Consider the following 1,037,353-nt stretch of genomic DNA (forward strand, 5'->3'; position numbering starts at 1 on the left):
AACATATTAGGAGCCTTAAAAATGTTCAATTCCAACTGGTTTTATAAATGTTTTCTCTCATCTTCAAGGAGATTATGTATGAGGATGTTTATACAGTTTGTTTATGTGGTAAGATATCAGTTTGTATGTTTGTTTGTTTGTTTTTGAGACAGGGTCTCACTCTGTTGCCCAGGCTGGAGCACAGTGGCACAATCACAGCCCACTGTAGCCTCAACCTCCCTGGGCTCAGGTGATTCTCCCACCTCAGCCTCCTGAGGAGCTGGGACCACAGGCGTGGACCACCATGCCCAACTAGCATAACCGTTTTAATATGTGAACTGAAGTTACTCTGCAACCCCTCCCCCGCATTGAGGCAGCAGCTATTGTGGTTCTATGTTTACTTGTTTTAAGTGAGAGGGCACAGAAAAGAGAAACAGGAGCCTTTTGTTTGAAAGTCTAGCCCCTGCAGGGAAATAGAAAGAGCTAATATGCATAGACACAGCAGTAGATTTGGGAGCAACTTGATGAATAGAGCTTCTGCATCCCTTAGACCAGCCAGTTTCCCTGGAGAGGAGAAAGGAGAAGGAGGGAAAGCCCAAAGTAGAAAGCATAGGAATCTTATTATGTAGAAAGTACCCTGCACCCTGTCCCCTCACCACCCCACCACTACCTCCACCCCATGGATCCCAGAGTAGGAATCAAAAACTAAAGATCTGTGGTGTCTGAGTACATAGGACCTACTTTCACAGGAAGATTTGAGAAAGGCAGTAGGAACCCAAAGTGGAACAGCTGCCTGATATACCCAGGCTGATAGGCCTTAGACAACATTTCCCGGCCCCCCAGCATGATATGGGAGTCATACAATGATGCTCTTGAATTATCTGGTAGTAACTAGCGTCTGTGAAGTGTTTTGGGTAACTCAAGAGTTGCTTAGAAAAACAGAATGATTTCTGTGTGTTTAGGAACTTTAGGCAGCCTCCTGGACTGGCCACTGGCAGCCTGTCACAGGGGTTGACAATTCCAAGGTGCCCTGGAGAAAGGAGAGAGAAATCTGCCTCTCAAGAAGCTCTATGATCCAGAAGGAGGAAAGCACAGCAGTGATGGGCACACATTGGCCATCTTGCTGATGCTGATCACTAGCAGGATGAAACAGCTCTAAGCATTTTTTGGTCCTTAGATCACACGACTCAAAATTAAAATTCCAGGGATAGAAAGGCTGATTGGCTCTCTTGGTCACATGTCCACCTTTGGCCAGAGGACAGGTCAATGTAATTGTTCACCAAAACTACATCAACTAGAAAAAGGGTAATAACCTAAGAAAACAATCAGGGGATGTTACCAAAAGATGGGGTCAGAAATGTCTGGCAAGCAAAAACTGCAAATATCTGAATTCACCACATGGACTTACAGTGTCAGAGATGTAATAGTTTGTTGGGTTTTTGTTTTTCTTCCCAGAAAATTATCTGCAAGTAAAGATGTGATAGTGTTGTTTTGTTTTGTTTTGTTTTTGAGACAGAGTTTTGCTCTTGTTGCCCAGCCTGGAGTGCAATGGCACGATCTCAGCAACCTCTACCTCCCGGGTTCAAGCAATTCTCCTGCCTCAGCCTCCCAAGTAGCTGGAATTACAGGTGTGCGCCACCATGCCCGGCTAATTTTGTATTTTTTTAGTAGAGATAGAGTTTTGCCATGTTGGTCAGGCTGGTTCTGAACTTCTGATCTCAAGTGATCTACCCGCCTCAGCCTCCCAAAGTGCTGGGATTACAGGTGTGAGCCACCGCGCCCTGCCACAGAATCTCGTATGTTTAGCAATTTTCTTTTCTTTTTTCTTTCTTTCTTTCTTTTCTTTTCTTTTTTTTTTTTTTTTTTGGTTGTTGTTAGATGGAGGCTTGCTCTGTCACCCAGGCTGGAGAGCAATGGCACGATCTTGACTCACTGCAACCCCCATCTCTGAGGTTCAAGTTATTCTCCTGCCTCAACCTCTTGAGAAGCTGGGATTACAGGCGTGCACCACCACACCCACCTAATTTTTATTTTTAGTAGAGACGGGGTTTCATGATGTTGGCCAGGTTTGTCTGGAACTCCTGACCTCAGGTGATCCACCCGCCTCAGCCTCCCAAAGTGCTACGATTACAGGCGTGAGCCACTGCCACCATGCCCAGCCTTAGCAATTATTTTCAACAATTGATACTCTTACCTTTCTTCCTATAGATCTAATTATATGGAAAGATACAATTATTTTTGACGAAATTTTTATCTTAGTATGTTGTACTCATTTATATTTCTTCCAGTAGTGGCAGTAATTTTCCTATATACAAATGCATCCATATATAAGCACATAGTATATATACACTATATATAAAACATATAGATAAGTTAAAACTATAATGGAAGGAAAGATTATAAGAGCAATAAAAACATAAAATATGGAAGAATAAAGTCAACAAAAAAATGCAATGGACCTGTGTGAAAAAGCTACAAGACAATAGGGGGAGGTAAAAGAGGATTTTAATGAAAGGAGGGACGTGCTTTGTTCCCAGAAAGACAATATTGCGAAATTTTGACTTCTATTTGTTGAGAGTAGAATTGTTTCTACTCTCAACAATTTCACTCATTTTTCTGGTCAAAACAGCATATCGTTGTAATGTATCTTTTTTTGGTAAATGCTAAATCTGACAGTTGTTGCCCTTTAATATAAGAATTAAACTCATATATTAATAATTGGTGTATCTGATTTTGCTTCAGCCATCATGTTTATACTTTCAGCCATCATGGTTTACACTTTCCACTCATTGTATATTCTTGCTTTCTTTCTTTTCCCTGGAAAGAAAAGTCTTTGACTTTGGCTAAATGGATTTTGTTTTCTTTTTTTAAAGAGAGAGGGTCTTGCTCTGTTGCCCATGCTAGATTGCAATGGCACTATCAAAGCTCACTTCAAGGCCAGGCATGGTGGCTCACGCCTGTAATCCCAGCACTTTGAGAGACCAAGGCAGGCGGATCGCTTGAACTCAGGAGTTCGAGACCAGCCTGGGCAATATGGCAAAACCCCATCTCTACAAAAAATACCAAAAAAATTAGCCAGGTGTGGTGGCATATGCCTGTAGTCCCAGCTACTTGGGAGGCTGAGATGGGAGGAACACTTGAGCCCAGAAGGCAAAGGTTGCAGTGAACCAAGATTATGCCTTTGCCCTCTAGCCTTGGTGACAGAGGGAGACCCTGTCTCAAGAAAACAAAACAAAACAAAACAAAAAAACTCATTGCAGCCTGGAACTCCTGACCTCAAGTGATCCTCCTGCCTCAGCCTCCGAAAATGCTGGGATTAGAAGTACTGTATCCCTTTTTTGTTTTTTTCAGACAGAGTCTTACACTGTCACCCAGGCTGGAGTGCAATGGTGCGATCTTGGCTCACTGCAACCTCCGCCTCCCAGGTTCAAGTAATTCTCCTTGCTTCAGCCTCCCAAGTAGCTGGGACCACAGGTGCGTGCCACCATGCCTGGCTAAGTTTTTGTATTTTTAGTAGAGACATGGTTTCACCGTGTTAGCCAGGATGGTCTCGATCTCCTGACCTCATGATCTGCCCGCCTTGACCTCACAAAGTGCTGGGATTACAGGCGTGAGCTACCGCGCCCGGCCTAATTTTTGTATTTTTAGTAGAGACAGTGTTTCATCATGTTGGCCAGGGTGGTCTCGAACTCCTGACCTCAGGTGATCTGCCTGCCTTGGCCTCCCAAAGTGTTAGGATTACAGACATGAGCCACCACACCCGGCCAGAAGTACTGTATCCTGTTTCCACTCTCATGGTGGTGAATTTTACCTTTTAGAAAATAAAAGTTATTTTTATTTTCTGATGATAAAAGTAATACATACTCATGAACAGAAATTTGGAATAAATAGCAAACTAAAAGGAAAGTGCCATGCAGAGATAATCACTATTAATATCTTTAATTTTTTGTATTCTTAAATTTTTTCATGAAGTAATGCACAATTGCTGTAAAGATTTCCAATCACATTGAGGCATTATAGAGGACATCTTTTATTTTTGCTCATCTAGTATCTATTCTCTCTTCTGGTAACCCCACCTGATTTCCCTTTGAGGAACTATCTCTCTTCCACTTTCCGTTCATGTGTTTCAGATGGGACTGAGCCCAACTCTGAGCTCCAGAGACTAGCCAGGACCCAGGCTTGGCCAGAGTGATGATGAACCTGGCAAGGCTAATGGAAATCAATTCTGGAACTTTAGTTGAAACTATTGGGAAAGAGAGGTTCCCTTTCTCTACTGTGACTGACACCTAACAAATAGAATATGGTGGAAGTGATGCCGTGTGACTTCCAAGGACATAGCTTCCATTCAGTACACTCTTTCTTGAATCACTCACTCTAGGGGAAGGCAGCCACCATATTGTGAGGCCACCCAAGCAACCTTGAGGAGAGGACCCTGTGAAGAAGAACTAGGGCATCAGCCATGTGAGTGAACCACTTTGGGGTTGTTTGTTTGCTTGTTTTGTCACCTGGGTTCTGTCACCCAGGCTGGAGTGCAATGGCATGATCTCCACTCACTGCAACTTCCACCTCCCAGGCTCAGGTGATCCTCTCAACTCAGCCTTCCGAGTAGCCAGGACAGGTGCACATCACCACATCTGGCTAGTTTTTGTATTTTTTGTAGAAACAGGGTTTTGCCATGTTGCCCAGGCTGGTCTCAAACTCCTAGACTCAAGCAATCCACCTGCCTCAGCCTCCCAAAGTGCTGAGATTACAGGCATAAGCCACTGTGCCTGGCCAGAGTTAGCCACTTTGACAGTGGATACTCCAGCCTCAGTCAAGCCTTCAGATGACATCTTTATTGCATCCTCATGAGTGATCCTGAGCCAGAACTGCTCAGCTAATCTGTTCCTGACCACAGAAACTTTGAGAGATAATAAATGTTTGTTGTTGTTTTAAGCCACTAAGTTTTTTTGTTTTTTTTGTTTTGTTTTGTTTTTATTTTTTGAGATAGAGTCTCATTCCATTGCCCAGGCTGGAGTGCAGTGGCGCAATCTCTGCTCACTAAAACCTCCACCTACCCAGCTCAAGCAATTCTCCCAACTCAGCCTCCCAAGTAGCTGGGACTACAGGAGTGCACCACCATGCCCAGCTAAGTTGTGTATTTTTAGTAGAGATAGAGTTTAATCATGTTGTTCAGGCTGATCTTGAACTCCTGACCTCAAGTGATCCACCTGCCTTGGCCTCTCAAATTGCTGACATTATGGGCGTGAGCCACCATGCTCAGCCATAAGCCACTTAGTTTTGAGGTAATTTGTTGTGTGGCAATAGATAACTAATACAAGATTAGTTTAGGAATCCAAACCTAAGCCAATCAGCACGTGGCATTCCCCTGTGAACTTTGCTGGTTCAAGAATAGATATGTTACTAAATTGTCTCAGTTAGACCCAGGGACAGACTTATAAACAGTTGGGTAAATAGCTCTCTTCTACAACCCATAAACCTGAAAACCTATGTTCAGAGTGTGGCTGGCAGCCATCTCATTATAAATAAAGCCCTCACTAGTGTACTTGATGAGTCTTAAGAAAGAAAGTGGCTGGGTGTGGTGGCTAATTCCTGTAATCCCAGCACTTGGAAAGGCCATGGCAGGCAGATAGCTTGAGCCCAGGAGTTTGAAATCAGCCTGGGAAACATGGGGAAACCTCGTCTCCACAAAAAATACAAAAATTAGCTGGGCATAGTGGCACACGCCTGTGGTGGCAGCTACTCAGGAGGCTGAGGTAAGAGGATCACTTGAGCCTGGGAGGTCAAGGCTGCAGCAAGCCGTGATTGCACCCCTGCATTCCAGCCTGAGCGACAGAGCAAGACCCTGTCTCCAAAAAAATAAAAGAAAGCCAACTTTAGGATGAATATAATATTGTAGATAGCAAATCAGATGGACCTAATAAATTGGGTCCTTGATGAAATTATTGAGCTACTGAAATAAATAACCATAAACCCTTCCTTAACTTTAACCTTCTGGTTTTATGAACCAATACATGTCCTTATCATATTAGTCACAATAGCCTTCTTTATGTTAGCATTTGCTTTGATGGAAACACTTCCCAGTATTATCAAACTCTTTTAGTCATGTTGTTTTAGGTATATCTTACGTAAATTGTAAATAGCTGGGATTGTTTTATTTTCTCAACATGACTTTGACTTTGGGAGAATTTACTACGTGATCATAGCTCACTGCAGCCTCTGACTCCTAAGCTCAAAGGATCCTTCCCACCTTGGCTTCCTGAGTAGCTGGGAATATAGGCGTGCACCACCATGCCTGGCTCATCCAACGTTTTAAAATCTGGATCTTTCATGTAGAAATTCAGTTGCGTATCCACACTTTAAAAATTAGAGGCTCTATAATGTGAAGTCCCCTAATCTCACATCACTGAGTGGTGGCTGGCCCTTCCAGATGGGGTATGTACCCTGTGGTTCACCACAGTGCCCCCCATTCTGTGTTATTTTTCCAAAGTGGAGAGAATTTTAGTTTATATTTATGATCTCTCCTTGCACTATTTTTTTTTGTGGTAGAATATCTGTTTCCATGACTCTATTACTTTTATTGAAGACCCAAAAGAGCCGTATTTCAAGAAACGAAAGTAAAAATGTCCACTTCTGCATTACCCTTCTGGCCCCTGTGTTCATTTGGGTGTGCATTTTCTGTCTTAATTCTGTTTCTCTTTTACAATTGGTTACATATAAATTGTTAACAATTATGTTATGAGTCACTGGTTTCTTCTTTTTTTTTTTTTTTTTTGAGACAGGATCAGGCTCTGTCACTCAGGCTGGAGTACAGTGGCGCGATCACAGCTCACTGCAACCTCTGCCTCCTGGGCACAGGTGATCCTTCTACCTCAGCCTCCCTAGTAGCTGGGACTACAGGCACATGTCACCACACCCAGCTAATGTTTGTATTTTTTGTAGTGACAGTTTCGCCGTGTTGCCCAGGCTGGTCTCGAACTCCTGGGCTCAAGTGATCCTCCTGCCTCCACCTCCCAAAGTGCTGGGATTATAGGCGTGAGCCACCACACTCTGCCCAATATTTTTAATGACCATCAAGAAACAGTATGTATAATTTTGCTCCCCTATAATTTTGCTTGCTACAGAAAATCTTTAGCAAGATTTTCTTTCTCCTCTGCCTTATACCTCACTTCTACTTTTGTTGTGATTCAGTTCAAGATTGTTATTCATCTTTCTTATTATGTCTCTTCTAAGAATCTTTTCTGACAAATTGCACTAAACATAAAAACCACTATCAACAACTATTTAACCTATACAGCTGTACACGTTGTCAGTTTCTTTTTCTTTTTTTCTTTTTTTTTTTTGAGACAGAGTCTTGCTCTTGTCACCTAGGCTGGAATGCAATGGCACAGTCTTGGCTCACTGCAACCTCCGCCTCCTGGCTTCAAGCAATTCTCCTGCCTCAGCCTCCTGAGTAGCTGGAATTACAGGCGCTTACCACCACACCCGGCTAATTTTTGTATTTTTAGTAGAGATGGTGTTTCGCCATGTTGGCCAGGCTGGTCTCAGACTCCTGACCTCATGATCTGCCTGCCTCGGCCTCCCAAAGTGCTAGAATTATAGGCATGAGCCACCGTGCCTCGTATTTGTTTGTTTGTTTGAGACAGTCTTGCTGTGTCACCAGGCTGGAGTGCAGTGGCATGATGTTGGCTCACTGCAACCTCCAACTCCCTGGTTCAAGCGATTCTTCTGCCTCAGCCTCCCGAGTAGCTGGAATTACAGGCACGTGCCACCACATCCAGCTAATTTTTGTATTTTTAGTAGAGACAGGGTTTCACCATGTTGGCCAGGATGGTCCCTATCTCCTGACCTCATGATCTGCCCGCCTCTGCCTCCCAAAGTGCTGGGATTACAGGCGTGAGCCACCGCACCCAGCCTACTCATCACTGTTTCTTATATATCACCCCTGCCCTTTTTTGAGCTTTTTATTGTAATTCATCTGTCATTTTGCTACAGTGCTTCCTTAAGGGAAAAAAAAAATATCTGTTGATAGATGGTTTGCACTCCCTCAAAACTTGTGTCAGTTACTGGGCTATTCAGTTTCCCCTGAGCTAGGCCTCCCACCCCAAGGCTGCAGCATTCTGCTGGCCGGCTTCACCCTGAGTATGATGAGTGGCCATGGAACTGGCTGACAAGCTAAGACCCTGCTGGAACAAGAAAGCAAGGGAAGTAGTGGAGGTTTAAGGGACTTTGCTGATGTGATTTGACTGTTGTGCTGAGTCTTTCTCTTTTTGTCCCCAGTTCTCTCTCTTCTTGTTTGTTGTAGTTGCCTAAAATTAGTTGGATCTCAGCTAGCCAATCTCTCTGGCTGCCTAGGTAAATTGCAATTTCAAAGAGAGTCAAGCATACCAGTGTAAAATTATCCTTTTTCCCTAAAACAGTAAACCCTGCTCCACTGTCTTTTTGTATCTACTGCTGCATATGAGAAAACATGAAAAGTTATGAGTTTCTTTTTATCTTTGGAATACGGAAAAGTCACCAGACTCACTTGGAATTCCCTTTATTCCTCTCTTTCTCACACCCCACCATCTTCTACCTATCAGTAAATCTTGTTAGTTCTACCTTCAATATGGAGGTCAGGCGTGGTGGCTCATACCTGTAATGCCAACACTTTGGGATGCCAAGGTGGGAGGATCGCCTGAGCCCAGGAGTTTGCGACCAGCCTGGGCACATGGTGATACCCTCATCTTATATAGCTGAAAGAACACTTAATGGGCCATAGGCACGTGAAAGATGGTTTCATTCAGCAGCTCTCTTACACTGTGTGTCTCTGTCTCGGCTACCTCTTCTGGCTCTGCGACTCCTGCCACTCCCACACACAGCTGCACAGCCAGCTTTCCCTACAGGTCAGCAGCTTAACACTTTCTCTGGGCACAAGCATGCCTGTACAGCATCAGCAGGGCAGTTATACCTTTTACAGACAATAGTGGCTCCAAGCCAAGTGATGAGCCTTCCCATGTTATGGCTATGTAGCTGTGATTATATAACAAGTAAAGTTATGCACCTGCACTCCAAACTTGCTGAGTCATGCAGGATGTTTACCTTGGCCCATGCCTCCCTTGCTGCATTGCAGCCATGTTCCTTACACAGGAGGATCCCTTGAGCCCAGGAGTTTGAGGCCAGTCCAGGGAACATAGCAGAATCCTGTCGCTAAAAAAAAAAAAATAATAATAATAATAATAAAATATTTTTAAAATTTAGGAAGCTACTAGGGATGGAATCCTCCAAGATAAGAAGCAAACCAAGAAGGAGGAAAAATATGACACAAAATGAAGGGTACAACCAAAAGAGAGGTATAAAGTAAACCACTAGGATGGTGGTAAAGGGAGATACCAATGAGACAGTGGTATAGGCTTAGAGAGGAACGAATACAGATTGGAGCAGGCCAGAAGGGTCTGGAATAGATTTCCAAAGAAAGATTCAATTAATAGATTACGATTGCTAGAAAAACACTTGTTAGATCCCGGTGTCTGGGTCCAGCCATGCTGAAGTCCGAGGGGAGTGGGTAGGTGAGCAGAAAGAACACTTGATGGGCTGTAGGCAGGTGAATATGGTTTTATTTAGCAGCAGCTGTCTTACATGGTTTACTCAAACTAGCTCTTCTACATTGTCCACCCTGTCTCGGCTGCTTAGTCTGGTGGCTCCCACATACCTGTGCAGCCAGCTCTCCCTTGTCTGCAGGGTCAGCAGCTTAACTCTTTTTCTCTCTGGGCCTGAGCAAGCCAAGCTGTGTCCTGGCTCCCTCCTGTCCATCTGTAAAATAGACAGCTTTGGCTCTCTCTCTTTCTCTGGGTACCAGTGTGTCCTCCATGTCAAGCCATGTTGAGCTGAGCCAAGCCCCCAGATCCCCTGTACAGCATTAGCAGGGCAGACAACAGTGGCTCAGAGCCAAGTATGAACTTACACAAATAGGTTATATAACAAGTGGACGTGTGCGCCTATGCACCAAACTCACTGAGTTACACAGGCCTTGGATATCCACCTCAGCCTATTCCTTGGCCAAAGCACATCCATATGTACCTTACACTCCACCCCCTAGGGTGAGGGAGACATAGGCCTTGGACACACAGGTTTGATACACAGGTTTGGCACACAGGCCTGACATATAAACTTTGGGCATGCAGGTCTGATACATATACAGGCTTGACACATAAGCCTGACACACAAGCCTTGGGCACACAAGCCCAATACATACATAAGCTTCTGGGCATGCAGGCCCCTTGCATACATAAGCTATGATAAACTGCCCAGCTATTGGCGCAGATTACCTTAGGTGTCACCTCCTTGGTGATTACCATTCACATTGCCTTAACTTTAACTTATTAACTACTTTGCCCATACCTGCTTTCAAACCATATGGTGTCAGTACTAGCTTGGACTGCACCAGTAGTAGCACCCCAGCTGGACCCACTTGTACATGATACCCTATTAGGAATGGGGGAGGCCCTTCCTAATGGTGAAGGCTTAGTGTCTAGAGGTGCCTCGGGCCCCATGGCCTCATCTTGCATTAGGACTTCAGGTCCCAAAACCTCTTGTAACTCTGCTGTTAAGGAACTTGCCTTCAGCATACTCTGCTGCTCTAAGTAAGTAGGCACTGCACTTCGCCAAAGTGGATGTCTTCACTGTCCCTGTCCAGGGATCGTTATCCATGAACACACCCATCCCGCTATTGGGTTAGTTGTCAGCACGACTGTAGCCCGTACTGCCATGCTCTTATGAGCCTGAAGGGCAGAATATGCAGTTACTAACTGCTTTCCCAGTTTGGGGTGGTGGTTACGCATGAACACACCCATCCCACTATTACTAACTGTGGGATGCTTTTACTATTACTAACTATTACTAACTGCTTCTCTGTTAATGAACACTGGAGGTCAGCTCTCTTCCACAGCTGCTTCCAAGCGCTCATGCACTGATATAGTCCCTAGCCAAAACTATCTGTGGTTACATGTACATCTAGTGTAAATGGCACCCTCGGTTTACTACCCAGAAAGGCTGTCTCAGCCTCATCATCCCAGTCCCAGGCAAGAGGAGTGCTGCCACTTTTAAACCTGCAAGAGAATCAGAGGTTAAAAGAACATTATTAACAAAACCACAGCATATGGCGGGGCTATACAATAGCCCATCAGCAACACTATGAAAGTCCATTGTCGGGCCTAGCGCGGTGGCTCATGCCTGTAATCTCAGCACTTTGGGAGACCGAGGCAGGCAGATCACAAGGTCAGGAGTTCGAGACCAGCCTGGCCAATATGGTGAAACCCCATCTCTACTAAAAATACAAAAATTGGCTGGGCATGGTGGCTCACACCTGTAATCCCAGCACTTTGGGAGGCCAAGGTGGGCGGATCACGAGGTCAGGAGATTGAGACCATCCTGGCCAAATGGTGAAACCCTGTCTCTACTAAAAATGCAAAAATTAACCGGGTGTGGTGGCACGTGCCTGTAGTCCCAGCTACTTGGGAGACTGGGGCAGGAGAATCGCTTGAACCCAGAAGGCGGAGGCTGCAGTGAGCTGAGATTGCGCCACTGCACTCCAGCCTGGTGACAGGGCAAGATTGTCTCAAAATAATAATAATAATAATAATAATAATTAGCTGGGCATGGTGGCGGGTGCCTATAGTCTTAGCTACTCAGGAGGCTGAGACAGGAGAATTGCTTGAACCCAGGTGGCAGAGGTTGCAGAAGCTGAGATCGTGCCACTGCACTCCAGCCTGGGTGACAGAGCAAGACTCCACCTCAAAAAAAAAAAAAAAAAAGAAAAAGAAAAGAAAAAGAAAGTCCACTGTTGCCCTCCCATGAAGGCAAACTGTTCCTGGCTCTCTGGACAAGGAGTCCCAGTTCCGTTGTCAAGTGGTCCAGCAAGTCCGTGACAGACGGTACAGCTGCCAAGCCCTACAAAACATCCACCCTCAGAATGTCTTCAGGTATGGGAGACACATACACAGTGCATAAGTGGAGAGCCAAGCAGCCGATGCCAAGATGCAAAGACCCAGATTTTGCTTTCACTGACCAACTTTCATAGCTGTTTATGCAGCTCTGCCCAGAAACTTATCCGGGTTCAGAGACCAGTGGATTGCCAAATCCACATGTGGCTCTGGTTGTCCAGTGCCCCGCAAGCCGGGCACCTTGGCCAGTTCTCTTATCAAGCAGAAAAGGCTTTACCCTTCCGCCAACTGCAGCAGGTACTCTTTGAACTGGAATGCTCGGGCAGGACTGGGTTGCGCAGCAATGATCCTTCTCCCAAATGACTTGCGCTAAGTCTGTACACAACTGCAGACATTAGTTGCTTAACTCCCGCAACTCAGCGGGGACACAGGCATCATAGGAAATGTGTTCCACCACAATGGGGGAGTCTCTGGGCCTCCTCTTGGGACCCAACAGCTGTTCATGCTCTATTTTCTGACGGACTACCGGGCGGGCCTGCAACGGAGGTTTCTCCTCCCTGCGCTGCATCCTGCTGGGATTGGGCATTCATTTCCCTCAGCACAGTCGCAAATGCCCATCTGACTCTGCTGGCAAAGGTATGTTCCTTTCAATGCTGTGCATTTGCAGGTGCTTCAGCGCCTTCTCCACACTCATGGGGGATCTGGCCACTGCCTCCCATGTTTCCATTGGGGCTTATCCAAGCAGCACCACTACGACCAGGTACCACAGCTCATGCTGTGGCTACATAGCCCACCCGGGAGCCCTCAGGGGATGAAGACCCACTCACCTCATTCCGTCCTCGTCACCAATTGTTATATCCTGGGGTCTGGGTCCAGCCCATGCTGAAGTCTAAGGGCAGTGGGTGGATGAGCAGAAAGAACACTTGGGTGGCCAGCCATAGGCAGGTGAATTTGGTTCTGTTTAGCAGCAGCTGTCTTACACAGCTTACTCAAACTAGCTCTTTTAAACTGTCCACCCTGTCTTGGCTGCTTAGTCCAGCGACTCCCACACACACCTGTGTGGCCAGCTCTGCCTTGCCTTTAGGGTCAGCAGCTTAACTCTTTTTCTCTCTGGGCAGGAGCAAGCTGAGCTGTGTCATGGCTCGCTCCTGTCCGTCTGCAAGACAGACAGCTTTGGCTCTGTCTTTTTCTCTGGGCGCCAGCACACTCTCCATGTCAAACCATATTGAGCCGAGCCCAGAGCCCCTGTATAGCGTTAGCAGGGCAATTATACCTTTTACAGACAATAGTGGCTCAGAGCCAAGTATGAACTTACACAAAAAGGTTATATAACAAGTGGAGGTGTGTGCCTGTGGGCCAAACTCACTGTTATGCAGGCCTGGATATCCACCTGGGCCTATCAACCACAGCACATCCATATACCTTACACCACTGTTTTTAATGTATCAAGAGCAGATTTATATAACTGGAGTAAGTTTGGGGTTAAATTAATAATAAATAATTAAAAAGACAAATAAATGAACAAACAACCCCCGGAAAAACAAAAATATAAAAGGGAAAGTAATCATACTATAATATTAGCATGGATAAAAATAGCGTTTTTCAGCTGGGTGTTGTGGCTCACACCTGTAATCTCAACACTTTAGGAGGCCGACGTCAGTGGATCACCTAAGGTCAGGAGTTCGAGACTAGCCTGGCCAACATGGTGAAACCCCATCTCTAGTAAAAAAAAATACATAAATTAGCTGTGGTGGCGGGCACCTGTAATCCCCGCTACTCAGGAGGCTGAGGCAGGAGAATCGCTTGAACCCTGGAGGTGGAGGTTGCAGTGAGCCAAGATTGTGCCATTGCACTCCAACCTGGGTGACAAGAGCGAAATTCCATCTAAAAAAATATATATATAGCATTTTTTACTTCTCCTTCCTGCCACTTTGTGAAGAAGGTGCTTTGCTTCCCCTTTTCCTTCCACCGTGATTAAGCTAGGAGAGGATATGCCTGCACAACATGGCAGATAATCAATGGGGGACCTGAGAAACTGAATTTCTATACACATCAGGGGCTGAGAGGATGCTCCAGGTGATGGTGAAGCTAAGCTCCAGCAGGCCAAGTGGAGCATGGAGTATACCTTCAATTAGAAAACCAAAACAATGTGAACTGTTGAAAACTGCTGTCACTGATTCTCTCCAAGCTGAGGGAATACACAAGGTCACTGCCTCCCACGAAAAGCCGCTCTTGACATTCATCCAGCAGGATTGTGTAGAGATCAAGAAATCCAAAAGGGCTATGAAATATTGATGTTCTGTTCAGTTTCAAGACCTCTGAAATGCAAAGTGATATGTACACTAAACACACGAGAAAATGCAAACACCTTTATAACACTTTTCTCATAGCTCTATTTTCATCCCTATTGGAAGCAAGTCATTAACATTCATTTTATCATAAATATAATGGCAATGAATTTTAATGTGCACAAATTAAAATATTTTATAAATAAAAAATAGCATTTTACATTATTCAACTTATGGAACTATTTGACTCTAGATTATATGATTGTATAACCTGAAAAAACTAATTACAAAATATTTTATATCATTCTATTTAGGGTATTAGATAAAAAAATTAAATAACTCATAGTGACTAAGCTGGTTAATTATTGCCCTTAAATGGATATTGAAAGTGAATTTTTCTTTTTGATAAAGTAACTAGCAAATGATTAAATGTTGTGAAAGTGTTTCCTGGTATGTGGATTCACTGAATTCCTTTGACCCACTTAAACAGAACATGTGACATTCATGAAATAGTAACTTAATAACTTTAAAACAGCTGTTCTGTAGCTCCAAATTAATTTAGCTTTTCTCTCTCAACATGTCTACTTTATGAGAAAAAAGCGTGAGAAATGAGTTACTCTTTTGCTTTCAGGCCCTGTCCTACCATGAGCTGAAGAGGCAGCAGCATACGTGTTTGGAGTTTAGTAGGGACTGAGAAGCAGGGAAAAGAACTGCCTAACCAAAGGTATTGTTTCCACCTGACTTCCAAGATGTCAGAAAATTCTCCCTGGTAGATACTCTTTTATACGTGGACATTAGCAATTGTTGTTAAAATGAAAACAGTTTAAACCTATTAAGTTATCATCACCTATTAATAATTTAGACTATCAGCTTATCAGATTTATCAACTAGTCTTGTAGCAAAATACTGTTGTTAAACAGCACAGAAACAGGAGAGAAGAAAGAATTGTCTAAGTCTGCACTGTCTAACAGAAATATAATATGAACCATATAAGTTGAAATTTTCTAGTAATTAGCAAGTAAAAAGAAACAGGTGAATTTTTTTCTTTTTTTTTTACTTCCTCCTCTTCCAAGGTGAAATTTTTTTAATAACATATTTTTTGTTAACCCAATATATCTAAAACATTTTAAAACATAAATCAATATAAAATTTATTAAAGAGATATTTTGCATTTTTTTTTGTACTAAGTCTTTAAAATCCGGTGTATGTTTTATACTTACAGCACATCTTAATTTGAACTAGACACATTTGAAGTTCTTAATAGCCACATGTGGCTACCATATTGGACAAGCAGGTCTAAGTCAGTGGTTCCCAAAATGTGGTCCCTGGAGCAGCAGGATCAGCATCACCCTAAAACTTGTTAGAAATACAAATTCTCAGGTTCCACCCCAGACCTACTTACTGAATCAGAAACTGAGATAGCTGGGCTCAGCAACCTGTGGTTTAACAAGCCTTTCAGGTGATTCTGATGACAGGTTAAATTTCACAATCGGCAGCCTAAATTATGGGGAACTGGTTTTTCTTTGCTAACTAATACATTTAACAGGGTTCAAAATTCAAAAAGTACAAAAACATACACAGTGAAAATCTTCCTTTCTTGCCAGGCACAAACCATCTATCTCCCCTCCCTAGAGGCAACCAAAATGTTATGTTGGTAGGTAGCTGTCATGCTGGACCCCTATTGACTTCAACAGGAATGGCACCATGTTTGAGAGGCTGAAGACGAGATGCAGAGCCAGTGAATGAGACATACGGTTTATTTAATTAATTTATTTACTTTTTGAGATGGGGTCTCACTCTGTCACCCAGGCTGGAATACAGTAGTGTATTCATGGCTCACTGCAGTCTCAGCCACCTGGACACAAGCAATCCTCCTGCCTCAGACTCCTGAGAAGCTGGGACTACAGGCATTAGTTCTGGCTAATTAAAAAAAAAAAAAAAAATTATAGAGATGAGGCCTCACTATGTTTCCCAGGCTGAGACATAGGGTTTACTGAGGAGACTTACATACAGGGCAATCCTGTGGTAGCAGGCTGGACAGGAGAACTGCATTTGCTTATAAAAAGCATACTGGCTGGGCGCGGTGGCTCACACCTGTACTCCTAGCACTTTGGGAGGCCAAGGCAAGTGGATCACTTGAGGTCAGGAGTTGGAAACCAGCTTGGCCATCATGGTGAAACCCCGTCTCTATTAAAAATTCAAAAATTAGCTGGGCATGGTGGTGCGTGCCTGTAATCCCAGCTACTTGGGAGGCTGAGGCAGGAGAATTGCTTGAACCTGGGAGGTGGAGGTTTCAGTGAGCTGAGATTGTGCCACCGCACTCCAGCCTGGGCAAGAGCAAGACTCCATCTCAAAAAAAAAAAAAAAAAAGAAAGAAAAGCATACTGGTTATATAGCATTTTCACTTAGCATTCTCACCCTAGCAACCTCCACCTGGCAACCTTGATTTAACCCAAAACAAAGGGCCTCGATCCCCTGTATGGCCCGCATTCCATGGGATGAGATGGGGCTTCCTATGTTCCTCATAGGTAAGGAATGAATCTCCTGATTGGCAACTCCCAGGTTCCTTTTGTTTGTTTGTTTGTTTTTGTTTTAAGAAACATGTTTATTTTCTGTCAAACTTATTTCCATGTGGCTTATGAGCCTGTAAGACAACTTGGTGGTTGTTCCTACCCATTCAAGTGGCCTGAGCAGTGGGAGCTGCAGACCAGGCTTCTGTGGCAGGCTGAGCTCTCCAGTCTTCAGTAAGGAATTGCTGAATAGGCACAGAGGGCACCTGCCACCTTCAGATCAGTCTGCACCCTCAGGCGGAGGAGCAGTGAACTCAGGAGCCAGAGCCGTCCACTTACCCTGAAATTCCTCCTTGGTCACAGATTTTTTTCAGCAACAGCCTGCTCTTCCTTTTCATCTTTTTTTTTTTTTTTTTTTTTTTTGAGACAGAGTCTCACTCTGTTGCCCAAGCTACAGTGCAATGGTGCTGTCTCAGCTCACTGCAGCCTCTGCCTTCTGGGTTCGATTCTCCTGCCTCAGCCTCCCAAGTAGCTGGGACTGCAGGCACGTGCCACCACGCCCAGCTAATTTTTGTATTTTTAGTGGAGACTGGGTTTCACCATGTTGGCCAGGCTGGTTTTGAACTCCTGACCTCAGGTGATTCACCCACCTTGGCCTCCCAAAGTGCTGGGATTACAGGCATGAATCACTGCACCTGGCCTTCCTTTTCAACCTCTTTAGGATCTCTGTAGAAGCAGAGATCAGGCCTGAGCTCCCATGAGTGTTCACAGGAGATGGTGCCATGCATGCACAGAAGTTCCCAAACCAGCATCCATCATATCAAACCCATAAGTTAAATCCTTTGTTGTTGCATGGGATGGCAATGTCCCCATAGCACAGAGGAGAATCTGTGTTGCATAGAGCGATGGTAGATAGATTAACGTAAGTTGCCTCTGTGACAGGCTAGTGGTCATTGTTGGAATCAATAACCACCAGAAGCTGTGGCTCCCAGAAGGCTGCCTGGATCTGGTTAGTGAAGGTTCCAGGAGTGAACCGATCAGCAATTGAACTTTAATTGAGCAATTGAGATTCTTTAGCTCAGAGTTCCGAACACACATTCTTCTTTTTTTTGAGACGGAGGCTGGAGTGCAGTGGTGAGATCTAGGCTCACTACAATCTCTTAAGACTTGACTGGGGCTAGAGAATCCACCTTCAGGATGGCTCACTCACATGACTGTTAGCAGGAGGCCTCAGTTTCTTGTTGGCTCTTGGCTGAGGGCCTCAGTTCCTCACTACAAGTACCTCTCCATAGGGCTGCTTCACACCATAGCAGCTAGTGACTGATCCAAGAGACAGCAAGGCAAAAGCCACAAGGTCTTTCTATACACTTGCCTTTGAAGGGATATACCATTACTGTTGCAATTTTCTGGTAGTCACACAGAGCAAATCTGGTACAATATGAGAGGGGACTACAAAAGGGTAAACACCAGGAGGCAGGGATCACTGGAGGCCATCTTGGAGGCTGCTGTATGGCAGATGTGCCTAACAGCAATAATTTAAGCATACCCTGAGAATGACCCTATGGCCTAAGACGAACATGTGTTCGGACGGCCCAGCGCAGTGGCTCATGCCTGTGATCCCAGCACTTTGGGAGGCCAAGGCGGGTGGATCACCTGAGGTCAGGAGTTCGAGACCAGCCTGCCCAGCATGGTGAAACCCCATCTCTATTAAAAATATAAAAATTAGACTAGGCGCGGTGGCTCACGCCTGTAATCCCAGCACTTTGGGAGACCAAGGTGGGCGGATCACGAGGTCAAGAGATCGAGACCATCCTGGCCAACATGGTGAAACCCTGTCTCTACTAAAAATACAAAAATTAGCCGAGCATGGTGGTGCACACCTGTAGTCCCAACATCCTAGAGATGAAATTACTGAGAGGGCTGGGCACGGTGGCTCATACCTGTAATCCCAGCACTTTGGGACCTGTAATCCCAGCACTTTGGGAGCCTGAGGCAGGCGGATCATTTGAGGTCAGGAGTTTGAGACCAGCCTGGCCAACACAGTGAAAACCCATCTCCACTAAAAATACAAAAATTAGCCAGGCATGATGGTGCACACCTGTAGTTGCAGCTACTCGGGAGGCTGAGGAGGAGAATCACTTGAACCCAGGAGGCGGAGGTTGCAGTGAGCAGAGATCGCGCCACTGCACTCAAGCCTGGGTGACAGAACGAGACTCTATCTCAAAAAAGAAAGAAAGAAAGAAATTACTGAGAGAGTATGTACATTTAAAGATTTGATGAATATCACAAAATTTCCCTGAAAAAAAAAAAAAAAAAGTCATACCGATGTACACCTTCGTGAATAATGTTGTTGGAGACTTTGGATGCTCCTTTCCTCACTTTCACTCCAGTTCTGATTAATGAAGAATACATATTTTTAAAATGGTCAAATGGGAACTGACATACAGTTCTGCTAATATGCACAAGACTCTAGTACTCCTGAATTGTAGCTTACCTTAGGTCTGAGGTTACAATTGGGCATCTTACTTCCAGTGTGACTCCAGATCTTATGACCCACACAATCATGCATTCTTGCAGATAAATCAGTAAAAACAAAATGCAATTTCCTTCTTCTTATAAGTTAAAGTCCCATATTTGATTATTTTCAATTTTTTTTTTTTTTGAGACGGAGTCTCGCTCTGTCGCCCGGGCTGGAGTGCAGTGGCTCTGATCTCAGCTCACTGCAAGCTCTGCTTCCTGGGCTTACTTCATTCTTTCCTGCCTCAGCCTCCTGAGTAGCTGGGACTACAGGCGCCCACCACCTCGGCCTCGCTAGTTTTTTGTATTTTTTAGTAGAGACGGGTTTCACTGCATAGGCCAGGATGGTCCTGATCTCCTGACTCATGATCCGCCTGCCTCGGCCTCCCAAAGTGCTGGGATTACAGGCTTGAGCCACCGCCCGCCATTTTTTTTGACGGAGTTTGCTCTTTTGCCCAGGCTGGAGTGGCCGGCACGCATCTGGCTCACCGCAACCTCCTCGCCTCCTGGGTTCAAGCCACCTCCTGCCTCAGCCTCTGAATAGCTGGGATTACTGGCATGTCACCATGCCTGGCTAATTTTGTATTTTTTAGTAGAGACAGGGTTACTCCATGTTGGCCAGGCTGGTCTCAAACTCCCGACCTCAGGTCATCTGCCCACCTCGGCCTCCCAAACTGCTGGGATTACAGGCGTGAGCCATTGCACCCGGCCTTTTTTTTTGAGATGGGAGTCTCACTCTGTTGCCCAGGCTGCAGTGTAGTGGCACAGTCTTGGCTCACTGCAACCTCCACTTCCCAGGTTCAAGCGATTCTCCTGCCTCAGCCTCCTGAGTAGCAGGGATTACAGATGCATGTCACCACACCTGGCTAATTTTTGTATTTTTAATAGAGACAGGGTTTCACCATGCTGGTCAGGCTGGTCTCAAACTCCTGACCTCGTGATTTGCCTGCCTCGGCCTCCCAAAGTGCTGGGATTACAGACATGAGCTACTGCTCCCGGCCAATAATTTTTCTTTCTTTTTATTTTTTTGAGACAGAGTCTCACTCTGTCACCCAGGCTGGAGTGCAGTGGCATGATCTCAGCTCACTGAAACCTCCACCTCCCGGGTTCAAGCAATTCTTCTGCCTCAGCCTCCCGAGTAGCTGGGATTATCGGCATGTGCCACCACGCCCGGTTAATTTTTGTATTTTTAGTAGAGACAGGGTTTCACCATGTTGACCAGGTTGGTCTCAAACTCCTGACCTCATGATCCGCCCGCCTTGGCCTCCCAAAGTGCTAGGATTACAGGCATGAGCCACTGTGCCCGGCTAGCCCCAATTTTTATTTGGCCTGATGAGTCTGGTTTCCAAAAACAGTAGCTAAATCTCACTTTAGAAATATACCCTGTTGCTCAGACATGGTTTGAAAAAGAATTGATTGGGGACTGAAAGGGTTCATGTGTATGTCACTGTTTTTTTGTGTGTTTGTTTGTTTGAGAGGGAGTCTGGCTCTGTCACCCAGGCTGGAGTGCAGTGGTGCAATCTTGGCTCACTGCAACTTTCGCCTCCTGGGTTCAAGTGATTCTCGTGCCTCAGCCTCCCAAGTAGCTGGAATTACAGACAAGTGCCACCATGCCCGGCTAATTTTTTTTTTTTTTTTGAGACGGAGTCTCGCTCTCTCGCCCAGGCTGGAGTGCAGTGGCCGGATCTCAGCTCACTGCAAGCTCCGCCTCCCAGGTTCACGCCATTCTCCTGCCTCAGCCTCCCGAGTAGCTAGGACTGCAGGCGCCCGCCACCTCGCCCGGCTAGTTTTTTGAATTTTTTAGTAGAGACGGGGTTTCACCATGTTAGCCAGGATGGTCTTGATCTCCTGACCTCGTGATCCACCCATCTCGGCCTCCCAAAGTGCTGGGATTACAGGCTTGAGCAACCGCGCCCGGCCATGCCCGGCTAATTTTTATATTTTTAGTAGAGATGGGGTTTCTTTTTTTTTTTTTTTTTTTTTTTTTTTTTGAGACGGAGTCTTGCTCTGTCACCCAGGCTGGAGTGCAGTGGCCGGATCTCAGCTCACTGCAAGCTCCTCCTCTCGGGTTCACGCCATTCTCCTGCCTCAGCCTCCCGAGTAGCTGGGACTACAGGCACCCGCCACTTCGCCCGGCTAGTTTTTTGTATTTTTTAGTAGAGACGGGGTTTCACCGTATTAGCCAGGATGGTCTCGATCTCCTGACCTCATGATCCGCCCGTCTCGGCCTCCCAAAGTGCTGGGATTACAGGCTTGAGCCACCGCGCCCGGCCGAGATGGGGTTTTACCATGTTGGCCAGGCTGGTCTCAAAGTCTTGACTTCGGGTGATCCACCCACCTCGGCTTCCCAAAGTGCTGGGATTACAGGCATGAGCCACCACACCCGGCCCGTACTTCATTGTTGATCTGCTGGTCCACTTGGTAGATAAGGAAGTCAGGCCAGACCCCTGTTGCCAATGGTTATACATATTAAACCATATTCCTTGAAGTATATAGCTACAAAGATGGGATATTGGCTCACCGTTACATAGTTATTGATGCCAGGGTATGTTTATAAGGTATAAATATACCATTTTACTTCCCTGATTGAAAACTTCTGATGATTCATCATTGCCCAAATCATAAAGTGTATATTTCATGATATGGCTGTCACAGCCCTTCACAATCTAATCTAAACCTACTCTTCAGCCTCTTTCCTTATTCCCACCCTACCTCTGATGTCACTCCCCTATTTCTTGAAATTTGGGTTGTTGTTTTTTTTTTTTTTTAAATAGAGATGGCATGTCGATGTGTTCTCCTGGCTGGCCTTGAACTTCTGAGCTCAAGTGATCCTCCCACCTCAGCCTCTCAAAGTGCTGGGATTACAGGTATGAGCCACCATGCCCAGCCTATTTCTTGAAATTTGGTCTCCAACCATACTAAAAAACTGGTCATTGCCTAATCAGGTAAGACATGATGAATCACACTCCACAGGCTCCTGAAGTAGCTTACCAATATTGGGAATACCTGTTGACCCTGATTACTCAGACTATATCCTGCCTGGGCTGTCAGGCAGCTCAAAGTTAAATTTTTATTTTTTATTATAAGAGACATGGCCAGGTGTGGTGGCTCATGCCTGTAATCCCAGCACTTTGGGAAAACGAGACAGGCAGATTGCTCGAGTCCAGGAGTTCAAGACCAGCCTGGGCAACATGATGAAACCCCCATCTTTACCAAAAAATACAAAAATTAGCTGGACGTGGTGGTGCATGCCTGTCGTTCCAGCTACTCAGGAGGCCGAGGTGGGAGGATCACCTGAGTCCGGGAAGTCAAGGCTGCAGTGAGCTATGATCATGCCACTGCACTCCAACATGCATGACAGAGTGAGACCCTGTCTCAATAAAAAACCGAGAGAGACAGGATCTTGCTATGTCACCCAGGTTTGAGTGCAGTGGCTATTCACAGGTGCTATCATGGTGTACTACAGCCTTAGACTCCTGGACTCTACTGATCCTCTCATGTCAGTGACCAGAATAGCTGGGACTATGGGCACATGCCACTGCACCTAGCTTTTACAATTAAATTTAGTGCCTACTCACTAACTCTTATTACTAACTCTTAGTAGTCGAATTAACATTTCTATTTCTTTGGACCATATTTTTGTTGTTATATTTAAGACTACTTCTTTAAATGATAAAATAAGTGAGATATAGAAAAGAAGAAAAATATTTTGAAATGTTATTTTTAAATTTTATTTATTTATTTATTTATTTTTGAGAGAGTCTCTCCCAGTCGCCCAGGCTGAAGTGCAGTGGCGCAATCTAGGCTCACTGCAGCCTCTGTATCCTGGGTTCAAGCAATTCTCCTGCCTCAGCATTCCAAGTAGCTGGGACTACAGGGGCGTGCCACCACACCTGGCTAATTTTTGTATTTTTAGTAGAAACAGGATTTCACCATGTTGGCCAGGCTGGTCTTGAACTCCTGACCTCGAGTGATCTGCCTGCCTCAGCCTTCCAAAGTGCTGGGATTACAGGCATGAGCCACCACGCCTATTTTTTTTTTTTTTAAAGAAATACATGCAGTTGTTAAAAAAGAAAAAGTACTCAAGTGTATAAACTATACAGTCACACATTCTTCCCTAACTCCACTGCCCAGAAGTACCTAGTTAAGCTTAATATATATGCTTCCAGATTTTTCATATAAGCAGCTGATAAATCTCATACATTGCTGGTGGGAATATAAATTGGCACACTATTTTGGAAAACTGTTTGGCACCATCTACTAAAACTAAATATATACATAGACACAATAGTCTCACTCCTAGGCATATATTCAGCAGAAATGTAGACATCTGTGAACTAAAAAAAGTATAAAAGTAATGTTCATATAAGCATGATTTCTTAGTAGCCCCAAAGTAGAAATAAATAAATTGTGGTATATTCAACTTGAATATATCTCATAAACAATAATGACCAGAGAAGCCAGACAAAAGAAAATATGCTGTATGATTACATTTCTGTAAAGTTCAAAACAATCCATAATGGTAGAAATCAGCAAGTAGTTACCTTTGGGGAGATGGCTGTGACTACGAGGATGTATAAGAAGGCATTTGGGGTATTAATGGGTGTGATTGCATTGTGATAATTTATTGAGCTGAACACTGATGCAGTAAAAAGATATTGATCTCATTATTTTTAATGGCTCCAGAGTCTTCCATTGGATGGATGTTTACTAATTTAGTTAACCATCTCTCTATTGATTGCACATTTACGTTAGGTTTTTAGGTTGTTATTCCTATAATAATGCTGTCATGAACAACCTTGTATAACTTCTTCCATTTTTATGAATATATCTGTAAGATATATTTCTAAATAGAGAAACTGATGCTTTACAAGAAATACATGCTGTAAATGTTGTTAGATATTGTCATAAAACCCTGCAGAAAAAAAAAAACTGTAACAATTTGCATTTTCACACAGGACATGGTTGCCTAATTTCCATAATCTGAAAATTCACTGAGTAGTGTTGGTCTTTTACATTGCTGCCTTTAGTAGGTGAAAGCATTTTCTCACTACTGCATTCATTCTGGGTTTTTTCTTTCTTTCTCTTTTCTTTTCTTTCATTCTTTCTTTCTCTTTTCTTTCTGTCTTTTCCTATCTTCCTCACTCCCTCCCTCCTTGATTTCTCTCTCTCTCTCTTTCTCTTTTTCTTTTTTTCTTTGACAAGTTCTTGCTCTGTCGCCCAGGCTGGAGTGCAGTGGTGCAATCGTAGCTCATTGTAACCTCTAACTCCTGGGCTCAAGTGATCCTCCTGCCTCAGCCTCCTGAATAGCCAGAACTACAGGCACTCGCCACTGTGCCTGGCTTCTCATTCGTATTTTTAAATTATTGGTGAATTGAAATTTTTTTTTTTTTTTTTTTTTGAGATGGAGTCTTGCTCTGTCGCCCAGGCTGGGGTGCAGTGGTGCGATCTCGGCTCACTTCAAGCTCCCTCTCCCGAATCCACGCCATTCTCCTGCCTCAGCCTCCTGAGTAGCTGGGACTACAGGCGCCCACCACCATGCCTGGCTAATTTTTATGTATTTTTAGTAGAGATGGGATTTCATCGTGTTAGCCAGGATGGTGTCTATCTTCTGACCTCGTGATCCGCCTGCCTCGGCCTCCCAAAGTGCTGGGATTACAGGCTTGAGCCACCGCGCCTGGCCGAATTGAAAATTTTTAATGTTATTAGCTGTTTGTTATTTGTTATGAGTTTCTTATTTATGTTGTTCTCCTTTTTTCCCCTCTAGGGAGTTGTTTGCTTCTAATATATATTAAGAATACTAATCCTGGCCAGGCGCGGTGGCTCATGCCTGTAATCCCACCACTTTCGGAGGCCGAGGTGGGCGGATCGCTTGAGCTCAGAAGTTTGAGACCAGCCTGGGCAACACAGTGAGACCTGTCTCTACCAAAGAATTTAAAAATTAGCCAAGTGTGGTAATTTTTACTGGAAATTAAATTAATTACTGGAATTCCAATAAATAAATTCCTGGAAATTCCTCACTGGAGCCTGGGAGGTCAAGGCTGCAGTGAGCACTCCAGCCTGGGCGACAGTGAGACCCTGTCTCCAAAAAAAACAAACAAACAAAAAAAAGAGGAGAGAGAGAACACCAATCCTTTATAAAGTGGTACAAAATATGTTTTCTGGGTATCATTTGGAATTTGTCTTCATTATTGGTAATTTTTGACCTAAGAAAAAGTAGTTTAAATTTTTATGTGTTCTGTTTTAGGCTTTCAGTGTTTTCTAGTATCTTCTTAAGACTGGAAGGCCAGTAAGCAAGTTTTTCGGAATTTGTCCCCATGCTGACATTTTGTGTCAGGTTTTTCCTGGAACACAGTGTACCCTTTGCATGTTCCAAGGGAGGAGATCAAGGTAATATCAGACAATTCTGCCCACACATCCCGGGCTGGCCTCCCAGACACTGGACTGGGGCAGATAAGACAAGCAGTCTAGCTCCTCAAGGCTTTTATGAATGGCTCTTTGATACTGGCCTCTGAAGCCTTTGAAATGGGTCAAGGCAGAACATTTACTTTTTATCCAAGAGTTGCATTATACGCTACAAGAGAAATCATAGCTTATTCACTACTCAGTTACATTTTCAAATTGAGGTTATTAGATGTTATCACCCCAATGATCCTGTGCCAGTTATTTTTTAAAGTCATAACATTTGAAATGTAACAGTATGTTCCCTTTCCCTTATGGTTTAAGAGAAAATGATGTTCATAAAATGAATCACCCGTTCTTTACTCCCAAAGAAGCACTAGAGTCTCCAGATTTCCCCTCTCCCAGTTCTCCTTTGGCAGGGTTCTAGCTGGAAGGGTCTCACTCACGTACCAGCTCGGTGTCAGGGCTCTCCTTTTGACAAGTGTAGCTCTAGCCATCTTCCACTAGAGCCACTGTGGTTCCTCCAGCTCCTCCCAGGATGTTCCAACCCAATTCTGTACTTTTCCTGACTTTTAGAAGGTCCCATAAAAATGTTCCAGCCTCAAAAAAAAAAAGTTAAGACTGGGCAGGGTGACTCACACCTGTAATCCCAGCACTTTAGGAGGCCAAAGTGGGCAGATCACATGAGGCCAGGAGTTCAAGACCAGCCTGGCCATCATGATGAAACCCTGTCTCTACTGAAAATACAAAAATTAGCCAGGCATAGTGGTACATGTCTGCAATCCCAGCTACTCAGGAGGCTGAAACACATGAATCGCTTGAACCCAGGAGGCGGAGGTCGCAGTGAGCTGAGATTGAGCCACTGCACTCCATGTGCCACCATGCCTGGGTAATTGTTTAATTTTTTTTTTTGGAGGCAAGGCCTGACTATGTTGCCCAGGCTCATCTCGAATTCCTGGCCTCAAGCAATCCTCCCTACTCAGCCCTTCAGTCTTTGGAATTACAAACATGAGCCACAATGCCGGGCTAAAATGAGTACATTTTATCATATACAAATTACATCTTAATGAAGGTGATTTTTTTTTTTTTTTTTTAGATGGAGTCTTACTCTGTCGCCCAAGCTGGAGTGCAGTGGCACAATCTCACCTCACTGCAACCTCCACCTCCTGGTTTCAAGCGGTTCTCCTGTCTCAGCCTCCTGAGAAGCCGGGATTATAGGCGGCCACCACCATGCCTGGCTAATTTTTGTATTTTTAGTAGAGATGGGGGTTTCTCTATGTTGGCCAGGGTGGTCTCGAACTCCTGACCACAGGTGACCTGCCCGCCTTGGCCTCCCAAAGTGCTGGGATTACAGGCATGAGCCACCGCGCCCAGCCAATGAAGCTGAATTTTTTAAATGCTGGAACCAAACTACCTCACTTTTTCTTTATTTTTCAGACACTGTTAAGCTGTTAAGGTTGAACTGTGTCCCCCAAATGATATGTTGAAATCCTATCCCAACTATCTCAGAATGTGACCTTACTTAGAAACAGGGTGGTTGGCTGGGCGCGGTGGCTCACGCCTGTAATCCCAGCACTTTGGGAGGCGGAGGTGGGCGGATCACTAGGTCAGGAGATCGAGACCATCCTGACTAACATGGTGAAACCCTGTCTCTACTAAAAATACAAAAATTAGCTGGGCGTGGTGGCGGGCTCCTGTAATCCCAGCTACTCGGGAGGCTGAGGCAGGAGAATGGCGTGAACCCGGGAGGCGGAGCTTGCAGTGAGCCGAGATGGCGCCCCCACCCAACCCGGGGGGGGGAAAGAGAGAGACTCCGCAAAAAAAAAAAAAAAAAAAAAAAAAAGAAACAGGGTGGTTGCAGGTACAATCAAGTCAAGATGAGGTCATACTGATTTAACATGGGCCCTAATCCAGAGACTGTTGAAATAAGAAGAGAAAATTTGGACACAGAGACACAGACACATGGGAAGAACACTGTGTAGTTTTTTTGGTTTCTTTTTTTGAGACCGAGTCTCGCTCTGTCGCCCAAGCTGGAGTGCAGTGGCGTGATCTCGGCTCACTGCAACCTCCGCCTCTCAGGTTCAAGTGATTCTCCTGTCTCGCCCTATCTAGTAGCTGGGACTACAGGTGTGTGCCATCACGCCTGACTGATTTTTTTTATTTTTAGGAGAGACAGGGTTTCACCGTGTTAACCAGGATGGTCTCGATCTCCTGACCTCGTCATCTGTCCATCTCGACCTCCCAAAGTGCTGGGATTAGAGGAGTGAGCCACCGTGCCCAGCCGAAGAACACTAAAGGAGGCAGAGACTGGAGTCATGCGTCCACAAAACAATGCCAAAGATTGCCAACAACTACCAAAAACTGAGAAGAATCAAGGAGGGATTTTACTGCTCTCTCAGCTCTCCACCAAATGAGGATACAATGAGGCAACTGCTATCTGCAAACCAGGAAGAGTGCCCTCCCCAGACCCCAAATTTGCTGGCATCTTGATCCTGGACTTCCCAGCCTCCAAAACTGTGGGAAATAAATGTTGTTTAAGTCAAAAAGAAAAAAAAAAGTAAAGTAAGTTTCTTCCCCTAGGACCTTCAGAGAGAGCATGACCCCTCAATTTTGGACTTCTAGCCTCCGGAACTGTGAGGGAACAAATGTTTGATGTTTAAAGACACCCAGGGCCGGGCCTGGTGGTTCATGCCTGTAATCCCAGCACTTTGGGAGGCCAAGATGGGAGAAATTGCTTGAGGCTAGGTGTTCAAAACCAACCTGGACAACATAAGCAGACCCTGTCTCCATAAAAACAAGCAAAAAAAAAAAAAAAAAATTAGAGGCTGAGGCGGGTGGGTCGCTTGAGGTCAGGAATTCGAGACCAGCCTGGCCACCATGGCAAAACCCCGTCTCCACCAAAAAAATACAAGAATTAGCCAGGCAAGGTGGTGTGCGCCTATAGTCCCAGCTACTCGGATGGCTGAGGCAGGAGAATCACTTGAACCCAGGAGATGTAGGTTGCAGTGAGCGAAGATCCCACCACTGCACTCCAGCCTGGGTGACAGAGCTAGACTGTCTCAAAAAAAGTAAAAAAATAATAATAATTTAAAAATTAACAGGGCATGTTGGTACATGCCTGTAATCCCAGCTTCTCAGGAGGCTGAGGTGGGAGGATTGCTTGAGGCCGGGAGGTGGAGGCTGCAGTGAGCTGTGATCACAGCAGTGCGCTCCAGTCTGGGTGACACTGTGAGACTGTTTCCCAGAAAAACAAAAAACAAAAAGTGTAAAGACACTTTGAGGGAGGGAGAGAGAAGAAAAAAAAGACATCCAGTTTGTGATAATTTGCTACAGAGCCTAGGAATCTAACACAGACACTTAGAATTGTTTTCATAAACCAGGCGTGGTGGCTCATGCCTGTAATCCCAGCACTTTGGGAGGCTGAGGCGGGCAGATCACAAGATCAGGAGATCGAGACCGTCCTGGCTAATACAGTGAAATCCTGTCTCTACTAAAAATACAAAAAAAAAAAAAAAAAAAAAAGCCAGGCGTGGTGGCGGGCGCCTGTAGTCCCAGCTACTCAGGAAGCTGAGGCAGGAGAATGGCTGAACCCAGAAGGCAGAGCTTGCACTGAGCCGAGATGTCCCCACTGCACTCCAGCCTGGGTGACAGAGCGAGACTCCGTCTCAAAAAAAAAAAAACAAAAGGAATTCTTTTCATAATATGCTCTTGCCCTATGGAGATGTTTTATAGTCAGATATGAAGTCAATGAGCTTGAGATCTGAAAAACTTCCTCTTCACTTTGTACCTCCTTGGTGGAGTTCTCAGGGAATTCGCCTTCTAGTGAGCCCGCATCCAGCCTGCTCTCACACAGATGCTGTCTGGCTCCCATTGAGGGGCTCCAATGCCTTTGGGTGTTTTCAGATGCCCAGCTTCACAAACCTCCTTACACAGGCTGCTCGTAGCATGTGTCTTTCTCTGCGTGTGGAATGGGCTATAATATTTCAAATATTAATGTGCATTTCCTTACCCTCTAGATCATCATCACATTTTTCTTGTTGTTGTTTCTTCCAGAAGAGATTTTTCCACAACCTAAAGTTAGTTCTGAATCTCCCCTTGCTTTGAGAAAACAACAGTGGAGGGTGGGGACATCGCTGTGGAATGTCAGAAATGAAAGTCAGTAAATTTTGGTTTGTAAGTTCAAAAGCAGTTTATGTCTCATAAAGCAAAAATATTAAGAAAGAAGATAAAATCAGTCAGCAGAGATGACCAGATAGGTAGCGACTGAGAATGTCACAACCTCTGCTCACTCTTACAATCACCCTGGTAGCATTTTTAACCCCCTTCCCAGGAATATTAACTTCAAAAGGAAGAAAGATCAAGTGGAAAGAAATGTGAACTAAGGTATTTTAAACATGAATTGAGATATAATTGAATTTGATTTAGTTTGCCTTAGATTAACAAGATTGTTTTCTGCTTCAGGCAGGATGGGGACTCAAGGTCATAAATTAAGACTGAATTGTAGGAAAGTTCTATTTGGCTGGGCATGGTGGCTCATGTCTGTAATCCTAGAACTTTGGGAGGCCAAGAAAGGAGGATCATTTGAGGCCAGAAGTTCAAGACCAGCCTGGGCAGTATAGGGAGACCTCTGACTCTACCAAAAAATATAAAAGTTAGCCAGACATGGTGGCACATACCTGTGGTCCCAGCTGCTTGGGAGGCTGAGGTGGGGGGATCAATTGAGCCCAGGAGGTTAAGGATGCAGTGAACTTTGATCATGCCACTGTACAACCTGGGTGACAGAGAGAGACCCTCATTTCAAAAAACCCAATTAACTAAATTAAATATAACCTTTCTTTTCTTTCTTTCTTTCTTTTTCTTTTTCTTTTTTTTTTTTTTTTTGAGACAGGTCTTGCTGTGTCACCCAGCCTGTAATGCAGTTGGCGCCAGCTCAGGTCACTGTGACCTTGACCTTCTGGACTCAAGTGATCCTCCCACCTCAGCCTCCCAAGCAGCTGGGACCACAGGCCCACACCACCACACCCTGCTAATTTAAAAATTTTTTTTTGTAGAGATGGGGTCTCACTATGTTGCCCAGGCTGGTCTTGAACTCCTGGGCTTCAATGATCCTCTCTTGGCCTCCCAAAGCGTTGAGATTACAAGTGTGAGCCATTGCTCCCGATTAAAAAGTTCTATATTCTATATATCTGCACTTGGAGGATCCTGTGGGTGAGCATCTGTGCACGACCAGTTCCTTCACTTGCCTCGCCCTAGCCCCAGCCCTGCTCTTCATTTGCTGCTTTCAGAGGGTATCTTTCAACATTTTCCTGAACTTGGACCTTCTCTGAGGGAGATCCAGCAGTTTCTGAAATCACTAACTGCTCGTTTACAAAATCCTTTCGGGTCCCAGACATCCTCCCTATTTCTTAAGAATATTTTTGGCCGGGCACGGTAGCTCATGCCTGTAATTTCAGCACTTTGGGAGGCTGAGGTGTGTGGATCACCTGAGGTCAGGAGTTCAAGACCAGCCTGGCCAACATGGTGAAACCCCATCTCTACTAAAAATACAAAAATCAGTTGGTGTGGTGGCACGTGCCTGTAATCCCAGCTGCTCGGGAGACTGGGGCAGGATAATCGCTTGAACCTGGAAGGCGGACGTTGCAGTGAGCCGAGACGGTGCCATTGCACTGGGCAAAAGAGTGAGACTCCATGTCAAAAAAAGAAAAATGTTCAGGACTGTTACAGCTGAGAAAAGGTTTTTTCATGTATCCTTTAGACTTACATGGTCACAGCCTTTCTTCATGACAGGCCCCTCTCTTTTCTCCCTCGCATCCTGATAAACCCCTATTCTACCCTCTGCCAAATTTGTATTAAAAGTCGCACATGAGCCCAGATGACATCTGATTCTCTGTAGCTGACAGAGGGCTGGCAACAGAAATCTCTCTTATATCCTGGCAATATGTAATATACTACCTTTCTCGTCTAGTAATGAGAGTCCTTAAAGGGTCTAGTTTCTTCATAAAGGATGCACCCTCTCTGAAGCTAGACATCAACCTTATAACTTTGAATCATTCTCTAATTAGGCAAAAGCATATCTTGCAAAATAATTTTATACTTTCAATTTTGAAAATGCCACCTAGTGGACAGAACTAGTAAGGTTTTCATGATAACAACCAGTCATGGGATAATCGCTAGAGTGAGCCCAGGGGTTTAACAAACCCTCCAGCTGGATCCACTTCAGCATGCAAACCAGACAAATGGCCTGTGATGACTTTTCTTTTTCTTTTTTTTCTTTCTTTCTTTTTTTTTTGGAGATGGAGTTTTGCTCTCGTTGCCCAGGCTGGAGTGCAATGGCATGATCTCGGCTCACCACAACCTCCACCTCCTGGGTTCAAGTAATTCTCCAGCTTCAGCCTCCAGAGTAGCTGGGATTACAGGCATGCACCACCACACCCAGCTAATTTTGTATTTTTAGTATAAATGGGGTTTCTCCATGTTGGTCAGGCTGGTCTCGAACTCCCGACCTCAGGTGATCCATCCGCCTTGGCCTCCCAAAGTGCTGGGATTACAGGCATGAGCCACCGCATCCTGCGCTGTGAAGACTTTTCTCCTGTCTTTTCTGCTTCCCTCCAAATTAATCATGACATAATAATTTAAAAGAAAATATTGGGGGGCAGGCATGGTGGCTCGCACCTGTAATCCCAGCACTTTGGGAGGCTGAGGTGGGCGGATCACTTGAGGTCAGGAGTTCAAGACCAATCTGGCCAACATGGTGAAACCCCATCTCTACTAAAAATACAAAAATCAGCTGGGCAAGGTGGTTCATGCCTGTAATTGCAGCTACTGAGGAGGCTGAGGCAGAAGGATCACTTGAACCAGGGAGGAGGAGGTTGCAGTGAGCTGAGATTGTGCCACTATACTCTAGCCTGGGCAACAGTGCAAGACTCCGTCTGAAAAGAAACAAAATAATTAACATCAAGAAGAAAATGTTGGTTGTTCCAATTCATGTTGTTATGACGTCCAAGTTGCTAGCTATTGTAATGGCAAAATATTTGGGGAAAGTATATGGAACAAAGGTTCATGTGCTGGGCAGTGATGGGAAGTTAGTAATTAGTATGTCCACTCTCCAACTGCATAGAATAGTTTACACTCAGCAGGAAAATCACTAAACTAAAATTCCAAACATAATATGAGAATTCAATAGGTACTTTATTGTTTGAAAAACCATATAAATCATGACTGTTTCTCCCCACCCCTAAGAGTAGTAATTGAAAACTCTGGAAATCTTTTAAACAAAGATAGGACGCATTCCTTTGTTTCAAATATAGAGTACTTGCAGATAAGATCCCTGAAATCTTCTTTTGAGAAATGTCAGGGCAAAACTGAGATCCAGTTTCTGAGTTTAGACAGATAATTACTGAAACTTTTGAGAGTACTTGGAACTTCAAATTATCTGTGACTCCAACTTTACTGAGTCACACAGCAGCCCATTACAGCCCTTTTCTGTTTCTTCCTTTGTGTTGCTTCATCCTAGGTTTGGGAAATGGTGCATTTCCTCCTCTCTGCCCACTAGCAATTTCACATTTCAATTTCAGCTAGAGGAAGGGACACAAATAAATACCTAGTAGAAATTATGGGGTGGAATAATTTTTTGGAGGAGAAAGTTTCAAAAATCATGAGAGGGACCTATGACAGACCCCCTAGGGTCTTATATAATGTCCCCTCCACATTTCTCTGCTTTTAGACACAGCTGTGCTGAATAGTTCCATGCAAGTTCAGATGCACCTAGCACTGATGGTACTCATGAGTACACGTGTGCATCTTGTTCAATGCCCAGGACATTCTTCAGTGCCACGGGAGCCTGCTAGACTCATGGACAAGTGCAGTCCAAGGCAACCCTCAGGCAGAGGGGGATGGGAATAAGTGATGATCCGGCCTCCTTTCCTTCGGAAGAATCTTTCTAGGAGGCCCTGGCTGACTGGAGTGGCTGATCTCCACAGTTGCAACCTGGATAATTATTTTTATATGATCTTTTACTCTTCTATTTCACTCTCCTCCATCTCTCCTGTGATCACTTTCCAAATAAACTACCTTAATTCAATTCCTTGTCTCAGCCTCTGCTTTCAAGGGAACCCAATCCGTGTTCACTAGGAGACAAGCGAGAAAGTATTCTGAAGTCCATTTTTGCTCTTAGTAAGTTAAGAAGAGTATACTTATTCTGAGCCAGGTGCGGTGGCCTGTAATCCCAGCACTTTGGGAGGCCGAGGTGGGCAGATCACTTGAGGTCAGGAGTTTGAAACCAGCTTGGCCAACATGGTGAAAACCTGTCTCTACTAAAAATACAAAAATTAGCTGGGCGTGGTGTTGGGTATCTGTCATCCCAGCTACTCAGGAGGCTGAGCCGGAAGAATTGCTTACACTTGGGAGGAGGAGGTTGCAGTGAGCTGAGATCACACTACTGCACTCCAGTCTGGGCAGTAGAGTGAGATTCCATCTCAAAAAAAGTAAAAAGAAAAGTATACTGATTCACTCCCGATGTTTTATTTGGTTAAGTGGGGTGACGTCTATTCCCATTTTTCATCTCTCTATGCTTATTATGCTATTGCCACACTGGCCTCCTTTCTGTTTCTCAAACAAACTAGCCTATTCCTGTCTTAGGGTATGTGGAGGAGTTGTTCCTTCTGCCTGGAACACTTTCCTTCTGTGGCTTCACGTGACTGGCAGCATCTTGTCATTCAAATCTTAATTCAATTGTTACTTTTTCAAAGAAAACGTCCTTGACCACCAAAAGTAGCCACCATACACAGACTCCCAACACCCTACCATATCACTTTGATTTATTTTCTTCATAGCTGGTATAAATTTATCTGGCTAATTTGTTCAATTGTTTATTGGTCACCTATTTCCACCTCAAAACCTAAGATCCAAATACAAGTAGGTACTCAACATACATTTGCTGATCAATAAATCTCCTGGGCCAGGCATGGTGGCTTATGCCTGTAACCCCAGCACTTTGGGAGGCCAAGTGGGCAGACTGCTTCAGCCCAGGAGTTTGAGACCAGCCTGGACAACATGGCAAAACCCTGTCTCTACAAAAAATAAAAATTAAAAAATAATCTGGGGATGGTGGCACATGCCTTTGGTTCCAGCTACTGGGGAGGGAGAGATAGGAGGATCTCTTGAGGCCAGGAGGCAGAGGTTGCCATAAGCCAAGATCGTACTGCTACACTCCACCCTGGATTATAGAGCGAGACTCTGTCTCAAAAAATAATAATAATAAACCCAATAAATCTCCTTTTGCCTGTAAAGAATTGAAAATGTTTTCTCGGACTTGTGTGCAAAAATAAATATGGGTTTTTAACAGAGACTGCTCAGCTCACCAGTGTCTGGGTAAGGGCCTCTACCTCTACATACATCAAAGGGTTGAAATAGAGCATTCCGAAGAATGATCTAAGTAGAAACTTCTGAAGGAAAATCTCTATGAACATTCCATTTGCCTTATGAGGAGCTTAGAATTTAGCTCTCCACTGAAGAACTTGTTTCACCTTCAGTACTTGGTTAGGCTTGCATTACCTTACTCCAATGGCTTCTTTACCTCTTTGGCAAGGTCTAAATTTGTCATAGATGTGGGATTTTTTGTTCCGTTTTTACAAAGTCTAGGTTTGTCACAGATTGGAGGAGTACAAGCAAGACAGAGTAGAGTTGGGGCTTGGCTTCAGCGCACCCCCCACTACAGCATTCCCATTGAGATGCTCACACGACGACGTCACTGCTAATAGTCCTTTTACTTAAAGAATTCCAGGAACTGGCCTTGGAGATAATCAAGGTCGCAAAGTGTTCCCCCTCAGGAAGGAATGCTGAACAACTGATTTACAGCCTGGTTGCCCTGGCCAGACCACCAGGTGGCCCATTACTGAAGAAAACCATCACAATCAGCTGCGCTGACCTGCATACCCTACCCCTCACGTGTTTTGTCCAGCCCAGCCTGCATACCCTACCCTTGATGTCAATTCTCATGCTTTGCCTACTAAAAAAGCCCTACCAGCTCTTCAGGGAATTCTTTCTCTTGTGCTGCCTCCCTTATGTCTCAGCATAAGCTCCAATGAAGCCTTGTCTGGGAAAATTCTTTTGGCCTCATGTCAATTTCTTTTGCATTGAGAGCCCAAGAACCCATGGTCAGTAACATAAGGAGACATGACGACTAAATGCAATGTGGGATCCTGGATTGGATCCCGGAACAGAAAAAGGATATTAGTAAAAAAAACTGATAAGATCTAAATAAAGATTGTCATTTCTTTAAAAAAAGAAAAAAGTAACTATGAAAAAATAGAATAGATATAACACTAAGGTAGGCCATTCCCAGAATCCAGCTTTGAAAGACTTTGCCACCTTATCACAGAATCAAAAGTGCTTCCCAGCCCAGGCGTGGTGGCTCACACCTGTAATCCCAGCACTTTGGGAGGCCAAAGTGGGCGGATCACCTGAGGTCAGGAGTTCGAGACCAGACTGGCCAATATGGCAAAACCCTGTCTCTACTAAAAATACAAAAAATTAGCTGGGCGTGGTGGCAGGCGCCTGTAATCCCAGTTACTCAGGAGGCTGAGGCAGGAGAATTGCTTGAACCTGGGAGGCAAAGGCTGCAATGAGCCGAGATTGCCCCATTGCACTCTAGCCTGGGTGACAAGAGTGAGACTCTGTCACACACACACACACACACACACACAAAACTGCTTCCCAGAGTTGAGAAACTGTCCCTGCATGAGGAAGAGGATACATGACTTTAAAGAAGTTTCCTACCCACCATCTTTTCTCTTCTCCCCTCCCTCTTTCCCCACTCTTCTCTCTCCCTCTCAAATATATTTTGAATATGTTATACCTGTATGAGTTATAAAACTCAGAAAGTACAAAAATATATGTGTAGTTCAGATTAATACTAAGTGTGGTAGGCTGAATAATGATCCTCACTAAAATAAAATATTTATATCATAATCCCTGGAATCTGTGAATGTTATCTTATGTGGGGAAAAAAAAGAACTTTGCAGATGTTACTAAGTTAAATATCTTGAGATGGGCATATTATCTTGGATTATCTAGGGCACTCCTAAATAAAATCACATGTATCTTTATAAGAGGAAAGCAGAAGGAGATTTAACACAGACAGAAGAGGAAAAGCCAATGTGACCATGGAGGTGGAGACTGGAGGGATGTGGCCACAAGCCAAGGTGGGCTAGCATCCACCAGAAGCTAGCAGAGGCCATTTGACTGTGAAGTGTTTAGCTAAGGTTTTTTAGTTTATTCCACTTGATGTTGATTGCATTCTTGAATGTATTGTGCTTTCTTCAAATTCGAGAAGTTTTCAGCCGTTATTTCTTCAAATATTATTTCCACCCTTTTCTCTCTCTTCTCTCCTTCTGGAACTCTTATTGTTTGCATTTTGGTACACTTGGAGGTTTCCCACAATTCTCTAAGGCCTTTATTCTTATTTTCTTGCTGTCCCCCAGATTGGCTGTCAGTGGACTTGTCTTGAGATTTGCTGAAGATAAATCTGAGACAGGATCTTGCTCTGTCACTCAGGATGAGTGCAGTGGCACAATCATGGTCCACTGCAGCCTCGAACTCCTGGGTTTGAGTGATCCTCCTAGCTCAGCCTCCACCTCAGCCACCATGCCCGGCTAATTTTTATTTTTTTTTAGAGATGGGGTCTCTATATTGCCCAGGCTGATCTTGAACTCCTGGGCTCAAGTGATCCTCCTGCCTCGGTCTCCCAAAGTGCTGGGATTACAGGTGTGAGCTACCACACCAAGCTGCTTTTGTGTGTTCGTTTTCAAGATGAGGTCTCACTCTGTCTCCCAGGCTGGAGTGCAGTGGCACAATCATAGCTCACTGCAGCTTCAAACCAGTGGGTTCAAGTGATCCTTGTGCCTCAGCCTCCTGAGAGCTAGGACTACAGGCATATGCTACCATGCGTGGTTCATTTTTAAATTTTTTTGTAGAGATGGGGTCTCACTATGTTCCCCAGGCTGGTCTTAAACTCCTGACCTTTAGCAGTCCTCCCTCCTCAGTCTCCCAAAGCACTGGGATTACAGGTGTGAGCCACTGCACCCAGTCCCAGGTTTGGTCATTCGTTGTCAGTTTGAATCCACCATTGAGCACCTCTAGTTAATTTTTCATTTCAGTTCTTACACGTTTCAACTCCAAAATTTCTATTGTGAGCTAATTTATATCCTTTATTATTGATATCCTCTATTGGCGAGATGTTTGTCATACTCTCCTGTAGTTCTTTTTTTTTTTTTTTTTTTTTTGAGATGGAGTTTCACTCTTGTTGCCCAGGCTGGAGTGCAGTGGCATGATCTCAGCTCACCATAACCTCTGCCTCCCGGGTTCAAGTGATTCTCCTGCCTCAGCCTCCTGAGTAGCTGGGATTACAGGCACGTACCACCACACCCAGCTAATTTTGTATTTTTAGTAGAGACGGGGTTTCTCCCTGTTGGTCAGGCTGGTCTTGAACTCCCAACCTCAGGTGATCCGCTGGCCTCGGCCTCCCAAAGTGCTGGGATTACAGGCGTAAGCCCTTGTGTCCAGCCCTCTCCTTTAGTTCTTTAGACTCACTTTCCTTTAGTTCTTTGAACATATTTATAATAGCTGATTTAAAGTCTTTGTCTGCTAAGGTCAAAATCTGGATGCACCCAGGGACATTTTCTTTTTCTTTTTTTTTTTTTTTTGGAGACGAAGTCTCGTTCTTGTCACCCAGGCTGGAGTGCAATGGCGCGATCTTGGCTCACTGCAACCTCCGCCTCCTGGGTTCAAGCGATTCTCCTGCCTCAGCCTCCTGAGTAGCTGGGATTACAGGTGCCTGCCACCTCGCCCGGCTAGTTTTTTGTATTTTTTAGTAGAGACGGGGTTTCACCTTGTTAGCCAGGATGGTCTCGATCTCCTGACCTCATGATCCGCCCACCTCGGCCTCCCAAAGTGCTGGGATTACAGGCTTGAGCCACCATGACTGGCCAACATTTTCTGTTTTCTGCTTTTTGTTTTGCATATGTGGCATATCTTCCAGAGGTGGTGGTGGTGGTTGTTTTTTTGTTGTTGTTGCTGCTTCTTTGGTGACTTTCTTCGAATAATTCTGTAGATTCTGTATTCTCTGCATTGTGTGGCAATTGAGTTCTCTGCTAGCTTAAAAAAAAAAATTATAAGCCAGAATTCCTAGGTGTGATCCCTGGGTCAATATAATTTAGTGATCAACTAATGATCAGTCAGAATTCCTTTAATGCTTTGTCTTTCTGTCCTCTCTTCTTTGCCAAGGGAATCTGTGTGAGAAGGCATGCCTTCATACTTCAGGCAGTTTACAAGACAGCCTTAGCTTTCGTCTTCTGCTTGCTACGAGCCTTAAGGTCAGCCAGAAGCGAGTGACTGGAAACATCTTCATTCCCATCTCTCTCCTGGGTAAGTGCACAGCTTTGTGCACGCATGCAGCCTTTTAGATCCCCTGGAATATGCTGGAACTTTTCAAGTTCCCTATGTCTAGTTCCCTTTTCTAGTTCCCTATATTGTCTAATTCTCCATGATGTACTTTTAGATTCCCAACCTGTCTCTTGCTTACCCCAACTGAAAGTGCAGTCTTAGTCAGCCTCAACATTGCTAGCAGATGGCTCTTGTTTTGTTAATGCCTTGGGAGTCGGGCATTTTTTCTGATGAGCTGAGTTCTAAGTCATCAAGTAATTACAACTCCCTAGGAATAGAGATTTTCCAGAGAGCTGCAATTTTGAACTAAATATTGGCTGTACTCGGGGGATCTTTCTTTTAACTGAGCTCCACAAGAGGTCAGCCCTTGCCATTGGCTGAGACTGCTGCTCACATCTACCTCTACTGAGCTGATGAGGGAGGGTGGATGGGAATAGCATGCCAGCCACAAGTTAAAATATCACAGATCACACTGTCTTAGCAAAGTTTAATAGCTTCTCTTTCTAGAGTTCTGAAATGGTTGGTCTTAGTGGTTTTGCAGGATTTTTCATTGTTTTTGTGGGAGAGCAAGTTCACCGAAGGTGAACTATTCTGGAAGTTAATCTCCAAGCAAGTTCATTCTTTTTTTTTTTTTTTTTTTTAATGAGACTGAATCTCACTCTACCACCCAGGCGGGAGTGCAGTGGCGCGATCTCAGCTCACTGCAACCTCCCCCTCCCGGGTTCAACCAATTCTCCTGTCTCAGCCTCCCAAGTAGCTGGGACTACAGGTGCCCGCCACCACGCCTGGCTAACTTTTGTATTTTTTAGTAGAGACAGGGTTTCACCATATTGGTCAGGCTGGTATCAAACTCCTGACCTCAGATGATCCACCCGCCTCGGCCTCCCAAAGTGCTGGGATTACAGACGTGAGCTACCGCGCCAGGCAGGGCAAGCTTATTCTTTTTATTTATTTATTTATTTATTTATTTATTTATTTATTTATTTATTTATTTATTGAGATGGAGTTCCGCATTGTCTCTCAGGCTGGAGTGCAGTGGCGCGATCTCGGCTCATTGCAAGCTCCGCCTACCGGGTTCACGCCGTTCTCCTGCCTCCGTCTCCCAAGTAGCTGGACAACACGCCCGGCTAATTATTTTGTATTTTTAGTAGAGACGGGGTTTCACCGTGTTAGCCAGGATGGTGTCTATCTTCTGACCTCGGGATCCGCCCGCCTCGGCCTCCCAGTGCTGGGATTACAGGCTTGAGCCACTGGCCAGCTTTTTTTTGAGACAGAGTCTCTCTCTGTCACCCAGGCTGGAGTGCAGTGGCGCGATCTTGGCCCACTGCAAGCTCCACCTCCCGGGTTCACACCATTCTCCTGCCTCAGCCTCCAGAGTAGCTGGGATTACAGGCGTGAGCTACCGCGCCCGGCCGCTCATTCTTAAACATGGTTCTTCTCAAGTCTTCTATATCTCTACAGGGAAAGTTTTCATTTAAAGTCTGTCCTGCTTTCATCAAGCTATCCAGCCTATCCAGGTGATTCTGATGCATGCTAAAGTTTGAGAACAATTGTTCTAAATCCTTATTATTCAAAGTGGGGCCCATGGACTGGCAACTTTGGTACCACCTGACAGCATATTAGAACTGTAGATTCTTGGTCACCCCCTAGACCTAATGGAGCTGAATCTGCATTTAATAGGATCCTCCAGATGATTCCAGGATCCCCAGATGGTTCATGTGCATGCTAATGTTTGAGAAGCTCTACTCTAAATAACAATCTCTTCTCAGGGATGTTCTTCATTTTTCCCTCTCTCTTTTACTTTTTCCACTGTTTTGAATTTTTCCTGTCAGCATTTTATTTTTTTTATTTTTATTTTTTTGAGACGGAGTTTTGCTTTTGTTGCCCAGGCTGGATGGAGTGCAGTGGTGTGATCTTGGCTCACTGCAACCTCCACCTCCTGGGTTCAAGCGATTCTCCAGTCTCAGCCTCTCAAGTAGCTGGGATTATAGGCATGTGCCACCACACCTGGGTCATTTTTTGTATTTTTTTGTGGAGACGGGGGTTTTGTCATGTTGGCCAGGCTGCTCTTGAACTCCTGACCTCAGGTGATCCACCTGCCTTGGCCTCCCAAAGTGTTGAGGTTACAAGCGTGAGCCACTGCGCCTGGCCCCTGTCAGCATTTTTAAAATGAGTATGTCTCTTTAATAATAAAAAATCATTATTCTGGGTGGGCGCAGTGGCTCACACCTATAATCCCAGCACTTTGGGAGGTTGAGGAGGGCAGATCACTTGAGCCCAAGAGTTAGAGACCAGCCTGGGCAACATGGTAAAACTCTGTCTCTACCCAAAATACAGAACATTGGCCAGGTTTTGTACTGTGCGCCTGTAGTCCCAATTACTCAGCAGGCTGAGGTGGGAGGATCACTTGAGCCCGGGAGGCAGAGGTTGCAGTGAGCCGATATCAAGCCACTGCACTTCAGCCTGGTTGACAGATTGAGACCTTATCTCAAAAAAAACAAAACAAAACAAAAAAAAGTTTTAATGAAAAGAGAAAAAAGTCATTATTCTATTTACTTTTTAGCTACTTCTCTCTCCTATTCACAGACAAACTCCTTAAATGACTTACCTATACTGTAACCAGAGTCTTTTTCTCATCACCTCACTCACTCCTCAATCCCTATCAGCCTGACTTGTCCCTGCCACCCTACTGGAACTTCTTGAGCAAGGGTAACAAGAAACCCCTTGTGGATAAATCCACTGGATGATTTTCAGTTGTAAACTCACTTGACCTCTCTACAGCATTTGACGATACTGGCCATGTTTGCCTTCTTAAAAGTCTCCTTAGATTTTTGAATAGGACATTCTTTCCATCTTCTTCTACCTCTCTGACCACTCATTATCATCTTTCTTTGGTGTCCCCTGTCCCCTAGCCTGGGTACGGCCAGGGAGTGGGCCTACTTGATCTGAAACAGAGTTTCCCAGTCTCAGCACTCTTGACTCTTTGTTGCAGGGGGTAGGAGGGTGGCAGGGGGAGGCCTCCGGGGTGGGGGTGTCCTTATGTGCATTGAAGGATGTTTAGTAGTAACATCCTTGGCCTCTACCCACTAGATGCTAGTACCATTTCCTCTCCTCAAGTTGTGACAATCGAAAATGTGTCCAGATATTACCAAATGTCCCATCAGGGGAAAAATTGCCCATGGTGAGAAGAACGGGTCTAAAAGCAATCAGATCAGATGTGACCTGGTTCTGGTAAATAGTAAGAGAGCCTTGCTGAAGATTTCTAGGAAAGTTCTTTTTTTTTTTTTTTTTTCAGATGGAGTCTTGCTCTGTCACCCAGGCTGGAGTGCAGTGGCACAATCTTGTCACACTGCAACCTCTACCTCTCGGGTTCAAGTGATTCTCCTGCCTCAGCCTCCCGAATAGCTGGGATTACAAGTGTGTGCTACCACACCCAGCTAATTTTTGTATTTTTAATAGAGATGGGGTTTCATCATGTTGGCCAGGCTGGTCTCGAACTCCTGACCTCAAGTGATTCTCCCACCTCGGCCTCTCAAAGTGCTGGGATTACAGGCGAGAGCTACAACACCTGGCCTGCTAGGAAAGTTCTTGACTTGAGAAAAAGCTATGGGATGTTATTCTTTCTCTCCCGTCACATGGGGAAGCATGTAGTATTGATTGCCACAGGTAGCCATCCTATAGCTCTGGATGAAGAATGAGGTGGTTTCTGATGACATTGCTGGATCAACCAGTTCTGATGTCAGCCCTTCCTCTGGATTTAGTCCTGACTAATACACCTTTCAAACTCACTTACTCATCTGGTCTCCTGTTGTCCCATTTCCTTCTACCTCTTTGTCTCTCAGCCCGTCCCCTTCAGATTGACATTTTATTTGCAGTTTGGTTTTCTAATTTATTTTTCCCAGTAGATACTAACTTTTCCTCTATCTTTTTCCCACATTTTACATGGAGGCTAGCATCTCATCATTGTCACAATGACTGCCAGCTCCCAGGCCTCAACCTGGAATCTCAGAAGCAACTCTCTTTGTATAGCTGAGGGGCACCTGGGACATAGAAGTTAGGAAGATAACTGGCTGGGATCAAGAAACGTCTTTCACTGCACCTGAGGCTCAATTGTGCCCTCTGCTGACGCTAGGTCGGGAGGCTGCACAGTTCCAACTTGAAACTTGGAGCAGGGTTTTAAGACCTCTGCTTTCTCATGTTGAAGAATAGGAAAAGATAAATAGAAAATACAAAAATGATGAGTCCTTGGAATTGATAGGACACGTAGATTTGAGAGAGTTGAATATGTTTTTTGTCTGTTTGATTCCCTTCTCTATTCCCAGTGTTTCGAGCAGTTTTAGTCCACGGTAAGTGCTCAGTAAATATTTGTGCTGATGAGCAAGCAAAAGGCTGTTCTGCTGTGAAAGGTATAGTGGAGACCCTTATGCTCCTAGAAAGATGCAGAGAACAATTGCCTTGGTGCCTGACAAGTCCCTGTCCAAGGTCCTCAATGAGGCTTATGTAGGCTTCCTGCCCTCTGGTTCTATGAGATATCCCTATATCTGTGCAACAAATCATTTTTTTCTTGTATTATATTGAGGGGTTCAGGCATAGATTGCCAGTCTTTTTTTTATTTTTCTTTTTATTTTCAAACAGGGTCTTGCTCTGTCACCCAGGCTGGAATGCAGTAGCACCATCATGACTCACTGCAGCCTCAGCTTTCCAGGCTCAGGTGATCCTTCCACCTCAGCCTCCCAAGTAGCTGAGATGACAGATGTGGGCCACTGTGACCAGCCCTAGGCTGGTCTTGAACTCCTAGGCTCAAGCGATCCTCCCACTTTCGCCTCCCAAAACATTGGAATTACAGGCGTGAGCCAACAAGCCTACCCAATAAACTGAACATTCTTTTTTTTTTTTTTTGAGACGGAGTTTCGCTCTTGCTGCCCAGGCAGGAGTGCAATGGCACGATCTCGGCTCACTGCAACCTCCGCCTCCCGGGTTCAAGTGATTCTCCTGCCTCAGCCTCCCGAGTAGCTGGGATTATAGGCATGTGCCAAAATACCCAGCTAATTTTGTATTTTCAGTAGAGACGGGGTTTCTCCATGTTGGTCAGGGTCGTCTCGAACTCCCAACCTCAAGTGATCCGCCTGCCGAAAGCATTAGGATTACAGGCATGAGCCACCACACCTGGCCCTGAACATTCTTTTAAATAATTCAGATGGGCTGATTCCATTCAGGGGGTCCCATATATGGAGCTTTACTTAATTTGAAGGGTGAAAGGGGCAAACGTTAATAAATCATTCCTATGCTTTGGCATCTGCTGACATAGCTTTTTCTGCTACTTCTCTTGACACGCTGGCCCCTGTGAGGACCATGATGTTCCTTGGGTGCATCTCCCAAATCCCAGGAGCACAATTTCTACTATCCTACAACCTCTCCATGCTGGGCAAGATAGAGGTAAGGCTTAAAAACTGGTGCCTGCTTTCCCAGGTTGGTCCAAGAAAATGAGGCACATACTCTGTTGCAACTGAGTCCCAAACCATCTGGGGGAATTCAGTTGACTCCCCCCACCAGGCCCTTACATGTGGAGAGGGCCAGGAACAGGATAACTTACTTTTGAACATGCCACTATCTAATTTATTTAGTTTTCTTCTCTGGTTCTCCTCCCCTTATAGCCTGTAGAATTTTTTTTTTTTCCTGAGAACTTTAGAACATTTTATTTTGCTTTGTTTTGTTTTTTGAGACAGGGTCTTGATGTCACCTAGGCTGGAGTGCAGATCATAGTTTACTGCAGCCTCCAACTCCTATGCTCAAGTGATCCTCCTGCCTCAGCCTCCCAAGTAGCTGGGACTACAGGTGCGTGTCACCATGCCTAGCTGATTTTTAAATTTTTCTTTTGTAGAGATGGGGGTCTTGCTTTGTTGTCTCAAATTCCTCAAGTGATCCTCCCACCTCAGTCTCCCAAAGCACTGAGCCACTGAGTCCAGTCTTTTTTAATTAAATACAGAAAAATATGGAGAATAATAAAATGAACGTGTGTCATCACTACCAAGGATCAAAGATTATTAACATTTTGTCATATTTCTGCCCTATTTTAAAGAAATACAAAAATTACAGATAAATTTTATATTCTTTTTACCTCTTGCTCTGCACCCCAGAGTCCCATTAACCATGTCCTCCCCTCAAGAGTAACAACTACCATATTTGTTTATATTTTTCCAGTACAATTTTTAGATTTTATGTACATTAGGTTACTTTCTACTATATATATTACACAAATTATTTTACTTTAGCAATATATAATAATGTCTTTTTTTTTTTTTTGAGATGAAGTCTTGCTCTGTCACCCAGGCTGGAGTGCAGTGGCGCGATCTCGGCTCACTGCAACCTCCACCTCCTGGGTTCACGCAATTCTCCTGCCTCAGCCTCCTGAGTAGCTGTGATTAGGCATGTGCCACCATGGCCAGCTAATTTTTGTATTTTTAGTAGAGACGGGGTTTCACCATGTGGGTCAGGCTGGTCTTGAACTCCTGACCTCAAGTAATCCACCCACCTTGGCCTCCCAAAGTATCGGGATTACAGGCATGAGCCACCGCACCTGGCCTATAATAATGTCTTGAATGTGTATGAAGTGTATATAAATATGCTATGCCATATCAATTTGTGTATTCATTTTAAATTATCCTCAGCCGGGCGCAGTGGCTCACACCTGTAATCCCAGCACTTTGGAAGGCCGAGGCAGGTGGATCACAAAGTCAGGAGATCGAGACCATCCTGGCTAACAAGGTGAAACTCTATCTCTACTAAAAATACAAAAAATTAGCCAGACGTGGTGGTGGGCGCCTGTAGTCCCAGCTACTCAAGAGGCTGAGGCAGGAGAATGGCGTGAACCCGGGAAGCAGAGCTTGCACTGAGCCAAGATCACGCCACTGCACTCCAACCTGGGCAACAGAGCAAGACTCCGTCTCAAAAATAGAAATAAAAATAAAAAAATAAAAAAACAAATCATCCTCTTAGGACTGGGCATGGTACCTTACACCTGTAATCCCAGTACTTTGGGAGGCCAAGATGGGAGGATTGCTTGAGGCCAGGAATTTGAGACCAGACTGGCCAACATAGTGAGACCCCATTTCTATTTTATTAAATTAAAATATTGGCTGGAAACGGTGGCTCCTGTAATTCCAGCACTTTGGGAGGCCAAGGTGGGCAGATCACTTGAGGTCAAGAGTTTGAGACCAACCTGGCAAACATAGTGAAACCCCATCTCTACTGAAAATACAAAAATTAGCTGGACATGGTGGCGGACACCTGTATTCCCAGCTACTTGGGAGGCTGAGTCAGGAGAATTGCTTGAACCCTGGAGGCAGAGATTGCAGTGAGCCTAGATCACACCACTGCACTCCAGCCTGGGCCACAGAGTGTGACTCCGTCTCAAATAATAATAATTAAATTAAATTAAATTAAAATATTAAAAATAAAATAATACACTTAGGCTGGTGCATGGCTCATGTCTGTAATCCCAGCACTCTGGGAGGCCAACGCAGGAGGATTGCTTGAGGCCAGGATTTTAAGACCAGCCTGGGCAACGTAGTCAGACCCTGTCTCTACAAACAATACAAAAATTAGCCAGGTGTAATAATGTACACCTGTAGTCCCAGCTACTGAGGAGGCTGAGGTGGGAGGATCACTTGAGTCCAGGAATTAAAGGTTACAGTGAGCTATGAGCCTGCCACTGTACTCCAACCTGGACAACAGAGCAAGACCCCATCTCAAAAAAGAATTATAAAAACGCAATTATTTGGCTGGGTGTGGTGGCTCATACCTGTAATCCCAGCACTTTGGGAGGCTGAGGTGGGTGGATCACCTGAGGTCAGGAGTTTGAGACCAACCTGGCCAACATGGTGAAAGCCCATCTCTACTAAAAGTATAAAAAATTAGCCAGACGTGGTGGTGGGCGTCTGTAATCCCTGCTACTCAGGAGGCTGAGGCAGGAGAATTGCTTGAACCTGGGAGGTGGAGGTTGCAGTGAGCTAAGATTGCAGCATTGTACTTCAGGTTGGGTGACAAGAGAGAGACACTGTCAAAAAAAAAAAGCAATTATTCCTTTAATATCTTGTAATATTATTTTTGAGATGTTTCCATGTTGACACAGTGTACCAGTTAGGAATGCTTCTGGCTAAAGATAACACAAAACCCAACCAAGGGTGATTTAAACAAACCAACTTTTTTCTCTCACATACAGATATTCTGGAGGTCAATAGCTGTGGCATTTTTTCCATAACTCAGTTATGTCAGGGACAGAATCTCTGTACTTCTGGCACTTTCTTCACAGCTGTATGCAGGGGGAAAGTGCAGTGCCAGCTGCATTTGTCTCTAGAATCCCTCAACAAACTTCCATTTCTATCTCTGATCAACTGGGCACAGTGGTGCACCTGTGGTCCCAGCTACTCAAAAGGCTGAGCCCAAGAGTTTGAGACCAGCCTGAGCAAAAGAATGATACCCCTTCTCAAAAAAAAAGAAAAAAAAAACCTCTCATTGATCATTATTTTCCCATGGCCTACGTGCAATGGAGCTTAGGAAACGGGATAATTAGTCTTTTCAGCCCCATAGAGAAGGTGGCAAATGGAGAAAAGAGTCAGGAATGGTTGCTGACAGTCAGTCAATGTCTAGTATATCATTCCTAAAAGAATATTTCTTGTGACTGCTATCACAGTTATGGGGATTTTCTTACTTATTCCACTATTGATGGATGTTGCCAATGTTTGCTATTTCAAGCAATGATGCAATGAACAACCTTGTATGTGTCTTCTTGTGAGTTTGTAAAATCTTTATCACCTCCATTGTACAAAAAAACTGGCTCTGCTAAATTGTATATTTTTGTATACCAGGATATGTTTTTGAAACAAAAAAGCTGAATGTTTAACTTTTTTTCCTCTATAACATCATGTTCCTGAGGCACAAACCCAAATGTCCTTCAGTGAGGGAAGGATCAAGAGGGAGTAGGGATGTCTAGGGGTGGAAAGCTAGTGAACATTATAAAAATAAATTCCTGCTATAGAGAAATGAGTAAAGTCTTAATATATTAAAAATAATATTCTGAATTAGTACATAAACAAAAACTGGGACATCAAAAAGACTCACAAAGAAGCAGAAATCTCAGAACAGACCACACAGGATGAAAAGAACACTGCAACACAAGAATTAGGTATAGTTAGGAGCTCAAACAAACAAGACCAATCATACTAGTTACAGGGTATCCTCAATTCCCTAGCAACGAGGAACACGAGATTTTTATCTGTGTCAGTAAAGATTCTTCATATTGCAAGTGAAGAAAAATCCAAGGCAAACTGCTTTCATTAGAAGAGGAAACAGAAAAGTCTATTGCTAAGTCCAGTGATGGTCATGACTTTATCCAAAGTTCAAATCATGTTAGTAGGACCTAGCTCCCAGGTCCTCTTCCTCTGAGTGTCAGCTTCATCTTCAGGCAAGTTCCGTTCCTGGTAACAGAATGGCTGTAGCAGTCTCAACTTCACATTTATAGGACACAGGATCCTGAAGAAGAATTAGCTTATCTTCCAGTAGCTTCATTTTATTAGGGAGAAGTTTTTCTTTCCCAGAAGCTCCAACAAATGTCCTCATATCTCACTGGGCTTCTGACTAGGTTATGAGTTCATTAATGAACCTTCAGTAAGGCCATGGAGATGGAATATGTTGACTGGCCTAACCCAGTCTGAGCTCTCTCAGAGCTGAGGCTGAGACCAATTCTACCAAATCACATAGCTTGAGAGTAGGGGAGGGCGTGATTACCCAGGATAAAATCTTTGTATTGTTTCACCAAAAGAAGGGTGTTCAACCCAGCGATCTCGTTACTGGGTATAGACCCAAAGGAAAATAAATCATTCTACCAAAAGGACACATGCATCCATATGTTCACTGCAGTGCTGTTGACAACAGAATCAACCTAGGTGCCCTCAATGGTGAACTAGATTTAAAAAATGTGGTACGCATACACCACAGAATACTATGCAGCTATAAGAAAGAACAAAATCATGTCCTTTACAGAAACATGATAGAGTATAGGCCATTATTGTAAGCAAATTAACACAGGAACAGAAAAGCAAATACCTCATGTTCTCACTTATAAGTGGGAGCTAAACATTGGATGCACATGGGCATAAAGATGAGAACAATGACACTAGGGACTAAAGGGGGAAAGGGGGTGGAGGGCAAGAGCTGAAAATCTACCCATTGGGTACTATGCTGACTACCTGGGTAATGGGTTCACTCATACCCGAAACCTCTGCATCATGCAATATATCTTTGTAACAAATCTGCATATGTACTCTCTAATTCTAAAATAAAAGTTGAAAAAGAAAAAAGAAGGGTGAATGGATGTTATGGATACTGGAAAGGAAAACCCAAAATGTCCACTAAAGTATCAGAACACACTTTATATGATTTTTAGTTAATTATATGTAAGCAGGTAGAATAAGCCATATTAATCTCATTACAAAGACAGTCTGTCATTATCCATAAATCCTTTGACTTATTTACCTCATTTTTCATTAAACCCATCCAAGAATAATTAGGGGCCAGAACCGCTTTCCACCAATCACCACTTAAATGATAAACCTATTCATTAAATGATAAAGCTAAATCAGTGCCCTCGATTGCCTGTAAAAAAAGATATTGAGCTAGGCACAGTGGCTCACGCCTACAATCCCAGTAGTTTGGTAGGCTGAGGTAGGAGGATCACTTGAGACCAGGAGTTCGAGACCAGCCTGGGCAATATAGCAAGACTCTGTCTCTACACAAAAAAATCCAAAAATTAGCTAGATGTGGTGGCATACCCCTGTAGTCCAGCTATGTGAGAGGTTGATGTGGGAGGATCACTTGAGCCCAGGATTTTGAGGCTTCCGTTGGCTATGAATGTGCCACTGCACTCCAGCCTGGGCAATACAGCAAGACCCTGTCTCAGGAAAAAAAAGATATAGAAGCCCAGTGCGTGCTGAACCCTTGGAGATAGACTTCAACCCTCTGATCCTCTGATACATCCACACACTGCTGCTCCCACTGTTGAGTTAATGCTTGTTCACTAACCTGTTTGTTCCAGTTGTTCTTGCTTTAATTACATATTTAAGTAAATGTTACATTACATGATGAAATAAGAGTGGAGGAAAAATAACTTCTCTCTATGAAAATAAATTTAATACTTTGGAAAGACTCAAAAAAGGCAAATTAATTTTTTTTAAGATGGAGTCTCACTCTGTTGTCCAGGCTGGAGTGCAGTGGCACAATCTCCACTCACTGCAACATCCGCCTCCTGGGTTTAAGCGATTCTCCTGCCTCAGCCTCCCAAGTAGATGGGATTACAGGCACCCACCACCACACCCGGCTAATTTCTATATTTTCAGTAGAGACAAGGTTTCACCATGTTGAGCAGGCTGGTCTTGAACTCCTGACCTCAGGTGATCAGCCTCCCAAAGTGCTGGGATTATAGGTTTGAGCGACCCAACCTGGACCAAGCTTCCTCTCTTTAAATAGGTGATTTAGGAGTTCAAGGTTACAGTGAGCTATGATCACGCCACTGCACTCCAGCCTGGGCAACAGGCCAAGACTCTGTTTCTAAATAAATAGCTCTGGGCCAGGCACGGTGGCTTGTGCCTGTAATCCGAGCACTTTGGGAGGCCGAGGCAGGCGGATCACCTGAGGTCGGGAGTTCGAGACCAGCCTGACCAACATGGAGAAACCCTGTCTCTACTAAAAATACAAAAAATTAACCGGGCGTGGTGGTGTGTGCCTGTAATCCTAGCTACTGAGGAGAATCGCTTGAACCCGTGAGGCGGAGGTTGCGGTGAGTTGAGATCACACCATTACACTCCAGCCTGGGCAACAAGAGCAAAACTCTGTCTCAATAAATAAATAAATAAATAAATACTTCTGAAGTCCCTTCTAAGTTCAGTTAAGTCCCACATACTGGATAGAGGCAGAAAAATGTGGAAAAAAAAAATGTGCCTATTTAACACAAAGAAACAGTGAGTATTTTAAGATAATCTCCTCCTATGCTAGCTCAGAAACCAAAATTTCGTTAACATCTGCAAACAAATGGAATGTTTAACTTTAGTTTCTATTTTTTTTTTCTTTGACAGTTTCGCTCTGTCGCCCAGGCTGGAGTGCAGTGGTGCCATCTGGGTTCACTGCTGCCTCTGCCCTCCAGGTTCCAGCAACTCTCCTGCCTCAGCCTCCCAGGTAGCTGCAACTACAGGCAGGCATCACCATGCTTGGCTAATTTTTGTATTTTTAGTAGAGATGGGGTTTCACCATGTTGGTCAGGCTGGTCTCAAACTGCTGACCTCGTGATCCACTCGCCTCGGACTCCTAGTTTCTATCTTAAAGGTGGTTTCTCTAATTTCGTCTCAAATTCTGGATGGTACACTACTAAGGGCATAAAATCTTCTGCAGCAGAAGTATAGTAAATAGTACTGCTGAATAAAACTAAACCATACAGTAATTACCTCAAGGAAAAAGATGCTTTTTCTAAGTTATTTAAACAAATAGCTTTTATTTAACTTTTCATAAAATGGAAAAAAAGGAACTTTGTATAAAGTAAAAGCAATGACGCGATAAAGACTAGGCCACATCTCTTTAGAAAAAGAAAAAAAAGGCCAAGTGTATCAGTAGAACTATCTGAAGAGACAAAGGTACAAATGTTCTTTCCCCATTATTGACTCAGAAACCACTTATCTGCAGAAACATGACAGATTGAATTTCCATGGCTAATTAAGAACAAAACAGGTTTGACACCTTTGGGACTTTGGCAGCTGTGATTCTAATTTTGCGTCTCCCACCAATTTACATTCACACACAATGAATGTGACAGTGGTAGTCAGATTAGAGTGATTATTTTGTTAAATACTGAGTTATGAAAGCAACAGGGTCAGAGTAAAGGCAGGTGTACAGAATTTAACCTCTTGAGACACGTCATCTCACAGCCGTAAATACACAAAGTGGCTCTAATAGATGGACAAAGGACTACTACTCTACGTGGTAGACTTCACTGATATTTTCTAGCTATGGGAAGAAACGATAGCAAATTAAGTAGATTTTTATTTTGTTTCTAAAATTAATTCTTTCTTTCTTTTTTGTTTTTTTTGAGACAGAGCCTTGCTCTGTCACCCAGGCTGGCATGCAGTGGCGTGATCTTGGCTCACTGCAACTTCCATCTCCCAGGCTCAAGTGATTCTTGTGCCTCAGCCTCCCGAGTAGCTGGGATTATTACAGGCAGGCACCACCATGCCCGGCTAATTTTTGTATTTTTAGTTGAGACGGGGTTTTGCCATGTTGGCCAGGCTGGTCTTGAACTGTGAGCTCAAGCAATCCACCCACTTCGGCCTCCCAAAGTGCTGGGATTACAGGTGTGAGCCACTGTGCCTGCCCTAAAATTAATTCTCAGAGTGTATGTTTGAAGATTTTGAACTCTGTAATTAAAGACATGACTCCTAAAATGAACAAATCAGTGGATGACAACAGTTAACCCTGAAACAGATCCAAGCATATATAAAAACTTACTAACAAAGGGAGTATCAGTAACCAATTGGGAAACACACTTGTTTGAAAGAAACTCAAATTCACTTTATGCCAAAATAATTCCAGATAAATTTGAATGTAAAAACACATTTTAGCCAGAAAAATACTAGAAGAAAACATAAAATTTTAGTCATAAGTAATCTCAGAAGTAAAAAGACCATTTTATTTTCTGGGTTTTTGTTGTTTTTTTTTCTTAAGATACGAGGTCCTGGTTTTGCTATGTTACCTTTGCTAGTCTGGAACTCCTGGCCTCAAACAACCCTTCCACTTTGGCCTCCCAAAGTGCTGGAATTACAGGCATGAGCCACAATACCTAGCTTAAAAGGACACTGAGGACATTTTAAGCTTAAAACCACTGGAAATATAACAAAGGAAACTTAAAAAGATTTTTAAGGATATTTTTATCCCATGTTTTCTTTTAGTATTTAAAAAAATATATATGGCCGGTCACAGTGGCTCACACCTGTAATTCCAGCTCTTTGGGAGGTGGAGGCGGGCGGATCAAGAGGTCAGGAGATTGAGCCCATCCTGGCTAACATGGTGAAAACCCGTCTCTACTAAAAATACAAAAACTAGCCTGGTGTAGTGGTGCATGCCTGTAATCCCAGCTACTCGGCAGGCTGAAGCATGAGAACTGCTTTAACCCAGGAGGCGGAGGTTGCAGGGAGCTCAAATCGTGCCACTGCACTCCAGCCTGGGTAACAGAGCGAGAGTCTGTCTTAAAAAAAAAAAAAAAAATTCATAACAATAAAAAAGAATATTCTAATATCTGTAGAACAACTAATCACCTTCTTTTTCAACAATGTCTTGGCTATTCTTATCCATTTTCTCTTCCAGATAAATGTTGGAATCAACTTGTCAAGTTACAAAAAAAGAATCCAGTTGGAATTTTGATTAAAGTTATAATAAGTTTGTAGATTAATTTGAGACCAATTGTTTTCTCATCTAGAAACATGGTATCTTTTTATATTATTTAGGACTTTTTTTCTTTAGCAAATTTTCCTGGTTTTCCTCATATTAATTTTATACATTTCTTGCTAAGTAAATTAATTAATTAACTCACTCAACAACTCTTTGTCCGAGGCTCAGAGTGTACAGCAATGAACAAGACAAGTTGCCTGTTCTCATGGAGCCTGTAGTCTAATTGGGACACATAAAAAAGATCAGCTAGTGAGTAGTCCTCTGCAGATAATTAAAATAGGGTTATGTGAAACAGAGATATTGGGTGGCTACGTTAGATTGGGTAGTTAAGAAAGTCCCTCAATATTTCTTTCTTTCTTTTTTTTTTTTTTGAGGCAGAGTCTCACTCTGTCGCCTAGGCTAGAGTACAGTGGCACGATTTTGGCTCACTGCAACCTCCGCCTCCTGGGTTCACGCCGTTTTCCTGCCTCAGTCTCCCGATTAGCTGGGACTACAGGCGCCCGCCACCACGCCCAGCTAATTTTTTGTATTTTTTAGTAGAGATGGGGTTTCACTGTGTTAGCCAGGATGGTCTCAATCTCCTGACCTCGTGATCCGCCTGCCTCGGCCTCCCAGAGTGCTGGGATTACAGGCGTGAGCCACCACGCCCGGCCTCAATATTTCAACTGAGATCTGAGTAGCAAGAAGAATCCAGCTTTGTAAAGCTGCTGGGAGCGGGGATGGCATTTCAAGGAGAGGGAACTGCTAATGAAAAAAAAAAAAATCACTAAGTCTCCTAATAGTTTGATATTTTCTGTTCAAGGAACAGAAAAAAGGCCAGTGAGGCTAGCAGTTAGTGGCAAAGGGGAAAGTGTTATGAAAAGATGTTAGACAAACATTTAGGGGCCAAACAGATGATTCAGGCCTTCATAAGGAGTTTGCATATTATTTTATTTTTTTTGAGACAAAGTCTCTGTTGTCCAGGCTTCAGGGCAGTGGCAGTGGTGTGACCTGAGCTCACTGCAGCCTCTGCCTCCCAGGTTCAGGTGATTCTCCTGCCTCAGCCTCTCCCCCGAGTAGCTGGAACTACAAGTGCACGCCACCATGCCTGGCTAATTTTTGTATTTTTAGTGGAGACAGGGTTTCACCATCTTGGCCAGGCTGGTTTCCAACTCCTGGCCTTAAGTGATCTGCCCGCCTTGGCCTCCCAAAGTGCTGGAATTACAGGTGTTAGCCACTGCACCTGGCCCATATTATTTTAAATGTGATGGAAGCCATGAGTGTATTGAGTAAAAGAATGACTTGATCTGATTTATGGTTTTTGAAAGATCGCTATAGTAGCTAGAGGAAAAAGAATCGCAGAAGGCCAAAAGTGAAAGAAAGATTTGTGAGGAGGCAAGTGTAGTGGTCCAGGTAAGAGGTAATAGTGGCCAGATACGGTGGCTCACACCTGTAGTCCCAGCTACTAGGGAGGCCGAAGCACCAGATTTCCTTGATCCCAGGAGACAGAGGTTGCTAGTGAGCCGAGATAACGTCACTGCACTCCAGCCTGGGTGATGGAGGGAGACTCTGTCTCAAAAAAAGAAAGAAAACAGAACATATTTCTACACAAATGGAAATGACCCAGAAGAGGAGAAATTAGTCTGGGTGTGGTGACACATGCTTAATCTCAGCTACTTGGGGGCTAAAGTTAGAGGATCACTTGAGGTCAGGAGTTTGAGGCTGCAGTGAGCTATAATTGTGCCTGTGAATAATCACTGCACCCCAGCCTGGGCATCATAGCAAGTCCCTGTCTTTAAGATTTAGAAAGAGAAAGGAGAGATTGACAAGGCACAAGCAAGGAGGATAACTGTTGGAGCAGTAAAGCTCTTGAAAAGGAGACAGTATGGAAGATATGGATAGTATCTTGAAAAATAAAGTGGATGAGAAGCGACATGAATAGTGGAAGAAACGAAGACAGTGGGCTATGAAAAATGACGGGAAGACACCAGGGATCAGTTGCTGACAGCATCTCACAGTAGTAGCAGTCTGCATAAATTTTAAAAGAACTTGAGTTTCTGAGGGAGGATGGAAGAGAAGTGGTTTGGAGGTAATATGAGGAGTAGGCCACAGATAAGAATACCTGTGAGAGGAAAAATAACCTCCTGTACTTGAAAAGTTGCAAGGGAGGTAGTTTTGCTAAGTGATAAACCGGGTTTCAGTTGGAATGGGAAGTTGATGGGAACACTTACAGAAGAGGCTAAGAATAAAGGGGAAGTGGCTGATGGCAGATGTTGAAATCCAAAGTGTGAAGTGAAACGGTTAGGATGTTTGGTGAAGAGTGGGATATGGAATCAGAGTGGCTGAAGTAGAGTAGCATGGAGATACCAGAGCAATAAAGGGATGACGCAGATCCCATTGGTTGTGATTGAAGTGGAAAGGATTATAAAGCATGATGGAATTATCTTTTGGTAATCTCTTGGGTCAAACGTGGTGAACGGTTAAGATGAATAATATAGAGCTACACAAACCATTCTTGTTGCAGGTCTTGTGATATGGATTTATTACAATGCTAATATTTCATTTAGGATTTTTGTATTCATCGTTACAAAACAGGGTCCGTAGGTTTCCTTTTAGTGTTCATAACACTTAGGTTTTATTAACAGGGTTATGATCACGTCTCCAAACAAGCTGGGATTTTTTTCTTTTTCAAGCGTTTCCATGCCCTGGAACCATCTGGTCTAGTGCTTTTTAGGGTAATGAATATCTTCGATTATATTTATTTTTATTTAGTTGATCTATTCAGATTTTCTACATTTTCTTGAGCTGCTTTTTCTTATTTATATTTTTATTGGTATAAAGATCTTTTCTATTTGTATTTCTTGTGCCAACTGTATGTACATTCCCCCCATTCCCGTTTCCATACTGTTTTCAGGCCATTTGAAGTTCTCAAAGGTTGTAAAGTACAGATTGATGATGAAGTGGCCAAAAACGGGAGAAGTGAACTTTAAAGCGATTCAACTACAAAACGTATGCTACTGAGCAAATACTAGTGTATTCCTCGCTCTGCGGCTTAATTCCGTGAAAATCAGTGCAAAGGTTTTAGCGTTGGGATTGTGACCGACTCGGTGAAGAGACGGGACGATCACCAAACCGTTAGAGCACTAGGGCTCTTGGCAGGTTTTGTCAGTTATTTTCAAGTGATAACTTGAAGTGATACCGCAGGAATAAAATGCTGTATCCAGACCTGGTCGGAACAAGCACTACCTTTAACAAAAGCTGAAAAGATCTGCTAAGAATTAGTTAGAATACAGCCCTCTTTCGTCTCTGACAATACCTAGTTACGTGAACCGAGACTGTGCAGCTGACGGTGGAAATTTCCCAAATGCTTTTTAAAAACAGAACTGGACTGCCTCCCTCCTCCATTCCCAGTCGGATACGTCCCACCCAGATCCAGTTTAAGGGTGCCGCACTTGTTCCGGCCAGCTCACAATCGCCCCTCGGAAGGGAGGTTTCCCGCCATTTCGCTCAGGAGGAGGGTGAACTCTTCTCCTTTCATTCTCCACTCGCTGGGGGCCCGAGTCCACACCACCTTCCCGGCAAAGGGAGCAGCGGGACGCCAAAGCCAGCAGGCCGCATTAAGAACCCTGGACTGAGCCAAAAGCCTACACAGACCAAGCCGCTCGGAAAAGGATCAGCAACCGCCGACAACCCGGAGGGCGAAAAAGCCCGCGGCGTGGGTGAAGCAAATTGGTAGGTGCGCGGGCCCAGGGCCAGCAGCGGGAGGAGGGAGCGCGGCTGTCGCGGGCGGGAGCGAAGGCGGGGACGGAGGGCGGGCTCGCTCCACTCGACTCCGGATTGGTCGGGCTCAGAGAGCCGGGTGACGTCAGCGGGGGAGAACGCCTGATTTGTGTGGTGGGCGCGGGCGGGCGGGGGAAGCACAGTGCGCAGGCGCAACTGCTTGGCTTCGCTCTCTCCGGCGCTCCGGCCCAGCTCTCGCGGACAAGTCCAGACATCGCGCGCCCCCCCCCTCTCCGGGACCGCCCCCTCCCCTCTCTCGGCGTCGTCGAAGATAAACAATAGTTGGCCGGCGAGCGCCTAGTGTGTCTCCCGCCGCCGGATTCGGCGGGCTGCGTGGGACCGGCGGGATCCCGGCCAGCCGGCCATGGCGGGGCTGTACTCGCTGGGAGTGAGCGTCTTCTCCGACCAGGGCGGGAGGAAGTACATGGAGGACGTTACTCAGATCGTTGTGGAGCCTGAACCGACGGCTGAAGAAAAGCCCTCGCCGCGGCGGTCGCTGTCTCAGCCGTTGTCTCTGCGGCCGTCGCCGCCCGCCCCTGCCGGCGGCGAAGTCTCGGGGAAAGGCCCAGCGGTGGCAGCCCGAGAGGCTCGCGACCCTCCCCCGGACGCCGGGGCCTCGCCTGCACCCAGCCGCTGCTGCCGCCGCCGTTCCTCCGTGGCCTTTTTCGCCGTGTGCGACGGGCACGGCGGGCGGGAGGCGGCACAGTTTGCCCGGGAGCACTTGTGGGGTTTTATCAAGAAGCAGAAGGGTTTCACCTCATCCGAGCCGGCTAAGGTTTGCGCTGCCATCCGCAAAGGCTTTCTCGCTTGTCACCTCGCCATGTGGAAGAAACTGGGTACGTTCCCTGGCTTGTTTGGCGCCCGCCCCTTTTTCAGGCAGTTCAGGGCTTTTATGGCACTAGCCCCGCGTGGGCCCCCGGCACCCAGAGCGCAACCAAAGTGTACATTGATGGAAGTTACCAAACGGTGAAATAGCGCTTTGCTGGGTGGAGGTCCGGGCAAACCAATTGGCCTTGGGGAAGATAGGATTGCTGTCTCCCTGCAACCTCTTCTTGCTTTATTTCCATCCTCCAAGGATCAATGGGAAGCAGCCCTCTCCCTTCCCTGCTTCACTGTGGTGGCAACCAATGAAAACGTGTTTGAAACCTGGCGCCAGATTTTGGCCAAAAGATAAATCGGTGTTGCACCTGGGCCAGGCGAAGGAAAAATTGTAGTGTTTCCTTAGAGAATCTGTCATAATTCTGCTCCTGAAAGTCTTGTCCCTCTCGGTTGCCGCCTACCGGTGGTGTCAGTTCTCCAGATTGACCCGGGATTGCTGGGGTTGGTTGCTGGAGTAAAGCGTAAGCTAGTTTAGAAGGGCTGAAATGTAACCATCCGGCATCTTAAAGTTTTGGAAGGAATTCCGTTGTAATGATGGTGAGATGTTTTTAGGATTATAAACGTGTACTGCTTATGAAAAATAAAAACGCGGAACGTGTTGTTACCTCTTAAACTGGCCCCATGTTAAGGGTGTGCGTTAAATTGTGCTTGGGCTTTCTTTTTGCAGATTGCCTTAGCTGATTGCTTTTAGGTAGTTTTCAACAGTGCCTAGTTTAAATAGTACTTATAAATTGTAAATGCCCATCAAAATAGGAAAAGGCAAGGAATTACTGTATGCTAGAAGGAAATAAAGGTCTTAAATGTCTAAAAATTTCGGTGGAGTTGTAGTTTCATCTAAGTTTTAAATGTTTGTAGAGCAGGCAGGATTTCTGTGCCCGACATATACAGAATAATCTTACAGGATTATAATTGCTTATCTGTTGCAGTGAATAAATGGCATGCATCTTTGTTAGAGCAAAGAAGACAATACTCTCCAGTGGTGGGGAAAAAAACCTTGTTTATGGCAGCATAATAAAGTTGCTTTATTTTCAGCAGAGGGATAGAGACATAGAGAAAAGAGTTAGATTTAGCAAATACAGAACATTTTTAGAAAGGTATTGTCATAGAGTTGTAGATTTAGCCGGTTTCAAAGTCTGTTTTCCATTTGCTTGGCTTTCTGCCAAGAATTAGTTGATTGACTCAAAGACCAACCACTAGGCTTGTTGGAGGCGTTTCCCATCCATCCCAGGGGCCCCTCTTTATGAATGTATTTTGTTTTTGTGTAGGCACCGTAGAACTGAAAGCGCTGTAGGTATTGTAGGAATATGTCATATCATTGACTGCAGGGCAACGAGAAGTCGACAGCAGCACAAGAGAGGAAGACTAGACACAAAGAACTATTTAGAGTTCTGTTTTTTTTGCAGTGTACTTGGAGTAACATGAATTTGCCATGTTTGAACTTTAAGGATAAAAAGTCTTTAAGATATAAACTCCGTTACATTAGTATTTAAATTTTTTTTTTTTTAAGAGACAGGCGGGGGCGGGGAATTGGTGTGGGCGGTCTCACTTTGTTGCCCAGGCTGGGCAACAAGCGATCCTGGGCTCAAGGGATCCTCCCTCCTCGGTCTCCGAAAGTGCTGGAATTACAGGCGTGAGCCACCCTGCCGGACCTTCAGCAGCATTTTTTAATAAAGCAGGGACCATGCTGTTAAATGTAAATATATATGGTTTAGTTTTACATACACAGACTTTTCGAATTAAGCTTTCACTCTTATGATGCATAAAGTTTGGAGCCTTATACTCCAGAAAAATGTTAAAGTTTGTTTTGTAACACAGCTAGACCTCAGACTTCGTCCTCAAAACTTGAAGAAAAAAAAAAAGTATGCTAATTATTTTGGGAGTCTTGACAAAGGAAATGAAGGTTTAAATTTTTTTTTTCAGTACAAATTCTTGGATGGCTCCACATTTTCTAGAAAATAAACTGTAGTTTGTAATCTGCAGGCCAACCCCTTTCCTGTACAGATTCAGCCTCTCTAGTAAATTATATCTGTTACACGAATTTCCATTACATTAGTCTCTACTCATCCTTTTTCAGGGCACATCGAAATATTCCATTTCCATTTTCTTGGATTGTGCCTCTCTCACCCCGACCCCCCAACAAGGGAAACTCGAACAAAAATATATCCATCATGTAAATTCCCAGTCAGTATGTTTTCTTCTGTGAAGACTTCTTTCTTTTGGAATCGAGCACCGTTTTTTCTACTTTGTAGTGCTCATTGGATTGTAGTAGTAGTTCTCAAACTTTTTGCTCTCAGAACCCTTTATACTCTTATTGAGTACTCTAAAGAGTTTTTGTTTATGTGGGCTACATCTTCCAATATTTACTACATGAGAAATTTAAACTTAGACAATTTAAAAATATTTCTTTAAAAACAAACTTATATTTTTATATGTTTTAAAGAAATGCCACTTTTTTTCCCCAAATAAGAAATAGTGGTGGGAGGAGTGGGATTGTTTTACATTTTTGCAAACCTCTTTTAATGTCTAGCTTAATAGAAGACAGCTGAATGTCTGGGCGAGGTGGCTCACGCTTGTAATCCCAGCACTTTGGGACACCAAGGCAGGCAAGTCACCTGAGGTCAGAAGTTTGAGACCAGCCTGGCCAACATGGTGAAACCCTGTCTCTACTAAAAATACAGAAATTAGCCAGGTGTGGTGGTGCATCCCTGTGATCTTAGTTACTCGGAACCCTGAGGCAGAGAGAATTGCTTGAACCCGGGAGACGGAGGTTACTTTGAGCTGGGATCGTGCCACTGCACTCCAGCCTGGGTAACGGAGTGAGACACTGTCTCAAAAAAAAAAAAAAAAAGCTGAATTATATCCACTTCTGCACTCAATCTCTTGTGCTATTTGGTTGAAGTGTCTAAAGAAAAAGCAGCCCCACACACATATGTAGTAGGAAAAAGGAGAAATACTGTATTAGTCTTTTCAGATAATTGTGGATATTCTGCACTAAAATAGTAGCTTTTTTTTTCCCCCAGAGAAAGGTGGAAGAAAAGTAGTTTCTTAAAGTTAGTTGAATTGGAATTTGAAACCTTAGTAATGAATTTCATACTTAATACATTAAGATTCATTGGTCTGTTTTGTACTTTGAATAAATCTCATCCATGTGTGATTTTTGTGACATAGTGCATTAGCTACTTGGAAAGTAAAGGTTCACTCAGTTAAGAACATCCTCTGAATAGTAACACATTTCATTATACAATATCAAAGAAAATCATGTTTGTTAATATCACTGATCTCATCAGAAAAGTCTTTAAATATTGGGAAGCTATCTAGTTCACTGTTGTGGATACACATTTTCCAAAATGTATTTTTCAAGCAACAATTAGAAATGTATCGTTGACAACAAATACTGTCAGTTTTTCTTGAAGTGAAAAACTCACTTTGTTCATGTTGAAGATGTACACCAAATGCCCAAGTTTTATTAACACAGTCTCTCAAGTAAAGATGATGGTCGATGAATAGTGTGGCTTATTCATTACATGACTCAGACAATCAATCACAGGTGCTTTTCCTGTAGTATGTAACAAAAGCCTGTTTTTATATAGTCTCCTTTTTGTCATGTAGAATATTAAAAAGATGTACATGGTAAGACACTGTTGCTATAAAAATAAAAAATGAGCCTAGCATGATAGCATGTGCCTGTAGTCTCTGCTACTCAGGAGGCAGAGATGGAAGGATCGCCTGAGCCTGGGAAGTTGGGTTACAGTGAACCATGATGGAGCCTGTGCACTCAGCCTGGGCAACAGAAAAAAAAGTAGATATTCATGGGTTGAGAATTAATAAAATTAATTTTTGTTGTGTCATCAAGGATATTCTTTTTTTAATTTTAATTTTTGTTTTTTTGAGACAGTCTCACTATGTCACCCAGGCAGGAGTGCTGTGGCACAATTTCAGCTCACTGCAACCCCTGCCTCTAAGGTTCAAGCGATTCTCGTGCCTCAGCCTCCAAGTAGCTGGGACTTGGAGGCGTGTGCCATCATACCCGGCTAATTTTTGTGTTTTGTTTTGTTTTTTTTTTTTTTTCAGTAAAGACGGGGTTTCACCATGTTGGCCAGGCTGGTCTCGAACTCTTGACCTCAAGTCATCCATCTGCCTCGGCCTCCCACAGGCGCGAGCCACCACCCCTGGCCAGGAATATTCTTAAGTGAAATTAGCTTGCTTTTTTTGGACTGTAAATAGGTAGCTGTGAAGAATGCAGTGACTAATAGCTCAGTTTGGTGCCACTGCCTTGACTCCTGCCAAGGCACCAGCAGTTTACCAGCCATTGCTTTCTACCATCAGTACAAGTGTCAGCACAGTGAAAAGGGCAAATAAACTCTTATAATTATTGTGAAAATAGTTTTGGCCTTATAGAATCCCTATAAAGATTACACAGACCACTGGGAGATTCTAGTCTGCTATAGTATCTGCCTGTCAGCTAAATCTTGAGGTCTTTGGGGCCAGAGATACTGCCTTACTCATCTTTAATCGTTTTAGGATTGACCACATAATACCTTGCCCAAAGTAACTGCTCAACAACTAGTTGAGTTTAGTTGAATTTCTGTTGAGTGTAAACAAACAAATGGACTTTCTTCTTTTTTTAAATTAAAATTTCTCCCTTTAAAAAATTGTGCTAAAATACAGATAACATAAAATTTATACCAAGTTGGGCGTGGTGGCTCACGCCTGTAATCCCAGCACTTTGGGAGGCCAAGGCGGGCTGATCACCCGAGGTCAGAAGTTTGAGACCAGCCTGGCCAACATGGTGAAACCCCGTCTCTATTAAAAATACAAAAAAATTAGCCGCACGTGGTGGCGTGTGCCTGTAATCCCAGCTACCGGGGAGGCTGAGGTGGGAGAATCATTTGAACCCGGAAGGCAGAGGTTGCAGTGAGGTGAAATCATGCCATTGCACTCCAGCCTGGGAGAAGAAGCGAGACTCTGTCTCAAAAATAAATACATAAATAAAATTTATACCATTTTAGCCATTTTTAGATATATAATTTAGTGGCATTAAGTGTATTCATAATGTTGTACTACCATCACCACTATTAATTTTCAAACTTCTTCATCAGCCCAAATAGAAACTCTGTGCCCATTAAATAATATCTCATTGTGGACCCTTTCCCAGCTCTGGTAAACTCCCCATTCTACTTTGTACTGCTATGAATTTGACTATTCCAATACTCCATTTAAGTAGAAAAGTGTTCTTTTGTGTCTGACTTATTTTACTTAGAGTATCTTTAGAGCTCATCCATGTTGTACCATGAGTCAATTTCTTTCCTTTTTAAGGCTGAATAATATGCCATCATATAGATGTGTGCATGCCACATTTTGTTTATCCAGTTTTCTGTTGATGGACATTTGGGTTGTTTCCACTTTTTGGCTATTGTGACTAGTGCTGCTGTGAACATTGGTGTATAAGCATTTGTTTGCATCCCAGTTTTTCAGTTCTTTTGTTTATGAACCTATAAGTGGAATTGCTGGATCATATGGTAATTCTGTGTTTAACTTTTTTTTTTTTTTTGAGACGGAGTCTCACTTTGTTGCCCAGGCTGGAGTGCAATGGCACAATCTCGGCTCACTGCAAGCTCTGCCTCCCAGGTTCACACCATTCTCCTGCCTCAGCCTCCTGAGTAGCTGGGACCTCAGGCACCTGCCACCACACCTGGCTAATTTTTTGTATTTTTTTTTTAGTAGATACGGGGTTTCCCCATGTTAGTCAGGATGGTCTCGATCTACTGACCTCATGGTCCACCCACCTCAGCCTCCCAAAGTGCTGGGATTACAGGCGTGAGCCACCCTGCCCAGCCCCTATGTTTAACATTTTAAGGACTTGCCAAACTGTTTACATAGCAGCTGTACCATTTTACATTCCTACCAGCAATGTATAAAGGTTCCGATTTCCCCATATTCTAATACTTGTTAACTTTTCCATTAAAAAAGAAAAAGCATTCTAATGAATGTGGACTATCTTACATTTTAAAATTATACCTTTTCTATGTTACTGAGCCCTTCTTGAATTATTTGGTTAGTGTTAAACTTGACCTCTCTGTCTTTCAAATTTTAAAAATGGCTTATTTTTGTCTTGAGGTAGCGATTTGGTAAATACAGTATGGAATGAAAGAATATGAATATATATATATAATAATTATTATTTTTTTTGGTGATAGGGTCTTGCTCTGTTGCCCAGGCTGGAGTGTAATGGCATGATCAAAGGTCCCTGCAGCCTTGACTTCCTTGACTTGAGGAATCCTCCTGCCTCTGAAGTAGCTGAGACTACAGGCATGCGCCCAGCTAATTTTTTTTTTTTTTTAATAGAGACAGGGTCTTGCCGTATTGCCCAGGCTGGTTCCTTACCCTGGGTTCAAGAGGTCTTCCCAGCTTGGCCTCCCAAAATGCTGTTATTTTTATTTATTTATTTATGTTTTGAGATGGAGTCTTGCTCTGTCGCCCAGGCTGGAGTGCAGTGGCCGGATCTCAGCTCACTGCAAGCTCCGCCTCCCGGGTTCATGCCATTCTCCTGCCTCAGCCTCCCGAGTAGCTAGGACTACAGGCGCCCGCCACCTCGCACGGCTAGTGTTTTGTATTTTTTAGTAGAAACGGGGTTTCACCGTGTTAGCCAGGATGGTCTCGATCTCCTGACCTCGTGATCCACCCGTCTCGGCCTCCCAAAGTGCTGGGATTATAGGCTTGAGCCACCGCGCCCGGCCCCAAAATGCTGTTATTACAGGCATAAGCCACCACATCCAGGCCTGAATATATTCTTTACTAAAAAGTCATTATTTTTCTTTTATCTTTATTCATGATCATAAGTTTTAGGTTATGCCTAATTTATGTTTATTCACATATGTATGTTTACTGCCCTTTTATTATGCTTGCCTTCTAAGAAATAAGTTTTTTTGGCCAGTCACGGTGGCTCACGCCTGTAATCCCAAGCCCCTTGGGAGGCCAAGGTGGGCGGATCACGAGGTCAGGAGATCAAGACCATCCAGGCTAACCCGGTGAAATCCCGTCTCTACTAAAAATACAAAAAATTAGCCAGGCATGGTGGTGGGTGCCTGTAGTCCCAGCTACTCGGGAGGTCGAGGCAGGAGAATGGTGTGAACCTGGGAGGTGGAGTTGGCCGTGAGCTGAGGTCGCACCACTGCACTCTAACCTGGGTGACAGAGCGAGACTCTGTCTCAAGAAAAAAGTAGAAATAAGTTTTTTTGTTTTGTTTTGTTTTTGAGATGGAGTTTCGCTCTTGTTGCCCAGGCCGGAGTGCAATGGCGCGATCTCGGCCCACTGTAACCTCCGCCTCCCGGGTTCAAGTGATTCTTCTGTTTCAGCCTCCCGAGTAACTGGGATTACATGCATGCGCCACCACACTCGGCTAATTTTGTATTTTTAGTAGAGACGGGGTTTCTCCATGTTGGTCAGGCTGGTCTTGAACTCCCGACCTCAGGTGATCCACTCGCCTCAGCCTCCCAAGGGGCTGGGATTACAGGTGTGAGCCACCGTGCCTGGCAGAAATAAGTTTTAAAGTTTGTATAGGCTTTTTTAGGTTTACTTATTGGAAATAATGTTTTCCTTGTCCCTTCTTTTGATAGTTTAATGAAGATGGTGAACGAAGTGCAGTTTTTAGCTGTGTATCCTAGTCTTACCCAGAGAGTCAATAGAAAGATGACATTCTGTTGAAATAAGAGAAGTGTGATCTCTGGTGTGATTACAGGGAATTAGCCACAGTATTTGTAAAGGAAGATGAAATACAAAAGTTTCATTTGTTAACTTGGACTGAAGATTTAGAGCATTCATTTTAAAAGAGTATGACCCAGGGAATCATGAAGAAGTTAGTCTTAACCTAAATTGTTGGTTCTAGATTTGGCATTACTTTAATTTAAAATGGAAAGAAACCAAAGTGAGGAGAGAGAAATAATTGAATTTGGAGAAACCTCTTAAACCATAGAATTTTAAACGTTTATCTTGTTTTAGGTTGGTTGTTCCCATTTTTTCACTGTTAAGGATCTTCACCTTCTCATAAATTACACGTTCTGAAAGAGTTGTGTGCCATATTAACTTATCAAGTTCAAATTTATTTTTTCATCAGTCATTACTTTTGATCCGTATTAGGTAGTCTCCAGAATTGATATCACTTAGAGAAAAAAGAAGCAATTTAAATTCTAATTAGTTTCTATATTATGCAGGTAAAACTAGATTTCTTTGAATCTTTATATTATGAAATATTCAAAAAGGTGTAAAATGATATAATAAACACCCATCCATAACTCAGCTTAAAAAATAAAACATTACCAGGCCGGGCATGGTGGCTCACTGCTGTAATCCCAACACTTTGGGAGGCTGAGGCAGGCGGATCATGAGGTCAAGAACATGATGAAACCCAGTCTCTACTAAAAATACAAAAAATTAGCTGGATGTGGTGGCACACGCCTGTAGTCCCAGCTACTTGGGAGACTGAAGCAGGAGAATTGCTTAAACCTGGGAGGCAGAGGTTGCAGTGAGCTGAGATTGCGCCACTGCACTCCAGCCTGGCAACAGAGCGAGATTCTGTCTTAAATAAATAAATAAATAAATAAATAAATAAAATAATAAAACATTACCAATATAGTTAAAGCCCCTTCTCTCTGTTTTGTATTACATCTTTTTCAGTCTCCATGAGAGGCAACTGCTTCTATATTCAGTGTTTATCATCCTCACTATTTTCTTTATAATTTTATTATGTATATCTTTAACCAATATACAGTACATTTTGTATTTTGTTTGTTTGTTTTTTAAGACGGAGTCTTGCTGTGTCTCCCAGGCTGGAGTGCAATGGCGTGATCTCAGCTCACCGCAACCTCTGCCTCCTGGATTCAAGTGATTCTCCTACCTCAGCCTCCCCAGTAGCTGGATTACAGGCGCGCACCACCACGCCCAGCTAATTTTTTGTATATTTAATAGAGATGGGGTTTCACTGTATTGGCCAGGCTGGTCTCGAACCCCTGACCTTGTGATCTACCCGCCTTGGCCTCCCAGAGTTCTGGGATTACAGGATACAGGCGTGAGCCACCGTGCCCAGCCTGCATAGTTTTTATAACTTATATATGACATCTTACTATATGTACAGTATCGTCACCCCTTATGTGGTTTCACTTTCTGCAGTTTGTTAACCTTGTTCAGTGTTGAAATATTAAATACAAAATTCTAGAAATAAACAATTCATAAGTTTAACTTGTGTGCTGTTGGGAGTAGCATGATGAAATCTTGTGCCATCCCACTGTGTCAGCCCTGGATGTTAATCATTTCTTCGTCCAGCATATCTACGCTGTATATGCTGCCTACTTGTTAGTAGCTTGTTAGTCACTTAGTAGCCATCTTGGGTGTTGGTTATCAGATCAACTCTTATGGTATTGCAGTGTTTATGTTCAAGTGACCCTTATTTTACTTAATAATGGACCCAAAGAGCAAGAGTAGTAATGCTGGCACATTGTTATATTTGTTTTATTTTATTAATGTTGTTAACCTCTTACTTTGCCTAATTTATAAATTGCATTTTATCATAGATATGTACGTATAGGAGCCGGGCACAGTAGCTCACGCCTGTAATCCCAGCACTTTGGGAGGCAGAGGTGGGTGGATCATGAAGTCAGGAGATCAAGACCATTCTGGCCAACATGGTAAAATACTGTCTGTACTAAAATACAAAAAACTAGCTGGGCATGGTGGTGCGCGCCTATAGTCCCAGCTACTCTGGAGGCTGAGGCAGGGGAATTGCTTGAACCCAGGAGGTAGAGATTGCAGTGAGCTGAGATCGCACCACTGCACTCCAGCCTGGCAACAGAGTGAGACTCCGTCTCAAAAAAAAAAAAAAAAGAAAAAGATATGTATGTATGTATAGGAAAAAACATAGTATATATAGGGTTTGGTACTATCCAAAGTTTCAGGTATCCTTTGTGGGTTTTGGAACATATGCCCCTGGGATAAGGAGGTACAACTCTATTCTTCTGGGTCTTTCTTTTTTGGTTCAGTATCGTATGTGATTTCTTCATGTTGACACACGTAGCTCTAGTTCGTTCATTTTCACTTACGGATAGTATAAATATACCAATATTGTGCTCATCCATTGTATCCTTGAAGGATATTTAGTTTTACAACTATTTATAATTAAAAACAATGATGTTTGGAATATTTCTGTACATGTCTTTGGTTGTTGTTCAAATATCTGAGGGGTTCTCTGAGAGTCCAAGTTTGGCAAACTAAAGCCTACAGGCCACGTTGGGCTACCACCAATTTTGGTAGATAATTTTTTTTTTATTGGAGCACTGCCAAGATCATTTGTTTATACAATGTCTAACTGCTTTCACACTTCAACAGCAGAGTTGAATAGTTGTGACAGATACCATATGTTTTGCAAAGCCAAAAATATTTCTCTAGTCTTTTATAGAAAAGGTTTGCTGACCCTGCTCTAGTGTACTAGGGGAACAATTGCTGGGTCATGGGGTATGTATATCTTGGACCTCACTAGATATTGCCAAATTGCCTTCCAAAGTGTTTATACCTGTTTATTCCCCTGAAGAAGTGTAGGAGAGTATCATTCTTTCACCTTCTTGCCGATACTTGAAGTGGTCTGCATTTTATGGTGGTGAAATTGTATCTTATTGTGGTTTTGATTATCATTTCTTTGATTATTCATAAGATTGAGCACCTTTTTATTTTTTGAGGAGTCTCACTCTGTTTCCCTGTTGCCCAGGCTGGAGTGCAGTGCCTCGATCTCAGCTCACTGCAACCTCTGCCTCCCAGGTTCATGTGATCCTCCTGCCTCAGCCTCCCAAGTAGCTGGGATTACAGGCATGCACTGCCACCCCAGCTAATTTTTCTATTTTTAGTAGAGTCAGGGTTTCACCATGTTGGCCAGGCTAGTCTCGAACTCCTGACCTCAAGTGATCTGCACACCTCGACCTCCTAAAGTGCTGACATTACAGGTGTAAGCCACCATGCCTGGCCATGTTTTCTTTTTATGAAATACTTTTTAATTTTTTTGCCCATGTTAACATTGAATTGTTTTCTTGCTGATTTGTAGAAAATTTCTTTATGTATTTTGTGGGGGTTTTTTGTTTTGTTTTTTGAGTTTTTTTTTTTTGTTTGTTTGTTTGAGATAGGATCTTGCTCTGTCACCCAGGCTGGAGTGCAGTGGCGATCTTGGCTCTGCCTCCCAGTTTCAAGTGATCCTCCTGCCTCAGCCATTTGAGTAGTTGGGATTACAGGCATGTGCTACAATGCCTGACTAATTTTTGTGTTTTTTGTAGAAATGGGGTTTCACCATGTTGGCCAGGCTGGTCTCGAACTCCTGGCCTCAAGTGATCCAACTGCCTCGGCCTCCCAAAATGCTGGGATTATAGGCGTGAGCTACCGCGCCTGGCCCATAATTGTTTATGTATTTTGGATACTAATTCTTCGTTACAGACGTAGCAGGTATCTTCCAGTTTTTAGTGTGTCTCTTCACTTTGTGATGTTTATTAATGAACAGAAGACCTTAAACTTATGTAATTTTATTAATCATTTTCTTAATATCTTATGTTTTTAAAGATGCTATTGTGTTCTCTTCTAAGAGGTATACAGCTCTGCTTTCACAATTAAGTCCTCCTATCATTTTTGTTTTTGTCCTTTACATATGTGCTGTCCAATTGACTGCAGTACACATGTAGTCAGTGGTTACATGTGGCTATTTAAAAAAAAAACAAGTCGGACGCAGTGGCTCATGCCTGTAATCCCAGCACTTTGGGAGGCCGAGATGGGTAGATCACGAGGTCAGGAGATCGAGACCATCCTGGCCAACATGGTGAAACCCCGTCTCTACTAAAAATACAAAAAAAAAATTAGCCGGGTGTAGTGGCGGGCGCCTTTAGTCCCGGCTACTTGGGAGGCTGAGGCAGGAGAATGGCATGAACCGGGGAGGCAGAGCTTGCAGTGAGCCGAGATCGTGCCCGGCGACTGAGCAAGACTCTGTCTCAAAAAAAAACAAAACAAAACAACAAAACAACAGATTTATAGAGGTATAATTGACATACAATAAATGGTACACATTTAAAGTATACTCTTTGATAATTTTTGACATATGTGCATGTCAAACCATGATCACAGTCAAAGCAATAAACATCTATCATGCCCAAAAGTTCCCTTGTGACCATTTGTAATTATCCCATATTCTCCAATCTCCATTTCTAGGTAACCACTGAGCCACTTTCTGTCCTGTACATTATTTTTTCTGTAATTTTATATACAGTCATATGTTGCTTAACAACAGGGATATGTTCTGAGAAATGTATCTTAGGTGATTTCGTGTTGGTGTGTGAATATCAGAGTGTACTGACACAAACCTAGATATCATATAGTCTACTGCACACCTAGATTGCTCCTAGGCTGCAAACCTGTATGCAGGCGGTATGGTATCATTGTTAACTTTCTGATTTTGATGGGATTGTAGTTATGTAGGAGAATCTCCTTGTGTGTAGGAATTAAATACTAAAATATTTAAAATTGATGTGATTTAGTGGTTTACACACTATTGCTTAAAGAAAAAGAAAATAGAATTATTCTTGCAAAAAAGGAAAGGTAAAGCTGAAGATATAAGAAGATCAGAAACCTGGGTACTTTTAGGAATCTAGGCAGCAGTTTCATCAGGGTCCTGCTGCTCGATGTGTACCAGATAACAGTCTGTTTTTTTCAGTGAAGAGAATAAATCAGAAATAGCAGCATTTGGAGTCACCATTTGGTTATGATAATTCACTGTCATTTTCCAACAGCTATCAGACTTTTGCAGTGGTCAGACTATATAATAGGAATAGATAGGATTTACCACCCCTTCTTCTTTCATGTTTTACTGGTGGCAGGAATCTTTGTTATTCTTTGAAGGATGCAATAATGCTTTTAAATTACTATTTTGGAGTAGAGTCTCATTGTTGGGGTGCTCCAAAGTCTTGCACTTGGCCTTTTCTACCATAATAGGCTTCCTAACCTATCCGTTAAGAGCTTTGAGGAGAAGCTATTACTTTTTGTCCAGCTAGTTGATATTCCATACAGTCTGTGGATATGGGGGAAGTGTGTACTATTTAATACTAAATAGTATTACTGTTTAAATAAGCCCTTTAAATAAGGGCTAAAGTGAAAGCAGTGTAGCCTTTTTTTTCATTTGGACTATTTCTTTAGAAAAAAAATTCTCAAAACTGAATTATTTGCTTAAACAATGTACACCTTTTGATGGTTGCCAGTAAGTATTTTCAAATTGCTTCCCTGAAGGCTTTACATCTCCATACTACTTTGGAATATGAATTCTGTAAGAACTCTTAAGTGATTGAGAGTATGTGCCCTATAGTTGTACCGCCTATGTTCGAATTCCAGCTTCTCCACTTACTACCTTTGTGACCTTGAGTAAAACTATTTGCACCACGGTATCCTTACCTATAAAATAGAGATGTTATAACAATGTATTGGTTTTTGCCTTTTTGACATGTGTATTTTCTTAAGAAAAGTTTCCTTAGGCTGCGTATGGGGTATGGTGACTCACACCTCTAATCCCAACAATTTGGGAGGCTGAGGTGGGCAGATTGCTTGAGCCCAGGAACTCAAGACCAGCCTGGGCAACATAGTGGAACCCCGTCTCTACAAAAAATACAAAAATTAGCTGGGCGTGGTGGCGTGAACCTGTAGCCAGCCCCAGCAAACCCAGCTACTTGGGAGGCTGAGGTGGGAGGATTGCTTGAGCCCAGGAGGCAGAGGTTGCAGTGAGCCAAGATTGCGCCACTGCACTGCAGTCTGGGTGACAGAGTGAGACTCTGTCTCAGGAAAAAAAGAAAAGAATACTTAAGTAAGAGTTAATATACTAGATGATGCTGTCTTTTAATGCACTCCTAGTTTTATGTCATTAAAAAAATTAAAATAGAAAATAGAAAACAAATACCATAATTAAGGAAGACAACATAAAAATATCAGTTCCTTAATATATAAATTTAGTGCAGTTTCAATCAGAATCTCAAGAAGGTTTGTTTTTTAATTTTGCAAGTTGCTACTAAAGTTCCTTTGGAAAAGTATGTGGGAGAATTTTCTTTTTACTTAGTATTATTATTATTACTATTTTTTGTGGAGACAGGGTCTTAGACTGGTTTTGAACTCCTGGGCTCAAGCTATTCCCTCCTGCCTTGGCTCCCAAAGTGCTGGGATTACAGGTGTGAGCCACCGTACCTGCATCTCGCTCCCTCTTTTTTAAGAGATAAGATCTCTCTATGTTGTCCAGGCTGGCATATAGTAGCTATTCACAGGTTCAATCACAGTGCAGTATAGCTTCTAACTCCTGGGCTCAAGCATCCTCCTGCCTCAGCCTCCCAACTAGCTGGGACTGCAGGCATGAGCGACTGCACCCAGCTTTGTAAAGATTAATTTTTTTGTTTTTGTTTTTTTTGGAGGCAGAGTCTTGCTCTGTCACCCAGGCTGGAGTGCAATGTCATGATCTCGGCTCACTGCAGCTTCTGCCTCCCAGGCTCAAGTGATTCTCCAGCCTCAGCCTCCTGTAACTGGGATTATGGGTGTGGTGGCACACAACTGTAATCCCAGCTACTCCAGAGGCTGAGGCATGAGAATTGCTTTAACCTGGGTGGCGGAGGTTGCAGTGAGCTGAGATTGAGCCACTGTACTCTAGCCTCGGTGACAGAACAAGGCTCTGTCTTAAAAAAACAAACAAAAAAAGCAACTAAAAAGAAAAAGAAGGCCAGGTGCAGTGGCTCATGCCTGTAATCCCAGCACTTTGGGAGGCCAAGGCGAGCAGATTTCTGGAGGTCAGGAGTTGGAGACCAGCCTGGCCAACATAGTGAAACCCTGTCTCTACTAAAAATACAAAAACATTAGCCCGGTGTGGTGGCACATGCCTATAATCCCAGCTACTCAGGAGGCTGAGACAGGAGAATCACTTAAACCCAGGAGACAGAGGTTGCAGTGTGCCAGGATCATGCCACTGCACTCCAGCCTGGGTGACAGAGTGAGACTCCGTCTCAAAAAAAAAAAAAGAAAGAATTGAGGGATACTTAAACTACCAATTATTAAAAAGTACTATAAATAGATTAGTAGGATGAGTTCAGAAATAGATCTAAGGCAAAATGTAGCATATAATAAAGGTGACATTTGAAATGAATAGGGAAAGTAGGAATTAGTCATTTTTAGGTCATTGCAAAATTATTTGTATACTGTAGGTAAATTTTGTTTTATTTTCTTTCTTTTACTCTTTTTTTTCTTTAAGAGACTGAGTCTTGCTCTGTTGCCCAGGCTGGAGTGCAGTGGCATGATTATAGCTCACGGCAGCCTTGAACTCCTGAGCTCAAGTGATCCTCCTACTTCCTCCTCTGAAGAAGTTAAAACTAACAGATGCATGCCACCACACTTGGTTAACTTAAAAAGTTGTTTGTTTGTTTGTTTTTCTTTTTTTTTGTAGAGACAGAATGTGTCTATGTTTCCCAAGCTGGTCTCGAGCTCCTGGCCTCAAGTGGTCCTCCCGCCTTGGCCTCCCAAAGCACTGTGAATGCAGGCATGAGCCACTGTACCCTGCCAAATTTTGGTTTTTGAATGTGCTTTAGATCTCTTTCTGAGAGTTCACCTCATTTATTCATTCACATTTATTGTAGTAGACTTTTTTTCTTTTAAATTTACTTCAGTTTGTTTAAAAAGAAAGGGTATAGCCAGGCACAGTAGCACATGCTTATAGTTCCAGCTGCTTGAGAGGCTGAGGCAGGAGGATTGCTTGAGCCCAGGAGGTCAAGGCTGTATATGTGATGATCACACCTGTCAATAGCCTGCACTCCAGCCTGGGCAACATATTGAGACCCTGTCATTAAGAAAAAAAAAATAGAAGAAAGGGTTTTATCAAAAGCTAGTAAACACCCAAAATACTTGAAAGGGTTGAAGAAACATACAATATACTCGAGGCTGAGCTTCTAGGAATAACGTCTGTAACCAGATTGCAAACTGGATGGGCGATGGAGCTGTCTTTGTTGTGATTTCTGCTGGCAAAATTGATACCTTCTCTCTGCTTTTTTTTTTTTTTATTTTAAATATTGTAAAATATAGCATATGTATAGAAAAGGTCATAAAACATAAATGTACACTTTAATGAATAATTGTAAACTGAACACCATCCAGTTAGGAAAGATAACATTGTCTGCACTGCAGATATCTGTATGTCTTTTCTAATCTCATATTTCTATCTCCCCTTAAAAAGACCTTCCTGACTTTCATGATTAGAGTTCTGTAATGGTGTACTTGTTTTTCTTAATAGTTTTACCACTTTTCTCTAAACATGATGTTTGTTTTTGAAGAAAATCATGCTGTATGTATTCTTTTATCATGTGCTTCTTGTGAGATTCTTACGTGTTTTATGTAGTATTGTCCATTTTCATGTTGAACAACTTGGGCTGTTGCCCATTTTTAGCCCTTATTAACGATGCTGCTTTGAACATTCATATGTAATTTTTAATTATTGTTTTAGAGACAGGGTCTGGCTGTATTTCCCAGGCTATAAACTCCTGGTCTCAAGCGATCCTCCTGCCTCACCCTCCTGAGCAGCTGGTACTACAGGCACGTACTACCATGGTTGACTCATGTATTTGTTGTATATGTATGTTAATTTGTGGTATACACCTAGGAGGTAGTAAAGAGTATACGTATCTTTACCTTTAATAAGTAGAGCCTAAATGTTACCTGAAATGTACAGTTTCACAGTAGTTGATGATAGTACATGTTGCTTCATTTTCTTGACCACAGTTCGGTTGCTATTGTCAGACTAGTCTTGTAGTTATGCAGTGCTATCTCATTGTGGTTTTAAATTAGTATTTCCCTAATGATTAAAGAAGCTGAATACCTTTGCATATTTTGTGGCTGTTTGGATTTCCTGTTTTGTAAAAGACTTGTTTAAGCTTTTTGTCCATTCTCCCATTTGGGTAGTCTGTCTCATTGATTTGATTTGTAGGAAAATTGTATATATTCTGGATGCTTTTCCTTTGGCGCATATGTGTGTGTATCCTCTTCCCTTCTGTGAGTTGTTTTTTCATTCTAATAATGGTATCTTCTGAAGAACAGATTTTTTTAGTGGCTTTTAAAAAAGATGTACAATGTGATTGATGATTTTATATATGTATACATTGTGAAATGATTGTGACAATCAAGTTAATTAACACATCTGTCACCTCACATAGTTGTCTTTTTTTGGTGGTGAGAACACTCAAGATTTGTTTTCAGCAAATTTCAAGTATACAAAATAGTATTATTAACTATAGTCTCTGTGTTGTACATTAGATACTAACAACTTACTCATAATGGAAAGTTTGTGCCGTTTGACCAACATCTCCCCACTTCTCGCAACTCCTAATCCCTGGCAACCATCCTTCTGCTCTTTCCTTCTGTGACTTTTTCTTTAGATTCCACGTATAAGTAAGATCATACAGTGTTTATTTTTTCTGTGTTTGGCATATTTCACTTAGCATCCTTGTGTTGCACATGGCAGGATTTATCTCTTGCTGGATATTAGATTGTCTACATATCTTGGATATTTTGAATAATTCCGCAGGGAGCGTTGAGGTACACGTATCTCTCTGAGAGACTGATTTCATTTTTTTTGGATATAAATTCAGAGGTGCAATTCCTGAGTCATATGGTACTTCTATTTTTAGTTATATTTTTAATTCTATAATATTGTCCATAATAGCTATGCCAGTTTACATTTCCATCAGCAGTGTACAGGTGTTCTCCCTTCTTCACATCCTGGCCAGCACTTGTTTACTGTTTACTGTTATCTTTTTGATAATAGCCATCCTAATATGTGTGAGATTATATCTTTTTTTTTTTTTTTTAATGAGATGGGTCTTCTTGTTCTGTTACTCAGGCTGGAGTACAGTGGTGTGATCCTAGCTCACTGTAACCCCAGACTCCTAGGCTCAATGGATCCACCTGTCTCAGCCTCCTGAGTAGCTAGTACTACAGGTGTGTGCTACCATGGCCGGCTAATTTTTTTTTTTTTTTTTTTTTTTTTTGAGACGGAGTCTCGCTCTGTCGCCCAGGCTGGAGTGCAGTGGCGCAATCTCGGCTTACTGCAAGCTCCGCCCCCGGGGTTCACGCCATTCTCCTGCCTCAGTCTCCCGTGTAGCTGGGACTACGGGCGCCCGCCACCACGCCCGGCTAATTTTTTTTTTTTTTTTGGTACTTTTAGTAGAGGCAGGGTTTCACCGTGTTAGCCAGGATGGTCTTGATTTTCAGACCTCGTGATTCGCCTGTATCCGCCTCCCAAAGTGCTGGCGTGAGCCACTGCGCCCGGCCCCGGCTAATTTTTAAATTTTTAGTGGGGATAGGTCTCGCTATGTTGTCTAGGCTGGTGATAAATTCCTGGCCTCAAGCGATCTTCCTGCCTCATTGTGGTTTTGATTTGAATTTCCCTCATCATGAGTGATGTTGAGCTTCTGTTCATATACTTGTTGTCCATTTGTCTGACTTCTTTGACAAATGTCTATTCAGGTCATTTGCCCAGCTTTTTTTTTTTTTTGAGACAGAGTCTCACCATGTCTCCCAAGCTGGAGTGCAATGGCACGATGTCGGCCCACTGCAACCTCCACCTCCTGGGTTCAAACGATTCTCCTGTCTCAGCCTCCCAAGTAGCTAGGATTACAGGCACCTGCCACGATGCCTGGCTAATTTTTGTATTTTTCCTAGAGACAGGGTTTCATCATGTTGGCCAGGCTGGTCTCAAACTCCTGACCTCCTGATCCGCCCACCTCGGCCTCCCAAAGTGCTGGGAATACAGGCATGAGCCACCATGCCTGGCCTGCCCAGTTTTTAACTGTGTTTTTGTTTGTTTGTTTGTTTTGCTATTGAGTTGTATGAGTTCCTTATATATTTTGGATATTAATCTCTTACCACATAGTGTAAAGTTTGTAAGCATTTTCTCCTGAAGGTTGCCACTTCATTTTGTTGATGGTTTCCTTTCCTGTGCAGAAGCCTTTTAATTTGATGTAGCCCTCCTGTTTATTTCTGCTTTTGTTGCTTTTTTTTCTTTTGGATACAGAGTCTCGCTCTGTTAACACAGGCTGGAGTGCAGTGGTGCGATCTCAGCTCACTGCAGACTCCACCTTCTGAGGTTGGGATCCCTCCTGAGCTGGGAATGGAGTCGTGCACCACCACGCCTGGCTAATTTTTGTATTTGTAATAGGGACAGGCTTTCACCATGTTGGTCAGGCTGATCTAGAACTCCTGACCTCATGATCCACCCACCTTGGCCTCCCAAACTGCTGGGATTACAGGCATGAGCCACCGCACCCAGCCTGTTGCCTTTTCTTTTGGTGTCATATTCAAAATGTAATTGCCAAGACCAATGTCAAGATTTTTCCCTGTGTTTTCTTCTAGGAGTTTTGTGCTTTCTTTTTCTTTCCCTCCCTCCCTCCCTCCCTCCCTCCCTCCCTTTTTGAGGCGGATTCTCGCTGTGTTGCCCACACTGGAGTGCAGTGGCGCGATCTTGGCTCTCTGCGACTTCTGCCTCTAAGGTTCAAGCGATTCTCCTGCCTCAGCTGCCTGAGTAGCTGGGATTACAGGTGCACACCACCACACCTGGCTAATTTTTATATTTTCAGTAGAGATGGGGTTTCACCATGTTGGCCAGGTTGGTCTCGAACTCCTGACTTCAGGTAATCTGCCCACCTCAGCCTCCCAAAGTGCTGGGATTACAGGTGTGAGCCACCGCACCCGGCCTGAGTTTTATGCTTTCAGTGTATTTCTTACATTTCGATTTTTAGTCACTTTCCAGTTAATTTTTGTGTATAGTATAAGACAAGGGTACAATTTCATTCTTTTGCATGTGGATGTCCAGGTTTTCCAATGCCATTTATTGAAGACTATTCTTACCTCAGTGTTTTTGTTTTTGTTTTTTGAGGCAGGGTCTTGCTCTGTTGGCCAGGCTGGAGTGCAGTGGCGCCATCTCCACTCACTGCAACCTCCACCTCCTGGGTTCAAGCAGTTCTCCCACTTCAGCCTCCTGAGTAACTGGGACTACAGGCACATGTGCCTGGCTATTTTTTGTATTTTTTGATAGAGATGGGGTTTCACCATTTTGGCCAGGCTGCTTCAGGGTGTACTTTTGGAACTCTTGTCAAAAGATGACCATATATGCATGGGTTTATTTCTAGGCTCTCTTTTCTATTCCCTTGATGTATTTTTATGTCTATACCATACTGTTTTGATTACTATAGCTTTGTACTATACTTTCAAATCAGGAAATGTGATGCCTTTTAAGCTTTGTTCTTCTTTCTCAAGATTGCTTTACCTATTTGGGGTCTTTTGTGGTTCTGTGTGAATTTTAGGATTTTTTTTCTATTTTTGTGGAAAATGTCATTGGAATTTTGATGGAGATTGCATTAAGTCTGTAGATTTCTTTAGGTAGTATGGACATTTTAACAATATTCTTACTATCCATGGACACAGATTTTTAATGTTTATTTTTGTCTTCTCTAGTTGTTTTCATCAGTGTCTTACAGTTTAAATGTACAGATCTTTCACCTCCTTTGTTAAATTTATTCCTAAGTATTTTCTTTTTGATGCTATTGTAAATAGGATTGTTTTCTTAACTTTTTTTTGGATAGTTAGTGAATAGAAATGCAACTGATTTTAGCATGTTGATGTTGTATTCTACAACTTTGTTATATTTGCTTATTCTAACAGTTGTTTGGTTGAGTTAGGGTATTTTCTCTCTTTTCTTTTTTTTTGAAACAGAGTCTCGCAGTCTCACACTGTCACCTAGGCTGGAGTGCAGTGGCGTGATCACGGCTCACTGCAAGCTCCGCCTCCTGGGTTTGCGCCATTCTCCTGCCTCAGCCTCCTGAGTAGCTGGGACTATAGGCACCCGCCACCATGCCCGGCTAATTTTTTTGTATTTTTAGTAGAGACGGGGTTTCACCAGTCAGGATGGTCTCAATCTCCTGACCTTGTGATCTGCCCACCTCAGCCTCCCAAGTAGCTGGGATTACAAGCGTGAGCTACCACGCCTGGCTAATTTTTAGTAGAGACAGGGTTTCACCACGTTGGCCAGACTGGTCTCGAATTCCTGACCTCAAGTAATCTGCTCACCTCGGCCTCCCAAAGTAGTGGGATTATAGGCATGAGCCACCGTGCCCGGCCCACCCTTCCTTGTTTTATTAGGCCCTATTTGTTCTTCTACCTGTTTTTGAGAATCTATTACACCCATTAACAAATCTACCACTTTCCTTGAAAGAGAGGTGTTACAGTTAGTGGTACCTTGAGGACTTAACATTTCACCTTACTGTGCAGAGAGTTTAGGCACTGCCCTAGCTTCTGCAGTGTAAAAATTTATCTGCCTGGCCAGGCGCAGTGGCTCACGCCTGTAATGCCAGCACTTTGGGAGGCCGAGGCAGGTGGATCACGAGGTCAGGAGATCGAGACCATCCTGGCTAACACAGTGAAATCCCATCTCTACTAAAAAAAAAACCAAAAAAATTAGCCGGGCGTGGTGGCAGGCGCCTGTAGTCCCAGCTACTTGGGAGGCTGAGGCAGGAGAATGGTGTGAACCTGGGAGGCGGAGCTTGCAGTGAGCTGAGATTGTGCCACTGCACTCCAGCCTGGGCAACAGAGCAAGACTCCGTCTCAAAAAAAAAAAAAAAAAAAAAGGGAACACTCATTTACTGTCTTTATTACTGATTGTTCTTTTTGCTTATGTTGGATTACAAGACCGCATTTTTATTTTTCTTCTTAACGTGATTTTATTTGTTTAAACTTCCAGGAATTCTTTGTCTTTCCTTATGACCTTTCTATGTGTTTTATGACTCCTGTGGACTTTTTCTAGTATTTATATTCTGTCCTTTCAGTGGGATTTTGGTGGGGAGAATGTCATTGTTTGGACTCATTTTGCCATCATGAACTATAAGTTGCAGTTTGTTTAGTGTTAGAGAATGCTTCAGAATTGTTGAATGACAGTGAATTTAATTAAACAATATAGAGTTTGTAATTTAATATACAGGGATTCTGCCACTAAATATTTGAGTTATCACAAGCAGGTTTCTTAATTACTCAAAGTATTGATATCCTTATCTGCAAGATGAGGAATAAGTAAATAAAATAAATAAAGGGAATAATCATATCTGTCTCATAAGTTGGTCACAAGCATTATTTGAGATGATACATGTAAAGCTCTTAGTATAGAACCTGGTATACAGTGAGTATACTCAGTAAATGTTATTTGTTAAGTAGTGACTATTCAAAATAGTTATCTAAAAAACAAATCAAGCCGGGTGCGGTGTCTCATGCCCATGATCCCAGCACTTTGGGAGGCCGAGGTGGGTGGATCACCCAAGGTCAGGAGTTTGAGACCAGCCTGACCAACATGGTGAAACCCCATCTCTACTAAAAATACAAAAAGTAGCTGGGCTTGGTGTCAGGCGCCTGTAATAACAGCTACTCGGGAGGCTGTCAGAAGAATCGCTTGAACCCAGGAGGCAGAGGTTGCCCTCCAGCCTAGATGACAGAGTAAGACTCAGTCTAAAAAACAAAACAAAAAAAATAAGGAACTTTTTCAGAAAGCCTTTTAGAAGAGATATTAGTAAACAGATGCTAAGTGGCTGGCTAAACGATATCAAAACTCTTGAATCAAGACTGATTCTGGGCCGGGCGCAGTGGCTCACGCCTATAACCCTAGCACTTTGGGAGGCCGAGACGGGCGGATACGAGGTCAGATCGAGACCATCCTGGCTAACACGGTGAAACCCCGTCTCTACTAAAAATACAAAAAAATTAGCCGGGCATGGTGGCGGGCGCCTGTAGTCCCAGCTACTCAGGAGGCTGAGGCAGGAGAATGGTGTGAACCCGGGAGGCAGAGCTCTCAGTGAGCTGAGATTGCACCACTGCATTCCAGCCTGGACGACAGAGCGAGACTCCGTCTCAAAACAAAAACAAAAACAAAAAAAACTGATTCTGATTAAGAAAACCTCTTAACACATTCTTTCCTCTCAGTTTAGTTAGGACTAAGAGTTATGTAGCAGTAATAAACCTATCCTGTAATAGATTTCTCTTAGGATTGGTTTGATAGTTGTATTATAATTGTATTATTTATAAAATTAATTTATTAGTGTATTCATTAATTAACCTAAGTCCTTTAGTAGTTTTCAGAATATTTTTCTCAAATTTTTTCTTATGTCAATTCGAGTGTTAACATGCTAATTCAGGGTTTGTTGCCATTTGTATCCTGACAGTGTATTACTGTTTATACTTTTAAGAGTAAAATATTTTATTTCTTATTACAGCGGAATGGCCAAAGACTATGACAGGTCTTCCCAGCACATCAGGAACAACTGCCAGTGTGGTCATCATACGGGGCATGAAGATGTATGTAGCTCACGTAGGTGACTCAGGGGTGGTTCTTGGAATTCAGGATGACCCAAAGGATGACTTTGTCAGAGCTGTGGAGGTGACACAGGATCATAAGCCAGAACTTCCCAAGGAAAGAGAACGAATCGAAGGACTTGGCGGGAGGTAACATTCTGTTGTTTTCTCTTTCCTGTCTTGGTTCTAATTTAGTCCTTTTATACTTTACTAATGAAATTGACCTACTACTCTCCCTTTTATTGAAGTTACTTTCTTAGTATTACAGGTTTTTTAGTTTGTCTGATGTAGTACCCATGTATATGCATTCATGTTTTTCTCATTATTATGAATTGACTGTTTTATTTCTGATAATGACTCTAATAGGAAATAATATCTCAGTGGGCCTCAAGGAAACAACACAATACAAGGTTTTACTGAAAACCTTTCACATGACTTTCAGAATCTAGACAGAACAGCTCTTGGAGTTCCAGAGTAGAACACTTTGAATCTGGCTGAGGGAAAAACATTAAGTTAGAATTAACCTTCAGCTTTTTTCATTGATTTCAGATTTACTGCAAACCTTTCCAATTATTTATTTATTTATTTCTTTGAGACGGAGTCTCGCTCAGTCGCCCAGGCTGGAGTGCAGTGGCGCAATCTCAGCTCACTGCAAGCTCTGCCTCCTGGGTTCACACCATTCTCCTGCCTCAGCCTCCCAAGTAGCTGGGACTACAGGCGCCCGCCGTCATGCCCAGCTAATTTTTTGCATTTTTAGTAGAGATGGGGTTTCACCGTGTTAGCCAGGATGGTCTCGATCTCCTGACCTCATGATCCGCCCGCCTCGGCCTCCCAAAGTGCTGGGATTACAGGCGTGAGCCACCACGCCTGGCCCAATTATTTTTTTTTTGTTTGTTTGAACTTAGTGTTTCAATGTGTAGGTAATTTGTAAACTAGGAACTGAAATTGATTTCAGTATTATATTTTTATAATTCAAACTTAAATGAAAGATTATTCTAAAAAGAGAGTGAATAACATGAGAAAATTTAAAAATTATCTCAATACTAATTTTTAAAAATTGAGGGTATGAGGCAAGTTGAGTAGAATCCAGTGTTTTCTAAATAATCGTTGTAACTGAAGCCTTCCCATGATATCATTACTTGCCTCTTCTTTTTTGCTTTTATTAAATCAAAGTTGGTCTTTTGCAGAGAAATGACAAACTAAAGAAAATAATTAGCATCTGGCCAGGCACTGTGGCTCACGCCCGTAATCCCAGCACTTTGGGAGGCTGAGGCGGGTGGATCACCTGAGGTCAGGAGTTCAAGACCAGCCTGACCAACACGGAGAAACCCCATCTCTACTAAAAATACAAAATTAGCTGAGTGTGGTGGCGCATGCCTGTAATCCCAGAGACTGAGGCAGGAGAATCACTTGAACCCAGGAGGTGGAGGTTGTGGTGAGCTGAGATTGCACCATTGCACTCCAGCCTGGGCAACAAGAGCAGAACGCCATCTCACAAAAGAAAAGAAAAGAAAAGAATTAGCATCCTTAAACTATAAGGAGTTCAACAAATTAAGACAGTACTAAAGTACGAGGCCGGGCGCGGTGGCTCACACCTATAATCCTAGCACTTTGGGAGACCGAGGCAGGTAGATTGCCTGAGCTCAGGAGTTCGAAACCAGCCTAGGGAACATGGTGAAACCCCATCTCTGCTAAAGTACAAAAGAAATTAGCCAGGCGTGGCAGCGTGCGCCTGTAGTCCCAACTACTTGGGAGGCTGAGGCAAGAGAATTGCTTGAACCCAGGAGATGGAGGTTGCAGTGAGCCGAGATCGCGCCACTGCACTCCAGCCTGGGCGACAGAGTGAGACTCCGTCTCTTAAAAAAATAATAATAATAAATAAAATAAAGTACTAAAGTGCATGGCACCCTGGATAGGTGGATAAAGGAGAGAAAGTTTGAACAAAAAATGCAAAACAGTAGTAAACATTTGGGGAAATAAAAGTTAAACATTAAAATGAAACTCCATTTCCGGTTGTTAGATTAGCAAAGATTAAAAAAAAAAAAAAAAAAAAAAGAGATTCCTCTCAATATTTTTGTTGAAATGGTTACCCTCTTGATAAGATTATAAATTGGTACTACCGCCCGGGCGCGGTGGCTCATGCCTGTAATCCCAGCACTTTGGGAGGCCGAGGTGGGCGGATCACGAGGTCAGGAGTTCGAGACCATCCTGACTAACATGGTGAAACCCCGTCTCTACTAAAAAATACAAAAAATTAGCAGGGCGTGGTGGTGGCGCCTGTAGTCCCAGCTACTCGGGAGGCTGAGGCAGGAGAATGGCGTGAACCCGGGAGGCGGAGCTTGCAGTGAGCCGAGATCGCGCCACCGCACTCCAGCCTGGGCGACAGAGCCAGACTTCGTCTTAAAAAAAAATAAATTGGTACTACCTATATAGAAAATAATGCATACCAGTAGCTTTAAATGTTTCGGGAATCTATTCTAAAGAAGAAATCTGAACTGTGGACAAAAATATCTGAATAGAGTTATTGATTGCAGCATTTTTAATGACTGTTAAAGTCCGGAAGTAACTTGAAGGCCCAACAGCTAGAGAATAGTTAAGTATATTTAGCAACATATTCATAATATTAAAATATTAATTAAATTTTTAATAAATTAATTCATAATGAAAAATAACATTTATAGATAAATTTATAAAACTCATGATGTTTTGAAATTTTTCCAAGTAAAGGTAGAGAGAGTAATATGAACTCCCATGTATATGGGGAAGGTTTAATGATACGGGAAAATGTTTATGGTCACAAAAAAGCAGGATATAAAATTACATTTCTAGTGTTACCTAAGCAATGCAGAGACATGGGAATAAGATAAATATTCTAAATTTTTATAAATGAGTGATGAGATTTTATACCACACGTTTATTTTTATTTTTATTTTTTTATTTTTTTTGAGACGGAGTCTCACACTGTCGCCCAGGCTGCAGTGCAGTGGCGCGATCTGGGCTGACTGCAAGCTCCGCCCGCCGTTTCACGCCATTCTCCTGCCTCAGCCTCTCGAGTAGCTGGGACTACAGGCTCCCGCCACCACGCCCAGCTAATTTTTTGTGTTTTTAGTAGAGACGGGGTTTCACCGTGTTAGCCAGGATGGTCTCGATCTCCTGACCTCGTGATCTGCCCGCCTCGGCCTCCCAAAGTGCTGGGATTACAAGTGTGAGCCACTGCGCCGGGTCTTATTTATTTATTTATTTAGAAACGGAGAGTTTTGTTCTTGCTGCCCAGGCTGGAGTGCAATGGCGTCATCTCGGCTCCCTGCAACCTCTGCCTCCCGGGTTCAAACAATTATCCTGCCTCATGCGCTTCCATGCCCGTCTAATTTTGTAGTTTTACTAGAGATGGGGATTCTCCATGTTGGTCAGGCTGGTCTCAAACTGCTGACCTGAGGTGATCCGCCTGCCTCGGCCTCCCAAAGTGCTGGGATTACAGACGTGCTGAGCTACCACATACAGTCATTTTTATTTTTTTATTTTATTTTATTTTATTTTATTTATTTATTTTTTTGAGACAGAGTCTCACTCTGTCGCCCAGCTGGAGTGCAGTGGCGCGATCTTGGCTCACTGCAAGCTCCACCTCCCGGGTTCACGCCACTCTCCTACCTTAGCCTCCCGAGTAGCTGGGACTACAGGCGCCCGCCACGGCGCCCAGCTAATTTTTTTGTATTTTTAGTAGAGACGGGGTTTCACCGTGTTAGATAGGATCGTCTGGCTTCAGTCATGTTTTAATTTGAATTTATCTTATGAGAAATGTTGAATCTTTTTATATATTTAAGAGCCATTTATATTTTTCCTCTGTATTTCTTTTTATTCATTTTGGGGGATTGTTGTTAGCCATTTTTTTCCCCACATTAATGTGTAGGGGCTAGCTGTACATTAAAGAAATTAGTCTAATGTATGTGATGTGAATTTTAGATATTGTTTCCACAGTTTGTCTTTGATTATGCTCCTGGAACTTTTTCCACATGGAAGTTTCTTTTAATGCAGTTAAATTTATTAGTCTCTTCTGTTACAACTTTTTGGGTTTTATGCTATACACACAGTGAAGCTTTTTAATAAAGTCTGCTATATATATTTTCTTTTAGTACAGCAGGAATATTTTTGGTCTTAGAAATCCTGTTTGTTCATTCTGTTTGTTTTTTCATTTTTGAAACATGATCTCACTCTGTTGCCCAGGCTGCAGTGCAGTAGCACAATCATGGCTCACTGCAACCTCAAGTGATCTTCCCATGTCAGTCTCTTGAGAGCTGGGACTACAGGTGCATGTGTGCCACCATGCCAGCTAATTTTCTTTTTCTTTTTTTTGAGACAGAGTCTTGCCCTGTTGCCCAGGCTGGAGTGCAATGGTGCGATCTCCACTCACTGTAACCTCTGCCTCCCAGGTTCAAGCGATTCTCCTGCCCCAGCCTCCTGAGTAGCTGGAATTATAGGCGCCTGCCACCACGGCTTAGCTTTAGTATAAAGACAGGATTTCATCATGTCGGCCAAGCTGGTCTCGAACACCTGACCTCAGGTGATCTGCCTGCCTCGGCCTCCCAAAGTGCTGGGATTACAGGCACAAGCCTCTGCACCCGGCCTCTTTTTCTTAAAAAAAAAAAAACCTCGGCCGGGCATAGTGGCTCCCGCATGTCATCCCAGCACTTTGGGAGGCTGAGGTGGGTGGATCATGAGGTCAGGAATTCGAGACCAGCCTGGCCAACATTGTGAAACCTAGTCTCTACTAAAGATACAAAAAATTAGCCGGGCATAGTGGCATGTGCCTGTAATCTCAGCTACTTGGGAGGTTTGGGCAGTAGAATCTCTTTTTTTTTTTTTTTTTTGAGACAGAGTCTCGCTCTGTCGCCCAGGCTGGAGTGCAGTGGCCGGATCTCAGCTCGCTGCAAGCTCCACCTCCCGGGTTTACGCCATTCTCCTGCCTCAGCCTCCCGAGTAGCTGGGACTACAGGCGCCCGCCACCTCGCCCGGCTAAGTTTTCGTATTTTTTAGTAGAGATGGGGTTTCACCGTGTCAGCCCGGATGGTCTCGATATCCTGACCTCGTGATCCGCCCATCTCGGCCTCCCAAAGTGCTGGGATTACAGGCTTGAGCCACCGCGCCCGGCCAGTAGAATCTCTTGAACCCCGGAGGCAGAGGTTGCAATGAGCCGAGATCACACCATTGCACTCCAACCTGGGCAACACGGTGAGACTCTGTCTCAAAAAAAGAAAAAAAAGTCTTTTTTGGAGAGACAAGGTCTCACTATGTTGCCTAGGCTGGTCTCAAACACTCCTCTTGCCTTGTTAATTCATCTAAAAATAGCAATTATAAACCCATTATGTATTAACTAAAGAACATTTTAAATGAAAAAAAAAAGCTATTTGCCAAAACATTTAGTGAGAGGAGTGTCATTGTTTTAGTTTTGCAAGTGTCTTTAATGTCTGACTTAATAGGTCAGAGTCTCATCTTCTACATTCAGTCTGTTGTAATATGTTATTTTGGTTGCAGTAGATGAAGTAAATCTGGTCTTATATATAGTTGGAAAATGGAGGATTTATTTATTTATTTATTTATTATTTTGAGACAGAGTCTCGCTCTGTCGCCCAGGCTGGAGTGCAATGGTGGGATCTGGGCTCACTGCAACCTCCACCTCCCGGGTTCAAGCAATTCTGCCTCAGCCTCCTGAGTAGCTGGGATTACAGGTGCACTCCACCATGCCCAGCTAATTTATGTATTTTTAGTAGAAACGGGGTTTCACCATTTTGGTCAGGCTGGTCTTGAACTCCTGACCTCGTGATCTGCCTGCCTGTGCCTCCCAAAGTGCTAGGATTATAGGTATGAGCCAAGGCGCCAGGGAGGAGTACTTTGCTCACTTCTCTATAAATGTTTGTCTTTATGCCGGGCGCAGTGGCTCATGCCTGTAATCCCAGCACTTTGGGAGGCCGAGGCAGGTCGGTCACGAAGTTAGGAGATCGAGACCATCCTGGCTAACATGGTGAAACCCTGTCTCTACTGAAATACAAAAAAAATTAGCTGTGCATGGTGGCGGGTGTCTGTAGTCCCAGCTAATCGGGAGGCTGAGGCAGGAGAATGGTGTGAGCCCAGGAGGTGGAGGTTGCAGTGAGCTGAGATCATACCACTGCACTCCAGCCTGGGCAACTGAGCAAGACTCTGTCTAAAAAACATAAATAAACAAATAAAATAAATATGTAAATGTTTGTCTTTGATGCTGTTTGAAACACAAGAAATGATAGTTTCTTTAAGGATTGTAGTATGATATCTGAAACTTTATTAATGAACTTTGCATATTCTTACATTAACATCCATTAGTCAGTTAATGAAGACATTGGTTGGATTGATTTTTGTTTTTTGAGACTGAGTTTTGCTCTTGTTGCCCAGGCTGGAATGCAGTGGCGTGATCTTGACTCACTGCAACCTCTGCCTCCCGGGTTCAAATGATTCTCCTGCCTCAGCCTCCCGAGTAGCTGGATTACAGGCATGTACCACCACACCCAGCTCATTTTGTATTTTTAGTAGACGCAGGGTTTCACGAACTCCCGACCTCAGGCAGTCCGCCTGCCTTGGCCTCCCAAAGTGCTAGGATTACAGGCGTGAGCCACCATGCCGGGCCCTGAATTGAATACTTTTTAAAAATCCCTACATAATTTAAAAAAATTAATAGACTTTAATTTTAAGAGTACTTTTAGATTCACTCCAAAATTGAGTGGGAAGCACAGAATTCTCATATATGCTCTGCCCTATCCCCCACCTCCCAGGCTTCCCGACTATCAACATCCTTCTCCAGAGTGTTTGTTATAATCAATCAATTGACATACCATTGACATACCTACATTGACATGCCTACATTGACATACATTGTCAATGACATACCTACATTGACCTACATTGACATAACTACATTGACATACCATTATCACCCAGTGTCCATAGTTTACATTAGGGTTCACTCTGGGTGTTACACATTTTATGGGTTTTGACAAATATGTCATCACATGTATCCACCATTATAGTATCATGCAGATTAGTTTCATCACCCTAAGAGTCCTCTGTATTATGCCTATTCATCCCTCCCCCACTTACTCCTGGTAACCACGCTCTTTTTACTGCCTTCATAATTTTGCTTTTTCCAGAATGTCATATAGTTGGAACCATATAGTATGTAGCCCCTATGCATGAGTTTTTAATATATGCATTTATTGGCCGGGCGCGGTGGCGCAAGCCTGTAATCCCAGCACTTTGGGAGGCCGAGACGGGCGGATCACGAGGTCAGGAGATCGAGACCATCCTGGTTAATACAGTGAAACCCCGTCTCTACTAAAAATACAAAAAACTAGCCGGGCGAGGTGGCGGGTGCCTGTAGTCCCAACTACTCGGGAGGCTGAGGCAGGAGAATGGCGTGAACCCGGGAGGCGGAGCTTGCAGTGAGCTGAGATCCGGCCACCGCACTCCAGCCTGGGCGACAGAGTGAGACTCCGTCTCAAAAAAAAAAAAAAAATATATATATATATATATATACACATTTATTGTTTGTAATATACTGGTACACTGAGTTATACAGATCTTGCAAATACTGACACTTTTTATTATACTATATCATATCCAGTCATGCAGCCTCTCAGAAAACTCCACTGTATACATGCGGTCTTAGTAGTATTATGAAAAAAATATATACATAGACCTTGGAGACACCCTGAAAAAGTCTTTAGCAACCTGCCAGGGTCCCCTAAACCACATTTTGAGAACCACTTTGCCAGTTCTCATATGGTTTCATCATCTTTTATATTTTAATCTTTAATCCTTCTGGAATTTTGAGATCTAAGCTATGTAGTAAATAGACAAGTTAACTTTTTTTCTAGATGACTACTGGTAGCCACTTGAATAATTACACATCTTTTCATTACTGAGTAGCAGGGTGACCAGGCTTAAGACCCTTCTTCAGTGGGAAGATGACCTTGAATTTACCCTCTCCTTGTATTTCTCTAGTTAAGATAAATGTGAAATATCACCTCTGTTATTAGACAGCATTGCTTATTGTAGAATGATCCCTGAATGGAATTGCATCTTGGTAGGGAAGTCGTTGAATGGAGTATACATTTCTATTCGGAAGCACAGACCTTGGCTTCCTTGTATGCATGCAGTTTGTCTTGTGTAGGGACAAAGAAACTATAGTCATGTGCTATTTATTACATTGGTTTCTGTGGCACATGAAGCTTACCTAAGATAGACCCTGTCGCCTTGCTTACAACTGAGCCATCACTTGGGAGATGAAAAAATGGCTTCTGGCTGTCTGAATCACTGCTGAAGACAACATCCTTGAAGTCGCTATGGTGGCATACTGTATTTCCTGCCCAGTATCCTGCAAAGTTAGATGAACTGCCTTTCAAGCTATATTCTATTTGATCTTGTCACTGCGAAGGTCAGAATATATCTGACACCTCTGCTCGTTGTCATGCTAAGTGGGCTTTGCAGATTATAAACAGAATTCGTCCACATATTTGGGTCTTTTCTGGGCTATAATTTTTTTCCTGCTTATTTACCAGTATTATAATTTTTAAAACTGAGACTTTATTATAATTTTAAATATTGGTAGGCCTGATTCCTTCTCATTAATCTTCCTTTTAAAAAATACTTTTCTTGGGGCTGGGCACAGTGACTTACACCTGTAATCCCAGCACTGTGGGAGCCTGAGGTGGGCGGATCACTGGAGGTCAGAAGCTTGAGAGCAGCCTGGCCATCATGGCAATACCCCATCTCTACTAAAAATACAAAAAAATTATCCAGGCATAGTGGCACGTGCCTGTAATCCCAGCTACTTGGGAGGCTGAGGCAGGAGAATCTCTTGAACCTGGGAGGCGGAGGTTGCAGTGAGCCAAGATCATGCCACTGCACTCCAGCCTGCCCAACAAGAGTGAAAACTCTGTCTCAAAAAAGAAGAAATAAAGCAGCTGGCTGTGGCACCTGTAATCCTAGCGCTTTGGAGGCCAAGATGGGAGGATCACTTGAGGTTAGAAGTTTGAGACCAGTCTGTTCAACATAGCGGGACCTCCATCTCTATGTAAAAAAAATTTTTTTATAACTATAAATAAATGAACAAAAAAGGAAATAATTATTTTCTACAGAAGAAATTACCCTTTTGTGTTTTAAAAATATCTTTCTTGACTATTCTTTGTTTTTTTACTTGAATTTTAAAATTATATTTTATTTGATTTTAATAACATTTTTAGAAAGAGTTTTTTGGTTTTATTACCAAAAACACCATCTGGACAGTTGGGCAGATACTCTGCTATTTTGGAGCAGGTAACTTTTTGCAAAAATTGAGCTATTTTATTATAAGTTATTTCATTGCTTCCCTCTGTCCCGGCCTGGGCAACAGGCCAGCATTTTGTTTTTCCAGCCTTCTGTTGCTGCTCAGTCAGTTCTCTGCATGTCAGGCTGTTCCCTTTTACATGCCTTTTAATCATATAGGACAACAACAGGGAGTGCAGTAAAAGCATCTTTTATAACGTTGCTTTGGTTTTTTGTTACTAGATCTTAAAACTTCTGTGTTTTAACCGGTGTCATTATTTGTCTTTTTGTTTCTCAGAAACACAGATCATAGTATCTTTGAATATTTAGTGTCAAGAGAGCTGCTCGTCTAGTTATGTTGGAAGTAGCTACTGTAAATTACTTAGGTACTAAACCTTACCTGGTAGGGAGAAGGTTTAGCAAAGAATAATAGAGCTTTAAGATGGTATTAAGACAGAATGTTGGCCTCTTATAACTCTTGTGTTTCATGGATTTTTGTGAATGGCAAATTTAGTCTTTACTCTGCTGTTGACTTTTGAGGATCATCATTGAAGAAAGCTTAATGTAACAAAATGAATGCCTTTGATATTTTAACTCTTGTTATGATCAACCTGTTGATATCAGAACTTATTTAAACTAGTTGTTGGCTGGGCATGGTGGCTCATGCTTGTAATCCCAGCACGTTGGGAGGCCCGGATGGGAGGATGGCTTGAGACCAGCCTGGCAAACATAGTGAGATCCATTCTCTACAAAAAAATTACATGCCTGTGGTCCCTGCTGTTTGGGAATCTGAGGTGGGAGGATCACTTGAGCCCGAGAAGTCAAAGCTGTGGGGAACCACGATCATACCACTGCACTGAAGCCTGGGCGACAGAATGACAGACACCCTGTCTCAAAACAAAATGAAAACTAGTTCTCAAAAGGGATGGTGGCTCATGCCTGTAAGACCAGCGTTTTGGGAGGCTGAGGCAGACACATCACTTGAGGCCAGAAGTTCAAGACCAGCCTGGCCAACATGGTTAAACCCCATCTCTACTAAAAATAAAAAAATTAGCCAGGCATGGTGTTGGGTGCCTGTAATCCTAGCTACTCAGGAGGCTGAGGCTGCAGTGAGTCAAGATCACGCCACTGCACTCCAGCCTGGGTAACAGAGCAAGACTGTCTCCAAAAAAAAAAAAAAGGAGGCGGGGATGGTAAATGAGCCACTTTCTGGAATTTGTATTCTTTGTTAATACCCACAATGGTTTCTGGTCATTCTCTACTTGTTTCAGTTCTCCTCTGGACTGTTCAGTATACTCAACACTAGCCACAAATGGCTGTTTAAATTAATAAAAATTAAATTTAAAAAATCAATTCCCATTTGAAGTAAAGCTCATTTCGGTCATGCCGGGCAGAGTTTGAGAGACCATCTCTAATGTTTTGATTATCAGTGTTTTTTCCTAAAGAACTAATCATATTTCCAAGTTTTAGGCATTTCTGTTGCTCCTATGACACATTTTTAGGAGGATTTTCTTACTCTTGTAACTCCCAAATCTATATGTCTACAGTTGATCTATTTCCCAAAGTCTAGTCTCACACTTTGAATTACAGAAATACCTAAATATATAGTATTTTCTGTATATTGCTGAAGTCATATTAAAACTGCCAGCCTGGGCAACAAGGTGAAAATCCGTGTCTACAAACAAAAACAACCCCCCCCCACCACAAAACCCACAACAATTAGTTGGGCCTGGTGGCACATGCCTGTAGTCTCGGCTACTTAGGAGACTGAGGTGGGAGGATCAGTATAGCACAAGAGGAGGTCAAGGCTGCAGTAAACCATGAGTGCACCACTGCACTCCACCCTGGGCGACAAGAGTGAGACTCTGTATCAAAAAACAAAAAACAGGCCAGGCGCCGTTGCTCATGCCTATAATCCCAGCACTTTGAAGGCTGAGGTGGGAGGATGGCTTAAGCCCAGGACCAGCCCGGGCAACATAGTGAGACCCCATCTCCTCAAAAAAGAAAAAATTAGCCAGGCATGGTGGCTCGTGGTGGCTCCCAGCACTTTGGGAGGCTGAGGTCAGGAGTTCGAGACCAGCCTGGCCAACATGGTGAAACCCCATCTCTACTGAAAATACAAAAATTAGCAGGCGTGGTAGCGCGTGCCTGTAGTTCCAGCTACTCAGGAGGCTGAGGCAGAAGAATCGCTTGAACCCAGGAGGCAGAGGTCACAGTGAGCTGAGGTCGTGCCACTGTACTCCAGCCTGGACAACAAGAGCAAAACTCCATCTCAAAATAAATTAAATAAATAAATAAGTAAAAATAAACAAAAAAACTGGCCAGGCACGGTGGCTCATTCCTGTAGTCCCATCATTTTGGGAGGCTGATGTGGGCGGATCACCTGAGGTCGGGAGTTCCAGACCAGCCTGGCCAACATGTTGAAACCCCATCTCTGCTAAAAATACAAAAATTAGCCAGGCATGGTAGTGTATGCCTGTAATCCAAGCTACTCGGGAGACTGAGGCAGGAGAATTGCTTAAACCCAGGAGGCAGAGGTTGCGGTGAGCTGAGATCACGCCATTGCACTCCAGCCTGGGCAACAGAGTGAGACTCTGTCTCAAAAAAAAATAAAAAATAAAAAATAAAAAAGCAACCAACCAACAATAACAAAAATTAAAACTGAAGTTCTGCTATGTTTCCCCCATCCTCAACATAAACACTCAGAACTTTATAACCTTTCCTTTTTAATTGCTTATATCACGATTTAATCCCTATTTATTTATTTATTTATTTATTTATTTATTTATTTATTGAGACAGAGTCTCGCTCTGTCATCCAGGCTGGAGTGCAGTGGTGCGATCTTGGCTCACTGCAGCCTCTGCCTCCCATGTTCAAGCAATTCTCTCTCCACTTAGATAAGGTCTTCTGTCATCCCCCAATTGTTTACTAATTAGGTAATTTTGCTTTTTTTTTGACGTGGTATTTATACTCACTTTTCTTCACATTACATTCATTTGGTTATACTGCCTATTCCAGTAATCTCAACATTTTCTGCTTTGAATCCACCCTAATTCCTCTCTGAACAGGAATTTTGGCTTATGTTATCTTTGTATTTGAAACACATAAGACATTATTTCGTAATAATGTAGTCTTCTTTTATTAGTGATTTAATATACTGAGCTACCTTATTGTTGTATTTTAATCATTTAGATTATTTATGTGAACTCTATTTATTTTTAGTGTGATGAACAAGTCTGGGGTGAATCGTGTAGTTTGGAAACGACCTCGGCTCACTCACAATGGACCTGTTAGAAGAAGCACAGTTATTGACCAGATTCCTTTTCTGGCAGTAGCAAGAGCACTTGGTAAGTAGGACTTAATTTGGTGAAATTATATTGAATTTTGTATAATGTATGGTGGCAAAATAAAAAAGGAAACTGAGAACCCTTACATGGCATATAGTGAGGGTAGAGATATCATGATATTCTATTAAATGCTTTAGAACCTAGTAGAAGCCATGCATGGTGGCTCACGCTTATAATCCTAGCACCTTGGGAAGCTCAGATGGGCAGACCACTTGAGGTCAGGAGTTTGAGACCAGCCTAGTCAACATGGTGAAACTGCATCCTCACTAAAAATACAAAAATTAGCTAGGCATAGTGACGTGTACTTGTAGTCCCAGCTACTCAGGAGGCTGAGGCAGGAGAATTGCTTGAACCCAGGAGGCAGAGGTTGCAGTGATCGCACCACTGCACTCCAGCCCGGGTAACAGAGCAAGACTCAAAAAAAAAAAAAGCCTAATTGAAAGGAAGGTTTAGGTATATATTTCACTGACAGTTGCTCTTTGTTCATGAGTCATGTTCAGTGTTTTGCTAATTTCTATCTGTGTTTAGGGAAGTATATGCATGTCTAGGCTTAATGTTACCCTTGAAACTATTTTTAAATATCGCATTCTACTTTAGCCCTTTAAGTCCTCCTGAGAGCCTTCAAAACGTCTTTTTTCTTTAGTTAGCAAAGTAAAATAAGTATGAAAAAAAAATAGTTATATTTCTGGTCTACTTGGCTTTGGAAAGAAGGCTAGAGAATTATACCTAGTAAGGTGTCTTACCTTGGCTATGCTAGATGGGGGTAGTTTTTCCAAAGAAAATGTCTCGGAGAAAACGCACATTTGTTTATTTTTATTTTATGAGACAGGATCTTGTTCTGTTATTCAGGCTGGGTTGCAGTGGCACGATGACGGCTCACTACAACCTCTACCTCCCAGGCTCAAGCGATCCTCCCACCTCAGCCTCCCAAGTAACTGGGACTACAGGCATGAGCCACCACGCCTGGCTAATTTCTTCTTTTTTGAGGAGACGGAGTCTCACTATGTTGCCCGAGCTGGTCCTGGGCTTAAGCCATCCTCCTACCTCGGCCTCCCAAAGTGCTGGGATTGTAGGCATGAGCCACTACACCCAGCACAACTACTATATGTATTAATAATTTGTTTCCAATGTGAAACTAATTTTCTTCTTCTACACCCTGACTGGTGGACTTTTATGTTATATCCAAGCATTTGCTATTATGAAAAATACTGCAATAAATATTTCCTTATATACACATATGAGATTTCTTTCTTTTCTTTTTTTTTTTTTTTTTTTTTTGAGACAGGGTTTTATTCTTGTTACCCAGGCTAGAGTGCACTGGTACGATCTCGGCTCACTGTAACCTTTGCCTCCTGGGTTCAAGCGATTCTTCTGCCTCAGCCTCCTGAGTAGCTGGGATTACAGACATGCGGCACCATGCCCGGCTAATTTCGTATTTTCAGTAGAGACGGGGTTTCTCTATGTTGGTCAGACTGGTCTTGAACTCCTGACCTCAGGTGATCTGCCCGCCTCGGCCTCCCAAAGTACTGGGATTACAGGTGTGAGCCACTGTACCTGGCAAGATTTCTTTAAGATACATAACTAGAAATGGAATTTCTGGGTCATAGTTTGTTACTTACCAACTGTTTTTGTGTCATCGACACTCACACAGGATGATAATATTTCTACAGTAAGCAGAGGAGGCTACTTGAGACTGAGGTAACTAACTTGGATGCTCTAGCCACTGAGGACCCACCCTGCTGCCCCTAGGCCATACTCATCCAAGGAATACCAGTTGGGAGACTCAGTTCAGAGATATCTACGTGTTTAGTTTTATTAGGTATTGCTAAATTTCTTCCCAAAGTGATTATCCCAGGTTATTACAGTCCTGCTGTATTAGTTATCTATTGCTGTGTAATCAAATACTCCCACACTTAGGAGTTTAAAACATTTTTTATGTACACAGCTTCTCTGGCTCAGTAACCCAGGGGTGACTTAATTGGGTAGTTCTGGCTTAGGGTCTCTTGTGTAGCTGTAATCAAGATGTCATTAATCATCTGAAGCCTTCAGTGGGGTTGGAGCATCTACTTGTAAGACAGCTCACTGAGTAAGCTGGCTTGGCAGTAGGCTTCAGTTTCTTGCTTTGCCGGCCTCTACATAGGGTTGCTTGAATGTGCCTTCATCATATGGCAGCTGGCTTCCTTAGAGCAAGTGATCATAAAAAGACATTTTGACTTCTATCTTGCTTTCTTGATCACTTGCTGTAGGGAATCCAGCTTTGTATTTTGTTAGCCTTGAATCACTAAGTCCAGCCCACCCTCAAGTATATCAAATAATTTGTGGATGTATTTTAAAAGCATACAGTTCCTACTTCTTCATGATTGTTCTTTATCCACCAAATATTTATTAAATACCTGCTATGTGCTAGGTACTGTTCCAGGTGCTGAGGATTCAGCCGTGAATGAAACAAAAATTCCTGCACCCATGGAGCTTACTTTCTAGGTTAGAGGAAAACATGATAAACTAAAATAACTAAGTAGGACATATATTGTGTTAGAAATGCGACCAAGAAAAATAAAGCAGGGAATGCCATGGGGGTGGGGCCTGTATAATAATTATAAATGGGATGGTCAGAGGGGGGTCTCGCTAAGATGATATGTAAGTAAAGTGTAAGTAAAGAGATGAGGCAGTGAGACCTGTGAGTGTCTGGGGCCACAGAATTTAGGCAGAAGTAACAAATGTAAGGGTTCTTATTACTCACAAATTTTTCTTTTTTTCTTTTCTTTTTTTTTTTTTTTTTTTTTGAGATGAGGTCTCACTCTGTGCCCTAGGCCCTAGGCTAGAGCTCATTGCAGCCCCTAAAGTCCTGGGCTCAAGTGTTCCCCCACAGCCTCAGCCTGCCAGGTAGCTGGGGTTACAGGTGCACGCCACCACACCCTACTAATTTTTAAAAATTTTTTGTAGAGATGTCTTTGCCTAGGTTGGTCTCAAATTCCTGACTTCAAGCGATCTGCCCACCTCAGCCTCGCAAAGTACTTGGACTATAGGTGTGTCACAGCGCTCAGCCTACTCATGATTTTTTTTTTTTTTTTTTGAGACAGAATTTCGCTCTTATTGCCCAGGTTGGGGTGCAATGGCGTGATCTCAGCTCACTTCAACCTCTACCTCCTGGATTCAAGCGATTCTGCTGCCTCAGCCTCCCAAGTAGCTGGGATTATAGGCGTGTGCCACCACGCCCGGCTAATTTTATATTTTTAGTAAAGACCTGTGAGTGTCTGGGGCCACAGAATTTGGGCAGAAGTAACAAATGTAAGGGTTCTCATTGCTCATGAATTTTTCTCTTTTTTCTTCCTTTTTTTGTTTTTTTTTTGAGATGAGGTCTCACTCTGTGCCACAGGGATTTCACCATGTTGGTCAGGCTGGTCTCGAACTCTAACTTCAAGTGATCTACCCACCTCGGCCTCCCAGAGTACTAGGATTACAGGCATGAGCCACCGTGCCCTGCTCCTGCTCGTTATTTTTAACAGAGAAGGTGGAAAAATGGAGTTGCCACTAACTGATAAAGAAATGACTGGAACATCAATGAAAAGGAGAGGTCGGAAGTTCAGTTTTGGACACATTACCCTTTCAGCACGTTTTAGACATTAAGATGGTGACACCTATTTGGCTTCCCATTGTAAGAATTGATTTCAGGTGATATCTAGGGTGGAGATTTCAATTTGGGGGAGCCAGTAGCATATAGATAGTATACAAAGTCTTGAGGTCATGTAGGGATTGAGTGCAGATAGAAAAGTGGGGAAGGTCTAGTGGCTGAGCCCTGAGATACTCTCACTGTTAAGACTCGGGGGATGTGCTCTGGTTCCATTTGAGGGTTGGATTAAAATTAAAAAAAAAAAAAAAAAAAAAAGAGTTGGGGGATATGAATGGAAGAACAAGGTTAGAACAACTAAGAGCTGTAAGTCAAATAGGAAATTTGGGAGAGAGTACCCTGGAAGCTAAGTGAAGAAAGTGTTTCCAGAAAGAAAGAGTTTCAAATGCTGTTGTCCTTAGGTGGAGGGAGGATTGAAAAATGACCATGGGATTTAGAAATGCGGAGGTCATTGGTGACCTTGAAAAAGAAAGTAGCTTTTAGTGGAATAGTGAGACCACAACCATAATTGGGGTTATTGAAGAAAGAACCATCTTCTTGAGTGGGAGGAATAAAATTTGATACAGCAAGTTTAGACAGTTTTTTGTAGAAGTTGCTTTACTTCAACATAATTTTGTAAACACATGCAGAAGTGAATTAATATTTTGGTAAAAGGGCTTTCTTATAAGAGACAAAATCGTTTTAGTGATAAAAAAACTTTTTTCCTCTTGATTTCTCTTGTCACATAAATATTTTCTTTTCAAAAATAATGGTACCTTTTAGATTTTAATATTTAAGCTAAAAAGGCTTTGCTGTATTACTTTTTGTTTGTTTGTTTGTTTGTTTGTTTGTTTGTTGAGATGGAGTCTCACTCTGTCGCCCAGGTTAGAGTGCAGTGGTGCGATCTTGGCTCACTGTCAGCTTCGCCTGCCGGGTTCACGCCATTCTCCTGCCTCAGCCTCCCGAGTAGTTGCGACTACAGGCGCCCGCCACCACGCCCGGCTAATTTTTTGTATATATTTTTTAGTGGAGACCAGATTTCACCATGTTAGCCAGGATGGTGTCGATCTCCTGACCTCATGATCCGCCCTCCTCGGCCTCCCAAATTGTTGGGATTACAGGCGTGAGCCACCACGCCCGGCCTGCTATATTACTTTTCAAACCATTATTCTGACACTTGGAAAAGAATTTTTTTTTTTTTTTTTGAGATAGAATCTTACTCTGTTGCCCAGGCTGAAATGCAGTGGCACGATCTCAGCTCACTGCAACCTCTGCCTCCCAGGTTCAGATGATTCTTCTGCCTCAGTCTTCCAAGTAGCTGGGATTACAGGCACATGCCACCACACCTGGCTGATGTTTGTATTTTTAGTAGAGATGGGGTCTTACCATGTTGGCCAGGCTGGTCTCGAACTCCTGACCTCAGTTGATCTGCCCACCTCCGCTTCCCAAAGCACTGGGATTACAAGCATGAGCCACTGTGACCGACCCGGAAATAATATTTTTAAAAGAGCTGTGTTACTGATTTTCTGAGTTTAGCTTGTTGCATGGAAATACTTATTGGCCAAAAGTAAATTAAATGCTGGTATTTTGCACACACACACCGTTATGGTTTACAGCCATTTTTCTTACAGTTTTTTTTTTTTGGCGGGGGAAGGAGTGGGAATAGATGTCTCCTTGTCAACATTGGTGTCCTATAGACACTGATGATAATTACCCAAGTGCAAATGTAACAAAGGTGCCTTCTAGTGGCTGCCTGCTGGAATTGCATTTGAGTCTTGCAAATCATTTTTTTCACTGGGGAGATCAATTTTTGAGTACAGTGTGTATGAAGCACTCTGCTGTATGTACAAACACATCATCTTTCCCCTCATGGAGCTTGCAGTCTAGGAGAGGATTGAAAGGCATTCATCAGATGATAACAAAAACTGAAAAACAAAAACAAAAAAAAAACTGTTTTTTTTTTTTTTTTTGGAAACTGAGTTTCATTCTTGTCACCCAGGCTGGAGTGCAGTGGGACGATCTCGGCTCACTGTAACCATTACTTCCCAGGTTCAAGCAATTCTCCTGCCTCAGCCTCCCACGTAGCTGGAATTACAGGCACCCGCCACCACACTCAGCTAATTTTTGTATTTTTATAAAATACAAAAATACAGCAGTTTCGCCATGTTGGCTAGTTTGGTCTCTAACTCCTGACCTCAGGTGATCTACCTGCCTCAGCCGCCTAAAGTGCTGGGATTACAAATGTGAGCCATGGCGTCCAGCTAAAACTGAGAATTTTTAATTTTTCTCTTTTTTTTTTTGAGAGGGAGTCTCACTCTGTTGCTCAGGCTGGAGTGTAGTGACACGATCTCGGCTCACTGCAGCCTCTGCCTCCCAGGTTCAAGTGATTCTTCTGCCTCCACCTCCTAAGTAGCTGGGACTACAGGCGAGCGCCACTGCACCCAGCTACTTTTCGTATTTTTAGTAGAGATGGGATTTCACCATGTTGGCCAGGCTGGTCTTGAACTCCTGACCTCAAGTGATCTGCCCGCCTCAGCTTCCCAAAGTGTTGGGATTATAGGCGTGAGCCACCACACCCAGCCTATTCTTCTTGTATGTACTAATGAAAACCTAAAATAAGGATATTTCACTTAACCAGAGAGGCCGGAAAAGTGATATTTGAACTGAGTTTTGAAGAATTACTGGAGGTTAAGGAGGAAGAAAGTGTGTTTTAGGCATAGAAAACAGCGTTTTCGAAAAGTTCGGTGACAGGAAGAAGCATAGTGACATAGGAACTCTGGTGAAGGCCATTGTAGCTGGAACAGGGATAAGGAAATAAGAGATTTGGTTAAAATGAGAAAATACTGTATTTTATAGCCAGTGGTAAAGAATTGTGTTTGGCTGGATGTGGTGGCTCATGCCCATAATTCCAACACTTTGGGAGGTCAAGGCAGGTGGATTGCTTCAGTTCAAGACCAGTTGGACAACATGGCGAAATCTCCCCTCTACAAATAATTGGCTGGGTGTGGTTGCACGTGCTTGTAGTCCCAGTTACTCAGGAGGCTTTGGTCGGGAGGATTGCTTGAGCCCAGTAGGCTGCAGTGAGCCAAGATTGTGTCACTGCACTCCAGCTTGGGTGACAGAGCAAGACCCCGTTTCAAAAAAAAAACAAAAGAATTGTGTCTTTATCTTAAAAATAATTGTGAACTATAACAGAGTTGGAATGGGAAACAACCAGATTTGTGTGTTTTTAATTGTGGTAATATATACTTAGCATACACACAACTTACTGTTGTAAGCACGTGGTTCATTGATGTTAAGTACAGTTATACTGTTTTGCAACCATCATCCACCATTTATCCTAGATTTGTGGGGGTTTTTTTGTTTTTGTAATTTCAACTTTTAGATTCAGGAAGTACATGTACAGGTTTGTTACATGGGTATATTGCATGGTGCTGAGGTTTGGGGTACGGTTGATTCCGTCATCCAGGTAGAGAGCATAGTAACCAATTGTTAGTTTTTCACGTCTTCCTCCTTCTCTCCCTTCTCCCTCTAGTGGTCCTCAGTGTCTGTTGTTGCCATCTGTATGTTCATGTGTACCCAATGTTTAGCTCCCATTTATAAGTGAGAACATGTGGTATTTGGCTTTCTTTTCCTGCATTAATTTGCTTAGGATAGTGGCCTCCAGCTGCATCTGTGTTGCTGCAAAGGACATAATTTCATTTTTTTCGTGGCTATGTATTATTCCGTAGTGTGTATGTACCATATTTTCTTTATCCATTTCACTTTTGATGGGCACCTAAGTAGATTCCTTGTCTTTGCTATTGTGAATAGTGCTCTGATGAACATTTGAGTGCATATGTCTTTTTGGTAGAGCAATTTATTTTCCTTTGTATGTATACCCAGTAACAGGATTGCTAGATCGAATGGTAGTTCTGTTTTAAGTTCTTTGAGGTATCTCCATACTGCTTTCCACAGTGGCTGAATTAATTTATATTCCCACCAACAGTGTATAAGCATTCCCTTTTCTCTGCAGCTTTGCCAGCATCTGTCATTTTTTGACTTTTTAATAATAGTCATTCTGACAGGTATGAGATGGTATCTCATTGTGGTTTTCATATGCATTCTCTAATGATTACTAATGTGGAGCTTTTTATCATTCTTGGCCATTTGCATGTCTTCTTTTGAAAACTGTTGATGCCTTCTGCCTACTTTTTAATGGGGTTATTTGTTTTTAAACTTGTTGAATTGTTTAAGTTCCTTACAGATTCTAGATAATTCTTTGTCAGATACATGTTTGCGAATATTTTCTCCCTTTCTGTAGGTTGTCTGTTTACTCTGTTGATAGTTTCTTTTGCTGTGCAGAAGCTCTTTCATTAGGTCCCACTTGTCAATTTTTGTTTTTGTTGCAGTTGCTTTTGAGGATTTAGTCACAGATTTTTTCCCAAGGCTGATGTCCATCCAGGAGTCTTACAGTTTGAGGTCTTACATTTAAATCTTTAATCTACTAGGTTTGTGTTTTAAAGAGAGAATTTTAATTGCAATTTTGAGAATGGATTAGAGGTGTAAACGTTGTTGGAAGTTCTCCATGGGAAACCACTCAAAGGGGTGCTGAAATTTGCTTGGTGTAAGGACCACTGAGTGTCTTGTGTACTGCTGGCTGCCATGTGCCACAAGAGCAAGCAGAAAATATACTGGAACCAGACAGCAGGCCTCCTCTCTTCTGGTGTCCCTTCAGCACCCTCTACTGAGGAAAAAAGGGAATTGGCTGTCTGCCAATGTCCAAGACACCTCCTTTCAGGACCTGCAGAAATGTTCTGTGATCCTACTTTGGTGTACAAACACTAGATCAGTAATAAAAATCCTTAGTTAAAGGCCCAATTCTGATCCTTACCATTTATTTGATATTATATAGAATCACACAGACTCTTTGAACTGATAAAACAAAGGAAAGTGGCTCTGAGTATGAATCATCTGGTGAGTTTGTTAAAAGGTCAGATTCTAGAGACTTTTACTAGCAAATTTGAAGCAACTTAAGCATCAAAACAAATTATAACATGAATAAGTTTAAAAATATTGAATAAAAAAGAATCTGTAAGTCTATATAGAGATGGACTGTATTTTTGTGATTTGGGTAGCCAATTTGTGAATTGGGTAGCCACCCTCCCATAGTAGATTCAGAGAGACTCCAAAGAAAACTCCTTTTTTTTTTTTTTTTTTTGAGACGGTGTCTCGCTCTGTCATCAGGCTGGAATGCAGTGGTGCGATCTCGGCTCACTGCAACCTCTGTCTCCTGGGTTCAAGCAATTCTCCTGCCTCAGCCTCTCAAGTAGCTGGGACTATGGGTGTGCACCATCCCCGCCCCCAGCTAATTTTTGTATTTCTAGTAGAGACAGGGTTTCACCATTTTGGCCCGGATGGTCTCGATCTCTTGACCTCGTGATCTACCAGCCTCAGCCTCCCAAAGTGTTGGGATTACAGGTGTGAGCCACTGTGTCCGGCCAGAAAATTCTTTAAAAAAGACTTTCAGCCGAGTGTGGTGGCTCACGCCTGTAATCCCAGTACTTTGGGAGGCCGAGGCAGGTGGATCACGAGGTCAGGAGATCGAGACCATCCTGGCTAACATGGTGAAACCCCCATCTCTACTAAAAATGCAAAAAAATTAGCCCAGTGTGGTGGCGGGCACCTGTATTCCCAGCTACTCGGGAGGCTGAGGCAGGAGAATGGTGTGAACCCAGGGGGCGGAGCTTGCAGTGAGCCGAGGTCACACCACTGCACTCCAGCCTGGGCGACAGAGTGAGACTCCATCTCAAACAAAACAAAACAGAAACTTTCAGGCCTGGGCACAGTGGCTTATGCCTGTAATCCCAGCAGCCTGTAATCCTAGCACTTTGAGAGGCCGAGGCGGGTGGATCGCTTGAGCTCAGGAGTTCGAGATCAGCCTGGCCGACATGGCAAAACCCCATCTGTAGAAAAAAATACAAAAAAATTAGCTGGGTGCGGTGGCACACCCCTGTAGTCCCAGCTACTTGGAAGACAGATGAGAGAACTGCTTGAGCCTGGGAGGCGCAGGCTACAAGGAGCCATGATCGCACCGCTGCACTCCATCCTGGGCAACAGAGTAAGACCATGTCTCAAACAAAACAAAACAAAAACTTTCTGGGGTTGGGAAAGAAGAAAAGAACCAAAGTAAAGTAAATAAACTGTCAGCTAATAAATGTAGTTAGAATATCCCAATTCTATCATCAGTTTATAACCATTATGATAATTGATTCATTCAGGAATCATCAGTAGAGGCTAAAATATGGCATATTTTGGTACAGAACAGGATATTTCACAGAGCCTCAAACTTTCACCCTACAGACTACTCACCAGTTACAAAAAGAAAATTGTCGGAGTGTGGTAGAATAGCATCCTCATGCTTAGGAGATAACTGTTGAAGTATTATTATTTGGAGGTGAAGTGTTTTGAGTCTGTAATCTAATCTCAGATGGTTCAGCAAATAACTAAAACCAGTTCTATCCACAGATTCCAACATTGTCTGCATAAAAAATCCCAAATAATCTTCAGAAGAACTACTGGAATTAATAAGTGGATTCAGCAAGTTCACAGGACCCAGATTCAGCCTACACAGTCTATCATATTTTTATGTACTAAAAATGAACAGTTCATAATGAAATTTAAATAAGTATCATCTATAATTGCACCCAAAAAAAACCCATGAAATACAATTAGGTATAATTGTAACAAACTATGTTTAAGATTTATATGCGGGAAACTACAAAATGATGAAAGAAATCAAAGAAATAGAAATAGACCATGTATCTTAGTCAAAACCCACAGTTTAAAAATTTAAGTTAGAAGAAACAATCCGTTCTTCTGGAAACGTATTGTGGTTTATCGAGAAAGAGAGATTGAGGTCGGGCGTGGTGGCTAATGCCTGTAATCCCAGCACTTTGGGAAGTCTAGGAGTACAGATCACCTGAGGTCAGGAGTTCCAGACCAGCCTAGCCAACATGGTGAAACGTGTCTCTACTAAAAATACAAAAATTAGCCAGGTGTGGTCATGGGCACCTGTAATCCCAGCTACTCAGGAGGCTGAGGCAGGAGAATCACTTGAAACCAGGAGGTGGAGGTTGCAGTGAGCCAAGATCACGCCATTGCACTCCAGCCTGGGCAACAAGAGCGAAACTCCATCTCAAAAAAAAAGTAGTAGATATTGGCAAGATATTGGAGACTAGTGATTTGGAAGTTGTCAGTAAAAGAGTTGGAAACTTGAAAGGACAGTTTCACCAAAGCAATGTAAATATATGTGTGTGTGGGGGGGTGTGTGTGTGTATATACACACACATATATATATGTAGGTAGGTAGATAGATAGGTATCTCCAGAAAGGTAAGAACATAATAATAATAGTCCTTTCAGGGAAAACTGGAAGGGCAGTGATGAGAAAGGAGAATTTTCACTGTATATATACCCTTTTGTATCTTTTGGTTTTCGTACCATGTGGGTGTATTACATAATATTATAAAATAAAAAGGCAGACCCAGTACCGTGGCTCATACCTGTAATCCCACCACTTTGGGAGACCGAGGTGGGAGGATTGCTTGAGTCCAGGACTTGGAGACCAGCCTGGACAACATAGTGGGAACCCCATCTCTACAAAAAATAAATTAGCTGGGCCTGTTGGTATACACCTATAGTCCCAGCTACTTGAGAGGTTGACGTAGGAGGATCACTTGAGCCCAGGAGATCGATCCTGCAGTGAGCCATGATTGTGCCACTGTCTCCATGTTTATTTTTATTATTTCGTCAACCAGGCAGCTTTGTTTTGCTGGTATAATGAGGTAAGTGTGTCTTTGTGAGCTTATCTGGATTATAATTAGCTTTTAGTGGTTGCGTGTATTCTGTTTTGCTGCTGAGAGGGCTGAATTGCTCTTTGAAGAGTCTGGGTAGCAGTGATTTTGCTACTTTTGAGTGGGAGTAATTGATTTGAATTATTCTTTCCTTGGACTCCCAGTATGTTTGAATTGCCAGTATTTCTGATGGGAGCTAGTGAGGAAGTTTAAATAAGGAAAAGGACAAAGCTCTTCCTCTTATTTAACAACAACAAAAAAACAGACCTACTGAAAGGGGACAAAAATTGTTTAACCTCTTGTCTGAAAATCTTTTGCTTTTAATTTAGGCATTTCCCTTAAGTAGTTCACAATAAACAAAAGAGGCAGAAATTAATGTTTTCTTCTTTCTGTCTCCTCTTCCACATTTATTGGAAACAAAAGAAAAATTTATAGTTTCATTTATGTTGTCTTATGTATTACAGAAAAGTAGATGGTTTCTATAAATCACTTTTATTTTCTTCTGTTTTAGTTTTTTTGATCTTTTTGATGGCTTAGGTTGACTGAAAGTTCTTTTCTCTTGAGCATTTTGATGTTTGTATCTAATAGGTTTAAAGGCAGAAGTTTAGGCATTGTTTTTATGTGGAGCTAATCAAGGAGAACGAGAAATGTGTAAGAACTTTCTTTTTCCAGCTCAGTGAAAGAGAGAACTGTTGCTCTCCAAAGGTTGGTCATATGGTTGGTAAACAGCATTAAAATGCTGGTTTTTATATTTTGAATTTTCTTCCAAGTGACTGGTACTTGTTCTGTAAGTTTTGATGTAGGTACTTTACTGATCCAGAGATTAACAGGAAGTTTGCAAACAGCCATTGGTACTTCTGTTTGTAGGATAAGTTCTCATCTTGTCCTTTTTCTTCAAAATTAACTTGATTATTCCTGGCCCTTTGCGCTTAGCCTGTCAAATTCTACAACAATCTTTTTGGGATTTTGGTTAGAATTATATTGACTTTGTAGATTATTTTGGGAAGAATTGACATCTTTATTATGATAAGTATTCCTGTCTATGAATCTGATTGGTTTCTTCATTTATTTAGATTATCTTTTTAATGTTTCAAAATAGAATCTATAATCTTCATAATAGGTATGTATACCGTTTGTTAAAGTTGTTCCTAAGTACCTTACATTTGGTTCATTGTTAAAATTAGATTATTTAAAAATTTATATTTTCTATGTATTGCTATTATATAGAAATACTGTTGACTTATATATTGAGTTTGTATTTAACAACTTTGCCAAACTTTCCTATTGTAATAATTTCTTTTTGGCTTTCCATGTAGAAATGAAATTATCTGCAAATAATAATAGTATTATTTTCTCCTTTCCATTTTGTATATCCTTTATTTTTATTATCTTTCTGTGCTGGGAAGGACTCAGTATAGTATCAGAAGAGAAACAATGGTACAAGGCATAGTTTTCTTATTTCTACGTTTTAAAGGGAATACTTTTAACATTTTACCTTTAAGTAAGCTGATTACAGAATTCTGGTGGATATACTTTATCAGGTTAAGGGAGTTCTCTTTTATTCTTAGTTTGCTAGGAAATCTTACCGTGAAAGGAGTTTGAATGTTATCAAATGCTTTTCTGCATCTGTTGAGATGAACTGTGTTGATTTTCTCTTTTAATCTGTTGCTGTTGTACTACTAGCTTTCAAGTAATACTTCTTGCTTTTTCTGCTCCCTTCCCCCAGGTGATTTGTGGAGCTATGATTTCTTCAGTGGTGAGTTTGTGGTGTCACCTGAACCAGACACAAGTGTCCACACTCTTGACCCTCAGAAGCACAAGTATATTATATTGGGGAGTGATGGGCTTTGGAATATGATTCCACCACAAGATGCCATCTCAATGTGCCAGGACCAAGAGGAGAAAAAATACCTGATGGTGAGAAGTGATTCAATAACTTGATATTGTTGTCTAAACATTGTTGTGGTACTTCTGTCAGAGTCTTGAATATGAACTAAGGACATTGACCTTGGGTAGATTTTTGGATTTGCCTGGATCTGCTAGTGGGTAAAACATAGGCTTTGTAGCTCCTAATCATTAGAGGAATGAGACAAGAAATATATAAGTGAAACCTAATAACAAAACACACAACCACTGACTTCAGTATAAATTGGCCTATGGAACACTGCTAATTCCTTATTTTTTTAAATGACATATAATTCGCATACCATAAAATTTATCCTTTTAAAGTATATAATTCAGTGATTCTTAGTGTAGTTCACAAAGTTGTACAACCATCACCACTACCTCTTTTTTTTTTTGAGACAGAGTCTTGCTCTGTCACCCAGGCTGGAGTGCAGTGGCATGATCTCAGCTCACTCTAACCTCCGCCTCCCGGCGTCAAGTGATTCCCCTCCCACCTCAGCCTCCCGAGTAGCTGGGATTACAGGCATGCGCCACCCCCACCCAGCTAATTTTTTTGTATTTTTAGTAGATGGGGTTTCATCATGTTGGCCAGGCAGGTCTTGAACTCCTGACCTCAGGTGATCCACCTGCCTCGGCCCCACAAAGTGCTGGGATTTAAGGCATGAGCCACTGTGCCTGGCCTCCATCACCACTACTTCTACTACTTTTTTTTTTTTCCTCCCAAGAGATGAGGTCTCACTACGTTGCCCAGGCTGGTTTAGGCTTAAGCAGTCCTCTCACCTCAGCTTCCTGAGCAGCTGAGACTACTGTGGTGCCGCGCCCAGCTCCTAATCTCAAAACATTTTCATCATCATCCCCTAACAGAGCACATGGAAGTATCTGGAATCAAAGACCCAAAGATGGGTTATCCTTAGAAAAGATGATCTTTCTCTCAGATGGGGGGAATAGTAAAGCTGTATTTTGAGGTGGAAGGAGGGGCAAATTGATTGAATTTTTGTTAAATTGCCTCCATTTAGTACAGGTGCAGTAGCTCACACCTGTAATCCCAGCACTTTGGGAGGCTGAGAGGGGTGGATCACCCAAGGTCAAGAGTTAAGAGACCAGCCTGGCCAACATGGTGAAACCCCACCTGTATTAAAAATACAGAATTAGTTGGGTGTGGTGGCACTCACCTATAGTCCCAGCTACCTAGGAGGCTGAGGCTGGAGAATCGCTTAAACCTGGGAGACAGAGGTTTCAGTAAGCCAAGATCATGCCGTTGCACTCCAGCCTGAGCAATAACAATGAAATTGTGTCTCAAAAAAAAAAAAAAAAAAAATTGCCTCCATTCATTCACTCAACTAACACGAGGTATTAGGTACAGGGATTGCAAAGGTAAACAGAATATGGTCCTTCCTCAGCACTTACCATATTATTATAAATAGAATATATAAAAAACTAACAATCCCATTAAATCATGAGTTCTTTTAAGGTGAGAGTCATCTTGATTCAGTTTTACAATTTCAGGGCCTGGTGTGTGGCATTTAGTCGGAGATTATCAGGTATCAAAGAGTAACATAAAGACTGTTCTGTTTAATGGATTTAGAATTCTTTAATGATCTGAGAGAGATCATTTCAATGGCATAAAGACAAAAGCCAGTTTGTAGTGGGTTGGAAGAACCTATTTATGAACCCTAAAGTGTTTTAAGATGAGTATTGAAGGAAGCATCCGTATAATACATAATTAGAACAAGTCTTATGAGACCTGGGAGAGTGAGACAATAGAAAATATCACAAGATTGCATAGGAAGCTTCATGGAAGAGAGTGATATTTGAGCAAGAAATTTTGCAGGCTTGATCTAAGCAGCAGTGGTTTTTGGAAAAAACACAAAGAAATACATGTATGCCAGGCGCGGTGGCTCAACCCTGTAATCCCAGCACTTTGGGAGGCCAAGGCAGGTGGATCACTTGAGGTCAGGAGTTTGAGACCAGCCTGGCCAACATGGTAAAACCCCATCTCTACTAAAAATACAAAAATTAGCAAGGCGTAGTGACTCACACCTGTAATCCCAGTTACTTGGGAGGTTGAGGCAGGAGAATTGCTTGAACCCCGGAGGCAGAGGTTGCAGTGAGCTGAGATTGTGCCACTGCACTCCAGCCTGGTATCAGAGCGAGACTCCATCTCAGAACAAACAGCAACAACAACAAAAAACCCACAAAGAAATACATGAGTAGTAGAATTGACAGCTCATATGTTTTTAAGGAAGAAGAATATGATGACACCTAAATTTCTAACTCTGGTGACTAGTAAGCTGTTATAAAGAAGAAACATCATTTAGGGAGAGATGGGGAAGGTAATTATTTCAGACATAGGCATGTTGAGTTGGAGGTACCTATGGTTCATCTAGATAGATATCTTCAGTAGGCAGTTATAAATATTTGAGACAGGGGTGGCATGCTCCTGTGGTCCCAGCTGCTCAGGAGGCTGATGTGGGAGGATTGCTTGACCCCAGGAGTTCAGGGCTGTAGGGCGCTATGATTGTGCTTGTGAATAGCCACTGCACTCTAGCCTGGACAACACAGTGAGACCCTCATCTCTTTAAAAATAAAAACTTGGGAAGGAAGCCTGGAAATACTAATTTGACAGTTAACAAGAGTTGTGTAAATTGTGGCAATATATGCACTTAGAGAGACTGTGTGGTTTAAGAGCACACAATATTAGGGGGACTCAAGTCAGCAGAATTCTAGTGAGCTGAGGGAAAAAAATACAGGTAAGGTAGTGGAAAATGGTTTATATAATTGTTTTCATGGAGCATTGATGGGAAGGGAAACGGGCACACTGAAAAAGTGAGAGGTAAGGGCTCAGTCAACTGGTGTTTGGAGAGTGATGAACCACGTGCCGTGGGGAATGTGATAGATTCATGAATTAGAGAGTAATGCTGCCTTTAAGCAATTCTGAGGTGCATATTTTCTTTTAATATCTCTGAAATTGGAACACTTTTTACAAATAGTATATCATAGTTCAATTAACAGTGTTTTGTTTTGTTTTGTTTTGTTTGAGATGGAGTCTTGCTCTGTCGCCAGGCTGGAGTGCGGTGGTGCAGTCTCAGCTCGCTGCAACCTCTGCCTCTCGGGTTCAAGCGATTCCCCTGCCTCAGCCTCCCAAGTAGCGGGACTACAGGCATTTTTACCATGCCTGGCTAATTTTTTTTTTTTTTGAGATGGAGTCTGCTCCCGGTCCCACTGAGGCTGGAGTGCAGTGGCTATCACCGGCTCACTGCAAGCTCAGCCTCCCAGTTCCGCGCCATTCTCCTGCCTCAGCCTCCCGAGGAAGTAGCTGGGTCCACCACGGAAGCCATACCATGCCGGCTAATTTTTTTTTTTGTATTTTTAGTAGGGCAGGGTTTCATGGCTGGCAGGATGGTCTCTGGAATCTCCTGACCTCGTGATCCGCCTGCCTCGGCCTCCCAAAGAGTGCTGGGATTACAGGCATGAGCCACGTGCCCGGCCCAGCCATTTTTTATTTCAGGCGGGGTTTCACCGCGTCCTTGGCCAGGATGATCTCCATCTCCTGACCTCATGATCCACGCCACCTTGGCCTCCCAGTGCTAGCATTACAAGTTGAGCCACTGCAGCCAGCCAGGCAATGTATTTTATTATTTCTTTTTGTGGCACATAAAATGATGCATCCATAACACCAGGCTCATGGTATTCTACATGAAGAAAACAGTCTAAGTGATCCAGTCAGAGAGTTAGAAAAAAGAACATCAGAGTAAAACCCTTCAAAATAGGAGGATGAAAATAATAGAGCAGAAATTATTTAGGGAGATTCACAAAACCCAGAAGGGCAGTCCTTTAAGAAGACAAATAAGGCATGATTGATTGTTTCTAGTTCAAGAAAACACAAAAAAGTTTGAGTGGACATAACTACACTTAAAAATAGAACACACTTTAAACAATTCAGAGTATACTATACATATAAAATTTACCATTTGTACTACTTGAAAGTGTACAATTCAATAGTAATAAATACATTTGTATTCTTTTTTCCCATCCTTCATCCCTTCCTCCCTACTACCCTTCCTGACTTCTCATAACCACAATTCTACTCTCTGTCTTTGTGAGATCTTCTCTTTTAGCTGCCACATATGAGTGAGATCATGTCTTTCTGTGCCTGGATTATTTTATTTAGCATAATGATCTCCAGTTCCATCCATGTTGCTACAAATGACAGGATTTCATTCTTTTCTATGGCCAAATACTATTTCATTATGTGTGTACATATGTATACACCACATTTTCTTTATCCATTCATGTGTTAAATGGAATTGACGTAGGATGATTCTGTATTTGGACTATTGTGAATAGTGCTGCAATAAACATGGGAGTGCAGATACACCTTCAGTGTGTTGATTTTCTTTCTGTTGGATATATGTATAGTAGTGGAATTGTTGGATCATATGGTAGTTTGCTTCTGTCTTTTTTTTTTTTTTGAGGCACCTTCATACTCTTCTTCATAGTGGCTGCACTAATTTACATTCCCACTGACACTGAGGGTTCCCCTTTCTGCACATCCTCACCAGCATCTGTAGTTGCCTATCTTTTTGATACAAGCCATTTTAACTGGGGTGAGATGATAACTCACTGTGGTTTTGATTTGCATTTCTCTGATGATTAGTGATGTTGAGCATTTTTTTCATTATCTGTTAATCATTTGTATGTCTTTTGAGAAATATGTGTTTTAGATCATTTTAAAATTGGATTATTTGGGGTTTGTTTTGTTCCGTTGCTACTGATTTGAGCTCCTTAAATATTGTGGTTGTTAATTCCTTGTCAGATGGATAGTTTGCAGATGTTTTATCCCATTCTGTGGATTGTCTATTCACTTTGTTGATTGTTTCCTTTGCATTTTAGCTTGTATTTTCATTTGTCTATTTTTGCTTTGGTTGCCAGTGCTTTTGAGTTCTCATGCAAAAATTATTTGCCCAGAGCCATGTCCTGGAGCATTTTTCCAATGTTTTCTTCTAATAGTTTCATAGTTTGTGAGATCAAAGTAGATCTCACAAAGAGAGAATAGAATTGTGGTTACCAGTTTTACCAATTGAGATCTTAGATTTAAGTCATTAATCCATTTTGATTTGATTTTTGTGTATGATGAGAGAGAGGGGTATAGTTTCGTTCTTCAGCATATAGTTATCCAGTTTTCCCACTACCATTTATTGTTGCTTTTGGCACCTTTGTTCAAGATGAGCTGGCTGCAAATTGCATGGATTTATATATAGGTTTTCTATTCTGTTCTATTGGTCTGTGTGTCTGTTTTTGTAGCAGTACTGTGCTATTTTGGTTACTGTAGGCCTCTAGCATAGTTTGAAGTCAGGTAGTGTGATGCCTCCAGCTTTGTTCTTTTGGCTTAGAATTGCTTTGGCTATTCAGGATCTTTTGTGGTTTCATAAAAATTCTGAGCTTAAAGAAAAAATTATGTGAATAATGTTATTTCAATTTTGATAGGGATTGAATCTTTAAATTGCTTTGGGTATTGTCATATTAACAATATTAATCCATCCAATCCATAAGCATGGACTATCTTTGTATTTTTTTGTGTCCTCTTCAATTTCTTTCATCAGTATTTTCTAGTTTTCCTTTATAGATCTTTCATATCTTTGGTTACATTGATTACTAGGCATTTTATAATTTGTATACCTATTGGAAATGGGATTGCTTTCTTGATTTCTTTTTGATACGGAGTCTTGCTCTGTTGCCCAGGCTGAAGTGCAGTGGCGCAGACTCGGCTCACTGCAAGCTCTCCCTCCCGGGTTCACGCCATTCTCCTGCCTCAGCCTCCCGAGTAGCTGGGACTGCAGGCGCCCGCCACCACGCCCAGCTAATTTTTTCTATTTTTAATAGAGACCGAGTTTCACTGTGTTAGCCAGGATGGTCTCGATCTCCTGACCTCGTGATTCACCCGCCTCGGCCTCCCAAAGTGCTGGGATTACAGGCATGAGCCACCACGTCCGGCCACTTGAGTTCTTTTTCAGATTGTTTGCTGTTGGTATATGTAAATGCTGCTGATTTTTGTATGTTCATCTTGTATCCTGCAGTTTTACTGAATTTATCAACTCTAACAGTTTTTTTTGGTGGCGTCTTTAGGTTTTTGTAGGTATGAGATCATGTTATCTGCAAATAAGGCTCATTTGACTTATTCGTTTCCAGTTTGGATGCCCTTTATTTCTTTCTCTTGCCTAATTGCTCTGGCCAGGACTTCCAGTAGTATTGAATAACAGTACTGAGAGTGGGGCATCCTTGTCTATTTCAGTCCTTAGAGGAAAGACCTTTAATTTTTTCCCCATTCAGTATGATGTTAGCTGTGAGTTTGTCATTTTGAGGTATATTTCTACTATACCCATTTTTGATGAGGGTTTTTTTTAAATCATAAAGTGATGTTCAGTTTTATGAAATGCTTTTTCAGCGTCTGTTGAAATAATATTCTTTTTTTTTTTTTTTTTGAGAGAGTCTTACTCTGTCACCCAGGCTGGGAGTACAGTGGTGCCATCCTGGCTCACTGCAGCCTCCGCCTTCTGGGTTCAACTGATTCTTCTGCCTCAGCTTCCCGAGTAACTGAGGTGGGAGGATCACTTGAGCCCAGGAGGTTGAGACTGCAGTAAGCTGAGGTCATACCACTGCACTCCAACCTGGGTGACAGAGTGAGACCCTGTCTCAAAAAACAACAAACAAACAAACAAACAAATTTTCCACTCATTTTCATCATTCATTTATTTCTACGGGTACTTTTAATACATGTAGGCAGCCGGGTGCGGCGACTTGTGCCTGTAATCCCAGAACTTTGGGAGGCCGAGGCGGGCAGATCACCTGAGGTTAGGAGTTCAAGACCAGCCTGGCCAATGTGGTGAAACCCTGTCTCTACTAAAAGTGCAAAAAAAAAAAAAAATTAGCTGGGCATGGCGGTAGGTGCCTGTAATCCCAGCTACTCGGGAAGCTGAGGTGGAAGAATCACTTGAACCTGGGAGGTGGAGGATGCAGTGAGAGGTCGTGCCATTGCACTCCAGCCTGGGTGACAAGAGCAAAACTCTGTCTCAAAAAAAAAAAAAAAAAAAAAAGTAGGCTTCTTTCCTGGAGTACATCATTTTCACTTCTATTCTGTGAAACTTAGCAGATTACAAGTTCATATATGACACTGGAAGTTTTATTCTAAGCCACATTTATTTGCATAAAATGAGATCCTTTTGGTTTTGTTTTCTTTACTTGTTCAATTGGTATATATTTGTTCTTTATTCTATAAGCAGTTACTGTATTATTTTTTCCTCATATGAGTGACATTTTGTGTGTGTGTGTGTGTGTGTGTGTGTGTGTGTGTATGAGCTGTTTATATTTCCTTTTCTCTGGATTTTGTTTATATTCTTTGACAATTTTTCTGTTGAGTCATTGTCTTCAATTTGCAGAATCTCTTATGTTGGGAGGAATTTGACCCTTTGCAATGATTTTTTTTTTTACCATGCCTGATTATCTTGTTTGTGAATTATGTTTTCTAAATAACTTCATGTTTACTTTTTGTTGTTGTTTTTTTGAGATGGAGTCTCACTCTGTCACCCAGGCGGGAGCACGTGGCATGATCTCTGCTCACTGCAACCTCCGCCTCCCAGGTTCATGCCATTCTCCTGCCTCAACCTCCCAAGTAGCTGGTATTACAGGCGCGTGCCACCATGCCTGGCTAATTTTTGTATTTTTAGTAGAGACAGGGTTTCACCGTATTGGTCAGGCTGATCTTGAACTCCTGACCTTGCAATCCACCTGCCTCCACCTCCCAAAGTTGTGGGATTACAGGTGTGAGCCACCGTGCCTGGCTACTTTTTTTTTTTTTTTTTTTTTTTTGAGGCCGGGTCTCTGTCTGCCTGGGTGCGTGGGATCTCAGAAAGCTCACCCGCAGCTCCGCCTCCCGGGTTCTGCAGCTATTCTCCTGCCTCAGCCTCCCCAGTAGCTTGGGGACTACGAAGCCAGCCACCACCTGTGAGCTGGATTTTTTTGTATTTTTAGTAGGGCTGAGGTTTCACGTGTTAGCCAGGATGGTCTCGATCTCTGACCACCGTGATCCATGATCTCGGCCTCCCAAAGTGCTAGGATTACAGGCTTGAGCCACAGCCCGGCCGAGGTTACTCTTTTTAAGTAACTTCAACTTTATAACTTTTCTTTTCTTTTCTTATTTTTTTAAATTTTTTTTCTTTTCTTTTTTAGGCGAATTCTTGCTGTGTTGCTAGGCTGGAATCTTGGTGGCGTGATCTTGGGCTCACTGCAACTTCAGCCTCCTGGGTTCAGGCGTTCCTCCTGCCTCAGCCTCACAGTAGCTGGGACCACAGGCACGTGCCATCGGCCGGTTAATTTTTTTCTTTTTTTTTTTTTCAGGCCGGAGTCTGTCTGCTCGCCCAGGCTGGAGTGCAGTGTGGATGGCTCACTGCAAGCTCACCTCCTGGGTTCATGCATTCTCCTGTGTCCAGCCTCCCGGTAGCTGGGACTACGGCCATCACCTGCATGCGGCTGGTTTTTGTATTTTTGGTAGAGGCGGGGTTTCACCATGTGGCCAGGGTTGAGGTCTCGATCCTGACCTCGTGATCCATGCGTCTGGCCTCCCAAAGTTCTGGGATTACAGAGCCATTTTTGTGACCAATTTTTGTTTTAGGTAGAGACGGAATTTCACCATGTTAGCCAGGATGGTCTCAATCTCCTGACCTCATGATCCACCCGCCTCAGCCTCTCAAAGTGCTGGAATTACAGGCATGAGCCATTGCGCCTGGCCAACTTTTTCTTTTATTTTTTCTTTTCTATTTTCTTTTCCTTTTCCTTTTCTTTTCTGACAGAGTCTCGCTGTGTTGCTCAGGCTGGTGTGCGGTGGCGTGATCTCCACTCACTTCAGGCTCCGCCCCCGGGTTCATGCCATTCTCCTGCCTCAGCCTCCCAAGTAGCTGGTACTACAGGCACCCACCACCACACCTGGCTAATTTTTTTGTGTTTTTAGTAGAGACAGAGTTTCACAGTGTTTGCTAGGATGGTCTGGATCTCCTGACCTCGTGATCTGCCTGCCTCAGCCTCCCCAACATTTTCTAATTAAAGTTACAGTGAAGGCTGAGTTTCTTGATAAAAATAAAAATAGTGAAATTTAATGACAGGATAAAACCTTGTTTTATTAGTATTTTTTTAATTTAGAGAAGTACTATTTTAACATAGCTAAGGAGACTGGGGATAATGTTTGAAAATTTGGGAGCTTTGGCTGGGCGCAGTGGCTCACGCCTATAATCCCAGCACTTTGGGAGGCGGAGGCAGGCGGATTATGAAGTCAGGAGATCGAGACCATCCTGGCTAACGTGGTGAAACCCCGTCTGTACTAAAAATACAAAAAATAAGCCAGATGTGGTGGCGGGTGCCTGTAGTCCCAGCTACTGGGGAGGCTGAGGCAGAAGAATGGCGTGAACCTGGGAGGCGGAGCTTGCAGTGAGCCGAGATCGTGCCCCTGCTCTCCAGCCTGGGCGACAGAACGAGACTCCATCTCAAAAAAAAGACAGTTTGGGAGGTTTATTTGGGCCACAGTGAACACCAGATATTTAATTTGATATAGATGTTGTGGCAGCTAAATCTGAGTTACTTTCCTTCTCCTTGTTCTTTTGAATACAGGGTGAGCACGGACAATCTTGTGCCAAAATGCTTGTGAATCGAGCATTGGGCCGCTGGAGGCAGCGTATGCTCCGAGCAGATAACACTAGTGCCATAGTAATCTGCATCTCTCCAGAAGTGGACAATCAGGGAAACTTTACCAATGAAGATGAGTTGTACCTGAACCTGACTGATAGCCCTTCCTATAATAGTCAAGAAACCTGTGTGATGACTCCTTCCCCATGTTCTACACCACCAGTCAAGGTATATAGTTCCATAGTTTTTAAGTTATGTTTTAATAGTCACCAGTTCTTTGGTTACCATCACCTGGAAACAATTTTTAAATTCTTACAGGATTTTGGATTTGAACTCGGTTCAAGAAAGTGGTATAACTTATTATCAGAGAGCCATCTTTATATCAATACTAATCTCAATGCCAGCCATGTGTACAGCACTAATAAAAAGGTGATTGTGGGCTCTTAAGAATATTATCGTTTGCCATCTAATGCTATGAATATTATTTTTAAAGCATTTAGAAGTTTGTGAAGCACTTAAATATATTTTATTTGAATCTCATAGCCCAGAAGTAGAGCTAATGTTATTATTTCATTTTATCAGTAATAAGCCTGAGAGATTAAACTGTCTAAACGAGGTCGTAGAGAATCAAAATTGAGCTGGACCTGAGGACAGCAGACATTACAACTGATTGTCTGTTAACTCGTCTAAGAAACTTTATTCCTGTTTTTTAGCCACATTAATATTGAGTGAGTTTAAGATATGCTTTGAAATAAGCAAATTTTAAGTAGATATCATACTTTCCTTTTTTGATTTACTAAGAACTCAAATACTTGGCTGTGTTTTCATACTAATTTTTCCCACCAAAAATTAGCAATATTGATTGATAAATGCTTTAATACATAGTATGGCTAACCTGGCTTTCTGAGAATGTGTTTTCAGTAGACTGACCATTAAAATGGGAAATATAGCGAAATCTAACGTTATCTATTCAGGCAGTTTTTTAAAGTTGTCAAGGGCTTTAATTTTGGGCGTTGTAATCCTATAGTCCGTACTTGGAAATGGGTTATTACTGCTTTGCTTTCTTTCACTTTACATACATATGGCAAAAACCACATATGGCCAGATAAAATGAAATCTTTTCATTTCATTTTCTTTTTTTGTTTTTGAGACAGAGTTTCACTCTTGTTGCCCAGGCTAGAGTGCAGTGGCACGATCTTGGCTCACTGCAACCTCCACCTCCCAAGTTCAGGTGATTCTCCTGCCTCAGCCTCCCGAGTAGTTGGGATTACAGGTGCCTGCCACTATGCCCTGCTAATTTTTTGTATTTTTAGTGGAGATAGGGTTTCATCATGTTAGCCAGGCTGGTCTTGAACTCCTGACCTCAGGTGATCCACCCGCGTTGGCCTCCCAAAGTGCTGGGATTACAGGTCCAGCCAAAATGAAGTATTTTCATTTACAAAAGTTTTCTTTTCTTTGAAAACCATGAATGGTAATGTAGGTTGAAACCCTTTAAAGCCTCTTTATTCTCTCTTCGAAGCTGCGAAGGAGCTTGTGTTTGTATGTTTGCGTATGTCTGAATATTTGTATATAATTATTACTTTCATGTTCCCCGATAACTGACCTTTAGGCAGTATAGAGAAGGAGGAGACATTAGAGTGGGGAATAGTGTGAGGGACAAAGGGGCATTCTTAATATTGACCTCAAATAAAAATTATTGCAGTCTGCTGACTGGCATTAGTAAACCCATACATAAAATATGTTTAAAAAATTACTTAAGCCAGGCACAGTGGCTCATGCCTGTAATTCCAGCACTTTGGGAGGCCGAATTGGGCAGATCACCTGAGGTCAGGAGTTAGAAACCAGCCTGACCAACATGGAGAAACCCCATTTCTACTAAAAATACAAAATTAGCCAGGTGTGGTGGTACATGCCTGTAATCCCAGCTACTTGGGAGGCTGAGGCAGGAGAATCACTTGAACCCAGGAGTGGAGGTTGCAGTGAGCCAAGATCACGCCATTGCACTCCAGCCTGGGCAACAACAGCGAAACTCCATCTCAAAAAAAAAAAGAAAAGAAAAGAAAAGAAAAAAATTAAATTCTGGACTGGGCGTGGTGGCTCACGCCTGTAATCCCAGCACTTTGGGAGGCTGAGGCACGCGGATCAGGAGGTCAGGAGATTGAGACCATCTTAGCTAACATGGTGAAACCCCATCTGTACTAAAATACAAAAAATTAGCTGGGCATGGTGGCTCGTGCCTGTAATCCCAGCTACTTGGGAGGCAGAGGCAGGGGAATCGCTTGAACCCGGGAGGTGGAGGTTGCAGTGAACTGAGATTGTGCCGCTGCACTCCAGCCTGGTGACAGAGCAAGACTCTGTCTCAAAAAACATAGTAATAATAATTCTGATAATGACCTAATAATACTACTAAAGATAAGATGTATGCATGCCATATGCAGGTATAGTTATTTGTTAACCCATTGGCCCTGCCCAAATATGGGAAAATATTTAGATTAATTCAGAATAATTAGTATTGTTGGCTCTGATCTAACAACTAACAAAGACAAATTTCTGCCCAAGAAATTGTTTTTGGTTTGTTTTATTTACCTTAATTGACATAAAGGTGAGTACTCCCGACTATGTTTGATTTACATCATTATTAAAGTTATCTCATGTTTAGTAACATAGAGATAAATTTAATGAGAATTTGATTAATATTGAATAGTTTCAGAGACTTACATTTAGACAAGGCATTTGAGACTAGATTTGTCTATAAACATGTCAACTTCTATTTGAATTCTCACATAAATTAGTCTTTGTTTTGGGATGGAGATAGTGGAAAGCCTTTGTTTAAGGTAGTTTACTATGACACACATTTCTTTCTCTGTCCTTTGTTTAGGGCAAAACTAAATTTAGCTATGTTTTACAAGCTAAGATCTATAAGAAAGGAATGGGGAAGAGAGCAAAGAGTTTCAGAAAATTAAAACTTAGTTATGTTTTAGGCACAGTTTGTAATTGTTTAATATTGGATTACAGGATAGGTGGGAGGAGAAAGTTGATCTCTGAAGCAGTGAACTTTTTTAAACTATGTATTTGTAGGGGGTAACCTCTACATCACATCACTGTTTTACGAACGTGCAGGCCTTAGCAATACAAATTAATCTGGGGTACATCTGAGAAGTCTAAATAGTTGCCTGTGCTAACAGATGCAATGTATTCCCACAGAATGCCAATAAAAAGAGAAGGAAAAGGAAACGTTCAAGGAGAAAGTGGGGGAAGGGAAGCCAGCACCCCTGTAGGGTCAGAATAATAATCTGTGCATTTAAAAAGACACAGCTGGCCGGGTGCGGTGGCTCATTTCTGTAAACTCAGCACTTTGGGAGCCCAAGGTGGGTGGATCACAAGGTCAAGAGATTGAGACCATCATGGCCAACATGGTGATACCCCGTCTCTACCACAGATACAAAAATTAGCTGGGTGTGGTGGTGTGCACCTGTAGTCCCAGCTTCTCGGGAGGCTGAGGCAGGAGAATCATTTGAACCTGAGAGGCAGAGGTTGCAGTGAGCCAAGATCACACCACTGCACTCCAGTCTAGTGACAGAGTGAGATTCCATCTCAAAAACATAAATAAATAAAATAAATAATAAATAAATAGACCAGGCGCAGTGGCTCATGCCTGTAATCCAGGAGGCCGGGCAGATCCGAGTCAGGAGATGAGACCATCCTGACTAACACGGTGAAACCCCGTCTCTACAAAAAATACAAAAAAATTAGCCAGGCGTGGTGGGAGGCCTGTAGTCCCAGCCACTCAGGGCTGAGGCAGGAGAAATGGCGTGAACCCGGGGAGGCAGGCTTGCAGTGAGCCAGAGATGCACCACTGTACTTCAGCCTGGAAGTGACAGAGCAAGACTCTGTCTCATAAATAAATAAATAAATAAATACACAGCTAAACAGAAATTACAATATATTGTGTTAACTCTGAAATCATCCTACTGTTTTTCTTTTATAAAGAAATTCCACCTAATATCTAACCTTATTATGCATGCTATAGCAATATGTTTTATTCCATTAGATAGCTTGACTAGTACCATTTTTCTTGTGCCTGCAGTAGTGATGTGATTATTTGGCATTAGGAAGCCTTCTGCTACAGAACTTATTTGCTGCCTGGTCTTGTGGCACATTATTTTTCTATATTAAAGCAGCATGAGCTCTTGGTCAGTGATTGCTTATTACTTAACGTATTTTTTCTGTGATCAGCCAGAACGTGCTTGTGACCAGGTTAAACATTTCAATCAACCTAATATGGAGGGATAAACTTACATGCAACTCATTGTTGAAATGCGAAACCTATATGTAAGACATTCTAGAACAGAGACTGTTGCTGCCCAACATATAGTCAGTACTAAAACAGGCAAGAATAATCAAACTTTCAATGAACCATGCAGTTTATAGTAAATCAATGGAGCTGCCAGGTGTGGTGGCTTACGCTTGTTATCCCAGCACTTTGAGAAGCCAAGGCAGGCACATCACCTGAGGTCAGGAGTTTGAGACCAGCCTGACCAATATGGTGAACCCCCGTCTCTACTAAAATACAAAAATTAGTTGGGCATGGTGGCGAGTGCCTTGTAGTCCCAGCTGCTCAGGAGGCTGAGACAGGAGAATTGCTTGAACCCAGGAGGTAGAGGATGCAGTGAGCTGAGATCGTGCTACTGAACTCCAGCCTGGGCAACAGTGAGACTCTGTCTCAAAAAATAAATAAAAAATAAATGGAGCAATGGCTCCAGAAAGAGTATATTTTTAATAAAAAAGAGAAGTGGGCCGGGCACGGTGTCTCATACCTGTAATCCCAGCACTTTGGGAAGCCGAGGCAGGCAGATCACCTGAGGTCAGGAATTTGAGACCAGCCTGGCCAACATGGTGAAATCCTGTCTTTACTAAAAATAGAAAAATTAACTGGGTGTAGTGGTGGGTGCCTGTGATCCCAGCTACTTGGGAGGCTGAGGCAGGAGAATCACTTGAGCCCAGGAGGTGGAGGTTGCAGTGAGCCAAGACTGTGCCATTGCACTCCAGCCTGGGCAACAAGAGCGAAACTCTGTCTCAAAAAAAAAAAAAGAACAGAGAAGTGATGTATTTGGGGCAGTAACAGATTAGTAACTAGAAATTCTTTGTCCTTTTCTTCAATGTCCATTGGTCCTAAAGTCAGTATGTTTTTCAGTAAAGCATATTCTTACCTATGATTAGATTGAGGTCATTTTAGAAACAGGTTTCTGGGCTGGGTGTGGTGGCTCACCCCTGTAATCCCAGCACTTTGGGAGGACAAGGAGGGTGGACCACTTAAGGTCAGGAATTTGAGACCAGCCTGGCCAGTGTGGTGAAAGCCTGTCTCTACTGAAAATATAAAAATTAGCCAACCATGGTGGCAGGTGCCTCTAATCCCAGCTACTTGTGAGGGTGAGGTGGGAGAATCACTTGAACCTGGGAGGCAGAGGTTGCAGTGAGCAGAGATCACGCCACTGCACTCCAGCCTGGATGACAGAGCAAGACTCAGTCTCAAACAAACTAAAAAAGAAGCTTCTGGATGCCTTCAATTTCCCTTTCATTTTATTTTTTGAACCTCCCTGCCTCCCTTATTTCCCTTTTAACTCTAGACAAATTAAAGGAAACATTCCTATTATAAGTATACTTTTATATAGCACTTTTAAGAAAGTTGTATATTCAGGCTGGGTGCAGTGGCTCACGCCTGTTATCACAGCACTTTGAGAGGCCGAGGTGGGCGGATCACCTGAGGTCGCAAGTTTGAGACCAGCCTGAGCAATATGGAGAAACCCCGTCTCTACTAAAAATACAAAAAAAAAAAAGAATTTAGCCAGGTGTGGGTGGTGCATACCTGTAGTCCTAACTACTCGGAAGGCTGAGGCAGGAGAATTGCTTGAACACGGGAGGTGGAGGTTGCACTCCAGCCTGGGCAACAAGAGTGAAACTCCATCTCAAAAAAAAAAAAAAAAAGGAAAGGTGGCTGGGCGCGGTGGCTCACACCTGTAATCCCAGCACTTTGGGAGGCTAAGGTGGGCAGATCAGCTGAGGTCAGGAGATCAAGACCATCCTGGCTAACATGGTGAAACCCCATCTCTACTAAAAATACAAAAAATTAGCCAGGCGTGGTGGCGGTTGCCTGTAGTCCCAGCTACTCAGGAGGCTGAGGCGGGAGAATGGCGTGAACCCGGGGGGCAGAGTTTGCTGTGAGCCGAGATTGCGCCACTGCACTCCAGCCTGGGCGACAGAGCAAGACTCCGTCTTTGGGGAAAAAAAAAAAAAGGAAAGGTGTTTATTTTATAGGAGATTTTATTTCAGAGAAAGATCAGATAAATATGTCTTCATTTACTGCTCTACAAAAGGATTTGCGTGGACTTTTCAGAATCTATTAGTATTTTAATAAATTTTGATTGAGAGTCCACTTGAGGAAATTTTACATGTGTGGGGGAGAGAGTGTTTATGCTTTAACTCTGGACCTTGATAAAGTACTAAGACAATGATTTTATGAAATGTTATTGCTTTGGAAGAGCTGGGTTTGACAGTAAGAATGTTCTTATCTGGAGGTGAGCGGATATTCTGAGTATATGTAGATTTACAGCACTACACTCAAAGTAGTGGTGCATATCTAGATTGACATGAAGCGTTTTAAAAACAGCATTTTTAAAAACAATAAAGTGCCTTGGATAATTCTGATTTGTTTCATCAATTGGGAATTTCCCTAACCATTCTCAGTAGGGTCCCATGTGTACTACTTTTCTCAAATCACAGAACAGTATCTGGTGTTTGCAGGATGGGTGCAAAGCAGCATTCATCTGAGTTTTCATTATGACCATTATGGCATAGTTGCTTTAATGTCGTACTTTGCTTTAATAATGTGTTTTAATGTTGTAATGCTTTCCACGCTACGTACTCAGAAATTAGAATTTAGGAGATAGGAAATAAACCAAAAAACCACAAATTTGTTGCTTATCCTACAGAGATGCTACCATCCCCCCCAGTGGTTACACTAGTTTTCATTACTATAAAATTGAGGTTTTTATTTTTATTTATTTATTTATTTATTTATTGTGAGACGGGGTCTCACTCTGTCACCCAGGCTGGAGTGCAGTGGTGCGATCTCTGCTCTCTGCAGCCTCCACCTCCTGGGCTCAAGCAGTTCTCCCATCTCAGCCTCCAGAGTAGCTGGGATTACAGGTGCGCACCACCATGCCTGGCTAATTTTTATATTTTTAGTAGAGATGCTGTTTCACCATGTTGGCTAGGCTGGTTTTGAACTCCTGACCTCAAATGATCCACCTGCCTCAGCCTCCCAAAGTGCTGAGATTACAGGGTTAGCCACTGTGCCCAGCCAAAAATTGAGATTTTTAAAAGCTTTTTTTTCTTTTTTGAAATAGGGAACACTTCGTGAATTTGTGTCATCTTTGCACAGGGGCCATGCTAATCTTCTTTGTGTTATTCCAATTTTAGTATATGTGCTGCTGTAGTAAGCACTTAATGGCATTTTAAAGCAATTTTTTGATGGTTCTTATGGAAAAATATAAGACTTTTATGAAAAATAGAGCGATTTCATCAACATTATGTTATTGTCAAAAGTAAAATTAAAACGCACACAGAGAATGCGATACTTTTAATCTTCTCCATGTTTGGGTACAGAATAGTGGAAGAGTGAATGTGTGCCTATGGTTAATTTTGAGGGTTTATTTTGAAATTTTGTTCCTTAATGTATCTTATTTTTGGTTACCTGCCAGTGGATAGAAAATACATGTGACCACGTGAATTTTCACCCACTTGAGTAGATTATTTTATAATTTCATCTATTACCCTGAAGACAGAATTCAATGTCATTCTTACCTTTATATTGTCTTCTCACTCTGGTTCCTCCCATTAAACCTTACACATAGTTCAGTAAATATATGGTGAATGAATTAGTGAATGCATATAACATGTTTTTGCCATCCTACTAGCTTCATAACAAGCCTAACATCACATACATAGGTTTGTTGAGTTCTAGGATAAATTTTTTCTTATTTGTTTTACCTTCTTATTTTTCAGTCCCTGGAGGAGGATCCATGGCCAAGGCTGAACTCTAAGGACCATATACCCGCCCTGGTTCGTAGCAATGCTTTCTCAGAGAATTTTTTAGAGGTTTCAGCTGAGATAGCTCGAGGGAATGTCCAGGGTGTAGTCATACCCTCAAAAGATCCAGAACCACTTGAAGAAAATTGCGCTAAAGCCCTGACTTTAAGGATACATGATTCTTTGAATAATAGCCTTCCAGTTGGCCTTGTGCCTACTAACTCAACAAACACTGTCATGGACCAAAAAAATTTGAAGATGTCAACTCCTGGCCAAATGAAAGCCCAAGAAATTGAAAGAACCCCTCCAACAAACTTTAAAAGGACACTAGAAGAGTCCAATTCTGGCCCCCTGATGAAGAAACATAGACGAAATGGCTTAAGTCGAAGTAGTGGTGCTCAGCCTGCAAGTCTCCCCACAACCTCACAGCGAAAGAACTCTGTTAAACTCACCATGCGACGCAGACTTAGGGGCCAGAAGAAAATTGGAAATCCTTTACTTCATCAACACAGGAAAACTGTTTGTGTTTGCTGAAATGCATCTGGGAAATGAGGTTTTTCCAAACTTAGGAGAGAGCCTTTTAAATTTGGTGCCGAAGTTCGACTTTTTTTTAAGGAGACAAAATTAAAAGAATATACAGTTTGACTTTTTGGAATTCAGCAGTTTTATCCTGGCCTTGTACTTGCTTGTATTATAAATGTGGATTTTATAGATGTTAGGGTATAAGTTGCTGTAAAATTTGTGTAAATTTGTATCCACACAAATTCAGTCTCTTACTCTAATACACAGTAATTGTGACAACAGGGCTAAATGTTTAAAGAAATCAAAAGAATCTATTAGATTTTAGAAAAACATTTAAGCTTTTTAAAATACTTATTAAAAAATTTGTATAAGCCACTTGTCTTGAAAACTGTGCAACTTTTTAAAGTAAATTATTAAGCAGACTGGAAAAGTGATGTATTTTCATAGTGACCTGTGTTTCACTTAATGTTTTTATTTCTGATTTCATAATTCAGAACTAAATTTTTCATAGAAGTGTTGAGCCATGCTACAGTTAGTCTGGTCCCAATTAAAATACTATGCAGTATCTCTTACATCAGTAGCATTCTAAAACCTTAGTCATCAGATATGCTTACTAAATCTTCGGCATAGAAGGAAGTGTGTTTGCCTAAAACAATTCCCTTCTTTTTCATCCCAGACCAATGGCATTATTAGGTCTTAAAGTAGTTACTCCCTTCTCGTGTTTGCTTAAAATATGTGAAGTTTTCCTTGCTATTTCAATAACAAATGGTGCTGCTAATTCCCAACATTTCTTAAATTATTTTATATCATACAGTTTTCATTGATTATATGGGTATATATTCATCTAATAAATCAGTGAACTGTTCCTCATGTTGCTGGATTTGTAGTTGTTGATTTATTTTAATGGTATGTACAATTTGAGTATTGCTTATCCAAAATGCTTGGGACCAGAAGTGTTTCAGATTTTTTTAAATTTTGGAATATTTGCTTTACACTTAGCTTTTGAGTGTTCCTAATCTGAAATTCAGAATGCTGTAATGAGCATTTCCTGTGAGCATCAATGCCTGCTCTGAAAAAGTTTCTGATTCTGGAGTATTTTGGGTTTTGGATTTTCAGATTAAGGATGCTTAACCTGGATTAACATTCTGTTGTGCCGTGATCATGCTTCATGCTTTAGAGTGAGTTTATTTTATTTATTTATTATTTTGTTTGTCTGAGATGGAGTCTCACTCTGTCATCCAGGCTAGAGTGCAGTGGCGCGATCTCAGCTCACTGCAACCTCTGCCTCCTGGGTTCAAGTGATTCTCCTGCCTCAGTCTCTCTCCCCAGAAACTGGGATTACAGGTGTGTGCCACCATGCCCGGCTAATTTTTTTTTTTTTTTCAGACGGTGTCTTGCTCTGTCGCCCAGGCTGGAGTGCAGTGGTGCAATCTCGGCTCCCTGCAACCTCTGCCTCCTGGGTTCATGCAATTCTCCTGCCTCAGCCTCCTGAATAGTTTAGATTACAGGCACGTGCCACCATGCCCAGCTAATTTTTGTATGTTTAGTAGAGGTAGGGTTTCACATGTCGGTCAGGCTGGTCTCGATCTCCTGACCTCGTGATCCACCCGCCTCGGCCTCCCACAATGCTGGGATTACAGGTGTGAGCCACCATGCTCAGCCAATTTTTGTGTTTTTAGTAGAGATGGGGTTTCACCATATTGGCCAGTCTGGTCTCGAACTCCTGACCTTGTGATCTGCCTGCCTTGGTCTCCCAAAGTGCTGGGATTATAGATGTGAGCCACTGTGCCCGGCTTAGAGTGAGTTTAAAATACAACTTAAAGTCTTCATTTTTGCACACTGAATTTTTTATTTTAATATCAAATATATTGAAATAGGTCAGGCGCGGTGGCTCATGCCTATAATCCCAGCACTTTGGGAGGCTGAGGAGGGCAGATCACGAGGTCAGGAGATCAAGACCATCCTGGCCAACATGGTGAAACCCCGTCTCTACTAAAATACAAAAAATTAGCCAGGCGTGGTGGTGCACACCTGTAGTCTCAGCTACTCATGAGGCTGAGGCAGGGGAATCGCTTGAGCCCAGGAGGTGGAGGTTGCAGTGAGCTGAGATCGTGCCACTACACTCCAGGCTGGCAACAGAGTGAGACTCCATCTCAAAAAAACAAAAAAAAACCAATGAAATAATAAGAATGTGATTAAGTCAGTTATGACTTATAAGCATTATGTAAAATATGTAGCGATTTAAGATGAATAAAAAACTGCCAACTTCAGTAATACAGGAAAAAATCTAAAGGGAATTAATATTAAACACTAACAGTATGTAATTTTGATGTGACTTGTACAGTGAGATAATTTTTTAGTTTATTAATTTGGAACAAGATCTGTCATTGAGAGATTCAAGAGTTAATTCATGAATTCAATGTCATGCACCTACAATATGCTACAAACTGTGTTGTTGGAAACATACCGATTTTCCATAGGAAATCTAAGAGTTTTTTCAGATCTTTCCAAGAGAGAGATAGCAACTAGCAGACACTTCTGGAGTCTGTTCATTGTGAAGGTCTTTTCCATCTGGTACACGTGTAATACCATCCTGGCTGCACCACGTGAAAATCCAGCAAGCCAGGTGTGGTGTCACATGCCTGTAGTCCCAGCCACTGGGAGGCTGAGGTGGGATGATCACCTGAGCCTGGGAGATTTAGGCTGCAATGAGATAGGCTCATGCCACTGCACTCCAGCTTGGGTGACAGAGTAAGACCCTGTCTAAACAAAATAACAAGAAAAACACCAGCAAATCTAAATACATACTGAAATCCAGACCGGGCATGGTGGCTTACACCTGTAATCCCAGCACTTTGGGAGACCGAGGTGGGTGGATCACGAGGTGAGATTGAGACCAGCCTGGCCAACATGGTGAAACCCCATCTGTACTAAAAATACAAAAATTAACTAGGCGTGGTGGTGTGTGCCTGTAATCCCAGCTACTTGGGAGACTGAGGCAGGACAATCGCTTGAACCTGGGAGGCGGAGGTTGCAGTGAGCCAAGATTGAGCCAGGCCGGGCGCGGTGGCTCACGCCTGTAATCCCAGCACTTTGGGAGGCTGGCGGGGGCGGATCACGAGGTCAGGAGATCGAGACCATCCTGGCTAACACTGTGAAACCCTGTCTCTACTAAAAATACAAAAAATTAGCTGAGCATGGTGGTGGGCGCCTGTAGTCCCAGCTACACGGGAGGCTGAGGCAGGAGAATGGCGTGAACCTGGGAGGCGGAGCTTGCAGTGAGCCGAGATCACGGCACTGCACTCCAGCCTGGGCGACAGAGCAAGACTCTGTCTCAAAAAAAAAAAAAAAAAAAGATTGAGCCAGTGCACTCCAGCCTGGGTGACAAAGTGCAACTCCATCTCAAAAAAAAGAGGAAAATCCATTTAGGACAGGTGCGATGTCTCTTGCCTGTATTCCTAACACTTTGGGAGGCTAAGGTGGGAGAATTGCTTGAGCCCAGGAGTTTGAGACCAGCCTGGACAACATAGGGATACCCCATCTCTACAAAAAAAAAAAAGTAACTGGATGTGGTGGTGTGTGCCTGTGGTCCCAGCTACCCAGGAAGCTGAGATGGGAGGATCGCTTGAGCCTGTGAGGTGGAGGCTGCAGTGAGCCATGATCATGCCACTGCACTCCAGCCTGGGCAACAAAGTGAGACCCTGACTCAAAATTAAAAAAAAAAAAGTAGCTACTTTTTACTTGTTTTTTCTTTTTTGCCAGTGGTTGTAAAATAGATTATGTAATCTGTATTTTTCAAATCAATTGTTTAATGTAAAAAGTGTCACAGCATTATTTCCTACATCACATTATTTTTTAGTGCAATGGATCTAATTCCATACCATATTAGTAGCTGTCTAATATCGAAAACCTTTTTGAGACACAACTGTACGTGTTAAAATTACTTATTTTTTTGTATGTGTTCCTAGGGCTGTGGTTAGGCCTACTCTTTAAGGGAGTCAATGATGTTTTGCCATCACAAATAATGCTTTAATGTTTGTGTTTCTTAAATTTTATTTGTCTATGTAACACATAGATCAGTAGTAATGGAAAGTTCATGATGTATGAAATGATACATAATGAAAAGTCCCCTACCTCAGTCCCCAAGACAGTCAACATTTCCACCTATTTTTTGTGTGTATTCTTTCAGCAATAGTCTATGCATAGACATGCAAGGATTATGTGTTTATCTCAACCTTATTTCTTAAAGATTTTTCTATATCAGTACATCAGAGAGCTTCATTATTTAGTATTTCAGTCTACAGATATAAGTTAACTATGCCATTATTTTTTTTTCCTTTTTTTTTTTGAGACGGAGTTTCGCTCTTGTTGCCCAGGCTGGAGTGCAGTGGTGCAGTCTCGGCTCACTGCAACCTCCGCCTCCCGGGTTCAAGCGATTCTCCTGCCTCAGCCTCCTGAGTAGCTGGGACTACAGGCGCGTGCCACCCATGCCCGGCTAAGTTTTGTATTTTTAGTAGAGACGGGGTTTCACCATGTTAGCCAGGATGGTCTTGATCTCTTGACCTCGTGATCCATCAACCTAGGCCTCCCAAAGTGCTGGGATTACAGGTGTGAGCCACTGCGCCCAGCCAACTATGCCATTATTTAACCATGTCCACACATTCTGGTTATTTTAAATATTTTGCAGAAGATAATTCTTGATCTGTGTGTCTTATGCCACAAGGATTAAAATGTGTATTCATTGCTACAAAACTATCTCAAAATTTAGCAGTTTAAAACAATAAATACTGGACGGGTGCGATGGCTCACGCCTGTAATTCCAGCACTTTGGGAGACCGAGGCAGGCGGATCACCTGAGGTCAGGAGATCAAGACCATCCTGGCTGACACAGTGAAACCCCGTCTCTACTAAAAATACAAAAAATTAGCTGGGTGTGGTGGTGGACGCCTGTAGTCCCAGCTACTCGGGAGGCTGAGGCAGGAGAATGGTGTGAACCCGGGAGGTGGAGCTTGCAGTAAGCCGAGATCCCGCCACTGTACTCCAGCCTGGGCGACAGAGCAAGACTCTGTCTCAAAAAAACAAAACAAACAACAAATATTATCTCTAGTTTCTGAGCCTCAGAAATCTGAGAGTGGTTTAGCTGGGTGATAGTCTCGTGGTTTTGGTCAAGTTACCAACCAGCGCTACAATCTTTCGAAGGTGTCACTGGGGCTAGAAGATCTGCTTCCCGCGAGACTCACAGCTGTTGGCAGGAGACCTCAGTTTGTTGCCACATGTTCCCCTCCAGAGGGCTTCTCACAACATGGCAGTTATTTGCCCCCAGAACAAGCCACACCAGAGGGCAAGGCAGAAACCACGATGCTTTTTGTAACCTAGCCTCTGAAAGTGTCATATCAATTCTGTATTTTGTTGGTCACACAGACCGAGTCAGCTACAACGTGGGAGACTCCTACACAAGGCATGAATTCTAGGAGGTGGGCATTTTCTAGGAAGTGTCATTCTAGGGAGTGTCATCTGGAAGGAGGCTATCACAATCTAGAAGTTAAAAGCATTGATATTTTGAAATATAGCATGTATAATATTGTGTTAGTAAGGTGTGCACTAGCTATGTTTTGGTAATAGCATTAACGAGCAATGTTATTTTCATCTTCCAGACGTCTGGAAGATTGCTCTAGTGGAGTAAAGCATCTTAATGTATTTTGCCACTAAATAAACTGTCTCACTAACAAAGTTGAGAATAATTTTTTTTTTTTGACAGGGTCTCGCTCTGTCCCCAGGCTGATGTGGAGTGCAGTGGCACAATCATAGCTCACTGTAATGTTTAACTCCTGCTTCAAGTGATCCTCCCATGTCAGCTTCCCGAGTAGCTGGGACTGCAGGTGCATATCACCACACCTGGTGGATTTTTAAAATTTCCTTAGAGACAAGGTCTCACACTGTGTTGCACAGGCTGGTCTTAAATTCCTGGCCTCAAGTGATCCTCCTGCCTCAGCCTCCCAAAGTGCTAGGCAAATTTTAATCTTTGAGACAAAATATTTAGGCAATATTAGTGGTTGCATTAGGGATTACAATGTGCATACACTTACAGTCTACTTAGAATCAATGTTCTATGACCAAAAGTGGAATGTAGAAACGTTGCTAGCCAGGTGTGGTGGCATGTGCCTGTAGTCCCAGCTACTCTGGAGTCTAAGGTAGGAGGATCACTTGGCCCCAGGGGGTTGAGGCTTCAGTGAGCCGTGATCACACCACTGCACACCAGCCTGGGCAACAGAGTGAGACTCTGTCTCAAAAATAAATAATAAAAGTAACAAAAGTTTTAGCAAAAGGAAAAAGAGAGTTAAAGCAAGCTGGGTATGGTGGTGCATTCCTGTAATCCAAGCTACTCAGGAAGCTGAGGTGGGAGGATTGCTTGAGCCCAAGAGTTCTGGACTATAGTGTTCCATGATGACATCTGGACTATAGTGTTCCATGATGACATAGCTAGGCCCTGTCTCTTACACAAAACACAAAGTAACAAAATGAAAACTGGCCGGGCGCGGTGGCTCAAGCCTGTAATCCCAGCACTTTGGGAGGCCGAGGCGGGCGGATCACGAGGTCAGGAGATCGAGACCATCCTGGCTAACACGGTGAAACCCTGTCTTTACTAAAAACACAAAAAATTAGCCGAGCGTGGTGGCAGGTGCCTGTAGTCCCAGCTACTCGGGAGGCTGAGGCAGGAAAATGGTGTGAACCCGGGAGGCGGAGCTCGCAGTGAGCTGGAATTCAGCCAGTGCACTCCAGCCTGGGAGACAGCGAGACTCCGTCTCAAAAAAAGAATGCCTATTCCATAGACAGAACAGCAGGATGAGCTGCTAGTTGGCCATTTTTATGGTTATTTCTTGATTATATGCTGAACAAGGGGTGGATTATTCATTACTTTTCTGGGAAAGGGGTGGGCAATTCTCGAAACTGAGGGTTCCTCCCCTTTTTAGACAATATATGGTAACCCCCTGACATTGCCATGGTATTTGTAAACTCTCCTGGCCCTGGTAGGAGTATCTTTTAGCATGCTAATGTATTATAATTCATGTATAATGAGCAGTGAGGAAGTCACTCTTGTTGCCATCTTGGTTTTGGTGGATTTTGTCAGGTTTCTTTCCTGCAACGTGTTTTATTAGTTAAGGTCTTTATAACGTGTATCTTGTGCTGACGTCCTCTCTGATCCTGTGACTTAGAAGGCTTAACCTCCTGGGAGTGCAACCCAGTAGGTCTCAGCCTCATTTTACACACCCCTATTCAAGATGGAGTTGCTCCGGTTCAAAGGCCTCTGACACCATCGTGCCTGGCCAATAGTAGGAGCTCCGACATTTAATTGTTCCTGTTAATGAATAGAGCATCATGGAGAATAAATGAAACAAATAATGGTTTCTGGTAAAGAGATTTTGTTACATTTTAGTTACAGGCAATAGAATTATAAGCAGTTACAAAGCGGCACTGATGTGTCAAAGATAAAGAATGACCATACTTGGCCTGGCTGTGACTCACTCATGTAATTCCAACACTTTGGGAGGCAAAGGCAGGCGGATTGGTTGAACCCAGGAGTCTGAGACCAGCCTGGGTAACAAAGTGAGACCCTGTCTCTACAAAAAATTAAAAAATTAGCTGGGTGTGGTGGTACGCACCTGGGCTGAGGCAGGAGGATCCCTTGAACCGAGAAGGTTGAGGGTGCAGTGAATTCTGATTGCACCACTGTACTCTAGCCTGAGTGACAGAGCAAGACCCTGTCTCTAAAAAAAAAAAGAAAAAGAGATGAAGGATGACCGTACTTAATAGTTTGCCTGGGACAGTCCTAGTTTACTTTTTGTGTGTGTGTGTGTGTGTAATTATTAGAAGAGCCTCATTTCACAAAAGTGTCCTGACAAGATGATAAATTCTATGACTACTTTATAGAGACTAGTTGGTTTCAAAAGAATGAAAAACTAAAGGAAAATAATCACCATGTCTTCAGGATTTGTTTGTTTGTTTGTTTTTTTGAGATGGAGTCTTGCTCTGTTGCCCAGACTAGAGTGCAGTGACGCAGTCTCGGCTCACTGCAACTTCCCCGTCCTGGGTTCAAGCAATTCTCCTGCCTCAGTCTCTCGAGTAGCTAAGATTACAGGCGTGCACCGTGCCCAGCTAATTTTTGTATTTTTAATAGAGAAGGGATTTCACCATGTTGGCCAGGCTGGTCTGGAACTCCTGACCTCAGGCGATCCACCTGGCTTGGCCTCCCAAAGTGCTGGGATTACAGGCATGAGCCACCACTCCTGGCCATCTTCAGGTTATTTGCTGGACTTGGGAATGAGCAGAGGGATCCAGCATAATAAACAACTGCAAAGACTTAAAATTTTGAATAGAAATTATGAGGAAATGCTGTGTTAGAAAGCATAATTACCTAGTACCTAGTATTCAGGATGGACAAATGGCAGGCACTAATTGTAATTAATAGAGGTGAGGTGATAGGATTTTGGATTATGTTGGTTTTGCTATTCTATGAATTTTGGGATTCTACTTTTAAGGAGATTAATACAAAAGGTAGTGTTTAAAAATTGTGACCTAAGGAATGCATCAGAAAAAGTCAATATCATGAGTAATCAATGTGTTTTTATCTTGTAGCTAGAGGATTTTAGAGAAAAGTGATGGGGTTTTATTTTTTAAACGTTTTAAAATTTTACTTAGCTGAAAATTAAAATACTAATGTTCACCACAGTTTTGTGTGCAAACAGGTTCTTTCCCTGCTGCTGAAATCATAGGATCATTATTCAAGTGTTTTTGGTGGCCTGGGTCAGTGAGGCAATAGCTTAAGTCTTCAAAAACAAACAAACCAAAAGAAGAATCCTAACCAAAACAAAAACACACCAGAAAGTACACACTGATCTTGAAATTTGGTTTGCAGGCCTCTTCCTAAGCCGGCGCTCGGCGAGTTCTCCCAGGAGAAGACCATGTTCAGTTCGAGCGCCAAGATCGTGAAGCCCAATGGCGAGAAGCCGGACGAGTTCGAGTCCGGCATCTCCCAGGCTCTTCTGGAGCTGGAGATGAACTCGGACCTCAAGGCTCAGCTCAGGGAGCTGAATATTACGGCAGCCAAGGAAATTGAAGTTGGTGGTGGTCGGAAAGCTATCATAATCTTTGTTCCTGTTCCTCAACTGAAATCTTTCCAGAAAATCCAAGTCCGGCTAGTACGCGAGTTGGAGAAAAAGTTCAGTGGGAAGCATGTTGTCTTTATCGCTCAGAGGAGAATTCTGCCTAAGCCAACTCGAAAAAGCCGTACAAAAAATAAACAGAAGCGTCCCAGGAGCCGTACTCTGACAGCTGTGCATGATGCCATCCTTGAGGACTTGGTCTTCCCAAGCGAAATTGTGGGCAAGAGAATCCGCGTGAAACTAGATGGCAGCCGGCTCATAAAGGTTCATTTGGACAAAGCACAGCAGAACAATGTGGAACACAAGGTTGAAACTTTTTCTGGTGTCTATAAGAAGCTCACAGGCAAGGATGTTAATTTTGAATTCCCAGAGTTTCAATTGTAAACAAAAGTGACTAAATAAAATATATATTCACAGTAAAAAAAAAAAAAAAAAAAAAAAGAAATTTGGTTTGCATAAGGACAGCTCTGATTATTCTCTAGGGATTTTGTTTTTTTGTTCTGTAGGGCCATAGGAGAGGCAATCTTGGTCATTAGTAATTTATTATACTGGGCCAAGGTACCAATTGGAAGAACAAAGAACTCTTGCTTAAAGTTACTTTTTTCCACTAAAAATGAGTTTCGTAGCTGGGATTGCTAGGTATCAAGAACAAATAGTTCACTGACGAGTTTCTCCATGTCTCTGTACTTTGATGTGACTCATGAGCTGGCAATATGTACAAAGCACCCACTAGTTACTTCCATTAAAAAATATGATCACCACACGTTTTATCTCCAGTGAAGGCTCATAAGAGAATCTCAAACCATCTTTGTGGATAATAAAACGGGGTAATTAGAACTGGTTGGTAGTTCATTTGGAGAAATTTCTTTTTTTTGTTTCTGAGATGGAGTCTCACTCTGTTGCCCAGGCTGGAGTGCAGTGGCGCCATCTCGGCTCACTGCAAGCTCCAACTCCCGGGTTCACGCCATTCTCCCGCCTCAGCCTCCCGAGTAGCTGGGACTACAGGCGCCTGCCACCACGCCCGGCTAATGTTTTGTATTTTTAGTAGAGACGGGGTTTCACGGTGCTGGTCAGGATGGTCTCGATCTCCTGACCTCATCATCCGCCCGCCTTGGCCTCTCAAAGTGCTGGGATTAGAGGTATGAGCCACTGCGCCCGGCCCTTAGAGATGGGGTTTCTCCATGTTGGTCAGGCTGGTCTCAAACTCCCGACTTCAGATGATCCACCTGCCTCTGCCTCCCAAAGTGCTGGGATTACAGGCATAAACCACTGCGCCTGGTGCATTTGGAGAAATTTCTACTTTGATCTAAGAACTTTAAGTTTGGGCCGGGCGGATGACTCACGCCTGTAATCCCAGAACTTTGGGAGGCTGAGGCGGGCACATCACTCGAGCTCAAGAGTTCAAGACCAGCCTAGGCAACATGGCGAAACTCCATCTCTAGAAAAAATATAAAAATGGCCGGGTGGTGGTGGGCGCCTAGTAATCCCAGCTACTCGGGAGGCTGAGGCAGAAGAATTGCTTGAACTCAGGACACGGAGGTTGCAGTGAACTGAGATAGTGCCACTGCACTCTAGCCTGGGTGACAGTGCAAAGACTCTGTCTCCATTAAAAAAAAAAAAGAAAGAAAGAAAGAAAGAAAAAGAAAACAAGAAAATAAAAAATGCAAAAATTAGCCACAAGTGGTGGTGCAGGTCTGCCATCCCAGCTAGTCAGGAGGCTGAGGTGGGAGGATCACTCGAGTCTGGGAGGTCAAGGTAGCAGTGAGCTATGATTGCATCACTGCACTCCAGCCTGGGAGACAGAGTGACACTGTCTCAAAAAAAATAAAAAAGAAAAAAAAAGAAAAAAGAAAAAATGGCCAGGCGCAGTGGTGGCTCACGCCTGTAATCTCAGCACTTTGGGAGGCCGAGTCAGGCAGATCATGAGGTTAGGAGTTCCAGACCAGCTTGGCCAATATGGTGAAACCCCGTCTCTACCAAAAATACAAAAATTTGCCGGGCATGGTGGTACGTGCCTGTAGTCCCAGCTATTTGGGAGGCTGAGGCAGAAGAATTGCTTGAACTCAGGAGGTGGATGTTGCAGTGAGCCAAGACCACGCCACTGCACTCCAGCTTAGACGACAGAGTGAGACTTAGACGACAGAGTGTCTCTATGGGTCGGGTGCAGTGGTTCACACCTGTAATCCCAGCACTTTGGGAGGCTGAAATGGGAGAATCACTTGAGCCCCGGAGTTCAAGATCAGCCTGGGCAACATAGGGAGGCCCTGTCTCTACAAAAAAAAAAATTTTAATTAGCCAGGCATGTTGGTGTGTGCCTGAAAATCCAGCTACTTAGGAGGCTGAGGTGGGAGGATCACATGAGCCCAGGAGTTGGAGGTTGCAGTAAGCTATGATTGCACCATTGCACTCCAGCCTGGGTGACAGCAAAACTGACTCCCTCCCATATGAGGCTCATAATAATCTTTTTTTTTTTTTTTTTTGAGATGGAGTCTCGCTCTGTCGCCCAGGCTGGAGTGCAGTGGTGCAGTGGTGCGATCTCGGCTCACTGCAAGCTCCACCTCCCGAGTTCTCTCCATTCTCCTGCCTCAGCCTCCAGAGTAGCTGGGACTACAGGCGCCCACCACCATGATCGGCTAATTTTTTGTATTTCTAGCAGAGATGGGATTTCACCATGTTAGTCAGGATGGTTTCAATCTCCTGACCTCATGATCCTCCCGCCTTGGCCTCCTAAAGTGTTGAGATTACAGGCCTGAGCCACCACACCCAGCTCATAATATTCCTTCTACAATTTGCAAAGGATGAAACAATGAAGGCACAGAAATTTACTAAGAAATGTATAACTCAGCTAGTGTTCATCCTATTTGTAAATGGGACTACTCAGCTGATCAAGCCCAAAACACAGAAAACATCCGTTTTTGTTTTTGTTTTTTTTTCTAACACCTTTAAGGTTAGTTGGATTTGAACATCTTTGATTCTTTCCCTTTGTGTCCGGAGTTGGTTGCTTCCAGTGGGTTTGTGGTCTCTCTGACTTCCAAGAATGAAGCTGAGGACCTTCCCGGTGAGTGTTACAGCTTTTAAAGGTGGCACGGACCCAAAGAGTGAGCAGCAGCAAGATTTATTGTGAAGAGCGAAAGAGCAAATCTTTTAGTGTACCACAGAGCACAAAGGCATGGAGCAGGTTGCCTCTGCCACAAGGTTGGGGGTTGGGGGTGGTCAGCTTTTATTCTCTTATTGTCCCCTCCCATGTTCCGTTTCTGTCCTATCAGAGTGTCCTTTTTTCAATCTTCCCCGTGATTGGCTTTTAGACTCCTGCTGATTGGTAAGTTTTACAGAGCGCTGATTGGTGCATTTTACAGAGCACTGATTGGTGCGTTTTACAATCCTCCTGCTAGCTACTGAGCACTGATTGGTGCGTTTTTACAGAGCGCTGATTGGTACATTTTACAATCCCCTTGCTAGCTACAGAGCACTGATTGGTGCGTTTTCCAGTCCTAGCTACAGAGTGCTGATTGGTGTGTTTTACAATCCTCTTGTAAGACAGAAAAGTTCTCCAAGTTCCCACTTCACCCAGGAAGTCCAGCTGGCTTCACCTCTCACTCTCATCCTGTAACCAAGTCCAAACTTGTTCTGCTCACTGCATGACAGCCAATGGGTGAAGAGTCAAGGAGTTAGAGCAAGGGTAGTAACTATTTCTGACAGCTAGCAAACCCAGAAAATTACAGAATAATATATTAAAGAACTATCTTTTTGGCTGGGCATGGTGGCTCACGACTGTAATCCCAGCACTTTGGGAGGCCAGAGTGGCTGGATCATGAGGTCAGGAGTTCAAGACCTTCCTGGCCAAAATGGTGCAACCTTGTCTCTACTAAAAATACAAAGAATTAGCTGGGCATGGTGGCGGATGCCTGTAATCCCAGCTACTTGGGAGGCTGGGACAGGAGAATCACTTAAACCAGGGAGGCAGAGGTTGCAGTGAGCTGAAATCGAGACACTGTACTCCAGCCTGGTGACAGAGTGAGACTCCATCTCAAAAAAAAAAAAAAAAAAAAAAAAGAGAGAGAGACGGAGTCCTGCTGTGTTGCCCAGGCTGGAGTGCAGTGTCTTGATCTCAGCTCACTGCAACCTCCACCTCCCGGGTTTATGTAATTCTCCTGTCTCAGCCTCCCGAGTAGCTGGGACTACAGGTGCACACCTCCACACCCAGCTAATTTTTGTATTTTTAGTAGAGAAGGGGTTTCTTCATGTTGGTCAGACTCGTCTTGAACTCCTGACCTCAGGTGATCCACCCATCTTGGCCTCCCAAAGTGCTGGGATCACAGGTGTGAGCCACCACGCCCAGCCTAAAGAACCATCTTAAGTTAATACACATTTCAGGCTCTTTTTGTGTTAAGGGCAGGGGGAAGAAGAGGGGGTTGAAATCAAGGGGTGACTGATGACTGTAGACATCTGGGCACCAGCGAGGGTTCCTCGAGGACGGAAGCCTCTCTGTTCCTGGTCAGGTCACAACACTTTCTCAAACTCTCAACATTGTTACTTGTGTGTACACCCTCCTTATCTCCTTGGGGGTTAGTTTTGGGAAGGGACTGTTATCATCCTTGCTTTAAAGTTAAACTATAAATTCCTCCCATAGTTAGCTTGGCCTACGTGCAGAGATAAGCAAAAGCGGTTAACTTAGATATCACCCAGGGGTGGGAGTGGGGAGTTTAGGAGCAAAATGGAATTAGTCATGCTAGGCCTCCTTTTCAATGTTACAATTCCACATTATCAAATTATTTCAATCCGACATTTTCAAGTTATTTCAATATATCCAAATATATTCTTCTGTTTTTTTTGAGTGAGAGTCTCGCTCTGTCGCCCAGAGGCCGGAGTGCAATTGCGCGATCTCGGCTCACTGCAACCTCCATGTCTCGGATTCAAGCGATTCTGCCTCAGCCTCTTCAGTACTTGGGATTACAGGCGTGCATCACCACACTCGGCTAATTTTTGTATTTTTAGTAGAGACAGAGTTTCACAGTGTTGGCCAGGCTGGTCTTGACCTCCTGACCTCAAGTGATCTGCCCGTTTCAGCCTCCCAAAAGGCTGGGATTACAGGTGTGAGCCACCGCGCCCGGCCTTTTCTTTAATTTTTTTTTTTAATTTTTGAAAATTTTAATTAATTAATTAATTAATTAATTAAGAGAGGGACTCTCACTCTATCACCCAGGCTAAAGTGCTGGAGTGCAATGGCGCGATCTAGGCTCACTGCAACCTCCGCCTCTCCGGTTCAAGCAATTCTTCTGCCTCCTGAGTAGCTGGGATTACAGGCAACCGCCACTACACCTGGCTATTTTTAGTAGAGAAGGGGTTTCTTCATTTTGTCTAGGCTGTTCTAGAACTCCTGGCCTCAAGCGATCTTCCCGCCTTGGCCTCCCAAAATGTTGGGATTACAGGCGTGATCCACCGCCCCCAGCTCACCATGCCTAAGCTATACCCTCACGGACCTGTCGTTGACATTAAATTTGATAATACATATAGAGTACTGTATATGAAATATACGAAGGCCTGTGCTGAGTGTTCAAGAAATCGGTCAGTATTACTCTACTTATATTAATAAATGTAACTGATGAAATCACAATGGCGAGATCTCGATACTCAACAATAAGGGAGATGGAAACTGAGGCAAGGAAGGGGTCAGGCGTGGTCTACAAACCTAGCTCAAATGGTTGAGATTACCGGCCGCGCCCCTTATTCAGATCAACCCCTTCTCTGCTGATCACCGGCGCGAGCCAGCCTAGGCTCCCGGAAGGTAAACACATCGCCAAGGGCTGGGCAGAAGGCGAGTGTGGGACGAGTGAGTGGCCAGCTAAAAGTGATTGGCAGCTGCCATGTCCACGTGCTCTGAGCTTCGAACCAGCTGTCGCGAGAATTCGATGTAAACAGACCAGTCTCCCTGTCCTCCGGCTCCAACTTGAGACGCTCACGTGAGCGGGACAGGAGTGTGGAACATGTTGATTTTCTTTTCAAAGCCACGAAGGTTCTGTCTTCCAAAAAAAATGTACATGTTCGTAATTACTCCCCAGCTGCCTGCGTTCGCAACCGAACCTGACACGTCGGCTTCACCCGAACTTACATGCTGTTGTGTTTTCCCTCCAGCCCCAGCGGATTGGACACATTCAGGAGGCGGGTCCGCCTCTTTCCTACTTGCTGGTTGGCGAAGCTGACCTCCAAGGGCGGTGCCCGGCCATAGCCGGTTTGCTTCTGGGATTGGCTAGAGGGGTGGTTCCGCTGAGGCGTGGTAGGAAGTGGCTGCCGTCAATCAAGCGGGGAGACTCCAAACAGTGAGCCTAGAGCTGGAGAACAGCGTTAACCGGCGGGGCGGCCGGTGAGAGGGCTGGCGGGGCTTTGGCTTTGGGGAGGCTTGGGGAGGACGAGGGACTGGCGGCGTGAGGGGACTGGGTCGGGCTGGCAGGAATTCGACAAGAGAGAGGTGTCGATACTGGAGGGGGAGGGGAGCAGTGCAAGGGGCCGGAGGGCGGCAGGGGGCAGCGGTGGCTCCGTGTTGGAGGTTAAGTGGGCAGTGCCGTGCGAGTGTCTTTCAGGAGACTGGGGCCTGAGGGGCTGGCGAGGGTCGTCCTCAGGAGACAGGGCCCTTAAAGGACAGGGCTTGGGAGACTGTGGTTCGAGAAAGCAAGAATGGGATGAGAATGAGAGGGATGAGGGGCTGGAGGTGCAGGTACCCTCTGAGGAGGTGGTGGCTCTGCTCGTTGGGGCAGAGGGTGTTTTGGTTGTAGGAGGTGGGGCGCACAGGTTTGGAGTTTTCACATCAGGTGTGAATGCTCCCTACTTACAAATGATGGTTTTAGGTGCCTTCAAGATGAGTTCCAGGCTATGGGCTTCCCTGAGCCCTGTAAGAGATCTTTGATACTGCTGTCAGTCCTCTTTTAACCTTAACCAAGCCGACTCCATGCTCTTAAAATCTCTGATTCAGAGGGTCATGAAACATTCTAGGATTAGGATTTACTGATGTGACGGGAAAGGGTAAAGGACTGTAACAGCATATAAGTTTATGTTACTTATTTGACTACTTACTACTAGTCAAATAAATAATTGCTTGACTTGTTTGTTACTTATTAAACTCTGGTGATTAGGTTACAGTAGCAAGGTGTTATCAATGTGATTGAAATTGTGGCCATGCAGTCTTTACTCATAGATTCCCAATAGGTTTAATTGGAAGGTAGAGTGGTATCATGTCACTTGTTCCGTTTGGTCTTGAAATATTGTACCGTGTGTATTTTCACTATCTCAACATAAAATTTAAGTAAATTCCCATCCCATGATCTGGTTCTCTTACCCTTGTAATTTATGTTAACGACAGACCAAGGGGGTACAGCAAGAGTCTTCCTTAAATTGTTTTGTGGTTCTGAGACCTGGTCCTATTAAAAAACAAAACAGGATGGGCGCGGTGGCTCAAGCCTGTAATCTCAGCACTTTGGGAGGCTAAGGCTGATGGATCGCTTGAGCTCAGGAGTTCGAGACCAGCCTGGGATACATGGTGAAACCCCGTCTCTACAAAAAAATATAAAATTTAGCTCGGCATGGTGGCGCTTGCCTGTAATCTCAGCTACTCTGGAGGCTTAGACAGGAGAATTGTTTGATCCTGGGAGGCAGAGATTGCGGTGAGCAGAGATCGTGCCACTGAACTTCAGCCTGGGCGACAGAGCGAGACTCTTATCTCAAAAATAATAATAACCCCCCAAACCCCTCATTATAATTTGAAAAAAATTAAAAATCTACTTCATCTTTTTTTCCCTTTCTGGTGTAACAGGAATTTCTGGGAAAGTTTCCTACATTTGAGGCATTTTTGACAAGGGATCTCTAGTGAGTAATCATAAATCTTCCTCCCTACCCCCAACAATGATCCATGTTTTTCTATTTTTTTGTTCTGGAAACAGGTTTTATGAATGAAGCTATGGCTACAGATTCCCCAAGAAGACCCAGTCGTTGTACTGGTGGAGTTGTGGTTCGTCCCCAGGCTGTCACGTAAGCACATTTCAGATAAACCCAATAGCTGAAGAAAATATTACTCAGAATAGTAGCTAACATTTAGGTTTTCTTTATGAACAGCGGTTACTTTTGTAAAAATCTTTTAAATGTTGGCTTTATGGGATGAATAATAATAATTGCCAAGGCCAAATGAAGAATTTGGAGAGTTAAGTTGATGTATTCAGCACATTTACAGAGTACATGAAGAACACTGCTAAATCCCGAAGAGCAGTGTTTTCAAACTCCAAGTTTAACAAGTTAGTGGATTGTCAAATCAGTTTAGTGGGTCAGGAGTTGTAGTAGAAAATGAAATAGAGGCCAGGCGGGGTGACTTATGCCTGTAATCCCAGCACTTTGGGAGGCCCGGGCGGGCGGATCACGAGGTCAGGAGATCGAGACCATCCTGGCTAACATGGTGAAACCCCGTCTCTACTAAAAATACAAAAAGTTAGCCGGGCGTGGTGGTGGGCGCCTGTAGTCCCAGCTACTTGAGAGGCTGAGGCAGGAGAATGGCGTAAACCCAGGAGGCGGAGCTTGCAGTGAGCTGAGATCATGCCACTGCACTCCAGCCTGGGCGACAGAGCGAGACTCCATTTCAAAGAAAAAAAAAAATGAAATAGAATATAATAGAAAATATAGCTGGGAGTTTGTATTATTTCATGACATTCACATAGATGTGTATGTATGTATTTACCAGACAGTGATGTAAAATGTATCTCTTTTAACTTTTAAGTTAAAGGGTACATGTGCAGGTTCGTTATATAGGGAAACTCATGTCGCAGGGGTTTGTTGTACAGATTGTTTCATCACCCAGGTATTAAGCATAGTCCCCATTAGTTATTTTTGCTAATCCTCTCCCTGTTCCCACCCAACTCTGATAGGCCCCAGTGTGTGTTGTTCCTGTCTATGTATCCATGTGTTATCTGTAAAAAGTATCTCTTAGTCTAGGTCTATGTCAGAAAGTTTCAAAGTAAGTGTCATAGTACGTTTCTGTGTTTTTGGCATTCTTTGACAAAGAATGTGTATACTTACTAGGAGCTTATAATCTAATATGGTTTGAAGATATGTATACTTTTTTGTTTTTTTTAAGATGGAGTCTCACTCTGTCCCCCAGGCTGGAGTGCAGTGGCGCCATCTCAGCTCACTGCAGCCTCCACTTCCTCCCCTGCCTCCCAGATTCAAGCAATTCTCCTGCCTCAGCCTCCCAAGTAGCTGGGATTACAGGCGAGTGCCACCACGCCTGGCCAATTTTTGTATTTTTAGCAGAGATGGGGTTTTGCCATGTTGGCCAGGCTGGTCTTAAACTCCTGACCTCAGGTGATCTGCCTGCCTTGGCCTCCCAAAGTGCTAGAATTACATGTGTGAGCCACTGTGCCCCACCAAAGATATGTATACTTGAAGGCTGAGGTGGGAGGATTGCTTGAACCCAGGAGTTTGACACCAGCCTGAACAACATCCCGAGACCCTCATGTGTTAAAAAAATACAAAAATTAGCCAGGCGTTGTGGCAGGTGCCTGGAGCCTTAGCTACTCACGAGGCTGAGATGGTAGGATCACTTGGGCTCAGGAGCTTGAGGCTGTGGTAAGCTGTGATTGTGCCATTACGCTCCAGCCTGGGTGACAGAGTGAGACTGTGTCTTAAAAAAAATATATGGCTGGGCGCGGTGGCTCACACCTGTAATTCCAGCACTTTGGGAAGCTGAGGCAGTGGGCGGATCACCTGAGGTCGGGAGTTTGAGACCAGCCCAACCAACATGGAGAAACCCTGTCTCTACTAAAACTACAAAAATTAGCCAGGCATGGTGGCAGGAGCCTGTAATCCTAGCTCCTCGGGAGTCTGGGGCAGGAGAATTGCTTGAACCCGGGAGGCAGAGGTTGCAGTGAACTGAGATCGTGCCATCGCACTCCAGCCTGGGGGACAAGAGCAAGACTTTCTCTCCAAAAAAATAAAATCAGTCAATCAATATATATGTTATGTGTGTGTGTGTGTGTGTGTGTTATATAAAATTCTTTTTTTTTTTTCCTTTTTTTGAGATGGAGTCTCGCTCCGATGCCCAGGCTGGAGTGCAGTGGGATGATCTTGGCTTACTGCAACCTCTGCCTTCTGGGTTCCAATGATTCTTTTGCCTCAGCCTCCCAAGTAGCTGGGATTACAAACGTGGATCACCATGCCTGGCTAATTGTTTTTTTGTTTTTTGTTTTAGACGGAGTTTTGCTCACTTTGCTCAGGCTAGAGTGCAATGGTGTGATCTTGGCTCACCGCAACCTCTGCATCCTGGGTTCAAGCAATTCTCCTGCCTCAGCCTCCCGAGTAGCTGGGATTATAGGCATGTGCCACCATGCCTGGCTAATTTTGTATTTTTTAGTAGAGACAGCGTTTCTCCATGTTGGCCAGGCTGGTCTCAAACTCCTGACCTCAGGTGATCTGCCTGCCTCGGCCTCCCAAAATTCTGGGATTACGGGTGTGAGCTACTGCTCCAGGCCTAATTTTTGGTAGAGATGGGGTTTTGTCAAATTGTCTAGGCTGAAGCAAACAAGTAAATAAGTAAAACACTTATAGGCTGTGATTGTGCACAGTGTACTACAATGGAGAATGACAAAGGAAAATATATATAAGGGTGTCACGGAAGCTCTCTCAGAGGAGGCAACACTTAACCTGGAGATCTAAAAGGAAGGGAAGGGGATGGGAAGGAATCCAGATAGAGAGAAAGGTGGTGTAAAGGTCTTGATTCAAAGAAGAACTTGGTGTGTGCTAGGAATTGAAGTTGCATATGGCTGAATCAGAATAAGGAGAGTGGCAAAAAATGAAGTTGGAGAGGTAGCCTAATTTTTTTTTTTAGGCCTAATCAATTTTTGTAGGTCTCTAGGGCATATTGCTTTTTTAATAGGATTTATGATAAATCATATTATTTTCAAGTGTGATTTTTCACATCTCTCTTGAAATGGATTTGAATTAGTATTTTGATTTTTTTGTTGTTGTTTTTTTGAGACGGAGTCTTGCTTTTTTGCCCAAGCTGGGGTGCAGTGGCGCAATCTTGACTCACTGCAACCTCCACCTCCTGGGTTCAAGTGATTCTACTGCTTCAGCCTCCTGAGCAGCTGGAATTACAGGGTGCACCACTAGACCCAGCGAATTTTTGTATATTTAGTGGAGATGGGGTTTCAGCATGTTGGCCAGGCTTGTCTTGAACTCCTGACCTCAAGTGATCCACCCACCTCGGCTTCCCAAAGTGCTGGGATTATAGGCATGAGCCACCATGCCTGGCCTAAAATAGTATCTTGAAGAAATTATTTTTTTCCCCTTGCTGAAGTTTATGTACTTTATATTTAAAATGCATTAATTTAGTGTCCTTACTTAATTAACAATGTTATTTCCCCCCTTTTTTTTTTTGTTTGTTTTTTAGAGATGGGGTCTTGCTATGTTGCCTAGCCTGGCTGCCAACTCCTGGGTTCAAATGATGCTCCCACCTCAGCTTCGTAAATAGCTGGGACTACAGGCACATGCTATTGTACCCAGCTTTCCCTCATTTTTATGCATTTTAATTTTTTTGTATGTCTTTTCTGTACCAAAAGTTCTGTGAAGGCTTAATAGCTTCTTCTAATGCCTGTATCTGCCAGAAAATGTAGACTCACCTGCTATATACAGGTAAGGGACTAGGTTCATAACCAATTTAAAGAGAAGGTCACTAGATAGTGAGTCATCAGCAATCATTTTACTTGCTCTAATTAGGGCATTCTTCTGCTCTGACCAAGAGCAAGGTCCTACCTTAGGTCTCTGTCATCACTCCTTCAAATATGACTTAGAAACTATCTCTATCAAATTAGGAGAGCATGACTTTTAAAAAGAGATAATGTTTAAAAATGTTAAAAGCTCATTTACATTTAATAACATATATAAAGACCCTTGAAACCAGAAAGTAGTTTAGCAGAAATATCAGCTGATAAGAGTTAGCCTTTTTTTTTTTTTTTTTTTGCCTTATTTGAATATTATGAGTGATGCCTGTAATCCCAGCACTTTGGAAGACTGAGGCAGGAGGATCCGCTTGAGCTCAGAAGTTTGAGACCAGCCTGGGCAACATGGTGAAACCCCATCTCTACAAAAAATACAAAGATTAGCTGGGCGTGGTGGTGCATGTCTGTAGTCCCAGCTACTTGAGATCCTGAGGTGGGAGGATTGCTTAAGCCCCAGAGGTCGAGGCAGCAGTGAGCCGAGATCACACCACTGCACTCCAGCCTGGGTGACAGAGTGAGACCATGTCTCAAAAAAAAAAAAAAACCAAAAAAAAAATCAAAACCACAAACAACAACAACAAAAAACGAGTGACTTTATTAAGACTTGTAAATAGAGCTTTTTTCATGGTCTATGTTAAGCTCTCCTGACCAGCATTGTCCATTTCACCCTTTTCCAGAGAGCAGTCCTACATGGAAAGTGTTGTGACTTTTCTGCAGGATGTTGTGCCGCAGGTAAGTGTCTATATGTGCTTTCAGCTTCCCTTTGGTCAGGAGAGCTCTGAAATGTTTGGTTTCCTAAACTTGACACTAGTACCAGCAACTTCAGAAAGGTTTTTGGTGTTTTAGCATCCTGAGCATTGGTAGGGTGGGACTACATTATTGTTTAGATGTGCTGCAGTGTTGTGATGACCGTGGCGTAAATGTTATTCCTCAGGACTTTGCCCTCCTAAGAAGAATCAAGGTGAATTGTTAGTAGAGATTTGGGACTCTCGCAGGTTTATATTTTCTTGTCCTATTTAAGTGTTGCCTGTCAGAAGGGAGAAAAGCAATATACACTCTGCGCTCCTTAACTAGATAACAGCTAAATATTATACGTGAACACAAATCTACATCTCTTTTATCTTGAGCTGCACTTTTGTGCCAACTAGGGTATCCTGTTACTCTAACTGATAAGATAAGTCTTTTACTGTTCCTTTTATATAAATATGAGAATAAAGAATGAGAATTGCCTTACTGGGATTATCTAGTATGCTATTTATACTATTGCCAAACTTAGTTATCACTTGGCATACTTATTAAAAGTAATAATTTTCTCTCTCAGAGTCTTAACACAATTGATTTGGGATGGTAACTGGTAACTTGTAGGGATAGTGAGAATCTCAGGTGATTCTTGTGAAATGATACCTTTGGGAAGCACTGTTCTAGTGGGACAACTGAAGGGAGAGGTTTCCATACTTTCTCCTTATGGTTTTGTAGTCTTCCTTGACTACCATGGGTATCTGTAACTGGAGTGTTCAAAAAGGACATTCATAGATCCAGCGTCCCAGCTTTATGAGAGGATCCTAGGAAACAAAGTGCCTTCAACCTGAAAAGCTGAGTGGGAAAAAAAGGAGAAAATAAACAGAGTGTTATGGTAATATAGTAGAAGGACAATTAAATTCACTTGAATGACATCAAAGAAGGCTTAATGAATGCGATGCCATTTGAATTGAGGAATAGAGTGGAATAAAATCCAACAGTGATAAATGGAGTAAGAATGTAGTGGGGACAATAGGATCCTAGTAGCTGTTTACTTTATTTGGCAGAGAAGTTATAACTTAACATTTTGCACATTAGGCTTAGAGTAGCTTAGTGATTAAGAACATAGACTTTGGGCCGGGTATGGTGGCTCATACCTGTAATCCCAGCACTTTGGGAGGCTGAGGCGGGTGGATCACCTGAGGTCAGGAGTTCTAGACCAGCCTGACCAACATGGAGAAACCCCATCTGTACTAAAAATACAAAAATTTGCTGGGCGTGGTGGTGCACGCCTGTAATCCCAGCTACTCAGGAAGCCTGAGGCAGGAGAATTGCTTGAACCGAGGAGGCAGAGGTTGCGGTGAGCCGAGATCACACGATTGCACTCCAGCCTGGGCAACAGGAGTGAAACTCCGTCTCAAAAAAAAAAAAAAAAAAAAAACATAGACTTTGATATTAGATCTGACTTTATATTTCAGCTCTGTATCTTACTAGTTCTAGACAAGTTACTGAACCTTTCTAAACATCAGTATCCTTATGTGTAAACTCAGGTTAATCATCTTATTCATCGTAGGTTTGTTTTGAGGCTTAAAGGGTGTCATCTATATAAAGCATAAAATAAAGCAAAGCAAATAGTAAGTAGTCTTTCCTGGAGGGAGCTTGAGACTGGAGATCCAGGGTAGAGATGTAGATTTCTGGCATACAGTCAGTAGTCAAAATAATCAGATGAGCCAGAGACATTACAGTTTCTAATTGTAATGGTGAGACGTCATCATTTTAGCACCTACTGATGATAGTTTGCTTAGGAAAGCAATAATAGGAGTAACTTTTTGTTATATTAGACTTTTTTTTTTCTTTTTTTTTTTGTTTTGAGACAGAGTCTCATTCTGTCACCCAGGCTGGAGTGTAGTGGCGTGATCTTGGCTCACTGCAAGCTCTGCCTCCCGGGTTCACACCATTCTCCTACCTCAGCCTCCCGAGTAGCTGGGACTTACAGGCGCCTGCCGCCATGTCCAGCTAATTTTTGTATTTTTAGTAGAGACGGGGTTTCGCCGATGGTCTTGATCTCCTGACCTTGTGATCTGCCTGCCTTGGCCTCCCAAAGTGCTGGGATTACAGGCATGAGCCACCGTGCCCGTCCCGTATTAGACATTTTTTTCTACTGTTTGGTTGACATGAGAACAGTGCTTTCTAACATTTTTTTCCCCACATTTAATTCAGAGTCCTGTGTTGGTACTTTGTGGTCAGACATTAAAAAATAATGTCTTCTGCCAATATTGTGTTCTGCCTCCTGCTCTATTCTGGGTATCATCAAATTCATGGAGCCTAGGTATTCTCTGGGTCTGCAAATATCCTCCTAAAGAGAGAACATGTGTTGTTGGACTGGTAGCAGCTTCTTTAATTATCACCCATTGAATTCTAGTTATGATAGCATTGATGGCCGGAAGTTGCCCTTGGTTGTGTCTTGATCTAATAATTTCACTTAGGAAAATTGATTTTTTTTTTTTTTTGAGATGAAGTTTCACTCTTGTTGCTCAGGCTGGAGTGCAAAGGCGTGATCTGAGCTCACTGCAACCTCTGCCTACCAGGTTCAAGGGATTCTCCTGCCTCAGCCTCCTGAGTAGCTGGGATTACAGACATGTGCCACCATGCCTGGCTAATTTTTGTATTTTTAGTAGAAATGAGGTTTCACCATGTTAGCCAGGCTGGTCTCGAATTCCCGACCTCAGGTGATCCTCCAGCCTTGGCTTCCCAAAGTGCTAGGATTACAGGCGTAAGCCACTGCACCTGGCCAAAAATTTATTTTAAAAAAATAATTCAACAAAGAAAAAGTTAAAGCTTAGAACTTTTCAGTATATATGAAATTTTTACATTTTCAGTGTAAAAACTTGTAACCAGCTTAAATGTCAGTTAAGCAAATGACATATCATGGTCCCTATAGAATAATTTGCTGTAAATAAAAATTATACTTATGGCAATAGTACACTATGAAAATTATTTTTTCTACAGTGAACAAATAAGACAGCATACAGACTGACACAATGATTATAGCTATGTTATATAACATTCAAAAATAACTTTGTACTTATGAGTGTGTTTACGTGTGTTAGAAACCAGTGTTGAAGTATAAAAGAAGAAGTAAATAAATCTTTTCAGTAGTGAGGTGAAAGTTTTGACTCTAAATAAGAGGGCTAAATCAGTTGCTCTTGTTTGAAGAAGGGCTTTTAATCAGTGCTGGGGGAAAAGGAAAAAAATGTGTGGCAGTACATTGACCTCTATAAAGACATCAGGTGGTGCTGGGCGCGGTGGCTCACACCTGTAATCCCAGCACTTTGGGAGGCCTAGGCGGGCAGATGGCCTGTGCCCAGGAGTACCAGACCAGCCTGAGCAACATGGTAAAACCCCATCTCTACAAAAAATACAAAAATTAGTTAGGTGTAGTGGTACACACCTGTAGTCCCAGCTATTTGGGAAGCTGACATGGGAGGATTGCTTGAGCCCAGGAGGCGGAGGTTGCAGTGAGCTGAGATCATACCACTGCACTCCAGCCAGGGTGACAGGGTGTCTCAAAAAACAAACAAACAAACAAACTCCAAAACAAACTTTTTTTTTTTTTTTTTTATAAAGACATCAGGTGAAAGCTAGAAGGGCAATGGGTGAGTCTGTGTCTTACTGAGAATAAAATATCTAAGCATGGGAAAAGGAGATCATAAGAGGCAAAAAAGGACGGGATACACCTTTGTGCGAAGCTGTAGTAAGGAACACACAAAGCAGAGCTCAGGTGCTTCAGTTAGCTTCCCAGAATTTTTTCAAAAATGCTGAATAAAAAACACCATGTCTACTAAGGAGAGAGGAAAACTTGAAGACATAGTAAAAGCGTATAAGCCTCATTTTGCAAGACTTATTTGCCCCTCACAGGTAAAGCAAAAAGAGGTTCAAGAATCCCAATACACTGAAAGACCTTCTTCAGCCTTGTTTTTTTCTGCATATCACTCAAAAATCAAACGTTGCAAAGGAGTAAGTCTGCTAAGCTAAAGAAGAATTTGAAAGTGTTAGTGCTTACCATGTTAAAGGAAAGGAAAGCCTGATGCAGGGAAAAAAGGAAGTTGTGCTAAATGCAGTGTGGCATCCTGGATTGGATCCTGGAGCAGAGAAAGGGCATTAGTGGGAAAGCTTGTGAAATCCAAATAATGTCTGGGGTTTAATAGTAATGCACCAGTGTTAGTTTTGTAGTTTTGAGAAATGCAAATGTAAGATTTGATTAGATTAAATAATTAATATTAGGGAATAAATTTTTTTTTTTTTTTGAGACAGAGTCTTGCTCTCACCCAGGCTGGAGTGCGGTGGCACTATCATGGCTCACTGCAGCCTCAATTTCCTAGATTCAGGTGATCCTCTCATCTCAGCCTCCCGGGTAGCTGGGACTACAGGTGCATGCCACCATGCCCAGATTTTTTTTTTGTAGAGATGAGGTTTCTCCATGTTGCTCAAGCTGGTGTTTTTTAAAAAAGGTATGTTAGGCAGGACGTGGTGGCTCACCCATGCAATCCCAGCACTTTGGGAGGCCGAGGTGGGGCAGATCACCGGAGGTCAGGAGTTCAAGACCAGCCTGGCCAACATGGTGAAACCCCGTATCTACTAAAAATACAAAAAATTAGCTGGGCATGGTGGCACATGCCTGTAGTCCCAGCTACTTGGGACGCTGAGGCAGGAGAATCACTTGAACCCGGGAGGCAGAGGGTGCAGTGAGCTGAGATCATGCCACTGCACTCCAGCTTGGATGATAGAGTGAGACTCTGTCTCAAAAAAAAAAAAAAAAAAAAGTAAAAGAAAAAACATGCTTTATGGGAGATGCCTCCTTTTGAATACTGTTGAATACTGTTGATACATCATGCCATTAATGCTTATCTTTTGACCCTTGCAGGCTTCCAGGAAGCAGATGATAGGTTGGGTCTAGAAGCTTGATAAGAGACTAAAAAAGTACAGTAATACTCTTAAAAAAAAGTATAGGTACAGTATAATAGCCACAAACACCTAGCAACTTAATAGATAAAAGGTAGTAGTTTTGTTTGTTTTCTAAGCCTTATTTGTTGACCAGTATAGGGGATGGTTAGTTTTTCGTTTGCCTTTGAATTATAGTAATGCTTCATAATAGATTGTCATCATTGTATTTTAGGTTTCTGCAGTTCTTTTTTGTGTGGAGGGGACAGAGTCTTGCTCAGTCATCCAGGGTGGAGTGCAGTGGTGCGATCTCTGTTCACTGTAATCTCTGCCTTCCAGGTTTAAGTGATTCTCGTGTCTCAGCCTCCCCAGTAGCTGGAATTACAGGCGTGCACCACACCCTACCCAGCTTATTTTTGTGTTTTTAGTAGAGATAGAGTTTCGCCATGTTGGCCAGACTGGTCTTGAACTCCTGGCCTCAAGTGATCTGCCTGCCTTGGCCTCCCAAAGTGCTGAGATTACAGGTGCCTAGCCTGCAGTTCTTTTAATAAGTTAAAAACTCTTTTGACCAAGGTTATCAGACACATGGATAATATTCTCTGGGGGTAATAATGTTCTAAAATGTTCTAGTTACCAAGATGTAAGGTTGGTGAAGTTGGAGAGGTATAGTGTTGGCTTTAAGTCACTCTTTGTTTTGAACATCATTAATACGAAAGCTGTAAAATATGTTTATTCAAATGTTTCTGTTTACTATGCAGGCTTACAGTGGAACACCTCTAACAGAAGAAAAGGAGAAAATAGTCTGGGTCAGATTTGAAAATGCAGATTTAAATGGTATGGTTTTAACTTTTTTGGGACATATGAATTGTTTGTTTGGAGTACCTGATTCCAAAAAGAGAGCCTCTACTTTAGTCAGATTACTTTCTCTTACAGTAATTTTTCAGTTTTCAAAATAAAAGGTAGCATAACTACAGTACAGAAACTTTAGAACTAATATTGTGTAATAAGTCTTAAAGTAACTGTAACACAGTGTGTGTTAAACTTTGATGAAGTTAAAGTGAGTTAAAATTTTCTTAGGCAGAAAAATGGTTTTCTTAAAAAAGGAGTTTTTCATAGCTGCATAGTATTCCATGGTGTATATGTAGGGACATGGATGCAGCTGGAAACCATCATTCTCAGCAAACTATCGCAAGAACAGAAAACCAAACACCGCATGTTCTCACTCATAGGTGGGAACTGAACAATGAGATCACTTGGACTCGGGAAGGGGAACATCACACACCGGGGCCTATCATGAGGAGGGGGGAGAGGGGAGGGATTGCATTGGGAGTTATACCTGATGTAAATGACGAGTTGATGGGTGCTGACGAGTTGATGGATGCAGCACAGCAACATGGCACAAGTATACATATGTAACAAACCTGCACATTATGCACATGTACCCTAGAACTTAAAGTATAATAATAATAAAAAATAAATTTAAAAAAAAAAAAAGGAGTTTTTCAAGTTTGGTCAGTTGTATAGGATTTATAACTGCAAAATCATCATTAGTGTTGAACTTTCTAGGCTTGAAAATTGTTTTTCTCTGAACAGAATTTTATGCTAGTCCAAGTACTTCATATAAGTGGAATCATACAGTATTTGCCTTTTTGTAACTGGCATATTTCACTTAGCGTAATGTCCTCAACTTTCATCTATGTTGTAGCATGGGTCAGAATTTCCTTCCTTTTAAAGGCTGAATGAGGCAGGGCGCAGTGGCTCATACCAGTAATCCCAGCACTTTGGGAGGTTGAGGCAGGAGGGTCGCTTGATCTTAGGAGTTCAAGACCAGCCTGGGCAACATAGCCCAACCCTGTCTCTACAAAAAATTAAAAAATTAACTAGGCTTGGTTGTGTGTGCCTGTAGTTTCAGCTACTTAAGAGGCTGAGGTGGGAGGATTGCTTGAGCCTGGGAGGTCTAGGCTGCAGTGAGCCGAGATTGTGCCACTGCACTCTAGCCTGGGTGATGGAATGCAACCCTGTCTAAAAATAAATAAATAAATAAACTTAAATAAGTAAATAAAAACAATCATTTATAAAAGGCTGGATGGGCTGAGCACTGTGGCTCATGCTTGCCGTCCCAGCACTTTGGGAGGCTGAGGTGGGAGGATCACATGAGGTCAGGAGTTCAAGACCAGCCCGGCCAACATGGTGAAACCTCATCTCTACTAAAAATACAAAATTAGCCGGGCGTAGTGGCGCACTCCTACAGTCCCAGCTACTTGGGAAGCTGAGGCAGGAGAATCACTTGAACCCAGGAGGTGAAGGTTGCAGTGAGCCAAAATCATGCCACTGCACTCCAGCCTGTGCGACAGAGCGAGACTTCGTCTCAAAAAAACAAAAAACAAAACAAAAAAACAAACAAAAAAAAACCCGGAGTCTCACTCTGTCGCCCAGGCTGGAGTGCAGTGGCATGATCTTGGCTTACTGCAACCTGAGCCTCATGGGTTCAAGTGATTCTCCTGTCTCAGCCCCCTGAGTAGATGGGATTAAAGGCGCTCGCCATCACGCCCAGCTACTTTTTGTATTTTTAGTAGAGACGAGGTTTCACCATGTTGGCCAGGCTGGTCTCATACTCCTGACCTCAGATGATTCACCCGCCTCGGCCTCCCAAAGTGTTGGGATTACAGGTGTGAGCCACTGCGCCCAGCCTCCTATCTCTTTGAGACTGTACTTTTGAGAATTGCTGGCTTATATAGTAATTTTGTTTTTAATGTTTTGAGGAACCACCATGGTTTTCCTCAGTGAATGTACCATTTTTCATTCCCACCAACAATGTACAAGGGTCCTGAAGTTTCCTCTCTCTCTTTTTTTTTGATAGTAGCCATCCTACTGGGACTGGGTTGTGGTTTTGATTTGGATTTCCCTAATGATTAGTAATGTTGAGCATCTTTTTATGTGCTTATTGGAATTCATTTAGCTTCTTTGGAGAAATGCCTCTTCAAGTCCATTGCCCATTTTTGAATTGTGTGGTTTTGTTTGTTTATTTAGTTTTAGGAGTTTTCTAAATATTCTGGGTATTAATTCCTTATTAGATATAAGATTTGAAAACATTTTCTCCTATTCTGTAAGTTGCCTTTTCCTCAAAGACTTTTCAAATATGAAGCCTTTTTTTCTTTTTAGAGCCACCGTCCAGGATGAGAAAGTCTGAGTGTCACTTTTACAGATTGGTTTCATATGAATTTGGGACTCTCTGTTAGCTTATTCTTTCAAATAATAACAATTTGTTGGGCCCTCTTTATGGAGAGTAAAATATTAATTTCTTTTTTTTTTTTTGAGACGGAGTCTCGCTCTGTCGCCCAGGCTGGAGTGCAGTGGCCGGATCTCGGCTCACTGCAAGCTCCGCCTCCCGGGTTTACGCCATTCTCCTGCCTCAGCCTCCCTAGTAGCTGGGACTGCAGGCGCCCGCCACCACGCCTGGCTAATTTTTTTGTATTTTTAGTAGAGACGGGGTTTCACTGTGTTAACCAGGATGGTCTCGATCTCCTGACCTCGTGATCCGCCCGTCTCAGCCTCCCAAAGTGCTGGGATTACAGGCTTGAGCCACCGCGCCCGGCCTCTACTTTCCATTTCTATGATTTTTAACTACTTTAGGGACCTCACCTAGGTAGAATAATAGATTATTTGCCTTTTTGTGATTGCCTTATTTCACTTAACATAATTTTCCCAAGGTTCATTCATGTTGTAGCACGTGTCAGAGTTTTGTTCCTTTTTAAGGCTGAATCATGCTTCATTATATGTATATACGACTTTTTTTTTTTTGAGATGGAGTCTCGCTCTGCCACCCAGCCTGGAGTGCAGTGGCGCAATCTCAGCTCACTGCAGCCTCCACCTCCCGGGTTTAAGCGATTCTTCTGCCTTGTCCTCATTAGCATCTGGGACTATAGGGATTTGCCAGCACACCCAGCTGACTTTTGTATTTTTAGTAGAGACGGGGTTTCACTATGTTAGCCAGGATGGTCTCTTGACCTTGTGGTCTGCCCGCCTCGGCCTCCCAAAGTGTTGGGGTTACAGGTGTGAGCCACCATGCCCAGCCTATACTGCATTTTATTTTATTCATTCATTTATTGAAAGACATTTGCATTGCTTCTACGTTTTGGCTTTGTGAACAATGCTGTAATGAACATGGGTGTACAAATATCTCTTCTAGTGGAATTGTATCATATGGCAATTCTTTTTTAAATTTTTTGAGGAACCACTATACTGTGTTCCTTAGGGGATTTTAAATTTTATTTTTAGAGACAGGGTCTCCCTGTGTCATTCAGGCTAGAATGCAGTGAAATGATCATAGCTCACTGCAACTTTGAACTGCTGGGCTCATGTGATCCTCCTGCCACAGCCTCCCAAGTAGCTAGCACTATAGGCACATGCCTCCATGCCCAGCTTATTTTTAAATTTTTTTGTAAAGATGAGGTCTTGCTATGCTGCCCAGGCTGATCTTGAACTACTGGCCTCAAGGAATCCTCCTGCCTCAGTCTCCTAAAGTGCTGGGATACAGGCATGAGCCACTATACTTGGGCTCATAGGGGATTTAAAAATAATCTACTCATGGATCTGGGAAGGATAGGGGCTTCACACTTTTAATCTTTGTCCACTTCTTGTCACTACTTCTTTCTGAATGTTTGCATCTCTTCTTTGACTTCTTTAACAAAGAGAGAGTTGGTGCAGTGGTTACTCAAAGCTCTTTATTCATACCTTTATGATTATATGATACAATCAAAGAGGAAAAAGTATTCATTAGGAGATCCGGATGGCTCAGTCTGAGTCACTCTCCCATTATTGGAATAGTTGCTGGGGCCAAGGATGTAGCACTAGAATTGCTCAGCTGGTCATGTGCCTATCCCTGTGCTTGATGGAGGATAAAATTAGTTACCAGAAAAGAGGGAGTTACAGAGTAGGAAGTGTGTGAGGTACGCAAAGGTAATAGCTGCTACAGCTTGCCCACATTAACATTCTGACATTTTTCTGTCAAATTCTCTAAACGTGAGAATATAGTTTGAATCCCAGACTACATCAAATCAAATTGATGCTGGTTTACTCTAGTATAATGGGAATCGCTTTCTAACCTGTGCAGTGAAATTCTTACCATCTCCTAATCCCATACTTCATACTTGGCCATTTTTTTTTTTTTTTTTTGACAAGAGTCTCACTTTTTCACCTAGGCTGGAGTGCAGTGGCACACACCTGTAGTCCCAGCAGCTCAGGAGATTGAGGTAGGAGAATCGCTTGAGTCCAGGAGTTCTGGGCTATAATGTGCTATGCCAATTGGGTGTCTGCACAAAATTCCGCATCAGTATGGTGACTTCCCAGGAGTGGGGAACCACCAGGTTGCCTAAGGAGGGGTGAACCAGCCCAGTTCAGAAATAGTTAAAACTCCCATGCTGATCAGTAGTGAGATTGCATCTGTGAATAGCCACTGCAGTCCAACCTGGGCAACATAGTGAGACCCCATCTCTAAAAGAAAATGCTTATAAGCTTCTATTGCTCTAGAGGCTTGGGTCCCTTCGATCTGTGGGACAGCTACATGAAGATGCCTTCTAGACATCCTCAAGTAGGTATCCCATAGATGCCTCAAACTCTGATTTCTTTTCCCATCTAATTGTCTCTCCTTAGCAGCTGTCCACTGACCCTACTTACCTTTCAGGTCATTAAAGCCACAGAACTTTTCATGCCTCAGGATCTTTGCATAGGGGATCCTCTAGGTGAAGTGTTGTTTTCTGCTTCTATCATCATTTACCTTTTAGAGTGTACAAAAATGACTGGACAGGCTGGGCGCAGTGGCTCATGCTTATAATCCCAGAACTTTGGGAGGCCAAGATGGGTAGATCACTTGAACCCAGGAGTTCAAGACCAGCCTGGGCAACATGGCAAAACCCCATCTCTACCAAAAAAAATACAAAACAAATTAGCTGGGTGTGGTGGTATGTCTCTGTAGTCCTAGCTACTCGAGAGGCTGAGGTGGGAGGATTGCTTCAGTCCAGGAGGTCGAGGCTTCAGTGAGCTGTGTTTGTGCCAGTGCACTTCAGACTGGGTGACAGGGCAAGACCCTATCTCTGAATGAATGAATGAATAAATGAGGGAGGGAAAGAGGGAAGGGAAGAAGGAAAAGAAAGAAGCAGGTTTGAGAAGAAAGATTCAGTTTTGGCCGGGCTTGGTGGCTCATGCCTGTAATCCCAGCAGTTTGGCAGGTGGATCTCCTGAGGTCAAGAGTTTGAGACCAGCCTGGCCAACATGGTAAAACCCCGTCTCCACTAAAAATACAAAAAAAAAAAAAAAAAAGCTGGGCATGGTGGCGGGTGCCCGTAATCCCAGCTACTTGGGAGGCTGAGGCAGGAGAATTGCTTGAACCCAGGAGGTGGAGGTTGCAGTGAGCTGAGGTCCTTCCTGCCTCCAGCCTGGGTGACAGAGTGAGACTCTGTCTCAAAAAAAAAAAAAAAGGTGGTTTCACACTTCACCTTGACTTTGGTGTGAGTAGAAATCAGCCAACCCTATCCTCCCTGGTGCAAACAGTTTTCTAAGGGAAGTATAAGTGCAGTCATGGAAGATTCACAGGTAAGTTAAGACTGGACAAGTTTTTGAAGGATGGGTGAATCAAAGGAAGGGAGGACATTGTAGTTGGCTGAAACCATGCAAAAATGCTAGATGTCTCTATAGGAAAGACCGTAAAGTTCAGATTTAGAGGTAGAATAGGAAAAACCAATAAGAAATAAGTAGTCACGGTGGCTCCCTGTAATCCTAGCACTTTGGAAGGCTGAGGCGAGTGGATCACCTGAGGTCAGGAGTTCAAGACCAGCCTGGCCAACATGGTGAAACCCCATCTCTACTAAATAATACAAAAATTAGCTGGGTGTGGTGGTGGGCACCTGTAATCCCAGTTGCTTGGGAGGCTGAGGCAGAGAGAATTGCTTGAACCTGGGAGGCAGAGGTTGCAGTGAGCCGAGATTGCATAACTGCACTCCAGCCTTGGGGACAGAGCAAGACTCCGTCTCAAAAAAAAACAAAAAACAAACAACAACAACAACAAAACAGGATTCCGTCTCAAAAATAAATAAATAAAACACAATTGATATGTCAGATTTGATGATGTACACAAAAGCACATAGAAACTTATAAACAACATTTATTTATTTGTTTATGAGATGGAGTCTCATTCTGTCTCTTAGGCTGGGGTATAGTGGCACAAACTTGACTCACTGCAACCTCTGTCTCCTGGGTTCAAGCAGTCCTCCTGCCTCAGCTTCCCAAGTAGCTAGGATTACAAGCATGCACCATCATGCCCAGCTAATTTTTGTATTTTTAGTAATTTTTGTATTTTAGTTTGAGCATGTCGGCCTGGCTGGTCTTGAACTCTTGACCTCAAGTGATCTGCCCGCCTCGGCCTCCCAAGGTGTTGGGATTACAGGCGTGAACCACCACGCCTGGCCAAAAACACCATTTAAATGTCAGGTATAAAAATAATTATGCCCTAGGTACATAATTTTATAATGCTGAATTTTGCTGGGTGTGGAATCATGTGCTATTAACATTGCAACAGTGAATTCCTGTTGAAAGAAAATGGGCATTAAAGAATTACTGATGTATTAGCCATTTAATGGTTTTGATTTTTGTTTTTTGAAACCGAGTCTCGCTCTGTCGCCTAGGCTGGAGTGCAGTGGCGTGATCTCCACTCACTGCAAGCTCTGCCGCCTCCCGGGTTCACGGCATTCTCCTGCCTCAGCCTCCCTAGAAGCTGGGACTACAGGCGCCTGCCACCACGCCCAGCTAATTTTTTTGTATTTTTAATAGAGATGGGGTTTCACCATGTTCGCCAGGATGGTCTCGATCTCCTGACCTCGTGATCCACCCGCCTCGGCCTCCCAAAGTGTTAGGATTACAGGCGTGAGCCACCGCGCCCGGCCGGTTTTGATTTTTATGTTTAAGAGTAGGAAGTCACTAATGCGGGAGATGGAGGTAAAGAGGTATGCCATTATTTGTGTTTTTAAAAGAGCAGTTTGCTGCTGGGAGGTGGGGGTTGCAGTGAGCCAAGATCGAGCCACTGCACTCCAGCCTGGGTGACAGAGAAAGACTTCATCTCAAAAAAAAAAGAGCAGTTTTGGCTGGGCATGGTGGTTCACACCAGTAATCTCAGCACTTTGGGAGGCCAAGGTGGAGGACTGCTTGAGGTCAGAAGTTTGAGACCAGCTTGGGCAACAGAGTGAAATCCCATCTCTACAAAAAAATAAAAAAATTAGCCAGGCATGGTGGCGCATACCTGTGGTCCCAGCTACATGGGAGGCTGAGGCAAGAGGATTGCTTGAGCTGAGGAGGTTAAGGCTGTAATGGGTCTTGTTTGTATCATTGTACTCCAGTTTGCACAACAGAGTGAGACACTGTCTCAAAAACAAAAACAAAAAACAGCAGTTCAACTCTAATGTGAAGTTTGGTGAGCAGTGGTGGATGTGGGAAGCCATGTATGCTTTTGGAGTAGCTGTTGTAGCTGGGACAGGGTGGTGGTGGTGTAAGAGGAATGAAGAGAACAGTTTAGGAAGACACAGGGACTTGGGATAGATTTACTGTTATAGGTGAGGGAGAAAGTGGTTCCTGGCTTTGCCAATGGGATAGTGATGCTTTTCACCAAAATAAGGAACCCTGGAGGAAAATCAGGCTTGGTGAGGAAATCATGATCTTTGAGTGGAATTCGCACTTCTATTGAGACATCCAAACTCCATATTGAGGAAGTCACTAGCAGATACTAATTGAAGCAATGGGTGGAATGAGTTAACCTAGGAGAGGATATATGGTAAGAAATGGAAATTTAGAAATTGGTTTTGAGTAACTCCAGTATTTAGAGACTAGGTAGAAAAGAATGCCACAGTAGAGAGAATGGTGAAGGAGTGACTAGAGAAAGTGGAGAAAAGTTAGGGGATTATCCCTGAAAGACCAAGGGAGAGTATTTTAAGGAATAGATGGTGACCATTGGTTATAGTTGCTGAGTAGTCTAAAAAGATGTGCTTGGGCCAGGCATGGTGGCTCATGCCTGTAATCCCAGCACTTTTGGAGGCCAAGGCGGGTGGATCACGAGGTCAGGAGATCGAGACCATCCTGGCTAACACGGTGAAACCCCGTCTCTACTAAAAAATACAAAAAATTCCGGGCGTGGTGGTGGGCGCCTGTAATCCCAGCTACTCGGGAGGCTGAGGCAGGAGAATGGCATGAACCTGGCGGGGCGGAGCTTGCAGTGAGCCGAGATCTCGCCACTGCACTACAGCCTGGGAGACAGAGCAAGACTCCGTCTCAAAAAAAAAAAAAAAAAAAAAAAAAAAGATGTGCTTGAAAATTATCTATTGGATTGAACAACTTAGAGATTATTGGTCACCATTAGTGGTGACCAAAAATCACTTGGGAGGAGTGTTAGGGACATTCTGAAGTGGGTTTGGGGTAAATGTTAGATGAAAAATGATGACAGTTGTGAATAACCCAGTTAAGGAATTTAGCTTCTAGGAGAGGGGAGGCCGGGTGCAGTGGCTCACGCCTGTAATCCCAGCACTTTGGGAGGCCTAGGTGGGCAGATCACTTGACGTCAGGAGTTTGAGACCAGCCTGGCTAACATGGCAAGACCCTGCCTCTACTAAAAATACAAAAATTAGCTAGGCGTGGTGACGCACATCTGTAATTCCAGCTACTCAGGAGGCTGAGGCACTAGAGATGGAGGTTGCAGTGAGCTGAGATCATACAACTGCACTCCAGCCTGGGTGATGGAGTCAGAGTCTGTCTCCAAAAAAAAAAAAAAGTCAGAGAGAAGATTGATGAAATCAAGTCAAGGAAGAGGAATGTTTATTGCTTTATGATTTTAAAAAACATTTATTGTACAAAATATGGCAAATAACGCAAAAGTATAGATTAGTGAATGAGTTTTTACAAATCCATTGCTTATGTAAACAACACCTAAAAAATAGAACACAGTTGACCCTTTAATAACATAGATTTGAACCATGCAGGTCCACTTTAGTTATACCCAGACTTTTTGGAATAAATATGTTGAAAAATTTTTTGGAGATTTGTGTGACACTTTGAAAAAACTTGCAGATGAACCACGTAGCCTAGAAACATCAAAAAAATTAAGAAAAAGATATGAATGCATAAGATGTATAGATACTAACCTATTTTATCATTTACTATAAAATACACACAAATCTAGGCCGGGCACGGTGGCTCACGTCTGTAATCCCAGCACTTTGGGAGGCCAAGGCGGGTGGATTATTTGAGGTCAGGAGTTCAGCCTGGCCAACATAGTGACACTCCATCTCTACTAAAAATACAAAAAAAACGCCCAAAAAACAAAAAAACCCATAAAAAACCATTAGCTGGGCGTGGTGGCACATGCCTGTAATCCCAGCTTCTTAGGAGGCTGAGGCAGGAGATGTGCTAGAGCCCAGGAGGTGGAGATTGCAGTGTGCCAAGATTGCGCCAGTGCACTCCAGCCTGGGTGACAGAGCGAGACTCTGTCCCAAAAAAAAAAAAAAAAAAAAAAAAAAAGGATGTATCTCTGTCTGTCTCTCTTTCTATGTATATATGTATGTATAGATATACACACACAAATCTATTATAAAAAGTTAAGATGTATCGAAATGTGCACACACACTTAACAGACAGTACGTGGTGCCATATATAATCATGTAAACAAATGTATAGATGCAGTATTGAATTTTAACTGCATAAAATTAACTGTACTACATACAGTACTACTGTAATAATTTTGTAGGGACCTCCTGCTGCTGTCACAGGGAGCTCAAGAATTACAAGTATTCACTTAAAATCATCTCTGGTGAGCAGTTGATGTTTCCAGTAAATTGCTGTGTCACAGTAGAAAGTGATATCTTTGGATTCTCACCTATTTTGCATCATGTTAATTGTAACACTATAAACCTTGAATAGCACAATGGGTCCCATATGAAGTGCCCACTAGTGATGCTGGAGATTGAAACAGAGAGAAGTCATGACATCATGATAAAAAGTTGAATTGATTGATATGTACTGTAGATTGAAGTCTGCAGCTGTGATTGCCCACCATTTCAAGATAAAGAAATCTGGCCTAAGGACTATTGTAAAAAAAGAAAAGGAATTTTTTTTTTTTTTTCTTCGAGACAGCGTCTTCCTCTGTCACCCAAGCTGGAGTGCAGTGGTATAGTCTCAGCTCACTGCAGCCTCCACCTCTGGGGCTCAAGCAGTCCTCCCAACTCAGCCTCCCAGGTAACTGGGACTCTAGGTGTGCACCACAGCGCCTGGCTAACTTTTGTATTTTTTTGTAGAGACCAGCCTGGGCAACATGGCAAAACCCTGTCTCTATAAAAATTAGCTGAATGTGGTGGCGTGTGCTTATAGTCCCAGGTAGGAGACTGCTTGAGCTTGGGAGGCAGAGGTTGCAGTGAGCTGAGATAGCACATTACACTTCAGCCTAGGCAATGGGAGTGAAACCTTGTCTCAAAAAAAAAAAAAAAAAAAAAAAAAAATTAAGATAAATGCAGCTTTTACAGGGGTGCAGGATGCTGTAAGAAAGAGTTACCTATAGACTCTAATATGATTTGATAAAAAGTGAAGTCATTATATGACAACTTAAAGCAAAAGGAAGGTGGTGAAAAATCTAAAACTGGAGAATTTAATGCCAGAAAAGGGTGGTTTGATAATTGTGGAAAGAAGTTTGGTTTAAAAAATGTCAAGATAAAAAGAAGCAGCTTCTGCCAACCAAGAGGCAGCAGGGGAGTTCCCAGATGCCATTAAGAAAATCATTGAGGAGAAAGGTTATCTGCCTGAACGAGTTTTTAATGCTGACAGAAGTGCCCTATTCTGGGAAAAAAAAGCCACAGAAGACATTTATTAGTAAGGAAGAGAAGTGTGCACCCGGAATTAAGGCTAGGAAGGGATAGACTACCTCTATTGTTTTGTGCAAATGCAGTCAAGTTTATAATCAGGACTGTCCTTATCTATAATGCTGCTCATCCCCCAGCCTTGGAGGGAAAAGATAAACAGCAACTGCTAGTCTTTTCCTTGTATAACAAGAAGACTAGATAGTGGGAACCCTTTTTCTGGATTGGCTCCATTGATGCTTGTTCCCAAAGTCAGGAAGTACCTGACCAGTAAGAGACTGCCTTTTAAAGTTTTTTTTGAAGCTGGGTGCAGTGCTTCACGCCTGTAATCCCAGCACTTTGGGGGGCCGAGACGGGTGGATCACTTGAGGTTTCCAAGACCAGCCTGGCTGACATGGTGATGCCCCGTTTCTACTAGTACAAAAATTAGCCAGGCATGGTGGTGCATGCCTGTAATCCTGGCTACTCAGGAGGCTGAGGCAGGAGAATCGCTTGAACCCGGGAGGCAGAGGTTACAGTTAGCTGAGATTGAGCCAAAAAAAAAAAAAAAAAAAAAAAAACCACAGTGCCCGTGGCCACGTGAAATCTCATGAATTCAACACCAAAGGTATGGAAGTGGCCTACTTGCCTCCAGAGACACAGTGTCTCTATCTTGACACAGGCCTCTAGATCAAAGGGTCACACAGACCTTTTAAGGCTCACCACACATGGTACTCTATGGAAAGGATTGTCAACTCTGTGAAAGAGAACGCTGATAGAAATCAGGAAAGTCTGGAAGGATCACACCCTTGAAGGTGCCGTCAGTGTTACAGAAATAACCATGAAAGTCAGCAAGCTTGAAACGATAAATTCCTGCTGGGGAAAACTGTCCAGATGTTTTGCATGACTTACAGGATTTATGATAGGTACCATCAAGAAAGTCATGAAAGAGGGCTGGGCATGGTGGCTCATCCCTGTAATCCCAGCACTTTGGGAGACCCAGGCTGGCAGATCACCTTAGGTCAGGAGTTCGAGAGCAGCCTGGCCAACATGGCAAAACCCTGTCTCTACTAAAAATACAAAAATTATCCAGAAGTGGTGATGCCTGTAATCCCAGCTACTTGGGAGGCTGAGGCATGAGAATCGCTTGAGCCTGGGAGGCAGAGTTTCAGTGAGCCGAGATCATGCCACTGCATTCCAGCTTGGGCAACAGAGTGAGACTTGTCTCAAAAAAAAAAAAAAAAGAAAAAAAAATAAATAAATTGTAGATATGGCAAAAAAGATGAGAAGTGAAGCATTTCAAGATACTGATTTTGGAGAAATTCAAGAATTAATAGATACCACAGCAGAGAAGTTAAGAGAAGACAGATTGATGGAGCTCAGTGCTTCCAAACCAGTGCCAGATGATGAGGAAGAAGATATAGAAGAAACAGTGCCAGAAGATTGATGTTAGACAGTCTGCCAGAAAGCTTCCAATTGTTTAAGACTGCTTTTGACTTCTTTTAAACATAGATCTTTCTATAATACTGGCACTGAAATGAAAGCAAATGGTGGAAGAAGGATTGGTACTGTATAGAAACATTTTTAGAGAAATTTGCAAAAATGTCAGAGAGAAAGTACAGTATATTTCCATAAAGTTATACTGAGCATGCCTGCCTCTATTGCCTTCCCTTCTACTCTCCTCCACTTCCTCTGTCTCTGTTAACCCTGAGGGAGATGACCAACCCCTCCTATTCTTCCTCTTCCTTAGCCTACTCACTGTGAAGACAAGGATGAAAACTTTTTTTGTTTTGGAGACAGAATTTCACTGTTGTTGCCCAGGCTGGAGTGCGGTGGTGTGATCTTGGCTCACTGCAACCTCCACCTCCCGGGTTTAAGCAATTCTTCTGCCTCAGCCTCCCCAGTAGCTGGGATTACAGGTGCCCACCACCACTCCCGGCTAATTTTTTGTATTTTTAGTAGAGATAGGGTTTCACCATGTTGGCCAGGCTGGTCTAGAACTCCTGACCTCAGGTGATCCACCCGCCTCAGCCTCCCGAAGTGCTGGGATTACAGGCCTGAGCTACCGCGCCCAGCAGGATGAAGACTTTTTTGATGATCCACTTCCATTAATGGATAGTAAATATATTTTCTCTTCTGTGTATTCTAAGAATATAGTATATAAAACATATAACATACAAAATATGTGTTAACTGACTGTTTATTTTAACAGTAAGCCTTCTGGCCAGCAGTAAGCTATTAGCAGTTAAGTTTTTGGGTGAGTCAAAAGTTGTAAATGGTGGCTCATGCCTGTATTCCCTCCCAGCAGTTTGGGAGGCCGAGGCAGATGGCTCTCTTGAGGGCAGGCACGCAAGACCAGCCTGGGCAACATGGCAAAACCCCATCTCTACTAAATATGCAAAAATTAACCAGGTGTGGTAGAGACTGCAGTGAGCTGAGATTGTGCCACTGTACTCCAGCCTGGACAACAGAGCGAGACTCTGTCAAAAACAAAACAAAACAACCCCCAAAACTCATACTATACATTTTTTTGTTTTTTGTTTTTGTTTTGGTGGAGATAGGGTCTCACTTTGTCACCCAGGCTGGAGTGGAGTGCAGTGGTGTGATCACAACTGACAGCATCCTTGACCTCCTGGGCTCAAGCTATCTTCCCATTTCAGTCTCCCCAGCAACTGGGACTACAGGTGCTTTTCACCAAGCCCAGTTAATTTTTGTATTATTATTATTATTATTATTTTTTGAGACAGAATTTTGCTCTTGTTGCTTGAGTGCAATGGCTTGATCTCGGCTCACTGCAACCTCTGCCTCCCAGGTTCAAGCAATTCTGCTGCAGCCTCCCAAGTAGCTGGGATTACAGGCATGCACCACCACACCCAGCTAATTTTGTATTTTCAGTAGAGACAGGATTTCTCCGTGTTGGTTAGGCTGGTCTCGAATGCCCGACCTCAGGTGATCCGCCTGCCTTGGCCTCCCAAAGTACTGAGATTACAGGCGTGAGCCACTGCGCCTGACCAGTTTTGGTATTTTTTGTAGAGACAGGGTTTTGCCATGTTGCCCAGGCTGGTCTCAAACTCCTGGGCTCAAGTGGTATGCCCACCTTGACCTCCCAAAGTGCTGGGATTACTCAGTCTATATGTGGATTTTGACTTCATTGGGGGACAGGGGACTCAGCACCCCTACCCTCCACATTGTTCAAGGGTCAACTGTACTTTTCTCCTTTCAATTTTTATGTCGTTTATTTTTCTTTCCTAATTGCAGTGTCTAGGGCCTCTAGTACAGTGTCGAATATAAGTTTTAAGTTTGGGCATTTTTGCCTTGTTCTGCTTCATAGGGAGGAAGCATTCAGTCTTTTACCATAATTAGCTGCAGTATTTTCATAGACATCCTTTATTCTTGATTTGCTGAGTTTTAAAAATAAAATAGCTATTGCATTTTAGCAAATGCTTTTTTAACATATGTTGAAATGATCATATGATTTTTCGCCTTTATTCTGTTAATGTTGGCAAGTTATAATTGATTTTTCCAATGTTAAACCATCTTACATTTGTGGGATAAACCCTGTATTTTAGTGGTGGATTATCCTTTCTATATTGTGGACTCCAATTTGCTAGTCTTTGTATTTTTTTTCTTTGTAAAGTATTTTTATATGTACATTCCTGAGGAGGATTAATTTATAGTTTTCTTGTAATTTCTTAGTCTAGTTTTGATTGCCTCAGAATGAGTTGGTACTTATTGCTTTCTCTTTTGTTTTTTAGAAAAGCGTATAAGGCCGGATGTGATAGCTCATACCTGTAATCCTAGCACTTCGGGAAGCTGAGGCAGGTGGACTGCTTGAACTCAGGAGTTTGAGACCAGCCTGGGCAACATGACGAAACCCTGTCTCCACAAAAAATACAAAAAATTAGCTGGGCATTATGGCATATGCCTGTAGTCCCAGCTGCTTGGGAGGCTGAGGTGGGAGGATCACCTCAGCATAGAAGGTCAAGGCTGCAGTGAGCTATGATGGCTCCACTCTACTCCAGCTTGCATGAAAGAGTGAGATTCTGTCTCAAAAGAAAAAAGTTTGTGTAGAATTGATGTTATTATTATTTTTAGAGCCAGGGCCTCGCTCTGTCACCCAAGCTAGAATGCAGTGGTGCCATCATAGCTCACTGCAGTCTTGAATTATTTTGTTTAAAGGCTCCTTCCACGTCAGTCTCCAGAGTATCTAGGACTATAAGTGTGTGCCACCAAGCCCAGCTAATAATAATAATAATGTCATTATTTTTGAGATGGAGTCTTGCTCTGTTGCCCAGGCTGGAGTGCTGTGGCGTGATCTCGGCTCACTGCAACCGCCGCCTTCTGGGTTCAAGTGATTCTTGTGCCTCAGCCTCCCCAGTAGCTGGGATTACAGGCGCGGCACCACACCCGGCTAATTTTTGTATTTTTTAGTGGAGACGAGGTTTCACCATGTTGGCCAGGCTGGTCTCGAACTCCTGATCTCATGATCTGCCCGCCTCAGACTCCCAAAGTGTTGGGATTACAGGTGTGAGCCACCAGGCCTGGACTATTTTTTTTTTTTTTTTAAATAGAGACAGGATCTTGCTGTGTTGCCTAGGCTAATCTTGAACTCCTGGTCTCAGGTTATCCTTCTACTTTGGCCTCTCAAAATACTGGGATTATAGGTGTAAGCTACCATACCCAGCCCTGTCTTGTTTTTTTTTTTTTCCCTTAAATGTTTGATATTATTTAAATGGTGTGGCTAGAAGCTATGTTGAAATGGGCCAATGAATGACAGATATATAAGGAAATAGCCAGGATGGACAACTTTGAGAATTCTGTCTATTAAGAGAAGAGAGGATAGTTACTGGAGAGGTATAAAGATTGAATCAGGCATTAAAGAAATACCGTTGTTTTCTTGACTGACATTATGTCTTTTAAGTTAGCTTCTTTGTTACTTAATTGTATTGCAGATACATCAAGAAATCTGGAATTTCATGAAATACATAGCACTGGGAATGAACCGCCTTTGCTGATTATGATTGGCTACAGTGATGGAATGCAGGTCTGGAGTGTCCCTGTAAGTACACATGTGGTTGAATACCTAAAACATTATACTTCCCAGCATGTTAGCTTATGTGAAATCTGTAGATACTTTTTTTTTGGGAGACAGAGTCTCATTCTGTTGCCCAGGCTGGAGTGCCGTGGCGCGATCTCGGCTCACTGCAAGCTCTGCCTCCCGGGTTCGCACCATTCTCCTGCCTCAGCCTCCCATGTAGCTGGGATTACAGGCACCCACCACCATGCCTGGCTAATTTTTTGTATTTTTAGTACAGATGGGGTTTCACCTTGTTAGCCAGGATGGTCTCGATCTCCTGACCTTGTCATCCGCTCACCCCTGCCTCCCAAAGTGCTGGGATTACAGGCATGAGCCACTGTGCCTGGCCAACATTTTTTAAGTTAAAAAAATGTTTATTTTTTGATAAGTCACTTCTGATGAAGTTTGGTCTTCCATTCTGTTCTTTTTTTTTTTTTTGAGACAGGGTCTCTGTCACTCAGGCTCGAGGGCAGTGGCATGATTGTAACTCACTCTGTCCTCTAATGATCCTCCCGCCTCAGTCTCTGGAGTAGTTGGGACTACAGGCACGTGCTACCACGCCCAGCTAATTTTTAATACTTTTAAATGGACACAGGGGCCTACTGTGTTGCCCAGGCTGGTCTTGAACTCCTGGGCTCAAGTAATCCTCCTACTTGGCCTCCTAAAGTGTGGGCGTTACAGGCATGAGCCACTGTGCCTGGCCAATTCTGTTTTTATAATTATTGTATTATTAAGTCTCTAAGATGTGGGATTTTTTTTTTTAACTTGGCTTTACTTTGCAGAGGTAGAAGAATCATGCTGGTTATGTCACGAAATTAGAAGTGTTCTTTTTCTTTTGCCTTTTGGGAAGTGTAGTTGACATGTTTCAAGGTCTTGCAATGTTCTTTGTAATTTTGGTATTGTTCCAAAGGCATGGAGAAAGTACTTAAAATTTGGTAGTTTTTTTTTTCTTACTGATAGGAATATTTCTAGGTTGTAATAAAACAAAAGGGTTTTGTAAATGTAAATTTTTCTTATTAATAGAGACTACATTTTGCTTCATTATGCTGTTTGTTGACAGAATTGAAGACAAAGAGGAAGCTATACATTTAACAAGAGGGTTGAGCCTGTGTGATTAGGGGTGTTGACTGGATTGAACACATTCCTTTCGTGGTACTCAGGTTGCTTTAACTGCTCACTTGTTTTGGTTATAATTAGAGGTATTACTTTTAATAGTTTAAAGTTAATTTCTGTTTATCTTTGAGTGCTTAAGGTCTTTAGTCTTTATTCCTCTTTATGCCTAGATTGTATTTTGAGAGGCTTGAATGTTTTTTTTTTGAGACGGAATCTTGCTCTGTCGCCCAGGCTGGAGTGCAGTGGTGCGATCTTGGCTCACTGCAAGCTCTGCCTCCCGGGTTCGCGCCATTTTCCTGCCTCAGCCTCCTGAGTAGCTGGGACTACACGCGCCTGCCACCATGCCCGGCTAATTTTTTGTATTTTTAGTAGAGATGGGGTTTCACTGTGTTAGCCAGGATGGTCTCCATCTCCTGACCTTGTGATCTGCCTGCCTCGGCCTCCCAGAGTGCTGGGATTATGGGTGTGAGCCACCGCGCCCGGCATAAATTTTTTGATGGAATTTTCTTTGGCCATTTGTATATTGTTGTAGTACTGCTACTTCATGAATTAGGGCCTGGTGTAGAGGCTCACGCTTGTAATCCCAGCACTTTGGGAGGCTGAGGCAGGAAGATCACTTGAGGCCAGCAGTTCGAGACTAACCTGGGCAACATAGTGAGAACGGGTGGGCACGGTGGCTCATACCTGTAATCCTAGTACTTTGGGAGGCCAAGGCAGGCAGATCATTTGAGTTCAGGAGTTTGAGACCAGCCTGACTAACATGGTGAAACCTCATCTCTACTAAAAATACAAAAAAAATTAGTCGGGCGTGATGGCGCATATCTGTACTCCCAGCTACTCAGGAGGCTGAGGCAGGAGAATTGCTTGAACCGGGGAGGCGGTGGTTACAATGAGCCAAGATTGCACCACTGCACTCCAGCCTGGGCGACAGAGCGAGACTCTGTCTCAAAACAAAATAGAACAAAACAAACAAACAAACAAAAACATGTAGTGAGACCTTGTCTCTACAAAAAATTTTGAAAATTAGCCAGGTGTAGTGGCATGCACCTGCGGTTCCAGCTCCTTGGGAGGATGAGGCAGGAGGATTGCCTGAGTCTGGGAGGTTGAAGCTGCAGTGAGCCATGATTATGCCACTGCACTCCAGCCTGGGTGACAAAGTGAAACCTTGTCTCAGGAAAAAAAAGAAAAAAAAAAGACAATCTGGGAAAATAAGCTTCTTATGTTTCGTTGATTGAGCTCTCATTATGGTCAAAGAGGTTTATATACATATTATCTCATCTAATGTAGAAGTTACCTTGTTTTACAGGTGGTAAGGTCACACTGCTTTTAAGAGGTGGAACTAGAATTTTAACCCAGTTATGTCTGAATTCAAATTCAAAGCCCATGGTCTAAGAGCTATACTTCATCACTTTTCAAATGTGATTGCTAAAGATATGACATGTGAGTAGTTTTGTAGTTTAGGTTCAGTTTTTGTGGAGGTGAAGGGAATTTTCCCTTCTCCCTCTGAAATAAATTGACAGTAGATTAACAGGAAGAAAAAGCATATACACATGCACGAGAGCCACATAAAATGAGACTCAAAGAAGGGCCAGATGGCTGAAGCTTACATAGTGCTGTCTTCACAGGGGAGAAGGAGAAGGAGGAATGTAGTCAATTTTGAGAGTTAGTAAGTCATTCTCAAGAAAGTTGAAGGGGCCCAGAGAGCAGAAAATCGTTTCTAAGTGATTCTCTTGGAAATGGGACCTGAGCAGAGATGATAGCCTGTGACAAAGTCTGTCTAGGTGTGATGTCATTTCTCAGTTTTCATTCCTGCAATTTGAGATTAATCTTCTCTGGTTGAAGAAATTTCAGAGAGGGGAGAGGGAGGCAATTGTGTTCCTTGTAGAAGAGCTTCAGGAAAGGGAACTTTAGAGAGTTCCACCTTGTGCTTGTGAGGAGAAGCAGGAGAAGAACATCAGAAAGTCCTTGGTTCTGAGGGCTTCTGGGGCCTCTTAATTTCCTTTAGCTCAAAATGCTCTGCATGCTAAAATGCCAGAATTTGGAATATCGTTTTTTGAGCCCCAGTGTTTTCATTTGTAAAAGATTAGGATATACCTTCAGATACTCATAATTATCTTTTATGTTTCACTCTGTTAGCCATTATTGTGTTGGAACCCTTCTGAAACTTATAACCATTATTCATTCAATGAGCATATGCTAGACAGTGGGGAGCCTGTTTGCCAACCTGAAAAAAAATGACTCTCATGGATCTTTATAGTCTGTAATTCATACAGTTGGCCCTCTATGTATGTGTTTTACACATCTGCAGATTCGACCAACTATGGATTGAAAATATTTGGAATTAAAAAAAAGGATGGTTGTGTCTGTACTGAACACATATAGAGTTTTCTTTCTTGTCATTATTTCCTAAACAATGCAGTGTAACAATTATTTACATAGCATTTACATTGTACTAGGTATTATAAGTAATTAAGAGATGATTTAAAGTATATGAGAGGATGTGTAAAGGTTGTATGCAAATACTGTGCCATTTTATGTAAAGTACTTGAGCATCATGGACTTTGGTATCCATTGGTGGTTTGTGGAACCAATCCCCCACAGATGCTGAGGGACAATTGTATTTGCATTTGCTTTTCTTTTTTTTGGAGTGCAGTGGGGGTGATCTCAGCTCACTGCAACCTCTGCCTCCCGGGTTCAAGTGATTTTCATGTCTCAGCCCCCTGAGTAGCTGGGACTACAGGTGTGAGCCACCACGCCAGGCTAATTTTTGTATTTTTTTTTTAGTAGAGACGGGGTTTCACCCTGTTGGCCAGGTTGGTTTTGAACATCTGACCTCAAGTTATCGACCTGCCTTGGCCTCCCAGAGTGCTGGGATTACAGGTGTGAGCAACCGTGCCTGGCCTGCTTTTTAAAAATAGAGATGATATCTCACTATGTTGCCCAGATTGGTCTTGAACTCCTGGCCTCAGGCCATCCTCCTGCTGTGGCTTCCCAAACCACTGGGATTACAGATGTGAGCCATCATGCCTGGCTATGTCTTTGCTTTTGAGTAAGTATAGGTGGGCAGAAAATCAACCCCTGTGCAAACCTTAGCTTAGTTTTTGCTTCTAGTATATGCTCAGGACTCCCTCTTGTTGAGTATAATACAACTGTCCCACGGTGGCTCATGTCTGTAATCCCAGCACTTTGGAGGCCAAGGCAAGCAGGTTACTTGAGGTTAAGAGTTTGAGACCATCCTGGCCAACATGGTGAAACTCCATCTTTACTAAAAGTACAAAAATTAGCCAGGGATGGTAGTGGGCACCTGTAATCCCAGCTACTCGGGAGGCTGAGGCAGGAAAATGGCTTGAGCCCAGGAGGCGGAAGTTGCAGTGAGCCGAGATTGCGCCACCGCGCTCTTGCCTGGGTAACAGAGTGAGACTGTGTTTCAAAAAGAAAGACAAAACGGTCCCACCTGGGAGTCTCAGGTTAAGAAAATAAGCATATCCTGGTTAAACATTTAAAAAAATTGTCTATTGAAATGCATAGATGTGAATGGAACTTAGATGATGTCTAGGAATATCGTTAATTAGAGTCAGCTCAAAAGCAGAACTGTGCAGTACTTTATTCCCCAATCTCTACTGCTTTGTATATGACACCAGCTTTCCTAGCTTTCCTAAGCTGTCAGATCCCTTCTTTAAACACACCAGATTTGACATAGAAAGATTGTTATGTTGGCGTTCCAGATAAACAACCCCTTTTTCCAACCATCCCTTTAATGTTATTGACTCTTTTTTGGTGAGGTAAGTGTAAGCTTTCTTGCTTAAAATTCTTAATTAAAAAAATCAAAATTATCTTTGTATATATTTTAAAAACCAAATAGTGGTGTGAGATTCAAATATGAAAAAAATGAAGTTCTATACGCTGCCTTTCTTTTTTTTTTTGTTTTGGAGACTCTTGCTCTGTCGCCCAGACTGGAGTGCGGTGATGCGATCTTGGCTCACTGCAACCTCCACCTCCGGGGTTCAAGCAGTTCTCCTGCCTCAGCCTCCTGAGTAGCTGAGATTACAGGCATGCGTCACCACACCCAGGTAATTTTTGTGTTTTTAGTAGAGATGGGGTTTCACCACGTTGGCCAGGCTGGTCTCAAACTCCTGACCTCACGTGATCCACCTGCCTCAGCCTCCCAAAGTGCTGGGATTACAGGCGTGAGCCACCACACCTGACCTCAAAATATCATACTTTTTGAAGTTTTCTTCTCCCAGTTTTAGATAGATTGGTGCCATGAACTACAAAGTTATTTTTTTATTTTATTTTTTATTTTTGATATGGAGTCTCGTTCTGTCACCCAGGCTGGAGTGCAGTAGCATGATCTCGGCTCACTGCAGGCTTTGCCTTCTGGGTTCAAGCGATTCTCCTGCCTCACCCTACTGAGTAGCTGGGATTATGGGTACGTGCCATCACGTCGTGCTCATTTTTGTATTTTTAGTAGAGACTGGGTTTCACCGTGTTGGTGAGGCTGGTCTCGAGCTCCTGACCTCGTGAACTGCCTGCCTCAGCCTCCCAAAGTGCTGGGATCACAGGCATGAGCCAACGTGCGCGGCCACCGAACTATAAAGATTTAAATGGTGTTCATTTATTCAGCACATGTCTGGGATATACAGTGGTGAGCACAATAGATGTGGTCTTTGCTGTCATAGAGCTAGTAGGAGAGAGAGATTTAAATAAAAATAAATGTATATACAACTTAAGTTGTAATATGAGAAAAAATATAACATATTATGACAAGGAAGTGGCATATAAGCTAAAAAATACTTAGGGTAAGACTGGAACAATAAAGAGTAAACAGAGGTTCTGAGATGAAAGTATTCTTTTCTCTTTTTTTTTTTTTTTTTGTGAGGCGGAGTCTCGCTCTGTCGCCCAGGCTGGAGTACAGTGGCCGGATCTCAGCTCACTGCAAGCTCCGCCTCCTCTTTTCTCTATAGTTAGAGATTGATTTAGATTTCTCAAATTTTTTCTCTTTAAAGAGTATTGAGGCCGGGCATGGTGGCTCACGCCTATAATCCCAACACTTTGGGAGGCTGAGAGTGGTGTATTGCTTGAGGCCAGCAGTTTAAGAGCAGCTTGGGCAACATGATGAGATCCCATCTAACCAAAAACCACAAAAATTCAGGCTGAAACAGGAGGATCACTTGAACCTAGGAGGCCGAGGCTGCAGTGAGCTGTGATTGCGCCACTGCACGCCAGCCTGGGTGACAGAGCAAGACCCTCTCAAAAAAAAAAGAAGAAAGAAGAATATTGAGATAAATATCTTTCTGGTCATATAATTTGGAGAGATCAATAAAAGTAAGGCTCCTGATAGATTTTCCAAATTATATTCTTTTACAGCCATGTCATTTGTACTTATCCCATACATTTATTAATTCATTCACTCAGCAAAGATTTATTAATTGTCTATTACATGCCAGACTGTGTTGAAGGTGCTGAGACAACACTGAACAAAACAAAGTCATTCTCCTTGTGGAATTTTCATTCTGGTAGGTGGGGAAGATAGATTTAATAAATGTGTACCATGTTAGATGGTGATAGATGTTATGTATGTAGGGGGATTGGTGTTGTCGTGGGTTGCTCTTCTGTATAGGATGGTCTGGGAAAGCCTCTCAAATATCCAGTGATATAGTGGAGTGGTGTGAAGTTATCCATATGGGTATTTGAGGGAGGAACACTCCAAGCCAGTACAAACATTCTGTGGTGCAGAATATGTTTCTTATATTTAAGAACAGTAGGGAGGCAGTTTAGCTGGAGTTAGGGGAGCAAAGCAAAGAGTAAGAGATTATGTCCAAGAGGTGGCAGTTGGCTAGGGCTTTGTTTTAGCCCTTGTAAGGACATCTAAAATTTCAAATATAGAGCAAAGTTGGAATTTTACAGTGAAAATACTTATACCCACCATCTAGAGCAGCAGTCCCCAACGTTTTTGGCACCAGGGACTGGTTTTGTGGAAGATAGTTTTTCCACGGGGTGGGAATAGTTTCAGTATGATTCAAGCACAGTAAATGTATTGTTCAGTTTATTTCTATTATAATTACATTGTAATATATCATGAAATAGTTATACAACTCACCATAATGTAGAACCAGTGGGAGCTCTGAGCTTGTTTTCCCACAACTAGATGGTCCCATGTGGGGGTGATGGGAGACAGTGACAGGTCATCAGGCATTAGATTCTCATAAGGAGCATGCAGTCTAGATCCCTGGCATGTGCAGTCCACAATAGGGTTCACATGCCTATGAGAATCTAATGCTACTCACCTGATGAGAGGCAGAGCTTAGGCAGTAACGTGCGTGATGGAGAGCAGCTGTAAATGCAGATGAAGCTTCGCTTTTGCTTGCCTGCTTCTCACCTCCTGCTGTGAGGCCTGGTTCCTAACCAGTGCCTGGCCCAGGGATTGCGGACCCCTCAACTAGAGTATACCCTTAAAATTTACCTATACTTTCTTTTTTTCCCAGTTTGTTTGTTTTTTTTTTCTTCAGGCAACCCTCAGAACCGGAACGGGTTCATAGAGCAGCCTACTGTACTTTGTCTCATGTCCATCTTATTCGGTGCATTTCAGAGGAATGCAAACATCAATATGCTTTCCCCTAACTACTTTTGCATGCATATGATTAACTAGAGTTCAATATTTGGTTAGTTTTTTTATTTTTTTAGACAGAGCCTCGCTCTATTTCCCAGGCTGGAGGGCAGTGGTGCGATCTCTGCTCACTGCAGGAGAGATGGGTTCAATCGATTCTCATGTCTCAGCCTCCAGAGTAGCTGGGATTACAGGCACATGCCACCATGCCTGGCTAATTTTTGTGATCTTTTAAATTTTAGCTATTTTGGTAGGTTATACCTTGAGGATTTACTTAGCATTAGCATTTCCCTGATGACTAATAATGTGGAGTACTTTTTCATGTTTCTTGGCCATTTGTATATATTTTAGCAATTATTTGTATAATTTTGTTGACCATTAAAAATTTTAGTTGCCGGGTGTGGTGACTAAACCTGTAATCCCAGCACTTTGGGAGGCTGAGGTGGGCAGATCACAAGGTCAGGAGATCGAGACCATCCTGGCTAACATGGTGAAATGCCATCTCTACTAAAAATACAAAAAATAAAAAAAAATTAGCCCGGCGTGGTGGCAGGCGCCTGTAGTCCCAGCTACTTGGGAGGCTGAGGCACGAGAATGGTGTGAACCCAGGAGGTGGAGCTTTCAGTGAGCTGAGATCGCACCATTTCACTCCAGCCTGGGCTACCGAGCAAGACTCCGTCTCAACAACAACAACAACAACAACAACAACAACACTTAGTTGTAGAAGCCATTGGAGGATTTTGAATAGAGGTAATATCACTTTTAAAAATAAGAAAGGTATGTGAAGAGCAGATTTGGGTGGAAAGGTAGTGAATTTGGTTTTAAATGTGTGAACCGTAGATTGTTGTTGGTCCATGAACTGGTGGTAGTGAATCATTTGTTATTGGCAGCAAAAAGGTAAAGGGCAGAAAATGAGAGTAAGCTTTTAGAAACCTATAGTATTTGCCAGTGCATACTCTCCAAACATATGTATATAGTTTACAGAAGTATCATTTGTGCCAACTTTTAGAAAAATAAAAGGAAATTGGTCTTTTATGACAAATGGTTTGAAAAACACTATCATCAACTCATCCAGTTGGAGAAGGAGTTGTTTTTGATAAGTATGTTTAGACATGCAATCATGTATTATTTTATTTCACACAAATAACATTTCTGTGATTATTAGCGTTCATTTTAGCATTATACATTCTTTGTAGTCATGAGAATAAGATACAGAATTTTCAAGGAGGAGATTTGAATTGCAGAATGAGGAGTTGGACTTATTCTTTCAGCCATGATAATTTGGACTCATTGAGAAGCTTTTGGTAACATACATTCCAAAAGCTGTCTGTAATATTGATTTTGTGGTTGCAGTGGGATGAATAGCAGGAGAAAAGAAAAGGTTATAAGGCTAGTTAGGAGTGAATTTCAACACTGTCTAAATGTTAGATGTTCAGAGCCTGAAGTAAGTTTGTTGCTGTGAGAGGATTACCAAAAACCTTGGTAAGTGGTTAGACATTTAGAAGAGAAGAAAGTCAAAGATGTTTCCAGAGTCTTGACCTGGGGACTGGTGCTGCTTAGTATGAAAGATGGCATCATTTTAGCAGAAATAGAATTTGATTATTAGACTTAGACTATGTTAAAAATCATGTAAAGTGAAAATTGTATAGCATCTTGTCTTACAAGTAATAAAGGGTTCTCACTTAAAGTTTCAGTGGTAAAAGTCTTCTGATATTTTCCTGTAATTTTTGCTATGTGTTTAAATGCCTACTTAGTTTTCTCTTCTTTTCTTTTCTTTTTGAGACATAGCCTTGCTCTGTCACCCAGGCTGGAGTGCAGTGGTGCAATCATGGCTTCAACCTCCTGGGCTCAAGTGATTCCCTCACCTCAGCCTCCCGAGTAGCTGGGACCACAGGCATGTACCACCATGCCCAACTAATTTTTGTGGTTTTTTTTTTTTTTTTTTTTTTTTTTTGTAGAGGTGGGGTTTTGCCATATTGCCCAGGCTGATCTTGAACTCTTGAGCTCAAGCGATCCTCCTGCCTTGGCCTCCCACAGTGCTGTGATTACAGGCATGAGCCACTGCACCCAGCGTCTTCTTTTGAAATGCTTAATTTTTTCTAAAAAAATGGAGAGTATATTTATTACAGCACCTAAAATATGGCAGTTGTATTGTGTGAAACAGTATACAGTTGGCCCTGGGTATCCATGGATTCTGAATACGTGGATTCAGTCAATATGGATAGAAAATATTTGGGAAAAAAGTAAAAAATAATTCAACAATAAAAAATAACACAAATAAAAATGACAATATAGCTATTTACATAGCACTTACATTGCATTAGGTATTATAAGTAATTTAGAGATGATTTAAAGTATATAGGAGGATGTGCATAGGTTATATATTCATAGTTTATGTGCAGATACCATGCCATTTTATAAAAGGGACTTGAGCATTGGAGGTTTTGGTGTCCACAGGGATTCTGGAACCGATCCCATGCAGATACAGAGGGATGACCGTATTTTCGTTTCAAAAGTTAGTATTTGTAGTGTTTTCTTGGAGCTGTGTATATGCGGTACTTCAGTGACCTAACACTAGGTGTCACTACCACATTGATCTAAGAAAAGTGCATCTGCTCCTTGAAAGGAAATTTTTGCCCTAAAGCTTTTGTGTAGTTTTTATACACTAAAAGCTTTAGAGCAAACATGCAAGGGCATTCTTGAGGTAAATACCAATTAGTCTACTATTTATTAGAGGTTAGGTGCCAATAGACCTTGCCATGTTAAGATTGTTAGCCAGGAAATAGTTTTTATGGCTTTCATTTGGGAGTAATATAAAGTTAGTGATTTGGGTACACTGGCAAGCAGAGAGAGGTTGAATATGGATGGAGTCCAGTGAAAAAAATTGCCTTCGTTGAGAATAGGACCTTATTTTCTTTGGTGCGTTATCTTCTTCCTGGAAAGAGAAGTAATAGGTGGATCCTTAGACATCTGCAGTGGGAGGGAATTGGTTGTTACGGATGAATAAAAGCAGAAATGAAGAGTAATACTGAAGAAACTTCTGGAATTTACCCATATTGGTGGATTAAAATATCTTTTCCTGTAGTATGTTTCTTAAAGTATCACTTCAGAGAAGTCTTGCATCTGAAACTTAATTTTTTCCTGTGTGCGAATAGTGGCGTGACTCTTGTTGATTTGACGTAGGCAGTAGACATTACTGTGAGTTTGAAATTTATCATTGTAAGTTTGACTCTTTCTTATTTGAGATCTTTTTGATGATTTTCTACTCTAAAACAGTATATTATTTGGACGTAAGCTGATTTATAAGTCTGTGGAATGCATTTTTTTTCTGATAAATGTTATTGAGTATACATACAGTAAAATGCACAAATCTTAAGTGCATGGATTGAATATATATACATTATATATATATATAAAACATTCTAACCATCATCCTGGATTAAGGTCTAGAACATTTCCAGTACCTCAAAAGAATCCCTCGTGCCACTTCCTTGGCAATACTACCCTCTTTCCACCTCTAAGTAACCATTATTCTGCCATTCTGACTTCTATCACCATAGATTTGTTTTTTTCTATTCTTGAATGTCTAAAAAATACGGTCATAGATTTAAAAAGTATACTTTTATGTTCTGGCTTGTCTCTTAACATTATGACTGTAAGATTTGTTTTTATGCTATTGTGTGTAACATTAATTTTGCTGTGTAGTATCTATCATGTGAATACAATAATTTTTAAAAAAATCCATTATATGACTGATAGACATTTTTGTTGTTTCCAGTTTTTGAGTATTAATAAAGTTGCTCTGAAAATTCTTGTATATGGCAATTTTTCATGGACATAAACAAAAAATGGTGATTTTTGCTGTATGTAGACACTCATTTGTCTTGGGTATTGATCTAGGAGTAGATTTATTGTGTCACAGGATAAGTACATGTTTACCTTTAGTAGATACTCCCACATAGTTTTCAAAAGTGGTTTTGCCAACTTTGTACTCTCACCGGAAGTATTTGGAATTTCTGTCTGTCCTGCATTCTCAGTAGCACTTGGTATTGTCAGTCTTTTCAGTTTTGGCCATTCTGTTGTGGATGTGTTGATATCTTCTGTGAGGCTGTGAGGTTTTAAAAATGCTTTTTAGGGGGCTTGGCATGGTGGCTCATGCCTGTAATCCCAGCACTTTGGGAGGCCGAGGTGGGTGGATCACAAGGTCAAGAGATCGAGACCATCCTGGCCAACATGGTGAAACCCCGTCTCTATTAAAAATACAAAAATTAGCCAGGCGTGGTGGCGGGCACCTGTAGTCCCAGCTACTCGGGAGGCTGAGGCAGGAGAATCACTTGAGCCTGGGAGGTGGAGGTTGCAGTGAGCCGAGATTGTACCAGTGCACTCCAGCCTGGTGACAGAGCAAGACTCCGTCTCCAAAAAAAAAAAAAAAAAAAAAAAATGCTTTTTAGGCTGGGCACAGTGGCTCATGCCTGTAATCCTAGCACTTTGGGAGGCTGAGGTGGGAGGAGCCTTTGAGATTAGAAGTTTGAGACCAGCCTGGGCACCATAGTGAGACCCCGTCTCGACCAAAAATAAAACATTAGCTGGGCCTCATGGCATGTGCCTGTGGTTTCAGCAACTCAGGAGGTTGAGGGGAGAGGATCACTTGAGTCCAGCAGATCAAGGCTACAGTGAGCTATGATCATGTTACTGCCCTCCAGCCTGGGCATCACAATATACAGTAAGACCCTATTTCAAAAAATGCTTTTTATTTTGCAATAAATTTCAAACTTCCAGAAAACTTTATAATATATACAAGGTATTCCTGTTGCCCATCATGGAGATTCACCAATCATGGATTTTGCCTTATTTGTTTGTCATTCTCTCAGTCTGTGTATCTATGCGTATATTTTCTGAACCATAATTTCTATAAATTATTATTATTGTTTTTGAGATGGAGTCTCGCTCTGTCGCCCAGGCTGGAGTGCAGTGGCGCGATCTCACCCACTGCAACCTCCGCCTCCTGGGTTCAAGCAATTCTCCTGCCTCAGCCTCCTGAATAGCTGGGACAACAGGCATGTGCTGCCATGCCCAGGTAGTTTTTTGTATTTTTAGTAGAGACAGGATTTTGGCATGTTAGCCAGCCTCTTCTCGAACTCCTGGCCTCAAGTGATCCAGTCACCTCAGCCTCCCAAAGTACTGGGATTACAGGCGTGAGCCATCGTGCCTGGCCTGTTTTCATAAATTATTTAGTATAATTTCCTAAGAATAAATATATAGCCATAGCACTGTCATCAAACCCAGGTCATTTAAATTTGATGCAGTAGTATTGTGGTTCAGATTTTTTATCTTTTACTCTATTATTATTTCTTTTTGTATCTTTGTTTACTCCAAGGACATGAAAATATTCTTTTAGGCTGGGTGTGGTGGCTCATGCCTGTAATCCCAGCACTTTCAGAGGCCAAGGCAGGCGGACCACTTCAGGTCAGGAGTTCAAGACTAGCCTGGCCAACATGGTGAAACCCATTGCTACTAAAATATAAAAATTAGCTGGGCATGATGGTATGTGCCTATAATCCCAGCTACTTGGGTAGCTGAGGCATGAGAATTGCTTGAACCCGGGAGGCACAGATTGCAGTCAGCCGAAATCGCACCACTGTACTCCAGCCTGGGTGACAGAGTGAGACTGTCTCAAAAAAAAAAAAAAAAAAAAGGCTGGGTATGGTGGCTCATGCCTGTAGTCTCAGCACTTTGGGAGACCGAGGCGGGCTTATCACCTGAGGTCAGGAGATCGAGACCATCTTGGCCAACACAGTGAAACCCCATCTCTACTAAAAATACAAAAATTAGCCGGGCGTGATGGCACACACCTGTAAGCCCAGCTACTTGGGAGGCTGAGGCAGGAGAATCACTTGAACCCGGGAGTCGGAGGTTGCAGTGAGCCAAGATAACCACTGCACTCCAGCCTGGCGACAGAGTGAGACTTTGTCTCAAAAAAAAAAATTCCTTTTCTTTTAGAGGGTTGTATTTACCTTTAGGTTTAAGATTCATTAAAAAAACAAAAAACAAACAAAAAAACCAAAACTTTGTATGTGTATGGTATGAGATGGAGTCAGGGTTATTTCTTTTTCATTTCGTTTCCTTATTTTTTAGAGACAGAGTCTAATTCTGTTGCCAAGGCTGGAGTGCAGTGGTGCCCTTATAGCTCACTGCAGCCTCCAAGTCCTGGACTCAGGTGATCTTCCTGCTTCAGACTCCTGAGCAGCTAGTACTGTAAGCATGTGCCACCATGCCCGGCTACTTAAAATTTTTTTTTTTTTTTTTTTTGTAGAGAGGGGCTCTCATTATGTTGTGCAGGCTGGCCTTGAACTCCTGGCCCAAAGCAGTCCATCTGCCTAAGCCTTATTTCTTATTTATCTCTATTTTTAGAATAATGATACCCAATTGATTCAGCACCATTTCCTGAAAAGACCATTCTTTACCCTATTAATTGGAATAATACCATAGATGTGTGGGTAATTCTTATACTCTATTTTTTCATTGGTTTCATTGTCTCCTTTTGAATTCTAAGTATGCTAGAAACTCAAATCTGAGAAAGTCCCAAAATAAACTTAACAATTTCTTACTCTTTGCTTTAAATCTATTTATTTCCCCTCTAGCCCTTCCTGCTAACATCTATATTTTTATTAGAATAGTACCGTAATTTTTCCATTCAGCCACATTGAAATGTTCGGGTCTTTGTCAAGTATTATGAGATACAGATAAACTAAGACCTGAGCACTGTCTTGAGGAGATAATTTCTTACTTGGGGGAAATGTCACTAAATATTTGCAGTCTGTGTCAGTGGTTCCCAACCAGGAGTAATTTTGTTCTCCAAGGGGCCATTTGGCTATTTTTTTTCATTGTCATGACTGGGGATTGCAGCTGGCATGTGGTAGATAGAAGCCAGAGATACTGCTACACATCCTATAATGTACAGGACAGCCTCCCCGAACTAAGAATTGTTGAGTCCAAAACATCGGTAGTGCTGAGGTTGAAAAATCTTGATCTGTTTGATCAGTATTAGGATAGAGGTATAAATGAATGGCTGTAGAGCCCCCAAAGAATGACGGGGTGCCTGGGGGAGGGTTTTTTTTTTCTTTCTTTTTTTTTTTTTTAACCCAGGATCAGACCTGAGGGAGTTTTGTTGCTGCTGCTGTTGTTTTTGAGACGGAGTTTAGCTCTTGTTAGCCCAGGGTGGAGTGCAGTGGCGCGATCTCGGCTCACTGTAAGCTCCGCCTGCTGGGTTCACGCCATTCTCCTGCCTCAGCCTCCCGAGTAGTTGGCTAATTTTTTGTATTTTTAGTAGACATGGGGTTTCACCATGTTAGCCAGGATGGTCTCCATCTCCTGAACTCGTGATCCACCCGCCTCGGCCTCCCAGAGCACTGGGATTACAGGCGTGAGCCACTGCTACTGGCCAGGAGGGAGGAGTTTTAACACTTGTGCTGCCTAGTAAAATTTTGTAGAATATGAAAAAAAAATAGTTATAACTGGAATATTCAGAATGCACCATACATTATTTTAGGCATATTGCATATATTATGTATTATCCTGTCAATTTTACTAGTTAGTGTTAGTCTTATTTTATACTTGAAAAAATTAAGGGTTATATTTAACTAGGTCAAGTTCTTTAATAGATACCTTTTAAAAAACAGACTTTAAAAAAAAATTTTATTTATTTATTTTTAAAGCATATCACTGTGTTTCTTTTCGCTCAGGTAATTTTTCTATGCTTCAACATTGTCTCTTCAAAATTAAAAGAAAAATATCCCAAAGTTTAGAACTGGATCACTTGGCCCTTTCTCTTCTTATCTCCTCCCAGTTCAAAATGCTTGCATCTCTTAATGGCCAGCATCCTCTTGGGTCTGCAGTTAGGCTCAACACATTTCAGCCTTAGCACAATCTAATATCACACAGAATAGTCTTACTGCCCTACACATCCTCTGTGGTCTTAGCCTTCTTCAGAAAATTGGCTTTGTCTGCCCACCATAGCCACTCTGCTTCCGATCATAGCGCCTCCTTCCCTGGGCATACATAGAATCCTTGCCCATCTTATACTGTGGTACTTTGTGAGGCTGATGCTTGCCACACTCCTTACAGGAGGTTCTTCGGGTTTTAGGTACGTTGGCCATCTCTGCAGCGGGGCTGTTCTGTCTTTGTGATGAAAACGAGAAACGGTGTCTGAGACCCTCACCTCGTGCATCTCTCGCCTAACAGGAAAAGAAAAAAAAAGACAGACTTTATTTTTAAGGGCAGTTTTAGGTTCACAGCAAAATTGAGTAGAAAGTATAGGGAGGTCCCATAAAACTCCTGCCTCCACATTGTGCCCAGCCTCTCCCACTGTCAACACCCCCAGCACCAGAGTGGTAAAATTGTTACAATCCATGAACATGCATTGATACATTATTGTCACCCACAGTCCATAGCTTACAGTAGGATTCATTTTTGGTGGTATACTTTTTTCCTTTTTTTTTTGACACAGGGTCTTGCTCTGTTGGCCATGCTGGAGTACAGTGGTGCGATCTCGGCTCACTGTAGCCTTTGCCTTCTGGGCTCAAGTGATCCTCCCACGTCAGCCTCCTGGGTAGCTGGGACTACAGGTGCATGCCACTATGCCTGGCTAATTTTTCTATTTTTTTGTAGAAATGGGGTTTCGCCATGTTACCCAGGCTGATCTGGAACTCTTGACCTCAAGTGATCTGCCCACCTCAGCCTCCCAAAGTGCTGGGGTTACAGGTGTAAGCCGCCATACCTGGCCTGGTTTTTGGTGGTATACTTTCTATGTGTTTTGACAGGTATCCACCATTGTAATATCACACAGAATAGTCGCACTGCCCTACACATCCTCTGTTCTCTATGTATTCATCCCTCCCTCCCTGATAAGCCCTGGGCACCACTGATCTTTTTACTGTGTCTGTTCTTTTGCCTTTTCCATATAGTTGGAATCACACAGTAGATAGCCATTTCAGATTGGTTTCTTTCACTTAGTAGTATGCATTTAAGGTTCTTTCATGTCTTTTCATGACTTGATAGCTTATTCAAATGCTGAATAATATTTCATTGTATGGAATACCACAATTTGTTTATGACAGTTATCTTTTTATTTTATTTTATTTTATTTTTGAGATGGAGTCTCACTTTGTCACCTAGGCTGGAGTACAGTGGGGCGATCTTGGCTCACTGCAACTTCCACCTCCTGGGTTCAAGTGATTCTTCTGCTTCAGCCTCCCAAGTAGCTGGAATTACAGATGCCCACCACCACGCCCAGCTAACTTTTGTACTTTTAGTAGAGATGGGGTTTCACCATGTTGGTCAGGCTGGTCTCAGACTCCTGACCTCAAGCAGTTTACCGCCTCAGCTTCCCAAAGTGCTGGGATTACAGGCATGAGCCACCACACCTGGTAATATCTTTTAAAAAATAAAGATAATGTACATACTATGAAATGCACAAATCTCAGGTCTATAGTTTGATGATTTTTACCTGTGTGTGTTTGTATATATGTGTGTTTATATACGTCTGTATGCATGCTTGTGTGTATACATATACAAGTGCATGAAACCACCATTGGGGAGAAAATGTAAAACATTTTGTACTCATAAAATTTTGCAGTCAATATTTCTCCTCCTTCCAGGATAAGATAACCACTATTCTGACCCCATATTAGTTTTACATGCATTGAACTTCATATAAATAGAGGCACACAGTATGTGCTCTTTTGCATCTGTCCTCTTCTGCTAAATATATTTTTTAGATTCATCTGTGTTGTTGCTATATCATAGTAGTTTGCATTTTTTGTTTGTTTTTATTATTGTGTTTTATTTTACTATTTAAATATACCATAATCTGTTTAGTTATTTTCTTTTTGATGGGCTTTGTGTTTCTGGCCTTTGCCTATAATGAATAAAGTGTCTATAAACATTCTTATAGGTATATGGACTCTTTTTTTTTTTTGTTAAGATATCTAGCGGAATTGCTTAGTCACAGGGTAGGTGGCATATATTTAACTTTATTAGAAATTGCGCGCCCCCCCCCCCCCCAAAAAAAAGAAATTGCCCAAGGGTTTTCCAATTAGGCTGTATTATTGTATATTTCCATTTGCAGTATCTGGGAGTTACAGTTGTTCCACTTACTGCTGCCATTGATGATGTCAGTCATTAAAAAAAAATCATCTTGTTAATCTTACAAGTTAATATAATACCTATTTTATGGAAAAATCTTTTAGGCTTCTATTTAATCTAAACAGTTTCTCCTTGGTTAACTATCTATTGCAAATCTATCTTCTTTAATCAATGGATTAAATCAAGATAGGTTTACAATACCATTAAAATGTAACAAATTCAGTCTTTTAAAAGTGGAAAGAGGCGGTGAGCCAAAATTGGTTTATCTATTACACAGTTTTCTCTCTTCACTTTTCAATTGAACACCTACCAGCTTGTAATAAAATAATAAAGAGAATCCAGTTTTTATGTCTGAGTGATTAGGAAGTGTTTATGACAGCCACTAGGCCGACACTCTCTATAATGGTGTTACATTGACTTCTGAACACCTTCTCGTCTGCCTCCAGGCGTGTGTGTCAGTGTAGTCTGAGTGGTTTTACATTAACATCTACCCTGAGTAAGATCTTTTGACTACCAAAGTGTTAGTTGCAAATGGAAGATACCATTAAGGCGGCTTCAAAGGACTGGAATGATATTTGGATTGGTGCATGCTGAAGTAATGGCTAGAGTTTTGAAGTGTAATGTCTAAATCAATGTTGCATAACCGAAGGAACGTGTGAGTTCAAACCGCTTTTCTTTGATCTTCCTTTAGAAAATCAGGCTGAAGGGGAAAGGTTAAAGTTGCCTTAAAACACCTCTTTCTATGTGTGCAAAAATCTGGAAGTATGAAAATATGATTACAAGTTCCATTCATTATTTGTGTTCTGTGGTTTTCATATTGTTCTTGAAATTCACTTCCTTCCTGCCTGAAGTTTTGTATTATGAATTTAGTGTCAAGACCAAAATACAGACCAGGTTGCTCTTTTCTTTATGTGGTCAGTAAATATCTGTTCTATAAGTTGTTAGTCTTCACAAATATGCGTTTTAGGTGATTTTTGTGGCTTGCATTTTTTTTTCTTGATGGTATATACAGTAGGTTGCAGAAATACTGACACTCTGATATTAACTGAATCTTTTATGGTTAGGCAGGCAAAAAACAAAACGAAACAAAAACTTGTTCCCCTCTTCCTCCTAAATTTAGGAGTTTTCAAAAGGACTAGTCTTTACTATTAGGAAAACTGTACTATCTTAAGTTTTTAAAATTGTGGAGGCAATTTTATACAATAAAATAACACTGACAATGACTTGTTAGAGAAAAAAAGACCTGAGTTTAAGAACTATTTTGCATATAGTGTATTTATAGGAGATTCTGATGCCTCTTTGGGCTGGTTATTTTTGGCAGCATTTTCTTTGTTTCCTTATCTATAAATTGAAAATATATTATCAAATTGGCTTACAGGGTGATTTGAGAGAGAGACTCTCAGCTTTCAGTAGAGCTGGCTCTGTAGTTACTGTGGCCACTCATGTAACTAGGTGAGTTCTTTTTGTTGTTTCTTAACTGAATTCCTTAGTATAAGATGATACCTACCATGCCTCCGACATTCTCCTTTATGTTTTTACAATTTCTCCCTAATTAAAAGTAAATTATTGTTATTAATTTTTAAGTTACAAAAACTATAAAAAGAAGTTTTTAAAGAACTTCATTCCTTCCAGTTGTATCTGTATGCTTAGCACATGTGAAATAATTAGCAAACTGATAACTATACATGTGTTTGCTTGCTTATTTAGTTATATATTTATTGAGACAAAGTCTTGCTCTGTTGCCCAGGCTTGACTGCAGTGGCATAATCTTGGCTTACTGCAACCTCTGCCTCCCAGTTCAAACAATTCTTGTGCCTCAGCCTCCCGAGTAGCTGGGATTACAGGCATGTGCCATCATGCCCAGCTAAGTTTTGTATTTTTAGTAGAGATGGGGTTTCGCCATGTTGGCCAGGCTGGTCTCAAACTCCAGACTTTAGGTGATCTGCCCACCTTGCCCTCCCAAAGTGCTGGGATTACAGGCATGAGCCACCACTCCTGGCCTTCATGTGTATATTTAAATGGATTATGTGAGGTGTTTTTGTTGCTTTAGGAACTGAATTCCTTAGTAGAAGACTTCCTTTCTCTAATCTCTATATTTTTACCTTTTATCCTTGTTTTCTTTTTTCTTCCTATTAGGGAAAATTAACATTTATTTGTGGGATTTTTACATTTTCTATATATGTTTAAATTAATAGGCTTTATTTTTTTGAGTAGCTTTAGGTTTACAAAAAAATTGAGGTGAAAATACAGACACCTCTCATGTATCCGCTTATCACCCTCCTTTTTTTTTTTTTTTTTTTTTTTGAGGGAGGCTGTCTCTCTCGCCCAGGCTGGAGTGCAGTGGTACAGTCTCGGCTCACTGCAACCACCACCTTCCAGGTTCAAGCAATTCTCCCACCTCAGCCTCCCAAGTAGCTGGGATTACAGGTGCTTGCCACCACGCCCCGCTAATTTTTATATTTTTAGTAGAGATGGGGTTTCACCATGTTGGCCAGGCTGGTCTCAAACTCCTAACCTCAGGTGATCCACCCACCTCGGCCTCCCAAAGTGCTGGGATTATAGGCGTGAACCACCACGCCCGGCCAGCCCTCCTATTTTCAACTATTAACATTTGCATTAGTGTAGTACATTTAGTACAATTGATGAGCTTATATTGACACATTATTAATAACTGTAGTCCTTAGATTAACTTTTTCTCCCCAGTAGAATTTTATTGGTGTTACTTTTTAGCTTTTAAAACTACTGATCTTTTTAACTACAGATCTTCAGTTGTGTCCATATGGTTAGTACATGTGAAACAATTAGAAAAGATTGATAGCTCTACATTTGTATGTTTAAATGGGCTATTTTTAGATCGCTGGTAGCAAAGAAAACAAGTTGCAAGTAAAAACATATAAATACATAAAAGTTAGAGTGGGTGGAGACTGGCTTGATCTTGAATGGGATTATGAAGACTAGTGTGATAAAACCTGTTGCATAGACGAGATGCTGCTTACCACCTTGGTAGTAGTTCTTTTCTCCAAGGCTGAAAATCATAGGAAGATATAAAGTATTAGTGAGTTCAAGAACTGGGCTGGTACAGTCAGTGGCTCACACCTGTAATCCCAGCACTTTGGGAGGCCGAGGCAGGCGGATCACGAGGTCAAGAGATCAAGACCATCCTGGCCAACAAGGTGAAACCCCTTGTCTACTGAAAATACAAAAATTAGCTGGGCATGGTGGTGCATGCCTGTAATCTCAGCTACTCAGGAGGCTGAGGCAGGAGAATTGCTTGAATCCGGGAGGCGGAAGTTGCAGTGAGCCAAGATCGCGCCACTACACTCCAGCCTGGCGACAGAGGGAGGCATCATCTCAAAAATAAATAAATAAATAAACAAATAAATAAATAAGACCTGAGCACTGAGCTGTACCAAAATGTATTCTTCAATATGGTATTTTAACACATTTCTATGTGTTAAATATTAATAGCATGCTTTGAGAACAAGAGAGTAAAGGTATATTATGCCGAATAACATTGAGGTAGAATAGTGAGACCAATATAGACTGAATCATTCATTCATCAGTTCATTCAACAAGCATCTCTTTGGATTAACTATCATTTATTGAGTGCCAATTATTACATACTATGAAATATACAATGATACATTTATATATATACAAATATACAAGTTATTTATTGTTGCCTGGTTAAATAAATATGTTATTAACGTTACTTTAAAACCAAACACAGATATAGCATATTTATATAGCTAATAAACATAGTCCATTTTCTTTTCTACTGAACTGTTAGAATCATTGATTTTGTTGATTGGTAAAATTTATAACAGATGATCTGGTGTATTTTTCATATTTTGCATTGTGATAGGACATGATTTTTGGAATAAGACTAAAATGTCCAGGGTCTCAGGTATTGGCTGCTCTTGCTGGCTGTCTTCCCAGGTGAAATTAGAGCAGTTACTAATTCAGAAGACTCTTGATATGAAAGGTATTTTTGACAGAAAGGCAAAATGCACTCAAGATAAACATGAGGCATTCTTTTCCCATCATCTTCTATGTCTAGTGGCCAATTTTAAATACCGTATGTTTGGTTGAGTGTGGTAGCTCATGTCTATATTCCTAGCACTTTAAGAGGCTGAGGTGAGATGATTGCTTGAGCCCAGGAGTTTGAGACCAGTCTGGGCAACTTTGTGAGACCCCCGCCTCTACAAAAAAATTTTAGAAAAGTTAGCTGGGCATGGTGGCATGTACCCGTGGTCCCAGCTATTTGGGAGGCTAAGGTAGGAGAAATGCTTGAGCCCAGGAAGTTGAGGCTGTAGTAAGCATTGATCATTCTACTGCACTCTAGCCTGGGTGACAGAACCAGACCCTGTCTCAAAAAAAAAAAAAAAAAAATCAGATTGTTTTCTTATTGTTGAGTTTTAAAAGTTCTTTGTGTATATTATATAGCAGTACTTTATTAGATGTGTCTTTTGCAAATGTTTTGTCAGTTTATGGCTTGGCTTATTCTCTTGACAATGTCTTTTGGAGTGTAGAAGTTTTAAATTTTAACCAAGTCTAGCTTATTTTTTTCTTACATGGATGGTGTTTTTGGTGTATCAAAAAAGTCATCACTATACCCAGTATCATCTAGGTTTTCTCCTTTGTTACTTATTTAGTTTTAGAGACGAAGTCTTGCTCTAATCCCCAGGCTAGAGTTTTGCTCTACTACTCAGGCTTTTATTACCCAGTAACACGATCCTAGCTCACTACAGCTTTAAACTCTGGGCTCAAGTGGTCCTCCTGCTTTAGCTTCCTGAGTAGCTAGGGCGACAGGTGCACACTACCACACCCAGTTAATTTTTAAATTTTTAGTAGAGATAGAGTCTTGCTATGTTGCCCAGACTGGTCTTGAACTCTTGGCCTCAAGCAGTCCTCCCACTTCAGCCTCCCAAAGTGCTGGGATTACAAGTGTGAACCACTGTGCCCAGACTCCTATATTATTTTTTGAGTTTTAGAGTTTCATGTTTCACATTTAGGTCTGTAATCCATTTGGAGTTAATTTTTGTGAAGGGTATAAGGTCTGTATCTACATTCATTTTATTGCATGTAGATGTCCAGTTTTTTCAGCACTATTTGTTGAAAAGACTGTCTTGGCTCCGTTGTATTATCTGTGCTATTACGTCAAAGATCAATTGACTGTATTTACGTAGGTCTATTTGTGAACTCTTTGTTCTGTCCCACTGATCTAATTATCTAGTCTTTCACCAATACTACACTGTTTTGGTTACTGTAGCTTTAAAGTAAGTCTTGAAATCAGACAGCATCAGTGTTCTGACTTTGTTTTCTCCTTCAGTATTTAGTTGTCTATTCTGAATTTTTTACCTCTCCATAGAAACTTTAGAATTGATTTGTTAGTAGCTACAGAATAACTTGCTTTGATTTTGATTGGGACTACATTGAATGTACATTGGGACTACATTGAGTGGCTTAATAAGCCATTAAGTGAGGGTAAGTGAGCTACTACATTAAGTGAGCCATTCAACATTTTTTGAATGTTGAACCAGCTTTGCATACTTGGTATGAATTCCACTTGGTTCTTTATTTTATTTTATTTTCAGAGATAGGGTCTCACTTCATCACCCAGGCTGGAGTGCAGTGTTGCAATCATAGCTCACTGTTAACCTCAAACTCCTGGACTCAAGCGATCCTCCTGCCTTGGCCTCCCAAAGTGCTTGGATTACAGTTGTGAGCCACCGTGCCCAGCCTATAATTCTTACTATACGTTGTTGGGTTTGATTTGCTAGTATTTTGTTGAGGATTTTCACATCTATGTTCATGAGAGATATTGATCTGTAGGTTTCTTGTAATTTTTTTTTTTCTTACAGGCATGTGCCACCATGCCCAGCTAATTTTTTTGTGTTTTTAGTAGAGACAGGGTTTCTCCACGTTGGCCAGGCTGGTCTCACACTTCTGGCTTCAAGTGATCCACCCACCGCAGCCTCCCAAAGTGCTGGGATTACAGGAGTGAGCCACCACACATAACCTAACGTCTTTTTTGTGGTTCTGGTGTTAGAGTAATAGAGGTCTCCTAAAATGATTTAGGAAGCATGCTCTATGCTTCTGTCTTCCAAAGAGATGATAAAGAATTGGTATTATTTCTTTCTTAAATGTATGGTAGAATTCACCAGTGAATTCTTCTGGTCCTGGGTGCTTTCTATTTTGGAAGATTATTAATTGGTCAATTTCTTTAATAGGTGTAGACCTATTCAGGTTGTCTATTTATTGTTGTGTGCATTTTGGCAGATTGTGTCTTTCAAGGGTTTGGTCCATTTCATCTAGGTTATCAAACTCATGGCATAGAGTTATTTGTAATGTTCCTTTATTATCCTTTTAATGTCCATGGGATCTTTAGTGATCTCCCCTCTTTCCTTCCTTCCCTTCCCTTCCCTCCCCTTCCCTCCCCTCCCCTCCCCTCCCCTCCCCTCGTCTCCCTTCCCCTCCCCTCCCCTCCCCTCATCTCCCCTCCCCATTTGTGAGACCAAGTCTCCCTCTGTTGCTGAGGCTGGAGTGCAATGGTGCGATCTTGTCTCATTGCAACCCCTGCCTCCCAGGTTCAAGCGATTCTCTTGCTTCAGACTCCTGAGTAGCTGGGATTACAGGCACGCACCACCACGCCTGGCTGATTTTTGTATTTTTGGTAAAGACAGGGTTTAGCCATGTTGGCCAGGCTGGTCTTGAACTCCTGACCTCACATGATTCACCTGCCTCGGCGTCCCAAAGTGCTGGGATTACAGGCATGAGGCACTGCGCTCAGCCTCCCATCTTTCATTTCTAATAGTAGTAGTTTGTGCTTTCTCTGTTTCTTTTTCAATTAGCTTGGCTAGAGTCTTAATTTTATTCATCATTTCAAAGAACCAGTTTTTGGTTTCATTGGTTTTCTCTGTTGATTTTCTGTTTTCAATTTCATTGATTTCTGTTCTATTTTGTATTATTTATTTTCTTCCACTTACTTTGGATTCAATTTGCTCTTCTTTTTCTAGCTTTTTAAGGTGGAAGATTAGATTTTTAATTTTAGAGCTTTCTTGTTTTCTAATATATTCAGTCAGTGTTACAGATTTCCCTCTATGCACTGCTTTCACTGCATTTCACAAATTTTGATAAATTGTATTTTCATTTTCATTAGTTAAACATATTTAAACATTTCTCTGGAGCTTTCTTCTTCTACCTGTGTGCTATTTAGAATTATGTTGTTTAATCTTCAAATACTTGGTTATTTTTCAGCTATCTTTCTATTTTTAATTTCTACTTTGATAATTCTATTGTGGTCATTGAATGATTTCTGTTCTTTTATTTATTTATTTATTTATTTTTGAGACAGAGTCTCGCTCTGTTGCCCAGGCTGGAGTGCAGTGGCGGGATCTCAGTTTACTGCAAGCTCCGCCTCCCGGGTTTACGCCATTCTCCTGCCTCAGCCTCCCGAGTAGCTGGGACTACAGGCGCCCGTCACCTCGCCCGGCTGGTTTTTTGTATTTTTAATAGAGACGGGGTTTCACCGTGTTAGCCAGGATGGTCTCGATCTTCTGACGTCGTGATCCGCCTGTCTCGGCCTCCCAAAGTGCTGGGATTACAGGCTTGAGCCACCGTGCCCGGCCTCTTCTTTTATTTTTTATTTATCTTATTATATTTTATTTTTTTTGAGATGGAATCTCACTCTTCTTGCCCAGGCTGGAGTGCAGTGGCGCAACCTTGGCTCACTACAACCCCTGCCTCTTGGGTTCAAGCGATTCTCCTGCCTCAGCCTCCCGAGTAGCTGGGATTACAAGCATGCATCACCACACCTGGCTACTTTTTGCATTTTTAGTAGAGGTGGGGTTTCACCGTGTTGGCCAGGGTGGTCTCAAACTCCTGACCTCAGGTAATCCGCCTGCCTCGGCCTCCCAAAGTGCTGGGATTACAGGCGTCAGCCACTGTGCCCAGCCTGTTCTTTTAAATTGGTTAAGGTGTGTTTTGTGGTCCAGAAGATGCCCTGTCTTAGTGAATGTTCCATGTCTGCCTGAAGAATGTTTATTGTATTACTGTTCAGAAGTAGTTTATAGATGTCAATTATATCCAGTTTACCGATGGTGCTGTTGAGTTCAACTATGTCCTTTTGTGCTTTTCTGGCTGCTGGATCTGTTCATTTCAGATAGAGGGGTGTTAGAGTCTTTAATAGTGGATTCATCTCTTTCTCTTTACAGTTCTATCAATTTTTGCTTCATGTATTTTGGTGCTGTGTTGTTAGGCACATATGTAGTAAGCACCAATTAAGTCTTCTTGGAGTATTGACCCCTTTATCATTATGTAATATCCCTCTTTTTCCCTGACAACTTTCGTTGCCCTGAAATCTGCTCTTTCTGAAGTTAATGTAACTGTGGTTGCTTTCTTTCAATTAGTGTTAGCATGGTATTTCTTCCTACATCCTGTTACTTTTAATCCCTGTTTTTATATTTAAAGTGGATTTCTTCTATACAACATACAGTTGGGTCTTGTGTTTTAACCCATTTTCACAATCTCTGTTGTTTAACTGACATATTTAGACCATTGATGTTTAACGTGATTATTGATATAGATGGATAAATAACTACCATATTTGTTCCTATTTGTTGGTCCTTGTTTTTATTTTTATTTTTGTATTTTAAAAAATTTTTTCTAGTGAAAGGGTCTTGATTTTCTGCCCAGGCTGGAGTGCAGTGGCATGAATGTAGCTCACTGTAGCCTCGAACTCCTGGGCTTAATTGATCCTCCTGCCTCAGCCTTCCATGTAGCAAGCCATCATGGTTGGCAAATTTTATTTTTTTATTGTAGCTCTTTTTTTTTATCTTCCACACTTTTGCTGTCTTTTTAGTTTAATTGAGCATTTTATATGATGTTGTTTCTTACCTTTCTTAGCATATCATTTTTACTACATTTTAAACTTCTTTTAGTGATTGTCCTGGAGTTTGCAATACATTTACAACCAATGCAAGTCCGCTTTCATATAACACTATACTGCTTCATGGGTAGTGCAATACCTAATATTCACAAACTATTCCTAATTCTCTCTTGTTTCTTGTATCATTGCTGTCATTTATTTCACATATGTATAAGCGCATATATATACACACAATACCAAACATATATACATACACATACATAATTGAGTACATTGTTGCTATTAATTTGAACAAACTGTTATTTGTAAAAAAATTAATAAGAAAAATAAGTTTTCAGCCAGGCATGGTGGCTCACGCCTATAATCCCAGCACTTTGGGAGGCCGAGGCGGGTGGATCACCTGAGGTCAGGAGTTCGAGACCAGCCTGGTCAATGTGGTGAAACCCTGTCTCTACCAAAACTACAAAAATCAGCCAGGCATAGTGGCAGGTGCCTGTAATACCTGCTACTTAGGAGGCTGTGGCAGGAGAATCACTTGAACTCGGGAGGCAGAGGTTGCAGTGAGCTGAGATTGCGCCATTGTACTCTAGCCTGGGCGGCAAGAGCAAAACTCTGTCTGAAAAAAAATAGGAAAGAAAAATAAGTTTTATTTTACCTTCACTTACTCTTCTCTGATGTTTTTCTTTCCTTACGTAAATGTGAGTTTCTGACCTATATTGTTTCCTTTTTCTCTGCGGAACATCTTTTAACATTTCTTGCAAGGCAGGTCTGCCAGCAACAAATTCCCTCGGTTCCTGTTTGTCTGAGAAAGTTTTTGTCTTTTGTTTTTGAAGGGTGATTTTTCAGGATGCAGAATTAGAGGTTACTGTTTTTTTTTTTTTTTTTTCACACAACACTCTAAGTGCTTCATTCTCTTCTTGCTTGCATCGTTTATGAGGAGAAGGCAATGTAATTCTTATCCTTGCTCTTCTATAAGTAGGGATTTTTTCCTCTGGCGTCTTGATTTTTTCTTTATCTTTGATTTGTTTGAAATTTGAAAATGGTATGCCTTGGTGTAGGGTTTTTTGGGGGCATTTATCCCGCCTGCTATTCTCTGAGCTTACCAGTTCTGATTCTGGTTCTGATGCTTATTTAGTCTCTTCAGATTGTATTGTTTGCTTTTTAGTATGCTTTCTAATTTTTTGTTAAAAGGAAGATATGGTCCATGTGTGGTGGCTCACACCTGTAATTCCAGCAATTTGGGAGGGTGAGGCGGGAGGATCACTGAGGCCAGGAGTTCAAGACCAGCCTGGGCAATATGGTAAAACCTTGTCTCTACAAAAACATACAAAAAAATTCAGCTGGGCATGGTGGTGGGCACTAGTAGTCCCAGCTACTTGTGAAGCTGAGGTGGGAAAATCACTTGAGCCCAGGGGGGCCGAGGTAGCAGTGAGCTGAGATCATGCTACTACACTCCAGCCTGGGTGACAGAGTGAGACCCTGTCTCAAAAAAAAAAAAAAAAAAGGGATATGATATATTGGGTAAAAGGAACTATGGTAAATGGGATGTTAGTAACTGAGTGGCAGTGTGTGGGGAGGGAAAGCATTCTACAGTCCTGTGGGTAAGTTTTAGTCTTTTGTTTCTCATTATTTTTTTGAGTGTGTGTGGTGTGTTTTTTTAACACCCTCGGGTGAGACAGAAGGGTAAGAGGAGATTGGAGTTGCGTATTTTTCCCCAGGTAGGTTAAACTCTGATATAACCCCAGCAAGTTAGGCTCTCATAAAGTAGTTTCTGTTGAGGGCAGGCTTTGTTAAGAACAGAAAGATCTGGTCTGGCATATTTCAAGATGGTTCCATTTTCACACCCACTGCCAGAGGTTCTAGGGGATTTTTATTCAGTATTGGCTGTTAGGGCCTGGTGGAGCTCCTGGAGGTAAAACACATCAGTGTGAGGGCCCCCAGGTCTGGGTCCCCCTGGAATTTTTACTTTTTACAATTTTTAATTTTTACATTTTACAATGTCTTGTCTACATTGAGCCTCTAGAAATTTGTGAATCACAGTTTATGTGTTCCTACCTTAGTACTGATTCCTGAGAAGGTTCTTGCTTGTGGATTTCTGCCCTGATAAATTGTGATTCTCTGTATCTGCCTGTCTGTCTCTCCAATTTTTGGGGTAGCCGTTTGCTCTATGATGTCATTTTTCTGACGGATGTAAGAAGAGCTGTTCAGCTTTTTACTTGTGGTCAGATCTAAGTGAAGTCTTCTGAGCTCCATGTTTTGGCCTGGAAACTGGATGTCTGAATTTTTACAAATCGGTGCATTTCAGCTTTGAAGGACATTGTGTTGCTAGAACCTAATCATTGCACCTTAGTTTGAGGGAAGGATTGGTCATTATTGTATTTGGAATTAAGATATGAATTTCATTATTACAAAAAAACTCTACTTATTCCAAGAGCTGCTTAATTGAGTCCTTGAATCTCATTAATATTCTGTACTATCATACCTATCTGTGGTCCTTCAGGACAAAAGTCTTGCATCATCTGCCCTCATGGAGGGCCATTATAATAGACTATTTATATAGTTACTTTGAGGCAGCATTACATATCCATTGGAGACAGATTTATTTGTTTCAGTTACCATACATCTGTTGATTTAAATCCATAATTTTTGGATACCTACCAGAATGGCTGACACTAAATATTGGCTAGGATGTGGAGCAGATAGAACTCTTGTACATTGCTGGTGGAAGTGTAAATTGGTACAATCACATTGGAAAACAATTTTGTTAAAATCTACGAAAGATACACATGTGCCTGCCCTAATATACAGAAGTAGTTACTCTACTAGATGTATGTCCAAGAGAAATACATATACATGTTTACTAAAATACATTTGTGAGAATGTTTATATCAGTATTCTTTATTATGTTGTTTTCAAAATGGTAAAACAGTGATTCTCATACAACTGTATAAGGGACAGATATCCTGCATTTTTTAACTCATTGATTAGGGATTTGGGATGTTATTATAGCTGGTTCAAAGGAGAAGGTGAATATCGCAGAGAAGCAATTAGGAATACTGAAATAAATTTTCTAATAGCTACAAGCTTGGTTAATATTCTGTTGGCACTAAAATGTACTGTTTGGAATCTTTTCTACAGAGTGGAATTCACTTGTGTCTCTACCAGACAAAATTCATTTGCATTTCTGTGCACAAGAATCAATTGCATTACTATCAGTTTTCGACAGCTCAGAGTATTGTACAGTAGCCCAGTCAAAAACAAAGTGTGGATCCCCTATGGAATCAGATAACCCCAAAGGGTCTGCTAGAGAGCTCTTGGTAATCCATAGTAAAAACACACAGAACACCAAATAATCTGTTCAGCATTTCAAAATCTTTCACAATTTTCCTTGACATCTTTTTTTTTTTTTGAGACTGAGTCTTGCTCTGTTGCCTAGGCTGGAGTGCAATGGTATAATCTCAGCTCACTGCAACCTCCGCCTCCTGGGTTCAAGCAATCCTCCTACCTCAGCCTCCCGAGTAGCTGGACTACAGGTGTGTGCCACGTTGCCTGGCTAATTTTTGTATTTTTAGTAGAGACGGCTTTTCACCATGTTGGCCAGGCTGGTCTTGAACTCATGACCTCAGGTGATCCACCCACCTTGGCCTCCCAAAGTGCTGGGATTATAGGCATGAGCTACTGTGCCTGACTTCCTTGACATCTTACGAGCTAAAAACTAGAAGTAAAAAAGTAAAAACAACTCAGAGGTCCATGAACAGTACAATGGATAAAATTGTAATATTTTCGGCCAGGCACACTGGCTCATGCCTGTAATCCCAGCACTTTGGGAGGCCAAGGCGGGTGGATCACAAGGTCAGGAGATCGAGACCATCCTGGCTAACACGGTGAAACCCCATCTCTACTAAAAATGCAAAAAATTATCTGGGCATGGTGGTGGGCGCCTGTAGTCCCAGCTACTTGGGAGGCTGAGGCATGAGAATGGCGTGAACCCAGGAGCAGAGCTTGCAGTGAGCTGAGATCACACCTCTGCACTCCAGCCTGGGCGACAGCAAGACTCCGTCTCAAAAAAAAAAATTTATAATATTTTCATACAATGGAAGTCTATATAGCAATAGGAATAAAACTACAATTCCATGCAACAACATGAATTAATTTCATAAGCATAGTAATGTGTGAAAGAAGCCATTCCCAAGGGTACATATTGTGGGAACCCATTTACATTAAAATGAACAAGTAGAACTTAAAGTAATAGAAATCAGTTATGAGTTGGGATTATGACTGAAAAGAGATGTAGCAGGACCTTCTGAGTATCCGTAATATTCTGTTTCTTGATGTCTCTTCGTTCAGAGGTGTATTAACATTTCAAATTCATATTATACATATACTTAGGATGTGTGTATTTTTTCTATGTTTGTTACCTTTTGATAAAGTTTGCTAAAAAAAAATATCATTTGCAGATCACAAACATCCATTTAACCAGTATCTATAGGGAAAAGTGGGGATGTGAATGTTTACTCTTGTCCTAATAATGCAGCATTATAAAACAGTATTTTTATTGTCTTTGGTATTTGAATTTTCTATATTATAGTTAGATAGTCTATGAAAAGTCATCAGAAGTTTAGAAGTAAGTTTGATTCTGAGGGCAAGAAAACCTTCATTTACTTTTAGAATTCTCTAAAAACACTTCTACAGCTCTCCCAGAACTTCTATAGCCTTTTCTGTGTATATATTATTGTCTTAGCTGTTGTAATTTCCTTTTGCTTTAGATTGAGTTGTGAGATTCTAAACTTGTACTACCCCCACCCCTTTTTTGGTTTGGTATGTAATTTGCATATTTTCACCATGCGAAAGCTATTTTCTATGGTTGGAAAAGATTTTTTTTTCCTACAGTGTGAACAAATCATTCTTTGTTCTCCTTATTGTGCCTCCAAACTGGTACGTCCGGTTTATGCCCCAAACAACAAAAGTCTGTCATCAGAAATTAAAATGCCAGTAAGAACAAAGGCAGAGACCATGAGGAGCTCTTGGAGAGGCTTTCTCCCTGTTCGCTCCTCTCCCCAAGTTACCACAGTTGCCAGGAAGCTGGAATACTGCTTGGTACTCGCCTTCCTCGTAGTTCTACTCTTGTATTTATTGCTATTGTTGGTTTAAAAGTGAACTTACAGTTTAGTATACGTCTTTTCAGGATCTATAAAATCCTTATCTTTGAGATTCCTTGCCATTTTTAATGAGGTCTCTTCTTAAAACCTAAAAAATCACTCTTGACAGCCTATAAAAAAAATCAGTTTTGGCACTTATTTGAAGGGAAAATTATCAGTGAACATAATGTATAAAATTATTATTCAGAAAGATAGCTAAAGCAGAATCTGTAAAGACTAACCATCCTCTTTGTGTCCTTTCTGAAATGTATGCATCATATCTGTAAAAACTTTGTTGACACTGTTTCTGTTCTGAAATGGTACTCTAATGTAGAATTCCCACAGACTATTTGGAGAGTTCTCTCCTCGAGGAAGTTTGACATTTTGTGATTCACATAGGATAGTTTAGAATTATGTTTCTAATTTCAGTAGGTTGTACAATCCTGATTTTAATATATTCAGAAATATCTATAAATGTGACACAGTGTTTCCTCTGCTCCCCCCAACCCCCACCCCCACCCCCGAGTTATAATTAAACACAGATCCTGGGACCTTAGAGGTAATGAAGAATGGACAGTGAATGTGGGGATGCATTTTATAATCAGTCCAAATGTTTTTTCTCCCCCTCACCTGTTGCCTTATGTGTAAGGAGGGATTTAAGATAGAAGCTTAGAATGGGGCATTTAGGTTTGTTTTCAAAGCTGTTTTGCTGAAAAGTATTGTGTATTCAGGTTTCAAAATGTTTTTTGATGTCAAAATATGTATTATGTATATGTCAAAATGTGTATTAAATACAGTGATAGCAAACTTTTATCATATTGTGAGTATGCTAAGACAGATTTGTTTTATTCTTTTTTTTGAATAATTGAGTATAGCAGCTCCTTTAAATATGGTTACACTTCTTTAACATAAAGATTTTATTTGATAGGACCAAAAGCTAAATACTAGAACTCTGGCATATGGAAATAATAGTATAGAGTGGTGGATTTTGTTTTAGAATACTATCATTTATTGTAAGTGTAAAATGAGAAGTATTTTTCATTACTTGAAATATAATTTCAATGTAAGTTCTGTGGTATTATTTTAAAATATATTGTTTATTTTATTAATAGAAATCGCACGTATATTGGGTAACACTTATCTGTTACATAATTTATTTTTAAAATGTAAATGGCTTGGCAGTGTTTTTATTCTTTTGGCTATTGTTAAAATTTTAAAAGGTAGGTGGAAATAGCCAATAACAAATCTGTAATATAATTAGATTACATTAGTGTTACACTTTTTAGCATACATATACTTAAAATAAAAAAGACTGTAATTTTTAGATTTCAGAGAATGTGTGATACTACATTGCAGGCAAGTTGAACAAATAACCTTTTAAGACTTTTTCTAAATTTTAAACTTTGTTCTATAATAATAAAATGTGGACTATAATGGCCGTGGTTTTTATTCTGAAAATTAAAAGTTACAAAGGAATTTGTAGAGTAAATAAGTTCTTATAGTTTGGTATAATGCGTTTATAGCTTTCATGTGTTTCATTGGTGATAGGTGGTGCTGTTGTTGCACAGTTAGTCCTCGTATTCTTCACATCTGCATCCCAAGTGCTACAGAAGGATTTCTTGCTAATAAATAATTTGTAGTAATTATCATAAGCAAAATGAATATGATGGTTATTTAGGCATTATCACAACTTAACATTTATAAGAAACAAAAATATTTATAGTTTGCAGCTCTTAAATTCAGATAGAAGCTGAAAAATCTAAAAAAGTAGTTACTCTAAAAGAGAGCTCTGTAGATTTATAGTAATATTGTAAGATTTATACACTTCTAATTTTATAATGTATACATCTTTGATATTTTAAACTGCTTGTATGGCAGGCCTGTTTTTAAAAAAATACCATCAGTATGTTTCCTCTGTTGAATTTATATCTTTATTACATTGGTTGTAAGTTCTTTTGTATCTTGAACTAGTTTTATAATGGTTGCCATTTTCTCTGATATTGCATATTTCATCAAACACTAGGCAATTATGAAAATGGTTTGAGAACTACAGTACCATGTAGAGTAATTTAATCTCTCTCCCTTCCCCATCTCCCCCAAAGATAAACTCAGAGTTCTGTCAGTTGAGATGGAAATAGGAAAGCTATTCTTAACTATAATTTAATCTGCTCAGTGCTTCAATCAGCAGTTTGAAAAGCAGTTGTTTTCACACTTGACACATATTACCATACCCCTTTACCTTTTGTTCTTCTTTTAAAAAAATTTTTATCCCCCACAAAATGTCCTGAACATACCCTTTATCTTTTGAATTAATAGAATGAATGACTCAAATTGCTTGGATATTCATAGTGTTTGAGCTATGTTTATATTTAAGTGTATAATAAAAATGATGACTTTTAAAAGTTGTGTATATATAGAATTTTTTGTTCACAGAATATTGAAATTAGAAGTATCCTGGGGGCTTCTTTAGCAGCTTTTCCTTTTCATTTTATGATTGTGAAAGAATATAGGCTTATTGAGGTTACATGATTTACTCAATGTTAACAGACAATTAGTTGCCTAACCGTAAGTATACCTAAATTATTCACATTTCACTTAAGTGAATATGTATTGCTTTTTCTCATTTACAACATATTTGTTAAAGTTGCTACAATATTTAAGGTGAGATTTTCAGAGTAGTATTACAGTTTTGTTCTCAAAAGAGAAGGCAGTTGTGCAGGAACTGTACAGATTTCTAATGGTTTAATAAGATAAAAAATATAGACTTCCAGAACAGACCCTTTTTTTCTGTTCATATCAAGTGTGTGCTCTTACAGTTTTCTAAAATTACTTGCAGTAATGTGACCAACAATCGTGTATGAGCAACAATAAATGTGTGTGGATGTAATATATATTTCAGACAAAATATTGTTATAAAATTTGAAAGATCTTGTTTTTATATAATACTGTTGTGACCTTCATTTTCCCACTGAAATATTTTCTTTCTTCTCTCATGCAGATCAGTGGGGAAGCACAAGAGCTCTTCTCTGTTCGACATGGCCCAATTCGAGCGGCTAGAATCTTGCCTGCTCCACAGTTTGGTGAGTGTAGTCCTTAAGAAGAAAATCATTCAGAAAAGAGTTTCTCTTTTGTTGGTCTTGGACTACAGACAGCAAGAATGATAACTAAAGTCTGTTTTCCTCCAAGTGTCCATTCCCCTTCCCCACCTCCCCCAATGATAAACTTAGTTCTGTCAGTTGAGATGGAAATAGGTAATCTTAACCAATTCAATATGGCCATTCACTTTCTGCTGTGGTTTTGATTTATCTTCATCCTCTTTGATCTCGATTTAGCCTCTGCCTTTGCTGGCTCTTTCTTGAAGTCCTTTTCTCTCTTGGTTTTCATGGCATCCTTCTTCCCATATCCCTTCCTGGCTGACTGTGCCGCCTTTGTTATGTTTCTGGCTTAGCTTTCTTCTGTGGGTATTCCTCAAGTCTCTGTTGTTCTCCTGCCTTTGCCCTCCTTCTCAGTTATACTTATGCTGTGGAGAGCTTGGTTTTCACTTTTATCTGGGTTGTAGATGACTCTGCTGTCTGCATCTACAGCTATGTCAGAAGTGGAGTTTTGGGCTTTTAAGCTTGCAATTCTGCTGTAATAGAGAATACTTCTTAATGTTGTGTTTAAATAGTATATATGTTTTGTATTTATTAAAAAAATTCAAATATGTGTTTGTATTAAACCTGCTTTTAGATGGCTAAATAACTCCTGACTCCTTAATACTTTGAGTTTTCCAAAGGTATTATTCTCTCATTACATTTCCTGTGTTCACTCAAGAATATTTTTGCATGTGCACTGAAAACATAATCATAATAATCATGTTTGGATACTTTAAAATCTTTTTAAAAATAGGATATTAAGATATTTTAATTCTATTATATTTTAAAAAGTTACCTGAAGTGAAAAAAGTCTTATAAGACTTCTTGTAGCAGCTAATTCTCTAAATTTGTGAGATTGATGTTTTCGAAGACTTACGACATTGTGATTGTGCGTAAAGAATATAGGGATTAATTTAGCAACTAAATCTGCCTAAATGAAATGAGGAGGGTGGAGGAAACAAGGCAACAGTGTCTTGCAGTCACGTGTAGATTTTCTCCCTTGCTATTCAACTCTATGGCATATTCTGATTTCAGCTCTTTCGCTGTCTGTTTCTTTCTCACACAGTTGATCGTGCTCTCTCTCGCTCTCTCATGCCATGTCACTCTCTCTTTTGTTCTGTTTTTTGTTGCATTTGTAATTTGGTGAAATATTTTGACAATGAAGATTCTAGACCATCCTTTTCTAGAAGGTTTTTGGAATAGCCAGCTTTCTCTTTGGATGGTTGGAATCAAGGAGGACTTTATTACTAAAGGACTCTGCTCTGTTTCTTTGTGGGTAATTCACAGATGCAGACTTTTCCCTCTTCTTGTTATTTGTGAAGTTATTTTGTTTATGAGTATTATCAATGTTCATCTTTTCTGAACTTTTAAGGCAGAAATATGTCATGAAAATATCTAATTAATATTGCTAATATTTTCTTTAGAAGTAGATTTAATTTACTTTCCTTTTTTAAAAAAGATTTCTTCCTTTACTATAATGTACTTATTTAAAAATATATTGTTAGATTTAAAATATGATTTTACATGGGTAAGTTTTCTGTTATGAGTTAAGCAAATTACTTGTGTAGCTTTTATTGTATTTGATTAATTTTTTAGATTTTTGAAAAAGACTAGTCAAGTGCAGTAGTGAGAAGGGGGAAAAAGTAGAACGAGGAGTTTCATCCGTAACTGACTGTAAACAATCGAGAACTCACTACCTTCAGAGCAGCCTTTTAGATTTTTTCCCCCAAAGTCATACGTGCAAATGATCACATAAAACTTGTAATGGAAAAGAGTAATACCCACTTTTCTCTTTTACCCATTTTGCTTTAATTTGTTGTGGTGGAATATGTAGCTTTCTGAAAAAGGATGTGTGGGAGGTATTGTCTGTCTTTATTCTTCCTTCACTCTTGATTGATTATTTGGCTGGATAACAAATACATGTTTATAAGAAAGTTACTTCAGAATTTCAAAGGCATTGGTGTAACATTATGTTGAAGAGTCTAAGGCCATTTTGATACCTTTTTCTTTGTGGCTTGTTTTACTTTCCGGAAATTTATACAATGTTGGCTTTGTTCCCGATGTTCTGAAACTTTGCAGCCTTGTGTCTTAATTCACACATTTTCTTGGACCCTTTTAATTTGAAAATGCAAGTCTGGTATTTTGACGAAATGGCTTCAGTTTTTGTTGTTGATTTCTTCCATTAAGTTTTCATTGTTCACTCTTTCTATAACTTGTATTATCTGGATGTTAAATCCCTTGTACTGGTTAATTTTTTAAAATTAATTTCTTATTCTTTTTTTGAGATAGTTCCAGTGTGGCTTACTAATACTTCTCTTGAAAAATTATTTTCTGCTGTTACGTTTTTCTTACCCTATACCTCTCACATCTAATACCTTCCTCCCTTCTTTCTTCTTTGCCTCCCTTTCTTCTTTCTTGGTATACTTTACATATGAATAGGTAGCAAATAGAATCCAATGACATATAAAAATAATTAAACATCAGGACAAAGTAAGATTTATTCCAGGAATGCAATGTTGGCTAACATTTGAAAATTAATGGGCTGGGCTTGGTGGCTCACACCTGTAATCCCAGCACTTTGGGAGGCTGAGGCAGGTGGATCATGAAGTCAGGAGTTCGAGACCAGCATGGCCAACATAGTGAAACCTCGTCTCTACTGAAAATACAGAAAATTAGCCGAACATGGTGGCTGGCGCCTGTCTGTAATCCCCGCTACTCGGGAGGGTGAAGCAGGAGAACTGTTTGAACTCAGGAGGTGGAGGTTGTAGTGAGCTGAGATAGCGCCATTGCATTCCAGTCAGGGTGACAGTATGAGACTCCATCTCAAAAAAAAAAAAAAAAAGGAAATCCATGTAATTTACTGTATTAGAGTGAAGAAGAAAACCTGTATGATCATCTCAATAGAAGTAGGAAAAAAACTTTGCCAAATCTCAGTAGCCATTTATGATTAAAAAAAATTTAGCAACCTAGGAATAGAAAAAAGTTCTGAATATGATAAAAGTTATCTATTTTAAAAATGTATACCAAGCATCATACTCAATGTTGGTATATTGAATGCTTTCTTGCTGAGTTCAGGATGACTTCTGTCACCACTTCTATTTATTGTAGTTCCTAGCCATTACAATAAGGCAAGAAAAACAAAAAAGGCATAAAGATTAGAAAGAAGGATATGAAAGTGTCTTTATTCATCGATAACATGATTGTGTACATAGAAAATGCAATAGAACCAACAAATGGTTAGAATTAATCAGTGAATTTAGCAGAGCTGCTGCATACAAGGTTCTATAAATCTTTTGTGAACTGAATCCCTTCCTGTGCATTTTTCCAGCATCACGTTCTGCCATCTTTACCCTGTCCCCCTCACTAGTCATTACAACAACATTCCCTTGTGGTAGTTGTACTGAATTTCTTTTATTTCCTCAAAAGATCCATCCTCCTGCTTTCCGGTCTGCATTTGTTATTTCCTCTTCTAGAATACTCATGTCCTTCTAACCCTTCTTGCTCCTTCTCCACTGTCAGTAGTGCGTGCTCCCATAGGACTTAATGTTCTTCAATTGTTCATTTGCCTCTTGTTTGCTACATTTGCAGACTGTTTTTATGTATTCAGTGTCTCACAGAGTGCTTTATACAAGGTATTAATAAATACTTGTTGAATGTTGCTGGATTGTATAATACTTTGCAAGTGAAGACCTGGAAGAAAAAGTGAGTTCTCTTTCTAAAGATATTTCTGTAGAAAGTCTGTCCCCTAACTAAAAGTGAGAAACTGAAGGATTTGGGTGTCTTCGTATCCCAGAGAAGACCATCTTTGTATTTAATGGGCATTTACTCACGTCAACATAGCTTATGCATCCCTGCTTCTTCATGGCCACTATCAATAATAATTGATTATTTTCTTAATGAACCTAGATCTGCCTTAGGATTTTTTTCAATACGATATTCCAGAAAGCTATGAATAATTACTTGGTATTATCTCAGATAAAAACTGTTACTAATTATCTTTCAAATCTGTCCTTCTAGAATTAATTCCAAGTAATAAATTTTTCTTATTCATTACTTTAAGTAGCCATTTTGGCTTTTAGTACCTCACTTTTGTAATAAAATATGTCAGTATGTATATTTTAATATACAAGTAAAAAAGAGACTTTCACTTCCTTTAATATGTTTTTAATTTCTTTCTTTTTTTTTTTTTGGGATGGAGTTTCACTTTTGTTGCCCAGGCTGGAGTGCAATGGCGCAATCTTGACTCACCACAACCTCCGTCTTCTGGGTTCAAGTGATTCTCCTGCTTCAGCCTCCCAATTAGCTGGGATAACAGGCATGCACCACCACGCCCGGCTAGTTTTTGTAATTTTAGTAGAGACAGGGTTTCTCTATATTTGTTAGGCTGGTCTCGAACTCCTGACCTCGGGTGATCCACTCGCCTCGGCCTCCCAAAGTGCTGGGATTACAGGCATGAGCCACTGTGCCCAGCCTGTTTTTAATTTCTAAAAGTAAGGACCATGTAATTCTAACCACTGACAATACTGATTATTTAAAAAAATGAAGTAATACTGAAATGTGGGAAGTGAAAATTAATGTGAGTCTATGTTAGCAAAGGTAAACCTGACTGCTTCTTCCTTTTCATCCTTCCTCAGATATTGAGCGTGTACTGAAGGCCCATATTAACAGTATATATTTCTAGTTTTTTTCCCCTTAACTATTCACACATGCATAACACTAACTTATATAATTATGTCCCAGGACTGATTCAGGTTCTTTATATGTATTACATGTATTGGCTGAAGGGTGTGTGTGTGTATAATATTTTTCATAACGATATATAGTGAACATTGTTTTATTTCAGAACTTAGGTATTTATTTTATTATTGCTAAAAATTAACATTGATATTATATGGGCATTTTAATTGTTTTTTTCCTATTGGTTATATTATTACTTCCATATATGTACATTTAAAAAAAAACAAGGAATTTTTTTTAAGGATAACTCCTAATGGGGAATTGCTCAAAGGATCTGTATATTTCTTTCTTTCTTTTTTTTTTTTTTTGAGACAGAGTCTCACTCTGTTGCCTAGGCTGGAGTGCAGTGGCGCGATCTTGGCTCACTGCAAGCTCCACCTCCCGGGTTCACGCCATTCTCCTGCCTCAGCCTCTCAAGTAGCTGGGACTAAAGGCGCCTGCCACGACACCCGGCTAATTTTTTGTATTTTCAGAAGAGACGGGGTTTCACCATGTTAGCCAGGATGGTCTTGATCTCCTGACTGTGTGATCTACCCATCTTGGCCTTGTGTATTTCAATTTTGATGCATGCTGTAAAATTTCCTCTTAGAGACAGTCTACCAACATTTATACATGAGAATCCCATTTCTCCTTATTCTCTCCTATACTGGCTATTATGAATCTTTTCAATCGTTGCCTGTCTGGATGGCAGAAAATCCTATTCATATGTAACTTAAAAATTTTTATTTTTGGAGACAGTCTCACTTTTTGGCCTGGGCTGGAATGCAGTGGTGTGATCCTAGCTCACTGAAACCTGAAACTCCTAGGCTCAAGCAATCCTCCTACCACAGCCTCCTGAATAGCTAGGACTACAGGCACACGTCAACATGCCTGACTAATTTTTAAATTGTTTGTAGAGATGAGGTCTTGCCATGTTGCCCAGGCTAGTCTTGAACCCCTGGCCTCAAACAATTCTCGCATCTCAGCCTCCCAGTGCTGGGATTATAGATGTGACCCACTGTACCCATATGTAATTTTTTGATCCTTGATTACTAGGGAGGATAGAAAATCCTCATATTTTTGCTATTTAAATTCATTAATATCATACTTGTTTATATTCTTTCTCATTGATTTGAGCCCTTTACTAGGTTATTATTAATCTTTAGTTTCATACTAAGAAAATCCTTCTGTATTTTACTATGCCTAACTTTAAATCATGACTTTTCTTGAAAGTTTAATTAAAATTTTATTTTGTTATTGTTGTCTTCTTATTTTATTTATTTATTTATTTATTTATTTAGAGATGGAGTCTCGCTCTGTCACCCAGGATGGGGTTCAGTGGCGCAATCTCCACTCACTGCAGGCTCTGCCTTCTGGGTTCATGCCATTCTTCTGCCTCAGCCTCCTGAGTAGCTGGGACTACAGGCGCCCACCATCACGCTGAGCTAATTTTTTGTATTTTCAGTAGAGACAGGGTTTCACCTTGTTAGCCAGGATGGTCTCGATCTCCTGACCTTGTGATATGCCTGCCTTGGCCTCCTAAAGCGCTGGGATTAGAGACGTGAGACACCGCGCCCAGCCTCGTCTTCTTATTTTATTACATTTTCCATATTGTTCATGGTCAGGAAGTAGTTCTTCTTTGCCAGTCTCTGATTTTCGTAGATTTTGCACAAAATTTCTGTTTTATTATGGAGTTTCTCTTACTATAATGTTATCTTTTGGGAATGACAGGAGCTGTGTTTTTCTAATATTTGCATTCTATGCAATGACTTGCATAATAATAATATGTGCCATAGAAGGGGTACCCCATAATGAATTTATTCAATATTTTATAGAGAATAATCTAGAATGCTACTTTTTATAGTGTTGTTCCTAAATTATCAATTTATGATCAAATGATGTATTTTATTTTATTTATTTTATTTTGAGACAGGGTCTGTCTCTCTCTTGCCCAAGCTGGAGTGCAGTGGCACAATCATTTCTCACTGCAGCCCTTGACCTCCTGGGCTCAGGTGATCCTCCTGCCTTAGCCTCCCAAAGCACTGGGATTACAGTGTGAGCTGCCACACCTGACTTTTTTTTTAATTTCTCTGGGATAGAATTTTGCTTTGTTGCCCAAGCTGGAGAACAATGGCACAGTCATGGCTCACTTCAGTCTTGACCTCCTGGGCTCAAGTGATCCTGGCTAATTACGGAGTCCTCTCTGTCGCCCAGGCTGTAGTGGAATGGCGTGGTCGTAGATGGGGTCCCACTGTGATGCACCAGCTGGTCTTGAACCACTGGCCTCAGGTGATCCTCCTGCTTTGGCCTCCCAAAGTACAAGGACTACGGGTGTAAGCCTCCGTGCCTGGCCTGATGCTGTTTTTTACATTAATAGAGTTTATAACTCATAAGAATTATAGTAGTCTTGTGCATATTCTGTTTCCTTCCTGCTCTTGGAGAAAGACAATCATTTTAGCGTTAGCCTTGAATAATTTCTTAGAAATGCAGATGTAAATTTTAAAATACACACACACACACACACACACACACACACACAGTCTGTTCAGCCAAAACACTAGCAAGCCTTCAAAAGTAGGCCAACTGACATTTGTTTATATTCCTCACCAGTCTACTGCAAAGATGAGGAAACAGGCTTATTGACATTTTAAATGGCTGAACTATGAGATTTAGGGCTTCTCCAATGTTTTCTGCTCTAATTACTGCTCAGTTTGCCTTGTGTATTGTGTATTTTTAAAAATAACACCTCGTCGTTATTATTGAGGTCTTACTGCTTGTGATCTTTTAGGTTTTTGTAATATTTTGCTAAGCCTGTGATGTGATTCAGGTAAATTGTAACTTGAGAACATATGTTGTGTTCATCTTAAGTTTCTTTAATGATTTTGGTTAGAGAACAGTGTTTCTAGGGGAGAATGTCTGCTTTAGAGGTGCTGCTTTTTTAGTTTGGTGATTTCATGGTTTTAGGTATAAGAAATTGATTTCAGAGGATTCTCAGTTTATACCTAGCTGAACCCTGTAATTAGGGCATTTTTCTATGAGAGCTATAGAGGGAAATGTACTGAACAGAAAAGAGAGGTGAATTAAGCGAACTATATAATGCTTGATACTTTTCAGATAACATTTTAGGTTGATTGTATACATTGTTACCACTTTTCCACTATTCCTCAGGGTGAGTACCATTATCCTAATTCACAGGTGAGGAGACTTAATGCTCAAAGAAATTGACAGTTGGTAAATGGTGAAACTGAAACTTGTAATATCAATTATTATTTGGTTATATAGCGCAAAGTATAAAAAAGAAAAAGTATTTCAAAACCCTGTTCTCTGAAGATACCCTCTGTTAATCTCTTGTTTTATATCATTTAAGCCTCTATACACACACTCCATGTACATGATGTGTTTTAAAACTTGGAATTACTATGTAATATATTTTGTAGCCTTTTATTAATTTAATATTATTAGTTGAGCATTTTCCTGATAGTAGATATTCTCCTTTAATATGCTTTTCAATAACTGCATGACTTTTCATCATGTGGATTTGTGATTACTTATTTAAGCAACCTTAACATTTGTTTTCATTTTCTCCTATTTTTTCCATTTTAAAAATTAATACAAATATTTTGCATGTTATGCGGTACTTGTATTTCTTAGGTGCACAGAATGTGTAATGATCAAGTTAGGGTATTTTAGGTATCCATCACCTGAAGTATTTATCATTTCTATGTGCTGGTAACATTTTAAGTTCTTTCTTGTAGCTACTTTGAAATAGATAATACATTGTTACTAACTGTAGTCATCCTACTCTGCTATTGAATATTGAGGCTTACTTGTTCTAACTCAGCGGCCCCAACCTTTTTGACACCAGGGACTGGTTTTGTGGAAGCCAGTTTTTCCGTGGATGGGGGGCTTGGTAGGGGGATTATTTCGGGATGAAACTTCCACCTCAGATCATCAGAAATTAGTTAGATTCTTATAAGGAGTGCACAACCTAGATCCCCTACACGCACAGTTCATAATGGGATTGGTGCTCCTGTGAGAATCTAATGCCACCACTGATCTGACAGGAGGTGGAGCACAGACCATAATGCTTGCTCTCCTAATGCTCACCCACATGCCATGAACTGGTACCAGTCTGCAGCCCAGGAGTTGGGGACCTCTGTTCTAACTGTGTGTTTGTACCCATTAACCAACCTCTCTTTATCCACCCCCCTTCCATCCACACATTCTTCCCAGGCTCTGGTATGTATCATCCTATTCTCTATCTCCATGAAATCAGTTTCTTTAGCTTCCACATGTGAGTGAGAACATGTGACATCTGAATTTCTGTGCCTGGCTTATTTTACTTAATGTGATTACCTCCAGTTCCATCCCTGTGCTGCAATGGCATGATTTTATTTTTTTTTATGGCCACATAGTATTTCACTCTGTATATATACCACATTTTCTTTATTTATTCATCCATGCATGGACACTTAGGTTGATTCCATATCTTTGCTGCTGTGAATAGTGCTGCGATAAACATGTGAGTGCAGGTTATACAGATTTCTTTTCCTTTGGATAAATACCAGGTAATGGGGATTGCTGGATCATATGATAGTTCTATTTTTAAATTTTTGAGGAACCTCCATATTGTTTTCCACAGTGGTTATATCAGTTTACATTCCCACCAACAGCATATAAGAGTTCCCTTCTTGGCCAGGCTTGGTGGCTCATGCCTGTAATCCCGGCACTTTGGGAGGCTGAGGCGGGCGGATCACGAGGTCAAGAGATCAAGACAATCCTGGCCAACATGGTGTAACCCCATTTCTACTAAAAATACAAAAATTAGCTGGGCGCATTGGTGCACGCCTGTAGTTCCAGCTACTCGTGAGGCTGAGGCAATGGAATCCCTTGAACCCGGGAGGTGGATTTTGCAATGAGCCAATATCGCACTACTGCACTCCAGCCTGGTGACAGAGTGAGACTCTGTCTCAAGAAAAAAAAAAAAAGGAGTTCCCTTCTATTTTATTTAGTTTGCCCTGATCTTTATTCTTTCTTTTATTCTGCTAATTTTGAGTTTGGTTTGTTCTTGGCTCACTGCAACCTCCGCCTACTGGTTCAAACGATTTTTCTGCCTCAGCCTCCCGAGTAGCTGGGATTACAGGCGCCCACCACCACACCCGGCTAATTTTTGTATTTTTTGGTAGAAACGGAGTTTTGCCATGTTGGCCAGGCTGGTCTCAAAATCCTGACCTCAGGTAATTCACCTGCCTCGGCTTCCCAAAGTGCTGGGGTTATAGGCGTGAGCTACAGTGCCTGGCTGCTTTTCTGGTTTCTTGAGGTGCGTCATTAGGTTGCTTATTTGAAAGTTTTTTACTTTTTTGATGTGTTTATTGCTATAAACTTCTCTTTTAGCACGGCTTTAGTTGTATCCCAAATGGTTTTAGTATGATGTGTTTCCATTTAAATTTGTTTCAAGAAATATTTTGATTGCTCTCATAATTTCTTCATTGACACAGTGGTTGTTCAGGAGTATCCTATGTAATTTCCATGTATTTGTGTAGTTTACAAAATTCATCTTCATGTTGATACTTAGTTTTATTCCACTGTAGTCTGAGAAGATTTTTTTAAATTTTTTAAATTTTTATTTATTTATTTATTTTTGACACAGAGTCTCCCTCTTTTGCCCAGACTGGAGTGCAGTGGCACGATCTCGGCTCACTGCAACCTCTGCCTCCTGGGTTCAATCAATTCTTCTGCCTTAGCCTCTTGAGTAGCTGGGACTATAGGCACATGCCACCACACCCGGCTAATTTTTGTATTTTTATTAGAGATGGGATTTTGTCATGTTGGCCAGGCTGGAAGATTTCAGTTTCTAAAAATTTGTTGAAACTTATTTTGTGGCCTAACGTATAGTCTGTCATGGAGAATGTTCTGTGTGTTGATAAGAATGTATAACCAGCCTGGCGACATAGCAAGTCCCCATCTCTATTAAAAAAAAATTCGCAGAATATATATTCTGTAGTTGTTGGGTAGAATGTTCTATACATGCCTGTTAGGTCTGTTGGATCTGAAGTCCAGTTTAAATCCAATGTTTCATTGTTGATTTTCTGTCTGAATGATCTGTTTAATGCTGAGAGTGGGGAGTTGAAGCCCCCTACTATTACTATATTTCAGTTTATCGCTCCCTTTAGATCTACTAATATTTGCTTTATGAATCTGGATGCTCCAGTATTGGGTGCATATATATTTAGAATTGTTATATTCTCTTGTTGGATTGACTCCTTTATCATTGCATAGTGCCTTTTTTTTTTTTTTTTTTTTTTTTACTGTTTTTGTTTTGTTTCATTTTGTTTATTTTTAAAGATAAGGTCTCACTGTCTTACCTGGGCTAAAGTGCAGAGGAGTGATTGTAGCTCACTGCCACCTTGAGCTCCTAAGCTGAAGCAGTCCTTCCACCACAGCCTCCTGAGTAGCTGGGAGTACAGGTGGGCACCATCATGCCTGGCTAATTTTTAAAAAATATTGTAGAGATGAGGGTTTCTCTGTGTTGCCCAGGCTGGTCTTGAACTTCTGGCTTAAAGTGGTTCTCCCACCTTGGCCTCCCAAAACACTGGGATTACAGGTGTGGCCAGCATGCCCAGCCAAATTCTGTTTTATCTGATATCAGTATAGCTAGTCTTGCTCACTTTTAGTTTCTATTTGGATGGAGTACCTTTTTTCCATCCCTTTACTTTGAGCCTATATATGTCTGTAGGTGAAGTGCATTTCTCGTAGCCATCAAAATTGGATCATGTTTCTTTTATACATTCAGCCAGTCCCTGTCTTTTAAGCAGATACTTTAATCAATTTACATTTAAGGTTATTATTGATATGTGAGATTTTGTTACTGACATATAATTTGTTTTCTGTTTGGTTTGTATATTCTTTGTTCCTTTCTCTTCCTTATTTGTGTGTTTGGTTTACCAGTGAGTTTTATACTTTTGTGTGTTTTCATGATGGGAGTATATGTTATTCTTTCACTTTCATGTTTAGGACTCCTTTGAGCATCTCTTGTCAGCCTAGTCTAGTGGTGATGAATTCCCCCAGCTTTTGCTTATCTTGGAAAGACTTTATTTCTCCTTCATTCATGAAGGATAATTTTGCTGAATATAGTATCCTTGGGTGACAGGATTTTTGTTTTTTGTTTTTAAATTTTAGCACTTGCAATATGTCATTCAATTCTCTCCAGGCCTGTAGCTTTCTGCTGAGAAATCCACTGTTGGTTTGATGGGAGCTCCTTTATAGATGACTAAATGCTTTCGCTTGCTACCCTTAATATCTTCTCTTTTGCTTGGCTATAGTTTGACTATAAAGTGCCATGGAAGAAGACCTTTTTACATTGTGTCTGCGGATTTTTGGACCTCTTATTTGTGAAAGTCTAGGCCTTTCTCTTGCTAGACTTGGGAAATTTTCATCTAACATTTTGTTAAATAGGTTTTCTAACCCTTTCATTCTATCGTCATCCTTGTGGATACCAGCATTTCAAATATTTGGTCACTTTATGTTGTCCCAAATGTCACAAAGGCTTTGCTCATTCTTTTTCATCCTTTTTTCTTTATTTTTGCCTGATTGGATTATTTCAAAAGAACTGTCTTCAAGTTCTGAGATTCTTCCTTCTGCTTGATCTTATCTATTGTTGCTTTTGGATATATTTTGCATTTTATTCATAGAATTCTTTTGTTCTAGAATTTCTGTTTTGTTCTTTTTAAAAATACCTATCTCTTTTGTGAATGTCTCAGTCATTCCTGAATTGTTTTTCCTATTTTTCTGTATTATTTTTCAGAACTCTGTTGTATCTCATTGAGCTTCTTTAAAATCAGTATTTTGAATTGTTTCTCTGGGATTTTATGAATTTTTTTTTATTATTATACTTTAAGTTCTAGGGTACATGTGCACAAAGTGCAGGTTTGTTGCATATGTGTACATGTGTCATGTTGGTTTGCTGCACCCATTAACTTATCATTTACATTAGATATTTCTCCTAATGCTATCCCTCCCCCATTCCCCACCCCATGACAGGCCCTGGTGTGTGATGTTCCTCACCCTGTGTCCAAGTGTTCTCAGTATTCAATTCCTACCTGTGAGTGAGAACGTGGCAGTGTTTGGTTTTCTGTCCTTGCAATAGTTTGCTCAGAATGATGGTTTCCAGCTTCATCCGTGTCCCTAGAAAGGACATGAACTCATCCTTTTTATGGCTGCATACTATTCCATGGTGTATATGTGCCACATTTTCTTAATCCAGCCTATCATTGATGGACATTTGGGTTGGTTCCACGTATTTGCTATTGCAAATAGTGCCGCAATAAACATACATGTACGTGTGTCTTTATGGCAGCATGGTTTATAATCCTTGGGGTACGTACCCAGTAATGGGATGGCAGGGTCAAATGATAGCTCTACTTCTAGATCCTTGAGGAATTGCCACACTGTCTTCGCAATGGTTGAACCAGTTTACACTCCCACCAACAGTGTAAAAGCATTCCTATTTCTCCACATCCTCTCCAGCACCTGTTGTTTCCTGACTTTTTAGTGATTGCCATTCTAACTGGTGTGAGATGGTATCTCATTGTGGTTTTGATTTGCATTTCTCTGATTACCAGTGATGATGAGTATTTTTTCATGTGTCTGTTGGCTGCATAAATGTCTTCTTTTGAAAAGTGTCTGTTCATATCCTTTGCCCACTTTTTGATGGGGTTGTTTGATTTTTTTTGTAAACTTGTTTAAGTTCTTTGTAGATTCTAGATATTAACCCTTTGTCAGATGGGTAGATTGCAAAAACTTTCTCCCATTCTGTAGGTTGCCTTTTCACTCTGATGGTAGTTTCTTTTGCTGTGCAGAAGCTCTTTAGTTTAATTAGGTCCCATTTGTCAATTTTGGCTTTTGTTGCCATTGCTTTTGGTGTTTTAGTCATGAAGTCCTTCCCCATGAGTATGTCTTGAATGGTGTTGCATAGGTTTTCTTCGGTTTTCTTCTATGGTTTTTATGGTTTTAGGCCTAACATTTAAGTCTTTAGTCCATTTTGAATTAATTTTTGTATAAGGTGTAAGGAAGGGATCCAGTTTCCAGTTTCAGCTTTCTACATATGACCAGCCAGTTTTCCCAGCACCATTTATTGAATAGGGAATCCTTTCCCCATTTCTTGTTTTTGTCAGATTTGTCAAAGATCAGATGGTTGTAGATGTGTGGTATTATTTCTGAGGGCTCTGTTCTGTTCCATTGGTCTATATCTCTGTTTTGGTACCAGTACTATGCTGTTTTGGTTACTGTAGCCTCCTAGTATAGTTTGAAGTCAGGTAGTGTGATGCCTCCAGCTTTGTTCTCTTTGCTTAGGATTTGTCTTGGCAATGCGGACTCTTTTTTGGTTCCATATGAACTTTAAAGTAGTTTTTTCCAATTCTGTGAAGAAAGTCATTGGTAGCTTGGTGGGGATGGCATTGAATCTATAAATTACCTTGGGCAGTATGGCCATTTTCACGATATTGATTCTTCGTATCCATGAGCATGGAATGTTCTTCCATTTGTTTATGTCCTCTTTTAGTTTGTTGAACAGTGGTTTGTTGTTCTCCTTGAAGAGGTCCTTTACATCCCTTGTAAGTTGGATTGCTAGTTATTTTATTCTCTTTGTAGCAATTGTGAATGGGAGTTCACTTGATTTGGCTTTCTGTTTGTTTGTTATTGGTGTATAAGAATGCTTGTGATTTTTGCACACCGATTTTGTATCCCGAGACTTTGCTGAAGTTGCTTATCAGCTTAAGGAGATTTTGGGCTGAGACGATGGGGTTTTCTAAATATACAATCATGTCCTCTGCAAACAGGGACAATTTGACTTCCTGTTTTCCTAATTGAATACCCTTTATTTCTTTCTCTTGCCTGATTGCCCTGGCCAGAACTTCCAAAGCTATGTAGAATAGGAGTGATGAGAAAGGGCATCCCTCTCTTGTTCCAGTTTTCAAAGGGAATGCTTCCAGTTTTTGCCCATTCAGTATGATACTGGCTGTGGGTTTATCTTAAATAGTTCTTATTGTTTTGAGATACGTTCCATCAGTACCTAGTTTATTGAGAGTTTTTAGCATGAAGGGCTGTTGAATTTTGTCAAAGGCCTTTTCTGCATCTATTGAGATAATCGTGTGGTTTTTGTCTTTGCGTATGTTGAACCAGCCTTGCATCCCAGGGATGAAGCCAGGTTGATCTTGGTGGATAAGCTTTTGGATGTGCTGCTGGATTCAGTTTGCCAGTATTTTATTGAGGATTTTTGCATCGATGTCCATCAGGGATATTGGTCTAAAATTCTCTTTTTTTGTTGTGTCTCTGCCAGGCTTTGGTATCAGGATGATGCTGGCCTCATAAAATGAGTTAGGGAGGGTTCTCTCTTTTTCTGTTGATTGGAATAGTTTCAGAAGGAATGGTACCAGCTCCTCTTTGTACCTTTGGTAGAATTTGACTGTGAAGCCGTCTGGTTCTGGACTTTTTTTGGTTGGTAGACTATTAATTATTGCCTCAATTTCAGAGCCTGTTATTGGTCTATTTAGAGATTCAACTTCTTCCTGGTTTAGTCTTGGGAGGGTGTATGTGTCCAGGAATTTATCCATTTCTTCTAAATTTTCTAGTTTATTTGTGTAAAGGTATTTATAGTATTCTCTGATGGTAGTTTGTATTTCTGTGGGATCAGTGGTGATATCCCCTTTATCATTTTGCATTGTGTCTATTTGATTCTTGTCTCTTTTCCTCTTTATTAGTCTTGCTAGCGGTCTATCAATTTTGTTGATCTTTTCAAAAAACCAGATTCTGGATTCATTGACTTTTTTGAACTTTTTTTGTGTCTCTATCTCCTTCAGTTCTGCTCTGATGTCAGTTATTTCTTGCCTTCTGCTAGCTTTTGAATTTGTTTGCTCTTGCTTCTCTAGTTCTTTTAATTGTGATGTTAGGGTGTCAATTTTAGATCTTTCCTGCTTTCTCTTGTGGGCATTTAGTGCAATAAATTTGCTTCTACACACTGCTTTAAATGTGTCCCATAGATTCTGGTATGTTGTGTCTTTGTTCTCATTGGTTTCAAAGAACATCTTTATTTCTGCCTTCATTTAATTATGTACCCAGTAGTCATTCAGGAGCAGGTTGTTCAGTTTCCATGTAGTTGTGTGGTTTTGAGTGAGTTTTTTAATCCTGAGTTCTAATTTGATTGCACTGTGGTCTGACAGTTTGTTGTGATTTCTGTTCTTTTACATTTGCTGAGGAGTGCTTTATTTCCAATTATGTGGTCAATTTTGGAATAAGTGCGATGTGGTGCTGAGAAGAATGTATATTCTGTTGATTCAGGGTGGAGAGTTCTGTAGTTGTCTATTAGGTCTGCTTGGTGCAGAGCTGAGTTCAAGTCCTGGATATCCTTCTTAACCTTCTGTCTCATTGATCTGTCTAATATTGACAGTGGGTGTTAAAATCTCCCATTATTATTGTGTGGGAGTCTAAGTCTCTTTGTAGGTCTCTAAGGACTTGCTTTATGAATCTGGGCACTCCTGTATTGGGTGCGTATATATTTAGGATAGTTAGCTCTTCTTGTTGAATTGATCCCTTTACCATTATGTAATGGCCTTGTGTTTTTTGATTTTGTTGGTTTAAAGTCTGTTTTATCAGAGACTAGGATTGCAACCCCTGTTTTTTTTTGCTTTCCATTTGCTTGGTAGATCTTCCTCCATCCCTTTATTTTGAGCCTATGTGTGTCTCTGCATGTGAGATGGGTCTCCTGAATACAGCACACTGATGGCCCATTCAGTATGATAAAGGGTCTTGACTCTTTATCCAATTTGTTAGTCTGTGTCTTTTAATTGGGGCATTTAGCCCATTTACATTTAAGGTTAATATTGTTATGTGTGAATCTGATCCTGTCATTATGATGTTAGCTGGTTATTTTGCCCATTAGTTGATGCTGTTTCTTCCTAGCACCAATGGTCTTTACAATTTGGCATGTTTTTGCAGTGGCTGGTATCGGTTGTTCCTTTCCATGTTTAGTGCTTCCTTCAGGAGCTCTTGTCAGGCAGGCCTGGTGGTGACAAAATCTCAGCATTTGTTTGTCTGTAAAGGATTTTATTTGTCCTTCACTTATGAAGCTTAGTTTGGCTGGATATGAAATTCTGGGTTGAAAATTCTTTTCTTTAAGAATGTTGAATATTGGCCCCCACTCTTTTTTGTATTGTAGAGTTTCTGCCGAGAGATCTCCTGTTAGTCTGATGGGCTTCCCTTTGTGGGTAATCTCACCTTTCTCTCTGGCTGCCCTTTAGATTTTTTCCTTCATTTCAGCCTTGGTGAATCTGACAATTATGTGTCTTGGTATTGCTCTTCTCGAGGAGTATCTTTCTGGTGTTCTCTGTATTTCCTGAATTTGAATGTTGGCCTGCCTTGCTATGTTGGGGGAGTTCTCCTGGATAATATCCTGAAGAGTGTTTTCCAGCTTGGTTCCATTCTGCCTGTCACTTTCAGGTACACCAGTCAAACGTAGATTTTGTCTTTTCACATAGTCCCATATTTCTTGGAGGCTTTGTTAGTTTCTTTTTACTCTTTTTTCTCGAAACTTCTCACTTCATTTCATTAATTTGATCTTCAGTCACTGATACCCTTTCTTCCATTGGATCGAATCGGCTAGCGAAGCTTGTGCATGCGTCACGTAGTTCTTGTGCCATGGTTTTCAGCTCCCTCAGGTCATTTAAGGTCTTCTCTACACTGTTTATTCTAGTTAGCCATTCGTCTAATCTTTTTTCAAGGTTTTTAGCTTCCTTGTGATGGGTTCTAACATCCTCCTTTAGCTCAGATAGATTTGTTATTACTGACTTTCTGAAGCCTACTTATGTCAGCTCATCAAAGTCATTCTCCGTCCTGCTTTGTTCCGTTGCTGGCGAGTAGCTGTGATCCTTTGGCGGAGAAGAGTCTGGTTGAATTTTCAGCTTGTCTGCTCTGGTTTCTCCCCATCTTTGTGGTGTTATCTACCTTTGATGGTCTTTGATGATGGTGACCTACAGATAGGGTTTTGGTGTGGATGTCCTTTTTGTTGATGTTGATACTATTCCTTTCTGTTGGCTAGTTTTCCTTCTAACAGTCAGGTTCCTTAGCTGCAGGTCTGTTGGAGTTTGCTGGAGGTCCACTCCAGATCCTGTTTGCCTGGATATCACCAGCAGAGGCTGCAGAACAGCAAATATTGCAGAACAGCAAATATTGCTGCCTGATCCTTCCTCTGGAAGCTTCATCTCAGAGGGGCACCTGGCTGTATGAGGTGTCAGTTGGCCCCTACTGGGAGATGTCTCAAAGTTAAGCTACACGGGGGTCAGGGACCCACTTGAGGAGGCAGTCTGTCCGTTCTCAGAGCTCAAACACCGTGCTGTGAGAACCACTGCTCTCTTTGGAGAAGTTTCTGCTGCCTTTTGTTCAGCTATACCCTGCCCCCAGAGGCGGAGTCTACAGAGGCAGGCAGTCCTTGTTGAGCTGCCATGGGCTCCACCCAGGTGGAGCTTCCTGTCTGCTTTGTTTACCTACTCTAGCCTCAGCAATGGTGGACACCCTTTCCCCAGTCAGGCTTTCCGCCTTGCAGTTTGATCTTGAACTGCTGCACTGGCAGTGAGCAAGGCTCCATGGGCATGGGACCCGCTGAGCCACGCACGGGATATAATCTTCTGGTGTGCCGTTTGTTAAGACTGTTGGAAAAGCGCAGTATTTAGGTGGCAGTATCCTGATTTTCCCAGTACAGTCTGTCATGGCTTCACTTGGCCAGGAAAAGTCCCCCGATCCCTTGTGCTTCCTGGATGAAACAATGTCCCGCCCTGCTTTGGCTTGCCCTCTGTGAGCTGCACCTACTGTCCGACCAGTCCCAGCGAGATGAACCAGGTACCTCAGTTGGAAATGCAGAAATCACCCATGTTCTGCGTTGATCATGCTGGGAGCTGCAGACCAGAGCTGTTCCTTTTCGACCATCTTGGAACCTGGAAGTCCTTTTTTTTTTTTTTGAATTGGAGTCTTGCTTTGTCGCCCAGGCTAGAGTGCAGTGGCGTAATCTCGGCTCACTGCAACCTCTGCCTCCTGTGTTCAAGCCATTCTCCTGCCTTAGCCTCCTAGGTAGCAGGGACTACAGGCATGCGCCACCACCACCGGCTAATTTTTTTTCTATTTTTATTAGAGATGGGGTTTCATCATGCTGGCCAGGCAGGTCTCGAACTCCTTACCTCAAGTGATCCACCCGCCTCAGCCTCCCAAAGTGCTGGGATTACAGATGTGAGCCACCGTGCCCAGCCATGAATCTTTTTTTATTGGACTCTGTTGTTGGAAAATTATTGTTTTCCTTTGGAGGTTTCTTATTTGCTTGCTTTTCCATGTGTCCAGTGTCTTTGCATTGGTATCTGCTCATCTGGTTGAACGGTCGAGTTGCTTCTTCCAATTATTTATTTATTTATTTACATTTTTTAGAGATGGGGTCTCACTCTGTTGCCCGGGCTGGAGTTCAGTGGCATGATCATGGCTCACTGCAGCTTTGGCCTTCTGGGCTCAAGGGATCCTCCTACCTCAGCCTTCTGAGTAGCTGGAACTACAGGCATGTGCCACAGTGCCTGGCTAGTTTTGAATTTTTTGCAGGGACAGGATCTTACTATGTTGCCCAGCCTGGTCTCAAATTACTGGCCTCGAGCAATCCTGCCTCGGCCTTCCATAGTGCTGAGATGAGAGGTGTGAGACAGTGTGCCATCTTCTGTGGGTAGGGCACTTTTGCTTTGATTTTAGGTGCATATATTAGTGAGAGCACTGTATGATTTCTTTGGTTATAAACAATGTGAGTGGTATCTGTGATTTCCTTGGTAGCTGTGATGGTTAATACTGAGTGTCAACTTGATTGGATTGAAGGATGTGAAATATTGATCAGGGGTGTATCTGGGAGGGTGTTGCCAAAGGAGATTAACATTTGAGTCAGTGGGCTGGGAAAGGCAGACCCACCCTTAATCTGGATGGGCACCATCTAATTAGCTGCCAGCATAGCTAGAATATAAAGCAGGCAGAAATACCTGAAAAGGCTAGACAGGCCTAGCCTCCCAGCCTACATCATCCTCCCATGCTGGTCCATGCTGGATGCTTCCTGCTGTTGAACATCGGACTTCAGTGTTGGCACTCAGACTGGCTCTCCTTGCTCCTCACCTTGCAGACGGCCTATTTTGGGACCTTGTGATCCTGTGAGTTAACACTTAGTAAACTCCCCTTTTAATATATATATCTATCTCTTATAAGTTCTGTCCCTCTGGAGAACCCTGACTAATATAGTAGCTTTGAGTACAGTTATTAGTGGAGGCTGTGGTGAAGTTTTGCTGGGCAATAGGACACCAGGTGGGTCATTCTTTGTGTTCCAGTGGTGGCCGTGATAGGCTGATTGTGCCTGTCTTTCTGCCTCAGGGCAGCTTGCACTAGCACCGGTGTTAGCAGGCCTAGGTGGTCTGATTCTTGGGCCTCCAGATGGCTTGTTTAGCTATGGTGGGCCAGGCATGTGGGCAGCTTCTCAGGCCCCTGGACAGCTGGTATGATGTGGGGAGTGGCAATAGCAGGGGTGGAGCAATGCACTGGAACCCAAGTGGTTTATGCTGGTGTTGGCTGTGACAGGTTAGGCAGGCCTGTCCTTTGGCTTGATGGTGGTGCATAGTGGTGGGTGCCAGCTCTGGTGGTATTGGCAGATTGTGTTGGCCCAACTGGAGACCACAGGAGGAGTGGTCAGGTGCCAATGGTGATGTACTGATCTGGGCAATTTCCAGGCCTGTGGATGACATGCTCGGTTACTGTGGGGACTGGACTGGCTGGATCAGTAGACTTGTCCTTGGGCCTTGATCTCCTAGGCTCAGGCAATCTTCCCAACTCAGCCTCCCAAGTAGCTGAGACTATAGGCAAGCACTGCCACATCTGGCTAATTTTTGTGTTTTTTGTAGAGATGGGGTTTTGTCATGTCACTCAGGCTGTTCTTTAACTCCCAGACTCAAACCATCTACTTATCTCAGTCTCACAAAGTACTGGGATTACAGGCATGAGCCACCATACCCAGCCGACTGTTCAGGTCTTTTGCCTATTTTTCCATCAGGTTTTTTTCTTATTGTTGAGTTTTGTTTTATTTATTTTTGAGACAGAGTCTTATCCTGTCGCCTAGGCTGGAGAGCAGTGGCATGATCATGGCTTACAGTTGCCTCTGCCTCCCAGGTTCATGTGATCTTCCTACCTCAGTGTCCCGAGTAGCTGGGACCATAGGCACATGCTACCATGCCTGGCTAATTTTTGTATTTTTTGTGGAGACAGGGTCTCACCATATTTCCCAGGCTGGTCTTGAACACCTGCACTTAAGTGATCAGCCTGCCTTGGTCTCCGAAAATGCTGGGATTACAGGTGTGTGAGCCACTTTGCCTGGCCTTACTGTTGTGTTGTTTGTGTGTTTTAGTTAATAGTACTTTATCAAATAAGGCTTTTGGAAATCTCTTCTACCTATGGCTTGTCTTCTTATTTTCTTTACAGTGCCTTTTACAAACCATATTAAAATATTTTCTTTCCTTCCTCTGCATGGATTTTAGCTCACTTAATGTCATTTCACAACTCACTGATGCTTTGTTCACTTTTGAAGTCTTTCCCTCCCCTCTTGTTCCAGTAGTTTCTATTGCCTCTTCATGTTTCTTCATGTTTTTTTTTTCTGCAGTATCTAATGTTGTTAACCTATCCAGTGTATTTTTTTTCTCTTAGACATTGCATTTTTCACTTATAATTTGCATGTACACATGCGTGTGTGTGTGTAGAGACATAGATCTTCCATGCGTCTCTAACATGCTCACTTTCCTCTCCTTGAATAAATGGAGTGTGTTTATCATAGGAATTTTAATGTGGTTATCTAATTTGATTCTATTGATTGATTTTTCTCCTTATTATGGGTTGTATGGATTCCTACTTCTTTGCATGACTTAAAATTTTTGTTTGGATGCCACACATTTTGAATTTTATGTTGCTCAATACTATTTTGTATTCCTTTAAATATTTTTGGCTTTGTCTTGGGACACAGTTAAACTACTTGGCAATAATTTTATTCTTTCAATACTTTCTCTTACTCTTTGTTAGGTATTCCTAGAGTAGCCATTAGTCTAGAGCAGGAGTCTATAGACATTTTCTTAAGAGGGCTAGATAGTATTTTAGGCTTGTGGGCCATCTGTCCTGACTATTCCACTATTCATCTCTGCCATCTTGGGCGAAAGCAGCCATTGACAATACTTAAATGAATGAGTGGTAAGTTGGGGCATTCATAGGGCTCACATCAATTGTTTTCCTTGTCTGGAGGATCACTGTCCTGGGCTGCCTGTCGTTGGATGTCTGAAACTGTTTTTTTTTTTTTTTTATTTTTTTTTATTTTTTTATTTTTTTAAATTTATTTATTATTATTATACTGTAAGTTGTAGGGTACATGTGCATAACGTGCAGGTTTGTTACATATGTATACTTGTGCCTTGTTGGTGTGCTGCACCCATCAACTCGTCATTTACATCAGGTATAACTCCCAATGCAATCCCTCCCCCCTCCCCCCTCCCCATGATAGGCCCCGGTGTGTGATGTTCCCCTTCCCGAGTCCAAGTGATCTCATTGTTCAGTTCCCACCTATGAGTGAGAACATGCGGTGTTTGGTTTTCTGTTCTTGTGATAGTTTGCTAAGAATGATGGATTCCAGCTGCATCCATGTCCCTACAAAGGACACAAACTCATCCTTTTTTATGGCTGCATAGTATTCCATGGTGTATATGTGCCACATTTTCTTAATCCAATCTGTCACTGATGGACATTTGGGTTGATTCCAAGTCTTTGCTATTGTGAATAGTGCTGCAATAAACATACGTGTGCATGTGTCTTTAGAGCAGCATAATTTATAATCCTTTGGGTATATACCCAGTAATGGGATGGCTGGGTCATATGGTACATCTAGTTCTAGATCCTTGAGGAATCGCCATACTGTTTTCCATGGGCAAAGGATATGAATAGACATTTCTCAAAAGAAGACATTCATACAGCCAACAAACACATGAAAAAATGCTCATCATCACTGGCCATCAGAGAAATGCAAATCAAAACCACAATGAGATACCATCTCACACCAGTTAGAATGGCGATCATTAAAAAGTCAGGAAACAACAGGTGCTGGAGAGGATGTGGAGAAATAGGAACACTTTTACACTGTTGGTGGGATTGTAAACTAGTTCAACCATTATGAAACTGTTTTTTATACATTTTATCTGTTTCTTAAGTTTTCCTGGCAGGAGGGCAAATCTGATCTGCTGCAGAGGTTCAGCATTTTGCCTTAGTTCCTTGTTTTGGATGACTTAAGAGTGCTTAGGATAGTGCTTGGCATGTAGTAAAAGTTCTCTGTGAGTTTTTATAAATAAAGAAAAATACAAATTTGGAATTGAATTTCATTTATAAGACAGTTTAAGACAGTTAAAAAATTTTAGTGTATCTTTGGAGAAGTTAAGTTTCAAACACTTTGAAAGATGCAGGCATTATAGAGAAATTTCTGGAGGTATCATAGCATTAATTGTGTGTGTGTGTGTGTTTTTTTTTTTTCTCTTGGGTGCTAGATGCAGTAGCAAAAGAAAGTGATAAAAACACCAAGGGATTTCTTTATTTCTTTTGATCTCATGAATAGGTAAAGGAGTCTTAAACTTTCCTTCTCCTCTTAACTATCAACAAGGGACTACTATGATTCTTGCCTTTCAGAGACTGGCATCATTTTTTTCTTTCCCCATGATGCTTTTAGTCTTAACAACAAGAAGTGTGGGCCTCCATGTTATCATTTAAACTATCTCTTTGGCACCTACTGTTTAACCTAGTTTTCACTGAATTTTTTTCTCTTGTTGTTGTTACTGTACTTTGCAGTTTTTATGTATATATAGGTTTACCTTGGGAATATTTCAGAATTTCTTTTTTTTTTTTCATTTGTAGAACATGGAAATAATCTAATTTGAGGCCAAGTTAATTTATGTAATTTTATAGTTAGTGACAGCCAGACACGCTAATAAAAACCTTCTTATTTTAAAAGAAGGAAAACAAAAACTGTGTGTGTATGCAAAGGAATGATCCGCACAAGTTATAGGATACTGATTACCTGGCAGTGGGTAATAGGGTTTGGGATGTATGAGTCTACATAAGTAAATGAAAGTGTTTGGCAGTGTTTTACTTTTTATGGATGAGGGGGAGTTGTAGGTGTTTATTATTAAAATATAAAGAAGAGGTCCATGCTTTCATTGAGAAGAAATGAACCAAGAATTATGAATGGTCTAATTCGTTGTACTCAGTGCTCAAGATGGAGAGGAGAAAGATGCAAATGAGAGAAATGGAATATGCAGTCTTTATTGGATTGGAAATAAAAAACTAGAATTGTGAATTAGAGATTAAAAGCAAAGTTTTGAGTGAAGAATTTAAAGAGAGACTTATTTCCCTCTGTATGGGAAATATATACAGTATTTTGCCCTGAGCAATTTTCTTTGTATGAAGTTGTGCTCCACAGTTTCTTAATGTTTTAAATTCATCATAACAGTATTGACTCAGTTTTGCACTTTTAAAGTAATCTGTGTGTGTGTGTATAGATGTATATGTATACTCTCAAATCAGAATGACTCCATATATAGAGCCAATATCTGCTCTCGGTATTTTTATTCATAGTTTTGAAAATGCTATAATGTCTCACATTAGTTGTTTAACCTTTATACATTAATATTAGTTTTCCACATGTAACTAACGTCCTTCTTTAACCTATCTTATAACAATATAAGAACAAATGGCTGGGCGCGGTGGCTCACGCCTGTAATCCCAGCGCTTTGGGAGACTAAGGCTGGCGGATCACAAGGTCAGGAGTTCGAGACCAGCCTGACGAACATGGTGAAAACCCATCTCTACTAAAAATACAAAATTAGCTGGGTGTAATGTTGCATGACTGTAATCGCAGCTACTCGGGAGGCTGAGGCAGGAGAATTGCTTGAACCCAGGAGGCGGAGGTTGCTGTGAGCTGAGATTGTGCCACTGTACTCTAGCCTGGGCAACAAGAGTGAAACTCCATCTCAAAACAAAAGAAAAAAAAACAAATGAAGTAAAGTATATACATATATATGTGTGTGTGCGTGTATATATATGTATATATATATTTCTCTGATGAAATGGCCAAGATCAGCAAGTATCAGGAGGGTGCTCCGTGACTTCCACGCTACCACTGACAGTGGGGAAAAAATGGCTCCAGAACTCTTGGTGTCTTTCCCATCACCACCGTATTCTCTTCCTCTCCTACTATACTCAAAAAAGCATTGCCACTACTTTTATGAGACTATGGCCACTGAGTTCCTTATGTTCTTTACTCTTGTTTTCCTCAGTCACCACAACAAACTCAAAAACTTGGCCAGGCGTGGTGCCTCATGCCTGTAATCCCAGCACTCTGGGAGGACAAGGCAGACAAATCACTTGAGGCCAGGAGTTGGAGACCAGCCTGGTCAACGTGGCAAAACCCCATCTCTACTAAAATTGCAAAAAATGAGCCGGGCGTGGTGGTGGGCACCTGTATCCCAGCTACTCGGGAAGCTGAGGCACAAAAATAGCTTGAATCCAGGAGGTGGTTTGCAGTGAGCTGAGATCATGCCACTGCACTCTAGCCTGGGTGACAGAGCAAGACTCTTGTCTCCAAAAAAAAAAAAAAAAGAAACTTAAAAACTCACAGGTTATTTCTCATTCTCACCCTCTCTCCGTATAGCATTCACTTTTCAAACTCTATCTCTCTCTTCATTCCCCCACTCTCTCAAATACCTACTCCAACTCCAGAAACTTTTTGACAGGGCCCCCTCGGAAGTCACTATCCATCATCTGCTAAATCCCCTATGTCCTCATCCTCTTTTTGGAATGTTACTTCCTTTCTCTTTGTTGCTTCCTTTCTTTCTTAGTTACTACCTTTCAGTTTTTGGACATTAGATTTTTATGTCATAGTTTTCTTTAGTACCATTCCTTTCACAATTCCTAAAAATGAACATATTCTTATGTGTTCGTTTGAAATCTCTATGTCTTCTTTGGTGAAATGTCCCTTATGTCTTTTGCTAATTACTGTTGAGTTAAGATAGTTCTTTACATGCTCTGGATGCAAGTCATTTGTTGGATATATGATTTTCAAGTATTTTCATTTCGTCCATGGCTTATCCTTTAATCCTCTCAGTTTGGATGAAGTCCAATTATCATTTTAAAAAATTTTATCACTTGTGCCTTTCATGTCATATCTGAGAACTTACTAAGTCTGTAACATTATGGTCTTTAGCGTTTCTTGTCTAGAAGTTGTGATTTTCCTGTTTATCTCTCTCTTCCCTTCTCAAACTCGGTTCATCTCCTCTGAACAGAATATATTTTTAGTTAACTTTATGAGAGATTATTAAGATAGGTTCTATTTTATGGAATTCATTCATATGCTTGTTTCATTTTGTGGTGGAGCAAAATTTCAAGTTAATAAAATTGTCTTCTGTAATGGAATAAATCCTTATTTTCAAATGAGAATAGAGATAAGATTATTCCCCCAGGAATAATTTGCCACAAAGTAGTGGAGATCCGTGCACACATTATTAGCTTTGATGGTCTCTTTAGTTCTCATTTGTCAGGTATTGTCGTTCTTGGGAAATTGGTGCTTACTCAGCAAGCAGTTTGTGTTACTCAGCAAGACTTATTTTCCTACAGTCTATAAAACTTTAAAGGAACTACACAGATTCCCAAAATTTAGAAGTGGATGTATTTGATATCTGAGTGGCATAAGTGGCTTTAAATCTCTTTAATAAGATTATATATCTACTATGTAAAAAGATCAGCCCTAGCCTTTGACCCTGTAGTAGTATTCTTTTGGTTGAGTGTTTTATTCATGTGTGTTGGGCATATGCTATAAGTAGCATATGATTTTGTGGGATGATAAAGGTATAGTTTGTGTACATATTAACACATTTTTATAGTAAAGTTTCCTTGTGTCTGAAGTAATTTTTTTTCTAGGCAGATATTTGAATAAACATCTAAACAGTCTTTTTTTTGCAGTACACTTTGGGTGAATATGGCATTAACGTTCTTAATTTGTCTTAATGCAGCCTTGCTTCTAACCACATTATATGATAGGTTGAGCATTCCTAATCCGAAAATCCAAAATCCAAAATGCTCCAAAATCTAAAACTTGGAGGCTGTTTGACCTTACTCTAGCTCTGGAGGTTGCCTGCTCTCCCCACCCCCAAATAAAACCCCCAAAACAAAATTCAGAACTTTTCGAGTAATGATGCCACAAGTGGAAAATTCCACACATAAATAACACAAACTGTTTCATGCACAAAATTAAAAATAATACTGTATCAAATTACCTTCAGGCTAGATGTGTAAGGTGCATATGAAACATAAGTTAATTTCATGTTTTTCTTTTTTTTTTTTTTTGAGACAGAGCTTCACTCTTATTGCCCAGGCTGGAGTGCAGTGGTGCAATCTCAGTTCACTGCAACCTCCGCCTCCCGAGTTCAAGCAATTCTCCTGTGTCAGCCTCCCAAGTAGCTGGGATTACAGGCATGTGCCACCATGCCCAGCTAATTTTGTATTTGTAGTAGAGATGGGGTTTCTCCATGTTGGCCAGGCTGGTCTCGAACTCCTGACCTCAGGTGATCCACCCGTCTCGGCCTGCCAAAGTGCGGGATTACAGGCGTTAGCCATCGCGCCTGGCAGAATTTCATGTTTAGACTTGGTTCCTATCAAGATAGCTTATTATGTATATGCAAATATTCAAATAACCAAAGAAGTCTGAAATCTGAAATGCTCCTGTTCCCAAGCATTTCAGATAAGGGGTACTCGACCTACACCACTCTCTGAGTTTTTCTAAATCGTGTAAGAATGGCATGATTCTGTTTGAGAAATATTATTGGTGCTATTTAATATATAGAGAGCTTTGAAAATATATAGATATATTCTATATATAGATATAGCTATAGATATATTCTATATATAGATATATAGATATAGCTATAGATATATAGATATATAGATATAGATATATAGATATATCTATATATATTTGAAAATATATAGATATATTCAAAATATTATTGGTGCTATTTAATATATAGAGCTTTGAAAAACAGGAGATAAGGTTCTGATATGATCACTGGAGCTTGGTGCCTATTCCAGTATTTTTGGGAAAATATTCAAATCTCTATAAAACTTTACTATTTTAAATTAAAAAAAAATTTTTTTTTTGAGACAGAGTCTTGCTCTGTCACCCAGGCTGGAGTGCAGTGGCGTGATCTTGGCTCACTGCAAGCTCCACCTCTCGGGTTCAAGCGATTCTTCTGCCTCAGCCCCCTGAGTAGCTGGAACTTCAGGCATGTGGTACCACACCTAGCTAATTTTTGTGGGTTTCACCATATTGGCAAAGTTGGTCTCAAACTCCTGACCTCGTGATCCGCCCGCCTCAGCCTCCCAAAGTGCTGGGATTACAGGCGTGAGCCACCGTGCCTGGCCTATTTTTTATTTTTATTTTTTATAATTTTTTGAGACAGTGTCACTCTGTTGCCCAGGCTGGAGTGCAGTGGAGCGATCTCGTGATCTTGTCTTACTGCAAACTCCAACTCCTGGCTTTAAGCAATTCTCCCGCTTCAACCTCCTGAGTAGCTGGGATTACAGGCACCCGCCACCATGCATGGCTAATTTGTCTATTTTTAGTAGAGATGGGGTTTCACTATGTTGGCCAGGCTGATCTTGAACTCCTGACCTCAAGTGATCCATCTGCCTTAGCCTCCCAAAGTGCTGGGATTACAGGCATGAGCCACCACGTCCAGCCCTAAAAAACTTTTTTGTCATATTAGTACTTTAGGTAACTTGTCACACACAGATTTATTGGTGTAAAAGATAGACCTCTTGATATGAATTTTTGATAGCTTGTTTGGAAAATAGTTCTATCTAAGCTGTGTTGCAGAGCTTCCTATTATAAATTATATTATAGCTTTCTTCCTTCTAATTTCCAGGCTGAGGTCCTTTATATCTTTCATTGAGTTATGGCTAACATAGCCTTATGTTTTTTTTTTTTTTTTTTTTTTAAATTATTACTGTTTAATAAGCTAGCTTTCAGTTCAGTTACATTTATCACTCACTTCCTTTAGACTTCTTAGATCTCTCTCCTATTCGGTATTTTACTTGCCTAAATTATTTTCAGAAATTAGAATCATCTGGTGCCTTATGTTTTTTGAAATACTTTCCTAAGTTAATTATAGAATATCTGTAGATATTTTGTTAGATGTACATACAGATGTTTAAATTTTGACCCTTTAAGGTAATTTGCCACCATGGTTCTGTTTTATTTTTTGTCTTTTTTGCCATCTTTTTTTTTTGAGATGGAGTCTCACTTTGTCACCCAGGCTGAAGTGCAGTGGCACGATCTCGGCTCACTGCAGCCTCCAACTCCTGGGTTCAAGCAATTCTCGTGCCCCAACCTCTGGAGTAGGTTGGGGTTACAGGTGTGTGCCACCATGCCTGGCTGATTTTTGTATTTTTAGTAGAGATGGGGTCTCACCATGTTGGCTACACTGGTCTCGAACTCCTGACCTCAAGTGATCCACCCACCTCGGCCTCCCAAAGTGCTGGGTTTACAGGTGTGAGCCACTGCGCTCAGCTTTTTTTTTTTTTTTTTTTTTTTTTCCATCTTTCTCAAATAAAGAATTTTCCAGTTGGCCATGGTGGTTCACATCTGTAATCCCAGCCCTTACAGAGGCCAAGGTAGAAGGATCACTTGAGATTAGGAGTTTGAGACCAGCCTGGACAACGCGGTGAAACCCTATCTCTACTAAAAATACAAAAATTAGCCAGGCATGTTGGTGCATGCCTGTAGTCTCTATTACTTGGGAGGCTGAGGCACAAGAATCTCTTGAACTCAGGAGGCAGAGGTTTCAGTGAGCTATGATTGTGCCACTGTACTCCAGCCTGGATGACAGTGAGACCTTTTCTTCTTTCTCCTTGTTTTTCTTCTTCAAACTAGACTACCTTATACTTATTTGGATCACATTTCCTCTTATTGTTTTTGTCCTATTTCCATGTTTTTTCCTCTACCCCTTAAAACAAATTTAAAAAGAAATTTTTATAAAAATGAATTACACAATTATGTGTATTTCTTTACTTATTTACATAATTCCATTTTTTCCTACATTAGTTAATAACAGTTACTATATGCTTCTAGACCTATTTCTAGGCGTGAATTTCTTTTTATTCTCTGGAGACTTACCAAGCTTTCTGGTTCTTTCTTTTATAATTCTGGAAAATTCTCTGTCATTTATCTCTTTGAATATCATGTTTTAAGTTCTTTCTGTCTTCCTTATGTCATTGTCCTCACCATCCTCCACCTAGAATTTCTGTCAGAAATTCAGCACACCAGATGAACAACTGAGCTAGAAATCAGATTAACTTTCACAAAAGCAAAAGAAACCTATATCTGCTACATAGCCATTTTACCTTAAAGACTGAAAATTAAGGATGACCACATATGAGGAGTCCCGTTATTACTGAGGAGATACGACTTTAAAAATTACTTTTGTTTATCTGTTGCATTCTTTCCAATAGCTTGCAGCACAGTGTGATACCTAATAATGGTTGCTTAATAATTGCCTGCTGTATTGAGTTTATAAAGATTTTATGTTATTTTACCAACTTTTAAACATCGTTTTAAGAATTCCTTCATTTTATCTTAGTTTATGATAACAGCCACTATTTTTTGAGGACTTAGTATGCTTGAGTAGGTAGCACCTCCAGTTTACAGATGTGGCAGTTGACCTTCAGAATGTAGATTACAAACCAATTAATTATGAAAGCCAGTTTGGAAATTCATGCCTATCTGATTTAAAATTCCATGCCCTTTCTATTTTCTGTGTTACTTCTGTTCAGATCAAATGTTGTGACCAGAAACCATGTTAGTTGGTCTTTAGAAATTATTATTATTGTTATTGTTATTATTTTGAGACGGAGTCGTGCTCTGTTGCCAGACTGGAGTGCAGTGGTGTGATCTCGGCTCACTGCAACCTCCGCCTCCTGGGTTCAAGCAATTCGCCTGTCTCAGCCTCCAGAGTAGCTGGGACTACACATGCGCACCACCGTGCCCAGCTAATTTTTTTATTTTTAGTAGAGATGGGGTTTCACCATGTTGGCCAGGATGGTCTCAATTTCTTGACCTCAGCTAATCTGCCTGGCTCGGCCTCCCAAAGTACTGGGAGTACAGGTGTGAGCCACTGCACCCAGCCGGTCTTTAGACATTCTAAATTAAGGCTTAGTCTGTCATGACAATTAAATTTGGGACCTCAAATGCATGCACATGTGTATTTACATATTTGTGTACATAAATATAGGTCTTCCTAGGGAGTGCCAGAGCACACAGGATTTTTTGGGCAGTGAAAATATTTGATATGCTGATACATGTCATTATATATTTTTTCAAACTCATAGAATGTATGCAACTCCAAGAATGAACCCTAAACTATGGACTTTGGGTGATAATTATGTGTTAATATAGGTTCATCAATTTTTCAGTCAACAGTTTGTTTGTTTATTTATTTATTTTTGAGACAGTCTTGCTCTTTTGCCCAGGTTGGAGTGCAGTGGTGCAGTCATAGCTCACTGCAGCCTTGAACTCCCAGGCTCAAGCGATCCTCCCACCCCAGTCTCCTGAGTAGCTGGGACTACAGGCATACACCACCATGCCAGGTTAATTTTTGTGTTTTTTGTAGAGATGGAGTTTCGTCATGTTGCCCAGGCTGGTCTCAAACTCCTGGGCTCAGGCAGTCTGCCTACCTTGGGCTCCCAAACTGCTGGGATTATAGGCATGAGCCACTGTGCCTGGCAATCAACAAATACTGATAATGTGGTAGACTATGTCTATGTGTGGCAGGGGATATATGAGAGATGTCTGTACTTTGCTCTTTATTTTGCTGTGAACTTAAAACTGCCCCGATGAAAATAAAGTCCTTAAGAACAAACAAAAACATCTATTTTAAGCATCTTAACATTTTTCATAATACAGTATTCCTCATTATAGCTACATAACAGTTTTCCCATCATTAACTTCTTATTTGCATTTTTTTCCTGGGCATATTTGTTCTAAACTAAATGTACTCCACCTCCCAGTTATATATAGAGTTTCCACATTAGTACAAACTATGAGATAATGCTACAGGTATGATTTGAGACTCTTTTTGTTTGTTTCTCATGTTATAATATTCTCTTTGACTTCTCTAGAGTTCTTTATGGGCAGATGTAGTGAACAATGAGAATTGGCCACATAAAGTTTCCTTAAATATGGGAAGGTAAATGAGATGTGGCTGGGCAAACATACAAATGAAGTATAATATAAAGCAGCACTCCATTGTAGAACTGCTGCCAGGAAAGTATCTAAACATCTGGAATATGGTCAGAATTCTATATTAAATAATGCAGTGCAAACATGTAGTATGTCCAAGTTAAAAAACTCTTCTATTGAAGATGTTAGGCATCTTACCTAAAGGAGTGCAGCATTTATAATTTGGGAATACAGAGGAAAGAAAGGGTCTATATGTAAAATTACCAAATTGAAAAAAAAAAAGGTGAAAGTACTTAGTGATGATGGCATGTATTCTTTCTAAAAAATGAAACAAAAAAATTTTTTTTTTTTTTTTTGAGACGGAGTCTCGCTGTGCTCCCAGGCTGGAGTGCAGTGGCCTGATCTCGGCTCACTGCAAGCTCCGCCTCCCGGGTTCACGCCATTCTCCCGCCTCAGCCTCCCAAGTAGCTGAGACTACAGGCGCCCGCCACCACGCCCGGCTAGTTTTTTTTGTATTTTTAGTAGAGACGGGGTTTCACCATGTTAGCCAGGATAGTCTCGATCTCCTGACCTCGTGATCCACCCGCCTCGGCCTCCCAAAGTGCTGGGATTACAGGCTTGAGCCACCGCGCCCGGCCCTCAAAAAATTTTTTTAAATGAGGTGGCGTCTCACCGTGTTGCTCAGGCTGGTCTTGAACTCCTGGGCTTGCAATCCTCCCACCTCATTCCTTCAAGTAACTGGGATTACAGATACATGCTACTGTGCCTGGTTATGAGAGGAATGTGAATTTTAAAAGCATTTCTGGAAAGTAACTCAGCAAGCAATATTTACTAAATTAAATGTAGCTAGGCTGGGCGCAGTGGCTCATGCCTGTAATCTCAGTACTTTGGGAGGCTGAGGTGGGCGGAGCACCTGAGGTCAGAAGTTTGAGACTAGCCTGGCCAACATGGCAAAACCCGGTCTACAAAAAAATTAGCTAGGCATGGTGGCAGGTGCCTGTAATCCCAGCCGCTTGGGAGTCTGAGGCAGAGACAATCACTTGAACCTGGGGAGGCAGAGGTTTCAATGAGCTGAGATCGCGCCATTGCACTCCAGCCTGGGCAACAGAGCGAGATCCGTCTCAAAAAAAAAAAAAAAAGGGTATCTGGCAATCCCAAACATGCCCTTTAACTTAGGAGTTTTTACTTTTTTTCTTAGTTTTTAAGTTTTTGAGACAGAGTCTCACTGTCACCCAGGCTGGAGTGCAGCGGTGCGATCTCGGCTCACTGAAGCCTCTGCCTCCCAGGGTCAAGTGATTCTTGTGTCTCAGCCTCCTGAGTAGCTGAGATTACAGGTGTGTGCCACAGGCTAATTTTTGTAATTTTAGTAGAAATGGGGTTTCACCATGTTGGCCAGGCTGGTCTCTAACTCCTGGCCTTAAGCAGTCCGCCCACCTTGGCCTCCCAAAGTGCTGGGATTACAGGCATGAGAGCCACTGCGCCCAGCCAGTAGTTTCACTTTTGAAAGTCTGTTTCATATGAACAAAAGTACTCCTATATTACCAGAGCAGACTGTTTTTACCAGGATGTTTATAGTCAGACAGCCTGAATGTACATCAGTAGGAATGGTCAAATAAATTGTTACAGCCATATTATGCAATATTATGAAGCGATTAAATACTGAGTTAGGTGTATATTTGTTGACCTGAAGGGATTTACATGAGGTATTGAGTGAGAACAATAAGATACAGAGCAATGTGTATACTATGATCTCATTTTGTAAAACAGTTATCTAAAAAGTAAAAAATCTCTGCTGTATTTAACAACAGTCAGCTCTCAGTATCTGTAGTTTCCACATCTGTGGATTCAACCAACTATGGATCAAAAATACTTAGAAAAAAAGTTATGTCTGAACTAAACATGTACAGACTTTCCCCCTTTTCATTATTGCCTATACAATACAGTATAATAACCATTTACATAGCATTCACCTTATATTAGATATTATAAATAACCTAGAGATGCTTTAAAGTACACAGGAGGATTCGCATAGGTTGTATACAAGTATGATGCAATTTTATGCCAGACACTTGAGCATCTGCAGATTTTGGTATCTGAGGGAGGTCCTGGAACCAATCCCCCACAGATACCAAGAGACAACTGTTTATGTTTTATTCAGGATTGAGTTACCACGGATAAAATTATGCAAGTAATTTCAGGGTATTAATATTGTTTACTTGGACATACTGGCAGAATGTGAAAATATATATAGTATGAGGGAGCCTGGATAGTTCAGTTGGTAGAGCATCAGACTTAATCAGAGGGTCCAGGGTTCAAGTCCCTTGGGTGTGTCCTGCAGCTTTTGACACCTAATTCTGATTCCGCCTTTGAAAACGAAAGAAAGAAAAAAAGTATTGTTTTAGCTGGGCATGGTGGTGCACATCTGTCATCCCAGATACTCAGGAGGCTAAGGTAGGAGGATCGCTTGAGCCTGGGAGGTTGAGGCTACAATGAGCCAAGATTGTGCCTCTGCACTCCAGCCTAAGCTACAGAGCAAGACTCTGTCTCAACTTTCCCCACCCCTTGCAAGTATGTATGTGTGTGTGTGTGTGTGTGTATATATATATACACACACATATATATATACACACACACAGACACACTGTGTGTCAGTGGCAATCTGAAGTATAAAATCTATGTGTATTACTATAAATATGTAAACATTTTAGTAGGCTCATTGGCAAGACTCATGAACATTAATTGACTTCGGTATGGGAGCCTGCATGATTGTGCCCATGTTTGCAGTTCAGCAACTGAAGTGAAAAAGAGACCAGTTGTTCCAAGTGCTTATTCTGAGGTTACTTGTTTTTCAGTTAACATTTCTCCGAAAAGACCAGACTACAAATTATAAAAGCTTTATGTTTTATTATTGACAATCCCTTTTAAAGTTGAAGTAGTTAACGTTTGGAGTGAATTGGATTACTTTTTATTCTAATTTGTGTGTTTTCCAACTTTTTATTTTCAAATAGTTCAAACTTTCATAAAGGTAGAAAGCGTAGGATAATAAACCCTACATATCCTTCACCTAAACTGATTATTAATATTTTGTTTTATTTTGGATAAAAAAGGAGCAAAAGCTCACCTTTTTTCTCACTACTCTAATCAGCCACTGTTAATGTCATGCAGTTTATATTCTTTGCCACTAAACATATTTCTTATTTGCTTAAAATTTTTAAATGAAAGCACAATTTATGGTAGATGAATACACAGAATTATGTGTTATAGTTTGAGTTTTGACAAATGTATGTACAGTTGTAATCTATACCCCTGTAAAGATAGCATTTCTGTCACCCCAGGAAGTTCTCACATGTGATTTCCCAGTCACCCTCATCTCTACCAGTAGCTTCTATTCTGTTTTCTTTTGTTTTAGAGAGTTTTCCCTGCTTTTGATGTTGTTGCATACATCAATATATCTTTCCTTTTTATTGCTAAGTATATTTCATTGAATATGAATATAACAAGTTATCAGTTTTTCTGCTGATTGAATTTGGGTTGGATATTGCTTTGAGTTATTATGAGTAAAGCTATTATGAACATTCTCATACAAGTCTTTTTGCATCATAGAGTTAACATTTGAGTATGCTGAGCAAATAAGTAAATCAACAGTATGTAATGTGCACAATATGAGGTTCTGTTAAGTGCTGTGAAGAAACAAATCAGGGTAAGGAGATAGAGTAGGATGGAGGATGGTCTCCAGAAACAACTTCCTGATTAAGAGATACTTTAGCAAAGACCCAGAAAAGTATACAAGTGGACTATGCAGATCACTAGGAGAAACTGTGTATTTCCAACCAGAGAGGAGAAAGTGCAGCATTACTGAGGCAGGGGTGTGTTTGACATACGCCAGTATGGGTGCAGAATGAGCAATGTGGGGAAATGTTAAGGAGATATTGGCACCGTGGTAAGAAGAGCAAGACAGGAGTCAAGGACATGAATAGTATCTTTTTTTTTTTTTTAAACTAGGAAAGTAGATGAATGGTTTCACCATAGTAGAGTTGCCCAAAACAACAAAAATTATATAAAGTGTGAGTTCTCATATGTTGCAGCACCATGCTTAGTGCTTTGCGTATGTTATCTTTTTACAACAGTACTATGTGGCATATTGGCACTTATCCCCATTTTACAGATGAAAGGATTAAAACACTAAGGGATTAAATGCAGTAGCCTTTATCAATAATTTTGTGTACAATTTTCAGCAGATGAGTTGACCATGTATTTTTTTTGACAGTAGCTTTTTCAGTGAGTAAGGGTAACTAACAGAAAATAATTCTTGTCTAGCTTTGAGGTTCATACATGGCATTTAGTACTACTAGAATTTGGACAAGTTATTTAACCTCTCTTAAGATCCCTTTACTCCTCTATAAAATAGAAGATTTGCGTTTAGTGCTTTTTAAGGTCTGATGAGTCTAACCTGTGAAAGAGCACAGGGAGCTGATTATCAAAGTGAAATAGAAGTTACCATTAAAGGTTAAGGGATACCTCATATATTTAACATTAAAAAAATACTGTCTTTAATATAGTTTAGTGAACTTTTTGAAGTCACTGTGGAGGCTAAAATGTGCACACATATTTTAGATATTTGAGGCAAATGGCAAAGATGTCTCTGGTGATCGTATTTAGTTGAAACAATTCAAGGTAATACGATTTATGTCTTGTTTCTCCTTTTTTGTGGGTTTGTTGATGGTGCCTGGAGCCTCTCCATCTGTTTTCCTATTTCTCCTTTTTTATCTCATCTTCCACTTCGTCTCTCTTCTCTGTCTCAAAAAATTGCTCATAATTTCCTGTTTAGATAAATGAGAGTATTACTCAATTCATAATGCAGATTATAGAAAATTTGCTAAGAAAATAGAATTTTGTAGCACACAACAACCTTGACAGAATCTAAAAATTTACATATAATGTGTATTGGCAATAGAATCAAACTTTATGGATAAAATTTAGATTTGCAAAATTTGACTATACCTTGAAAGCTCACGTTGAGTGAATATGTAAGTTAAACTCAACAAGGACAAACTGATTGAATCAAATCTATCTTAAAAATGGTTTCAGTAAAATAGAAAATGAAGCAGAAGACTTGGAAATAGTTTAAAGGATAAATTTAGTTGTTCAATGGAATCCTTCTAGAAAATATTTTTCTCAGGGAAAATGATCAGTTTTAGTATACTTTTGCATAAAATCTTCACGTTCAAGACGTAATCCTTAACATCAAAAGAGTAATTTCTTTATCAGTTGGATTTTTATTTGCCTCTGGGTCTATTTTTGGACCCAGGCAGAAGCTGTTTCTGTTTTATGTCTTGAAAAATCCTTAAGGCTGATTTCTGAGCTTAAATCCTATGGTTTAAATGAGTTTACAATGGTGTGTGTGGTGGGGGATATTATTTAACATTTTCTGACAAGCAAATGCTTTTGAATTTTGTTGCGTGGGAGAGGAGTTGGTGACTTGGTAGTCAAGCCCATTTTCATTACTTTAATTGTGCGATTTATTAGGATTTTAAGCTTTTTATAAATGTTTTAGTGTTATGGGACAGAATTAAAAGGATTTAGAATAAAAGGAGTTTAACAAAAGGACTTTGCAACAGGATTGCAGTAGTTTTTATATTTGATGGATTTGGCTAGCCGCTTTTCATTTCAATCATCATGGTACATTCTGTTAAATGCTGTAGAACAGGTGTGTGTAACGTCATTCTCTCTACTGTACATGCAAATAAACACACAATTTTATATATAAAAAGTTAATCCGTTGCAATTTGGAGGATTATGTTATGGGAGGGTGATGACTCCATTAGGCATCATGAAGAATGAAGAGTACATGCTATTTGTACTGCATGAAAAAACAAGTTAAGAGCTACAATGTTCATGAGATGTAGAATTTTTATGTGGACACTTTTATTCAAGATATCCACAATAAAATTATTTAAATGAAAATTAAGATTTTGTTACATTGTTTTCTAACTCTGAAATGAGAATTTTTTTTACTGGATGGTCTGCCTTATATAAAGTTGGAAGTTTAGTATCTGTTTCTTGTAGATTCTGGTCTTTTCTACTTGCATGGACTTTCTAGTAACTGTGTTGGGGGTTATTGCCATTCTCAGTATAGGGCTTTTATTTTGTAGTTTAAAATTTTAGCTTCTTTGATTATCCATAAACTTTATAAATTTTTAGTAAGTATTACGGGCCTAATCTAGAGAGCAAAGTTTGCTGAACTGATATACTTCAATAGGTGAGTGAAAACTACTGGAGTTCTTCAGTTCAGGTTTGAGAAAAACAATCACAACATTCTTGCCAGTATTATTTGCATTTTAAAAACTTGATGTTTCATTCATCAAAATATCAAATTGGTATGTATAATACAGGTACAAACTGTAAAGACCTTGGAAGGACCAGTAAGTAGAAGGAAAATAGGTATTGTTAAAGGTGAAGGCAAAATATGTAGGAGTGAAGAATTGGCTCTGTATAGATGAAGTTCAGTTATAATTAATTTGGAACATAAATATTATGGACTGTGGGCCTGTTAATTTTTAACTTATGCTTGGATCAAAGGTAATATTGGTAACTGTGAAATCTGATTTGTTTAGCAGGAGTAATGGTACACAATGTACAGTAAATTATGTTTGAACAAATCTGTTCTTGATGCTTTCTCAATACATAATCACAGATTTGTTTAAAAGATGTAGGCACTGATTATTATATAATTATAAAATATTTCAATAACTATAGTTTTATTCATAAACATTAGTTGTGTTTGTAGTTTTTTGTTTTTTGAGATGGAGTCTTGCTCTGTCGTCCAGGTTGGAGTGCAGTGGCGTGATCTTGGCTCATTGCAGCCTCTGGCTTCCTGGTTCAAGCAATTCTACCTCAGACTCCCGAGTAGCTGGGATTACAGGCACGCACCACCACGCCTGGCTAATTTTTGTATTTTTACTAGAGACAGGGTTTCACTATGTTGGCCAGGCTGATCTTGAACTCCTGACCTCAGGTGATCCACCTACCTTGGCCTCCCAAAGTACTGGGATTACAGGCATGAGCCACCACACTCGGTCTTAGTTTTGTTTTTCTTTTAGAGGTGAAGATCTTGCTGTATTGCCCAGGTTGGAGTGCAGTGGCTATTCACAGGTATAATCATAGAGCACTATAGCCTCAAACTGCTGGGCTCAAACATCCATTGTAGATACCATAGTCTGGTGTCTAAGAAATGATAGAACTTGCCTTAACTTAATTTTCAGTCTTATAATCACAATTAAAAAGCATTATGTCAAGTTACAATCTCAGTGTATTACCATTAACCTTTCCTTCTTTGGATTAAACCTCATTATTTTTGGAGGAATCAATTAACATGGATTGTTAATGTTACAAATGCTTTTTACTAACCAGGTGTGGTGACTCATGTCTGTATCCTAGCTCTCTGGGAGGCTGAAATGGGAGACTCACTTGAGGCCAGGAGTTTAAGACTAGCCTGGGCACAGAGAGAGACCTCCATCTCTACAAAATATTAAAGAATTAGCTGGGCATGGTGGCGCATGCCTGTAGTACTAGCTACCAGGGAGGCTGATGAGGAAGGATCATTTGAGCCCAAGAGTTAGTGACTGGAGTGAGCTATGATGTCACCACTGTACTGCAGCCTAGGTGACAGAGCAAGACCCCATCTCTAAAAAACAGACACAAAAAATGCTTTTTATCACCCAGCCTAAGAAATAAAACAGAGTTTTGAAGTCCTTTGGCTACATCTTCCAAATATTTTTTTCTTTCTAAACCCGTAAGAGTTAAATCCCTATCCTGAAATTAGTGTTTATCTTTCTTATGTATTTATGTATCCATGTCTCCATGGATATTTGTCATGTTGAAATACCATCCCTGGCTGGGCGCAGTGGCTCACGCTTTTAATCCCAGCACTTTGGGGGAATGAGGTGGGCGAATCATGAGGTTAGGAGTTCGAGACCAGCCTGGCCAACACAGTGAAACCCGGTCTCTACTAAAAATACAAAAATTAGTTGGGTGTGGTGACAGGTGCCTGTTATCACAGCTACTCAGGAGGCTGAGGCAGGAGAATTGCTTGAACCTGGGAAGTGGAGGTTGCAGTGAGCCGAGATCTTGCCACTGCACTCCATCCTGGGCGACAGAGCTAGACTCCATCTCAAAAAAAAAAAAGGCTGAGCGCGGTGGCTCACGCCTGTAATCCCAGCACTCTGGGAGGCCGACACGATCCCTCATGATCCCTTATGAATAGATTAATGCTCTCCCTAGGGAGTGAGTGAGTTCTCACTCTGTTAGTTTCCAGAAGAGCTGGCTGTTACAAAGACCCTGCCCAGCCATTTGGGATGTGATCTCTGCAAATGCTGGCTCACTTCTGCTTTGTGTTATGAGTTGAAGCAGCCTGAGGCCTTCATCAGATGCTCAGTATTGAACTTTCCAGCCACCCGAAGTGTGAGCCAAGTATACCCCTTTTCTTTAGACTACCCAGTCTCAGGTATACTGTTATGACAACACTAACTGGACTGAAACAATGTGTGTGACTGCTTTATTTTTTTATTTTTATTTTTTCCCATCTGCTACCCTAGTGTGACTGTGTTAGATATCTCATCTCAGTGGAATCATGTAATATTTATCTTTTTGTGATTGGCATATTTCACTTATAATGTTCTCAAGGTTCATCCATGTGGTAGCATGTGACAGAATTTCCTTCTTTATTTTTATTTTTAATTTTTAATTAATTAATGTACTTTTTTAAGATGGAGTCTTATTCTGTCGCCCAGGCTGGAGTGCAGTGGCACGATCTTGGCTCACTGCAGCCTCCGCCTCCCAGGTTCAAGCAGTTCTCTGCCTCAGCTTCCCGACTAGCTGGGATTACAGGCGCCTGCCACCATGCCCGGCTAATTTTTGTGTTTTTAGTAGAGATGTGGTTTCATCATCTTGGCCAGGCTGGTGTTGAACTCCTGACCTCATGCCTCCCAAAGTGCTGGGATTACAGACTTGAGCTACTGTACTTGACCTTTATTTTTATTTTTTATTTTTCGATAAGTTATTGGGGGTACAGGTGGTATTTGGTTACATGAGTAAGTTCTTTAGTGGTGATTTGTGAGATTTTGATGCATCTGTCACCTAAGCAGTATACATTGTACCACATTTGCAGTCTCTTATCCCTCGCCCCCATCTCACTTCCCCTCCAAGTCCCCAAAGTTCACTGCATCATTTGTATGCCTTCACATCCTCATAGCCTAGCTCCCAGATATTAGTGAGAACATATGATGGTTGGGTTTCCATTCCTAAGTTACTTCACTTAGAATAAAAGTCTCCAGTCTCATCCAGGTCACTGCAAATACTGTTAATTCATTCCTTTTTATGGCTGAGTAGTATTCCATCGTACATATATATATATATATATACACACACACACACGAGAGTTTCTTTATCCACTCATTGATGGGCATTTGGGTTGGCTCCATGATTTTGCAGTTGTGAATTGTGCTGCTATAAACATGCGTGTGCAAGTATCTTTTTTGAATAATTATTTCTTTTCTTCTGGTTAGATACCCAGTAGTGAGATTGCTGGATCAAATGGTAGTTCTACTTTTAGTTCTTTAAGGAATCTCCACACTGTTTTCCACGGTGGCTGTACTAGTTTACATTCCCACTAGCAGTGTAGAAGTGTTCCCTGATCGCTGCATCCACGCCAACATCTACTGTTTTTTGATTCTTTGATTATGGCCATTCTTGCTGGAGTAAGGTGGTATTGCATTGTGGTTTTGATTTGCATTTCCCTGATCATTAGTGATGTTGAGCATTTTTTCATATGTTTGTTGGCCATTTGTCTGTCTTCTTTTGAGAATTTTCTATTCATGTCCTTAGCCCACTTTTTGATGGGATTGTTTTATTCTTAACGATTGATTTGAGTTCATTGTAGCTTCTGGATATTAGTCCTTTGTCAGATGTGTAGATTGTGAAGATTTTCTCCCACTATGTGGATTGCCTGTTTGCTCTGCTGACTGTTCCTTTTGCTGTGCAAAAGCTCTTTAGTTTAATTATGTCCTAGCTACTTACCTGTGTTTTTATTGCATTTGCTTTTGGGTTCTTGGTCATGAAATCTTGCCTAAGCCAATGTCTAGAAGGGTTTTTCCAATGTTATATTCTAGAATTTTTATAGTTTCAGGTCTTAGGTTTAAGTCCTTAATCCATCTTGAGTTGATTTTTGTGTAAGGTGAGAGATGAGGATCCAGTTTCATTCTCCTACAGGTGGCTATCCAATTATCCCAGTCCCATTTGTTGAAAAGGGTGTCCTTTCCCCTCTGTAAGTTTTTGTTTGCTTCATTGAAAATCAGTTGACTGTAAGTATTTGGGTTTATTTCTGGATTCTCTACTCTGTTCCATTGGTCTGTCTGCCTATTTTTATACCAGTACCATGCTGTTTTGGTGACTGTGGCCTTACAGTATGGTTTGAAATTAGGTAGTATGAGGCCTCCAGATTTGTCCTTTTTGCTTAGTCTTGCTTTGGCTATATGAACTCTTTTTTCATTCCATATGAATTTTAGAATTGTTTTTTCTAATTCTGTGAAGAATGGTGGTGGTATTTTGATGGGGATTGCTTTGAATTTGTAGATTGCTTTTGGCAGTATGGTTGTTTTCACAGTTTGATTCTACCCATCTATGAACGTGAGCATGGGATATGTTTCCATTTGTTTTTGTCATCTGTGATTTCCTTCAGCAGCGTTTTGTAGTTTTCCTTGTAGAGGTCTTTTGACTCCTTGGTTATGTATATTCCTAAGTATTTTATTTTATTTTTTTTGCATCTATTGTAAAGGGGCTTGAGTTCTTGATTTCTTTCTCCTCTTGGTCGCTGTTGGTGTATAGAAAAACTACTGATTTGTGTACATGAATTTTATATCCAGAAACATTGCTGAATTCTTTTATCAGTTCTAGGAGCTTTCTGGAGGAGTCATTAGGGTTTTCAAGGTAAACGATCATATTGTCAGCAATCAGTGACAGTTTGACTTCCTCTTCACCGATTTGAATGCTCTTTATTTTTTTCTCTTGTCTGATTGCTCTGGCTAGGACTTCCAGTACTGTGTTGAAGAGGAGTGGTGAGAGTGGGCATCCTTGTCTTGTTCCAATTCTCGGAGGGAATCCTTTCAACTTTTCCCCATTCAGTATTGTGTTGACCGTGGGTTTATTATAGTTGGCTTGAATTAGATTAAGGTATGTCCCTTGTATGATGATTTTGCTGACAGTTTTAATCATAAAGGGGTGCTGGATTTTGTCATGCTTTTTCTGCATCTGTTGAGATGATCATGTGATTTCGTTTGTTTGTTTGTTTGTTTGGCGGAGTCTTGCTCTGTTGCCTAGGTTGGAGTGCAGTGCTGTGATCTTGGCTCCCTGTAGCCTCTGCCTCCCGGGTTCAAGCAATTCTTGTGCCTCAGCCTTCTGAGTAGCTGGGATTACAGGCATGCGCCACCACACCTGGCTAATTTTTGTATTTTTAGTAGAGACAGAGTTTCACCATGTTGGCCAGGCTGCTCTTGAACTCCTGACCTCAAGTGATCCACTCACCTCGGCCTCCCAAAGTGTTGGGATTATAGGTGTGAGCCACCACTCCCTGCCGTGATTTTTGTTTTTAATTTGGTCTATGTGGTGTATCACATTTGTTGACTTGCGTATGTTAAACCATCCCTGCATCCCTGATATGAAACCCACTCGATCATGGTGAATTATCTTTTTGATATGTTGTTGGATTCGGTTAGCTAATATTTTGTTAAGGATTTTAGCATCTGTGTTCATCAAGAATATGGGTCTGTAATTTTCTTGTTTGGTTATATCCTTTCCTGGTTTTGGTATTAGGGTAATGCTGGCTTCGTAGAATGAATTAGGGAGGGTTCCTCCTTTCTTTCTCTTGTGGAATAGTGTCAGAACGATTGGTACCAGTTCTTCTTTGAATGTCTACTGGAATTCTGCTGTAAATCTGTCTGGTCCTGGACTTTTTTTTGTTGATAATTTATAAAATTACCATTTCAATCTCACGGCTTGTTATTGGTCTGTTCAGGGTATCTAAGTCTTCCTGGTTTCAGCTAGGTTCTATTTTTCCAGGAATTTATCCTTCTCTTCTAGGTTTTCTAGTTTACTTGCATAAAGGTGTTCATAGTAGTCTTGAATGATCATTTGTATTTCGTGTCAGTTGTAATACCTCCTGTTTCATTTCTTAGAGAGGTTATTTGGATTTTCTCTCTTCTTGGTTAATCTTGCTAATGCTCTATCAATTTTATTTATCTTTTCTAAGAACTAGCTTTTTGTTTCTTTTATCTTTTGTATTTTTTTTTTTTCAATTTCATTTAGTTCTGCTCTGATCTTGGTTATTTCCTTTCTTCTGCTGGGTTTCGGTTTGGTTTGTTCTTGTTTCTCTAGTTCCTTGAGGTGTGACCTTAGAATGTCAGTTTGTGCTCTTTCAGGCTTTTTGATGTAGGCATTTAGGGCTATAAACTTTCCTCTTAGCACCACCTTTGCTATCCCAGATGTTTTGTTTTTGTTTTTATTTTATTTTTTTGAGACAGAGTCACACTCTGTTTACCAGGCTGCAGTGCTGAGGCGTGATCTCTGCTCACTGCAGCTTCCACATACCAGGTTCAAGTGATTCTCCTGCTTTAGCCTCCTGAGTGGCTAGGATTAAAGGTGTGTGCCACCATGCCCAGCTAATTTTTTGTATTTTTAGTAGAGATGAGGTTTTGCCACCTTGGCCAGGCTGGTCTTGAACTTCTGGCCTCAACTGATCCACCCACCTTGACCTCCCAAAGTGCTGGGATTACAGGCGTAAGCCACCATGCCCGACCATTTTCCTTCTTTTTTAAGGCTGCATAATCCATTTCAATGTACCACCTTTTCTTTATCCATTCATCTATCAGTAGACTTTAGGGTTGCTTCCATCTGTTGGCTATTATGAATAATGCTGCAGTGAACATAGTTGTGCAAGAGTTTGCTACATTTGTTTTTACTTTTAATTTTTTTTTTTTTTTTTTTTTTTGTGGGGTGGGAAACAAGATCTTGCCATGTTATCCAGGCTGGCCTTGAGCTCCTGGGCCCAAGCAATTCTCCTGCCCAGCCTCCTGAGTAGCTGGGACTGCAGGTGTGTAGCACTACACCTGACTACATATATTTATTTATTTACTTTTAATTTATTATACTTTAAGTTCTGGGATTCATGTGCAGAATGTGCACGTTTGTTACATAGGTATACACATGCCATGGTGGTTTGCTGTGCCGGTCAACCCGTCATCTACATTAAGTATTTCTCCTAATGCTATCCCTCTCCTAGCCCCCCACCTCCGACAGACCCTGGCGTGTGATGTTCCCCTCTCTGTGTCTGTGTGTTCTTATTGTTCACCTCACACTTACGAGTGAGAACATGTGGTGTTTTAATTAATAAGCTTTATTTCTTAGAGCAGTTTTAGGTTCACAGAAAAATTAAGCAGAAAATAGAGTTTTCCAGCCTGGGCAACACGGCGAAACGCCATTTCTGCAAAAAATACAAAAAGTAGCCAGGCATGGTGGTGTGTGCCTGTTGTCCCAGCTACTCAGGAGGCTGAAGTGGGAGAATCACTTGAGCCGGGAGGTGGAAGTTTCAGTGAGCTGAGATTGCACCACTGCTCTCCTGCTTGGGCGATAGTGGGAGAGCCTGTCTCAAACAAACAAGAACACGTAGAATTTCTGTATACCCCGACCCTACCCAGGCACTACCCACTTCCCACTTTTTGCATCATAGTGGTACATTTGTTATAAGTGATGATCCTACACTGACACATTATTATTCCCCAGAGTCCCTAATCGACATTAGGATTCTCTTGGTCTACATTCTAGAAATTTTCACAAATGTATAATGATATATTTCACAAATGTATAATGAAATAATAACCCACCATTTTAGCATCATACAGAAAAGTTTCAGTTAAAACTTGAAACTTAGAAGTCCTTAAAATTCCTCTGTGCTCTATTCATGTTTTCCTCCTAATTCCTGCAACCATTGATCTTTTTACTGTCCCCATAGTTTTGTCTTTCCCAAAATGTCATGTAGTTGGTAACATACAGTATGTAGCCTTTTTATATTGACTTCTTGCAATGAGCAATATGCATCTAACATTCCTTCACTTCATTTTATGGCTTGATAGCTCATTTCCTTTTAGTTGTTGTTTGGATATATTACAGTTTATTTATCCATTCATCTACTGAAGAACATGTTGGTGGCATCCAAGTTTTGGCAATTATAAATAAAGCTGTCATAAACATCGTGTGTAGGTTTTTGTGTGGACAAACGTCTTCAGTTCGTTTTGGTAATTACCAAGGAGTGTGATTTCAGCATTGTGTGGTAAGAGTATGTTTTAGTTCTGTAAGAAACTGCCAAACTCCTCCAATGTGGCTGTGCTATTCGGCATTCCCATTAGCAGTCTGGGAAAGGTGCTACTTGCATCCTCTTCAGCATTTGGTGTTGTCAGTGTTCTGGAATTTGGTCGTTCTAGTAACTGTGCAGTGGTACCTCATTGTTTTAGTCTATAATTCCATAATAACAGATTTCCTCCATTTTCTTCTTTTGTTAAACTTGTTTTAGCTATTCTAACTCCCTTACCTTTCCACAAAATTTTAGAATACTCCTGTTTCTAATTGCAAAAAATTCTGCTGGATTTTTGGTAGGAATTACATTAAACTTCATATCAGTTATGTATCTCCATGTATTTAGGTTGTCTTTTGTTTCTTTTATCAGCATTTAGTAGTTTTCAGTACAGAAGTCCTGTACATGTTTCATCGATTTATACTTCAGTATTTACATTTCTTTTGAACAAGTATAAGTGCTACTGTACTTTAAATTTCAATTTTCATTTGTTCATCGTAGTATATATTTTTGTATGCTGATCTTATAGCTTGTGACTTGCTGAACTAACTTATTCTAGTTTTTAAAAAAAATTTTTTTGTTGATTCCTCTGTAATTTTTATGTAACCAATCATGCTATCTGTAAATGGGGAGTTTTATTTCTTCCTTTCTGATCTGTATGACTTTTACTTTGTTTGCTGCCTTATTGTACTGGATAGAACTTCCAGTACTCTATTGAACAACAGTGGTGAGAGTGGACACGCTTGCTTTATATCTGACCTCAGAGGAAAAGCATTCAGTTTGTATGATGTTAGCTAAAAGTTTTTGTGTTAAGTTATATCATTTAATACCTGGAGCAACCACTTGAATTCCTGATCCTATAACAATCTGTTTCTTCTCTGGTAGCTTGTAGAAGCATTTGTTTGTTATCACTGTTTTGAAGCAATGTACTCTGATACTGGTCTGTTTCATGTACTGTGCTAGGACCTGAAGAAGCTGATAAAGTCATAGTTTTTTGTTTTGGGGAAAGTTTTTGAATTATTTCATGGGTGATTTTCTACTGTTTTCTCTGTTCTCTCTTTGGAACGTCTGTCATCTCTATATTGGCTGTTTGAGTCCATCCCTTTCAATTTCGTGTGTGTGTGTAAACATGCTCTTTTCTTCTCTTGTGTTTTTGCTCTTCTCTCTGGGAAATTTTCTTAAATTTGCCTCTGATTCTTGTGTTGAGTTTAAAAACAGTATGTGCCTTACCCCAAGGATTATAAATCATGCTGCTTTATAAAGACACATGCACACGTATGTTTATTGTGGCATTATTCACAATAGCAAAGATTTGGAACCAACCCAAATGTCCATCAATGATAGACTGGATTAAGAAAATGTGGCACTTATATACCACGGAATACTATGCAGCCATAAAAAAGGATGAGTTCATGTCCTTTGTAGGGACGTAGATGAAGCTGGAAACCATCATTCCGAGCAAACTATCACAAGGACAGAAAACCAAACACTGCATGTTTTCATTTATAGGTAGAAATTGAACAATGAGAACACGTGGACACAGGAAGGGGAACATCACACAGCGGGGCCTATTGTGGGGTGGGGAGAAGGGGGGAGGGATAGCATTAGGAGATATACCTAATGTAAATGATGAGTTAATGGGTGCAGCGCACCAGCATGGCACAAGTATACATATGTTGTGTACTTGTACCATAGAACTTAAAGTTATAATGATAATAATAAAAAATAAAAACAATATTTTCCTGCCTGTAATCCTAGCACTTTGGGAGGCCAAAGCAAGCAGATCACCTGAGGTCAGGAGTTTGAGACCAGCCTCTACTAAAAATACAAAAATTAGCCTGGCATGGTGACACGTGCCTGTAGTCCCAGGTACTTGGGAGGCTGAGGCAGGAGAATCACTTGAATCTGGGAGGCGGAAGTTGCAGTGAGCCAAAATCGCACCACCGCACTCCAGCCTGTGCAACAGAGTGAGACTCTGTCTCAAAAAACAAAAAATCTATATATATATATTTATATATTTATGTAAATATAAAGACACACACACACACACACATATCCTTGTTTTTGTCATTCTTCAAGAGCTCTCTTTTATTCTCAAAGCATCTTTTTTTTAGTTCTTATTTTGTTCTATGTCTGCAGTATCTTCTCTTACATCATGGAAATGATTAATGACAATTTTTAATTTTTATTGTGTTCTTCCTGTGTAGTATTAGATACTTTCCAGATGACTGTTAATCCTTGGCTGTTTGCACATAATTGTCAGTGGCAAACTGAAAAGCTAATTGAAAACACTGCATATCTGTTTGTCGACTTTTTGTTTTTTTGAGATGGAGTTTTATTCTTGTTGCCCAGGCTGGAGTGCAGTGGTGCCGTCTGGGCTCACTGCAAACTCTGCCTTCTAGGTTCAAGCGATTCTCCTGCCTCAGCCTCCTGAGTGGCTGGGATTACAGACACCTGGCTAATTTTGTATTTTTAGTAGAGACGGAGTTTCAGCATATTGGCCAGGCTGGTCTTGAACTCCTGACCTCCGCCTCGGCCTCTTAGAGTGCTGAGATTAGAGGTGTGAGCCACTGTGCCTGGTCTATTTGTTGACTTTTAACTTTGTTGTGAGGTGCTTTGGTTGTGTTGTTTGTTTGTTTGAACCCTCTGATGGATAGTATATTTTCGTCTTTCCTCTTAGACTTGTTAACATGTCCCAGAGAAGACTTACAAGTGCCCACCTAAAGGATAAGGTTCTGGTGCTAGCGTCCTGGAAGCACCATGGGAAAGGTGACAGGAAGGATGATGAAGGACTATTTCAATATTACGTATTAATGTTGTCATTTAATCTTCTTCACTTTTTTGTTTGGCATTCACCTTTACCCAGTGTCCTTCTGTCTGTCTCTAGAGAGTAACCTTTCAGCCTTGTGCTGGGAATGGGGAAGGTGAGTTGCCTGACAGGGTAAAAGTCTTACATCAATGTGTTTTTCAGATAGCCAATATCAAATCTAGTCTTCTTTATTTTAGCTTCGTCTCCCATCAAATCCAGTACCTGGTATTATCAGTTATTGTGCCTTTTAAAGATTCTTCGATGTAAAGTACTTCGGGTGTCAGGTTTTCCCCCCATGCACTACCTTGAACTTTTACTTAAGATTGCTAAGTCAGTCATCAGTCATCTGTTTCCAAAACTTGTTGGGATTATATGTTTTTAAAGTACATGTAATTTAATTTTTTTTCCTAGCATTTTCTGAAGGTATAAAATGAAATTCATGTCTTCAGTCTACCATCTTTTTTTTTTTTTTTTTTTTTGAGATGGAGTCTCGCTCTGTTGCCCAGGCTGGAGTGCAGTGGCCGGATCTCAGCTCACTGCAAGCTCCGCCTCCCGGGTTTGCGCCATTCTCCTGCCTCAGCCTCCCAAGTAGCTGGGACTATAGGCACCCGCCACCTTGCCTGGCTAGATGTTTTGTATTTTTTAGTAGAGACGGGGTTTCACCGTCTTAGCCAGGATGGTCTTGATCTCCTGACCTCGTGATCCGCCTGTCTCAGCCTCCCAAAGTGCTGCAGCCTACCATCTTAACTCAGAAGTTGAAACAACCATTTAGTTGTTTCTTCTGGCATTTGCCTTCTTATTTAAAAACAAGGGAAAAATTTTTGGGGAAATTTGTATATTCACATGGTTTGAAAATGAAAAAGCATAAAGTATATAATGAAAAGTTTTTTCTATCTTTCATTTTTTTTCCTTTTTCCTCTCATAAGTGGCTATTAAGATTTTTTTTTTTTGAGACGGAGTTTCACTCTTGTTGCCCAGGCTGGAGTGCAATGGCATGATCTCGGCTCACCACAACCTCTGCCTCCCGGGTTTAAGCGATTCTGCTGCCTCAGCCTCCCGAGTAGCTGGGATTACAGGCATGCACCACCACTGGCTAATTTTTTGTATTTTTAGTAGAGACAGGATTTCTCCATGTTGGTCAAGCTGGTCTCGAACTCCTGATCCACCCACCACGGCCTTCCAGAGTGTTGGGATTACAGGCATGAACCACCGTGCCCGACCACTATTAGGATTTTTATGTATCCTACTAGAGTTTGTATATGTGTGTGTATATGCAAGTCTTTTTTTCTCTTCTTTATTAAAAAAAGGTAGTATATCGGCTGGGCCTGGTGGCTCATGCCTGTAATCCCAGCACTTTGGGAGGCCAAGGCGGGTGGATCATGAGGCCAGGAGTTCGAGACCAGCCTGGCCAACATGGTGAAACCCCATCTCTACTGAAAATACAAAAAATAGTTGGGCATGGTGGCAGGTGCCTGTAATCCCAGCTACTCTGGAGGCTGAGGCAGGAGAATCATTTGAATCTGGGAGGCGGAGGTTGCAGTGAGCTGAGATCATGCCATTCCACTCCAGCCTTGGGGAGACTCTATCTCAAAAACACACACACACACACACACACACAAAAGGTAGTTTATTATTCTGTATCGTCCTATTGTTGTATGTATTCCTTTTTTCCACTTTATATCTTCTTTTCCATTCCATGTTTTTACAGAGTAATTCATTCTCTTGTTTTGCAGTGGTAGGAAATATTCCATTATAACTTGAAGTTTTCCATTCTTGCTATTATAAACAATGCCGTTGTGAATAATCTTATATACAAGTTATTTCTCTCATGTCTGAGTATATGTGTAGGATGAACTTCTAGCAGTGACTTATCGGATTAAGGGGTATTTGTATTTCAATTTTGATTACTATGGTGAGAAAATTTTATCAAATTTTTGGATTTTTTTGAGGAGCTCTTAAATAAGTGTCAATGTACATAGTTAAATTTAGTTATATAGTCCTTTTTATTTTAGCTTCATCTCCTGTCACATTTAGTACCTGGTATTATCAATTATTGTGGCTTTTAAAGATCCTGTGATGTAAACTAATTTGAGTGTCAGTTTTTTTTTTCCCCTAAGCACTACCTTGCACTTTTACTTAGGACTGCTAAATCAGTCATCAGTCTGACTTAGCAGGCTTAAGTGAATACACACACACACATACACACACAGTTTTAAAGATATATAGTTATAATATATAAATATATGTATATAAATATATGTAGTTATAAATTTTTAAGTAGAAAATTTCTGACTTATTTAAAGACAGTGTGAATAGTGTGATGATCCCTAAGGAACCCACCAGTCATCATTTTATGACTATTCTTGTTTCATTAGCATTTATTTCCTTCCCTCCAGATTATTTTGAACCCTTCCCAGATGTCATATCAGTTTATTGGTTAACATTTCCTTACTTATTTCTAAAAGATTAGGTATCTTAAAAATGTAACCATAGTATTGTAGGGGAGGAAAACTTCTCTAACCTCTCAGGGTTTCTGGCTGGGCCAAAAAATTAAACTGACATAAGAGAAATTAACAGGAGAAAAGCATACAAATTTTTATTTCATAAAATTTACATGTACATATGTGTCCGAACAGAGAAATGAAGACTTAAGGAAGTGGCGGCCAGGCACCGTGGCTCACACCTGTAATCCCAGCACTTTGGGAGCCCGAGGTGGGCAAATTGCCTGAACTCAGGAGTTCGAGACCAGCCTGGGCAATATGGTGAAACCCCGGCTCTACTAAAATACAAAAAATTAGCTGGGCGTGGCGGCATGCGCTTGTAATCCCAGCTACTCGGGAGGCTGAGGCAGGAGAATAGTTCGAACCTGGGAGGCGGAGGTTGCAGAGAGCCCAGATCTGCCATGGCACTCCAGCCTGGGTGACAGAGCAAGACTCCATCTCAAAAAAAAAAGAGAAGTGGCTCAGCCTAAGCTCTTTTTTTTGTTTTTGTTTTTTGAGATGGAGCCTTGCTCTTGCTCTGTCCCCCAGAGTGCAAGCGTTGGCATGATCTTGGCTCACTGTAACCTCTGCCTCCCAGGTTCAAACTATTCTCCTGCCTCAGCCTCCTGAGAGACTGGGATTACAGCATGCAAGCGTTGGCATGATCTTGGCTCATTGTAACCTCTGCCTCCCGGATTCAAGCTATTCTCCTGCCTCAGCCTTCCGCGGGGCTGGGATTACAGCGCCCGCCACCACGCCTGGCATATATATATATATATTTTTAAACTAGAGATGGGGTTTCACCATGTTGGCCAGACTGATCTCGCACTCCTGACCTTGGCCTCCCAAAGTGATCCACCCGCCTCGGCCTCCCAAAGTGCTGGGATTACAGGCATGAGCCATCGTGCCCAGCTTCGGCCTAAGTTCTTACATGCTAGGTTGAACAAAGAATGACATTTATGGAAAAGTATCTGGGAAGATAAGGGCTAGTTTAACAATGTTCATTTATACAGATTTCTTTCATCCTGGCCTTCACATCTCTGGTGGTTAAAATGTTCCTTCCTGGTGTGTAGGAAGGTCATCTTTCACTTGGGGGCTTCCTTTCAGGAATCAAAGAGCCAGTCAGAGTGTCTTTCTTACATCTACTGTTTTTCAAAGGCCTTTAGCTCAAAATAATCAATATGCCAAAGAGGCATATTTTGGGGTGATTTGTCCTGAACTCCTTATCATTATCAGTATAGTTATCATTATATCATTATCATTATCAATATCATCATTATAGTTTTCATTATCAATATAGTTTTAAGGAACCTCTGTCATGTGTGAGGTTGAATATTAAACTTCTTTATCTTTTTTTTTTTTTTTTATGAGACAGATTCTTGCTCTGTCATCCGGGCTGGAATGCAGTGGCACAATTGTAGTAAGGTCCTCTTACTTCAGCCTCCTGAGTAGCTAGGGCTACAGGTGTGTGCCACCATACCGAACTAATTTTTTGTTTTTATTTTTTGTAGATACAGAGTTTTGCCCTGTCTCAAGTGATCCTTCTGCCTCAGCCTCCCAAAGTGTTGGGAGTACAGGCGTGAGCAGACACAGAGCAGCTTTTCATATGATTCAGAACCATTTATATTTCCTGACTTTACTTTTTTTGCTTCTTGTTCGTATTATATTGGTCTTGTATCCTGTAATATTGTTGAGTTCACTTATTATTATTATTATGTGGACTTAGGACTTGATGGGAGCTGCAACTATGGATATTCTTGTGTTGTTACTGCTGTTACTAGGAAAACTCTGAACCATTACCTGTGACATTTGCTGTAGATCTTTTGTAGATGATCATTATTAGGTTAAAAAAGGTATTTTTGTTATATTTTTTATTCTTATGATTAGGTATAGAGTCTAATTGAATGCTTTTTCTGCGTCTGCTGAAATATTAACATGATTAATTACGTTAATATATTTTATAATGCCAAACTATTACTGTTGCTTGGGTAAATCTAATTCGGTTATGAGAATTTATTTTTTTCATATATGTTGCTATTTAGTTTGCTGATATTTTGTTTAGGATTTTTGCAACTATGTGTATCAATGGGAATGACCTATAATTTTATAATTTTCTTGTCTTGAACTACCTTTATTTAGTTTGGACATCTATATTATACTAGTTTTATGTAAATAGTTGGTGGGGTATGGGATGGTTTTCTGATCTCATGGGGAAGGTGTATAAGATTGAAATTGGTGCCAATAAAACATTAAAAAAATTGCTGATTCAGGCCGGCTATGGTGGCTTATGCCTGTAATTGTAGCACTTTGGGAGGTTGAGGCGGGTGGATCACCTGAGGTCAGGAGTATGAGACCAGGCTGGCCAACATGGTGAAACCGTGTCTCTACTAAAAATACAAAAATTAGCCAGGCATGGTGGTACGTGACTGTAGTCCCAACTGCTCAGAAGGCTGAGGCAGGAGAATCATTTGAACCCAGGAGGCAGAGGTTGCAGTGAGCTGAGATCATGCCATTGCACTCCAGCCTGGGGAAAAAAAAAAAATTTGCTGGTTCAATTTTTAAAATGAGTACATATATATAATATATAATGATTTTATATAGTAACTTTTCTTCTTTTTATTCAATTGTATAAATTACATCAACTTTTAATGAATACTTCTCCTTCTCAAGTATTTTGAAAGCATGAAAATAGTGGGAATTATACAATAATATTCCTCAAAGCTTACAATTTATTTTATCCTCCCTGTCAGGTGCTCAAAAATGTGATAACTTTGCTGAAAAAAGACCCCTCCTTGGTGTTTGTAAGAGCATTGGATCTTCTGGGTAAGGAAATTTTAAAAATTCTTTGCATCACCTATTACAAATTTGTATTATTCCAGACGGAGAACTTTGATGTTATAAAACCTTTGTAACCATAAGAGTAAGCTCTCATAGGAGAGAAGAAGAAGGAAGTAAAACATAGTTAAGGTTTCTAACAGTAAATGACATTTATTGATGCTATAGCATGTGACTGATACTATTCTAAAGGTGCTGCATGAATTTTCTTTTTTGTTTCTTACCACAATACTGTGAACAGATACAAATATCTTTCCAGTTAGTGCATTCCCTCTAATTGAACTTCTGGCTGCAAGGAAAGCTAGGAATGATTATGGTTTTGTTAGTAAGGAAAATGATCAAAATGGATATTAGGTTGGCTACTAGCAGTCTCTGCCTCATGCTTTCAGTAAATAGTGTGCACTTCAGATCATGTGGCATTGGAGAAGGGAAGAACGTGTTAATAATATAACATGGTTAGGTCTTGGAGTCTTGATTATTGTTTCCTAATGGTAGAGTTTGACCTCATAGGCTATAAGACAAATTTCTTCAAGTGTAAATTTTTGGATTGAAGAAGACATACAGCCTTTGAGAATTTACTGTATACTCAGCACTTTGCCAGGTATAAGATAAGGATACAAAATCATGAAAGCCTAATTTCTTTCCCCAGAGACTTAGGAATGTGGCTGAAAAGAAAAAGTACAACACATGCAAAATAATTATGAAATAATGATGTATGACAGGAATTCAGAGAAGGGAGAGATCAATGTGCATGAATTAATGAGAAAAAGCCTTATGGAGAAGGAGCAGCATAGGTTAGATCTTAAGGAATGAGAAATATTGCAGCAGATGAGAAGGACTGCCAGAGTAGGTTATAATATAGTAGTGAAAGAGAAACTGAAATAAATACATTTAAGAATGCTAAGAGTTTGTGGGCTGGGCATGGTGGCTCACGCCTGTAATCCCAGCACTTTGGGAGGCTGAGGCAGGCAGATCACTTGAGGTCAGGAGATCGAGACCAGCCTTGCCAACAAGGCGAAACCCTGTCTCTACTAAAAGTACAAAAATTAGCCCAGTGTGGTGGCATGTGCCTGTAATCCTAACTACTCGGAAGGCTGAGGCACGAGAATTGCTTGAACCACCCGGGAGGCAGAGGTTGTGGTGCATCACTGTACTCCAGCCTGGGTGACAGTGAGACTCTGTCTCAAAAAAAAAAAAAAAAAAAAAAAAAGAGTTTGTGACTTAGATTTAATGCCATCTGCAAAACAAGTGAAAACAACTATTGCAGTGCTCTGAAACTCAACCAAAAACATATAATAATCTGAAAAGTGTTTAAGCTTGAGAAACTGCTCATCTCGCACAACAGCAGTGGGAATCTGTGGCATTCATGCCTGCAGCTGCTCCCATCCCACTCCACACTTTCTCTCTTCCAAGTTTGGTTGGTTATAGAGGGTATTCCAGGGTGAGAAGGGTTTTGAGGACTAGTACCTTACCTGCTGTGCTTGGAAAATTTTCACTCATCTCTGAGTGGCAGTTATTGCATATGCCTGCCAGCACTGTCTGCGGAAATTACTGTCTTGATGGCATGTGTGCTTTGAGAGCCAGCGGCTCTTTCAGCCTAAGATAATGGCTAGCTGAGGCTTCATGCATATGCAGAGGAGCCATGAAAAAGGGTCGAGGGGGAAGAAAAATCTGGGTAGATGTGCAGATCCTTTGGCAAAGGAAAACAGCTTTTGTTGACCTGGGGTATTTGAGTGAATCCTCTGTTGAATAGTTGGCTGCCCACTAAGATACATAGATAACATGGCCAGACCCTGAAAGTCAGGCTTTAAAGTAATGCAAGAATAAAAGAAATAATAAAACTGAACAGAGAAATCAGCAATTGCAAATTGTGGAAGAAGACAGATTTCATAGAATCCAGAGTAATGTTATACTGTATTATATAAAATGTCTATTTTTAAATATAAAATTATGACACATGCCAAGAAACAGGAAATTGTAGCAGTGAGAAAAAGGCAGACAATAGAAATCATACCTGATTGGTCTTCGGCAAAACCTGAGTCCTGTCCTCTCGCTCTCCCTTCTGGACAGCATGAGCTTCACCACTAGCTCCACGTTCTCTACCAACTACTGGTCTCTGGGCTTTGTCCAAGTGCCCAGCTATGGCACCCAACCAGTCAGCAGGGTGGCCAGCATCTATGCAGGCACCGGGGGCTCCGGTTCCCGGATCTCCAGGTCCCACTCCACCAGCTTCCGGGGCAGCATGGGGTCCAGGGGCCTGGCTGTGTGGATGGCTGGGGGCCTGGCAGGACTGGGAGGCATCCAGAACGAGAAAGAGACAATGCAAAGCCTGGATGACTGCCTGGCCTCCTACTGGACAGAGTGAGGAGTGTGGAGACTGGAAACCAGAAGCTGGAGAGCAAAATCCGGGAGTACCTGGAGAAGAAGGGACCCCAGGTCAGAGACTGGAGCCATTTACTTCAAGACCATTGAGGACCTGAGGGTTCAGATCTTCCCAAATACTATGGACAATGCCTGCATCATTCTGCAGAGCAACAATGCCCATCTTGCTGCTGATGACTTCAGAGTCAAGTATAAGACAGAGCTGGCCATGCCCTAGTCTGTGGAGAGTGACATCCATGGGCTCTGCAAGGTCACTGATGACACCAGTGGCAACGGCTGCAGCTGGAGACAAAGATCGAGGCTCTCAAGGAGGGGCAGCTCTTCATGAAGAAAAACCACGAAGAGAAAGTAAAAGGCCTAAAAGCACAGATTGCCAGCTCTGGGTTGATCGTGGAGGTAGATGTCCTCAAATCTCAGGATCTCACCAAGATCATGGCAGACATCTGGGCCCAGTATGACAAGCTGGCTCAGAAGAACCAAGAGGAGCTGGACAAGTACTGGTCTCAGCAGATTGAGGAGAGCACCACAGTGGTCACCATGCAGTCTGCCGAGGTTGGAGCTGCTGAGCTGATGCTCATGGAGCTGAGATGTACAGTCCAGTCCTTGGATATTGACCTGGACTCTATGAGGAATCTGAAGGCCAGCTTGGAGAACAGCCTGAGTGGGGTGGAGGCCCGCTATACCCTGCAGATGGAGCAGCTCAACCGGATCCTGCTGCACCTAGAGTCAGAGCTGCAATAGACCCGGCAGAGGGACAGGAGTAGGAGGCCCTGCTGAACATCAAGGTCAGGCTGGCGACTGAGATCGTCACCTACAGTCACCTGCTGGAAGATGACTAGGACTTCAGTCTTGGTGATGCCCTGGACAGCAGCAACTCCAGGCAAACCATCCAGAAGACCACCTCCCGCAGGATAGTGGATGGCAGAGTGGTGTCTGAGACCAACAACATCGAAGTTCTGAGATATTAAGCCAGCAGAAGCAGGGTACCCTTTGGGGAGCAGGAGGCCAATAAAAAGTTCAGAGGTCAAAAAAAAAAAAAAAAGAAAGAAATCATACCTGATTATCTCCAGATGTTAAATTTTACAGATAAGGATTTTAAAGCAGCTATTATAAATATGTTCTAAGAACTAAATGAACTGTGTATAAAGAGTTAAAGGAAAGGGTTATAGCAATAACTCAACAAATAGAGAATCTCAACAAGGAGTTAGAATTTATGTAAAACTCAAGTGGAACTTCTGCTGTTGAAAGGATATAAAAGATACAGAAAGTGAAATAGGTCTGGATGCAGTGGCTCACACCTATAATCCCAGCACTTTGGGAGGCCAAGGTGGGTGGATCGCTTGAGCTCAGAAGTTCAAGAACAGCCTGGGCAACATGGTGAAACCATGTCTCTACCAAAAAAATACAAAAAAATTAGCTGGGCCTGGTGGCACACGCCTGTGGTCCCAGCTACTTGGGAGGCTGAGGTGGGAGGATTGCTTGAGCCTGGGAGGCAGAGGTTGCAGTGAGCCCAGATCTCACCACTGCACTCCAACCTGAGTGACAGAGTGAGACCCAGTCTCAAAAAAAAAAAAAAAAAGTTTGTAAGTGGTTTTATGGATGTAGATCTAATATGTCTTGTTAAGTTTTTGTCTAAATGTTTGTAGTGGGTAAGCATATGGTGATGTTGAATAGAGTAGACTCTTTAGTAACTACCATTGGGGAGGAATAATTTTCTCTCCTCTCAGATTCTTTGGGGAGAGGGCTGCAATTTAAACTGATGAAAGGCAGATTAGCAAGAGGACAAAAAATCAGATTTAATTACATATGTACATATAGGAGTTTGCAAAAAAAAATGTGACTTAAGGTGGGTGGTTTATATATCATCTCAATAGGAGATGGGGATGGAGAGGGATACAAGGGCACATTTTGTAGGTCAAATGACTTCTTAGAATGGGAGCAGAAGAAAGGGCACTTGTGACTTTTTAGAAAATTAAGGTGGTCCTTAGGAGAAAAGACAGGAGATGCGATAGTTTTGTAACAATATCTGTTTGGGTGTGATCCTAGAAGAGATTAAGTTGCCCCAGGGGAGGAGATTTATGACAAATGAGGTTTTTTGGAGGGCTCTGCTCTGCTTTTAGATAGATAAAGGATACTAGGAACATGAGTGCCATCAACAATCCATGAGTCGATACATACATGCATATATACATACATACATACATACAGTTGAGTTTATGACAATTGAGTTTGTGTGTTCATTTATTTATTTTAGAGACAGAGTCTCCCTCTTCACCCAGGCCCAGGTGCAGTGGTCCAATCATAGCTCACTATAATCTTGAACTCCTGGGCTCAAGAGATCCTCCCATCTCAGCCTCCTGAGTAGCTGGGACTATAAGTCATGCCACTATGTTTGGCTAATTAAAACAAAAATTTTTTTTTGAAGAGAAAAGATCTCACTATGTTACCCAGGCTGGTCTTGAACTCCTGGCTTCAAGCAATTGTCCTATCTCAGCCTCCCAAAATGTTGGAATTACAAGTATGAACCACCACATCTGGCCCAATCGTATTATTCTCATTTTATGCATGAAGAAACTAATAGAGGTTCAGTCACACAGTGAGTCATGGACCCAGGCTTCTGCTTGATCCTCAAGCTATGTTCTTTCCAGGAACCATATTATTTGTCATTATGGAGGGCATTCCTCCATACATACACAGGCATATTCTGTCTATGAACTCTATTAAGGGTGCCCTAACCTCAGATTTATATATTTACACCTTTCTGACCTATTATTTTCAGAGGTAACAAAGATTTCTTTAAAAAAAAAAAAAAAAGGTAGGAGGTTATGTTAGGAGCAATTAAGCGATTTGTTTATCTCTTCCAGAGTACCTAGGACTACAGGTGTGTGCCCCTTTGCTGGGCTAATCTTTGTATGTCTTCTTTTGAGAAGTGTCTGTTAATGTCTTTTGCCCACTTTTTAATGGTGTTGTTTTTTTGCTTGTTGAACTGTTTAAATTCCTTATTAGATATTTGTTGGATGCATAATTTATGCATATTTGTGAATCTATAAATATTCACAAAAATATTCACTACAAATATTCACAAACTGTACATCCAACAAAGGTCTATAGATTGTTTGCTCTGTTGATGGTCTCTTTTGCTGTGCAGAAGGTCTTTAATTAGTTCCCAATTGTCAATTTTGTTTTTGTTGCAGTTGCTTTTGAGGACTTTGCCAAGGCCGGTGTCCAGAATGGTATTTCCTAGGTTTTCTTCTAGGATTTTTATAGTTTAGGGAATCCTTTCCCCATTGCTTGTCATTTTCGACTTTGTTGAAGATCAGATGGTTGTAGATATATGCAGTTTTATTTCTGGGTTCTCTTTTCTGTTCCATTGGTCTCTGTGTCTGTTTTTGTGCTGGCATCATGTTGTTTTGGTTACTGTAGCCTTATAGTATAGTTTGAAGTCAGGTAATATGATGCCTTAGCTTTGTTCTTTTTGCCTGGATTGCTTCGGTTATTCAGGCTCTTTTTTGTTCTATATGAGTTTTAGAGTAGTTTTTCCAATTTTGTGAAAAGTGACATTGGTAGTTTAATAGGAATGGTATTAAATCTATAGATTGCTTTGGATAGTTTGACCATTTTAACAATATTTATTCTTCCAATCCATGAGCATAGAATGTTTTTCCATTTGTTTGTATCATCTCTGCTTTCTTTCAGCAGTGTCTTGTAGTTCTCCTTATATCTTTAACCTCATTGGTTAGATGTATTTCTAGGTATTTTGTGTGTGTGTGTGTGTGTGTGTGTGTGTGTGCGCGCGTGCGCGCCCATTGCAAATGGGATTGCGTTCTTGATTTAGCTCTCAGTTTGGATGTTATTCATATATAGAAATGTTACTGATTTTTCTACATTGATTTTTTTATCCTGAAACTTACTGAAGTTGTTTATTAGATCTAGAAGCTTTTGGGTGGAGTCTTTCGGGTCTTCTAGGTATACAGTCATATTGCCAGTGAAGAGAGATAGTTTGACTTTTTTCTTTTTTCCTGTTTGAATGCCTTTTATTTCTTTCTCTTGCCTGATTGCTCTGGCAAACAGTAGCTTCTTAAGAGAGTTTTTGTGTTAGGCGTATATTTTGATGCAGTGTCTCTGCATAAGCAAAAGATACTTTTGTTATTTTAGTATGTTTGACGTATACCATTTAGTTACTTAAAATTTTTCAGTGTGGAAAAGGACTTCCCCAATTTTATTTTATTATTATTTTTTCTTCATGTAAACACATCGTTTAATGAACTCAAAGGAAGTCTCCTTTACATGATAGCAATCATATAAGAAGAACATGGCTATTAGAAAATTGTGGCCGCTAATTTCAGGAACACTATTATTTAAAAGTCCAGTGCCAACTTATGTCCAATACAAAGTAATTTCAAGAATGGATAGATTCCTTCACCTGCTTCCAGTTTTTTAAATAAAGTAACAAAAAACAGCAGGCAACTGATGATGTAGAACAGATGTAAGTGCTTCCAAAATAATTTAAGTTAATGAGACTCCGTTTATAGGCATAAATATAGGTGATACGAGGAACCATTCAGGGAACCAATGAAGTCTGATGGAGAAAGCCACACATAATCATGAAGTGTCTGCTTAGAGACATTCTCCAATTTCACATATACCTTGAGAATGTTTTCTTTATCTTGCCCATCTTTATTTCTTTCTTGGTATTAGCACAGTGCCCTGTATCTAGTAGACCCTCATATATATATATTTTTTGCCTAAGTGAATTTTAGGAAGCTTGCTATACAAGTAGTTACACTTGTCCTTTATTTTTTAGTATCACTTTTTTATGATTGAGAATATCTCTTAATCTAAGGAATCATATGTACTGTGCCTAGGTGTTTACATTTTCATACCCAGTTGGGTACAAAACCTAAGGACATCCCTCCATTTGGAGAGGAATGGGATGTGCAGGTTGCTCTCCATCTCCCTGGCACATGCTTTATTGAGCACCCATATAGTTTAGACTTTGTCAAGTTGCTTATATTCACAATTAATACTGCCTACTAAATTATTCTTGGGAAAATTCACGAAGATTTTCTTTTGATGTATAACTTTTATTTATTTTTTTATTTTTTGAGACAGAGTCTTGGCTTTGTCACCAGACTGGAGTGCAGTGGCGTGATCTTGGCTCACTGCAACCTCCACCTCCCGGGTTCAAGCGATTCTCCTGCCTCAGCTTCCTGAGTAGCTGGGACCACAGGCACATGCCACCATGCCCAGCTAATTTTTGTATTTTTAGTAGAGATGGGGTTTCACCATTTTGGCCAGGATGGTCCCGATCTCCTGACCTTGTGATCCACCTGCCTTGGCCCCCTAAAGTGCTGAGATTACAGGCAGGTGCGACCGGGCTGGCCAGCTTTTCATTTTTATAAATTCATAGTGCCTTTTTTAAAAAAGGGGGAATTGCTATGGAAAGTGTCATTCAAAGTCAAAATAAAAATACAGAGATGAATCTCTATGCAAAACATTTTATTTGAGAATGTATGTAAAACAGAATTGCAATTTGGGGCACATACACAGTTTGGGGTGGTTTTGGTATGTCTGAAGAACAAAGAAAAGCTTGGGAAATTAGAGAAATGCAACATATTGTTTTAGAAGAAAGCTCATTGGTGCTAGAGTGACAACGGTGGAGTCATGCCAGTTCGTTTCAGCAGTTATCAGTTATAACTGATCTTAGGGTTACAGCAGGCAGTTTCAGCAGCTGGGCTTTATGGCTAATTTTTGGAGCAGGTGCTATGTGCCCCAAGTGCTTTCCCCCACTGGCCCCTCAACTCTGATTTAGTTGGGTAAGACAAAAATGACCTAATTTGTATGATTAGCTCTCACCAGATAATCCCAGTTGTGCATATTTTATCCTTTATTAATAAATACATTGCACCTAGCCCAAAATTTAACATACTGTCTCTTATTGCATTGATGACAGTCATTAAAGTGCCATTTATTTAGGTATTCTAGTGTTTTGTTTTGTTGTGTTTTGAGAAATCATACCATAATAATTCCAGATAAGTCGTTTAAGCTCTTGGAAAGGGATAATATTTATTGTGCCACTGATCCAGAAACTAAGGCAGTGTCTTGTGTAATAATGTGAGACAGGGAGGAAACCAAAGTTTATTGTGTGTGATATGCTAAACAGTTCCCAGAATGTAGCTGTTTATGGTTAGAATCTTGTTGGCTACTATGAGTAATAGCAAATGAGTAACATTATTCAAGAGCTGACTGCAGACCTTGAAGAATGTTTAATCCAATATATTATGATCACATTACACACATTATGTGAAAATATGATGTTTATGTAGGGAGAATCATAGACTATTGGAAGTGGAAAGAACCTTGGAGATCATGTCATTTAACTGCCTTGTGTTGTAAATGAAGAAAAGAGGTTAAGGGTTTGTCCAGAGGCTCCCATCACACATCACTGTGATGGGAAAAAATTCTTCTAACAGTAAGCAAAAATTTCTTCATCTCAATTGGTTAGGAATCCCTTATCTCTTGTTATATAGGCATTCTATGGCCATTGTTTCCAAGACAGGATTTCAATAATCAGAAAAATTAAAGTCTTTTGCCAAGCAAGGACATGTGAAAAAGTTACAGTTGACTATCAGTTATTACTTTGAATTTACTTTGAGAAAAGCAAAACAATTTTTGTTTTTCTTTTTTTTTTTTTTTTTTGAGACGGAGTCTCACTCTGTCGCCCAGGCTGGAATGCAGTGGTGTGATCTTGGCTCACTGCAACCTCCACCTCCTGGGTTCAAGAAATTCTCCTGCCACAGCCTCCCAAGTAGCTAGGACTACAGGTGTGCACCACTGTGCCCTGCTAATTTTTGTATTTTTAGTAGAGATGGGGTTTCCCCATGTTGACCAGGCTGGTTTCAAACTCCTGGACTCAAGTGATCCGCCCGCCTTGGCCTCCCAAAGTGCTGGGATTACAGACGTGAGCCATTGCACACGGCTGAGAAAAACAAAATAATCTTAATAGCTAAATAGGAGGAATGACTTAATTTCAAAATTAATTGTTCATTAAATAGAATACAGTTAATTCACAATGTTAATATTTTTCTCTCATTATTACAAACTGGCAAAAGCGTCATCTTGGATTGGCAGAGGTCCATGGAGTGGTATGTAGAAACCAGTTTCCTAAAGCTGTGGTTGTGAGGTGGAGGTTAAGCGCGGTGTCACCATCCTGAAGTGGTACTGCAGTGGCTTTATTTCAACATTTGTCTAATGTAAATAAGGGTTATGTTACTAATTAATTAGAAGTAGAGGCATATTGCTTGGGATAATAGGTATGTGACTCTTCTTTTTGTCGTGAAAAATCCCAGAGCCCTTATATACGATACCTGATGTTTTCAATTTGACTGATTTTTGTCAGTTGTGTTTGCGAGGTCTGACCGATATTATTTGCATAGGCAGCAAAGAAGATTTATGCCATTTTTCCAGTCTTTGCTGCTTGTAGACATGGGCTCTTCCAACAGTTCCTTGGCACCAAATCCAGACACCAAGTCTTTCATTTGCCCATCTCTGGCATTTTTCAGGCTTTCTGTGGGTATCTGGATTTTCTTCTAGCTCTCTGCCATGGCTCTGTGGCTCTCTTTACTGCTCAAAGAAAGGGCTTTACATCTTTGGTATACCATTTATGCTGACAGCTGCCGCACTGGCATAGAGACCTTTTTAATGGGATGAGTTAGCATGCTAGGCGATCCAATAACAGAGATGATTTGTGGTGCTCTGGGTTTTAGTATTAGCTTAGAACAACTAAGACCTCAGTGCCTGCTAGATATGATCTCTGTTTATCTGATTATGGATGTAGGAAATCTTAGGGAAATAAGATGACTTTACTGTTACTTCGATTTAATTACTCTTTCTCATGTGGTTTAGGGATTTTTTTGTAATATGTCTTAAAATGTTAACTTTGTCTTTGATAAACAGGAGTCACTAGTTTAAATGCTAATTGTGTACATTTTTCATGACCCCAGTCCACTTAATTACTTAAAGCAAGTTTTTAGTTTTTGTGTGGTGGTAAGGCAAAGGGCCCAGAACATTATACACCTGACTCACACTTAATACAGTTTTAAAACACATGCTGAACAGATCTTAGTGGGAGGTGAAGAGTAGTCTGTCAGTGTCAACGAATACACATATTATATTGTAAAATTGTAACCATGGGCTAGTTGTTTATTTATTTTAAACTATAATACTTCAACTATGGACGCATCTAAAGACTGTGTGAGATTATATTTGCAGACTTTGTATATTTTCTTGTGATATTGAAATTGGTACAGATCTCAAATGGTTTTACCAAAATGGTTATTTGCAGGTGACCAAACCAAAGGAATACTGGTTTAATTTCTTACAGAATTGTCTTACTTGCTGTTTGATATATGTATTCCTGAAAATCTGTGCTGTTAGGGCCCTTGCTGGAAACAGATAGCATACTCAAATTGGGTAATTCAAAGAGAGTTTAAATAAAATAACACATGTGGGAGCTGAGACTCATTATCCGTCCTCCCTTCCCCTCCCCTTCTCTTCCCTCCTATTGTCCCCCTCCCTTCACTTTCCCTTCCCTTCCCTGCCTTCCCTCCCCTTCCTTTCCCTTCTTTTCTCCCTCCTCTCTTTCTGAGACAGGATCTCACTCTGTACCCAGCCTGAAGTGCAGTGGCTTGATCCTAGCTCACTGCAGCCTCAAATTCCTGGACTCAAACAAGCCTCACACCTTAACTTCCTGAATAGCTAGGACTACAGGCATGAGCCACCATGCCTAGTTTATTATCATTTCTAAGCAAGAGGAGATAACCCTTAATAAAGCCTGCAGAGAAAGCGACATGAAGAGGGTTAGCAATAGGAACTGTGGCCTCTGGTGAATGGATTTAGCCTATCTTCAGTAACTTGACAGTGAGACATCTTTTTTTCTTTCTTTCTTTTTTTTTTTTTTGAGTCAGAGTTTCGCTCTGTCGCCCAGGCTGGAGTGCAGTGGCATGATCTTGGCTCGCTGCAAGCTCTGCCTCCTGGGTTCACGCCATTCTCCTGCCTCAGTCTCCCAAGTGGCTGGGACTACAGGCGCCCACCACCATGCCCGGCTAATTTTTTATATTTTTAGTAGCCAGGATGGTCTCAATCTCCTGACCTTGTGAGCTGCCCGCCTCCGCCTCCCAAAGTGCTGGGATTACAGGTGTGTGCCACTGTGCCCTGCCGACAGTGGGGCATCTTGTTTCTCCAGAGGCTTCCTACAGGGTCAACCCAATCAGAAACTAGGGGCTGGATTCTGAAGGTCCAGAGAGCCCACTGATGCAATTCATAGGATATGGGTCAGTCTCCCAAGGCAAGGAACAAGATACAGAGAATGCACTGTGTATTTGGAGGGGCAGTACACTTAATTCTACAAAATTGCACACTAAAATGGATAGAAATAGGCTTGGTGAAAATGTATGCAACATTGTTTTCTGAACAATAATTTGAGTACAAAATTAGAACATTTAAAAGTTGTTTTAATGCTAATAAAAAAATTAAAAAAGTAAAAGATTTTACCTAAAAAGGACAAAGATGCCCTGATGGAATGGGGATATAAGAAAGAGATGAGACTGTTAAGTTATGGAGAAAAGAACAAAATGGACAAAGGCCAGGGAGTAACACTCTTTAAGCACTTTCAAAACAGAGGACATAGTTAAACTGAGCCATGAAAAACATGATTTCTCCTGGTTTTCTGCATTCAGTTGATCTAATGTACTTTGTATTCAGTTGCTGTTAAATTATAGTACAAAAAAGAAAAGTGGTATGAATTTTATTTATTAATAAAACTTCCTTTTTTTTTTTTTTTTTGAGACGGAGTTTTGCTCTTGTCACCCAGGCTGGAGTGCAGTGGTGCGATCTCAGCTCACTGCAACCTCTGCCTCCCGGGTTCAATGATTCTCCTGCCTCAACCTCCAAGTAGCTGGGATTACAGGTGCTCGCCACCATGCCTGGCTAATATTTGTATTTTTAGTAGAGATGGGATTTCACTATGTTGGCCACACTGGTCTTGAACTCCTGACCTCAGGGGATCCACCTGCCTCAGCCTTCCAAAGCGCTGCTGGGATTACAGGCCTGTGCCACCGCACCTGGCCATAATACAACTTCTTTGATGTACTGACATTATTCCCCATTGAGAATCATAATTGTAGCAGGAAAGACTGCAGTGTGTGTGGTCATACATACTTTTAACATCTAATTATTGAGGTATAATTAAAATTCAATGAACTATAGATAAAGTGTACAATTTTATGTGTTTGCTGTGTATATAACTTTGAAACTGTTTCTGCAAACAAGACAAGGAACATCTTATTCCCCAGAGTTTCCTCATGTCTCTTTGTAATTCTTTCTTCTGTTCCTCCCAGCTCTTTTCTTCAAGATAGCCAATGTTCTATTTTTTGTTACTATAGATTAGTTTGTGTTTTCTAAAATTTTATATAAGTGGAATCATATAGTGTGTACTCTTTTTTTGTCTAGCTTTGGTTACTCAGCATATTTTGAGATTCAGCCATGATATTACATGTATCAATCATTGTGTGTGTGTGTGTGTGTGTGTGTGTGTGTGTGTGTGTGACAGAGTCTCCCTCTGTCTCCTAGGCTGGAGTACTGTGGTGCAATCTCGGCTTACTGAAACCTCTGCCTCCTGGGCCCAAATGATCCTTCCACTGAGGAGCTGGAACTATAGGTGCGCCCCACCATGCCTGGCTAATTTTTGTGTTTTTTGTAGAAACAGGGTTTCACCACATTGCCCAGGCTGGTCTTGAACTCCTGAGCTCATGTGGTCCACCTCCTTTGGTCTGCCAAAGTAGTGCATTCATTTTTATTGTGAAATATTACTATATTGATTTAGTTTAGTAGAGTATGATTATGCTCTCACCTGTTGGTGGATATTTTGGTTGTTTTTAGAATTTGGCCTTCACAAATAATGCTGCTATGAACATTGTACTCAAGTCTTTGTATAGACATACATACTTCCTTTTCTCTTGAGCAGATACCTACAAGTAGAATGGCTAGATCACATGTTAGATGCATGCTTTTCAAAGTGATTGTACAATTTTACATCTACAAGTAGTGAATGAAATTTCCAGTTTTTCTGCCACTTGAGAAACACTTGACATTGTCTGTCTATTTTATTAAGTCTTTTTGATTTTAGCCGTTTTAATAAATATGTAGTGGTGTGTCATTATGGCACCAATTTGGATTTTTACAAGTTGTTCTTCATTTTCAATCCTTAATTCAGTTACCTCTTCATTCATATCTCCCTGTTATTTGGCCGTTTTGAGTTTGTGAATTTCTCATTTATAATATTGTTTACCAGTAAATTGCTTATTTGGCTACAGACTTACCTCACGTAAGCTCTTGAAAAGCTATACCTATACTACTTTACATACACTTTTTTTTTGGCATAATGGTTTTTGCACAAAACACAGTTTTAAATAAGTATGTGTTAAGAAGTAATATTTCTTTGTGTGATTTCAGGCAGAGACACTATTGCCAGTTTAGTCAAAACAACAGTGTCTAGTCAAAGAATATTGTATCAGACTACTTTGAAATGTAGTTTCCAATTATTGCAGAAATGCCTTTCAAGGAATTACACTTCCAGGTCAGACCTATCAGTGTTCTTGCGGTGTCCCCTCTCACTTGAATCTGAGCTTCTTTGTGAGACTTGCTTTAACCAATAACATGTCAGTAGACATACCAGAAATGCAAGCTTGATAAATGTTTTTATATTGGAATTTGCTCTGTTAAACCACCATTGTCATTATCATATGAGGGTGAAATACCACATGGAAAAAGAGATTCAACGATCCTCACTCTCTCAACTTGCAGCCAACTCAGAAGTAGAAAATAGCTATACGAATGAGCCCAGGAGAGAATATCAGAAGAACAACCCATCTAATTCACAAAATCTGAGAAATAAAGTGATTATTCACCTGAGCCAGTATGGTTTCTAGTGGTTTGTCATACAGCAATAGATACATGAACCATAGTAGCCATATTTGTATTAAAACAAAAAGTTTTGCTTTGTTTATATATGCCTAGTTAGAGGGTAGATGTGGTAGTACTGTCACAACTCTTTAATTTGTAGTTTGCCATGTTTCCCTGTGTTTTGGAGCACCCTTGATTTTAGTTTTTATTTTGTCCTAAGTTGTCGTTTGATTTTAGAGCAAGGGAATAATGAGTCCCAGAAAGGTTGAAAAAAGGGTGAGGGGAATGGTGCGGATACAGGGGAAGCAAAGGGGAAAAAACTTTAATCATTTTTCAAAAGATGGCTTTATGGAGAGGATTGAGGCCTGGCAAAGTGTCTCATGCCTGTAATCCGAAGACTTTGGGAGGCTGAGGTGGGAATATCACTTGAGCCCAGGAGTTCAAGGCTGTGGTGAGTTGTGATTGTACCACTGCACTCTAGTCTGAGTAACAGAGTGAGACACTGTCTCTTACAAACAAAACAAAACAAAACAAAGACAGAAAGGGAGAGGATTGAAAATGGATGTACAATAAAAGAAGTTAATTCTCTCTCGTTTTTTTTTTTTTTTTTTTTGAGACAGAGTCTCGCTCTGTTGCCCAGGCTGGAGTGCGGTGGCACAATCTTGGCTCACTGTGAACTCCGCCTCCCAGGTTCACGCCATTCTCCTGCCTCAGCCTCCCGAGTAGCTGGGACTACAGGCGCCCACCACCACACCTGGCTATTTTTTGTATTTTTAGTAGAGACAGGGTTTCACCATGTTAGCCAGGATGGTCTCAATCTCCTGACCTCATGATCCGCCCACCTCGGCCTCCCAAAGTGCTGGGATTACAGGCGTGAGCCACCATGCCCGGCCTAATTCTCTTTAGAGTTAGGTCAGTCACTGAACTGGTTGTATGTTCTAGGAAGTTTCATCATCTCCAAAAATAGTCATGGTGTTTGAGAAACATAAATTGTATGTAATATACTACATGGAGAATGAAAGCCAATGGCGGGTTAATATTGTCAAACTGTGAGAGAAGGCAGTCTTCCATCTTGTGCTTTTTTTTCACACAGAGATTCTTCTTTTATGACTATGCTAGCTTTTTGTTTGTTTTAATTTTAGTACCATAGTGTTGAGGAAAAGAAAATTCTCATTAAAACATGTCTGATTCTGATACTGAATGTCCCCCTGAAAGTGGATCACCTGACTACTACCTTCCAAAATATGACTCCCTGGCAATCTTTCTTATCAACAGCCCCTTACAATCAAGTCACTTCTCACTTTGACTAGTATAATAAACTTAATTATGTGTTAGTATTCAATTCATATTTCTTTCTCTTGAGTAAGTATGTATATAATTCATTACAGTTTTTCCCATTAAAAGTAATGGAAATGATTTTCCATTTAATGCCTTTTCTTTTAGTGGCAGAGTTTTCAGGAAAAAATTCCAGTCACTAAGTAGGCATACATGTATGTATAATTTATGTTGTGCTGTTTTGTTTTAGGTTTCTGTTTTGTGGGATTTGGGGAAGATATTTTTATTAAGATGAAATTCTGCTTTTCTTCTGGTAGCTTTATGTGAAATGTTGTTATTCCATTTCTGGTCATGATAAATTCAGCATGATATTTTGGTGATGGCCTTAGCATTCAATTTTAGAGAGGTTGGGGTTCTGGTTGGATGGGTTGTGGGTGTTTTAACTGGTTTCCTCGTGGGAGTATGTATTTTTTTCTCTGTAGGCATATTGAAACATAGGATTTTTTAAATAAATGGTACCGTGGGGTAACGGCTTTTAGTTTAGGCTTTAGTTAGAAAATCAGTGGATTTTTTGATGAAACCCTTACCTTCAGCTCCTTTCTTCTTTCTTGCATTTATCACAAAATTCCCAAGGGACATGTCTCATTTCTGATGCTTTCCTTCTCTGATTCTTTCCCTTTGACTGGTATCTCTTGTCCAGCACATGTTCTCGTCTCCTTCCTTGTGATTCCCTAATAGCCCAGGCTTTGATGCAACAGGTCTTAATCTTGTTTTCAGCATTTCCCTGCTCAGGTTGACTGCTTGCTTCTCAGAGTGAATCCTACATTACCTTTTTCTATATTCTGTCACCAGTAGGTCCATTCCATTCTTCTGTTTTGCAAGTAATTCTTGCTCAGCTCTGATGCCAGCTCAGGAGTCATCTTAGCCAATTTTGAATATTTATAATCCCCCTACATAATTGTTATTTAAAGTTGGTGGTGTTTCTGTTTTCTAGTCATGCTGTATTGTGATTTAGGGGTGATTTCATTTGTTTCCCTTGTTGATGTGTTGTTTTTTGGAAGATATTTGGAGTTAGGTGGTCATATACACATGCACAAACATATTTGTAAAAATACGTGGGTTGGGCCAGGCGCAGTGGCTCTTGCCCATAACCCCAACACTTTGGGAGACCAAGGCAGGAGGATCACTTGAGCCCAGGAATTCGAGACCATCCTAGGCAACATGGTGAAACCTTGTCTCTACAAAAAATACAAAAATGAGCTGGGTGTGGTGGTGTGTGTCAATAGTCCTAGCTACCTGGGAGGCTGAGGTGGGAGGATTGCTGGAGCCCAGGAGGTGGAGGTTGCAGTGAGTTGAGATCACACCACTGCACTGCAGCCTGGATGACAGACTGAGACCCTGTCTCAAAAAAAAAAAAAAAAAAAAAAAAATTGGGTTGTGTTTAATGTATTACAGTGTGGTTTTATTTAACGATGAATATTGATCCTACCTTTGCACATTATTTCATTATATACATATCTTAGTAATATACATTTTGAAAATATAGATCATAGTTTAAAAGAACTTAAAGTTTAACATAGGCCATCTTGTGCTTTCCCCACATCTCCGAATCTCATGTGTGGCTTTATAAGATTTTGTGTCAGAGTATGCTGGTGTCCTAGTCTGTTCCTTATACTATAACAAAATACCACAAGCTGGGTAATTTATAAATAATAACTATAATAATTTATAAATAAGAGTTCTGGGTGCTGGAAAATCTGTGATCCAGGCAGTGGCAGATTTGGTGTCTGGTGAAGAAGGCTGTCTTTGCTTCCAAGGTTGCACCTTGAACTCCATGTCTTCACATGGTGGAAGGGCAAAAAAGGGCCTAGGGTACTTTCTGCAACCTATTTTATAAGATCCAGTTCACCAGATTGGGAAAGCTCTGCCCTGATGACTTAATCACCTCCTAAAGTCCCCACTTCTTAATACTATCTCTGGGGATTTCAGTTTTTTTTTTTTTTTTTTTTTTGAGATGGAGTCTCGCACTGTCACCTGGGCTGGAGTGCAGTGGCGTGACCTTGGCTCACTGCAACCTCCGTCTCCCGGGTTCAAGCGATTATCCTGCCTCAGCCTCCCAAGTAGCTGGGATTACAGGAGCCCGCCACCATGCCCGGCTAATTTTTTTTGAATTTTTAGTAGAGATGGGGTTTCACTATGTTGGCCAGGTTGGTCTCGAACTCCTGACCTCATGATCCTCCTTCCTCGGCCTCCCAAAGTGTTGAGATTATAGGCGTGAGCCACCGTGTGTGGCTAGTTTTATTTTTGATTAATTAATTAATTTTGAGACAGAGTGTTGCTCTGTTGCCCAGGCTGGAGTGCAGCAGTGTGATCTCGGCTTACTGCAGCCTTCGCCTCCTGGTTTCAAACAATTCTTGAGCCTCAGCCTCCTGAGTAGCTTGGATTACATGAGTGCACCACCACACCCAGCTAATTTTTTGTATTTTTAGTAGGGATGGGGTTTTGCAATGTTGCCTCAAACTCCTGGGCTCAAGTGATTCTCCCCCGTCGGCCTCTGAAAGTGCTTGGATTACAGGCATGAGGCACCATGCCCGGTCCGATTCAAAAATTTAGCATATGAATTTTGGGGGACACAGTCAGACCACTGCAGCTGGTAAGGTAAAAAAGAAGAAAGTATTTGTGAAAGGTTTGCTTCTATACTGTCTGATTCTAAACTTAAGAATAAAAATTGGCCACATATTTATTAAAATAGGATTATCTCTCTAACCATTTTACTACCATATATTTCATGTAGCAGTGTTGCAAAGAGGTATGTTTTCTATGATCTACATCTAATTCTTGTCTTTCTTCTCATCTCTCCTGAGCTATTTGTCTGGAAATTTGACAGGTGTCCTTAGAAATGTGACATAAAAAAAGATCACTAGAAGATAGTAGTCTATAATGTATATCTGAAGAAAGAAGCCCACAAAACAAATACTGGCATAATGATATTGTGGATGATATTAGGCCTTCAGTGGCAGCTTTTGCAATTTAACAGGAACTCTACTTGTAGTGAGATTTCTGTTTAATGGATCCAAATTTGATTTTGTATTTGATAATTTTTTTCATATGTAGGTTTAACCTAAGGTTTGTAGTCCATAGTATTTTTTGATATTCCTGAATCCATGGATGAAAATATAGAATAATGGAACTAACAAGGGTTTTGGAGTCACACAGACCTAGCTGTGAGTTACTAGCCATTTAAACTAAATTACTCAACAGCTCTTAGACTCACTTTCCTTATTTGTAAAGTAGTGCTTATATGTAACTGCTGTGATTGGTTCTTGTGTGAATTCAATGAGGCACTGTTTTCAAGTATTGTTTACATCCTGATACATATTGGGTGTGCCTCATACTATTTGGGTCAGGAAGGTATTAAGGATAGTTAGGTATCACTCTTCACCAGGGATTTCTTTTCATATATATTTATGTACTTTCTTTGAGTGGGAGTTTTGCCTCTGTGGCTGTTCGAGACATAGGGCTGTACCTAGCTTATCTGGTGCTTGTGCTACAGATTTCTCAGTCTTCGTGGCCTAACTGTGTACTGCATCTAGAGGTCTTTACTTTCATTGGAAAATGGTAATGTGTTCATATTCCCTACAGAAGCTCATATAGTATAAAGCTACATGTGTATGTCTTTATTGAGGTATACGGAAATATGATGAACTGCATATATTTAAAGTGTACAGTTTGATAAATGTTGACATCTGTATATGTCCATGAAACCATCACACTCCAATCAAGATAACGAGCATATCCATCACCCACAATAGTTTTCTCATGTTTCTTTGTAACGCACCCTTCCTGTCCCTCCCTCCGTAGAAGAAGCGTGTTTCTATGTAATAAGTCTTCTTGAGTACAGTGCCATCTTCACTTTGTAATGACGTTTTTTGGGAAATACTTCACTGTCACATAGTTCAAAGTGACTTTAGTATACAGTTAAAAATATAAAGGTAAAAGTATTGAGTTCAAAGTTGTTTTTCTTCTGCTCTACAACTTAACCAAAAAGTAAAGGTTTCCATCTAGAACCAGTTCATAAAACAACTAAAAGGCTTGCAGTTTCTCTGTGTAATCATTTCAAAACAATAGTTTTTTTCAGCCACCAAGAAGGATGCAGTCTTGACATATAAATAGAAAACATATTGAGTTTTTGGCTGATATTGCTACACTGGTTTAAATGTTGGTCCAGTCAACTTCAGGCTTAGATTACAAGATTTGCAAATTAGAGGAAAACCAAAAGGGAAAGAACATCTGCATAGATTCTGCCTTTGTGGAATTCCATACAGGCATGCTTACTCTGCTTCTGGTGGAACAGGCCATGTGCATAGTGAATAAGCCTGAAAAGAGATCACTGTTGTGTTGTGATTATGTTAAAGATAAAAGTTGAAGGAGATAATTAGGCAGTTTATTATGGAGAACCATGACAGTTTCTAAGTCAAGTATTTTTAACCATGTTTTTTTGGGGAAAATCTTTTGTTGATACAATGATATGTTATTTTGCCAGAATAAAACCTTGCTAAATCTCACTAAGTGTGTTACTTGATTTTCTGGCATCAAAGTATTGGGATTTGAAAAAGGTAATTTGCTATAACTAAGGTTTTTAAATTGTTTATCATCAGAGGCTATATGGGTATAATTTATTCTGTAAATGACAACACAGTCTCAGTGAGATGTAAGGAATCCTTGTCTGCTACTGGGCTAATCATACATTGTGTATATGATTTTAAGATGTTTTCTAAACACCTCTCCTGCCATTGAGATAGGAATCTTAAGAACTGCTTTATTTGATTTTTTTCCCTTTTATTCTGAGAAGGGGCTTCCTTATGTTCTTTCAAGACGTGTTTATGGGTATCTATTATGTGTCAGCTACTGTTAAATAATCCAGGACATCATTTCTTAACTGAGGGGAAAAAGGTAGAGATGATTTTGATCCCCAGGGGACATTTGGCAGTGTCTGGGGGACATTTTTTGGTTGCCACATCATGGAGTGGAAGGTGCTGTTGGTATCTTGTGTGTGGAGTCAAAGAACCTGCTATACTGTACATCCTGTTATTTGCAGATCAGCCCTTGACAGCAAAGAATTATGTAGCCCATAATATCGATAGGGTCAAGTTTGAGAAACCCTGATTCAAGAAGACAAAAATCTGTATGTCTAGAGCTGACATTGCTAGACATTTATTGCTAGAGTTGACATTCTAACAAGAAGAGAGAAACAGTAAAAAAATAAGTGAAATATATAGTATGGTGATATAATGTATAAAAACAGTAGAGGGTCGGGTGCAGTGGCTCACACCTGTAATCCCAGCACTTTGGGAAGCTGGGGGTGGGGTGGGGGTGGATCATGAGGTCAGCAGTTCGAGATTAGCCTGGCCAACATGGTGAAACCCTGCCTCTACTAAAAATACAAAAAATTAGCTGGGCGTGGTGGTACGTACCTGTAATCCCAGCTATTCTGGAGGCTGAGGCAGGAGAATCACTTGAACTTGGAAGGCAGAGGTTGCAGTGAGCCAAGATCACGCCACTGCACACCAGCCTGGGCAATAGAGCGAGACTATGTCTCAAAAAGAAAAAAAAATAGTAGAGAAGGTAGTTAGATAAAGTTGGACAGGACAGTGGTGTTTGTTGTTGATGGATATTTGGATTGTTTGCCATTGGTGGTTTGATGAATAGTGTAGATGCGAACATTTCTATATTGCTTTTGTTGTACATTTCTGTTTGTTATATATAACTAGGAGTGGATTTCCTGGGTCATAAGTTTCTTACTATCTTCTTCTATCTTATTATCTTCTTATATCTTGTTAGATATTTCCAAGCAGTTTTTATTATTCCATGAACCTTTATTTATTGCCAGTATATGAAATGATATAATTAGAACAATGTAGTAAATGTGCGTCATTTCCCGTGTTGATGATGTCAGGAGTCTTATGAGATTGCCTTAAATAATTGGGATTTGAAATTCTGGATGTGCTTTTTCTCCACTGGTAGCTATTGTAAATATACTTTCGTCTCTTAATTTCTCTTCCTAGTATTCAAATATTGAATGCTTTTAAAAAATTTTTATTTATTTATTTATTTTGAGATGGAGTCTCACTCTGTTGCCCAGGCTGGAGTGCAATTGCGCGATCTTAGCTCACTGCAACCTCCACTTCCCGTGTTCAAGCGATTATCCTGCCTCAGCCTCCTGAATAACTGTGATTACAGGTGAACACCACCGCACCCAGCTAATTTGTATTTTTAGTAGAGATGGGGTTTCACCATATTGGCCAGGCTGGTCTTGAACTCCTGACCTCATGATCCACCCTCCTCAGCCTCCCAAAGTCCTGGGATTATAGGTGTGAGCCACTGCGCCCAGCCTGAACACTTTTAAATAGTGTTTCTTTATGTTTGAGAAATGTAAAACTAACTGTTACAATACAAAACATGACGGTCGCACAAGTATAGTTGGAAAACTTACCTGGAAAATGACAGAAATCCTTGATGTCATCTACATCATAAAGGGGAAAAATGGGACAAACATAAGTCCTGAATAGTTAACTTCATAGGAAAGGTCATGCTGACTGAAATGTTACAGGGCATTTTTAAAAATGCTGTATGATCCTCAGTTGTGTTTTGTTCAGGATGGTACAAGGGCCATGCCTTTTTTCTTTATTTCTTTGTGTAAAGCTGTTGGCCATACTTTTAGGATACTGAGGACCAAATATTTGAAGAGAATTTGGAAAGATTTAGATAAACTCCTTTTACACAAAAGGAGTTTAAATTATAAACCTGCCTGAAAAACTTGAAAAAGTTGCAAACTTTGAAATAGTGTTTTATGTCCATGAACAGATTATTATTATTTAAAAAATAAATTTTCTGGCTCAATAAAGTATTTGTCAAAACTACTATAATATCCTAGAGCCAAGCCAAGATTTAATTTTTTTAAATATAAATATCTTTTTGTTTTTTTGAGACAAGATCTTACTCTGTGACCCATGCTGTAGTACAGTGGTACAATCTTGGCTCACTGCAACATTCGACCCTCAGGCTCAAACAGTTTTCCCACTTCAGCCTCCCTAGTAGCTGGGACTACAGGTGTGTGCCACCACACTCGGCTAGAGGGGGTTTTGTGGTATTGCCTAGGCTGGTCTTGAACTCCTGAGCTCAAGTGATCCTCCTGCCTCGGCCTCCCTAAGTGCTGCAATTACAGGCATGAGCCACTGCATCTGGCCAATAAATGTCTTTTGATTGAGTTATATGTTTTGTCTTTTTTGTTTGTTTGTTTGTTTGTTTTAAGACCGAGTCTCACTCTGTCAACCAGGCTGGAGTGTAGTGGTGCGATCTTGGCTCACTGCAACCTCTGCCTCCCAGGCTCAAACGATTCTCCTGCCTCAGCCTCCCGAGTAGCTGGGACTACAGGCGCGTGCCACCACACCCGGCTAATTTTTGTATTTTTAGTTGAGACAGGGTTTCACCATGTTGGCCAGGCTGGTCTCAAACTCCTGACCTCAGGTGATCCACCCGCGTTAGCCTCCCAAAGTGCTAGGGTTACAGGCATGATTCACCGCGCCGACCTATGTTATGTCTTTTTTATAAAAGTTAACTGATTTTATCCTTTGTTAGAAAACAATTGTTGTGACAAGTGGTTTTCATTTATATAATTTTATTAACATCTTGTTTTCCAAACACAACGTACAAAGAAGGTTAAAACAGTTATTGTGAGATGACTGGCATGTTAATTAGAGTCTCCCTATGTGGGTGTGGGTGTGGGTGAATGTGCTTTTGGAGAGACGAATGCAGAACAAGGGACAGTATTCTGAGTGCCCCTTTGGTGGTGGGGTTTTTTTTTTTTTTTTTTTTTTTAATTACAAGCCCTCAAATATGTGGTATGTTTAAATCTTATCAGTTATTTAGATGTAGTCACATTTCTCTCTGTGGAAAATATAAAATATAATAATTTGTATACTGTAAAGTAGTGTCATTTTTAATTTTTTGATTAGTCTTTTTCGCTTTCTTGAAAAATTCAGAAGAAAACATTCTGATTGCATCTGTTTGTCAGTTTTGTCTGTGCACCTTTCTCAGAGAAGGAAATAAAATGTACGTTTACGATGATGAAAACAGCTGCAGTGCATACTTCTCAGAGTCATTTGTCAAACGAAGCAGGACTAGAGGAAAGATGATAATACACTGCTCCACTATTAAGTATAAAACTGCTGCAATTGGTGCCGTTTTAAATTATTAAACACTGTAAATGCCATAAAGTTAATTAAAAGAGGAACAAACTCTACAAAGATAAATGTGTTTTCAATATGATTGTTAGGGGAGGGTACAGTAGAAACCAGTGAATAGAGAGGAAATTTATTTCTGGCAGGACTCTAGACATGGAACTGTGGCTGAACTTTTTACCCTAATTACCTCCTGCTAATGCCTGCAGCGGGCTGGAATCAAAGTGGTGCTTCAGGCCCTGGAAATTCTCTGATGTGGCAAACGTTTGTTGTGTGAGGAGGGTTTCTTAAGAAAAAGCAGAATATTGTGACAGGATTTAAAAAAAATTTCTCAGTTACCACCCACCTCACTTGTTGCCTACAAAAATAGAGTAATTGTTTGCATCTGTGTGTGCTTTTTTACCCTCCCCCCAAGAAATAACTGTTATAAATCAATGTGACATAGATCCAGTGAACTGAGGCTTGCCCGAGGTAGGAATTTTTTTTTTTTTTTTTAAGTTTCTCCTTTAAATGAAAATTTAGATTCCAAATGTAAAGAGGTTATTTTTCATAATTGAGAAGAAACATTCTATGCATTTTAAGGAGAATTTGGATCTTAAAGTGTGCTTTTCAAAATGAATTCTGATAACTTTTGTAGTATCAAACTGATAACTATTAAATGGCTTAATCCTGGAAAAAGTGGGAATTTCCAGTTTCTATTATTAGTTCTCCATCTGAGACTAGAACCTAAAAGACATTTCTCTAATCTTTGTGAAAGTTTATGTCATTCCATTTATGTGTCACAAAAGGTTTGGCCGTGTATGCATTTTTGAAATAAAAAGAATGATTTCCCTAAAAGCACCTGTTTTTCGACTTCTGCCTTTAAAGGCAGTGTTTCTATACAATATAAAATACAAGTACCATGACAAGTCATTTTATATGCTCTATTTTAAAAAAATAGAGATAGGGGTCTCACTATACTGCCCAGGCTGGTCTCAAACTCCTGAGCTCAAGTGATCCTCCCACCTCAGACTGCCAAAGTGCTGGGATTACAGGTGCGAGCCACCGTGCCTGGCCCATTTTATATATTCTAAAAGAATCAAATTTTCAAACAGTCTGCCCTTGTGTGCCTGTGCTGTCTTGTGTCTCCAGCTCCAGCCCTTATCTAATCTTCTTGAAATACCTTTTATATAATTCTTGAAAAGCACTAATAGCACTGTTTTTTGTAATGCAAATAAAATCATGTTTTTATGTTGGTAAAAATTTATTTTGGCAGTCTTTTAGTTGGATATCCTGAATAAATAGTTTTAATTTTTAAAAGCAGAATGCTGTGGGTTTTCTTGATCCTGGGCAATAAGAATTTTAATGAAATCCCAAATTTCTTTCAAGATTGTGTCAGAAACTCACAGCTTGCTGTGGTTACAAATTGCTTCAGTATAACCTTAGTATTTTGCCTTTTGCACACTTATACTTTTGCATTGCATCTGTGACCATTCATTCATGTAGTAGTTTTGTGAATTGTGAATGAGGGCTATTTGTTGGAACTACCAAGTTTCAAAATTATGTTACAAATAATTTATTTTTATTTTGTTCAGTACAAATGTTTGCAAAACCTTTAATCAGTGGTAAGGCACTTATATATTTTCGCTTCACATACTCTTTCAAAATTGTAATTATCCACATTTGATATAATAGATGTATTTCACAACATTTGGCTTTGTCATTTGACTCCCCTTCATTTTCCCCTCAATTCCAACCGTCTTTACAAGAAAAGCCAAATAAGGAAACATTTTACTTCTCTGTCTACTATGAAAAGTAATTTGTCAAAACGTGAAACTACTTTTAAAAGCCATATTTATATCTGTAGGTATCTGGTGCAATTTAAGTTATATTTCACTATGAAATAGCTTTGCATATTATCATTAGAAGGATTTAAATAATCATGTGATTTTTTCTGTTTCTAATAACACAGGAAAGATAAATTACACTGATGTAGCTTTATCACAAATTATATAATATAATAACATTTATGTAAAATGAATGTAAATAGTCTTACTAGTTTTCAAACAAAAAACCTTATTTTATGGTATAAGAAGAATAATTTTGTTGTATTTCAATAATATGTCAAATTTCTTAGAAGTATTAATTTAGAACAGGGTATTTTATTGTCTTCTTAATAAAGATAAAGAAAAGCTTAGATTTTCTGCTCTCAAGAGTTGACAAGGAAAATAATTGACTATAATTTTTTACACATATCCTTCTCTGAAATGTTTCTTGTTCTGTTTTGATATAACAGATTATTCCTTGATTTTGAGAATTAGACTTTAAGCATAATCTGTTAATTTTGGCTTTACTTCATTTCTCAGCGTGTCTCAAATGCTGTGATGAACTTTGGTTTCTTTGAAATGTTTAATAAAGTGGTTTCTATTGATTTCATATGTGTACTCAAACTAATACACAATGGTAGATTATCAAGTTTTAAGATGATACTAGAGTAATAAAACTGGGCATACTCTTTCACAGTATAGTAGTATATTTGGCCTCACTGTGCTTGCTTGGCAGAAGATGGTATCATTAACATCTTTTTATAAGTTGAGCCAGTCTTTAGTGTCCTCATTTCAAGTACCCTATGTTTTTTGGTTAGTATGGTTATGTATATCTGTTGATATGAAAAATGGCTCTGTATTTTTTTTATTTATCATACCTGATAAGCAGTTATAAGTTATATTGCTTTTAGGGAAGTAAATCCCAGCAACATATTGCTTTTTGTTGGTGTTAGTGCTTCTACCATAACCAACTTATAAATTTTCCCTAGTATATTCTTTTAGTTTTCAAAAGTTCCTTATAATAGTATGACTCAAAACTAACTGTACATGATTTTTAGGGAACTTTATGATGTATTTCTTTATCATTAACTAACATTTTTAATGTTTAATTTTTAACTGCTCTGTTTTGCCTTTCCCTTCTTCTGTATTCCTCTGCCAGTAGTTTCTGTGATTTTGTTATCTATCAGAAGAAAGCGATAAAATAGGAAAGTACAATAGAACCTTCTAATAGACTCATTAAATTCATATATCTTCCAAAATTAAAAAATAATGAACAGTTTATTAATATTTTTGCTATTAAAGTTATAAATACATTTTTCTTTTACATGGGGATTTACAATATGAGATTTGTAGTATCTCGAATTACTACTTTTGAACAGTATACTGTAACAGTTATACTATTATTATGGCTGCTTATACTGTCTACTACACGAATACCAAAGGCAGATTTGTTAGTTTTTTCTTTGGTTATTTGGAAACCTGATGTTACTGAACTCAAGGTTGAAACTTCAGTCTTCTTTTACTTCTCTTCTTCGTCTATAAATGGATTTCCTAATCAACCAGTAAATGAATATCAACAACTTAAATATTACATATTTAGCAACCAAAATCTTTGCTATTGTTAGAAACATTTCCACTGGTAGTTTATTGCTAAATATTAAAGATTAAAGTGTTCCTTTTTTTAAATTTGAAGATTAAATCAAATGTTTAAAGAAAAACTTTTCTTATCAGGCCATGGTTGCTGCAATAAAAGAAAGAAAGAGAAGCTTTCCTGTATAAAGTTTTACCTACATCATAGGGTTATTGTAAAGGTTAAATGAAATAATACTTGTAAAGCCTTTATAACAATGTGTGGTATTTATCAAATGTACAATATTCATATTCTCATGATGAAATTATAGATATTATACAACAGTAACAGATATGAGCCTTATTAGAAAAGCAAGATTCACAAAAGGTAGAATGTCAAACATCTTAGGATATTTGTTTCAGAAATGGAATTTTCCCAAGTATGTCTCCTTAATTTTTCATTTAGTGATTAATTGTTTAGACTTTTAAATGGATTCTAAAAAATGGATTCTCTAAATTTTATCCTCTCAGCTTTTTTGGGAGATTTTTAGAGGAGTTTTAGGGTCACAGCAAAATTGAGTGGAAGATACAGAAAGTTCCCACATATCTCCTGCCCGCATACATTTATAGCCTCTGCCATTATCAACAGTCCCCACTAGAGTGGTACATTTGTTATAGTTGATGAACCTGTGTTGACACGTTGACACATCATTATCACCCAGAGTCCATCGTTCACATTAAGGCTCACTCTTGGTGTTATACATTCTGTGGAGTTGGATAATTGTATCAGACAGAGTGATTAAATCTTTTAACAGATAGTTAACATGAATTCTCTTAATTCTTTTCTTAATTTTTAATTAATTCTTTTAACAAGTAGTACTAATGCTCAACATACAACAGTGAACGAGACTTAATCTCTGCCCTCCAGAAGCTTATATAGTACTTCTTTTTAGTGAAAGAGCTTATAAGTCTGAAAAATGTACAGATGGCATTAACTAGAGTGTTTAGTTCTGTTGTTTTCGTTCCTTCGTTAATAATGTTTTAATATCTCCACATAGTAAAAAAAAAAAAACATGGAAAATATCCTGGAAGGTTTAGTAGGCAGTTATTTTCTTTATTAGAACAAACTGTTGCTTGGTTTGAACTCTGTTGTCATTGGCCTTGGAAATGTTGGAATTTTTCATTAATATGGATTATTAATATTATTTACAGATATCTCACATGTATATTGAATTATGAGTTGTCATATAGTACTTTTAGATGGAATCATCTTCTTTGAGGCTAGCAGAAAAAGTAAAATGTTTCCTGTGTGTTAGTGTTTTAGTTATAATAACCTAAACATAGTTTTATACTACTTCATGTTAGATCAAGTTATGTAGGAAAGTAATTAGAAAGTGTTTCACTTGCACCTCAGTAGATTAAAACCAGTTTATAAGTTTTAAAATATGCTAATTCTTTTTGACACTTGTTGATTTATCTGTTTGGTGAAGGCAGATCCTGGATTTCAGTTTAGGGAAGATGCCACTTAAAAGACTGACAAACTTGTACACTGTGTTATCAGGAAATGGGACCTGATTATTTCTTGGAGGCTTGGAAGATTTTGCTGCATTGTCAAATGATTGCACTTTAACCTTATATGTAGTAGAAATTTTACTTTCCTTTTGTGAGATCAGAGTAGTTGAACTGTAGATTTGTATGGCAAAACTCATAGGTGTATATTCAATAAATAGGTGTAACAAAAGATGGCAAACTAGCTGTTGTAAACATCCACAACCTTGTTTAAGCTCTTTTATATTCAGCAGATTATCTATCATACCTCCTGATTCACTAGAACTTTATTTGGAATTTCCTGATTCTTTCAATTAAGCCAAAAACTGATTATTTGGTAGCATCAGTAAAATCGATAACCCTTTAATGAGACTAATTAAGAGAAACAGGAGACACAAAGTACTGATATCAGGAATGAAAGAAGGGGCATCACTACAGATCTTATGATCAATAAAAGATAATAAGGTAGTATACAACTTTTGTGCCAATACAAGATAATAAGGTAGTATACAACTTTGTGCCAATAAATGTGTTAACTTTCATGAAATGAAAAACTTAAGTCATTGGAAAGTTTTTGACGAGGGAAGAACAATCAGTAGAATAATGTTCCTGGGGAGCAGTTTAAAATTGTAAGCAAATATTTTACAATACTTGTTTTTTTTTGAGATGGAGTTTTGCTCTTGTTGCCCAAGCTGGAGTGCAGTGGTACAATCTCAGCTCACTGCAACCTCCAACTCCTGGCTTCAAGTGATTCTCCTGTGTCAGTCTCCCAAGTAGCTGGGAACAGGTGCATGCCACCATGCTTGGCTAATTTTTGTATTTTTGGTAGAGGAGGGGTTTCACCATGTTGGCCAGGCTGGTCTCAAACTTCTGACCTCAGGTGATCCACCCCCCTTGGCCTCCCAATGTGCTGGGATTGCAGGTGTGAGCCACCACTCCTGGCCACACAATACTTTTTAAAAATTCAATTTTAAATAAAATTTAACCTTTAAATTAAAAATTTTTAAAGCTTATTTTTTTTCCATGAAGGAAGGCCATAAAACAGTGATACAAGAACTCAAGGAAGACATGGTGAGATAAACCCCACAAATTGATCACAGAATTGACAAATTGTAAGGCATGGAAGGGAGAATAGATAGAAAATGGAATTAAATGAGAGACTGAACAAAATGGGAAGAAAATCACAACATGTGCATAGTTTCCAAATAAGAACAGCAAAACGTTGTGATTGAGGAAATATTTAAGGTAAAAGTTAAGAAACCTTAATGGAAATGAAACGACTTCATTTGATGTAATGAAATAGCACAGTGTGTACCAAGGATAATTGACTCAGAATGGTCAATTCCAATATATATCATTGTAAAGTTTCTGAATTTCAGGAGCTTTAATAACTGGGAGGTGGTGAGGGGGCTGTAGGGAGCGAAGAGGGAGTGGTGGGGATTAGGCTGATCTCATATTTCCCCACAAGAACTACAGCAAATACTATAAGACCCCCGAGAAAGAGTGAAAAGCAGCCCAAATTCACTTGAAATAAAAAGGTATAGGTCAGAGGTTGGCAAATTTTCTCCTGCAAGAAATGTTTTAGGTTCAGTGGATGATATGTTCTCTGTGGCAACTAAACTATAGACAATAAAGAAATGAATAGGTGTGGCTGTGTTTCAATAAAACATTATTTACAAAAATAGCAGTAGGGCAGGATTTTGGGCGTAGTTTGCTGACTTCTCTACACCACCATTCTGGATATTTTTTTCTGGACAAAAATCTAAAGAAATATTAATCATGCTGTACTTATGCATGGTTTTTGTTGTTTTTATTAGAGACAGGGTTTCATTATGTTGCTCAGGCTGAAGTGCAGTGACTATTCACAGGCATGATTCATGGCACCCTGCAGCCTCAAACTCCTGGCTTCAAATGGGCTCAAGTGATCCTCCTGCCTCCGGAGTAGCTGGGACTACAGGAGTATGCCACTGTGCCTGTCTTATGCGTGGTTTTTAGTGGAGGAAGATTGTGTGGGCATAGTAGAAAATAGTATTGTATAAATAGATAATGTATGTATTTATATTATATGTATATTACATATATATGTAAATAAACTGGCAGCCCATATCTGTTTCTTGTAACATTTCTTTCATAATTTGAATTTTCATTGTATTTGTTTATCATTGTGGAATATTAAACATATTTCTTTGTATTATAACTTAATTTCCAATCCTTACAAGAAAACTCAGCTAATTATTTTGAAAGCTCCTTGAAGACAGAGAGTCTTTCTAACACATCTTTGTGTTTAATCACAAATAAAGAAAACTTACTTTCTTTTTTCAATATAATGTATTATGTCTTATGTTGTCTGTTAGATCTCTGTTGAAGAAGAATGTCTGATTCCATTCCCAATTGTAATATTACCTCCTGTTTTTGTGTGGAGATGTTGCTTACCCCTTTGTGCCTGGTTACCTCTCCGTAAGCTGTGCTAGTGTTGGAAGGTTTCATAACCCAGTGTTTATTGAGAACTCTGCAGAAGAAAAACGCAGAATAAAGTTATTATTAACTAGGCTTATCACAGGTTTACCTTTTAATATGGTTAAGTTTCCATTTTCTTTGCTTTTTCTTTTTATTTATTAAAAACAAGACCAACTGGCTTTTGTTCTTTAGGAGCCGAATAAGAATACAAATAATGTAATACTATCAAAAATTTTCCTCTTAAATTTAAAGCATTAGATTCAATAACACATGTTGAAGGTTGTGCAGCTTTTTCCCATTTAAAAATAAGTGTTTCCATGCTTCTTGCAATTTGTGGTAGATTTTAAATGTCTTTGCTATTTTGTGTTTCACTTATACATGCACATTCTTGGAAAATGTCACTTTCTCAAATACTTTGTTCCGCTTTTCCTAATTTTGTTTCAATCTGTTAAATATCATGAATGAAAATAATAAAGGTCTTTGTAAAGGGAAATGATATTAATGTTTAGAATTTTGAAATCATAAAAGCCATATTTCACATTGCTTTAAAGTGATGTTCATTGTATTGCATTAAAAAAACCCCTCTATTTTGAAAACATTGTCCAGGTTAAGAATGGCTATGATTCTAATAAAATACACAAATATAAAGAAAAAACATACTGTTACAAATAATTAAAAATAGACGAGAGACAAAATTTCAATATTTTTGTTAGGGATTTATGAAACTTGAGTTTTGGAATTGAATTCAATATTGTATTATTTATAATTCTTGTTTTTCATCAAGCATAAAAGATCCCTTTGCATCTGTCTACTATACCATTTTCGGGAGGTATTTAAATTTTAAAGATGCAGAAGGTACAGTGTGAGGCTACCATCTATTGTGTATTATAATTTTTAAAAAGCTCAAGTATTCAGCATCAAACTTAGTCTTCACAAAAAGCTCAAGGCACTTAGCTCATTTCTCATTCTATAGATGCAAAAAACCTAGTTTGTGACAAAGAAAATGAATTGTTGATCCTATTATATAAAGATTTAATTACACAGGAATACTTAGTTGTGCATAGCTAAAAATCTTATTTAATTCCTGTTTTTTGACCTCTTCATGTTTTGGCTCCTTTAGTGGTTCATTTGACTAGTCCTCACTGCATTCTTGACTTTTGTCTTATGTAGAAACTTGGATCTGAAACAGATTGTCAGAAGGTTTCCCCGTATTTACAAAATGTATGGTAGTATTTATATATAAAAAGATTCCTAAGTTATGGGTTGAGAATTCTAATGATTACTTAACCATGTGATGTGGTTATGTACATTTGGTCAAATCTTTTAACAGGTTAACCTCAATTAATTAAGAACAAATTACTGATATAACTTGTGAAAATTAAAGTAACTTGATTAAAATTGCTTGATGCTTAGTAGGCTTCTCTGTTTTATCATTTCAAAAACTCTCCCTATTGTCTCAATAAAAGTGAGCTAGAATTCCAGAAATGTTAGTGTGTTATAGAACTTGAACAATGGAGGCTCATTTGGTTAAATTTGTTTCAGAATAGATTATATTGCTACAATTTTAAAAAATATTTAAATAAATAAAATGTGTATAATAATTTTTCATATACTACTTTAAGTAAGGAACTTAAGTTAGTAGATTTAAATGTAGCACATATAAAGTCATAATTTTACTTATACTGCTGAAATTTAATCAATGTCATTTTTTTTTGAGATGGAGTCTTGCTCTGTCGCCCAGACTGGAGTGCAGTGGTGTGATCTCGGCTCACTGCAAGTTCCGCCTCCTGGGTTCACGCCATTCTCCTGCCTCAGCCTCCCCAGTAGCTGAGACTACAGGCGCCCGCCACCACGCCCGGCTAATTTTTTGTATTTTTAGTAGAGACGGGGTTTCACCAAGTTAGCCAGGATGGTCTCGATCTCCTGACCTTGTGATCCGCCCGCCTCGGCCTCCCAAAGTGCTGGGATTACAGGCATGAGCCACTGCGCCCGGCCCATCAATGTCATTTTAAAGTAGTATAATGGCAGAAGGACTGAAACTTTATTATGTGTCTATTAAAAAACCCTTCTGCATCTTTGAGGTCACACTAAATCTAAAGATCATTTTGTTGCAAAAGAGAGAGACTAGATGGGTTATCTATTGGTATATAACATATTAGAACATATTTAGCATATTAGAACAACATTTATCTTCTCACAGTTTATATGGGTTAGGAGTCCAGGCACAATTTAACTGGTTCATTAACTTAGGCCTTACAGGCTGGAGTAAAGGTCTCCTCTGAGGGCTTGACTGGGGGAGATTCCACTTCTAGCCTTCCTAGGGGCAATTCTTAAAGGCTGTCTGCAGTTCCTTGGCATAGGGCTTCCCCACATGGCTGCTTACATAATCAGGCTCCCAAAAAGAGTCTCTAGTGATGGCCTTTGGGGAGACTGGGGACCAAGAAATGGAAGATGGCATGAGGCAGCCTTTCAAGGTGCTGGAAATGTATTTTTCTCTTTGTGTGGAGTTATAAGGGATATATGGACTTTGAAAATTTACCAAGGTGTACACTTTAGATTTTCACACTCATTTTTAGGTATGTCATACTTCTATATATCTTTATTTAAAAGTAATTGTAAAACATACTTTAATAAATAACTGCATTGCTTTTAGATTTTTTGATATCCCTTTCTACTTTGGAACTAATTTTTTAATTAATATGACTCAACAAAAGTAAATGATAGGTATATCCTGTCACTGCTTTAACCAGATCATTGGATAATAACCTTTTAAAATAGGAGATCTTTGATTGCAATGGAATTTCAGCTTTATGTTTTGGTAGTGGACAACCTTATACATTTGGTGAATTAATTAGAAAACTTACAATCATTGAAAATGTAAGGTTACTACTACATAACATATCAAAAAATAGTGGCATGAACTCCTTATACTCAGGTTAACTTCTGGCACCAAGATACCACCTGCCTATATGGTGATTAAAAAAAAGGAAGTATACTAGAACAATTTTTTTTTTTCAATTTTCTATTTAGAACCCTGACTGTAGCTAGTTCCATGTTCTTTTCCTCTGCCAATATTCTGCATACTCTACGGGACATGATCTTCTGTGATTCCGCATTGCAGGTTATAGTTCCTTTCTCCATTTATTTATATTCTCATCTAAGTAAGCAGTGTTCACATTTGCTTACTGCTGAGTGTGCTCTCTCTCCTTTTTCTAATGTTCAGTTTCTAAGCTCTTTCTTTTGTATCCTTGTATTGAAAATAAATTCCTCCGTATCTACAGGCTGGCTTTCATTCGAAAGACAATTATTTCCTAATGGTAACTCACTTTGTTTGGGTTTTGCATTCTCTTAGCTTTTTTTTTTTTTTAAAGACAGTCTGTTGCCCAGACTGCGGTGCAGTGGCCCAATTATAGCTCACCGCAGTCTTGAACTCCTGGGCTCAACGTATCTTCTCTCAGCTTCCTGAGCAGCTAGGAATGTAGGTGTACAACATCACACCCAGCTAATTTTTAACTTTTTTTTGTAGAGACAGGGTTTGGATATGCTACTAAGGTTGATTTTTGTTTTTTAATTTTTTTTTGTTATCTTATTTTACATAGTATTGGTATGTATTTTTAAAAATTGGCTAAAAAATTTATATGTGCCCTTTTCCTAGTGTCTCTGTTAATATTTTGTTGTTGTTTGTTAATTTTTTTTTTGAGACAGAGTCTTGCTCTGTCATCCAGGCTGGAGTGCAGTGGTGCAATCTCGGCTCACTACAACCTCCGCTTCCCGTGTTCAAGCGATTCTCCTACCTCACCCCACTGAGTAGCTGGAGATTACAGGCACATACCACCACACCTGGGCTAATTTTTGCAATTTTTAGTAGAGATGGGGTTTCACCATATTGGTCAGGCTGGTCTCGAACTGGTGATCTCAGGTGATCTACCTGCCTTGGCCTCCCACAGTGCTGGGATTACAGGCGTGAGCCACTGCACCCGGCCATACTATTTGTTGAAGTTAAGAAAATATCCCATCTCCATATTTTTGGCAAGATGTGCCCTCTTGTTCCTCTCCCTACATTCAGTCATACTGCCATTTATCTACCTTGTGACCAGTATGACAGATTGCATTCTTTTTACATACAGGCTTATATAGCTATTTAAAGAAACGAGGACTCCCAGGTCATTTCTAATTCTTACTTTCTAATCTTCACATGGCTGTATGGACAGTGCTGCATATCCTTTTATCATCTGCACTGATCCCTTTTCCCTACTCTATGTTTTTCTTTATGCATATTACTTATTAATCTCTAACATTTGATTTTACTCATTTATGTGTTTATGTTGTGTTCAGTAGGTGTCTTTACCTACTAGAATATGTTCAACAGTGGGAAGGATTTTGCCTTGTTTTGCAGTCATAATGCCTGGCACAAAGTATATAATTTTTTTTTTTTTGAGACGGAGTTTCTCTCTTGTTGCCCAGGCTGGAGTGCAATGATGTGATCTTGGCTCACACTTGGCCTCTGCCTCCTGGGTTCAAGGGATTTCCCTGCCTCAGCCTCCCGGGTAGCTGGGATTACAGGCATGCATCACCACACCCGGCTAATTTTGTTTTTTTAGTAGAGATGGGGTTTCTTCATGTTGCTCAGGCTGGTCTCAAACTCCTGACTTCAGCTGATCTGCCCACCTCGGCCTCCCAAAGTGCTGGGATTACAGGCATGAGCCACCACGCCCAGCCACAACTAATATAAATTTATTGAATGAATAAATTAATGAGAATATAAAAGGCAATAATTCCCTCTACCATTCTGAGATTGAGGCCTAATTTTTTTTTTTTTTTTTTAAATTTATTTATTATTATTATACTGTAAGTTGCAGGGTACATATTGCATAGCGGTGCAGGTTTGTTACATATGTATGCTTGTGCCTTGTTGGTGTGTGCTGCCCATCAATTCGTCATTTACATCAGGTATAACTCTGAAGTAATCCCTCCCCTCCTCCCCCCTCCCCATGATAGGCTGATTATTGTGATGTTCCCCTTCGAGGTCAAAGTGATCTCATTGTTCAGTTCCACCTATATGAGGTGAGAACATCGCGATTGTTTGGTTTTTCTGTTCTTGTGATAGTTTGCTAAGAATGATGGATTCCATGCATCCATGTCCTACAAAGGACACAAACTCATCCTTTTATGGCTGCATAATTGTTGCATGGTTGTATGTGCCACATTTTCTTAATCAATCTGTCACTGATGGACATTTGGGTTGATTCAAGTCTTTGCTATTGTGAATAGTTCTGCAATAAACATCGTGTGCATGTGTCTTTATAGCAGCATAATTTATAATCAGCACAGGTATATACCCAGTAATTAGGATGGCTGGGTCATATGGGTACATCTAGTTCTAGATCCTTGAGGAATGCATGCATACTGTTTTCCATAATGGTTGAACTAGTTTAATCCCACCAACACCAGTGTAAAAGTGTTCCTATTCCTCCCTCCTCCTCCAGCACCTGTTGTTTTCTGACTTTTAATGATCGCCATTCTAACTGAAAGGGTGTGAGATGGTATCTCATTGTGGTTTTGATTTGCATTTTCTCTGATGGCCAGTGATGATGAGCATTTTTCATGTGTTTGTTGGCTGCATGGAATGTCTTCTTTTGAGAAATGTCTGTTCATATCAGCACGCCTTTTGATGGGGTTGCTTGTTTTTCTTGTAATTTGTTTGAGTTCTTTGTAGGTTCTGGATATTAGCCCTTTGTCAGATGAGTAGATTGCAAAATTTTCTCCCATTCTGTAAGTTGCCTGTTCACTCTGATGGTAGTTTCTTTTGCTGTGCAGAAGCTCTTTAGTTTAATTAGATCCCATTTGTCAATTTTGGCTTTGTTGCCGTTGCTTTTGGTGTTTTAGACATGATCTTTTGCCCATGCCTATGTCTGAATGGTATTACCTAGAGTTTTCCCTCTAAGTTTTTATGGTATTAAGGTCTAACATTTAAGTCTCTAATCCATCTTGAATTAATTTTCGTATAAGGAGTAAGGAAAGGATCAGTTTAAACTTTCTACTTATGGCTAGCCAATTTTCCCACAGCACCATTTATTAAATGAGGAATCCTTTCCCATTTCTTGTTTTCTCTCAGGTTTTGTCAAAGATCAGATGAGCTATTAGATATGTGGTATTGTTTCTGAGGACTCTGTTCTGTTCCATTAGTCTATATCTCTGTTTGTTTCCAATTACCATGCTGTTTTAGTTACTGCTTGGCCTTGTAGTATAGTTTGAAGTCAGGTAGCGTGATGCCTCCAGCTTTGTTCTTTGACTTAGGATTGTCTTGGAGATGCAGGCTCTTTTTGGTTCCGCTGTGACTTCAAAAGCAGTTTTTTCAATTCTGTGAAGAAACTCATTGGTAGCTTGATGGGGATGGCATTGAATCTATAAATTACAGCCAGGGCAGTATGGCCATTTTCACGATATTGATTCTTCCTATCCTGTGAGCATGGTATGTTATTCCATTGTTTTGTGTCCTCTTTTTATTTCACTGAGCAGTGGTTTGTAGTTCTCCTTGAAGAGGTCCTTTACATCCCTTGTAAGTTGGATTCCTAGGTATTTGATTCTCTTTGAAGCAATTGTGAATGGAAGTTCATTCGTGATTTGGCTCTGTGTTTGTCTGTTGTTACTGGTGTATAAGAATGCTTGTGATTTTGCATTAATTTTGTATCTGAGACTTTGCTGAAGTTGCTTAGCTATCAGCTTAAGGAGATTTTGGGCCAGAGACAATGGGGTTTTCTAAATATACAATCATGTCATCTGCAAACAGGACAATTTGACTTCTTCTTTTTCCTAACTGAATACCCTTGATTTCTTTCTCTTGCCTGATTGCCTAATAGAACTTCCAGCACTATGTTGAATAGAGGTGGTGAGAGAGGGCATACAATCTTATTATGCCAGTTTCAAAGGGAATTTTCCAGTTTTTGCCCATTCAGTATGATGGCTGTGGGTTTTGTCATAAATAATGTATTATTTTGAAGTCGCGTTCCATCAATGCGAATTTATTGGCGTTTTTAGCATGAAGGGCTGTTGAATTTTGTCAAAGCCTTTTCTGCATCTATTGAAATAATCATGTAGTTCTTGTCTTGGTTCTGTTTATATGCTGGATTATGTTTTGGCTGATTTGAATGTTGAACCAGCCTTGCATCAGGGATGAAGCCCACTTGATCATGAATTGGATAAGCTTTTGATGTGTTGCTGAATCCGGTTTTGCCAGTATTTTATTGAGGATTTTGCATCGATGTTCATCAAGGATATTGGTCTAAAATTCTCTTTTTTGTTGTACCTCTGCCAGGCTTTGGTATCAGGATGATGTTGGCCTCATAAAATGAGTTAGGAGGATTCCCTCTTTTTCTATTGATTGGAATAGTTTCGCAGAGAATGGTACCAACTCCTCCGCCTTCACCTCTGGTAGGAATTCAGCTGTGAATCATCTGGTCCTGGACTTTTTTTTTGGTTGGTAGGCTATTAATTGTTGCCTCAATTTCAGAGCCTGCTATTGGTCTATTCAGGGATTCAACTTCTTCCTGTGGTTTAGTCTTGGAAAGAGTGTAAGTGTCAGGAAATTATCCATTTCTTCTAGATTTTCCAGTTTATTTGCGTAAGAAGTGTTTGCAGTATTCTCTGATGGTAGTTTGTATTTCTGTGGGGTCATTTGGTGATATCCCTTTATCATTTTAATTGCATCGATTTGGTTCTTCTCTCTTTTCTTCTTTATTGTAGTCTTGCTAGTGGTCTGTCAATTTTGTTGATCTTTTCAAAATCAACTCCTGGATTCATTGATTTTTGGAGGTTTTTGTGTCTCTATCTCCTTCAGTTCTGCTCTGATCTTAGTTATTTCTTGCCTTTTCTGGTAGCTTTCAGATATGTTTTGCTCTTGCTTCTCTAGTTCTTTTAATTGCGATGTTAAAGTGTCAATTTTTAGATCTTTCCTGCTTTCTCTTGTGGGCATTTAGTGCTATAAATTTCCCTCACCACTGCTTTAAATGTGTCCCAGGATTCTGGTATGTTGTATCTTTGTTCTCATTGGTTTCAAAGAACATCTTTATTTCTGCCTTCATTTCGTTATGTACCCAGTAGTCATTCAGGAGCAGGTTGTTCAGTTCCATGTAGTTGGCCGGTTTGATTGAGTTTCTTAGTCTGAGTTCTAGTTTAGTTACTGTGGTCTGAGAGACAGTTGTTATAATTTCTGTTCTTGTACATTTGCTGAGGAGTGCTTTACTTCCAATTCGTGGTCAATTTTGGAGTAGGAAGATGCGATGTGGTACTGAGAAAAGTGTATATTGTATTTGATTTGGGGTGGAAGTTCTATAGATGTCTATTAGGGTACTGCTTGCTGCAGAGATGAGTTCAATTCCTAGATATCCTTGTTCACTTTCTGTCTCGTTGATCTGTCTAATGTTGACAGTGGAGTGTTGAAGTCTCCCATTATTATTGTATGGGAGTCTAAGTCTCTTTGTAAGTCTCTAAGGACTTGCTTTATGAATCTGGGTGCTCTCCTGTATTGGGTTTTATATTTGAGGAGAGTTCTTCCTGTTGAATTGATCCCTTTACCATTATGTAATGGCCTTCATCTCTTTTGATCTTTGATGGTTTAAAGTCTGTTTTATCAGAGAGACTGAAGTATTTACTAACCACCTTTTTTTGTTCTCCATTTGCTTATTAAATCTTCCTCATCCCTTTATTTTGAGCCTATGTATGTCTCTGCATGTGAGATGGGTCCCTGAATACAGCAGACTGATGAGTCTTGACTCTTTATCAGTTTGCCAGTCTGTGTGTCTCTTAATTGGAGCATTTTAGTCCATTTACATTTAAAGGTTAAGATTGTTATGTGTAGACTTGATCCTGCCATTATGATATTAACTGGTTATTTTGCTCGTTAGTTGATGCAGTTTCTTCCTAGCCTCGATGGTCTTTACATTTTGGCATGTTTTTGAGATGGCTGGTACCGGTTGTTCCTTCCCATGTTTGATGCTTCCTTCAGGGTCTCTTATGGAGCAGGCCTAGTGGTGACAAAATCTCTAAGCATTTGCTTACATCTGCCGAGGTGCAATTTCTCCTTCATATGAAACTTGAAGTTTGGCTGGATATGAAATTCTGGGTTTTAAAATTCTTTTCTTTAAGAATGTTGAATATTGGCCCCCACTCTCTTGTGGCTTGTAAGAGTTTCACCGAGAGATCTGCTGTGATCGATGGGCTTCCCTTTGTGGGTAACCCGACCTTTCTCTCTGGCTGCCCTTAAGATTTTTCCTTCATTTCAACTTTGGTGAATCTGAAATTATGTGTCTTGGAGTTGCTCTTCTCGAGGAGTATCTTTGTAGCGTTCTCTGTATTTCCTGGATTTGAATGTTGGCCTGCCCCTACTAGGTTGGGGGAAGTTCTCCTGGATGATATCCTGAAAGAGTGTTTTTTCCAACTTGGTTCAGTACACTACTTTCAGGCACCCCAATCAGACGGAGATTTGGTCTTTTTACATAATCCCATACTTCTTGCAGGCTTTGTTCATTTCTTTTTCTTCTTTGTTCTTTTGGTTCTCTTCTGCTTCATTTCGTTCGGTGATCCTCAATGGCTGATACTCTTTTCTTCCAAAGTTGGTCGAGTCGGTTACTGGAAGCATTGCATTTGTCCACGTATTTCTTTCGTGTCATGGTTTTCATCTCCTTCATTTCATTTATGACCTTCTCTGCATTAATTAGTCTGTCATCAGTTCTTCCACTTTTTTTTTTCAAGATTTTTAGTTTCTTTGCTGGAGTGCGTAATTCTTCCTTTAGCTCTGAAATTTGATGGACTGAAGCCTTCTTCTCTCATCTTCGTCAAAATGCGTTCTCCATTCCGGCTTTGATCCGTTGCTGGCGATGAGCCCTGCGCTCCTTTGCGAGGAGATGCGGCTCTTATTTTGAATTTCCAGCTTTTTCTGCCCTGCTTTTCCCCATCTTTGTGGTTTTATCTGCCTCTGGTCTTTGATGATGGTGATGTACTGATGGGGTTTTGAGGTGAGTGTCCTTCCTGTTTGATGGTTTCCTTCACAACAGTCAGGACCCTCAGCTGTAGGTCTGTTAGGTGCTTGAGGAGTTCCCACTCCAGACCCTGTTTGCCTGGGTATCAGCAGCAGAGGCTGCAGAGGCCGAGAATATTTCTGAACAGCGAGTGGCACCTGTCTGATTCTTGCTTTGGGCTCCTCTCAGGGAGTGTACTCCACCCTGTGAGGTGTGGGGTGTCAGACTGCCCTAGTGGGGATGTCTCCCAGTTAGGCTACTCAGGGGTCAGGGACCCGCTTGAGCAGAAGTCTGTCCTTCTCAGATCTCAGCCCCTCCGTGTTGGGAGGTCACTCTCTTTTGAGCTCTCCAGACAAAGTGGATTTCGTCTGCAGTGTCTGCTGCTTTGTTGTGTTTACTGTGCCCTGCCCCGGAGAGTGGAGTCTACAGAGACAGGCAGGTTTCCTTGAGCTGCTGTGAGCTCCCACCCAGCAGCTTTGTTTACCCCTACTTAAGCCTCAGCAATGGTGCCCCTCCCCAGCCTGCAGCTGCTGCCTTGCCATTAGATCACAGTCTGCTGTGATATTGGCAATGAGGGAGGCTCATTGGTGTGGACCCTCCGACCGGGTGTGGGATATGATCTGGTGTTCCTGTTTGCTCAAAGCGCAGTATTGGGGTGGGAGTTACGAGGCCTAATTTTGACCTTAGATTCATTGTTACTTCCATATTGCTCAAAATAATTTCATTGGTATTTACTAACCCATTTTAGATGAGGTATTAGGAGTATACCAACATCACATATAATTCCCTATCTTCCCAGTATAGTTGTATGGAAAACTTCAGTTTTCTGTTTTCTTTTTTTTAAAGGTGTTGCGGTCTGTATCTATAGAAGTATAGTTTTTCACTTCATGCCAACTTGTAAATTTTGCTTGCCCTTGGTTCAGATACATTCGTTGGTCTAACTAAGGGGGAGGGCCCTTGTAGTATCAAGCATGACCATCTAAGACTACTGGCTTATCATGGGATGCTGAGTAGGACAGTTCTCTTTATGTCAATTGTGGCTGGCAGATCTTTTAATTGACCTCATGGATACAAGTATCATAAGTTTGCAAAGGAAGAAGCAAGCATCTCGAGCTGGGAGGGTATCATTGTAGTCAGTGAGTAGACGTGAGGATGGAATAGAGCCAAGCAGATAGAATACCATGAGTAAAAAAGTTAATAAAGGTTTAAAGGCTGCAGTACAAGTTTTCTGAAAGGGGAGAATTTAAACTAATGGTTTAAAAGTGCTCCAGCAAGACTGGGCACGGTAGCTCATGCCTATAATCCCAGCACTATGGTAGGCCGAGGCGGGTGGAGCACCTGAGGTCAGGAGTTCCACACCAGACTGACCAACATGTTGAAACCCCGTCTCTACTAAAAATACAAAAATTAGCCGGGCGAGGTGGCGCATGACTATAATCTCAGCTTCTCAGGAGGCTGAGGCAGGAGAATTACTTGAACCCAGGAGGCAGAGGTTGCAGTGAGCCAAGATTGTGCCATTGCACTCCAGCCTGGGCAGCAAGAGGGCGACTCCGTCTCTAAGTAAATAAATAAATAACCCCAACAAACAAACAAAAACCTGAGTCCATCTGGTGAAGGTCTTTATTTGCATAGATAAAAGTTTGAACTTCATGGCAGTGGTGTGTCATTGAAAGCTTTAGAAACACGAATTAAATTATTAGAGAGAATTGTTTAGGGAGATTACTGTGACCAGGTGGATTTTTAAGTTTGTAATGTTTGAGTGTGATATAATAAAACAGATCACAAGGGATAAATTCCCCTTGCTTATGATCCTTAACAGTGGCCACTGCTCATTACACTCTATTTCCGAACGTCTTGTTTTCCCTTCAGTTCTGCTGGTTTCTGCTTCATTCTAAAACATTTATTGATGGTAAACTATGTCTAAGCACATGCCTGGGCATGCAAAATTAATAATATACTATTATTGGCTTAAACAAGATCACAATCTGATGGAGACTTAAACACAAAGTATAAAAAAATTTTGAAAATATTATTTTTCCTGAAGGTTCCTCCTTGTGTTCTATTCTCTTGGTTACACACTCCCTTTCTACTTCTTTCTTTCTCTTTTCTTTTTCCTTTTTTTTTTCCTCTCTCTCTCTTTCACAAAGTCTCACTTTGTCGTAGCTCACTGCAACCTTGAACTCCTGGGCTCAAGTGATTCTCCCACCTCAGCCTTCTGAGAAACTGGGCCCACAGGTACATACCACTGCACCTGGCTAATTTTTTTTTTTTTTGAGACATAGTCTCACTCTGTCACCCAGGCTGGAGTGCAGTGGTGACATCTCGGCTCACTGCAGCCCCAACCTTCCATGCTCAAGCGATCCTCCCACCTCAGTCCCCTGAGTAGCTGGGACCACAGACGTGCACCACCATGCCCAACTAATTTTTAAATTTTTTTGTAGAAAGGGTGTCTTGCTTTGTTGCACAGACTGGTCTCGAACTCCTGGGCTCAAGTGATCCTCCTGCCTTGATCTCCTAAAGTGTTGAGATTACAGGCATGAGCCACCACACCTAGCCCCGTTCTGCTTCTTTATTTTTTTCAGTCTGGATCAGGTATATTTCTTATGTCAAAAGTCCTTTTTTATTAGTATGGTTGAATATGTATACACGGGCATCCCCACTTACTTCCTGTCTTGTTTAAAAGCATCACCAAGTTCTCATTCGGAGTGGTTCAGAAGCTCAATGTTGAAATAATCTGTACTCCGCTGTTATTGGGTATTATATAAATGTCAAGTTCCTGTTAGCTGATGGTGTTTGTGAGTTGTTCTATATGGTTTTTTGTCTAGTCTTCCTATCAGTTGTTGAGAGAAGTATGTTGAAGTCTCTCCTATTATAATTGTGGATTTGTCTATTTTTCCTTTCAACTCTACCCATTTTTACTTCAGATAACTTCCAGCTCTGTCGTTCAATATATATACATTTAGGGTTGCTGTGTCTTCTTGATGTATTGACCCTTCTATCTTTATTTTCCTCTCTGTCTCTGCTTATTTTCTTAGCTCCAAAGTCTACTTTATCTGATACTAATCTTGACAGCCTCCCTCCCTCCCTCCCTTCCTTCATTCCTTCTTTCCTTCTTTCCTTCTTCCCTCCCTCCCTCCCTTTCTCTTTCTTTTTGTTGAGGTGACTTTACATAATATAAAAGTTAACATTTTAGAGTATACAGTTCAGCAGCATTTAGTACATTTACAGTGTTGTATCACCACAGCCACTAGTTCAGAACATTTTATTGACATCGAAAGAAAACCCCATATCCACTAAGCAGCCCCTCCCTCTTTCCCCCTTCCTGCAGCCACTGGCAACCAACAATCTGCCTTCTGTCTCCATGGATTAACTTGTTCTGGTCATTTCATATAACTGGATTCACACAATATGTGACCATTTGTTTCTGACTTCTTTCACTTAGCATAATGTTTGGGAGGTTCATCCATGCTGTAGCATGTGTCAGTACTTCATCCCTTTTTATGGGCGAATAATATTACATTGTATGCGTACACTACAATTTGTTTATCCATTCATCTGTTGAGAGACATACGGGTGTTTCTACTTTGTGGTTATGATGAAAATGCTGCTATGAACATTCATGTGCAAGTTTTTGTGTGAATGTATGCTGCTTCCTGTTGGGTACAGGAGTAGAATTGCTGGGTCATATGATGATTCTGTGTTTAACTTTTTGAGGAACTGCCAAGCTCTTTTCTGCAGGAGATGTACCATTTTATATTCCTACCAGCAGTGGATCAGAGTTCCAATTTCTTCACATTTATTTTCTGATTTTAATTTTTAAATTATGACCAAGCTAGTGGCTGTAAAGTTATATTTCATTGTGAATTTGATTTGCATTATTGTAATGACTAATGATGTTGAGCATCCTTTATACATGTGTTGACCATTTGCGTATCTTCTTTGGAAAAATGTCTATTCAATTCCTTTACCCACGTTTTTTTTTTCCCCATTGGAATGTTTGTCTTCTTGTTGAATTATAAAGATTAACAATATATTCGGGATATTAGACCCTTGTCTGATATATTATTCACAAATATTTTCTCACATTTTGTGGTTTTCTTTTTACTTTCTTAATAATGTATTTTGTTCCACAGATGTTTTAAAATATTGATGTAATCTGATTTATCGGTTCATTCATTTGTTGCTTATACTTTTGGTATCATATCTAAGAATCAATTGCCAAATTCAAGGTCAGGAAGATTTACCTATTTGTTTGCTCCTAAGAGTTTTATAGTTTTATATTTGGGTCATTAGAACTATTTTGAATTGGGAGCTAGGGTTTCACTTCATTCTTTTGCAGAGAAATTTCTACTTGTCTCAACATAATTTACTGAAGAGCCTGTCCTTTCCCCATTGAATAGATTTGGCAGCTTTTTCAAAAGGTAATTCATCATTAATTTGTTTCTGGACTCTGAATTCTATTTCATTTTTGGAATGTCTAATGCTAGACATTAGACATTTGTATGTCTAATACTAGGCCAGTTTCACAGTGTTTTAATAACCGTACTTCTGTTGTAAGTTTCAAAATGTGAGTCCTCCAAATTTGTTCTTTTCCAACTTTGTTTTGGCTGTTTGGTGCCACTTGTACTTACATTTGCGTTTAGGATTGGATTTCTCATTTCTGCGTAAAAGGCCATTGGAATTTCTATAGATAATGTATTGCTGTTATAAATGGAACTGTTTTCTTCATTTGTCTTTTGGATTGTTCATTGCTAGGTTTTGCATGTTGATCCTGCAATTTTGTTGAATTTATCAGTTCTAGTACTTTTATAGATTATCGGGAATTTTCTCTCTATATAAGAATATGTTGTCTATGAATAGATACCTTTTATTTCTTTGTATTACCTAATTGCTTTGCATAGATCTTTCAGTACAGTGTTGAATAATAGTGGGTATCCTTGTCTTGTTCCTGATGTTAGGGGAAAACTTTCAGTTTTTCTTTATTGAATATGGTGTTAGCTGTGGGTTTTTCATGAGCCCTTTATTATGTTTTCAAGTTTCCTTCTTTATTTTTTTTTTAAGTCAGCGTCTCGCTCTGTCACCCAGGTTGGAGTGCAGTGGCATGATCATAGCTCATTGCAGCCTTGACCTCCCGGGATCAAGCAGACTTCTAGCTTCAGCCCCCCGAGTAGCTGGGACTACAAAAAGAAAAAAAAAATTACTCTGGTATTTGCAGGTTGGCTTTAAACCGGGACAGTCCTTGGATGTGTTGTAACGCCATCTACAATTCTGCCTTAGTCTTCACTTTCCGCTTGAGATGAGCCAGAGGCTCAGCCAGAGATGCAAAACGAGAGTCCTTGCTGTTTTTCTTCAAGCAAATGTTTGGCCCTGTGTATGAGTGTTTTAGTTTTTATTCCTCAATATTTTAGCCAGCATATACCAGCAAAGATAAACACACAGATACACACAAAATATTCATTTTAAGGAATTGGTTTGTGTGATTTTGATGTACAGCAAGTAATAACTAGGCCAGGCTAGCAAGGTGGGAGGCTAGAAACTGTCAGAGAAGAACTGATGCTGCAGTCTTGAGACAGAATTTTTTTGAAATAACATGTAATTTCACAAATTGAATCTCCGTGTTCAGTTCTTTTTTTTTTTTTAAATCTGCTATCTTCCTTTTAAATGTCTTTATTCATTTCCTTTTCATTCTGGAAAATGTGTGTACTACACAAATTCAGTTTTCTGCATGAACGAGTCTATTTATAGCTCAATGTACACTTTCTGTTTTTACTACTTTTTTTGTGGAGGGGTAGTGTGCAGAGGAGAGTAATGGACTTGGTTGGGTGTTTATTATTTGCTTGAGGATGGTATGTTTTCTGTATTCTTATGAAGAAAATAAGGTTTGTTTTTTCTCCCCAAATTAAAAAAAGTTTATAAAGAGATTTTCTCTCAAGGGAAGCTATTATTCTAACTTGTAGCTCAGGTTCAACAGCGAGTGGTGCATAGTACTGGTTTTTAACAAATATCAGGCTGGGCACAGTGGCTCATGCTTGTAATCCCAGCACTTTGGGAGGCCAAGGCAGGTGCATCACCTGAGGTCAGGAGTTTGAGACCAGCCTGGCCAACATGGCGCAACCCTGTCACTACTAAAAATACAAAAATTAGCTGGGTGTGGTGGCACACATTTGTAATCCCAGCTACTCGTGAGGCTGAGGCAGGAGAATCACTTGAACCTGGGAGGCGGAGGTTGCAGTGAGCCAAGATCGCGCCACTGTACTCCAGCCTGGGCAACAAGAGTGAAACTCTGTCTCAGGAAACAAACAAACAAACAAACAAAGATTCAAGTTGTAGTTGTATGGATTCAGTGAGTCATTTGCAAGAACTGATTTTCTTTTTGCAGTTCTTTCAAACAAATGTTATTCCATACATTAAATTTATTTGTAACTAATTTATTTGTCACATGACTAGCTATTGCTGCCTCACATGCTGGGCAAAGACAAAACTGGCCAGTGTGCTCCTTGGGTTGGATAATCACACTGCCTGCAGCAGTTGCTCAGTTTGGTAGTCATGTGGCCAAAGGCCTAATGCCTTTTGTTTTGTTTTTGTTTGTGAAAATCCATTTGTTTCAGTTGAAAAGACTATCCTGTTTCCATTGGATTGCCTTTGCTTCTTTGTCAGTGATCCATTGCCTATATTTGTGTGGGTCTATTTCTGGCTTCTCTGTTCTGTTCCTTTATATTTCTCTATTCTTCCACCGATACCACACTATCTTGATTATTGTATCTTTATAGTAAGTCTTGGATGTCAGGTAGCATCAGTTTTCAATTCATCTCTTCTCCTTCAATATTGTGTTGGCTATTTTGAGTCTTTGGCCTTTCCATGTAAGCTTTAGAATCAGTTTGTCAACACTCAAAAAATAACTTGCTGGATTTTGACAAAATTCAACACCCTTTCATGATGCAAACTCTCGGCAAACAAAGAATAGTAGGGAACTTCCTCAATTTGGTAAAGAATATCTACAGAAAATATGTAGCTAACATCATACTTAGGGTTACAAGCTATGCTTTCCTGCTAAGATCAAGAACAAGGCGAGGATGTCCACTCTCACTTCCTAGTGGAAGTCCTAGCTAGTGCATTAAGACAAGAAAGGGAAATAAAAGCCACATAGATTGGGAAGGAAGAAAGGAAATGTTTATGAAATTTTGTTTTTCATTATTTTTAAAATTAGTAGACTTTTATTGGGCAGTTTTAGGTGTATAGAAGAATTGAGTGAAAAGTACAGTGTTCTTTCTTCTTCTTTTTCCTTCTCCTATTCCTCCTTTCTTCTTTCTTCTTGACCAGCTCTCACTCTGTCACTGGAGTACAGTGGCACAATCGTAGCTAATTGCAGTCTTGAACTCCTGGATTGAAGTGATCCTTCTGCCTCAACCTCCCAAGTAGCTGGGACTACAGGCGTTCTCCCATGCCACGCTGATTTTTTACTTTTGTAGAGATGGGGTCTTGCTACATTGCCCAGGATGGTCTTGAACTTCTGGGCTGAAGCAATCATCTCACCTTGGCCTCCAAGAGTGCTGGAATTAGAGACGGAACCCACTGCACTTGGTGCCTGGACTCCCATATTCTTTGATACATCCACTTTCTCCCATCATTAACACATTAAATTAGTGTGTCTAGTACATTTGTTTCAGTTGATGTGCTGATATTGATACAACTAATATCCATAGTTTATATTAAGTTTCACCCGTTGAATTGTACATTGTGTGGCATTTGAGAAATATATGGTGCTATGTACCAACTATTACAGTATCATAAAGATAGTTCCCCTGTCCTGAGAATCCCCTGTACTCTGCTTGTTCATCCTTTTTTCCCTCCCCCTAACTCCTGGCACCACTGATTTTTTTTTTTTTTTTGAGATTGAGTTTTTGCTCTTGTTGCCCAGGCTGGAGTGCAATGGCACCATCTTGGCTCGCTGCAACCTCCGCCTCCCCGATTAAAGTGATTCGTCTGTCCTAGCCTCCTGAGAAGCTGGGATTACAGGCACCTGCCACCACACCTAGCTAATTTTTGTATTTTTAGTAGAGACGGGGTTTCATCATATTGGTCAGGCTGGTCTCGAACTCCTGACCTCAAGTGATTTGCCTGCCTCGGCCTCCCAAAGTGCTGGGTTTAGAATCGTGAGCCACTGCGCCTGGCCAATTTTAGACCTTTTCTGACAGGCTTCTTTTACTTAGCGATATGCATTCAGGGTCCCCTCATTTCTTTTTCTGACTTGATGGCTCATTTCTTTTTATTGCTGAATAATATTTTTACTAGCAACAAAGAATGGAATACTTAAGTGTAAAACAAGCAAAAGATCTATATGAGTAAAACAACAAAATACTGATACGTGAAATAAAAAAATGTAAATGTCATCTTTTCCTAAGTTGATCTACGCATTCAGTGCAATTCCTATAAAAATACAAGCAAGTTGTTTTGTGGATATGTACTAAGTAATTCTAAAGTTTGTGTGGAAAGGCAATGCTCCTAGAAGATAACGTAGAAAATCTAGGTGATCTTGAGTTTTGGCGATGACCTCTTAAGTACAACCCTGAAAGCACAATTATAAATGAAAAAATCAGTAAGTTGGGCTTTATTAAAATTAAAAACTTTTGCTCTGTGAAAGATTATTTTAAGAGAGTGAGAAGATGGGCTGCAGATGGTTAGGAAATATTGGTGAAAGACAAGTCTGACTAAAGAACTAAAGAACTCTTAAAACTGAACAGTAAGAAAATGAGCAATTGTATTAAAAAATGAGCGAAAGGATCTCAGCAGCTCGGGCTGCAGGAAGAGTGGCAGCGGCCAGGCAGCCCAGCTTTGCGAAGGCTGTCGGCAGGCTGCAGTCCACAGGTACTTGGCACGCGCCCTCCCCGCCACCAGGATGCCCAAAAGGAAGGTCAGCTCCGCCGAAGGGGCTGCCAAGGAAGAGGCCAAGAGGAGATAGGCATGGTTGTCAGCTAAACTTGCTCCTGCAAAAGTGGAAGCGAAGCTGAAAAAGGCAGCAGCAAAGCATTGAAACCACCATCTATAAAGCTCTGCATGTTCTTCACGGGGTGATTAATTTCTACCCAAAACTTAGGTTAAAGCTTCAAACAAAAAAGTGCAAACAAAAGGGAAAAGGGAAGCAAAAGGAAAACAGGCTGAAAGACACTAAAGAAGGTTTACCTGAAGAAAAGGGGGAAATGAAAACTAAGGGGAGTCCAGCCTCTGATGAAGCAGGAGAGAAAGAAGCCAAGTCTGATTAATACCATGTACCATGTCTCATCAGTGGTCCCTGTCTCCCTTCTTGTACAATCCAGAGGAATATTCTTATCAACTATTTTGTAAATGCAAGTTTTCTTAGTAGCTCTAGAAACATTTTTAAGAAGGAGGGAATCTCACCTCATCCCATTTTTTTAAGTGTAAATGCTTTTTTTTGAGAGGTGAAATCATTTGCTGGTTGTTTATTTTTTGGTACAACCAGAAAATAGTGTGGGATATTGAATTCTGGGAAACTTTGACTGTCTCAGGTGTCAGCTTAACATTCCATAGACGGGTTAGTTTTCATATCCTATAATACAAATGGCAATATGGAGTCAGTCCTGCATTTAATGTCTTGGACATTTGAAATTACTTCTATTCCCATGTTGTTTTTTAGTAGAATTGTTTCCTAAAGAAAACCACTCTTTGATTATGGCTCTCCCTGTCAAAATTGTGTCCATTCTGTAACACCTTTGGTTGTGGGTGTCCTGTTTTCCTAATAACTTTGTTGCTGTCCTGTGAAAGATTAAAAATTTGAATATGTAGTGTACATGCTATTCAGTTGTGAATTGGTGGGATGTATGTAACAGCTTATCAAATTGTGAAGATAGCCTCTAAAGGAAAATTTGCTTCCAAATTTAAGCTGGAAAGTCACTGGAATAACTTTAAAAAAGAATTACAATACATGGCTTTTTAGATATTTGTTATGTATGTTAAGAATTGTGTACAAATTAAAATGTCTGTACTGATCCTCAACCAATAAAATCTCAATTATGAAAGAAAAATAGAGCAAAAACCTGACCAAAGAAGATACACATGGCAAATAAGCATATGAAAGATGCTCAATAATGTATGTGATTGGGGAATTGCATAAAAATAACAGTTGGATACCACAGTTTTAAAGGGCTAAAAGCTCTAACATTGACAATACCAAGTGCTGAGAAGATGTGAAATAACAGGAATGCTCATTTATTGCTAGTGGGACTGCAAAATTGTACAGCTACTTTCAAATACAATTTGGCAGTTTCTTACAAAACTAAACATCCTCATACTGTAAGATTAACCAGTTGCTCTCCTTGGTATTTACTCCAATGAGTTGAAACTTATGTCCTCACAAAAACCTGCACAAAGATGTGTATAGCAACTTTATTCATAATGGCCAGAACTTGAATACAACCAAGATGTCCTTCACCATGCAAATGGGTAAACATTGGTACATCCTGTGAGTGGAGTGTCATTCAGTGCTAAAAAGAAATGAAGTATCAAGCCATGAAAAGACATGGAGGAACCTTGAATGCATATTCCTCTGTAAAAGAAGTCAATCTGATAGTCATACTGTATGATTCTAACTATATGATGAAACTGTGGAGACATTAAGTTGAAAATTTATGTCCACACAGCCTGCACATGAATGTGTATAGCAGCTTTATTTATAATTGCCAAAACCTGGCAGCAAGTTGCCCTTCAGTAGATGAATGGATTAACGAACTGTGGTATATTCATAAGATGGAATGTTATTCTTATTATTCTTATTTATTTTCAGTGAGTTTGTGTGTGTGTGTGTGTGTGTGTGAGGAGTCTCGCTCTGTTGCCCAGGCTGGAGTGCAGTGGTGCGATCTCGGCTCACTGCAATCTCCGCCTCCCAGGTTCAAGTGATTGTTCTGCCTCAGCCTGCTGAGTAGCTGGGATTACAGATGCGTGCCACCATGCCTGGCTAATTTTTGTACTTTTAGTAGAGACAGGGTTTCACCATGTTGGTCAGGTTGGTCTCGAACTCCTGATCTCGTGATCCACCCACCTTGGCCTCCCAAAATGCTGGGATTACAGGCGTGAGCCACTGTGCTCAGAGTGTTTTTTTTTTTTTTTTAATCTTCCTACCTTTTTACTCTGGTGGTTCGTGTGCTAGTTTCACATGTAGTTTTATAAGAAACTGCTAAACTGTTGTCCAGGCGACTGTTCCATTTTATATTCCCACCAGCAATGTGTGAGTGATCTCATTTGTCTTTATCTTTTCCAGCATTTGTTGTCACTATTTTAAAATTTTTTTCAGTTTTGATAGATGGGTAGTGGTATCTGTTAGTGGTTTTGTATTTTCTTTCTTTTTTTCCTTTGAGACAGGGTCTCACTTTGTCACCCAGCCTGGAGTGCAGTGGCACAGTCACTGCTCACTGCAGCCTCAACCCCCTGGCCTCAAGTGATCCTCCCGCTTCAGCCCCCAAAGTAGCTGGGACCGCAGGTGCATACCACTATGCCTAGCTACTTTTTGTATTTTTTTTGTAAACAGGGTTTCACCATGTTGCCAAGGCTGGTCTTGAACTCCTGAGCTCAAGCGATCCCGCCTGCCTTGGCCTCCTACAGCGCTGGGATTACAGGTGTGAGCCGCCGTGGCCTGGGCTGTTTTGTATTTTCTTTGTGGCTAATCATGCATTTATAGAATCTCTTTCATGAAGTATTTCTGCTTATTTACTTTGTTAAAAGAAGGCCATCAAGAAGGCCATGCCCGAGGTCAGCTGAAAATACTTCTGGTTCTCCTGGGATAATTACTTAATGATGCTGTTTGCAACAACTACCATCTTTTCCATTGCCTTTTAAAGCAAATGCCTATGACTCAATATTTGATTATATAAATTATAATGAAGACTCACCTCCTGGTTTTTTATTAATGGGAGAAGGAGTAAGAAATTGTGTGGAGAATAGGTTTATAGGTTTTCAGAATTAGGGCCTGAATTTAAGACATATGATATGAAAATCCAGAAAAGTTGTAGCTAAGTATAATTATTTTGGTTTGTCGTGTGCATTCCAAAATTATAGATAGAGGCTGGGTGCAGTGGCTCATACCTGTATTCCCAGCACTTTTGGGGACCTAGGCAGGTGGATTACGTGAGGCCAGTAGTTCGAGACTAGCCTGGCCAACATTGTGAAACCTTGTCTCTACTGAAAATAGAAAAAATTATTTTCAGGTGTGGTGGCATGCATCTGTGGTTCCAGCTACACGGGAGGCTGAGGCATAAGAATCACTTGAACCTGGGAGGCAGAGGTAGCAGTGAGCCAAGATCGAGCCACTGCATCCAGCCTGGGCGATAGAGCGAGACTGTCTCCAAAAAAATTTTAGAAAAATTATAGATTCATTTAGAGGAAATATTTAGTGATTTCTTGTTGATTTTTGTCTTCCATGTTTATAATATTTTTCCTTTTAAGAAATCTAGTTTAAATATTTTGTTTTATAGTTCATAATTACTTAATTAACCTTTTAATTTTCAATAAAACAAGCATTTTTTGAAATTTGTTCTTTAAAAAGTTTTAATTAACCCTCTTCACTGCAATGAATTCACTGTGTAAATTCCATATGTTTGGCTGTTGTAATATATAAAAATGGGGACTTTTTCCTCCCTAATAAAATCTTAATAACTTCCCTTATGGGTATGGGTCAAATGTAACAGATTGTTCTGATAAAAAATTTCAATACACATGCTTAGTAACTCACTATAAAACAAGTTACTTAGATCAAGAAAAGATCAGTTAAAGAGAATTTGCACTCATTTCTATTTTACATTTATCATGAATAGTGTAAAATGCCTTTACTATTCATTTTTATATGTATATATGGGATCCTGGGCACAAATTACAGATTTTTAAAGAAACATTTAGTAATAAAAATTGCATCCTTCCTGCCTTTCCTACAGCCTCTGATATTTGCTTACAGTAGATTCAGTTACATTCTAAACTTGGCTCTAAAAATTTCTTCTAGGAATGTCCCCCCCTTTATGCTATTAGGTTTATCTTTAAAGTCATAGCTCCATGTTTAAATGTCAAACACAAACCTTTGAAAATAATCCATTAGAGCTCTGTAGAAGTCACATGAAGACTGTATTCTGTGCAAAACTTTCTTGTGGCACTGTTTTCTACACCATTTTTGGCTTGTACGATAGAAAATAAAAGCTTGTTTCATGTCTGTCTATTTTAGTATAACACCTTATGGGGCATGCATACTGATTATTTTATGGAAAGCACTCTCATCAGCCTGCCCATGAGGAAAATTAAGATTGTCTTGCTGTGTTCCATGGAAATGGTCAAGGCTTTTCAAAAGAGAAAACAGAGAACAAAAGAATATGTCGGGCGTGCACACAACTGTGTTATTGGCAGGAAACGTGCTGACTCCTTTGTGAATGTGTGAATTCGTGAAGACCCTTATTTCAAAGAATTATCTTTTCCTATTAGTTGTTGAATGAAGGGTTTTTCTCATATATAAATAGTTTCTAGTTCTGACAAATTTTGTTCGGTTATCTATAAAGTGAGCTTTCATAACATTTGTTTTGTCTGTTTCTAATGAAGACTTGTTGCAGGAAGAATCTCAGTTGTGACATTGTATGGATGATGCCAGTGAAGTGATCAGAATTCCAGTATCTAGTGTGTTGTAGCCATAATGAGCTTCTAATTGAAGGCGACAGGCTGCTTTTTCCCCCCTCCTAGTTGGTCAGGCAAAATGTTAGATTACATTCATTATTAACTCATTCCTTATCAGCAGAGAACTGGATTAATTTGTAGGGAACGTAAATAATTTTTGCTTTGTGTCAATTTTAGAGATTGAAGTTCAGGCTTATACAAGATTCTCTCCCACCTGCAGCTGTTCCAATTGTATGCATTTGTGTAACTACCATCATAATAATGATACACTAACATTTCTGTCACCCCAAAACTTTCTCATGCCACTTTGTGCTCTATACCTTCCTTCTTTCCCTCTCTCTCGCAACACTGATTTGCTTCCTATTATTATAGTTGTGGTTTGTTTGTTTTTTTTTTTTTTTTAACTTTTCATAGAAGGGACTCATATAGCATGTAGACTTTTATATCTAGCCTCCCTACCCCCACAATCATGGTATTGAGATTCATTTTTGTTGTTTTATAGGTTCTTTTTAAATGCCGAATACTTTTCATTGCATTAATATATAACTGTCCATTCACCTATTGATGGACATTTAATTGTTTCTAGGCTTTTTATTATAGATAATAAAATACCTAGTTGTGACATATGGAAAATGTATGTTTAATTTTTTTTACAAACTGGTGAACTATTTTTCAGAGTGACTGTACCATTTTGCATCTCCAGCAGTAATGTGTGAGGGCTTCATTAAGTTTGCATTCTTGCCATAACTTCGTACTACTAGTTTTTAAAATTTTAGTTATTCTATGGGTGTAGTGGTATCTGTTAGTGGTTTCAACTTGCATTTCCCTGATAATTAAATATGTTGAACATCTTTTCATGTGCTTACTTGCTATCTGCATATCTTCTTTAATCAAGTATCTTTAAACATATTATGGCCATTAAAAATTGTATGCTTTTTGCTTCTACAACAGTTATAGAATTATGGCCATTTTATTTATTATGAACACCTTTATTTTTTGTTTTTCATGCATGAAATTTATTTTAGAGCTAATGTAAGCTTAGCCCACATTATAATGTTATAACATTAATTTTAATGCTAACATTGAAATTAAACATTAAAACAGCATTGATACAGAAAATGAAAATATGACTTAATATGTACAAAACAGTTAGGAAAAACTTGATAAATAATTTTTTTCCAACTTTTATTTTAGGTTCTGGGGGTACGTGTTCAGGTTTGTTACATGAGTAAATTGCGTGTCACTGGAGTTCGGTGTACAGATTATTTTGTCACCCAGGTACTGAGCATAGTACCCGATGGGTAGTTTTTTGATCTTCACCCTACTTCCACCCTCCTCCCTCAAGTAGGCCCCCGTGTCTGTTGTCCCCTTCCTTGTGTCCATGTGTATTCATTGTTTAGCTCCCACTTATAAGTGAGAGCATTCTGTTTGGTTTTCTGTTCCTGCATTAATTCACTTAGGATAATGGCCTCCAGTTGCATTCATGTTGCTGCAAAGAACATGATTTTGTTCTTTTTTTATGCTGCATAGTATTCTGTGGTGTATATGTACAACTTTTTTTTTTTTTTTTTTTTTTTTTTGAGATAGAGTCTTGCTCCCGTCACACAGACTGGAATGCAGTAGTGCGATCTCAGCTCACTGCACCCTCCACCTCCCAGGTTCAAGCAATTCTCCTTCCTCAGCCTCCTGAGTAGCTGGGATTACAGGTGTGCACGACCACACCCAGCTAATTTTTGTATTTTTAGTAGAGACGGGATTTCACCATGTTGGCCAGGCTGGTCTCAAACTCCTGACCTCAGGTGATCCACCTGCCTTGGCCTCCCAAAGTGCTGGGATTACAAGCATGAGCCACCATGTCCGGCCTATGTACCACATTTTAAAAATTCAATCCTCTGTTGATGGGCATATAGGTTGATTCCATGAATTTGGTACTGTGACTAGTGCTGCAAAGAACATATGAATGCATGTGTCTTTATGGTAGAATGATTGATATTCTTTTGGATATATATCCAATAATGGGATTGTCCTGTGTCAAATGGTAATTCTAAGTTCTTAAGAAACCTCCAAACTGCTTTCCACAGTGGCTGAACTAATTTACATTCCCACCGGCGGTGTATAAGCATTCCCGTTTCTCCACAACCTCGCCAGCATCTATTATTTTTTGGCTTTTTAATAGCCATTCTGACTGGTGTGAGAAGGCATCTGATTGTGGTTTTGATTTGCACCTCTCTAATGATTAGTGATGTTGAGCATATTTTTCATATGCTTGTTGGCCATGTGTATGTCTTCTATTGAGAAGTATCTGTTCATGTCCTTTGCCCAATTTTTAAATTGGGTTGTTTCTTGCTTGTTGACTTATACATTCTGTATATTAGACCTTTGTCAGATGCATAGTTCACAGATATTTTTCTGTCCTTCTGTAGGTTGTCTGTTTGCTGTTGATAGTTTCTTGTGCTGTGCCAAAGCTCTTTAATTAAGTACCACTTGTCAGTTTTAGTTGCAATTGTTGGGATTGCTTTTGGAGTCTTCCTCATAAAATCTTTGCCAGGGCATGTGTCCAGAATAGTATTTCCTAGGTTTTTTTTTTCCTAGAGTTTTTATAGCATTATGTTTTACATTTCAGTCTTTAATCCACCTTGAGTTGATTTTTGTATATGGTGGAAAGATTTTCGTATACAGAGCCCACTTTCAATCTTCTGCATATGGTTTGCCAGTACTCCCACCACCATTTATTGAATAGGGAGTTTTTTCCCTATTGCTTGTTATCATCAACTTTGTCAAATATTAGATGGTTGTAGGTGTGTGGCTTTATTTCTAGGTTCTCCAACCTATTCCATTGGTCTATGTGTCTGTTTTTGTATCAGTACCATGCTATTTTGGTTACTGTAGTCTTGTAGTATAGTTGAAGTCAAGTAGTGTAATGCCTCTAGCTTTGTTCTTTTTGCCTAGGATTGCTTTTACTATTCAGGCTCTTTTTTGGTCTCATATGAATTTTAGAATACTTTTTTTTTTTCTAATTCTGTGAAAAATGCCATTGGTAGTTTGATAGGAATAGCATTGAAACTGTAAGTTGCTTTGGGTAGTATGGACATTTTAATGATATTGAGTCTTCCTATCCATGAGCATGGAATGTTTTTCTATTTGCTTGTGTCATCTCTGACTTTTTTCAGCAGCATTTTATAATTCTCATTTTAGAGGTCTTTTACCTTTCTGGTTAGCAGTATTCCTAGGTATTGTATTTATGGCTATTGTGAATGAGATTACTTTCTTGATTTGGCTCTCAACTGGGATATTATCGGTGTATAGACATGCTATTGATTTTTATACATTGATTTTATATCCTGAAACCTTGCTGGAGTTGTTTAACAAATCTAAGAGCCTTTGGACAGAGACCAAGAGTTTTCTAGGTATTGAATCATATCATCTGCAACTAGAGATAGTTTAACTTCCTGTCTTACTATTTGGATGCCTTTTATTTCTTTCTCTTGCCTGATTGCTCTGGCTGGGACTTCCAGAACTGTGCTGAATAGGATTGGTGAAAGTAGGCGTCTTTGTCTTGTTTCGGTTCTCAAGGGGAATGTTTCCAGTTTTTGCCTGTTCGGTATCATGTTGGCTGTGGGTTTGTCATAGATGGCTCTTATTATTTTGAGGTATGTTCCTTCAATATCTAGTTTGTTGAAGGTTTTTAACATGAAGGAATATTGAATTTTATTGAAAGTATTTTCTGCATCCATTGAGATGATCATTTTTTTGTGTGTTTTTAGTTCTGCTTATGTGATGAATCACATTTATTGTTTTGCATATGTTGAATCAAACTTGCATCCCAGGAATAAAGCTTACTTGATCATGGTGGATTAGCTTTTCTATGTGCTGCTGGATTTGATTTGCTAGTATTTTGTTGAGGAGCTTGCATCTGTGTTCATTAGGGATATTTGCCTGAAGTTTTCTTTTTTTGTTAATGTTTCTGCCAGGTTTTGGTATCAGAATGAGGCTGGCTTCGGCCGGGCACGGTGGCTCACGCCTGTAATCCCAGCACTTTGGGAGGCCAAGGCAGGCGGATCACGAGGTCAGGAGATTGAGACCATCCTGGCTAACATGGTGAAACCCCGTCTCTACTAAAAATACAAAAAATTAGCTGGGTGTGGTGGCGAGCGCCTGTAGTCCCAGCTACTCGGGAGGCTGAGGCAGGAGAGTGGTGTGAACCCGGGAGGCGGAGCTTGCAGTGAGCCAAGATTGTGCCACCGCACTCCAGCCTGGGAGACAGCGAGACTCTGTCTCAAAAAACAAACAAACAAACAAACAAAAAAGCAGAATGAGACTGGCTTCATAGAATGAGTTAGGGGGAGTCCCTCATGCTTGACTTTTTATAATTATTTCAGTAGGATTGGTACCAGCTTTTCTTTATACATCTGGTAAAACTTGACTGTGAATTCATTTGATCCAGGGCTTTTTCTCATTAGTAGGTTTTAAAAAATTACCGATTAAATTTCGGAATTCATTATTGGTGCGTTCAGGGTTTTAATTTCTTCCTGATTCAATTTTGGGAGGTTGTTATGTTTCTAGAAATTTATCCATTTTTCCTATGTTTTCTAGTTTCTGTGCGTAGAGGTGGTTAAAAAAAAATGTGTTGCATGCATCATCACTGTTGAATCATAAGATTTTCTTTTCTTTTCTTTTCTTTTTTTTGAGACAGGGTCTTACTCTGTTGCCCACGCTGGAGTGTAGCGGTATGATCAGAGCTCAATGCATCCTCAGATTGCTCCTGCCTCAGCCTTCCTAGTAGCTGAGACTACAGGTGCATGCAGAATTTAAAAAATATTTTGGACACAAAAACTTTCTCAGATATATGTTTTGCATATATTTTCTCATAATATGGCACTTGCTTTTCCCTTTTTAATTTCTGTCAGAGTAAAAGTTTCACATTTTGATAAATTGTGTTTTGTCAATTATATCTATTTTCATGCATTCTTTTTTCTGTTTAAGAAATGGGTTACAAAGATTTTTCTCCTGTAGTTTGTCCTTGACGCATACTTTTTGCTATTATATTTTTAGACTTACGATCCGTTTTGAGTTTGTTTTTGGAACAGTTTGATTTTTTTAATATAGAAATCTGGTTCTTTTGACACCATTTGTTCCAAAAACGATCTTTTTATCATTTAGTTATATTGTACCTTTGATGAAAATCAGTTGGCCATACAAATGTGAGTTTATTTCTCGACACACTATTCTGTTTCCTTGAAATATTTGTGTACGCCTATACCAGTACCATACTATCCTGATTATTGTAGCTTTATACGTCTTATACATGTATATCATTTGTATACATCCATACCTCAGAGATATTATATAATGTAGGTTCAGTTCAAGATGACTGCGATAAAGCAGATTCCATAATAAAGCAAGTCATGTGAATTTGCTGGTTTCCTAGTGCATATAAAAGTTATGTTTGGTTAGGCTCAGTGGCACATTCCTGTAATCCCAGCACTTTGGGGAGGTAAGGTGGGAGGCTTGCTTGGGCAACAAAGCAAGACACTGTCTAAAAAAATAAAACAAAATAAAAAAAATTAGCTGAATGTGGTGGTGCGTGCCTGTAGCCCCAGCTCCTCAGGATGCAGAGACTAGAGGATTGCTTGAGATCAGGAATCAGAGGCTACAGTGAATTCCATTTCAGGTGACAGAGTGAGGCCCTGTATCTGAAACAAAAAGGAAACCAAAAAAGATATGTTTACACTATACTGTAGTCTCTTAAGTGTGTAATGACGTTATGTCGTAAAAATAAAAAAAAGTACATAATTAAAAAATACTTCATTGCTAAAAAATGCTGATGATCTGACACTTCAGTGAATCATAATCTTTTTGCTGATGGAGAGTCCTGGTTACCCCATACGGGGCTCTTTCCCGTTCAGTGTCATGAAACCAACACACCAAACTGAAACTGAGTGTCAGGCAGTGCAGGCTTTATTCAGTGGTCTTGGAATTGGAGAAGTGGGAACTTAGCTTAACTTCTCAGCTCCTGAGAAACCTGGAAGTTACAGATATAGGGCATCTTTAATGAAGGGTTTGGGCATTAAGAGCCAGGAGAGGAATATGTTTTTCTTGGAAAGGGATGGAGATTTTCCTGGGATCAAGGAGCCACCTCTTTCCTATGCTTTCCTGGTCTCTTCTGGTCATTGTCACGGTGATTGTCAACTGTCATGGTGCTGATGGGAGTGTCACTTAGCATGGAAATTGGATTATAATGAAGCTAGAGGTTCTTCAGAGGTCGAGTAAGCTGCCATTGTGGATTTCATCAGCTTTAGCTGGTTTAGACCTAAGAAGAAACTTCTGACCACTGACATCCTGTTTCCTAAAAATAAATGGAGTTAAAGCTGACTAGGAATTTAGCCATATCACATAGGCATTGCATTGGCCAACAAAAATGGGGTAGGGATCCAGCTAAGTCATTTAAGCACTGCAATGGGTATTATTAGGGCCTTGCTCTGGATTAGGCTTTGGCTTAAGGGAATGTTGTGTTTAGTTTAATCTTCTGTCTAAACCACTAAAATTTTCTCCATATCGGCAATAAGCCTTTCACTTTCTTCTCATTCATGTGTTCACTGGAGTAGCACTTTTAATTTTTTCAAGAACTTTTTCTTTGTGTTCATGACTTGGTTATGTGGTGTAAGAGGTCTGGTTTTCTGCCTGTATCAGCTTTCAGTACGTCTTCCTTGCTAAGCTTAATCATTTGTAGCCTTTGATTTGAAATGAGAGATGTGCAACTCTTTATTTCAAATGAACACTTAGAGGCTATTGTAGGATTATTAATTGATCTACTTTCAATTTTGCTGTGTCTCAGTGATGAAGGAGGCCTGAGGAGAGGGAGAGAGTACAGGAGAATAGCTGGTAGGTGGAGCCTTCAGAACACACTCATTTATTGATTAAATTTACCATCTTCTATGGGTCCAGTTTGTGGTGCCCCAAAACAATTACAATAGTAACATCAAAGATCACTGATCACAGATCATTCTAACAGATACAGTAATAAATGAAAGAGTTTGGAGTACTATGAGAATTACCAAAATGTGGTGGAGAGATACCAGTTGAGCACGTGGTATTGTAAAAACAGCTTCAGTAGACTTACTTGACACAGGGTTCCCGCAAACCTTCAATTTGTAAAAAAAAAAAAAAAAAAAAAAAAGCAACATCTGTAAAGCACAGTAAAGTGAAGTGCAGTAAATTAGGTATGCTCGTATGTAAGAATCATGTTAATTTACATAAAGATTTTAAAGTTAGCTTGTCATTGTCTTTAAAAAGGCCTGGTAGGATTTTGATTGTGATTATTAAATATATAGATCAGTTTGGGGAGACTTGCCATTCTTAAGAATATTATAACTCCCAATCCAAGAACATGGTATTTACTATTATTTATTTAGGTCTTTGATTTATTTTATCTGCATGCTATAGTTCTTAGTATACAAATCTTGCATGTATTTTGTTAGACTTACATAGAATTATTTCATATTTTCATGTGATTGCAAATACTTTCAGTTTCAAATTGTTCATTTCTATAGAAACATGATTGTATATGTAGACCTTGAATTCTGCAACCTTGGTAAAGTTCTAGTAGCTTTTAAAAGAGATTCTTTGGGATTTTTTATGTAGATAATGTTATCTGTAAATAGATTATGTTATCTGTGATGGTTTTATTTTTACCTTGACAATCTGGATGCTTTAGATTTATTTTTCTGTACTTACTGCACTGGGTAAGATTTATTATACAATGTTGAGTAGGAGTGATAAAAGCAGACAATTTTGCCTCATTCTTGACCTTATGGGGAAGGTGTTTATTCTTATATCTGTAGATTTTTTTATAGATGCACTTTATAAGGTAGAAGAAATTCTAATTACGGTTTGTTGAGTGTTTTTATCTTGAAAAGGGTGTTGCATTTTTATTCCTAAAAATGCCATACTGCATCTTTCTAATGTAATAATCATAGTGGTTCCCCCCTTTTTTCTATGAATATGGTGAATTACATTAATAGATATTCTGTAGTACACCAGCCTTTCATTCCTGCAATAAAGTGCAACTGGTATTGTATTGCTGGATTTTATTTGGTAATTATTTATTTATTTATTTATTTTTTTGAGACGGGGTTTCGCTCTTGTTACTCAGGCTGGAGTGCAATGATGAAATCTTGGCTCACCACAACCTCTGCCTCCCAGTTTCAAGTGATTCTCCTGTCTCAGCCTCCCGAGTGGCTGGGATTACAGGCACGCACCACCACCCCTGGCTAATTTTTGTATTTTTAGTAGAAACAGGGTTTTTCCATGTTGGTCAGGCTGGTCTTGAACTCCCGACCTCAGGTGATCCACCCACCTTGGCCTTCCAAAATGCTGAGATTACAGGCGTGAGCCACTGTGCCCAGCTATTTGCTAATATTTTCTTAATGAGTTTTGGGCATATATTTATGAGACATATAGATATACAAGCATATGTTTTATTTTCTTGCAATATATTTATTTAGTTTTTGTATATGTGCTACTGACATTGTAAAATAGGTTGGAAAATGACTCTTCTACCTTGCTATGAAAGAGTTTGTGTATGATAGGTATAATTTTTTGTTTGAATAATTGATAGAGATTACAGATGAAGGCATTTTTAAGGATTTTCTTTGCAAGAAGTTACAAATTCAATTTCTTTTTAGATCGTGGGCTATTCAAATTATCTTTATGTGTAGATTGGTTTTGGCACTCTACATTTTAAGGCATTTGTCTGTGTCATCAGAATATTTCCTATTTCCTTCATTATATTATTTGTTTGTTCCTTGTTACTTTTTTGAACAGTTTGACTAGAGTTATTGATTCTATTATCTTTAAAAATAACAAAGTTTTTGTTTTATTGATTCCCCCCTGCTTACTCATCTTATTTTATCGAATTCTTGTTGCATTTTTATTTCCTTATTCCTTATTCCTTTATTTCCTTTTATTGAATTTAACTAGCTCCTTTTTAAAAACTTTCTTTAGTTGAAACATTGATTTCTTTATCTGTCCCTCTGTCTAAAACACAGTTTTTTCTTTATTGTACCTTTACAATAAGTCTTATTATGTGGAATGCATTTCCATATACATTCTAGAATGAGATCTCATTTCTGGTATATTTTTGATGAGGTTTTGAACTATCAATTTAGAGAGGCTTTTAGGCCATGTTATTTTCTTTTACATAGGTATTTTTGTTTTTGTTTTTGTTTTTGAGACTATTTCACTCTGTCGCCGAGGCTGGAGTGCAGTGGCACATTCTTGGCTCACTGCAACTCCGCCTCCCAGGTTCAAGCAATTCTCCTGCTTCAGCCTGCCAAGTAGCTGGGATTACAGGTGCTTGCCACCATGCCCGGATAATTTTTGTATTTCTAGTAGAGATGGGATGTCACTGTGTTGGCCAGGCTGGTCTGAAACTCCTGACCTCAAGTGATCTACCCGCCTTGGCCTCCTAAAGTGCTGGGGTTATAGGCGTGAGCCATCATGCCCGGCCTACATAGGTTTTTTAAAAACCATTTTATTCTTTCTTGTGTAAATATATTATGAATCTTTCCTTAGATTTGTTCCAAGGTAGTCAATGGTTTTGATATTTAATGTCATTTTATATGATTTAAAAAAAATTTTTACTAATTGTTCTCAATTTATGAAAATATACCTGATGTTTGTATATTATACTTTTATCTAGTGACCTTGGTAAATCCATATATTCTAACAGTTGGACTTTATTGTGAATTTGCCTCTGTGTGTGTGTGCACAGATGATATATATTTCTATGTACAGAGTGGTATTTTTTGCTTTTATACAATCAAGTTTTTAGCAAACAATGACAGCTTTATTTCTTCCTTGTAATAATTACTCTTCTTGGCTTATACATAAGACCTTCTATACTGTGTTGAATAGAAGTTATGATAATGAGCATTTTTTTGACCTGATTTTAGGGTCAAACCTTTTCATATTTTATGGGTGTTTGCTAGTTTTTGTTCATTAGTTTTAAGGTTGGTACCCTTTATCATATTAAGGAAATGTTTCTTATCATGAATAGGCTTTGAAGTTTATTAGATTATTTTCTGTATCTGTTGGTGTAATCATGTCATTTTTCTTTCTCTCTTTCTTTTTTTTTTTTTTTTTTTTTTTTTTTGAGATGGATTCTTGGTCTGTTGCCCAGGCTGGAGTGTAGTGGTGCAATCTTGGCTCACTGCAACCTCCGCCTCCTAGGTTCAAGTGATTCTCTTGCCTCAGCCTCCCGAGTAGCTGGGACTACAGGCACGTGCCACCACGCCTGCCTAATTTTTGTGTTTTTTTAGTGGGAACAGGGTTTCACCATATTGGTCAGGCTGGTCTCAAACTCCTGACCTCGTGATCCACCCGCCTCGGCCTCCCAAAGTGCTGGGATTACAGGCGTGAGCAACTGCACTGGCCTAATCAATATCACTTTTCTTCTGTGTAGTACTAATTTGGTGAGTGATATTTTTTTCTTCACCAAATTTTGCATTCCTAAGTTGACATAGAATAAGGGATGTATTATGATCATTTTTGGGATAAGTTTTGAATCAATTTACTAATATCTTGTTAATCAGAGATTTGAATATTATGTTAATGAGAAAGTATAGAGATTATTGGTGTTTCTTCTTTTAAAAAAAATGACATTTTTCTTTCTTTTTTCTTTTTTAGCACAAGCCCACCGTACTGTTGTGTGGATCTGTATTCACTTCGTACTGGGGAGATGGTCAAGTCCATTCAATTTAAGACCCCTATTTATGATCTCCATTGCAATAAACGGTAAGGATATTTTCATGTGTTTCTTGTGTAAAATAAGAAACATGCTCTCCTGGGCATGGAGAACTCTACCAATTTCAGTGACTAACTTAGGTTTATTTTTAAAAATCTCAAGGAAACACTTTCTGAATTCAGTTCAGTGGAATAGCTCTAAGATTTCTTGATGAATATATTGAGACTTCTAGTCTTGATCCATTAGAGAACTGTAAATTCAGTTTAGTGGGGTATAGTGAGCATTTGTAAAACAAAATGGAAACGAATAGAAAGTATCTGAGCAAACTTAAAAATGTTAAGTATTGTTTTGAGAAATCTTTTAATGTAGCTTTTTATATGTATTTTATGTATGCTGATTTATGATGGTGAAATGTAGTTTTGTTGTGAGAACCCACCAAAATTTTTGAAAAGCATGTTCCTGAACTATAAAAAAAGTTTAAAAATACTTTTATTCCTTCACACTTCACAGTGGAGCTAAAATAGGGACTAGACTAATTTGTATCCTTTAAAATTTATTTCATTTAATTGCTGGGAAAATATTCAGATCTATCTTGAACTTCTATGTGACCTCTATTGCTAATGACAAATTAATCACAGAACATTAGAGGAGAAAGGAACCTTAGGAATCTTCTATCACCCAGCACTTTCCTTTTCCATTTAAGCAAACTGAAGCCCTGGGATGGTGAATATCTTGATCATTAGCTCTTACGTGCCTTGTATAAATCTTCCATGCCATCGAAAAGCTAAACACATGAAATATAGAAAATAAATTGTTTTCTGTCATTTCAGTAAATTTAAGTGAAGCAAAAGACTCACAGGTTAGATTTTAAAGAGATGTTTTGAAAATTGACTTAGTAAGGTTGAATGTAGAAGGGAGGGCAAAGACATATTTAACAAATACAAATAAAAGGCAGGTGGGTTTTCATACTAATAAGAGAAATATTTGAATTCAAGTATAGAAAGATGAAAATTATAGGATGTAGGAAAAATACCCAATATATTATTGCTAGAAGGATATGATTGTCCCATGACATATCAGGTTGGTCAGAAGGGTATAGAAGTGTTAAACAACATTATTGAATGGGTAGATCCTGCAGACATATTTAACCCTGAACTGTCCTTTGTGCTGTCACGAACTTGATTACATATTATTTGGTCAAAAAATAATGTGAACACATACAAAAAGTACAGAGAAGATTCTTAGACCACAGCTTCCCTGTATTTCAATTACATAAATATACTAGAAATCAAAAAACAACAACACAAAACTCTTTCTCTTATTTGCTTTCCTCCTTAATTTAAAATGTTTGCTCCATTTTAAAGAGGAAATCAAAACTGTAATTGTATATCATCTGAGAATTAATAGCAAGATATAGTTGCTCAGTTGCTTAGGTACTTTATTTAAAAGTTTCAGGTCCCCCACAGATAAATGTAGTCACCTATATCTGAATTGTTCCTCATTCTCCAAAAAGCATATATATCAATAAATGGAATCAAATAGAGGTGAGGCTGCATATACATATAAAATCACCTGTAGCCCATGCTTAATTCATATAACTACACAAGAGTGAATACTGCAACTAGAAATTTTAAATTTGAGGATGGTAGAGCTTATTCAGGAGTCCTTGCAAGAGGTGATATGACAGAGTGTATGATGTGGCAGAAAGGAGACTATGTTGGGAATTTATTGATGCAGAAGGGACATAAGTAAACTATGGTTCACTCCCAGAAGCATAGGCTGTGTTGGAGACCTGGTAGTTTAAAGCACTAAAGGATCAAAAGGGTCTGGGGAAGCGTGCAGGAACAGATGTATCCTTGAAAATTCCTTCTGGCAGTATGGCAGGCAATTTTAAGGGTAGTAAGTCTTCAAATAAATAAATGTAATAGGGAGAAGATATGATGTAAGCCTTACTGAAACAAGGTAGCAACACTGACTCAGAACATTTACCGCTCCCCCGTTATAACCGCCCAATGAAACAGTAATTTATAAGGTCTGATGCTAATGAAAAGATAGATAAGTGTACCAGTGTAACAGAATAGAATCTCAGATTAGACACACACAACCCTCTTTGGACATGTGACTTACAAAGTTTCCGCTGCAGGTAAGTTTTTTCAATAATTGTTGCTCCAGCACTCAGATATTGATACAGAAAAAGCTCAAGTCTTGACTCCTAAACAAAAAACAATGCCATGTGAATTCTAACTCTAACCATGAAAGATAATACCATTTATTTGTAGGAACATTTTCAATTACAAATTCAATTTATTTTATATTTACAAGTCTGTTAAGATTTTAAAGTTCTGTCTAGCACAAGTTTTGATAATTTGTCTTGATAATTTATCAATAGTTTTGACAATGGTCTTTCCAGTCATTTGTCCATTAAGTTTTCTAATTTATTGGAATTAAGTTGTTTGTAACATTGTAACAAATTAAGTTGTTTGTAAATTCCTACATTGTTAATTTAATGGCTGTAGGATATCTAGTGATGTCGGTAATTTGTGAATTATATTTTCTTTTCTTTTTGGGGGGTTGGGAGGACCGGATCTCACTCTGTCACCCAGGCTGAAGTGCAGTGGCACCATCACGGCTAACTGCATCCTTAAACTCCCAAGCTCAAGCAGTCCTCTTGCCTCAGCCTTCCTGTATCTGGAACTGCAGGCATGTGCCACTGTGCCTGGCTAATTTTTTTTAACCTTTTTTTTGTAGAGACAAGGCCCCACTATGTTGTCCAGGCTGATCTAGAACTCCTGAGTTCAGGTGGTCCTCCTGTCTTGGCCTCCCAAAGGGCTGGGATTAGAGGCATGAGCCACTGTGCCCAGTCTCTCTATTTTCTTGATCAGTCTACCTAGATATTTGGTTTTATTTCTAGCTGTAGGTTTATTTATAGGGAAGTGGTGTGAGGTATGTGTTGATTAGCAAGTTCAGCAGTTTATTTTCCAGTTTGCCAATGGTTGTTTTTTTTTTTTTTTTCATAACCGGGCATTGTATTTAGTGAAGTCAATATGAAGATGAATATGTATTTCCTTTTCAATTTGTTAAAAGAATAAATTATATTGGATGATTTCCCAGTGTTAAACTGTTCTTACACCCTGGGTTTCACCCTAGGGGTAATTATCTATAATCCTTTTTATATATTCCTGGATTTAATTTTTGCATCTATGTTCATGAGGGAGATTCATGTGTATTTTCTTTTTCTTGTTATGCCTTGTCTGTTGTTTTGTTTCATTCATTAGACACTTAGGAAGGTATTTCTTTTTTTGGAATTTTCTATGATAATTTGTATAGGATTGTAATTATATTTTTCTTAAATCTTTTGAGTTTCTGTTATTGGATTCATATACATTTATGGTTATTATGACCCTTTATGAACCATCCTTCATTAATAGTGATATTCTTGTTCTTAATGTTTATCTGATAATAATATATCCATTTCAGCTCTTTTGTTACTATACGTATGGTACGTATTTTTCCATTTTTCAGTTTTAAGTTAGTTGTGTGTTTGAATTCGTTGTAGACATAATATAGTATCATTATCCAGTCTGACAGTTTCTAGTTTTAAATATTCTATGTTTATAAATTATGAGAAGGAATGAGATTATGTGCTTGTGTGTGTATATGTGTATATATGTGTGTTAATATAATATGTGCATGTGTGTGTACGTGTGTATATACACAAATATAGTATGGTATATCTGTATGTATATACACACGTACACACACACCCATATATATCTGTATGTATATATCTGTATGTATATACATACACACACCCCATATATATCTGTATGTATATATCTGTAGATATATATACATACACACACACCCTTATATCTATTCACAGTATGTATATATTCATAAGGCGCCACCCATACACACATACCCCATATATATCTGTATGTATATACACACACCCCATATATATCTATATGTATATACACACATACACACACCCCATATATATCTGTATGTATATCTGTATGCAAGGATACAATACACACAATAACCCCATATACACTGTATATGCCTGAATGTGCGTAAACACATACACACCCCACCATTATATGCCCATGTATGAGACTTATGCATGGCGGCCCCATATATGTCTGTATGTATTTATCTTTATGTATATACACACATACACACACACCCTATATATATCTGTATGTATGTATGTGTATGTATATACACACATACACACCTCATATATATCTGTATGTATACATCTGTATGTATATACACCTACCCCATATATATCCGTATGTATATATCTTTATGTATACACACACACACACACACCCGCCCCCCCCATAAATACTTTCTCTTTGGTTCCATTGACTCTTCATAGTGGTGCATGTTTTTTTGTGTGTGTTCCATTATTTGATATTTTCTGTCAAACACTGTGTGTAAAGGTATAGTACAGATGTTGGTAATTAATATTTAAACATGGAAATGCCTTTTCTTCTATCAGGGCATTAAAAGGGTATTAAGTTGATATAATATGTAGATGAGGTGATTTGAGGCTTTAGTATAGTAACAGAGCAGAAATGGAATTTACAATTAATTCTAAAATTTCATATTATCTCCTTTATAAGGATATTGTCTCTATCTTTTTGTATATTCAGAGTACACATACGCATGTATAGCAAATTGTCATTTATTAATAGCAAACAACCCAGTAAAATATATATAGAAAAGTTTTTAACAGGCCCAGCTAGAAAAAAAAATCACAAGGATCTAACAGTAGTCACTCGTTAGAATTATTCTGCATCAGTAAATGAAATTGTTGTTTTTAAAGATGAATAAAATTAATAAAGCATGCATATGAAATAATACATTTTCCTTTTTTCTACTCATATTAGCATCTGTTGCTCAGATTTACCAGCCTCCAATTTTGAAAAATAAGCTATTAGTTTGTTAGATATTTAGTAACAATTATAATCTTTATTTGATTTTTTGAGGTAAATATTAAGCTTGGCCATTTATATTAATATCCTGGAAGGAATAGCACAACATAAAGTAGTGGCTTTGGATGTATTTTAGGAATTTTGCTTTAAAAAATTGTTTATAACTGAATTATTTTCTAATTATTTCTAAATCTTGGGCATTGAGAAAAATATTGCTTTTACAGATTCTTAGTGAATTTTACTATATTGAGTCAATCAGAAATAACTTATTTATGAGTAGCAGTTGTCTTAGATTTGTATGTGTTGGGAAATTCATCTGCCATTTCAACTTAAAGTGATAGGTTACATAAATCCATTTTATCTTTAATACCATGACTAAAACATCACTGGAAAAACACTTTTAGTAGATAGCCAACAATGTATTATCTTCTCCATTCTTTTTTTTCTTCTTTTTCGTTTCCTTTTGAGACAGCATCTCACTATGTTGCCTAGGCTGGTCTCAATCTCCTGGGCTCAAGTGTTTCTCCTGCCTCAGCCTCTTGAGTAGCTGGGATCACAGATGTGCAACACTGTGCTGGGCTTGATCTTATCCATCTTTAATGTAGACTTATTGGATTCAAAAATAAATGAAAACAAAACTTTATTTTATGCATTTTTATTTTTAGAGATGAGATCTTGCTGTTGCCTAGGCTGGAGTGCAGTGGCGCGATCATAACTCCCTGCAGCCTCGACCTCCTGGGCTCAAGTGATCCTCCTGCCTCAGCCTCCTGAGTAGCTAGGACTACAGGCTCACACCACCACACCTGGCTAATTTATTTTTATTATTTCTTATAGAGACAGGGTCTTCCTGTGTTGCCCAGGCTGGTCTCGACCTCCTGGGCCCAAGTGATCCTTCTGCCTTGGCCTCCAGGAATGTTGGGATTGTAGGCATGAGCCACCATGCCTGGCCAAAACAAAACTTTATTAAAAGACAAATATTTTTTGAGGTGGTAGTTTTTCCTTCCATCACTTTTCTTCTAGTCATCTCTATCTTACTTGTATATAGGATTTCGTGGTTTATATTTTTACACATTTTAAGAGGCAGAAGTTTCTAGCCTAAATATTATAGGAAATGTTTAATTTTAAAATTGTATTAGTAGGCACTTGTTTTCATCTAGATGATATAATGCATTTCTGATTCCACTTACAGAATTTCACATTCACTTTTTTCTTTCTTTTTCTTCCCCCCTCTAATTTTAGGATCCTTGTTGTAGTCTTGCAGGAGAAAATTGCTGCCTTTGATAGCTGTACTTTCACGAAGAAATTCTTTGTTACAAGTATGTACCAATTTTTTTTCCCTTATGCCTTTGGGTTTATACTAATTACTTGACACAATCAGAAAACTAACTGTAATTTTCTCAACAGTATTTAATGTTTCCAGTTTTGATGATTTTCTTGTTATTCTGTGGTTGTTCTCATTGAGTAATATAATTGTATGATATATATTTTCAACTTTCCAACACATTTTCTTTCTTTCTTTCTTTTTTTTTTTTTTTTTTTGTGAGACGGAGTCTCGCTCTGTCGCCCAGGCTGGAGTGCAGTGGCCGGATCTCAGCTCACTGCAAGCTCCGCCTCCCGGGTTCACGCCATTCTCCTGCCTCAGCCTCCCGAGTAGCTGGGACTACAGGCGCCCGCCACCTCGCCCGGCTAGCTTTTTGTATTTTTTTAGTAGAGACGGGGTTTCACCGTGTTAGCCAGGATGGTCTGGATCTCCTGACCTCGTGATCCGCCCGTCTCGGCCTCCCAAAGTGCTGGGATTACAGGCTACTAAGCAAGCTTTGTTGTAGGTTACCTCACTTTCTCCCTACATACTCTCCTTGAGTAATTGTGATTTAGTTTCATGTAGCTGTTTCATACTTTCAAAGCAATTGTCAAATTGCTTAACATACCATATTTTTATACATTATACCTTCACATATGAGCAAAATTTGTTTCTACTAACATTAGTATCTGTCATTTAACCAAAAGGTTAAAAAACCATATTTTTCAAATAATTACTTATATTTTAAAAGAGTGTTTAAAAACCTTCCATACTGTTAAATAAAGTTAGGTACTTATAAGGCTGTAAGCACAATTTCCTTTAAAAGTTTTGTTTGTATTTGTAAATTGATAATATTTGCAGCTTTTCTGTGGGAGTATTTGGCAGCTTGAGATTTTGTAATAGGAGAATTTGTGGTGAGTCCTCATTTGGGTCAACTTACAGATTTTCTGTATGGTGGAAAAAAATGTAAACATGTAAAGCCTTGGAAAATATATTGGCAGAATCAGTATAGAAGTTGGCACATTTTCAAAGAAAACAATTTAGCAATTTCATATTACCAATTTTACTATAATTTCTCAATTTAAACCATATATGACAGAGATAAGAGTGGAAAAACCTTTTACTCAGAAGGGAGAATAGAGTATGTATTCTTCTTAGTTTTTATTGCTATTTGAAATGGTTAAATGTATCTTAAATATATAAATGTCTTCAATTTTCAATAATTTGGCCTATTATGTGAACATGTAATAATATAGTGCTATGGCAAAAATACTGTATCTTAATTAAATTTCTAGTGCCACAGATATGCCATTTCTTTTCCTGTAAAGGCTACAAGCAATAACTTTTTATTTTGGGAAATATATACATGTATATAATTAGAGTAGTAGTATGATAAACACCCATGCATTTATTATCTAGTTTCAACAACTATCAAATAATGGATAGTCTTTTTCATTTATACCCCTTCCCCAATTATTTTGAAGCATATTGCAGGCATTATAGAATTTAATTTGTACATATTTATTATCTACGTCTGAAAGATAAGAACTTGAAAAATTACCAAGTGAGTATATAATTATCCAAACTGCAGTCTTTTGATTTGCACAGTTACCATACTGGATTTAACTCTGATCAACATATGTAAACTTGTAAAGTCCTGAGTGAACACAGATATATGGTTATCTTGTCCATTTACTACCAATGAAACTCCCAAGGTTTTTGGTACACCAAAACCTACTTTATGAAAGTTTAGCATCCTTGCTAAATCTTTTCTGCAACTCAGTTTTCATGCTTCTTATGTCCCATTTAATTTGAATCACTCATTATTCTCATTTTGTTGGAGGTATATTTTTCCTTTGTCTTCGTGACTGGAATGGTCTTTTCACTAATACCTCTTCTCCTTATGATGTTTTAATCCTATATATCTTTCTGGGCCCAGTGTAGATAGTAATTCTTATATGAAGTCTTTGTTGACCCCTTTAGCTTACAGCAACTTCTCCTTCTAAATCCCCTAAAGATAACATTTCCCGCTGTCTGTTGGCAGAGCATTAGATTTTCAACATACTTTGCAAATCAGGATGCCCTGATCAAATATGCTTAGAAAATGCTACCTTCTGTTGAAACTGGCAATGGTGATTAGTATTTTGTCTGTTTAAATTTATTTAATACATTTCTTTATTTCCCATATTTATTTGATAACAGACCTCATTTGTTACCCAACACCCTTTGAGAATGCTTTTGTAGTATGTCATCTCTGCCTCTCTTAAGGCACTTACATTCTATCTTGTATACATTTTCTGTCGGTTTCCCGCTAGACAGTAATCTCACTGAGAGGAGAGTTACTCAGTTTGTTTTGGATTGAGGAAATAAAGTTTTACCATGGAAGGCATAGTGTGTCTATTATGTCCTTGCCAATGTAAAAATATTAATGATTTTTTTGTTCTTTTAATGATAAAACCCAGTTCACTAAAGATGAATACATTTATCAAAATTATGTTCTGGTTTCAAAGCACAAGTTTTTTTTTTTCAGGATGTTTAGTTAACGAAAATGTTTGTGATAATAGTATGTCTGAAAATGTAGTGTTTCTCTGCCAATAGTTATCAGATGAGGAATAAAGTTATTTATATAGGATCAGTACAGATCTTTATAGGTCTGAGTTGGAAATTAAAAGTAAGTGGTGAATATTTTAAGAAATGAATACACACACACACACACACACACACACACACACACACACACACTCTATATAGAGATAAATGAAATTTCTCTCTTACAAGTCACATTGGGGTAAATCCAGAAATTTTGGAAAGGATGAGTTTGTTAGAAAATTATGTCTTCATAGGCGTCAGCTCTTAGGTACCTGTGTCATATCTGCAGTACCTCTCCTGTCTATCTCTAAAGGATTTCCTCTTTGAAAATGGGATCTTCTGTTCTGCAAACTTTTAGTAAGCACGAAACATAAGTCAGATTTGATAAAAGCGAACAGGAGACTGACTGAGTTGTTAGCAGTCTTTCTTAATGCCTTTCATGCTTTCCTTTTTCCTTAATGTCTTTTTGGGACATCTTTGCCATGTATTCCTGAATACTTCCTCCTGAATTGCTGGACCACTGAATAGATAAAACAAGTTTTGTTAAAGCATTAGTCTCTCTTGTATTCTGTGAATTCTTCACTACAGGAAGAAGAAATCTAGAGGGGTCAACAGTGTTTGTGGTACCGTAGAAAGGTACTTTAAAAGTGAAATACAGCTTTTAGTGGTCCTGGTCAAGTGGCTGGAGGTCCACAGTGATGAATTTTTAGTAATTCCTGACCCATAAAGATTATCACTTATTCTTTCAGAGTAATGTTTGCATAATGGTTCCCATGGGTTGGGCATTCCTTAAAATCTATTTAGTGTGGATTTCATAAAATCTGAAATGTATGTTACTTAAATGGTTAAAATGTTGAAAAAAGAGTAGTAAATAAAAGTACATTCTGTCATTTCTGGGAATAAATGTTGGAAATAAGTGTAATTAACTATGTATATAAGCCCAGTAATGTCTTTTTTTTTTTTTTTTTTTTTTTTTTTGAGATGGAGTCTCACTCTTTTGCCCAGGCTGGAGTGCAGTGGCATGTTCTCGGCTCACTGCAGCCTCCACCTCCTGGGCTCAAGCAATTCTTGTGCCTCAGCTTCCCGAGTAGCTGGGACTACAGGCTTGCACCACCATGCCTGGCTAATTTTTGTATTTTTAGTAGAGATGGAGTTTTACCATGTTGTCCAGGCTGGTCTCGAACTCCTGAGCTCAGGTGATCTGCCCTCCTTGGCCTTCCAAAGTGCTAGAATTACAGGCATGAGCCTCTGTGCCTGGCCAGTAATGTCTTAGTGAGGAAAGATGTTTTTAATTTTAATATAGTTGTCAGAAGGTAGGATAGTGCATCTCCTTGGGAAGAGTAGTGACTGAAAGGGAGTATAAGAGGGTGCTTTGGGGAATCTATAATGTCCTTTTTTTTGGTCTGGTTGTTATTTATGTGTTCAATATGTGTTCACTTTGTTGATTTGGGTAATGCATGTATATTATATTTCAATACACACTTAATATGAAAAAGTTCAGAAAGCAACAGTAACATATGTTTGTGATTTCTTTCTTTGTACTCTGGATACAATTTGATGTAGCCTTTCACTATAGGTCCCCCTTACCTGTTCATCTACAAATACCCTTACCAATACTAGTAATGTGTTTTATTTCATATTTCTCTTAGGAAGTATGTCATTCTTAGTGGGGTCAAATTTATGCATATGACATATGATTTTAGGTTGGTAAGATTGATGATATTCTGCAAATATTTGAATGAAGGAATTTGGCCAATTTTCTTTGAAATTACAGCTTCCTCTAAAGTGGTTTATATCAATATTTAGAGCAAAATTTACCATGACCAGATTTTTAAAATTAAAGAACAAAGGGTGCCACTTCATAAGTTGAAAGAATTTTCCTCCAGTTTCTGCATCTTCTCCCTATTCCTTTCTACAGACTGAAACTTTTGTCAGGTGAATCCCATGCCTGTAAGCTGGTTTTGCCTGTTAGACTGAAAGGTATAGGTTATAGAGATCGGAGGACAGGATACTGGGATGTAGGGAGCGGGTGGGACAGGGTACACTGAGATAGCATTTGTAGTAGTTCATTTGCCTGTAGCACATAGTTTTTCTCCATTTATTGGTACCTAGTTCTTAAAGTGGGACTACATAGCCCCTGTCAAATGACAAGATCTCCACTTAATGAAGATGTTGTTTTGATCATGCAAGCAGTTATCTTCTAAAATAGTTTGAAAAGGTTTTGTATAATACCTTTTTAGTGCATTGGTTATATACGAATACAATGAAGGGACTGTAAAATAAGTAGAGACAGCTGTGTCCATCAGAGCAAGCATCATGGGAATTTTTGCCAAAGGGTGGAAGGAACAGGTAAAGAGAGCTGATAGAGGACTGTTAATGGAACGCATCCAATATGATGAGAAAGGAGACACCTTTGTATTTGGATATAAAGAAAAAGTCGCCTTGGGCAGCTGTCTGATGTGGAAATCCAAAACCCATGTATGATTAGGAAAACAAAAGACAAAGATCAATAGATGTCATTAGCAGTCATTTTCAGTGTTCTTAAATTGAAAGGTAGATATGAAGTCTCCAGAGAGATCAAAGGAATGTTCAGTAAGCAATCTTGTTCCATTGGCCTCTATTTTTACTTGGAGGAGAAAACTTATTGCTTATAATCTTAGTGTTATTTCTTGGTTTTAATGTGTTCTTCATTTATGTTAATGATTGATAACAAATAGAACAAATGGGAATGGAAATTTTACTTTAAAATGCAAAATTATCTTTAAGTTTTGAAAGAGAAGCTTTGCTTTTATATGAAGAAACAGGTTTGTAATATTTATGATAATTCATCGATAGGTTAGTGTGAGTTCTAAGTTCAGCTTACATTAAAAGTTAAACCTATGTTTGTTTTTCTGGGTTCTCCATAAGATGGACAAGGTCACTATGATGTTTTTAGGGCATGTGCTGGTGCCAGATACATAGTGGACACTCAGTGAATATGTATGCAATGAACTAACTTGTGACTTTTTCATTCTCTGCACACAGTTCTCATCCATTGAGTCTTAGAATGGCAGTACTCTGAAATTCATGGTGTGCTTCATATACATGAAAAGTAAACCGAAAATAAAACAGGAGTTTTAAACTCAAAACTCATAAAAACTTATGAGAGTTGTTAATCAGCTGTATGATGGTTAAACAAATCTGTGAAATGGTATTTAATGTTTTATATGCTTATGTGTTTTTCTGGGGAGGATGCTCACATTTTTGTTGTTGTTGTTTTTTGTTTTTTTTTGAGATGGAGTCTCGCTCTGTCGCCAGGCTGGAGTGCTGTGGTGCAATCTCAGCTCACTGCAACCTCTGCCTCCTGGGTTCAGATGATTCTCCTGCCTCAGCCTCTCAAGTAGCTGGGATTACAGGCGCCCACCACCACACCCACCTAATTTTTGTATTTTTAGTAGCGATGGGGTTTCATCATATTGGCCAGGATGGTCTTGATCTCTTGACCTTGTGATCCACCTGCCTCGGCCTCTGAAAGTGCTGGGATTACAGGCGTGAGCCACTGCGCCCAGCCATATGCCACATTTTATCTGATCATTAGTTAACAGATATTTGATTTGTTTCTACTTTTGGGCTGTTGTCGATAATGCTTGTATGAACACCAGTGCACAAGTCTTTCAGTGGACATATGTTCTCTTGGGTATGAACATTTAGCTACAAGTTTTTGTAATTTTGAAATTTGAATTTCCCTGATGGCTAATGACACTGACCATTTTTAGTGTGCTTATTTGCCATTTGTATATCTTTGTCCATTTTAAAATTATTTGTCTTTTCAATACTGAGTGGTTTTTATATTATAGATATAAGTCACTTATCAGATATATTTTTTGCAAAAAATATTCCCTCATTCTTCAGATTGTCTTTTCACTTCTTTTTTCTTTATTTTGTTTTTTGTTTTTGTTTGTTTGTTTTTGAAACAGAGTCTCGCTGTCTCCCAGGCTGGAGTGCAGTGGCACAATCTTGGCTCACTGCAAGCTTTGCCTCCTGGGTTCATGCCATTCTCCTGCCTCAGCCTCCCAGGTAGCTGGGACTACAGGCGCCTGCCACCACACCCAGCTAATTTTTTGTATTTTTAGTAGAGACGGGATTTCACCGTGTTAGCCAGGATGGTCTCGATCTCCTGACCTCATGATCCGCCTGCCTCGACCTCCCAAGGTGCTGGGATTACAGACGTGAGCCACCGCACCTGGCCTGGTGTTTTCATTTTCCTGATGGTGTCCTTTAAAGCATGTTAAATTTGCATTTGTTTTGATGAAGTCCAATTTATGTATTTTTCTTTTGTCCTATGTAAGAAACCATTGCCTAATCCAAGGTCATGAAAATTTGCAATATTTTGTTCTAAGAATTTGATTGTTTAACTTTTATATTTAAGCCTTTGATCCATTTTTGTATGTGGTATGAGCTAGGGGTCCACCTTCATTCCAGTCTAAATGCTTTTGCATTTGGATATCCAGTAGTCCCAGCACCATTTGTTGAAAAGACTTCTTTTACCATGGACTTGTCTTGGTATTCTTGTTGAAAATCAGCTGACTTATAAATGTAAATACCTGTTTTCTTAAAAAAAAGAGCTCAGACTTTTTATTTGTCCTTGCCACGAAAAATAAGGCAAAGTATCACAGTTCAGTTTTTTGTTTTTTGAAATGAGTTCGGGTCACCTCTCCATTAGGACCACTTTCTGGGAGGATGCCATCTAAAATTGCATCATGCTTGTGTACCCTTCTTAATTACTTTTTTAGTAATGGAAAAATATAGTGTGCTTCTAAAAATTTTTTACCTTCATTTAAATTGGGAAATGAGTTCTTTTAACATCCAGTTCTCTTTCTTTGTCCAAAAACATTGTAAATATGTTAGAGTTAGGCCTAGTATTATAGACTTTCATGTTCCCCCAACCCCTTCACTTATTTTCAGAGTTTACCTAGAGGCAAAGGTTAATCTTTAAAGGAGTCATGCTTATAAGGTTGGGATGGTGCTAAGTGGCTTATGTTCTCTGATTCCAGCTATAAAGCATTCTTTTGGCAAGCAGGAAAATGGTTGTTTTCATTACAATATACTGTAATTCTTGAGGTCCACTGAACTCTAAAAATATGGACTCAAAAGATGAAATGAAGAATTGTAAACTGTTTTTCCTTAGGATCCTTTTGTATTTGTAAGGTTAAAGTGGTTATCAGAATTGACCGAGAGTTAGATTATTTAGTTTTAAAGCTAATTCAGGAGATTAGCTATGTCTAATGTGACACCACAGTTCACAGGTACTTGGTTCTGTTTTTCATGACAAATTTTAAAAGGGGGAAAACTTTCTTATAGATCATATTTATCCTCATTTCTTCAGCTCTGAAATTGTCAATGGAATACATGTATATATACTCATATAAAATTATATTTTAATGAATAAGATTAATTTATTCAATAAGAATCTAATCTATTGTGTAAATACTACATAGAGTATGTTGTCTTTGTACAATTTTAGTGCGTTTTTGTCCTATATATGTTTCCATAATATACATTTAATAGATAATAGTAATATTATAGTTAACCTGAGGTCAGTTTTCCAGAAACCCAAAGTATTGCGAATATATTCCTTCAAACAGTAGCATAAATGAACAGTTTTTTAAAAAGTGAGCAATAAAATGAGAAAGCTTTTATTTTATTTATGTGGACTTCGTTTTAGGGTCTGTCTCTTCTCTATAAGTTTATTATTTTCTTTTCAAGACAAAAATTCAAGATAGGTGGCAGTTTAGGGAGCTGGGCTAAAAATGGCTGTGTACTGGAAGTGACAGTAAGGTGTGCTTCTTTAGTGCTTTTGAGCATAGCAATAGGAACATAGTCAGAATGAGCAGGGAGTGGTGGCAGGGGAGAGCCAGTGGTGAAGAAAACAGATTCTTCAATTTACATATCCCTCTAATCAAGTTGGAGGAAGATAGAAAATAAACAGTAAATATATGTCATAGAACAATTAACTGTTGTTATTGGCTAGAACTGCAAACAAGAAGAATGATATTGAGTGAAATGTAAATACAAAGGATTATGCAGTTCCCCAACATCTTTCTGTGGAGGCAGGCTTTCAGAGTTACTTGTCCTCATTGGCCTCAATGAGGTCAAATACCTGTTCTTTTTCTCTCCCCATTGTAGTATCATGTCTGATAGTCTCATTTTCTTTTGTCTTTAAATTCCTGAACCCATCATACAATTTCTCTCTCCTCTCCCAAAATTCTTCCTTGATTTATGAGTGTTAGACTTAAAATGACCCCTCTTAACTTCATTCTCTTGTTTAGGAATAACTGTATAAAATGCCCAGTGTTTGCTGAAAGTGATGACCAGTTCTTTCCAGATTTGTTTCTTATTGGGAAAGAATTAAGCCAAAAGGAAACTAAATAGAGGGCGAAAAATGCTTAGCTAACAAAATAATTACTAGTGTTACAGGAATTTTATGTGAGACTTGAAAAAATATAAGCATTTGATTTTTCTGTTTTTCTGGCATCGACATGATGCACCAACAGAAAAGTTATTAAGAAATTTCTCAATAGTGCCATTTGAAATTTTTCAGGCTGCTATCCATGTCCAGGGCCAAACATGAATCCTGTTGCTCTTGGGAGCCGCTGGCTTGCTTATGCAGAAAACAAGGTAAGACGTGGCCTGTGTTTGGATTATTTGTAATGGAGCAAGTGTTGAAGGATTTTCCGTAATAAATACCTATGCTCCATAGGTGATTACCAGTAATAAATGTTTAACTTACTAGTTCATTTGCTTTGGTTTGGTTTTAATTGTGCAACTAATAATTGAACTCTTAAGGATTTATAAATGTTTGGCAGTTGTCATTAAGTCCAGACTCTGTAGAACCTTAATTGTTTAAGCTTGGTTTTATATAAAGAACTTCATCCTATTAAAGTATAGCATTGAGATGACCACAGTAGTGGTATTAAGGAAAGTAGTTTCTGACTTTTTAGAAATCAGGAGGCAGGAGTAACTTCTGTCTTCATTGGTAGATTAGAAACCTGGGCATAGAATAATTTAATTGACAGGGCTGGGTGTGATGGCTCACACCTGTAATCCCAGCACTTTGGGAGGCTGAGGCAGGTGGATCATTTAAGGTCAGGAGTTCGAGACCAGCCTGACTAACATGGTGAAACCCCGTCTCTACTAAAAATACAAAAATTAGTCAGGCCTGGTGGCACGCGCCTGTAATCCCAGCTACTCAGGAGGCTGAGGCAGGAGAATCACTTGAGCCTGGGAGGCAGAGGTTGTAGTGAGCTGATATCGCACCACTGCACTCCAGTCTGGGCAACAGAGTGAGACCCTGTCTCAAAAAAAGAAAAAAAAAAAAAAGAATAATTTAATTGACATTAACTATATGCTAACAATTATATCTAAACAAGGGTTCAGCCATTTGTTTTAATAATTAAATCACACATGTTCACATTTTGTTGACTTTTTCAGTTATTTATCAATTTATTTGTTAAGGTCATCATAGTAAGTGAAGATACTGTATGCACTAGGAATTTTATTTATGTCTTAAGGAAAAAGGTAAATTTCAATCTTCAAAAAGAAAGGTAAAATTCTTTTAATTCCATTTAGTACCCTGCATGTGAATATAGAAATAAATCTTCTAAAAGAAGATTGCTATTTTTGGTTTTGTTTTTGCTGGTTGCATAGTTATTGTATCTTGAGATTAATATGAATTAATATGAAATAGTTCTTGACAAAATTAGGATGTGGTAACTAAAGTAGCTATTTGGTAAAGCTAAATCTACTAAATCTCTAGCCTCTGGAATGTACAAAAATCAAGAAACTACTGAAGAAAATTATTTTTTTGGATAAATTCTTTGAGATCTTATCCTTAAGTCTGTCTGTAACTACTAGATATGTTACATCTTACTGAATTCTGTATTTATATTCCCTTTTGTTCTTTCTCTTGATTTTCCAGTATATCTTATAAAAATAACTTTCAAATTAATTCTTTTCAAACAAAACAAGAGGCATACAAGTAAGTGTAGTGACACAATGGTATCTTCTAATGTTTCTATCTGTAAAGCATTTCCCTTGAGTGCTGGAAACATTCAAGATAAAGATGTATAAATTGTCCCTTGGGTCTTGTGGATGTATTCTCATGTGGTGGACTGCCCATTTGGAAGTGGAGGTAATATGTAAATAGTTACATATTGCCTTTGAGGGGAAATAACTCCCTTCATAGATGCATAGCCTGAATATGCACCAGTGTTCCCTCTTCAGGAATATATGCTAATAGCTGTTGTTATGTACAGAGACCAGACAGCATAGTGGCTTTCACAAGGAGTTTGTGAATCAGATGTTGTGCTTTCATCTCGAAATATTTCTAGACAAATGTCCTTACATAGTATTTTCATAAGAGCTAGCATTTATTAGTTTCTAATTGTTTTAGCTTTGGGGCTGAGTATGGAATTGTAAAATTGAATTAAATTTTGGGGTACCAGTCTCTTTCAGTGAAAATGCTCTTTGACTATAAAATCTTAAGAAGCCGTATATCTTTGTTTTGTTTTAAGATTCACAGGGTACACGTGCATGTTTGTTACACAGGTATATTGTGTGAGGGTGGGGATTGGGCTTCTAATGTATCCATCATCCAGATATTGAACATTGTACCCAATAAGTGACTTTTCAACCCTCTGCTGCCTCCTCCCTCCCCCTTTTGCAGTCCCCACTGTGTATTTTCATTTTCATCATCATGTGTACCCATTGTTTAGCTCCCCTTTGTAAGTGAGAACATGCTATTTTTGATTTTCTGTTTCTGAGTTAGTTCACTTAGGGTAATGGCCTTCAGCTCCATGTGTGTTGCCACAAAGGACACGATTTCATTCTTTCTGTGGCTGCATAGTGTTCCATGGTGTGTATAACCATATTTTCTTTATTCAAATAATCAACTGCTGATAGACACTTAGTTTGGTTCCATGACTTCGCTATTGTGACTAGTACTGTGATGAACGTACAAGTGCATGTCCTTTTTAAATTAATGATTTCTTTTCCTTTGGATAGATACCCAGTGGTGGGATTGCTGGGTCAAATGGTAGTTCTATTTTTAGTTCTTTGAGAAATCTCTATACTGTTTTCCATAGAGATTGAACTAATTTACATTCCCACCAACAGTGTATAAGCATCCCCTTTTCTCCATATTCATGTCAACATCTGTTGTTTTTGACTGAGTTTTTTTGAGACGGAGTTTCGCTTTTGTTGCCCAGGCTGGAGTGCAATGGCATACTCTTGGCTCACCGCAACCTCTGCCTCCTGGGTTCAAGTGATTCTCCTGTCTCAGCCTTCCAAGTAGCTGGGAGTACAGACATGCGCCACCATGCCTGGCTAATTTTGTATTTTTAGTAGAGACGGGGTTTCTCCGTGTTGGTCAGGCTGGTCCTGAACTTCCAATCTCAGGGGATCCACCCACCTCGGCTTCCCAGAGTGCTGGGAGTATAGGCGTGAGCCCCAGTGTCTGGCCGTTTTTGACTTTTTAAGAATAGCCATTTTTGGCCCGGCATGGTGGCTCATGCTTATAATCCCAGCACTTTGGGAGGCCAAGGTGGGCGGATCACGTGAGGCCAGGGGTTTGAGACCAACCTGGCCAACATAGTGAAACCCTGTCTCTACTAAAAATACAAAAAATTAGCCGGACGTGATGGCGTGCACCTGTAGTCCCAGCTGCTCGGGAGGGTGAGGCAGGAGAATCACTTGAACCTGGGAGGTGGAGGTTGCGGTGAGCCAAGATTGTGCCGTCGCACTCCAGTCTGGCCAACAAGAATGAAATTGTCTCAAAAATAAAAATAAAAATAAAAAAAGAATAGCCGTTTTCACTGGTGTAAGATGATATCTTGGTGTGGTTTTAAGTTGCTTTTCCCTGAATATTAGTGATGTTGAACATTTTTTTTCATTTGTTTGTTGGCCATTTACATTCCTTTTGAGAAATGTCTGTTTCTGTTCTTTGGGGTTTTTAATGGAGTTTGTTTTTTTCTGGTTCAATTGTTTGAGTTTCTTGTAGATTCTTAGTTGAATGCATAATTTACAAATATTTTCTCCCATTGTGTAGTTTGTCTGATTACTCTGTCGATTATTTCTCTTGCTGTGCAGGAACTTTTTAGTTTAATTAAGTCTCATTTGTCTATTTTTGTTGCCTTTGTTTTTGATGTCTTTGTCATAAATTCCTTGCCTAGGACAATGTCTGGAAGAGTTTTTCCCTAGGTTTTCTTCTAGGATTTCTATAGTTTCAGGTCTTACATGTAGGTCTTTAATCCATCTTGAGTTAATTTTTGTATATGGTAAGAGATAGGGGTCTGGTTTCATTCTTCTGCATATGGCTAGCCAATTTTCCCAGCGCCATTTATTGAATAGGGTGTCCATTCTCCATTGTGTATTTTTGTCAACTTTGTTAACAAAAAAAATCAGTTGGTTGTAAGTATCTGATGTTATTTAGTTCTCTGTTCAGTTCTGTTGACCTATGTATCTTTTTTTTTTTTTCCGACAGAGTCTAGCTCTGTTGCCCAGGCTGGCGTAATCTCTGCTCGTTTGCAGCCCCCACCTGCTGGGTTCAAGTGATTCTCTCACCTCAGACTCCTGAGTAGCTGGTACTATAGGCATATGCTACCACACCTGGCTAATTTTTGTATTTTTAGTAGAAATGGAATTTTATCATGTTGGCCAGGCTGGTCTCGAACTCCTGACCTCAAATGATCCACTCACCTTGGCCTCCCAAAGTGCTGGGATTATAGACATGAGCCACCATGCCCAGCCTGTGTGTCTATTTTTGTACCAGTACCATGCTGTTTTAGTTACTGCAGACTTGTAGTATAGTTTGAAATTAGGCAGTGTGATGCTTCCTGAGTTTTTATTTTTGCTTAGGACTGCTTTGGCTATTGTATTTTTTTTTTTTTTTGCTTCCTTATGAACTTTAGGATTGTTTTTTTCCAATTCTGTGGAAAAAACATTAATAATTTGATAAGAATTGTGCTGAATCTGTAGATTTCTGTGGGCAGTATGGTCATTTAAATCATATTGATTCTTTCAATTCATGAACTTGGGATGTTTTTCCATTTATTGGTGTTTGCAATTTTTTTCATCAGTGTTTTGTAGTTTTTCTTGTAGAACTCTTTCACCTCCTTAGTTAAATTTCTTTTTCTTTCTTTTTTTTTTTTTTATTATACTTTAAGTTCTAGGGTACATGTGCATAACGTGCAGGTTTGTTACATATGTATACTTGTGCCATGTTGGTGTGCTGCACCCATCAACTCGTCAGCACCCGTCAACTCGTCATTTACATCAGGTATAACTCCCAATGCAATCCCTCCCCCCTCCCCCCTCCCTGTGATAGGCCCCGGTGTGTGATGTTCCCCATCCCGAATCCAAGTGATCTCATTGTTCAGTTCCCACCTATGAGTGAGAACATGCGGTGTTTGGTTTTCTGTTCTTGCGATAGTTTGCTGAGAATGATGGTTTCCATCTGCATCCATGTCCCTACAAAGGACACAAACTCATCCTTTTTTATGGCTGCATAGTATTCCATGGTGTGTATGTGCCACATTTTCTTAATCCAGTCTGTCACTGCTGGACATTTGGGTTGATTCCAAGTCTTTGCTATTGTGAATAGTGCTGCAATAAACATACGTGTGCATGTGTCTTTATAGCAGCATGATTTATAATCCTTTGGGTATATACCCAGTAATGGGATGGCTGGGTCGTATGGTACTTCTAGTTCTAGATCCTTGAGGAATCGCCATACTGTTTTCCATAATGGTTGAACTAGTTTACAATCCCACCAACAGTGTAAAAGTGTTCCTATTTCTCCACATCCTCTCCAGCACCTGTTGTTTCCTGACTTTTTAATGATCGCCATTCTAACTGGTGTGAGATGGTATCTCATTATGGTTTTGATTTGCATTTCTCTGATGGCCAGTGATGATGAGCATTTTTTCAAGTGTCTGTTGGCTGTATGAATGTCTTCTTTTGAGAAATGTCTGTTCATATCCTTTGCCCACTTTTTGATGGGGTTGTTTGTTTTTTTCTTGTAAATTTGTTTGAGTTCTTTGTAGGTTCTGGATATTAGCCCTTTGTCAGATGAGTAGATTGCAAAAATTTTCTCCCATTCTGTAGGTTGCCTGTTCACTCTGATGGTAGTTTCTTTTGCTGTGCAGAAGCTCTTTAGTTTAATTAGATCCCATTTGTCAATTTTGGCTTTTGTTGCCGTTGCTTTTGGTGTTTTAGACATGAAGTCCTTGCCCCTGCCTATGTCCTGAATGGTATTACCTAGGTTTTCTTCTAGGGTTTTTATGGTTTTAGGTCTAACATTTAAGTCTCTAATCCATCTTGAATTAATTTTCGTATAAGGAGTAAGGAAAGGATCCAGTTTCAGCTTTCTACTTATGGCTAGCCAATTTTCCCAGCATCATTTATTAAATAGGGAATCCTTTCCCCATTTCTTGTTTTTCTCAGGTTTATCAAAGATCAGATGGCTGTAGATGTATGGTATTATTTCTGAGGACTCTGTTCTGTTCCATTTGTCTATATCTCTGTTTTGGTACCAGTATCATGCTGTTTTGGTTACTGTAGCCTTGTAGTATAGTTTGAAGTCAGGTAGCGTGATGCCTCCAGCTTTGTCCTTTGACTTAGGATTGTCTTGGAGATGCGGGCTCTTTTTTGGTTCCATATGAACTTTAAAGCAGTGTTTTCCAATTCTGTGAAGAAACTCATTGGTAGCTTGATGGGGATGGCATTGAATCTATAAATTACCTTGGGCAGTATGGCCATTTTCATGATATTGATTCTTCCTATCCATGAGCATGGTATGTTCTTCCATTTGTTTATGTCCTCTTTTATTTCACTGAGCAGTGGTTTGTAGTTCTCCTTCTTCTTATGTATTTTTTCTGTAGCTATTGTAAATGTGATTGCCTCTCTGCTAGATCATTATTGGTGTATAGACATGCTATTAAATTTTGTGTGTTAATTTTATATCCTGCAACTTTACTGAATTCATTTAGCAAATCTAAGATTTTTGTGTGTGTGTGTGTGTGAAATCATTAGGTTTTTCTAGATACAAGATCATGTCATCAGCAAAGAGGGGCAATGTGACTTCTACTTTCCCAATTTGCATGCCTTTTCTTTCTTTCTATTGCCTGATTGCTTTGGCTAGGACTTCCAGTACTGTGTCGAATAGGAGTGGTGAAGTGGGCATCCTTGTCTTCTACTAAATCTTAGAGGAAAGGCCTTTAACTTTTCCCCAGTCAGCCTGATACTAGTTGTGGTTTTGTCATATATGGTCTTTATTATTTTGAGGTAATTTCCTTCTGTGCCTAGTTTGTTAAGAGTTTTTATCATGAAGGGATGTTGAATTTTATCAAATGCTTTTTCTTGTATCTATTGAGATGATCGTATGGTTTTTGTCCTTCATTCTGTTGATGTGATTATCACTTACTGATTTACATATGTTGAACCATCCCCGTGTCTATGGAATAAATCCCCTTTGATTGTGGTGTATTATACTTTTGATGTGCTGTTGTTTTCTATTTTCTAGCATTTTTTTGAAGATTTTTGTGTCTGTGTTCATCAGGGATCTTGGCCTATAGTTTTCTTTTTTGTGGTGTCCTTGTCTGGTTTTGGTGTCAGATGATGTTGGCCTCATAGAATGAGTTAGGGAGAGTTTCTTCCTCTTTTATTTTTTTGGAATAGTTTCAGGAAAATTGGTGTTCTCTTTTGTACATTTGGTAGGATCCAACTGTGAATCTGTCTAGTCCTGGGCTTGCTTTTTGGGAGACTTTATTACCTACTCACTCTCCTTATTCATTATTGGTCTGCTCAGATTTCTGTTTTTTCCTGATTCAGTCTTGTTAGGTTAGGTTGTATGTTTCCAGGAATTTATCCATTTCCTCTAGATTTTTCAGATTTTCAGTGTATAGCTTTTTATAATAGTTTGCTGATCTATTGTATTTCTGTGGTATCATTTGTAATGTTCTCTTTTTCATTTCTCATTTTGTTTATCTGGGTCTTTCCTTTCTTGGTTGATCTGGCTAGTGTTTATCAATATTGTTTATCTTTTTGAAGAACCAATTTTTTATTCATTGATCTTTTGTATTGTTTCTTTAGTCTATTTTGCTTAGTTCTGCTGTTTATTACTTTATTTCTTCTGCTAATTATGAATTTGGTTTATTCTTTTTTAGCTCCTTTGGGTGCATTGTTAGATTGTTAATTTGTAATCTTTGTGCTTTTCTGATGTAGGCATTTATTGTTGTAAACTTCCGTCAGTACAGCTTTTGCTGGATTCCCCAGTTTTGGTGTGTTGTGTTTCAGGATTATCATTTGTTTCAAGATTTTAAAGAATTGACTCAGTAGTGTTCAGGGCCATGTTATTTGATTTCCATGTGTTTGTCAAGTTTCCAGAGTCCCTTTTGATATTTATTTCTCGTTTTAGTCCATTGTGGTCTGAGAAGATACTTGATATGATTCAGTTTTTAAAAATGTATTGAGACTTGTGGCCTAACATATGGTCTATCATGGAGAATGTCCTATTGGCTAAGAATGCATATTCTGCAGTTGTTGGATAGAATGCTCTATAAGTGTCCGTTAAGTCCATTGGGTCTAAAGTCCTGTTTTAGGCCAGGCACAGTGGCACATGCCTGTAATCCCAGCACTTTGGGAGGCCAAGGCGGATGAATTACTTGAGGTCAGGAGTTCAAGACCAGTGTGGCCAACATGACAAAACCCCATCTCTACTAAAAATACAGAAATAGCCAGGCATGGTGGTGTGTGCCTGTAATCCCAGCCACTTGGGAGGCTAAGGCAAGAGAACCACTTGAACCCAGGAGGTGGAAGTTGTGTTGAGCTGAGATCGCTGCACTCCAGCCTGGGTGACAGAGCGAGACTCTGTCTCAATAAGTAAGTAAATAAATAAATAAATAAAGACCATTTTAAATCCAGTGTTTCTTTGTTGATTTTCTGGCTAGATGATCTGTTTAATGCTGAGAGGAGTTTTGAAGTCTCCCACTATTACTGTGTTTCAGTTTACCTCTCTCTTTAGATATAGTATATAGTAATAATTTGCTTTACGAATCTGTGTACTCCAGTGTTGAGTGCATATATATTTGGAACTATTATATCCTTTTGCTGAATTGATCCCTTTATCATTATACGATGACCTTCTTTGTCTTTTTTTTTTCCCAACTGTTTTTGACTTTAGAGTCTGTTTTATCTAATACAAGTATAACTACTCCTGTTCACTTTTGGTTTCCATTTGTGTGGAGTATCTCTCTTTTTTTTTTCCCCTTTACTTTTAGTCTACATATGTCTTTATGGTAAGGTGAGTTTCTTGTAAGGAGCATATAGTTGGGTCATTTTAAAAACCATTTAGCTATTCTGTATCTTTTAAGTGGATTATTTATTTTATTTACATTCAAAGTCATTATTAATACTTGGGGCTTTGTTCTTATTGTATTGTTGATTGTTTTCTGGTTGTTTCATGTATTTTTGGTTTCATTCTTTTTCTCTTATTGTTTGGTGTTATGGTTTGGTGGATTCCTGCAGTGGTACTCTTTGAGTTCTTTCTCTTTCTCCTTTGTGTCTTTGCTTTACCAGTGAGTTCCATAGTTTGGTGTGTTTTTGTGATACTAAACGTTGTCCTTTCACTTCCAGGTTTAGGACTACTTTGAGCGTGTCTTGTAGGGCCAATATAGTGATAATGAATATTCTCAGAATTTACTTGTTGGAAAAAACCTTATTTCTCCTTCATTTATGAAGGGTAATTTTGCTGGATACAGTATTCTTGGCTGACATACTTTTTTTCTTTCAACACTTTAGTATATAATTCCATTCTCTTCTGGCTCGTAAGATTTCTGCTAAGAAATCTACGGTTAGTGTGGTGAAGTTTCCTTTATATGTGACTAGACACTATTTTTTCTTGCTGCCTTTAGGATTCACTCTTTATCTTTGATTTTAGACAATGACTATAATGTGCCTTAGAGAAGACCTTTTTCTATTGTATCTGCCTGGGGATTCCTAAGCCTGTCGTATCTGAATGTCCAAACTTTTGTTAGACTTGGCAAGTTTTCATCTGTTATTTCATTAAATGTGCTTTCAAATTTTTTCTTTCTCTCTTCAATGTCAGGAATACTGATAATTGTAATGTTTTGACACTTTATGTTTCCCCAGATGTCATAATGTCTTTGCTCATTTTTAAAATTATTTTTTCTTTATTTTTATCTGATTGGATTGTTTCAAAAGATCTGTCTTCAAGTTCTGAGATTCTCCCTTTTGCCTGATGTAGTCAGATTTATTTATTTATTTATTTATTTAGAGACAGGATCTCACTGATCTTACTCTGTCATCCAGGCTAAAGTTCCCTGGTGCAATCACAGCTCACTGCAGCCTAGACCCCCAGGGCTCAGGTGATCCTTTTGCTTAAGCTTCCTGAGTACCTGGGTCTACAGGTGTGTGCCACCACACCAGGCTATTTTTTTTTTTTTTTTTTTGGTAGAGATAGGGTCTTGCCATGTTGCCCAAACTGGTCTTGAACTTCTGTGGCTCAAACAATCTTCCTGCCTCGACCTCCCTAAGTGCTGGGATTACAGGCATGAGCCACTGTACCTGGCCAGAATTTCTATTTGACTCTTTTAAAAATTATCTATCTCTTTGGTAAATGTCTCATTTATATTCTGAATTGTTTTTCTGATTTTTCTGTATTTTTTTCAGAGTTCTCTTGTATCTCACAAGGTTGTTTTAAATTATTATTTTGAGTCCTATATATGGGCTCTCATAAATTTTGTTTTGATTGGAATCTGGCTGGAGAGTTATTGTGTTTCTTTGGAGGCATCATATTTTATTTTTCATGTTTCCTCTGTCTTTATATTGATATTTACACATCTGGTGCAACAGTTACTTCATAATTTTACATTTACTTTTGTAGAGGACTTTTTTTTTATGAATGAAGATGTAACTATAGTACTGGTTGGATAGGACACTTTGGTCTTGATTCTGGGTATGTGCAGTGATGTAGTCTGATTTTTTTTTCTGTATACATCATTAGGGGTATTTATTATTTACTTAATGAATTAGGGTGTGATTATTCGTGGTGGCTGTGGTGAAGTTTTGCTGGAGACTGGGATACCAGGTTGGCTGGTCATCAGTATGCAGTGGTGGCAGCATTGGGCTGAGTGTGCCTATCCTTGTGCCCCAGAGTAGTGTACACTGGCACCTATATTGGTGGTTACAAGTGGGCTGATTCTTGGTCTTCCAGGTAGCTTGCTTGGATACTGGTAGTGGCAGTGGTGAATGATGTGGGTGGGCTAGTTCCTGGGTCTCTGGGCAGCCAGTATGACATGGGTGATGACAGTAGCAGTAGCAAGATAATTCTTTTTGTTCCTAGTGGTGTGTGTTGATGTTGGTGGTGGCTGCAGTGGTCTGGGGGTTCGGGAGGTAGTCTCCAGGCCTGTAGTTGGAGTTTGCAGGTAGATGCCAGCTGTTGAGGCAGTGGCAGAGAGATAAGACCCAACCTTAGACCCCCTGGAGGAATGCTTATGTACCCAAAGAAGTGGATTGGGTTGGGCAGTCCCAAGGACCCTGGGTTATATGTTCTTTTTTGGGGGGTTGAGGGCAGAACTAGGCTGGATGGGCTTGTTCTCAGGCTCCCCAATGGTGAGAGCAGATACCAGCCATGGTAGGTGGGGACAGGGTAGTCCTAGGATCAGTTCTTGGGTGAGGGGCCCTGAAGCTGCCTCTGGAGAGGGTAGGTCTGGCCTCAGTGGCCACAGCTAGGCTGGTAGGTGGGGAAAATGTGTCTCTTTCACACCCCAATTCTAGTGGGGCTCACCTCCCAGTCCTGGTGGCAATGGCATATACCTGTCTCACCCCCATCCCTGGCTGCAGGAGCCTCTGCCCAGCTTGCAACCAAGTCTTAGTGGCAACTCATGCCTGCTCGTGTCTCAGTCTCTGTCCTGGCAGCACTTGCTTCCCTGCATTGGTAGCTGCTACAGCCAATGCTTTACTCGATTCTCAGCCCCTACTGCGGGAATGTGCCCAGATCACACCCTAGTCCTAGCAGTGACAGCCTGAGTTTTTTTTTTCCCCCCTGAGACAGAATCTCACTCTGTTGCCCAGGCTGGAGTGTAGTGGCGTGATCTTGGCTCACTGAAACCTCCATTTCCTGGATTCAAGCAATTCTCCTGCTTCAGCCTCCTGAGTAGCTAGGATTACAGGCGTGTGCCACCATGCCCGGCTAATTTTTCTATTTTTAGTAGAGACAGGGTTTCACCATGTTGGCCAGGCTGGTCTTGAACTCCTGACCTGGTGATCTGCCCACCTCAGCCTCCCAAAGTGTTGGGATTACAGGTGTGAGCCACCACTCCAGACTCCTGAGTTTTTGTTTTTTTTTTTTAAACAACTCAGTCTCAGTGCTTCTAGGCCCCAGAGCAGCATGCCATCTGCCAAAACTAGGTTTGAAAATGATGTCTTGCTGGGCATGGTGGCTTGTGCCTGTAGTTCCAGCTACTTGGGAGGCAGAGGTAGGAAGATTGCTTGAGTTCAGGAGTTCTGGGCTGTAGTGCACTATGCCAATCGGGTGTCTGCGCTAAGTTCAGCATCAATACGGTGGCCTCGCAGGAGTAGGGGACCACCAGGTTGCCTAAGGAGAGGTGAACCAGCGCAGGTTGGAAATAGAGCAGGTCAAAATTCCCATGCTGATCAGTAGTGGCATCACACCTATGAATAGCCACTGCACTGCAGCCTGTGCAAAATAGTGAGACCTGTCTCTTAAAAAGAAAAGAAAAGAAAAAGAAAATGTTGTCTTGCTATAGCCACTTAGGTATCAGAAAGTGTATGGGACCCAGTACAGGTTACCTCCCTGGAGCGGTTCTGTTTGAGAGTCTCCCAGCAGCTCCCTGTGTTAAGTTTCAGGGCTTGGGAGGGTTGAGGGTCTCTCTCCTGGCTGAGATTGCATGGCTCCATGGTGGGGGATGTGGGCCGCTGGAATTCTCTTACTTACCCTTGCCTTGTGTTGGGAAGCCACTCCCAGCTCCCAGCCTATCCTAGCCAAGCAGGCTACCTGCCTTCCTTCTCCTACCCATGTTTGGTGTTTCCTGTTAGTTCTCTGTTAAGTTCTAGTGTTTTACCTGGGACAGTGTATTTGAAGTGTGATTCTCTATGCACTATTTTGGTTCTTCTAAGTGGAGGGGATGAGCATCAAATGGCTTTTGACCAAAGTCTCTATCCCTTTCGTTCACAAAAGATAACATAGTATATATGCTCTTTGGCACACTGCCTTTTTTTCTTGTGCTTAATAATATTTCCTGGAAATTAGTTCATTTGATAGGATTTTGCACTGTAGAAAACTCTGACTCATCTTTCATTTTGTTGAACCAAGATACAAATGTAATTTTCTGATGATTCTAAATTGTAGACCAAAATTTCTGACTTAGTTACTTTTATGTAGAACTGCTGACTCAGTTGTAGTTGAATTTGAAAGGTAAGAGTAGGGCTAGGCGTGGTGGCTTACACCTGTAATCCTAGCACTTTGGGAGGCTAAGACTGGTGGATCACTTGAGGCCAGGAGTTTGAGACCAGCCTGGCCAACATGGGGAAACCTTGTCTCTACTAAAAATATACACAAAAAAATCCAGGCATGGTGGCACGTGCCTGTAATCCCAGCTGCTTGGGAGGCCGAGGCAGGAGAATTGCCTGAACCCAACAGGCAGAGTTTGCAGTGAGCTGAAATCATACCATTGTACTCCAGCCTGGGTGACGGAGTGAGACTCTGTTTCTTAAAAAAAAAAAAAAAAAAAAAAAAAAAGAGTGTTGTTTAGTTTTACGTATTTGTCCTTGAGTATTTTAATTACCAGAAGTAGGGAATAAGTAATAGCCTTTCTTTCCTTGCTCATGCAGCAGGAGGCAGCAGAGGAATAATTTTCATAATTCTTTGAATGTGTATTTGTGGATGAATGAGTGAGCAAGAGAGAGATTCTTTTTATTTGCTAAAATGATCACTTTTCAAATTCTTTATCTTACTCTATGTGAAACCACATTTGATGAACAGCTATCATTTGGCAAGTTCCTTACTTCTCTTTGAAATCTAAAGCAGTCATTCAGTGTGACATAACAGAGATTGCCTAAAAAAAATCTTGACTTTGCATATCATACTTTTAAGGGTGTTCCATTCTATTATAATATATTACTATTGCTTTCAGGGATGTTTAAAATAACAGTGTCAGTGATGAAGAAAATTTTGAATTAAGAATAAAAGGTTTACATATCAGTCTTCATCAGAGGACCTGGTTTTAAATGATGTAAAGCATTTTTAATTTTTATGTTTTGTGAGATATAGATTCTTTGTGAATTCCAGAGGTTTTAAAAAACTCATAATGTGTACGGTTCTAATACTCTACCCTTGTCATTTTGTTTTTTAAAAATGTTAAACATAGAAATCTGGCTAATGACATTTTTTGCTAAATATAGGAAGTAGACGACCAGTGGAGAGTTTTATCCTGGTTTATTTCTTAGCATGTGAAATAATCATGCATATCAAAGTAGTGATTCACTTTGAAAATTGGTAGTTTGCTTTATTTATGTCAGTCACAAATAAGGATATATCTTTTTCATTCCTAATGGTAAAAGTTTAAGCTCTCTGATATGGACAGCTAGTATATGTGTCATAGTTGATTTATGCATAATTTGTAACACTTTTCCACTGACACAATTGAAAATGCAAATATGACAAAATCTTTTGTCTACTTTTTATGTTTTCTTTTATAATCTTTATGGAGGAATTAACAGGATAAAACATCTAACTTGTTAGCATGTCAGATATTTAAGTTAGGAAGTCATGTGTAAGTCCTTTGATTATGTTTTTAAAATTTATTTGTGGAAAGGCCACCAGACCTCCTACCATTTCAGAGTTTATGGATTCTTAAAGACGATTCGTCTTGTAATGAAAACCGTAGTTGAGCATGAAACTGCTTGAGTGGCACCAGTGGATTATAAAAAGGGGTAAAAGTGTCTCAGCAGAGCTTTTAGCTGTTTGTCTGAAATACACTCATGCAAACATTCCCACCCATCACCATCACTGTGCACGGTAAATAAGCTCTATCCTAATAGCCTGTAGAGTTAAACAGATTAATAGAAATGACTTTCTGCCCCTCTCTCTCTCTTTTTCTCAGTTGATTCGATGTCATCAGTCCCGTGGTGGAGCCTGTGGAGACAACATTCAGTCTTATACTGCCACAGTCATTAGTGCTGCTAAAGTGAGTACCTCCGAAATCTTGGAGAGTTGTGATTATGTGTAGTAATTGTTCAGATTTCTCTCCTGAATTATATTGTCTATTGTAATGATTGTAGTGTTTGTACTTATCCAGTTTGAAAGATTTTAAGCCTGTTAGCTAGCTTCAAGACTATTATCTCATTAATACCACATTTGGAAGAAGCTTTCTATGTTTAAACAGTGACTTCTGGATTCTCTGTGATTTTCATTGTTCTACCTACACTGACATCCCTTTGCATCTTTGAGCATTTCAGAGTCGTCTTCTCATGAAAAGAATATTATTCCCTCTGAAAACTTGAGTCAGTCCCTCGTCACATTCAAAGATTCTTTCATATCAAGGGGCTGCGCCTTCATGTTTGTCAAGTGAGCTCTTTTTTTCATGTGTGTGAGGGTTAATTTTGATGATGTCTGGTAAACTTTATGCTGATTATAAGGCATTCTTGTAACCACTATCCTTTTGAATTGTGAAGTATACAACAAAACAATTCTAATAATAGGAATGACAGAGTGAATCTAAATGACAGCATATAATAGAAAGCACAACCATTCAGAAAAGAACAACAGTTTAAAGCAAACCACAGAGTGGGAATCAAAGGTCACACTGTTTTATGTAAAACAAAACAAAAATACTTCATATTTGATCACAGACGCTTACATGATGTGCTTCAGAATGTGGTCCTTGGTTTGACGAGAGAAGCATTACGTATTTTGCACCCAAAAGAGAATTAACCATTAGGTCTTTATGCCTATAGCACTGTGAATTTTAGATTTCAGAAATCTTTTTTTTTCCCTTAAGACAGGGTCTTGCTCTGTTGCTCAGGCTGGAGTGAACACCCACCTCAGCTCCCAATTAGCTGGGACTACAGGCGCATGCCACCATGCCTGGCAAAATTTTCATATAGTTTGTAGAGACAGGGTTTTGCCATATTACCCAGGCTAGTCTTGAACTTCTGAGCTCAAACAATCCACCCACCTCAGCCTCCCAAAGTGCTGGGGTTACAGGTGCATCACTGCACCCCAGCAATTGCAGAAATCTTAATAAAGATTGCTCACTTTTCTCCACTGTGTATACAAAAATTATGATGGTTATTTCAATGAAGAGCTGAGAGCGAGTGTTTAGAAAACATCTTCAGTATTAGTCTACTAATTTATCCACAAAATACAACAATGAGATCTTTTTCTCAAGTATTAGACTCCTTTTAGTCTTGTCTGTCTTATACACATGGATCACGATAGTTTAGCTTATGATCATTTTCAGTAATTTTTAGTTATGGAATGGAGGATAACTTTTCAGCTCCTGTTTGCTATTCTTATGTGTTTATGTGCTTATATAAAAATAAAGTGATCTTAATTCCATGTTTTGCTATGGACATGCTGGAGTAAGTGAGGCTGGACTTAAGATGTTTTAAAAATAAGTGCAGGGCTGGGTGCGGTGGCTCATGCCTGTAATCCCAGCACTTTGGGAGGCTGAGGTGGGTGGATCACGAGGTCAGGAGTTCAAGATCAGCCTGGCCAACATAGTGAAACCCCATCTCTACTAAAAATACGAATCCTAGCGGGGCATGGTGGCGGTGCCTGTAGTCTCAGCTACTTGGGAGGCTGAAGCAGGAGAATTGCTTAAACCCAGAAGGCAGAGGTTTCAGGGAGCCGAGATTGTGCCACTGTACTCCAGCTTGGGCGACGCAGCGAAACTCTGTCTCAAAAAACAAAACAAAACAAACAAACAAGCGAAGAAAAACAGTGCAAACTCCCCATTTTCTCATACCTCAATATTGGGAACTGTGAGGCTTATACTCATGTCTTCCACATTTAAGACTAAGAAATTATGTTTGATATAACACCTTAGGGCTGGATGCTGTGCCTCATGCCTATAATCCCAGCATTTTGGGAGGCTGAGGTGGGAGGATCGCATGAGCTCAGAAATTTAAAGCCAGTTTAGGCAACATAGTGAGGCCCTGTCTCTACAAAAAGATTTAAAAATTGGTGGTGCATGCCTGTTGTCGCAGCTACTCCAGAGGCTAAGGTGGGAAGATTGCTTGAGCATTGGAGGCCGAGGCTACAGTGAGCCATGATTGCGCCACTGCAATCTGTTTACTTTTCTGTTTGGGAGAATATAAGGGTTAACTTTAAAAAAACTCACAAGACGTCTCCAGACCTAGAAACCTTCTCAAGAGAATTCTTTTTAATATTTAAGAATAAACAATGGCGATATTACAAAGACTCTTCCAGAGAATAAGCAAAGTCAGATTATGCCTAATCTGGTTTGATGAAGCCAGATCACCTTAATACTAAAACTTTAGAAGAACATTATAATACAAGAACACTACATAGATGTGAAAAATCCTAAATAAAATATTTGTAGAAAAACAACATTATATAAGATACCATATATATTGTATCACAGTCCATTTGGGATAAGAATATATGGACATAATTATAGTATAATATATAGGACACAATATTTGCTGTGTCACAACCCACTTGGGATAAGAATATATAGAACACAATTCTTCAATATATAGGACGCTATGTATTGTATCACAATCCATTTGAGATAATCCACAATATAAGGCTGGTTTATCACTCAAGATCAATGAACATAATTTGCACATTTAACAGGAGAAAATTATATACTTATCACAATTGATGAACAAAAAGTATTTGATAAAATTGAACATATATTCATCGATAATATCTTAATAAATAGTTTCTGGTTCTTTGGATTTTTAAATTTTTCTCAAATTATCAAACTTGTTTAAACACAGTAAACCTGGTCATATTGAAGTCTGTTTCTGATAACTCTAATGTCTGGTTCCCTTTTGGGTCCATTTTTGTTGTGTGTCGTTTCTGCTGGTTCTCATTTATGATGACTTGAGTCCTTGTGAAGCGGCGTCGTTTGTCTAGGGTAATACCTGAGGTTTGTTGTCTCATGCCAAGGAAATTGAAGATGCGGACACACAAGGAGTGGGTTTAAGAGCAGAAGTTTAACAGGTGAAAGAAAGAAGAGAGCTTCCTCCTGTAGAGGGAGGGGGCCCAAGCAGGTTTCTGGGATTGGGGTGAGATGTGATTGGTTTTATAGATGAGCTTGAGGAGGTGGTGTTTGATTTACATAGGGTGTGGTGGATTGGTTGGACCAGGTGTGCCATTTACATAACGTGTAGAGGCTGGCTATCCCACCATAATCTTTTATTATGCAAATGGAGTCTCTATCTGGATGGTGCCATGTTGCCTGCACATGTGGTGACAACAAAAAGGGAAGAGGGAACCTCTATGTTGAATATACCTGACCTCCAGATATCCCTTTTCTATTGGCATAGCTGCTGGCATTCACCTATGCTTGCAGGTTGATCTTTCAGGCTGCTTTTTGTTAGAAAAGAAATAATTTCGGGGCTGATTTTTATTTAAAGGAAAACCTTGCTGAGGACTCCCTTACTCTCACTAACTGCCTGCATAATTTCTTTTTAACTCCTATTATCACTTGTTTGCCAGAATTTATTTCAAAACTTTTTAGAAATAGTTTTGAGTTTGTGATGACAGTGGAGTTCTGGGACAGTATCAGTCTTGAGTAATAATCCAATTTCAGAGATTAAGATTATTTAAATGAAGTTCACCTGCAATAGCTGTGCTCGCCTTATTGCTGTTGGTGGACTCTTCTATTGTATATTTCTTTATGTTCAGAACCAAACTTGGAGGGAATGTCACCAAGTAGACCCATTTGGCAGGACTTTGACTTTCATAGATGATTTTCTAGTTCCATCTATCAAAAACACCACTTAGTTTCTTAGCACCCTACCTCCTGCTTCCTAGAATCACCAGATACCTCTCGGCCTAAATGCCCAGCTGAAATGTCTGAATTTCCTTATTCTTTCGGATTCTGACTTTGTAACTCAGTACCTTCAAGCAGCATTTTACAAAAATACTCTCTTCGATTTTCCTAGTTGTTTTCATTAGTGCAAATCAGATTGATCTGATTTCCCCAGCCTGCCATTATTGAAACTAGAAAATACGTTTCCTTATTTCTTTTTTAACCATTTCTAGGTGATACATTTTTTGAGATATAACACGGAGAGTATGTTAAAAAGCCATGTAGTATGTGCTCCTTAAGAAAAATACTTATCTTAAAGTAATTTTATAGTTATTTCATTAAGTCACTTTCTCTGAAAGTGTAATCATTACTCTTTTACTCTTTCTGATGACAACTTCCCTTGTGGCTTCATAGAGGTTATTAACCACTTTGTTATATAGAAGGATTAATTATTAATTTTTTTGTCTTAAATTTTTTGTCTCACTGCAATTGTGAGGATAAATATATTCATTGCATATGCACTTGGAGCTCCTTAGAGGAAATAATCTTTTTTACATTTTCTGCATTTCCAAATACAACTTGCATAATATTAACGTTTTTTCCTTTGATTTTCCAAGTAATTTGACTTTCCTCATAAAGAATATCAGAACCATTAATTTTTTATGGTAGTGAAAAAGGAAAAAAATTAATATTGAAATTGTTCAAATGAGATTATTTGACACATTTATAAAATCTTGGTCCATATTTTCTAGTTCCCTCATTACGGTCTTATTTTCATGTGTGTTAACCCCAGCGTGGTCAATTGATTTAATAAAAATGCCCCTGTTTTCTCTTGTTATCTGATAACTTCTTAATGACAACTAACAGCTTTTGTGAGAGCAGCACCATTAGCACTAATGGATAGGGAGGCCACCTGATATGGCATGGGAAAGGTTAAAGATGACTAGTGACCCCTCGGCAAATCTGCTTGCAGCAGAACAGAGTAAGTACCGTGCTCATTTGAATTATAGGTCATAACGGATTTTCTCACACTTTCGTTATAGTCTCTGATGTTCAGCTGTCTTCCAGCTCCAGTTTAGTTATGTGAGTACTCGTGTGAAGATTCATCAGTGATTTAATGAACATTTTTATGTAGATAACTCAGATTGTGAGGACACTCAGTCTAATTTTTCATCTCCTTTTGGCCAGGTTATACTTCTCTATTCCTAATTTTTGCTGAGGCTTTATAATTTTTCATATATATTTGAGAAAACAGATATATACATACTCTGTCTACTAAAATTAATTGGAGAGACAAATTACTGTGAGGTGATTTAGATTTCTGTTCAATAACATTATCAGGTAACTTCTGGACACTAATGCCCATAGATGTGCTTGATGCTAACATGGAAACAAATTTACCCTAAAAGCAAGGGTCTTTACAAATGCAGAAAACTTTCAGCACTTTTCTCTAACCCCCCGACTCCCTGCATGGTTAATGGATTATGATAAATAGTAGTATCTTGTAACTTGCTATACAGATTGCAGATGTGATGACTTAAATTTTGAGTTTAGATTTTTGTCCACTACTAAGACAGCTCCATCAATAGTCATGGTTTTTTTTTTTCCCCAGGGAAATATCAAACACTCTTCGTGTAATATGAGCCATTGACTATGAAATATACTGCCGTCTTCTCTTTGTGGATTCTTTTCCTGGTTGTCTTATGTTAACTTTTACTGTTGTGGTTTGCTTTGGTACACATTACTTTCCACTTTTTATGTGCTCCGGTTCTTTTAGTTTTATTCCTTTTCATTGGTATAAGAGCATGAAATAATAGGCTCAGGGGCAAATGGGGGAGGATATACAACCAAAGACTTTAAAACTAAAAGGCATTCCTTTGATAAAGGGATAGCTGCGTTTAAGTGGGAGCATCTCCATTAGCATTAATGGAGTGAGTACATCAACTGAGGCATCTCAGAGGTTAATCAGGCTTCCTGGCCTGCTCTTGACATCAATACACTGTGGCGCCTCATTCTGTTGGTCCTTCAGAGGCTTACTTGACAACAGTCTAACAGAATTTGTGTAAGTCGTTTCTTGTGAATTATTGAAAGAAACGTTTGGCTGCTAATTGAGGAACGCTAATGTGTTTTATAATCACTGGAGTTTGAGTTTTTAGCACTAAACAAAACAGTTACAATTGATTTGTGGCTTTCTCTTGGTTTTAGTCTGCTGTTAAGTTATATCTTTTTGTTTGAATTCAGCAGATGGCTTTGCTGGTCATTTTTATTTAAGTATTTATTAGTATATTATTATGGATTTTAATTTTTCCTCTTTTCTACCCATCAGACATCTGTGTTTTGTATTCATTAACTCTGAGATCACAAGTAGTAACAGAAATAGATTACAAGGCAGTACAGGATAGTGTAAAAATCAGGCCCTGGAGACAGATGGTCCCAGTTTTGAATTCTGACTTTGTCGTTGGGTAACTGTTTGAGCTTCCATTTTACTTAACTTCCCTAGCCTTGATTTTCTCTTTCATAGAATTGAAGTATCTGAGGAAATCTATCAACGTAGTTTATGTTAAGTGCCTTCACCAGTCCCTAGTCCATAGAAAAACCACCGTGAAACATAGCAAAATAAAATAATGCATCTATTATTAGTGCTAGTTTTATGGTATTTTAATAGAACATTTCTTTGGAAAATACTTCTCCCCTTTTCAATTTTAATCTAATTATTGCTTAAATCACGTTTAGACCTCTATACACAACTGTCTTTGTGTACTATTTATGAATTAAAATTTGAAATACCATGTATATAATAGTTTATATTTTCAAATTTAGCCGTAGCATGTGCCAGAATTAGGTGAGAATTATTTTTTCATAATTGTTTTAGAAAAGATAGTCACCTCATTGAAGATTAATTTGAAATATTTTAATGAAACTTTTTTTCTAACAACATGAGAATTGGAAAAATGTACCTATATTAGTTAAAATGTAGTTTTTGATATATTTAAGTATTCTAGGGTGCCTGTTTTGGTTCTGCTGATGATACCCTTCTTCAGCAATGTGTGACTCCCATATATTTGTCTTTATTTTAGTTTTCTTCCTTTCATTTTTTTTTCTATAGACTCAAACTTGAAGCTTTCTTCCTTTCAGATGAAAAAACTTGTTATTTAGAAAAATGTTTCTGTTAATGCATATGAGGATAATCAGAGGATATTTACATAGAAGAAAAAATATTTCATGAGTTAGTTTTACTTACATGTTTTGAATGAAATGGAGCTAAAATATAATTATAAACATCTTAAGTTATCTTTAATTGAAATAATATAGTAGGAGCACCACATTTGTTTTCTGTTACCAGATAGAAAATAACTCTCAACTAATTTAGTATGATACTTCATTCATCCAGTAATTAATATCTTAGACAGAGACTGTGTTTCCCATATACCAAATCTTGGTATACAGTATTATATACCAGCATATTTATATATTTGCTTTGGAAGCACATTCTTTTCCACATAGGTATTCTACCAATGTCTCAGTCTTTTTCATACTAGAAAACAGGTATACAATTAGATTTATAATATTTCAAAAAATTGATCATTTCATAGTTTCTGCTTCTTTCTATGTCATTGATTTTAAGATGTATACATTAAGAGGAGAGAATGAAAGAAATATCTTTTATAAAAATGTAATTGCACCCTTATGTAAAACAGAGCTCTTTAATTTTTTTAACTATGGCTTTATCCCTGCCATGATGACTTTAGAGACTTTACTGATGCCATTCCCTCAAACTAATACAGATATTCTAATTAAAATTCAAGATCATTAAAAGTCAAACTGAATGTCTGTGACAGTTTACTGCTATATAAAAGATTGTAAGAGAATAAAGAATTTAACATAATGATTAGGAAAATTAATAAAATGCATATTTCTATGTAGAATCCAAATACTGATGTGAAGTCATACATTTTACCTCTCATTGTACAGACACTGAAAAGTGGCCTGACAATGGTGGGGAAAGTGGTGACTCAGCTGACAGGCACGCTACCTTCAGGTGTGACAGAAGATGACGTTGCCATCCACAGTAATTCGCGGCGGAGTCCTTTGGTCCCAGGCATCATCACAGTTATTGACACCGAAACTGTTGGAGAGGGCCAGGTAAGAAGAACTTTTGGTGCGCACAATGTGTGTTACTTGCAAAGATGGGGCTGAGATCAAGATTAGTCAAAATGTGTTTGGTCTAGGAGATTATCAATTTGGAATTTGAGGAATTGAGATTATTTCAAATGAAGTTTTTCTTTAAAAATGATTAGTAACATGTTAGAACCTGCTATTTTGAGCATTATTAATGTATCAAATCTGAAGGTAAAGTCCAGGTTCTAAGAGATTCTCTCATCTGTGAGGACATTTGTTTCATAAATAAATAATTATGTAACATTTAATAGTGTTCTGTTCATAATATTCTTTTTTTCTTAACTTGCCACCCCAGAGACTCAATTATTGTTTCTTTTTTGTGTATGTAATAACATTTGTCATAACCCAAATTATGAGATTAATAAATTACTTTTTCTTTCTTTTTTCTTTTTTTTTTTTTTTCTGAGATGTCACCCAGGCTGGAGTGTGATGGTGCGATCTCGGCTCGCTGCAACCTCTGCCTCTTGGGTTCAACCGATTCTCCTGCTTCAACCTCCCGAGTAGCTGGGATTATAGGCACGTGCCACCACGCCCAGCTAATTTTTGTATTTTTATTATTTATTTATTGAGACAGAGTCTGGCTCTGTCGCCCAGGCTAGAGTGCAGTGGCACAATCTTGGCTCACTGCAACTTCCACCTCCTGGGTTCAAGCAATTCTCCTACCTCAGACTTCTGAGTAGCTGGGATATAGGTGTGCGCCACCATGCCCAGCTAATTTTTGTATTTTTTTAGTAGAGTCGGGTTTCTCCATGTTGGCCAGGCTGGTCTCGAACTCCTGACCTCAAGTGATCGGCCCGTCTTAGCCTCCCAAAGTGCTGGGATTACAGGTGTGAGCCACCATGCCCAGCCTTAATTTTTGTATTTTTAGTAGAGACGTGACGCGGTTTCACTGTGTTGGCCTGGCTGGTCTTGATCTCCTGCCTCAGGTGATATGCCCGCCTTGGCCTCCCAAAATGCTGGGATTACAGGGATGAGCCACTGCTCCCAGCCATATAAATTTCTTTTTAAAGGCAGGACCATACCTATTGGGAGGAATTTATAAAAAAAAATTAATCAATAATTGCAACTTACATAATTTACTGAGTAGTATGAGAATTTATAACAGATGTTTTCTTATCAATATAAAATATGTGAAATCTTAAAGTGGCATATCAGAATACATATGTGGCAATAGCTTATTATAAAATCTTGTATCTTCAGATACAATGTACTGTAATGTTAACAATCTAGCTTTAGAAACATTTACAATGAGTGATTATAAGCATGGAAATACATGTTACATTTGCATATAAATCTTGCTGGTAAGATAGAATTTGGGTCGTTTTTCCCCCATGCACTCAGGAACTCTATTTTCTTTTGTGTCATAGTCTTCACTTTAAATATATGTTTCTTAAAGGAAGGTAATTTTTTTTATTCTGATAGTGTGTGATCACTGATATAAAAATACAATCTAGAATCAATTCCTAGAATGAGATAGGAGTAGGACAGTATTGGTGAAATAAAATTCCTTTTAGTTTTTATATAGAATATATATTTAATTCTGTATTCAGAACACAATGCTTAGAAACTGTGTGAGCTGTTAAGGTATTAGCCTTAAATATTGCATATGTTTTGAGAAAATCTGTTTCCAGTATATATGGGTTGATGTCTTGATGAAAAATTACACTTGGCAGCTGCTTATGTGCTAGTTCCTATAGTAAGATTAACAGCATTTCAAGAACATTTTTCTGCAATTGAAACAAAAAAACTTTGAAATTCTGGATTATTAAATTTGGCTCTTGTATTTTACTTGAAATCTGAATACTAATTCTCTGCCTCTCCTGTCTTAACTTTGTGGTTAGCCAAATATGTTACAGAGTTGTATTTTTTTAATGAAGTGCTAGAAAACTTTTCAGTTGACTGTAATGACCTTGTGTTAATTAGTTGATGCGGATACACACAAATGTTCTCTTTTTTAATTGAAATGAAAAGTATAAACCTTTAGTGTTGTGTTAGAGTAAAAAAATTCTTTTTGGTCTTTGATTTTTTGATTTTTAATTAATTCACCTACAAGGCCACCCACATTTATTGGGTAGTAACAAGTCTCCTCAACATTGTCTAGGACCATACATCTGTTAAAGATCTAGCATTTGTTGATGGAGAGATTTGGGGTTATTTCAAAATAGAAACTGTTATCTCGGTATTTTTGATGAAATAGAGGTGTAATTCATATATTTATTTTGTTAAATGGAAGTATGGGGACATATAATTATATAAAAACATAACATTTAGGCCTTATGTTTTAAAATGTGGTTTAATTTTTTCTTCAAGTTCATTAACTTTTTATGACCTTTAAAAAGGAAGTCTTAGTTTTGTAGTATGGAAATGTACTGTAGGTTGGAGAGTTGCAAAAGTTCATTTGTCTATGATAAATGCATTGATAACACTTGAAACAAATATGTTTATTAAGAAGAATCATAGAAATGTTAACTTGTAAAAGTTAAGAATCTTAAATATTGTTCAACATGGAACATTCTACCTTTTCTGTTAATGGTTGGTAGCCCCAATCTTCCACTTATGACATATTCTGAAATTTTAACTTGATTAAAAAATTCTGTTAGAGGACAGGAAAGAAATTGATTTTCAATAAAAGGTAAATTAGTATGTACATTTTTTAAAAAAAATTACAATTTTTAAAGCAACAAGATGTGTGCAGTATAATACTGTCTTTCTTTTAATTAACATGAATCTGTTTTTTGTCAATAAAATGTTTTTGTCTCTGATATATAGTTCAGTTTGAGTACAGGCTGTTTTTAGATTATGCTGGATTGTATTAAAACTGCAGTGGTTAATGTCTTAGATTTATCGCTTTTAGCCCCTTCCGCTGATGTTTAGCCTAAACTGTAATGTTTTCCCTTTTCCAAATACAACTCAGATTTTATATGAAAAGCTGACAATACATTGATTTTTGCTGTTTAAATCCCTTGAGCCTTTAATAATGATATATTTTTTGTATTTACAGTGTTAGTATATAAAATCGGATTTACCATCCTTCTGTTGCCATATTGATTAGTTTGATTTTATGGTGATGGGATCATTGTGTGTTAACTGCATTAAGGAGGAATGGATTTGGTTGACTTTGCATCCATTTTTATCTGTGTTACTTTCATGTTTTATTTAAAAGCATTTCTTGACCAGAATAAGTTAAGTGGTATAATTTGCTTTTTACACATTTATATAATTGAAGTTAGCAATGTGGCAAAATCTCTAATGGAAATAAAATGCTTCAAAATGATGACATAAATCTGAGCTATTTCTTGCCTGGGGAACAAGTGTAAATAATAATAATGTAATAGCTTCTGAGATGTTTTGTTCATGTGATGAAGGCTTATCCACCTTGTATCAATTCTTGTACTCTGCTTTGTTTAATGTAGTCAGGTTGTTAATACAGACTTAAGAGTTCATCCTACTTTGATAAGTGGTGAGTAAAGATTATATGTTTTAGGAAAATTATACTGGAATATCTCTGACATTAATGGTTTAATGTTTTAGGCTAGGTGATGATGTAATGGAGAAGATTCTTCCAAAAGTATCTGGTTGTTTATATTTATGAAGTCCCTAAAGAGAACATTCAAAGAATCTTATGTAGTGGTAAGATTAATGTGTCTTTTTGCTGGATGGCTTCTGTCTTTATTATTGCCATCAAACGGAATACTCAATGCTAATTGTGTTGGAAAGAAACGTACAGCGTGTAGGGTTGTAATATATGAAAGGAAAGGGAATCTTGTAGATAAAGTTTAAAGTAGAAAAACGGGCAAAAGATAGAAATAAATATTTCATAGAAAAATTAAAATACAGTTGACCATTGAACAACATGGGTTTGAACTGCGCAGGTCTACTTATATGTGGATTTTCTCTGTCACTACCAGCCCTTAGACAGCAAGACCAACTCCTTCTCTTCCTCCCTTTCCTCCTCCTCCTCCTCAGCCTACTCATGGTGAAGACAATGAAGATGAAGACCTTTATAATTGATTCACTTCCACTTAATGAACAGTAAATATATTTTCTCTTACTTTAAGAATATAATCTATAATACATATATGAAATGTGTGTTAATTGACAATTTTGATCATCAGTTAGGCTTCCAGTCAGTAGTAGGTTATTAATAGTTAAGTATTGGAGGAGCAAAAGTCATATGCAGATTTTCAGCTATTCAGGGGGTCAGCACTTGTAAACATGAGTTGTTCAAAGGTCAACTATACATATAAATGTTATAAAATATGCCCATAACTTCACTTGTGATTAATATAAGAGAGCTGCAAATTAAAACTGAGATACCATTTTTTACTTATCAGAAACTGAGCCTCTCAAAAGCTTGCAATATATTCTATATTTTTAACTTTTAATTTAGAAGTAATTATAGACTCACAGTGAGTTACACATGCCTTTCATCTTACTTCCTTCAGCTTAACCTGAATGATGATGTATTTTGTAGCTATAGTATAGTACCAAAACAAGAAAATTTTCTGAGTGATGTGGGTTAAGGAAAAAAAAAAAAAAAACTCAGAAAATGGACAATGATACACTCTGATAACTAGGCTACAAGTCTTACTCAGTTTTCTCTATTTGTTTAACCTGCATTCATTGGTGTGTTTATGTGGGCATGTATAGGTGTGCGAAATTTTATCCCATGTGTACGTTCACGTAACCCCCACCACAGTTAAGATACAGGACTGTTCTAAACTGTTTCATCAACACATAACTTCTTCGTATTTCATGACCATCCCTCATCCCACCCCATCCCTTTTTCCTGGTAACCACTAATCTGTTTTCCATCTGTATGGTTTTATGACTCTGACAATGTTATGCAAATTGAATCATATATTATGTAATATTTTAAGATGGACTTTTTACACTAAATGTATTGTCTTTGAAGTCCATTCAGGTTGCAGCATGTAATTCGTTCTTTTTTTCTTTTCTTTTCTTTTTTTTTTTTTTTTTGAGATGGAGTCTCACTCTGTCGCCCAGGCTGGAGTGCAGTGGCACGATCTTGGCTCACTGCAAGCTCTGCCTCCTGGGTTCATGCCATTCTCCTGCCTCAGCCTCCTGAGTAGCTGGGACTACAGGTGCCCGCCACCACACCTGGCTAATTTTGTGTATTTTTTAGTAGAGACGGGGTTTCACCACGTTAGCCAGGATGGTCTCAATCTCATGATCTTGTGATCTTCCCACCTCGGCCTCCCAAAGTGCTGGGATTACAGGTGTGAGCCACTGCGCCTGGCCGTAGTTTGTACTTTTCAACCACTCTGTTGTATTCCATTGTACGAATATGTCAATTTGTTCAATTATTCACCCCTTGAAGGACATTTGCATTGTTTCTGGCATTTTTCTATTATGAATAAAGCTGTCATGATCATTTGTGTAAAGGTTTTTAATGCGGATATGTTTTCATTTCTCTGTAAATGCCCAAGAGTATTACTGAGTTGTATAAGTGCACTTTTAGAAAGGAAATGTGCAACTATTTTCCAAAGTGCCTGTGCTGTTTTATATTCCCACCAGCACTGTATGATAGATAGCAGATTACCCAGCTGAATCCGTGGAAGCTGAAGAAAGTGGTACAATATCTTTAAAGTACTGAAATAAATGAACTGGCAGCCCCAAATTCCATTTGTAGTGAAAGTATACTTCAGAAATGAAAGGGAAATAAAGGCATTCTTAGAAAAAAGGAAAATTAAGGAACCTATCACTCACAGACCAACTCTTAAAAATGGCAAAAAGAAGTTTTCCAAGGAAATGACAATAAAAGAAGGCTTAGAACTTGAAAAATGAAAGAACAACAATGGGGTGGGTAAAAATAAAGGTATATGTAAGATATCCTTAATGAATTTATAAGATTATATTTGATGATTGCATTAGAAATTGTAACATCATCTGATGTGTAGTGATCAATGTATGTGTAAGAAATACTTAATATTTTTATATTTTTAAAAATGGGGACATAAATTGAACCTTTTAAAAATCAAAATTTGTGCTACAGTGGACATGATCAAGAAAATGAAAAGACAACTCACAGAAGGGGAGAAAATGTTTGTAAATCATATTTTTGATAAGGTACCAGTATTCACAATATATAAAGAACTCTTATAACTCAAAAATAAAAAGACTACCTAATTTTCAATGAGCAATGGATTTGAATAAACATTTCTTTGAAAAAGATATACCTGTAGCTGATAAGCAGAAATTGGGACCCTTCTAACCTGCTGGTCAGAATTGTGCATTCGCTTTGTAAAAGAGTTTCAAAGTTCTTCCCAAAATGTTAAACAGAGTTATATGACTAATGTATATCCATGATAAAACTCTGAATATTTGCAGCATTGTTTGCAATAGCCAAAAAGTAGAAACAATCTAAATATTCATGAACCGATGAATGGGTGGATAAATAAAATGTGGTATATGCAAACAATATATTATTATTTAGCAATATAAAATATACATTTTAGTGGCATTAAGTACATTTGTAATGTTATGTAATTATCAGTACAGGTACTATCCCTTTCCAAAACTTTTTCACCATCTGAAACTGAAAGTCTCTGCCCATTAAACAATAACTTCCCAGTACTTTGTTTCCCAGGCCCTGGTAACCAGCATTCTACTTTCTGTGTTTGAATTTGCCTGTTTCTAGGTGCATCACATAGTGCAATCCTAAAATATTCGTCCTTTTGTGTCTGGTTTATTTCACTTAGCATAAATATTTTCAAGGTTCATACCTGTTGTAACATATATCAGAATTTCATACTTTTTAAAGGCTCCATAATATTCCATTGAATGTGTATACTGCATTTTGTTTATCTATTAATTGATGGACATTTGGCTTACTTCTACCTTTTGCCAATTTTTTTTTTTTGAGATGGATTCTCACTCTGCTACCAAGGCTGGAGTGCAGTGGCGCGATATTGGCCCACTGCAACTGCTGCCTCCTAGGTTCAGGCGATTCTCTTGCCCCAGCCTCCCAAGTAGCTGGATTATAGGCACCTATCACCATGTCTGGCTAATTCTTGTATTTTTTTGTAGCGACACAGTTTCGCCATGTTGGCTAGACTGGTCTCGAACTCCTGACCTCAAGTGATCTGCCTGCCTTGGTCTCCCAAAGTGCTGGGATTACAAGCATGAGCACTCGTGCCCCGCCACCTTGAATAATGCTTATGTGAACATTGGTATACATGTTTCTAATTGAGTCTCTACTTGTAGTACTTTTGGTTATGTACCTAAAAATCAAATTGCTGGATCATATGGTAATTCTATATTTAATTTTTTGAGGAATTACCAAACTATTTTTCACAGTGGCTGGACCATTTTACATTCCCACCAGCGAATGTCCAATGATGGATAAGGGTCTCAATTTCTTGTGTATCCTTACCCCAACACTACTTATTTTTCTTTTTTAAAATAATGACCATCCTAATGAGTGTAAAGTAGTATCCCATCATGGTTTTAATTTGCATTTACCTAAGGAATAGTGATGTTAAGCCTCTTTTCATTTGCTTATTGGCCATTTGGTTATTTTTAAAAAATTGATGCATAATATTTGTACATATTTTTGGGGTACATGTGATATTTTGTTATTCGCATAGAACGTGTAATCATCAAATCAGGGTATTTAGGATATATATCACCATAAGCACTTAGCATTTCTATGTGTAGAGAACGTTTCAAGTCCTCACTACTAACTGTTTTTAAATGTACCATGTGTTGTTGTTAACTATTGTCACTCTACTATGGAATGTTAGAACTTATTCCTTTTATCTAAGTGTACATTTGTACCCAACCTGTCTGTCTTCATTCTTTTTTCTTTTTCTTTTATCTGACTGGATTAGTTTGAAAGGCCTGTCTGCTTTCTTCTGTTTTGTCTAGTCTATGGTTGAAGCTTCTCAATTTGTTTCTTTTTTTTTTTTTTGAGATGGAGTCCTGCTCTGTCACCCAGGCTGCAGTGCAGTGGCACGATCTCAGCTCACTGCAAGCTCTGCCTTCCAGATTCATGCTATTCCCCTGCCTCAGCCTCCTGAGTAGCTGGGACTACAGGTGCCCGCCACCATGCCCAGCTAATTTTGTGTATTTTTTAGTAGAGACGGGGTTTCACTGTGTTAGCCAGGATGGTCTTGATCTCCTGACCTCGTGATTCACTCACCCCGGCCTCCCAAAGTGCTGGGATTACAGGCGTGAGCCACCGTGCCCAGCCTCACTTGTATTTTTATGTCATTCATTGAGTTATTCAGTTTCAGGATTTCTGTTTGGTTCTTTCTTATGAGATCTATCTCTTTGGTGAATTTCTTTTTCATATCCTGAATCATTTTTCTTATTTCTTTGTAAATGTTGTCTGTGTCTGCTTGTATCTCACTGGGTTTCTTTAATATCAGTATTTTTGAATTCTTTTTCAGGCATTTTGTACATTTTTTAGGGAGGTTAAAACCTATTGTTGGAGAATTGTGTTTCTTTGGAGGTGTCGTATTTCCTTGCTTTTTCATGTTTCTTGTATCCTTTCATTGATATCTGTGCATCAGGTGTAACACTTCTAATTTTTTCTTTCTTGAGACGAAGTCTCACTCTGTTGCCAGGTTGGAGTGGTGCAGTGGTGCAATCTCAGTTCACTGCAACCTCCGCCTCCCGGGTTCAAGCGATTCTCCGGCCTCAGCCTCGCAAGTATCTGGGACTACAGGTGTGCGCCACCATGCCCAGCTAATTTTTGTATTTTTAGTAGAGACGAGATTTCACCGTGTTGGCCAGGATGGTCTCGATCTCTTGAGCTCCTGATCCACCCACCTCGGCCTCCCAAATTGCTGGGATTGCTCACTTCTAATTTTTAAAATTGGCTTTCACAGGGGAAGGCTTTTTCCTGTTTTTTTTTTTTGAGGAAATAATGAGAAGTTATTTTTAAATTGGTAATACATAGGAAGATGATAAATCAAAGGAGTAGGTAGCAGATGCAGGTATAGTCAATCAATGAGCTGTATTTTACTGGAATTTAATCAATATTAACCTGAAATAGATGATAAGTTAATATGCATATTGTAGTCCCTCCAACTACCACTAAGAAATTACTCAGAAAAAGTAACAGAGGACTTAAAATATTAATGCTAAAAATATTTTCTAAACACAGAAGAAGAAGACTGGAGGAACAACAAACACCTAAGACATATAAACATACATAGCAAAATGGTAAACTTAAAATCCAATTATAGCAACAATATGTTAATGGTAAATGTGTCAGACCCAAATTGCTTCAGATTCAAAGACCACTTGTTTGAAAATAAAAGGATGGTAAAAAATATGTCACGTGCTTTAAAAATTTTAATGTAAGACCTCAAACTGTAAAAATCATAGTAGAAAACCTAGGAAATACCCTTTTTGACATCTGCTTTGGTAAAGAATTTTTGGCTGAGTCCCCAAAAGCAATTGCAACAAAAAACAAATATTGACAAGTGACACCTGATTAAACTAAAGAGATTCTGCACAGCAGAAGAAACTATCAACAGAGCAGACAGACAACTACTGAATGGGAGAAAATATTTGCAAATGATTTATCTGATAAAGGTCTAATATCCAGCATCTATAAGGAACTTAAATCAACAAGTAAAGAACAAATAACCCCATTAAAAATGGGCAAAGGACACAGACAGACACTTGTTAAAAGAAGACATACGTGTGGGCCAACAAACATTTGGAAAAATGCTCATCATCTCTCACCATCAGGGAAGTGCTAATCAAAACCACATGAGATGCCATCTTAACACCAGTCAGAATGGCTGTTATTAAAAAGTCAAAAACCAGCTGGGCCTGGTGGTTCATGCCTGTAATCCCAGCACTTTGGGAGGCCAAGGCGGGCAGATCACGAGGTCAGGAGATCGAGACCATCCTGGCTAACACAGTGAAATCCCATCTCTACTAAAAACACAAAAAATTAGCTGGGCATGGTGGCAGGTGCCCATAGTCCCAGCTACTCGGGAGGCTGAGGCAGGAGAATCGTTTGAACCCGGGAGGCAGAGGTTGCAGTGAGCCGAGATCATGCCACTGTACTCCAGCCTGGGCGACAGAGCAAGACTCCATCTCAAACAACAGCAGCAACAACAACAACAACAACAACAACAGATGCTGGTGGGGCTGTGGAGAAAAGGGAACACGTATACACTGCTGGTGGGTGTCTGAATTAGTTCAGCCACCGTGGAAAGCAGTTTGGAGACTTCTCAAAGAACTTAAACAGAGCTACCATTTGACCCAGCAATCCCACTAATGGGTATATACCCACAGGAAAATAAATGGCTCTACCGAAAAGAGACATGTACTTGTATATTAATCACCATGCTGTTAACAATAGCAAAGATATGGAATCAGCCTAACTCCCCACCAGCAGTGGATTGAATAAAGAAAATGTGTTATACATACACCATGAATACTACACAGTCATAAAAAGAATGAAATCATGTCCTTTACAGCAACGTGTATGGAGCTGGAAGCCAAAATCTTAAGCAAATTAATGGAGAAGTGAAAAACCAAATACCCCATGTTCTCACTTACAAGTGGGAGCTAAACATTGACCACACATGGACATAAACATGGAAACTATTAACAGACACTGCGGGCTACTTGAATGGGGAGGGAAGAAGTAGGAGTATGGGTTCCTACTGGGTACTATGCTCACTACCTGGGTGCAATATACCCATGTAACAAACCTGCACATGCACCCCTTGTATCTGAAAGTTGAAATTTTAAAAATATGTCATGTAAACAATAACCATAATAGAATTAGAGTGGCCATGGTAATATTAAAGACTTTACATCAAGAAGTATTACTAGAGTAAAAGAGAGACATTTCATTCACAATAAAGCGTCAATATAATAAAACAATTGTTAATACACAACACAGATAAAAATTCTTTTTTCTTTTTTTTTCTCAGTGATACTTGTTCTGGAAAAACACTATTAATATGTACAATTAATAAAACAATTATTAGCATATAAATACCTAACAACACAGCCCCTAAAAACATTGAACAAAATCTGACAAAATTGAAAGAAGAAATTGTAGCTCTGGTTTTTTTTTTTTTTTTTTTTTTTTGAGACAGTCTCACTCTGTTTCCCAGGCTGGAGTACAATGGTGCGATCTCGGCTCACTGCAACCTCCGCCTCCTAGGTTCAAGCGATTCTCCTGCCTCAGCCTCCTGAGTAAGTGGGATTACAGGCACGCGCCACCAGGCCTGACTGATTTTTGTATTTTTAGTAGAGACAGGGTTTCACCATGTTGGCCAGGCTGGTCTCAAACTCCTGACCTCGTGATCTTCCCGCCTCAGCCTCCCAAAATGCTGAGATTACAGGTGTGAGCCACCGTGTCTGGCCCAATTTTAGCTCTGTATTACAGCTCAAGATTTCAATAATTTATTCCTCATTAGTTGATAGGAGTAAGCACTCTGTAATTTTCCCCATGCATGTTAGTAAACATGTACGACTATTTCTCTATTAAAAAATAATTGATAGAACAATTAGATAGAAAATTAGAAAAGACTTAGAAGACATGTTTAACACTATTTGCTAACTTGACCACCCCAAACTGCAGAATGCACATTATTTTCAAAAACATCTGGGACATTCATTGTACATGATAGAACAGATGCTTGGCCATGAAACAAATCTTAATAACTTTAAAAGGATTAAAGTCATGCAGAGTATTTCTCTAAGGACAATGGAAATCAATAACAAAATTCAATTTGGGGAATCTCCAAATATTTGGAAATAAAACGCACTTGTAAATAACTCATGGGTCAAAGAAAGACGCTTAGGGACATTAGAAAATATTTTGAATTGAATGAAAATGAAAACAACATATAAAAATTTATGGAGTATACCTAAACTATGGTATTATATGGAAGAAAATTTATAGCTTTAAATGCTTATATTAGGAAAAGAAAATGGCCTGAAATTAATAATCTAAGTGTTTCCCTTAAAAGATGATAAAAAGAAGAGCAAATTATAACCAATGTAAGACGAATGAAGCAGATAATAAAGATCTGGATAGAAGTTGATAGAACAGCAAACAGTGAAATATTGGAAAAGTCTAAAATTGGTTATTTGAAAAGATCAATATAATCAATGTATTTGTAGCTAGATTGAATTGGAGGTTCTAGCTAGAGCAATAAGGCATAAAGATCGGAGAGGATAACGTTCCAGACATTTTTATGGTGGCTTGTTGTGATGGTTTTGATACTGTATAGCATGATTGAACTGTAAAGTTAAAATGGGTAGCTTTTATGGTATGCGAGTTGTATCTTTGTAAAGCTTTCACACACACAAATTTCACACACACAAATCTCGGTGCTTAAGTAGATTTTTTGGGGGGCTATATTTGCAAATATGTTGTAACTGATAAAATAACTGTTTTAGTCATTTACTGTGTATCTTTCAGGGCAGGAATAACTTTTGGTTTATAGTCTGAGCTCTTAGCAGAGTATTTTACACATAGTCGGTCTTTAGTCTAACATGTATTTTTGAAAGAAAAAAAATAGCATCGCCATTGTAGGACAACGTCCAAGGTTACTTAAAATCAAATTTCTCTGTGTCTAAATACTATGATCCAAAATTGGTGTAATAGGTTTGCTTTCTGAAATATTAGATAAGTAAAATAATTTTTAAAAAGTTTTTGAACTTACAATGGGAAATTATATGGAATGTAAATTATATTTCAGTATAGCCTTAAAAAGAGGAGTGAGTAAAAGAAACTCCATTTGAGATACAGAGGTACCTATTCTAATGTACCTCTGCTTTTATGATTTGATAGTCGTTTCAAATATGTTCTATTTCTCTCTATAAACTAGGAGTTGAAGAACACAACTTTCATTCTATGGTATGAAAATGTTACTGGATGATTTCTCTATACACCTGTTTGTTTATGGTTAACAAATTATGTTGTTTTCCCCCTGTTCTTATATTTCAATAATGGGCAAAAAATTGTGATTTTCCAGCAGATCCCATAACACAGTAAGACCTGTATTTCCTGTCCTTGGATAAAGCTCTAAGTGATTACATTTTGTAAAGAATTGAAAATAGTTGATTGTATCTTTTTTTTTCCTTCCTCTGAACCTATACTTGAAGAAGTAATTGTTTCTGTCATCTACAGTCAAGTCAGCTGACTCTTTTCAGAGTTTATATGACTGATGTGCTTGGGGGCATGTTATATCTCTTCCTCAATTCTAAAGTGGAATTCTTTCCTTATATTGGCAGGAATAATCTACTAGAGTGGAAACATGTTATTTGGTCAGTGGTATTGTGATGTACCTTCTTACAGTCTTCAAGCTTGGTTATTGGTGAGAAAATATTTACCTCCATTTGTCTTTATTTCTTTTGTGGAGGTGCTTGTGAGTGAGGATTCTGACAGTGATGGCATTGTGGCCCACTTCCCTGCCCATGAGAAGCCAGTGTGCTGCATGGCTTTTAATACAAGTGGTAAGTTCTCGCTCTGTCTTTTTTTTTTTTTGTAGACCATTTATACAATGGGTTTTTCAGCCAAATATGGAATATGGAATGTGACTTTTCTTCATGTATCAGTGTATATCAGAAAAGTTATTAAGTCATTATATTGAATAAGTGAATTTATAATAAAAATTTACTACCCCTCTAAAATCCCACTAAAATTAGTTTTGTTCTCAATAAAGTAGCTATTAAACAGCAGCCATGTAAGCAATGCTGTTGAGTTACATTGATTTCTGTTTATAATTACTCCAAGAACTTCAGTATTCCAAACTAGAATATTAATACATACGAGCAGTGTCTTTTTTGCAACTTGAAGTTTCTGTGTAACTTACAACACTTTGTAAGCTAATTTAATTTTCTCGTTTATTTTTTTAGTGGTGCTCTTTTTCTGTTTCTTCTTAAGGTTTACTCCTTACATTTTGTTATATCTTTTTAGTTCCTTTTAATATAGCATAGGATTTGTACTCTTAATTTTCTTTTCACAATATCCAGAGTAATTGTCTTATTTAAATTCTGCATTTGCAAGATTTTTAAATTTTTATTTAATTTTACTATTTTTTAAAAGAAGATAAAGACAAAGTCTCACTATGCTGCCCAGGCTGATCCTGAACTCCTGGCCTCAAGCAATTCTCCTGCCTTAGCCTCCCAAAGTATTGCCACCATGCTTGGCCAGATTTTTTTCATTATGATAATGTTTTTGTATTTCTCTGTTCCCTGGATATCTATCTGTTTAACTGGAAGTTAAGTCTAGAGGTATAAACCCATTCAGGCTAAGGAGTTTGTGTTTGTTTGTTTATTTCTAAACGTTGTAAGTATTGCTGTCTACATCATTTCATCCCAATAGGAGACACATTATTTTAGGCTGTCTCCCTGTTTGTGGTGCTATATTTGATCACAGGAGTAAGGTAATGACTATCAAGTATCTACATAATTGGAAATAGATTTTTCTTATGGATATTAGCAAGTACTCTACAGTATGTCATTTTGACATTATTTCTGATGCAACTTTTAAATTAATAATTTTGTTACATTGAAGGTTGTAGAATGGTGGGTTTCGTTAATTCTGTCCTGGTCTCTGCATTTGTTGGCTGTTACTCTTCTATAGAAAATGTTTTCTGTCATCAGCCAGGAGTAAACACCATTTCTCCTGTATATCAAAAGTGGTATAAATGCCTAATTCGCTCTCTCTGTTTTTGTTTTAAATGACCAATCTTCACAGTAAGGAGTTGGTGTAATACTTCCAGTGGTAGGAAACAAGTTACAGGTTGAATACTTTATATCTGAAATGCTTGGGCCAGAAGTCTTTCTGACTTTAGATTTTTTTTTTTGAATATTTGCATGTATAATGAGTTATCTTCAGTGGAACCCAAGTCTAAACACAAAATTTATTTGTTTCATGTATACCCTATACACACAGCCTGAAGGTGATTTTTTTTTGAGGCGGAGTCTCGCTTGTCTCCCAGGCTTGGAATGCAGTGGCTGGATCTCAGCTCTCACTGCAAGCTCCGGCCTCCCGGTCCACTTCATTCTCCTGCCTCAGCCTCCCGAGTAGCTGGGACTCACAGGCGCCTGCCACCACCCGGCTAGTTTTTTTTTTTTTGTATTTTTTAGTAGTAGAGACGGGTTTCACCGTGTTAGCTTGTGGATGGTCTCGATCTCCTGACCTCGTGATCCACCCGTCTCGGCCTCCCAAAGTGCTGGGATTACAGGCTTGAGCCACCGCGCCCGGCCATGATTTTATACAATATTTTAAGTGATTTGTGCATGAAACATAGTTTTGACTGCATTTTAACTGAGACTTTGTACATGAGGCCAGGTGTGGATTCTCCAGTTATGGCATCATGCCAGTGCTCCAGTTTTGGAGCATTTCAGAGCATTTTGGTTTGCGTTATAAGAAGAATATAAATTTTTGTGAGGATTTTGGTTTTTCAGATTAGGAATGCTCAATCTGTATTTTAAAAATACTTCGTAAATAAAACTGCTCTCTTGTTTTCAGAGCTGGTATAGTCATTATAAACTTGCAGTCTTTTCAGATCTTATCCATTTGGTTGATGTATCTAAGGAGCATGCTATTTTTAATCTTAGTTTTCAGAAATGATTATATCACTGAAAATTGATGGGAAAAGCCCATCCTTTTCCCCTTCTTTTCATCTTTTCAAATAAAGAATGATAGTAAGAGATTATCATTATATAGAGATACTATTTTATAAAGCACTTTGAATAATCTACCCTCTAATCTCTTAATAAGTCATCTTTGATTAAGGGAACAGGATTTTTATAGTGATTGGTAATCAGTAGGATTGATTTAATTAATAAAGGCAAGATTTATTGAAATTCTCTGAGTGTTGCAGGAATTAAGTTAAATGTGAAAAAACAGCCTGGAAGTTATGTCACTTGTAGCAGTCCACTTGGAATAACCAGTATGACTCATATTGATATTCCATCTGTTATGTCAAATCCTCTTTGTGTTACTGTATATTTCATATAACCCTATAGTGCTTCTGACACTGGCAGCTATATTTTCTTCCTATGACTTTGCATTCTAAGAAGAACATATAATATAAAGAGTGTTGCAGTCGTCTCTTATCGTCATCCACAATTAATTTGCTATCATAAAATGGTTTCATAATTTTGATCTACATTTGCCATTTGATTTCTGTGACCTCTCATATTTGTGTTTATACAATAAGGTTAAAAATAGCAATATTTATACCTATTTTTCTGTGTTGCTGGGACACTAGGTTTATAACTCTATGATGTAATTTATTTTGTGACAATCATTTGTTTAAATATTTGTTTCCCTTGCTAACTTCTCTGTTCCTCCTACAAAGAGATCAGATGTCATTAATCTTTGTGTCTCTAAAGCTGTCTCAGAGTACAGGAAACCAGCACGGCTTCTGAACCACTCCCAATGCATGGCGGTACTTGCCAGGGTGCATGGTAGTCTCTATTTTGACAATGAAAGTGATAGTTCAGTTCAGTACTTTTTAATACTTTTTTTCCTTCCTTCCTTCCTTCCTTCCTTCCTTCCTTCCTTCCTTCCTTCCCTTCCTTCCTTCCTTCCTTCTCCTCCCTCCCTCCCCTCCCTCCCTTCTTTTTCATGTTTTGAGATGGGTCCTCTGTTGCCAGGCTGGAGTGCAGTGGCCCGATCTCAGCTCACTGCAACCTCCGTCTTCCAGGTTCAAGCGATCCTTCTGCCTCAGCCTCCTGAGTAGCTGGGACTACAGGCGTGTACCACACCCAGCTATTTTGTGTGTGTGTGTGTGTGTGTGTGTGTGTGTGTGTGTGTGTGTGTGTTCTTTGTAGAGACAGAGTTTCACCATGTTGGCTAGTATGGTCTCGATCTCTTGACCTCATGATCCACCTGCCTTAGTCTCCCAAAGTGCTGGGATTACAGGCATGAGCCACTGCGCCCGATCCTTTCCTTATTTTTCTACAGAAATTTTGATGAGAGTCTACTAAAGTTCTTCTGGAATTTATTCACTTTGAAATGGTTCATGGTGTATATAGTTTCCTTGTTCTGATATTACATAATTGTTTCATATAGCAATCTATGAAGCCTGTTAGTATCATTGGAAGTATTCCCATATGGAGATGCTAATTAGTTAACTGTACCTGTAAACTTGTGAGTGATGAAAATAATGGTTATTTTTATATCATTTCACATTTATATATAATTCTCTAAATATTGCTTACGCTTCAAAATTATGATAGAGCCTATAATTTAATACATTAACTAGAAAGCACTTATACTACTTATATTTTAATTTTTTAAAATCTTAAGTATTTTATTTTGTGTTTTAATTTCATTCTGAGAAAGTGGTTCTTAGGCTTCATCATATTGCTAAAAGGATCCACACTACAAAAATGTTTTAGAACCTTTTATTAAAAAGGTTGAAGCTTGCTGGTGTGATTTCACCTGTGATTTCACCTAACACATTGGAAGATGCCTCTTTCACTAGTAACTCTATTCACCTTGTCTGGCTAAGTCTTGGTGATTCACTTAATAAGAGATAGTCCCTATGCATAGAGTCTGTTTGCTGGTTAGTTGCAAATGCACAAATAGGGTCTTAAGGAAGGAAAACCCTTTGTGGAGTAAGGACAGCATGCTAGCAGATAAGTATTAGCCTGGTTTTGAGGTACTGGAGATAGTTCTTCAAAAAGAAATCAATTCCAAGCTGGGACCTAGAAGATATTTAATTAGAAAATAATGATTCAGTGCCTGGCACCATAAATATTATTTGAGTAAAAGAGGCAAGAAAAATATGGCACATTTGAAATAGGTTGTGAACCATAGTCTGTATAGTGGACTCATTAGTTTGTTGTGCACAGATATGTTTTCCAATGTGTCCGCATTTCTGCAACATTTTATAAATCCTTCATACCTGTTTAGATATCTGTATTCAGTGGAGGGTTTATAACTCAGCAGCCACTCATACAGTTGGTTTGCACAATGCTTTATAGTAGCTGGTAAGCAATTACTTACAATTCATCTTAATTATTTACTTTCAGCTTTGAGTATTTTTGCTGTTCTGAATATTGACTGATTACTTGATTATGAGCAAGGATGCAGAAAATGCTCAATTCTCAATGATTTGGAAGTCTGGATTTTTTTCTTTCTTTTTTTAATTAGCAAGTGCTAGTCAGTAGCTACCCAGCTTCGTACAAAAAGTCATTGGGGTTAGCCATGGCTTCTAACCATTAATCAGCTTGTATCATTAGGTGACATTTTATTTTGCTTTGCTAGTTTCTGGTTCATATTTACTCTTCTAACCCTTTTGATTGGTATACATACATATACACACACACTCATAGAGGACATGTTTTAGTGAGGAAACTGCACTGCTATTTGTAAATGCATAGATACCTCAGTAGCTGGGTTTTTTCCCTTAAATTATTATTTGTCTTATAGTTTAAAAAATGTTTTTGTGAGATAAAATGATGTGTTTTCTAGCACTCTTCATTTAAGTCCTCCCCACTAGTAAATCATAAATTTACTAATGTGATTCAGAAATGCAGCATTATAAAATGAGGTAGGAGCTGGGCACATTGCCTGTAATCCCAGTGACCCAGGAGGCTAAGATGCGGGGACCAACACTCGAGGCCAGGAGTTTGAGACCAGCCTGGGCAACATACCAAGATCCTGTCTCTAAAAAAAAATTGTTTTAAATTAGCTGGGCACAGTGGCGCATGCCTGTAGTCCCAGCTACTTAATTGGGAGGCTGAGATGGAAGACTTGCTTGAACCAAGAAGTTAAGGCTGCAGTGAGCTCTGATCCCACCATTGCACTCTAGCCCGGGTTACAGAGTAAGAGCCTGCCTGGAAAAATAAAAAATAAAAAATTAAGTAAATTGAGGTGGTTCTCTGCACACTGGCTGAATTATGTTTGTTAGGTTCTGAACTTTTATTAATTGGCATTTTGTACAAAGACACGTAATTTCAATAGGCCTTAATGCAGTAGTAACGTTTTTAATTTAAATTGGCTTTTTCGAAAATATAACTAATAGATCCTCCAATGACATACTCCAGTCCTTCTTTACCTGTACATGTAAGCATATATGTTTTTAAATTTATATTAGGAAGTTTTAACCATCTAATAATTCTCTAATTTGGTTAAAGGCATTTTCATGGGGCATGTAATATGGCTAATAATAACAGTATTGCTTGTTAGAATACTTCTTACTAGTTTAGGGAAGTTTATGTACAACAAACAAAACATGCCAAAAAGTTGATTGCGTGATTTTTGTTTTTAAAGCTGATCTTACTCAAACCAGTTTACCTGTGTTTGTCACTGTTACACTTAAGAATATAAATAAATTCCTTTTAGTCTCCATCCATTCGTTTATTCATTCATTCATTCGTTCATTCATTCATTCATTCATTCATTCATTTTTTGAGACAGAGTCTTGCTCTGTCGCCCAGGCTGGAGTGCAGTGGTGTGATCTCGGCTCACCACAATCTGCCTCCCAGGTTCAAGCGATTCTCCTGCCCCAGCCTCCCGAGTAGCTGGGATTACAGGTATGTGCCACTGCACCCAGCTAATTTTTGCATTATTTTTAGGAGAGATGGGGTTTTGCCATGTTGGCTAGGCTGGCCTTGAACTCCTGACCTCAGGTAATCCGCCTGCCTCGGCCTCCCAAAGTGTTGGGATTACAGACCTGAGCCACTGCGCCCAGCCCTTTTAGTTTTTTTAAAAGAGAGACATATTTTTAGATGACAGTACTATAAACATGTCCTGGACAACAAAATCCAAGAACAAACCAGGCCCATAGCCACTTCCTGAGAAACATTAAAAATACTATAAAATGTACATGATGGAATAACACTGCAAAATGAATTTAGGAGACCATGTAGGTTGGCGGACTGGGTGGCATACATTTCTGTCTTGTATGGGACCTATTCAGAAAAGACATGAAGTGATGCTATTAAATAGATCTGTTAAACTTCTAGTTCAGCAGCTGCATTCAGTTTATTTTTCAATTTTTAAATTCCCATTCTTATTTATTAGCTGTGACTTTGAGGCCAGAATTAAAACAAATATTTTAGTGGCAGCATTTATGATTTGTTTAGAAGTACCAGATTGATCCCCATGCTTAGATCTGGGCAGATTCAATATGGACAGTGTAAATTTGTTGCTCTCAGGGACAAAGTGAATAACATTTTCCAAGGAACTTTAAAAAAAATTTAACAAACTTTGTTTGTTTTTTATTTTTATTTTGTTGAGATGGAGCCTTGCTCTGTTGCCTAGGCTGGAGTGCAGTGGTACAATCTCAGCTCACTGCAACCTCCACCTCCCGGGTTCAAGTGATTTTCCTGCCTCAAGCTCCTGAGTAGCTGGGATTACAGGCACGTGCCACCACATCCTGCTAATTTTTTGTATTTTTAGTAGAGATGGCATTTCACCATGTTGCACAGGCTGGTCTCAAACTCCTGAGCTCAGGCAATCTGCCCACCTCGGCTTCCCAAAGTACTAGGATTACAGGCGTGAGCCACCACGCCCGGCTGGAATCTTCTTTGGCCTGGCTAACTCTTACACTGATTCCTATCTTAAATGTCATCTAAGAAGTCTTCCCTGAGTCTACATAAAATGTCATGTTCCCCTTCCTCCTTCACCTTGTCACCTAATTGGGCAAGGTAGTTAATCTGCTTGTCACACTCAATGCCTCAGTTTCCTAATCAATAAAATGGGGGCTAGTAATGGTATCTAAAATAAATCTGGCCAGCTGCACTGGCTCACACCTTTAATCCCAATACTTTGGGAGGCCAAGGCAGGTGGATAGCTTGAGCTCAGGAGTTAGAGACCAGCCTAGGTAACATGGTGAAACTCTGTCTCCACAAAAAATACAAAAATTAGCTAGGTGTAGTGGTGCATGCCTGTAGGTCTAGCTTCTTGGGAGGCTGAGGCAGGAGGATTGCTTAAGCCTGGGAGGCAGAAGTTGCATTGAGTTGAGATCACGCCACTGCGCTCCAGCCTGGGTGACAGAGCAAGACCCTGTCTAAAAAAAATAGAAAATAAAGGCCGGGCGCAGTGGCTCAAGCCTGTAATCCCAGCACTTTGGGAGGCCGAGACGGGTGGATCACGAGGTCAGGAGATCGAGACCATCCTGGCTAACACGGTGAAACCCCGTCTCTACTAAAAAAAAAAATACAAAAAACTAGCCGGACGAGGTGGCGGGCGCCTGTAGTCCCAGCTACTCGGGAGCCTGAGGCAGGAGAATGGCGTGAACCTGGGAGGCGGAGCTTGCAGTGAGCTGAGATCCGGCCACTGCACTCCAGCCTGGGCGACAGAGAGAGACTCCGTCTCAAATAAAATAAAATAAAATAAAATAAAATAAAATAAAATAAAATAATATCTAGCAAATAGAGTAACCTCAATAAATATTAGTTGTTTCTGTTTTCATTATTATCAATCACCTTCATCCTAGTTTTAAAATTATTTACATCCATCAGAGTATCTTTTCAATGTGTTCTCTGTTAGAGGTAAGCTTTTGTTAATACTTTGTCCCCAAGTATTAGCCCAGTAGCTTTCACATACTTGATACTGAGTAAATGTACATTGAATAATTATAATAATTCCATTGGATTGTTTCATAATTGTAATCATGGAAAAAATATAGCAGGGCAAAATTAAAACATCTATTCAATGTTGTTATTCATTTGTCGAATAAAATCAACTTATGTCTAAATTGTGGTTTGAATAAGAATTGTCTCCATCTCTGTATTGTGGGAGTGATCCATGATTGCAAATTATAATATCTGCAGATACATATCACAGGTAACTAAAACTGAAATATGTAATAGATATTAATTAAAAATACCTGGAGGTATTTTTACCTGGAAGCGGTGGCTCATCCCAATAATCCCAGCACTTTGGGAGGCCAAGGTGGGCGGATTACTTGAGGTCAGGAGTTCGAGACCAGCCTGACCAGCATGGCGAAACCTCATCTCTACTAAAAATAAAAAAATTAGCTGGGTGTAGTGGCACATGCCTGTAATCCCAGCTACTGGGGAGGCTAAGGCAGGAGAATCGCTTGAGCCAGGAGGCAGAGGTTGCCGAGATGGTGCCACTGTACTCCAGCTTGGAAAATAAAAAAAGGACCACATGGAAATGACATTTTTATGTAATCAGAACAATAGATTAGTATACTATTGTATTTTTGGACAACAAAAAAGGAATATTCTTATTTATCAAACTGTCTATTACAAGCATAAGGAAGAAATCCTCAATTCTGTGCAATAAGCCTGACATAAACAGACTTGCCACCTTGAATTCAGTAAATAATTGATTTGCTTTCCAGAGGCATTACTTCTGCCAGCTGAGCAACTGAGAACTGTAAAATACAGCACATCTACATTTTAAATAATTACCCCTCCTTGGCAGGGAAAATGCTTTTCCATCCATTAATAAGAGGAAAATGAGTGTTGAATCTCTAGCGAAATAGAGTAAATACTTACCCCTTTAGATGCTTAGCTGCATCTTTAACAGACGTGAAATTCTTCTGGTTACTTAAATAATATATATTAAAAGGTGATTGTGGTCTTGGGTAAATCGTTAAAGTAGTTTAGGTTTTTCTTTTTGGACATAAAAGTTGTCCCATTCATTCTAGCAAGCGGTTAGAGAAATACTGTATCTTGATTTGTTTTTAACATCTATGATGCATCGCAGATCTACAGCATAACATAGCTTGAGATTTTTAATCTGACAGCTTCTGGTTTATCACTGTCAGACACCTATATTATTTCATTCACAATGCAAAGGCAACTTGAAGAATTTATTTCCTTTTTTCATTAGAAGAGGATATTTCCATAGTAGGTTTGTACTTACTCTCTTGTTTCATCATCTTGTAAAGTGGTGTCCTTTACTTGTGTAATGGATTTACTCCCTGAAGAATTAGTTCTGTTTGCTCTCTGTTCATTGTGGCACTGTAGTTGTGTAAGAGAGGGATCTTTGCAGGGGTGACTTACCACTAGGTATAGTAGGTACAGTGTCTAGGGACCACAATACTTATAGAACCTCACTATAATCTTCTGATTTATTTTAAAAGCACAAAAAAACACATGGTTTTCAGTTAATAGAATAGAGTAAAAAAATATAACTTTAAATATTTTTTCATGGAGGAGAGGGCCCATGAAGACAAAAATGCCCATGAAGACCTAAAGTCCTAATGTAGCCCTGGGTTCCACCAGTAAGTGAAGAGCCTTGCCCGTTCTTCATCACCACTGCCACAGCACTACCGCTTAATTCAGTAAAGGTGCTCAGTTAATAGTGAATGAACTCATGGGAGATGTGAATGCATACATTGGGATACTGTGTAAAAAATGTGAAGTCGACATATATACCTGTAAAAATAGACCTGTCTACAACAGATATAAATACTTACAGTAATATAAACATAATATTTAATTTGCAAACGGTAAAGAAGGATCTATATAGTCAGGTACATACATGCAAAGCAGCTATTGATTTCAACTTTTCATTTATCAGTACACTCTTACTGGTTGTTAAACACTGAAGTACTTGAATACTTCTTGCCCTTCCCACTTGCCTCTGGGCCTCCCTCCGTGGTGGGGGGTGGTGGGCACTTTGTTTCACTATTCTTATTCAGATTGGCCTGTATCTTGCCATACATTACATATTTTGAACATTGCTGTGAAAACAGCCTAAATATTTCTCAAAGATACATATTCATTTCAGAGAGATTTATTATATATAGTAAGGTGGGTACCTGTGGTCAGGGGCAGTGAGAAATGAAGAGTGGGTGCAGGAATGGAGGAGCAAAGAGAAAATGTAAAAACAGTAAGTGGCTGAGTGCAGTGACTCATGTCTGTAATCTCAGCACTTTGGGAGGCCGAGGCCAGTGGATCACTTGAGGTCAGGAGTTTGAGACCAGCCTGTCCAACATGGTGAAACCCTGTCTTTACTAAAAATACAAAAATCAGCCGGGTGTGGTGGCTTGTGCCCGTACCTGTAATCCCAGCTACTTGGGAGGCTGAGGCATGAGAGTCGTTTGAACCCAGGAGGTGGAGGAATGCAATGCAATGCAATGCAATGCAAAACAAATAGCAAGAGAAGGTTTATGTATGGACTTATTAACATAGACGAAATGAAAAATCTGATTAATTCTTCCATGCATATGAAGTCTAAAAAGGATATCTAGAAGGCTAAGAAAGTGGAGGTAGTGTTTATCAATTAGAATTGAGAATTAATAAATGTAGTGTTAATACAGTTTTAAGAGTACAACAATGTAAAATAATATTAAATACAATTATAGTTATTTAAATAATTTATACTATAATTATTGATATAATGATTAAAAATGAACTGATTTTATAATTTTCCCTTTGTTTCTTTGATTGTTTCTAAGAAGACGTTGAATAAGTATGTAATGTGGTTGTGCACACAATACCTGCCTATCCAGTCATCTTTTTTGTGGATCAGCCATTGTTCTTACATATACTTGTTCTGTGACATAGTCACAGAGTCATGCTTTGATACTGTTCCTGTAGGTAATCAAACCTAATTTCCAGAGACACTTGGTCATTTGGTAATATTTTCAACATATGCTTATATACCCAAAATGTGTTAACTGATGTACAATTTGATACAGCACACTTGATGACTATCTTTGAAACTTTATCTTTCATCTAATCATTATCATTTGTTACTTAGTTACTTAGTTTCTGAACATTTGAGCCAGAACCCTGATTCATGTCTGTTGTATTTTCATTTCAGTACTGTGATACATGGTTCTTTGAGCACCCTGTTAGCCAGGATGGTCTCGATCTCCTGACCTCATGATCTGTCCGCCTCAGCCTCCCAAAGTGCTGGGATTACAGGTGTGAGCCACTGCGCCCGGCCAAAATTTATATGGAATTTCAAAGGACCTAAAATAGCCAAATCAATCTTGAAAAAGATGAGTAAATTTTAGAGACTTAAACTACCTAAATTTCTAAATTAATCTAAGCTCACCAAGAAAGGATTTTTAGGGAATAAGTATAGACATAGATGAGTGAATGGAATAATGTCCAGAAACAGTTATTTGATTTTTGACAAAAGTGGCAGGTAATTAAATAGGTGAAATATAGTTTTTTCAACAAATGGTGCTAGAACAACTGAGATATTTTTTGGTGGAAAAATAAATCTTTACTAACATCATGCATAAAATTAACTCTATATGGATAATAGGCTTAGCATAAACACTAAAACTATGAAACTTAAAAAAAAAAATAAGGTTATATCCTTTAATCTAGGGATAGAAAAAGATTTCTTAAACACCCAAACCACAAAATTTTCATCAAAATCGGAAATCTCTTGGGAAAATGTTAGTAAAAAGCCATGCCACAGACTAGGAGAACATTTCTGATAGATGATAGACAGACAGACAGACAGATAGATAGATAGGTAGGTATTGAAAACACATGATTTAAAATGAGGAAAATATTTTAAACAATCATGTCACAAAAGAAAATATTTAAAAGCCAGTAAGCACATGAAAAACTGATCAACATCACTGATCATCAAGGAATATTGGCAAATTAAAACTGTGAGAATACCAATTGAAGTTATTAAAAAGACTGACAGTATCAAATGTTGGTGAGGTTATGGAGCTTGTGGGAATGTAAAATTATACAGCCACGTTGGAAAATAGTTTGGCAGTTTCTTATGAATATTTAATATGTGACCCTGCAATTCCACTCCTAAATATTCACCCATGAAAAAGAAAAACATGTCCACATGGAGACTAGTATTTGAATGTTCATAGCAGTTTGAGTCACAATATTAAATGTCTTGAAGCAGGTCGGGTACTGTGGCTCATGCCTATAATTCCATCACTTTGGGAGGCCGAGGTGGGTAGATCACTTGAGGCCAGGAGTTTGAGAGCAGCCTTGCTAACATGGTGAATCTCTGTCTCTACTAAAAATGAAAAACAAATTAGCCAGGTGTGGTGACAAACCCCTGTAATCCCAGCTACTCAGGAGGCTGAGGCAGGAGAATCACTTGAACCTGGAGGCAGAGGTTGCAGTGAGCCAAGATGGTGCCACTGCACTCTAGCCTGGGTGACAGAGCAAGACTCCATCTCAAAAAAAAAAAAAAAAAAACCCACAAAAAACAAAAAAACTAGAAACAGCTACGGAATGGATATATAAATTGTGGTATGTGCTTAAAATGGAACACTAGTCAGCAATATAAATCAATGAATGACGTACTGTTACTTGCAGCAAATAGACAGAAAATATCGTGTGATTACATTTCATTAAATTCTAAAACAGGCAGTATTAATCCCGCATCATAGAAAGCTGATGAGTGGCTGCTTGGGGCCAGGTGGATGGGGAGAGGATGGTTTGCAAGTGAACACAAGGGAACTTTTTTTGAATGCTCTCTCTCTTGACTATGGTAGTAGTTACATAGGTATATGTATTTGTCAGATTCATCATACTGTACATCTAAAATGAATCTATTATATATAAATTGTATATTAATAAAGGTTAAAGTTTTAAAAAATATTCTGGTAATGGACAAATATTCTCAACTACCCCAAAAAATGAGAACACATGTACATAGGCATATACCACTTTCCTAAATATCTATTTGGTAAAGAAACCTGTTAAAAATAATGAACATTAGAATGCTTAATATGAAAACTCACTGGAGGCCGGGCTGCGGCTCAAGCCCAACCCAAGCACTTTGGGAGGCCGAGGCTGGTGGATCACGCAGGTCAGGAGATCGACCATCCTGGCTAACATGGTGAAACCCCGCCTCTACTAAAAATACAAAAACCAGCCGGGCGGGTGGAGCGGGCTCGTAGTCCCAGCTACCGGAGGCTGAGGCAGGAGGCGTGAACCTGGGAGGCGAGCCTGCAGTGAGCCGAGACTGCGCCCACTGCACTCCAGCCTTGGTGACAGCACGACTGCCTCAAAAAAAGAAAGAAACTCACTGGAAATGACCAGAGATGTCTTCATAAGCCTGAACATTTTACAATTCAAAGCGAAAGAAAATAATTAAATATTTGAATAATGATAAGACACTTTGAACTGCTAAAAACGCAGGAGGATGAATATAACAAGTTATATAATAAAGTGAGCTAGAAAATCAGTTGTTCACTTTATATAGGCTTTTCCACATGAAACAAATAAGGGCAATATCACTGATTTCTTCTAATTTATGTTGGTTATGGATATATGCAACTTTTGTAAGGGATCAGCTAAATCATCTGCGTTGTTTGGTAGTGTTTACTTCAGTGCCTTTAACAGAGTGTTATGTAGCAGATTTGATAAAGATATACTATATTTTAGGCTACTAAAGTAGAAGAATACATTGATGAGTTTGATTATTAGTGTCTGTAAGTAGCTTTAAAAATATGCTGCTATAAGCTGCTTAAGAAATGTATGCTGCCCATATGGAGACTTTGGGACCATTGTTTTCCCGTATTCATGTCCAGCTTGAAAGTTTTATTAATCCGACTTTAATGAGCTATGATATTTTGGATTTGTGTAAGCTGAGGAGGTTAAAGCTTTCTCTCAGTGCTGGGATTCTGTTTCTTTGCTTTTGTGTTTACAAATTTGGCTGTTAACTTTTCTAAATAATTAGGTAATTTGTAATTTTGTATCTATACAGGTGTTAATTGAAAGGTATTACATGTACAAGCATTAATGCCAAAGTATAAAATTCTTTTATGAGTGATATAATCTGAATTCCTGTAAAGATTTCTATTTGATTCAGCATAATCATGTTTATGTGTCTTTTTGGAAAAGAGTGTGACTAGCTGGTAGTTTGTCTTCTAGTTCACATGTGTGTATATGATAAAGAACCATACAATTAGGTAGGTGTTATAAATAGGATATGGCAAAAAAGGCAAACCTACTCATGTTTCCAAGATTTTATAGCATATGCCTGGTGAAATTTTGCTACTCTTTAATTTTGCTTTTTGGGTTAACCAGCTGACGCCCAGTTGAAAAGACTTATGTTCGTGTGAGGCCACAAAAGCCTTAATGTTCAGTCTCTAGCTACCTCGGATTTTGGAGAACGCTGTGTACCATCAGCATCTTCAATCCCCACCCTCTAACGCTAATGCTCATCTATCAAACTTGAGGCTAAGAGTGAGGGAGAGGAAGCTTCCAGATAAACATACAGAAGTGCCTAAACAGCTAATCACTCTAGGCTTCCGCTTCCAGGCCCTATAATTAGAAGTCCTTCTTTTTCCTTGTATTCCCAGATGACGCAAATGCTTTTTGTGGCTTGGCACCTCATTTGGGGCGTGGGTTTAGTTTATGGCCAGGCCAGAGTCTGGTTTAGTCTTCTGATGCAGCATAAATAGTTCTCAAGCCACAGTCTACTCTGTACAAGTTTTTCCTTTTATGTATATGTGCATTTTAACTTGTTTTCTAGAGGAAAAAAAAAGCTTGCTATTTCCCTGGCAGAATGTGTGCAAAAGAGGAAATTGTAAATGAAAAGAAAGCATGTGATTATGTAGTCTTATACTAGCTATTTCTTTTTCTCCTTTCTGCTCTTTACATTTTTTATATTATTTTTAAAATTTTGTGAAAATAAACTTATTGGTGGACTGTAGAAGCCACATTTACATGGAGGAGTGGAATAAAAGTGTTTGAGATAGGATACACAGAAGATAACAGCATAAGTTTTTAGTGGACATTTTCCTGAAAATTTGAATTTGTTTTACATAATCATAGCTAAACGGAGACGAATGCCAGTTTGAAAAGCTAGGAACATATGGGAAAGTGTTCATTTGTGATTTTCATTCACATGTAAAACAATAATAGTCTTGATTTGGCAAATGAGGACCTTTATTTGAATGCTCATTCTACATAAAGCGGTGTGATTTAAAATGAAATTTAATGAAGTTTATATAGTAGGTGAGGAATATATGTTACAAATGCAAACGCATCTTATTTCCTGTTAGAATGATGTTTCTATTGAATTGTTTGTCAAGTGCAGAAAATTTGTTACAGAGAGGTGGAATCAGAAGATAGTAGTGGATTTGTGATCATTTAAACTTACTATAACTCACCAAAAAAGTAGGAGGAGTGGCAAAACACTGTCTACCAATGGACAACAAAGCATTCCTGCCTAAACTTAGAAATTCATTGTTTGAGGCTGGGTGCGGTGGCTCATGCCAACACTTTGGGAGGCCGAGGTGGGTGGATTGCCTGAGCTCAGGAGTTTGAGACCAGTCTGGGCAACATGGTTGAAACCCCCTCTCTACTAAAATACAAAAAACTAGCCAGGCGTGGCAGCGGTGGCCTGTAATCCCAGCTACTCGGGAGGCTGCGGCAGAATTGCTTGAACCCGGGAGGCGGAGGTTGCCGTGAGCCGAGATTGTGCCACTGCACTCCAGCCTGGGTAACAGAGCAAGACTCCATCTCCAAACCAAATAAAACAAAACAAATTTATTGTTTGAATAACAATAAGTAAAGAATATAAGCTATGTAAATAACCTCATGATCATAGCTAGATATATAATGAGAGGTAAGGTTATATATATAGTTATAGGTTTAATAATTTATTAAATTATTTATAATAAATGGCACCTTTCATTTTCTAAAATATATTCTCTTGGAAATAGGCAGGACAGTGGTATCTAGTAGGATATTTTAATATAGTGACGAGAGCTGTACCTTATATTTGCCAAAGAAATAGCAAACTCAAATATACTTCATCTTTTCACTGAAATGACTACCTTGTCTTCCCACAGATGCTTAATATTCTTTCATGCCTTTTGGTTCAACAAAACATTAGTTTAAATGCTTATACTAATGTGATTCTACTTCTCGGAATAGCAAGGTAAATGTACAAACCATCCTTTCCATAGAAAACAATTATGAAACCTGGACAAAATACAACCGAACAGGCACATAAAGTTAGATATGTGTATTATAATCTCTGGAACAATCAGTAAAATTTTAATATAAAGAGATATAGCTCAAAAGCCCATAGATAAATTATTTATTTTTAACATTCAACACTAAATATTGTTAAAAATAAGTAGTCTCAAAACAGCAAGAAAACATGAGAAGAGAAATAAACAAAACTGAATAAAATGTTGAAATTAGCATGTCATGAAAATTGAATATTACAGTAGTCCCAAAACAGCAAGAAAACATGAAAAAAGAAATAAAAAACAGAAACAAGACAAGCAGAAATAATAATAAATTGGTAGACCTAAATCCAGCCCTACCAGTAAGTACTAAATGTGAATAAACTACAAACACCAATTAAAAGGCAGTGATTTGATTGAAAGAGAGTGAGCAAGTCTGAGAGCACCCAACTGTTATCTAAAAGAAGCCTAGATTGATAGATATAGAGTAGAAGAATGGAAAATATATACCGTGCAAGTACCAATCAAAACAAAGTTGGAGTGGTGAAATTAATATTGGAAAAAAGTAGACTTCATAGCAAGGAAAATAACCAGGGTTAAATCATGTTAAAAGGGTTAATTGACCAAGACATCATACAATCCTAAATGTGCATGAACCTTGCTCTAAAATTTAGGAAGCTGATATAACTTAGGAAAACTACTTATGTCCACAATTATACTTGGAGGCTATAACTCCTACTCAGTAATGGAACAGAAAGCAGTCAGTCAGTAAGGAAATTGAAGATGCAAACATCACTACCAATTCTATACCTTTCTAGAATATATTCTAGGTGTTCAAGTGTATATGGAACAAGGATCACATTTTGAACCATAAAACAAACTTTAACAAATGTAAAAGAAGTAACTTCTTGTCATAATGAAATTATACTGGCAATAATATCTGAAGGATATCTGGAAAATATCCAAATATTTGGTAACAAAACAATATACCTTTAAATAACCCACGAGCAAAAGAGGAAGCAACTAGGAAACATTTAAAACTGAATGTAAATGAAATTGCAGCATATCAAAATCTGTTACATTTAGCTAAGCAGTCTTAGAGGGACATTTATACCTATATGTGCTTACTCCAGAAAAGAAGAAAGTTCCTGAAACAATAATCTAAGCTGCTCCCGTAAGAAACTCAAAACAAGGAAGAGCAAATGAACCCAAAACAAGGAGAATAAAGGAAATAATAAATATAGTAACAGAAATCAGTGAAATTGAAAAGAGAAAAACAGAAAGTTATGAAACCAAATAGGTTAACCTTAAAAAGACCTTCCCAGTCTGGTGAAGAAAAAAACAGAGAAGACACAAATTACCAATATCGTGAATGAAAAAGGGAATATCATTAATGTCTCTACAGATATTAAAAAGGATGCATTCCTTGAATTACAGAAAGTAATTCGTCAAAGAAGAAATTTTAAATTAAAAAAATTAACAAAATATTTAATGGTAGTTAAAAATCTTCGAAAATAGGCCCAAATATTTTTACTTGAAAATTCCATTGAACATTTAATGAAGAAATAATAGCAATCCTGCATTTTTTTTTTCTAGAAAACAACAGAGTAGGGAGCATTCCCATATGATTCTTTGAGGCCTCGATTGTCCTAAATAGCAAAATCAGCCAAACACACTGTTAGAAAAGAAAACTACAAACCAGTATTTCTCAGGGACACAGATATGAAAATATTCAAGAAAATACTAGAAAATTGAATCTAGCTGCTTATAATAAAGCATTGTGACCAAATGAGACTTATCCCAAGAATGTAAGACATGTTCAACATTTGATAATCAATTATTGTTAGAATTCACTATATTAATAGATTTAAAAAGAGAAGCCACATAACCATTTCGATAGATGCAGGAAAGCACTTGAAAAATTCGATTTTCTTTCATTATAAAAACTCTCAGCATATTTCACAAAGGGCTTTTACAAAAAACCTATACTTAATGTCATACTTAAAGATTGAATGCTTTCCTCCTATAACACAGAAATCTCTCCTCACTATTTCTGCTTGCCTCCGCAAATGCAGTAAGTCAAGAAAATTGAAGAAAAGGCATGTAGATCAGAAAGGAAGAAATGAAACTGTGCCCGTTCCTAAACTACATAATTGTCATCAAAGAAAATTCACATACCGTATAAACCCCTAGAACTTGCAGGAAACATATGTTGTCAAGATAAAAAATCATCAATTTTATCTCTGTGTACTAGCAAGCAAAAATTGATCATTGAAATTTTAAAAATAATACCATTTATAATAACTCTAAAAGATAATATTTTCAGAATCTGAGTGTCAAACAAAAAGAAAAATAAGTCAAAATAAATCTAAATCAAAAACAAAAAGAAAAAGAAGTCAAAATAGATCTAAATCAAGAAATATGCTGTGTTAATAGATGAGAAGATACAATATTAGAATATCAGTTGTCCCCAAATTATTACACTCAATACAGTTCCCTCAAAATCCTAAACAAGAATGACTAAAATAATGTTGAAAAAGGCAGGAAAAGGCTCATTTTACCTGATTTCAAGATTTTCTGTGAAGTTTCAGTAACCAAGAGTGTGGTATTAGTGAATGTATAGACACAGAAATTGAATTAATAGAACTTCAAAAAATAGGCCTTGGCCTGGCATGGTAGTTCACACCTGTATTCCCAGCACTTTGGGAGGCTGAGGTGGTGGATCTCTTGAGACCAGGAATTTGAGACCAGCCTGGCCAACATGGCAAAACTCCGTCTCTACTAAAAATACAAAAATAGCCAGGCATGGTGGCGCACACCTGTAGCCCCAGCTACTTGGGAGGCTGAGGCAGGAGAATCAGTTGAACCCAGGAAGTGGAAGTTGCAGTGAGCCGAGAATGCATTACTGCACTCCAGGCTGAGTGACAGAGTGAGACTATCTCAAAAAAAAAAAAAAAAAAAAATGTCAGGTATGGTGGCTCATGCCTGTAATCCCAGCACTTTGGGAGGCTGAGTCCAGTGGATCACGAGGTCAGGAGATCGAGACCATCCTGGCTAACACGGTGAAACCCCGTATCCACCAAAAATACAAAAAATTAGCTGGGCGTGGTGGCGGGCGCCTGTAGTCCCAGCTACTTGGGAGACTGAGGCAGGAGAGTGGCGTGAACCTGGGAGGCGGAGCTTGCAGTGAGCCGAGATTACGCCACTGCACTCCAGCCTAGGCGACAGAGCGAGACTCTGTCTCAAAAAAAAAATAGGCCTACACAAATATAGCCAACTGATCCTCGGCAAGTTGACAGTGTTACTTCAATGGAGAAGGGACAGTGTCTTCAAGAAGTCTTTCTGGAACAATTGAACATCTTCTGCAAAAAAGTTAACCTTGTCCATGTTTTGTATAGGATCCTCGCCATGTAACTTGTTGTATAAGGTCCTCACACCTTATACAAATATTAAAATGATGACAGGCCTAAATGTCAAACATAAAGTTATGAAACTTTTGCGAGGAAACAGAAGATCTTTGTGACCTTGGGTTAGGCAAAGAATTCCTAGCTATGACATCTCATCAAAATTAAGAACTTTCCCTGTAATAGGCTCTATTGGCATTTTCAATAAATATCATGGTGAATTAAGTACAGGAAGTAGTAGTTGGATCAGTAGATAAATTGGAGCGTAGAATTAAAGTTTGAAGAAATTGCAAAAGAGAGAGTTCCATGGGGGTATGCCATTTTCACATTCTTTGTTTTAAAAAATAATTGTGGCTGGGCATGCTGGCTCATGCCTGTAATCTCAGAGCTTTGGGAGGCCACGACGGAAGGATTGCTTGAGGCCCAGAGTTCGAGACCAGCCTGGGCAACATGGTGAGACCCTGTCTCTACAAAAATAAAAGAAAATTAGCCAGGCATGGTGGCATGTGCTTGTAGTCCCAGCTACTTGGGAGGCTGAGGCAGGAGGATCACTTGAGCCCAGGAATTTGCAGCTGCAGTGAGCTGTGATCAGGAACCTGCATCCCAGCCTGGGCAACAGAGTGAGATTCTGCCTCAGGAAAAAAATAAAATACAGTTATGAATTCTGTAAATCCAGGAATATCAAACTTCTCTCTGCTAGTTTTACAGGAATACCGTAATACTTGCACATGTAGTGTTTGTACCTTGCTGATATACTGATGTGGCATTAAGCTTGGTATTCTCATGGAAAATATATTTTGTTTTAATTTTTTCTTTTGTAAAGTTTCTTATAGCCTTGGTAATTTTTTTCCCTTTGGTAATATTTTAAATATTATGAGTAGCTTTTTAGAATATTTCATCCACGTACATAATCATTTTTATTTTTACCCTTTGTTTTTTGTCTTCCAGGAATGCTTCTAGTCACAACAGACACCCTTGGCCATGACTTTCATGTCTTCCAAATTCTGACTCATCCTTGGTCCTCATCACAATGTGCTGTCCACCATCTGTATACTCTTCACAGGGGAGAAACTGAAGCCAAAGTAAGCTGTATAATTTTTCAGAAGGCGATTTCTTGGTGTGATATGACATCTACTCTAGCTGGTCATTTATATCACATTGCAGCTTAATGTTGATGTTTGTGAGAAAATATTGCTGTCTATGATAGCATGGGTTTGATAATTAGGGAAAAATTCCATTTCGACCCAGTAAATACATAAGCACTAGATGAATATTTTTTTGTTTAAAAATTCAACGAATTTTGATAAAACAGTAGTGCTGTTTATCCTGCTCTTCCCAACCTGAGACCATTTCTTGCCCCAGAGAAAACTCCTGTCATTCATTTACTGTCTCTCCAGACCTTTTACCAGGCATTTGGATTCTGTGTACATAAATATGTGCATACATACACACACATACATGGAAACATGGACATACTCATCTATACAAAAATAGTTTACTGATGAATATGGATGTATGGATACCGTGGAGGCTAGTGAGAACCGGTGATGCACATCCCTCCTTGGCACGGTGTTAGGGATATTATATTGATTGCGTGAAATCACCCATGTTGGGACTATTTGATCGTGAAAATTTGCAAACACTACAAATCAGGGCTATTTTTTTCCTCAGAGAGCTAGATTTTTTTTTTTTTTTGAGACGGCGTCTCGCTCTGTCGCCCAGGCTGGAGTACAGTGGCCTGATCTCAGCTCATCGCAAGCTCTGCCTCCCGGGTTTAGGCCATTCTCCTGCCTCAGCCTCCCGAGTAGCTGGAACTACAGGCGCCCGCCACCTCGCCCGGCTAATTTTTTGTATTTTTTTGGTAGAGACGGGGTTTCACCGTGTTAGCCAGGATGGTCTCGATCTCCTGACCTCGTGATCCGCCCGTCTCGGCCTCCCAAAGTGCTGGGATTACAGGCTTGAGCCACCGCGCCGGGCCCGAGAGCTAGATTGTAAACATTTACCAGCCGATAATCATGTGCACGTGCATGGGTACGCATATGTTCATATGCATCATTTGCTGAGCACTTGTATCAGGCACCATGCTAAGTGCTTCACATATATTCAATATTCTTTTTTAATTTTTAATTTTTATTTATTTTTATTTTTATTTCTTGAGTCGGAGTCTTGCTCTGTTGCTCAGGGTGCATTGCAGTGATGCCGCGATCTTCGCCTCCCTTCAACCTCCGCCTCCCAGGTTCAAGAAATTTTCCTACCTCAGCCTCCCGACTAGCTAGGATTACAGGCACCTGCCACTACCCCTGGCTAATTTCTGTGTTTTTAGTAGAGACGGTGTTTCACCGTATTGGCCAGGATGATCTCTTGACCAGGCTGGTCTCAAACTCCTGACCTCGTGATCTGCCTGCCTCGGCCTCCCAAAGTGCTAGGATTATAGGCATGAGCCACTGTGCCCGACCCACATATATTTAATATTCTTAATATCACATGGTAGATACTGTATGTTGTCTTAATAGCTTAAAATCTCAAATACCTTTTGCTTCATACCTTATATGCACTTGCCAGTATAACACTGTATATATGTTATTCTACAGGATAGCCATTTGACCCTACTCTATTTATTGACTAGCCTATCATTTTCCAGCTGTCTAAAGTGATATTTCTCTGGAATTCCCACCAAAATAAATGACTATAATGGATTGAAATGTCTTAAATTTAGAGAACGTAAACACTAATAGTTTATAAGAATATGTTTGAAAAAGCATTAGGCATTACTCTAGGTTGCTTGTTTACTAACTCACTCTGAAAACTGATAAACCAAAAATATACAGTGTTTACCCCACTTTTCTTGTATCAATTTAATAAGACAAGTAGTTGATGAGGGAAAGTTTTTCCGTTGAAATATTCTTTTTCCTTTTTTTTCCTCAAGATGGAGTCTTGCTCTGTTGCCCAGACTGGAGTGCAGTGGCACGATCTCGGCTCACTGCAACCTTCACCTCCTGGGTTCAAGCAGTTCTCCTACCTCAGCATCCCAAGTAGCTGGGATTACAGGCATGTGTCACCATGCCCAGCTAATTTTTGTATTTTTAGCAGAGAAGGGGTTTCACCATGTTGGCCAGACTGGTCTTGAACTCCTGACCTCGTGATCCACCCGCCTTGGCCTCCCAAAGTGCTGGGATTACAGGTGTGAGCCACTGTGCCCAGCCTCACTGAAATATTCTAATGTAAAACGAGCTTAAGTAAAATTTAAAAAAATTTTTTTAAAGTTTCTTATACAATTATTATTATGATTATTATATTATTTTGAGGACAGGGTCTTGCTGTGTTGTCCAGGCTGGAGTCCAGTGGCAGGATCATAGCTGAGTACAGCCTTTACCTCCTGGGCTCAAGTGATCCTCCTGTCTCAGCCTCCCAAGTAGCTGAGACTACAGGTACATGCCATCACATCTGGCAATTTTTTCAATTTGTTCTCTTTTTTTGTAGAGATGACACTGTGTTGTCTCACTGTGTTGCCCAGGCCAGTCTGAACCTCCTAAGCTCAAGTGATCCTCCTGCCTTAGCCTCCCAAAATGCTGGAATTGCAGGTGTGAGTCACCATCCTGGCCTATTCTTAATTTTTGTGGGTACATAATAGTTGTACAAATTTATGGGGTACTTGTGATATTTTGATACAGGCATACAATATGTAATGATCTCGTCTGACTAATTGGGATATCCATCACCTCAAACATTTATTGTTTCTTTGTGTTGGGAACATTCTAAATCCACTCTTCTAATTATTTTTGAAATATATAATAAATTATTGTAAACTATAGTTACTTTTGTACCAAACTAACAAATCAGCTTCTAGATATAGTTAGCACTTTGGAGAAAATACAGAAATAGAGGGATAAGGTAAACAACACAATGAAAATGCAACTAGCCAACTCTAAAATATGGGAAGTTCTATGTTATAAATATGATTTGATTTCTTTAACAAATAATTTAACGGGAAAATAAAAGTGACGTGTGGTGCGGGAAAGGTGAACTGTTAAAATTTAAAGGAGACTTTGGAGAGTATCATCTAAGCACAAAGCGTAGACCTTATTTAAATCCTCTTTCACACAAACCAAATATAGAAAGATATTTTTCAGAGAAGTGGTGAGCTTTTTACATTTGACTTACTAGATATTGTTTATTATTAGATATTATGTAGATAATATTATTAGATATTCAAGAATTTAAAGTCTTTATTTTTTAGTGATGCAAAAGTATTTACAGATGTCTGGAATTTGCTTTGAAATGATCTAGCAGTAGGGGAGGGGAGGGTTGGTTAGATAATAGGACAAATAAGTGACAGTAGAAAATAGAGGGATGGTTATGTTGATTATAAGAGACTTAAAATACACATTGAGTAAATGCATTGTGAAAATTTTGTTTGGACCCTGATCTAAATAAAGTATAAAGAGACATTTTTTGAGACAGTTGGAGAAAATTGACCATGAACGAGGTTTTTTTTTTTTTTTTTGAGACAGAGCCTCACTCTGTTTCCCAGACTGGAGTGCAGTGGTGTGATCTCGGCTCACTGCAACCTCCACCTCCCGGGTTCAAGCAATTCTCCTGCCTCAGCCTCCCAAGTAGCTGGGATTACAGGCATGCGCCAACAGGCCCGGCTAATTTTTGTATTTTTAGTAGAGACGGGGTTTTACCACGTTGGTCAGGCAGGTCCTGAACTCCTGACCTGTTGATCCACCCACCTCAGCCTCCCAGAGTGCTGGGATTACAGGCGTGAGCCACCGCACCCGGCCCAAACGAGGTATTATATGACATTTATCAAGTATAACTAGTTTGCTGTGTATGTAATTGTGTATCTGTTTTGTAGAGACAGAGTCTCACCGTGTTGCCCAGGCTAGTCTTGAACTCTTGGGTTCCCATCTCGGTCTTCCAAAGTGTTGGCATAAGCCACTGCATATTGCCTTGTAACTAATTTTTTTAAAGTCACTATTTATTAGGCATATATTCTGAATTATTTACAGGTGAACAGATGTGATATCTCTAATGTGCTTTAAAATATTCTAGCAAAACAAACAAAGAGATAGAGTCAACAAATTTGCAGTGTTAATTATTGAAGTTGAATGATGTCCACGTAGGTGGGTCATGTTAACATTCTCTATACTTTTGTGTATGTTTGGAAATTTCCCTAATAGGAAGCAACTTTTTTACTTACTTTAGCTTTATGACTTGATTTATTGTTCATTTTCAAAAGCTTTCCCAGCTGTTGTGTTTTAGAGTGACCTTACTGCGTTACATAGTGAATCCTGTGGAGATTTTTATTTAAACTGCATTGAAATTACATTTTAATACAATTAGAACTGACATCTTTATGTTGTGGAAGTTTTGCAGCTAGGAATTGTAACATTTTAAAGTTTGTCATTCCTGTGGTATTGCAAACCTATTGATAATTTTGTATTGAATTTGTGTCTGCCTGCTTTGCTAGATTCTCTTGTAAGATCAAGTAGTTTTTCAGTAAATTTTCTTGGAATTTCTAAGTGGAATACATTTTCTGAAAATTAACATCTTTTTAAAATTTTTCTCTTATATTGGCTAAGAATTCTAAAATATGCAACTATATTAGTGATAGCTATGTTCTTTGCTTTTTGAATAATATCTTTTATTTTGTTTGACTTCATTGTTTTGCTTTATTTCTTGCATTTTTTTCATGATATAAGTAATGCATAATAACATTTTGGAGGTAAATTTTAGACAATCTTGAAATACATGGAACAAAAGCATCAAAGTTACCTGACCCATTAACCTCGGCACCCAGAGCTGCTTTGCTTGTCGGTCTGTTGTGCCTTCTTAAGATCCCCATAATATTTATGTAGATGAAATTGTTCTTAACAGTGCAGTGGTATTATATCTTTTTCAGTTATTACCCTAGCACTAGAGATCTGCGGATTTAAAAAAATGATTTTACTTAACTTTTCTAAGTTGAGTTCTAGCATTTAAAGATCAATAGTTCTTAAAAGCTATGTATGTTTATTTCTAATTAATATCTAAAGGAAAATCCAACTTACTGATTGATAGGGTCTTGGCATTTTCTTTTCTTTTCTTTTTTTTGACACAGAGTCTCACTCTGTCACCCAGGCTGGAGTGTAGTGGCGCGATCTTGGCTCACTGCAGCTTCTGTCCCCCGGGTTCAAGCAATTCTCCTGCCTCAGCACCCCCGAGTAGCTGGGACTATAGGCACCCGCCACCACACCTGGCTAATTTTTGTATTTTTAGTAGAGACAAGGTTTCACCATGTTGGCCAGGCTGGTCTTGAACTCCTGACCTCAGGTGGTTCACCCGCCTCGGCCTCCCAAAGTGCTGGCATTATAGACGTGAGCCCCCACACCTGGCCAGGTCTTGGCATTTTCATAGTCCAAGTTCTATTTGAATTAATTCATCAGCTTTAATTAAAATGTTAAAATCTTGAATTTGTATCCCTTATTTATATTTTTCCTGCTTTTTGTGTTCTTGTTACTACAGTTTAGAAAAGACTAAAGACAGGAAATGGGTTTGCACATTTTTCTTTATCTCTGTTATTTTACTCTCAGGCTAAACTGGGAAGTCTTATCTTTTTAATTTTTTAAAAATTATTTTTAAACTTTTTGTTTTTTCTTTTGAGACAGAGTCTTGCTCTGTTGTCCAGGCTGGAGTGCAGTGTCTAGATCTCAACTCACTGAAACCTCTGCCTCCTGGGTTCAGGTGATTCTCCTGTCATAGCCTCCCGAGTAGCTGGGATTACAGGTGCCCAATAGCATGCCCAGTTAATTTTTTGTGTTTTTAGTAGAGATGGGGTTCCACTATGTTGGTGAGCTGGTCTCAAACTCCTGATCTTGGGTGATCCACCTGCCTTGGCCTCCCAAAGTGCTGGGATTACAGGCATGAGCCACCGTGCCTGGCCTAAACTTTTATTTTAAATTCAAGGGTACATTTGCAGGTTTATGTAGGTATATTCGTGTCATGGGGGTTTGTTGTACAGATTATTTTGCCATTCAGGTATTAGCCTAGTACCCAATAGTTATTTTTTTCTGATCCTCTCCCTCCTCCCATCCTCCACCCTCAAGCAGGCCCCAGTGTCTGTTGTTCCCTCTATGTATCCATGTGTTCTCATCGTTTAGCTTCCACTTATAAGTGAGAATATGCAGTATTTGGTTTTCTGTTCCTGTATTAGTTTGCTAAGGATAATGGTCTTCAGCTCCATCCGTGTTCTTGCAAAAGACATGATCTCATTCTTTTTTGTGACTGCATATTATTCCATGGTGTCTATGTACCACATTTTCTTTATCCAGTCTGGCATTGATAGGCATTTAGGTAGATTCCATGTCTTTGCTATTAGGAATAGTACTGCAGTGAACATACGCATGCATGTATCTTTATGGTAGAATGATTGATATCCCCTTGTGTATATACCCAGGAATGGGATTGTGCTGGGTTGAATGGCGGTACTGTTTTTAGCTCTTTGAGGAATACACACACTGCATTCCCCAGTGATGGAACTAACTTACACTCTAACAGTGTATAAGCGTTCCCTTTTCTTTCTTTTTTTTTTTGAAATGGAGTCTCACTCTGTCGCCCAGGCTGGAGTGCGGTGGCGCAACCTTGCCTCACTGCAAACTCTGCCTCCTGGGTTCACGCCATTCTCCTACCTCAGCCTCCCAAGTAGCTGGGGCTACAGGTGCCTGCCACCATGTCCAGCTAATTTTTTTGTATTTTTAGTAGAGATGGGGTTTCACCGTGTTAGCTAGGATGGTCTCCATCTCCTGACCCCGTGATCCGCCCGCCCCGGCCTCCCAAAGTGCTGGGATTACAAGTGTGAGAAGCGTTCCCTTTTCTCCACAACCTCACCAGCATCTGTTATTTTTTGACTTTTTAAAAATAGCCATTCTGGCTGGTGTGAGATGGTTTATCCTGGTTTTGATTTACGTTTCTCTAGTAACAGTCTTTTGAAAAGTGTCTGTTCATGTCCTTTGCCCACTATATAATGGTTTTTTTTTTCCTTGTAAATTTGTTTCAGGTTCTTAAAGATGCTGGATATTAGACTTTTGTCAGATGCATAGTTTGCAGATATTTTCTCCCATTCTATAAATTGTCTGTTTACTATGTTGATGGTTTGTTTTGCTGTGCAGAAGCTCTTTAGTTTAATTGGAGCCGATTTGTCAATTTTTGCTTTTGTTGTGATTGCTTTTGGTGTCTTTGTCATGAAATCTTTGCCAGTTCCTGTGTCCAGAATGGTATTGCCTAGGTTGTCTTCTGGAATTTTTATGGTTTTGAGTTTTATATTTGAGTCTTTAATTCATCCTGAGTAGATTTTTTTTTTTTTTTTTTTTTTTTTTTTGAGACAAAGTCTCGCTCTTGTCACCCAGGCTGGAGTGCAATGACGCCATCTTGGCTCACTGCAACCTCCGCCTCCCCAGTTCAGGTGATTCTCCTGCCTCAGCCTCCTGAGTAGCTGGGCTTAGGGGTACCTGCCACCACGTCCAGCTAATTTTTGTATTTTTAGTAGAGATGGGGTTTCACTATGTTGGCTAGGCTCGTCTCGAATTCCTGACCTTAGGCAATCCACCTGCCTCGGCCTCCCAAAGTGCTGGGATTACAGGCATGAGCCACCAGAGTTGATTTTTTATATGATGTAAGGAAGGGGGTTCAGTTTCAACCTTCTGCATGTGGCTAGCCAGTTATCCCAGAACCATTTATTGAATAGGGAGTCCTTTCCCCATTGCTTGTTTTTGTCAATTTTGTTGAAGATCAGATGGTTGTAGGTATGTGGCCTTATTTCTGGGCCCTCTAGTTTGTTCCATTGGTCTGTGTGTCTGTTTTTGTATCAGTACCATGCTGTTTTGCTTATCACAGTCCTGTAGTATAGTTTGAAGTCGGGTAACATGATGCCTCCAGCTTGTTCTTTTTGCTTAGGATTACCTTGGCTATTTGGGCTCTTTTTTGGTTTTATATGAATTTTAGAATAGTTTGGAAATCTTATCATTTTAGAAAATTGTGGTGAAATGCAAAAAAAAAAAAAAAAAATCCATCATTATCATTTTAAAGCATACAGTTCAATGGTACTAATTCACACTGTTATGCATCCATCACCATCATCTAGGTAATCTTAGCCTTTAGCATTGAATGACTTTTCTAAGCTATCACCGTTTAACATTTTACCCATACCAGTTAGTTCCTTGATTAGAGAAAAACTAGCAAATGGAATTTTAGTCATTAACACAGTATCTTTTCATTTCTTCTAATGTTCCCATCAGGCAAATTATTATTATTTATATAATAAAACATTATTTATCTAATGTTCCCATCAGGCAAATTTATTTCAGGCAAATAAATTATTATTATTTATGAAATTTTAATTCATTCATGAATAAATATGGGAATAGTTAACATCTGATACATATAATACCCAATTTCTTTCTCCTAGATTAAATACTTAAAATATTTTTACCTTCTTGAGGGTAAGGATTATTATATCTGCTTTATTCTTCACCAAAAATTCCTACAATGCATACTTTTGAAGTTCCTACTGAGTTTAATGAAATTGATTCTTCTTAAGATTTCATTTTAGAAGTATATCATTGGATCATGATTTGTATTTTTCATTCATGCAATATTCTTGTTAAAAATTACCTTATTTCTTCTCCTACTTTTCTAGGTGGAGTCAATTCTTTTCTTCCTTGTGTTACTCATTTTACGCCCCATTATAGTACTTGTTATTTTGTATTTTGACTGGTTGTCTACTTGTCTGTCTCCACTAATACTGGGGTTTCTTTTAAAAATAAATTGTACCTGATTTATTTTTATATGCACTGGCCTTCCACCAAGGCAGATACATTTTTTCCTTGGATCATTTGAAAGTAGATTGCCAACATGACATGATGCCCTATTACCCTCAATGCTTGAATGTGTATTTTCTACAAATGAGAACATTCTTCTATATAACCATAAAAAAGTCAAATCAATAAATTTTCACCATCTAATTTTGAAACTCCATTTTAGTTTCACTGATTGTCCCAGTAACTAGCAGAAGGATCTAGTTAGGGGAAACTTTACTTTTTTGTTTTTGTTTTTTGAGATGGAGTCTCGCTCTGTCACCAGGCTGCAGTGCAGTGGTGAGATCTCAGCTCGCTGCAACCTCCCAACTGCCTGGTTCAAGCGATTCTCCTGCCTCAGCCTCCCAAGTAGCTGGGATTACAGGCAGATGCCACCACGCCCAGCTAATTTTGTTTTGTGATTTTAGTAGAGACGGGGTTTCACCATGTTGGCCAGGATGGTCTGGATCTCCTGACCTCGTGATCCACCCTCCTCGGCCTCCCAAAGTGCCAGGATTATAGGCGTGAGCCACTGCGCCCGGCTGGAAACTGAATTTTTATATCTCTTTAATCTTCATTCTGGAACAGGTCATTATTATTTCTTTGCCATTTATGCTCTCAGCACATTTAAATATTACAAGTCATTTATTTTTTGTCAAAAATGCCTCAATTTTTTATCTGATGTTTCGTTATGGTTAGATTTAGCTTACTCATCTTTGACAAGAATGTCACAGAGCAGGTGCTGGTTCTAATTGCATCCTATCAGGAGGTACATGATTTTGAGTTGTTATTGATGATGATCAGTTTAATCACATGACTGAGATGGTGTCTGCTGGTCTTCCTCACTATGCAGTTACTCTTTTGTACTTACAAAAATTTATAGGTTTTTGGGGCAGTAATTTAAAACTATGTAAATATGCCATTCTGCATTGAACTTTCAATTCATTCCTTTATTTACCTATCATTTTGGTCTCATAGATTCCTATTTTATTCAATGGATTATATTTGCTCAATAATTACTTATTAGAGTGCACAAAATGTCCCACATTTGGCTAGTGGGAGCCCAATAACTTGGTGTCTGTGTCCTTTTGACATATCTTCATCACTCTTTGAGCTTGTCCTTACTTTCTGGCACAACTAACTTGCTTACCCTTAAGTTTAGTTATCATTCGTTTTTGTCTCTTTGATATGGAAGTTTTAAATTTGATGAGCATTTTACCTAGAGTTAATATTTCAGTGTGCTGCTGGGCACATTTTATTTCTTACCTCTTTTTCAAACCCCGTCCCATCTGTTCTAGTCACTGGAGATGCTCTATCTCATCTCTGACCTTTTAGAATTTGGATATTTTAAGCACTTAACATCTATTTTTGATACCTCTTTGTATTCAAGTTATTTGCCATTTAATTTATCTGTAAGTTCAATATGGAAATAGAAATTTTGCTTAAGCTTTTTGGCATCTCTCATGCATAGAATGGAGCCTAGCATATTGTAGTGCAAATGTTTGCTAATGCCAGTGATGTTCCTACTTAACAGGTAGGAAAATCAAATAGAAATTATTTAAATGATTATGCTCTAGAACACACTCTGTATGGGAGACTGGGAATTTCTAAACCCCAAATACCAGGACCTCAGTGACCATAAAATTAATTTTATAAGGTTCTACAGAAAATTATTTTGAACTGATATATAAAATTTAACACCAGTCGTGAAATCTATATTTCACATGATTTGGCCCTCTTTGAGTACTACAAAAGCATGTTTTTTCTGGATTCTTCCAAGAACTCTGACGGTACTTTAATCAGGCAAGGAAAAGAATTCAGTGTGTGAATCTAATTATACTGAATTAAGTTGTTTTGTGGTCTATGACTTGGATATCCTTTGCATCTGACAGTAATTTTCCTCATAAAGCACATACGTAGTAAGAAAAATAGTCCTTGTTTTCAACAGTAAGTATTAACCTTACACATATTTTGTTAACATACTTTCTCAAACAGACTCAAGTCATTTTTGTACTTAACATGCTAATTTTGGCGAATGACAAACTTGCTTTTGAAACATCTGTAAATCAGAAAAGTGTTAATTTTACCATACTAGAATAATACTGCCTAATAATATGGTTAGTATCTTCAATTGTCAAGGGGAAAATCATCTAGTTATTCAGTATTATTAATTGGTAACTATTTGATGGTCATTTTAGATAAATGCAAATATTTGTTTTTACTGTGAACATGTTCCAAATATTTCCTAGTTATGCTTATACTAATACTCAAATTTAACTGGATTTCATGTATTTTTTTTGTGAATCTAGCAACCCTGTCCATGACCCTATATATGGTCATATAACTCTTCAGTTTTTCCCCAAAAACATCATTTTTACTGAGATATAATTTATATACTATAAAATTCATTTTTAAAAGTGTAATTCAGTGGTTTTTGTTATGTTTTTAGAGTTTGCATATCATCACTAGTATCAGGACATTTTTATAATCCTTAAACCCCTTATCCATTAGCAGTCACTCCTCATTCCTATTTTCCCAGCTCCCCTATATACTTGGATGCTGATTAGTAATTATATAACTAAGGACAGGCAGAGTACTTCCTCTAATCTTCAAGTTACTCTTCTGTAAAATGGGGCCAATACTGATTTCAGAGTTTATTGCAGGAATATCAGAAATACTGTATGTAAAATGCTTAGCAAAGCACCTTGCACAGTAAATGCCAAATAAAGAGTCATTATTAGGACCTCTACTTTTGGCCAATATAGAGTTAAGAACTGGATTAACCCTCCTACCTGAAACAACTAAACAACGAACAGTGGTTTTCTAGTTACTGTACATCAGTCATTGAAAGATGGTGATCCCTGAGAGATGAAGAACACACGAGAGGATGCCTATGGTTGCCCCAATTTATTGCTTTGAAAGAGTTTCCAGTCATGGTGCAGGAAGGGGAAACCCTAATGGAGCCTGGTAGTTTCCCTGAATTGGTGAGATATTGCTAAGAGTCCCGGGAGGCCAAGATCATAGATTCTCAATATAGTGCACCAGAGACTTGGGAGCTGCAGAGAGAGAGAATCCTGGAGATCTGTAGAGGAGACATGAGAACAAAGAAAGAACTACCATCAGATCAGAAAGGCAAGAGTAAAACTATCTTTTATTCAAAAGTGACATGATTGTCTATGTTGAAAAACTAAAGGGTTTTATTTTATTTTTTTAAAAAGAACTAATAAATGATTTTAACAAGGTTACAGGATATTAGATCAATATACAAAAGTCAGTTGCATTTCTATATACTAACAACAATGAATCGATCACTTAAAAAAATCCAAAAGTATATACTACTGACATTCAATAAGCAAGACTTGTACTCTGAAAAGTAGAAAATATTGCTGAGAGTAAAGACCTAAATAAATGGAGAATTAAACCATTTTCTTGTGCTAGAATACTTACCATCATTTAAAATGTTAGTTCTCTCCAGATTTATCCATAGACTCAATGTAATCTGCATCAGTATCCCAGCAGGGTTTTCTTTTGGTAGACATTAACAAGATAAATTCACATGAAAATGCATAGCACTTATGAGCAAAATAATTTTGAAAAAGAAAAAGTTGGAGGAGTGTTACTACCTATATCAAGACTTACTAAAACTACAATAATCAGTAGGGATCTTGTGACCATTCCCACACATGTGGAGACAACTTATTTTTGACAAAGGTGCAAAGATGTGAAGTGGAGAAAGGTTAGTCTTTTCAACAAATTAACTCAAATTAGATCGTAGACTTAAATGTAGAACCTACAACTATAAAGTTGTAAGAGCACCAAAAGAAACCTTTGTGACTTGGGTTAGGGACAGACATTCAAAATGTGACACCAAGGTTGGACACAGTTGTAATTCCAGTACTTTGGGAGGCTAAGGTGGGAGGATCGATTGAGTCCAGGAGTTCAAGACCAGACTGGGAAACATAGGGAGACTAAGCAAAAAATAATTAGCCAGGCCTGGTGGTGCATGTCTGTAGTCCCAACTGCTTGGGAGGCTGAGGTGGGAGGGTTGCTTGAGCCTGGGAGGTCAAGGTTGCAGTGAGTCATGATCACGCCACTGCACTCCAACCTGGGAAACAGAGCAAACCCCGTCTCAAAAAAAAAAAAAGTTTTTTTGTTTTTGCTTTGCAAAATTTTCTATTCCAAAGTCCATTAAAGAAAAATTGATAAAGTAGATTTCATCAAAATGAAACACATCTGCTCTTTGAACAAAACCATTAAGAGAATGAAAAGACACAAGTTGTATGTCTTATGTCCACGATACCTTTAAAGAACTAACTCCCTGCAGTCAGGAATAGAGGAATTAAATTTCTCATATTTCATACATTGCTGTTGGTACAACTTCTCTGGGAAATAATTTTGCATTTACTTAAAATATTAATATGTACTTACCATAGAACCCAGCAATTTCAGTCCTGGGCAGATTGTTCATATTATAAAATTCACGTTGTTCAGGATGATGTCCAGAATTACTCAATGGTTTTTTTCCTGTGGTTACCATAACAAATTGCCATGAACTTGGGAGCCTAAAATATCAAAATTTTATTCTCTTACAGTTTTGGAGGGCAAAAATATAAAATCAAAATGTAAGCAAGGCTGCACTTCCTTTGGAAATTCTGAGGAAGAATTTGTTCTTTGTCTTTTCTAGCCTCTGGTGGCCTTTAGCATTCTTTTGAGTTATAGCCACATCACTCAGTCTCTGTGTCTCTGATTGTATTACATCCTCCTCATTTCTGAGTCTGCTCCTCTTCTGTATTTCTTGTAAACATACATGTGATTGTTTTAAGTACCAACCTGGATAACCCAGGATAAGCCCCTTCTTTTAGGATCTATAACCTAATCATTTACTTTGCCAAAGAGTAACTCTTTGATCTTTTGAGGGATGTGGACATGTCTTTTGGGGGCTATAATTCACTTCTCTGTATTCCATCCTCTGCCCCCCAGTATTCATGTTCATGCCATATGCTAAGTATTACCTCTTTTCCCTGCCAACATCCCCCAAAGTCACAACCCATTACAGCATGAACTCTAAGTCTAAATTATTATCAGCTCAAAGGTCCAATCTTATCATCTCAGTCATCTGACTCTGGTATGGTTGAGACTCTGGAGTTCATCCTGGGGGGAAATTCCTGTGCCTCTGTGGAGCTATGAAACTACAATAAAACTTACCTTCTGCCAAAATACAGTAGTAGGATGTGCATAGGATAGACATTTCAAAAGGGAGAAGTGGAAAAGAATAAAGGAGTCACTGGTTTCAAACATGTTTAAAATCTAGCAGGGCAAATTCCATTGTGTTTCAAGGCCAGAGTTTCCCATCTGGCTTGAGGCGCTGCCCTCCTGGACTGTGGCTTCATTTTCTGGGCCTATGGCTCTGCCCATTCCTGCCTTTGTACACACAGCTTAGGCCTTCTAAGCGCACATCTCTGCCCTTGGAGTCATTCATACATTTTATTGGGTAGCACAGGTTTGCACCTAGGTAGCTCTATCAGCCTGTTTCCTGCTTGTAGAGTTTTGTAAGTGCAGCACCCACTGCTGCCGCCTTCTCCTCCTCCTCCTCCTCCCCCCTCCTCCTCCCCCTCCTCCTCCTTCTTCTTCTTCCTTTCTTCTGCTTCCTCTTCCTCTCCTTCTCCTTCTCCTTCTCCTCCTCCTCCTTCTTCTTCTTCCTCCTCCTCCTTCTCCTCTTTTAAATCATGCCTTTGTGCCTTTCAGTCCAAGATGGCAGTGTTGTTTCTGCAGATAACTACATTCTCAAAAACCTTGTGTATCTCCTGTGTATGTCATGGGAATCCATGCCATCAGACAAGAGGACACTCCACAGATCTTTCTTGGATTTCCCTGTCTATTCCTGGCTTCTGCTGATTGAGTGGATCCATGAAACACATGCCTAATGTCTTCAGCAGAATGTTGTCAAGCTATACTCTTGGCTTTCAGAGCACATTTTCCTAGCCATGAAACTTCTCATAGTAGCATCTTTTTCTCTTTGGTAGGATATTCAAATACCAGAAGATCCAAAGGAAGTATTATTTAATGGTAAAATTAGAAGCACTCTGAATGGCAGTAAGGGAGATATTTGAGGTCAGGGAGAAATTTTGAAAAACTTTATCATAAATTTTGAAATCATTTGAAATCATTTCCACCATTTAGCCATGATGGAATGATAGGAATTGAATTAAACCTCTGTGTCAGTTAAGATTCGACCAGAGAAACAGAATCAGTAGGGCATTAAAGAGGTTTACATGATTACATCGGCATACATGATTCTGGGGGCTGGCTAGGCTACTCTGAAATCAGTAGGGCTGGCCAGAAGGAATGTCCAGGAGGAAACTCTCAGGCAGGAGCTCTTGCTTCAATCTATAGGATCACAATAGTCGCATTAGCAGAATGAACCCCAAGATTACCCAGAGGTAGTAAATTATAAAAATTATTGTATTTATAAAATAAATTTTCAATTTTGGAATCATTTTAGGGTTACAGAAAATTTGGGAAGATAATATAGAAAGTTTCTATATATTCCATATCAATTTTCTCCTTTTTTATACTTCAAAAAATTGAGATTAAAATATACATATAAAATTTACCATCTTTACCATTTTTAAGTGTACAGTTCAGTGGTAATAAATACATTTATATTCATTTTCTTCCCCTTCATTGCCCCCTGCCCCACACTTCCTGGCCTCTGATAACTGCCATTCTACTTTCTTTTTTTTTTTTTTTTTTTTTTTTTGAGATGGAGTCTCGCTCTGTCGCCCAGGCTGGAGTGCAGTGGCCGGATCTCAGCTCGCTGCAAGCTCCGCCTCCCAGGTTTACGCCATTCTCCTGCCTCAGCCTCCCAAGTAGCTGGGATTACAGGCACCCACTACCGCGCCCAGCAAATTTTTTGTATTTTTTAGTAGAGACGGGGTTTCACCATGTTAGCCAGGATGGTCCCGATCTCCTGACCTCGTGATCCACCCGTCTTGGCCTCCCAAAGTGCTGGGCCATTCTACTTTCTATCTTCATGAGACCCACTGTTTTTGTTTTTGTTTTTCACATCAGATGGGTAATGTGCTGACATTGTTCATCATGCTTATGAACTGCAAAGGGATCAAAGATCCACTTTTGTAGTTCCCACCTAGGAGTGAGATCATGCAACATTTCACTGTGCCTGGCTTATTTCTCTTAACATAGTGGCCTCCAGTTTCAGCTATGTTGCTGCAAATGACAGGATTTCATTCTTTTTTTAATAGCTGAATATTTCATTGCTGTATATACCATATATGCTTTATTCTTTCATCTGTTGATGAACACTTAGAGTGATTCCATATTTTGGCTGTTGTGAACAGTGCTGCAGCTAACATGGAAGTACAGATATCCCTTAGATGCATTGATTTTCTTTCTTTTGGCTATATACATGGTAGTAGAATTGCTGGATCATATGGTAATTCTATTTTTAGTTTTCTGAGGAACCTCCATACTGTGCTCCATAAGTGGCTGCACTAGTTTACGTTTCCACCAGCAGTGTGCAAGGGTCTCTTTTCTCCACATTCTCACCAGCATCTTTTATTGATTGTCCTTTTGACACAAGCCATTTTTACTAGGGTGAGATGGTATCTCATTGTGGTTTTGATTTGTGTTTCTCTGATGACTAGTGATGTTGAGCATTTTTTTCATATACCTATTGGCTATTTGTATGTCTTCTTTTGAGAAATATGTGTTCAGACCTTTGCCTATTTTAAATTTTCTTATTTTTTCTTTTGTTTCTAATTGGGTTGGATTTTTCCCATTTTAAAATCAGATTATTTGGGGGTTTTTGCTGTTGAGTTACTTGAGCTCTTTATATATTGCAGTTACAAATTCTTTGTCAGATGAATAGTTTGCAAATATTTCCTCCCATTTTGTGGGTTGTTTCTTCACTTTGTTGATTATTTCTTTTGCTGTGTAGAAGCTTGTTCACTTCAGGTAATCTCATTTGTCTATTTTGCTTTGGTTGTCTATGTTTTGAGGTTTTACACAAAAAGGCGTTGCCCAGACCAGTGTCCTGGACTGTTTCCCCAAAATTTTCTTTTAGTAGTTTCATAGTTTGAAGTCTTAGATTTATGTTTTTAATCCATTTTTGTTTGATTTTTGTTGTGGTGAGAGATAGAGGTCTAGTTTCATTATTCTGCATAACTATCCAGTTATTACAGCACCACTTATTGAAAAGACTGTTCTTTCACCTTTTTATGTTCTTGGCATCTTTGTCAAAGATGAATTGGCTGTAAATGTATGGATTTATGTTTAGTTTCTCTAGACCGTTCCATTGGTCTATGTATCTATTTTTATGCCAGCACCATGCTGTTTTGATTATTATAGACGTGTAGTAAATTTTGAAGTCAGGAAGTGTGATGCCTTCAGTTCCTTTGGCTCAGGATTGCTTTGGCTATTTGTGGTCTTTTGTGGTTCCATATAAATGTTAAGTTTTTTTTTCCTATTTCTGTAAAGAATGTCATTGGAATTTTGATAGGGATTGCATTGAATCTGTAAACCACTTTGGATAGTATTGTGGTTTTAACAGTATTCTTCTGATCCATAAGCATGGAATATCTTTCCATTTTTTGTGCCTTCTTCAATTTCTTTCATATTTCATAGTTTTTATAGATCTTTCACTTCTTTAGTTAGATTGAGACCTAGGAGTTTTATATTTTTGTAGCTGTTACAAATGGGATTGATTGCTTTCTGGATTTTTCAGATTGTTCTCTGTTGATGTATATAAATGCTAATGATTTTTATACGTTCATTTTGTAACTTGCAACTTGACTGAATTCACTGATCAGCTCTAACAATTTTTTGGTGAGTTCTGTAAACCTTTTCTGGGTTAAGATCATGTTGTATGCAAACAAGGCTAATTTGAATTCTTCCTTTCCAATTTGGTTGCCCTTTATTTCTTTCTCTTGCCTAATTACTCTGGCCAGGACTGGCAGTATTACACTGAGTAACAGTAGTGAGACTGGGCATCCTTGTCTTGTTCTAGTCTTCAGAGGAAAAACCTTCATTTTTTTCCCTGTTCAGTATGATGGTAGCTGTGGATTTGTCATAAATGGTTTTATTATTTTGAAGTATGTTGCTTCTATACCCGTTTTGATGAGGGGTTTTTTCCTATCATAAAGGATGTTGAATTTTGTAAAATACTTTTTCAGTATCTATTGAAATATGTGGTTTTTGTTCTTGATTCTGTTAATATGCTATATCATATTTATTCATTTGCTTATGCTGAACCATCCTTGCATCCCTGGAATGAATCCCATTTGATCATTATAAATGATCTTTTTAGTGTGTTGTTGAATTCTGTTCACTAGTATTTTGTTGAGGATTTTCACATGTATGTTCATCAGGGATATTGGCCTGTAGTTTTCTTTTCTTGTTGTCGTGTCCTTATCTGATTTTAGTATCAAGGTAATGCTGGCCTTGTAGGATGAGTTTGGAAGTATGTCCTCCTCTTCAATTTTTTGAAGAGTTTAAGTACAATTGGTATTAATTCTTCTTTACATGTTTGGTAGAATTCGGCAGTGAAGTTGTCAAGTCCTGGGTTTTTTTGCTTTTTATGGAGGTTTTTTATTATAGCTTCAGTTTTGTTACTTTTTATTGGTTTGTTGAGGTTTTCTATTTCTTCGTGATTCAATCTTGGAGGTTGTATGTTTCCAGAAATTTATCCATTTCATCTAGGTTTTCCAATTTGTTGGAGTATGATTGTTCACAGTAGTCTCTGATGATTTTTTTGTGTTTCTGAGGTCTCAGTTGTTATGTGTCCTTTCTTTGTTTCTGATTTTATTTATTTAGGTCTTCTCTCTTTTTTCTTAGTCTAGCTCAAGACTTGTTGATTTTGTTTATATTTTAGAAACCAATGTTTTGTTCTATTGATCTGTATTTCTTTTTAGCTTCAATTTCATTAGTTTCTCCTCTGATCTTTATTATTTCTGTCCTTCTACTATTTTTGGCTTTGGTTTGTTCTTGCTTCTAGTTCCTTGAGGTATATTCGTTAGGTTGTTTATTTGAAGCTTTTCATTTTTCTCATGTAGGCATTTATTGCTATAAACTTGCCTCTTAGTACTGCTTTTGCTGTATTCCATAGGTTTTGGTATATTGGATTTTTTTTTTTTTTTTGAAATCGAGTCTCGCTCTCTTGCCCAGACTGGAGTGCAATGGCACAATCTTGAGTCACTGCAGGCTCTATCTCCTGAGTTCAAGTGATTCTCCTGCCTCAGCCTCCAGAGTAACTGGGAGTACAGGTACCCGCCACCACTCCTGGCTAATTTTTGTATTTTTAGTAGAGACGGAATTTCACCATGTTGGCCAGGCTGGTCTCGAACTTCTGACCGCAAGTGATCTGCCCCCTCAGCCTCCCAAAGTGCTGGGATTACAGGCATGAGCCACCACGCCTGGCCTGTATATTGCATTTCCATTTTTCCATTTTCATTTGTTTCAAGACATTTTAAAATTTCTTTCTTTATTTCTTCATTGACCCATTGGTCACTCAGGAGCATGTTTTTTAATTTCTATGTGTTTATATATTTTCCCCAGTTCTTCTTGTTAAGTTCTAGTTTTAGTCCATTGTGGCCAGAAAAGATACTTGATATGATTTTTATTTTAAAAGTTTTGTTCAGATTTGTTTTATGACCTCAGATATGGTCTCTTCTAGAGAATGTCCCATGTGCTGGTAAAGAAAATGTGTGCTGCGGCAGTTGGATAAAATGTTCTCTAAACATCAGTTAGGCTTGTTGGATCTAGTGTGTAGTTTAACTCTGCTGTTTCATTGTTGATTTTATGTTTGAATGATCTGTGCGTTACTGGAATAGGGTCTCCTTCTTTTATTGTATTACAGTCCATCTCTGTTTTAGTTCTATTAATATTTTCTTTATAGACTTGAGATATCCAGTATTGGTTGAATATTTATAATTGTTACATATGCTTGCTTAATTGGCCCCTTTATCATTGTATAGTGCCCTTCTCTGCTCTTTTTATAATCTTAGATTGTCTGTTTTCTCATATAAGTATAGCTATTCCTGCTCTGTTTTGGTTTCCAGATACGTGGAGTATCTTTTCTCACCCCTTCACTTTCAGTCTATGTGTGTCTTTATGGGTGAAGTGGATTTCTTGAAGGCAACATAAAATTTGGTCTTGTTTCTTTATCCATTCAGCCTAGTCTGTACCTTTTAGTTGGATAATTGAGACCATTTACATTCAGTGTTATTATTGATAAGTAAGAAGTTACTACTGCCATTCTTTTGCTTGTTTTCTGGTTGTTTCTTTCTTAGTGCCTTCCTTTGTGGATAAGTTATTTTCTCTGGTAGTATGCTGTTAATTTGTTGCTATTTCTTTTTAGTGAGTCTGTTACAGGATTTTGTGTTACAAGTTTTTGTGTTGTGGTTACCAAGAGGCTTACAGAAACATCTTATAATAGATATAAAAAGTTATTTTAAAGAGACTACAACTTATCTTAGATCACAAATAGAAGAGTAGAAACAAAGGCAGGCAAAAGAACATGTAAAAAGAATTTATACTTTTACTCGATCACCCAGCGTCTTTTTTTTTGTTTTGTTTTTGAGAAAAGTCTTACTCTGTTACCCAGTGGCACGATCTCGGCTCATTGCAACCTCCATCTCCTGGGTTCAAATGATTCTCCTGCCTCAGCCTCCTGAGTAGCTGGGATTACAGACATGTGCCACCATGCCTAGAGACAGGGTTTTACCACGTTAGCCACGCTGGTCTTGATGTCCTGACCTCAAATGATCTGCCCTCCAAAAGTGCTGGGATTACAGGTGTGAGATACCATGCCTGGTACCCCCAGCATCTTGACTTTGGTTGTATCAGTTTATGTTTTTTGTATCATCTATGTCTTAACAGGTTGCTAATAGCGATTTTTTTTGATAGATTTATCTTTTGGGTTTCATACTAGAGTTATGAGCAGATTGCACACCACCATTTCAGTTATAGAGTAGTTTGTGTTTCACCACGTACTTTTTACCAGTGAGTTTTATACCTTGAAAAGCTTTCTTTTTGCACATCAGAGTTTTCTTGGTTCAGATTGAATTATTCTTGTTAGCATTTCTTGTTAGGTGGGTCTGGTGGTGGCAAGTTATCTGTTTTTGTTTGTCTCAGAAATATTTTATTTCCCTTTCACATTTCAATATAATTTTGCTGAATACAGTATTCTTGAATGGCAGTGTTTTCTCCTTGAGCACTTTGTTGTTATGCTCCCTCCTGGCTTATATGATTTACATTGGGAAGTCTGTTGCCAGACAAATTGGAGATACAGTATTTGCTTCTCTTCTCATGCTGCTTTTAGGATCTTCTCTTTGTCCTTGACCTTTGAGTGTTTTATTATTATATGTGTTAGAGTATTTTTTTTTTGGGTTGAGTGTTGTTCTCAGTCCTTCCCATAACTGGATATTTATATCATTCTTAAGTTTTGGAAAGTTTTCCATTATTATTTCTTTGGCTGCATTTTCTACCCTTTACTCTTACCTCCCTCTTGAACACCAATAATTCTTAGATTTGGTCCTTTGAGGTAATTGTCTGCATCCTGTTGGTGGTATTCATTCCTTTTTGTTCTCCCCGCCCCCACCCCACACCGATTGTATGTTCAAATAGCCAGTATTTTAGGTCACTGATTGTTTCCTTCACTTGGTCCATTGCACTGTTGAGAGTCTCTAATGACTTCTTCAGTTCAGCAAGTAAGTTTCTCAGTTCTAAAATTTCCACATTTTTTTCCCAATCTCTTTGTTAAATTTCTCTGATAAATTTCTGAATGATTTTCTGTGTTTTCTTTGGAGATCACTCAGTTTCCTTAAAACTGATATTTTGAATTCTTGGTCAGAGGGCTCACAGATCACTCTCTCATTAGGGTCTGTCACTGGAGTTTTGCTTTGTCCATTGGGGAGGTCATAATTCCCTACTTGCTGTTGTTTTTTTCATGTGTATGTCTGTATCTTTGCATTGATACTTTATTTCAGTTTTATCTGTCTACCTTATTTTGTTTTTATTGGGTACATTTTGGTTAGTGCATTTTTTTAAATCCTTTTAGAGTCAGGGCACATTTTGTTGCCCAGGCTGGAGTACAGTGGTGCAGTCATTGCTCACTGTAATCTTGAACTCCAGCTGGAGCAATCCTCTAACCTCAGCCTCCTGAGTAGCTAGGATTACAGGCACATGACACCATACCTGGCTACTTTAAAAAGAATTTTTTTTTAAAGAGACAGACTCTCATTGTGTTGCCCTGGCCTGTCACAAACTCCTGGCCTCAAGTGATCCTCTCACCTGCCTTGGCCTTTCAAAGCACTGGAATTACAAGCATGAGGCAGCATGTCTGGCCTGTTAGTGAATCTTTACAGCTAAGTTGTTGCCCTTTTTTTGGGATGTAGGTGGTACCTAAAGCCCAGGTTCACCTTGGCTCTGCTAAATTATTGCAGTGCTGCCTATTCTGTTTTGGGAGCATCCCAAAGTGGTTATCCCCATAGTGTGTCAAGTCTGGCTGAGAGTTTATGCCCAGGGACCTTTGTAATGTAGCTCCTACTGCATGGTGCTGCTGAATAGTCACTCTAATTTGGTGTCTCCTTTGGCCAAGTAACGGAATAGAGTTTCCAGGGCTAGGGATGGTAGTCTAGCCTCCCCACTTTGTCTTTGCCTGTCCTCAGGGTTGTTTCTCCCATCAGGCAGCCACGGTACTTCCCAGTTAAGGCAAGGACAGTTTTCCTGCCAGAGCATCCAAGATGGTGGGGAACCTGGTTTACCACCTCAATCTCACTTTTTCCAGTATAGTGACCATGAGTTGGGGGGAGATTTTCTGTGCTCTTGATGCCAGGCAGAATCAGGGGAGGGGCATCACAGATCTGGAAGTCTGAATCTCTCACCATTCACTCTGAGGTTTTTTTTCTCTTCTCTGTGGCCTCAGGAATTGTCTCATCCTCATATTTGAGTTCTGAGTGTTGCTGTTAAAATCTGGATACTGTATATTTGTTTTTGGTTTTCTGCAGGGGTAGTGAATCCAGGTAGCTTCTATACCACCATTTTGGAACTGGAAGTCTCCATCTTCTAGTAGAAATTATTTTAAAGCATCTCTTATTACTATGCTCAGTGATATGAAGGAAAATATGCTTCTTTTAAATAAAAGGGTAGGAAATGTCAGCAGAGAAAGAGAAAATACAGGAAATTACCTAGTGAAAAGTCTATAACTTAAAAATACAATATGAAAAATAAAAATGAAATGGGTGTGTTAACAGCAGAATTTGATTGAGTAAATGAATTTGAAGATAGATCACTAGAAATTTCCAAACTGAATGAGTGAAAAAATAGAAAATAAGTAGAGCCTTAGCAACATGTGGTACAATATCAGAGGCATCATATCTGTAGTTATTGCAGAAGGTGAGGAGAGTAAGGGAGGAAAAAAAAAGTCTAAAAGTGGAAAACTTTCCACTTTTGTCAAAAGACATACATTTACAACTTCAAAAAGATAAGCAAACAACACATCAGATTAAATACAACAAAAACCATGTCAAAGGACATCATAGTCATTTTTCTGAAAACCAAAGTAAGGAGGAAATCTTGAAAGTAGGCAGATGAAAGTAACGCATTGCACACAGAGAAAGTACATTTTAACACACTGTTGACTTCTCATTGGAAACCATGGAAGTCAGAAGACAGTGGAATAACATGTCTGAAGGACTCCAAGAATAAAATATTGGCCACCTGAAGTTTTCCATCAAACAACATCATCTCTGAAGGATGAAGGAACAGTAAAGCCAGGACATCCACACTAGAAATTATGCTAATGGCACATAATACCAGAAGCAAACTAACATATTTAAGAAATAATGAAAAATGTGGTCATTTGTTGTTGAATAGAAAGGATAATTTTTCCCTTTTAAAAATTTTTGTCTAATATATGGGTATGATTGAATTAGTGTGGGGGTGTTGTATATACATGTAATGCATATGACAACTATAGCACAAAGATGGAGGATGCTAGGGTGGAGGCAGGTATATAGAGCTGTACTATTGCAAGATTCAATGTTGCTATACATAAAAAATCAGTACTTCAATGAAAATGGCATACTAAAAATTGTTCAGTTAATGCAAAAGACAGGAAAGGAAATGCAGAAGCACAAGAAAAAGAGGGTTAAACAGAAAACAAATATTAAGTGGTATATCAAAATTCAACCATATAGAAATTAAATATTAATGTACTCCAATATAAAGGAAGAAATTGCCTATAAGATAATGTTGAATATAGAGACATTAATATGATAGTAAATGTATGTTAAAAGATACATCATGCAAATAAGAAACATAAGAATACTGGAAATTCAACTATATTAGTATCAAGTAAAATAGAATTTAAGACAAAGCCTATTACCAGAGATATTTTGTACTGTTCAAAAGTCAAATTATCAGGAACATTTAAGTGTATGCACCTAAGCTCAGTTTTAAATGCACGTAATTTAAATGCACCTTGACATTTTGGGCTGGGTGATAAAAGAGAAAACAAATATATGCATCCAAAACTGAGTTTTAAAATACATTAAATAAAATCAGAATTAATAGGATGAATAATTCTACAATCAGCATTGTTGATTTTAATACCACTTTATTGATGTTTGATAGAATAGAGAAAAAAGACATAAATTATTAGAATAACACTGTTAGCTACATTGGCCTAATAGATAACCAAACGCAACAACTGCAGAATACATATTATTTTCAATTATGACATCATGCATAGTTTGAATGGATATGAAACAGTGGATAATAGATGGTACTTAAGCCAGAGGCAAAATATTTATTATTGATGGATTTGGATGGCAATCACAGTGCAGTGCAGGGTACCGTAGGCTTGATAAGCAGCTTGATTCCAGTCATTTCCATCAGTGAATAGAACCTTACCTTGGCCATGAGTGATCCAGATTGTTCAATTAGCAGCCATGATTTGTTTGCAGAACTCATGTCCCCAAAGAGGTGCATCTGTAATCTGCGAGTGTTTAGTCTTCCTTCCGGCAGATGAGACCACTGGCCAGGCCATTGCCAACTGAGGAAAAGTCAGTAAAAATAAAACTTCTAGAGGGTTTTCAGAATTAGGAGTCAGCAAACTTTTTCTTTAAAGGACCAGATAATAAGTATCTTTGACTCTACATTCCATGCGGTCTCTATACTCAGCTCTCCTGCTGTCATACAAAAGCATCCATAGACAGTACATAAATGAATGGGCATGGTTGGCCCACCATCATAGTTTTTGCCTACTCCTGAATTAAAGCTGGGGTGATGGCTTTGCATTGTTCTGCCATGCTATTTGCTCCTTATTTCAATCAGTCTTCCAGCGTTTTTGGGGTTATCCAGCTGTCAAGGCCCAGTGGGCATCATCAGATTTCATCTTAGCTGAGCCATCAGTGAATCAGGCCCAGGTATTTAAAGGAAGCTCTGTGAGTCCAGTGCCTCTTGAGCCAGTGGCATGCTTCAGACAGTGGAGTAAAAGATAAAGTGACTGTAATACCCAAGGTTCTGCTCAACCAGGCTGGCTGTACTCTGGAATATACCATTTCTATTTGAATAGCGGTCCCTGTTGGTTGGGCTCTTCCCACCTTGTTCATTTTCAAGTTTGAGTTGACCCATCCGCAATGGGTCTAGAAAGTCAGGAGGCCTCCGTGGGTCAATTGTCAATTACAGTTAGAACTTTGTAGCTGGTTAATAGCTGCCTTCTAAAAAAGGGAGTGTACTTGGTGGCTGCATCAGGCAGGTGGCGATGTTGTACTGAGATAACACCTCTGAGTACTTCAGCAGCCATTAAGTCTTTACCTAAACATTTTACTCTTGGAATCCTATGTTGTTTCTGGTGTATAATATGGGAAGGAACTGGAAGTCTAGTAAGTGGTCTGTTGTGCAGTTGTCCCACTATCACCTCAGTGTACATGTTTGATGGTATCCTCTGACACAAGCATTTAAGTACAGTCATGTAAGCCATTAATACCAGTTATATATTCATCAGCATAAGTCACAATGATAGTACATTGAATCGGACTAAAGGGTCCCACCATTTTGCATCCCATTCCAGTGTATCTTTCCCCAATGAAAAGCATGGACTAGTGTGTTTAATGTGCACATGCCAGTTGCTCCAGTGACAATTGCCCTTTGGTAATGTATCCCCTGTGTGCATGGCAGGGGAAGCTGCCCTTTGGATAAGGTGGGACCGCTAGGATGTTGGGCTTTTATCTCACTTGGCCTTTTTTTTTTTTCCCTTCTTCTTTTTTTTTTTTTTTTTTTTTTTTTGAGACAGAGTGTTGCTTGCTCTGTCACACAGGCTAGAATGTGATCCAGATTGTTCTACTGTAGTGGTGCCATCATTGCTCACTGCAGCCTTGAACTCCTGGGCTCAAGCGATCCTCCACTTCAGCCTCCCGAGTAGCTGGGACTACATACAGGTGCATACCACCATGCCCAGCTAATTTTTATAAAAGTGTTTTAGAGAGGGTGTTGCTGTGTTGCCCAGGCTGGTCTTGAATCCCTGGCCTCAAGAGATCCTCCCACTTTGGCCTCCCAAAGCTCTGAGATTCCAGGCATGAGCCACTGTGCCCAGCCTGAAAGTGCAAGTGTTTTTATCAGTTCCGACGGATAAAAAATGGTGAAGTGCATGGCTGGGAATGTCTCTAGAACTTGTATTTTAATTCCATTTTTTATATTTGTATGTGTTTTCATTAAACATAACCTCATCAAATGGCTTGGACTTTGGCAAGGTGGTTGTTGCTATATGCAGTTATCTTTATGATTTGAATGCCATTTTCGTAGGCAACTGAAAGTTTAGTACTCTTGGTCTTGAGACTTTTTATCCAAGCACTCTCTGCTCTTGGGTTTTCTTTCTTTTCTAGTAGGGTTAGAAAAGGCGTTGTTATTTGAATCATTAGGCATACTTTTGGCCATAGAAAGAAAACCACATTTAACAATGGTTTTTTAAAACCAGAGTTTATTTTTATCACATTATAAAAAGTTTGCTGCTGGTCGTGGCTCAATGATGTCTTTGTGACTTTTTTTGCTCTTTCCCTCGTGATTCCGTTATAAATATCACTTCCCTGGGCACCATTTCAGACTTCAAGGGAATAAGATGGGGAGAAGGGGCAGCATCAGTCATGTTAATTTCCTCTATCAGGAAAGCGGATACTGTTTCAGAATCCTGCAATAGCCACCTGCCTTTGCGTGATCATAACTGTGTCACCACTTGTTATAAAAGAGGCTAGGTAATCACATATTAAGTGTCTGTGGTGGCATCCAGTGAAGGAGTGAATGTTGGAGATGGATGTTGGATTTGCCTCTCAGCAGTTAAATCTGTATAATCATCACCACAATTAAGATACAGAATATTTTTCTTGTCTCAGAAACAACTTTCCTCCTGCCCTTTTTGGTCAGTGCTCTCTGCCCTGCTGCTGCCCTAGACAACCATTGCTATTCCCTCATTATTAAAAAAAAAAAAGTGTGTATGTGTGTGCGCGCGCGTATATATATATATATGTATATATATATGTATTTTTTTTTAGAAGGAGTTTTGCTGTGTTCCCCCAGGCTGGAAGGCAGTGGTGTAATTTCAGCTCCCTGCAACCTCCACCTCCTGGGTTCAAGCTATTCTCCTGCCTCAGCCTCCTGAGTGGCTGGGATTACAGGTGCATGCCACCATGCCTGGCTAATTTTTGTGTTTCTAGTAGGGTCAGGGTTTCACCATGTTGACCAGGCTGGTCTCGAACTCCTGACCTCAAGTGATCCGCCTGCCTTGGCCTCCCATAGTGCTAGGATTACAGGCGTGAGCTACTGCACCCAGCCTAAAAATATTTTTCTATAATTTCCAAGGTTTGATATGGGGTTGGAGGGAATGCTATTGTTGGTCACTTTATTTTCTAGCCTGGTATTGCTGATCAATACCAGAGTTATTATTTAAGTATTCTGAAAATGCATATTTCTTGGTCATCCCCCCTCCTGCCCAAATACCTACTGAATCATAATTCCGAAGGTGGGACCACAGGATCTGCATTTTGTACAGATAATCTAAGTGTTTCTTATCACACTAAAGTATAACAATCTCTGCTTTAGATTTTAGGATGTTAAATAATCCCAAAATGTTATCACTCTTATAAATTGAGGTTGTTATTGAGTTTTTGGTGGTGAATTCACAGCCTTATAAAATGCTGATTTCTACGTCTTAGATGCTGAAATGTAGTAACATTTAGTTCTAGTACCCAGTCCTCTTGTTTCATATGTGCTTTGACTTCAACCCATTTTGTGAATTAATTTTTTTAAGTTTTGATAAAATGTTGAACATAATTGAAAAACCCCCTTGAGAAATTTTATGTTCCATGTGAGTATATCTACTGCATTAGATATTGGTTGCCCCAAATACTACAGTTTTGAATTCTCAAATCAATGAAATATTTTAAAATGAATAACTCACATTACTCAAAGTATTTGTATAAATCAGAATTACTGGACTATGACTATAGTACATTTTAAAGAGCAAATATATTAGCTTTTTAGAGGCCTAATTGGTTTCTGATTAGCCAAATTTTATATCATTATAATGAGAAATAAATGTGAGATATTATGCTAAATAATACAGGAAACATTTAATGAATGGCAAATTACATAACCTAACATAAATTTGCAAAACATTTAATTAAACACTGTAATACTGTATTTGTATCTCATTAGTTAAGAACTGATATTTGTATACTTAAAAACTCCAAATTGGTAATAATGAGTGCCCTAATGAAGATTCCCAGATTAAGTTAGGTGCTGTTTGCTTGAGTTTTTCTTCTCATGGCATACTTTTATGCTGAATGGAAGGAAACTTAACAAGAACATCTGGTTATACCTTTTACCCATATTATATTCAAGCCGCTTGTTTAACCCAACCCCAGATGTGAAATGAGCCAAGATAGGCTCAGATAAAAATGCTAGTTTAGGCTTCTCAGCAGCTGCTTATCTTCCTTTGAGCATAGGACAGCAATGGCATCTCTAAGAACTAAGAGGCCTATTAAGTGAAACCACAAACTATAAAAAGAGGCTATAGAACTTCACTTTCAGCAAACTAGTTAGTGAGTGTTCCTTTCATTTTTTTGTGACCGATTTATTGAGGTATAATTCACATACATAAAGTTCACCATTTTATAACATACAATTCAGTGTCTTTTTAGTATATTCGCAGAGTTATACGTTGATCACTATCATTCAATTCAAGAACATTTTTCATCACCCCAAAATGAACCTAGTATCTATCAAGTCACTCTCCATCCACTTCTCCCTGATCCTTGGCAATTATTGATCTATTTTCTGTGTCTGTGGATTTGCTTTTTTTATACATTTCATATAAAATGGAATCATACAATATGTGGACTTTTATGTCTGGTTTCTTTCACTTTGCATAATGCTTCAAAGTTCATCCATTTTTAAATATGCATCAGAAACTTCATTCCTATTCATGAATGAATACTATTTCATTATATGGATATATCACATTTTGTTTATTCATTTATCAATTGATAGACATTTAAGTTATTTGCATGTTTGGGCTTAGGAATCCAGCTGTGAACATTTGTATGTAGTTTTTTTTTTTCTTTTTTTTTGAGACAGAGTCTTGCTCTGTCACCCAGGCTGGAGTGCAGTGGCGCAATCTCGGCTCACTGCAAGCTCCACCTCCCAGGTTCATGCCATTCTCCTGCCTCAACCTCCCAAGTAACTGGGACTACAGGCGCCCGCCGCCATGCCCAGCTAATTTTTTGTATTTTTAGTAGATATGGGGTTTCACTGAGTTAGCCAGGATGGTCTCGATTTCCTGACCTCATGATCCGCTGGACTTGGCCTCCCAAAGTGCTGGGATTACAGGCATGAGCCACCACGCCCAGCCTGTATATAGGTTTTTGTATGAACATATGTTTCGATATCTAGGAGTGAAAATGCTGGGTCATATGGTAACTTTATGTTAAAGTTTTGGAAACAATTTTTTTTAAGCTTTTATTTTTTAGAGATGGAGTCCTCTGTTGCACAGGCTGGAGTGCAGTGGCTCAATCATAGCTCACTGCAGCCTCGAATTCCTGGGCACCAGCGATCCTCCCGTCTCAGCCTCCCAAGTGATTGGGACTACAAGCACATGCCACCACACCTGGCTATTTTTCTTTTTTCTTTTTGTAGACACAAAGTTCCACTGTATTGCCCAGGCTTATCTCTCTGGCTTCAGGTGCTTTCCACTTCAGGCTGCCAAAGTACTGGGATTACAGGTGTGAGCCATTGCACTTGGTGGAAGCACTTTCTAAGTGGCTACACCATTTATATTTCCCCTATGGAAATTTGAGGGTTTCAGTTTCTACACATCCTCACCAAAACTTGTTTTCATCTATTTTAGCCATTCTTTTGGGTATGAAGTGGTATCTCGTTGTGTTTTTTATTTGCATTTCCTTAATGACTAATAATGTTGAGAGTCTTTTCATATGCTATTGGCCATTTGTTTATCTTCTTTGGAGAAATATTTGTCCCAGTCTTTTGCTTACTTTTAATTGGGTTGTCTTTATGCTGTTGAATTAAGTTATTTATGTATTCTAGATACTAGATCTTTATCGGAAGTATTATTTGCAGATACTTTCTCCCATTCATTTTATGGCTTTTTTTACTTTCTTAATGGTATTCTTTTTTTTTTTTTTTTTAAACAGGGTCTTACTCTGTTGCCCAGGGTAAAATATAGTGGTGTGCTCACAGCCCACACCAGCCTTGACCTCCCTGGGCTCAAGCAATACTCCCACCTCAACCTCCTGAGTAGCTGGGACTACAGGTAGCTGGGACGACAGGCGCACACCACTATGCCCAGCTAATTTTTCTATTTTTTTTTGTAGAGGCGGGGTTTTACCATGTTGCCCAGTCTAGTCTTGAACTTGTGGGGTCAAGTGATCTGCCCACCTCAGCCTCCCAAAATGTTGGGATTATAGACAGGAGCAACCGTACCTGACTTTTGTTGTTGTTGTTGTTCTTTTGAGACGGGTTTTCACACTGCTGGCATGCAGTGACACCAGTATGGCCCACTGCAGCTTCACGCTCCTGGGCTGAAGTGATTCTCCCACCCCAGCCTCTTGAGTAGCTGGAACTACAGGCATGTGCCACCATGCCAGGCTAATTTGTTATTTTTTGTAGAGACAGGTCCTTGCTATGTTGCACAGGCTAGCCTTGAACTCCTGGCCTCCAGCAGTCCTCCCACTTCCACCTCCCAAGGCACTGGGATTATAGGCATGAGCTACCATGCCCAGCCAATGTATTCTTTGTACACAAAAAGTTTTTAATGTTGAAGAGGTATGATTTGTTTACTTTGACTTGGGTTGCTTATAGGTGATCTCGATTAAGAGTCCAAGTAAGAGACTAATACAGTAACCTGGTAGATGATAGTGTTTTAAGTGGTTTTTTTTTGTTGTGTTTTTTTTTTTCTTGAGATGGAGTCTCGGTCTGTCACCCAGGCTGGAGTGCAGTGGCATGATCTCAGCTCACTGCAGCCTCTGCCTCTCAGTTTCAAGCAATTCTCCTGCCTCAGCCTCCCAAGTAGCTGGGATTACAGGTGTGTGCCACCACACCCAGCTAATTTTTGTATTTTTAGTAGAGACAGGGTTTCACCATGTTGGCCAGGCTGGTCTGGAACCCCTTACCTCAAGTGATCTGCCTGCCTTGGCTTTCCAAAGTGCTAGGATTACAGGTGTGAGCCACTATGCCTGGCCACAAGAGTGATAGTAGTATGTTGATAGCAGTGAAAACAGACATTTGGACAGAGTTGGAATATATTTTTATGATGACAATAATAATAGCAAACATCTTTGTATAGTGCTTATTAAGTGCTAGACACTCTTCTAAGTGCTGTATGTAATAACTCATACCCAACAACCCTATGGAACTGGCATAATTATTCCTATTTTGCAAATGAAGAATCTCAAGGCACAGAGCTGGTAATTAACTTTCATATGGCCATATAGCTTGTAAGTGGTAAATATATTTACTATGATATATTGCCTCTAGGTAAAGCTTAAAATATATATGGCTTTATATTTCTAGTACTGTTTCCATGTGTTTTCGTAATCTTCTATAATATCAAACTTTGTAGATTATTTTTCATTTCAAATTGGTATTTTAAATCTAATCTGAAAAGAAATTGTATGTGTATGCACAAACGTGTATATATAGTTATGTGATATATATAAATGGATAGATATACTGTATTTTTGCATTAACAGTTGCCTGAAAGAAGGATGTGTTCCAAGATAATGAAAAATAGTTGTGGGATTTATGTGTGTGTGATTTTTTTTTAAATACTAAAGTGATTTTCTGTGTTCATGTTTTATTATTTTATTATATATAGCTATATTCTACCTTGAAAACAAACAAAATGTCTGCTTGCTATTGAATGTCATTTTTCTTCAAGCAGATAATCCATATTTTTTAAAATTAATTATTTTATTTTACAAATTGGGGTCTCACTCTGTTGCCCAAGCTAGAGTGCAGTGGCACAATCATAGCTCACTGCAGCCACATAACTCCTGGGCTTAAGCGATCCTTCTACCTTAGCCTGAGTAGCTGGGGCTACAGGTGCACCACTGCACCTGGCTTGCTATTGAATGTTTTAAAGTACCTTAAAAATAAAGTACCTTAATTTCATTGGTCTCATGTTCTTAATTCATGTCTTGTATGGATTTTTCTTAAGGGAAGACTTTCTTTAGTTTTTCCTCTCTGTATTGTGGAGAATCTAATAACACTAACTTTGAATTTCAACTGAGCAAAAGATTATTCCAATAAAAAGAATGCCATTCTTCTCATTGTAGATCTATATTACAAAAAATCTATATTGAAATATTATATTTTGAATTGCATCAACCAAAATTTTTGTCAAAATTTGGTTTTTCTCTTGTTATAAACAACTACATAGTACTCTTGATTTTGCTTTCTTGTCTTCAAGGCCTAAAATTTATTATCTGGTCCTTTACAGAAAAAGTTTACTGACCCCAGTTCTAAAAGAAACCTCCACTTCTCTTATGTCCACAAACATTTTCTGTGTTGGTTTTATAGGATTTTAAAATGTGGCCAACCAGGAGTACAAATAGTTTATCTCTTGCTCTTCACAGCTGCTTAGTACCTGAGTTCAAAATACTGACTAGTGAGTGTCTTAAAGAAATAATCATATAAATATGTTTGTGTCCTAAATTTCAGAGCAGGGGTTTGGATAGTGAGTGGTACCTGGACTTGTTTAATATTTGTTATCACAGTTGCCTAATCTGTACATAGTAAATATTATTTGTCATGATATTCATGATATTTAGTGCTATAGAATTCAATCAGTAATGTGACTCGACTCCTATCTAGCTCTTCTTTTTATAACGAGAAAATGTTAATTAGAAATAACGTTCCGTAATTGAGGTCCAAAAATCATGCAGATAATGTCATCATCTTATTACTAGTTTTCCATTTTTACAGGATTTTTCCATTTTTAATAATGTCTGAAAAACCATCCAGCTAGTTAACTAATAGCAACAGTTACATTATTTTACATTTCGTGGATAGGCAACTTGTTATCCTCTGTAATGTTATTGAAAGGATTACACTTTCCCTACTTATTTTGACAGCTAGTATCTTTAGCAGTCCTTCTCTGCTCATTTATATATGCTGATATGTCTTCAAGGTCATAGAGCAGAATCACTTCTCTAATAGCAGTTTTCTAAAAAAGCATTAGATGGAATTCTGTCTTCCTGCCTTGATACTGATTGTTAACACCACCTCTATATCCTGAGTATTCTTAAAATGAAAGAAAGAAACTCCTTTTTATTGATAGACCAGGAAGTGGTCTTGATTATAAGTGTTTTGGAAAAAGATGTTAGATAACGTAGTTCAGTTCACTGTGGCTGGAACATAAATTGCTCAATGATAAATCTCAAGATGCCTTTCTTTATATAGTTGACTCTGTGATGTGAAAATGCATTTCATATTATGATATTAATTTATTCGGGTACTGTATTTCTCTTCTCTTGCTTCTTCTGTTTACACCTTACTTTGTCCTGCTTTTTCCTTTCTCTTGCTTTTCTACTACTTTCATTCTTTCTTTTAATAGGATCCCTGATCTATTCAGAAAAGTCAGTTAAGCTGAACATAATCGTAGGCAAGCTACAGAGGTTAAACACTTCTGAAACAACTATTTATCCGAAATACTGGAATTATTGGCAGTTAAATTTCTCAGCTTTCAGGACAGTCTTTAATTATATCATTAAGGTGTCATTTGGATGTGTCACAGTAGTCGAGATTAGTAGGCATGTGGTTGAATTTTGAGTTTGTTCATGTATTGATAATGTTTGTCTAGCAGCTTTCTAGCAATGAAGTATCTTGTCTTGATACGTAAGACTAAAATTTCTTTTTTATTTATAAGATTCCAGGCTCTATTAGAAACTTGTACTTTAATGGCTACCTATAGCTTTTGTTCATGGTGCATTTCTGAAATATGTAGTCTTATTTGAAGATCTAGTACATTGAAAAGTGCTTCTCTGACCACTTGGGGACTTTTACCTAATTCTTGTTATTACAATGAAGCGAATATGCCGCATACACATAGATATGTATATATACAGCTATTTTTTAATTTTTAATTTTTGTGGGTACATAGTAGATACGTATATTTATGGGGTACTTGAGATATTTTGATACAGGCATATAGTACATGGTAATCACATCAGGGTAATTGGGGTATCCATCACCTCAAGCATGTGTCCTCTGTGTTACAAACAATCCAGTTATACTCTCTTAGTTATTTTAAAAATATTTTTTAACTATTTAAAAAAATTTTTATGAGTACATAGTAGGTAGGTGTATATATTTATAGAGTACATGAAATGTTTTGTTTTATCCAGGTGCTGTGACTCACGCCTGTAATCCCAGCATTTTGGGAGTCCAGAGTGGGCGGATTACCTGAGGTCAGGAGTTCGAGACCAGCCTGGCCAACATGGTGAAACCCTTTCTCTACTGAGAATACAAAAATTAGATGGGCGTGGTGGTCCATGCCTGTAATCCCAGCTATTTGGGAGGCTGAGGCAGGAGAATCACTTGAACCCAGGAGACAGAAGTTGCAGTGAGCCGAGATTGCACCACTGCACTCTAGCCTGGGTGACAGAGTGAGACTCCATCTAAAAAAAAAAAAAAAAAAAATGTTTTGTTTTAATACAGGCATACAAAGTCGAATAAGTGCATAGTGAAGAATGGGGTACTCATCCCCTCAAGCATTTATCCTTTGAGTTATAAACAATTCAATACATATATATATTTTTTTCTTTTTGAGACAGAGTTTCACTCTTGCCACCCAGGCGGGGGTGTAGTGGCATAATCTCAGTTCACTGCAACCTCCGCCTCCAGAGTTCAAGTGATTCTCCTGCCTCAGCCTTCCCAGTAGCTGGAAGTACAGGCGTGCGCCACCATGCCCGGCTAATTTTTTGTATTTTTAGTAGAGACGGGGTTTCACCACATTGGCCAGGCTGGTCTCAAACTCCTGATCTTGGCCTCCCAAAGTTCTGGGATTATAGGTGTGAGCTACCACACCTGGCCCCAATTATATTCTTTAAGTTATTTAAAAATATATGATTAAGTTATTATTGACTGTAGTCACCCTATTGTGCTATCAAATAGTAGGTCTTATTCATTCTATTTATTTAAAAATGTAAAATTAAATTATTGACTCCAGTCACCCTGTTGTACTATCAAATACCAGATATCCATTTTTTTTCTATTTTTTGTACCCATTAGCCATCCCCAGTCCCCCCTCCTCCCTCCACTACCCTTTCCAGCCTCTGGTAAACATCCTTCTACTCTCTATCTCCATGAGTTCATTATTTTGTTTTATTGATTGATTGATTGAGAGGGAGTTTCGCTCTGTTACCTAGCCTGGAGTGCAATGGCGTGATCTCAGCTCACTGCAACCTCCACCTCCTGGGTTCAACAGTTTCTCCCACCTCAGTCTCCGGAGTAGCTGGAATTACAGGCGCACGCCACCATACCAGGCTAATTTTTGTATTTTTAGTAGAAACGAGGTTTCACCATGTTGACCAGGCTGGTCTTAAACTCCTGACCTCAAGTGATCTGCCTGCCTCGGCCTCCCAAAGTGTTGGGATTACAGGCATGAGCCACCGTGCCTGGCTGAGTTCATTGTTTTAAGTTTTAAATCCCACAAATAAGTGAGAACATGCAAAGTTTGTCTTTCTGCAAGTGGCTTATTTCACTTAACATAATAACCTCCAGTTCTGTCCATGTTGTTGCAAGTGACAGGATATTATTCTTTCTTTTTATGGCAAATAGTACTCCATTGTGTATATATACCACATTTTCTTTATCCGTTCATCTGTTGATGGGTCCTTGGGTTGCTTCCACATCTTGGCTATTGTGAATAATGCTGCAATAAACATGAGAGTGCAGATATCTCTTTGATATACTGATTTCCTTTCTTTGGGGTATATACCTAGCAGGGGGATTGCTGGATCATACAGTAGCTCTAGTTGTAGTTTTTTCAGGAACCTCCAAATTGTTCTCCATGTGGGTTGTATTAATTTACATTCCCACCAATAGCGTATGAGGGTTCCCTTTTCTCCACATCCTTGCCATCATTTGCTATTACCTGTTTTTTGGATAAAAGCCCTTTTGTGTATGGCGACAGATAGGGATCTATTTTTATTCTTCTGCATATGTATATCCAGTTTGCCCAGCACTAATTATTGAAGAGACTGTGTTTTCCCCAATATATGTTCTTGACATCTTTGTTGAAAGTAAGTTCACTGTAGTATGTAGATTTGTTTTTTGGTTCTCTGTTTTGTTCCATTGGTCTATGTGTCTGCTTTTATGCCAGTACCATGCTGTTTCAGTTACTATAGCTCTGTAGTATAATTTAAAGTCAGGTAATGTGATTCCTCCAGTTTTTTTTTTGTTTTGTTTTGTTTTTTTTTCTTTTTGCTCAGGATCACTTTGGTTATTCCGAGTCCTTTGTGGCTCTGTATACATTTTAGGATTGTTTTTTCTGTTTCTGTAAAGAATGTCATTGGCATTTTGATAGGGATTGCATTCAATCTGTAGATTGCTTAGGGTAGTATGGACATTTTAACAATATTGATTCTACCAATCCATAAACATGGAATATCTTTCCATTTTCTTGTGTCCTCTTCAGTTACTTTTTATCAGTGTTTTGCAGTTTGCATTGTAGAGAACTTTCACTTCTTTGGTTAATTGCTAGTTATTTATTTGTAGCTATTGTAAGTGGGATTACTTTGTAAATTTCTTTTTCAGATTGTTCACATTTGGCCCATAGAAATGCTACTGATTGTTGTATGTTGATTTTGTATCCTGCAACCTGGCTGAATTTGTTTATCAGTTCTGATAGTTTTTTTGGTGGAGTCTTTAGGTTTTTCTGAATATAAGATCATATGTTCTGCAAACAAGGCTCATTTGACTTTTTCTTTTCCAATGTGGATACCTTTTATTTCCTGTCTGATTGCTCTGGCTAGGACTTCCAGTACTTTGTTGAATAAGAGTGATAAAAGTAGGCATCCTTGTCTTGTTCCAAATCTTGGCAGAAAGGCTTTCTGTTTTTCCCTGTTCTGTAAGATGCTAGCTGTGGGTCTATTGTACATGGCTTTTCTTGTGTGGAGGTATTTTCCTTCTATACTCAGTTTTTTGAGAGTTTTTATTATGAAGTAATGTTGAATTTTTATCAAATGTATTTCCAGCATCAATTGAAATGATTATATGGTTTTTATCCATTATTCTCTTGATATAGCATGTCACATTGATTTGTATATGTTGAGCTGTCCTTGCATACCTGGGATAAATTCCACTTGGTCGTGATAAATGATTTTTTTTAATGTGTTGTTGAATTTGGTTTACTGGTATTTTGTTGAGGATTTTTACATTAGTGTTCACCTGGGATATTGGCCTGTAGGTTTCTTTCCCTTCCCTCCCCTCCCCTTCTCTCCCCTTCCCTCCCCTCCCCTTCCTTCCCTCTTTCTTGTTTTTTTCCTTTCTTTTCTTTTTTCTTTTCTTTCTTTCTTTCTTTTCTTTCTTTCTTTCTTTCTTTCTTTCTTTCTTTCTTTCTTTCTTTCTTTCTTTCTTTCTTTTCTTTTCTTTTCTTTTCTTTTCTTTTCTTTCTTTTTGATGTATGTGTGTGGTTTTGGTATCAGAGTAGTACTAGCTTTGTAGAATGAGGTTGAAAGTATTCCTTCCTCCTCTATTCTTCTCAATAGTTGGAGTAGGATTGATATTAGTTCTTCTTTAGATGTTTGGTAAAACATCTAAAATTAAGCAGTGAAGCCATTGGTCCTGGGTTTTTCTTTACTGGGAGACTTATTACATCTTCAGTCTCATTGCTTGTTACTGGTTTGTTCAGGTTTTGGATTTTTTCATCGTTCAATCTTGTTAGGTTGTATGTGTCTGGGAATTTATCCATTTCTTCAAGATTTTCCAACATATTGGCATATAATTGCTCATAGTAGCCTCTAATGATCCTTTGAATTTCTGTAGTATCAGTCATAATGTCTCCTTTTTCATCTCTGATTTTATTTATTTGAATCTTCTCTTTTTTTTTCTTAGTTCAGCTAAAGATTTGTCAATTTTGTTTATTTTTCCAAAAAACCAACTTATCGTTTTGTTAATCTTTTGTATTCTTCATTTCAATTTTATTTATTTCTGCTTTGATCTTTATTATTTATCTTCTACTAATTTTGGGTTTGGGTTCCTCTTGCTTTTCTAGTTCTTTAAGATGCATTGTTAGATTGTTTATTTGAAGTTTTCCTTTTTTTTTATTTAGGTGCTTATAACTATAAACTTCCCTCTTGGTACTGCTTTCACTGTATCCATATATTTTTTCATGTTAAGTTTCATTCACAAATATCTTTATTCTACTGTGCTTTTTCTCTTGTCTGGATTTTTAAAAACACTATTTGACAATTGTTTTAGGTGGTGGAAAATTAATTTAGTCAGTGTAGAAAACTTAAGTATCTGTGACCTGCTTTCCTGTTAGAGGCTATGCTTAAAAATGCTTATAACAGTATCAAATTTTCCTTAGCGTTCTTTAATTTTTTCTCAAATAAGTAAATGGAGATATTTTTGCTCAAGTTGTCACCAGTTGACTGATATTGAGATAAAGGTAGTAAATTCAATTTGCTAATTCAAAAATACTGGAGATTCTTTATTCACTGTATGATGTGTCTTACCAATTAACTTTCCCTGGCTTAGGTCTGTGGCTCACCACTTGTTTTTGTAAATAAAGTTTTGTGTGTGTTTTTTTTTTAACATAACTGCACTCATTCATTTACATATGTTCTATGATTGCTTTGACAGTCCAAGAGTAGAGTTGAGTAATTGCAACAGACAGTAGAGCTTTTACATCCTATAAGGCCATATGGCCTCTTATAGAAAAAGCTTGCAAATACATGAGCCACTGCAGATACATGAGTTATTATTGTTATCAGTTATGTGTGTGTGTTGGGGGGCAAAGGGCACTGAGTGTTTTAAGATCCTAATTTCTTTGCATTTCACCTCTCTTCAAGATCCTGTATCCCTGACTATTGAAATAACATTCTACCTAATGGAGTTTTGGTCAGCCGTCATTGTGAAACTCATCTGTAGAATAAATTTTTATTTATTACCTGATGTTAGGTACATTTGATAATGAGGCAATCATTTATATTCATATTTGGTGATGTGCGATACTCTTAGATAAATCCAAGTAGTTTGAGACATTTTTGTATCTTTTCTTATCTCATTTCTAGGTACAAGACATCTGCTTCAGCCATGACTGTCGCTGGGTTGTGGTCAGTACTCTCCGGGGTACTTCCCACGTTTTCCCCATCAACCCTTATGGTGGCCAGCCTTGTGTTCGTACACATATGTCACCACGAGTAGTGAATCGCATGAGCCGTTTCCAGAAAAGTGCTGGACTGGAAGAGATTGAACAAGAACTGACGTCTAAGCAAGGAGGTCGCTGTAGCCCTATTCCAGGTCTATCAAGCAGCCCTTCTGGGTCACCCTTGCATGGTAATTTTCTGTCTCCACTGTTGTCTTGAATCTTCCTTCCCTTTGTCCTTATTTTTACAGATCTGGGGTAAAACTAAACTTGTTATAGTCTGTTCATGTAAAAAGAAGATCTTAGGCTTATATGAAATTCTTAATTATTAAATCATTTAATAAATTGGAGCCAATATAGTAATGATGATCTTTACCATGCTATTTTAACTCCCTGTTTCAATATATAAGGGATATTTGGTATCATATTTATGGAATATAAAACTTGGAACTATTTTTATAACTTCAGGGAACTGAACGTCCTTTTTACTTATCTCTTTCAGAACATTGTGTTCAATGGGACACTGTAGTTTATTAAGAAGTATTTATTGTTGGAAAGAAATAGTCATGGGTAATGTGTATTTTAGATAGAGCACCATTTGCTTTTTTTTTTTTTTTGAAATGGTGTCTTGCACTGTAGCCTGGGCTGGAATGCAATGGCGCAATCTCAGCTAACTGCAACCTCTGCCTCCCAGGTTCAAGTGATTCTCCTGCCTCAGCCTCCTGAGTAGCTGGGATTACAGGTGCCTGCCACCACGACTGGCTGATTTTCTGTATTTTTAGTAGAGATGGGGTTTCACTATGTTGGCGAGGCTGGTCTTGAACTCCTGACCTTGTGATCCGCCCACCTCGGCCTCCCAAAGTTCTGGGGTTACAGGCGTGAGCCCGGCTGCATTTTATTTTAAAATGGGATTGGCGGGATTTCTGCTAGTGTGTCACAGGAAAAACAAACAAAAAATAGTGTATCTCAGTAATTTTTCTTAGAGCAAGTAGCTGTGTAACCATCATCCCAATCAATAAATGGAACATTATTGGAATCTCTCTTTTGCATACCTTCTGCATAACATTAAACCACAATTCTCATTTTTATGGTAACCACTTCTTTACTTTTTAAAATAGTTCTACTCCTAAGCAAGTGTCCTTAAACACTGTTGTTCCCATTTTATGTAAATGAAATTATAGAGTATGTATATTTTGATATCTTTGGCTTCTTTAACATATTTGTGAGATTAAGTTTTGTTGTTGCAGGTAGGTTTAGTTCATTTATTTACAGCTCTCATTTATTCCATTGTACTTCTATTTATTTATCCTTTCTACTACTGCTGATGTACATTGCATGGTTTCAGGTTTGGGGATAATATGCATACTAATTTTTGAGTGGAAATTCTTGATCATAACGTAGATGAATCTTAACCTTGATAAATAACACTGGAGTGGTTGTACCATTTCATTCTCACTAGAACGATAGAAAACGTTGACTTTTCTGGAGCATTGCAGATTTCCCTTGATGGGTGACCATATTAGGTTTTCAAGATTGGGGAATCTTATATAGAGAGATTATGGTTACCACAGAAAGTCATTGTTATTTTATTAATTGACCTGAAATTTACATAACATAATGTTTGCCATGTAAACGTGATGGTACATTCATAATGTTGTGCCACCACAACCTCTGTTTACAAAGCATTTTCCTCACTCCAAGAGGAAACCACATATTCTTTAAGCACTTACTCTTCATTCTTCTTTCCCCTAAACCCCTAGCAAACACCACTCTCTGCTTTGTAGATTGTTAAATTTACTTGTTCTGTGTATTTTATATAAATTTAATTATAGAATATATGACCTTTTGTTTCTGCCTTCTTTCATTTAGTATAATGTTTTTGAAGTTCATCCACATTGTAGTATATATTAACACCTCATTCCTTTTTGTGGGTAAATTATATTCCATTGTAGGAATATAACACAATTGATCCATTCATCCACTGATGTACATTTGGGTTGTTTCTACCTTTTGGTTATTGTGAATAGTGCTGTTATGAATATGTGTGTTCACGTATTTGAGTACTTCTTTGTAATTCTTTTGAGTATGTACCTTTCTTAATTTGTTTCAGCTTCTATACTGACCACATTACACATTCTTTTGTAGTATCTGATGAATTCCAGATGTGTGTGTGTGTATATACACACACATACATACTGTAGGAAGCTTTAAGATAGACTGAAAAAATATAGGTAAATGTTATCCTCGGGACTTTTGTAACTCAAAATAATGGGACCTCTCTGCTCCTGAGATCATACTTTATGCTTTCGTTCTATTATTTTTAATGGGAATGATTGTTATTCATGTGTATTTAACTTAACTAGTGACCCATGATATTTAAGGTTGAAAGTTTTTAGAATCAGTCCTAGATGCAAAAGGTCATTGGGAACTAAACATTGAGTATACATGGACATAAAGATGGGAATAGTAGACGCTGGGGACTCCTGGAGGAGGAGAGTGGGAGGGGGTGAAGGTTGAAAAACTACCTGTTGGGTACTATGCTCACTACCTGTGTGACAAGATCATTTGTACACCAAACCTCAGCGACATGCCGTTTTACCCATGTAACAAACTTGCACATGTGCCCCCTAAACATAAAATAAAAATTGAAAAAACAATGCTTATATTTAAAAAAAATAGAATTTTTATAAAATAAAATTTAGAAAGCTGTGAGATATTGATATTTTCAGCTATTTGTAAAACGTTTTGTTTCAGACTTAACTAGTTACATGTTTTGGTGTTAGTGTTAAAATTGTGTTCTCTATGTAGATGTGTAGTATAGGTTCTTTGGGGGCTTTTCTTTTTGTGTTAAATGTTTTTCTTAACATAAAATTTTACCAAAATCTTTTGGCAAAGCGATTCACTGTACACATGGGGCAGCTAGGTCAATAAGAGAAACCACAGATGTATTAGTAAATTAAGAAGAATTTGTGATCCCTACATTTATATGTCTTCAGAAAATATTCCCTTGAGCTTCTTTTTTGTTCTTATTCTTGCTTCTTTATTTGGCAAACCACATAAGAGGTTTCTGTGTTAGGCTTCGAGCATAATATGCACAAAAGATTATGGTCATTCCTACCCTCATGGATCTTCTATTCCATGGGAAAAGACAGATATTAAATGACTGCGAACAAATATCTTTCAATATACTTTTGCTGAAGGTTGCAAAGTTCCAATGAAGGATTTTGTCATTTGTAAAAGGACAGTAGTTAAAGAGCAGTACTAGATTTCCAAGTCAAAATATACTGTTTTCGCTGAGCTTTATTGCTTTCATGTCTCTCCTCATGTTTTTTGCAGAAATCTCAGAGAGGAGAATCTACACTGTTTGACTATGCTGCTGTACTTAAGATTTCCTTTGGAAAGCAAGGAATTTCAGACAACCTATTCCTCCTGATAGATAACACGTGTTAAAATTTTATTTCCCTCTATTTCTCTGTGTAGTTTTTCTCATTTTTGAAGCATGGACCTTACAGTGATGGTCATTTTTCTTCATGTTTTTTTGTATCTTACATGTCATAACAAAATGGGCATTGTTGTTGGTTAGTTCTAAAAATGATGTATTTACAGTTTGTGTGGGTAAACAGTCTGATGCTGGTCAAAAACAATGTAAACCATTGAACAGGGAGGGATTCATCTTGAAAATGAATCATGTTTTGGCGGTATTACCGTTGTTTGTCTGTGCTCTTTTTAGCCAAGTAAAGGAAACTGTTAAATAACAGTTGATATAGGGGTATTTCCTTTTTACTCTTTGGACCCAATCCAGTTTAGGTTAGGATTATTTTATCTATTTGCCAATTTTTTTTAACTTTCCAGAGGATGTTTATTTATTTGAAATATATTCTTTATAAATATCTCTTCCATTTCCTATCTTGTTGCCCGAACATCCACTTTGTCTAGTTGAGGAGTTCTTGTGATCCATGAACAGGATAGGAAGAAAATTTACATCTTTATATTCACTATCCTTTAACCAAAAGTAAGCATTTCCTTTTTATTATGAACATGGAAAATACATGACAAAAATATTAACCATGCTTGTGAGACTGTTACCAATAGAAAATGCAGAGATACTCATATCACTTTATATATGAAATATATATCTTGAAGTGTCTTGCATTATTGAATATATTTTAAAATATTGTTTTTACTCATCACTACTGAAATTATTATGATTATATAATATTTTAGTATTAATTGATTATATACATTACTATAACACTTTATTTTTAGTATATTGATACTATACTTTAATATAGTTCATTTTCTTTGTAATTATATATCTTTTCCCCATGCCTTGTAAGTATTATTCTGGGAAATATTCCTCAGGCTTCCCCAGATGGTCCAAAGAGTTTGTGGCACAAAAATGGTTAAGAATCCCTGATCATCACTTTTTCCCTCATCTATATCAGTAATCTCTAACAAATTTTTACTATCATAAGCACTTCCTTTGTTAACCATAAATATGATCTGCCAATTTTCTGCTTAAGATCTTTGTGTCTCACCATATTCCTAGAAGGTTAGAAAATGTCCTATCTTATTTCCAGCTTCTTGTCTAACCATACCTAGATGTCTGTACCCTTCCTTGAATATGCCACATGTATTTATTTTTTGATAACTTTCCTATTTGCAGCTTTTCTTTATTTGACACTATTATTACCTCTTTGAATGCCTACTAAGCAAGCTAAAATATTACTGCCTCTCTTAAGCCTTCTTTTGCTTTTTGTAGTCTTTGTCAACCTTGATATTGGTATGTTCTGCATACTTCTATCATATTATAATATGCAGGTTATTCATTGACATGTCTAGGCTTCCTATTAGATTGACCTCCATGAGCACAAAGTCTTTTTGGTGTTTCTATTTGTATCTTGGCAATTGATATAGATTCTAAGGCTTTATTTATTTTTTTGAGATGGGGTCTTGCTCTGTCACCCAGGCTGGAGTGCAGTGGTGCCATCTCAGCTCACTACATTCTCCGCCTCCTGGGTTCAAGCAATTCCCCTGCTCAGCCTCCTGAGTAGCTGGGATTATAGGTGCATGCCACCATGCCCAGCTATTTTTTTTCTTTTCTTTTCTTTTTTCTTTGCTTTGAGACAGAGTCTTGCTCTGTCTCCCAGGCTGGAGTGCAGTGGCACGATCTTGGCTCACTGCAACCTCAACCTCCCAGGTTCAAGCGATTCTTCTGCTTGAGTCTCCTGAGTGGCTGGGATTATAGGCGCCCACCACCACGCCTGGCTAATTTTTGTACATTTAGTAGAGACAGGGTATCACTATGTTGGCCAGGCTGGTCTCGGACTCCTGACCTCAAGTGATCTGCCCACTTTGGCCTCCCGAAGTGCTGGGATGAGACATGAGCCACCACGCCCAGCCGAATTTTTGTATTTTTAGTAGAGACTGCGTTTTGCCATGTTGACTAGGCTAATCTCAAACTCCTGACCTCAAGTGATCCACCTGCCTTGGCCTCCCAGTGTGCTGGGATTACAAGCGTGAGCCACCGCGCCTGACCAGATTCTAAGGCTTTAAACCAGAGTTTTAAAACATCTTTAGAAGTTGTTCTAAGAAGAACAATTTAGATTTAAATAATTACTTGCTAGAATGAAGAGCTTTTTTTTCATAGTAACAACTTAAAAAAATCAGCATCTCTAAGATGTAGTCATTTGATCAACAGCATTAATTAGTGTTTATTGTGTCCAGGCACTGTTCTGAGTTACAGGAATTTAGCATTGAACAAGAGAGAAACATGTCCGTGTTCCCATGGAGCTACAGAGAAAAGTGAGGGAAGAAGAATAGGGAATGCCTAGGGAGGATTGCAATTTGAAATTAGTATGCTTCCCATAGGCCTTACTGAGATGATAACATCTGAGCAAAGATCTGATGGAAGTAAGAGAGAAATTCATGTAAAACAGCCTGTGTAAAATCCTGAGGTGGGAGTGTGCCTGGAATGTTCAAGGAATGATAAAGAGACCAGTGTGGCTGAAGCACATGGTGTAAGGTGTATAATAGGTGATGAGATCAGAGAGGTAACGAGGGCAGATCATTGTCAGCCTTTCACACAGCATGAGATGTGGGGCGGGGCGGATCGGGGCTCTGGAGGGCATTGAGAATAAGAGTGACATGATAATACTGTGTTTTGGCAAGACTAGATTGGAGATCTGTGTTGAGAACACACAGTCTGTACGTGGACATGGGTGGACACTTAGTTGAGACCAGTTAGGAGAGTATTGCAAAAATTCTGGCAAGAAAAGATGAGGTTTGGAGTAAGTTGTTTATAGTGAAGATTGTGAGAAGTCATTGGATTATTGATATATTTTTTATGGTATGGCCATCAGAATTTCTGGTACATTTTATGTCAAGTATGAAAGAAGAGATGAGTCAAGATAATGAGTAAGACTTTTAACCTAAATGTCGAGAAGGATAGGGTTGGTGTCAGTTGAAATGGAGAATGCTGTGGATAAAGCAGGTTTTGGGATGGGGACAGGATCAGGAATTTTGGACATGTTAAGTTTAATATGATGTCTCTTTGACCTCCTACTGATGTTAAGTAGGTAGTTGGTTATATGAGTCTGGAGTTCAGTGGAAAGCAGTCATTTATATAGGGATAAATGTTTGCAACACATAGATGATAGCTGAAACAAAAATGAGATGAAATTACCTTGTAGGTAAGTGAGTATAAAAAAGAGATGTCCCAGGACTGAGCCCTGGGGCCCTCCGACATTAAGTAGCCAGTGACATACAAAGGAAAACTATATATGAGAAATCCTAGAGGCCAAGTGAATTAATTTTTTTAGAAAGAAGGAAATGATTAATGTGTTAAATTCTACTGATAGATCAATGAAGACAAGAACTGAGAAAAAGACAGAAGGCCATTAAAATTAGTAATGTAGAAGTGTGGCTCCCAACCTTTTTGGCACCAAGGACTCGTTTCGTGGAAGACGGTTTTTCCCATGGGCCAGTGCAGGGAGGGATGGGAGGTTTGGGGATGAAATGGTTGCATCTGAGATCAACAGGCATTAGTTAGATTCTCATAAGGAGTGTGCAACCTAGATCCTTGCATGTGCAGTTCACAATTGGGTTTGTGCTCCGATGAGAATCTAATGCTGCTGCTGATCTGATAGGAGGTGAGCTCAGGTGGTAATGCCCACTTGCTAGCCACTTACCTCCTGCTCTGCAGCCCGGTTCCTTACAGGCCACAGACCGGTACCAGTCCACCGCCTAGGAGTTGGGAACCCCTTGTGTAAAAGACATGTATCTTTGATAAGAACACTTTTGGTGGGATGGTAGGTACCTGGTCCCAGTGGATTTTAGTAAGAATAGGAAAAGACAGTGTTGACAAGTGTTTCAGAGAGCATTGATGTAAGGGGAAGCAGGAAAATGAGGAAAATGTAGAGGGGACAGAGGATGTTGCTTCCTTTTTCATAGGGAAATGGAAGTGACTATTTCTTACCTTTGCCTTTCTCCTCAAAGCTCCGATACCTGCACCCATCCTCACTATGGGTGAGGAGCTTTGAGGAGAAAGGCAAAGGTAAGAAATAGTCCTCTAGGAGAATAGGCATTCCTTTCACCTGTTAGTAAATTTTTTTTTTGAATGAGTAAAGCATATCTTCCATCATTATTTGTGCCCTAAGTAAATTTAATTACATGTCTTTGCTTTCCAGCTTCAATACCGTGTTTCTACACCTGAATTACTTTCTCCCTACTTCTTCAGGTACACATTCAACCCCATCTTTCAAGGCCAGCTTGTGATGTACTTTCTCCCTCTAAAAGTAGTGTTGAATTTCATATATTTACTCCTTCTGTAAACCCTTTATCTGTACTGATTGTTTTCCACTTTCTACCTATTATTATTTTTAAATTTTTAGATTAAGGGTGTACATGTGCAGATTTGTTACATGGGTATATTGCTTGATGCTGAGGTTTGGACTTCTATTGATTCCATCACCCAAATAGTGAACATAGTACCCAATAGGTAGTTTTTCAACTCCCCACCCTTTTCCTCTCTCTTTTTGAATCCCTAGTGTCTATTGTTCCAATCTTTGTGTCTGTATGCACCCAATGTTTAGCTCTCCCTTATCAGTGAAAACATGACATATTTGGTTTTCTGTTTCTATGTTAATTCACTTAGGATAATGACCTCCAGCAGCACCTATGTTGCTGCAAAGGAGACGATTTTATTCTTTTTTTTTTTTTATGGCTGCATAGTATTCCGTGGTACATATGTAGCACTTTTAAAAAATCTAATCCACCATTGATGGGCACTTTGGTTGATTGCATGTCTTTGCTATTGTGAATAGAACTGTGATGAACATATAAGTGCATTTTTTTTTTTTTTTTTTTTAAGAATGATTTATTTTCTTTTGGGTGTATACCCAGTAGTGGGATTTCTAGCTCAAATGGTAATTCTATTTTTAGTTCTTTGTGGAATCTCCAAATTGCTTTCCACAGGGACTGAACTAGTTTACATTCCCACCAACAGTATGTAAGTGTTCTATTTTCTCTGCAGCCTCACCAACATCTGTTGTTTTGACTTTTTACTAATAGCCATTCTGACTGGTGTGAGATGGTACCTCATTGTGGCATCTCTCTGATGATTAATGATAAGCATTTTTATATGTTTCTTGGCCATTGTATGTCTTCTTTTGAGAAGTGTCTGTTCGTGTCTAAATGCCCCTTTCAATGGGGTCATTTGTTTTTTGCTTGTTGATTTAAGTTTCTTATAGATTCTGGATATTAGTCCTTTGTTCACATACATAGTTTGTAGTATTTTTTCCCATTCTGTAGGTTGTCTGTTTACTCTGTTGATAGTCAGAAGCTCTTTAGTTTAATTAGGTCCCAATTGTCAATTTTTTTGTTGCATTTGCTTTTGAGGGCTTAGTCATAAATTATTTCCCCAAGCCAGTGTCCAGAAGAGTTTTTCCTGGGTTTTCTTCTAGAATTTTTATAGTTTCAGGTCTTACATTTAGGTCTCTAATCCATCTTGCATTAATTTTTGTATGTAGTGAGAGGTAGGAGCCCAGCTTAATTCTTCTGTATGTATGTAGTTAGCCGGTTTCTCCACATAATTTATTGAATAGTTATATCTTTTCCCCGTTGTTTATTTTTGTCAACTTTGTTGAAGATTATCAGGTGATTTTAGGAGTGCAGCTTTATTTCAGAGTTCTGTGTTCTTTTTCATTGGTCTATGTGTCTTATTTTTGCACCAGTACTGTCCTGTTTTCGTTACCATAGCCTTGTAGTACAGTTTGAAATGTGATGTCTCAGGTCAGGCGCAATGGCTCACACCTGTAATCCCAGCACTTTGGGAGGTCAAGACGGATGGATCATGAGGTCAGAAGTTCGAGACCATCCTGGCCAACATGGTGAAACCCCGTCTCTACTAAAGATACAAAAAAAATTAGCTGGGCATGGTGGCGTGCACCTGTAATCTCAGCTACTTGGGAGGCTAAGGCAGGAGAATCACTTGAACCCAGAGCTGAAGGTTGCAGTGAGCCGAGATCACACCATTGTACTCTAGCCTGGGTGACAGGGCAAGACTGTCTCAGAAAAAAGAAAAAAAAAAGAAATGCGATGTCTCAGGCTTTGTTCTTTTGGCTTAGGATTGCTTTGGCTATTTGGGCTCTTTTTTGGTTCCACATGAGTTTTAGAATAGTTTTTTCTAATTCTGTGACATTCTGTAATTTGATAGGAATAGTATTGAATATTTAGATTACTTTGGGTGATAATGAACATTTTAACACTATTGATTCTTCCAATCCATGGGCATGGAATACTTTTCCATTTGTTTGTGTCATGTGTGATTTCTTTCAGCAGTGTTTTGTAGTTGTCCTTGTAGAGGTCTTTCACCTTCTTGCTTAGATGTATTTCTAGGTATTTTATGGGATTTTTTTGTGGCCTTTCTTAAAGGGATTGCATTCTTTATTTGGTTTTCAGCTTGAATATTATTGTTGTATAGAAATGCTTCTGATTTTTGTATGCTGAAACTTTACTGAAGTAATTTATCAGGTTAAGGAGTCTTTGGCAGAATCTTTAGAGTTTTCTAGGTATAGAATCATATTGTTGGTGAAGAGAGATAATTTGATTTCCTCTTTTCCCATTTTGTTGCCTTCTGTTTCTTTCTCTTACCTAATCACTTTAGCTATGACTTCCAGTACTGTGTTGAATAGGAGTGGTGAGAGTAGACATCTTTGTCTTGTTCCAGTTCTTAAGGAGGAATACTTCCAGCTTCTGCCCATTCAGTATGATGTTGGCTATGGGTTTGTTATAGATGGCTGTTACTATTTTGAGTCTACTTTTATTTTTGATGCTGTTGATGACTAAGTTAAAACTTCCTTGGTCAGGAAATTAGAGGACCTGGAATCAGACTCCCTGGTGGTAGAATCTATGTTCCATGGTTTCCTAACTCTGTAACCATAGACAAATTATTGATTCTATCTGCACCTTACTTTTCTTTCTGTAAAATTGGAATAATAATATTACCAATCTTATAGAGTAACTATGAGAATCAGAGCCCTTTAAATAGTGTTTGGCACATATCAAATATTCAGTGGAGGATTACTATAGTTGCTATCATTAGTATCATTATTGATACTGCTATTAATGTGAGAGTCTATAGCACTGATTCATTTTTCATATTTTTGGTATAGTACCTGTTATCCAGAAAACAGAATAAATAAGTAATTCACTAAATAATGAGTAAATTAAATATAATAATTTTGGACTTATTCTTTAAAGGCTTTTAGAATAATATGGGGCTCAATATTGATAAGTTGAGTTGCTACATTGCTACACCAATATAAAACCAAAAGTGATGGCAGTATTATCATTTTAATTGGTTTTTGCTCATTTTAATTGTATACATCAGGATATATGGTTTTATAAATTAATACACCTATTCTTGAGCCTTTGCCATTTCTTTATTTTGCAAATTAGTTTTCCATTTTAGGTTCAGAAATATAGAGCTCACTGTGTCATGGGACTTTTAAGGAATTTGTTTTCTTCCTGCAATTTCCATTGAGTTAACAAACAGATCTTGGATTCACTTCTGCAGTTCTCTAGAGTTCCTGGAAGTGTCTCCTTTCCTATTAACTTGTTCATCCTCAGAGGGGTAGTCATCTTTGAGTCATAGATTTTGGCATCTGAATTCTAGATTCTGCTTTTTCTAAATGGAAGTGGTTGATGAGACTCGGAGACCTTTGTACAAAGCCTCTCATTTCTTGGACTTGGAGCCTCCATATTTCAGTAAAGTGCTTTTACAAAACTGGAAGTATCACTTTTCTTTTTAGCATCTGTATGAGGCATTCCTTTTACCACTCAGAGACTCTGTTTATAGCTTTCATTTGATGGTTTATTGTAATTTTAACTTTTGTTGATCAGTAGTTTTCTTGATACAGACCACATCACAATTGTAAATACAAAGCAACCGCACATGTCAGCCTTATATAGTTTCACCTACTTAAGAGAATCAATGATAATGTGATGTTTCTTGACTTTTCTTTCCACATCACTGTTTACTTGTGGATTGAAGTTTCCATGTGCATGTTTTAATTTTTGCCAAGAAAAATCAATCAAGTGCACTGTAGCTCTGCTTTAAATTTTATGCCTCATATGACATAGAGTATATAAATAGTATAAACATGTTAAATGGAGAAAAATCTTGTGGTGGTATATCTTAGTTTAGTACCTGGGTTTTTACTGATTACGTGTACTTTATTGTTTTAACTCAAATGCAGTTTTGTTTTTCATTTGTTGTTTTCAAATTTAAAGTAATCCTGGTGAATTTGTTTTCTCAAGTTCTTTTATCATCTTTTTAAAAAAAATGTTGCCATAACACTATGCTAGTTTTGACATTTACTATTTTCTCAAGACAGAGCAGATGAGTTTGTTAGGGAAAGTGGATAGAAAAGAGTGACCTCGTAATACCTTCCTAAAAACAAGATGCTTTCATTTCAGAATCATTAATGGGAGAAGCTATGAAATGAAGATTGTACAGTTGTTGTTTTTAAATAGGGTTTTAAAGAGAAGTTTTAGGTTCTCAGTAAAATTGAGAGAAAGGTATAGATAGCTTAGTTTTTGAGGGAAATAAAATTGCCAGTGGGATATCTTTTAAAGGAAACCCGATATTATATTGCCTCTAAATTATACTTTAAAATTTAGTGCTATGAAAATTAATTTAAAAATAGTTTAAAACCAAATAAACTCTATTTAGACATTTTATCTTTTTGTGTATTTCATTTTGGATATAACACATTTCTTTTCTCTGTAAGTTTGCCTTTAAATAAATGCCAGATAATGTAGTTATCCCTTGAAATTAATCCAGAATTTCTTCTTTGCTTTTTACTGCTTGTGGAAATATTTTTACTTTTCTATGTATTTTTTACATGGGCAAATCATAACTCCAGATTTCAAAATAGTTTTATTTTTAAATGGTTAATGAGACATGCCTCTAGAGGGCAATATTTTCTCAACTTTTCTAATTGTAATCAAGGCAACCCTGGCACGAACCCTAAGGTACTAGGGATGTTCATGTCTTATCAGATCTTAAATAGTCTCTCTTCCTTTTTATTATGTTTTCTGTGATTTATTCTTCAACGTCTTCTTAGAAAATTCGACTTTGGCAATATATTACTATCAATTAATGTCTTTTCTGAGTACTACATGCAGATACCCAGTTCCTCTGAGTGAATACCATTGATTGAATAGAGGCAAATTTTTTAGTTATATCATTTGAGTATGTGGGGTCATTATGCTAAATTTTTTAATTCTCTATGTGTTGCTATTCAGGGACTTGTTATCTGTATACTTTATAATATCAGAGTGATTAAACTTCATTTTTGAGGCATTGAGGCATTATAAGGCCTAATAGTTATCTACTCTTTTCTATTAACATTGATTGGACACTTACTGTTGTTGTTTACTCTTTAAATATAATTTTTGTTTTTTATCAAAGAAATACATGCATTTATTATAAAAGTCAAAAATATAATTTTATAATGAAAGAAGGCACTTTTTGTCCTATCCTCCCCACTCTCGCGTGTCATTCCCCAGAGGCCTCTTCTTTCAACTCTTCAGTTTTTTTCTCAGTTGGTTTTTTTTGGCCCTTTCCTGGAAATCCTATTACTTGAATAATGTATCTCCTACATTGAGCCCCTAACTGTCTTGTCTATTTTCTATGTTTTTTTTTTTTTAACTTTATGAGAATTTCCCCAACGTATCTTCCAGCTTCTTGTTGCATTTTTATTTCTGCAATCTTTTTAATATGATTTTCTTTGAACATTTCTTTTATTATCATAGCCTCTTTAAGAGATAGTTATAAATTTTGAAGCTTTTTTTGTGCTCCTTTTATTATCTCCATTTCCTCTGAGTTCCTTTTTCAATTTTTTTTGTTTTCTTTATCTTTAATGTCGAAGCAGTAATTTTCTTTCTTTTCCTACTTTCTTTTTTCCTTTCCTTTCCTTCCTTTTTCTTCTTTCCTTTCCTTTCCTTTCTTTTCCTTCCTTTTTCTTCTTTCCTTTCTTTTCTTTCTTGTCTTCTTTTCTGTCTGTTTTTAAATAGAGACAAGGTTTTGCCATTTTGCACAGTCTGGTCTTGATCTCCTGGGCTCAAGCAATGTGCCTGCCTCAGCCTCCCAAAGTGCTGGGCATTACAGGTGTGAGCCACCAAGCCCATCTGCAGTAGTGGTTTTCAACCCTTAACTGTCCATTATACTTCAGCTGGATAGATTTGAGAAATACTGAGGCCTAGACTCCATCAGACTGATTGAACCAAAACACTGACCTCAGTGATGGGGAATCCTTGATGGATCATTAACTGATTATTTTTATTTTTAAATTTTATTTTTTAATAATTAATTTTTAATTAATTATTTAATTTTTATTCAGCTAATCAACAAATCAATACAGGAACTGATTGGAAGCTTTTTGAATGTGGGAAGGGCATACCACCTTACAGGTATCAGTGGTCTATCAGATAGGAATGCCATTTTATTATCATACCTCAAATAGTCACTATCCATAGGTCTTTTCACGTACACTGGTCAGTTCTCCCACAGAGAAATTCTTCTATCCCCTGTTCAGGGTGGGGTTCGGGTAATGACGAGTTTCTGGCAATAAACTTAGAAGTTAGCTTTCAAGGAGTTGAAGGAGTTAACATTATTTTTATCTAGTGATTAGAATAACAAAAAGAGGATTTGGAGAACCTGTTTACATTTGATTATTGTCTTACTTCCCTAGTTAGGAGGACAGTTAAGTCAGAAATTCTGGTCTGTTTCCACTGAAATAAAAATATTTCTATGGAAATCTGGAGATGGAATTTTTAGTTGCTGAAGTGAATAAATGTAAAAACTACTTATTCAGATAAAGAAGTGCAAATGGGTAGAACAACAAATTTTGGGAAAAGAAGTGAATGTTCATTTCCTTAGGTACTCATCAAAAGGAAGACCTGAAATGTGTGTGTGTGTGTGTGTGTGTTTTTTTTAATTTGGAGAAAAATTGGAGAGGGAGAAGAGAATGAGTAGGCTTCTTAGGATTTGTAATAGCCAGAGTTTGAATGAATGACCCATACGAACAGATTTAGAAATTATCAGACTTGAGAGTAACAGACATGAATAGTCCTGAGGTTGAAATCTGAGCAGGAACTAGAAATCTGCTAGTTGATAGTTGTAAACTACAAAAGGACAACAAGACTGGGATCAGGGCTATACCAGGATTATGCATAGAAATAGAAATTATGATGGTTCTTACCATGATAAGGTAAATGACATTTTGAATTTGGAGGAGGATGAGAAAAGGAAAAGGATTTAAGGTTCATTGAAAGAGTTATTAACATTGGATGATGTGTTTTTGCAGGTGAGAATATTGAAGCTAGAATGAGGCACAAGAGGGAAATTACTATTTCAGAATGGACCAAGGTGGAATTAACGTGGGCACTGTTGTTGTTGGCTTCAGAAGAAATAGAGCATTCCATTTTCTGTATTAAGAGCCATCTCTAGTAAAGAATGCTTAATTAATGTTCAATAGTGTTTCACTCTGGTCTAGTTTTGGAGCAGATTGAAATGTGTCTATATTTGATAAAACCATAGATGAGGGAAAAAATAGCATGACAGTACTGATAAATGAATATAGTTTTCCGGCAGTGCTCCAGCTGATTAAGAAAGTGTTTCGGCTTCACAGGGAATTACAGGGAAAGAAGAGTCATTATTTCTCAACTGAGGATTGTGGTGGTATCACTCCTCTTTGTGATTCTTACTGTCAAGGATCTTTTGTAAAAGTAGGTTTTATGTACATAGGTAAAGTCATAGGCATACTTTTGGAAAAGTAAATTTAGAAGAGAAGGGCTTGAACTAGTAGTATTCGTGTGGTGTGCTTAGTTTGATTTTTTTTCTTTCTTTTTCTTTTTTTTTGGTAAACTGTTCCACAAGTTGTTGATAATTTAGGCAGCTAAATGGAGTATTGGTTTCCTGTTTTCATCTTGAGTAAAATATGTAAGCATATTTTGTTAGATATTTAAATGTTTTAAAACTGGAAATAAAGTATATGTGAATAGAAAAGGTTTTATCTGCCCTGTTGTCAAAACTGCTGATTTGGCCCTTTCGTACTGTACTCCCATCTTTGTATGGTTGTTATAATCTGTTGCTCTTTCCCATCTGAAGGAAATGCATCTTTGACACTTCTCATGACCTGAGTCATGATGCTGAAATAGAGCCAGAAAATATCCTTAACAGTCATGGGTAAAAAGAAGGAAGGCGTCTGTAGGATGGGGCGGGAGAATAGGGGACTGTGGAGAGAAGAGAGTCTTTGCTCTTTCAGTTTACATCGTTTTAATTGTTAGGAAAGTTACTTACATTTTGTGGCTATACTTTTTATTCAAGAGGAAATACTTTGATTTTATATTAAATTGTTCCTTAAGTGTACATTCTTTAATGTATAGGTATACAAAGTATATAAAGATAAGTTCTGCAAATGTAAAATTAAATAGTTTTGAGTTCTCCAGATCTAAGAAAATACACTTTAAATCTTGCAACTAATTCTATATTTCATCTTATTACAAAGTGTTTATCTCAGAACCAACTTCTGATACTTCTACATCTTGTATGTTTAGCAGTTTAAGTAATAAAGTCACATTTGTTGAAACAAGAAGATAGGATTCCATATTTTTTCCATCTACAGTAAAGAATATCTATTTACTCTGTTGATACTGAAAATTCATTGTGAGATAAAGATGGGAGAGTTGAGTATAGAGTATTTTCAAGAAACAATTTAATGAGGTCTTATACTTTGGGGAGCACATTTCACCTCAGACTTGTTCTAAGGGATGTTAGATTATGGAGTTTTAATTCCGGGGATTTTTCATTAGGCTAAAACTCTTCACTTTTGAGAACTTAGTTTCAGTACTATATTCGAACTTGATTTAGAGGAGTGGGAAATTTTGAGGGTGCTTTAATATGATACATTTAGAAATAGGTTGAGGCTTAAGGTCAAAGATCTGTTTTTTTAAATTTTTATTTATACATATGAAGAATTTACTTTCCTCCCTCTCATGTTAAATATAGTCTTTTTACTGTTTTGTTTGATTTTTCATTGTTGAAAGAGTGTCAAATTACAATCCTAATACTTAAAATGAATTAAAAATTGCTAACCCTTCTTAAATATTAAGAGCACCAACTCTTAATAAATTTTCTTCATTCTAAAATCTTGGGCCGGGCGCGGTGGCTCAAGCCTGTAATCCCAGCACTTTGGGAGGCCGAGACGGGCGGATCATAAGGTCAGGAGATCGAGACCATCCTGGCTAACACGGCGAAACCCCGTCTCTACTAAAAACACAAAAAATTAGCCGAGCGAGGTGGCGGCGCCTGTGGTCCCAGCTACTCGGGAGGCTGAGGCAGGAGAATAGCGGGAACCCAGGAGGCGGAGCTTGCAGTGAGCTGAGATCTGGCCGCTGCACTCCAGCCTGGGCGACAGAGCGAGACTCCGTCTCAAAAAATAAATAAATAAATAAATAAATAAATAAATAAATAAATAAATAAAATCTTGGAGTGCTCTAAGAATAATAAGTAATGAACTTACCACTTTGAGGGAGGATATTTTGTTCATTTAACTTACAAGTTTGGGTTGACTCTGTGATTGAGACTTAATTGCATGAAACTTTTCAGACAGATTTTTTATATTTCAGTAGATTTCCTCACAGCTAGTTCTATTATTTTTCCTTCTGTGTTCTTGCATTTTATAAACATTGTTTCTAACTGTTGATTTCATCTCCTTTTCTAGGGTAATTTTTTGCCTAAGTTTTCCATATTCCTTGTTCTAGGCTCACCTTGTTACCTTTTGGAGTAGTGTCGACTATACTTGCTCTACTTAGAAGTTTAGCAACAGTAATTATTTCTTTATGACTTTTAATTTTTAGGCATCAAATTTCTAAATTTATTGGGTTTAGTTTAGCTTTAAGAGAAGAAAAATACTTAAATTTGTATGTTATAGTAACCAGCACATTCAGATAATAATTAACAGGTGATAATGGATTCACAATAGAAAAGGAAAACTACCTAGCAAATTATTTATTGGAGTATTCATACATAAATATATACAGTTTCAGTTCTCCTGAAAGTACACTTTTAATTCTAGTGACATTTAATAAGCCCTAGGCAAAGCTCCATGCAGGCTACTTTGTATGTAGTGGGGAGAAGTGATGACAATATCATTAATAATCTCAATCCCCATCCTGTTAAAAAAGAAAAAAAGATTGGATTCTTGTTTCCAAGTCCATTTTGTGGGAGATTTCTCTCATCTTCCTACCTTCCCACCCTTTCTCAAAGTACCTACAGTAATGTCTATGATGACATGAACTTTTTACTCAAAGAAAGCAACAAGTGTTTTTGCTTGAAATGCATCAAAAATTGCAGTGTTTTTACTTCACCATCGATTGCCTCCAAAAAAAAAGTTATAGGCAAAATAAATCAGTGCCCAGACAGGATTGTCTTTCAGCATTTTCTGTCTTTAATTGTCACCTAAACTGTTGTGTTTATGTTCACACACACACACACACACACACACACACACACACAATTCATTTTCTTTTAGTTGTGCGTTCTACTCTCCTTGGCTCCTGTGAACAAGCATTGCTTCCGCCCAGTTTGGTATGTGGGTCAGAAGGCACTGTTTCTCACCAGGGTGCTGCTGTTTCCTTTTCCGACTTGAGTAGATTACAGATTATACTGGAACATGCCTGAGAAAAGGTCATAAAGGAGGGTGAAAGTCCTGGAACTGCAGCTGGGAAGCTTGACATTCTCATCTAGGAGAGGGGAGAAGAGAGAGATGGAGAGAGAGACACACACTCCCATCCCAACCAAAATTAACCTACCTGCAGGAAATTCTCGTTTACACAGGGTATTTTTTTATTAAATAATTGAGAGTTTGGTTGAAAAAGCTTTAATGTTAGATTGGATGGCAAGCAAGAACTAAGCAGTGTTTTTAACTTTTCAGAGCCCAGATTTCCAGTGACTATTTCAAAACAAGCTACCATTGTATTCTTTGACAGAGTCAAGAAGTCAGAGCTTTTCAACTACAGAATTAACTTAGTTAAACTCCTTGGTATATTTTAGATTTTTATCCCTGTCAATTCCACAGCAGGATATTAAAAACAGACCAAAAGCTTTGCTCTTCTGTAGAAGACAAAAGTTTACCAAAAAAAAAAAAAAAAAAAAAAAAAAATGCCCAGTAGAACTCATCTTCTAGTTTTTATTTTTGAAACATATGATATAGGGAATAGAACATCTACATGATGTCTTAGAATAGGTAAAGTGTTGCAAAGAGGGCAAAAATAAAGGAGATATTTGGGACTAGGGTTGTTTCATAGAATTGTCTTCTGAGGAGTGCCAGAGAGTCACATTGACCTTGGCCTTCAGTGTGGCTCAGTAATCCGATTTCAAAATGCGAGAGTTCAAAATAGGAGACCAAAGACACTAGGTGAGGAGCTTATATCCTAGAACCATAGTGGGTCTTGTAGATAAGTGTATGGAGAGGTGATGAGAACAGAATTTAATATAGTCGTAGGAGTCTAGAGTACTGAGTTGTAGGAAGATGTCTATTGTAAACCTTCAGAAAAGTGGAGTGCCTAAAGTGAATAAGGTCTGTGTCTGTGATAAGAATAAGTGAAATGATATGTGGATCTCCTAATAACACTGCTCTTTCATAGGGCACCATTGCTTAGTGTCCTTTAGCTCTTTTTGCAAATGAAGTTTTGCCATTTCTATACTTGTTTACCTCATATCTCTAATGACAACAAAAGCACAGTGCTCTTTTTATCCTCCAAATGTTTCACTTGACCCACTTTATTCCATTGTAGGTCTTAGTTTCTTGTACCTTCTATTCCTGAAGAATCTTTCTTTGTCCTCCATTAACAATAACTTTTAGAAACCTGTAACAAAAATTTCTCTATCTCCCTGGCATGACACTCCTTTAAGGTACTTTCTGATCTACAACTATTATCATTTGATTCCTTAATGATTTTTTAACCGATTTTATGTCCTTTTGTTCACAGTATGGTAAGATATGGAAATTTTTTAAAGGTAGAAAGGATGCATATACATTCATTCTTTATTTCCCCTCTTCTTGTTTGCATTTCAGAAGAAAGACAACTATACATATGTACACACAGATACATTGATAGTAACTTTAATATTTAACATAATCTGAAATGTTCAACAATTTCAGTTTTTCTAGCTTTAGAGAGTTCTTGGAGTTGGCAGTTTGCCACATTCACATGTTCTCACATCACTGCATTCAGAAGCTAAGAATACCAACCTGGCAGCTTCTGCACAGAGGGTAAAGATAAAACAGAAAGGAGTCTAACTTTGCAGCTACATTACCTGGGAGTTGCTGCTGATGTCTTTTCCACAAATGTCCAAGTTTGTCAAAGCCCAGTAAATCTTAGAAAGTTTATTTTCCTTGTAGCATCTGTGTTTTATAATGGGTCTTTTAATTTGTTTTTACTTTGTCTGCAGGGATTTCTTTTGTCCGGAGTTTTCAGACTCTGTCTTTTTTTTTTTTCCTGTGGAAGTGAGTCTGTTAATGATGACTGGTTTGGGAATATGCCTCTCTGCAAAGCTGACCTGACAAGCTGTTCCTCCAGCGCGGCAACAAAGCCCATTGTTATTTTCTCTGTTCACTTTTATCCTCAACTTAATCCATTTTTCCTCTGTGTTTTTATAGTGTAAAATGTCTGGGAAAACATAATATAGGACAAAGCATAAGTAAGGTGGCATTTTGAAGTTAGCAAAACTTTTAGTAAACAGATCACACCACGTCATTCTCATATATGCAGACAGTGGAACTATGTGTTAGTATTGAGATGGAGAGTTTGTGTTCCCCAAAGTACAACGTGCCTATAGATATCCTTTATCCAAAAGATAACAGAAAAAAAAAAGAGCACAAGAAGTTGTTTTCATAATTCCTTTTTTTTTTTAATTGCAAACTTTTAGAAGATAAACACAGAAAGTCAGTGGTTGAATCCCAAAGTGAATGGTTCTGGTTTAATGGCTTTGTATTATAACATTAAAAACAATAATAGCAGTAAACAAAAAACTGAAAACAGAACAAAACAAGACATTATAGCTTTAAACATCAAGGGATGTTTTAAAAATTCTGATTTTTAAATAATTTTATGTCCCCAAATAGAATTCCTGCTTTAACTTATGAGAAACCATTTTATTGGAACTTGGAATTTCTTCCCCCCAAGAGAACTCTATCTATCGTGGGGACTGGTAAACCTCTAAAGGATCAAAGCTCTAGTGGATTTGGATAAAGACCCAAAAGCCTGAGGCTTATGCAAGTTTATCTATATAGAGTAAGCCCAAAAAACTGGGATGAGAGTCTTAGATGAGCTTATTTTCTCATGAGATTTTTGGGACTTCCTCTGTCTGCTTGTGCCAGAAATACTGTGAGAATATTCATTCTCATGGCATTTGTCACTTACAGGTCTCCTCTTAGCTGGAATTTGAAAGTATAATGGTGTGTGAAATATTTTATATATCTCAAGACTTCATGCAGTCCACTACCAAAACTGCACTTAAATAACCTCTGTTCTTTTTCATTGTACTCATGCAATAAAGGAAAAAATAGAAGAGTATAGTAAAGAAGGGTTAGTGAAGGTGATACCTTGTAACTCTCTTCATAGATCTCAGAAATATTATTTGTATCTTATGTATTTCTGAGAGGTGGAGCAAAGAAAAAGAATAGCGATAGACTTCATCCAGGTCCAAGGCCGACACTGCAGGATTCTTCCTGCTGAACTTCTTTATACTAAGAGACTTGAGATTTAATGAAGAATTCTGGCTTGAAAATTTAGGCTTGATATAACCACATGGAAATGTCTAAAGATCTATTTTTAAAGTTATCAAGTCTAACCTCCTAGTCCAGTGAACATGAGACTGAGCAGAATAGTGAAAGCTGCAGACTTAAATCATCTGGCAACCTTCTGAAGTACTGAGTCCCCTCCAGAATTATTTTTTCTATAGATCATAGGGCCATATTTTTCTCTATGTCCTGGATATGGAAATAAATACATTTCCTTCATTCGGCAAACATTTATTGAGCTATTTGCTATTGATAACTTGTAAGACACTATCCTCAGGAGTCCAGGCATCTTGGTGGAGTCTTCAGTATTGTGAAGGATAAATCTGGAGGTTTGTTAGATTCTAGCTGCATTTTCAAAGAAAATCCAAGACAGAATAAATAGTGTAAAATCATTTATAACCAAAGATTTTAACAATAGGTCCTGGAATAAAGGATTGTTAGGCTGTTTTGTGTAGTTATTTCATTTGTTTCTTTAATGTGTATTATTTATATGTCTGTGTCAGCTATTGAGATTTCTTGTCTAAGCTAGCTCTTTGATTTTACTAACTTCTGATGTTATTTATACATCTCTCCTCCCTTATTTTCTACTAGAAAAGCAAAATAAGAAGATAGAGATTCTCTCCTTTATGCTCAAAATTTGTATACCTTTTCTCCCTTTTTAAGTTGTCCTTTAAAACAGTAATAAAAGTGACTCCTTCCTTTTTGTTCCTGAGTCATTTTTCAGATGTATTTATTAGCATGGTTTTCTCCCATTTTTCATTTTTTGTTAATATGTCTTTCTGTACCATTATATTATGACCTCTTTGAAAGTCCCTTGGACTTACTTCTTCAGAATCTAGAACAGGGCCTGATACCAATAAGCCTCCAAAAGTGTGAAGTGACAGAGCGAAGGTTGAATGAAACTTTTGCTTGGCGCAGTATGTCATCTTTGTTAATGTCTTCTTTTCAGTGTCAGTCTTTAAATCTTTGTTTTCTGTCTGTTACCTTGATTTTTATCCTATCAACAGTCCCTTTGCTTATTCCTTAAACTCTGACTTTTCCACCTCACTACTGAAACTACTCTATTGAAGACTATTAGAGTTAGTAGCTTTTTCTCTGAGTTTTGTGTTCTTAGATCTTGGCCTTACTGACCATTTTATTAATATACCCATTGTTTCATTAAAGCTGTGTTTATAAGTTGCTAGCCATATCCATTAATATGTAAGACAGACACCACCCCTGTGAACATGAACATGAATGTAAAACCTATACAACTTATTTTACCCTCTCAGATGTGCTGGTTTCAAATGGACTCTGCAGCATAAACACAGGTTGAGAAGGATAGATCTGAAGCTCTTTGTTTGCTATCCTGAGGTTGTCCTTTATCCTGGTGAGAGAGTGAAACATTTTAAGTCGTGCCTAGCTAAACCACAGATTTGGAACTTCTTAATGAATCACTTCATTTTCCTAGACCACTCCTTTTATCTGTCAAATTCAATGACTTCAACATCTATACTGTTCCCTTTCTGAAGAACTTAACCTAAGTTCCTACTCCTCTGGCTCAGTTGAGAGGTCCTCCTAAAACTGAAGTATTTTATCTGCGATCGTTAGAGATTCCTCACTACTCCCCCCATAATGGCATCCCTTTAGACCACGCTTCCCTCATACTATCCTTGATGCCCAGAATATTCCTTCTCTCCTGCCCTCATCCATATTTTGTCCGATTTTCAAAGTCTAGATCATATCCCATTTGCCCTTTTCCTTTAGCCCTTTTCCAAATAAAGGTGTTCCCACGTCTCCTTATCTTTAGTTCTAGGCAATTAGCACTTAATAATTCCTGTTGGTGCCTGTTAGACTGTAAGCTTCACGGTAACAAGGAAAACAGTCCCTTACAGTGTTATCTTAGGCTATGGCACTCAACAAATATTTGTTTACTAGTTGTGAAATATATGTGATATACCTTAATTTTCACCAGCTTGTGACATAAAGTTGCAGTCTGATTTCAAATTCAAATTAATATTAGCATAGTTGTCTAATAGCAATTTTATAATTATCTACATCAATTTTGGCCTTGAGAGTGTGATAATAAATTACTTTGAATGGCTTGACTATAAAGCAGTTATTCTCATATTCTTCCACAAATATGGTATTTTAATGTGATTTCCCTCTTCATATTTTCTACAAAATTCTATGTTGTAGCCTAAATCATCTTGTATGTATTGTGAATTCTGTCTTTTGTTATTCCTGCAACAGGTATAGATGGCTTCTGTTAACTTTAATGTGTATTCTGAATTGGAAATTGAGGAGATAGAGAACGATTTATTTTATTTGCATGAATTTCTTATCTTTCCCTGTGTTTTACAAAAGAGACATTTATCAGAGTTTAACTTGATAATTCTATAGAGTAATATAAAAAGATAGATTTGTGTCCAAGGAAGAAGTAACATTTGGTTAAACCATTATCCTAATTCTGAAGCCACCGTCATCTTGTTATGATTTTTTAGAAAGGCACTTTTGACTTTTTACTACCTCTCAGGCTACCATTAGATTCTGTGTGGTAGTTCTCCCTCTATCCTGAATCCATGCTATTTTTAAAGCAGATGTCTTTTAGGATGTGTTTCAGAAATAAGATATTAATTAGGACTTTTGGGGGGGATTCTTTTGTTGTGTGCGTAAATTTGTCAACTTAATTCGAATTAGTAAAAACAATTATATGTGTATTTACTGTGGTTATCATTTTTTAAATGCTTTATCTATTGCTAACCACATAAATGGAGTTGATAATTTTTATCAACAGTCAAGAACAGTGATATAAAATGAACATTAGATCAATAAGAAGTTTTTTGCATGAAAGAGTTGTTGGCTTACAGGCACTGGCTTACTCCGTAACACAGAAAATGAGGTAATTTTTATACTTTCTCTATAAACCCATCAATTAATAAGACTCACTAGAAAACTACAGTAATTGAGAAAATGTGGTATTACTGAAAGGCTACATAGATCAATGAAACACATAGATCAATCCAGAAATAGACCCACACGTATATGGTCAGTTGGTTTTTGACAAACATGGAAAGGCAATTAAAGGAGAAAGGATAATCTTTTTAGCAAATGGTGATGGAACAATTACACATCTATGTTTTAAAAAAAGAACACAATGAACCTCAACTCTCACTACATACACAAAAATGAGCGAAAAATAAATCAAAGTTTGCTTTTCCCCTGTCAAATCAACATTGCACTGAAAGTTCTAGGTAGGTCAGTGAGGCGCAAAAAAAAAAAAAGTCATCTAGACTGGAAAGGAAGAAGTAAAACTACTCTTTTTTGAGGATGACGTAATTATGTGTTTAGAAAATCCTCAGGAATCCAGAAGAAATTACTAGAACTAAGAAATGAGTTCAGCAAAGTTGTAGGATGCAAGATCAGTATACAAAAGTTACCTATATTTCTATACATTAGCAATGAATAATCTGAAACATGAAATTAAGAAAACAATTCCATTTTCAAATTGCATGAAAAAGAATGAAATAATTAGTAGTAAGTTAACCAAAGAAGTATAAAACTTGTACCCTGGCCGGGTGTGGTGGCTCAAGCCTGTAATCCCAGCACTTTGGGAGGCCGAGACGGGTGGATCACGAGGTCAGGAGATCGAGACCATCCTGGCTAACACGGTGAAACCCCGTCTCTACTAAAAAATACAAAAAACTAGGCGGGCGAGGTGGCGGACGCCTGTAGTCCCAGCTACTTGGGAGGCTGAGGCAGGAGAATGGCGTGAACCCGGGAGGCGGAGCTTGCAGTGAGCTGAGATCCAGCCACTGCACTCCAGCCTGGGCTACAGAGCGAGACTCCGTCTCAAAAAAAAAACAAAAAACAAAAAACTTGTACCCTGAAAACTACAGAGCAACATTGAAAGAAATTTGAGAATACCTAGGTAAATGGAAAGGCATCCTAAGTTCTTGGATTAAAAGACATACTATTGTTAAAATGGCAGTATTCCCCAAATTGATCTTCAGATTAAATGTAATCCCTATGAAAAGCCCAGCTGGCTTTTGTTTAGAAATTGACAAGGTATGGGGGAACTAGCAGATTGTGTTGGATGTGAGGACCTAAGCAGGGCAACAAACCACCTTAACTGTCTTTAGAAAGATAAGGAATTCAGCCCTAATTCCCAAAGACTGAAATATGTTAATAATTAAGTCACACTTGGTATTACCAGAATACTTCTTTTTTGTTTGTTTGTTTAGAGACAGGGTCTCTGTATGCCACCTGGGCTTGGAGTGCAGGGGTGCTGTCATATTTCACTGTAACCTTGAATTTCTGGACTCAAGTAATCCTCTTGCCTCAGTCTTGAGCAGCTAGGATGACAGGCGTGTACCACAATACTCAGCTAATTTTTGATATTTTTTGTAGAGATGGGGTCTCACTATGTTGCCCAGGCTGGCGTCAAACTCGTGGCCTCCTGCCTTGGCCTCCCAAAGTGCTGGGATTGCAGGCATGAGCCATCCAGCTCTCCAAGAATAGTTTGGTTTCTTCTCATCCACATAATTGTAATTCTCTTGGCATCAATTCTACCTTTGATGCCTTTTTTTTTTTTTTTTCTTTTGAGACGGAGTCTCGCTGTGTCGACCAGGCTGGAGTGCAGTGGTGCGATCTCCACTCACTGCAAGCTCCGCCTCCTGGGTTCACACCATTCTCCTGCCTCAGCCTCCCGAGTAGCTGGGACTACAGGCGCCCGCCACCGTGCCCGGCTAAGTTTTGTATTTTTAGTAGAGACGGGGTTTCACCATGTTAACCAGGATGGTGTTGATCTCCTGACCTCGTGATCTGCCCGTCTCGGCCTCCCAAAGTGCTGGGATTACAGACGTGAGCCACTGCACCCGGCCCCTTTGATGCCTTTCTTAAATGATTACTGGAGTCAGTGAAAACCCTATCAGAGATAGGAAACTTCCCTCGGTGATGCTTTTCTTTATTTTTCTCTTTGTAGGAAAACTGAACAGCCAAGACTCCTATAACAATTTTACCAACAACAACCCTGGCAACCCTCGACTGTCTCCTCTCCCCAGCTTGATGGTAGTGATGCCTCTTGCACAAATCAAGCAGCCAATGACATTGGGAACCATCACCAAACGAACAGGGTAAGGCTTCAGGCTTGGTGCTTTCTTAACAGCTGTTTTATAGGGTTGAATGAATAAAAATAAAACATACTTTTTCTTTGTGTGGTTTTTATTATGTTCTTCATTTCCAGCTCAAATGAAACTTAATGGCATCAGATTAAGTACAAAGCATAAAACTTGCACAAACATACTTGCACACAACCATGTATACACACATCCATCGAGAAAAAGCAGTGACAAGCTGTGAAAACTAGTATTGGCTAATGAAAAACAGATCCATCTACTTCGTCTTACCCTTACTGCCTTGTGGCTTTGCCTGCAAGTACAGTTTCATTTTCCTGGCTCTTTCGGGATTTGAAATGACTCCCAAATTTTGACAGATACAAATACAGAGAGAACCTTAGATGACAACCATCTTTTTAATACTTTGAAAAAAATCATCTCTATTGAGATATAATTTACATATAATAATCTGTCGTTAGTGTTAGGACAATGTGATGTTATTGGTAGTTTTCAAAGCCAGTGCACTAAGATTTTGGCTTTATTAAGATTGGTCATTAACTTCCTTAAAGACTTTTGATGACTCACTTGATTTATTTGTGCTTATTTTAGCAATTTGCTACCCCTTAGGAATATAAGATTATCACTTCATTAGGTTCCTGAAAATAAACTGCTAGGTCTAAGATATTATTAGATATTCAATTGTATGTTAACACTGGAAATCCATTTTATATCAGAAAATGTGTATGTTTATAGGCAAATTACTTGTTTTCCATAGTGAGCAATGCTGAAGTTTAACCTAATTTGAAATGGAACAATGTTTTTACATTTCTGTATTAAAGTAGTCAGGCAAAAACCCTGTCTGGCCTCAAACAGTCCTCAAGTTCTTTCCAATGAAAGGAATATATTAAATTATTTGGCTGCTATGTCAATATATCTTAATTTTGTTGTGTTCAGTATTAATGTGTTTACAGAGGTCACTTTTGTGAGAAGAAATACTCAGTAGTCTCAGGGATAAGGCCTTTGAGCTCCAGGTATCACCATAACATAGAAACTGACCCTGTAGCTAGGTGGAGTGGTGTTTGTATATAGGGAGATCTTGTTGCTGCATGCAGACATAAAATTGAGTCTGTGGCATTTGCTGTATTTTTTAGCAAAACTTCTTCCCAAATCAGATATGTTAAGGCACCAATAATATGGCCTGTATATCTTTTTAATTTTTTTCAACTTTTTAACTCCTTGGGTCTAGCAAAAGTATAATCTTAAGTTGGATTTCAACTTTCTCTTCCTCTGTTAGTTTATTTTAAAATAAGTTAAGAATAATGGCTGTGAATAGTAAAGAGGTTATGTCCTTTATATTGACAATTAGGTTATTTTTTCATTGTGTATTACATTCCTGTGATGTAGAATAAAAAATGGGACTAAATCTGGAATCATAACTTTAAAGTTTCTTTTTTACTTACTGAAGTTAGTCAGTACATAACTGTATCATCTTGATTCACTCCAGCATTGTACAGTTCTCCAAAGTACTTACAGATTTTAGCCTGTCTTTCCTGAATCTAAGTGAAACCATCCTCAAAATTGTTTCTCTGTATTTTAATTTTATATTCAGAGTGAGGGAAATTTAAGAAGGTTCAAAAGGCTCCTGGAGTCATAAAAGCATATTCTAGTGCTTTGTTTCTGGCATGTGTTTATTTAATTTTAACATAAGAGCTGTCCTGTTTTATAATGCAAAGAATTAGCTCTCTTTTTCTAATGAGCTTCTCCAAATATATCTCTGAAATAGTAACTGAAGTTTAGTGCATAAAATGATACGATGTTAGAATTTAATTCATAATATTTATGGAGAGGGATAGGAAGTGAGTCTACTTTTTTATGTAGTATTTGAAATTTTCCATAAGGAGATAAAATCTCTTGCTCTCTTTCTCTCTGTCTCCCTCTTACTACTGCATTTCTCTGTACACTAAGATGAATAGAAACTGTTAGTCATTTGGTGTCCTCCTGTGTTACCACACATTATGAATTTAGATAAAATTCTTATGTTTCCTTTTCTTATAAAAATTTGCTCTCTGTTCTCAGATTTTTGGAGCATTCTGTTGTATTATGAACAATTTAATTATTAATAAGGGAAGTGTTATCAATTTGAGTTATTTTATATGCTTTGAAACAAATGTTAGTTAAGATACTTGTATCATATTATTTACTAGGCTTTGTATCTCAATTCATACCATTTCATTTCTGCCATGGTTTCAAATTCTTTTTAGCATGCCTTGTATTGAAGTGTTCAGAGAGAATAATTGATACTTGTCACACAATGAGTACTAGGTTTTAATTTATTTGTGACATAGTTTCAGACTTACAGAAATGTTCCAAGACTATCCAAAGGAATTCTTGTATACCCAAATTCCCCATTTTTTTTTTTTTTTTTTTTTTTTGACATAGTCTTGCTCTGTCTCCCAGGCTGGAGTGCAGTAGTGTGATCTCAGCTCACTGCAACCTCCTCTGCTTCCCGGGTTCAAGCAATTCTCCTGCTTCAGCCTCCCTAGTAGCTGGGATTACAGGTGTGCACCACCACACCCAGCTCATTTTGCCATGTTGGCCAGGCTGGTCTCGAATTCCTGACCTCAAGTGATCCACCTGCCTTGGCCTCCCAAAGTGCTAGTTTTACAGGCATGAGCCACCACGCCTGGTCCCAAATGTTAATAGATCAACTTATTTGCTTTATCATTCATATTCTCTCCCTCTGCCTGAATATACACTAACACGCCATTCACGTTCTCTCCCTCTGCCTGTGTATACACTAACATGTTACATTTTTCCTAATTGTCTTACAATAAGTTGCAGACTTAGTATACCCTTAATCCCTACATACTTCAATGTGTAATTTCTAAAGGCATGGACATTCTCTTATATAACTGTAGTACATTTATCAGAAGAAGTGATCTTGAACGTATTTGATTAGTTTTTTTAATTCCACATAATTGTTGTCTACAATGAATTTTCTACTTGTAGCATAGCTTTAGTGTACTACAAATTACCCAACCTACTATTCCTTTTTTGTCTCGCCATCTACTATTTTTTATCCCTTCCTATTAATATAGAGTGCAGTAACTGATAAGACTTTGATGATAGTGGTCAATCATAACTTATACTTGACTGTTGCTAGATGACAAGATTCAATATCCTTAAGCCAGAGGTCCCCAACCCCTGGGCCACAGACTGGTACCAGTCCCTGGCCTGTTAGGAACTGAGCCGCACAGCAGGGGGTGAACAACAGATGAGTGAGCATCACCGCCTGAGCTCTGCCTCCTGTCAGATCAGTGGCAGCTTTAGATTCTCGTAAGAGTGCAGACCCTATTGTTGTGAACTACACATGCGAGGGACCTAGGTTGCACGCTCCTTATGAGAATCTAATGCCTCATGATCTGAGGTGACACTTCCATGAAACCTGTTCCTGGTGTCACAAAGGTTGAGGAACGCTCCTTTAGCCACTCTCTGAAGAGTTTGTTGATTATACTTGGAAACTACTATTGACTTTTCTGATCATTCTTTTACTATAAGTTATCCAAACATTTAATCATAAAGTTTTCAGAATATAATATATGATTTTATTATCTTAAAATTTAACATTTTCACTAAAATACATGTATTTTGCCTTGTTAAAAGTAATATTTGATTTGTGAGAACCAAATATATTCTGTGAATTTTCATTTTTACCATATGCTGAGTTTTGAAGCAGATCTCAGACAATGTTTCATCCCATTAGCTTTTATCGTATTAGATTTTAAAGGCTATATTTATTTTATAAAATTTTTTTTTACTATGACAAATTCTTAAGACTGGAGTTAGCTAATTTCCATTAATTATTGACATTAAATTTTATTGTATTTGCTGAGAAATCTGATGGCTCCATTAACGTCACCAGTGTGATGAGCACATGAGAGTTTTCATTTTCCGTGTCTCTTTTTATTCTGTAAATTCTCATTTCCTCAAGCTTTGATTTTATAAAATTCTTTTCCCAGTATTTTTAAAATAAAATCAACAAGAAGTATGTGACATGGCTTATGTAGAAAGAGAACCCAGAGTGACCCACTTATAGACAGGTAAATTATATTCTGTTTTCAATATACCTGACAATGTAGTTGGTAAAATTATGTACTTAGGTTGGGTAAGTTTCCACTTGGTCTATGTCCGAGGTATTTTGCACATAGTCATAAAATAACCATAAAGTGTTATATTTCTAAAGTAGAGATTTCTAAAGATTTCTAGGATCCAGTAATTAAATATCCAAATTGAGATAGAAGCCTCTACTTAAACCTTAAGGGGACAAATCGTGTGTTTACCATATTCAACATCTGCCTTCTTATGTTTGCAAATACATATGCCTGAAAGCCTGTGCAGTGTCAGGGACCATCTGTCTCACTGCAAGACGTACATGAGGCCAGTAGAGCTACAAATAGCAGAAGACAGATGTATTTACACCTTCTTGTTCAGTACCTTGAAGCAGCACTTGGAGGTAATAAGGCCTGTTTTGGCAACAGCTGCTGCTTAACTCTATGACAGTATACATTGATGGAGGTAAAAGAAGTGTTGGAAATTATTTGGTTCCAATAATCACCCATTCAAACAGACTCTGTTTTCTTTCAGTTTAAGACTGGAGGTTTAAAAAGACCAGGTTATCACATCCATCATGTTCTTATCATATATAAGTAAGAATAGTTCTCCTAATCTTTTACAAGTGAAATTAGGTGCTAAGAGGTTGCTCCATATCTTGGATGTTAGGTTTTTGTAGTAGGGATTTATTAGCAGCATTTCATAGATGTTTGGCATTATCAAGTGAGTGATCAAGTTTTAAAAAATATTTTCTATGTAACGATTCACAAAAAAAGTTCATCAATGAGCTTACTTTTATCTGCTTAGATCTAAAATTATTTATATATACAAATTATTTTATGGACACAGGCAAAGAACAGTAAATTTCAAAAGGAAGTCATGATAGGTAGTTCCATGGGAATAAAAAATACTAAAATTGAAAATGAAGTTACTTCCTTGCTCATACTAGGTAGACCACTTTTTGTGAAGTAAACATGGGATGATTTGCTCTCTCGTGGGTTTCCTTTTCCTTAAATGGAAGTAGCTCCTAATTTCTTTCCCCTCCCCATCTTTATATTTACTTATTTCTTTTCTTTTTTTTTTTTTTGAGACAAAGTCTTGCTCTGTCAGCCAGGCTGGAGTGCAGTGGTGTGTGATCTCCGCCCACTGCAACCTCTGCCTCCTGGGCTCAAGTGATTCTCTTGCCTCAGCCTCCCAGGTAGCTGGGACTACAGGTGGGTGTGCACCACCATGCCTGGCTAATTTTTGTATTTTTTGTAGAGATTGGGTTTCTCTATGTTGCCCAAGCTGGTCTTGAACTCCTGGTCTCAAGTGATCCAACTGCCTCACTCTTCCAAAGTGCTGGGATTATAGGCATGAACCACCACGCCCGGCCATGTATATTCATTTCTTTGTGACGATTTAGGTGGTTATTAGGAACTTTGAGATGCACCCTGTAGAAGGAGGTTAAGTAATTTAGTGGAAAAAATATTGAATTAGGAGTCTGAGGCCCTGGCTTCTTCTCATCTGGGTTCTACCACCTATTTGCTAGTGTGTCCTAGGTAAATTTCTTCACCTGAAAAAAAAGTTTATATATATGGATTATAATCTTTTATTCTTATCATGTATGAGTTTCTACCAGTTCTTCGATCCCATTTCTGAGTCTCAGGACTGTTGAGCAGCTGTAAGCCAGTGCTGATGAGCACAGGCCCCACTTAGAAAGCATAGATGCTTTTAAATGACATTAAATGGAAGCATTAAATAGCATTTAATCAGACACATCCAATTGATATTTGTAGACCAAATCTACCATCAGACTTGGCTATGCAAGTAAATGATATTGGCATATACTAGGCCTTGCAGAAGTTCTATTCCTTATTTTAATTCAATTAGGTACACCTTGGCTTATTTACACAGTTTGGCCTGAGCCCTAAACTTTATAGGCAAAGTTTGGAGAATTAAATTGGAAATATTTGGAGAAAGACCCACCAGATAGAGATATAATAGCTTGGGTAATTCCCCACCTCATGTCTCTGCCTTATGTAACTACCAGTTCTTCATAACTAAGCAATGTATGTTCGGTTCCAGATATTAAATAATGGACAACGTATTTTCATTGGAATATATATGGATGTGACTACATATGCAGTATATTTAACATAGTTTGAGCTCCAATTTTTCTGCTAAATCAGTGGAGTACTTAAACCACACCATAGTTCATTGCATGTTATCATAAATCTGGGAATGTTTTTTGGATGATGTCTACTATATACTATATATGTGTGTGTGTGTATCTCTCTCTCTATCTCTCTCTCTCTCTCTCTTTTTTTTTTTTTTTTTTTTTTGATATGGAGTTTCCTTGCTCTGTAGCCCAGGCTGGAGAGCAGTAGCATGATCTCAGCTCACTGCAAGCTCCACCTCCCAGGTTCACGCCATTCTCCTGCCTCAGCCTCCCAAGTAGCTGGGACTACAGGCACCCGCCACCACACCCGACTAATTTTTTTGTATTTTTAGTAGAGATGGGGTTTCACCATGTTAGCCAGGATGGTCTTGATCTCTTGACCTCGTGATACACCTGCCTCAGCCTCCCAAAGTGTTGGGATTACAGGCGTGAGCCACCATACCCGGCCTATACCATAGTTTTAAAAGTCAGCAGGCATAAATTTCTACAGAAGTTTGACATTATTTATGTTATGTTAATCTCTTTTTTTGCCACATATAACAGAATTTTAACATTATCAATGTTTTTTTTCCTAATGAAAAGTCACCCAGGCTCAAGTGTAGTAGTGTGATTGTAGTTTGCTGTATCTTCAAACTCCTGGGCTCAAGTGATCATCCTGCTTCAACCTCCTGAGTAGCTGGCACTACAGGCAAATGTCACCACACCCGGCTAATTTTTTTAAATGTTTTGTAGAGATGAGGTCTTGCTATATTGCCCAGGCTAGTCTTGAACTCCTACCCTCAATCAGTCCTGCCTTAGCCTCCCAAAGTGCTGGAATTATAGGCATGAGCTACCATGCCCAGACTGCTAATGAAAATTTTCTAAATCTTGAGTTTGTCATTTAAAATTGGGTATCATGTGTATCTCAAATTAGACACTTGTCTGTTTTAGCTTCGGTTTCCCCTGCAGATCAATAGTTGACTACCAATAATACCATAGGTCTCTTTGGTAGGGAGCAATTAAAATTAATGAAAAATTCACAGTAGAACTTAAAAATGATATTAGGAATAATTTACTGAGATGCACGTGGGAAATGCGAGTTTACTTCAGTTGTTTTAACAAAGGGCACACAGAATTTAGAAGTCATTAGCGTCCCTAGAATTTATTTTTAGAGAAATATGGCTCTGTTTCAATATTTGACAATGTTGTATAGCTTTTTCTCTGCTTCATCTCTGTTTATTACTTTTAATATTTATATAGGCTCATTCTGATGTCTGTTCTGTGGCAGTGCCTGAATTGTCTTAGGACATGATTAATTGAAATTGAACAGATTATAGAGGATTGGAGGATTTCAAATCAAATCTAGTTTTACTTTTTTCTCATATTAAAAAAATTATTCATATCTGCCTTGTTTTCAGCTAGTAAGATTGAAGACTTTGTGGTACCATGTGGCATTCAACAAAATGAGTCAGTTGAATGACTTACATGGTGTTATGGTATATTATAAAACATAATTCTTTCCTATCTTCTGGGAGTCTCCTGAAGAAACCCTTTGAGAACTAATGGCTAGGTCATTTCACGGTGGCCTATACATAAGTCTATAATATTTCTGGATTTTTAGTCTCTTTACCACATTTTCCTGAGATTTAAAAATCAGAATTCAGCTCAGAAGGGGTGTAATTATGACAAATTGAGTAGGTTTTATATGGCAGGATTGTTAAGCCTGCTAAAATTTAGTGGTGATTGGAAAACACCAATTATTCAGATTTGAATATAGTGATTTGGGTTGCCTGTGTTAATACAGAGAATATTTCATTCAGTATACACTCCCACTCATATTATCTTTTTTCTTTCCACCCTCATCTCGCTTTAATACAATACTACAGCTGTGAACTTTTGGGAGGGGAGAGGGAAGTCATAGGTGAAGACAGCTGGGTCATGGATTTGTACTTCGTGACTTTATATTTTCATTCCTTTGCTGCTGAGGAAAGATGAAGCAGGCACATTTCAAAAGAACAGCTGACACTACCCTTACAAAGATAGTAATTACATCAGTCACTATAATTCTTTGGAGTTTGTGGATCTTCTTTTACGTGTATATGGCAGAGGTCTAGCTTGTAGGACTAGGCCAGAGGTGGGTGAGTATAGATTTTATACATGCCAAGTGTATATGCTAAACCAGGTTCTCACCTTGTCTCTCCAGCCCCCTTTCTCCTTGAGTTCTGTTAGCCAGTGAATCCTAGTTTGATTGAAGTAGGATAACTTTAAAGTAATACAAATGGGTCAAATTGTGAATAGTGAACCTTATTGTCTTCAAACTTAACAATGATGTTATTTATTTAGTACAGGCCTGCAAACTACAGTGTCTGGAGTTTTACGGTGCATTTTAGGGTCATGGGACAAGGAAGTCACTGGAGAAATCTTGTTGGCAACATGTTACTGCCTGGAAAGGGAAATCTAGAGTTTTTTTGTTTTTTTTTTAAAGTTTCTGTATTTTTCTTTGGCTAACATATATTTCCTTTTTACATAAAAGGAAACCTAAACCTGGAAGAAAGGTATTTACTGACGCTATAGGTAGGGAATATCAGATGGTCTTTTGAGTATTTCAACACTTGAAGTTTTTGTTTCATTTTTGCTTGTTTGGTTTTTGCAATCAGTGGAGAAACCTTTTAAGTAATAAGGATTAAGGTAAACTTCTAAATTCTTTATGATAAATCAGTATGCTGATGTTATGGATGAGATGGGAGACTACCCTGAGTAGGTACAATATACACTAAAGAGCAACGTAAGCCTGGATGTTCCAGCTTACAGTCACTTTTGTCAGAATCGTTTGGACAATTTGGTTATTTCAGGTGTCTTTCCTAATTAGGTAAAATTAAGAGAAGTTGTATACTGTGTGACAACAAAAACCTCTTCGTTTTGAGGTATTTGTAGGCATATAGGAATAGCTTGAACCATTCCTTTTCCTGTCGTTTCAGAAGGGGCTCACTGTTCAGTTGAGAGATTGTACTCTTCAAGTAGTTTTAGTTATTTAAATCTGTGTTTGTCAAACTGCAAGCTGAGCTCTAGTAACATTTTGGTTTGGAGGTAATTAGTCATGAAATCATATAAGAAGATTATGGCCAACATTTTTTTTTTCTTTAATGAAGTAGAATAGAATAAAATGCAATTCTGCCACTGGTTCTGCGGACCAGCAGCATTACTGTTACCTAGGAGCTTACTGGAAATACAGAATCTCAGATCCCAGCCAGATGCACTGTGTTAGAATATGCCTTTATCTGCATTGTAACATAATCCCAACATTAATGTTTATAAAACACTGAAATAAAAAATAGTAATGTTTATTACAAATAATGCATTCATTAAATTATTTATTAAGTAATAGTGTTTATTACAAATAACACACTCATTAAATTATTGCTTCAGTCTTGTTTATGTGTACTCATGCACATACCAGCTTATATCTTAAAATGTATTTCTGTGGGTTCACAGTCAAAAAAGTTTAAAATCTAGTATTTTAAATGTGGATGCTGCCATCGTATTGCTGGGTATGTTCTTATTACTAACTGAGAGAGAGCTATCCTTGCTTGGCACTAGCATCATCTCTAAAATTTTGTTTTATGTTTTATCTGTCCCATTTTTCCTTCTACCTCAGTTTCTTCTGTCTGTATTCCTTTCTTTGTATACAATGCGCTTCAGGCCTCAAAATTGTACTCACTGTTGTGAAAACATTTTTCTCAAGTTTTGCTTTCTGGTCAAATATACTCAGTTTACTAGGAAAAAGTTAAGGCTAATCAGCAGGATTTTTTTTTTTTTTTTTTTTTAAATTCTAGAACCAATTTTGAAGAAGGAAATACCCACATTTTACCAATGCGCTTTTCTCCTCCGTTTGTTATGGCTTCCAAATGTCAAATGTTACAGTGCCTTTTGGTTTGGATGTCATTAAATCACTCAGTTTTCTTTATGTGCAGATATGCATGGCATATCTTAAATGCTGGGAACAGAATTTTGAGAATAAATATGTATAACATTGAAGTCTTACTTTATATCCCAGTTGTATTTAAAACACGTGATTGTAGCTTTAGTTTACTGTGTACTAACCTAACCTAGTGCAGACCAGGTAAAGGAAGCTAACCTCTTATACCACTATTAAGAGACATCCTAATTTCCTGGATTATTATCAAAAATAGAGAAAAATTATACTAGTTGTACTTAGTGTTTTTTCCTTTGACCAACAATATACAATTCAACATATAATAAATAAGCAACTTGAAAAATATGTGCCTCTTTCTGTGGTTCTGGGACTGGAACCAGTGAAAAGTGGACAATGTCATGTCAAATTTTTTATCCAGTCTTTTTTAGCTAATTTTAACCATTTTGTGTCACACAGCCACACATTGGTTGCTATTGATCTCACTCTTCTCCATCTGGTTATCCCATTTAACTTATGCTTTGTTTTAAAGGGCTTCAGCAGTGAATTTTATTTTATTTTGACTTGGAAATACTACAGTGGTGCTCCAGAAAAGGGGGAGAAATAGAAAATTTTGAATCCCTAACTCTGAAAATTAAGGGCCTTGTTACTACACATCATTTTGTTCATTGGTTATATCAGACAGTATGTACAGCAGAATTGTAAATGATTACTAATTTTTTAGTTATTTTTATCCATACTCTATAACAGTATGATATACATGTATTTGCTAATGTTAAATGAGTTTTTCTCTAATTTTTTTGCATTTTTCCCCCTTTTCCATGAAGGCCTTATCTCTTTGGAGCGGGGTGTTTTTCCATAAAAGCTCCATGGTGAGTTCCAGTTCAGTCCCGCATGCCTCATTCATTTGCTGTACTCTCAAAAAGTAATTTGTTTTGTAGTTTTATTTCCAGTTGCATGGCCTGATCACAGATAGATGCACCAACTTACTGAATAATTTGTAGACGGAACATGAATGTTGATATTTAAGCTTTAGAAAAGTGGTTTTCTTGGTTTCACTTCATTCTTTAAAAAGTAAAAAAAAAAAAAAACAGTTGAATTGTTTTTAAATAGAAGAATTCTCTCATAATGCTCATAAATATTACAAGACAAGGCTAATACCCAAGTTTAAGTATTATGGCGTTAGAAGTTCCCTACGTATCATGCATAGCATTTGAGAACATGACTTATTTTGAAATATAAATATATTTAAGGTATACCAAAAGCGCCTTATAAAGTTTTTGTTGCATTTTGTTTTGTGTTTTTGAATAGTTTAGGTATTTAAGAAGCTACGTAATGACAAAATATATATTTTACATAAAACCTCCTAAATAATTTATTATTTTGAATTATTAGCCCATACTCATCATAGCTTAATTATTTAATAAATTATTTCATACCAATGCATAGAATACAGCTTTGTCAGTCTTAGACAGGAAGGTCATAGAAAAGAATTAGAATATGTTTAATACTTTCATGTAAAGATGGGAAGTAGAATTTGTTAAGAATGGTATAAATTGTTTAATGGTTAAGAGTCAGACCGCATGGGTCTTAGATCCCAATTCACACACTTACCAGCTATATGATTTAGGGGGAATTTTCTAAAACCTTTCTATTTTTTATTTCCTTATGTATTAAATGTACCTACGTAATGGACTCACTATGAGTATTAAATAAACTGATACATATCTCAGTATGTGTTAGTATATAACAGTGCCTGGCACATAGTAAATGTGCAGTAAATATTAGCTGCTACCACTGTTTCTTTTCCAGTTTCAGGGAAAAATACCACGTTTCAAAAGAAGCTTCTTTAAATTAGATTATGTTTTTCACTTTTAAGGATATGTTAACCAGTGTGAAGTTTTGAGAAATGTAAGCTATATTAATTTTATCAATTTAGTCAGAATACTGAAAAGAGTTCTGCACATAATATGTGTAGTTCTCATAACTGTTGTCTGGGGATTGTTCATACTGTTCTATTACACTAGAAAAAAACATTCATTGTTGATATGTTCCTATTTATTTGTAATATTGAAAGCAAAATTCAGATTCAAAAATTCACACTGGAATTATTTATCCTAAACTCCTATGTTAAAAAAAGTATTCTTTTATATTATTTTATATAGTCATCCAAACTCAACTATCCAATATTTTTTTCTCTTGGACAGAAAATAGCTTAAATAGTTCTTTAAGGTTAATTATTATTTGACACAAACTTATTTCAATGTTTATATGCCATAGGAAAATCGGAAAATTTTGTTATCACTTAAGAATAGGTGACATAAAACAAATCAACATAAAATTTTCCTCCTTGAAAACTATAATTAGGCACAGTTTTCAAAACTATTCTAAACAAATTCAGGATATATATGAATATAAATCTCATGAAAGTCAATCTTTATTCATTTTGTTAACCAGATGTCTTCTAAAAACAAACAAGATACACAGATCTTACTTATGAGCCTTCCAGTGATCAGTGAATTTTAAATGCCACATTCAACATATGACAGAATTTCTTTGTAGAGTAAACTTAGAATTAAATTCCATTTTAGGATAAATTCTTCTAAGTACAAAGCAAGGAGTTTTAGTATGTTAATAAAGATTGAAGTTTTGCATAGAAGTAAAAGATGGAATAACAACTGTTGTATGTTAAGTAAGTAAAGCTCATTCCTCCAACAGCTTGTGTGCTCCTCACATTTAAGCAAAAGCACTTGTCAACCAGAAATGATTTGAGGTTGAAACAAGATTAAAAGAGCCAGATTAAAGAAAGGGATATATGAAATATAGTAGACTTTTAAATCATTGCCTGTCTTTTAGAAGACTGCTTTGTGGTTTGTTTGATGCCATCGTTAGCTCACAAGAAACTCATTTTTAGTCACTTATACTAGACTAAAAGGTCCTTCTTTAAAATGTTACTTTCTCAGTGGTGCATGTTTTTTCCATTAAGATCTTAATGAAACCTCAAATTAAGGCAGCAAATGAATATAAATTTGACAACTTCTTCCATGTTGTTTATAAGAGCTCCTTTGTTTTAATAGTTTTTGCTATTTTTCCATGTTATTTAGCATTCAATCTGAGAATGTTTTTATTTACTGTTCTGAAATAAAACATTATGCTAAATAAATATGTTTTTAGTATATCCAGTTATAGGGTAATATAGGTATTTTGGATGAAAAATGAGATTTTAAAATGAAATGTAAATTTTCTACAAACTTTTTATTAGTTTCAAGTTGCAATGTTAACACTTAGCTAAGAACTTGCTTTGGTATATCCCCATTTCTGCCAGTTCTTTATTCTCCATTAAACAGGTTTAGTCCTTTAAATTCATGTACTTTCAGATGAGTCAGTTATAAAATAAAGTCGTTCCCTTTGGTAACAACATAAGCTTGTTCAAAAGTAAACTATGCGTCTTCAACATTTTAGTCACTTTGGACTTCCCTGGTATTATGTGTCGTCTAGGTTAGTTTAACTAGGATATTTGAGTTTGGATGACTATATAAAATAATACAAAAGAATTATACATGTAACATACTTTTTTTAACGTAGGAATTTAAGATAAATAATTCCAGTGTGAATTTTTGAATCTGAATTTTGCTTTCAATATTACAAATAAATAGGAATGTATCAAGCTCCGAATCTGCATGCAGTATTTAAGCTACTGTTATTTTTGAATTGCTTATCAAAAAATATACATGACAGGTAGACAATGGGTAGTCCATATGAGTATATTTCTTCCTCCTAAAATGTCTTCATATTTTATAGGGGTAAATTTTAAAGAATTACAATTTTCATATTATTTTATAAAGTTTTAACTAGCATTTTCTAAGAGTTTTGATCAAGATATAAACAGTTCATGTAAAACTAATCTTCTTCTCTTAATTATTTTAAAATTTTATGATTTTATTTTTTGAAAGGTACAATTTGTATGGAGAGGAGAATTTATTCTTACCTGCCACATTTACACAAGCTTTTTGAAGCTTGTTGGTACACAAATCTGTTAGACCTTTAAGAAAAATTTATGAAAGAATAGAATAATTTTAGACAGATTATTAATCTTTAGTTCTTTGAAATAAAATGCTTCCAGTTTTCCCATTTAGGTCTTATTTTAGAAACTAAGATTGAGAATGAGAGAAAACTTCTAAAAGAATATAAAGAATATTTTTTCTTCTTTTATAGAAAGCTGTTATACCACTTGTAATACTTAGATCAATATTGGGTCTTACATTTAAACTGAAACATTGGCTATTCTTTTATGTTTTAAAAATGAAAAGAAACGGTGCTTCTGTCTCATGTTAGCTCCTTCCATGCTTGTGTCCTTCTACACAAGGCACTGGAGCACATTGCTGCTTATCATGCTGTCCACAGATACTTCACATCTGTCCTATTCAGATGGAGATCATTGTCCTGTAGTTTTTAAGCAGATATCGTTAGAATTTTGTACTCTTTTTTTTTTTTCTCTTTGCAGTTGAATGTGGAGAAAAAATAGGCCAGAGAAATTCAATATGTTGACCTGGCTGGATTACGTATAAAGCCCAAGGGAAGAAAAATGGGGAACTTCAGTAGCCTTTGCAAATATTTTTGAAGTCCTAGTAATGTTAATATCCCTACAACTTCTTCTGATTGCAGTGAAAATGATTCTCGTTCTATGGTTAGACAGTTAAGCATTTCCTCACAAGAAATGACAAAGAGTTACACCCCTGATTTTTAATTTAGCATCTTATTTGTTAATTTGGTTATTTGGTTTTTTTTGTTTGCTTGTGTGTTTGTTTTTCTTTTGATTACATTGATTCGTATCAGGCTTAGTAAATATGATGTTTTATGATTGTCATTTTTTCTGAGATGCAGAAAGTTGGATTCATTCCGTTTTTCTTTTATTTTTTGCTCAGAAGTTAAGTCAAATTTTTAAAAATTATTGAACATGGGGTTATGTATGAAAAGCTAAAGGTAGTTAAAGGAGCAGGAATTATCAGTAGAAAGGAGTCCATCAGGAGTATGTCTTGTTGTCATGTATAACCATTTTTAAAAAATGGATGAGTCCACATAATCAATACAGTTAAACTTTTGGGCACCAATATAAATTTAAATATTTTTATATAATTGTATTATTAACTTAATAAATAAATAAATGAGAGAAGGCATCCAGACACCCAGAGAAATTCTTTCTGAACTTGCAAATGTTCTGTAATGAGATTTTTTAAAGACCCCTTTTGGAGGAGAAAGGGAGATGTTGAGAATAAGACAGAAAAAAAGGTTAGCATTGGAGTTCTTTCCTATGAGGATTGGGTCACCTATCTGTAAATTTACGTAATATACAAAGCTAGCACTTTTCTAATACATTCACATATGTATCATTTTTCAATGTTTTATCTTTCCATCAACAAAAGGTTATTTTGTGATAGAAATATTCTAGGTCATTGTGGAAAAGTTCATACGTGGTATGTCACTGGCATATTGCTAGAAAAGCCCTTCTACTTCTGCCAAGCTTTCTTGGACTTTTAAAAACTTAGGATGAAGGGCAGATTGAACCCAAGTTAAAATTTCTAACTTTGAATGTATCCCATAGAAGATATTTTATTCATAACGCTCTTTTTATTTGATTATTTCTCCTTTTTATTCCTCTGCAAATCTTAAAGACATGCACATATTTTTATGCTTTTATTTTGCTGAAATACCACAATCATTCCAGATTATAGATTGATGATAGAAATAACTTGATATGAATGTGTTTACCCAATATGCTTCATACCCGAGACACAACACTATGTTATGTAGCAGATAGCAAGTTATTTTCAGGGTGAAAACTCCTTTGATGCCTTAATAAACACAGACTTTTACTAATGGAATTTAAGGCCCTATGAGAGGAAAAAAGAAATGATGAAATATAAGAATAAAAATGATAATTCTTTACTGAAATTAAGCATAGTTTTACTATAAAATACTTATTCTCTTTAGGAGATACTGAGCTTATGTAAAAATAACACTGTGTTGATTCTTTTTACTTGTGTGTTCCAAAACAGAATTATATGTAACTTATAGATGTATAAGAGATTTTAGCTTTTGACATGAGCTGATTAGACTGTAAGCTAGTAAACATACAAAGAATATTGTTTGTATGTCAAGAAACTAAATTGATGTCCTCTCTTTTTTTTTTTTTTGAGACGGAGTCTCGCTCTGTTGCCCAGGCTGGAGTGCAGTGGCGCGATCTCGGCTCACTGCAAGCTCCGCTTCCAGGGTTCACGCCATTCTCCTGCCTCAGCCTCCCGAGTAGCTGGGACTACAGGTGCCCGCCACCATGCCTGGCTAATTTTTTTTTTTTTTTTTGTATTTTTAGTAAAGACGGGGTTTCACCGTGTTAGCCAGGATGGTCTCGATCTCCTGACCTTGTGATCCGCCTGCCTCGGCCTCCCAAAGTGCTGGGATTACAGGCATGAGCCACCGTGCCCAGCCTATTTTTCTACTTTTTATTATCATGTTAGAAAGTTTGCCATCTGGCCTGGAAGCAACTATTTTTAAGTCTGTTTAGGATGCATACTTCAGAGGGACCATATTTTCTCTTAAGAAGAGGCATGCTCACTTGTTACCACATGATTTAAAAACAACAACAATGACATCCAGTAATTTGCAAAGAGCTTTGAGTTTGTCCCATTGAAGCTTGTTGGTACATTGTAGTAGCTTTGTTCTCTGATGGTGATTCTAGTAAAAGCACATAGTCGCACAATTGCAGACTGCTTTCAAAAAAATTCTACAATACTTTTCTCTCTCCCATTCCCCTAGCCCCATTCTCCCAAAACTCCTGAGTTAAGAAATAACCAGTGGTACCTCTAAGATACCAGTTAGAGGAATTTGTCAGTTCAATGATAGTAGTTTAGTGATGGAAATAAAAACTTTGAAAGAAACCTTGTATTCTCAGGTAATGCAACAGAGAACATCATAACCAGAAAGAACAATTCTGATGTCCGTGACCCAGATATCACGGGAAGGTGCATATTTGTTCAGGTATAGGGCAGAGGAGAGTCTTCCTTTCTGGAGGCAGCTTATTGCAGTTGTGACAGATGCAAGTATGAAGAGGTGAAACAGTTTATAGAGCCAGATTAATTTCCCCACAGAAACTTTTTATTTAAAAACGATGTCTTTATTCCCTGTCACGGGAAGTCTCACTGTGACTGGTTGACATTTTAGGCGTGGATGTTTTTTGTTGCAGGAATAATGAGAAGTGTTTTAAGAAATATTAATGGTAGAAGAGGTTTCTTTCATATGTAGTAATACGCATTTCTATGGATTTGGTTCAAAGTGGGGAGACAAAGGGACCAATCATATTTGCCTCTGATCCAGACTTAGCCTTCCTTAGAGGAAGATGTTAAAACAACTCTCAGGAAATAAGATGTCTGAGAGACTATTTAAAATGTCATAGGAACTGGGAAACTGAGATTACCAAAGCAAAGTCTGATTTTTTTTGAAGATTAAGTTAGGACTGAGGGCCATATAGAAGAGTTAGTATTTGCTGAGTACTGTGATATAGGAAAGTACTGCCCTGGGAACTTTACCTGCTTTGTCTAATATAGTGGTTCTCAGAGTTGAGCATGCATCAGAATCATCTGGAGGATTTGTTTCAAAACACAGATTGTTGGGCTCCATTCCCAGAGTTTCTGATTTAGTAGGTCTGGGATGGGGTCTATGAGTATTTGCTTGCACTCCTAAGAAGTCCTCAGGTGGTACTATGAGCTAGGGACAGTGCTTTGAGACAATATAATCATTAAAATAATCCTGTGAAGTAGGTATTACTATTTCTATTTTACATATTAGTAGTCTGAGCTCTGAGAGGTTAAATAACCAAAAGTCACACAGCTCAGAGGTGACAGCACTGGGATTCAACTACATGTTTCTTCCTGACTCCAAAACTATCTCTTTCCCGTCCCACCATACTTTAGTAAAGGATGAAGGGGAATCAAAAATTGAGCAAAATAAAGTGGAACCAATGTTTGCTGTTGGAGGCTGACTAGCAGAGGGGAACATCAGAGCTGTAGTTATTACTGTCTCCTACCTGGGCTGTCATCTTGAGCAGTGCACAATGAGGCTACTGCTTTATGAATTAGAGAAAATAATTTATCAAAGGTGGTTGGCAAAATTGCTTTGGGAAGCCCTTCATAAACCAAAAGAGAACAGAAATAAGGGACTGAAAAGATGTGAGGTCAATAGTAGAAGCTGAGTATGAAAACTTATTTGTGGAAGCAGAGGAGAGCAACTTCTTTTTAATGGCAGTGACAGGAAGTAATGGCAGTTACTAAATGTGTCCTCAGACATATGAGCAACAGAAAAGATTGAGGTTTGAGAGGCTATTGATATATAACTCCACCTTGGTCTTTTTCACTGAACAAAAATAGACGCATCATTTTCACAAATCCAAGAAGAAAAAGAGACAACAGGAAGATCAGTGAATCTAATTGCATTAGATGATTAGATATTCTCCCCTTACACTGTCTAACTCTCCATAGCATTGTGGCTGAGAGAGCATTTTCAAGGCTTCATTCTATATCACCTCATTTTCATCCATGCTGTCTGCATTCATTTGTACTGTTAATCCTGCATCTTATAGATTGGTGCAAAAGTAATTGCACTTTTTGCCACTAAAGGCAGTGGCAAAAACCGCAATTACTTTTGCATCAACCTAATATATATAAAAATGAAGTGATAAACCATTTTATTATTGTGAGATGTTCATGCTGGTACTATTGCTTCACTTTGAAATTTCTAGGGAAGTGTTATTCATTTGAAAAGAAGTGACTTGGATTTTGCCAGCACATACTTCAAAAAGGAGTTGATTTTTATTGGTTTTATAAATGTTGCTCTCTTTACAAAACTCTGGAACTTTGAAATAATTCTACTTTTACTCCAGAACATAGTCTCACATCATCATTTATTACTTAAGGCAAAATGCATGTTCATATTGGAGGATTTGAATAGGGGTGGAATTTAAAGGAAAAACTGTCATTACCTAAAGGAGTGTCATTTCATCATGATAATTGTTTTTTACTGTTATTTTATTTTTTAAGCAAAGTTAAACCTCCTCCACAAATTTCACCCAGCAAATCGATGGGCGGAGAATTTTGTGTGGCTGCTATCTTCGGAACATCCAGGTCATGGTTTGCAAATAATGCAGGTCTGAAAAGAGAAAAAGGTATGTATTTTGACTGAAAAATGAATGTTGTGTTTGTAATTTTTGCTTCTTAAGGAAAATTGTTAGCAGTTCCCCTAGAATAATCTTGTACCCAGTAGTCTGGAAACCAGTTTTTTTTAATGTAATTAGCATGTCACTCCTCAACTGCTCAAGCCTAGTCAAGAAGAAAAACTATCCTCTCAGAATGAACGTTAAATGAATTGCCCACTGAGTGATTTTGTTTTGTTTTGTTGGTGACAGTCTACAGGTGATCTCAGTGCTGTCAATTCTATACCCATTTTATACCTTTTACATTTTTACAAGGTAGTTTCACCCCTTGTCTATGAAGGATGGAGAGGAAGAGCCTCGTTGTCCCTGTTTTAGAGATGAAGAACTTGAGACCAGCAAGTTTAAATATCTTAGCTAAAAGCACTGGTTAGTTAGGCAGTGGAATCAGAGTTTGAAACCAGATTTTCTCATGTTAAAAATCTTCACATTAAAAAAAGCAACAACTCTGCCATGTTTTAAAAACACAACTAAGGCCAGGTGCAGTGGCTCATGCCTGTAATCCCAGCACTTTGGGAGGCTGAGGTGGGCGGATCACAAGATCAGGAGATCGAGACCAGCATGGCCAACATGGTGAAACCCCGTCTCTACTAAAAATATAAAAATTAGCTGGGTGTGGTGGTGCACGCTTGTAATCCGAGCTACTCGGGAGGCTGAGGCAGGAGAATGGCTTGAACTCGGGAGGCGGAGGTTGCAGTGAGCCAAGATTGCACCACTCTACTCCAGCCTAGCGACAGAACAAGACTCCATCTCAAAAACAAACAAACAAACAAACCAAAAAAGGAAACAGCCTGCTACTGAGAAATAAGGCTCAGTTTTTGTGGTTACCATTGCTCCTTTGAATTAATATACAGTAGTCCCTCCTTATCTGTGGAGGATATATCCAGGACCCCCAGCGGATGGCTGAAACCTTGGATGGTACGGAGCCCTATATGGTACAATGCTTTTCAGTCTAATAACTGAGACAGGTACTATGGGACTAACGGGCTGGTAGCATATACAGCGTGGATATGCTGGACAAAGGATGATTCATGTCCCAGGCAGGACAGACGGGACAACAAGAGATTTCACCACGCTACTCAGTCTGCCATTTGAAGCTTATGAATTGTTTATTTCTGGAATTTTCCATTTAATATTTTTGGACCGCAGTTGACCATGGGTAACTGAACTCGCACCTAAGGAGGGACTACTGTAGTTATTATCTTTTTAATCCCTGCTTTGGTCACTAGAGTCTATACCTAAAATGTTTATAGGATTAATGCTTTATAGCATGTGAATCCTTATTGCTTCTGTTTAGAAGAGAATGCCTACATTCATAAACAAAGTATATAATTTTGAATGTTATGATTTTCCCCTTAATATTTTAGTATTATTAAAGTAGGTCACAAAGTGGGTTGTTACTGGGGCACTTCTCTGGTGAGTTCCACAGGCTGTATTGTTCTTGGCAAAATGGCTCTCCTTTATGCTAACACTGGCAGTCAGACATGAGCCCTTTCTCTGTTATCGCCTTTCAGTGACCCTTTCCTTGGTAATAGGATCTCAGGCGCAGCAGGTTCCTTACCTAAGTGGGAGAGGATACTGTTAAGTATGCAAGCCTTCCATTTCCTTATCCCATCTTTATTTTTTTTGTTACCTCCTTAGGTGTAATGATGCTATCGAAAGGACTTTTTGTTACTAGTAAAAACCTTCTGAGAAGCTCAATTTCAAATGCTTCTCTCTTCTGTTCTAATTACCTTTTTAACTTGCTACTCTTTTATGTCCCGCTGGCTGATCATTAGCCGTTTTCTCAAATCAGCTGTAATTGATTCGCCTGACACAGAGATAAGATGACCCACCCAGCATTCACGAGTGATTGTATATGCTCCTAGGTTTACTGTAAAACCCGAGAGAGAGGACTAAACCTGTTTTGCTAGTGAGTACATGTGTATTCCTTATAAAGTCAGTTGATTAGATCCATATTCAGCACCTAAGTGCTCAAAGTATGGCTAATCTCCGTTTACCATGGGGCCAGTGATCCTATGGGGAGAAAGAAGAGGATTTGGTCAGCACCTAAGTGCTCAAAGTATGGCTAATCTCCGTTTACCATGGGGCCAGTGATCCCATGGGGAGAAAGAAGAGGATTTTAGGAAGGGGATGCACATGCATGCATGTGTATGTGTGTTGAATAGACTTTATTTTCTAAAGGAGCTTTAGGTTCACAGCCAAATGAGCAGAAGGTCCAGAGATTTTTCCGTATATACCTTCTGTCTCCACACATGCAAAGCCTCTTATTATCAGTATCCCCCGCCAGAGTGGTACGTGTGTTTGAATTGATGAACCTACATTGACACATCAAATGTTTTTTTTTTGTTTTGATCCACAAATTCAAGTTCTAAATTTAAGTTTTCTGAGAAAAAAAAAAAAATGAGACATTAAGCTGATTTAGGCATACAAGTAACCTTTCATGCGAGTCATTTGGTACATCCAGGGTAACTAAATCCCAGTCCATACGTTATTCCTTTTCAGTTAGTCCGTTCCCTGATGTCATTCATTTTTCATAATGTGGGACAAATTACATTGTAGGCGAGTACAAAAGTCTATAAAGTATTTTACTATATTAGGTTTTGGGGCATAGTCGTATCATTCTTGAAATAAGTTGCTTAAGATTGAAAATACTCTGATATCATAGACATTTTCATATTCACTAGCATGTACTTATACAAGGCAACCTTTAGGCAAGGAACAAGCACCATATGAAAAAATTCCTGTCATCCGAGCATGGTGGTTCACGCCTGTAATCCCAGCACTTTGAGAGGCTGAGGTGCACAGATCACCTGAGGTCAGGAGTTCGAGACCAGCCTGACCAAAACGACGAAACCCTGTCTCTACTAAGAGGAATACAAAAATTAGCCGGGCGTGGTGACGGGAGCCTGTAATCCCAGCTACTCGGGAGGCTGAGGCCGGAGAACCGCTTGAACCAGGGAGGCAACAGCCTGAGCACCAAGAGCAAAACTCCATCTCAAAAAAAAAGAAAAAAAGAAAAAGGAAAAATTCCTGTCTTTTCATTTTCTCTGAGCAGCCTCAGGAGCAGACTGATAAGATCATCAACTGTAAAGATTATTCTGTGCTTCTTTTATGCAATCATAACACATCGGGTTCTGTTTCTCTGTTTGTAGATCAGTCCAAACAAGTTGTAGTTGAGTCCCTGTACATTATCAGTTGCTATGGCACCTTAGTGGAGCACATGATGGAGCCGCGGCCCCTCAGCACTGCCCCCAAGATTAGTGACGACACGCCACTGGAAATGATGACATCGCCTCGAGCCAGCTGGACTCTGGTTAGGTAGTACCTCCTTTCTTTTTTCCTTTTTAACAGCTTCATTAAGGTATAGAAGATTAAAAGTGTATAATTTGGTAAGTTTTGACTTGCATACAGCTACAAAATCATCACCACAATGAACATGGTAAACATATTCATCACTCCCAAATGTTTCTTTATGACCATTTGGAATCTCTCCTTCTTTCACCCCTCTTTGTCTCTATAGATTAGTTTACAGTTTCTAGGATTTTTTTTTTTTTTTGGAGGCAGAGTCTCGCTGTGTCGCCCAGGCTAGAGTGCAGTGGCTCAATCTCAGCTCAAGCGGTTCTCCTGCCTCAGCTTCTCGAGTAGCTGGGACTACAGGGGCATGCCACCACACCCAGCTAATTTTTTTGTATTTTTAGTAGAGATGAGGTTTCATCATGTTGACCAGGATGGTCTCGATCTCCTGACCTTGTGATCCGCCCACCTCAGCCTCCCAAAGTGCTGGGATTACAGGCATGAGCAACTGCTCTGGCCCGGTTTCTAGAATTTTATATAAATGGAATCATACACTATGTAATTTTTTAAATCTCACTTTCATCTAGCAAAACAATACTTCATTACTTTTTTTTTTTTTTTTTGGAGACAGAGTCTCGCTCTGTTGCCCAGGCTAGAGAGCAGTGGCACGATCTCAGCTCAGTGCAGCCTCCACCTCCCATGTTCAAGCGATTCTCCTGCCTCAGCCTCCTGAGTAGCTGGGATCACAGGTGACCGCCATCCCATCCAGCTAATTTTTGGTTGAGATAGGGTTTCACCATATTGGTGAGGTTGGTCTCATACTCTTGATCTCAGGTGATCCACCCGCCTTGGCCTTCCAAAGTGCTGGGATTACAGGCATGAGTACCTGGCCCTTCATTACTTTTTCATTTGACATAATTTACATACAATAAAATTAACCCATTAAAAGTGACTTTTTACAAAGTTGTGCAGTTATCACTGCAATCAATTCTCATCACCCTAAAAAGAAACCTCATTCTCATTAGCAGTCACTTCTTATTTTTCTCCAACCCTTCAGACCTAGGCAGCAGCCAGTTTACTTTCTTTCTCTATGGATTTTGCTACTCTGATCATTTCATGTAAGTGGGATCATACAATATGTGACCTTTTGTGTCTGACTTCTTTCACTTAGTGTATTTTCAGGATCTATCCATGTAGTAGCATGTGTCAGAACTTCACTCCTTTTTATGGCTACGTAATACTCCATTATATGGTTATACTGCATTTTGTTTATCCATTTATTAGTTGATGGATATTTCTACTTTTTAAGCTGTTATTAAATAATGTTGCTGTGAACATTCATGTACAGATTTTTGTGTGAATGTATTTTTTTAATTGTCTTCCCTATGTACCTTGGAGAATACCTCTGTTTGAACTTATTTCTCCTTGCACTTCTGTGTTAAATTTTCTTGGACTTATGCTTCCTCTATTTGCAATCTCATGCTCACTGAAAATAGAGAGTAACATTGAGATAGCCATTAAGGGGAGTAGAAACTAATATAGATAAGATTCAAAGGTTTCTCTGAAAGTAATTCTCCAAGATACAGTGGTTAAACCTTGTAGGAATGTTTATTAAGAATCAGAGTCCATCTCAAACGTGCATAATGATTAGAATCTTTATAAGCTATAACCAAAAGGAAGAAAACCTGGAATAAAACCTCTTTAATATAGTTCATTGTCCAGGAGAGAAAAAATTGCTCCTGACATGTATGGAAGGAAACAGACAAAAATGGATATGAAAATGATCCCTGTCCTTTTGACATTTTAAAATATTCTTGTATTGATTTTTGGAGGCTCCAGCATTCTTTACTACTACTTTACTATGCTGGCTTGATCTGATCAATATCTGATTTATCAAGCTTATTTAGGAGTGGGCAGATCTAATTAAAATTACTACACTATCATTGTGGAATAGTAACTTATTTCAGAACTTAGATACTAATTTGATCTATAATAAGTCATCCATTTACACAGCTGTGTTTTATTAACCATTTTTACCTCTTCATTTTATTTTAAAATAAACACATATTTTAAGAATAGAGAGGTCAGAAATTACATAAATTAGAACTAGTTAGTTGTAACATTTGAATTTTACACCTGTTTAATCTTCTGAATGTCTTGCCTATCCTGTTGAGGGGTCTTCTGCTGTTAAGCTTATATTGACTGCATGTTATTTGTATGAAAGACTGCCACCTTTTTGTTTTTTCTAAGCAGATGGCCTTGTGTTTCAGGTTTCAGCACATTCATTTTAATGATTACAAGTTCATTTTAATGATCACAAAAATAGTGTGAGTTTAAGTCAGTGTTCATCAGTGATGACAGTCATGGTGATTTACATCCCATCTATTAAGCTTAAATATTAATATTCTTCTGCTGTTTCCTTAGAACCCCTCAATGGAATGAATTGCAGCCACCATTTAATGCAAACCATCCTCTGCTCCTCGCTGCAGATGCAGTACAGTATTATCAGTTCCTGCTTGCTGGCCGTAAGTAGTTTAGATTTTTTTTTTTCCTTTCGTATGGTCTATTCAGATTTCATCTTAAAATGCTAGCTTTTAAAGCAAACATTACCATTGGTCCATAGGCCATAGGCCTTAAAGAATCAGTCTGAGTCAAATAAGATATTTAATACGAATATAAACCGTAAGCCTTAGTATAATTATGTCTCTGACTGCTTATATTCTGTACCTGTGAAATATATTCCTATAATAAAAGTTAAGTTGATAGGGAATATCTGGAGGGCTCAAAAATTCAAACACAAAAACAACTACCTGAAAATACTAGGATGTAATAAACAGTTTCATAAAGCTTGGAATCTGTTTCTAACATGAAAAAAAAAAAAAACACCCAAGCCTAGTACAGTTAAAAGTGCAACTGTGAAAACTATGCCAGCAGGCTTTTCTTTTGGTAGAATTTTACTTGCAATAATGAGGTAAAGATTTCAACTATATTTGTTTGTTTGTTTACTTTTATGTTTAAACATTAGCATTTGTAGAGACTGAACCAAGTTCATTGACCTACATACAGCCTTTTAATATGGGAGGCATTTAAAGGCAATTTAGTATTTATTATCCAGTTTGTGTTTATAGAATTAAAAATTATTTACAATTATGATTCAGTTTTGTAGCTATAGATGGAATTCTTAATTTGATGGCTCTGAGTAGTGCATGTTTTACAGAAAATTCTTAAAAATCAACATTGACATGTTTTTAATGAAACTTTGTTGTATTTAACACATTATCCTGCCTGGTATATTAGAAAGCATGAATTAAAATGGTTGTTGAATGATTTTATTTTATCTTTATAATGTGTTATGTATTATACTGGAAACAGAAATATTTTATAGACTTTGCTCTCAAGTTATGAGACTCCATAACTGTAATCAATATTTGGCAGTCTTGCTCTCTCATATAATTGTTGAATTCTCTGCTTTTTCTAGTGTATTTTTATTGAGTGCTTACTATGTGTGAGGCAGTTGTGATTTAAAGGTGAATAGTATATTGCTTCTCTCCTCAATGAATTCCCTAATTCAGGAGACAGATGTTTAATAAAAAAATAAAATGGGGTAGGTGTATCAGTGGAGGGTTATAAATTGAACTGTGAGAGCAATGACGTGTGTTGCCTACAGCATCACAGACGGGTGATATTTAAGTGGTTTTCAGATTGATTCAAGAAGCAGTGCATACAGAAGTTGTTAGTTTCTAGATTTTTTAAGCATATATTTAACTATCATATGAACTGGAAAAATACATGACATGAATATGATATGAAGTAAGAATCATGAGTACATTTTCCATTACCTCTCAAGGAGCAAAACTAACTAATCGTTGAATTAAGCATAGTTGACTCTTTCAGAGTTACTATTGTGTTTTGTGTTGTTATTTTGATAACTATTAAGTCTGTTCAACAGACATGCAGTAACAAGTCTGAAATATTTACAAAACATACAGGGGAAAAGATATAGCTATATCTGTCTCTTGTTTTTTGTTCCAGTGATTGACCTTATTGACATTACACTCTGCTTGATTTTAGCTGCCCTAAACACCTTTGTCTAATTCTCAGAACAACAAAAATCCTCAGTTGCATAATTTAAGAACCACCACTGTTGGCAGTAGTAAGCCATCACCTGTTTTCAAGCATAGGAATGACACCATCAAAATTGTATTTTAGAAAGATCATTCTGGGCTGGGTGCAGTGGCTCACGTCTGTAATTCCAGCACTTTGAGAGGCTGAAGCGGGCGGATCACTTGAGGTCAGGAGTTCGAGACCAGCCTGGCCATCATGATGAAACCCCATCTCTACTAAAAATACAAAAAATTAGCCAGACATGGTAGTGCATGCCTGTAATCCCAGCTACCTGGAAGGCTGAGGCAGGAGAATGACTTGAACCTGGGAGGCAGAGGTTGCAGTGAGCCGAGATTGCGCCATTGCACTGCAGCCTGGGCGACCGAGCAAGACTCCATCTCAAAAAAAAAAAAAAAAAAAAGATCATTCTGGCAGCGTTGCAGCGGGAAATTCAGAGGAAGGCAGTGGAGGCTAGGTGATCCTAGAGCAAGATGAGACCTTAAATTAATGCTGTATTAAAGAGAAGACAGGACAGACCTGTGAGATGTTTAAGAATTGGCATAGAAAGGAATTAGAGGCTGGGCACGGTGGCTCACACCTGTAATCCTAGCACTTTGGGAGGCCAAGGCAGGCAGATCGCCTGAGCTCAGGAGTTCGAGACCAGCCTGGGCAACATGGTGAAACCCCATCTGTCTAATAAAACACACAAAAAAGTCACCCAGGAGTGGTGGCATGCACCTGTAGTCCCAGCTACTCAGGAGGCTGAGGCAGGAGAATTGCTTGAACCTGGGAGGTGAAGGTTGGAGTGAGCCGAGATGGTGTCACTGCACTCCAGCCTGGGCGACAAAGTGAAACTCTGTCTCAAAAAAGAGAGAGACAATTTGAAACTAAGTAGTTACTAATAATTCTGTGGTTTCTAATATGGAATACAGCAGGTCCTTGAATAATGTCATTTTGTTTAACATCAATTCTTTATAAGACTGATGAGAAAAAATAATCGCTCCCTGCCAGGGGCCATTGCCTGTGTGGAGTTTTCATGTTCTCCCCATGTCTGCATGGGTTTTCAGTGGGTACACAGGTGTTCTCCCTGATACTAAAGGTATGCATGTTAGGTTAATTGGCATGGCTAAATTGTGTCCCAGGCTGAGTAAATATGGGCCTGTGTGTGAGAGAGTGCCCTGCAATCGAATGGTGTCCTGTCTAGGGTTAGGTCCTGCCTTGCACCCTGAGCTGCCACGATACAGACTCTCTCCACCCACAACTCTGAATGAGTGAATACAAATTATTGTAAAATAAAATTTCTTAAAATATACGGTAAATCACACAAATGCACAACAATAAATGATGCTATATGAAAGTGCTCAGCAAGCCCAGCATATTGGTTACTTTTTGTTTTTTAACTTCTTGGTAGTGGAAGATGCCCATTAAAATTTTCGCTTTGCAAACATTTATTCCTTGATTTAACTCACCAGCACTTCAAGCTTCACTACTCAGTGATTCACTAGAAAATGAGTAAATAATTTTATTACTTGTTGTCATTAATCTTTCTTAAATGTATATGTAGCTCACATTTATTTTGATGTTTAATATTAAAGCATTTGGGGTCTTTATTCAGAAGTTTACTGATGTTTTTGACCAGAAAAAAAATATGCCTTAAGTGGCTGGGCGCGGTGGCTCACGCCTGTAATCCTGGCACTTTGGGAGGCCGAGACGGGCAGATCACGAGGTCAGGAGATCAAGACCGTCCTGGCTAACGCGGTGAAACCCCGTCTCTACTAAAAATACAAAAAAGCCGGGCGTGGTGGCGGGTGCTTGTAGTCCCAGCTACTCGGGAGGCTGAGGCGGGAGAATGGCGTGAACCCGGGAGGCGGAGCTTGCAGTGAGCCGTACCACTGTGCTCCAGCCTGGGCAACAGAGCGAGACTCTGTCTCAAGTATATATATATATATATATATAAGAACTTAACTCTTGTTTATATGAATTAGTCAGTGGTAAAATTGGTTTTGTAATACATCATTTTGCTTAAAGTCACAGTTTCCATGAACTTATCAATGATGTTAAATGAGGACTTATTGTATAATGCATTGCATTTTAGACCTTTTGAGTTCCAGATGGACTAATATTGGGATAAAGATGAAAAGACCTGGGTTCTAGTTCTAAATCCAGCAATAACTTGATAAATGTAGATATCAATTATTATACTTGCTCTTATAGAGGGATTATGATGATCAATGAAGTGATGCTAAAGTCCTTTTTTTTTTTTTTTTTTTTTTTTTGAGATAGAGTCTTGCTCTGTCACCAGGCCGGAGTGCAGTGGCACGATCTTAGCTCAATGCAACCTCTGCCCCACCAGGTTCAAGCGATTCCCCTGCCTCAGCCTCCCAAGTGGCTGGGATTACAGGCACGTGCCACCATGCCCGACTAATTTTTTTGTGTTTTAGTAGAGACGGGGTTTCACCATGTTGGCCAAGATGGTCTTGATCTCCTGACCTTGTGATCCACCCGCCTCGGCCTCCCAAAGTGCTGGGATTATAGACGTGAGCCACTGTACCCAGCATAAAGTCCTTTTTAAAACTGTTAAATAGTTTATACATTTAAGCATTATTATAAGCTTTTGTTTCTTATCTCAGAAGAATATATTTTCAAATGATAGACTTCTGGGACTTTTGGTACAATTTAAAAGCCTTTTTTGTAGTCAGTGTTTACAGTGGAATACCTGGCCTGGGCATGGCCGCTCATGCTTGTAATCCCAGTACTTTGGGAGGCCAAGGTGGGAGGATTGTTTGAGACCAGAAGTTCAAGACCATCCTGGGAAACATAGAGAGACCCTGTCTCTACAAAAAAATTTTAAAAATTAGCTGAGCATGGTGATACACACCTGTAGTCCCAGTTGCTCAGCAGGCTGAGGTAGGAGGATTGCTTGAGCCCAGGAATTTGAGGTTACAGTGGGCTGTGATTACACCATAGCACACTAGCCTGAGTGACAGAGCAAGATTCTGTCTCTTAAGAAAAAAAAAGACCAGGCTCAGTGGCTCACGCCTATAATCCCAGCACTTTGGGAGGCCGAGGTGGGAGGATTACTTGAGGCCAGGAATTTGAGACCAACCTGGCCAACATGAGGAAGCCCCATCTCTACTAAAAATACAAAAATTAGCCAGATGTAATGGCACACACCTGCAATTCCAGCCACTTGGAAGGCTGAGGCAGGAGAATCACTTGAACCCAGGAAATGGAGGTTGCAATGAGCCAAGATGACACTACTGCACTCCTGCCTGGGCAACAGAGTGAGTGAGACTTCATCTCAAAAAAAAAAAAAAAATATATATATATATATAAAGCAATACTGGCGCCAGTTTCAAGAGAATGTCCACCCATCTGTTGCACCCTTTCTGCAAGTTAGAGCCAGTAAAGCGGACTTTATTACTCTCGCTTTCTCCCAGATTTCCCTTACTGAAGCCATTTGGAAGGATACTATACCTTTTAAAACACAAGTATATTATACCTGGTGCCAGAAAGTTTTTTGTTTTTCTTAACTATATTGGAAATTACCTCTTATTTCCCAACTTGAAGACTTTAATAAATGTTGTTCTCAAAGAATTTTCAAATATAGTCATTCCTTGGTGTCATGGAAAATTGGTTCCAGAACCTCCCTCAGATAACAAAATCCACAGATGCTCAAGTCCCTGATGCTGGTATTATTATTTGCATGTGACCCGCGCACATCCCCCTGTATGCTTCAAGTCATCTTTAGATTACTTATAATACCCAGTACAATATAAGTGCTATATAAATAGTTGTTACACTGTATTGTTTGGGAATCATGACAAGAAAAAAGTCTAGACATGTTCAGTACAGACGCAACCATCCTTTTTTTTTTCACAGAATAGTTTCAACCTGTGGTTGGTTGAACCCATAGATGCGGAACCAAGGATACGGAAGGCTGACTGTATACTTTTTAGTAAACGCTAATACAAACTTCACAAATGTTGTAAGCTTTTTTTTGTGTGTGTGTGTGTGTTTGGATCTGTGAATCAAGTGAAGCAGACTTGTACAAACTCCGGAAATTATAATAATAGTAGACAAAGAATGATGTAAATGGGAAAGGGACTTTGTCTCAGTGAGAAGAGAGTAGGAGAGCAGGATGTTTAGCAAGGAATCTCCACTCCCCTCCCAGCCCAGTAATCATAATAAATACACTGCTGGTTAATAAACAAAGTTCTGTATATGTGGCAAAAAGGGTGGCTTGTGGTGGAAGGAAAGGGGAACCAGCCCCAAACACTAAACACTTCTTATGTAACCTTAATATAAAGTAGGTAAAAACTCCAAAATCTGTATTCTTAAATTATAATAACATTTCCTACCTCTATAAATTGAATGGAATGACCCAAATTAATGAATTTTTATTTTTATTGAAGAGTTTTGCTGTATCACAAATTGATACCCCAAATTGAGGAATTTTGATGTATTGTAAACTAGATCATACTAGAGTGCTCCATACAGAGGTCACTGTAAAGGCACAGATGACTTCTCTGTTATTAGGTGGAACCATATGAAACTGGCATTTTTAATAAGTTTTTTAAAAGGCTGATATTTCTGCAGTTTCATAGATTAATTTATATATGCCAACTAAATATATAGATGGTAATCTAATCTTTCTGTTTAACTCAGTAAAGGTAAAAGTCAATTTATAATCCAAAAGATGTTTTGCCTTGGTCGAGGAAATTTTGAGAACAGTTTATAAAAGGATGACAGCAGAGGACATTAGTGATTTCTGTGTTAGCACTGTATTTACTTCCTTTAAAATAAAAATTACATACTATATTGCCTTCTAACACAGGCATTATATTTCAGTGTGTTCCTTTGCCAAAAACAAAGATAAACCACAGAACATATCAGTAAATACCACCCAGCTTTGAATATGATCCCAAAATAGACAATAACTTTTTCTTCAGTCTGCTGTAGCGTTTCCAATTTGTAAATTAAAAACAGCTTACTGAGTTGCCTTAGGAAAGCCTTGTTTAAGGGAAAAATAATGTTTCCTCCTTTCTTTCAGGTAATTTGGCAGCAACAGTGCTTTTAAGTTGCTGACATTAGCTTTGTGGCAGAGTGGGTTTCAGAGTTTGGACTTCTTTCTAAATCAGCCTGTGAGTGTGTGAAAAGTTCCTCTATAAACTTACTGAGTTTTATTTGTAATAGAAATATACATTCATTCAACAGAAATATAGCTTTGATAGACAATAGAAAGGTGACTGGGGTCCACAGTACTTCCCTGTGTGTTATTGGGTGTATACTTGGTTCCTTCTAACTTTAAAAGGAATATGAGAAAGATGGAGAGAATATTTTATATGTTTCAATTTGACCTCAAATTTTGGGGAGATTTAGTGTTCTCTTAGTTTCATTGACCATTTCTTGAGGTTCCAGTTGAGTAGTAGCTTCCCAACAAGATGGACTAACAGGGGTCAGACTTACTTTCCTGCATGGAACAACAACAGAAATCATCTATGAAACAATTGTTTTCAAGTCATCTGAGATTAGGGAATGAAGGACAGTGATCCCTGAGAGATGGGAAACAAATGAGACAAGCCCTGCACTTGCCTCAGTTTATTGTCTTTGGAGTATCTAGGCTGTGCCACAGTGAGGGAGAAAGCAGGTGAAACCCAGGGGACTCCCTGAGTTGAGGAGACAGAGCTGAGAGTCCAGTCAGACCAAAGAAGAGCGGGTGTCGGCAAATTACCATGTGCTCTTATTGTAAATAAAGTTTTATTGGAACACAGCCACCCCGTTTCATTTTTATCTTGTCTGTGGCCACTTTTAAGCTATACCAAGTAATAATAACTGAGACCATATGACCCACAAAGCCCAAAATATTTACTGTTTTCAAACCCTGACCTAGAATTTGTTAGACAGGATATCAGGGGAGATCTTCACAGAGAAAAAATGCTGAAGACTGCAGAGGGTCCTTTTCTAGTATTCAACAGAATACTGGTGCCTGTGAGGAAACTGCAGCCTAGAAAACAACCATCTGAGTGTCTTAGAGGGCATGGTGGCCACACAGAGTCAGGACTAGTGACACGAACAGTTACTGTGTATTCCATATGTTCAAAAAGTTAAGTAGACCTCTAAATTACTTAGACCTAAATATAAAAATCTTGTAGATGTGAAAACCACAGTAGGAGAAAGCTTCATTGCATAATATTGAAGATTGATTATAAACTGCAAAAAAGTAATCCCAGCACTTTGGGATGCCAAAGTGGAAGGATCACTTGAGGCCAGGAGTTCAATACCAGCCTGGCAATAGAGTGAGACCGAGTCTCTACAGAAAAAAATTTGAAAAATTAGCCAGGTGTGGTGGTGCATGCCCTTAATCCCAGCTACTCAGGAGCTGAGGTGGGAACATTGCTTGAGGCCAGGAGGTCAAGACTGCAGTGAACTGTGATTCTGTCACTACACTCCAGCCTGGACAACAGAGCAAGACCTTTTCTCAAAATAATAATAATAATAATACAATTAATAAATAAATTGCAGAAGAAAAGATTAGTGAACTCGAAGATAGAGCAAGATAAACACACACAAAAAAAAAACACAAAGAAAATAATTTTAAAAGAGTATCACTGAACTGTGGGAAAAGGTATACTAGTAAACAGAGTTTCTGAAGAAGGGTGGTGGGACAGAAGAAATAATAGCCAAAATATTTCCAAATTTGAGGTAAACCATAAAAATGCAGATGGAAAAAGGTCAGTAAATCCCAAGTACAGGACATCTTAAGAAAGGCATAACTAAGTGTATTATAATCAGTTTGCTCAACATCATTGACAAAGAGAAAAAAATCTTAAAAGCAGCCAGAGGAAAAGATATGTTACACACCAGGGAGCAAAGATAAGCAGATTTTTTTTTTTTTTTTTTTTTTTTTTTGAGATGGAGTTTCACTCTTGTTGCCCAGGTTGGAGTCCAATGGCATGATCTCCGCTCACTGCAACCTCCGTCTCCTGGGTTCAAGCGATTCTCCTGCCTCAGCCTCCCAAATAGCTGGGACTACAGGAATGCGCCACCACGCCTGGCTAATTGTTTGTATTTTTGGTAGAGATGAGGTTTCTCCATGTTGGTCAGGCTGGTCTCAAACTCCCGACCTCAGGTGATCACCTACCTCAGCCTCACAAAATGTTAGGATTACAGACGTGAGCCACTGCGCCCGGCCAGCAGATCTCTTATAAGTATGGAAAGAAAATAACCATCAACCCAGAATTATATACTGCCTTTGCCCCTTAAATATCTGAAGATGAAGTCAAAATATTAAAAATTTTAGATACGTGAAAGCTCAAAGAAGTTTTCAGCTTCATATGAAATGCTAAAGGGAGTCCTTAAAGCAGAAGAAAACTACATCAGCACAAAAGGAATTAAGAGCACTGGGAATGGTGAAAAACATAGGTAAATGGATGAGATATTTTTCTAATTTGTAAAAACATAAATAATTAAAATTTAAAATATAGTTTACTTATTTTAAAATATTGACTGTTAACAGAAACAAAATGGCATATTCTTAATATATATGTGTGTGTACACACGCATGTGTGTATATGTATGTGTGTACACAGTAGCATAAAGGCCGGGGGTTGAGAAATGGAACTATACTATTGTAAGATTTTTGTAACATATGTGAGTGGTATACTATTACCTGAAGGTAAACTGTGATAAGTTAAAGATGTACATAATGAACTCAAAAGCAACTACTAAAACAACAAAAACAAAATGTTGTATCTAATATGCCAACAGAGGAAATGAAATGGAAACAAGCAAGAGGATGTAATTCTAACCATATCAATACTCATTAGTTATACATGGCCATTCTAGTAAAAAATGAGATTGTCAAATTAGATTTAAAAAGGAAGTTCTAACTATATGCTACTTAAACACACTTTAAACGTGGAATTGCTACATTAATATCAGACTAAGTAGGACACTTCACTCAACAGCAGAATACACATTCTTTTCAAGTGTGCAGGGAACATTGACCAATATAGGGAATCTTCTCAGCTCTAAAACAAATCCTAATAAGTTTAAAAGGTTTCAAGTCCTGAGGCGGGCGGATCACGAGGTCAGGAGATCGAGACCATCCTGGCTAACACAGTGAAACCCCGTCTCTACTAAAAATACAAAAATTAGCTGGTCGTGGTGGCGGGCGCCTGTAGTTCCAGCTACTCGGGAGACTGAGGCAGGAGAATGGCGTGAACCTGGGAGGCGGAGCTTGCAGTGAGCCAAGGTTGTGCCAGTGCACTCTAGCCTGGGCAACAGAGCAAGACTCCGTCTCAATTAAAAAAAAAAAAAAAAAAAAAAGGTTTCTAGTCATACAACGTATATTCTCTGACCACAAGGGAGTTAAGTAAGAAATGAATTACAGAAAGATCTTTGGAAAGTGCACAAATATTTGGAAACTAACACACTTTTAAATAGTCCATGGTTCACAGAAGAAATCTAAAGGGAATTAAGAAATTATTTTTAACTGAATAGGGACATTGAAATCAGATATATTCATATCTTTGACAACTACGCAGTTTTTTTGAAAAAGTGGATTGAGCTATTAATACTTGGGACATGTTTGATGATCCCCAAGACAATCATTTTGAGTGAAGAAAAGCCCATCTCTGAAGTTTCCACACTGCATGATTTCAGTTATATAACATTCTCAAAATGACAAAATTAGAGAAATAGATAATAGATTAGTGGTGCCCAGGGCTTAGGAATGGGGTGGGAGAGAAGCGGGTGAATATACCTATATAGAATTATTACAAGGTTGATCTTTGTGGTGATAGGACAGTTCTGTATCTTGATTGTAGCGGAGGTTACACCAATTTACACATGCGATAAAATTGAATAGACCCTCACACACATAAAATGAGTATAAAACTATGTATGTAAATTTCATTATATCTGAATAAAGTTTCTGGATTGTGTCAATGGTGATTTTCTGATTTTGCAACTGAGTGAAGGGTACACAGAGCATCACTGTACTATTTTGCAATTTTTTGTGAATCTTTAATCATTTCAAAATAAAAACTTGTTTTCTTTTTAATGGTGACAGGGTCTCACTCTGTCACTTGGAGTGGAGTGCAGTGTCTCAGTCATGGTTCACTGTGGCCTGCACTCCTGAATTTGAGTGATCCTCTTGCCTCAGCCTCCTGAGTACCAAGGACTACAGGCTCTCACCATCATGCTTGGCTAATTCAAAATAAAAACCTTAAAGAAAAATAGGAAATTTTGTGGGATGGCACTAAATCCATACTCAAGGGAAAAATTATAGGGCTAATGTTTATATTATAAAGGGAAAAGATCTGAAGTCAGTGACCTCAGCTTCCACATTAAGAAACTAGACAAAGTAGAGCAAATTAATGCAAAACAGAAAATATAGGAAAAAGGGAAAAAGATCAGAGTGTGAATCAGTGAAACAGAACACATACAAACAATAGAGAAAAAGCTATGAAACTGTGCTGTACTTTTCTTCTGCTTGGGGTTTTTGGGATTCTTGGATCTGTAGGTTTATACTTTTCATCAAATTTGGAAATTTTTATACAATTATTTCTTCAAATATTTTTTCTTTCACTCTCTCTGTCACTTCCCCTTTTTTGGACTCCAGTTTTTTTATGTTGACCACTTGATACTTTCCCAGCTCACTGAATCTTTGTTATTTTCTTATTCTTATTTTCCTCTCTGTTTGGTTGTATATAGTTTTAAATTCTGTATCTATAAGTATATTAATTCCTTTTCTTTGTGTTAATTTCATTCAATGTATCTTACATTTCAGATATCATATTTTTTATCTCTTGAAGTTCCATTTGGATCTTCTTTGTATCTTTTATTTTCCTCTTCCTTATCTACATGTTTGACCATATGGAATATTATGGAACCATAGATAGCACGACATGTTAGAAGGCAGCAGATGAGAAATAAAAGCAAGTGATTAGAAGTAAAAGCAACTAGTACAGAATTTGGTGTCCTGGAAGTCATAAAACAATGCTTTAGAAATAGAAAACAGGATCATGAGTTGAATTAATAACTATAAAAAGTCTTACTGGAACCTGACTTTGAAGTAGTTGTGTTCCTTTGACAAAATCTTAGTTTTTATTATATTAAAGACAATTAAGTCTGTTGTGAGTTTCTTTCTTTTTTGAGACAGGGTTTCTCTCCCATTGCCCAGGCTGGAGTGCAGTGGCATGCTCTTGGCTCACTACAACCTCTGCCTCCCGAGTCAAGTGTTCCTCCTGCCTCAGCCTCCCAAGTAGCTGAGACTCCAGGTGTGCGCCACCATGCCTGGATAATTTTTTTATTTTTAGTAGAGACAGGGTTTCACCATGTTGGCTAGGCTGGTCTTGAATTCCTGATCTCAAATGATCTGCCCGCCTTGGCCTCCTAAAGTGCTGGGATTCCAGGCGTGAGCCACCACGCTTGGCCTGTGGTGAGTTTCTTTTGAATAGCTGGGCTGTCTATTGATTTATAGGCTTTAAAAAGATATGATTGCTTTACTAATCTCTTGGACTTCACTTACATTTTTTTTTTTTTTTTGGCATTTACATACAATAAAGTAGATAGGACTTAAAAGTAGTATTGAGCTTTAGAAGAGGAGTACTAAAATCAGAAGTCAGCAACACGATTAAGGTTAAATTCTAGGGATCTTGATTTCCAACCAAATTCTGTACTGTTGGCATACAAACCACAACATTGAGACTAGAAAGAGCCAATATTTTTCATTCTAATATAAAGCCATGCATTTGGGTTTAGAATGAAGTTATTTTAAAATATTTTACTATCCTGTTGTTTCATGAGTTTTGAGTCCAATGCTGATATGTTTTGTGCATGTTGCTGTTATCAACTCCACTCCCTGCTGCCTATAAAAAGGACAACGATACAAAAAGTGAAAGAAATTATTGGTGTTTTCTACCATGGATATTGTCAGTGCCCTGGAAAAGCAATTAAATATGCAGCAGTTTTCTTATGAGCTGCTCCCTTTCAAATGTCACATTAGATTTAACCTAACATCCTGGATTGCATTGCTGTTGTGGTATGTGTACTGTTCATGGTGGAGGTACTCAACAATATTTCCTTGCATTGTCCATAATAAATATTTGCCCAAGACTGGGTAGGGGTGGAAGGGGAAGAAAGAAATGTTTTTCTCTTGTAGAGGAAACTTGTAATGTAGGACTTATTTAAAGAGTGTTTATAGTCCATTGTTGTCCATAGGGTGTGTCATACTGCTCTATCCAGGTTTGAAAATCTGGGATAGTTAAAATTTCACTTATTTATACTTAAACTTCTCAGTTGACATATCCTTCCATAGAGAAATGATTTCAGTGAAACGGTGTTTTTCTTTAAGAAACTAAACATTTGAGACATTTAGACCCTGAATTTAGCCACATGTATGTTTCATAACTTGCGTAATATTATGAAATAAACGTTTCTTGTTCAGTGAAAAGATGTCAAATAGTTAAATGAAAGTACCAGCAACAATCTGCAAACTTTATAAATGATGGACTTACAGTTTGTATTAGATTTCTCTTTTAGCCTTTGTGTTCATTGGTTACCTACTTCTCCATGTCTTCACATAGATCTTCAGACCTGTGGAATAGGGTTCATTGAGTTTTTCTGTCATTGCTGGTCTCAACATGTTTCAACATTAAAAGTTCTTTCCGTTACAACCTAATGATCCATACCCTATTCTGAAGCGAATCTTGGCATTTTCTGTCATTTACTTCAGTATTTACCAGTTGGGAAAAAAAAAGTGTGCATGTCATACCACTATCCTGTGATAATTCTTTTTTTGGCCAGGGAGAGACAGGGTCTCGCTCTGTTGCTCCCAGGCTGGAGTGCTGTGGCATGATCACAGATCACTGCAGCCTCAACCTCCCAGGCTCAGGCGATTCTCCTGCTTCAGCCTCCTAAGTAGCTGGGACTACAGGTGTGTGCCACCATACCTGGCTAATTTTTGTATTTTTGTAGAGATGGGGTTTTGCCATGTTTCCTAGACTGGTCTCAAACTCCTGGGCTCAAGGCCAGGGTCAATCCACCCACCTCGACCTCCCAAAGTGCTGGGACTACAGGCATGAGCCACCATACCCAGCCCTGTCATAATTGTTCTTAATATCAAAGTGAAACAAAAGGAATGTCTCTATACAGGGCTGCTTTTTACTTCTTAATGTTTTTATTTTACAAAATTCTATGTGATAGTGGTATCTCAATGTTCCTTCAGATTGTTATATGACTTGCTATTTTTCAGTAAGCATTTTTTCCACTGAAGCTAGTCATATTTTGCCCTGGATTGACAGATTTGACTGGGCTAGGACATTGATTCTGATAGATTAAAGAAAAAGCATCTGTTGGTCGTAAAGCCTGTAGGCTGTCAGAACTCTGCTCCTGATGTCATTTATGCTATCTTACTTAAGTTTAAGGTTCTTTACATGCAGATACTGATATCCCTGAATGTGCGTTTTGATGATTGGGTAGTGGGGATAGAGGATGCAGGATTTGGATATGTTTGCCCTCTTCTCCAAAAAATGAGGGGCTAGAATAGAATGGTCTGTCTCTGCTTACCTGTGGTAATGTAATGGGTTGATATTGGCAGGAGCTTGTGGGTTGATGTGGCATCACTTCCATCACTACGGTTAATTGCTAGTAAACGACTGGGAATTTAGGAGGAATGCTACAACTGTCTGCTGTGTTAGTGGTAACAGGAATTCTGATGCCGTTTCAGGGTCACTATTTGTATTTGTCTATCAGAGTTAGAATACAGTTGTTTCTCTCAGTTTCAGCCTTCTCTATAGAATTTCTGTCAATTGTTTGACTCCATTAAGTGTGCAGAGGAAGTAAAAGCCTGAATGACCAATCCACCAGGGGCTATGGATAGACCCTTTCTTTGTCCACACTCAGAGCACTGCATTAGTCTCATTATCCATTTATAATAAGTGACCTCTGCCCCCTGGGTCATTGAAAAATATTCAGTGTGCTTTTCTGACACATAGGGCACCTTTCTCAGCAGACATATGAAACAATGGGACGTCTGGTAGTCTGGAGAACTGGTATACATTGCAGGTTTTTAAATAAATACACAGCCTTGTGCCAAATTACTCTTCTAATTTTTTTTTCTCTGCTCTTACATGGCTTATAAATGGGCCAAGGGGATCCTAATGTCTGGAAAATAAATGTATTCCTTATCTCTTTTCTTTCTTATTCTTCTAGTTTAAAAATATTGCTGTGTTTTTCCATTTTATTTTCTAGAAATGATTTGCCTTCATCTCTGATTTTGCATTTCCTAATAGAGAACTATAGAAAGCCTTAGATATAGTGAATGGAGAGAGTCATCGTCTTTCGAAAGTGTTTGCCAAATCTGCTCAGGATGACTCTGAAGGTTATCTGTGACATGCTCAAAACCTGTCTTCTTCTAGCCCTCTGTTCTGCCCAAACTGATAGTGACCAGGTTGGAAAAGGATTTGACTCTTCCTTGGTCACTGCAGTCCAGATTTCTTTTGTGAACCACCTGCCAGAAAGTTCTGCGTATCTACTTGTTCTATCTCCAGCTCCCAGAGTATAGACAGACTTGGGAAGAGATGGAGATAGAATTTGATTAGTGGCCGAAATAAAGATGGAAAGTAAGAAAACTGTCATGTCCAGAGCTTTACATGGTGTCAACTGAAGGACAGCCTTCCACGAGTTGGAGTCTTGACCACCAGTGACGAACTGTGTGGCCTTAGCACAGTGCCCATGTTACATACAGATAGAAGTCAGTAACTTACTTGAAATATGTTGGGACAGGAAAAATAAAAGACTGAGAACCACTTAGTTTGCAAGTCATATGAAGAAACGTTAAGAGGCAAATTAAAATTTTAACTTACACTTTATTTTAATTAAAGTGTTTAAAACAAATTTGTAAAGTATAAAAATTCTTTTATAGAGTATTTTTTAAAGTTTAAGATGCAGGGTTTGTATTAACAAAGCCCTATTCGCCTTAGAACTTACTGATGTTGTATTTATTGTTATATATACTGGCTTGTTTATTTTATTAAAAATACATGGGCTACACAGATATTTGAAGAAACTCAGTTTAGTACAATGAATTAGCTGCCACCCTGTCCAGGAGACCCAGGGGTTTTATTATAACGAAATGGTTTTCCTGTTAGCTGATGTACTACTGCGTGCTCTCAGATATTGGGACACAGAGGTGTTATCTCCATAAGAATACCCATTGCATCCATGCACAGATTTTTTTCTCTCCAGTTATGGAAAACCTCATAGTTGTTAGAACTCTCTCCATGACAAGAATTAATATATTAACTGGATTATGGCACTGTTTGACAAATTGCTTACTAAATACATCAAAATTGATTGGACCTTCTTTATTTGAATTGACAAATGACTGCATTAGGAGAAGGAGGGAAATCCATTAATTACAGCTGCTCTTGACCATAGGAAATGTAATCATATAAATATGGATTTTGTTAAAACAAAAATGTCTTCTTTATGGTAGTGTTGTTTATATGTATATCTACATCTCTTTGCCATTGATAGAAGGCATGTGCTTACCTACCATCTTTTAAATAATAAAAAATTGATTTCTGTGGTGTTGAAAAGTGTGTTCTACCCTCTCCTGACTAGATAATAATTTTTTAAATATTCCAGAAAATATCAGGGAAACCCTGTAGCTCAGCCTTTCTGCTCAGTTTTCAATTGCACCTCTGTTTGTCCATCTTGTACTTCTATGTTCATTGATTTCCCAGATAACCTTACAGATTTGTGACTGCTCCAGTGTAAGTTTATATATGACAGGGCTTTTACTTAGGAAACAGGAAATCCAGACACTGATGGTTTTGACTTCCTTCACATTGTTACCTTGAGTGAGTCATTGCCTTCTACGCCTCAGGTTTCTCATCTTTATAATTAAGGGTGTGAAAATCTTTTTCAACTTTCAGATTTGGGGAGATCCCTGCCCTAGAATCTCATAACTTGTCCAGAAACTCATGAAAATTCAGACCCAAGACATGTTAAAACAGAAGGAAACAAGCAGCTAGGATACCCGAAGTCAAGGTCTTTGTCTTGTTACTTTTTTTTTTTTTTCCACATTTTGTGTAGCGACAGGATTTTCTAATAGTTTGCAAATAATTCCTGGTTATAAAATAGTAGAAACAAAGCAGCCTGTGCTATTCTTTATGGAAAATGTGTGTTTCATAAACATTTTTAAGCGATCTTTTTGAATTATTCCTTATTTCTAGGAATACCTAGAAATCCCTTCTTTCTCCAAATTAATGTATATATAATTTTAGTTTTTCTATATGCTTTAATACTTTGTTTTAAATTATAGTCTTGTGTCTTTAGCGTAGCTGCTTTTTTTATATTGAAGCCTCTTTTAGCTGCTGATTATGAAGCTAACATATTTAATATTGTTTTTGTTTCTGGAGTTCTGACTGTTCCATTTATCTAAAGTTTTAATTTTGCTTTGATAGTGTATAAGCTCTTATCATTACTGAGTTTCTCTTTCTTTGAAAACATTTTTCTCTCTTGATTTTTCTTACTGAAGGTAACCAACCCAGTAACTGAGGCATAAGGGAGGTGGGTGAGTGCCACAGATTGTCTCTCTTCAGTCTCTTCTTCCCCTTATTGTTGTCATAGGACAGGAGACTTTTGGCCATGTGAGTCTGTGGAACTTGGCAGAGAGACCAGAAACACTGGATTGCCTTCATTGCCTTTATACCATCAGTTTCTTGTCTTTTGTACTGTGCTTTCTTCATATTTTATGACTTCGTGAAGAACATCTGTAACCACCCTATATGATGTGAAATCTGGTCAAAGCTGAGATTTGGGGATTTTTTTGAGGATCATGTTTTTTTCTTTTCTTGGTCACTTGGCTGACTTCTGTGCTCTTTTCTAGATGCTAGCACATCATCCGTGGTTGCATCATGTACACCTTTAAATATGAAACCAACAAACCAGTATTTTCTAAGATGAAATATTTTAATCAGAGGTATTATGGTGTATGTAAAGTAGCACTTTGATTGTTTCTCTCATTGCATGTGAAGCTTCCTTCGATGTCTGTAACCTCTGTTGTGACTTCTGGTTAAAGTAATTTTTCCACATTGTTTGATCACAGTATAGGTATCTCTGATCAGGATACATAGATGTTTATTATGATTATAGAAAAGATTATGTTAAGTTAAGCAGACATTGAATAGATAGACAACAGACTCTCAATCAATGATATAATTGATGTTTGGGGATAAAAATCTCTTACATGTTTTATATTGTAAATATAATTTAAAATAATGAACTTAGTAGGTAATGAAGTGATAAATTGAGGTGAGGTGATTTTGCTTAAGGTGAAGAATGTGATCTTTAGAGTCTGCAGTCCTGAATTTGAACTCTATCTCTGCTACTTGCTTGTTCTCTGGACAACTTTAGGCAGATAACCTCCCCGAACTTTTTTCTCTCCGTCTTTTTTTTTTTTTTTTTTTGAGGCAGAGTCTCGCTCTGTCACCCAGGCCGGAGTGCAGTGGCCGGATCTCAGCTCACTGCAAGCTCCGCCTCCCGGGTTCACACCATTCTCCTGCCTCAGCTTCCTGAGTAGCTGGGACTACAGGCGCCCACCACCACGCCCAGCTAATTTTTTGTATTTTTAGTAGAGATGGAGTTTCACCGTGTTAGTCAGGATGGTCTCAATCTCCTGACCTCGTGATCTGCCCGTCCCGGCCTCCCAAAGTGCTGGGATTACAGGTGTGAGCCACCGCGCCCAGCCTCTCCCTGTCTTTAAAATGGGTGTTAATAATACCTACCTTACAGGATCATTGTTAGATAATATGAGATAATTGATCCAAAAAACCTTACCCAATAGCTTGGATAGAAGAAAGAAACTCACTAACAATAGCTGGTGGTTGTAACTAGTTGTGTGAGAATGAATATCCTTCTTCTCCCGTGAGGTCTTTCTTGCTTCTCGTGATTCCACCTACTTTATGACAGAGACCTCCAGGTGGCACAGGTGAACATACTTTGTTGTAAAGAGAAAGCATTTGTATTATATCTCCTCTGATCTTCAGTGGTCAGCTGGACAAGTATGGCTCTGATATTGGGTGCATTTTCGAAGCTATATAAAAAATTTTACTGGCTGGGCATGGTGGCTCATGCCAGTAATCCCACCACTTTGGGAAGCCGAGGTGGGCAGATCACTTGAGTCCAGGACTTCTAGACCAGCCTGGCCAACATGGTGAAACCCCGTCTCTACTAAAAACACAAAAATTAGCCGGGCGTAGTGGTGCACACCTGTAGTCCCAGTTACTTGAGAAGGCTGAGGCAGGAGAATCTCTTGAACCTGGGAGGTGGAGGTTGTAGTGAGCCGAGATCATGCAACTGCACTCCAGCCTGGGTGACAGAGCAAGACTCTATCTCCAAAAAAAAAAAAAAAAAAGATTAAAAATTAAAGAAAGAATGCTTATTCAGCAGTTCTAATTTATTAATGCAAATTGAAGTTTTCTATTAGACCTGTTTGAGCATCTTCCTTCCCTTAGTAATTTATAGAGAGTGAGATTTTTCTTGGCATCCTGTATATCTTGAAAGGCTGTACTCTGGAAGTTCCTTTTGACAGTTGTGTTAAGACCCTGACACTTTTCCCTAAAAAGGTTAGACTCTTAATATTAAAACTTCTTAAATGCTGGCAAAATATTTGATTTTCTGAGATTATCATTGCAATCAGTGTTCACTATTGCAGTGATTGAGGAGGGTAAGAGGGACTTTTATTTTTTATTCCATGTTCTTTGAAGTTTGCAATTAGCATATGTTCATGTAATATTAGTAGTCCATTTTCCAAAAAAAAAAATATTTAGGAAGGAAGGAAAAAATGAATGGGAAAGAGAGAAAGTGAAAATGAAAGAAAGAAGGGAATGAGGAAGGAAGAAAATGCAGGGGAAAAGGACTACCTCACTTTGTTATACAAGGTGAAAATAAAATGGTATACAGTAATGAAAGTAAACCAGACCTAAATTTTTTTTTTATTATTTTTTATTTTTATATTTTTTTTTTTGAGACAGAGTCTTGCTCTGTTGCCCAGGCTGGAGTGCAGTGGCTCTATCTCGGCTCACTGCAAGCTCTGCCTCCCAGGTTCACACCGTTCTCCTGCCTCAGCCTCCTGACTAGCTGGGACTACAGGCACCCGCCACCACGCCTGGCTAATTTTTTGTTGTTGTTGTTTTTGGTAGAGACAGGGTTTCACCGTGTTAGCCAGGATGGTCTCAATCTCTTGACTTAGTGATCCGCCTGCCTTGGCCTCTCAAAAGTGCTGGGATTACAGGCGTGAACCACCACACCTGGCCACCAGACCTAAATGTATTAACATGGATGACCCATATAGTGTTATGTGAAAAAGTTTACTATGATTTTTTAAATTGTCACTCACTGAATGATCCTGAATGCTTCATGTGTTCCATACCCTAGCCAAGAAGAGTCAAGATGACTGTCAGTCTGCAGGTCAAGAAATGGTTGTTCAATCTTTTGAAACATTCATAAAATAGTTTTTTAAAAAATTATTAGAGAAACGTTAGACGTATATAGTACACAGTTAGTTGTATAAGGAATCTACCAATTACCAAGTTTCAACAATTTACAACATTCTGCCATAAAGTATCCTAAGAAAGACTTTTTAAAGATCACAACTCTCCACCATTACATAAAACGAGTGAGGCAGGGTGGTGATTTGTGGAGATCTCTGTTTAGTAGTGTGATGTTGTGGAGCAGAAGAGGAAGATCAAGCCTGGAAAATGCTCTCACTTTTGGAAAGTTAAAGAAAACCCTGCATGGCCGGGCGCGGTGGCTCACACCTGTAATCCCAGCACTTTGGGAGGCCGAGGCGGGCGGATCACAAGGTCAGGAGATCGAGACCACGGTGAAACCCCGTCTCTATTAAAAATACAAAAAATTATCCGGGAGCGGTGGCGGGCGCCTGTAGTCCCAGCTACTCGGGAGGCTGAGGCAGGAGAATGGCGTGAACCCGGGAGGCGGAGCTTGCAGTGAGCCGAGATTGCGCCACTGCACTCTAGCCTGGGGCACAGAGCGAGGCTCTGTCTCAAAAAAAAAAAAAAAAAAAAAAGGAAAGAAAACCCTGCAGTAGTTGTGGGCTTGTGTTCTCTATCTCATGCTTTCCTCTGTCCTCTCGGTTTTGAGAATTTTCTGATTAATTTAGAGATAAAATATGGAAAACATCATGAATGCTTAATGATCATTTAAAAAGATTTTAGATTATGTTCCTAACTATAGGGTGAAAATGTTTGGTTCCTTCCAGGTCTAAAAGCTTTTATCTCTCCATGCCAAGACAACTTTGCCTCTTTTGCTTAGGCAAGAGAAAATCTGTATGTAATTCTTCTTGCTGCATAATGATATGGATCTTTGTAGTATGTAACTAAATAATAAATAAATGAAACATGAAAGAAACTGCATTAACTCTTTGCAAAAAAAGTATTTTTGCCATTTTTACATTTACAAGCATCACCCCCCAACCCCACCTGCTTTTCTTGTTTGTCAGGGCTTAGTGTAGATGCTACACCAAATACTACATTAGAGTCTTTGCTCTTCAACTATGCCATTGTAGATGGAATCAAGAACAGTAAGCTTTCAATCACTGTCCTATTGCCTATATGTACAAATTGGTACATCGATTACTACACACAATTTAATGACCAAAAATAGTGATTATTTACCTTTACAACATCAATTTACAGTAGGTTCCATATATGCTGTACTCATCCTAGTATCTTAGAGAGTATATTTTAGTGTGTTCCTTGAATTTGGAATGGAGAATTGATTATTCCTGAAAGAAATGCATCTAACATTCAGGTTTGGCTGTGAGAATACAGTTGCTACTGTTGAAGCTATACAACTCATAATTCTACGCAGAATTTAGCTTAGGATGCTTTCAGCAAATAATCAGTTTTCTGAACAAAAAAACAACATGTTTGAGCAGTTGATAAAGCTGGTCCTATGTTTGGTATTTGTATGTGTAAATACAGAGATAATGATAAACGGATATGGAGACATTATGCATAAGCAAGTTAGAAGTAGCACACCCCCTTTAAAAAGTTACTGAACCTAAAAATAGGAAGAAAAACACATGGCCCACTATGCAATAAGGTCAACTTTTATTTTGTTTATCATTTTCCAATTTCTGTTGATATATATCTGATTTGCTTGTTTGCATATATTGACTACGGTATACTGCACTATCAATTGTATTGTTCTTATTCCACAACTTTTAATTAAATATGAATTTTTATACAACTACATGATATACACAGTTTAAAAGGTAACAAGAAATATCCAGTGGAAAATAAATCCTCCGTATACCCCCGTCAACCTCATCGCCTCCCAGGAGGCACTTACTATTAGTAATGTATTGTATTCTCTACTCCTGTAAAGGTGAACTTTAATAAGAATGCTTTTATTGTTACATCTGAGTCTGGCCAGATTATATAACCCGTGATAAGACAACAGTTGTTATTCATAAGCTGTAAGCAAAGTATTATATAGTTATGATACAATTGTTTAAAATAGTGTGGACTGACTTTTCCATCTATCCTACTGTTGGTGATTTAATGTACACATAGTGCAGCTGTACTGTCAAATGAGTTGCACTGATATGAATTCTAGTAGAACACATGAAGTATTGTGTGTGTCTTTCCAGGTAAATATGAGGGGACGTCAAAAAGTTTGTGGAAAAAGGGAATTAGAAGATAAAAATTAAAAATATAAACTTTATTTCTCAAGATAAGCCCCATCAAGTTAAAGATACTTTTGTAAGCAATGACACTAGCCATTTAGTCCATCCTAAAAAACTGAAGGTCCTGGGAATTTAATTATGTCAATACTGTCTTTTTTTACATTAACTAAAGAAAAATGATGCCCTTTAATGATTTTTTTAAAATTAGAAGCAAAAAGAAGTCTGAAGGAGCCAGATGAGGACTGTGAGGTAGATGCCTAATGATTTCCCATCGAAACTCTCACAGAATTGCCCTTGTTTGCTAGGAGGAATGAGCAAGAGTATTGTTGTGGTGGAGAGAACTCTCTGATGAAGCTTTCCTGGGCATTTTTCCACCAAAGCTTTGGCTGATTTTCTCAAAGATTCTCATAATTAACAGATGTTATTTTCTTTGGCCCTCCAGAAAGTCAACAAACAAACTGCCTCAAGCATCCTAAAAAACTGTTGCCATGACCTTTGCTCTTGCCCACTTTTGCTTTGACTGCACCACTTCCGCCTTTCGGTAGCCATTGCTTTGATTGTGCTTCGTCTCTTGGATCATACTGTAACAGTAAAGCCGGGGGTTATTTCCTGTTACAGTTGTTTTTTTTTTTTTTTTTTTTTTGAGACAGAGTCTTGCTCTGTCACCCAGGCTGGAATGCAGTGGCACGATCTCTGCTCACTGCAGCCTCCGCCTCCTGGGTTCAAGCGATTCTCATGCCTCAGCCTCCCAGGTAGCTGGGACTACAGGCGCCTGCCACCACGCTGGCTAATTTTTTATGTTTTTAGTAGAAATGGAGTTTCACCATGTTGGCCAGGATGGTCTCGATCTCTTGACCTCGTGATCTGCCGCCTTGGTCTCCCAAAGTGCTGGAATTATAGTCGTGAGCCACCATACTCAGCCTCCTGTTACAGTTCTTTGAAGAAATGCTTCAGAATCTTGTTCCCACTTGATTAAAATTTCCATTGAAAGCTTTGCTGTAGTTTGCAGCTGATCTGGGTGCAATGCTTCAGGCACCCGTTAAGTGAAAAGTTTGCTCACCTTTAATTTTTCAATCAGAATTGGGGAAGTGGAACCAATTGAGATGTCTTTGGCACTGGCTGTAGTTTCTGCTGTTGGTCATTGGTCTCTTCGATTAAGGCACAAAGAAAATGAATTTTTTCCTATCAAATTGATATGGATGGCCTGGCCACTGAGGACTTCATCTTCAGTACCATCTTATCCCTTCTTAAAACGAACTATCCATTTGTAAACTGCTGATTTCTCTGGGGCATTGTCTCCATAAACTTTTGGTAAAGAATCAGTAATTTCACCATTCTTCTACCCAAGCTTGACTGTAAGTTTGACATTTGTTCTTACTTCAGTTTTCCATGAACTTTTTGAAGACCCCTCATAAACTCCACCTTGTCCTTAAAATGGTTTGACCTTGCAAATGTTTTGAGGGAATTGTTATAGTCTATTCACTTCTTAGAAGTATATTAGAGGCTGGGTGTCATGGTATACACCTGTAGTTGCAGCTCCTCAGGAGGCTGAGAGAGGAGGATCACTTGAGGCCCAGGAATTCTAGGCTGTAGTGCAGTATGATTATCATGCCTGTGAATAGCCACTGCATGCCAACTTGGTCAGCATAGCGATACCTATCTCTTAAAAAAAAAAAAAGTATACTTGCACAGTTTGAAATTTTTCCTTAGTAGAGTAGCTGATCTGGCTGATAGCATGAACCCATTATGCTTTATTCTTTCTCTCCATTTTATGAGATATTTAGGGCCACTAAGAAGTAAAACTAAATTGTGAGCCCAGCCAGACTACCTCCAGGTGTAATTTGTCCAGATGCTGAATGTCAAGCGACCTTTTGGTAGCAGGAACAATAAATGAAAGCTCCTTAGTTTACCTTCTGTTGTAATATTATGATACTGTGGGGGTACAGAAAAGGAGATGGGGGGAAACGATGTACCCAGAGTTGTCAGTTTTTCAGTGAAATCTATTAGCTTATAGACAGAGAAGATACATACTTTTTCTAATTATATATTGTCTGTGACTGTTCTTCTGGGAATGTGGAATAAAAAGAAAGTGAAACCAGAGATGTACAATACTGACTGTTAGAAAACTTTAATAATTAATTAGAGAACATCTATGGTACTACAGGGTCAGGGTGCAAGGAAGATCATTGATCCGTATAATATATAACGTAGATACAGTTTGTTTCCCTTTATTATTGTTGCATTGGTATAGACGGTGGCTAATCAACAGAACAACCAGTGATATTCTGTGGAATTGCTTTACTGCTCTGTGTATTAGATTTAGTGAATTCCTCTACATTTAAATTGTCACACTTATAAATCAGTGTGAATTTAATACTACCCATTTTCAAGTAGTTGTGTGTGTTATTTTTAATCTGAGAGGGTTCTCCCTTTTTTTAGTCATTTAAAAAGTCACACTTTAATTTTTCCCACTTTGATATGTATGCAATGATAACTTGAGTCAGTAAATCTCCAATTACTACAATTTAAATATGTTTGTTGGATATTATAATTCCTCCTCTGTGAATTGCTTGTTCATTGGGAACTGCCTTTGTTCATTTTGCTTTTGGATTATTTGTCTTCTGAACCTTTGTTTTAAAATGGCAAATTTTAGTTTCTGTACTAAGAGACTACATTCCCAAGCAGAATTTCATCCGTATGAGTGCTTTCTGATCAGAAACAGAGTTTGGTAAAGAGCCCTTGCTTATTGTGTGGCTGCTATATAAATGCTGTTTTTAATAAGCACCAAAAATATATTGAGGTTTGTCCTTGGGAGAGAGTTTATCACTGTTGGCCTTTGGGTGAACTTTGAGCCTGAGCTGTTTCATTCAAGGCAGCATGATGTCATTTAACTGCAAATTTCTCTGTTGCTAGAAAAAGGAATGTTGTTCCTCTAAATAACCTAAATGACTGAAAAATGCTGGCACAACATTATTCATCTCTCAGGTCGCCACTAAAAACTTTAACATGGTGAGGGTTTCATTGTTTGCGGAGGAAGGGTGGGGATATGGTAAAGAGTAGGAGAAAACAGAAACTGTGTCTGATCCTGAATCTGAAGAATTCCACTGTCCATATAAAAGTCCGCTGCCAGTAGGACCCAGTAAACTCACTTGTCCAGATGAGAGCTTTTGGGTCCATCTTTGATTTTTCACTTATAAATCAGAATGTGAATTTTAAATTTATAATTAAACTTACAAATGCATTTAATCTTCATTTATAGATCAGAGTGTGAATTTTTGAATTAAAAGACTCTATATTTCTATTTCTATATATTCAGCCTATTATCATATTTTAAGTGTCCAACAAAATCTTAAACCAGGTAACTATATGATTATCTCACATATAAAACTAGGTACCATTAGCATCAGCATTTTTATCCTCAATTTGAGAAGCAGATTTCTCTGATAGTAATAGCATCGCAATTAATGTTAAGGAGTAGAACAGCTTCTTATCTGCTAGAGTTGGGAGGCTGGAGTTTACAAACAGTGGTACCTGTAGTTGATCACCTATGTCCTCTAAAGCTTCCAGAGCTACAGCTAAGATAATTTATTACTGGAAATTCAAGAAATATAGGAAAGGGTAGAACAAGAACAGAACAAAACCAAACCAAATAGACTTTTCCTTCATTACTTTCGTAAATAAGTACTGCTCGATGTTCAGTATTATGCTTTGTGCTTGTTTAGATAAAGAGGATGCTTACAAGCTGTGTGTAGTCTTTTCACTTTTACAAGCATTGACAGTTGTTTTTCATTGCTTTAAATGAAATAGTACTGGATACAGATATTTTTATTTTTATTCTTTCTTTGTAAAGAAATATTTACATCTTATAAACTTCATTTTTAGAAGGTCTGGTATTTTTTCCTGAGTATGTAAAACCATGTCAAATACAATGAGAGTTATTAATTACCTGCTCTAATGTACAGTATATTTAATATGTTAATGATAAAGATCTGACCTTTTGTATTCTAAGTAGAAGACTAGATTAGTTGCAGATGAACTTTTTTGATATCTAGCTGTTTCTTTGGGAATATTTTAGAAAGAATTTGATTCCATAAAATTGAGTTTATCTTCTCATTCTTTTGGGGGAAAAATTGAAATGTTAGGTTTAAATTTTTCTAGGAATGGTAATAACTCATTCCCGGAATCTTGGTTCAAATTCACCTATCCTAACCTATATTAAGTAGTGTTAAAGAACTAGATATTTGAAGAAACTTAATGATGTTAACTTAGATGTCTGTTAATATAATGCTTATACCTTTAATCTTGCAATTATTATTTGCATACTTTAATACTTTGTACCTATAGTTTAGCAGTATGTAAAGCAATACTTTTAACTTCCTCTAACTGATAAATACCATATTTTCTGTGGGTAATTTTTAAAACTTCTTTATACATTGATTCTTGTATTAAGTTGCAGAGGGCATCTAAAAATTCAAAAATAGAACTCTTCCAAGATTTTGATTTGAAAAGTTGTATGTATTATTAATTGACTTTTTGGAATATCATGAATTTTATTATATAGGATTCAGACCTAAGGACGTTATTAAGGGGCCATTAATTTTTCTTTTCATAACTTTATTTATGTTGTTTTGTGGACTTGGCAGTATTTTTGGTTTAGATTAACAGGACTGATTTTCAAAAGTCAGCCGTAAAGCAGATTGGCTTTTGTTTGCTTTATACATACTCACATATGAAAATATATAAATAGGCTGGGCATGGTGGCTCACACCTGTAATTCCAGCATTTTGGGAGGCTGAGGTGGGCAGATCATGAGGTCAAAAGATCAAGACCATCCTGGCCAACGTGGTGGAACCCTGTCTCTACTAAAAATACAAAAATTAGCTGGGCGTGGTGGTATGCACCTGTAATCCCAGCTACTTGGGAGGCTGAGGCAGGAGAATCACTTGAACCCAGGAGGCGGAGGCTGCAGTGAGCAGAGATCACGCTGCTATATACCACCAGCCTGGTAACAGAGCAAGACTCCATCTCAAAAATATATATATATGTGTGTGTGTGTGTGTGTGTTTGTGTGTGTGTGTGTGTGTGTAGACACACACACACATATAATACACAGAAGCCCATATATTCCTATAAGAAAAATACCGTTAGTGATTTTTTTTAAGCTCTTATTTACTTACTGTAAACATGATTTGCTTATAAACACTAAAAACAGACAGGCTCACAGTTACCTCATAATGATCTACTCAACCTGCCCTTGCTTCTTGATCTATATTTAGCAAATGCCTGTGTCTAGTAGAGGCAGTACTTTTGAAGTTGTACTCTCTAAAGTAAATTGATAGTATTTCCTTTTCAGTTTGGCAGATAAGGTGTGTTTGAAAATTACTGTACTAAGAACATGGCAAGATTTATATCCTTGTACCAAGTTTATTAATTATCTAAGGACAGTTGGTAAATATAAAGATACTAAACATTTTTCTTTAGGGTAGCTATTTTGTATCTTGGTCCATTGAACTTGGATTTGCAAGATATGTAACTTTATTTTTCTTTAAATAAACTCTATTAGGTTTTTTTAGTACCTCCATTTGAAGAAAGGTGGAAAAATTAATCTCAATCAATTATACCGCCTCCAAAGTTACATCTAAATTCTCTAGGGTTTACAGGGTATAAAAGTATGAGGTAAGGGATTTGGGGACATTTTGCCCTAATTGCCACCACTGACATGTCCCATTTCCCCACCAGATCATTCGTCATTGGTTCATATAGGTCTCTGCAGCATCCATTGTTGTTTCTCATCCAGCTCCTGTCAGTTCTCTGGACTATGTCTGTATTATTCTTGTACATGTATGAAACATTATTCTCCTCCAAGCTATGGGGAACATGATAAGGTTGTCACAGACCTGGCTGTACAGACACACTATGTGCACACCGTTTCTACTCTTGTACCATGTGGGATCTCTTGCCACTTCCCTTAACTCTGCCCAAGAATGAAGACGTAAGTTTTCACAGTCATTGGTCCCTAAAACTTTTTCTGGGATTCTGTTGTTTCCCACTCCTCTATGTGACTCTCTTTTTTCCCCTTTCTGTCTCTGCCAATCTTGCTCCAATCTCAGGGTATCATTCCTAGTGTTTGAGTGGTTAGAAGCATGGAAACTTTGCTCTTATCATACTTTCCTTTTATCACGGTTGTAAATTCTTTTTTCCATATGAACTGGTATGTCATTCCTTCCCAAGGCAGTAAACATAGAATGTTCTTCCTACCTGGATTGGGAGAAAATTTTTAACATAAATAAATGCAAGTGGTGAAATAAAAGGGATAGACTTTGGCAGAGGAGCAAAAGAGAGGATAATTCTATTTAAAGAAAAAGCCAAAGAAGCATTAAGTAAAGCCAAAGACACAAATAATGGTAACCCACAATTAAAAAACCAAAGAAGTGACTTGGGAAATAGTAGAAGGAGAGATGAAAAAGAAGCATTGAAAAAAATCATGCAAGATCAACAAGAATCCCCAAATAAATGGAAGTCGAAGGTTGCAGATTTACAGGAAAAGGAAAGAGTAATAAAGCTGCCCAGCCTGGGTTTGCGAAAGGGAAAGTACAGTTTCAGGGCAGGTAAACTGAATTTGGTAGTGATGATGAATGTGATGGAGAATGGTGCAGCTGAGCCAGTGAAAAGAACAAAAGAAGAAACAGAGAAGAACCTGTACCACAAGGACAGAAAACAGAAAATGGTGCCAGAGACTGGTATTTTAGTGCACAGATTTTAAAATTCATTTTAATTAGGTTTTAAGCTGCTTTTTTGGGGGGACTTTTAAAACAAAAACCAAATTAGACCTACTATTCAGTGTCCACCTGCAAGAAAGCAAAACTTTCAGGCCAGGTGTGGTGGCTCATGCCTGTAATCTCAGCACTTTGGGAGGCTGAGGCGGGTGGATCACTTGAGGTTAGGAGTTCAAGACCAGCCTGGCCAACATGGCAAAACCCCGTCTCTACTCAAAATACAAAAATTAGCCGGGCATGGTGGCGCACACCTGTAATTCCAGCTACTCGGGAGGCTGAGGTGGGAGGATCGCTTGAACACAAGGTGGAGGTTGCAGTGAGCCGAGATCATGCCACTGCACTCCAGCGTGGGTGACAGAGTGAGACCCTGTGTCAAAAAAAAAAAAAGAAAGAAAGGAAACTTTTTTGTTGTTGTTGAACTTGTCTTTTTTGTTATTCACATGAGAATTTTTTTTTTTTTTTTGAGACGGGGTCTGGCTCTGTTGCCCAGGCTGGAGTGCAGTGGATGGATCTCAGCTCACTGCAAGCTCCGCCTCCCGGGTTTAAGCCATTCTCCTGCCTCAGCCTCCGGAGTAGCTGGGACTACAGGCGCCCGCCACCTCGCCCGGCTAGTTTTTTGTACTTTTTAGTAGAGAAGGGGTTTCACCATGTTAGCCAGGATGGTCTCGATCTCCTGACCTCGTGATCCGCCCGTCTCGGCCTCCCAAAGTGCTGGGATTACAGGCTTGAGCCACCGTGCCCGGCCTGAGAATTTTTTTGAATGTATAGTTCTATTTGTGTAATTTCAGATCATTCAATATCAAAAGGAACATTCTTCCACGAAATTACCTTTGTAGTATGATAATGTGTTAGTACAAACTAAGAAAATTTATGCTATATGAAAAGAGCAAAAACTTAGTTTATTTTTATCTTTTTGTGCACAAAGCATTTGAGAACGAATTTTAAACTAGAATATTGGCTATTGACTATGAGCCCTTCCCACAGATAATTTATCCTGTCTCCTAGGCTGGCCTTCTGTATTTACACAGGCAGCCTGGTAACATTAGAAAGAATTACTTGTCACAAAGCTTTTCAGTACTATATGTAGACTGACTAAAATCAAGAGACTTACTGATTTCTTTGTCCAAAAGTTTTGTGATGCTGGCAGGTCATATCTGTAAAACAAAAGCCACCTAAGGTCATTTCCAAACACTCAACCACCTTTGACTAAAACAACAACAACTACAACAAAAACTAAGAAAAGTGTTAAATACTGGTAAGCTGAACATTTTAGATCTGTCACTTTAACTTATGCACGTACTGGCTTGATATGTCCCCCAACATCAGCCATGGCAAACAGAGCTTGGCTTTTCTGCTATCATGGCCATTTATACTGAAATTCGAGGTTATAGTGAAGAGTTTAGAAGGATAACAAGTGGACAAAAAGTAAATCCTATGAAAATGATAGTACCTTTCTATTTTAAATTTTCTAATAATTTATAGCTAACAATCTCATAATAACCATGCTTATTTCAGAATTTTCTTGTCTAGATTTTAGAAATGGTAATAAGTAGCTAATTATTTTCCTCCTAAGCTCTCAAATGAAAACCAGTTTTTCATATTTTTCCTTTTAAAGAATAATGTAGATTCTCCAAACTTTTACTACTGATCTATTTTAGAGGAATGGCAGTGAGTATACTCCTGTATAACACAGCTCTGAAATTCTAATGTGTAATGAAATTACCTAGGGATCTTGTTGAAATACAGATTGTCATTCAGTAGGGCTGGGTGGGTGGAGCCTGAAATTATTTATTTCTAACAAGCTCTGCCAGGGAAGTCAATGTTGATGGTCTGAGGACCACATTTGGATGAAGCAGGTTCTGGCTCGGTATACTGTTGGGACTGTTCTAAGGTATTCCATGCTACATATTGTAATTCCTAAAACCCTGTAGAGAATCCAATACTGAATATAATAGGAAGACCAACAGATTTTAATAAATATATTACATTACCAATTATGAACAGAAATATATCTAGTTGTATGTTTAACACCACAGTGCCAAGTAATGATTAATTTATTGTGAAAAAATATGTTCCCTTATTGCACTCTTCTTTCAGACTTTTCAAAATTATTTGGATTATAGTTAGCTTCTAGTTTTAAGCTTCTCCTGTTTTGATGTTTGTGCTTTTACCCAATTTAGTAATAAAAATGTATCAAACATGGAAAAAATGGTGGGGCCAAGGAAGGATATTTATTTCATGTTGAAAAATATTATCCCACCAGATTTTTTTTTTATATTGCCCGTCTTCTGATGGCTTCCAAGCATGCTTAATTAGAAAACTATTTTTAGTGAAAAGAGGGGATGGAAATTCTTACAATCTCTTTAGGATTTTGGGATGCATATTTATGATACTATTTCTAGATGTATATTTGGAATCTTTATTACTTCCCTTGGAAAGTTAATGAGGGCAGAGAGGATCTTTCTCCCTTCTCACTGTGGAAAATTCCAAACATATACAAAACTAGAAAATAATAGTATAATGAGCCTCCATGTACCTATGAGTCAGCTATGACAATAATCAACTAATGACCAATCTTGTTTTCATCTGTAATTCTACTTCCCACCTCTATCCCTGCCACTGGGTTATTTTGAAGCTAATCCCAGACGTTATAATACATTATCCCTATTTTGTTGATGGATAAACAAGTGTCCAGCCATTGTAGTGCCATTGCTTACTTAGTACAGAATCCCAAACTCCAACCACCCAGTAAATACTTATTGAGTGCTTATTCTGTGACATGTACTAGTCTAGGCTCAGCAAATATAAAACACAACATAAACTTTTGGAGAAATTCACGTTAGGTACCAGCTAGTTACGTAAGGTGCGGTTGCTCACTTCTACTTAAAAATTTCCAATTGCTTTCCATCATATTACTCGAGCTTTATTACTAAAAAAAAAAAAAAAAAAAAAAAAAAAAAAAGGAAAAAGAAAAAAAAAAGAAAGGAAAAGCCCACAGTAATCTGCTGGTCCTACCTCCTTTGCCTTACTGACTCATCTTGCACTCACAGCATGGCTTACCCCACCCAACCACAGTGGCTTCCTAACTGTTACTGATTCCCTTTATTTCTCAAAATCTTTGTACTTAACATTCCCTTTGTCACACTTTTCCTTCAGATATTTGTATAACATATTACCTCACCTCTTTAAAATCTTCTCTGCCCTCATCTGCTTTCCAGCCTCTACATATTTGTCCATATTCACATTTTTCACTAGTATTTAAGGGGTGGGAATTTCAAGGATCCTCATGTTCTCTTCTGTAGTAAGAATTAATGTAGAATTTGGTGGTGTGAAGATAACCTTTTGAAAACATCATTACTTATCAGCCTTTCAATGTGTATCAATTATTTCCAAAAGAATGCTGAAATAATAGATATTGTGGTATTCTTTTCTTCTTGATATCATTTGTCATCAAAAGAATGTAGGTGTATGCTTTTGTGATCATTTGTGTTTTGTACAAATGCCACCATACCTGTTGGCTGTAAAACTATGATTTTGAAGAACTAGCAGCTAAAAGTTTTGACTACTGCAGATCTTACACTTTAATACTATGTATGCCTCTGTTGAGTAATTCACTGAATTAGCATTTCTCCTCTTGCAGCAAGTTAAGATAAGCTTTTTGTGAGTCTGTGTCTTTTAAAATCTTGCCCTAGGTTATGCTTTGTCTACTTTATTTGTATCTGTTTCACTAAGATATAGTTTTTCAAAATACTACCTTGTTCTAGCAAGAACTCAATGAGGTTGGCATTCTCTTTCACTGCTTGGGTAAGTGTATAACTCTGGGAATACATATTAAGAAATTTGTATATTTACATCCTCTGATTTCATATGGAGGAATCTAACTCAAGGAACTTTTTTTGTGTTGATGTGTATATATAAATGTCTCTGGGTGGTGGAAATTATGAAGGTTGTTTTCAGCTTGTCATTCTTCTCTATTTCTTCTACACTTCTTTAATGATCATCTCTTACTTTCTTACTTTTCTTCCTACTTACCTCCCCTGTTTTTCTCTATTCCTCCCAGTACTTCATTGCTTGATTTCTCTGGGTATTAAAATGGTAGGCCAGGCGTGGTAGTTCATGCCTATAATCCCAGCACTCTGAGAGCCAAAGCCAGAGGATCACTTGAGGCCAGGAGTTTGACACCAGCCTGGTCAACATTGTGAGATCCTGTCTCTACAAAAAAGAAAATTTTGGACAGGCATGGTAGCTCACGCCTGTAGTCTCAGCTACTTATTAGACTAAGGTGAGAAGATGGTTTGAGCCCAGAAGTTTGAGGTTATGGTGAGCTATGATCATGCCACTGCACTCCAGCCTGGGTGACATAGCAACATCCTATCTCTTAAGAAAAAAAAAAAGATTAAATAAAATCATGTATGAGGTTGGGGGGTTATATGGGAAATATCTGTATCTTTAGCTCTACTTTGCTGTGAACCTAAAAGTGCTGTTAAAAAAAAAAAGAAAAGAAAAGAAAAAAAGAAAAAAATACCTTTAGAGATATAGAGACAGAGTGGGTGAGTCGTAGCTTCCAAAGAAGAGACTAAGATTTTGAGGAGATAATGTCTGGTTCATATTAGGAATTCAGTAAATGTTTTTGAATCATTGTATTGTTTTACTAAGCAAATGTTCCTATTTGAGTGAAAAAGTAGGCTGTTTATAATTTGACTATGTCATACCACTTAAGAATCATGAAAACTACCCAGGTATCTAAGAAAGATGATGTATTTCTCTGGATAAATGATTTTTTTCAGGACTGAAAGCATTTTTTCAATTAAATGTGCATTTTTTATGCCTAGCATTTATATGAAGCTACTAAATAAACTCTTTTAAAGAATCCTAATATCATCCCCCAATGAACAGATTTGTCGCTGCTCTTCAGTGTACTTTTGCTATTAGCATGTAATTAGTTGTTTATTTCTTTTATTGCAAGAAGATGTCATTACTAAATTCCTGTAGATATTTTTTAAAGTATCTTATTCCTAAGAACTTCATTCTTACTTGTTCAATAATTGTTTGAATTGCCTCTGTGCTTTAAAGTATTATATTTTATCTTATAGATTACCATAGTATCCAAAATGGTTGTGCCCATGTCTGTTTTTCCACTGCATGGAATAAAGTGGTTTAAATCTATTTTCTTTCTCCTTTAGTGGTTCCCCCTGGAAGTCCTGGGCCCATTACTCGACATGGGTCTTATGACAGTTTAGCTTCTGACCATAGTGGACAGGAAGATGAAGAATGGCTTTCCCAGGTAAAACTCTGAAATATTGAGAGTATTAAAGTAAAATAAAACAAATTTACTGTTTTTATTCTTTTTCTTAGAGGTAAATGGGGAGAATTGGTAACTCTTTGTTGGATTATCAAGAATTAGTTGTCTTTCCATATTACAAATTACTCCACAAATACTGCTGCAGGTGTACATATACATATTATATATACATTATACATATTTGTGTGTGTATGTGTGTATATATATGTTAGCTTCCATACACATGGCATAAAATCTATGTATTTTTCACACAATCCAATCCATTTAAAGCCTTAGGGCCTTGAAAGCAATTAATTAATTTTTGAGGCAGAGTCTTGCTCTGTCACCCAGGCTGGAGTACAGTGACATGACCTTGGCTCACTGCAACCTCTGCTTCCTGGTTTCAAGTGATTTTTGTGCCTCAGCTTCTTGAGTAGCTGGGATTACAGGCATGTGCCACCCTGCCTGGCTAGTTTTTGTATTTTTAGTAGAGACAGGGTTTCGCCATGTTGGCCAGGTTGGTCTTGAACTCCTGACTTCAAGTGATCCACCCATCTTGGCCTCCGAAAGTGCTGGGATTATAGGCGTGAGCCACTGTGACCAGCTAGGACTTTGGAATTTAAATAGGCTCTTTGGAGCACATTTTCATCAGGTTTAAAATAAAAGTTGACCTTGATGAAACAGTGAAGCCACTCAACAATCTTTGGGATTTGTTTTGTGGAGCCAGCATTTTCCGAAGATTGAGTTCATACTTTCACTATTGGAAATATAACAGTCTACCCTACAGAAGTTCTGATGGTGCCCTCTGGGTTTCCTTTCCTAAGCCCATGTGATGCTGCTTTTAGTGGTCTCTAAACCAGCCCTACAACATTGCTGGGACTGCAGGCATGCATCACCATGCTGGCTAATTTGTTTGTTTGTTTGTTTGTTTTTTAATGTAGAGATAGGATCTCCCTCTGTTGCTTAGACTGATCTTGAACTCCGAGGCTCAAGCAATCCTCCTGTGTTGGCCTCCCAAAGTGCTGGGATTACAGGCAAGAGCCACCATGCCCAGTCTCCAACAGCTTCACTGACCATCCCTCCCCTTGCCAGGTGAAGCTGTCTTCATCTCAAGGGCTTTGAAATAAAAGATACTTGGGCAGATTTCAAAATGATGGGATTACAAATGACTGTGTTACAAATGCTGTTATGTCTTCCTCAAGTCCGACATCATTTTGTGAAGCTAATGACCTATCTCAGATTACCAATCTGGCAGCTTTTCATTGGACAGGTGCCTCAGAAAATGTGGAGGCCATTTGTAGTTTCATTTCTTTCTCAAGGAGTCTCAAGGAGGGTAGCCTGAAAACTAAAGTCTGGAAAATCAAAAGTAAAGTAAACTGGAAAATCAAAGAGTGGCTAGGTAACATGTATTTATTTCATCACACCAAAAATATTCACAGGAAGTTTTTCAGTTCCTGGCATGTGGTGGTCCATCCTTTCTTAATGATAGGAAGATAAAGTAAACCCAAAATGCGTGTGTTTTTTCCAGAATCAAAATGTTGTCCAAGGAATGCTGGCAGAGAAACCACTGTCCTTCACTTCAACTTTTCAATTAGGAAAAGGGGTAATGTGTGCTGTCAGTGTGAAAGTATATACAATATGTTTGTCCGGCACACAGCAGGAGAGTGAATAGGAACATCTGGCCATCGCCTCGGTGAAATTGCACAGGCATCTGTTTACCTCTCGGCTCTGTGACACTGATGGTTTTGAGCTTAAAATACACAGAATGCTTTATCTGTGGCCTAATTTACATTGCTGAATACAACTACTTGAATCAGAAATCACTGTCCTCAATCTGAGCATTTTTCTCCCTGTGATTAGTGGGAATGTGAATATTGTTCCAAAGACCATGATGCTTCTGCCCTTTTGGACTCACAGGGCTACACTCTGTGAACCTTTTCAGTTATGTTTTGTTAAGAATTAATCACCAGAATCAGAGAAATGTGATTAACCATAAAAGAACTCAGGACAAAAATAAGGCACGTGGGAAGTCAATTACATTGACTTGCACAGGTGTGGATGTACCAATGACAAGACATTTAAACTAATTTGCATATTTAGTTTCTCATTCGAGTTGATTATTTGTTTAAAAAAAAAAACATGTAATATATATATTTTCAGGTTTTTCCAAGTGTTTTCTACCCACTTCTTTGACTTTATAATGTTTAATAAAATATCGGCAATATTCCCTACGCCCTCCATTGAGCATTAAATTCATAAAGCATTTTGGTATTTCTGTTTTGTAGCACATAAAATGCCTGTGTTGATATTTGTGGCAGTTGAGAAAACACACTAATTAATGGTATTTGGAAGACAAAAATCTAGTTTGAGAGAAAGTATAAAATAATTTTTTCATTTAAAAGTGGATTGGAGTAATATTAGGGCAGTATAGTAAATATTATAATATTTTATTGCGGAAAGAAAGTGGCTTTGGGCATTAAAATTATTTCAGACCTTTACTTTTCCTTGCATAGTTCAAGAACAACTTCACATTTGTCATAAGCTTGATCCTCAGTGAAGGAATTACTTTTAATCTGTGGATTAATAGGTGTAGTATTCAGTGCATGCCCACAACATGGTAAGTACTGTCTAGAGTGAACGAAAAGGTAGACCCTAGGGAGCTGACACTAGTTATACGAGGCAAGAAACTGATCCTTTTACTTTCATGTGATTTTTGTGTTGTATATGTGTGTGAGGTGCGCTTGTGTGTCTGTGTATGTATATGTACACAAAGTGTATTTTTTGGTTTTGTTGATGAAAAGCAGTAGAGGGATATTTTGAATGTCTGCAGCTGTGACTATCATCACCTTTTAATTATGGGTGCCCTATCCCTTTCCCACTTTAACATGGGCTTCTTGAAGAATGCGGGTGTTGAGAGGAAGAATGGGGGATTGTGAAGTCTCTCAAATCAGGATCACAAACCATTTAAATCATCATTGCTACTCTGTTCCAGGTTGAAATTGTAACACACACTGGACCCCACAGACGTCTGTGGATGGGTCCACAGTTCCAGTTCAAAACCATCCATCCCTCAGGCCAAACCACAGTCATCTCATCCAGTTCATCTGTGTTGCAGTCTCATGGTCCGAGTGACACGCCGCAGCCTCTTTTGGATTTTGATACAGATGATCTTGATCTCAACAGTCTCAGGTAGGAAATGAGAACTAGGGAGTGATTTGAATGAAAGGATTAATATGTTCATGTGGAATGAGCATCATATGTAATATTTAGGTTTCCCTTTTGAGGGGACTACATGTACTGTTGCATGTAATTCACTGTCATTACTTGGGATTGTATGTAGGGTCTCATGTGAGATCACATTACATGCAATAAATACTTGTTTTTCAGATTATATTCTCCCTAAACCTAATACTCACTGCACTTTTCAAGCAATTCCACCTTTTGATGCTTTGCTTATATTTCTAACTACTTGAATCTGATTATGTATTCTTTTCCTGATCTTTCTGAAGTTGGCACCACCTTTCAATTAAATTTCATCTGTGATTTTAATCTAATCCTGTATCTCTCTTCTTTTAGATTATATAAAGTTTTTGGATGGAAAAACGTTGGTATACATTCAGCTATAGTTTGTCATTTATATTTTTATAATACATGTTCTCTCATCCTTATTTTTAGGAATCCTAGTACAGGTGTACAAATTATACTTTTTATTATTAGCTTATTTTTTTATTGCAACTCAGACAGTTTTGACTTGCAGTCTCAAGTTTGCTTAGCAGTTTGTTATACCAAGACTTGACACATTAGGGTGCAACAGATAATGAAGGACTCAGTGTAATGTAATATAATCTCCCTTTTCTTGTCTTCTCTTTAAAACAAACAACCCCATCACAAAGTGGGCAAAGAATATGAACAAACACTTCTCAAAAGAAGACATTCATACAGCCAACGGACACATGAAAAAATGCTCATCATCACTCGCCATCAGAGAAATGCAAATCAAAACCACAATGAGATACCATCTCACACCAGTTAGAATGACAATCATTAAAAAATCAGGAAACAACAGGTGCTGGAAAGGATGTGGAGAAATAGGAACACTTTTACACTGTTAGTGGGACTGTAAACTAGTTCAACCATTGTGAAAAACAGTGTGGCGATTCCTCAAGGATCTAGAACTAGAAATACCATTTGACCCAGCCATCCCATTACTGGGGATATACCCAAAGGATTATAAATCAGGCTGCTGCAAAGACACATGCACACATATGTTTATTGCAGCCCTATTCACAATAGCAAAGACGTGGAATCAACCCAAATGTCCATCAGTGACAGACTGGATTAAGAAAATGTGGCACATATACACCATGGAATACTATGCAGCCATAAAAAAGGATGAGTTCATGTCCTTTGTAGGGACATGGATGCAAGTGGAAACCATCGTTCTTAGCAAACTATCGCAAGAACAGAAAACCAAACACCGCATGTTCTCACTCATAGGTGGGAATTAATCAATGAGATCACTTGGACACAGGAAGGGGGACATCACACACCAGGGCCTATTGTGGGTTGGGGGAAGGGGGGAGGGATAGCATTAGGAGATATACCTAATGTAAATGACAAGTTAATGGGTGCAGCACACCAACATGGCACATGTATACATATGTAACAAACCTGCACGTTGTGCACATGTACCCTAGAACTTAAAGTATAATTAAAAAAAAAAAAGAAAGAAAAGAAAAGAAAAAAACTTGTTTCTTCTACTGTAGCCTTGACAGCTTTTCAATATTTAAAAGCATTTTAAAGTAAGATTGGTGGTTAAACTAAAAGTGATTTTTGACACAATAAAACATAAACCAATATATTCCAAGTAAAAAAAACCCCAAAAATTCTATAGTGTATCTTGAATATAAAACAACCCTCTGACCTTTTTCTTGCACACCTTTTAAAAAATAGTGAGAAAATATGTTCCAGTTACATAGTGGAAATATGTTTTTGTCTTCTCTTTGTCAGTATCAATAAAAAATTGTATAACAAAATGAAAACTTTTGCAAACTTGGATTATGCCTGATGTATCTGTTTAGAAAATATGACACATATTTACTGAGTACCTGCCAGGAGGTGCCAGGAGATATACCTAGAGTACAGCCAGCTGCCTACTTGGGTCTGAATTGCAGCTCTTCATCTCACTCGCTAATCCTGCTCTCACCCCTATTCTTTCTCAGCTCTTTATTTCATTTATTTTTTATTTTATTTTTTGAGACGGAGTCTCGCTGTGTCACCCAGGCTGGAGTGCAGTGGTGTGATCTCGGCTCACTGCAACCTCTGTCTCCTGGGTTCAAGCAATTCTCCTGCCTCAGCCTCCTGAGTAGCTGGGGTGACAGGCGCCCGCCACCAGACCCAGCAACTCTTTGTATTATTAGTAGAGCCGAGGTTTCAACATGTTGGCCAAGCTGGTCTCGAACTCGTGACCTCAAGTGATCCTCCCGCCTTGGACTCCCAAAGTGCTGGGATTATAGGCGTGAGTATTTGTGTGTGTTTGTGTGACTGAGTCCCACTCTGTCACCCGGGCTGGAGTGCTGTGGTATGATCTCAGTTCACTGCAACGTCTGCCTGCTGGATTCAAGCAATTCTCCTACCCCAGCCTTCTGAGTAACTGGTATCACAGGTACGCGGCACCACGCCTGGCTGGTTTTTGTGTTTCTAGTAGAGATGGAGTTTCACTATGTTGGCCAGGCTGGTCTTGAACTCCTAACCTCAGGTGATCTGCCCGCCTCTGCCTCCCAAAGTGTGGGGATAACAGGCGTGAGCCACTGCGCCTGGCCCCATCTCTTTAAATGACTCCACAAACTACCTACTCAAGACAGAATCTAGGGTTATGGCGGATGCTGGTGGCTCAAGCCTGTAATCCCAGCACTTTGGGAGGCGAGGCGGTGGATCCGCGAGGTCAGGAGATGAGACCATCCTGGCTAACTGCAGGTGAAACCCGTCTCTACTAAAAATACAAAAATAAGCCGGGGCTGAGGTGGTGACCTGTAGTCCCAGCTGCTCAGGAGGCTGAGGCGGGAGAATAGCCCTGAACGGGGCGGGAGCTTGCAGTGAGCGGAGATCGCGCCACTGCACTCCAACCTGGGTGACCTGTGAGACTCCGTCTCAAAAAAAAAAAAAAAAAAAAAGAATCTAGAGGTTATCCTTGAAATCTCTCCTTTCACGCATGCCGCATCTAATTCTTCACCAACTTATATCATTTATATTCCACATCTAGAAACCTTCCACTCCTCTCCATTCCGAATGCCAGCACCCCAGCAACATCTCACAGACTCCTAACTGCTGTCTCTTTTTACATTTTTGCTTTCCCCTGACTGATGTATCTTCTTAAAAAAATGATTTGGTCAGGGCACAGTGGTTCACGCCTGTAATTCTAGCACTTTGGGAGGCCGAGGAGCGGGGATCATGAGGTCAGGAGTTCGAGACCAGCCTGGCCAGCACGGTGAAATCCCATCTCTGTCAAAAAAGTACAAAAAATTAGCCGAGCATGGTGGTGCCCGCCTGTGATCCCAGCTACTCGGGAGGCTGTGGCAGAAGAATTGCTTGAACCCGGGAGGCAGAAGTTGCAGTGAGCGGAGATCGTGCCACTGCACTCTAGCCTGGGTAACAGAGTGAGACTCCGTCTCAAAACAAAAAACAAACAAACAAACAAACAAAAGAATGATTCATAAAGAAGAATGTATCTCCTTTCAATACCTTGTTTAGAATTTTTCGTTTGTTTAGTCTGCTTTGTATTTTGTTTTTTTCTTCTCTACATTTTTGTTTTTTTGTTCCAGCATGATTCCTCCAGCTTTCTAAAAGTGACATTTTTTGACCAAGATGTCAGGTAATAATGACAGAATACAGTGAGAGTGTAAGACCAATTTTCAGTGATGCTAATGATCAAATATGGTCTAGATAACGATCTCAAGCCATGGTCAGGGAGTCAATTCTTTTCAGTCCTCAACTTAGTGATTTAGTGTACTCGTGTTTACAGCAGTCATTTGGTTGTTTAAATGTTAATAATAAAGTATTTAAAATAAGTAACCCAATTTATTCTCTTAAACAACTATGTAACACATTTAGTTTTTTTGCTAAACGGTGCGCAAGACACTGTCTCGTTTTTTTCTGGTCATTGACCAGCTGCTATTTATAAAACCCTACGCTTTTTCTTAGGTGGTCTTTGCCCCATTGTTTACTGACCTCCTCCAGCTGTCTTTGTTACTCTTTTCCTCAGGTATAGTCCTTTTATTAAGATAGTTCTAACTCGCTTCTTTTAAAAGTAGATATAGCTACTTTTCCAAGTCCTTAAGAATCTTCCTCAGAGACTTGCCCTTTGTTAATAATACTGAATAACTCCCCACATTTTGTTTAACACTGAATGACTTTAAATTGTTTATGTTTGATTAGAATAGTAACCTGTTTACTGGACACATATAACCTTTAGAAACCTTTATACTGAGCAACAGGTTTATAAATTTCTATTAACTGCATTTGTAATTTATATTTTAAACTTTCAGCAGGTAAGCTTGGTTGGGACCTTGGCTAAGACCCTACAGCAGTTTTTATGGGAAATTTAGATTTAACTCACATCAATTTTAAGTCCTTTTTAGTACCACCATTTTCCACCCAGCATTCAATTAGAAACCTGACTATTGAGATTCTCCTCATTCTCGTTTATGATCACTCTAGCCCAACTTCTTTTCTCTCATCTAATTTCTACTCGTCTGTGCATGGTGGCCTATGACCGACCATTGGCTTTACTTTCTCTTTTAAATTGTGAAGTCTTTATTTAGATTTTTGGGGGCTCACCTGATCCTTAACACCTAGTACACTGTCCTGTACCCCATAGGATATCAATAATAATATGTAGTGCAGTGATAATCTTCCTCCCTGCCCCCTAACCAAAATAGGAAACAGGCGGGCATAGTGTTGACTCTCATCCGTAAGGGAATCAGGCAAGCTCCCTGCCCAGAGCAGGTGTTTAAAAAGAATGGGCAATGAAATATTTGCTAACAGATCTGAGAAACATATAATGTAAAAGATGTTGAGTATCCAAAGCCTCTGTTTCCACTTAAGATGAAGCTCCTCAGAAATTGGTTACTGTTTATTTTATTTTATTTAACTGAGATATAATTCACATAATATGAAATTCTCTGGTTTTAAAGTGTACAATTCAGTGGGTTTTAGTATATTCACTGTGTTTGGCATCCATCCCACTAATTTCAGAACGTTTCCATCATCCCAATCAGTTTTTCTCTTTTTTTATGAAGAAAGTTCAAACATGTCTAAAATAAAAAGAAAACTAGAATAAGCCCCCATGTATCTGTTGTCCAGCTTCTGCTATCAACTCATGGCCAATCTTGCTTCATCTGTAGCCTCATTCACACCCTGCCTCCAACTCTGGATTATTCAGAAACCCCAATATAAATTGACTAACTATAGGAAATGTATTAGCCCACATAGGAAGTTGTTTAGACTAGAAGGGGGCATAACTTTGAATGAACTGACCATATCTAAGAGGCTAGCTTTTTGTTGCTCTCAAGAACAAGGAAACTTCTTTTCCAGACACTTTAAATAAATTTCTCTTTTCTAACTGGCCCACATTAGCTTAAGCTTACCTATCTCCTAACTAACCACTGCCAAGACATGAGATTACCATGATTGGCTTAGAAAAATTAGCTGGGATGGAATGAATATTGGGTAGTTCTACATAGCAGTGATCAATATTTGTTAATCAGTATTTTCACCTTCCAGTACTAGATCATCCTGTACCTCCCTCCTTTTTTTTCTTTCTCACAACAAATGCATGCATTTCATAACTAGTTTGCAGTACACACTTGGCATTTCAGGCTTCTGTCTTCTGTCCCACGTTTCTTATCAACTTTTTATCTTCCACCAATAGCCTTTATGAACTCTATACTTCAGCCAAATCATGCACTTCAAGATGCCCTGAATCTATCGTATTCTGTCACTAATCTAAGTTTCTGCATGTTGCAGTCCTGTGCTTAAAGGGCATTTCTTGCTCCTCTTCATTATGCATATATACTGTTACTATATCCAGACCTAATCCCTGTTCCAGCTCTATAATATCTCTCTCTGATGTGGACCCTGCATGTCTTCCCCCATCTCCTCAATCTGAGCTTCTATTATTTATGTCATTCATATTTACACTTTAGTTTTATTTTGCATTGTCATGAATGTTCATGTGCTATGTCATATATATGCACATTGGTCTGTATTTTATGTTTTGTTCCTACTTGTTCCCAGAGTAATGCCTACATGCAATTAATATTCAGTAAATACTTACAGTATGAATGAATTACCAGAATGCATACATACATTGTTGTAATAAGTTTTTGTTTCACTGAGTTGCCTGGGACTTTCAGATCTTTTAATCTTCTAGATACTTTTATGTTAATAGTGTTTATTCTAATGCAGCTAGAAAGAATACCCGGCATTTGGCATTTATATGTTTATTATTCTTTTTTTTTTTTTTTTCCTGAGACGGAGTCTCACTCTGTCACCCAGGCTGGAGTGCAGTGGTACAATCTCGGCTCACTGAAACCTCTGCCTCCTGGCTTCAAGCAGTTCTCCTGCCTCAGCCTTCTGAGTAGCTGGGACTATAGGTGCATGCTACCACGCCCGGCTAATTTTTGCATTTTTGGTAGATATGGGGCTTCACTGTGTTATCCTGGATGGATGTTTATTGTTCTTAAGCAGCTTTAAATTGTATGTGGTAATTTGCACATTTACTGAGGTTCTAATTGATTCTTGTATGCTAGTTGGTAATTTTATAAAGGTAGCTCAGTTAGTAGTGACCCACCCCAGCCACAGTACATCTTTGTTATCCTATGCTTACTGTCAGATATAAAGTAACTTTCATAAAGGATTTTAATGGAGCATCTCAAAATTTTGAATTACATATTGCTGCCTTTTATGGAACACATTAATAGCTATGGTGCTATTAGTGAATTTCAGGATCCTCAAAACTCTTCATATGTGTCCCTTGGAAATCCCAAAGGTTTCAGTATAAACATTTTCAGTGTTTCATTTCCTCTCCATTCTACTTATTGTATCCCTTTGAATTAATGTCAGCTTTTCAGTCCCTTCCTTAAAAATCTATGGAATAACACACAAAGATAAGTTAGAAGGGGTCTGGCGTGTAGAGAATGTTTGTAGTGCTTTATCCTTGGGCAGCAATTAGGGACTGCCGCTCCCCTGTTTGTCTTGTTTTAGAATGGATGGTTCTTTAATGAATTGTGCCACTCCAGCATTCCTGATTTAAGGTCTGTTGTAGCAAGTGACAGTTTTGATGCCAGTAACATATGTGAATTAAATTAAATTGCATTGCAGGATCCAGCCAGTCCGCTCTGACCCAGTCAGCATGCCAGGGTCATCCCGTCCAGTCTCTGATCGAAGGGGAGTTTCCACAGTGATTGATGCTGCCTCAGGTAGAAAACCACCTCTGAAATGTTTATTGGGCAGTCCTGTGCATTTTTAACTAATTTTCTCGCACAATGTAGAGGATGACATTTATTTGCTTTCTTCTTTGTTTTTTTGTTTTGTGGTGTGTGTGTGTGTTTTAATACAGTACTATGCCTATATTTGTTGCTGAACAATGCCATGCTTTTACCCATTCCTAAGGTTGGTGAATGATGCCGTGGAGTTGGCACTTGATTAAATGTAATGAACATAGTATTGAAGGCTACAGGGTTGATGACTGTTTTGCCTTTGATCACTGAAATGTGGAGAAGCAACCTTGACAGAGAACGTAAATACAATATATGGATTAAATTTACTCAACCTGTTGAGTATCAAAGTGCCTAATCTGTGGAAGTAGAGAAGAGTCCAAATGCTATAGCTTGAATGATTTTATTATGAAAAGCATCAAGTTTAGAAATTCATTTACTTAACTCTGGCCTATCACAGTTATTAATTTCCTATCCTTGGAAACAAGCTATGAATATATATCATTAGTACGGAGGAGATCTTTGCCTTTATATGTGATGATTGCTCTATTAGTATTATAAAACTGTTTTCAGCCAGGCCTACTAAATGGTAGAAGTGTCTGTAGTAATATATTTTCTCGTCTCTAAGTCAAGTGATAAAATAAGGACAGTGATGCCTTGCTTTGTCATGCAGCTGGGGAGCATCTGAAGACAGCGCATGGCAGGATTTTGTCCAAAAATTCTCTCTCAAGTAGAATTATTAAATACTCTGCATTAGTCAAACAGTTGAGTCAGAGAGGATTTTAATCTATAGCGATTTCAAAATCCCTAGAGACTGCTGATTTGATTGAGGCTTAAACTGTGAAAGAAAATGGAAACAAACACGAAACTGATTTGTGAAGGTCACTTTAAAAAGACCAAAGCTTCTGTCTGTGGATATATTTTTAAGTGTCAAAGCTAATGAGTTTTATACATATTCTTAGCTTTCTGATTTTTTGGTTAGTGGATTGTACCTTCCATCTTGCTGAACTGCCCCATCTAGGGCTATGCTGTCATTTTTAATGTAGACTATTACTTTAGAGGACTCATGCTTGTTCCTACTGCTTTAACTTGGCAACCATGGTTGTCCCCTGGAAATGAGCATGGAAATGTGTAGAGTCGCTATCATTGCTTCCCTGCATTGAATGAGATATCGAGATAGGGAACTTAAACAATAAATCTTTTTTATAGTCACTTTCTGAGAATGCTAGACTTTGTGCCCATTTGGAATGATATTTACAATTTTGAACCCTGGAAATGTTACATGTTTTAACCTGAAGTATTTTATTCAAGATTACAAGAGTAGTCCTTGATTGGGCTTTTTAGACCTTCTTAAACTACCAGATTACTGATGTTTTATTGTCGAGTGACTAGCTACTAGGAACACATGCTGCCAAAGCAGTTACCTTGTGTTATTAAAAGTAGACATATTCAATACTAGATTCTGAGTAGCACTCCATATATATATAAATATATATATATATATATATATATATATATATTTTTTTTTTTTTTTTTGAGACAGAGTCTCGCACCGTCACCCATGCTGGAGTGCAGTGGCACCATCTTGGCTCACTGCAACCTCTGCCTCCCAGGTCCAAGCAATTCTCCTATCTTGGCTTCCCGAGTAGCTGGGACTACAGGCACCTGCCACCACACCCAGCTAAGTTTTGTATTTTTAGTAGGGACGGGGTTTCACCTTGTTGGTCAGGCTGGTCTTGAACTCCTGACCTCAGGTGATCCACCCACCTCGGCCTCCCAAAGTGTTGAGATTACAGGCATTAACCACCACGCCTGGCCAACATTCCATATTTATCATGTACCAATCTTAGCTGTATGTAAAGTCATCTCATGCAACAAGGGAGGAGCTTCAGTGAACTGTTATTTAGCAGTTCTTCCTTTTGCAAGAAGAGTTTTTAAGTTGATTTTTGAATAAAGAATTAGATCCTACATGTAAATAATCTGATATGTAAGTAGTCCTAAGATTACTTAATTTGCATCAGATATATGCTGTATGAGTTTCTAAAATACTGTTCTATGGCATTGACCTTCTCTGCCTGAAAGTACCAATCTTTTGAGTAGGAGAGAACTTCTTGGTGGCTAAGCTTTATTATTATTTTTCTAGGCCTGTTTTCATTCCAGGAAGCCATGGTACCTTTCTGAAAGACAACCAAAACAATGAAATGTGTGTGCTGCTTTCTTTAACTTTGAGCTAAAGAAGCCTCATAGATAAGGAATTGGACTTTTATGAGTAATTCTGTCTTCAGCTACCTCTCAGTTGGTTCGGATCCCTTTTGAATGAGAAATATATGTTAATGCATTTTTTGAGCGAATAATGTTTTGTTGTGGAATGTCCATCTACTTTAGTAGGACCAACTGTTGTTAACAGAATTACTTTCTACATCTGTGGAAAACAACATCTAGGCTGACAAAAGTCAAGGTAGCAAGTCTAACAAAATTGAGGCTAAATGATTTGAGTTCTTTATGGAAACATATTTATGGGAAAATTTTGTTGTAGATTCTTCTGTTGAAAAGAATCTAATAAATTTTTATAATTGCTCCTGCACCAGGAAGTGCACCTCTGATTATGATCCATGCCTTGGAGTCAGCTGCACATTAGGAAGATGCTTATCTGGAAGTTTCATTGCCTGTTACTTAGAGATACGGCCAGTGTGGCACCTCTTCTGTTGGTCTTCATTGCCTTATATTACCTTCAAGCATTTTATATGACTTCATGGATTATCTTTTGAATTATTCTTATGGCACATGTTACACTTAACCCTCTATTTTAGTGACAGCTCTTGCTCTGTCTAACCTTGTGGCGGTATAATTATTTTTCATGTAATTACTTTATTCACAGATATAGAATTTAATGTGATAGAATTAAATCCTTTGACAATTATAACAGTTTTTAAAGTGAAAATATTTTATTTAAATCTCGGGTCTGCAGTTTATTTTCTAGATACCTATATATTAATCTAACAGCGTTATTCCATTGAAACTAAAAGAGGTGTGCAGAGTGTGCCACTTTTGCCACGTAATGATTTTTTTCACAATTTCTTAATCATCTGGTAATCTCAGGTTCACGCTTTTGCAAAGAAACACATTGCCTAAAATACATACTTTTAAATTATTAGCTTCAGTGATTTAAGCACAGGGTAAATTCTATGCCTTTAGACACCTATGAACTAGATTCTTACTGTCTCTCTATAAAATAAGTATAGAGTATTTTCGATTTTAAGCAGTTCCTTAACTGCTTCATCAGTAGATGTTATTCCCATAACATCAGTCTCATCTTGGCTTTGGTGATTCAAGCGACACCATACCAGCTGGGTGCAGTGGATCACACCTATAATCCTAGCACTTTGGGAGGCCGAAGTGGTGGATCACTTGAGGTCAGGTGTTTGAGACCAGCCTGGCGAAACCCCGTCCCTACTAAAAATACAAAAATTAGCTGGGCGTGGTTTCGCATGCCTGTAATCCCAGCTACTCAGGAGGCTGAGGCACAAGAATCGCTTGAACTGGGAGGCAGAGGTTGCAGTGAGTTGAGATTGCGCCAGTGCACTCCAGCCTGGGTGTCCGAGCAAGGCTCTGTCTCAAAACAAAACCATCCTACCTAAAATTTGTGGGAGTTAAATAATTGTAAGATGTCCCCTTCTTAGCTGAGGAGATCATTTTGGAAATGGACACATTATAGGATTTTAACCTAAGACACAGGCTACCCAGAACAAATGGGATTTGGGGCAGTTGCTCACTTTTTCCCATGTCCTGCTGATGAACAACAATGTCTATGAATCATTGATAGTATTTATAGCCAAAGCACTGCATCAATTTATTCATTTTTCTGTATGTTCATTTTGGCTAGATAGCTAAGAATTTCTTCCCATTCTTTGTACCTTATAACATGTGCCCTTCTTTTGATAAAGGTGTCGGGCCTCTAAAGAGAAAGCAGAAAGACAGCTGTCAGTGTCTTGTTGGAACTTTGTTTTCCAGATTGCTGACTATTCTTGATCCAAAACTTGAAGGCTGTACCTAATAGATAACCTTTCCTTGCTTCTGAGTCATCAAATCAAAGAGCCTAGAAAGATCTGGTTCACCCTGAGTTTGTTTGTCTTGATTTGTGGTTTTACTATGGAGATGGATGTTTACTAACAAAGAACTCAGATAATTGAGATCGAAGGACAAACTTATGTGTGACTCATATGCAGAGCAGACATCTTTATCAAACTCTATTAAAGAAAACATTTTATAAAGTTATGAGGTGTGGTGGAAGCGGTGTTTGTGTACATGCCTGAGGAAGATGGTAGTGTGAAGGGACAATGTGACAGATAAGAAAAATGACTTCTTATCCTTCTGAGCAGGCTTGGATCATAAGGTATTAGTGTTACATCAAGCATTTCAGTAAACAGGGATAAAGTTGCAGACTTGGGGGGTTTTTTGTTGTTCTTGACTCAAGAGAAATACTACTTTTGTTGTGCAATTGAAGTAATAAAAATAATTAATTTAGGATATACCTTTTGAGCACCTAATTTTTCCCACTATCAAAATAACTTGTTTACTGAAGAAAATTATACACTTAAAATCCCAAACTAGTTTGATTTGATTGATTTTATAATGATCATTTATGCCTACTTTATGTATTTGGCATTTGGTACATCACCTTCAAAAAAACAAATAATACTCATTAATAGAGAAGTGCAATCAGATGGGTACCAAGGAGGTTATCTGAGCAGTTTTTATTTTGTCTTGCAGTTAAATCTGTGCTGGAAGGACCTTCTTATAGAGACATTCTTTTATCATATAGAGATTCTGTTCATGGACTGGGGGAAGAGTGTTTTTTTTTTTGAGACAGAGTTTCACTCTTGTTGCCCAGGCTGGAGTTCAATGGCATGATCTCAGCTCACTGCAACCTCCGCCTCCCGGGTTCAAGCGATTCTCCTGCCTCAGCCTCCCAAGTAGCTGGAATTACAGGCATGCGCCGCCACCCCGCCCAGCTAATTTTTTGTATTTTTAGTAGAGACAGGGTTTCACCATGTTGGCTAGGCTAGTCTCGAACTTCTGACCTCAGGTGATCCCCCCACCTTGGCCTCCCAAAGTGCTGGGATTACAGGCGTGAGCCACCGTGCCCAGCCTGAGTATTCTAAGATTATATTTCACTGTATTGACAGTTGCCATTCCAGTCTGAGGCCGACTTAGATACTGTATCTTAAAGGCTGTCAGAGGCACAGAGACCCTGATGGTAAAAATAAAGAGATTAGTGAGAGACATCTTTCATTCTACAATGGTGTGGCCACATAGCTCAATGGTCTTAAAGCTAGAACTGAGTGAAAAAAGCCATGACTTTATAATCATGGTCTTGAACTTTTGCTAAAACCTTCAAGTCATTCTCCTACCATGCCTTTCACTTCTACATCAGTAAAAGAAGATTAAGAGTCCCTTCGCAAAACTTTTTTTACCACCTTTTTTGGAAGGGGTGTGTTCAAATTATTTCCTAAAGTAACTCCTGAATACAAAGTTCTTCAGAAATATTACAATTTCTTTGAATAAATGATGTGATTTTCAATTAATAGAGTTTCAGATATTCTTGATGATTATAAAGTGATAAAAACTCTAGGCATGTACCTTGGGTACTGAAAACTTGTGTGGGATCAGTAAGAGGATTAAGGATAAGAGTGAAAGTAAAAGAAGACTCCGCCCTGACCTGTGAACAATCCCTCAGAGGGGAAAAAATATTCAAACTCAAATATTAAGATTGGCTTTTATATTAGAAATGAGGAAGTGTATACATTAAATTAATTCTAATCTTTCAATTATCTACTGTCTGTATAAAATCAAAAGTAAGTTTTAGAGATTAAGAACGTAGGGAAAAGACCTTATTTGCCCATAAGGAAAATGCTCAGCTGCATCTCTCCTCTTCTGATTTAAACATTCCTCTTATTCTTTTTTCTTTTTTTTTTGAGATGGAGCCTCGCTGTGTTGCCCAGGCTGAAGTGTAGTGGCATGATCTTGGCTCACTGCAACCTCTGCCTCCCGGGTTCAAGCGATTCTCCTGCCTTAGCCTCCTGAGTAGCTGGGACTACAGGCGCATGCCACCATGCCTGGCTAGCTTTTGTATTTTAGTAGAGACGGGGTTTCACCCTGTTGGTCAGGCTGGTCTCAAACTCCTGACCTCGCGATCCGCCTGCCTCAGCCTCCCAAAGTGCTGGGATTACAGGCATGAGCCACTGCGACTGGCCCTTTCTTCTTTCAATATTTATAGGATGTTAGAAGACCAAAGTCAAGTTAACAATGAGGAAGATTTTAGTTCAGCACAATTAAGAAAAAATGGTAGCCCCATTGGAAGATGAAGAAACAGTAAACAGAAGTAGAAGAAGCTGTTGGGAAAGTGTCTTCTGATGACACATGCTTCTTTGAATAAATCTTTGTGTCAACTAAAACCTTGCCTATGCTTTCTGTATTGCAAGCACCAGGTCCTTGACATGGCTTTAAATCTTTCCTAAGCATTTTGAGAAGGAATTGATGCAATGCTTCTCACTGTTGATATCCTAGGGTTCCACATATTTACATGGGACTTTTTGACCAAAGACCCAACTTTTCACTTTTGTACGTTTACTTCGCCTCTTATACAGGGCTGGACTATTTATGTAGTCTGTTGCATCAGACTATGGTGGCAGAGGGACAAGGTTGGGGTCACTATTAGAATTTGTTTAAGTCTGAACCGGGAATTCCATTTGTCTTAGTGACATGAGTGTCAAACTGTTAGTGCAACACTATTTTAAACTGTGCGCAAGAGCCTGAGAGGCTTATGCTTATAGGTGCCATCTATAAACTTAGAAACAAACAAAGAGCCCCTCTGCATTGAATAGTAAGCCCAGTGGGCAATTAAAGAGCAGCTTGGGACCCCATTTGGTCAGCTAGTCAGAACCAGAGCTCCTGATATTCCCTCTGGATATTGTTGAGAACTGTCACAGAAAGGCTAAAGTAAATAATCAAAATGAAAATAGTTGTTCCAGAGAAAAGTCTTGTTCTGGAAGCTTGGTGTTAAGGAAGGAATAATGACCAATAATTTATGGATCTTTATTAGTTCTAGTCTCAGCAGAGTCCCTTTCAGCTTGAAACATGCACGAACCTGTGTTTTCAAGCACCTCTGAAGATGTTTTTAAAATTAAGGTATAATTTGGGTATAGCAAAAATGCACATATTTTAATCATACAGCTTGATGAATTTTTATATTCAGTTAGCCACCACTCACATAAAAACATAGAATATTTCCATTAACCCAGAAAGTTTCTTATGCCCCTTCCAGTTAATACTACCTGTGACCTAGAGGTAACCACTTTTATCATCACAGATTAGCTTTGCCTATATTAAACTTCCTATGATTGGAATTATCTTGTGTCTATGCTTTTGTATCTAACCTCTTTTGCTCAACTTAATTTGTTTGAGATTCATCCAGGTATTACATGTGTCACTAGTTCATTTTTAATATTGCAGTGTAGTGTTCCATTCTGCAAATATACCACAGTTTATATATCCATTATTCTGTCATTTCAGGCTTTTGGCTATTAGGAATAAAGCTCCTCTAAACATTTTTTTTCAAGTTCTCTCTCTCTCTCTCTCTCTGTCTCTCTCTCTCTCTCTCTCTCATATCAATATATGCATATATTTCCTTTGGGCATATCCCTAGTACTGGAATTGCTGGATCACAAAGTAGGCATATGTTTAACTCTATTAGGAACTGCCAACACGTCTTCCAAAATGACTGTACCATTTTGCATTCTTATCAGCAATGCATGAGCATTCCAGTTGCTCCACATTCTCATCAACACTTGATATTATTGATCTTTATTTTAACCATTCCAGTGGATGTGAACTATGGTTTGAATTTGCTTTTCTCTGCTGAGTAATGATATTGAGCATCTTTAATATACTCATTGGCCATTTGGATATCATCTTTTGTAATGTCCTGGTTAACGTGCTGATTTTTATTAGATATGTTGTCTTTATTAAATATGTGCTCTTTAAATATTCTGGATATATGCCTTTCATGAGATATGTGCATTGCAAATATTTTCTTTCAGTTAATTGCCTTTTCACTTTCTTAATGGTATCTTTTGACAAGCAAAAGTCTAATTTTTTCATTGTTTTTTCCTTTTATGTTTTCACAAACAAAAAATTATCTTTTGTCCGGTCTTCTTTTTTTTTTTTTTTTTTTTTTGAGACAGAGTCTCACTCTGTCACCAAAGCTGGAGTGCAGTGGCGTGATCTTGGCTCACTGCGATTTCCATCTCCCAGATTCAAAGTGATTATCCTGTCTCAGCCTCCTGAGTAGCTGGGACTACAGGTGCCCACTACCACGCTCAGCTAATTTTTGTACTTTTAGTAGAGATGAGGTTTCACCATATTGGCCAGGCTGGTCTTGAACTCAGGTGATCTGCCTGCCTCGGCCTCCCAAAGTGCTGGGATTACACTGTGCCCAGCCCCTCCAGTCTTGAAGAGATAACTCTTTTCTAGAAATTGTATAGTTTTAGCCTTCACATTTAGGACTATGATCCTTTTCAAATTAATTAATTAATTAATTAATTTTTTTTTTTTTGAGACGGAGTCTCGCTCTGTTGCCCAGGCTGGAGTGCAGTGGCCAGATCTCAGCTCACTGCAAGCTCCGCCTCCCAGGTTTACACCATTCTCCTGCCTTAGCCTCCCGAGTAGCTGGGACTACAGGCGCCTGCCACCTCGCCCGGCTAGTTTTTTGAATTTTTTCAGTAGAGACAGGGTTTCACCCTGTTAGCCAGGATGGTCTCGATCTCCTGACCTCGTGATCCGCCCGTCTCGGCCTCCAAAAGTGCTGGGATTACAGCTTGAGCCACTGCGCCCGGCCTTCAAATTAATTTTTTATTGTGAGTGGTCAGGTGTGGTGGCTGATGCCTATAATCCTACTTTGAGAGGCCCAGGTGGGCAGATTGCATGAGCTTAGGAGTTTGAGACCAGCCTGGGCAACACAGTGAGACCCTGTCTGTACAAAAAATACAAAATTTAGCCAGTCATGGTGGTGCCCACCTGTTGTCCCAGCTACTTAGGAGGCTGAGATGGGAGGATCACTTAAGCCTGGGATGTTGAGGCTGCAGTGAGCTGTGATCGCGCCACTGCACTCCAGCCTAGGTGGCAGAGCAAGACATTGTCTAAAAAAATTTAAAAATTTATTTTTATGTAGGGCAGGGATCAAGGTGTTTAGTTTCTTCCAGTTGCTCCCACACTGATTATCAAAAAGATACACCTTTCCTTTAATGAATTGCACTGATGCCTTTTTAAAAATTTTATTTTTTCTTGGGTTCTTTATTCTGTTACATTGATTTATATAACTGTCTTTTTACCCATATTGTACTATCTTAAATACTGTAGCTGTTTAGTAAGTTTTGAAGTCTCATATTCTAAGGCCTCCACCTTTGTTTTTCTTTCTGGTTATCTTGGCTATTCTAGGGCCTTTGCATTTCCACACATGTGCATTTGTATGAACATGCCAGTGGTTTTTCAAAGTGTGGTCCACAGAACTCTGGGAATTCCCAAGATACTTTCAAGTGGTCTATTAAGTCAAAATTATTTTTGTACTAGTACTAAGTTATTATTTGCCTTTGTTTTTTCTACTATGGTGAAATTTAGTACAGATGGTGCAGAAGCAATTATGGATAAAACTAGTGGCCTCTTACCATAGTAAAGGCAATGGCACCTAACTATGCTAGTGGCCTCTGCTACCTACTTAGAGTTCTTTTTTAAGCTGTATTCACCTAAGAATATCTTTGAAGCAGTAAAAATCATCAACTTTAGTTTTATTAAGTTTTGATCCTTGTGTAACTTCTTAATATTCTATATATCAAGTGGGAATGAATGCACAATAGTTGTCTTGAGGGAAAGCCATTGTGGTTTGTAAACTGAACTAGCAACTGTTTTCATGGAATACCATTTTATCTCAATAAAACAAACTATGTTTATTCAGACATGGGCATTTGGCAGAAATATTCTCAAAAATAAGCAAACCCTGTCACTTTGAAGAAAACAACTAACAATATTTATTACCAATAATAACATTCTAGCTTTCAATTGAAAATTAGAAATTTGAAAACCTTGTATCCACCACTATCTGCTTAACAGAGTCCCCATATTTAAAGACATTTCTTGGCCGGGCGTGATGGCACACACCTATAATCCCAGCACTTTGGGACGCCAAGGTGGGTGGATCACCTGAGGTCAGGAGTTCGAGACCAGTCTGACCAACATGGTGAAACCCCATCTCTACTAAATACAAAAAATTACCTGGGTGTGGTGGTGCATGCCTGTAAACCCAGCTACTTGGGAGACTGAGGCAGGAGAATTGCTTGAACCCAGGAGACAGAGATTGCAGTGAGCCAAGATCGTGCCATTGCACTCCAGCCTGGGCAACAAGAGTGAAACTCTGTCTTAAAAAAAAAAAAAAATTCTCGTGAAATAAGTAGTGATATTAACTAATATGATTTTTTACATAATAGATAATGAAATATATCAGCATTCGGAACATCTGCAACATTTTCCAAATGACCAGTTTCATGTTGCTACAAAATCATACAAGAGGACTCATTCCAAATGCAAGATAGGACAAAGGATTTTAATGTAATAGAATATGAAAGTTAATTGATATGCTTTCAGATTCCACATTGCAACTAATTTGTTAAGGGTCATATCGAGGAAGAACATCCCCAGAACCTGAAGATGCTATTAATATAATTTATCTTTTAGCAGTTACATATTTGAGTTGAACCAACTTTTCTTCATGTACGTCAACCAAAACAGCATATCAGAACAGATAGAATTCTATAGCAGATATATGAGAATCTAGCTGTTGTCTATTAGAGGGTTTTCTCGTAAAAATGTTACTTTTCTCACTGTTTTTTGTTTAGAAAATATTTTTATGTAGAATGTAATTTATGTTTCTACATAGAGGCTTTATCCTTGTTTTTAAATTAGCTGATACATAATTGTATTAAATGTTGATAGATATAGTACATATAAACCAAAGATCTTTGGAGTCCTGGGTTTTTTGTTGTTTGTTTTTTTGAGACGGAATCTCGCTCTGTCACCCAGGTTGGAGTGCGGTGGTGCAATATCGGTTCATTGCAACTTCTGCCTCCTGGGTTCAAGCGATTCTCTTGCCTCAGCCTCCTGAGTAGCTGGGACTACAGGCATGCACCACCATGCCCGGCTAATTTTTGTTTTTTCAGTAGAGACAAGGTTTCACCATGTTGGCCGGCTGGTCTTGAACTTCTGAGCTCAAGTGATCTGCCCGCCTTGGCTTCCCAAAGTGCTGGAATTACAGGTATTAGCCACCACACCCCGCTGGAGTCCTGAGTTTTTTTAAGCACACTGGGACACTGGGATCCTGAATTTGAAAATGTTTGAAAACCACTGGTATGCATATTCTTGTGTACACACACACACACACACACACACACACACACACACACACACATTAAATTACCAGCTTGTTTATTTCTACAGAAATTCAGATGAGATTTAGTTGGGATTTCATTGAACCTGTATATCAAATTTGGAAGTATTGACATCTTAAAAATACTAAATCTTTCAAAACATAAACTTTTTTTATTTTTTGAGGTGGAGACTTACCCTGTTGCCCAGGCTGGAATGCAGCTGTGTGATATAGGTTCACTGCAACCTCCGTCTCCAGGGTTCAAGCGATTCTTGTGCCTCAGCCTCCTGAGTAGCTAAGATTACAGGCAAAACATAAACTTTTATAACTATTCACTTATTTAAGCCTTCTTTAATTTCTCACTAGTAAGTTTCAATGTAGGAGTCTTATACATCTTATATAAAATTTTGTTCTAGTATTACATTTTGATGATAATAACTATAGCACATATTTATTTCACTTGTCAGTTTTCTTTATGGCATATAGAATAAAATACTTTTCTGTATAATAAACTCGTATCCCAGCCTGGGCAATATAGTGGGACCTCGTCTCTACAAAAAAATTTAAAAATTAGCTGAGTGTGGTGGCATACACCTGTAGTCCAAGCTACCTGGGAGGCTGAGGTGGGAGGATTGCTTGAGCCCAGGAGGTCGAGGCTACAGTGAGCCAAGGCTGCACCACTGCACTCTAGCCTGGGTGACAGAGGACAGACCCTGTATCAAAACAAAAACTGAACTTGTATCCAGCAACTTTTCCAAATTCATTTATTCATTCTAATAGTAGAATCTCTTGGATTTTCTACTATGTAATCATGTCATCTACAAATAAAGATGGTTTTATTTCTTTTTAATCTTTATATTTATCTTTCTCCACTTGCTTAAACCTCCACTACGATGTTGAATAGAAATGACGATATTGAATATTCTTGTTTTCTTCTCTATTGGGGAAACCTGCCCCCCGTATTTCAACATAGGTTCTTTCTATTTTCCATAAGTGTTGGCCAGCTGAGAAATAAAGAGAGACAGTACAAAGAGAGGAATTTTACAGCTGGGCCACCGGGGTGACATCACATATCGGTAGGACCGTGATGCCCGCCTGAGCCTCAAAACCAGCAAGTTTTTATTAAGGGTTTCAAAAGGGGAGGGAGTGTAAGAACAGGGAGTAGGTACAAAGATCACATGCTTCAAAGGCCAAAAAGCAGAACTACTAATAAGGGTCTAACAAAGATCACATGCTTCTGAGGGAACAGGACAAAGGGCAAAAGCAGAACTACTGATAAGGGTCCAACAAAGATCACAAGGCAAAGGGCAAAAGCGGAACCACTGATAAGGGCCTATGTTCAGCGGTGCACGTATTGTCTTGATAAACATCTTAAACAATAAGAAACAGGGTTCGAGAGCAGAGAACTGGTCTGACCTCATATTTACCAGGGCGGAGTTTTTCTCCCACCCTAGTAAGCCTGAGGGCACTGCAGGAGACCAGGGCGTATCTCAGTCCTTATCTCAACCACATAAGACAGACATTCCTAGAGCGCTGTTTGTGGACCTCCCCCAGGAATGCATTCCTTTCCAGGGTATTAATATTAATATTCCTTGCTAGGAAAAGAATTTAGTGATATCTTCCCTATAAGTCCACTTATAGGCTCTCTGCAAGAAGAAAAATATGGCTCTTTTTGCAGGCATCAGACCTTATGGTTGTCTTCCCTTGTTCCCTAAACATTGCTGTTATTCCGTTCTTTTTCAAGATGCACTGATTCCATATTGTTCAAACACACGTATTTTACAATCAATTTGTACAGTTAACACAATTATCACAGTGGTCCTGAGGTGATGTACATCCTCAGCTTACAAAGATAACAGGATTAAGAGATTGAAGACAGGCATAAGAAATTATAAAAGTATTGTTTGGGAACTGATAAATGTCCATGAAATCTTCACAATTTATGTTCCTCTGCCGTGGCTCCAGCCGGTCCCTCTGTTCAGGCTCCCTGACTTCCTGCAACACTTCTCAACCCTAGGAGGAAGGGTTTATTATTTCACTATTAAGTATAATGTTTGATAAGTAAAAATTTATCAGAACTGAAGCAGAAAGAGAAAAATACTGAAGTAAAACAGAACTCAGTGTGAGTGGTATATCAAACTATAGCAATATCAAACTAACATCTGTGTAATTATTTCACATATATGAAAGAAAAGAGAATATGGCAAAAGAAATACATGAAGGGTTGAGAATTTTCCAAAATTAATGAAAGACATAAGTCAAAATTTTAAGAAACGCATTATATGCTGAGATATTAATAAACACAAAGAAAACCATACCTAGGCATATCATAATCAAACTCTTCAGATCTAAACATAAGGAAGGAATTTTAAGAAGCCTACTCTGTTTATTTCTTTTTTTTTTCTTTTTTCTTTTATGAGATGGAGTCTCACACTGTTGCCCAGGCTGGAATGCAGTGGCGAGATCTCGGCTCACTGCAAGCTCTGCCTCCCAGGTTCATGCCATTCTCCTGCCTCAACCTCCTGAGTAGCTGGGACTACAGGCGCCCACCACCACACCTGGCTAATTTTTTGTATTTTTAGTAGGGACGGGGTTTCACCATGTTAGCCAGGATGGTCTCGATCTCCTGACCTCGTGATCCACCCGCCTTGGCCTCCCAAAGTGCTGGGATTACAGGCATGAGCCACCATGCCTGGCCTCATTATTTCTTAGGTTTATATGTAAGTGATGGTTTGGACTTTTGATAAAAAGAGAAATTGGAAAAGTAGCAGGGTGATTTTTAAGTTTCCTTGGCAGTGTGAGATCCCTGTCTCTGAATCAGGAGGCTCTATGAGGAATCTTCAGGATATTTTTCAATAGACAGAAGTAAAAGAGATGGGAAACCAGTATTAATTTATAAACAGTTAGGTGCCCAACACTGTGCTAGGCCTTGCCACATGTCTCATCTCATTTAATCTTGTTTAATTAGGATCACAGGTCCATTTCAGCAATAGTAAAAGAACAGGACCTAGGACACCTAGCTCCTGATACTTAAAATTACTTAAAGTGCATTATGGTGACACCTCAGATAAGTTCAAACCTCTTTCTACCCTGCCTAATCAAATATTCATTTCAAAACACTGTATGCTGAAATGAGCCATGTGGGAGTTGAAGAGAATCAACTATTCAGGTGGTGAAAATGTGTGAATGCAGCTGGCAGATGAAGTTCCAGTGTGATAAATTCCCAGCTTGTCCTTATTGCTTTAGGCAACAACTGACAGGCCTGACTGGTCATTGGCTTTCCATTCCTGGCATTGATAGTACTGAAAATTCTTAATGTCACAGATCCTTAAAAGCTGTCATAGTGGATACAAATGGTGCTGGAGGGTCCTTCTTGCATAGAGATGTAATCAATATGGTCTGGAGTTCTTGACCTGAACCTATAGTTACTTGGACATTTTGAAGGTAGCTTGTTGTTATAGAACATGCATATATTCATAACATTGGGACTGAGTTGTGCATGGAGAGGAGAAAAATAGAGGCTTTGTCCCTCTTTCTGTTCTTAGTATTTAAGGGGCCTTAATAATCATCACAGAAGAGAGTGATATTATAGGATTAGAATATTGTATTTTTGGTTTTGCGTGCTGAAGTTCAAATCTCACCCCTGAAGTGATCCTGATATTTTGCCAAAGTTGTGACTTTAATATTCTGTGGCTTGTAATTGTGATTTTTCTAATACCAGAGTAGAATTTTGGGGAGGAATTTTTCAAAACCTAAATACCTCAATTTGAAGTGAGGCTTAGCTTTAAATAATAACACATTTGAGTTTGAGCTTTTCCTGCAATTAAGTGGTATGCTGCAAAAAGAAATTAGGTTAGCAGATTTTATGGCATCCATGATCCATGGACAAGAGTGAGTAGAAGGAGATGATACTGATACCAGTTCTTAAGTCTCTACACGTTTTTAGGTTATGTGATCAGGATTTCCTTGCCAAATGAAAATGGTAAAAGTGGAAGCATGAAACACCTTAATAGTAGGTGTGGATGCTGATTGTCTGTTACTGCTTGGCTTAAGATACCCCTGGATGGGCCAGGGACGGTGGCTCACGCCTGTAATCGCAGCACTTTGGGAGGCCGAGGTGGGCGGATCACCAGGTCAGGAGATTGAGACCATCCTGGCTAACACGGTGAAACCCCATCTCTACTAAAAACACAAAAAATTAGCCAGGCATGATGGCGGGCACCTATAGTCCCAGCTACTCGGGAGGCTGAGGCAGGAGAATGGCGTAAACCCGGGAGGCGGAGCTTGCAGTGAGCTGAGATCCGGCCACTGCACTCCAGCCTGGGCAACAGAGCAAGACTCCGTCTCAAAAAAAAAAGAAAAAAAAAAAAGAAAAAAAGATAACCCTGGATGGCATTATTATTGGATTACCCTTTATGTAGCATGCTTGGAACAGGTGGGGAAAAGTAATGGCTTATAATAAAGGACTCTTTGAGAACAAGGGCTGTCTTCATATCTCCCTTTGCCTGGTATTGGTACCTTCCACAGAGCAGGTAATCAATATTTGTCGATATCTGATTAATAATGATAGTGATAATCAGCAGTGATAACCATTGTTGATTTCTTATAAAACATAAGGCTTTAAATATCATAACATTATTAAAAGTTGGTAATGCTGAGTCTTTATCTTCGTTACCTGACTTAAACCTGGTCCTCAATTAGGTTTGCCCTTATGTTATGGTCATTATTCCTTTGTTTGGGCCTATGGTCAATTGTGTAATCAAATGAAATATTTGACAAAGCATTTCAAATTATCTTTTACGTTATTCTTTTAAAGCAGCATTATGTTTAAACAGAATATTTCTTTGATACAAGCTTTCGTTCTATTAGGCTTAGCATGGAGATATTTGTTTTAAGGTTATCCTTATAAAGCATTAACTCTAGCAAAGTCTTGCTTTTTGGGATCTATGGTCAAGACTGGTAAACATCTGCTGAAAAGAATGGACATGCTTTTGCTTTCTGCTCTTACTAGGCTAACTTTCAGACATAATTTTAGGGATATTTTGGGCTGCCTTTGAAGCTAGCCCATTTTGGACACAGGACATTGGCATATGGAGAACTGACCCTAAGTTCCATTAAGCCAAAACATTTTGTTGAAGAATTCCCAAAATTTTAGTTGTGTCACTGCAGTTTAGTTACTTGTACTTATGTTCTAGACAGCTACAAGAAACATGGTAGAATTGACTTCTGTTGTATGAAGTGGCGTCTTGAGTCTTAAACCTATTTTACTTTGGTGGTCTATAATATTTGGAAAGGCAACAGTTGTTCTATAAATGCTCAATGTTAAGATTGTAGAGAACACTAAGTTATACTTGACACTAGAAAGTTGAACTTTCTAGTTAGTTATCCCTTCTTTAGATGAGTTTATGTAGTTCTCAAATGAATGCTTGTAAGATCGGGAACAGAACCCATTTACTCTTCTGTTTCTCTTACCTAAAGAGGAAATAGCGAACCCTTTGACCTTCTATTTGGGCTACCTTTTCCTTTTCCTATGTTAGAAATTCATAGCCATGAGTCAGTACCTCAAATTAAAGTTTTTATAGCCATGAGAGGGGCCCAGTTCCTGAATCAGATGACTTAAGCCAGAGAGAACTTACTATGGTGCCTGAAACTTTTCATTTCTCTTGAAACGTGTTCTTAATCTTACTCTTTATTCCAACCCACCCCCTTGAATAAATTAATTTATGTTCTCTTCTGTTCTTAAACTTTTACTGTTATATGTACCATCTCATATTAAAATTAGTTGGGTATTGTTTTTCATTCTAGACTATGAACTCATCTTTTTACTCCCCGTAGCTCCCTGAATGGTTCTGACACATAATAGACACTCAACAAATGTTAATGAATTCAACATTTCATCATGGAACATTGAAACCAAGTTCTTGCATTTGCCTGGAAACAGTAATTACCTCTTCAAAGAGAAACTGTGTGGCTAGGGAGCAGAAGTGACAAGGAGACCATCTTTCCACTAGAGTCCTTTACAACACGGCCATACACTATCCATGCAAGCATAAATTAAACTCTGTTTTTAACAACATACTTTTTAGATTTTTTTTCAACAATTGACGACGCTGAGGTTAAGAGATTTAAATAACTTGTCTACTGTCACAGAGCTAGTAGATGGTAGAGCAAAGGTGTGAATCTGTGAAACCTTCACTTTTTCCAGGATCTTGAACAGCATCTCTCAGCCAACCTTGATTTCATTCATATAATCATCAGGGCGTGTATGTGACCTGGGGACTATTTATATTTATTCTTTTTATCATATACTGTTGTATCATAGAGGACACAAAATGCATCACCTCCACCCTGGAATGGCACCTCTATTTTAAGAGACCACTGGCAAAACCTCTTCAATGAGATTTTGATGATGGAAGACTGTTACAATCAAGGCTCTCCTAACTATACCTGCATCTCACAGACACTACCTTTAAGTAGTGAACAGTTATTTTCAGCTGGGAAGGCCACTGTCAATCAGGTAATGGTTTCTTAAGCTGAAAAAGGCTTTCCACTTAAGAATGGTGATTGGCCAAGGTCACATCCCCTTTCCATCTACTTACGGGAAAATTCAAAATAAAGGAATACCAGTGTTTGAAACTCACAATTCACTCTATAGTGAGCGGTGGAGGACTGCGAGGTAATCAAGGTGATTATATTTCCCTTAGAAATGTTGTTAACTGTTTTTTCAAAATACAGATTAAAGCTTAAAACATACCCAAAATACACTGATTCTAAATGGACCTGACGCCTTGATCTTCAATCATGGACTAACATATGAGTGGAGATTCCCAACGGACCATTGTACACTACAATATTTATTACTATAAAGATCTAAGAGCTCTTAGCCACTTTTAAACTTATAAGAGCTGTTCAGCTCTCATCCTCTTGACTTGTGGTTTCACATTTTAAAATTCTGGTTTGTTTTGTGTGATGTATTCAGAAGTACCTCCCTACCTCGATTTCAGAATAATATTTGGCTTTTTAAGAAATTTAAGGAAGTGCAGATATGAAAGTGTACCCATTGATGCGTGGGGACTGCAGTGCCTTTAACTGGCTCATCTTTGGCCTCTGTTTATTCATCTGCAAAATGGTAACTAGGTTTTGCCTTCTAGTTAGTTGATATGATAAAAATACTAATAAATTGAAAGGCTGTGGGATGATACCTTTATCAGTTCCTTCTATGGATGGTGTAATTTTCACTGTAGTTTACTTTAGCGTATATGGTCTCAAGAATAAAAATAAGAAATTACTAAGGAACCTCCTGAATGCAATACTATTAACATTCACAAAAATAGCTATATGCAAATTAGTAGATGTCCTTAGCTGAGATAAAACTATTTTGAGGTTGTGATCATGAAAATTAACATAAGCTGATATAATTTTGAATTGTATGCATCTGTTTTCATGAAGGAAACCTATTTGGAGTGGTTTATTCTTGAAAAGTTATGGAATTAAAAGTTAAATGGGATACTTAACATCTGTATTTAACTCTTGAATTATATGCAGCTCATAGAGTTTCTCTCCTATATGCATATTAAATTGTATATAATGAACTATTAGTGGTTTTAGGTAACATTTGGTTGCTGAATATACTATGCTAAGCATTTCACATGCATTATCACCTGTATTCACAAAATATTATGAGGTAAAAGCACTGTTACAATTTCCATTTTTTCAGAAGAAGATGTGATTCAGAGAAATTAAGTACTGTATACTACCTCCTACCTTTGACAGTGTCATCTGAATTTTTTTGTCATGAACATGTTTTACGTAGCTCGTTGTTAAAGTCCATTTTTGAGAAATTTTTTGAATAGACGTGTGTAATGCAAGTGCGTGAACTTTGTGGTTAGGTGTAGAGAGTATAGGAACATCTGTCTCTGCTGTTGTAAAAATTAATAGATACAGCATTTGTAAATCTTCTGGCCATAGTTCAGGTACATAACAAGGACTCATTAAATGTCAGTTTTCACCACCTTACCTTCTTTCCATAAAATATTTCCTTTTTGTCTGTCCCAGAGTTTTAGTTTTACTCTTCATGTGTATTATAATGTATGATGAGCATCCTAAGAAGATAGGTTATACTATTGTCCCCATTTTACAGTCGAGCAAACAGACTGAAATGTGATAGGTTCCAGGTTGAATTCCCATAGCAGTCTGATTCCAGAGCCTGTGTTTTTAGCTATAATGTGCTTTGGTATGAAGATATGTTCCAATAACAGATTATATTCTAATATTTCAGAGAAGAATCTAAATCCTAGAAATCATTCTCTTATACCCACATCCCTGCCATTCAGTTTTTCCCATCTTAGGTTATGCTGGTGTAACAGTGTGTCTCCTAATCCTCAGTTGACTCTTGTAGTAAGTTTGTATATTAAATGCTCAAACACCCTTCTTATTCTAAAATCTGTGATCCTCTGTCATTTGGATACATTTGCAGTAGTCTGAGGCAGCTCTGAGAATCCTTTAAGGGAAAAGTATTCATCACTGTGGCTTTAGTAAGGAGTATGTTGACATTTTTACTCTTTAACTCCAGGAACTCCTACTGACCTGAAATTAACCAGTTCATGGAGGTTTTTGGCTGGGACTAAGGAATGAAATTAACTCCCTAAGTCCCCTCTTCTTAAAAAAAAGAACCTCAAAATACTGCTGCCCAAATTGATTTAACTTTAGTTATATATTTTTTTACATGCAAATATGTTTTGCTCAGCCTAAAAAGGCAAAGAAAAGCTATTTGGTTTGCAGAGGAACAGATGACTGTCCTGAGCATGTCAGACTGACTGTTTATATGTGTTTTTCACTCCGTCTTACTCTGTCTTTGTCTTTCATGTTCTTTTTTCTGTTTCAGTTTGTCCTGTTTCTGTCTCTCCCTCACAGCAACTATCTTCCTATTTTGATAATCCTGTTTCATCTCTATAAGGAAAAGGCTCTCTTGAGGATGCAGAAAATGTTTCTATTTTTATAACAGTCCCTAAATACAGAAAAGATTTTAACTTGGCTATAAAACTTTGTTCTTGGCATAAATTTGGCAGATAGTCTTTCGCCTGGGTGAGACTTTTCACTGGGATCCTGGAAGTGTTGGGACGTCACTGCCCTCCACTCTTGCTTCTCCAAGTATGACATTAGTGGTTTTAGCTCTTGTTGACCCGTCTTTAAACCAAAGCTTTATAGCCTATTAGAAGCACAGTGTGGATTTTTCTTATGATATGTTGGAATAAAAGAAAAAACTTCTCTAAAGTTACAAATGGTTTCGTTTACCAAAATGACTATTTCACTTGGAAAGCTTTGTCTTTTCTGTAAAAATTCCAGGAGTTGGGTGGGCTTGATGTCCTCTCTCCCATTCCACCTCCCCACCCACAGACTCATGTCAGCAAAGATGCTGAGAGGTTTATTCCAGTGTTTTAGGAGGCAAGACCTTGACCAAGGAGTAACTAAGACATATTTTTCTGCTTTTATTTTTTAAAAACTTTTTTTAAAAAAGCAGATCTCTATGACTTTTTCATCTTGTATAACTGTATAAAGAAACTTTTCCGATTGAAATTAAAGTAAGGAAATACCACAGGATGGCTTTAAAGTGTTTGTTTCATTGTAGAACATAGGGCAAATGCCTTGGAACATCAGTAGTTACTATCTGAGGCAACCTTTGGGGATTGAGATATATGCCTTTCAGATCTGCACTTCATCTCATACTTCATCATTTATTGGATCAAATAGCAGTCTCATTTACTTAGGATCTGTGTCAACACCCTGAGCTCCAAACTGGGTATCACATGTCACCTTGTGAGAGATCCTCTGCGTTACCCCCATCAATTCTGCTTCATTAAAGGACTGGTCATCTTAAAGATGGTCATCTTAAAGCTTTAAAGAAATGAAAAATATTTTCCCTCTCCATAAAAAAATACTTACAACTTTACAACATTTTACTTAGCAGAGTAACTTTGCCCAGCCCTGGAGCACAGCATTCTTAAAAGTAAGCCCAGTAAACCTAAGTGTTGGATGGTTCTGCAAGTAACCACTGCAAAAAAAGATTTCGTGGTGGAAGTAAGTAGTGTCTTTTGCTAGGATACCAGGTTGTTTAATAAAACTAGGAATAGCTGAGGGTAGGAAAAGTCATGAGGCTTTTTCTCATCACAAGCTGTGTAATACATACTTCAGGTAACCTCCGTGGGTTTCCTTACTGCTATTGGCTCAGCTGTGGCTTTTTATGGAACCATATCTGCATTTCCATCTCTTTCATCCCTCCCTTTTTATGAGAATAAAAAGTGAATTGGGTGCTATTTAAATATACTCTACTTACATTTATTGAAAACTACCCTGCCGCAGGGCACAGCGCATTGGAAAACTGCCTTGTACCAGCCCAGTTTTCCACTCAGGTGGTTTACCCCAAAACCTGGCCTTTGCTTTCCTCAGACCTTTAATTTCTTTAAACTAAGTGATCACAGAAAAACCTAGGAGGAGCTAGTTTCATTTGTGAGGTTTTCAATAAAACTTAAGTGGAATGCGGCTAGAAAAACAGACCCATGAAAGGCCATGACTACTATGCTGACACTAGAGGAAAAACCCACAGAATTTTCTTTTTTATTTTTTTGAGACGGAGTTTCGCTCTTGTTGCCTAGACTGGAGTGCAATAGCATGATCTTGGCTCAAAGCAACCTCTGTCTCCTGGATTCAAGCGATTCTCCTGCCTCAGCCCCACGAGAAGCTGGGGTTACAGGCATGTGCCACTACGCCTGGCTAATTTTGTATTTTTTTAGTATAGATGGAGTTTCTCCGTGTTGGTCAGACTGATCTTGAACTCCCGACCTCGGGTGATCCATCTGCCTCGGCCTCCCAAAGTGCTGGGATTACAGGTGTGAGCCACCGTGCCTGGCCTAAACCCACAGAATTCTTATACCTCTTGATTTCAGTGTTGGGGAAAAATGGAAAGAAAAAAAAAAGTGAAAGAGCTTTAGTACTGGTACACTTTGGGAAAGAAAGGCAGCTAGGGATGTTTGGTTAAATTCAATTGTCTCATATTGATGTTTTATTTAAAATATTGTCCAGAAATAAACAATTCATACATGTTCAATTTTGTGCCTTTCTGAGTAGCCTGGTGAAATCTTACAGCGTCCCTCCCAGACCGTGAATCATCCCTTTGTCTGGCATCTCCAGGCTGTCTATGCTACCTACCCTTTAGTCACTTGGCAGCCGTCTTGGTTGCAGTATTACAGTGCTTGTATTCAGGTAACCTTTATTTTACTTAATGACCCCAAAGCACAAGGGTTGATGCTGGCATATTGTTATAATTGTTCTATTTTATTACCAGTTATGTTGTTAATCTTTGTGCCTAGCTTATAAATTAAACTGTATCATAGGTCTGCACATATAGGAAAAAACATGGTGTATTCAGTCATGTATGGCATAATGACCTTTCAGTCAACAGTGGACCTTATATGCTCGTGCAACAGTGTTCTGGTAAAATTATAATACCAGATTTTTACTGTACCTTTTCTATGTTTAGATACACAAATACTTACCATTGTGTTACAGTCATCTACAGTATTCGGTACAGTAACACACTGTATAGATTTTTCACCTAGGAGTAATAAAAGAAGTTATAGCATATAGCTTAGGTGTGTTGTAAGCTATTCCATCTAGGTTTATACAAGTATACTCTATGATGTTTGCACAGTGATGAAATCACCTAATAAGACACTTTCTCAGAACACATCTTTGTTGTTAAGCAATGCATGGGTGTATAGTGTTGGTACTGTCCATGGTTTCAGGCATCCACTGGGGGTCTTGGAACATATCCTTATGGATAAGGAGTGGAGGACATTTGTAGAAAAAATTATATTTTGAAACTTGCTTGATTTATTGTCAGCGGATTTTCTTCAAGTCATTAAATATTTTTGAAGACATAGATATTTTAATGGTGGCTGGATCATTTATTTGTCTGATTTTCTATCATTAAACTTTCACATTGCTTAGAATTTTTTCCCATATAATTTAGAATAAATACATTCCCATATATAAATCTTTGTTGTTATCTGTGATTATTTGTTTAGGATAAATTCCCAGAAGTGGAAATTCTGGCTCCAGAATATGTGTATTTTTAAGTCACTTTATGTTTACATATTGCCAGGTTGCCCTAAGTAAAGTTCTATCAATTTGTGCTTCATTCAGCTAAGTTTGATGTTCCTCATTTCCTTCCTTTAGTCTTGCTTTGCTAACACTAGGCTTACTTTTTTTAAGGACTTCAATTTGGTAGACTAAAAACAATAATTCTCTCTCTTACATTGCTGGTAGGAATGTAAAATGGTATAGTCACTGTGGAAAACAGTTTGGCATTTCCTCAAAAACCAAAATCTAGAATTCCCATATTATCCAGCCATTGAACTCCTAGGTAAATAACAACAACAACAACAACAAAATGAAAACAGTAAGCTTGTATGATAATGTTCATTGCAGCATTATTCACAACAGCCAAAATGTGGAAACAACCCAAGTATCCACCAAAAGAAGAATGGAATAAACCAAATGTGGACTGTCCATACAATGAACCATTATTCAGGCCAGGCGCGGTGGCTCACGCCTGCAATCCCAGCAATTTGGGAGGCTGAGGTGTGTGGATCACCTGAGGTCAGGAGTTTTGAGACCAGCCTAGCCAGCATGGCAAAACCCCATTTCTACTGAAAATACAAAAATTAGCCGGGGTAGTGGCAGGTGGTTGTAATCCCAGCTACTTGGGAGACTGAAGCATGAGAATCGCTTGAACCTGGGAGGCGGAGATTGCAGTGAGCTGAGATTGCGCCACTGCACTCCAGCCTGGGGGGCAGAAAGAGACTGTATCTCAAAAAAAAAAGAAAAAGAGCTGGGCGCGGTGGCTTACGCCTGTAATCCCAGCACTTTGGGAGGCCGAGGCGGGCGGATCACGAGGTCAGGAGATCAAGACCAGCCTGGCTAAGATGGTGAAACCTCTTCTCTACTAAAAATACAAAAATTAGCCGGGCGTGGTGGCAGATGCCTGTAATCCCAGCTACTTGGGAGGCTGAGACAGGAGAATGGCGTGAACCCGGGAGGTGGAGCTTGCAGTGACCTGAGATCGCACCACTGCACTCCAGCGTGGGTGACAGAGCGAGACTCTGTCTCAAAAAAAAAGGAAAGAAAAAAAGAAACATTATTCAGCCACAAAAAAGAATGGAAGTATGATACATGCTGTAACATAGATGAACTTTGGAAACATTCTGCTAAATTAAGCCAGAAACAAAAGGACAAACAGGGTATGATTCTACTTATGTGAAAACTATACAATAGGGCAAATCTGTAGACATAGAAAGTAGACTCGAGGTTACCAGGGACTGGGGAAAATAGGGGAATGGAGAGTTATTGCTTACTAGTTACAGGGTCTGGGAAGTGATTAAAAAGATTAAAAGTTTGGGTTGGGAGGCTGAGGCAGGTGGATCACTTGAAGTCAGCAGTTTGAGACCAGCCTGGCCAACATGTTGAAACCCCATCTCTACTAAAACTACAAAAAAAAAAAATTAGCCAAATGTGGTGGCACACGCCTGTAGTCCTAGCTACTCAGGAGGCTGAGGCAGGAGAAACGCTTGAACCCAGGAGGCAGAGGTTGCAGTGAGCTGAGATTGCACCACTGCACTCCAGCCTGGGCAACAGAGTGAGAGTCCATCTCATAAAAACAAAAAAAGTTTTGGGAATAGGAAGAGGTGATGGTTGTACCACACTGTGAATGTCATTAGTGCCACTGAATTGTATTCCTAAAAATGGTTAAAATGGTAAATTTTGTTTTATATACTGTGACCACAAACAAAAAAAAGAACAATAATAAGTTTTATTTGAAGAAAAGCAGTTTTAATTTATGTTTATTTGATTACTATTGAGGTTGAACATTGAACAGAAGTGTTAATTGGCCACTGACCATCTTGAAGTTTTTCTGTTCTTATTGGTTTGATTTGATTTTTTGAGACGGAGTCTCACTCTGTCGCTCAGGCTGGAGTGCAGTGGCAGGATCCCAGCTCACCGCAATCTCTGCCTCCCAGGTTCAAGCAATTCTCCTGCCTCAGCCTTCCGAGTAGCTGGGATTACAGGTGCATGCCACCACACCCAACTAATTTTGTACTTTTAGTAGAAATGGGGGTTTCACCGTTGTTGGCCAGGTTGCTCTCGAACTCCTGACCTCAAGTAGTCCACCCACCTTGGCCTCCCAAAGTGCTGGGATTACAGGCATGAGCCACTGCACCCGGCCCTCATTGATTTTCAGATCTCATATATGAGGATGATTAATCTTTTATATTTGTATTGCACATTTCATATGTTGCAGATAAACCATGGTTGTTTTAAAAACATTAGAATACATAAGAAGGAAGGTAAGCAGGGAGGGAAGGGAGAGAGGGAGTTCAGAGTCATCTAAAGATAAACCTTTGGTATATATACTTCCAAATTCTTTTACTCTGTGTATATCACGAATATCCTTCCATGTCAATTTTGTTTGTTGGTTTAAGAGACAGGTTCTTGCTATGTTGCCAGGCTGGTCTTGAACTCCTGGGCTCAACAGATCCTCCCACCTCAGCCTGCCATGTAACTAGGACTATAAGCATGCACCACCTTGCCCAGCCTCCATGTCAGTTTTTTTTTAATTTAAAAAATTAATTTTTGTGGGTACATAGTAGGAGTGTATATATATATATATACCCACACACACGTGTGTGTGTGTGTGTGTGTGGGTGTATATATATATATATATTTTTTTTTTTGAGACGGAGTCTCTCTCTGTCACCCAGGCTGGAGTGCAGTGGCCGGATCTCAGCTCACTGCAAGCTCCGCCTCCCGGGTTTATGCCATTCTCCTGCCTCAGCCTCCCGAGTAGCTGGGACTACAGGTACCTGCCACCTCGCCTGGCTAGTTTTTTGTATTTTTTAGTAGAGACGGGGTTTCACTGTGTTAGCCAGGATGGTCTCGATCTCCTGACCTCGTGATCCGCCTGTCTCGGCCTCCTAAAGTACTGGGATTACAGGCTTGAGCCACCGCGCCCGGCCGTGTGTGTATACACACACACATACCTGGGGTATTACATCATATATATATATACACACACACATACACACACACACACACACACACACCCCTGGGGTATTACATCGTATATATATGATGTTTTGATACAGACATGTAATACATAATAGTCACGTCATGTTAAATGGGGTATCTGTTCCCTCAAGTATTTATCCTTTGTGTTACAAACAATCTAATTATACTCTTTTAGTTATTTTAAAATGTGTAATTATTATGACTACAGTCACCCTGTTGTGCTATCAAATACTGGGTCTTATTATTAATTCCATTTTTTTGTACCCATTAATCCTCTCCACCTCCCCGCTACCCTCCCACCACCCTTCCCAGCCTTGGGTAATCATCCTTCTGCTATCTCCATGAATTCAATTGTTTTGATTTTTAGATCCCATAAATGTGTGAGAACATGTGATGTTTGTCTTTCTGTGCCAGGATTATTTCACTTAGCATAATGACCTCCAGTTTCATCCATGTTGTTGCAAATGACAGGATCTCATTCTTTTTTATGGCTGAATAGTACTCCATTGTGTAAGTACCACATTTTCTTTATCCATTCATCTATTGATGGGACACTTAGTTTGCTTTCAAATTTTGGATGTTGTGAACAGTAGTACTGCAACAAACATGGAATGCAGGTGTCTCTTCAATATGCTGATTTCTTTTCTTTTGGGTATATACCTAGCAGTGGGATTGCTGGATTGTATGGTAGCTCTAGTTGTAGTTTTTTGAGGAACCTCCAAACTATTCCTCATAGTGGTTGTACTAATTTACATTCCCACCAAAAGTGTATGAGGTTTTTCCTCCACATCCTTGCCAGCATTTGTTATTGCCTGTCCTTCGGATGTAAGCCATTTTAATGAGGATGAGCTAATATCTCATTGTAGTTTCGATTTGCATTTCTCTGATGATCAATGATGTTGAGCACTTTTTCATATGCTTGTTTGCCATTTTTATATCTTTTTCTGAGAAATGTCTATTCAAATCTTTTGCCCTTTTAAAAATGGCATTATTAGATCTTTTCCTATAGAGTTGTTTGAGCTCCTTATATATTCTGGTTATTAATTCCTTGTCAGATGGGTAGTTTGCAAATATTTCCTCCCATTCTGTGGGTTGTTTCTTCACTTTGTTGATTGTTTCCTTTGCTGTGCTGAAGCTTTTAAACTTTATGTGATCCCATTTGTCCATTTTTGCTTTGGTTGCCTGTGCTTATGGGGTATTACTCAATTAATTTTTGTCCAGACCAATGTCCTGGAGCATTTCCCCGTGTTTTCTTGTAGTCGTTTCATAGTTTGAGGTCTTAGATTTCAGGCTTTAATCAAGTGGTCTCCCTTTTTGGAACCAGGGACCAGTTTCATGGAAACCAGTTTTTCCATGGACCAGGGTGGGGGACAGGATGGTTTCTGGATGAAACTGTTCTACCCCAGATCATCAGGCGTTAGTTAGATTCTCATAAGGAGCATGCAACCTAGATCCCTCACATGCATAGTTCACAATAGGGTTCGTGCTCCTATGAGAATCTAATGCCACCACTGATCTCACAGGAGGCGGAGCTCAGGCAGTAATGCTCAGCCACCTGCCACTCACCTCCTGCTGTGTGACCCAGGCTATGACCAGTACTGGTCCATGATGTGGGGGTTGGGCCCCCTGCTTTAATCCATTTTTCATTTGATTTTTGTATATAGTGAGAGATAGGGGTCTAGTTTCATTCTTCTGCTTATGGATTTCCAGTTTTCCCAGCACCATTTATTGAAGAGATTGTCTTTTCCCCAGTGTATGTTCTTGACACGTTTGTCAAAATTGAGTTCATTGTAGGTGGATAGATTTGTTTCTGGGTTCTCAGCCAGGTGCAGTGGCTCATACCTTTAATCCCAGCACTTTGGGAGTCTGAGGAGGGTGGATTACCTGAGGTCAGGAGTTCGAGACCAGCCTGACCAACATGGTGAAACCCCGTCTCTACAAAAAATACAAAAATTAACTGGGCATGGTGGTGGGTGCCTGTAATCCCAGCTACTCGGGAGGCTGAGGCAGGAGAATCGCTTGAACCTGGGAGGCAGAGGTTACAGTGAGCTATTACACCACTGCACTCCAGCCTGGATGACAAGAAGGAAACTCCATCTCAAAAAAAAAAAAGATTTATTTCTGGATTCTCTATTGTGTTCCGTTGGTCTATATATCTGCTTTTATTCCAGTACCATGCTCTTTTGGTTACTATAGCTTTGTAGTATAATTTGAAGTCAGGTAATGTGATACCTCCAGCTTTGTTCCTGTTGCTTTGGATAACTTTGGCTATTCTGGGTCCAGGTCAGTTTTTCACAACTTTATTGTTTTCCATTGTGTGCCTGTTTCTTAAATTATGTAATCAGCCTTCTATTTTAATTAATCATCTCTCTGTTTAAAGTTTAATTCATGCAGAAGACAATAGTACCATGGGAGTACCTCACCAGTCTTCGGGGAAGTCTTAGAGTTCTCAGAAGAGGTGATGTTGGCTGGGCGTGGTGCTTCATGCCTGCAATCCCAGCACTTTTGAAGGCTGAGGCAGGCAGATCATGAGATCAAGAGATCGAGATCATCCTGGCCAACTTTGCGAAACCCCGTCTCTACTAAAAATACAAAAAGGTGTGGTGGTGCATGCCTGTAGTCTCAGCTACCTGGGAGTGGGGCTGAGGCAGGAGAATAGTTTGAACCCTGGGAGGCGGTGGTTGCAGTGAGCCAAGATCACGCCATTGCACTCCAGCCTGGCCGCAGAACAAGACTCCGTCTCAAAAAAACAAAAACAAACAAAAAACACAAAGTGATGTCCAACTTGAGTTGGAAGGGCTGCAGAGTTAGGTGTTTCCCTTCTGACAAAAATACTCTTAAACACAGGAAGCTAAGACCTGTCCCCGTGTATTCTTCCCTCCTCTACTAGGTCTCACATTTAGTAACTGGAAAACTGGGATTTAGATTCCCAGTTCCTTCAGCATGAAGCTCAAGCTCTTTTAGTGATGTCACACTGCTTTTCAGAAGGTGGCTATTTGCACTTACAAGCTGATGTCTCTAGATGTGGTCCTAGACTTCATCTAGGAAGTCTCTAATCCTGCCTAATGATGCCACTATATAGAGTACATCTCCCAGCAGACTTATTACTCCCTACATTTTACAGAGGTGAAAGAAAATTGACATTGGTCTAAAGTGTACATATACTTCTGTGTCTTTTTTTTTTTTTGAGTTGGAGCTTGCTCTGTAGCCCAGGCTGAAGTGCAGTGGCGTGATCTCAGCTCACTGCAACCTCCGCCTCCCAGGTTCCAGCGATTCTTCTGCCTCAGCCCCCTGAGTAGCTGGGATTACAGGTGTGCACCACCACACCCAGCTAATTTTTGTATTTTTAGTAGAGACAGGGTTTCACCATCTTGGCCAGGCTGGTCTTGAACTCCTGACCTCGTTTTCTGCCTGCCTTGGCCTCCCAAAGTGCTGGGATTACAGGCGTGAGCCACAGCGCCTGGCCACTTCTGTGTCATTTTATCATGTGCACAGATTCATGTAACTACTACCATCATCAAGATACAAACTATTCCATCACCACAAATATCTCGCTCATTTTTTCCTGCTCCATTATAGCCACACTCAGTTCCCATCCCACCACTATCTCTGACCCCTGCCAGCTACTAATCTATTCATCTCTATAATTTTGTCATTTTGAGAATGACAAAATGGAATTTTACGGTATGTCACCTTTTGATATTGCCTGTTTTTAAAATGAATTATAATGCCTTTGAGGTCCATCCAAGTTATTGCATGTATCAATAGTCTGTTCCCTTTAATTGCTGAGTAGTATTGCATGGTGTGGATGTCACACAGTTTAGTTAACTATTCACCTATTATACAACATTTTGGCTGTTTCCAGTTTATGGCTATTTCAAGTAAAACTGCCTTGAACAATCATGCAAAGGTTTTCATGTAGATAAAAGAAGTTTCATTTCACTGAGCTAAAGGCCCACAAGCACAGTTGCTGGGTCACATTGTAAGAATATGTTTAATTTTTCAAGAAACTTCCAAACTATTTTCCATACTGTCTGTATTATTTTATAATCCCACCATCAATATATGAGAAATCTACCTGTTGGGAAAGACTTATTGAAGTCTCCAGCTATAACGGTAGGTATGTCTATTTCTTCCTTCAGTTCTCTCAGGGTTTGCTTCATATGCTTTGTAGCTCTGTTGTTTAGTGCATGCACATCTAGGGTTGCTGTGTTTTCTTTGTGTAACTTTTTATCATTATATAATGTCCTTCTCTTATCTGGTAATTTTCTTTTCTCTAAAGTCTACTTTATCTTGTATTAAGGTAGCCACCCGCGCTTTCCTTCCTGTAACGTTTACATGATATATCTTTTTCTAACATTTTAGTTTCAGTGTGTCTGTATCATTATATTTGATATGTTTTAAATGAATTTCCTGTAAAAAAAAAATATAGTTGAGTCATGTTTTTTAGTCCATTCTGCCAATATCTGTCTTAATTGGTGTTTGTAGACCATTTACATTGAATGTAGTCAATATAATTATTTATCTGTCAGGGCTTAAGTCTACCATTTTATTTTTTATTTTCTGTTCTCTGCTTTTTCTTTCTCTGTTGTTTTGTTTCGGCTTGGTTTTTTTTTTTGTTTTTTTGTTTTTTTGGTTGTCTTGCTTGTCTTGGTAGGTTGTGGAACATTTTCTAAAATTCTATCTTGATTTATCTGTAGTGGTTTTTTTTTTTTTTAATTTCAATAGGCTTTTGGGGAACAGGTGGTGTTTGGTTACACGAATAAGTTCTTTAGTGGTGATTTCTGAGATTTTTGGTGCACCCATCACCCAAGCAGTGTACACGGTACCCAATGTGTAGTTTTTTATCTTTTGCCACCTCTCTCTCTTTCCCCTGAGTCCTGATAGTCCAATGTATCATTCTTATGCCTTGGCGTCCTCTTAGCTTAGCTCCCGCTTATGAGTGAGAACATATGAAGTTTGGTTTTCCATTCCTGAGTTACTCCACTTAGAGTAATAGTCTCCGGCTGGGCACAGTGGCTCACGCCTGTAATCCCAACACTTTGGGTGGCTCAGGCAGGTGGATCATGAGGTCTAGAGATCAAGACCATCCTGGCCAACATGGTGAAACCCTGTATCTACTAAAAATACAAAAATGAGTTGGGTGTGGTAGCACATGTCTGTAGTCCCAGTTACTCGGGAGGCTGAGCATGAGAATCACTTGAACCCAGGAGGCGGAGGTTGCAGTGAGCCGAGATCACACCACTGCTCTCCAGCCTCATGACAGAGTGAGATTCCGTCTCAAAAAAAAAAAAAAAAAAAGAAAAGGAATAATAGTCTCCAATTCCATCTAGCTTGCTACAAATGCCATTATTTCATTCCTTGTTATGGCCGACTAGTATTCGTGTGTGTGTGTGTGTGTGTGTGTGTGTGTTTGTGTGTGTGTACACCACATTTTCTTTACTCGCTGATTAATGGGAATTTGGGTTGGTTCCATATTTTTGACTTGCAAATTGTGGTGCTATAAACACGTATGTGCAAGTATCTTTTTTGCATAATGACTTCTTTTCCTCTTAGTAGATTCCTAGTAGTGGGATTGCTGGAACAAATGGTAGATCTACTTTTAGTTCTTTAAGGAATCGCCACACCGTTTTCCATACTGGTTGTAGAAGTTTACATTCCCACCAACAATGTAAAAGTTTCCTTTTCACTGCATCCATGCCAACATCTGTTATTTTTTGATGACGGCCATTCTTGCAGAAGTGAGGTGGTATTGCACTGTGATTTTGATTTGCATTTCCATAGTGACATTGAGCATTTTTCCAAACGCTTGTTGGCCATTTGTATATCTTCTTTTGAGAATTGTCTATTCATGTCCTTAACCCACTTTTTGATGTGATTGTTTGGGTTTGTTTTGCTGATTTGTTGGAGTTCTTTGTATATTCTGGAAATTAGTCCTTTGTCGGATATATAGATTGTGAAGATTTTCTCCCATTCTGTGGGTTGTATGTTAACTCTGCTAATTATTTCTTTTGCTGTGCAGAAGCTTTGTAGTTTAATTAAGTCCCATCTATTTATCTTTGTTTTTGTTGCATTTACTTTTGGGTTCTTGGTCACGAAGTCTTTGCCTAAGCTAATGTCTAGAAGGGTTTTTTCTGATGTTATCTTCTAGAATCTTTATGGTTTCAGGTCTTAGATTTAAGTCTTTAATCCATCTTGAGTTGATTTTTGTATTAAATATAAGGTAAGAGATGAGTTTCATTCTTCTACATGTGGCTTGCCAATTATCCTAGCACCATTTGTTGAAAAGTTATTATGTATACAGTTTTAAAAATTGTGGTCCTTTATGTATCTTTATTAGTGGCCAATATATGTATATTGCATTATGTATACCTAACTTATCACAGTCTACTGGTATCATTACTTCACCAATTTGAGTGTAACCTTTCTTCCCCGTATGTTCCTTTACCATCCCGATTTATAATAAAATTATCTTCAACATTCTCTTACATGCATTTAGAACCACACCAAAGAGTGTTGTTTTTGCCTCAACTCTCAAACATAATTTAGAAAACTCAGAAGGAGAAGGAAAGCTTATAGTATTTAACCATATTTTTGCTTACTATGTTTTTTCTTCCTTCCTACTGTTCCACAGTTACTTCTTCATTTGTTTTCCTTTTGTTAAAAGATCTTCTTTTAGAGTAAGTCCACTGGCAACAAATTCTTAGTCTTTCTTCATGTGAAAATGTTTTGATTTCCCCTTTAATACTGAGTGATATTATGGCTGGGTATAGGGTTCAAGGTTGATAGTTCTTTTCTTTCCGTACTCAGAAAAAAATACTGTGTTACTTTCTTTGAGCCTCCCTGTTTTCTGATGACAAATGTGATGTTAATTGAAGTTTCTTTCCTATATATGTGAAGTGTCATTTTTCTCTCACTGCCTTCAAGATTTTTTCTTTGTCTTTCATTTTCAGAAGTTTAACTATGATGTCTCTTCTAGTGGGTTTCTTTGGAAGTCTCCTGTTTGAGGTTCATGATTTAGCTTCTTTAATGTGTCAATTTATGTCTCTTACAAAATGTGGATATTACTCAACCATTATTTTTCAAATGCTTTTCCAACCCACACCCTTCCTCCCCTCCTTTCGGGCTTAAAGTGGTAGAACTGCCACATATTTCATTATAATCTCACAGATCCCTGAGCCCTTGTTATTCAGACTGGATAATTGCTATTGCTCTGTGTTACAGTTTACTAATTCTTTCTGTGCCTCTTCATTCTGCTATTAAACCCACCAACCTAGCTTTTTATTTTGGTTATTGTATTTCTCAGTTCTAAAGTTTTCATTTGAGGCCAGATATGATGGCTCACACCTGTAATCCAAGCACTCTGGAAGGCTAAGGCAGGAGAACTGCTTGAAGCCAGGAGTTGGAGACCAGCTAGGGCAACAAAGCAAGGCCCTGTCTCTACAAGAAAAAATTAAAAATAAACTGGGTGCAATGGCCTGCACCTGTAGACCCAACTACTAGGGAGGCCGAGGGAAGGAGAATTGCTTGAGCCCAGAGTTTGAGGCTGTAGTGAGCTATGATCACACCATTGCACTCCAGCTTGAGTGACACAGCAAGACCCTGCCTCAAAAATGAGTAAGTAAATAAGTAAGTAAAAATTCCTCTTCAGTCTTTTTTATATCTTTTACTTCTTTGCTAAGACTTTCTATTTCTTTGATGAGGCTTTAGGGTTTTTTAGAGCAATTTTAGTTAGGTTCCCAGCAAAATTAAGCAGAAGGTGCGGAGATTTCCATATACTCCCTGCTACCCCCAACATGCATAGCCTCGCCCATTATCAAGATCCCCCACCAGAGTAGTATATTTGCTATAACTGATGAACCTGCATTGACAATTGATGTATTGTTATCACCCAAAGTTTACATTTCTTTAATTTTCATTTTTTATATGTTTCTAGCATGTTCATAATTACTCATTGAAACATTTTTATCATGGCTGCTTTAAAAGTCTTTGTCAAATAATTTTGGGATCTCTGTCATCTTGGTGTTCATATCTATTGATTGTCTTTTTTTCATTTGTTATAATATCTTGCTGGCTGGAAGTATGTTGAATCATTTTCAGTTGAAAGCTGGGCATTTCCCTATGATATGAATTGTACTTAAACCTTCTGTTTTAAGGGCCTTTCTGTGGTATCACAATGGCAGGGGAAGTAGGATGTTCTACCTCATTTCTGCCAGGTAGAGGTAGAAACCCAGGTTCCTTACCACACTACTGTTACCACTCAGTCAGGTTACTAATGGGGAGAGATGGAAGTCCCAGCTCCCAATGTAGTCTCCAGTGACAGTGCATTAGTGCTGGATGATACGGTCAAAGTCCAAAAAGGGATTCTTCCCTAGACCTCTTTCATAAGCACCCCAGTGTAGAGAAGGAGTGGTGCCTCCTTACTACCAAGCAGGGGTGAAAATCCAGGCTCCGCATTTGTCCTGCACCAAAACTGCACGTGTGTGTTAGGAGGTGGTTCTTGTTAACAGCAGATAGGGATGAAAGTCCTGACTGTACTTAGCCTTCTCCAACACCACCCCCATGGAAATGTTGGGCACCTTGTCATAGCCTCTCAAGGGTGGAGTCTGGGCTCTCTCCTTGGCCTTTCCCAGTGTGGGTGGTTGGGGTGCCGCAAGTTTTTGTATGGCGTTTGGGTCGAGTAAAGCAATTATTGTCTAAAAGTTTCTGTCTTGCTAGGCTGCACATTCCTGTATTTTTGGCAAGAGAGAGCAACCTTTTGTTGTGACAAAAGCATAGATAGACCTTGAAGTGTAGAAATGTTCAGTAACCTTTACCGATATGGGGACTAACTTCGCAGGATTCTGGTGCTGATATTTGAAATAGATACTGTTTTTTTCCTAATCTGTTTTTTTGTTTGTTTGTTTCTTACTCCATATTAACACTACCCCCAAAATGCATGGTTTTTAAATTATCTTCCAAAAAGTTGACAGTTTCTGTGTTTGTCAATTACTTTAATATTCTATATATTTTTAAATGGATGGTTGGTTGGGAGTCTCTAGACACGACACTTCACACTAAGCAAGGCTGACAGTTAAGTGATGCAGAAGCCATTATCTCACCTTTGTGCTTGCAGGCTGTGGCCTCTTGCCTTTTCCTACTTCATAATAAATAGCATTAGCATTGAGGAACTTTTTAACACCTATTGAGGACAGGGTTTTTCTAATCCCCTCTCAGAGAAGCTTTTAAAAATGAATGACTAAAACCTAACAAACATAACATACATAAAAGAGAGCTAGGTAGCAATCTTACATATGAATTTAGATTCAGAAATACCAAATAAAATACCAACCAACCAAATTGAATGTTACAATAAAAGAATCACCTACCATGACCAAATATGATTTATCCCATATTATAATATATATTATTGTAATGTATAGTATTTGTTGGTCCACTAAGAAAACACGATAGTGTCATTAGATGCTGAAAGGGCATTTGACAAAATTCAGCATTTATTTATGAGATTTATTCTGAGATAACTAGAAATAGAAAGATGTCTTCTTCAAATAATAAATAATAGCTATCTTAAACCAAAAACCGACATCGTATTTAATATAAAATACTCTTGGCATTCCTCCTAAAATCATGAAAGAGGCAATCATGTTAAAACCATTATACAATTACTCTAGATGTAGATATTCCAGGCAAGACAGTAATATGTAAAAAATAAAGAAGAGCTATAACTACAAAATCACCATTTACAGACAATATAATTTTTTCACTTACAAAATTTAAGAGCATTATCTTTGAACTTATCAACAGATCAGAGACTTGGTAAATGTGTAAAACATTCATACTATTTCTATAAACAAGTAAAAGCTAATTAGATGGGTGAATTCTTTAGAATATGTCACTCCTCATAATACCAGAAAATATAAAATACTTAGGAATAACCCTAAGAAGAAAGATATAGAGCCTATATAAAGAAATTCTACAGTGATTAAAGAATTATTTACATAAATTAACAATATATCATGTTCTGGATAAGGAGACTGATTATTTTAACAGTTGAAGATATTTTGAAATTAATTCAGAACTTTTATGCAATCCCAGTCAAAATATCAGTAGATTTACAATATTGATAAAATTATTATTTCGTATATCTGAAAGTATACAGGCAAGAATTGCTAAGATAACTTTTTAACTTGACAGTAAGTAGGAATTTCAGAACACTTTATTATGAAAAATTTCAAACTTACAGAAAATTCTAAATATAGTACAGTGAATATATAAACATTCTCACTAGATTCAACAATTGCTAACATTATGTGACATCTCCGTACACAAAAGAGAAATTTAAATAAAAATGAATAAATGGTGTTCTGTTGTAAATGTGATATCAGCTACAAACCTGTATCTTTCCTTTCCCTTAAAACACCTCCTCAAAAGAATAACTATACTTGCTATGAACAGTTTTTTTATGTGTGTGTGCATACACACATTCATGCTTGCTTTTCTCTTTAACTCCTTGTTATGAAACATTTCAAATATGTGCAAATATTGAATGAATAGCCTGATGTATCCCTGAAAATCAGGTAGTTTTGACACTTAGCAACCCATCACCAAACTAGTTTTACATGCTACCCCACTACTCTACCATATTATTTTGAAGCAAATCCAGATGTCATGATATTTCATTTGTAGGTATTTTAGTACATATCTCTAAAAATAAGGACTTTTTTAAAAAACAAAGTATTATCATGCCTGAGGAGATTAACAATGATAATGTAATATCAGATTTTCAATTCGTGTTAAATTTCTCCATCTCATTTTAAAAATCATGTTTCACATAAGACCTATATATTGCAATTGGTTGATACATCTCATAAGAGTCTTTTAATATGTAGGTTTATCCTCCACCTCCTTTACTGCTTTATAGTTTTTTTATTGAGGAAACCAGGCCATTTACCTTGTAGCGTTTCCCACAGACTGCATTTTGTTGATCTCTTGGTGTCCTTTTGTTCCTAAAATTCCCCATAAATTGTTCATTAGATCTGGGAGATTGGTTTGATCAAATTTTATATTTTAGCAAAAATATTTCATGATTTTTGTAAAGGTTTCATGGGCACTTGAAAAAAAGGGTTTACTTTCTGTTTTCAGCATACAGAGTTGCAATTTCATCAGTTAGATTTACCTCATTAGTTACGTTATATGCTTTCTGAGAGAGAGAGCTATAGATGTAGATATAGACATATAAGCTGTTATGGAGTTAAAAATGGTGACGTTAAAATCTCATGCTACTAATATTTTTCTGTATTTTTCCTTATATTCTATGGTTTTGCTATATGATGTCAACGTTGTGTTATTTGATATATAGATAGTCATAATTGTTAGAGTATCATCAAAGAATAAAATATACCTTTTAACATTTCTAGGTGTCCTCTTTTCCCCCTTCTTTAATGCTTTTGTCTATTTAAGATTGTAACCACTGCTTTGCATTTTAATGAACTTAGAAGAGTATAAAACTGTACAAAAAGTATTATGAAAAATTATGTAGTTACGGATTTATATAACTTTATGGTATTCATTCATGGATAACACGAAGGAAACAGATCAAATTGTAAATAGTGTTTAACCTCCAAGTGATAGGATTATGAACAGTTTGAATTTTCTTCTTTAAAGTTTTTCCAAAGTTTTCTTTGGTGAGCCTGTGTTATAAGGCTCAAAAACATCTATTTTGTGTGTGTGTGCGTGAGACAGAGTCCTGCTTTGTCACCCAGGCTGGAGTGCCGTGGCACGATCTCAGCTCACTACAATTTCCGCCTCCCGGGTTCAAGCAGTTCTCTGCCTCAGCCTCCCAAGTGGGTGGGATTACAGGCACCCGACACCATGCCTGGCTAATTTTTGGATTTTTAGTAGAGACGGGGTTTCAACATCTTGGTCAAGCTGGTCTTGAACTCCTGACCTTGTGAACCACCCGCCTCAGCCTCCCAAAGTGCTGGGATTACAGGCATGAGCCACCATGCCCGGCCAAAAACATATTATTTTTACAAAAGAAAATTTAGGAGAAAGTATGCAAAGATGGATTGATTCTCTTAATATTTTTAGCATAGTTTTGCCACAGCTGAAATAAGAACAGTATTGAACAGTCTCCCTTCCCCCAGTTTTAATCACAACTAAAATCATACACATGCATCTTCCAGTGATGCATTTGAAATGGTGAAATCTGATTGCTAGAAATTGTGACGTGAATAAGTAAAAATTTACTGGAGTCTCTGATATGACTTGAGGATTAGAAGTAGAATATAGGAGGCCTTCTGAAAATCTGTCTCACATTCACTGAGGCTCCCCTTGGTTTTGAGCCAGATAACAAACCTTTCAGTTGAATTTTTTCCGTCCAGACACTGGCTTAAATGAAGGTATACTGAACTTGGAGATGTCATTTCAGCATTTGGCTGGAAGAGCTGTTGTAGAGGAGCTTCTTTAGATAGGAAGCCATGAGGGAATTCTCTGAGTACATGCATTTTCACACATCTGCTAATGCAAAAGCCCCGTGTGAGCATTAGTACTCAGGAATGTGATGTGGATTCGAGATGATCTCCACAGGATTTTGGCAGGTCAGAACAAACATTATCTTGCTCCCATATGTTTTTGTAGCATCTTGAAAGGGAAATCATATACATTTCCTTTAACTTACATGCTGAATTTTCCCACATAGACCAAAAAAAAAAAAAAAAAAAATCTCAGCAAAAATAAATTCAAGAATATGTATATATGATGTTCATATATTTAGCATCTGTTGTCAATACAGCAATGTAAGCTGACGGCTATTGGAATTCACATACAGTTTGCATTTACTTTGATTTATGTTTAAATGGCTTATCTCAGAAAACCTGACCCAACAGATAAAGACTGTGAAAGATTCCACATTATGGGTAAGTCTTTTTTTTTTTTTTTTTTGAAATGGAGTTTTGCTCTTGTTGCCCAGGCTGGAGTGCAATCGTCCAATCTCAGCTCACTGCAACCTCCACCTCCCCAGTTTAAGTGATTCTCCTGCTTCAACCTCCCAAGTAGCTGGGACTACAGGCGCCTGCCACCACGTCCAAATGATTTTTTGTATTTTTGGTAGAGATGGGGTTTCACTGTGTTGGCTAGGCTGGTCTCGAACTCCTGACCTTAGGTGACCCACCCACCTTCCTCCCAAAGTGCTAGGATTACAGGCATGAGCCACCACACCCAGCCACTGGGTAAGTCTTCTTTAATTTCTCTCTACACTACATCTCCTTAGGTGCAGCATATACGTGACCTGGTGCCCCACACCTCCACTGCTTCCCTGCCAATATCACTGTTACCCCAGATGGATACAACTCTCAATAGTTTTGTAGTATTTGATATAACTCTGACATATTCAGTATAACAACAACCAGGGAACCCCTGTGAAGCTAAAAAACTGTTTTCCAAAATAATAATGATGATATATACTATAGAAAAAGACCCTATCTGTTTTTTATCACCCTTGAGCAAACCCAGCCCTATTTGATATGGGACCTGACATAGAGTGGGGAGTCATTAAATGTTGACTAACCCTTTTTCTAAGTCTTTTTTTTTTTTTTCCTATTTTAATTTTTATTTGCGGGGGGGTGGTGGGAGGGACTCAGTCCCAGAAGACCTATGTCTTTTAATTCTCTACTTGTGGTCCCTCTATAAAGTGATATGTAATCTGCCCAGTATTAATAGTTTGGCTCCTTTTTCTCTGCAAACATATTATTAAAAGTTGAATAAAGAAATAGAACCTGTGTCAGCAACTTAATGGCCCATGTGTCAAGGATAGCATATTGGTTGATTCTCATTGGCATATATGCTGACATATTTAGTTTTATTTCATTCTCTGTTACACCCAAGACCTTCTGTAGGACTGAACATAACTTTAGGAGGAGAATGACCACTAATCACTATTTGTTTTCATATTTTGTGAATGAGTTTTGTTGTCATAGTCTCATGTGTCTAATCAAATAGATCTTCAAACCAGTTCTAATCAAACCAGTTCTTTTATGTGCTTATACCACATGGTTTTCAGCTATCAAATGTTATTTCAAACTTGCATCTAGAATATATATATATATATATACTTTTTTTATTATTTAACATTTGGAGGGAAGTCAGATATCTTTGACCTCATTTCTTTTACTCATTTTATGTTTATTTAACACCAATGGTTTCCTATTGGCTTCTTTAGCTGGAAAAATTATTTCTACAGGGCAATATAACCTGGGATTCTGCTTCACAAAATGAAACATGAAGTGATAATATCATTAATCTATTAACAAATAATTGCTCTTGGGTTCTTTTCCTGGTATCTTGAGCCACCAAGGTGTAGCTTTTACTTGATCTGAATTTGTCAGTCTGTAAAAGTAGGGATTATAATATAACAGTGCGTCTTCTTATTTAGTTTGTTAACTACATTCTATTGTAGAACTGTTCTTATTTTTAAGATCACAGAGATCCATAGAAATATTGGCATTCTTGTACCAGTTATTCATATTTCATTGTATGTTAGTATTTTGGCATCATTTCTTACATACCCTGTTATTGTTTAGGGGAAAAATGTGGAAGCATTTCTTGATATTTTTTCACTGTTTTTCCCTAGTGAGTTATGTAGTTAATCATATTAAAATGTTCTTCAGTTTTGAAATATGAGAGATTTGTCAGCCCTTTGAAAAAATGGTTATAGTTCATTTTCCATATATTACTCAACATTATGGATCTGCCTGCCAAGTGATCCCAGGTGTGGGATTGCAGCAGGTAATTTCCTGAGCTGTATGGTACAGATGATTTTCTGTGTTAGAAGATGCTATCGGCTCACCTGGCCTCTTAGTGACAGAGAAATCCTTTGTTTATTCATTTAGTAGGCAGATTAACCCTAATGAATATTGGCTTCCTGGAAATAGATACAGGTGACAATGGCAAAGTGAGGAGTGGGGAGATGTAAGACAAATTCCCTTTTCTTTCTTCACTTATAAATAATGGTGGCTTTCATAGGAGAGTGTTTTAAATCAGAAAGGAATGTAAAATATTTGAACTAAAAAGATAGATTTAAATAATCAACCTTTAATTTTTAAAAGTTTTGAATGTCTATGTATATGTATATTTTTCAGAAGAACTAGAGATTTTCTAATTTTGGCAAATACTTAAAAGTTTTATGTTGCCATTAGCGTTAAACAAAAATATTTAATTAAATACTTATACTGGTTTGGGCAGAGCTACTCACTTGAACACGAAAATGCTTTCCTAATATGTCCTTGTACTCAGATAAATTTTGTGAATTAGAGAAGTGTAACATTCATCAGCCTCTCTCAGCATGTGAAAGAAAAATGTGCATTATTCTGTGTCTTTTCTTATAGTGTGATCATATTGCTTCAATGACGTATTTGCTTTCTCAGAGCAAGGATGAAGGACTAATCTAGGCATCAGAAAATTATTCATAGAGTTATACTATAAACTATAAAAAGTTCCTAGAAATAAGCTATTTTAAATTCATTGCTTTGTTATGACTTTTAGAATATTGACAAAAAAACATTTTTACCAATATAATTTTATGGATATTGGATTGTATAATTATCAGTAATCTATGATGAAAATGAAATGTTCGTGATTGCAACTCTTAAGTTTTGCTCACCAACAGAGTACTTTACAGCATTTTTCTGTGAATGGTTTTGGACGTACATTATTCCCAAGATGGGAATGTATAGATACAGATGTGGAAATCTCTTAATGTTCAACCAGACTTTTCCAGATCTTACAGCTATGATTTATACTGCATTCTCCAAAGACTTCCAAAATGTCTTCTTTTACATAACTTTATCCATTAGAGGAAAAGTTAAAATTCTTCCCCTCTTCGTGCTAAATGCTGAAGATAGGCTTTTCATGATACCTTTTGTAGTTGACTATAAAAGCTGTAGAATTTCAAGGAAGAAGTGAAAAAACAGAGTTTACCTTCCCACAAAGATTTAAAATTTATGATTTCTTCTAGCTATGCAGTTGAGATTCTCCTTGAATTGTGTTATTGGGAATTCTGAGTAATGTGAAATATATATGAATTGGAAGCAGTAATAAATTGTGAATGAATCTTTTGCTTTTTACTTAAGATTACTTTATCCTTAAAACTAATGTTTCTATAACCTCTGACCGAATACAGAAGATCCAAAATACTTCCAAGGGTGAGACTTTTTCCTTGCCTGTTGTGAGCAGTTTAATTCATTACAATTGTGTGTGCATTGTGGCATGTGGGTACATCAGAGGAATATTTGCAAAATCTGAATTTACATATCACCTTGCCAAAATGTGAGGCAATCCTTTACTGAATTGGCAGTAATATTTATTTTCAGAGACATTAGAAAAAAAGACAGCAGTGTATATGTGTCATGTTATCTCACATGAAACACTGCCTATGTTAAATAGATTTTTCTTTCCTTTTAGTGAAAAACCGAAGGACAATAGTCATTATATGATTTTGTATTTTAAGTATTTTCATAATCCAACATAAATTGGCCCACCCAAGGATTATGTCTGTCTTGTAAAGATGTGTTTATATAGTCATTGGGTGAAAGATTGCAGAAGTTGAACCACTAGTTTTGAAAGTTGAGCCAGACCAGGAAAAATCAGGATACAATTTGGCACTTATGGAGACGAAATGATTTCCTTTTTAGCTGCTGATTTCTACTGGGAAATGTATCCTTGGACTGAAAATTGCATCCGGAAAAATGTTTATGTAGTGTTTTTCAAATGACTGATTATTCTTCTAACCTTTAACATGAACTGTGTCTAATTTTGGTCTCTCTTAACTCTTTCACGACTAGGGGATTTTTCTTTGTGGGAAAAATATTACAACCATATCATTACTACTTTGAATACAGGAATGAATGTCTTACATGGTAACAAGAATACAAAATGTGTTAAGATTTCTTTCTGGGTTATTTTTCCAAGCAGGTAGTAGAACACCCAAGGTTATCCAACCTTCATCACAGGCACTTAAGTTTTAGATTGCATTTAAATCAGGATACATCTGAAAACATAAACAAAAAAGAGAGAGAGAGAAAAAAGGATACATCTCCAGCAGCTGCATCTCTTCCTCTTCACTGCCAGCTACACACATGCACTAGGAGCTTCTTGACATTTTCATGGGTAATATTTGGTCTTTGCGAAGATAAGTACTTCTTTGTTTTCTTTCTTGTAAATTTAGTGACTTTTCTGGCTAAATTATTGCTAAACGTTGTCCGTCGCAGATTGAGGGGTCTCTGTTCCGTGTTATCTCCATTCAAGGAGCCAGGTTAGTGAAGGCTTCACCACTGAGTTATTCTAGGTGACCATGGCAGGGGTAAGGGGACACTAGACATCTCATGGTGGTCGCTTCTGTTTACAACTCATGAGCTATAACTGTGCTGTCCAATCCAATAGCCACCAGCTGTGTTTTTTTTTTAATTTAGATTTAAAATAATGTAGGTTAAATAAAATTTGTAATTCATTTTCTCAGTTGCACTAAGCCACATTATCATATTAGATAGTACAAGGTTTAGAAAATTTTTATCATCATAGAAAGTTCTGTTGCAGACTACTAGGCTAGAACTTTAAGAGGATAGGGAAGTACAGTTATCTTGTATGTCCAGAGGTGGGAAAGAAGGAAATATTACCAAACTTCAATAATGTCTGTCATCATTGGTAAACTGTATGCTTGAAAATTACTCCTCAGATCCTCTATATCCTGTTTTTCCCTTTTTGGGGGAGTGGAATAGGGAGGAAGGGGGCTACAAAGTGAGTTGGGTGATATAAAAAAATAAATAATACATATACACACGAATGCATACATACTGCTTCTGTGTGAAAAAAGAAAACTTAAGGAGTACATACTTGAAATTAACATTCTGCCAAGCGGGAGTCATTCTGTTCGATGCCTTCCTTTGAAGGAAGACTGTATTGCATTTGTGTGGCTTTGGGGAAGACATTCAGCAAAGAACACCACAATTTCCCTTGAGCTCAGAAAATGTGATTAAGGAGTTTGAATGTAATTACCCGAAGTTTGGCTTTTCTTTTAAAGAACCCATTCATTTTAGAGATTCCTTGATACTGTAAACCTGACAGCTCAATCTGGTTTTCTTTTAGGAAGCCTTCCGCCAGGAATAGTGTGAGTCAAGGATGAGTACATAAAGATGAAGCCCATGCAGTGAGGACAGCCTGGGCCGTGTTAGGCTTTGACTTAAATCAGATTTCATCTACGGCTGAGACGCAGAGGAGATACTTAGTGAAATGTGCAGAGCTCCATTCAAGTCCATTTCTTATTTGTTTGATGTACAGGCTTATTTAATTGAAAGGTGGGACACCGATAGGTATACATTCAGACAAATCACCCTGCAGTTATTGCTGAACAGAGTAATAATAATAGATTTGGAGAATGTTCCGTGTTTTCAAAGACAGAGTTTGACAAGTAATGGACAAACTTTCCATTCTTCTCTATCCCAAATCATTTGAATCATTTGACAGCTATATACAATCCCCAGCGCTTGTAAAATAAAAGAAAAAAAGTATGGGGAGAGAGAACGCAAGTAACCCAGCAGAGTTTGTGACAGAAACTGTTAGCCCTCCTTTGTATTGTTTCTGCACTGTCCTGTCAAACATCTGGAAACCAGCATATTGGCAGTCATCTTACAGCATGATTTTGCATTTACATCATTGTGCTAGCTGGTAGAATTTTTTTCCCCCAGGAAAAAAAATCGGCAACTTTTGGTCTGTCACAAGGTCAAGTGATGATTAGTGATGCAGTCTCTCCTAAACACATGGTTAGCACAGAAATCTTAAATCAGTTCCCCAAAATTTGGTAACCATTAGAGTACTTCCTAAGTCACTTCCGGATGTCAGGCCTAAGGTGGAGAGGGGGACAGGGCTATATTGAGTTCTCCACAGTTTTCTACCAAAGGGATTTAGTTTGGCAGCTGATCCAGCCACGGAAACGCTCACGCAAGGGCAGACCTAGACAGGAAACACTTTTGAAAGTGCTGTTTTGATAGAGGATCATGAGATCAGGCAAAGAGCTGTGAACTTTATATGTAGCCTAGGCCATGTAGCACTAGGCTAGCCACCTGAGGGTATGGAGTAAGAAAGGAAATTAAAGAAGGGCCAGAGATCTTACAGGCAATTTTCTTTTCTCAAAAGAGCAGTGCTAAAAATTATGAATTTCTTTGAAGTGGAGGAACATAATTAATGAATTCCTTTGTTGTTGTTGATTGTTTGTTTATAAAACATTCTACCATCATTATTCACCTTTACATTTTTCACATGATTGTTAGCTTAGACTACAAGAGCTAACCTCATCCATTCTAACCACCTTTTTATAGCTCTCAAAAGAGCTGTCTTCCAAGGAAAACACTGCATTGAGCAAAGGTTGTACTTTTGGAAGACGGACGTTTTATAATGATAAGTTTTGACAACTTGCTCTGGTTGCCATGTGTCTCCCAGTCCTGCTTGTGGGTGGGTATTTGTCAGGAATGAGAATATGTCTGAGATGGTCTGCTTTATAGCAGCCAGTCTTGATTTTCAACTTCCAGGGCCTTCGGCATCCTTTTGGCTCTGGAAACACAGAAGGCTTTGCTGCCCTTGGCTGTGCTGTTGGAGAAAAGGAGAGTATCCTGTTTAGGGAGGTGCTGATCTTCAGTCTCAGAACCATCGTTTGACACCTTTAGTTCCCCCCATGGACTTCTTTTTGTCCTTCTTTGTCCATAGTTTAGAACTTACAATCTGAGTATTCCTTCTATTGAGCTATTCTTCAAGGTCTGCAGAAGTCATTTTTGTTTATAAATCTGTGATTTCTCACAGCAGATCATTTAATTATTTCTGTCTTAATTACAGAATTTCAAAGAAAAATAAAATCCTTATCTGTACTTAACAAAGGCTGCCAACACTTTTCTGTAGACCACCAATGATTCTTGTTTTGTAGCTTTTTGTTTATAAAGGCAATGTTGTATTCCACAGCGTCATTACACACACTCTGCTTCTGTGACTAGGACAGCTGGCAGGTCCAAGACAGAGCATATGGATGACGCTCTAACAACATCTGTCCAGTTGTTGTAATCACATATTTGGTGTACAGCTGAAAGACCCGCTTTCACCTTAACTGAGTTTTTGTGACTAATTTTAAATTTACTGTAAACACTTTTTTATATGTCTCATGCTTATTAATACTTAATAATAATTCCACAAGTATTTCTCTCAATTCTAAACCCCAGAGCACCATAAAAACTGGCAAAATATCTTCCCAGTTAATTATGAGAAATTCTTCTGTATAATTTTCTTATTAATTCTCAGATCCAAAAGAACCACCAGTACAACCCAAGGACCCCAATCATTAGAATAACCACAAAACTGATTCTTAATTACCTCTTGCCTGAGACACTGCAGAAGTAACCAAATCGGTCCCACAAACATAAGCCTCTCTAACCCTGCCACCTCCCCCAGTTTTTCTTACATAATATGGTGAGAATCTTCTTCCTCAAATAATTTTTATCCTATCACTCCTGTTCTCAAGAACCTTTGGTTGTATCCTGTTTTACAACATGAAGTTCAAATGTTTTGAATGGAGATTTTAAAAGTCTAGCCCTGCTTCTTGTACATCCCCTCTAGGAGCACCCCCACTCTAATCAAATTGACCTTGTTAGTTTAGCTGGACTCCAACCCGTTCTGATTCTAGCTCCTGAAGTCAGTGTCAAGAAATATTTGTCTTGACCAGGAGCAGTGCCTCACACCTGTTTTCCCAGCACTTTGGGAGGCCAAGGCGGACTGACCACTTGAGGTCAGGAGTTCGAGACCAGCCTGGCCAACATGCAATACCCCGTCTCTGCTAAAGATACAAAAATTAGCTGAGCGTGGTGGCACGCGCCTGTAATTCCAGCTACTTGAGAGGCTGAGGTGGGAGGATAACTTGAACCTGGGAGGCGGAGGTTGCAGTGAGCCAAGATTGCGCCTCTGCACTCCAGCCTGGGAGACAGAGCAAGACTCTGTCTCAAAAATGAAAAAAAAAAAAAAGATGTTGGAGACCTAGGTTCTAGAGTAAACTCTGCCACTACCTAGCTAGGTTGACCTGTAACAAGTCTATTTAACTTTTTCATAGGTTATTTCTAAGATACTTTGGAAATAAAAAAAAAAATACTATGTGTTTGTAATTTTATGATTGTAATTCCATTTAAGTAAAATAACAAAAATAACAGTCGTATTGTGGACGTTAGAGAGTTCTTACCTGGAAAGTTTCATTTCCTAATGACATCACTGAAACAGCAGGTATGATAGAGGGTTCCCTAACTTTGATAGTTTTACTTATCTTAATTTATCTTCTGTTCCTCTGCCTTGGGCTTATTAAGTTTTGAATTAGGTATGAAAAGTATTAAGCCAGGGGTATAAATTACAATTCATTAATAAATTCATAATCTATTTTATACTGTTAAAATGAAATTATATTCCAAACTCTTATAATTGTGAACAATTTGCATTTGGGATTTTAAAATAAAGCCTAAACATGGTAGTCCCTTCCTTCTTCACTAATTTATTTCTGCGTAAAGGCCTTTCTTCCTTGAGGCCTGTGAGCCTCCAGGCCTTTGCAGCCTGTAGTGGTCTGCACTTCTCTGTTTTTCTTTCCCTGAGAGTGCTGATTAGTGACTTGCGGTGTGGATTCTGATTTATCGCAGACCAGAGCTGCCCCTAAGGGGCTGAGCAGAAACACTCATGAAGGAGCCCTGATTAAAAAGAGTGGTAATGAAGACAAATGTTTCAGAGGGAGTTGAGAGAAAACCAGTCCTTGGCATTCCCCGTAGCTCCTCTGAGCTTTTGAAAAGGAGGTAGTGGTAGCCAAAGGAAATATTTCTTCTTTGTTGTTTATTTCTCATGGCACTGGAAACATTTTTCTTTTCCTCTTGGGTGTTCTAATTCTCACTTGTTAACTGCTTTTCATGCAGGGTTGCAATTAACCCCTGGCAGATACCTCACCATGTTCTCCTTATAGCCACTCTGTCCCCAAAGAAGTTTTTAATGCTTTGACCTATAACCATTTTAGAATTCTTCAGACTTGACACTTGCCTAATTTCTCAGATCATTAAATCACACTTCTGGTTTTTTCCAGTGATTTTTACTAAATTTGATGTTAGGTGCCTATAATCACCTTCCCTTCTTCTTATTTTTATAAGACAGAATGCCAGCAGAAAAAAAAAAAAAAAAAAAATCCTGTTCACTTGGTAATTTTAAACACAACTGGGTCAAAAGTTTCAAATCTAGTGTTAAATCCGTAACTGAAGGCACTATTCCAAAATTACTTGAGTATAGGTGAGAACTTGACAGATAATTATGGTTGCTTGACGTGGGTCTTGGGGCATCTACCAAATCTTAATGGTAGTCCCACTACCTGTAGCCATGTGAGCTATAATCTACCGCCCTGGTCAAACTTAACCAAAATTCTGTTTTCTTTCAGAAGATTCCCTAACATTGGAATAAATGGTAAGAATATAGATTGCTTGTGCCAGGCTTATACAGTGGGTCTCTAAACTATATTGAGTGGTCAGAACGCCACATTCAGAATACTTAGGGAGGGAGAAAGAAAGATAAAGTGCCTCGGAAGCCGTGAAACATTCTAGGGAGCAAGAGCACACCACTGCGCATGCTCCTGGTTAGTGTGCTGCAGACTTCGTTAAATGTGGAGGAGGCAAGGTGGAGAGAAGGAAAGACAAGAGAAATGGAAGATAGAGTCCACTCCCCTATCCCCGACAATGAGAAAAAGCTCCTTACCAGGTCTATGTGGGTCATGGGGCAAGATCAAAGAATCAAGGAAGGTTCATAAAATGCCACCACCCCTGATTCATGACCTGACCCACTGAAAGGTCAAACTTCCAGAGGCAGGTTGTGGTTTCTGATCCAATCAAGTGGATTCCTTTTTTGGAGAAAGTCTCACTGTACTTAAAGAATCTTGTCAAATATCCAAGGCTAAAGGAAAATTTTAAATCTAATCCAATCTAATGAAGAAGCTGATAAAAAGGTAGAACCATTAGTGTGAGAGCAGCATTTAAAATTATCTTTATGGCTTTTCTGGGATTTTTACCTCTGTCTCAAGCAAAACAAAAACAAAAACCCAGAACAACAACAAATGAGTTGAATGTTGCTCAGATTTGGAGTATTTGATGTTACCCCTTTCTGATGAACATCTGAGATTAAAGATCTGCATTAAAGATGAAATAGAACACACTGAGAAAAGGGTTGGGTAACAACTTTCACACTTACTTTGTTTCTACTGAGGTTGGGTCCATCTTGAAGATTAAACTCTTCCCCAAATACAAAGGCAAGGTCAGGGTCTGAGTTAGGCTAACTGATGTCAAGTACAAGTTCTGTAGCAAAAAACAAAAATTGCTGCCACTCATCTGCTAAGAGACAAAGATTTAGGCTGCTGGACTAATTGCCAAGTTTGTAAGATTACTTCAGGAGCACCCTCCAGGCTAGTAGAATTCCATGCAAATTTCAACCATTTGACATTACTTCCCTGTTAAGTAGGGAAGAAAGACTTAGTAATTTTCAGGACTGAACCAAATTCCCTGTCAAGTATTGATGCAGTCTCTTCCGGGTCTGAAATACTGGCATACTGTTCTTTATTTTTCCTGACTTCAAACAGGCATATTAAGATTTCATGGATCTCTGAATCTTTCTTTGAGGATCTGGGAACACATCAGAAAAACCAGATAGAAAAGAGGGAAGAGGAAATAGGTTATTTCCTTAGCCTCCTGAAGCAAATGAATTGGAAGGGTGCTTTCTGTGACTTTCGTTGGCCAGCAACTGCCTGGAATCTCAAAAAAAAAAAAGAAAAAGAAAAAGAAAAAAGGAAACCCAAAAAAAACTTTGATTCCTTACTGTGTAATCTTTTAACAAAGTATTTTTGCAAACATACTTAGCATGTGATTTTCACATATGTATTCTAAGGAGCCATGTAGCAGAGTTGGAGAGATGAAAGCATTTGAGGACTGCAAAGTAATTTTAAATTGAGAGATATACTAACATAGGAGTCACATACAAAAAGGGAGAGGAGGTAGAGTTGGTGTGATATGGAAAATAAATATTTCATATAGTCTGCTATAGTCTGGCCAGTATGATTAGATAAAAGTCACATTCAGAACAAACGCTGGAGCAATTTACACATCCCAAAAAGAAAGGGAAGAAATACCATTTCATAATAAGATGAGGATCAATAATAATAGTGAACACTTACTGATTTTTAAAAAATCAACTGTTAGGCACTGTGCTCAGACTTTATGAGCATTATCTCATTTTTCATCGTTTTATAAATTAGGAAATTGAGGTTGTGAAAGTAACATGCCTGGATTGACACAGTAAGCTGGTGGAATGAGGATTCGGAACCATGCATGTCTGACTCCAGAGCCCTTGCTTTTTACACCAGCCTCTACTACCTCCCTGTGTGACTCTGGTCAGTTAATCCATTTATAAAATGAGAGTATTGGACTGGGCAATTTCTAGATCCTTTTGGTTCTAGAATTACAGAAAAGTATTATAAAGTTGAGAGAACTGTGTTATGGTGGGACATTTAGAGACAAACTGAAATAGTGATTGTAATGACATTTCAATTTAATGATAGTTAGCACTGAGGGAGCCTGTACTAAATAATTATGTAATTAAATTTACAAACACCTAATTTAATCTTCAATCCTTTTTGACACCAGTTTTTTGTTCCTAAGAAAGGTTAAGTAACATCTCCAAATCACAGAACCAGAATTATTCATGAAGAGTCAGACACATCAAAGATCCAAAAGACAGTTTTTAAGATTTCAAATGGTTAATACTCTACTTTTCTCTTAGATTGTTTTTTGTTTTTTGGTTTTTTTTTTTTTGAAATAAAGCATTTTTACAAGTTAGTAAAAGTGGTATACAAAACTGGAATGTTCTTCAAACTGGAATGTTATTAGAGTTCTTGCTTGAAAATAGTTCCAAATTAAACATATGAGGCTTCCAGTAGTTTGAAGACTTTAGAATCCGACTTGAGATCAAATCAGGACTATCTGAGACAGTGAGGTCACCTAAACTGCGAAGTGTGAGGTGCCCTGTTTCATGCTTCTCATAATGACACAATAAGGCCATTAGTATTATCTTTATTATAACAGATGATTATAAATGGTACAGAGTTGGTTTCTTATTATCTGGTACTTTTTGTCACTTAGCCCTAATTTTCTTAATTCAAGGACATATTCTGTTAGTACTAGGGAGCAAGTCTAAGACTGACTTTGCCACACTAATCAAATTACATCAGTGTCAAGTGCTCACTAATTAACACAAAATTTATATCTGCATTAGGTAAATGTCATTTCACCACAGTGGCCTGAAATAAGCTTTTTATTCCTTTGCGTTAGCATACCATTTCATTGTAAGTATTACAAACAAGCTACTGACCAAATTTAGGCCCATGTGCATTTGTTATTTAGCTGGAAATAGCTAGAAGACAGTCAGTACATCCAAAGATCTGTAGGAAAATGCCCTGCTTCATTTTTTAACTGATCAACTAGCTAACTTGTCACCTTGAGGTCCTGTGTATACATCATAGCAGGGCTTAGCAGACTGCCACCCCCTGTCTATATGCAGCCCACGGGCTAAGAACCGTTCTCACATTTTTAAATGGGAGGAAAAACATCAAAAGAAGATTTTATGAAACCTGAAAATCATATGAAATTCAAATGTCAGGCTCATAAATAAATCTTAATGCAACAAAGTCATGTCTGTTCCCTTATCTATTGTCTATGGCTGCTCTCCCTGTGATGGCAGAGTTGAGCAGCTGTAACAGAGACTGTGTGGCCTAAAGATACTTACTGTCGGGTTGGTTACAGAAAATGTTTTCCAACCAGAAGCTGTATTCCAAACTCTTTCCTAATGTGGCATACAAAGCCTTTAGGATCTGGCTCCTGTGTGCCTCTGGTGCTGCTGCTGCTGCTCCTGTTTCTGCTTTTGCCACAGCCACCGCCACTGCTCCCTCCCCCTCCTTCTTCCCTGCACCCCCTCTCACCCACCTTCCCCGTGACCAGCAGCCTGAGCTCTAACAATTCTCTACTACTAGCACCTCTTAGACTCCAAAATGCTTTGCACCTATTTAAATGTTGTCCCGTGCTCTTCCCTCTACATAAAATCATTTCTTTCCATCCTGAGTACCCCTGGCAAGCTCCTATCTTCCAATATTTTTACTTAAGCATCCCCTCTTCTTCTCTGCACCCGGAGCATCTTGGACATAGTGTTGTTTCCACCTTGCATTCGCTCACTAGACAGTAAGATTTTTCAATACAGATACTGTCTCCTCTTCATCTTTATATCCGTAGAACAGGGTTTCTCAGCCTAAGTACTGAAGGTATTTTGGACTGGGCAATTCTTTGTTTGCAGCTGTTTTATGCATCATAGGATGTTTAGCAGCATCCCTGGCCTCTACCCATTAGATAGTGGCATGCCCCCTTCCCTCAGATTGCCTCCGAATATTGCCAAATGTCCCCTTGTGGACAAAATTGTCCCATTTATTTATTTAGAGATGGAAACTCGATGTTGTCGCCCAGGCTGGAGTGCAGTGGTGCGATCTCAGTTCGCTGCAACCTCTGCCTCCCAGGTTCAAGCGATTCTTGTACCTCAGCCTCCCGAGTAGCTGGGATTACAGGTGTCTGCCACCACATTCAGCTAATTTTGTATTTTTGGTAGAGATGGGGTTTTGCCATGTGGCGCAGGCTGGCCTCAAACTCCTGGCCTCAAGTGATCCACCCACCTCGGCCTCCCAAAGTCCTGTGATTACAGGTGTGAGCCAATGTGCTCAGCCAATTGTCCCCATTTAAGAACCACTGCCCTGGAAACCAGCAGTAACCAGACTCTGGTGGATGCTGAGAAAATGTTGAATTATTCAGATATTTGATTCACATTGAATTGTATACATCAAATGTATGAATTGTGAATTACATTTCAATAAAACATTTTTTAAAAAGTATTGGTTTACTATTAGCTATTATTAGTGGCATTATTATGGTGGTTTCCATTTGTTTTCCACAGTGGCCACCAGTGCAACTGATTTTGTCATACACTGTACTCATTGATGCCAAATATATATATCTTATTTAATGATGACTTCAAACCTAGGAAGTTGATTTGATTATCTCTTCTTGACTTTTTGGAAATGCAGACACAAAGAGATTCAGCAAATTGCTTAAAACCGAGATAACTAGCAAGCATGTATAAAGGGATACATGACTCAGCTCTTGTCTAGTTTCAAAGCCTGTGCTCATTCCATCTGACCATGTTGCTTCCATAAGTCACATGCCAGCCACCTAATGAACTTCTTGATTAGAAGAAAATGCATGTACCTACCAAAGATAGTGTGTGTATATAGCAAATATGAGCAATTTCTAAATAATGGCAGCATTATTTTTGTTCAAAATGCTAAAAATTGGGGCCGGGCATGGTGGCGCACGCCTGTAATCCCAGCAGTTTGGGAGGCCAAGGTGGGCGGATCACCTGAGGTCAGGAGTTTGAGACCAGCCTGGCCAACATAATGAAACCCTGTCTCTACTAAAAATACAAAAATTAGCTGGGCATGGTGGCGCACGCCTGTAATCTTAGCTATGCTGGAGGCTGAGGCAGGAAAATCACTTGAACCCGGAAGGCGGAGATTGCAGAGCCGAGATCGCACCAGTGCATTCCAGCCTGGGCGACAGAGCAAGACTCCATCTCAAAAAAAAAAAAAAAACCTAAAAAGCTAAAAACTGAGTTATCATTAGAACAGCCCATGTACTCTATGGATGGTAATGGGTTTTTCTTTTGTGGGAGTTGTTGTTTTGGTTGATTCGGTGTTTTCTTTGAGTGCACTGAGGAGCCACTGTTTTCTTCCGTATCTTTAGATCCTGATATGGTAGGACATGCACAATCATTTTGAATCATCATAAAGATTGAGTTTTCAGCCTGCAAAAACAAAAGAAAATTCATAGGGCATCAGTTCTCACCTTTCAGGAAGAACCTTGGAGCAATGGCACTAAAACAGATAGGACCTGTGAGGCTGGTAATCTTTGGAATGGCACTGTATGGCAAAACTTTCTGTGATAATGGAAATGTGGCATATCTGTGCTGTCCAATATAACAGTCACATGTGGCTACTGAGTGCTGGGAATGTGGCTATTATAACCAAGGAACTGAATTTTTAAATTTCATTTAATTTTGATTAATTTAAATGTAAATAGCTTATGTGGCTAGTGGCTATCATTTTGAATAGCACAGCTTTAGAAATCTTAGCTTGGACAAAACCACAAACTTAAGTTTATCCCCAGCAAACATCTTAGGTGCCAGAGATGGCAGATTTGGATTGAATAAATTATCCATGTTGAGTATCTACGTGGGAATTCCTACTTATACAGTGCAGATTCAGAGATTACTGTTGTACCTTGGCTTTGTGACTTACACATAGACCAAATTACTCTGCTGGGGGTAAATTCATACTCCAGTGTTACTTCAACATTTCTGAACATCTTTTTGTAAGCAGTGTTGCATTTTTTATTGCCTTGATTGTTGTAGTAATTACAAAATGAAGTATCCATTTAGGGGACAATGTTGAAGCATTGTGGGATAAATGGATAAATGTGGTATATTTGATTGTTTTTGGTGTTTAAGAACTATTATTGGAATAAGAGACTTTTGCTTTATTGAAGTCCTATAATTTTTTACTAGAACATTTGTTTTATGGCTCTTGATCCAAATGACAGCTGAATTTAGGAATTCAGCAGAAAAGTAACAATTCGTCGTCTTTGGGCATTTTTCTGATTATTTACTTTGAAATTCAGAGGATTCCATGTCTTGGAATATTTTTTTCATACCCATAAGATTTGAATTGTGAAGATAAGAAAATTACAAAATGTTGATAGGTTTTCATCAGCAGTACATTCTTAAAAAGAAGAAAAATATTTTATTTCAAATGCTATCCTAAATTAGCTGCAATCTTCAACAAGTTATTTTTAAACCCACTGTATGCTTTTGCTTACATTTGTTTATTAAATCTATTAGAGCTAGAAAAAAACAATTAGAGACAGATACGAATTTTTTATTATTGGATTTTCAAGAATTATTATCTTTTTATTTTTACTTCTTTCCCCCCCGTACTTGTATTGCTAGTGATAGAAGTTCTGAATTATGGATACATTCTTAGGCTTAAAGCGTACACATTTTTTCCCTTAGAGTTGTAGATGATCTAATCTAAAAAGTTGGAGGACTTAAAAAAAAAAAGTGTCAAGATTTTTTTTCTTCATTTCCTGATTTGCTCCTTTAAGGAAGTGTGAGAAGGTTAAAGATGTCTGTGATCTGGCCAAACGAGGTTCACAAATGCTGTTTTCATATTTGTGGTTTTGGTGTTTCCTCTTACACATGTGTCTTCCTTCTTCAGTTTCTCACTCTGTCGAGAGAGCATGGCTGCACCCTTTGCATTCTGGGCACACATCATCTGGGCTTAGTGCGGGCTTGTTTATAGCAGAAGCCATAATGTATAATGTTCAGGAGAGGGTGAGCTACATAAGAAACTCCCTTTGAAGGATTCCTTGTGTGGACTGCTTATCAGAAAAAGTGTAAATGCTATCGTTTTCTGTTTCCTAGAACTCATCCATGCAGCATAGTTCAGTGTGATTAAAAGTCATCATGCTACATGATTTAGGGAATATAAAAAATGAAGAAGGCATGTTCCCTGGCCCCCAGAAACTTGGAATTCAGTTGATAAAAATACAACCCTAGTGACCGTAGAACAAAGCAGATGGAGTTCTCTCAGAACGCAAAGAAAGGTAAAATTCTTTGTAATGGGTGATCAGAGAAAGTTTTATAGAAAAAAATGCCGTTTGAGCTAGAATTTGAGGAATACATGGAATTTTGGCAGGTGAAGATTGAAGAAAGGGATACCTACTGTCAAGACACAAGGTCATATGACTGGGCACAGTGGCTCACACCTGTAATCCCAGCACTTCGGGAGGCCGAGGTGAGTGGATCGCTTGAGGTCAGGAGTTCGAGATCAGCCTGGCCAATAGAGTGAAACCCCATCTCTACTAAAAATACAAAAAATTAGCCGGGCGTGGTGGTGCATGCCTGTAATCCCAGCTACTCAGGAGGCTGAGGCAGGAGAATCGCTGGAAACCAGAAGGCAGAGGTTGCAGTGAGTCAGGGTCATACCAATGCACTCCAGCCTGGGTGACAGTGTGAGACTCCATCTCAAAAAAAAAAAAAAAGGGGAACAGAGTCACCAAGGCATACACATACTGGACCAATTTGGGAAAGTACGGAAGTTTGCTTTGGATATGTAGCAAAGGATATGTGAGGGATAGCTGTGGAAGATCCAACTATCAAGGGAGGGGTTAGGACCAGACTCTGAAGGTGGAGTGCTGGTGGGAGATGTTGAACAGGGGACAAGAGATGAAAGGTTTTGAGTTGGGGAAAAGTATTCTGGCAGCAGGACTGAAACACTAAAAAAAGTAACCCTGTTAAGTGATTATCACAGTGAAACATTTACCAAGTAATCACAGCAAGTGAATTCAATTTGTAAAGTCACATAAAAGTTGCTTATCTCTCCACTTTTTTTTTTTTGGGGGGGAGAAACAGCACTCTGGCGTTTGGCCATCTTAGTATGGCCTCTATATAACTTTGGAATGCAAAAGAAAAGAGAAAACTCTCTTTGTAAAGTCAATTAAAAGCTAATTGTGATTTTTTTAAGTTAATAAATATATATTTACATAGTTTATAGTTCTTACATAAAGCTTTCATGTTCTTTTCCTTATGAAATGACTCTGTGACTTTGGGCACATTACAGATTGTAATGTAGTGGATTGATGGTACATGATTTAAGAGAAATCTTATACTAATCTGCAAGTATCCTGAAAAATGTAAAGTAAGGAAAAAACGTGCCTCCCTGTGCTCTTTGTCCATTTGAGTGTTTTCCCCCCCAAAAGTATAATAGTGAAATGGGGCAGGCATGAACCCTGTGGGAGATCATTGCTACCACTTCTACTTTTCATTATCATGTCTGTTCATCCTGGTTCACCTGTACAGTGGGACTGGGCTGGTTCATTTCAACACAGTAATGAGTATTTACCCTCTATTGCCCTCAGAACTTACACCACTACATAAATGTTACATTCTTCAATGAGGGGCCTTTATATTCATATGTAGGGCATTTGATTACTTAAATGTTGAAACAATTATAAAGAAGTTGAATTAGGCTGAGCATGGGGGTTCATGCCTGTAATCCCAGCACGTTGGGAGGCCAAAGTGGGAGGACCACTTGAGGCCAGGAATTTGAGACCAGCCTGGGCAACATACCAAGACTCTGTCTACAAAAAAAAAAAAAAATGTTAAAAGTAACCAGTTATAGTGGCAGGAGCCCATAGTCCCAGCTACTTGGGAGGCTGAGGTGAGAGGATTCCTTGAGCCCAGGAGTTTGAGACTGCAATAAGTTATGATCACACCACAGCACTCCAGCCTGGGCAACAGAGCGAAACCCTGTCTCAAAAAATAAAATAAAAATTGAATCACCCATGTTTTAGATTATGAGCTTGTTAAAAGTTAAACAGGCTGGGCGCGGTGGCTCACACCTGTAATCCCAGCACTTTGGGAGGTTGAGGCGGGTGGATCACGAGGTCAAGAGATCAAGACCATCCTGGCCAACATGGTGAAACCCCATCTCTACTAAAAATACAAAAATTAGCCGGGCGTGGTGGTGGGCGCCTATAGTCCCAACTACTCAGGAGGCTGAGGCAGAAGAATTGCTTGAACCCAGGAGGCAGAGGTTGCAGTGAGCAGAGATCGTGCCACTGCACTCCAGCCTGGTGACAGAGCGAGACTCCATCTCAAAAAAAAAAAAAAAAGTTAACAATTATACACAGATCCTCAAGTTCTTGAAAGAAGTTTGTTGAGGATAAGATTTATTTAAATGGAGTAGTTTTACTCCTATTTCCCGTCTCATTTTCTCTTTTCCCCAGATATATACAGCTTCTCATTATTGGTGTTTATTATATGTAAGATTCACATTTGATTTTTTTTAATGAGCTAAATTTATTATTAAGGTACTTGGCTATGTACTGTATATACCTTATCTCAATCAATCTTGTTGACAATCTGTTAGGTGGTTGTTATTATGTCCGTTTTAGAGATGAGGAGACAAAGACTTAGAAAGGTTATTTGGCCAGTTAGTAATTGTGAGAGCCAAATTTAAACCCAGATCTGTACAATTGAAGCTGATGTCTTAACTACTGTAGTACAGTGGCTTCCTTGATGCTCGATGTTGTGACCCCAGTTTTGGTAATGGAGGAATACTGATCCAATCCAAAGTGGATGTTTTGCGTGGAGGAATCAGAGAATTTTAAGAATGAAAGGGTACATGGAAGCCATCAGCCCTCATGTAAAACAAAAGTCCTGTGTATCTGATAAATGTTCTCTGTTTAACTAGGTTTGTATAGTGCCCTGGGAGTGCTAGTTAGCATTAGTAACAACATTCTGGGGCAGGGGAGGGTGGGGGAATGTATCATCAGAAAAAATGGATTTGGGGATATAGAGGTGAAGGCAGGAAGAGGCAGTCGTATAGAATGATGTGCTTGGAAGATCTCTGCCTTTTCATGTACTGCATCTGACAAAAATGGATTTGATGACATCTGGGATTTGCTTCAAAATAACAGAGGAGGAGGGAAGTGGATTTGGATGTGGATGGGGCGGGATTGGCCTGGTTTGAGGGTTGTTCGGGTTGTATGATGGATGCACGGGTTTTATTATATTTTTCTATTTTGATGTATGTTCAAAATTCTCCATAATAAAATGTTTTTAAAAGTTATTTGAAAGTACTGTTTCCATGATTTTATAGTGGTTAGATTATGTATATGTTTTCTTATCCAAAATTCTCTTGGTTTTTCTCAAAAGAAACTTTTTCTTCTAGCATTTGTTCCCTTTTAGAATCTCCCTCACCTCTCTTTCTGATTATTTATTAAAAGAACTCAATTTTTTCAGTGCTGAAGGAGAAGTTAACTGTCAAATGCCCATATAGCTACAGTATTGGGATAATTTATCTAATTTTTTTATGAGTAAGTTCTCTTTGACTTTATTTTTGAACTCAACTTGCTTGCATTGTTCTTGTTAGTAAAAAACATCGCTAGGATGTACTTAGTAATTGGAGTCAGCTGCACTTAAGACTGTTCGGCCAGACTGTTATTTTAGCCTTCACTAGTAGGGTTTTTAACACCAGTTTGACCTTACTTTGAAACATTCTCAAAATACCATGCTTTAATATCAATTTATATACTTTCATATTAAGGCAGGGCTGAGTCCCTGGGGAAAAAAATAATGAAATTTTTACTTCCCACAAATGTAGAATAAAGGTAGAAATTCTGATTTTGTTTTTTAAAGAAAAATAGAGGTATAAAGACTTAAAAATTTTTCTTTGGTCGGGACATAATGCTTGCAAATACATTCTAAGGTTATAAGTCGGCCAGGCATGGTGGCTCATGCCTGTAATCCCAGCACTTTGGGAGGCTGAAGCGGGTGGATCACCTGAGGTCAGGAGTTTGAGACCAACTGGCCAATATGGCAAAACCCCGCCTCTACTAAAAATATAAAAATTAGCCGGGCATGGTGGTGCATGCATGTAATCCCAGGTACTAGGGAGGCTGAGGCAGGGGAATCACCGAAACCTGGGAGGCGGAAGCTGTAGTGAGCCGAGATTGTGCCACTGCACTCTAGCCTGGGTGACAGAGCAAGACTCTGTCTCAATAAAATAAAAAATAAATAAAGTATAAGTCACGGAAACACAGGACACCTACAAATTAGGGGTGCTGGTTTCATTGGCCTGTGTGTCCTACCATCGCTTTGGGATAGAGACCGAATCAGTATGAAGCACCAAGTAGATGGTGATTATTCATGAAATCAGATTTTTTTCCGGAAATACTAAATTCCCATAACTTATGCAAATTACATTTTAGGCAAGTAATGCTCAAATTTTCTATAGGTGTTCTGAAAATAAGTTTTAAGTTTTTGTTCATTGTATAGGAGGACAGTTGACTCCTTTCTACTCTTTTTTTTTTTTGCAGTTTTCCCTATTTTTTGCCACTGGTAAACTCTTGCCTAGAGGAATGCCAGAGGCAGAATAAACTTTGGAGTGTAGATTTTTTTTTTTAAGGAGGGTTATAGTAGTAGTCTGAGGACTTCGTTTCTTTCTCTGAAGACACAACTATCAGCAAATCCGTGTAAGGCAAGGGACTCCCTACCATCTCTTTTGAGCCTTCTACATGTATGTCTAGATACTACAACAGATCCAGTGCCTGTGAAGACCTGGAACATTTCAGACAACACACAGATGTTTTCTTATGCTGTATATAAGAATTAAGCAAGTGTTTTCTAATGAAGTGGCCCTCCAAGCCTTCTCTATCTTCTGGTAATGCAAAAACTAAGCAGCCCTTTTTAGGTCTAAAATGTTAACTACTTTATCTCTGTTATTTTCTGAAATGTTTGGCCTAATATTTTTTATAAAATCTGTGAAAGTTTGAAAATTTATAATTGTTGATCCTCAGTAGTCAAAAAACTAGTCATTTAACAGCACAATATTTCTCTGCGTGTTCTTGAGCAGAGTGTATTTAAGTTAGCTTTAATTAACCCTTTATTTTCTGGACTTATTCGAGTCAGCTCTTAGAATTGTGTTTACGGGTTGCTGAGGAAGCTAGAGGTCAGAGATATTTTCTTAGTCAGTTGATTTACCTCAAAGAATTACTTCATGTAGATTAACTGAAATAACGATACTGCTAAGATTCCCAGATTAAGATCATTATAGCATTTGAGTAGGCCCTCGGTGACAAATTGCTCCAAACCTGTTTGGCTCACCACCATAAGGCTTAAAACATAAAAATACAAAAGTGCTTAAAATTTTCTTTCTGTTTCCTTATCAGAAATATTCATTTAGACCATAACAACTGTTAGAACAAGATAACAACTCCAGGCCAGCTGTCAAATGTTTACCATTATCAAAACTCTCCCTGGAGGGAGATGCAACTTTGGCTCGCCTCACCGGCAGTAATTTAATTTTTCCTTCATTCTGACTCGGAAATGGCAGCATTTTTCAAAGCTTCCTCCCACTGATGGCTGAAATTTTCCTTGTGAAATGATTTCCACCAGTCTTGAATCTTTCTTGTTTCTGCCGTCTTCACCTTTGCTGATGGTTCTGCAACTCATCACCAGCTATGCAAACTGACAGTTCACATCCTGGGGCAGCAGCGGGGTCTGGCCTGCAGAAAGGAGCAGCCTGACCAAATTTACGCTCACAAGATCTCTTAATTCACAAAAGCATTTGCTCTAGTTCCTGTTCTCTGCTGCAGGGGCTACGGAGAGGGAGTGGGGGTTGGGGGAGGACCATTGGGAGAATGTTCTGAGGAGAAGAGAGGCTCTCTTCACACTCTACTGAGTACACAGACTTTGGAGATGAAAAACAGACGGAGAGAGGCATTTCCAACCATCTTGCTGATCTGTGCAGGAGTTCACTGAACTGTACAGCATAGCACCAGACCCTTGTGTCATTTAATGTTACTTTAGAAAATTATTCTTAAATGTTCAGCACAAATATCCCTCCCCTTTTTACTTAAGCTGAAAAAGAATATAAAAATTAAAGGGAAATTGAAAATCTAAGTCTTGCAGTGAGAATGACCAGAAATCATTTTCCTTTCTGGAGAGTTCCTGTTTCATATGAAAGTCCTCTTAACAAGCGTGGACAGAGGAAGTTTTAGGTTTGATTTGAACTTCATGTACATGACATATTTCATTTTTTTTTTCTTCCCTCACAAATTTCCACCCAGGCCACTTGTTTGCAGAGACTGCCAGACCTTCCATAGCTGCTTCCAAGATACTCCTGGAATCTGAGATTACCTTTTATCCTCTTGATGGACCATGTTGTTATTTTTGTCCTTTTCCCTGAAGCTCTTCTGCTTTGCTGGGGAGGACTCATCCCTCTATGCCTGATCTACCCCCAGATAGCTGACACAGTCCTGTTCCGTAGCACAAGGTTACTTACCTTTTTTTTTTTTTTTTGAGACAGTTTCATGCTGTGGCCCAGGCTGGAATGTAGGGATGTGATCACGGCTCACTGCAACCTCTACCTCCTGGGCTCAGGCGATCTTCCCACCTCAGTCTCCTGAGTAGCTGGGATTACAGGCGGAAGCCACTACACCCAGCTGATTTTTTTTATTATTATTTTTTTTTTGTAGAGACAGGGTTTTGCCATGTTGCCCAGGCTGGTCTCGAACTCTTGGGTTCAGGGATCCATCCCCCTCAGCCTCCCAAAGTGCTCAGATTACAGATGTGAGCCACTGCATCCAGCCAAGGTCGTTTATTTGTGTACCAGTTTGGGTCACTCTGAAAATTGCTTTGAAAGACTTACTGTTTAAAATGACTGAGCTCTTAGGAGTTTCTGCCCTCTCCCCACAACCCCCAAATATCTAGAACAGCCTAATCAAATTGGTAGGTTGTTTTCATGCCTTTCAAAATGGAACTAAAATTAAAGTAAAAATGAGAGAATCTTGAGCTAGAGTGGCAGATTGGAATTCTAGGCTTTGCTGATCCACTGATGATGTTCATTTTCTTTCCTTGTGACTCTCATAATCAGAGTAAAAGGATGAGATTGTAGGTGATAACACAATCCATTCAGAAAGTATGACTTTGCTGAATTGAGATTGATCTTTAAGTGTGAGTAAAATGTTATGCAAATTGGTAGTTTAAATAATATTTCAGAGGGGAACATGCATTTGCAGAGAAAATGAAAATATTTCAAACCCACTTGGTTTGTTGTAATAACAGATGTTTCTTTTTTTTTTTTTTTGAGACAGGGTCTTGCCTCCATTGCCCAGGCTGGAGTGCAGTGGCGTGATCATGGCTCACTGCAGCCCCTCGGACCCCAGGCTCAAGCAACCCTCCCACCTCAGCCTCCCGAGTAGCTGGGATTACAAGTGCACACCACCACGCCTGGCTATTTTGTTTGTTTGTTTTGTTTTGAGACAGAGTCTCACTCTGTTGCCCAAGCTGGAGTGCAGTGGCATGATCTCAGCTCACTGCAACCTCCACCTCCCAGGTCCAAGCGATTCTCATGCCTCAGCCTTCTGAGGGCCTGGGACTACAGGCATGTGCCACTACACCCAGCTAATTTTTTGTGTTTTTAGTAGAGATGGGGTTTCTCCATATTTGTCAGGCTGGTCTCGAACTCCTGACCTCAGGTGATCCACCCGCCTCAGCCTCCCAAAGTGCTGGGATTACAGGCATGAACCACCGCACCCGGCCATGCCGGGCTGATTTTTGGTTTTGTTTTTGTAGAGACGGGGTTTCACCAGGTTGCCCAGGCTGGTATTGAACTCCTGAGCTTAATCAGTCTATCCACCTTGGCCTCCCAAGGTGCTGGGATTACAGGTGTGCACCATCGCACCTGGGCCAACAGGTGTTTCTTATATCAAAGTAGCGCTAATAGATTTCTGTTTCTCAAAAAGTGTTCTCAAGTATAACTCACCTGCTTCCTTGTTTCAGACTGGCCCTAACTGCCTGAATTAGAGGTGTTTTTATATTCTCAATAAAGCTTTGGGGAATACATACCTTAGAAATGTATAAGTTGGGGTGGGGCACGGTGGCTCATCTGTACTAAACCCCATCTGTACTAAAAATACAAAATTAGCCAGGTGTGGTGGTGCATGCCTGTAATCCCAGCTACTCAGGAGGCTGAGGGAGGAGAATCCCTTGAACCTGAGAGGTGGAGGTTGCAGTGAGCCAAGATCGCGCCATTGCACTCCAGCCCAGGAAACAAGAGTGAAACTCTGTCTAAAAAAAAAAAAAAAAGAAAGAAAGAAATGTGTAAGTTGGTTGGGAATGCAAATACCAGTACAAGATACAGTATGTGCTAAATTCCACAAGGAATATTGTTAAAAGTAAGTGCTATAGGGATTTTAGATAAGTAGAGACACTCAGAAGGTTTAGAAAACTATGTGTGTGTAATTGATATTAATACATCTCTCATGCACACACACACACACATTTTTGTGTTATTTCCAGAGCTTAATATATTCTCTGCCCATAAAATGTTTAGCTGATATGTCTGTGAAACCTCCCTCAAATTTGGAGCCAACTCATTTTATTTGGTGTAGTATCTCACATAATAGTTACCTTTTATTGAGTACTTACTACGTACCAAACATTATGTGCCGGACACTGTTCCAAACACTGTGTTAAACCACTTCGTACAAGGTTCAAAAACTCAGAGGCTACACTGGCCAGATTTAAGTGGTGGGGGTTATACAGCAAATTACCTACATTTAAGGTTACTGCTGCCATTTCATTCCATGTTACCAACTACAGAAGTGTGGGCTTGGTGTTACCAGACCTTCCATTTAGTCAAAAGAGACAGGAAATTCACATTTTTATGGATATTTCCTGATTTTTTAAACACTACAGGCTAACCGAAACAGTTTGTGACTTTTGCATTATATGTTCCACTCCATTTTATCCTCATAACATCCCTACAAGATAGGTATAATTATTCGTATTTGCCTATTCTCAACACAGCTAATACAGAACAAAAGTAGAAATCTACTGCAGGTCTGTCTCCCTCCAAAAACTATGTTGTTATTACGCTTCCTCCTCTGCTTCCCTAAACTCATGAAGGTGGTGGTGTTGGCAAAAAATGTGCTGTTTGGTTAAAGCCAGGCCCCTAACGAAATTATCAAATGGCATGGTACTGTACCACAGAGTGCCATTTTCTAGAAAACAGTTATTTATGGCTTTGGGAGAATTAATTATAACATGAAGATAATGATAACTGCAAATATCAAACAAAAGCTCTGTTGACTTTGCTACAGATTTTTTATTTCAACCCTATGGTACTTCTAGAAAAGGCACACAAATACTCTAAATCGTTGACAGAGTTCTTCAGGTTTCTCAAAGAGTGGCAAAAGTATTAGTGGCAATTTTACAAAGCCTGACCTTGCCAGAAAGGGATACCAGTAGTTCTCAGGGTCTACTAAATATTTAATCACTTTTATTAAAATTCCAAATGAACTTAGACGCCTGAAGGAGTTAATGCACTTCCACAAACCTGCTTTCAGCTGGTAAGATCAGGCCCATTATTATTATTATGTACAGCTGTAAAAATCTGGTTCCATAGCATAAATTGCGAAATACTTAGGCCAGAAGATTACTCGAGAAGAATTGTATTGCTTGTTCGGTTATATATTTTGATCTTTATTGCTAGTAGTTTTTTTCTCATGAGAGTTGGGGATTAACCTTGCTTTTAATGTAAAAAGTATATCTGTGAGGGTAAAAATAGAAAATGAAAATAGATTTTTAATGGCAACTTTGGTTCTTAGCATTAATTTTAAATGCATTTTTCATTCTGGACTTTTAAACAGTTTTGAGAAACATATGAGAGATTTGTGAACAGGGGCAAGGGAGGGTCAAATGTATCAAATCCTTGGATTCCAGCAAATGTAGGATTTGTGGAAGAGCAGAGAAGCACACATGTGTTGGGAATGTAAATTAAAATAAAACCCCACTTTGTGAAGGCTTTGAAAAGTGAGTGCACCCTGTTATGGCAAATGTCTGAGGCGTTTGTCTTCTTAATAAATTAACCAAATATTAAAATAAACATTACTTTTATCAGTCTGCATTTTTCCTCTCTGGATGAAAGTGTTTCAGGAAAAATCATAAAAGAATCTATGGTAGCTCAGAGAGGTTAAACTCAACAGTTGTTTTCTTTGAAGTCTCTGGCCATGAGGTTAATTGCCAAAACTGCTTGTGGAAAAGGTGGTAACAATTTAACAAGACTGTACAACTGCAGAGACTTAGATGAATATCAGGTGTTTGCAGATGTTTTTTCCTAACAGGAAAGGGGGTGGGGAGGAGAGGCGGAACAGAATGAGAAACAGGGGAAGAGAGAGGCCTGAATAAAGTCCCAACTAAACAGCCAATAATTCTTTGTTTGCTTAGCCAATCATCCTGTAATTGGCCAGGAGGTTAATAGGAGTCTATTGATTGGTCAGGAAGATTGCTTACTGTGGCTATTTTTACAGTATGCTCCCAGACAGAAGACTGCAATTACTGGAGCTCTCATTCCCACTCTTTAGGGCCATGGCTGCTCTGATTTATGAAACCCGATCAGGTTGCTGTTGGCAGTTTATGTTTTAAGTGTTGCCTTCTGGGTCTTTGCTGCTTGTGGGTCAGTGTGCTCTTTCTCATCATTTTTTGTGGTCATTTGAATAGGTAAGCTTATTTATGACTTACTGAAGTAGGAATACATTAAAAATAATAACCACCACCCACGTGCACTGAAAAGCGGGAACAATCCTACAAGATGTGTGACAGAGCTCTGCTTGTTCTAGAAATAGAGATTCTGCTACCAGTACAGAGTTTACAAAAGACCAGGCAATAAAATAATACTGCCCTTCCTTTCTCTGTCTTCAACAGACATGTTTCCCAACTCTCCTCATTAATTCCTGCTAATTGATTACACTTAGATTTGCTTTCGTATAACTTCTCGTAATTAGATTTGGTTGCTGGTATGTTAGAGTTAGGAAACTGAGGCCAAGTTGTAAATGTCTTTAACCCCCAGACTGCTTTTGGAACTTCTGACAGGGCTCTTCTAACTTAACCCATCCTGACCTGGTCTTGACCTTAGCATTACTAATAAGGTACTTACCTCATCATTTCGTTTCTCACTTACGGAACGTGACTATAAATCCTCCTGTTACTCAAGATCTTGGTTTTCCACACTTGTGCAAACCTTCTTTTGTAGTTCCCTGGGAGTCCAGTTGAAGGGGAGTAAATCTTTAATGCTGATAAAGCCCTGGAGCCACAGATTTCTGTATAGCCACATCTAGACAACTGAATTTCACTTACACTTCCAACTTCTCATTTTAAGCTACAATGACCACAACTACTGCAATTACTGTTATTGCTACTACTGCTGCTATTACAGGTTGACCATCCCAAATCCAAAAATCTGAAATCTGGAATACTCCAAAATTCAAAACTTTTTTGAGTGCCAATATTACACTGTAAGGAAATGTTCATTGGAGGATTTTTGATCTTCAGATTAGGGATTCTCAACCAGTAAGTCTATAATGCAAATATTCTAAAATCTGAAAAATTCAAAATTCAAAGCACTCCTGGCCCCAAGCATTTCGGATAAGGGATAATCAACCTATACCACTACGTCCTCCTCCTGTTTTTACTTACTTTTTTTTTTTTCTTTTAACTGTTAAGGACTTCTGCAAATTCCTGTATTGCTTCTAATCTAAACATCTCTTTCATTCAATTTTTTTTTTTTTTTTTTTTTGAGATAGGGTTTCACTCTGTCACCCAGACTGGAGTACAGTGGCACATTCGACTCACTGCAGCCTCAACCTCCCTGGCTCAAGCATTCCTTCCAGTTCAGTCTCCCGAGTAGCTGAGACTGACTAGCATGCCCAGCAAATTTTTAAATTTTTGGCAGAGACAAGTTCTTGCCATGTTACCCAGACTGGTCTTGAATTCCTGGGCTCAAGTGAGCCTCCTGCCTTGGCCTCCCAAATTGCTGGGATTACAAGCATGAGCCACTGCACCTGGCCAACATCTATGTTTTGAATGACTACTGTATGCCAGGGGCTCTTGGCAAGGTCTCTGGATACAGTTATGATGAGATAGACCACAGGCTTTTCATGCCAGTACTCCTCCTGCAAACATGAATGTTCCTAAAATGCACCAGACTTACTGTAAGAAGTATGGCAAGCACCAGCTCCACATAGTGACACAGTACCAAAAGGGCAAGGATTCTCTGTGTGCCCAGGGAAAGTGGTTTTATGATAGGAAGGAGAGTGGCTTATAGTAGTGTGTCCGGAGTTGGTTCCTTCAGTGGGTTCATGGTCTCGCTGACTTCAAGAATGAAGCTGTGGACCTTTGCAGTGAATGTTACAGCTCTTAAAGATGGCACAGACCCAAAGAGTGAGCGATAGCAAGGTTTATTGTGAATAGCAAAAGAACAAAGCTTTCACAGCGTGGAAGGGGACCTGAGCAGGTTGCCGCTGCTGGCTGGGGTGGCCAGCTTTTGTTCCCTTATTTGTCCCCTCCCATGTTCCGTTTTTGTCCTATTGGAGTGCCCTTTTTTCAGTCCTCCCTGCAATTAGCTACTTTTAGGATCCTGCTGATTGATATGTTTTACAGAGCGCTGATTGGTGCATTTTGCAATCCCCTTGCTAGCTACAGAGTGCTGATTGGTGCGTTTTTACAGAGCGCTGATTGGTGCATTTTACAATCCGCTTGTAAGACAGAAAAGTTCTCCAAGTCCCCACTTGACCCAGGAAGTCCAGCTGACTTCACCTCTCAGCAGGCAGACTGAGCCTATTTTTCTGGAAAAGGGTTAAAACTAGGAAGAAAATAGTGCTAAGGCTTGAATATGTTGAGCCCAACCTCAGATCTAAGAGAATGCTTGTGGAGGAGGTAAGAAGAGAAGAAAGGGCCAAATAATCCAGTTCTAAGTTTCAATCATTAATATTAATATTATTATAAAGATAATAAAGTCTTAAAGTTATCTTCTAAAAAAAATAAATAACCCAATACTGCAGATTCCTGGTCATTCTCCTTCCTCAAAGGACCCTTTAGTTTGGTGAGTGTACCTCTTTCCACAGAGCAGCGAAAGGTGTGCTTACCACAACTGGGGCAAAGGATCTAAAACAGCCTCCCAGAGATTTATTTTTCTGTAAGGGAATCCCTTATTGTTAAACTGTTATTTTTTTACTGCCTGAACTTGGATATAATGCGTTTTCTACTTCCTTCTTTTGAAAGAAATTTTCTATCATCCTATACTAACTCACAGTTTTTCTTGTCCTCCTGAGCCTACTGCAGCTCAAAAGAACCTTCATAATTTACTCCCCTGTCTGTCAGTTGAAGCTGGAACTCCCTTTCTCTTCCCATAGCTTTTGTAAATAAGAGGAGTGGACTTTTCCTGCCTCTCTCCCATTACCTCACTTTAGAAGTCTATTCTGGTGGTAATCTCACCTTTTATGAGAGTGTTTTCAACTATTGTAACTAACCTGTTGTTCCCATAATACAATGTTGTAGGACAGTGCTAATCTGACTTGTCCTTCGGTGTGGTAATTATGGGCCAAGTAAAGTAAAATGTTAGTTGCTAAGTCTTCAGTGGGGTACTCTGCCACCAGTTGCACTAGACTTTGAGAATATCATTCCTGCCTTTCTTCCTGGTTCATGTCTAGGCAAGATTGCTTCTTTTTCTCTGTTTTCTTACCATTTTAGTAATTGTTTTTACTATGAATATCAGAAGGAAAGAGATGACTTTGCATTTAAAAGACGCTAACCACATAATCTCTCCAACCTCACCAAACGCCCAGTGTAAGGTAACATCTCCTATTTAATTTGGAATTCATAAGAGAAGTTAGCTTGTTACTTTTAAATGGACTACAGGTTCTTTATCATCTGCTTTACCATAATCCAAAAATTTCAGAACCCCAGAGGAAGGTCCTCAAGATGAATCCTCTCTACCATTGTATGCCGTTAGAATCCTTGTATCATGTATCATTTTTTTTCTTGTTTTTTGGTTCGTTTTGCTAAACGTTGCTGTTTACCTCATTATCGACTTTTATATCAGAACTCAACAGCAGTCATATTAGGATTCTTTAGTAACACAGTGATGTGTGCACTTTTATCTCCCCATTTGGGGGTGGAATCTGCTACTGTTTTCCGAACGAATTAACAACCAACCAACAACCACACACACAACAGGAATAATTCATGTTCTGACACCAGCCAGCTTGAAGGTCTCATTGTTTTAGTATCCTTTCTAAAGGATACTAAATTTCTTTCTTAAAGAAATTAAGAGAATGGAGAAAACAACAATCCATTGGTTTAGTGAAGGGAAGCGAAGGTTGAGGGAGTAAATGTGATGTTCATCCCCCCAGTGCCACTTTGTTCTGAAGGACCTTTCCTTTAGATATTTGTCACACTGCCTTCCTTCAGTTTGTTTTCTTTTCCCTTGTTTTGTTTTGAATCAGTGTGTCCTTTGAGGAAGGAAGGGAGGGAGGGAAGGAAGGAATAAGGAAAGGAGGAGAAAAGAAAACTTACATAATACAGCAAAGATTGTGAACTGAGAGTTGGGGCAAATGCAGTATTTGGTGATGCAACTATTTCTAAACCTTTGTGTGCTGACCCAGCCTTGACACTGTCACCATTTTTTAGAACAGCTCGGAGGGATTTTCTTTGCAAAATTCTATGATTTCAGTTTTCATAGTTCCAGGACTAAATTGTCAGCACAGCTTTTTTTTTTTTTTTTTTTGAGACAGGGTCTCCCTTTGTTGTCCAGGCTGGAGTGCAGTGGTGGGATCACAAGCTGGGCTCAAGCAGTCCTCCCAACTCAGCCTCCCCAGTAGCTGGGACCACAGGTGTGCACCACCACACCTGACTAAATTTTTACTTTTTATTTTTTTCTATAGATGAGGTCTCCCTACATTGCCCAGGCTGGTCTCAAACTCCTGAGCTTAAGCGACCCTCCCGCCATGGGTCTCCTGAAGTACTGGGATTACAGGCATGAGCCACTGCGCCCAGCCTCAGAGGGATTTTGTTCTTGAGAACCAAAACGTGACTTCTGTTAATCATCAGAATATTTATTATTTAAGGTGTTTAATGTAAAAAGGAATTAAATTTATTGTACATGAAGGCACTAAATATATTTTTATTCTTAAATTACAATGTTGAAGTATCCTTTTGATCAAATGCAACTGGTTTGTTTGTTTTGTTTTGTTTTGTTTTGGTGGGGGGTATTCGGCTTGCAAAAGATAAATCATTTCAGAAATGTTTTCCTATTTGCACTTTTTCTTGAAATTTTCTTTTGAGTATGGAAAAGTGATCAACAAACAATACAGAGAATTTTTAATGAGATATCTCAGGCATCATGGAAGGCTCTTGCCTGTGTCACTTATGTGATGACCTCAACAAACCCATTTTATTATACAGTGAAAAAAGTGTACGAAGCTTACATATGATTTTTTTTTTAAGTTTCTTCCTGCCAGAGCATGGACTAAAGAAACTTTAGTAAAGAGTAAAAAATTTTAAAACACAGTTTGATATGAATTTTGGTGAAAGTTATCAGAGACAAATACTAGTGGGCCAACGAAAACACTCTATTTGTAGGAAAATTTGAATTGGGGCAATAAATATGTCCTGAGGCTTTGGTGGCATCTAAAGTATTGGTGCTTTATTTTTTCTGATTTATTGTTTTATCAACAGAAGTGAGCACTTGTGTTCAGAAAAGGATAATTCACACTTAAATCTTGTTTTTATTTAATCAAGTTTAAATTACAGGTTAGAGTGGTAGCAAAAAAAAAAAAAGTCTAATATTTAGTTTGAATCTTAAATTTGCCACCTAGAGCTGCTCTCTCTAGGAGCAAACCTCTCTGGTATTTGTCAATAAACAAGAGAGAGATACAGGCTCCCAGATAACAGGCATTTGGTAAACTGGCGACAGTCATACAAGCGAGAATGTTAAAATGACTTCAGCTCTTTCTAGCTTCATTATGTCCGCCTGGCAGATCACATATGGCATTATGGAAATCAGCAAATGAAAACCATATTGATCAGCATTGAGAACAAATGTAAAAAAGGTGGTCTCAGGGAGGAGCAGAGAAGAAGAATGCTTTCCTGGTCAACCTGATAGGCCCTTGTTAAGGCCTTTTAATCATTTATTAACGTAACCCTCCTTCTTCCCTCTCCACTCAGATTACCTCAGCCACAGAGCATCCTGCTCCATTTATCTTTTAATGCTTCCTTTATTTAATTTATTTTTAAGCTCTAAGTTATACTTTTATTTCAGAATTGAGTTTTACTTTTCAAGGGATTGTTTTAAGTGACTTAAATGACTTTTCCCAACAAGCTCACCAGGCATTCAAAGGAAGAAAAGCATTTGCTGGGATTCACCTATCAGCAAATAATTTACTCGGTATGCACCACAAACAAACGCAGAGAGACAGAGAAAGACAGCCAGACACATTTAAAAAAAAAAAAAAAAAAAAAGTAAAATCTGAGTTGTTACTAAGCCTAATTCTTTGGTTAAAGTTTGGGTCAATGTATTCATTTTAGTCTTCTTTTCAGGGATTGGAATTGAGCCTGGTAAAATTCCTTAGGTCTAACACTGAAATCTCAGGCACCTTCTCTTTCCCTCTTCATTCTCAGAGTTCAGGAGAAAGGCAGAGTTTTGTTTTATCTTGTTTCTTTTGGGGGAAACTTAGAGTAATATTTGGTCTGCCAAAATGAGATAGAGAAATGGAAATACGTGCTTTGTGGAGGATCCTGTTTTCCTTGAGTTTCCTTACCTGAAATGGTCTCTTTGGTTTCGTAGGTTCAGACTGAGGTTGGAACGGGCTTGCTTCTCTCTCCCAACTTCTCCCTACCCTGTCTCCCCTTTTATTTTTATGTCGAGTTTCATCATTTGGTAAGAAATTTCAGAATGATTTTTAAATATGAAACTGTCTTTTTGTAGTTGATGAGTAACCTATGGATGTGAATCCTTGGAATACTAATTGGCACATAACAATAATTGCTTCTATCCTGCTATAAAGCATAAATAACTCCTAAAAAAATTCACATGCACACAAAAAATCTGCAGTGTGGATATAAGTTAATGCCCTGAAGCTGATACGTACAAACCAACTCAACGATGGACTCCTTTATGAATTATTTAGGTAATTGACACAATTTAATATTTGTAATTATTTTTCCTTTGAAACAACACTTAAAAACAAATTCTACGACATTTAAACAGTTGAGGCATCACTCTCCTATAAATTTAGTATTGAATTTCTAATACATATGTGTTTTTAAAAAGCAAATGTGGTTAATCTCAAAATCATTGAACTTTCTCTTTGCTCTGGACTCCTCATCTGAGGCTGTTTGGGATGGATTAATTTTAACTTTTCTTTCCCGTTTCTTTGCTTTCCCAGTGCATCTGGGGGAAATAACTCTGGTTGATTTGGGTATCAAAAGATGTACAATGTGAAGATTTAATTTATCTAAATAGAATTGAATAATTTTATTCGTTTTGGCTGTCCCTTGAGACTCCAAAGATATATTCAAAAATATATTTGAAAAATCCAGGTATAAAAGTATCTTTTATCTTTTGTTCATCTTATATACTCCTTGATTTCTAAGTGCTTTTCCTCTTAGACTCGTATTACTATCCCACTTTCCTTTCTGGGCTCTACATCAAACAGTGTAGGAATTACAGCAGGAGTGCTATCTGTGGAAGACTTACTCCCCTTGTTTGTTGCAGAAGAGCAGAACATTAAACAGTGAGTGGACCATGCAGAAACGCTCTCCCTCTCCAGCTCTTTTCTCCCTCCCTGCCTCTTTTTTTTTCACTCTTGCCTCTCCTTCTCTTCCTCTCTTTCTCTCTTTCTTTCTCTCTCTCTCTTCCCCCCTCCCCATTCCCAATGGGAGTGTTGTTTATAGAGCATTATAATTTATAACTGAAGAGAGTGGATTTAATTTCAGTGGAGAGGCTCGCCAGCAGGGCGCCAGCCTGCAATCATATGAATCAGCAAGCTGCAAACTCTATTGAATGGAAAGTATTATCGCTGGCCACAAACGGACACTGTTTCTCCTAAACAACTCCCTTGGTGCAGGAAGACCTTGTCTTCATTCATCTATTTTACATATCTACTTCTGTTTTAATTTTGCCATTTCCTAAAAGTGTTTTCTGTTTTAGATTGCAACTTTTCTCTAACTACCTTATTTCCTGACGCAATATTGAAAACTGCTATTGTATATTTCTGACTGAAATATCTCTTCTTTCCTTATTCCTTACCATGTATGACTAGTTTTCTGTTTGCTTCTCCTTCCTATATGCAACTCTTTTTTTTATGAGACCTGTTAAACCTTCAAAAAGACTTAACCATTAGCATTAATATTGTAAAATGCTAGTCAGTTTGGATCACCTCAAGTTTTATTTAATCGTGGATATTTTGTTTATACTGACATTTTTTCTACATTCATGGAAAGATTTATTTTGTTGTCTTTCAAACATCTGGGAGATGATTTCTTATTCTTTACATGACCCATCAAATGTCTTGTAATGTTAGTACTTGTGCCTTTATGTCATGTTTTTCTCAAGTGTTTCAGTCATTTTTTTAGGAAAAGGGATAGAATATTGTGCATGACTTGTGGCTGGTATTTGCTTTTTGCTTTAACTCAAAATCAGCTGCTTTAATGTAGCTAAACTAAATCTCTAGGTCATTCTAAAAATCAAGTTGGACCAACTTTGCTGATACCTTTTTAAGAAGTATTTTACTGAGTTCATGTAGCTATTATAATTGTTGGGAATTTTGGTAGTGAATCTTTAACTGAGATTAGACAGATTGCATTACTCTTGCATCACATATCATGCTATCTTCATCCAGGCTTTTAAATAATTTCAATACCTATGCCTTAACAATAAAATCCCAGTTGCACAAATAGCGGGTTAACTGATAATGATATTTGCTTAAAGGGAAAGAGGGATAGTACATGAGACAGTAAGGCAGCTCCGATAAAGGAATTTGATTTAGATTTCATTGGAAAGCCAGACTAGTCTGACTACATTTATTTAAAATGAAGGTCTTTAAAAATACTAACTGAAATACAAAAATTAGCAAATAACAAAAGTGAGCTTCTAATAACAAAACTTCTAATCAGAAATTTGATTAGAAGTTCATGTTTTGTCAGAAATAGATCCTTTTTGTTATATAAAAGGAAATTATATATCAGCTTGCGTATTTCCTTGACACAATTTAACATCAATAACTCAAAATATATAACCATATTTTTTCTCATTTCAAGCACAAACTTGTGAATTTATATATATTCATAAATTTTATCCTTTAATAAGTGTGAGAATAGAGCTATAGTCTTCACTGTCTCAGCTAGGTTTTTCTTTTCTTTTTCCTTTTGCCTTTGATTACTCAATAAGAATTACACATAGGAGCAGAAAATCAATATGTTTACCTCTGCTTATTTTCAAAATTGAATGTTGCTGTGGTTTGATATCGAAGGCGGTATACCCAGTATCAGCTTTCAGAGATTTTGTTTGGTTTTAGTTTAAATTCCCTGTGTGGGTGGATATTACCTCTGACAACAATTAACTCTCAGTAAAAGTAAAATGTTCGTTTTTTTCCCCCAAGAAGTACTGTGTGAAATGAAGAAGAAAATTGTGAGATGATTTCAGGTGAACATCTTTCTAAATCCTTTTATTCCTGACTTAAAACCATTTGGTAAGTCTGACCCGAGATATGTGGATTTTTATTGAATTCTGAAGATTACAAAAACTCCAGGCAGCTATCTTCACACATCTCTTTAGATAGTAACCTTGTGCATTTCTGACATCCTCGAGGAGGCGGGAGAGCTATGTTGAAGTGCAGACATTTGATTAAGGTTGGAATGACTCCACAGTAGTGAGAACACCCTTGCCTTCATCTTTTCAGAGGCCTGGAGAGGGAGGCCCTTTGTCTTTTCACTGGAGTCCTCCTTTCTTTGTTTTTGTGTTTTGTTTTGTTTTTGCCTAAAAGATGTTCCTTTCTACCTGTAATGTAACATTCAAGAAAAATCTGGTTTATTTGTGTCTCATCCTGATTAATTCTTATTTTTAAAAATCTACCATAAGAACTCTCAAAATCCAATCCTGGAACAGATAAGTTGTGTTTGCCTGTGTATTCTATGCAAAAGATTAGTTTCTTTAAATTTATATGCACAAGTTAAGTTAATACCTTTGAGAATTTTCTGCAACTGAAGTAAAAGAAAAAAATATGTGGTTGGTATCTTTGATTTTTTTTTTTTTTTGTAGTGACAGAGTCTCGCTGGTATCTTTGATTTAAATGAAAATATATATTGAAAATAGAACAATCTATAAATACAATTGTCCAAAATCTTTATATGCTATTAAATTCAAAGATACAAATTAAGTGCAAGGAAGTACCATTCACTAAAAAGTTGCTTTTTATCATATAAAGTGGGGTGGGGTTTTTTTTTTTTGTTTTGCAGAATTTTTGCTTGTTAATAGTGACGTGACTTCCTAACATATTATCTGATTCCTTGATCAGAAAAACTTTATAAAAATAGTCTGAGTTAATTTTTTTTAAAATTTCCTGGATAACCTTGTAAAAGTCCCTCCACTAGTCATATAGTGAATATGTCGCATTTAGGTAATTGCCATTGCCGTGCTTGATGGTTAATATACGGAATTTCCGAGCACTGATCTAATAAAACTTGCTGGGGCATCATGGCAGACAAGTATGTCTCCCCTCCCTGTGACTGTGCTCCTGCATGGTATGCTTGGCAAGCTTAGCAAAGCTTAAAAGTCAGCTGCATCTGTGTGATCCAACTTTGCTTTGACTGGGAGCAATTGAGTACACCATTTGTTTTCTTTTCTAAATATCACAAAAATTGTATTTTCCATTTACTAGGGCCTTTTAAGAAAAAATGCCTAGGGCTGATGGTTTACCAACTTTTCTACCATCTATGCCTCCAAAATATAAAAAAAGGTCATGGTTTTATTACTGATTGTAGTGGACCACACTATGGTCACTCTAGTTAAAACAGCGACCTTGAAGCGGGGGTTGGGTGAGGAAGGCCCTACTTGTGGTGGCTTTCCTCCACATTTTGGAGCTTTGATGTGTTCCTGCAGCTGATGTAAATGCAAGGAGGGGGTGTCAGGGAGAGGCAGCTGGCTGGCAGCGACAGATTAAAATATTTCTGACCCACAAATGTAACTAAATGCCCATATTTCTTCATTTAACATAATTAATACCTTGTATTTCCATTGACTTTGATAAAGTGGCCTTCCTCTTCCCATCCCATCCCCCTTCCCTGTGTCAACTTTGGGAGGACTACAAGAGATCTATAGTTAAAATACTCTGCAGATGATGAAGGATAGCATGTCTTAAAAAAGCTAACATAAAAGTCTCAATTAGGTTGCAGCCTAGCAGGAAGCTTATAACCACATTAAAATGGAAAAGTTATTTCATTTTTAGTATACTGTATTTCAGCAGCAAGAGTTGCAATCTGAGAGTAATATGAAACATTTTGGTTTGGCTGCCAAGTAAATCCACATTTTGTTATAAATGTATAATTACAGGAAATATATGAAAAGTGTTAAATATTTCTTATCAAATATTGTTAAAGAGGTATTCTGGTTACATTTGGAATTTAGAAAAGGCCTGGGATGGATTTTGATCATGTTACAAGGTCCACTTGTTGCATTTAATTTAAAGCAGTTGTTCCAATTTCATTACCACAGAGCACAGTGTTTTAAAATTTATTCTTTAAAAGACAGAGATAGTGGCACAAAATGTGCTATGGGTTTAAGCAATATTTGATTAATCATGTGATTATATCAGTATCTTTTTTTCTTTTATTTTGCCTCAATGTACACATTTCTGAATGAAAAGATAGACGAAGTCTTTATTTTGAACAGTCTAGTGGTGGTTGAAGAGGCCATCTGGAAAGGTGATGTCAACGGAGGGTAGAGTGGTTGCTGGTGGAGGGGAGTAGCCAGCGCCCCTCCCCTCAGCACACATACCAGCCCCCGCAATTGCAGTTTCATGGTGCCTGAGTTGCTGTCTGGTTGGTTGAACTCATTCTCCTCAGCTTATATTTAACTCATCGCTTGTTCTGGAAAAGTAGTAGTACTGCCTTCTCTGGCCTTTATGAACATGATTGCTGGACAAAGATGAGCAGCACGGATCTGCTGCGGTGGTCAGAATTCAATTATATTACTCTCTCTGAGGCAAAAAGCACACATTTAATGCCATAACTAAATTGGATTCCTTCTACTAAGAAATCCTAAATTCGTGTTTAATAGCCAGCTAAATGTAGAGCTGATTTATATTTATAGGCTGGTTGTAGATTTGGTTGAGAGAATATAAAGTTTGATCTGCATGTGGATGGTTTTACTACCCCAAATGAAATGTACATATCCTGGTCCTGCACCATGTTTTTCTTCAGTAAAAATTGAAGATCTTTTATTGGAAAATATGCTGGGTAAGTAAACAGTGATTGCAATGTGTATGGAGCCACGGTTCTTACAGGAGTGGGTATGGTTCACATAGGAAGTGGGAGCCTAGTTAAGATTCCGATTCTCTGTGGGATGGGAATAGGTAGGGAATCATTTCACAGGAGAAGGAGAGCTTGCAAATGGAAGGGGTGTTCCTGCCAGCTGGGTTTCTTTGCATTCCCAACAGAAGAATGTTTCATATCATTTGCCATTTCATATGGTATGAATTTTCTCATACCATAGATATAGAGAAAGGATAGGTATACACACCGTATTTTATTCGGAGATATCCTGACAGAATTTCTCCCTATCTTTTTTCCTGCTACAGTCTGTTGTACAGCAGCAAGACCAAGATGATTCCAGTAATAAGCCTTATTGGTATGGTTCACTGATTTTTTTGGACTCTGCATTTATTTTAGCAGACTTCTCCAATAACATTTTGCAGTTTTCAGCTTTTAGTTGTTGAAAACAAAAATAATAAGTAAACCAGTTCAGGGATATATTTCTCTTTCTGAAACTGATTCCATGTCATAATGCCCTCCTTGGGGAGGAGCAACGTCTCCAGCCGAGGCTGCAACCCGAGGAACCACTTCTAATGGAATATGAGAAAGAAAAGTGTATTATTTACATTCTTAATGTTTTGCTTTTTGTTATTATTTGGGACACTCAAGAGGACCAACACGATGTGAGAACTTTTTACTTAATAAATTATATACATATATATCTTGTGTAAGTTTTATAGGTAATCCTGGAAGTTTAGTCTTACTTTGGGAAAAGATCAAGGCAACGTTCTGTTCACATTCATTCAGCAAATATTTGTTCAGCACTGATTATATGTCATAATAGTGAGTGCCTAGAATACATTTACCAGAGGAGATGTTCCTATTAAATGAGTAAAACCCTGCAGCACACATGATAAATATTATTTTTAAAAAGTGGTTTTAGGCTGGGTGTGGTGGCTCACGCCTGTAATCCCAGCATTTTGGGAGGCCAAGGTGGGCGGATCATGAGGTCAGAAGATCGAGACCATCCTGGCTAACATGGTGAAACACCGTCTCTACTAAAAATACAAAAAATTAGCCAAGCGTGGTGGCGGGTACCTGTAGTCCCAGCTACTCAGGAGGCTGAGGCAGGAGAATGGCGTGAACCTAGGAGGTGGAGCTTGCAATGAGCCGAGATCACACCACTGCACTCCAGCCTGAGCAACAGAGCAAGACTCCATCTCAAAAAAAAAAAAAAAAAAAAAAAAAGGTTTTTTTCTACACTAAAATTTAGCAGATCAATTCTCAACTATTAGGAGATGGGATGGTTTCTATTCTCTTAACACTTGAATGACCAAGATACTTTAGATTTGAAGTATAATTACAGTATGTTTTTCCAGGGCAGAGCTTCCCAGAGTCTTTATTAGTTTAAAGGTTTCATTTCAGAGTCCTTTATGGAATGTAAATTAAGAAGTAGCAATATTCCATCTACCCAAAAGTCAAACAAACAAATTTTTTAAAAACTCAAATAGCCAGGCTGACGCCTGTAATCCCAGCACTTTGGGAGGCTGAGGTGGGAGGATCACCTGAGGTCGAGAGTTTGAGACCAGCCTGACCAACATGGAGAAACCCTGTCTCTACTAAAAATACAAAATTAGCTGGGTGTGGTGGCACATGCCTGTAATCCCAGCTACTTGGGAGTCTGAGAGGCAGGAGAATCGCTTGAACCCGGGAGGCAGAGGTTGCAGTGAGCTGAGATTGCGCCATTGCACTCCAGCCTGGGCATCAAGAACGAAACTCCATCTCAAAAAAAAAAAAAAACCTCGAATAAATCAAAGATTTATTTGAAATTACCAGATTTTTGGACACTGAAATCAATGATAAAGATATGACTTTTTTTTTTTTTTTGAAACATCAATATTGGGAAATTTATAAAGCCCCTAATAGAAAGTGATGAAAGTACTGTGGAATCATGTGTGTAGTAATTCTGAATCAATGGCAAGATGTTGAATTATCTTCTAAATTTGTAAAGAAATACTAAATTATGTTCAGTGTAGTTTTTGTATTAAACATGTGCTATGGTTTCAATATGTCCTCAAAGTTCATGTGTTGGAAGTTTAATCTCCAATGAAAAGGTGTTAAGAAGTGGGGCCTTTAAGAGGTGATTAGGTCTGGGCACAGCAGCTCACACCTGTAATCCCAGCAGTTTGGGTGGCCAAAGCAGGAGGACATTTGAGGACAGGAGTTAGGGACCAGCCTGGACAACATGGTGAGACCCCATCCCTACCAAAAAAGAGTCAATTAGGTCATGAGGATTCCACCCCCATGAATGAATTAATGCTGTTATCGCAGGAGTAGGTTAGTTATTGCAGGAGTGGGCTGGTTATCACAGAGTGGGATTCTGACTAAAGGGTGAGTTCAGCCCAATTTGCTTGCTCTGTCACATGCTTGCTTCTGCCTTCCATCTTCCACCATAGAATGACCCTCACCAGAGGCTGGTGTCATGCCCTTGGACTTCCCAGCCTCCAAAACTGAGCCAAATAAACCTTTGTTCTTTATAAATTGTCCAGTCTGTGGTATTGTTATAGCAGCAGAAAATGGACTAAGATAGCATGCTTCACAATCTTCTAGTTCCTTATGAGTTAGTATCCACAAATGATGGATAAGATACCTGTTCATTCAGAAGAATATTCTGTGAACCCCAATATGGTATTCATTTCCTGATTGGATCACTTTCCTGGGTCCATTATGGAAAGGTGAACAAACAAACAAACCCCACATGGGCATTCAGATTGAACAGTGATGATCCTTAGTTGGTTCTCCATGCAGGTGGCTGTTAAAGAAGCAGAGTGCTTGACATGCCTGCCTGGGAGAAGGCAAGCAGTAACAGTTTCTACCCATTCAATGCTTACTCCTTTTTTATGCCCTTTCCTTACCTAATAATTTCCCTAGTTATCTGATGTATTTCAAAGGAAGCTCTGTTAGAACCAACAGGATGTAATTAGATACTTTTCTCCCAAAAGGAGCCTTGGGATCCAAAGAAATTAGAATGAACTCACCAAAGAAGCCAGATCCTCTCCTAAAACGGCACTTAACCTTAGTGCCCACCAATATTTATCTTGGCCACATATATTTTCAGTACTATTATGCACTCTGAGGACATTTACATTATTTTTAAAAAGTTATTCTACTTTTTTTAAAAAGGGTTTTTTAAAAAAACATTTTAGGCCGGGTGCAGTGGCTCACGCCTGAAATCCCAGCACTTTGGGAGGCTAGGGAGAGTGGATTACCTGAGGTTGGGAGTTCGAAACCAGCCTGACCAACATGGAGAAACCCCATCTCCACTAAAAATACAAAATTAGCTGGGCATGGTGGCACATGCCTGTAATCCCAGCTACTTGGGAGGCTGAGGCAGGAGAATTGCTTGAACCCGGGAGGCAGAGGTTGCAGTGAGCCAAAATTACACCATTGCACTCCAGTCTGGGCACTAAGAGTGAAACTCTATCTCAAAAAAAAAAAAAAAAAAAACTTTTAAAAACTATTTTTAAAACTATTAAAAAAAAAACTATTTAAAAAAGTTATTTTCTTTTTTAAAAAGTAATTCTCTGTTTTTAAAAAGTCATAATTTATAGAGTACTGTTCACTTACATTACCTAGATTAATTCTTGAAAGAACTCAAAGAGGCAGGAATTACTATTTTATATTTTATAGATGAGTAAATGGAGGCTTAGAGATGTTAGGTTATCTCAGCATAGTTACTAAGTGACAGAGCTGGAAGTCAAACTGAGGTTTTGTGAATCTAAATTTTGTCTTTCCACCAAGTGTCACAACATAATTCTTATGATGGTAAGGATATGGCTAAAGTAGGTAATTGCTGCTTCAGCTTCTTGATGAATGAAGGAAACTGATGAATCTCATAAGTTTTTCCTCGTAATTGCTAGTTTAGTCTTTGCAAAACAAACACCTTTCCCAGGATTCCTTTTGGCGGATTATCAACAAGCAAAATCCTTGAATTCTCTCATGGCATATTTTTTGTCCTGTGAAGTATCTTATTTAACTGTAGCTTCATCATGGTCTTCCCTCCAAACTACTTACTAGTTAAAAGGCAGTTTGCATCAGGCCCTTCTAATAGCAAATAGCTCCATAAAGCATTTCCTTTTTTTTTTTTTTTTTCTAAACATTTTATTATTATTACTATCTCTCTCTCTCTCTTTTTTTTTTTTTTTTTGGATGGAGTCTTGCTCTGTTTCCCAGGTTGAAATGCAATGGTGTGAGCTCAGCTCACTGCAACCTGCATCTCCTGGGTTCAAGCAATTCTCTTGCCTCTGCCTCCCAAGTAGCTGGGATTACAGGCATGTGCCACCATACCTGGCTGATTTTTGTGTTTTTAGTGGAGATGGGGTTTCACCATGCTGGCCAGGCTGGTCTCAAACTCCTGACCTCAAGTGATCCGCCTGCCTTGCCCTCTGAAAGTGCTGGGATTACAGGCATGAGCCATTGCACCCAGCCTGAACTTTTTATTATTTTTTAATTTTCATTTTTAGAGACGTCATCTCACTCTGTCACACAGGCTGAAGTGTAGTGGCACAATCATAGATCACTGTGACCTTCAATTCCTGGGGTGGGGTCATCCTCCCACTTCAGCCTCCTGATTAGTTGGGACTACAGGTGTGTGCCACCATGACTGGTGAATTTTGTTGTTGTTGTTGTTGTAGAGATGGAATCTTACTACTCACTACTCCATCTCTAGAACAACATGGAGAGCCAGGTTGGTCTCCAACTCCTGGGCTCAAGCGATCCTCCCACCTTGGCCTTCCAAAGTGCTGGGATTACAGGCATGAGCTACCACCCCCAGCCGAGCACTTCCTTAAAGAATCTATTTATTTTGTGAAATAGGTAAATATTTATTGAATGCTTATTGTGTTTTTAGCAGTGTGGGAGGTGAGAAAACTTTTCCTAATTCAAGGAGCCTTTGTTAGGAAAGATGAGGTATAAGTGCATTTCAATTACTTGAAAGATGAAGAAATACCACAAGGCACTATATGAGTAATTGCAAAATTAATGGCACAGAGAGTAAATGCTTATCATAATATTAGAATTGTAACACTGATAAAGTCCTTATCTAGTCCCACTTCCTTAAAAGAAGATAAAACTCAGAAAGATTAGCAATACAGGCTTAAAATTATACAGCAAGATATTGCCAGATCTAGAATTCAGATCTTTTGACTACTAGTCTCTCACCTGAACTACACACTCTCCTTGAACTATAGATACTTAGATTTTTGAGAGGGAAATAAAATCTCACTATAGATACTTTTAAGCTTCTGACATGATCCAGCAGATGTCTGTGAAACTGTGTGCTATACCCTGGGCATTAGGCAGTAGGTACTAGAAAAGATGGTCCTCTGACTCAAGTAGTTTACAGTGTGATAGGGTAGACCTCTAAAAAACTGGACTACAAGGTAAACTTAAGCAAATGATACAGAAGAGCTTTACCTACATATGCTGTGAGAGCCCAGACATCAGAGGAGAAACCCTGTTTATTAGGACTGGTGCTTCTTGTAGGGATTGCCTTTGAACAGGTGGCAGTATTTGGAAGGGCATTTCATACAAAGGGAAGGGCTGTGATTTGAATTTTGTTTGTTGTGCTTTCATGATTGCTATTTTCTTCTACTCTTTCTGGTCTCATCTGTGTTCCCCATGCCTACTTCTCACCGTCTTAGACACCTGTACACGGGCCTCAATGCTAAAACCTACATTTCGATATTTGCTGTAACTATAGGTTTACTTCTCTCCTCTTTGGTATGATACAGCACTGCCTGCCTCCTGATGATAGACACCATTTTATTTCTCCATTGGCTTTTATCACTCATTGGAAACAAAGGAAATTTATGCCCATTGACAAAATTAAGCATTGGCTTATTTCATTTGCTGGGTCAGGTTTGACTTTTCTTTTTTCCCATCTGTCTCCTTCTGTCTGTTTTTGATTTCTCTAACTCTAGGGTTTTTTCTACCCTTCCACAATTTCCCCTCTGTTAACTCCCACTCTTTGGAAGATCTTTTTAATGACTCTTTGATCCAACTCTGTATTTATATCTATTGTGTGGACCTCTCTTGTTCCTTGAGCCTTTTCTATTTCTCCCTTCTCCTATATTTTGTATTTGGCATTGAATTACCATCCTGCAAAATGGGCTGACTCCTTTTTGTGTAAAAAATAAATGCAATCAAATGAAAGCTAATTTATTTTTAACAGGGACTTTGAATGCCTGGAGATTAGGTCATAATTTTCTCACCTTTTCAAATATTTATCTCTAATTTTCCCTCCTGCCAAAGTCTAGAATTCCAGAGTGTTTTTCCCCAGTAATTTAATTAGGCCACAAGTTTGAGGCTTAATGGTAGATCAAAAAATGTATGATATGCTTGAGAGATCAAGACAGCAAATTGATTACTGTTATAGCAAAGGTTGGCAAATGTGGGAGAAGGAGCAGGTTCTGCCCTGTGCTGCAGGATCTGAGTCAGCGATCAAGGGCAGTCTCAGTTCATTAACTTCTTCTGAAGGCTTATAGTCATTGTAAATATAACTGCTCATGCCTTATGTTATCATTATATAGTATGGTTTTGGAATGACTTATGTTCGCCTCAGATGTGTCCTAGAGTAATAGAAGGATGCTGAAATGTCTAGAGTAGTATAAACTGATTTCTGACCATTTTGCCTAGTTTCCTAAAGCCCACAAATGGAAAAGTCTCACCTCTCAAGGCATAAGTGTGGATAAATCCTCTCACATGTGCTGAGATCAGACAGGGGCCTGCTTTTAAATGAATCATCCAAAAATCATTATTTATTTTGAGGAGCAATATACAGGGATTCTTCTTGTACTTCCAGCCAATGCATTATTTAACATTAGAATATATTTCATATTATTAATATCTCACCATCAAGAAAGATGTTTTCTCAACAATTCTAATACCTATGTCATTCTTACGTTCAGACAATACTGTAACTCTTTTTAACTGTAAATTGCTACCCTTAAACCCACTTTTAAATAATGTTTAATATATGCCACTTGAAACAAAATGGCAAATCATATTAAGCTTAACAGTTTTTAAGAAGTCTAGAATGAAGGTAACATTTTATGTGCCCAGTCCTTTACATAGAAGTATAATAACTTGGTTTGAGATTTTTGTATATGGATAACCTAGCTGTGCAATGAGATAGGATTCTTTTTCCTTTTCTTTCCTTTTTATTAAAAAAAAAAAAAAAATTGAGATGGGGTTTTACTGTGTTGACCACGCTGGTCTCAAACTCCTAGCCTTAAGCGATCCTCCCATCTTGGCCTCCCAAAGTGCTAGGATTACAGGTGTGAGCCCGGCTGAGATAGAATTGTTTCGTTTAAGGATTCCTCAGTGTATTTTAGAAGCACTCCACACCAACCTTTATAAATAAACACAGAGTCAGAAAAATTGTTATACTTTTTCATTTGTTAAACATATTTTAAAGACCATTTGATTTTCAGACAGTGGTGGTGGTGGTGATAAGATAATGTATTGAGGTTGTTTTTAAGCCAAGAATATCTATGGATATGAGACCATTTTTACTTATCTCATTTAAAATAGATTTTGATCCAATTTCTGTGAGTTGATTTTTCTGCAAATGAAATAATTAACTTTCCTTTCTTTTCTTCTCTTTTGAGACAGAGTCTTGCACTATCGCCCAGGTTGTAGTGCAGTGGTGCGATCTTATCTCCCTGCAACCTCCACCTCCCAGGTTCAAGCAATTCTTGTGCCTAAGCCTCCTGGTTAGCTGGGATTACAGATGCGCGTCACCACGCCTGGCTAATTTTTATATTTTGAATAGAAACGGGGTTTTACCATGTTAGCCAGGCTGGTCTCAAGCTCCTGACCTCAGGTGATCCGCCACCTCAGCCTCCCAAACTGCTGGGATTAGAGGTATGAACCACCGTGCCTGGCAAACATTCACTTTCTAATCATTAATTGGGTATTCCACACATCGGATTGAACAAGGCCTTCAGTAAATGCAGGCACCAGACTTACCCTTCCGCTTGAAACAAACTGAACAATGATATGATGTAATGGTTTTTGTTTTTGTTTTTTGAGACGGAGTCTCGCTCTGTCACCCAGGCTGGAGGGCAGCGACGCGATCTCGGCTCACTGCAAGCTCTGCCTCAAGGGTTCACACCACTCTCCTGCCTCAGCCTTCCGAGTGGCTGGGACTACGGGTGCCCACCACCACGCCCGGCTAATTTTTTGTATTTTTAGTAGAGACGGGGTTTCACCATGTTAGCCAGGATGGTCTTGATCTCCTGACCTCGTGATCTGCCCGCCCCAGCTTCCCAAAGTACTGGGATTAGGGGCGTGAGCCACCCGGCCAATACAATGTAATGGTTTTCAAGGTCTTGGGTAACAGGCAGTTAAGGATAGTGATCCCTGAAAGATGGGAAACGAATGAAGTGAGCCCTGCAATTGTCAGAGCTGGTCACTGGTACATATTGAAGGAAGGGGAAATCCAGGTGGAGTGCAGCAGTCTTCCTGAGTGGAAGAGATAGAGGTGGGAGGTTGGGGAGGCCAAGGTGGCTACACTTCACAGGGCAGAGTCCCCGAGAGGAAAGAGCTGCACACAGAAAGAGAACATTCTAGAGATCTACAGAGGACATCCTGCAAGCCTTCAGCTGAGCACATGGGAAACTACCCAAGGCCCAGGAAAGAGCCACTTAAAAAGATCAGGGGGAACATTCACTGGAGCTTATGCAGGGCTGGGAGTAATTTCTGTTTCCGTTAGCCAGATTGGAAAATCTCATAATTTGCATGTAAACAGATACAAGATTTTTGTGTCAAAAGTGGGACAAAATTTCCTCTAAATTCCTCTAGCCTTCCTTGCTTAAAAGCAAGACCCACGGCACCTCCTAATTAAGTTGTTTATAATCAGTGATAAAGAGAAAAATGTTGTAAGGTTCTTACACTGTATATGAAGTGGTATAATACATCCTAAATGTGTAGACTTGGATAAGTTACAAATATATGCTATACATTCTAAAGCAGCCTCTGAAATAACATAGGTGTAGCTAATCAGTTAACAAATGAGATAAAGTGGCATCCTAAAAATATTGAGTAGATCCAAAAGAATGCATGGGAACAAAAAAGAAAAAATGGAACAAAGAATAAATACATGAACTAATAGAAAACATTTAGCAAGGTGGTAGATTTAAACTTGGCCATATCAAAAGTCATATTGAATGTAAATGCTCTAAACACTCAATTAAAAGACAGGAAATGTTAGATTGGATAAAAAAGGCAAGAATCAACTATATCCTGCCCATAAAAATCTCACCTAAATATAAAGACATGAATAGGATAAAAGTAAAAGGATAGAAATAATGATATATTATGCTAACACTAATTTTGTTTTATTTTTATTTTTTTGAAACAGCATCTGTCTCTGTTGCCAAGGCTGGTATGCAGTGACACGATTACAGCTCACTGCAGCCTCAAACTCCTGGGCTCAAGCCATCCTCCTGCTACAGCCTCCTGAGTAGCTGGGATTTCAGGCATGTGCCACCATGCCCTGCTAATTGAAAAAAAAAATTTTTTTTTTGGTAGAAATGGAGTCTCGGCCAGGCGCGGTGGCTCAAACCTGTAATCCTACCACTTTAGGAGGCTGAGGCGGGCAGATCATGAGGTCAGGAGATCGAGACCATCCTGGCTAACACAGTGAAATCCCGTCCCTACTAAAAATACAAAAAAATTAGCCGGGTGTGGTGGCGGGCACCTGTAGTCCCAGCTACTCAGGAGGCTGAGGCAGGAGAATGGTGTGAACCCGGGAGGTGGAGCTTGCAGTGAGCTGAGATTGTGCCACTGCACTCCAGCCTGGGCGACAGAGCGAGACTCCGTATCAAAAAAAAAAAAAAAAAAGAAAGAAATGGAATCTCACTGTGTTGCTCAGGCTGTTCTTGAACTCCCAGACTTTGATTCTCTCACCTTTGCCTCCCAAAGTGTTGTGATTACCAGCGTGAGCCACTACACCCAGCAAACACTAAGCTTTAGAAAGCAGGAATGGCTATATGAATAGACAAAGTAGACTTCAGAACAAAGAATATTATCACAGAATAAGGAAACATTTGTAATTACAAAGGGGTCAGTTCATGAAGAGAACATATCAATTCTGAATGTTTGCCTCTTTACAGAGCTTCAAAACACATTAAAGAAAACTGATAGAACTACGTGTAGAATTAGGTAAACACACAATTATAGTTGGAGATTCAACATCTCTTTCTTAGTTCTCAATAGAATAGACAAAGAATCAGCAAGAAGGAGATAGAATATTTAGAATAACACTAATCACCAACTTAATCTGGTTGATATTTATTGAAAAACAAAAAAACACTACCAGCAGCAGAACCACCTTCTTTACAAGTGCACAAAAAGTATTTACTATGATAATTCATATTCTGGCTGGGCGCGGTGGCTCATGCCTATAATGCCAGCACTTTGGGAGGCCGAGGTGGGCGGATCATGAGGTCAGAAGATCAAGACCATCCTGGCTAACACGGTGAAACCCCGTCTCTACTAAAAATACAAAAAAAAAAAAAAATTAGCCGGACTTGGTGACAGGCACCTATAGTCCCAGCTACTTGGGAGGCTGAGGAAGGAGAATGGCATGAACCCGGGAAGTGGAGCTTGCAGTGAGCCGAGATCGCACCACTGCACTCCAGCCTGGGCGACAGAGCAAGACTCCGTCTCAAAAAATAATAATAATAGTAATTCATATTCTGAGTCCTAAAGCAAGCCTCAGTAAAGCTAAAGGATTTAAGTTATACAAAGTGTCTTCTGAGCACAATGGAATTAAATTAGAAATCAGTAGCCACAAGGGATTTGCAAAAATCACCAAATATTTGGAACCTAACACATCTAAGTAGCTCATAGATTTAAGAAATAAAAAGGAAAATTAGAAATTGTTTTGAGGCCAGGCACAGTGGCTCATGCCTGTATTCCCAGCACTTTGGGAGGCCAAGGCAGAAGGATCAGTTGAAGCCAAGATTTCGACACCAGCCTGGCCAACACTGAAATCCCATCTCTATTAAAAATAGAAAAAATTAGCCGGGCGTGGTGGTACACACCTGTATTCCCAGCTACTTGGGAGGCTGAGGCATGAGAATCATTTGAACCCGAGAGGCAGAGGTTACAGTGAGCTGAGATAGCACCACTGCACTCCAGCCTGGGTGACAGAGCAAGATTCTGTCTCAAAAAAAAAAAAAAATTGTTTTGAACTAAATGAAAATTAAAACATATCAAAATTCGTGAGACATGCTAAAACAGTAGTTAGAGGGAAATTTATAACACAAAATACCAATATTAGAAAAGAAAAATGGTCTCAAATCAGTGGCCTCACCTCTCATCTTAAAAAACTATATAATATGGCCCAGTGCTTTGGGAGACTGAGACTGAAGGATCACTAGAGGCCAGAGGTTTGAGACCAGCCTGGGCAACATAGCAAGACCCGACCTCTATAAAATGATTTTAGAAAATTAGCTGGGCATGGTGGCACAGGTCTGTAGTCCTAGCTACTCAGGAGGTTGAGAGGGGAGATCACTTGAGCCCAGTAGTTGGAGGTTACAGTGCGCTATGATCATGCCGCTGCACTCCAGCCTAGGTGACAGAGTGAGACCCTATCTCAAACAAACAAACAAAAAAACCCAAAAACTATAATACAGATCAAAGTGGAAATTAATTAAATAAAAACAGAAAAACAGAGAAAAATCAAACCTTAGTTCTTCATTTTAACACCAATAGTATAATCCATTTTTTAAAATGGAAATTGGACATCATCAAAATCAAGAAAGTCAGTTCCTCTAATGATACTATTAATAGGTTGCTACACACCGGAAGAAAATAGTTGAATATTTTTAAATTTACAAATAAAAATTGTATATATTTGTGATGTACAACATGATTGTTTTTGTGTGTGGTAAGAACACTTGAAATTTACTCTCAGCAATTTTGAAATGTACAGTATATTAACTGTATGAATAGTAAATTATTAACTGTAGTCACCATTCTGTCCAACAGATCTCAAGAGACTTACTCCTTATTAAAACTTTGTGCCGTTTGACCTACATCTCACCATTTCCCTCACCCCAGTCTCTGATAACCACCGTTCTACTCTCTGCTTCTGTGAACTTGATTTTTTATCAAATATGCCTATAATCGAGATCATAGGTCATTTGTCCTTACATGCCTGGTTCTTTTCATTTTAGCATAATGTCCTCCAAGCTCATCCATGTTGTCACAAATGACAGGATTTCCTTGTTTTTTAAGGCTGAATAATATTCCATTGTGCATATGTACCACATTTTCTTTCATCTGTTCATCTGTTGATGGACATTTAGGTTGATTCTATAACTTGACTGCTGTGACTAGTGCTGTAATGAACATGAGCGCACAGCTATCTCTTCAACACACTAATTTCCTTTCCTCTGTGTATATACCCAATTTTAGGATTGCTCATGGTTTGTATGGTTGAAATAAGGAGATGGCCAAAGTGTGATTCAATAATCACATGGTGTATTATCATACAAAGAGATTATCTTCCCTGCCCCCCTACAATGCTCAAACAGGGGGAGAAAATGAGAAAAAAATCTTGTAGGGAGTACACTCAATAGACACAGCGAATTCCTTTTTATCTAGAGTCCAATTGATGAATTCTGGTAGCTCAGTTAAGATAGAATCAGGCCTCAGTGGAAGTAAAGTCTAATCACAGTTCGATATGTACTTTTCTATGAGAGCTTCTCAGGAGAGATGGTTTGACCACACACAAGTCCTTCTACACTAGTGAGTGGCGCAGGTATTTGCGGGTGAGACTTTGGAGAATAGCTTGAAGGCTGACAAAGAGTAGGCCTGCTGCATCCTGAGGTCTCAGTGTGTCTTGTCAAAGTCCTGGGGTTAGGCCAGGCGTGGGTGGTTCACACCTGTAATCCCAGCACTTTCGGAGGCCAAAGCAGGAAGATCACTTGTCGGCAGGAGTTCGAGACCAACCTGAGCAACTTAGTGAGACCCCCATCTCTGTAAAAAATATAAAAATTGGCTGGGTGTGGTGGTGCATGGCCATGGTCCCAGCTACTCAGGAGACTGAGGCAGGAGGATCACTTGAGTTCGAGGATGCAGTGAGCTATGATTGTGTCACTGTGCTCCAGCCTGGATGACACAGTGGGGAAAAAAAGCTCTTGGGTTTACATGTGTTTTGGAATCCAGTGGTTGAGACCAATAACTCACATATGCGGTCTGATAAGGGGTGACGTAACATTGTCATGGGGAAGGGCATTATACTCCATGTTTTTATCTTAGCCAAACATGTCACCAATGTAGCAAATTATGTGAAAGTTTGGGATCATTTCAAAGCTGTCCCAGCTAGATTATATGATAGCTCTATTTTTAATTTTTGGGGAAACCTCAATACTGTTTTCCATAATGGCTGTACTAATTCACATTCCCACCAACAATACACTGTGGTACACTGGAAGAAAATATTAATGGAAGCTACATATTGGGAGAAAGTATTTTCCAATCACCCAACTGATAAAGGGCTTGTATCCAGAATATATAAATATAAAAAACTCAGAAGTCAGGAATGGGAAAGCTAACAACTGAATTAAAAAATAGGTAAGTTTGAGACTAGGTGTGGTGGCTCACGCCTGTAATCCTAGCACTTTGGGAGACTGAGGCAGAAGGGTTGCTTGAGTCTAGGAGTTAGAATCCAGCCTGGGCAACAGAGTGAGACCCCAGCTCTACAAAAAATAACAGAAAATTAGCTGGATGTGGCAGTATGGCCTGTAGTCCCAGCTACTGTAGGAGGCTGAGGTGGGAGGATCGCTTAAGCCTGGGAGGGGAAGGCTGCAGTGAGTTATGATTGTGCCACTGCACTCCAGCCTGGGAGACAGAGCAAGACCCTGTCTCAAAAAAAAAAAAAAAAAAAAAAGAATTTGGACAAATTTAAAATGTAGAGGAAATATTTTCCCTAAACTGTCAACCTTATTTATAAGGTAAGATACGGTTGTTTAATATATTATGTATATATATATTTAATATATGGCTAATATATTTATTTTTCTGGCTTTATATATAGATATAAAACCAGAAAAGCCATTAACCAGAAAATTTTTTTCTTCCTATTTTTGTTTTCATTTTACTCAATGATATTTTTATTCTTATTTCCTGATAGTAAAAGAAAAAAATGAACCCAACCCTCAAAAGGCCAAGGCCCTGTCCCCCTATTGTCAGTGTTTTGTTTTTTCTGACAGGTTGAAAATTGTGTAATGTCTACTTATTTATTTATTTAGAGATAGGGTCTTGCTCTGTCACCCAGGCTGGAGTGCAGTGGTGCTATCATGGTTCACTGCAGCCTCTACCCCCTTGGCTCAAGTGATCCTCCCACCTCAGTCTCCCAAGTAGCTGGGACTACAGTCATGTGCCAACATGCCCCAACAATTTTTGAAATGTTTTGTAGAGACAAGGTCCCACTGTATATAGTGCCCAGGCTGGTCTTGAACTCCTGGGCTCCAGTGATCCTCCTGCCTCAGCCTCCCAAAGTGCCAGGATTATCAGCATGAGCCACTGTACTCTGGCCTCAATCTTTTATTTTTAAAAATGGGCAAATGATTTGAACTGATTTCACCAAAGAAGATATATAGATGGCAAAGAAGTATATGCAAAAATGTTTAGTATCATTAGTCCTTAGAGATCTGCAAATTAAAACAAAAATGAGATCCCACTACATGCTTATTAGATATCCCAAAATTTAAAATGCTGAACATACCTAGTCTTGGAGCAAGGACACAGAGCAACTGGAGCTCTTGTACGTTGCTTTTGGAAAGAGAAAATTATACAAATGTTTTGGAAAACTCCTTGGTAGTTTCTTAAAACATTAAACATGCACTTATCATATGATCTAGCCATTCCATTCCTAAATATTTAACCAAGAGAAATGAAGGCATTTGTCCATATAAGAACTGTACATGAAAGGTTAGTATCAGCTATATATACTTGTAGTAGTCAAGATCTGGAAATAACCCAATGTCCCTTGACAGGTAAACGGAGAAACAAACTGGTATTTATCTATAAAATGGAACACTACTTGGCAATGAATAGGAATGAATTCTTGATAAATGGAATACTATGGGTGGATCTCAAATAATTAAGCAAAAGGAGCCAGAACAAATGAATACATACTGTATGGTTTCATTTTTATAATATGCTAGAAGATGCTAACTAATCTGTGGTAATTGAAAGCAAGAAGTGGTTTCCTGGATATACAAATGAGGCAAGAAGAGAGATGGATTACAAAGGGGCATGATTTAACCCTTGGCTGTGATCACTATACTATGTTTATTATCTTGATTGTGGTGATGATTTCATGAGTGTATACATATGTTAAAACTTGTAAATGTTGCACTTTAAATATGTCTAACTCAGTGTATGCAATTAAACCATCAAAATATATTCTCAAGGATGGTGGTTTATACCCTTATTCTATATTCTGTTCAGCAGTGCTATTTTGAGATTTTTATTTAGTATACCAATTGATTTAGTAGGTCTTTTAAGTGGAAGTTATATAGTGTCTATCTTTTGCACCTGACTTGTTTCCAAACCCATCATTATTTAATGAAAGAGCTAAATTCATGGCATTTTGATTTTGGACTAAACATTGAATATGTACATAACATAAGACTATATATTATAGCTACTAAATGGGTAATCTTTTGTCCTATATCTCTACATTCTATCACAAAAAATTAGACACTTGTATCTTTGAATGTTTGAGTTGGTATTTTGCTTCAGACTCTTCAAATACAGACTTTAATCCCAATCTCTTTTTTTATTTTAAATTAAAATTCACAGATTCTGGTCTGGTGGGCTGTATACACTCAATCTGCACTCTTATTCCATGGAACTCCTGCTTGGACATTATATTTTGAAATCTGTATTACAGTCTTTTATCCTTTTATTAGTTTAGTACTTTAAACCTTAGACATAAAAAAGAAGACTATCAGTGAAAATCAATTGAAATGTAGTTAGATAAAGATCTGATGTACAAGCAGAAGGCTTAGTTGCAGCACAATATAATCAATTAGGACTCTCCAGCTGCATACAGAGTTTTACCCATCCAATCACTTTTCACACGTTTCTTCCATTAGGTTGACTAGAGTTATTCTTCTTTTTTTTAATGTGAATTATGATGAATGAGATTGCTGTTATGAATATAGAGATGGGTCATTATCCTACAGAAACCAGATCGTGCTGGTGTTTAGTGATTAGGGCTATCTGCTTCTGCTATCAATAAAGTACAGATTTATCTGTCTCAAATTATGATTGGAAAGCCGTAGTCATTGTTATCTAATTCATTTAACAATGTTACAATACAAATGTATAATATAAAATTGTTTTTGTTCAGCTGGGTAATTGACATAACTTTTAAGTTGTGAGGGTAAAGGAATATAATTTATCAAATAGAGGTGGGAAAGTTTTCATGTCTTAAAATCAAATAAATATTCCTCAGGAATTAGTACCCCCAAATTTAACATCCTGGGTATAGCCTTTAAGAATGTCAAAATGTGGAAAGAACAAATGAAGTTTATGCACCCTATATGAAGACACTGGAGCTTTGCAAAGTAATGAGCCTCAGTTTATTACAGAAATTCGGTAATTAATTATTGCAGTCTAAAAAATGATACAATGTTTTCCTGGGCTTGGGTTGAGGAATTCAGGAGGTGGAAAGGAGTTATTGGATCTAGTTTAATGCACCAAGTGACTAGAAATGCCATTGCTAGGTAAATTGGGCTGTTAGCCTAACATTAGCATTTTTTATTAAAAAAAATACTCAATCCTTAGAAAATTTCCACCCAGGTAGATTAGTAGAGAAGGTCTTGCTAGAAACAGCTATTTAATTTTAATCAAACTTGTTTTTGTTTGCCCTTAAAATTAAATTTTTGTTTTTGTTCTTATTTTAAGTTTTTCCTTAAAATAAGAACAGACTCCTATTCCAGACTCCTGTTGTCAGAGAAAAAGACTTTTTCTTTTTCTGTTTTTTTTTTTTTTTTAATCTACAATACAGTACCTACAATACTTGGCCCTCACAGATGTCAGTGCATGAACAGAAAAATTTCATTGTCTGCAGTCATGGATAATTTTAACATCATGTGGAAAAGTAGGAACTGTTGCCTGACTGTATTGGACACCAAAGAAAGCCCCAGTAGACAGGCTATTCTTGGAGCTTGCAGGCCTGCCTTTCAGGCCCATTGATGAAAAGACCTTTGTGTTTTGTGCCATGAGGTGGGGGAGGAGTAGTATTCAGTACTAGAAGAGTTAATAAACACCAAGAGCTGTGCTCATCTTGTAGCTTTACTAAGGCTTAATCTGTAAGCTTGATTACCTCCTAACCCTCTATCTCTTGCCTCTCCCTTCAAGCACTGCAGGGGCTTTATGGCGGTATTAGTGGCATTTTGCCCAACATTGGCTTTAGGGAAATCATTCTACAAGAAAGAAAAGCAGAAAGACTGAATCTGTCTGTGTGTGTGGTCATTAACACAAGGATAACCTTATGAACTCCAGAGGGAGGAGGGGATGTCTGTCCTTACTAGAAAACTACAGGTAAAATGTCACTGTTTTTTTCTTTTTTTTTTTTTTTTTGGCAGCCCAATTTGTTATAGGCCTAGTGGCATCATGTAGAAGCACTCACTTGAGACATTTTCAGCAGGATATTCAGTCGTTTATAATGGAGTGTCCTTTGTATTCTCTGAGCTGTTTCATAAAAATATATCTGCAAGCTGTAGCGACCTGGGATTTTTTTGTTAGAGACACATACACAGAGTTTCTATGTAATTAATTCCTGGTATTGAGATATTTTGGAGTCCGAGACCAGATTGAGTGCACCGTTTTGCCAAACATCATTAAGTCATTAGTGTAAGGGACTTGTTGTGAAGGACCGATTAAAAGCTCAGAGAAGCTGTCGTACATGTTTATATTAATCCCAAGAGCTTTCTAATATTCTCTTTTCTCGTTCTAATGAGAAGTCTCAGATAATGATGTATTATTTCACTTTAAAAAATCTTGGAAGATAAACCAAGACAGGAAAATGATTATGGCCACAGATAAGAGATTAAACTATTCAGCCAACAAGCTGTAATAAATAAACTCTAAGCCAATGTACTGTTAAACTGGGAGCCACTGGGTAGAAATAATTTGGCTAAAATTCTGGCCCAGTGTTGTCAGAGGATATGAAAGAAATAATGAAAATTCTCCCTTGCCTCAGGGTAAGTACTAGACTGCACATCCAGACTTGACCGTCAGGTCACCTAAAGGACAGGTGCCCTAGAAAATATGAGGAAACAACTCAGAGCACCCAATAGCAAGTGAGGCACTTCGATAGCATGTGATGGCTGAAGCTTGCTACCTTTCTCAGGAGCATCAGTCCCATGCTTTGTGTCTGCACAGTGGAACATAAAGCAGCAGCGCAGATGGCATATGGCACTGTCTGCAGTAGGCTTTGTGCTGTAGGCACAGAATAAAGTTATCCTAGCCATGTAGCACTTGAAATGAAGGAGAAATAAGACAACCATGTACAGCCTGAGAATAGAATATAAGCGCCATGAGGACAGGGTCTTATCTTCTGTCATTGCGTCCCTAGTTGGAATAGTCCCTGATGGATTATAGCAGTTTGATTTAAAAAGAATCTAAGGTCAGGCACAATGACTCACACCTGTAATCCTAGCATTTTGGGAGGCTGGGGTGGGGGGATCACTTGAGCCCAGGAGTTTGAGACCAGCCAGAGCAACAAAGTGAGAACCTGTCTCTACAAAAAATTAAAATAAGAAAAAAATTAGCCCAGCATGGTGGCACACGCCTATAGTCCCAGCTACTCAGGAGACTGAGGTGGGAGAATCACTTGACCCTAGGAACTCAAGGCTGCACTGAGCTGTAATAGCACCACTGCACTCCATCCTAGGCAAAAGAGCAAACAAACAGTTTAATTAATTAATTGGTATGACTGGTGAAGGACAAGATGATTAGTTCCTTGCCTAAGCCCATGCTTATATGCTAAGGGCTGAAACTGTGAAGACCCACTGGTAGTGGTTAAACATAGGATTGTAATCAGATCAGAGCAAAGTATAGAGTTGCCATTAAATAATTCTGATAGCCACTCAGAGAACTGAGAAGTGATTTATTGCTGTAGGTGATATTATCTTTGAATCTTTGCTTGACCATTTATGGACCAATACACCCAGAAACAGTCTTTTGTGTAATAACCCAGCCAAAGAGCTTAACTATTTTAATCATTTCCCTTTGATAGTCTGGTCATTTCTTTTGTCTTTTGAAGAAAATATCTACTATTTGGTGTTTCTTTCTGAGTTGCCAAATGCTGAGAAAGCAGACAGTAATTGATGTAGTGAAGATATTTTGCTTCCGTTACTCTGATCATCTACATATAGAGACACACTGGATGATAAGAGTCGACTCTTAAATCAAAACAAATAGAAGCTCCACCATGATATTTTTCATTGTCTGCTGTAACTAAGTTTGCCTTTATTCTTGAGTTGAAGTACATGATATGACAGCAGAGGTTGGAAACTTTTTAGTCGCTTAATATTTTATTTCTAATACCAGAAGTCTTGCTTTTTCCTTTTTTTTTAATCTTGAGACAGGGTCTCACTCTGCTGCCCAGGCTGGAGTACAGTGGCATGATTCTAGCTCATTGCAGCCTCAACCTCGGGCTCAAGGGATCTTCCCTCCTCAGCCTGCCTTGTAGCTGGGACTACAGGTGTGCACCACTACACCTGGCTAATTTTTTAAAATTTTTGTTTAGATGAGGTCCTACTATTTTGCCCTGATGGTCTCAAACTCCTGGCCTCAACTGATGCTCCCACTTTGGCTTCTCAAGGTGTTGGGATTATAGGCATGAGCCACCACATGTGGCCATTGCTTTATGCTTGAGATTAAAAATGCTGTCTCATAATATCCAGATATTCTAAATTTTGTGAAAGCATCCCACCATTTTTGAGAGGCATCTAAACCATTTTTACTAGTTGTTTATTAACAGGAGTGGAAGAGTGTGAACTATGAGTTTGTGATAGCGTTTTTTTTTTTTTTAACTTCTTATTTTGAAAAATTTTAAACATCGGCAGAAAGAGAAAGAATAGCCTAAAAAATCCCCACTAGCCATCAACCCATCTTCAATAATTATCAATAAATAACCAAGCTTATTTCATCCTTATCTCCCTAACCCTGCTCTTTGCTGGTTATTCTTATTTTAACAGCTTTATTTAGGTATAATTTACATACAATAAAATTCATCCATATTAAGTGTACAATTTAATGATTTTTTAGTAAATTGACAAGAGTTATGCATCCAATACCACAATGGAGTTTTAGAATATTTCTATTACCCCATGTTCCCATATGCTCGTTAATAGGAGCTCACACTCCCCAACCCTAGGCAGTCATTGATCTAATTTCTGTCTCTATGTATTTGTTATTCTGGACATGTCATGTAAATGGAAACATACAATATGTAGTCTTTTGAGGCTGGCTTGCTGGCCTAATGTTTTTGAGATTTATCCGTGTTGTTGAATGTAGAATGTTGTGGACCAAGTCAGTACTTTGTTCTTGTGGTATTGGGCCCCTTTTCACTGAGCTTTCTTGGCCTTTATCTTGACTTGAATTTGTGGGCTATCTGCTGAGTAACTTCCCTATTACTTTCAGTGTTGTTTTAGAGGAAAGGACAGTGTTGTTTTGTCTTTGTTTTAATAAAACAGTATCTCCTGTGTGTCCATGCTGATTCTTAAGTTGTTTAAGAAAATATTTCCTTAATGGAAGAACCTTCTTTCAGGATCCTCCTATTCTTCCTCCCAAATATTGAATATCATTTTTTAAAATTTGCCATTACAGTTTTTCCTGAAGAAACTCCCTTTCATTTAAAAATCTATAGTTTCTTGCTTTTAGAAAAGAAAACATTACTTTAAAATTTGCCATTTCATGTGTCAGTTGCCATATTGTTCACTCTAGGAAAATTTATTGTCAAGAGCTCATAGGAACAAAAAGCACCATCTTAAGTATGGTTTTTAGACAAACATGTTTTGAACTCCATGTTGTCTCAAATTAGAAATTTTCCCTTATCTCTGTAGTTCAAAATATGTTTTTATCTAATTATATTCAATGTAATATATTTTTAGTTAATATACGTTTTAATTCATATGATGCCTCAAGCTAAGTATTGTACAAAGGACTCATAAACATATGTTTGTTATATTTTTCTACATGAAGTTTAAGATGTTCAAAATGTCCCCTAAGCATGGTGCTAAAGTGCTATATATCTGTTGTTCCTAAGCTTTATTTAGGTAAATGTTATAGTGCAGTTTGCTGTGAGTTTAATGTTAGTGAATCTACAATATGGTATGTCCAGAAAAAGAAAGAAGGAGTTCACCAACCTGTATAAAGCTTCTTGGGAAAATGCTGGGATAGTACCTATAGTGCTTGATTGAAACTATGGAAAAGATAGAAAGGTGGCTAAATTTGTGGATTTATGAGAAAATGAACTGTTGATAGGCTGAAAGCCAAAGAAATTTACATTACCCAGAGTTAGGAAGATGTTATGCCCTTCTCAGCTAGTGCTGGCTGGTTTGAACGTTTCAAAAGGCAATATGGTGTGAAGAATATTAAACTTTCAGGCAAGGTATGGTCTGCAAATGCAGAAGAATTTTTAAAGTACCAGCTTAAGTGTTACATAGGAAAAGGGTTATGTGGAAAAGCCGGTTTTCAACACTGTTGAGACTGGCTTGTTTTCAATTGAGGAAACATTGACAAGTGAACCGATGTCATGTGTAATAAATGACATTTTAGTTGATGAAAATGTTGTGACCAAGGTTTTGCAGGAACCTAACCCTGTTTTTCCCATAGAAATTTCAGTATTCACTAATTCAGTGTTTATAGTGACTTCCTAAGTACCTTGAGTAATGAGAATAGATTGTCATTGATAAAGTAATTGTGTGCAAAATATGTAAAGAACTCTTATAACTCAATAATGAGAAAAAAACTCAAAAAGTGGGCATTTGGACAAACACCACAGAAGATTTTTAAATGATTAAAAAAAAAAGGTACATGAAGAGTTGCTCTGTCATTAGTCATTGGGGAAATGATACTGTGTACAACTAGAATGGCTGAAATTAAAAGACTGACAATACCAAGAGCTGGTAAGGATGTAAAGAAACTGCAGAACTCTTACACTGTACATTGTTTTGGGGAATGCAAAATGGTATGTCCACTTTTTAAAATAGTTTGGTGGTTTCTTATAAAGTTAGATATACACTTGCCATCTCATCTAACCATTCTATGAATAGGAATTTACTCAGGAGAATGAAAATCAGTGTTTATAAAAAAAAGATTGTATGTAAATGTTCATTGCAGCTTCATTCGCAATAGCCAAAAACTAAAAGCAAACCAAATGTTCATCAACTGGCAAAGGGACAAACAAATCATGTTACCTCCCTACTTAGCAATAAAAAGAAGGAAGTACACAGCAACATAGATGAATTTCAAAGCATTGTGCTAAGTGAAAAAAGACAGACATAAAAGAATATATCATCTGTGATTCTATTTATATGAAGTTCTAGAAAAAGCAGAACTATAGAGGTAGAATGCTGATCAGTGATTGCCAGGGGCCAGGAGATGGGGGAAAGGGATGGACTCTGAAGAGGGATAAGGGGACTTTTTTGGAGTGATGGAAATATTCTATATCTTGATTATGGTGCTGATTACATTCTATATGCGTTAAAAAAAAAAAAAAAAAAAAAAAAAAAACCTTTATCAATCTCAACACTTAAAATGGGTGAGTTTAATTGAGGGTAAATTAAAGCCCTTACAAAGCTGGTTAAAACAACAGTGACAGAAACTCTTTACCAAAACCTGTTTGGTTGACTTGCCAGAATCAACTTTGCCAACACAAACCAAGACTTTGTTATCAGGGACATTCAAGATAGATCCTTCACTAAGAGATTTTAAGAACTCACTCAAAATAAATAATAAAATTAGTACCTATTTTTCCAACATAAAAGAAAAAATGTATTTGAATGTATAAGCCTCTACTTCAGCCAAAGCTCCTGGTGTGTTGGGCTGTCTCCATATACAGTAGTAATAATTAAAATTTTTCTTTCTTCAAGTGGCTACTAGTCTAATGGTTTAAATGCTTACCCATATTCTACTATATTGTCTTCCATGACCATGCTGTGACCTCTCAAAACAAAAGTTAGAGATCGGAAGTAACCAACTGACAATTACAGTGGTTGATACACTCCAGTTTAAATAGAAGGGTCCTCGGTTAAAATATGGTTCATTCATGGGTCAAACTGTCCTTATTTCCTTTAATTGAATTAAGATGGACAAATGAGAGATGTGTGCAAGACAGAAAAAAAAAATCCTTTCACAAATCACTGTTATCCTCTCTCTGAGTGTAAAACGAATCAATTAAAAGCATGTCAAAGCATCTTTTACTGTTGAACAACTTTAATGCAGAAAACATTTATTAAAAAATTTGAGTGAGAAATCGGTTGCCTTATACAGTTAAACATAATTTAATGTTATCTCTGAGAATTGTGGATTATTTTATATCCTCATGTTTGGCTAAAAATTATAACTTTGTGCTAAGAAAGTCTTCATTTTTCCTCTTCAAGTTGGAAATACCAACTAAGAAAATACAAAATATAAGAAAATACACAATTCACACTTGTATACATACAATTTAGTTTCATCTGTACATTTACTAAATAGTTCCTTGGGAGAGATGTAACATTAGAATGGAGGGTGAAATATAATTTTTATTTTTTCGCCTAGTAGCCAATTGCTTTGAAAAATGTAGTGCGTCTTCTCTTTCTAGTGCCTTAAATTGCTATTTAACATATGATAGCTTATTTATATATTCATACACATTCTATAAAACAATTTTCGGCCGGGCGCGGTGGCTCAAGCCTGTAATCCCAGCACTTTGGGAGGCCGAGACGGGTGGATCACGAGGTCAGGAGATCAAGACCATCCTGGCGAACACGGTGAAACCCCGTCTCTACTAAAAAATACAAAAAACTAGCCGGGCGAGATGGCGGGCGCCTGTAGTCCCAGCTACTCGGGAGGCTGAGGCAGGAGAATGGCGTGAACCCGGGAGGTGGAGCTTGCAGTGAGCTGAGATCCGGCCACTGCACTCCAGCCTGGGCGGCAGAGCGAGACTCCGACTCAAAAAAAAAAAAAAAAAAAAAACAATTTTCACCCGTATGTTAAGGTTGTCTTTATTACAGTTAGTTATCCATCCCTATATCTTAGCTCTGTTTTCACTAGTATTTATGTAAATGTATACTGCTTAATGAAAACATTTTTAACCTGTGTGTTGATTTTATTAGTTATCTATCCTTATATCCTTAGCTCTGTTTTCAGTAGTATACACATGTAAATTTATGCTGCGTAACTCAGAGAGCCTGCTTCCAGCTTGTCTTTCTTACTTTTTCATACTTGAATATGTTTTTTCCTGCTTTCTAAATTTGGTCATAAATATGCTCATAACTTATTTTAATTGTTCATTTCAATTTTTGTCTTAATATTATTTTAAATTTTCAATCGGTTCAAAATTCGAAACATAAAAGGATACATAATGAAAAATCCTTTCCCCCTTCCCTGCCCCTAGCCACCCAGTTTCTCTGTTTAGAGGCCACCAATATTAACAGTTTCTTTTTTTTTTGTTTTGAGACGGAGTCTCGCTCTGTCGCCCAGGCTGGAGTGCAGTGGCGCGATCTCGGCTCACTGCAAGCTCCGCCTCCCGAGTTCACGCCATTCTCCTGCCTCAGCCTCCCGAGTAGCTGGGACTACAGGTGCCGCTACCACGCCCGGCTAATTTTTTTGTATTTTTAGTAGAGACGGGGTTTCACCGTGTTAGCCAGGATGGTCTCGATCCCTGACCTCGTGATCCGCCCGCCTCGGCCTCCCAAAGTGCTGGGATTACAGGCGTGAGCCACCGCGCCTGGCCAACAGTGTTTTATGCTGAAATGTTTTATGCAGTATACATTTGGGTAGGGGAAAAAATGAAGTAACCCTTATTTATTCAAAATTTCAAGAGTATTAAAGTGCCATTGGTTTCTACATGTTATTTTTATTGAGTCAACTTGCCAATACAAACCAACATAAACCGAGACTGTAAGTGTTATCGAGGACATCAAGATAGACCCTTCACTAAGAGATTTTAAGAACTCACTCAAAATACTCTCAGCATGAGGCTTTTAGAGTTTCCTATCTTTGGACTTTACGTTGCTGATATGTGTTCTCGACTAGATTTCTGGTATGTCTGTGAAACTCCTTTCTTATCATTCGTCTTTTAGTCATGGACAAAGCCAGTAAAAGAGAGCATGGATATGAATTATTGAGTAGCACTGATGACTAACACAGTTACCCATGTTGCTTTTCCCTTATAGTCTATACTTAAAATTTTTTCCTTCTAAAACATCTAGAGCTGAGAATGACAGTTTTACCCCCTTACCTTCGTAATAAATAAATAGAATTTAACAACACAGAACAGAAAGCTACATTCCAGAAAAACGTTGGCAACTGTGTATAGGGTTATTTATTGATGACTTTGCTCATTGGCAGTATAAAGTTTATGTCACTCGTCATTAGCAGTAACAATTTCACCACGTTATGTTCTCTTTTTATTTTCTCTGATGGCAACATGTGTCTGAACAGGGCCACTGGCTGTGAGTCAAGAGGTCAGTCTTTGAGGTTAAGAGTGGATGGGGTCATTTGCTATTAACCTAAGATTAGCAGCTAAGATTTTTTTTTCTTTCTTTCTTTTTAACAGATTTCCTCCATTTGTATAACATGCCAAATTAATCTTGCCCAATTTTAGAAGAATTTCTCCTTTCCGACCTGCATTTTATTTGCTTAAATTTATCATTAAGGTATTTTTTGTCTATCCAGATTTCTTTCTAGCCCCCATCCTAGTCCTCAAAACAATGTTAACTTTTTCTAAAATTTAAAAATTTTCCTGTCTTTAACATTCATCTTCCAATGTACAAATGCAGCTAATATTTTCTCTGCTCTTGAACTTTTGAGGGAAAAACAAATACATGGCAGAATTGTAGGATTTCAGGGATGTCCTCACCCCTAAAACAATCTCTCCTTGCTATTCTTGCTATTGAACAGTCTCCAACTCTTAAACTAGCAAGTTTTGTTGTTGTTTAACTTTAAGGATCTATTGAGTTGGTACCCTGATACCTGAAACCTCTTATTTCTCTTTTCTTTTCAGCCAAAAGTATTACCTATTATGCTGTAGTTTCATCAGTCATCTTTGAAATATGAAGAGAGTGCTTGTATAATAAGAAATGTGTTCTCCATGGAATTTTTCAATAAGAGAGCTCCCACTCGATTCCTATTTTATATTCTGGTACGGACCACAAGTCTGGGAGCCAAGTGGATTTTAGGTGTTTTATATCAAAGTCGTTTATCTTAAATCTTGGCTCATTTGATTACTAGAAGGAGATTTTGCTTACCTTTAAACAACTTTATTGTTATTGGTGATTCTCTTTTTTTTTCTCTAAACCTTAGTAGTAGGTCTTAGCTTGTGCTAAGCATATAGAGTCCACTGTGGATGCAAGTACAACAAGCAAGGAGAGGTCCTGCATGCAGCTGCTCAGAGTGCTGTGTCGAGCTTAATGGGTATAAAGAAGGAGAAGAAAGTAAAGTGTATACATACAAATTTTAAATATGTTAAACCTATGATAAGATACAGATTAAAAATCAACTGGATTTCAAATCATATTATTCAGTAAAGAATGGCATACTTGCCGGGCATGGTGGCTCATGCCTATAATCCCAGCATGTTGGGAGGCAGAGGTAGGAGGAGCCTGGGAGGTTGAGACTAGTCCGGGCAACATAGTGAGACCTCATCTCTACAAAACATCAAAAAATCAGCCGGGCTTGATGGTGCATGCCTATAGTCCCAGCTACTTGGGAGGTTAATGCAGGAGAATTGCTTGAGGCCAGGAGGTTGAGGCTGCAGTGAGCTGCTATCATGCCACTACACTCCAGCCTGGGTGACAAAACAAGACCCTGCCTAAAAAAAAAAAAAAAGAGAGAGAACAGCACACTTCAAAGGGTATGGTTTTTATTGCTACGCTCCTTTATGTGCTTGGAGTTGAGGAAGGTGGAGAATATTTAAGGAAAGCTTTCTGTAGAAGTATACCCGGGAGAAGTGTAATAGCAATCCAGGTAGAGAAGATAAGCATAAGTGAAGGTACAGCGGCAAGAGATAGCATAGTGTATTCAGAGGGCTCATAAGGAGGTTGACCTTCCCATCATATAAAGGCCTTGCAGGCAGTCATAAGATATTAATCCAGAGCAGTGTGTGTTTTAGTTAAGGAACTTGGACTTCATCCTATAAGAATGGAGAATGGTCTTAGGCAGAAGAGGAGTGACAGAGTCAGGCTTGCATTTTAAATGTAGTTTGGGAGCTGTAGAGAGAGCAGATTTGAAGAAAGGTTTAAAATGATGTCAGGGAGACCACTTAAACTGTTGGCCCGACACCTAGGGCAAGGGTAAATGGAATTGAAAGGAGAAGAATGGAGAGGAATAGAAAGTTGAAAAATAGCTACAAGTAAAAATTGTCAGGCATGGTGACTGGATATCAGTCATGAGGAGAAGGGGGAAGAGTTTAATATAAATCCCAGATTTCTGTCTATGCTAATTAAATGGAAGAGAGAATATAAGAGAAGCAGTTTAAAGAGGAACTCAATCCTTTTAGGAATTTGACCTTGATGCGCCTATTAGATGACAAAAGGCACGTCAGCTGGCCGTTAGTAAAAATGTGGGAGTTATCAACATATAGCAATGTGAAAGGGAAAATACGCAGAGTGAGAAAAATCGTTGGCCTAAGGACACGCCCTGAAAATCAGCAAAATATTACAGACTTGTATAGGATGATTTGTACAGAACGAACTGTCAAAGAAGCAAGAAGAGAACCTAAAAAGTGCAGTGCCAACAGGAGTCATAGGGGAGTGAGCTTCAATCAGCAGTGTCATTCCTTATAGAACAGTACAGTGGTTCCCGATGATGAGGACAGAAGTATTTATTGTTTTATAACAATAAGCAAATTATCAGAGGCAAGAGCAGTTTGAATACAGCAGAAAAAGAGGAAAGCCACATTACCACAAATTATAGCATGAATAGAAATGACTAGCCTAGCCGGGTGCGGTGGCTCACCCCTGTAATCCTAGCACTTTGGGAGGCCGAGGCAAGTGGATTACCAGCCTGGCCAACATGGTGAAACCCCATCTCTAGTAAAAATACAAAAATTAGTTGGGTGCAGTTGTGCGCACCTGTAATCCCAGCTACTCTGGAGGCTGAGGCAGGAGAATCGCTTGAACCCAGGAGGCAGAGGTTGCGGTGAGCTGAGATCACAACAGTGCACTCCAGCCCGGGCTATGGGTGAGACTTCGTCTCAAAAAAAAAAAAAAAAAAAAAAAAAAAAAAAGACTAACCTGGGCTACATAGTGAGACCTCATCTCTACAAAAAAATTTATTTATTTATTTTTATTTTTTGAGATGGAATTTTGCTCTTGTTGCCCAGGCTGGAATGCAATGGCGTGATCTCAGCTCAGCCTCTCAAGTAGCTGGGATTATAGGCATGCACCACCACACCTGGCTAATTTTGTATTTTTAGTAGAGACAGGGTTTCACTATCTTGGTCAGGCTGATGTCGAACTCCTGACCTCAAGTGTTCCACCCACCTCAGCCTCCCAAAGTGCTTGGGTTACAGACGTGAGCCACCGCGTCTGGCCTACAAAAAAAAATTTTAAGTAGCTGGGTGTGGTGGCACATTCCTGTGGTCCCAGCTACTCAAAAGACTGAGGCAGGATGATCGCTTGAGCCCAGGAGTGTGAGGTTACAGTGAGCTCTGCATCACCACTGTACTCCAGCCTGGGTGACAGAGCAAGATACTGTCAAAATAATAATAATAATAATAAATCAGCCTGGGGAACATAGGGAGACTCAGTCTCTATAAAAAAATAATTTAAAACAATTACCCATCTACTCAGGAGGCTGATGTGGGAGGACTGCTTGAGCCCGGGAGGTTGAGACTACAGTGAGCTCTGATTGCACCACTGCACTCCAGCCTGCTTGTCAGAGTGAGACCCTGTTTCCAAAACAAAATCCATAAAGTGAAGTAATACTTTTAATATGAGTAAAGACAAATTATAAAGTGAGCAAGTAGGAGATGAATTCACTCAGGTGATAGGAAAAGAATAAAACAATTAAAAAATTTAAGATCCTGAAAAGGACAAAGTAATAACTTTACAAAACAAGAAATTGTATAGCAAAAGCTTGCAGAAATGAAGCAAGGTAAGAACAAGTGGATATGAAAAATAATCACTTCAGGCTGGGCGTGGTGGCTCACGCCTGTAATCCCCACACTTTGGGAGGCCAAGTTGGGCAGATCATGAGGTCAGGAGATCTAGACTGTCCTGGCTAACACGGTGAAACCCCGCCTACTAAAAATACAAAAAATTAGCCAGGTGTGGTGGCAGGTGCCTGTAGTCCCAGCTACTCGGGAGGCTGAGGCAGGAGAATGGCGTGAACCCTGGGAGGCAGGGCTTGCAGTGAGCCGAGATTGCGCCACTGCACTCCAGCCTGGGTGACAGAGTGAGACTCCATCTCAAAAAAAAAAAAAAAAAAAGAAAAAGAATTACTTCAAAATATCAGCAGTAAAGTAATAGACATTGAAATGTAACTCAGTAACAATTTTAGACTGTGTATTTGAACAATAGTTCACTCAGAAAGAAGCACAGAGGTAGAAAAATGTGAAAGATTAGTTAGTTGAGAAACATACAGTTTAGAGTCTGAGCATGGACACTCACACCTGTAATCCCAGCACTTTGGGAGGCTGAGGCAGGGGGATCACCTGAGGTCAGAAGTTCAACACCAGCCTGGCCAACATGGTAAAACCCTGTCTCTACTAAAACATACAAAAATTAGCCGGGCGTGGTGGCGGGTGCCTGTAATCCCAGCTACTCAGGAGCCTGAGGCATGAGAATCACTTGAACCCAGGTGGCAGAAGTTGTAGTGAGCCAAGATTGCACCCCTGCATTCCAGCCTGAGCAACAGGGCAAGGCTCTGTCACAAAAAAAAAAAGAAAGGAACATAGAGTTTAGAACCATCTTTATATAATAAGAGTTCCAAAACAATATGATAGGGAGAAGCGACGTTCACATAACTACTAAGAATTTTCCAGAATTGTAGTCCTCAGATTGAAAGTATAACTTGAGTGTGGAGCAGAGTAAATAAAAATAAATTTGTATTTAAGTACTTTATTGTATAATTGAAGACCATTGATTTTTAAAAGGCTAGCTGAGAGAAAAGACATGTTTTCTACATAAATGTGAAAATTAGGTTGGTGACAGACTTCTAATTTGGCAACAGCAGATGGCAGAAGGCAATGGAGTACTATACCAGAGTGCTGAGCTGATAAAAAAGATATTATTTTTATCTTACAATTCTATACCCAGCTAAAATTCAATACTTTTACACAGGGGCAGGAATTTACCACTGTCATGCTTTTATTGAAAAAGAAAATCCTTTAAAAATGTGCTTCACCAACAAAATATAAATGTAGAGGTAGGAGTGATATGCAAGATTCATAATTACGATGGTAGTTAACTTTGAATTTTATAATAATAATAGAATAGCAATACCTTTCATATTATAATTTACTTACATGGAATGAAAAACTCAGACAGGAATGACAAGGATGATATGGAGTTGTTCACTGGCAATTAAAGCATATTCAAGACAAATATTGAGATCCCGAGTAACCTAGAAAAAGTATGGTATAAAAATTTAAGGACGCTGCCAGGCACAGTGACTCACACCTATAATCCCAGAACTTTGGGAGATTGAGGCAGGTGGATCACCTGAGCTCAGGAGTTCAAGACCACCCTGGTCAGCATGGCAAAACCCCTTCTCTACTAAAAATGCAAAAATTAGCCAGGTGTGGTGGCACATGCCTGTAATCCCAGCTAGTCAGGAGGCTGAAGTGGGAGAATCACTTGAACCCAGAAGGTAGAGGTTGCAGTGAGCCGAGATCATGGCACTGCATTCCAGCCTGGGCAACAGAGGGAGACTCTGTTTCAAAAACAATAAATAAATAAATAAAAATTTAAGGACAAACCATAATAGAAATACAATGTATAGCTTCCAAACATATAGAGAAAAAATTACTATAGAAAACTATCAGTGCAATACAAGGCAAGAGAGAACAGATCATACAAAATAGGATAGTAGAAATAAGCCCCAATATGTCAATAACCAAACTTCAGTGACAGGGGATATAAGATTGAATTTTTGGCTGGGCATGGTGTCTTATGCCTGTAATCCCAGCACTTTGGAAGACCGAGGCGGGAGGATCACCTGAGATCCAGAGTTCAAGACCAGCCTAACCAACATGGAGAAACCCTGTCTCTACTAAAAATACAAAATTAGCCAGGCGTGGTGGCGCATGCCTGTAATCTCAGCTACTCAGGAGACTGAGGCAGGAGAATGGCTTGAACCCAGGAGGCGGAGGTTGCTGTGAGCCGAGATTGCGCCATTGCACTCCAGCCTGGGCAACAAGAGCGAACTCTGTCTTAAAAAAAAAAAAAAAAAAATTGAATTTTTGAAAACCTAGTCATATTCTGCTTATAAGAAAAGTACAGGTCAGGTGTGGTGGCTTACACCTGTAATTCCAACACTTTGGGAGGCTGAGGTGGGCAGATTGCTTGAGGTCAGGAGTTGGAGACCAACCTGGCCAACATCGTGAAACCCCATCTATACTAAAAACACAAAAATTTGCCAGGCCTCGTGGTGGTCACCTGTAATCCCAACTATTTGGGAGGCTGAGGCAGGGGAATCACTTGAACCCAGGAGGCAGAGGTTGCGGTGAGCCAAGATCGTGCCACTGAGCTCCAGCCTGGGTGACAGAGCAAGACCCTGTCTCAAAAAAAGAAAAGAAAAGGAAAGGAGAGGGGAGGGAGGGGAGGGGAGGGGAGCGGAGGGGAGCAGAGGGGAGCAGAGGGGAGGCTGCAGATTGTGCTATTAGCTTGTATTAGTGGTGTCAAATTTTAAGTCAGATTCTGCTGTAAACAACAAGTGGCTTCATTCTTTCCTCACTATTACAAATGCGAGACAGAGAGAAAATATTGCCTTGTAATGTCACAGACTTTGTCATTGGTTAACCCGAGTTCAGAGAGGCTTCCAGATCACATCGGTTAATTCCACCAGCAAGTGAAAGCTGACTGAAATTCTGAGCTGCCTTTAAAGCAATTCTAGCCCTCAAGCTTGTGAGGAGTTATAAAGATATACTTACTAAGCCAGGCACGGTGGCTCACGCCTGTAATCCTAGCACTTTGGGAGGCTGAGGCAGGTGGATTACCTGAGGTCAGGAGTTTGAGATCAGCCTGGCTAATGTGGTGAAACCCTATCTCTACTAAAACATACAAAAATTAGCCGGGCATGGTGGTGGGCACCTGTAATCCCAGCTACTCAGAAGGCCGAGACAGGAGAATCACTTGAACCCAAGAGGTAGAGGTTGCAGTGAGCTGAGATCATACCATTGCACTCTGGCCTGGGCAACAAGAGCAAGAGTCTCGTCTCCAAAAAAAAAAAAAAAAAAAAAAAAAAAAGATATACTAACTATGTGACTCTTAGATTCATAGGCTAAATTTCCTTTTGGAATTGTTTTTCAAAGACTGAAAATGCCTATATTAGGAAGTATCTTCACTTTCCATCTCCAGCTCCCCTGTTTGTCAGTTCTTCTATTCTGACCCCTAAGATGTGGTTCACGTTTTAATTACAGTTATGTATGGCAGTCTCCATCTGCCATAGCCAGCCAGCCTGCAGGCTTGAAGGGAATGAAGGAGAGGCTAATACTGCCTTCTTTCTGACAAGCTTCCATGGAGCTTTCACAGTTAAGACTCTAATAATCTGTTGCAATGACTGAAGTGTCCTGTAAATGATCACTTATTACAAATGTTCAGGTAGATGTGTCACTTTAAGCGTTAACAATTTATTTTTAATTACATTTTTTATTCTTTACATATACCAATTGTGCTTATGCCCAGAAGGACTTGATACAGTACGTGAAAGTTGTAAAAATTTGCTGTTCATTCTCTTCCCCTCATTTAACTGCAGATGAAATATTGGTTGTCCAGGATAAATCATCCTTAATGGGATATTTATACTCTTTCCTCCAAACACTGTGCATCTCTCCACCAGCCATACTCTCCCCATTTCCCTTTTTTTTTTTTTTTTTTTTTTCCAGACAAGGTCTTATTCTGTTGCCTAGGCTGGTGTGCAGTGGTGCAGTCATGGCTCACTGCAGCCTCAACCTCCTGGGCTCAGGTGATCCTCCTACCTCAGCCTCCCAAGTAGCTGGGACTATAGGCATGAGCCACCATGCCCGGCTAAACTTTTCTTTATCTTTTTTTTTGTGTGGAGACAGGGTTTTTGCCATGTTGCCCAGGCTTGTCTCAAACTCCTGGGCTCAAGTGATCTGCCCACCTTGGCTTCCCAAAGTGCTGGGATTACAGGTGTGAGCCACTGCATCTGGCCACCCTCCTTTTTTTTAAAGATGGAATTTCTCTCTGTTTCTCAGGCTGGACTCAGACTCCTAGACTAAAAGCTATCCTCTCACCTCAGCATCCCAAGTAGCTGAGACTTATTTATAAACTTTCCAATTAATTGTGACTACAGTTATGCACAGATTAAGCATAGATTTATTCTGGTTGGTAATGATCATAAAGAATGATCTGAGGCTGGGCACGGTGGCTCACACCTGTAATCCCAGCACTTTGGGAGGCCAAGGCGGGCAGATCACGAGGTCAGGAGATCGAGACCATACTGGCTAACACGAGACCATACTGGCTAACACGGTGAAACAAACCCCGTCTCTAGTAAAAATACAAAAAATTAGCCGGGCGTGATGGCGGGTGCCTGTAGTCCCACCTACTCGGGAGGCTGAGGCAGGAGAATGGCATGGACCCGGGAGGGGGAGCTTGCAGTGAGCCGAGATCATACCACTGCACTCCAGCCTGGGTGACAGAGTGAGACTCCATCTCAAAAAAAAAAAAAAAGAATGATCTGATTGGCTGTCTTTGGGAATGATTGTTTGTAGACTGTAGTAAAGATGAAAAATCCAAACTGATTTTTATCTTTTTGTGCTGTTAAAGTATAAGGATCTAGAATTTTTATTTATGGACATCGATGTCAGAAGCACATATATGTAGTTTTAAAACTGAAAATATATCTTATTTTTACCTCTCATCTAACTTTGGAGACCACAGTCACCTTTGCAGATCTATCTGGACAGCTTCTGAGGTTTATTCAAGTCTCATTTGTTGCTGCTCTGAATTCTTGCTCTGACCCTATCTGAAATCAGTGTAGTCTGAACTACTGGAGAGAAGTTACTCCATAACACAGTGAATCTCAGAATTTATTTTTTCAACTGATACTTCCAGCTCTGGATTCTGTGACATTTGCCCAAAGGGAAACACCGGTCCCTTGGATTACACTGTGCATCCATTGTCTCAACTGTCACAGCAATAGCGCGTAAAGCTGTTTGCATAGCGTGCTAACTCTATCAGGGTCATTTCCAGTCTGTGGCCGCTAAAAATGAAAACCATGCCCCAGCCGGGACAAGAACAGGGTCAACAGCTGGCAAAGGATATGGCAATCATTTATATAAATATGCTTTCTCAAGCCCACAAAAACAAAAAACCCCAACCCAACAGCTGGGAAGGGTTGGAAGTAGCCCCAAGGCTGGTTAGTCCCCTTCCAGATGGGGAGGTTAGACTGGGGCTAGCCAGACTGCTCCACATAGACTTCCGATTCGAATTAGAAATGAAAAGAGGAGAGGAAAGGGAAAAGGAAGAAAGGCTACAAGCATGACTGCTCTGTTTTTCACCTAACTTAATCAAATAAGTGAAGACTTTCCGAGACGGAAGGCTTGCATTTATCGGCATTCACGCTCCATTTTTTCTGTTTATCATAGTGTCTAATACACTTTTTAACCGCTGAAACAGAAAGCATATATACTCTAAAGTATAGTTTATATATAATGTCATGGTTATTTGTAGACAGACTGAAGAACCAGTCTCAGATTTATGTCCTGTTTACATCTCCCAAACACTTATGTAGAACATTCAATGCTAGAGAAGATAATAATTGTGGTGTTGGCTCACTCCCAGAATTTTATCCAAGGGATAGGATTCATTTTTGTAATTTGATTTACTTTATAATACATCGTTATTGCACATCTAATATATCCAACAGAATAACGAGTACCATTTTCCTGGGTTCATCTTAAGGTTGCGTACCATGAGGCAAAGTATTATTTTTGTAACCTGTTGACGCTTCAAGAGGCAAAGGTGGAGAGTATATGACTTTCAAACTCTTCCAAGAGTGACATAAAAGACACCACAGTGATGAAGAAAAAATTTGTTCTCATTATCTAGAAATGGGCCGCTTCTTCCTAATAATGGAGAGTTCTGCTGAAGCCAAATTGAATGGCAAGCAGCACTTTCCTCCTCTCCAGTCTTATATTTGCTTAAGGAAAAAGCTTACATAATGAATATATTTATAGGTGTAGGATGAGCTCATGATATCAGAATCCATAAAGATATATAAATTAGGCTCTTTTGCCAACATTGAGGCATTTTCTTAGAGAATCTTCTGCTTTGACATAGAAGTTAGGTAATGCATTTTCCTTTGTGTAACAATCTGCCTGAAACAAACATTTCACCTTACTCATGAAATGTCAAAATTAGAAGGAACTGTAGTGATCATCTCAGATACCTCCTCTAATGAGTAGTAGAGATCAGAAAGTTAGAATGTGCAGAGGGAGGATGCTGTGGACCCCTCAATCAGGTATACATCTTCCAACTCTATACACGCAGAGGACCCCATACTGAGAAAGAACAGTGCCAAGTCAGACTGGATGAAGACCCCCAGGAGACCTGAATTATCAAAGCTATCTGCTGATCCCCAAACACACAGATTTACTGTGTAATTGTGTAAAGTAAACTCACTTTGTTCTGTGGCCCTATAGTATCAAAACAAATGTTGCTCAAGCATCAACACTTTATTAGAAATTCTCATGACTTCTAGATGTGGTTTTGGTCATTTCCATAGATAAGTAATAAGATGAGTGTGTTAGGTGTTGGCTCTGAAAGTCCATCCCATCTATCTATATAGTAATGAATATTAGATTTTAAGCTTGTTGGGGCCAAGAAATCTAGATCATCTTCATGTTTATATCCACTGAGTCTGGCACCTATGAGTACTTAGTGGATGTTTGCTGATATGCGATTAAGATAAAGTGCAGGATATGTTGATTTTTTTTTTTTTCCCCCCGAGATGGAGTCTCACTCTGTCACCCAGGGCTGAAGTGCAGTGGCGCGATCTTGGCTCACTGCAAGCTCCACCTGCTGGGTTCAAGCGATTCTCCTGCCTCAGCCTCCTGAGTAGCTGGGACTACAGGCGCCCACCACCACGCCCAGCTAATTTTTTGCATTTTTAGTAGAGACAGGGTTTTACCGTGTTAGCCAGGATGGTCTCAATCTCCTGACCTCATGATCTGCCCGCCTCGGCCTCCCAAAGTGCTGGGATTACAGGCTTGAGCCACCGCGCCCGGGGCGATATGTTGATTTTCAAATAATTCATTAATTTAAGTATTTTCCTCTATAATAACTACAACCATTTTATACTAAAACTTTTGGGGAGAAGGGCCATTACCTTAATTTACACAATAGATCAATTACGTTTTGCAAGAAGGTGAAAGTAGACAGACATGTTTTTGACAAGTTGTTATTGCTATTCCTGCCATCTTTGATTCTGACCCATTTTTAGCTTCTGTGCATTTACTTTTAGTTAATCCGTTTGATTTGAATATACTGTTCAGTTATTCTCAAACACTTTCTTAGCATTTATCTTCAAACCTTAAGTGTAAAAATGAGACAGAGGCTTAGAGGTGTCCTCAGAATTTTAGAACTAGTGGTTTAATTTCCTGACTCAGAGAGTCCAAATGTTTTCTTAGATTGATGCGGATTGGTTTAACTAATTGGAAGTTTGAAAGGTACATGTTTCTAAAGCTTTTAAGATAATGATACTTAGAAATCACTGATTGTTCCCTGATGATGAATGCCTTTAATATATGTTTACAAGCTCCAAAACTTTTAATATATCTTACCATACTCTGATTACTAGAAATATATAAATGAAACCAGCATTTCTCTATCCTGGAAAAAAAAGTGTCCAGTAGAGTCTGTCCTTCCTGAGCTTAGTTAAAGCAATTCTTCTATCTTATTTTTATATTTTTTAACCTTTTCCAATTCTTAATACGTTTGTGGTCTTACTGGGGTGTACCAGGAAGAAATTTCTTCCATTTCTTCTCCCTCTTTTTAGCTATCTGTATACCATGTAGAACAACAAAATGCATGTTTTTATCTGTTCTGTTGTATAGAATGTGTATGCTGCCAGCCAGCCTTACTGTTTCCTCTCTACACTGCCACAGCTACAACTGCTTCTCTGTCAAACATTACAAAAACACAGGTAGGAACCTAGTGCATGGTGTTACAGTAAAGACAACTTGACATCATACTGACTACAAATTCCCTCCCCTAATTTAAAGGCAAATAGTAGCTATCACAACCAAATTTAGAATGTGACACCATTGTTTAGGTGTATGTGATTCATTTTGATTATTTAATCACATTTTTTTTCCTTCTAATTTGTGTCCTGACTGTACCTTCTGAAAGGTTAGAACTGGTATAATAACTATGATGAACAAGTTATTCAAAAAATACTTTTAAGGTAGACAATGTTAACTTTAAACAGTGAACACAAAGGGTAATGAATTACTAATACCATAGTTCTCTTCTTAAACAGCAGTGACAGCTTAATTTTGATAGGATCCCTATGATCTTTGTAAGTGTATTCATGCCAGGAACATTGTCCTCAGCAATAGATCCTATCTCTATCCCTTTTCCAAAAGCCCGGTAAAGTTAGTTTGCTTAAAACTACCTGAAAATATCTTTCTAGACATCCACCTTACTTCAGGGCCCTAGGGTCATAACCTCTTAACCTTATGGGTTATAGGTCTCTTGCTTTTTGATCTTTCTTGGTTCTTTAGTTTTTGCCTACTTCCTCCACAACATTCAAGCCTTGTTATATAAGGAAATTGGAAACACCAATTTTGGATGAGATAAGTTACCCTTTCTTCCAGAATAATCCAAAAAGATGATTTTAAATAGAAACATGCTTGGGAAAAATTTAGCAAAACTACAGCATCCTGTCTAAGCCAGTTTGAAGTTGCCCCCCTTCGTTTCTTATCCAATTTATAAAAAACAAAACAAAACCAACTTAGAACTTACTATTGACTTAGTGATAAAGTTTTTATTCAGATCCCAAAGGCAGCTTGCTTGAGACATCAGAAGGAGTCAGAGTGGTCTGAGTGAATGAGAAAGAGATTACTATTAATACAATTAGTTGGTTAGCTTATTATTCTTGCCTTACTGGGCAGTACACTGTTTGATAATAGTGACAACTAACATCAATTTGGCACTTACTATTGACAAAGCATTATTTATTATTTTATAGCCATAGCAGCTTGGTAAAGGAGAGATTATTATCCTTATTTCATAATAAAGGAAACTGAGCTTCAGAAAGGGCCCTCAGCTTGCCGAAGGCCATATGGTAAATCAATGACCAAGCCGGTGTGGAATGTTAGCCTCCTGGATCCTGATCTGTTCAGCCTCCCAAACATTCCTCCTGAAGAGGCATTAGGACTGGAGCATATTTCTTTTGATTATCAATGCGGGTGGTGGTAAGGTATCCTCAGTTGTTTGGTTGGCTTTCTTATTATATTAGCATCTTTTTACTATTATCTTGCTTTTGTTTCAGCCGAAATTTGGATTTTGTTTCTTTGCCACACCCATAGGATCAGGTACTGTTAACCTGTTTGAGCTTAATAATCAAGTATTGTACTGAAATTCCAAATAGAATTGGAAAATGTACTTTTTTGATGGGTTACCTTTCCTCTTTCCTGCCTCAGCCAGTCTCCATTAGAAATAATAAAAACTCTCATAGGATTTTAAAGCCAAGTTAGCAGCCCTGAATCAGGACAGGTGTTTATTTTTAATTCATACTCACAAAGCATTGTTTACCCATTTACCAGACAGCAAAAAAGGACAAATAGTAAAAAAAAAAAAAAAAAAAAGAAAAAAACCAAAAACAAACAAAAAAACAAAACAAACAAACAAACAAAAAAAACACCAACAACAAAAGATTATAGGTCATACAGTTGTCTTTTCGTTCCATAAAAATTAGGAGGTCTCTTTTAAAACATTCAGATAATGTTTAAATAATACATTTTAACCCAAACCTAAAACCAAACAATGACAGGAATATTTCTCCTTAAATGCAGACTACCTTGCATTCACAGGTATCTGCTAGTGGCAAAGTCAGAACGAGGAGACCTGCAGACAGTAATCATACTTCCATCCCCTGGAAACCACCCACTTGCCTGACTCACAAGAGCACTGAAGTGTGTGTGTTTATATGTGTATTTGTTCTGAATTTGTTTTGATTTTATCAGGCTTGCCAGCTGCATAAGCGGGCAAAGAATGTAATGTGGAAACCATCCATTGCCACTGGAAAAAGGATCCAAGAGGAATTCCTCAAGCTGGGAACATGAGCTGTGAGCAACATGTTTAAATAGCTAAATATCCAAAGTTTGAGTCATGTTCATTTATTTTGGGGGATCACTCTCTTCTTTGAGGCTGAAAGAGTCCTTCTGACTTAGATATAACAAATGTGGTGCTGGAGGAGATGAGGGACTAGAAGACCTATAGCGACTTTGCTCAGGTTGTGGTTAATGGTAAGAGAGAATACTGTGACCCTCTTTGGGAAGTACATTCCATGTTCAATCTGAAAAATCCATGGGCTTTTAAAAAAGCCTTTTCTTTACTTTCCAGTGAGTGAGAAAGGTAAGGGAAAGGAAGCTAACTTTTTTTTTTTTTTTTTTTTTTTTTTGAGACAGGGTCTCGCTCCAGCCCAGGCTGGAGTGCAGTGGTGCGATCTCGGCTCACTGCAACCTCCGCCTCCCAAGTTCAAGTGATTCTCCTGTCTCAGCCTACTAAGTAGCTGGGATTACAGGCGTGTGCCACCACACTCGGCTAGTTTTGTATTTTTAGTAGAGACCAGGTTTCACCATGTTGATCAAGCTGGTCTCAAACTCCTGACCTCATGATCCTCTCGCCTCAGCCTCCCAAAGTCTGGGATTACAGGCGTAAGCCACTGTGCCCGACCTCTTTTTTTTTTTTTTTTTGTAATTTTTATGTGCCAGACACTATTCCAGGTACTTTCAGAAAGGTGGTGATTTTTATCACCGTTTTGCAGGTGAAGAAACTGATGAAATCTGAAATGATTTGCACAATCTATCACAGCTTAATAAGGTTGGGATGAGGATTTTAACCCAAGATCTGGCTCCAATGCCCATGCTTTTCTTAACTCCCTTGAAGCCTTAACACTCTCAACAAAGAGTTTACTTTCCTTTTTTCCCCCCTCATTTTCTTTTTTAAAAAAAATACGTATTTAATTTTTAATGGTTGAGTTTACTTTTCTTCTTATTTTACTTGTTTTTCTTCTAAAGGAGCTGTCTGGGCTAACTACTCCATTGGTTAGAATATGATGCCTTTGAGCCCAAAATCTTGTTTGATCTCAGAATAGGCCAAGTTAATATTTTACAAAGAAAAGCTGAGAATTATATGGCATCACCATTAGCCTGCCATTGTCAGAAGAATATGAGATGAGCTGAGTATGTCTGACTCAATGCCAACCGAGAAAAACAACTCAAAAGCACGTCTTGTTGTTCTCAGATGGTCTGAGTTTTCAGAAGAGAAAAGGTGATGAGTAAATTGTAGAAATAAATAGCCTAAATAACTCATAGATTAAGTCAATTAAGTAGAGATTCCCCTTATGTGTCTGCCCTATTTTAATGTAGGTAATCAAGGTACTGAATTTTCTCTAGACAGGTTGTAGTATCAGCATAGTGATGAAAGTAATCTTCCTCTGCTGTGAATTAGGGCTAATATTAAATTTTGTGTGGTTGCTGAATAAGTTTACTGTGCACTAGCTTGCTCTTCATAAAAATTATTTAAATTACATTAAATTTTATTTATTCATTTGTAGCTCCTAGATCTAAAAGGGAATAGTTTTTTCCCTCACAATTTCCAGACTTCTCTTTTATTCTTTTTTTCGGGACAAAGTTTCACTCTTGTCACTCAGGCTGGAGTACAGTGGCGCAATCTTGGCTCACTGCAGCCTCCACCTCATAGGTTGAAACAATTCTCCTGCCTAAACCTCCCAAGTTGCTGGGATTACAGGTGCCCGACACCACACCTGGCTAATTTTTGTACTATTAGTAGAAACAGGGTTTCGCCATGTTGGCCAGGCTGGTCTCAAACTCCTGACCTCGTGATCTGCCTGCCTCGGCCTCCCAAAGTGCTGGGATCACAGGTGTGAGCCACCGCGCCTGGCCTTCATTACAGTTTTTATTTTGTCTTCCTGTTTTCTGGGGGATAAGAGGGGAACCAAAAAGATAGTTTATGAAGAACTTAACAGTGTCCACATTGCCATTTCTGCAAAATCAGGAAAAGAATAACAGATGTATTACAGACTAGTTAGGGAGAAAAGTGATCAAAAAACACTTGATATTTTTAAATTCGTGGCAAGTTTGAGCTACATATTTTGCCTTCCGTTCATCTTTGTAACCATTTTTTTTTTTTCAGGTTGAGTGTGATTCTTTCTTCCCAGCTGGAACTTTCAGGCTTGTCCCCGAGACCAAAGGCTCAATCAGTGTCACTCTGCAAAGAATGTTTTCAGTGTACGAGTGTCCTCTCCTTGGCACTCATTTGGGACAGTCAGCATTGCCCCTGCCCCAGAGCTAATTAACTGCATTGCCATCAGAGCTCTGAAGTGACAGAGGCGGAGGGCAGAGAATAGAACCAAGAGATCATTCAAAATGGGGTTCAAGCTGGGAGGCAGTGCCCGGCCCCCTTCTTTCACAGCTGGGGTTTTGGCAGCCTGTCCTCGGGTTGTTCAGCCTGGTGACCCTAGCCGCCTGTGATTTACTAACTGTTTTACAAATGTTTCCTCACTCTGGGAGGTTTGATATACTCTTCATCCTCCTCAGCTCACCAGAGTCACTCAGTCTCTGAGCCAAACCTGCCTTTGTTTACAACTTTTCCGGAAATTTTCACAGAGGGAGGGAAACTCTCCCTCCTCTTTCTGTGTTTTATTTTTAAGTCAACACTTTTCTCAAGTTTATTTGTGCTAAACCAAATTCTCCTACAAGGTATTGCTCTGTATTCAAATGGGAATTGCTGCATTTCTATAAATAGAATGAAGGTCATGTGAACGGGTTCAGAAGATTCTAGATATCACATTTTACGGGACCTTTACATTTAGTTCACCATTTTTTGAAAATAATATTCTATGTTTGGATTTGTCTTTTTTTCCCACATTCATATTAGACTGCGCATTATGTGAAAAATTGAATTTGGGAAACATTGAGTGGAATATTTTTTAAGCCGAAATACCCATGTTAAAAATAACAAAATGCGTTGTTGCTTCATCATTGTAACTTTCTGAAAAACAGAATTTATAGCCCCTTTATTAAATATTTCTAGAATATAATTCCCTCTGAAAACACAGTACCAGGGTTTTTTTGTTTTTGTTTTTCTTTAAATCTCATTCCCATTAATTGCTCAGTCTTTACCTTGGCTGAGAATGAAAAACTGCCTTGGAACTTATTAAACATTTAGAAGAACTTGAAGAAAAATTAAAGAGTTGGCCTAGCATGGTGACTCATGTCTGTAATCCAAGCACTTTAGGAGGCTGAGGCACGCGGATCAGTTGAGGCCAGGAGTTCGAGACCAGCCTGGGCAACATGGCGAACCCCCTTTTCTACAAAAAATATAGAAATTAGCCTGGCGTGGCAGCATATACCTATAGTCCCAGCTACTCAGGAGGCTGAAGTGGAAGGATCACCTGAGCCCAGAGAGGTTGAGGCTGCAGTGAGCCGTGATTGTGCCACTGCACTTCAGCCTGTGTGACAGAGGGAGACCTTGTCTCAAAAAAAATTTTAAAATGTCAGGATAAAAATTTAGGAAGGCTGATTCCATCTGCAATCAAAGGCTAACTTTTGGTCCACACTAAGTAAGAAGTATTATTTTTCTCATTTCTACCTATCAAAAAAAGGTTGAAACTAAAAGGAAGGAAAAAAAAGGCATTATTTCTTTCTTCCTTTTCTGTCTTCTAGAGCCAGAACAGACAGTATATATCCTAAATTGGATACAGCCAGAGAACAGTTTCCTGATAAAATATGTTTTAGGAAGGAAAAATGGTTACATTTCAGCATATCCAGCTGGACTTCCTGGTGGGCCTCCCACATTGTCAACATCAGTACCATTTATTTGTTGACCAACAGAAGACCACCAGAATGAGGTATTTTCATTTCTGCATACTTCTAATTCTACAAGAAAGATAGCTGTTGAGAGAGCTAGTATGAAGGAAATGGCAAACAAACACCATAGGTGATCCTGTGTGACATTCAGGAACTATTGCAGACTTCCAGGACCGAAGACAGTCTCCTCAGCCATAATGTCATTGACCTTGACATACTCAGAACAAATTGGTCTTTGTGATTGCTACCACATGCTGTAGCGCCTCCTAACCCTGCCATTGGTCTGGAGTGAAGCGGGGCAGGAGAAAGAGCTCCTCATCAGAGGATATGCTTCTTTTATGTTCCTTAGACCCTTGCCCAGCATGCTTTTCCCACTCTGTTTAGTCTTAAAATGGCTAAAGTTTCTGAAGCTTCGCAGGAGCCACAGAGCGTACCTAGTTTTGCCAAGCAAGGACTGAATAGGTGAATAGTCATCGTGTTCTTAGGGTGTGAAACTGTTTCAGGAGCAAAAGATAAGGCAAACACAACCAAAAAGACAGCCTTTCTGCTTAGTTAGGAAGATAATTTATGTCCCCAAAGCTCTTTCAGTGATCTGTACCCATCAGACCAGTAGAATTTGAACTTTTTTCCCAACTGAAGAATCAACTGAGATGAGTAATTAGCACACTCCTCACTTCTGATTTTCTTTTATGCCTGTAGGTTTTTTCATTTGTATGGAGAACACAAGTTGTAGCCAGTGAAAGTTTGTATAGGCCCCTCTGTTTCTTGCACTCTAGTTATAGGCTCTTACTACATGTTTCTTGAGTGAATGAATGAGTAAGTGATTCCTGGACAGATTGAGATGTATGGGATACGTCATAATCCTGGTAAAACCCTAATTAAACACAGTTGAACCATTGCCTTATGCACAGGGCAACCTCAGGCAATCTCTGTTCATCATGTCCGCAGTGGTCCCCAAATTCTGAAGCAGAGATGTCCAGATGCTTTTTCAGTGCGGAGGGTAACTTTCTTTATATTTTATCATCAGTAAGGTCATACTTAACTCGGTTTGTATGTATTAATATATCTATAAATGTTGGTAGTTCCTTTGTGGCACTATGAATGACTATAATATTAACTAAACTGCATTTTTAGATTAGAAAATTGTGAGGGGGGACCAAGTGCAGTGGCTCACACCTGTAATCCCAGCACTTTGGGAGGCCAAGGCAGGTGGATCACCTGAGGTCAGGAATTCAAGACCAGCCCGACCAACATGGTGAAACCCCCATCTCTACTAAAAATACAGAAATTAACCGGGCATGGTGGTGCACACCTGTAATCTCAGCTACTTGGGAGGCTGAGGCAGGAGAATTGCTTGAAGCTGCGAACAGAAGTTGCAGTGAGCCAAGATCACGCCATTGCACTCCAGCCTGGGCAACAACAGTGAAACTCCTTCTCAAAAAAAAAAAAAAAAAAAAGAAAGAAAAAAGAAATTGTGAGAGGGGATCCCCTATGAATATACCAGTTTTTACTTTGATCCAATCAAGTCGTTTTGTGTGGTTTGGTTGTTTTTTTGTTTTTGTTTTTGTTTTTAATTTGATTTCTACATGGATTCAAAATAATTTTCTTTGGAAAGAACAGATATGTCAGGGGAACAAGTGACACATAAGCTACAACAGTATATTTTTCAAGCACATCTTTATTTGAAGATGCAATATTAGTATTTGTTCTTGGCACCTTTTTGAAGTTTTCTTCACATGAACTCTTGCAGTGTGCCAAGGATAGCAGAGATGTTTTTTAAACATTTATTGGCTACACACATAAAAGAACAGAAATTCCAGTTTTTCTTCCGTGTCCTCATATTACCATATCACCTGTTCTCCAGCCTATGTTTTTCTTTCTGTAGTACAAGTGATTGACATCGTTTTCTTGTTGATAACTATGATACTAATACATCTGTCTTGTTCTTCTTACTGTCTGTGTATTAATATTTCTAGATGAAGATATATATTCATTTAATCTTCATTATAACTTTAGGGTGCAGATACTGTTATTATTCTTTGATAGATGAGGAAACTAAGTTCAAGAAAGATCGCAAATGTGTCCAAGGTTACCAAGACAGTAAATGCATGACTAGATTCAAACCAAGATGCCCTGGCTCCTAAGGCTGTGCTCCTAATCACCAAGCTCTTTCCCATGGCATTCTATTCTGTGAAGGTATTATAATCTAGTTGATGGTTTCCCTGTGGATGTTGTCTAATATTTTTTGCATTTACAAACAAAACTGCAGTGAACATCTTTATACATATTTCCTTGTTAGCATCTTAGAAGCATGAATATATCTGCTTCTCAGCCTCCCACCCAAATTTCTATGTTGCTTTAGAATCCAGAGGAGAAAATCCACCCTCTCACATGGCTCAAGGAAATATGCTCACAGAGAACCCATTTTTCAGTTTTCTTAGAGTTGTGAGATATAAACTAAGAGAAATAAGGTACATATATATTTGTGTATTGCTTAGTGAGAAGTGGTGAGTAGGAATAATTTTTCTGTTTTTGCTGAGATCTTATTAGTAACATGGCTAAAAACATTGGCTTTGCAAAATTCTCAGTCAGATTCTTGCTCTTAAATAGAATTAGAGGGGAAAATTACTATTAGTCTTGAATATGGAAATAACAAAAAACTTAGGAGATAATGTTGATCACAAACCCTTTTTTATTAGATCTTAAGTAACTTATTTAATCTTTTAGAAAGTGGTTTATAAAAGATGTATTGATTTCTACATAGTATTTCAAATCTAAATTCAGGATGGGAAGGTTTCACGAACTTTCCAGAGGCTGGTAACTTCCTCTTCCACTTTCCTAGGCTTGGCCTTTTAGTTATTGTATTGCCTACTCATATATTTGACTTTTCACTGTATTTCATTTTGTCTAAAGCTGGACTCTTCTCCTCCCAGGGACCAGAGAATTTTCTTCTTGATGTTCTGTTAAAGCCTTGCTGAGCTCTGACTCAGCCTGACTTTAAATCCATAGTTTCATTTTCTAACATTATTAATGGTTAATATTGAAGCACCAAAGAAAAGAAATGTGCTAGTAAGTGTCATTTAAAAAAACTGAGAGTTTTTCTTCTGTTATGGACATTTCTTATCCTCAGCTTGAGTTTAACTCGAATCTCATTAACCCAGCTTAATTTGAGGATATTCTAAAAAGAAAGAGGGAGAAACAAAGCACGTGGTCATCCCAAATGCTAATATCCGAGACTCCCTTTTAAAGCTACTAGGTCCATGTTTCTATGAAGAAAGCAGGTATCCATGTTGTTGATGCTCCCCAGAGAGAGCCTCAGACACATTTTGTTCCCAAACAGAATTAGAAGGAAAAGGCCTGCTTAGCTGTCTTTTCCTGTTTAAAATACAGCTGCCCCTGCAGTAGAGCCCTTGTCAGCTCACCGGTGCTCTCTGCATACTTGCGGTGCAAGTCTATGATATAAGTGGTGTAGAGTGGTTTTGTTGCTAAGAGAAAAGTGCTAAAAAAGAAAAAAAAGGAGGGCCTGTATCTCTTGTATAGCTCAGATCCTTTGGGTATTTAATGTACAGTTTCAGCAAAAGACACTCAGAATTATACCTCTGGTTGGTTCAAAATTGCTTAAATGTTGAAACATATGGTCTCATGTTCCATTTGTTAGGAAACAACCAGCTGTTCTCAGCCTGCCAAATCCAAGTAAACATCCACTGTGTGGAAGAGTGAATCTGAAGTGGTTCAGTAAAAACATAAAAGCTGTTTTTGCTGAAGAAGAAGAAAAAAAAAAAGGCCACCCCGAAACAACAGCTAGTGAAAAAAAAAAAAAAAATCTTGTTCTGATAACGTCTTTTCCCTGGCTTGCTTAGAGTGGACTGTGGAGTAGGAATGACTCTAGAGCTGTTTCAATTTAAAAAGATTTGTAGGCAAACTTGCTGTTGTCTTCTGTTGGCGAAAATCATGACTGTCTTGGTTCCAGTGATTATTTTAATAAAATGCAATTATCTGAATAATTAATTTATTTGACTACTCTACTGTGTCCTCCATTCACAGAGGCCAAAATGTCAAAGATCAAGTAGATTGGGAGAATAGGAAAATTCTCATTATAAAGGCAAGGGGAGGAGGGAAAGGATGAAATATTTGGAATTTCAGTGCAGTGGTTTCTATTTATCCGAAATGTCAAGGGCAGTGTAAAATGTATTTTTAAAATGTGTTTCTGTATGGTTTGTGCCCATTCTTGGCGTGGCTGTGGCTGTACAGAGGCCATTGTTCTTTGAGGAGTATGAGGGGGTGTCTTTGTCCAAAGTGACAAAAAGAAGACTTGGAAGACTGGGCTTCCTTTGTTCCTGTGCGGTGCTGTAAAATTTGGTTTGAAATTAGGACCTCAGGGAAGGACCTTCAATAGAGAGCTTTCATTTCCTGCCAGCATTTTAATCACTCTGGGGTTTAAAGTGGATGGCCGGCCAGCATAATGGCCCTATGTTTAATAGAACAGCTTGTATCTTGAAGGCCAGTTAAGGGATCTGTCATCCGCCCAATATTCGTCTTTTCTGTTTCCTGTCCATTTATGAAGATCACCCACCCTTTTAGGTGGCTTCCCTGGATCATTTTGTAGGAGAGCTGCTGCCACTGCTTCTTAAAGAGGCCGAACAGAAACCCAGTTGAATGTGGTCCAGTCTTCAGCCCATGCAGGGAAGTTCTGCAGAGTGCTTTAATTAGACACGAAGTTCACCACATTTGGGAGTTGATTCCATCAGTTGTAGAGGGACTGTGTCAGATTTCACAAAAATATAGAATAGGAAGATTAAAATTTATCCATAGCTCAGAATTATTAGCACCTATTGAGCTGATGTGTGCTCGCATCGTCACTGTGGTGGATGTTAATGTCATCCTGTCATGCACAGGAGTAACTTACCTCCTGAGGGGTGAAGTAACCTGGTGGGTTTGATCCTGTTGTATACAAAGGAAATTCACAGTTTTTCTAATACAGTGGCTTGTTAACTCTGAAGGCAGGCTTCCTTTGGAACCATTTAGAAATTTACCTTTATAGTTTATTAGATGATATCCAGAACTCCTAAAGAAGTAAATATTGGAGACAAGTCTTGAAAGAGCCAGCAGTGAGAAGTAAGGGTTCTGAATGTCTTCCCCAACTCATTCCTAGTGGATAAGAGTAAGATAACATCAGTAAAAGCCTGAGATTCACTAAGTATTCATGTAGGACCTGTCACTGAAATTGCTCTGTGACCAGGTGGTAAGAATGGCCTTGTGTTGTCAGTAATAGTGAACTGCTTGGCAGAAGTAATTTTAGGGGTAACTATTAAATAGGATCACAAAGTGTTTCCCTGACTCTGAGTAATAACATACATGAATGAGGGGAGAGAAGGAAGGGACCTTTTCAACTACTAGCACACTGTCTGTCTCATCTCATAGCCAGTTGTACTGCAGACAAAACCACAGAGAAGCCACTTTTCACGGACATTTTTCTTTTTTTGCAGATACGTATGGGTTATCATGGGGAAATAAAGGCATGCATAAACCTCATTCAGCAGTCTTCAGATAGAGCCTGAAAAGATTCTGTCACCAGTCTATCTGAGGTCAGCTTAATCCATACCCACGGAGATGATGAGCCAAAGCCTTAGCTCCCATAGCCTTCCCTAAGCTAGGGTACCAGCACTGGATGGGGGACAGGAGAAAAGGCCTGGGGCACGGGGGAGAAAAGGCAGTTGTAGAGAGTAATGTTTGGAGGCATTCTCAGTTATTCAGAAGAAATGGAATGACGTTAAAATTCTCCCAAAAAAGGTTGGAACCACCTCTGCTTCCTTTTCTCCACTCTGTAATCAGTAATCAGTAATCATTGTCTGGTGTGTTCAGATGATAATCCAGTTGGCCACCAAGGGGTTGTGCTTCCTTGCTGACTGTATTTGTGATCTGTAAGACTTTTCAAACACGGGTTTAAACATCCAGAGACTCCTGCCTCTTTGAGAGCCATTCTCCCCCTGTGTCCCTTTGACTTCTTTTGTCATGTCTCTAGTGCAGATTTCCCAGCTGCCCAGTTTGAGCTCTTTTGAGTTGACCTCCCTTGGATGAGTAGCTCTTTGAAAGCTGATTTAAAGTGAGTGTTGCTCCACCTAAGAGCTGTTGGCTGAAAAAAGCACTATCTACAACAGCAGAGGTGGCCGAGAAAGGCAGACAGGCTCTCCTGAGGCTGGTTTTGCAGATTAGAATTGGTCTAGTAGGAATTATGCATCATTAGACTGAGATTCTTATGTTTGCATCCAGGTCATTTCTCCATTTAAAAAAAAAAAAAAAAAAAAAAGCCACTGACATTTCAGCCAAGGAACCATCATTGTACTTACACCAGTCTGTTCCCACACATGAAATGTTATGCTTCAAATAACCGCTTAACAGCTCATCTGAAGGTCCAGAGTATGTTTACTGGGTAAAATATTTCAGGCATAGACTTGGACAGAAAGCTGCCCACCAGGGCAGGGCCTTAGCATAAAGTTAATATCGTCAAAGATCTGACTATAATCCATTTCATTCACTGTTGCAGTTTGCTGTGTGGGTGTTTCTACAATGTGGGAAACTCGTTTCATTGAAGAGTCTGAATATTTTGTAAGGATGTGAAGAGTTGCAAATAATCTTTTCTGTAAGGCTATGAGGAGAAACAAAGCAGCTAATGTTATAAAGAACTGGTACACGATTGTTTTCTGTCATTTGTAAAACTAAATAGGAATATTCTGGTCTTTACAGATTTATATCCTCAACTTGTTGCTCCTTAAAGATTATACAAAAAGCATACCTGTGAAAAGATCTGTTCTACTGGAAGGATATCCTGTTTTGAAGCTCAAATCGTTTTATTTTTATTTACATATTTATTTTCAGAAATAGGGTCTTCATCTGTCACCCAGCGTAATCATAGCTCATTGCAGCCTCGAATCCTGGGCTCAAGTGATCCTCCATCCTCAGCCTCCCAAAGCCCTGAGATTACTAGTGTGGGCTACCACGCCCAGTCTTGAAGCTCAAATAGGTTTAAAATATAAGATGATATATGTAATAAAGCATAATTCTTTGTCTATAGAAAATGTGTCTGTATGTTCAAAGAGCTACCTAAATTCTGCTATATTAACAAAAGAAAAGGTATGGAATAAAGTGTTTATATATATATAAAACTATATTGTATATTTATAATATAGTAAAAATAACATATACATGTATAAATAAAGATATATACATATAAATATATAATTATTTCTGTGTATTCAAGTCAGTAGAGTTACCCAAGATGCCTTCATTTTTGCCTTTAGGCAATGAGATTATGCTAGCCTTAACAGTAACTGTATTAGATTCAGTGATGCTAGTTTCCGATTTCCATTTCTCAGCTTCTCTTTGGAATCACAATTCATTAGAATCATTCATTAGAAAATGAATTGGCCTTTGTGGATACCCCATTCTTAGGCTATAGCGCTTGGTTAGCATCGTTCCTGTAGGCTCCCTTTGGAAAATTTGCCTGTATCTATATAACTCCCAAGTCCTTCCTTTCAAAAGCCTTTGCTTATACTTTATCCCTTATTTAGTTAATACCTTTTTCATTATATTGTACATAAGTGCTTTTATGTTTTAGATTTGAATCCCAACCAGATAGTTCGGGATAGTTCTTTGGGGGCAGGACCCATGTCACACTTTTTCTGTATTCCTCAGAACCAAGCATGCTATTTAGCATGTAAGTGTTAGTTTCCTTTCCTTGTTAAATTATTATATATATATATATCCACCTAAGAGCTGTTGGCAGAAAAAAGCACTATCTACAACAGCAGAGGTGGCCGAGAAAGGCAGACAGGCTCTCCTGAGGCTGGTTTTGCAGATTAGAATTGGTCTAGTAGGAATTATGCATCATTAGACTGAGATTCTTATGTTTGCATCCAGGTCATTTCTCCATCAAAAAAAAAAAAAATGCCACATATATATATATGGTTGGTTTTTTGTTTGTTTGTTTGTTTTTGTTTTTTTTCTTTTTAGATTGAGTCTCACTCTGTCACCCAGGCTGGAGTGCAGTGGTGCGATCTTGGCTGACTGCAACCTCTGGCCCCCAGGTTCAAGCGATTCTCCTGCCTCAACTTCTCGAGTAGCTGGGATTACAGGCTCCTGCCACCGTGCCTGGCTAATTTTTGTATTTTTAGTAGAAATGGGGTTTCACCAGCTTGGCCAGACTGGTGTTGAACTCCTGACCTCGTGATCTACCTGCCTCGGCTTCCCAAAGTGCTGGGATTACAGGTGTGAGCCACCGTGCCCAGCCTATTCATATATTTTTTATGAAAGAGTCTTATTATTTGTTTAGTTGACAGGAAATTTAAAGCAAAAGTAGTGCTATAACCATCCTACTTCAAATTCCTAGAATAATCTTTCCCGCTCCTTTCATTTTAGCTCTTCTGTCTTCCTGACCTTTAACTGTCTTTAATGGTCTTATATTTGCGTGTTTTTTTTAAGTAGTGAAAGAAGGTTGGAGGAGGAATGTACACATGGATAGATGTACATTTAACTGCAGCGATGGATTAGAACTCACACATTCAGAATTTTCTGGATGTGGTTTAGTATATCATGATTACCAAATGACAGCTCCCAACATGTGATTATAAGGGGAGTAGGCAGGGAAGAATTTCATGAAATCTTAAACCTTGCCTTCTGCCGTTTTTTATTTGTCTGAGGGTGGTACAGAAGGGACTATAGTAATGTAGTGCAGAGGGAAGACAAGTGAGGAATTATGGCAGCCAAATGTCTCCCAAAGTGAAAGACAAGAAGAATGGTGGCTGCATGTGATTGCTTCACTGCACAGTAGGCTGGAGATTCTACCTAACCTCACAGGACTCCTAGCATGGCTGGTTTCAAAGCTCATTTGAGCTATAGGAATAGGCCAGGCACGGTGGCTCACACCTGTAATCCCAACATTTTGGGAGACCTCATGAGGATCACATGAGATCAGGACTTTAAGACCAGCCTGTCCAACATGGCGAAACCCCATCTCTACTAAAAAATACAAAAATTAGCCAGGTGTGGGGGCAGGCACCTGTTATCCCAGCTACTCGGGAGGCCAAGGCAGGGAGAATTGTTTGAACCTGGGAGGTGGAGGTTGCAGTGAGCTGAGATCATGTCATTGCACTCCAGCCTGGGCCACAGAGCAAGACCCTATCTCAAAAATAAATAGATAAATAAATATTTTAGGCCGGGCGCGGTGACTTATGCCTGTAATCCCAGCGCTTTGGGAGGCCGAGGCAGGTGGATCATGAGATCAGGAGATCGAGATCATCCTGGCTAACACAGTGAAACTTCATCTCTACTAAAAATACAAAAAAAAAATTAGCTGGGTGTGGTGGTGGGCACCTGTAGTCCCAGCTACTTGGGAGGCTGAGGCAGGAGAATGGCATGAACCTGGGAGGCGGAGCTTGCAGTGAGCCGAGATCATGCCACTGCACTCCAGCATGGGTGACAGAGCAAGACTTCATCTAAAAAAAAAAAAAAAATTTTAATGAACTATAGGAATATTTTGATGGACTGTTCTTTGGAATTAACAGGTCCATAAGCCAGTGGCCTTTCTGGAAAATACTGAAAGCTAACTATTCAGAAGAGTATGTTCTAGCTAAGGGTGTACTATTCAGGTGGTAACCAGTAGCTACCAATAACAAGCTTGTTGTTGGTTTCACTGCAGAAAATTTACCACTTGCATGTACTTACTGCATTTGTTTACCCTCAAGAAAAAGAAATACAGCCTCTATATACCTCCTACACCCACTAGATAGAACTAATCAGGATCTCTTTTGATAACTGGAGTAGATAAGCAGGAAATATAACTAACCAGGATTAATTTCATATTGTCTATTATTATAGCTTTTCCTGATCTACTCCTTGACTTAACCTAATTCTTTTCAGTTCAGGGAGCTTCCTGAAAATGGAGGACGAGGGTACATTTCACCTATGTCTTATGCTTCAACTGTTTTTAGAGAGGAACAAATCTCTTTTGAAACTCATTTGCTAAAGAAGATATTTTAGGGTCACTAGCGAAAGAAAAGCACTTTCTTAGTTGATTCTTTTTGCTCTGGATGGAGAATCTAGAGATCTGGGTTTTTACTCATCTTTGTCAGTAACTAGCTCTCTGTCCTTCTGACACTTCACCTCTCTGTTCTTCAGTTTCGTATTTTGTGAAGCATCTGCACTAGATGTTTCCTGACCTCCCTCTAGATCTGTAGTAATTCTATTGATATATTACTTGAAGAATACAGGCAACATTTAAATGTAAATTTCCAAACACCTGCATTCCAACATCTCCATAAAGTGGGAACCAACATACATTATGCCACTGACTGTAAAATACAGAGGAACATAGTTTTTAAGCCGCTTAAGCTCAAACTAAAATTGTTAGAAACATTAACCTCTCCCAATTTCCATCTCTTTTCACATTTACCTCCTTAATTTGCTAACCACTCAGTTCTTGATATCCGGGCTCCATTATGTGAACACTAACGTCTCTTGGTGCGGTAGTTCTCAGCCTTGACTATATGTTAGAATTCCTTGGAGACCTTTTAAATAAAATTCCAGTTGAAGTTGGAGCTTAGGCATCAGTATTTTTCAGACTCCCTGAGTGATTCCAGTGTACAGCCAGATTTGAAAACCTTTGTCTTAGTCAGATCTCTGTGCTTTTCAGGATATAATAGGTAAATCCACTTTTCTAGTATATTCAAATATATATTTTGGTTGGTTCTCCCAGTAGTAGACCGCTGATATTTCAGAACTCTCTGCTGAATATTTTATTGACCATATATTTTATTCCATACTAATTTCTCTGATAGTCATATCACTTCCTTTGGAGAGATAGCACTGTTTCAGATTAGGTGGCACAATGTGAATTTTCTATTCCCATTTCCTAAGATTAAATGTTAAGCTAGCAGGGAGATGCCTTAGAGTATCGTGGGATGTCCAGAAGTTCAGGATGGCCTGAGACAGATGAGAGGATTTAGGGTGGTGTTGATGTGTGTTTATTTATAACACCAGGTGCTGCTCCTAGTGGGATTACATCACCATTTTGTCAGATTTTTCTTAAGTCTACAAGGTATTGAAGGGGAAGCTTTTTTCTTTCAGCAGTCTGCTCTAGCTAAAACAGAAGTATAAAGTAAAAATACTCAACAGCTCAAATGGACATATCAAATTGAAACGTGTAGGATTATAGTATATATCCTTGTACCTATGAACTAGGCAGGTCAATAAGTATTTGTTTATTTTATTTATTTATTTTTGATATGGAGTCTTGCTCTGTTGCCCAGGGTGAAGTGCAGTGGCAATCTCGGCTCACTGCAACCTCCATCTCCCAGGTTCAAGCAATTCTCCTGCCTCAGCCTCCTGAGTAGCTGGGATTATAGGCACCTGCCACCATGCCTGGTTAATTTTTGTATTTTTAGTAGAGACAGAGTTTCACCATGTTAGTCAGGCAGGTCTTGAACTCCTGACCTCGTGATCCACCCACCTCAGCCTCCCAAAGTGCTGGGATTACAGGTGTAAACCACCGCACCCAGCCTATATGTTGATTTTATGTGATGTGAGATGATTTTCAAATAGACTATTCCATGAAAATGGAATTAATGGATTTAATGGAATTAAATGGAATTAAAAGGATTTAAATGTGAATCTGCTTGAATCTAAATACCTTCATATAGGTAGTCAGTCTGCAAAGTTGTTTGCTTACCATGTGTAGTTTAAAGTTAGCACTAGTTTTGGCCTGGTGGGGTGGCTGACACCTGTAATCCCAGCACTTTGGGAGGCTGAGGCGGGTGGATCACGAGGTCAGGAGATCGAGACCATCCTGGCTAACACGGTGAAACCCCATCTCTACTAAAAAATACAAAAAATTAGCCAGGTGTGGTGGCACACTCCTGCAGTCCCAGCTACTCAGGAGGCTGAGGCAGGAGAATTGCTTGAACCCAGGAGGCAGAGGTTGCAGTGAGCCAAGATCGTGCCACTGCACTCCAGCCTGAGTGACAGAGCAAGACTCCATCTCAAAAAAATTAAAAAATAAATAAAAATAAAATTAGCACTAGTTTTAAAGTATCCTCCATTTTTTGTGATAGTGAAAATCTAGATTCCTGAAAAGAATAGATTATTTTCCCAGCTGGATGATTTCCAGTCCTTACAATGGTTTGGACGCATTTGGTAGGCATATTGTGACCCCAAAATCATTTTGGCTTAGTTTGGCTTGCCCCAGTAATGTAAATTATAGGAAATCTTTCTTGAAAAAGATAAACAGGAACTAAGAGCAGAAATGCTTCCCCCCACCCCCACCCCAACCTCCCCTCATGGTTATTTGGAGCTATTAAAGGAGTGGGCAAATAAATGAAGGGCATATTCCCAGGACCTAGACACTCCAAAAGTCTGCATTTTTATCCTGTTAGGTTTTCCAGACCTGATATCATTAGGCAGCTTCCTCTGACTAGTTGATTTTCTTGAGAAACATTATTCTTGATCCTGTAACATCCCACACTGCTTTGCTTCTACTCCTCTAAGCCTTTTTTCCCCTCCCTTCCTAAAAGTAATTTTTTACAGAAATTCCTAGTGCCAAGCACAGAATAAACTAGAGAAGTGTGGGACTTCTCTATAACAGCAGTCTTGGTGGCTGGCTTTGTTGCTCCTCTGAGAGGCCTTCATTTTGAATGAGTACTGTTATAATAGATCACTGATAATTTAGTGGACGGGCTACCACCAGAATCCTTGGGATTATCTGATCTTCCCTAAGTAGCTCTCCATTCAATATTGCTGTGTTTACCATCTGGTTATTATATCACAATCTTGATCCAGCCAGAACAAGAACTGAGATGGTTAAAGGAAAAACTCCTAAATGTTGGGTCATGAGAGATTAAATTGGGCATCTTACAACTTGTTCCTCCTGGAGCTGCCTACACTGACTTTCTCAGTTCGAAGTCCCCTCTCTACTGCCGCATTCCAAGGCTGCTGTGAGCCCATTATCACAGTGAGTAGTAGCATCCAGAGGCTAGGTAATGCCCCTTTTCCTAGCCAGAAGACTGAAGACTGGATTCTCCTAAGATTATTGGGCTTACCTTATTCTATTAAAATGGAAAATGCCCAAACCCCAGTCTGTCTGTCCTTAGAGCCAGGGAAAAGGACCCTGAGACATACATGCTGTTGGCATCAGTTAAATATCATGTTCCTAGAGGTCCTACAATCCTGTATGTAAAGCTACAGTAGGTAATTACAACTGCATTTTAATTATTTTGGTAATGACTCCCTTCCTCTCACCAAGAGGCACAGGGATGGATCTGCACAGTTGCCTGCTATGAACATTGTGGTTCAAGTAGCTGATATTTGTTGTTTAAGCAAGCAAGACATCCAGCCGATGGACTGAACGTCTCCATTCCATCCTGCTGTTTAGCTTTGTGATTAAATAGCCACTTACTCATTTCCTGTATTGTCACATAACTTTTCAGTTCTCATTTTGCTGTGAAGACAGAGACTTAGCTAGGGTTACTGCACGTCCAAATTTGCCTAGGTCCCAGCTTTACTTGTACCAGTTTAATTATCATTGCCGCTTATGTCACCCAAAAGTGTACCAGTTTGGATGATAGTCACCTTATTTATCACCCTATGTTAAGCATAGGAAAACCAAAAGAAAGAGCTACTAAATTGAGTGATACCAGAATCTGTGCTTCTAAAGTAATTAGAATTAGCCTGTATGTCCCATTGTTTTCAACACAAGTAGTGTCACTTGAATCCAAAAAACATGATCTCCCTCCTTATTTTCTATTTGCTAATAAAGGATGGCTCTCTAGAATTAGGATTCTGAGCTCCGTAACTAATATTTTTATAGGAAATATGAAACAAAGCAGTCAAGTCCAAAAGCAAATAGGTCTATAGCCTTTTCAAGAAGTGTTCACTCTTCTTATGGGGGACGAAGGTGAGTAGATGATGGTAGAATAGGTTGTCCTCTAAACATACAATCTCTGAGAAAGATCCCTGTCCAGAAATCCTGTGTCTCAGTGGTACCCAGTGATACCCTGGAGAGGAACATTCCAGTGATTGCTTTCTGGGCATATTTCCTAGGGAGTTTTGGGAGTCATTCAGTGATCAGGTTCAGGACTTTTGGAGCAGATCTCAACATACAAGAGTCTTCCTTTCTTATAGGTGGCCCATTGACTTGGTCTCTGTGTGCCCACATTACTGGTGCTGCCAGCTCAGGGAGTTTATGAAATTTTGATGTAGAAATTAGATTGTTGCTTATCTTGTACCGTCTTGCTCATAGTATTGACAGTACCACTGAATTGCTTGAGGCAGATAGCATCTCAGTGATCACTGTGCTATTTCAGCTTTCTGCTGCTGACAACATCAGAAGTGTTTTAACAGGGTTTTAATGGGCAGCCTCTGTAGCTCCTTGGAGGGTTGCAAATAGCTGCCGTGAGAAACCCTCTCTGCTGCTCTGGGCTGACATGCCCTCTTTTCTCATCCAGCTGCTGCTTGTTTAGATGGCCGCCTTCCTGGTGACAAGCACTTCTTATTTGGGCTGAGCAGTACTAGGACTTGAATTCCAGAGATGAGATTGTGTAACATGAAAAAGGAAAGGTCTTTTAAGGACGTTTTCTTCCCATCCTGTTTGGGGTAGGAAAAACAAGGCAGGTTATGGGGGGAGAGGAGTAGGGCAAGAAAGAGGGTCTAACCAGAAATAAGTTTGCCATTCCCAGAACCTTTCAGAGGAAAATTCTGGTGTGCTATTAAAACTAAAGTTTTCGGCTGGGCGCAGTTGCTCATGCCTGTAATCCCAGCACTTTGGGAGGTCGAGGCGGGCAGATCACAAGGTCAGGAGTTCGAGACCAGCCTGACCAATATGGTAAAACCCCATCTCTACTAATAATACAAAAATTAGCCAGGTGTGGTGGCGGGTGCCTGTAATCCCAGCTACTCAGGAGGCTGAGGCAGGAGAATCGCTTGAACTTGGGAGGCGGAGGTTGCAGTGAGCCGAGATCGTGCCACTGCACTCCAGCCTGGGCAACAGAGTGAGACTCCGTCTCAAACAAAACAAAACTAAACTAAACTAAAGTTTTCTCATTTGATGGAGTCACAATAAACTATTTGGAGAATATCAGGCCCAAAGCTTCTATTTTCTATTTAATAGCTTACCCACATTTTAGAGTTTACAGTTAATTAATGCTCTGTGTCAACTTGGTTCCATTATTTGGTCTTCAGATTCAACAAAGTAGCTGAATTCTCAACTAATGACTTAAAACTTCAAATTTTAGGATTAAACGGAATGGATATCCACTCCACCTGGAATTCTCTTTGCTGAAACAGTGAGGTAGTTCGGTGAGGTAATACAATGACACTACATTGATTTCCTCCCTGTGGCGCCAAAGACAGTTCTTGATCTCTGCACCCAGTGACAGCAGGGTAGTGGTAAGAATGGAAGAAAAAAAAATGGCCAGATTAACTAAGTTATTGGTGTGATACAAGAACTTGGTCTAATCAGGAAGGGAGCTGGGGAAAAGATGTCTGTGTTCCAACTAGAAAGTGTAGTTCCTAGTAGGATCCCAGTGTTGCAAAGTGTCAGTGCAGATATCAGCTGCTATAATCGTTTCTCTACGTCACTTTCCCTTTCAGGGACATGGAAACAGTAGTTTGCCTGGCTCATTCTAAAAAAGATCTCAGAATACTTCCTTCTAATGTTAGAGAGAGAGAGAGACTTCCTTTACTTCAAGCCCTACCTACTTACAATTGGTTTTTATCATTATCACCATCCACAGTGTTGCAGGCTGCCTGAAAAAATCTCCTATCAGACACTTAAAGCCATTTCACAGCTTCCTCTTCCCAAACCACACTGATAGCGCCGGGTCATCATCTGTCCTTTAGAGATTTAAGATTCTTAACTTCTTGTCACCAGCAGAGGCATGACTTTAGCTATTAAGGGATAAATCTGATTATCATGATTGGAAGAAAAAGCCAGTACACCTCTGGGACACATTATGGCATGGATCCTTGGGAAGGCCCAAGCCTGTTTCCCCTTCACTTTCTTAGAGCTGGGCATCTCTCCTAAAGCTGCTGTTGCTGTGTGCTGTTGGGACTGTTACCCCAACCAAGATCCTAAAAAAAGGCTTAGATGTGCCTGTGGTTGGGGTGCTCTGCAAGGCACCAAGAAAAGAAACCTGCAGAAGGCTACATACGATGAAGGAAAAACCACAAGAATGTGGGCTACAGGAGAGTACAATGTGAAAAGTATAAACCCTAGAGTTACCCAGAACGCTAACCACCTCACTAACTAGGAAATGGGTTTGCCTGCCTCTGCCACAGTTTCCTCATTTGTAAAATGAAAATTACAGTGAGAATTCTAACTTACGTCATAGTTGGTTGGGGATTAAATAAGATAATGCAGTATGGCACAGTGCCTGCCACATGGTGACGTGCTTAACAGGGGCTGATATTACTCGTACTATTGAGAATACATGCCTGCTGCTCTCTAACTGTACATATCCCTCTGTGTGTTCAAAGTGCTTAATTTTAGGGAGTTTGTTAAGTCATACTGACATAGATACAAATATAGAGAACATATAGTGGCAGAATAAATAAGCCAAGATATGAAATAATAATGGGGAACTGTAAAGAAATGATAAAAATAAGGACTCAGCATAAACCTTTGAAAGAAAGGGCCTCCATAGGCTTGTCAAACCATAGGCTTCAATTTTGAAAACCTCTGTTCTCTTTTACAGTCGAAAAGCAAGAAACTTAGGCTTGACTAACGAGTATGGTCTTGGTGTGGTCCTTCCTTTCTCGAGGCCTCAGTTTTCTCTGTAAACGGGGAGAGGTGGAGTAGATGGTCTGCAACGTAGCCTCTGATCTAAAATTCTGTAAGTCTACTTAAAAAGAAAAGGAATCATAGCATTCCTCTTTCAGCTGTTGCTCAGCGGTATTGCCTGAGGTACAGATGTTTTGTGGATCTCCCCGATACATTTTTCTGTGAAATCTCAGGCTCTGCCTCATGTCTCTGCAGCTTAGTCATAATTGAACATGGTTAATTTGTTCTGGTTTATTGCCGATTGGGTGATTTATGTCACGTGGTATATGGGTTTTTTTGTTAATTTTCATTCAGCAACTAGTGGTCTCGGTCAAGGTGGGCCATGGTCACTCTGCGACTGCAGGTCAATTCGTCTGCCTGTTGGCTTTTTTTATTTTTGCTTTGAAGTTTCCTTTTGCCTCAGTCAGCTGCCTTGAATGAAATTATCTGCTGCTGCTCTGGGCTTGTGATTTCCTTTGCTTTCATGTTTGTTCCCTTTCTGAAAGGTGGGGGTTGTAATTTGTTTGCTGTTTAGGAGCCAGCCCTTCAGCTTCCTTTCAGTGATAGCATCCTGCCTGCCACACTGGACTTTTCTCCTTTTCCAGTCCGGTTGTTCCCAAAATCACTATTTTAATTCTCTGTATTTAAAGAATACCAAGGTTGTTCCCAAAATCACTAGTTTAATTCTCTGTATTTGAAGAACACCAATGTAATATCTCACTTTCCTTAATCACAACTGCAGTTGGTAATTGTGAAATGCATTTCCTACAAATATTAATTTTACTTTCAATATGTGACAGGATGCAGAGCCTTTTGTTTGTTTGTTTGTTTTTCAGACGGAGTTTCACTCTGTCGCCCAGGCTGGAGTGCAATGGCGCGACCTTGGCTCACTGCAGCCTCTGCTTCCTGGGTTCAAGCGATTCTCCTGCCTCAGCCCCTCAAGTAGCTGAGATTACAGGCATGTGCCACCACGCCTGGCTGATCTTTTTGTATTTAGTAGAGATGGGGTTTCACCATGTTGGTCAAGCTGGTCTCGAACTCCTTACCTCAGGTGATCTGCCCACCTTGGCCTCCCAAAGTGTTGGGATTACAGGTGTGAGCCACCGCCCCCAGTCACAGAGCTGTTTTTTAATAAATATTCAAAACATTTTAAAAGTTAATAGAGATACCTCTAATGTAGTCCTAGAGAGCTTGTAAATTGTCTGACCTGGTCATTCTCCTGTCTGCCCTTGGGTACTGTCTCCATGCTCAGGTGCTTTCACTAGCTAAAAGATATCTGTAACCCGGAATCATTAGAAAGGTTGCAAGGTTCTTTTCATGATGTATGCTTTTTTAAAATTTTAAACTAGCAATTAGGATACATTTGAAAGGAAGAATATCTTGATTTCTTAGATATCGTAGAGAACAACTTATATTTGCACCTCTGAGGGCCTTTGGTGAGGTGGCCATTTAATGAAACACCCAGCTCAAGTGTTTTCAAAACAGCTGATTTATTACACTTGGATACCTTATGGTGTGTAGAGTTGTGCCTGAAGTTGTCAACCAGGCAGCAGAGCTGGAACCCGGTTGTAGTGATCATGTCTGAAGGATGTCTGCTAAATATCATGTGTTCACGTTTGAATAGAAGGTGGGTCAGAGTGAAGTTGTTAATCTGCAATGTTTTTCAACCACCTCGAATTGAGAGTAGAAAAGCATTTGCTTTATATCAATTTGATAGTCCATCTTTTCTCCTATATTTGATTATAGAAAGCAGTTATTTTTATCCTGTATGTTTATTATTTTCCCATTGATTTATAAGAGAAATCTTTGAGCATCTGTTATGTGCATCTCTGTACTATGGATGATGGGAAGATATACAAAGTAAAGTTCTTGTTAGCAGGAAGATGGACTGAGTATATGTATGACCATAAAGTGATATCAAAAGTACGGGTGAAGTTGTGGCAACATTCAAAGGGAAGGGAAATCAATTTCCTCTTGAAATTCAAGAGAGATTTCATGGAAGAGGTATCATTTGAGCAGAGATTTGTTATATGGAAATAAGAAAGGAAAGTCATCCCAGACAGGGAGAACAGTGCTCAGAAAACAGGGTATACATATAGGGACGAGCAGGTGGTTTGGTTTGCCTATCAGTGTGGCAAGGACAGCAAAAGGAGATGAAGTCTGAGAAATAAGACTAGAGAGTGTAGTCCTCTGAATACTTTGCAGTGTTTCATATACATCTGGAGTCAGGTGATTCGCTAGGATTTGCATCTTTGCGTCTCCACTTCTTACCTCTGTGACCTCGGGCATATTCCTCATCATCTCTGTACTTCAGTTTCTTGGTCTGTGAAAACTAACAGGTGAAATGAATTCTAAGAATATGTTTCATTTAATGCAGTAAATCTAAAATATCGTTGTTTCAAGATTTAATCAATCTAAATATAGATTGACGTACTTTTAGCACATTTGGCTTCAGCCTGGCCATATTTCCAGTGCTCAGTAAGCCACATGTTGCTAGTGGCTACCACATTGAACTACACAGATCTAGAACATTTGGAACCCATTCTTCTGTTCTCCTGTCTTTGGTTTTCTGTACACAAAGAGAGAAACATTAGGATTGAACGCAAGCCGTTTCATGCTGATATGCATAGCTACCACTTACAGATGTTGTTGAGATGCCAGAAGTTAATCCAAATACATTTTGGTCTCAGTTGGCCACTGGAGACTTGTCAGCAGTTACACAGAATGAAAGCAGTCACTGCTAGCAAGTCCGTCCTTTTGGACAAACAAGTATTGCTTTGCCTTTTTTTTTTTTTTTAAGAGAAATAAGACTCATCTCTCCTTTATTCTTTCCTGACGATGCTTGCCTTTGTATTCCTGACAGCCTCGGAAGGACACAGATTATGTGGTAAATATAATAATTACCCCTTTTCACATAAGACGCGGCCCTTTGCATTCCCAGCACTGGTCTAATTCCAGTTGCTTCTGAAGTTTACCTTTTACACTTGTGTTGGTTTTAGCCAGTGGATACTATGTCAAAGGTCGTGAACTTGTACACTTCCTCTCCAAAGATTCACAGTATCAGTGCCCAGTTTGTCAAGATCTCTCTAGATTAGTTTATTTAATTTTGCCACGGTTGGTTAATTCACAAAATCATAAGACCTTTTTCTTCTTTCAAATGCATAGCGAGTGAGGGACAAAGAAGAAGGAAAAGGAATAGAATTCAGTTTCCTCAACATCTTAATGATCTCGGTTTTAAGTTCTTCTATAAGTGTGTCTCTGTGGATGTTGCTTTACTGCTTAAAGCATCTAATTGAAACCAGATCCTTAAATCTCTTTGGATCAAGAAGCAGTAGTAAGCCCAGGGCATATTATCCCTACAATCCAGAAACACTTAGGTGTCTTGTATTTGATGTACATGTAATAGTTTACTCTCCAAGCTCCTTTTTCTACCTAAAATCTTAGTGATGTAGTACAGTAGTAAAGGGTATCTTTATTCCTGTTTTGAAAGGATACAACCAAGGTAGGGAAGGCTTCATTATTGGTGATTATTCAGAAGAACTATTTTCTTTACATATGCTATGGAAACAATATTATTTCCAGCTACAGAATACAGTATTTGATTATACTTTTGTAAATTGCCTGCTTTTCCCCTATCATCTGCTAATTCCGATTTGATACTGTTCTGTGTTCAAAAATACAGCGTGAGCAAGCTGCCATGGTGCCTGTCTAGAGTCCCAGCTGCTCGGGGGGCTAAGGTGGGAGGATCATTTGAGCCCAGGAGTTTGAGACCAGCCTGGGCAATATAGCAAGACCCTATCTCTAAAAATTAAAAAGTGTTTCCTAAAATATATGCTGACCATAATAGTGTCTATCAAATGCATTTCCACATTCTTGTCATGTCCAAAATTCTCTATTAAAAAATTCAGGAAATAATTGTTTTGCGATACCTAATTTTCAGGTAAGCCCAGCTGGTCTAGAAAAATTGGCGATATTTGAAACATTTAAATTATATTAAAAGTTTTTCTTGTTTGTATAGTTGAAGAAAGAGTTAAGACATTTCAGACTTTTGTTTGGAGATCTTTGTTAAGTGGATTAAGTGGATTTTATGCTTGCTTCTTAAAATATATTGAATACACTTTGCTGTAGGACAGGGCCTAGCCCATAATAGGCATGCAGTTCTTATTTGAATTGTGTTGAATGACTCACTGTTATGAGCATCCAGTATTTACTAGATCTTAGATTTTAAGGGTTGGAATTTTTTCAGTGTGATCTTTTTTGCTCAGATGCAAAATAGCTCCAGTACTCATGTAATTTCTGTATTTTTTCCTTTTCTGCCATCAAAGCTGAGAACCTTATCTCTTAGAAACCTTTAATCGACTACCTAGTATGTGCCAGATACCCACAGCTTTACGTGGGATATCTCATTTAATCCTCACAGCAGCCATATGAGATAGCTGTTACTGTATCACATTTACGTATTAGGGAACTGAGCTTCAGAGAGATCACATTTGTTCTGACTGTTGTCAGTTTGCCTGCCTATATCCTGTGATATCCCTTTCGTTTTTAATTTGTTGCTTCTAGTCCTGAGGACCAGAAATCCAGGTAAATAAAATATGCTCTGGTGGGCTTTCCTGATGGGACCCTCGAGGGAGGAGAGGATGAAGACCGGGAGAGGAGTTCCAGGTTGGGGTATATGAGGTGGTTAACTGGGTGCAACGCCCCTTTCCCATCGGTTATGCTTACTCCATATTTAAGCTAATGTTACACGGTTAGCCGGAATGAACTGATTTTGGCTAGACCCTTTTCTTGTCTAGGAATGGAGGAATTACCTGAATTACCTGAATGAGTAATTCCACAGACTGTCCTAGAGGGGCCACAGACTGCTCTGAGAAGCTAGTGAAATTATGAGTCCTCTTCTGAAAAAATGCAGATACTCATACGTATACAATGTCGCATGTGCTTTCAGGGGTTTCAGGACCCCTCTGAAATCCATCCCGGGATCCCAGATTAAGGTAATTCATTTGGCCTCTGTGGGTGGATGTTAATCACTAATGCTGTTATAACCTAAACATGTCCCTAAGACCAGAAATTATAATTAAGAACAGAGGAACTCTAGGGACTGTAGGAAGTTTGAAACAGAAAAGGGCTTTCTTTAGCTTTCGGGAGGAATTTGTGTTTGCCCATGAATGAAGTGAAATGACCAGGTAGACAGTAGAACCAGGCCTGTGTGCTGGGGAGACCTTCTGTGCCCTAAGGCCACATGGCCGAGGGACAGGTGGGAAGCCAAGGAAGAAGAAATTGGGCATAGGTCTTGTTAATTTACACCAGCCCATCAGATTAGAGCACACTCGGGAAAGTTCTTGCTACTCTGAAGGCGATTTTTAGAATCAGAAACCTGTACTTGAGAAACATAACTTTTTGTGTTATTTATATTTTCTGTAATGATTGTCTTTTGCTCTCTGCTTGATTTTATGTAGACCTTGTACTAAGGTCAAACATTGAAAGGGAATTTTGCAAATATCTGAGCCTGTCAAAAGGGAAGAATAGGTGATGCAGTGGGGTTGGCAGCACTTTTCCTATTACTTGGGAGTGAACCCTCAGGGAAATAAAGTGCAAAGGCTTAGCCACAGGTGTAGGTAGCCATAGAATCCCTTTCCACCTGGAGACTGTCCTCGCTGATTTCCAGCACAGAAGAGTTTTGCATCTGCTTTTCCTAAGAAGGGCACTTCCTTTACACACATTCCTGCATACTCCTGCTTTACCTTCAAGGCCCAGTAGAAACCAGCAGTAGGACCTTCCTCATTTTCCAGCAAGTAGGACCCCTTATTTGAAGGACCAGTACCTGGCTCTTAATTGAAGTCTTGAACAGTTTCAAAGATGGGAAAATTATTTATTATTTTGCTTTGAGATTCTTCTAAGCCCCAGTTGAGAAATTATGAAGGAGACTATAGACACATCGAAATCTATTACCAAAACAGTTGCCTTAACAGGAAACTGTAATTTATAGTGTAGTTTTTTTTTTTTTTTAAAGGTGGGAAGGACACATGGGTATGATGTATTTTAAAAGGATTTAAAAGCCCAAAAGTGTAGGCACACCTCATTTTATTGTACTTTGCTTTATTGTGCTTCACAGATATTGCATTTTTTACAAATTGAAGATTTGTGGCAACTGTGTTAAGTGTGTAGACATAATTTTTCTAACAGCATATGTGCTCACTGCGTGTCTCTGTCACACTATGGTAATTGTCACCAGATTTCAAACTTTTGCATTATTACTGTATCTGTGATCAGTGACCTTTGACATTACTATTGTAATTGTTTGGGGGCACCCTCAAACCACGCCCATGTGAAACAGCAAACTTAATAAATGTTTTACGTTCTGACTGCTCCGCTGACCAGTTGTTCCTCCACCTCTCTGCCTTTTCTCAGGCCTCCCGATTCCATGAGCCACAGTAATATTGAAATTGGGCCAATTAATACCCCTACAGTGGCCTCTAAGTGTTCAAGTGTAAGAAAGAGGTTCGCCTCTCACTTTAAATCAAAAGCTAGAAATGATTAAGCTTAGTGAGAAAAGCATGTCAAAAGCCGAGACAGGCTGAAAGCTAGTCCTCTTGCACCAGTTAGCCGAGTTGTTAATGTAAAGGAAAAGTTCTTGAAGGGAATTAAAAGTGCCACTCCAGTGAGCACAGAAATGATAAGAAAGTAAAACAGCCTTGCTGCTGAGTTGAAGAAAGTTTTAGTTGTCTGGATGGAAGATAAAACCAACCACAACATTTCTCAAACTGTTGGCCTCAAGCAATCCTCCTGCCTTGGCCTCCCAAAGTGCTGGGATTACTGATGTGAGCCACCACACCTGGCCACCACCACATTCCTTTAAGCCAAACCCTAATCCAGAGCAAAGCCCTACCTCTGTTCAATTCTATGAAGCTGAGAGAGATGAGGAAGCTGCAGAAGAGAAGTTTGAAGCTAACAGAGGTTGGTTCCTGAGGTTTAAGGAAAGAAGCTATTTGCATAATATAAAAGGGCAAGATGAAGCAGCAAGTGCTGATGGAGAAGCTCCAGCAAGTTATCTAGAAGATCTAGCTAAGATCATTGATGAAGGTGGCTATGCTAAACAACAGATATTCGACGTAGACGAAAACAGCCTTCTGTTGGAAGAAGAGGACTTTCATAGCTAGAGAGGAGGAGTCAATGCCTGGCTTCAAAGCTTCAGTTGAAGGATAGGCTGATACACAATGGCAATTAAATCTCAACATTAGTTTTGAAGGGGATGCTCAAACTATAGCACAGACCAATTTTCTTTGTCTAAATACAATAGTTTTCCTTCCAGGCAGCCTCAGTCCACGTTCATGAGCCACATTCTTGTGCTTCTCCATTTACATAGCTCTAATAGTAGAGGAGGGATGCTTTATGCATCCCTCTTACCCAGTCTGTAGATATGGAGCCACAACCTTGCCTGCTACCAGCTGAAAATTCTCCTGAAGCTAGGCTTTTATCTTCAAATTATAAGATAGTGTTGGCCGGGCACGGTGGCTCACGCCTGTAATTCCAGCACTTTGGGAGGCCAAGGCGGGTGGATCACCTGAGATCAGGAGTTCAAGACCAGCCTGGCCAATACAGCAAAACCCGGTCTCTACCGAAAATACAAAAATTAGCTGGGCATGATGGCATGTACCTATATTCCCAGCTACTCAGGAGGCTGAGCCCGGAGAATTGGTTGAACCCAGGAGGCCGAAGTAGCAGTGAACTGAGATCATGCCACTGCACTCCAGCCTGGGTGACAGAGTGAGATTCCGTCCCCCCAAAAAAAGTACATATATACACACACATATATAGTGTTGATACGTGCATATATGTATACTTTATTTTAATATGTAAGCTATTTGTCTGCCAAATTACTTTTTCATAAAATTTTAAGCAAAATAGCTCTCCCTGGTCCACCATTACATACCCCCCAGAAACACTGCAATAACATAAAAACATTGATAGAGGTTATGTTTTTGTTTTTGTTTTTTTCTCAACTTTTACATACAGGGGGCACATGTGCAGGTTTATTACATGGGCATCTTGCACTCAGGTAGTGAGCATAGCACCCAATAGTTTTTCAGCGCACGCCCTGTCTCCCCTCCCCGTCTACTAGTTCACAGTATCTATTGTTCCCACGTTTATGCCCATGGATGTTCAATGTTTCACTCCCACTTAAAAGTGAGAACACATGGTATTTGGTTTTCTGTCCCTGCACTAATTTGCTTAAGATAATGACCTCCAGCTCCATCCATGTTACTACAAAGGACTTCATTCGTTTATTCCATGGTGTATATGTAGCACATTTGCTCTATCCAATCTACTTTAGATGGGCAGCAAGGTTGATTCCATGGCTTTGCTATTGTGAATAGTGTGGCAGTGAACATAGGAGTGCAGGTATCTTTTTGATATAATGATCTATTTTCCTTTGGATATATATACCTGTAATGGGATTGCTGCATCAAATGGTAGCTCTGTTTTGAGTTCTTTGAGAATTCTCCAAACTGCTTTCCACAACGGCAGAACTAGTTTATATTCCCACCAACAGTGTATAAGCATTCCCTTTTCTCTGCAGCCTTGCCAGCATCTATTTTTCACTATTTATTTATTTATTTATTTTTTAAGAGATGAGGTCTCACTATGTTGCCCAGGCTAGTCTCAAACTCCTGGACTCAAGCAATCCTCCTCCCACCTCGGCCTCCCAGAGTGCTGGGATTATAGGCGTGAGCTGCTGTGCCTGACCTGACTTTTTAATAATAGGCATTCTGACTGTTGTGAGATTATATCTGATTGTGGTTTTTGATTTGCATTTTTCTCAGATGAGAGTGATGATGAGCATTTTTTCATGTGTTTGTTGGTTGCTTGTATGTCTTGTTTTGAGAAGTGTCTATCCATGTCCTTTGCCCATTTTTTGGTGTTTTTCTTAAATTTTTTTGCTTGTTAAGTTTCTGATTATAGATTCTGGATATTAGATCTTTGTCAGATGCATAGTTTGAGACTATTTTCTCTCATTCTTTAGGTTGCCTGTTTACTCTCTTGATAATGTCTTTTTATTGCTTTATCTCCATTTTACAGATAAGAAACAGGTTCTAGAAGTTTCAGATATTTGCTCAAAGTCATACCATGAAGTACAAAGCTGTTTTTAACCCATGCCTTTCTTAAGTTCCAAACCCATAATGCAGAAACCATGCTGGGCATTAAGGAATCCTACCTTCAAAAGAAATGAGAAAGCTGGAGACAGTGGATCATACCTGTAATCACATCTGTAAGCACTTTAGGAGGGTGAGGCAGGGAGATCGCTTGAGCCCAGGAGTCTGAGATCAGCCTGGGCAACATAGCAAGACCCTGTCTCTACAAAATAATTTTAACATTAGCCAGGTGTGGTGACACACACCTATAGTCCCAGCTACTCAGGGGCCTGAGGTGGGAGGATCATTTGAGCCTGGGAGATCGAAGCTACAGTGAGCCATGATTGCACCACTGCATTCAAGCCTGGGAGAGACCCTGTCTCAAAAAAAAAAAAAGAAAGGAAAAGAAAGAGAAGAGGCCTGACACAGTGGCTCACGCTTGTAATCCCAGCACTTTGAGAGGCGGGGCGGGGGCGGAGAGGTGGATCACAAGGTCAGGAGTTCAAGACCAGCCTGGCCAATACGGTGAAACCCCGTCTCTACTAAAAATACAAAAATTAGCCGGGCGTGGTGGCGGGCACCTGTAGTCCCAGCTACTCGGGAGGCTGAGGCAGGAGAATGAACCTGGAGGCAGGGCTTGCAGTGAGCCAGATCACACCACTGCACTCCAGCCTGGGTGACAGAGAAAAACTCCGTCCAAAAAAAAAAAAAAAAAGAAAAAGAGAGAGAGAAAAAAAGAAATGAGAAGGAGAGTTTAAAAGCATTCCACAAAGTCAGTGGTTATATGTTAATTTGTGTAGTGTGCTTTGTTTCCCAGATAGTTTAGAAGCAATTAATTCTGAATAGACGTGTGTTGTATGTAATGACAGATACTGATTGTAATGTTTTATTTTGGCCAAAAAAAAGTGGGGGATGGGGAGTAATTTTCCTCAAAATCATTATCTGGCAGGGTGGGAGGTTGTTTTTCTTTTGTATACAGAGAAACAGAGTCCCAGGTAGGAATATTTGTTGTATTCATGGCAGTTTGGCAGACCCTTGGAATATAACCTTTTCCATGGTCCATGTTCTAGTCCTGCCTTGAGAACCCTCTTTTGAGTAAAGAAAATATTCAAAAACCCATCTCTGGGTTTCACCCTGAGGATCCAGGACCGGTGTTCTCTTTCTTGAGGAAAAGGAATCACAATGGTGGAAAATTCTTTGCAAATCCTATTGTAGTCTTATTGATCACTCTTCTCATTGCTCTTTATTGGCCTCCTCAACCCTTCTGACTGTGTGTATTAGAAATAATACTTATTATCAGTATTAAAACAACTACTTTCTTTGTCTATTTTAATTATTTTCTTTGTGTTAACTATTTTCTTTTCAGAGTTGCTTATCTATTAGCAGGCCACTGCATTAGCCTTGAGCTAGTATTGTAAGATGCAAAATTATGTTGCCGGCATCAGTTGGGAATTTCATGGAATTTGCTTCTATTTGACTATATTTCCAGATGGAACCATGTGCCGAAGTGTTTGTTTTGGGCCTCCATCAAGTCATTCCTTTGCAGTGATCTGTAGCTAGACTGCTGTCTCTTGGGACTAACCTGTGTGACTAATTTGAGTAGGAGGGTGATAAACTTTGTTACCACTTAAAAAGGGGCTAAAAATACTTCTTTTTTTTAAGCCCCTCTCCATATTATCTAGCAACACTCTTTGAGGGATAATGGAAAGGAGGTGATAAAGATTAGAACTGATTGGGAAGGTTCTGAGTGTCCAAGTTTCATTTAGGAAGCTTCACACCTTTGAGCCCCAGGGAAGAGTTTGGACCCCAGGCTTTTACAGGTTTGTAGTAAAATCTGAGCTGCCCAGAACACTCTGTGGCTAATGGCTTTTGCAGAAGTGATTCTACGACTAAAAATGCCCATCAACTAAGCTTGTATTGGTTCATCGTCCAGATCTAAAAATGATTGTTAATTTGAGTTATAGTGCTAAATGTTTCTAAGAAATGCTTCTTTTTAAGTTGCAGTCTTTTAATCAAAACACAGTAAATGAAGGACTTCCCTGAAAGGTGGAGCCAGTAGACTTGATTGGGAGATGAAGCATATACCGAACTCGAAGACTGGAGAGAGATTCTTGCCTTAACCCTGTCTCTTATTCACTGAGGGACCTTGGATAAGTCACAATCTTCCTGTCTCATGTTTCTTTTACTTAAAAATGAAAGCATGGATTAGGCTAGCTCTTTGTCAAACCTCCCTCCTCAATTCACCTTCCTAATCACAGAACTCTTTTTCTAATAAAATATTATGCAGGACCCCAGTCTATAAAACAGATACAAAAGGAGATGCTTTGGTTAATGGAGGGCACAGGGAGAATCTCGCTCTGGCTTCAGTTCTGGCCCCTGAGGCACTTTCCTGTCTAGTCGAGCTTTCTTTAAGAGCTCTTCCAGCTGTGGCATTCCATCCATTATTCTAATTAATGTGAATTGAGTATTACTAATATCAGGTTTGGGTTTCTTGTTGTTGTTGTTGTTTTCACTTAGTACCCACATCATGGAGCAAAAAAAAAAAAAAAGTGGTTTTAAATTGCAGAATGATTTAAGCTAGTAGAGGGTGTCATTCATTGATATTAAAGACTGGTACTGGTCTCAACATAGCACTATTAGAAGTTATAGAAATTCACAATAGAAACCCCCTTCCTCTGTCCCAGAATGCATGGAGCAATAATGCAGAATGGGGAAGTAAATGATAAATCTGCAACCATTAGGGCTCACTTTCTAAGCTTCCCACTGAGTACTAGGATACAGCTCTCTCTTATTCCTTCCTCTCCTTCCTCAAATCCTACATTCCTACATTGCTGAGCAGGTTGCAATTTTGGCCTAGAGTGATTACTTCTGATTACTCCTGTCCCTCTCTCTGACTGGAGTCAGGTCTGAAGTACTCTGTTTTCCACCTGTCATCTCAGCCAAGACCTTGAAGATTCAATACTAAACGTTGTATAGGATTAAATTCTGAGCCTTCTAGAAGTTTCAGAATATGTTTTTTTGCTGTTGTTGATTGCAAAATCAACAGACCTCCCTCCCAGGGAGAGGCGTTTCCTTCTCCTTTGGTGGGCTTCCCTCTAGCAATTCAGGAGCTGCTAGAAGCAGATTAACACCTACAGTTCCAGACCAGCTTAGAGCTCACTTCATTTCCCACTGTGCAGCATTTCAGCAACCCGTGGACCTATGGCTAGTCATTCCTGCCTGTCCTGCGCCAGGGCCTTTCCCAGCCAGCAGTCTTCCCGCTGACTGTTAGAACTATACCCTCTGGCTCAGGCTTTCCCCACAAAAACAAAAACAAAAACAAAAACAAAAACGTAGTATTGCTTCGCATTTTCTCGCAAAGTGCTAGGCTTTGTCCTAAGCACTTTATTTATTTATTGAGACAGAGTCTCGCTCTCTGTCACCCAGGGAGGAGTGCAGTGGCATGATTTTGGCTCACTGCAACTTCCACCTTCCGGGTTCAAGCAATTCTCCTGCCTCAGCCTCCCAAGTAGCTGGGACTATAGGTGCGCGCCACCATGCCTGGCTAATTTTTATATTTTACTGGAGACAGGGTTTCACCATGTTGGCCAGGCTGGTCTCAAACTCCTGACCTCAGATGATCCACCCACCTCGGTCTTCCAAAGTGCTGAGATTACAGGCGTGAGCCCTACGCCTGGCTGTCCGCACCCAGCCTGTCCTAAGCACTTTAAATGTGTCAACCCATTTGTTCTCTTTGAAAAGAGTGGCCAGGTGAAGGCTAAAGGACGGGATAAGTGCAGTTTCCAGAACCCTTCTTGGCTAGTTATAGCCTAAGACTTGCAGACAGGCAGCCTGGGAAGATCTCAGACGAGGAACCTTCAATTTAAACGTACAGTTTTGAGAATTTAGATATTTGACAAATGATTGAGCCGCTCAAGTTGCTTATGTATGAATGTGCTTGTTTAGCAGGTAGAGTTATTATTCTCTTATGTTCAAATTTATTAACAAGGGCTTAATTTCATTCCAAACAGACTGTGTAAAGGTGACTATGCAGTACAGAAGTACAATGAAATATGAGATTCCTCAGCCTTTAGTGGATGCTGAGCTGGAGACCCCCGTTAGTCCTACCTCTTTCTAAACAGCTCCAGCCATGAAGCTCTCGACCTTTTCACCTTTAAACTTTGTTTGAACTTGGAAAGAAGACTTTTGAATTGTTTAAAAAAAAAAAAAAAAGTAGAAGGAGGAGAAAGAAAGACAAGGGGAAAAAAGGTTAGGGAGGCTGCAAAAGAGATGTGGAGACTGGGGGAAAAGGACTGATTATATGTTAGCTTAACAGTAATACCAGGAAAATAATCCTCCTCTTGTCTAGGAGTTTCTGCTACTGGGAGCCACAGGGTAATCAGCTCACATGACATACCCAGAGGCGAATGCTAGCCTGTGCTGTTTTTGAACATATTCAAACAAAGGCTGATTATCCAAACAAGAATTTGGACTGCAGCAGTCGGACCAGTTAAATTATAGTTAGTAAAACTTGGTGCCTTGTGAGCTTGGAATGTTACAATTGCAGCTGGATCTTCGTTTGTCAGGCAGCCTTACTGCACAATAAAACCAGAGATTTTTATCTCCCCAGGACTCAGTTTAACTCCTTGGGTACAAAGAGAAAAGTGCCAGCTATCATACCGCAGAATCCTGGCAACTCCTGTCTCCCTCCTGTCCGAGTTCATGAGGCAGTGGCATTTTCATAGTGTTCTGTAGGAAAGTGGGAGGACAGAGGCAAGTTGCTCTTCTTCTTAGATCTTATGTTGGAGATGATAATTTTTATTCATTCATTACTTTAACAACATTTATTAAATGTTACTATGGACAAAGCCCTGTGTTAGTACTCTACTTATATACAAATGGCTATAAAAAGATAGTATAGTCAATTGTAAATAGGTTTCAAAATGTTGTGAGTAATTTAGTGGAGGGATAATGGAGAAGGTAAAAAAAAAAAAAAAAAAAAGGCTTTTTGGAGAAAGTATGATTTGAGCTGACTTTGTGGGAAAGTAGGATTGAATCTTTAAATGTGGCTCTAAAAGTGATTTTATGCAGCAGGAACAGCACAAAGGAAAAATTGGAGGCAGGAAAGTTGGATCCTGGATGTGAAGGGAGGTAATAAAAGAGAAGACTGAAAAAGTAGAATAGCCTCTGCATAGTGGACTTGGGATGCCAGGCCTGAGAGTGGACTTCCTTTGGTAAAGCAAGAGAAAGCCATTAAAAAGTTATCTTTTTTTACATAGCTGTCAAATAATCAGTTAACATGTATTGAAAGGTTACCATACTGAGAGGTGAAGCCAGCTGGACTTCCTGGGTCGAGTGGGGACTTGGAGAAATTTTCTGTCTTACAAGAGGATTGTAAAACACACCAATCAGCTCTCCGTAGCTAGGATTGTAAAATGCACCAATCAGCGCTCTGTAGCTAGTAAGGGGATTGTAAAATGTACCAATCAGCGCTCTGTAGCTAGCAAGAGGATTGTAAAATGGACCAATCAGCACTCTGTAAAACACACCAATCAGCGCTCTGTAAAATGCACCCATCAGGATCCCAAAAGTAGCCAATCACAAGGAAGATTGAAAAAAGGGCATTCTGATAGGACAGAAACAGAACATGCGTGGGGGACAAATAAGGAAATAAAAGCTGACCACTCCAGCCAGCAGCAGCAACCCTCTCAGGTCCCTTTCCACGATGTGGAAGCTGAGTTCATTTGCTCTTCACAGTAAATCTTGTGGCTGCTCACTCTTTGGGTCCTTGCCACCTATAAGAGCTGTAACACTCACCTCGAAGGTCCGCAGCTTCATTCTTGAAGTCAGCCAGACCCCGAACCCACTGGCAGGAACCACCTCCGGACACAATACCCAGGACATTGAATACTCAAAATAATTCTGGAAGAAAATAGAGACTCAGAGAAATGAAGTAACTTTCCCAAGACTGCTCAGTCCATAAGCAGCAGAGTCACGACTGAAATCCAGACTGACCACAGACCCCCAGCTCTTAACTGCTTTTCTGTATTACTCTCTATTCCTTTTAAATTGGCTGACTTTATGATGATAATGCAAAATAGATTAGCCATATTTTTATATGGAGGCAGGAAGCTTGACTCTAATGGATCACCCATATTCCTGAATTGGATGATTATGGTAAAGAGAATTGCTTTACAGGGATGATTTTTATATTTGAGAAGATAATAGTTACCATGATCACCATCCTGAGTTGGTTTAAACATATGGGTTATAACTTTGTGTGAACAAGAGGTTTTTTTTTGGGGTGGGGGGGGAGAAAGAGTTTCACTCTTGTTGCCCAGGCTGGAGCACAGTGGCACAATCTTGGTTCACTGCAAACTGCATCTCCTGGGTTCAAGCGATTCTCCTACCTCAGCCTCCTGAGTAGCTGGGATTACAGGCACCCGGCACCACACCTGGCTTTTGTTTTGTTTTGTTTTGAGACGGAGTTTTGCTCTTGTTGCTCAGGCTGGAGTGCAGTGGCGTGATCTCGGCTCACCGCAACCTCCGCCTTCCAGTTTCAAGCGAGTCCCTGCCTCAGCCTCCCGAGTAACTGGGATTACAGGTGCCTGCCACCACGCCTGGCTAATTTTTGTATTTTTAGTAGAGACAGGGTTTCACCACATTGGCCAGGCTGGTCTCGAACTCTAGACCTCATGATCCATCTGCCTCGGCCTCCCAAAGTGCTGGGATTACAGGCGTGAGCCACCGCACCCAGGCACAAGAGTATTTCTGCTTGACCAATTCGATCATAATGAGATAATCTGCCCTCATAGCTATTTCTTACAGTGATTTATGATAGTGCAGAGCTGGCTTTGGCAAGTCTTATGTCTTTATGGCCTTGCTTTTTCTGAGCAACACAGTTGCTACCATTGGTGTATGGCTCTCCATTTCCCAGTTTCCATGGGGTGTCTTCACCGTATTCTTATCCTCTGCTGACCCTGCCACTGTCTTGTTTTCTTTCCTGTCCTCTTTGATATACTCTGTTATTGTAAGCCAGGCTTGTGGCTTCTGGGAGGGGTGATTGGCAGGGTCAGTCAGACATAAGCACTGAAACGTGTGTCCCAGAGGTGGAAGCCAGATTTCCTCTCAGGGCCCTGAGGCCAACCTCCTGTGATGGCTTCATGGCTAGAAATAGCAAAAATCGAAATGGATATTGCAGATAGTCCAGACAAGCAAACAGAAGACCAAATGCTTGGGTACTTAAGATTTTTTAATTTGTTCGTGTATATTTTTAGCAATAGAAGCAATATAGCATACCTTTGAGCCAGGTTTTCCTAGGTGTGCCAGGTAGGTTAGTGTTCCCAGTTGTCAGGAGACAATCAGGTACTGATTTAGTGAGCTCATTTTTGAAATGCAAAAGCAAAAATGAATAAAATAGTAGGTTACCATAGTATAGATAGTAGGAGTTGATTGGCACCAACGTCTTTATTTAGCTTGGGTTAGAACAGATTCTGTGCATATCAGATTTGAAGAGGAGATCCTAGTTTTTATAGCAGTACCATCAAAGATAGTTATATATCCAAGAGGAAGCCTGAGTTTGAAATAATGATTAGCCCTACAGATTTTCAGTTTTGTTTTGGGGTTTTTTGTTTTGTTTTGTTTTTGTTTTTAATTCAATTTGCAAAGCCTCTAGCAGATAGTTCTGAAACCTTTGTGAATGCTTTCTGTAAGTAATGACGCTTTTGGAAATTTGGTCTAGTGATGAGTAATTCTTTCTTTCTGACATTAATCATTTGCATTTTATCAGTGGCTCCAAGATTAATATAAAAAGGGAACTTCATTTACTCTGAGTGATCATGTTTCAATGTGTTAATGTTTTAGGAGTAGCAGAGGATAACATGCAACTGTTAAGATCTAGATCATGCTAAAAGTATTAAAGTTGGCTTTCAGAGATTAGCTTTTTCCTACTTAAAATTAAGAACTTAAAGATTTTAATCAAGATAATCCTAAAATGTCTTAAGGTGCAACTTATTATGGAGGTGATACCAGTTGGAATAGTAAAGACCAAAGGAGAAATTGTGAGTTAATGTTTACTTTTTTATTACTATTTTAATCAAATGGCTTTACAACTTGACCTTTTAAATGTGAATACATTTTTTTAAAAGAACACTCAGGTATGTGAAGCCATAACTGTTGTGTTGGAAATTCTCAGCCCTAAAAGTTCTGCACTTGAATGTTAAATATGTGTGTGATAAAAATATTTTGATTGGGGTTTTCTGTGTGGGCATTTACATTCTCCTGGTGACAGGTGTTTTGGTGAAGAGAAAAGCATCTTGTAGATGTTTGGGATCTGTAACCATGCTGCCTCAAACAGCAGCAGCAGCAGCAACAGCAGCAGCAGCAGCAGGAGCTACCATTTACTGAATGCCTGCTCTATCATAGGCACTCCTATAGGCATTCTATAGACATAATTTCATCTCCTTACAAACATCCTGGCAGGTAGAATAGTATTTTTATTTCACAGATTCAAAAACAGCCTGAGGGAAGATAAGTGGTAGGAACAGGCTATGAACTCAGGTTTCTCTGATTCCAAAGTTCCTATTCTTTTCACTATACCATGATATTAAAAAGGAACAAATGGGGCCAAGCACGGTGGCTCACGCCTGTAACCCCAGCACTTTGGGAGGCTAAGGCAGGCGGATCACTTGAGGCCAGGAGTTCGAGACCAGCCTGGCCAACCTAGTGAAACCCCATCTCTACTAAAAATACAAAAAAAAAAAAAAAAAGGCCAGGCGTGGTGGCACACGCCTATAATCCCAGCTACTCTGGAGGCTGAGGCAGGAGAATCACTTGAACCCGGGAAGCAGAGGTTGCAGTGAGCTGAGATCGTGCCACTGCACTCCAGCCTGGGCAACAGAGTGAGACTCCATCTCAATAAATAAATAAATAATATAAAGGAACAAGTGTAGCTGACATTTATCTGAGACTTATCAGCCTTAGCACACATACACTGAAAAGTTTAAAACAGATTTTATGTTATTCACTGGAACAGATTCATTTACTTGTATCATTGAGCCCTATAACTAAAGGGTCCATTTCTTTTAAATTAATCTCAGATACACAGAAGTATATCTTAACTAAAACTTTCTTCCTGAAAAGAAGCATTTTTAAAAGGTACCAAAGGCTGTTATTCTTAGAATGATTTGATGAAGTCAAAGACAAAAATAGTTTAGGCTTTTGATTAGATTTCAATATGCCACTCTTACTAGTGAGCTTTCTCTTGTTTGGGCATGACAGGATTTTTGCCATGAGAAACCTTCTGCTTCCACCCCCTCAGTTCTCACTCCCTGTCACTTACCCTTCAAAAGACTGAATAGCAATTACAATACAGTTAGGCTTTCTTTGGGGGACCCTCATATAGTGGGCACACTGAATCTTTGGATTTAATATTAGAGGCTTGACTATTTGAATGTGATTGCAGAAGTCAATGAGGACTCTGTTATTACTACGAATTTGTAGGTTGGTGTTTAGCTTAGCAAGTGGTGAAGCTAGTGAGTGAGCCTGTTTACCACCAAGTGCCCACATCTCCCGTTGGCTTTGTTGTTCTCTACTTGTTTCATCCTGTGACTTAAAACACACACACCTTAGCCAACTGTTTATGCTAATGATGTAAGAGAAGTCAAAGTAAATAAGCTTAATAAAATAATAGTTTGGGCCTGCACGGTGGCTCACGCCTGTAACCTCAGCACTTTGGGAGGCTGAGGTGGGCAGATCACGAGGTCAGGACATCAAGACCATCCTAGCTAACACAGTGAAATCCCGTCTCTACTAAAAAAACAAAACAAAACAAAAATTTAACCGGGTGTGGTGGCCGGTGCCTATAGTCCCAGCTACTCAGGAGGCTGAGGCAGGAGAATGGCGTGAACCCAGGAGGCGGAGCTTGCAGTGAGCCAAGATCACGCCACTGCACTCCAGCCTGGGCAACAGAGTGAGACTCCGTCAAAAAAAAAAAAAAAAAAAAAAAATCCAAACATCAGGAAGACAGTATAAATATCAGGGTCTGACCTAAAGGAGACCTTTAGATGTGTGCTGGTTAGCGCTTTGACAAATCACGATACCTTAAAACACAAAAAGACATTTATAGTGATGTTTGAGTAACTTGGAAGTCTATTTTAGACCAAATGCATGTTTGGTTAATTTTGCTAGGCATAGAGAGAATGTAGCCCTCCTCCCTTCATATGAGATCCTTTAGACCTGACAAGACCCACCTGTGATGCCTAGACCCCTTCCTCTATTTAGAAGGACATCACTGAATGCAAATTTGCAAAAAGCTATGGCAGAACCTATGGTTAAAATCTCATGAGATGCAAAGAGCCTGGAATTTAAGAAGCTAAGGGAAAATATATGTCCAGAGCCTATCTTCTACCAGTCAGCTTTGTTTTTACTCAGATAAATTTATTCTTTTTCTGAGCCCTGTTGAATTGAAGTAATAGTGATCACAGCTTATCACAGTTCTCTAAAGATTATTGCCTCCTTCACTGCCTTCATGAATTAACCCCAATTTCTTCCAAACAGAATTCTTAAAAAAAAAAAAAAAAAAAAAAAAAAACTTTATTGAGATATGATTGACATACCAAAAGCTATATACTTTTTTTTGTTGTTGTTTTGAGACGGAGTCTTGCTCTGTCACCAGGCTGGAGTGCAATGGTGCGATCTCGGCTCACTGCAACCTCCATCTCTTGGGTTCAGGCATTTCTCCTGCCTCAGCCTCCCAAGTAGCTGGGACTACAGGCGCCCGCCACCATACCCAGCTAATTTTTGTATTTTTAGTAGAGATGGGGTTTCACCATGTTGGCCAAAATGGCCTCCATCTCCTGACTTCATGATCCGCCCACCGTGGACTCTCAAAGTGCTGGGATTACAAGCATGAGCCACCACGCCCTACCGCTGTGCACATTTAATGTCTACACTGTGATGAGTTTGGAGATACATATATACCTATCCATCACCTCCAAAAGTTTCCTGCTGCTCTGGCAGAATCTCTTTCTTATTTAAAGCTGAGTAATATTCCATTGTGTCTATATACTATATTTTCTTTATCCATTCATTCATTGATGGACATTTAGGTTGCTTCCACATCTTGACTATTGTGCATAATACTACAGTGAACATTCCCTACAGTGAAGTGGAGATACTTCTTCAAGATCCAGATTTCAGTTGCTTTGGATGTATATATAGTTTGATTGAATCTAGGGTAATCACCGTTATCCTGACTTTCAGGGCTTTCATTCACTTACATTCCTTCATGTAGTGCAGTTCCCTGCCAGAAATATCCATCATGGAGGAAGTGACTGCTAGAGACTTCAGGGAAAATAATAACTTCTAACTATTTTATGTAGTTGAGGGATGAGTGTTTTGGTTCTATCCTAAAGAGACGGAATCAGCCCTGTCAACCAGGCTGGAGTGCACTGGGATGACCATAGGTCTCTGCAGCCTCAAACTCCTAGGCTCAAGCAGTCCTCCCACCTGGGCCTCCCAAGTAGCTGGGAATATCAGTGTGCACTACCACAACCTGCTAATTTTTTAAGTTTTTTTTGTTTTTTGTTTTTTAAGAGATAGAGTCTTCCTATGTTGCCCCAGCTGGTCTTGAACTCCTGGCCTCAAGTGATTCTCCCTGTCTCAGCCTCCCAAAGGGATGAGTTTTAACATGCTAATTACTTTAAGTTTTACAAGAATAATATGTCAAAATGAAGCATTTTTAAACCTATTTTTTTAACTCAAGTAATACATTTTTTTTTAAAGCTTAGGAAAAAACAGAAGCAAAAAGAAGAAAATTAAAATCGCTTGTAATTTCCTTACCTAGAGTTAACAACTATTAACATTATGGTATTTATTAAGATTCTTGTATGCATTTATATACACACATATATACACACTATTTTTTGTAAAATGAAATCACACTGAGCTTATTTACCAGTAAGTAATGAGTCTTACCTGTCCGGTAATGAATGTGTTTTCCTTTGCTTTTTTACTTAGCACTGTATTGTGACTATCATGAACAAAGACAGTTTGGAAACAGGGTGACTAGAAGTCAACAAAAATATGTGTTATGAAAGAATAACAATAGGTAAAATTCAGAGTATTATTTTAATTTAGTGTTAAAATTATCCAAATCTCACATACTTTATTCAGTCTATGTTTTTTAAAATTGGATATATAGGGAAGGAGCAATTTTTTAAAAGATTTAACTGCAATTGCATAGTATTTTGTGATTTCATTATTCATCTTTATAAATGTGATGTAATAGACTATAATTTTAGCAAGTGTATCAGTCCATTCTCACGCTGCCATACGGACATAGCCGAGACTGGGTAATTTATAAAGGAAAGAGGTTTAATTGACTCACTGTTCTGCACGGCTGGGGAGGCCTCAGGAAACTTACAATCATGGCGGAAGGGAAGCAAACACGTCCTTCTTCACATGGTTGTAGAAAGAATGAGTGCTCAGTGAAGGGGGAAGCCCCTTAGAAAACCATCAGATCTCCTGAGAACCAAGTCACTAAAACAAGAACTGGATGGGGGAAACCGCCCCCATGATTCAATTATCTCCACCTGGTCCCTCCCAGGACACATGGGGATTATGGGAACTACAATTCAAGATGAGATTTGGGTGGAGACACAGCCAAACCATATCAGTAACTATTTATTTATATTTATTTTTTAGAGACAGGGTCTTGTTATGTTGCCAAGGCTGGATTCAACTCCTGGGCTCAAGTGATCCTCCTCAGCCCCCTGAGAAGCTGGTACTACAGGCATGTGCTACCACACTCGGCTTAATTTTAGGAAGTATTTAAGCAAATATTATTGATCTATATACAATTGTTCATTTTAAAAAGTGAAAAGTTCTTTCCAAACAGTGTGTCAATTAGTTTTTCTCTTTGGTAGAAAAATTGTATATGTACAAATCAAAGTTGTAGAAGTACCTCCCAGCCTAACATTCAAGTGGTTTCAGATGGTAGGCTTTAACATAACAAGATGGGCTCTCAGAAAAAGCAGTTCCTAAGGGAACACCTACATTTAGTACTTCTTTGTCATGTTAATGAAGTTCTGTCTCATTGTCAGAAAAAATAAGAGATTGTTAAGTGGAGGTACCTACTGCCTAGTGCAAAGTCAGGAAGGCTGTGAAGCTGATGGGCAGCTCTTTAGAATCCAGGGGTCCATTATTGGTGAACTCAGCATGAGGCGGAAGCTGGAAGGTCACCTCCTCTAACATGAAAAAAACTGAAGCTGTGAGGGTTCAGGTGATCCACCCAGGGTTCCACAGTGATTGAGAGGGCTGAGATTTTAGAAAGACTTTCTGCCTTTCTAACACCCAGATTTGGCCTGCCTCACACACTGACAGGAATTCTCTTCTGTCCTGGAGAGTCTTACAACTATCATGACCTCATAACTGATCTACGATGGCTTTCTGGAGATGGTCAAGTCAGGAATAGCTTTTAAATAGGTTGCTATGGCCAGGTACAGTGGCTCACGCTTGTAATCCCAGCACTTTGGGAGGCCGAGGCAGGCAGATGGCTTGAGTTCAGGAGTTCAACACCAGCCTGGGCAACATGATGAAACCCCGTCTCTACAAAAAATTAGCCAGGTGTGGTGGCGTGTGCCTGTAGTCCCAGCTATTCAGGAGGCTGAGGCAAGAGGACCACAGAAGCAGAGGTTGCTAGACTTGAGATGGTGCTACTGCACTCCAGCCTAGGTAATAGAGCAAGACTGTCTCAGAAAAAGAAAAAAAAAAAAAAAAAAGATTTATGTTGTTTCCCCCCAGTCCCCCAGGTCTCTCCTTTTACTTCCACAACTAACCAGAAGTCAATGTAGGAGCCTTGGTGTTAGGTGTAGGCTAGGGGTGGCACCTGACACGGCCTCATTGGAGCCTGTGTACCGGAATTAGACCAGTTGCTACAGGTTAGCTCTGTTGGTTGTCAAGAGAATTTCCTTTGCTTTATTAAAATGCAAGTCATGCTTTTGTTTTAATACAATATCAACCATTCAGCCTTGACATGATTTAAAATGAATGTGGCTAGTTTTGCCTTTGAGTGAGTGAGAGAGTGTGTGTGTGTGTGTGTGTGTGTGTGTCTGTGTAATAACCTAATTGACAAGCAATCATGACGTTTTCCTTGAGCCTGATGTTATCCCATCATTCGGAGACCCATTTTGTTTAATTTGTTTTTTCATATAGTTTCTGGTGGGAAAAATGCATTGCTTTAGTAACGAAATTAACTTGATTGAAATGTCTTAGACTTTATCATTTTCCAGTGGCTCAAAAGGTTATTTCCCAAGTGTTTAATTTTTTAAATACAGTATATATTAATTTCACTGCTACTTTCTGACATTCATCATTCCATGAAAAATTATCACAAATGAATACATCAGACTTTTATTTACACTCCAATTCCTACTCAATGTAAAGTTATTTAACTTTGATGATAGCATGCAAATTTGATAAAGATGAGGTTTTTAAAAACCTGAACCATTTATTGATTTGCTAAATATAATTTTCACATTTTCCTTATAGCATTCTATAATACATCTTTCAGAAGGAAAACACTTGAAAACTAATATAATCTTCAGGAACTGTTCAATCAGAAATAATGAGTGGAGCGGTCACTTATCAAACACATACTGTTTAAAATCCTTATGTTTAAGTATTTCTAGTCTTTGAGGTAAAAAGTTCTGCCACAAAAAGTATGGATTCATTGGGCTTCTGAATTCTGTACAACATGTCACGATTTCTGCTCTTGGGCTAAAGATAGAAAGTAAAATAAAATGTTCTTTGTGCATTTAGTTATCCTTGACTCCATGAAATTCTCCAAAGTAATTACTGGTGACCACAATACCACCTACCAGCAAGAGCAGCATTGAGCATGTGCCAAGTCCCTTATTGCTGACCACAGCTGCTCTTGACTACAGCAGATGTTTCCCCTTTTGCCTTGGCAGTAAAATTTTATTAAGCAGTTTTGCAAGTAGAGAGCAGCATACTCTACCTGACGAGTGGCTGGAGATCTTAGCCCTTTTGTGCAATCAGCTTAGATTTCTCCTATCTACCATCAGGCCCCCACCTCTAGGTTCCTTGCATCTCACCAACCAGGCCTCGGGCCTTGTAACACTGCAGTCCTCTTGGGTTTGCTTCCCTACCCACCCATGTAATTTTCCCAAAGAAAATAATGTTAGAAGAGCAGCCTCACTTGTGGTTACAGCTTGCGGCATTAAAAGGCTGTCACATTGGAACTTTGCTCCTACCAGTTATGGGTTTACAAAAAGGAGTTGGGGTACTTTGTTGGGATGTTTTGTTAGGATGCTTTTCTGAATTTTTCCATATCTCTTTGGTTTGGATGTTGACTTGGAAATCTCTTTTGAATTAACTTCTTTTGGAGAGCTTTCTGCTTTTCCTGAGCACTTCTTGAATCCTTTCCCCATCAAAGCCACCAAGGGAACTTCTGATGCTCTCTCTTTTGTAGACGGTACCCTATTTGAGTCCTTCTGAAGACTGGAGCACATAAAGGCCTGATTTTTTTTTCTGAGTTGGATTGGATGGTTTAACATAATTTGTCTCTATGTTTTTTGTTCTGGGTAAAGGAATATATTTGTGAGTTGTGGCTGATACTGCTTTAAAAAAATTAAAATCATTCCTATGATTATTGCAACCCATTTTTCACATCTTTCAAAGGAAACAACTCGTAAAGATACTGGCAGTTGAAGGTCTAAGTCCCAGCCTGGCATGAATTCCCAGAGAGCCTTGGGCCTTGGGAGGAGGGGTAAAATATAAGATTGGAGTGCAAAGTCCATCTGGTGAGAATTTGTCTGGTTTGTGCTTCCTCAGCAGGGAGGAAATAGCAGTGACTTCAGTCTTGAATGGTCATTTCAGAAGTGTATCATGGTGGGAATTTAGCCAGCTTTGTGGCGGATGACCAACCCTGATAGCCTGATTTTTAAGGCCCCTAACACAAATGATACCAAGACTTTTTTGAATATTGTATTTAGTCTGTACTAGGACATGTAGGACAAGATGAGTGACTATTTTAGAGCTATAGGTCAAGAGGTTTGAAGCAGTATATTCACCTTTACACTTCAAACCACTTGGAGTAACTTAAAGAAGTAGTATACTGTCAAATACTTACAAAACTTCCTTCTTCTTTGCTCTTAAAGATAGGACATTGTTTACATGAATATATATTCCTTTCCTATGTATTCCACTATTCCTGTAAAAATTTGTTTTTAAAATAAGAAACTTGGCAGGGTGTGGTGGCTCATGCCTGTAATCCCAGCACTTTGGGAGGCTGAGGCAAGTGGATCACCTGAGGTCAGGAGTTTGAAACTATCCTGGCCAACATGGTGAAACCCCATCTCTACTAAAAATACAAAAAATTAGCCGGGAATGGGGGCGGGTACCTGTAATCCCAGCTACTCGGGAGGCTGAGGCAGGAGAATCACTTGAACCTGGGAGGCGGAGGCTGCAGTGAGCTGAGATAACACCACTGCACTCCAGTCTGGGCAACAAGAGTGAAACTCCATCTCAAAAATAAATAAATAAAATAAAATAGAAACTTGAAAATAATACCAGCACTGCTAGAGTGGGTATTTGGCTCAGTTCAGGCCTGTGCCTTTTTTTTTGATGTTCCCAGAGCAAAGCACTCCTTAAACTAGGATGAGAAAAGTTAATTTTAATCCTCCAAAGGCTTATTTGCTAGCACAAAAGGTCATGAAACACACCCAAAACTATATTGCTAAAATCTGAAGGAGAGAGAGATCTCAACAGCAGAGATGGACTCTAGTGTCCCAACATAGAATTGTGTCTCTGGCTGAAGCCATAGTTTGTTTTAGGAATGCCAATACAAAAGCTACAGAATGGAAGCGTTTTCCCTTAACTCATCTGAGGGAAACTTCTTTTTCTCATGTTGTTTTAGGAAATTCAGAAGAGAATTATTCAGAAATATTTGTGAAATCATGGTCGCAGGAGTTATTTCCAAGGATGTTTAAGTAGCTGCTGTCTGCCCATTATTTTTATAATTACTACACCTAAATCTGTTATCTGTCAAAAGGGAAAAAACTTTCTGTATCTACCTGATAGACCCATGGAGTACAAAAAAAAAATGTAATGACCCAGTCACATTTAAAACTTTTAAAGCTCCCTTTTGAGATGATTTCTTGGGGTACTAAAATATCACCCACCCCAGAGTTTACAAATCAGAAATTGAATGAGGCAGGCTTAAAGAGGATCAAAAAACAAAATGCCAAATAAGAGCAGCCATTGTAAAACTAGAGGTTACAAAATGGCCCTGCTTTTCTACAAGGAAGGTCAAAGACACCAGGCCCCGTGCCCTGGGTTTGTCTGGTGGAAGTTTAAGGAAAGTTCATACCCTGGGCCTGGTAGAGCGCTTTGCCTTCATAATTGTCTGCATATGATTTGACAAACATAAAACCTCAGTGTTCCTGGATCATTTATCCCCCTCAGCAATGTGTGCTAAATATGAAGTAAAAGGTTACCAAAGGGAGGATAGGGAAGAAGACCTAATTACCAATCCTGGTAATTTTAAACATGAGAAGATTTATAAACAACGGCTTCTTCGTACATTTGTGAGTTCTGACATGTTGTGAAAATAGGGCCTGCTAAGCCATTGAAAGGATTCTCAATATATTGTGTGAGACGGAAAGAGGACCAAGAGAAAGGTTTGTTTTTCATTGTAAAGAATTGCTTTAGAAACCAAGGTTGTAACTGAGCACTGCTCTGTGCTGTATCAAGCCATAATATCCAGTGAGTCATGAAGGCATTAGGGAAGCACTGGAGACATCATAAGAAACATTTGAGTTAATGTTTGAGATAAGGAAGATGATTATCTCTAAAAAGAAACTGAAATTAAAGGGCACAGTCTTCCATTTTCGGACAGCTAAAAGGCATTCTTTTCAGTGATCTCTCCTTTGCTAACTCACGTACATGCTGTGAGTATTCGAACTAGAAACCAGGCTTGTAAGCTGAGCTCTGCATACTTGTAGACTGAGACCTTGGGCGAGTTACTGCACACCTTGGCTTCAGCTTCCTCACCTGAAAGTGAGTGATCAACCCCGTCATCTCTATGGGGCCCTTCTGGCCCAAGGAGTCTATCATTCTGGTTTTTGAACATTATCTTACATTGGACAATCTCAGAAAGGTTTTATGACTTTTGGGTGCCTTTGTGGTACTTCATATGAGTGGGAGGTCTTGAGACTATGGACCCCTTGGGAGACCAGTGTCTAATTCTACTACTTCCCCCTCACCAAGAATTCAGATGGTGAAACACCCTCATCCCTCCAGCCCTGCCCCCGGGAAGCCCTTAATTCAAAAAGGTCATTTCATTTCCTGTGAGCCAGTCTTACATCACTGGTGCAAGAATTGGGCAGTGCTTGCCCAGCTGGAAGTTGAGACATTGGAGGCCTCAGCCTAGTATCCCAGACAGTATTTGTCAGGCTGATGATAAGCTGGTGGAGAGTCTGTTAACTCAAGGCCTGATTCTAATGAATTTGGGATTCCTTGCTGAAAAAAAGACTGGGCTGAGTGTGGTGGCTCATGCCTGTAATCCCAGCACTTTGGGAGGCTGAGGTGGGGCGGATCATCTGAGGTCGGGAGTTCGGACCATCCTGGCCAATATGGTGAAACCCTGTCTCTACTAAAAACACAAAAAATTAGCTGGGCCTGGTGGTGGGTGCCTATAATCCCAACTACTTGGGAGGCTGAGGCAGGAGAATCACTTGAACCTAGCAGGCAGAGGTTGCAGTGAGCCGAGATTGCGCCATTCCATTCCAGCCTGGGCAACAAGAGCGAAATTCCACCTCAAGAAAAAAAAAAAAGAAAGATTGGATCCTGGTCCATCCAAGATGCTGCCCTTGCAACCTCTGGGTTGATGACTGATATGTTGGTCTCTTGGGACAAGGCTGTACAGTTGAGAAAAGTAGCAAGAACATCAGATCTCTGCAGGTCATCTGGCCCCCATAAAAAAGCAATAGCAACTGGGAAAAGACTAGACTGCTAGGTTCCCAGCTATACTGGATTATTAGACAAAGCCACCCACTCCATCTTTGTTTATAGAACTCATTTTCAGGAACAAGTGTTTTATAGTGAGGTAGAGGTTGTAAAGAAGCTCTTTACGGTGAAGATCCCAAATATGTGAGCCTTCTATCAAGCTTGATCTAAAGGAACTTTACATGGGTGGCAGTTTAGAAGAAAAAGAGAGAAAAGGATAAAGAAAAAAACTAATAAAAATAGCTGAGATCACTCAACAGTTATCAAGAAACAGATACTACAGTTTTATAACACGAAGTACTAAAAGTATATGCACTCTTAAAAGGCAATTAAAACGTATGCTCCAAAACTATAAAACATTTTCTTTTCATCTGCAACATAGAGGGCAGATTACAACACATTAATAACGTTTTGTTTAGAGTTCAGTTTCTGATGGTTTCCAAATGTAGTCTGTGTAGATTAACCAGAAGGAGTCCAGTTCCCTTTTTTAAGAGCGCTTGTAAAGGAAAGCAATGTGGTAAGATTGTTATGAAAAGAGAGTGTATTTAGGAAATAGCACTTAGCAGGGTCTCTCTGAATGGCTGCCAGGTCAGGAAGCTGAAGTGCAAGGCTTGGCCCTTGTTCAGCCCCCCCAGTTCCAGCTTCTTGACCACACAGTACGTCAGGAACATGTCACAAGCCAGCCAGGAAGACTCAGCCCCGCCCATGGGCCAGCTTGGCACGGCTGCTTTCACATAACCCAGGGCTCCAGAGGGGCCGGAGGCAGGCATTCCAGGGCCACGGGAACATGCAAGTTTTTAAAATAGAAGTGAAGGACTTAAAAAAAAAAAAAAAAAAAGCCTGGGAATTAAGCAGTTGCTGAGTCCTTGAGTCCTTATGGAACATGGTTCCTCATGTAGAGTGGCAGAGGTGAAAAGGGCCTTAAAGGTTATCTCATCCTCTGGCCTCTGCTTATAAACAAGGACATTGACCTGCTTACAACCACAGTGATAGAACCAATTGTGGAATCCATATCTGTCAGCTCTTAGTCTGCTAAACCCACTGCGGCTAAGCTGCCCTTTCTTCCTTGGATTTTGGCTCTAGAAAGCTGTCCAGTAATCCAGTAATCTGTTGCTGTACCCTTTTTTTTTTTTTTGAGATGGAGTCTTACTCTGTTGCCCAGGCTGGAGTGCAGTGGTATGATCTCAGCTCACTGCAACCTCCGCTTCCCGGGTTCAAGTGATTCTCCTGCCTCAGCCTCCCAAGTAGCTGGGATCACAGGCATGTGCCACCAAGCCTGGCTAATTTTGTATTTTTTAGTAGAGATGGGGTTCCACCATGTTGACCAGGCTGGTCTCGAACTCCTAACCTCAGGTGATCCACTTGCCTCGGCCTCCCAAAGGGCTAGGATTACAGGCATGAGCCACTGAGCCCATTCTGTTGCTATACCATTTGTTCCTACTACTTGCCTAACTGCTCTATGTCTCAGTCTCAGTTTCCTCATCTACAAAATGGAGATAATATCAATGTCTGGGGTGGGCCCAGTGGCTCACGCCTGTAATCCCAACACTTTGGGAGGCTGAGGCGTGTGGATCACCTGAGGTCAGGAGTTGGAGATATATGTATATATAAAATCAATATCTGCTTCACAGAGTTACAAGGATTGATAGAAGAAACATGTATAACATTTACGGTGCCTGGTATGGAATAAGGGCTCAATAATGTTATCTATTCCCATTAATAATAATATCATTAGCATTATACTATCATTTGTCTTATTGCTACTACTGTTTCTACAGTTGCTACATTAGCAGTTGCAGGAATTTGGCCTGGAGCCTAGGCATGGCGTATGAGCTCTATGGTAGTAGACAGTCAGACCCAGGATTGGAGGTGGGGGAGCCGAGTAGAGGGGAAGATGAGTCTTGGATGCCTCTGGGCCAGTGCTTCATAAAGTCCTGTGCTCAGATTCCAGCTGTGGAACTGAGGTGCAGAGGTGGGTTTTAATGTTATTGTTGTCTTTGCTCTGTTTTGCCTTTCCATTTTTGTTGTACAGTTTTAGTTGAAAGAGACTTTAGAGATGATCACGTATACATTACAGTTCAGCCTCCACAGTTTACATGGGGGGAAACTGAAGCTCAGAAAGAAAAAGTGGCTTGCCTTATGTCTTGCTAGCCTTACTTGGTAATCGTATAGAGCTCTTGTCTAATTTACATATAAAAGGAAAACTGGAGGAGAAAGAGCCTTAGGATAATACCCATAAGATCGAAAAATCCTTCAGCCTTTCTTCTACATCAGGCCCGCTGGGACCCTACTTAAAACCCTCATTTTGACCTGGTTCCTTAGTCAGCATGGAGACAAGCCTGAGGAAAAAACTCAAGAGAGCCGGCCTCTTTCCTTAGGTATTATTAGAGAGCAATCCCCTATAAAAGTTAAGTGGATGTTTGTTTTTTATTTAAAACCTTCAGGAGATTTAACCCTGCTGGGCTGCTCCTGCCCACAGCAGTGTCCCTTCAGGCCTCACATAACACTTCTACTGTAAAGAGGGCTTGCTTTCAGAATGCTTTAACAACTCTGACATGCACATTTCTTTGCTTAATACAAGGCTCACTGATTTAGAAAGTAAAATTACTTTCTTAGTTGATGCCTCAATTGTTTTCTCCTTTGAGTTCTTATCTTTCCTTTGCCCTAGTGTCAAGTCAGTTTTCCTGTTTTGCTAAAATGTTTGATCAACTTTAAGATTAGAAACTTTATGGCAGGGTGTGGTGGCCCACGCCTGTAATCCCAGCACTTTGGGAGGCTGTGGTGAGTGGATCACAGGATCAGGAGATGGAGACTAACCTGGCCAACATGGTGAAACCACTTCTCTACTAAAAATACAAAAATTAGCTGGGCGTGGTGGTGGGCGCCTGTAGTCCCAGCTATTCAGGAGACTGAGGTAGGAGAATCACTTGAATCTGGGAGGTGGAGGTTGCAGTGAGCCGAGATTGCGCCACTGCACTCCAGCCTGGTGACAGAGTGAGACTCCATCTCAAAAAAAAAAAAAAGATTAGAAAATTTATAGTGCTTTAAATACCCAGTGAGCATATGATTGCTGGAAAAGTCGTTCATCCTTACCAATAACACTATAACATTACCTAGAAAAATCAACTAGAAATTCAGTGAGAACATTTTAGCTTTTTTCTTTAAAATTTTTAAAATTCTGACATTGCCTGGTTACGTTGAAACAGCCCTGTTGTGTCATCCTACTTTCTTTTTCCTGGTATTTTCCCCTTTGGGACTTTGGTTTCATTAATCTCAATCTGTTCTGAAAGCACTAAGGCAGATTTTCAAAGAGCTGTAATTGTCACAGTGAGAGCACAATGACTTATTGAAGTTTCACATGTTGCTCTTTCTGAAACTACTAGAGATTGGAACCAATTCTCCATCCACATCTCTATCCGAGAGTTGGATGAAAATATCAAAGTTTTCCCTTCTCCAGTGCTTGTCAAAAGTATTTCTCCCAGCTAATTTCATTCCCAGTTGCCAAAGAAAAGAAACCAAACATAACTCCTCATCTCCAGGTCACCCGACAAGGTAAGAAGAGAGATTAAACGAATGTGCCGAAGTTTCTTTCCCTTATAGCCTCCAGATCTCCAGAATATACCTTCCTTAGTTTCCACATCACACTTTCCTACATTTTTTGTTAATTAGATGATGTCTGGAAAGATCACAGGAAACTGGTATGACTACCAAGGGGACAGAGGCTTTTGTAGTGCATTGGTACCCCTAAGTCTGTCCATCCTTGTCCAGAAACACAGCGCGCACATCTTTGCACCCTGTGGAATCAGGGTTAGTCCTGAAATCAGAGTAGACTTGGCTTTGTACTTCTATCTGGGTAGTTGGCTTAAGTGCTGTGTCTGTATTGAGTGACGCTTTTCCATCAGAATTCATATTCTTTTGGAAGCCTAGACTATTTATTCATTTGACCACACTGTGCAGGGTTTTAGTACTGAAGGGTTCCCAATGTAGCTGCTCATGTGGAGAACCTTATCACAGCTTTCTTTTCCCTGAGTTATTTGTGGTAAAGTCCTGGCAGTTTGTTTAGATGTTCAGTGAGTGACATCTAATAGAAGTGGATGGGGCTGGACTTCAAGGTGGTTTGGGGTCTTGATGGTTTTTTTTACCAAGTACTATGAAGAGATTTGCTCCTAGACTTTAGGGATGGGAAATGCTGCTCTTTTTTCCCCTGAAAATTGAGTCTGGTCAAATTGACAAGTTATTTTCTGAAACTCTAAGTCATAATTGTACCATATTTATTTTCTGATTTTTTTTTTTTAACCTGTCAGTTAATAAATGTTTCCCAGCCGCTGTCAGCCTCTACTGGTAATCCGGAGAAATGGGCCAATGGCTTTATGTAACTGAGGTTTCTGTTTTAACATGAAAGTACTATATTTACCTTCAAAACGACCCTCACTTAGATCAGACTACCTGGGGTTGTCAAGCCTTCCATCTTCAAGCCAAGAAGTAGTTGGGTTTTTTGTTTTTTGTGTTTTTTTTGTTTTTTTGGTTTATTTTATTTTTATTTATTTTATTTTATTTTTATTTTTTGAGGCAGTCTCACTCCGTCGCCCAGGCTGGAGTGCAGTGGCGTGATCAAGGCTCAGTGCAACCTCCACCTCTGGGGTTCAAGTGATTCTCCTGCCTCAGCCTCCTGAGTAGCTGGGATTACAGGCGTGTGCCACCACACTTGGCTAATTTTTGTATTTTTAGTAGAGACAGGGTTTTGCCATGTTGGCCAGGCCAGTCTCAAACTCCTGGCCTCAAGTGATCCTCCCACCTGGGCCTCCCAAAGTGCTGAGGTTACGGGCGTGAGCCACCATGCCTGGCTGTTTGGTTTTGTTTAGGTGTCTTTGTCCATGGAGTGCTACGTGTCTGGGATTATTGCCCCACTTCCTGCCTTTGAAACCAGTGCATTGTGTCACCAGAGAGCCTGGGATACAGAGGTAAACTGGAGGCAGAGTCACACAAAAATAATCATTTCAAAAGAAACCTGAGGCTGTCAGGGTTGTTGGTATGCCATGGCACAGGACCCAAAGTGATCTTCTCAGGCCTCAACCCCAGCCCATGCAGATGGTAGCTGAGCCACCTACAAGTAAAGGTGAACCTTAGTACTGCATATAAATAAGTCTCTGATTAATTCCTTGGGGTGAACCTAGGTTCTCTTTGAGGTATTTTCTCTATCAAAATCAAGATTTTTGGATTAAAAAAAAAATTTACATTATGCTTTATATTTATACAGCATTTCCACTCACATGATTTCCTTTTAAATCTCAATCTTTGAGATTGGTGTTGTCATGCCCATTTTGCTGATAAGGCTTAGGGAAAGAAACTCTAAAATTGCATTGCTAATAAAGGGCAGAACTGGCCAGTCGTGGTGGCTCATGCCTATAATCCCAACACTTTGGGAGGCCAAGGCAGGCAGATCACGAGGTCAGGAGTTTGAGACCAGCCTGGCCAATATGGTGAAACTCCATCTCTACTAATAATACAGAAATTAGTCAGGTGTGGTGGCCACGCGCCCATAGTCCCAGCTACACAGGAGGCTAAGGCAGAAGAATCGCTTGAACCTGGGAGGCAGAGGTTGCAGTGAGCCAAGATTGCACCACTGCACTCCAGCCTGAGGGACAGAGCAAGACTCCATCTCCAAAAAAAAGGCAGAACGCTGTCATTCCACCCATGTCTTCAGTCATTTCTTCAAGAATACTTTTACCAAGCCACCTTCCTTTGAATGGAATACTTTAGCAGTCCCAAGAGAGTCTTCCTTTATATCAAAATAGCAAATATTTTGGTTATGTTAAAATACTTTTCTTCTCAAAGACTTTGATGTGCTGCATCTTCAAATAATAGAAATCTGAATTCATTATTGTCTTGTTTAAGGTAACAAGTAGAGGGAGGAACATGGAATTTGAGATCAATCAAATAATTCAAAATAATGATTCTTCTCTGTGATAAATGTGTGACTTACACTTAGCTTGTTTCTTCATCTAGACAAACGTGAATGACAAACCAGCTCAAAGGGGTCTTGCAAGTATTAAATTAAACACGAACACAGTGCTTAATATTAGTAGGAATCCAATAAACAGACGTTTCCCTTCCCATTTTCACTCTGGTTCAAACTGAGCTTTTCTTTCTTACCTCCCACTTCTTTCTTAGATCAATTCTTTGCTCAAGGGAAATGTAATTGTTTATCATCTGTTGAGCATAGATTTTCTCTTCCCAGCTTCTTATTTTTGTGCACACTGTTCCTTCCTCTGAAGAGCCCTGCTCTTCTCAGTGTCCTTCATACACTCCTGGTTAACCACCTACAGGATTTCTACTCATCTTTCAAAGTTTAGAGAAAATAGTGCTCTTCCTTGCAACTTTTCTGATCATTCCAATCAACAATTATCTTCTTTTCTCTGAATATCTTTGTCTTTAATAGTCACCGCCCTCTTATGGGACTTACTATGTTTCGCCTGATACTGTCTTTAAGTATGTAACTTTATTTTCTTTCCTATCAGAGTTTAAATTCATTGTGGAAAGGAGTTGTTACTTCTTGCCTCTAGATATCCACTGTAATGTGTAGCGTAGTTCCTAGGAGGCTGCATGGTATGATCAAAAGAACACAGGTTTTTAGAGGCAGATTTATCTAAGTTTGAATTGTGGGTCTGCCACTTCTTCACTAGCTGTTGACCTTAGAAAAGTTGCTTCACCCTCTGAGCCTCTATAAAATGTGAATAATCATACCTACTTCATGGTATCATTGTATGGAGTAAATGAAATCGCATGTAGAGTGCCTGGCACAAAACAGGCACTTAATAAATGTTAGACTGTTCCCCTTGATCATAATACAACATTGATTAAGTAAGTAGATTGACGTTCACTCCTTATTGCATGATTTTCTAAAGTGGAGAATTCTGGATAATAAATTTCAGTAGACTCATTTGATAGAACAGGGACTGGTATACACCCTCTGTAGTTGATTTGGGAAGCCAGGCATCAGTCTGTGGAAGAGCCACAGAACACTAGCTAAATATTGACAACTGACTATGCCATCTTATTCCAGCATATGGATTTGTATTTGTAATTCCCCAAGATAAGATTTTACCGTCCCTCTTAATTTTATTAATCCATTCTAAACTGACAGATGTTGCAGTGAGCTTTGAGCTCTTGGGGATTCTTGTTTTGTTTCTGATTAAAAGATGAGTTTCCTTCTTAAACCCAAGGGTCTAAGTATCAGTGCCCTTCTCTCTTAAACAGCTTGCTTAAATGCCAGAAGTAAACTTGTTATTCTCTATTGGATGCTAAAGAAGCTTTTCAGTGTCTAAGCCCCTTCTAAACATGTTTCCTTCTAGGAGGCAGAAGAGTGGGAATTGTTTAGCATAGTACCTGGTAGTTGGTAGCTGCTTAGTAAACAGTAGTTAGTATGATCATTACTTGTATTTACATTTTTATTTTGAAGGAGCATGGGGAGCGTAAGCAGAGCTCACAGAACTAATCTGTGTTGATCTCTCTTCTTCTTGAGGGCACACAGAATTTGAGAACACTGAAATTCAGCCAGATAATGACCCAGGGTTATGGTCAGTGTTCCAGTATGGTTTGTGCTTTTGTTCCTTCTTCTTGGAGTCTAGTTCCAACTTTAATAGCACAGTAACTGCCAGTTCCTATCCATGGGGGTTGAGAACATCGTTGGATGATACATTTAATACTGGAGATGCTGAGGTTGCCTAAGTCGTGGTCTGTTCTTAGGTTACTGGCTGGTATGTGAACTGCTACTCCAGAAAGCAAGTTGGTCAACAGAAGAATTTTAATGAAGCCATTTAAGTTTTCCAGCCACTGGAGCTGGTTCTCTTTGTTTTTTTTTTGTTTTGTTTTGTTTGTTTGTTTGTTTTTGTTTTTGTTTTTTTCCCCCTTCCATCAGCCTACTTTCAAGAAGAGGCTCATGTTCTGGTTCCAGGGCACCAGCCTTAGAGTGGGCAGTCGTTCATTCCTGGCCTAGGACAATCATATTGGAGATCTCCCTGGACATCAGACACTTGCTATCATTTCTGTTCTCTTGTTGGCTGATCCTCCAAGTGCTTTTAGGGGCACCTGAGGTCACTTTTTGCCGTAAGGCATGTCACTCTGTGGCATCTTACTGAACAGGATATGCTTTTTATTATTTGGGACTGACCTAGTGATAATAATACTGATAGCCACTATTCATTGAATTGCTGTGTGAGGTAGGCGTTGTACAGGCTGCCTAACATAGACTTTTATTAATCCTCACAACAGCCCTTTAAGGTAGGCATTAAGGCAGGTATTCTTATGCCCATGTTACAGATAAGTACTGGAGAAGTTAAATCACTTGCCCAAGGTTTAAACAGCTACTAAATGCCGAAGCTGAGACTTAACTTCAAAGCCCTGTTTACACTTTATTTACAGAAAGCTCAAAATGCCCTGAAACTCTGAAATCACTGTGATATTTCACACCAACTTACCAGAAATTCCCAGGACATTAATTCAGTGATCTGAGTTGAGTGTGTAGAGCATTACCCAATATGAAAACAGTAGAGTTCCACAGTTTTATGATAAAACCCAGAGAAACCCATAGCACATTAGACACATTGGAATTGAAAAGCTTAAGTAAAAAAATATTCATTTTAAGGTCATCTGTTTATACTGACACAAGGTCTATAGAAAATGATAGAGTTGGCATGATGTTTCTGAAATATGCAATTTTACAATGGGAACGTGTTATAAAATGCCCTGCCACTGTTGTTTTCCTTGGGATTTAGAGTGAGAGACATGAAGGCTGACAACTCTCTTCCTGTTGTAGGTCAGAGCTTCAAGGAACTCTGTAATCTTCCCACCAGCTTTATTCTCTCCTGGAACTCACGGGTAAAATTAGATGCTGGCTGGACTTCAGTAGTTGAGTTTGAAATCTTTCAGAGGCCAAGTCAGACAACGGCAGCAGACTGCTTTCTCACAGTACCACTTTGAGAGACACTTTGTACAGACTAACATAGTTTAGTAAACCGATGAGTGTCTGGCAATTTTGCCATAAAACGCCATTAATAACAACGCCTATAGGAGCACAGGAAAATGATCTTTGTGTGGTTAATCTTGGAAACAGAATCAGGCTTCATCTTCCTTTTACCAACATGCTTCCTTTACCTCTTGATGTTGCTCTACTCTAGTGTACTGTTACAGTTGAAAAGCCACACTTTAGATGAGGATTTAGTTGGAACTATTTTATTACATGCATTATAATTGACTCTAGGAGGCAGACATGGTGAAAAGGGTGTGGGAAGAAATTATTTAGAGGGTGAATGCTCTCCCAAACTATCATCAAACGCATTTACCTAATTTGACACATTTTGCCTGGTAGTCATAGAAATAGACTGAGGTGCCCCCATCAGAATATAAAGAGTCAGAAACTAAAACCAGACTGAAAAGAGCCAACCCATTAGGGAAGTACCTCCCTGGGGAGCGGGTGGGCAGGGAAAGGAGGTTTGATGGCAATTACTAAACACTGATTCGAGAACATGTTTAGAGGAGCTGCGAGCCAGGGAAATCCTCCTTCCCAGTCTTAGCTGGGCAAGGGACAGTTAAGTAAAAAGAGTTCTGCTTATTCTCTGCTGCAGGATGCTACCCCCTGACCCTTTATAAGTCAGCCTAGCTTGATTACTCCTTTTAATTCAAGGCTCAAAACAGCTTGTAAAGTTTTTTTTATCATTCCTTTCCAGATTGTGTGGGCCACACTGTAGCATTTTGTCCACATCTGTTTTCCAACCTCATTACTCTTCTGTTATTACATTCATTAGAAAAAAGAGCTGTTTATTTCTTTTCTGCATGTTTTCCCCCTAGTTTCAAAAGCTAAAATGGTAAATCATGTGGTGTTTGATGTGACCATCTCCACGATTTCTAGTATACAAATTGGTGGTTGCATATACAGGAATTGGTTGAACCTTATTGTTTAAATTAGCTATACCCCAGCCAAAGCTCACAACTCATAGGAGGCTGTTTCACTGTAGACTGAGATTGTCAAGACTTCTCATTTCTGTATCAGAATGGTTATATCATTCGCTCCAGGGTGCATAGCGATAACGTGAATTTTTTGTCTAGTATGACTCCTGCGCACTTTAATTTGAATATAATTATTTAAAGACACATGGAAGCTGGAGGCAGAGCTTTGGAATTTAGGATGGTTTTACTTAGTGAAGAGAAAGCTAAGAGAGATGAGACAAGGATGTCCACAAATACCGTTTCTATTCAATGTTATACTAGAACTACTACCCAGAGCAATGAAATGAGAACAGCAGATTCGAGGAATAAGAAATGGAAGAAAATAGACATAGCTGACCTTATTTGCAAATTATATTATTTGCTTCAAAGACAATCTAGAAGAATGAACAAACTGTTAGAATTAATAAAATAATTCGGCAACATTGCTGGATACAGAATTTGATGATGTTCCTTCATGATAGTAATAACCAATTAGAAAGAAAAAGATCCTATTTGTAATAATAATCAAAAGCACAAAGAAGCTAGGAATAATTCTTAGAAAACATATGCAAAACCTTTACAGGAAATGTATAAAGCAAAGTTGAAGGAATGAAAGAAGATCCACATAAATGGATATAACATATTCATAGATAGGGAGACTTTATTTATTTATTTATTTATTTATTTATTTATTTATTGAGATAGAATTCTTACTCTTTCACCCAGGCTGGAGTGTAGTGACACGATCTCCGCTCACCACAACCTCCACCACTTGGATTCAAGCAATTTTCCTGCCTCAGCCTCCCGAGTAGCTGGGATTACAGGCATGCCACTGCGCCCAGCTAATTTTTGTATTGTTAGTAGGGGTGAGGTTTCGCCATGTTGACCAGGCTGGTCTTGAACTCCTGACCTCAGGTGACCCACCTGCCTCAGCCTCCCAAAGTGTTGGGATTACAGGCGTGAGACACCTCGCCCAGCCGGGCTACTTAATTGTTGTTTTGTTTTGTTTTGTTTTGTTTTGTTTTTGTTTTGAGACAGAGTTTGCTCTTGTTGCCCAGGCTGGAGTGCAATGGCGCGATCTCCACTCACTGCAACTTCCGCCTCCCAAGGTTCAAGCAATTCTCCTGCCTCAGCCACCCGAGTAGCTAATGTGCCACCACACCCAGCTAATTTTGTATTTTTAGTAGTGATGGGGTTTCTCCATGTTGGTCAGGCTGGTCTCAAACTCCTGACCTCAGGTGATCCACCCGCCTTGGCCTCCCAACGTGCTGGAATTACAGGCGTGAGCCACGGCGCCTGGCCTGGGAGACTTAATATTTAAAGGCTGTCAATTATCCCCAAGTTAATCTAGAAATTAAATGAAATTCAAATGAACACCCTAAGAAGTTTTGAATTACTCAAAGTCTTAGCAGGAAACCAATGGCACACACAGAAGTGTTCACCGAGGGGAGTCAATGAAGGACCTGTTTACAAAGGTGTGGACAAAGCTTAAGGAAACCAAGAAACCAACAGGGGAAAGTGAGGCACCCTGAGCTAGCAAAAGCAAAGAAGCACCGTTAACACCCCTGGGCCTGAAGCTGCAAGCGGATGGAACCGTTCCCAGAACCCAGACAGTGCTGTAGCTTTAGCTGTAGAGAGGCCCACCTGGTAGGCCTTCAGTAGAGGAACAGCTGCTACTAACCTGGACATAGGTGCGAGGGAGCTAAGGAGAGAAATACATTGACCTGTTCCTCCTTTTGCCCTTCATTCTCTTTCCATTGACTCTCATTAGCTGAATATAAGAAGGAGAGACCCAGTGGATGCTGCCCATCTAGAGGTCAGCCTCATGGGACACAGAACAAGGTGAAGAGTGGAAAGTGATTCTGAAGGAGCAATCAGAGACCATCCAGTGCAGGTGTTTTTCATAGTGTTTTTCAAGGTGATCTTGAACTTCACGTGGAAGATCGGAGGATTAAAACCAGCAAGGAAAGTTTTTGAAGCAACAGACCTATTACAACTTTTATTTAAAATCTCAATTTCTTTCCTGCCAGATATTAACATGTATTACAAAGCTGTAATAATTAAAGCAGAATGGTATTGTTTCAGAGAAAGACAGACAGTGGAACACAATCTACATATATGTAGAAACTTGATATATGACAAACCAGTGCTGAAAATTGGACTGTTCAGTAAATTGTGCTGAGACAAATGATTATCCACATAGGAAAAACTTAGGACTTCATATTAGGATAGCAAAAATAAAAAATTCTGACTATACGTGTTGACAAGGATTGGATACTCGTATACTGTTGGTAGAAGTATTAATTGACATAATCCTATCAGAGGGTAATTTACAACATCTAGTAAAGTTTTATGGATTCTAGAGCCAGACTATTCCCCGTCTGTAAAATGGGGTTAACAAGTGATCCTCAGAAGATTATTGTGAAGATTAAATGAGTTTATATATACATATCTATAAAAAATTATATAGATATAATGCTTGGAACAATGGCTACTACAAAATAAGCTCTATTTAAATGTGTCATTATTGTTGTTATTTCCAGATCTTGCAGTTCTACTTCTAGGTATGTAATCCAGAGAAAATTCTGACTTGTGTATAAAAGAAGACTCATTCAGGCCGGGCGCGGTGGCTCACACCTGTAATCCCATCACTTTGGGAGGCCGAGGCAGGCAAATCATGAGGTCAGGAGATCGAGACCATCCTGGCTAACATGGTGAAACCCCGTCTCTACTAAAAATACAAAACAAAATTAGCCAGGCGTGATGGCAGGCGCCTGTAGTCCCAGCTACTTGGGAGACTGAGGCAGGAGAATGGCGTGAACCTGGAGGCAGAGCTTGCAGTGAGCCGAGATCGCATCACTGTACTCCAGCCTGGGCGATAGAGTGAGAGACTCTGTCTCAAAAAAAAAGAAGACTTAATTCAATAATGTTTATTTCAAATGAACAAAAAAGTAGCTGAAAAAAATCATGATATATTCATTGTATAGCAATAAGAATGAATAAATTAAACTGTATGTGGTAACATAGATAAGTCTTTTTTGTTTGTTTTGTTTTGTTTTTGTTTTGAGAGAGTCTCACTCTGTTGACCAGGCTGGAGTGCAGTAGCGTGATCTTGGCTAACTGCAACCTCCCTGTCCTGGTGCAAGTGATTCTCATGTTTCAGCCTCCCACATAGCTGGGATTACAGGAGTGTGCCACCACATTCAGCTAATTTTTATATTTTAGTAGAGACAGAGTTTCACCATGTTGGCCAGGCTGGTCTCAGACTCCTGACCTCAGATGATCCACCCACCTTGTCCTCCCAAAGTGCTGGGATTACAGGTGTGAGCCACCACACCCAGCCTCATAGATAAGCCTGAAAAACATGTTGAGAGTGAAATAAAACCAGATTGCAGAGGAATATGAACAGTCTGGTATTGAGAAGGCAGGAGACATGAGAATGGGGAATGGCACAGAGAGATTTCAGCCCTGTCTCTAATATTTCATACCTTTCAAACATTTTCTAAAATCTGATCCAAAAAGAGAACTGATCTGTTAATTATGGTCAGGTTTTAGAAATATAAAAGGGATATTAGAAGTATGATAGAGGCCGGGCGCAGTGGCTCACGCCTGTAATCCCAGCACTTTGGGAGGCCGAGGTGGCAGATCACAAGGTCAGGAGATCGAGACCACGGTGAAACCCCGTCTCTACTAAAAATACAAAAATTAGCCAGGCGCGGTGGCGGGCACCTGTATAGTCCCAGCTACTCAGGAGGCTGAGGCAGGAGAATGGCGTGAACCCGGGAGGCAGAGCTTGCAGTGAGCCGAGATCGCGCCACTGCACTCCGGCCTGGGGGACAGAGTGTGACTCTGTCTCAAAAAAAAAAAAAAAGTATGATAGAGAGAAATCGCCCTACAGAGAAATTGCCCTGTGTGGTCTTTGGAGGCAGACAGCCCTGTATTCAATTCCACTGTTTATTTTTATTAGCTGTGTAATCTTATATAAATTATTTAACATTAGTTACCTCACCAGGTTAGTTTGACAATTACATGGTGTACTATATATAAGAAAGCACAGTACCAGCCGGGCACAGTGGCTCACGCCTGTAATCCCAGCACTTTGGGAGCCGGACGCGGGCAGATCACCTAAGGTCGGGAGTTCAAGACCAGCCTGACCAACATGGAGAAACCCTGTCTCTACTAAAAATACAAAATTAGCCGGCGTGGTGGTGCATGCTTGTAATCCCAGCTACTCGGGAGGTTGAGGCAGGAGAATCGCTTGAACCTGAGAGGCAGAGGTTGCGGTGAGCCAAGATTGCACCATTGCATTCTAGCCTGGGTAACAAGAGTGAAGCTCTGTCTCAAGAAAAAAATTAAAAGCACAGTACCTGATACATAGTAGATATTCAATAATTGTTCCATTCCTTCCACTCTTATACAAGGAAGAAAAAAGACGAATCAGCATCTCCCTTGGAAAATACTCTAGACCAAATTTCTGCTTCTGTGGGCCTGGTTTCTACAATCTTGTTTGTTTGGCTATAATTCATGTTGACTTTAAGTAAGGATTGCCAATTCATGCCCAAACTTAGTGAAGCAAGCTCACTTGATAAAGAAATGAATTTCAGGATTTCACTATATAACACCATCATTCTTTTTTTTTCCCCATCAAGTAGTATATATGCCTGGGTTTGTGTGTATCATGCTGTCCTGGACTCTGTATAGCAAAGATTTAATGACCGTGGACCTTACCTTTGTTCTAAAAAAAAATCTTTGACTATACCATTTTTATAATAAACACTTGCAAACTCACACCTTTTCTTGCTAACTGCGCAGGAGAACAGTTGCTCTTTTTTTTTCTCTACATAAAAGACAAATGTCTTTATCTTGTGGAAAATCCAGTGTCACCTTTCATAGATACTAAAATACTTCGTTTCTTCATGTCTAATGAGACTTCCTGTTTGGTTATTGTTTTTATAAAGATATGAAATCCATATGAAAGCTCTTGTGGTCAGGGTCAGTTATTCCAAGGGGGAAACCTGTCCTCATGTTCATTAAAATGATATCTCTTCTGGGCATACCTCTTTTGATCATTAACAAGCAACTGAATACTTTTCTTATGAATATTTCTGTAACAACCAAATTAGCAAATATAGCCTTGTGCTTTAGGATTTGATCTTATTTTTACCTAATACTTGGGAGTTTAGAGTAAAACAAGCAATGCTAAGAAGAGACTGTGCAATGGGTAAAGGAGACAAATGGCCTAAAGAGAATGAGACACACACCGTACACACACATGACCATTAGTAGACAGAGAAAACGGCCAGTATGTGGAAATTAAAAGGATGATCTTCTTTCTTGCATGCTTCTCACAAGAAAATTCATCCTGAGCAATTTCATTTCAGGCAAGGCTTGGGAAAGGGGAATTAGTTTCCAAAGGAATGTATGAGAAGCGCCTTGGACCTGAATGATTTAACACTGAACTAAGACTTGGTATCTGAGAAGCTGTATCTAAGAGTGGAGAGATGAAACAAGAGGCTTAGGAAAATTTTCCTGCCTAGTGTCCTCAAGGTTTACCAAGATGACCTTACATGTAGGTACTGTTTTCCAAAACTGACATATTTAGGAAATCTTTAAAAATATCTAATTGCTACAATTAGTATGACTCACAGCCCTTTGCACCTTCTGTTGTTATGGAGTCCATCCCATTTCGTGTTAGAAATTTTCTGTAATGTAAGCCTATTTAGTCTATTTTCTCCCACTTTGTAAACAACCTTTTTCCATAGTTGCAAATGTCTCCACCATTATTTGTTTCAATTTGTAAATTTCAGAAAGGCTAGAATAAACAGTGTCCTCACACACGCACATTTATCCATTGCCAGACATGCACTATCTCTGGCCAGAGATATAGTCAAAAGTGGACCCTCCATACTTTTTTTATAGCACCGGAATCCACAGTGAGATTCTTTGCTTCTTGACCCCTTTCTACTATGATAGGAAAGTTAATTTTTTGTTGGTGGTGGTTGTTTTTGTTTGTTTGTTTGTTTGAGACGGAGTCTCGCTCTGTCTCCCAGGCTGGAGTGCAGTGGTGCGGTCTCGGCTCACTGCAAGCTGCGCCTCCCAGGTTCACGCCATTCTCCTGCCTCAGCCTCCCGAGTAGCTGGGACTACAGGCACCCGCGACCACACCCGGCTAATTTTTTGTATTTTTATTAGAGATGGGGTTTCACTGTGTTAGCCAGGATGGTCTCGATCTCCTGACCTCGTGATCCACCCCCCTCGGCCTTCCAAAGTACTGGGATTGCAGGCGTGAGCCACTGCGCCCGGCTGGAAAGTTAATTTTTAAATTGCCACAGTGGTTGGTAAATTAAAAGATATTAAGTCATGATGTGAAGGCTTTTATTTTTTGAAAAGAAAAAGCTAATTTAGGTTGGGTGCGGTGGCTCACGCCTGTAATCCCAGCACTTTGGGAAGCCAAGGTGGGCGGATTGCTTGAGGTCAGGAGTTCGAGACCAGCCTGGCCAACTTGGTGAAACTCTGTCTCTACTAAAATACAAAAATTAGCTGGATGTGGTAGTGCGTGCCTGTAATTCTAGCTACTCAGGAGGCTGAGGCAGGAGAATCACTTGAATCCAGGAGGCAGAGGTTGCACTGAGCCAACATCGTGCCACTGCACTCCAGCCTGGGCGACCGAGCAAGACTCCGTCTAAAAAAAAAAAAAAAAAAAGGTGGCAAGAAGGTGAAACATGGAATTTTCCAGAGCAAAGCCAGGAAGTGCTGTGTAAGAAAGGACCGTGTGATCTACAACATGACCGTAGGGAAGACTCTGCCCTCCTTTGTTTTATTCTCATCCACGTCCAAGAACCTGTCCTATATAGGTCTTTGTGTGCACAAAGCTCACTGAAAACCCATACTCACCCCTCCCCAAAAAAACTGGGTCACATATCTCTTGAATATTTAATGTAATGTCCTACATTTGGTGCCCAGAGAGAAACTGTTACTCACTCGTAGATGTCACTCAAGCCACAGATAGACTGTCATTCACTGAAGATACAGTATCCTTAGTCATATTTGATCTTGGGGACTCTTTGCACCTCTACTTCCAACTTTGTCTGTTTTGCATTTGTTGTTTATTCATTCATTATTTTCTATTAGCTAAGGATTGATTGACTACTCAGACTTGCAAATGAATAAGACATAGAGTCTATGTTTAATGTATATTCCTCAGTCTAGTTGGGAAAGTAGAATTTTACAGTCAATGATAGTATTTCTGTCTGTCTATCCTGCTCTTTTTGAATCACTACCACCGACCCCCACCACTACCACAAGTTTTTCATTTTCTTTTGCTTTCCATTTGCCAGATTCAAATTATTTTTTCATTGTAGTATAAAAGAAAACATAACATTATCATCTTAAGTGTCCACTACAGTAATACATATGCATATTATTGTATAACAGCTCACTAGAATTTTTCATCATACAAAACTGAAACTCTATACCCATTAAACGATTCCCATCCCCACCAGTAATTGTCTTTTTGTTTTGTTTTTTGTTTTGTTTTGTTTCTGAGACAGAGCCTCATTCTATTGCCCAGGCTAGAGTACAATCTCGGCCCCTGGGTTCAAGCAGTTCTCATTCCTCAGCCTCCTGAGTACCTGAGATTACAGGCATGCACCACCACACCCAGCTAATTTTTGTATTTTTAGTAGAGATGGGGTTTCACCATTTTGACCAGGACAGTTTTGAACTCCTGACCTCAGATGATCCGCCCGCCTCAGCCTCCCAAAGTGCTGGGATTACAGGCGTGAGCCACCACATCCAGCCAGTAATTGTCTTTTTATGATTTGCTTATTTCACCTAGCATAATATCCTCAAGGGTCATCCATGTTGTAGCATATGGCAGGATTTCCTTCTTTTTAAAGGCTGAATAATATTCCCCCTGTATATATGTATATACCACATTTTCTTTATCCATTTATCCATCAGTGGACATTTAGGTTGCCTCCATCTCTTTGACTATTGTGACTAATGCTGCAGTGAACACAGGTGTACAAGCATCTCTTAGAAATTATATTTTCTTTTCTTCTTTTTTTTTTTTTTTTTTTTTTGAGACGGAGTTTCGCTCTTGTTGCCCAGCCTGGAGTGCAATGGCATGATCTCAGCTCACCACAACCTCTGCCTCCTGGGTTCAAGCGATTCTCCTACCTCAGCCTCCCAAGTAGCTGGGATTACAAGCATGCACCACCACGCCTGGGTAATTTTGTGTTTTTAGTAGAGATGGGGTTTCTCCATGTTGGTCAGTCTGGTCTTGAACTCCCGACCTCAGGTAATCCACCCGCCTTGGCCTCCCAAAGTGCTGGGATTACAGGCATGAGCCACCACGCCCGACCATTATATTTTCAGTTCTTTTGAATATATATCAAGAAGTGGAATTGCTGGATTATATACGGTAATTCTATTTTTAATGTTCTAAGGAGTCTCCATGCTGTTTTCCATAGTGGCTACACCATTTACATTCCCACCAACAATGCACAAGGGTTTTGCACAATTTCTCCACATCCTTACCAGCACTTGTTACTCTCTTACATTTGTTTGTTTGTTTGTTTTGATAGTGGCCAACTTAATGGGTGTGAGGTGATCTACCATTGTGTTTTTGATTTGCATTTCTCTGATGATAGTAATGTTCTGCTAGCAACTTTTCATACAACTTGTTGGCAATTTGCAGTTATTCTTGGATTAATGTCTATTCAATTCCTTTGGACTTTTTATGGTTTTTTTTTCTTTTTTTTTTTTAATTAAGATAAGGTCTTGCTCTGTTGCCCAGGCTGGAGTGCAGTGGCATGACCTTGACTCACTGCAACTTCTGTCTCCCAGGTTCAGACGATTCTTGTGCCTCATTCCCCAGGTAGCTGAGATGATAGGCACGTGCCACCACGCCTGGCTAAATTTTTGTATTTTTGGTAGACAGCGTTTTGCCATGTTTTTGAGGCTGGTCTCAAACTCCTTGCCTCATGTGATCCACCCGCCTCTGCCTCCCAAAGTGCTGGGATTACAGGCGTGAGCCACCAGGCCTAGCCTTCTGCCCTTTTTTTTTTTTTTTTTTTTTTTTCCTGAGACGGAGTGTGGCTCTGTTGCCCAGGCTAGAGTGCAATGGTGCGATCCCGGCTCACCACAACCTCCGCCTCCCAGGTTCAAGCGATTCTCCCGCCTCAGCCTCCTGAGTAGCTGGGATTATAGGTGACCGCCTCCGCGCCCAGCTAATTTTTGTATTTTTTTTAGTAGAGATGGGGTTTCACCATGTTGGCCAGGCTAGTCTCGAACTCCTGGCCTCATGTCATCCGCCTGCCTTGGCCTCCCAAAGTGCCAGGAGTACAGGCGTGAGCCACCACACCTGGCCCTTTTGCCCATTTTTTAATCAGATTGTTTCATTGTTGAGTAGTAGGAGCTCTTTATACATTCTGGATGCTACCCCCCTATCAGATATACAGTTTGCAGATATTTCCTTCCACTTTATAGGCTGCCTTTTCACACTGTTGTCTCCTTTGTGATGGTTTTTAAGTCTGATGTCATCCTATTTGTCTACTTTTGCTTTCATTGCCTGTGCGTTTGTTGTCATGTGTTACAAATCATTGCTAAATCCAATGTAATGAAACTTCTCCCCTATGTTTTCTTCAGGTAGTTTTATAGTTTCAGGTTTATTTTTGTTTTGTTTTGTTTGTTTTGAGATGAAGTTTCGCTCTTGTTGCCCAGGCTGGAGTGCAATGGCACAATCTTGGCTCACCACAACCTCTGCCTCCCGAGTAGCTGGGATTACAGGATTCAAGCGATTCTGCTGCCCCAGCCTCCCAAGTAGCTGGGATTACAGGCATGCGCCACCATGCCAGGCTTCTTTTGTATTTTTAGTAGAGACAGGGTTTCTCCATGTTGGTCAGTCTCGTCTCGAACTCCTGACCTCGTGATCTGCCTGCCTCAGCCTCCCAAAGTGCTGGGATTACAGGCGTGAGCCACCACACCTGGTTATGTTTAGGTCTTTAACACATTTTGAGTTTTCTGTACATGGTGTAAGGGAAGGATCCAACTTTTATTATTATTATTATTTTTTTTCTGAGACGGAATCTTGCTCTGTTGCCCATGCTGGAGTGCATGACACCATCTCGGCTCACTGCAGCCTCTGCCTCTTGGGTTCAAGTGATTCTCCTGCTTCAGCCTCCCAGGTAGCTGGGATTACAGGCGTGTACCACCACGCCTGGCTAATTTTTTTGTATTTTTAGTAGAGACAGGGTTTCACTGTGTTAGCCAGGATGGTCTCGATCTTCTGACCTCGTGATCCACCCGCCTCAGCCTTCCAAAGTGCTGGGATTACAGGCATGAGCCACTGTGCCCGGCATTTTTTTTTTCTTAGGTGGAGTCTCGCTGTGTTACCCAGGCTGGAGTGCAGTGGTGTGATCTTGGCTCACTGCAACCTCCGCCTCCTGGGTTCAAGCAATTCTCCTGCCTCAGCCTCCCAAGTAGCTGGGATTACAGGCGCCCGCCATCATGCCCAGCTAATTGTGTGTGTGTGTGTGTGTGTGTGTGTGTGTGTGTGTGTGTGTTCAGTAGAGATGGGGTTTCACCATGTTGACCAGGCTGGTTTCAAACTCCCAACCTCAAGTAATCCACCTGCCTCAGCCTCCCAAAGTGCTAGGATTACGGGCGTGAGCCACCGTGCTCGGCCCCAACTTTATTCTTTCTCATGTAGTTAACCAGTTTTCCTAGAACCATTTGGGGTTTTTGTTTGTTTTGTTTGAACAGGGTCTCTCTCTGTTACCCAGACAGGAGTGCAATGGTGCAATCATACCTCACTGCAGCCTCACACTCCTGAGCCCAAGCAGTCCTCCTGCCTCAGCTTCTCAAGTTGCTGGGAGTACAGGCACACACCACCATGCCCAGCTAATTATTTTATTTTTTGTAGAAATGATGCATCATTCTGTTGCCAGGCTGGTCTTGAACTCCTGGCCTCAAGCCGTCCTCCCACCTGGGCCTCCAAAAATGCTGGAATTAGAGATGTAAGCCATCATGCCTGGCTACCATTAATTGAAGAGACTATCTTCAAATTACATTTTAAAGGAAAAACTGAAATATATTCCTTCTATAGAAAAGTGCTTCAAATATATTGTATGCAGAAGCAATCAATGAGTATGCAGCCAAAATATAAGAAAATAAGAATTTTAGAATCTTTTTGGGTACTTAATGAAAAATACTAGGTTGTTTTTTAGGATTTGGTGATATTTATGGTGTTTGTCAGTGCTTAAAAACATGTAATTTTGCCTGGACACAGAGGCTCATGCCTGTAATCCCAGCACTTTGGGAGGCTGAGGCGGACAGATTGGTTGAGCTCAGGAACTCGAGACCAGCCTCAGCAACATGGCAAAATCCTGTCTCTACAAAAAAAATACAAAAATTAGCCAGGCATGGTCTCATGAGACCACACCTGTGGTCTCAGCTACTCGGGAGGCTGAAGTGGGAGGATTGCTTGAGCCCAGGAGGTCAAGGTTGCAGTGAGCCGAGAGTGCACCACTGCACTCCAGCCCCGGTGACAGAGTGAAACCCTGTCTCAAAAAGAAAAAAAAGTTATTTTGATCATCTGTCCTCATTCTAAGTAAAAATTACTTTCATATATAAGTTGTATTGTGTAAGTTTCAGGCTATCCATAACTAGATCTACTCCTGTTCCAATACATCACATTTTGTATCAATTTTGCCTTTTTATCTCTTGATATCTGCCCCAGTCTAAACGTGTTGACCTTCATACCTGAAACAGGCATCATCTGTGGTCTCTGTTCACTGTCACGCTGGGGAGTCCCTTTCGCTCACTCTTGCATTAGATCTCCTGCGCCCTCCTATATCCTGTGTTCTTTGTTGGCTTACTTCCTCACTTTGGTAATTCCTCTATGTAGATCTGAGTTTCGATTTTCCTTCACCCAGATTTCCATTAATGTTTCTTGAAATACCAGTATGCTAGCTAGAATTCTCTTAGCTTTTGTCTAAAAATGTCTGTTTTACCTTTATTTTATTTATTTTTTCTGAGACATGGTCTCACTTTGTCACCCAGGTTGGAGTGCAGTGGCATGATCATGGCTCACTGGCAGCCTCAACGTCCTGGGCTCAAGCGATCTTCCCGCCTCAGTCCCCCAAGTAGCTGGGACAACAAGCGCGCACCACCACACCCGGCTAATTTTTTGTATTTTTTGTAGAGATGGGGTTTTGCCATGTTTCCCAGGCTGACTGCCTTTATTTTAAGAGATATTTTGCTGAATATAATGCTGCATTTAAAAAATACCATTTAAAAAAAAAAATCCAGATGTCATTCTGGCTTGTGTGGATTCTGACAAGAAATTAGCAGTTATTCTTTTTTCTGTATGTCATATGTCTTTTACCTCTGGCTACTTTTAAGATTTGTCTATCTATTTTTCATTATTTTGGTGATGATGTGTTCTGGATTGGTTTTATTTATGTATATCCTATTTTATAGTTTGTTGAGTTTCTTGGTTCTATGAGTTTATCATTTTTATCAAATTTGAAAATTTTCTGGTTATTTTTTCCAAAAATTTTTAATGCCTAACCCTTCCTCTGAGACTCCAGTTTCATATATCAGACCACTAATATTGTCGCATAAGTCACTGTGGCTCTGTTCTTTTTTTTTTTTGAGACAAAGTCTGGCTCTGACACCCAGGCTGGAGTGCAGTGGTGCGATATTGGCTCACTGCAACCTCCACCCTCCCGGGTTCACACCATTCTCCTGCCTCAGCCTCCCGAGTAGCTGGGACTACAGGCGCCGCCATCACACCCGGCTAATTTTTTTGCATTTTTTAGTAGAGACGGGGTTTCGCCATGTTCGCCAGGATGGTCTCGATCTCCTGACCCTGTGATCTGCCCGCCTCAGCCTCCCAAAGTGCTAGGATTACAGGCGTGAGCCACCGCGCCTGGCCTTTTTTTCTTATAAGTTTTCTTTTTCTCTGTGCTACAATTTAGTTTCTATTGCTGTATCATCAGGTTTATAGGCTCTGTAGTGTTTCATCTTTTGTCAAGTCAATTTAGTGAATCTTTTATTTTTAGAAGTCATGTTTATGTTTAGAAGTTATGTTTAGAAACTATCTTTTTTTTAATCTCCCATTTCCTATCTTAATTATATTCATATTTTCTTTAAAATCTTTGATTTTTTTTTTTTTTTTTTTTTTGAGACAAGGTCTCACTTTGTTACCCAGGCTGGAGTGCAGTGACACAATCTCTGCTCACTGCAACCTCTACCTCCTGGGTTCAAACAATTCTCCTGCCTCAGCCTCCTGAGTAGCTGGGATCACAGGCACGTGCCACCACACCCCCCTAATTTTTGTATTTTTAGTAGAGATGGGGTTTCACCATGTTGGCCAGGCTGGTCTCAAACTCCTGACCTCAGGTGATCCACCTGCTGCGGCCCCCCAAAGTGCTGGGATTACAGGTGTGAGTCACCGCACCAGCCTGAACATGTTTTAATAGCTGTTTGAACTTCCTTCTATTAAAAACCTACAGCCAACACCAGACATAATGAAGATTGAAAGCTTTCTCCTAAGATCAGGAACACAGCAAGGGATGTCTACGGTCACCACTGCTATTCACCCAAGTACAGGAGGTTCTAGCTAGTGCTCTAAGGAAAAATAAAGAAACCAAAAGCATCTCAATTGGAAGAGAAGAAGTAAAACTGTTTCTATTCCTAGGAAACATAATTGTCTATGTAGAAAAACCTATGAAATCTAATTTAGTAATTTATTTGGAGACAGGGTCTTGCAGGGTCACTCTGCAAGGTGCAAAGGATGGAGTGCAGTAGTGCGAACATAGCTCACTTCAGCCTCTATCTCCTGGTCTCAAGTAATGATCAGCCTTTGAGTAGCTGGGACCACAGGTGAACGCCACCATACTTGACTAATTTTTAAATTTTTTTGTAGAGACGGGGTCTCACCATGCTGCCCAGGCTAGTCTCAAACTCCTGGGCTCAAGCAATCCTCTCACCTCAACCTCCCAAAGTACGAGGATAACAGGCATTAGCCACTGCACCCAACCCTAAAATCTGCTTTTGAAAAGCTACGGGAACTAGTAAGGAGTCTAATGGCATCAGAATATAAGAAGGATATGTAAAAATGGACTGAATTGTCTATATGCTATCAACAAATAATCTGAAATTGAAATTTTAAAGCAATACCATTTATAGTATATAAGTAAATATCATAGATCTTGAATGGAGTATATAGAATAAAGGATTCACTATAGGGATGAGGTCTATACAGGGTCTTATGTGATTGCTGGTGCTGTTGAAGAGTCTGTTGCCATTGAGTCTCTTGGTGGGCCTGAATGTCGAGTAGGGCTGAAGCTGGGAAGAAAGCTCAATGTTTAGCAGCAGAGAGAAAAGGCAAATTGGAACCCAAGTGCATTTCTCAGACAAGATCTCACCTTGTCGCCCAGGCTGGAGTGCAGTGGCACAATCACAGTGAGTAGTGGCTCACTGCAGCCTTGTCAGTGCCTTTAGCCTTGATAAAATGGCTGACTGACCTGCAGAAGGAGCTCTTCACTACAGAGCTGCACATACACTTGGCCCAGGAGTCAGAGAATTTGAAGGAGACTATCTCATGAGAGCTGGGGGATATGTAGCCCGGGAGGCTGGCCAGCACGTCAGTGACAGTAAGCACAAGCTGCCACAGCACCATGTGCCCTACATTTAACCTTCAGAGCACGATGATTGCTGCCGTCTTCCACCTTCCAAATCTCATGGAAATTTTTCTTATGATTAACCCCAACTCATAATCATACTTGGAAGAGAATTTTCTGAATTATAGTTCCAGATTAGCTAAATTGATACAGTACAAAGTCGTCATAATACTTAATAGTTTTTTGATAGCGTTAGGTACAAAACCTTATAAACAGCAACCTATTTTGCAAGGTTGTAGGATATGCTATCAATATATAAAAATCACTTTTGTTGGCTGGGCACGGTGGCTCACGCCTGTAATCCCAGCACTTTGGGAGGCTGAGGTGGGTGGATCACGAGGTCAGGAGTTTGAGACCAGGCTGGCCAACATGGTGAAACCCCATCTCTACTAAAGATACATTAAAAAATTAGCTGGGCATGGTGGTGAGCGCCTGTAATCCCAGCCACTTGGGAGGCTGAGACAGGAGAATCACTTGAACCTGGGAGGCAGAGGTTGCAGTGAGCTGAGATCGCGCAACCACACTCCAGCCTGGGCGACAGGACGAGACTCCATCTCAAAAAAAAAAAAAAAAAATCACTTGTGTTTCTATACAGTAGCAATGAGCAAACCGCAAGTGAAATTAGGAAAGCTATTTCATTTACAGTAGCATCAAAAAGAATAAAGTACTCAGGAATAAATTTAACAGAAGTAAAAACTTTATAAACTACAAAACACTGGGAGAAATTACAGAAGAACTAAATAAATGGAAAAATACTCCATGTTCATAGATCAGAAGACAAAATTGTTAAGGTGGCAGTGCTCCCCAAATTGATCTACCAATTCAATGCAATCTCTATCAAAATAATCTCTATCAAAATCTCTATCAAATAAACTGACTTATTTGCAGAAATTGACAAGCTGATCCTAAAATTTACATATAAATTCAAGGGTGGGCCGGGCGCGGTGGCTCAAGCCTGTAATCCCAGCACTTTGGGAGGCCGAGACGGGCGGATCACGAGGTCAGGAGATCGAGACCATCCTGGCTAACACGGTGAAACCCCGTCTCTATTAAGAAATACAAAAAACTAGCCGGGCGAGGTGGCGGGCGCCTGTAGTCCCAGCTACTCGGGAGGCTGAGGCCGGAGAATGGCGTAAACCCGGGAGGCGGAGCTTGCAGTGAGCTGAGATCCGGCCACTGCACTCCAGCCTGGGTGACAGAGCGAGACTCCGTCTCAAAAAAAAAAAAAAAAAAAAAAAAAAAAAATTCAAGGGTGCAGAAAAGCCAAAATAATCTTGAAAAAGAACAAAGTTCTGAAGGCCTCGACTTTTCAATTTCAAAATATACTTCTAAGCTACAATAATCAAGACAGTGTGGTACTGGTGTAAGGATAGACATACACCATAATGGAATAGAATTGAGAGTCCAAAAATAACCCTCACATTTACAGTCAATTAAATTTTAAACATGGATGTCAAGACATTTTCTATGAGGAAAGAATAGTATTTTCAACAAGTGGTAGGCTGGGCATGGTGGCTCACACCTGTAATCACAATGCTTTGGGAGGCCAAGGCAGGAGGGTCACTTGAGGCCAGGAGTTTGAGACCAGCCTGGGAAACATAGTGAGACCTTGTCTCTTATAGGAAAAAAAAAAATTTAGAGAGGCATGGTGGCTTGTGCCTATAGCCCTAGTAACTCAAAAGGCTGAGGCAGGAGGATCACTTTTTCTAGGAGTTCAAGGTTACAGTGAGCTGTGATCATGTCAGTGTACTCCAGCCTGAGTGACAGAGCAAGACCCTGTATCAGAAAAAAATAAATAAAAAGGTGATGAGACAACTGAATATCCACATGACCCTATCTCATACCATACACAAAAATTAACTCAAAATGGATCAAAGACCTAAATGTAAGAGGTGAAGCTATAAAACTCTTAGAAGAAAACATATGAGTAAATCTTTGTGACCATGGATTAGGCAATAGTGTCTTATATATGACACCAAAAACACAAACCACAAGAGAAAAATAGACAATAAACTGGACACTATCAAACTAGAAAATGTTCAGGCTTCTAAGAATAACATCAGGAAAGTGAAAAAATGACTCACAAAATGGGAGAAAATTTTTGCAAATCATATATCTGATAAGAAACTTATATCTAGAATACATAAGAATGTATAAGAACAACTACAACACAATAATGACAAATAACCCAATTAAAAATGGGCAAAGATCTGAATAGACAGTTCTCCAAAGAAGATATACAATGGCCAATAATCATGTGAAAAGATGCTCAACATCATTAACCATCAGGGATATTCAACCCAAAACCACAAGGAGATACTACTTGGCACCCACTAGGATGACTATGATCAAAAAGATAGATAATAAGTGTTGATAATGATGTGGAGAAGTTGTAACCCTCATACACTGCTGGCAGGAATATAAAATGGTGTAGCTCCTTTAGCAAACTGGCAGTTTCTCAAATGGTTAACAGAGTTACCATATTATCCAGCAATTCCACACCCAGGTGTATACCCAAAAGAAATGAAAATATATCCACACAAAAAATGAATTTGAGACAGAGTCTCACTCTAGCCCAGGCTGGAGTAAGGTGGTGCGATCTTGGCTTACTGCAACCTCTGCCTCCCGGGTCCTGGTTCAAGCAATTCTGCCTCAGCCTCCCGAGTAGCTGGGATTACAGACATGTGCCACTATGCCCAGCTAATTTTTGTATTTTTAGTAGAGACGGGGTTTCACCATGTTGGCCAGTCTGGTCTTGAACTCCTGACCTTGTGATCTGCCCACCTCGGCCTCCCAAAGTGCTGGGATTACAGGCGTGAGCCACCGTGCCCAGACAATTTTTGTGGTTTTTGTAGAGACAGGGTTTTGCCATGTTCCCAGGCTTGTCTCAAACTCCTGGGCTCACATGATCCGCCCACCTTGGCCTCCCACAGTGCTGGGTTTACAGGTGTGTGCCACCATGCCCAGCCTCTATCAACTGTTGGATGGATATACCCGAAGGAATTGAATGCAGGAACAGGAACAGATGCTTCTGTGTTCCTTGCGGCATTATTCACTATAGCCCAAAGATGCCAATACCCTAAGCGTTCAACAGATTAATGGATATACAAAATGTGGTGTGTTCCTACAATGGAACACAAAATATTCCATAAAAAGGAATGAAGTTTTCATACATACTACAGCACAGATCAGCCTTGAAACTATTTGTGACTGGAAGAACCAGCCAGTATGGTTCCACTTATATGACATGTCCAGAATAGGAAAATCTAGAGAGACAGAAAGTAGATTAGTAGTGGTTGCCTAGGACTGGGGACATGGGGAGATAGGGAGATAATGGCTAAGGGGCACAGGGTTTCTTTTCAGAGCAATCAAAATCTTCTAAAATAGATTGTGGTGATGGTTGCACAATTCTGTAAATACACTAAAAGCCATTGAATTATATACTTTCCTTTTTTTTTTTAAGATGGAATCTTGCTCTGTCACCCAGGCTGGAGTACAGTGGCATGTCTGGACTCACTGCAACCTCCTCCTCCCAGATTCAAGTGATTCTCCTGCCTCAGCCTCTGGGATTACAGGCACGTGCCATCATGCCTGGCTAATTTTTGTATTTTTAGTAGAGACGGGATTTTACCATGTTGGCCAGGCTGGTCTCGAACTCCTGACCTCAAGTGATCCGCCCACCTCGGCCTCCCAAAGTGTTGGGATTACAGGCATGAGCCACTGCACCCAGCCTGAATTACATACTTTAAATGGGTGAATTGCATGATAGGTGAATTATATATCAATAAATCTTTTTTTTTTAAGGCAGTGTAGGTCCGACACACCTAATAGAACAGAAGCTCTTGCTGCTTTCTTCTCTTTTCATTGGTCAGTGATGACCTTTGTGGGCAGGTTTGGGCACAGGTCAGGGGTTCCATTCCATTCCTTATTATTTGGGTTCTTCTTGAAGAGCAGCTTCTGCCTAGCCCGTGGTGGTTAAGAGATTCACAAGCCAGTTTGCATTTTGCAAACTTTCCTTTGGGGCCTTAACAGAGGATATTTTTAGAACAGCTGTGGGTCTAATTTTGATGTGGCCCAATGACTGTTCACCAGGCCTCATCACTGCCTTTGGGATAAGCATATATTACATTCAGTCTTAATCCCTTGGAGGACACAGAGTTGTTCAGTCCATCCTGGTATAGACCACAAACCATGTTTAAAATAGTGGGCTAAGCCACTGGGCCTCCATGGTGAGGTGGCACTGGGCCCTCTGCTTGAGTGAAGAAAAAAAAAAAAAAAGCTAGGCAGGTAACCACAAGCCAAGTTGGGCTTGGCTGCTGCAGGCTGATTGGATGACTGTGGCAGTACCAGATTTGCTAAACCTCCTTTGGCTCACTTTTTCTCCCTCTCCATGTCTCTACATCTTTCTTTTTTTTCTCTCTCAATCCTGCTCCTTCTGAGTCTACATTAACTCTTTGTTTAGCTTGGCTCCAGAGCTGTAAGAACTTTCCTTTAGTCAAGTATTTATCTCTTGGGTAATTCTCTCCCTACTGTCAACAGAACTCAAGAAATCCTCTAGCTGAACAAAGAGTAGAGTTGTAAAGGACCTCAGAACTCTTCTACTCTAAGCCCCTTCCTTTACACTCGAAGACCCTGGTGCCCAGAGAGAGGAAATATTATGCCAAAGTTACCCACCAAATTAGGCTAGGCCTGGGATTTGGTACCATTATCTCCTCACTCATGGTTCCGTACTCTTTCCATTTTTGAATGAAGGACACACATTGCAGAAAGAAGCAGGATTCTGAGCAAATTCCAACCACTCGCAATTATCTTTGTGATAGATACAGACATAGGATCAACAGTAGTCCACCTCAAAGACAGTTATTGTTTCTTAAAGTCCAAGAGGCTATTGGTTATCACTGAGTCCAGCTTGGGGAGGTCATCAGATTTGTCTTTGGAAGGGAATGTGAGGTAGTTGACCTGGTTGAAAGAATGTCTAATTTGGAATCAGGATCCAGGTTTGAGTCACAACTTTGCCACTTAAAGATTTCACATCTTGCATGAGTAATTTGTTTTCTGCACTTCAACATATAGATCTATATAGGAGGAGTAACAATACCTACCTTGGAGTGTGGTTGTATAGATTTGATAAAACAATGAAAGTAAAAGCTTATTTTAACTTGAAACCAAAGGTGTATTCACAAAAAGACTGGCATTGTGTGTGTGTGTGTTCAGCAAGAAGTGACCCCCTCCAACTGTATCTTATGACAGATTAGTGCTTAAAGTGGGCAGCGCCAGAGCCAAAGGTTCTGCCAGTTCTCTTCACACATGCCTGATCATTTGGGCAGCAAAGATGGAGCTATCTGGGCATGTCTTGACCCTTAACAGGTTGAAGGCTTTCTCCAGCAAGTCCCAACTGATTGGCCTGTTGTATTCCCATAGTATCTCAGCCTTCTAAAAAGGTATTACATACTATGTGGTTTAAGAAGAAAATCAGGCACAAAATGGTATAAAAAGATACCTACTCTTGGCCAGGCATGGTGGCTCACGCCTGTAATCCCAGCACTTTGGGAGGCCGAGGCGGGCAGATCACGAGGTCAGGAGATCGAGACCATCCTGGCTCACACGGTGAAACCCCGTCTCTACTAAGTATACAAAAAGTTAGCCGGGCGCAGTGGCGGCCGCCTGTAGTCCCAGCTACTCAGGAGGCTGAGGCAGGAGAATGGCGTGAACCCAGAGGACGGAGCTTGCAGTGAGCCAAGATCGCACCACTGCACTCCAGCCTGGGCGACAGAGTGAGACTCCTTCTCAGACAAAAAAGAAAAAAACAAAAGATACCTACTCTTATCTCCCAATCCCTGCCCAGAGGAAATAATCACTGTCAGCAGTTTACTGTGTATCATTCCAAAGATATTCTGTGCATCCTTTTTTCTTTGCATCAAAAAGGTACCCTACTATGAATACTCTTTCCACATATCAATACATCTTGGAGATTTTTCCTTTTTTAGTATTTATAGAATTTCCTTAGAGACAACATAGTTTTCCACAATTTATTTCACAATGCCTATTGTTGGACTTATACATGGTCTTAAATCTTTTGTCATTATAAACAGTGTTAAAGCAAATATTTTACATCTTAGGACATTTGTGTAATTTCATCTGTATAAATAGTTCTTAGAAGTAGAATTCTCAGGTCAAAGGATAAGTGACCTAGGAATTTTTTGTAATTTCATTATTTAATGTCAAATTTTCCATCATAGTCACCATACTAAGTTATACTCCCACCCCCAATGTATGAGAGTACTTATTTCTCTACACCTTGCCAGTACAGTGTGTTATCAGATTTTTTGGTCTCTGCAAACCAGATTCAATGTGTTATTTTATTGTAATTTAAATGTGCATTTCTCTTAGACTGGCATTGAACATATTTTCACAAATTTAAATGCCGTATTTAGTTCTTTCATTGTTCATGGTCTTTACCCATCTTTATATTGGGTTTCTTATCTTATTCATATTGATTTGGAGGAGCTTTCTATATACTAAGCAAAGTAGCACTCTATCATATATATTATAAATGTTTTCCAAGTTTGTCAGTATGTTTGCCATACAAATTTTAAAATTTTATGTGTTTATCAAAATTTCTGGGGTTTGTATCGTACTGAGTATAGCTTTCTCATTTCTCTATTTTTAAAAAATTATTTGTTTTATGGTACATTTTTACTTTCTTTTCTGCTACTTCCCTTTTACAAGACTGTTGTGCACATAATAGATGTTCAAGACTTTTTTCTAAGACTTTTTTCTAAGCTATTTCAATTTAGGCTGTTTCATGTAATGAGAGGAAGACTGAATTTGGATTCAGAAGACCTCATTGACAACTAACTATAACACATTCAAACTAGTTAGTTACTAGGTACCTGCCTTCTGTGTTTTTGTGAATATCTAATAAAATCAAGTGAATTAATGTATGAGAAAGTCCTTTTTAAAAGTATAAAGAAATTATTTGGGACAGTTTTTCAGTGAACACATTCATATATGCTTTTATTATTTTTCTCCCTAATTGGTCTCAGGTTTGAAATAAAATTTGTCTCTAGGAAAAAGCAAAGCTCATAAATGTGGGGTTTTCTTTATTGCTTCTTTGGGAATACCTTACCAATGAGAACGCTTTCCTGAGCCTTGGTTGGGAGCTGAATGAGAAGGGGCAAATTGGGCCTCTGGTGAGAGGTTCTCCCCAAGTGTCCAGACTAGTAACTTTTAAGAGTTGGATGGTTGGAAAAAGTGGGCAGGACATTTGCATAATATTCCAGGACAGAAAGTTCAGTTTTATTGGGCTGAAAGAGTTCAAAGGCAAAGTCTTCTGGGAACTAAAGTTGGTTTCGTTGGCTTACTCTTAGATAGATGTGACTTCCTGTGTCAGCGAGGGAGGCTCCAAGGACAAGTTGAATGCCCGAGTTATAGAAAGTTATGTTTGGGGCCGGGCGCGGTGGCTCAAGCCTGTAATCCCAGCACTTTGGGAGGCCGAGACGGGCGGATCACGAGGTCAGGAGATCGAGACCATCCTGGCTAACACGGTGAAACCCCGTCTCTACTAAAAAATAAAAAAAAAAAAAATTAGCCGGGCGAGGTGGCGGGCGCCTGTAGTCCCAGCTACTCGGGAGGCTGAGGCAGGAGAATGGCGGGAACCCAGGAGGCGGAGCTTGCAGTGAGCTGAGATCTGGCCACTGCACTCCAGCCCGGGCGACAGAGCGAGACTCCGTCTCAAAAAAAAAAAAAAAAAAAAAAAGAAAGTTATGTTTGGATTGGTCCTTGTTAAGAAAAGAGAGTATCTGGGGTGTTTGAAAAAGAAGGAAGCCCATCAACACAGAGTATTATGAACCAGACCCTTCCATGGTCTCTATACCACACTTTGAGAGAATTTCTATTTTGGTTTAATGAGTTGGTCACATTGCATCATCCCTTTATCTACCTAAAATGTGAATTTTAACAATTTTTTATCAAGATAATTTTTTCACAGAGTGAAATGCACAGAGCTTAAATGTGTAAGTAATCAAATGAGTTTTAATGAAGGGGAGAAATCACAGTAAAAATATATTTTTTAATATATTTGTATGTTATATGTAATACATATTTTATATTTTTTACATAAATTTTTTTCACTGTGATTTTCCCCCTTAGAAATAAATCAGCCCATGGCATCTTTTATTTATTTATTTATTTTTTTGAGACGGAGTCTTGCTCTGTCTCCCAGGCTGGAGTGCAGTGGCGCAATCTCCGTTCACTGCAAGCTCCGTTGCCTCCTGGGTTCATGCCATTCTCCTGCCTCAGCCTCCCCAGAGGCTGGAACTACAGGCGCCCGCCACCACGCCTGGCTAATTTTTTTGTATTTTTAGTAGAGACGGGGTTTCACCATGTTCTCCAGGATGGTCTCGATCTCATGACCTCGTGATCCACCCGCCTCGGCCTCCCAAAGTGCTGGGATTACAGGCGTGAGCCACCACGCCCGGCCGGCATCTTTTATTTAAATAATACTATGATGTCATGATGTTGTAATACTAAAACTTGTGTTGGTTTTTTTGCTCCACGTTGCTCCTTTATGTATTGAAAACAATTGGGCAGCCATGACATTCAATGGTGCTGCCTAGTTCCTTCAGAGATTTTACCGTTTTATTTATGTTTTAATACAAAGGTGACCATTTTTACTGGAAAAGTACCAATGAATTCAACTAGTCTTGGTTTGGAGGACTATATAACACATTCAAACTAGTTAGCTTCATCCACCAGCCATTAAGCACCCACTCTACGCTGGTACTTTATATTATGTTTAGTTCATTATCCCTATCATATTTAGTTAACTCTCCTCTTTAGTTCATCAGAGATGATGAAGGGATGACCAAGTGAATTTCGAGGGGATTTGTACCAAAATGAGGTTGAAAAAGTAAAGTGATTGATTTTTTTTTTTTTTTGAGACAGAGTCTTGCTCTGTCATCCAGGCTGGAGTGCAGTGCACAATCTCAGCTCACTGCAAGCTCCGCCTCCTGGATTCATGCCATTCTCCTGCCTCAGCCTCCTAAGTAGCTGGGACTACAGGCGCCCGCCACCACGCCCAGCTAATTTTTTGTATTTTTAGTGGAGACAGGGTTTCACTGTGTTTGCCAGGATGGTCTCAATCTTCTGACCTCGTGATCCGCCTTCCTCAGTCTCCCAAAGTGCTGGGATTACAGGCATGAGCCACCGTGTCTGGCCGTAAATTGATTAAAAAAAAAAAAAAATTAGAGACACGGTTTTGCTCTGTCATGCAGGTTGGAATACAGTGAGGTAGTCATAGCTCACTGCAGCCTCAACCTCCTGGGCTCAATCCTCCTGCCTCAGCCTCCCAAGCAGCTGAGACAACAGAGCACCATACCCAGTTGTAAATTGATTTTTAAGCAGAACTTGAACTGACTCACCCGGGCAGCTTTGGGCAGCTTTAGTTGTACCTTTGGTATTATGATCTTGAGATGTGAAGCTGACTAGGCTTGTGGGTCAGGTGGGGACTTGGAGAACTTTTCTGTCTAGCTAAAGGATTGTAAACGCACCAATTAGTGCTCTGTATCTACCTAAAGGTTTGTAAATGCACCAGTCAGCACGCTGTAAAAATGGACCAATCAGCACTCTGTAAAATGGACCAATCAGCAGGATGTGGGCGGGGCCAAATAAGGGAATAAAAACTGGCCACTGCAGCCAGCAGCGGCAACCCACTGGGGTCTCCTTGCAGGCTGTGGAAGGTGTGTTCTTTTGCTCTTCACAATAAATCTTGCTGCTGCTCAGTCTTTGGGTCCACACTACCTTTATGAGCTATAACACTCACCATGAGGGTCTGCGGCTTCATTCCTGAAGTCAGCGAGACCACGAACCCACTGGAAGAAAGAAACTCTGGACCCACCATCTTTAAGAACTGCAACTATCAGGGCAAGGGTCCGCAGCTTCATTCTTGAAGTCAGCGAGACCAGGAACCCACCAGAAGGAGCCAATTCCGGACACAATCTGAAGGCTTGTTCACCTCTGTTGCTGCTTCTGGGCTCCTTGCAATTAGCAGTGCAGTCTACAGCTGCATTTTTTTTTCCTCTGCTCTTTTTCTTTTTTTTCCTCCTGCTGTTTAGGCTTCATTCTAACTGGCTTTTCAGCCTATCTGGGCATTTATTTGTTCCCTTAAGGCCATGCCAGTTGTTGCAAAGGTGAAGAGAAGAGCTGAGCTGTCAGGGTCTCTGCTTAGGAGAGCCTCCACTCACCAGTAAGTGAGGAGATATGCTCAGGCATGCCACGGCATAGCACAGTGACCTGATGCCACCTCAGAAGGGACAGCAGAAGCTTCCCCAGCACCTAGCTAATGCCTGTTGTTGAATGAATGGATAAGTGAAGTTCTCAAGCAAGTGTCATCAAGGTCCTCTCCTGGTTCTCCTGTCTGTAGGCTTCTGAAAGCTTTGCTGCCCTAAATTCCTGTCCTTGGTCTCTGTTGGGACTGATGCTAACCTCGGCGTCTCTTCTGTCCCATAGTGATTCAAACCAACTATCCTGAAATAGCCTCCACCTGGGCAGACCAGGGACCACAGGAACCAGAGAAATGAAAAGTATCGCTTGAGAACTAAATTGGGGTGCTTTGCTTTTCCCATCCTCTTAGGTTGTGCATTTTTATTTTTTTATTTTTTCTTGCTAAAATGCAGCAAAGGAAGAGGAAAGAAACAAATATAACAATTAGTGCATGGCAGAGTGCCTGCTAATAAATGTATATAAAAGAGGGAACTGAGTGCTGCTTCTCCAACGTAACTTCCAAGTCTGAATACTTGGTTTTCTGCAGATTTTCAACAGGTGTCAGTTACACTTTACTTGGCCTTAAAGTGAAAAGCTCTACATGCTTGGTTTGGTTTATCCATAGGATCTAGACTAGACTAGAGGATTGACTCAGTGAAAATGTTTACTCCTCTAATTAAGCAGAATTAAGGTCTGGGCTCAAAACTGTCTTGAGCTGTGCTAGGCATAATTGAGATGCATGGACTTTGTGTAAATAATGTACTTCTAATTGGCTTTGATTAAGTGCAAATTAGAATCACACTTCACTCCAGTGTGATTTACATTCCTAAGCCCTTTTACTAACTGAAGTACCATGGGTGGCCGATAAGGCTTGTTTATCCAGGAGACAAGAGACTAGGAGCTGGGGATCTGCAGTTTCCCAAAGGTAAAGGAGCCTGCAGCTGAGATTCGAGTTTCTGATGTCTTCCCTCCCATCTCCAGTCCCTACTTTAGGCGAATCAGCTTTAGTCCTCTAAATTCTAAAGTTTTACCAATTGTTTTTTTATTTTCAAGACTTAGCTTACACACACACACACACACACACACACGTTAGGTGAATACATGAATATTGCAGTTTGTCTTGTGAAACCTCAGACCTAAAACCAGCCCCAGGCTTTGACTGTCAATATCATGACACCTTTTTAGTCATGGACTAGAAACATTTCATAAAGGAAACAACTGGTGGGAAGTTTTTTCCAGAGAGTTCCCAGTGTGTGGGTGTGAGTCAACAGACTGCTACAAAGTAGCTTAAACTCTACACACATCTTCCTCTGGGATTTCTTTGCAGCTTTCAAAGGGTAGATCTTTGCAACCGTCCCCTGGGGAGCCTGCAGGGTGGGGTGGGGAGGGTCTGCGAGGCATTTCCTCTTGCTTCTGAATTCTCTGAATCTGCATTTGAAAGTTATTGTGAGCAGATGAAGCAGAGGTTACTGGGTTTATACTGATGTCTGTGCCCACTCCTGTGCTGGTGAAGTCTGGCGTGTGGTGAAGTCTGGCGTGTGGAGAGGCCTCTGGTTATTGGGAGGCTGGTAAATGGCCAGCAGGATAGGAATGCGACATGGTGTTTATGACCCTGGAGGCCGCCGATGACTGGACCTAGAAGGGTTCCTCCAGATTTTCTCACATTAGCATGCTGCTGCTTGGTGCAAGACCGAAAAATACATGTCAGAATAGGGATTTTCACACCAGCAGAGAGTGCTAACAGTGTGCCAGGATCTGTGGGCATGCTGTTAGCAGGGCTAAGTTAAATACTCGCTTCACACCCTTGTGAAGGCGGCTCCCAGGGCAGCCAGAGAAGCATGTCACCTTCAGAGAAGGTTGGACTGTAAACATGGTGGTCTCTAAACTCAGCCACGGGCTTACCAGAGTGAGAAGGTATCCTATTTAGACAAATTACACTACAGAGATCCTGGCCAGGGCGAGGAAAGACAGAGAATGCTTTCTAGGCCCTTTATACTGCATTCATTCATTTATTCATTCTCTGAAACTTTATGGGCCACTTACTGAGCCAGACACCAGAGATGCAAATAGGAAGATGCCATGGTCTTTACACCTAAAGAGCTCTATGGAGTTGGGGAACAGATCTCTATAGAGATAAATGGCAGCCAAATGTGGTAGATGCTGCAGCAGAGAGGAGGAAGCCTGCGGTAGGGGCTCTCTTGGGGAAAATTGTGTGCCATACTGCATTTGTTCAGAGCAGCTTGGAGTCAGCTTGAGGGCCACATCCTGTTCCAAGAAAGTACATTTTCCAGGGCGTGGTGGCTCACACCTCTAATCCCAGCACTTTAGGAGGCTGAGGCAGGAGGATCACTTGAGCCCAGGAGTTCGAGAACAGCCTAAGCAACATAGTGAGACCTCGTCTCTATGAAAAATCCAAAAATTAGCCAGGCATGGTGGTGGGCACCTGTAGTCCCAGCTACTACCGAGGCTGAGGCGGGAGGATCACTTGAGCCCAGGAGGTGGCGGCTACATTGTGCCAAATGGCATCACTGCACTCCAGCCTGGGTGACAGAGTGAGACCCTGTGTCAAAAAAAAAAAAAAGCCAAAAAAGTACACGTATTATTGACTTTCTGAAGAAAAAGCAGTAATAACAATAGGATATTAACATTTGTCCAGTACATACTATGTGCCAAGTATTGTTCTAAATATTTTTGTTCATTTTCTCATGTAATCATCACAGCATTGAAAAGGTACCATTATTTCTATTTTAAGAGGAGCAAGCGGAAGCTTGGAGGGATTAAGTAACTTGCGGAGGAATTGGGACTCGAACTTGGGTCTGATATCTTTACAACTTTAGCTTGTTACTCTACATCAAGGTGTAAAAGACTGTGAGTCAGAAGACCTGGGCTCTGTTGCTGACTTTCTTACCAGCTGGCTATGTGCTCTTCAGCAAGTCACTCCCTGTCTCTGCCTTGGTTCCTTCCTTAACCACTCCATTAAATGAGGCACTCAATCAGCTTGAATCAAAGAAATTACATGGGCTGTGGGGAGGGAAAGTGTAAGGTCTTTGACGGCTTGCTGTGCTACTATCGGTTGTGAATTTTGTGACCTTGACTTGTCATCTGCTGGCCCTAAAGTATGTAGTATTGATCTGAGTCTTACTTCTTGACCTGGGTGCTTGATTCCAGAAAGCCTCTTAAAGTAGGGCTCTGTATCTTTCTTTGTCAGGAGTGGACCCAGGCAGCAAGGGCCCAAGGTTATCAAGTACAAGGGCTTTGTCCCAGAGCCATCTCTGCTACAGATTGTCCTAGCTTTAGGTCGGCATGCACTTTCTACTTCAGATCCCCAATCAGTCCTTGTTGGCAAATGTGGTGCTTTGATCTTTTAAAAGATGAAGTTCAGCCCAAGACCTTGACCAAGGTCAAGTTCTCCTTCATTCCCAGTGGCTTAGGAGGAGTGCTTTCTTGTCTGACTGACAGAGACAAGGAGCCAAGTCGGCAGCAACCACAAGATATGGCGGACTAGAGGACTGGAAATTTTCTGGACAGTTTTTAATGCAGAGATGCCTAGAAAGAAGCTACCGCCCCACGTGCCAATCCTCCGAGCAGGCCTTGTACCCAGCCATGAGCGAAAGTGCTGTACTGAGAACCACCAAATCCTGGCTAGGCCAGGATGATGGCTGGTGTTTTGCAGGTATGTTGGTATTCAAAAAAAGCCTTAGAACAGAAGATTTTGGTTTCGGAGGATAGGGGTGGAGCATGAAAACATGCTCATAGTATTTATCTATAACCAATACAATGTTTAAAATGACCCGTCCCATTCGGGAAGGGCCATGCAGGCCTAATGGCCCCTCTACATATTGCTTCTTGGGCAAGGCTCAACACAAGTGCACCCTGCTTCCCGCCCCTTAGTCCACTTGTTGGAACAACCTGTTTCAAACTCTTAATTTTGTCTAATCCTTCTAACCATATTCTGGAACTTTGACTTTGACCTTGAGTTATAGTTCCAAGTACTAAGCATAACTTGGGAGAGAGTGTACCCCCATGACTCAGCGGGCTCACTCAGAGTGGCAGGATGTGGTGGGGGTGCTGGCCCAACAGAGTCTCAGTCACTCAAGGAAAGGGGTCTCTTCTGACCACTTCCAGACATTCTTCATTTGATCTCAGTTTGATTTTTAGCTTCCTTTTTGCTCTTCGCTTATAATGTCTCAACATCAGACATGGCTGTTTACCTCCATTTACATTACTGCCATGTGAAACCACTCTGTCCACTGAGAGCGAATAAACTGGCTTTCATGGGTGTGCTGTCAAGTAACAGCTAAAGGGTTAAAAGTTTGAGCAGGCAGACTGGCCAGCAGGAGTTAGTGGTGTGGAGTAAGAGGGACGCCAGCCTGTCTCTAAACTTTTTGGCCCTCCCCAACTACAGAGATGAAGGAAGAGCCTCTATAAATCACTGGAGATTAGAGACCCTGTTCTTGCCGACTCCACAGGGTTGCACTGCTTAATGTCAAAGCCTCACGTATTACTTTAACAGCACTCCTTTTCTTTATTAAATCCACTTTGAAATAAAAAAAAAAAAGATGATCTTTCCAGTAAGGGGGAGAAGGCTAAAAGGATTTAGAAAGTATCTGCTATGTTACATTACAGAGACTAATAACTGTTTAGGGAGTAAGTAACATTTTTGCACCATCTTAAGCCATAAAAACGAAAAGAGGTATAAAGGTCTGTTCCTTAGAATCAATTTGTTTGAGTGTTTATTTTGCCCCGTGTCCTTGCCTCCAGGTTTCCTTCCAAGTGTGAGCAAAGCAACTGGGAAACTGATGTGCGTGCTGATAGCCGAAAGGTCTGGGACACTAAATTGTTCAGAAATTAGGGTGTTTACTTGGGTTCGTGTGTGTAAAGAGAGCATGGGAAGGGAGTGTGGTGGTGGCAAGAGTTCTACTCTTATACTTAAAAGAAAAAATGCAAACTTTGTGTTCCTTTGGAGGCCGAGACTAAGTTTATCTCCTTCATCTGACTTTAATGAAGACATATTTTAAGCAGCTGCACCCATGTCAAATGTCATATTTTGGCTCAAAACGTCCACCTTCTGGGTGGGAGGTTTCTCAAACTAAGAAGTTGGTAGTAATTATAAGCTAATTGAGGAGCAGTAAGCAGAAGTCTGATTGTCACAAAACGTAAGTTAAAAATTAACTTATATAGATGAAAAGTGGCATGGATTGGTAATTGTTAATGCTGGCAATGGGGTTTATTATACCATTCTCTCTGCTTATATATTTTTTTAAATGTTCATAATAGAAAAATAAATCAGTTTAAATAAAATGCTTAGCACTTAGTAACCAAAAGTAAACCAACGTGAGCCAAAATATTAAATCACCAATTATAGCATTTTAATTTATACTTTCAGAGAGATCTCTAGATAAAGAAAAATGACACAGAGAATTTGGGTGCCTCTAATTTGTTTACTACCCATTAGGGCTTGAAGCTTCTTCGTGTTTATTCCTTTATAGTCAAATGCCCATTACTTCAACAGAATTGTTCCAGGAATGTAGGATTCCATCATTAAAAGCCCAGAAAAAACCCTTGAAAATCTTGGGAGTAAATGTGGTCAAGGGACTTTTTAGTTTGCTTTTTTTGTTGTTGTTTTTTTTCTTTTTGTGGTTCAGAGTCTCGCTCTGTCGCCCAGGCTGGAGTACAGTGGCGCGATCTCAGCTCACTGCAAGCTCTGCCTCCCGGGTTTACGCCATTCTCCTACCTCAGCCTCCTGAGTAGCTGGGACTACAGGCACCCGCCACCACGCCTGGCTAATTTTTTGTATTTTTAGTAGAGACAGGGTTTCACCATGTCAGCCAGGATGGTCTCGATCTCCTGACCTCATGATCTGCCCGCCTCAGCCTCCCAAAGTGCTATGATTACAGGTGTGAGCCACCGGTGCCCAGCCTATTTTAGCCAAGCACCAGCGAGCCAAGTCCGTTTTGTGTTTAGGGTTTCACTTGTTTATTCAGCAAACATTTGATGAACAACTACAGCCTCCCAGGTACTTTGCTAGCTATTGGTGACTTAAACAAATAAACAACCAAATAACCCAGGCTCCAACTCTGGAGAAACTTAACATCTTAAAAGGAAGTATTTTTAAAATGATTACATATAAAATAGCATGAAACCTTAAAAATAGAGGCCACTTGGGGAAGGGAATGGAGCTTGCTTTCTGTAGCTCCCGGATTATGACTTAGAGAAGGATTGTGAGATTTGAGATGAGCTAGGAACCATTTTCAAGCCAACTGCTAGATTAGTATGGTGTTTTTCCATTTGCATTTTGAAGTTTGGAAAGAGTTCACACCTTTAAAATGTGGTTCATATTTGCCGGCAAAAAAATGGCTTGTTTTGCCGTGCTTCCCATCCAAGAGCTGACAAGTCACAGCTTTTTATTCTGACAAACAGCTTGAAGGTATCACCTCTACAGGCTCCTGACACAATGAATTGCGGTTCTTCATTTATGGCAGTTTGTGCTTCGTGTACACTTTCATGTGTTTAGGATGGTTGCCCAGTTTTAAAGTAGCAACTCTTAAAATAGCTGGAAACGGATTTGGAGTTCAGGTTTGGTTGAAAGGGGGCTGATGGTGGCTGTGCGTGTGTCGGTGTATGCATGCTTGCAAGCCCGTGTGCACACCCATGCTGCTGTGAGTCAGTCCGGAGCAGTTTACACAGGGGTCCATTGTGATAGAAAATATAAGGCATGTAGGGTGAGGAGGAAGAGGGAGGGAGGATTGCATCTAGTGATCCTGGAACAGTTGCTCAGACCAGCATTTAGTGTTTTATTAGGAGAGAACAACTCTATAAAAGGAACAAGAGGTTCAATCATTATAGAGTGGGGCGACAGGAGGCAGCTGCCAGCATGACTTTGAAAACCCTTTGAGATCCTAGAAGACTTGCCACATATAACGTGCAGCAGCTGCTGGGATCATTTAGGAGAATTGCAGAACTTGGCACCCACCCATCCCTGCAGGGGATAGATTCTAGGATCACCCCAATGTTTTCTTTAGATGAGTTCCAACCCCACCCCACCCCCACTTTCCTTGCCACTGAACATTCTCACAGCAGTTCTTGTAGTTTTCTTTTTTATTCCAGGTAGTTTTGCAGAGAATTAAGAGAAAAGGATAGTCCCCTAGTTTGATTTGAAAAGAAATGAGGGGCCAGGCATGGTGGTTCACGCCTGTAATCCCAGCACTTTGGGAGGCCGAGGCAGGCAGATCACTTTGAGCTCAGGAATTCGAGACTAGCCTGAGCAACATGGCAAAACCCCATCTCTACTAAAAATACAAAAATTAGCCAGACGTGGTGGTGTGTGCCTGTAATTCCAGCTACTCAGGAGGCTGAGACATGAGAATCGCTTGAACCCAGGAGGTGGAGGTTGCAGTGAGCCAAGATCACATCACTGCACTCCAGTCTGGGTGACAGAGTGAAGCTCGGTCTCAAAAAACAAGAAAAAAGAAATGAGGGGTGAGGGGTCCTTTATGCTTGGGGGTCAGGGAGGTGTGGCCAGGTTGGGAGAATACAGAGGGTCGCCTATTCTTGTGCCCATATGTGTGCTTGATAAACAGATTGCCAGAACCTTGCAAACTATCACTTACATGATGTCATGCAAGTAACAAAGTATGTGAATTTCATTTTTAAAAAATCTGCCTGGGATGTCTGTTTTTCATCAATACATACAGAATATTTGCAAAGTTGAACCCTTCAACTTTAAAAATCTCCAATTAAATCATATAAACGTAAGTAATAACCAGTGTTCAAATAAGCCAGAAGAAGGTTATTTATGGGGGGTTATTCTTGACAAGTGTATCATTTGACATATGTATACAATTTTTGGTGAAGTTTTCTCAAAGTATAAATGCCAATAACTGCTGAAATTTGGCAACCAGTGTGTTTCTTCTGTGGACTCATATTCTGTGAGCAAGCTCAGAGACCACCAGTATGTTAGTAAAAATTATTACTGATGTAATCTTAAATAGGAGGTGGCCCCCAACTTCACTGGGGAACAAATGGAGGGAAAATTAAAGGGTAGCTTTGGAAATAGTCATAGTTTCATCTTTAGAAGGGATATTAGAAATCGTGTAGGTTGGAAATCTCACTTATAGCTTGAGAAAATCCTCCTGCCCCTCCACTCCAAGAGATTCTGATCATTTCTCTCCTGCCTTACCTCCCTCACCCCAATTTGAAAATTATTCCCACTCTTACTAATGAGAGAGCTGCCTATCATCAGATTTGTTGAGATGGTGAAAAGAAAGTTAAGAACTGCATATTTAACCCCCCTGGCTCATTTTTAAGACAAGACTACTAGGGCCCAGAGAAGTCCCATAGAGGACAGCAGAACAAGGTCTTTGTATTCTGTCACTTGGAAGTGACAGCTATATGAACCCAGGCATTTCTTTTTTTTCTTTTCTTTCTTTTTTTTTTTTTTTGAGATGGAGTCTCGCTCTGTCGCCCAGGCTGGAGTGCTGTGGCCAGATCTCAGCTCACTGCAAGCTCCGCCTCCCGGGTTTACGCCATTCTCCTGCCTTAGCCTCCCAAGTAGCTGAGACTGCAGACGCCCGCCACCTCGCCCGGCTAGTTTTTTGTATTTTTTAGTAGAGACGGGGTTTCACCGTGTTAGCCAGGATGGTCTCGATCTCCTGACCTCATGATCCGCCCGTCTCGGCCTCCCAAAGTGCTGGGATTACAGGCTTGAGCCACCGCGCCCGGCCCGGACCCAGGCATTTCTAAGACATTAAATCACAGCCCTCATGCTGTTGCCACATGACCAGGGATCAACACTGTCAAGTATGAAAGCGAGAACACTGTAGGGTTGGTGCTATGAGGAACTATATATGGTCATATCCTTAAGTTCCGTTATGTGCAGGATTCAGTAGATCTAGTGGAAATAGGACCTCATTTTTATATTTTAGACAGGGTATCACTCTGTCACTCAGCCTGGAGTACAGTGGCACAATCTCAGCTCACAGCAACCTCTGCCTTCCGGGTTCAAGCGATCCTCCCACTTCAGCCTCCCAGGTGTCTGGGACTACAGGTGTACGCCACTGCACCCAGCTGATTTTTGTATTCTTTCAGTACAGGTGAGATTTCACCATGTTGGCCAGGCTGATCTCGAACTCCTGACCTCAAGGGATCCACCCTCCTTGGCCTCCCAAAGTGCTGGGATTACAGGCATGAGCCATGGCATCATTTCGCTGCAAAATAGGTTGTTGTATCTCTAGTTAAATAGTTAAGCAATAAAGTATTTCATCCTTGTATTTTCCAGTCTCCAAAATAAGTTGTTATTTTAAAATACAGTAAATGTATAGAACAGATCTTGACTACTGTAGTTAAACTTATAATGGAGTTACTTATCATGTTTGAAAAAAGTCTTGCAATATAATATCACATGTTTTTATTCCAGGCCCACAAATAGGTGGTAGTACTATGACGTCCCTACTCACGGGTCCTTTCCCTCTTTATTTGAGGAACAAGGAACTTCCCACCAGCCTAGAGAAAGTCATCCATCCTAAGTATCTTTAAACATTTGATTTAGTCATACAAGGAGCAAGCAGAGTTATGCTAGCCACAGCGTGGTATTTGGAATTCCTTTTGTTATTAAAAAATTCCACGCTGGTTGTATGAGTTCAGGAAGCCTGAGGAGGGATAAGAAATAGACCTTTTGTTTAGTGCTATTTTAACACACTGCTTCAGGTGTTGGTGGGCAAACTGGCCTTGAAAGGCCTTGAGTTCTTAACACAGTTGAGACTCAGACCCAGGCTGGGTAGCAGAAATGCCCCACCTCGTTGAGTACTTCTGTTTCATCTCTCCCATCCCTGTATTTGTCAGGCTTCTCAAAACATTGTATTGTCACTTAAAAACAATAAGACAGGCTCCGTCCAGTCTCAGTTGCTGGGATTTAGTCTGTATTTGATGCAGCTAGTCTTTGGGATGAGCTCGGTCTTCTCCGAAGATCGTAAGACAGTTTCTCTTGAGACTTCTGGTTCATTGCTACTCCTGAGATCTTTGCCCCGAAGTCAGCCCTCTCTTCCCCTATGGTGCTTTCAGTATGGCAGGTCAGTTAAACATCCTTAGTAATTCAGGAAACAGACAGCCTCCAAGCCTCTGATGACATCACTACTCAAGACTGTGGCCGGCAGGAAGGGCTTGGTGTCACTTTATGAAGGAGACAAGCTGAGAACTGCACCTTCTAAACAGTCCCTGCTAAGTGCTGAAGTCTTGATTAGAGATGTGCGGTCCTGAGGCTTCTCTCTAAGCGCTTGGAAGGTATGCTCCCTAATAAGCTGCCCCAGAGAGGCAGTCCAGACAAGGAATTCCCTTTAAGTAGTGGGTCACAACATCTGGAATGATTGTGCTGGATTACTAGGGAGCCTGGGCAGCAACGTTTTCATCCTTCCTTAAACTTTATTCTCAAGAGAAGTGGTTCATAAGGAGCAGGTGATACGCAAGGAGGCGCTGGTGATGGAGGCTTCTGCTGGAGAGCAGCCTGGCTCCTGTGGAGGATGGGCAGAGAACCCCTCTCTCTGAGACTAACAATGCCCGGTGTAATCCCCAAGGCAAAGGACAGACTGAGAGAGTTTCGCCAGATGAGTAGCTGTCTCTCTGTCTCTGCCAGGCGAGCTCCTTTGCTGTGGGATTGCTGCTGCCAAGAGTGGCACTGCCTTCCTGAGGAAGGTTCCTTTGTCCAGGTATTTAGTTGGTTATAGTAAAGCCTATTTCTGATACCACTCAAGTCAAAAAACTGTCTTGTCGGGATGTCCGTGGTTGCCATTTGAAATTTCTGTAGGTCAGGCCGGGTGCGGTGGCTCATGCCTGTAATCCCAGCACTTTGGGAGGCCAAGGTGGGCAGATCACGAGGTCAGGAGTTCGAGACCAGCCTGACCAACATGGTGAACCCCTGTCTCCACTAAAAAAAAAAATACAAAAATTAGCTGGGCATGGTAGTGCATGCCTGTAATCCCAGCTACTCAGGACGCTAAGGCAGGAGAATCGCTTGAACCCAGGAGGCAGAGGTTGCAGTGAGCCGAGATTGCGCCATTGCACTCCAGGTTGGGTGACAGAGCAAGACTCCGTCTCAAAAAAAAAAGAAATTTCTGTAGGTCATCACAATTTTCCACACAACAGTTGCTTAGACAGCTCCTGCATCAGCCCAAAAGGGACATGAAAAGTTTCTTTCTTCCCTGAAAATGAGTTTGGTTTTGCCAGTGATATTTAGAAAAATATTTCCAAAATGTCTTCCCAGCGACATAGAATATAAATGTGTATCATTACCATAAGAGACAGATGTCTGTTTCCATACTCTCTCATTCTTCCAGTCAGGTTAAACAGCCTTTACACAGAGGTCATATGCGTTCTCCACGTTCCTGGTGGTTACCTTGAGTTAGCCCTAATGACAATTTGATGGAACAGTTGCTGGTAAAATCAGCAAAGGCAACTAACACGATCACTGTGAGTTGATGGTCCCAAAGGCCCATCCAATGGGTTTGAGGGAACACAGTGGTTCTAAGGCAGACAGTAATAATATTTTTCCAAACTTCAGGTTCTCTGTGGAGAGACTGTTCTTCAGGATTCTGCGTCTTTTTGAAAAAGGTGATTTTGATGAAGGTGCATGAAACAGAGCCCTAATACTGACATCATCTCCAGCCAAAGCTCTCATTCCCCAGTGCGAATTCTTTCCTGTCCCTCTTGCAGTTATGAGTAGGTTTTCCTGTAGGAAAAGATGTATTTACTAGAACATATTTCTACCATTTTATTGGTTTATTTATTCAATGGAAATTTATTAAGCACCAACCACATTGCAGAGGAGGCATCCTGGAAAAATTATTGACTAAACCAAGCCCTGAAGAAGGAATCAGAATTATCCAGACAGCGGTGAAGAGGGAATAGCGCTTGCAAGGTCCATTGACAAGAGGGGACAGCACAAACAAGGAGCTACGTTTAGTTCAGGATGGCCAGGACATAAGACATAAATGCTTGGAGTTGTAGGAGAGAGAAAGGGCTGATCGTGAGGAGGTTAGGTATCACGGTAGAGAGGCTGAAGGGTTTGGGGAGCCCCCTTGGAATTTTAAACAAGGTAATATGATCAACACATGTTTCGGAAAACCCACTTAGGCTACAGTGTGGAAAATTGATTGAAGTGGGGTGAGACTGGATCCAGGAAACCGTCAGGTACCAATTATTAATCGAAGTGAGGAGTGATGAATGCCTTCCGTACGGTAGGGGTAGGAGGAATGGAGAGGAGGTGCCAACATGGGAAAGGAAATTCAGGGGCTCCATGACGGTCAATGCATGTGGGATCTAGAATGCAATAGAGACGTGGGAGTCTAAGATGCCACTCAATTCTGGCTTGATAACTGAGTAGAAAGCAGTACCAGTCACAGAGGAAGAGGCTGGGGATGGAGGAGAGAAAGTGTGTTCACTTTGGAACATACTGAGTTAAGGAGCCTAAAGAACAGCTGAGAGAAAGGGAAGCCAAAGTCATGCTCCTTGACTTTTTCTTTATTGGCTTAGACTGTCTAGTGATCTAGTGGTGTGTGTGTATGCTGGGGGAGGGCAGAGATGGGCACGTGGAAACTCTCAGCATCTAAGAGAAGTTCACCTAAACCCTCCTGTTGAGATTATTTCCAAAATTTGACCAGATGTTTAAGCAAATTAACAAATGATTAAAGCAGCAGTCAGCGGGGACCTAGACCCCTGTGGAAATAAGCAAAGGAGCGAAACTGCAGAGAAAGCCAAGCCCAGGTGTTCTTGCTAGAAGGGAGGTCAGTGTGATGGGGGTCCTCAGTGGTTGATGGGCAGAGTCAAAATGAAGCAAGCTGAGTCTGGTGGACAGGGTGAAATCAGAAATCTAGGAAAAGCACAGGTGTTCGTGTTCACTGTGAGAATAACTTCCACCTAACAGCTATGCTCTCAATGATATTTTTATTCCATCCATTGTTGATAGCACATTCTACTTTTCTCTGTAGCCAAGTATTTTTCTTTCTCTAAGGGATGTCGTCCCTTAAAAAGACCATTTCCACATTGTCCAGAGAGAATAGTGTCAAAGGACTACCAATTAGTATTTTGTTGTAGCCAAATGAACTAGCAGCTGAGCAGCTAACTTGGGTCTCCCTTCAGCTTCATCAGTAGCTTTTTGTGGGGCCTTGGGCAGGTCACAGGTTTCTCTCTGGACCTTAGCTTTCTTCCCCATAAAGTTAAGGAACCTATCCTAGCAGGTTGCTAGAGTCACTTTCAGCATTATCCTTCTATATCTGTGTTCATTCCTGATTTGAAAAAGCCACAAGTCTCGCGTAGAATCACAGCTTCTTCTCACTCACCAAAGACATAGGCCTGGACATCAGCAAAACACTTCAGGAAATTATAGTTCCCAGCACACTTTATGCCTGGTGTGTAACAGGGCTGGAAAACTGCCACAGAGACACTCACTACGGCCCTTAACCCATTAGGGTCATTTAGAACGTCAGGTTTAAAAATCAGCCGTCCCCCAGGCCCCGCCCCGCCCCAAGTCAGCTCCCTAGCTAGCCTCGTTTCGAGACTGCATTTCTTATTGATCTTAAAATAAAAAAGGGAGTAAAATGAAAAGGACTTTGGCTCTAGCATGTGAAACCTCTTTCAAATGCCCTGGTCTTTGTGACCATGCGAAGGCTGGCTGTCTTGAGCATCTTCACTCTCCGTGAGAGTTGATCCTCTAGCTCACGTTCTCTGGCCTGAGAATAATGATGAGAGATCCTCGGGACGGCCCGGTGCCTTTCCAATCTACTTCTGAAAGGAAGCCAGCATCCAAGCCCCCAAAGGGGATGTTCCACACCCCGCATCCTCCACCTTTCCAGTGATCCTTCTTACCCTTCTCTGGCAACCGAGAGTTCAGTGCCCTCAAGTGTGGGCTGCCTTCCAGTTCAAAGTAGTCATGTGCCATAATTTATTTATTTTATTATTATTATTATTATTATTATTATTATTCTTTGAGACAGAGTCTCACCCTGTCGCCCAGGCTAGAGTACAGTGGTGTGATCTCGGCTCACTGCCATCTCCGCCTCCCGGGTTCAAGCAGTTCTCCTGCCTCAGCCTCCCGAGTGGCTGGGATGACAGGCACCCTCCACCATACCCGGCTACTTTTTGTATTTTTAGTAGAGATGGGGTTTTGCCATGGTGGCCAGGCTGGTCTCAAACTCCTGACCTTAGGTGATGCGCCCACCTCAGCCTCCCAAAGTGCTGGGATTACAGGCGTAAGCCACCGTGCCTGGCCTATAATTTAAAATTTACATAGCAAAAGATGGGATTCTGAGGGCTGGGCGCAGTGGCTCATGCCTGTAATCCCAGCACTTTGGGAGGCTGAGGCAGGCAGATCACGAGGTCAGGAGATCGAGACCATCCTGGCTAACACGGTGAAACCCCATCTCTACTAAAATTACAAAAAATTAGCTGGGCATGGTGGCAGGCGCCTGTAGTCCCAGCTACTTGGGAGGCTGAGGCAGGAGAATGGCATGAACCTGGGAGGCGGAGCTTTCAGTGAACCGAGATTGCACCACTGCACTCCAGCCTGGGCGACAGAGCGAGACTCCATCTCAAAAAAAAAAAAAGATGAGATTCTGAGTAAACTTGGGATAAGGTACTTAAATAAACTCATGCCAACTCATGGCCATTTCATAGCATTCTTTAGAGGGTTTGGCGTTCATTGCCCAAAGAATCTCATTATCATTAATATTTGTGCTATTAATGTGGGGCAGTTAATAAGTATCAAAATATTTGCTTCACACACAGCTATTAGAGAGTCAGGCAGGTTTGGTTGCTTACCTGTGGTCACACAGCAAGTGAGTGATGAGCAAGGATTGGGAACAATCCAGGTGGTAATGAAACTGAAATGTTTTGGTTCTGACAGCATAGTTCAGCCAAAGGATGCTGGTCGTAGGACAGGGAGTGCAGCTGAGCCTTCGAGTCCCATTGTTATCCCAGGAGAACTGTATTTTCTACTTTCCTGAATTCTAGTATGACAGGTTTTTAAAAATGATTTCAAATTTATGTGTATGTATGTGCATGAAAATATGTGGCTGCTCACAGATACATGTATAGAAGATGAAAGAGAAAACTGGACAACTTATAATTGCAGATATTTTCGTTCATCTGGTATCCAGATGATCTCCCTTGATTCTGACAGTTTTGACAAATCAGTTTATTAAAATTGTAAATGTAACCCAGAGCTGTTTAGTACAGTACTAGGCAGAAGGTGCTTTCTCCTCACGTTACATTTTGCTGTCGCGTTATTAGAAGTAAATACAGCTTATACTGAAAGGACAAAACAGCCAGTCTTCTATGAGAAGATGTCACTTGCCACATATAGTCCCAGTTGGTTTCACTGTCCCGAGACCCTACGGATGTTTTCATAGAGCTTTGACCTTGATGAAGCACAGAGAAGCGTCTGGTCCCCATGCCCACCCTCCTCCCCTTCAACTCCTCACCTGCCCCTTCAACTTCAGATTTCTAAAGAGAAAACTTGCTCCCTAAGCTCCCAGAAGGCATTACGCAGGTGACATTTGGGGAAGGAAATCATCAGTAGGGCAAAGTTTTAATTTAGGGCATTTAAACCCATTGTGCTTAAGTACCAGATTTCATTGCAGACTCTTTAGAAAAAAATGTATGGCATCTCGACACAGTGTTCCTGGCAGAAAAGAAAAGAAAGGAAAGGGAAAGGGAAATGTATAGCAGTAAGAAGTAATGCCATGGGAGGGCAAGCTGGGAACAGTGAACACTCGAACAACGAGAGAAGAAATGTACAAAATGTGGAACTCTATGCATTCGCTGAAAATAGGGAAAAGAATACCTTTTTTCCTCATCACCTGCCACAGAAAGTTCAGAGAAGTCTTTATTTCATATCTGATTAGCTTCAATTGACAAAGTTTCTACACTCTGATTTTGTTTCACCAGCTTTCCCCCTCCCTGTCTCTTTCAGCCTCTGCCCAGGAATCATTTGTAGGCAAACACAAATATTTGTGACAGGACATCTTCATCTTTGTGCCACAGACCACTGGCAATCTGGTCAAGCCTGCAGACCCTTTCTCAGAATATTTTTAAATAAATATAGTGTGTAGGAACATAATTACCAAAATATTTTAAACGTCCACACATTTATGATATAGTAATATATGTACTTATTTTTAACATATTAACTAAACAGAATTCATCACGGCTATACTTTCAAACCCATAATGTGTGTGCACCAGGGGTCAGCAAACTGCAGCCCGCAGACTGTTTTTGTAGATGAAGTTTTATTGGAACATAGCCATGCTCATTCATGTACATATTGTCCATACCTACTTTCACACTACAGCAGAATTGAATAGCTGGCCTCATGTCATATGGCCCTCAAAGTCTAAGATATTTGCCATCTGGCCCCTTTCAGAAAAAGTTTCCCAATCCCTGGTGTAAACTGCAACAATAGTAATGTGCAATGAAAAGACTGATTTCGGCCGGGCGCAGTGACTCACGCCTGTAATCCCAGCACTTTGTGAGGCCAAGGCGGGTGGATCACGAGGTCAGGGGTTCGAGACCAGCCTGGGCAACATACTGAAACCCCATCGCTACTGAAAAAAAATACAAAAAATTAGCTGGACATGGTGGCAGGCACCTGGAATCCCAGCTACTCAGGAGGCTGAGTCAGGAGAATTGCTTGAACCCGGGAGGAGGAGGTTGCAATGAGCCGAGATCACACCATTGCAATGAGCCGAGATCACACCATTGCAGCCCGGATGACAGTGCGAGACTCCGTCTCCAAAAAAAAAAAAAAAAAGACTGATTTCTCTTGGTTACAGCCACAGGTTGCTAACTACTGTTTTATGCCTACATTATAATGGATATAAATGCTAAATTTCAGTTAGAAGTTAACAAAAACATAGAAATGATTTTTTTCCCAATCCAAATTCATGGACCACCTGAATTCTGTTCATGGACCCCATGGAGGCCTGTGGACCCCAGGTTAGTAATCACCAAATGGGATTACAGTTTAAAGGGCCTTTCAGCACAAGGAAATACTTTCTTTACAGTGTGAAGAATCTGCACCCTTTCCGCCCCCTCACAAATGTCTGCATATTTCCATATCCATGAAAAAGACCTCAGATCATCTCTAGAATTAGGTGAAGCACAGCCACTTTGAACTCTTATTCCCATCTTGCAGAGACCCAGTGTTTTGCTGAAGAAAGGCTAGTTCTGTCAGCTAGTCCTAAGGAAAAGTTGAGATTCTTTACACATACAGTCAGCTCATTACCACCTCCCCATCCCACTCTTGTGATGCCAGGAGAAAGAGCCAAAAATTCCCCTCTCCCCCCACTCCCAGGGTTCTCCTGTTCTCTCTGGTGTACTACTTGACTTTCCTCATCTTGTCTCTTAATGTTGCATCAGAATGTACCGCGGGATCTGACTTGGCCATTTACGTGGCTGTAATGTCTTATTCTCCAGAGACAACTTCAAGTATTCAGCAATAACTCATGTCCACTTAATGTGAAAATTGGTACCATCTAATAGAATCTTCAACATGCTAACCACACCATTCCAATAATGAAATGCAAATTTTCCTGCCTTTGACTATGGTCATTTTTAGATTCTTGAGGAATGAAATACCCTCTTTATTATGAATTAAGAACTGGAAAATTAAGATGTGGAGTATTCTTACACTATTTTTAGATAGTCTCCTTATCTGGAGTCCTAGGCTATCTTGTTTAATCCTGACAATATAATTACAAGGTGCATATCATTATTACTCCCATTTTCTTGCTAAGAAAACTAAGCTTTAGGTTACATAGATGAGTGACAGAATTCTAGAATTCATGTATTTTTTTCGGCTTTGAAAGAACAGACAACCCCACTTTATCTGATCATTTAAGTATCAGCTACGGCCGCTGGATGTGTTTTTATCTAAGAGAACCCTACAGTAGTTCAGACTTTGTAGAGAAAGGCAGTGAGACGGAACAATTCTGGCCATACGGGATGTAGGGTCTAGATCACTTTCTAAATCTCTTTTCCATGAAATATGGGCTTTGAGAGAGAAGACCATCTCTAAGTGCCATCTGACCATCCATGGCTCTAGGATATTCAAAGAAAAGGATAGTTAAGTCAACTCAACTTGTGATGAGCTCCCCCATCTGCCTTTCAGACTGGCCGTGGAAAGGAAAGGCCTGCCTGACAATGGGACCTCTGAGATGGACCCAAAGCACTTCAGCCCTCGTCCTGTGCTCTGAGCAGCTCTGCTGATACAGCAAAGCTGAGAGATAGTATTGATTTTCCAGATAATATTAGCATGTCATCTTATTGAGACAGAATGAAGAGGATTTATGTGTAGCCAGAGCCGCACGCTGCTGCAGGAGGCCCAGTCTGTGGGCATCTTCTGAGCTGCCTAAAACAAGAGTAAAATAGTCCCTCATCTATGAGCGTGGGGAAAAATGTAAACAAGCACCTGTGTTTGAGGATACAGCAGCAGCCTGGAACTTCTGAACTGCCAGAGAAACATCCAGTGAGTGGGAAGGAACACATGGGCTTCACCAAGCAATTAGTGCTGTAGGTTTAATAGAGTTTGAGTACTGATCTAGACTCAGCTCCATCACCACTCAGCTTCCGGGACAGTGGTTTGAACTGACAGTCTTACCACCTGTGGTCCACTGGACTTTGGCACTTTCTCCTCCTGCTGTCATTTCTTATTACTGCCCTTGACTTCCTTCTAGAAGAGTGGGTACAGTGGGGAGTGACCAGCCTCCAGGAAGAGGACACAGGTACATGGCAGTGTGCACCCTCTCTTCTTTTGCCTATTTCTGGCTCTACATGGCTTGAGGCAGAGTTGATATTTCCCGATCCCTTTTGTTCCCTTACAGCAAGCACTTACTATGCTGTACTGTGGTTTTCTGTTTACATTTTTGACCTCCTTCTGGACTGTGAGGTCCTGAAAAGCAGAGGCTGCAAATGCATCTCTGTGACCCCAGCACCAAGTCTTGTGCCTGGCACTTGGTAGGTGTTCAACAGCATTTGTTGGAGAGATGGATGAAGAGTAGGCATACTGTTCCTAGCCTAACCCATCCCAATCATCCTCCATTCCCAGCAGTGCCATTTGTCATTATTTTCTGAATCCCAGTCTGCAACACCACCATCCACCCTATCAACAAAACTAGAAATGGAGGAGTCATCCTTACACTGTCTCCTTCTTCACTTCACACACACCAGTCACCGGTTCCTGCTGATTGTTTCTCTCCAGATAGTTCTCAGATTTGCTCTTTATCCTTTTCAGCCCTATCACCACCCCCAAGTTCATTGCCTCACTGTTATAATTATCTGGTCTTCCCACCTTCACTTTGGCCTCCACTCATCTGTCCTGTGACGCCACTACTCTGGCCATGTCACTACCTGTCTAAAGTCATCGAGAGGCTGCATTTGCCCACAGTAAGAAACTCAAGCTTCTTAGCAAGGCCTGCAAAGCCTTTCCTTGGTCTGGCTTCTGCCTGCCCCTGTATCCACAGCTCTGACCACTTGCTGCCTTGAGTTTTATGTTACAGTGTCACCAGATTTCTTGTAGTTACCCATATGAGTCATACTATTTCATGCCTAGAGTGTCCTTCTTCCTCTTGTTTATTCCATTCCCATTCATACTGTGAGACTCAGCACATACATCACGTAATCTGGAAAGCCTCATCTGACCTTATTTACCCCATGAAAGGAAGGGAGGGAGAAAGGAGGAAGGGTTAAGGTACATCTCCTTTGGACTTTCATAGAGCTCTGTACACGCCTCAACGTCCCTGACAGGTAGTCACCTCCATAGTGGACTGAACATCCAACATGGCTTTGCAGTTCCCTAATACCCTTGAATTCTATTTTCCTTCCCAATCTTTTTTTTTTTTTTTTCTTTTGAGACAGAGTTTCGCTCTTGTCGCCCAGGTTGGAGTGCAGTGGCACGATCTCAGCTCACTGCAACCTCCGCCTCCCAGGTTCAAGTGATTCTCCTGCCCCAGCCTCCCGAATAGCTGGGATTACAGGGGTACACCACCACGCCCGGCTAATTTTTTTGTATTATTAGTAGAGATGGAGTTTCACCATGTTGGCCAGGCTGGTCTTTAATTCCTGACCTCAGATGATCCACCCACCTCGGCCTCCCACTGTGCTGGGATTACAGGCATGAGCCACCGCGCCTGGCCCCCAGTCCTTTTCTAAAGTATTTATTCATATTGGGATAGAACTAACAAGTAAATGTGACCTTTTTAAGGAGGATTACCATTTGTATAGGGCTGTATCCCTCTGAAGATAGAATACTGGCCTTAGTCAATGAATGAAGCAACATCTCTTGGGGTTGCCAGATGACCCTGGTGTATAGTCAGTCAGCCAAACCTCTGATTCAGCTGCTTAGCTGGGTTAGCAGTTTCCTTTACACCAGTATGGTGTGAGGAGTGGGGAAGGCAGCAGAGCACCACTCACAGCCTGCTCGGTGAGCCCAAAGCAGTGGTGAGCCCAGTCAGAAGAAAAGCATAGCATACTAGAAAGAGCATGGCCTTTGAAAGATTGGTCAGCCTGGGTTCAAATCCACTGTTTGCCTCTTTACTGTGTGAACTTGCGCACGTTCATTAAGCTCTGTGCTCATCTGTTTAATGTGCATAATCGCTTACACTGAATTGTGGTAAGGATTAAATGAGGTAATATATGTTATGTGCTCAGAAGAGCCACTAGCTCATGAAAAGTGATCAATAATGATGGCTGCACCCAGGCACAGTGGCTCATGCCTGTAATCACAGCACTTTGGGAGGCTGAGGTGGGCAGATCACCTGAGGTCAGGAGTTCGAGACCAGCGTGGCCAACATGGTGAAACTCCATCTCTACTAAAAGTACAAAAATTAGCTGGGTGTGGTGGCAGACACCTATAATCCCAGCTACTCGGGAGGCTGAGGCATGAGAATCACTTGAATCTGGGAGGCGGAGGTTGCAGTGAGCTGAGATCATGCCACTGCGCTCCAGCCTGGGTGACAGAGCGAGGCTCCATCTCAAATAATAATAGTGGCTGCATTTGTCGTTCTTTCCCTGTCTTGATCCCTTGGTGGATGGTCATTGTGCAGTGGAAATGAGAGATAATCCTGGGGGTCTGTGTGCTTCCTTCTTGTTTCACTGAATTTGGCCCCACGTCTACCTGAATGCCCTTAACCAGAGTTCTGGAACACTTCTGACTTAGGAAGCCTCAAACACCCTAGTATGTTTCGAGTTTTCCAACAGTTAAGGAAAACATGATAAAGCCCCAAAATGTGTATGTGGAAAAGCAGTGCGGTGTGAAGAATGATGTACACCTGAGTCATTTGTTGGCAACAATGTGATCTTCAGTACATTCCTTTGAATCTCTGCATCTGATCTGTAAAGATCCCATGAGCTATTTGTATTTCCTCATTAACACTTTGCTTACAAAGTACTTATTAAAGTACTTTGGTATTATAATGGTGATTTGGTTATTACTATTTATTACCTAGACTGCAGGCTTAAGTATAGCAGTTAGAGAATAGCACACTGGCCGGGCGCGGTGGCTCAAGCCTGTAATCCCAGCACTTTGGGAGACTGAGGCGGGTGGATCAGGAGGTCAGGAGATCGAGACCATCCTGGCTAACACAGTGAAACCCTGTCTCTACTAAAAAATGCAAAAAAAAACTAGCCGGGCGAGGTGGCGGGCGCCTGTAGTCCCAGCTACTCGGGAGGCTGAGGCAGGAGAATGGCGTAAACCTGGGAGGCGGAGCTTGCAGTGAGCCGGGATCTGGCCACTGCACTCCAGTCTGGGCGACAGAGCCAGACTCCGTCTCAAAAAAAAAAAAAAAGAATGAGGAAAGGATGACCGAAGTGAAGAGCCTAGCCTAGTGCCAACCCAACTTGGGACTTGCTGAACATTGGTTTCTAGCCCTGTGGCCCCAGAATGCCCCACAGTTACACCTCAGCTGTGGGTTCCTCTGGTACTGTTCCCCAGAAAGATATTTTTCTGCCAATTTTAATTTACTTTTTGGGGAACCAAAAAAACTACCTGTAATTTTTCCTGTCTACTTTTACTAGAGTTTACTAGAGTTTTCTTCAAGTTCCTTGAGCGTAATCTCAGAAAAGAATCTAACCCATGTTTTTTTTTTTCCCATTGCATTTACTACAGTTACAACAATAATAAATGTTGAATTAACTTTCTCTAGCTTTTAGCCAACATGTAAGTTACTCCCCTTTAAACTCTGTCTTCTGTGTTCGGTGTCTCTATGTAAAATAGGAATAATCCCAATCTTCTCAATGAGATTTTACCAAAATAAATCAGTGTTCAGAAATAAAAGGAGCTATATAAATCTGAGACACTGTAGCGAGGCCTCTTACTGATTTTATATCCAAGTGCTCTACATAAAATTACTTTTTCCCAAGTGTTCTAGAAAGGGTTACATTCCTGAGTAAGGTCTTAATGGCCAGTTCAAGAAATAATCAAGTTAAGTGTATTTAATTCATACTTTTAATTCATTTTTTTGGTAATACCCTCTGTTAGACACTTCCATATGACCTATGTCAAATGCACAGCAAAACATCTGATATATGATTATAGACCTAACACAAATAATGTTATGTGAGCAACCCCAAACAGTACACCTTGACAATGTGGAGACTCAGATTTTCCAAGCACTCATTAAATTGAGCAGATAAATAATCTATTTCATCCAATAACCTTTTGGTTTATGTATGTAGAAAACCTTTATCAGAGAGCTGTATGTGGACCTCCTAAAAACGGACCTGGGAATTCGGGTTGGAAACTAGACCAGCCAGGCAATGGAGTTCATGCATCCCAGCGCTGTAAACAACAGCGTGGGCACAACTGGCCAAGCCCTGGAAGTGCGGCCAAGTGTGTGGGGACTCCTGATGTTGTTGTTTATGGCGTCTGGCAAATATTTCTACCCAAACCTTCAGCTAGTTTACAGCATTTCATTTTACAGCCCATCATGATGACAGTAACCAACCCCAGAAAAACATCAGCAAGCATTAGCAGCCATAGTGTTGGAAGATGAATGTGACCCCAGCGACCTCCATTCCACCCCCCAACTCCCATCCCACTCCCACTCCATCCCCCTCACCACCCCCTCTAGTGTTCAGTGAATTTCTGTAGCCAAAGTGGTTGCCACGGGTCTTGGGTCAAAGGAGGATATTTGGAGGAATTTTTCTAAACACATGCATACAAATGTTGAGAAATAGCACTCTAAAATGCAGGAGTCATACACAGACCCCAGCCCTTCTCGGTGAGTAAGACAAAAGGCAGCATGATCTATAAATGTGGTAAAGTGCCTTGAAACGATGAGTCTGCAGAGGCAGGGCGGGTGGGGGTGGTTAAGAGAAGGCAGGAGGAAGACAACAATTACATATTAAGTTGCATTGGTTAAGAACAGAAAAATATAACTTGGCACAAGTTCCCATACTGGCCTTTTAGAACGGATTGGTCTGTAACACCATACTAAGTCTGTTTTCTATCAGTGATTCCTAGCCAGCTTATTAAACAGATTTATACAATGAAAGAATCTCATAACAGAAACATTCACCTTCTTTATTACTTGGCATTATTTATGGTTTGAGTTTTTTCAGCTACTTTTTTATGCACTGGAATCTGCCAACATTATACTTACAAAGTTTATGTACCAAAGTATAAGTAGGTTGGGAGAATATTACATGTGTCTCCTCTACCCAGCAGAGGCTCTGAGGACCTATCTGTCCCCTCCTCTGAGTGTCTTTGGCATGTAATCCTCTTTCTTTCAGGAGTCCTTGATTCTTGACTGAAACAAGGGTTAGTTCCCTACCCCCATGCCCCTCAAGGAGCAATCCTTCTTTCAGTCTTGGATTTAGTGACAGGGAAAAAAGAACCTTAGCTCATGTGAGGCTGTGCATAAGGGAATTAAATAACTCTCTACTGATTTGCAAACACCTCAAAATTGTCAATATGGAAAAGAGACCCATAGTCCCCTTTTGTCCTCCCCATTCATTCTAGGGTAATAAGGGCTGGTGGAGAGGCGGTGTCCATTTTTTGACAGAACTGGTATGGGCAGAAGAGCATGCCTGAGTACTGAACACGACAGTGTCACTCCCCATGTTGCCATGCTGTAGAAGAGCATGCAGGAAGCTACCGACAAGGGCGTAACTGTGGACCTGAAGTGGACATCGGGGGGTCGTGGCAGTGCGGCCCTGATCCTTCGCTGCCTCACTTGCCTTCTGCTTCCCAACTTCACCATAGCTGGGAAGAATATTTTGGTTTGTTTGTTTTCCCTGAGAAAGAACAGTGTCTATCTTGGGTATTGCCTCCTTTCCTGAAGTGTGTTCTCCTTCCCAGGGAAAACACACACATCCAGAAGGTACTCTGAGCAAAGCCTGGAACTGGACAGATGGCCCAGGGTCTTTGGGATTGCAGAACAGCCGCTGTGGAAAAGTAGTGGCCTGTTTATGGGCTGAGGAGGCAGGACAGGGTGACAAGAGGGAGCCTGAGAGCCTCCCGTGAATCTGTCTGCACGCTTTTGAGAAGAAGCCCATGAAGTCAAATGGCAGCTTGTTTAAGGAAGCCATGAACTAGCAAATGTAGTTAAAGATGAAGGGGTCAAATGAAGGGAAACGCTTATGCTTAAAGCAGTTTTCCTTTGAAAAACGACAGCAGTTAGGCTACCAGGTTGTGTTTCCTTAATAGGAAGCCATATCCTAGCCATGTGGCAAGAATTAGTCATTGCCTTCCATATGGTTAGTAATAATAAATGTAAGAATTTAGAGGCTAATGAATCAGTGGGAGTTGGTATGGGTTTGCTGGGTGAATGAATCAAAGGTGATCCCCTCTTTCTCCCTGCTTCCATCTTTCTAGTCCTTTCCTCCTGCTATGCTTTTATGCTTATGAGCTTCCATCTCTGGCCCACTAACCCCTATTTTGAAGGATCCTTTGAATAATCTGGAAGGAGACCATCTAAAGAACTCTGGCTGGGTACAGTGGCTCACACCTGTAATCCCAGCACTCTGGGAGGCCTCGGCAGGTGGATCACCTGAGGTCAGGAGTTTGAGACCAGCCTGGCCAACATGGTGAAACCCCGTCTCTACTAAAAATACAAAAATTAGCCAGGCGTGGTGGCACACACCTGTAATCCCAGCTACTTGGGAGGCTGAAGCAGGAGAATCGCTTGAACCCGAGAGGTGGAGGTTGCAGTGAGCCGAGATCGTGCCATTGCACTCTAGCCTGGGTGACAGAGTGAGACTCTGTCTCCAAAAAAAAAAAAGAAAGAAAAGAAAAGAAAAAAGAACTCTCAAATCTCTCTCTAGCCTGCATGCGAATCATCTCCCAGAAACTAATCTGTCCCCCTGAGCCCAGTATTAAGCCAAGCTATGAACCAAAAATTAGAGGCGTGAGAGGCATGAAGGGGGCAGGCCTCTGTGCCCCGCCCTCCTAGAGCTCACCGTCTGGTGCTAGAGACTGATGTGTAAACAGATTATCATAGCGATAAAAACCATGATAGAAAAAGGAAGACCAGTTCTTTTGGCGTGTGTGTATAGGGGAGGCTCTGGGAGGCAGGTAGAGTGCCAGTGAGGATCTTCTATGACATGAATAGCTGCTGAGCTCAGGAGATAAGAATTTGGAGCTGGAGCAGTTCACTTCAACTTTAAATCCCAACCCTGTCTCTTAATAGCTGTGTCACTTTGAGCAAGTTACTTACCTCTCTGTGCCTCGGTTTCTTCATGTGTAAAATAGTATACCTACATCCTCGGGTTCCTGTGAGAATTCAATGAGTTAATATGTGTGGAACACTTAGAATACTGCCTGCCCCAAAAATTACTGCTTGGCAGTAAATGCTATGTATATGTTACTTTAAAATTATTATTATTTTCACATATCTTGTGTGAATGTGCCAAATGTGATATGTATATATTTTTCCTTTTAAAAGTTTGAGATCATACTATACAGAGAGCCCAACTTACTCTCCGTGTCAGCACATGTAGGTGTTCCTTAAGACTAATTTAAAACCATCTTTCTTTGGAAAAACTTTCCACCCTCATCAGAGATTGGAGAGTCTATGTGAGGGCACCTCTCCAAGATTGGATCTTGCTGTGGTTGATGGAGTTACATCCTTCACAGCACAGTCCAAATTAAAGATCTCTAGTCAGGCTGTTTGGTCTGTGAAACATTCGGATATTTGTTTTTTAAATCCATATTAGGATATGTTATTCAGTGTTTGGAGAAATTAGTATGTACTAATTTCTAGGCTGCTTGAAGAACTTGGGAGGTAAATTGTTGCTCTTAAATCCCCTTAAAATATAGGGCAGAGGCCGGGTGCGGTGGCTCACGCCTGTAATCCCAGCACTTTGGGAGGCCAAGGCGGGCAGATCACGAGGTCAGGAGATCGAGACCATCCTGGCTAACACAGTAAAACCCTGTCTCTACTAAAAATACAAAAAATTAACTTGGTGTGGTGGCGGGCGCCTGTAGTCCCAGCTACTCAGAAGGCTGAGGCAGGAGAATCGCTTGAACCTGGGAGGTGGAGGTTGTAGTAAGTTGAGATCACACCACTGCACTCCAGCCTGGGCAACAGAGCGAGACTCCGTTTAAAAAAAAAAAAAAATATATATATATATATATATATATATATGTATGTGTATATATATATATATATATATGTATGTGTATATATATATATATATATGGCAGAAGGGATCTTGGCACCCTTTGTTGAAGAGATACGTTTTTAAGTCAGGTGTAACGTAAGTAGGTCACGCCACATCTCAACCTCATAAGGCTGTACTTCTGCAGATTGTTGTGGCTTCTGGGTGTCCTGTTAGAAACAAAGCAGGAAGGGAGAATCATTTGATCTCTTGATCCTAAAATGTGGGCCCTAGGCTGTCAGGAAGAGGTGCTGGCCCTTGCCGAGTCCCAGTGTTCTCCCTCATTCACCCGCTAGGTGACAGTGGATCCAACTCTCCATAAGCGAGTCTGGGATTCTACATGTTGTGGTTATTTGCTGTCTATAGAGGGGTCTATTAGACAGGTCTCTCCAAGGAAGGGAAAGGGAGCAAGGAGTCGCGGGGGTATAGGCTCAGAGGGGCTAGCAAGTCCAGCAGATGCCAGTTCTCCCGAAAGACAGGTCCCCTGCGTGACTCACATCTGGTACTGAAGTGGCTGGAGCACTTGGCACACCGCAAATTGACACTGACCTTGGCCATGCTGTTGGAGTAATTGGACTTTCAGGATGGACTCCCTGAACAATCTTGCCACTGTGGCTGGCACAAACAGGCTTTTCTTTAGCAGCAGACGTTCATGTCTTCTTGCTCCAACTTTTTTTTCTTGAACAAACATATGTATTGTGGCCAATGCAAGGAAAAATCCTACTCACCATTTTGATCTGAGTTGCTTCTGTCCTGGAACAATAGTCTAGTGTACCAGGGGCCCCCGGGATGCTGGTTTCCATGCCCTGGTCTAGTTTTATGAATCTCCTTGGAAGACCCTAAAGGCCAGGAAGCCATCGGTATTTCTGCAGGGCCCCCTACCACCATCGGGGACATCAGTGGCTCTGTATCTGATTGCCAGAGCTTGAGCTTCAGCAGTAGCCTCGGGGTCAGGACTGGTTACAATCAAAGAGCTTGCTAAGTACCTGCCCTTTCTCCCACAGGATGGCCTCTTCACAACTTAAGGGGGCATAACCGAACACTTGCATTCCCCTTTGAGCATCCACCTCACTCAGGTGGAGGAAATGTGTCTCCAAGCACTGCCAGCCTGTGAATAAGCACTTTCCAAGTGCCAGGTACAAAGTTAGACATTTCCCATCTTTCACCTCGTTGATCTCCTCAAAATCCCATGAGGTTTTTAATCACTGACTCAGTAGCATTGATTGAGAAACCTACTCCGTGTTAGGCTTAGACTCCAACATAGCGATGACCAAAACAGTCTTTGGATTCATGGCGATTACTGCCAGGTAGAGAAAGCGAATGCTGTTATTTCACTCGGAGAGGAAACTAAGGTTCAAAGAACCAATACTTTCTCAGTGCCATACAACTGGTAAAGGGTGTGGCCACGATTTCAACGCCATGATTCTACTCCAAAGACTGCCCTCCCTCCACTGTGCTCTACTACCTTCCTATAGGAAGCTTAATCTGCGGTTCTACTTAAAATATGAGGAAACATCTGGAATATTAGTTTTCAACCACATTTCAGACACACAAAGTGGAGCCTAAGGAATAGCCCAGTTGGTTCCTCTCTGAGAGCGGGTAAGAGTAGAAAAGAATTGCTGATCTCAAGCATTTTGTTACCAGAATAACCCCACAGGAGAGGCCTGGCTGAACTGGGATTTGTGTGGGCCAGACAACATAGGGGATTTATTTCCAAGGCTAGAGGACAGAGCTTGGACTCGGGTCCAGCTCGGCGTCCTCCCTCGGGTCCGGCTCGCTGAAGAGGTACAGCATCTGGAGGAGGACTTTCCGGCCAGGGTACAGCTCCTCAGGGCCCAGGCAGTTAACGATTAAACAAGAAGCAGCCTTTGGCTACAAACCTAATGGTTTGGGTTCCAGGGCACAGGATAAAAATACACAACTGGAAAGGCAAGCTCCCAATTAAGAGGAAGAGCTCAAGCAAGAGATGTTTCAATGCCGTGGAGCCAGTGACCACATGCGGGCCTGCTGTCTCCTCCGCCAGCCCCACTCGCCCGGCCCCATACTTAGTGCTGGCTCCAGAGTCTCGTAGGGGAAGCCGGCTGGCAGCACACAGGCTTCTCCATTCAAAGAAAATCTTACTTCCCTTCTGCCCAACAGTTTATCTTGCTTGGCATCTTCAGATAGTAGAATGCCAGAACTGGAAGGGGCTTAGGGATCATCTAGCCTAGTCCAGCTCCCTGGTTTGATGCTTTAGAAACCGAGGCACACACAGGGGAAGTGACTTGAACAGAGTCACCTTGTCAGTTCGTGGCAGGGAGGAGGTTCACGTTTTGATCTTCTAATGTCCACATTGTCTTCTCCTCCCTTTGTACTAATCTGGCACCATTAGCAGCCTGCCGGTTGCACCTCTTCCTTTTGCTCCCACAAACCTAAAAGCCCTTGGTCCTTCTCTTCTTTTACAGGAAAGGATACTGAGGCAGGGAGTGTAAACAGCGCCCACAGAGCTGACAAGTACCGATGCCAGAAAGGGAACCACAGAATCCCGCCCAGCAGGCCTGGGCCTTCACCATCTGACCGCATTCCCTCTCTAAGAACATGTTGTGGGAGGACTGAATTTGGCCTCCTTTGAGCTCTAAGCCTGCAACAGCCCTCCTAATGACTCTACAGTTCCTGGCTTCCTCTTGCCACTGACTTTCCCCTCCACCGCTGCCTGGGACAACCTTACAGCTACAGTGACTTTGAGTCTTGCCAAGACAAGCCCAATAGTTACTTTCAGACTCAAGTGCTTGCCAAGCCTGAAATAGTAATTGCCTGAAGGGTTCCAAAAAGCTGGGCTTTATCTGCAACAGAGACTTTAGTAAATCAAAACACAGGTCTTATCTCCCTATTCTCTCCCCTCTGTTGTGTGGTCTCCTAAATGAAAAATGTTACCTAATTGCCTAAAACAGCTGGCTTGATGTTTAATTACTTCAGCTTGCTAACCTGATATTCTGGGCCAATAAACTATACATGGGGAGTGGATAATGCTCTTTACAGATCGGACTTGTCTAGGTTTCCTTTGTGAGAAGTGTTGATTTCAGCCACCAGAGGGAATTCCAAATTTGAATGCTCTTAGCAGTTGCCGCACTTGTCTGATGTTGGAACTCCTCTTCACCCATCTGAGGAACAGGGTGCCTGGAAAATGCTTGAATCTTCTCCCCAGCATTCCAGCGGCAGGCCCCTCCACACACCACACTGCTCAGCATGCACTCTCTTTTCTTTTTTTTTTTTTTTTTTTGAGACGGAGTCTCGCTCTGTCACCTAGGCTGGAGTGCAGTGGTGCGATCTCGGCTCACTGCAACCTCCACCTCCAGGTTTAAGTGATTCTTGTGCCTCAGCCTCCCGGGTAGCTGGGATTACAAGCACCCCCCACCACGCCCGGTTAATTTTGTATTTTTAGTAGAGACAGGGTTTCACCATGTTGGCCCGGATGGTCTTGAACTCCTGACCTCAGGGGATCCACCTGCCTCAGCCTCCCAAAGTGCTGAGATTACAGGTGTGAGCCACAGCGGCCAGCCAATGCACTCCTGTTCTGAGACGTTGGAGGGCACGCAGAGCAGTCTCAGAGCGGACGCTAGCTGGCAGCGGTGCCATTGCTGTTGCCTCAGGCTTCCTAGAGCAAAGAAGCCCATGGAAGAGGCTGCACAGCATGGTTAATTGGCAAAGCCCAGGTATGGGCCAGTGAGCCCCAGTGATGCTGGGGTGCCTCTTCCTGTCCCAAGGACTCTGCAGCCTCAGCCTCACCCCTCAATGCTTCCCCATGTGGGTCCTGGAATCTGACCAGGCTGACTGACCCCTGTTTCATGCCCCATGCCTTTGCTGGTACTGATCCCTGAGATGTCCCCTGACATGCCCCTCACCCAGCACCTCTGCCCTCCCATCTGCCTCCACATGCTGCTGCTTCCCCTTCACGGCGCCCCTGCAGTAGCACACCTCTGCACAGCTTTCCTCTTTACTCCTAGCCAGGCTCAGAGGGACCCGCAACTGACACCCTAAAGTCACCTCCATTGTCCACCCACCTACTTCTCTCTCTCAGTGAACCTCTTTAGGACCAGGATTTTCCCTTTTCATTTGTGTTCTCCAGTGTCTAGGATAGTGACCATCTATAGCAGGTGCTGGCCAGGTGTGGTGGCTCACGCCTTTAATCCCAGCATTTTGGGAGGTGGAGGCGGGTGGATCACCTGAGGTCAGGAGTTTGAGACCAGCCCGGCCAACATGGTGAAACCCCATCTCTACTAAAAATTACAAAATTAGCCGGGCATGGTGGCATGTGCCTGTCATGCCAGCTACTCAGGTGGCTGTGGCAGGAGAATCACCTGAGCCCAGGAGGTGGAGGTTGCAGTGAGCCGGGATCACACCACTGCACTCCAGCATGGGTGATAGAGTGAGACTCCATCTCAAAATAATAATAATAATAGTAATAGTAATATAGCAGGTACTTAGTAAATGTGTGCTGAATGTGGGTTTTGTTTTTATTTTATTTTATTTTTTTTTTTTTTTTTTGAGACGGAGTCTCGCTCTGTCACCCAGGCTGGAGTGCAGTGGCCAGATCTCAGGTCACTGCAAGCTCTGCACCCCGGGTTTACACCATTCTCCTGCCTCAGCCTCCCGAGTAGCTGGGACTACAGGCACCCGCCACCACGCCCGGCTAGTTTTTGGTATTTTTTAGTAGAGACGGGGTTTCACCATGTTAGCCAGGATGGTCTCGATCTCCTGACCTTGTGATCCGCCCATCTCGGCCTCCCAAAGTGCTGGGATTACAGGCTTGAGCTGCCACACCCGGCCTGATGTGGGTATTTTTTAAGGAAAGCCTAAGATGTCATTCTTAGAGCAGCAGAAGAGATAATTTTCATGCCCCATGCCTTTGTTGGTACTGGTCCCTGAGATTTCCCCTGACATGCCCCTCACCCAGCACCTCTGCCCTCCCATCTGCCTCCACATACCACTGTTTCCCCTCCATGGCTCCCTGCAGTAGCACACCTCTGCACAGCTTTCCTCTTTGCTCCTAGGCAGGCTCAGAGGGGCCCGCAACTGGTATCTGATAAAATAAAGGAAAGGCTCCAGGGAGGGAGAGAGGGAAGGGGAAGGGTGAAATAAAAGGAAAAGAAGAGGTATGTTCTTCGGAAAAGAAATCCACGCCCTCGGAATGATGTGGCCCCTTCTCTTTTTAGTCAAACATCTGCTTGACTGTGTGTGCTGTGCTAGATTCCTCGGGGTCATGTACAATCATTCCTGCCATGTAGGTTTATTAAATTAGCAGTTTCAATTTAAATCATGTTTAGCTGTTTCCCACTAAGGAATTCCTCGTGTATTTGATCGATTTGTGTGAGACGCTAACTCCAGCCATTGCCAGCCCTTCTGTAAAATGGCTACTATATGATCCAGAATTCCCTCTCACCTCAGACACTGATGGTACCATTAGAGTTTGGGAGGCTTAAACAGTTCTGAGATAGGTGTAGCATATACAAAAATTCCGTTCACTGCTTTGTTTTAAAAGTGTAGGGTCCTAAAGAGGAGTGTCTTCTCTCCAAATTTAGTATACTTACATATTATATCCATTATATTATATTTAGCTCTTATGCCGTAGGTATTTGATCAATTTGAGCATTTCATTGCCAGGCTTTTAAGAGACCCCTGCTCCGTGTCTTCTTGCTATCTTCACTGGCTTGAGACAAAGTGGAAAGGCTAGGGAGAGAGAGGGGACTCCTCCAGAGCCCACCTGCAACACACAATATACAGTATGATAGGATAAAACAATGTAAAGGCACGCTTCCTAAGTAACAGGTCATATGCTTTCATTATTTCATCTACTGGTAGTGTATTGCCTTTATTGGGAAAAAGGCTTTTCCCAAACACCTGCTTTGTAGGGCTGGGCTGAGTCAGGCCGGGTGAACCAGACAATTCCTGGTGTTTGGGGCATGGACCAGGAACCTACAGCTCATGGCAACATGCAGGGCTTCATTGACGGTGGGGTGAAGTCACTCTAGGAGAGGGCTCGGCATAGAGACCTGGGTCAGTGAGGTAGTAGCACCATTAGGGGCAACTGGCAGTGAGGCCTCAATAGCACCTTGAGAATCCCGTGAGACCCCTTTGGGTGGGATGAGAGAGTAGTAGTTGGCAGGGTAAGTAGGGCACAGTTGTTCCTAAGAACTGAAGCCCATCAAGGCAGGGGTCCAATACCCAGATTGGGGAACTTGTCCTCAGGGATAGGACAGAAGCCTAGTAATTAGAGCAGAGACACAGAGCCAGCCAAGGGCCCTGCCGCGGGAGGCCTGATGTGGAATCTCCTCCCCGTTAGCCACCTAAGGGCAGACTAGAACAGAGGTCCCTGGTGAGGTCTGTGGGTGGGGATCCAGGAAGAGCCTGAACGAAGGCCACGCGCAAGGCTGTTCTGGCAGGCCTGGTGTGTAGGACCAACAGTGAAGGCACAGCAAGAACAGGGTTTGTGCTGCAGGTGTCCAGGCTGTGCAGGAAGCAGGGCCAGAGGCTGCCTCTGCTGCTAGAGCTACGTGCCCGCTCCTCGGCTCCTCCCCGCCACCATCACACCAGGAGTCAGGGCCCTGGGAGGTGACTAGAACACACCAAAAAAGGATGGCTAGGACTGTTTCTCTGCAAGGTGGAATCAGCTCTTCATTTAAGATGTAAACTGTGGCCAGAAGTTACTGAGGGTTCTACAGGTGACGTCCATCTAGGCAGGAATAGAAGTTCCAGAATTAACTGACTTTTCTCAGTTGGAAACTTTCTTGTCAGCTCCAGAATCTACGGTGTCCTGTCTGCACTCCTTGGTGGTGATGGCGCAGCAGCCCTCTCCTCTCCTGTCTTCCCTGCCTACTGTTACAACCAAATGTAGTCTTTCTTGAAGACGGCACCATCTCCCTCTCCCAGTGACATCAGCAGCCCCTCCTCCCCTCCCCCAATTGACAAATGTGGGCATTTTGAAGTGTCTCATGGCATTAACAAGGGACGCACCACTTAATCACGGGTGGAACTGCCAACAGATGAAGGGTTATTTCCCGTGTTCCTCCCCACCCCACAGTGAGGCAGCAACCTTGTGTTGGGGTTTCTGAAGAGCATTCCTGCTCTCAGGACATGTGCTATTTCCAACCAGAGTTGTCCCCCTGCAACTTTCTGCTAGGGTTAGCAGTTTCGTCTCCCATTATTAGAGTCCAGCTGGAGTGTCTTTGAAGTTGGTCCCATCATGTTAAATGTTAACCGTAATTTCTCTTGGCCCTTGCTGGAGAGTGCTTTCCTTCCCGTTGGTATGATAATAGCCGCAGCTATATTGGCCATGTGCTAGCTGACCACCTCAGCACATGCTTTCACTCCCGGAGTAACATAGAAGGAGCTTTGTACTGTGCATCGTGAAACTTGGGTTTTGACCTGGTTCTGCCAGGATGCCATGTGATCTTGAGCAAGTTCATTCTCTTCTCTGATCCTCATTTTTCTGCTCTGTACAAATCTGGGTAAGGGCTAGAGGATTTCTTTTTTTTTTGTTTTTTGTTTTTTTTTTTTTTTTTTTTTGAGATGGAGTCTCGCTTTGTCGCCCAGGCTGGAGTGCAGCGGCCGGATCTCAGCTCACTGCAAGCTCCGCCTCCCGGGTTCACGCCATTCTCCTGCCTCAGCCTCCCAAGTAGCTGGGACTACAGGCACTCGCCACCTCGCCCGGCTAGTTTTTTTGTATTTTTTTAGTAGAGACGGGGTTTCACCATGTTAGCCAGGATGGTCTCGATCTCCTGACCTCGTGATCCGCCTGTTTCGGCCTCCCAAAGTGCTGGGATTGCAGGCTTGAGCCACCGGGCCCGGCCAGGCTAGAGGATTTCTGAAGCCCTTCCACTTCTAAGTCTGTGATTCCAAGATTGGGAGAATGCACAGTTATTCATAACTCCTTTTTCTCCCTCTGCCCTGGGCCTAGGCCCCTCGCTACAGTGCTTCTCCACATGCTGATCCCAGTAGGCAGCCAGGGTCGGGGAATACTAGCAATATGTAGACAGCTCAGGGTCATTCTGACCCTTTGAATTTGAAATCCTCAGAGAACTTTCTATTCTAATAAAAGGGCATAATCTTGGTGATATGACACCCCCTACATTAAACTCCATTATATTAAGGAAACCTTAGAACTCAGATGGACAGTCTAGCTTGATAATTTACAATTCTGTTGGGATTAGTATGAGGAATAATTATATCTATTTATTTATTCCACTGTCAGAATGTTGACTCTAGATTTTCATATTGTCTCTGTCACTGAAAATTATAATTAAATAATATGTCAAATGTATTGATCGTATTTTTATAAAATTTGCTTGATATGCTATAGAGGCTTTTTTCTTTTCTTTTCTTTTTTTATAATATATCACGAGATTAAATTCAAAAGTTTGCCAGGACATCTAGGTCTGTTTAAGAGATTTTTTTTTCCTGAATAAACCACAATTTTTTGATGACTTGTCATTTTGACATCAACAAGTAATTTCTTTTCTCCTTAGTGCAGAACTGTGTCTCTTTTAGCTTTTGGTCAGACTCAGTAGCTATAATGACATTAGACTAAGAAGTAGTATGTATCTTTGAGGTTAGATTTTAAATTTCCTTTGTGCATAAACTCACAATTTGTCATAAAATAGTCTTTTTTCTTTTTCCTTCTTTCTTTTTTTTTTTTTTTTTTTTTTTTTTTTTTTGAGATAGAGTCTTGCTCTGTTGCCCAGGCTGGAGTGTAGTGGCACAATCTCAGCTCACTGCAAACTCTGCCTCCTGGGTTCAAGCATTCTCCTACCTCAGCCTCTCAAGTAGCTGGGATTACAGGCTTCTGCCACCACACCCAGGTAATTTTTCTATTTTTAGTAGAGACCGGGTTTTGCCATGTTTGCCAGGCTGGTCTCAAAGTCCTCCCCTCAGGTGATCCGCCCACCTCGGCCTCCCGAAGTACTGGGATTACAGGTGTGAGCCATGGCGCCCGGCCAGAATAGTCTTTTTCTATGCATTTATTATGAGAACTTTTCAAGTGGAATTTGAACTCAAGTCTCTTTTACTCCACAGCCCAGTTTTTCCTTCTGCATCAGATGGTCCATTCCTAGACAGTGGCACTATGAACCAAAAGATCGGGGTTCCTCACTCATCCCTTGGACTCTTAGCTAAGGAATATGGCAAAAGAATATATTCAACTGTAGGCTGGGTGTGGTGGCTCACACCTGTAATCCCAGCACTTTGGGAGGCCGAGGTGGGTGGATCACAAGGTCAGGAGATCAAGACCATCCTGGCTAACATGGTGAAACCCCATCTCTACAAAAAATATGAAAAAATTAGCCAGGCATGGTGGCGGGCGCCTGTAGTCCCAGCTACTTGGGAGGCTGAGGGAAGAGAATGGCATGAACCCGGGAGGTGGAGCTTGCAGTGAGCCTAGATCGCACCACTGCACTCCAGCCTGGGCAACAGAGCAAGACTCTGTCTCAAAAAAAAAAAAATGAATATATTCAACTACAAATTTTCTCAGCCTATTTCTCTTCTGCTTGAGTCACAAAACATTTACCTACTTTACCCAGAGGGTATAATTAAACCTTTTCTAATATTTGCTTTGGATGTATGTTTCATATATATTCTTAAGTAACATAGAGGGTTTCTTCAGTCTGCCTGAAACACATGTAATCAGCTCTTCAGTCATAATAATAATATAACACATACGTAATGTTTTACAAAGGGTTTTCAAATACATTATCTCAGATGAGCATTAAAGCATGCTGTGATACAGGCAAAGATTATTACTATTAGTTCATTTAATGGATTCTTTTTAAAAAGACCCAGAGAATTTAAGATTTTCCATATCATCCAGCTAAGAAATAATAAAGCTGAGACTAGAACTCATGTCTTCTGAATCCTTAATTTAGTGTCTTTTGGCCTCCTTTTTTTTTTTCCTAATGAGCTTTACAAACATAACTAAAAATGTATCTCCAGCTTCCCTTAGCTCTTCATTTGTTTAAGGCAGGCTCTTCATTTTGCTGTAACATCCCATCCTCTGAATAGATGTGCCATGAAATAAAATGGTAGCACCTTTTTAACCCAAGTAAGGACAGAGCGTTAGCAAAAGAAGAAAGATCCTGATTTAATTTGACCAAGAGACTCACATTCCTCCTACCCCACCTCCCATCTCCCTTCACCATTCATACTGTGGCTTCTTGGGGAAGCTCATGACCTGTTTCAAAGAGCTTGATTGTAGTCCTGGGCCATGAGGAAATGCAGGAGCAAAAGCAGCAATGGGGAGTGGCTGATGACCTCAAGAAGAGGCCGTTTTGTGTCGGGTGGTAAGAGACTGTGGTCAGGAAACACTTTCCTCCCTGGGCCATCTGGATGCCCCTGCAGGCCGCCAGGCTACTTGTGCCCTTATCCCTTCACCCTCAGGGAACCTTGCTTTGTTGACTGACAGTTGGATTGGCATTTGGTCTTTATCATCAGGGATTCTTCACAATAGTGCAAGCCCTAAGAAGGCCAGCAGCAAATGGTTCTAGTCTCTGAGAACGAAACTGACCTGGTGCTCTCCGATCTGGCCATGCTTCTACTGGGAAATGGGGGGATCGTGGGGAGAATGCTGGAGGGCTGGATTTTAATCCTTGCAGTCTGTATGAACTTGGGCAAGTTATTGATCTCCGAGCTTCAGCTTAGTTCCTTTTTAAGTAAATTGTGGATACTAACACTTATCCCCACTTTTTTTTTTTTTTTTTTTTTGAGACAGAGTTTCCTTCTTGTTGCCTAGGCTGGAGTGCAGTGGCACAATCTCAGCTCACTGCAACCTCCACCTCCCAAGTTCAAGTGATTCTCCTGCCTCAGCCTCCCTGTGTAGTTGGGGTTACAGGCATGCACCACCACGCCCAGCTACTTTTTGTATTTTTAGTAGAGATGGGGTTTCTCAAACTCCCAACCTCAAGTGATCCACCTGCCTTGGCCTCCCAAAGTGCTGAGATTACAGGTGTGAGCCACTGCACCCGGCCCCACTTGTTTCCTCGGATTAGCATTGGGAGGCATGAGTGAGCTCATGTGTGAAGGTTCTTTGCTCAAATGCAAGGGACCTGCTCTGAAGGAAGGGGCTAGGCTCTGGGAGACTGTTTTAGGGGACCTGTCAAACTGAGCAGTTTTTAAAGATCAGAAAGAATTGTTTTCTCTCCTCACCCTTGGTGAGGACCAGCATTGCCTGCCAGGCTTACACCCATCCCTCCAAGCCTTCGGCCCTCCTCTGAGGAGTGAGATTGTAACTCAGCCACTATTCGGCTGTGACATTTCTTCACATCTGAGGCACAGCCAAGAACATGGCCTCACTCTCCCTCCCACCCTTCTTTCCTTTTTCCTTCCTTTCTCCTGCCTTCACTTCATTTCAAACAAGTGAGTTGTGTTAGTTGGTTTTTTAATGAGGTTTTTCCAGCCTCTTGTTTTTTTGTCCTTGACCATAAAGAACTCCCAGTTACCCAAAGCTGAAAATAAAATTTGGCAGAAGTAAGCCAAAAGTATAGTCTCATTGGTGTTGATATTTTTAAGCCTTTCTTGAGAGAGAGAGAGAGAGAGAAAGAGAGAGAGAGAGGTGGGGTGGGGGGCGGTCCTCTGGGAGAAAGGGGCAAATTGTCATGGAATAAATATCTGTTTGAGTACCCTGGGGTGAGGACTTTACATCTTTTTCTGAAAACAAGGCGCCTTCCTTTTTTTTAAAGGAGTGTTGTGGCTATTTTGATGGCTTTTGAAAGTGCCACAATTAATTTGATTGAGCTGCTAAGCAGCTGGTTTTAAAAAAAAAAAAGGGAAAGAAAGAAAAAGGAGAATGGTCACATGGATTTAGCATCACATGGGAAATTCACTGTAACCCAGCGGTCTTTTAGGCAGCTGATGACCATGGGCCAGATTGTTCATTTCACAAAGGGGAGCCTTTTAAAAATGAGAAGACTTTTGTCTAGAGCCCAGACTTCCCCAGGGGGAAGGACTCATTTATGACCCATTCTGATTATTCTTCTCCTCTTAAATCTCACTGGTTAAATATGAATTTATGTGGCACACTCAGCTACAACATGGAAATAAGTAGTGCAGTGAGCGATTAGCATAAGGGAGTTCCAGCCCTGGGTTCTAGTCTCAGCTTTGACCCTCCCTGGTAAGCTGTGTAATCACGGGAGTGGCCCTGAACTGACTTAGGATTTGGTTTTTTATTCTGTGAACTGAAGCTAATTCTTCCTACCTGGGAGGATTGATTTGGAAGAGAAAAGTTGTTGATAATGTAAAAATGCTTTGAGAAATATCTTAGCGGTTCTCAAAATTATAAACTTGGGGGTTTGGAGGGGGTTGGTGAATTTGGAGAGAAATTGGTGACCAAGGTCTCCAGTTCCTTCCTCCATATGGTATCTCTGTCAAAAGCTCAGCCTCTGTTTCCTTAATAGGCCACTTCCCTCCAAGGATTCAGGGACCATTCATCACCCGTGGTGCCTAGTCCCCAGGAGGTCAGTGGCCTGCTGCGGTGCTCAGCTGCTGGTAAGCGATCCAGCAGAAGCAGGCAGCCCTCACTTATCCATAGCCCCTTGGCCCTTGTGTGGGTTCCTTGGCCCCGTGTTTCTCCTTTTTCCCAGACGCTTCTTCCCTTCTTGTTTGCACATTCTTCCTGGAGGAAAATGATAGCTCATTGTCAAAGGCTGGGCGGGAGACGAGGTAAGTGTTTGTGAGATGTTTGGGGGTTTCCAGCTGGAATCCTCACACTTCTTCGGCTGGAGCCGCCTTCCTCTGTGTTCTCAGTGTGCTCTTGTAAGCCTCTGCTAGATCACTTAGCACATGGGACATACTGGGACTCTTCCCATCAGGCTGCGAACTTCTCCAGAGGCAGGGACCCCACCCTTCTGATTCTCTGTATCCCCAGTGCCAGACATACGCTAAGCACTCAAGAAATGTTTCAATCAGTGAGTGAATTAGAGGCGGGAGAGACACCACCTCCTTTATCATACACATTGATGAAACTGAAGCCCAGAGCTAATATGTGAGGTGATCACACAGAGGATGCTAGAACTAGGATTAGACTAAGGCAGAGATTCACCCGTTTGACCCCTGCAAGGCTGATCACTGTCAGGGCAGGGCAGGGAGAGGCTGCCCCAAGTATGTGTGGCAGTATTAATATATGTACATGTAATATATGTGTGTGTTTAATCCCAGTTCTAGTATATCCTGACTGTGGTATATCTATATATATCCTGACCCTGGGTTGGCTGTGTGTTAAAAAATCAAACTGAAATCGCCTCCAAAAGGAAGGCAGCACTGAATGACAGTAAAGTAAGAGGTGGGCCTGGAGTCAGCAGCCTGGCTTGCAGCCCTGCCAGCCACTGGCTGTTTGACCTTGGCTGAGTCATTTCCTGTCCCTCATCTCATTTACCTTGTTTATAAAATGGTATCCAGCCAGGCGCGGTAGCTCACTCCTATAATCTCAGAAGGGAGGAGGATCCTTTGAGCTCAGGAGTTCAAGACCAGCCTGGGCAACCTAGTGAGACCTCATCTCTATGAAAAAAATAAAAATTAAGATTAAAATAAAAAAAAAAAGAGGATGTAGACTATGTGATCTCTGAAATTTCTCTGTGTTCAAAAGTCTAACCTTCTAAGACTTCCAAGAATTTTAGAAGAAAAGCTTGAGCTGCTAGAGGAGAAGGAGGAAACATTTTTAAAATTAAGTTAGACAGTTCTTGCAAAGGAGATTTTTTTGTTAGAGACACTGAAAGTTCTTCTCTTAAAACCATTTCCCCTAGAGACCATCCCGCCACGCACACTTAGCCTGTGCTTTAAAGCGCCCTCCCCACACTGCCAAATGAGTTGCTGATGGGAATTTTTTGAATGTTTGACTCTGTGTCTCTGTGGACCACAACAGGACCACAGGCTAGCATTTAACTAACATTATGGAGTGACAGAATCGCATTTGTGTGGCTGATAGAGACCATTGCAAGTAACTAACAACCGTACAAATGGCGCCCTGACCTTTTCATATCTGTGGGGGCTGATTCTCAACCTCCGCCCTGTCCCGCACATACTTGGGGTGGCCTCTCCCCACCCTGCCCTGAGCAGTTATTAGGGCTCACAGGGCTTGCAGGGTGACCCTCTGCCCCAGGGATATGGGCACTGCCCGGAGGGTGGTGAGCCTTTCCTGGGAAGACCTGCACTGGCTCTCCCTGAGGGCTTTCCACACCAATTCATTCTTGGTCAGTGGCAGGCACATTTCACACTGAATTCCACCCCATGGGGCTGTGTCTAATTGGACAAATTTGAACAGCAGGCAGCACAGCCACTGCCGCAGGGAGCATTGATATATGGCCCAAGCAAGGGACTAAAATCTTAAAGTGACAGGGCCCTGTTTTCAAAGAATAACTGGCTGGTTTCCAGGAGTCACAGGCCTGATGATGGCCGGCAGGAGAGAGATGGGCCAACTCCACAAAGCAGGGGCTTTTTTAGGGAGGTGTTTTTGAAATGAGTGTCTCCATCTTTCCTGGTCTTGGTGGCAAGATAAACAGGATAGGGTGGTCCCTGGGGACTGTCATCTGGGACCCAGTCATGCCGAATGTTTCTCTCACTAGAGACTCACAGTATCTGTATCCACATTAAATCTGGCTAAAATATGCCGCAGGGAAGCCTCAGCAGAAAATAGAGTGAAAAATCATGTTGTCATACATTACTAAGCGCCCACCATTCATTTGTTTGGCATCCATCAGATCTCTATAAATGCTCACTGTGTGTGCTATTACATACACTCTGCCCGGACACAGTGGAGCTTGTGAAGTTTGTGGTCTAGGAGGGGAAAAGACATTAATCAAATAATCTCACAAATTAACATAATTACCAATTGTGTGAAGTATAATGAAGGAAAAATTCCATGTGGTATGAGAGCATCTGAAAAGGGTATGCAGAGATAGTTTCCCTAAGGAGGTCCCATTGAAGCTTGGCTCTAATGGGTGAGATAAATCAGCAAAGGGGGTAAGAAGGGAAGAGGAAAAAGAAATGCTTAAGGAGCTGAAAGAGGGCCTGGGTGACTGGTGCTCAGCACCTAAGCCGGAGAATAGCCTGGGGTGACTGTGGGGTCTTGCTGCTCATGTGAACTTTAGTTTTATCCTAAATGAGAAGCATGTTTTCAGCAGAGGGTGAGTTTTGAAAAGATCACTCTGGCCTCACTGTGGAAGACAGGAGACTGTTAGAGAAGTCGAGTAGAAGATGATGGAATGGATTAGGCTGGCCCAGTAGCAAATAGAAGTGGACAGTAATGAGTGTTATTTAGGAGGCAGATTCCACAGGGCTTTGTTATGGAGTGGACATGGGTAGGTGGAGAGGAACAGATGTTAAGGATGCTCCCCAGTTTTCTGGCTTATTTCACTCATTTGATGTCATTCACTAAGAGCTCCTAGTCACATGGAGGAGGAGGCTTGGCTACATTGCATTTCCAGTGGAGATGTGAAGATGTGAAACCCACATTCGGATCTATGGGTCTTCAGCACAGAAGAGGTGTTTGGTCTAGGTGTTTCCTTAGGAAAGAATGGGGAGAGAAGAATGGGAGGTGATAAAAAGATGGATTGGACACCATCTCTCCCTTTAGGCAACTCAAAATCTATTTGTATTTGTTGTTAGAGGAAAAAAAGAAAAAAGAAATGACAAATAGTAGAAGGAAAAATATTTTTAAAGGAAATATAAAAGGGCAATAAAATTTTCAATTAAAAAACAAAACAGGTGGGCGCAGAAGCTCATGCCTGTAATCCCAGCACTTTGGGAGGCCGAGGTGGGCAGATCACGAGGTCAAGAAATCGAGACTATCTGGCCAACCTGGTGAAACCCTGTCTTTACTAAAAATACAAAAACTAGCCGGGCATGGTGGCGTGTGCCTGTAGTCTCAGCTACTAGAAAGGCTGAGGCAGGAGAATCACTTGAACTCAGGAGGCGGAGGTTGCAGTGAGCTGAGATCGCGCCATTGCACTCCAGCCTGGCAACAGAGTGAAACTCCATCTCAAAAATAAAATAAAATAAAAATAAAAATAAACAAAATTTTAAAAAATTAATTTTAGAGGCAATTGGACTACAGAGTCAAGGAGACATTTACAAGTTAATATAATAAATGTAAATGTTTATGATGTCATAGAAGTGTAGTGAGACTATATTGAGGGTTAGATAACAGGCAAGTATGTGGAAACAAGGGAGCAAATAGAAAATGAAGCAGATTTTTTTTTTTTTTTTTTTAGATGGAGTCTCACTCTGTCACCTAGGCTGGAGTATAGTATTGCAGTCTCAGCTCACTGCAACCTCTGCCTCCTGGGTTCAAGACATTCTCCTGCCTCAGCCTCCCGAGTAGCTGGGATTACAGGCAGGCGCCACCACACCCCACTAAGTTTTGTATTTTTGGTGGAGATGGAGTTTCACCATGTTGGCCAAGCAGGTCTCGAACACCTGGCCTCAAGTGGTCCGGCTGCCTCAGCCTCCCAGAGTGGTAGAATTATGGGCATGAGCCACTGTACCCCACCCAAGGTCTGACTGAATAACACAAAGGTGACGTCCATTTCAAGGAACTTAGTGGTAGGTGTGACTTTAAGGTCTGGAATGGTTGATGAGACACTGGCGGTGGGAGTGTAAATTGGTGCACACTTTTTGGAAGGCAGTTTGGTAGTAACCATTATACATTAATAGTTTATTCTCTCTCACCCAGCAATTTATCTTCTCGGAATTTATTCTACAAAAATATGGGTAAAAGTGTTAAGATATAGACAAAAGCACTGTTGTAATGGCAAAGGAAAAAAACAAAATAATTTAATTGTTGGTCTGTAGAGAGAGTAACAATACATTTTGGTATGCATATGTCATGGAATAACCTATAGCTTTTTTAAAAAACCTTAAGAACATTTTTAAGTTTTGAAAAAGCAGGTGAAAAACAATGTGTATGATATGATCCTATAGAGGAAAAAAAACTATTAGAAGCATAAAGCTCCACTAACAGTGCTTGTCTCTGGGGAAGTAAACAACAAAAACAAACAGGGAATTCTCGCTCTGTTTTGTGGTTTTATACAGTTCAAATAGTTTACAATTACCATTGTCAGTTAATTCGGGCTGCTGCAACAGAATACCATAGACTAGGTGGCTTAAACAACAGAAGTTTATTTCTTACAATTCTGGAAACCATAGTCCAAGATCAAAGTGCCAGCAAACCTGGGCACAGTGGCTCACACCTGTAATCCCAACACTTTGTAAGGCCAAGGCTGGCAGATCGCTTGAGCCCAGGAGTTCAAAACCAGCCTGGCAACATGGCGAAACCTCGTCCCTACAAAAAATATAAAATTACTCAAGCATGGTGGTGTGTGCCTGTAGTCCCAGCTACTCAGGAGGCTGAGGTGGGAGGATTACCTGCACTGGGGGTGGTCAAGGCTGCAGTGAGCCCTGACTGTGCCACTGCACTCCAGCCTGGATGACAGAGTGAGATCCTGTCTCAAAAGGCAAGACAACAAAAAACAAAATGCCAGCACATCTGGTGTGTGGTGAGGACCCACTCCCTGGTTTGCAGGTAGCCATCATCTTTCTGTGTCTTCACATGGCAGACCATGAAGAAGCACCTTTTTTTTTTTTTTTTTTTTTTTTTTTGAGACAGAGTCTCGCTCTGTCGCCTAGGCTGGAGTGCAGTGGCACAATCTTGGCTCGCTGCAACCTCTGCCTCCCGGGTTCAAGCAATTCTCCTGTCTTAGCCTCCCAAATAGCTGGGACTACAGGCACCCGCCACCACGCCTGGCTAGTTTTTTGTATTTTTAGTACAGACGGGGTTTCACCATGTTGGCCAGGCTGGTCCTGAACTCCTGACCTCAGGTGATCCGCCTGCCTTGGCCTCCGAAAGTGCTGGGATTATAGGCATGAGCCAGCATGCCTGCCCAAAGCAGGCTCTTTTTCTAAGGGCACCGATCCTATCATGAGTACTCCACCCTTGTGACCAAATGTGCCTCACCACCAAATACCAAAACATCGGGGGTTAGGGTTTAATATAAACTTTGGGAGGGCAGAAACATCCAGGCCATGTTATTATTTTTCTAATCAGAAATAACAGTAAAGACTTTTGAAGAGAACAGAAGTGAGAGGGCAGGAATGGTGACTGACTATGGAATAGCTCCGGGTGAGGGTGAGGAGGAGGAAATGGGGTTCCATCCTATATTCGTCCTCGCCACTCACCTTCACCGCCTCCTCCAAGCTTACCTGCAGCGCCTTGCTGAATTTATCCATGAAGATGCTCTCTCTTCGAGCAGCTGTCCCTGATGATCAAGTTCAGAGCATTTAGCGAGCATTTAGTGAGAATTTCCTTTTAGCAGACACTGTTAGACACTGGAAATACAAAAATGAAGAAGACACAGTCCCTGCCCTAACAGAACTTATTGTTGAGGGGGGAAATTGCCAAGTAAACCAATGGTTGCGGTACAGAATTTAGTCTAGATGCCCGGAGGCCTCTTCTGAGTTGAAAAGCCTTCAATTCACTGAAGATGGTCTCTGAAATTTCTAGTTCTATTCATAAGCTGAGAGAAAGGCTAAGAGTAGGTTTTTTATTTCTTCATTTCTTCCTGCCTTCCTTCCCTTCCCTTTTCTCCCTGCCCCTCCTCTCTTCTCCCTCCCTCCTTTCCTTTCTTTCTTGAGACAGGGTCTTGCTCTGTCACCCAGGCTGGAGTACAGTGGCGCAATCACGGCTCACTGCAGCCTCAAACTCCTGGCCGTAAGTGATCCTCCAGACTCAGCCTCCCAAAGCACTGGGATTACAGGCATGAGCCACCATGCCCGAACAGTACTTTCTCACTTTCCCAGGTGTTCACTTTGAATTGGCCTGGGCCCCCAAATGCAGGCCTTCATTCCCTGGGCAGCAGGCCATTCTTCTCAGTGGAAGGTTTTATGAAAGAGGTCGGCATGTGCCTCTGTGGCCAATTGGCTAAGTCCATGATGAAGCTGAGACTCACATTCCCACTCTGTAGACTCCATAGTTTCTCAGACCTCCACAGCCACAGGCCCCCAGGATCCCCGTGCCCATCTGGCTATTCCTCAGAAACACCCGCCAGTGTGGACACAGGGGACACCTGAAGTGCACAGAGGACTCCGGCAGCAATGGCCAGGGAATGAGGAGACCCGAGTTCTAATCCCAGCACTATCACTGTACTCCATAGCATGACTGGGAACAAGTAACTTTGTTTCCCTGGGCTTCAGTTTCCTCATTTGCAAAATGAGCCAATGGTGGTGAATGGTCTCTGCCAGCGCTGACATCCTGCAATCATTGTGCGACAGTTCTGCCATCTCCCTGCCGGGTCCGGTGAAACCACCTCCCAGAGGGCCTCTCTCGGTGGTGAGTGTGCACTAGCACAGCGGCCGGGGAGCTGTTGAACAAATGCAGCTCCTTGTTGAAAACTACGATAGGTGCTTTTTATAGAGGTGAGAAAAGCATATAAGACCCTGTCCTGCATTCTGGGAGCTTCCAATTTTCCCAGAAAGGTCAGAGAAATAGACATGAAAGAGTAGCAGCCCTAGAACCCTCAGCACACAGGGGTAGGGGTGGAGAAGATGGGGGCTGGAGTGGGACGGGGGCTCTTTGGCTGGACAATTGCCAAAGGTTCCTGCTGATCTTCAGAGTTTTTCCTTTCATAAAGCATGTGACAAGTGCTTTGCCTTGTTTCATTCTAGGACGTTCTGTTCTCTGGATCTGTTTCTGACAGGGTCTGCTCACTGGAGCTTCTGAAATTTCTTTGGGAGTGGGGAGAGGGTTGGCAAGCAGCCAGATGCCCCATCCCTTTATTGGAGAGTATCCTGGCCGCCTACCTTGGCACAGGAGGAGGTCACCAGGTTCAAGCCCAGAACTAGTTCAAAACAACTTTAGCCTCAAGAAAAATGTCCAGGCCAGGCGTGGTGGCTCATGCCTGTAATCTCAGCACTTTGGGAGGCTGAAGTGGGAGGATCTCTTGAGCCTAGGAGTTCAACACCCACCCTGGATAGCAGGGTGAGACCCCATCTCTATTTTTAAGTTTTTATTTTAAAATTTTTTTAAATGCAAGGAAAAAAAGAAAAAGGTTCAAATAATATAATCCTTCCTACATCCCACTCGTAGCGGTGAGGGAAAGTGAAGGGAGAATTCTCGCGGCGAGAACTCATGAACAAAGAACAAGTTTGTGTCATTCCAGGCTGGCGTGGCTTCTCAGTGTGTACGCAGCACATGGCAGGTGTGCTTGTTGGCCTGAGGCGATGACCTGCCTGAATCCTCAGCCCGTCACCAGGTCTGGCAAGAGCTTTATCTGCCCGTAACTGAGCCCATGATGGGCTCAAGTGGTATGCTTTTCTGGGGTTTGTACCAAACCGGCCTTTTTCCCTGTATCATCCTGTGCTGGTCTGTCTCTTTTGCATGTTTGGGCTAATCTTCTCCATATGTGTGTCTGGTTTGGCATGTGGGTCTCGACCTCCCATGAGCAGGGTGAGGCTGCCTCAGACAAGTGCAGAGAGTTGCCACCCAGCCCGCCAGGCTCTGGAGCTGGGCCATGGGCTCCTCTCTCTGAAAAGGCTCTGCGGAGAGGCACCCGGATGGCTTCTCTTCTGTGTTTAGGGGACATGAGACAAAGGCATTCTTAGAACAGATGCTGCCTGGTGACCCACCTAAAACAGTCTTACTAGGATAGCAAGCTTAAGGTATGCCCAGCACTCAGACACCTAGTCCTCCGGCCCTGAACATCCTGCTCTGACTGCAGCATCCCCTCCCCTCCCTCCACCACCCGAGAGGACAGCTTCCTTCACTGTGGGAGCCCCTGCTTGCCATGTTTGTGAGGGGCAAACAGTTCACTGGTTGGTAGGGCTTATGGTTCCGTATGGAAAGGAGGGAAACGATTTGACAGCAAGAAAAGAATGTCCTGTGAAGAGACTGTTGCAATTTTACAGAGTTCTTTCCAATTGCTTGCCTCGATTAATCTCTATACTACCCTGTGACATAGGAATTACTATCCCCATCTTTTTATTTATTTTATTTATTTATTTATTTATTTATTTTTTTTGAGACAGAGTCTTGCTCTGTCACCCAGGCTGGAGTGCAATGGCATGATCTTGGCTCACGGCAGCCTCCACCTCCGAGGTTCAAGCCATTCTTCTGCCTCAGCCTCCCGAACAGCTGGGATTATAGGTGTCTGCCACCACGCCTGGCTAATTTTTGTATTTTTAGGAGAGATGGGGTTTCAACATGTTGGCCAGGCTGGACTCGAACTCTTGATCTCAGGTGATCTGCCCGCCTTGGCCTCCCAGAGTGCTGGGATTACAGGTGTAAGCCATAGCACCCGGCCTATTCCCATCTTAAAAAGGAGGCAGCTAAGGCTCAGAGAAGTCATGTTGCAAGTCTAGGGCAGAGCTGGAACTATATTCTGATTTCCTGACTCCGAGTTCAGTAACCTTTCTAGCATACTGCCCTCCCCAAACCTGCACTGCTGCAGCCTGGAGGTTCCACAGGCCCTTTCTCATAGACCCTAGCAAGGTGCTTTTCTGAGACCCTGCCTGTCTCCCTGGACCCCGCTCACACCTATTTCTGGACCTTTCTTGGCAGGTGGGTCAGAGAGGACACCCGTGTGATCAGAGAAACGAAGTCCGGTGAGAGGAGCAAGTGCAGTTATGCGTAGGGAGCAGCTGGCCCCTCAGACCTTGCCAGTCACCTCCACGGGTGGTTGTCGGTCTTGGAAAAGCTCCATCTTCAGAGGGGTTTGTGCCCAGCAGCTGATCTCTGCCTGTAGTCTTCAGAGGGCACCAGTTCTTACCAGACAATAGCTGTCTATGACCTCAAGCCAGGCCCAGGACAAAGTGGAGACATTCTGTGAGGCAGGCAGGCCCCTGCTTCAGCATCACCAATAGCTCACCCTCCTGTCTGCTCACATCCTGACGCCCCCGGCCCTTGCCAATCCTGTGCAAACCACGCAATGTCTGCCAACGTTCACTGCCATCCTGAGCCCAACAGCCCCTTTCTTGCCCACTAAACTAGCACTAAGCTTTATCAAGTTCTTGAACCTTTCTTTTTTTTTTTTTTTAAGACAGAGTCTCGCTCTGTCGCCTAGGCTGGAGTATAGTGGTGCGATCTCGGCTCACTGCAACCTCTGTCTCCCAGGTTCAAGTGATTCTCCTGCCTCAGCCTCCTGAGTAGCTGGGATTACAGGCACCCACCACCGTGTCCAGCTCATTTTCATATTTTTAGTAGAGATGGGGTTTCACCGTGTTGGCCAGGCTGGTCTCGAACTCAAGTAATCTGCCCATCTCGGCCTCCCAAAGTGCTGGGATTACAGGCGCGAGCCACGGTACCCTGCCAAGTTCTTGAACCTTTCTGGTCATTTGCTTCTCTGATTGAGACAGAGTCAGCATTCATGCATTCATTCATTCAGATATTAATTCAACATACAATTTGATGAGTCTGTAAGAGAGCCCTAGAGACTCAGAAAGGTAATCAGACACAATCTCAGCCCCGCAGGCCTTCATAGCCTAGCAAGGGAGACAGATATGTAGACAGACGATCACAATACAGTAGAAGTATCAACAAAGAGCTTCCGAGCTCATGTCAAAGCCATCTCCCTTGAACACGGATGAGAGAGGGAAGATGTATGTGGGGATCAACAGTTACTTCCTTAGAAGTCATGGCAAAAGCACGTAGGAGACAAGGGTGAGCTGGATGACCTTGGCAAGTTATGTAACTTCTCTGAGTTTCAAATCTGTCATCTATATGATAGGATAATAAAGCCTACATTGCAGAGTTATGTTGTAAGAATGATGGGCCGGGCGCAGTGGCTCACGCCTGTAATCCCAGCACTTTGAGGGGCCAAGATGGACAGATCACCTGAGTCGGGAGTTGAAGACCAGCCTGACTAACATGGAGAAACCTGGTCTCTACTAAAAATACAAAATTAGCCAGGTGTGGTGGCCTTGCCCTTAATCCCAGCTACTCAGGAGGCTAAGGCAGGAGAATCACTTGAATCTAGGAGGTGGAGGTTGCGGGGAGCCAAGATGCGCCATTGCACTCCAGCCTAGGCAACAACAGCAAAACTCCATCTCAAAAACAAAAACAAAATGATGTATCCAGTCATTGAGCCAATGTCTTACACATAATAGATCCTGAGAGGGCAAAGGAGCCACAACAAATATTGAATTGTATTTTTGGGAAACCTAAGTGTCATAGGAACAGCTCACTGTGACAGCATCTAGTATTTATTAGTGCCCAGTAAATGCTTGACCCACTGATGGACCTTGGTCCAGTAGCTAAGGCTGAGACCTTTACTGCACCTGGCCTCTTGCAGAAGTTGGTCTCTGGATGGAGAGAGCCTGAACCTGCCTGAGGACTGAACCTGCCTGAGAACCTGACTGAGGTCCTGAACCTGAGCACAGGACCTCAGTTACCTGGCACTGTGGTCGGCGCCCAGAACAGACCAGAGTTCTTCCTCAGGCACATCACTGCCCCAACTTTCAGCCTGGTGTCATTTTCAGCCCATTTCTTTTTCTCACCAAGTTGACTCAGCAAACCTCCCTTAGGGAGCCTCATTTTAGGCAAGTGTGCCTCCACTATAGTCCGCAGGCCTTGTGTGTGCTCTGTACGTTCACAGCAGCGATTTCTTCCCAGGGCTAGGAGGGAGCTTTCCCCTCGAACATGCTGAATCCTCCTTTCCAGGGCACACTCGCAATGTGTCTGTAGTCAAGGTCCCTAATGTTGTGGGACCGCCTCTTCTTCCCCTCTCACTCACAACTACTATTTTCTCATCAAAGGGTCTGGGCCTTTTTTCAAGTTGTAAGACTCTCAGCAATGATGCCAAGATGCCTCTTAGCCACTGCTCTTCTACAGCTTCCTCAGCTGACAGCACTGGGGAGTCAGGGTCCCTGTGAGTCGGGCTTTGCAGGACAGCATCCACTCCCTAGAGCTGTGCCAGCTCCTCTGGGTGCTGACTGACTTCTCTGAGAAATGCTCTTCTGGACCAGGTACAATAGCTCATCCTAGCACTATGGGAGGCTGAGGCAGGAGGATCACTAGAGACCAGAAGTTCAAGACCAGCCTGGGCAACAAAGCAAGACCCCGTCTCTAGAAAAAACTCAGAAAAAAAGCAATGCCTTTCTGGCTTGGAGAATTAATTGCCTTTCATAGAAACTGGAAGCAAGGGAGAAAAAGCAGCTTCTGATTGTATTTTCTTCTCAGAAATCTATAAACTCCAATCTGGCCAGAAACGCAAAGTGCCAGAGTCTGAGCTGGAGAGTGGGCACCTCAGAGGGCACTGCCCAGCCTGGCAGCTTGGCTCCCCGCCAGATTGACAGCTATCTTTAGACCTCACCCCAAGGGGCTGCCAGCCCCCTACCTCCGAGAGCCCTCGCTCCTGGCCCCCTTTCTGTACTTTTCGGATACAGGGCATGTCAACTTTCGTTTCGCGCCTCCAGCTCCAGAGGCCCTGCCCCAGTGATGCTGCTCTGGATCAAGGCCTCGCTAAACTCCCAGCTCCCTGGTTTGCAAAGCAAACTTCAGCCTTTTACTATTTACCTTGGCAAGTCCAGGACCGGATTGATGATCTGTAAAGTGGATTTGTTATTTGGCTGTTTGCTTTGGCAGCTCTTGAAAGTGCTTTGCTGATTACAGTCCCAGATGTCATTGCATACATTACCCTGCTCTATAACGGGGCTTTGAACACTTTAATTTGGACTACAAATACTATTAAGCTTTTTGCACCTCTTCTGTCTTTAGTTCTTGGATATTAAATATCAGAACAGACAGCCTGCATTCTCTTAGGCTTCTTTCCCCTGGTCTTTGTCAGCCTTCTCCCACAGCGAGCTTCAAGCTTTCTTCCTGTTCTCTGTGGGTCTTTTTAGAAACCTTACCCACCTATGCCCACCTGAGCCCAGCTACCCTGGCAGCAGCCTTGCCAGTTTTTACATAACAGATAACATGACTTTCTAGTTTGGAAGGTGCACCGTGTTCATGCCAAGCCTGGCTTCCCCGCAGTCACAATCCTTTGTACTTTGCACTGGGCTCCATTTCATTCATCCACAGGGGTGCTGTATCCATTTTTTGTTTGTCTTAATGTTACTGACAACTTTCTTTGGGGAAAGCTAGATTTGGGGGCATTAATGTGTCATGTCATTTTGCCCAGAGAGGAAAAGTCTTGCCCAAGGTTACACAGAAAAGGCAGCAGCAGAACTTTATCCTTTCTGGTCAGGCGTGGTGGCTCACACGTGTAATCCCAGCACTTTGGGAGGCCAAGGCGGGCAGATCACCTGAGATCAGGAGTTCAAGACCAGCCTGGCCAACATGGTGAAACCCCGTCACTCCTAAAAATACAAAAATTAGCCGGGCGTGGTGGCGCGTGCCTGTAATCCCAGCTACTCAGGAGGCTGAGGCAGGAGAATCACTTGAACTGGGGAGGTGGAGGTTGCAGTGAGCGGAGATTGTACCATTGCACTCCAGCCTGGGTGACAGAGCAAGACTCCATCTCAAAAAAAAAAAAAAGAACTTTATCCTTTCTGAACTCCAAGCCTGATATTTCTGCCCAGGCTCCCTTTTTTATACTTTATTTTATCACCTGAGTGGAACAGGAACGTGAGCCATGTCGGTGTCTGTAAATAGAGGCGATTGCAGGTTCGCGTACCTTGGGTAGTTATTGGTGGAGAGCACTGGTGTTCCTGGCTAATGTGGGGTCTGTGATTCAGTGTTCTCCCAGGTCAGTGCTTCTTCCTGTTGTAAATAAACCATTAGCTGAGGGGCCTCACCTCAGGAAGCAATTTAAGGCCCAAGGGAGGTAGCCAAAGAAGTCAGCTTGCAGCCTCTAGGAAGAGACACTTGGCTTTGCCCACAGCCCTCGGCCCCAGGTCTTCCTCTTGGAGCAACAGAATGCTCCCAGGGATCCTGCCAAGTTCCTGCCAGGCTTCCCTCGCCTTTGATTTGCCAAACTCCATGTGAACGGCCTCTGTGTCTGTTACTCTCCAAAGAAAATTCCGGTTTCTAGTACACCTAAACTGAATATTGGTGGGATTGTTTTTATTACTGTTGTTTTTTTTTTTTTTTCCTTTTTCTTTTTGCGCTCACCCCTTAAAGGTCGTTTTTTGATCTACTCCCTCTCCTCTAGCCTTAAAGTGTCCACCAGGTTCTTGGCTGAAACCTTTCAGCGTTGCACAAGGCGTTAGAGACAGAGACAGCCTCGTTGGTATGGAGAATTTGTGGTGTGCCTGTGAATATTTCCACCAGTCCTGCAAGGAAGACAGTTCTGTCCCATTTTATAGTTGAGGAAACCAAGGCTCAGTGAGGTAAAGCGCCTCATCCAGGACCCCACAGCTCTGGGGCATTGTTAGTCTGGGTTCTGACTTAGGAACTGCAGCGTCCCTTCTGTGTCGTGAGCACCTCAAAGATAGGTCGAATGTCACGCTTATTGTTGTATCTCAGTGACTAACCCTGGGCCCAGCTTATGTTATGTTAGGTGCCCCATAAATATTTGTTGGATGAATAACCGTAAATCCACTCAAGTGGTTCTGATTTTAAGTGACTGTGTCATCCCTGTGGCCAGTCTCTTGCGGAGGCAGTAGGGGACAAACACTTTCAACTTTGAAATATTTCAGTTGAAGAAGTTAATTCACTTTGTAAGTTTACTTTAGGAGTAGAGATTATTGCAGTATTTTTGGCCACCACTCTCAAATTCTTCTAAACCTTTACTATAATAAGCAAATTCAGCAGATTAAGGACATACTTAACTGCCAAATGGTGTTCTGAACTGTGTAAAGTTACCAGAGTCACTTTTTTTTTTCTTATATAAAAGATTGTGTGGGTTCTGTGAACTTCTCTGCTTTTTTTAGCTCTTCCTGTTTTATTGTGTTTGAAGTATCTTTGTGGTGACCTGTTGGGATTGGATTCTTCCATATGGAAGTGTTTCTTTAACTTTTTAATCATTTCTTTTGGGAAGTAGAAGGTTAGGGGTAGCAGATGTTGTTCTGGCATTGTTTGCTGAGTGGAGGTAGGGGCTTTTGGAGCTGTGAGTCAGGCCAAAGCCAGCCTGGAAGAAGAAGGCTGTCCCACGGTGGGAGGCTGCCCGTCACCATTGGATCTGGCAGTGCAGGCCCGTGTGGGAGTCGTAGCTCCTCGTGTCCTCACCCTGACTAATGCCTTTTCCATTTCCCAGGAAGAATACGTTTTCCCCTGTGACACTGAAAAGTTATTTTTTTCAGTGTCCCAAGGCAAATTCTTATCAGTCCTCAAATGGGAAGCCTGTCTGGTGCCCTTACCAAAAAAAAAAAAACCCAGAATGGAAAAATAGCAAATAAGATTAACTCTTCTTTCTCCCGCTTCATGGCAGTCACATCCCTCTTCATACCCCATTTCTCAGGGAGCCAAAGTTTAACATCTTGGTTTGGGGCAAAAAAAATTTGCAAAGACCCATCTGCTTCTCCCATTTTCTCATGTTGTTTTGAACTCTATTACTCAATCGGTGACATGTGACCCCCTGGGAAGGCTGTTCTGCGGAGGATGCAGAAACTGATGATTGGCAATCATCTTCCCAGCTCTCAGCGTCAACCCTGATTCTGACAGTGGCAGGCGCCCCTTGTCCTTGGTCTGTTTTACTCCCTGCCCCTAGTGCCCACCTCTCCTTCATCCCAGGTCACACTCAAAAGCCAATGAAGAAAGGGTTTTGGTTTGGTGAGTGAGAGCCCTGAGGCACTGGCTCCCTTAGATCTAGGGGATAAGGATACAATGGGAAGACCCACAGAGCCGCCTAAAGGAGCTCAAACTAGGACTTCCCTTGGCATTCTTATCCTTTCTTGACCAGACCAAGGCTTTGCAGGTAAACTAGGGAATCTCAGCATCTAAAGACCGAGGAGGCTGCACATAGTGCTTCACGCCCGTAATCCCAGTAGTTTGGGAGGCCAAGGTGAGCGGATCACCTGAGGTCAGGAGTTCAAGTCCAGCCTAGCCAACATGGTGAAACCCCGTCTCTACTAAAAATACAAAAATTAGCCGGGCGTGGTGGTGTGCATCTGTAATCCCAGCTACTCGGGAGGCTGAGGCAGGAGAATCGCTCAAACCTGGGAGGCGGAGGTTGCAGTGAGCTAAGATCACGCCACTGCACTCCAGCCTGGGCAACAGAGCGAGACCTCATCTTTAAAAAAAAAAAAAAAATCCAAGGAGATGAATGGAAGAGTCAGTAAAAGAGACTGCAAAGTAGCGACCGGAAAGATGGGAGGAAAACCAGGTGAGTGTGCTGTCCTGAAAACCAAGTAGAGAAAGGGATCAACTATGTCAAAAGCACACTTGACCTGCTGAAAGATGAGGCCAGATGATAACTGAGAAATGGCTGTGGGATTCAATAATGTGGGAGTCTCTGCATTAATTGATTTGTTGAAAAAGAAATGGGGATGTCATTAACTTTGGAAGAGCAGTTTCAGTACAGAGAGGGGGGCAAAGCCTCATTGGAGTGGGTTCAAAGAGAGAAAGGGAGGAAAGCAGTTGTAGACAGCAAGTCCAGACATCTCTTTCAAGCAGTTTTGATTAAGGGAAGGAGAGAAATAGGGCAGTAACTAGAAGAGGAAATGGGGTCAAGACGGTCTTTATTTTTTTCTTTTTAATGGAAGAAATACTAGGATAGTGATGGCAAGAGGGGGTGGGGGCTGGTGCATAGATGGAGGGATTGACCTTGGTGGAAGGAAGGGCGACTGTGTATACACAGATGCAGGGGGTGGGTGGTTGCCAGGACGGGACTTTAAATCCCTTTCTGATGGCTTCCATTTTCTTGATGAAGCCGTCATCTAAGCCCCCCACTGAAAGTGAGAATGGTAGAGAAGGTATTGGCAGTTTGAGGGTAGAGGAGAAATGAGGAAGTAATCCTTTAGGAGGGTGAAAGAGTGAATGCACTCAGGAAATAGGGCTGGAGGGCAGCATTAAAGGTTCATCTGAGGTGAGTGATCATCAGGTCAGGCTCAGACCCGTTAGCATGGTGTGCTTTCCTCCCTGCTGTGAGTTGCTGCGGGGGGACAGGGAATGGGTGGAAAGTTGGCTTTAACAAGGTTGTGGTTTCACCAGGCTGATATGGCCAAGGAAAAGAGGGATGCAGAAGCTGAGAGTGTGTGCAGGGGACTGAGTCTAACAATTGGATGTGGTGGGAAGAGAGGACATGGGGTGGGGGGGGACAGTGAAAAGCAGACGGGATCAATGTATTATAGACCCTGGTGAGGTTGAAGGCTGCTTGGAATTGGGTTAGCAGAGGCAGAGAACCAGAAAGAGAAGAGACAGCAGTCAGTGGTGGGATATTTGAGATTAGGATTGTGATGGGGTTTGCAGTTATTGTTAATTCCATCACAGGAAGGGCCATGGCAGTGAACGCAGAGGGGAAGGAGAAGGGCGCTGGAAGGGAGGAGGGTGAGGGCCTGAGAGGCCAGGTTGTTGACAGGGTCATCTGTGTGACTGTGATCGGGTTAGTGTTGTGACACTGTTAGAGTGGCAGTGAAGCAGAAGCTGGAATCGTTAAGGAATAGGGAGTGTGAGTGTGCTGGGGGCATGGGGTGGGCACAGGAACAGACTGTAACAAGAAGGGGCAGTAGGTGGAATAATCTTACGACACAATCGAAGTAGGGGGTTTTATGAAAGAAAGAAAAGTCTGCGTCTACGAGGAACAAAAACAACATCAGCTCCCACCCTGGTCTAAGGGATGAGAAAAGAGAAGTCAGCCACCACAGGAGAGGACTCCGGGGCAGGCGGTGTCCTCAGAGAGCCTGGTATTTCCCCAAATGCGGCAGTTTAGAATTTACAGGGAGAGCGAGCATATGGACACTTCCTGTTCTATTTGATCCTTTCAGTAACCCTTCAAGTGGAGAGGCAGGTACGTTATCCCCGTTATGCACATAAAGACCCTGAAGCTGGTGGAGCTGGAACACTTGTGCAGTGGCACTCAGCCAGCTGCTGATGGATCCTGGTCTTCTCATTCCGAGTCCAGTGCTCTTTCCACAGCATCATCCCGCCTGCCTTTAGGAGGCCAGCAGTCCCTCCACAGAACCCATAAAATCACACGTGATTCACAGTTGCAACTGAAAAGGATGCCCAGTCCAAAGCCACAATGGTTGTTACCACGCTGCTTCCATAACGTGAGATTCAGCCCCCAAAGGTGGGTTCAGGGAGTGGCAATCATCCGGCCTTTTGTCTGCGATACCCAAAATGTCTTAAACTTAGTAGCCAGTGCTAGGACACAAGTGGGTATTCCCTTTCAGGGATGATTTGGATAACAATTTTTGAATGGTAATCATGGTTTTAAGAAAATTCCAAGGCCACGGCTTTCTAGATATGATTGACAGAAAGGTGATTATGAGATGTGAACAGGCAGCGGAGGCAGTCATGAACTTAGGACAGTGGTTTAGGGCTTGGTTCTTTTGAGACGGAGTCTCACTCTTTCGCCCGGGCTGGAGTAGAGTGGCGCAATCTCAGCTCACTGCAACCTCCACCCGCCCAGGTTCAAGCAGTTCTCCTGCCTCAGCCTTCTGAGTAGCTGGGACTACAGGTGTGCACCACCACACCTGGCTAATTTTTGTATTTTTAGTAGAGACGAGGTTTCACTATGTTGGCCAGGCTGGTCTTGAACTCCTGACCTCAGGTGATCCACCCACATCAGCCTCCCTAAGTGCTGGGATTATAGGCATGAGCCACCGCACCCAGCCTAGGACCTGGTTCTTAAGAATGCCATTCCCTTCTTGATCCTCAGGCCCAGTGAGTGAGGCGGTGTGGCAGTCCAGGACCTCCCAACACTGAACACATTCTCCCTCCTTCCTCGCTGGGGCAGATGCTTACACAGGTAGAGAGCCCAAGCCCAGGCTGGCAGCCTCAGCTGCTCAGTCACACAGCGGGCATGTGCTGACCCCTGTTACAATCCTGGGCAGACAGGGATGTGTACCACGCTACAGAAATAAACACAGTAAAGGGCTAGAGGTTTCTATCATGTACCATATGAAGGTATTTTCTTTTTTTTTTTTTTTTCTTTTTTTTTTTTTTTTGAGATGAAGTCTCTGTCTGTAGCCAAGGCTGGAGTGCAGTGCAGTGGTGGGATCTCAACTCACTGCAACCCCTGCCTCCTGGGTGCAAGTGATTCTCCTGCCTCAGCCTCCCAAGTAGCTGGGATTACAGGCATGTGCCACCACACTCAGCTAATATTTTTGTATTTTTAGCAGAGACGGGGTTTCACCAGGTTGGCCAGGCTGGTCTCAAACTCCTGATCTCAGGTGATCCACCCACCTCGGCCTCCCAAAGTGCTGGGATTACAGGTGTGAGCCACCACACCCAGCCGAGATTTTCTTTTAAAGGAAGGTGAGAGAGTAAGTTCTTGGCCACCTTATCCTATTTTCCCAGCCTCCTGGGCCACTGAGGAGAGTCAGTTCATGGAGTGGTGGCACCAAATGCCTCTATCATCCCTCTCTTCCATGGCTCTTCATAAGCACGTTGGCCAACGCTGTTGCCACACAGGGTGGGAACAGTAACGTTTCTAAAGGTGCCATGTGGAGGAGCAGAACAAGCCCTTCCATTGTGCACCCTGTTGTGTATGGTGCCAGAGTAGCCTCTGAATGGAGAGAATTACCCAGGTCTGCATCCTGTTATCTAAGTACCAATGGTCAGGCAGACACACCAGGTCAGACAGACACACTGACCCAGGCAGGAGCAGTGATCCAGCCATGGTTTATAGCAATAGGGAGAGCCTCAGAATCACCTGGTGAGCTTTTTAAAGATACAGATGGCCAGGCCGCCATCTTTTTTTTTCTTTTCTTTTCTTTTTTTTTTTTTCTTTTTTTTTTTTTTTTGAGACAGAGTCTTCCTCTGTCACCCAGGCTGGAGTGCAGTGGCACGATCTTGGCTCACTGCAAGCTCTGCCTCCCAGGTTCATGTCATTCTCCTGCCTCAGCCTCCCGAGTAGCTGGGACTACAGGCACCCGCCACCATGCCTGGCTAATTTTTTGTATTTTTAGTAGAGACAGGGTTTCACCGTGTTAGGCAGGATGGTCTTGATTCCCTGACTTCGTGATCTGCACACCTTGACCTCCCAAAGTGCTGGGATTACAGGCAGGAGCCACCGCGCCCGGCTGGCTTCAATCTTTTGCCCCAGAAATTCTGACTGTAGTCTGGAATGGGCCTTGCAGCTCCGTGCATTTGAAAAGCTCACTTGTTGATGGGAGGCCCCTTGGAGAAGTACTGGTTGAGGAAGCATATGCAGCAGTTTGAGCCTAACAACTGGATGGCAAGGCAACAAACATCCCACTGCCGTTCCGCTGCCACCTCTGAGTGTGATCAGATGTCTCTCCTGACAGATTCCCTTCCCAATATTATCCTCCAGGAACTTGTGATTATCCTCTGTCTAAGTCAAAAGCAGCTTAATTCCTCTAAAAACAGTGCCAGTTGGGCATTTTGCCTGGAGAGAGAGAAGCAAATCTGTGTCAGCGTTCTTTGCTCAGTTCTGCTCTGCAGCCCCCATGGCAACACCCTCTCCCTTTGGACAACCTCCTCCCCTTTCTCTTCCTTCCACATGGTCCAGTGCTTTGTTAGGTGCCTGGTTGGTGAAGTCTGGTCATCCCAGCAAGACTGGGGTCCTGGCTGGATGCAGGCTTGGGTAGAGCTGGCCAGATGAAATGTGGTTGGCAAGAAGGACCTGAGTGGGCTGAGACAGGCAAGAGTCAGTAATAAGATGAGAGTAGAAGACTAGGGCCAGGAGCGTGGGACAGGCTAAGGATGCCGGCTAGCCCCCAATCCCAGAGAGCACGCAGCTGAGTCTAAGAGAGGCCTCACTGATACCCATAAGGAGGCGGAATGTGCAAACCCTCTTTGCTTAGGGGAACCTGAGTTCACCTGCCAAAATCATCCTTTGACATTAAACAAAAATTCCCTTGCTTTTAAAGAGCCAACCTCTCACCAGTTGCTTCTCTTTTGTCAGAGACATGAGCCTCTTCAGCCACGACTCTGGGTCTTCTTGTCAAGACTAATTTCCTTTTAGGCCCAGCTTCATCTTCATGGGGTCTTTCTTCCATCTGTGCACTGATGTTAGTGTCCCATTGTCATTTAAAGTCCTTGATTCTCTGAGACCACTGTAGAGACTTTAAAAAAGGTGGGTCCCAAGTTTTGAGGGTACCACGGAGAGCAAAGCAGATGGTATCTCTGCCCCCATGGGGCTTATATTCCAGAAGAGGAAGGAGCCAGCAGTGACAGTAGTGTGTTACATGCTGATAGGGCAGGTTCAGGGCACCTGACCTAACCTAGGAGAGGATCAGAAAAGACTTCCCAGAAGTTCAATTTAAGCTGCAGTTGACGAATGAGCAAGGTGAAGATGTAAGGGCCCTGGGGTGAAAGGAAGGAGGTTGTTGGAGGGACTGAGGGAGGTTCATCATGGCTTACCAAAAGGAAGGGAGTGGGAGAGATGAGCCATGGGAAGCCAGCAGGGCCCAGGTCATTAAGTAAGGGACAACCACGGTGAGGAGTTGCAGTGTCACTCCAGCCCCTTTTTTGCCACCATGGAGAGGTGTTTTATGATTCCTGGATCTGAAATACACACACACACACACACACACACACACACACACCCCTCACAGAAAAATAGCCACTCTGTCCCTTCTCATGCAGAGGAAGCACAGGGTAATCTGGATTATACACCATCCGCCTGGGGCAGAGCTCGCCTGCTGTCATCATCTTCCTCCGCCTCAGGATGCCACTCAGCCTCACACAGCACCAGCTCTCTGATGAAGAATAGAAGTGACAAGGGCAAAATTAAAAACTCTCCAGAATGTATTCAGTGGGAAACTAAAGCTGGGAAGAACTGTTCTCTTGTTCCCAGCCAACACTCATACTCCTTCCTGCTCTCATCAGAGGAGACTCCGTTTCCACTATGCCTGACTGGCTGGCTGGGTGATTCTTTGGGGGCTGTGTTTCGTGCTTGTCACTCCTGCCCTGGGTCACTTTTAAGATGTGTGGACTGCTAAATCTTTAAAGGAAAGAATGAGCAAGGGAATCTCAGAGGCAGTTAGTTGGCCGGTTGTTTGCCGAGAATGAGGAAAGAGTAGTGACAGGCTTGGGGAGCTTGAGGAGAGGAAGAAATACAGGAGGGAAGTAGCCAGGAACCCATGGAAAAATGAAGGAGGGAGGGAGGAAGGGAAGGAAGGAGGGTAGACTGAGGAGCAGGGAGCGCCTAGCTGATACATTTGTCGTGATGCCATTTGACACAGCACGTGCTTTTTGTGTAGCACAGCTCAGCAACCTGGATGGTTCATCTTGATGGGTTTGGCAAAGCAGAAGTGGCAGATAGGCTAGGAAGAGCAGAGGTGGGGACTTGAGGGCGGACTTGGTGAGGGTATTAGAGGACCTATGAGCTCCAAACATGCGTATGGGCAGTGAAGGAGTAGCACCAGGAGGAAGCCAGTGGATTGGGATGATAGGGGGCGAGCAGGCTCCTTGAGGTCAAAGAGCATGATTAGAATAAGGAAGTGTGGGGGGAGAAACAAATAGGAAGTTTCATGATGAATATGTGGGCTTTCTAAGCTTAAAATCCTAGAAGGGCCAATTGTAGACGATGCCATGAGCCAGCTGAGTGAGTTGCTGGGGTGAAGGTCATTTGTGCGCGGACTGGAGGTCAGTGAATTTCAAGGCCAAGGGTGTTAGCTTGGTCATGAACCTGATATCATACTTTTAGTGTTTGGCAGCAGTGGTTGAGAAGGTGACAGTGGGGTAGGTGCCATAATCCTTGTTGAAGTCGAAGAGTTGACTTAGAAGGCCTGCAGAGTCCAGTGACAAGGATGTTTGGTACAGATTTTGTGAGCTCTGAGCTTCTCTCCTGACTGGAAGATCATTCCTTTGGAAGAGGTGATGTCATTCACAAAGAGCATTTATATTCCTTTGGAGAAGAAGTACTTCCTTTTATTGTCAGGTCATTTTAGCATGATTGAAAAATCAGGAGAAAACTTTTTTAAATGCCTGAAAGGAATGTTATATGAGATATCTAAAGTTCTGGCCTCCGGGTCCCCCTCTGTGGCCTAATACAAAGTCACTTTATACCTCAGCTTCTTTCTGAAACAGAAGAGCTGCATGGGGCTGTTGTGAGGCTCCGTGGGATAGCAGCACATTCAAGCATTGACTGTGTGTCAGGTGCTGTGCTGAGCACATTCATCGAAGCTTTACTATTTTTAGTATTCCCATTTTATAGCTGTATAAATTGAGCCGAGAGAGGTAAATAATTTACCCAGGGCTATATAACTATTAAATGACAGAACAAGGGCCTTGAAGCCTGAGCCTTTAACCATTTCCTGTATTGCCTCTGTTAGGCTCTGCGGATCTGAAAATAAGATAAATCAATCAGTGCCAAGTGTAGGAGAAGGCATGAAGGCAAGCCACTTCACCACAGTCTCATCTACGCCACGTTAGAGGGTTAGCATGTGCTGTGGGGATGTGGTGGAGGGACTGGTTCCTCATCCAGGGTGACTCCGGGAAGGCTTCCCAGAGGAGCTCGCACTTGGACTAAGTCTCAAACCTGCAGAAGTCAACTCATCATGTCACTTGGTCACTTGGCACCTCTTCTCATGTTGGTCTGAGATATGCCAGATCACTGTCCTCTCCCTGTGTCCTGTTTTGCCCCTTGGGGCCACAGAAAAATCGATTCCCTTTTCTTTAAAATCACTCTTTAAATATTTGATTTTTGTTTTAACAATTTTTTTCTTTCTTTCTTTTTTTTTTTTTTTTTTTTTTTTAAGGCAGAGTCTTGCTGTGTCACCCAGGCTGGAGTGCAGTGGTGCAATCTCAGCTAACCACAGCCTCCACCTCCTGGGTTCAAGCAATTCTCCTGCCTCCTGCCCCAGCCTCCCGAGTAGCTGGGATTACAGGCGTGCACCACCACACCCGGCTAATTTTTATATTTTTAGTAGAGATGAGGTTTCACCATGTTGGCCAGGCTGGTCTCGATATGCTCACCTCAGCCTCCCAGAGTGCTGGGATTACAGGCATGAGCCACTGCACCCAGCCAGAATCACTCTTCAGGTATTTGAACAGTGAAATTGTAGCTTTCCTATTGTCTTCCCCAAGTTAAACAACCTTGATTTCTTCCTTCCCTTCTTCCTGCTAGGTACGAGGAACTGAGGCACTGTGCTGTGCATTGGGGACACAGAGATCTAAAAAATGAAAAGCCAGATGTTGCCCATCAGGAACTTACAGTCTAGTGGGAGAATAGGGCCATAAAATATTTTATTACTTTTGTCTGTCTCCTTTACCAAATTTCCCATCATCCAGCATAGCGGCTGGCACATAATAGACATCTGTTCTGTCTGTTGTGGAACTGGTGACTCTAGGTGCAATGTGAAGGTAAGCCTAGGGTGTTGTGGGGGCCTGTTGGAAAACCTAAGTCAGACCCAGAAGGGGAGTGGTAGACTTCTCCGGCTGACCTAAGTCCTCAAAGATGAAAAGGACTTCACCAGGGAAGGCATTCCAGGCAGAGGGAGCAGTAGATGCGCAGGCACAGGGGGCAGGGAGCAAGGTAGGGTGTAGTGTTCAGAGTCTGGAAAGCTGCTAGGGGCCAGATGATAGACAGTTGTGCTAAGAAGATTGGGCTTAATCCTGAGGGCAGATGAGTAAAATGTTCAGATTCGCATTATAGAAATGTCACTCAGGTGGCACTAGGAAGAGTGAATTGAAGGGAAGCCACATTAATAGGTAGAAAGACCAGTTTAAAGATTGCTGGAATAATCCCAATGAGAACTGGTAAGAGCCTAAGCCCAGTGGCTAAGAAAAGTAGGAGACAAATTCAAGAGGGCTTGGGAAGTAAAATCCACAAGACTGACTGGTCAGCTTGATGGAGGGGCAATGTTTGGGCCCATCAGAAGATGGTGTTGCCAGCCACCTAAGTAAGGCTAGAGAAGGAAGAGCAAGGGCTGGAGAAGTAAGGTAATGAATTTGTTTGGGAGATGTTGAGTTGGAGATGCCTGAGGAACATCCAAGTGAGGGTGTTTGGTCTTACGCAGATGGACTTGGAGCCCAGGAGAGACCTGAGTTAGAGGTGCAGTTTTGGAAGTCAGTAGCATATAGGTACTACTGGGTATTTGTTATCATTAGAGTAGCTGAGCTCACCGAAGAATAGTTTACAGAGAAAGAAGAGAAGAGGACTGAGGGTACCAGCATTTGAGTTGCAGAGAGAATAAAGCAAGGCCTTGGGAGAGACTTGGGAGTGGTCAGAGAGGGAAGAGGAAAACGGAGGAAGCTAAGGATAGGAGTAGTCAGCAATTTCCCAATGAAGTCAACTTGCTTTATAGAATCTGGGTTGCCCGCAAGGGACCACATTGTTGTACCTAAGCTGCCATGATTATGGGAGGACAGTCATGTGCTTTTGCAACCTCTTGGTAAAGAGTCTTTTTTTTTTTTCTTTTTTTTTCTTTTTTTTTGAGACAGTCTCGCTCTGTCGCCCAGGCTGGAGTGCAGTGGTGCGATCTCAGCTCACTGCAAGCTCCGCCTCCCGAGTTCACGCCATTCTCCTGCCTCAGCCTCCTGAATAGCTGGGACTACAGGTGCCCGCCACCACAAAATCAACTAATTTTTTGTATTTTTAGTAGAGATGGGGTTTCATCATGTCAGCCAGGATGGTCTCGATCTCCTGACCTCGTGATCCACCCACCTCGGCCTCCCAAAGTGCTGGGATTACACGCGTGAGCCACTGCGCCTGGCCCTCTTGGGCAAAGATTCTTAAGGCTGGATTTGAGGATCTGTGCTTTGGAGCAGTGGTTCCCAAAGTCCCTGGATAAGAATCCAGTCTTACCCTAGAACCACTGTGTTGGAATATCCAGAAGGGCCTGAGAATTCATTTGCTCAGTAAGCATTCCAGGTGATTCTTCTCATGAGGGAAGTCTGGGAATGACTCCAGACCACAGGTTCTTTCCAACTGCACAAATCACACCCCCACTCTGCCACCCTACACACTAACACCCTCCAACCTAAAGTTCTTGAGAATAGCCATGACCACGAGCCACTGTTACTGATGGAACCTTGTCATGAATCCCTCAGATGTGTGGGGATGGAAATACTAACCCACTGACTGAACAGAGTTTCTGAACAACTGAGTATTTGGGACTCCAATGGAAATTCTGCACTGAGATTATTGGTCCAGCTCTGCTTCTCGGAAAGGTTTTAGACCAGAGCCCCTCACTGCCCCCTGGTGTAGACAGTCTGATTGCCTACTCCATTTTGTGGAATAATGGACCTGACTGTAATCCAACATGTTTTTTAAAGCTAGCATATGTTTCAAAGCTGACTATTAAAGAAGTGTGGAAGAGGTACCATATGTAGACAAAGACGACGTTTTTGGGCAATTGCCATGGAAAGAGCTGGCTCTACTTTTTTATATATTTAATATTATATATTCATGTTCCCAGCAGTGGAATTCATGAAGCATTGCTTAATCTTTCCTAAACAATTGGCTTTGGGACATTATCTTTCTAGGAAAAATAGAAACATAAATTATACTCACCTAAAGATTGTAGAGAGAAGGGATCTACTGAGTAGAAAACTCAGGAATGTGCCTCTAAGGAACTTAGGGACTGCTCCTTTTTTGGGTTCTTTTCATGAAAAAATAGATAAATTTTGGCTGGGTGCCATGAGTCATGGCATTACAGAGTGCTGTAACCCCAGCACTCTGGGAGGCCGAGGCAGGCGGATCACCTGAGGTCAGGAGTTTAAGACCAGCCTGGCCAACGTGGTAAAACGCTGTCTCTACTAAAAATACAAGAATTAGCGAGGCGTGGTGGCGCACATCTATAATCCCAGCTACTCGGGAGGCTAAGGCAGGAGAATCACTTGAACCCAGGAGGTGGAGGTTGCAGTGAGCCGAGATCATGCCACTGCACTCCAGCCTGGGCAACAGAGCAAGACTCTGTCTCAAAAATAAATAAATAGATAAATAAATAAATAAATTTTTTTGTATATATTTAAGGTATACCCAAAGGGAATTAAATCATCACTTCATAAAGATACCTGTGTGTCCATGTTCCTGCAGCATTATTCACAAAGCCAAGATATGGAAACAATCTGTCAGTGGATGCATGGATAAAGAAACTGTGGTGTACGTATACAATGGAATATTATTCAGTCTTTTTATTTTATTTATTTGTTTATTTATTTTTTGAGACAGAGTCTTGCTCTGTTGCCATGGTGGCAGTGTAGTGGTACAATCATGGCTCACTGCAGCCTCAACCTCCCAGGCTCAAGCGATCCTCCCATCTCAGCCTCCTAAGTAGCTGGGACTATAAGCATGTGCTACCACACCTGACTACTTTTTTCTATTTTTAGTAGAGATGAGATCTCCCTATGTTGCTAAGGCTGGTCTTGAACTCCCAAGCTCAAATGCTTCTCCTGCCTCAGCCTCCCAAAGTGCTAGGATTACAGGTATGAGCCACCATGCCCAGCCTTCAGTTTTAAAAAAGGAGATCCTGCCATTTGCCACAACTTGGAGTTATTTTAGAATGAGAGATTGAAGGATGGTGCTGTCTGGTGATCCCTTTCAGACCCATCATACGTACTTCAGATCTAAATATAGTGAAGGCTTGTTCTTTCCTCTATTCATTCAGTAAACAATTATTGGGCACCTGTTTTGTGGCAAGATCTGTGCTGGGCACTTTCTTTGTCCTTAGATATCTTTGAGACATCAAAATAACTTCAGGGTGAGCTCAGTTTGATCCTGGAGGACAGGAGTTGAGTATCTCGTGCAATATTAAAGCTATTGTAAAGGCATTGCTGGTGACTTCCCATTTCCAGTTTAGCTGCATCCTGAACTATTGTTTCCCTTCCTGAAGAAGCCAAATAGCATGGGAATTATTCTTACATCTCAAAGTACCTGGTGTAAAGTGGTGAAAGCACCAACTGAAGGCCAGCTGGCTTCTGGGAGTAAAATCAGTACTTGACATTCAGATTCCACGTTCGATTCTTGAATGATCTGTCATATAGCCTATCATTTGACTCTTAGCACAATTTTGAAACTTAAAATTAGCAATAATAACTAGCAGTATTATTCCTCTTATACAATGGAAGCTGAAGTTCTGGGAGGTTAAGTGCTTTGCACAAGGTCACGTGGTTAGGACATACTAGAGCTAGATCGAACACTAGTTTCCCACTCTCGATTGAGTGCTCTTTCTGCTGACAGAGCTCAATGGCCTTATAACCACCTCATCTCTCCCCCTTCCCCATCTCGGAATGGCTTAACCAGGAAGATGTAAGGAGGTGCTAAATGAAGAGAAGAGATTGCAGCTAGGTGAAAAGGTACAAGCAACTGCTGCTCGAGGGTAGCTCCGAGGGCAGGGGTGGAAGGAGAAGGGCTGGTTCATCCTCCAGCACCCATTTCAGATCTTCAGAACTGGAGAGCCACCTCCCGCATCAGAGGACATACAGCTCATCTCTAGGCCTCTTCCGTTCAGAGGGAGGCCTGGAAAGGACTACTGACTTTTGCCAGCTCTTTGAGCTTTTTGATAGGTATTTCTACAACAAACACTGCTTTTACTTCTTTACCTATTTTTTCCCCAATCTGAGGGATATAAGAAAACAATTCTAGTAGTTTTTCAACCCTAAAGGCATTTCTAAAACTAAAATGAAACAGTGAGAAATTAATTCCTTCGTTCAGCTGTTAGCCCTAATTCAGAGTTAGATGACAGGTCCATGTCCATCTGACGCAGTAACAAGAGGTCTCTGGGCCCCTCCTGGGAGCCCCTTGGTGCTTTGGCTTTTTTATTTTTTCCCTCCTTATGGATGAATCGAATCTTCTAATCCAGTATGTACCTTAGGCCCAAAGATAAAAAGATAGGTGTCTTTACACACACAAACACACCCTGGGCTGACTATAAATCTGCTCCTTGCCTGAGTATAGCAGAAACAAAATAAGTTGCTTCCTCCTCAAGGGAGGGATTGGCATTTCTTGCACAAGGAAGGGGTGAGAGGAGGCTCTACTGGCCTTTTCGAACTTACTTCTCAGCTAGGGAAATGAATAACATCCTGATTGGCCTCGGTGGAGTAGAAGTGGAGGGAAGGAGGGGTGATCCTGACCCCACGCTCGCTCGAGGCTCCAGCCACAGCCTCAGAATCTCTTTACCCGTAGGTGCCACACTTGGCACACAAGGAGACTGTGAGTTGAGGGGAAATCATAACCAGATTAACACAGTGATTTGGGCACTTTTCACACTTTCTAAAGAAGTGGGCTTTTGACAAGGCCTAAGCAGAGCCTTCTCTGCAGGCAAGCCTGGACTCCCCACCCCTCTCCTGTAGGCAGTAAGGCCTGTAAGAGGAAAGGGCAGAGACAGACCCAAGCCTCGCTTGTCCTCTGCAGCTGTGCAGAGAAGGCCTGGTGCCGCAGCACTCCGGCTAGGCTCCTAGGCTGCTAGCGGGAGGTATGAATTTCTCTTGTTTGCTTTAATGGAGTGTTAACTCCCCCGTCCCTGGAACTCATGTTAATGCCTAACACAAGACTGGAACTGCAGGGAGAGGCCAAGGGACTGGCGGCTGAAGGCAATTTGAGGATTGACCTCATGGGGTGGGGAGAGGGAGGAGAGGAAAGGGAGACACCAGTTGAATGTCTGCTGGATAAACAAGCCGGATGTAATGGGCCCAAGACCGATGTGCAAGACCAAGGTTCTGTCTGCTCCTGCTTCTGTCACAGGCCACGTGCTGTCCCCTCCCATCCCTGGGTCTCCATTAAAAGAAGAAATAGAACCAGATATACTCTAAGGGGACCAACAGTCAAAAAATGCTTTTGGGGACAGGTCAGGGGGAGGGAAGTAGGGTGTGAGCAGTGATTCTGCAGCTTCCGTGCACACAGATCCCCTGAGGGTCTTATTAAAATGCAGCTGGTGACACAGGAGGTCTGGGGAGGGGCCTGAGCAGCCACCTTTCTCACAGGCTTCCAGGTGATGCCGCTGCTGCTGGTGGGTGGCGCACACTTTGAACAGCAAAAGTATTGAGCGCAAAATTGGGTTCTCCAGTCTAAGTTCTGCCCTGCTGCACTTCCCTGCCCTGATTTCCTCAACTGTGAAATGGGGAATAGTCATCGTTGCCTTATCTTCCTCTCTAGGGGTGTTGTGAGGATTAAGAGAGCAAATGGCTGCGAAAGCACCTTGTGAAGGGTAGAGCAGTGTGCGGCATGAGGGATTATTATCATTGTTAAGACGACTACGCCTCGTTGCTCACCCTATGTGTTCCTGCAGCTTCTCAACTTTTCCCTCCTTTCTCCCTGGTTTCCACGCCTGGGCTGCTGAGTCAGGGGGACCAGCCAAGGCTGGCCAAAGCTGAACAAATACTCTGACATGTCGAGGCAGGAAATGACAGTTCCCAGGCAGCCCCGTTTCAGGTGTGGAACAGGCTCCGAACACACCTTGGGTGATAAATTCTAGTGATACCAAGCTGAGCTCTACCCCTACCCCCAAAGGCTGAAAGTCAGAGGAGTCCCTGTGAGATGAGGGCCCTGAGCAAGCACTGGCCAGATTGTAGCAAGGTCACTCACCAGGCCACCCCACTGGTTCCACTTCCGCACCCACCTCTGGCAGCCATGATGCTTCTGCAGCGTGCCAGTTTGTTCACTGAGACCTTCACAGAGGGTCGCACAACCACCCTGGACGGTGAGAAACTAACGTGACTGAGGCAAGTCACTGAACTACCCTGAGCCTCGGCTTCCTTATCTATGAAATGGAGTTGACAGCATGTGTCCTGCCTGTGGTAAAAATTGCTGTGATCCCACAAGCAAAAGGAAAGAAAGAATTATGAGAAAATATGCACTTATTCTGTGAAAATATGTGAGATATTCATGAGAGACTTCCTGTTCCAGTGGACTCTTCCACCGCCCTTGAGTGGGGAACATCCAGGCTTCACACCCATGCTCAGCCCATCAGCCCTTTATGCAAGGTCCTCTGCCCACCTGAAGCCTCAAGGCCTGATGGAGACCATCCCCAGCCACTCCAGCGAGTGACCCCTCCATTGTCCAAAACAGTGCTGCTGCTTAGCCTGCTCTTCTCAGGCCGAGTCTCTGTTGAACAGCTTCAGTGTAAGGGCAGGGAAAGTCGGGATTCTGTAATATACTTTGCCCCCAGTCAGAATGGCAGGCCAGGCCCAGATCTTCATCCCAAGGCCCCTGCACCTGAAAAGCTGGTACAGGTTTGTCCTTTGGAGTGAGCTGTTGGGTTTAGGTGATCGAGAGAGGTGGAAGGTTGACCACACACTCCAAATACACGTTTATTGCCCAAGCTGGGAACACCATTTTAAAGCCCACATGGTTAGGAGACTACCAAAATAACAAAGCTAAAAATGGGTCAGGCATCAAACTAGTCAACTCCAGTACCAGCAGGCACATCCAGGACCCTCCCCTTCAGGGCAGGTGGACTCCTCCTTTCCTTTCCCCACAGCTACTGTTCTAGGGCCTTAGAGGAACAAATAGCCGCTGGCTCCAGATCGGAGCCAGCGTGCCCACCCATCCCTCCCTGCTCTTTGAAATTCCCAAGGCCAGCAGGGGCCCAGGCCTGCAAGCTGCGCCTCCAGACACCTCCGCCAGCTGGGGAGGCAGACAGTTCACACTCTGAGGAAACGCAGATCCTCAGAGGAGAGTAAAAGATCAGAAATAATCCAAGAGGACAAGCCACTCCTGTCTGTGTGTATATTGGGTTTCACATCTGAAATCCAGTCATGATAAATCTGGGTTTTGAAACATCTTCTTTGATTAATAAAAACAGAAGACGTCTTGGCCCCAGGTTTCAGACTTCAAAGTTCTCAGTTGAGAGCCTCGTGTTTGGCTTATTTGTGGAGCACAGAAATCACAGGATTTAGCTGCGTTGCTCCCTCCACCCCCTACCACCCAACTGCAAGAACCACTTAAAAATTCTGGAATAGAAAGACTGAGCTGAAAACCCCCTCACTGGCACTGCAGCCATAGTTTCAGAATAAAAATTCAGCACGGTAGTTTTAGTGGAGAAATGACAGGCTTTGGAGCCAGATGAACCTAGGATCCGAATCCTGACTGTACCCTCGACCTTGTCACCTTGAGCAACAATTTGACTTCTCTCTGGCATAGTTTCTTGAACTGTAAAAATGGGAACAGTAACATCTGCCTCATAAGGTTATTGGGATGATTTAAAGGCAGTAGTGTGTATAAAGTAACTAGCTATGCCTGATGCAAAATGGACACCCGACAAATGTTAGTTATCTTACCTTTCCTGATACCTGACCACAGACTTAATTATTTGGAATGAGGACTGTCCTAGAAAACTCAGTTTGAATGCTTGCTGTCTTGAGAGATTCAGTTCCTTGTTTTTCCATTGAAGGAATTGTTAGGTTTCCGAGGATAGTTTGTCTTGCAGTGTATTCCGAGCCCTGCCATAGGAATCCTATCACAGCGCTGTGTGTATGTTTTCTATCCACCCGAAGAAGCAGGCCAGAGCAGCCTACAGGAAACATTGTCTTTCTTTTTTTTTTTTTTTTTTTTTTCTGAGACTGAGTCTCACTCTGTGGCCCAGGCTGGAGTGCAATGGCGCAATCTCGGACCACTGCAACCTCCGCCTCCCGGGTTCAAGCGATTCTCCTACCTCAGCCTCCCAAGTAGCTGGGATTACAGGCACCTGCCATCACGCCCAGTTGATTTTTGTATTTTTGTAGAGACGGGGTTTCACCATGTTGGCCAGGCTGGTCTCGAACTCCTGACCTCAGGTGATCTACCCGCCTCAGCCTCCCAAAGTGCTGGGATTACAGGCGTGAGCCACTACAACCAGACAGGAAGCATTGTCATTGCAGCCCAGCTACAAAATGATTCTTCTCTTCCCACTTGGAAGGGGAGAAATCATGAGCATGCCAAGTTTAAAACAGAAGAGTAAAGGGTCTCTGGTGTCCAGTCTGGGAATGCCAGTTTCAGCCTGACGTGGAAAGCTCCCTTGTTCTCTGAAGCACCTCCATGTTTGTTCTGAATGTGCAGCCAGTCAACATTCCCCTTACTGGGACCTACACTGATGACTGATCTCTTGGGCTCACAGCCCTGCTCAATGACCTCATGATGTGTGAGGGCCTCAGCCATTTCTTGACAGTCATGAAAAGGTATCTCCTAGGAAGCCGGGCCTGTTTATCCAGAGGTTAGTTGTAGGGAGGGGAGACAAAGAGGACAGGTAAAGGGACTTGATTTTAAAATCAACTCCTTCCAGAGTTGTTCTTCTAGCCCTTTCTGATCTGATTATGAAATTTGTACAGAGGCGGAATCGTTTCTGCCATTTTTCACACACAAGTTGGTGCACATTCCTAATATGAATTAAAAATAAATATGCCATGTGTACACACAGGGATGAGTCAACATTGCGTGCAGCCAGCCATGGCCACTGCGAGAAGAGTCAGACATGGGCCATGGAGCTGCAGGCTCACCTGCCCCCGGCTGAGTAAGGGCCGAGCACAGGACTTGACAGAGGAGGCTCACAGCAAGGTCAGGGGTCAGGCACCTTCCACACTTCTTTTTTAAATTATTATTATACTTTAAGTTCTAGGGTACATGTGCATAACGTGCAGGTTTGTTACATATGTATACTTGTGCCATGTTGGTGTGCTGCACCGTTTCCACACTTCCTGTGGGCCCACCACCTGGTCCCAGCATGAGTGCTTCTCCCAGGAGGCATTGTTTGCCTTCTCACCTTTTTCTTTTCTTTTTTTTTCTCTTAAAAAATGGATTACAAAAACTGTAGGCCAAATGCAGTGGCTCATGCCTGTAATCCCAGCACTTCGGGAGGCCAAGGCGGGATCATCACTTGAAGCCAACAGTTTGAGACCCAGCCTGGGCAACAAACAAGACTCCATATCTACCAAAAAAAAAAAAAAATTAACAGGTGCCTGTGGTTCCAGCTACTTGGGAGAGGTGGGAGGATTGCTTGAGCCCAAGAGTTCAAGGCTGCAGTGAGCTATGACTGCACCACTGCACTCCAGCCTGAGTGACAGAGTGAGACCCCATCTCTAAAAACAAATTTTTTTAATAATAAATAATGATAAAATTAAAAATATAAATAAAATACAAAAAAAAAAAAAAAATGGAAACATCTGGGCACAGTGGCTCAAGCCTGTAATCCCAGAACTTTGGGAGGCCGAGACGGGTGGATCACTTGAGGTCAAGAGTTCCAGACCAGGCCGGGCACGGTGGCTCATGCCTGTAATCCCAGCACTTCGGGAGGCCGAGGCGGATGGATCACAAGGTCAGGAGATGGAGACCATCCTGGCCAACACGGTGAAACCGCATCTCTACTAAAAATGCAAAAACTTAGCCAGGCATGGTGGCGGGCGCCTGTGGTCCCAGCTACTTGGGAGGCTGAGGCAGGAGAATGGTGCCAACCCGGGAGGCGGAGCTTGCAGTGAGCCGAGATCGCGCCAGCGCACTCCAGCCTGGGCAACAGAGCGAAACTCCGTCTCAAAAAAAAAGAGTTCCAGATCAGCCTGGCCAACATGTTGAAACCTCTCTCTACTAAAAATACAAAAATTAGCTGGGCCTGGTGGCACATGCCTGTAATCCCAGCTCCTCGGGAGGCTAAGGCACAAGAATCACTTGAGCCCGGGGGGCAGAGGTTACAGTGAGCTGAGAGAACGCCACTGCACTCCAGCCTGGGCAACAGAGTGAGACTCCATCTCAAAAAAAAAAAAAAGTAGGAAACATATGGAAAAGTATAAAGTAACAGAAGAATCCCCTGTAGCCTGACTACCCAGAGACAGCGTGGTTAGCATTTTGTGGTGAATCATTTAGAATGTTTTTCCATGTTTCTTTTACATGGTTCAATAATAATAACTGTATACTTTTGTCTTTTTTTTTTTTAATGTATTTATTATTATTATACTTTAAGTTGTAGGGTACATGTGCATAACGTGCAGGTTTGTTACATATGTATACTTGTGCCATGTTGGTCTGCTGCACCCATCAACTCGTCATTTACATCAGGTATAACTCCCAATGCAATCCCTCCCCCCTACTTTTGTCTTTTTTTAATTTAACATTGTATCTTAAAGAATTTCTAATTATAAACATCATGTTTATGACTACCTAATATTCTACTGCAAGAATGAAGTCTAATTTTCTTAACAAGTACCGTATTATGGGGCTGTGTTAAAATGGCAATGAGTGTATTTATGCATGACAGTTTATTTATTTCAGCTAGATTTCTGGAAGTGGCATCCCTGCCTAGGTCAGTAGTAGTTGGGCACGTTTTTAACTTTTTTTTTTTTTTTGGATACAGTGTCTCCCTCCATCACCCAGGCTGGAGTGCAGTGCCGCCATCTTGGCAGACTGCAACTTCCACCTCCTAGGTTCAAGTGATTCTCCTGCCTCATCCTCCTGAGTAGCTGGGATTACAGGCATACACCACCACGCCCGGCTAATTTTTGTATTTTTAGTAGAGTTCTGCTCTGTTGGCCAGGCTGATTTTGAACTTCCAGCTTCAAGTGATCCGCCTGCCTCAGCTTCCCAAAGTGCTGGGATTACAGGTGTGAGCCACCGCGTCTGGCCTTGATTCTTAATACTTATTGCCAAATTGCCCTTCAGATAGCTTATACTAGTGATGTTCCTGCCCAAAACAGTCAATCTCATTCCATTCTTACCCATGTTGAGTATAATTCTGCTTGTTTATTGAAGAATTTAGGGAGCTAAAAAGTTCTATCCCCACCCTCAGATGTGGGGAGATCAGAGCTAAGAGGTTGCTTCACCTACTCTTCTGTGCCCCCTGCAGGCATCCTCAGAGAAAGTGGGGTGCACATATTCACCATATGCTTTCACTCCCCACCAAAGGCCTTTGCTATGTAATTGACGCATAACCAGTCAGCCTTACCAGTGGCGTTGCCCAGGCTCCAGTATTGCTCCTCTGGCTGCTTGCCTCTGGCCCAGTGTTCCCTCAGTCACTCTCTTAGCCTTTCAAAGAATCCCACTGCCCCTAAGAAGAGCTGCTTACAGAGCCCTGGAGTAATCCTCTGATTTTGAATGGGCCTATATAGCTTACAAAGCACTTGTCAAAAGACAAAATTATAACAAACTTCATTATAGATCGAATTGGCTTTTATTAGTGATTCATGAATCTGTGCAGCCTCCATTCTACAAAATAGAATGAGAACTCCCACTGGGCAATGGGACAACAGTGGGTTTTATAAGGTGAGACCAAGGAAACAAAAAAAAAGCTCGTTGGTTAACATCAGGTTACTTCAAGGTTTTCTTTTCTTTTTTTTTTTTTTTTTTTTTTTTTTTGAGACGGACTCTCTCTTTATTGCCCAGGCTGGAATGCAGTGCCGCGGATCTCATTGCAACCTCTGCCCACCAAGTTCAAGCAATTCTTCTGCCTCAGCCTCCTGAGTAGCTAGAATTACAGGCATGCGCCACCATGCCCGGCTATTTTTGTATTTTTAGTAGAGACGGGGTTTCACCATGTTGGCCAGGCTGGTCTCAAACTCCTGACTTCAGGTGATCCACCCACCTCGGCCTCCCAAAGTGCTGGGATTACAGACGTGAGCCACCGTGCCTGGCCAGGTTATTTTTTTGTAAAGGATTAAAGTCTACCCTGACTCAGTTAGACTGAAATCTCCTATTTTCTGGAATAGCTGGTCTGTTTTGGGATCTGTCTGCTTCCTTGAAGTTTCCGTTTGATTATGTGACATTTAGCATATGGGTGATTCCATTTCATTTTGGTCTGGTCTGTGGGGCCTAGTGCAGAAGCTCAGTTCAAAACAGTGGCCTCCCATAACTTTTCTTTTCTTTTCTTTTCTTTTTTTTTTTTTTTGAGGCAGAGTCTCAACTTTGTCAGCCAGCCTGGAGTGCAATGGCACAGCCTCGGCTCACTGCAACCTCTGTCCCCTGGGTTCAATAAATCTCCTTTCTCAGCTTCCCAAGTAGCTGGGACTACAGATGCACACCAGCACACCCGGCTAATTTTTATATTTTTTAGTAGAGATGGGGTTTCACCGTATTGGTCAGACTGGTCTCAAACTACTGACCTCAGGTTATCCACCTACCTCGGCCTCCCAAAGTGTGGAATTACAGGCGTGAGCCACAGTGCCTGACCAACTTTTGTTTAATACAGTCTTTCCTAATACTATCTGATCTGATGCTCACAGCAGCCCTGGAAGCCAAACATTTGTTTCCCTGTTTTATAGGTTTATTATTTTCCTAGGCTGCTTTAAGGAATTACCATAAACTTGGTGACTTAAAACAACAGATGCATTTTCTTGTATTTCTGGAGGCCAGCATTCTGAAATCAGGGTGCGAACAGCGCCATGCTGTCCTTCCTTGCCTCTTCTGGCTCCTTACCGCTCCTAGCATTCCTTGGCTTAGGCAGGATAACTCACACCTGTCTTTGTCTTCACATGGGCTTCTTCCTTCTGTGTCTCTGATCCCCTCTTTTCTCTTTTAAGGACACCAGTCATTGGATTTAGGACCCACCCTAAATCCAGGATGATCTCAACTTGAGATCCTTAGTTACATCTGCAAGGACCCATTTCCAAATAAGGCCACATTCTGAGGCTCCTGTTGGACATATCTTTTGGGAGGTCGGGTGGGGTGGAGCACCATTCTACCCATTGCAGTGGATGAGGAAAGCAAGGTTCAAAGAGGGGAAGTGACTCTCCCAAGGTCATGCAGTGAGAAAGTAGCAAGAGCTGGCATTTGAACCCAGGTCTTCTGCTCAACATATGCCTTTAATTGGGTAAAAACAAGACTCTTATGGTATAACTGCTGATCGTTATCTGGTTTGTAGAAAACGAAATTGGGAGCTTTTACCCTAGGATACCTCAAATATCAGACACCATTTTCTGGAAGTATATTATTATTAATGACATTGAAACTATTAGTGCCAATGTGAACCCCTTAGATGGGCATCATTTATTTATTTTCTGTGTCATAAATGGGTAAATTAAGACCTAGAGGGATGATTCTGCTGAGAGAGAAAAAGAATAAAAATTTTTTAAAAAAGACCCAGAGGGAGTAATGACTTGCCCAGAGTAACCAGAAAAGTTAATGGGAGCGTTCCAGTTATGACCTAGACGTAATCTATGTTCTAAGCTTTAAAGTGTGCATTATGCAACTGCATACATTGCAGTTGTGAAAATGGCCTCCTTGCCAAAATAACTATGTTAGATTGCAAAGAAATTCTTAGTTCCATTGCTGTTGAACCCCTCTTCCCTGGCTCAGGACCATGTTGGCCACACCTGGCAGTCTGCTCATAGACTTCTGACTAAGGAATAGCTCCTTCTCACTGGGGTCCTTGAGGGCCTGTGAGAACAGATGTGCGTGCTGTCACCACACCTGGCACGTCAGCGTCTCCTGGCTTTTCAACATTAGCGAAGGCATTTCTTTGCTGTATTGGTACCTTTCCTTTCTCCGCTCAGTTCACTTCTAAACATGAGTGGTATCCTTTAAGAATAACCTAATGCCCAAAACCCAAACCCCACAGCCAAGTGGATGCATATGGGACAAACATGGTTCACTGGTTGTCACAAGTTTGGTGAACATTAGATAATCGGAGTCATAAAAGATTGCTGGAGTTCAGGCCCCTTTGCTCTACCTATGGATATGGGAGGGCTATTATCTTGGGAACCAATCTAAAGGATTGAAAGGGACAGATGGGGTCCTCATATCCTCTCACCCTACCTGCCTTCCCACAGTGAACTAATCTGTTAGTCATGACATAATGCATATGACATATTACATACATGTATGTGTGTATTTTATATATATGTATATATACACATATATGCACATGTATACACACATATATATATTTATATACACATATGCAAACACACACATATATATATATACATATTACACCCAGAGGGATTAGTGACTTGCCCAGAGTAACCAGAAAAATTAATGAGAGAGTTCCAGTTATGACCTAAATGTCTTGATTTATAATCTATGTTCTAACATTTAAAGCGTGTATTATAATCATACATTGCAATTGTGAAAATGGCCTCCTTGTCAAACTATGTTAGATTGCAAATAAATTCTTAGTCCAATTGCTGTTGAACTCCTCCTCCCTGGCTCAGGACCATGCCATATGATACACATATAATATAATATAATATCTGATATATATCTATATCTATCTCACTGTGGGAGAACCCTGACTCATATAATTGGCCATCAGATGTGTCCACAGGTATAATATATAATATAGCTGTGGTATATATAATATACCTGTGGACACATCTGATGGCTAATTATATGAGTCAGGGTTCTCCAAGGAAATGACTAATAAAAGAGATACCTACAGAGATGCATAGATATAAGAAGATTTATTTTGGGAATTGAAATGGAGGTCAAGCAGTCCCACTGTCTGCTGTCTGAAGGTGAAGAACCAAGAAAGCTGGTGGTGTATAACCAGGGGAGCTGATGGCATAAGTCCTGGTCCAAGTTCAGAGGCCTGAGAACCAGGAGTACCAACGTCCAAGGGCAGGAGTGAGTGTCCTAACTCCGACAGAATAAATTTGCCTTTCCTCCACCTTTTTAATATATTTAGGCCCTCAGTTGAATGATGCCTGCCCACAATGGTGAGGGCAATCTTCTTTCCTCAGTCTACCAACTCGAATGCTAATCTCTTCCAGAAACACCCTCCCAGACACACCCAGAAATAAGCCTTACTGGCTATCTGGGCATCCCTTAGCCCAGTCAAGTTAACATAAGAAATTGACCATTGCACCAAGAAGAGCTAATGTCCTCAGCCTGTGCATTATAGGAACCAGCTTGTAGTGTGGAGAAAGGGGTGCTCCCCGCAGCCGCAGTCTTAAGCTCAGTTTGGTGAGCAGTTTGGTAAGCTTGCCGAGGAGGCTCCCCTCTACACTGGTTCCCCTTATCATGCCTGGGATCATTTCTTAGTTATTGTAGACGTCATCATCACAGCCTCTCACCCAGGAGGGCTTACATCTTGCAAAGCACTGCTTAATGCCGGTTTTGCTTTTGGTATCTGGCCTCCCTGGTGGTTAGAAATCTGATCAACAGGCTCTCAACAAAGTCCAGACCTGGGCAGAACCTCATTAATGCAAAGCGGAGGCTGTGCCACAGCCTCTTAAATAGCTAGAGTGTGATTAGACGCTATCAGCTTAGAGGAGCATCCTACCTGTCCCCCTCCACCTGCAGTCCCTAGGCTTCCCTTGCCCCTTTAACAATGGTATACAAAGGCAAAGCACATGTTCCCCCAGCCTCCCTGGGAGCTACCAGCTTCCCAGCTGTCACAGCATGCCTTTAATGGGTTTGTGAAATCCAAGAACCTGACCCATTTCTCCTCTGGGGAAAGACTGTAACACAGGATGCCAAGCTGGGAAGCAGGATTCGGGACGCTCACCTGGATGAGACCAGCTCTCTCTCTGCCGTCCTAGACAGATTGTTTTGTTTTTTCCAATTTCCAGGATCTCCAAATCTAAAATAAGTGCACAGAAGGCAGTAAAATCGTGACATTGTTTTCTGCTCACTTATCTTCTTCTTCCTTCCTCTCTTTTAATTTTAACTCCACTTTCTGCCTACTCTGACCCTAGATATTCAGGCTCTGGTACCCCACCCAAAGGGTGTTGACTCTAAAGTGACTGTCAAATTTCATCATCAGTCAGTAAACGAACCTGTTTTGAGCAAGCATGATGTACAAAGTTCTGTGCCTATTTTCATTATGGAGGAATCCATGCCCTCGGGGGCTTTTAAACTAGTTAGAAAAGCAGTTTAGGTGAACAGTGCAAGGCAGTACGGAAATAAGGCCACAGGAATGATCTAATTAACCTGGGGTCCACAGGTGGGTTTCAGAGGCATCCATAGATGCCCCAAAATTGCTTGCATAATTTTGTGTCTGCAAGCACACATTTTTTGAGTAAGTGCTTAGCTTTCATCAACTTCACCTGGAAAGACAGAGCACCTTTTGTGCCTGTAGAGTTTGAGCAAGAGTAGTCTTTATACCTTCAGTAGTTGAGCAGGTAAGACTTGAACTCATTCTTAGAAAATGGTATTTAGGGCAGGAGGCAGCCCTGAAGGCAAAGATCCCCAGGAGATAGCCTGCGAAGACAGTTGCACTTAGAACCAGGTGCCTCATGTGTCTGAAACTCAGTAAGATGGAAATCTATACAATGGTGATCATTGCTGCTTCCCATAGTTTGGTGAAGTCACATAAGCTCCTCTTTCTTTTTTTTTTTTTTTTTAAGCTTACTCTGAACCTTGTACAGTGCTTGACACATATCATAGTGGACACTAACCAATATTTGAGGTATGTGCGAGTTAACTGAAATAACAAATGTGACAGGGCTTTGTAAATAGCAGAGCACTGCTTCAACAAAAGATCTCTGTTGCCAAGTGTGTGTATTTTGTCCTTTGCAAACAGCCTGCACTAAGTGACCATCTTCTCCTCGCTTGAAACTGACACTTTCCCCTGTAATGGGACTCAAAGGGCCAGCTCATCTGATGGGGTATCCCTGGGCTGGTCAGATGAATGACAGCTGTGCTGTCAATGTGGACAAGATGTGCAGTTTCCTAAGAGCCCAGAGATGACCTCACCCTCCAAGGGCTTGGCCTCTTCACCCCAGTGCCTGCTGAGACACACCTGCAGCCTTGCCATCACCCTGGGACAGGCAGATTCCAGGAGCACCTTTGCCGTCCTCAGCAAAGAGGCTGCGAGGGGTGGAAGGGAAAGAGACAGCGGGTTTGACAGAGCCTCTGATGAGACTCCTTCTGGCAGGATAAGCAGGGCCACCGATGGCATCCTCTGTATGACGTCTTAGGATGGCAGAAATGATCAGGTGCTTCTTTGTGAACACTTCTGGTGTCTCCCATCTTCTCTCCTCGACTTCCTAGCTGTGCCCATGCTAAGAGAGAATAGACCTACTATCAATTTTTTTTCCTCCCATGTGCCATCCCGTATACAGGGTGACTCATCGTCATCACCACCAAACTCCAAGCAGTGGGAAGGATTTTTAAATACCATTGGTTGAAGGTGACAGGAGTTCTCAAAATGGTAGGAAAGATAGAAGTGGTTTACACATATAACGGTTCTTGACCAGGCACAGTGGCTCATGCCTGTAATCCCAGCACTTTGGGAGGCCAAGGTGGGTGGATCACTTGAGCACAGGAGTTTGAGACCAGCCTGGGCAACGTGATGAAACCCCATCCTGACAAAAAATTAGCTGGGCATGGTGGTGCGCACCTGTAGTCCCAGCTACTCAGGAGGCTGAGGTGGTAGGATCACTTCAACCAGGAGGTTGTGGCTGCAGTGAGCTGTGATTGCGCCACTGCACTTCAGTCTGGGCTGAAGAGTGAGACCCTGTCTCAAAAAAAAAAAAAAAAAAAAAACAGTTCTCCACTGCAGGTGCTGCTGAGGGAAACAATGTGTGAGCTGATAGAATGAGCTCCAAGTGAAGAATTAGAAACCCTTGTTCCAGATCTGTTGCTCAGAGACTCTGAACATGTCACTTAACTTCTCAGAGCTTCCAGTTTCACCACCATAAATGGGGAATGGTACCTCTGTGACCTCTCAGGATCATTGTGATAGTCAAAATTTATGATGATGCCTCAAGTGGTATAAAGGCGCACATATTTGTCATTAAGAACATGTACGTGAACACACCTATGACGTACAGAACACTCACTGTGTGTCAGGTCTTTTACATTTATCTACTGCAGTCCTCACAACCGTCCTATGTGGTTGTATTGTTTTTCCGGTTTTATGGATGAGGAATCAGAGACGCATGCCTGGAATCATACAGCTCACATGCGTTAGTCTTTTCTGAAGTCCAGGCCTATTTCCATCCTCCACTATGACACTAGCTCGTAATTCTTTTCTCCTGTGTACTGTTACTTTATCCCTTAAAATATTACATACCCCTCTGGCCTTTACCATCTCTTATGGACTGGGCCCACCCTCTTACCCTAACCTTTCTTGCTATAACATTGATTGATTGACTGATTGACTGACTGAGTCTCACTCTGTCACCCAGGCTGGAGTGCAGTGACTCAGTCTCAGTTCACTGCAACCTCTGCCTCCCAGGTTCAAATTATTCTCCTGCCTCAGCCTCCCAAGTATCTGGGATTGCAGGTGCACGCCACCATGCCCAGCCAATTTTTGTATTTTTAGTCAAGATAGCATTTCACCATGTTGTCCAGGCTGGTCTCGAGCTCTTGGCCTCAGTGATCTGCTCACCTCGGCCTCTCAAAGTGCTGGGATTACAGGCATGAGCCACCATGCCTAGCCCAATTTCTTTTGTTTGTTTTCTTCCTGCTTTGGCTTTTGATATTCCTCTTGGTCCTGCTGTCAGCTACCCTGCCTTGACCTCTGAACACAGTATATGCAAACATTAACTGAGCTCCTTTCTAGAGATAGACCTCCTACTCTTATTAAGTGAGAAAACAAATGGTCATTCTCTTCCCAATTTTCCAGGCTCTGAAACATCTCTGTCCATAAGAAAGCTGAGTGTATAGCAGCCAGGTGCAGTGGCTCACACCTGGAATCCCAGCAGGGGATTTTGGGAGGCCACAACAGGTACATCGTTTGAGGTCAGAAGTTCAAGACCAGCCTGGCCAACATGGTGAAATCCCATCTCTACTGAAAACACAAAAATTAGCCAGGCGTGGTGGTACGTGCTTATAGTCCCAGCTACTCGGGAGGCTGAGACACGAGAATTGTCTGGACCCGGGAGGCAGAGGTTGCAGTGAGCCGAGATCACACTGCTGCACTCCAGCCTGGGCGACAGAGTAAGACTGTCTCAAAAGAAAAAAAAAAAAAAAGCTGAGCTAACAGGGAGGAGGAGGGCTCACATTTTCTTGTTATGATTAAGTCCCCGTGTCGCATGCAGACCCTTCAGAAAAATGATGATGCTGTAGCACTGTAGCACGAGATCTTGTCAAATAAGGTCTAGTGGGGGAAGTGCTGGAAGTGGGGACTTTGCTTAATCTCTTCACTCCCGTGAGACAGGCAAAGGGTTATTCATTCTAGTTTAGAGATGGAAAAGGAGCTACAAGGACTGGCCGCGCATCATGCAGTGAGTAGGCAGCAGAATCAGAAGCTTAGTGGATGTCAGCAGCCCTGTGTGTCCCTGGGGAGCTAGGCACCTGGGAGTTGTTGCCAAGGGTGGTCGAGTGTTGGCTCTGAGATTGGCACTACCAGTGCACAGTTCTAGCACAATTTGGGCCTTGGGAGAATCATCTGACACCCAGCCCCACACCCCCAATTTCCAGAGCCTAGCTTACCAGATCTACAGCCTGACCCTACTTGGTGGAGAGAGGTGGCATAGGGAGCTCCCCATTCGCAAGTCCTACCTGACAAGCTGATCCCAAGCAACCCACTCCCAAGGTGAGCCTCTTCTTGGGGAGACGCCCTTATAGATGCTGCCCATTCTCGCAGTGCCAGGAATCTTCCCTACAATGAGGTACGAGATAAATCAAAGCCAAACTTGGCTGATGAAATTCAGGAGCCAGTAGTGACCCTTGCCACACATATAAATCGCAGTAGGCTGGCCAAGGGCCTTTGTCTGGCCAGGAGAGTTCAGGATTATCTGGTCCTCTTTGCTGATATATGGAGTCACCGGCTGTCGGAGTGTTTACGAACGGTTATCACCTCAATGCTGTGGCCATTATCAGAGGCAGGGCCGCCTGCCGAGGCTGGGGCTCGCACCCTCTCTATTACCACCTGTCATTGGCAGGGAGTGTGTGCTGACACTGTCCAGTCCTGACTGCCTGGGGAAGATAGTTTCTGACGGCTGATCAAAGAGGAGAAGCAAGGCCTGATAAAGAGTGTGTGTTTCGTGTACTTTTAACTTTGGGAAACGTTGGCATTTGCATTTTTTCCCCATCTTCCTGGGGCTGGCAGGAACCAAGCCCAATAAATGCGGTGGATTCAGTTACCTAATCACTGGGGAAATGGTATGTGCTTAAAGCAACAGAGCATGACTATAATCTCCTTCCAAGAGAGAGTGGATGAAATAAGCTTTCACAGAAGACTTGCTGTATAATAAAGTAGAATAATTCAAATTCGGACTTTGAAGTGATCTCGCATGTAAAATCTAATCTTAGCGTTCAGCAGAACACCACAGACTTTTTGGAATTGGGGAGCAGCTTCGGCTTAAGGACAGATCCTTGCCGAAGATGCTATCACCCACCTCTTTGCTGGTATCCCCCAAAATAATTCCCTGGTTGTTCATATGCCCTTGGGTAGCTGGGAGACCAGGTGGCGAAGTAGAACGTGTTCTCAACTGAGGCATCAGGAGAGCGAGTTCCTGGACCTCGTCTGCCACAGACTTGCTGTTCCATCTTGGGCCATAACTTCTCTGAGCTCCAACTATAAAATGAGGAGGTTGGTTATAGGTTATAGAATGTAATGGTTAAGAAAGCTTTAAAACCGTTAGGCTATATAACCCCTTCTTTAAATGAAAATTTGTTTATTTGTCTGTAGAGACAGGGTCTCGCTCTGTTGCCCAGGCTGGTCTCAAACTCCTGGCCTCAAGCAATCTTCCCGTGTTGGCCTCTCAAAGTGTTGGGATTGCAGGTGTAAGGCACCACTCCCCGCCCTAAATGAAATTTTAGGTGGAGTCCCATTGTATCAAAAAGAGGAAAGTAGGGATCCGTTTGGGTTGAACCTGGGAAGGGGATTGCCTTCCCTGTCCCAGTTCTTAAGGCGATCCCTGAAGACCAGGGGAACTCTGTAGCTCCTCAGAAACAGTCTTAAAATCACTGGCCTCAGTGTCACAGAAGTCACTCCAGAGGTCTGCACTCTCTCGGCGGCGTGAGCTGTTTCTCCTGCGCTCCACAGTCGGTTTCCCAGCGTGCTTCCATCCTGCTCCCGCTTCCTGCAGGAAGGCTAAAATGGACCGTGGGTATGGAGAGGAGCGGGTGGGAGGTAGACAAGAACAGCCTGCTCCCTGAAGGTGTGGACTCAACGTCAGATGTCCCGTGTGTGCCACAGGTACCTTTGACCGGAGCGTGACCCTGCTGGAGGTGTGCGGGAGCTGGCCTGAGGGCTTCGGGCTGCGGCACATGTCCTCCATGGAGCACACCGAGGAGGGCCTCCGGGAGCGACTCGCCGACGCCATGGCCGAGTCACCCAGCCGGGACGTCGTGGGATCCGGAACAGGTAAAGCTGGCATCAGACTTGTAGCTTGACTTGGTCAGGACCAGCACCTGTTGGTGCAGAGCTTCTTTGGAATCGTTTGTGAGCACGTGTTTGTGTTTGCTGTTGGTTTATTTAGTGGGCACTCCGGCGGCTCTCCGTTTGAGGAGTTCTGGTGCTGGGAAACCCTGTGTAAAGGGGAGCTCCCAGTGGAACTGCCCCTCCCACGTGGCATACCACATGCAGGACGGCCACGATCAACACCACTGTGCAAGTGGCTCCCAGAAGGACACTTTCCTCCTTTGGGGGTGTCCCCAAGTCTTCCAGCAGCGCTCGGGCACTGAGTCCTCAGGCTGCCTGTCTTCAGGCACGCTGGAGACTTAGAGATTGGCGAGTCTCAGTAGCGCCGGCCAACCACCTGAGCGGAGTAAGCATGAAGCAGGCTGGGCTGGCTTCAGCCCCCACCAGCTTCTCCTCATGCCGCCTTCGGCTTTGCATTCTTGCCTCTGAGCGAGTCCAGCAACTAGGGTCTGGGTGGCTTCCTGCATCCCAGAGCAATCAGAAGACATCCTGAAATGATGACTGAGCCCTGGCCCAGGCAAGCGTGTGTACATGTGTACACACACGCACACACATGCACACACATGCACACACACAACATGCACTCAGGAAAGCCCCCAGTCATCCATCTCCAGTACAGCTGTAATACAGCCTGCCTCTCCTTTCCCAAAACCGTTCTTTGTTCTAGATATCTGTGCTGTTAGTGACTGCCCCAGCCCTGCTTTTGTGCTGACAGACACCACCCCAGCAGGCCTCTTCCCAGCTTTCAGAGGGAACTTTCTATTGGGTGGAGCTGACTCTGGCTGGAGGCCTTTTCTCTCCGGCTTGCCTGAGTCCTCTCAAGACCCTGTCACTCTGCTGTGCACTGCTCCATTCCCACTCCACATGCCTCCCTGGAAAGAGAACCCCAGTAAGGAGACACTTACAACCCTGGGGCAGGCACTGATCAGAACCAGCGAGATTTAGAGTCAGAGCATTGAGGCATGGCTTGAAATGTCCGACATCATCACACAGTCCCACTTCCCCGCGGCTCCTCCAGATCTTTAGGTGTTTAGGTTTATAGTTAGGTGTTTCCCTCGCCCATCCCCATGCCAGTCCCTTTGTTCCTTCACTAAGACCTGTCGTCTCCACAGCACTAGCTATGTGGCCTGCCCATGGTGCTCCTGTAATAACGGGCAAATGAACAGGATGGAACCCATGGGTGCAAGGGAGGAAGAGGAAGAGCTTGGCTACATGGGTAGCATGTCATCATGCCATTGTTCTCACAGCTGGCCCAAAGATAAGAAGCAGCTCTGCCATTTGCCAGGGCTTGACTTTGCTTCCCCTGGAAGGGGGCCTAAGCAAGGAATGTGGCTCACGGCACAGCCTTTTGCCTGCATCTCTGGGGTCCCTGGCCAGCCTCGGCTCACATAAACCAGATCCTGGTGCCACTGGACTCACTCCCCGGCAGCCTCCCTCTTCCAAGAGCCGGAGGAGCTCCTGGGTGGCTATTCTCTCCCACCGCCTTCTCAGGAGCCCCTTGGGGCATCTCACCGTCACCCGGCAAGAGGATTTGAAGGTGCATTGAGTCACAGCTGTGGAACTTCAGCCTGGCATAGTAACCTGCGCAGCACTGGCAGCGGCGCATCTGCCAGACAGCTGAGGGATTCAGGGGAGGCTTTGTGGCCTTAAGCAGGTTCATGAAATTAAAAAGAATAAAAAAAGAGAAAGAAAGAAAGGTAGAGGAAATTAAAACTGCATGACCCACAGGTCAGAAAATAGGCGACTCCCTTTTTTTTTTTTTAGCAGAGGGATTTCATTGTCCTCCCCAAACTGTCACCAAAAGGAATTCAGTTGGTTTTCTCTGACCATATTGGATGTATGTTTTATTTTTAAGAAAAAAAACTACTTTTTTGTTTTTGTTTGTTTGTTTGTTTGTTTTGAGACAGAGTCTTGCTCTGTCACCCAGGCTGGAGTACTATGGCGCGATCTCGGCTCACTACAACCTCCACCTCCTGGGTTCAAACAATTCTCCTGCCTCAGCCTCCCTAATAGCTGGGTGCCCACTACCGCATCCGGCTAATTTTTGTATGTTTAATAGAGACGGGGTTTCACCATGTTGGCCAGGCTAGTCTTGAACTCCTGACCTCATGATCCTCCTGCCTCAGCCTCCCACAGTGTTGAAATTACAGGCATGAGCCACCATGCCCAGCCTAAAACTACCCCCATTTTAAAAGCCAGTAAGCAAAGCAGATATTATGGAAGTTACCCAGTTTCCATGGTTGAGAATCACTTTTCATATTTTCCAACTAGAGGTAAAGCATCAGCCTGGTAGTGCAGCCCAGGACTTTGAAAGGGCACCCTGGTACACCCGTGCCCAGGTCAGCTTACTGCCCGGAGGTAGCCGGGGAAATACAGTGCAGCATGGGTAAGAATTTCCAGCAAGCCACTCTTTGCCCATAGCAACCTCTCAGTCCCCCTCTTTCTTCCCACAACCCTACTTCTCTAGGTGGCTCACAGGACAAACGAGGTATCAGCAAGTGTTTGCCTCTGATAGGTCCTCTGATGCACCAGAGCTAAGTCAGTTCCCTTAATGCTTTCCAGTAAGCATCACATGTGACACAGCAATTGGGACCGATGGCCTCTTTATCAAAGTATCAATGAAGCACAGAGACCAACTGAAAACTTGCTCTCATGATCCCTGATGCAGAAGCCTATTCTACAGCACACCTCACTGTTATATAGGTGTAGCCAACCTTGATTTGTGGATTTCTGTAATGTAAAAACTCCTATTATGGCCAATTTCAACCTGTCACATGGTGTCAGCCAGCTAACAGAGGTTCTGGAGATGTAACAGTCTGTGCGCTCCAGCACCTGGCTAGTAAGCTGTACCCTAGGGCAGGTCACCTCCCCCCAAAGTAAAGCAAAACCTTTTCAAACCTCACTATTCAGAGTAGTCTGGGGGTTGAGGGTTAGCTTTGGTCAAAGGATACACAGTTTCAGTTAGATGAGAAGAATAAGTTCAAGAGATGTATTGTCCAGCATGGTGACTCTAGTTAATAACAATGAATTCCTGAAAGTCACTCAGAGAGTAGATCTGAAGTGTTCTCCACACAAAAATTGTTAAGTATGTGAGGTAATGCATGTTAATTAGCTCGATTTAGCCATTCCAAATGTATACATATTTCAAAACACCAAGTTGTATATGATAAATATATATAATTTTTATTTGTCAATTAAGAAAAAAATTTTTTTAAAGCGTGGTCTTCAGACCCACAACAGCATCAGTAGCCACGCGCTGGTGAGAAATGCAGAGCCTCAGGGCCCGCCCAGCCCTGCTCAGCCAAGGTCTACATTTCAGCAGGATCCCTGTGCATGCTGAAGTTTGAGAAGGTCAATTTTAAATTATGGTTAACTTATAAGACAGATGGCAGTTCTTTGGTCTGTGATGGATGCTGACCAAATAGTTGAATTCAATCACCTATGTGATTTGCAAGTCCAGCTCTAAGATAACTGGCTGAATTGCATTCTTGCTAATATTCTTCTGCCCCTTGACCCCCTCACCGTTCCATCTTTCCATTTGGCAAACTCCAATTCGAGCTCAATCCAACTCTGGGTTGAAGAGTTGGATTCCTTACACCTGGGTTCCTGAAGAAAGATTACATATTATTCCAATTGGTGCCTCTACCGATCTGTGGTCTCTCCACTGGAGCCTGCTCTGTATTTTCCTCATGGCCCCCGCCCCCATTCTCAGTTTGCACTCATCTTTTGCAGCAGAAGCCAGTGCCTAGCGCAGTGTCTGTGATAGAGATGCAGAGACGATGAATTCTTACTCAGCCTCTGGCTACTTCTCAGTCCTTTTCTTCTGTTGTCCTTAGGCTTATTTCTCAAGGCCTTGTCTTGGCCCTGGTCTCTTCTCCCTTAGTACCTGGCAATCTCTGCTTCCATGTCTCCAATTACATCCATAAACTGATGATTTCCAAATAATTTCCAAGTTGGCTTTCTCTCCTGATCTCCAGAACCATCTGTTCAGCTACCTACTGACATATCCACATGTCTACAAACTGAATTCCTCTCTTCAGGCCCTTTCCTTCTGTCGAGTTCCCCCATCCTAGTGTCCAAAGCCCTTTGAGACCAGCCACTGCCCTCGCTCCAGAATCATCTCTTGCTGCCCTGGGCCAGCTCCAGCCAAGCTAGAATCCCAGAGGGTCCCTGAGCACACGCAGTCTCTTGCCTGCCAGGCTTCTGTGCATACTTTTCCTTTCGCCTGGAATGCTGTGTCTCAAAGCCCCCTCCTCTCTCTGTTACCCCCCTCAAAATAACTTGACTAATTCCTGCTCAGCAGACATTCCTTTCAATATTGCCTTTTCTAGAAAAATAGAATTTTTAAAGTAAGCAAAACATTGACTTATTCCAACTGTTTTGTGTCTAGGTAAAGATATAACTTAATACCAGTAAAAAAGCTTTTTAAATAAACACCTGTATACATATTAAGTACATTTTCTCTTTCGACTTTAACTCTTTCAATAACTGTAGCTGCACCTTGTCTTTCTTTTTAGTGCTCTCACACATCTGATATAAAAAGCCCAGGCCTTATGCATGGGTCCAGATCCCTGTGTAAAGTTTTTGTTTTGTTTTGTTTTGTTTTCTGAGACAGAGTCTCGCTCTGTTGCCCAGGCTGGAGTACAGTGGCGTGATCTCGGCTCACTGCAAGCTCCGTCTCTGGGTTCAAGCGAGTCTTCTGCCTCAGCTGCCCGAGTAACTGGGACTCAGGTACCTGCCACCATGCCTGGCTAATTTTTGTATTTTTTAATAGAGACAGGGTTTCACCATGTTAGCCAGGCTGGTCTCGAACTCCTGGCATCAAGTGATCTGCCCACCTCCGCCTTCCAAAGTGCTGGGATTACAGGCATGAACCACGGTGCCTGGCCCCCGTTTAAAGTATTCTTGATGCATCTCTGTTGCAGGAAGTATCTGTTTGCTGCTATTAACTTTTTTTTTTTTTTTTTTTTTTGCTCTGTCACCCAGACTGGAGCGCAGTGGCACGATCTCGGCTCACTGCAACCTCCACCTCATGGGTTCAAGCGATTCTCATGCCTCAGCCTCCTCTCCTGGGGCCCTTTCCTGAGTGGCTAGGACTACAGGCGTGTGCCACCACGCCCAGCTAATTTTTGTATTTTTGGTAGAGATGGGGTTTCACCATGTTGGCCAGGCTGGTCTCAAACTCCTGGCCTCAGGTGATCCACCCGCCTCAGCCTCCCAAAGTGCTGGGATTACAGGCGTGAACCATGGTGCCCGGCCCCTGTTTAAAGTATTCTTGATACATCTCTGTTGCAGGAGTAGGAGTATCTGAGTATCTGTTTGCTGCTATTAACTTCTTCTTTTTTCTTTTTTTTTCTCGTTCTGTCACCCAGGCTGGAGTGCAGTGGCATATGATCTGGGCTCTCTGCAACCTCTGCCTCCAGGGTTCAAGCAATTCTTATGCCTCAGCCTCCCAAGTGGCTAGGACTACAGGCGTATGCCACCACATCTGGCTAATTTTTGTATTTTTAGTAGAGACAGGGTTTCACCATGTTGGCCAGGCTGCTCTTGAACTCCTGACCTCAAGTGATCTGCCTGCCTTGGCTTCCCAAAGTGTTGGGCTTACAGGCATGAGCCACTGCGCCCGGCCTGCCGTTGACTCTTACGTGCTCACAGAGTCAGCTCTCAGGGTCCGGGAGACTGTCTGTTCCCGGTGACTGTTCCTTCCTGCGGCCCCGGGCTCACTGATTCTTCTTTACAGTGACAGCATTAAAGAGAGGAAAAGGCTTCATCTTTTCCTGTCTGCCATCTCTTTAACAGTCTCTGCTTCAGCCAGAAGCAGTTATTCTTGGGGGTCACATAGTGGGCTCAATCTTTGCCTCTTACCCTCTGTCATGTATACATTTTACTCCCTGACCTAGTTCACCCACATCTGTAACCCTTCACAAAACAATATTACAGCCAGTGCATTCTAGTACTTTCTTTTCTTCTATTATTCTAAGAATTATCTTGTACTTTCTATTTTATTTCATTTTTTTAAAATGCACTCATTACCCACTAAAGTGATTTCATAATACATTGGTGAATGGCAATCTATGCTTTGAAAGTCAGTGCTCTAGCTTATTCACCTAAATCCTCTGAGTTTTCCCATTTATGTATTAATTACTCTGCAGAAAAGGCTTTAAGATTATTTTCAACTAAAGCTCTTCCAAAGATTTCTGTCAGAAGCTACTTTTTATGTATTGAGAGGGCTGCGCCTTTCTTTTTCTCTTGTTAACATAAAAAGCACACTTTGAACATTAGGCAGTTTTTAAGTGATCACGGGATGGTTTCAGCAAGTTAATAACAAATATTTGTTGATCGCTATGTTTTGCAAAAGATGACCTAAAAGCACTATTCGTGTGTGTGTGTATGTGTGTGTGCGCGCGCACTAACGTGTACTAATAAAGTCTTTCATTTTAAGACCATAAAAAAGTAAGCTCTCAACAAATGTGAGATATTTTTACTGGAGTCGATCAGATATGTACCAAATAACTAATCCAAATAACTCAGTGTATTGGACCCCTCTCCTGCCTCTAGAATCAGCTCTTCCAAAGGGCCTTGGAACTTCTGCCTGCGTCAGTACGGAGGGCCGGGGACTTTTTCATTCTAAGGCTACATTTCTAGTAGGTGTCATATTAGACCCATCCCATCCCAGGGTGCCACCTGATCAGATGACAGTAACTGCAGGCACCAGTGCCATGAATTATCTTTTTTCTTTTTTCTTTTCTTTTCTTTTTTTTTTTTTTTTTTTTTTTTGAGACCAAGTCTCACTCTGTCACCCAGACTAGAGGGCAATGGCACAATCTCGGCCCACTGCAGCCTCCACCTCCCATGTTCCAGTGATTCTCCTGCCTCAGCCTCCTGGGTAGCATGGATTACAGGCATGCGCCACCACGCCTAGCTAATTTTTGTATTTTTAGTAGAGGTGGGGTTTCACCATGTTGGCCAGGCTGATCTCAAACTCCTGACCTCAGGTGATCCACCCACCTCTGCCTCCCAAAGTTCTGGGATTACATGTGTGAGTCACCACACTAGGCCAATTATCTTGTCTTTTAGCCATCCCTACTCTCTGGTCAGTCCCATTTTAAAAGCAGATACTTGATTTATCAGTGTTCACTATAGAAAGTAGTTGACCACATTGGACTTGGCAGACATTTCAGAAGACGTAGTGTTGGTTAGAATGTTCTGCATCCCACATATTTTTAAAATCTGCAATTTAGAGAGAACTTTACCCAGTCCAGCCCTAGGGGTAGATGGATGCACCCTACTGACCCAGCTCATTGCAAGGCCATGGAAATAGGAACTGACAGTGTTGCCCCAGGAGGCTGGAGAAGTGACACACACATGTGTTGTGTGGGCCTCCCAAGTCCCTTTCCCAAACCTGAGATTCTCTGATTCTCAGTGAAAAGTGAGCCTCCTTTATGGGTCCTGGGTTAGCCACCCTGTTCCTGTCCTAAGCAAACCCGGAGGTCGTGTGAGCTGAAGATGCTACCTTCACAGGGCTAGCGTGGCTCATAGCCCCATAGGTCACATTCCCTGCTTCCCTACCACACACAACCACCAAGATGCTTTGATCTTTCCATAGAATCTTCTCTCCTTTTCCTACAGCCACTCTATCAGGCAAATTGGTATTTACCCCAGATACCCAGGAAGGGTTACAGTCTTTCGGCCTCCTGAAAGTACGAATTGCTCTCCTCTCCAGGATCCCCAGTGCGGCCGCCCATGAGACCCAGTGTTCGTCTTTAATTTTTTCCTCCGAGCCTTACCTCTCCAACTTCCTGGGTCCCCTTCTCAAGACGGGCAAGGGTGATTCATCGGTGCAAGCCATAGCTTCTGGCTTTGTCTGGCTCTCTTGCCAAAGTCTCTAGGCTTCTCTGGGTAATATCCCTGATTGCCCACTGCTCCTAAAATTTCCCCTCTCTCTGCAACACCAAGTTCCTCAGCAAACGCTGTCACCCAAGCAACTTAGCCGGGACCTAGGGCCTTTCCTCTGCCTTATCTAATCGGGCCCTGGAGTTTTCCTCCTTCTATAGCATCTACAGAAGTTCTCTCAGTGTCTTCTCTTAATGACCTCATCAGTGGCCCAATGTGTTCTTTCTGTGGGCGGGGCAGACAGGCTCTGTGGGTATCTGCCAGTTTCTTCCCCAATAGGCTGGAGAAAAATCAGAGACATGTTTCCTATCCTCAAAGAGATGAAAGCCCCAGAGGAGGCCACCATATTGAACGGTGGGTCTGTTTCTCTCTGACTTCTACCCCCAGCTTCCCACTGGGCCTCCCTAGCTGAGCTGGACCAAGTGGAAGTCAGGAGTGCTCCCCTGCCCACAGGGCATGGTCTTCCTAGGATGCAGAGGCAAAGCTAGAACTCCCCAGTACCTAATGCCCTGATTGCTGAGGGTGGGAGAAAGTGTCCCCAGAGGCACAGGGCCACCAAATAGAGGGCCCAGTCCCAGCAGCAGGTCACAAGCATCCCTGCTTGGAACAAGAGGGAGCAGCTGCACCAGCGAGACTGTGGTATAGCCGGTGGCCTCAGCAGGGGTGGCGGTGTTGGTGTTGCTATTTGTGTCTCGATTCAGTGTCGGATTGCCTATTCCTAGCTATTTTCCACTGGCAGAAGAGGCCAAATCTGAGAGTCCTTTCAGTTCCCAGCACCAAGCTCCTGCTATTGGGAAGAATGTGTGTGTGGGCGGGGGGAGGGGTTTGTTTCCCCCTTTTTGTTAGGATTTGAAGCCCTCATCAAGAAATGGGGGAAGCCTGTGACCCTGGGCAAGTGCCTTTCCCTCTCTGGGCCAGTTTCTTCCTCTGTGACACAGTGTCGGGAGGAGGAGCTAGTAAATGTAGTAATTGTTGGCCTCCTGTAACTCTGATGTCCTGGCTGCTGTAGGGAGCACTGGGTGTCTCTCATTTACTCCTCTCCACGGTAGCAGTGGCCACACCTCCCATGGGACTTGTACACCTCAGACTCTGCCTGCCACATAAATGTCCTCTAATTGTCAGAGCACTGCCAGGTAGACCTTCCCCTCTCCAGTTTACAAAGGAAGAAACGAAAGATTTGAAGTGAGATTACAACTAAAAGATGTGGGATTAAAATAAGATGTCTGGGAAGAGGTTCCAGTTATTAAGATCCTGCTGGTCTCACCTGGTCTGAAGAGTTAGAGTTTTATCAGTTATTCTCACCTTTTATTCAGAATAAGCAAGGATCCAGCAGAGGAAGGGGACTGTCACTGGCAGGCCCTGCCTTGACTGCTGTCTCACTTCCCTGCTCAGAAAGTGCCCAGGCCTGCACATTACCACCCAGGCTCCTTGCTGTCGTGTTTCTCTTGCAGGCCTTCCCCACCTTCCCCTCCAGCCTGACCTCCCACCTCCCCTTCTGCAGCAACCTCTGCATATTTCATCTCCTCCGCCTTCATGCAAACATAGGATCCCAGCATCCCCAGTACGCACCCTGTTCCCCTGGCCCTGGTGCATGTTGGTCAACCCTCAGGAGACCGGTACCCTCCCATCCTGCCCAGTCGTCATCTTAGGCCAAGCTCAAATCTCACCTCCTCTGTGTTGCTTTCCCTGACCGTGAAGCCAAATGTGTGCAACTCTCTCTGTCTCTGAATTTCTGCACCACCTACTCGCTGGATACTTGGACCTGGGCAAAGAGTGTATGCTGCCTTTTCCATTAACTTGCTCACCAGTTCCCTTTGTTCTGCCATTGGAAAAGGTCCAGCCCTGGTGGTCCCTTCAGCCCCTCCCTCACCCATACTCCCACGAGTGTCTTGACCCACTACTGGTTCTTTGAACTGAGTCTGAATCATCTTTGTTATCCCCAACCACCAGCCTTCTCCCTGCCCAGCAACCAGCACTGGAAGGAGAGCCAGGCTGAGCCTCAGTTAATGTTTGTTGAGTGACTGGATGGGTTTCTGTGGCCCCTGAGAGGTAAATGAAAGCCAGTCAAAGCAATGGGAATCATTATTGATTAAAAGTCACACTTGTTAGTTTCCGGCCAGGTCTCAAATCTGATTCTGGGTTGATCATTTTCCCCACCCCACCTTTGTCACTAAGGCTACTGGAGGCCCCACCAGGGGCAGAGCTGTAATGGGAGTTTGGGCTGAGACTGTCCTCTGCATATTTCTTAGTTGTCTAAAGTCACCTTTCAACTCTTTCACCAAGGCACAGTGATTCCTGTCAACAAGGAGGAAGTGCCAGTGTGACCTCTGTGACCCTTCAGAGTCCCCTCTCCAGGTGCTGCCCCAACATGAAATCAGGAATTACTGTGGCAAGGCACAGGCTTGGACTGAGGGGCTGGGGGAGGGCTGTTGGACCCCCAGAGCATGGGCTCTCCTCTGGAAGCATTAACAGAGGTAAATGGTTAACAAAAGGGAGGATTTCTCCCTGTTCCTCCTCCTCTGCCACAGTATTGACTTTTAACCACTGACCTTTCTGTGAGGTGTGAGATTCTGAACAAAGTTGAACGTGGTCATGGATGGTTAAATTCCCACCTTTCCCTTCGGCCCCTGCCTCTGCCCTCTGCCTTCTCGAAACATGGCCCGAGATGTGGAGGCCACCCCCTGGATGTGGTGGCCGCTAAGAGAAGGAGACACACTTGCTCACAGAAAATGAAAGTTGGCCATGACCCTCTGACCCTTTAGGAATCCAGAGCCTTGGCTCCTAGAAGCCACTGAGCGCTGTAGTAAGAAGGCCAAGCCAAGCCAATCTGATTGAACTTAACAGAGAAGTGAAGTTCCCTAGCAGAAGAAGGCATTTTGGAGCACCCATCCTGGAAACAGCTTCCTAGCCTCGGCCTTCTACTTATTTCTTCCTGCCCACTCCTCCTTCCACCCCACCCCGCCCCCAGGGACCTGCCAGCCCACTGCATAAGACATTTTTTAATTTGCTAGCAAAATCCCCCAGCACCAGGCTTCGCAGCCCTCCCCCGTTACCCACATATTTTTTTATGGGGTATAGCCCGCTAGCTTGCAGTTCCACCCCTCTGCACCCTTCATTGAGTTTTGGGAGAAGCACCATCCGGTCGTGTCATTTGTTCAGGATGACTTTTCCATTCCGTGCCCACTGTGTTCGTTTTCCTGGAATGTTCCCATCATCTCCTGGCTCCCGTTGGCCAGGGCCAGCATGCCGTCTCCACGCTGTTGTGTGTGACGGTTTGGTGCTGACCCAAGGGGTGGGCTGGAGGAGTATGAGCCTGGGCTGGGTCCTTGGAAAGCCTGGAGTTTCTTGGTTTCATGCATTATCCATCCCGGACCACTGAGAGCTGAATAGGAGCATGCAGTTAGCGCCCTTGAGCTGGTCTTTGTGACCTTTCCCTAAGCAGCCCAATCACACACTGCCATGCAGCTTTGAAGTTCAGACCTGGTTTCCAAATCCACAGAAGCTGAGAGGAGAAAGAAAATCTGAGTGGTTACCCAAGATGCCGGCTTTGTCTCTACATCCTTCCCTACCTCAGCCCTGTGCGGCAGGCAGGAGTGTAGGAACTCAGGCAGCTGGACTGGGGAGGAGGGAGAGAAGGAAGGATGATACCAGTTTAGGCTAGTGAGAAATCTGTAAAAGCCTAGATGTGCTGTGCCTGGGAACAGACCATGAACACCCCCACGAAGCTCTCAGTGGTCAAACCAGATTTGGGTATCGACTCACTTTGATCTCAGCTCTTCCTGCTCTCTTAAAGGTCCAGTTTGTGATCCTCTTTAAAGGAATATTTTATTTTCAATACAGACACAGCCCTTGATGTAGCAGTAAAAACCTTCCCCCCCGAGAGACACGTGGCTGTGAAGTGTTTTGGTATGTAACATCCTATCTTTGCCTACATGGAAGGGGTTATCCCATTGCTTCTTTTGTCCCTCAAGAGGGTGCTCTCCCTAAGCCCCCGTGCCCAGGCCCAGGAGCACTCTAGGGAGGGCAGGGGTCAACTCAGATGGGAGATCCCTTCTGGCAGGGGACTGGTTTGGGATGGGGAGCGGCTGTCATCCTTCACCCAACAAGAGTTTCTTTGAGAACGCTACTCCCTGCCCCCCACTTTGAAGATGGAAGTCAAATTTTCGGACTCTGCTGTGCAGAGCAGAGAGGTCACTAGGCTCTAATGCATTTACCATTGACTGCCCCTCTTGTAGTGCGTCTATTAGTGAGTAATTTGATTTGTACCTATTCATTTGCAGTCCCTGCAGGAGCCTGGAGCTGGCCCCTAGTATAATTGGTGCTGTCTCTATTTTTACATCATTAGATTAGCCCCGACTCCTGGCCACTTGTTGTCTGCGCTTGTCTGTCCATTTATACAACCTAATGTAACACAAAATTCATTACTGATCACATTACTTTCAACTCTGAAGCCAGCCTTGTGATAAACATTTGGTTAACCCCTTCCTACCCACGGGAGGGCTGACAGAACAAATGCACTTCCACCCGACAGGCAAATCAATATCTTAATACACCAAAGTGGAATTGCATTTCTAGATTTGTTATTCCTCCTGGAGGAGCAAATGGAAAGGCTCGCCTGAGCCAGCTGAATTGAATAATGAATAGAGCCCCGGCACCAGCAGCCAGTCTGCGAGCACAGCACAAAGGCAGACCGGCATCAGCCCGGCCTTTTCCATCTGGACGGGCGGCGGCACCACCACAATTAGCTGAGACCATGATCCTTTCCCAGCCACGGCGTGTGGGCTTGAGACACAGGCTGGGACCCCAAAGAGGGCAACAGAGGCCATGCCCCAACACCATCCCTTTAGCTAGGCTTGGCCTAGAACACTAGATCAAGAACTGGGTGAGTTAACTTCAAACCTGGTTCACTGATGTCAAGGCTACCAGACGCTAAATGCCACCGAGAAGTTAAATCTATTACTAAACTCAGGTTTACCATCTGGAAACAAACCTAAAAAGCTCTTCCTCTTTAGAGCCAGGTCAGTGACATTGGGATTGGTTGGTTCACACCAACTTGTGTGTGTGTGCCTGTGCCCAGGGCCAGCATTCTTCGGCACGCAGATGCCATGTGTGCCTGTACATGGTTCTGGTTCTCTGGTAGGGTTGCTGTGAGCAACATGTGGGACTCCAACACGGGAGCTGGCCAGGAGTCTTAAAGGGACCTCAACCTCAGCACAGCATTATTAATCTAGAAAATTATCTCCTACCCCCAGCCTAGTCATCCTCTCCCCAACCCCCATTGGTCTCTGGGTAGCAGCCACAGCCCCAATAAGTTATTAACTTTCAGGACAGCTTGTTTCAAAGTGAAAAATACTCCCACTTATTAAGAAACTCTCATAAAGCCTGGGGCTGGGCACGGTGGCTCACTTTTGTAATCTCAGGACTTTGGGAGGCTGAGGAGGGTGGATCACCTAGGTCAGGAGTTTGAGACCAGCCTGGCCAACATGGTGAAACCCCATCTCTACTAAAAATACAAAAATTAGCCAGACTTGGTGGCACGCGCCTGTAATCCCAGCTACTCAGGAGGCTGAGGCAGGAGAATCAGTTTTTATTTTTTGGCTTTATTTTATTTTTTCTTTTTGAGACAGAGTTTCGCTCTTGTTGCCCAGGTTGGAGTGCAACGGTGCAACCTCAGCTCACTGCAACATCCGCCTCCTAGGTTCAAGGGATTCTCCTGCCTCAGCCTCCCCATTAGCTGAGATTACAGTCACCTGCCACCACGCCCGGCTAATTTTTTGCATTTTTTGTAGAGATGGGGTTTCACCGTGTTGGTCAGGCTGGTCTCGAACTCCTGACCTCAGGTGATACACCTGCCTCGGCCTCCCAAAGTGTTGAGATTACAGGCGTGAGCCACGGTGCCCGGCCAGGAGAATTGTTTGAACCCAGAAGGAGGTTGCAGTAAGCTGAGATCACACCACTGCACTCCAGCCTGTGTGAAAGAGTAGGACCCTGTCTCAAAAAAAAAAAGAAGGAGGAGGAGGAAGGAAGGAAGGAAGGGAAGAAGGAAGGAAAGGAAGGAAAGGAAGGAAAGGAAGGAAAGGAAGGAAAGGAAGGAAAGGGAAGGGAAAGCGAAGGAAAGGGAAGGAAAGGAAGGAAAGGGAAGGAAGGAAGGAAGGAACTCTCAGAAAGCCTGTACCACAATGATTAGAAAAATTGGCATAGGGGAAGGAGAATGGAACCATTACCATGAAAGTCATAAGTGCCATGAACAGAAGATCCTTCAGTGGGAAGGGAAGTGGGGAAAAGCAGCCCTCTAGGGACCATTCTGCCTGGATTTGGATATGGGGAAGTGCTGGGCAGGAGGCCGAGGGGCAGAGGCACTGAAGCCTGAAACAGGACACCCCCTCTCACAGAGGACTGCACCTTGGACCCTGCTATCCCTTCAGCTGTCCAGAGCCCTTCCAGGCCGGAAGTGGCAAACAGTCCTGTGAGACATGGAGGTCCTGGAGATTCCTGGAGAGGGCCAGGCACCACTCAGGGCCTTGTCTATTAGACAGATTCTTCCACCATCTCTCATACCTCTCCTCCTTCGTGTACAGGGAGGGGACAGGGAGGGGGCGCCTCCTTGCAGCAAGCCCAGGGCCTCAAGGTGAGAAGTAAGAGGGGGGAAGGGCCTCACCCTGTCCTGGGCTGTAGGACCAGGCCCAGGTACCGAGAGCTCCTTGTCCCAAAGACTCCAGAATCGTAACCCTCAAGCACTTCCTGCTGTGAGGAGCTACGAAGCAAGCAGGGGTCCCCTCAGCAGGGTATTATGACAGCACCACATCCCAGCAGTGGAAGGACACTGGTGTGTCACTGAGGTGAGCCTGGGCACAGTGCTGTCTCCTCGGGTCGGGGAGACCCTTTCAGAAGGAGTCAGGGCACTAACTCCCCACCCCCACCCCCACCCCCGATGAACCCCCAGCACACTGTCTTGCTCGGCTGCAAGCCCGCAGCTTTGACCTCAGCTGTTAATCCTCTCAGGTGGGTAAATGGAACACGGGGGTGGGGGAGATCCGTGTATCCCATGCTGGCCCCAGCCCCATAAACTCTAGAAAACAGATAAGGGCACAGGCCTTTGCCTTTGCAGAATAGGATGGACCAGTGGCAGGGAGGAACACCCGTCTGCCTGTGGAATGAGAGACTGTGATTTCTTAACCTTGATGGAAAAGGGGAAAGCCACATCTTACCAAACTCTTCCGCTGCGTCGTAGGGAATTTAATTACATTTGGACATTGGAATGAGAAGCAGATGTGGCTCTGGCCTGCCGGCCAGCAGCTCTCAAAGGACAGCCGCTGTCCTGTGGTCTGCAGGGCTCAGTGCTATCTCGTCACGCTGGAGGGTAGCGCGGGGAGACCCCTTCCCAGGAACTAGGGTGGGTCTTCCAAGCTTCAGGGCTGGACTTCAGGAAACAGACAGGTCAAGGCCAGCTGCCAGCACCTAGTGCCAAGGACCAGTCTCCAAGCCCTGTCCCCTCTTCATAGCCAGGCAGAGCAGGCCTGTGTGCCGGTGCCTGAGACTCCTCCAGGCCCCTCATTGGCATCCACACAGAGCGGTGGTGTGGCAGCACCTGGATGGGCGTTCTCCATCCCAAGCCCGCCTGCCATGCCCCTCAGCACTGAGTCCACCCTAAATGGCATCGGCCAAGGCTCTGCCCCCAGGTTGGCACCGAGGAGCTGGAGCTAGGAGGGATATTTCAACCCCCCTCCTGGGGGGCCCTCCGCCTGCTAGAGACAGCAGAGGCAGCAAAGCTTATTTTTTTACCCAGAGGTCTCGCGTGCGTGTCCAGTGCGGGTTCTGCTTCTTAAAGCCCCCCACATGCTTTTCTCATTAGAGCCATACACGCCCAGTGAGGTCACTAGAGCAGACCCTCCCCTCCTGTGCCACAGATGCTGATGCAGATGAGAAGTGAAGTGACTCGCTCAGGTCATTTGGCACATCTGTGACAGAACTGAGGCCAGAGCGAAGTCTCAGCCTCTTAGCACAGTCCTCCTCCTCCCCCGGCCGTCCACAGGGAGCGGCAGGGCAGGGCTTCTCCCACATCTGGCCGATCCTCAGCATGGCTCCGGCCAGTCCTCAGACACATCCAAACTAGGGACATAGGAGCTGGGTCAGCGCAGCCTTTTCTGTCCCCTTGTATAGCATGTGGTGACCGCATGTACTCTGCCTTGGTCAGGGTTTCAGGTTTCACTAACGTAGTAGGCACTGAGAGGGTCCCCGGATGTGGGGTGCAGTCGAGGTGGTCTGGGTGGGTGATCTTCTCCTTTCAAGCCAAGACCTGGGGAGGCGTGGGTAAGGTGGCTTTACTGGGAGTGAGGTGTGGCAGCCTTCTTGGGGGAAATGGCCCCAGTCCCCACCAGGCCAGCACACCCTGTGGCTCAGACCTGCCCATGCCACCACTCTTTAGTCGTTCAAAGGCTGCAAAGGAGAACCCGCGCCGGGCTGGAAGCTCTGCCTGGAACTCCAGTGCCCTCCCCACGACACACACAGGCACCGTCAGCTATACAGGAGAGGCGTGGCTGCAGTAAGGGACAGGCCCCTTCCAAGTCCTCCTCAGTCCTCAGGGCTCTCTCCTCCCCAACCTTTCCCACCTTCATTCTCCCTTCCCCAGCATTGCAATACACATCTCTCCCGGCATCTGCCCCTGTCCCAGCTGGCACCCGCAGGTGTCTGGGGCTCTAACCTGTCTCTCAGCCCCGCTCATGGCATTAAGGCCGCAATGGCTTGCTCTCATGAACGGGGCTTCCGGGGGCCTGAGAAGCTTTCCTCTGTGGGTCCTGGAGGGAAGGGGAATGGCTGGGGGAAGGTGACATGCCCGTGCCCTCCCTGGTTGCTCGGGTGGAAGCTCAGGCACAGAGAGGGCCCGCTGCCTACCTGACTTGCAGTGTCCTCAGCCCTCACCCTAGCTAGGTGTTGGTCATGACTTTCACCTTCTGGGGCGGTGGATGTCTGGCGGCATCTGAGGTCTCTCATCCTCAGGTCTCCCAGCAAACCCTGCTGCGGCTTTAAAGCACCTGTGCCTGGCCCCAGTGGCCAAGGGCAGCAGTTCCAGGCATCCTGAGTCAAAAGCACCAGAGATTTCCCTTCAGTGTTTGGAGCTGGTGAGGGCTGGGTGCAGGATACGCCATGCGGTCCTGCTTCATTCTGACAGCATTCTGGATCTCACTACCTGAGGGGTCAGAAACAAAAGCTGGGCAAGGAGGAGAGAAAGCATGTTCCTGGGAGCCTGTGTGTGGAAAGAGACTCCAGCCAGGAAGGAGGCCATGCCGGCCCCCAGGCCCCAGCACTCAGGCAGGAGCTCTCAGGAGCCCAGGCTGTGTTGCGGGGAAGGCACCAGTGCATGAGGTGCCTGGGCCAGGCGGTCTGTGCTCAAACTTAGGCATGAAGCCCCCGAGATAACAGCAGGCCAGAGTGAGCCCTGCCTCTCACCTGCTCCCTGGTGCCTGCAGCCCAAGCCAGGGTTCCTGTTAGCAGAAGCAGAGGAGTCTTTTCATCCTCAGCTTCCAGAAGCTGCCCTCCTTCCTTCCTCCAGCATGCCTGGGAAGGGAACAGAAACCCCTGCCAGAGGAGAAAGGGGACTCCCTTCTCAGTCCCTGCTAGCCCAGCCCCCCATCCTCCCAAGCGCTCACTGCTGGTGGGCAAAGAGGACTCCTGGTCTGTGGGCATGGCAGCCTGGCAGCCTGTGAGCTCTGAAGCCTTAGGGAGGAACCTGGTGGGGAGGGGAGCCCCACACTGCTGGGTGAAGCCTGGCAGGGCGGGTGGTGGGGAAGAGGGAAAGCGCAGGGGAGCCAGGAAGCCTGGGAGGTGGGTACACTGAGTGCAGTGGGAAGCAGGGCTGCCTTTAACTGCTGCACTTTTCACCTCCTAAAAAGTGCCCTGGGGGCTGCGGCTGGCTCCATCCCAGAGTGTGGTCTCTGACAAGGCTGTCAGGGGTTTAGAGCCAATCTCAGCCAACTCCTTCTCTGTCGTACAGAGCAGGCCCCCGCCTCCTCAGCCACCCTCTGGAAGAGACAGCAGTTGTTTTCAGGCACAGGACTGGTGTAAGACAAACAGCCCCGAGCCATGTCTGCCTGGGCCACCACCTCTCCAGGTGCCAGCGCCAGCACCAGGAAGCTGCCAGCCCTGCTCAGCCCCACACAAGTTGGTCAAGTCTTCCCTCCACTCAGCCTCTCTCTCTCCAAGCCTCATTTTGCATAGCCAGTCCTGTTTGCAGGACATAACGGCCCTGTGTGCAGGCCCCTTGCTGACCAAGTTGATCCTTGGGGCAGACCCCATGTGGTCCATTTACTGAACTTAGAGCAGTCACGTGACCCACTGGTCTCCTCTTCACATGTCCCATCAAGGGAAAATGCAGAAAATGCCTGACCTCCTAATGAGAGGTCCTCCCCAACTATGTACCTCACTCCCCATTCAGGAACCCCCAGGCAGAAGGGGACTGAAGCTGTTGGTTGCAAACCTCCTCAAAGCCAGGCACTGGGCAAGCGCGGGCAGCTCGGCTGGCTGCTGTGTGCCGCGAAGCCATCCGCTCCCCTGGGCCACCAGCAAGCCCAGCCCCAGCAAGGGTCTTAACCACAGTCCTTGCTGATGTGGGAGAGCTGAGAGGTGGATGCAGAAGGGAAAAATCGATGCATGTCAACAGGGTTGGAAATTTATTTTCCATCTTGGAAGAGGGTATTTGCAAAGAGACGAGGAGGGAAATGAAAAGCTGTAAACACATATCTGCCATCTTCCTCCCTGGGCCATTTCTTGATTAAAAAGAAAGAATCCTTCCCAAACTCCAGTGGAAGCCAAGCTGATGAGGACCTGGATGGCAGAGACACCTGCTGGGGAGGGAGGCTGGAGAGGGACCCTGTAGTCCTGTGGATCATCACAATGACTAATCCGATTGCAGCAATAATAGTAACTCACATTTGCTGACTGGAAGCGTTAAGCACTTTGTGATGCACTCTACATGCATTATTTAATTTCATTCTTAGAACCAGGCCATGACACAGACATTGTTAACCTCATGTTCGGGAACCTGAGGCACAACGATTCGAGTAGCTTTCCTAAAGTCTCCCAGGTAGCAAGTGGCCGGGGGCTGTGCTCTTAACCACTTCCCTAAACGCCTCCACCAAGCTGGGCAGACACTGCCCCTCTGCCTTCTCGGGTTCTCCGAGTTGTGGGGATGGACTGGCTGGGGGAAACATCCTCATCCTCCCGCTCACTGCTGGAAGCAGGCAGAGCTGTGGGTGCAGGGTCAGACTGGACCCTAAGGTCTCATCCTACTCCCACCAGGCAGCGTGGGTGGAGAAATGCAGCCAGGGCTCAGTCACAGTGCTCTGCCAGTCCCTTCAGTGGGCAGCATCAATGCTCATGTACAGAGCCGTGGACGCTGCTCCTTTTGTGGTGGCAGAAGTGCCAGAGCTGCCCAAGGCTGAACCAGGGGCCCCAGGCAGCCTCTTCCTAAACACATGCAGAGCACTGCCCTCCCTGGCCCCACTCAGGTCCCTGGACTAGGGCTCAATGCCCCTGCTTCCAGAAGCCAGAGGAGCTTTTCTCAGGGCCTTTGATTGGCCAGACGTCCAGCTTGGAAGAGATCCAGAGGACACCAAGCCCGCAGCAGGACTTCCTCACTCTTTTGTTTTGTTTTGTTTTTTGAGATGCCAGGCTGGAGTGTAGTGGCACAACCATAGCCCACTGCAGCCTGAGCACCTGGGCTCAAGGGATCTTCCTGCCTCCCGAGTAGCTGGGACTACAGGCACATGCTACCACGCCTGGCTAATCTTTTAATTTTTGGACACGGTTTTGCTGTGTTGCCCAAGATGATCTTGAACTCTTGGCTTCAAGTGATCCCCTTGCCTTGGCTTCCCAAAGTGTGGGATTACAGGTGTGAGCCACTGCACCCTGCCTGACTTCACCTCCGACCTGCTGCTGGGCGCCCTGGTTTGGCCTCCCCAACTTTCCCTGCATCTCACACAGGCCCTGTGCCCTTCGCATTTCACCCCTCCCGGGGAGTCTGCTGCCCACCAACTCACAGCCTGGCAAAGGGACCACAACACTGCACTGTGGGCGGGGGGGCAGGAGCCATGCTGCATGACCCAGCTCAGGAGTAGGGTGAGGTGTGGGCAGCTGTGCCCTTGCCTCCTCACAGAGAGCGACCCCAGCCCATGCCATCTCCCTGGGCACACGCTCCCAGGTGACCAGGGTTGCTTCTCTCTAAAAAGGCCAGCCCCCTCTCTCCGCCCCCTCTGACACCTCTGAGTTTGGATGGGCTCCATATGGAGTGGGGCAGCGTGTGGATCCAGCTTGCTTTTTTTTTTTTTTCACCCTGAGAACAGTAGTGCCAAGGATCGAGCTGTCTCATCCTTCACTTGTTTCACGAGAGCAGAGGCACCTTTCCTTCAGGTGCTACTCATTCATCATCCCCCTACCCCTGGGGCCTGTCTATCCTGGCCCAAGGCATAGAGGGGCAGCTGCGGGTAACAAGCGCATTTCCAATATGAGCCAACAGGAATGGCTCTCCAGCATGGGCATGGGAGCCGGTCTTAGTGATGCCGGAGCTGCCAGCACCCTGTGGCCCACACCAGCACCCATTCTTTCTTGGGGGATGGGGGAAGGGGATGAAGAACCAGGGCTAGTGGCTGCTTCCTTTTCCTTGGTTTTGCTCTCTGCAGCGTGGGTATATAGCTCCCACCGCCCAGGGAAACCACATCCCTGGAGAATGCAAGGTCACAATGAGGTGACTGGGTCTAGCTGCTTGCCTGAGAGCCACTCCTCCTCTCCTGCCCTACTTCGGGGCCTGGAGAACAAGCTCTTTTAGAGCTTTTCTCACTGACCAGAATCTCCACACCTCTAAGTGGGGAGGTGGCTGGGGACACTTTCCTTATTTCCTGCCACAGAGCCCCCAGCACTCCCTTCCGGGCCCTGGCAAGTTCCTCATGGACTTCCCCCACAGGTCCACCTCAGCCACAGGACAGCTGCCCAGACCTGGGGGTCTTGGGAGTGGGGGAGGAGGGCAGCAGCCAGGAGTTGGGCCACTGAGTCAGAAGGTCCAAGGGCGCCCCTAAAAACTGCAGTCTATCTCCCTGTCCTCTTCCGGCAACCCACCCGCATGGGACCCCATCTGGCACTGCATGGGCCGTAGGTCCCCACCCCTCCCCCTTCCTAAAACTGTTCCTCATGCTGAACCTGTGACTCCTCTCCCCCTCCCCCACACTGAACAGAGTCTTGGCCCCCTCTGTCACAGCAGATCCATCTCTGCGACCTCCAAGACCGACTGGTCCCCAGCCCCTACACATGCATGTCACTGTCCTCCTTGACTGCAAGCTCCCCTCCTCACAGTGTGCCCCCGCACCTCCTGACACCTCTCCACCTGCTTGCAGAGATCAGTGTACTTCTCAATCGTTGTCCATATCTTTTCCAAAAAGATTCCTCAATGCTTTTCTTTTCAAAAGGGAAAAAAAAAGGAAAAAAAAAACAATGCCAACAGCCCAGCGTCCGTGAGCAACCCAACAGTAACAAAGCATGCGTTCGGGATGGAGGAAGGTAAGGCCACACATTTCCGTTTGCCGCTTGCTCCTAGGGCTGGGCGGCCGGGATGACTTGGAGTGGGGAATCTGAGCAGCCTTCCTCCCCTCCACTTCCCACACACACCCCTGCCTGCAGGGGGAGGAACAGAAGGGGTCTGAGAGGAGGCATGGAGAAAAGCGCCCACAAAGCTGCCCTGGGGCCAGCAAGCCACCGTTTCTTTCACTGTTAGTCTGTGTTGAAGAATGGGCCCCCACCTCCCCTTACCACATCTTTTATTCATTCATTCATTCATTCATTCATTCATTCATTCATTCATTCATGCTAGAAATGTTTAGGGCACCCATGATTTTCCAGGCCACTAGGGATACAGAGATAAGGCACAGAACCCCCCTGAGGGGGTCTCCTCTAGATGAGGAGACACATGGGAGGGTGAGGGGGCCTGGGCTAGGAGTCAGCATAGTGCAGGGTGGGGTCTGGCAGGCTCTGTGAGGGGGCAGGACGGGCTCACAGAGGAGTGGATACTGGTGCTAAGCTTTGGAAGATGAGTAGGTGTTCTGGGGCCCAGGGAGCCAGTGTAGGGCTTTTTAGAGCAATTTACATGAGCACAGGCCCAGAGGCCTAGAACCACCTGGATGGGTCCAAACACCACACAGCTTCATCACTTTCATGTCTCAGACATAATAACGGGTACCACTAGTGAGGGGTTGGCAGCAGGTCATGGGAAGGCCATTTCATAGTGCTGGGGAGTTCAGAGCTTGCCCTGGGAACTGTTAGGAGTGGTTGAAGGCTTTTACGCAGAGGAAAAGCAAGATGAGGGCCGTGCTGTAGACAGCCCACTCTGGCTTTGGCACAGGGCGGGTGACCTGGAGTCAGGAGACCGAGGCGCACAGTGCAGGCTTAGCCAGGGCAGAGGTAGAGGAGGGAGAAGTTCAGCAGAGCCTTGGTTACCCTGGGATGCAGGGACGAGGGAGGAACGCTGCCCCCATCCATCTTACCCAGGCCTAACTGACAAAGGGAAAGTTCGAACAAGGCACTCGGGCAGTCCCTGGCCCCCAAGAACAGCACATTCATCTTGTAAGCCCCCGGGCGGCTTTCCCTGCACTGTGGTGTGATGGGCTGGGGTGCGTCCATGAAGACTGATTGGTGGGACCACCGAAGCTGCTGGGGTATTTGCTGGGGGCCTATGCCAGGGGACGGTGGGGGTGCCATGCCTGGGCCTGGGCTCCCGTTTCCTGGCTTCCTTGGCAGTGTGGACATAGAGGCATTTTGCATCAAGGCTGTTGAAGCTGTCCCTGAGCTGTAAAAAGGGGCCAGCCTTCCCCATCCTGGTGGCCCTGCCTGCTTCTTCCTCGGGGGCCTTCTTCCTTAGACCTGGCAGCCCGATCCTAAGGAAGCCCCTGCTTTTCTTGCTCCTGCCGGTGCTCTTCTCCCGCCCGCCTGGCCCTGCTGTCAGCGCCCCCTAGTGCCGGGCCGGCCGCGCATGAGGGCGGTGGTACCTCAGAGATCGCCCACAACTCGGCTTGCTTGTGGGGAAAGAAGACAACAGAGGGGGCTCTTGGAATCTGGAGCTTCCACGTAGAATCCCCAGGGTCTACTCTTGGCTTTACCACCCTCTCCATCTCATAGCACGATGGCCTGTCACCCCAAATTACGGTGATACTGAAGAAGGAGCAGGAAAAAAAGATCCTACCTGCCTTGTTTTCTATCCGTATCCAGATAGCTCTTGACTTTCCCAGGCAGCCAATGTCCCTTGGAGGTCAGGGACCATAGTCAGGCCCTTGGCCCCTGTCCACAGTCCCATCCCCCTACTTTCCCCAATTTGCCAAGAGGCCCTGGTGTCCCAGTGAACTGCCCCACCGAGACCCAGGCCACAGACGCGGCTGATGGATCCCAAGGGCCCCTCCCCCGACAAGGCCCAGGTGCCTGCCTCCTCCCCACTCCACTCTGTGGCCGCTGCAGGCCTGCAGAGAGTGGGGGTCAGTGGCTCGTTCCTGGCTGGCTGGTGCTGGCCGGCCCAGGAGTGAAGGCCATGACCCCTTCATTCCCTAACCAGAGCCAGCTGTACTGCGCGTGTGGTGGCAGGAGGCCTGGGAGCGGTTGCAGGCTGAAGACCAAGGTCTCAAGCCAGACCAGATGAGTGCAACGTTTGTGCACATCTTGCTCTTTCAAATGACTGCTTTGAAGTCCTGCACTCCTGGGTGGACAGGCCAGACCCCCTCAGTCACAGGCAGGCGTTCCTTGGAGAAGGTTGCAGGTCTACATATCTTGGCTTGGGGCAGACACCAGAGACTGCGCAGTATGTCTGTGCCCACGTCAGAGCCCCGGGGGAGCCTGAAAGGGAATCGGAACTGGCCACCTTCAGAAAGCCAAGAAGTCATTGGTTCTTCCTTACACTCAGCAAGCAGGGAATTCCGTTCCCAATCCACCTACCCCAGGACCTGACTTGGGTCCAGAGATGGTAGGACAGTTGAGGGGCCCATAGCTGAATGAGATGGGTCAAGCTGCCACATCTGAGATGGCGTACAGGGCCAATATGGATGTGCAGGGCCAAGGAGGCAGAGGAGGAGGAGGGCAGGACTCCCTGCCTGCCCTTCAGGTTGATGCTGAGGGGCATCCAGGAGACTTGGGGCCCAAGAGGAAAGGAGAAAGGAGGCACCTCAGGCAAACAGGGGCCCTCTCTTCACTGGAGAAGGCCCCGCTTAAACCAGGCATCCTCTCCCAGGGAAACAGGACACTTGCCAGGAGGTGCCAAAGATGAGCCAAGACCTGGCCATCAGGCGGACTGTGTGGGTGAGCATGAGTGAACGAGTGAGTGGCAAAGCCAGGCAGAAGCTCCAGGCACAGGCAGGGTAGGAGAGAGGTGGGGACAGATCAGGCAGGGGCGCTGCAGGCCCTCTGGTGTCCTGGCTTCTCCCCACCTGCCTCCCCTGTAGAGCCAGGACAGGAGGCACTGTGGAGTTGGGGGCATGCTGGCTGAGCATGAGTGTGTGCAGGTGCGGGTACAGGCCTCGTGAAGAGCTGTGTCCTCCACACCCATTGTCAGGGTGGCCGTGCTTTGGGCCTAAAGGGCTTCCCGCAATAGGGAGACCGTGCTCTCACACCGGAGTCTGCCAGCCAGGGGGCTTTCCCTCCCCTGGCTGAGCCTTCCTGTGACCTGAGCTGCTCCCTGCCCATCCAGGGAGCAGTGGGGATCCGCCTGTGGAAGGACACAAGTGAACCCAGAATGGTGCCTCAAGGCAGGCAGCCTGGCCCAGATGGTGCCCCCACTCCCCAGGCCCAACTCTAACCAGGCCTGGCCCTCTCCTGTGTCTTGCAGAACTTCAGCGAGAGGGAAGCATCGAGACTCTGAGTAACAGCTCAGGCTCCACCAGTGGCAGCATACCAAGAAACTTTGATGGCTACCGATCTCCGCTGCCCACCAATGAGAGCCAGCCCCTCAGCCTCTTCCCGACTGGCTTCCCGTAGGTACCAGCAATCTGCTTCTGACTGGCCAGCCCCCTCCCCTGCCGGAGGAGGGGAGAAGCCCCGCTCTGGTCCTACCCTCCAGTTTCTGCTCCTCCTTCATCAACCACCTTCCCCAAGCTTAGTGACAGCAGCCACCCGTCCTACCTGGATGGAGAAGAGACCCTTCTCCAAGCACCTCGGCGCACCTGCCCTCTGCCACACCTGTCGGTGGAGGCTGTGGCCAGGAGAGACTGCAGAAGCTCGGTCCCTGTGTATGTTTGCATATGACATCCTGCATTGGATCCGCTTTTGTATTTTTTAACCATACCCACGGTGGGGCGGGGAGGGGGGCCTGGAACAGTGACCAGATCTGGGGGCCTGAGTGGGGACAGAGTTGATGGTCCACCTGGCCATCTTGACCCTGAGTGGATAGTCACAGCCTCAGCTCACGTCTGTCTGTGACACGCTGCCCCCAGCTTCCCCTGGTCAGCCCCACTCCAGCACAGGGTGAACAGAGGCCCAGAGTACTAGGGAAGGAGGAAGGGAGGAGACGCCTCTTCTTCCTCCTTTCTTTCCCCATCTGTTCATGGGAAGAGTTTGTCTTTCTTATCTTTAAGCCCCTTTACCCTGGTCCTGTACTGATCAGTGAAGGAAACCGTGGTTACTGAGGCCCTGTCAAAAAGTGCACGTCTTGTCCAATAAATCACGCTGCAATTGGTGTCTATCCCTGAGTTGCTGGGGTCAGGGTCCTCTCCAAACGCTGAGCAGAGTCCTTTGGCCTGAGTGCCCAGGATCCCAACACCCCCTTTCATGTGCAGCTTGGGGGCAGAAGGAGTCAGTGGAGGGTTGGAATAGGAAGAACTTTTGTCCTGGAATTTGGATGGGGCCTGATTTAAGCCCATTCTCCAAGCATCTTGATTTAAGTCCATTCTCTAAGCATCTTGCCTGTTACCAGAGGTAGTGAGTTCTTGGGGTGCCACAGGGTTGGACCCTCCTCCCTGGGGATCAGGGCTTGCCATGTGCTGGTGGGTTGTTGTCGGGGGGAGAGTCTGGCAAAGCCTTACCTGGGGGGTACCTTGTAATTGCTTCTCTTTTTAAACTCAGAAGATGGAAGGGTGGTCAGGTGAAGGTGGGTATCTCATGAAACCTGGCTGGAACCTTCAGATGACAAGTTCCTGATTTTGTCCCCCTGCCCCACCACCACCACTTCTGGACCTAAAGTCAGTGGCAACAAGGAAACAAGAACAGGGAGAACAAATGGTGCATTGAGCAGGAAGGAGACGAATGCTAGTCCTTTGTCCCTTTCCCTGGCCCACACTTCCCAGAGACCCCAGGGAGGCCTTGGAGAATGGAAGGAAACCCACAGAGCCAGGTGTGGTTTGGGTGAAGTTTAATGGAACAGCCATAGAAAAGTTGAGTTCACAAACAGGCCTTCCCATGCAACTGTCCAGCCAGAGCTGGGGCAGCTCCTGGGGACTCTGCCCGCCTCACACACACCCATCCCATCCATGGTGCCTGAGAGGCCTTCGTCTTCAGTACCCTTCACCAGATCAGTTGGGCATGTTGAGGGCAGAGGTGGAGGGTTGTTGAATCATACTAGGCTCTGTAAGCTAAAAAGATGATCCTGCATGGGGTGGCATAAGCCAGTCCCTCCTGCCTGGGCACCTGCAGGGAAGAAGTCACATGCCAGACTGAGGCATGCCAGGAACACTAGCCTGGCCCCAACAGTAGGGGGTGCTGGAGGAGCTGCAGCTTTTCCCCATCTTGCTGAATTATTAATGGGCCTGGCACTGCCCCTACCCCCAGCTACAGCCATGTTTCAGTCATGGGGATGAGGAGGAGCGTGCTACCAGGCTACCTGTGCATGCTGCCCATGGCCTGTCTTCCTAGGGATGGCTTCAGCTGCCCTAGGAAGCATGAGCCCCTCTGAAACCACCCCAGGACACATGAATGTGGCAGAGACCTTGCTGCCAGGGGCTCTCTCAGCCATTCAGGGAACTGGCTGGCAGCTTACAGAGTCAGGAGTCCTCCCTGGCCTGGCCCTTCCCCTCCAGCGGGGCAAAACAGCTGTGGCCTCCCCCAGGCAGGGAAAGTGGTGGGTGTAGGGCTGGACTTGCCGGCTGAGCTTGCAGGACAATCTGGTTATTCATCTGCTTGAAGCCAGGGCAACTCTTTGAGTATGTGGGGGAAGGGTGAGGATAAGAGAGACCAGATAAGCTGGCCCCACAGCGGCTGCCACTGGAGCTCAGGTTATCAGAAAGGCCCTGGGCCTGGCCTCCGGCTAATTGGGGAGGTTATGAAGCCTGCCATAGCCTGTAATCAGCTGGAAGTGAGAGCTGGGCCCCAGGGTGGGGGACCTCACTGGCCACTGGCCCCAGAGCAGCCGCTTCCTATCCTCTACAGATAACATCCAGGGCAATCTGGGACTCTCCCCCAGCCCCAGCAGACCTCATGGTGGCATCACCTGGGAGGGCATCAGACCATGAATCAAACTGTGGCTGGATCAGGGGACCTTTAGGAATCCATGTGACCTCCCGATCCTCTCAGCACTACCTGGTCAACAGGCAGCTTTTACTACGGACTTCCAATTTGATGAAGGAAAAATATCTTCATGATCTGGAAAGAGGCTGGTGGGAGCCAGCGTGACAACTGAAGGAGTGAGAGTACTGTCTGGGATGAGAAAAGGCCCGGAGGCCTGAGGCCAATTCAAGCACACAAGCTCCAACACCAGGGCCAGCCCCTCTGTAAACGAGCAGAGGCCAGGCCAGGCAGCCACCAGTCTGGAAGTGGATATGGTTTCTCAGTGATAATTTTTTATTTTCACAATTTAGGGACTCATGAAACTAGAAAGTACCTGAGAGTTCTGTTCGATCCTCATTTTTTGCAGATGACAAGCAAGCCTGAGCCCCAGAGAAGGGCAGGGCCTTGCCCAAGGTCACAAAGTCACACGCCTAGTGAGCTGATCCCTGTCTGCACCTGGCTGCTTAACAAACTGGCCAGTTCCCTTAGAGGGACCCAAATCTGAGCTGACCTCCTTGTCCTGTGCCCCTATCCCATCCAGGACGCTGACCCTGCTGACCCCCATGCGGACTCCATCAGGCTTCCTGCCCGGGCTGACTGAATTTGCAGCTGCTCCCTTGCCCCTGTGTAGTTGGAAGGCAGCCCCCTCACTGCAGACCTAGAACTGGAGGCTCTAGAGGCAAAGGGACAGTGCATCCTGTATGTCTCGAATTCAGAGCAAGAGCCCAGGGGAGGGTGGCAGCCCTGGCATCTCAGGATCACCTTGCTGTAGGAGCAGGGGTAGGCAGCTCAGCAGCACCAGCTTCTTAGGAGTGGGTTTGGACTTGCTCTCTCTAAGGTCCCAGGGTCCCATCCCAGCTCTGCCACCGGCAGGTACGTGGCCTTGGGTACATGACTGCACCTCTGGGGTTCAGGGTCCTCATGTGTAAAGGAGGGAGTAGAGGGGAGAGAGCAGCATGCCCTTCCCCGGGGCGCGACAGAGCGGAAGCAGGCAGAGAGGAAGCTGCGGATCCACAAGGCAAACCCATGGTTCCGGGGGAAGTTGACAGCCAGGCCAGGTGCCCCTTAGCAGGGATGGGGAGGGCGGAGGCGGCACAACGGGAGCCCGGATTGTGGCACGCCTTAACCACGCTGCTCCAGGAAATCCCGACCCGCTCCCAGCGAAAGCGTCTCCGAACGCGAACCCAGAGCCTGTGAGCGCGCCGGCAAGCCCCGCCCCTCTGTCGCAGGTGGGCCTGTCCTAGGGTGTCCTTCCTGCGCTCTACCCCGTCTCTCAAGCCACTCAGTCGATCGCCCCGTTCACGCTCCCGTGATCCCAGACACCCATAACCATGATCTCGCCTCCATGCACATCCAACGCACGAAGGTTCACAGACGTGCACCTCACTTCTGCGGACCAGGTGTCCCAAGCGTACAGCCGCCACCCGCGGAACCGCGGCCCGGGGCCAGTGAGTCGTCTGCAGCTCCCCGGGTTACGGGATTCCCCAGAACTCTGGGAAAGTTACCCGAAGTCCATCGGGGATGCGGCCTTGTTTTTCGGCCGCGTGACCTCGCCCTCAGGTGCAGAACGACGCCCTTCCCGGGCCCACAGCTGCCAGGCTGGGCCTTGCCATCCCATGCGCCGGGGAAGACCAGGGACCGGGCCACACAGGCCGTGGCTGCAGAGGCGCTTCCGGGGCCACCCCGCGACCATGAGGGAGTCGAGCCGCCGGCTCTCCCCGCGTCCCCCTCCCCATCCTAGCCAGTTGGCCCGACCCTGCACGGGATAATTGGGACGGGAGGGAGGGGACGGGCGGGCTGCGGCTCCAGAGAGACTGCGCGCCTGTCAGCGGCAATTTGTTTAAGTGGACGGGACGGGACGGGCCGCTGCGGGCTGGGGTCACCGAGGCCGCGGCCCCCACCCCAGCCAGACCTGGGACCGCGGGGGAGCCCGGCCCGGCCGCTAAACGGGGCTGGCTGGCGCCAGGGCTCCGGGAGGTGCGGTCCGGCGGGGAAGCCGTGATGGGAAGCGACTCTGTCCAGGGAGTGTCCTTCACCCCCTTACTCCCCACGTCCAGGCAGGGACCGACGCGCCCGGCGGCACCCTCCCAGCGGGCCCATAGCACGGGGCCACACACGTCCCCTGAGCTTAGCCTGGGCACATTCGTCTGCCACCTAGGGCTCCCAGTCTGCAGCCCGCGCCCCGACACTCGGACGCACGTCCGTAGCCGGCTCTGCCACGCGGCCGCACAGCCCGAGCTTCCTGCTGCCCACTGCCCGCGGGCTCACTCAACTCCAGCCCTGCACACAGAGAAGGAAGCGGCGGGGACCCCCTGCCACCTCGGAGGCTCAACCCGGGGAAGGCCCCAGCAATCCCCCTTAACCCTGCGAGAGGTGACGGGGCCGGAGGACGTAAGGGCAACCACGCCAGGCTCCCGACCGCGGCCCCACCCGGCCCAGGCAGTCCCCGCCCCCGCCCCCTTTCGCTGTTGCGGGAAGCGCTGGGCACACTGACCGCGCGCCACCGGCCGGAGCCCGCCCGACGCCCCGGCCGGAGACCGCCTGCGAGAGGGAGGGGCGGCCGAGCGCGCGTCCCCCGCCCGTCTGCGGGACCCGGCCGATGCGAAGTGACAGGGGCCGGAGCTTTGTTGTGGAGCCTCGGCCGCCTGGCGCCAGCCGCCCCCGCCCGCGCCCTCCCCCTCCAGCCCCGGGCGGCCCGCGAGGCGCCCCCCGGGGCCTCTTAAAGAAACACGCACACTCGGCCCCGGGGACTCCGCCAGGGACGCGGGTTCCTGGGAAGGGGGAGGGGGCCAGCCTAGGCGGGGGAGGGGCCCAGCGGGAGCCGCACGGCGCCGCTCCAGGGTCGCCCAGGCCTCCCCAGCGCCAGTTTTCGATGAGCTGGAGAGTTTGGCTGGGGGTCGCTACAGACTCTTCAGAGCGGCTGCAGCAGGACCTCAGAGTGATTGCGGGATCCTGGGGCGGGGCGAGCCGTGGGATCCTGGCCCCGGAAAGCCAGAGGGAAGGTCGGTGCCACTGTAGGTGGGGTCGCCGTCCCCAGATGCAGCGCTGCACTGTCGCCGCCAGGTTTCTCGGTCAAATAACCCAGGCCTGAGTGTTTCAAACTCTTCAGGCCTCGGACCCCTGGACCAGCTATGGATGGACTAATGAAATGTACTAATGTCTAAAGCGCACACATTTAGATGTACACATACTCTTACAAGGACAAAAGTATGTGTCTACACACACACACACACACACACACACACGACTTCGCAAATGTATTCACGGATTCCTAGGCCGGTACCTGGGTTCCTGGCTAAGGAAATCTGCCCTGGTTATTATCTGGTCACTTCACCAGCTGCGCAAACGTGTCCACAACGGGTCCCTCCCCGAGGGGCCACAACTCGCCTAAGGTGGAGCCGGCAGGTATTTGCCTATGGAAAACTGCAATGGTTCCTGCCCCGACTGCGTAGACTGCGCAGCACGGAATCAAAGATTCGTTCTGGCCAGAGAGGAGGTACTAAGAGAGGAGCGACCCAGCCAAGAACGAGGTCGTGGAGAAAACCCTGTAGGGGCGGCGCTCACGTGCGGTGATGAGGAGTCGTGAGGCCCCTGGGGTCGGCACCGAAAAGTATGGAAAACGGTTGCAGAGGCCAAACTGCTTCCGTCAGTCCCGACTCCGCACTGCCAGGAGAGATCCGACCTTTAAACGCCGCTCCCAACGTTCAACAACGAGGTGCCCTGCGACCGGTGTGCGCAGCGGGCGGGCGCCTGCATGGGGCAATGTTGGATGTGGGATGTACGCGCCCACCACGCGGTTGTACGGGTGGGAATGTCACCCGTGGCTAGTGCATGCTCTGTCTTTTCCTTCGGAACACGACCTTCAGGAATCAGCCTGAGTGTTCGCGCCCGAGCCCGACTGGAAGCAGGTGCGTGGTCGCTTCACTCTCCCAGTGCACACCTTGAGTTACAGCTCTCGCTGCTTACAGAGGGCACCACACGGGCCCCGAAACACACACATACACATACCATCACTTCATGGGGGGGAAATACTGGGGCTGCCGGAAACAGAAGACGAAGACTGATCACGGAAGAGGGGGCTTCAATCACAGGTGCTCGCCGATACCCCAACTCCCGCACGCGTTACTCAGCACTCCTTAATTTAGGAGACGTGCACTTCCGAGAGATAAGAACAAACTCTAAAAAAGTGGTTGACAGAACGAAGAGAAGATACCGGTATTTTGGATGAAGGAGACTTTCGTCTCCGGTACCGGATAGGGCGAAAATTCGTTGGGTCGCGGGTGGAGAATCCGGGGTTCGCCCGCGCAGTGCCGCCCTGTGCTCAGGGAAAGGTGCGCTCACCTTCCTAGCCCCAGGACCGGCTCCTCCCGGCCGCTGGAAAGCTCAGGGCGGGGCCAGGGTCTGCGGAGAACTCCAGGTTCCTTCCGAGTCTTCCGGTGAAGGCGGGCGTGGGTAGGGGGTCCCCGCGTTTCCCCAGCGCAAGGCCGCGTCCCGCTCCCGCCCGCGTCGGCCCCAGCAGGGCTCGGCCATGGCTCCACTCACCAGCTCCCGCCACCTGGGATCCGCTCCTGGACCTCGGCCGCCCGAGCCTCCCGACTCGCCCGCCCACCGGCCTCGCTTTCCAGCGCCTGCAGTCTCTTTCCAGAGTGCAGGGACCCCCAGGCGGCGCCGCGACCGGGAGCTGGGTGGGAGGCCAGGCTGGGGCTCGGGCCAGAGCGGCCGGGCCTCCAGGCGCGGGAGAAGGAGGGCGCCCCCTCTCCTCACGGGGCCGTGTCAATGCTTTGCACTTGGGGCCGGCGTGCGGCTGCGGGTCCTTCCCCAAGGCCCCGGGACCCGGGCGCCCCTCGCCTCAGGCCCTTTCGGCGGGTCAGGTCGGCCCACCGCGCTCTCCAGCCCCGCGCAGGCAGCCACGGGCGCGGGCGGGCGGTGGGGGCCGGGGCAGGAGGAGGGGTCTCGGGGCCCGGCGGCCCGTCATTGGTTAATATTTTATTCTGTTGACATGTTTTCTTACTGCTGAGGCTTCCGACACCTTCTCCCAGGCCCCCCCTCCCGGCCGGAGCTTGGCCTGAGCTGTCAAAACCCCGCCCCCGGAGACCCACAATTGGTCCAAAAAGCGTAAAATCAGCAATCAAGGGGGGCCTGGCTCGTTAGCGCAGGGGATCCGAGCTGGGCAGGACATGTGAGATAGTCACAGTTTTCCAGAGATCACGACAAGATCTAACCAGTCGCGCGTGGTTCCCGGCGCCGGAGCGGGCCAGCCCAGCCCAGCCCGGCCCCGCGCAGAGCCCCCGCCGCCCCCGCGCACAGAGCCCAGTGCCCCTTGCGGTGCGCCGGACTGGGAGCCCGGAGGAGCAGCTGCGGCGCCCGCCACCCGGGTCGTCCGTCCTCCGCGCGCGCCGCCGCCCGGGCCGGGGGTCCGAGCCGCGCGCCCCCGGCCCCGGCCCCCGGGCGCCTGGGCCGGATGTCCCGATGAGAGAGCCGGCGCTGGCGGCCAGCGCCATGGCTTACCACCCGTTCCACGCGCCACGGCCCGCCGACTTCCCCATGTCCGCCTTTCTGGCGGCGGCGCAGCCCTCCTTCTTCCCGGCACTCGCGCTGCCGCCCGGCGCGCTGGCCAAGCCGCTGCCCGACCCGGGCCTGGCGGGGGCGGCGGCCGCGGCGGCGGCGGCGGCGGCAGCGGCCGAGGCGGGGCTGCACGTCTCGGCACTGGGCCCGCACCCGCCCGCCGCGCATCTGCGCTCGCTCAAGAGCCTGGAGCCCGAGGACGAGGTGGAGGACGACCCCAAGGTGACGCTGGAGGCCAAAGAGCTGTGGGACCAGTTCCACAAACTAGGCACGGAGATGGTCATCACCAAGTCCGGGAGGTAGGGCTGCCGGCCGGCTGGAGGGCGCGCGGGCGGGCGGGCGGGCTGCGGCACCGGACCTCACGGATCAGAGCAGAGCCGGGGACTCCTGGCTCCCGGCTCCCGGCTCCCGGCTCCAGGCTCTGGCCCTGGCGCCACGCTTCGCTCCCACGGACAACCAAGTTGACTTTTCTCGTTTGGCACCGGAGCGATTTTTTTTAAACGAAAACACTGAAATCCTCCGAATGAAATAAAACGAAAACACACTGCTAAAGAATAGCCGCAACAGTTCTGAGTCCCAGCGCGGAGGAGGCCCCGCGGCTTGGCCCTCGCGGTCTCCTCCGCCCCGCGCTCTCGCTCTTCTGTGTCCGGGTCAGTCTCCGAGCTCGGGAGAAATTCAACCTCTCCCAGACTCTGCTCCGATCCCGAATCCCCTAGTGGGACCTGCGCCCCGCTAGCCCCAGACCGGTCGCTCGGTTCCCGGCAGTGAGTCCCGGGTCAGCCGAGCCCTCCGCCTCACCCGGCTGGGAGCCCTTTCCCCACCGCGGAGATCCGAGCCCCGGACGCATACGCCGCCGCAGGCCTTCAAGCCAGAAGAAAGCAACAGCCCTAGCCCCTCCACCCTTCGACTCAGCCACCGAGAATCCAGGCCTCGGGTTCACCCTCTTCCCCCGAACGGCACGGCTAGGATGTCTGATCAGGCTCTGTAACCCAGTTCCCAATACAAACACCCTCCAAGTTTATTTCTGGGAGCTTTCGTCCCAAGTGGGTATTTCCCCTGAACGAATTTCGGGGAGATTCAGGAGAAGCGAGAATATTTCTAGAGGGCCTAGACTTCTCTCCTGGGCATCGGCTTTCATCTCAGATCAGGGAGAAAGAGGGTCCCCAGATCTGAGCACAGGGCCTAAGGGAGGCCGTTTAAGAGAGGGTCTGACAGGCAGAAATGGGATCTCCTGGGAGCAACAGCCACAGGTGGGGTCTTCCTGGCAGTGATGAGAGGGCAGAGCAGCCGACCACAGGGGAAACAGCCAGGCAGCAGCGGTGTGCGCAGCGAGGAGGGATAAATAAAGGAGAAGAGGGAAGCTCGGACCTAGAACAACTGGTTCCAATGGGATCTCCTCCCTTACCTCCCTCCCAGGCGGATGTTCCCCCCCTTCAAGGTGCGAGTCAGTGGCCTGGACAAGAAGGCCAAGTACATCCTGCTGATGGACATTGTGGCCGCTGACGATTGCCGCTATAAGTTCCACAACTCGCGCTGGATGGTGGCAGGCAAGGCCGACCCTGAGATGCCCAAACGCATGTACATCCACCCAGACAGCCCAGCCACTGGGGAGCAGTGGATGGCCAAGCCTGTGGCCTTCCACAAGCTGAAGCTGACCAACAACATCTCGGACAAGCACGGCTTCGTGAGTGTAGGGGCAGGGTGGGGACGGGGCGGGAGATTGTTGACCCAGCACTGCAGTTGAGCAGGAGAGCAGGGCGACAGGATCTCCCAGGAGGAAGCGCTGGGCAAACCCCCAGAGTGCCCTGCCCGGCTCACTGCCCTGTGGCCTACATGGGCTGGGCCTGGGCCCCAGGGCTCTCCTCTGCAAGCCTGGGAAATTGTGGGGTCGGTGGCTGGCAGCTCACAATCTCAGTTCGTCAGGCCGTGGAGGGCCCCTCCTAAGGTCAAGAGGGAGGCAAGTGCTGCCCCGACTGGGTCTGCAGTGCTGGGACACGGAAGTCACCCTGCTCTTGGCCTGTAGGTGCCCTTCTTGGAAGAACTGCCCATGACCTCAACTTGTCCATCACCCTTCCGCCAAGACCCGCGTCCCTGGCCCTCCCCCAAGACTAGGGGATTTAAAAGTTAAACCACCCTCCCTACCCACCCCCCAGCCTCCCTAAGACCTTTCCCTCCTCCCATAGGCAGATGCCCAACTAGGAGGAGAGGGTTTGGGGGTTCTCTCCATTTATGCCTGAGCAAGGCCCCAGCGAACGGGGGTGGGGGGTGTTTCATAGGGCAAAAGGAACTGCCCATTCTTGAGGTAGGGCAGTTGGTGAGCGCCAGAAGGTTGGACTCTCATCTCTGGGGGGTTAGGGGCTTAGCAGTGCCAGAAAGCAAGCGAGTATTAAGAGTGGAATTGTAGGGTTTTGGGTTTTTTTTATTTTTTTATTTTTTTTGCGGGGGGGGGGGGATTGTTGTTTGGTTGGTTTTGGTTTTTGTTTGTTGTAGTTTTTGTTTTGTTTTTGCTATGTCTCATTTCTGTTTCCCACCGGGAAAATTTTTTTAATGGCAAGAGAAAGAGAAGCTGTGAAAAAGAAAAGTGAGAGGAAAAGTAGAAGAAAAAGAATTAAGGGTGAGAAAAGAGCAGACAGGAGAAAATGGGGAAGGAGAAGAACCGAGAGAGAGAGAGAGAGAGAGAGAGAGAGAGAGAAGGAAATGGAGAGGGAGAGGGAGAGGTCAGGTACCCAAAGAATAGAAAAGCTCAGGCGGGGGCCGGCGACTACCGGCTGACCCCCGCCCTCCCCGCAGACCATCCTGAACTCCATGCACAAGTACCAGCCGCGCTTCCACATAGTGCGAGCCAACGACATCCTGAAGCTGCCGTACAGCACCTTCCGTACCTACGTGTTCCCAGAGACCGACTTCATCGCCGTCACTGCCTACCAGAATGACAAGGTGCGCGCGGCGGGCGGTGGGCTCAGCCCTTGCACTGACGCCCCTCAACACATGCAGGCCCAACCGTCTGTTCGTCGCCCCCTAAGCCCCCTGCACGGGATCCGCGCGCTTGCGGCCCGCCCCTGAGCACGGAGCCTCACATCCATACGCGCAGCACCCACGGAAGTCCTCAAGGCGCCCTCTCAAGCCCACCGCGCGCACACACAGGCTCCCCTGGGGCGAGCGAACAGCTGGGCCCTCGTTCGGGTGGAGATGTTTACTTAGCAATTAGCTGAGACTCCCGGCCCGCGCTGACATTTTTACATTCTATTCGTTTATTTCTTGGCTCAAGAATGAGAATGTAAATGAAGAGAGGGAGCCCGAAGCAATCTGCCCAAGCTCTACCGATGCTCGGAACCCAGGGCCCAGTTTTCACTCTCTCGGGGGAGCCAGAGGGTGGGACAGGTGACATAGCCCCCCAAAGCACCCCTGGCTACTGCTCTAGCTCAGTCCAGGCCCCAGACCCCTTGGGAGGCGCTTAGAGAATTTCCTTCCAATTTTCTGCTTGCGGCTTCTCCACCCTTGTTCTAGTGGGGCAGAGCATCACCCCTCTAGGCCTGTGCCTTTGTGTGCCACTGTCGAGTGAAAGAGAGGGAATGAGTGTCCGTGCCGGTCGTTGTGGCTTTGTGAACCAAGGTGTACGCCGGGCTGTGCGTGCTCCATTTGGGGCGTGTTGGATACCTGTGGAGGCGTGTGAATTCGTTTGGTTCTGTGGGCGCTTGTTCTGTCTGTGCATACTTGCGTGTGCGCGGGCCCGTGAGTGTGATTTGGCTTGGTGTGTACCTGCAGCCTTGCGTGTGAGCTGCAGTCTGTGCACGCCTGCTCGGGTGCGGAGTCGTTTAACTTGCGCAAGCCCGAGGGCGGGTGTGCATGCTTGGGCCGGTTCCGACACCGCGGCACAGCTTTAGGCCTATGTGGGCCTGTCTAGGGATAATTCCTCGAATGAAGTTTTTGGAGGACAGACCCCGTCGCTTTCCGCGAGGCCCTCCCACCGGTCTCAGCTCAGGGCGTCCCATCCCAGGCGGGTGGGTGCCAAGTGGACGCTCCCCGGGTCTTCCCTCTGCGGCCAGCAGTCGCTGACCTCGGGGTGCCCCCGACCAGGCTGGAAGAGCCACGGCCTGACTTAGCGCCGCCCCCTCGGTCCCCGCAGATCACGCAGCTGAAGATCGACAACAACCCGTTTGCCAAGGGCTTCCGGGACACCGGGAACGGCCGGCGGGAGAAAAGGTGAGGGGTGAGGACAGCAGCCCTGTGGCGGGTGCCTGCGGGAGCAGCGAGCAGGAGGGATGGAGGGATGGGCTCCTCGCTGACCAGCTCCCTCCGCTCATCCCCAGGAAGCAGCTGACGCTGCCGTCTCTGCGCTTGTACGAGGAGCACTGCAAACCCGAGCGCGACGGCGCGGAGTCGGACGCCTCGTCATGCGACCCTCCCCCAGCGCGGGAACCACCCACCTCTCCGGGCGCAGCGCCCAGTCCCCTACGCCTGCACCGGGCCCGAGGTGAGGGTCGGACCGGAGGAGGTGGGGGGTGGTCCTCAGGTCGCTGGGCTGACCTTTTGCTGAGCCACCCGCTAATCTGAAAGGCCAGGAAGGAAGCGTCAGCGAGTGTCTGGGATGGGGTTTCCGTCCCGGGACTCCCCTACGAGGGCCGTTGCCGGTAGCCAGAAGATCCGGCCGGACTCCGAGCCTGCCCCCTTGGGCGCCGTGTAATTCTATGGCTGTAGGGTTTCCTCTCCAGGGCTTGGTTCCTTCCACTGTAAATCTGGGGTCTTGCATTAGGTGACCTGCAGCCGCCCCTTGCCCGACTGCAGCAGCCCCTCTGACTCGGCCTCCCCGTGAGCAGCCCTTTCCGAATGTCCCTGATCCTGCTCGTCGGCCTCAGCCCGGGCCCCTGTAACCCGCGCGCCCTCTCCCCGCAGCTGAGGAGAAGTCGTGCGCCGCGGACAGCGACCCGGAGCCTGAGCGGTTGAGTGAGGAGCGTGCGGGGGCGCCGCTAGGCCGCAGCCCGGCCCCAGACAGTGCCAGCCCCACTCGCTTGACCGAATCCGAGCGCGCCCGGGAGCGGCGCAGTCCCGAGAGGGGCAAGGAACCGGCCGAGAGCGGCGGGGACGGTCCGTTCGGCCTACGGAGCCTGGAGAAGGAGCGTGCTGAAGCTCGGAGGAAGGACGAGGGGCGAAAGGAGGCGGCTGAGGGGAAGGAGCCGGGCCTGGCGCCGCTGGTGGTGCAGACAGACAGTGCGTCCCCCCTGGGCGCGGGACACCTACCCGGCCTGGCCTTTTCCAGCCACTTGCACGGGCAGCAGTTCTTTGGGCCACTGGGAGCCGGCCAGCCGCTCTTCCTGCACCCTGGACAGTTCACCATGGGCCCTGGCGCCTTCTCCGCCATGGGCATGGGTCACCTGCTGGCCTCGGTGGCAGGCGGCGGCAACGGCGGAGGCGGCGGGCCTGGGACCGCCGCAGGGCTGGACGCAGGCGGGCTGGGTCCCGCGGCCAGCGCAGCAAGCACCGCCGCGCCCTTCCCGTTCCACCTCTCCCAGCACATGCTGGCATCTCAGGTAAGGCCTGTGACCCCACGGCAGCGCCAGCGAGGGAGAAGGCCCAGGGAGCTGGAGGCGGAGGCCAGCGGAGGGCCCGAGGGGTGCCAGGGTCCCTGGGAGCCTCTGGCAGGCAAGAACTTCATCCAGGGGAGGCCCCGGGACGCCCTTTAGGACACCTGGGTTCTGAGAGAGGAGGACTGTGTTGTAGGTCCAGGGGCTGGCCAGGGCGCCGCTTCTGACTCCCGTGTGACCTTTGGCAAGTCCCTGACCCTCTCTGGGTCTGCTTCTTTCCCTATAGTCCCAGCGAGGAGTGCGGTGCCCATCTAGACTCTTCTGACCCTCACAGACCAGGGCCGCCCCTGGCTTTTGTGAAGTCTTCTCTCCTGGCCTCAGGACATTTTTCTTGGGAACAAAGACCCTTGGCTCCCTGTCCATCCTGAAAGGCTAGGGTGGCCAGACAAAGGGAGGAGGAACATTTGCATTATTTTCTGAACAGTTGACCGCCAGCCCTCCCAGAGGTCTCTGGCCCCTCCTAGACCTTCAGTGAAGTCCTCTGTCCTGGCGGAGGACAAGGCTGGTCTTTCCCCTACCTTGAGTTCCCAGCACCCCCAGCCACATGTCAGGGGTGAGGACTCAGCTCCTCAGGCCCCATTGAAATTCCCAGCTCCCACGGGAGTGTTGATGAAAGTGTGGCTGGGGGCACAGTAAGGAGATTCGATGGGACAGTGGCCTCTTTGGTTGCTTGGGTGGAATATTCCCTGTGGAAAGATTTGGAATCTCTTCATTCATTTTCTTCCCTCTGAGGTTTCTGGCAAATTGAACCCCTGAGATCTTATCTCAAGGGAAGGAAAATAGCAATTCAGGTCTGAGAAAGCTCCTTTGGTTCAGAAGCAAATATTTTAAAAGTTGGGTGGGGGGTGGGGCAGGCGATTCTGAAATGAGTTTTACACACAGCTCAGTGTTAGGGTGTGTGGGGTGTTTGAGGTATCACCATCACTCATCTAGGGCTCTGGGCTGGAGGGGGAGCCTTTGGAGAAAGGAGTTCAGGGGCCAGAGGTTTAATCTGCACCCCTGATTATTTGTGTATGTGAATGCCTCCTCCCCAGACAAACTGGTAATGGCCACCAGCATCACAGAGGTTGTGAGGAAGTCAGGGCTTCTAGACACAGCCTGGCCAACAGGTGCATGACCCGGGTGAGAATACCAGCACCTGGGAGGCATCTGTGTTTAGGGCTGCTGGTGGTTACATTCCCAGGCCAGTGCAGCCCATTCTAGACATCAGGTAGAGCCAAATCCCAAGACATCTGAAGCCTCCCTTTCTCCCAACCTGAGATGCCATGTTTGAAATGCCCAGTAGGACCTGACCCTCTCAGGAGGGTGTTTTCTCAGGCCTGATGAAGCTGCCCCTTTTCTTCTCCCTACTTGAGCCAGGCCTGAGGCTCCCTGGGAGCCCAGCGCAGTCATCAGCCCCCTGCCCTCGTCCCCATACCCACTGGCTCTGGGGAGTAAGCCATTATCTCAAAGGTCAGGCCGTTCACCAGCCAGACCTCATGAACTCAGGAAGGTGCTTGTCCAGGAGTTCCTGGCTCCTGTGCCCTTCACAGGCAAAGACTGCATTCCTTCCTCAGCTGCCAGTGAGGTGCTGCCAGGCGTTCCCTGTAGAACTTTCAGGCCAGTTTATGAACTGGTTGGCGCCTGTGCCCTCCTCCTGGCCCAGGCAGGAGAACCCTGAGCAGGTGAGCAGGCAGAAGGGGACTTTGCAAAGTGCCTTCCCCAGGGTGTGTGCCCTCAGCCCTTCAGAGCCTGCAGATAGGACGGTGGTGAGGATACTGTTCTCAATGAGCAGAACCTCCAAGACACCCAAAGCTGCCTGTTTGCCACCTGGCCCTATGCCTGCCCCGTTTTCTCCCTCAAGGCCTTCACCCATGCTAGTGCAGTCACCTGGAATGTCCTTTCCATTACTCCTGCTGTAACACCCAGCACAGAACTTGATGGCAGGCCTTTGCATGGTAGCCTGAAGCGATCTCTCCCTTCTAAGTGGGTTTGGCCACAGGCACACTGGCTCATGCTCACCTGTGCTGCCTGTGGTTATGATTATGTGCGTTGTTGTTTTACATCCCTAAAACAGCAGGGCAAGGTGTCCAGGGGCTAGCACCACCCCAGCACCCAGCCTACCTTCAGAAACACGTCAGGCAAGATGTCTAACCCTTGTCTTGTTCTGTTTCTTCCAGGGAATCCCAATGCCCACTTTCGGAGGCCTCTTCCCCTACCCTTACACCTACATGGCGGCAGCAGCCGCAGCCGCCTCTGCTTTGCCCGCCACTAGTGCTGCAGCTGCCGCCGCCGCAGCTGCCGGCTCCCTATCTCGGAGCCCCTTCCTGGGCAGTGCCCGGCCCCGACTGCGTTTCAGCCCCTATCAGATCCCGGTCACCATCCCGCCTAGCACTAGCCTCCTCACCACCGGGCTGGCCTCCGAGGGCTCCAAGGCTGCTGGCGGAAACAGCCGGGAGCCCAGCCCCCTGCCCGAGCTGGCTCTCCGAAAAGTAGGGGCCCCGTCCCGCGGTGCCCTGTCGCCCAGTGGCTCGGCCAAGGAGGCGGCCAATGAACTGCAGAGCATCCAGAGACTGGTGAGTGGGCTGGAGAGCCAGCGAGCCCTCTCCCCAGGTCGGGAGTCGCCCAAGTGAGGGGCTGCCCAGCTGCTCCCCTGCCACGCAGGCCACCCGGGCTGCCTGCCCCTGCTGCTTGGGACGTGTACAGCACAGAATGGGTATTTATTTAAATAAAGGAGAAAAGTGGGCTGCAGCAGCCGGAATAGAGCCTCGTCTGGCAAGTCGGGGCCTGGGACACTTCCCTGGGCCTCAACAAGGAATCAGGCTGCTGGAAACACAGTCACTTGGGAGCTGCTGGGCTAGGTCCAGATCGCTCCAGCGTCAAGGTGGCATCCGAGGGTGACTCTGGTCTTCCAGTGCGGTGGGAGAGGCCTCATCCAGGGTCCAGCGGTCCCGGCAGAAGCCAGAAGGTGCAGGGGCCAGGGGTGGGAGCATCGGAGGGAGTCCCAGAGCCCTGGGCCTTGGGCCTGGACCGCGTGAGAAAACTGGGTTGAGGGATGCTGGAGCCAGTTACACGACTGAAGTCAGTGTAGACCTGAGCTGGGAGGGAACCTGTTAGTCCCCCCACTTCTTCCCCAAGAGACAGGCACCCCTCCCAGCCCTGGGTCAGCGGAGGGAGTGGCACTTCTGCCTTGAGTCCCCAGGGGAAAAAAAAGATATTTATGAAATAAATGGTAATTTGTGTAAATAAGCTTTAAGGTTCCCAGAATACGCAAATTGGTATTAATTTATTCAAAGGTGTACATTGCTGTGTACATATATTTAGAGATTAACTCATACATTTAAAGTTTTTTTCATTTTACATGAGCATCTATATTGTACAGGGCTTGGGGGGCCTCGGCTGCGGGAGAAGGCCCTGAGCCCCAGAAGAGCCACCACCCCGCCGGCCCCTCGGCCCCTCCGCCCGGGTTTGACTCGCCCTGCCCGCGGGCTCCACCTCAGGTTTTCACTTTTCGCTCCGGAGCGAGAACGAAACGACAAAAACGCGAGAAAACAATAAAACGCTACAAAGCGAAGTGAACGGCGCTGTGCGCTCTGTGGGCCGCGCGGGGCTGGGGCGCTGTACGCGCGAAAGGAGGGACGAAAGGCGGGGACAAAAGGCTGCGCGCCCCTCGCTCGGCGACAGCTGCACCCCGGGGGCGGCAGAGCAGCAGGGCGTCTGGGGCGCTGGCTGAGCCGCGAGGCAGGGCGGCGCCGGCGCTGGACGCCCGCTGCGTCCCAGACCGGGGCCGGGCTCCCCCTGCCGGCCGCTCCCGCCGCTCCGCGCCACTGGCCTGGGCACCCACCCGGGCTGGGAGGTGAGCAGCCGAGCGGCCTGGACTCCTGGCTTCTGACTCCCTCTCCGGGAAACCACACTGGAAACGCATCTCCTTTCAATGCTTCTGGGTGGGTGGGCTGGGAGGATGGGTGCTCCTTGTCCGCCCTCTCCCTTCCGAGGAGGGGTTTGGCTGTGTCCCACCCGTACCGCCCTGCCAAATATCGCTTAGCCTAGAATTCTTTCCCCTCTCTCTGCCTCCTGAACCTCGAAGACAAACATTTCCTCCGCGTCAGGGCTGTTGGCTAGAGTGGCAAACTCTGGACTAAAGTTCTTACTTTAACTCATCTATCTAAATCCCTCTTGGGAAAGTGGGGAGTGAGGTCAGTGGGCTATTTCCATTCCTGCCTCACTTTCCCCTGTATAATAACGGGCTTGGCTGGGGTCTCTCCGTGGTCCCGCTGTGTCAGTCTCCATTAGGCTGGTCCTTCCCCGAGACCCACTCCTACGAGGACATCTGCCTCCCGCCCTGCGCCGGTGAGCTCCCCAGAGCCGCATCCTCCTCGCCCAGCTAGCAGGTGTCTCCAGACCGACTCCTAGCAGTGGGGGTGGGGAAGGGGTTGGAACTGGGCGGGCACCCCTTCAGCCCTGGGTCTGGTCGGTCACCGAGCACCCCACCTCCTTCCCAGTTCTCTTTAAGCCTTGGGGACCCCGAATGCCCTGCCCCAACAGGCTGCCCACCTTGGGCACTGCACAGGGTGGGGTTTGGGGAGGGTGCTGGCTTCCAAAACACCAAGGACGTTGAGATGGCGGGAGGGCGATGATGAAGATGGAATGAACAATTGGGCCCCCAGACGCCTAGATGCCTTCGTGGGCCGATACATTTGCAAGCAACCAGAGAGAGAACCAGGCCCGCCTCTTCAGGAGGGGGCTGCCCCCAGGCCACGCCGAATGCGGCTGGAGCGGGGAGAGGACTCAGCCAGTGCACGAGTGGGAGGTTGCAGTAGAACGTGTCCAAACCCCAGAGGGTGGGTTCTGGCTGAGACCTCAGACCTGCGGGAACCCGATGGGGACAGAGAAGCCCGTTTTCCAGCCTAAATAGAAGCTCGTGGGCAGCGCGTTTGCTGGAGGTCGCTTTGGGCTGAAACGCCTCATACTCCTAGAGTAGGGGCGCGTTTGCTTCCCGCGGCTTCTCACTTTCAGCAGGACACTAGGAGGGAGACAAGAGTCGGTTGCGGGCCCGCGGCGGCCTGCGTACAGGGCTGCGGACACCAGGGGGCAGCACCGACCTAGGGTCGCAGGAGGGGTGCGGGCGCAGGCACCGGCGCGGGGGAGGCTGGTGGCTGCGAAGGCCAGGCGGGGCTGCCTCGTCGCGGCCGTTTTTGGGCCGCGTCGTTGCTGCAGCAACCCGAGTGGGGTGGGACTCCAGGGCCTCGAGATCCCCCACTCCACTCCAGCCGCCACCTCCCGCCTCACAGGTCCCCTCCGAGTCGCCCACCCGGCGCTCCGCGGGGCCCCAGCTGGTGGCCAGAGTTCGACTGCGGGAACCCGCGGCCGGCGGCTGGGCCTTGTCCTAGACAAAGGCTAGGCCACTCCCATGCCCAATTAAGCCACCCTCCTCCCCGGCCTCCCAGCCCTCATTGTCCCCAGGGTCGCCAATTAGCCCAGGCGCCCCGCGTACCCGCGGCTCCGGTGCCACAAGGCCTCCTTAACCCTTCAGGGCCTGGCTCGGGGTCCTTGGACGGCAGAGCCACCGGCACGCGCGTGGCAAGAGGGCCTGTGCTGGGGCAATGGCGATACCTACTGGCGGCCTAGCCTGTCGCCGCGGGCCCCCACGTGTAGGGCGTGTGAGATCTAAGAGGGAATTGTGCTTGTCGGTGTGGGGTGGCGCGTTCGATTCCCGGAGGAACTCGAAGACGGAGGGTGTGAGTGCGGGGGCTCCGAGAGACCCCCCCTAGCGGCGAAGCCGCACGGATTCCAAGGCCCCGCGGACCTCATTTCCTCTCGGGCTAATCGGAATCCGAGCCCTCAAGCCCTTCCTCCCCAACTCCCCCGCCGCTGCTGTGGAGAACCCGAGCCACCGGTGTGGCCTGGCCCTGCCCTTCCGAAGGGCGCAGCTCCCGGGCCCGCCTCCCCAGCTGACCGCGAACTCCCGCGCGGGATGCTCCTGGGGCGGGAGGGGCGCGCTCAGCCTCGCTCTCCCCGGGACTCCCAAGCTCAAGCGCCCCAGCTCGAGGCCCCGACCCCCTATTTCCCGATTATGGGACGGCCTCTTGAGGGACAGCCTCCACGAGCCCTGGATTTACACCCCAAGCCTGCCTTCCTCCGCTCTGGGAAGGACCCAAAATCCAGTCCCGCTTCCTCCCCCTCCATCGCTGTCCTTGGCTCCCAGGTGCGGAGCACCGGCGGTCAGGCGGGAGCCCGCAGGAGGCCGAGCGCTCCATGCTCGCAGGACTGGGCGGCAGCGGAGGGAGCCCCCGCGCTCTTGGGAGGGAGCCCGAGCTCCGGGTCCCCTGGGCACCGTCCCCGGAGCGCCTTCGGGGTGGAGGCTGGTCGCGGGGCGCTGAATGTGTCCGAGCACGCTCGGGGCGGTTTTGCCCTGGGACTTTCTTTTTGGCTCCCGGAGGCGCATATCTGTTCCTCCTATTGGATGGGGCCGGGGACCCCGAACCCACTCCGGAAGCACGGATTTCCAGAGCTGACGGCCGCGCCTCGTTTCCCGGCGAGTCCTCTTGGCAGCTCTCGCAGCTCCCCGCCGGGAGCACGAGTGGGAGCGAACCCAGAGCCCGCCCAGGCCTCGGGCCTCGGCAACTCCCCACAGGTCCACGAGATGGCGCTGCAGGCCAGGGCCCTGGCCGCGGCCTCACAGCCCGCCTCGGGCGAGAGCGGGAGGTAGACTGGGGACCCGGGCAAGCGGGGCACGGAGGAGCAGCCACGGACGCACGCAGAGCCGGGTCCGGAGCCCGGCACAGGCCGCCGAGGGACCGAAGGACTGCGGGGCTGCGGACACGCGGAGCGGAGGGCTTGAGGCTCGGGGTGGGGCCTTCTCCCCTGCTGCCGGGACCGCCGGGCATCGCCAGCTCGGTGACCTTCCAGGCTGCTGCAGATCCCGGCGTGTCCTCTTCTGCGCGCCAGCGGGGCTGGGCCCTCGCGTTCTCTCTGCCTGGAGGGAGCTGCCGGCCTCCGGCCTCCCAGGCTCCTCCGTAGGGGGCTGTGGCTGAGATCCGCAGGGGGCGGGCCGCACGGCCCTGGGAGCGCGGGGCCCACTCCACGGTGAGGACTTGGGGGCGGGATAGGGGAAGGATCGGCGGGGATCCGGCGCTCCTCTCGCGGAGAGGGACCCCTCGGCTCCAACCCGCCCTCCTCACCACCCTTACGCGTTTCTTCAGGGTGGGGTCTTCAGGGTTGAGGGCAGGATGTGCCCTGTGGAGCTGCTCACCTAAGTTCCTGCCTCCGTAGGGGAGGCTTTGGGCTGCGTTATTCCAGCGGGACGTGGTGGGGACTGGGGAGGTGGTGGGGACTGGGGAGGGCCCAGGGGTCAGCCTGAGAATCTCGCCCTTGGATTAAAAGCCACTAAGGCTCTGGGTTAGGTCTGAATAGGGGGCAGGGGATGTAAGACCCGTTGGCTGGGGAATGCCAGAGTTGGAGGGGGTGGAGCTTAGAAGCCAGCTGACCCTTTATGTCCCCAGATGAGCTCTGGCACCCTCAGAGATTAACCCTACACAGGTTTCCTAAGGGCACACGGCTAGAAAGCAGCCCGGTTAACACCAGTCGAGGGTCATTTCCGCTGCGATACAGTCACTGGCTGGGTGATGGGACCCAGGCCAGATGTCGTACCTGCACTGGGCTCTCAGCTCTTTTCTCTTAGAATAGGACCAAATCTTTGGTGATTTAATAATTATCTACACGCTCATCTATGGCTGAAGCAGCTGCTTGGTAGGAAAACTGGATAGGTACAAGGTCGAACTCTGCCTCTAGAGCTGTGAGTGCCCTCCAAAAATGTGACTTTATTCTCTGGGCTGCAGAAGCCTCATCTGCAAAATAAGTAGTTTGGACTAAAATCAAGTTGATCTGCAAATGGCCAGTTGACCTGGGTCCAGTTTCCAGTGACCCCTGTCCCACCCCCAGCCTCAACTGCTTTAGACAAGAGCCATGTTCCCATTTAATGCTTAAGGAACCTGAGCCAGAGGGATAGGCAGAGTCACAGACCTTGAGGACCTTCGCCAAGATTCTTGGGGTGGGGGGCTGGGTTGGTGGCCTGGATGAATTCTCAATTAGGAAATTGCATTCTAGGTTCCAGTTGCCTGCATTCCCTGTGGGGTGTGGTTGTCACTCACAGCTTGGCCTTCTACCTCAAGCAAGCTGCTTTTGGAGAGATGCAGACTAGTGGGTTGTGGGCGGGGGTTGGGGGGTGACTTTATTGCCCAGCACCACAATTTGTTGACTGTGTGTAACTTCTTCCCAAAGAGAGACCCCAAAGAGAGAAAGGGATACCAGTGAAGGCCATTCAGGCACCCATGTTTAAGCGGGTCCCCCAGGCTAATTTCTTTCTTGTGAGGAAGCCTTCATGACAGCCAACGCACTTTCACATGTGGCCTCTCCCCAGCCCTCACTGGCGGGGTGGAGACTGTGAGTCCCCATTTCACAGACACGACATTGGGGTTCAGAGAAATGAAGTGAGGTGCCCGAGGCCATCCAGTAAATAAAGAACAAAGCTCTTTCGCAATCCCTTGGGCCTGGCCCTTGGAAACTGATGAAGTGATGATGGGTGAGAGTCAGGCTTACAGCAGGAAAAGGGCAAACAGGGCAGGGGAGGAGTGCCCGGATGTCCTGGCCAGGAGGTGTGTCCGTGGGAGAAGCAGCCTGGCTCAGAGCCCAAGTCCAGCAGGCCGGGGGAAGGGTGGCCTCATGGCTCCAGTCAGCCCAGCTGGGCCTGCAGGGACCCCTGGTCAGGGCAGGGGCTTTTCGGCGTAAAACACTAACAGGGGCGTTGAGAGGATTACCCGGGGGGAGGGGGGTGCATCCTGTGCTTAGCTTAGGGCGTGGCTCATGTTCCCTCTCAATTTTATTTATTTCTCTCCCAAAGAGAACAAGCAGGATGTCCTCTGGCCCCATGGTGCCTGCTCCTCAGCCCAACAGGAGCAGCTGTGGAATAGCCACTGTGTACTTAACATACACGCAGACATTTGATTTAATTCTCAGCACTGGGCGGTTGGTATCATTATCTCCATTTTACAGAGGAGAAAATGGCCCAAGGTCATAGAGCATCTAAGAAGCAGGTCACAGGCCCACACCAGACTGTGGCCGACCCCAGGCCTGTGTCCCTTCCTGGAACCTGGTGTTCCTGCTCCACCACCCCTGGGCCGCAGAGTGCCCCCTGGCATTTGGCTCAGCCCTGTGGCGGACTGTCCTGGGACTGGTTTTCATTTAGCCCTGGACTGGCTAGCCAGTTCATCCTGCTCCCACTTTGGGTCTTATTTATTTCCTTCTCGGGGGTCTGTCCACACACTTCCATGCTTTGCCTGCCCATAACTGTCCCCGTTGCCCATGACAGTTCGGGTTTGAGTACTGGTGTCCTGAATTCTGGAAGACCCCCCAGTTCTGAGCAAGTCACCCAGTAGGTCACCTTGCCATCCCCACAGACGTACCCCTACTGGGCCGGGAGACCCAGCAATGAGTGAAACAGACACCAGCGCCCCCATTGAGGGAGCCAATGATCTGGCAGAAGATAGAGACATCCAAGGAATATATCCCCTTCCAAGAAGAGACAGAGCGGTGTACAGGGGTGCGGTGGGAAAAGGCTTAGCCCCAGCAAACTGGGGGCAGAGAGGAGCGGCAGAGCCTTAGAGAGGTTGGGGAGCTGGCAACTGGCCTGGTTTCTCCAAGGAAACTACCCCACCAAGCATCTTCACATGGGCATGTCTCTGTGTGTTCGTGTGTGTGTGTCTGTGTGGTAGGTGCATGTGTATGTGTGTAACACATGGCAGGCGTGCAGAAAGCCCTTGCTGGATGAGTGAATGAAGAGCACCTGGTCCCTCCAGGATAGCCCCCACCCCCAGGTCCTGGGCCAGAGGCCCCTCCTCCAAGTACACTTTAGTCCCCTGCAGAGAGCTCTGGAGGGCTTCAGGTCTCCCCAACTGGGCCTCCTGTGTCTCCTGGGGAACTAAGGCCCAGAGAGTGTGTGTGTGTCTTGCCTGAGGACTTGCCTCTGCAGGAGAAAGTTCCAGGCCATCCACAGACACTCCCAAGCCCTCAAACCCTGCTCTCCAGCTGTGCCAGGGATTCTCTGCTCCCTAAGGGTCTGGAAACTTCTGGCCTCTGGAGCAACAACCTTGTCCCCCATGGCCGGGGCAGACCTCTCCATCTGAGTCCCTTGGGGAAGCTCCTAGCATGTTTGCCCCCCAGTCTTTCCTGTGGAGCAGAAGGCCTTCCTGAAATGCAGCTGAGATGAAGTCACTGCCCTGGTTAAAGCCTCCCAAAGCTTTCCCTTGCTTTTGGGGTCAAGCCCAGCCTCCTCAGCCTAGCAGTGGGGCCTGTGTGAGTCCTGCCTACTCGCCCTCTTCCCCAGGACTCCACCCTCACTACCCACCTCTAGGCTAATCTTGCTGGCCTTGCCTCGGCCTCCTCCGCATGTGCACATGCTTTTCCCTGGGCTTGGAGTGCTCTTCCTGCCTTCCGCTGAAACACTCAGCACACTGGCTCCTTCTTCAGGGAGCTGCTCCTCTGCCTTCTCCCTCCTGAGTTGGATGCCCATGCACACCCTGTTTCCTGTTGGTAGTCAACCAATGTGTGGACTTGGGCAAGCTACTTTACCCCTCCTCCATCACTGCTGCAGAGTGGGGATACCAGCACCTGCTCACGGTGGTTCACAGTGGGGCCGGCCAGGAGCCTGGACCAGTGAGTGATGGTTCCCGTTCCTTTGGGGAACCCTAAGGGCGGTTGAGGATGGGGTCTGGGGGCGCTCTGCGAGTGGGGAAATTCCCCTCAGCCCAGTGCGGCGGCCAGGGTTGGGCCTGCCAGAGAGAAGCCCCCTTCCTGCCCTGGAGGCCAGGCGCGGGCCAAGGAGACCCCCCTGCCTGAATGTGCCCTAAACCCGGGGGTTTAGACTAGAGGGGTGCTCGACAGGCCTGCATGTTGGGTGTCTGCAGATGAACGGCGACGAAATCCTGAGGCCAATGAGCCTCCGTGCGCACGCGCGCTGGTGACACCTCCTCCCTCTCCCAGGGAAGCGCAGCCCGGGGAGGGGCGCTTCTTGCCGCAGGATGGTTGCTGGTGACCCGGCTGGATTAATGTCATCTGTGGACTGCCTGCGCTGTGCGAGCAGTGGCTCCCTCCTACCACTAGGTGGGGATCTGGAGTCGTTCAAACCAGGAGTCCGGGGCTTGCTTGGGTTCAGGCCTGCAGCCCCTCGCCCTCTTGCCGCCAGCCAGGGTTTCCCAGCCTGCCTGACTGCCGCCTCCCGGGCGCTGGGCCCGCGCCCTGTGCCTCCACTCTCATTTCTAGCTAGGTCCTGCTGCCAGGGAATAACATTGAGGGAAATGAATGAGAACACGGACTGTGCAGCCAGAGAGGCCTGGTTTCAAATCCCAGCTGCACCTTTAGTTCTGGGGATTTGGCTCGTTGGGCTTCCACTTTCCTCATCTCTAAAATAGACTCGTCTACTTATTCTGCAAAGGGCAGGAGGAAATATGGCTGCCCTGATCGCCACCCAGAGTGGGAGGAATGGACAGCGTTTTGTGTCCTCTAAGCCCTCACATAGGACAGCTAACCCAGACAGCGCCTGTGTTCCAAGACTTCCTCATGCTCCTGTCTCACTGATAGAAACTTACCTGTCCCAGGGCTCCTCCCTGGGGACCTTGCTGGGAGAGAGGGGCCCATCTGACTTAATGCACTGCCTTTCCAGGTGCTGTGCTTGCAGCTTCCATCCGAGCCAGGGTGGGGGACCAGATTCTGGCCCGGGTCCCAGGGGCACCATTGCAGAGGCACAGATGTCCCCCCCGCCCCACCTCCCATGCCCTTCACACAAGGGCCCTGCCTCTTCTTCATCCATCAGGCTCTGGGCCAGGGCTGAGGGATAATTTCCCTTCTCTCCCATTCACAGGCAGGAAAACTGAGGTTCAGAGAATCCAGGACAGGTTCTATCAGTGGGGAAAAAAAGGAAGGGTTGGCCCAGGGAAAGGGAACATGGAGGTTAGTGTTGTTCCTTCTAAGTCACCAGTCTTGGTCTTGGTCACCTTGGTTCAGGTGTCCCCTTCTCCTATGTGTCACTGATCTTTTCCCTGACATAGGAGGGATTTGTATGACAGTCCCCATCTGTTCAGACACCAGAACCTGCCAAGCCCACAGGGAGCTGCCCTCGCCGACTCTCACCCCTTTGGGAGCCAGAGGTCTCTTCCCCAGGGTGGAAAGACAGAGGTTTAGAAGGGGTTAACGCTTCTTGCTTTCACATCTCTGCAACAAGTATGTGTTGAGCAATGGCCACAGTGTCATGTGCTGTGCATCCTCCCTCTTTCTCTCACGTGCTCTGGACTCCTTGCCATTTTTTCTTTCTTTTTAAAAATGGAGGCCGGGAGCGGTGGCTCATGCCTGTAATGCCAGCACTTTGGGAGGACAAGGCAGGTGGATCACCTGAGATCAGAAATTCGAGACCAGCCTGACCAATATGATGAAACCCCGTCTCTACTAAAAATACAAAAATTAGCCGGCATGGTGGTATGTGCCTGTAATCCCAGCTACTCGGGAGGCTGAGGAAGGAGAATCACTTTAACCTGGGAGGTGGAGGCTGCAGTGAGCCGAGATTGCACTATTGAACTCCAGCCTGTGCAACAAGAGTGAAACTCCGTCTCAAAAAAAATTTTTTTTTGAGATATTATTTGCATAAAATGTATTATTAAAGGATACAATTAATTGGTTTTTACTATATTTACAAGATTGTGCAACAGTCACCACTGTCACTCCCCAGCCCTTGACAGCCACCAATCCACTCTCTGTCTCTGTGGATTTGCCCACTCTGGACATTTTGTATCAATGGAATCATATAGTCTGTGTTTTCTTGTGACTGGCTTCTTCCACTTAGCCTAATGTTTTCAAGGCTTACCCATGCTGTAGCACATACTGATGTTTTCATCCTTTTACGGCTGAATCCTATTCCATTACATGGCGATACCACATTTTATTTATTCACCGTCAGTTGATGGGCATTTAGATTGTTTTCACTTTTGACTATTGTGAATAATGTTGCTCTGAACATTGATGTTCAAGTCTTTGTGTGAACATACGTCTTCGTTTCTCTTGGGTATGTCTAGGAGTGGAATTGCTGGATCAAATGATAACTCTCACTTTTTTCCCCACCAGCAGCTAATGCTAACTTTTTGAGGAACCACCAAACTGTTTATCAAAGTGCCTGTACCATGGTACCCTCCCACCAGCAATTCCTTGCCATTTCTTGAATGTGCCAGACACACTCGTCCTTGGTCCCTGACTTCTTTCTTGGAGAGGCCATCATTGGCCATCTGATGTAAAACAGGAGCCTATTTTCACCCTCTCACTCCCTTCCTCCCTCTCTTTGCTTGTTGATATTGGACGTGCTGAGACTATTTTACTTACTTATTTTGTTTATTGCTTCCCCTCACTAGAATGGAGCTTTGTTCATTGTTCTAACATTGCTCCTAGAACATTGCCTGGCACATATAGGTGTTCAATCAATGTTTGTTGAGTAACATGAGTGAAGAAATGTAGGGTGCCAAGCTGGGTACACAGGGCATAGCATGGTGAGATCCCATGGAAATGGACCAAGTGTTACTGAGGCCACAGGGAGGTAAACTGTGTGTCACCGAGGCCTCCTGCCTGGACATTTCTTTACCTATTGAGTCGGCCATGGGGGTTCAGGACCACCTATGCTCTCGCCCTCATCAGACCAGCAGAGAAGAAGAACTGGGCCTCCTCCCTCAAACTAGGCAAGAGGTGGGGTAACAGGTTAGTTAGCTGCGTAGTCATCATGACAGTTCTGTCTATTTGTTGGGACACTGTAGACAGTGCCATCGCTGAGTGAAAGGATTTGAAGGGCGGCAACTGGAGAGGGTATTCAAGTGTGTCAGTGCCCTGCGTCAGCCCTGTCTGTCCCCATCCAGGTCTCAGTCTGCCTTGGAGACCCAGATGTGAGAGCTGCTCAGCAGGGAAGGATGCTGGCCTTTCCCCATGCCAGGCGTGAGGGTCACAGTCCTGGCTGTCCAGCCGATCCAGTGGGTCTTTTATGGCTTCACCTCAGCTGGCCTCTGGACATATTAGTCAGGAATCCTTCAGTCGTAAGGACAGAAATCCAAACTCAAGCTGAAGAAAAAGGGCAGTTTATTGGCAAGCACAGGACCCGGGAGGTGCAGGGGAGGGGCAGCTGGCCTTCAGAATGCTCGCTGTCTCTGTCTGCCTGCTTTCTCTCTCATTTCTTTTCTCTGTGTGTTGGCATCACTCTCTCCTATCACAGATGGGCTTCTTCACTCTTCTACCACAGGGAGCTTGGCTGCAGGCAGCTGTGGGTTACAGAAATCCAGCTTAGTGGCTTAAAAGGAAAGGAAATGACTCTGCTCTTCTACTTAGAACAATCACAGGGAAACACTCAGATTGGCCCCCTGGGATCATATGCCCACCTCCCTCCTCCACCCATACAAACAACCCATTCTCCTTTGCCACTGTTGTCAGTTGTGGCTACACCAAAAAACCAGGCTTGCTGGTCTCTCTCTCTCTCTCAAAATGCATGCTGACTGCCAAGTACTTCACAATCTCTCTCTCTCTTTTTTTCTTTGAGACAGGGTCTCACTCAGTCATCCAGACTGGAGTGCAGTGGCATGATCACAGCCCATCACAGCCTCAACCTCCTGGACTCATGTGATCCTCCCACCTCAGCCTCCCAAGTAGCTGGGACTACCGGCACATGCCACTATGCCCAGCTTTTTTTTTTTTTTTTTTTTTTTTGTAGAGACTGGGCTTTTGCCATGTTTCCCAGGTTAGTCTCGAACTCTTCGGCTTAAGTAATCTTCCTGCCTGGGCCTCCCAAGGTGCTGGGATTACAGCCATAAACCACTGCGCCTGGCCTCATTTCTCTTAATCCACGCAACTGCTCTGGAGAAATATATACTGGTCAGGGCTCTTTTAGCTCCTACTGACAAAAGCCCAACTCAAATTAGCTTAAGCTGAAAAGGGAATGTATTACTCTACATAATTGACAAAAGCAGGAGTAGACTTCAGGCATAGCTTGTTCCAGGGAGTCAAATACGCCTGGGCTCTTATTGGCTCTAGCTCTTAGCCGGACTTCCCTCTCTATTGGCTCAGCTCTCAGGTACATCCTACCCAAGCAGCAGGAAAAAATGACCAGGGCAGCCTAGGCTCAGATGGTCTTTAGAACCATTATTCCCAGGGGAAGAGGGAGACTGCTTTCTGTGCACAGAGCAAACTATCTCGGGGGACTGGTTTATTCCCATGAGGGTCCAATATCTACTCAGGGCACAGGACAAAGACAACCATATTTGGCCAGGCCAGGTCATGTGCCTACTCCTGCAGCAAGAGGATGAGACAGAGCTGTGAGGATTAATGCCACCGGAGCAGGAACAGGGCAGACTGATTGGATGTGACCAGCTATATGACTTTCCCATTGCACAGATGAGGCTTGGAGAGATAAGGTAACTTCCAGTACCATAGAGCTAGAGACACAGTCAGGATTCAAACGCACGTCTGTCATCTCTTCCCAGAAAACCACCCTGACTCCTTTTAAAGTGCTGAGTTAAAACATCCCTTGAAGAAGTAGATTCCTGCTGACAGCCATATCATTCCCAGCACCCCTTGCAGCAACTGCCACAGAGAGGACTGCTTGGGAGGAGGGGTTGGCCGCACTCTCAGACAAGATCCTTTACCAGATCTCCGTGGTTGAAAGGGTCTCTGGTCATTGACTCCAGGTGTCATACGGAATCATCAATCCAAACAAGGTTTGATTTTTGGCAAGGGTGCCAAGACCATTCAGTGAAGGAAGGACAGTCTTTTCAACAAATGGTGTGGGAAAAACTGGATGTCCACATGCAAAAGAATGAAGTTGAACCCTTACCTTACATGATATACAAGATTAACCCCCAAATGCATCAAAGACCTAAACTTAAGAGCTAAAGCTATAAAACTCTTAGAAGAAATCACAGGGGGAAATCTTCATGACCTTGAATTTGGCAATAGTTTAAAAAATATAACTTTAAAAGCATAGATGACAAAAGAAAAAATAGATAAATTGAACTTCACAAAATCAAATTACTTTTGTACACCAAAAGACACTATCAAGAAAGTAGAAACACAACTCACAGAATGGAAAAAAAAAGGATTTGTAAATAATATATTGGATAAGAATTTAATATCAAAAATATATAATTTCTACAACTTAACAACAAAAAGACAAATAACTCAATTACAAAATGGGCAAAGGACCTTAAATAGACACTTTTTCCAAAGAGGATATATAAGTGACCAATAAAAATATGAAAAGATGCTCAACATCATTAGTCATCAAGGAACTGCAAATCAAAACCACGAGATATCACTCCACACTCACCAGGATGCCTGGAATTTAAAGAGAGAGCGAGCAAGCCAGAAATGGAGGCACACAACTGTCATCCAATCTACTTGGGAGGCTGAGGAGGGAAAATCACTTAAGCCCAGGATTTATAATCTAGCCTGGGCAAAATAGTGAGACCACCATCTGTACTAGAAAGAGGAAAGAAAGAGAAAGACAGAGAGAGATGGAGGGAGGGAAGAAGGAAGGAAGGAAGAGGGAAAGGGAGGGAAGAGAAGAGAAGGAGGAAAGAAAGTCCAAACAAATTGGCAAGAATGTGAAGGATTTTTTTTTTTTTTTTTTGAGACAAGGTCTCACTGTGTCGCCCAGGCAGGAGGGCAGTGGCACTATTATGCCTCACTACAGCCATAATCTCCTGGACTCAAGTGACCCTTTGCTTCAGCCTCCCAGGTAGCTGGCTTTATAGGTGTGCACTACCACTCCTGGCTAATTTTTGATTTTTTGTAGACAAGGTCTCACTGTGTTGCCCAGGCTGATCTCAAACTCCTGAACACAAGTGACTCCTCTTGCCTCAGCCTTGCAACATGCTGGGGTTACAGGTGCGAGCCACCACACCAGCCCTGGATGTGGAGCAATTGGAACTCATGTACAATCTGTTGAATTATGTAAAATGGTGAAGTTTCTGTGGAAAACAGTATGGTGGTTCTCCACAAAGCTAAACATAGAGTTACCACATGGTCCAGCAATTGCACTCTTAGGTATACACCCAAAGGAATTGAAAACGGACACTCTAGCAGATACTTGTACACCAGTGTATACTGCAGCCTTATCCACAGTAGCTGAAAGTTGAATACAATCTCAATGTCCATTAACAGATGAATGTGGTACATAATGTGGTGCATACATTCAATGGAATATTGTTCAGCCATACAAATGAGTGAAGTTCTGATACATGCTATTTGCTGTATATTGTATATACGTGCTATAAAATATAGAGATAACTTGAAATCATGATGCTAAAGTGCAATAAGCTAGACACAAATGGACAAATATTGTATGATTGTACTTGGCTGAAATATCTACAGTAGGAAAAGTCATGGAAACAGAAAGAAGAGTAGAGGCTACCAGGGGCTGGGAGGAGAGGGGAATGAGGAGTTATTGCTTAATGAGTACAGAGTTTCTGTTTGGAATGATAAGAAGTTTCAGAAACAGATTGTGGTGATAGTTGCATAACAATGTGAGTGTACTTAATGCCACTAAACTGTACACCTAAAATGGTTTAAATGGGAAATTTTATGTTGTATATGTGTATTTTGTCCCAACTTTAAAAATATAGGGGCTGGGCGCAGTGGCTCACACCTGTAATCCCAGCACTTTTTGGGAGGCTGAGGCGGACAGATGACCTGAGGTCAGGCGTTTGAGACCAGCCTGGCCAATATGGTGAAACCCCATCTCCACTATAAATACAAAACTAGCCAGGAGTAGTGGTGGCTACCTGTAATCTCAGCTATTCGGGAGGCTGCGGCAGGAGAATCACTTGAACCCAGGATGCAGAGGTTGCAGTGAGCAGCTGCACTGTACTCCAGCCTAGGTGACAGAGTGAAATAAAAAAATAAATAAATAATGATAATAAAATTAAAATTAAAATAGGACATGAACGTAACAAATGTACTCCTCTGATTGGGGATATTGAAAATGGGGGAGGCTGTGCATGTGTTGGGGGGCAGAGGGAATATGGGAAAACCTCTTATGAATGAACAAATTTGTATGAAGAGACAAATACCTTTCTCTCAATTTTGCGGTCAAGCCAAAACTGCTGTAAAAAATTTTGAAAGGATATGCATCTTGCACGTAGAGAGGTCTACTTTACAATTTGTTTTCCAACAAATATGTATTGAGCAAGCTTTCAGTGCAGGCATCTGGTTGGCACTGGGCGGTCCATGACCCAGCTGTGCCCTCAGGGGGCCTGGGACTGCAGCGGAGCTTGCCAAGTTCTCAAAGAGAGAGGGGAGCTGGATGAGAAGGACATGTTGAGAGCAAAGAACATGAATTTGCCTCCTCAGTGTTTCCAAACTGCCCAGGGCATTGATTAAAACCATTAAAGTCATCTGAGCTCTATCCTGACCTACTGCGTCTGAACGTGCTCGGCTGGATCTTCATTCCACAGCCAGAGGACTTGAACTAGGAGGGAGTGAGAAGGGCCGCGCAGCTTCCTCCCTGCCCATGGCCAATGAGGATTCACCAACTTTGTTTTCTCCGCTCCTAGAACCTCACGCCCTGGCTGCCAGAAGTGGCCCTGTCTAAAACTCTCCTTCAGGAGAAGCTCCTGACTTTGCGTCCATCTTGGGAGAAACAGAAAACAGCTCTCCCACCCTCTCCATCCCACCATCTTTCAGAAGAATAAAGACTTATTAAAAACTTCTGCAACTTGGGCAAAGTACCGATCCTTTGCATAGATGGTGTTTCTGCTCCTCTGGCCTGAAAAACTCAACGCTAACCCAGTACCCCTGGCGAACACATCCCCCATGTTGAGAACGGTGGGTGTGGGGGTGCGTGGGGGAAGTTCTGCCCTCTGCTCACTCAGGCCTCAGGAGCCGAGGTCACCATGCACCTGCTACTCTTTGGGCACCCATTTTGTTTTCATGGGCCAAGCCCTGGAATGGGGAAGGCATATGTGGACAGTGGGCAGAGACATTGAGAGAAGGTCTGTGTCTCAGCCACAGATCACCTGGCACCTTGGGGTCAGCCACTAGACCCCTCCCTAAGGCTGGTTGGGCGCTGACTTAGGCGTCCCCAGCATGCCAGGCCTTTGGGCAGAGGGCAAGAGTTCAGGCCTCAGCTGTTCTTCCCCACCTGGAAGAGGGTAGCTGTCTTCTATTTGAGCATATGCCTTGGGATCGTATTTTAAAATCCTAAATCAGGACAGCAGACCTGATAAATAATTTGTGAACTGATCGATGTGTAAAGTCCTTTAAAGGTATCCAAGTCAAATCAGTTACATATTGAATACATTTCTTGAAAAGAATGCAGCTAAAGTAGACTCTGTCCTGGAAATGCGAGGCCAGGTGTTCTTAAACAGGGGCAATTTTGGACCCCAAGGGACATCTGGCAATGTTCGGGGACATATTTGGTTTTCACAACCTGTCACCACATCTAGTGGGTAGAAGCCAGGAATGCTGCTGACTATCCTACAATGCACAGGGCTGCCCCCACAATGTGGAATTCTCAGGCCCCAAATGTCAGTAGTGGCAAGTTTGGGAAACCTTGCTCTTGGCTTTCTGGGGCTGTGCCTGTGCACCCCAGGGTGTCAGCCCAGCCTTGATTTTTTCCTCATACTTCATATCTACTTTTGGTCCTGTCTGTGACACTATTGTCAGAGGGTGGAAGCTTGGAACCCCTCAGCTCTCTGCTACTTCCTTTTTTGATGGCAGATGCAGGGAGATGACTACCTTTGAAGAGGTACCTCAGGTACCAACCCAAGCCTGGCAAGGGGCAGGGGGTGTCTTGAGTAAGCGTCTCCCACTGGGGAGACGAGAGCAGAGACCGGATGCAGCAAGAGGGTGGGAAGGAGCACTGGATTTAGAGGGAGAGGCGTGGGGTCAGCTCTGTCCGACTCCACCTCTAACCTGGCCATTTAGCCTCTGTGCCTCAGTTTCCTCCTCTGTCCATTGAGCACATGTTCTAAACAGGGTTATTGTGAGGGTTAGGGAGAGGAAGGATGGGACAGGGTTGTGGAAAGCACTAAGGCTGGGCAGCAGCAACTTGTGGAGTCCCCGCTGTGTATGCTGACTTAGAAGGACCCCAGCTGGGCTGGCAGGTTGGGAGAGGGTAGGGCTGGGCCGGGAGACTGTAGAGTGGAACACTGGGAGTGCGTGCTCTCTAGTTACAGTGACCTGCAGACAACTGGTGTGCCTGGAGCACAGAAACGGACTGGCTGGCAAGACAGTGCCAGGCAGCACGTGGAGACTCCCATTTGCCGGCGCTGCTTTCCTTTGTAGCTCTCAGACAGAGGGAACAGGAGGCCTGCCTGAGTCTGGATGTGCACCCAGGCCTCATGCCTGGAGGTTAGTGCAGGGAACGATGTGCTGGAGCAGGTGGGCTCCGTGTATTTGGCCAAAAGCAGGTTGAGGTTGGCACCATGGTTCACACCTGTAATCTCAACACTTTGGGAGGCTAAGGTGGGAGGATCATTTGAGCCCAGGAGTTTGAGTCCAGCCTGGACAATATAGCAAGACCCCATTTATAAAAAAATTTTTTTTTTTTTTTTTTAAATTAGCTGGGTGTGGTGTTATGCGCCTGTAGTCCCAGCCTGGAATGGCTGAGATAGAAGGATCACTTGAGCCTAGGAGGTCGAGGTTGCAGTGAGCCAAGGCCACACCACTGCACTCCAGCCTGGGCAACAGAGCGAGACACCATTTAAAAAAAAAAAAAAGATAACTTAGAAAGATTTGAAAGTCCCAAAAGCATCCGTGTGTGTGTGTGTGTGTAATTTTTAATTAATTTTTTTTTTAATTTTTGTTGTAATGTTTTTTGAGACGGAGTCTTGCTGTCATCCAGACTGGAGTGCAGTGGCAAAATCTCAGCTCAATGCCACCTCCAGCTCCTGGGTTCAAGCGATTCTCCTGCCTCAGCCTCCTGAGTAGCTGGGACTACAGGTGTGTAATTTTTTTAGAGGAGGTATTGGAGAACAGAGGTCACACTTGCTGCCCAGAACTTAGAAAGAGACACTGACTGACTAGCAGTGTGACCCTTGGCTGTTATTCAGCTTTCCTCTACTTCAGTTTTCTCATTTTCAGAAGGTGAATCATAATGATGGAGCCAAAAGAATGCAGGAGCCCACTGAAAGAGCTCCCAGTGGCCAAAGCTGGAACAATTCCAACAACAAAATACATAACATACTACTGAATTATAACCCAACATATAACACAAAGATCCAGGAGTTATACTGACACAAATAAATGATTGAGTAAAATAAGTTAATCAATGGGAGAGAATAGACAAATCTGTGAAGAAGAACTCCAAATATTGATATAGATACTCCCTGCTCAAGAAGGTGGAGTGTAACTCCCCACTCCTGAAGCGTGGGCTGTGCCAGTGATTTCCTTCCAGCTACTACAGTATGGAAAGGGGCAAAAGGAATCCCTTTACAGTGGAAAGTTAGCAGACACTACCTCACTCTGGTGACCAAGACTAGCATCATTAGTGAGAAGTCATAACATGTCTTCGATATGATTGATGAGAAGGACATCCCACTTCTCTGGCCTTCCTCCCCCAAACCCATAACTTCAGCCTAATCATAAGAAAAATACCAAACGAACCCCAATCAAGGAACATTCCACCAAATGCCTGACAGCACTTCCTAAAACTGTTCAAGACATCAAGCGCAAGGAATGTCTGAGAAATTGGCACAGCCAAGAAGAGCCTACGGAGACATGATAATGAAATGCAATGTGGTCTCCTGGATGGAATCCTAGAACAGAAAAAGGACATTCAGTAAAAAAAGTTAAGCAAGTCTGAAAGAAGCGTGGATGTTAGTTGTAAGAAACTGATATGGTTTGGCTGTATCCCTACCCAAATCTCATCTTGAATTCCCATGTGTTGTGGGAGGAAACAGGTGAAGGTAATTGAATCATGGGGGCAGTTTTCTCCATACTCTTCTCATGATAATGAGCAAATCTCACGAGATCTGATGGTTTTATAAGCATCTGGTATTTCCCCTGCTTATACTCATTCTCTCTCCTGCCGCCCTGTGAAGAGGTGCCTTTCACCATAATTGTCTCCTGAGGCCTTCCCAACTATGCAGAACTGTGAGTCAATTAAACTTCTTTACTTTATAAATTACCCAGTCTCAGATATTTCTTCATAGCAGCGTGAGAACGGACTAATACACAAACATACCATATTAATGTAAGATGTTAACAATAGAAGAAACTGGGTGTGAGGCAGAATATGGGAAGTCTATGTGCTGTTTTTGCAGCTTTTCTATAAATCTATTCTCAAATTAAGAGTTTATTTTTAAAAGTAAGTAATAGTGTCTACATTATGTTGCTGCATTCAATAAGTGATTTATATCAAGCATTTGGTGCACTGGTATATGGTGTTTAATGTTAGCTATTATTTATCATTATTGTTCTTATTTTTATTTTTCTTATTACAATAGCAATGTATACTCATTACAGAAAAATTTACAAATGAGCCAAAGAAAAACATAAGCCAAAGAAGAACAACCACACCCTACACTCTCAGAGACAACCACTGGTCACACCTTGCTGTGGATCCCTCCCGAGGTGTCTTTAATTTTTATAAAGCTTGGATCACTCCATACATACAGTTCAGTAAATGGTCATAATTTATTTAAGTAACCCATAAATTATTTGATATTTAGGTTGTTCTAACTCTTTGCTCTCACAAATAGGCAAGAGTACATAATGGACTAAGCATTAATTAGAAAGAAAAAAGAAAACCCTGAAAAATTATAAAAACCTGACACTAATGCTGAAATAAGCACAGAGGATGCTCAGTAGTTAATCAAATGGCCTCGGAAAATCCGATGGCTGACTTTTCTTTTCTAGATCTGTTTTATTTCATAATTTAAAAATATTTTTTTTAAATGTAAAGAGGGAAAGATTACCTGGCAAAATTTGTTTTTAGAGCTTAAAAACCTCATTTATTTATGATGATGATAATTTTTTTTAAAAAAAGCTAAATTTGCTCAATGGATTAGTGTAGGCATTTTATCCCTACCTGTGCTTTCTTTCTAAAAAGTATTTATTTGTCTATTTTGAGAGCATCATTTTATCCTTCTTATTGTATATTTTAAGGTGTACCACTTGATTCAATATACATTGTGAAATAATCACTGCCATAAAGACCACTGACATATCCGTCACCTCACATAGTTACTTTTTCATATGCATGGTGAGAAAACTTGGGATCTACCTTCTTAGCAAATTTCAAGCATATGGTACAGTACTGTTACTTATAGTCATCAGGCTTTATATTAAATCTCCAGAACTCATTCATCTTGCATAACTGAAACTTTGCACCCTTTGACCAACATCTTCTTATCTTCCCCTTCCCCGAGCCCCTGGTAACTATCATTCTCTTCTTTGTTTCTATGAGTTTGACTATTTTATATCCCACATACAAGTGAGATCTTACAGATTTGTGTTTCTGTGTCTGGCCTATTTCACTTAGCATAATGTCCTTCAGGCCTATCCAGGTTGTTGCAAATGACAAGATTTTTTTTTTTTCTTTTTTAAGGTAGGATAATATTTCATTGTATATGTATGCACCACATTTTCTTTATTCATTCATTATTTTTTTCATTTTTTATTTTTATTTTGTGACTGATTCTCACTCTACCACCCAGGCTGGAGTGCAGTGGTACAATCTTGGCTCCCTGCAACCTCTGCCTCCTGAGTTCAAGTGATTCTCCTGCCTCAGCCTCCCAAGTAGCTAGGATTATAGGCGTCCACCACCATGCCCAGCTAATTTTTGTATTTTTAGTAGAGATGGGATTTCACCATGTTGGCCAGGCTGGTCTCGAACTCCTGACTTTAAGTGATCCACCTGCCTCAGCCTCCCAAAGTGCTGGGATTACAGGAGTGAGCCACCGCGCCCAGCCTTATTCATTTATTGCTGATGGACATTTAGGTTATTTTCATATCGTTGCTATTTTGAATAATACTGCACTGAAAATAGGAGTGCAGGTAGCTTTTCAAGACCTTGATTTCAATCCCTCTGGACAAGTACCTAGAAGTGGGATTGCTGGATTATATGGTACTTCTATTTTAATTTTTTGAGAAACTTTCATACTATTTTCCATAATGGCCATACCAATCTATATCCCCACCAACAGTATACATAGGGTTCCCTTTTCTCCACACACTCACCAACACTTATCTTTTTTTTTTTTTTTTTTTTTTTTAAATACAAGTTGAGTGTCCCTTATCTGAAATGCTCAGGACCAGAAGTATTTTTGATTTTTTTTTTTTTTTTTTGATTTGGAGTCTTGCTGTGTTGCCCAGGCTGGAGTGCAGTCGTGCCATCTCGGCTCACTGCAACCTCCACCTCCCAGGTTCAAGCAATTCTCTGCCTCAGCCTCCGGAGTAGCTGGGATTACAGGCACCCACCATCATGCCTGGCTAATTTTCGTATTTTTAGTAGAGACGGGGTTTCACCATGTTGGCCAGGCTGATCTTGAACTCCTGACCTTGTGATCCACCTGCCTCGGCCTCCCAAAGTGCTGGGATTACAGAGCCACTGCGCCTGGCCGCACATTTTGGATTTTTTTTAAAAGCTTGGAATATTTGCATATATATAATGAGGTATCTTGGGAATGGAACCCAAGTCTAAACACACAATTGGTTTATGTTTTGTATATACCTTATACACATAGCCTGAAGGTAATTTTATATAATGTTTTAAATAATTTTGTGCATGAAACAAAGTTTATGTACACTGAACAATCAGAAAGCAAAGGTGCCACGATCTCTGCCACCAATGTGGACAATCTGTGGTTGTTTGGCATTGCCATCATGCCTGAATTAGAATTTATATGCTACTAATTAAGCAATCATTTTCTTACATTTATTCACACATGAGTACTTAACAGTAAAAGTATGACATACTTTTTTTCTTTTTTTGGGGGGGGACAGGGTCTCACTACTGTGTCACCCAGGTTGAAAGGCAGTGGTGTGAACATGGCTCAATGCAGCCTTGACCTCCTGGGCTCAAGCAATCCTCCTGCCTCGGCCTCCCAAGTAGCTGAGATTACAGGCACACAACACCATGACCTGCTAATTTTTAAAATTATTTCTTATTCAACAGAGTCTCAGCATGTTACCCAGGCCGGTCTCGAACTCTTGGCTCAAGCAATCCTCCTGCTTTGGCCTCCCGAAGTGCTGGGATTAGAGGCATGAGCCGCCACACCCAGCCAACAACAGATTTTTGTCTTCGAAGTGTCTTTTTGATTTTATAAACGAACATGATTTCTTGTTCTGTTATGAATGTATGCTGCTTTAGTCCTTCAATAAGCCCATCATACATTTTCACCAGGCCATCTATAGACATTTTTTCTGCAAAAAATGTTAACAATGTCATCTTCATTGCCACTATTATCATGATCACTTTCATTTGGAGCCATTTGGCTATTTCACCATCAGCCAATGAGTAAACAACTGGAGCCCTATTATCAATGTCAAAAACCCCTTTGATATCTGGTTCTTCTAACTCATTGGCAGACTCTGAAGGTATATTTTTTGCACAAGAAAGAAGGTCAGATATCATTTTGTTCTCACTTGGCACCAATTCTTTCTCACTTGATACACAATTCTTCAAAGTCACCACCTTGTTCATCATCATCACTTAACATAGTCAAAGGCCAGAGGTCACACCAGGCATGCACAACTGTCTTCAGTCACTGTGTTCCAAGCACTGGCAACAGTATATGTGGCATCCTTCACGTCACCTCCTTTTGAAAACCTTCTGCACTCATGCCTCTGTTCACTGCTGCTAGCATTCTGGTCAATGAAGTGTTTTTACATCTACTTTTCATTGACCTAAGGATACCCTGGTCACATTGAATTAATGAAGTCACATCTGGGGGAAAGTACATGGCATAAACATTATTTTTTGTGTGTGAGAATTTCAGCCGGAGAATGAGCAGAACAATAATCAAGGAATAACAAAGTCTTACATCATCATGCATTCCAGCTTCCCTGCAGTGAGCACTAGCCACTGGTACAAAATGTTTGTGAAACCAATCATAAAAGATGTTCCTGATGATCCATGATTTTTGTTAGTATAGTAGCAGACTGGTAAGAGATCTCCTCCTTGGCCAGGCATTGTGGCTCATGCCTGTAATCCCAGCACTTTGGGAGGCCAAGGCGGGCGGATCACAAGGTCAGGAGATCAAGACCATCCTGGCTAACACGGTGAAACCTCATCTCTACTAAAAATACAAAAAATTAGCCTAACGTGGTGGCAGGAACCTGTAGTCCCAGCTACTCGGGAGGCTGAGGCAGGAGAATGGCGTGAACCTGGGAGGCGGAGCTTGCAGTGAACCCAGATCACGCCACTGCACTCCAGCCTGGGCGGCCAGCGATACTCTGTCTCAAAAAAAAAAAAAGAGATCTCCTCCTTAATAACAGTGAGGATGCAAGCTTTTGCCAATCACAGCAAGTTTATACTTACAGATGCTTGCTACATTAGCACATCCCAGTAGGGTTATTCTATCCTTGGCATCTTTTTTTTTTTTTGAGACAGAGTCTTGCTCTGTTGCCCAGGCTGGAGTGCAATGGCGTGATCCTGGCTCACTGCCAACCTCTACCACCCAGCTTCAAGCAATTCTCGTGCCTCAGCCTCCCCAGTAGCTGGGACTACAGGCGTGTGCCACCACGTCCTACTATTTTTTCTGTATTTTTAGTAGAGATACAGTTTCACCATGTTGGCCAGGCTGTTCTCAAACTCCTGACCTCAAGTGATCTGCCTGCCTTGGCCTCCCAAAATGCTAGGATTACAGGCATGAGCCACCATGCCCAGTCTATCCTTGGCATCCTTAATTACTGTCTCATCAACTATAGTCAGTGTCTTTCTGGAGCAATAATGCCAAAACAGTGAAGTTTCATCAGCATTATAGACTAGTTCTGGCATCAAATTTTTATTAGTGATGACTCGGGCAAACTTGTCAATGAATTTCTTTGCTACTTCATGATCAGCAGATGCTTTATCACCACAAATCTTTAAAAATTTAGTGCTATCTTTTCTTAAATTTCTGAAACCAGCCTGTTGAACATTCACAGTTACCTTCAATTTTCAGTTCACTGTCATAGATCTTTGCTTGTTTCATAATCTGTAGCCAGTATTTACTGCAACACTTTTGAACCCATTCTTTCAATACATTACTGAGATCTTCATTATTAACTTTATGCACTGTTTTTCTTTTTGTTGCTGTTGTTGTTGTTTTGTTTTGAGACAGTGTCTATATCACCCAGGCTGGAATGCAGTAGCTTAATCTCGGCTCACTGCAACCTCCACCTCTCCAGCCCAAGCGATCCTCCCACTTCAGCCTCCTGAGTAGCTGGCACTATAAGCACATGTTACCACACATGTTTCTTTGTTTTTTCAGACAGAGTCTTGCTCTGTCACCCAGGCTGTAGTGCAGTGGTGAGATCATGGCTCACTGCAACCTTCCCCTCCCAGGTTCAAGTGATTTTCGTGCCTCAGCTTCCCAAGTAGCTGGGATTATAGGCACATGCCACCACACCCAGCTAAGTTTTGTGTTTTTAGTGGAGATGGGGTTTCACCATGTTGGCCAGACTGGTCTTGAACTCCTGAGCTCTAGTGATCCACCCACTTTGGCCTCCCAAAGTGCTGGGATTACACGAATGAGCCACCATGCCTGGCTGATTTTTAAAATTTTTTTGTAGAGATGGGATTTTGCCTTGTGATCCAGGCTGGTCTTGAACTCCTGAGCTCAAGCAATCTGCCTGCCCTGGCCTCCCAAAGTACTGGGATCATAGGCATGAGCCACTGCACTGAGACTGTTTTTCTGTTTTGTTTTTTTATTAACTTCTGTTCATTGCTTTCAGCATAGAACTTCAACAGTTTATCCTTCTGTTTCTTCAGGTCATATATGGTGGTCATTCCAACACCATACTCTTCTGTAAGACATTTCATACTTATACTGCTGTCCAGCTTCTCCAACAGCTTGATTTTCTGTGCTATAGATAAAGATAACTGCATCCTCTTCTTCTCACCACTGTTACCCACAGGAGTATCTGTAGGCCTTTTCGACATTTTCAATAATATCTTTACACCACAGAGCAGAGAATAAGCCAAAAGAAATCCCACAGTAAGTAACGCACATAGGTATTGGCTCCATGTGGGGCCTGAAATTGGTGCATCTGGCCTGCACACCATTTTAAGAATGGGTTTTTAAATGGGTTATGCCATTTTATAACCCTTGGTGGATGTGCTTACATGGGGAAATCTGGACATGTGCAGAAAAGATATATCACAGCTGCAGGGAGCTGGGGTGGTTTTCCCCCTTGGGGATGCTGAATAAACTGTGTGTTGTGTCCCTGCATTTTCATTATGACCAATCATACGAGGTTAGATGTAGAATTTTCCACTTGTGGTGACATGTTGACACTCAACCTGCAACTTTAATGAAGATGTGTATTAGTTCTAACAGTATTTAGGATTTTCACTACATAAGATCATATAATCTGCAATCATACAATTTAACTTCTTTCTTTCCAATTTGAATTTCTTTTATCTATTCTTCTTGCCTAATTGCTTTGGCAAACACTGCCAGTACTATTTTGAATAGAAGTGGTGAGAGTGGGCACACTTGTGTTGTTCCTGTTTTTAGAGGAACAGTTTTCAGATTTTCTCTGTTGAATATGATGTTAGATGTGGGCTGTCATATATGACTTTTATTATGTTGAGGTACATTCCTTTATAACTCATTTGTTGAGAGTTTTTAATCATGAAAGGATATTGAATTTTGTCAGATGTTTTTTCTGTATATATTAAAATCATCATACATTTTTTATCCTTTGTTTGTTAATGTGGTGTACTTCACTTATTGTTTTGTATATGTCAAACTGTCCTTGTATTCCAGGGATAAATTCCTCTTGATCATAGTGTATGATCCTTTTAATGTGCTATTAAATTCAACTTGCTAGTATTTCACTGAATGCTGTTTGTATATTGATTTTCTGTCCGGATGATCCGTCCAAGGTTGAATGTAGCATATTGGAGTCTTCCATTACTATTATATTGCTGTCTATTTCTCCTTTCAGTTCTGTTGTTATTTGCTTCATATATTTAGGTGTTCCAATGTTGGGTGTATGTATACTCACAATTGTAATACCTTCTTGGTGAACTGACCCTTTTATCATTCATTACATGATGACTTTCCTTGACAGTTATGACAGATTTTGACTTAAAGTCTATTGTGCCTAATTCAAGTATAGCTACCTCTGCTCTCTTTTGGCTTCCATTTGAGTGGAATATCTTTTCCCACCCCTTTACTTTCAGCCTGTGTGTGTCTTAAAGCTAAAGTGAGCCTCTTGTAGGCAGCATATAGCAGGATCTTGTTTTTTAGTCATTCAGCTATTCTGTCTTTTGATTGGTGAAATTAAGGCATTTATATTTAAGGTAATTATTGATAGGTAAGGACTTGCTATTGCCATTTAGTTGTTTTCTGTTTTGCAATTCCTTTTCTCTTTTCTCTATTGCTGTTTTCCTTTGTGATTTAATAATTTTTATAGTATTATGTTTTGATTCCTTTCTCTTTGTATTTTGTGTATCTACTACAGAATTTTTCTTTTGTGATTACCTTGGGATTACAGAAAACATTATATTGTTATAATAGACTATTTTAACATGATAAAAACCTAACTTTGATGACATACAAAAACTTTAACTTTTTTCCCCTACATTTAATGTTATTAATATGACTGTTTACATTTTTATAATGTGCATTCATTAGTAAATTATTGCAGCTATACTTTTTTTTTTCTTTTTTTTGAGTTGGAGTTTCACTCTGTTGCCCAGGCTGGAGTGCAGTGGCGTGATCTTGGCTCACTGCACGCTCTGCCTCCCGGGTTCACACCATTCTCCTGCCTCAGCCTCCCATGTAGCAGGGACTACAGGCGCCAGCCACTATACCTGGCTAATTTTTTGTATTTTTAGTAGAGATGGGGTTTCATCGTGTTAGCCAGGATGGTCTCGATCTCCTGACCTCATGATCTGCCCGTCTCAGCCTCCCAAAGTCCTGGGATTACAGGTGTGAGCCACCGTGCCCAGCCCTATAGTCATTTTTAATACTTTTGTCTTTTAACTTTTACACTGGTGGTAAAAGTTATTTACATACTACCGTTACAGAATTAGACTATTCTGAATCTGACTATACATTTACCTTTGCTAGCAAGTTTTATACTTTCATATGTTTCTTATATTTACTGTCCTTTCATTCCTCCTCCTCCTTCTTCTCCTCCTTCTTTTCTCCCTCTCCCCTCCTTCTTCCTTCTCCCTTCTTCTTCTTCTTTCCAGTGCTGGCTGATGTCCTTTCATTTCAACCTGAAGAACTTTCTTTAGCATTTCTTGTAAGTAGTAATGAACTCCCTTAGCTGGAAAAGTCTTTATCTCTCCTTCATTTTTTAGGAACAGATTTGCTGGGTAGAGTATTCTTGGTTAGTAGTTGTTTTTGTTGTTTCAGCACTTTGAATATGCTAGAACATCAACTCATAATGCAAATGTTGTTTTGTTTCATGTTGTCCTGTAAGTCACACAGGACTTTTTCATCCCTTCTTCTTATTGTTGCTCTGATTGGATAATTTCAAATGATATATCTTTGAGTCCACTGCTTCTTTCTTCTGCTTGAGTCTCCTGTCGAAGCTCTCTATTGAATTTTTCAGTTGATTCATCATATTCTACAGCTCCAGAATTTCTGTTTAGTTCTTTTTTATGATTTCTATCTTTTGGTTGAATTTCTCATTTTGTTCTTGTATTGTTCTCCTGATTTTGTTTAGTTGTCTGTGTTCTCCTGTACCTCAGTGAGCTTCTTTAAGTCACTTATTTTTAATTATTTATCTGGCAATTCATAGGTCTCAATTTCTTTGGGATCAGCCACAGGAGCTTTATTTTGTTTCTTTGGTGGTGTCATATTTTCTTAATTCTTCATGTTCCTTGAACTGTTGCATTTCTGTCTTTGAAAAAGCAGTCTCCTCTTCCAGTCTCTACTAACTGGCTTTGGAAGAGAAAGACATTCACCAATCAAGAGTTAGAGGTCTTTCAGGCCTTTTTTATGGATTCACCTGCCCCACTCTCTTATTCTCCCTTGTGGGGGTAAGTCTTAGGATTGTATGCCTACTGTCAATCCCATAAAGTCAGGACAGGTGTTGAGGGCCTCCTCTTAATTTTCTCCAGGGTAGTGCCTTGAAGTGTTCAAGGTTGTGCACCTTCTCTCAACACTGCAAAGTTGAGATAGCCGCTGATATCTACATGCTGTCTGTGGGGATTTGCATGTGTCCTCTGTGGTGGCTTGCACTCACTCTCTGTGTAGGCTCAGGTGCTCTGTCTCAGGAGTGCACAAATGCCATCTGAGGACTTTTGCATGTACCATTTCAGGGGCACACGCAGAGTGCTGAGGGTGTGAGTCATCCAATTGAAGGTGCTGGAGATGAGGTATCCCACAGGGTTTTCAAGGTTTTCAGACTCCTGGTGGAGTCTCAAGCCAATTAATAGGGTCTATAGCTGGTTTTTGAGACTTTGTGGTTGCTCCTAGCTCCCCCAAGACTGTTAGCTGTGTGATCTCCTCAGTGATGTGGGTGGGGTGAGGCAGAAGTGAGCTTCTTGGGTAACAACCTGTGAGGCTGGGGAAGCTGGACACTCACTTCACTCTCACTATCTCCCATAGAAGAAACTGCGGACTTGGGCACTGAGCCATGAGGCCTGAGAGTGGGGTTATGTGGCTTAAGTGAAACTGTTCTTCTTCTTCTTTTCTTTTTTAGATGGAGTCTCGCTCTTGTTGCCTGGGCTGGAGTGCAGTGGTGCAATCTCAGCTCACTGCAACCTCCACCTCCTAGGTTCAAGTGATTCTCCTGCCTCAGCCTCCCAAGTAGCTGGGACTACAGGCGCCTGCCACCACGACAGGCTAATTTTTGAGGTAGAGTCTCACTCTGTCACCCAGGCTGGAGTGCAGTGGCATGATCTCGGCTCACTGCAACCTCCGCCTCCTGGGTTCAAGCTATTCTCCTGCCTCAGCCTCTCGAGTAGCTGGGATTACAGGCGCATGCCACCACGCCCGGCTAATTTTTTGTATTTTTAGTAGAGATAGGGTTTCACCATGTTGGCGAGGCTGGTCTGAAACTCCTGACCTCAGGTGATCTGCCTGCCTCAGCCTCCTAAAGTGCTGGGATTACAGGCATGAGCCACAACGTTCTTACATTCATCAATGCATCTAGTCTTAATTGTTTTTTCTTTTCTTTCTTTTCTTTTTTTTTTTTGGTGGGGGGGGCTTAAACAGAGTTTTATAATTGCTTCACTGGACTCCTGGCTTCCTACTTGAGGTATTCTTCTTGTCCATGGATAGTTGTCAAAATTGATGTTTCTATGGAAGTATGAGGATTGAAATCTCCTATTCCACCATCTTGCTGTCATCACTCTGGTAAAAATGTTAAGTGGTTATCTCTTTTGTTTTCTTTGCACTCTGCCATAATTACCAGATTCTCTCCAATGAGGACATTTTACTCTAAAGCAGTAGTAATACCATGGACAATGAATAAGTCTAATCTTTTTCAACCAAGTTCATTTCACTTTCAAGTAAATCTATTTACTCTGTAGTGTTGTAAATGCTTCACAAATACTTAATAACTTGATGAAGTAAATGAGTATTATTTTGCTCATTTTACAGATGAGGAAACTAAGGACCATAGAAGATAAGTAGATCACCCAAGATAATACCTGAGATGTATGGACCCAGTGGCCAATCTCAACCACCATGTCATGCTGTCCCCAAACCCTCTGTGCCAAACTGTATGTAGTTTACAGTCTGTCCCAGGCTGACAAGGAGGTGACAATTGCACTAAGCTTTATGATTCTGAAGCCTGGAATCTGGAAACCATGAAGCTCCAAAAGTCTGAAGAGGCCACCTCTTAGTTGTGTGACTTTGGGAAACTCCCTTACCTCCCCTACGCCTTGGTTTCCTTATTTGTAAAATGTGTGTGATACCATCTGTATTCTTTCCTACTCCTCAGGGTTGTTATGAGCTCAGGTATATGTGAAAGTGTTACATAAACTGTGAAGGATGCAGGTAGGCAGGAAATCAAGGGAGAGATATCAAAGGAATGCCGTGTGAACAAAGGTGCATTAAAAGGACTGTGAAGGCCATTGCGAGGGAGCTGTGCGAAAGGGAATTTGGTTCCTGAGGAGGGGCAGTGGGACTGGGGTAGAAACAGGTTTGGTGTTAAATCTTGGAGGCCTTTAATGTCAGGTGACGCATTGGGATGTTACTGACAGGGAAATAAGGAGGGTGGGCTATGAAGGGTCATCCACTGCAAAAATACAGCATGATTGCAGGATTGTCTTCAGCCACTCTGCTGGGCCACTAGGCCTGACTCCTGAGTAAGTCTGAGAGAGGGAGCTCCCCAAGACAGGCCTCCTGGGCAGGTGAGGACTCCAGTGATGTATAGTGACTTGCTGGCAAGTTTTAGTCAATGCCCATGGGAGGGAAGTTGGCACAGGAGGCCAGCATTATGGTTCTTTCCAGAAACCCAGGAAAACCAGAGTGTGAGCCTCTCCCATTTGGTGGCTCCTTCCAATTTATGGTAGCCAGCTCATTTGATCCTCCAACAGCTTGAAATGGAGATGAACTCTTATCTTCCCTCCACTAATCTGCTTTTCCTAATGTTCCCAGTGACTTTAACTTCCTCCTCCTTGAATCCTCCTTAATACAGTTGCCAGTACTTTACATTGCTGACCTCTCCCTTGCTCCGAAAAAGTTCTTTTGCTGCCAGGATTGCACTCTCTCAGTCAATTTTTTAACGGATTCTTCTCAGGCCCCTTTGCTGATTTCCTTTCTTTTCCACACCCTCCGAGATTCCATTCTTGGTCTCCTTTTCTTTTTCAATGAATTCTCCCTCTGTGGCCTCATCAACTACCAGTATGAATGCCCACTGTGTACTCATGTGTCTCAAATCATGATCTCCAGACCCTGTATTTCTTATCATGACTAAAATGAAACTCATCTCTGCCCATACCCACTGCCTCTTTTCTCACTTAATGTCATCACAACCACAAAAGGTTCTGTGTCAAAGCTGTGACACTGTACCTGGTTGGCTTTAGCAGAAAGGGGATTTTTTGGAAGCATGGGACAATTCATTGACATGAAGAAAAGTCTTGAAGGTCAAGCCTCAAAAATAATGAAGGCCAGAGCAGCTCTGGGAAGCTGAACAGTGGACACAAGTAAGTGGCTTCCCTAGGGAATGAAGACTGAAGAATGTAGTAGAAGAACATTACCTACCGTGTAGTGTTTGTTGAATCTAAAATGAACTGTACAGTTAAGGAAGCCGAGGCCCAAAGAGGACGATTCAACTTCTATCCTTTCATTCTTTCTGCCATTAGGCTCGAGATTAGAATTACAGGAAGAAAGCATCTGAATGCACTAATTAGGGTCACATAGTCTTAGCTGGGGGTAAGCACAACCCCTTCAGTGATGGTCCTACCAAACTGTACTCAATCCTGATATTGCCAATCTTGTTTTTAAAAGCCTCTAGAGAATGATTCTTTCTCCTAAAACTCAACCAACATTCTGAACCTGAAAAGGGGGGTATGAAGTCTGTGTGTAAAAAAATCACAACTGTCCATCGTACTCTGGCCCAGAAACATCTTTAACTCCTGCCTCTTCCATACTCCACTTCTCCTAAATATCTTTCTAATAACTTCCCTGCCTTCATAACTCCTTGCTGCCAGTCTCTACCTGCAAGTCTATCTGCCCCACTACCAGTCATCTTCTACAATACAAACTGGGCTGGGTGCAGTGGCTCACGCCGGTAATCCCAGCACTTTGGGAGGCCAACGTAGGCGGATCATTTGAGGTCAGGAGTTTGAGACCAGCCTGGCCAACATGGTAAAACGCTGTCTCTACTAAAAATACAAAAATTAGCTGGACATAGTGGTGGAAGCCTGTAATCCCAGCTACTCGGGAGGCTGAGGCAGGAGAATCACTTGAACCTCAAAGGCAGAGGTTGCAGTGAGCAGAGATCGCGCCACTGCACTCCAGCCTGGGCAACAGAGGGAGACTGTATCTCAAGAAGATAAAATAAAATAAAATAAAATCTGATCAGTCCAAGCTTCTCCTTCCCTTCCCCCTCCCGCAAAAAGAACCCTTTATGGTTCCCCATAGCCATTCACTAAAGTTCTTAATATGGTTTACAAGGTCCTTCCCAAGCCTTATCTTTCCACAAGCTTCATTTACCACTCCAGCCCCACTACTCCTCAAACAGGCCTCTATGCATATGTCTGTATTCTTCCTTTCTCCTGGATGCCTTTCCCACATTCTCTGTCTCAAGGGATCCCATTCATATTCGTCTTTCATAGATAGCATCAGATCTCACCTCTCATGGAGACTTCCTCAAACAAGCCAGGATGAGTTAGTTAATCCCTCTTTTGTATTCTCTTCACACTCAGTAAGGACTTAAGATTATAGCCCTGAGCACATTTTATTATGGCATTTGTTTACAAGTCTGTCTCCTTCACTGGACTGGGAGCTCCCCTAAAGTAGGCCCTGAGTTTTCCTCGGCTTTATTGCCCTAGTGCTTACCATTGTGCCTAGCATGTGGTGCTTGATGAATTTTAAGTGAGTTGTACAGATGAGGAAACCGAAGCCCAAAGAGAGCAAGTTGCACGCTTAGAATGAGCAACCCCCCTAATGGCAATAAAGTTAGAGAGATAGTTGTGATCAGATTGGGCTTTGTAATCATCTAGGCAGTTGCTAAAGACTGGAAGTAAAGGGTGGTCACCAGCTATCTCCCTTTGCACTTAGAGAAAATAAGGCTCAACAGGCTCCAACTTAAATGGTCAAGAGGGATTTAAGTTAAAGAAGAGAAAGACCTTCTTGTTCCTGGGTCTGGTAGACAAAAAAGTGAGCTGACTCAGAACGTTTGTGCGCTTTTTGCCTCTGGAGGCTTTAACAAACAAGATAGACCTTATTATCAGGGCTGAGTCGAAAGTCCTGTTAGAGGCGGACAAATGACTGAGCTGACATCTGAAGAAGCTGCCTCTTGAGGAAGCCCTTGAGGAGCAGAGGAACCAGTGAGAAGACTTCAGTTCCCAGGGAGGTCAGGGATGCTTGGGGGAGGGGGAGACAGAGGAGGGAGCCCTTCCTAATTAAGCCTCTACCCACGAGTGAATGGGAAGCTAATAAGGCGGCCCCATTCCAGGGCACCTCCACACCCAGCCAGCCGGTCTGCCTGTTTATTGCCCGTATGGAGATCATTAATGCCTCCTGACACTGGGGTCACTCCCGGGGTCAATCCCGGAGCCCGTTCTGGAAAACAAGGGGAAATGAACTTCCCAGCACATGTGGCTCAGCCTTGGCAGGGAGGGGGACTCTGGTTACCCCACACCTCAGCTCTGGGAGAGATCAGCACTCCAGGCACTCAGACCCCCCAAAACAATCCCTTCTGCCCATGCTGGACTCGGGGGGGTGGTCCTGGGTAAAGGCGAGGTGGAGGCCCTTGTCTGGGCCGGGACAACCCCCACTGAGGCTGTCCCAACCGACAGACAGACACTAATCCCCTGGCGACGGACTGGGCTAGTGTCTGGGAGCTGCAGCTGCAGCTCAACAGGGGCCAGGCTGCCAGCCACAGGTGGCGGGAAGGCGCAGGCCTGGTGGCCACGTGGGCGCGGGCTTGGGCCTCGGCCCCACCCTCACCCGCTTCCCCCTCGTTGATTGGGCCCCTTCCCCCTCCGGCATCCAAGATGGTGGAGGGGGGCGGGTTTCCAGGGCGATCGGAGCTTCAATTGGTGGAATGCAGTATCTTTGAGCTGAAGGACAGCCTCAGTAGCCACTCAGGGAGCTCTTGCTGGTGATGGTGGTGTGCGCTCAATCACCTTACCTCACACTTAAGCAACCGAGGTGACCTCAGGAATCGGTCTCCCGCAGGCTGGTGAGAGCCACAGTGAGAAAGAGGCAACTCCAGACGGCCTCTGGGCAGGCCCCTTACCAGCCTGGGGCGTCTTCCTCGATTATAGAACTGAGAATCAGTCCCTACCTGTCCAGCAAGAAGACGGGAAAACCTCCAACTACCTGGGAGGAAATCAATAGGATTACAAGGTTAATGCCAGAGCAGGCTGAGTGACAGTTACCAAATAAATGATCTTGGGAGGACATGGCTGAGGTTAAACGAGGCCCAATAAATAAAGGAACGTGTTCAAAGGAGAAACATCAGAAAACCCAAGGACGCAGGAGGCGGGGGGGTTGTGGTCGGGCCTAGGGACTCCTTCCTGTCCTCCCGTCGGGGGCCTGTTGAATCTCCCAGAGGAGCCACAGCCCCGGGCCTGCCTCTCGCGAACCTGCAGGCTCGGATCTGCACCCTGTTCCGTGCCAGCGTTGGCATAGCTCCAGGGCACAGCACTCCTTGGACAGCTGCATACCCCCGGCTTTGGAGACTGAATGAGGGAATGGAAAGTCTTACTGTGGAGGCCTGACCAGTTAACAGAGCCCCAGCGTGCCTCTGACTCCTTAGAGAAAGGACCAACTGCAGCAAGAAGGGTTGAAGCTAGATGTGAGGAGGCACTTCCCAAACAGATCGCTGGACGGAGCTTTTGGGCCTTGGAGGCAAGGAAATTTCCCGTAGGCCTTCAGCTGAGTGTCTTTTCTTCATGAAATCTGCTAGAGAACAGTTTTGGTGACTGAGCAGTGAGCAAAGTCCCTTCTCCAATTTCTTCCAAATCTTCCCACTGATGCCCACATCAAGCCTCCTTCCATTCCCTTTTCTACTGTGCCTGTCTCTTTAGAATTGGGGATTGAAAAACCCAAGCGCAGAGAGCAACCCTGGGTGAGTGGGGCCGGAGGCAGATGGGGGATGTTTGAGGAAGAGGGCAGCAGGGAGAAATGGACCTTGGTGACATGGGTTAGGGGCACTCAGGAAGCTCCAGAACACGCTTCTTGGGACGGCGATTGGAAAAGAGACTTGAGCTTGGTACAGACTGATAGAAGGGCCTTGTGATGTGGGGAAGGAGTGGAAGGCACCAAGGACGTGCCTTTTGTTGGAGTTTCATTCAGCTTTGTTGCCATGAGTCATTTGGCTTTGTGTTTATATAGTGCCTTCATAGTAATACATCAGACTCAAGGAAGGAGAGAGAATGGTGTTCTGAGCCGCCCGTGCAACCCTGTGGTGTGTCCCTCCATACCCAGGGCTGAATTGCCTCTGGGGCAGTAGGTCTGCGGCCAAGTAGGTGGGGTGTGGGGTAGGAGCAGAGGGTTCTTTGCCCGGTGGCCTGTTATAAAGGATTTCATTCCAGATGAAAGCACAATTTTCCTTATCGTCACTTGTTTCTGATGTAGTCAAAAATTTCCCTTTTTAAAAATTTGTATTTCGTAGAGATAGGATCTTTTTGTTGTTGTTTGTTATTTGTTCATTTGGTTTTTGAGACAGAGTCTCACTCTGTCACCGAGGCTGGAGTGCAGTGGCGCAATCTTAGCTCACTGCAACCTCCGCCTCCCTGGTTTAAGGGATTCTCCTGCCTCAGCTCCCAAGCAGCTGGGATTACAGACGTGCACCACCACACCCGGCTAATTTTTATATTTTCAGTAGACACAGGGTTTCACCATGTTGGCGAGGCTGGTCTCCAACTCCTGACCTCAAGTGATCCACCCGCCTCAGCCTCCCAAAATGTTGGTATTACAGGTGTTAGCCACCGCGCCCGGTGGAGATAGGGTCTTGCTATTAAATATATTACTCAGGCTGGTCTTGAACTCCTGAGCTCAAGCAATTCTCCCACCTTGCCCTCCCAAAGTGCTGGGATTACAGGCCTGAGCCATTGTCCTGGCCTAATTTGCCTTTCTTGTCCAAGGCTGTGTTCTCAGCTAGAAGGGGCCATCAACACCATCTTTGCACATGAAAAGCTTGCAGCAGAGTCTGTGTGTACAGCGCTCTTCATTCCATTAGCAATGTGTCCTGGTGAATGAGCAGCCCACTCCTGGGGTCCTGCTGGCTTTCTTCCAGTAGCTAACGTGGTAGGAGTCCGCAGGAGACAGAGAATGATGTTCTTAGGAACATCAAGGATACCGGAAGTGCCCTCTCTTGGAAATCTGAAGAGAGAGATGATTAAGTTTTTAGTCCCTGGGTGAGTATTTTATTTTTTAGCAAATGAACAATAATCGTAACGAATAGGTTATGATTTTGGGTTCTCGAGCCCTATAGGTCCAATGACCTCTTTACTTACTGTGAGACCTTGGTCAAGTCCTATTTATACTGATATGTGTATTTGAGTGTTACCATGTGCCAGGCACTAGACATGTCACTCTTAAAACAACAACGTGAAGGAAATAACAAATAAAACCTGTTTAACAAATAAAACCTGCTTAGGTTAAGAGACTGGAGAGCAGTTTACTTAAAAGGATAGGCACTGAAGATTTGAACTAGTTTGGCTTTAAATCTTGTCTTCATTTCCTGGTTGTATGACGTTGGGCAAATTATGTGACCTCAATTTCTTCATCTGTAAAACTGGGTTTATGATAGTAACCACCTGATAAGGTAGTGAGGCTGAAATGAGATAATGTGCATAAAGTTCTTAGAATTCTGCCAGGAACTTTGTAGGTGTTTGATAAATGTTAGCTATAATTGTGAGCCCTCAAAGCACTTTTATCTATGTGCTGTCACTTCATCCTTTCTACTACCCTATGAGGTGGCTGTTATTATTAAATTCATTTATAGATGAGGAAGCAGAGCCTTAAAACTCTGCTCTAGCCTTAAAACTCTGACCTAGCCGGGCGCGGTGGCTCACGCCTGTAATCCCAGCACTTTGGGAGGCCGAGGAGGGCAGATCACAAGGTCAGGAGATCGAGACCACGGTGAAACCCCGTCTCTACTAAAAATACAAAAAATTAGCCGGGCGCGGTTGTGGGCGCCTGTAGTCCCAGCTACTCGGGAGGCTGAGGCAGGAGAATGGCGTGAACCCGGGAGGCGGAGCTTGCAGTGAGCCGAGATCGCGCCACTGCACTCCAGCCTGGGCGACAGAGCGAGACTCTGTCTCAAAAAAAAAAAAAAAAACAAAAACAAAAACAAAAAAAACTCTGACCTAGAACATGCTGTAGGTCCCTCTGTAAACAGACCTGAGTTCAGGCCTTTAAACTTCAAATTCCAAGCGTTTTCTGATACTCTCCCATTCTTGAATTCTAATTTATTTTAGCGCCCTCATTCAGAAATATCCCCAAGAAGCCGAATTTAAAGCCAAATGTGGATTATCTATGCTTAGGAAGAATACAAAGGAGAAAGGAAAAAAAGGGAGGTGTTGAACAATTAAATAATATCTCTGATTTAGAAATTTTTTTCACCTAGCACAACGCTAGCAGATATACCTTCCTCTGGTAGTAAAATAAGCATATATTTCAGAGAAGTCTTACTGGAGGAAATGGAAGGAAGTGAGGCTTCAGGAACGTAGTGTATGGATGAGGGAAGGGAAAGCTGCCCTCCAGAAAATCCACTGAAGAAAAAGGTCTCTGAATCAGGAGGTCTAGATTGCTCAGGCTATGCAAAACCCAGACTTGATCAGTCATTCCTTACCTCTGTAGTGTCTCAAATGAGAGTTAAAGGAGGGATCCACCTGCGTGCTGTTGGTGAATCACTGTCTCTGTCCTCAGTCCCAAAGGGGCTCAGACCAGTCTGCCTTACCCAGCTCAGAGATCAAGGCAGCCCAGTCCTCAGTTCCTTCTACCTGGAAGTTTCTGGTTCTCCCTGATAGGAGAAGGCCTGGGAGAGCAGGGTGAGAGGTCAGGTAAGCAGACCTGCATCTGTGGTGGGAGGGGAAGCACCTGCAGCAGCAGCAGCTGCCACCTCTACCCATCCCCTGCTCGGTCCTTCTCCAACCTCCCAGAGGGAGCTCAAGCTCCTGCCCCACAGCTTTCCTGAGCTTGCTAATCTGAATGGGATGTGGGCTGAGGAATCTGGAACCAAGACTTGGGGCTACTGGGTGACAATAAAGCTATAGGGGACAGATCAATTCCCTGCTGCCTCATCCATCCTTTCCCTTTTGGAGCTTAATAAGGACCCCAGGCCTTAGACCACAGCATACACAGGAAAATGTAGCTGGGAAAGAATTGAGGAGGGATTTTGTTTCCTGGTTTTGAATGGGAAGGCACGAGCACATGCACTCTCAGGTAAGTATCTTTCATTAGGGAGGAAGGCACTCAGCACTGAACTGGTGAAGCAAGAGGATGGCCTTGAGCCCAGGAGTCTTTGAGGCTGCAGTGAGCTATGATTGCATGCCAGCCTGGGCAACAGAGTGAGATGCTGTTTCTTAAAAAACAAACAAACAAACAAACAAAAAAACCCACTGAGTGGGGAACTTTTACATACACTTCAGGAGCATATTTGGCTATAAGTAACAGAGATCCATCCAGACTAACGATGATGAAGAGAAATAAGGTTTATTTTTCTTATTTATAAGAAGCAGGCTGGCACTGATTTACCTGCTCGATGATGCCATAAGGAACTCAGGCCCTTTCTTTTTTTCCTCGGATATTCTTAACACATTGACTTTCATCCTTCCGGCCTTAAGGTCTCTAGAGGGTAAGAACTTCAAGGATCTCATCTGCGGGGGAAAGGAAGACCACATCTTCCCCTTTATCAAGAAAGCAAAATATTTCCCACAACCTTTCTCCCCGCCAGTCTTCCGTTTAGGTCTCATTGGCCAACACTGGATTACATGGACAACTCTAGCTACAAGAGAGACTAGGAAAGCAGAGAACAGGATTTTCATAGACCAGTGGTTCTCAGCCTTGCCTGGAACTCCTGGGCTCAAGCTATCCTCCTACCTCGGTTCCCTGAGTAGCTAGGACTTCAAGCGGCACCACTACATCCAGCTTTGGCTCTACTAGCAAAGATTCTGACTCAGTTGGTCTGGGTTGGAGCTTGGCATTAGAATTTATTAAGTGCCCTAAAAACCTGTTTTTTTTTAATTGTAATTGCTTTTCACTACACTATGGTGCCAGCTCATCCTCCACCAAAAGGTCATCCTCAACCAAAGCCACCCCAGGCTCTATGGAGCCACCCTACTGTGCTGACAGGCATCCCCCACTTATCCTGTAGCCCTTGCTATCTCTGAGACTGATTAGGTGATTAATTAGTCAGTTTGCAGGTCATTCATTAATGAATTTGCAGTTAGTGACGGGTTTGTCAAGCGGTTGGGTAACTAACAGAATGGTCAGTTGGCCTTTCCTCCTGTTTGTGTGTCTAACACATAGTAAGCATTTAATATTTCTTTGGATGAATGAATCCATAAAATAGAGAGAAAAATGGAGTTAATACAGTATCAAATGAGATGGCAGCTGTGAAACCACTTTGTAAATGGTAAAACACTGTACAGATACAGCAATAAACATTTATATGAGAAACTACTTTTATTTTTTATTTTATGTATTATTATTTTTGAGACAGAGTCTCACTCTGTCACCCAGGTTGGAGTGCAATGGCACTATTTCGGCTCACCGAAACCTCTGCCTCCCAGGTTCAAGCTATTCCCCTGCCTCAGCCTCCCGAGCAGCTGGGACTACAGGCATGCCCCACCATGTCTGGCTAATTTTTGTATTTTTAGTAGAGACAGGGTTTCATTGTGTTGGCCAGGCTGGTCTCGAACTCCAGGCCTCAAGTGATCCTCCTGCCTTGGCCTCCCAAAGTCCTGGGATTATAGGCATGAGCCACTGTGCCTATAATCCCAGCTGAGAAACTACTTTTTAAAATTTAGGGCCAGGACAAAGTCTGTTCCTTCACCATTCACCAAAGAGTTACTGTTTCCACATTTCTGATCTAGAGAACTACCATGTTGCTCTGCTGCTCATAAGCCAGATTTTATTCTCAATTATAGCAACCTTGTTAGCACTTAGTGATAGCATATATGCTTACCCCTTTTTCCTTGATCCTAATGTGTTTTTCTACTTGTGTTTTTATGAGCTCATTTTGGTTATAAACCACCTCAAGCCTTTTGGGGAAAAGAGAAAAGTAGAATAAATTTTTAAAATACTTGGGAGCTAGCCTTTATCAACCATGCATTAATATAGGCAGTCCTCACAATAAGCTAGTAGGTTGATGTAATTATCCCCATTTTATATCAGCATTAAGGGACTTGCCCAAGGTCACATAGCTGCAAAATGGTGAGCCAGGAATCAGAGCCAGGTTTCAAAACCAAGGTGAGCCTGTTACCAAACCTGAGCACTTTCCCCCAAGCCAACTCAAATCAGTGTGACAGATGCGTGGTACAGTCAGTTATTTGTTTAGCTAGTTGAGGAGGGTTTTCATACTTTGAACTCCTCAAAGTAGTTTTGGAGAAAAAAAAATTGGTCTTTTCCTCTTCTACACAGGCTCTTTTTCAGCAAATACTATGCAGAATCCATTATAAGCTTTTCTATTACTTTACTTACGACTAAGAAGAAAAAACGCTGCTACTTAAGCTGTGACACACCACTAACTATCAGATGCATCTCAGTTTCAGAGATATCAGAATGTGAAAAATTTGTGTCTTAGAGTCAGTTAAATGAGGTATTCCATTTTAATAACGGGGAATGTGCGTACAGAACCTCTCTCGTTTACTCACTTGCTGGCTGGTTTGCCCCTTCCTTTTCACTGCCAAAAGCTTACCTGTCCCTTTCATATCTCATTTCTCCACGTCATCATGAACCTGTTGATAGTAATTTAGACTGTCTGCCATGAGTCTCCAGAAAGCCTTGCACTTGTAGGAAGGTTCCAGTCTAAGATTTTTTTTTTTTTAATTAAAGAACTATACTATAAGCTCTAAGTATGAACTTCCTCCAATGACTGTCAACAAATTCTTTCCAGAGTCTGGCCTAACTCTGGTCTTCCCATAGTACCTGCTGATTCACTGCCCTCCCTGTTCACCATTCCGCACAGTAGTTGGTTGCTTAGTCTGTATACTATTTATTTGCAAGGGATTTCCCTACAGGCTGTTGGAGGGGTCATGGGAGGGGGCTTGCCAGCAGAAGCTGAAGCATGTCATCCAGGTCTCCCTAACCCAGGAAACATGACTCCCAAGGCATCTCCTGAAATGCCAGGGCCTTCCCTTTCTCCATTCCAGGAGTCCACGGGATTGGGGAAGGATTCCACTTCTCCACTCCTCTTAGATATTATTTCTCCTCCCTGGTTTGAGACTCCGTGAGAGGAATGGTGATGGGGTGGTGGAATCTGGTACTGCAAGGGTGACAGGGACTTGAGCAGCGGCCCACTGTTGGGCTGGATTTCAGGCTCCTGACAGCAGCAGCGACTGGCTTTTCTGAGTTGGTGTTTTGCTTCCACCTTTGAGTGCAGGGTGGTAAAGGAGGCATTGATGCTGGCTTTCCATTTCCTAGCATTAGAACAGGGACAGACCCATCCAGGAAAAGCATTTCCCTGTCCTCTTCCCTTCAAGCTGATTTTTGAGGTCAGAATCTGGAAAGGGACAGAGAGGACACAGGTGGAGGGAGGGATGCAGCCCATGCTAAGCACTAAGGGACCACTCTGGGGATCCTTATTGATGAGGATTCTGCAGCCTTTGCAGATGGGTGGGCAGGCCTGTTCCTGCCCCAGGATTCTGGGCATGTGACAGGCTGGGAGCCTGGGGCACAGGCTGGGGTCCACATGGGTCTGTCTGCCAGTGGAAAGCCTGGGTCCTGTGGGAGGTACAGACAGACAGAGAGAAACAGAGGTAAGTGGAGACAGAGAGCTCAGAGGCTGGGCAGGGAGGTCTGGACGCTGAGCAGGCCTCCCTTTCTGAGGCAGGAAGGACTGGGTGGCTCGGAGCAGGACGCTCCCCAGTCTCCACTTCCTAGCCTAGGGCAAGCATTGGGCTTCCTCTTCAGCTCTCCAGGATCTCAAGGAGCTGCCGCGGAATCCTGGCCCTGGGCCGCAGTTTCCCCAGGAGGCTCTGCCAAGCCTGGCACCTTGCAGCCCGGCCTGGGCTCTGTCAAGGCCCGAACCGGACTCGGCTCCAACTCAGAGGCCGGCCCAGCACTTCCCTGCCGCCGCCGCCCCGCACCCGGCCACCGGGCTTCCTCCCTGTCCTCACCCCTGACCTCCGCGGCCGACTTCGAGGCGCTCCAGGCCGGGTCCAGCGCCCGCGGCCCCCTGGGCCAGGACAAGGAGGGCGGATGAGCAGAGGGGCTGTACCCAGGACCTAAAGGTGCGAGGCCGCGTGGTGGGCATGGTCGGGAAGCCGAGCGTGGGCCTGTGAGGCGCGTGTGCGCCTGCGACCTCCGGACCGGGGCTCCCAAATGAACGGCGCGCACGGCTGGGAGCGGGGCTCTGCGGGCGGGGAGCCCGCAGCCGGGGGTCCGTGGAGGCTGCTGCCTGGAAGCGGGCGCCGGCAGCGGGTAGCCAGGCCTGGTCGTGGGGCGCCCTAGTCTTCGGGCACGGCGGGGCCGGGCGAGCCCTCCTGGTTGTCGAGCCTCGGCTGAGCCGGGCTGCTCGCCCTTGCTTCCCGCCTCTCTAATCTAAACCATGCGGGGCTCCCAGCCCCTACCCGGCTCGCGGGGCCCGAGGGCCAAGAGGAGGGCACTGGGCCGCGCAGTGGAGGAGCCGGCTGCTCGCGTGGGGCTCGGGGTCCTGGGGACCGCGACGCCGGGGAACCCTGGAGCCCCCCTCCCTGGGGGACAGCGGGCGCGAACTGATTGACAGCGGCGACGTCAGCGCGGAGGGGGGGCGGCCCCAGAGGGAGGGAGGGAGGGGGAGGGAGCTGAGGCCCCAAAGTGCAGCCTTGGAGATCAAGGGCCCGCTCCAGAGCCGGGATGTGTCCAGCCCCGAGGGCACGGCGGGCAGCTGGACCCTGACCCAGCGGCGCGGAGTCGGAGCCCCGGCCGTCCCGCGCTCCTCGGACCCGAACCTGCAGGGGACCTCGGGCCGCTGGCGCCTCCGCATGCGGCACCGCAATTAGGGTGAGTGTTGGTTCCAGCCGAGTGGGGACCAGCTGGGCGTGCGGGGCTGGGGCCACAGGGGCTCAGGGTTAGGCTGCGGGGTCGGACAGGAGGAGAAGCTGGAAAGGGGCGAGTCTCGCGACCCAGAGAAGAACTTCAGGGGCGGTCAAAGTTGCAGGAAGGCGGCGCGAAGTGCCTTGGGTCGGGCCGCCGCCTCGGCCAGACACCCAGTTGTTGGGGCACGAGCCGTTCTCTCTGTGTAACGCGACGAATTGGGTCTAGGGACCCAAGAGCATGGAAATATCGATAGCGCCAGCACCCTAAGAACAAGGCCGTGACAGGCGGAGCGGTGGCCTGGAAACTGGTGTTTGCAGAATATGCAAGGCCAAGGAAGAGGGCCCCGTACTGAAGCGAAAATTCATGTAGAAATGTGAGCGATCAGAACACTGGACTCAGAGCCTTTGATGCAAGACTAGTCAAAATTAAAACAAGGAACATGATATATAAATAATGATCGATGATTAAAGATTATTAGAATGTGAATACTTACCAAAGAAAGGGCTAATCGGCATAACTGATATAACACGTGAACTTTCAAATAATACAATCGTAGTAACTTTCAGAGTCAAGCTGAATCAAGTGAAAATAGTAATCACGATTTTTAAAAAGATTAAAGCAAAGTAATTCTAAATGGAGGAACAATGTAAGGACTGTTGTATTAAAGCCAATTGCACTAATATAACGTATAGTAATAGTGTAACAAATTACTGAACTGTTGGAAACTAGGAAACGAACTGTAGGAGAAAGATGAACAATGAAAATACTATTAAGGGAAATATTATTAGTGGTAGTGATATAATAATATAATGTATTATTGATACTATAGCGAGCTATTAAAACATATTAACTAAAATCTTAGGAGCAATAGTAATGTAAATAAAGACACATTAACAAGAATTGCTGGAGTAATATGACAATTTATGACCAATGTATTAATAGTCACAAGAACATTATAAATAATGGTTGAGTAATAAGAAGTATTGTACCAATGTGATGAAAAATAATCAGAGTATTAAGAGCTACAGCAATATTACAAAGTATGACAAAACAGCAAGAAGTAATGATGTGATGAAAAATAACTAGCGAGTTAAGATCTGTAACATTACAAATAATGACAAAGTAACAAGATACCGTCAGGGTGTGTTGAAGAATAATACCTGGAGTGTTATGAGCAAGCCTAACAAAACAAATTGTGGTTAGATAACAAGAAGTATTATAAGGATGTGAAGAAAATTAACATGAATTTTCAGAACAGTTATATGACAAGTTATGGTAAACAAGAAGTTATTGAAATAGCGTGGCAAAGTATAAACAAAATGAAGAGCAAGCAACGGAAACGTATTAGGGATATAAAGCAAAAATTAAAAAATGATAATAGATTAACGTGACCTATTATACACTATGTCAACTAGATATTGGTAATAGTATTATGAATGTGCCAGGCGACCCTGAAATGTGTCAGGAAAACAACCAATTTAGTAACAGTAAGCTAACGAATCAAACCAGGACTTTAACCATACAGTATTAAAGATACAAAGGAGTAATAATCCACGCGATAGGATATTCTCAAAATTCCAAAATACTACTGACCAAAATACTACTCTTATAATAAGGACAATTAAAATATTAAAAAACAGTACGAAATATTAACAATTCCCCTAGTGCAAGAAACATACCCCCAGTAACCTAAAAGTGAAATGAAAAATGCTGTCGTCTTTGGAAAACGAGGCTACTGAAAGCAACAGACCCCATCGCAAAGGGAGCGGAGGCTGCGGCGCGGAGGAGTGGATGTGAAAGACCAGCGCGGACCGCTACCCGTGGCTGAGTGCGGGACCCCGCGGTGTGGGCGGCCGAGCGCGCCCAAGCTCGAGGTCCGAGAGGACCGCGGGGACGGCCGCCCCGGGCCAGCCGGGTGGGGAAAAAAGGAAATTGGTGGGAAGGGGGCAAGCTGTCGCGAGGTTGGGATGTGGCTTCGTGGCGGAGAGAAAAGGAAGAGGCAAACCCTGAGCCTCGGAAGGAGAACACCGCGCAGGCCTCGTGCCCAGTCCGAGCTGTGGGGCCCGCGTCAGCGGACGCGGGCCGTGAACCAGCTCCTCACCCGGCAGGACTGAGAGCGTAGGACTGAGAGCGCAGGGCGCGAGCCGCAGGGCTCCGCTGCACGGCTCCGGGTGTGAGAGAGCCCAGCAGAGGACCCCTTGGCCATGCGGGCCAAGCGCGAGACGGCCCCTCCTTGCGACCCCGCAGGCCGCCACATCTGGGACCAGCCGATCGCTCGGTCGCTGGCGCCGATCCCGCCGGGGTCCTAGATATAGTTGGACCCAGCGCGCTGGCCAGAGTGGGCAGCTACCCTATTGGGGCAGCGTCCCCCTGTGTGGGGACTCCTGGGTTTCCGAGGCTCGGCCCGCGTTCGCACGTGGCCCGAGGCGGGTGCTGGCGCTGGCCATGTCCAGCAAGTCTCACTCTCTGCGGGTTGTGGCCGAAGACCGGCCCGCCTGTCAGACTTATCTTTATGGGTTTTTCCCAACCCGGAGTGGCCCCGGCCCCTTTTTATCTCCTCGGTTGCACTTGGCTTGTTTACTTTGCGAGGCCCTGGGAGTCGAAGTCAGAGCCCGGGATGAGGAGGCCTCTGAACAGGATGGGCGAGAGGCCTGAGCCCGGGGATGCTCCAGGAGGGCCCCGGGAGAACGGGAAGAAGGTAGGAAGAGAAAGGCGGAGCATTCCACCTCAAGAGGGGCCGCCAGACCTACAGAGAGCCCCGCTGGAGCGCCCAGGTCCAGCAGGATGGGGAAGAGCAGGGAGGTGGAAAGGCGAAGCGGAGCAAGCCGGGCACACCCCTAAGGGATGCTTCGGGCAGGGAGCAGCCATCTGCCTAGGCGAGAGAATCAGCCAAGACACCCGAAGAAATGTAGCTGTGCCAGGCAGGTCTAAGAGGTTCCTGTGAATGGGCCCAGCCTACTGGCCTGGTCCTTCGCTGGGAAGGGTGTGGGTCTTTAGGCCCAAAGCAGAGCCCTGTGGCGCTAAAGTGTGCCTGAGTGAGCCTGTGAATTTGAACCCGAGCGCCAGGCAGGGGAGGCCTGGGCAGAGGGCAGAACCTGATCAGTCACCCAGGAGAGTGTGGCTGCTCAGGCGGGTGGGATGCTGTGTGAGGGGCTGTGTTTCGGTGTGACCATGTCTGTGCCAGAATGGGAAGAGGATGTGTGTGGACGGGGACTGTGTTGGAGTGAAAGCCTTTGGTTCAGGAAGTCTCTACCTCAGTGCTGTCTGAGGGGTTGGGTGAGGGCAGATGGGTGAGCTGGGCCTGAGGGCCCGAGGACCTCTCTGCACACAGGTGTGGAGCTGCAGGAGCCTGGGCCCTACCCTCCAGCCTGGCTCTCCTTTCCTGCATGGCCAGGAAGTGTCCTGGTTGTCCTGGGCCCACAGAGAGGCCTGGACCCCAGTTATTGGGGAACAACCGAGAAGACCCAGGCCTCAGGCTCCACTGGAGCCCAGTAGGAGGGAGGGACTCGGGGTGCAGCTGTGGCAATGCTGAGAGGGCGGTCCCTCCGCTAGACCTACTCATCACAGAACCCCACACCCAGGGGCAGGCAGACCCTCCCAGGTCCACAGCCTGAAGGGAGGAGGCGAGGGACCTGCCCTCCTTGCGGGCTCCCTCCTCCAGCTCAGGAGGGGGCGGGGTCCACGTGCTCCAGGGCGGCCTCGGCTCCCCGCACGAAGTCCCGGGATCGGCTGGAGAGGGCTGCGGGGCCTCTGGCGAGTGTGGACCTGGGCGAGTGATTCGTTGTGTGCTGTGCCCGCAGGAGATGCTGCAGGATAAGGGCCTGTCCGAGAGCGAGGAGGCCTTCCGGGCCCCGGGCCCAGCGCTCGGCGAGGCCAGCGCAGCCAACGCCCCCGAGCCCGCGCTGGCAGCGCCTGGCCTCAGCGGAGCCGCGCTAGGCAGCACCCCTGGCCCTGGGGCCGACGTCGCCGCCGCCGCCGCCGCCGCCGCGGAGCAGGTAGGGCTGCGCCAGCCGTCGGGTAGAAGTCGGGCGTCGGTCTGTCTGCGGGGTCGCCTGTGTCCGTCATTCCGTCCGATCGTCGACAGGACTTGCTTTCAGGGGGACCTGGCTACGTTCAGGACGGTCTGCCTGTTAGTTCTCCACTGAACAGGGCTCGCTTTATCTGCCTTCTGGGTCCTTCTCCACTTTGAGCCCTCGGGGTTACTGTGGGACAAGCAAGAGTTAGAGCTAGAGATAGAGGAGAGGGGCAGTAAGAACGAAGGAGACCCCCGGAGCATCGGAGCGAGCCTTGACCAAGTGTCCAGCTCCAACAACCCGTAGAGGGCCTGGGACCGAACGGCGGGCAAGAGAAGGCGACCCCGCCGGTGCGCACGGGAGCCGCTGCGGGGCTCCAAGGCCCCTGGGACGTCGTCGAGGGCTTCACAGTGATAATCGAACGATCACAGCGCGCGGGATGCCGCCTGGGGATCTGTGTGCACTATCTGCAGGCGCGCACCTGGCCGAGGGTGCGTGCGCCTCTCCCTGTCTGTGTCTGCCCGGGGAGCCTGTGGTGATGGCCCGCCACGGAAATGTTCATGAGTGTGCAAGAGTGTCGTCTAACCTGCGCTGGCCACTATGTGTGTCCTCTGCGGGTTCCTCCGTACGTGCAGCTTCAAAGGAGGGAGTTTTAGCCACCGATTAATTCTTTTAAATTCACGAATAGTTCAAAATCATTCTGTGAAACGAAATCTGGAGCCGTGGGCTCCGGGCAGGCAGGGTTCCGCACAGCTCTTCGGGTCTGGTTCATCTTTCCTCAGGCTCCGCGTGGAGCCCTGGGCCAGGCAGACACAAGTTTCTCTCCCTCCCATCCCCAGACCATCGAGAACATCAAGGTGGGGCTGCATGAGAAGGAGCTCTGGAAGAAGTTCCACGAGGCCGGCACCGAGATGATCATCACCAAGGCGGGCAGGTCAGCGCTGCGAGATTTACTTCCGGGGATGGCGGTGGGGAGCAATGGGGACCAGGGGGGTCCCTTAGAAGTCCTCTCGGCCCCAGCCTGGTGGCCTGTGGGAGTCCTCTCTGCCTCCTCCAGCCTCAGTGCCACCTCCCTCCGCAGCTTGGGACTGGGCCGCCAAAGCCCGCAGGGGGCCACCGCAGCCACCCGGGGCTTGCGGGAAAGACCGAGAGGGAGGGGCAGCGCTATGCAAATGAATCCAAACAGGGATGGCGACGCCCAGAGTCCCAGCTCCAGCACTTTTGGCCCCCTGGGGGGCTACTCTGCTCTCCTTTCTTTGAGGACCTGAGGAGGTTTCTCAGGAGTGCATTGATTGCGGACCCAGAGATGCCTCTCAGCAGATGGGGAGAGGGAACTAGATTATGCCCTTCGGTTTTCATACATTTTCGTGAGTGACTCGAACCCCAGGTTTCTCATCCCAGGGGCACCGCTCTTCTGTTTCCATCCCCATCTCAGGCCAACGGGAAAGCACCACGTTGGGCTCCCTGTGTGTTGGGGGAGCGGCTCTCGGTGGCTGCCAGAAAAGGATGATTTATAAAGTGGAAACATCTTTAAAATGCGCTGGTGTCTGTGGGAGAGAACAGGGAGGAGAGGATGAGAGGAGGAAGACTCACTGGGGGTTGAGTGAGAGATTCACTGGGGCTGGTGGGGAGGGGGCTGGAGTGTGGAGGAGAGCGGTTATCAGGTGAAGGCGGATTGCTGTAGACAGAGACGCTGGCAAGTTCAGGTTCAGGAACTCCCTCCCCACCCACTCTGTCCCCTTCACATACACACACTTGATTTCGGTCCCTGGGGACAGAGTAGGTGTGAAAATGTCCCTTTGCCTGGATGTGTCTCATAATTGAGATTCTGAAGGAATAAGATGATGAAATCTCGAGTGCCAGGAATTGGGAGTGAGAACACAGTGGGTGAGGGATCCAGTTCCAACTCAGCTACTTTCATCTGTGCAACCTCAGACAAGGTACTTAAGGGTCTCTGCTTAAGCACCCTCCCCACTCCATCTGTAGAAGAACAGGTCTTGCCTCATACATTGTATGGAAAGCACTGAGTTCCTGACACATGCAAGCACACAAGAAGTGCTAGTGAATAACATTAGCAATAATTAGAGAAGTGTCTGGCATCCCACTCAGTATTTTCTTCTACTTTTTAGAGAACTCAGCTCTGCTGAACCGCTTAGGGAATGATAGACTATTCAAAGGAAACAAAAAGTCGGTTGGTTTGCTGTGTGTAGTGTGTGGGGTGCTGTGGTCCTTCCTGTCTCTGCTCACTGGCAGGCCTTATAAAATTTCCTTTATTTTGTTGAGGTTGGAGGTCTGGGCACTTGCCCACCCTCAGGTCTTAGCCAGGGAGGTGGCATCACCACTCAGGGCCTCTATCAGGGAGAAAGTAGGTTTATTTTAGAGCCTGAGCTTGCTGCATTTTGGGGATGGAGATAGGGAAGGAAGACTCATGAAGGGGCTGGCAGAGGTGCCACATGGAGTAGGCATTGAGGACAGTGGAATCCAGGTGTCACAAGCCCTGCCTCTTTCTGGCTGAGTGCACTTGGGCAAGTCACAGTCTCCTTGTAGCTCAGTGGTGTCAGGGAAATGGTGACCGTAGACCTATCTGCTGTCCTTTCCTTTTCTATCACTGTGAGACTCAAACCAGGGAATCACATGGATGATGGTTGGTAAATGGGTAATCCACTTGATCAAGTGTGAAGGGGAATGGGGCTATTCCTTGTGCCTGCTGGTGTGGAAAGAAGGTAACAAAGAGAAAGGTTCAGAACTTCCATTTTTAGGCAGCAGAAATAACCTTGTCTCTTGAAAATAACTGGTCAGCATGTTCTCCGGGCATGTCTGGCCTCTGGCATTTTAAACAAAAGGCATTTTATGGTTTTCCTCAGTGGTGTTTCCTGCATCTGCATAGGTCCTCCTCCTCCCTCTCCCAACACATACACTTATACATACACTTCCAGAGGTGGCCAGCTTCGGGTAGATGTTTGTGCTTGATCCTAGTTGAGGCTTAGAGATGGACCCTAGGGAATTATGATAATATTTTTTAAATGGCTGTGATGATGTTGGCCAATTATGGATCCATCACAGCCTTTCACTTCTCTGGCAGAAACTTATCCTTGCATTGGGTCTGGTTCTTAAGAAAATCACTAGTCTCATGCCCCCAACCCCTCACCCCTCACAGACCCCATTTCCTCCTTCATAGCTGCCCCCTCCTTCAGCAACCACTGTATTGCTCTGATTTACTCTGATTTACTTTACTGAGCTGTGGTTCTTCAACATCCTGTCCAGTGCCTCTCCCCGCTCCCCAAATTCTGTATGCCTCTACTGGAACCCTTCTTGGTACACTTCCATTTGTCAGTCTGGGCCTTGCTGCTAAACCTGGAATCATAGCTTCCTAGATGGCTAGAGCTGGAGGAGAACCAAGAGAACACACACCAAACTCCAGAGAAGGGAAGTGAGGCAGTTACCAGGTCTACACAGGGAAACAGATGAGGCACCCCACCCCCAGAACACAACCCCTACTTTGATAAGTTCCCTTGATTGCTTTTTTACGGGGTCCTATTCAGTGTGGATTGTGGCTCTGCCCTAGAGACCCTGGCTGATTAGGGACATGATAACTGCCATCTGGCTGGGCAGGAGCAGGCCCTGGAGAAGGGGAGCCAGAATGCTCTCAAGCCGGGTTGAGTTCTCGGGTCACAAGTTTTCTTCCTACCTTCGCCCTTTGGGTCCTTGAGAGTCTTGAAGGTCAACGGAGAGAAGAATCCCTCTCACTGGATAGTGACTCTGAACTGCCAAACAATTTGGCCTGGTGGATAAAATGCCAACCACGGTGGGAGCCACCAGTTTCTGAATACTCAGCAACCTCCATGTCAGGTGTGAAATGGGGGACACAGCCCTCCACAGCCTGTCTCAGTCTCTTGGATCTCTGTGTCCAGAGGGTTCATGCTGATAACCGCAGACAGCGGATCCCTCTCTTGGCCTCCCCACATCCCTGCCAAGCTTGATACATGTGAGAAACTGCATTTTCTCCCAAACATAGATAAAAGTGAGCTCCACAAAAAAATTCAAATATAAACCTCCCCGAAATGAAAATTGCCTAACCATCTCACTGCCCTACTCCTAGGTCATGGTTTTGCCACCAGATAAATCTCCACTATCAGCCTTCATAGCCTGTTGAGTTCAATGTTGCTTGTGTTAGTGACAGTGAATTTGCGTTTGAAAAATGAACTACCGATGAGAACTCCTGTTGAACCTGTATTGTTTGTTATTCTGAGGCAAGGATTTGGCCCGGCTTAATCCGGGGCTTCAAAGCCAATTGCCCTCACTCTGTATACAGAGCGTCAGAGCCCAGTGGCGTGGATGATAAGAGAAGTAAGGGTTGAAGACACTGGGAAAGTGGGTTGGGGAGAGAGTGCTTTGATCTCTTTTTAAAGTATTTTCTGAAAGCAAAAGTCTATCAGAAGGAAGTGCCTTAAAAAAAAATCTAAGAGAAGCAACTGATCTTCCAAAACAACATCCATTCCACACACTCTCACCCCTGCCCCTCCCTCAGGGAAAAGATTTCTTAAATATGCTTTGGGTGAATTAGAAAACTGTGTGTGTATGCCTCTGTGTATGTGTGTGTGAAATGTGGGAATCGATTTATTAGCTTCAAAATCAACTCACTTGGCTATAAAAGGCTTGGTCTCAGTGTAGGTGGCACCAGCAGCCCCACTCCAAACCCCAGCCTTGGACGCTGGGCCCTGGGCTCTGGGCTTTTCCCTGCACACCCAGGATTCCTCCTGAAGAGTGCCCGCCCCCACCCTCACATCAGGATTGGAGAAACAAAGGGTTTTCAGGGGACCCCTGCCGTTTTACTGCTGTAGGGTTCTTTTCAGACTCTGGGCTCCAAGGCGCCTGTGTATGTGTACACACATATATAATTTTTAACCTAAATGTATTGAAGTGGAACATTCCTACAGAAGAGTCCACGCGTCTTAAGGATGCAGCTTTACAGACTTCCACAAAATGAACACACTCGTGTAACCTTCATCCAGATAAAGAAATAGATCATCACCACCACCGCCCCAGAATCCTTGTGTGCCTACCCAGTCAGCGCCATCCCCACCCTTGAAACCACTCTCTAGACTTCTGACCCCTTCCGGCTGGTGTTCCCCTACATTAAGGGAGGGTCCGTGTAGCTGTTACTGGAGTCCCCAGGGACCTCCGAGAAAGTCGGGGCTGCAGAGGGGTTGGGGATTGGGGGACCCTCCAGGTGGAGAGAATCTAGGGGTATCCCGTAGTCTCTGTCCCTCTCCCCAGGAAGGGCGCTGAGAATAAGCGCCTTGAATTTGGCCACCGCTTTGGCCGGGGAGCTCCCGGGGCTCTCGGAGCGCAGCTAGAACTTGCGTGTTCCCTCTCAGCAGTGAGTTCGCAGTTATGGGTTTGTTGCCAGAATTAAAAAAGCCCCAAACCCTTGCCCCGCGCCCCGCACGCCTCCAACACCGAGAAATGTCCGAGGAAGCTTATCTTAGCAGTTCATTCTAAAGCCATTTCCGAGTATGAATAGATAAAGGCTCCAGCCCCGCACCCTTTCAGAGCCTGTTTCATGATCAGAGGAGAAGCCCCGGGCTTTCATCTCCTCCCGGGCCGGCGAGCAGGCGGCTTGTTTATTCCCCTGGCGGAGCCGTTTCCGCGTGTGCCGGGGGGAGCCCCCATCTGTCTGGGGGCGCGGGATCCCGACGCGGCGCGGGGAACTAGGGGAGCATGGAGACCGCGCTTGGGGCGCGGAGAGAAGGTGCCGGGCAAGTGGAAAGGGTGCCGAGGGGCTGAGAAGAGGGAGGGACAGGAGGACGGGGTGGGAGCAGGGAGAGGGTGGGGGGCGTAGAGAAAGGGTGCAGGGAGGGGAGCGGAGGAACGCGCAGGGAGAGGGCTCGCCGGGGCGGACCCAGAGGTAGAGCGCGGAGTGTCGGGGACAGGCGGGCGTCACCGCCAGCGCTGGTGGCAGGGCCTGTGTGGAGACAGGCGGCACCCGCAGTGCTTTCCTTCTTGGTCACCTCCCCCACCCCAACACACAAACAGGGAGGCGTTGCTTTCCACCGTAGGGTGTTGGTTTTCAGGTACATTCTATGCCATAAATCACAGAAACAATTTACATCTCACTCCATCATTTCAAACCTTTCATTAGAGAGGCAGAGCTCATAGGAAGTCACAGCTCCCAAACCCAGCCTGGCCTCTGTCGCCTGAGGCATGACACACTGGTGAACACCCCCAAGTCAGGCATCTAGGCACCAACTTTAGTCCCTTCAGGAACCCAAGGGCAGATGCCCATGAGGCCTTGAATTCTCCCCTCGACCTGGGCAGGAAGCTGATGGAGGGGACAGAGAGGGCCTCACCTTCACAGGCAGCCCTTCCCCAACCCTGGGTGGACCCTTCCTCCTTCTGGAGCCACCTAGGCAGGGAAATGATAGTGCTTAGGGCCCCCCACCCCACCCCAGAGTGGGCTCTGCATGGCTCAGAAGCAGTCCCCCAACTGGACCCTGCCAAGACCTAGACATCTGTTGCATTGAAGGCAATGGAACTGCCTGAGGCAGTTCAGCCCCAAGCAGAGGGCTTTTGAACTCCTCATTCAGACCAGACATCCTAGTCCCTCAGCTCCTGAGCGCTGATGCCTTAGATAGAGGGGAACTGGTGGGCAGGGGACGCGAGGCTGGGAGGTACTCCCCCTTCCTGCACGGATGCCACATCTCCTTATCAGTCAGGAATCTGGCCTATGATCAACTTCCAGGAGGGGCCAGGTCCTAAGACACCAGCTGGGGCTGCAGAGAGCAGCCTCCTCAAAGGCCTTGCCGAAAGCACTCAGTCAGTGTCAGCCTGGCCTCCTGAGCTGTGGAGATGAAGCCCAGCAGGGAGAAGGAGAGGGGAAGGCCAGGGCCCCTTAGCCTCCTCTCAGCCTAGGCTATGATGCCTGCCAAAGTGGCAGAGAGCCCTTCGCTCCCAGCCCCCTGTGTGGACACTGGCCCTGGAGGGAAGCCATGGCTGCCCTCTACTGTTGCCACCTGGAATGATGACAGGAGACAAGCTGAGTGCAGGGCCCCGGTGCCAGGCCAGCCCAAGTATGGCCAGAACTGCCCCATTTTGTGGCTGTTTCTGTGGCAGTTACAAAATGGTGGCCTGGAGAGGGCAGGATTCTTGGCCTCACCCCAGGGAAGGGGGAGGTGAGGCAGCTGCTGCCCTTCCTGCTTCAGCTGTAGGCCCACCAGGAGAGAGGCAGGGCCGGGAAAGGGTGGTGCAAGCTCCAGCTGCGCCCCCAGGCCCCATAGCGGGGCTGGTAAGTGGGAGGCAGGGTTGGGTTCCTGAGCCCCTCACTTCCCCCATTCCTGGAGAGGGGGCGGGGTGGACATTTGAAAATGCTTTCAATTGACATCTGAGACAAATTCTTCCACACGGTTTATAAGTCCCTAGACTTGCAGCTAGAACTTCCCTCCTCCCTCCAGGCACGCACACATCCACACATGCGCACTCGCACACCCGCTCACATGTGCCTGGGCACACACACCCCACATCCCCACCTCCCCGCCCTGTAGTGCTTGCACAGGCCTCTCCTCCAGCAAGAGAGGGGCACAGGTGGGGCTGGGTGGGGCGTGGGCTGGCAAGGAAGTGAACCCTCTGCCTCAGTCGGGGTCCTGGCCTGGGCTTAGGGCCTGCCAGCTTATAGAGTCCTTGATCCCTTCTGGAAGCCCTGTCCTGTCCAGGTAAGCTGGTGCCCCTGGTGACAAAATAGGGGCCTCTGATAATCTGTTTGTGGCATCTTGGATAGCTTCTCCAGGGTCCCATACTGTCTTGGGTTAGTAAGAGGCAGAGAACCACCTGCTGGTTGTCCCAGAGTGGACCAGCCGGGCAGTGGCACAGCTCAGTGGGGCTTAGTGTCTTCATTGTGTCTTCAGCTGGGTTTGGATCCTGTTTCTCTTGGGGAACACCTTTGTGGGAGATCAGCTGGGGGTGGGGGATGGAGTCTGAGGAGGATGGTGAGGAAGTTCCGTTCTTCCCTCTGCTGAAGTCGGGGACCTAGTGACCAGGGGAGGGAGCTGTGCCCAGCACGTTTGTGTATGCACTGTGCTGTTGTGTGTGCGTATGTGCTGAGGGGTGTGCGGAAGCCCCCTCTGGAATGTGCCCTGAACCTCAAGGCCCTGGACAGCCTCAGCATGGGCTGCAGGAAATGGCAAACTTTCTGGGCTTTGGTGAACCCATTTTCATAGAAGTAGGTCATACCACTTCTCCATTTACTTTGCTGAGGGTGCAGTGCAGCAGGGGTCTGTGGTCATTCACGCAGCAATCTATGAGATAGGTGGTAATGTTATCCTTGTTTTAGAGATAAGGAAACCAAGGCACAGAGAGGTTCAAGTAAGTTGCCTAAGGCTTGTCAATGCGGTCCAGGCTGTGACCATGGCAAGTGGTTTCAGAATCCCTGCCCTCTCTTATCCATGAGGCTCCTGGACCGACTTTCCCCTGATACTCAGGGTGCACAGGTCCGGGTGAGGTGTTCACAGGGAGAAATACCCCTGACAGATACACCGGAAGAACCCAAACCTAGCAGGGTTTTGGACGGCAGTCTCCTGTTTTCCCGCGAGCTGGTTTTAGGCCTAAAGGTTTCCACAGAGGCATGACCCAGAGGAGGCAGCCCATTATTTGTGGAAGCAGCTGATGGGGGTTTCCGGCCCCCTATAATTGCACCCCAGAACTTCAGTTGTGTCTGGGCTGGCAAAGGACAGGAGGGAAATTAAGGCAGCAAGGTTGGCGTCAGAATCTGCTCCCACAATCCTGACTGGGTCTCTGTGCTTCAGCTGCTCACAGGCACTAGCCCCAAGTCTTAGGGAATCATGGGGGAGTGGATAAGTGAATTTGGGAAATGGGGTAAACTCTCCTCCTAGACACAGACTGAGAGCTGCAGGGGCTCAGAGACAGCAGCCAGTGCCACCTTTTCCCTGTGCAGCGCGGGCAGAGGGGGAAGTGAGTTGCGCAGATCACACAGCTGTGACCAATGCTAGGATCGCTGGCCAAAAGGGCAGCACCTGTTAGTGGCCTTCTGCCCCCTTGCTCACTGTGTTCCACCTCTCCTGGTGCTCTGTCCACATGCTCCGCCTCACCCCTCGGCTCCCCCAGGAGGATGTTCCCCAGCTACAAGGTAAAAGTCACAGGCATGAACCCCAAGACCAAGTACATCTTGCTGATTGACATCGTCCCCGCCGATGACCATCGCTACAAGTTCTGTGACAACAAATGGTAAGTGGCCCCTCACCGCATGGCCCACCTTCCCTCAACTGCCCACTTGCCGCACGCCCCCACCTAGTGTTTTGTCTGGGGGATTTCTTAGCTACCTGAGTGACTGCCCAGGTCTGCAGGCTGGAGTTCACTGCCTGGAACTGGCCTTGCAGAGGCTGAGGTGGTCAGCAAATGTCCGCATGCCTGCTGCAGGTGGGGCTGGGGTTGGGCTGAAAACCAGCTGCATGTTTGGGAGTTTGGTGGATTGCAAGGGTCTGTACTCTCCTTATGGCCATGGACAGTCAGGACTTGGTGACTATGCTATCAGGTGACAGACAAATCATTAACACTGGCCAGATTTAGACTCTGTCAGTGCTTCACTGTGGGGAAGATGGGAGCAGTTCTCTTGGGGACTTTAAGAGCAGGGCCATTACCTGGTGTGTGGAGGCACTCTCCTGTTTCTTCATGTTCCCCTTGGCTTCAGGCCCCTCCAGCCATCCAGACAAAGTGAGGCTCCACCAGGGGGCTGGTGGATAGGAACCTTTGGCAAGGGGCTGGGAGACATAGAGAGGTGAAGGCACAAAACCAAAAGGGGCCAGGTAAATAAATGCTGGGCTACCTTTCATGAGGCCAACTCCTTAGTCCCTGACTGACTGGGAGCTCAGAACAGCGCTCCAGGAGCGAGCAGCCAGCCAGGACACTGTGCTCCGTGGCAGGTGAGCCACAGAGCTGGAGAGATTGGACTGAGGAGGCAGGATTTGGTGGCCACGTCCTGGCAAGGGCCATGCTTCTGTTTCTTCTCCCTCTCTGGGCTAGAACTCAGAGCAGGCTCTGGCTGTGGGGAGAGCTACCAATGAAGTTCTTACCATTGTTTTGGGGACTAGCCATTTGAGAGTTGTCTAGGTCCTCTGAGAAGCTCCCTCTAAATAATATAATTTATAACATGTGACAATCAGAATCATACGAGGTGTGGTGACTCATGTCTGTAATCCCAGCTACTCTGGAGGCAGAGGCAGGAGGAAGACTTGAAGGTCAGGAGTTTGAGACCAGCCTGGGTAATATAGTAAGATCCCTGTCTCCATAAAAATTTTAAAAAGTTAACTGAGCATGGGTTCCACGCCTGTAGTCACAGGTACTTGGGAGGCTGAGGCAGAAGGATTGCTTGAGCCCAGGAATTGGAGGCTGCAGGGGGCTATGATCATACCACTGGTATGGGTGACAGAGTGGGAACCTGTTTCTTAAAAAGAAAAAAAGTTTTTAAATTGTAAGTGTAAATATACACAGGTGTGCCTAAAGCTCCTCACAATATTTTTGTGATTAGCCCCAGTCCTTCAATTAAATGATCCCATTTCCCTGTAACCTCCCTCCTTTTTCTACTGCAGTAAAATCAAGGAGATTCAGAACTGCTGTCTCCTCCTCAGCATTCTCTCCTCTGTCCCTCACTCCTACTCTGGAAGTACTAATTTGACAATATGGTGGGACCAGCAGCTATTTTTTTCTCTGGTCAATGGGGGTTTGCTCCAAGAGGGGACAGGGAATCTGGCCTCACCCACCCCTGGAGTAATCGCCCGCTCTTATCTGCTCTGTTGGCAGGATGGTGGCAGGGAAGGCTGAGCCGGCCATGCCAGGAAGGCTGTATGTCCACCCGGATTCTCCTGCCACAGGGGCCCACTGGATGCGGCAGCTGGTCTCCTTCCAGAAGTTGAAGCTGACAAACAACCACCTGGACCCCTTTGGCCATGTAAGGATGGGGGCTGCCTGGCCTCGGGAGGCAAGTCTGGGGCAGTATTAGGGATGGGAAAGGCCAGGATGGGGACGGGGAGAATCCACTCCGGGATCCAGCTCCAGGCTTTGGCACTCACTGACCAGTTTAGGGAAGGAGCTCAAGCCTCTAAGGCGTGCAGAGAGCTGGACTTCCTTCCCCACCACTTACTGGCTGGGTAACTCTGGGCAATTGTTTCAGACTTTTTGAGCCTCACTTTCCTTGTCTAGAAAATGGAGATGACCATATGTACCTTTTAAGGTTGTGAGACATAAATGAGAGGGTATACAGGAAGCACTTTGCACACAGGAGGTGCTAAATAAATGGCAGCTATGATGATAAAGGTGACCGGTCAGGTCTCAGCTTCAGTTCCCCAAAATCTTCCCTTGCTGGAACATAACACAAGGGGAGTAAGCCTTTTCGAGCAACAGTCACGGATGCATTCCGAAGCCCCTCTTTGGTATGTACCATCTGCCTGGCTTGACAGCCGCCTGCTCCTGGAAGGAAAGACCTTGCTCTGGCTCCCGTGTTAGCTCCTGCTGGGTTTGGCCTGGCCCTTACAGAAGAGTTCTGAAGCCCCAGGGATGCTGCTGACGCCCCATCCAGGCTGCCCAAGCTCATTCTTTCCCCATCTGGCCCTGGCAAGTCCACAAAAAAGAGATTTTTATGTGGAAATTTTTAGCTCTAGTGTGTGGCAAACAGAAGTCTGGGGACCTGGTACTATCCGCCAGGGCACAGGCCCCACCCCTCGAGACTGCCCATGGTTACTGCAGAAGTGCAGGGCAGGGGCAGTGGAGGCTTCGAGATGCAGGTGTGGCTGCTGAGGTTGCGAGGTGTGCAGGTATGTCCCGCTTTTACGCCCCAGTTCTGAAGCATAGTTCCTATGGAAAACTCCAGCCATGTTTCTTTTCTGAGTGATGGGTATGTAACTGGCAACGAACTTCTAGTTTTAATTTCTCAGAATCTGTTCAGTTCTCTTCTGAGTCATTGGTGAGCTATAAACAAGCAGCTAGGAGAATGCTTAATTAACGCCGTCAACTCCCGACTTACCTGGTTTGTGAGTCCCTATACTGGGTTTCCCATACAGGGCGGGCAGACTTCCAGTGGGGAGGATCAGCCAAGTTCCCACCTCCCCGAGCCCCAGGGCATTTCAGCCTAGAGGCAGAGGGGCTTCCTGGGTCTCCCAGGGTACCATCCTGGTCAAGACTTTGTTCCCAGTCAACTCCTACCTAACTTCCTGTGCTTGGCCAGGCTGTGGCACCAGCCTCAAAGGATAGGGAGGGTCTCTGTGTTGGGAGGCCAGGGAACCTGGCCTATGACTGCACACACACACACACAGACCCTATGGGGGGCGAATACAGAGCTTGGGGGGAGCTGCATCTTTGGGTGGCCATTTGTCCCTAGGGATCCAAGCCTGGAGAGGATCTTGGATGCGCCAGCTTGTTGTCAGGGCTACCAGCTGTGGGGATGTCTCAGAGGACTCCTCTTTTCTCCAACCTCTAGAAAGTGAGAGGGGAGAGGGTTAAGGGATGGAAAACTGGGCCTTCTGTAGGAAGTGGGAGAGAGTGCTCTGGCCTTCACAGCCTAGCAGTAGCTTTTCACAGCCTGGCTAACCTCTTCAGTGGCTCTCCCTGGGTCTATGAGTGGTTGGTGACAACCTGCATAGAGTCAGGGCCAGTGAGGCTGCTTGATGGGCTTGTGATGCTGGACGTGCCCCTGGCTACACCTGTCATGCCTGCCTGGGGCTTCCCTTGCTTTGGCCACAGGGATACTACCCACGGGAACTCAGCTTTCTCCCTGGATGAGTGGGACGCAGAGCATCTTCCTTCTCCCTTCATCCTCACACTTACCCATACTTGCAGTTTATTGGCTACAACAGCCCTGTGGGTGTGGCAGGGCCCAGGTACCATCTTGGACCCAGGCCTTCTGCCTCCCGGTCCAGTGTCCTGGGCTTCTCCACTGCCTTTCCGTACCCAGGGCTCTTGCTGCGGTATCTTCACCAATTTAGAGCACCCTTGAAGAGGGAGCAGCCTCTGGCCATTCAGACAAGGGCTGTGGAGGGACATATCAGGGCACAGCAACCCATTTGGATGTTGACTTTCTTCTGCCCCTTGGCCCGTGCCTGTGGGAGTGGTGAGCTCTCATTGAAGGGTGAAGGAGTCACCCTTCTTGGCTTCTCAGTGCAAGAGGCTGGGGAAAAGCCACATTGTATTGGGAATTGCCCTTCCATCTGCACAACCACTTCTACATTTTCAGCTTGCCCTGAAAGCTTCCAGGCCTCAAGGGACTTTCTCCAGCCACATCAGCTTGGACTTTTCCTAGGGATCCTCATGGTATCCCAGGAGCTTGAGCAGCTGCCTCCTATCGGCAGCCCTCACCCCCAACTCCTGCCCAAAGGGGTGGGCTCTCTCCTTGCGAAAGGGCAAGTTGAGAGCCCATGAGAGTGGCTGAGGTATCATCTTGGGGTCCAACAGGTAGACTCAGTGTCCTTCTAGCCTGGAGATCCCTGGGCCCAAGCCACCCCATTTCCTCATCCCCGGAGATGAGCAGGGTGGCTGAGAGCCCATGTGTCTGCTTGTGGGTGCATTAAGGCCTCAAAGAGCAGGAAGCCCTGACTGTCGGGGTCGGGGGTGTGGAACAGTCATTTTGGGATAATCCGGGTTTTCCTATAATTCAAGATGCCCTTCTTCCATGAATGCTGCTCTCCTCTGAAGTCTGAGGGCCTTAGGTTGAAGTCTTGGGCCTGGTAGCCTGTCCTGTGTGGCAGATGGGGCCCTGGAACAGGAACCTCTCAGACCACATGGCCAGAACCTCCTAAAAGACAGGACTGAGCTCTGACTAGAACACTCTTTGTGGGTTTTTGTTGTGGGATTAGGAAAGCCTTCACAGCAGAAGCCCACAAGAAATTTTCCAGTCCGAACCTTGGAGGGCAAGTTCAGGAGGGCAGAGGGAGTCAGCTCCAGTCCCGCGGTTGGGCCAGGCAGGAGCAGAAAGGACCATGGGGCTCGGGCTGGATGCGCTGCCTCCAGGTGGCCTGAATTCAGCTTTGCTTCTGCTGTTCTTCTGGCCACAGAAGCGGCCTGCCCACTGTTCCTTCCTGCCTGCCACTACTTCCCACACCCAGCAGGGTCCTGTGCCAGGCAACCATAAGATGGGAAGGGAAGCTGCTTCCCCCAGCTTTCTTCCTCTTCTCTTCTGAATAAGCTTCTAGAAATACCTGGGCTTCAGGAAGTCAGGGACGGCCTCACTGGGGCATAGGTGGGACCTGTATCCTGCAGCACCACGTGGAAATGGTGGCATGTGGGTATCCCAGATTGCTGAGGAGGGAGGGCCGGTTTATGATTTCTGACCCAGTGAGTCCAACTGTCGAAGGGGCCGCATTAGCCCCTGGGCTAGAGGTGTGGACTGCAGTTCCTCAGTCACAAAGTAGCACTCATTAGTCCCCACATAAATATGTGACTTCCTCCTCTAGCCACTGGGCTTCATAATCAGCATAGGCCTGACTGCCCCACCCTTAGCCCTGGGACTATCTTCGCACCCTCTTTGCCTAGGTAGCTACTCCTGAGCTGCGGGATCCAAGCTCAAATGCACCTTCTTCAGAGAGAAAGCTTGGGGTCCTCATTCTATGCTGTCAGAGCACTATGCAACTTTTCAAGCTAGTACTTGCCAAAGTTGTAATTTTGTACCTATTTGCATCTTAAAATTTTATTTATGAATAGGAAGTACTTTCACAAGCTTTAAACATAAATCATTGAATAAATTAAAATGTCTACAATACGACATCTCTTTCTACTTGTTCCTGATCCACTGTTGGTTTCAACCCCCAGTACAGGCAACCACAGTTAATTTCCTTTCAGCATTTTTGTTTTGTTTTTGCACACAGACAGAATGTGTAATCTGAAATCCCCTCTTTTACACACAAAAGGTGGCATAGTATGGAAACATTTTTTGCATCTTGCTCTGTAAACTTAATATCTCTTAGAGAATAGTGCATTCAGAGAGAGTTTCCTCATCCCTTTTGCAGCTGCACAGAATTATTATTATTTTAAATTTTTTTTGCGATGGAGTTTCGCTCTTGTTACCCAGGCTGGAGTGCAATGGTGCGCTCTTGGCTCACGGCGACCTTCACCTCCCAGGTTCTATCAGTTCTCCTGTCTCAGTCTCCTGGATAGCTGGGATTACAGGTGCCTGCCACTACGCCCAGCTAATTTTTGTATTTTTCCTTTTTTAGTAGAGAAAGGGTTTCACCATGTTGATCAGACTAGTCTCAAATGCCTGACCTCAGGTGATCTGCCTGCCTCGGCCTCCCAAAGTATTTTTCCTTTTTTAGTAGAGACAGGGTTTCACCATGTTGATCAGACTGGTCTCAAACGCCTGACCTCAGGTGATCCGCCTGCCTCGGCCTCCCAAAGTGCTGGGATTGCAGGCATGTGCCACCGCGCCTGGCCTGCAGCTGCATAGAATTTTATCGAATGATTGTTTTAGAAATCATGTAGCCAGCTCTTATTGAAGGAATTAGATTTTTTTTATTCTTTGCTCTTCTGATTAAGCTTGTACGTATGCCATTTTACACTGTGCCAAGTATATCTGCGAGATAAATGGCCTGTTCAAAGGGTACGTGGATTTGTAACTTTGAAACTATCACCAAATTCCCCTCCATGGGAGCTGTACTGATGTATATATTTCCACCACTGACTGTGGCCTTACCAATAAGGGTGGGAGAACAAACTTCTGGATTTTTGTCAGCTTGACAGGTGAAAAGTGGATACCAGTTTTAGCTTTAATTTGCATTTCCTTTATTATGAGTAAGGTTAAGCATCTTCTTTTAATAAATTTCCTCTCCTGTGAACTGCTGTTCTCATCCTTTGCTCATTTTTCTTGTAGGTTTTTGATATCAATTTCTAAGAACTCTTATAAATTAGGAGGATGTAGCTCTTATCTGTGATATGAGTTACACATGTCCAGGTTATCGTTTGTCGTTTGGTTTTGCCTGTAGTGATATTCCCATGCCGATGCTTTTGATTGAATTGATCAATCTTTTCCTTCTGGATTTTGGATTTTGAGTTATTGAAAGCCCTAATCCCCTCTTTACTTATAAGGGACTTTTCTTCTAGTATTTTATGAATTTATTTTTACATTTAAACCATTGATCCTTTTGGAATTTATCCTGGCCTTGATTTGAGGTGTGAATCCAATTTTTATTTTTTTCTAGAGAGCTATCCAGTTGTCCCAGGATCACTAATTGAGCGTCCACTTTCCTCCCCTGGTTGAGGTGCCTTATTTCTGAACACTAAATCCCCATATGAATGTGTGCCTGTTCACACGCCAGTCTTGTAACTGTTGAGACTGGATAATAGGTTTTAGTGTTTGGCAGGACTGGGCCTCCCTGATCTTCTTCAGAGTTTTCTTGGCTAGTCTTGTCTATTTTTTCACATAAACTTTAGAATAAGCTTGTAGTGTTTTAAAAAAAAAAAAAAAAAAAAAAAAGGAGCGTATTTGTATTTTTATTGGATGTGCTTTAAATTATAAATTTACTTAGAGAAGACTGATAGGCATCCTTTTCTATTTGCTGAAGGGTTTTCTGGTCCTTCAAGCGTATTCAGGTTTCCTTGAAGTGACCCTGCACGTTTCTCGTTAGGTGTGTCACCTGATTTGTTACCATGATAAATGCAGCCTTTCTTTCACTACATTTTCTCACTGCTTATTTCTGCTCAATTTCGGGGTTACTATGTGACTTCACCACCAGATAGCAAACCATGAGGTTTCCAATCACTGTGACATCCTAGTGCCTAACCATCGAGTCTGGCAAGCCAGTGGGTGTTGGTGGATGGTAAGTGCATGAGAAACTCCTGAAGGAGGTGGTAGTTAGATAGCAAAGCCACTTCCCCTGCCAAAGCTTATGCTGGATGTCCCCGCAAAGCTTATGCTGCAAATTTGCCAGTGGGGACCAAGAGCTATTTATCTCCCTCTTTCCTCCTTTCCTTCCACATTTGCTGATCCCTGACAATGTGCCAAGCCCTGAGCTCCAGATCAGGTCCCACCCTCCCCAGCCAGGTTGAGGTATGAACTCAGGCTTGGAAACTAGTCCCAATTCTGGCTGTGCCTGAAACTGGCTGTCTGATGCTGGGCAAATGCCTGTGCCTCCCTGACCCTCAGTCCCTCGCCCGTTAAAATAAGGGCAATAATAATTAATGCCGACTTTATACGGATAATGTAAAGACTAATTTTATGGTGCAGGTAAATGACTTAGCACAGGGCCTGGCACACAGGCTATGCTCAGTAAGTGCCAGCTGTGATTGCTGTTGCTGTGGCAGAGGGCAGGAAGGTTTGGAGGCCCCATGGTACCACCCCAGTGTTGCTCCCTGGGCGTGAGGCCTGAGGTTCCTCTGGCCAAGGCCTCTGGAGTGGGCTGATGGGCTCCCTGATTTCGTTCTAGTTTGAATTTTCCTTGGGCGCACCTCTTATCATCCTGGTCTCAGTTTTCTTTCTTTTCTTCTTTGGTGTTTAAGCTGAGATCCTGTCACTGTCCTAACCTCTTGCTAGGGCTGGGGAGGATCAGAAGGATGATGGAGAAGGTAGTCACAGAAAGTAAAATTATGATACAGGGTAAATCTGGTTTTAGTATCTGACAAAATGGACATTAGCCACACTGTTGAGGGGCTAGCATCCACATAATGTGTGTTCTGTGATGGACAGTAGGGCCTGCTGACCCAAGTCCTTTACAGTGTTTAATTGGCACCTTCTCGTGACCTCTGAGCTTGTTGAGAGTGGTGTGTGCTCTCTCACAGGCCATCTGGATCCTGCTGCAGACTGTGTCTCCAACCAGCTGTGTGTTCCTGGGCGAGTCACGTCTCCACTACCAGCATTCTGTTCCTCATCTGTAAAATTAGAGAGCTGGACACGAATGATCTCAATGGCCTGCCTCTCCATGCCCTAATGTTCTGTGATTCCAATGTAGATAGATCTGGGCTTTATTGGCCAAGCACGCTATGGCGATCTCTTGAGGAGAGGGATGTTTGGCGCAATTGCAGTTGTTAAAATAGAACAGGCTTCTGAATTGTGGCCAGAACATAATGAATCCCATTTCTGTGAAATGATGATGATGACGGAACCAGTCATGTAGTGGGGTTGTTGACGTGGCTGGCCCATTTGGCCCCATATCCTCTGCAGCAAATATAAATGTGAAACTCTGGCAAAGTAGTTTAATGTGGCGCCTGAGGAACTTCCGAGCAAAGCCAGGTGTGTGAGTCACTGAGTTGGTTTCACATTCTCCCGGCTGATGGGACTAAGGCTCGAGTTTATACTTGCCTTGGCTCAATGGGTGGGACTTTCTTCCAGATACTTGTCGAGGTTCTAGACTGTCGGAGTCAGGAGGGGTTTTTGGGACCACTTAGTCAAAGTCCCCACTTTATAGATGGGGACTCCAATGGTTGGAGAAGGAGAAGAGCTTCCTCAGGACTTGACGCTGGTGAACAGAGATCATGAAGGCGTCTGCACCCTTCTTGACTTCTCTATGACTGGGGTTACCCTCACCTAGTGGCTCCCACCTGCCCCTGTAGGACTGGCAGCTTCCCTCTGCAGGTTTCCCTGTGAGCCTGGTTGGTTCCCTGCCTCGGAAGGTGTGTTGGGCAGTCTCTCCATCTTAGTCATCAGGGACTTTGTCTGATGGGCTAAGGAGTTTGGCCTTTATTCCAAGGGTCAAGCGGGAACAATCAAAGGTGGATTGTGGATATAAGGCATTTATTGAGCCCTATATACTGGCAGCAGTCGTAGGAGGGGATATTGGGGGAAGAGGAGGAAATACAAAAGGCTCTGCTCTTAAGCAATGCACATCTTCCTGAATTTCCCAGAAGATTGTGAGCAGGGGAGTGAACTGATGGGATGTGTTGCAGGATGAAATGAAGAGAAAGTACACGGAAGTAGGGGGAGGCTGTCCCCGCAGCCCAGCCAGAGATGGTGGCGCGTGAAGCAGGGGTGTGCAAAGGGAATGGAGGGGCTTTTGTTTTACAGATAGAGTCACAGGAATCAGTCACTGAGTGCACCTGGAGGTGGATGACAGTGAGGAGAAAGGGAGTTGATGATGATACCCAGTGCTTTGATCAGCCCACGACTGCTCATGACTGTCCAGGTGTCACAGGAGCAGGGAGGCTGCTGCCACGTGTCCTAGTGTCCTGCACAACCTTCATGAGGTGCTGGTGCCTATGGCTCTATCCTGGGTTCTCTCAGTCCAGTTTCTGTTCTCCCTTTGTGCTGCCACCTTTGGAGGGCTAGAGTGACTGGGAGAGGCCTTCATGCCAAGGAGCTGGAACATAGAGCTCATGGGAGATCGTCTCTGTGCATGTTTCATTGCCACTTTTGACCTGGAAAATGCTTAGAGATGATCTCGTCTTTAGTGAGCAAGCAAAGACCAGAGAGGAGGGGACTTGCCCACGTTCCCATGGAGGGTTTGTGGCCGTGGCCCAGATCTTCCCACTCTCAAACCCGACCTTGCCCTCACTAGATCCTGTCTGGGGGCAAAGGAGCCTGGAGATACAAAAAGATAAAAGGTATGGCCCTTTCTCCTGAGGAGTTTAGAGTGTAACTGAAGGGAAAAGAAGAAATAGGAAGCCACTAGGATGCAGAATGACAGCCAGGTAGATAACGCATGAGAAGCAAGTTTCAGAACTGGGTGTTCAGAGCAGGCCCTTGAACCTGAGCCTTCCTAGAAGAGATGTTAGGCCCAGAAGGTGAGAAGAAAATGTGAAAGGAAGATCAAGACAGCAGAGGGACCTGCATGTGCAAAGGTGCTCAGGTAGAAACTGGGCATTCCTGGAGCCATCGGGCCACCTCCCAAGTATTCCATTGCTGGATCTTCTGGGAACGTGGGTCCTTTGTGGGTGCCTACAGCTCTGTGAATAGTGCACGGTGATGGAGTCACCTAAAGGGGCTGGGAGGTGTTTTCCAGGCCCAGTTCCTCTCACCACAGGAGCATCCCCAGTGTCCTGGAAAGGGACAAATAGCAAGGCCTCTCTAAGCGGGACCTGTGTCCTGTAGCCTCACTCTGCGTTCCTCACCTGGCAGGCCCCCAGTTGGGCGGCAGGTCCCCAGCTGCAGGACCTGCTTTGGGGTTTGGGGAGTTACGTACTCGCCTTGTGAGGGTCCAGAGGTTTGTCACTGAGGGCTGGTGGGGGCGTGGCCAGTGCAGAAGGCAGAAAGTGTGGTTCCTGCTGGATGGAGTCACCCAGCTCAACCGAGGAGCCCAGGGAAGGCCGGTACCCACAAGCCAGGTCCTGGCCCACCCGTTCCTCCGTTGAGCTGGCTCTCTAAGTTATCCCGGTGCCCCAGGGCACGATGAGAGCAGAGTCTTCCCAGACTAAGACTTTGGCCAAGACTTGCCATGGAAGAGCCTGACTCTGGCCTTTCTCGTGGCACTCTGGTCACTAACGGGTTAAACCTTTCATTAAGCGTCAGCACCAGGCCCCATCCCTGGAAACCTAGAAGGGCGGCAGCCCAACCACCAACCCAAGGAAAGGGCACTCCCAGCTACAGAGAAGGGAGCTCAGAGGGGAAGAGGACCCGAGGGCCCGCCTGGCCCGGCCAGGACAGAAACCAAAGGGTTAACAGAAGCCGCAGGGCTGATAAAATGCCCCAAATTCCTGGTCCTGCCTTCAATGGGGAGGGCGTCTGGCAAATGTCAACGATAAAAAATACATTTTAATGGCACATGATGCAGCTGCTACCGTGGGGCGCAGCCAAATGAAGCAGGTTTGGAGCAGCAACTACTGTGAGCAGCCCCAGGGGCTCTGGCGGCCACGCCTCCAGGGCGCTTTGCTAAGCTTTGTCCAGCTACGGCAACCCACCTCCCCCAGCCCATGGCATCCTCAAGGGCCCTTGGGATTGGGGGCCTCTTGCCTTCTATGGCATTATTTTAGGAACTGTGCCGTCTCCTACCTTGGCACCTTGAACACTTGAAGAGCTTCCCTGAGGGCTGGGAGTGGCCAGGTGGGAGTGGGCAGGTCTGAAGGCAGGATACATTTGGGTCTCCCCAGCACATCCTCAGCCAGCCTCTGTGAACATTGAGAAATGCATGAACAAGGCTAGGCACGGTGGCTCACGCCTGTAATCCCAGCACTTTCGGAGGCCGAGGTGGGCGGATACTTGAGGTCAGGAGTTCGAGACCAGCCTGGCCAACATGGTGAAATCCTGTCTCTACTACAAATATAAAATATTAGCTGGGAATGGTGGAGCACGCCTGTAATTTCAGCTACTTGGGAGGCTGAGGTATGAGAATCGCTTGACCCCAGGAGGTGGAGGTTGCAGTGAGCCGAGATTGCGGTACTGCAGTCCAGCCTGGGCAACAAGAGTGAGATTCCGTTAGAAAAAAAAAAAAAGAAAAAAAAGAAGAAAAGAAAAGAAAGAACAAATGAGCAATGTAACAGAAAAAAGTTACAGTGGGACACTTTCCTCAGCTTCCTCCCTCTCCCTCATCCTGCAAAACCCAAGTATTTCTAGAAGAGGCAGGTCATGTGTAAGAAGGGTATTGAGAAGAGGTGAGGCTGGAGGGGGACCCCTGAGGGGAGGTTACATGTTATGATCCCATTTACAAATGTGGAAACTGAGGCACAGAGAAGCCCAGTGACTTGTCTGAGATCAAACAGTGAGTCAGTGGCACCCTGGACTTTTGTTGACAGCTCAGAATTCCACCTGCTACACTGTGCTGAGTTCACAGTGGGCTTTTACACTGTTAAGGGCTTACTTGAGTTCTCCATTACCACAGTGAATCAATTGGTCACATCAGGGAGGGCCTGGGGCTGGGCGTTAGTGCTGGTGCAGAGAGGCTAAGTGGGGCCGGGGTGGAGAGAGTTTGGGGCCCAGGGGCTTGGTTCTTCACTTGGGAGCTCCAGTCCTGGTCCGCAGGCCCTGGATCCTGTGCTTTGAGGAGAATGAGAAAAACCAGGCCAGGGACAGATGAATGAGGTCAAGGGCCTGGGGTTTGCGAATGGGTCCCTGGAGCTCAGCATGAGATCCTTCTCTTCCAGATCATCCTCAACTCCATGCACAAGTACCAGCCGCGGCTCCACATTGTTAAGGCTGATGAGAACAACGCTTTCGGCTCCAAAAACACCGCTTTCTGCACCCACGTGTTCCCAGAGACCTCCTTCATCTCTGTGACCTCCTACCAGAATCACAAGGTACAGCCACTGCCCCACAGACCCCGCTTAAAACCATCCCGCATTCCTTCCACCACGCAGAGAGGCAGAGTATGAAGCCAGAGTCCCAGCAGGGCTTGGGCAGGCCTAGTGCAGGGCCCTCAGAAGCCTAGAGTCCCTCAGAACCGTGAGCAAATCGAATGATGAACAGAAAAGGACCCTAGACACGTCCATCTCCAGCACAGAGGAATTACGGTCTCTGTGTTTTGCGGAATGGAGAAAATTGGCAACTGTAAAAACCAGGAGCTTGGAGCCTGCCTTGTGGTTTGAGCGTTGGACCCTTTCATTCCACAATCTTCTTTCTCTTGGTTCATCTCCTGGTGCCTTCAGAGAGAGGGGTAGGGAATGGGGAGAGGAGCCCTGGGGTGCTGTCAGCTGGGGTGTGGAAGCAGAGCCTGAGCAGAGGCACTTCCCAGGCTGTGGTCGGCCACCTCCCACCCTGGTTACTGCCCTGCCCAGCCCAGCCACCCCCACTGTGTCCCAGTCACTGAAAGCCGTGCTCTGCCACCCATCTGCTTTCCACAGTATGCACACGGGGACTGGCAGGTGGGCAGGGGTCACTGGGGAAGGGCCGTGGCTGTGGTGGATTTTAGGCAGAAGAGTGACAGAGTGAGAATTGCATCTAGAATGGTCACTCAGAGCCTGATGTGGTAGTTGCACAGACTCAGGCGGCAGGCCTGGGATGCTCACTGGGAAGCTGTTACAGGTCCCCAGGAGAGACCCGTGGGGACAGAAGCCCGGCAGTGCAGAGGGCTGGGCAGCAGCAGAAAGAATCGGAGGGTGGAGAGCAAGGAGAAGGGATCGGAGCCAGGAACAAACCAGGTGGGAATGGCAAGGCCCACTTCCCCAGACCTGCCCTAGTTCTGACTTTGCCTGGGGTTGGGGAGGAGGGAGGGCCAGAGGTCAGCCCAGTCTCGCCCTCCTCCCGGCGACCCTGTGTGTTTTCCCCCCACAGATCACCCAGCTGAAAATTGAGAACAACCCTTTTGCCAAGGGATTCCGGGGCAGTGATGACAGTGACCTGCGTGTGGCCCGGCTGCAGAGGTGGGGCCGCGCGGCCCGGGGGGTGGGGCGGGCAGATGGGATTCAGGCACATGGCCTCTGTGACCCTCAGTGCATCTTCACTCTCTTCCTGTCTCTCCTCCTGTCCTCCCCACCCCTTCAGCAAAGAATACCCTGTGATTTCCAAAAGCATCATGAGGCAGAGGCTCATCTCCCCCCAACTCTCGGCCACACCGGATGTGGGCCCCCTGCTCGGCACCCACCAGGCGCTCCAGCACTACCAGCACGAGAACGGTGCTCACTCGCAGCTCGCGGAGCCGCAGGACCTGCCCCTCAGCACCTTTCCTGCCCAGAGGGACTCAAGCCTCTTCTATCACTGCCTGAAAAGACGAGGTAGTGCTCTCCTGGTCTAGAAGCCCTAGGGGGTCAGAGAAGGGGTGAGGTTCTCCCCGACACCACTCTGCAGCCCCCCGACCCCCCAATACACACACACGCATCTGGTGCTTGTGTGGCCTGGGAGAGTGGGCCTGAAGGGTTAGGGATCACAGCTGGGCGCAGGGCCATCTTTTTTAGTGCAGGGATGCTGGTTCTCGTCTTCAATGCTGCCTTTGGAACCCTCACAGACAGCTTGTAGCCCTGGCGTCCCCAGATGCCTTTCCAAGTGTTGCTTTGCAGTCACTGCTCTGAGAGCCTCATGGGGTGAGCTGGGCTCTGCCTGGAAGTGCAGGAAGAGGCTGACACTTCCCAGTCCAGAGGTTTTTGGAATTGGAGCTGTTATTTGTCAAAGCAACCTCAATTCCAGAACAGGGAGGACTTGGTGTCTCACATGCAGGGCCTTCCGTCCGATCATTCCTTCCAGGATCTGCAGTGGCTGCTTGAGAGTTGAGATGAGCTATTGTGGATGTAGATGGGAGCTGGGAAGACAAGCCACAGCACCCTCTGTGCCAGGTCTCTTCGTAAAGAGGAGGAACCCGGAGCTAGGCACCATCACGTCTGTGCTCTGTGCCAGGTTTTGATTCCTCCATGGATAGAATTGCGATGATTCATGTTACTCCACCAGAAGACCTCACGGGGCCGCTGAAATTCCCTTCAGAATGAGCCTGGGGACTTTTGCTTGCCATCCAGAATGTTCCCTCAGCCCTGCTCCTAGGGACTAGCCTGGCAGAGCTCCGAGATCCCCTGCATAAGTCTCATTAGAACTCAGTGACCTAGACCACGGGTCGTCAAACTGTGGCCTTCGGACCTAACCCAGCCTGCTACCTGTACAAAATAGTTTTTACATTTCAAAACAATTGAAAACAATCAAAAGGAGAATATTTCATGAAATGTGAGCATTATGTGAAATTAAAGTTTTAGTGTCCATAACGTTTTACTGGAACACAGCCATACTCATTTACTTACGGGTTGTCTATGGCTGCTTTCATGGGACAACAGCAGAGTTTCGTAGTTGCAACAGATATCCTGTGGCCCACAAAGCCTAAGATATTTACTATCTGGCCCTTTGCAGAAAAAGTTTGCCAACTCCTGACCTAGAGTGAGTAGGCCACCTGCCAGGATCAAGAGCTTAGCGCAGGGAGAAGAGAGGGATTTGGAGAGATGACAGAGAATCAGGCTGAGTGAGGGGCAAAGGAGAGAGCTGGGCCAGGGAGAGGAGCAGGTCTCCCTGGAAAGGGCAGATGCCACCAGCAGGGGCAGAGGAGAGAGGTGAGCACAGGCCTTCACACCCACTCAGCCCCTCTGCTTCCAGCCCTGTGTGTGCACACAGAGAGCTCCCAGAATGAATGCCTGGAGAAAACAAGAGGAGGGAGGCCAAGATGAGCCCTGGATGGGTGGGGTTTGTGGGTTTTTTTGTTGTTGTTTTTTTTTTTTTGAGATGGAGTCTCGCACTGTCTCCCAGGCTGGAGTGTAATGGTGCAATCTGGGCTCACTGCAACCTCTGCCTCCCGAATTCAAGCCATTCTTCTGCCTCAGCCTCCCCAGTAGCTGGGATTACAGGTGCATGCCACCACGCCCAGCTAAGTTTTGTATTTTTAGTAGAGATGGGGTTTCACCATGTTGGTCAGGCTGTCTTGAACTCCTGACCTCAAGTGATCCGCCCACCTTGGCCTCCCAGAGTGCTGGAATTACAGGTGTGAGCCACCGCACCCAGCCCAGATGAGTGTTCTTAAATTGGCTCAGTGGGCTGCTCCCCAAACCCTCAGGCCTGGGTCAGCCCTGGATCCCAGGGGAGGGCGCGCCACACCAGATAGTTAGACCCTCCTGGTGGAGGATGTCGAAAGGCACATACATGATTTGTGGCATCTGATGTCGTCTTCCTCCAGAGTATCTGCTTAGCCTGAGAAGTATGTCACCTTTTTCACTTATTATCAGTTCTATTTCTTAATTTTGTAGACACTGTTATGTTGGAATCTGTGTAGTAAAAATCCGATGGCTCTTCTTTAAACACATATGAGGTTAGTTCCACTTCTAAAAACAACAGAAACATGCCTGCAAGCGGCTTTGGCTCCCTGAGGTCTTCCTGGGAGCTGAGGATGGAGGCAGAAACCTCATGGCCTTAATTTTCTGGCTCCTTCAGACAGATGTGGCCTCTGGACCTGGGCTGGCCTGGCAAGGGCCTCCCCTTTCCTTGGCCAGGGCGGGCCTAGCCTGAGAATGCCACTGCACACCAAGGCTTCTTACTCTCTCAAGAGTCAGGCTGGCGAAGGATCAAAGCCGAGTGCTGCCTGGCTAAACCCGGCCCTCAGTGTCCGGTGATGTGGTGTCCCCCGTGGCCTCTGAGTAGGGTCCGTAATCTGACCACTTCTTGGCGGCTGCCACCCTATAAAAGCTGTGGCTGATTGAAATGGCTCTGGGAGTGCCATGGCAACATGGGGAGGGCGGGCGCGGAGGGAAAAGGACAGGCTGTCCCAGCATCCAGCAGGGCGCCCTGGGGCCTGGGCTGGTGGAAATGGTTCTTCCTGAGTGTTACTTTGTCTTTCAGCAGACGGTGCCCGACACCTGGACTTACCCTGCAAGCGATCCTATCTGGAAGCCCCCTCTTCGGTGGGAGAGGATCACTATTTCCGTTCTCCCCCTCCCTACGACCAGCAGATGCTGAGCCCCTCCTACTGCAGTGAGGTGACCCCCAGAGAAGCCTGTATGTACTCAGGTTCAGGGCCTGAGATTGCCGGGGTGTCTGGGGTGGACGACCTGCCCCCACCTCCGCTGAGCTGTAACATGTGGACTTCAGTGTCGCCGTACACCAGCTATAGCGTGCAGACGATGGAGACTGTGCCATACCAACCCTTCCCCACCCACTTCACCGCCACCACCATGATGCCGCGGCTGCCCACCCTCTCCGCTCAGAGCTCCCAGCCACCAGGAAACGCCCACTTCAGTGTCTACAATCAGCTCTCCCAGTCTCAGGTCCGAGAGCGGGGGCCCAGCGCCTCATTCGCAAGAGAGCGCGGCCTTCCCCCAGGATGTGAGAGGAAGCCACCCTCACCACATCTAAATGCTGCCAATGAGTTTCTCTACTCTCAAACCTTCTCCTTGTCCCGAGAGTCTTCCTTACAGTACCATTCAGGAATGGGGACTGTGGAGAACTGGACTGATGGATGACTCTCACGTCTCCTCCACAGCCCCGGGACCGTGTTGCTCCAGTATTAACCTCTGTGGGTGGCCTGCACTACCAAGAAACACAGGAAGGTATTCCAGAGGGAGTGTGTGTGTATGTGTGTGTGTGTGTGTGTGTGTGTGTGTGTGTCTGCATGCGAGCACGTATGTATTTGGAGAGCATCCATCTTCTGACATACAACTGAGGTCATGACAAGGAAAAAAAACACCACATTTATCTAAGAAGTGATTTGGGCTGCAGGACCTGGGTCCATTGTTATCTGACATCTCTTGACATGCCCGTGGGTGGGATGGGAGTGGAGGGTTCTCATGAGTTATTGGAAGGGTTTTATAATTGTTGATTTACTCAGGGGCCAGGTGGGGAGGTCTGTCCCATGGGGAAAGATTCTCATTGCTGGGGTAGGAAGATTCTTGCTGCTGGGGTGTGACGGCTCTGTGCACGCCTTAGAGTTCCTGGCCTTCTATTTGCAAGGGGAGAGGAGAATCTGGTTTTGGTAGCAGGAGGCCCATTCCTTGGGCTTCTGGAGAGTCTGTAAGACTGCCTGAGAGGTGGGCTCAGCTCAGCCACAACATGTACTTTGATAGTACAGCTGGCTGCTCAGTTAGTGGCCTAGACATTGATGACTGGAACTCTGAGGTCTGAGGGATGACATTCGGAAAGGGTCATGTGCTAAATGTCACCTGAGGGGTATTTTTAAAGGTTTTTGTTTTTTCCTTCAAGAGAAGGGAAAATGCAACCAGTCGCATCTCTGTCATCATTCAGGTTTTGTAGTAAAGTAGAGAGCCCTTCCCCCTAGGTCCCCAACATACAGTCTCCCACTCTGGTGTGCGGAGAGTCGGCCTCCCAGGCATCATCCCATCTGCATCCTATGATGGGCAATTATGAAACACGCCTCAGCTGGCATCATCCCCAGGAAGCCACACTGCAGCTGATGTCTGGCATCTCCAGGGCCTGTTCCGCTCGCAGAAAATCTACGCTTCTGGAGCGAGAAAGCCCAACAGAAATAAAGATAGTTGAGAAAAATTCATTTCTTCCAGTAAACTCAGCCGGTGAGCTCAGAGGAGCAAAGAGAGTTCTCCAGTGTGGCACTCACACAGTCCTCAGCCCTGCGTTTTAGCATTGAACACCACCAGGCCATCAATGTGGCTGGGGTGAACTCTCCATCAAACTTGGGAAATCACTAAACTTTGCATGCTGAATAGCTATTTATATATTATATAAATAAATAAATATATTATATATATATATATCTCACAAATGCAGGCCACATGTCAAATTCAGCTTTGCTTTTTACAAATGAATGAACTTAATAAAAATAAACATTGGAGGAGGTATTTGGAAAGACATCTATTTAAATTTTTATCACATGTTTGATATTAAAAACTAAGAATGGTTTAGATAAAACATATAAATAAATATATATATATAAACACACACACACTACAGATAAAGCTTTTTTAGAAAACACATTAGCTAACAGGTGATATGGAACTTCAAGTGTTTTGTTATATAGCATGGACGTTTTATTTTGCATATCGGAACATAAAGCCATTTTACAACTGTGAAGTGTGTGGATGCTCTTTATTACTGACTTGTCATTTCTTGGTTCTGCAATGGCCTCTGCCTCTTTTTTGCTGGTATTTTTTTTTCTCAAGTGTCAGTTGAGGCCTTCAGTGCCTCTGAACATTTGTACCGTGGAGCCCCTGAGCTCAGAGTGAAGTCACTTAGGACCAACAGAGCAATTGTACCTTTGATCTCATGCTACTCCCTGGGTTATGAATCTGGATTCCAGGGTCCACAAAGACCCCAGAAGGGCAGGGCAGGCAGTAGAGCAAGAGTCTGTCTCCTTTCAGCAGTGACCACATAAGCTGGCCATTTGAGGGAAGTGGTCTCATAAGTAGGGAATTCCTGGTGGGATTTATGCAGCTGCTTCAGAAAAGGAACTGAAGAGCAGGCTCGAGTCAGCACCGGGGGCTTCCTGGAGCAGTCAGGGGCATGAGCTCATCACCACCGTCACCCCAGAGACGGTGAGTCAAGGCCTGGCAAAGTACCCATTCGCCCGCACCTTGGCCAGGTCTCTGAAGCTTGGCCACAAGATGGAGAGAGGAAAAAAGAGGTGAAATCCAGCCCGGGTTTACCCTAGATTCGAAGAGGCAGGCATAGGAAGGTGCTGCTGGCTCTCCCTCCTTAGGACCTTGCCACCTGCCGTGCCCCTCATGGCTCCTTCCCCAAAGCTGCTTACCTGCATCCACCATCTCCACTGCAGGCTGGTCTGGGAACCCAGGAAAAGAGAAGTCAAGGGAGGTGTGCCCTTGAATCCTTGCCCTGTCAGGACTGAGATGAGATTTCCTGCTGGGTAAAGAGTCAACCTTGTCTCCTGTTTCACCAGAGTCCTTTTGTGGCTCTAGGCTGCTCTCTGGCTGGACTTCCTCCTGCAGAAGAGGAAGCCAAGCTCCATCCTCCCTTGGCTGTTGGCGCACACCGTGGGCTTCTTGGTCATGGAGAAAGATGTTAACTGAGCTTGGCTCAGGGGACAGGGAAGGGGGGAATCTTCCTAACTCCCACCTGCTGTGCTCTTTTCTTTCTGGCTGAACACAGCACATCTGGGACACTCCACACCTTCTAGAGCCCAGGCAGAGGGCTGGGGGCAATGCGGATGTTCCCAGGTTCTCTCCAAACACATGGTTGGCCGAGTCTGACATGAAGAAAGCCACTTCTTAAAGGAGTATTTTGCCTCGAGGCAGCCCACGGCTTCCTGCCAGCTTGCTGGGAAGCGTGAGGTCCCTGGGCTTCCCCACCTGGGCATGGCCAGAGTCGGGCCTGCAGTGGGATTTGTGAAACTTTCCTGCCCCTCTGAATCAACAGCTCAATAAAAAGGGGGCACATGGGATATCCTGAAACAAAGGGCACCATTCAGGAGCGCCAACAGGTCATACATCATCGGCCAGAAACCTGCCACATGAAAAGGGTCTGCTTCTGCTGTGCCCTGCCTGGGAAGGGGACAAAAGCCAATTAACATTCAGCTGCGTGTCCATGGGAAGGCAGCCTTGGGGGCTGTGCTCTCCAGCCCAGGGCCAGGCCCCTGGGGGGAAGCTGGGGCAGGCCTCTCAGCAGCAACTCAGCCACCGACAGTTGGCCCTCAACCGCAGAAGAGCCTGGAATAACAAAAGGGAGAAGGGAAAGAGAAGCTGGGTCAGACTGACAAATTGTTAAAAAACCAAACCAACTTCCAGCCTTGGCTGGGCCTCAGGGGGTCAAGAGGCCTCGCCTCGCCCCACTAATGGAGCCTGCTGGAGGAGTAGCAGCCCAGCCTCGCAGTGTCTTATCTTACAACATAAAATTAAAACCCACTTAAAAGGCCGGAGGGCATGTTAACATTCCCCCTGCTGTCTAATTGAAGTAGTTCCCAGCGCAAAGGATTTCACTTGAAAGATGCCTCACTCCCAGCCCCGGTCTCCAGCTCAGCCGGCAGGGGAAACGGGTGGGGCGAGGGGAGCGACTGCTTGCTTGCCACCCCCACCCAGGCGGCAGGTGGCGACAGCAAAGGTTAGAACAGGCTGGGTTGTTTTGTATTTTTAAAAAAATTTACAAATTCATTAGCAGCTATGTCAGCAGAGGCCACACTCCTGACAAGAAGACCTGGTAATGATTCAAACGTGGTGAGCCCTGCAGTGAAACCTGACTGTTCCTGCAGCCAAGAGATTTCCATGCCGTCCCCCCGCAAGCCCTCTCTCCCCCCACCAAATCTATGACAGGTCTCCAAGGCATACGGAACCAATCAGGGACATCCTGTCAAGGTGATGAACTTGCACTGGCCATCCCAAGTAATGGGAACCAGTCAGCCTGAAGCCGGGCTGGACTGAAAGCCAAGGTGACAGCTATTAAGCAATTGTGCGCCGAACAAAATGGCAAAGGGGCCGGGTAATCAATTCAATTTCAATGGGCGACCCGAGCAACCACAGCGGCTGTCGCAGCTGATTAGGGAGCGCCGGGCTGGAGCTTTCAATGCGAGCCCATCACAGATCAGAAACAGGCCTGGGATGAAAAGGGAAAGAACCGTCTCCTGAGAAGCAGGCGATGAAGGACTCTGTTTTATGTGACTGTGTTCTTCCTCCTCTCCTTGAAGAAAGAGGAGAAAAAAAAGCAAGCAGTTTGGAGATTAGATAGTTTTCTTTTCAGCCATTTATCATTATGAAGGAAAGTAGACAGCACAGGGGCAGAAGAATCTCCAGTGGGATTTCTGCGAAGTCTCACTCGGAAGGGCCAGGTTTCCATGATGCAGCTCAAACAGCCCTGCTTATCACCGCAGCCTGACGGGGTCTGCAGAGCATCGAGGGTTCCTCTTCTGTAACAAGGGTGAACAGGCCCCAGTGCCCCAAGGAGTGCAGAAATTCTCCTGCAGAAACCCCAAACCAGCACACTGCATCATTTATGAAAGTTAAAGCCTGAGTCAGAATAATGGGGAGAGGAGGAAAAATGGAAAAGGAAAAGATGAGGGGATTGTGCACGGTCCCTGCAGGGGAAGTCCCAGTGGTGGCCGCCCATTTCTCCCTGGCCCAGGTCGGGGCATCAGAGGTCCCTGCTGTGTCTGCTGGCCTGTCAGCACTGGTCCCAGTCTGATGGCAGGCCCTGGCAGCCTGCTGGAGCATTCTAGGCTTGTGTTTGGTTGTTCTGTGCAAGGGTTTTAGGGTGCAGAGAAAGGGGCACCCACAGGCATAGAAGCCAAGAGAGAGAGGCCAGCCATGGGGATGGGGAGGGGATGGAAGATGCCTGAGAACAGATGGCAAGGGATGCAGAACCAGGAGGAAAAGGGCCATTTTGGAGTCAAGGGTGGATCCAAACCTCTGAGGCAGGAAGGCTCAGGGCTGGGACTGGGTGGATGGTGAGGGAGGAAGGCTGACCACTTCCTCTTTGGAAAACTAGAGCAATGGGTGCATATTCAGATAATTCTTAGAAGAATTGCAAATAGAGAATTAATCTCACTAGTCATCTAAAATGCAAATTGAAGTGATAACATGCCACTTTGATCTACCAGATTAGTAAACATTTAAGAAAAAGTGTTGGGAGCCTCTCTCAGTCATTGCTAGTAGGAGTACAGATTGATATGGTTTTTCTGGAAAGAGCAATTTGGTAGCATGGACAAAGACTCTAAAAGTGTTCATATCCTAAAGAAAATAACCAGAAATGTGGGCATAGTTTACTACTGTATGATATTCATTGTGGTTTTACTTTTCAATAGCCCCAAACTGGCTGAAAGTAAATTGGTAAATTATGAGATACTCACATTCTGGAATATGATGCTGTCATTGAAATCATGTTTACAAAGGGCCCTTAATGATATGAGACTTGATTTAAAACTAAGTGAAAAAAGAGGATCCTAATGTAGAGTACAATTTCAAGAACATTTGAAGTGAAAACAAAAAGATTGGTGTGTAGCCAAACTATAGATCATTAAATAGCAGGGAACAAGGGGATGAACTATCTCTGTACATACATGAAATACTATGTGAAAAAAAGTGCCTGACATGTGGTCTCCCATGTGTGCGCAATACAAAACAAAAAACCACTCTGGAGGTCCTAACATCGATTAAGCAGAAATGTCCAGGAGATGGGGTGCATTTGTGTGTATATGATGTATGCGCGCACGGTGTATGTGTACGACGTGTATTTGTGTGTGTGTTAGGGACACAGACGTGATTTAGAAGAAACTGCTTATGATGATTCCCTCATATATCTCTGTTTTGTTTAACTTGTTACAATGGGCATGTATTACTTCTGCAATTAAAAGATTTAACTGAACTAAAAAAAAAAAAAAAAATTGTGATTATAGAAGTACCCGAAGAAAAGAAAAAGAAGAAAGGCTAAAAGAAACTGTGCCCAGCGCTAACAGCAGTAACTTCAGGAAGTGGTGGATCTGCTGAATTGCTGCCTGGGTGGACGAAGGTTGACTTCTGGGCCTCCTCCCCTCCCTGGCTCTCCCCTTCAGACACCTTGATCCTGCCCAGTCCTGTAATGCTGCTGTTGTTCAGGCTGGGGCTTTAGCATTTTTCACTCCTCCCTAGGTCCTCTCCCTGGGTGATGACATCTGTTCGCACGGCTTCTCTCACCAACATATGCCAACGAAGCTCAACTCCAATCTCATTTCTCTCTCCTGATACCGTCTTCTGGACGTTTCTGCCAGAAAGAGATGTTAAGTCCTCCAATTCAGACTGGAACCCAGACTCTCCCTCCAGGTCTCCCTCATGTCCTCCATTTTGGTAATGGCAGCACCAGCCAGCATCCAGTTGCTCAAGTCAGAAACCTGGGCTTCAGTGCCAACTCCCTCCTCTCCCTACCTGCCCACCCCAAATGCTCACCAAACTGCAGATTCTACCTCCAAAGATCCTCTACATCTCTACACATTTCCTCTCTTCCAGCAGGCCTGGCAGTGCTTGCTATAACGGCAAATCCCCGGGTCTGGGCTGGCCAAGATGTCAGCTGTGTGAGGCTATGGAGCTTGGGGCCGCTGTGAATGGTCCTCCTGGGCCCTAAGCTGTTGTTCATGGAGTGATGGTTTTCTGACATGTGGAGCCAGGGAACGGCCCAAGATGGGAGGCCACTCAACGAGAAGACTGCTGCTTTCATTGGTGACCCTGCTTTCAGCTCTGCATGACCTGAATCTTGCGCTCTGGCTGCCACCTTGTGCGTGGTGAGGAAGCGGGGCACTGCTATAGGCCATTCGCCAGAGTCACAGGCTGCTGGAGAGGCCTGTTGCTTCCTAGGGGCAGGTGGGCCTGGGAGTACTGGATCAGGGGTTTCCAGCCTCTGACCCGACACCTCTTTCTCCTTCAAAGGTTCCAAATGGTCTCTTCCTTCAAACCCTTCCATGGGAGGCCACTCAGTCTATGCCAAGATGGGACGGGCCTTCCCTCTCTCTTAAGAAGAGAAAAAACCTGAAACAAACCAAACTAAGGCCAAGAAGCCTACAAATGTGGCTCTTCGTATAAAGCCTCCAGCCCAGGGCCTGGCACAGGGCACGCTCTTGGGAAACAACAGTGCTCCTGCATCCTTCATCCCTTCACAGCCTGACCTCTCTCCCTCTGTCCAACCCTAGCAGGTACCTGCACGGACCATCAGACAGCAGAGGAGGAGCCAGCCACTCGCCAACCTGCCTGCAGATAAGCTATTGAACAAGACAAGTCTCTCAGCATGTGCTAATATAAACCTTTGGCATCAGGTGTAAGGAATTGTGAGACTCCTCCAGATATAATTGAGCGAATCATCTGTGGCATTTAGAGAGCACCGTTCTAATGGGAAGGTGGAAAGTGTACTCCTATTTGATAACTGAGCACATTGAGGCTCCTCTCAGACTCTTCCCAGCTGTCACGCTTTCTTCTTTTAGAAACACCCTCAACAGGAGAAATGCTCATCCCAGCAAGAGCCACCAGAGACCCCCTGGTTCTGAGGGTGTAAGGCAGCTTTGTGTGCCTCCTCCTTTTCCAGGCCAGGCAGGACAGTCCCAAGTAGGGCTCTTTGGAATTGGGAGCTGATCAAAAATAAGGAGGCCAAGGCCAGAGGGTCTTTGGAGGCTCCGTTGGTGAGTTCTGTAGAGGATCCTCCAGCATCAGCTTTGACAGAGTCTGAGTCAGGTATTATTTATTATTTATTTTTAAACAAGGTCTCCCTCAGCCACCCATGCTGGAGTACAGTGGCACCATCTCAGCTCACTGCAACCTCCACTTCCCAGGTTCAAACGATTCTCATTCTCCTGAGTAGCTGGGGTTACAGGCATGCTCCACCACCCCCAGCTAGTTTTTGTATTTTTAGTAGAGACAGGGTTTCACCATGTTGGCCAGGCTGGTCTTGAACTCCTGACCTCAGGAGATCCTTCCGCCTCGGCCTCCCAAAGGGTTGGTATTACAGGTGTGAGCCGCTGCGCCCGTGGGCCAGGTATTCTTTATGCCTGCTAGCTACCTGCAGCCTTAAGAGTTGATGACTTGGCCGGCATGGTCTGAATTTTGCACTCTGATCTCCCCTTTTCCCCTGGGGGTAAATGCTATCTCACTGAAGTAGATGTCTCAGCATCCGTGAGGTAGTGGCACCAACTCTGCCTCTTGAGCCGGAAATCCTGGGTTCAATACTTGGCTCTGTCACTTTCTGGTTTGTTCCTGTAGGCACAGCCACTCCTTCTGCGCCTGTCAATGCAATGGAGATAATATTGCAAATAACGTCTGCTTCTTGGGATCATGGAGATTAAAATAACATATGTGAGAGGGCTTGGCACATGCTCTGTCCCTGATGTTCCAAAACTAAACAGGAACTCAACAAATGCTGGTTCCCACCCTCCTTCCTTCCCTTCTTATGGAAGGGCATTGCTTTAGATTTCTGATTCAGAAAAGGAGGGTTGAATCTGAACTGAGTTTTAGTTTTCTCATCTATAAAATGAGAAAAGAAAAAGACATTTACATTGAGTTTGTTAGTAATCAGCCACCAGCCATTGGACTTGGCACTACTATATTAGGATTATTATCTCTAATCCTCCCCACAACTTGGTAGGAGAGGCATTATCACCTCTGCCTCACAGAGGAGGAAACTGAGGCTCAAGGAGGTGAAGAAACTTGCTCGAGGTTATGGGCTAAGGGTCAGAACTGGCTTCAAACCCAGGTCTCTCTAACCCGAAGCATTCGCTTTATTCTCTAAGATGCCACTACTGCTGCCATTACCACCACTACCACTGCGTGTTCTGTGCCAGTCTTGCCTTCTTCCCTTTTCCTCTGAGGCCACTGGACCCAATCGATGTGTATTTTTAGTGACTTTGAGCTTATTAACAAAAAGGAAACAAACATGTTTTAAAATAAGTTTATGACTTATTTTTAAATAGTCACTGATACAAGTTCATACGAGAATTTTTTAAAGGAGAGAATGAAAAGACAAAAAAAAAAAAAGAGGTCCTCTCAAATGGTACTGGAGACACAATCAGATTTAACATTCAATTTTATGAAAGCTCCTTCAATTAGACCTGCTAAGCATCAATCTTGTGCAATGAAGCATACAAAATGGCAGAGAGTTACCCTTTTAGAGGATGATAATTTACAGTCACCTCCACCAACTCCAACCACCCATCCCCACTGGGCCATGAAGTTGTGTTGTCTTTTGGCCTCCACTTCACAGAGAAGGGGCTGATCGAAGGAGGGGCTGTCATTGCACCAGCTCTCGCCCTCCCCATGTGGGTGAATCAGCTCGGCCCAAGCTGGTAGAGTCAGGAAATAGTTCACGTATCTCGAAAACAACTGTTTAAAGTGTTTGGGGGAAAATAAAGTGTTTTGGGGATGTCCCCAAGCCCCACTTGGCATGGGTAGCAAAGCTAGGGTGTCCTTTCCTTGCCTTTCCAACTCTTGGTCAAAATATGCTTCCTTGGGATGACTTAGAAGAGACTTGTTTGGGAATCACTTTTCTTTAACTTCCAGAATTCCTAACCAGGGTGCCTGAAGCAAGGGCTGGGTCTGTGAAATGACGCAGCTCCATTAGGAATGATGGAAACTATGTGAGCTGCTTTTAATAGCATCAAATATGGCACAGCACAGTCCTCCTTCTCCCTAGCCCCCACGTGCTGGTAGCCTGGCCCACATGTTCTGTGGCCCAGACTGAAAAGACACTGGCTGTCTCTTTAGGGCAGCGATGGACCTGAATGTACTCGGGACACAGCATAGGAGGTTCAGGCATTAAGCTCCAGCCTGTCCCATGAGAGACCCAAATGTAATTTTCTGGCCCCAAAAAAAGAATCTTTGGCTTCTTTTTCTATCAGTGTAGAGGAGAACACAGAGCCTGGGACTCAGCATGAGGAGATGTAGTCCTAGTTGCATCTGTCACATGCTGGCCATGTCTCCCCTCTCTCTGAGCCTCCTTTTCCTCTTCCACACAGCTCCTCACAACCCTTGCAGCACTAAAGGTTCGATGATTCCCAAATCACGTTCACAATCACGAATTTCTCAGCCATGGCAGGGCTCTGCTGAATCTATAGCAGACCTCTCTGGAGCAGAATTAGGGACAGAGGAGCTAGAACTTCTTTTTCTATTTATCTTACATTTTAAACTTATTCTCATACTGTTCAAATATCGAATGTCTATATTTGTATAGTAGTACATATGTATAATTTGTAAATCAATTTGTAAATAAGATATTGGTAGCTCGTGCTTTAAGGTTTGTTTGTTTGTTTGTTTGAGATGGAGTCTCCCTCTGTTGCCCAGGCTGGATTGCAGTGACACCATCTCAGCTCACTGCAACCTCTGCCTCCCAAGTTCCAGTGAGTCTCATGCCTCAGCCTCCCGGGTAGCTGGGACTACAGGTGCGCACCACCACACTCAGCGAATTTTTAAATTTTTAGTACAGACGGGGTTTCACCATGTTGGCCAGGCTGGTCTTGAACTCCTGGCCTCACATGATCTGCCTGCCTTGGCCTCCCAAAGTCCTGGGATTACAGGTGTGAGCTACTTTGTCCAGCCTTAAGGTTTTTTGCTGAAGGGAGAGGAGGTTTTAAAAAAAGTGTGGAGACCCACAGGGGGATGGGGAAGTCACCATGAGGCTCTGCTCACAGGCTGGGACCTCTGCCACTCCTGTCATGCTCTGGGCTCTCCACCGTCCTCCCAGAGGTGGATCACCAGAGCTCTGGGTGGAGAGACCAGGCCCAGGAGTAGAAAGAGAAGAGGCCTGGAGCTTCACTCCTCATTAGATGTCTGCCTAATCTCTGTGAGTCTGTCTCCCCACGTTAATTAGGGGCAATAAAATACTCCCTATCTTTCAAGGTTATAGAAAAGATTAAATGAGATGATAGAGATGAAACGTGTGCTCAGTTCAAGTTGTCCCCTTCCCCCCACATAATTTGCCTGTCTGCACAGGACTCATTTTAGATGTCTAAAAGAGTGAGATTTTTCTTTTCTGGGAAATTCTATTTATTGACTTTATTGCGTCTCCTGTCTCACAGTTAAGCCTCCTTTACCAGACACCAAAGTCCAGATCTACGTGTGGTTAGGTGCACAAGGCCAGCAGCAGGAGAGCGACGCTGGAGGAATCCTGCCTGGTCCTCCCAGCCCTCTGAGCGCCCCCCACTGCCAGGGGTTTGGGACGCATCCAGGATGCAGGATAGCATTCAAGGACACTTAGAAAAGAGTGTGCCTCCAGCAGGTCAGCCAGCCATCCTCACCAGTGCCCCCAGGACGGGATGGCTTGAGCTTTGCTCCCTCATTCCAAGTCCGTTGTCACACTCGGTGACACTGGGGATACATCTATTGTCGAAAGAAAGTCCCAGCTTTGTTGCTGTCTTTTTGGAGGCCTTGGGCAGGTCCCTCTATCTTTCTTGGCTTCAATGTCCTCTGTTATAAAAAGGGATGAGTAACAGCTGTGTTGCCAACCTCCTGGCCTTGGTCCACAGGCCAAACGAGATGCTTCTGAATGAAAATACATAGTAAGAAATGAAAAGGATTGTGACGAGTAAGCTTCTTGTTGGTCCAATCCGTGCCAGTCCATGCTCATTTCTTCATGAAAAGACCCACTGCTTTTTATAGGATGAGGAGGGGGAATGATTGGCAAGGCACTGACCAATCCCATTAGTTCTGAGAGGGGGATGATTTAGCATCACCTGCCTTATCAATCTCCCTGCTCTGCCTGCATCCTCAGCTTTTGGGGAGGTCAATTTCCGGCACACACAGAAAAGCCTGTGGCTGTGGCCGGGAACAATTGGCCACAGTGCTCCTCTCGTGTTGATCCTTTCATTTCCTCCTGCCGGGGACAGCGGTTCTAAGTTTTGCGCTACTCTTTTGGACTAATCACTTACAACAGCCCTGAGCACTCAGCCCCTCTCTCACTCTTGCTGTCCAGCTACTGCTCTGTATGGCAAGGTCGCTAATTGGGACATGATCCTGGCCGAATGGCAAGAGAGATTCAAGGAGCCGGTTCCCTGGACCTCAGATATCCTGCCCCCAACTTTACAGCTCAGGCGGCCATGGAGGAAGCGTGAGTCACACTCGAGAGGTGAGGCCGCGGCTTAGGAAAGGCTTCGGCAATGACATTTTTCACGCTTTTAATAAACCCCTGTATTATTAGAACTTGCCAAAGCTGAATTTAATGAAAGTCTTAGGCCCTAAGGCCTGAATTTTTCTTTTGTATCGCAAAATGAAACCAACTGGTTCAATTCAAATTAACCCCAGAAAATGTGAAGGCTTTATATTTCTTTCTTCCCCCACCCTTCTTCTCTCTCTCTTTCTCTGCTCTCTCATTTTGAAATTTTTCTGTGGTTACAATCTCTTGGAAGAAAAGGAAATGTACAGGAGGAAGAAGAAATCAAACTTGAGAAACATATTCAGATAGTTACAGCTTTCCCTATGGGATTCCTTAAGCAGAGTTACCCATCACTGATACAAGTTCATATGAGAATTTTTTAAAGGAGAGAATGAAAAGGCAAAAAAATAAAGAGGTCCTCTCAAATTGTACCGGAGACACAATTGGACTTAACATTCAATTTTATGAAAGAAAGCTCCTTCAATTAGACCTGCTAAGCATCAACCTTGTGCAATACCGGTGCCCCCAAACAAACAAACAAACAAACAACCCTTACAGAAATAATAAAATGACATGTTCTTTATTTTTCAGATTTCTGAGGCTGAGCCTTTGGAAACTACCCTGGGGGTGGGGGGGACAGTGTTAGGGGTGGTAAAGCCATGTGCCACTGGGCACCTGGCCTTCAACTATTCAGAAGCTACGGTGGCAGGAAATAGCTCAGCGGCAGCTTCCGTGTTTGCAGGAGCTAATGAAAAGACATCTTTTTTCCCCCTCACAGCTACGTTCATAAACAAATGTTCACTATCCAACCTTCACTCCCATTTGGCACATAGTTCCCAACAGAGCAGGCCTTCAAATGCCTCCTTGTCCTGTATGGAGCAGAAAGGTACAAGAGCTCAGCCTTCAAGGCCTTCCCTGCGGGCCTTCCTGAAGGCAGGTCAGTCAGCCTCAGGGGCACACGACCCCCACTGGAACTACTGGACTAGAGTTACCCAAGATGTCGGGAGGGGAACGACTGCAGATACCCTGCCTTCAGCATCTAGAGGCAGGCGGTTGAAGGGGGCTGGGAAAAACCCAGGCCCAGAGCTGCCTTTGTCTTGGCTGATTCCTCCTTTTGGGAATCGGGCTCAGCTCTGATTCCTGCAGGGAAGTCCCTGCTTGGCATCAAGGCTGGCCTCAGGCATAAGATCCTAATTATTTGAATGGTATTTGTTTTCATAGCTCTTTTTTTTTTTTTTTTAAATGTGTCCAGGTCGATGGCATTTTAATGCCTTATTAAACAGGGGTTTTACAGCAGTCTGTCTGTTCAGTCTCTGGGCCCATGCCTGCACTTTGTGTGCAGGGATTTTATCTTTCCTGCTGGCCGAAAATATTTTCCGAATTCCCTATAAAAGTTTTCGAGATTTCCTAAGACAAATAGAGCTCCACCAGCTCTAAAATGACCTTGATGCAGTCGGAATTATATTCAGACACAGGCGTTCTCCCCTGTTTACACAAAGAACTGAACCTCGCTTGTACTCATTAACTGCCGTTATGAGGACACCAAGTTTGCTCCACGAATGTGCTGGTGCATAAAAACACGACTGTACCTGGGATGGCTCACCAGCGTCCCATACTTTACTGGTTTCTTCCATCCTCTCAGATGGCTGCCTTGGCTTTGAAGGCGGCATCAATAAAGCCTGTCCTGGATGCGGTTTCCATGAGTGGGCAGCAGCTCCCAGCTGAGGGAGCAGCCAGGCCTGTAGCGGGAACATGGCTGTCGTGAAGACCACAGAGCCAGCTCCTTTTGTTTCCTTGCCAGTGTTTAAACCTTTATGAAAATGAATTGTCTTTTTGGAAAGAAGCTGGATTTAGAAAATATTATCATAAGCCACGAGTCAGGCCACTTAGTGTTATGGAAAAAGCCTAGAACAGACATGGATTCAAATCTCCTTTCTGACATGCTGTAGGGTGTGATCTTGGGCAAAATAAAAATAAAAAATAGTACCAAGTTCTTTATTTTAAAAAATGGGGGAAATTATATATGTATATGTCTCAGGGTGGTTATGAGAATTGAAATGAAGTAAAGTGGCTGGGCGTGGTGGCTCACGCCTGTAATCCCAGCACTTCGAAAGGCTGAGGCAGGTGATCACCTGAGGTCAGGAGTTCGAGACCAGCCTGGCTAACATGGCAAAACCCCATCTCTATTAAAAATACAAAAATTAGCTGGGCTTGGTGGCAGGCGCCTGTAATCCCAGCTACTTGGGAGGCTGAGGCAGAAGAATCACTTGAACCTGGGAGACGGAGGCTGCAGTGAGCCGAGATCGTGCCACTGCACTCCAGCCTGGGCAACACAGCAAGACTCTGTCTCAAAAAAGAAAAAGAAAAAGAAATGAAGTAACGTATATAAAGCACTGAGGGCAATGACTGGCAAGAGTAATTGTAAATAGTAGCTACTATCTCCATTTCCTGAGGGTCCTTAGGACTCAGATGGACAGAAGCACAGCCACTGTGTGTCCTGAGCCTTTGATAAGGATTCTGGAGGTGGGAGGGGAAAGAAGGTCTCAGAGACTGAGTGTCAACTCTGGGCCAGATACAGTGGTAGGCAGTGAAACTAGAATTTAAATTCCAATCTGACTCCAAGATCTGCAAGGACTGGTTCCACTATGCAGATTGGAGAAAGTGTTGAAATTAAACATGGGGAATTATGTCAGCTGCCTGCAACACAGCCTAAGCCTGAACCAAGCCAGATGGGGCTCATTTTGCGTAGGTGGCATTAAAAAACCCCTCCAATGGTAACTGTGTAGCCACCAGGAAGCTGCCTCTGGATTTATATTTTGCTGGGTCATTTTTCAGCGTTCCCTTTTGGTGGCGTTTCACTAAAAATGCCACATTTAGTATTTAAGGCAGAAGACAAACACCCTGGGAAGGAGTTGGTAGGGATGTCCAGCCCATTCAGAACATTCCTGCTTATTCCATGTCTGCTGGTGTTAAGCACATCCCAACCAAAGATGGAGGGTTGTCTAATGGCTGCAATACAAAAGGACAATTAACCAGGGGTCATGTTTATGCTTCTATGGTTAGAACCAGTCATTTATTTAACTAAGACTTTCATGGAATCAATGAATACTCTCAATTTCAAGGACAATTGTATGTTTCATTCCTTGAAACTCTATTTGATTCTTTTTCAAGTCAGCTTAGTCTTAAAAAGTATTGCTTTTTCTGATGTTCGCAATCTCTTCTTTTTTGCATTTAATTATCGTAAACAATTTAAAAATAATCTCTAGATGATAATTCTGTTATCTGAGGTTCTTGTGGGGAGGAGGTGACTAATCTAACTGCCATTTATTGGGTCTACATATTTCACAACAGATATTTATCTTTTATTGTTTTATAATTTTGTGAGAATTCATTCTAAGCTAGGCTTTATCTCCTGTCAGATTCCTTCAGAAAAGTTTTGTTTGCTTTTGAAGATTAACCTCTTATGTTGATTTTTAGTTTGGAGATTGTTAGACTATGCAGGAAGTATAAATTCAGACGTGAAAACCAACAAAGGACAAAATTTCTTTGTCTTGTGCTGAGTGAGAGGGTTTTTAAAATTTTTTTAAAATTTTTTATTTTTATTTGAGACAGTCTCACACTGTTGCCCAGGTTGGAGTGCAGTGGCACCATCTCGGCTCACTGCAATCTCTGCCTTCTGAGTTCAAGCGATTCTCGTACCTCAGACTCCCAGGTAGCTGGTACTAGAGGCTCGCACCACCATGCCCAGCTAATTTTTGTATTTTTAGTAGAGACAGGGTTTCACCACATGTCACCCATGCTGGTCTCCAACTCCTGACCTCAAGTGACCCGCCCGCCTTGGCCTCCCAAAGTGCTGGGATTATAGGCGTGAACCACTGCTCCTGGCTGGCGTGGGAGTTTTGGGGGTGTTTCAGTTATTCATAAGCCTCAGTATCAACTCCTTTAATTTCTTGTCCCCATATGTCAGTTAAAACTCAAGCTCCTGGCTGTCTTGAAGAAGAAGAAAACTGGAGGGGTCTTACACTACAAGAGGACTTATCATAAAGCCATAGCAGTTAAGGCTGGTGCAAAGGTAGATGAATGGGCCACTGAACAGAACAGAAAGTCCAGAAACAGATGCGTACACATATGATACCTGAATTAGGAAACGGGTAGCATTGCAGTGGAAAAGGGTGGTGCCGGGCCAATTGAATATCCCTATGGAACAAAATGAAGTTTGAGTCCTGACTCATACCATACACAAAAAATAACTTCCAGATTGTTTGTGATCTATATATGAACTGAAAACAATAAAATACTTAAAAGAAAACATAAAATAATATCTCCATGACCTTAGACTAAGCAGAGATTTCTTAAAGAGGACACAAAAAAACACTATCATAATGGAAAACTGACAGATTGGTCTATATTGAAATAAAAATATGTGTGTATCAAAAGATCCGCTATGATAACAACAAGAAAGCACAGAATAGAAGATATTGAAAACTCAAATGTGGAATGTATTTTTAAAAACTTCTGTAAATCAATAAGAAAAATGCAGACAACCCAATAGAAAAATGGGCAAAAGACTTGTAAGGGCTGTTTGCAAAAGAGGATACTCAACTTGCCAAGAAACATATGAAAAGCTGCTCAACTTCAATAGCCATCTGGAAATTGCAAATTATGACTGCAATACTGCTATACTCCCACCAGAATAGCTAATAAAAGAAGGTAATACTGAGTGTTAGTGGAACTTTCATCCACTGCTGGTGGGAATGTAAATCGGTACAACCACTTTGGAAAATTGTTTGTCAGTATCCTATAACTATGTTTAGTAGGAATATACCCTATGGCCAAGCAACTTCCCTCTTAGTTATATCCAAAAGAAATGTATACATGTTCTTTACAAAAGGCATGTATAAACAACCCAAATGTTTATCTGCAGTAGAAAGAATAAATTGTGGAATTCATACAGCAGTGGGAATGAAATCAGTTACAACTAAATGCAAAAGCATAGCTAAATCTTACAAACATCATGTTATGCAACAGAAGCCAGGCTTAAATGAGTACACACCTCATGTTTTCATTATACAGAGTCCAAACAGGCAGAGCTCCTTCAATGTTGTTAGAAGTTAGAATAGAGATTTCCTTGGAGGGATGAGTAGTGACTGAAAAGGTTACAAGTGGGGGGCTCTGGAGTGGTGGTAAAAGTCTGTTTCTTGGTATGGGTACTAATTACACGGTTGTGTTCACTTTGTGAAAATACATCCAGGTATATAACTTTAACTTGAGCAAATTTTTGAATGCCTATTACACTTAAAAATACTTTACTCAAGCCGGGCACGGTGGCTCACGCCTGTAATCCCAGCACTTTGGAAGGCCGAGGCAGGTGGATCATGAGGTCGGGAGATCGAGACCATCCTGGCTAACACAGTGAAACCCCATCTCTACGAAAAGTACAAAAAATTAGCCAGGCGTGGTGGCGGGCGTCTGTAGCCCCAGCTACTTGGGAGGCTGAGGCAGGAGAATGGTGTGAACCTGGGAGGCGGAGCTTGCAGTGAGCTGAGATCGTGCCACTGCACTCCAGCCTGGGCGACACAGCAAGACTCTGTCTCAAAAAAAAAAAAAAAAAAAAAACTTTACTCAAAATAAGTTTATTTTTAAAAAATAATCTTCTGGGTGGTGTGGCTCACCCCTGTAAACCCAGCACTTTGAGAGGCCTAAGCAGGAGGATCATTTAAGCCCAGCCTGGGTAACATAGCGATACCCCATGTCTACTAAAAATTTCTTAAAAACAGCCAGTCGGAGTGGCACACACCTATTGTCCTAGCTACTTGGGAGGCTGAGGTGGGAGGATCATTTGAGCCCAGGAGTTCAAGGCTGTAGTGAGCTATGGTTGCACCACTGCACTCCAACTTGAGTGACAGAGCAAGACCCTGTCTCTAAAAAATAACAATAATAATAACCATAATCTTTAACCAATTATTAACAGAAAAACAGAATTTAAGCCCTTTTATTAATAACACAGGTTCTCTTACCCCGGGTAGTCCCAGCATCAGCTTAAAGGCACAACACCTTTAGTTTGTACATTTTTGGTCTTTGAGCGTTTCTTTTACCTTCCTGCAAGTTCAGTTGTGTATTTAAGTGAACGTTGCTATATTTTTAATCCATCTTCCAAGAGTTTTCTGAGCAGGAGTATTTTCAGGTTATCTAAGTCACAATATTGCCAAAATCAGAAGTTTTCTATGAAAAGGTGCTCAACTTCAGTAGTCATCAGGGAAATACAAATTATAGCCACAATGCATACCATTATGCCCCTGTTTTTTAAAATTTCCGTAAGCATTTTTACTTCCCAAATGGCTCTGTTCTAACTGAAACAGGGATCTAGGCTGAGTCAACCATGAGACAAAAGACACTGGTGATTTAGAATAGTCTTCAGTTCACAAATGATTCTTTAAACGTCATCCAGGACTCACAGATGAGCCAAGTGCCTTCCTTGTTGTACCGGGTAACCTATCTGTCAGTGAAAAGGTGGGGAGAGAGTAATGATAGGAGAGAGGGAACTCTGATTTGAAAGAGTTTGCTTTCTGTGTCTTTTGGCCATAGTGTGTTTGAGAATGCTGGTTCAGATCCATTTTTGAAAGGTCTGATGATAAAATGTGCTGAGATGGAGCAAATAAATTTAATAGGCATACGGACACTGAATCTTGTGGAACTATTAGTCTTCAGGTTGGCGGGGAGAGGGTTAGATTAATATTGATATAGAGATATTTTCTCTTTAGTTCACCAAGTGATTATTTCTTTCTGTTGAGTCTCTAAAGTTTTAGTCAAATTGAGAAAAATGTCCAAAAACAGGATGAATCAGGTAGTTTCAGGCCTCTGCCTCTGTGCTGAGCTCTCTAGTATATTTCATATGGGAAACAGACGGCGGACATGGTCCTGTAGTCTAGGAGCATGTTCTTTAACTGGGCACTCAGAAGTAGCACATGAGCAGTAATGGCAACAATGAGGGGTATAATTACCACCCACAACACTGGCCATATGAAAGAAATTCCCCTGACTTCCTTCCTCTGCATCTCCAAACTTAGTTCATTCTTTGTTTTTATTGTGCATGGCATTTATTTTAATACTTTTCCACTATATTTTCTAAGTGGTTATTTCTGAGATGTAGTAGGAAAACGGTTTTTATTTTGTAAAGGACTACTATGACTTCCTTGAGTCTAGAAGTTTTTGTTTCCTTTAGATTGTCTAGTTAATCTTGTCATTTTCAAATTATAGTCACATGTCAGTTAACAATGGGACACATTCTGAGAAAGGTGTTGTTATGCAAACATCAGAGAGTGTATTCACACCAACCTAGATGGAATAGCCTACTACACACTCAGGCTATGTGGAACAGCCTGTTGCTCCTACGCTACAAACCCGTATAGCATGTTACTGTACTGTATAATATAAGCAATTGGAATATAATGGTAAATATTTGTGGATCTAAACATATTTGAACATAGAAATGGTGTAGTCAATATATAGTATAAAAGATTTTTAAAATGGTACACCTGTGTAGGGCGCTTACCATGAATGGATCTTGCAGGACTGCAAATTGGTCTGGGTGAGTGAGTGGTGAGTGAATGTGAAGGCCTAGGACATTACTATACACTACTGTAGACTTTATAAATGCTGTACATTTAGGCAACACTAAATTTATTTTTTAATAATAATTTTGTTTTTTGAGACAGGGTCTCGCTTTGTCACCCAGGCTGGAGTGCAGTGGCGAGATCATGGCTCACTGCAGCCTTGACCTCCCAGGCTCAGGTGATCTTCCCACCTCAGCCTCCTGGGTAGCTGGGACTACAGGGACACGCCACCACACCCAGCTAATTTTTGTATTTTTTTGTAGAGACAGGGTTTTGCCATGTTGCCCAGGCGGGTCTTGAATTCCTGGGCCCCAGTGATCTGCCCACCTCGGCCTCCCAAAGTGCTGGGATTGCAGGTGTGGGCCACCATGCCCAGCTTTAATAATAAATTAACCTTAGTTTACTGTAGCTTTTTATTTTGTAAATGTTTTAATTTTTAATTTTTTCGACTTTTTGACTCTTTTGAAATAAATAATACTTAGCTTAAAACACAAACCCACTGTACAACCGTACAAAAATATTTTATTTCATTCTATTTTTATAAGCTTTTTTCTATTTTTAAAATTATTTATTTATTTTGCTTTTAAAACATTTTCGGTTAAACATGAAGACACAAACACACACCTTAGCCTAGGCCTACACAGGGTCAGGATCATCAGCATCACTGTCTTCCACTTTCACGTCTTGTGCCACTGGAAGGTCTTCAGGGGCAGTAACACACAGGGTGCTGTCATCTCCTATGATAACGATGCCTTCTGGAATAACCCTGAAGGGCCTGCCTGAGGCTATTCTATAATAACTTTTTTAGTAAGTAGAAGGACTACACTGTAAAATAATGATAAAAAGTGTAGTAAATGCATAAACCGATAACATAGCGGCTCATTATCAAATATTATGTACTGTGAATAACGGCATGTGCTGTGCTTTTATATGACTGGCCCCACAGTGGGCTTGTTTACACCAGCATCACCACAAACACCTGAGTAATGTGCTGCACTCAGACGTTAGGGTGGCTACCTAACGTAGAATTTTGCAGCACTATTACAATCTCATGGGATCACCTCGTAGCATATGTAGTAGGTCATTGACTGAAATGTCAACTGTATTGATACTTCAACCTCTCTGCTTCCTTCCTTCCTCTCTTCCCCTCTTCATTCCATTGTTCCTTTCTATCTTTTTGTCAGATGAAACTTACTTTAATGCTAGTGATAAATAAATGCAATGATAGTTGACCTTCTTGTCTTGACTCTTTTCTGGAAATCCTTCTAGTGTTTTATTATTATATTTTCTTTCATTGTATGTTTGATGATTGCATCTGTTTCCATTTGATCTTCAAGAACATTATTTATTTACTGATTTCTACATCTATCATCTTATTCCTAATTTTTTTTTTCCCTTGGCATTCTGAGTGGTTTCTCTTTTAGGTTAACCTAGACACTAGGATGTACAAATCAAGAGACAAACCATGTCTCTCTGTCTCTCCAGTACCAGCCTCTGTATTCCTGTTGCCTTCTGGGTATTGTTATTTGATGTCCTCTAGATAACTCAAGCTTGACGTGTTCAAAACTGAACTCGTTTCCAAAAAGAAAAAAAAAAAGTCCTCCTCTTGTGTGTCTTAAGCAGAGGTTGATGATTCACCTGGTCATCTAAGCGAGAAACCTCAGAGTCAATGTTGTCTTCCTCTTTTTCTTCCCTCTCCTTTTCACATATGATTGGAATGCAAGAGTTTTTGTTGAACAAGGTCCAAAGAGTGGAACAGCAAATTAGAAGCTTTCATGTGCAAGTTGCTATGAATGATGTGAAGTAAGACATGGTCCCCACATTTGTAGTAGTAAGAAATGAAACTGCTATTTCAAACAAAAATTGATAGCAGACACTCCTGTAGGAAAGTTACAAGACTGATTTTCAGGGTAGATAACATTATTGTTTAGGAAAACACCTGATGGAACTTCTTGGCTGAGAAAGGCACAGCTGAGATGTAGTAGACAGAGAGAGAGCTGAACTTCCCTGTGGAATAAAGTGAGATGACTTGAGTTTCTGCAGAGAATCAGTGTGAAGGGGATGGGTGGCCATCAGAGATGACAGAGATGTCAGGATATATGAGAAGAATTAGGGAAAAAAGAGGGCTTAGGAAGACGGCAGTAAGCCAGAACCAAAGGATAGAAGAATTTCTTTCTTTCTTTCTAGGAAAAACTCTCTGTCGTGGGGAGGGCTTGGGGATTTTAGGACCCTGCTGTCTCGTGTTCACTCCCAAGTTGTTTGCTCTACCACCTTGTTAGCCCTTCTGTGACTCCCATAAAAATATACTATCCCTAACAGCCTGTGTAGATGGTGTTGAAGGAAACGAAGGGTGAGGGCAATAAAAAGAAGTACAGCCTCCTCCACATCACCCCTCCCTGAGGCCAGTGTGGCTGGTAGCAGCACCGCGTGAGGAAGGACGGTTTAGGACTGTGCCCTTGAAACAAAACCCCCTTTCCTCAAGGATACCAGAAAAAAAAGTGACATTTGAAAGGGGGCAGGCAGAAACACTTGGAATGCACTTTCACTCTAGTGCACTTTGTAACTGTGTTACAAAGCAGTGTCAGCTAGGTGCCATAGAGTGGTACATGCAAAAGACAGTTGGAGTTCATTAGAGGAAAACAGAAACACTGAAAATCACCAGGTGTGGGGAGGCCTTTGATATTAATGAAAATGGAATGAGATAGAAGTATCTGAATAATGCCAGGTGCAGTGGCTCACACTTGCAATCTCACCTACTCAGGAGGCTGAGGGAGGAGGATTGTTTGAGCCCAGGAGTTCAAGGCTGCACTGAGCTATGATCACGCCACTGCATTCCAGCCTGAGTGACAGGGCAAGACCCCATCTCTAAAAAATAAAATAAAATAAAATAAAAACAATGATCTGAATATAAATAACAAAAGCAACGTGCACACCAACAACACAAACACAGATCAATGGGCTATGAGTTACTAAACACTATGACAATGGCTTTGGCAAGTTTAAGAGCACATTTTAAAAAGTAAAACAACGCTCAACGTTTGCTGACTAAATGAATGAATGAAGAATCTGTTTAAAGTAATTCAGAATGGGAAGGTGATAAATGAACCAGTGCTGCTGATCAAGTGGGAAAGATTGTAAAATAAAGGAATGAATGGCTTACAAGGAATATTTGAGATCTTGAATTTGTATGTGTACTGAAAAGTAAATTTGGCTAATGAAGAAATAAGCAGCATAAACACTAGGGCATCTAATTACTTTACCAACATCATGTACCTAGTGCTAGCCGGACCAAGGTCAACTGATGAAAAGATCAACCGGGGGGAAGAAACCTTAGAAAGATTCTTAAATTCTGCACTGAAGAGCAGTAAAGACAGAATTGGAGGGCTTGAATCCAAACACCACTGCAACTGCCTCCTGATTCATTCTGACCATAGCTGGCTACTCTGAGTATATTAAAGTAACAGAGAAAAACCTGTGCAGGACGGTGTGTGTGTGTGTGCACACATGTGTGTTTAGGGTTTGGATCTGTGTGCTATAACAGGGATGGGGAAGGATAATATGAATGAAGGTCTAGGGGGCATTTTTGCATGAAACTTTGTGATTAACAAAATAAAAATTGGAATGCCTAATTGTACTTTGTACAATCCTGGCCTAAAATTTTGTGCTTGTAAATAATAATATTGGCTTTTCATTTGACAAATACGTGGAACGTGGTGAGTTGAGTTAGAATGGTTAAACACATGGTGCTAATATTTCTGAGTATTTAAAGAAAAGAATCAGACCCCGGGCCAACAATTATTTCTCTGCTGCAGCCTTCACACGGGCCAAATGTGTGGATGTGAGTTGGGGAGGCTGGCGGAGGACAGGTTTGTGGCAGAGATCACAGATGGGCTGAGCAGTTTGACTGCTGGCGAAGGGCTACGCTTCCTAAGGCAAAGGGAGCATTTGCTGAGAGCTGTGTGCCTTGTAGGCAGTTGATCTGGATCATCTTATAGATTCTCACAAGCGACTGAGGCAGGTACAATTATCTTCATTTAGCAGACAGGAGACTGAGGGTCTGAGAACTTACATAGTGGATAAGGATTGGAACTTGGTTTAGATACCAGCTTTGTTCAGCTCCACAGTGAACCCTAAGCAAGGGTAAGGGTTTCTTTTTACAATTTCGTACTGACTCTCCAGAATAAATAATCTTTTTGCGACTCTGATAGCTGTTTGACACTAAGCAAAATTCCCCTAGAACAGGTGAAAGTTATCAACCAAAGCCTGTGCTTTTTGGGGGCCTCTAGAGACAGACTCCTGCTTTGAAAAAAAATGTGTGTGAAATAAACTGAATCAACTCCAGATTCCTCCCAACCAATACTACCCAAGAGGCACCGGGGGAGGCACTCACTAAAGGTGAACTAAATCCCTGCTTATTTTTCCTCCTGTGAGAAACAATTATGTAAGAAAAGAATGAAGACAGTAATTACAAACTATATTAAAACTTCTGCTTATCAAAAGTCAGCATAAGTAAGTGAAAAGATGAGTTAGTAATATATTTGCAACACATTAGATAACAAAGATATACCACATGTAAAGAATTTCTATCAATTAATAAGAAAAAGACAAACAATTCCATAGAAAACCAGGTAAAAGATGGGCACTGTGGCATGCACCTGTAGTCCCAGCTACTCAAGAGATTGAGGTGGGAGTCTCATTTGAACCCAGGAGCTTGAGGCTGCCGTGTACTGTGATCGTGCCTGTCATAGCACTGCACTTCAGCCTGGGCAACCAAACAAGACCCTGTCTCTAAAAAAAATAGTTGGGAAGAAGGCTTGAACATTGTTATTAGTCTGTTTTCACACTGCTATAAAGACACTACCTGAAACTGGGTAATTTATAAACAAAAGAGGTTTAATTGACTTACAGTTCCGCATGGCTGAGAGGCCTCAGGAAACTTACAATCACGGTGGAAGGTGAAGGTGAAACAAGGCATGTCTTACATGGTGGCAGGACAGAGGGAGGATGAGGAAACTGTCACTTTTAAAGCATCAGATCTCATGAGAACTCACTCACTGCCACAAGAACGGCATGGGGGAAACCGCCCCATGATCCAATCACCTTCCACTAGGTCCCTCCCTCAACACATGGGGATTACAATTCTAGATGAGGTTTGGGTGTGGACACAGAGCCAAACCATATCAAACATGTACTTCACAAAAGAACAAATAGGACTGACTGATAAATGTATGAAAAAGATGCTCAATCTCATTGAAAATCAGGAAAATGCAAATTAAAATCACAGTTACCATTTCATATTTACTAGATTGTCAAAACTTAAAAAGTCAAATAAAACCAAAAATTAAAAGAACATAGAGCAACTGAAACAAATACACACTGTTGGTGGTTGTATACGACCATTTGGAGAACAATTTGGCATTATTTGGGAAGTTGAAGATGTACAAACTCTAAATCCAGCAGAAAGAAATCCCTGGAGAAATTCTTGCCACGTTGCCTGGGGGCAGATATAGTAATGTTCAAAGCAGTACTGTTTGCAATAGCAAAACACTGGAATCAATCCAAGTATCTATCAAGAGGAGACTTGTTAAATACATTTTAGTATAGTCAAGCAATAGAATATTAAACATGAGTGAATGTTGCAAACATGTTGAATGAAATAAGTTGAGGAAGGGTACATACAGTATGATATCATTTTCTTTTTTTTTTGGAGACGGAGTCTAGCACTGTCACCCGGGCTGGAGTGCAATGGCATGATCTTGGCTCACTGCAACCTCTACCTCCCGGGTTCAAGTGATTCTCTTGCCTCAGCCTCTTGAGTCACTGGGATTACACACACACGCCTGCCACCACTCCCAGCTAATTTTTGTATTTTTAGTAGAGACGAGGTTTCACCATGTTGGCCAGGCTGGTCTTGAACTCCTGACCTCAGGTGATCCACCCTCCTTGGCCTCCCAAAGTGCTGGGATTACAAGTGTGAGCCACCGCGCCCAGCCTATGATACCATTTTTATGAAGCTCAAAACCAAAAACTGAACAGTGTAGTTTAGGGTTACATACTTAAATAGACTTACATAGGTGAGCCACATATAATAAACATGCCGGTAAGGACAGTGCAGCCTCCAAAGTATAGGAGGAGAATTTGAACTTGGGGAGGAATGCATAAGATTATTTGGTGGTGTGAGTGACTTTTTTCCTAGCCTGTGTTTTGGGTGCATAAGTGTTTATCTTATTATTCTTTTGCCTAATATATACTCTCTATCTATTCCTTTGTATAATTTTAAAACACAGAGAACAAAACAGTACTAAGAGCTTGGAAATGTACTGGCTTTAAGAGGAACTTCACTAACTTCTCCTCCTAATCAGTTAATATTCATCGAACAATTTTATGTTGCCTTACTGACTCCCTTTGGAATGGATTTGTGGTGGATTAAAGGATTAAACAGCAGCAGGTAAAATTGTTAACTGTTGGTAGATCAGCAGTTTGCTGTTGACATTTAAAAAGGAAAAGTTAGACCTCAGGTTTGACTGACCCCCAAGTGTTCCATGGGCATTTCAGGGGTACCAGTATTAATGAAGATGTTTCTGAAAATCCCTCTGTTAACAGAATTCTTGTTTCCAGAGCTAGAAATCATGTTGGCAGCCTGGGGTTGGGCTCAGAGCCGTGGATTCCTCTCCCTGCTCCCAAACCAGGCGCCGTAGCCAGACGTTCCCTTGCTCCCCTGAGATAAGCCTCGACTCCCCCAGTCTCTCGGCCTATTTGGGATCTAGGGGCAACCTCTTGCTCAGGAATAGGGAGGTCCCATAGGGTGGTTGCCCTGCTGCTGCTCTGCCTTTCCTTCTGGGGGACATACGCCTGAGCTACTATTGTTGCTTCTCTCCCTGAAATTGTCAAAGCTCCAGCACTTGGGAAGATGAGGCTCTTTGAACTTCCTGCAGATCAAGCAGACTGGTACCAGTGCCAGGTTGCCTGAGTATTAATTACCCAAGCTAAGTCATGTGGTTCAAGCTCTCACAACTTTCAGGGTCCCCTGCCATACTTGCAGAATTATTAAATATTAGCTTCTTGCCACATCAGATTACGCACACATTGGGATTTATAACGTCACTCTTGGGAGCTTTCCCCTGGGGATTTCTTCTTTAATGTAGCTCACATTTTGAATGTCTTTACCAGCCTCAGTGGCCAGTGAGAGGTATTAGAGGATGTGGAATGAGTGGAAATCTTAAAATGAAGAGGTTAGAGAGCTTCCACTAATGATCACTGTAGATACCTTCACGTCTCTGAGTTACCTATATGTTACTACCCATAAAATCAGTCTATTACATGTGTTGACATATATGATCTCTCCTGTTTACAGAAAACCTGCAAGGAGAGTATAATTATCTCTAATTTAATAACAAAGGAAACGGAGGTTTAAATACATATTGGTCAAGGTCACAGAACCTGTAAAAACCTGAATCAGCTGCTGATTCCAGTCCTCTAGGAAGCTGCCTCCAGTTGGAAATTGAAATGTCTTTTCAAGCAAGAACAGCTTCAGGCCCTGGTGGTAACAGTAAAGGTCATGTGACGTGTTGCTCTGAAGATGCAACAACATTAGATTCTACTTATTTTCACTGCCCTAGTTCAGTGAGTAGGGAATCTGTATTTCTGGAGGAACAATATTACTTTTTCATAACACATTTTCTACAGATTCACAGAGGCAGGGCTTTGCTGCATCATAGAATCACAGTTTAGAAGCCCATTTTTACCAAACAAGGCTTTGGGGGTGTTTATAGGAGTCCCCAAAATGTCTAAAACGAGACATGTCTCCATTTCTGAGCACACAGCTTTAAAAAAGCTAAGAGACTGGATGCCAAACTTCAGCCCAGAGTGAATTTTTACGACTCACGCTGTAAACCTATGAAATTAGGGGTTTAAAATGGAAATGCTGACACAATCTTTGCACTTCATAGAACAAGTGCTGGTGGGGGTAGCACTCTCTGCTCACTGCTGCTGGCCCCTGCTGGGCTAGGAAACTTCCTGTCCAGTTTTCTTTACTTTGGGGCCTCTGGTTCTCTTCTAGACTTCTCCAAGCCTCCCTCTGGCCTGGCTAGAAAACACAGCTCAGATATAAGCCCATCTGCAGATGTTCAGGGTCAGGCTCTGAGCTGGCTGCGGAGTCCAGTCTGGGGAAGCCTTACTGGTTTCAAGCTCTCTGGTGCTGCCTTGGACTGCTGGCCAGGCCCTCCTGGCCTCAAACCTTCCAAGTGCCCCTGACAGGCACTGCGTGGGGCTATGTTCCTTCTAGGGCCAGCCACCAGCTTCCTGTGAATCCTTCTATGACTGCAGAATGGAACCATTCCTGAGGCATCCAGGGCTGCTACTGGATTTACTAGTGGCTTTTGCTGAGTGCTGAGTTTATATCCTCCTGAAAGGAAAATCTCTATTAAAAACTTTTTTCTTTGTGGCAGTAAAGTGACAGATAGTGATTGCTGTCTGAAAGTTACCCTAGATCAGCTTGGCTTCAAGCATATAGACTTTGAGTCTGACTGCCTGGTTTCAAATCTTCCAAATACCTACCTCACAGGATTGTTTTGAAGATTAAATGTGGTTGGTTGGGAGTGGTGGCTCACACCTGTAATCCCAGAAGTTTGGGAGGCCAAAGCAGGCAGATCTCCTGAGATTAGGAATTCGAGACCAGCCTGGCCAACATGGTGTAAACCCCGTCTCTACTAAAAACACAAAAATTAGCCAGGTGTGGTGGCAGATGCCTGTAATCCCAGCTACTCAGGAGGCTGAGGCACAAGAATCCCTTGAACCTGGGAGGTGGAGGTTGCAGTGAGCCAGTGAGCCGAGATCATGCCACTGTACTCCAGCCTGGGTGACAGAGCAAGATTCTGTCTTGAAAAAAACAAATAAATAAATAAAAGTGATATACGCAAAGTACGTGACACGCCCTAGGCAAGTATTGAGTGAAGGTAGTAGTCTTCTATCTTGAAGCAAGAGACAGGGTACAGAACTGAGAGGACTGGCTCTGGGAGGCCTGCACATGAGTGAACGTAAGGGAGAGAAGAATGGAAATTGATGATTTCAAAATAAAATTGTATTTGTGCAGTGCTTCCTAGTGTATAATCTCATAATTTAATCAGAGCACCCCTCTAGGGAAGATGATCTCAATTTCATAGACTATGTCTCAGAGAGGTTAAGTGTCTTGGACAAGGTCATGCAGGCAGTAAATGAACAGCCAGGGCTTGAACCATGTCCTGATTCTAAGTTTGGTGCTCTTTCCACGATTTCATAGATTTCTTCTGTTTCACAGATTTCACAGAACTAGAAGGAGTGGTAGTAATAGTGGATTCCTTGGCCAGGCATTCCTGTAATCCCAGCACTTTGGGAGTTGAGGCAGGCAGATCACTTGAGGCCAGGAGTTCAAGACCAGCCTGGTTAATATGGTGAAACCTTGTCTCTACTAAAGGTACAAAAATTAGCTGGGCATGGTGGCATACCTCTGTAATCCCAGCTACTTGGGAGGCTGAGGCACGATAATTGCTTGAACCTGGGAGACTGAGGTTGCAGTGAGTCAAGATTACGTAACTGCACTCCAGCCTGGGTGACAGAGCAAGACTCTGTATAGATTAAAAAAAAAAAAAAAAAAAGTGGAGTCCTCGTTACCTTATGGGTTCTTAATTTAAAAAGACTGATTTTATACCTTCAAAAAATGACTCATTATTTAAAGAAAGTGTATTCCATTTCTTTATCACTAAGGACTCCAGAACATGTAACTTGGAATTAGTACAAGTAAGGCTCCAATGAGCATTTTTTTTCTTTTCTTTGCGACAGAGTTTCACTCTTTGTCGCCCAGGCTGGAGTGCAATCATGCAACCTCAGCTCACTGCAACCTCCCCCTCCCAGGTTCAAGCAATTCTTCTGCCTCAGCCTCCAGAGTAGCTAGAATTACAGACGCCCACCACCAAGCTTGGCTAATTTTTGAATTTTTAGTAGAGACGGGGTTTCACCATGTTGGCCAGACTGGTCTTGAACTCCTGAGCCCAGGTGATCCACCATGCCCAGCTGAGCATAAAATGGAATTAAATTGAGTTTTCTAACTTAACTTCTCTTTCTTTTATACTTTCTCCAATTTTAGCTTCAGTAATTTTCTTTTCCTTGGAGACTCTTATAATACCTTTCCATCCATGGTCAGAATTTACTTGCAAAACAATAGAGTAAAACAGCATAAAAATAATGGAAGCTGCTTAAGAAAGTGTTTCATGGGGCCGGCGCAGTGGTTCATGCCTGTAATTCCAGCACTTTGGGAAGCCAAGACGGGAGGATCACGAGGTCAGGAGATCGAGACCATCCTGGCTAACGGTGAAATACCGTCTCTACTAAAAATACAAAAAAATGAGCCGGGCGTGATGGTGGGCCCCTGTAGCCCCAGCTACTCGGGAGGCTGAGGCAGGAGAATGGTGTGAACCCAGGAGGCGGAGCTTACAGTGAGCCCAGATCGCGCCACTGCACTCCAGCCTGGGCGACAGAAGCGAGACTCCATCTCAAAAAAACAAAAAGAAAGTGTTTCATAATTTGGTAAAATTTGCTTAGATATCTGACCCCCACATAAATGTGGGCATGAAATAATTAAGCAACAAAACTCTAGTTTGCTACAGTCACAAAGGAAGGTGTGATGTAACCCAAGAACTATCATTTCTTCTGTACATTGGAGAAGACTTTTTCAGGTTGTTCTGTTCTCTTCCTAAAAAAAAAGAAAGAAAGAAAGAAAGAAACAGAGAAATGGAGAGAAGACAAAAAAGCAAGAGAGCAAGAGATATCAAAGCTGTGCGAGAGAGAGTGGCTGTGGCATGTATTTTGCAGGGCGCAGAGTGAAAGAAAGGGAACTTTCGTTTGTAACAACTTTAAATGGTTCTGTTCAGGAGCAGATGGGGAACAATTTTGCTAGTGCTATGGAAATACAGTTCGAAGGACTGCAGTTACAGACCAAACTCTCAGCAAATGCAGACAGAGAAGCTGAGAATTTTCTGCAAATAGTTAAAAGCATTTGGACAAGGTAGACCAGTAGGAATATAAGACAGCGTGGAGCTCAGGAAGTCGGCAGACAACGTACACAGCGAAAGAGTAGGACTAGGAGAGAAACAACCCACCAGTTCTTTAGTGTAAAATGATTGATGCTTAATATTGAAGCTGTATTATTGTATAAAAGAACTGATGATTATAGTTGAGTTTAGAGATTTATGTTTAAATTAAATAATAAAATATAGCCTATTCTACAATGTACACTTTGTCCTATAACATACATTTTATTATATAATATACATTTAGTCAAGCCTTTAAAAGGATCAATGAGATCCTTTTAAAAGTCTTTATGTGCCAGGCGTGGTGGCTAACACCTGTAATCCCAGCGCTTTGGGAGGCCGAGGCGGGTGGATCACCTGAGGTCAGGAGTTTGAGACTAGCCTGGCCAACATGGTGAAACCCCGTCTCTACTAAAAATAAAAAAGTTTGCTGGGCATGGTGGCGCACTCCTGTAGTCCCAGTTACTTGGGAAGCTGAGGCAGGAGAATCGCTTGAACCCGGGAGGCGGAGGTTGCAGTGAGCCGAGATCATGTCACTGCTCTCCAGTCTAGGAGGTTGCAGTGAGATATCGCGCCACTGCACTCCAAAATAAATAAATAATAATAATAATAAATTTTTTTTAAAAAAGGTCTTTATGAAGTCTTGAGTTCAAACAGACAAAACCTTTTAACTACTTATAATACTCGAACCAAGTGGATTCCAGCTCGCAACTATAGTTGGGATTTTGATGCCAAAAATTGGCAGGAAAGACAGAATAGCTGAGAATCGTGCCTGATGAAGGATGAACCATACTTGCAATGGCATATATGTGGTCAGGTTTGTGTTAAATGACTCTTTATGCTGTGGCATTCACAACATTTCTCTCTCATCTTGGAATTTTTCCTCTTTCTTTCTTTTCTTTTTTTAGATGGAGTCTCGCTCTGTTGCCCAAGTTGGAGTGCAAGGGCGCAATCTTGGCTCACTGCAACCTCTGCCTCTTGGGTTCAAGCCATTCTCTGGCCTCAGCCTCCCAAGTAGCTGGGATTACAGGCACCCACCACCGCGTCTGGCTAATTTTTGCATTTTTAGTAGAGACAGGGTTTTGCCATATTGGCCAGGCTGGTTTCGAGCTCCTGACCTCAGGTGATCCACCCGCCTCGGCCTCCCAAAGTGCTGGGATTTCAGGTGTGGACCACCATGCCCGGCCCCTCTTTCTTTCATTGGTAAGAAATTATAGCCATCCTCCATTTCTCAGCTTCTCATGATCTCAGACTCCTATGGTCTCACCATTATTTCTTTCCTAATACATCCCATATTTTAGGGCATATATCTCCCCTGAGCCAGTTAGAGCTCAGTCTCTCCAGAAACACAGCTATAAACCAGGAAGAAAGGGAAAATGAAGGGTTAAGTAAAGAGAGAAAATGAAGCTTTATGTATCACCTGCTGTGTGTCTAGAACTCTGTTATATACTTTATATATATTTCCTCATTTAATCTTTGTAACTCTATGATAGCGGTCTTATTTTCTCTATCAGATGATGAATCTGAGGTTCAGAGAGATTAAACAACTTGCCCAAGGTCACACAGCTAACAGCAGAGGAGTTAAGATACAGATTTGGGTCTGTCTGATTCCAACACTAATGTTCTTTCCACTGCACCACACTGCTTTCCAAAACTTTCTCTAAATAATCAAGACTTGTGTTGCTAAGTACGAGCCCAAGGTATATGATGATATATTTTACTCATATAGGTAATCTAAAACCCTCACATAGAACTTGTGAGTCACAGTTGTCTGGTTCCTAAGCCTAGAGCTAATTAGAAAGAAGTAGCAAATCAAAAGATGAGGGAGGATTTTGTGAGCAAGCGCACTGACTACAGTGAGAAGAGGCAGATGGCAACTTGATAGTAAGAAAAAACCACATTCAAAAGCAGATATGACTGGGCACGGTGGCTCACGTCTGTAATCCCAGCCCTTTGGGAGGCCAAGGTGAGCAGATTGCTTGAGTCCAGGAGTTGGAGACCAGCCTGGACAACATGGCAAAACCCTGTCTCTACAAAAAAAAAATACAGAAATTAGCTGGGCATGGTGGCATGCACCTGTAGTCTCAGCTACTAGGGAGGCTGAGGTGGGAGGATCGCTTAAACCCGGGGAAGTCGAGGCTGCAGTGAGCCGTGATCATGCCTTTGCACTCTAGCCTGGGTGACAAAGTGAGATTCTGTTTCTAAAAAAAAAAAAACCAAAAAACATATATAAGAATAAAAGCATAAAAATTAACAAAAGCTTCACACTAAGTGATATTAATACTCAAAACTGCTATCATTTAAATAGTACCTACTAAGTGTCAGGCTCTGTGCTAGATGCAATGATTTTTAAAACTCAGAGCATTTCCACTTTCATTTGTTCACAATGGGCCTCTGCATTAATTTCACTTGTAAAAAGAATTTTGGGGTGAACAGTACTTAAAAAACAACTGCCTTTTATCACATAATTCTCAAATCATCATTGTGAAGTTTGATTCTAGCACTCCCATTTTACAGATGAGAAATGGGAGCTGAAAAACATTAAGAAATTTGCCCAAGGTCACATAACTATTAACAGCAGGAGCCAATATTCCAACACAGATCTGCTGACTTTGGAGTCTGTGTTCTTTCCACTGTCATGCTGCCTCCACATTTATAGGGATGGCGCTGAGTCATTAAAAAAGGTTAACTTATAACCGTTTAAGAAGCCAGGGAAATTACATTGCTTAAACTGGTGGAAAAGTGTACTTAAATGGCAAGCACCCGGCTACCCGGGAAACTGAGCTCTTTGGAAAGTCCAGATACATAATAACAGGGGAGTTACACCTTTCCCAAGTTTACCTTTATATGAGTGTAATTTTGTAATTTTCATGTCTCTTTCTTGAAGATGTACTTACATAGTAAGCATGAGAATGATACAATGTTCAGTTGGAATGTGCATTATCACACCTTCCTGGCAATGACTTTATTGAACCACCATTCATTAATAGAATCTGCACATACACATTATTTATAAAGTACTATTCATAAAAGCACATTTTATGAATAATAATCTGTGGGCTACAGAAGCAGTATCTTTCATGACATCTTTCTAATGATCTTGTCAGAGGGAAAAGCAGTTATAAATCATCCTTCAAATCCCTTAGAGGTTGAGAGGTAAGTAGTAACTAGTCATCTTCAGAACTCATTGGATTTACAAGTTTATCCTTGAATAGGTTCATGACTGAGAGTGGGCCTCATTAATCTTAATCATATCAATCTGAGTACCTAGTAAAGTTAGGTCAGCAATGGCTGCTATCAGAGACAGTCAGGACATACTGCAGACAAGAATGCACTCAGTTCGTAGACACACATACCCAGTCCAGATAACAGCCAGGGATTTAGAAGAGATTCTCTGGAGACACAAGTAGTCTCAATAATGACAATAGCTAGAGAGAGGCTCCCAGAGCCAAACACACAGCTAATAAAACCACTGAGGTGCAGGGTCAGACCAGATTTAAGCTCAGATTCATCCAGAACATTACTGGCTCCATTAAAAAAAAAAAATCAACAGAAACCTTGTATGCAACAATGCATACTTCCATGAGTAGACTGTGATTGTCCTGGGAGACAGGGCTGGATAGCATCAAGCTCAGGAACTCTGAGCCCTCCATTTTAGATGTGGGGAGATCACCACAAAATGCAGAATAAAAGGGAGGGGGGTAAGGAGAAACCACATCGTGTAGACAGATTTTTGCATTTGTTGGAGATGAGAGAGAAGAGAATGGTACAATTTTCAATTGAAATGTGCGTTGTCACACCTCCATGGCAATGCCTTTATTGAACCACCATTCATTAGTAGAATCTGCACATACACATAATTTGTGAAGTACTATTCATAAAAGCACATTTTATGAATAATAATCTGTGGGCTGCAGGAGCAGTATCTTTCGTGACATCTTTCTAATGATCTTGTCAGAGGGGAAAGTAGTTATAAATCATCCTTCAAATCCCTTAAAGGTTGAAAGGTAAGTAGTAAGTAGTCATCTTCTAAAAGACTAGTCTAAATACTAAAATTATAGATTGACCTGACCAGAGAAGTGAAGAGTGGTCATCTGTCACACAGTGTAGTGAACCTAACTAGTTGGGTTAGTATTTTCCAATATTTTTAATCTTGTGAAACATGCAAACTTGCCAGGAACCTGCAGGGTAGATATTCTTCTCTCCTCTCTCCACCTCTCCAGCCAAAATAGCTTGTTCACTTACTCTATTGAATTTCTCAGAAAGTCTGTAAGCTCCTTATGAGCAAGGATATCGTATTTTATACATCCCTGTTTTCCCTACAAAGCCTAGTACAAAAACACATAGTAGGCTTTCGGTAAACCTTTGTGGATTTTAACTGCCCTTTCTGCCTTCTGCCGCTACACAGAGAAGACATTCACCCTCTTCTCTCATTGTTTTCACTAACTAAACTCCTTAACTCCTGGTCAAAAACTCTTAAAGTGTGAAGAAACACAGGACTTGAAACTGACAAAGGAAGCCCTTGTGATATATACAAAGGTCTCAACACAGGGGGTGAGAACCTATGTTAGGTGATTTGATTTCAGTCATCCTTGATTTAGTGAGCTTTCAGATTTGCACCTTACTTACTTTATTTATTTATTTATTTTAGGATTAAGCTTTGTCTTTTCTCTCTCTTTTTTAAACCTTTGGAGAACTTTTATTTGATGCTTCCTGGTTTAACTTTGTAACAACAGGAGTAATTGCTTTAATTATAATACTGCCTGTCACTAATGCATTTTTAACAGCTTTATTGAGATATAATTCACATACCATACAATTCATCCACTTAAAGTGTACAACTCAATGATTTTTAGTGTATTCACAGAGTTGTGCAACTATCATCACAATCAATTTTAGAGCATTTTTATCACCTCAAAAATAAACCCCATACCCTTTAGCTCTCTCTCCCACCCGCTTTTCCCCCCCACACTTCCTAGCCCTAGGCAATCACTAATCTACTTCCTGTCTCTATAAATTTGCCTATTTTGGACATTTCATATAAATGCAATCACACAATATGTGATTTGTGACGGGCTTTTTTCACTTAGCGTAATGTTTTCCAGGTTTATTCATGGTGTGCTATGTATCAGCGCTGCATCCTTTTTATACCCAAATACTATTCCATTGTATGCACAGACTACTTTTGTTTAAACATTCATCAGTTAATAGACATTTGCATTGTTTCTGCTTTTGGGGTATAATGAATAACATTGTTACAGACATTCAAGTACAAACCAGATACAAACATTCAATAACAAGTATTGGGTTGTTGAAGATGTGGAGAAATTAGAACCCTCACACGCTGCTGTTTGGAATGTAAAATGGTGCAGCTGCTTTGGCAAAGTGTCTAGAAGTTCCTCAGTCATCGTAGTTAACAAATGGCCCAGCAGTTCCACTCCTGGGTCTTTTTTTATTCTAGCCGTCCTAGTGGATGTAGTGATATCTCATTGTGGTTTTGATTGGCATTTCCCTGATGACTAATGATGTTGAGTATCTTTTCATGGGCTTATTGGCCATTTTTGTATATCTTCTTTGTAGAAATGTCTATTCAGATCTTTTTCCCTTTTTTTGTTTTTTTGAGATGGAGTGTTGCTCTGTAGCCCAGGCTGGAGTCCAGTGGCACAATCTCGGTTCACTGCAACCTCTGCCTCCCGGGTCCCGGTTCAAGCAATTCTCCTCTCAGCCCCCTGAGTAGCTGGGATTACAGGAATGTGCCACCATGCCCAGCTAATTTTTGTATTTTTAGTAGAGATGGGGTTTCACCATGTTGGCCAGTCTGATCTTGAACTCCTGACCTCGTGATCCACCCGCCTTGGCCTCCCAAAGTGCTGGGATTACAAGCATGAGCCACTGCACCTGGCCTCCTTTTCCCATTTTTAAGCTGAGTTCTGTTTTTATTATTATGATACATATCCCTAATCAGAAATATGATTGCAAGGATATTCTCCCATTCTGTGGGAGAATAAAATGAGACAATATTTTACATCAATATTTACATCATGAATATACATCAGTGGAATAGAACTGAAAATCTAGAAATCCCATGAAGCCTGGTATATCTTTATGCCAGTACCACTGTCTGGATTAATGTTGCCAGTACCACGCTGTCTGGATTAATGTTGCCAGTACCACGCTGTCTGGATTAATGTTGCCTTGTAATAAGTTTTGGAATTGGGAAGCATGAATCCTTCAACTTTGTTCTTCTTTTTCAAGATTGTTTTGGCTATTCCAGGGTCCATCAACTTTCTATATGAATTTTAGAATCAGCTTGTCAATTTCTACCAAGAAACCACCTGGGATTCTGATAGGGATTGTGCTGCATCTTGCCATCTAAGCTATATGTCTTCTGGTCCACAAACACAAGATGTTTTTTTGTTTATTGAGATCTTTAAATTTTTCTTTCAAAAAATTTTTGTAGTTTCCAGAGTATAGTTTTATAATTCTTTGGTTAATTCATTCCTAAATATGAATTATTTTTGATGCTGTTGTGAATGAAATTCTTTTTAAATTTTAGTCAAATTGTTCATTGCAGGAAATGTTCATAGAAATACATTTTTAGGCCAGGCGCGGTGGCTCATGCCTGTAATCTCAGTGGGCCCAGGTGGGCAGATTGTCTGAGCTCAGGAGTTCAAGATCAGCCTGGGCAACACGGTGAAACCCCATCTCTACTAAAATACAAAAAATTAGCTGGGCGTGCCCGCGTGTGCCTTTGGTCCCAGCTACTCCGGAGGCTGAGGCAGAATTGCTTGAACCCAGGAGGCAGAGGTTGTAGTGAGCTGAGATTTCCCCATTGCACTCCAGCCTGGACAATAGAACGAGACTCTATCTCAAAAAAAAAAAAAAAAAAGTATTTTCGTATGTTAATTTTGTATCCTGAAACCCTGCTAAACTCATTTATTAGTTCTAATAATTAGTGGATTTCTTAGAACGTTCTACATAGATCATATCATCAGCAAATATGGATAGATTTATTTCATCTTTAATCTTCTATTTTTTGGAAGAGTTGGTCAGGAATGGGTAATAATTTTTCTTTATATGTTTGGTAGAATTCACCAATGAAGACGTCTCTTTCTGGGCTTTTCTTTGTGGGTAGTTTTTTTTTTAATTACTCATCCAGTCTCTACTTGTTATCACTTTATTTGGATTGTCTATTTTTTCTTGAGTCAGTTTTGATAATTTTTGTGTTTCTAGGAATTTTTCCATTTTATTTAGGCTATCTAATGTAATGGCATACAATTGTTCATAGTATTCCTTTATAGTCCCCACTTTCATTTCCAGTCCTAGTAATCTGAATCTTCTCTCTTTCTTCTTTGGTCAGTCTAGCCAAAGGTTTGTTAATTTTGTTAATCTTTTCAAAAACCAGGTTTTTTTGTTTTATTTAATTTTCTGTTTTCTGTTCTTTATTTCATGAATTTTGCTTTGATCTTTTTATTTCCTTCCTTCTGCCTGCTTAAGGCTTATTTGCTCTTCTTTTTCCAATATCTTAAAGTGGAAGCTTAGCTTATGAACTTGAGATTTCTATTTTTTTTAAATATAGGCATTTACAGCTATAAATTTCCCTCTAAACATTATTCTAGCTGCATCCTATAAGTTTTGGTATGTCATGTCTTCATTTTCTTCATCTCAAAGCATTTTGTAATTTCCCTTTGGATTTCTTCCTTGGCCCACTGGTTATTTAGGAGTGTGTTAATTTCCCCATACTTGAGAGTTTTCCAAAGTTCTTTGTGTTATTGATTTCTAATTTCATTTCATTGTGGTAAGAGAACAAACTTGGTGTTATTTTTATCCTTTTATTTTTATTGAGGCTTGTTTTATGGTCTAGCATATGGTTTATCCTGGTCTAGCATACGGTTTATGCTGGTCCACTTAAGCTATAGCTGCAGATTCCTTAGATCATGAAGAGTCTGAATATGATAGAAAGAAGCACCATCAAACTGGGTTTTAATTCCAGCTTTTCTGTTTAGCAACAATATGGCTTTGGAATGTCCATTTTCCCTCTCTGGGATGCAGTGTCCCTATTTGTATAAAGAAGACCAGTTTAGACTAGAAGACTTCTAAGGCTACAGGACTGGTTTTAAATTCCAATTCTTAGCTGGGTGCAGTGGCTCACGCTTGTAATCCCAGCACTTTGTGAGGCCGAGGCTGGTAGATCACTTAAGGTCAGGAGTTCGAGACCAGCCTGGCCAACATGGTGAAACCCCATTTCTACTAAAAATATAAAAGTTAGCTGGGTGTGGTGGCGAGCCCTATAATCCCAGCTACTTGGGAGGCTGAGGCAGGATAATCCCTTGAACCTGGGAGGCGGAGGTTGCAGTGAGCTGAGGACGTACCACTGCACTCCACGTTGGGCGACAGAGCAAGACTCCATCTCAAAAAAAAAAAAAAAAAAATCCAATTCCCAATTCCCTCACTAGTCTGAATAAATCCTTTAATTTCTCTGAAGTAAAGTTTCCTTATCTCTAAAATGAGGATAATAATACCTAAATTTCCTGAGTTGTTTTAAGAATAGAATAACGTAGGCATAATGACTGGCATATGGTAGCCCTTCAATAAATGAGTTTTGTTGCTGTTGTTTTAATGATGAAAATTGTCTATTTATCCTATGGCCCACCATAACACAATAGGCTAAATTCACCTCATACAAACTTATCTGTTTGGCATTTGCTCCCCAAAGCCACCAGCTGATGTGGCTTGTGCTGGCCCACTTTTATGGTCCACTTTTAGGATCCCGTGTTTATAATACGCTAGAATGAGGCATTTCATCCTAGCACCAATCTGAGCCTCAGTGAGGCTTCTTATGTAAGTGACATTTTCTGTTTTGTACTTGATGTCTACTTTCCTCTTCAGAGATCATGGTATTTCACAACTATTTGCTTTATAATTCCATGCTAGGTAGAACTTCTCACCTACATGGTGTGTAATCAAGTTTTCTAAGATATGGAGAAGCAGCCAGAGAAACTTGGGTCTCAGGGAAGCATTAGGACGTGGTACGTCCTAAAAATCCAGTCCCATAAACCCTCTCATTTTAATTTATTTGAGCTCCTTGTCTTCAGTCACTCCACCTGAACATAAGGGAAACAAGATCGATTTTGAAACCCAGCAGGGAAGAAGAAAGAAGAAATTCCATCAGACTGATGTAGGAGGTGGAACTCTACTCTGGAGGTGGGGTTTGGACACTGGACCAAATTGAGGACTAGCTAAAACGTCCAGGACAGAAGCACCTTCCCATAAGACATGCCCACTAGTGTGCCATGTCAGTTTATCATTGCCATGGCAACACCCAGAAGTTACCACCCCTTTCCCTGGCAACCACCCAACAACCTGGAAGTTACCACCCTCATCCTAGAAATTTCTGCATAAGCTGCCCCTTAATTTGCATATAATTAAAAAGTGGGTATAAATATAGTACAGCCCTGCCTCTGAGCTGCTGCACTGGGCACATTGCCTATGGGGTAGCCCTGCTCTGCAAGGACTGGTACACTGCATCTTCAATAAAAGTTGCTGTTTAACACCACCAGCTTACCCTTGAATTCTTTACTGGGTGAAGCCAAGGACCCTCCCAGGTTAAACCTTGATTTGGGGGCTTGCCAGTCCTCCATCAAGACCATGCAATATCTGGAAATAGGAGTGGCCAAATCTGAGAATAGAACTCACAGCACCAAATTTAGAGATCTATAAATATGGGAGAGGACAGGGAAGGTCATTTTTGGGGGAAAAAAAGGAAAGGAAGGTCATCTGATGCTTCCTGAGATTATCCAGCTACTGATGCTTGAAGAATCAACTCAGGTGTGAATAGTGATTGCAGGGTAAAGCACCTCTTGGTAAAATACCCCTGGCATAGGATACTATGGTAGAGAATGAATGGGAAAATGGCAGGCATTACTCCAGGCATTTAAGCTATGTTTCTTTGAAGAAAGTTGGTTCTCAGTTGTGCCACAAAATAGGAACACAAAGAGTGGTGAAGAGTGAGTAGAAGGAAGCTGGAGAAGTTGTCTCCACACTCACGCTCTCTCTTTCCAAAGATTAAGTCTGTTAACAACTCCACTATCTTCATTAGGCCAGGTTTTGGCAATACAGGAATGCAGTCAAGGATAATTTATTCCTGGTCAAGAATTTACTAGGAGTCTACCAGATGCCCCATCCCACATCCCAGAGAACAGCAAATTCACTAGAGGAATTGGCAGCTTTTCCAAACCTCTCCACTAGACCAGGACTCAAAACGTGTAGCAGCCACAATGCTTTCCTTGGAAGAGCTTCCGAGCTTTTATTAGCTTTTTGCTGTTTTTCTAGGTTAAACCCATTGGAAATTGGATTCTCTTTAAAAAGAAGTCTATTTTGGTTGAGAATACAGTGTGTGGAATAATCAAGTCAGGTTATCTCTGGGGCTTTGGATTAAGAATTCTCTGCCCATGATGCATCATATTTAACGTTCATTTTTGGTGAAAGCCTAGTCTAAGAAATTGTATGAAAAAATAAGCAAACAATCACGATCTTTGGAGAATAGAAATGATGTCTGTCTTAGCTATTCAGTGAGCCTTGAAGATTCTGGCTTTGTCCTTGCATGTTTTAGGTTAACAGGTGTTTCCAGAGAAACGAGTCATGTTTATTTAAGGCCAGTATTGGTGGCCAATAAAAAGGCTGGACTTCTTGGCTCTCGGATGCAGTGTGATTTTGGATTTTTCTCTCTACTACATTAACCACACATTCCTTAAAGAGTACTTAGAGTCCTGGGAAGGATGTAAAATGTCAACACTGAACTAAGACTACAAAATTCCTGGAATCGTAGCAAACATGTTGTTAAGGATCAAACTGAAGATGTGCAAATCAAAAACAATACTTTAAACATACTCTCAGCTTTTCAGTTCATTCTTAAAACTCAACGATTGCTCCAAATTCAGGGCAATGGCACTTCCCTCCCCTTCTAGGTTCTTCTCTGAAGAACTCGGAGCACTTTCCAGACATGACTTCATTTACTCTCCCTGCAACTAACAGTGTGAGAGAGAAAAGCAGAGCTATTCTCTATATATTACTTATTGAGGAAAAGTGTCCTAGAAAAAAAACGATGTTAGAGTCACATCAGATGTTAGGTGAAAGAGTTGTGTGCCTTTTTGCCTTTGCAAAGACAAAATCCATGGAACGTGAAAGCTGGGAGAAAACTTAGATACCATCTAGTGCAGTGGTTTTATATACAAGTAAAATTTTAAAACCATTTTAGGGATTAGCTATACATTTGGCCAAAAGGACATTAGAAAAACAGTAGTTGTCATCCCATGAAAGCAGGGATATTATAATGCCAAAGAGGTAGGAAGAACAACCTCAAAATACACGGTAGTCCTCCTCAATAAAGAACCATTTGCAACTTTATATCAACACACACACAAACACAAACACACTATATTTCCCTAGTTTTTCTCTTTTTATCATCATAGACCAGTTTCAGTAGACGGGCAGACGTATAGGAATTTAGCCTACACCTTTATTTTACTTATGAGAAAATTAAGACCTGGAAAAGGAAGTAGGGCTGCCAGATAAAACACAGGACACCCTATTAAATTTGAATCCCATGCAATATTCTGGACATACTTATGCTCCCTAATAATTTGTTGTTTATCTCAAATTCAAATTTAACAGGGCGTCCTGTATTTTTATTTGCTGAGTCTGGCAACTCTAAAAGGAAGTGACTTCTAGTTACTTGACTTGAAGTAACGGTGCTTAATAGTAAAATTAGAAGAAGAAATCAGTTCTGAGTCCAGTAAACTTTTTTTACTACACTGTGCTACCTTTTAATGCATCATAGTCCCGCTCTAATTCAATACAATTCATCACCCATGCTAATTCACAGCTTGGGTATCTACAATCACCTGCCCACCTCTAATTCTAATTTCATTGCTCCTAATTCTGATACTTTCCTCTTTAGATCCTGAAGTTTATTCTCCCTCTATATGGCTGTTATCAAACTTTTTAGCCTCAGGACCCTTTATTCTTAAAAAATATTGATGACCCCAAAGAATTCTTTATGTATGTGAATTATATCTCTCAGTATTTAGTGTACTAGAAACTACAATTGAGAAAAAATTTAAATATCTTTTTATTAATTCATGAAAAAATAATAAGCCCATTACATGTTAAGAAAATAACAAATTTAATTTTTTAAACTATATTTTCCAAAACAAAAATATCAAGAAGAGTAGTAATGGATATTATCTATTATTTTTGCAAAATCTCTTTATTGCCTGGCTTAATAGAAGACAGGGGATTCTGATATCTGCTTCTGCATTTGATCTGTTGTGAAATGTTGTTTTGGTTGAAGTGTATGAAGAGAAAGTAGCCTCAGCCAGGTGCCGTGGTTCACGCCTGTAATCTGGGCACTTTGGGAGGCTGAGGTGGGCAGATCAGGAGATCGAGACCAGCTGGGCCAACATGATGAAACCCCAGCTCTACTAAAAATACAAAAATCAGCCAGGTGTGATGGTGGGTGTCTGTAATCTCAGCTACTCAGGAGGCTGAGGCAGGAGAATCACTTGAACCGGAGAGACAGAGGATGCAGTGAGCTGAGATGGTGCCATTGCACTCCAGCCTAGGCAACAGAGCAAGACTCATCTCAAAAAAAAAAAAAAAAAGAAAAAAAAGAAAAAGAAAAAGTAGTCTCAAACAGACATGTGGTTGAAAAAGGAAGGAGTGTTTCAAGTAACCTTTGGAGATCATTGTGACTATTTTTAAATGTTGCACCAAAAAGTTGATATTTCTTTCAAAAACTAATACTTCTTTAAAAAGACTGATAGTTTCTTAATGATAAGTTGCAGTGTAGAATGCAAAACCTCATTAATAAAATTTTTGTATTCCTTTACATTAAAATCATTGGCGTCTCATGTACTTTGAGTGGATTACTTCCCCATGAATGATTTTGTCACATAATTCATTGGCAATTTGGAAAACATTAGTTCACTAAGTCATGCAGATCTTCCAAATGTTGACACATTTCCTTATACATTATCGACAAATCACATTTGTTAATATTTATGATATTTGTTAATGTCATCATTCACATGATCAAAAATGAAAGTTTTCTAAAATTCCGTTTTTGTTTGGAAGTTGGAATTTTATTGTTGGCCACAAATACTATATGCTTTGTTGAAGTGGCAGGCTCGTCTTCTCATCATCAAGAAAATGTCTACCAAATCTGAGTAATCAAAACTTGTCTGTCAGTCATTTTTCAAGTAAAAATAAGGTGCCACGAAAAAAGCAGCAAACTCAGTTTGCCACTCAAACGATTACAAGATAGTTTTCCTTGAAATGGTCATTGTCCTTCGGTATGCAGCAAAAGTGCCTATGTATGCTTCTCATTTTGCCACAGTGACCCTTAAAAAGTCCTGTACCAAGAGTTGAGATTTAGAAAAATAAATGTTGCTTCATCAAGGATATTTTCAAATGAAACTGGCTTTTCTTTTTATCTTTTTTTCCAAGACGGAGTGTCGCTCTGTGGCCCAGGCTGGAGTCCTGTGGCGCGATCTCGGCTCACTGCAACCTCCACCTCCCAGGTTCACGCCATTCTCCCGAGTAGCTGTGATTACAGGTGCCCACCACACCCAGCTAATTTTTGTATGTTTAGTAGAGGCGGGGGTTTCACCATGTTGGCCAACTGGTCTCCAACTAGTGACCTTGTGATCCACCTGCCTTGGCCTACTGAAGTGCTGAGATTACAAACACTTTGTAATCCCACCACACCCGGCCTGAAACTGGCTATTTTTACTCGTTGTTTTGTTTCTGTTTTTAATGTGAGTGCATTGTGATGAAGAATGCAGTGACTACTAACTAGTACAGTTTGGTGATAGCAGTTTCACCAACATTACTTTTCAACCATCAGCACAATTGTCAACATAGTGCAAAAAACAAATTATGCCTTAGGATTATTAAGAAGATAGTTTTGCCCTTTGGACCCCCTGAAAGGATTTGGGAACTCTCAGGAGTCTGTGGACCCCACTTTAAGATCCGCTGCTCTATAGCACCTTTGCTCTAACACCCTCAGAACCAGCTGAAATGCTTAACAAGAAACTCCAGCCTAAAACTCATTAAGAGGGATAACTCTCTCATTTCAACTCATCACCACAGTATAAACCTGCAAGGAAGCCTTTTTCTTTATTAATTACGAAAAGATATCTGTGGCCTACAATAGAATAACCTAGATTCTGTGAACTGCTCCCAAACGTATGTTGTTCCTGGGCCTAGAATGTCCCTTGGCCATCTCCTAGTCCTAATTCTATGCATTCTTCTGGGAAACATTCTCAAATCCCCTAAGACTAAATTCCCTTTGCATTGTCCTTATCTTCATGGGCTGGGGTTAGTAGAGCAGGGAGAGGAGAATAACATTAGGTGCCTACTGTATTTCAGGCATCATGCTGGATACTTAACATTTAATGCTTACAAAAACTGCACAAATTAATTTTATAGTTTAGAGAGGGTGAAAAATGTAGGTAGTAAGAAGAACTGTTTGAATCTAAAGCTCTTTGTACTCAATCATGGGTTTGTTTTCTATTGCTTAGGGAAATTTAATTTAGTTACAATTTCTCTTATCTTCATATTTATAAAGGAGTTTAGGTCAATGATCTCTGATTCCTTTCGGCACATTAAAATTTTAAGAGTTTATGATTCTTGGCTCTTTATTGAGACACTGACCAATTATTCAGCAATCTATATCGGGATTCATAACCATAATTTTTTACACTTCTCTGCAAATCAGAGAGGGCTGAAGAGAAGCTATGACAGAGATGGGTTGGGGGGTGAGGAGGCTGTGATGGTATAAACTCTGAAATGACATTCAGCCCATTTGTGGAAATCATCAGATGACTAGAAATTGATATTCAAAGTCTTACTATTAGAAAAGAAGAGTAAGCATACAGGGCATAATCTTAAAAAACAAAATAAAACAAGGTGGGGAACTTTGTCCCACCAAAAATCTAATTGTTTTGTTTTTTGAGACAGGATCTCACTCTGTCACCCAGATTGTAGTGTAGTGGCACAATCTCAGCTCACTGCAATCTCTGCCTCCTGGGCTCAGGTAAATCTCCCACCTCAGCCTCCCAAGTAGCTTGGACTACAGGCACGTGCCACCACACACACGTGCTAATTTTTTTTTTTTTTTTTTTGCAGAGACAGGAGTTTCACTATTTTTCCCAGGCTGGTCTCGAACTCCTGGGCTCAAGTGATCCTTCTGCCTTGGCCTCCCCAAGTACTGGGATTACAGGTGTGAGCCACCGTGTCTGGCAAAAGAAATCTAACATTTTGACATTTGATACTGTAAAGTTATAGTACTTAAGAAACAAAAATCATAAACTAAAAAGAAAAAGATTGGTGAATTTGACTATTTTGGAAGTTAAAACTTAAGTTTATCAAATGACGTACCATAGAAAAAATGAAAGACAAGACACAGGCTAGAAAAGGATATTTGAAATCTAGAGAACCCACAAAGATAAGTGCCCAGGATACACAAAATATTTCAACAAATCTGTATGAAAAAGACAAATAATCCCTCAAAAAGGGATAAAAGATAGAAAATTATATTTCACAGAAGCTGAAACATGCAGAGGTGGTAAATAAATAGATATTAAACCTCTCTAAGGAGGCAGAGAAATGAGATATTTCCCATCCATCAGATTAAAAAAAGTCTTTTTTTAATTTTTGTTGGGAAGATAATGAAACAGAATCTGCTGGTTGGAATGTCATTTGACTCAATGATTTTGGAAAATAAATTGATGATAAATAGAAGAAGTGATTATGCGTTCATGCCACGACTCACCAGTTCCACTTTGGGGATATGCTCTAGAGAAGTTCTTATTCATGTGCACAGAAAGATACACACGAGAATGTTCACACAAGGCCGGGCGCGGTGGCTCATGCCTGTAATGCCAGCACTTTGGGAGGCTGAGGCGGGCAGATCACGAGGTCAGGAGATCAAGACCATCCTGGCTAACATGGTGAAACCCCCTCTCTACCAAACACACAAAAAATTAGCCGGGTGTTGTGGCGGGCGCCTGTAGTCCCAGCTACTCGGCAGGAGAATGGCGTGAACCCGGGAGGCGGAGGTTGCAGTGAGTCGAGATCGCGCTACTGCACTCCAGCCTGGGCAACAGAGAGACATTCCGTCTCAAAAAAAAAAAAAAAAAAAGTTCGCACTAGCAATGTTAATAATAGTCAAAAATAATAGGTAGGCTAAATGTCCATTCACAGGAAATTCAGTAAGTAGACGGTGGTATAACCATGCAATACAATAACATGGAGGAGTGAAAATTAGTGAGAGCGAGCTCCAGGCATCGGTGTGGATCGCTATAAGACACAAAACGGGCCGGGCGCGGTGGCTCAAGCCTGTAATCCCAGCACTTTGGGAGGCCGAGATGGGCGGATCACGAGGTCAGGAGATCGAGACCATCCTGGCTAACACGGTGAAACCCCGTCTCTACTAAAAAATACAAAAGACTAGCCAGGCGCGGTGGCGGGCGCCTGTAGTCCCAGCTACTCGGGAGGCTGAGGCCGGAGAATGGCGTGAACCCGGGAGGCGGAGCTTGCAGTGAGCTGAGATCCGGCCACTGCACTCCAGCCTGGGCGACAGCACGAGACTCCGTCTCAAAAAAAAAAAAAAAAGACACAAAACGTTGACAGAAAAAAAGCAATTTTCATAAGCATACACACAGATAATAACATTTCTATAAAGTGTTTAAAAATGGATATTAATACTATATATTGTTTAAAGATACAATACATATATAGTAAAATATACAAAAGTGCCTGAAAATGATAAAATGTTAGATTCCCTCATCTAGCAGATTGGAAGGAAGTTGCAGCTAGGGAAGGGTACTCACAGACAGCTTCAATTTTATTGCTAATGTTTAATTTCTTAAGTTAGGCTGCGGGTAGAGAGGTGTTCGCCACACTCTTTTTTACCTTTTTTTTTTTTTTTTTTACGACATAATGTTTTTTAAACCCAAGGGCAAATGTCTAAAAAATATTTTTTTAGGCATCTCAAGGATATATATCTTCTCTGGGCAGCCAAACCTTTTTCTTCTCTTGGTTTTTTATCAGAATATTGTTTTTTTTATCAGTTGGATTACTTTAAGGCAGAGTTTCAGACAAAATAACACAAAAACTCATTCTTGCCAGTTAAGTTTCACAGTATATGCCTTCTGGATTAAAATAATGCAGTGCAGAATTTAGCTTATGTCACATGGGGTCAAGGGAAGAAAAAAGAAATAACCATATCTGGAAAATAGCATGGAGAAACAGGCCCTGTATGCCCGCAGTTTATTTGTTCAGGCTTGTAGCAAGGAGTAAGGGAAACATGAAAATACCTTGGTCATAAATTGTCATGTAAAAGACAAAGAGAAACTCTGGAATATTATGAAACCATAAATTACTTCTGCTGAAAGGGCAGAATTTGCAGTATCCCCTTAACCGAGGTTTCACCTCCCCACTTTTGACAGAATAACTCCTGTTCTTTGGAGAAAAACACATGAAATAAATGTAAAACCCGAGAGGGAAATCATCTAATATGTACACCACCTGCCTAATAAAATGAGAATAAATTTGGTTTTTTGGCTAAGTAGATTTGCTTATGTTTTAACTTAGTTAGAGGCACACGCCATCTAAATTACATATTTATTTTCATTTCAAAAGCACAATACAAAGGGACAAAAAACAATTTTATAATGTTTAAGTGGTTTTGCCTTCAAAAACAGACATCCTATGATAGAATTTCTATTTATAAAATAAGACCCAATCAGTTCTTAGGTTAGCATACAATCAAGTCTATTTATTCATTGTGCTAATGAGATCCTGAAACATCACAGTTTGGCCTCCAGCTCGGCCCTGGGATCTCAGGCCTGTGGTGCTGAGTTACAGGAGTACACAGATCCGTTTACCCCAGAGATTGCCAGCGCTTTAGTCACCAAGCTAATGGCTGCAGGTACCAAACAATGACCTCTCAAAAATAAACATATCTGCTCTTTTAAAACTCTTTCTCCCAAATCCTAGAAGGCAGCAGGCCTCACGAAGAGCTACCTGCAAAATCCTTCCTTTGAAGAAATACACAAATGAGTCAATCCCCCGTTAAGGGATTTGCTAAAAACAAAGGTCCAGGAAGCCACATAAAAATGATTTGTGAGGCCGCTTGACGCCTGACATTTTTTTTTAAACCCTTTCTATGCTCCATTTCAAAAAACAATGCCTCTGCAGGCAACTCGACTGCTATTTAAGGCAAAATGCTGGTCTCAGATGTACATTTGAGGCATCTATTCAATCTGGAGTTTACTATAGCCAAGACCTAAACCATAAAAATGGAGTTGGTAATGAAAACACGGAGAACTTTTACTAGAGTCAGGGCCAGATTGCCATTCTGTCTCTTCCAGCACCTTCTACTTACAAGAAGTTACTGCCAAACGGAGCACTGGCAAGTTGCAGAGTGAGTCCCCGTTCATATGGGCTGATGTGACTCTCACTCTAATGGGACGCGGTAGTGCCTGGGAGCTGCTGGTTGGTGCAGTTGTGGTGGGAAGATATGAAGCTAGAACTTCAGAGGCCCACTCTGAGAGTATCGCTTTGGCCCTATTCCATGTGTTATATTGGATGGTAGGAGCAGACACGTATTTTTCAATGGTCTGTATTCCATACAAAAGAAAGAATGGCCAGTGTTAGTCTAGTACTATATTTTGATTATGGGGAAGAAAAATTACAAGAAATTTAATTCAACAAGCATTCACTATGAATAATAATAATGATAACCATGATTTTTGAGGCATTACAAGTTAGCCTTCTGCCAAGGACTTTTCAGACATTGAATTGTGTAATCCTCTTAATATTCCTAAAGATATGACTATTATCTTTGTTTTATAAATGAGGAAACTGAGGGTCTGAGAGATTTAGTAACCTGATTCAAGTCACACTTTTACTAAGTGGCAGATTTGGGACTTGAGTCCACATCTAGTCAAACAATAAACTCCTTTTCAATACACTGTAATGCTTTTTCAGAGTTATTTTGTATGTGAACTGCTAAAGATGCTGTGAAATCAAAACATTTGAGTATGTTAAAACGCATTATGTCTCTCTGAATGATGTACTGTATAGTGGTAAGTACCAGAACTCCATTTTGTAGTGGGAATACTAAAATACGAAAAGGTTATTTAGTGTAATATAGCACTTTAAGGAAGATCCATGGTCTTGACCTGACCCTTTTGACTATACGGCTGTAAGAAAGTTATAAAACATTCAGTATCTGACTCCTCTTCTTCTACTACTGTGTTTAATCTGACAGTAGAAGTTTACAAAACCCCCTTTGTTCCCAGAGAATGTTAAATAATGGTCATTTTCCCCCCAAAGTTACTCACAAATAAGTTGGCTAAAAATTCAAAAGATGTATGAGCTCTTTTTGGAATTAATTCATTGAAAAGAACCATTACAGTATCTATATCCCTTCCCATCTGGAATTTATTTTTTAAGACGCTCATTGCTTCTCACAGGTTCAATGTTACCCATTTCACACCATTTAACTATTGAAAGCACTTGAAATTCCGGACCATAGGAGCAGAACCAGGATCTTTCCTCGTGATGCAACTAATGTGTCAGACTTGTAAAATAGCTCTTAGTGGCGGGCCTCCATTTAGAGAAAGACGGAAACTAGCTTTAAATACTTAGAGCTTTAATATCTAGTCCATTACACTAAAGCAGGGTCTTGTAAAGAGTCAATTATGGGATACTTCTGATTTGATCCACATGCAAGGGAAATCCGCTTCTTTGCCTTTAAATCCCCGTTGTAAGTGTCTTGTTTAAATAATTAGTGACACTTTTTCTTTGATCAAATTGATTCATATTGTTATTCTTCTATGTTAATTTAAAACTTAATCCACATAAAACTCTAAAACAGATTTGAATCTTGCATAAAGAAAGCTTTCTCTCAAAGAATGGAGTTTTCCAGAAAACATTTTAATTTTTAAAACATCATTAATTGATTGAAAATAAATTTATTTTTCTGTAAGGAAATATGAGAGTCTATCACAAGCCAAAATCGTAATGTTATTTTTGGTATGTAGTGTGATGCTTTTCAGACACACACACAACATATAAACTATGTGCTTAATATCATGTCTAAGCAACTAAATAACCGAGACCTCTAAAGACAATCAAATGTAATCTCTGTTTATGGTTTGGGGGCTAAGAAGTTTACATATATTTGAAACATATTGTCAAAGGGTTAAAATCCCTCATTTAAACTTTATTTAGAATCTAAGAATTGATAAATAGAAATAAAAGCAAAATGCCAGGTTTTACTTATCAAATTCAAACTTTAAAAAATTCTAATATCTAATATTGTTCAGGGCACTGGCAAACTGGTACTCTCATGCACTGCCGGTGGGTATTAAATACTAGTCCTCTGAAGGGCTTTTGGAAAGATTTATCAAAAGCCTAGAAAATGCACATTATCTCTGATCCAGCAATAACAGTTCTAGCAATTTAGGAGTCTAGTCTCAGGAAACAATCATAGTAAGGATTTAGTTATGGAGATACTTCAACACTGATTCTAACAGTGAAATATTGGGAAAAAAACTAAAAGTACCTCAACAAAGGATTGGTTATATACACTGTACTTGTACTCACAGTTGTATCCCTCATACCTATTGAACAAATAAAGAATATCTATATCCCTTTTAAAAGGATAGTGTACACAAATATCATGTTATGTATATTTGAAACATATTGTCAATGGGTTAATATCCCTAATTTAAACTTTACTCATAATCAAATGTGTTAGGGAAAATGGTCTTAATATATAATACCAATTTTTAAAAATTATTTATTTATTTGTTTATTTTTGAGATGGAGTCTTGCTCTGTCACCCAGGTTGGAGGGTAGTGGTGCAATCTCAGCTCACCGCAACCTCTGCCTCCCAGGTTCAAGCGATTCTCCTGCCTCAGCCTCCTGAGCAGCTGGGATTACAGACACCCGCCACCATGCCTGGCTAATTTTTGCATTTTTAGTAGAGATGGGGTTTCACAATATTGGCCAGGCTGGTCTCGAACTCATGACCTCAAGTGATCCACCTACCTCCCCCTCTCAAAGTGCTGGGATAGTACAGGAGTGAGCCACTGCTCCCGGCCACTATTTTTATTTTTAAAATGCAAAGATGTGGAGAAAAATTGGTAGGCTATACAGATACTCCTAGATTTATGAACATCATAGCTTAGCCTTAGCCTATCTTAAGCATGCTCAGAACATTGACATTAGCCTATTGTTGGGAAAAATAATCTAATGCAAAGCCTATGTTCTAATAAAGTGCTGAATATCTCATGCAATTTACTGAATACTGTACTGAAAGTGAAAGCTAGAGTGGGTGTGTTGGTTGTTCACTTTCATTGCCGCTGCCCAGCATCATGAGAGAGTGTCATACTACATATCCTTATCCTGGGGAAAGATCCAAATTCAAAATTCGAACTATGGTTTCTACTGAATGGATATTGCTTTTGCACCATCATAAAGGTGAAATATCAAAAGTCTAGCTGTTATAAGTCAGGGACCATCTGTACATCAAAATGCTAATAGAGGCTATTTCTGGGTTATAGGCTAATGTTTATTTTCATATTTTCATCTCTTAATTTTCTAAATTTTCTAAAATAAACATGTTTTGCTTTCATAATAAGGGTATGATTTCAAGTACTTGTGCAATTTTGAATTATTCATACAAGAAATATATTCTCCAAGTTTTAAAAAATATCTAAGTAGGGAGCATAAATATTGAAAGTACTTCCTTCCCATCTCTATTCCCAATTTCACACCCTTTCCAAGATGTGACTGCTATTAATAGTTTGGTTTATCCTTTCTGATAATTTTTCTGTATATTTTGTGTGTGTATATATATGTACACATAAATATATTTCCATTTTGATTTCAAAATGTTGTTTAATCCAAAGAATGATAGTCTACTTAGCTCCATGAATATTTATGTTATTTATCTTTTTTTTTTTTTTGCTATTATAAACAATGCTGGACTAAACATCTTCATATGTATGTCAGTGTATACAGGTGTAAGTATTTATCTAGGATAAAACCCAAGAAACTTAAGTAATAGGCTGATGACAGTGGGTGTTTCGAATTGCCTTTCAAAAAGTCTTTTAACATCCCCTGCCTGCATGGCACATCTATTATAACTGATGAGCCCACACTGACACATCAATACGCCTAGAGTCCCTAGTTTACATTAGTGTTCACTCTTGGTGTTGTGCGTTCTATGCATCTGGACAAACATAAGGACATGTATCCACCATTATAGTACCATACAGAGTAGTTTCCCTGCCCCCAAATTCCCCTGTGCTCCACCTATTTGTTCCTCCCTCCCCCTCCACTCCTGGCAACAACTTATCGATTTACTCTCTCCATAGTTTTGCCTTTTCCAGAATGTTGTATGGTTAAAATCATATACAGGCATACTTCTTTTAGTTACACTTCACCAAGATTGCGGTTTTTAGAAATGGAAGGTTTGTGGCAACTCTGCATCACAGAAGTCCATCGGCACCATTTTTCCAGCAGCTTGTGCTCACTTCGTGTCTCTGGGTCACGTTTTGGTAATTCTCACAGTATTTCTAACTTTTGCATTATTATTTTATCAGTTATGGTGATCTGTGATCAGTGTTCTTTGATGTTACTATTGTAATTGTTTTGGGGAACCAAAACCATGCCCATTTAATAGAGCAAATTTAATCAATAAATGTTGTATGTGTTCTGATTGCTCCACTGACCAGTCATTCCCGTCTCTCTCCTTCTCCTCAGGCAAAGGAAAAGTTTTTGAAGATAATTAAAAGTGCTACTCCTGAAAATGTATGAATAATAAGAAAGTGGGAGGCCAAGGTGAGTGGATCACCTGAGGTCAGGAGTTCGAGACCAGCCTGGCCAACAAGGTGAAACCCCTTCTCTACTAAAAATACAAAAATTAGCTGGGCATGGTGGCGGGGGCCTGTAATCCCAGCTACTCAAGAGGCTGAGGCAGGAGAATCACTTGAACCCGGGAGGCGGAGGTTGCAGTGAGCCGAGATTGCGCCACTGCACTCCAGCCTGGGTGACAGAGTGAGACTCTGCCTCAAAAAAAAAAAAAAAAAAAAAGAAAAAGAAAAATTAAAAGAAGAAAGCAAAGCACCCTTATTGCTGATATGGAGAGTTTTAATGGTCTGGACAGAAGATCAAACCAGCCACAACATTCCTTTAAGCCAAAGCCTAATCCAGAGCAAAGCCCTAATTCTCTTTTATGAAGGCTGAAGGAGGTGAGGAAGCTGCAGAAGAAAAGTTTGAAGCTATAGGAGGTTGGTTCGTGAAGTTTCAAGAGAGAAGTCTCTATAACATAAAAGTGCAAGTGAAGCAGCAAGTGCTGATGTAGAAGCTACAGCAAGTTATCTGGAAGTCGAGCTAAGATCATTGATGAAAGTGGCTACACTACAACAGATTTTCACTGTAGACAAAACAGCCTTCTGTTGGAAGAAGATGCCATCTGAGACTTTCATGGCTAGAGAGGAGAAGTCAATGACTGCACTACAGCTTCACAGGACAGGCTGACTCTCTTGTTACAGGCTAATGTCACTGTTGACTTTTTTTTTTTTTTTTTTTTTTTTAGAAGGAGTCTCGCTCTGTCACCCCGGCTGGAGTGCAGTGGCACGACTGGCTCACTGCAACCTCCGCTCCGGGTTCAAGCCATTCTCCTGCTTCAGCCTCCTGAGTAGCTGGGATTACAGGCGCCCACCACTATGCCCAGCTAATTTTTGTATTTTTAGTAGAGACAGGGTTTCACCATGTTAGTCAGGCTGGTCTTGAACTCCTGACCTCAGGTGATCCACTCACCTCGGCCTCCCAAAGTGCTGGGATTATAGGCGTGAGCCACCGCGCCCTGCCCGCTGGTGATTTTAAGTTGAGGCCAATGCTCTTTTACCATTCTGGAAATCCTGGGGCCCTTAAGAACTGTGTTTAATCGACCCTGCCTGTGTACTATAGGTGGAATAATTAAGCGCACATCTATTTACAACATTGTTTAGATTGTTTAGTGAATTTCTTTTTTTTTTTTTGAGACAGAATTTCACTCTTGTTGCCCAGGCTGGAGTGCAGTGGCATGATCTCGGCTCACTGCAACTTCCACCTCCCGGGTTCAAGCGATTCTCCTGCCTCAGCCTCTCAAGTAGCTGGGATTACAAGCATGTGCCACCACACTGGGCTAATTTTGCATTTTTAGTGGAGACAGGGTTTCGTCATGTTGGCCAGGCTGGCCTCAAACTCCTCACGTGATCCACCCGCCTTGGCCTCCCAAAGTGCTGGGATTACAGGCGTGAGCCACTTTGCCTGGCCGAATTGTTTTTTTTTTGTTTTGTTTGTTTTAATAATTTCAACTTTTATTGTAGATTTGAGGGTACATACATGTGCAGGTTTGTTACATGGGTATGTTGCATAACACAGGTTTGGGGTATGAATGATCCCATCACCCAGGTAGTGAGCATAGTACCCAATAGGTAGTTTTTCAACCCCTTCCTCTCAACTCTCTCCCCGACCAGTAGTCCCCAGCATCTGTTGTTCCCATCTTTATATCCATGTGGACCCAGTATTTAGCCCCCACTTATAAATGAGAACATGTGGTGGTATTTGGTTTTCTGTTCTTGCATTAATTCACTTAGGATAATAGCCTCCATCCATGTTGATGCAAAGGACCTGATTTCATTCTTTTTTACGGCTGCATAGTATTCCATGATGTTTATGTAACACATTTTCTTTATTCAGTCCACTGTTGATGGGCATCTAGATTGATATCACATCTTTGCTATTGTGAATAGGCTGTGATGAACATACAAGTGCATGTGTCTTTTTGGTAGAATGATTTATTTTCCTTTGGATATTTTCCTTTGCCCAGTAATGGGATTGCTGGGTTGAACGGTAGTTCTGTTTTAAGTTCTTTGAGAAATCTCCAAACTGCTTTCCACAGTGGCTGCACTAATTTATATTCCCACCAATAGTGTATAAATGTTCCCTTTTCTTTGTAGCCTTGCCAGCATTTGTTATTTTTGACTTTTTAATAATAGCCATTCTGACTGCTGTGAGATAGGTATCTTATTGTGTTTTTGATTTGCATTTCCCTGATGATTAGTGATGTTGAGCATTTTTTCATACGTTTGTTGGCTGCATGTATGTCTTCTTTTGAAAAGTGTCTGTCCTTTGTTCACTTGTTAATGGTGCTATTTGGTTTTTTGCTTGTTAAATTGTTTTAAGTTCCTTACATATTCTGGATATTAGACCTTTGTTGAATGCATAGTTTGCAAATATTTTCTCCCATTCTGTAGGCTGTCTGTTTGCTCTGTTGATAGTTTATTTTGCTGTGCAGGAGCTCTCTAGTTTAATTAGGTCCCACTTGTCAATTTTCGTTGTCATTGCTTTTGAGGACTTAGTCATGAATTCTTTGGCAAGGCTGATGTCTAAAATGCTATTTCCTGGGTTTTCTTCTAGGATTTTTAGAGTTTGAGGTCTTACACTTATATCTTTAATCCATCTTGAGTTAATTTTTGTATATGATAAAAGGTAGGGGTTCAGTTTTATTCTTCCACACATAGCTAGCCAGTTACCCCAGCACCATTTATTGACTAGGGAGTCCTTTCCCCATTGGTTATTTTTGACAGCTTTATCAAAGATATGACGGTTGTAGGTGTGTGACTATACACTGGGTTCTCTATTCTGATCCATTCGTCTATGGTCTCTTTTTGCACCAGTACCATGCTGTTTTGGTTACTATAGCTTTACAGTATAGTTTGAAGACAGGTAATGTGATGCGTTTAGCTTTGTTCTTTTTGCTTAGGATTGTGTTGGTTATTCAGTTTCTTTTTTGGTTCCATGTGAAATTTAGAATAGTTTTTTCTAACTCTCTGAAAAATGACATAGGTAGTTTAATAGGAATAGAGTCGAATCTGTGGATTGCTTTGGGCAGTTTGGCCATTTTAACAATATCGATTCTTCTAATCCATAAGCATAAAATGTTTTTCTCTTTGTTTGTGTCATCTTTGATTTCTTTCAGCAGTGTTTTGTGGTTCTTCTTGTAGAAATCTTTCATCTCTTTGTTTTGATGTATTCCTGGGTGTTTGTGTGTGTGTGTGTCTATTGTAAATGGGATTGCATTCTTGATTTGGCTCTCAGCTTGAATGTTATTGGTGTATAGAAATGTTACTCACTTTTATACATGGTTTATTGACTGTTTTAAGCCCACTGTTGAGACCTACTGCTCATTAAAAAAAGTTCCTTTCAAAATATTCCTGCTCATTGACAATTAACCTAGTTGTCAAGAACTCTGATAGAGATGTACAAGGAGATTATTGTTATTTTTATGCCTGCTAAAACAACATCCATTCTATACTTCATGGATCAAGGAATAATTTCAACTTTCAAGTCATTTTTTATGAAGTAAATTTTGTAAGTCTATGGCTGCTATAGACAGTGATTTCTGTGATGGATCTGAGCACAGCACGTTGAAAACTTTCTGGAGAGGACCCACCCTTCTAGATGCAATCATATTTGTGGTTCATGTGAGGAAATAAAAACATCAATATTAACAGGAGTTTGGAAGAAGTTAATTTCAACCCTCACTGGATGACTTGCTGAAGTCTTGGATGATTATTAGCACTTTTAGCATTAAAGTTTTTGTTTTTTTGGTTTTTTTCTGAGATGGAGTCTTCCTCTGTCACCCAGGCTGGAGTGCAATGGCTTGATCTCAGCTCATGCAACCTCTGCCTCCTGGGCTCAAGCGATTCTCACGTCTCAGCCTCCCAAGTGGCTGGGACCACAAGTAATTTTTGTAGAGACAGGGTTTCACCATGTTGGACAGGCTGGTCTCAAACTCCTGGCCTCAAGTGATCCGCCCACCTCAGTGTCCCAAACTGCTGGGATTACAAGCGTGAGCCACTGCACCTAGCCAGCAATAAAATATTTTTAATTAAGGTGTGTACATTGTTTTGTGTTGTTTTGTTTTGTTTTTGAGACAGTGTCTCACTCTGTCACCCAGGCTGGAGTGCAATGGCGTGATCTCGGCTCACTGCAACCTCCACCTCCCGGGTTCAAGCAATTCTCCTGCCTCAGACTCCCGAGTAGCTGGGACTACAGGCACCCGCCATCACACCCAGCTAATTTTTATATTTTTAATAGAGACAGGATTTCACGACGTTGGCCAGGATGCTCTCCATCTCTTTACCTCATGATCTGCCTGCCTCGGCCTCCCAGTGCTGGGATTACAGGCGTGAGCCCCTGCACTCCAGCCTGGGCAACAGAGCTCCCCTCTGTGTCTAATTTACTGAGAGTTTTTATCATTAATGGACATTACCTTTTGTCAAATACTGTTTTCTGCATTTATTGATACAATAAAGTGATTTTTCTTCTTTAGCCTTCTTTTGATGTGATGAATTACATTAATTGATTTTTAAATTACAAATCAACTTTGCATGCCTGAGGTAAATCTCACTTGGTAATGGTGTAGAATTTTTTATACATTCTTGGATTCAATTTGCTAATACTTTGTTCAAGATTTTTATATCTGTGTTCATAAACAATATTGGTCTGTAGTTTTCTTTCTTTGTAATGTCTTTGTCTGGCATTGACATTAGGGTAATGCTTTTATCTTCTGAAAGTAAATATGGTAGAATTCACCTATGAACCCATTTGGGCTTGGTGCTTTCTATTTTGTAAAGTCATTCATTACTAATTCAATTTCTTTAATAGATATAGGCAAGAGCATTTCTTCTTATGTGACTTTTGGCAGATTGCATCTTTCAAGGAGTTGGTCCATTCCATCTAAGTTATCAAATTTGTGGGCAGAAAATAGTTTATAGTATTCCTATATTATCTTTGTAATGTCCATAGGGTCTGTAGTGATGTTTCCTCTTTCATTTCTGATATTAGTAATTTGTGTCCTTTCTCTTTTTTCTTGGTTAGCTTGGCCAGGGACTTATCAATTTTATTGATCTTTTCAAAGAACCAGCTTTTGGTTTCATTGATTTTTCTTTATTGATAACTATTTTCAATTTCACTGATTTCTGTTCCAGATTTTATTATTTCTTTTCTTTTACTTACTTCAGATTTAAGTTGCTCTTCTTCTTCTGACTTCCTAAAGTGGAAACTTAGATGACTGATTTTAAATCTTTGTTTTCCAATATATGCATACAGTGTTATAGATTTTCCTCTAAGCACTGGTTTTGCCACATTCCACAAATTTTAATAAGTTGTATTTTTATTTTTATTTAATTCAAAAATATTTTAAATTTTCTCTTGAGATATCTTCTTTGTCACATATGTTATTTAGAAGTGTATAGTTTAATCTCCAAGTATTTTTGTATTTTCCAGCTATCTTTCTGTTACTGATTTCTTGTTTAATTCTGTTGAAGTCTTAGAGCAGACATTGCATGGTTTCTATTCTTTTAAACAATACTTTAATTATTATATCTTTATAGCAAGTTTTTGGAGATGGTAAGGTAATTGCTCCCTCATTGTTCTTTATTAAGTAGTTCTGTTACGGTTTTATTCAGTTTCCTTCTAGTAAATAATTGAGAATCAGCTTGTCAAGTTCCATGAAAATACTTATCAGGATTTTGTTTGAGATTGCATTAAATTTATGAATAATTTGAGGAGAATTGTCATCTTTACAATATTGGGTCTTCCAATCCAATAACATGGTATTTATCTCCATTGATTCTTCTTTTATAACTTGCACTGAGGTTCAATAGTTTATTTTATGTAGTTCATACACATTTCTTGTTAAGTTTATTCCTAGGAATTTATTTATTTCCTGTAATTGCTGGGATATAAGAAATCTATTGATGTTTCTACACTGATCTTTAGTTACTTTGCAACATTCTCTTACAAGTTCTTAGAGCTGTTGATTTTTCTAATTAGACTAGCACATGGTTTGCAAACAATGATACTTTTGTCTGTTTCTAATATTTATTATTCTCATTTACTTTCCTTTTCACATTGCATTGGCTTTCAGTATAACATTAAACAGTGGTTATAAAGGACATCCTATCTGGTTCCAGATTTTTAAAGAAATGCTTATATATTTGCTATAGATTTCTAATAGATAAACTTTGTCAAGTTAAGGAAGTTTACCTTTATCTCTAATTTACTAAAAATGGTTGTCTGTTTATTTAATAAGGAATGGGTGCTGAGTTTTATTAAATTTTTTAAAAAGTGGAGGCTATTGAGATTATCTTTTTTCTCTGTTAATTAAATAATTTATAGACTATTAAATCATCTTTGCATTTCTGACATATATCCTAGTTTAATACATTTATTTAATATATCACTGGACTTGATTTGTGAATATATTATTTAAATTTTTGATCTTTCATAAATGACATTAGTCTATATCTAAGTGTAGTCTGCCCTTGTCTAGATTTGGTTTCTACCTATGAGGCTGAGATAGAAAGTTTTAGCTCACTGTGTTCTAGAACATTTTATCTAGTAAAAGAAACAATTATTCCTTGAGATTTTGTAGATTTTGTAGAGGGAGACTTCTCACTTAACATGTTTTTAAATATATTAAATTGTTTATCTTATGGAATAGATTTTGTTAAGTTATATTTTTCTAGAAGGTCTTCCATTTTATTTAGATTTTAAAATTTATTGGTATGTAGATAAAGTTTAAATGTATTTATTTGTGCTTTCTTTGTTCTTAATCAGATTTGCAAGAACTTTGTATATTTTACTGATTGTTTTAACTGCAATTTTTTGTTTTATTCATTGGTTCAAATAGTTTGAGTTTTGCATTAGTTTCTGCTTTCATCTTGATTAATTCATTACTCCTTGGGGGGCTTATTTTATTGTTTTTTTCCCTAATTATTTGAGTCAAATGCTTAATTAGTTCATTTGAATCTTTCTAGATTCTATTAGTACTCTAAAAGTATCCTCCAAATATCACTTTGTTTGCATCCAGTAGATTTTGGTATATTGTGCTTTTCTTGATTTTCATTTCCAAATAGCTTGTAATTTGATAGAATAACATTAAAGAAGTTTAATTTTTTTCTAATAGAGAGATTTTTGGGGAAATATCTTTTATTAATTACTAATCACTAATTTTATTGAATTGTGATTGGAAATTCATGTCACATAAGATTTCTGTTTTTCTGATATTTGTTAAAATTTCCCTTATAATTTAATATGTGGCTGAATTTTCAGAATCTTCCATGGATGTTTGAAGATAAACGTATTGTGCTTTTCTTCGGTATAATGTTCTATGTGTATCGTTTAGATTTGTTTGTTTGTTTGATTGTTAGTTTAAATCTATTATGTCTTTACTTTGTCTGTATACATGAGCATCTGATTTATCAGAGTTGTTAGACTCTTCCACTTTAATTGTGGATTTGTGAATTTCTTTTTGTATTTCTATCAGTTGTTACTGAATAATGTATATTTTAAAGCTATGTTCTAGTTCATAAAAGTTCAAAATTCTTATTTCTTCTTGATGGATTGTATTTTTATCAAAATGAAAAATCTTTGTCCCTTTTGTCGTTTTTAATCTTTTACACTAAAACTAGTGTTTTGTCTGAAATTAATATTGCTATATCTGCTTCCTTATTTTAACATTTATCTGGGATAGATTTTTTCAATTTCTTCACTTTAAACTTTTCTTCATCATTTTATATTATATATGTCTCTTGCAAATAACATAGACAAGATTTTTTAAAAACCTAATTGGATATTCTATCTTTTCATTGGAAAATTTAACCGGCTTACATTTATTAAGAATACTGGTATATTTTGACTTAATCTTGCTATCTCACTTTATGTTTTCTATTTACTATTATTTCTTTTTTTATTGCCTTTTGTTGGATTGATTTATTTCTTCTTTTTCCCTTTATTTATTGTTTTGGAAACTATATATTCCATTTTCTTAATGGATTCTTTTACATTTTAACATTAAGTTTTCTAATTTTTCTCTTTTAAAATCATTTGTGTATATATCTGGACACCTCTTGGCCCTAACATGAGTCTTAGCAAACATTCATTTTCTTTCTTGTACTTTTGTCTTTCTTTTTCTACCTCACACATTGAAGTCATCTGGTACCTTAGTTCCAGGTTGTTGTTAACTATTTGTCATTATGACCTTAGTTCCAGGTTGTTGTTAACTATTTTTCATTATGTATGAATATCATCATACTTATTTTAGGTTTTACTTCTTTGCTTATCATTTGTTTCTGATATCTCTTATATTCCTCTGAATTCCTTTTTTGACAGGTTTTGGGGTGGGTTATGTCTTTTAGTAATTCTCTAAAGAGAAAATTTGTGGGTGATAAACTTCTAAGTCTTACTGTGTCTGAACATGTCTTAATTTTTGTCCCACTATGTAAATATTAATTAACTAGGAATAAGATTTTAGTTTTAAAATAATGTTCCCTCATTATATTGAGATATTATTTCATCTCAATATAATTTTGGTATCTAGTCCCAGTAATTAGACATGAAATGCCAATGTGATATCTATCCTTTTGTAGATGGTTTTTCCTCTCTTTATTCTTGGTATTTTGATATAAGCACATGATGCAGGCCCTTTTAATCTTCCTTTAGACCTGGGAAATTTTCTTCTATTATTTCTTTGATTATTTCCTCCCTTCCATCAGCTATGGTCTCTTTCAGGAGTTCTTCAAAATATCTAATCTGATGGACTTTTTCTTGTTTTTTGACATTTTATGACATTTTTGGGAGGAGCAGGCATATAATCAGATCAAAATTTTAATCTAGTCTTTCTATGCATTATTAAGGAAATTTTAAGATAAATGTCAAATTATACTTTTGAATGTGATTGAATTTGGGCTCTCGTTATTTTTCCAAATAATATATATTTTTAAATCCTTGAATGGATTCCCTTTAGATAACCCTATGGAAGTTTTCACTCCTTCAACCAATATTTATTTAGTGCCTAATTTTTGCTTAGCATTGTTCTAGGTTCTAAAGATTCAAAGTTTTTTCTAAAGATGCAAATTTATAGTCTGACACACAGTTTCTCAACCTTGGTACTACTCACATTTGACTAGATAATTCTTTGTTGTGGGAGGTTGTCCTGGCCATTAGAAGATGTTTAGCAGCATCTCTGTCCTCTACCCAATAGATGCCAGTAGCACCACCACCACCCCATTGCTGTTATAATAAAAAATAGAACCAGTAATTGCCAAATGTCCTCTGATGGGCAAAATTGCACTGGCCCCAACACACTCTCTGTCACCACTGAGAATCATTGGTTTAGCAGGAGAAATAGCTAGTATACTACTGGGTCTATGGGAGTGGAAGAGTATACAGAATGTTGGTACAAAGAAGGTAACTGTTAACCTAGCCTGAGGTTCAGGAAATGTTTTACAATGCAAAAGATACTTGGCCTGGATCTTAAAGGAAGAGTTAGGTATTGGTCAGGTAAACAAGGAATGAGAGAAGAAAGAATGGTAATATTCAGGAGAAAAACAGCATGCGAAGACAGAAAGGTTGAAACAGTTTGATGCATCTGAGAAACTCTTAGTAGTTCAGTGTGTGGTTGGAACATAGATTTGAGGGCTATGGTAAAAAGGGAAGGAAACAAAGCTGGAGAGGTAGTTAGGGACAAGGTTATAAAGGAACTGGCAGGCTATGCTAGGAAATTTGTGCTTTGTTCAGTAGTGATGGAAAACCACTGGAAGTGTTAAGCAGGGAAATGGCATTTTAGAAAGGCAATTTTATAAATATGCAATGAATGGTTTAAAAAGATATGAAACTAGAAATAGGAAGACTGGATAGAAGAGAATTATAACAACCAAGTTAAGGACCCAAACTAGGGCAATGGGGGCCAGAGAGATGGAAAATGGGACACGCAATATATAGGAGGTAGAACTGATAAGATTTCCTGATTGTTATATGGAGAATAAAGAATTGGGAAGATTAAAGACAATGTCAAATTTTGGTGAAAAGAAAGGGTAAATGGAGCTGTTCTTAGTGAATTGTGTTTACAGGTAGAAAATTCAAATAAAAATCCCTGGGACAAAAACAAAAAACGAAGAAAACAAACAAAACACCCTAAGTATCTTATAGCTCTATAGTTCTAGACACAATAGACAAGACATAAATTGACAGTTTTTAGAAAAACAGAACCAACACCCCCATCCTTCCCCAAAAATCACTGTTTTCTTTCATCACGATAAATTTTAACATCTTCTCCAAACATTTTCTCATGGTCTTTTTATCCCAAAACTTTAAGAGAATGCTTTATGTATTTTTTTTCCAATTATTTCACTTGTTGAGTCAACTCATTTTTGACGCATGATTTCAGTTGTTACAAAAGACTGGGAAATTTTAAGCCAAGATCAGACCATGAAGACTACATTTTTTGTTTATTAATGACATAAAAAATAGACAATTGTATCCATAAAATGACTTAAGTTCCATAAGCAACCATAAATGCCAAATAATCTGGCAGTTGAGAATTTTCACCTTCACAAGGACCTATGGTACTGAGGACTCCTCTTCTACGTTAGGAGAATAGTGAATACTACTGCTAGGATTAAATTTTCAGAATAAACATCAACCAGGCATGGGCAATCTATAGCCTGCCCAAAGTAAGCATTATTTCTAGAGGTACATGGAGAAGTTGTGTCAATGGGAAATCCGCGATCTGATTCGCCTGATCTCGATCCATCTCGACGGTCTGATCGGATCTCCGGATCTGGCGCGGCGTTCGTTCGCTGGCAGTTGATCTGCCAACAGCGGGCGCCAGCGCCAGCGTTGCCAAAGCTTTCTTTTCTTTTCTTTTCTCCCTTCCCTCCCTCTCTCCCATCTTTTTTTTTTCAGAGCTGCCAGACCTCTCTGTGCTCTCACCAGGCTGGAATGCAGGGTGGGACTGCTCAGTGCACCTCTCTGCCCTCCCTGGATCTGGGAGTTTCATTCCTGTCTGCCTCTGAGTAGCTGGGACTACTGGTTTGTACTCACCATGCCCAGCTAATTTTTAATTTTTAGTAGAGAGAGCCTACCTGGCTGTTGGCCAGGGTTGGTCTTGATCTCTTGATCTCATGATCTGCTCCTACTCGGCCTCCCAAAGCACTGATTACAGGCATGAGCCACTGTGCCTGGCTTTTTGATTTGATCTTGTTTCCTTCTCGGCCCAGGCTGGAATGCAGTAAATCCGGGATCTTTAGCTCACTGCAGCCTACCGGCCCAAGCCGCATTCCTCCTGCCTCAGCCTCCTGAGTAGATGGGACTACAGCCCACCACCAAGCCTCCCAGCTGATTTTAGAAGTAGTAAAGATGGATTTCGTACTCATGTTGGCCAGGATGGTCTCAATCTCCTGACCTCGTGATTCGACCACCTCAGCCTCCCAAAATGCTGGGATTATAGATGTAATCTGAAATGCCACAAGCTATAGGATTGGAAGAGATTTCTTTTTTGTTTATATTTAGTATCTGGATGGCCATGGCTGTGTATGTAGTGCACTTGATCCTTAAGTGAGATTTAATTCCTGTATTTCCATGACACTCATTATCAGTGTTTAAATTGACCCAAGGGCCTCTCCCGTACGGTTTGGCCAGTAACTGTCCCGCATGCTAGGACTTGAATTTAGGTCCTGCTATTTATTAGTTTATTACCAAGGAACTTGTTCAAGTTACTTGACCTCTCACTCAATTTTCTCCTCTGTTCAAATGGGAGAAATAACTTTTTTTTCTTTTTAATGTTTGAACAAGTTAGATTTGTGAAAACATGTAAGACAGAGACGGATACAAAAATGAATGTTCAATGTTCCTAATGTCCCTTCTCTCCCTTTCCCTTCGCTTTATAAAAAATCAATTCAGAATGAGAAATATCTGCGTTTAAAAATACACTTAAGGCGGATCCTTTATCAACAACATGTTTCCAAGCCAAATGTGAATCAGACCAAATTGGTGTCTTCATCCGATTGTGTTTTTACCACAAGAAAGGTTCTCAAATTAGGGTTTAAGCTGACAAAAGGAATTGGGTGTTAGAGGGCTTGGTCGTACACAAAGCGCCAAAGCCGTAATCTGCTTTGCATAAGGAATTCTAAAGAATTACAAAGAGTTTAGTCAACTCCCACAGTCATATGTGAGTTGTGAGGTTTGGTGCAGGGACAAGTGAAGGAAAGGATTCTATGAAAGTTGACAACAAGAGAAAGCGAAGCCCTGACTGTAAAGAAGGCTCACATCATCTCTACACTATCCAATCACATTCGCAACATAGCAGCATTGTGCATTTGGGCTTCCATACGAATAAAATTCAGCAGCTCCTGTGCCTTACCTTCCAAGACTCAGAGTGAGGCCATCCTGTCACACGCCGTTTTGTTAAAAAGATATGCCAAACTGGCTAGGAGCAGTGGCCCGCGCCTATAATCCCAGCACTTTGGAATGCTGAGGCGAGTGGATCACTTGAGGTCAGGAGTTCAAGACCAACCTGGGCAACATGGTGAAACCCAATCTCTACTAAAAATATAAAAATTAGTAGGGCCTGGTTTTGGGCGCCTGTAATCCAAGCTACTCTAGAGGCTGACGCAGGAGAATCGCTTGAACCTGGGAGGTGGAGGTTGCAGTGAGCCAAGATCGTGCCACCTCACTCCAGCCTGGGTGACACAGCAAGACTCTGTCACAAAAAATAAATAAATAAATAAAATAAAGTCAAACCATATGCAGAGACCCATATGCTATGATACAAATGCAAGCCGGTACACATAAATGCCTTTTCCCACTGTCCAGAGATTTTGTTGTTGCAAAAAACAAAATCTTGGAGTGAAATGTAAGAGCTAATGACTCCTATTCACTGTGAAAAAAGAAGAGGAAATGATAATCGGGTTGAAGAAATAGCAGGTTAGCAATTGGGAGATCAGAGACCCAAAATACCTCCCACCGTGTATCTGTGGGACAGAGGTGAAGTCCTCTCCTCGAAATAGTGTTTCAGTTTCCCCACCAGAATGCTCTAAAGTACAATCCTGGCTTGTGCTTCAAGGGGAGGAGATAATAAGCATAGCAATCTTCCTTAAGACAGTGTTACCTAAATCCCAGTCATTACTACACTAATACACTAAGATGATAGTACCTGCAGGAAGGCAGGCATCACCTTGAACACAGAGAGCTGTTAATCACCTCAAATCCCTCAAGTGTGTCAAGTAAAGGGCAAGGGAAAGATATGCAAACTATAGTACTGGTGTCATGGTGGTTTTGTGTGTGTGTGTGTGTGTTTGAGATGGAGTCTTGCTCTATCCCCCAGTGTGTGTGTGTGTGTGTGTGTGTGTGTGTGTGTGTGTGTGTGTTTGAGACGGAGTCTCACTCTATCCCCCAGGCTGGAGTGTGGTGGTGCAATCTCAGTTTACTGCAACCTCTGCCTCCTGGGTTCAAGCAATCCTCCCAGGTCCCACCTCAGCCTCCCAAGTAGTTGAGATTACAGATGCATGCCACCACACCCAGCTAATGTTTGTAGTTTTTGTAGAGACGGAGTTTCATCATGTTGGCAAGACTGGTCTCGAACTCCTCCCAACCTCAAGCCATCCACCTGCCTTGCTCTCTCCAAGTGCTGGGATTACAAGTGTGATCCACTGCCCCCAAACCACCTCAGAGTGATTTTGTGTAAGCCTTGAGCCTTCACTGTGAACATTTTGCTTCCAAGCATAAATGATTCTGAATTCCAAGTAACCTCATTACTGCAAGATGAGATGGTCTTGACCAGTTTACCACTCTTGAGGCCTTAAATCTTGCCAGCACTGCTATGATTCCCACCAAAGCCGAAGCGCATGTGCAGGACTGTGGGGTCAATGTAATCAGAAAGAAAGATGCTTACTTTAACCAAGGAAACTACTTGCAACCTGGGATTGTAAAACGCCTACCTAAATCCAAACTGCAACTTTTATCTTAGACCTCTCCTCCAACTAATGCGGTCAGTGCAGATCAAATGTTTAGATTGATAAATGCGGCTTACTGATGTGAGGGACTCACTCATTGACAGAGCCCAGAATCCAAAGGTGATTAGTTGACTAAAGAGGGAAGACGAGCACCAGACAGCCTTGTTTGTCATTTTGCACACTTAATCGCATAAATCTCATAACACCAACTGCAGCTGCATGGCAGGAAATTAAATACTGACAAAAATAAAACCAAAGCTCCCAAATCAGTTCAGACACCTGTTTCGCAAGAACCAGTGCGATAAGATCATCTGTGGGTGGCGATTATTTTTTCTGTACCATTACTTGACAACTGTTTTGCTCCCTGTTCCATTTTTTAGTTAAAAACACAGATAGAAAAACATGTGGACATCCTTCATAGTTGAATATTGACACACATACTTTAGGATTCATTTTCATAAAAGTGGCTGATTTTTGTATAATGTAGATGAATGTTATATTCCAGATAAAAAGCAGACCCAATTCTAATTGAAAACAAATAGAGTATCCTCTAACTGTGGTTACTAATTATACACAATACATTTACTCTTCAGAAAGAAACTGGCTTAGGAATTTCCTTTAACTCTACCCCAAAATGCTAAAAATGACATATATTTCCTTATACACACTTGTCTAATTTGATTCTAATCAAGGTTTCCCTCTCAAACCGTATATTGGTTTTTAAAATTTTTTTAATTTCTATATTACTTGGACTGTACCTACATTGTTTAAATGAATAGCTTGTAAGGCAGATTCTAACCTTTTAAAAATCCTAGTATGTGAGAATAGTATTTCAAGATTTTTTTATCTAAATGAAAAATATCAATTTAAAGACTATAAAATTTGCTTTGCTTAAAAGAAAAAGAAAGGTAGCCACAGTCTTGCACCATCATTTGATAACTATTTTTCTCCTCTGTTCTATTTAGTTACAACCACAGATAGAAAAACATGTGCAAATCAGTTAAACATTTGAGAAAATGTTAGTGAAAAAGGAAAGAAGAAAAGACGCTCTTCTGGGAAAAACCTACTATTTACAGGTAACGCTAATTTTAAAATGTTTTTTCATTTTAAAATAATTTTTAAATAGAAAACTTTTCATCAGATTTAACTTTAAGCAAAGGAACAGGGTTGAGTTTCGCTTTCACAGCGCAACTATACAGAAAATTCCAGAGATGTTCAAATGCATCAGGCACCTACAAGAGCAACCTCCAAGCGGGTGAAACTCAGGGACGCTCTGTGGAGGAGGGTTTTCATGGTTTTTGGAGCGAGTCAGCTCGGAGCACCACAACTCTTTGCAAAACATAGCAACGTATGGAGAATAAAGCATTCCAAGCACAAAATGAGCACCCAACAAGAGCTGCAAAAGAATCTTTTACCTAATTAAAAGCTTAAATGTACAGAACTTCAGAGCATTGCCGTTTCAGCTTGACTTTGCCAAAATAATCAAGCAGGATGAAGCAAAACAAATACAGGAACAACAAGCCTACCACTCTGGTTTTGATTTGCTGCCCATTACATTGGAGTGGTTTGGCCTGCTCGGGCTGGGCGCTTTCAAACATCTTCCAAATGCCCTATAATGACACCTAATTTTACATTTAACTCTTGGAGGAAAATGTTGTTTTCCTTGTGGTAGTATTTGTTCTATTTGAACGTTGTCAAACTGTTTGTTCTAATCCATTAGGAAAAACCATAATAAGGCTCATCTAGAGGCTGTTCCTAGTTAGGAAGGTGACTGAAAAGATTTAGATCTTGAGTCTGTCTTTAAATCTTCTAAATGAAAGATGATTTACAATTGAGCTACGAAAATGTGAACACTCTCAAGTCTGGAAAGTTTCAGTCTGAATCTAGATATCTTAAATCAATGCAAAAGACTCTGTTTCACAGGACCGAATTTTACAAAAATCAGGCTCTATGCTCAAATCTCGTTAATAAATTATAAAGGGTTCACATACTATGTTTTAAGTTCAGGTAGTTTCAGCGGAGGCGCTATCATTATTTCCCTATAATGTACAAAGAAATGAATAATAGGGCTTACATTTAGAGATAGAATAGCATAGAGGGCTAGAAAATGGTCACATAATGATCACTTTTCATTCAGATATAATATGTATTTCTAATAGTTTGATAAATTGGAATAGGGAGATAAGGTTTCCCAGGCTGCTCAGAAGACTCCTCCAGGTTTAGCTACAAATTAAGGTCAATTTTTATAAACAGAAATTTCAAATTATTTAAAGTTTTGACCAGTTTAGGAGTGTCTGATTTGGGGACCTCATCACTGCACTCCAGTCTGGGTGACAGAGTGAGACTCTGTCTCATAAAAACAAAACAGGCAGGGCACAGTGGCCCACGCCTGTAATCCCAGCACTGTGGAGGCTGAGGCGGGCACATCACCTGAAGTCAGGAGTTCGAGACCAGTCTGGCCAACATGGTGAAACCCCATCTCTACTAAAAATACAAAAATTAGCTGGGCGATGTGGCATGCACCTGAAATCCCAGCTACTTGGGAGGCTGAGGCAGAATTGCTTGAATCTGGGAGGCAAAGGTTGCAGTGTGCCACTGCTCTCCAACCTGGGTGACAGAGCGAGACTCCATCTCAACACAACAACAACAACAACAACAAAACCACTTTCACAGCCATCATTTCATCAAATCTTCTCAATATGTATGAAGTGGATATTATTATGATATCAAGTTAAATGCTTTGGCTTCCCTTTTCTGTACTCAGCCAATGCCCTTGCCCTTGTCCAGAGATCTTATTTCCAGGCAAGAAGCAGTACAATGTGGTGGAAAGACTGTGGTTAGAATCCTGGATTTTGATCAAGAATCCAAGTCACTTTAGGCAAGTTTCTTTTCACTGGAGATCATTTTCCTCATCTGTCAGACAATGGAATTAGACCATGTATCTTCAAGAATTCATTCCAGTTTAAAATTCTCTGAATCCTCGGGAAAGGAGGTGTACTGGACGACAAAGCTCACATGATCATGTTACTCAGGACTCTCATTAGACCTCTCATTAGTTATTAAACTATCCAATAACTATTTGAATATTCAAAACAAGAAGTAAACGTTAAGAAATTAGAAAAAATGAAGGTTAGTGAGCTAGATAGATGCAATCTTCCAGAACGAAAAAATTACATGGTAAAAGTTGTGTGCATGGTGTAGGTATGCGTAAGTTTTACTACAGATAGTGAAGGCAAAAGAGAAAACAAGAATACAAATCAGGAAGAAGACAATGACAAGAACAAGAGATTTGCAAAATGGTGTCAGAACTGACCCTTCTGAAAAGTGAATAAATAGAATTCCTCAAAAATGAGGGTGATGGTTACTCACACTTTTTGTCCTAGAGGCACTACAGGTAGTGGCTAGAATATCAAACTAGGACTCAGAAGGCGGATTCTATTACAACTTAAACTCTGACATTTATTAAGAATATGTCACAGCTTAAGTCAGTTCGCCAGTCCAGATCTCATTTTAGTCATCTGTTAAGGTGAGACTGTCTCTGTTTATTTATCTGTAAAAGGAAGGCATAGGACTCAATGATCTTTATGGTCCCTTAGAGATCTTATATTTTATGATTCAACATGGTAAAATGAAAGCATTTTTCAGTAAAATTAGCTGAGAATCTAAGAAATGCCTTAAAAGTTGACATAATAATAATATCCACTTCACACATATTGAAAAGATTTGATGAAATGATGGCTGTGAAAGTGGTTTTGTTGTTGTTTTGTGTTTTTGAGACAGGGTCTCACTCTATCACCCAGGCTGGAGTGCAGTGGAGAGATCACAGCTCATGGCAGCCTCGGCCTCCCAGGCTTAAGCGATCCTCCCACCTCAACCTCCCAAGTAACTGGGACTACAGGCATGCGCCACCATACCTGGCTCATTTTTGTACTTTTTTAGTAAAGACAGGGTTTCACCATGTTGCCCAGGCTGGTCTTGAACTCCTGAACTCAAGAGATCGGCCCACCTCAGCCTCCCAAAGTTCTGGGATTATACACATGAGCCACCACGCCTGGCTGAAAGTGTTTTATAAGCTATAAAATGCCATGCAATTGATGGTAGTAATAGATATTATTTATCAACATTTTTAGAAAACGAAGAGTTAATGTTGATGAAAATTTCAGCACGCCATAGTAGATGGTCAACACATACTTCTTAAATAGGTAAATGGATTCAAAGGAACATGTCCAATTCCACAATGAGAAAACTGATAAACAGATTTGCAGATATAAAGGGGGAAGCTCATATCCACATTGTTGGGGAACATGGGCAAATAGGAAGCCCAGTTCAATAACAGAGCAAGAGAATGTGTGGAAAAATGCTTCTTCCCCTCAGAGAAAGATTTCTATTTTTGATTCTTTGGTTTCAAAAAAAAAAAAAAAAAAATTTAAGTGCCAACCACGTGTAAGACTTTAGGTTAATTTCTTTTTTCTTTTTTTCTTTTTTGTTTGTTTGTTTGTTTTGAGACAGGGTCTGTCTCTGTCACCAAGGCTGGAGTGCAGAGGCACGATCTTGGCTCACTGAAACCTCCACCTCCCAGGTTCAAGCGATCCTCCCACCTCTGCCACCAGAGTAGCTGAGACTACTACAGGCACGCACCACCACGCCCAGCTAATTTTTGTATATTTTTGGAGAGACAGGGTTTCGCCATGCTGGTCAGGCTGGTCTTGAACTCCTGGCCTCAAGTGATTCGCCCTCCTTGGCCTCCCAAAATGCTGGGATTACAGGCGTGAGCCACTGTACTCAGCCTTTATGCTGGTTCCTTGAGCATGGGGAGTAGGTGTTCCAGGAAAAAGAAGACAATTCTTGTACTCAAGAAGTTTACAATTAATTTGAAAGAATCATAAAAACATGCTAACCATGATATAATGTGACAAGTATGGTTAGTAGATACAGTACTAGGTCCTATAGAACCATGAAATAGGGGGAATAATTTTGCTTGGGAAGAATAGAGGATGGAGAATGGAGATTTTCGGTAGGAGATCTTTTGTAAGTTATACCTTAAAAGATGAATAAGATTTCATTAAGCTCAAAAGGCAAGAAAAGCTCCAGGCAGAAGACTGAAAGAAAGTGTTTGAGAATAGAAATAAAAGTGAGAACCAAAATCCCATAGATTAAAAATTGAGTAGGAGGGTGACCGAGCAATGGTTGAAATCTTGATTGTTTGAGAAACCACCGTCTTCACAATCACATTAACAATCACAATGTATTTTTTAAGAGTGATATCCTTGGACAGATTGTTTATACAATAACTAATTCCAAAAGTGTCAGCATGCAGACATGTGTTTTGTGGGGTATTTTACAAAGGAAATTAAAAAGATACAAAACTGATCCTTTCAGAGCTTAAATGTAGACTAATGTAGTATTAGGGACATCATAGGGCTTTTTTTTCTTTTTTTTCTAAATTAAAAAAAACCAGATTTTAATTCTTAGTTGGTAGTCAAAAATGGGCTTAAAGGCAACATTACCTATAATAAATTGCCCCCAAATTATATGACTAAATACTTACATTTAAGGCTTGGACTTTTTAACTCAGATAACTTTTAAGAACATGTATTGATTTATTTTTTCATCTTTTTTCAGGGCATTCTTTTAGCTCCCTTCCAGAGAGGGGGCAGGTATTTTACCCATGCTCCTCTCCCATCTGACCATTTTCTAATCAGTCTGGTTGAAATACCTCTCCAAACCTATCCTCGCCGCTAGTTAATCACCCTAAGTAGTCACTTTTGAGTGCTGCAATGTAAGGCATACCATCCTTGCCACATTCCCAGATCCTACTGGCTTAGGTCCAGATTTGGGGACTGGAAATTCAATCAGAACCATGCTTTCCTATGGAATTTGACCTTATATTATTTTTAACACAAGCAGTCCAACAGAAACAAACAGTCATGAAAAGGAACTTCACATATTAAGCACACAGCAAGCTGTTAGGTAAACATGCCAGATTATGCCAAGTACATAGCCGCTAAGGACACAATTATCCTGCAGTTCCCTCATTTAGCATTTTTGCTGTTAGAAGATATAAGCCCATCCATCTGAGTAATACTAAAACAGGTGGTCTGTTCTAAGGACTTTTGGAGAAGATGGTTCTGGAAGGGTGAGAAAGAACCCCTGGGTCTTTTTTTCAGTCCCTTCACATTTCCCGTGTTCCACAAAGGTCAAACTACTTTTATAAAAGGAAATGAAATGTTACAAACCAGCATTAAAATGAAATCACTCTATTTTCTCACCTAACCTCACCACAGTCAGGGTGTTTGGAACTCATATCTCTCTATTTCCGCTAAGCTGTGGTTCCCAATTTAAGATTTTAAAAAATATCTCTGGCTGTAATTCACATGCCGTAATTCTTCAGAAGAGGATGTAATTCTGGGGTTTCTTATTTTAAAAAGTAATGAATTAATAAGAAACTGGATGCTTCAACTTCTAAATCACAATCAATTTTTTCATTGGTGTTTTATACTGATTACAGCATTCATGTACGTACACATGTACCCTCAGTATATGTGTGTGCTTCTATTGTTAAACACATGCATATTAAGGAGGCTACCAGGTTATTTATAGGTGCCAATCCTGAACATCCTCACTTGCATGACAGGTATATTTTGCTTTGTAACACTTTCCTTTGGTTCCAACTGGAATAAACTCACTTTGTTTTTTTGTTTGTTTGTTTGTTTTTGTGGTGGGAGAAGTTGTTTCCCTCTCCTTCTCTCTCTTTGAGCCAGGTCTTGCTGTGTTGCCCAGGCTGAAGTACACGGGTGCAATCATAAGTTACTGTAGCCTCATTCTCCCAGCCTCAAGTGAGCCTTTCTACCTCAGACTGCTGAGTAGCTGGGACCACAGGCACATGCCACCATGCCCAGCTGGTTTTTACTTTTTGTAAAAATGGGGTCTCCCTATGTTGTCCAGGCTGTTCTTGAACTTCTGGTGTCAAGTGATCCTCCTTCCTCGGCCTCCCAAAGTGCTGGGATTACAGGTGTGAGCCACAGTGCCCAGCCAATAAACCCACTTTGACTAAGCCAAATACAGTTTCAGACACAAATGATGTAAGTGGGAAGGTTTTTGTGACAAAATTCACCTCTAGCGAGGACATAGAAACAATATTTTTTTGTTTGTTTTGAGACGGAGTCTTGCTCTGTCACCCAGGCTCTCGGCTCACTGCAATTTCTGCCTGCCAAGTTCAAGGGATTCTCCTGCCTCAGCCTCCTGAGTAGCTGGGATTACAGGCACCCACCACCATGCCCAGCTAATTTTTGTGTTTTTAGTAAAGACAGGGTTTCATCATGATGGCCAGGCTGGTCTCGAACTCTTGACCTTGCGATCAGCCCGTCTTGGCCTCTCAAAGTGCTGGGATTACAGGCATGAACCACTGTGCCCGGCCACAATATGTATAATAATATTTGAGAGGCAGCATAGCATCGTGGTTAGGTTTATAGAAAAACTGTTCAGAGTCCCGTATACCACCACCACCCCTTGCCTCAGGTGCACAAAGCTTCTCCTATTATTAACATTTTGCACCCAGTGTGGTACATTGTTAAAACTGATGAATCAATATTGACCATTATTACCAAAATTCATAGTTTGCATTAGGGCTCACTCTTTCTGTTGTACAGTTCTCTGGGTTTTGACAAATGCGTAGTGTCATGCATTTACCATTACAGTATCACACACAATAGTTTCACTAACCTAAACATCCTCTGTGTTCCATCTGTGAACCCCTTCCTCCCTCAACTGAAGCCAATGATCTTTTTACCATCTTACGGTTTTGCCTTCCCAGATGTGATATAGTGGGAAGTCATACAGCTGGCTGAATCACACGTTCAGCTGGCTTCCTGCACTTAGCAATACGCATTTAAGATACCCCCAAGTCTTTTGGTGGCTTGATAGCTCTTTTCTTTTCTTTCTTTCTTTTTTTTTTTTAACAGAGTTTGTTTTTTACAGTAGTTTTAGTTTCACAGTAAGATTGAGTGGAAGATACATATATCTCCTGGTTCTTTTTCAGTAATTGCTGAATAATATTCCTCTCTGTGGATGTCCCAGTTTATCCATTCCCCCATTGAAAGTCTTGCTTACTTTCAATTTTTGGCACTTATGAATAATGCTCCTATAAACATTCAGAGCATTGTTGCGTGCACGTGCAAAGTACTTAGAAGAATACTTTACTGCTATAGTATTCTAACTAATGAATGTTAGATATTATTATTACCTTTATTTTATTATTATTATTTTTTTGAAATGGAGTTTTGCTTGTTACCCAGGCTGTAGTGCAATGGCACAATCTCGGCTCACTGCAACCTTCACTTCCTGGGTTCAAGCAATTTTCCTGCCTCAACCTCCCGTGTAGCTGGGATTAGAGGCATGCGCCACCACGCCCGGCTAATTTTGCATTTTTAGTAGAGACGGGGTTTCACCATGTTGGTCAGGCTGGTCTCAAACTCCTGACCTCAGGTGATCCACCCACCTTGACCTCCCAAAGTGCCTTTACCTTCATTTTAAAGATGAAAAAAGACCGGGCGTAGTGGCTCACGCCTGTAATCCCAGCACTTTGGGAGGCCAAGGCGGGCAGATTACCTGAGGTCAGGAGTTCAAAACCAGCCTGGCCAACATGGTGAAACCCAATCTCTACTAAAATACAAAAATTAGCCGGTCATGGTGGCGGGTGCCTGTAATCCCAGCTACTTGAGAGGCTGAGGCAGGAGAATCCCTTGAACCTGGGAGGCGGAAGTGGCAGCGAGCCAAGATTGCACCACTGCACTCCAGACTCCAGCCTGGGCAGCAGAGCAAGACTCCGTCTCAAAAAAAAAGATTTAAGAAACGGTTTCAAAGATTTGCCCAATGGCTCTCCACTAAAAAGTAGTAACGTTGTAAACAGGAAAATATACCTACCCAACTATGTATGTTTACTCAAAAATACCTACCAATGCACGCTTTCTGTTCAGTTCCACTAATGATACAAAAATGAAGATATGTCCTCTATTTACACATGCATAATCTCAATAGAGAGTTTTTTTGGAGACAGAGTCTCACTCTTGTTGCCCAGGCTGGAGTGCAATGGCACGATCTTGGCTCACTGCAACCTCTGCCTTCCCAGATTCAAGTGATTCTCCTGCCTCATCCTCCTGAGTAGCTGGGATTACAGACGCCCGCCACCACGCCCGGCTAATTTTTTGTATTGTTAGTAGACACAGGGTTTCATCATGTTGGTGGGGCTGGTCTCCAACTCCTGACCTCAAGCGATCCACCTGCCTCGGCCTCCCAAAGGTCTGGTATTACAGGCATGAGCCACCGCGCCTGGCCGGGACTTTTAACTTCAACCTAGAACCTCTAGAGAAAATGATGCCTGAATTGGTCTTAAAGAATGAGGAAGAATTAGCCAGGCAAAGATGGGAAGGCCACACTGGCAGAGGGAACACATGAGGAAAAAAGACACCAAAGGTATGAAACAGCATGTCGTGGGTATGTTACAGTCTTTTTAAAAAAAATCCAATACTGCTAGAGCATCAAATTCTATAGCAGATGGAGAGATGCAGAAGATAAGATTGAGCAAGGCGCGGGAGTGGGAGGGGGAGAGCTCTTACATGCACATTAAGGAGCTTGGACTTTATTCAGTTAGTAATGACAAGCCACCAAGACTTTTTAGCGGGAAGTGTTAGGCAGATTGTTTTCTGGGACACTGTGGGTAACAGAGGTAAGAGAAGGCAAGGTTAGAGACCGGCAGGAAGCCCAGCTGGGAGGCAGACTAGAATGCACGTTTGAATTAGCATTAGTAGTAGGGACGGTGAGGTTTGCCCTTAGGCTATGTCTACAGGGCATTGAAACCTGGTGAAAAGTGAAACTGTTAAAAACAGTTTGCATAGTATTCCATGGTGTATATGTGTGGCATGTCCTTTGCAGGGACATGGATGAAGCTGGAAGCCATCATTCTCAGCAAACTAACACAGGAACAGAAAACCAAACACTGCATGTTCTCACTCATAAGTGGGAGTTGAACAATGAGAATATATGGATACAGGGAGGGGAACATCACACACCAGGGCTTGTCAGGCTGTAGGGGGAAAAGGGAGGGAGAGCATCAGGACAAATACCTAATGCATGCAAGGCTTAAAACCTAGATGACGGGTCAATAGGTGCAGCAAACCACCATGGCACATGTATACCTATGTAACAAACCTGCACATTCTGCACGTGTGTCCCGGAACCTGAAGTAAAATTAAAAAAAAAAATACACACACACACACACACACACACACACACACACACAGTTTGCAATGATAATACACAGTAATATATCACCAATTTAATAGCTTTTTTAAAAACTAACTTTTTCAATTGCAGACAATTTACCTGGCTATTATTTTGGCATCAAACACATGTATAATCCTAATACTATATTAATAGATGCAAATATTAACTCAAATCAACTGTAAGCTCCTTGAAGGCAGTACCTTTTCTTATATTTATGTAACACAGTACATGGCGCAGTCTTGAGTATGTAATAGGCATACTATAAATATTTGTTGATTAGTGAAGCTTAATTGTTATATTAATATCTTATAAGAAAAAGTATAATTCTGACTATAATAAAGCTTAATCTTAGTGTATGATATAGTTAATAACAGATGTTAGTAAATGTATCTAAACAGGAGAAATTCTAAAAGCAAAACAATTATTCTCACAGTGGCAAATAATTACTTTCCAAATTACTTTTATGGAATTTTTTAAACAGCAAAAACTAACAAAGATATCAAGAAATTTCCAGAAAGTGAAGCTATACCTTTAAGAAAAGTTGCTGCAACATTTCTGGGAAAGAAAACCTTTTCAGAGACATGATCAAAGGATTACTGTGTTCAGTTTTAAAAGCAACACGCACACCTGCTGAAATATTAGTTTTCTATTCATGTTTACACGGTATTAGACTCTTTAGTATTTTTCTTACAGCTCTTCTATAGGATGAGAAGTTGACAAAAAGTTATCTCTTTGTGCCTTTTGAAAATTCTACATCTGTCTAGAGGCTGAAACTTCTTTTGCGTCTTTCTTTTGTTCTATTGTACACACTGGTGAATTTTTATTTAAGTGACTCACTATTGATGCAACTTGTGAAAAGTTCAGCATAGCTGGCAATTAAATGAAGGCATTTTAGAAAACATTACAACTTTTGTGTTAATGGGTGTAACCCAAAAGATGGGTCTAGTGAATATTCTCTTTTATGTATTGTGACTCTACCACATTAAAACCAGATGATAAATAAACACTAAAAACACTTTTAAGTACAAAGTATTATCAAGCAAAAATCATTGATCTAATACCTAACATGTAAACAATGATCAAACAACATCACTTATGAGTAAGAGTACAGAATGAACAACACTGCATTCTATATAAATTGTAAATCACTTGAGCTCATTCAAAAAATATTTTCAATTTGCCTTGAACTTCTTTTCACTGGAAACAATTGTTACTAGGAACTATTTTGTCTATACAATTTGACAAAAAAATGAATATGAAGTGCAAACAAGATGAAAAGTTCCTTAACAAACATCTGTTTCTCTATAGATCTGATAGGTTGGATACTTTGAAGCATTTTAAAGCTAAAAAGAATTTCAAACACCCTAGATTAACATTGAAATTGACTCCTCTACCTGGTTTTTAAACGTGTTGATCTCTGACACAAGAAGCCACACACTAATTAAGTCAGGTTTCATTTCAATTAGAAGTTCAAAGAAGAAACACATTTTGGAAGGTATTACAAAGTTACGGTTGCTAATCTACCTGAGAACTATCTTTGAGGGTAACTTTGTTTTCTTTTAGGTGTTTCATGTGCATTTTTGTTACTCAAAAGCAAATCTATACTTGAGATGTCTTTTTTTCTTTTTTTTTTTTTTTCAAGACAGGGTCTGGTTCTGTTGTCCAGGCTGGAGTGCAGTGGTACCATCACTGCTCACTGCAGCCTTCAACTCCTGGGCTCAAGCTATCCTCCTACTCCAGCCTCCCAAGTAGCTGGGACTACAAGCACATGCCACTATACCCCGTTAATTTATTTATTTATTTTTTGGTAGAGATGGGGGTCTCACTATGATGCCCAGGCTGGTCTCGAACTCCTAGGCTCAAGCAATCTTCCTGCCTGGACCTCCCAAAGAGCTAGGAAGACAGGGTTCACCCACCATGTCAGGCCTTTAGATGACTTGATCTGTTGGTGGGAAGTGTTCCTCACCAACCTCCACCTATCTCCATTTTTTTTTTCTTCCATACTCAATACCCACCACAAAAAGATGCCAGAAAGAGATATTACAAATGTGCAAGTCATTACTGCAACCACTGAAAATAGAATGTTTCTACAGGTTCAGCTTTAGATCATGTATCTCCTCTGTGTTTACCTAACTAACCACACCTATGTGGACATAGTGATTCACAGAGAAAAATAATAACCCATATTTAAGCATAAAGATCAACAACAGAAATACCACCCAGGGAAATACTGTTACGAGTGAGGTCATGAGGCGCATTTAGCTTGAAAGATGCATAAACGAATTGCTAACCTAATGGCTCAGGTGCCAGCAAATACTAATTGAAGCCAGACCTCAAATCCATCTTGAGGCCTTGTAAATGACAATGTCGAGCACTAAAAGTGGGAATGTAGGAAAGGAGAGGATCAGGGACATGCATCATGCTCGAGGACAGAACAAATGTCCATCCTGCATCAAAAGAGAGGTTGCCTTTGTGAAGTCCACAGGTTATGAAAAGTAGCTATACTGGGGTGGGGAATGGGGGTACCTGAAGGATGTATAAAACTGTCAAATACCTACTCTTACCCTTGATAAAATTAGTTTCTCAAGCAAATATTGTTGAAGGCTAAGGACCGGTCTGAGAATACAACTGTTGTAAGTTCTGACCTAATGATACTAAATATCTACAGATTTAGTGTGTACATACTAAATATGTTTATGATCCTGCCCATACTTTTTAATGCTTTGTGTCTTACAGCTTAAATTCTGTAATCCTAGTTGTAACAGAAAAACATGTAGAAGGCATTATGACTATGTTTTTTAACTATGTCATATATGATCTTGATTATTAGAATTTTCAACTGCTCAAACAGTTAAACAGGAGATGGCAGGGCAATCAAGGGAGGGAGACCAAGTTAGGAGACATTTGTGAAAGTCTTTTGATGGCTTATAATTACATAACAATTTTACAATATATATAAAATATTGAGGGAAGAAAGCAAAATACAGTGAGATAGTGTGATAGGTATGATGTCTTTCATACAATTTTTTTTGTTTGTTTGTTTGAGACAGGGTCTTGCTCTATCACCCAGTCTGGAATGCAGTGGTGCAATCATGCCCACTGCATCCTTGACTTCCTGGGCTCCAGTGATCCTCCCACCTCAGCCTCCTGAGTAACCAGGATCACAGGAACGAGCCACCACACCTGGCTAATTTTTGTATTTTTTGTAAAGACGGAGTTTCACCATGTTGCCCAGTCTGGTCTCAAACTCCTGACCTCAGGTGATCAGCCTGCCTCGGTCTGCCAAAGTGCTGGGATTACAGGCATGAGCCACTGCACTCAGTCAAAAATTTTAAAATTATGTAAAGCAATATTAAATATTTTTTATAAATTCACACATATTATAAATATATAAAAATAAACGGGACAGATTCATACACACCAAATTCGCTGAAGCCAGTATACCCAAATGTTAACATCTGTAAAATCCACTCATTGGTTGATTGACATTTGAGTTGTTTTCACCTTTTGGCTATTATGAATAATGTTGCTATGAACTTCTGTGTACAATTTTTTTGTTTGATTACATATTTTCAATTCTTTTGGGTAGGTACTTAGGAGCAGAATTGCTGGATCACATGGAAGTTCTATAACTTTCTGAGGAAATGCCAAACTGCTGTCCCCAGTGGCTGCACTGTTTTATATTCCCAGCAGCAATGCACAAGAGTTCCAACTTCTCCACACCCTCACTAGCCCTTGTATTCTCTGTTTTTTAAAAATCATACCTGTGAAGTGGTACCTCCTTGTGGTTTTGCTTTGCGTTTCCATAGTGACAAGTGATGCTGAGTATTTTTCATGTGCTTATTGGCTACTGCCTATTCAAGTCCTTTGCCTGTTTTTAAATTGGGTTTATTGTTGTTGTTGAGTGTTAAGACTTTTAAAAATATATATTCTAAATACTAGATCCTTATCAGATACATGATTTGCGATTATTTCCTTTCATTATTTAGGTTGCCTTTTCACTTTTTTCTTTTTTTCTTTCTTTTTTTCTCTCTCTTTTGTTGTTGTTGTTGTCGTTTTGTGTGTGAGAGACAAGGTCTTGCTCTGTTGCTCAGGCTGGAATGCAGTGGTGTGATCATGGCTTACTGCAGCCTTGACCTACCTGGCTCAAGTGATCCTCCTGCCTCAGCCTCCCAAGTAGCTAGAACTGCAGGCATGTGTTACCACAACACCCAGCTAATTTATTTCTTAGTTTTTGTAGAAATGGGGGCTCCCTATGTTGCCCAGGTTGTGGTCTCCCAAAGTGTTGGGATTACAAGCATAAGCCACTATGCCCAGACTTTTCACTTTCTTAATTGTGTCCTTTGATGTACAAAGTTTTTGAATTTTGATAAAGCCCAATTTATCTATTTTTTGTTTGTTTGTTGTTTGTGCTTTTGGTGTCATATCTAAGAATCCATTGCCAAATCCAAAGTCATAAATATTGACTCCTAAGTTTTCTTCTAAGAGTTTTATAGTTTTAGATCCTACAATTAGGCCTTTGATCAATTTTGAGTTTGTTTCAATATATGGTGTGAGGTAGGGACCCAACTTCTCTTGCATGTGGATATCCAGTTGTCCCAGCACCATTTGTTGAAAAGGTTATTCTTTCCCCATTGGAGTGTTCTTGGCACCTTTTTCAAAAGTCCATTGACTATAGACACATGGGTTTATTTCTGTACTCTAAATTTTATTACATTGAGCTATAATCCTCATGCCACCATGAATAAGGATGTACACACCCTGTACAACAAATTGTAAATGCTTTCATAGTGATACTGGGTCATTACTGTTAGTATCAATTGTATTGTGCAGTAATAATGCCACCTCAGGGTCTACCAAAATAAATGGGTTATTTAACTTCAAAGCAAATAATACCAAACTGGTATAGAGTTTGATTATGTTTTATGTGGCTGTCTTTCTCTTGCTGAGAGTTGTATGTTGCCCTACAATCAGCATGCCTGTCATACTTGCAATCTCATTTTTCCCTTCCTAATTCATTATCTTTAATGCCTCTGTGAATTCAGATAACTGAATTTTATTCATTCAATAAGCACTTTGAGTGTCTACTATTTTGGCTTATGAGGAATTGCAAGTGACTTTCATACGGGATGGTGAGTATGACAGCACTCTCAATTCAACAGGTGTACATGTACACAGCTCATTGTAAAACAAAATGATAAATACACTAATAAAGATGGGAATCATGTCATGGGAGTATAAAGAAGGAAGCATTCATTTAATGTAAAGAGATAGGAGAAGGTTTCATAGAGGATATGAAATTTAAACTAGGCCTTGAAAGATTAATTGGATTTTGTCGGATCCTGTCAGGTTAAGAAGGATGGGAAATACATTTTAGGGAAAGCGAACATACCGTATTCAGGCAACAGTAAGTAGTCCAGTGTCACTACAGTCATAGTAATTCAGGCAACAGTAAGTAGCCTAGTGTCACTACAATCATAGTAAAAGGCAGTGGGATAAACAGGCATTGCGGCTCAGCCTATCATCCCAGTACCTTGGGAGGCCGAGGTGGGTGGATCGCTTGAGCTCAGGAATTCCAGACCAGCCTGGCCAACATGGTGAAACCCCGTCTCTACTAAAAATACAAAAATTAGCCGGGCCTGGCGGCACACGTCTATAATCCCAGCTACTCAGGAAGCTGAGGCAGGAGAATCACTTGAACCTGGGAGGCGGAGGTTGCAACTAGCCAAGATTGCACCACTGCACTGCCTGGGTGACAGAGCGAGACTCAGTCTCAACAAATAAAAAAATAAAAAATAAAAAGGAGAGAGACAGACAGACAGATGAGCTCAGGGTTAAGAAAACAGCCTTGAGCACAGTACTATGCTAAGAAGTTTGAGCTTTATTATGAAGGCAACTGGAAGTCAGTAAAGATTTTTATTTGGAAAATGATGTGATTAGTTCTATTTTAGGAAAAAACTGAACTGGTAGTGGTGAGACTGAGGCCAGAGGGAGTTGAAAGGTTAATGGTTTTTTTCTTGTTTTGAGACAGGGTCTCACTCTGTCACCCAGGCTGGAGTGCAGTGGTGTGATCACAGATTACTGCAGCCTCAACTTCCCAGGCTCCAGCAATCCTCCCACTGGATCCCAATCCTCCCACCTCAGCCTCCCAAGTAGCTGGGATCACAGGCACGCGCCACCATGCCCGGCTCATTTTTGTGTTTTTTGTAGAGACGGGGTTTCTACAATGTTGGCCAGGCTGGTCTCGAACTCCTGGGTTCAAGTGATCCACCTGCCTGGGCCTCCCAAAGTGCTGGGATTATAGGCATGAGCCACTTCCACTACATCCAGCTGGGAGGTTGATTTTTAATCAATATGTGAGATGACGAGTACTCGGCAATGGGAATAGATTTGTGATTTATAAAAGTAAAGCACCTGAGTTAGAGTTTGAGGCACTTTCTGATGCGTAAAGTGCATAAGAAAGTCATAGTACACAGATTTTGAGATGTTCATCTTGGGGGGTCCTATGAGGAAAGAAACCATTAAAAGAGCATGGGCTTTAGAGTCACCAGGGTCTCAACCCTGATCCTGCCATTTCTTAGTTTCTCAACTGTGAGCAAGTTCCTTAGCATTGTAAAGACCTATCATAGAACAAGTACATTGCAACTTCCGTCTCCTAGATTCATGCAGTTCTCCTCCCTAACATCCTCCTGAGTAGCTGGGATTACAGGTGTGTGCCACCACCCCCAGCTAATTTTTGTACTTTTAGTAGAGACGGGCTTTCACCATTTTGGCCAGGCTGATCTCGAACTCCTGACCTCAAGTGATCGCCCATTTCAGCCTTGCAAAGTGCTGGGATTTCAGGCGCAAGCCACAGCACCCGGCCAAAGTACATTAATATTAAGATCACAGGGTTAATGGGAATCAGTGATTGAGATAATATGAATGGTATTCAATAAATGTTAGTTTTTGTATTTTTCTCCCCCTCCCAGATTCTTCACTATACTTTTGGTGGTTGAGGGTGCCGTGTAATTGACCTTGAGATTTAGCATTATTATAACAGTTTTTAGGTTAATTAAGGGGTTGATGAGAATAGTGACTCTGATGCTTCCCTTTGAACTTGACACAATTATTTTCTATATTGTGCACTTTAGTGTGGCAGCTGGTTGACATTTAAGGTGCATGCCTTGCTGTCTTTGGTTTCTGCTGCTCCTCTGTTTGGAATGCTCTTACTCCATCCCTTCCAATAGGCCAGGTTAGCTCACCAGGCTCAACTGAAGCCTCATCTCCTTTAGGAAGCCTCTTTTCTCCTCTACCCCAGGTAAGGTCTGCCTTCTCTGGGTCCTCGTGTTGTTGTGTAATACAATGTACTAAATGCAGTGACAGAGTGCACCGTATTTCAGTGATCTGTATGTGTGCTGGGTTCCCCTTGTGGATGACAAAGGATCAAGAACTGTGTATTACAGATGATCTTGGTGTTTCTTCCATTCCTATCCTGGGCCTGGTACATACAAAACATTTGATAAATCTGTTGAATAAAGAAACAAATTTTAAAAATCACCCACCCATTTCAAGTGCTTACAAGTCACATCCACTTTCCCAGCTTGAAGCTCTCCTGCCCTACTTACTAGCCTGTCTTTCTCCTCAGAGAAGAAGCTGGCATGGCTCTGAAGGAACTGATCTTATCATGAAAACTCCTGAGTTTCAGCCTGGCTCCACCGTCACGAGATGTGAGATCTTGGGCAAGTCATTGATTCTCTTTACCTTTGCTTCCTCAGATGCAAAGTGAGAATAATTATGGATCTGTAGCAAGAGTTAAATGAAATAGGACATAATGTAATCTTACATAGTATCTGTCACATAATGACTTCTCATAATTTATTGATTACATATCACTTTCATTATAAATTTAAGTTAGAATATAGCTGGAAATGAAAATATTCTCTTGAAAAATTTGGATCCGTCATGCAATTAACTCAGACTATTCCAATCATCCAGGGAACTCTGTTAAATCGCTTTTATTTCTACTGTTATCCCTAGAACCAGAATGAACTTCTTAATAAAAATAAAACAAAGTAAAACACCCCAGCCTCAAAGTCCTTGCCAGTCATAAATAACTTGAAAGTTATTTAAATGAAGATATATTGCCTCTATAATGGGGTGCTGTCTATAAATCAGGAAGAAAAACAAACAAATAAAAAGCCTATTAATGTGAAACGCTGACAAATCTGTGTTTTCAAGGGCCCTACAATTGGTATTTTCAGAAGCTCTAATAAAATACACATTCATCGTGTCTGTCTCCCAAGCCCCACAAATAAGTCTGATCACAGTGACTTTAGAAATGGATGCTTGCAGAGTCGAGGAAAGTTTTTACTCCCAACAAAGAAAAATTCTGGCTATTTTTTAAAGTGAGTGAACTGTAGTCCTTGGGGCACCAAAGAGCTTTTATAGCTCTTTCTCACGACTCAGCCCTGGGAGGCTTTGGAAAGGATGCATTAGTGTGATGCTGCCATCTGCAGCCAGGACTTTCCAAATGCTTTGATAACATGAACAAATACTGATCCAGGCCCGGCCGGCTAGCATACATTTTGAATGGTCTTTCAAGTTGCTTCCCTGAGGATGGACGTACTCATGAGCTCCAAAAGAATTTTTGGCAGACATTTCTCCCAGTTACCAAAGGAACCCATTTTCGTTTCACTTCAAGAGGAATTTCATACAGAAGCTGCTTCCACTTGATATGAGTTTTCCTGAGGTTCCATGGCACGCATTTCCATAACATGGTATTACTACAGGAACTTTTTCAGAAGAATGATGTTCGTGTACTTGGATGATGCTACGCACTCACTTCAGAGGGCGGTTGGGTGAAGCTGTGGCACAGTCATTCATAGGCAGGTAATTCAGCCCCTGGGGGTGCTGGCTCCAAATGTCACTCACAGGATTGCCCCCTGACCACTTTGCCTTGGGTTTTGCCCTTTCCCTCTGTTCTGACAGAGGCACAAGGAAATAAGATAACACCAGAGGGCATCGATCTTTTTTCTAGAAGACAATTTTTTTTCCAGTTGGACAATTAGCATCCAACTAATATATAAACTGCATTTATAAAACACGTAACACTTCCAGAAATAACCAACCAATTTTACAAAAATGAAACTCATGCCTACCATTTCCATCTTTAACTTGTTTCCAAATGTGTTTTCTTTCAGCTAAGTATCTAATCTCTTCTGTCCCACATTTAAAAAAAAATGTTTCTTGTCTCATTATGAGTCTTATGTTCCACAAGGTAAGTTTGCTCCTCCTATATCTCAATGCTCATCAAAGAACAAAATAATAAAAATCAATGTTCATAATCTCCTTAAAATATCATCATCTGAATTATCTTATTTATACCTTCATAGCATCTCAGTGTATTTTACATTGAGTTTGACTAGTTTCCCAAATGTGAATAAAAATACCACAGAAAATGTATAGGTTATATTAAAACTATTAGTATGTTGATATCCTTCCCAGCAACAAACATACACAATTACTTGATGTTATACAACTACTTTCAGTCATCATAAGCCATATAACTAAACCACTCTTTTCTCTCATTTGGCAGATGAGAAAAATAAGGTATGTAAGGGTTAAGTGACTTATTCGAAATCATCTCAAGTAATCTGTGCAGACACTTAGAGATTCTTATTGTTCAGATCTGTACTGAGGTCCTTGCAAGAACATTAGTCTCCTCTTTTTACCTCTCTAGTGAGAGGTGTACTTCAAATTTTTCATCTGTAAAATGGGTCTCAATTTCTCAAATTGAATAGTAGGAGAATAATTTGTGACAACCCATTTAGCTGCTAAGAGATGGACTAGAGAAGAAAAATGAGATGTCAAATTGGAAAGCTTACTTAGCGTTAAGGAGAAAATCTAAATTTAAAATGGTAGCTTTATGTTTTTGTAGCTTTGGTGGTACATATTACTAGAAAGTCATTCAGTACAGAAGCAAGTTATTCAGCTTGTTTATAAAATAGTTAAGAAAAAATTGGTAGCAATTTTATTGCAAAGCAAAAGGTTAAGTAGAAAAATCTGGTTAACTCATAATCAATCATTTGAAATACTCAGGATAAAACAGAAATATCTTAATGATTATTACTTATTGCTTTGAATCAAACCTATGCTTTCTCAAGATACAAGCAGGTTTTTTTCCTTGCTTTGAAAAGAATAGACAACTATTATCCTTCTATCACCTTCAGGTATTTTTCTCTAGGCATGATATTTTTAACCATCCATTAGAATTATGTGTATAGAGGGAAGCGTAAATTTCAAATAACTCTAAATACTTAAAATACATTCAGAAACATATAAACTTTTGCAAGCATCTTACTTATCTTTTCACTGTATTATAAAACCACCAAACACACATTTTTAAATTATTTTTGTCATGTAAACAAAATATTTCCAAGTAGGATTTGGTAGATGGTAGATTTCAAATTAAATAAAAACTGTGCCCATAACATATATCCAGTTCTTTTATTAGCTCTGAATGGTTTAAATGTTTACAATCAAACAAGGTCTTGAATAGAAAAAAGGGACCTATACATAATACCAGATCCAAAAACAGAAACAAGCACTAGTTAAACTGTCCAGATATTTTCATTTTATGTATTTAACACATATCTCTAGTAATGGTGGTAGAGATATTCAGTAATAATCTCTGAACATGCTAAAAACCACTGAACTGTATACCTTTTTTGGTATATGAATAATATCTCAATAAAACTTATTTTATTTATTTATTTATTTATTTATTTATTTATCTATTTATTTTTGAGACAGAGTCTCGCTCTGTTACCCAGGTTGGAGTGCAGTGGCGTGATCTGGGCTCATTGCAATCTCCACTTTCTGGGTTCAAGCAATTCTCCTGCCTCAGCCTCCCAAGTAGCTGGGACTACAGGTGTCCATCACCACGCCTGGCTAATTTTTTGTATTTTTAGTAGAGACAGGGTTTCACCGTGTTAGCCAGGATGGTCTTGACCTCCTGACCTCGTGATCTGCCCGCCTTAGTCTCCCAAAGTGTTGGGATTACAGGTGTGAGTCACTGTACTCAGTCACAAAACTTATTTTAAAGAACACATCTAGCTAAATATTCTGTAGGAAATAATACATGATTTTTTTCCTTTCTAGCACTGTATTTTAGAGTAGACACAAAAGTGAAATAAACAAAGTGTTCATTGCAGCCCAGATAAAGTGATGCTATCTGTTCAGAGTAGGATATCTTTTGTGCTGTATTTACAAGCCTCAAATTCTGATTTCAATGATTTGTGTGAAATTCCCACTGAAACCAGTGACCATTACACTACATAGCTTAGGGTATAATTTGGCACTTTCTGCAGTATATTTGTATTTTTAAAGGATTCTTTGTTATAACGTTCATCTGTTTTTGTTTAACTGACAAAAAGATTGGGTGAAGGTCATGATATTTCTTTAAAAAAAAAGTCTGGATAGAAACATGAAAGGTACCCCAGTACAGCAATACAGATTTGCACTCACCGAAAATTTTCAGAAATAAACATTGTATGCACTCTCCATTTGGATTTTGAAAGAAGGAGTAGTTAGAAGATTCATTCTTTTCTGGAAAAATGGTTCCGATCGTATCAAAGAATCTTAGAGTCAGAAGCACTTTAGTGATACTCTGGTTAAATCCAATGCTGTCCTTGATGAAGTAATAGAGACCCAAAGAAGTTAAGTAATTTACCCAAGGTCACACAGCAAGTTAGTGAAAGAGCCAGATTGAGAATACATCTCCTAATTCCCTAACCAAAACTTTTCATCCTCTCATTCCCTAGACAACTATCATTTGGGGAAAATTAAAATTTGTTAGGTGTCCCCAATCAAAAGAAAATTGTATTCTTCATAATCCCACATACAGCAGGTGCTTAAGAAGTATTTTTAAATTGTGAATGATCTTCCATCTATTTTTACTGGGTTTTTTTACACAACAGTTTTGCGAGATATTTTGTAATTAATCTCATAATGAAGAAAATTGGACAGGGAAGGGTTAAGGGGAGTTATGGAAAAGGTCAAACAGCAGCCACATCTCCTTCCAAATTCCACTGTACCTCATGAAATCTCAAGAGAGTTTCAAAAATCAGCCATGTGATTGAGCCATGAAATGAACACGATCGTGCTCTGTTAGAGAGTGTAAACTGAAACAATCGTCCTGGAAAATGCACAGTTTCTATCAAAAGCCTTTAAAATATTCTTATAAAATAATCTAATAATTCTACGTCTGGTAGCCAATTATATAAATGTAAACCAAGATGCAGAGATATAAGTTTGCCAAGAAATGGTCATTGCAATAGTACTCATGATACAGTGATAAACATCAACAAGGGAATAGCTAACAATACCACAATATATTCGTTTGATAATTACCACTGTAGGCTAACAAAAGGAAATTGAGAAGAATTTAACACAAAACATTTTTTATGTGACAGTGTGAAGTTTAAAAAGCAGAATGTAGAATTGTATATGTGGTATGTTTTTTAAAAATATAAAAACCCATGCACAGAAAAATTTCTTGGTTGTCTTTGGGGTGTAAAAATATGGGTGGTTTTTGTTATATTATCCATGCATTTAATGAAAAATATGTATGCTTTTATAGTAGAAAAATACCTAATAAATATTATTTAAAATGATACATATTGTTAAAACAAACATAATATGAGCTAATTGATCAAAAATAAATCCAGAAAATATAATTAGAATCTATCATTGGAATAAAGTATGTAAGGGCTTTGGCTTCCGATGCCTTAACTCTGCATCATGTTATCCAATGCCATAATTTCCGATGTTGTTGCCAAGTGCTTTTTTTTTTTTTTTTACAGAATCACACACAATTAGTAGCTAACAATATATATATCATTCTTTGAGATTCTAAAGAATATCATTCACTCTAGAGCTTATAAATATTTCATTCAATTGGTTTGCTTGATCAGACCACACCCATTAAAAGCAAACTGCATATGTCTCCCCAACTTAGTTCAGGGGAAGGGGCTCTTCTAGCTGCCTCCTGCGAGGTTTCCTAATTTAAGTCCCTGTTTTACTACACATGGTGAAGTTGTGTTATCTCTTTGGACTATGTAATCATCTAAACTCACACAAAAGCACAAGGGGCTGTAATCCCTCATTCCACAAAACCCCAAGTTAACCAAAGTTGTCACACATAGATCTGGAAAGATGGCAACTCTTTAAAGATAATAGCAACTGTCTAAAAGGATAATAAAACATTGTTTTGAGCAAAACAAAACAAACCAAAAAGAAAACAACAGGTCCTAGTGAACTATTAAGAGGAAATTTTCATTTAAAGATGAGACTTTGTGAAGGGGGATTTCAAAATTCCTGGGGATTTCAAAATTCCAGTCTCACCTTTAGAGAAATTTCCGCCTGTTGCTTACACTTGGAAATAAAAAGGCCAGCTAGAAGAACCCTGTCGTCCTCTGTCAGCGTGATTCACGTTCCAGCATTTGAAACGAAGATGAGCCTTTCCTGACTAGATTTCAGGAAGACAACCATGAAGGCAAACTGACAACCTGTGCTTCTGCTGTCAGAGATCTGCACATCAATCAAGAAGACTCCATATGGCATCTGTTTTCAGCGATCATGTCACTTACCATCAACATCACATTAAATCCTTGCGGTAAAAATGGGTTCTTTCCCCCATATTCACAAGCGAGTGATCTCTGATTTCATCCCCAGGCCTCTCGCCTGGGGAAGAGAGCACAGTGCAACAGTGTCTCCTGCCGCCTGTTAGCGTGGTGACACGCGTGCGTAGGAGGGGCTCTCCCTCCTGAAAAGGAATGAAGACTTAATCCTCCGCCAGACTTGACTTCATTCCAGTGTGTGCTTTCTCTACATTCAATTAAAATGGGCTTTGAGTTTCACATTGCTCATTTCTAAGTGTAAGAATATCATTATCTCTAGTTTGAGAGCTCTTCTATTATTTAGCAACTTCTCACATCCTTTTGATGTTTCACGTGTTCACTCCCATACTGGCCCGCTCATCACTCCTGCCCTCCCCTCAAAAAAGCAATACAAGATAGCTAGTTAAACCTGGAGTACAGTTATATCAACAGAAGAGTCCCAATTTAAATGCCAGAGAGAAAATGACTGGTGTCAGGATATAACCTCACGGTTTTACAGGTTTTGGCATAGTGTTTGGGGGAAGTCACGCTGGAGGGGTGCCACCAAGACCCACATGAGTGCAAGCTGGCCTTTTAGTATTATTTCAGATCCTCAATGGAAGAAAAATGCATGTCTGGGAGCAATCACACTCAAGCATATATCTTCCTGTGATGCAATTTTGTGAATCCAAAGTGATAAAAAGAAGTTGTGACTTTTGACATTACTGAATACATTCCGAGGTACTGTTTGAATCAATCAGGTTACTTCTTCCTCTGAAATAAATTCAGTATGTTTACACTCTTACCATATGTCAAAAGAATGCATTTGGAAATCTCATGAATTAGCTCATTTATTGGGGGGGGGGTGGGAAAAAAAAGGCAGGGTAGAGAGAATTCATGGAGAAAAGTGCATCATGTTTGCCCACCCTCCGCATTCCTGGTCATTCTCTAAGATTTGCTCCTGGAGAATGCCTGGTTTTTATTGCCTCTTGTTTTGGGAATATTTGACAAGCAAGATTGCACTCATCTTAGATGCTGATGAAACGGCCTTTGAGTGCAGGGATAGTTAATGTTACATATGTGTTCAGAGTTAGCTGAGGAAGAGCAACTCCTCCCCTCATCTCAAACCAGCTACAGTGCTGAAGTCGTATGGATGTAAGATGAAATCATAGTCTGTTAAGGCCTCCCATTTCTTAAGACGCAAAATAGCTCATTGCTCTAAGATTGATCTGGCTTTTTACCTCTCTACTCTGATCTGTAGCAATTATTGTTTATTTTGGCCTGTAATCACGTCCAATCTTGAATTCTTCCCTCATTTTTCCAGAAGTACCTCTCTTGCCTCTGGAACAGGACTAACTTATTTAATGATAACTTAAACTTGCCACAGTCCTTCCAGCCCAGTGTACCCTCACTGAAATGACTTGAAATTTCTCTCTTTGTCTTAGAAATCTCAATGACAACACAGACATTTTTAAAAGTGTTGTAAGAATCAATTCATTAATATTTGCGCAGCACTTCAGAGATTTAAAGCCCCAAGCATTGTAGTTGGAGAGCAACCTAGTAAGATAATTAGCCAACCACTTCTAACTTGAAACTGTGTACGTATGGACATGTTTTACTTCTGAGTATTTTATTCTTTCTTCCTTTTATTGGCTTAAGCATAATACTACACACTCTGATGACTCAATTTGAGTGAAAGAAAAAGAGATGTTTTTAGTTTGAATAAGAATTACCTTACCATTTAGCAGTATTTTTTTCTCTCCATATACAGAATGTTTTTCATTTTAATCCACCATTTTTAATGCCTTGAGCAGAAAGACTATTAAAGGTAAACACCTGAACTTATCCTCTATTTTGGGAAGGCATTTGATCACGAGTTTTGTTTTGCATTTGAACCAGGACACTCTTTAACATGACAGTCAGCCCCTCCTAGAGTGGAAAGAGACTATTGATTTCTCTTATACACAGTTAAACTTTCCATTATGTGTCCTATTAATAATTATATTTGCTTTTGTGGTGTGTACTGGCTCCTGATCTCTGAGCTCAGACCTATTATAATCCTCTCTAAATACATAACCTTCGAGATCCATTCCCCAAAGACCTGCTGGGAGAGATTTCCCGCCATTTTTCTAACATTCCAGGACCCAAGCATATAATGAAAATATAAATTTGTTTTAAAGCAAAAATTAGAATCAAATAATAATTAGAAGCCCGCTAAAATTCATAAAATGTTTAAATGCATTTACTTATTTTTTTTTTTTTTTTTTCTGGCAAGATGTGGTGTTAAAGCCATACATAACTCTTAGCCTAAACTGTTTTGAAGACAAGAAAGCAACAAATAAGTGAAATAATAACTTCAAATCAATAATAGAAAACAATAGAGAAAATCACTTGAAATAAAGGATTATTTTTTAAATAAAAAGTTATTAAATTTCATTCACTTTGCTGAATATTAGCTTTAATGATATCATTAATATTACTCTTAGGGGAGAGTTCATTCCATTTTTGCATCCTCAATGCTTAACACAATGCCTACAACAATGAAGGCACTCAATAAATATTTAACAAATGAGCGAGAGAATAAATGAATGAATGGCTAAATGGCCAACATTTGCTTACCACTGATGTTCAGTTTACAGATGTATTTGAAACAAATATCTAGAAGGCAAACAAATAATCAGAAGTCAAACATCTTTAACCTGGATTCCTTGAAACTAACCTTAGAATTCATTTCAGAGTAAGTATTTAAGAGCAGGCTCAGTTGAAGAAGTTATTGTGGAAGAGAGACAAAGGCAGAATCCCAGGTTTTTGGATGTCCCTAAGTAGATCCTTAGAGAGTTTAAAGTTGGTGGACTTTATTGCCAATAATCCTTAACTTTTTGTTCTGAATAACTTCTAATATTATTTCACAAACTTCATTCAGGTCTATATTTATGCAAATAATATTTACAGGTAAAGGATCATATTATTTCTCTAAAGTGTATTTAATTTTTGAAATCACAGCCACAGGGGAAAAAAACACAGGAGAAGCTGATCTTGCTGCGAGAGAATACATTTGGACTTCCCATTGGGATCAGGGTCAAGAATATGCCCAGAAGTGTGTTTATTGAGGGCAATGCAGAAAATATTGGCAAATGTTATCCATTCAGGAACAACTATACATATCTGCATTGACATCGGGCAATTTGTTAGACCCAGAGGCAAGATTCTAAATGATGTACTACAAACAAGGCAAAAATAAGAAAACGGTTGGAAAAGCACATCATTAGATTCAGAATACAAAAACTACACCCAACTAGTTTAAACAGAAAACACACCACCTTGTCGAATGAAAGATAAATGCTTTACAATGTTCTGCCACGTATGAATGATGTCATTACTGTGATTACATGAAGAAGAAACTTCTTAGCTCCAGATGGTCACCATTCCCCGTCTCTGGTAACCCTGGTATTCATAAGTAAGTATAATTTTTGTTGAATTCAATTGTATGAAAACACACTGCCTTTCTTCACTGATATGAGTGGATGAGCACACTGTTTTATTACTCTCTCAGCCTTCGTTAATGGGTTTTCTATAGAATTTATTGTTTTAGGATAGTAATCACTAGCTTTGCCTAGATAAGAAGAATGGGCTTTTAAATTTTTTTTAGAGAGAGACAGGCTCTTGCTCTGTTGCCCAGGCTGGAGTGCAGTGACATGTTCACAGCTCATTGCACCCTTGAACTCCTGGGCTCAAGTGATCCTCCTGCCAAAGTCTCCCAAGTAGCTGGGACTACAGGCACGTGCTACCAGTCCCCATCTCCAACAATGGGGAATACATTTCAACATGAGATTTGGCAGGGACAAACATCCAAACCACGTCACCCAGATAATTTTTTTATTTTTATTTTTTGTAACAATGGGGTCTCGCTATGTTGCCCAGGCTGCTCTTGAACTCCTGGCCTCAAGTGATCCTCCCACCTCGGCCTCCCAAAGTGCTAGGATCACAGGCTTGAGCCACTGTGCATGACCCAGAATAGACTTTTAGAAAACTCTTTTCTATTAGTTTCCAAGAGGGGTCAGAGATTTTTTTTTTTAATGTTTATTAAACTTTATGGCATTCAAACAAAGACACTGTTTTACTTCCTACATGTGTGATGTTAGGTACCAACTAATTAATGTGGAAAGAAAAGAGTCGTAATTCTTGTCTGTTAATGTTCATATACTAAATACATAACTCAACCCTAACTATTCCCAAGATACTACAGAGTTTAGAAATCATGTGGTTCAACACCTTCATTTTTAAAATTAGGAAATTGAGGCCTAGAAAGGTTAAGCAAATGATCTAAAATTACACTATCAGTAAATGGTTAAGCCCAGATCCCAGGCCTTCTGTACAGCCTCATGCATTTTCTACTGTATGATACAATATTGCTTAGAAGTAGAGTGAATTTTAAATGAACTTTCCAGACAGTAAAATTCATTGTGTTTAGCAACTATGCTACTTACTCAAAAGCTACCAATCTCTCATTATTTTTACATTTCACATCTTAAAAATGATGCTAAAGTTTCACTCTGATGAAAAAGAAAGCTATTTTATCCACTTCCTAAATGTGATATTTTAAAAACATGCATTTTACTTTGAGATTTGCTTTGTTGTATATATATTTTTAAAACTAAGATAACGGAAACACTTCTGATTTTTCCATTAGCTATAAAAGCAATGTATTTGCTTCAAGATGAGAACACAATGTAGGTATTTAATCTGTTGCACACATGAATTCTGCAGACACTTGGCTGGTCCACGTTACATGAGTTTGATGACAGCTATCTTGCAATTTCTAATTGAGAGAGCTTTAAGTAATTGTGCTAAAGCCATCTTCAGCATGTGTAGCAATGAAGAAGCCCAGATACCAGAGAGAAATCGTTCACTGGAGCTGTTAATAGAACCCAAATTCCAGTTTGTGAGGCTGCCAGCTGCAACCCACTTGTGATAAACCATATGAAAAGGAACAGATGAATCTGATATAAATGATTTATTTGAGAATGCAGAAATCTGCTGTTGAAAGTTCACACTAGTTGATTTAAAACAAAAACAACAAATACACCCATCTATTCTTTTTGGACTATTACATTAAAATAAGAACAGGCAACCTAAGCAAAAACTCATCAATATCCTAAAAATATGTAATGTTGAACACATTTATTAATAACTTCCTTCTTTTGAAAGTTTTAAAAATGGAATTAGAATACCATTTGTATCATTTCCTTTATTTAAAAAATGGGTGCAAAATTCAGTAAAAGCATTTCTTGTAATGATTCATAGAAGACAAACAAAATGTTCTACATTCCCAGATGAGTCTTATAAGAAAATATTAGACCAGGCACGGTGACTCATGCCTGTAATCCCAGCACGTTGGGGGGCCAAGGCAGGCAGATCACCTGAGGTCAGGAGTTCAAGACCAGCCTGACCAATATGGAGAAACCCCATCTCTACTAAAAATACAAAATTAGCCAGGTGTGGTGGTGCATGCCTGTAATCCCAGCTACTCGGGAGGCTGAGGCAGGAGTATCACTTGAACCCAGGAGGCGGAGGTTGTGGTGAGCCAAGATCACACCATTGCACTCCAGCTTGGGCAACAAGAGTGAAACTCCATTTCAAAAAAAAAAATAAATAAAAAGAAAGAAAGAAAAAAGAAAAAAATAATTCAAGCACACTAGCTTTCTCTGTTTTTTAAAGTATATATTTGTCAGTGAGGAAAAGAATTGATCATGTCAAGTTACTAAAGTTGGCTTGGACTAACCTATATTGTCATTTAACTCACTTTTTTTTTTTTTTTTTTTTTTTTTAGCTGTGGACAATTTAAAGCAAGAATTTTCAATCTATGGATTTTGACCCATTTATTGGGTCCTGACCAGAATTTTAAAAATTGAAATAGACATAACGGCAAAGGTACATTTTACACAGTGAAGATAGCAACTTTGAGTCTTAAGATCAAATGTATGTATTAATGTGAGTCATGGTTAAAAGTTCAAAAAATGATTTAGAGTAAAACAAGTATAAAAATCATTGCTAGTTTTTTTCAACATTTTGTGCATGTTTCTCTTCTTGGGTTTCTTTCTTGATAATCCTTAGCCCTTTTATCACTAATTATCACATCCTGGAATTTGTTTTCCACACTTAAAGCTTTACAGATGTAAGGAAGAAATGTGTAGACTAACAGATAATGAAGAAACATGTGGCCAAATCTCCCTAGAAATCTATTTATTTTTAGTAAATTGCTAGGAGTCAAGACATCTAAATATCTTTTCTATAATTGTCATGAGACCTTGTACAAATCCTGTTCTGATTATTTCCCTTGTGTATTTGATGAGAATAATTATTCCTGCTACTAAATCACTTTGCAGAAACCTTGGAAAATTAGTACTAGTAGACTAACAATAGTGTAAGCTGCTCTGAGCAAAATGTTAGATAAATACATGGATAAAAAGAGGTCTGCTAAAATAACAATTTGAGGCTCCTAATAATTCTCTTCTTTGCATGTTTTCTTTATTTTTATTTTTACTTTATTTTATTATTTTTTTTAAAACCCAGGTTGGAGTGCAGCTGAATCACAGCTCACTGCAGCCTCGACCTCCCAGGCTCAAGGAGTCCTCCTATTTCAGCCTCCCGAGTAGCTGAGACTACAGGTGCATGCCACCACCCCCAGCTAACTTTCATATTTTTTGTAGAGATGGGTTTTTGCCATGCTGCCCAGGCTTGTCTCAAACTCCTGGGCTCATCTGATCCTCCCACCTAGCCTCTCAAAGAGCTGGGATTAGAGGTGTGAGCCACCACACCCGGATGTTTTCTTTCTAATTATTTCTTATATCCTTTGAAATATTTATCTTAGGTACTTTTTTTTTTTTCATGTGTTTACCCTCCTCATTACAATATAAGAGGATCTTTGAGAATAGAGGATGGCTTGTAAAATTCTATATTATTTTTTGGGCCCAAAAAAGATCTGTATGAGCAGAGGTGACTCAAGAGATGCTTATAATACATAATTAAATAAATCACGATGAATGGCAAGGGATAGACGAAGGATTAAAATTAATGATGAGCTAGAAACAGACTCTACGGACCTTAAAATAAACTCTATGAAGTCCAACGCACAAGGAGATGAGGTTAAAGCATGCTAACTTGTCAACAGGTAGAAAAAATGGATTCACAGAGTTTCATGACACAAGGTCTTACTAATTTCTTTAGCTGGATGCTTCCCTATCACTGGGCACTGAAGACTCTTGCATCATAGTTTTTTGCTACTATTAAGCCGGAAAACAGAGATAATGTGCCAGCCTACCTACACAAGACGAATCATGTTTCTCTCCAAGAACCTCATCGAGGGCACCTAGTTAAAAGTGGTAACTGAATTTGGTTCCATCTACATAATGGCATAATCAAGACAGAGAAATGATAAAAATGTTATGGCAGCTGATGCCTTCCCTAGAGACTGACAGAGTCCAGTAGCAAGGTCCAGATCCACACTGGAGTCTGTACTTGAACAAGATACAGATATCAGATTTAGTAACTAGAAATATTCCATCGACCCTCATCCCCACCCCACCTTTCCCCATAACAGACTCAATTATTAAGTGGCAAGAAAAATTCCCCATAGGGAAGGCTTGGTGCCTTCCTTCAAGAATGTGCCTGCCATTCTACAAGAAGTAAAGATCATGGAAAATCAGTTTCCATGGGGAAGATCATCTGAGAAGGATGGGGAGTAACAACTTTGGGGGCAATGAAGTTAGAAGGTTGGCATAGCTCTTCAAGGAAAGTCAAGAACATGGCCAGAAAATGCTCAACATTATAGTAAAAAGTTGAGAAAAAGGTACCCAACAGAAAACTTTGATGCTCATTTTGAAGAAGGTAAAGCTGCCAGAAGACTGAGACACTGCTGAAAAAATGGGCACAAAAAGAAATACAGTGATAGAGGTGGGATCTAAAAATGTACCACTTTTGCATATGAGAGTGTCCTCGTTCCAGTTCATTACATAATTTGAGTGAAGTGGAAAGAACATGGGCTTTGGAATCATGTAGACCATGGGTTCTCAGTCTAGCTCTTCTAATTGAGAGATGTATGATAATGAGTTTCATCAACCTCTCTTAGCTTTGCGTTCTAAAATGAAAAATAACACCTGCATATTAAGTGCTTAGCTTAGCATAATTTCTCGCTCATAGTGGGGGATCTAAATGAGATCTATTATTGCTGCTTTTAGTAGATTTATTTCTCTAGTTCTGTTCTTGCCCATGATTTCCCTTATGACCATTAATACATTATTTCGAGGCTTCTGACCAGAGTGTGAGGGCATCATCAGTGCTGTGAACCTTGGACTCACTCATTAACTACAGTGAACAGTGCCAACCCAATCTCACAGTGGTTGGTACCCTGGAGAACTATCTTAGTTGGCACAGGATTATCTAAATTTCATAACATTTAGTTGGAGGTATTTGAAGTAGGTGGGCTAAAGTAACTTTGTTTTGTGGTGACCTGTGGCCAAATTTTGATGATCAATAATTTGCATATTATTGTAAGAATTCACAATAATGAGGATGATAAGTAACATTTGCTTCTAATTTATGGGCTCTACCATATTATGCTTTTGCTGGAGCTTGGAGAAAGCTCATATGTACATAAAAGTGTGTCTAAAAGAAACAAGATTTTTGAAAAATGTCTGACTGTATACATCAAATGAGCAATACCCCCTACAAAGGAGTTCCCTTAGGAAGCTGTACAAACATTGTAACAATCCTGCATTAGATCAAAACACTTTGGGAACTTCTCTATTGGAATTGCCTTATGACCTAGTTTATGAGCCATATAGAAAACTCAGACTCATTAATTTATAGTCACACATAATTAATTTTTCACCTCTGGTGGAGTTACCCAGCTTGATCACCCATTTTGGCTCTGAATGATTTTGCTGCTTCCAAAATAAAATCCAATCTCAAAGTGTGAATATTTGCCACTATCTAGAGTATTTAGGAGAACATATCACATGTTATGAAGGCAATTCCAAAAAGAACTCTAGAATTTCAGATTCTGGAATAACATATCTCATGGCAGTGAGTTTGCTGAGGGCAACTCTCCTCTGGACAGCAGGTTATATTTAATAGTATATTTGTTTTTAAGACTATTCATCCAACAAACAATTATTGAGGGCTAGCTATTGTCGATTTGTTCTTTCATTCATTTGCTCAACAATTATTGAGTCCCTATTACTCGATAGGAACTGGGCTAGGAATCCAGCAGTGAATAGGAAAGACATGGCCACTATTCTCGTAGAGACTTCATCCAATTAAGAAGACAAATACTAAACAAGCAATTGCAGCAAAGAGAGGCATAATGAGAACATATTTCAGAGAGACCTAACCTAGTCTAGGGATTAGGGTAAACTTTCCTGAGGAAATGATTTTGAAGCTGAGATTTGAAAGATGACTAGGAGGCCGGGCGCGGTGGCTCAAGCCTGTAATCCCAGCACTTTGGGAGGCCGAGACGGGCGGATCACGAGGTCAGGAGATCGAGACCATCCTGGCTAACACGGTGAAACCCCGTCTCTATTAAGAAATACAAAAAACTAGCCGGGCGAGGTGGCGGGTGACTGTAGTCCCAGCTACTCGGGAGGCTGAGGCAGGAGAATGGCGTAAACCCGGGAGGCGGAGCTTGCAGTGAGCTGAGATCCGGCCACTGCACTCCAGCCTGGGTGACAGAGCGAGACTCCGTCTCAAAAAAAAAAAAAATACATATATATATATATTTTTTTTTGAAAAAAATATTATTAGTTCAAAAGCTAGTATTACTGTAACTTTGGTTTGCAATTTCACACTTCATTTTCTATATAATTTAAGAAAATAATGCATTTAAAGTATTCATGATAAAAGCATTCAACAAACTAGGAATATAAGAACATCAACTCAGCTGGGTGGGGTGGCTGGTGCCTGTAATTCCAGCACTTTAGGAGACCTAGGCAGACAGATCACCTGAGGTCAGGAGTTCGAGACCAGCCTTGCCAACGGTGAAACCCCGTCTCTACTAAAAAGTACAAAAAACTAGCCGGGCGAGGTGGTGAGCGCCTGTAGTCCCAGCTACTCGGGAGGCTGAGGCAGGAGAATGGCGTAAACCCGGGAGGCGGAGCTTGCAGTGAGC

At 41.5% G+C, this 1,037,353-nt stretch overlaps 6 protein-coding genes, 2 long non-coding RNA genes and 1 other non-coding gene across 22 annotated transcripts; 8 read left to right on the forward strand and 1 right to left on the reverse strand.

Moving 5' to 3' along the window:
* Window positions 1–11,761: 11,761 nt before the first annotated feature.
* On the forward strand, window positions 11,762–22,365 carry LOC116271045. Its single transcript, XR_004179404.1, has 3 exons — window positions 11,762–12,536; window positions 14,820–14,912; window positions 21,990–22,365. It is a non-coding gene; the product is annotated as an uncharacterized LOC116271045 (long non-coding RNA).
* A 35,067-nt stretch (window positions 22,366–57,432) lies between these two features.
* PPM1D (protein phosphatase, Mg2+/Mn2+ dependent 1D) lies at window positions 57,433–126,776 on the forward strand. The gene is made up of 6 exons (XM_031657489.1): window positions 57,433–58,139; window positions 81,516–81,744; window positions 94,144–94,268; window positions 107,436–107,626; window positions 117,272–117,514; window positions 125,351–126,776. The coding sequence occupies exons 1-6, from the start codon at window positions 57,668–57,670 to the stop codon at window positions 125,906–125,908; spliced, it is 1,818 nt and encodes a 605-aa protein (XP_031513349.1). The 5' UTR covers window positions 57,433–57,667; the 3' UTR covers window positions 125,909–126,776.
* LOC116271205 lies at window positions 124,685–124,789 on the reverse strand. Its single transcript, XR_004179627.1, has one exon. It is a non-coding gene; the product is annotated as a U6 spliceosomal RNA (small nuclear RNA).
* An 8,022-nt stretch (window positions 126,777–134,798) lies between the features above and the next one.
* On the forward strand, window positions 134,799–135,498 carry LOC101003703 (40S ribosomal protein S7). Its single transcript, XM_003912861.5, has one exon. The coding sequence runs from the start codon at window positions 134,857–134,859 to the stop codon at window positions 135,439–135,441; it is 585 nt and encodes a 194-aa protein (XP_003912910.1). The 5' UTR covers window positions 134,799–134,856; the 3' UTR covers window positions 135,442–135,498.
* A 5,793-nt stretch (window positions 135,499–141,291) lies between these two features.
* On the forward strand, window positions 141,292–845,854 carry BCAS3 (BCAS3 microtubule associated cell migration factor). Of its 13 annotated transcripts, XM_017950665.3 has the most exons (27): window positions 141,292–141,418; window positions 142,989–143,076; window positions 147,488–147,542; window positions 153,248–153,323; window positions 169,303–169,409; window positions 204,317–204,398; window positions 258,967–259,039; window positions 324,650–324,757; window positions 330,893–330,969; window positions 340,123–340,199; window positions 354,722–354,805; window positions 362,600–362,770; window positions 376,180–376,273; window positions 396,987–397,120; window positions 436,699–436,963; window positions 463,110–463,260; window positions 474,251–474,295; window positions 482,513–482,637; window positions 485,838–486,003; window positions 488,404–488,504; window positions 522,771–522,871; window positions 525,861–526,057; window positions 533,249–533,346; window positions 820,039–820,206; window positions 831,997–832,062; window positions 841,611–841,701; window positions 845,003–845,854. In XM_017950665.3, the coding sequence occupies exons 2-27, from the start codon at window positions 142,994–142,996 to the stop codon at window positions 845,037–845,039; spliced, it is 2,832 nt and encodes a 943-aa protein (XP_017806154.1). In that variant the 5' UTR covers window positions 141,292–141,418; window positions 142,989–142,993; the 3' UTR covers window positions 845,040–845,854. The 13 variants fall into 13 exon arrangements, with proteins under 13 accessions (XP_017806154.1, XP_017806153.1, XP_017806159.1 ...); XM_017950664.3 differs by lacking the exon at window positions 841,611–841,701; XM_017950670.3 differs by lacking the exon at window positions 831,997–832,062 and having other exon boundaries at window positions 845,003–845,844.
* Window positions 637,027–638,894, forward strand: LOC103878803. Its single transcript, XR_639152.4, has 2 exons — window positions 637,027–637,845; window positions 638,385–638,894. It is a non-coding gene; the product is annotated as an uncharacterized LOC103878803 (long non-coding RNA).
* A 6,779-nt stretch (window positions 845,855–852,633) lies between the features above and the next one.
* Window positions 852,634–862,350, forward strand: TBX2 (T-box transcription factor 2). Its single transcript, XM_031657039.1, has 7 exons — window positions 852,634–853,514; window positions 854,632–854,899; window positions 856,006–856,152; window positions 857,342–857,418; window positions 857,526–857,689; window positions 858,109–858,743; window positions 860,957–862,350. The coding sequence occupies exons 1-7, from the start codon at window positions 853,120–853,122 to the stop codon at window positions 861,407–861,409; spliced, it is 2,139 nt and encodes a 712-aa protein (XP_031512899.1). The 5' UTR covers window positions 852,634–853,119; the 3' UTR covers window positions 861,410–862,350.
* Window positions 862,351–864,333: 1,983 nt separating this feature from the next.
* LINC02875 (long intergenic non-protein coding RNA 2875) lies at window positions 864,334–866,081 on the forward strand. Its single transcript, XM_003919664.5, is given in 2 exon segments — window positions 864,334–865,207; window positions 865,210–866,081. Coding segments are annotated over 2 exon segments (1,044 nt in total). The 5' UTR covers window positions 864,334–864,750; the 3' UTR covers window positions 865,797–866,081.
* Window positions 866,082–906,728: 40,647 nt separating this feature from the next.
* Window positions 906,729–937,192, forward strand: TBX4 (T-box transcription factor 4). 2 transcript variants are annotated; one of them, XM_021929119.2, is made up of 8 exons: window positions 906,729–908,823; window positions 909,681–909,775; window positions 917,959–918,078; window positions 919,651–919,798; window positions 930,838–930,990; window positions 931,964–932,052; window positions 932,174–932,403; window positions 934,991–937,192. In XM_021929119.2, the coding sequence occupies exons 1-8, from the start codon at window positions 908,632–908,634 to the stop codon at window positions 935,608–935,610; spliced, it is 1,647 nt and encodes a 548-aa protein (XP_021784811.1). In that variant the 5' UTR covers window positions 906,729–908,631; the 3' UTR covers window positions 935,611–937,192. The 2 variants fall into 2 exon arrangements, with proteins under 2 accessions (XP_021784811.1, XP_009188657.1); XM_009190393.3 differs by having other exon boundaries at window positions 906,730–908,823; window positions 934,994–937,192.
* Window positions 937,193–1,037,353: the final 100,161 nt, after the last annotated feature.

This window comes from Papio anubis, chromosome 17 (genome assembly GCF_008728515.1).
Source record: "Papio anubis isolate 15944 chromosome 17, Panubis1.0, whole genome shotgun sequence".
Taxonomy (NCBI): Eukaryota; Metazoa; Chordata; class Mammalia; order Primates; family Cercopithecidae; genus Papio; species Papio anubis.

Excerpts from the sequence above, each read along its gene's own strand:
- TBX4 (XM_021929119.2), top strand. The coding sequence starts at position 908,632 with ATGCTGCAGGATAAGGGCCTGTCCGAGAGCGAGGAGGCCTTCCGGGCC. Across the intron at positions 909,776-917,958 it reads ATCATCACCAAGGCGGGCAG|GAGGATGTTCCCCAGCTACA; the intron begins GTCAGCGCTGCG and ends CGGCTCCCCCAG. Across the intron at positions 918,079-919,650 it reads AAGTTCTGTGACAACAAATG|GATGGTGGCAGGGAAGGCTG; the intron begins GTAAGTGGCCCC and ends CTCTGTTGGCAG.
- TBX2 (XM_031657039.1), top strand. The coding sequence starts at position 853,120 with ATGAGAGAGCCGGCGCTGGCGGCCAGCGCCATGGCTTACCACCCGTTC. Across the intron at positions 853,515-854,631 it reads GTCATCACCAAGTCCGGGAG|GCGGATGTTCCCCCCCTTCA; the intron begins GTAGGGCTGCCG and ends CCTCCCTCCCAG. Across the intron at positions 857,690-858,108 it reads ACGCCTGCACCGGGCCCGAG|CTGAGGAGAAGTCGTGCGCC; the intron begins GTGAGGGTCGGA and ends CTCTCCCCGCAG.
- LOC101003703 (XM_003912861.5), top strand. The coding sequence starts at position 134,857 with ATGTTCAGTTCGAGCGCCAAGATCGTGAAGCCCAATGGCGAGAAGCCG.
- BCAS3 (XM_017950664.3), top strand. The coding sequence starts at position 142,994 with ATGAATGAAGCTATGGCTACAGATTCCCCAAGAAGACCCAGTCGTTGT. Across the intron at positions 143,077-147,487 it reads GTTCGTCCCCAGGCTGTCAC|AGAGCAGTCCTACATGGAAA; the intron begins GTAAGCACATTT and ends ACCCTTTTCCAG. Across the intron at positions 474,296-482,512 it reads TTTTCCATAAAAGCTCCATG|CAAAGTTAAACCTCCTCCAC; the intron begins GTGAGTTCCAGT and ends TTATTTTTTAAG.
- PPM1D (XM_031657489.1), top strand. The coding sequence starts at position 57,668 with ATGGCGGGGCTGTACTCGCTGGGAGTGAGCGTCTTCTCCGACCAGGGC. Across the intron at positions 58,140-81,515 it reads CGCCATGTGGAAGAAACTGG|CGGAATGGCCAAAGACTATG; the intron begins GTACGTTCCCTG and ends TTCTTATTACAG. Across the intron at positions 107,627-117,271 it reads AGGAGAAAAAATACCTGATG|GGTGAGCACGGACAATCTTG; the intron begins GTGAGAAGTGAT and ends TTTTGAATACAG.